Below are 1,060,789 nucleotides of genomic sequence, written 5' to 3'. Positions count from 1 at the left end.
GAGGACCTGAACGAAGTCTTCCCAGAAACCAAATTAGGTAAGAAGAAGTATCCCTATTGGCCTCACTACCCAATCAAAAATTTATAAACTTGAGATGGGGAGAAAGCTTTGGCCCTCATATTATAAATTCTGGACATTAAAAATAATTACATGGTAAAAAAAAAACAACCCAGTTATAAATGGAAGATTTAGACACTTAACCAAAAAGAGATATACAGATGGCAAATAAGCACACATGAGATGTTCAACATCATTAGTCATGAGGCACATGCAGATTATAATTACAAGGAGATGCTACTACATGACTATAGTTAAAAAGACAGTAATTTGCCAAGAATGTGGTACCGTGTGCTACAATGACATGAGGACCCTTATCAGCTCTCCAGAGAGGCCTACCAGGAGTGGAATTGAGGCCTCCTGCCAACAGGCAATATCAACTTGACAGTTGTGTGAGTGAGTCATTGTGGAAGTGGATTCTCCAGCCACAGTCAAGCCTTCATGTAACTGCAGCCCCTGCTGACATCTTGACTGCCACTTCATGAGACATACCAAGCCCTAACTACTCATCTAAACCACTCTCAAATTCCTCATCTGCAGAAAGTGATAATAAATGTTTATTGCTGTTTTAAGCCGCTATGTTTTATAGTAATTTGTCACAGAGCAGTAGAGAACTAATATACAACCACATGGGATTAAAGAAATAATATATACATTGGCTGGCACATAGCAAGCCCTTCATAAAAGTTGGCTATTATCGTTGTTGTGTAATGTATACAATGTATACATTTTTTTTCCCACTAGCAATCGCAAATTTCTTGCAAAGGAGGACTTTGTTTATTCCTTTTTTTTTCTTTCTGCACTCTCTGCCTCTCCTCCCTCATCCGTCTTAGCCCCTCAGCACTCCCTCATCCTTCTTAGCGCCTCAGCACATACAGCAGAAGGCCAGTAAATGACGCAAAGGGAGGGAATGAAATCCAAAAGTGAAACAGTTTTACCTTTATCACTATAAGGATCATTTTCCACTACCTAAAATATTTGATTATCTTTTTTGGTGCAGTTAATGTAAATGCATGGGCTTTTATATGTTAATTTGTAATGAGTAAGCTGTAAAAGCAAGGAAGACTAAGGGGTGAAGAAGAAAAATTTGGTTAATTAAAAGGAGACAATGAATAAACAAGCATCAGATAAGGCAGAAAACCAGGAAAGAGAGTCAGCACTGTGCCTGTAATAAAAGAGTAAAACATGGAATTGGATTCAGAGCACACCCAGGAAAATCACACTAATACATCAGGGCTTCAAGGTTCATGGGTTGGAGACCCACATCTGTTGCCATCATTTGTTGTTTGTTGGTCATGGTGTTGTTTTTATTGTTGATGATGTTTGTTGCCTCCATAATTTGGCTAGTTACTTTGAGAATATATGCCATATTTATAACAGATTCAGTACCACAGATCATTAAAAATACACTATATCTACTTAGATAACCCAAGCCTCATTCCCTGCTGATAGCTTATCTTCTTTCTATGTCATGGACAATAGACCATTACATTCTTTGATAATATTCGAGAGAAGTTTTGCAACTCTAGCCATTTTACATAAGGAATTAAAGATATTTAAATCTACTCTTTATGGTAAAAAGTTCATACAATAATTGAGGACGCACATGACATGCATCTGAAATAAGGGTAGTATTGTTAGGAGAAAAGCAGGCTTCTTTATGAGATAACCTACGTCTGGTGCTCTAGTCTAGCAAAGCACAACTAGTCATGGTCATCTTGGTTTCTTGGTTATAAGTTAGGAGACTTTGCCAGCAATTTCTGTGATGGCTGGAAGGACAAAAAGGAAAAAGAGGTAATAATAATAATTATAATGACAGTAATAATGATCAAACTTTGTCAAAATCTAACTATATGGCTGATACAAAAGTAACAACTTTATTCTTTTTCTTTTTCTTTTTTTTTTTAAAGATTTATTTATCCATGATAGAGAGAGAGAGAGAGAGAGAGAGGCAGAGACACAGGCAGAGGGAGAAGCAGAGCCCAACGCAAGACTTGATCCGGGGTTCCCAGGATCAGGCCCCGGGCCAAAGGCAGGCGCCAAACCGCTGAGCCACCCAGGGATCCCCTTTATTCTCTTTCTGATGGAATCCTGAAACAATCCAATAAGGTACATATTATTACCACTTTACAGAGGAGGTAACTGAAGCTTAGATCAAGTCATGGAACTTCAGCTACCTTGTACCACCCTCCTCCTTCTCATTTTCTGACAGTTGTGACCAAGGTAAAGTCAAGATGAGTCAGAGATAAGGGTCTTGTTTCTAACTTTTTTTAAAAAATCATTTTAACTATATTTTGGTGGTTTATTACCTTGATCTAGAAAGGCAGCAGACGTGGATAAGTTTTCAGATCAGTGTTTGAAGCTTGATTTCATCACTTACTAATTATGTAGTCTTGAAGAAGTTACATTTAAGCTCATTTTCTTATCCATAAAATAAAAGTAATGATTTAAATTCCAAGGTTGTTGCCTTCAATCTTTCTTCACAGCCGAAGTGACCTTTTCAAAATGCAAAATTGACCGTGTTATCTTACTTCAACTTAAAATTCCACAATGGGATCCCATTCTTCTAAGATATAAGTTGATTCCCTTAATATGACTTCAGAGACTCTCATGATGTGGCCCCTACTTACTCCCAGGCTTATCTCAAAACTATGCTTCCCCTAGCCCTGAATCACTGGCGTGATCCTCTCATTACAGGACTTTTGCAATATGGTGTTCTTCTTGTCTAAAGGTTTTGCCTCCCTATGCCTTATACCACCCCCTTCTGACTTAGCTTAATTAACTATTCATATCTTTAAAATCTTACATCAAATGTGAGCTTTTAATAAACTCTTACAAAGTAGTGACACAGGCTTTTTCCATGAGGAAAAAGAGGGCCTGTCTCTTCCAAGAGTGCTTTCCAGAATAAATACCAAGATTGGGAAAGGGATGAGTTTTGCTAGCACCCTGTTGTGTGGTGTCCCTGGTTACAACTGCCAGGGTTAGGCCTTGCATTAAAGGGAGCCAGTGAAAGAACTGAAACTTACTGGATGAGTCATTGCCACCACACAAGGGGAGAGAGACATAGCGCTCAGGCCCAAGATCTATGAATGTCTCTTATTCAAATAAATGTTACCAAGTACTTACAGAGTTTGAAGTACAATGCTGTTTCAAAAATATAAAGGTGCGGGGGGGGGGGGGGGAAGGAAAATAAAAAGATGCTCCCTGCCCTGATGGGGTTTACCATCTACTGGTATAGACTGGTAATATGCAAAATTACAACTAAGCTGTACAAAGTACAGGACCTGAGGCATGTGATGGGGAACTGAACAGTCTGGGGCATCAGGGAAATAATGATCGAATTGGAATATGAAAACAATATAAGATTCTGATGAATAATTACCTACATAAAAAGTAAGGGGTGCCTGGGCAGCTCAGTCAGTTAAGCATCTAACTCCATCTGAACTCAGTCTTGATCTTGGGGTCATGAGTTTGGGCCCCAAGTTGGGCTCCTTGCTGGGTGTGGAGTCTACTTTTAAAAAAATAAAAATAAAAAAAGTAAAATTTGGGCAGCCCAGGTAGCTCAGAGGTTTAGCACCACCTTCAGCCCAGGAGATCCTAGAGACCCGGGATTGAGTCCCACATCAGGCTCCCTGCATGGAGCCTGCTTCTCCCTCTGCCTGTGTCTCTGCCTCTCTCTCTCTCTGTCTCTCATGAATAAATAAATAAGATCTTTAAAAAAAAAAAAAAGGTAAAATATAAATAAAAATAAAATTTTACTGGACTGTACCTCTTAATAGATGGATGGGGCTATTAGAACATTTTAGATTACGTCATGGATCATTAGATGACTGTTATCTTTTGGTAGAGTGAGATGGAGTCCATTGCCAATTCTTGTCCTATTTTTTGTTATTATAGGTAGGTAGCAAAAAACTTTTTACAGAAATAAGTGAATGCAAAACAAAATAAAAACAAATTAGTGGAGTTTTGCCAAATCTTTGTCACAATTTTTCCATCTCCTTAAGTTTTGGTAAAGGATTAGAAACCATCTAATTTGCAAAAGGATGTATTGCTCATTTGAGTAAACACTTTTTCAGTCTCTGGCAGTGACATCAAAGTTGAGTGACTATTAATTGTTCTTGTTTCTCTCTCACTTAAAGCCAAAACCCCATAAAATTGGTTGTGTTTCATAATTTTTCTTGTTGATTGTGAATAAAGAACTATTTTAATTATTTAGGTCACGTTAATGTGCCTTAAGGAGACATTACAGATGGGTAGAAATTGATGTAGTAAAAATATTACATACAAGTTTGTAATTTCAAGATTTAAACAGTAAGTTTAAAATTATATATTTGACAGAATTAAAAGAACATGTCACCATCTAAGAAGGAGATATTCTAATTAAAATAAATGGTTTCCTATAGTTCAGGGCATTATATCTTAAATTATTTTTAGGGTACATTTTGTCTTACGAGGTACATAAAGAGAAGCTTTTCAGGGTCAGTTTTAGGGGTGCCTGGGCAGCTCATTCAGTTAAGCATCTGATTCTTGATTTCAGCTTGGGTCATGATCTCAGGGTTATGATTTCAGGGTCGTGAAATCAAGCCCGTCATCTGCCTGAGATCCTCTGTCTCTCTCTCTCTCTCTGCTCCTCCCCCCACTTGTGCTATCTCTCTCTCCCTCAAATAAATAAAATCTTTTTTAAAAATGCAGTTTTATCTACTTTGTGGAAATAAACAGCAAAAAGAGGAGGAGGTATTATATGACTGATAGGTACAGAGCTTATAAGGTGGTGTAAAAATAATTGTTGGGGGCATTATTTCCAGAACTTACATGTTCCTGTCAAAATAATGATAGATAGAAATGTGTAAATGAGGAGGAAAATGAGTGGCAGGAAGGAGATTGGTGCTCAGATAAGAGTGAATATGGATTTACCAAATCAAACCATATTTTTTTCCTGTGTCTGTTTCAACTCAATTTGAGTATGAATTGAACCAAAACTTCCTACTAGACAAAAACCAGTGAAGCAAAGTAATTTTTCTGGATTTTTGCCTGTGAGCCAGAGATGAGATTATATTTGTTTCTTAGATCATAGTTAGTAATTTACCTTGTTTTGGCTTTTTGTCTTTCACAAACAAGATCCTTTAGGAGAAACTTAAAGAGACAAGAATGGTGTGATTGCAGTAACTACCCCCAAAAATAGATGTGCAAAGACTTAACAGTTTATTGCTAAACGGATTTTGAAACTGGAGTTCCAGAAGAAGATACTCTTCAACGTATCTCTATTAGACCCTCTAGTGTAAGAACAGCTTTATTGGTATGTAATTTATATACAATAAAATTCACCCTGAAATTCAATGGGTTTTAGTCTATTCACAGGGTTGTGCAACCATCACAGTATAAATTGAAAACATTTTCATCAACCAAAAAGAAATTTTGTATCCATTAACAATCACTTACCAGATCCTTCACTTTTGTCCAAGGTAGATTTTCTTCATGTTGATGTGAGGCAACCTAGGAATTGTGTAATGACTGGTGTAGAGCTGCTGTTTGGAGTTACAGAGGCACAAATATTTGAGAGGATAATAAGGTCCTAGTTTATTCAGCTAATCTGTGAGGAGCTAGCCAATCTTGCCTTTTTTTTTTAATTGAGGTGAAAGTCATGTAACATAAAATTAACCATCTTAAAGTGAACAATCCAGTGACATTTAGTGTATTCACAATGTTGTGCAACCAACCCCTTTCCCTTGTTCCAAACCATTTCATCCCCCCAAAAGGTGATATACCCTGTACCATTAAGCACCTTCTCCTATCTCATCACTGCCCCTCCTCCACTACCACTGGCCCTGCACCACCAATCTGTGTTCTGTCTCTGTAGAGCGACCTATTCTGGATATTTCATATAAGTGGCTTTTTTCACTTAACATATTTTTGAGGTTCATTCACATTATAGTATATATCACTACTTTAATCCTTTTTTTTAAAGATTTTTAAAATTTATTTATTCATAGAGACACACACACACACACACACACACAGAGAAAGAGAGAGAGAGAGAGAGAGAGAGGCAGAGACACAGGCAGAGGGAGAAGCGGGCTCCATGCAGGGAGCCCGACGTGAGACTCGATCCTGGGTCTCCAGGACCAGGCCCTGGGCCGAAGGCTGTGCTAAACTGCTGAGCCACCCGGGCTGCCCTACTTCAATCCTTTTTATAGCCGAATTATATTCATTTTGTGTATGTACACAATTTGTTCATCCATGCTTCTGTTGATGGACACCTAGAGTGTTTCCACCTTTTGCATTTGTGAAAAGTGCTGCTATAAACAAGCATATGCATGTACTTGTTGAAGTACTTCTTTTCAATATACCTAGGAGTGGAATTGTTGGGTCATATGGTAACTCTATGTCTAACTTTTTGAGGAACTGATAAACTATTTTCCACAGTGCCTGAAACATTTTACAGTTCCAGCAGCAATGTGTGAGGATTCCAATTTCTCCACATCTTTGTCAACACATATTTTCTGTGTTTTTGATTCTAGCCATCCCAGGGGGGTGGAAATGGTATAGATATAGCCAGTAATCTGTTGACAAAAGAAAATGAATGTTTTTAGTACAAGCCTGAATAAATATTTAAGAAAAAAACAAAGTGTGAATGTACTTTTGACATATTTCCTTTTACTTGAAGATTTGATGTTGATCTGTGAAAATTAAACAGTACTTTCCCTCCACTTCTACAGATTATGCAAAATATGAAATTGAGACCAAAATTGAGGCATGAGTAAATGAAGAGCATCAGTCTGCTTTCTTGTTTCTGACCAGGGAGGGAGCATTGCACTTTGAAGCACATTACTTCCCAGCATACATGTTTATAAATCTTGAATATCCTTGTCCTAAGATAAATAGATAGGACACAGACCTTGCCATGAATGTGTCAGCTGAATGCAATAAGGCACTACTATCTTTAACATTTAATTATGCTCTTTTTGTTTTATTCTAAAGGCACTCTCCCTCAGAAACAATGTATTCTTTGATAATAGAAGTTGGAATAGGTGATATGGTTAAATTAAAACCCATTACTCCACTGCACAATATATATGTACGCCAAATATCCCACAAGGACTGAAATACCCATTTCTAAAGTCATGTTTTGCCCTAATCGAAATACATGTAAGTCAGAGAGACATGAGCTTTACAGTTGTGCCTTGATGGAAGGGGGCCTTGCCAGCACCAGGACCGTTCTGCTACTTGGTGGTTTGTATGTGCCAGGGCAACAAGCTGTAACAAGGTTAAGAATAGGGGACACCTGGGTGGCTCAGCAGCTGAGCATCTGCTTTGGCTCCGGGTGTAATCCTGCAGTCCTAGGATTGAGTCCCACATTGGGCTCCTGCATAGAGGCTGCTTCTCCCTCTGCCTACGTCTCTGTGTCTCTCATGAATAAATAAATAAAATCTTAAAAGAAAAAAAAAAGATGGATACATGAGGTTACCCTTCTTTCCTCAGGTGGGAGGACAGAGAAACAGGAGGAAATAAAGGAGAGATGCCTCCATTACTTTCTCAGATGAATTTTAGCAAACATGCAGATGACAAGGAGTAACAAATTGATCCCCTTGGAACTGTTCCCACGCACCTGTTGGAACATCTTCCCATATATGTGCTCCAGTTTATTCTGCTCAAACACATGATGCCTTCTCATCCGTTCTGTCCTTACTGTCCTCACCCCATCTGACTTTCCACAGCTCTGAGTCTATTCTTCATAATTTAGGAACCCATTTCTTTTTAAGTGACTGTAAAGAAAGTCTTATTTTCACATGTGGCTGCTGGAATCAACCTCATTCTGTATAACACTCATTCCTCATATGGTCACATGGGATAGGGGTTTAGGGAAAGGCGGTAATGGTAATGTAAGCTGGAAGGAACAGTGGGACTTGTTTTGGACCTTCAAGAATGAGAATTTTGATAAGAACAAAGGGTGAAATGCATTCTAGGGTTCTAGGATGTTCTCACATCCTGAACATGATGCTGTAACAAAGATTCAGGCTAACAGCAACTACTTAAACAGGTTCTCTCATGTACAAAAACAGTAGTCCAAAGGTACTACTAAGAAACCTAACGCAGCAGGTTTCTTCTACCCTTTGTTCTGCTACCTCAGATATGGGCCTTGTCTCATGGCCAAAAATTACTGATGTCTTCTGGGTCTGTATTCTAAATGATAAGAAGGGAGAACATGGGAAAAAATACTCAGAGAACATAATCTTTCCTTTTATTTATTTTTATTAAAGATTTTATTTGAGAGAGAAGAGAGAGAGAATACAAGCTGGAAGGAGGGGCAGAGGGACAAGCAGACTCCTCACTCAGTGTGAAGCCTGACTGCGGGCTTGATCCCAGGACCCTGAGATCATGACCTGAGCTAAAGTCAGATGGTTAACCAACTGAGCCACCCAGGTGCCCCCATAATCTTTTCTTTTTAAAGACAGAATCCAGATGTTTCACACACCACTTACACTCACGTCCCATTAGCTACAACTTAGTCACATAGCTAATACTAGCTGTGGGGGGAGCTGGAGGAAATATGGACTTCAGCTGGGCTTTTAGTTCCAGGCTAAAACCCAGAGTTTCTATTACTAAAGAAAATGAGACTCAATAGTGAGACAATGAGTAGTCTCATAGGTAGAGGTAGAAAAGAAAAAGACAGATAGAATATGGAAAATGATTGTCCTAGGAATAGAATAAAATTCTGCAATGCCTGACTGAGGAGCTGCAGGTATGGGAGATACTGAGAGTTTATAAAGCATGTATCTCCGAGAAACTTGTTTCTTTGTTTGCTAATTTGTTTTTTAGGGAAGTTTAAGTGCAGGTGAGATTGTAGTGTAGCATAGATGTGTTGAGTGGTATATTATATAATCAGGGCGGGTTTATGTGAAGTGTTATGCTGAAGTGTGATCTAGGGCCTAACAGCATCAGCATCACCTGGGGATTTGTAAGAAATACAGAATCTCAGGCCCCACCACAGAATTATAATCTGCATTTTAAAAAATTCCTCAGGTGACTAATATCACATTTAAGTCTGAGCAGCACTAGGCGAGATTTTGCTATGGAATAATCCTAAACTCTGCTTTAAAAACAAAGATTAGGGATCCCTGGGTGGCGCAGCGGTTTGGCGCCTGCCTTTGGCCCAGGGCGCGATCCTGGAGACCCGGGATCGAGTCCCACATCGGGCTCCCGGTGCATGGAGCCTGCTTCTCCCTCTGCCTGTGTCTCTGCCTCTCTCTCTCTCTGTATGACTATCATAAATAAATAAATAAAATATTAAAAAAAAAAAAAAACAGATTATTTCTTACTCATGCTGAAAGTCCATCTGGGAAGAAGGAGGTGGCAAGAAGGCGACTTTGCTTCATTATTCTCACCAGGGCCCCAGGCTGATGGGGCCTTTTAAACATCACCAGTCACAGGGCAGGAAAAGTTAAGTGTGTGGCCCTCATGCTTCTCACACATTTCATCAGTCAAAGCAAGTCCATGGCCACGCCTACTTTTAAGGAGATGGGAAGAACAATCCTACCATGTACCTGGAAGGATGAGAATGAAAATACTGATAAAGCCAGAGGTGGTGAGGACATTCAAAGGTTATTACAATATAGATGTGAAGGAATCAGATATTGGGAATGTATATCAATAGGAAAGAAAAGGACAGCACAAACAAAAGAGACATTTCAGATTTCTGAAGGGTAGCTACAGAAGACTCCTAGGTTTAGAGTCTAATTGGGTAGAAAAGAAAAATTTTGGAGGAACTGGTTGGGGTGGGAAGTGGAAAGGCTAAGTTTGGAATGAACATGCCAAGTCAGAAATTAAAGTGGATGTTCACCCTCTATCTTTCCAATCTTGTCCTTTGTCACTTCCCCTTTCTCTCACCATGCTCCAGCCACACTGACTTTCTGTTCCTTCATTCACCAACCTTATTCTCACCTTAGGGTTGTTGTACCTACTGTATCTTCTGGAATGCATAAGTTCATTTAACTTTGAGTTAAAGGAGTTCTTTGAGTTCATCATAATCTCCTGCCTGTCACTTAATGTCATCTCAGAAAGGCTTTCCCTGGTCCAATAAATGTAGCCACCTAGTCACACTTTATCACACCTCCCTATTTTAGTTATCAGAATAGTACCTAGAGCTAATTGGTATTTTTGTCTATCCCCCTCCCCTCATTAAAAAGTAAGCTCTATGAGAACTCCACAGACTGTGTCCTGTGTCACCAGCCTCAAGTACAGTACAAGGCACAGAACTGGTACTCAATAAATATTTACTGAATGTTCACATGGAAAGTTCAGTTAAGTATGCAACTTGGTGCATACTTGGTCTTCCCAACACCAAGAAACCCAGTTAAGAAATGGGACGAAGACATGAATAGACACATTTCCAAAAAAGACATCCAAATGGTTAACAAAAGATGGTCAACGTCACTCATCATCAGGGAAATACAAATCAACACCATGATGAAATACCACCTTACACCTGCCAGGATGGCTAAAATTAACACAAGAAACAACAGGTGTTGGTGAGGATGCAGAGAAAGGGGAACCCTCTTGCACTCTTGGTGGGAATGCAAACTGGTGCAGCCACTCTGGAAAACACTATGTAAGTTCCTCAAAAAGTTAAAAATGGAACTACTAATTCAGCAATTGCACTACTAGGTATTTACCCAAAGGATAAAGAAACAGATTCTAAGGGACACATGCACCTTGATGTTTATAGCAGCATGATTAACAATAGCCAAACTATAAAGAGAGCTCAAATATTCATCAACTAATGAATGGTTAAAAAGGACATAGTTTGGGGCACCTGGGTGGCTCAGTGGTTGACATCTGCCTTTGGCCCAGGTTATGATCCTGGGGTCCTGGGATCGAGTCTCACATCAAGCTCCCTCTGCCTCTGTGTCTCTCTCATGAATAATTAAAATCTTAAAAAAAAAAAAAGACACTGTTTACATATACAATGGAATATTACTTGGTCATGAAAAAGAATGAAATCTTGCCATTTGCAATGACATAAGTGGAGCTAAAGTGTATTATGCTCAGTGAAATCAAGTCAGAGAAAGACAAATACCATATGATCTCACTCCTATGTGGAATTTAAGAAAATAGATGGACATATTGGAAGGGGAAAAAGAAAAATAGGAGAGGAAAGCAAGGCATAAGAGACCCAACAATAGAGAACAAACAGGATTGATGGAGGGAGGCGTGTGGGCTAGACAGGTGATAGGTATTTACAAGGACACTTGATGTGATAAGCACCATTGTAAGTGATGAATAACTGAATTCTACTCCAGAAACCAATATTGCACTGTACGTTTAAATTTAAGAAAACAAAAAGGTATTCGAGGAGGGAAATACAAGTCCAGTGGTGAAAACAGAGTTGGAATGGTAAGGTTCTTTAAGGTATTAAAGATGAACAAGAAGCATTAAACCTTTAGGAATGTTTTCCCTCAGCGGGTAGAGAAGGGCAGGAGACCGAGAAATCTAAAACGTAGAATACAGTGGTTCCTAGCGAGGAAAAAAAAAAAAAAATTCAGTGAGGGATGGGTCAGTGGGGGCAAGAAGAAATAAGAAAAAGACGATTGCATTCGGAAAGGTCATTTGTGACCACTGAATAAAGGGGTAAAAATGTAGGGGTTAAGGAGAAAAAGCTCATTACTGGAGTAGTTCGGCAGTAGAGGAAATGAGTGCCCTAGCAGGACCGAGTGGTTTTCTGTTGGGGAGACCTACTCAGGGATGCGAGCTACAGAAGAGGGAAGATGTAGGATTCTTAACCTGAAGAACGGACCCCTACATGCACGGGGAGTGGGAAGTGGACGGGAAAGGATTTGTAGTTTCGTTATTTCCCCAAAGGTTAATAAGTACTGGTGAGGAGGAAGCGAATAGGTGAGAAAATCAGTTAAAAACAAAAACCCTCGGAGGCCCAGAGAAAGGCTAAGGTTTCAAGAAGAAGAAGAAGAGGAAGAAAAGTAAAGCCTCTTCCGTATTTAGAGCAAGGAAAGCTCTGTAAATGGAACAGACGTACACTTGTAAACGAGATGGGCAAGTTCACAGCTGCATCATCATCTGGGCGAGCCCCGTGATCGGGGAGCGCTGGGAACCCCCGGGGAGGCTCGTGCCAGCGCTGCCGGGAAGGGAGGCGGAGGCAGGCGGACCGAGCCGGGCGCCCGCGTGCAGCTCCCCCGCCACGTGCCGGCGCGGGAGGCGGAGGCGGAGGCGGAGGCGGAGGCGGTGCTCGCGCCGGGCACCGCCGGCGTCGTGCCTTAACCGGCGAGTGCCCCTCTCAAACTCCGGCGAGCCGCCCGGGACGCGCCGCGGGCCTCTCGCAAGCGGCAGCCACCACGCGGCAGGGGTGACCGTCAGCGCGTCCGCAGGGGAAAGCCGGAGGGCCGAGCTTCTCCGCAGTCGCCACCCTCGCCGCGCTGCTGGGGCAGCTGCTTCCGGACCCGCCTCTCCGCCTGTCACCTCCGAATCCCGCCGCCCGGTTTCGACATCTCCGTCCGGCCTCCGGCTCTCGGCCTGGCGCGGGGCCGGCGCCAGCGGGCTTTCCTGGGCGACTTCGGGCGCGAGCCCGGGGCGGCGCGCGCGGGGCCCTCGGGAGGCGGCTCGCGCGCGGCCCGGGGGTAGGAGGGGACAGAACGCCGGATCCAGCCGCAGGCCACGGGCCTCCGCCCGCGTGTCGCAACAGCTTCCCGGACAGGCCCGCGGGCCGCGCCAGGGGATACCCGACCCAAGCGGGCTCCACCTCACGCCAGCCCGAGATCCCGCGGGAACAGAACTCGGGCCGGGGCCGGCGCCGGCGCTCGAACGCAGGTCCCAACGGCTGACTGCAGCGGTTTGACCTTGAGGGCCTGGCGCCGCCCCACCCCCTCCACGAGAGGAGCCGGCGTGCAGCACCCACAGGCTCCCCAGCAGCCAGTCTGGGCCCCAAATCCGGTCTCTCTCGCCCCTGGGCTCTCCGCTCTCTCCCCGTAGCCAATCGGATCCCGACGTGGTGAGGCCCAATGGTCGCGGTCAAAATATCAAGAGTGGTTGAGCCTATCAAAGTTCAGCCCTAAAGTTTCTCCCGCCCTCCAGAAAAGTCGGTGGGCGGGTCGTTCTTAGATGTTGGCCAATCAATGGCCAATAAACAAGAAGCTTCCAAGATCAAAGGGGAAGGGGTGGGACCTAAGCCGTAGCAACGCAGCAGGGCGGAGGAGTGACAGGCAACTTCTCCAATACCAAGGACCTATTTTTCCTTCGTAAGCAAGGGGGCGGGGCTAACTTGGCGGCTGCACCAATGGCTGGCTGAGGGGCGTGTCCGCGGGCCAAGCGGGAGCCGGAGGCCCCGGGCTCTCTGGGCCGCGCCTGAGGCGGACACCACGGGGCCGGGGGGCGGTGGCGGCAGCGGCAGCGGCGGCGAGGGTGGGCGCCGCAGCTGGCCCGGGTGGATGGAGTTGGAGGGGCGGGGTGCTGGCGGTGTGGCGGGGGGGCCGGCGGCTGGGCCGGGGCGGAGCCCCGGGGAGTCGGCGCTGCTGGACGGGTGGCTGCAGCGGGGCGTGGGCCGGGGGGCCGGCGGCGGGGAGGCCGGGGCCTGCAGGCCCCCAGTACGGCAGGATCCGGACTCCGGCCCGGACTACGAGGCGCTGCCGGCTGGAGCCACTGTCACCACGCACATGGTGGCGGGCGCCGTGGCAGGGATCCTGGAGCACTGCGTGATGTATCCCATCGACTGCGTCAAGGTGAGACCTGGACCGGCTCCGAATCCGACCTGGGGCTGACCCGACCCCTGGGTCCTGTCCGGAGCCAGGATCCCGGCCGGCAGCCGGAGCCGACATGGGTTTCTTCCTGGCTCCTGCCATCACCACACGAATCGACCGATACTTCATGCAAGCAAGGTCCCGGCTGGGAACTGAACCCAGCCAGGAACCAGGACCCATTTCTAACCGTCAGTGAGCTCTGAATCGGGACTGTGGAAAGAAAACCTGTCAGCCAAAGCCCTGGATCCTAGCTGGGACTAAACAGGAATAGGGTGGGATGGGATGGAACAGGTAAGTGCTACCAGTCTGATTAAGGTGAAGCCAACTGGAGTGAATCAGACCCTGCATAGGATCTTAACGGCTTGAGATGCTCTCTGGGCGAGTGCTTTTACCAGCTTCTTACTGTGTCTTCCCTTAAAAGTGATGGGGCAGGTACCGAAATCTGAAATCTCTCTCCTAACCTATGAGTGACTAGAAATCATTGTTCAGTCAGAATTCATAGTTCCAGGCTGGAAACAATTTGGGAAAGACCATGTTCAGGAAAAGGTTTCGGTTTCTCTGCAGCAAGCATGATACTCCACCTATTTCCTGAACATAAAAACTAAGCCGGGATTAGGATTTCGTAGGTGCAGGGAGCACACCAGCCCCCCAAACGAGAGACGGACCTGACAGTGTTATTTCTTTAGCCACCTAAAGTTGACAAAAAGAGGAAAGCTGCCTAGAAGGGAAGCATGATGATATTGAAGAGTAGATGTACGAGTGAAGAAAATGAAACAGGGTCAACATGAAGGTAGGATTCCTGTGAAAGTAAAAACTAATTGCAACCCCAACCAAGCAGACTGATTAGTGGGTAAAGAAGTCAGGTGCCTCTGAAGAAAGCTAGGTGAAGACGGAACGGATTGTTCTTTATAGTTCTCATTCTTGTGCTCTAGCAAAGGTTCCAACCCCTAAAAGCGAGGACTAGATTGAATGAAAAGTAAATTCAAGGGGACTGTTGAAATAAATGAATTGACAGAGACTGATGCTTCCTTTACATGTTAGGAGTAATAGTATCCTCACAGCTCCTTGACATGTGTTTTCTTCTCAAATTAGGAAAATGTTACAGGTTCAAAAGGAGAGAGTATTGAGTTGGGAAATACAACTCAATACTGCTTCTCCGTGGTTCTGGCACTCTCACACGTTTTCATTAGTGTGGAAAAGGAAACGAGGAAAGTGCTCATTAAGCTTTGTGAATGACATTGAGTTGATAGCTTTCTAGCACAGTGCAAAGCAACTCCTACCAACGGCCACACCTATTGAAACTGGTAAATGCACTTGGTTAAAATAGATGTTAGAATTTTACATACCCTTGTCAATTGAGAGAAATAGAAATAAACAGTAAAATCTACTGTGAGAGAAGTAAGGCAATGGTTAATGCTCTAGCAGTATTAAAATGTAAAGTGGATAAGTACAAATAAAAAAGAAAGATTCAGACATTTATGTAATAAAGTCTAGGTTGAATGACTGTGAGTTGTTAATGGTATATATCCAAAAATGAAAATGACCTAACTGCAAAGTAAACTAACTTCACGATACTTAGACTATGAGTAGAGAGCAGAGTCTCGGGTGCTATGTTTAAATGAAAACTAGATCAAGGAAAGCAATGAAAATTATTTAATGACTTGCAAAATACAATGTAATAATGTGACCAGCTTAGAGATATTACTTACTGTAACTTATCAACTTAAGTGTTGTCCTATTACCTTGGGAGGCAGTCTCTTTATTCCATCTTTTTTTTTTCCTTATTCCATATCTTTACATAATGTTATGCTGCTGCAAAATATTTTATAGATCTCTCTGTTAGAAATGGCTCTAGAATATTTTGGTGCATGTTCTTGTAGAGGGCAAATCTTTGCCCTGTGACAAAATAGTTTCTTTTCTTCTTTCTTTCTTTCTTTCTTTCTTTCTTTCTTTCTTTCTTTCTTTCTTTCTTTCTTTCTTTCTTTCTTTCTTTCTTTCTTTCTTTCTTTCTTTCTTTCTTTCTTTTTTGTAACAGACCATTCGGAATAAAAAAATGACAGATAAGGTAGAAGATCAAAATGGGTAATACTTATTGGAGTCCAAGAGAAGGTAGGACCAGAAAGCAGGGGGACTGACTTATTCTTGAGGCTGACAAACCCATTGAGGGAACACTTCTGAAAGAGGAGTTCCAGAAATATTTTGCATAATCACAGCATTGCTGGAATAAGTTACTTCTAGCCTGCCAAGGTAACTGTTTTCAAGAACAGTTCTTATTCATTTACATAAACTTTGAAATGTTTGTTTTAAAAAAATTAGTCATACAGCATTACAGTCATGGCTCAAAGCCCTATATTAAATAATTATTTGATCTGGAGGGAAAAAATGCTCAAGAGTCTTCAAAGATACAGAAGCTCATTTTAGAAGAATCATTTTCATTTGCCATTAATGCTAGGATTTAAGTGACTAGAGGGAACAACTAGGTGAGACCAGTAGGATTTAGTGTCAGTAGCTTGTTAGACATTGTTATGCAGACAGGAAAAGTAAAATTCAAATTTCATCCTTCTGTAAGGACTTCCCAGTTCACTTGTCCCAGGGCTTCCTAGTTCCTCTTTTACCATAAATGATGGTGGAGAAGAAGAGCAGCCCAACGGTCCCTAAGACTAGAGGCAGGTATCTGTGTTGGAGCCTCAACAGTAACCACGGTGTTTGCAAATGAAAGTTGACATTGCCTCTTGGCATGCAAGCCTGTGCACCCCAGCCACTTATCAGGGTCAAGTTGATTTAAAATATCCTTGGGAGGAACCTAGCATAATCTCTCTAGGCCATAGTTACTCAGCCAACTATTTACATGGTCATAATAGGGAGGTTTGGGAGCCCAAATATATTCCAGTTTTCCTTTTCTCATTCTCAGAGGCAAATACCAGACTTTATCTATGGGGGTAGGCTCGACAACCAAAGTAGTTAGAACTCTTCTCAAAATCATCTAAGTACCCACCTGTCACCAAGGTGCTACTTTTTGGCTCCATAATGGTGACATAAATAATCTACTTACATAATAAAGAGAGAAAGGGCAAAGGGAAATAAATCTTTTCCAAACTCCAGAGGTAAATGGTTATCTATACACATTCACCAATGAAAGGTTAGGAAATGGAAACATTGGCTTATTTTACTTTCTTGTATCTAATAATAATAATTATTATTCAATAAATGGTAATTGTTCTTACTGCCAAGCACTAACTGATGTGCCTTGACATATATTTATTCATTTAATCCTTGAGAAGCAATTTCATGAAGTATATACCATTTTCATTATTTTACAGATAAAGAAAAGGAAGCAAGTGGCACAGTCATTATTTGAACCCAGTCTGACTCTTAGCCTTCCATACAGCCTCCCAGAAATAGATTTCCAGAGCCAAGCAAAGCACAGCATTTTACGATAGTGCTCATTCCTAAACATGACCTTCAGATTAATAGCTGAACATAAAAATCATTATAGCCACAGAGAAACTATAAAGTAAAAACAAAAAATAAAAAATTAAACTTGATTTACTAGTGGCTAAGATCCAGTTAGTTGCCCATGCACATTTGTGAAATGATGTAAACAAGACACAATGCTGCCATGACCTATAAATTCTAAGATATAAACAAATATTTCCAAGACTCTTGTTTGAATACAATAAAAAGCCTTATATTTCTAGTGCTTCATAAATTACCAATGGCTTTTACATGCCCTCTTTGAATCCCTGCAACAGCCCCATGAGCCATTCTTAATCTCATGTTTTAGATGACAGCACTGAAATTCAGGTTAAGTGACATCCAAAACTACACATCTAGCAAAGCAGGGGCTCATACTCAGGCTTTCTGAGTCAAATATGGCTTGCCAGTTACAAAGCCACTTATCTCCCTATTAGTTCATTTGGCTTTTCTTCAAAGCCATATTCATTTTTATATTTGGCATAGCTTATGCCTGGGTCCTTTCCATAAGGGTAGAGGTAGAACTGTGAGTTAGATTTAGAGGTGTGTATAAAATGTTCAGAGTAACTTTCAGTCCAGGTTTCTCTTGGCAGTGAAAGGTTCCAGGTCTCTGAGGCCAGGCCTTTGAAGCCTGGTTGCCTAAATAATGCCACTGACTTCAGCAAAGCAATGCAACTTCTGAACATTCTCCTTATATGAGATTAGTTTCGAACAAACCTATGGAAACAAATCATTGTAAAGCTACCAGGCCCAGTTTATCTTTACCAGCAGCCATAGCCAGCAAAGACCTGTAGTGACTGAATAATGGATTCTATACTCCTGGGTGATATGAGAGATTCGTAAGCATATCCTTTATCAGAAATTTATGGGGTGTTTTTTTTTTTTTTTTGAGAAGTAGAACGAATGTGTCAAACTGTAATAAGTGATACAGTATTTCTGACTGAACTTATAGTAATTAAGCTTTTAAGCTTCCAGTTCTTTGTTGGTAATGAACAGGAGAAAATAACTTTAGAGGAATGTGTATGGCTTGCAGCTAACTAGGACCTGTTAATCTGGTTAGTTTTTTTCCTCCTGTGCTCTTGAGAAGAGGCAATAGTCTTAGATTCCAGATGGCCAAAAGGAAAGTTTAAGCTTTTAAATTCAAACTGAATCAGTAATTGGAATGAAGTAGGAATTTAAACTATACTTGGGCATTAGTTGCCCCTACCGACTAATAGCCTACTTTTTACTTTGTGAACTGGTGCAGACAGCTAAGATTCATTTGTTCTTTAATTCATTCAACAAACAAATCTTAAGTGCTTACTCTATTCCAGCCACTAGACATTGATTTTATATCGTTAGTTTCCATACTACTTTAATCTTAAAATGGATCAAACAGACAGGATTTTCGTTAGGAGACCCACCCGTCTTCTGAGGGTCCATGATTTGGGGAATGTTTCGAAAAGATTAATTTTCCAAATTTCAACCCAACTTTGTCCAGGAACATCATACAAAGTGTCCACCATGTATTCTGTACCAGTCATTGAATTCTCTGGAAATTCCAAGGTTTATGTTTCATGAAGACTAATATTAGTGATGCCAATTTGGGGGTTCATTCAGTTTATATTAGAAATCTGAAAATTCCTTCAGTCTAGGTTGCTTTCCATCCTTCATGGTTTCAAGGTAAATGCTCTTTCCCAGGAAATTAGAGCAGCATTGATTACAAATGCTATCTCTGCCAAGAGTTTAACCTACAGGCCCAGCTGCCAATGCCAAATAATCCGGGAAACTCAGATAATCATCAAGGATATAACAAAGGATGAGCTGTCATCTCATTAGTGTAGTGTGTGGTCAGGAAGCAGACCTAGGATCAATCTCCAGAAATAATGCATAAAGTATGTTGTAGACAGTAAATAGTTGACTGTAGAATCCATTTGCAAAGAACTCTTGGCCTGAGTTTATTACAGTACAAATGCAACTTCTGAAACACAGGCTTGATATTTGTTGCTGGGGCTATGAATCATTTCAGAGTTCAAGGATCCTTCCCAAGCAGTGATATTCTCAGAATATCCTATTCACAAGAACAGTGTTCCCCTGATAGATGACTAGCAAAAGAAAGGTCCAAGCTGTGGAAAGACTAGACACAGATTTGGAAGAAAGTAAAATTGGATACCAGGGAGCACTCCTGCACGTTGGCACGATTCCACATAGAAGTACCCACAGCCTTAGTGTTGAAGTTGGGAAGTTGAATGAGGAGTTGGCATTGCTGACGCTGCACTTCTTTCTGTAATTCCAGACCCGGATGCAAAGCCTACAGCCTGACCCAGCCGCCCGCTATCGAAATGTGTTGGAGGCACTCTGGAGGATTATACGAACGGAGGGCCTGTGGAGGCCTATGCGGGGGCTGAACGTCACAGCAACAGGCGCAGGGCCTGCCCATGCCCTCTATTTTGCCTGCTATGAAAAGTTAAAAAAGACATTGAGTGATGTAATCCATCCTGGGGGCAATAGCCATATTGCCAACGGTATTGAGCCTTCCTGTGCTGGTTCCCCCACTTTCTCAACTCTCTGGGCTTTGCTGCTGTCCATGCTTTCCAGTCTCAGCATGGTTTGGAGCTGAAGCTCTGGGCTGGGGTAGGCCAGATTATAGGGGAGGGACTTCCAAACCTGATGTTCTCAGACAACGGGCTACTTCAACCCACCCCTCTCTTTGGGGCACCTCAACAAAGTTACAGTATCTTTCCTTACCTACCAGCTCGACTCTTTTCATCTCCCTGCATCAACTACTAATGCCCTGGTAATGTGGAGACACACAAAACTACCCCCCCCCCCAGTTGTGTATTTCTTGATAGTTGGGTGGTGTCCTGTCCCTCAGGGCAGAATAAGAGGTGACCCAGCTGCCCAAGGAAGACATTAATGGAACCCCAGATCTTTGCCTCATTTTTCAGGATCCTAACTGACCAGAGGCAGTTTGTGTTGTTGAGGATATGACCAAGCCTCAATAAGTGAATTGCAGTGGGGGCCAAGGGACTTCCGTAGAGAAACCAGAGGGTTGCAGGTTATGTGGAAGTAAGGGAAGGGACAGCAGCCTGGTACTTGAGGATTGAAACCCAAATTGAGAGTGGAGAGGAATGGTGAGGGATATGGCCTTTCAGGACCTGAAGGAAAGGCCTAGATAGACAGATGTTAGAGTTTGGGGAAGGACTGTGCAGCATAGGTGCAGCAGGATGGAGGATGAGATGCTGTGATGCAAATCTGACTACATGCCCCTCATGTTCTCCCTCCACTGGAGGCAGCTGGTGCTGGCATCCCTTGGCCACAGTGGGTCTGCTTCCTGTCTAGGGTGTAAACTTCATTTATACTCAGAACTGTATAAAATCTGGCTGTATAAAACTTGGCTATTTCTGGCCTCCCTATTATACATAGAATGTAGACTGGTGATCTTACTAAGTTAGTGGGTACATATATCTTCATTTCTCAGAACGGGGTTATAGGAGCAGTAGGTTCCCATCTTTGGAACTGGCTCTTAGATTCCCTCTCCCTCCTGTGGCTTAGCCCTGCCCCGCTTCTCCCTGGGGCCTCAGTGAATGGCTTGACCTCTCCTGGCCTTACATGTGGCAGTTGTTTTCTCCTTTGCAGGTGCAGCCGGGTGTGTAGCAACATTACTGCATGATGCAGCCATGAATCCAGCAGAAGGTAATGATTCTGCAGCCTTCCCTTCTGTGGGCAGCTGCATCTGCATCTCTGGGCTTTTCCTTGATTTCTGGTTTGCTGAAGAAAGCCAGAGAGCACTAGGTTGGTTTTGGTGGGTACCGTGTCTTACCAGTAGAGTGCGCTCCCTCTATGTTGTCAGTACTGAGGAGGAGCCCCTTAGGAAGCAAATTCAGGGAGACTTAATATGTCTTTGGGGCTTCTCTGAAAAAAGATGTGGCTCTACCTCGCCTATTCCTGGGCCTTCTTGGAAGTCCTCTCTGTAGTAGATTTAATCTCATCTGAAAATTTAACAGATTATTTCACTTTTCTTCAAAGAAGTGAAGATGGATTTTAACATTTAAAAATCCTGCCTTTCTTGTTGGAATAAAGATGGTTGAAATAGGAATGAAAGGATAAATTGTAGAGCTCAGTTCCTGCATGGCTGCTTGGATCTTGGCTTTTCAGGTAGAAAATGAGGTACCCAAACAAATATGGAGGGAGAGCATGGTTGCCATGTTCTTCAAGTTGCAGTTCTTTACCTATCTAGGCAAGGCCATGATGTGGAAAGGGCCAGACCTAAGCTGAAGATCCAGGACTTGAATCACAGTATCTACTTGAGGAAGTAGATGTTTAGAAACTAAAGCCACAGTCTTCTTGGTTAAGAATTTTGTTTTCGTTGTGGTAGCTCTTCTCCTGTAGGAGGATTAAACATCTTCATGTTGTGAGCGTTTGGTGCTCTGTATACCCGAGGATTGAGATTATTAGGGCTCTCTGTTCATCATTATGTTCACTGCCCCTGAATCATTTCTTGTCTTGGGTTTTGTGAAAGGGTAAGATGATAATAAGAGGTAGGTACTTTTTTCAAGGAAACTCTCTGGAGTCTCTAAATCCTACATATATTCTGTGTGTTCATTGGTTGGTTTGTTTTTTTTAAAGCTTTTATTTGAGAGAAAGAGAGCAAGAGTGAGCAAAAGCAGGGGGAGGGGCAAAGGGAAAGGGAGAAGCGGACTCCCCACCAAGCAGGGAGGCCTATGTGGGGCTCTGATCCCAGGACCCTGAGATCATAACCTGAGCCCAAGGCAGACACCCAGCCAACTGAGCCACCCAGGCATCCCTCACTGGTTGGTTTTAAAGAAATCCTACTAGAAGTGAGTCTATTATTTTTTGGCCCCTTATCAACCTTCTATCCCCTCTCAAAAAAGGGAAATGTTAACGTATTAGACTCATATAGTTCACTTGTATTTTTTTTTTTTTCTCTCTCCATTCCAATGGCTGACTCGCTGACTTGGGACTCTGAATCTGGATAATCTTGCTCGCCGGTTGATTGCTGCCATCGTTTCTTTTCTTCTTGTTGATGGTACCACCAGTGGTCAAGCAGAGGATGCAGATGTACAACTCACCATATCACCGGGTGACAGACTGTGTACGGGCAGTGTGGCAAAATGAAGGGGCCGGCGCCTTTTATCGTAGTTACACCACGCAGCTAACCATGAATGTTCCCTTCCAAGCCATTCACTTCATGACCTATGAATTCCTGCAAGAGCACTTTAACCCCCAGAGACGGTACAACCCCAGCTCCCACGTTCTCTCTGGAGCCTGTGCAGGAGCTGTAGCTGCCGCTGCCACAACCCCACTGGACGTTTGCAAAACACTGCTCAACACCCAGGAATCCCTGGCTTTGAACTCAAACATCACAGGACATATCACAGGCATGGCTAGTGCCTTCAGGACGGTATATCAAGTAGGTGGGGTGACCGCCTACTTCCGAGGGGTACAGGCCAGAGTGATTTACCAGATCCCCTCCACGGCCATCGCATGGTCTGTGTATGAATTCTTCAAATACCTAATCACCAAACGACAAGAAGAGTGGAGAGCAGGCAAGTGAAGTGAAATAGCAGAGAATGCGGCCAGGGGCTCAACACTGCTGCGGCCTGCCTGCTCCAGCCACGTGCTCTGTCTCCTGGCATGCTCCAGCCTTGAGTGGAGTTGGAAGGAAGGTAGAGGGTTCTCCCCAGGCTGTTGGTGTCTTGGCTAACACCAGTTCCTGCCAACCTCTGTTGTCGCCATCTTTCCTTCAAGGCCCTAAGCAAGTGCAGCAAAGCACAGCACAGCACCTTTGATAACCTCTCCATCCTGGGCCTGATGACCTGCTCTAGACTGTTATAGAGGAATAAGCAGCTCATTCCTGTGGTTCCTAATAAAAAGCCTTTACATTAAATGGTTTCATTGGGTTTGTTTTGCCAAAGGGGAGATGGAATGCTGTCAACCATTCTTGACTTTAAGCTTAAATCGAGGGGCCCGAAGGGAAGGTTTATCAAGTGTGTCCATTGTTTGGGTTTTTGCTGATTTTCACAGTGACGTAAAACTTTGGAGCCCTATTCTCTTTATCTTAGTAATAGGCTCCAAGGAATCTCCCTGATGGCAGGAGCAATGACCTCTGACAGATCCTAGCTACGCAGGCACTCTTGATCCCCACTGTTGCCTTTTCCATGGGACCATGGAGTGGCACCGAAGAAGTAGATCTCTGCTCTCTCAGCTCTGCCTGCCAAAGGAAAACTTCCCACGTGGCACTTTGTTTCCTAATGTAGTTGCAGAACAAGAGTTATTCAGTGAAGCTGCAAGACCTAAAGGTTACGTGGTAAATAAAGATATCTTTCATTTGGCCATACGGCTTTTACAAAGTACTGTACCATACACAACTTCATTAGGTTCTCACAAAATCTGAAGTAGGCATCATCTCTGTTTTACAGGTAAAGAGAGCTCAGAGAGGGTGCCCCTTGCTTAAGTTCTCACAGCAAGTACAGAACTGAAACCCCCACCCAGATCTTTTGCTCCCAGAAGTGAATCTAATTGTGCCTTCCTGCAGATCAGAAATGAGCAGAGGGCACATACTCCAACCTGCCTCCTGAAGAAGTTCCCTCCTGACAATTACTTAGACTCTGTCGGGAGACTAGCAGGGATGGGGCTTTCACTATGCTTTGTGGGTTAGTCTGTTCCTTTGTTTAGATATCACCAGTTACTAACAAGTTCCTTAGTACACAGAGTAGAAATCTACCTCCAAGAACAACCATTATCATCCTTATTATGTCATCTGTCATTCATTCATTCACTCAGTAACTGCTGAGTGCCTCTGTGTCAGACACTGGTGTTGGGATTATGATGATAAACCATCCCAGTCCTCAAGGAGCTTATTGTCTGGAGAGGAAGGCCAGTGTAAACAGGCACCTACAAGATAAAATGACAAAAACATGCATAATTATACCCAGCCTGGCCTTGGGTGACTGGGGGTGGCTTCTGGAGGAAGTGACATCTGAAGTGACACCTGCAAGGCAAATTAGGTGAAGAGAGGAGGGGAAATGTTCTAGGCAAAGACCTAGAAGAGAGAGAGGTAAGAGAATAAGAAGTGTTCAGGGTTCGGTGTGCAAGGGACCTGGTAGGGCTCACAATCCGGGCAAGGCATACAGCAAAGCAGGGGCTGAGTCTTAAAAGCACTGCTAAGGAGTTTAGAGTTTATCCTGAAGGCAATACAGAGGCATTACAGGGTTTTAAGCAGAGGTGTGGTGTGATCAGATTTACAACTTAAACAGATCATTTAGGCTCTCTGAGAAAGGATTAAAGGAGCAAGACTGGACAGGCAGGCAGACCTGTTGAGAGGCTGTCCTGGTCATGCAGGCAAGGCTGCATGGTGGTCTGGACCAGGACTGTGGCAAGGGAGACAAAGTGCCAGACTGGCGCTGTTAGGGTTGTAGGAGCAATAGAAATCCGTTACAGAATACATCTGGTCCCTCTTCCACCTGACAGCCCTTCAAGTATCTGTGGAGAATCGGGTCTGAATACACTTGAAAAAAAACCGTCAAGGAAACAGCAGGGTCTCTTGTCCTAAGACTTATTTAAGTAAGCTATGCTGCCCCTCCGGTTTAGTGATGGAAAAGAGAGATGTTAATAGCTAAATGGTAGCCCCTGGAGTATGAATTGCCTAGGGAGTAGAAAGAGCATAATGAAATCATTGCAGAGGCCATTTCACAGGGTTTGCTGGTAAAAATGTAAGGGAGTCACTGCCTCCCAGCACAGACGAGGCGTGAGAACAAAGGGATGCCTCTCCAGACCTCCTCTCTGCAGTCTGCTGGACAAAGCCACTGTCTGGCATGGTATCCAGACCACAGTAGACACTGTGGCAATGGGCTATTTTTCAAGACTAGGATATGGGGTAACTTCTGAAAGAATGATAGTCACTAAAGATTCTCTCAGCTCTAACGTCGTTCGCAAACAATGAGAAAAGAATGCAAAAGTTACCTTCCAACCTCCAATTGTGCCCTAGCTGCTAGAGGACAGCTGATTTGAAATTCAGACAGGGCCTTAGGTTTCTGCAGGTCTCTTTGTCCAATCACTAGAGCAGATAGAGACAGAGTAGTGGGATAGGGTTGAACAATCTTGGTTCCTGAATACCTGGGCCGGGAACCAAGCTTCACTTCCATCCCCAGGAGAACTGTGGGCGTTTGGGAGCATTCCCAGGTCCAGGGCCTCTCTGGGAAGCCCTTGAGAGGGCTTGAGGATCCAGCCCTTGAGGAGGCACCATGAGGATCCAGGACCAAGCCACTACCAAGTGGTCAATTCCAGAATAGTGCTAAGCCTTGCAAGAAATCATGCCAAAGCATGTCTCCATGCCAAAGCAAGAAAAGTCACAGTTTAGCCAGAGAAAACTTTTCTTAATGGTAGAGACAAGACTAACATGAATAGAACAATCTTGTAATAACACTAAGAAAGAATACAGCCATGTAGTGAGTTGTACAGCACCGACAAGAAGATTTAGAGACAGGAAAGATAAGTGTAGGTCAGAGTTAATGGGAAAGAGGTTACTTTGTTTTTTTTTTTTTTTTTTTTTGAAAGAGGTTACTTTGATGAAGAGAGTTTTTAAAAATTTTTTGTAAAAGCCAATAAAAGTCAGAACATGCTGATTTTACAAAATTTATAAAAATAGATAAAAAGAGAATACCTCCAATCCCATTACCCAGAGAATATGACATTTTGATGTACACATCATCCAGTCATTTTTATTTATTTATTTTTAAGATTTTATTTATTTATTTGACAGAGAGGATAGCACAAGCAGGGGGAGTGGGAGGCAGAGGGAGAGGGAGAAGCAGGCTTCAGGGGGGTGGGGTGGTTCCATCCCAGGATCCCCGATCATGACCCGAGCGGAAGGCAGACACTTAACCAACTAAGTCAGCCAGGTGTCCCATCCAGGATTTTTCTATGCATTTTGTTAATATTCAAAATTCAGGTCAAACTGTAACCAGCTTCTTTCACATAATAGTATATGATGCCCATCTTTTGACATTATTAAGTCTTTACCACTTCAGGGTAAATAGCTACACAACATTCCATTAAGTGAATGTACAATAGCTCTTTCTGTCAGTCACTTGTTGCAGCCTTGTAATAATTTATTATTAAGAACATTGCTGTGGGTAGGTGGAATCTGAATGACAAAAAGGAGAGCAGGTTGGTGTGCAGAGAGGGCTCTGAGTGGGGCGTCAGCTTGGCGCCACCTCTCGGCAGACACTGAGGAAATCCTGGCTGGGGATCTGGGGTGGGAGGGGAGAAGGCAGGCCAGGGTAAGGGCTCTTGGAAGTCATCTTGCTCAGCATCTCTCCTGGAGCCTCACTTCACTCTGCAGCTTCCCTGAAAGGGGGTTCCCCACCCCCATTTCTGTGTCCAGGAGCTCCCGCTGCTCGAGGCCATCCATGACATGTTGCTAAGTTCACTGCTGTTAGAACGTTCATTCTTCACAGTCTCCTGCTTCCATTCTAGGATCATGTCCCTGCCCAGCTTCAGTTGCCAAATACCTGACCATGGCCAACAGGGATTTAAAGAATTTGCCTCCTGCCTATCTGTGTAACACAAGCGTACCACACAAACATGAGGAGTTCAAAACAAACATGCATTTTCTTGAGAATCTAAAGTATTCCTCCTATTGCCTCCCCTCATTGATTTAGGGGTAAACAATAGTCTGTCTAAACTATCAGAAACCTCACACAATTGATGTTCAGACTGGATGTGCAGTATTTTGTGACTTCCTGCCACCTGAGACTGGTAAGTGGAGAAGTCCTGTGGGTGCTGCACACAATATTCTATGCATCATCGGAGCTCTACACACACCACCTTTACCCCCCACCCCCACCCATGCAACCCACATTCACACACTAAAAACAAAGGAGAATACTATTTTCTGTTGAGGCACCTAGGTCACCCCATAGTTCCCACCTACAATCTCCTGCCTGCTGGAGCAGCACGGAATCAGACTACTTCTTTTCTCTCCCAATCCTTTAGAAATATGAAAAAAAGCTGTTGTGGCCCTCAGGTAGGGTCAGATTATGGAGAGCCAGCAAGCCAGACAGAGGTATTTAGACAGGACTTCAGCGGCTAAGGAGGAGCTCTTGTGGTTCTTAAGCAGGGAGGAGGTGACCGAAGTCATGTCTGAGGAAAACTCCACCAACAGCCCAGACACAGGACAACCTGGATGGGGAGCAAGCTAGAGAAAGGAACTCCAGCCCAGGGGCTGTCATCACCTAGGAAAGAGAAACCTGGGAAAGGCAGTTGCAAGAAGATGAAAGGGACTTGATGGCATCATGTGGGAATGTACCTGTAGGTTGTCTTGCACTCGTCTGGCTGTGTTTCGTCTCCCTAGACTGGGGGATCTGTAGAATCGTGCCTCTTTGGTACCATCCCCTGCACCGTGCTTGATAACCACCTGCTGACAGTAGAATGAGTATATCGTGGTGGTCAGACACTGAGGTTTGCCTGGGGAAATGGTGCTGAGGTTAGGAATGAGCCATTTCACTCCACAAACATGGACTGGACAGGTAGGGGCCCTGGGGTAGATGCTGGGCTTATGTGATGGTCATTTTTTGGTGACTATGTGGCAACGCTAGAGTCTTCAGTTTTTTGGTCAAGTACTAATCTCAACGTTGCTGTGATGGTATTTGTGGATATCATCAGTTTATTTTAAGTAAGGAAGATTATCCTAGATAATCTGGGTGGGCCTCATTCAATCAGTTGAAAGGTCTTAAGAGCAGAACTGAAGTTTGCCTGAAGAAGAAATTCCACCTGTGAGCTGCAGCTTCAGCTTGTGCCCAAGAGAATGTGTAAGTGTAGAAATACATATGTACACACGTATGTATATGTATATGTGTGTGTATATAACATTGGCACCAAATTATTATCTGATCCATAGTTTGTATGCAAATTTCACCAACTGGTCCAACACTGTCCTACTTCATAGCTATCCCTCCCCGTCCGATCCAGCGTCCAATCTAGATTCACACATTGCACTTACTACATATTCATATCTCTTTAAGTCTTCTTTAATATAGATCAGGTCCTCAGCTTTTTATTAATGTCATGAACTAGGTTTTTAAAAAATTTTGAAAAAAAAATAAATAAAAAATAATAATAATAAATAAATAAATAAAAAATAAAAAATTTTGATCGCAGGTTACTTATTCTATTGAATGGACTTCAATTTGGTTTGCATGATGGTTCCTCATAATTAGATTCAGTTTTGGCAGATGCGCCACAGAAATGATACTGAGTCCTTCTCAGGGCATCATATCAGGAGGCACATGAGGTCAGTTTATCTCTTTATTGGTATCATTAACTGACTCATTGTCTATGGTTGTGTTCACCAGGTTAGCCCATGATGGAATTACTAATTTTCCCTTTGTAGCTAATAAGTAATTTGTAGAGGGGTGTTTTCAGTTTATGTAAATATCCTGTTTTTCATCAAACTTCCAAGTTGTAGCATCTACTGATGATTCTTGTCTATGTCAATTATTACTAATGGTTGTACAACGATGATATTCTAACTTGATTATTCCTTCTACATTTATTTGTTGATATTCTCCTATGAGAGAATTCTCCCTTCTTATTTATTATTTATATTAGTACGAGTTCATAGATTCTTTTTTTAAAATTTTCCATTTTAATTCTAGTTTAGTTAACATACAATGTTATATTAGTTTCAGGTGTAAAACATAGTGATTCAATAATTCTATATACTACTCAGTGATCATTGCAATAAGTGTACTCTTAATCTTCTCCACCCACTTCACTCAGTGCCCCCATCTCCCCTCTGGTAGCCATCAGACTCTACTATAGTTGAGTATGTTTCTTGGTTTGTGTGTGTGTGTCTCTCTTTTCTTTTCCCTTGTTTTGTTTCTTAAATTCCACATATGAGTGCAATTATATGGTATTTGTCTTTCTCTGATTTATCTTGCTTAGCATTATACTCTTTAGCTTCACCTATGTTGTTGAAAATGGCAAAATTTCATTCTTTTTATGGCTAAATAATATTCCATGGTGTGTATGTGTGTGTATCACATCTTCTTTATCTTCATCTATTGATGGACACTTGGGCTACTTCCAAAACTTGGCTATTGTAAATAATGCTGCAGTAAACTTAGGGATGCACGTATCCCTTTGAATTACTCTTATTGTATTTTGGGGGGATAAATACCCAGTAGTGTGATTACTGAATCATAGGGCAGTTCTATTTTTAACTTTTTGAGGAAACTCCATAATGTTTTCTATAGTGGCTGCATCAGTTTGCATTCCCACAAACAGTGTACAAGTGTTCCTTTTTCTCCTCACCAACACTTGTTATTTCTTGTGTTGTTGATTCTAGCCATTCTGACAGCTGTGAGGTGGTAGCTCATTGTAGTTTTGATTTGCATTTCCCTGATGATGAGCGATGTTGAGCATCTTTTCATGTGTCTGTTGACCTGCATGTCTTCTTTGGAGAATGTCTGTGTGTTCTGCCCATTTTAAAATTGGATTATTTATTTTTTGGGTGTTGAGTTGTATATATTCTTTATATATTCTGGGTATTATGAGTTGATAGATTCTTATTTTATTCTATGAATGTTCTGTGGGAATGCTACTATTATTATTCAATGTTCAAATTGCCCCAGATTTGACCAGTGGGAACCTCTTCTGACTCCTTTGTCCTTTTGATATGTTGCCACTATCTTTTTAGCACCTTTTTGACTTCTGGAACAACATGATAGTTTAGGTTCATCTTGTTTTTCCTTTTCTGAGCCCTGGAACCAGCCATTTTTCCATGGAGTCCTGGTTTTTTAGTGGAGAAAGGTATTTAGAAACCAAGATCTAGATGCCAGGTGTGATCAGTGCTACTGGGTGTCCACTTCTATGTCTTTTTAGCAGACAGAACAAAGAAATATAAGTATAAATATCTATATCTATATAAATAACTTACTTCTATATCTGTACATACACACAACCATGAACTCACATAGATACCTCCCATTTTAATTCAATACTGTTTTTTTATAAAGTTTTGACAGTTTTTATTATTTTTATTTTTTTTTAAATTTTTATTTATGATAGGCACACAGTGAGAGAGAGAGAGAGGCAGAGACACAGGCAGAGGGAGAAGCAGGCTCCATGCACCGGGAGCCCGACGTGGGATTCGATCCCGGGTCTCCAGGATCGCGCCCTGGGCCAAAGGCAGGCGCTAAACCGCTGTGCCACCCAGGGATCCCAATACTGTAAATTTGATTTTAGTCTTCCTTCTCTTTATATTTGTAACTCTCTTCTCCAACAGCAAGAACTGGCTCCCATTATCTTCAGTATATTTATTCATTTGCTCAGTTCTACAGCACACACACACACACAAAAAAAACATTTTAAGATTGTTACCCATGTCACTATAGGAAAAACTCCTTCAATTAGAATTCAATATTCATTAGTTTTTGTTTGTTTGTTTACTCTCCCTTCCTTAAGGTAATGTTATTTATCTGAAATATAGTTAGGTTCATTCACCTATTTGTGTTCCATTTTTAGGTTGTTTTGAGGAGATTTTTTTCCTCTTCTCATCCTTGTTAATTTCTTTTTTAAACCCAGAAGTGTTCCTTATCCCAGGGCCTATAGGTTTATGGATGGGCTTCATGGAGTCCATAAACCCCCTGGGGCTTTATGCAAACTATTGGATATATGTGCACCTTTTCTGGGGAGAGAATCCATAGCTTTCAAAATATTCTCAAAGTGGTCCTTAACCCAAAAAGTTTAGGGGAACAGAGAGGAGAGCAGGAATCCAGGGTCCCTCTTTAGAAGCCTCTTACCAGTGCGGGAGGAAGTTCCACCAGCTTGTAAGACTCTACAGAGAAGAAAGTTTCCTACTTATCCTATATCTGTACCAAGTGTCAAGTGCACACACAAATGCCAAGTGAACAGAAATCAAAGAGGGGAAGAGAAACTTGAGAGCAAATCTGCACATGGAGCTTAGGACTGCTTTTTCCCAGGGAGGTATAGACCAAACCAGAGTATGGAGAGGTAGGTGCAGGAAAGGGGAACCCAGCCTGGGCATCTGTCTATAGATATACACAGAAAACCAAACTAGGAGAAAAATCTCAGTTTGCTGAAGAGACACTGACCGAGGCTCTAACAGACCCCTTGCATGGGTTTCTTTTGGTTTCAAGGTCCCTGCCAAATTAGAAAACGAAAGCAATTATGCTTGAGTAAGACAGCTGTGAGTCATGCAGGGTTTACCATTTGCAGGCACCAGCTTAAAGCTTTCCCTGGGTATGGTGGGAGGTAGGGACTCACCTTGACATCTGACATAAGATGCTTCATGGAAAGGTGGCACTGCTCCTCAAGGAACTTCTGCTGCTAAGGAGAGGCCTAAAATGTAGACAATGAGGTGAGAGTCTCACAGTTAAGGACAACCTCCTCAGATGTTGTCTCCATGCCCCATTAGGTGCCAGCCAGGAATTCAAAAGTAACCAAAGACCTAGTCTGTGCCACATGGCTCAAAGCATGCTAAAAAGTCATGGGTAGGCAAAAGCAAAATCATAGAACATAAACTGAGCTCATACAAGATGAGGGATCTGTGAGGTAGGTAAACTAGAGGAAGTCTCCTAAAGGAAGGAGCTGGTATGGCCTGTGAAAGGTTGAGCCTGAGAAAAGATGAGAGTAAAGACAAGACTACCCGGCAGTGACAGCTCAAGGGATAAGCAGAGGTATGGGGAAGAGACAGCTGATCCCTACAGCAGAGAAGGGGGTTTGCATCAAAGACCAACCCAGAGGGTGTTGAGGTCATATGCCCATAAAAGAAATTATTTGTCGGGACTTCTGGGTGCCTCAGCAGTTGAGTGTCTGCCTTTGGCTCAGGTCGTGATCCCTGGGTCCTGGGATCGAGTCCCACATCAGGCTCCTTGCGAGGAGTCTGCTTCTCCCTCTCCCTATGTCTCTGCCTTCTTTCTGTGACTCTTATGAATAAATAAATAAAATCTAAAAAAAAAAGACATTGTTCTTTAAGAGAAACAATGAGATTATTATGATGTTTGAGGAAGAGACTGTGTCGGCCTGAATTGAGGAGTTGCAAATGCAGGGAAGATGACGGGGGATTACTAAAATCACCTGGATGGGAAGTATTTCCCTGGGCTGAACAGGTGGCAGTATAACCACAGGTAATAAAAATGAAAATAAGAATTCACATTTTATATGGCTCTGTGGTCTAAGGTCACATTTGCATATGTAGAATTCTGATGAGCAACAAAGAGAATTATTTACAATGCTTTATTGTCTATTATGTGCTGGTCATTGAGTTAACTGCTTGGGTGAGCCTCACAACCACCCTGTGAGGAGAGCCATGTACTTTTCTTTTTTTTTAATATTTTATTTATTTATGAGAGAGAGAGAGAGAGAGAGAGAGAGAGAGAGAGAGGTAGAGACACAGGCAGAGGGAGAAGCAGGCTCCATGCAGGGATCCTGATGTGGGACTCGATCCTGGGGCTCCAGGATCACAACCTGGGCCAAAGGCAGGCGCTAAACCTCTGGGCCACCCAGGAATCCCCGCCATGTACGTTCATCACACGTTGTACATTTGCTCAAGTGTGACTCTCCTAGGAACCCTGTGTGTTAGGTGTGGCAGGAATTAGTACCTCATTTTACAGAAGAAAAAACAAATGCCAGAAAAGATTAAGGCACTCACTCACAGTCACACAGCCAAGAGCTGTCAGCCAGCAGTTTGGACTCTTATTTTGGGGATCCTTATACCTTACTTTCTCCCTAGTTTCATGTACATGGTGTTAACAGAGCCCTCCAGTGTAAAACATCACTTTGGCCTAGATCTGCGGCCCACTTCAACTACACACACCAAATTCCCGGCATTGATTCACCAGAGGTCAGTAATGCGGCTCATTCAAGGGTCACTCAGCTGAGTCTGGCCTGCCTGGACAAAGAACCCAAGGAATGGGGCAAGGGGAGGGCAAGGAGGGAGAGCAAGGGGATCAGCCCTCCAGGTCACCTCCCCACCTTTTAGAAGACATAAACACTCTCCAGTTCCCCCAGTCCTGACTCAGAGAAACGGGAGAAGACACATTCAATCTGCATTACATCAGGTTGCACAAGACAGAGTGAGGGTAAGTTCTCAAGGTCGCTATTATTTCCTCATGCCAGGGTTGGGTCTTAGGGAAGCAAACAAAATGCTGGCAGTTGCTTGTTAATTAGAGCAAGCAAGGAGGAAATCCCCAGGGAGATACTTTGCTAAGGTCTTGTTCTGCAGATGCTCCTGCCAGCCACTCAGAATCCACTCCCAGTCCCCACCTGCCTCCTGACATCAACCAATTGTAGCCATGCAAACACCCAATTCTTCCATTTGAGTGGTTCTTCCCTTTTCCCTTCAAATCCTCTTTTCCAGGACCATGAACTGCTTGTTTCAATTTTTCTAAGCCACATAATTACATGGGTAATTATGAACCAAAATGGTTCTTACTGGGCTCACCTTTGGAACATGTCAACTTAGGGTATGTTTTATATCTGGCCAAATTCTGAGATTTCTGCTTTATCTTCTGCCTGGTTCACCTCATTCTAAGACTGCTTTCCATAAATCACAGAGGTGACTACAACACGGCACCAAGGTGGGGTGGGTATTAGCCCCACCTATGGCTCCAGAAAGGGCAGAGAGGATACCCCATGTGCAGAAGCTGGAAGATAGCCAGTAGCAGGGGGGAAGCAAATGGCTGCTTTTTAGCTCCAGGCAAAGATCAGGCACTGTATCATTTCTTACCAAGTTAATGGCTTGACATGTTTTCCATCTGAGAACAAGATGGTAAAACAGGCCCTGGGGCCAGGAGTTAGATTGGAGGACTTAACTCCCTTGCCTGCCTTTTTTTTTTTTTTTTAAGATTTTATTTATTTATTCATAAGAGACACACAGAGAGAGAGGCAGAGACACAGGCAGAGAGAGAAGCAGGCTCCACGCAAGGAGCCGGACTCGGGACTCGATCAAGGGTCTCCGGAATCACACCCTGGGCCGAAGGCGGTGCTAAACCGCATGCGCCACTGGGGCTGCCCCCCTTGCCTGTCTTATAGGTGTTCCAAGACAATGGCAATGTCCCTCCTGGTGGCACTGCATATCCCCTGGCAATAGCAGCAGAGGAGTGTGAAATTCTTCATGCAGCATTTTCTTATGCTAAAGCTTTCATTCCACAAACTGTATTGAGCACTTACTATATGGCAGGCATCTGGAATGTGGGCATTGTCAATGAGCAATTTATAATTTTACAATTATTATGTACTAGGGCCTGTTCACAACACCCCTGTGAATTGGCTATAAACATGCCTCCACTGGGAAGCCTGGGTGGCTCAGCGGTTTGGCGCCTACCTTCGGCCCAGGGCCTGATCCTGGAGACCCAGAATCGAGTCCTACATCGGGCTCCCTGCATGGAGCCTGCTTTTCCCTCTGCCTGTGCCTCTGCCTCTCTTTCTCTCTCTCTCTCCCCCTGTGTGTGTGTCTCTCATGAATAAATAAATAAAATCTTAAAAAAAAAAAAAAAAAAAACCAAACATGCCTCCACTTCACAGATGACCAAAGCAAGGCTCAGAAAGGTAAGCAACATGCTTGAATTCACACAGTAAGTACATGACAGAACCAGGATTCCAACCCATGATTTCTAAGGCTATGTGACTCACCACCACCCCACAGGAACCCTGAGAAGTGAGAGGCACTCCTGTCCACAGAAGCCATGTCCCAGTGGGGAGACCAACATCTAAACAAATCATGAAATGTAAGATGCTCATGGTTCTAATAGAGGCACGAAGAAAGTATTTTCTTTTTCTGGGATGGCACTCACAAGTAGGACTCCGGGACCGGTGGAAATGTCAAATTTAATTGTTGTATTTCTGTGACTGCTTACTTCTTTGTTAGTTGTCAGAGAGCCAAGAGACCAGTGAGGAGTGGCCACTTTGGAGGGTCTTTCTGTTCCCATTTGATAGGCCAGGACTATCACATCCGTTGTCATGCTTAAATCCACTCTGCATCACGCTTTTCCAGATGCCACCCAACTCACTCTCTCACTTCTTCCTGGCCTCTGCTCTGGTCTCTCCCCTCCAGAGAGGTCTTCCTGGGGCATCTGGCTGGCTCAATCGGCAGAGTGTGTGACTCTTGATCTTGGGGTTGTGAGTTTGAGCCCCACACTGGGAGTAGGCATTACAAAAATTAAAAAAAAAACAAACAATAAAATAAAATAAAATAGCTTCCTTTACCCCTTTATGCCTTCCACTCAGCTTTATGTCTTTTATTGAACTCATCAGTCTGAAGTTTTATTATACACTTAACCTGCTTATTGTCTGCCTCCCCAAATGAAGCCGGGCCTATTTCTGTCTTGGTTACTGCTCTACCCACAGCACCTAAAACAGGATCTCAAAAACACAGTAGATAATAATTTGTTGAGCAAGTGAATCAATTTGAACCTTACAAGAATCCTTCGAGAAAAGCCTCATTAACATCCTGAACTTCATGACCATTTTGAAAACAAAGCAACAGGCGTATAAAAGTTATATGGCAAGTCGAGTGACACAGGACATGCCCGCTGGGCTGGCTATATGCCCAGGCCCCTCTTGTTCCCACACCAGCCTCTTGGTCCCACATCTCTCTCTTTTCCTCCCTTGACTCAATCCATTGTTCTGCAGTCCAGGGACTGCTAGCTCTTTGTTAAAAGGAAAGAAATCCAATACCACCGGAGAGTCATTTACAATCTCTGGGCAGGCAGAGTGGCATCCTCAGAGAACCACAGCACAGCCTCAGTGTCACCACCTCCCTTCTCTCTGCCACATAGCATCCGGGCGTGGTGGGCCATGCTCAGGTCACCCTCCAGACAGCGAGGTGGCTTAACCTCGCCGGTGTTGCAAGGGACACTTGCCTCTGTCCCTCCTGGCCTTCCTCCTGGAGCCCTGCAGCAGGGCACCCACACTTCTGTCTCAACAGGCTCCATGCTGACTGAAAGAATCCATCTCACCGGTGCATGGATGTCTGCCCTCCCCTGGGCAGCAGGCTGCTCCCAGCACCATGAAGGTGGAGACACTGGCAAAGACCCATTTTCTGGTTCCTTGTATTAGGCAGAGGCCACCGGAGGGTGGGTTTCACATCACTGTCCACCTCTTATAAGCTATATGGTGTGACATCAGGGAAGTTACTTCCTCTGAAAATGGGGATAATAAAATAATAGCTGCTCAGAGTATTTTCATGGAGTAAGAACAAAATCCATCAACAAATACATGAATGCATCTTGGAAACTCTCAAGTATCTATCAACACAGAGAGATATATTAAATGTATATTTTTTCTGTTAAAAATGACTCATTATAGGGGCACCTGGGTGGCTCAGTCAGTTAAGCATCTGCCTTTGGCTCAAGTCATCATCCCGGGGTCCTGGATCGAGTCATGTGTCAGGCTCCCTGCTCAGTAGGGAGCCTGCTTCCTCCTCTCCTGTTCCCCCTGCTTGTGCTTTCTCACTCTCTCTGTCAAATAAATAAGTTTTTAAAAATGACTCATTATAGAAAATATAACGAATATATAAAAAGCACAAGGAGGAAAATAAAAATCACCTATAATTCCACTACTCATAATCATTGTTATCATTTCATATATCCCTTTCCATCTCTTTTCTGAAGCCCATGTATGCAAATATATATTACATATGCTTGTGCCCACTCACAAGATTGGACTGCACAGGCTGCACCCCCAGGAATTTTCATCATTAATTTCATTAGAGCAGTAATCTCTGTCTACACTGGAACTTTATCAATATTCTGGCTAAGTAAGAAGTTTTAGAAATTTATTGCTAATAATTCCTCAGTCCTTTAGTTTAATAAATAAACAATTCTCTGCAACATGGTACATTGGGAAAACCATTCCTGATACCAGGAATTAGGAGATCTGAAATCTTCCTGAGTGTGCCAATAAAGAGCAGTAGATTCTCTAGCAAGAAGCCTCTGTATCTCAGTTTCCCTATCACTGAAACGAAAGTGAAAATCTATGCCCTGAAGTCAGATGAGATCATATAGGGGTAAATGCTCAAAGTAACCCTTACATGGGAGGTCCTATTTTTGTCCTACTCCATACACGTAAGTACAGCTGGAAGCCAGTACACTTGCACTAATCCAGATCCCATTTAACAAGTCCTGACAGGGATGCCTGGGTGGCTCAGTGGTTGAGTGCCTGCCTTCAGTCCAGGGCGTGATCCTGGACTCCCAGGATTGAGTCCCACATCGGGCTCCCTGCATGAAGCCTGCTTTTCTCTCTGCCTGTGTCTCTGCCTCTCTCTTCTCTCAGTGTCTCTCATGGATAAATAAAATCTTAAAAAAAAAAAAAAAAAAAGCCAGGGTTTAAAAAAAAGAAAACAAGTCCTGACAACCAAGGTAGCAAAGCCTAAGGTGAGAGAGTCTGCTAGTCTCTAAGATGCTAATGTACCATTTCCTTTGCCTCCAGCACTTACCAACAAGTCATTCCCAGCTAAACCAGAGCTAGAGCATGCCCCAAAGTGGTTGGCTATTACGCCAAAAGGTGAGGAATACTGTATACCTCCCAGTCCCTCCAGGAGTCAGAGCCACATCCTCTCTGAGACCACTGGGTCCTGTTTTCTCAAAGTGAACTTTTGGAACGGCTACCCTCCTAGGGCCCCGGGGCCAGAGTCAAAGTCTTTGGAGGAGGGGCTCGAGAATCTGCATTTGTAATAGTGGCCCCATCCCCATCCTGGCAAAGACTATGACAACTCCCCACCACCACCCCACCACCACCATGATTCAAATGCACTCATAAAGGTCTGAGAACTGACCTGTCAACATCTCAGTTGGGGAAGACCAAGGATCAAGGTTACAAAGCCATGAATGGCCAAGTCTGTGCCAAAGGGCCAGAACTCAAATTTCCTTCTCAATCTTTCTCTGCTTCTTTCTTTTTCTGTCTTCCCTCCCTCCTTGCCATCCTCCCTTCCTTATTCTCTCTTTTTATTTGAGAAAGTAAACTTTTCTCGTCACAGTTCAGCACTGGGGTTCCCATTCACAGGGCAATTCTGCTCCACATGGTTATAGAATTCAGACTCCTTGTTTGTATTTAAATAATGTTCTAGGTATTTTTCCTTTTAAAGTCATAATTCTTTTAAAAGTCAATAACAAGGAAAGATGGCCTGACACATAGCAACAAATAGCCATAATTTTTCATCTGCCAGTGGGAGCTAAGATAGGAAAAGAGTGAAAATGGTGGTGTGGAAATAAACAAAAAGTTTCATTCATTTGTTCATGCATACATGCATGCATTCATTTATTCACCAAACATCACTAAACACCTAGTTAGTACTTGGTACCAGGAATTCAACAACCTTCGTTCTAAGTCAGCTCACCACATCGTACTGCTGACTGGAAAATGAAACCAATGACTCAGTGAGCAAGCCCCAGGCCAAAGGGGTTAGGGGCAGCTGCGAAGGGAACAGAACAGGGTCCCAAGCCCAGCTCTGTTCTCTCATGTGACCATGGCTCTTGGCTTCCCTCTTTCTGGAGGGGCAGTGTCTATAGTGCAAGAGTCACAAACGGTGTTTTTATTCTCAGACTGGCCACATGCTTGGCTCAAGAACAGAATCCAGGGTGGGGAAGGAAGGGACTTCCTCTCTCCCACAGCATCAGTGCCTGGTATGCTGGGAACGCCGGGGAGTCAATAAGTGCCATCCCCGGACAGACCAGCAGGCTTGGCTGACCGCGCAGAGCCAATAACCATCATCTCCCTGGGTTTTAATAAGGTTTTGAATGGGTTCCCACACTTAAGTACTCCTTGAGAAACTTAGAAAAGATGCTTGAGTAAAAGTTTTATTAAGCAGGATGTTGAGGAGACTAGGGGTGCCGTTTAGCATGCCCCCAAAATCATTTTTGGCATTAACTTGCTCTGCCTTATGTGGTCTCCCAGTTTTCCTTGTCTTATTCCTCCTCTGTCTCTCTTCTAATCTCAAAGACCCTTTAAAATTGTACAGCATCTTGCACAAACCTGTGCAGCTCTGAGCAGGGCTGTAAAACTGGGACTCGCATAAAGCTGGGGTCAAGGGAGGTAGAGCAGAATGATCTCAGCAAACAAAGGTCACTTTATATTCCAGCATTAATGTTGAAAACATAAACCATTCTTAAATATGCGCTGGCTGAGTATAGGGAGAATAAAACTTCCTTTTGAAGATAAACTTTGTCTTGTAAAATCAGTTCATGATACACTGTTACAAAAGTATGGTCCAGTCAGAAAAGCCCTGTAACGGTAGATAAAGGAGCCAAAATTATCTGGTGGGATCACAGTGGGGAAAAGTCAAGGTAACAGCAGCCCAGAGGCATGGGGTGACTGAAGCTGAAGAAACTACTCAGAGCTCTGTCTCCTTCCTCAGATGGTGACCTCATAAGCTGACAGCTACCCACCTGCAAGATACAGAAAACAGAAGGGAGAACATAACAGCCTTCAATCTTCAAAGCCACCATTACTGTGGGTCTCTTAAATGCAAAGCTCTGTGCTAAGGAGATTTCTCTCTCTTTCTCTGTACTTTGTCTCCCTTGGTTTCCTCAACAATTATGCAAGGAAGGGATTACTCCCTACTTCACAAATGATGTAGCCATGGTCATCTAGCTAAGGTAGGATTCAAACTCAGACTCTCCCCCCTACACACACACACACACACACACACACACACACACTTGAAAGCCTATACCTTTTTTTAAAAACCACATTATAGAGGAGATGAATAGAAGTATCTATGCCTGTGATGACATGAGAATTTCTCAAGGCTTCCCCAGTTTTATCAATATATGTCGTTGAAAAATCATCTACTGAAAAAAAAAAAAGAAAAAGGAAGGAAGGAAGGAAGGAAGGAAGGAAGGAAGGAAGGAAGGAAGAAAGAAAGAAAGAAAGAAAGAAAGAAGAAAGAAAGAAAGAAGAAAGAAAGAAAGAAAGAAAGAAAGAAAGAAAGGAAAGAAAGAAAGAAAGAAAGAAAGAAAGAAAGAAAGAAAGAAGAAAGGAAGGAAGGAAGGAAGGAAGGAAGGAAGAAAGAAAGAAAGAAAGAAAGAAAGAAAGAAAGAAAGAAAGAAAGAAAAAGAAAGAAAGAAAGAAAAAGAAAAATTATCTACTGGGCAGCCCGGGTGGCTCAGGGGTTTAGCGCCACCTTCAGCCCAGGGTGTGATCCTGGGGACCCAGGATCGAGTCCTGAGTCAGGCTCCCTGCGTGGAGCCTGCTTCTCCCTTTGCCTGTGTCTCTGCCTCTCTCTCTCTCTCTCTCTCTCTCTCTCTCTCTGTGTGTGTGTGTATTCTCATGAATAAATAAACAAAATCTTTAAAAAAAACAAAAAATGAAAAATCATCTACTTTTTTTGAAAAATCATTAAAAAAAAAAACATACAAGTCATACATAATTTCTCATCAAGCCAAACAATTCAGAGCGGAATGAAAAGGACTTCTCCTTGACATTCCCTATCATTAAAAGTATAGATGTAACAAAAGCATATTGGTAAAAAACCATTTTTTTTTACGAGAGAAGAAACAAAATCTATAGTCCTCACACTTTAATGAAACAACCAAGAGTAATTCAGAATATTACTTTTCTACAATGGGGGAGGGTGTTGTATGATATACACTCAATGTATTTTGCATCCTACTTTCCTCCAGTTATGTCACAGGCATTCTCATGTCATCTGTCTGGTTTTCTTATTCCTCAGAGTTAATGGCTGAGTGACATGTAACTGAGAGCCACAGTTTGCTTAACCATCCTTCTGTGGCTGAGCATTTAGATTATTTCTAATTATTCGCTATTATCAAGCGTGTTGTGATTAAGATCTCCATGCATTTTTTTTTCTTTCTGTAGTTTGGATTATTTCCCCAGCATTCCCAGAAAGTAGAATTACTAGGTCAAAGGGTGTGAACATTCTTAAGGCTCTTGATCCATAGTGCCAAATTTTTTTCCAAAAGGATTGAACCAATTTTCACTATTTGGAAGCTTACTAGTTTCTCTGTGTCAGAAGTTCTGGGGAAAGACTTTGTTTAAGGCTTCTTATTCTGTTTAACTGAAATCACTACACTTTAATTTTGCTGTCTCATACGGCCTCTTTCAAAGTCTGTTGACAATGTTTGACCATCTGATTACTGGGTGGAAGATTTATACTGGTCTCCCTGTCTCCAGGCTCTTCCTGCTTTCAATCTGTTTTGCACACTTCAGCCAGATTCATTCTTTTGGAGGCATCACTTGCCTTGTGTTGCAGCCCCGTCTCAGTAACTTGCAGTGATTCTCTATTTCCTCTGGGATCAAGTCCAAACTCCTCTACTGCGCTGTGAAGACCCCCCATAATAGGGTCCCACCACCCAGCTCTTCCCAACTCAATCTCCTCTCCTACCACCCTCAGCAGAAATCTGCAGCCACTTCATATCTAGTTCCCTAATTATGCTCCATCTGCTTTTCCTTTTGCTTTTTTTTTTTTTTTTTTTCCCAACCTGGCATGCTTCCCCCTCCTTTCTATCTCACCCAAACGCTCCTCTGCTTTCAGGGTACTTGAGTCCCACCCAGTCAGTTGAGAATTCTTCAAGAAAAGCCATGGAAAGTGGGGAAAGACCTAGAATAGGGAATTTAGAAATTAGAAAATTCAGAATCAGGAAGCAGAGGAGGAAAAGTAGTAGGGATACCATGCATGCGCTCAGGGGCTAGGAGGATGCAGGGGTCCCCACATTAAAGGCATGATTAGATTGGCAACAGAGATCAGAACAAAGGCAAAATTCATTATGCTATGGGTGACATTTAGGCTGTTTCTAGTGGCCTAAAAAAGGAATCTGTGAGTGAGCAGGATTGTGGACTAGTACTAGTAAAATAATGATGACAATAATAATTATAGTATATTAGTTAGGATTAGTTTCACCCAGGGAAACTAAGACCTAAAAAAGTAATGGTTTAAATATGAGAAAAATTAATTTATGCTTTATGAAAAGAAATCCTCAGGAAGTCCAGAGCTGTAATGGCAGTTCCCTGCTCATCAAGGACCCACGCTCTTTAGCTCTCTGTAATGCCAGCTACCCTCAGAGTGTGGCCCTCCACCTCATGCTCCAAAATAGCAGTTGGGGCACAAGCTGTCATATCTAGAGTCCAGACCAGTAATAGGCAGAAGATGATGAAGAGTATCTCTTCTATTTAGGGAGACTTCCTGAGAATTTTCATACAATTCTTCTGCTCAGAACTCATTGGCCTAGTCACATGGCTGCACCTAGCTATAAAGAAGTCTATAGGCTCAGATGAAAATCAAGGTTATGTCACCAAAAGAAAGAAAATAGATTTGGGGGCACACAGGTAGCATTCTGTGCTACCATTTACTGAAGCACTGTGGTAATCAACTTATATCTATTCTCTATTTTTATTTTTATGCCAATTCCGTGAGCAAGTTCACGGTAGAAAGGAGAGTAAGACCTGGACTGTGTCTGAGTCCAGAACCTAGGTGGGCTCCTTTTTTTTTTTTTCTTTTTAGGTTTAATGGAGACTCCTTTTTTATGATATTAAAAAAATCACAAAATAATTGGTAAATATCTTTTTTTTTTTTTGGCTTGGCCAAACACACATGCGCACACACACACACACACACAGACCATTCACTTTTCAGAGACTGAGTCTTATAATCTCACCATACAGAACTCGCTGGAGCCCCAGCCTTTAGTATGTGCTTAGTTATAGTTTTGGGCATATTGCAGGTCTTATTTGTGAAGAATATATAAGACTTCCTCTATAGGTCGTAAAACACAAGCAGTTCTCAATAAATAATATTGATCTGGTATTCTAAAGGGATACAATAGCAATATATTTTTGAGAACATTCAAGGTAAAGAGTTTTCACAAATGAGAGGTTTACTAACAATTGTGAATGCAGATATAAGAGAAATTAAAAAAAAAGAAATAAAATTCTTTCTCCTTTAGTGTGTGTTGTTTTGAATTGCTACTCTAGTTTTCCTGTAGAACACATGAATGGAAAAATTGCCAATTGAGAAGCTGGGCAGGTTTGCTAATTTTGTGATTAATTGGTATCCAAGGTTCTAGGAAGCATGAACATCTTGGTGGAGTTAGGTGAGTATCGCGGCTGTGACTGGGAAGGCAGGGTGAAGGTGGGGCAGGATGGTCAGGGTGGAGGGCATATTTGATTACAAAAGGAAAGTAATTTGGAAAAAGGGTTTTAGACTGATAGGGATTGCAGACAGAGAAGTAAGATAGTCTAGGGCAGAGACTAGCTTAAAAATATATAGTGGGCATGGAAGTGGGGTGGGTGGGACAGCCAATTAGAGTTGAAGTATTTGCAGATGAGGTAGTTTCAGCTTTGTACCACTGGCTACCCTGAATTTCTCCCAAGGCCGAATTATATCCAACAAGCACAGCTAAAGAATGATCAGGCCCAGTAACTGCCAACATCTTGTCACTGTGCCCTGCCTTCTGTGGCTTTGTGTGCCTGCGTTGTCTGCGTGCTGCAGTAAAGGGGGTTTTGCATTCTGGAAGAATGACTAAGCCTGGGTGTTGCCGAGGAGGAGAGCCAGAGAAAATCAGAGGGAAAGGCTAAGTTCCTAGAATTTAAGCAGCCAGAGGTCAAGGACCAGGTCAGTTTTGTTCCATGCTATATCCCCATGCCAACTTCAGTGCCTGGTCCATGGTTCCCACTACCCTTACCCAGTGAGGTTTTGTTGAATGAATGAATGAATGAATGAATGATTGACTATGGTCCCAAGGTCACAAGCTAAGAAGGATCCATAAGCACCCTCCTGCTGGCCCTTTAAGATGAACAGTGGGAATGTCAGGAAACATCCTATGGGAAGCCTACTTTATCACTCAGGCACTGCCAGTCAAAGCCAGAGCCTGAATATAACAATGTGGGGGGTCTCTGGTTGTAGGGTCTGGGGCCTCAAAAGACAGAGACTGAGAAATCATTGAGATTGGATGAGGAAAGACTTTGTACTTTCTGTGTCTCTTTTTGCCCTCTTCCTACCATCTAGTGACCCCATATGAAGCCTCAGGCATCATCCTAAATATTGTACATGCATTATCTCATTTAATCTCCTGATATTGTAGGGAGGTTGACGTTTTCCAGGTGACAAAAACTGAAACTTGAAGAGGTTAAGTAACCTGTTTAAGGTATGAGAGCTCTTCCATTGGAAAGCAATAAGCCAACCCCACCATCCCTGACCACGAAGCCCTCATCTTAATCACTTCACTTCCTGCCTGTCTGCTCCACACTGTTCTTCATGTTCTTCTTGCTCACTTACTCAGTCTGGTTGTAAAACATATTTTGTCCATCTATCTAAAACACATTGTCAGATATTTTCAGTTATCAATAGGTATATTGCAAAAACAATGTGAGGAATTCCCATATATCTTCCATTCCTATGCCCCAGGTGTTGGCTTTTACTGCCTGGAGTAAATATTAATTACATTTTCTGACAACATTTTAATATTCCCTTGGACTCAAATGTTCATTCATTTTTATGAGGATTGCAGACACTGTCCAAGGACGATAAGAAACAATATGGCAGCTGGCTGGTGGACAGTAGGCTCCACTGACCATGTGTGAACCCTGAGTCCCTGGAACAGATGTGCCGACTCCCAGCATTCCCCAAAAGGATAAGAGGGTCATCCAGTGACTCGTCTAATGGGGAGGCTTCTGAGGAATGTCCCAGACGCCAGGCTTGAGAGATTCCTCAGCTACAAAAGATATCTAAACAAGGGAAACATTAGTGATGACAGCCCCACAGAATAATTCTGCCTCTTCCTCCCTTGCACTGTCAATCCAGGGTGGAAAGATTAATGAGAACCTACTACTCATGAGGACTCAAGTACCAGGGCAAATGAGAAGACTCAGTGATGCTGCCCTCTCTCAACAGACAAGCAAGATGGTTGATTAGAAAAGATAGGGGAGCCTTGGTAGGAATTTCCCTACTAGTAGTCAATCAGGGACCCTCAGTTGGGGAAAAACCTCACAATTATTTTGGAAACAAAATTAGAAGCTGGGAGGTGGAGGGAGGGAGGCAGGAGAAGATATAACAAGTTCTTGCATGAAAACAAGACAATCCAGCTCTGTTTCCTGCCTCATGCTGGTGGTCTTTGGAAGTTGGGGGAGGCAGCTCAGGGGGAAGGAGGATCTGTTAGGTGTGGCCAGAGAAGCCAGGGGGCCAACACTGCAGTTCCAAGGGCGGAACTGACTAGCAACACAGGTAGAGCCATGGTTCGGCCCCCAAGCCAATCTACAGACTTTAAAAAGAAGAGGGGATTTAGCTAATGCTTCTGGGACAATATTTGCATGCAGAGTACAGGGCCAGCTGTGGAGAGGGCGGAAGAGGTCCCACCCTCCCCCTCCCCCAGGATCATTCATTGTCCCTGTAAGTCTTCCTGATCCTTTTTTCTCACATGTTCTCTGAACCTTCCTCATGCCCAGTTAGGGATGTGGTGAGGATCTCAAATCAGACACATCTGGATTGAAGTCCCAGCTCTGCTACTAATCAGCTGAGTGGTTAGTGGCCACCCAACCTCTCCAAACCTCAATTCCTCAAGTGTAAACCTGATGTGACAGTTGAAGGGGATTATGCATGCAAAGTGCCAGCATGGCTCCCTGTGAGCCCTCTTCTTTCTGATTTCTCAAGCCACCTTTCCTTCACACCTGCCAGCCCTTGATCTTCAATAACACTGGTGGCCAGTGTGCTACTCTCATTGCTTTTCCAGGTTACAGTGGAAACAGACCAAGGAGCCTGAATCTGCATTTTACTCCAGGTCCTATCCCTTAACAGCTGGGTGATCCTGGACAAGTCACTTAACCTCTCTGAGCTCCAGCTTCCCCGCTTGCAAAATGGAAATTGTACCCACCTCAAACGAGACAAAGAAGTACTTTTTAAGTGTTAAAGCACTTTATGAGAGTCAGCTGCTGTTTTGTTGCCCTTCCCACATCCCCCCACACCAAACCCAACTTGGAGCATGGGACAGAGATTTTGGAAGCTCTGAGCTCAGGTCCCAGCCCTATCATACATTTGGGACCTTTCAGCAAATCATGATTCTCCCAGGGCCTCAGTTTCCTCATGCATAAACTAAAGTGTTTGAATGGAAGATCCTTTAGGGTCTCTTCTACAATGAGCTTCCACACATTTGTTGTTGAAGGGGCCAGGAGTTTATTTTCTGACAAGGATACAGTTGGGCTTTGAGGACATCATTGCTTCTGGGCCCAGGTCTGCTTGACTGAATTCTTCTATTCATATGGCTGGGATCAGGCACTTCTGGGTCATGTGTGGCCTGAGGGTGTCTCCAATACTCAGTTTAGGATAATTAGTCTTTTTGACCCTTAGCAGGGGAAATGTCTCCAGTTGGGGGGAAATGAAGTTGTCAAACATGGTCCTTAAGGAGACCGAGATTTATAGGGGATCACATACAAAAGCACAGGAATTAAACAAACAAACAGGGAAAGAGCACTTAAAAGCTCAGGCCAAACAATATATACTGCACGCTATGCTCAGGCAGGTCAACCAGTGGTCCGAGGTCTCTCCAAGCACCACCCAGGCGTAACAGCCTGGACAATTGTTCATCTTCCAAGAAGCCCTTCCCAGAAACCATAGGGTTGCAGGAAGGTAAAGCCAGTGATTTCATCAAGGGGAAGAAACAGCAGTTGTCAGTACAGTCCTTTGGTGACCATTTTGTTTTTAAAAACTTGCCTTTTTGTAGCCCAAGATTGGGGCCCTGCTATATCTCCCAGCCCTCCTCATGGCACCCTGCCCTCTGACTACCCTGATCACCTGCTCCTCCTTGTGGCCCTCCAACTCAGCTCCCTCCTTGGTCCTCTTTCAGGTAAGGTCTCCATAAAATACAGGATGTCCAGTTACATTTGAATTTCAGGTACACCACACATACTTTTTTTAGGATAAGTATGTCCATGCAGTATTCCAGATATACTAAAAATTATTCATGGTTTAGCAGAAGTTTAAGTGAACATTCTGTATTTTTATTTGCTAAATCTGGCAATGTACTTTCAAGGCATTTGTTGTTGCTTTTATCTCTGTCCAGAACACACCACCCCCCATCTTCCTCCTGCCAGCTCCTTGCTACTCAGGCTCTGCTCAACTGTCCCCTCCTTAGAGAGATACTCTCTGACCCTCCCTCCCAATTTAAAGTAGCAGCCCCACCCCCATAGTGCCTCTCTAGCAAATACTCCTTCCTGTATTACTTTTTTCACTCTCAACTGAGCTTGCCTATTGGTTTTCTTGCGCAATGATCGCTTCCTCCAGCTAGAATTGTAGACATTGCTATGTTTTTCCCTGATCGCTCTCTATCACCTGAACATACATGGCACATGCCAGGCATTTGATACACATTAGTTGAAAGAATGAATGAGTGGAATGTAAGCTTAAGAGCAGTGCTTTACAAACTTGAGGAAGACGCTAGAGATTTTGTTCAATTCTGTTAAAATCCAGATTCTGATTCAGTAGGTTGGGTGCTGGCCTGAGAGTACGCATTCCTAGGAAGCTCCCAGTGACTGATGCTGCTGACCTGTGGGTGATGCTTTAAGAGGCAATAGCCTTCTCGGTGATGATAGAAATATTCTATCTGTGCATCGTCCAATATGGTAAGCCAGTGGCCACATGTGACCACTAATTACCTGAAATGTGGCTAGCATAAGGAATTGAATTTAAAATTTTAATTCTACCTAATTTAAGTTTAAATAACCTACATGTGGCAAATGGCTACTATATGGGACAGCACAGCTCTAGGGAAGTGGTTCTCAATCTTGGCTGCCCATGAGAATCACCAGAATCACATTTCAAAATACAGATGCCCAGGACCCACTCCAGACCAGTTAAAGCAGAATCTCTGGATTTGGGTCTTACAGCATTGGTTTTTGTTGTTGTTGTTTTAAACCACCTCCCTTCCCTGCCACATTATTCCAGAGAACATCCAGAGTTGAGAACCTTCCTTAGAGTTCTCAGATCAGTCACTCTTTCCTTTGCTCATTTAATCCTTGCCACAGCCTAGATGGCAGATAAGACAAGTGTGACTAAATATCATCAATCCCGTTTTCCTGGGAGTAGCTGAGGTTCAGGAAGATGAAAGGATTTGACCAAGGCAATAGGTTGGTAACTGATGGAGTCAGGACCCATGAAGCCCTTGCTTTTCACTGTCACCCTTGCCTCAAATTCTCTGTGGAAAAGAGGCAAACATTTATCCATCAGTTACCTTTGTGAAAAGAGGCACACGTGTGTCCTTCAAATAGACAGTCAGGCCAGCCCATCCTTTCTCCATAGCTGCCAGTAACCTCCATCACCTTTGATGCCTCCTTTCCAGGGCCTTGTCGGGCCATCATTACTCAGGGAGGTAGGCTGATCAGAGTCCTCACCCTGTTTTCATCATTGATCAATGAAAGAATTGGTCTCTCTCTACCAGAGAGGAAGGAAATCTAACTCTGAATGAAAAAGGGCACCTCACCATGGAAATCCCCACTTGCAGGGTGGGACCTCAAGGAAAACAGACCTGCCCCTTCCTGCCACATGTGCCCATAGGTGCAGACTGAGTGGTTTCAGAGAAAGGAGTCAACAGTGACAACACAGATGACCCAGGAACATCTCTTGAAGAGTTTATAGACCTTGCCGGGGTATCTTTTGGCAAGGCTGGGATACCACTAGTGGGGGCTACCTGGGGAGGGTGCTTTAGAGGATCCATGGGAAAATTTTTAAATGTTTATTATATTATATATAATATTTATATATAAATAAATATTTATATATTTAATATATATTGAGAAAAATGTGGTTCATTAAATTATGATTTCCTAGATATCTCTGACATAGTTCCTAACAAAATTAATTTATTTAAGAGAAAAGGGAGCACATTTAAAGCAAAATGTTAAGGAAATAATAAGACAAGCAGGACTTGAATACACGGTCAATGCAGTGATGATGGCCTGAGTATACCCCAAGGATACAGGGGGAGTATGTAGACAGTATCTTTTACATGGAAGGTCAGAGGTGGAAGGGAAGGCTTTTATGAAACATTCTTATCAGTAGCATGCCTTTCAATAATAAAGAAATACTGTTGCTGACAAGAAATCCATTGTCTTGGAATAATGGCCAGGAATGAAAACACAGCCTCAAGCCCTCATGGGCCTGCAGTGAGGGCCAGCTGAGAGAAAGGACTAGCTGCTTCGGCAACCCCAACAAGCCTTCAGGAGACCACACTCAGTTCTGTTACAGACTTGCCATGCTCCTTCGAGCCCGGTGTCCAAGATCAGGTCCTAGTGCAGGCGAGAGAGCCTGGTCCCAGCTGTCCAGAGACAGAATCTCCTCAGTCTCACCAGCCCCTGCCTGGAGCTTGGGTCGATTAAGCTCACAGTGGTTACCACCTAACAAGGCACACCCGTATCTACAGGGCCAAACTCACGTACAATCAATTCACATCTTTATCAATGGGACCCAGTTCCCTGGGGTCTGGAGGATCTTGGACCCTGGGATGGGGAAAGGATGTGTGCTCAGTGTAATGAGCTGACAGGCCCCCTCTGACAATGAAAGGAGATTGGATCTGCTTTTTAGGAATTAGAGTTGCTATCTTTAAAATGTCCCACCATGGGGAGAAGTATGAATGGGTGGAGCACAGAGGATTTTTAGGGCAGTGAAAATAATCAGCATGATACTGTACTGGTGGATACAGGTCATTATACGTTTGTCCCTAGTGTAAACTATGGACCCTGGGTGAGTATGAAGTGTCCATATGTTTGCATCAATGGTAACCAGTGCTACTCTGGTAGGGGATGTTGATAAATGGGGGGGGGGGGGGGGGGCTCTGGATGTGTGAGGGCAGGGAGTATGTTGGAAATCTGCACTTTCTTCTTAATTTTGCTATGAACCTAAAACTGCTCTAAAAAAATAAAGTCTTAGGGGCACCTGGGCAGCTCAGTTGTTTAAGCATCCAACTCTTGGTTTCAGCTCAGATCATGATCTCGAAGTTGAGCCCCATGTTAGGCTCTGTGTTCAGTGTGGAGTCTGCTTCTGATTCTCTCTCTTTTTTCCCTTTCACTCACACTCTCTCTCTCTAATAAACAAAATCTTAAAAAAAAAAAAAAAAAGAAAAGAAAAGAAAAGAAAGAAAGAAAAAGATCTTAAAAAAAAAAGTCCCAAGAAAATTTGTGAACACCAAAATCCAATCAAAGTAACCTGGAGGCCAGGCTGGGGAGGGCAACTTCAGGAAGACCCAACTTGATTGTGGGTATAACTGATGCAGCTAAAAGTGTTTATATTTTCTGGGGTTTCTTTTGAGGCTATAAAGCTGAGGCCCAGGCCAAGGAGTCTCTGTGGGGGTGCCCAGCGGGCCCCTCCCAGACACTAGCCAGCTGACACAAGGAGCCATCACTATGGGCTGCCACAGGATATACCTGGGACACCCCGAAGCTGCTAATCCTAGCATCAACACTGTGCTTTTCCTTGAAGGATTTCCTTTCCTGTGAGAAAATTGGTATTGACTAATATTAACACATAATTGCAAATTGTTGACATCAATGCTTGTTGGGTGTGTGCCTTCCTAGGCATTTTCATATGTATGTCTAAAAAAAACACCCAAAATGGGATTCTGTTTTATGTACTATTTTTTCTTTCTCACTTACTATGTGATAGAAATCTTGCCATGTCAGAATAGGTAGCTCTATATTATTTTTTTAAATGCTACATAGAATGCAGCATACTTTTTAAAAGCTGGTTAAGGAAAATTGAACAATTCTCCTTTCTACTCACATACATTTTATAATTTTTCAACAATGAAGATATATTACTTCTGTAAAAAAAGAGATCACAGTCTTTTTTTTTTTAAGATTTTATTTATTCACTTGACACAGAGAGCGAGAGTACAAGCAGGGGGAGCAGCAGAGGGAGAGGGAGAAGCAGATGCTCCACCAAGCAGGGAGCCCAATGCGGGGCTCCATCCCAGGACCCCAGGATCATGACCTGAGCCAAGGGCAGACACCCAACCGACTGAGCCACTCAGGCGCCCAAGATCACACTCTTTTTTACAAATAGTACTGAAAAGACAAGTTAGCAATACTTTAAAAGTGAACAGAGCTAGTTTCATTTTTGTTATTTTCCAGCTCTTGTTCCCATACAAGACCTAGAACAAATATTTTTACCTAGTGACAGCCATGATGAAATACTCTTTTAGCACATTATCTGAAACATTCATACATGTTTCTACAGAGCTTCCTCAAAGGCTTGTATCGAGGAGTGTTGGGCATGGGGGTGGTGGATGGTATTGGGCTATTCCATAGGGCTGTGTCTAGAGCAGATCCCCAGGGACAAAGCCCTTAGAGTTTCATGAAATCTCAGGACCTTTTCTCACAGTTATATTTTCAAGTGTATAAAATAAGGTATATGGGATTACCAAAGAAATCAATTCCACTGAAATACAATTATCAAAACACAATAGCATGATTTGAAAACATCTGTGATTTCTACTGGTGACAAGTCTCAGTCAGCTTCATCAATGCAGCTGATACGCTGCATAATTCTATAATTGAAGGAAATGCTACCTTTCATTTTCTGTTAGAGAAATTATTTCCAAATCTCTTTCCCTTTTCATTTTTTTTCTATCCCTTCTCCCCAAACCACCAGCCTCTCTGGCTCCCATGACTATGCAATCATTTTGAATTCATTTGGAGCTTTATCCCATCTCTAGCCATCAGCTAAGCCCCAGCCACTTCCACTCCCTGGTCATCCTCTGCTCATATACAGAAAGAAGCTTGTCTTCCAATTCAGCACACCTCATATTTGTACTAGATTTAACATGCACATCCCTTCCTCTTCCTTCCTGACAGTTAGGAAGTCGTCTAACAAGTCTAGTCAGTTCTGAACGAAGGAAGCTGGATAATCCGCCTACTTATTGGAGGCTGCCTAATCCAAAGAGACGTTTTTCATCACTGAAGTTATTTTCCAGGACTCTGCAAATCCAGAGGATCAGTCTCCTTCCTTCACACAAGCATCGGCACTGGATTCATTTCTGAAATCACCGGCACCAAACAGGCTCTGGTTCTTGGCCCAGGTTACAGAAATGATCTGCAATTGTACCCTTTTCCTTCCACCAATAATTATAACATATTGCAATTGTGTATCACCTTATGTGGAGGTAATACAGAGTGCTATCATCCCAGAGGCAGAATGTGGACCTGGAATTCTGGATTTCAAACCCAATGTTCGTTCTATGATTCAGTTATTATTATTTCTGTTATAAAACAATAAACTTGGGGTGCCTCGGGTGGCTCAGTTGGTTAAGCATCTGACTCTTGATTTTGGCTCATGTCATAATCTCCGGGTTGTAGGATTGATTCCCTGCTCAGTGGGGAATCTGCTTGAGATTCTCCCCCTTTGCCCCCCCCCACTCATGCCCTCTCTTAAATAAATAAATCTTTAAAAAACCTAATAAACTTGTGTTCTCTTTAGCTAAACATAATTATGTCATGCTTTCCTTTAATATTATTTGAAAATTTAAAATACTTAAAATATTGTGGCTAAAACAAACTAAAACAATGGGAATTTTTAAAAAATAAATACTCTATTTTATTTTTTAAAATACCACTCTTGGGGACCTGGGTGGCTCAGTGGGTTAAGCGTCTGCCTTTGGCTCAGGTCATGATCCTAGAGTGCCAAGATTGAGCCCTGTATCAGGCTCCCTGCTCAGTGAGGAGTCCGCTTCTCCCTCTGCCCCTCACCCCACTTGTACTCTCTCTCTCTCTTGCTCACTCTTTCTCTGTCTCTCAAATAAATAAATAAAATCTTTAAGAAAATAAAAATAAAATACCACTCCTATTTCTACTCATTCATACTCTTATACTACTCGCTTTCATTGTCACACTCGTGCTGCTCCACGGAGATATGATTCCTCCCCTATCAGTGCTACATTAAATGGTCACATTTAGCCAGATAGAAAATTTTAATCAAATATTTCTCTAAGTTATTTTAAAAATTAAAAACATATTTAAATGCCAAAAAGTTTGGCTTCATTGGTTGTAAGCAACAGAAACCAACTTACAGAAAGAAAGAAAGAAAGAAAGAAAGAAAGAAAGAAAGAAAGAAAGAAAGAAAAGAAATTTTTAAGAAAAATATAGAGTAGCTCACAGAAGCCAAGAAAACTTGAAGATCCAGACTTTGGAATGGGCAGGAACCAGGATAGCTCCTGGGATTTAATCAGCAGGAATTAATGGGAAATCCCTTTAGGGCAGAGATCAGCAAACGTTTTCTGCAAAGGTCCAGATAGAGAATATTTTAGGCTTTATAGTACAGTCTCTATGATAACCACTCAATTTTGTCATGGTAGCATGAAATTCATAAACAACAAACAAACAAATGATTTTGTCTGTGTCCCAGTAAAAAAATTTTTTATGAATATTGCCAGAGGGCTGGATTTGGTCCATGGTCATAGTTTGCTACACCCCTGCTTTAGGGTATATTTTAGGTATGGATCTGCTCTATTTTCAGTCTTCACATCACTTACTCAATATTCAAATTCAAGAGAGAGAACATCTGGTTGGCAGAACTTGGGTCACTTGCTCATTCTTTGGCTAGAGGAGAGTGGAGTGCCTTCACTGGCCAGACTTTGTCCAATTGGAGGGGTGATTTCCCAAACCAAAATTAAGAACAGCTACCAAAAGAAGGGTGAATGCCTGCAGGTGAAGCTGAAACAATAGATGTCCGCTTTGTCATCTTGTTAGTTTCTACCACCTTACTCTCCAGAGTAAAGCATCAAAGGAACCCAGAATACAGTTCAATTGACACTGAATGAGTTTTGTGTGCCAGGATCCCATTTCTCCCAGTGTGATGCTTAGAACTGAAATATAAAAACTATCAACTGGGGGGGGGAGACTTGCCTGGCTCAGTTGGTACAGCATGTGATTCTTGGGGTTGTGAGCTCAAGCCCCAATGTTGGGTGTAGGACTTACTCAAACAACAACAACAACAACAACAACAACAACAACAACAAGACTGTCAACTGAATAATAAAGACTCCTCAAATTTAGTCCTTCATTTTATAAAGGAAGAAACCGTGGGCATGAGAGGACCTGGTTGTTCCCTGTATTGTGAGCACTAAGGAGGCAGTGAATGTCATGTGTCCTTGCTGTTAAAGTTAGTTCAAGAAAGGGACCAGATGAAAATTTCATTTTAAGTTTCTGACTTTCAGTCCAGGCCTCTCTCCATTGTATTGTTAAATTTAGTCTAATTAAGCCTGAGGGCTTGATATCTTCAATGCAAATAACCCTTTTTCCTCTTTCTTCCAACCAGCCAGTCACCTGGCATTTTTGTCCTAATGGATTCGGTAACTGTCTCACACACCTCCTCTGAGCAGGCACAGCTTTGGTGGTAGGATCTGATAAAAACATCTCATGCTCCCTCCCCAGTGATGTATATCTTACTAGTCAATTACAGAGCTCAAGTTAGAATGGTCACTGACTAAGGACAACAGCCCTCTTACATTCTAGCAAGTCATACCTGGGGAGCCTGTTCTGTTTCTTTATTTTAGAAGCAAAGTATTCCTAATCTTAAGTGTCCTGGAGTCATCCTACCTTTTGTTTCTGTCTAGTCTTATTTTGACCCCAACCCCCACTTCTCTCCCAACACCTTCCCCTTGTTGGCATTGGGAGGGGGGCTCTTTGATCTTGGCTCATGTGGAAACCAGAGGAAATCCTAGATTAGGCTCTGATGGACAAAGAATGTCTACAAGCCCCAGGGTGGGGGGAGGGAGCACTCAACTGGAATGAGAGAAGACCATGGATTTTATGTATATAAGAAAAAAATGCATTTTGTGATGCATCTATAAAAGCTGAGCTAATCAATGTAGGTATTGAGTGTGTGGTTTTGATGGAGGAAAAAAAAACACACACTGCACACAGTAATAAGGTTAAGAGTAACCAAACGTCCTAGTTTTCTCAGGACTGAAGGATCTTCCAAGACTTAGGACTTTCAGTGATAAAACTAGGGAAATCCCAGGCAAACAAGTATGAGTTGGTTACTCTATGGGTAAACAACAATAACAACAATTTACTATGCATAAGGCACTGGTCTAAGCACTTTACATTCGTTTACTTCTCAACCAACTCAATGAGACAGGTACTATATTTATTTCTGTTTTATAAATGAGGAAATCGAGGATCAGATAAGGCAAGTAACTCACCTAAGGTCACACAGCTAAGTGTGGAACTGAGATTGAAACCCAGGTCTATCTGACCCCCAATCCATGTTCTTAGCTACCATAATAATTTTTTTCCTTCAAATACTTACAAAAGTAAACATATATTAGCCTTTCAGGGATTATTATGTTGAATTAGGAGGCTCTGGACAAGCCACATCTCTTTATGACCACTCATCAAACTAGAAAAACATTTAGAAAAAAGATTTTAAGATTTTATTTATTTAGTAGAGAGAGAGAGAGAGAGAGAGCATGCAAGCGCATGCACGAGTTGGGGGGAGGGGCAAAGAGAGAGGGAGAAGCAGACTCCCCACTAAGCAGGGAGCCCAACATGAGGCTCAATCCCAGGACCTTGGGATCATGACCTGAGCCAAAGGCAGATGCTTAAAGAACTGAGCCACCCAGGCACCCCAGAGAAAAATTTTTTGACACATTATGCTTTAACAATTCTTTTGTTAATTATTTTTTTAAAAATTTATTTATTTTAAAATATATAAATATAATGAGACACACAGAGAGAGGCAGAGACATAGGCAGAGGGAGAAGCAGGCTCCCTGCAAGGAGCCTGAGGCGGGACTCAATCCCAGGACCCCCCCGGGATCACGCCATGAGACAAAGGCAGATGCTCAACCGCTGAGCCACCCAGGTGCCCCTGCTTTAACAATTCTTGTAAATGAAATAAAATGTTCAGAAATAGACACAAACACATATAGGAACTTACTATAAAGATAGAACTTCTAATCAGTGAGAGAAAAGGTGAATTATTCAATAACAATCCTGGGACCGTTAGGCAGCTATCTGGAAAACAAATAAAACTGGATCCCTATTTCACACTTTATACTAAACTAAATTTCAAATGGAGTAAAGGTTTATGTGAAGGAATGAAATCAAAGAAATACCTGTAGGATGTATGGGAATGGAGATCTTTCTGAGTGTGATAAAGAATTTAGAAACCATAAAAAAAAAAACAGACAAATTCAATTACATTTAAAAAATACTCTGCGTGGCAAAACAGAGTTCAAAAGTTAAAACCAACCAAGAGAAATATTTTCAATGCCTCACAAACCAAGAACAAATTTCCTCAACAGATAAAGTGTTTGTACAAATCATAAGAAAAAAATTAATGAAGATATATCAATAAAGATATAATGAAGACAGTCTACAGAACAGACTTCCAGATAGTCAGTGAAAGATACTCAGTTTCACTGATAATAAGAGAAAGAAAATCAAGGGTACAATGAAGACTGTGTGCCACCTATAGGACCAGCAAAGACCCCAAAATCTGATGAAAATCTGTATTGGTGAGAGTGTATCTTGGTACAATCTTTTTAGAGGGCAACTGGTAAGATCTATCACAATTAAAACAAACCATATCTTTGATTTGACAAGTCCACAGATTAACTCACACGTGTAAAAAGATGATCTGCAAAGGTTTTTGGTCATTGAAAGCAACTTATATATCCATCAAAGGGAACTAGTTAAATGATGTGTTGCATATACAGAGCAGAATATTGTGTGGCCATGGAAAAGAATTATGTATGATTAGGAATGATCTGCAAGATACACTGTTAAGAAAACAAAAACTGCAGAGCAATGTGTAAAGAATACTACTGTTTTATGTATATGTTTTGAATGAGGGCAGATAACATATTGTGTGTATATATATATATATATGTTTGTGAATGAATGGAGTCTCTGGAATGATATACAAGAAATGATTAAGAGAGATGTTCCTTCCCTAGAGACTTACTTTTACTTCTTAAATTTTAAAAAAGATTTTTATTTATTTATTTGAGAAAGACAGAGATAGAGCAGGAGTGGAGAGGAGGAGAGGAGCAGAGGGAGAGGGAAAGAGACAAGATGACCCCCTGCTGAGTGCAGAGCCTGAGGCAGAGTTCAATTCCAGGACCCCGAAATCATGACCTGAGCTGAAGCCAAATGCTTAACCAACAGAGTCACCCAGGGGTCCCGAGGCTTACTTTTATATCTCTTAAAATTTTTAACATTTTAATGTCTTATCTAATGTCTTTTAAATATAAGTAAGACCCAGGGCTGGCTTCATAGGGGTACAACCTGTGCACTTGCAAAGGGCCCTGCACTTGATTTAATGTTCTGATGCTCCCATCTTGAAATTAAAATTTGAATAATTTTTGAGTGAGGAGCTCTTCACTTTCATCTTAACTGTGCTGTGTAAATTATTTAGCCCATCCTGGAGAGACCTTTGGTTTACAAGTGCTACCTGAAGCAACTCAAAGACACTTTCATTTTTGTGCAGGCACTAATGCCCATCATTAAACAATAAATATCCAAATAAATCTTTGCAACTGCAGTGCAAACGACCAAAATCATCGGTATTTTCCTGATCACTAAGGAATACCCACTCTCAAATGATGAGGTTCACTCTGCTCCAATTGGAAACACATTTACAGCTCTACAAAGACTACCTAATATTTCAGCTTTTTGTGAAAGAAGGGTTTGCACAACAAAACTCTCATGTGGTTTCTGCCTGCCAAGCAGACTAACCAAAATTAAGATTCTGTTAAAACGTGTATGCATGAAATAATTTGCTTTTAAGAATTCTGGTATGAGGGCAGCCCCGGTGGCTCAGCGGTTTAGCGCCACCTTTGGTCCAGGGCGTGATCCTGGAGACCAGAGTCCCATGTCAGGCTTCCTGCATGGAGCCTGCTTCTCCCTCTGCCCGTGTCTCTGCCTCTCTCTCTCTCTCTCTCTCTCTCTCTCTGTATCTCATGAATAAATAAATAAAATCTTAAAAAAAAAAAAAGAATTCTGGTATAATAACCTCCAGAGGCAAACAAACACAACAGGACTAGCTCCTTACCTGGCCAGCCTTGCAGTGTTTGCCCATCTCATGTCTAAATAATCTCTTCAGTTTATGCCATTTCAGTGAAGGATGTTAGCCACAAGTGAACGAATTACAAATATATTTTATTGTAGGACTAGAATAAGTGTCAGAAGCCCTACAGCAAAATGAAACAAGAGCAACACTCTAAGGAAATGGAGGGGATACAATGTGGTTAGGACAACAGTGATGTGCATTCAGTTTCTCAGCTGGAAAGTAGGTAAAATATTACCTACTTCACCAAACCATGCCAAGGATTAAATGAGATAATGGATGTGAACGTGCTTTGCAAATTGCTAATTATAAGGTAACATCATCCATATTATTATGTGAGAATATTGAGTGGGTATTTGTGATTTTACTGCCTGTCCCGTTTTGAATGGGAAAGGGCAGCCACATTTCATACCCACTAAAAAGCCTCTTTTCCCCCTAAGTACAAGACTAATACAAGGCCTCACAGTGTAAAATAAATACAACAACCTAGAAGTAAATAGGATGACAAGTGAAAGTTCCCCTTTTTACCTTCTGCCACAAACCCTACTCCTCTGTTAGTATGAATTCTTCTAGGAGATTTTTTTTAATGCATCTGAATAATAAAAATAAACCCACTAGAATTCTATAAGATGTATCACAACCTTCTCTCCTACCTTACAGAATGTCACTGCTTCTCATGGGATAAGAGCCTCACCACTAAATTCTTTGTAGAAGCAGAGATGCCTCTAACTCCTAACCCTACGCATTAATTAAGCTCAGTAAGTTGTAACAGTTTCCTGGCCCTTGAGAATATTCACAGCCATATAAAAAGGAGACCCTGCCATTAAGTGTTAGAATCATTTTAAAAATCACTTTGCATTTATCAACTCTCCAAATTTTTACAAAGATCCTATTAGGTAGGATTATTAGTCCCATTTTAAGGATGACAAATCTGAAGCACAGAAATGTCCAGTGGTTTCTCACACACACCCAGTAAGTGGCAGTCTCTACTTTAAAGCTAATCCTAATGCAGGGATTTTGGGAAACATGAACGTAGCCACAGGCACTGAATGCCAATGTTTCTCTAAGGCTACCAGCATCAAAATCCCCAGCGACTTAAAAAAGACAGATTCCAAGATGCCTAAGTTGCTCCACTGGTTGAATGTCTGACTTTTGATCTCAGCGTCATGAGTTCATGTTCTGCATTGGGCTCCACACTGGGCATGGAGCCTACATTAAAAAAAAAGAAAAAGAAAAAGAAAAAGGCAGATTCCTGGGCTTCAATCCAGACCTATGGAATCAGTACTGTGAAACCCTACACTTTAATACTTTATTAAAGGGGATCCCTGGGTGGCTCAGCGGTTTAGCCTGCCTTTGGGACAGGGTGTGGTCCTGGAGTCCCGGGATCGAGTTCCGCGCAACGGGCTCCTGGCATGGAGCCTGCTTCTCCCTCTGCCTGTGTCTCTGCCTCACTCTCTCTCTGTCTCTCTCTCTGTCTCTCATGAATAAATTAAATTAAAAAAATACTTTATTAAAGACATTTTTTTCATTGTGCTAGCTGAAATATACATAACATAAAAACTTACCATTTTGACTGTTTCCAAGTGTATAGCATTGGAATGAAGTATGCTCACAATAATGTGAATTCACACTATTGTAAATGTACTTAATTATCAGTACCATTCATCTCTAGAACCTTTTCATCATCCCAAACTAAAACCTTGTACCCATTAAACAACTCCCATTGCCCCTCCCACAGTCCCTTATAACCACCATTCTACTTTCTGTTTCTATGAATTTACCTTTTCTACATATCTCTATGATTGGAATGATACAATATTTGTCCTTTTGTGACTGGTTTATTTCACTCAGCATAATATCTGCAAGGTTCATCAATGTTGTAGTATATGTCATAATTTCATTCTCTTTAAGGTAGAATAATACTCCTCTGTATGTATAGATCACATTCTGTTTATCCGTTCATCCATCAATAGACACTTGGGTTGCTTCCACCTTTTGGCTACTGTGAATAATGCTGCTGTGAACATGGATATATAAATATCTCTTCAAGATCCTGCTTTCACTTCTGTGGGGGTGTATACCCAGAAATGGACTTGCTGGATCAAATGATAATTCTATGTTTATTTTTTTAAAGGAACCATCATAACTGTTTTCTTCAGCAACTGAACCATTTTGCATCCCTACCAGCAATGTACAGCCGTTCTAATCTCTCTACATACCCTCCACCACTTGTTATTTTCCTGTTTTTTTTTTTTCATTTCAGCGTTATAATAGTCATCCTAAGAGGTGTGAAGTTGTGGAATCTGCACTTTAAACATGATCCTCCACATGATTCTCACTCAAACTAAAGTCTGAGAATTGCTAGTCTTTAGAAACTTAGCATCAGAAAGAGAAGGGGCAGTGAACTTTCTAAGTCTAAGAAGCAAAGCAGGGATTTGGCTACAAGTGATATCATCAATAGTAAATTGATTGGGAAAGCTTGACCATCTCCCAAGTGTAAAAAAAATTTTTAAAGGAATAGTCTTAAACTACCAGCTAAGGAATAAGTAGGTTGAAGAGAAACAGGGAGATAGTTTCTGACCTTCTACCCTGAACTGGGTCAAAGCAAAGAAGAAAAGTCCTTCAAACCAAAGAGTACTCCACAGCAGCCTTGAGTAGAACTTGGAAATAACATACAACATTTACCCACCCAGTCCACGAAGGGGAAAAAAGTTCCTTTCTGGCAATGTCTGGCTGGGTAAGTATAGTGAGGCCGTGCCACCACAGAGAGGGAAACTAATGTCATCCATGATAGGACAAGAGGCAAGGGAAGAGACTCATAAAAGGGTGGAACGGTGAGCCTGTGACCTTGGGTTTCCAAACTTCAACTCAAAGCTTCCTTAATTCTTAGGTGCATATATAATTTTTGGGTGGAAAAATGCACTGGTTAACAAGTAGGACCCAGGCTTTCAAGTGATGAAATTATGCCCCCTAGTGGTTGTTCTCTAGGACGTTCGCATCATTAAAGATTTGCACATGGAGGTTGCCCACAAGGAATGCAAGGCAGTGGAGATAAGAGTTTTAACTTAATTCATTATAGTTGGCTGGAATGGGGACAATTTTGAAAATATTCCCCTCAAGCCTACTTCAAGGTAATCTGGATCCTGGCAGTACCTTCTGTGATGGAGAGTGACATTAGTTACATTTCCAGTACTTCCATATCAGACTGGGCTCCTCTGCACTACAATGAAAGGCAGGTTTGTTATTGTTGTTATTATTATCCCTATTCTCAGGTAAAGGGTAAAAGAACAGATGCTTAGAGAGATTGCATGACGTTTCCAAGGCCACTTGGAATGGGGCTCCACTTTCAAGCCACAGCTCCTCTCAACATGTAAGCACATAAGAACATATGGAAAAAAAATAGTAAGATCATTAGAAGGAAATTCCATATCTCCTTACTTGAGTTCTCTACCATGGCAAGGGAGAAGCCGAGACATACAATTTTATGTACTTTTTGTACCAACAAAGAATAAAATTATAAAGAAAAAATAAGAGGAAATAAAAATTATTCATAATCCCACCACAGAGCTATTCACTATTTGCATTTTGGTGATTATTACCTAAGACTTCTTACCTGCATGTATATAGCAGTAAAGAAACAAGAGTCTTCTGTTGTTGTTGTTCACTGAGGCATTGTCTTCATATGTATGCATTATTTCCCTATAAAAGAATCCCAGGAGGGGTGCCTGGGTGATTCAATTGGTTAAGTGTTGGTCTTTAGCTCAGATCATGATCTCTGAGTCCTGGGATCAAGTCCTGCATTGAGCCCCACATTGAGCTCTGCACTGGGCTTCCTGCTCAGGAAGGAGTCTGCTTCTCTCTCTCTTTCCCTTTGTCTCTCCCTACTGCTCATTTTTCTCTCAAATCAATTAATAAAATCTTAAATAAAAAAAGAAAAGAAAAGGAATCCCAGGATTTTCTGTCCTGTGTGTTTTAGTGTTGCTTCCTCTTGGTCTATGATGCCAGCTGAGTCATTAGCACAATGAAACCAAACTGATGGGACAAGAGCAGATTGTTCTGTCATTTCTCTAGATCCCTGAATTGCATACAAATCTGGGGGCGATAACTCCACACTTGTTTAACCTGACTGCGGGTTCACAGCAATTGCCCTAGCTCTGTGATGATTAATGGTTTCACACTGACCATGCTTCAGCATCAGTTAGAAATGCCTTTGGGGATCCCTAGGTGGCGCAGCGGTTTGGCGCCTGCCTTTGGCCCAGGGCGCGATCCTGGAGATCCGGGATCGAATCTCACATCGGGTTCCCAGTGCATGAAGCCTGCTTCTCCCTCTGCCTGTGTCTCTGCCTCTCTCTCTCTCTCTCTGTGACTATCATAAATAAATAAAAATTAAAAAAAAAAAGAAAGAAATGCCTTTGGAGCACAGCCTAAATAAGAGCCTGCCGTTCGCCTCTCTTCTCAGCAGCATTGATGCCTTTGAGAGGACAGCGTTGGCCAGGATGTTCATGTGTGCCATTATGGTGGCATGGAAAGATGATGGAAAGAGCATGACAGTTTTGATAACCTACTTGTCCCCTTCCCATACCACAGCATTCTTTCTAAGTGCTGTTGCCTTAAGCTTTTTTTTAAGTAGGTTTATTCACAATGGTCAAACACTGGAAAGAAGCCAAATATCCAGATGTCCACCAAACAGTTGAATGAATAATTTGTATATATACATATATATATTACATAAGATAAAATTTAGTGTTTACTCTTTCAGCCACTTTGAGTGCACAATTCATTGGCATTAAGTACATTCACACTGTCATGCCACCATCACCCCCATTCATCTCTACATCTTTTTCATCATCCCAAACTGTAACTCTGTACCCATTAACCACTAATGTCTATTCTCTCTTCCCCCAGCCCTTGGTAACCATTATTCTATTTTCTTTCCCTATGAATATGACTTATTCTCGGTATCTCACACAAACAGTATTAGTCTTTCTTTGACCAACTGATTGCACTGACCATAATATCTTTAAGGGTCATCTATGTTGTAGCTTGTGTCAGTACTTCATTCCTTTTAGGGTGGAATTATATTCCATCATATGTACATACCATGTTTCGTGTATCCATTCACCCACTAATGGACAATTTGGGTTGTGCCTTTAACTTTTCAAGTTTCTTTTTCTTGCCACTAGTGTAATTACAAAGCCATTAAAACATCAAGGAGTGATCTGTGCCTCATTTGTAAGCCTGGCATGTGGTGGTGGAAAGCTGACAGTAAGTGAATGCTTTGAGAAAGTTACCCCAGGTTCTTGAATCTTTACTGAAGGCTGAAAGAATTCTATCTTAGAAAGTGCCTACTGGGCACCACTGGAAAAAGCATCAGAAGTAAACCGAAGAGTGTTTTGTCAATCTATTGCATGCATCAGTGCATGTTGCATGAAGTTCTGACCTTGAGACCTCAATGAAACATGCATGAGTTGAAAGAGTCCTGAGAAGGAGAGGGGGCAAGGGCGGCGGACCGCAGTTCTAGGAAGGTGCAAGTATTAGGCAGGAAGCATCAGGCTTGAGTATTAGGAGAAAGCCCTATGGAAAAGCTTTTCAAGTCAGCTAGAGTGATTTAGAACAAACACAAGTATACAATGGGTAATAAAAATGTAGTGGTAGTTACCTGAAAAGGCAGTTGGGGTTAAACTATAACCAGGTACTCGTTTGTATCTGCAGCATGAATAGATAAAGAAGTTTAAATGAGTCCAGGCCCATAATAAATCATCACCCCACCACGTATTCTTCATTGTAAAGAGTGCTTACCTCCTCATTATTTCATTTGATTTGGTCCTAGTAACAAGTAAGTGAGTCAGGCAGGGAGGGGATCACTCTCCTGACTGAGCAGAGCAGGAAACCAAGGCCCAGAGAGGTGACAGGATTTGTGGCATTATGGAAAGAACAGAGTTGGGCTCAGAGGTGAGAGTTGTCTGGGCTCTGCTACCTATAGCTTCTGTGGTGCTCTGGTACAGAGAATTAGGGAGCAGATCCCTAACCTTTAGTGTCTGATGCAGCACAGAATAATCTATCCTTCTACTGGGTGTTCCTAGAGGCCACCTCAGAGAAGCTCAATCGATGGCCTTCGGCCCAGCCTGGACTGCCACTTCTCTGTCTACAATACTTCCCCCGCAGCCTCAGCAGTAAAGGTTGGCCTATGGCTGTCATCTACACTACGGAACCAGCCCTCCTTTTCCTCCTCTATAAAAGTGCTGGGTTGGACTCTCAGGGTAACCTTTAAGGCTATAATTAATCTCCCCAAGTCTAATAATCCCTCTCAAAAACAACTTAACATTTTAAAATCAGGAGATACCCTATAGTCAATGTCCAAAAAAACTTCCCTGCCATACTTCCTCTACTCCAGCCCTCTGAACTATTATCAAATAAAAGATGGCATTTTGAATGAAGGAAACCATTGAGCCCCTCTAGACATGGCAGAGAGGAAAAAGAACTGCTGGTGGGCTTCTGGCTGGGTTTTCCAAATGACTGGATCCCACCACCCTGTCATTGGTGAGATAGCTTCCCGACTGCACACCTAAGTCCCAAGGCTAGGCTGAAACCGCAATGTGTGAAAAGGGCTTGACATGAAATGCCTCAGAACATATACTTAAAAAAAAAAAAAAAAAAAGAACATACACTTAAGAGCTGTGCAGCAGCAATCCTTAGGTACAGACACAGAGAACAAAAAACATGTCCACATAAAAGTCTGTTCCCACACATTCACCGCAATATTATTCATAACAGCTCCAAAGTGGAAACAACCCAAATCTCCACGAACTGATGAACAGATAAACAAAATGTGGTATATCCATGAGATGGAGTCTCATTCAACCATAAAAAGTAAGGAAATTCTGAGACCTACTACAGCACAAATGAGCCTTGAAAACAACACACGAAGTGAAGGAAGTCAGTCACAGAAGAGCACATGCTACAAGATTCCAGAACAGGAAGACCCACAGAGATAGAAAGTAGATTAGTGGTTACAGGGGTTGGGAGAAGGGAGAATGGGAGTCACTGCAAATGGGTATGAGGTCTCTTTTTTTGGGTGATTAAAAATTCTAGAATTAGGTAGCAGTGGTGATTGCATAACTCTGAGAGTATGCTAAGAATTACTGAATTTTACATTTTAAAATTGTGAATTTTATGGTATATTAATTGTATCTCAAGAGAACTTTTTAAAAAACAAAAGAGTTGTGTAAAGAACTTATAGGTTATAACTCAAAGGGGTACCTAGGTGGCTCAGTAGTTGAGCATCTGCCTTTGGCTCAGGTCATGAATCCAGGGCCCTGGGATCAAGTCTCATGTAGGGCTCCCCCGGGGAAGCCTGCTTCTCCCTCTGCCTGTGTCTCTGTCTCTTTCTGTGTGTGTCTCTCACGCATAGATGAATAAATAAATCTTTACAAAAATAACAGTAAAGTGGGGGAGGGCTTTGGCAGTTTCCCTCTTTGACTCTGGAAAGCTGATCAGGAAGCATTTCTTTGCCCAGAGGACAGAACAAATTCCTGTGAAGCCAGAGTCTCTCAGGTTCCAAAGCTGCCTGTGAGAGGACCTACAGAATCTAGAAAGATCCTACATTATATCCCAAGGCATCTGGCATCCCTAGGTCCTTCCTAAGAGAACACACTTAGTGACACATGAATCCATCCTAACATAGCTGAAGAGTTGTCATGTGACACAGGGATTGGGCTTAAGTGACTCCAGTGGACAGTCTGGACCAGTGGATGGAGCGACAAGAAGGCAGTCTGGTTGATAAGAAGAAAGACTCCCAAGGGACTGGAGCCATCTGAATATGGCATGAGTGGGCTGCATTCAAGCCAGGGCTGCAGAACCACCCCGGGGACCCTGTATATTTATGTAGTCCCCTAGCAGGGGACTGGATGTTCCACCTCTGACATCGAAAGTATCAATATGAAGGCTGAGGGAGGAAACTCAGAAAAAAGAAGCTGTGAAAAGAGAGAGTCAAGAGGGGGCTGTTGCCAGAATTTGTGACAGAGGCATCCCTGTGAGGCAGCTCCCTCTCAGTTGGAGGTGACTGTTTCCTAGCTGGTGGGCATTGAGATGAAGAAGGCATAGCTGTTAGCAGAGCCAGACTACAGACTACTGACCCTGTTTGAGGAGAAAAGTTGTTCAAAGTAAAACCCTCAAATACTATTGGAAAGTCTCATGTAGTTTACATGCTAGGTCTCTGGGTTCAGCCGGTCCTGGGCTCAAGTCCTGATCCATTATTCATCAGCTATGTGATCCTGGTCAATACATTAATTAATCTCTGTGGATTGGCTTTTACTATTTTTTTTTCTCTTTAAGGAATAATAATAGGACCTACATCATGGCTTTGTTCTGAGGTTTAAGTAAAATAAGGTAAATGAAATCCTAAGCCTTAATATTGTAAACTGACCTAAACATATTTAATTACGCACAACTTAATAGTTTGTTTTGGTAGATATTATGGGATACTGAGGGCTAGCTTCACCCTCAACAACTTCATGCAAGTTTCAGATCCAATTCCACCACATCTTGGACATTTATTAGACATACTTTTATCAGCAAGTAGACACAAAATCTGTCCTGAAAGCTAATCGCAGCTCTATCCTTTCAGGAGCTCTAACCAGACCTTGCATAATTTGTTCTAGGGAACTCCATGATCTAGAAGCAGAATTAAGTTAACCCTAAGGCTTCAGGCAAACCAAATTCTTTGACATCATAGTTGGACAGAGGACTATGTTAGAATGTAGCCTCAGGTGCCATCCAGAAAGGCAAAATGAACAGAACTAAAAAAAAAAAATTCCTTTTTCCTACCATGCAAGGGTGGAGAGCGACTGTAAACTATCTTAGTCAATGTGCAGATCTTCCATACCTGATTTTAATGATGAAAACTCATTTCTACCTGGGTTTATTAACAAGCCACATTTTTCTCCCAGTGAACACCCATCTAATATACTTATTGAGCTAATTACAATGCTCCAGTACTAATGGGAGAGATTATTGGCTGATGTCCTCACAGCAGCAGTGAGTATTTGATCAAAAACTAGCCACTTCCTCTTGTATAGTTTCCATTAAGACACTGACCTTCCCTAGAGTGCAGTTTAAATGAGCACATAAATACTAATCACATTGCAGACCATGGACATCTGAGAGCTGAGTGCATTTCTCCAGTGCCCTGGTATTTCTAAAATAGAGACTTGTTGGGACACCTGGGTGGCTCAGTGGTTGAGCATCTGCCTTTGGCCCAGGGTGTGATCCCGGAATCCCGGAATCGAGTCCCACAATGGGCTCCCTGCAGGAAGCCTGCTTTTCCCTCTGCCTGTGTCTCTGCCTCTCTCTGTGTCTCTCATGAGTAAATAAATAGAACCTTTAAAAAAAATAAAATAAATAAAATAGAGACTTGTTTTAGTAGGGGCTAACCCCCTAGGTTGCGGAATGCCTCTTGTAAGCCAGTCATTCCTTAAATCCTTTACTCATTTAGATCCTCACAACAATCCTTTAAGGTGTGATCCATGGCTCCCACTTCATCAAAGAGGAAACTGAACTTCAAAGTCAGGGAGCTATAGAATATTTGGCAGAAATAGAGCGAAGAAAAAAAGAAATAGGAATCTTGCTCCCTGTCAATATGGTCCTTATCTTAGATGAGGAGCAAGAAGGAAGATTAGGTAAGCCCACCAAGCCTGGCAGAGAGTCTTCCTTCCTTTAGTAAAAGGAACCACTCATCCTGTCACATAACCTAGCACATCCCCTTTACCTCCATTTGAGTGTTATTTCATACTTTCAATTGCCTGCAGAGAGATGCACTCTCTTCCCACTGCCTGGCTGAGGACCTCCAGGGTCTGTTCTTGCTGCCCTGTCCACACCCAGTCCCAGACCACCTCCATCTAGAATTACAGCGAGCCAAGGGCTAGGGTTACTGCACTTAGCACTGATAGGCCGCCTCATTCCAGCCTTTTAGGGCCAGGCAGCTAATCACTCATCACTTGCCAGTTGGCTGGTGTATTTTGGGCTTGCTTTGTTTCTACCAGGGCTGAAAACAAGCAAAGGGTGAGTGGCCATCAGGAATGGGACAGGCTGAGCAGGGCTGGAGGATATGAGTGACATGGGAATTTGGAGAACCAACATCCCCAGGGTGTTAGGACTTGTGGGCAGGTGTGAGTGTCTCCACAACTGACATTGTGCATGTGACAAAGGATCTGCGTACACCGTCCCCACCTGGGATTACTGAGAGCCTACTACATGCAAGGTATTTTTTTTTTCATGCAAAGCATTTTTCAATGGGAATGTCAACACAGTTCCTGTCTTTAAGGGGAGCCCTTTAGTAGAGAGGTAACTGTCCTTATTTACCCCTCAACACTCTCTATCAACCTGTTCTCTCTCTCCTCTTTCAGTTTTCATGAAAGACACTCCCATTCACCTTCTCTCCTAGCCCAAGAACCAGGGGTCTCCCCCATCCTTCACCTCTTCCATCCGATAAACTGTTACATTGAACAAAATGTGATCTCCTTTTCTGTCCCATTTCCATGATCCTAGTTCATTGCTTCTCACTTGGATTACTGCAGTAGTCTCCCCACTAGTTTCCCTGACTCCAGGATTGGTTCCATAACCCATCCTATCCCCACTGTGGCCAGAGCGATCTCTGTAATTTAGTGTATCTGACCATGTCGTTTCCCTGCTCGAAATCCTTTGGCAGCTTCCCATGCTGCAAAATAATGTCTAAGTTCCCATGCACTCTGTCACTCTTTCAGTCATTGATGGGCACTTTCTCTGTGGCACTGTGCTAGAGACAAGTATACAGGCATGAACAAAATAGAAAGGTCTTTGTCTTCAGGAAGCTTGCAAACTAGTGGAGGAGACAAGCAAAAGAAACATACAAAACCACAATATCACATCATATTGTTTTTTTTTTAATTTTTATTTATTTATGATAGTCACAGAGAGAGAGAGAGGCAGAGACATAGGCAGAGGGAGAAGCAGGCTCCATGCACCAAGAGCCCGACATGGGATTCGATCCCGGGTCTCCAGGATTGTGCTCCAGGCCAAAGGCAGGCGCTAAACCGCTGCGCCACCCAGGGTTCCCATCACATCATATTGTTGTAAAGAGCTGCTAAGTAAAGGAACTGAGGGCTAGAAGAGAGAACCACAGTGAGCACCTGCTTGAGACCAGGCATGTAGGGAAGGCATCTCTGCAAATTGAAGGCTAAGCAGAAGGCAGTCACATGAAAAGTGGGCAGAGTATAAAAGAGCGTACTATGTTTTAGAAATTGAAGGAACGTTGTGTGGCTGTGCAGTGATGAGCAAAGGGTAGAGGTGCAGAGAGTTTGGGGAGATCATAGGGGTCAGACCATGCCTTGTAGGCTATGGGGAAGAGTCTGTATTTCACTCTAAGTACACTGGGAAGCCACTGGAGGCTTTTAAGCAGTATGTAACTCTATCTGACTTACATTTTCAGAAGATCACTCTGGTAGCTGTGTGAAGAATGTGACTTCTGCACATGATTCTTCATGCAGAGGGACACAAGAATAGAAGTAGTATGTGCTGATCGGTGTGTCATCCTCCGTCCAAAATCATCTGTAGAATTGATAATCTCCAATACCGCAGATTGTGACTTTATTTGTTAATTAAGTTAAAGTGAGTTCATTAGGTTGGGCCCTAATCCACATCCACCATGACTGGTATCCTTATAAGAAGAGGAGATTAGGTCACAGACACACAGGCACAGGGGGAAGACCATGTGAAGACACAGGGAGAAAGGCCTCAGAAGAAACCACTACCGCCAATATCTTGATCATAGACTTCCAGCCTCCAGAATCATGAGAAGATACATTTGTTTTCTTTAAGCCACTGATCTGTGGTGATTTTTTAGTGCAGCTTGAGCAGATTACTATAGGCGTCTACTTAAGAGGCCGTTGAAGAAGCCAGGCTGGGAGAAAGAGGATGTTGGTGGTTCATTCTAGAGGAGAGGACAGGAGATGAAGCAAACTGTAAGGACTGCAGAGGGAGTGTAAAGTACAATCTCTAGAACTTGGTGCCGGCCTAGATATGGGGTGAGGGGGACGGAGGGACCAAGGATGATCAAACCAGGCTGACCTGAGCAGGGGACAGGTGGTGCCCTCGACTGAGAAGAGAAAGGACTAGGGGGATCCCTGGGTGGCGCAGCGGTTTGGCGCCTGCCTTTGGCCCAGGGCGTGATCCTGGAGACCCGAAATCGAATCCCACGTCGGGCTCCCGGTGCATGGAGCCTGCTTCTCCTTCTGCCTATGTCTCTGCCTCTCTCTCTCTCTCTGTGTGTGACTATCATAAATAAATAAAAATTAAAAAAAAAAGAGAAAGGACTAGGGAGAAATAGGGGTGAGAAGGAAGCAAGCCTCCTTGTCAGACCTCCATGGAGCATGCTCTCCATGTTCTCCATGACAATGAAGATAGCATTGGCTGCCCCACCCTCTAAAATAAGTTAAGTAATCCAATGTGGGGTTTTTAAAGAATGAATAGACTTTAGTTTTTAGGATCTTTTTAGATGTACAGAAAAACTGAACTGATAGTATACAGTATACCTGTCTCCACTGCAGTTTCCCTTACTATTCCAATGTAAGCTTTGAAGCCAAAGGAAATTGTTCCTAGAGTCAAAACAAAACCTATGCATAACTACCTATTTCTCCCACAACCCAGAGAGAGGGCTTCAATGTGGGAAAACTTTATAGTGACACAAGTGAGCATCACTTGTCTCCAGCAATCTTTTAACCCCATCTCCTACAAACTCCTCACTTTTCCTTTTACAGAAACACTTTTACTTCCTTTACACTGGCTAACTCCTATTCATGCCTCAAAACTTGGTTCATCTCCCAGAAGTCTGTCCTGATCCCTCCTCATTGGACCAACAGTATCCCATGCAACCCACAGGTTATCACTTCCCATCTCAGAGGAAGGGAAATATTCTTTACAAATGAACACCGCCCCCCACAGCAATATACCCAACTGAAGAGAAGGCACCTGGCTTATTGTATCTATTCCTTGTGGCCAGCACAGTGCTTGGCCATAGTAAATACTCCATACTTTTTTTTTTTTTTTTTTTTTACTGTACAGAAAGTGATTGGTGTCATTCAAAAAAGAAAGTGAACAAAGTGCTCTGGGAATTCAAGACTTAATAAACTCAAAGCCAGTCAGCAAGACTGCCTGCTAATTGCATGTCACAGCCTAGCAGGGAAGAGGAATCACATGGCTTATTGCAGAAGGTACTTAGAGGATAGAGGGCAGAGAGAAACAGGAGCTGCTGTCTAACATGTCAGCGAGGGAGGTGCTGGGTGTGTGCTGAGTGCTGAAAGGAAAACATATCATCTTCTGTGCCCATGGCCCATATCCCCGACCCCTCCATTAGAGTGAACTATTGCATGTGAATGTGAATTTGACATGTAATCTATAGACCTTGGGGTGGTATCTGATTTTGTCCACCTCGTAAATGAGTGTAGGTTAAATGATCTATCTTCTCCCTGGAGGTCATAATTCCATTTAAGTGGCAACTGGGTCTTATTAAGCTGTTAGAATTCTTATAGCTCCTACAGCATCTTCACATTACATACCCTGCATTATTACATTTGCTGTGTTCAACAAATAGGTTCTACTCAAGGTTTTGCCATGAACTAACTGTGTGACTTTGGAGAAATCATGTAACTTCTCTGGCCTCCATCTGGAGGTGGGGAGGGCTGACATGATCTATTTGCCTTCTGTAGAAAACTTGGGGTAGGGTGGGGAGCCTGGAAACAAAGCAAGGACGTGGAGTAGAGGATCCACCTTCAACATTCTGCAGTCCTAAACCTTCCCTGCGCTTGGGTCCTGAGGACTTCCCCTTGATACTGATCAGATGGACACCTCCTTGCTGGCTTCCCTTCTTCCCTCCCTCCTTATTATTGTAGAAATTGTGTGTGTCTGTGGCAGAGGGTTGAGGAGGGGAGCTTTTCTTTTTCAAAGATCACTGATGCACAGAAAAAGTACTACAGTTTACATACAAATAAGAAAGTAATTTCACATAGTTGATATTTTTATGAGAGAATTATGGCTGGTTCACAAGTTGTGTCATTTTTAAATACAAATAATTGGATATTTAAGGCTATGGAGTACTCTTTAATTCCATATTATGAGTCAGTAGATAAAAGGAGTCATGAGGGAAGAAAGGGGAAGAGAAAGGGAGAAAGGGAAGACTGAGCAACCCACAGGGGTTGACAGAGGAAGAGGCTGAAGGCAGAGAAGAAGGAGAGATGGGGTAAGGAGGGGAGAGGGGGGAGAGGAAGGCAGAAGGAGAAGGAGAATAAAATAGTCTAAAACTTTGTGATAGGGTCATCTTTCGCCACAGGGTTATTTGTCCTCGCTTGCCCTCAAGGATAAGTCTCTAACTCATCCCTGTCCACAACCCAGGTCTTCGTCTGTAGCTTCTAGTGACTTAAGGATTAAATCTACTGTGGGAACCTCAGTCAGTTAAGGAAATAACTCTTTAGGTTGTAGGGGTAGTGACAAGAGCAATATGTGTACCAGTGCTTGAAGATGTCAACAAACCCAGTCAGAGGGATGGCCTTACCCACTCTCTCCCCACTTTAGAGGCCACGCCACCTAGTCATTGCTGAATTTTTCCTGAAGCAGTTATTAGGTGTCCTATAAAGATAGTCATCACGTCCATTCAATGTCATGCTATTCAGGGACTAAAGGGATTTGGAGATGCCTGTGGCACCAAAGTTCCCACATTTGGTTGTGTGGGTTATTCACTGAACAAGGGTGTCCAGCCCATGAGACACCTGAGCCAGGCACCTGGCAAAGCCATGTCCACTTGGAGGAAGCAGTGGCTTTTTTTTTTTTTTTTAACTTGTATTTTCCTTTTAATTAAAAAATTATAAAATTCATGCTGATAGCTAAAAAATTCAAATGGTAGAAGAAGGTGTACATAGGAAAGCCCCTTCCTCAGTCCCACTCCCAGGAATCAATCTCTCTGGATATAAGCATAGTTTTCATTAAAAAAAAATCCACATTTCAAGCATGCCATAACACATGAGCACATTCAGACTCCTCATTTAGGATGAGAGAACTGATTTAACCAGTTGCCTATGGTGGAGTCACATGCTGCATCTTCAAAGGCTGGCCTATGGAATGGGAGTAGTGAGGGCGAGGAGACAGTTTCATGGACTCAGAATAAACTCTCATGATGAGAAGTTGTGGGCAGGGATGAGTTAGAGACTTACCCTTGTGGGCAAGTGAGACTTTTGGAAGCAGTATGGCTGGGCTGGCCTGCTGGCCTCAAAGACCCTGGAACCCCTCCCTGCCACAAGCACCAGGGCCTTTCGGCTGTGGCCCTGCAGCAACCAGCCAGTCATGCATGAAGGCAGGTGACAGCACAGCACTTCAAAGGATGCAAGGTTAGCTAACATGTAAATAAGGCAACTGTCATGTCACATTGAGGAAATAATTGAAGTAAACTCGGCAAACAGCAAAATGAAAAGAAAGAGTGTCAGAAAAAGCTCTTCAGTTCATCTGTATCAATCAAATGGTTCAAAACTGGTTCAAAATAAGCCACAAGATCATGGCAGGTTCTAGCTGGGTTGATGATGAATGTGATATTTACTGTTTAAGATTCGGCAGCTGGAAGATGAAAACTAGTCAGAACCTGGGTATGACTATTACTTTTCCTTCACATCTGCATCATGGTGTTTGGCTAAAGCCCTCATTTTCTGGGCACATTATTTTCCATATAACAGGAAAAACAGGGAACCTTTAGGGAAAGTAGGCTGAACAGCTAAAGAACCTTTTTCGAGACAGTTGTTTATATTTTGAGATAGCGTCAGGACTCGAAGAAGAATCTCCTTTGCCACGTGGTGGTCATAAAGGGAAAGGAATGAGGAATCCATTTGGGAACCAAGTAGTACTTTTGTCATGGCTGGATTTTCAGACAAATTTACAAGGAGTTTCAAAACTTGAACCATGGTACTTCCATCCCCTGTGAGTAACAGGTCTGTGATGTAATCAGTAAGCATGTGCTGGTGGTTGTTAGTCACGGTCATGTTTGTTAACAGTCTCAGCCCAGCCAGCTGCACTGCAGAGTCCAGGGGACCAAAGAGGACATCCTTACAGACTTGATTGATGTATACCTTTATCTTGACTTGATTTTCAAGATTCACACTCAGGTTATTCAATGCATTTTAAGCTTTCTCTTTAAGGCTGTGGTTGGGATTGTTGATTTTGCTTTCAATGATTGGAATACCACCCAATTCACGTATAATGACTTGGTTAGCTGAAAAGCCTGCATTGTTACCCAGAGTGACCAAAGCTCTTTAAATAATTACAGGATCATCAGTTGACTCAAGCAGGTAGAGGAGTTTCTGGAGCTGGTCAACATTTAGGACATCATCATATGAACCACTGGTTAAGTCTTCTACGGAGTGCGAGGGGCGCAGCCGAAGCCCGTGGGTGCCTCACCACCAGCCCCGCATCAGCTTGTAAATGCAGTAGCAGGCACTGGCCCAGAGGACCAGGCCCTCGGCCACCCAGCCCACGTCCCAGGCGCCACCCATGCTGCAGCTGGGGTCGGGGCGCAGGGCTGGGGCGCAGCGCTGGGCCTGGCACACGAGGCCCAAAGGCCCGGCCCGGGAGCAAGTGGATCCCACCACTACCCCAGCGCAGGCCCCGCAGTGGCTTTTTCTAATTGGCCCAAAAGCCCCAGTGGTCCTGTGTGACCCAGAATCCATCCAGGGCAAGTTTGTCATTTATCTGAAGAAATGCTGAGAGACTGTGAGTGGCTCTAGAGGCTGGATCTGCACACGGGTTCCAGGACTCCCAAGACGTCTGTAGGAGAAGAGGGTGGATCACCTCAAACCTCAACCCCATTTTACATTTGCTTCTCTGGTTTGACCCTCATTACATACCCCTGTGGGGTTGATAAGGCAGGTGTTCCCCATTGCCAGATGGGGCGCTGTTGCTCAGAAAGATTGGGACCTACTCAAGAGCACACAAGATAAGTACATTTGGGAAATATTTGGGAACTTAGCACACCAGGCATAGGGGTGTCAATGAACAAAGAACTGTGGACACTAAGAATAGACATCAATTATACAGACTCTGAGTCAGCTGCTGTTGCTGACTCTCTGAAGAGGAATTTGGGGCTCATGCCAAGTCCTTCTCAATCTAATTTTGGCCACTGTCAAACATGGGTGGGTCTTTCTTAAAGGACTAGTAGAAGTGGAGGACCCAGAGAATCCAGCTCCTTCCTTAGGCCAGGGAAGACTTATGCACCTCTGAAGTCTGACTCCAGAAGCCTTGGGTCGCTAGCCCACACCAGAGTGTGCTGAAAGAGGTCCTCAGAGTGCCTGAGAGGGTTGTGCATCTCCCTATGACCACTAGAGGGCACAGGCAGGGCACTGCTTCCTGGGGTCCAGAGACCATTGACACATCAGTGTTCATATCAATGACAGAGCCAGGGTATGGAAGCAGTTCTTAGATGAGAGGCCTTACCAAGGAAGCTATGGAGAAAGAAGTGGGTACCCAAGTGAAGCAGCCAACAGTTGGTCATTGTGTCTCAAAGAGTTTTCTGCAGAAGGCAAATAGATCAGTTCAATCCCCTGCTCTGATACTAGCTGAGTAACCTTAAGCAAGTTGTTTTTACATCACTGAACCTCACTCTACTCATCTGTAAAATGGATCTACCATGACTTGAAGTTGCAGAGGTCCTATGAGCCTTCTAGGCTGTCTAGTACACTGCCTGATATTTTACGCAGCTGGACCATGGTTTATTATTATAAAGATTGCACTATATATCTAGATTCATGGAAATTCTGAAAGGGTATATGAGCCCCAGAAGAGATTCTGAACTGTAACTTCCTGGTGGAGGTTGGGTTCCTCCCAAATAGCAACATGTTATTAAACTGTGTGTTCTCGCAACCTCGGAGGTACTTTTTGTTTACATTCCCAAGAGACACTGTTATACAGCATTAAACACAAATCGAGTGTGTGCAGAGTGCCGACCTGGGAGAAGGGATGTGGGAAAGGAAACTTGCCAGAGAGAAATAAGGGTTAGGGTTAGGTGTGGGGACTGAACATTGAAAAGAGGGAGTGAGGGAAATACAGTGGGGAAACACTGGCCACTAAGAAGAGGGGTGATCTGGGGACACTGTCAATCATCCTCTTCTCTGGGATCATTTTCTTATCCTTAAAATGGGTTGCTTGGGCTGACATCCTTCTAGCTCTGACATTCTCTCATGTCACATAGGAAATCAGGAAGAGTATCCCAAAGGAATTGGGAATATAGGACAACACCAGCATCTGCTCCAAGTCATATGTCCAGTTCATTGTTTTGTCAAATGTGTATCAAACATCCAGCATGTTCTGGGCATTGCATTAAGGCACTGAAAAAAAAGAACAGAACAGACAAGTGTTCCTCATCCTTGAACCCAATCATCTAGTGAACAATGTAAGTGCCTCTCCTTTCACACATCATGATGAGAGGGCATGGAGGAGTTGTTAAGGATTAAACAGGAGGAGGAAGAGACAATACTCTGAGTTTGACTTTTATTTATCAAATCCCTCAAGCTTCTGCTGACTATTTGCCGAACCTGTGTCCAATATCAAACAGGTAGCAAAATTTGCCAATGTCTATGACATTACTATTCTTTTTTTTTAAAAAAAGATTTTATCTATTTATTCACGAGAGACACACAGAGAGAGAGAGAGAGAGAGGCAGAGACACAGGCAGAGAGAGAAGCAGGCTCCATGCAGAGAGCCTGACATGGGACTTGATCCCGGGTCTCCAGGATCACACCCTGGGCTGAAGGCGGCACTAAACCACTGAGCCACCCGGGCTGCCCGACATTACTATTCTTAAGAATAATAAACTTATGTTACCCTTAATACTTTTCTGGGCATTTTCTCCTAATTGCATATATATTTATTTATTTCATTTATATTAATCTCTGTAGGCAATACCAAGAAAGCATAGAATATGATCCTTATCCTCAGGGAGCTACGGTATAATTGAGGATAGAGATAACGAGACAATAAATAAAACTACTTGGATCAAAAACTAAGTTTTGCAGTGGAGGCCATTTAGTCTTTGTCAAGAGACTGGGACGTGTGATCATTGTGAGCCATGGTCGATAGAAAAGCCTTCATAGTCAGGAGACTGTGAACTTGGAGTTGAGAGGGTGAGAGTTCAGAGGGTCCCTGATAATAAGCACAGCAGATAAACGAGTCAGGGTGAGGGACTGTAAGAAGACTGTGTAGATCACTTAAGAATAATGAGAAATTTGGTTTTAGGCATGGTAATGAGGGTTCACCAGTGGTCTCGAGAGTCCATTTGATGCTACACACAACGAGGAGCCATAGCACAGTTGAGAAAACATAGGTTACCTTTAAGAAGCATTTGAAGAAAAAGTATCTGGTGCTGGTGTTAGGATGAGTGTTATCAGCAATCTGCCCAAGCCAAGTTGACAAATTAGGAGGCCATTAGAGTATTTAGGCTGTAGAATCAGACTTGATTGAACTCTGGAGTGTGTCACTTAAGAACTGTGTCACTTGCAAGTCCTTGGGCAAGGTGTTTATATTCTCAACTTTTGATTTCTTGCCCATAACACAGAGATGACAGTGTTTACTTTTCAGGATGGTTCCTGTATTAAGTGGGTCAGGATATGCAGAGCCCAGTGCCTGAAATGTATTGGGTTCCCCCACTCCTTCTGCTCTAAGTGAAGAGAATTTCTCTTGGGAAGGGAAGAGAACAAGGAAAGATTCTTCTGCCATTGGCAGAAGTTGAGATGTGAGCAGTGTGGGGGGAGTGGTGATGAACTTGAGACGACAATGGTATAGGTACAAGTAGAATTATCCCCCAGGCATTTGAAAATAGAACATCAGAGGAAGACCAAGCTAAAGCTGTAGATTAAGGGCTCATTAGTATAAAAGTGATAGTTGACACTGTGTGAGTGGACAAGATTTAGGACAGCAAGAGTATAGAAGAGACCTGGAAGTTTCCACTAAGTGGGACTGGAGAGGGAAGAGGATTAATACAGAGTGTCAAAACCACAATAAGACTTTCCAGGAAAAAAAGTCACTATCGAAGAGAGGTAATAAAGCACAACCCTGAGAAGAAGGGGAAAAGTCATCTGATTTCGAAGAATGAGTCTCAGATAATTAAGGGGGAATGGCAGGACTTGAATGCCTAAAGAGCCTGGAAAAGGGAAGCAGGTATCAGGGGAAACAGTTGAATTAGCTGACCACAAGGTAACTTCCAACTAAGCATCAATACTTACTACTTGGGAGGCAAGTATCATGCAGGCTGAAGGAAAGGGAAGGGAAGTAGCTGGTGAAGACACATATTCAAAAATCTGACCTCAAATGGGGAAGAAAGCTATTTGAGGAAGGGCACTAGGGTTAAGAGAAGATAATATGGCAAGATTGTGACATGTTTCAGGGTGAAAAGAAGGCAGAGATTACTGACTGAATTGTAGGGTGAGTGGAACTTCAGAACTCAAAATGAGCAGCACTGTTTCTAGAAGTAGGGAAGAAAATATACCAAGAGTTTAAGGGGTAGTGTTACTTTAGAGAGAATGGAAGTCTCCCCTGAAGACTAAGGAATAAAAACTAAGTTAAGGAGAATGAGATCCATGAGGAAAGCCTCCCAGTGGGCCTCAGCCTTCTCTGAAGGGTACAAGAAGATGAAGACAGAAGTATTCAAAGGCTGAAGAGGAGAGGACTGCCTGTGAGGAATATACCAGATCATCCCAGGCACAGAAGAAATGCATGAGCTAGAGAACATCCGCTGAAAACTAGCCAGGAAGCAAAAAACAGTCAAAGAAACTGAGTCTATTTCACCCAGAGAAGCGTTGGAGTTAATGGCTGACTTCAAATATTTGAAGAACTGACATATAGAAGGAGTAGACATCTGTGGGAACAGGAGGAGGAGCTGAAAGGGGCGCCTGGTGGCTCAGTCTGTTAAGGGTCTGACTGGATACCAGTTCAACTCTTGATCTCAGGTTGTAAAAAAAAAAAAAAAAGAAAAAAAGGAGTTGATGGAAGTCACAGGAGGAGATTTCACTTGGATATAAGGCAGAGCTTTCTCACACTTAGGGAGTGGAGGGGTGAGTGGTTCTCCCATGGGTGGTGTCCAGGAGACGTGGGACAGTTACTTGCCCAGGATGCTGCACATAGGATTCAGCATCAGAAAATATTTAGACTCCAGCAATTTCTAAGACTCTTCCCACTAGCACAGCTGAAATCTATGCTGGATCTACAGGTATGTAACAAATTTAAAGAATTTTGTTATTGGCTGAAAGGGACCTTGAAGGTCATCTAATCTAATAACCCATTTGACTCTTGAACCCCCTCTCTAGGAGGCTCACCAAATGATCAGGGACTGTAAAACCCACCCAAGCTAAGCCTGAATCCACCAGTAGCCACTGGGGGGGGGGGGGGGGGACTGGGTTTCTACTTACTTCTCATCTGGATAGAGAACTTATCTGCGGTCCTCCCAGAGAACTTGAGATGTCAAGATGCTCCAGGTGAAACTTTCCCCATGAGCCCCCTTCTCAATAAATGAGGAAATATGTGCAAAATGTCGATGAATCTTAAATATGATTTTGAGTTGCTCTTTTTTATTACTTGAGAACCCAAGCTTACAAAGCAAATGCTGTGCTATTACTCATATTTCAAAAGGATCCTTCATACAAAATAATTCATATTGTGATACTTTTAGGCAACAAATTCTAAGGATGAACTTAAAATGTACTCAATCTTTCTCTCTTCCCTCAAGCAAAAGGCTCTTTGCACACAGCTTTTCAAGAACTTGTGTGTCACACAGAGTGAATTTCGCTGTTGTTACAACATAACAAACCATTCCTCTGCTTATCTAGCCACACACAAGTGGTTAATGATCAGTTTGATTCTGTCTAAGAGGAGTCTTCACAGAGGACATCTAATTTGATCCAGAATTTCAAGATCTGCTCCAGCCAGGGCTCTGTTTACCCAGGGAAGGGAGATTTTTTAAAGTCAGAACTGTTCTCAGGGCCACAGGTGTTAAGTCCTATAAGGGTTACTACTATTTACTAGCTGTGTGCCCAAGAAGAGAGTGGTTCAGTGTCTCAAAGCCTCAGTATCTGCATGTGTAAACAAGGAATACATAACTCACATGACTATTCTGAGGATTAGAAAGAATTTCTACAAAGTCTCACCCACCCACACCCACACACACATCCTGACACATAGTAAATTGTCCTCTGCTACTAGGGCTTACTTTGCTTCTCAGCAAACCAGAGAGGTAGCACACCCAGAGATTGTTATTGCCATTTTGTAGAAGGCAGAGCCAGGTTGCAAACTAAAACTGAGTCAGCACAAAATCTGGCTTCTCTCCCATGGCTATAGCCTGCCAGGCAATCTCATCATCTCCTCTAGTGGGACAGTCCAATATATAACATTAAAGGAAGAGGGGCACTGATTTTAAGAAGGCATAATGTAACAAGAGATATGAGAAACATATCACCTCCAAACATATGGCCCCTTCATAATGCCCTGTTAACCCAGGTCCAATTTCTAGGGGAGAAGGCCAATTGGGTGGAAGGCCTGACGCGGGGGTGGAGTGGTATAAAGGATAAAATTAAGACCCTATAACCCCCCAAGAACCCCTCCAACCATCGTCATCACTTTTACTATGGTTAAGTGACAATTTTCACAATTGTACTTAAAAGTGAACAGAAGCCTCTTTTTAAGAACACATTCAGTAGAATGGCTAAAATGTAAAAAATGAAATGAAAATATTAAGAGTTGAGAGCATGTGGTGTTACTGCTGGTGGGAGTGAAAATAGATGTGCCGACTTGAGACAATTGCTCAGTACAATCTGGAAGCTGGTGTTCATTCCCTCTAAGTGATTGCACTCCTAGGTGTATACTGAATGGAAACATTTACTACAGTCCTCAAAAGACATATTAGAACTGTGCTGCCCAGCACACGTGGCTCTTTATATGCAAATTAATTCCAATTTAGGAAAATTAAAAATCCAATTCCTCAGCCAACCACATTTCAAGTGCTCAAGAGCCAAATGTGACCAGTAGCTACCTCACTGGCCAGCACAGATTGAGACCATTTCCATCACTGCAGAAAGTTCTGCGGGATGCTGTTCGAGAATGTCTGTGGCAGCACTGTTCACAGCAGTCAAACACTAGAAACCCCCCAAACGCCCATCAGCAGCAGAACGATAAATTATATGTGGCAGATTCGTACCATGTAATACTCTAAAGTAATGAGAGTGAACTTCCTACACGTGCTCTCTGCAAGATCCATAAATCTCACAAACGAAAGACGCCAGGCACGTACGGGTACCTGCTACGGGATTCTGTGTATATAACGTTCCAAAGCAGGCAAAACTAATTTATGTGGCTCGAAGCCACGATTGTGGTTATCCTCGGCGGCAGGACGGTGACGACACGGGACCCTGTGGGGACTTGGGGGCGGCTGCTGGTAATGTTCTGTGTCTTCACCTGGGAGGGGGTTGGCCTCACAGCAGTGCGGGCCTTCCGAGGATTCAGACAGGGGTACCCCGACGTCTTTTCTGCATGCCTTTCACATTTCCACACATTCCCTAAACGCCCCGCCAGGAAACCTTGCTGCTCCTCATGCTCCCTACAGTCTAGGCTGAGAAAACGCGCGACCTTTCAGAAAAGCAACTGCGGCTCCGGGATCAGCGCCCCGGCCCGCAGAGGCGTCCCCGCCCCGCTCCCCCAGGCCCGCTGCGCCCGCCCCGCGCTCCGCGCCCGTCCTACCTGGGCGCCCAGGCTGCGTCGGCGGGGCGGCGGGCTCCGCAGGACCGGGGGCCGCGGCGGCGGGCGGCCAGGCTCTCCCGGGGCTCGCGGGTGCGCTCCCGCGCCGGGCCGGTCGGGAGGCCCGCGCTGCCCCCCGCGGCCCCGGACCCTCGCCCGCCGCGCCGCGCGCTCCCTCCGCCGGCCTCCCAGGGCTCCGGCCCCTGGTCCGGGAGGAGGCGCCCGGGCAGTCGGCTCCGGGCCCAGGAGCGCGAAGGCCGGAGGACGAGGCTGCGAGGGCGGCGCGGAGCCGACCGGCCCCGGCACGCGCCCTCCTCCCGGGGAGCGGCCCGCCCACCCGGCCCCACCCCGCGGGGGCGCGCGGCGTCCGGGGGCAGCGGGGCGTGGGGCCCCGGGGAGCCCCGGCGGGAGCCGCTGGCTTTCCCCTCCCGACCCTTCTCTTCCGCGCGGTGGCAAGCTCCGGGGGCCGCCGCTCCGCCCGCAACCTCCCTTCACCTTCCCCCTCGTTGAATTCCCCAGGCCCAGCCCAGGGCCCGGACTCCGCGAAGCTCTCCGAGCCCCGTCGGCCCCGCCGGCTCCGCCTGCCCGTGGGGACGCGCGCCCGCGGCGGTGGGGTGGCGGGTCCTCCGGTCCTCCTGCCGCGCTCCGCCTGCGGACCTGGGAGTGCCGCGAAGACCGGACGGTCCTGGGCTTCTCCGCAGACGCCGCAGCTGGCGCCGGCCTGGCCTACACCGGTGGTGCAATGCCGAGCGCATACCAGACACCGCGCTAAGCCGCTTTTACAAGGATCACCTCATTTAATTTTCAAAACCAAGGTGCTTGGTACATAAGAACTTACATATATAAACGCTCATTTAATTGCACACTTCTTATTTGTGCATTTTGCTTAGGTAAAAGAAAAAAAACCTATGAGAGAAGTGGTATACCCATTTTATAGAGGAGGAAACTGAGGTTCCAGGAGCTTCCAACTTAAAGTCTCTACCACTGGTTGTGGTGGTACTGAGATTAGAATGAAGGAAGCCTGAACGCCAGAACCTAGCCTCTTAACCCTCCTCAAGATTAGGCTCCTGCAGGAAAAAACTGCTGGCCTTAATCTATTCCACCTCTCTCACCAGTAGTGTCTACCCACTTCAATGAGCCCCGCATGGTACCAGTCACTGGGTAGGGAGGGATTATCATGCATTCAGAGAAGTAAGGAGAATTTGAGCTAAAGTGACTTCTGAAATCATAGGGTCTATCCTCTGCTTTAGAGCTCAGAAACCAGAACACACAAGAATGACTTACTTCACCTACTCAGAGTCTCATGGATCATTAGGAGGCATTTGACTCTTCCTCATGGCTTACAAAACTATTCAGTGAAGCAGCAGTTTGGGCCTGGGGGGGGGGGGGGGGTGTGTCTTTTCCCCTGCAGAGGGAGCTCAAAGAGAGGTAACTGTGCTGGTTAAGAGTTTTCACCCTTGATGGCCAGCAACTAGCAGTAAGGAAATCCTTTAGCCCTGAGATGGGAGCTATTTATACCCAGAGACTGCAGGCTCTGGGGAAGAGTAGTGAGCCAGGAGGGAGCTGGTTCAGTCTGGCTTTAAGTATCTCAAGACACGCAAACTGTGTGGAAGCCAATCCCTAGAACCAGCTCTGTTTCCTCTACCATGGTCACACGCCTGTTTGAAATAGAAGAGGATGCAGAGTGGAGGAAGATTAATGTGGGCTAGGAGGAAACCTGGCCAAGGAAGGTGGGGATCTGGTCTTGGGAGCATCAGGAGGCCATGGCCCACAGGACACAGACTAGGAGTTGCTTGCTTGGGAAAACCCCCAAGCAGAGCAAGGGTTTCTGGTCGCAGAGTCTTGGGTTCCTAGAGCACTGTGATGAAATCCAGCATTGGAAGTGAGCACTCCTGGAGTGCAGGGCAGCCTCCAGATCACCTACCATATCCCTCAGCTACAGAATGTGGGAAAGGTGGAAGTGAGTCCCGGTTCCAGGTCCTCAATTTATCATACATACACCTCAGCTCTTCACCCCCTCCCAGCCTGAGTCCTCACTCTCAGTCCCTATCTCTGTGTCCCTCCCATCCCCTAATCTTTGTGTCTTGGTATCAGGTCATTGCCAAATTCTCAACCTCCTTTCCTATGTTTTGAGCTGTAGGGTGAGGGGTAATAATCTCTTGCCAGAAGCTGTGTCCCCAGGCAACATCGCAGGGTACCAAAGACAGGACTTTTCTCTGTGATCTGCTTGGGTTGTACATCTTCTGCAGGCCATTTCAGACGCCTTGGCTCTACCCAGGTGGGCTAAGAGTCTAGTTTAGCATATCCCTTGAAGCCAGCACCCAATGTCACAGCTCATCACTGGGGCCACTGCATGTGCTGAGGAGGGCAGCACTTATGGACTCTGGCCCCATGATCTCCTACTTACTGTGCTAATTGCCCCCAGAGGAAAAAGATGTCAACCTGGTCCCCCATGACCTCACTAGGACCTCATGAGGAGGGAGAGAAACAAATAAATCTTTGCATGACACTATGTTGTGATATTGGAAAGTACCTAAGACTCTGGTGGCATATATGAGGGAGTGATTACCTCCACTTGGGTGGTTCAGGAAAGAAGCCTGGCTTTGAAGGGGGAGTAAGAGTTCACCAGAAAAATGGGGGTGGATGGGCATTCCATATCATGGGGAAGGCAAGTGAAGAGGCATGGGGTTGCAACAGCAAAGCCCTGTTTGGACTGGCTTCCCTTTTGTCATTCTGGTATCAACTTAAATGTAATCTCCTCAACGTGGCTTTCTCTGACTACCTACTCCAAAAGAACCCTCCATTCAGCATTTGGTTCTATTTCCTTTTTAGAATTTACCTATAGTTTTTACATTTTCTTGATTGTTGTCTAACTCCCTCCCCCCATGTACATTCCTTAAAACAAACTCCAGAAGCCTGTAGACAATTTTTTTTAAAAACCATTCCCAGCATCCAGAACAGTGCAAGTGAACATATATTAGCAGGTGCTCCGTAAAGGATGGATGGATGGATGGATGGATGGATGGATGGGATGAATGGTTCAATCAGTGGTTCAAGGCTGCAGGTGGTGAGAAACGTGTTAGGAAGCAAGCACTACCTCCCCAGCCCTTAGCCTAAGTAACTCTTGGGAATATAATAGCTTCAGAAGATGGCTCGCTGGGAAAGGGACTTGGGGCGTCAGGGCGGTGTTAGGGGTGGTAGGAGGAGTTGTTCCAGCTCCCGGGAGGCTCAGGAGAGGAAGGAACGGGCGGCAAGGAGCTGAGGGACCGTCAATCTGGTGCACTGTAACTCTTCGCTGGACTCTGGGTTTTTCTGCCTCGGAAGAGGCGAGGGGAGGCAGGGTCTTCGTCCCTAGGCGCCGCCTCTCCAGCCTCCCGCTAGGCCCTTTAGGACCCGTCCAAGGCTCATCCTGGGCGGTCAGCGGGTTTTGGAGGATTCCCTCGCCTGCCTCCCTCCTTTCCTCTCCTTTTTCCCTCCTCCTCCTCCTCCTCCTCCTCCTCCTCCTCCTCCTCCTCCTCCTCCTCCTCCTCCTCCTCCTCCTCCTCCTCCTCAGGGTCTCTGCAGATCCCAGCCCGGCGGCCCCGCAGCAGCCTAGCAGCCCCCGCCCCCTCCTGTAAGGGCGAAATTGCTAAACTTGTAGCAATAATGACCCTGCATTCAGGCCGCCGACTCCCGCTGAACGTCTCCGCGCCGCGGCTGGCCGGCCTAATCAGCGCGCCCCTCCCTGCTGCCCGCCCAGCCCCCGTCTCCCCTGGCCGCTCCCTCCCCCAGCGCACAAAAAGTGGGGAACAAAACCCCCGCGCATTTCTCCGTCCCTCTGTCGAGCAGACTGCTACACAAAGCCCCCGCTCTGAGAAGCAATGGGGAGCTCGGGGGGGACGTCAATCCCGACGCGCTGGGGTTTTTGTTCGCGCAGGGGACTTCGCCTTCCTACCACACCTTTTGTTCGGGACTCCAATAAAAAGCCATTCTTTCCGCACCTTCCCGGCCCGGAGCCGTCTTTCAGCGAGGCCCGGCCCCACAATGGCGCGGCGCTCTGAGGCCTCCCCATTCACCCGCCTTGGCACGCTCACAATCGGCCGTGTGGCAGCACAGGCCTCGCACAGGCATTCTCCGCAAGTGACAAGGAGCCGCATAAAGCCGCGGCCGCCGGGGGAGAAGGGAGGGCGGCCGAGGGGGAGAATTCGGCCGCGGCGGGGCGCAGCGCCCCTGGGCGCGCTGGAGAGGCCCCGGCGGCCGCCGCTCAAGGAGCCTCCTTCGCGCCGCCCGTGGCCGTGCCAGGGGGCGAGGTTTCCTTTTCCCGGGCGGCCTTCGAGGTGGGGCAGGGTCCAAGCCTTGGTCTAACGCAGGCACAAACACTCGCCCAGGCATCTGCGTAAAACCTGTGGGGATTACGAAGCCGGGGACCTCAAAAGGCCCACAGTCTCCGACCTGTTCTCCCACAAGAGTAAAGAGAAATTAATGAACAAAACCCAAGAGGACGCCAGACTTTGCAGCCCCGGGGCCAGCTCAGGAGAGGCCCGGCCTGCGAACAAGCAGGGAACACTGCTTTCCCTTTTATACACCTTTTCCTCCCCTACAGGCCCTGTTTAAAGGATCCTGCTCCATTTGGGGGTGCGGGGGGGCGAAACAAAGTCTGTAGCCAACGGTTGGGAAATATTGCACCTTGTTTATTGACTCCTGTAGTGTATGGCAGCGGGTGTGTACACGGCGTGTGGATACAGTTATAGATATATTATATGTGCTGAATACAGAATATGAAACAGAAAGGAAACCTGGTTAACACCTCCAGTGGGCCACCAGCTCCCAGATTCGTTCCGCTCCCCCCAGCCCCGTGTTTGGTCGCTGGGGTGTCCCCCCCCCCCCCCCCCCGCAGAGTTCTACTCCCTGACAATCCGGAGACCCAGGCCGAGGTATCTGCTGCGGAGGGCAGGCGGTAGGGAGAAAGGAAAACCGACTGTGGCGTGGCGCTCTGGGCCGCCAAAGGGGCAGAGGGGTCGGCAGGGCTTGGGGGTTTCTCCAGCCACGACACCCAGTTTTCTCTCCTTCATGCTTTTCTTTCTTTTTTCTTTTGTCCTTGGATCTTCTGTCGACATTTCGAGGAGGCCACGGGAAGGCCGAGGGGAAAGCTGGCCTTCTTGCTCTGGGAGAGCCAAGCGGCAGCCAGAGTCCCAGCCTCTCGCACTGTCTTCGGGGCCAGAGTACTCCCCGGCACTCGGCCCGAGTTTCTGCCTCAGAGGCAGTCCCCGCGACCGACCCCGGGCTACCTCCTCGCCCCTCAGCCCCCTCCCCCAGGCTCCGCGTGAGCTGCGCTCCGGGGCCCCCGGGGAGAGAGACCTGTGGTTTTTTTGTCTGTTTTTGTGTGTTTGTTTCTGCTTGTTTTTAACGAGAGGGCCTGGCCCTGGGACCCAGCCTTTCTCGCGCTTCAGTCCCGCGGTGCCAGGTTGCAGTGGGGCGCCCGCCGCGTGGGGATCCGCCGCGTCCCTACCAGGCCCGGATGCCCTGCAAGGTGCCCTGCGCGCACGCAGCCCCGGCCGCGGGACCCTGGTGCAACGGCTGTGCGCCGCCGCCGCCGCCGAAGCCGCCCAGGTTGCTCACGTTCACAAAGGGGCCGCCTCCGGCCGCGCTGCAGGCGGGCTGCATGGCCGCGGCCGCCGCAGAGGCCCCGCCGCCCCCGCCGCCGCCGCCGCCCGCCGGGTACGCACAGCCGTAGCTGCCGCTGTAGGCCGCGGCGGCGGCGGCGGCGGCAGCGGCGGCGGCGGCGGCGGCGGCCGAGTTCCCGTAGCCGTAGGCGGGGAAGCCGTTGTAGGAGTAGGCGCCCGCACCCACGCTGTAGGGCGCGCCGTAGGCTTGCGCGCCCGGCGTGACGCACGGCTTGCCGTCCCGCACCAGCACCGGCACCGCCACGCGGCGCGGCGGCGGCGGGGGCGCGTGTGCGCCCAGCTCCAGGGACTTGTCCTGCCGCTGCCTCTTGCACTTGTACCTGCGGTTCTGGAACCAGATCTTGACCTGCGTTGACGTGAGCTTCAGGCTGCTGGCGAGGTGCTCGCGCTCGGGCGCCGACAGGTACCGCTGCTGCTTGAATCTGCGTTCCAGCTCGAAGACTTGCGCTTGCGAGAAGAGGACCCGGGGCTTCCGGCGGCTCCGTGGCTTAGGCCTCTCACTCTCCTCCGCCGCCTTGCAGTCTCCGGCCGCCTCCAGGGGCTTCTTCAGCTGGCAGCTTTCTGCGGAAGAAGCACAACAGCGTCCCTTAGCAATTGCCGCCGAACCGCGGTTCCTACCCCCAGAGCACCGTGGCCCTTTTGGTGGCAGCGCGGAGCATGCGGTAGCGAATGCCTAGACTTTCTGGAAAGTTGGTGGGTCCTGGCGCCATGAGACCCTGCGACAGCCCGAGCACCCTCAGAACGCCCTTAGCGGGCAGAAGCACGGTCGGTGGGGAGGGGTAGTTAGTGCGGGTTTATTTAGAATGCGAACATCTGTGACAGATTTCTCTATAAACGTGCGGCTCAGCGTGCTAATGAGTTTTCAGGATGAAAGTTTGCAACTACATAATAACTAGAGTATTTGCAAACTCATTTGCCTACCACTCTGTTACGGATAGCTGAAGGTGTGAAGCGTATTGCTGTCTGGGGGCCGTGCGTAAGTTGCGTGGGAAAAAAAATCCTTCTGTTGGAGATGCTTGAGTGTAACCCACACACCACCACCCCCACCCCACCCCCGCATTGCCTAGGAACTTTTTTTTTCTTTTAAAAGACAACATGTCTCCAGCTAAATGTCTGCGTGACGATGTCTGTATTACCTTAAAGCGAAAAAGAAACTTGATTGACTGATTTAGACCGTTTCATGACGATTTTAGGCCCGGGGAAATGTCAGGAGTATAGGCCTTAGCTGCTGCCACATCAAACCTCCTCTTGGGAGAGAGATTCTTTGGCTCTTCTCTCAGAAACAAACACTTCCTTGGGGGCTTTATTCAGTTATCCGATTTCCCTACCCAATTCACCTCCCATCCGATGTGAGCCGCTGGGATCTAGGACTAGGTTCGTCGCGTTTTTCAATCGGCCTGCAGTCCCACAGCCTGGGACACAAAGCATAACATTATGAATTTTCAAAAAAAAAAAAAAAAAAAAAGAACAGCGCCTCAGGGGTGTTGATGCTTTGCAGGCCCGTAATGGACTGTGTTCCCAAGCACTCTCCGGCCATCCCCTCCCTCTGCCGGGTGCTGAGGGTGCCAGGACACTGAACTTGAAGCAGAGAAGTGTGGAAACCACCCAGCAGGTCTCTACCCAGCAGGTCTCTACCAATGCGCCCCGCCAACTCAACCTGCTTGGATCATCTTTTTGGAGAAGAGGGGACGGCTGTCCCAGCCTCAAAGGACCTCATCTCACGCTAGGGGGGAACAGGAAGAGATTTGAGCTCTTGTCTCTCTAGCTCTTGGGAAGAACAAAACTGCTGTGAGTTGTCAGGATCCAGCCCCTGAACCCGTGTTGCTTATCAGCGTCAGGGCAGCAATGACTACTTTCCCTTCTTCCCTTGGGGGCTTGCATTGACTCTCCCCTCCTGGGAGGAGTAGCTGTCCTCCTCCCTCCGCCCCGGCTCCCGGCTCCCAGCTCCCTCGCAGGCACCTGTGCTTTGCGGAGCTGTCATTGACCAGGGTGAGGCATGACCCCAGCCAAAGGTTAAAGGGGCGGGAAGCAGTGTTGGCCGGGGTTGTGGGCTGTTTGCGGGCGCTCCGCCATTGCTCCAGATGTGCGGGTGCGTTTTCTTTCCCCCTCTACTCACTTTGGCTCCGGTCCCTCACGACCTCGGGCTCCTCTTCATGTTCCTTAGGCCCGCTACACGAGTCTCGCAGGACCGTGTGGACATAGCTCTGGGGACAGAGCCCCGAACCCCCGTGGCCGTCGGCTGTGGCTAGTGAGTTCAAATAGGACAGTTTCTCTCCCTCTTCCTCCTCGTCCTCCTCTCCTCCGTCAGAAAATTGCGTCCCCTCGGCGGCGGCCAGCATGCACGGCGCCGAGTGGAAGTGGTGCTCCAAGTCCGCCTGTAAGTGCGCGCCGTGGAAGTGCTGCTGCTGCTGCTCCAGATTCAAAATGTCTTTGACTGAGAAAGGGGTGGAGGTGACCGGGCTTGGTAACATCATCAGGGCCACTTAATTGTCCAGTCCAAATACTCAATAAATCCCGGCGGGGGCGGGGAAGCAGCGCTGCGGCTCCAGCTCTCCTGGACTCTGCCGCTGCTGCCGAGTCGGGCTTTTGACAGACGCGGTCCGGCTCCAGTCTAAATCGCCTCCATTGGCCCGGACCTGGGGGTCTGGGTTTTGTTACAGCCACTGCAGGGACTGGGGCCGGGGCTGCGAAGCCTGTGTCCGGGGGTCGTGCGTCACGTCGGGGGCGGGGCTCTCGCCTCGGCCTCCCTCCCCATTGGTTCTGGCTCATGCGGACCACGCCCCCCCGCATCCGCGGAGTTGGGGTGCTGTGGCGCTACCAGAAATAAAGGACTAGTATAGAGTCGCGAAGTCCAAGTCGTTGTGGGTGAGGCCGCACTGCCCTGGGTGCCCGAACTACCGATTCCCGTCCCGCCTGGCCCTACCTTTCCGGCCAGGGCCAGTTCTGGGAGGCCTCTTGTCCGCGAGCCAGCTGCCAGGAGCGTGGTTTTTCCAGCTGCTGCAGGGCAAGAAAACTTCCTGGCCTGTAAATACCGGCCTCTGGATTCCCAAGAAGATGGAATGTTTTGTGTACCTATGGATGCGCAACGTGTCTGTTCCCGACTTGTTGACTTTGCTCAAGCTGTGCCTTCCACTTGGAACGTCTTTCCTGCCCTTGTCTCCATGAGTGGAGAGCTCTTCTCCAAGGCTCTGCTCAAATACTACCTCCTCCAAGGAAGCGCTCCCTGATTATCTAGCCGGAAGTCATCTCTCCTGCATCTAAACTTGCAGCGCTTGTTAGTAAAGGACATTCGTGTCACTCAGCACTTCCCACCTAGCACTAGATATTGCTGGCCTGGTCGCCTGGGGGTAAACTGTGAGCCCCCCCCCCGGGGGGGGGCAGGGTCCCGGTTGCATTTGTCCTTGTAGTTCTTGCAGCTGATGCACTAAGCAGGTAGGTGAGAGGCAGGAGGATAGAGTTGTTACTGAACTTGGTGACAGTTCTTGGTTTGAATCCTGACCTAGTCGGTGTGTGAGCATTTCTAAGCCTCAGTTTCTTTGTCTACAAAAAGAATACTTCCTCAGGGGTTATTGCCAGGGATAAATGACAACATATGCCAGGAGCTTAGTGCAGGGTCCCACACATCTTAAAATGCTCAGGACACCTCAACTACCATTATTCTGCACCAGAGATCAAGCAGCGCTTGTTGACTGCATTGATGATGGCGTGGCCCGAGCGCTGCACACATTGGGTGGCCTCGTAGGGTCTTGAGAGCAGTATCTGTCAGGAGGGAGGTGACCCAGCCAGAGAGGTCTTTTTCTCTGCATATTGAAACCGGGGGCTAGGTCTCTACCCTCGGAGGTGTCTTTCTAATTTCTCCAACCTATACGCCTTCTGGCGCCCTCGTGCGGCCCCGGGTGTTTTCTGGACGAATCTGAGGGGTTCCCTGAGGTCCTGGAAATTCCACGCTGGTGGGGATCACCTTCCGCACAATAGGCATTCGCCAGCCGCCACGCCTCACCCAGTAAGGAGCAGGGAGCAGCGGTGGCTACTGTGAGGCCCACAGAAAGACCCAGGCGCAGCACTGGCCCTGAAAAATACAGAGACCGGGTCCAGCCTAACCTGGGCGCCAAACATCCGCCCCTGGCCGCCCCAAGCAATTTTTGGCGGCCAAGATGGTGGAGCAGGGAGAGACCGGCCTCAGCTGGAAGGGGCGGGTGGGAGGTGCAGGGACTGTGGACGACGCCCCCGGGCGGGCGAGGCACACCGGGGATGGACTGTGGGGCAACGGCGGAGAGCAGCCCTTCGGCCCCGCGGCTTTAGGAGTTGTGGGTACCCAAAGCCAAGGAAAGAAGGGCGGGAGGGGAGAGAGGCGGGGCTGTGCAGGAGGGAGCGGAAATGGTGCGGGGAGTCAGCCCCTGAGGCCGCCCGGGGAGCTGGGATGCGGCGCGGGCCACGTGCACCCGGGAGTACTTAGGGTGGCGGCGACTGGCGGGTGGTGGGGGAGACCCTCTGTGGGCAGGGCCCTGCGCTGGTGCACCCATTCTTCAGCCGCAGGGGCGCCCGGTGCCTGTCTTCTCGGAATTGAGACTATTGACGTCCCAGGCGGGGCCGACGTCTCCCAAACCAGGCCAGGGGCTGCAGAGAGAAGAATGCGCCGGGTGTTGCTGCGGATCGCGACCCCTCGGGCGCAAAAGATCCAGAGAGAGGTGGGGGTGAGTGCGCGGCACTGTGGGGTGGGGGTCCTAGTGGATGTGCGTCGCGTTGGCAAGCGAGCCTAAAAGAAGGAAGCTGAGCTCCAGCCCCACTCCACCCCATCCCCCCTGAGCTAACCATCTCGGGCGAAAGTTTCTGGTTCCATTTTCCCCCACCTCTTTGGGTGGTGGTTTTTGTCTGTTGTTGTTTTGAGTGATTTTAAGAGGGGGGAAAAAAGGAAAAAGAAGCAAAAGCTACCAAATATCTTTCTTTCCCCAGTTTCCAACCCAAGTTTGCATTTCTCTTTGCTACATTCTCTTGCTTCTCCGCAGCACGTCGTTCTTAGGCCTTCCCTAAGTTGGTCTCTAAGGAAGCCCATCTTAGACCCGTGGCCAGGGGCCCTGGGAACATGCCCACACAGGCACCGCTGCTGCTGCCGGGAGCCCACCAGGTTGCCTCCTCACTGAGCACGAAGAAGGCTGTCTCCTCCTTACTCGCAGGTCTGCGCGGTCCGCTCTCCACCAAACCCACTGACACCACTATCCCGCCAGGTACCTTTGTACCAGGCCTCAGTGGATCTCTCCTGCAGCTTCTGACTGGGTTGCTCCTCGACAGGCCCCCCAGGGACATCGTTCAGGCCGGAGGGGCTGGAGGCGGTGAAGATCCAGAGCGTGGGCCCCACAGGGGCCCAGCTGCCCTGTACCCCCTTTCTCTTCTTATCCCTAACCCTGCGCAGGGCCGATCTAGCCGGCAGGAGACTTCTACCTAGAGCTGATCTTGGCCTCACGACGGGAGCTGGGGCTTAGGACGTCCCCCGCTGCCTTCTTCCTGGTGGTTCAGGCTCCCTTTGGTCAGTCTGGTTCCCCTGCAGCGGAGCTTCCTACCGAGGATCCCCACCAGGTCAATTCCATCTGGGCAGCCTGCCGTTCCCGCGCCGGCAGCCTGGACGGCGGGCCGCGGGCTTGTGTGCCGCCAGCTGCGCGCCGGTGTCGGGGGACAATGAATGCCCGGGCGGTAGTTACACTACAGCAGCCGGCCGGGGTCTCGGGAGGCACTTATCAGAATGCGGAATCTGGTTCCAACGCGTGTATCCAGTTACGATCGCGTTCTGGGGCATTTGCATTCTCTTGCCTGAAAAAAGGATCTTTGAAATCCTGGAGTTGTGCTCGACTAATAATAGGTTTTCGTTCCAGTCAGTTTACCTAATTACTGTCAGATAAAGTAAATATCGCTGCAACCAAGGAAGCGTTTGATGTTATTTTAATCGAGTGTATCTGCCTACATTTTTAGGCTTTTGTCACATTACACATTTATGCAAATCCCCCTTCTCCCATATATGATCAAAGATCATAGTAAAATGATGGCGGATTCTATGAGGGGGAAATGCTGTATAGATGCATAAGTGATATTTGTAAAATTATACCTTTTTTTGGAGAAAAGCCACGAGCTAACCATTACAATAAATATATTATCAAATAAAAATGTGATGATTCTTTGAAAACTATAAAGTGTTCCCATAAGTTACTATTCTTTATACAAAAGTTGCTTAATTAATATACATAGAAATACAGGCAGATACCAGTCATTTTAGTTATATGTCCCACTGCTTATGTTTTTACCTTCCAACTATTCAAATAACCATTTAATTTATGTAACCACAGTCACAAAGAAGTTGGAAATTATCATTGCTTCTAATCTAAATGTAGCACCACAGTCAGAGTAATTGTCTATTAAAGTATGAGAAATAATCCTGTGATGAACACAGCTAGGCAAAACTATAGAACATTACAGGTAATTTTTTTTTCACTGAATGTTTAATTTTTTACTGCTCTTCTAGAAATTTCATTTTCAATGACATCTTACAAAAAAAAAAGACATTTCTTCTTTGGCAGTAGCGTCAAATAAGTTCTTGTTATTTCATTGTTGTTGATAGTATGTGTTTTGGTTTAATTTTTAGTTGAAGGATATTGGAAAGCTCTCCGAATTTTTGAGCAATCTAGAGGCAATAGTATTTTGTGGAAGGGTAAAAACAATTTTTCTACTTTTAAAGAAATGTCAATTAGGTAGGTCAGTCCCAGAAGCATTAAAATCATCTAATTCCTTGAGAGGAAATTTTTTCCAAGCTTTGGTAATTTTGTAAGAGAGATTTTAAATTAGAGTTTTGAGCATTTTAGCTTTTTAAAAAATTATTTTGCATGTGTTTTTATAAACCCACCACTTCCCTTCCCTGGGAGAAAATCAGTCCAAGTTCAATAATGCAAATAGTTCTTTGTAAATTACAGGCTCTTTCTTACTGAGGAAGTGAGTTTCGATTTCTTAAGGAGAGGATCTTCTACATCTATGTTATGTGTATCTGCCCCACTCCAAAAAATTTTAAGATAATGTTAAATACAATGTAAAAGCATAGCTTTTGTCAATAAAACCAACTCTATTCTGCTGATAAAACACACAAGAAAGCCTAACTTTGTCAAATGAAAATTCAATATTTTAAAAAACAAGAATACCTACATACAGATATTTATTTGTGCTATTTGCGCATGCTATTTGGGAGTGCAACGAACAGTTTTAACTTGGGGATTAAATTGGAATTCTACATGCATTCCTTAACTTTTATTTATTTATTTTTTGAGTGAGTTTAACTTCCTGTAGCAAAGTTTCAATGTCTATAGACCTTTTAAAATATAATCTGACTTCAGAGGAGCGGCTGCAGTCTTTGGCAGATTAATTCTTTAAACCAGAGCGCCTGCTTGCTCTGTGAGGATCTCTGAGCAGTAAGGGTGGAAGGGTGGGGGAATGTAGTTATCACCTTCCAAGAAGCAGAGATTCTTGGTAACTCTTTCTAGCATGATCTTCCCAACCCTGTTAGCTCTCAACCACCAGCTTCTGGACCCTGGCTTCCTAGGACATAGAAATCTCTGCCCAAATCTCACGGTGGGGGGGGGGGGGTCACTAAGAGTGAATAACTTGAAATCGTTTGAGAACGAAAAAGACTTTCTCATTTGGGAAAAAATTTTTTTTGCCATCTTCTTGTCGCTTAAGAAAAGTCTTATCCCGCCCTCACCGCATCCAGCCCGGAGGTCCTGGTCTTTGGTCCGCACTGGGAAGAGCGATTCCCAAGATCTAGGGGTAACCTTTGCTCCGTCAGTGGGCGTCAGGGTCTGCTGGCCTAGTCCCCCCTTGCTCTTGGTTTCTTGAAGCCCTGGGCATACCCAACAATTCCCACTGCTCTGGCGACAGTTCCAGCTTGTCAGACTCTGCAGGATGTTTCGGGGGTGGGAGACGGGTGCTGGCCTTGCTCGGAACCGGCCAAGGACCCGACCTGGAAAGGACCAGGGCCCAGGGGCCCGCCGCGCTCCAGGGCGCACAGCCAGGGACGGAAGGCGCGACTTGCCGACTCGCCGGAGGAGCCGGGCCCGGGTCCACAACTCTGGGCCTCTGGGTTTCACAGCCTTGGCCCGTACAGACGCCGGCGTGTCAGGTCTGAGGTCAAGAGTTGAAGGCGGGGCATCTAGGCTGCGGGGGCTGTAAGTGTGCCAGGCCTCACTCCGCCATCCCAGCGTGGGCGCCGCATGGGGAGCCCGAGCACTTTGTCCACGCGGGTCCGGGCGGGAGGGAGTGTTGGGTCTCCCCTGCGCGGCGCGCTGCTCTCCAGATGCGGACCAGGAGCCTAGACCTTAGTGAGGAACCCCCCTGGGAGATGCTGGCTGGGCCTTGCCTTCATCCTCAGACGTGCCTGTAGGTTCCCCGCACTTCTGCCCCCGGGAGAGAAATACCTTCTTACCTCTGGCTGCTGTGGCACACCGGAGACCGGAGACCGAGACCCCACGAGCCTGGGAGCCTGGGAGCCCAGAACTTCCGCAGTCTGCACCTTACCTCTTGCAGCCAACCCCTTTCCCCTTTGGACTCCTTCCTCTGGCACTAGGCCCAACACTTCTCTACTCCTTCCCTTCCTCACCCCCCCTTTCTCACTCCCCCTTTCTCCCTCACCTCCTCCTCCTCCTGTCCCCAGCCCTCTTTCCCTCCTCTCCACTCCTCCTTGCCTTTTCCACTCTTATTTTTTCACTCTCTTCCTTTCCCCCATCTTATCTCATCACACCCCCACCACCCTGACCCCCTGGGAAGCTCTCCTGCATTTTTGTCCCTGGCCCCTGCAGGGGTTTCGTGTGTGCACCAGGTGGCTGCATAGGATTGGGTCAGACTAGTTGTGCATGGTCTCTCTCCTGAGCCCCAGACTTCCCTCCACCGCCGTTCTACTCCTGGCTCGCTCACTGGCACTCTACCTCAGGGGCTGCTCCTAAAGATGCCCAAGCACTTTTGGATTTGTGATAGGGACACTCCTCTGCACCCTGCTTCGGCCTGGAGGACCTCTCCCACCCTCCAGCCCCACAACCCTGAGCAACCTCAAATGAGGGCCCTGATGGGTCTGTGAGGCTCCAGGTGGCAGGCTTGGCCATCCTCCCTGTGGAAATCCCCGCTCCAGGCAGATCCTGCGGGGCCTCCGTTTCCTACTATTGTGGCAGTCTGGAGAGGATCACAGCCGAGCTGAAGGCAACAGTAAGGCCTGGGCCCCAGGCGTCCCTTGAGAGCACAGATCAGGGCTCCCAGATCAGGACCGGCCTCCTCCCTCACTACACAGGAGCATTATCCAACTGAACTGATCTTTCCTTCTGTTTCTTTCTTACCAGTCCTACATTAGATTAGGGGTCTTGAGATCATCTCAGCTGGGAAAGATTTCAGGGATTGCAATAAAATGCAGGGGCCAGCTCAATGTAGTTGAGCTCTGCCTTTGGCCTAGGTTGTGATCCTGGGGTCTTGGGATGGAGTCCTGCATCAGGCTCCCCAAGGGGAGCCTGCTTCTCCCCTCTGCCTACATCTCTGCCTCTCTTTCTGTCCCTCATGAATAAATAAATAAAATCTTTAAAAAATGCAGGGACCTAATCTAGGAGAGGAGAGTGGGGTCCTGTCTCCCACTAGCCAGCAGGGGCAGGGATTGAGCACTCTGTAGCTATTCTCAGCCCACCTATAATCTCTTAGCCTCTTCCTACTTACTGGGTATGGGGCCACTGAGGACATTGAGTCGTCAGCCTCTGAAGAGGAGACAGGGTTTATCTAGGGCCTTCTCCCCTGTAAGTCAGGCTCCCCAGTTGCATAGTGGCCACCCCTACCCTTTTCCATCCCATCTACAACCATGTTTCCGAGGTTGATGACAGTTGTACACTCTGATAAATATGAGTTTCCAACAGATGGACACAGACCTGACATATATTTCTATGGACTTCTTTTTCTCTTTGGATGAAAAAGGTGCTTTCCTGTGTGAACACATCAGTGCATGCACATGTGGATAGGCATGGGAAAGAAGGCTCTCGGGACTGTGTCCATAAATGTAGACTACATGTTAGGGCTTTTCTCTTTCAGACAGTGTGGTCAAAACGGAGGGGCTGGGCCAACACTCATTCTGAAATCTTCTCCCTTCTTTTTTTCCCACAATAATATGATTGCTGGTAGTGGCATGAGGTTTGGAGAGAAATGTTTATATGGTCCAAGAATAAAACTAGCTTCCATGACTATGAGATGCACTATTCCATACAGGCAATTTGTGGGATCATTACAATTACACTTGTACAAAGTGGTCCCATAGGGACCACTGCATTCAGAGAAGAGGGAATAGGTTTTATTACTAGAGTTGTAATGACTCTGGTGTTCTTGAAAGTAACAAAACCACACTGAAGTCATTCTGTAATTTAGACTTTTAAAAACTTTACATGCTCCTCCCCCATTAGTATAGGATGCATGCAAACCCTACAAGCATGCATGTGTAGACGTGGTACCTATGACACCTTCTTCTGCAAGGAGGTCCCACAGAGTGAAGGAGGCTGGGTTTGGGGTGGGCCATAGGGGGAGATGTGGCTTTCTCTAAAACATGATCACACCTTCGATGTCTGTCTTGGGCCAAAGCAGTGACCCTGGAGTCCATCAGAAGGGGTTTGGAGCCCCGTCCTATCACTTTTTTGTCTTGTAACCTTGAACCAGTCCCTCAACCTTGCTAAGCAGACATATTCTCACCTACAAAAGGAGATAATAATGGTTTGGACTTTATAGGCCTGCAGTAGGATTAAAGAAATGATGGAAAGAAAGCACTGATGGAGCTCTGAGCACAGAGAGACATGTAGTAAATGTGAATGGGGACACACTGGGTGGTTGTTAAGCTCAAGGAGGGAGGCTCTGAACCTCTCCTCCACTGAGCAGAGATCAGGAGCTGGATTCCTCGCTGCTCCTTTTTCTTACTTGGGGGTGGGGAACATTATTAAACTATCAATCAAATTGTGTGTGTGTGTGTGTATATATAGGTTTTTTTTTTTTTGTCCCCAAACAAGAAGAATCCGTTTTCTTAATCATTGGAGTTTTAGGATATACTCTTGGAACCAATAGCCTCCTCTTGGCCACCCCCCACCCACTCCCCACCCACTCCCCACCCTCTGGAGCTGCAGCAAACAAATCCTACACCCAGACTGAGCTTCCCGCTCCCACAAATGCATCATTTTTAGCAGCGGTAAACAAATCCCCAAAGACTCATGTCATTGTTATCATGTTTAGATAAAGATCTGGCCAATTGGTGTCCTCACTGGAATGTAAATAAATCAGCTGCTCTGGACCTACCCCAGCGGGGGGTGGGCATGCCTCTCCCACCCGGGCTCAACCCAGTACCCTGCGTTCTTCCTTCTCGCCTTTTCCCTTCTGGGATGGGAGAACATCTGGCCTTCAAAATCACTTGGTTTCTAATCTTTTCGCTCTGTCCCAGATCTGCTGTGTGACTTCAGGCAAGTCCTTTATCCTCTGTAATGATTACTACACCTCTCAGGATTGGGAGGGAGCAGCAGGAACTATAGAATAATACTGTTCTAACAGTAACAGCAATAATCCTCTCTTAAGCAATGGTCATACAGATAACGTCAGCTACCATTCAGGGCTTTCCTACAAGCACACAGTAAGGCTCAGTGATTAAGAGCCTCTCCACTCACCAACTCGCACATAAGCTGTCAGACTGTGGGCTAGCTGCCCTGGTGGGGCGGAGAGAGTCATGGGTATGACGATGGGAGATGGGTACCAGGCCTGTTGTAAACTCTTCTGAGTGTCCATCCTGGTTATTGTTTCTGCTTCTGGCAACGGGTCTTATCTACAGCCCTGTTAATGTAACTCTTACATACAGTAGGAAACTGAGGCTCTCGAGAGGTAAGGTCGCTAACTTGCCCAAGCTTAAGTTCCTTGCCTTTTGTGTGAGCTCTCTCTCTTTGCTCCTCTCCCTTCCCTGGGCAGCCCCAGCACTAACTACCAGACTGTGCACCAGGTAGAGACTGCTTGCCCGGGCACTGTTCTATCTGCTTTTGTGAATTCCTGCTAGGTACTGGACAGCCCACCCCACCACAAATCTTCCTATAAGGCCTAGGCAGTAGTCCACAGCCCCCAGGCCCTGGGACTGAATGGAAGCTCCCTTGAAGATAAGCTTGCCTTGGTGGTGGGCTGAGCTGCATGGAACCTCCTTTCCTCTTCCCCCTATCAGCACCCCCTCAGAGCTGCTTCCTTTCTCCCCATTTCTGTCTTATTTTTTGCTTTCTCTTCAAAAAGAAGAGGAGCTGCCAGCCCTCTGCTCTGCCTTCTGAGGCACCTGCCATGGAGGTTATATTAATCATGATAATAAACCTCCTGCTGATGAACAAAGTGTTTCACATTCGTGATCTCTTCCTTATTGTTACGAGATCCCTATGGGACAGATACTATTGCTTCTTCCCCTCATTTTAGAGCCAAATTGAGGTTCTAAAAAATGAAATGACTTGCCCAAGGTCACAGAGCAGGTAAGAGGTGGATGCAAGACTTACAGGCTTGTGGGCCAGATGTCATTACAAGATGTCAAGGCTTGGGTGGGCTGGAGAGAATGCCCTACTCCAGCCCAACTCCAGGAACCTTGACTTGACGGCAGCCTGGCCTGTAGCAGAACTTCTGCTTGAGCTGACTGGGTTGCCTGGAGGCCCCAGTCTGGGAGCAGCTTTTCGGGCTTGGCCCCCAGGCATCCTTGCTCTCAGAGCTCAGTATGCAGCTGCAACACCAACACCCAGAGCTCCACCACCAACCCTCTGGGAGCCCTTTGAGCCACCAACTCCCGAGCTCCCAGAACAGGCCACCGTGCTTTCCCAGGCGTCTCCCCTCCTTCTCTGTCCCGACATCTCAGGCCAGTCTACCCACGCCCTCCGCAGAAGTAGCAACTTCCCACTGGAAAATCACAGCAGGCGGGTGGCGCCAGGGACGCTGGAGCCAGTCACGTAGGAATCTGAGCAAGTGCTTGCCTTTGGGGTGTGCAAAGGGATGCTGCCTGGAGAAGAGCGGTGGGTTCGAATCCTGTCTCCAATCTCTGGGCGAAGTCCTTAATGCCAAGCCCGGCTTTCCCAACGTGTAGAACTGGGAATACTAGATGTACCTACCTCCTAGGTCGCTCCGAGGGTTAGAGGAGATGACCTCTGTGAAGCACTTAGTGCGGTGCCCGGCTCAGTAAATGCTCGTTTATTGTTATTGACCCGGGGCTAGTGGAGGCTGACTTTTCCCGTTCCTGGGTGTGGGTGTGAGCTCTGTGTCCCTGAGCACACCGAGGCCGCAGATGGGGCCGGGTCGCGCCCGGGGGCCGTGGCTGGACACTTAGGAGCGCGAATTTTTGGAGAAGCGCCCTGTGCTTTGGGCCGGGCGCAGGCCGCTGTGGGACCGAGCCCCAGCGCCACTGCGCTCCCCGCCTCGGGCTGTGCGTGGGCCCCGAGCCGCGTGCGTGTCGAGGCCTGTGCGTGTCAGGAGCCGGGTGGCCGGTGACGCGCCTGCGGGGACCTCACCTGCGCTGGATTTAGATTTCGGCGGGGACAAGGACCTCCGGTTTACCTGACAGATGCGCGGTATCCGCGCTGTGTACACAAAACCCGGGCGAGACGGAGTCCCGGGGGCTCGGCCGCCTGCTCATCGAACAATTTTGGCTATTAATGGTTATTTTATTTATATCGTTAGAATTGTCCCCCCCGGGTCTGTTTACACCAACGTCTGGCCGTCCTGGCCGCAGTGTTTGGACAGCGGATTACACTAATGGATGGCGAGCCGGGAGGGGGGCAGAAGGCGCGGCTGGAAGCCGGGCTCGGGCGCCCGCGGGGTGGGCCGGGGGAAGAGGGAGCAGGCCCCTCCGGGGCTCGGGGCTCGGGGCTCGGGGCTCGGCCTCTGACCCGAGGAGGGAAGGAAACGTGTCTGCTCGCGATAGGAAGCTTCGGCCTCCGGTGGGGTGGGGGCTGGAGGTGCCTGCTCCCGGGGTGTGTGGGAAGGAGGGGGAACCTCCCTCCAGGCTGATCCCAACCTCGAGGTCGTCCCGCTCGGGTGCGCACACGTCAACAAGTAAACAAGACCCGGAGCTACCGGGACGGCGGCCGCTTTGATTCCCGCCGTCGGTGGCGGCCAGCTTAGGGCTTTGGCCTCCAAATCCGGATTATGGCTGAGCCCCGGGCGCCCGGCGGCCGGCAGGGTTGAGCTGCTTTCAAAGGGGGCCGCCCAACGAGCGCGCGGCTCCCCCAACTGGGGAGGCCCCGCCGCCCGGGACCCCAGGTGCGCCCCCGCGGGCCCCGAGCGCGCCGCGGCCGAGCCAGGCCCGCGCACCCACCCCGCGCCGCCCGGAGGCCGCCTCCGACAGCCGCAAGGGGCCAGCTCGCTGGCGCCCGGGGCCAGGGAAGGTCTTGGGGATCCGTCAGCCCTTGGCTTGCAAAGACCTGGCTTCAGCCCCGAATTCCTGGCTTTAGAGCCAAACGTCTTTACTCCAGGAAGGGGGTTGATGCCTACAATTAGCTAACATTTAAGCTAGCATCTACTAGGCGCTGGACACCATGCTAAGCCTTCGTATCCTGCCCCACAATGCCAGGAACCACCATCCCGTTTTACAGAGGAGGAGACGCGAGCTTTAGGTAATTTGGGCCCGGCCTCACAGCCAGTGTGGGAGCTGGAACCCTACCATGCAGGACAGCTGCAGAACTAGTGGGATAGTTAACATTTTGGGGTTGGAGCACCTGTTTGGGACCCGATGTAAGCTACGGACCCTCTCCTCGAAAGAGTGAGTGCTCAAGGGCACAAACAAGTCCTCTGTCAACAACTCCGGGGGCTTCTCGGAACTCCCTAGGCTCACCCACGGACATTTAAGAACTTTGGCTGTAATTGCAGGTTATACAAATTGCACTTAATGTAATTTCTTAATTCTGAACATAGACTAGGAAGTTAGTAGTACTTTTTATGTCCGTTTTATAACTGAAGACTCCCGGAGTTCAGCGAAGTGAAGTCATTTGCTCAGGATCACACAGCTGGGAAATGTGGAGCTGACCTCTCAGGTCATTGGACCCTATAGAGTGTTGGGGTGCCCCACTCCTCCAGTCCTGAAGTTCTCCTTTTCCTTCCCTCTTGGCTCTCACGTTCTCTCGTCCGCAGGGAAGACGTGCGGCCAGCCCTTTGGAGGATCTGGCTTTTCTTGGGGGCCTCTGCAAGGCACTCTGCTGGCGGGGGCGCAGCGCCAGGACCCGGTTGCCCTGTGCTCTGTGGGCCGCGCTGCCAGGACGCGCGCTCCGGTAAACGGTTTATCTAAAGAGAACTTCTGTTTCTCGTTCGCTGTCGGGAGTTGCCCTGCAGCCAGCAATGAAAAATGCTCCTTTTCCCGAGACTCTGGCGCTGGTGATTTATGTGGGAACCGTCCTCACCCGCGAGGCCTGGGCTGCTCAGCCGGGTCCGGGGGGTGGAGGGTGAGAGCCCGCCTGGAAGAGAAGCCGGTGCCTCGCCCCTCGCCGCTCCCGCTGCACGGCGCCCCCCTTCACCTCTACCTCCAGGACATTTTACAGCCGCTCCCCCAGGGAGCTGAGCGCTTTATCGTAGTAAAGTAAACACCATTATCCCAGGTCCATTAACACGGAGATTTTGGCGTTGTAAATAGACTGCGAGAGGGAGAGGAGGAGCCCCAGCAAACTCCCTTGTAAAACGGTGACGGTTCTCCAAGATTTATGGCCACTGATTGGCCTCCCAACCTTCTAAGAAATCCCAGTCTTGACCAGAGCCAGAAGGTAGGGCATTCCCCCAACCTAGAAATCCCGCCCCGGTGTTAGGACTTCAAGGGTAGGGAGTCCCCAGGACGCGTCTAGTTCAGTCATTAATTTTCTTTAAGTTACAAACCGAGGAATGCTGATTCCTTTCGGGCTGTGGATGCACAGATAAACCCCGCCGGTCCCCAGGAGCTCTCAGAGACCTACCAATGTAGATGGTGCTGGGGGCCAGAATGCTTGTATTTCAGGCTCCTTTCTCATTTGTAAACTTAGCTGTGCTTTCAGCAGCTACTTAGGAGTTTATAAAGCACAGGAGAATTATAACTGGTGGGCGCTCCCCAAACACCCTGTGACCTAGGGCACTCATTTTGCCAGCTTGTATGGTCTTGTTTTTGCTTCTCTTTCCAAAAGGAAATACCCTCCTTATTTATTCTCAGGCCAGCCTATATATGAAATCAAGTCAGGATGATGATGCTGGTACACAGCACAGTAGACAGTCCCCGTTCTCTGCCTGAGTCTCTCTTTCTGATGAGTATCTAGTGACCTGATCTAGGAAGTTTCTGCTCATCTAGAGTGTGGTTTTCTTCCCTCAACTCAGTATTTATACTGACAAAACAGAGGATTTTGAGGTAGGATAGGTGGCTCAGATTGTTTGAGATAACAAAGGGATGAACAAATTCTCCAGGCCAAGGGAAGCTGCAGCAGAACCCAGACTCTACTAACCTTTGTCAAGGTCACTTTCAGGACATAGTCCATGCCAGGAAACAGCTCCTTCTTTAGCCCTGAAAATTCAGTATTTCCGGTGAGATCCTCCACCTGGCTAATGAGTCGGCTTTTGGGAAGCGACAATAGAGAAAAAGCAGGGAGCAGAAGGGTGACAAATTATTTTGGTCCTTTAGTGTAACTAGAGCTATCTAAAGCAGGGTCTTTTAGTAATTTTTTTTTTTCTGGACCAAGGACCCCATTGACAACTTTGACAAAAGTTGGTCTGGTGAAGAGGTCCTCCTCTCAGAATAATATTTTAAATGCTTAAAATAAAATATACACAATGATGTTAGAATATAGTTACCAAAATCTTTTTTAAGATTTGTTTATTTATTTATTTATTTATTTGAGAGAGAGAGAGAGAGAGAGAGAGAGAGAGAGAAAGCATGGGGGGAAGGCCAGAGGAAAGAGAGAATCTGAAGCAGACTCCATACTGAGCATGGATCCCATTGAGGGCTCCATCACACCATCCTGAGATCATGACCCCAGCCAAAACCAAGAGTTGGATGTTCAACAGACCACACCACCTAAGTGCTCCACTTATCAAAAAAATTTTTTTAAAGATTTTATTTATTTCAGAAAAAGAGAGAGCACAAGCAGGTGGGCAGAGACACAGAGAGAAGCAGACTCCCTCCTAAGCAGGGAGCCTGATGCAGGGCTCAATCCCAGGACCCTGAGATCATGACCTGAACTGAAGGCAGACACTTAACCACCTGAGCCACCCAGGCTCCCCTGTCAAAATATTTTTTAAATAGTGATATAGTAATATATGTGCTTCTTTATTATTTGATTAAATAACAGAAGCTAGTGGCAGGTCTAATAACACCCATAATTCAAAATAGTGATGAATATAAGTGGAATTCAAGGTATCTGAAGCAACAGTAATGTGATATGACAATATGAAGGACTTCTGTTGGTGACAAAGTCACAGGTTCTACTAATACTACTGAGTTTATTGCCTACATTCAAAAATAAAATGCTAAATTACAGTTGGAACTAATAAAAAATAAAGATGTACTTTTCCCCCTTCAGGTTCATGGATCCCCTGAATTCTCATGTCCCTTGGGAATCCATAAGCTGCCAGGTTAAGAACCACTAGTCTAAAGTTTAGACCACTTCATCTCAAGAAGTGGTCTTTGGGTCACCTGCAACAGAATCTTCTAGGGGTGCTAGAGAATTCTGGAGACCCTTCCGAGGTTTGGGTAAACCCAGAAAAGTGCATTTTAAACTTAATCATCACAGGGTTATTTTCTTGTGAAGTTTGAGAATTGCTGCACCAGGACTTCACTGATCAACATCAGCACTTTGGTTGGCTGCTTGGATAATGAAAGGAAGCAAGATCCATGGGAGAGCTGAGGATGGGGCGGCAAAGTGGAGATACTGGGCAGAAGGTCTACCATGGAGACTACTTTGAGGTGGCACACATGAACTTGGTGGCCCCAGCAAGCTGGCGGTAGGAGAACAACAGAGAAAGAAGCTGGAGGAGAACATTTTTGTGAAGGGTTCCAACGTGCTGGCAGAGGCTCTGGAAAAACTTTGGATATTAACAAGTCCCCATCTCCACCTTGATCCCATATTTTACACATCAGAATAGAAACTTGCCAAAAGCCACATTTCTAGTGGCTGAGGTAGGTCCATAGTCCACTATTCTGAAATGCCAAGTTTAGTCCTCACACTTGCTGGTGGTTAGTTCAGAGCATAACTCACGGTCAGAGGCAAGCCACAACCCCATGGCACTATATTATATAAACCTCTCCATCAGCTCTCTGCATTAGCTTTTTTTTTTTTTTTTTTTTTTTTTGCATTTAGTTCTCCTGGTTCTGAGCTCCTTTACAGAATCTTACTATGTTGGCATTTTTGGGGCTTTCATTCATTCACTTACTCAATGGATACTATGGACCAGGCCTGATCCTAGATACTATAAAAGATACACAAATGAGTAAAGAGATGATCACTACCCTTTATTCTTTTTAAGATTTTATTTATTTATTCATAAAACACACACACACACACACACACACACACACACACACACACACACATATAGAGGCAGAGACACAGGCAGAGGGAGAAGCAGGCTCCATGCAGGGAGCCCGAGTGAGACTCCATCCCGGGTCTCCAGGATCATGCCCTGGGCTGAAGGCAGCACTAAACCGCTGAGCCACCCGGGCTGCCCCGATCACTACCCTTTAAAGATTTTCACAGACACCTGCTCTAATCACCACCAATTTTAAATATCCCTGATAAGCATCAAATTTCTTTTGATCCAGGTCTGATCTGATGTTTGTGCAATCACCAGAGGCCAAAGAGGTTTTATTGGAAGGGAAGAAGAGCTTGCAGCATAATGATTAGTTGAGGACCTGTCTCTTCTATTGTAAAAGGTGACTAGTTAGACCATGAGATTTGATGAGCACCGTTATAATGTCATAGTGTTGAACAAAGTGGGGCTTGTTCCAAATGTAAGAAATGTGCAAGATATATCCACCATGACACTTCAAGATAGTTATGACATTGCTGGCTCCAGATCAAGCAAGTGATTATAATAGCGCAAGAGTAAACACAACTCTAAAGAGAAAACGAACCAATTTTCACCGGATGTGAGCTTCAACTTTAGCATTACCATTTGCCTCATTCTGTGTTTTCACACATGCCTTCATCAGAGTCTCACATCACACTCTCATAGACAGCAGTGGGTCTGTGTGCAGAATTTAGAGTTTAATAAAAACAGGGAAGAGTGGAAAGGGAACAGGATCTAGAGTCAGAAGATTTGGGTTCAGTTCTGTTTCGTCACTTAGGAACTTTCTGATTTGGGCAAATAAGTTGAGTTTGAGTTTTCTTTGGTAAAATGAGTGGAGTAATGCCTATTTCATTAACTTGTTGGAAGCAGTAAGGTAATGTATAATAACGGTGCTTTGTAAACTGTAAACCACTATGCAATGTGAATAGTTTATTACATGCTTTTGGAGCCAAAGGGACCTGTCTTCCAAGCCTGGCATATACCACTTACTTGTCATTTGTAGAAGTTCTTTAACTTTGCAGGCTCACTGTCCCCATCCATAAAATGAGACTAATAATATCTATTTCTCTTAATCATTGTCTAAGATTTAAGTGAGATCATTGTGTGTGGAAGAGTATCTATCAGGGGCACCTCACTGGCTCATGGTGGATCATGTGACTTTTGATCTTGGAGTTGTTGAGTCTGAGCCCCATGTTGGGTGTAGAGATTACTTAAAAGTTAAATATTTTTAAGAAGAGTGTCCAGGGCAGCCCGGGTGGCTCAGCGGTTTAGCTCTGCCTTTGGCCCAGGGCGTGATCCTGGAGACCCGAGATCGAGTCCCACGTCGGGCTCCCTGCATGGAGCCTGCTTCTCCCTCTGCCTGTGTCTCTGCCTCTCTCTCTCTCTCTCTGTCTCTCTCTCTGTCTCTCATGAATAAATAAATTAAAAAAATAAATTAGGGAATCAAGCAAGAAATGTTTATTGAGTTACTACTGTGTACCAAACACTGTTCTAGATGTTGGAGATTCTGCAATAGGTAAGACAGGGATTTCTGTCATCAGTCCCTTTGGCCAGTGCAGAGAGTAACACCTAGAGTTGCTGTTTCTTTACTGATTTTCTTTTTGAGATGAATGGACTTGAGAATCTGGAGGTTGAAGTGCAGGGAAGTTGTTGTATGGGCTCCCCGCAGGGAGCCTGCTTCTCCCTCTGTCTATGTCTTTGCCTCTCTCTGTGTGTCTCTCATGAATAAATAAATAAAATCTTAAAAAAAAAAGTTGTTGTAGTGACTGTCCCTGGGAAGGTGGTCTCTGAGGAATTCAAGGATATACAAAGGACCGGAGAATCAAGCATAGTCACACACACTAGTCAATAAGGACACAATTAATAGAGGGAGAAAGAGGAAGAAAGAGAGAGGGCAGGGGGAAAATAGAATGTTTTATACTGCTTCTGTAACAAATTACCACAAACAATAATTTAAAACAGCATAAAAGTATTATTTTACAGTTCTATGGATTAAAAATTTGACATGGGTCTCACTGGGCTAAAAGTAGTGTTAGGCTTCCTAGAGGCTCTAGGGGAGAATCTATTTCCTTGCCTTTTCCAGCTTCTAGAGGCCACCCTCATTTCTTGGCTAATAGCTCCCTTCCTCTATTTTCAAAGCCAGCAATGACAGGTTATGGCCTTGTCAGCTGCCACCTCACTGGTTCTCTCTCTGACCCTTCTTCCGAAGTCAGGTCTCACTCTGACCACACTTGGCAAGATTTCTCTTCTACTAAGGATTCATGTGATTAGGTTGAGTTCATCTGGATAATCCAGGATAAAGTCCCTGTATCAAGGTCTGTATCCTTAATCACAGGGCAAATTTGCCATGTAAGGTAATGCATTCACAAATTCCAGGGATTAGGGTGAGGGCATCTTTAGAGACCATTGCTCTGCCTGCAAGACAGACAGAGAGAGAGAGAGAGAGAGAGAGAACAGAGGGGAAAGGAGAGAAGAGTGGAGAGAGGAGAGAAAGAGGGGGACAAGAAATGTTTATCTAGTGTCTTTCCTGGAAAAATGAGACTTCCATTCCACTAGCTTAACAATTAAGAATACATCAAAAAGTCAAGAAATGGGGCAGCCCAGGTGGCTCAGCGGTTTAGCGCCGCCTTCAGCCCAGGGTGTGATCCTGAAGACCCAGAATCGAGTCCCGAGTCGGGCTTCCTGCATGGAGCCTGTTTCTCCCCTGCCTGTGTCTCTACCTCTCTCTCTCTCTGTGTCTCCATGAATAAATAAAATCTTTAAAAAAATAGTCAAGAAATAACGAGTGTTGGTGAGGATGTGGAGAAAAAGGAACCCTTGTGCACTGTTGGTGAGAATGTAAATTGGTACAGCCACTGTGGAAAATATTATGGAGGTTCCTCAAAAAATAAAAAATAGAGATATTATATGATCCAATAATTCCACTATTGAGTATGTACGCCAGGAAAACAAAACACTAATTCGAACAGATATGTACACCCCTATGTTTATTGCAGCATTATTTACAATAGCCAAGATATGGAAGCAACCCAACTGTCCATAAGTGGACAAATAAATTTAAAAAGATGTGGTGCACACACACACACACACACACACACTCTCATACACAGGAACATTGTGTAGTCATACAAAAGGATGAGATCCTGTTATTTGCAACAACACGGATGGACCTAGAGAGTATTATGTCAAGTGAAATAAGTCAGACCAAGAAAGAAATGCCACATGATTTCAATTATTTATGGAATATAAAAAACAAAACAAACAAATAAATACTGAGAACAAACGGGTGATTGCCAGAAGGGAAGAGAGGGGGGAATGAACAGAATGAGTGAGGAGGAGTGGGAGATACAAGTTTCCAGGTATGAAATGAATAAGTCATGGAAATAAAAGGCTTAGCAAAAGGTGTATGGCCAATGATACTGTAATAGTGTATGGTAACACTTGTCCTGAGCATAGCTTAACGCAGAGAGAAGATGAATCAGTATGTTGTACAATTAAAACTAATATAACATCGTGTGTCAATTCTACTAAAACAAAACACAATTTTTTAAAGAAATAAGAATGGAACTAAAGTTCAGCATTTTTTAAGGAAATCATATTTTACTTTTTGCTACACATTCAGCAGCTGTAGACATAACATGTCATACTGAAAGCACAAGCCATGTCTTCTGCTCTCTCTTCTCATTCAGGAGCATCGTGCTACATGTTGGCTAGCCTTCAGTGTGCAGAAAATCAACTCCTTGTTAACTATACTCTGTCTGTGTCATATTCCCAGGTTTCCATCTGGTGCAAGATGAGCCCCAGGCAAAGCTGCAGGAGAGCGGATGTTTGTCTTTGGTGCCACACTTGTCTTTACCCCTAAACAGGCTCCTCTGCTTAAAGGCACATACAGAACTGGGGTGCCTGGATGGCACAGGCGACTGAGTGTCTGACTCTTGGTTTCCACTCAGGTTATGATCTCAGGGTTGTGATCTCAAGATCTCCACGCTCAGTGGAATCTACTTGGGTTTCTCTCTACCTCTCCCTCTGCCTCCCCCCTGTTCTCTCTCTCATTCTCTCTAAGATAGATAGATAGATAAATAAATAAATCTTTAAAAAGCACACACACAACTGTCTGCGGATTCCCCCCTCCTCTTTTAAGGTATATATAGGGAAAAGGGCTGGAAAAGAGTACTCCAAAACAATAGTATTTGTAAGGTGGTAAAATTATGGATTTCCTTCTCATATCTCTTTTGAAAAAGCCATTATCTACCATTTTTTGGTGTCTTTTGATATAAATGTATATTCACAAGTGTCAGCTGTTGGATGGAGAACTCATTCTGCAATATGGAAGTGAGAGTTGTAGATCAGGATTTAGATATTATAATACTTTTATTTCTGAAGAGACAGTTTTGCCTAGAAGAAACGAGTATGGGATGCAGGTAGGTCTGCATTAGAGTCCTAATTCTTCCATGTAGAACCTAGTTGATCCTGCACAAGTGACTCTGTTTCTTCAGGTGTAAAATGAGGAAACTAAATAGCTTTTATCTCATGATGTTTCTGTGAAAATTAAATCACAAATGTATACAAACCATTTAGACTGCTGTCTGGCACATACTAGGCCTTCAATAAACATGAATTGTTATCTTTAGAGCTTGAAACATTCCTTAATCCAGCCCTCAAAGCAAATATCAAATCTAATATTAGAGACAGCAAGGGTGGTCATGTTCCCAATTTCTGAATGTGGCAATTATGGGTAAACAGAATGTGTTTCCATCTGAGAACCTTCAATTTGGGTGAAAGCCCATAAGTGACTTAATTATATAGACAAACACTATTGGTAATGCAGGATATTAAAGAATAAAAAAGTAGTCTTTCAAATTTATTCACTTGTTATTTATGGAGTACTCAGTATTTTCCAGGCCCTCTGGAGACAGGTCTCTGTCCCAAGAATTTATAGTGTATAAGGGGAGAAAAGAAATGAACACAAATGGCTATAAAAAGGGACAGAAGAGATAACAAGTAGCCTGGAAGGTTAAAGAAGGTGGTTTCCTCGGAGAGTGGTGAGGCTTCCTGGAGGCAGAGAGATTTGAGTGGGGAACTATAGAAGGATATGTTTTGATAAGGTGATTGGGTGGTGGGAAGACAGTCTGGATTATCCTGCGAGCATTTTCATGGTACAAGCTTTCAGGGAACAAGCTTCCACTAGCACAAAGATTCAGAGCATGTGATTCTCGAGAGCAATGGTTTCTGAAACAAAAAAGAGTTTCAATATACAATCGATTACAATGATCCCTAAAATGATAAATATGCAAAACATTTAAAAACATAAGATGCTTATGTTATACAGCCTCTCAGAAAAGGTATGTTTAAAAAATGTATGCACAATAGGAGCTCAATGAAATACACAGAAAAATGATGATAGGAAATACATATAAAGGTTAATATCATTTGTTGAATCTAGGTGTTGGGATTATGAATTTTCCCCCTTTTATACAGTTATTTGTGTGTGTGTGTGTGTGTGTGTGTACTAAGTACCTAGAAAGGACAGTGTAAAACACGTATGTTGTTTAATAACCACAATAATATAAACACTTATGAGCTTACCATCTTGTTACAAACAAACAAACAAACAATTATTGGTACTTAAAAATCTCCTATGTTCTCTTGCCCAATTGCTTGTCATCCTTTTCCTCTAGATAGTGTTAACTATTTCCTTAGGCTTTTTCAACCTATGTATGTATCCCTCAACATGATATTACTTAATCTGGAGAAAAAACTGAGTGTCAAACAAATTCAGCTGTGTGAGAAAAAGACACAGCTTTTTGTGTGTTGCCACTATTATAAAGCCTCCAAGAGGGAGGGTGAACAGTGTCTGGGTCATAATCCTATAGCTTTCTTAAGAGTTTACCTGAACCACCTGGGAGAACTCAATGGACAAAATCATCAACAAGTCCTGAAGTCCAAGGGCTCTGGAACCAGGGAATCTAAAGGCTGTGTATGGGATAGAGAGAGGATGTCCAGCAGATAAACATGCTCTATATGTTTTGCTTCTAAGCACCTACAGTCTCTCCCTAATGCTCTGGATTATAGAAAACTTCCACAGGGTGAAACGAATGTCTTCAGTTGGCCCCTATAACTAGCATGAAAGGGAGAAGTGGAATTTGATCCACATATGGCCAGTGCACAATCTGGACCATGCTTACCTGGGCACTCTGTTCTCAGATTAAAAAGGTGATATAATGGCAGAGAAAATCCTGGTAATGACAGTGCTAAGAATGCCTGGTCCTTGGATCTTTTTTTTTTTTTTAAAGATTTTATTTATTTATTCATGAGAGAGACAGAGAGACAGAGAGAGAGAGGCAGAGACATAGGCAGAGGAAGAAGCAGACTCCCTGCAGGGAGCCTAATGTGGGACTCTATCCCAGGACTTCAGGATCATGACCTGAGCCAAAAGCAGACACTCAACTACTGAGCCACCCTAGGTATCCCTGGTCCTTGGATCTTAATGCTCCAGCCTGAACTGGCTGTCTCCTTCAATGGGAGACACTTAGGAATCACTGTCATCACTGTCTTAGGAATCCTATTCACCACTCTCCTAGGTTGGTTTACTGGTTTCCTGTATCCCATGTTCTCTTCATGGTTTGTAGGAGTACTATAGTACTATTTCCAAGAGTTTTTTGAAAGAAGAAGGGTACAGGGAAGGAAGTTAACAAGTTCAGACCTTGAATATCTAAAAATGACTTTTACATTTATATTTGATTGATTGTTCATCTGAATCTAGAATTCTTCTTGGGAGATAAGGTATTTTTTTCTTCCAGAATTTGGAAAACAATCCTTCATTGTCTTCTAGCTTTCTTGTTAGTGTTGAGAAGTTCTATTCCTCCCTAATTACTTGGATTTTCTCTCTGGAACTTTGTAGAAACATTTCTGTTCACCCAATCTTATATAAAATTTCACAATAACCACAATAACGTGGCTAATGTGGGTCTATCTTCACCCATTGTGCTAAGCAGTTGGTAGATCCTTCGAGTATATCAATTCATGTCCTTTGGTTTTGGAAATTTTCTTGGATTGTTTTAGTGATTATTATCCTCTCCAGGGTTTCTTTGTTTTTGTTTTTGTTTTATTTTTTGCTTGTTTGTTTGTTTTTGCTATTTTTTATTATTTCTATATTGGATCTTTCAGACTGATCCTCTATTTAATTTTTCTTTTCATTTATCTTTTTAATCTCTGACTTTTTCTCAACTTTTTAAGAGATTTTCTTTATGGTATTCTCCAGCTTAATAGCTTGGCTTTTCAGAGTTTTTATGTTTTTTGAATTTTTATGTTTTTAATTCTCAAGAGCTCCTTTTAAGTTTGTCCTCTAAATATTCTTTGTTGAAACACACATTCGTTCATGTTTCGTGTTTGCAAATCTCTTCTCATTTCTCTGAAATTAATATTGATAATTTTGTTTTGTTGTGTTTTCTTCTGTCTGAATAACTGCTGTTTCTACAAAGTTACATATTTTATGCTTTGGGGTTTTTGTTTGGTTTGTTTATTTATTATTTATTTATTTATTTGTTTAGTCTTTGCATTATACAACAATGACTTTCCTCAGATGTCTGGTCATACTTGAGTGGTGATGATTAAGAATGGGCACCTAAAATGCTGATTGGAGCTTTTGAGAGCAGGAGTGTAATTTTGGACATTGAGCTTCATTGTATGGTGATTGGGGTGAGCTGTTTGTTGCAGAGCCCCCATATCAGGATCTTGAGGTAGTTCCTCTTGGTCTTGTCAAATTCTCACAGAGGAATTTTCCAGTCTCCTGCCTGATGCTTCCCATTCTGAGATTTTGAAGATTCTGTGGTATAAATTGAATTGATTCTCAGCTTCTCCCACTGCTAGCTTGGGATTCAGTTTTCTTGACTCTGTCATCTGTCCCAATGGGAGGTGAAATACTAAAAGACAAACAAACAAAGTAGTACTATAGTATGAGGTTAAATTCTGGATCCTCACATCCAATTTTTATTTCAGGAAGGGGTCAGATGTGTATAAGAAGATGCAAAAAAATCAAATAAAATTGTCTACATCTTAGATGTTCAGCTAACTCTTTAATCACCTAAGGGTAATGAAGGGAATCTTGGCTTCTCACAACAGCAGATTGTCAAAAATGGCAGTCACTTTGGAACTGATTCAAGCCTGACATGTGACAAGCCAGTCACCTATATTTGCTCCAGAAAGCATTCTCTAAGCTGTGTTTGCCTCACCTAATGAACAGCTAGCTAAGATCCTTGAGCATACATCTCCGGGGGGAAAAGAGGGTTCCCAGAAGTCTGGATCTTGAGGGATTCTGAGGTTATCAGTGCACCAAACAAACTGTATACAAGTTGCCTCATTAGGTTTTGCCCCTTGTGATAAAGTTCTGAACATTTGGGGAGGGCTTGGTCTTGGAGTTGCAGATGACAGCATGATTACAAGAAAAAATGATGGAGGAACACTTCACTTCCCATTGCCTCACAGGGGCTATTAAAAGCTAGAACCCCAATTTTCAAACCCATCATTAAAACCCAAGCTGTGGTTCAGTGAAACGCTGGGATACCTGCACCCCAATGTTTATAGCAGCAATGTCCACAATAGCCAAACTGTGGAAGGAGCCTCGGTGTCCATCGAAAGATGAATGGATAAAGAAGATGTGGTCTATGTATACAATGGAATATTACTCAGCCATTAGAAACGACAAATGCCCACCATTTGCTTCGACGTGGATGGAACTGGAGGGTATTGTGCTGAGTGAAATAAGTCAATCAGAGAAGGACAAACATTATATGGTCTCATTCATTTGGGAAATATAAAAAATAGTGAAAGGGAATAAAGGGGAAAGGAGAGAAAATGAGTGGAAAATATCAGTGAGGGAGACAGAACATGAGAGACTCCTAACTCTGGGAAATGAACAAGGGGTGGTGGAAAGGGAGGTGGGGGGGTTGGGGTGACTGGGTGAGGGGCACTGAAGGCGGCACTTGATGGGATGAGCACTGGGTGTTATGCTATATGTTGGCAAATTGAACTCCAATAAAAAAATTAAAAATAAATAAAAATAAGTTAAAAAAAAACAGAAAAAAAAAAAACCAAGCTGTGCTGTGTAAGTCAGAACAGAGTATTGTTATTCTAAGTAGCCTCAATTTGTAGAGTCATAGTAAAAAATAGGAATCGGAGGCTTTTAAAATTATCTTTGATGTCATTCTGGTTGTTCTTTCTTTTATAATTTCCCTCACCTGGTAATGTGCTGACTTGGTGCCACATCCTCTCTTTTTTTGTTTCATTGCATTTTGTGTTTAACTGTATTTACTAATTTAAGTGGGTATTAAATTCATGTTTTTCAAATTTCAAGATGACGGAGTCTCTCTCTTATTTATATGTATAAATTTATATACATATATACACACATATACAAAAAACACAGATACACACACATATATAAATAATTATGTGATGTTATACTATCTACCTACATGATTGAATTATAGGGCTTTGCTAAGGCAAAATGTAAACCCAAGTAAGCTCTTTGTCCAGCACCTTTGTCCTTCTAGGGACCCAACAAAACCATTCACACGAAGTTGATACAAACTTAAAAAAAAAAAACAAGTATTGTAGAGCATGTAAGTTTTTAATTTTTTTTTCGAGCTATTACAAAGCTGTATTCATCAAGGTAGTATGGTCTTAGCACAAAAACAGACACATAGATCAATGGAACAGAAAGAGAATCCAGAAATGGACCCACAACTAAATGGTCAATTAATCTCTGACAAAGCAAGAAAGAATATCCAGTAGAAAAAAAGACAGTCTCTTCAACAAATGATGTTGGGAAAACTGGACAGCAACGTGCAGAAGAATGAAACTGGACCAATTCTTTACACCATACACAAAATAAAATTCAAAATGGATGAAATGACCTAAATGTGAGACAGGAAACCATCAGAATCCTAGAGAAGAACACAGGCAGAAATCTTGTTGACCTTGGCTTTAGCAACTTCTTACTAGACATGTCATTGGAAGCAAGGGAAACAAAAGCAAAAATGAACTATTGGGACTCCATCAAGATAAAAAGCTCCTGTAGTGAAGCAAACAATCACCAAAATTAAAAGACAGCCTACAGAATGGGAGAAGATTCTTGCAAATGACATATCTGATGAAGGCTTAGTATCCAAAATCTATAAAGAACTTATCAAACTCAACACCCAAAAAACAAATAACCCAGTTAAGAAATGGGCAGAAAATATGAATAGACATTTTTCCAAAGAGGACATCCAGATGGCTAGCAGACTCATGAAAATATTCTCAGCACCACTCATCATCAGAGAAATAAAAATCAAAACCATGATGAGATTACCACCTCACACTTGTCGGAATGGCTAAAATTAACAACATAAGAAACAACAGGTGTTGGCAAGAATACAGAGAAAGGGGAACATTTTTACGCTGTTGGTGGGAATGCAAACTGGTGTAGCCACTCTGGAGAACAGTTTGGAGGTTCCTCAAAAAATTAAAAATAGAACTACCTGACAATCTAGCAATTGCACTACTAGGTATTTACCCAAAGGATACAAAAATACAGATTTGAAGGAGTACATGCACCCCAATGTTTATAGAAGCATTATCAACAATAGCCAAACTATGGAGAGAGCCCAAATGTCCTCAACTGATGAATGGATAAAGAAGACATGATATATTATTTGTATTACTCAGCCTTAAAAAAAAAACCCAAAATCTTGCCATTTGCAATAATGTGGATGGAGCTAGAGTATATTGTGCTAAGTGAAATAAGTCAGTCAGAGAAAGACAAATACCATACGATCTCACTCGTATATGGAATTTAAGAAAGAAAACAGATAGACATTTGAGAAGTGGGAAAAGAAAAAAAGGAGAGGGAAACAAGCCATTAGAGAGTCTTAATGATAGAGAACAAACTGAGGGTTGATGGTGGGAGGTGGGTGGGGGATGTGCTAGGTAGGTGATGGGTATTAAAGAGGGCACTTGATGTGATGAGTGCTGGGTGTTATATGTAAGTGAGAAATCACTGGATTCTACTCCAGAAACCAATTTGTACTGTATGTTAACTAAAATTTAAATTAGAAAATTTTTTCTTACAGCAACATTAGCTGTAAGGTAGCTAGGGAAGACATTAATATCTTCATTTCACAGACCAGAAAACCCAGGTTCCATGAAGTAAGAACTTGCTATAGGCTACACACTAATGAGCAGGAATTCTAACTAATCTTCTTACTTCAAAACCAAAAGACCTTCCTTCCAGGAGTTTTGTATCTAAAAAAGGACCACAGGAGGGAATGATGCTTTATGTACAGTGATAGGTTGGTAGTGTGGGATTCTAGGCTTTGGAAGAAGATATTTTGGAAAGAGCCCCCTTTCCAAAGACTATCTCTGCCTGCCTCCATCTGGAGTGGGAGGCAAATGCATGAGGGTCTTTCTTAGGGGAAGAAGCAGTTTGGGGAGATTTTGCAAACGGAGAACTAAATGAATTTGGAAATTTGCTGGATGCTGGGGAAGAAGAAGAGGAATCAGAGAAGATGGTAAGGCTTGAGCTTGGATGAAAGGAAGAACTTGTGCTTGGAGCTGGTTTTGGAGAAAGGATGACAGTACCCATTGACTCTGACACATTGCATTTGGAAAACATCTAGATAAAGGTGTTGAGCGATCGTTTGGAAATTCAGGGTTGCATCTCAGAAAAGGAAACTTTAAGCTGTAGAGTTAGGAGTCACTGAAGTAGAGGAAACAGCAGGTAGAGGCCTTGGCAGGAGATGGATGGAGACAATGGAGAGTGGAGTGGGTCAAGAATGAAGTCATATATAGTAAAGAGGAGAAGGAAGGAAAGAGAAAACCAAGAACGAATGAAGAAGACAGAGAAAAAGCATCCGAGAAGAGAATAGGAGGATGGTGTAATGTCATCAAAGTCTGATGAAGAGTCCCATTAAGGAAGGCAGGGCTTATCAACAGACGAAAGGTCACAAGACAGTCAAGGAGGATGAGAACTGAGAAAGAGCCATTGGATGTGTTGAGAGCTGAGAGTGTGTTATTGAATTGAGTAGTTTAGGAAAAGGAAACAGCAGTTTGAAGGGTTGTGAATGGGATGAAGTATGGATAAAATAAACATATATCGTTCTATCACCTTATGCTCCTTTGAGAGTGTAAGGGGTCACTGACTCCAAACAGGACAAAGTAACGGATCACTCCTTTCTGAATCCCTGCACCTCCAAGTCCTAGCTTCTGTTCTCCTGCAAGTACATATTATATTCAAATCTGCTGTTGTTCATTTAACCCACCTTCTTCCCAAACAAAAATACTGGCAAGAGGTTATAAAACGAGGCTCCCCTCCACCACCATGTGTCCTACCTACATAGCTAGTGTGCTTCAAAATATTCATATTGCCATAGTTCTGGTAATAATGAGAGAGAGAGAGTAGGGGAGATGAAAAGACAGGGAGAGGGGAGGGAGAGAGGATAAAGAAAAGAGATGAGAGAGGAGAGAGAATGTCTGTATGTTTATATTAGGTATAACATGCATACAGGAAAGGCACAAATCTGAAGTGGGCAGCTTAATGAATGTTTATGCGCTACGTGCCTGGGTAGCCACTGTCTGCATGCTAATACAGAACATTTTCAGAACTCTAGAAGTTGGCCTGGATGCCCTTGGCTGTGAATGAGGAGAACTGGTCCAATGCCAGAGGGGAAACCATGGTAAGGAGAAGTCCTGACTTCAATGTTTAACTGCCCTGAAAAGCAGAATAGCATAATGTCGGAAATGTGGACATTGTGCTACTACCTGGTTTGAATCTCAGCTCCATGACTTAGCTCTGTGAGCTTTGGCAACTTACTCAACATTTCTGAGCCCTAATTTTCTCATCTGTAAAATGAGACAATAATGGTACCTATTTGCCAGGTTGGTGGTGATAACTGAATGAGGTACTAAGTGTCTGGCACTTGGTAACCACTCAATAAATGTAAGCTCTTTTGAAGCCATTGGTGGGAATTCCAGGTGCACCGCCAGAGCCAATGGAGCAAATATTTGGGGGGGAGGGTGGTCATATTGACCCTTCAAATCCCCCACTTAGCCATTTCTACCTTGCTTACAAGCAGTAGTTCTTTTCCCTAGATCTCCCCAGCCTCTCCATAAAGTCTCTGTTCTAATTCTATCCCTGGGCACTGCACACTCAGCTGAGGGAGTAGAGATGCCAAGCCCAGCTCTGGTGGTGACTTTATCAAGAATTTTCCATCAGACCCGCTGGGTCATCGGAAAGGCTTGCTCCCTGTGTGCTGGCTAGTCAGCTTCCAGAGAATTCATCAGCAGGCTGGAACTGGGGTGTGTGTGACCCTCAGCTGCTCCCAGGGCTTTCCCCTTCCTTCTCCCCACCCTGGTTTCACCTCTGGAATTAGACCAGTTCTCCACAATCGCGGCCAGGGTGACAGCAAAGTGTGATGGATGAACAAGGAGCTGTGGAGTGGCAGGGTGCTTGGTCAGGAACCCAAGGCTGTGTTTATGAGAAGGAAGAGGCTGTTTCCTGGAGCAAGCATAATGCAGCTCTAAAAAAGGCAGGGGAAATACATCATGCGAGGGAGCGTAACCCTGGGAGGGCCGCTGGGAATGCGAGTACCAGAGAAGCCCTGGCAGGTCAAGGTGCCTCTGACAAGGCCTTTTTTATAGGCCATTTGCGTGAGGGGTTGCTGCTGTTCCCTACAGAGCTGACAGCTACTCAAGGTCTCAGTGGGGAGGTTGGAAGCTAATCTTAGCTGTCACTTTCCAGACCTTCTCCACTGGCCCTGCTGATACATTTAAAAAAGAAATAACAAACTCTATTGTTTTTTTTTAACTCCAAAAATGACAATTTTGACCGTTGGCTCTCACAGTGCTACAAATAGATTAGGAGTATCAGCTCCTTTCCTTCTTTCCAAACCCAGGGCAAAAGAAAGTTTGGCTGGGTACCCCTGATGGTCAAGAGTGGTATGAGAATGAGTTTTCTCCTAGGAGTGCTAATATCTCTGTTTATCTCTATGGATTCATATCCCTCTGATTTCCCTGAAGATCCTGCTAGGCTATAAAAGAGACTCAGGATAAAATAAGCACTCTGTATTAATTTCTGTAGCTATGGTAACAAACTACACATTTTGTGGCTTTAAATAACAGAAATTTAGTCTCTTACATTTCTGGAAACCAGAAGTCTGACCTGAGTTTTATGGGGCTAAGACCAAGATTCTGGTAGGACTGGTGCCTTCTGGAAGCTTCCATGGGGGTGGTAATCCAGGCCTCATCTCTTCCAGCTCTGGTGCTTGCAGGCAATCCTTGGCTTGCAGCCCCGTCCTTCATCCTCAGAGCCAGCAGTGTAACATCTCTCTCTGCATCTGCTTGCCTCTGCTTCTGTGGTCAAATATCCCTCTGCCTCCTTTCTTTTTTCCCTTCATTTTTTTTTTATTGTGGTAAGATATACATAATATAATTTGCCATCTTAACCATTTTAAGCCATACAGTTCAGTGGTATGAAATACATTTATAATGTTGTGCACCTATCACCACCATCCATCTCTGTATCTCTTTTCATTTCATAAAACTGAAACTCTATACTGATTAAACACTGACTCCTCATTCCCCACTTCTCCTAGCCCCTGGAAACCACCATTCTTTCTCTCTGTATGCATTTGACTACTTTAAGTATCTTATATAAGTGGAATCATACAGTATTTATCTTTCTATGCCTGGCTCATTTCACTTAGCATAATGTCCTCAAGGTTTATCCATGTTATACTGTGTGTCAAAACTTCCTTCCTTTTGGGGCACCTGGGTGGCTCAGTCAGTTAAGCATTCGCCTTCAGCTCAGGTCATGATCCCAGGGTCCTGGAATCGAGCCCCACATGGGGCTCCTTGCTCAGCGGAGAGTCTAATTCTCCCTCTGCCTCTGCGCCTCTCCCTGCTCATGTTCTCCTTCTCAAATAAATAAACAAAATCTTAAAAAAACATACCCAATATTTCCTTCCTTTTAAGGCTGAATGATATTCCATTGTATGTATAGACCACATTTTGTTTATCCATTCGTCTGTTGATGGACACTTGGGTAGCTTCCATGTTTTAGCTATTGTGAATAATCCTGCTATGAATATGGGTATACAGATATCTTTTTTGAGACTCTGCTTTCAATTCTTTTGAGTATATACCCAGAAGTGGAACTGCCAGATCATATGGTAATTCTATTTTTATTTGTTTAAGGAACAATCATGCTGTTTTCCGCAGTAGCTATACCATTTTACATTCTCACCAGAAGTGTACAAGAGATTCAATTTTTCCACATCCTTTACCAACAGTTGTTTCTTTCCATTGTTTCAATAGTAGTCATGCTAATGGGTGTGAGTGTGGTGGTATCTCACTGTAGGAGTTTTGGTTTGATTTCCCTAATGATGAATCTCATTGAGCAAGGTGCTTATGGGCCATTTAAGTATCTTCTTTGGAAAAATGTCTATTCGGGTCATTTCTTCATTTTTGAATTGGGTTCTTTTTTTTTTTAAAGATTTTATTTATTTATTCATAGAGACAGAGAGAGGCAGAGACACAGGCAGAGGGAGAAGCGGGCACCATACAGAGAGCCTGAGGTGGGACTCGATCCAGGGTCTCCAGGATCACGCCCTGGGCTGCAGACGGTGCTAAACCACTGCGCCACCAGGGCTACCCTTGAATTGGGTTCTTATAGGACACTTGTGATTACACTGAGGACCCACCTTGATAATCCAGAATAATCTCCACATTTCAAGATCCTGCAAAGTCTCTTTTGCCGTATAAGGTAACATTCACAGGTTTCAGAGATTAGGACCTGGATATTTTTGATGGCCATAATTCAGCCTATCACAACTTGTAATAGCCATAGGAATTTATTGAGCATTTACTGTATGCTAAGTACTCTGTTAGCTGTCTTAATGGAGGTACCCTTCTAATTCTTCAACTTTATAAAGTAGGCACTGCTCCCAGTTTGCAGATGATAATAGCTAAGGCTCATTGAATTCTTAGTATATGCCAAGCTTTCTTGGCTTTGGCTATACTAACTCTTTGAACTCTCACAGTAACATATGAAGTAGGTACTGCTATTATCTCCATCTTAGAGATGGGGAAACTGAGGGATAAATAGGTTAAGTAATTTGCCCAAGATCTTCTAGTAAGAAGCAAAACTGGAATGTGAACCTAAGTAAATAGATGCTAAACCTTCTGCCAATTCACTTTTGTTCTTTATACTTCCTAGCACAGTTTCTTTGACTATCACTGTCTTTATTCCATTGACAAGGTGAAAGTGGTACTGTGATCTGAGAGTCATTTTGGAAGTCAACTGGCCAAATATCAGGTTTTTTTCATTGCTTGAGTATATTCCCTTGCATTCAGTACTGCCCTTATACCCCCTTTGAAACTAAACATTCTTACAGGAGAAACATATTGAGTCATTAAAATCTTTGTGTGACTAGGTTTAATGGGTAGTTTTTATAGTAGAAAGAGAAGCATGAACTTAGAATGCAGAAGAGAAAGTTAGGATACCAGGGTTAAAAATCACGGAGTGGATGAAGGAGTGGGGAATAAAATAATCCAGTTTCTGCTCTCAGAGAAAGAGGTCCTGGTGAGGAGAGAAGGAGGGAGAGAGAGAGGCATGACACGTGAGAACTGGAGTGTTTTAAAGCCCACTTACAAGGCAACTAGGCTTTAAGTGTGGAGATGAGTAAACAGCCAGCACTGGAACAGGTGCTTTCCTGGGAAGCAAAGTGGAGAGAAGAGGTGTTCAAAGGAACTCAGTCGATCATATTGTTCAGCCTAATAAAGCCCCAACCCCAATCTATCACTACAACTTAGTGCTTCCAAAAAGTGTTCATTCCATTCCTACTATATACAGGGCTTTTCAAAGAGCTGCTATTGAGAGGCTCCTGCCATCATAAGTATAGTCATGAAGTGATACTTGGTTTGCAAACTGACAACCCAGAAGCCTAATTCTGGAAACAATATTTTTGACAGCAAAACATTTAAAAAGTGAATTAGAATTTTTTTAAGTTTGAGCATGACCCTGTCCAGGTCACCACACTTACTTCTTTCATTCTGTGTTGGCATAGTCATAGTCCCCACCCACTTCAGCCTGTATGAATCCAGCCTCTGAAGGCATTTGAGTTTGCAGCCTTTGGGATGAGGCCTTTTGCCATGTGACACAGGCTACCAAACTTTTAGAATGAAGGCTGTGAAGCCAAGGAAAACTATGCTTACAACCATCTTAACTCTGGAAAGTCTCACACTTGACCTTTCAGCCTCATTTGTCCACTAAGTGTACCCCATTAGAAGATCTGTATCTCATGAGTTTTACTACTACAAATTATAGGGTCAGATCTTTCCCCATTTTGTCCTCTACTTTTGGCTCTCCTGGGAGACTGGAGGCCACTTCTCCCTTTGAGTATGTGGGAAGTATTTGTCTCAATGGCTTTTGATGGGTGGGCAAGATTAATCTTTAGTCTACATGTACCTGAGTTTTGTGGCAAAGAGGTAGTTTGGGCCAAGACTGGGGTTCAATTGCTATTGGGGGCTGGCAGGAGTTAAGGTACCAACACTGTATCAGATGATTCTGTCCGAAGTGGTAGGATATCAGAGCTAGAAAAGACATTAGATTTTTCATTCATTCAATAAATATTTATCAAGTGCTAATATTTTGCTTGGTGCTGGGGTCACCACAATAAAAGACAAAGTCCCTGCCTTCACAAAACTTACATCTAATAATAGCTGTTCAGAAATCATGTCTATAGTCTGATGCCTTAATTATACAGATGAGGAAACCAGGATTAGAGTAGACACGTGAATTGCCTAAAGTTATGTTGCTCCCCTTTTTTTTTTTTTGTACGGATTTCATTACTTTTACTAAGCCATTTTATCTTTCTCGCACTCAGTGCAAAGAAATAGAACAATATAAAGAAAAATATGTCCTCATTATTATTTATAATATAAAGTGGCTGCTTCATTCTCTAGGTCTGGCACATTATATAAGAGGGAGGACTTCATGGTGTAAGTGGACCAAAGTGCCATTTTGATTCTGACTCACTGAATAGAAACCTCAAGCATATTTGGTGACTGGACTAAGTCCATGGGAGCTGTGATGTACCGAACCATTTCTCTGGTATTCTCAGATCTCACTAAATTAAGAAAAGACTCTATACAAGAAAAGATAACAATCAAACTGTCTATAAATTATACTTACTTAGAGCTCTATCTTAAGCAAAGGTGGGGAAAGGGGACCATTCTTGAGTACATGGATACAAGTATCGTTGTGGTCTAAATATTGCTGTATTGATATTGTGCTTGTTATAATGAAAATAAGTGTACATCAAAACCACTGCCAAATGAAGAAACGTCCACAACTCCCGGCTATGAAACTCACCACCAAAAGTAAATGATTGTATTGAACCACCTGGTGGGTGTTACATAACAGATGATATTTTTATTTATTTTTTTAAGGTTTTATTTATTCATGAGAGACAGAGAGAGAGAGAGAGAGAGGCAGAGATATAGGCAGAAGGAGAAGCGGGTTCCATGCAGGGAGCCTGATGTGGGACTTGATCCTAGGTCTCCAGGATCACGCCCTGGGCTGAAGGTGGCGCTAAACCACTGAGCCACCAGGGCTGCCCTACTTTGATTTTTTGAAAGCCCAAGTTTGCTTCCTTGGTCTGTTGCAAGGTCAAAAGTAGATAAGAAACCAAGTCTCAAAGCATGCTCGGGGGCATTATCATCAGCCACTCCAATAGCAGGCACTCCATCTCTATCTGACACAACGACAGATGGAGCCCTTCAACACTTGGTAATTTTTTATACAGGAATCACTTTAGGTCATTCACCATAATGAACTTTCTCCTGCAGGATAAATCTCCACTCTGGGCTTTCTGGGCTGCCATGTTCTCAGAGCTGTAAACTCAGGGATGGCTTCAAATTCAGTCTTCAGTTATGTGGCTTGTTAGTGACAAAATCAGGACTGAATATAAGGTTTGACACTGATTACCAGGTGTTTTCTACTTCACCTCCTTCCTCCTTCTACATCCTTCTAAATGGATTTCATCTGCCTTCATGTTCCAGAAAGCTGCATCTCAAACCATCCTTCTCCTGAAGTTGGTCTTATTGAGGTCCCCTGAGCTTATCAGTTGATTCTCCTATCTTAAAAGACCAGCAATTTGTCCCATATTTATAGAACAGCTTTTCCCTCCTTTATTGCCAGATTATGTTCCTTTTCCCTTTAGGTTACATTCAAAGACTTTACCATCTACAACAATCATTGTGTTTTTATGAGAACCAACAGAAAGGACCTGAGCTGCTGGGATCCATTCCCAATGAATTCATGGCATAATGGTATTAAAAACAAAACAAAATAAACAAATTTTAACTATCTCATGGAAAAATCAACTTCATTTTTTTGTTCTCCCCATGTTTGTAGAGAACAGAAATTGAATTCTATGTCTATCACAGTCTAATCCTCCTGTCCCCTGGGATATTTGACAGAATATTTCCCTGGGGTCTTGAATAAGTTTTTCAACCTGATGTGTCTCTGAATATGAATGTTTATGTGCTTATAACTGGTAGCTTTGTCTTTTATATCAACTTGGAATCCCCTCCAAACTCCTAGAAGTGAGAGGTTATGTTCATTTTTACAATAGTATGAGTATTTACAATGGTCTCTGTGTTGCTTGATAAATACCTGTGAACTATTTGTTTCCTTCCGTTTTTCTAACTTCAAGTTGTAACTGCAGTTTAATTTGATTTAAAAGGATTGTTAAACATGCTTCGTGCCCAAAGCTCCCCCGTGAAACCACAACAGGACTGGTAAAACCATCCCAGAGGGGTCTGTGTAATAATTAGTTCACTAAAGTTACTCAGTCTTCTCTAGCCTTACCTCAGCTGCCTCTGGGTGATGAACATACTCTTTGGGGGAGTGATACAAATAGGGCTTAATCCTAATACCTTATATTTGCTGGGCACTTGATGCATTTAATGGAACTTTCACATGTACTATCCTCCTAACCAGCCTGGGGGACAGACATCATGACATCATCCTCATTTTATTGCTCAGAGAGAACATGAGATTTGCCTAAGGTCATATGGTGAATGAACAAAGTTGGAACAAGGACCAATAGGTATGGACAATTAACAAGACAAAGACAGAAAAGAAAACCTGTAGAGTCATGATAAAAGCATTCATCAGATAAATGGATGAGGAAAGCAGCTACAATTTATTGAACACCTACTATGTGCCCGGCATTACAAGACATGTTTTATGTATATTACCACATCCAAGGTCATAGAAAATGTGGGGTCATAGATTGTGTGGGGGAATGAAGAGTATGTTTATTATCCCAGGATGAGTGATATGCTCAATGTACTCAAGTACTAAAGGAAATCCATTCACCATCCCTTTTTTATAAAAATATCCCAGAAGGTAGGGGCGACCCAGCCCCAGTCATTCCTCAGCCTCAGCCTCAGCCTCTACTTCCTTCTTAGCCTCCACCCCTTGTTTTTCTTCCTTTTCACTTCAACTTCATTTATTTTCAGTCACAAACTCATTTTCAGTCTTAACTTCATCATCTCCTCATGGTCAGGGAGAATCAGTCTCAATGAATAGAAGCTGATGAGAAGGAATTTCATGTTTCCTGAGTAGCCCCACCTAATCTCCAACTTGCCAGCACGATTTCTGACAAGCCACCTTTCTCACGCTAGTCTGTAGGTAACTGTTCTCAAATATTTCTATTGAGTAAGCTTGTGTATTGTTTTCTCCATTAATTTGTAAGCTCCCTCAGGATAGGAATTATGGCTACTCTTTGCTCTCTAGACTAAAAGGATAGCATAGTTATTTTTCCATTGTGGGAAGTTAATAAATATATGCTCCTGGTGATGATGTGATTGTACTTACATTGGGTACACGGAGTTTCTTCATGGATTGTTTTCATTTGCTTTTTGTATTGGACCCAAAAGTTCATCACTCTTTCTTATTTTCTTTATACGTTATCACTATTACCATTAGATTTTACTAAATGTCTTCATTTATTCATCCAACAAATACTTATTTGCTAGGTAACAGGAATAAAAAAAAAAGCAAGACAATCTCAGACTTCAAGTCCTGAGGCATCAACTAATAAACAATATGGCCAAATTTAGTTTTATAGTTGGCATCTCTGCATTTCTCCAGCATTCAACCAGGCTCCTCTAGCTATTTCCTTTCATGAGGAAAAAGCTTAGGTTAAAGCTTAGGATAAAAGGGGCCCCCCAAAAGTAGTAAATAGTAAGATGCCAAAGAAAAGTTAGGAACAATTGTACCAAATGAGAGAGAGAGATTTTTTTCATAATTAATTATCTTTAGTCTGTAAGGAGATTTATTTACTACCCTGAGATACCCCATCTACAAATAGTTGCAAGATGCCCATGGTCAGGGAATATGATAGACTGGAATTCTGGGATTCTAGCCAGATTGAATCTTGGTGAAGGACAGTGTAAGATCACGTGCTGATGTAATACTGGAGTAGGTCAGCATATGAGAGAAAAGAGAAGTACAGGTTTCCCTTTTCTAGAACTTTCTAATTAGGAAGATACATTGTTGTATCTTTTAGAAGATGTCCAACTTGATAAACATTATTCTGTTTCTGAGAGCATAAAAAATTTCCCTACATATAGCATCCACTAATGTAACTGTTTGGTTATATTATCATTGTCATACTTTTAACTATCCAACATAGTTCACTATGGTGGTTTTGCAGTATAGACCAGAGCAATAAATATTTCAGAATATTGGAATATTGGATATATTCTGGGGGATATGCAGGTAAGAAGTTGGTGAGAATCCTTCACCTTGTTTCTTTCCTCTCTCTTATCTCTTTGTTTTTCTAGATCCTTCATAATCAAAGGCTCCCTTATCTCCGTTAACTTATTTTCCATATGGTTCCTCAATCAAAACCCCTCTCACAGGTTAAGTCAAGTTTCCTTACTTTCATCCCTCCCCCACAGGATACAAATCCCTCCCTCAGTTCCCCTAGGGAGGAATGCCTTTTCTGCTTCCCAATCCTTTCCTTCCTCCAAGGTCCACTTTAGACCAATGTCCTCCATCAAAGTCCTCCCTGACAGCTCCTGCCCAGTTCCCTCTTCCTTCTCTGACCTCCTCATACACAATGGCAAGGGATAATAATAGCCCAGTGGTTGACAAAGTACTGTACTCACTTGTGATTTTCACAAGCCCCTGAGGTTGGTAAGGAGAATTCTCTTGACCCCTTAGAAGAATGAACGATCCCAAGACCATGTTGCAAGTGGCAAAACTGGGATGTCAGCTCAGGTTCTGGAAGTCCAAGTTTTTTTCCACGAAATCTTTTGTCTTTCTCTCACAGTGTTAAGCCTCAATGGTACCTATTCAGAGCTGAGAAAAATTAGGCACTCTATAACTATTTGTAGATTGTTCTATTGATCTTGTCAAATCTTCATCTTTCTTCCTATAGTCCACCTGCCCCTGACCCAAAGTGGCTGTTTCCATTTTTCATGAACCACGAGTCTACAAAGAACCAAAGGTGGAAGTTCTCTTCCCACACTTCATCTGTGATGGAAGCTATATCTGGGTAGTGGGGCTGGGGTCTCTTCCTCAGAGATGCCATTTGGGAGGGGCCTGGTGTCTCTGAAGAGCTACAGGTGGGGGGATATCTCTAAAGCATGGCAGAGTAAGGACATGATTTCACTTGTTTGTATGAGATTTTTTTTTTTGAACCTAAGAAAAGAGGTCTTTAAAAAATACTCGCAGAGAAAATCTCTCTCCTTTGGCTGAGTGACATTTCATGCCTGTTCATATCATTATGTCAGTCTTTGAAAAATGAAGAGCTAAAGCATTCTCTTTCCTCACTAGACAAAAGGAAGAGCTGGGTGTTACCCTGGTGGGAGAGCCAAATGTGTTGAGTGAGGCATTAGGATTGAGGCTGAGTCACTGGCATCAGGAGGGTGGGGGTGGTGGACAGAGCCTTCTCCTGAGCTTTTATTTTTTTATTTTATTTTTTTTTTTAAATTTTTATTTATTTATGATAGTCACAGAGAGAGAGAGAAAGAGGCAGAGACACAGGCAGAGAGAGAAGCAGACTCCTTGCACCGGGAGCCCGACGTGGGATTCGATCCCGGGTCTCCAGGATCGCGCCCTGGGCCAAAGGCAGGCGCCAAACCACTGCGCCACCCAGGGATCCCTCTCCTGAGCTTTTAAAGCCAGCAATTGTGCTTAGGGACATAGTTACACACACCAATTTGTTGCAGCCAGTGCTAGCATTGTCGGCATCTGGGACATGGCTCAGGAAAAACTTTCAGCTGTCTTTGATTCTTTCAAAATGGACTTTTTCCAAATCATGTGGGCTAGTGTTTTAGTTTTTAATAGCTTAAAAATAGCAATATAGGGGGTGCCTGGGTGGTGAAGTCACTTGAACATCTGACTCTTGGTTTTAGCTCAGGTAGTGATCGCAGGGTTGTGAGACTGAGCCCCGCTTTGGGCCCTGTGTTCAGCATGGAATCTGCTTGAGATGCTCTCTCCCTCTCTTTCTGTCCCTCCTACTCATGCTCTCTCTTTCTCAAACATAAACAAACAAACAAACAAATAAATAAATCTTAAAAAAATAGTACTACAGGACTCACAATTTGTTGCAAAATGGTACGAAGTATTCCTGTGTACCCTTCACCCAGCTTCTGCCAATGGTAATATCTTACTTAACCATAGTTTTTTTTTTTTTTTTTAAGATTTTATTTATTTATTCATGAGAGACCCAGAGAGCGAGAGAGGCAGAGACACAGGCAGAGAGAGGAACAGGCTCCATGCAGGGAGCCCGACGTGGGTCTCAATCCCGGGACTCTAGGACTACACCCTAGGCCGAAGGCAAGCGCTAAACCGCTGAGCCACCCAGGCATCCCAGCCATAGTTGTTTTTGATGTAGCATCTAAGAACAAATGATTTATTATTATTGATGAGCTCTGTTGGTGGTTTTCTTTTTTTTTTTTAAAGATTTATTTATTTATTCATTCAGAGAGAGCAAGAGAGAGGCAGAGACACAGGCAGAGGGAGAAGCAGGCTCCACGCAGGGAACCCGACGTGGGACTCGATCCCGGGTCTCCAGGATCACACCCCGGGCTGCAGGCGGTGCTAAACTGCTGCGCCACCGGGGCTGCCCTGTTGGTGGTTTTCATGTGGGGTTCTTTCAGTTGCTATCAGCTGGCAGCTGAGGCTAGAGCCATGTGAAAATTTCTTATGTGAAGCTGGTAAGGCATCTCTTTCTACACATGGCTACTCCAAGTGAGTGGGTAGTTCCAGCTTTTTAGCAATCTCAGGTAATCGGATTTTTATAGGGTATCTGGCTAGCTCCAGAACAACTATTCCAAGAGGTCTGGGTGGAAGTTGCAAGGCTTCTCAAGATGTGGTCTTGAAAGTCCCAGAACATCACTTCCCAGAATATCATTCTATTCGTCAAGCAAATCACTCAGGCCAGCCAGATTCAAGGAAAGAGGGATTAGATTCCACATTACATCAGAAATACCAAAATCAACAGCTATCTTTAGTCTTTAACTGCAGAGCAGTTGTGGTCCTCAAGTGGACAAGCATGCTAAGGAAGAACTTATTAGAAGTGTTATTTATGTCACTGGAAGGATAAATCCTTATGTCTGAGAGTATTCATCCTGTCATAGTATCTACAGCACCAGTAGGTAGTATATGCTCAACAAATGTTGTCTGATGAAGCAATCGAATCACCTTCTAAACCCATATATAGGAAGTAGAAAAAAATAGAGAAGTGGTGAATTTCTATGTGGACTTCTGGGTAAACCTTGGAATTGACCTTGTCCTGGTATAGCTTCCATTCTCCAAATAAACTGGAATCCATCAGACATTTTTTGCTATATTTGTGTCTGTTACAAAGTGATCTGCCTGGACTAGTTAAGGCACTTTGCTAGGTCTGTGTGCGATGACTTAGGCTTGGCTCCTGCTCTCAGGAATGTTGATAACAAATCCTCCCTACCTTTCTGTCGAGGGTCTTATTTTCCAGCCTAGGTGTTAAACACCACTGGAAAAATGGAAAGGCCCTGGTTGGCAACGGGAAATGTTTAGGGGGTAGAACTGCCACAATTGTTGTGATGGTTCGACAGGTTATAGTGGTTATTTCGTGAAGGAGTTAGCAGGTTGCATCTGGGTGGCAGCTCTTATGTGACCCTTCTGGTTCTCTCTTAGAGAATAAGAATGGGGATTGGCAAATTGGATCTTGACTTTTTCCCTAAAATATTTACCCTCTTCTATACCTGGATGTCAAATTATCTGGAGGACAACTCTTTGAGTATGCATAGTCTGGGTGGAAAGAAATCTTCACCAAGGGGTGGGGAACACTCAGCTAATGGTGGGGAAGTCCTTTAGGTAGGAGCACAATGGGCTTTAAACGGAAGCTGGTGAAGGAGGTGAGAGCTAAGAATGAACCCATGGGTTGCTTGAATTGAGGAAAAGGCGCAAACTGAGCAGCTCAACTGGTTTGTGTTTTGAACATGCTTCCTGTGATCATCTTCCTCAGATTAAAGATGATTATAGTTCCAGTGAAGGAAATTCAGTGAAAAGGAAATTAGTTGGGAACCTAAAATGGGTGTGTCTGACAACAGCAGAAGACGTGAATGAAAGAGCTCCACCTGGTGGTAGCAGAAAAGAAAAACGGTGGTGTATCTGGGCAGTGGTCTTGGGGTCTTGAAGAAGAGAGGAGGGTTCTTCTCCAGAGACTCTCTCATAAAGAGTGGCAGAATGGTGGAGCTTGGGGTTGATACAATGGGCTGGTAGAGAATTGTATATGTCTGATTGAATGACGAATTATTGTTATTAAGTTATTAAGTGCAAGGGGAAGGCTGCCCTCACGATGGGGGTGGAGGGAGAAGCCCTTAGACAAATGCCAAGGGTTGGACTATGAGAAGCCCCTCAGCGTGGTGTTGCCAGTTATCTGAGTGTTCCATGCTCTTTGAGATCTCCATACCTTTGCCCATGCTGCTCTTTCTGCCTGGAGTATCTCCCTTCTTCTTGGGCCTGCATTGATACGAGGTTTTAAGATTCAGTGGATGCTTCAAGCCCTTAGAAGGACCTCTTATGATCATTCATAATTTGGATTAAGGACCCCATTTCTGTGTCCTACATGATTTGGGGTTGCCATTGGACATGAGCACCATGAAATTGAGATTGTGTCTGTCTTACTTATTGTAACATTCCTGGTGCCTAAGATTTATAAACTCTCAATAAATATCTATTTACTTAATGAAATATCTCTGTTGTAGCAGTTATCATATGTATGGAAAATGTATGTAGGCTTGTCTGACTCTCTTGCCAGAATATGAGCTTTCTGAGGGCAGGGACCTGGCTTACTCATCTTTGTTTCCCAAGCTCATTAGCACAGAGTATGGGAAATAGATGATGGCTTATCAAAAAAAAATTGGAAGATGACTTATCAATATTTGTTGAATGAATATTAGAGGGGGAGGGGGCAATCTGAGAGTACACATGAGGCTAGCCTGTGATTCTAAGCTCTGGTGCACATAAGATCACCAGAACTTTAAAAATACTGATGCCTACACCCCACACCAGACTAATTAAAACAGCCTGTTGGAGTGGAGCCCAGGCATTGGTATCTTTTTTTGACAGATTTTATTTCTTTATTTGAGATTGAGATTGCACAAGGAGGGTGAGTGGCAAAGAAGGGGGAAAATAGGCTCCCCCTAGGAACAGGGAGCCCAAGGCGGGGCTCAAACCCAGGACCCTGGGATCATGACCTGCGCCAAAGACAGATGCTTAACCAACTGAGCTACCCAGGCACCCATGTATTTTTTTAAATCTCCATAGGTGAATTTAATGTTGGAAACTTCTGGGCTAGGCTCTAAAGGAGTGTAGGAATCTAGGGCAATCAAGAGACATTCCAGAACAGAGTCCCTTTCTGCTGGAGAGGGAAGGGCTTCAGTTTCCTTGCAAAACTGTGTAAGTACTAGAGCAGAAGATTCCATATTAATACTCAATGGATTTCCTTTGGGAGAAGAACCGAGGTATCCAAGTGTGCTCTGCTTTTAAGAAGTTAGGATGTTTCTAAGAATGATCACTATAATTCCCAGTACCAGCAGAATCAGTACCAACTGGAAGCTTATTAGAACTGAAGAATCTCAAGCCCCAACACTCCAGAACCTACCAAATGAGAATCTGGTAGTTCCCCAGGTGATTCATATATTCATTGAAGTTTGAAAAAACATTGTTCTGAAGTAGTTTTTCTCAACGTGGGTATACTAGCATTATCTGGGATGAGAGGTTGTGGTTCTCAAACTTTAGTTTGCATCAGAATTACCTGTCTGGTTTCTGATCACAGACTGTTGGGACAATTCACAGTCCAAAGGAAAACTGGTCAACCCATTAACCACCTCATTCAGTAGGTCTGGGGTGGAGTAGGAGAACTTGCATTTCTAACAAGTTCCCCACTGCTGCTGATGCTGCTGGTTCAGAGACCGTACTTTTTGGTAATTCACCAAATAAGATCATTATAACCATTAATGTAAAAATCTCTGCAGATGTATGTTTTCATTTCTTTTAGGTAAATACTTCGGAGTGGAATTGCTACATCATGTGAATTCTATGTGCCATTTTTAAGAAACTGCCAAACTGTTTTCTGTTGTGGTTGGGCCATTTCACATTCCCACCAACAGTGGATGAGAGTTCTAGTTCCTTCACATCTTCACCAACCCTTGGTATGGTCTATATTTTTAAAGATTATTTATTTATTTATTTATTTATTTATTCATAAGATACACACAGAGAGAGGCAGAGACAGAGGCAGAGGGAGAAGCAGACTCCCCATGGGGAGCCTGATGTAGGATTCGATCCCAGGACCCCAGGATCATGCCCTAAGCTGAAGGCAGATGCTCAACCACTGAGCCGCCCAGGCATCCAGGTCTGTACTTTTTAGCCATTCTAACAGGTACACAGTGCTATTTTGTGATTTTAATTTGTATTTCCTTAATAGACATGAAGTTTGGCATCTTTTCATGAGCTTATTTGCCATCCATATGAACTCTTTGGTGAAGTATTCAAATCTTTTGCCATTTTCTTATTGGGTGGCTTAATTGCTTATTAATGATACTTTTTCTTATTAAATTTGAGAGTTCTTTATTCTGGATATAAGTCCTTTATCACATATGTAATTAATAAATATTTCATTTCAATGATCCATAGTTTGCCTTTTCATTTTCTTAGCAGAGTTTTTCAAAGAGCAGTTTTAAATTCTGATGAAATCCTATCTATCTATCTATCTATCTATCTATCTATCTATCTATCTATTTAGAGGGAAGGGGGGAGAGAAGGAGGAAGAGGGAGAGAGAGAGACAATCTTAATCAGGCTCCACACCCAGCATGGGGCTTGATCTCTTGACCCTGATATCATGACCTGAGTCAAAATCAAGAGTCAGACTACTGACTGAGCCTCCCAGGTGACCTATTATCTCTCTCTCTATTATCTATAAAATATTTTTTTAATTTATTTGAGAGCGAGAGTGCAGGGATCCCTGGGTGGCGCAGCGGTTTAGCGCCTGCCTTTGGCCCAGGGCGCGATCCTGGAGACCTAGGATCGAATCCCACATCGGGCTCCCGATGCATGGAGCCTGCTTCTCCCTCTGCCTGTGTCTCTGCCTCTCTCTCTCTCTCTCTGTGACTATCATAAATAAATATATAAAAATTAAAAAAAAGAGAGTGCACAAGTGGGCAGAGGAGCAGAGTGGGAAGGAGAGGGACAGGTAAAGAACCTCAAGGAGACTCTGTGCTGAGTGTCTAGCTGACCCTGAGATTGCAACCTGAGCTGAAACCGAGAGTTGGACACTTAACCAACTGAGCCATCCAGGTGCCTCTATCAATTTATTTTATTTTATTTATTTTTTAAAGATTTCATTTATTTATTCATGAGATACACACACAGAGGCAGAGTCATAGGCAGAGGGAGAAGCAGACTCCTCACAGGGAGCCCAATGTGGGACTTGATCATGGACCTGGGATCACACCCTGAGCCAAAGGCAGGCGCTCAACTGCTGAGCCACCCGGGTGTCCCTCAATTTATTTTTTAATGGCATGTGCTTTTGGGGTTGTCTAAGAACTCTTCACCTAACCCAGGGTTACAAATACTTTCTCCTATGTTTTCTTCTATAAATGTTATGATTTTAGGTCTTGAGTTTAAATCTATAATTCATTTTTAAAAAGATTTTATTTATTTATTTGTGAGAGAAAGAACATGAGCAGGGTGAGGGGCAGAGGCAGCTCCTTGCTGAGCAGGGAGCCCTACAGGGTTCGATTCCAGCCTGACCAGAGATGAGCCAAAGGCAGATCCTTAACCAACTAAGCCACTCAGGTGCCCCTATAATTCATTTTTTTAATATATGGATATCTAATGTTTTCATGATCATATGTTGAAAAGACAATCTATTGAATTGCCTTCCACCTTTGTTGAAAATCAGTTATCTAAATGTGTGGTCTTTTCTGGACTCTATTCTGTTTCATTGATCTAATTGTTTTACTCTCATTGTCTAATTACTGTAGGTTTATATCAAATAATGTTAGTCCTCCTACTTTTGTTCTTTTTTAAGTTTTTTTGACAATGGTAGGTCCTTTGTATTGCCACATGACTTTTCTTAAAAAGATTTTATTTTTTTATTCATGAGAGACACAGAGAGAAAGGCAGAGAGACACAGGTAGAGGGAGAAGCAGGCTCCCCGTAGGGAGCCCGATGTGGGACTTGATCCCAGGACTCGGGATCATGCCCTGAGCTGAAGGCAGATGCTCAACTGTTGAGCCACCCAGGAGTCCCTGCCACATGAATTTTAGAAGCAACTTTTCAAATTCAGTTTTCATTTTCTTTCAGTTAAAAATATTTTCTAATATCCGTTTTGATTCCTCCTTTGATTCATGGGTTATTTAGAAGTTGTCATTTAATTTCCAAATACTTGGGGATTTTCCAGAGATCTTTTGGGTTTTATTTATATCATAATTCATGTGGTCAGAGAATATACTTTGTATAATTTGAGTTCTTTTAAATTTATTTAGACTGGTTTGTGGCTAAGTGTATGATTTATTTTGGTGAATGCTCTATTTACATATGACAAGAATGTGGATTCTGCTGCTGTTGGATGGAATGTTCTACAAATGTCAATTAGGTCAAGTTGATTGATAATGTTTAACTCTTCTCTATCCTGATCTTCTACTTTTGATAGAATTGATAAAATCAATTGTGAGAAAAGGGTACTTAAATATCAAACTGGAATTATGGATTTGTTCATTTCTTCCTACAGTTCTATCAGTTTTTGCTTCATATGTTTTGAAGCTCTGTTATTAGATATATTGATGTTTAAGATTATTATATTTTGATGATTTGATGCTTTTATCCCTGGTAATGTTCTTTACTCTGAAATCTATCCTATCTTAAATTAACATAATGACCCCAGGTTTCTTTTGCTAAGTGTAGTGTGCTGTAACTTTCCCTATCTTTTTATTTTTAACCTATTTGTGGTTTTAGATTTGAAGTGCACTTCTTTTTTTTTTTTGAAGTGCACTTCTTATAAAGCATCTAATTGAATCTTGCTTTTTAAAAATGTAATCCAATCCAATCAATACTCTTAATTGAGGTATTTAGACCCTGTACATTTTTTTAGACCATGTACATTTAATGTTATTATTTATGTGATTAGGTTTAAGTCTGCCATTTTTCTATGTGTTTTCTACTTATTCCAGCTATTCTTATACCCCTTTCTCTTTTTCCACCTTCTTTGGGATTAAGCAAATTTTTAAATGACTCCATTTTGCCTTTGTTCTCTCATTCCTTATAACTCTGTTTTATTTTAGCATTTGCTTTAGGGTTTATATTATACATCTCTACTATATCACAGTGTACCTTTAAATGATATTATACCACTTCCTGAATAGTATAAGATCCTTACAGGAGTATACTTTTATTTCTCACCACCTAACCTTTGTACTATTGTTGCCACACATTTTACTGTTATTTACTGTCATTATTTTTGTTTAGACATTCAATTAGCTTTCAAAAAACTTAAAAAATAGAGAATTCATGTATTTAACCACATAGTTACCATTTTCAGCTTTCTTTATTATATTGTTTAGATCTGTATTTCCATCTGTTCTCATTTTTCTTTTTTTTTCCTCACTTTTCCTCTGTCTGAAGGACTTTCTTTAATAATTCACTTGTATTGATCTACTGATGATGAATTCTTTCAGTCTTTATTTTGGAAGAATATTTTCAACAGATATAAAATTCTTGGTTGACAGTATTTTTTAATACTTTAATGATGTTGCCCCATTGTCCCCTTATTTACATTATTTCTAAAAAGAAATCTTCTGTCAACTTATCTTTGTTCCTCTGTACAGCAGTGTCTTTTTTTTCTTTCTCTAGCTTCTTTTAATATATTCTCTTCATCATTGCTTTTGAGCAATTTGTTTATTTTTTGCCTTGGTATAATTTTTCATGTGTCTTGTGCTAAGAGTTCACTGATCTTCTTCAATCTATGGGGTTTCCTAATGTTCAGAAAAATTTGTTGTCATTATTTACTAAACATATTTTCATTCCTCCTCTCCCTCCTTTCCTCAGATAATTCTGATGACATATATTTTAAACTGCTTGAAATTGTGCCAGAGGTCACTGATACTCCATTTTTTAAATTGCCATATTTTTTCTTTTAAAAAATTTTTTTAAATTTAAATTCAATTTAGGGAGTGTCTGGCTGGCTCAGTCAGTTGAACGTCTCCTTTGGCTTGGGCCATGATCCCAGGGTCCTGGTATTGAGGCCTGCATCAGGCTCCCTGTTCAGTGGAGAGCCTGCTTCTCCCTCTCCCTCTCTGCCTTTACAACCCCCATCATGCTCTCTCTCTCTCTCTCCCCTCTTCTGCTCTATCTCAAATAAATAAATACAATCTTTTAAAAAATTAGATTTAGTTAACATACAGTGTATTATTAGTTTCAGGTGTTATATGCAACTGATGAATTTAGTAATTTAGAATTACTAATTTCTAAATTAGTAATTTTAGTAATTAGTAAATCTTAGTGATTTAGTAAATTTTAGTAATTTAGAATTTAGAATTTAGTGATTCATCAGTTGCATGTAACACCCAGTGCTCATTACATCAAGTGCCCTCTTTAATGCCCATCACCCAATTACCCCATCTTTCTACCCACCATCCCTCCAGTTTGTTTCCTATAGTTAAGTCGTTTATAGTTTGTCTCCCTCTCTGTTTTTATCTATTTTTCCTTCCCTTCCCCTATGTTCATCTGTTTTGTTCCTTAAATTCCACATATGAATGAAATCATATAGTATTTGTCTTTCTCTGACTGAATTATTTCACTTAGCATAATACTCTTTAGTTCCATCCATGTCATTGCAAATGGCAAGATTTCATTATTTTTGATGAATAATCTATATCTATATCTATATGTATCACATCTTCTTTATTCATTCATCTGTCAATGACATCTGGGCTCTTTCCATATTTTGGCTCTTGTGGACATTGTTGCTATAAACATTGGGATGCATGTGCCCATTCAAATCATTATGTTTGTATCCTTTGGATAAATGCCTAGTAGTGCAATTGCTGGATGATAGGGTAGTTCTATTTTTAACTCTTTGAGGAATCTCTGTACTGTTTTCCATATTACCATATTTTCTTTCTTTTTTTATTTTGGATAGTTCTATTGCTCTATTTTTGTGGTCCCTAATCTTTACCCCATGTCTAACATTCCATTAATCTGATTGAATGTCTTTTTTCATCTCACACATTGCCATTTTCATGTCTAAAATGTGATTTAAATCTTTTTCTTTTCAAAATGTATGTTCCTCCTACAACTCAACAACAACAAAAAACAAACAACCCAATCAAAAAGTGGTCAAAAGACTTATAAACATTTCTCCAGAGATGATGATATACAAATAGCCAATAAGCATATGAAAATGCCCAACATCACTAATCATTGTGAGTTAAAACCACAATGAGACATCACCTCACATTCATTAGGTTAGTTATTATAAAAAAGCAACAACAGAAAATAGTTGTTGGTAAAGATCTGTTGAAATTGGAACCCTCATGCACTGTTGGTGGGGATGTAAAATGATGTAGCTGCTATGGAAAATAGTGAGGCAGTTCTTAAAAAAATTAAAAATAGAATTAGCATAGGATACAGCAATTGCATTTCTGGGTATATATTTAAAAGAATTGAAAGCAGGATCTCAAAGAGATATTTGCACACTCATGTTCATGGCAGCATTATTCATAATAGCCATGAGGGGGAAGAAACCCAAATGTCTATCTATGGATGAATGGATAAACAAAATGTAGTATATATGTAAGTGGAATATTATTCAACTTTAAAAAGGAAGGAAATTCTGACACATGCTACAACATGGATGAAACTTTTAGACATTATGCTCAGTAAAATAAATCACAAAAAGACAAATACTGTCTGATTCCACTTTTATGAGGTATCTTGAGTAGCCAGGTTTAAAAAAACATAAAGTAGAATGGTGGCTGCCAGGAACAGGAGGGAGGAAGAAATGGAGAATTGTTGTTTAATCAGCGTAGAATGTTAGTTTTGCAAGACAAAGGGGTTCTGGATATTGATTCTAAAACAATGTGAATGTGTTTAACACTACTGAACTGGATCCTTAGAAATCATTAACATGGTAAATTTTATGTTATGCATTTTTGCCACAATAAAAAAGTCCACAGCAAAACACAAAATAGATTATAGAGCAAAAAGATAATACACGAGGTCTACTAACATAATGTCAAAATATTTTTGGGAAAAGTAAAATATTGTTCATCCCTGTAGTCTATTTTGAAAACATGTTCTTTTTAAGCATATTAGAAATAAAACAAATGGTATTTGTTTCCTTAAAGAAATAGATCTTTCATGTCTTAATTTTTGAAATGTGTGTAACACAGCTCCAACTGTTTTAATGTCCTTCTCTGCTCAATCTAACATCTGTATCTGTCTTGTACCAGTTCCAATTGGCTGTCTCATCTCCTCACTGTGGATTGTACTTTCTTTTGCTCTTTTGCATGGCTAGGATTTTTTTTTTTTTTTTGGCTAGGAATTTTTTTATTGGGTTCTAGGCATTTGGATTTTATTTTGTTGGGAGCTGAATATTTCTGTATACCTATAAATATTCTGGAGCTTTGTTCTAGGATTTGGTTAAATCATCTGGAATAGTTTAATCCTTTGGGTATTGTTTTTAAGATTTGTTAGTCAGGACTGGAGTAGTGTTCAGGCTAGGACTAATTAGTCCTTACTACTGAGGCAATACCCTTCTGGATACTCTATGCCTCCCACCCTCAACTTTCCATCCCACCCCTCATGAATCTTGAGGTTTTCAAGTACAGTTGATGAGGAAAGACACAGTTCCCAGCCCTATGGGAGCACCAGTCAATTACCCCTAATCTTTTTGGATGGTTCTTCTCTGACCTCAAATAATTTCCTTCATGTATGTGCTGATTGGTCCTCAGCTGAATACCCAAGTGAGAACCCTCTGCAAACCTCCAGAACTTCCTCTCTCCGTGTCGTTCTCTCCTTTCTTATACTCTGTGCTAGCTGCCTTAGTCTCCTCAGGCTCTCAGCTTTGTATTCTCAAGTCACTGAGTTTGCCTGGCTCTGCCTGGGCTCTCCCTCTCTGCACCATGACCTGCAAACTCAAGGCAGTAAGCTGGGACAATTGTAGTGCTTACTTCATTTGTTTCACATCTGGCAGGGATCACTATCTTTTGCTTAATACCTGGTACCTTTCAAACTGTGTTTCAGATGTTTTGTCAACTTTTTGGGTTCAGATGGGAGAAACCAGTTCTGATTATCTTGGCCAGAATTTGAAGTCTGCATTTAAGTTTTTTTTTTTTTTTTAAGATTTTATTTATTTATTTATTTATTTATTTATTTATTTATTTATGAGAGACACAGAGAGAAGCAGAGGCATAGGCAGAGGGAGAAGCAGGCTTCCCACAGGGAGCCCAATGCGGGACTAGATCCCTGGACTGGGACCATGCCCTGAGCCAAAGGCAGACGTTCAATCGCTGAGCCACCCAGGCATCCTTGCATTTGAGTTTTAAAGCATGCTTCTCTCCTAAAATTTCTTTATATGTTTAAAAGAATTAAAAAGAATTGATTTATGTATTTCTCAACCAAAACTACAGTTTTCTTCACCTGAAAACTATTCCTGACCAAGTGAATTGCCCTTTACTTTTATTGCAACCCCACTGCTCACTCCAAGATGTTAGACTAGAGCAGCCTCTGAATATAAACCAAGCTGCATTAAATCACTGTGTGTGTACTTCACGATGACTGGCAAAACACAACTGTAGTTCTAGGTACAGCCACTTGAACTAGAGCAGCAGCATTAAATCTTTGCCTCACTCAAGTCTGGCCATTCTGTGGTTTGCTTTACAGCTGACACGTCAAAGACATTATGAAGAAGAAGATGAAACTTAAAGGTAAGATTTATAAACACACGCTCCCTGCTCTTAGATTAAGTGTCCCTAAAGACTTCAACCTAAAGTGGATCTCTGTAAGTCAGACTCCTGCACATGCACACGCTGATGTCTTCTATTTGGATACCAGTGGGAATTGCTAAGTAACTATGTAAATCTGACGATAGTGAAGCACAAGCACTTATTTGACAGTGTTGAATGGGGGGAGGTGCAAAATTTGGAGGAGCAAATGAAAACTGCCTGTAGACATAGAGGAATGACAAGGACATTTCAGGCATGTACTGAAGTATGAAAGTGTAAGTGCACTTACTTCTATAGAAGTAAGGCAGATACTCTGGGGCCTGGATTCAAGTCCTAGCTGAGACGATGATAGTTGCATAAACTTGGGAAAGTCACTATCCTTCCTGTCTTAACTCACGCAGTACTGCTTTGCAGGGTTGTTATAAGAATTAAAATTATCTGTGCAAAGGACTTAGAAGAGTGTCTGCACATAATGAGCTCAATATAACATTAGTTATTGATATCATTATTGTTATTATTATTGTTTTGAGAATTGCATATGCCAGAGCAGGAGGGATTGTGGACTACAGAGCATTAAGAGGGAAGGTCTCCTTGAGACAGTGGAAGATGAGCTGGGCTTTGAAGCAAAGAAAGAACTTAAAACAATGGAAAATGGGCAATGATTCTGGGTGTAGGAAAGAGAAGGTGCTGAAACCAAAGTCAAAAAAAAGTTCGCGATACGAGGAAATCAGGTTAGTGTGTACAGTGTTGCTGGCAGTAGAGAGTGGTAAGCCTGGAAGGGAGAAGATCACCAGGTTTGGCAACTGTTTAGATGTGGCAAATGAGGAGGAAGGGGTGTTGTGTTGAACCCAGATAGAAGCTGAACATCCCCGTGACCCAGTCTCAGAGCAACAATGAACTGAAGAAATTCTAGCAAACAGATCTATTTTAAAACTAATTAAGAGTTTTGCTTGCCTTTCTCCCAGAAAGTTAAGAGGCATACAATTCATAAGCTTTAGGAACAATTCTGAAGCATTGCTTTCTTCTTCTCAAAAATTCCTACATTTCATTAGCCCTGGAGCGTCTCATTCTCTCACCCCTCACCTTCCATTTCTCCTGACCTGAAACTCTCAGCAGAGTCAGCCCCAGAGCCCCTGTCCTTTGTTCTCCTTTCCTCCTGGCTTGTCTCTGTGTATCCACTCTCCCAATTTTGAATCATGAGGCCTATGGGCCATCCTGAGAAAGGCAGGACCCCCCTTCCAGGGCCAGCTTCGCAAAGCCATCAAAGAATACTCTGGCACTTCAGGCCACAGGGGCAGAGGAGAAGCCTTAGGGGGCTCTCTCATAGCCTTGTGAGCCCAGAGGGAAGGTAAACCTCTAGAAGAAAATTGAGGTGGGGGCCATCCTGTTTTCTGGTGCCGGAGGTGGAGAGGCCTGACTTTTCGCACAGCCCCCTCCTCAGAGCTTCCAGCAGCACCCTCAGTGCTGTTTATGAACTGGCGTCGACGTCTGGGGCTGTGGTGGTGAGCCTGCCAGAGCTGATGAGGACATAGCATTTGTGGGAATTCTGTGACTCCAGAAGGCAAAAGGTCAGTTTCTTTTCATTGACAGTGTTCTCGCTGCCCGAGGGTTTATCTCCGGGAATCTTGACTGGTTTCCAGGGTCAGGCTTCACCTCCATTGTTATCTGGAAACACAGGAACAGCGCTTTTGTCTGGCCAGACTGGGTTACACATTGGACCCCATTCCACACGGCTCTGTAACCATACCCTCCCCCCCATGAGTACAGTTCTATACTCTTCCAAAACAGCTGCAAGAGGATTTTTAAAAATACTCAAATGTGCTCGTGTTCCTCTCAGGCACATACATTTGTCCTCGGTTTATACTGCCCTCTGTATTTCCTTTTGTCTCTAGGCACCACAGAATTACCCACGAATGTGATCCAACATTGGAATCCAACTCTGGAGCTCAAGGACATGCCTGAAATCCCCTGCAAACACTTGTCTCTCACCCCTCCTCACACATAGAAAGGATGTACACATATGACCCCTGAACGCACACATGACTCCACCAGCCCACAGCCACACTAAAAGTGGGTTCGAGTTACATGGATACTTGCTTACACCTCAGCTTGCACACTCCCACGTGGAGGTCTGTGTACACAGGGCCCGTTCATAGATGCAAGAGTCAGCATCTATGCTCACAGCCACATCAAAAACACATCTGTGGGTTCCTAGAAACAAATGGCAAACAGAGAAGGAAAACAGGGCAACTAAGAGAATGGCCCTGCTCCTTCCTCTTCTGTCCTGAAGCAGAGCAACCAGGATCTTCTGGGCTAATGTGGTGTGCTGGGCTGCAGTGTAGACTCTTACAACAGGCCCTGATCTGACTCCAAGGCTAAAAGCAGCAATCTCCTTCCCAGCCATGTCTGCTGGGTGCCTCCAGCTGTCCCAGGCAATTCTCCCTAAATGCAAACTATTAGCATTTCCTGTTAAAACATTTCTAATAAATAAATGAATACATCATCTTCCCAACGCAAGGCAGGTCTGAAAGCTAGTAGGAGCTCCTCTGAGCTAAGGACGGACATGGACCACCCAGCACCAGCCCACTGGCTCAGGGCCAATGCTGCTTTTGTTTGAATTCCTGTATGAGTAACTGCTCTAGCTGACGCCAGCCAAACTCAGTGAAATATTATTTTTAATATTAAATAAATAGATGGTGGGATGTGTTGATCTTTTTTTTTTTTCCCAGTAAATTGCAGCATCACCACATAGAAGCCTGCTCTTGTATCCAGATCTCCTCAGATAGCAGAGGGAAGGTTGACATTGTCTTAGACCTTCCTTATGGAGCACTTTACCCCCAGGAGACAGAAAAGGCCCAGTTGGTGTTGACAGGACCCTATTTGGAGTCAGCTGGGATTTCAGATCGTAGCAAAGCGTGTATAGGATCACCAACTAGTTTCATTCATTTTTCTAACTTACTGTTTCCTTCTAATAAACAAAAAGCATATGCTTTTTTATGTAAAAATCAGAAAGCACAGATCAACAAGAAGCTGCTGAAATCCCACTATCCATTAAGAGATAATTACTGCTAAATTTTGGTGAATATTCTTTCCAGCTTTTACATATTTATATGTACATATCCCACTCATGAATGCTGATTTTACAAAAATGGGTTCACACTGCATATGTATGTGTGTATCTATATTTTTTATGTGGAATTAATTTGGGGCATCTATTTTATACTCCCCTACAACTCTACTTGTAAGGGATACATCATGCCCACCATTTGAATATGCCACAGTATGCTCAACCAGACTCCTGCTGTCAGATGTTAGGCTTACTTCCAAGTTTGTAAGATTACAAACAACACTCCAATAAACAAATCTGGTAGCTAAATCTTTGCTTACATCCTTAATTATTTTCTTAGGATAGAGTCCCTAAAGTAGCATTTTGAGACTTTGGCTACATATTATCAAATTGCCCTCTGAAATGATTATACCAGCTTACAGTGCCACCAGCAGGAAATCAAAACCTTATCTTGCTTGTTACTGCTGCCTATTATCCTTTAAAAACCATTTCTGACAATTGTTAGGCAAAAACCAAAAATGAATCAACCTCAACATTTAACATGAGAGGTGAGCTGTATGGAACTTCTTCACGTCTAGGTGGTGGGTGGTCGTGAGTGACAGCAACATTGGGCAGTGAGGGAGACAGACAGGAAAGGACACCCTGGTTGTGATGGCCTTAAGGGTCTGACGGGTGAGAGGACTCTTTGACGTCAGGCAAGGCTGGATGAGCTCAGTTCTCTGAAGCCTCAGGGTGAGTCAAGAAAAGAGGCTTGGGCAGCCGGGTGGCTCAGCAGTTTAGCACCTGCCTTCAGCCCAGGTGTGATCCTGGAGACCCGGGATTGGGTCCCATGTCGGGCTACCTGCGTGGAGCCTGCTTCTCCCTCTGCCTGTGTCTCTGCCTCTCTCTCTCTCTCTCTCTGTGTGTGTCTCTCATGAATAAATAAAATCTTAAAAAAAAAAAAGAAAGAAAAGAGGCTCAATACCATGGGAAGATTCCCAAATTGTATTCTCAGTGAAATTCATTTATTTGGAGGAAAAAGAGACCAGGATCAAGGAGGTTTGGGGAAGAGCGGTATGAACCTGGTTAGACCAGTTTCTTCACAGCAGGATTTCTCCTTCAAAATGCTACTGAGGGATGCTGAAGCTCCAAGGTATAGTGGTATGCAGTGGTTTCTGAGCTTACTTAAGCACAGATCCAGCCCCACTTCTCATCTTTCTTATTTTCCCCAGGATATCTCATGGATCTAGCTAGCCTTTGGTGGAAAACATTCTTTAGGAGCCACAGTCTGATGCCATAAGTGGAAAAGAGTTTTCACAGAAAGGGCAGAGAATGGGCGATAGGACAGTAAAGAAGGGATGGGGGAAGAGGAAAAGAAGAGGACAAGAGAGCAGGAGAATGGAAGGAAAATTAGAAAAAAGAGATAGAAGAGAAACACAAAGGGGAAAGGAAATGAGAACAATGCAAAGTGAGAAGGGAAAAATTTAAGAGAATGAGGAAAAGAGAGTGGAGCAGGGAAATACCAATAGAGAGACCCCTTATTACTGGAACCACCTTACTCCTGCTTTTAGGAGACACCCAGGAGCCTGTAATCTCCTCTATGCTCAAGTCCCGTAAAGGCCACCCCAGCCCCACTTGTGTCACTCTCTATGGCAGATTTTCTCTGACATTGTTACCTGTCTTGTAGGCCCTTGCTCAATGGTTAGTAGTTAAAATGTCAGAGTTCAGTAGCAAGGGAAACTCAGAATATAGAAATAAATGGTGGGCCCTAAGGAAACCTAGGAAAAATAAAACATAGAATAAGAAAATCCAAAAATACTTAATGACTACATCTTTTATTGATGTCATGTAGCTTCTTGTAGCACAATAGGACATGACCAAAACTAAACAAACATCCTCTACTCAGCCAGGAAGTCTAGTTGCCTAAAGAAATTGACAGCTTTTAAATGCCATCTGGGCCTTTCACCCAAGAGGGCCTGCTTTCAAGCAAACTGAAAGGACCAAAGTGGTAAAATAAATTCCTAAAAGCTTAAATGCAGTGCATGTACACAGTGTTGAACCCTTTAGAATTTCCCAACAAAAAGACATTTAATCATTTAATGAAAGCTATTTGCTATTAAAAAAAAAAACTCAAGTAACACCTACTAAGATAGAAGTAGGTATTTTGAAATAAACTCATGGAGTCATCTAAATCTGAAACCCCTAGAATTCTCAGCAATATGGGGTAGAATTTGAAGCAGTTACATTAAGATTGATGTCAGATTTCATTAGGACAGTGATTCCTAACCTCTTAATTACTAAGATTTTTTTTTTTTTTTTAAGCATTACTCCCTGCAATCACTCATCTTAGGCCTTTGCTGTCTTCATGTCCACAATTACTCATGGGTTCAATGCTGGACTGTCAGGTTGACCAATGATATTCCCAAAATTTCTGTGATTTTTATAAATTTAAGTCACAGTGACTAGTGTGATACACCTTGGGTCCATGAATTTGGGTACTATTCTATCTAAAAGAAAAGAAACTTGACATTTAGTTAAGCTAGTCAGCCCCCTCAGAGATGAGGAGTTAGCCCTCCATACTATTAAAAAATAAGACGTAAGTCATTTTTACTGATTTTATCAATGCCCCAGGGATCCAAGACCCCCAGGATGAAAACCCCCACATTTGAGATTTTTCTGGGAATCTTCCAACTTTTAATATTTGCTGTCTATTTAAGAATTGACTCATCTTAAACCTGTAAACCAAGGGTGGCCAGTGACAGCACATGTGCTGCTGTCCTCACTTTCTATACTTGTGGCAGGCATCCCTAATCAATCACTACAATGTTTCCCATTGAGTGATTTTTTTGTTTTTTACTTCTTAATACAGTTTTTTAAGCAACCAATGAATCAGAGCTGGTGTTGAAGGTAACAGACCCAATTCAAGGGGCTTAAACAATAAAATGTATTTGTTGGCCCAGATAACTGGAAGGAAATTAGGGTAAACCTCAGGATTAGGTGAGCCAGAGCCTGAGCCATGTCATCAAGGACTTTGATGTCCATAGTGTTGCCTTCATACTAAGACTCCTTATTCTCTCAATGTGGGATGTTTGAGATTTTGTGCTTCCAGGTTCACCTATGTGAGCATGTCTCATTAGCTGGAATTGTGGCATGGACCAATCACTGTGGCTAGTGTGAAGGACTTTACTGATTCACTTAAACCAAAATTCATTCCAAGAGCTAAGGTAGATTCAGCCCTTCCAAATTCCACAGCTGCTTCATAATCTGAGAAGGAAAGAAGAAAAGATGGGAGATGACTATGGGTGCCCACTATCATTTCCTCTTTAAAATTATCCACTTTAGGGAAGCCTGGGTGGTTTAGTGGTTGAGCATCTGCCTTCGGTTCAGGTCATGATCCCAGAATCCTGGGATCAAGTCCCGCATCAGGCTCCCCCCAGACTCCCCTGCTTCTCCCTCTGCTTATGTTTCTGCCTCTCTCTGTATATCTCTCATGAATAAATAAATAAAATCTTTTAAAATTCCCCACAACTATACACTTTAAACTGTTGGCTATGGCTGGTACATGGGAAGTTCTAAGTAAATATGATCTATTTAACTGACCATCTACCTGTTAATTACGAGCTAGAATGTACATGCTGGGAAGGGGTAATAATGAGACGGATCCTACAGGAAGCATAAAGGGAAATGTTATGAATATGAGGTCAACACCCCACTGGACTCTTTTGTTGTGGCAACACACAGGAATTCAAGAAAGGGACAGACGTCTCTGGTTCCCAGAACTGCATTTGGGGTTTCACTGGGTCCATACTTCATCTGCATCCACTCCTTCCTCCAGGTCTGGGAAGAGCCATCTTCATTTTTCTTCCATACTCAAATTGGCATTGTATCATGCCAGCCTGGTAGGATCTGAGTTTTTAGTTTATTTATATCACTTTACAAATGATTTTTAGAATATATATATATATATATATATAGTTTAAGAGTTGGGAGCCCATTATACTAAGTGAAATAAGCCAGTCACAAAAGTACACATACTGTATGATTCCACCTATGAGGTAGCTGGTATGGTCAAATTCACAGAGTTGGAGAATAGTGAGGTGGGTGCCAGTGGCTGGGGGAGGACAGAAGGGGAATTAGTGTTTAATGGAGACAGAGTTTTAGTTTGGCAAGATGAAGAGTTTGGGAGATGGGCAGTGGCAACGGTTACACGACAATGGGAAAGTACTTACCCACAATTGAACTGTATGCTTAAAAATGGTTAAGATGGAAAGTGTTATATGTATTTGACCACAGTTTAATAAAAAAAGAGTCACACATGGGCTTTCCTTTCTTTAACCTTATTTTCACCATCATTCTTTAAAAGCCTTTTCTATTTCCATTATCAACATCTTACTTGAATGGCCAGCAAGATGGTTTCCCACCTCAGGCATCTGGACTGTTCTTTTATGGTTAAATTTAGAATTTCTATTGAGGTACTCTAGATTTTTTTCTAGATTTACAATTTTTTTTTCCTAAAATGTGCCTTTCCATTTTTCTCCTCTCCAACAACAGAGTTCTTTTGCAACTTTTTTTGTAGCTGTTAATTTTTGCCTAACCACATTTTGCATAGGATTCAGCAAAAGCCAAATTCTACCACTTACTGGGGCTGTAGCCTGAATGTTGCATTTTTCCCTAGTCTCTCGCTCAAGGGTCACTTCCTTTGCTAGGCCCATTATGAACATAATTTCACAGGGTTGCCCAGCTCCCCTAAGAGGTGATACATCAACATCATTATACACAGGGGCACTCAGAGAGCTTAGGTGACTTAATCAAATCTTACAGGTGGTGTCTTTGGCTCCAAAGCTTTGGAATACCTTTCTTTTTTCTTTTTCTTTTTCTTTTCTTTCTTCTTCTTCTTCTTCTTCTTTTTTTTTTTTTTTAAGATTTTACTTATTTATTACGAGAAATACAGAGAGAGGAAGAGCCTGATGCAGGACTCAGTCCCAGGACCCCAGGATCAGGACTTGAGCCAAAGACAGATGCTCAACCACTGAGGTATCCAGGTGCCCCTGGAATGTCTTTTTTTTCTATACTATACTTCCTGCAACCTGTCTTTTCCTTCTACTCCAAGACATTAGATATCTCTATTTCTCACCCTTGGAATACTATCTTCTGTGGGGGATTGAAAAAGCCTGCTAGTGAGAGCTGGCAGTAGAATCCCCTGCAATAGGAGATGAGCCATCACAGCTTTCTGACTCATAGCCTTGGTCTCCCCTCTCTAGCTGTCCAGTTCCTGGCATCCCCTCTCACCCCAGTTCTCCAGCAGCCACCACCACACCTAACCCAAAAGATACTTCGATCCCCTCCTTGAGCCAGCCTGGGTAGACTCACAAATCCCCTTCTTCCTTGTTTTGAGCAGAAACAAGGAGAGCACATTTACTGTGAATGTAAGATGAAACCAAACCAAATTGCAAGCAGGAAAGACAAAAGCATCAGCATAGATGTATTGACAAAAGGGGGACCTTTCTCATAATGTAACGGAGTCCTTCCAGAGTGGCTGGGGGTGGATCTGACCATAGTTCCATTCCCCATCTGCACTCCCAGATCTCCTCAAGGGGAAGGAAGTCGAATTCCCACTCCTTCATCCCTCCTGGGCCAACGGTGGGTCTGGGGGCCAAACGGACCATTGCTACTACAGCCAGAACCTTCACATCTGTTTAACATTAAAGTGACATGATACCTGGAACCCACTGCCTTCTTCTAGGGGTGGTGGTGGTGGCAAAGGAAACCAACATATTGAGTGCTGGTGTGAGAGGAGCATGTAGTATGAGGGCATGCCCACAGACAGGGAGTTGTAAGGAAGAGTTAAGAGTGTGTTCAGATTCCCGTGGTGTCCACCACTAGTGGTGAGACCTCAGGTTGGGCAAATCATTCATGTCCCATTTTCCTCTCACATTGGGTTTTGGGGAAGATTGAAGAAGTAAATGCACACAGCCCTCAATCACATCCCCAAATGTTCACTATTACCAATGACCCTGTGCACCAGGTGTCAGGGCTCCAGCTATACTGATGAAGCAATTTAAAACACAGGTCTGCTGTGGTCAAGGTCCACATTCTTTCCATTTCCCTATTGCAGTGGCCCTCATATGAGTATCTGTCCTTGTACTGTCTTGTACCATTACCAAGCTGCACATTTGTGGAGGCCATAACAGCCCTAAGTAAACAACTGTTTGAATTGAATGCATGAATGCCCATGTTAGTGAAAGGAGAGGAAATGATCTGAATTTGAGAGACAGAAAAAGCATTTATACCAAAAGCTAATAGATTAATTCATTTAGACAGTCAGTTGGTTAATATTTACTGAGTATTTATAGGATGCCTGGCCCTATTCATATAGGTTGTACCATTTTGGATGCCCGGAGGAAGTGGGGAAGGCAGGGAGGGGGGAATAGGAGGAATGAGGAGGTTGATCTAAAAAAATAAAAGTCTGAATTATAATACTTAATATTACTTTATTGTTTTCAGACGAGTGTAATCCTCAAACTGGGCTAAAAAAGTATTGGTTGAGAAGTAAAAACTAATAGTGTGACTTATCATAACCATATTAATAGCTTTTATATGAAAACATTTCTGTCCTCTTCTATTCCCAAATCCTGGTTGCACGAATGCTTTGCAGATAATCTCTCAACTGGGGATTTCAAATTCGAAATTAGCATACAGCCCAGGAGAAGGTTTTTATTGGACTGTTGCTCTGGGCAGAAATGACTTGTAAAGAAGATATGCCTTGGACTGGGGGACAAGATTCTCTAGAGCAGGACTTCACGTCTTGAAGGAGCTTTACACCTCTTGATTCAGTCATTCATTTAATTTGTGAAAAGGACAAGCAACAAGTAGAAGCCGCAAAGGTCAGAGGCATGTACAGTGTTAAGGATAATATCACCACTACTGGGAAGGCTTGATGTAGTTAGGATTGTGAATGGATCGGTAGAGGGGGGGAAGAGAGAAGGGGAGCCTGGGCCAAGGATCCCTCAGTGTGGGCATCTGCAGGTTCAGACAAGTAAGAGAACAGACAGGTTAAAGCAGGTTGGATCACAGGTGACACAGTAAGAAAGGGCTCCCGGGAGTGGCTCTCAAGCATGAATCCTCGAAATGGGTGTTGAAATAGGCGTGAGATGAATCCGAGGACCTCACTCCTCTTGCAGTCAATCTTGAGTAACTAAATGGATTCTGGTTGGTGCAGAAAGGGGACTCTCCAAAACAGTCTAGTAAAGTGCCTCCAAGCATATTCGAATCCCAGTCTGTCACAGGTTGAATGATCTTGGCGAGTCATTTAATCTTTAGGTTTCCACTTCCTCATCCATAGAGTGGGGATAACAGCAGCACCTGCCTCACTGGGATGTTCTGAGGATTAAATACCGTGATGGCTGTCACATGCTCAGTCTTGTACCCAGCACCTTGGTGCTCAATACCAGGTGGTGATGATCACTATTGGGCTACCACTTCCAGTTTGTGAGCTCCTCAAAGGCAGGGTCTATGGTTTTACCTTAAAGTACTCCATTAAATTACTTAGTTCATCATTGTTATTGTTGTTAATAAAATAACAGCAGTTTGGAAACATGGCTTCTGCCTCTAGGGGTGACTAATACCTGATAACAAGCAACCTCTCTGGAATAAACTCAGGTTTTTCCACCAGAGAAAAAGAGCTGAGCAACAGCAATACAGCTAAGCTGTCATGTGAGTTGTCACTGCCCCCAGGCGTATCATCACTTTATTCCCTGAGCCCCAGATGCCAATAAAGAAGACAGCATTGATAGAAAGAAGAAAGAAATAGAAGAACAAAAATAGAGAATTTTGGAAGGCATTAAAGGTTCTCCAGATCAACCACCCTACAGTCAGCAAGGAGTGGTAACTGATGTCAAGAAGGGAACAGGAACCTGGGTGGCTCAGCAGTTGAGCATCTGCCTTTGGCTCAGGTCGTGATCCCAGGATCCCAGGATCGAGTCCCACATCAAGTTCCCTGTGAGGACTCTGCTCCTCCCTCTGCCCATGTCTCTACCTCTCTCTGTGTGTCTCTCATGAATGAATAAAGCTAAAAAAAAAAAAAAAAAAAGAAGGGAACAGGGAACAGGAGAGAGGTGAAATGAGGGAGGAAGAGAGCCCTCCAAAGAGAGGTGGAGTAAAGGCACTAAGGTGGTTCCACAGAAGCTTTGCCTCTTGGTACCATATCGACAATGGATTGATGTTGTGTTGGGTAGGCTGAGACCCCTGGGGAGTAGACAGGCCATCTCTTCTCCCAGTCGTAAGGTTTCTGGCTGAGAATCTCTTGCAAAGACAGTGGTCATCTCCTTTGGATATTCTCACCAGATAACCTAGGTTAAATTATAATAGACTTCTTTATTTCTTTTTACTCTAATCACTTTCTCCTGCTTGGATTTCTTAGTACTTGATGCATATTACCATCTTTCTTTGCAATCCTTTTCCTTTTGAAATGTCTCTCTCCATCTCTTTTATTTTGAGTACAAACTTAAAAAAAAAAAAGTCCCTTCACTTCCTTACTTTCTCCCCCTCTGCCTCTCCAACTCTCTATCTCCTGCCCTTTTGCCCTTCTGTTCTGGTTATTTATTTCCTTTTCTGTCTTACTAGCCATTCATCTTGCTCTAATGCCACATAGGAGTTTCCATTCATCTTCAGCCCAGGACAACTCCATCTCTTCATAGAGGGGAAGAGCTATGAAAAATCCAGAGCTCTGGGTTCTGGCCCTTCTCTTACTGTATGGCTCTGTTATTCCCTTAGTGCTTTCAGTTTTCAGTCTCAGCATTGACAAGAGAGAACACACTAGGATTTTGTTCAGTACTGTGTTCCACGAATCACATTTCAGCTAAGGGTTTAGAAGATGCAGCTTCACTGTTTAAGATGCAAGATGTGCCAGGCCAATGTTATACCACTGATATTATGCTCTTATGGGATGAAGTGTTGTGGTTGAAACTCAGCCTCAGCTACTTTATAGCCCACAGGCATTGGGACACTTTGTAATTCTTGGTCGACTTTACTTTGGAATTATGGGGACTTCTGCAGAAAGTTCTTCAAAGTCAATGTGGTCCACCCTGTTGCCTAATATCTGCATCCCTGAATCCATTGAAGGGGTCCCTCACTACTTTCCAAGATAGCCTGATTTCCTTTCATGGCCAAGTAAGAAAGCTGAATTTTCAAAGAAAACGTTCTCATGTTTGGTCGTGGTGGTGGTTTGCTTAGTAAACTATCCCTCCATGAGTGACAGTTATTCTTAATTTTCAGTAGCCACAGGTCATTCCCTTTCCATTGAGTTCTTTGCAAGAGAAAGGGCTTTCCAGTGTTATCAGAACACTGGATTATTTGTCTTTTTGAAATTTACCGATGTAGAGATAAAAATGTATTTGTAGTGGGTGGATTCACCCTCATTAGCCTCATCACTGGGCATAATAATAATAACAGCTAACACTTCTATAGACTTGCTACGTGCCAGGCATTATTCTAAGCATTTTGTATACATTAAATCAAGAAAATATGATTTCTCTAAATAACTTTTCCATTTGCTTTCCTAAAGGGGTCTAGAATATAATGCCACATCAACGAGAGAAGGAATCTACATGCCATCCTGTCTAAACCCCAACTTTGCAGATAAATACCAGAGAGGGTAGGTGCCTTGCCTTAGGTCACACAGCTACGAGTAGTAGACGGGGATCTCAAATGTCTTAATAACAGCGAGCTCACCATTCAGAGCCAGGATCAAGTAAGGTATTTTAGGAACCTGAGATGCTTTTGTTGAAAGACTCTGCCTCATTTTGCTCTCCATGTGGCTAGCACTCTGCCATAAGGTGCCAAAATCGCCTTTTTATTTTTCCTGCCTTCTTATCTTTTAAAATAAGCCTTTCTTTGAATTCCCTTCCAGCACTTGTATCATCTCATTTCCCAGTCTACTTAAAAACTTTTCTAATGTAGCCAAGTGAGTTTCTCCCCAAGTGAGAGTGAGATTTCTGGCTTGGGAACAAAACGGTCGTTTCAACCTCACTTCCATTGACTCTTACCAGAACAACTGACAAACAGAGTTCACTTGACCTGTTCAAGATCTGCTGGATCTTTTTCCTTTTGTGGCTTGTGCTGAAGGATACAAGAAGCAGTGGGAGAGTGGGTGTTAGGGAGAGGAGGCCTTTGGGTAGAAAAGGAAATGGATAGTATCTCAGCTTGCTGCATGTTGAACAGAACACCTCTCAGGCAGGAGAGAAGTAAGAGGATCCCTGGCTGTTTGCTTCCAGAGAAATCCATCTAGATTTTGCTTCTGGGATAGCTGAGGAGCACAATATGGAAACTCCTGCCCAGTTCTGGTTGTGAACATTTCTTCCCAAGAACCTCTGTCTATGTCCAATCCACATTTGGAACCAGGTCTGGCAGCATTCATTAAGAGGAAAGATCTTGTCCTCTCAGGATGTCAGCAGCTGCTTTTTTTTTTTTTTCCAGTGTGTTTGGTGCATCAGTGTGTGGGCTACATAGAATATTTTAAGATAATATTTGCCTTCAAATAATGACAGCATAGGCATGGGCAGATGACCCAAATTTAACTTATAACTCCTGCTAAGGCTATTCCCAAATTATTTCATTGTACAGAATTATTGTTCAGAATGTTTATTGGGTTTGAGCTTCTTTTGTTTTTAATATAGATATAGTTGTATTTGTTGGGAAAATATACTGAAGAGAGACTGGTTGATTTTTTGTTAGGTTTTGGGCAAAAGTGTGTTTTCCTTAATTACCTGAACTTTTCTCCACTTCCTAACTAGAAATATGGGGTTTGTATTGATATGTGGGTCACATATGCCTGGGGCTGAATCTTCATTGTACCACTTCCAATTGTGGAAGCTTGTGTATGTGATTTAACTCTCTAGGTTTCCACTTCCTTCCATGCAATAGCACTTCTCTCACAAGCCAATGTGAATTTCAAATAAGATATTTGAAAAGCACATGGAATAGTTTTCATAGTGCTGAGTATATAGACATCCAGGAAATGTTAGTTTCCTTCTATCTATCTATGTGTGTGTGTGTGTGTGTGTGTGTGTGTGTGTGCTTGGAGTGAAGAGGAGGAACTAACTTAATGAATATAAATTGGAGGGCCATTCTAGAAATAAATGATCTGTTAATAATCAAACTAACAAAAGAGTAAAACACAAAACAGAAAGGAACAGAGGTGAGAAATGGAAAAACATTTAGAAAAATGCCATCAGCAGGTATTGACTGAGCAGCTGCTATTTATATGTTCAGGTCCTCTACCAGGTGAGCAACATGTGGGGCTCAAGGATACTTATTGTCTTCAAAGAGCATACACTAGTTTGAGGAGACAAGATTTATTCATTTGTAAAATAGATAATGAAAATGCAAAAAAAAATAAAAAAAGAAAAAAAAAAGAAAATGCAAAGGAGTTGTTCTTCTTGGGAGTTGAGAGGAAAGAGGAATCTCTGTGTTTATGGTATCTTTGGAGGCCAGAGAGTTCAGTGGTGCTGAGGGTGGGAGATGAGGGCAGTTGAGAAAGCCTTGATATGAACAGCCATTTGAGTCTGATGACAAAGGCTTGGGAATGGCTTTACTAGGCGAGACTGTTGAGTTGTTGTTGCTGTTTTGTTTTGTTTTGTTTTTTTTAAATAGAAGTGATGAAAAATGATCTTGATATTCTTTGTAACAACAGAAAATCCTAAAACAAGCCTAAATGGGCCCGAGTAGTCTCTCTCCATTTACGCTAAAGGGGAGGGGGTGGGTGGACAAGCTGAAGCCATCCAATGCATACTCCTGGTTTCCTTATTCGGCCTCAGAGACACCCATATCCTTTTGTTGAGTTACTTATCCAGATCCTCCTTAAGCTCCCTTTCTTTCTTTTCCCAGCAGATCCCGGGAGAGATGCCCTTTCAACCCTGCATCTCTGCTAAATGCCTTTTGGATCCCAGCAGTGGAGCCCATTGGATGGTTGGACTATCTCAGAGACTTACTGAGGCCTATTAGGGTTGGCAAAAAGAATTCTAGCCAAATCTTCCAGGTTAGAAGAGAAATGACAGCTGCCCCCAATGGGATTCCCATGCTGGAGCACAGCAACCATCCTACAAAGGGTTAATACTCCCCCTCCCTCCCCTGCCCCCCAACTTGCTGCCAGAGATCAGCTAATCTGATAATTACAGCAACAAACACAGTTTAGACAAACAAGACCTGACCCTGAGGGTTTGGAATGAAAACATTTACTCTCTCCCTCCCCAGAGAGACGGTGCCTGGAGCATACACATAGAGACACTGGGAAAATACCCGTGTGCTGGAGCAGCAGGGTGAAAACATCTGTGTTCCTGAGCTGCTTGAGGAGATAGCGTTAATGGGAAGGGCGGGTAGGGTGGGGGAGTGGGCAATGGTGCGGTCGAAGGGTGTGCATGCCGGCAGCAGATGGAACATGTACCCATAACTGGAGATGTGAGCCAGGGGTAATTGATTTTACAGCAGAGGCGGAGTATGGGAGGGGTACATAAGAGACTCAGTGCTGCAGAATTCCAGGGAAAAACCTGACAGTGGCTAAGTGGGGAGAAACATCCTATAACACAAAGTGGGGCAGTCCTGAGAACTAGAGGGGAAAGGGATTCAAAGTAGCCCGTGATTCTAAGGGAAGTTGACATCAGCCCATCAGGGAGTGAGGGGCTCACCCTCTCACCCCCTCCCAGTTTGGCTTCCAAAGGGAACAACATGCCCCTTCCCCTTCCTGCCTGCCTCAAAACTCTCAAGCTACTTTTCCCCCTTTTACTTCTAAAATGCTTATTCTTAGAAAAAACCTTTATGGGATGTTTACACTGGAGAGTCTGACTTGGCTTGCTTTAATCTGGAGCTCCAGCAGTTACTCCTTTCCCAAATCCACCCTCACCCTCCACCCTTCTGTGCCATGTACCTTCAGTCCTTGGGCCACACATCATTTCTTTCTTATACTTGGCTGATGGCCTGTCAGCTGGTGAACAACAGTCCCTGCCCCTTAGAGCTCTTGAAATGATCTCTAGGCCTCCAGATCCTTGGGGGATTGCAGATCACATATATGGATTACATCCAGCTAAAAGGAATAACTGTGATTGATGATAGGCTCAAGGTTTAAAATGAATTCCATAAGGTGAAAGATAGCCTAAAATCAATAAGATAGGATATGTCAGGAATGTGAAGCACTGCATTTAGGTCCAATAATCAATTGTGCAAGTATGAGATGGAGAGACCTACAAAACAATAGCTTATGTAAAAAAGAACAATAAAAAAATATATTTTGGTCAGCAAGTGGTTCAATATGAGGTGATGAACCTATCTGCTTAAAAGGTGAATATAATCATTGTAGGTATTTTTTTCTTTTCTTTTTTAAATCATTGTAGGTATTAATAGAAGTATTGTAATCACATTAACATTTTACTGTATTCTTAACAAGGACTGAACAAATCTTTTTGTTTTTAAGTATAACTATTGGCTGATTAAGCACAGTGCAAATCAATCTTGGTTTGTTTGTGCTTTATTTATTTTTTTTAGAAGATTTTATTTATTTATTCATGAGAGACACAGAGAGAGAGAGAGTGAGAGAGAGGCAGAGACACAGGCAGAGGGAGAAGCAGGTTCCATGCAGGGAGCCCAACATGGGACTCAATCCCAGGTCTCCAGGATCACTCCCTGGGCTGAAGGTGGCGTTAACCGCTGGACCACCGGGGCTACCCTTTGTGCTGTAATTTGATTTCAGGTTCATGTCCCCTATAGCAATCTATACAGTCTTCGTTGGTGGTTGTCAATGGCTCCCATATCCTGTTCAGCTACCCTGTTCACTCGCCCCGTGGTTTGAATCTCACACAGACTCACTCAGTTGCCCCTCTGCTGGTCTGTTGGAGAGTCCCTCACTCCTCAAGGAGACACGTTTCTTTCCAAATAGGCCAGTCTTCTCAGAGTTCCTCACACACCCCATGGTCATTTTTGCTCATTCATTCATTTGTTCTTGTTATCTATCAGCCATCCATGATGTGCCAGGCACTGTTGCAGGAAGCGGGGACTCAATAGTGAATATCCTTGATCCTTGCAATCATCAAGCTAATGTTCTCATGTGGGTCAGCAAATCCTAAACAAAAGAGAAAAAGAGGTCAGATTAAACAAAAAGGATAAACCAAGGACTTGAAAAGCCTTCCACCTTCTGCCTAGACTTCTCTGAATGTCACCTCCTGCCTCCTAGCCCAAGAGAGCTCAAGCACTCTCCCCTTGAAGGCAGAGAACTCTTCCCTGAACTTCCGGTACCCAGAGGTACCCATAATTGACACTCAACTGCTCTCTAATTGTTTCCCCAGCTAATTTGGCCTCCCAACAGACTGTAGGAGACATGAGCTCTTTGAAGTTATCGGATATACTTCCACTTTAGATGTATTCAGTCTATCTCTGTCCAGGGTGCTCTTTGAAAGGAAATGAAAAACGCAGTTCAAACATACAGAGGTTTAAGTCGATTCCCAGATAACAAGAGAACTCCTTCTGGTGGTTACAAAATCCTCTAGAACAAGAATGTAAAGTTAGGACAATAGTTTGTTTATTTGCTGAGCCTACCTCCTCCAAAGAGTCCTCGGCCCTGTAAGGAGATCTTTAAAGCAACAAACAAACATAGCTTACATGGAGTTGTAGTCTGATTAGAGGGAGCAGCAGAGGAGAGCATCCAGCAAGCCCAGAAAGCGAGAAAACACAACGACAAACAATGCCAAACTCAGAAAGGTGTTCAGTCCAAAGTTGAGGCCGAACAATATTCTTCTGGGGCCCTCATGCTCTATAGAATAAAAGCAAGGCCCACAAACTGCCAAGAAACAATACAGATGGCCACTAATGGAGGATTGGTTAAAGAACTACTGGAACCTTCATGTGGTGGGTGGGTCTGCGGAGAGAGTCAAGTCTGTACAGCTACATACCTTGACATGAGGAGATGGCCACTACTACTTGTTTTAAGGAGCAGGTCTCAGAACAATGCAGATAATGTGATCCTTTTTGTATATTGATATGTGTGTAGAAGAATGCACATAGAGATATATAAAATAAATTAACAATGGTATTTCTGGGAATGTGGTTATAGGCAATGGGGTGAAAGAGACAGGCAGGCAGGAGAATTTAAGAATCTATTTTCTTTCTTTTTTTTTTTTTTAAAGATTTTATTTATTCATGAGAGAGAGAGAGAGAGAGAGGGAGAGAAGAGGCAGAGACACAGGCAGAGAGACAAGCAGGCTCCATGCAGGAAGCCTAACGCAGGACTTGATCCTGGGACTCTAGGATCACACCCTGAGCTGAGGGCAGGTGCCCAACCGCTGAACCACCCAGGCATCCCTAAGAATCTATTTTCACTTCATGGCTTCTGAAAGCAATGTCTGTTGTATATTCTGCACTTAATTATATGCATATTTTTAATATGAGCATTTATTGCTTTAATAAAGTAATAAACAGTTAATTAACAGCCAGAGTTTTCTTTAATCTGTCTTTTGGAGAAGACACACATGTGGTAGGGAAAGAGATTATTGGTAATGTTTGGTTTGTGCCTTGGAGAATTATGGATGCTTGAGTGGTTCCTGGATTTGTACAGGTGCCCTGGTGCCACGTGGGAGGGCCTCTGAGGAGAAATCCTAAGCATTTCCCCAGGGGCCATACATGGATACCCCCTAGGAAACACTCTAAGGTAGAAGAAAGCATATCCAAGCCAAAGATATGGTGGGGCACACAAGAGAATAGGAGGCAGCTAGAAGCCACTTCATGAATTTGCTTCCTTAATGCAATTCAAGGATCCAGTGAACCAATTTCTTGACAAGTTTTTTTGGGGGGAGGGGTTTGTATAAATAAGCTACTGGAAAAATATGTATAAATAAATCTTTTATATCAACCATAATTGTAGGTAGTAAGGAGAAACAATATTTAGGAGATGGAGAGGTCAAGAATGTGGCTTTAGAAAGATAGAGACATTTTTTTTAATTTTTTAAAAGATTTTTATTTATTTACTCATAGAGACAGAGAGAGAGAGAGGCAGAGACACAGGCAGAGGGAGATGCAGGCTCCATGCAGGGAGCCCGATGCGGGACTCGATCCAGGGTCTCCAGGATCACGTCCCTGACTGCAGGCGGTGCCAAACCACTGCCACCGGGGCTGCCCAGATAGAGACATTTTGAATTCTGAGTTTGCCACTTAACTAGCTTTGTGATTTTGGGTAAATTGAGTCACCTCTCATTGTTTTCCTCTTACATCTCCTAAGTCTCTTCTGGGGGCTCCGCCTCCCCTTTCCAGCCCTAGAATGTTGGTGGTCCAAAGGCCGCTGTCTTCTCCCTTCCTTGGGTGATATTATCTCCCTGTGAGATGCAAGTCAATGGATGAAGCCAAATCTTTCCCCTCAGCTACATGCTCTCACTGATACTTTTTCATGGATCCCCATTTCCCACATACTAACATCCTTTAACATGCTTTGTGTGTCACTACAAAATCTGGCTCTAGTTTCTCTCTCCAATCTCACTGTTCACACATTGCTCACATCCCTCCCTGCTCCAATTGTACCAAGCATTTTTACTTCCTTGACTCACTGAATTATGTGCTTTCTTAGCACTGGGCTTTTACAAATACTCTCCTCAGTCCTGATTCTCTCCTTCTCTTTTCTTGGCCAATTCATACTTATCCTTTAGATTTTCACTCACACCTCACTTTTTGTGAGAAACTTTGCTTACTCCTCCAGGTCTAGGCTGTGTGTCTTCTCACCCAATCCAGTGATTTCCTAGTACCCTGATGCTTACACTGCACTGAATAACTTGTTTACACATTTGGATTGTTCAACAGATCATGAGTACCACAAAAACAAGAGCCATATTTGCCTTATTTGTCACTGTCTACTTAGAACATAATCCCCGATAGTGGCACTTAATAGCCTTGTGATAGATATCTGTTGACTAAAGCACTATTATGATTAACATGAGCAAGCTGATAAAATGGTTAAGAATTGGCCTCTGGATTTAAATATAGCTCTACTGCTTCACAGCTGTGCCAGTAAATTACTTTGGTTGTGCCTCAGTTTCCTTATCTGTTACTCCATCTAAAATGCTTAGGTGAAATGATAGACTAAATGGAATAATCTTTTTCATTACAAAGCAAATGCTCAATAAATGTTCGTCATTTTAACATTTCAGTTTTTATTTACTCATTTAAGTAATCTCTACACCTAACATGGGGCTTGAACTAATGACCTTGAGATCAAGAGTTGCAGGTTCTTCTGACTGAGCCAGCTAGGCACCCTGTTATTTTAACATTTAAAAAAATGCTTAGAGCGGTACCTGGCACATAATAAGAACTTAATAAGTATTAGCATTATCACTATATTTTTGTAATGATAAAAATAATCTCTAATTAGTTGTGAAAATTTAGATTTTTAAGTATAGATTTTCTTAAAGCCACAACATGTTGGTACTTAGCAAGTCTGATAGTCTAGTAGCTATTTTCCTCTAGGAAAGTATTTGAACACTTGAGTGGAAAATTATTAGGGACATTAAGAGAGCAAGGAAGGAGAACCAATTGTGTTCAGTGTTAATAATGTTTTAGATTTCCGGGCACATGGGTGACTTAGTTGGTTAGGCAGCCAACTCTTGGGTTGGTTCAGGTCATGTTCTCAGGTTCCTGGGACCAAGCCCTGCATTGGGCTCTGCACTCAGCAGGGAGTCTGCTTTGGGATTCTCTCTTCCTCCACCCCAGATCCCCTTTCTCTCTCTAAAATGAATAAGTATGGGCAGCCCCGCCCAGGTGGCTCAGCGGTTTAGCGTCACCTTCGGCCCAGGGTGTGATCCTGGAGACCCAGGATTGAGTCTCACGTCAGGCTCCCTGCATGGAGCCGCTTCTCCCTCTGCCTGTGTCTCTGCCTTCTCTATGTGTGTTTCTCATGAATAAATAAAATCTTTTTTTTAATAAAATGAATAAATACATCTTGAAAAATGTTTTAAATTTCAATTTTTGTAGTATAGTGGTTATTTTATGATGCTTTTGTTCTAGATGATGGTTCTAGAAACTTTGATGTAAATCTGTATCAACTGGTAGCTTGTTAAACTACCAATCAACCAGCTGTATCCCAGGTGGTTGGGATGGGGTCTGGGTCCATAGACTTTAGCCAAGCTGCCCTGGTAATTCTGATGCATACTGAAGTTTAAGAGCCTGTGATCTAATAAAAATCAATTGGTTAAAATCAACCACTATGATCATGTGGCAGCAAGGGGCCCAACAAGTCTTTGTTGGGAGTTGCTTTCTACTGGGGGCTCTGAATGATGGGGCTCTGGGAGATGCTTCTCTGCTGGGAGTGGCCTCTGGGGACTATGGTTACCTGAAGGAAAATCCTAGAGACAGCTGACTCCACTTCCAAAGGAAACAGCTGCTGAGAAGCTGCTCCAGGCTTTTTGGCCAAGAGGGAGAGGAGCTCCCGCCAAGAGGTGTGCCAGAAGCACTATTAAGAGGTCTGGCTGGGGGGATCCCTGGATGGCTCCGGGGTTTGGTGCTTGCCGTGGGCCCAGGGTGTGGCCCTGGAGTCTCAGGATCGAATCCCACGTTGGGCTCCCTGCATGGAGCCTGCTTCTCCCTCTGCCTGTGTCTCTCTCTCTCTCTCTCTCTCTCTCTGTGTGTGTGTGTCTCATGAATAATAAAATAAAATAAAAAAAAAAGAGCTCTGGCTGGAGGTGGCTGGTGCAGGTAGTAGCAGGTAGCAACAGTACTTCTTCAAGGGAGGCTCCAGGATTACCTGCTTCCAGAATTACCTAGAGAGTTTGTAAAACGCAGATTCCTTAGACCTATTCCAGACCTTTTGTGTTAGGATCTGCATTTTAAATATACTTCACAGATTTTTCTGAAGCATGTTAGAGTCAGCCACTGACAGAAGGTTGGAGAGACTTTGAGATACCAGTGTGTTCACTCTCCGCCGTCTGGAGCAGAGCAGCATTTCATTTCATCATACATCCCTTCCTGGTAATTTGGCAAAGTTGGAGGCCCAGACATTCTGCTGGGAATTCCAGATGGACTTATTAGATTTCAGATGGTCACCAGCCATCAAAGACCAAGTGGAGGGTATAACCTGGAAAAGACTTTTGTAAATCAAAGCATAACTTCCTTGGAGTTATGACGTGTTACACACTTTTCTGAGGACTAGAGTGGACATTTGGTTTCCAGGAACTGTCTGGTCATAACGATTTTCTTTCGAGAGAAATCTCAGTTGTGGTGGGTGGGTCTTGTCCGGATCCCTCCTGTAAGTCCCCTACAAGGGCAGCAGGGCCGTCTTGGCACACCTGGCTCAGGTGAGGGAAATGTTTTGTAGGTGACATCTGCTCTCCTTATTTGTCCAACACAGACAGATGAGCAGGGACTTGGTTGCCACAGGGGATGTTACTGTCTTACTTTTCCCATCAAACTCTGTCAGGCTTTGTAACTTGAAGAAATTAAAGGGGGCTTGGGAGAGAGACAGTTTCTAACAAGCTGTCAGCAGGGCCCCACGATGGGCTGGAAGCCTTGTTCTTTGTCAGTCTGCTTCTTGGTTGACTTTATTCCAATGCTATTAGGGTAAAAATCCTTCAGTTTCTTTCAGAGAAAGAGAAGTGGCCTGGGGCTGAGAGAGACAGATTCGTAAGTAATTTCTCTCATTATACACTTCTAGTGCTTACTCACCATTTCAAAGAGAAAGAGCTATCACAGCTGACTTGGAGAATTTTTCCCCAGACAGGATGCACTCCCTTATCCTACAGCTTAATCAGCCTGCTTTCCCCAATTATCTAAAATGGAAGAGACCTGACCCTTAGCAAGGCTGAGCTGTAGGTGGCCTTCTGTCCTTAGTGATTTGTAGGGCTGGACAAGGGGGAATTTACAAAGTGCTAATATAGAGATCCTTCTAGAGGTAGGATCTGCTTGCATGGGTGAGTTATCCAAGGAACTAGAGCAGTTGTTAGAGTCAGTGCCAAGTATAACATTGGATGGGATGGTGTCTAGAGAAGTCAGAACACCATAATTCCAGTAATCCCAGAGTTGAGAAGTGACAGGTTGAATAACAAAAATGCTTGTTACCCCAGCGGTTTTTGTGTTGTGTAGGTATTATAGATTTATTTTGTTTTTGTCAGCCATATTTATTATAAAATTATGCATTCAAGATTACAATATTAAAATAATAATTAGCTTAAATAGTCTATTATCCAAGATTACAGATGGTATGACAGCTCCTGGAATGTATTTTGACTACTTACACAAGTAGTGCATGGATACATTCTTGTTGTAAAATATTTAGAAGTTTATACAGTGAAAAGTCCCTTACTCACCCATTCTTCTTTCCAGAGGTAACCACTGTCAACAGTTTGGTTACTATCCTTCAGTGATCTTTCTAAACATTTACATACCAGTGTATGTATATATGCACACTTGTCTTTTCAAATGAATGAGATCATTTGTCACATATTGTTAGGTAACTTTTAAAAATTTAATAATATATATCTTGGAGATATTCTCATGGCAGTAGATATGTCTTCCTCATTCACTTTAACATTAGCACAGATAGCATTATATGGACATGGCCTGCTTATGTGATCATTCACTAACTGGAGGACATTAACATTGTTTCCCATGTTTGCTTTTACACATAATGCTGCAAGGAGCTTCTGCACATACATCTTTGTACACATACTCTTGTAGAATGAATTCCTAGAAATAGAATTGCAGTTGCAATTTCTGTATTTGCTTATTACACCATAGGTCTAACTCTCCTCATTTCTTATTTATTTCCATCAATTATTTTTAACCCTAGCGGTACATTAGATTTACCTGGGGAATTTTTAAAAAGCGCATATGCCCAAGCTGTGCCACAGACCCACTGAATCAGAATAGTCTTTGGGAGTAGGGCTCAGGCTTTGGATTTTCAGAAAAAAAATCTGAAAATTCTCATGTGCAGCAAGGATTGAAACAATCATTGATCTATACATTAAACAAAATAAAACAGAACTCTAGGGTATTTTAAGATAGTACAACCAATTATTATAGGAACAGAGTCGGTCAAATGGTCAGGAGTAATCTTTGTTTCCTCTGAAAACAGGCTTAGTAAATCAAGTTGTTTAGGTGAAAATAAATGATGTTAAAAATTTTTAAATATTTTATTTATTTATTCATGAGAGACACAGAGGCAGAGACATAGGCAGAGGGAGAAGCAGGCTCCCTGTGAGGAGCCTGATGTGGGACTCATCCCATGATCCCAGGATCATGACCTGAGCCAAAGGCAGCTGGTAAACCGCTGAGCCACCCAAGTGCCCCAATAATGTTAAATCTGATGTTTAATAGTTACATAGCATTTTTGTTTCTTGAAAATACCTTTTGTTGTTGTTTTGAAATCACAGGGCATCTTTAATTCAAAGCTATGACCAAGGTGGGCTGGGCAGGAATGACCTTGTCCATTTTACATTCCTGGAAGCTGATAGAAGTAAAATGATGCTTCTCAATTTTAATGTGCTTAGAAAAAATCTAGGGACCTTCTTGATATGCAGATTCTGACTAAGTAGGCCTGGGATGGGGCCAGAGATTTTGCATTTCTAACAAGCACTTACATGACGTTGATGCCACTGGTCTGAGGACGACACTCTGATCAATAAACACCTAGGTAAAGGGTAATGAGCTAAATACAATCGAGAATCCAATCCAATAACAGACATAGGGTGTCATCAAAATGATGAACACTTGGGGCGCCTGGGTGGCTCAGTCAGTAAAGTGCCTTCAGCTCAGGTCATGATCTCAAGGTCCTGGGATAGAGCACTGGATGGGGCTCAATAGGTAGTCTGCTTCTCCCTCTCCCTCTCCTCCCAACTTGTACTCACTCTCTGTCTCTCAAATAAATAAATAAATAAATAAATAAATAAATAAATAAATAAAATAAATATCTAAAAGAAATGATAAATACTTGGTAAAACAAAGAAAAGGGTTAGGACGCTTGGGTGGCTCAGCGGTAGAGCATCTGCCTTCGGCTCAGGGCGTGATCCCCGTGTCCCCGGATGGAGTCCCACATTGGGTGTCCTGTGAGGACCCTGTTTCTCCCTCTGCCTATGTTTCTGCCTCTCTCTGTGTTTCTCATGAATGAATAAATAAAATCTTAAAAAAAAAAAGACAAAGAAAAGAATGAAAGGAGAAGGGAATACAGGGTGGAGAAGGATGGAAGGCAACAAAGCCTGTCTTCTACATCCGCTAAACCAGGATGCCCTCATCCTAGAACCCCATGCTCTAAACAGGGGCACATTCATGAGTCATTTAATAAAAACAGTTCAGTCTTTAAGTAAAAAAAAAAAGTGCATCTTACTAATGGAAATTAGATTTTTTAAAATGATGTTTTGGTATTTTTATCTTTTGGAACAAAAGAGAAGCAATAATAAAATAATAAAGGTATTATTATTTTTAAAATATTTTATTTATTCATGAGAGACACAGAGAGGGAGAGGCAGAGACACAGGCAGAGGGAAAAGCAGGCTCCCCGCAGGGAGCCCAAGGTGGGACTTGAACCCAGGACTCCAGGATCATTCCCTGAGCCTAAGGCAGATGCTCAACCACTGAGCCACCCAGAGGTCCCAATAAAAGTATTATTTTTAATGGGCTGTTTTCTCTTTAATATATTGGCTGCCAAAATGGATTCCAGAAATTGAAGATTAATATGTACAAGCTGTAAGATCTAAGAGGTGCGGCTCGGGCAGGAATTAGAAGAGGAATGCTATCCATGCTAGAGGGAACATTCTGAGAGAGAAAGAACTGGCTTCAGTTAGATTCTTTCCCCCTCTTATATATATTCAGGTGCCTTTTCCATGAAGGTATGTAGCACTAACCATGGCTACAATGTTCATAATTTCATTTATGCGGCATTTTTGTTATCTGTCTTTCCCATCAGATTAGAGTAGCCATGAGGATGAGGACTTTTTTTGTTCACCATGTTAGCCTTAATACCTAGTGCAGTGCCTGGTAGATAGTAAATGGTCAATAAATATTAATTGAATGAATTGAATAAATGAATTAATAAATCACAAAAAAGAAACAGTGGTATGATGGTATGAGATGAAATTAAATTAGGTTAAAACTAAAACAAAGGAACAAAAAGCCCTCAAAGCCTACAAAGCCTAGCTCCAGAAGAAGGATTCCAAATTGGAAAAATTGGAGATCTATTGAGTTAATTATGTGGACGATTAAAACTCACACCACCTGGGGCACCTGGGTGGCTCAGTTGGTTAAGTGTCTGACTCTTGGTTTCAGCTCAGGTCATGATCTCAGGGTTGTGAGATCAAGCCCCATGTCGGGGTCAGTGCTCAGCATGGAGTCTGCCTGAGGTTCTCACTCTCTAAAATAAATAAATAAAATCTTAAAAAGAAACCCAAACTTATACTACCTTACCCCTTCCAGCAATTTTAATCTTATTATGTAATTTTCTCTGTAAACTCTTATGCCTCTTCCATTTATATGAAAATTCTATGACATCAGAAAGCAAATATAGTGACTTCATCACAGGAACAAGGATAAACCATGGTCTTTTCAAACACAATTCATGAACTAGTAATACGTTGTAAATGTTATAAAAATATGCTCTACTTCAAAGGGAAGTTGTAGGATTAACTTTCAGGTATGGTTTAATATAAAATCCAAGCTCTCTAGATTATTTTTTTTAAAACAATCTTATTTATTTATTCATGAGAGACACACACAGAGAGAGGCAGAGACACAGGCAGAGGGAGAAGCAGGCTCCATGCAGGGAGCCCAATGCAGGACTCTATCCTGGACATGGGGATCACACCCTGAGCCAAGGGCAGATGCTCAACCACTGGGCCACCCAGGCATCCCTAAGCTTTCTAGATTCAAAGCACAATATAATTTCCAAAACCAGTAACGTCTCATTCATTCTCTCATTGGATAAATTTTTACCACATGACTGGCAATGTGGCGCAGTGGAGCAGGGATCCTGAAGAAAGACTGGCTATGTTCATGTCCCCACCATTGTCCAGCCATGCTCAGTTGCTTTCTGCTTCAATTGCCTCATCTGTTAAATGGGATAAGGTTAGCTACTTCAGCTTATCGTAATTTGAATGAGTTAGTGTTTATAAAGCACTTAGAACAGTATCTGGCATATAGTAAGCACTATAGACATGATTTTAAATAAACAAATTCCTATTATGTGCCAGGCAGGTATTAAGCACCAACAGGCCTCCAGGAGAGTGGTGAACTAATATCTACTAACCACTTGTTATGTATCAAACACTAATCTTTAGGTAGTTTTGCTTCAAGGCTCAGGACAACCCTGATAGAAGTATCATTCTCATTCATTCAGCCAATATTTATTGTCTACTAGATGTCAGAAACTGTTTTATTTAGGTCCTGGGGTACAAAATCTGGGATTTATATTTTAAAAAATCACTATTTTGTTAACAAGTGATTTTTAATAGCTCTCTCAATTTCCAGATTAATTCTAAACCATAGCATACAACTTTATTAAAGGTAGTTTCTCCTAACTTCTGAAGTTTTAGTGGCTATATCTGTAATGCTTTGGAGAACTATTTTTCTTCCTCTTCTACTTAATTATCATTGTTAGAAACTATCTTAATTTTGTATTCTTGTGATATCTCTTTCAAATGTGTTATTTTTCAATAAAACTTGATTTTTTTCATTATAAAATGACACATTTGTTGGAAAGTATGTCATTCTTTACTATTTTTTATATGAAAGCTATGCTGCAATGCACAGCCATATACTTCTGTCCCTACCGGTCTTGCCAAACTTGTATAAACTTCATTAGGATAGATTCCTAGAGGAGAAATTGCTTGGTAAAATGATATGTCCATTTTAATTTTGACGATAGTGCAAAAATGCACTCTAAAAAACATTTCCTCATTCAACACTCTCACCTAAAGTGCATGAAAGTGCCTTTACTTCTGCACTTTCAACACCATTTACCAATATTTTTAATTTTTATCAGTCTGATGGACAAAAATGGATGGATTGGTGTGGTTTCAATTTAATAATGATGATTTTGGCAATGTTTATTCACCATTTGTATTTATTCTTTCTCCATTGAATTTTTTATATCATTAATTCATTTTTTCTATCAATACAATGAAGCTCTGAGCTTCATTCACATATAACAGATGTGATATGCATTATAAGCATGCCCCAAATACTTTCCAAGTCATCATATTTCTGTTTATGCTGTCTATAACCATACAAAGTCAATTTTTTTCTTTATGGCTACTGAGATGGTGTCATGATTGGGATAGTCTCTTCTATCCCATTATTTTCCATATTTTGCTTGAAGTTTAAAATGTTTAAATCTTAAATCCACCTAGAGTTTGTTTTTGTTTTTACTTGGTATAAAAGAGAAAAGCAAATTTTTTTATCTTAAATGAATTTGACATGATAATTGACAGTCACTTTAGATGAAGCTCTATGCTTGAAAAGATGAAGTTTCTAAAACCATATATTGAGAGTTCAATACTATCATGCTGTCCTGAGAGAGTCCTAGAAGCACATCGATCTATTGGCTAAGCAGGATGTTTTTGAAGGACAGTTCCCCTCTATACTCTAGTCCTCCTCATACCAGCTAAATAAAAGTGCTACTGTGATACTATGAACAATTTAAAACAATACTTTATTTTCAGTAGTTAACAAAAGTCAGATACTCTGAAAATCAAATAATTGGCAAGTATTTTAATTTTAATGTAATAGTTTCCTTCATATAAATGTTTAATTATATGTCAGATATAAATGACTCGTGAACACATTTTATAGAGGCATTCCCTTTCTGGCATATGTTCCCAAGTTTATAGAAAATGACTAATCTGTGGGTTAGAGAGATGAGGGCAGAACCTCCATGAAGGCAAGAAGGATTTAAAAGAGTGGAAGTCTTTTGATAACCGTGTTCCACACATCCCTAGCCACAGAGGGACTGTCTTATATATTTTCCCAATTAGTAATGAAGCACTTTGGATACCACGGGATGTGGAAGATAGTTATTAAGAATAACTAAGTTGAAATAGAAATAACTAAGATGAAAAAGTTCAAGAGATCTGTGGCTCGACAGTGTGCATATCATTAACACTACTATGTATACATTTTAAAATGTTAAGATTTAACATAAATTTTATGTTATGTGGGTTTTTTTTTACCACGATTAAATAAAAAGAGTTAATTCTGCATTGTAGTTTTTGTTTTAATCAAGCAACACATATTGGAGTCCCTATTATGTATCAAATATATTCTCATAGAGATTACAAGGAAGTATAGCTGATGGTTTCAGTTCTCAAGGAACTAATGAGCCATTGAGTTAGAGGATAAAGCTAAGTAGCCATGAAAAGGAACCATCTCTGGTAATATAATGATACCATATGAGGAGAAAAGATAGTTATTTTTAGAGAATGCAGGAATCTCTTTGGGCCACAGTGATAGAAATATTTGTTAGCTACTTAAATGGCTTTCAATGCACTTTAATATATAGTTTCTAAATTGACCCTTTTACTAGATCTAGGAGGCATTATCTCTGTTTAACAGATGAGGAAACAGGCTCAGAGGTTGTAATTTTTCCAAGTTCACACAGAGAGCTGGGAACTAGACACTGTCTTCCAGCTCTTACTCCTGGTAGAATTTATTTAAATTGGCATTGAAGATTTGCTGCCAAAAAGGTTTTGAGGGTTAGAGCAGAACCCAATGTGCTAGGGATACGATGGTTATGTATTTGCTAAAATTAAAATTATTCTCTCCTGTCATCCTGCCAAGGAGCATTAAGTAGCTTTTAGCACAAAATAACATTATTTTTTTCTTGCTACTTACTGGATAGAGAAACTCAAATCATAGTACAATAAAATGAGGACTAGCATACAAGCCTTCAGTCTCACTGCTATACATACATAGTCCTTTAGCCAACGACAGTCTCATGAAATACTACTTACCATCATGTCTGACGTCATTCTTTAAGGTCATAATACAAGGGGTATAATTGAGATAGGTCTGATCTGATCTAGGTCTGACAGAGAGGAAAGCTAACACAGACAGCAGAATAAAGTCAGTGAATTAGGATTTAAAACTAGTTATCAGGGCTAAAACCATAGGAGTTACACACATTTTTAAAACCACATCCTGCTAGTTCAGTAGATTGACTTCTCCCCAGAAAGTGCAGAATTAGGTCTGTTCTTACAGTAACGCTATCTGATTGCCCAGGGTCAAGCTACTGTTTATCTTTGCTAGACAGAACCCATATCCTGAGCATATTCTGTGTTTTTCACCATTTACTTCAAGGCAATACAGGCTCTGACGTTCTTTCTACCTAATCACCTAAACAATAAGAAAAAGACTCTAAGTTTTTCCCCCCTAAAGCATTAGGTAAGAGTAAACACACAGACACTGTGGTCAAGAGTGTCTTTTATTTTCCTTCTTATGAGCGCTATTTTGTAAAAGAAGGGCAGTACTGCCCTCTACTGCTGGATGTTGAAATTTAGCAATACACTTCTATATCCTCACTAGCCCTGTGAAATAGATTAGGACAATGTATTGCATTGCTTCAGACTATCCCTGTAGGAGCTGTTTAAAAGAAATTTGCTCTTGGCAAACCCATTGAATTTGTTTCCTTCAGTATCTCCTCATCTATCTTCATCTTCCATCAAAGCATGGGGCGTTAGGACACGACCCCACAAGATAAGGATATCCCAGCTTGTGGGTGGTGGTGGAGAAAAGCTTAAGACCATGCTTGAGAAGTAAGAGGCTGTATTTGTGATGCGTTTGGGGAGAAACGGGGCAAGGAGAGCAACTTTTCTTATGACTTAAGGGCTGCAGCCTTCCCATTCTTCTGTTATTTGTAGTGTTTTCATTTGCTTTTCGCTAAAGCTATTCATTTCGTTTTTTTTGTTTTTGTTTTTTTTTTTGACAGGAGACAGCAGTGTCACCTTGAAATGTTGAGAGAAGAGTGGAATCACTCCCGTGTTTCTAAATAGTTTCTACTCTTCAGTAAGAGATAATATAGAAAGACAAGGAGTTATTATTAACATTTTTATATTTTAATTAAATATTTTTTTAAGATTTATTTATTTATTCATAGAGACAAAGAGAGAGGCAGAGTCACAAGCAGGCTCCATGCAGGGAGCCCGATGTGGGACTCCATCTCCAGGATCACGCCCTGGGCTGCAGGCGGCGCTAAACTGCTGCACCACCAGGGCTGCCCTTAATTAAATATTAAATATGTTGTCTTGTTACCTCTAAATTGCTTTGAGATTTTACACATCTCTACAAGGACTTTTCGGAGGACTCTAAACATTTAAGTACTTGTGTTCTCTGCTTTCTTTTCCATCTTTAAAAAATTTCAGAATAGGGACACCTGGTGGCTCCGTGGTTGAGCATCTGCCTTCAGCTCAGGTTGTGATCCCGGGGCCTGGGATCGAGTCCTGCATCAGGCTCCCCTCAAGGAGCCTGCTTCTTCCTCTGCCTATATCTCTGCTTCTCTGTGTGTCTCTCATGAATAAATATATAAAATCTTTAAAAAATTTCAGAGTACATGCCTGTAAGAGGGATGTACTCCTCCCTCCCTCGACTTGTTCCTAAGTTTAGACGTGCTAAACTTAGGGGTGTCAGAGGGCAGAGAGATTTCAAAGCTAACCTATTACCCTATAGCTACCCAGGGACCAAAGTGTAATCTTAATAATAATAATAATAATAATAATAATAATAACAACAACAACAAATAGCAATACTTTCTACAACTGTGTTAAAGGTGTGTGTGTGTGAACACTAAGCAAAAATCTTTTTGTCCAATTTACACTCAGCCATGTTAAGTAGCTTACTCCAAGTTTCAAGATTAGTAAGAGGCAAAACTAGAATTTTATTGTAGGTGCAAAGCCTATGTATTGTTTTATTAGGCAGCTCCTCATTCAATGAATAAATAAATCTAAAGGTCAGGTGCTAGCAAACAACATCTGTGATGATGATGATGAGGATGGTGACTGGGAACATATTGAATACTTACTAAGTGTCTTGTACAATTCAGTTTTACATTAAAGCATTTAATCCTGGGGCCACTAGGTGGCTCAGTAGGTTGAGTGTCCTACTCTTGATTTTGGCTCAGGTCGTGATCTCAGGGTTGTGAGATTGGGCTCTGCACTTGGGGAGGCTGCTTCTCTTCTCTCTCCCCACTCTCCTGCTCACATGCTCTGTCTCTCAAGTAAATAAATAAATATTAAAAAAATACATCATTTAAAAAAAAATACATCATTTAATCCTCACAGCAACTCCATAAAGTAAAACTATATTATCCTCACATTACAGATGAGGTAAAGAAATTGAGGCATACAGAGGAAACTAGTTCCAGGGGCCATGCTTTTAATCATAAGCTATATTGTTTCTGAAGTACAAAAACTATAAAGCACAACAATTTCTTTTTTAAGATTTTATTTATTTTTAATTATTATTTATTTTTTAATAATATGGGGCTTGAGATCAAGACCTTAAGCTCAAGACCTGAGCTGAGACCTAGAGTTAGATGCTTAACCTACTGAGCCACATAAGGTACCTCTTTAAAGATTTTATTTTTAAGTAATCTCTGCATCTAATGTGGGGCTTGAACTCAAAACCCCAAGATCAAGAGTCACATGCTCCACTAACTAAGCCAGCCAGGTGCACCAGTACAACAATTTCTTTTTTTTTTAACTTTTTTTTTTTTTTAAAGATTTTATTTATTTATTCATGAGAGACACACAGAGAGAGAGAGAGAGAGAGGCAGAGACACAGGCAGAGGGAGAAGCAGGCTCCATGCAGGGAGCCCGATGTGGGACTCGATCCTCGGTCTCCAGAATCACGCCCGGAGCTGAAGGTGGCATCAAACTATTGAGCCACTGGAACTGCCCAGTACAACAATTTCTAATGGTGCCCTGGAACTTAATTATGTTAATCAAGGAGATAAGACAATCAGTAGTTGTCATTCTATTGCTATCTCGGTTATAAGAAGGTCTCAGCAGCTTAAAAAAAAGTTCTGCTCATGTGGGTGCTTGGCTCCTGTCTGCTTCAGGCCTCATTGGACATACCCTTCTATGAATTAGTAAACAATAGACCCTCACTTGGTCCAATCCATGTGTGCAGGTGGAGAAAGGAAGGAAAGAAGGGACAGAAGAGAAGTAAAAGGAGATGATAGTTCCACTAAGGCATGCCCAGGAAACAAGCCAGTTAATTGGAAGAAAGAGGTTGATAAGCAATTATTTTCCTCAGCAAGAGTAAACTCAATACAGCAAGAGAACAGCACTGCCTTAGGGGCTCTATGCTTATGTTACTGCCCACTATTTAGCCACACAATGATTCTTGAACAGGTCTCCTCTTGCAGCTTTGGTTTTTAAAGAAATACTTGATTAGCACTCAAGTCAGCTTTTGAATAATATTATACCCTTAGTGACAACATACACCTAAATGTAACTCTTCTAAAGCACTTTGCACATGACTTTGTACTTGAGGGCAAAGTGTGAAAAACTCCTCCCTCCCTCGACTTGTTCCTAAGTTTAGACCTGCTAAACTTAGGGGTGTCAGAGGGCAAAATTGAGTACAATCAGCAGGTTTGGATTTGCTTAGAGGTCCCTGCAGTGTCTGTGGCTGACCTGGCCTGCCTCTTATGCTACGTGGCAGTGCCACTGAGCCCTGAAGGCTTCAGATTCCCAGCAGAGTATATTTTAGAGGCATTCATTCCAGATGAAGCTGTAGCTGTGTAGGTTCCCAGTTTCTCCCTCCCAATTCTTTTGAAGAAAAAAGGGAAAAGAAAAAAGCCAAAAGGGAGATGGCGAGGAAGATGCTATGACAGTCACAGCAAAGTCATGCAGCAAGGAGAATACTAGTCCTTCTTTTTTATGACTCTATTGCCCTCTCCCCGCACACTCACTTTACCTGGCTGCCTATTTGGGCAATGCTAGCCTCTAAAGAGTCTTTTGCTTGTTCTAACCATTCAACAGGGAGTCAGTGTTGCTCAATTCTAAGTCAAAGTGTTAAAATTAGCAATGGCCTGGGAAGCATTTTGTTTATTTCAAGACTGGCATTTTGTGTAGAGGAGTAGCCTACAGGTCTCAAGACAGAAGGAACAAGAACCAAATATTACCAAGGAAAAGGTCTGAGACTTGGATCTTATGTCATATGTAGTTAGTTCCCTTTTCCACTACACCCAGTTAACTGTTTGCCCTTTCTTTCTTCCTTCCTTCCTCCCTCCCTCCCTTCCTTCCTTCTTTTCTTTTTCTTTCTTTCTTTCTTTCTTTCTTTCTTTCTTTCTTTCTTTCTTTCTTTCTTTCTTTCTTTCTTTCTTTCTTTCTTTCTTTCTTTCTTTCTTTCTTTCTTTCTTTCTTTCTTTCTTTTCTTTCTTTCTTTCTTTCTTTCTTTCTTTCTTTCTTTCTTTCTTTCTTTCTTTCTTTCTCTTTTTAAGATTTTATTTATTTATTTATGAAAGACAGAGAGAGGCAGAGACATGGGTGAGGGAGAAGCAGGACTCTATCCAGGCCCCCGGGGATCGCAACCTGAGCTGAAGGCAGATGCTCAACCACTGAGCCACCCAGAAGTCCCTGTTTGCCCCTTTCTAAAATTTAGAATGGATATTGTGAAGTTATGAAGGAAAACTGCATATGTCACTTTCTTTGCCACTGTCAGCTTGACTTGGTTATGGAGCTGCTTTGATTGTCAATAAATATTTATTTGGACTTAACTAAGTTGATAAGGTTTAGGTAACCATGGGTTGTTTTTCCCCAAGGCAATGACGTAAGAAATGACCATGATATTGTTGGCCATTGCTGCGAAGATCATCCTTTTCAAACTCTGGAAAGGCTGGGCCGTAGAACAACCCTCTCAGCAGTTGCCCTTTGCCTCTGCTTTTGGAATCACGAAAAGTTCATTGTCATTTCACCTTCAGTGTTGAACTTGCAATCTTAGAGGAAAGCGTTGTTAATGAAACACTGTGGGCAATTAGCTTTAAAAGCAGAGACAAAACTTCTGGAAAAAAAAAAAGCATGCAATACAAAGATTGGCAGGTGTTGCACAAAGTTTCTTTGGCTCGTGTTCATTACTTTGAGTGGAAAATATGTTTTGAGATTTGTCATATTATCCAATGAACAGAGGCTGAGGTACTGTTTTCTCCTGAAACACCAAGAGAATGGATTGGTCCTTCCAGCATTTAATGAATACTTACCAAGTGCAAAAAACTGGGGGATACTTATGTAGGGTAAGGTATCTGGCCAAAAGAAGGTTACCATCTACAAGGGGTGTGCAGATGTGCAGTGACAACAACGGCTAACATTTAGGGACTGCTTACTATACGCGGCTCAACACTTTATATGTGTTAACTCCTATAATCCCCACAACAGCCCTAAGGAAACCCTATTATCTCCACTTTACCGAGCAGGAACAAAGAGGTTAAGTCACTTGCCTAAACCTGCCTAAGTCAGTAAATGACAGAGCCAGAATCTAAACCTAGGTGGTCTGGCTGCAGAGCTAGGTTCTTAATCAGGGCATTTTCTGAGATGCTAATATTGCCCACAAGGTACAGAAGCACAGGACGGATTTTGACCCACTCCGGCCAAAAGCGGGCATTTACTGTGCGTCTTGAAGGTCACCAGGTGGGCAGGAGGGCTGGGGAGGAGGCAGTCTGGGTACCAGCCAGCTGACGACCGCACGATCCGGTGGAGTGCCCACGAGGGAGGAAAGCTGGAGGGGGACGCGGGGCCCGGGTCCTGGAGGTCCTGGAGGTCATGGAGGTCCTGGAGGACGCGGCTGCTTCGCAAGGAAAGGGGAGCGGAAAATGTCACAGTCTAAGGGCGGCAGAAGGGAATTCCAGGCCACTCCCCCACTTTCAGCGGGATGCCCCCGCCTGGCAGGCAGACAGGGAGGCAGGCAGGGAGGCAGGCAGGGAGGGAGGCAGGCAGGCAGGGAGGCAGGCAGGGAGGCGGCAGGCGGCCCACCCACGCTGCCTCCCGCGGAACAGCCGGCCGGGCCGGTCCAGGTCTCCCGCCGGGCCCGGGCCGCGGCCCCGCAGCCGACCTTCAGGCCGAGGACGCCGGGGCTCTGGCCGCCAGCCCGGGGCAGGAGGGCGCCCCCGCTCGCCGGGCCGCGGAAGGTCGAGGGGGCCGCGCCGCTCGGCTCGGGCCTCGGCCATAGGAGGCCGCTCTGCCACTCAGCCCGGCCGGGGCCGCGTCTCGGCCGGCCGACCCCGCATTGGTTGCATCACACCGGCCTCCGATAAGATCCTCCGCTTGGATTGGCCAGCGGCAGCCCCGCCCCCGCCCCTCTGCGTCAGAAGCTCGCGATTGGTGGGCCGCGTTGCCAAGGCCCGGACGCAGCGAGGCCATTGGAGGCCGCGGGCCCGCCCCCCGGCGAGGTGAAGGTGAGAGTCTCCTCCAGCGCGGCGGCCGCGGGACCGAGCGGCTCCAGACGGCGAGGGGGCGGCCGCCCGAGCGCTCCGGCCATGGCGCCTCCGTCCGTGTTCGCCGAGGTGCCGCAGGCCCAGCCGGTGCTGGTCTTCAAGCTCACTGCCGACTTCCGGGAGGATCCGGACCCGCGCAAGGTCAACCTGGGAGTGGGAGGTAAAGATGCCGCGAGCTCCTGCTCCTGCAGCCGGGGGCGTGGGCGGACCCCACCCGGGCCGCGGGGCAGGGGTCGAGGCCGAGGCCCGGCTTGGCGCCGGCTGGAGAGGGGAGCCCCGGGGAGGAGGCGACATTCACGAGCCTTTTTTCTACTTGCCCATTTTACAGATGGGCACGTGGAGTCTCTGGATAAAAGGAGGCAAGGTGTGGAGTCCAGGGTCCACAGTACAGGGTTAACAGCCAGGACATAAACGCAGTTTTTCCAGTTCCCCTTTCCGTGTTCTTTATACTACACCCTTTCGCCTGTTAATAAATGGGGAGGCCAGAGGTCATAAGGAGAGGGGGGAAACCAGGAATGCTGGGAGGCTTGGTGTCCAGGTTGCTGGGGAGTGGGTGAAGGAGAACTCTAAGGTCAGGGAGCTCTGGTCTGGGTTAGTAAATATTTGATTGACTACCAGGTATCAATCAGTCCTTTACTAAGCCTTGTGGGGTAAAGACCGAGGCTTGTTTCGTCTCAAGGATTTTAAGATCAAAGTGTGATATAATAGAAATCTAAAATGCTCCTGAGACAGGTTAATACTGCCTGGGAGGATCTGGGAATCATATTCTGGCCCTCACAGCTGTGGCAGGAATGGGCAGAGAAGGTCGGTGGGAAAGAGTGGAGAGGAAGTAAAGTTCACTTTTCACACATTCTTGTCTTCAGTTCTTGCTTCTTGGACCTTGGACAGCTCAGAACATGGGCCTCAGTTTCCCCTTTTAGACTGGAGTGCCTCCACAAAGGTTCTTTTTTTTTTAATTTTTATTTATTTATGATAGTCACACACACACAGAGAGAGGCAGAGACATAGGCAGAGGGAGAAGCAGGCTCCATGCACCTGGAGCCCGACATGGGACTCGATCCCGGGTCTCCAGTATCGCACCCCGGGCCAAAGGCAGGCGCCAAACCGCTGCGCCACCCAGGGATCCCTCACAAAGGTTCTAACCTTTGGTGAATTTGTTATTTCTGTCACCGTCATGTGAACGTTTGAAGCCCCACAGACTGTCGACCACAAAGACTAGCCAGGTTGAAGAAAATGAGTACAATGATGGTCTGTGCTAAGGAACAGATTTAGAGTAAAAGGATTAGGAATTTTGGAAAGAGACAATCGAACTATTTTGTAGTAGAGGGTGGTGAGAAGGAGGTTCAGAATCAGGCATCTAACAGTGGCTGTACATAGGACCTGTTGAAAATAAGTCTTCAGGGGCGCCTGGGTGGCTCAATGGGTTGGTTGTCGTGTCTGCCTTCGGCTCAGGTCATAATTGCATGGCACTGGGACAGAGCGCCACGTCCACATCTGGCTCTGTGCTCAGTGGGGAGCCTGCTTCTCCCTCTCCCTCTGCTCACTCCCCACCCCATGCTCTCTTTTTCTCAAATAAATAAATAAAATCTTTAAAAAAAAAAAAAAAAAGAAACCTTCCCTAGGGAAGGAGTATGGGAGAGGGGTGAGAAAAAAAAAAAAAAGCCATTCAAAAAGTATGTTTTGGTGAAACTAGGTAATGGCTGGGTGGGCATCCATTATATTATTCTTGTGACTTTTGTATATATTTGAAATTTTCCATAATAAAGCATTTTTTAAAAAGTAAATACTACAAGTTTCACCCATGGAGAGTAAGTGATGTTTTTAACAGGCACATGAGTGGGAGAAGTATTGAAAGGTTGCCTTGAGTTGAATTGGAATTGGGCACCATTCAACCTCTTAATTTAAATCCAATTTAAATTTAAAATCCAATTTAAAACCTCCAAGTATTTATTTAGGGCCAGATATATATGTGTTGATGTTGACTTAACTACATCTTTTAAAAATGTTCAATTCTTTTCGGACTCAGTTACCATTAAGTTATCTTACAGGGTTTTTGTGAGAATCAAACACATTTAAAGTACCCAGAATAGTATCTGGCAAATAAGTAGGGGTTATGTAAGAGTTGTTTTGGCATTTCTGTTACTATTATTGTTGCTTTTGGCATTTCTTTGGGTAGGTTGCTTAGAAGATGTTGAGTAAAACTTTTCAGCCTAAGAGCTGCAGAATGAAATCATTTCTGACATTGGTTCAGAAATAAACTGTCCGTGCAGAGAAAATGTGCCCTGCCAGCCCAGGCCAGAAGTGTAGTTTGCAGTTCGGGTGATCACCTCACCTGAGACGGTACCTTTTCCCAGGAACCTGTTTCCCAGGAACCCAGGAACTTCTCTCCTTCTTATGAACAAATGATTTATGCATTTAATCTTATTTGATGGTTACAACAACTCTGGAGGGTTGTTTTCGACAGAAGGAAGGCTGAAGCCCAGATAGATGAAGCAGATTGTCCCAGATCACATGGCTATTGGTGATGGAACTGTCCTCTCCTCTATTTTGGGTCCTTCAGGTGGTCCAGAGGCTGCCAGTGCACCCTGGTGGGAAGGACCAGGAGATCTGGGTACAGGCCAGCCCTGCAGCCCAGCAGCCCAGCAGCCCAGCAGCATGACCTTGGGAGGGCTGTTTAACATCCTGGAACTCAGTCTGTTAAATGAGGAGCAGGGATGGGATGATGTCTCTCTAAAATTCTGCTCGGAGGTTCACTAGCACATTACATGTAGGATAATGTAATCAACATCGGTTGGCTGAGGATTAAATGAATAATTATGTGTGAAATGTGAGATATAAGTGAAAAGTGTGGTATGAATATTTTTCTTTTTGTGATCTCTTTTGTGGATGGCAGGTGCTCGGATAAGCGTCTGATTAGAGTAGAATAAGAGGTCTCCTTCCAGCTTCTGTATGGCGTAGCTCTAGTCGTACACATCCCCAAGTATATCCTTTGTGAAGGAAATGTAATTAATCATCGACTTTGAGGAAGATACTTTTTTTCTCCCCATGTTAAGATAAAGCCCGGTGGAGATTATCCAGCTCAAGTTCTAGTGATGTTGGACATGTTTAAAATAAGCTGCAACTATTTATAATTTCACTACCTCATTCCTTCTTGTTGATAGTTTCTCCCAAGATATTCTTGCTGTGACCATTTCCATAATTTCTTATAGTTAAGCAAAGCAGAGCATCACATTTAAGTATGACGTGCTCTGAGCTGACCATTTTAGTGCATCTCAGAGTTTGAGACAAGTTGCTTCAAGGGGGGGTGGGGGGAGACATGGGGCCAGCCTCAGTACAGCATGAAGCAAGACATTTCTTCGTAGACTCCAGTCTGTTCACATAAACTGAGCTTTCTTTTGTTCCAGATAAACTGCTCTTGTTTTAATATTTGTTGCGGTTTTAATGTGGATTTCTAGCATTTTCCCATAAAATAGTTGGATGTATGGGCTGTATCAGGTGTTGCTGAATACTCCCAGCCCCTCTTCCCAGGACTCTAGTTAGAAAAGGGTCTTAAGAGCATGCCTGGGGCAACCTGGGTGGCTCAGCGCTTTAGCACCGCCTTCAGCCCACAGCCTGATCCAGGAGACCCAGGATCAAGTGCCACGTCGGGCTCCCTGCATGGGGCTGCTTCTCCCTCTGCCTGTGTCTCTGCCTCACTCTCTCTCTGTGTCTCTCATGAATAAATAAATAAAATCTTAAAAAAAAAAAAAAAAAAGAGTCATGCCTGTGTGCAGGGGCTCTTGGCTGGCGTGGATGAGGGAAGTGATGTTCTTTATCCTTGCTGCCACTACCTTAATCAAGACTTCATTCCACCTCTGTTCCCCTTTCCAGTTTATGTTTCATCATGTCACTCAGATGATCCTGTTAAAACGTACAGCTGTCCACATCACCCTCTTGTTTAAATGCTTTCAGTGGTTTCCCCATTGAAACTACGTCCTTTAAAAAGGATATCCTCCAAGACTCTTTGAGTCACTCCTTACTATTCCTCCACAGATCCTATGTCTGAGCCATGAAAATGCAGATCCTCAAAAATTTCCTTTCTCCAAGCCTCTTGGGCCTTGCACAGGTGTTCCCTCAGTCTGGTGAAGGGAAGCAAAAGATACCACCCCAAAATATGCCCTAAGCTTGTTATTTTTAAGAAACTGCAAATACAGAGGCACCTGGATGGCTCAGTCAGTTGAGCATCTGCCTTCGGCTCAGGTCGTGGTCCTGGGATTGAGTCCCACAGAGGGGGGTCCCTGCTCAGTGGGGAGGCTGCTTCTCTCTCTCCTGCTCCCCCTGCTTGTGCTTGGCTTTCTCTGTCAGATAAAAAAAATAAAATCTTTAGGGATCCCTGGGTGGCACAGCGGTTTGGCGCCTGCCTTTGGCCCAGGGCGTGATCCTGGAGACCCGGGATCGAATCCCACATCGGGCTCCCAGTGCATGGAGCCTGCTTCTGCCTCTGCCTCTCTCTCTCTCTCTCTCTCTCTCTCTCTCTGTGTGTGTGACTATCATAAATAAATAAAAATTAAAAAAAATTATAAAAAAAATAAAATAAAATCTTTAAAAAAACCCAAACTTCAAATACAGTTGAAGCTCTGAAAACCAAGTTGAGGTTACTGTTTTGTAAGAAACATTTACATTTATAGGGGAAATACCCATTAGTAGGAGTGTCTCTCGCATATGACTCTTAAGTCTCTAGGAACTTATCAGTGGAGAGGCTGCGCTTAGGTCTGCAGAAGGTCACCTCTCAGAACTGACTCCCCACCCCCAACATCTTTTATCTTTAGCTGAAGGCCACAGTTAAGGTGATGGCTTTGGCCATTTTGGGGAGTTACTCAGTTTTTCTGGGTCTCTCCCATGTATGCAGGCAGTACAGGTTGTTAAATTTTTGTTTTTCTCCTTTTAACCTGTTCTGTCAATTTAATTATTAGACCGGCCAAACAACCTAGGAGAACTCCCTTCTATGCTGGAATGCCCTTTCCTTGACTACCTTTAAAACTCTTACTCATTGTTCATCCTTCATTCTCTGTAAAATCTTCCCTGACTCGTTACAAGAGAATTAAGGGCTCTATATTCTATGTTTCCTCCAGGGCAGACAGTATCTTATTTTATCTTACCCATTTCTGTGTAGCTACTTGTAGCCAGTGTCTGGTTCTTGGTTCAGTAAGTCCTTGTTAAATGAATGAGTGAATAAAAGCATGAATGAGAAACTCCTGAGTCTGACAAACGGAATAAAAATCCCCTGGCAGAGCAGGAATCATAGTTGTTACTGCTGTTTGACCTCATTGCTCTAATCACCCAAGAGCCATCTGCTGTTCTGCTTCATTAGGGCAGTTAAACCAGGCATCAGGAATAAATCTGGAACTGAACCTGGGAGAAACTGGATGGTGAAGGAGGGCGGGGAAGCATAAGTTGGCCAATTTCTCTTTTGTCACAGTATATACACAATGCCTCCTTGAGTCTAGTCATATTCCAGGGTTTTTTTAGAGTAGTACAGAACATACAGTATAGGTAAAGCACAGTGGTACTGTGGCTTTATCTTTCCTATTTTATTTATAATACATGGTTTACAAATGACATCATAGATATAATACATATGGCATGATTACGTAATATACATAACCTCCAAATACAGATGTAAAGCATAATAGAACTGGCTTTTCTATGAACACCGACATTGTACATCTAAATAGGATCTCTTTTGTGTGGTATAGTCAAAGATGTGTTTGCTCTTGCTGCAAGTACCATTTCTGAAAATCAAATTTATTTTCAAAGGACAAAGATTTAGCACCATTAAGGTTATTCAAAATAATGAGACATCATGTCTAAAAATAATTCCAAAAGAAGAATTCCAAGAATATTATGAACAATGGTAGCATTGTGATCATAGATTTCATTCAGAGATAACTCTTAAAAATGGTTATGTTGCTATCTCTTTAAAAAAAACCAGACCGGGGTCCCCTGGTGGCTCAGTTAATTAAACATCTACCTTTGGCTCAGGTCATAATCCAGGGGTCCTGGGGTCCTGGGATGGAGCCTCACATCGGGCTCCCTGCTCAGTGGTATGTCTGCCTCTCCCTGTCCCACTGCCCATCCTCCTGCTCGTGCACTTTCTCTCTTTTGCTAGCTCAAGTAAATAAGTAAAATCTTAAAAAACAAACAAAAACGGACCAAATCCCACCTGATAAAATAGGCTTTTGACTTGTTTGTAGGGAATCTGGTAGGCCAAGGTGTAGCATGTCAGTGTTGTAACAGGATTGTGAGTTATAGCCACCTACTCAGACTATGGTTGGTTAGTGGCTGTGTCAGTCTGGAGCTCTGTCCTCATTCTTATTACTAGTTTGATAATGCTTATCAGATTTGCAGATGACACATTCCTAGAGGGCAGAGTTAGTTGACAGAAGAAAGACCGCAAATCAAAATGATCTTATAAAATTTGATTGGTTGTATACTTTTGACTGTAATTTTACATCTAGAAACTTTTTTCTAAGGGAACACTCATGAATATGTGTAAAGGCATAAGAATATTTATCACAGTGTTTATATAATCAAATAATTGAAAGCAACACGAATAGTTAATAAGTTATGCCTGGAAAGGAATGTTGTCTAGTCACTAAAATTGTATTGTAAATGGATCATGAGCCTGAGTGGCTCAGTCAGTTAGCCTCCAACTCTTGATCTCAGCTCAGCACTTGATCTCAGCATCATGAGTTCAAATTCCGTGTTGGGCTCCACGCTGGGCATGGAGCCTACTTAAATAAACAAACAAGTATGTAAGTAAATAATAAAAATGCCCATTGCATTCATAATAAGAGAAATGTGAATTAAAACTACCCTGAGCACCATTTGCATCCTCATACTGACAAAAATTTACTCTGGATGAGGCTGTGGGAAGCAGACACTTGTACGTGGATGGTAGGAATGTTAACTGATAAAATCCCTATGGAGGCCAATTTGGATATATCTGTCAAAACTACAAATACACATACTTCTTAGCCAACTCTTCATTTTCAACCCTGCATCCTATGGATATAGTTACCTGTAAGATGACATGAATTAGGTTGTTCATTGAAGTATTTTTCTGTAATAGCTAAAGACTGGAAACAACTCAAATGTCCATTAACAAGGGACTGGCAAAACAATTACAATTTGTGGTACATTCATCAGTTATGCAGCTGTTTAAAAAAAAAAAAAAAGAATGAAAAAGGGCACCTGGGTGGCCCAGTTGGTTAAGCGTGCGACTCTTGATTTCAGCTTAGGTCATGATCTCAGGTTGAGGGCTCCCTGTTCAGCCTACCATCTGCTTGAGATTCTCTCTCCCTCTGTCTCTGCCTCTGCTCCTCCCCAACTTGTACTCACTCATGCACGCTCTCTCTCTCTCAAAATCTTAAAAAGAAAGAAAGTTACTCCATGCACAGATAAAAAAAAAAAAAAAAAGATCTTTTTTTTTTTTTTTTAAAGATCTTTAAATAGAAAAGCAAGGAACAAAACATTGTATAGTATGCTACATGTTACCTTTTATGTAAAAAAGAGGACATAGGGCCTATATTTGCTTGTGTATGCATACCGAAATTCTGGAAGGTTACAAAGAAAATAAGAACAGCTGTTATTTATTGGAGGGTGGGATTTGGAAAGAGGTAGTTGGAGGATTAGGATGGGGGGCGGACATGTGAATATATCACCTAGTAGAAGAATAATTAATGACAACGAAAAATGCTCATTTTAAAAAAAGATTTATTTATTTATTTATTCATGAGAGACAGACACAGAAAAAGGCAGAGACATAGGCAGAGGTAGAAGCAGGCTCCTCCTCGCAGGGAGCCCAATGTGGGACTCGATCCCTGATCCCGGAATCATGCACTGAGGTAAAGGCAGACGCTCAACCACTGAGCCACCCAGGTGTCCCAAATGCTCATATTTAAGAGGAAAAAAATGTTGAAAATTTTATATACAATATGATGCATATTTTATAGAAGAACATACTCATGTAAAATAAAGCTTAGAAGGTTGTACACCAAAATATTGATACTCTATCTCTGAGGCCTGGGATTATAATGTTTATAACATTATAATTTATTAAATAAATAATAGTAATAATTAAGTAATTTATTATTTGTTCATAATGTTTATGATTTGCTTTCTGGGCTTTTAAAATTTTTCTACAGTCAACATATATTGTTCAGTAAACAATTTCAATCATCCTAAAAAGTGTTTTTTTTTTTTTTTAGTCAAGGATTAATGTTTTTAAGTCAAGAATTATCAACAAGATAAAACCATCAGAATTACTCTTAAATTTTCAGTTTCAAAATCACTTGCAAAAGTGTGGGCCTGTTGGAGACCTAAACATTTCAGCAGAGTCAAATGACCCCTGTCAGGAATCTGCTCAAATGGTGCAAGCCACAGCAGCTGCCCTCTAAAGCTATAATCCTAAGATAATCATATAGTATTAGAGGGAGAAAATATCAGTGATAGGATAACTGGACTAAAAATACTTTAAGCATATAGGTGGCTTAGAAATTTGCTGTAGGCAAGACTAAATATTATGAAATGGATTACATTTAGATCAATAAAAGTGTGAAATATGAGGTAGGAGGAACAGTCAAGATGGTCAGCAGTGGTAGAGAGGATACACATCACAAAGATGTGTGCAGATATCGGATAGGTTGTTGGGTGATTGTGTAACCATTTGCTGGAACCTTCAGCCATGGAGCCTTTGCTCGCCATTTGTCCCATTCCTGTTCTTATAGGACAAGGGGAGGAGGTCATCCTCCTCTCCACATTTTATGTTTGAAGGTCCTTAGCACTGTGAAGTAGCCCCTAGCACTCTTCTGGAAATTCCTTGGGGAGATGCAGAAGGAGGAAAACGAGGGCCCATGGCAAAACAGACCTCAGTGTGCCCCTACTATCAACATAGCAACTGGAAGGGGTTTCTCAGTGTGCAGAGCACTTTGACGTGCACTCTTTTCACCAATCAGGCTCCATGATGTCCCAGTTTTACTTCAGTGTTCTGTCTTATAGAGGTCGCATACGTCAAAGCTCCAGTATCCATAAGGGTCGGAATGGCATCTGTCCTGCCTGCGCCACACTTAGCCCGGTGCCTGGTTCCGAAGCAGGCAGGCAGTCTTCGAAGGAGCTTTGCTTTCACTTCCCTTGCTCTTCTGTCTGATTGGAGGTGGAATGCGCCCCAGCCCCAGTGCCAACTCTTCCTCCAGTGAAGCCTGCCTCCTCCTCTTACATGACTCTTTGCTGTGTTCCAGCTTATCGCACAGACGATTGCCAGCCCTGGGTTTTGCCAGTTGTGAGGAAGGTGGAGCAGAAGATTGCCAATGACCATAGCCTAAACCACGAGTACCTGCCGATCCTTGGCCTAGCGGAGTTCCGGACCTGTGCTTCCCGCCTTGTTCTTGGGGATGACAGCCCAGCTCTCCAGGAGAAGCGGGTGAGTTTTGGGTAAGGATGCACAGTTGACCCTTGAACAATGTGGTGATTAGGGGTGTTGACCCCATGCTCAGCCGAAAATCCTTGTACCACTTTTGACTCCCGGAAAACTTAACTGCCGGTAATCTACTGGAAGCCTCATGGATAACATAAATAGTCAGTTAACACATACTTTGTATGTTGCATGTAGTCTATATTGTATTCCTACAATAAAGTAAGAGGAAAGAAAATGTTACTAAGAAAATCATAAGGAAGAGAAAATACATTTACAGTACTATACTGTATTAAAAAAAATTCAGGTATATGTGGACCTGTGCACTTCAAACCTGTGTCATTCAACGGTTGGCTGTATTTTCTTTTTTTTTTTTTTTAAACTATATAGAGTTTTTTTTTTTTTAATTTTTATTTATTTATGATAGTCACACAGAGAGAGAGAGAGAGAGAGGCAGAGACACAGGCAGAGGGAGAAGCAGGCTCCATGCACCGGGAGCCTGATGTGGGATTCGATCCCGGGTCTCCAGGATCGCGCCCTGGGCCAAAGGCAGGCGCCAAACCGCTGCGCCACCCAGGGATCCCTGGCTGTATTTTCTTTAGAAACTGCAAAGGTAAAAAAGGATTTAAATCTTAATTTGGTTTAAAGTATTAGGTGTTACGTCTGTTGAACTGTCCACGAATAGGGGTTTTAAGTAGTGTGATCTTAGTATCTGATAGTGTACATGATGTGGCCATACACCAAGCATGGCTTCTTTGATTGTTCTGTTTTATGCAATAGGTGATCAGGTTGTGGCTGCTGGGTCTGAAGTAGTCAGTGGAAATGCCAAGCCAAGGGAATTTTATGGAATGATCAAGAGATCAGGGTCTGGACCCAGATCTGCTCCTTCTTTGACCCGGGGCAAGTCATTTACCCTGACATCTCATCTACATGTTAGGAAAGGACCAGTTTGTGGTTCATGATCCCACAGGGAACAGTTGCATAGGGGAACATTTAAGGGGCCTCTGAAACTCCTGAAAAAAAAAAAAGTTTGGTTTTTCTTTTTTTTTTTTTAAAGAGAGAGTGTGTACATAAGCAGGGTAGAGAGGGGCAGAGGGAGAGAGAGAATCCCAGGCAAGCTTCATGCCCAGCACAGAGCCTGACCTGGGACTTAATCTCACAATCCTGTGATCATGACCTGAGCCAAAATCAAGAGTCGGATGCTTAACTGACTGAGCCACTTAGGCACCCCCATCCCTGAAATTTTATGCTGAATTCTGTGTGTATGTGTATTTCTGGGGAGAAAGTTTATAGCTTTTATTTTATTTTATTTTATTTATTTAATTTTATTTTAGGATTTTTAAGTAATCTCTACACTCATTGTGGGGCTGACACTCAGAACCCTGAGGTCAGGAATGGCATCCTCCCCTGACTGAGCCAGCCAGGTGCCCTGCTCTTACAGGATTTTCGGGAGTCTGTGGCCCCAAAAGCTCAGGAGCCACTAGTCTAGATGCTCTGCGAAGTCCTGCCAGTTCTAGCATTCTTTAATTCTCCTAGCCTTGATCTTAGTTCCTCCCATTTAAGTGCTTCCTGGTATATATTCTATGTAAACGAGAGACATGTGGAAGAACACATCTGGAAGCAGATACAGCGAGATGAAGGGCATATGTGGCAGGAATGGTTTTGTAGACCTTTTCAGTGTTGTAAGGATTCAGAGGACAGGGGTGGTGGTAGGGGTAGAATTGGGACATGAGTTGAACCTTGGGGAACGAGGCCAGGACTCTGTTCCCAATTCTGGCTATATATTAGTACCACCTGGGGGTTCTCTACACATACAGATGGGTGGACCCCAGTCTAGACCAGTTCAGTCAGAATCTTGGAGGTACCACCCTTACCTGCCCCTTCACTCCCAGTGCTCCCCTCTTCCCCTGTAGGTCCCTTCCCTGCGAGGGCATGATTTTAAAAACTCAGTTGCCTGAGTGGCTCAGTTGGTTAAGCACCTGCCTTCTGCTCAGGTCATGTTCTTGGGGCCGGGATCGAACCCTACATCATGGAGAGTCTGCTTCTCCTCCCTCTGCTCTCCCCATTGCTCATGCTCTCACTCTCTTTCTCTCTCGCATATTCTCTTGTCTCTCTCAAATAAATAAATAAAATCTTAAAAAAATAATAAAATAAAAGCTCCCCTGTTGACTCCAAAGTCCTGCCCGCATTGGGAACCACAAAGTACAGTGGAAGGAAAAAGGAGGGGCATTTGTTTGCAGTAGTGGGAATGCAGGGACAGGAGGCAGGTGGGTCTAGGTTGAAGAGACATCTACCTGACTGGAGCTGGGAGCATGTCCAGCCTGATTTTGGCACCCTGACTAGGGGAAACCACCTGACGGCTTGAGCAGGAGAGTTACCCAGTTCAAGTGTTTGAAGAAGATAAAGCTGGCTGCAGGAGCAGGATGGAGATGGGCTTATTAAGCTTTTGCAATAGTCCCATTAGGTGTTGTTCAATTGAAGCCAGCTGCCCTTGCTGCTCTTTTGGGCTTGTGCTGTAGTGCAAGCCTCATGCGTGGAAGGGACCGCATCTTGGAGCCATCTGGTTTATTCCCCACAGGCTGTTTCCCAGATGCCTCGATAAGCAGGCATTTGGCAGGGAGTGAAATGAGGGGCACATACGCACCATCTTTTATATCAGGAGGCAGGGAGGCTCTGGGTGAAGGTTCTGGAACTTGGGTCAGTGATTAGGCAAGTCATGAACCAGTTTTGCTGGCTGGCATCGGGACACTGAGGAAAGTCCCGATGAGTTTGAGCATGGAGGACTTTAGCAGCTAGGGTTATCTTGTGGGATGCCATGGATAGATTAGATGGAATTCTGTTGTTGAGAAAGAAAAACCATTTCTGTGTTGGGGACCTTCTTCCTCTGAAACTGTGCATTTCTTCTACACTTAACAACCGTCCTGGGCAGGTACTTGTCCCTTTTCCTGGTGCTCCCATTTTGATCATTTCATTCTGAAGGCTTGTGGGACCTGACCTTCCCTCCTAGCCTACTTTGTCCTCTGTTGTATTTTTGATCAGAGAACAGGTTTAGGTGGCAGTCTGTAAATATTTGAAGGCTTTTTTTTTTTTTTTTTCCAGGATGGCAGGGGATGGTTTAGAATGCTCTCTTGGCATCTGTATCTCCCTAGGTCCTGGCTGGTTCTGAGCTCAGAGTCTTTTCTTTTTCCCTGGATGTCCTCACCATCCCCAAGCTGCTGTCTTAGTTCAGTCCTCTTATTTGGATTCTTGTGATAACCTCCTGTCTCTAGTCTCCTCCCCATTCTATTAGGTTCTCACAGTGCAGGGGCACCTGGGTGCTCAGTCAGGTGTTTGCCTTTGGCTCAGGTCATGATCTCAAGGTCTTGGGATCGAGCCCCCCATTGAGCTCTCTGCTCAGGAAGGAATGGGGAATGGGCTTCTCCCTCTCCCTCTGCTCCTTCCTACTGTTTTTTGTTCTCTCCCTCCCTCCTTCTCTTGCTTTCAAGTAAAAAAAAAAAAAAAGAAAGAAAGAAAAGATTCTGCACAGTGCAGGTAGGATGATCTTCTGTAGCAAAAAAAAAAAAAAAAAAAGAAAAGAAAAATTTGCTGATAATCATGTCACCTGCTCCTGACCTCACACACAAACACACAGTAGCCCCTCCATAATCTACAGGACAGATCTAGACTTTGAACTGGACATGTGGTATATTTTGTAGCCAGCCTTCATCCTGTTCTAGTGACTCACAGCCCGCACTACCATTCCAGGAGCCTCTAAGTCCTGCAGGGCCTGACCAAGGGTCACTTCCATGATGAATCCTTAAGAGCCGAGTTTTCACAGGACTTAGTTCACAGTTTAGGAATAACCATACTACTGTGTTTACTATGTTGTATAATTTTGTAAGTCTGTGTCTCACACTTCCCTCGGGGCAGAGATTATGGCTTACTTATTTTTCTCGTACATAATTAGTACATACTAGGTCATAGCCTGGCATTTCAGAGATTCTCAGATGTTTGAATTCACTCATTCAGTCAACAGGCGAGTGCTTACCGCTAACAGCACTGTTTTGGAGAAGCTAGAGCACAGTGGTGACCAAAAGACCCAAAATCTGCCCTGGCTTACAGATTTGTGTGGAGAAGCCAACTGCAAATGTCATAGATAAGAATATGATAGAGTATGTTAAAAGAATATAAATGTTGTTAGAAGAGGTGCATTAAGGGTGCTGAGGGTGGGAGTTGGGGTAGATGTGGTTTTCACAAGAGTGGTCATGATAGAAATAGAAATGACATTTCAACCAAAACTTTTTTTAAAAAAAACATTTATTTATTTGATAGAGAGAGAGCAAGGGCAGAGGCAAAGGGAGAAGGGGGGAGAGAGTCTGAAGCAGACTCTGCGCTGAGTGTGGAGCCCAATGCGGGGCTTGATCTCATGACCCTGAGATCATGACCTAAGCCGAACCACGTCAGATGCTTAACCAAATGTGTCACCCAGGCGCCCCTCAGCCAAAACTTGAAGGAGATGAGGCATCAATGAATGAATGGACCAGAAAACAATTAGTAATCTTGTCTTCCCATAGATTTTTCTTCTCAAGATTTAACATTACCAGGTCCATCAACCATTTTGAGGAGCCCTGTTTTCTATACTTACCACTGCCGCTTACTGCTTTCTATTTTTAGACCTTAGGATCCAGACCATATGTCCAGGTTTCATCTCCTGCATTGTAATGCAGCTTTGGAAATTCCTGAGCTGCCGTTGGTAGGAGGGTCATGTGATGCCATCCCAGTTCCTCACTTTGACTCTTGCCTCTGAGAGGCTCAGGGCTTTTGCTGTGGCTCATCCTTTCAACACCATCATCTTCTTCATCTGGTTTGCCAGACACTGAACTGGTAGGGGTGCCCAGGTTTATGTGCCATGGCCTTGGCTATAAGCAGCTTCTGATCAGCTCTCCTGCTTCTTACCGTGAAGTCATCACATCGGTAAACTCTGATCTCAGACAAGTGTTCTTGAGTCCGGCAGGGATTTCTTCAGGCCATGTGGCTAAATTGAGAATATAGATTCCCAACTGGCATCATTCACTCCATATGTTACTGGATTTTTCTTGTCCTGGACACCCCCAGTTTAGCCACCCAGGGCCAGTTGCCTGGCTCCTTTTGAACTTTACACTTGTTTTCTTCATTCCAAATGCAGGGCTTCCTTGGGCTTTAGAGCGGTTTGCCAAAATTCAATTCACAGAATGACCAAATTGATACATTATTAATTCACCCCAAATTTCTCTCTTTTAATTGCTGATACATTTGTGTTTCGCTGAAGCCATCCAGTGTTCAATACATTTTTAGGTAATGATAATTTCTTGAGAATTCGATGTTAAGTGTCATATATCATATATATACATCATGAATGTTAAGGATCAGTTAATGTTACTGAAGTAGGTTTATTTCTTCTAAACATGTTTGCAATCCAATCTAGTCTACTGACCTTCTGACTCCTTTTAGTTAATGAATTTGTGTTTTAAAGTGGGAGAGAAATAAAAGATTATACCTGGGAATGTTTGCACTGATGTCTACATATACCTGTACATACCCAGGATAATTTAAAACCAGATTCAAGGAGAGTCTTGCTCATTTATAGAGAAGCATCAACATTCCAGACTTGCTTAGGTGTTTGAAATGTGAAATAATGGATAAATTGACGTTCAACTTCGCTGGTGACAAATCTATGAAAAATAAATGTGCATTTAACATCACCTTGGTAGTGATTTGTATGAGGAATCCAGATAGATGACATGTGAAGGCAAGACCTTGAAAGTAATGAGAGGGGCCTGGTGCTCAGTGGGGGTCACTGTGAAGGACAGAGATGGTCAGCCTACCATGCGCTGACCATTCTCAGCCAGTCCACTGTCCTAGCTCTCCTACAGTGCATGACTGTGCACAGCTCCTTCCCCTGAATGTCCACTTTGCTTCTGTTTCACATTTCAGACAGTATTCCTTTACAGATGCTCAGACCTCTGAATACAAACAGAACACTGGGGAGAAATAACAAGTGGTGACAATTGGTATCACTGCCTTGTTCCTGGCTTAAGGAAGATGTCAATGATTCACAGTTCATCATGAAGCTGATTTATTTGTCATGGCTGAATGAATTTTTCCTGTTATTTTCAAGAAGTATCCATTATCTCCTGTTGTACTGAGCATCAAAATCAGGAATGGCTCTGTTTTTAATCTGTTATGAAGACCATTTGGGTTTTCTCTACCTAGCAGCATGACATACTTTATTTTTTTAAGTTGGCTCCACGCATAGTATGGATCCCAGTGTAGGGCTTGAACTCATGACCCTGAGATCAAGGCCTGAGCGGAAATCTAGAGTCAGATGCTTAAATGACTGAGCCACCCAGGCGACCCAGCAGTACACACTTTATGATACATTTCTTTACAATCTTGAATTCGTGGGCTGTCACTTGAGCAATGGGGTGTGCTTTTTTTAGTGTGCTGTTGGATTCATGCTGTTCATAAATGTTTGTTTGGAAAGTATCAATATTCATGAATAAGCTCAGTCTCCCTTTTCTCCATTTTTTTCCTCTTTGTTATCTTTCAGCATCTGTGTTTTGTTAGTTTTAAAAAAAAAATTTAGAAGCTTTTCTTCTTTGTCTAGGAAAGGTTTTTTTTTTTTAACCTTTTTTATTGTGGACAAATTTCAAATATTTACAAAAATAGATAATGCAGTGTGATGAACAGATCCACGTGTCTATCACCTAGCTTCAACAATCACCCTCTGTCCTCATGCCAAAGGTGAATTATTTTACAGCAAATCCCAGACATCTAAATATATTTTAAAAATTATTTTAAAATTTTGCAAATAATGCATGAATACATTCTCCTTATTTAAAAAAAATAGCTTCTAGAGTAGGACCACTATTCCCCCATCCTAGGCCTCTCTTGGAGGTTGTCCCTGTTGTCAGATTGGTGTGCCCTTCCTTTTATAAAGAAAAGCCTATCTAAAGATAGACTTTCTCAGATGATCTTTTTCTTTCTTCCTCCTTTAGACGTTTTGAGCAGTGTTTGACATTTCTCTACAGAAAGGGTCATACCAAAGCCTACTAAGAATTACGAGAGAGGGCAGACTTGAAGGTGTGTAGGCAAAACAGCGTAACAGGGCAGGTAACTAGATCTCAAGCAAGAACGCCTCCTGGATTCATTTCCAGCTCTGCTGCCCACAGCTTTTCTGCCACTCGTAGCCTTTAACTTTTCTCAGACCACTTCTCTGAATTGATTTCCTTGAGTGTGAGTTGGGGATCTAGGACTTACTTTATAGAGTTGTGTAAGGATCAAATGTGTATGAAGATCTTTTGTAAATGGGAAGACCAAGACTCTGTCTTTGCCCACGTGAGGTCATTTTGAGATGCAAGGAAGTTACGGAAAGTAATCCTCACACGTCACCTTTGTTGGAACATATTTCTCCGGGTTAATAAGCCAGCTTTGTAGCGATGGGGTATGGCATTGCAGATTGAGGTCACTGGCAAGCTAGAGACATTATTTCATAGGCTTCTGCTGGGAGGAATTTTGATCTTGGGATGGGTGCTGAAGGGGTGAGTTTGCCTTCCAGGTGGGCACAGTCTAATGTGGCCCGGGTATGTCCTCAACCTGTGTTCAGTAGGGAAACTCCCCTCAAGAGTCAGACTCTCAGACTTCCCAGGTGGAAGACCTGGCCTTAGTGCTCAGAGGCTGGTTACTGAGCAAAGTGCTTCACTTCTTATAGGCTCAGTTTCCTCATTCATAAGCATGGACGAATAATAGTATCTCTGTCATGTGGTTGTGAGCTTTTGATAAGATAATACGTTTGAAGGGCATAGCACAGAGCAGGCACAGAGTAAGTGCTTGTTGTTACCATAGTTTTCCTAATAATCATCTGATTTCACCATTATCGACCAGTGACCCTGCTGCTGCTTCTCTTCCAGGTTGGAGGTGTGCAGTCTTTGGGGGGAACAGGTGCACTTCGAATCGGAGCCGAGTTCTTAGCACGATGGTACAATGGAACGAACAACAAGGACACGCCTGTCTATGTGTCCTCACCAACCTGGGGTGAGTCATTCAGCTGTGGCAAGAGAAGAAACAGAGGAGCTGCAGGAATTAACCTCACCACTGTCACTGCTTATGCAGAAAATGTAACTCAGCGCTGGATCAACTGATACTTGGGGATGGTTTGAGCAGTGGGTGATGGCAGTACATGAGTAACCCGATGCTCCAGTTCAGATTAGGAATACTTGTTTTTAAGACTCTTGGTGGACTTGGGTTTTAGTGTATGTTGAAACTTCCCCGAGGAGGCATAAAATGTAGATACAGAGAGCCTCACCGGGGTAGAATGTAAGTGTAGCGTGACTGACTGGTTGAACTTGTTCTTGGGCGTTGCAATCTTTCTTCTAAGTTTTCACCCCTTGCCTTGATGTTGCCCATTGAATGCTGAGCCTGTGAGGGCCCTGGAGGCTGATGTGTGTCCTTTCCAGTTATGCCTCTGTGTTTGTCAAAGCGTTTAACTTTTTACTCCTCTGCTTACAGAGAATCATAATGGTGTGTTTTCCGCCGCTGGGTTTAAAGACATCCGGTCCTATCACTATTGGGATGAAGCGAAAAGAGGACTTGATCTCCAGGGTTTCCTGAATGATCTGGAGGTGGGCGATTAGATAAAAAGTAAACAGAGCCCCATGATGTCAGGAGGAGTAGGGGCAGGTCTCTGGATCGTTGATCAGGGAGAGAGTCTGAAACATTCCTACTCAAACCAAAATAGTGGTTTCTGAGTTAGCATGTAAGGAAGAAACACACTCCCCCTTGCCCAGTGTGTCACTGACTCTGACCCCCCAATATTCCTGCACACGTTGGGGCTGACATCACTTCCTTCCCTTTAGAATGCCCCCGAGTTCTCCATCTTTGTCCTCCATGCTTGTGCACACAACCCAACTGGGACTGACCCAACTCCGGAGCAGTGGAAGCAGATCGCCTCTGTCATGAAGGTAACTGACTGCCCTTTCAGAATATCTCTTGAAACATTAGCATGTATTACTGTTTTGTGTATTCAAATGCAATACCTGTTTATGGAAGAGTTTGGAAAATGGAGAAAAGCCCAAAGAAGAAGATAAGTATGAGCCAAGAGCTACTGTTAATATTTTGGTAGATAGAGTACTGGGCCTTTCTTTTCTTTTGCTTGCTTGCTTGCTTGCTTGCTTGCTTTATTTATTTATTTATTTATTTATTTACTTACTTACTTACTTACTTACTTATTTGGAGTTACACATGTAAATATATTTCTTTCACAAAGATGGCATCATTTTATCTATACCGTTTTATACGATCCTTTGTCTTTCATTTGAACTTCTTTACACGCCATTTAAAGCTCCGTAGCACAGTTCTCATGCATGGCTATGTCACATTAGCTATTGATTAAATCAGTTGATGGACATTTAGACCTCAGGTTTCTTGTTCTAAACAAATAGGTATAAGACTCCTTTTTATTATTTCTTGGGGATAACTTTCTAGATTGGAATTTCTAGCTCACATTTTATATTCCTCATTAATGTGTTTGAAGAATACTCATTGAGAAACTGTTATGTGCCAGGCACTGGGTGGGGGGTGGGTACAAGAGTAAACACAGTAGAGATGGTCTCTGCCCTCGGAGAGCATATGACCTGTCTGGGGAGACAGCCAAGTACTGTGGCTGTGCTGATGGGGTTATGTGAAGGCACGTGCCCAGACTTTGGGGAGAGAGAGAGAGTGTGTGTGTGTGTGCACGCATGCGTGTGGGTGTGCACGCAAGCATGTTGGGAGGGCAGTGATGGCAGAAGAAGCCATGTTGAAACTTGAAGGATGAGGACAGGTGGGGGCTGGCAGGGAAGGAATGTTCCCTACAGAGGAAAGTGTGAGATCAAAGCCCAGGGCAGAAGTCATGGCCCATTTAAGGAATTGGAAGTAATTCTCGGTACAGACTAGAGTTCTAACGGGTTGTGAGTGACTTAGAGGTAAATGGGGGCCAGATCCTGTACTGAGGCATTGGACTTTATTTGGAGGCAGTGGGGGGAGCCACTGAAAGACTTTGATGTCATGCCATGTCATGATCACAGGTATGCTGTCTTCAGACTATATAAACAGGGAGTGGATCAAAGGGAGGCAAGATTAGACAGCCAAGAGAACAGTTGGGACTGTGACATAGCCATGCATGGGAACTGTTGCCACAATCCGAGTGGGAGCTGACGGGAATCTGAATGCAGTCTGTGGCAGGGGCAGACCTGAAAGGACTCTCAAGCTCCCAGGACATGGGGTGATAGGAACTAGGATGTGGTTGGATGTAGTTGGATGTGAGGGAGGAGCTGCCAGGGTAGGAGTAGAGGATGCACCCTGGCCTTTGGCTTGGACAGTCGGGGGCTCAGAAGTGGTGTCTTCTGGGAGGACGAGCCCAGTAGAAGGGGCAAGCTCCATTGTGGGAAGTTCTTTGAGTTGGTCAGAGGGGTGAGAATAGGGCCTTGGCAGTCTCCTTTGTCTCGAGTGCTCAGTAGATGAGGCCCAAGGCTGTTGGGAACCCTGGGTGGACCAAGCTGATCAAGCTTATCACGAATTCAGAGGAAAGAATACACCGACCTAGGATGCTACCTCCATGCCTCACAAATAAGTCTGGTTGGCAAAATGACATTGTGACACTCTAGGACAATAAACTTAAAAAAATAAAGTTTACTGAAATTATTAGATTTGTTGGTTGGCATTTAGTTGAACAGAAAAAAACAGATATAAAGCGGTGGTTGAATGCCAAAAGGGAGAGCTGGGAGAAATGGGTAGTTAGAAATCCTGTGCAGGCACCAGCTGGGGAAGGAAGGCTGGTGTCTGAGGTTGGTGTCAGAAGGATTTCCTGCCCTGACTCGCTTTCCTTCCTTGCAGCGTCGGTTTCTGTTCCCCTTCTTTGACTCAGCCTATCAGGGCTTTGCATCTGGAGACCTAGAGAAGGACGCCTGGGCTGTTCGCTATTTTGTGTCTGAAGGATTTGAGCTCTTCTGTGCTCAGTCCTTCTCCAAGAACTTTGGACTCTACAGTGAGTGCCTTCCCAGGTTCCAGCCCTGCCTCCCCCGCCCGCCCCGCGCCCCGTCAACACCCTGAGCGGACTCTCATCCCTTCCTTTAGATGAGCGTGTGGGCAATCTGACCGTGGTTGCCAAAGATGCCGATAGCATCCTGCGGGTCCTTTCCCAGATGGAGAAGATTGTTCGAATTACTTGGTCCAACCCCCCTGCTCAGGGAGCGCGGATTGTGGCCTCTACCCTCTCTAACCCTGAGCTCTTTAAGGAATGGTAAGGGGCTCAAAGCCTGATGGGTGAGGTGTGGGGATGTAGAACAGTAGTTGTCCTATTACATTTAACTGCCTGTTCCTTTCATTTTGGCAGAGGCAGGACAAAATGACTTTAAACTGTTTGAGTCTCAGGTACTTCTGTAAAATGAAGCCAGCACCTACTCACATGAGTGTAACACAACACATGTGAGTAACATAGCACTGGGCACAGAGGAGGAAGCGCTCAACGAACGGGCAGTTCTCCCCAACTCACCTACCACCTAGGCTTCCTCCCCCAAAAGTTGGGAAACAGGAAGGAATTCGTGATAGAATACAATATCCAAATGCAAGTCAGTGCGACAGTCTGGGGACTTCATTCTTATTCAATTTGCATATATTTTGCCCTATTTTAAAACAATAATTTTTATATAGTAGCTAAATCTACAGGCTACTTAATTAGGGCTGATAAAATACATGATCCTGTCTGGGTCAGTACCTAGGTGAATTATAGGTTAAAATCTGAGTGGTGTTACAGCCGGAAGACCCAAGACAAGTATTAAACTCCATCAGAAGCTCACTTACTTCCTTGGGCCTGGTAAGTGCCTCTCTGGTCTGCTCATCCACCCCATCCAGGCATCCACACATACCATAGCAGTGTGTGGTCTCGCTTTCAGCATGTAGATTAAATTCCATTTTTTAAACCTACATGCTTCTGTGAATCATCTATCTGCCCTAACTGGATTGACATTTATATTGCTGTCCACTTAGGACAGGTAACGTGAAGACAATGGCTGACCGGATTCTGACCATGAGATCTAAACTTAGGGAACGCTTAGAAGCCCTCAAGACTCCTGGAACCTGGAACCACATCACGGAGCAAATTGGAATGTTCAGCTTCACCGGGTTGAACCGTAAGTGTCTCCCAACCACCTTGAATGCTGTTGGATACAGTCCTTCTCTCTGTGTTCTTGGCTTCCTTTAGCTGTCACCTCTTTGGTCAGCCATAACTTTGGGCCAGAACAAGTTAGGTTTTCTTACTGAAAACCTACTGACCCATCACTAGGATATTTTCATTTTTATGGGTCAGGAAATAATAGGATTTATAGCTTGGAGCCTTGCTTTAGGCAAGGTCTCTCATCAATACTCAGGTACCTTTTGGGTTTTCCTTAATCCTAAGTATAATTATTATACCTGATTATTTAGGGACCTAATTTCTTAAGAGGTCTTTCCTAGTCTCCAAGCATTGCCCTCAAAAAAAGAGGTGATGAAATTATCTCTCCATTTCATAAATAGGAACTTAGGTTGATAGTTGGAATTGAGAGCCAATTCAAAGTCTAGTGGGCAGAGTGTGATCTTGGTCAGCCGTCAGTAGGGCGTATCAGTGACCCGTTGTCCTTCTGACGATTGAAGATTCATTTATTTGATAAGTAGTTCCCGAGTACCTACTGGCCAAACCACAGGTCACATGGTGCAGATGTGACCACTTGCCTGTGTGTGGAGCTTGTGTCTGAATGGCTCTGAGGACAGTTTTGTGCCTGACTTGGGTGAGTAAATGGAACACCAGAGGTGCTGGGAAGCATTGTAAACCAGGGTCATTAGGGCACCAGTGTGAAATGAACTCAGAAAAAAGCAGAAGGGAATATAAACAAGATAAGTGGTAGAGACTGTATATGGTAGACCCCTAGAAATACTTTGGGGTAAAATGAGGCTTCCCAAAAAGTGAAGGGATAGGATAGTTCAGTTGGCCATAGGTGTCCTCATGATTCTGAAATAGGGCATTAGTTCACTTAAGTAAAATCATACTTTGCAATTTTTAAAATATTAAGTGTAATAGAAATGATATTTAGTAGTAATATTCTGAAAGTTCACAAGATGAGGATTGTCATCCCACAAAATATCCATATTATCCCACTCTCCAGAGTAGGAAATTAGTTTTACTATGAATTAAAAAATGGTGAGAACACACCTGTGCTTATAACATGTAAGTTCTATTTTTAGCACCTGGCACTATTTACCCTTTTTAAAAACATTTGTTTTTTTTTTTTTTTGTTTTTCCCCTCCCAACATTTTATTAGGAAAAAATTTTAAAACAGAACAGGTGGAGGAATTGTACGGTGAGGCCCATATACTCACCACCCACCACCTTGGTTCTGCAGTGCTCCCTTTATGACATTTTATCCATCAGAACAGGGATTTGCAGCCTGTCGTCCATGTCATATTTTAGATCTGTGAAGCCCCTGAAATGATATTTGAAAAATTGTGTATGTGTATTGGCCTTTTCTAGGGAAAGAATCCATAGGTTTAGCTTCTCAGCTGTGATGCTCCCCTTACAAAATTAGTTAAGTTTCATTTTTATTAAAACAAAAAACAAGGTTGGGGTGCCTGGCTAGCTTAGTGGTGGAGCATGCAACTCTTGATCTCAAGGTTGTGAGTTTGAGCCCCACACTGGGTGTAGAGATTACTTAATAATAAAATCTTAAAAACAAACAAAAACAGGGTTTGGAGCCCTGGAACCGCAGCATCTGCCAGGGAGGCATAGGTTTTACAAACAGTGGTGTGCCTGTGGCTCTGATGGTGTCTCCTTGCAGGACTGTAATTCGTCTTCTTGCAGGACTGTAATTCACACAGTTCCAGCTGGTCAAGGTAACTTCCGAAGGTTCCTTTGTTTTGTTTGGAGGGATCCCTGGTAGCACTGAGTATGGGGTCCAGATTTTCCACTTGCATACATAGACTTGGGAGTTACATGCCTGCCTTAAAATCCCAGATCCACCACTGACTAGCTCTATGATGTTGGAAAGGTCTTTTAGCTTCCCTCTACACCCTCTGTGCAATGGGAAAGATAAGGTTATTATCAAGATAAACTGAGTTAATATAAAGTACTTAGAACACAGCCTGGCACACAGTGTTTGCTCCTCTAGTTATTATGATTTTATTACCTTCGGAGTTTGGGCTGCTGTAACAAGGTACCATGGGCGAGGTGACTTAAACAACAATCATTTCCTTCTCACGGTTCTGAAGACTGGGCAGTTTGAGATCAGGGTGCCAGCATGGTCACTTCTGGGGCAGGGGCTCTCTTGTAGCTTGCAGTTGGCTGCTTTCTTGCTGTGTCCTCAGATATTGGTTGTAAGGGAAAGAGAGAGAGGGACCACATGCACACACATACCAGCCCTCTAGTCACTTATAAGGGCACTCTTGCCAACACAGGGGCTCTACTTTCAGGGTGTCCTCCAGACGTCATCACCTGCCAGAGGCCCCAGTTCCTCCTACCATCGCATTAGAGGTTAGGGTTTCAACATAGGAATTTTGGAGGGACACAAACATTTAGTGACAATTCATGATAATTACCCATTCCTGCTAATCAAGGGTGCTAATTATTCAGGCAGAAATCAAATAAAATTTTCTCATGGCTTTGTAATACACCAAAGATCTCTAGAGATGGTGGCATGAGGGAAGTATAGGCAGTCCCTTCCTATTCATGCCAAGCCCAGCTGCATGTGTGTAAGTGAGGGACCTGAGAAGTGCTGGGTCACAGGGACCTTGGCAGTTTTTCAGCCTTTGGTTCAGGCACACAGCATTACTTCTAGCACGGGGCCTTCTACAATGAGCTGAGAAGAGGAAGCGTCAGTGGGAGTTTGCTGCTGTGTGCTCAGGGATAAGCAAATACAGGTTAAGGGGGCGAGATAAAGGAAGCACTTCAAACCAGTTTTTCATATCAGTAGAATGTTCGTAAGTTTGAGGGTTGTTTTAATAGGGTGTCCTGGTGAATGTAACATGCAAGCTTCAGTTGAGAGGTAGTCCCAATTCAAATTCCCATTAGGAGGAGTCATGTTAAACTTCCTGGGGATTAGAAAGTTAGCTAAGTGGTTTCCAGAATCATTTGAGCATGCTTCCCTATATTTTCTAATTGGACAAAATAGCTCCTTTTATTTTCTTCTGTGTTGGGGGAAAGAAGGAACATGGCAATTGTCATGGAATCTCTGAACCTCCATCGCTGAGGGGATTCCTGCTACTCTCATTATATCGCTTTTGGTTTTCAACAGCCAAGCAGGTTGAGTATCTGGTCAACGAAAAGCACATCTATCTGCTGCCAAGCGGTCGGATCAACATGTGTGGCTTGACCACTAAAAATCTAGAGTACGTGGCCACCTCCATCCATGAGGCTGTCACCAAGATCCAGTGAAGAAATAACCACCCGAACCAGCACCACCAAAGCGGCCCTCTGTCATGTGTGTTCCCTGCCTGCACAAGCCTCGCTGTGTGTATCACGGAAAGAGACTACGGAGGACTAGAACGCTGCTCTGGTGAGGTGGCCTCTGTTCAAGCTGGCCCCCTACAAGAAGAACATCCCTCGTAAAGAAACGGGGGCCTAGGATCAGAGCCCCTTAGGAGGCCAGAGCAAATTAAGGTTTTTATTTAAGAATAAAAAGGACTTTGATCATGACACCTAGATATCTCGCTCCCTCACTAGAAGCCGGAATGCTGCCTCTCTTGCTCATGTGCTTTTGTGTATTGCTTGACTCTGCACAAAATCTTGCCCCAAAGATCAAGTTGTCTGAAGAGCCAACTGTGATTGTGAGTGTTGGCTGTGTCATTAAAACTTGTCATCTCTACCCAGACTGTCTCCTGCTCTTTCTATGTGGTTGTGTCCCTAGCCCTATGCTTTAGTTCTCTAGGGCAACCAAGGTAAATAGATTTACATCTCTCTCTCTCTCTCTCTCTCTCTCTCTCTCTCTCTCTCTTACACACACACACACACACACACACACATAACTGAAACACAAGTTTAACACATTATTTACCCTTGCTGTGAGCAGTGTGTTCTGATATTTTCTATCCTTTTGTGTTCTGTTTCATTAAAGAAATGAAAGTTGATTGAGACCCATGGAATTGATTTTGAGATCCACTAATGGGTTGTAACCCATAGTTTAAAATGGATGCTCTAGGGCAGCCTGGGTGGCTCAGCGGTTTAGCGCCGCCTTCAGTCCAGGGCATGATCCTGGAGACCTGGGATCGAGTCCCGTGTCGGGCTCCCGGCATGGAGCCTGCTTCTCCCTCTGCCTGTGTCTCTGCCTCTCTCTCTGTTTCTCATGAGTAAATAAAATTTAAAAAAATAAAAAAATAAAATGTATGCTCTAGAGGGATTTGCTAGTTGCTAAAGAAAAAGCTGAACTGTCTTCTTGAAATATGCCTCCCTTCAGAGAACTCACTCACCCAACTCTGTTAGTTTTGTGGGCTTGTCCTTCAGTGGCCAGCTATCTTCTTCAGTATGTGAGAAATTGGACTTCATGGATTCATGGAAGGGTTGGCATCACTTGGAGTGATTCTAGAACATAGCCCCTCCCATTGCAGGCAGAGGACCTCCTGGTCTCTTGAAACAAGGAGAGCCACTTAAATACAGATCACCTTTTCCAGAGAGTCTGACTCTCCAAATGATAGTTTTGCAGTCTTTTTGAGTCTTACTTAAAACAAGAAGGCTACTACTTGGAGAGTTTTTAAATAATGAAAGATAACTCTTATTATAACAGGATCTGCTCCTTTCTGGGATGGCTTTGAGTGATTCTAAAATCCTGCAGTCCTGGGGGATGTTTGGGGTCTTATCAGCCCTACTTTGTCTCCCCCAGTACAATAGTATTTTGTACTGTCCTTGACTCCTGCTTTTCTTTCTTTTCTCTTTCTCTTTTCTTTCTTTCAAGATTTTATTTATTTATTCATGGTAGACACATAGAAAGAGGTGCAGAGACACAGGCAGAGGGAGGAGCAGGCTCTCTGTGGGGAGCTCAATACAGGACTCAGTTCCAGGACCCCAGGATCATGACCTGAGCCAAAGGAAGATGCTCAACCACTGAGCCATCCAGGCACCCCGACTCCAGCTTTTCAATGGGGTGGGGTGGGAAATGGATTCTTCCAGTACTTTGTGAAGCATTTCATTCCACTGGAGGAGCACCTTAATTATTATTCTTTTTTAAATATTTTTTTTACTTATTCATGAGAGAGAGAGAGAGAGAGAGAGGCAGGCTCCATGCAGGGAGCCTGACGTGGGACTCGATCCCGGGTCTCCAGGATCAGATCTTGGGCTAAAGGCGGTGCTCAACCGCTGAGCCACCTGGGCTGCCCCAGGTGCACCTTAATGTAAAGGTCTTAAAAGACCTTTACGTTATCCAGAATTTGATCTCCACCTGTCCTGCTCCCTGGTCTCCTCCTCCCGTCTTTGAAACAATGGGCATCAAATCCAGTGGCACTCAGGATTGACCTTTCAAATAGTTGGAAGTAGCAGTTTTCCTTATTTTTGCTTTTCCATGAAACTGCTACCCCCATTCTTTATTGTTTCTGCATAGACCGGTTTCCAGATGTCCTTAGGATCTGCATGGATCGCGGGTAGTCATTCAGAGAACACAGTGTATGATTGGATCTAGCAGGTGTCAACAACAGATTTGAAAAGATGACCTGACACTCATCTCATGACCTCCCGTCCTATTTTCCCTTTCATCAGTATTTGTTCTTCCTATTGAAAGATGCTGGCTATTAATGAAGACACAGAACCAGGGTCAGTGATCCTACCCGCAGTCACTCTAATGTCATCTTCTCTAAACACAGCTTTAAGCCAGGAATTCTCAATGGGGTGACAGTACCTCCCAGTGGGTGAAATAAGTCCAAGATGGTAAAATGATGTGTGGCCCTCCAAAGTGCACACCTACCCTATAAATTCTCAGTTCTCAGTATTTCATTTTTCTCATTAGGGAAAATTTAATTTTTCTCTTGCGGGAAGAAGACATGATTAAAAACCAAAAAAGGTTAAAAACAGATCTTTAAGCCAGAATGCCCCCACCAAAGTGCTAAAATAATTTTTTCGTGTTTAAAACAAACAAAAAAGCCCTGCGATGCCTGGGTGGCGCAGTGGTTGAACGTCTGCCTTTGGCTCAGGTTGTGATCCTGGGGCACTGGGTTTGAGTGTCACATCAGGCTCCCTGCAGGGAGCCTACTCCCTCTGCCTATGTCTCTGCCTCTCTCTCTCTCTCTCTCTCTCTCTCTCTCATGAGTAAATAAAATCTTAAAAAAAAAAAAAAGCCCCAATCACTGGGAATTGGGCCCTCCTCTCCTGACATAGGCTGGCGTTCCCCACACTGTTCTGGTTTCCCCCGTGTGAAGAAAGGGTTTTGTGTTAGGTTTGGTAAAAGCTGGGCTTAGGGAATCCCATAGATTTCTTGACTGTAGCTGGACTTCTTGGGGCCTCTCAGGCATGTGTGCACTATGTGAATTTCAGAGGTAGGACTGTTTTCTACACGTTTTGTCTCAGGAGCAGGGGTGCTGCCATCTGCCACTTCCTGGCTGTGACCTTGAGCAAGCCACTTAATGACGCAGAGCCTGTTTCATAAACTAAAACCTTCATAGGGTGGTTTGGGACAGAAATGAGCAAATGTATACTTAGTACAACACTTGGCACATAAAGCCTTCACCAAAACAGCTGTTCCTGTCATTTATAGTCATTGCTAGGAAGGGTAACAGACTCTCTGGAGGCTCCTGGGAAGAATCTTTAGTTGTCCGTAGGCCACTAATGGACCTTGATCTTGGTGCTGGTTTGAGACATTTATAGTAGGTGTCAAATCCCAACCTTCCTTCCACAAAGACGTCAAATGCCCAAACACACCTTACCTGTTTAGCTGTTGCCTCCCTCCGACACCGGTTGGCTTAAAATTCACCAATATGTCTGGCCCACTCCCCTATGACTTTTCCCAGCCTTTGGTTGGAAACCACCAGAGTTGTACCACTTTGGTTCCTCGCCAAAGGGTCTGCAGAAGTGAACCAGTGCATCCAGCACATCATCTCGGGGGCTGGTCTGGAGCTGTCCCCCCAGACTCTGAACTTGGAAGGTGCCCAGCCCAGTGCCTTGCCCGGGCCTTGCCCAGGGCTCAACGAATGCCAGAACTTCTCATCACCGACGGAGTACTTGTCCTCATTCACGTTCTGGCTTCTCATTTTGGTTTTAGTTTTCCTTGCTGGCATCCACTGCTGCAAAACCTTACCCATCTGGCGCCCAGAGGAGAACACTAGTGCTCCCCTGTAACCTGAACTGTGGACTCACATCTGGCCTCAAGAGCCTCGCCTCCTTAGGGGGGTGGGCCTCCGCTGAGACAATTCTGCATGTGCTCCTACTCAACCTGTGTCTCTAATGTGAAGCCACTTTAGAACTGAGCTATTCCAGGGGCAAGAAAAACATTCCAGGAAAAGCATTTTCATTTTATTTAAAAATTATTTACAATTTATTAATCCTTCATAAATGCTTTATTTCAAAATCTTTGTTTTTATTTTTATTTTTTAACCTGAAGAAAATCTTAAGAGAACAGAGCAGGGACTAGTGAGGAGAGTGGTGACAGGCTCCTTTGGGATTTGGCAAAGGGATGGATGTAATGCAATAGCAGTAGCCTGAGCCCCGTGGCCTGAGGGTAATGAAAGGAAGACTAGCCAGGCTGGCCCCCTTGGGCCAGTGGCCAGCTGGGCAAGAAGACTGATATGACAGTGCTTGCTCGAAACTCACTGTTGGCTGATTTTGGTCTCAGGTGCCCAGCACGGAGGGCTGACACTTTGCCTCTTCCTATTAGGCAGGATAGGTGTTGTGGGTGGGTGGCAGCTGTGGGGTCACCTAGGGGGTCATGCACCGCTGAGCCTCAGGCAGAGCCAGGCAAGGGGATAACTGATAATCATACACTGCTGGAAAGGGCATCTCCAGCTGGAAAGTCTTTCCTTCCACCTGCTGTGGCCCTCCAGTCTGCAACACCTGCTCTGGTTTGGTGGTGAAGAGAGGACAAAGTTACTGGGGGTATGGCAACAATACCCTAATCCTTGGGTGTGCCAAGGATTTCTGAAGACTTCCACTTCTTGGCGTGTGCCAACTTTCTCCATTTAATAAACATGAGAGAAGACGGCCTGTCTCTAAAAGTCTGTCTTGAATGGCCCCTTACTCACTTCACTCTGCATTGCAGAACCTTTGGGCTGACAGTTCCACTAGTTAAAATTTGTAGTTTTTAACCCTTTGTGGATCTGAGACCTTTGAGAATCTCATGAAAGCGTTAGCCCTCTGGACAACACTCATTAGAACACACACACTAAGTTCTGATGGTATTAGGGGTTTCACAGACCCTCTGAAGTCCAATAATGGACCTTCTGGGGTGACTGACCCCCAAATTAAGAACCCCTGAGTTAAAGGTTCCTTTGGGTAAGCATTTTCTTTTGAGATGCAAATAACCCAGAGGAATTATCAGTCTTCCCTTCTTCCCTTGTGATTACAGACTGAATGCGCGTGAGGGTGTGAGAGTAATGGTTTTGGGGGAAGGCGAGGTAAGCCTGGATAGTAAATCCCACGGAAAGGTTTGGGAGTGGTTTGGAGATTACTTTAAGTAGCAGAATGAGATCACTGGATCCCTGATAGAGGGAACTCAAGATATGGGAGATGGAAAGGGAGACAGGTGTCTTAAAGACAACCTTCACTTACTCCCACATTTACCCAAAGGTTGGTTGGCTGTATGGTTAGTGATCTCGATTTTATTCTCCAAGGAGGTATGTGGAGTCATTCTGCCATCTGGTGGTCATACTTTGAATTGCATCTGCTGTAACATCCAGGTGAAAAAACATCTAGTTAAATTCTTGGAATAAACTACACTTAGCTGACCTGCTGGGGGAAGAAGGAGTAAGGAATGGGGTGGAGTGGAGGAAAGGGATGAAAAAGAAAAGCAGCTCTTCAATGTTCCTGTGTAATGCACACTGAAGTCCCACGAAAGCTTGCATCCTTCTTGGCTGACCTGGGCACTCTTTGGTTTGTCATGGCTATACTTGCTTTAACAGCTTAGAATTTCTCTACCTAAGTTTTTGTTTGTTTGCTTTGATTTCAACTTAAAACTTGAAGTTCCATCTCTAGCTCCCAATTGGGTCTCTGCTCTCTGCTTCTCCTCTTCCAGAGCAGATATACTGATGGATCGAGAATTGCTGATCGGGAGCCAAAAAGATGTGTCCCTGGGAAAAAAACGGTGACTTGGAGGTTCCAACTTGTGGTCTTTCCATTCCAGCCGAGACACACTTCCCTGGCTGCTAGAACCCTTATCTAACAGGAAACCGGTCACCAACAGTTTTCTGTTCTGTAACATCACATGCCAACACAGCTGAGTCCCACTGCTTTCAAGTCCTGGAGGAATTCTCAGTGCATCTCCTGACCTAACCTTCATACCTGCTACTCCAGCTGCCTATGTGCTTGTCTGCCAGTAGCACCTTCTGAGCTAGGCTAAGCATGAAATATGGCATCAGGGGATCCCAAAGAACAAAAAGGGAGTCAGGGGTCCCAGAGTGGCATTGTCATCTTGGGGTCATTTCTTCTCCAGTCCTAGACTGTACTGTGGAAAAGACCATTCTAGCATGTTCCACTGGAAGCACCTCTATCCATGGTGGCCACAGCAGGGATCTGAGTCAAACTGGAGGCAAAAAGGGAAAATCTGCCAAACTGACAGCTAGGGGTGAAGAGGTGGTAAGGAAAGCAGAATGCTCTGTCACCTGTGGGAGGCCTCGGGAGACGCAGAAGATGGGAGGGTGGGTTCTCCCTCGAAGCTGAATCTCACATACCCAGCAAACACTGTCTGCCCTGTCATGTGATCAGAGGCATTAGATTGGAGTTCTCCTCAGAGGCTCTCTCTCCATCGGATGACCTCTTCCTTTTTCGACCACCTGGAAAACAATTTGTAAGGATCAATCTCTGGCCGGGAGGACATTCCTTGATCCATTCTCTCTTGGTGGCCCAACTTCTCTTCAAAATAGAAGCAGAAATGCAAACAAAGCCCCTGATAGTTTGGCAGGACTGCATCACATCCTGGCGCAGATATCAGCATATTTACATCTTGAAGGATTAGGACAACACCTTCTACCTGAGATGACATCTCTAAAAACCTAGACCAGTGTCAGTGGAATGGAGATTTCCCCAAATGATTGAGTAAAGCCCATGGAATACCTCAGGATCATGTCTGTCCATCCCCTGAAGGCCCTGGCCCACCTCACTGCCAGACACCTGAGAGAGGACTGATCTCACAGCCTCTGATGATCTGTGAGTCAGGGTTTCAGTGGGTGTAGCTGGGAGGCATGCTCACGGGTCTACACTCTTAGCTTGGAAACGACCTTCCTTCTGCATTAGGGCAGGTGGGGGTAATCACATAATTGTATTTAAGGATGGAAGGGCAATCTGTTCCCAGCTCTGCTGATTTTAGGAAGGAGTATTTTTTACCTTGTTCTTTTTGCTATCAACTTCCTTCCATGAACGGTATTACTTTCTTTTCTACTAGGCCTCCTGGACACAAATTCTTTTTTTTAAAGGACCAGACAGTAAATCTTATAGGTTTTGCAGGCCATCTGGTCCCTGTTGCAACTGCTCACTGCTGCCATTGTGGCTATGAATCACCATGGGTCTAGGATCCAGTAAGTCTTTCTTTATACAAACAGACAGAAGAGGGAGGTCAGGATTTGGCCATGGCCGTGGTTTGCAGACTCCTGTCCTAGACAACCACCAACTAAACGGGACACATCCCCCCATATCAAGGGCACAGTACTGGCCTGAGCCCTGTTATGGATTTTCACAGTTGTACCTCATTAGGGTCCCACAAGGAGTCAACGGTTCTCCTTCCAGGAGTAATATCCTAACATGCTTTTTCTAGGTGGTGGGAGGCTTTCATCTGGGTGAAGAGCTACTTACTTAAAGTTCTCAGCAGCTTCTTGCCCACAGTTTCCTCAAAGTCACTACTGCAGGGGCTGGTCTCTGTGTCGAGGTTGATATTACAACATTCGCTATCTGATGCTGAGAGAAAGGACAGAAGAAAGAACTCAAGAACTCTTCCCACCCTACAGACCTAGGGGTCTAGAAAGGGTGATTCTGACTGATATTCCTCAGTAGGTGAAAGTTCAAAGCCAGAGCCAAGTTATGGCCGCAGTGGCAGCCATAACAGGGATGGGTGCCTAGGGAACTGTGGGCTCTCATTAGTTGGCAAGGGGCATCTTAGTGTCACAAAAAGAACGAAGAGGTCAGGAGTGAGAATCCAACTATCCAAACATTACTTGGCAGGAGAGAGATGAAGAGGTCAAGATGTTCTCTGATCAGTATCTTTGCCAGACAAAAAGCACCTTTGAGGACACTGACATGGGGATGTCTCCTTCCAGTACTTGCTAGATCAATACTAGATCAGACAAGTCCCTTCTCTGGGCTTCAGAGTCCTCATGCAAGGTACCCTGTGTCACACAAGGAGGATGGACTAGATGAACTCCAAAGACTATCTTCACCATTCTTATTCCTTTGATACAATTTCTTGCTTCATGCTTTAGCTACCAAACTCAGTGTGTGAGGGAGAAAAAAAACACCAGTTCTAAATTCAGGTCCTGGAAAGCTGACTATGTATGCCTCAGATATTGAGTTAGCCACAAGTTCAAATGTTGTCTTACTGACCACAAAAATTGATGAGCACCTATTAGGTCATTGCTCTGGACTTGAGGGGTGTCAGACCATGGACTGGAGCAGGTCTAGGATGTCAGGTGGGGTAACTGCTGCCTTGTGGGGTGCATCGGCACTGCTGAAGGCTCGGAGAAGTATATCTTAGTGAGGAAAGTACAGGAGGATCTCAGGATTGGTGGGACACGGGGAGCTTAGAGCAACACCACTGCCAGGATAGAAGTGTTGAGAGTCTCAGAGGGAGGTGATACGACCTCAGGGCTCAGGACAAGTCTTACAGATCACCTCTAGCCCAAAAGAAGGGAAGAGCCCTGCCAGTAAGAATGATGGCTGACTTCAGTGTTCTATTCTGTAAGGTAGGTCTAATGACAACTACCTCATATTCACAGAGCTGTGATGTGCCCTCTATATGTGCTATCTCATTTATGCCCAAAGCTTCTTTATGACCTAGCCAACGGGATTTGCATCTCTTAACCTATTAAGGAAACAGAATCTTAGATGAATGTAACTTGCTAAAACTTGCATAGCTCCTAAGTGAAGGAGCCAGGATCCGAATTCAGGTGGAAACTGGCTCCTAACACCTCCTGACACATTGTCCTCCTGGGAGAGTGGATTGTCGGGCCTGATGAGGGGCTGGTGCTCAGTAAGTGTGAGGAAGTGGTAAATACTACAGGGAGGTTGGGGTCCCTCGTCCTGCTTTCCCTGGGCCATGCCAGTGCCTGATGGTGAGGACCCCGATTTCCCTCCCTGACCTGCTGTGGTGGGAACGGCTGCAGAAGACAGCGAGAGCTGCTGTGTGCTCTGCTCCTCGAGGTCCGTCATTTCCTCCTGGGTGAAGGCCATCTCCTCCATCCTCAGGTACACCACCTCGCTGGGGCTTCTCAGCCCATCTGAGCGGCTGCCTGGGGAGGACGGCAGGTGTGTGACTGATCTGCTCTGGAGAAAGCCTGAGACTCTGGCTGGCACAGGATGGCAGCTCTGGGCAGGGGTGAGGGAGGAAGGCGGGGCTGCCTTCACCTCGTGGCAGCCAGCCCACCCACCCAACTGACTTACACGGCAGGCTGTTCCTGTTGCCGAGGAGGGCGATGGCAGGGTCATCCTTGGGGGTCTGGGGTGTACCCCGGGTCGTGGGGGCTTTGGTGGAGTCTCCATCAGCGAAGGCCTCCATGTCGGGGGACTGGGGTGAGCTGTCCATGTGGCAGGCAGTGAGTGCATTCTGGTACTGCTGCCGTGTGATCTAGAAAGAAGAGGCAGAGGCAGGAGGAAGCTCAGGAGGGCTGAGCAGAGCTCTCTCTGGATGCGGTCAGCTTCTCTGAGCTCAGAAGCAGCTCTACTAGGGTGTGCTGGAACCCCCGACCTCTGTGGTCTAGGATCCATGAGCTGGGTGCTTTCCCAAGCTGTACCAGCCTAGCAGTTGAGGGACAACGAGTTCCCATTTTCATTTTTATTGGCTCTGGATTCCTCAGTGCACCTGGAGGAGCCAGACTTGAGAGAGAATGGAGGGTACCTTCAGTTAGCAGGGTAGCTGGCCACAGAGTTCTAAACGCATGCTACTATTGCCAAGGGCCCTCTTCCCAAGGGTGAGTTGATGGGGACTGTGGGGAGGGAAGTTCTGCTCCTGGTCCTTCTGTCAGGAAGCTGGAGGCTGAGGCCTGAGAACATTGCTGATTTGACTTGGCCCATGGCTGGATGTGGGCTCCTACTCCTATGTGGGAAAATTCTAGAGCAGAGGTCTACCCAGTCGTCTCCTCAGATCATGGGAGTCTTACTCATGATTTTCCTGATATCTCAAGCCTCACTCACAAGGAAAAATATCTGGAGAGTTAGGCTTAGCAGACCACAAGGGAGCTTCTAGAACTCCAGGTAGGAAAAGTAGGGATCAAGTATCTTTTCTGGAATATAGAAAGGTTTATCTGTCATCCCTGTTCTCTGTCTGCCTGATACCCCTGTTTTCAGTAAAAGTGGGCTGGTTTTTGCACTATCCAGTATAGAAACATGATACAATTAATCATTAAAAGGCATTGGGTGAAAAGTTACAATGGTACACAGTGCTACATCCTTCCCAAGGACCATGGCCTACACTGTTTTCCTTCCTTCTTTCTTGCATTTAGTTAGACAAATAGCAAAACTACAAACTGCTCATATTCCTTCTTTCTTTAGGGGAGGTATCACATGTGGGAACAGGAAGGCTGTGTGGCTGGAAAAGAGGGGATGGTTACGTGTTTCATGTTGGAACAGAGGTGGCTTGAAGCTGATTTGGTATCTGGCAAGGGCTCTTTTGACAGTGGGCCCTTGTCAACTGAGGATTCCTCAGCACCTGCTCTCCAGACCCTCCTTTCCTGGATGGCTGGGATGTGCCCCATGCTTGGCCTCCCTGGGAGCTGTCGATGATGGCTGAACCCAAGGCCTGGTGTCAAGCCTAGTCTGCTCAGTACTCACACTGGGTTAACTCACCATCACCTGTGGCTCATCCCACTCTGCATTCCTCACACACCAGTGTTCCTCCTTTCAGTATGGGCTGTTGCTCTGGACATTTTTTATTGAGTAGGTGAGTTAATTTTTCCTGCTTTATTATCCTCTGATGTTCTTCCTACATTTCCTAGACCGTATGGTCCTCCATTTACTCCAAAATGTTTTACAATTATTTAGTACTCACCCTGAATGTTAGGTCACAATCTTCACCAAAATACCTAACCTCAACAACCATTCAGGCAATGAATGTTTCCTCTTCATAAACAGAAATCTTCTATCTTCCCTCAAGATGGGAACTCATTATTTTGTTGGACATTATCAATCCTTTCTTCTCTGACAGACTTCGGGATATCTTGCATGAGGATCAAGCAAATTCTAAGCACAACTAATCTAATCACTAACACCTATTAAGAATGCATGTCATTTTGCAATCCTTATGGGACACATGCATGCAGAGATCCCAAGCTTCTTCTTGATAGTTTAAAACTGTGATTCTCAAACTCAACATCAGAATCACCTGGAGGGCTTGTTAAGACAAGATTGCTATGCCCCACTCTCAAGTTTCTAATTCATTAGATCTGAAGTGGGCCCTGGAAGTTTGCATTTCTAACAAGTTCCCAGGTGATGCTGATGCTGCTGGTTTGGAGACCACACTCTGAGAATCACTGACTTAAGACGTAGTTAAAAATCAAACACAGTTAGGGACACCTGGGTGCCTCAGTGGTTGAACATCTGCCTTGGGCTCAGGTCATGATCCCGGGGTCCTGGGATTGAGTCCTGCATCAGGCTCCCCGCAGGGAGCCTGCTTCTCCTTCTGCTTATGTCTGCCTCTCTCTCTTTTCTGTGTCTCTCATGAATAAATAAATAAAATCTTTAAAAAGAAAAATCAAACACAGTTTTCAGGTTTTTGTTTTTTTCCCCTTTTTTAAAGGATTCAAATGGATAAAGCAGCAAAGCATTAACTGGCATGGATACTTTTCAGGTCAAAATAATATGTTCTGTGCTTTATGGCGTGCAGCAATGGGGGTCTCCACTTAGCATCCGTCTAAAGTCTTCAATAGATTCAATGTTACTGCCGACCTTTGCAGCCCCTTTTTTGGGAAGTGAGAAGTCAGGTTCAGAAATTTCCCCAGGAGATCTCAACTCTAGAGCCTACCCTCAGTCTTAAGTCTTATCTTGAGTCAGTCACACAAAACATCAGGCATGTATTAGAGATCTCACAACCAGCCGTCTGTGATGCAGCCCAAGCTGATGGTTCAGGGACTTGAGTGCTTCAGAGAAAGTATCAAAGTGACATGCTAATTATTCATGCCTCCTGGGATGGTGCTTCTCAACCTTGGCAGCGCATTAGAATCACTTGGGAAGCTTTAAAATATCCTGAGACTCAGGCAACACCCTTAAGCAATTATATCCAAATCTCTGAAAGTGGGGCACAGACATCAGGATTATTTGAAGCTCCCTAGGTGATCCAGTGTACACCACGGGTGAGAGGCACAGCTCTGGATTCTTGGAAGTGCCCCCTGTAATCAATTAGTATTTTCACTCCCCCTTGATAATTGCCTTCACTGATGTTCAACTTTCATACTGGACCCCCAGCCTGGGGAGAGGGCTGAAATAAGAAACCTCCATATGAAGAACATAAACTCTGGCAAAACTACAGATGAAACCAATATTATTATTTCTTTCTGAATGCCTTCCATAGTCCCACAGAAATCTGTTTGATAAATCCGTCAAGAAATTACTGCCAGGAAAAAGCTCCTTTCTCTAGATAAATGATGTACTTCCTCACACCGGATGAGAATACAAATATCCCACTATATTTGCCCTCTTTGCTTTTATGTCCAGAAAGCTCACAGATAAATTTATTATTTACTTATGGTAACAAACTCATGCCTGTTAACTTTTTCACTGCATTTGTTTGCAATTTCTTTTTAGTTTCTTATTTAAAATATCATTGGGTTAATTTTGGGAGGGAAATCATATATATTACTGGAAGTGCTATAACTATCCTAAAGAGATAGGACTGATATTAGGATTTCAGATGTTGGTGGAAGCCCTAGTGCTAGTGTCATCTGTAAGAGCTTGCTTTTGCAGGTAGGGGTTAGGAAATGATGATGGAACCTTCCATCCATAGAGCGGATGATGGCTTACAGAGCACTGGGATATGTGCTATCTCCTTTGCTGTTCATAATGACTGTGTGGGGTACATATGAGAGCCCTTGCGATCCTCACCTTACAAATTAGAAAACAAGGCCCTGAAATGTTGAGGGATTGTCTAAATTTTGACAGTAAGCTTTCAGAATCTTAGCCAGTGCACTGTCTCCTAAGGTGTGCCCAGGAAAGTGCTATTCACTCTTTGGAGCCTGGAAGATGGAAGGGAAAGTGAGATGGTGGAACTCCGAGTTCCCAGAGGAGAAACTCCAGAGTCTAATAATGGTACCCCTGCAGCCTGGTTATTTTGGTTTAAAGGCCTTTATCTTGCTCTCCAGGGACAATTGATCTTAGCCTGGGCTCTGTACACTGTGAATGGATGTACCTGGTTGCACTGGGCTGTCTTTCACAATCCTTTAGGGGAGGTGCCCCAATAACTGCTTTGTATCTTGGGGTCTTGATGATTGAAAAAGAGCTGGCACATGGCCTGAACTAGTGTTACCATCAAACCCAATTATCTAACATACCCATAGTGTTCCAGAAGGCAAAGGTTTCTTTGGAGTCTTGCAGGTTCTCCTGGCTTAAAGGATGGAGAATTTTCCTAAATGATACTTGATAAGCTCAACAAAGCACTTGACATTACTCTTTTTGGGTTAACTACTTAGTTTAGATTTGGCTTGTAGATTAGTGTCACTTCTGCCACTTTCAAGCTGGGCAACCTTGGCCAAATCATTAACCTCTCTGAGATAATGAGAGAACATGAATTAACTTGTCATCCAACTGTTAGAAATTACTGTTTAAAACACATTCACACCCCATCTCTCACAAGTTAACTTTATAATGGGCATATACTTCAAAGAAAGGGGTCAGACCTACCATCTCATTATGTCTAAACTGTGGATGGCACATCATGAGGTGGGGCAGGAGAAGAGGTCCCTCTCCCCGGGAGTAAGAGTAGAGGTGCTGCCAAAGAACTAGATCTTAGGAAAGTAAATCCTTAACTAGAAAAATAAAGCAAAAGTAGGGGAAGGAAGGAGAATCCAAGTGGAGACAATGAGAAAAGGAAGCTGGAGAGAGGAGACATGGTGAGTGAGAGAAGACATGAGGGAGGGGGAAGGAAAGGGGTGTGTGCTGGTTTGTGAAATGGCTTCAGGGGTTCAGGGCTCTGATCACTGGTACATTAACTATGGTCCCCAAACCAGAAGCCTCTTGGGAGTGTTGCAAAGTGCTGTTATTTAGTTTATTTTTGGAAAGGTTCTGTCCAGGCGGCATGCACAGTGAACTGTGCCATTCTTTGTTCTTAAGAAAAAGTGATATCATTCTCCAGTAAGCTGGAATGAAGGATCCAGGAATTCCAAGACTCTTTAAGCATTGTTCTAGAGTAAGACAACGAGTGGGGAATAAAGTATTCTTTCTGATATTCCTTCCTTATGAGGTACTGAGTTCCCTATTATGGAGGTATTCATACAGACACTAGGCAACCGCTAGTCAATGGTGTTAGAGGGAAGATTCAGATGGCCACAGCCACGACCCAACAGAAGTGGGCAAAAGCATGGCTTTGTGTGTGGGGGTGGGGAGGGGTTACCCCATTCAGGGGTGAGGGCAGAGGTTGGGGAAGAACCTATACTGTCGGGTGGATGGTTGTGTAAAAGGAAAAGTACCATCCGCTGGTTGCTCTCTCTCTGTGTTTCACAGTCTTGCTTTCATAATGCTTCTTCTTTTTAAATTTAAAAAAGAAAAACAATCAACTACCGCTATGTCAATGTGTCACCTTCAAAGAAATTGTTGACAATGCACCACTCTAGAAAATGTGTTCAGGAAACAACCTCTCCCCAGCTGCATTTCTAGATTTACGTGTTACTTTTTTTCTCTTTCAGTTTTTTTTTAAAGTTTTTATTGTGATTCAAGCATTACTTTTTGTCAGTTTGCTCCCCCTGTTCAACGGTCCAAGATCTTCTTCCTATCTACCACAGTACTGTCCAATAGAAATATAATGAGTCCCACATGTAATTGAAAATTCTTTAGTAGTCACATTAAAAATAAGTAAAAACAAATAGGTGAAACTAATTTTAATAATATGTTTCATCTAACCCAACATATCCAAAAAAATTCACTTCAACATGGAATCAACATAAAATTATTAATGGGGAATTGTACATTCTTTTTTTTTTTATTAAGTCCTTGAAACCCAACATGTGTTTTTCATGTATAGCGCATCAATTTGGATCAGCCACAACTGGTGTGCTTGGGGGCCACTGGTGGCTACTGGTTACCATGTGGATGGCAAAGGTCTAGCAGACAAACCTGAAGCTCCCTGCCCAGTTTTGGTAATGTGGCCTTGCATGGCCAGTGGTACTCCTACTGCCTGCACAGAAGCACGGGGCCAGTTCAGCTTCTTCACTTCCACTTGAATGCACTGTGCCTACTTGCCTTCCACACGCCTGTTCATCGATGTCTCTCCTCCTAGTCTTTCCTAATTCTTAAAGGTCTCGCATATTCACCAGCAATATCATCCTTAAAGTAAGTGCCACACAGATTCATCATCAATTAGAGACTACCCTGCATAGGTCACTACAGCCTCACCTACATTTCTTCTCCCTAACTAGCTTTTACTCTCCTCATATGGCAGAAGTTATGTTTTACATTTCTTTAGAGTAGACCGTGGGGTCTAGAACCATTATTAATGCTTAATAAATGTTTACCGACTGCTTCACTGAGGGAATCAAACCACTGCTCCAAAGGCAACATGTTTTTATTCTCTCTTTATTACCATAGATACAACCATTTCTTAGCAATAGCTTGAGCTCAAGCTGTCTTACACGGTGAACAGTTAGGAACTCAAGCATCCTCTAAATTACGAAGAAAATGGAGATCTGTTTATCTTGAACCAGAAGTAAGTGTACTGTTCTGGACATTTTGCTTTAGTGGCCAACACGTCCAGCAGCTAGCCTTTGGCCAGTGTGCTGTCTCCTATCTTATGATGTTCTTCCCTCAAAGTACCACCCTGAAATTTAGGGCTTCTGCCACCAGATGGTGATGGGGCATCTTGGTCACGGTTACACAATCCAGACTCTAAGACATCTGCTGAATGGTCTGAGTTTAATAAAGACATTTACAAAATACATTCTTATAAAATTCATAAGGATGCTTTGATACCTTCACTCATAATTCACTATGATTAGTCACAGCTTTAATATCTCTCCCAGATAATCACTAGACACACCTTTCTATCTAATTTTGTAGCTTATCTTGGAGTCAGATTACTCCTGAACTTAATAAACACTGGAACTTCAGTCTGTTAGGCATAAAAAACCCTTGCAGGGATCCCTGGGTGGCGCAGTGGTTTAGCGCCTGCCTTTGGCCCAGGGCGCGATCCTGGAGACCCGGGATCGAATCCCACGTCGGGCTCCCGGTGCATGGAGCCTGCTTCTCCCTCTGCCTATGTCTCTGCCTCTCTCTATCTCTCTGTGTGTGACTATCATAAGAAAAAAAAAAAAAAAAAAAGAAATCTTAAAAAAAAAAAAAAAAAAAAAAACCCTTGCAAAAATCTTCCTGCAGCTGGTCACAGGGGCTTGGGCTGTGAGAACACCGCCCTTGCACAGTTTTCTCTTTAGCTCCTCAAAAGCTCTCCCTCTGTTAAAAAGGCAATGTGGGGTGGGTGGGCAGGTGGACCAGAGGAGTAAAAGGGCAGCCCAAACAATGGCCCTCACAAGTCTGTTACATCAGCAGAAAGGGATTTTTTTTTCCAGAAAGGGAATTTTAACTTTTATCTAAGGCATCATCTTAACGTATATTAAAAAACAAACGGAAGAGAACCAGCACCAAAATGAAACACATGCTTGCATTCAAGCAAGAGCGTGAACCCCTAAAGTTTCCTTCTACAGAACTGTTAGAATTGAAGTTTTTAAGAGACAGGGTCACAATTTGAAGGAGTTTCTGAATAATACTTTAATTGGTTTCTAGCCTCCCCTCGACTTCTAACATTTAGTCTTCTCAATGTCAAAATGTCAAGGTGGGTAAAAGGACCATGTTCTGTAATGCTCGGCTGCCTGGGTCACAGCAAGGTCCTCTGTCTTGACCAAAGGATGACCCCTGTGGCTGAGCTGACCCCGGGTTTGGGGTTCTTAACTCGCCTTCCATCTCACGTCGGGAAAGACACTTCCCTTTTACATTCCTCATTAGCTGTGAATGTCCCTTCATTAGGTTCTGGCATGGATGTCTAGGAGCTCATCTGTGAGTTTTAAGAAGATCCTTATAAACTTCATGCTAGGTGTTCCTCTTAACACATTCCTCTTTGAGGAGCTGCCCAGTTCATCCCCTGAAAGTGCTCTCTAATGTACGCATGCCTAAAGATGTTCCAGAAAACTCTGGGCTCACTGTGGTTGCTCATTAAATAGGATGCCACCCCAAAATCTCATTCACTTTCCTCCCCACCAACAAGCCAAATCCTCATTTTGATTTTCTAAATTTATTATATAAATAATGTTAGAGACTGAACGTTTGTGTCCTAAGATTCATATGCTGAAATCCTACTCCTCAATGTACTGATGTGTGGAGGTGGGGCCTTTGGAAGTAGTTGGGCTGTGAGGGTGGAGCCCTCATAGATGGAATTAGTGTCCTGATAAGAAGAGAGCTTGCTTCCCTGTCCGCCTCTTCCCACCACGTGAAGATACAAGAAGATGGTTATTTGCAAACTAGAACGAGGGCTCTCACTGGATCTGCTGGTTCCTGGGACTTAGACTTCCAGCCTCCAGAACTGTTGAGAAATAAGTGTTTGCTGCTTAAGTCGCCCCGACTGCTTAGTTCAGCAGCCTGAACTAAGACAAATAAGAAAATCTGAGAAAGAAACTTAACAAAAATGCCCAGTGCATGTACAGTGGAGTCCAAGTGGCTTCCGTCAGCCCGCATATGGCAGGCAACACTGCTGCTGACCCTCCACTGTCACTTCGCACCAGCCTTTGTCTTTGCACACCGTGTGCCAGCACTCAGGTCTGTGAACCACTAAGCTCTTTCTCACCTTTGTGCTCTCAAATGTTCTCTCCACCTCCCCTTTCAGGTCCCAGCAAAAATGTCCTTTTCTTAGCCTGCTCTGATAACCATTTCTAAAGCAAGCAGCCCCTTGCCAAGTCTGCCCAATCACTGTCTATCCCACCACCCTGTTTGTTTCCTTGGTAGCCTTTACCACTACCAGAAATTAAGTTCTTTACGATGTGGTTACTTGTGTATCCTCTCTGTCCCCCTCCTAGCATGGAAGCTCTAGAAAGACAGGAGCTTATGGTCTTGTTCATCAGAGTATCTTGTCAATGTCCAGGCAATGCCAAGCACAGTGTAGGCATTCAGTCAATATTTGTTGAACCCTGTGCTCATACTGTGACTTTCGAGTTCTTTTCCCATAATCACAAGACCAGTACTACAAACCCAATAATAGCTGTCAGAGTAGATCTTCTCTGATCCCATTTTTTCCTACCCCCACTTCTGAGGAAGGCCTGCAACAAGAGGGCTTCAGGGCTGGAAGCAGGGAGGGGAATCATGGGCTTCAGTTTTTCTTAGGCTCTACTTGATTGTCACATAGGATTTGTGAAGTGTTTCTAGTCATATATATACCCATGACTATTTGAGGGTTCATTCCCAAAGTCACTTCCCCCCGGGGCTCCTTCAACTCGGATTTCCTACAACTCTCCCTAGAGCACAGGGATTTGAGGGTTTGGGCTCTGGGGACAGAGAGACCCAACTCTGAAGCTTGGCTCTGCCACTCACCAGCCCTGTGACCTTAGATGTAAGCTCCAATGTCTCCATGTCTATAATGGGGATGGAAGTAGAACCTACCTCACTGGGTGGTGGTAGACTTAGTGGATCATTCAGGCAAAGGAGCTATAAAGCACATGCACAGAGTACCCCACAAACAGTTAGTACCCCACCTCACAGTCCAGGCTCAGCCCCTCCCTCTGGTAGCTTTCCATCTTTACAGTTTCAGCTCAGAGTGTTTGCAGAGTTCTGGAACACAGAAAGCCAGCCAGCACACACTGCTCTCCAATTATCAGAGCTTGTGTTCTGGACAGAAGGAGATGACCTCCTCCCACCTTTGTGATTAATATAGCTCTCATAATTCAGCCCACAACTGGGACAAGATTTATCAAGTGAATTCATTGGGTGGTTTGTTGGACTTGGATAAATGGGGGCTCACTCCTGATCTTTGGCCCAAGCATGTAACAGTTTGCAGAATGCTAGCAAACAAAACAAATAAAATAAAACCTATCAAAGCAAGAGAAAGGAGGCCATTCTAGAGGGTTTCTATGCAATCCCAATCCCAATTCCAATGAGGGATATGAAGAAACAGCTCCCCTCCTAACTACAAGGGAATGAGCATTGCTGCTTCTCTCTGCTGCATGTGCGAAGTGATGCTCCCCTGAGCTCCACACAGCCCAGGGACGGCTAAGGGTAGAACTGTTACATAAAGGGTTTTCAGTTAACATGCATGTCAAATTGCATTTTAGACTTGAAACAGTAAGGTGTAAAAATATACTATCATACTTAAAATCATAGCATGGTTTCTTCTATACACTTGGTTTATTAATCACCTGCAAATTAATCTTGAAAAGACAAGCAACTTGGTGCCAATGGCAGGGGATCCAAAGCAAACAGTTCTACTGGCAACTTGTCTCAGGCAAACTAATTCCCTATTGCTTTGTGCCTCAGTTTCCTCACACAAGAAACAGGGATCAGGAGATCCTAAAAGAATGACAAATAATGAGCAGGAATCAAGCTAACTGAAAATAGGGCCCTTCTAAAGCCAGGGAACAATGACCACGCAGCATTATCTGGGAGCACTGGGCATGGGGAGGCACACCCTGTCCTGCTTCCCCAGCTGGCTGGCCGGCGAGGGGATGGCCCTCCTGGGGGAGTTACCTTCACAAACTGCACATCACTGAGGATGTGCACCGAGTAGTCAGGAGTGTAGAGGTTGTTGCTGCTGCTGCACAGCTGGGTGTTGCTCCCCCCAAAGTCATTGCGCTCGCGGTTTGGAGACTCGGAGCGGTTCAGCCCGCTGCAGCGAGAAGGGGACCGGTTTACTGCAGATGGTGGGGGAGAGGCAAGGGAGAAAAGGCAAGGAAAGGTGGATAGGGAGAACAAAAAGGGGAATGGAAAGAGAGATGGGAGGGGAGAGAGAAAGGTGTCGTTTACTGAGGGCCTGCAGGACTTCTGGGCAGCAGTGGAACCGGGCCCTCACCCTTCCTGTCAGAAGGTGCCCAGCTGCCCAGCTGCTCAGCTGGGGACAGGAACTCAAGGCTCTGCTGTGCTCAGGCTCCTCCTGCTCCCCACAACCTCTCCCAGGGAGGAGCTGGGCAGAGGTGGTCCACAGCCTTTCTCACTTCTGGTCTTTGGGTCAAGTGCAGAAGATGAGGACCATGCTGTGAGTGCGGTTAGCTACTCCAGAGCATGAGATCCTCTACCAGGATATAAACTCCCTTCACAAGCCTTATTTTGGAAAGGTGAAGGCCTTAGGTCTGACAGCACATATATACCTTGCCATGGTGAGGCATTTTAGTGGGAGTAGCTCAGGTCTGCCCTAAGTTTGGCAGGACTCTGGATAGGCGGTAGCCCACAAACATATGGGTACCTATTTGGAATAACCCACATGCCTTCTGTCAAAGGCATCCTACATGTTCAAAGTCAGTGTTTTTTTTTTTTTGTTTGTTTGTTTTTGTTTTTTGTTTTGGTTTGGTTTGGTTTTCAAGAACCACTTCTAGGGAAAGTTCAATTAAGACCATGTCACTTGGTTTCAAAACAGATATGTGAACTACCTTCCTTGAATCAATACAACAGAGGTTCTTTTTTTTGTGTATATATATATATATATATATATATATATATATACACATATATATATTTTTTGTATATATATATACATATATATATATATATATTATTGGAGTTTGACCTGTCAACATATAGTATAACACCCAGTGCTCATCAAGTGTCCCCTTCAGTGCCTGTCACCCAGTCACCCCATCCCCCCGCCCACTTCCCCTTCCACTACCCCTTGTTCGTTTACAAGAAAGCTTTTTTTTTTTTTTTTGTATTTTTTTTTTTATTGGAGTTTGATTTGCAAGAAAGGCTCTTAAAGTGACTCTAACATCATCTCAAACACAGAATAAACCTGAGGGAGAGACCATCAAGCCCCTTTCACCCCTCGGCTTCCCAACTAATGTCACTCCGCATTTCTTCCCCAAAATGGGAAGGGGGTGTGCTGTCAGCCTCTCATAACACAGACTTAGTTCAGGGGCTTGAATACAGAGTCTGGTTCCTCAGAGATTCTGCTCCTTGTTCTTTAGAGGTAGAACCTCGGGAATTTAGTCTTGTCTCCTGAGATAATGGTGCCATCAATCAAGATAACTGATTAGCATGTATTTGGAGCAAATCCTGGAGGTTGATGGTCTGTTTAGCTGCAAGCTGTTATTGGAAACCAGGCAGTGGAAAGGGTAAAATAACAATAGGCTGAATCATTTTTCTCATTAGAACCATAACAATCGCTGCCTTGATAGGATTATAGAATTAAGGATTCTATTTCCAGTGTTCCCTTCTCAGTAAGTGCCCCCCGCATATGCTCCATTACTTAAGCCAGAAACCTGGCGGGCGCACCCCTGACTCCTGCCACTCCCCCAGCCCACACCAGGCCCTCTCACCTCCACTTCCCAACTAATAAGCCAGTCGTCTCTATCTCTGACCCCACTCAAGTCCCAATTACCTGGACCCCAGTCCTGTCTCCCCTCTGATAATCTTACGATCTGTTCTCACCTCAGCTGCCAGAATCACATTTTTAAAAGCACAAATCAGCTTCCTTTTATTTAGTCTGAATAAAATTGAAACTCCTTGTTTTTGTCCCTGAAACCCCCCCCATGACTTGACTCCTGCTTTCCTGTCTGGTCTCATCCTGGGGACTCTTTTCCCCTCTCTTTTTTGCTCTGCTGCCCTCAATCATGCAAGTGTTTCCCAACTAACTCAGAAATAGTATTTCTCTTGCCCACACTTATCCCCACCCCCACTGCTTGAGTCTCAGTCATTAGGTCTCAGCTGAAATCCACCTCCTCTGAAGACTATGGCTGTCCTAAGATTTCCCTGTGTTCTCCTATCACTGTCCCTTGTTCATTCCTTCCAAGTATTTTTCACAAGTTTTAATTCATTATGTGTTTGAACTTATGTCTATTCAACTCAATGCTAAATTACATGAGGGCGGAGGCCTTATCTTTCCTGGTCATTGTGGTACACCCAGTACCTAGCATTGTGCCTGGCCTAGAGTAGGTGCTCAGGAAAAATGTATAGAATGATTGGATCAACACCTAAGGGATTCTTAAAGAGTTTTAATTTAAAAATCTAAATTTTGTGGGGTGCCTGGGTTACTCAGTCAGTGAAGTATCTGCCTTAAGCTTGGGTCATGGTCTCAGGGTTCTGGAATCGGGCCCCACATCAGGCTCTCTGCTCAGTGGAAAGTCTGCTTTTCCCTCTCCCTCTGATACCCCCTTCCCCACCACTGCTCATGCTCTCTCATGCTCTCTCTCACTCTCAAGTAAATAAAATCTTAAAAAAAAAAAAAAGAATCTAAATTTTGTTTAAAAAAAAGATTTCAGAGCTCTCAAATCATCCTGGATAGGAAATCCTTTCCTTTGCAATTTAAAATCATTCTGGGGAAGTTGACTTCTCCAAGAAGCTAGGGACAGGTAAAAGGACACTTCAGAACTGCAGCTGGAGAGAGTCAGAGAGTGTGCAATGAGAATCAAGGGCACCAGGAGGCCTCAGGCTTTGGGCCAGTAACCAGCAGGACACCAGTGCTTTAATAAAAGCATGTGAAACGGGATCCTGGGGTCAGGTCTCCTCAGCCCTACTTATCCCCTGGGTGATGGAGGGCCAGAACCTCTTCCACAGTGACCAGGGGCCAAGGAGGACAGTGATGGCACCGTGGACAAGAGTGAAGCACCCAGGTAATTGTAAATGGCAGTAGTACTGGGTAGGAAAATAAACATTTCATTTCTGGTTCTGGTCCCTTAAAAATAAACTGATGAGTTCTGGTTTGGCTAAATCCTTTGTGGTCTTCTGCAGGTGGTGGCTGCTAAGTTAGTCAATAGTGCTTCCTTGGGGTAATTGCTGTGGAAAAGGAAGGCAGGTAGTCCTGCAGGAGGGTGACTTCTTTGTTGTGTGAGTGGAGTCTGGAAAATCAGATCCTAAACTGGTGTGTCTTAGCCTCTACTCAGTTTGGAACAAGAGGAGAGAGTGTGAGCAGGGCCTGAGAAATAACCATATCTCCTTGACAACCCTCCACTTTGCCTGGTGGGACACATGCTTCACACACCTGATATGTGCTGTTCCATATCATCACCCCTTATGTCACAATTCTAGGCACATTTCAGGAGAATGGCAGGGAAACAGGCCTATCTTACCCACTAGACCACTTCCATCCATAGAAGGCTCTGCCTGAATCACTTCCACACTCTGTTGAAAATGAGGCCACAAATGCACCCCTGTTCCTCCCAGAGCTCTCATCCTCAGTGGCACTCAGGACAAGCATGCCACTCTGCTGTCACTCACAGGGACCACATGTCAAATGCAAGCGACATCACTGTTGTGCTAGGAGGAGAAGCATGTTCTGTTTCGTTTTGTAAAGTAAGAACAATGCTATTGAAAATTCCAAAGGATTTCCAACACCAAAAGATACAACTGTCTTATAAAGGTCGGGCCTATAAAAGCAATTTTTAAAAGGAAAAAAACCCTCACTTCATGACAAAGAAATCCCAGCTCCTCTGAGTGTTGTGTAAGATCAATGTTTTCATGTCCCAGAGCCTGACATTCCTCAATAGGTAGGATGCTGATGACTTGGCATTTTGGTAATTGTGCACATACACTCAGAGGTTTCTGAGCAAGGGAAATGGAAATGCTTTTAATAAAAAAAAAAGAGAAGAAATCAGTAACAGACGAGTGTCCCAGCAGCATGGCAAACTAGTTCAAGTTGCATAATTCCCCTTGGCATTTCCTAAGAGCAGAGGCCCAGTCTGGGGAAGTAAAGTGAAGAGGAAAATCCTAAACTATAGTCAAAGAGGTCTAAGAGGGACAGATCAAACAGTGATCAAACTGACCACAGAATCCCTCAGCAGGAGGTAGGCCAAGCAGCCAACATATCCCTTGCCTACTCTTGCTTACATCACACCCTCAAGCTGGCTCTGGACGTTGGCTGGTGGGGAGCAGGGTTTTCTGCTCCAGACTCCCAAGCTCTGTGGAGAAGCATGATAGACTCCATTCCTGCAGCCTTTGCATGGTCATTCTGCAAGAGATATCTGTCCTACGGCAAGTTGGAGTTACTGAGATTGGGTGGAGAAGACCCTGGGGTAAAATTGGACATGGGATGGAGGAGGAGGTTGAAGAGGAATTTACACTGTAACTGGGGCTGAATGGAATATCCTCTGCCCTGATAGGTGGAGCCCCATGAACCTATACACAGCTCTGGGATACTTGCCTCACTCATGACACCTATATCTAGAGCAGAACCCATGATGTAGAAGAATGCCCCATTTCCCTTTTTAGTCTGGGGATTTGAAGGGAAAGAAGGGGTCAGTGGCTGTCTGTTTCTATCTTTTGGAGCATCAGTGAGAGACAAGAAGGAATAGCCCTTTTTGGTCTTGGTCCCTAAGCCATGGGCCATCTGTATTCTCCAGACTAGATGGGGAGCTTAACTGGATAGGCCTACAAGAGTACAGACTAGGATTATTAAAATTCATCATTCTGGGGTAATATTCAACATCAGACAACCAAATGCCAAAAGCTCTCTGTCAAAGCTACAATGTGAACTCTGCAAATCAGCCAAAGTGAGGAGCCCAGATGAACTCGCTCACATTACATGGAACTTTAATGGTTCCCAAATGTTTACGACACAAAAGCCAACCCAAAGGAACATTGCCACTTACCACATTTTACAAAGTAAAAGGATTATTTTTAGAGACTCCTTGTATATTTTGGGAGGAAACGGTCCCCATCGATCTCAAAGCACATTACAGATGTCAATTGAACACTGAAAAAGAATCACTGCTCCTGACCCGTCTCCTGCCTCTGTGCTTTTGTGGATTTGGAAAGATTATCATGGAGAACTCGGAAATCATCTCCACTGGGAAAAGAAAAAAGGAATGAATCTGGGGAGAGGGAATGATAACTGCAATAGAGCTGTGTAGTCTCAGTGGGTTGATCAGAAGTCTATTTTTTAAACCAAAGCACCTGCAAAGCTGGCTAATTACATCATTCTCTGCTCTGGAATCAATGCACAAAACCACTCGGCTCTCCTTATTTCAAACTAAAGCTTCATATAGAAGGAAACTGCCTATGGATAATGGTGGCAATATTTGGTGCAAGGACCGCTGGCCTCAATCCACTGTAAGCACCAGAATTCATTAGCAGGACAGCTTGCAAAATGCTAGTAAGTCACAGTCCTCTAGGGGGCACAAAAGGCCCATGTTCAGAGGGATAGCCAGGTCCAAGACAATAGAAGCAGGACCTGAGTCTTAGACCCAATACATCACCCAGTGCTCATCAAGACAAGTGTACTCCTTAATCCCCATCACCTATTTTACCAATCCCCCTCCCCTCCCCTCTGCTAACCATCAGTTTGAGTCTGTTTCTTGGTTTGTCTTTCCTTTCCTTTCGCTCATTTGTTTTGTTTCTAAAATGCCACATATCACTATACCTGAAACTAATATAACGCTGTATGTCAACTCTACTGGAATTTAAAACAACAAAAAAGAATTTTGCAGTAGATACGATATATACGTATCAATTTATCCCATACATACAAACTTACATGATGTTATATGTCAATTATGTCTCAATAAAGCTGGAAACCTTTTTTTTTTTTTTTTGGAGGATGGTTGACACACAGTGTTACACTGGTTTCAGGTGTACAGCTTAGTGATTTGACAAGTTTACACATTATGCTGTGTCCACCACAAGTATAGCTCCCATCTGTCCCATTACATCCCTATCACAGTATCACTGACTGTATTCCTTATGCTCTGCTTTGTATTCCTGTGACTTATTCATTTTAATTGGAAACTTTTTGTTAAAAATAAAAAAGAATTAAAAAAATTAAAAAAATAAATGTAACATTAAAAAGAGAGAGAATGAGATTAGGATTCCAATCCTCATCCTTCTACCTTCTCCCTGTGATACTAATGGATGGCTCGATGTTTTCGGAGCATGTTTCCTTTACCTATTGTTTTCAAATGATAATTCTTTGGAGGGTTGTGGGGATCAAATAAAATGACTGGGCTCTTTTTAAACTTAAAGGCTCTATTAATTTCCAGGATTTCTTTTTTCCTCTGTGTAAGGTGGGGGCAAGACATAATATATGCAAATAATTGTATTTGGATCATAAATTAAGTATGGGGCCAGACAAAAGGAGAGCAGATGAAAGAAGGTGGGAGGAAAGAGTCAAAGGAGAAGCAAGGCATTCACACCTTTTCTTTTTTCCTGCTGTGCTCCTCACTGCTCTACTCTGTAGAGGTAAACCAAGGGTCAGAAGAAGCTGGCCTTGCTCTCAGCTTTGTGGCTCACCTATTGGGTTGGACACCCACTCATGGAAAACAAGGGGAAGGTGCAAAGAGCTCTCAGGAGCAGCTGCCACCAACCAGGGTAGGATCAGAAGTGGCAGCACCTCCTGAGGGGGCGTGGAGTGCGTCACACAGCAGGAACAAGTCTCCTTCATCTTGGTCTCATAAGGGGTTACTATCAAGTTTTTCATGATAAATATCAATGAACTAAAATTAACCTTCCTTTAATTGGAAAGTTACAAAGAACTGGCTTGTCTGGTTAACTGAGGGTAATTTAAAAGGAAAATATACCCCTTCTTTGATCCTTTTGGTTGAACATCTTTTAAAAAATGTAAACCTTCTCTTTTGGCTGAAGCTTTATAGCATTCTCTTCATTTACCAAGACTCCCTGTGTGTGAAGGATCCTGAAGGTCCATGATGTGGTCATTTCTCATTTTGCCCACAGGCAGGAATAGACCAGTTAGCTGATAGAAGGCACCAGGTTGGCATCCCACATCGACCATGCTGGTCTGTAGACATCATGAAGGCGTGAGCTCTCACAAAGCGAGAAAAATGTTATTTCTTGGTAGAAAATCATCATTAAATAAGAGAAAACTTTGGTGAAATTTGAGAAGATGATTAACTTGTCTTTTACAGATAAACATGGGATCCAGATGGTTTTTGATGGGAAAAATGTGATTTGGGAGAAAGCAGGAGTCAATATAAATACTGCTCAAGTTGCAAATTTGGGGGTTTGAGGTCTCAGGACATAACCTTTATGAAAGTTGACGGTCTACTGTAGAGATAGCAAAACGTAACTCGATTCTTGATGGCTGAGGTTGTGGTGGGGCCTCAGAGTCCTACACTGGGACAAGGAGACAGATGTGGTGGGTGCAGGAAATTGGACTGTATTTTCACATTCTGACTTCAAGGCAATTTAACAAATAAATTCTTGGTTCGGTCATTACTTGTTTCATGAGCCTAAGAGAGCAACCTCTAGAGATGAAAACAAAACAAACACTTCATTGATTATTTAGATTTATTACATTGTCCTCCATCCTCGAGTTACCATGTAGTTCTATGAAGAGTTGCCTGACCCAGTTAAAAAGAAACCCAGCAACTTTTATTTAATTAACAACAGAGGTTAAACCTAATAGAACGCTGTCTTGAAATTTTTACACATCTTCTTTGAGTAAAGCCAGAGAGAATATGGTCCCCAGGGAGTAACATTATGAGGAAGATGAGGATGGGTTAGTGGTCAGCTAAAGGTAGAGGCCACATAGAATGAATGGTGGAGAGAAAATAGGCAGCAATAAAGAATAGTAGCCCATTGTTTCTATTTCTCTCCTGCTGCACTCCTCAGCCCTCCATTCTGCAGGGAGACAAATGATGAGGAAGAACCACACCATCCTTCACCCCATCATTTCTCCCTGTACATCCACAGAGACATCCCCAGGAGCTAAATTCCCAAGTGACACCATTGAACCAGCAATGCCTGGGCTGTTTGCGCAAATGAGTGTTTTCCATGTGGTGTGCTGTATACCTCCATCCTGGAGCACCTGCTGGAGGAGGCTAGTTCTTTCATAGGACAGTGATAGAAACCAAAGGCCTCTTGCAAACCCCGTTGGATCTACAGAGACCCGAGAGACACCCACGCATGTTTACCTGGGGAGCCTGCCAGGGAGTCCCCTCTGCTGAAGGCGAAGGTACGAGACACAGAGACGGGCACTAGAGAAGAGTCAAGGGCCAGGGATTTGTGAGTTGCAAAAGGTAAGATAAACATAAAAGGAGAAAGACAAAGAGCAAAGTGTGTGAGTCAGTCTGTTCTTGAATCTTCACAATGTTACATTTCTCCGCAAAAAGGGAATCTTGCCTCTGAAAACAGGGAAACTGCCTACCCTCTCACAGAATCGCTCTCCAGAAACAGGAACATAAAATAGTCTTTGCTCAAAGTCTTCTGAAAAGATGCACAGTAATCTTAGAGGGCATTAGACCTGCCGATGACAAGATCAGGCAGGCTCCCTGGGAGGTAGGGGGTCGCGGGGACGCGGCATTCTCTCTGAGCCAGCAAAGATGCTGGGAGTCCAGCAAGGCCTCCCCTCGCCACCCCGGGCCTCCCAACCTCCACACACATCTGACTGCCTGCGGGATGGCTGGAAGCAGAGTGCGTGCTCCTGCGGTGGCGGGGGGCGCCCTGAGGAAGCTGGACCCTGCTTCAGACTCCTCGGAGCTCCTCGTGGTCAGTGCTCCGGAGGAACAGTGCATTGCTAGATCAAAGGCTGTTTCTGTCTGGGAATCTGTCTTCCTCTCTCTCATCTAATTATCCTGGGAGCCCCTTCCTTGGGGACTAAATGAAGTCGGTCTGCAGGGGACAGCACACTGAAACTGGCAACTTCTGTAGTCTTAGCCGCTGCACCAGGTGATTTTACTGACATCACCCATACACTCAGGGGATTTGCAGAGCTTTGTTCCTACCTGATAATCATTTGGTCTGACACCAGATGTCAAAGAATATTGGAATGGACTCCTAATGTTGTGAGACATACCGGAATAAGAAACCCCAGTCTCAAGAAGCATCCTAGAGCTTCCTGGGCTGCAAATTAAATGTACACTCCAAACAGGTAGGAGATGGTCTCTCCCTGCCTGCCTAGCCCTGTGCGCATCTGTTTTTCCTACCCTGAGCTCAAGCCTGGTTCCTTCAGAGTTCCGGGCTCATCGTAATCTGCTTGGGTTCTCTGGCAACCAGATCCAAGAGAGAGAAGACTGATAACCTCAAATATGACTCTGAGGCTAGGCTGCAGGGCCAGTGTTCTGGCAAACCTGCCATCCCATTTATCTCCCTCAAAGGCTAATAAAGCTACAGGCTGGCTTCGAGGACAGTGGTAGTTTGCTAGATCAAGACTACAAAAATGTACTGCCTTAAGCTCTCCTTTGACTGCAGGCTGACTTTCTCAGCCAGTGAGTTATGCTGGGTGGCTGGACCCTGGGCTGAGGGCACACCTGGCACAAGTGCAGGGTGTGGCAGCCTTGGCAGATATCTCACACTGTCCTCCACTAAGTGGGGGGCGGGGAGCTTATACGGTACAATGGAAAATGTCTCCATACCTTACTACTGGCTAATTCGACTTCTTTCTCCTTATGAAGATTTATAGAGATGCTCAAAAGTGAGGGGGCAGGGAAGAGCTTAATGCTCCTTTTTAGTTAACCAGTTTTGAAGGAGAGATCAGTATTGCAAATTTACTCCTGTCTCACTGATAAGATTAAAGGAGAAATGGATAGAAAGAATGAGAGACAGGAAGGAAGCAAGGACAGAAACCAGGTAACGTGTTCCACAACTCTTAAAATAATTTTTTTTTAAAGAAAAAAGGTCATCCATATCAGGCGGGCTGGGGAACCTCACTTGGCTCCTTGTTCCCACATCTTTTGGGCTTCTGAAAGAGCCAGAACAGGGCCCCATGTCTAGGTAACATTTAGAATCCTAGGAATTACTTCACTTTGAGCAATCCCTAACGTGATGGATGGAAATCTCCTTTAGAGAACCAAGATTTCCCTGGTCCTGTAGCCCATCCCTCACCCATTCCACAGTTCTTGTTCTAAGATGGTGATGCTTTCTTCATCAACCTTGTTTGAGATTTGTTGGCTTATGTTAGTGTAATAATGTACCAGGGCTTTTCTTTTCCATTTCTTCAGCTCATGCTGGGCCACGCCTTGGGTGGGACAGGTACTTCAACTTCATTTCAGCCTTCTGCTGGGCTAGGATATGAATTACACTGCAAACTCTTCCAATATTTCCACAGAGATATTGCATTCCAGAACGTGATGGGTCTCAAATCTGTATTTGAGATTGTGTGAACCAGCCAGGACACTGGAATGCATCAGGGTAGTCATCAACTTGCTTGGTAATTTGGAGCAAGTCAATTCCTTAGTTTCTCTCTGTTAAAATGGTATCTACCTTTCATGTGCCAGGGATCATGATATCACAGCTTTGGGATCCTCTGATAAATCCCAATATAAAGCACTATGTAAAATCCTTTTTTATGATGAGAGAAAACACCCCATTTGGCATTAAAATAGCCACCATTGTAAACACTAACAGCTGAAAGCAATGCAAAATTCAGACTCATGAATCAAAAAGAAATCTAGAGAAATCATTCTTTCTGGATCACACTTATATTCCAATAAATGCCATGCCTTCTAAACACAAGTATAATAACTCCACACAGGAAACAGCGAGAAGGTAGAGCACAGAAGGGACAGAACAAACCAGCCATCAGCCCTGTGGCAGCCCTCACCATCAGCATGCACAGCCACCTGGCAGCCGCTCTCCACTAGCTAAGATGTGGTGACGAGGAAAGAGAAGCAGGTAAGCACTATATTGCATCAGCCTGGGACTTGTGTCCTAAGACCTTGCAGTCATTTCCTCCTGATACCTTAATGACATACCAGGGTTTTCAAGTAAAGGCCAGTGAGTGAATTATATCATAGCAGAGAAGGAACGGCTGAACCAGAGCACACCAATCACCTGCCTGCATTCCCCGGCAGGTGACAATTTTAAATGGTGCCCCTCCCCTCACAACTTCCCGCCCTGTCATTCATCACTTGCCCATGAGCAGAGAAGCAGGAGAAAACATTCCAAACACAGAAACTAAGCACCTGTGGTCTGTGGGTACCTGGCAGGAGGCAGTGTTCCAGGCAGAGCATTACAAAGAGGCTGCCAACATTTGTGTTAGCCCCAGCCCAGGCTCAAAGTGCTCGGTCCAGGTCCCCAGAGTGGGCTGAGGCAGGACCACGATGGGGGCAGATGAGGGAGGGGTTTGAGAGATACATACGAAAGACAGAGGATCCAGCCAGACTTCCAACCTTCCGCACATCGTTATCTAAGGAAAGAAGGATATGATGCGTTTCAGAGGCAGTTCAGAAAACACACCTTCTTAGGGGAATGCCCCACCTCCCGGACCAACCCTGCAAAAACCAGGCAATCAATGTAAGTGTAAAAAGCAAAATAAACTTGTCTTTTCATATGGAAAAGTACCACCACCCACTCCTGACACTTGATAATGTTATAGTCTACCATGTACTTCTGCAAACAAACTCTCTGTATATGAAATGACTCTTACACTCATTTTACAGAGGAGGAAACTAAAGTCTAGGAAGTTAAATGGCTTGTACAGAGTCCCTAAGAGGAGTCAGGACTTGAACCCATATATCCCATTGCTTCCCCAAAAAGCTCTGGCTTGGGAACTGGAGTACCTGAGCAAGCAGTGGTCATGATGGCTGGGACCCCATAGTAGGTGAAGGCTCCATTCTCGAAGCGAAGGCCTTCCTTCCCAACCTCCACTTCCACTTTACCCTGGAGAAAGAAGAAAGTGTACTAAGGGTGTGCATAAGTCCTTCCAGTTCTCCTATTGACTACAACCCTAAAGTCTTCCGTCTGGATAACAGGTGGGCTGATGTTCTTATCACAGGGAAATGTGAAGTCTGTCTAGATCCATTTCAAAAATAGCACCTCCAACTTCAGTAGCCCTTTGTAGTAAATTAATTGCTTAGTTCATCAAAGAGCATCCAGTCCTGACTAACCAATTTGCTTCGTGATGGCCCTTCCATAACGAATGTCCCAGCACCAGCTAGTGTCAGGCTCCCTGCATGGGACCTGCTTCTCCTGCCTGTGTCTCTGCTTCTCTGTGTGTGTGTGTCTCTCATGAATAAATAAATAAAATCTTAAAGAAAAAAAAAAAACCAGTGGGGCAGTGCACAAGGCCAGGGGCTAGCTAAACCCCTCTACTGGAGACGTACCCACTCTACTCCATCATCAACACTGCTGACTGGCCAGACTAACTGCCATCAAGATTCCACCACTCTTGGGACACTAGCCAGTCACAACAGATCCCTATGGTGAGTCATGGACAAATGCCCACCCCAACTGGCCTTGCCGCAAGGTAGCAGGCTGAGTCTTAGAACCCGGCACCAAGAAGGCACAGCCATTCCTCTCCAACCAGCCTGGATATGCCCTCATCTTGCCCTCAGAGGGTCCCTAACTTTCCCACTCACCTGCAGAAGCAGCACAAAGTAGTCCACAGGGCGGTTACGCTGGTAGAGGTAGTGTTCTGGGGCTTTCTTGTTCTTCTCATCAAACTTTAGTTCCTGGATCACATTCGGATGTTTCAGGAGCCGGAGCAGGATCTTCTCTGAGAGGTACAGAGATTTAAAGGGCTCCACTTCTAGGGGAGATAGGGAGGCAGGAAGAATCAGCAGCTGGAGGAGTCAGGATAGGCACGACCTGGCTATGTGTCTAGAGCCACCTCCATTCATGCTCCTGGGCACCAAGCTGGCAGGGCTCTTGTGATTCTCTTAGGGAGAGAGAGGGGGGTCTTATACCCAAGTGTGCATCTCAGTTTTTCCCCATGGCCTCTGGGGATGTATGTCCCTAAGCTGGCACACTGGAGAAAACAGATCACCGTTTTGGAAATGTCAGTTTTGCTATTCATTTTCTTCTTGATTTTATTTAAAGTTGTGCATAAACTTAAATAAAAAGGCAATTTTGCTAGTTGCAATAACATGGATGAACCTGAAGGACATTATGCTAAATGAAATAAGCCAGTCACACAAGGACAAATATGTCTGATGCCACTTTTTTTTAAAAAAGATTTTATTTATTTATTCATGAGAGACAGAGAGAGAGAGGCAGAGACACAGGCAGAGGAGAAGCAGGCTCCATGGAGGAAGCACTGATGTGGGACTTGATCTTGGGACTCCAGGATCATGCCCTGAACCAAAGGCAGAGGCTCAACCACTGAGCCATCCAGGCATCCCTCTGACACCATTTATATGATGAATCTAAAATAGTCAAATGTGGGACACCTGGGTGGCTCAGAGTTGGTGGGCATCCAACTCTTGATTTTGGCTCAGATGGTGAGATCAAGCTCACCTTTGGGCTCTGTGCTGGGCCTGGAGCCTACTTAAGATTTTCTGTCTCTCTCTCTCCCCCTGTCCCTCCCCTCCCCTTATGCATATGCATGCTCTCTCAAAATTTTTTTTTAAAAATGTAATAAAACAAAATAAAATAGTCAAACTCATAAAAGCAGAAAGTAGCTTGGTTGGCCAGGGTGAGTGGGAGGGGCGCATGGAAAGATACTGGTCAAAGGGTGCAAAGTTTCAGTTATGCAGGATGAATAAATCCTAGAGATCTTCTAGCTCAGTGCTTGTAATTAGGAATACTGTATTGTATACTTAAAATTTTGCTGAGAGAGATTTTATGTTAACATAGAAAAAATAATAATAAATAATAAATAAATAAGGTGGGAGGAAACTCTTGGAGGTGATGGATATGTTCATGACACAGACTGCGGTAGTAGTTTCACAGGTGTATACTTAGCTCCAAACTCCTCAAGTTGTATACATTAATAACGTACCGCTTTGTGTATGTCAATCTTACCTCAATAAAGAGGTTTAAGGAGAAAAAGAGTAATGGTAAAAAGAGCACAGATAAGTAAGCCATATGAATAACAAAAGCTTTAATACTATAATCAAATGAAATATGGAGAATTTAATCTGATTTGTTAGTATGACATGTATCTGTTGAATGAAAAGAAATTCCAAGTTAATACAGAGTTAATTACTTAAGGGATACGTTCTCAAAAATGTGAAGCCTTGCCGCATCACATTTTTATATTAACAGATATTATTTTATGTTATGTTATGAACAGATGCAGCTGTTTTGCTGTGACAGGCAGCCAGTAGTTAAAAGAAATCTGTAATTAGGACTAGAAAACATGTTGAAAACTACTTTCATGAAGCTCCAATTTAAAATTTTCTGTTTTCTAGCACCTGGAACAGTACTAGGACTCATAACACACCCAAGAAACCCATGTTGGATTAACTGATAATTGAACTTAGTCATGGGAGTGATTATTCTAAGTCAGCACCTTCATTAGGCCTGGATGAGAAGGATGGAAAGTTCAAAGACAAATACTATCTTCTTTATAAGAAGAAGTTTGTATTTGGAGCCTCATTTTTTTTTCTAAAGATTACAAGTTTCACAATCGACTTCTGTATTTTAAGAACTTGTAGGTCATAAGCCTATGTGGTCCTGGGAAGGTCCTGGGCCTTGGGCCTCGTCGCCCTCCTCAGCAAATCCTCAGGGGCACCTCAGCTCCAACAGGATGGAGCTCGGCCTCAGGCTCCTGCCAGGAAGCAAGGGGAGGAAGGGAAAAGAGCAGCAGTGGTTTCTTTAGCTCCCTTCTTGAGAAGAAGAGAGAAAAGCAGAGTTGAGGTGTACTTCCACCCTAGAAGATCAGGGCTGGGGCTGAAAATGATGATATGTGGCATCCTGCGGCCCAACCTACGGCACTCCCTCCCTTGGAACAGAGGTTCTGTGTCTGCTGTGCATAGGAATTAGGTTGTAAGGTGAGGTGCTATAGATGTAATTGGTGCACGGGTTTCACCTTCTAGATCCTAAGGAGGGGATGTGGGGGTGGGCGGTCATACCTGTGGCCATGAAGCGGTGTGTGGCCAGCAGGAGCTGCGGGGAGATCTTCACCCTCATCTCTGAGTCGGAGAGCTTAAACAGGGAGAAGTCGTGCCGCTTCCTCTCCCGGTGCGGGACCCTCTGCTTTTTCCGGTTGTCTGCTGTAGGGGCACAGGGGACAGATGGGGGCCATCTCAGAATCAGTTTTCCCACAGTCACATGGGACAGACGGATCCTTTGGGATCTCGTGAGTGTCTGCAATGTATCAACTATAGGTGACCTCACAGCTTCTCTTTCCCGGGGAGGAGAAGGGTGCTGATAAGGGACAGACAGCAGGACATGCCTCCAGGTCTCAGTATCACGTACACGGAGGTGGTGTGGACTGGAATAGGGGAAAGGCTGGTCTGGTGCCTCCAAGGCTGGGGTTCCAGTGCCGGCTCCCCTCCTTACCAGCTGTGCAAAGTCTCTAAGCCTCGGTGTGTCTGTTTTCATCTACACAGTGAGGTTCCTAAGCAGCGATAACGCTTCTCCTCATCCTGTGCAGTTAGTATGAAACTCAGGGCAGGTTTGGCAGAGCCCAGCAAGATTCTGCCTCTTTTCCTGTCCCCAGAGCTGGGCTCACCAGGTCTCTCTCTTCCTGCTGATTTAAACTCCGTGCTGAGCAGTACCTGGGGCATGTCACCGAAGGGATGTAGGTGGTCGTCTCCTCTTCCCACTCACAATTCTCCTGCTTCAACCCTAGCCTCTCCCCAGGTAGAGAACTGGGAAAAATCAAGGGAAGAAGAAAGGGGAAGGAATGGGAACAGCCCTACAACTTACAAAGTTGGGTTCTCAGGCAAAGCCTTAGAGGGACTTTAGATGGCCTGTGATACTGATGGGGAAAATCTGCTTTTTCCAATTAAATTTTTTTCTCTCTTCTTTTTTTAAGCTTATCTTCAAGAAATATTTTCTTAGGAATAGGGGGAATGTTTTCTTTGGTCACATATTTTTTTGCTTTCCCTTAGTTTTGAGTAAAATTTTGAAGTGTCTCGCCTATTTCACAGTGCTAAGGAGAGCAAGGAGAGCGATTTGGGTTTTCTCCAGACTTGGCCTGGAGACAGACAGGGCTGCAGGGAACTTGTAGCGCAAGCCGAGCAGATGCAGTGGACATTAAATGGAATGAAGCCCAGGGACGAGGAACCAGGGCCCTAGAATCTGGCTCCCCGGTATTCTCCTCCTTTTGGAGCTCACTTCAGCCCCATTTTCTAGAAGTTTGGATTTCCTTCTAGAAGACAGAAAGTGCCCTTCTACCGTGCTGTCCTGTGGGCCTATCTTGGACTCACGGCTGCTGCTTTAACTTTCCTTTTGCTCCGATAACAACAGTGGCAAGATGCAGACCTGGCTGTCCTGTGGGTCAGGGTCAAATGAGAAGAAACACAGTATTCCTGGTTCCGTGGCCTTCTCACAGCTCTTAAAGAATCCTTCCAGAAGCTTATTTATAAGGGCAGGAAAACCCTAACCTTCTCTAACTTTAGAAAGAGGATTGCTCAGCAAGAAAGCAGCAAATAGATGTATCAGATCAATTCTTCTACTCTCACTGGTGAGCAATCTTCTGCTTTAATAGGACATGTTTGCTTAAATATCTCTTCTCCCTCCTTCAACAGAATGCCACTTAACATTTCACCATTGGAGAATCATTCCTCATCTCCCTCTTCATTTCTATTATTTTAATAGTAAGTATTTGGAACATCAAGGTTGTTAAAACAAATGCTGGAGGAAGAGCATACTCATTTAGATTACCATCACTACTATCAGCCACTAACACTTTAGTGTGAATGCCTTCCCTAATAGATCTACTGAGATACTTGGGAATTCTAAATCTAGAGTGGTGGACAGAGGAGCACCTGGGTGGCTTAGTTGGTTAAGCGTCTGCCTTCAGCTCAGGTTGTGATCTCAGGGTCCTGGGACTGAGGCCCACATTAGGTTCCCTGCTCAGCAGGGAGTCTGCTTCTCACTCTCCCTCTGCCCCTTCCCACCACTCATGCTCTCTCTCTCTAATAAATAAATAAAATCTTAAAAAAAAAAAAAAGAGTGGTGAGTAGAGGTGAAGGGAGAAGGGAATGGGGGAGGTAGAGGTTAACCCCTATTTGAAGAAGTTGGGTCTGGCTAGGGTATCACAGCAAAATCACTCTGACACTGTGACACTCTTACTTGTGTTTTGTCTGGGCCTGACCCATCTTTTGGGTTTGGTCTCTAAGAATAAAGGGAAGGCAGTCTTTATGCACCACTCACTGCCTTACAGCATTAAAGCTCTTTCTACAGTGAGCTGGTTTCAGAATGGCTGCTCCTAGCAAACTAAGGACAGGATTCTGGATGGAATGAGTTATCTGAGGTAGGGAAAAGAGACTGCTGTCTCATGAAGTAAAATTCAGAGGAGGAAACACTTCCTGGCCTAGGGACTCCGGTAGATTTAGATAACACTCTCCTCCCACAGACAAAGCAAGCCTTTGTAATGTTTGCAAGCAGAGCTTTGATAAGGCTCAGTAACCAAAAGCCCTCACCCTCTGCTTGGAGTCCCTATTGTTCCCAAGGAGAGGGCTGTGGGTGGAGGGCAGAGGTGGAGAGGGAGAATGAGACACCAGGCTGCAGGGCTGAAAAGGCATGAGGGAGAAGAGCAGTGTGGAAGAAGGGCTATTTACGGTTTGGGCTTAGGTTGCATGTGGGCAATCTCCTGACAGTCTTGACTGTGCGCTGTTGCAGTTTTGTGGGCCAACTGTGAGTGCAACCCCAGGGAGTGCTAGATGGAGGAAGAGACAAAACCAAAACAACGCAGGGGAGGGACAAAAATGAGGGCAGAGAGGCCACCCGAGGCACACTTAGTTTCCGTTAGTTCCTCTTCCATCCAAACGCCAGGAGGTCTCCTTTTTAGTGTTGGCTTAGTTCCCGAAGGTTCCCTCCTGATAAACATTTAGCTAGCATTTTCTCAGTGACTCAGGGTGACTCAAGCCAGGGTATCCTACCGTGCCAGCACCTAACATTTGGGGGCTGACAGCAACGCATGGGCTTGTCCCAACACTCTGACACAGTATGTCAACCTAGGCCAGCTCTGAGAATCTCACAAGAAATGGGATGACCCTGGAAAAAAAGCCAAGGCCATGCACTTACTGTAGAGGTCAGTTTCATCCAGGATCTCCGACTTAATGATCTCCTCTATGATGTCCTCCAGTGTGACAATGCCCATCACCTCATAGAAGGGGTCCCCTTCACCCTCATTGTTCACCCGCTGGACAATGGCCAGGTGAGATTTTCCTAGAGAACAAATGAAGTCACAGTTAAGCATCTGGAACATTTTTAAAGAAATCTTTCCTTATGAGAAAATTATAAAAAGTTGTTCTGTGACCAATTGTGGACTGAACTCATCATAGGACCTCCTTAAAATATGAAGCTTGTGTACAAGCTCTTACAAATGCAAACATTATACTTTTTTGAAAAATATTTTATTTATTTATTTGACAGAGAATAGCATGAGTGGTGGAAAGAGGTGGGTGGGGGGAGAAGCAGACTTCCCACTGAGCAGGGAGCCTGATGCAGGGCTCCATCCCAGGACCCTGGGATCATGACCTGAGCCAAATGCAAATGCTTAATCAACTGAGCCACCCAGGCACCCCGAAACCTTTTACTTTTATATCTATCTCTTTTCTAAGAAAGTTACCTAGTATACACAAAGCCAGTTAACTTTTTTTTTTCTTTTAACTTTCACATATTAGCAAGTATATCTAAGCTGAAGGAGGATAAATAACCTAATTAAAAGAATGAGAATTTGGAATCAAAAGATTTAGGTTAGAAGTCTTTTTTCCTCCAAACTTCCCCCCATAACTACCCCAAATACTCTCTGTGCAACTGCCCCTGGGCACATCATTTAACTTCTACTGAGTCTCTATTTTCTCATTTAGAATTAGGAAATAATACCAGTATGGTGATTTTAAAATATGGCCTCTGGGGGCACCCAGGTGGTTCAGTGGGTTAAGCGTCTGCCTACAGCTCAGGTCATGATCCCAGGGTCCTGGGATCGAGCCCCATATCAGGCTCCCTATTCGGCTGTGAGCCTGCTTCTCCCTCTCCCTCTGCAGCTCCTCCTGCTTGTGCTCTGTGTGTGTGTGTGTGTGTGTCTCAAATAAATAAATAAAATATTTTAAAAATAAAATAAATAAATAAAAAATAAAACATGGACTCAAATTCTTTGATACACCTCTTATTGAAAGATGTGGTCTATATCTCTTTCTCTGGAATCTGGACAGGCCTGTGACTACTTTAAGCCACAGAGGACAGGAAAGTGGGATACTACAAGGATACTTCTGAGGCTAGGTCACAAAAGGCATGTGGCTTCTTCTGGAAAAATGCTCTAAGAAGTTTGATGCTACCATGGTGGAGAGGGCACATAGAAGTCTAAGTGCTCAGGTGACATATTCAGATGAGCCTTGCCTTCCAGCCATCCCACCACGGTGCCAGGCAGGTTAGTGGAGAAGCTGTGTTGGCTGTGGATCTGCAATTTTCATGATCCAGCCCCACTTGCTAGAGTCCTCACCAGCCAATCTGGTCTTCTCTAGCTGCAGGCATAGACACTGTGAAGCAGAGATAAGTAAGTCCTGTTGCACCTCATCCAAATTCCCGACTCATAGAATCTGAGCATCATAAAATGGTGGTGTTTTATGCTTCTAAGTTTTGGAGTGGTTTGTTAGCAGTAATGACAGCTAGGATATGGTCATTGGGGGCTCAGAGGACCTAGTGGGTGTGTAAGAGTGCTTTGTAAACTATAATGTGTCATAGGCAGGCAGTTAATTTTTATTGTCCAACAACTGAATGATAATAGTTAATGTATAGTGAACTCTCATCATATGTCAGGCACTATTTGGAGCACTTTTTATGTATTAACTCATGTAATCCTTCTAACAACTCCTGAGACAAGTACTAGTCTTATCCCCATTATAGATGAAAGGACTGAGGCACAGATGGGTTAAGTAACATGCCTAAGGTTACATAGCCTGGATGTGGGGCAGCTGGATTGCAAACTCAGGTAACTAGAGTCAGCCCTAAAGTAGAGACTGAGTCTTACCTAACAGTCCTACTATCCTGCTTTACCTTGATTTGTTTTTATCTGCTGATAAATACATTTTCTGGTCCTATTTCTAAAATGCAGATCCGGGTGGTTTTTTTTCCTTGGCAAAGAGACATTTAAGGAGAAAATCTAGGGTTGTGACTTAGATGTTATTCTTGCCCCCTCCCCCCCAATAAATTAATAAAAGGAAGGTCATACTTTATCAGTATTACCCTTTCTAAGCTTGGCCCTTGCTAAAAATATCAGATAAATGGAGTAGTCAGTTTTCTGGAGGCATAATTAACCATTAAAATTATACATGTGAACTTCTGTATTGGATACCTCAAATCACAAGATCACTACCTATTGGTAATTTTAATTGGAAAAATGGGATTTGTATCACTCAAGAATGGTCTCTGGGGGATCCCTGGGTGGCTCAGTGGTTTAGCACCTGCCTTGGGCCTGGGACGTGATCCTGGAGTCCTGGGATCAAGTCCCACGTCAGGCTCCCTGCATGGAGCCTGCTTCTCCCTCTGCCTGTGTCTCTGTGTCTCTGCCTCTCTCTCTCTCTCTCTCCCTCTCCCTGTGTGTGTCTCTAATGAATACATAAATAAAATCTTAAAAAAAAAAAAAGAATTGTCTTTGATTTCTTCTCCAACTCCAACCTGTCCTTCAACTAACCCCAAACTGGTCTGATCATCCCACTGCCTTGCTCAAAAACCTTATAAGACTCCCTAGTATGCACAGAATCAAATCCAGATTCGTTGGTTTGGTAGTATCAAGACAGCAAAATGCCCTGCTATATCCCCTACCATTCTATACTCCAGATGCGCCTTGTTACCTTCACTTCCTCAACTTGGTCCATATGTACTTTCTAAGTCTTCGTGCACACTGTCTCCTCCCACTCCATTTGCACTCTTCAAGTTCCAGCTTAGGCGCTAGTTCCTCAAGAAAGTCCTACCAGATCTGCTCCATTCTGAATCTGAACCAATCTCTCCTTGTTTGTGTTTTGAAATCCTTGACAACTCCACTAGAGCATCTGTCACAATTTCCTGCTTCTCGTAACTAGCAATGAGTGTGTCCTCTATTGGACCATGTTTCTTCCTCAGGCCATAAGCTCCTCCAGGATATAGACTAAGATAGGATACACTCCATATAACAGGAACCCAAATAAATGCCTGATGAACTGAACTAAATGGAATGAAAATCCATAGTTGACACAATAGATGATATTAAAACCAGACACCAAAACCTTTGTTTTTTAATAAAATATAATGTGTTTAAATTAAAATTTAAACTCTACATCAGTGGTTCTAAAATTATCCTTCTTTGAAACAACTGCTTAAATCAGATTATGTTAATTGTTAGAATGTGCTCAATTTAAAGGCCTTTTCCTCAACACATTGTTCTTAAACTTATGGCACCTGTTCTCACTTTCCTGCTAACATGTGCTAACAGATGACAAAACAAATGACTACTGTAACAGAAAACTTGGAAAAATGATTTCTTAAGATTATTTTCTATAATTGGATAATTTTTGTAATGTGGATCTCAGAATATATATAAAAGAGCCATTTTCTGCCACTAAGAGATTAGTTCATAAAATGGGATTAGTAAATTAACATTTTGGGACACCTGGGTGGCTCAGTGGTTGAGCGTCTGCCTTCGGCTCAGGCGTGATCCTGGGGTCCTGGGATCGAGTCCTGGATTGGGCTCCTTGTGGGGAGCCTGCTTCTTCCTCTGCCTATGTCTCTGCTTCTCATGAATAAATAAATAAAATCTTTTAAAATAATAAATTGATTAAGATTTTATGATGTTTCATGGAGTGCCATAACTTCCATGTGGAAATCAACCACTGGTATACACTTCATAAGGTCAATTTGAGGACATACTATGTGATCACCAGGGAATAGAGATTTTAAGTCCTAATTTTATAATATTCAAGACAATACACTTATGTAATCTATTAGAAATATTTTGTAATTCACAGTCAGCCTCTCTGATCACATCAAATGCCTATAGAAATCTACAGACAAATGAATGAAGTCATTTTCTTGGGTACAGACTGAAATGGGAATCAGAAATCACATAGCCCTGTTCACATAACCTTTGTTCAGAAATCAGCTGTGCTCATGACACACATACCTGAGGTCCATCTTCTCTCAAAAAAGGTTGCCCTTTAAGAGACCTATCTCCCTGTACCCCTCTGCTTCCTAGGCCTCAGAAGGGTTGGGGGTGGCTCCCAGTGAAGCCAACCTTGAGACATGGAAAATGTAGTCACTCCCTCCCACCACAGCACTTTGTACAAACCTCTCTTTGGCACTTATAACAACAATATAGCTATCATTATTATTGTTATTATTATTATAGCAGCTACCATTTGCTATAACCACTCCAGGAGCTAGGCATAATTTCACCATGCTGTTGTTCTAAGTGATTTCCCCTACTATGATGATATGTTTTCTGAGGGGCAACAGCTATGTTCCACTTAATCTCCATTTCCCCAGAATCTAAGAATAGCACCTGGCACAGAATAGCTCCATAACTAGTGGGTGACAAATGGATATCTGTATGCAAAAGAACGAAGCTGGATGCCTACCTAACACTGTACACAACAGTTAATTCAAAATGGATCAAATGCCTAAATGTAAGAGTGAAAACTATAAAACTCTTAGAAGAAAATACAGGAGTAAATCTTTGTGACCTTGGAGTAGAAAAAAATATTTTTAGATAAGACATCACAAAAACAAGCAACCAAGAAAAAATAGGTCAACTGGACTTGAGAATGCTTTTAGAATGTATTTAACGGACTACCAGCAAATCCTATATCTAATAGGGAGATTATACCCAGAATATATAAAGAAAATTTACAACTCATAAAAACATAACTCAGTTAAAAAGTGGGCAAAGGGGATGCCTGGGTGGCTCAGCAGTTGAGCATCTGCCTTTGGCTCAGGATGTGATCCTGGGTCTGGGGATAGAGTCCCACAACGGGCTCCCAGCAGGGAGCCTGTTTCTCCCTCTGCCTATGTCTCTGCCTCTCTCTCTGTGTCTCTCATGAATAAATAAATAAAATCTTAAAAAAAAAAGTTGGCAAAGGATGGAAAAAGACAGTTATCTGAGGAAGATAAACAACTAGCCAATAAGCACATGAAAAGTTGCTTAGCATCTTCATCATTAGAGAAAGGCAAATCAAAACCCTAATGAGATACCACATCACACCCACTAGAATGGCTCTAATAAAAATGACGTTGGTATGGATGTGGATAAATTGGAACCCTTAGACATTGTTGGTGGAATTGTAAAATGAGTCACCTGCTTCGGAAAAGTCTGGTGGTTTCTCAAATTATTAAACATAAATTATCTTATGATTCAGCAATTCCACTAAATCTATATATGTTTACCCAAGTATGGATATACACCCAAGCAAACTGAAAACACAGGTCCTCACAAAAATGTGTTCCCAAAAGTTCATATTATTCTTGATAGCTAAATAGTAAAAACAATCCAAATCTGCATCAACTGATGAAAGGATGAATAATATGTGGTATACCCAGACAATGGAATATTATCTGGCCATTAAAAGGGAATGGATTACTGGTACATGCTACAGCATGGACAAACTTTCAAAACATTATGCTGAATGAAAGAAGCTAGACCCAAGAGGCCACAACTTGTATGATTCCAAATCTATGAAATGTCCAGAATAGGCTAACCTATACAGAAAGAAAGTAGTTTAGCGATTGCCAGGAGCTAGGGGAAGAAAGGGATGGGGAAAAACTCTGGGGTTTCTTTTGGAGTGATGAAATGTTCTAGAATTAGGTAGTCATGGTTGCACAATTGATGGTCCACTGAATTGTATACCTTAAAAGGGTGAATTTTATCTCAATAAAGCTGTTACTAAAGCCAATTGGGAAAAAAAAAGAATCAGTATTTAAATGAACTGGAAGTCAGTGGGTGAGTAAAAATAGCAACTGTTTGACAAAAAGAGAATAGAATGAAATATAAGAGCAATGCTGGTTTGGACAGAGGTGGCAATGCTGGTAACATGCTAGTTTAGAGTACTTGTCTTTTTGTGCTCTAGGATGCGGCAGAGACAAAAGCGGACACAGGCAAGGCCATCAGGAGAACAGGAATGGAGGAGAGGGCACCATCTTATAAATTTCTGTGGCAATGGAGAAGGCAGGCAGGAATGAGAATTTGTCACAGCTGGGAGGAAAGAATGTAAGAACAAAATCTCATTAAGATATGAGGCAAAAGGTAATGTTTTACCTCAAAAACTAGTGAATGCTACTGCTTTATGAGGTATTATGTCCCTAGACCAAACCATTGCGGCACTGAACACCAAAGGATGGGAAATCTGTGAGCTGAGTTGAAAGATACAGACACAGTGGATTTTATGGCAATGCACTTTCTAAAAATCAAGGCTACATTTGTCTCTGTTGTAAGGAGTATATTTTATTCCAGTTTACTGGTATTCTACTTCTGAACTGGTAACTACAGACACTCTGGAATGTTCTACTCTGCCATGTTCCTAGTGTCCAGTTTCTGCAGAAGCTCCAGCTCTGTCCCGAGGGCATGGCTTGCCAACATGTCTTTCCTGGCTTCTAGCAGCTGGGAGCTCCTTAAGCCTGCTTAAGTTTGCTTCCCTCCAGCATGGGTTACTTTCTCTCAGCCTCTGATGTACAGTCTCTAGCTTCAATGTTGTCCACACCCAGATGAGACACAAAGTAGAGAATATATACCTATCGCCTGAGTCTTGCTTGGACCACAGTGTCAGGATGGATTTGGTTGGAACTCAATCCTCAATGGAGCATAAGGGGTCAGTCACACCTTTCTGAGACTAAGTCACAGCCCTCCATTAAACATGAGACCCTCCAAGCCCAATGCTTTGGAATGCATTTTACTGGTTCAATAGTTTCTAACACTGGCTGTGTGTTAGAATCATCTGAGAAGCTTTGATGGTCTAAAGATTGGATCCCACACCCAGAGATTCTGATTTCAACAGCTTGGGGTGAGGCCATGGCATCAATAGTTTAATATATTCCCCAGGTGATGCTAATTATCAGCCAAGGCTGAGAACTACTCTAGTTATTTATAGTCATGGTTCTCAAAGTGTGCTTCCTGGACCAGCAGCATCAGCATCACTAGGAATGTAGTTAGAAATGTAAATTCTCAGGACCCACCCCACACTTAGTAAATCAGAATATCAGGGGTTGTGCCCAGTGACCTGTGATTTTAATAAGTTCTACAACTAGTTCTGATGCAGTCTAAAGTTTGAGAAACTTTATGGGTAGGCTCTAGCACTCTGGTTATTTATCTGATGACTTACTAATAAGGAAGAAAAACAAGCACTGAGATTTCTAATAAAATTCTGGTCCCTTTGGTGCCCCTGGTTTAAGTTGCCAGATGCTAAGTACTTACTAAAAGAGAAGAACCTCCTGGAACAAAGGGTAGTTGTAGTAGCAAGCTGATGAGTGCTCTCATATGATATGGTTGGTTATGGCATTTGGTTCACACCGAGCATACAGTGAGCACTGACTATTTAATGCTGAGCTTCTTAGAGTGCCTGGGTGGCTCAGTCGGGTAAGGTCTGCCTTCAGCTCAGGTCATGATCCCAGGATCCTGGGATGGAGCCCTATGTCTGGATCCCTGCTCAGCAGGGTACCTGCTTCTCCCTCTGCCCCCTCCCCCATGCTCTCCCTCTCTCTCTCTCTCTCTCTCAAATAAATAAGTAAAATCTTGAAAAAAAATAAAAGAAAAGGGGTTTCTTATAGCTTTTGTACCAATCACCTCTGAGACAAGCTTGAGGTACTTGCACTATCAAATTCTTGGTGTGTCTCAGGTCAATAAAATTTCCCACTATTGAAAGTTAAACTAGTCATTTCTTTTGTCCCTCAAATCCAAAGGGTTGTCCTGGGCACTAGTTTCTAGAAGTAGCTTATCTCATTACCCCGGGCATTGACACACCCAAACTACACGTCAAATTTCTTAGAACGGCAACTAGGTTTTCAGGCGTTGCTTTTAAAGCAATGGTTCTCAACTGGGCTGATTTGATGCCCCCCACCCCCACCCCAAGGGGACATTTGGCAATGTCTGGAGACAAATTTGGGTTGTCACACTTGGGGCAGGGAATGCTACTGGAATGTAGTGAGTAGAGGCCAGTGATGCAGCGAAACATCCTCCAATGCCCAGGATAGCCCCATAACAAGGAATGTCAATAGTGCTGAGCTTGGAAACCTTACTTTAAAGAGACAGAATGTCAGTAAGCAGGCAACACCGTGACTATATTTCAGTGTTTGAAGAAGTAGAAATATTCTCCAAGGGTTTTTAATAAATGGAGCCTCTAATTGTTTAGGCACATCACAGAGAAGACCTCCTAAGGTCTCTGTTAGCATATGCCTTGAAAAAAATAGCAAATAATTGATTTGCTTTCTTTCTCTTTCAAAAATAGCTACAGCATTTTGCTAAGGTAACTGTTCCCAAGATAAAATTTAGAAGCTAAGGCAAAAGCATAATTGCTTAGAAATAGAGAACTAAAGAAAGCAGAAATCATTTTATGGCTTCTGCCTTACTTATGACCTTCACCTTGTAAAATACATTGATATTTGCTACCTTTTAATTCTCCCTGGTGTCCCTACCGCATCTTTTACTTATTGAGTGGACAGTATTGAGTGCCTCTTCTTCCTTACCTTGGTCTCAGTAACGCTCCCCCTTGGAGTGTGCACTGAACTCCAAGTGTGTTCCTGGGCACATCATCCGGGCACTTGTTCAAAACGCAGGTTCATAGGTGCCACCTCTGTGCCACATACAGAATCAAGATTTGGGTGGTGAGGTGCACCCCAGACAGCTGTTTCAATGGTATCCCAGGTGGTCCTCATGCACATTGAAGTCTGAGAAGCACTGCTTCTGACACCTGCTACTCAAAGTGTGGCCCTGGGACCAGAAGACTTGGCATTACTGGAAGGCTTGTGAGAGCCATGGCAGGTCAGCCCCATCCCCGCAGTCTGAGTCAGAATCTGCATGGCATCAGGATTTCCCAGTGGTACTTATGTACATTTGAGTATGTACATTTGAGTATGAGAAGAAATGGTCAAGACCCCGGTATTCTTCCCATGCTTATGACTGATATTTTTCTGTTTCCACTGTGGATTTCTTTATCCTCACCTAAAGATAAATACATGTCACAGGCTCTAGCTCAGTGAGTCTCAACCCTGGCTGCAAGTGGGAGTTACCCAGGGAGCTTTAAAACCTATGTGCCTCTCACAGAGGTTCCAGTCTAACTGGCCTGGGATGCTGTCCTGGCATTAGGATGTTTAAAACTTCTTCAAGTGACTCTACTGGGCAATTGAGTTAAGAGACTCTGCTCCAGTCCTTGATTCTCTGCCTCTCTCTTCTTGATTACAGATCCCAGAAGAGCCCATCACTTTAAATATCACCACTGTCTGTCTCCTGAGGACTAAATTTATATCTCAGCATCAGTGTCTACTTTGATCTTACATTCTGTTTTAAACATTTTGCCTGGGCTGTCTCCTTGTCTTGTCAAAATCACTTATCTCAATAGGAACTCATGATCTTTAAAGGGCCACTATCCTTGCTCTTCTTTCTGGTTCCTTCACTATATAGAACGTAGCACTATCAACCTTCTAGTTACCCAGGGTCATCACTCAGGAGTTATTTTTTACTTTCTCTTCCTTTGTTCCTATTAGGAAACAAAATCCCCGCATTCTTGCAATTTGCCTTTTCTTTTTTCATTTTATCAACAAGTGTTTATTAAATGCCTACTATGTACCAAGCACTAACCTAGGCACTAGAAATTGAGCAATAAACTCAATGGACAAAATCATTTCCCTTCTGTAGCTTACATTCTAATAACTAGGGGCGAGAGTTAATAAGCCAGATAAATATGTAAAAGCTACATCACAGCTCTAAGGGGAAAAGGAAAGTGGGGTAGAGCAATGAGGAAGTATGTGTGTGTATTACAATTTTAGGTAAGAGAGGGCAGGGATGAACTCCCCAAGAAAGTGGAATTTGAGTAAAGATCTGAAGGCAATGAGGTGGGGAACCCTGTGGATATCTCAGGGACACCCTGCAGTAGAACAAGAATCAAAAGGTCCTTAGTTGGAAGTATAGCTGATGTGCTTAGAATAGCAAGGCTGCTAGTGGAGTGGCTGCTGATTTGGGGTAAGGACTGTAGTAGGAGCCGAGGTCAGGGAAGTAAGAGATGGTAGGTGAGCCTGTGATAAAGCCTGGAAGGCCTTTTAAGGACTTGGCTCTTTGAGTAAGATAAAGCCATTGTACAGTTTCGTGTTTGTGTGTGTGTTTATTGTTTTACAAAAGAGTGATATGATCTGACTTATGTTTTAAAAGCCTCTTTCTAGTTGCTGTGTTAAGAATGGACACAAAGTGGGTAGAAGTAGAAGCAGAGAGATCTCATATGAAGCTCTGGCAATCATCCACGTGAGAGATGGGTGGTGGCTTGGCTGGGAGCTAGCAGCGGAGGTGGTGAGATGTAAGCAGATTCTCTAGATATGCTGAAAGCAGAGCATACATGAGGGATTGGGAGTGAGGCAAGAGCAAAAGAAGAGTTTGGATCTGACTAGCAATAACAATGGAACTACAATTTACAGAGTTTGGGAATATTGTGCGAGGAGTTGCTTTGGCACAGACAGCCTAAGCTCAGATTTGGACAGTTTAAGTTTGGGATGCCTTTCAGACCTCCAAGTGGAATGTCAAGTGGTAGCTGAGAAATATAAGTCTAGAGTTGATAATATCTTTGGGAGAATGAGTGAACGAATGAATGAATGAATGAATGAATGAAACAACCATGGGAGGGAGACTAGACAAAGAGATCCATTTCTGAGCCCTGGGGCGTTGCAACCCTTAGAGGTCATAGAAATGCAACATTTATGCAACAAATAAATACTGGAGCATCTGATATGGATAGGCCTTGCTCCAAATGCTGAGGATATATCAATAAAGATGATGTAGGAGGAACCAGTAGAAGAGCCCAAGAAAGAATGTCCAGAAAGGTAATGAGTCTCAGAGGTTTTCTCCATTCTAATTGCAAGTGCACATTCCTGAATTTCCATGTCCTCATCATATCCTAGACAACTGAATTAATATCCTAACCAATCCTCCTTCTGGTTTCTCCAGCTCCAATCAGTCTATCCACCAAACCAGACTGACTGCCCCAACAGCATTTATGAGCTTATTCCCCAGTTCAATAACATGTACCAGTTACCAAAAAGGATAATTTCTGAAGTCTTCTTGCTGCCATTAAAGGCCACTATGGGTTTTTTTTTTTTTTTTTTTGGGTATATATCTTGCCTTCTTTCCCACTACTCTATCAAAATGGACTGCATTTATTCCCCATTCCAACAATAACTGGTCCAAGGATATTCAGCTTATAAATAGTAGAGCCAATATTTGAACTTAGGGAACTGAATAGGACCCACCTAGCTGGCGTTTGTGGAAAGCTTCAAGAAAACTAAACGAGACTGGATAGTTGAACTTTAGGCCTCTCAGACTCAGAGTTTCTCTTAGAGGTAGCCCACAGGGCCAGTTTGTCTCTCTCTAGGTTCAGGCTAAACATAACCAGGATCCTCAGCTTAAAAATCACCATGATGACCCAGAGTGATCTGGCTAAGTTTTGACTGATGGTGACATATGCAGGCCATGAACCAACCCCAGACATGAGAAAAGACACTGAAAGGCAAATAGTCCTGGTCTAAGTTGTCTAGAGACCATACAGTTCTGGGCTAGCCCAGAGGCTATGGCCAAATGAGGCTGGTCCCAGGGAGGAGAGAGGTAGGGTTCCTAGGGGCTCTATTTAAATAAGCTAGACTCTAGAGGTGACCTTAAAACCTATCCTTTTGGAGGTTCTCATTGCAGGTAAAGACAGCCAACAGCTACTCCAACATTCTCCTCACTGTTTCTGAACTAAACCAAGTGGACTCCTGAGGGCACAGGTTCACATTCACTCCATTTTCCAGTTTTTGCCCTAGGGGTCATTGCTGTACCTATTGTTCAGAGAGTGTACACATTAACCCCTCATCTTCATCATATCTCTGCCAAATGGGGGTTGTTATTATTATTAATATATTATTAATATATGAATGGAGACTCAGAAATAGTGACTTGTCCAAAGTAAACAGCTCTCACTTCTATTCATTATGTCCAGTCACATTTACATGGGTTGGATCAGAGAAAGCACTTATTATACTAAATGACTAACTAGACACAATTCATGCAATTAGATCAGTGAGGTAGGAGGCAAATGATGCATTGTCTTAAATGTGTTATAGCACAGGTATTATCTTTAGCCTTTGCAGTAAACTTATAATAATATAGTATCATTATTCCCATTGTGGGAAGGAAGATAAGTCTCAGAGTGATAAAGTGTTCTGCCCTAGTACACAGCTATTAAACAAAGAAGCCAGGATCTGAGCCCAGTTGTCTAGGACGCTGTGTCTGTGTCTCCATGGCCTGAGGCAGCAAATCATAGATGTAGCTTCGGATTCTGCCTTAGTCACTAACATTGAGCACGACACTCCTGTCTCCAGATCACAGGTGCTTCATATGCAAAAAAGGGGAAAAAATGCTACTGACTTCATATGCATGGTGAGTGCAAAATGAGTTACTATTTGGGAATGATCTTTGCCAATGTAAAGATTAACTGTAAGGGATTATCATCTTTAATTTTATTATTTGTCTTTTCTGGGCCTCAGTTTCCTCCACTATAAAATTAAAGGATGGAACCAGGTGACCTCCAAGTTGCCTTTTCCAGCTCTAAAATTCTCTACTTTTTTTTTTAGAGAGGGGTGAAGACGGGGCGAGAAAGAATCTTCAGCAGGCTCCACACCCAGCACAGAGCTTGACATGGGGGCTCAATCTCACAACCCTGAGATCATGACCTGAGCTAAAATGAAGAGTCAGACACTTAACCTACTGAGCCACCCAGGCGTCCCTTAAATTCTCCACTTTTATAAGTCTAAATGGTCCTGGGCTACAAAAACAGTTTGGCTTTACAGGATGCTTCTTCTGAATGATATAGGATATACTAGAATTTTAACAGTGCCGACAGCTATAGCTTCTTGTATTTACAAAGGGTGACTCCTAATGTTTGTATCTTAATATTGAAGAATCCCATTGGAATAGATGAGAAAAAGATGTCTTGACACATGCTAGATTTCTAAAAAAAATCTATACAATCAAATCAAATTACTTTTTATCAAAATCAGGAAGAGAAACACAAAAATGTTACCCTACCTACCAGTCCTGTAGCAACCACCTTGATTTGGAAAAATGAAACAATCTCTTTCTCTAGTTTATTAAAGAAAGGCTATACTTTGTAGTGATTATCTTGCTCTACTTCATCCAAAATAGAATAATCAATACACTTCTCACAAAAAAAAATTTCTTGAGCCACTGAAAGGCAATTATAAAAAGCCAACTGTGTCACCCAGAACACCATGGTAACCAGCATCACCAGGGCATGAAAAAATAGTTGTTAGTCACTAGGATCTAAGCCGGTTGGCAGTTTGGCTTGCTAAGCAACACTGCAAAAATAGCAGAGTAACGACCCATTATCTGGAGATCTGACTTTGCACTGCTTTATCTGGTCCCAGAAGGAACTATCCCAGGTCCATTACACCAACCTCATGCCCTAGGCTCCTGGTCAAAGCCTAATTAATCATTTATTCAACAAATATTTATTGAAGCTTACTGTATACCAGGCACACAATTTCCAACACGTATATTTACTTGATTCTCAGTTAAATAGAGGCTCTGAAAGAGACACAGAAAGAGTGGTTTTGTGAAGAGCGAGGTGGAGGGAGGGGTTAGCTTGAGGCCAGCTCAGAGAACTAGCAGCTGATAGCCGGAGGGCAGAGAAAAATAAAGAAGTAGACAGCGAATGGCTTTATAACACAGCATAAAATAACTACATTCTCATGACCACCATCCTGCGTCATCAAGAAAAGATTAAGTTATATTTAGGATCCTTTCCTAAGGAAGGCAGGAATGGGCATGAAACATTTTAGAAATATCACCACCAAAGATGGTTAAAATATACAGTTTTGGCCTTTGGAGAGAACAGAAATTATGTTTAACAAATATCTCATTCTGCCTAGTTCCCGCTTTTGCTGGAAGAAAAGCAGCACTGAGATCACCGCCTTTCCAGCATTCAAATGTGGTGTCGGCTTCCTTTCTGCCTTTATTTTTCTAGTTCAACCTCCTGCCTCAGCTGGAATGCCCTTTCCCTTCATAACTGCTTATCAGAATCGCTCTTTTCTTACTTCCTCAGAGAAGTTTTCCCAGATCCTTCCAGGGGATTTCTCCCTCCTGCCTTCCCCACAGATGTCTGGATGCCCTTGCCTGTCGGCTAGGTCAGGCTGCTTGGTATCCTTTCCATCAGAGGCCTTCTTCCTTTCACACTCCTGGAGGGCAAGCTCTTCCCCATATTTATATCCACATCCATCTCCCGAGCCCTGGTAGTCAGGCCCACAGGGAATGTTCCTGAACTTGGCTGCCCAAACAATCACTAGGGGTAGAGGGAAGTTTGGCTGGCAGGGGTGGCACTTTCTCTAAAGGATGTTCAATGGCCCAGGAACCCACGTGGCCCCCACACTTGCCCCCTTTCCTCAAAGCCTTTGCACGTTTGTTCCCTTCACCTCAAAAGCTCTTCCTCTGGTAAACTCCTTCTTGCCACCCTCAGGATTCAGCTCAAATATCACTTAGGGAGGGGGAGGAGTCTATCCTTACCCACAAGACTGGCTCAGGACCCCTATCATAGGCTCTTATGGCTCCCTCCACCTTTTCTTCAAATCACTGTTACCACTTGTAATTATTTCTTGGTTAATGCATATATTCTTACTGTATGGCAAGTACCAGGAGGGCAGGAGGCCTGGCACAGAAGGAAGGAAGGGAGGAAGGGAGAGAAGAGAGAAGGAAGGAGAGAAGGAAAGAAAGATAGGGAAAAGGGAGGGAAGAAGAGAAGAAAGGAAGGAAGATAGGGAGAAAGAAAGAAAGAGAAGAGAGAAGAATGGAGAAGAATCCCAATTTGGAAAGGAAGACAGCAGAATATAAAGAGAATTGAAGAGTTGTGATGGAAGGTCCAGGGGCCCCCAGATTGGGCCTAGAGATAAACCAGTTTAAGAAAGTATTAGGAACATCCACAAACACCACTCCCCTGAGATACCCAAATGCTTTAAAAGGTCCAGAAACACAACCAAATGTATTTTGTATTTTGATTGTTAAAAAATGGAAATGGAATTGAGGTGAGCTTCTATAGTCTTCAAATAAGAGAGGACTCACCAAGGATGATAAAAGGAGAAAATGGAATTTAACTGCAGCCTGTGGGATTTAGATTAGATAAAAAGTCTGACATTGAAGGCTGTTTTTGTCTTGGAAAAGATAACTAAATCTAAAAATGAAAGTGTGAATTAGATTCTTTGTCAGGTTTTTCAGTGCCTCTTCCAGCTCAGATTCTATGGTAACCTTGTATTACTTTTGCTAGGCTGAGAAAAAAAATTATTTCAGAACAATATTACAACAATCATAATAAAAATTTCTAAGGAAAGAAATATAAATCGGTAATTTAAGGCCTTGTATATTTAATTAGTTCTACTTTTCAATTTTTGTTTTGCCTCCCTGTACATGATGGGCTATGCTTTGTTTATTGTTTGTTCTAATTATTGTTTAGAAGGTAAACATTCTAAATTCTACTGATTATTATTCAGCAATGTTTAACATGTTGAGCTTTTTTTTTTTTTTAAGATTTTATTTATTTATTCATGAGAGACACAGAAAGAGGCAGAGACACAGGCAGAGGGAAAAGCAGTCTCCCTACAGTGAGTCTGATGTGGGACTTGATCCCAGGACCCTGGGATCATGACCTGAGCCAAATGCAGACACTCAAACCACTGAGTCACCCACGCATCCCTAAACATATTACATCTAATTATGTCAGTGAAATAAAACTTTCAGTGAAAATAATTTTTTATTTTGTTTTATGAAAGACAAAAAAATGTAGCACTAATGTTTTGGCAGCTTTTTATAGAATTAAGCAATGGGATGATTATTCTCCCTGTTAAACTATCACACCAGAATTTGGAGTGATAAAGCAAAAACATTGACTTTTCAACCAGATTATTCCTCAGTGAAAATGTTACATTGTGTGTCTATGCCAGGAGCATTTACTGGCTAGTTGGAAGTCTTTTAAGCAACAGATCACATGCAGTAGAACCAAAGATTGAAGAGGATACCTTTCAGCTCCACAATGTCTGTCTCATTCACCATTGTATTCCCAGGGCCTAGTACAGTGCCTGGTCTAAAGCAGGAGTTCAATATTTACTGAATAAATGAATGAATGAATCAACCTATGAATGAGCAAACACTGAGTATGAAAATTGCAATAATTTTACAGCCATGCTAGCCTATAGACAGAATAACCCAACATTATGTGCCTTATGCTATCTTTTGTTTAGGAAGATGGTGTTACTAACTAGGCAGAGCTAAGTTGTTTAACTATTAAATACTAGAGCGATGGTACTCAGAGGCCATGTAGGTTCTGACTTCAGAACAAAGCTTTATTCTTTCTCCCTATTGGCATAGGGTTGGTTTTCTCCTAAAGACAATCTAATAAACAGAGTAAACTGCAGAAATTAATTTCAACAAATCTTTAGGGCTCCATTTTATAAATTAGTCTTTTCAAATTATAGGACTCACTCCCAAGGAGACTACAGTGAAAATAATATCATCATATTTAAAAAATCACTCTTGGGATTAGCATTGGATATTTTATTAGTGGAAGAAGGTAAGACCATGGATTTTTCTCTTTATTTTCCTTTCAGTAATTTGATTAAGGTTGTTACTATGGGTGCTATATTTTTAAAATGACAAAATATTAGAGGAGTTATTATCTCAGGATAGTGGGATGATTACCTTAGGAGATTTTCATGCTTTGTCTACTGTTCTATATTTTTCAGTTTTCTATATGAATATGGAGTATAGAAACTTACAAACTTCAGTAAAAATTAAATAAAAGACATAGAACCTAACCATAATCACTGTCTTCTCCATGCTCTCATTGCATTTTTATATTTATATTGTATCACTTTTATTTTAATGACTTATATGCAGGTCTGTCTTATCCATATGCTTATATGCTGAAATATGACTTGTGAATTGCAATGCTATTTATCTGAGGGGGAAAGGTGAGTTCAGCCTGCCTCCTACCTTTCAAAGGGGAACACTATTCTCCTATTAGGCTGTAGGCTCTTTTTTTTAAAATTAATTAATTTATTATTTATGATAGACACACACAGAGAGAGAGAGAGAGAGTCAGAGACACAGGAGGAGGGAGAAGCATGCATCCATGCAGGGAGCCCGATGCAGAACTCAATCCCGGGACTCCAGGATCACACCCTGGGCCGAAGGCCGGCACCAAACCGCTGAGCCACCCAGTGATCCTCCCAGGCTGTAGGCTCCTTGAGGGCAGGGATTGTATGTCATACATCCAACTCTTAGCACAGTGCTTTGAACATGACAAGGGATGGATAATTGTTATAATAAATAGATATACCTAAAAAAGTGGAGAAACCTTATATATGCAACACTTTTCTTCTAACACTTAAAATTTGCCTCTGTCCTGAATTGTCCAAAATGATTGGCTGGAGATCATTAATGATGCATTTCCTAGAGATCTGTGCAGATTGTGTCTGTTAAAGTTTAACTCCTTCAGTTATTCATTCAGTCATTCAGCAAACATTTACTGAAAACTTAGCATATGGCCTATCCATTGTTAAGACAGATAAGACAGTCTTTGCTAGTTATGTGGGTGAGCAGCACTAATAAGCAAAAACCAGTCGTACAACCTGTTAATTCAATGAGAGGTATGGGACAATTAAGTTGGCTCCCACTGGGGTTTACAGGAGAAGCTTCCCAGAAGAGGTGGCCTGGGTGCTAAGTATTAGAGGAAGAGGTGGAGTAGGGAATGCATATTAATCAGGCAATGATATTCCTGACAAAGAGTGCAGCATGAGGAAAGAGACAAAGCAAGAAAAAAAAAAGAGAGAGAGACAAAGCAAGAAAGAGTAAAGGGACAAAGGCAAGCAATAACATGGGTGGCCATGAAATTCAGCGTTGCTGGAGCACACAGCTGTGGTAGAGAGCAGTAAGGGATGAACCAGGAGGGGAGGGCAGGGAGCAGATCAGGAGAGTACAGCTTAGACTTTATCCTGCAGGCAGTGGGGAGTGCAGAAGGGTTTTAAGCAGGGGATGATGTCACCAGAGATTATTTTAGTGGCAATGGAGAGGGTGCATTTGAGAGAGACAAAAATCGGAAGAAGTGACATGACATTTCTTAGGAGGCCTTTGCACAAAAGAGTAATAGGTTTGTGTTTATATTTAAGAATCTTGGCTAACATTTATTTAGCATTTATAATGACAATTACTAAATAAGCAATAGAATACCATATTATCTTATTTCACACAACCCTCTGAGTAAATAAATACCATCACTACCCTCATTTTACAGCTCACAAAACAGACAGCTACATAACTGGGCAGTCTGGCACCAAAGCTTATGCTCTTAATCACTACCTCATTTGTTTAATTTTGGTCTCTTGCACTGGAATGAAAGCTTTATGTAGACAGGGACTACTGTATGTTCTCCATGCCTAAACAGCAGATATACAGGAATTATTTCTTGAATAAACTCAGTGAGTCAATTAAGTGAAAGAAATAGTGGACTATACTATATACAGATGCAAGAACTATTTTAGATGCAATTTTGGCAAATTTTTGGCAGACTTTGGTGATTGTTACAAACTGAATGTCCCTCTCCTGCCACCCAAATTCATATGTTGAAGCACTAACCCCTCTCCCCAGTGGGGCCTCTGAGGAAATCATTTAAGTTAAATAAGATCATAAGGGTGGGGCCCTAAACCAATAGGATTGGTACACCTTTATAAGAGGAAGAGAGACCAGAGCTCACGCTCTCTGTATACATGTACTGATGAAAGGCTGTGTGAAGACATAATGAGAAGCTAGCCATCTACGAGCCAGGAAGAAAGCTCTTGAACTTGGACTTCTGGCCTCCAGAACCATCAGAAAATAAATGCCTATTGTTTAAGCCACCCAGCCTATGGTATTTGGTTATGGCAGACTAAGACAGTGATAAGTAGGATGAGGGTGAGTGGTGAAGGGCAAGTTTCTAGCCTGGGAGACTGGAAGGACAAGGTTGCCACTGACCGGGGTAGAGAATCTGGGAAGAGGAAAGGTTTGTTATGGTCAATGGACCAACACTTGTTACCCAATACTTTGGGTTCACCTCACTCAAACATAAAAAAATATAGTAGAAATTAGCTACTTGAAGCCATTCATTCAATAAATGTTGATTCATCCCCTTGCTGTGGGGGCTGCTATGCTAGTCCTAAGAATACAAATAAATAAGATTCATTTTCTGCCCTTAAGGAATTCACAGCTCAATGGGGGAGAACTACTGTTTCTTTAGTAAAGCAAGCACTTAGCTGGAAAGACCTTTTTCCTCTTTCTCATTTCTAAAGACCTGCAGGTCATAAGAACGAAGTATAGAAGTAAAACTTCATACGGACAAGAACTTTGGAGTCATATGACCTGGATTTGAATCTGGGCCTTGGAATAATAGCTTAATGATGGTCCTAGGTAGGCCAAGTAACCTGGGTCTTAGGGTACTCACCTGTAGCTGCAGAGTCGTTTTATGGATCAGATAAGAGAAGATAGGTAGAAATGTTTTGTAAAATGCGACATACATGCTAGCAATCACTCAGCTAATTATCAAAACTCCATTTCTAACCTATGAAAACTAAAGGTAAATCAGCCACTGGCAGCAAGTCAGAGGTCAAAGGTGAACTTTGAACCCTGTGGGTGGCAGGAATTCTAGGATGGAGGATTATGTAAGACTGGCGTAGTGGGAAAAAGAGCAGGCTTAGAGGTCCTACAGACCTAGTTCAAATCACAATTCAGTTATCAATTGTGAAGAGCTGAGTAAGTCCTGTAATGGATCCTATAAAATGGGGTTGATAATGCCCACCCAGGAGGGTTGTGCTAAGTATGTAAAGGGCTTGGCAGGGTGCCCATCAGAACTGCCACTCAATTAATGGTGATTGTTGCTCCTATTTATCATTTTCCTCCCCTACCTCCAAAGGTGCTTGTTTAGTTAAGTTACTTGAGATGCAAAGAAGTGAGGGAAACAGAAGGGCTTTTATGATTTACTTTAAGAGTTATTTTTAAGGGTAAAGAAAACTAGTTCAATTCGGCTTTCCTTTCCTAACCTATAGTGCAAACACAATGTTTATAGAAAATGACCACTGTGTTATATGCCATGAAGCCAGAGAACACTCAATTGCCACTTATTCCTTGTATTTATTCTAAGTAAATCTACCAATCACTGTCAGTAAGGGTGCTCTGAAGGCAATGCTTCTCAGACATTAATGTACACATGAGTCACCTGGGGGCTTGTTAAAATGTAGATTTTCATTCAGTGGATTTAGAATGAAGTATGAAATTATGCATTTCTCACATGTTCCCAGGTGAGAAGGCCCTTGCTGCTGGTTTCTGGAGTACACTTTGAGGAAGGAGCAAGGCTCTGAAGGGACGTGGCAGGCTCTTCTTTGGCATGGTAATTCCCAGCTTCTCTTTAGCGATCTGCCTAATTACAGACTACTGATAGAACGCTGACAAGCCTTTTTCAAACCAGATTTAGAAATTCTGCAGCAGGACTCATTTCAGATCAGTATTTACTTTTTTTTGAGCAGCCTACTATATGAAAGGTACTGTGCAATGTGCTAGGAATACAAAGGTTAGTGAGACACAATTCCTGCTTCTAAAGACTGTCCTTAACATTATATGTTCTCATTCATTTGGGGAATATAAATAATAGTGAAAGGGAATATAAGGGAAGGGAGAAGAAATGGGTGGGAAATATCAGAAAGGGAGACAGAACGTAAAGACTGCTAACTCTGGGAAACGAACTAAGGGTGGTAGAAGGGGAGGAGGGCGGGGGGTGGGAGTGAATGGGTGACGGGCACTGGGGGTTATTCTGTATGTTAGTAAATTGAACACCAATAAAAAAAAATAAATAAAGACTGTCCTTATTCTGACACTATATATCTTTGTAGACTTAACTTTCTAGGGGCAGTGTTCTGTCTCGCCTATTACCTACTACATAGATGCTCAATAAATAGTGAATGAATGAATGAATGAATGAATGAACGAGTTTATAGGAGTTTCATGAAAAATGTCCTCCGATAGCATGTAACAACGACACTATCTCAACTGCACTCTGTCTTAACTATCATATTTAAGGGATAATTAAGTTAGAACCAAGCTGATAGGGAGGCTCCTAATCCAATCTGACTGGTGTGTCTTTATAAGAAGAAATGATTAGAACCACAGAGATTCCAGGAATGAGCTCACACGCACTGAAGACGGACCATGAAAGGACCTAGAGAGAAGGAAGCCATCTGCAAAAGCCAAAAAGAGTCCTTAAAAGAAACCAAACCTGCCAACACCTTGATTTTGGATTTCCTGATTCCAGAATTATGAGGAAATAAATTTCTGTTGTTTAAGCCACTCAGTGTATGGTATTTTGTTATGGCAGTCCTTGCAACTAATATACATAGATTTTCACAGTTTTTATGCCCAGTCCAAGACTCCTTTCTGTAGGAGTCTTACAAAATGTAAGAATAATGCTAAGAGTGGTTGGATGAAAGTAGGGGTAAGGTGGGAACAAGTCATGCAAGGATTTGGGGGAAGATAGATGGAAGAGGGTGAAACAGTAGTCCAGATTGGGCTAAAACAGCTGTAATATACACACATGTCCCTCCCCTTCTCATGATACCAACATAAAGTCTACAAGCTGGGACTGAAAGTAGGTTTTCAACTTTTTTTCTCCCTTTCCAAGCCACACTTTGATACCTAACACAATTTTATTTGTCTAGAAAAATTGTGGTAGGAGGAAGACCCAGATTTCTCTTTGTATGAAAGACTCAGAGTACCTGTGATGATCAAGTAGTAAGATTGAGTGTTTGATAAACAAAAAGATGTGTCAAGATATGCCAAATGAGATTCCTGCTAGCCACAGGGAAGCTACATTTGAAGCTTGATTCTAAAGTCAGGGGATTGAATTTTTTGTTTTGTTTTTAATAAACATGCTAACTCATACGTACAGATGAATGCTTCCTTCAAAATGGTCATTCTAGAAGGTTCTACTCTTATTCTAACCATTTCACTATTCTCAACTCATTCCTGGAATTGTTTTCGGGGTTGTGAGATAGTCCTCTGCACTCAATGGTGACTCTTGAAGGTAGATTTGATCTTCAGAAACCATCAAGTGTCCTTCAAGTAGGAGAACCAGCCAAACTGTGTAACTCCAAGAAGATCAACCCTAAGAATCCAGGCTAATTTTTCTTGAGTGAATTGTACTTAACTCCAAAAGGGAGTTTCTAAAGACAAACCCCAAAGAGTAGTAAACATGCAATAGACACGGCAGGGGTGGGGTGTAACTGCTCTGAAGGAAACCCCATTCATTTGTATATGCAGATTTTCTAGTGGTTCCCTTTACCAGAATATTTCCTCACATCCAGATATACTGTCCCTCATGGGAACCCAGGTCCCAGAAGTATAAGGACTTCACTGCCTTAGTCAACTTTTAATCCAACCTGGGTACTGATAAAGTTAAATAAGGAGAAAGAACTAGTAGACTGTTTGGGGCTTCTGTGATTCAAAGGACAGAAAGGGGACCCAGAGAGAAGTTCCTGAGACAACTTTCTGCTCCAAGTAAGAAAGACATTATCAGCAGCTGGAGCTGTCCAACAATGGAGTTAGTTTGCCTGGGAGACTGTGAGTTCCCAGCCCCGGGAAAAGTTTAAAAGGAAGACTCCTTGTTAGGGGACGCTATAGAGGATCCTCCTCTATTGGGTGGGGAACTGTCCAATGACCTCCAAGGACCTTGGTCCAACCTGCACAATAATACCTGGCAATTGTTAGATCCTGAAAAAGACTGAAAGGGAATGAATGAGGAATATGGCACATCTTGTGAGCCAAGGCAAAGGTTAGAGGTTGGGGCTTAGTCGGCTGCAAGGAAGGTAGTGAAATGAAAATAGCCACCAAGAGGTGGGGCCTTCCTTCAGTTTCTGCGATCACAGAGAGTTGCTTTGCACATCTGAAAGCTCTCATGTTTACGAAAGAATCATACTTTTGGAGTGGGAAGTAGCTGAGAGAGGAGACAGACCACTGCTCACCCTTCTTAAACTCCTCCAGCACCGTGTCCAGCCGGGTGTCATTGAAGACGCAGTGCAGGGGCCGGTTGTAGAAGCGAGTGACCGTGAGCAGCGGCGTGCAATCGTCGGGGTCCACGAAGGCCAAGTCCTTGACAAACAGAATGTCCACTATGTTGTGCCGCTGATCGCCCTCGTACACGGGGATGCGAGTGTAGCCGCTGCGCAGGATCTCGGAGACCGTGGCGAAGTCGAGCACCGCGTCCGAGCGCAGCATGAAGCAGTCCCCGAGGGGGGTCAGCACCTCTTCCACCACCTTGGTGCGCAGCTCCAAGGCGCCCTGGATGATGTTGAGCTCCTCCTTCACCAGGTCGCTGTAGGGGTCCGCGGCCCGTAGCGTCTCCAGCAGCTTCTCCCGCGTGTAGAAGGTGCTGATCTCCTGACGCAGAGCCCAGTCCAGCAGGCGGCCCAGCGGGTAGCACACGGGGAAGGCGGCCGCCATCAGGAGTCGGGTCAGGCACACGCTGTGCGAGGCGATGGCCAGCCCGTGCCGCGAACACACCGAGTAGGGGCAGATCTCGGCTCCCAGAAACACGGCGCCGGTGCACACGAGCGCCGGCAGCCACGGGAAGTGAACGCCTGCCTCGCTGTAGGCTTCTCCAGTGCCCCCGACGCCCGGCGGCAGCGAGGCGTACAGCCAGCCGGCCAGCGCCGCGTTGGCTCCGGCTTGGCCCAGCAGCAGGGTGCAGAGCAGATGGGTGCCCCTGCCGCGCACGGCCTGCACGCGGCGCGCCTGCTCCTGCTCGGCCGCCGAGCCGCTGTTCCGCAGCACGCGTAACTCCACCGGGTCCAGCGAGAGCAGGCTCAGGCGCAGGCCGCTGAACAGGGCGGACAGGGCGAGCAGCAGAAGCGCCCCGAGCGCCCGCAGCCACGCGGGGGGCAGCAGGTCCCCGCCAGGACCGTACAGCCGCGGGCGGACGCGCAGCAGGAAGCCGCCGGCGGCGCCGTGGTGGTGCCAGGCGCGCCCGTCCCAGGCGCACAGGGAGAAGAGCTTCCCGCCCCCGCCCGCGCCGCCCCTGTCGGCCTCGCCCTTGCGCAGCTCCCGCACCCGCACCTGGACCAAAGCCGAACCCGCCACGCCTCCGGGACGCAGGGGCCCCAGGACCTCCACGTCCGACGCCCAGTCGCTCTGCTCGCGGCAGCGCTGCGGCCCCGGGGGGCGCGTGGGGACAGCGCTGGGCGCCACGCCGCCACCTCCCGGGGGCTCCTCGATGAACACGAGCCGCGGAGCCCAGTCGCCGGTGGCGTTCTCTCCCGCGGGAAGGGTGGGCGCGGGCACCGGCGCCGCGGGCGCCGCGGGCCCGGGCTGGAAATAGACGCGCAGGAGGAAGCTGGTGCCTTCCGCCGCGCGCAGGGTGCCCCCTTCCAGGGACACGCGGCCTCCGGCGGTGTCCTCCGGCCGCAGGCCCAGCAGCCAGGCGGCGGCAGCCGGGGGCTGAGGGGACAGAGAGAAGAAGAGCAGGAGCACAGCGCCGTGGCTGCAGCAGTCCCGGAGCCTGACACCCACCGCGGTAGCCGCGGCCGCCATCCTGCACCCGGCGCGGCTGCACGTGATACTGCAGAGAACGGAGCGAGATCTGGAGGGAGGAGGAGCCGGAGCCGGGAACCCGGCCTCGGGCAGGTCACCACGTGTGCGCCCCCTGCGAGCGTGCGCTGGAGGCGATGGGGGTTCAGGCCGTGCCCCCGCGCAGAGTCTTCACAGGAGGCCGGAGGCGGCCGCGCATCCCTGCACCATGCAAAACGCCCTTACACACTTCAGGCTATCTGAGGCCTGGCGTTGGAGCTCTGGAGCTCGGCCTCCCGCTCCAGCAGTAGGGGGCCCCTCCGCGAACTCCTACCCGGCAGTAATTCCCTGTCCGCCCCACCGCTTCCCCATTGGCCAGGGATATTTCCCAGCGTTTTGCCTCTCCTCCTGCCTCTTGCCTTCCCCCTTCTGGTCAAAAGATAATCCAGAGACAAGTCTTGAGTCTGTAAAAACTTTGCATTTGGTGTCAACCTGGCTGACCTTTTATGGTTTAAAATTTTTGGAATTGCTTCAGTTCAATTCCTTGTTAGGATCCAAACGTCCATGAATAAGAAACTGTTGAAATAAATTGTGGCACTACTGTGCGATGGAATACTATGCAGCAGGGAAAAAGAAAGAATGACGTGGATCCATTTGTTTGTGATGTGGAAATATCTCCAAAGTAATGGTTGAAAAATAGGGAGTGGCACCTGGATGGTTGGTTGGTTAAGCCTGAGACTTGAGTTCCACTGAAGTCATGATCTCAGGGTCTAGAGATGGATTCCGTGCTTGAGAGTCTCTCCATCTCCATCAGTCCCCCAACTAGCACTTGCCTACCCCCTGTTTAAAATAAATAAATATTAAAAAAAGAAAAACAGTGATATGCAGAAAAATATGTGCAATATGCTAGGTCGTATTAAAAGTTAAATGTACAGGTGCATATATATATAAATATATCTATATATGTATATATAATATTACATATATTCCTTTTTTATGGTTGGGTAGTATTCTATTACTCAGATGTACCAAAGCTTGTTTACCTATTTACTAGTTAAAGAACACCTGAGAGGTGCCTGGGTGTCTCAGTGATTGAGTGTCTGCCTTTGATTAAGGGGATGATCCTGGGGTGAGGGGATCGAGTCCGCATCAGACTTCCCTCTGGGAGCCTGCTTTTCCCTCTGCCTCTCTCTCTGTCACTCATGAATAAATAAATAAATAAATGATTTTTTAAAGAAACCTTATATATAAGAAAAGAACATTTAAGTTATTTCCAGTTTTTGGCAATTATGAAGAAAGCAGCTATTAATGTTTGGGTGAAGGCTTTTTTTTGTATTAATTTAATGCTTTTTTATTTTTTTATTATTATTATTTTTTAATAATAAATTTATTTTTTATTGGTGTTCAATTTACCATGGGTGAAGGCTTTTGTGGGAACCTATGTTTTCATTTTTCTTGGGCAAATTACCATAGGTCTATATTTCTTTTTATTTTTATTTTATTTTATTTTTTATTTTTTTATATTCCTTTTTAAAATATAAAAGTAACAATAATTTGCTATACTACCTCTAGGTACTTTGGCTAATGTTAGAAATCATTGGTGTGTGTGAGATCTTATTTTCCATAGAATTTGTAAGACCCCAATGATATTGATTGAGAGAGCCTTGCAAAGGTTACAGCTCAGTACAAATGGTTCTAGTTAAAATTATCTTGTTTTCATTACAAAGTCTTATAATCCAGAGTGGAAGTAACCCCTTCCCAGTTTGGGACTGGACAGGCCTTAGTAGACCGCTGGTCACATTCCTACATAAGCTATCTTCCACAGGGAATGTGAAATAGGATGCAGGGATTGTGAAACAAATTTACCATTGCCTTAAAATGCGCAAAGCCTGTATTACAAGCTGCCTTTTGCCTGGACAGCTTGAGAGATAGAAGGAAGATGTAATCTCAAGAGGCAACATTGAAGCATGTATGGGAAGTATAGGGGAAAGAGAGCAAAGGGGTCAAGCATGTGATTGTTTCTCTTAAGTATTGACAAAAACTGCTCTCACTGTTTTCCTGACGCTTATATCTATCTCTCTCCTCTCCCAACCCAACTTCCTTAGCTCAGAGCTACATGCTATCCTAAGGGTTCTCTCACCTCTTCTAGGGCACAGGATTTTATTACCATTATAACTCTACTTAACAGCCGTATCAAACTTTAGTGTTACCAAGGAATGTTGTATTTATTATTTCACACACATACACATAGCCCTGTGTAGTAGATGTAATTCTACCCATTTTGCAGATCAGGTTCAATGACTGGGTAAAACTTCTTTGGACTCTAGAGTGATGCTTCCTCACCTTGCAGTGTTGACTAATATCAAAGTAAAACCCTTCAGAAATACTAGATCAGGAGTTTAAAAACCTCAATTTCTGATTAGAAAGTATTACATGCTCATTGAAAATAAAATTTTAAGGCATAAAAGCATTAATGAAAATAAACTATAACCCCACCATCCAAAGTTAAACTGTTAATATTTGGCACATTTCCTTTTTTACTTTCTATATACAGATAACTGAGAAATACACACACACACACACACATATGCCTTCATATATTTGTATATTTCATAATCGAATACATATTATACATACAATTCTCTCTGTCTCTTAATATAGTGAGAGCATTTTCCTGAATTAAAAACATTTTTTTGTAAACATACTTTTTAATGAATGGGACTATTACTATATCTATATCTATCTGTTATATTGGGAGAGAGAGAAAACTGTAAAAATGAAACTTTTTCCAGTCACGTCAGCTCTGTTATTCACAAGTGTTAGGCTTAGGAAAGTCAATCCACTTTTCTGGGCCCATTTCCTTATCTGTGAAATGAAAGACAGTTTCAAAATCCCTAACCTTTCATGAGTCAGTGAGTAAGGGCTAATGTACACTGGGTGAAGATAATCTAGAGAGAAAAACTTTTCCTTTACTGAACAGGAGGTTCTGGAAAAGTACTGGATTTCCAAAACTCTACTAGAACTGAAAGGATACTCAGGGACAGGTTTAGGCAGTGTGATTCTAGTAAGGTAGAGTTGCCAAAAATAGCTCCCTGGAATCTGAATGTTGATGAGATCATCATATCTCTTATAAAATAGGCACTTTGTAGTTTATAAGATGAGCAATTCCTCACTTCCCAGAGAGATGGTGGAAATTATACTTGCTTTTAATCTTAAGACTATGCCATTTCAGAATGTACATGTTAAAAATGCTTTTTATTTCATTACTTGTCATTCATTCAGTTAATTCTTGTCTGTGAACAAAGTGCTAGACTCTGTGTTAGAGCCTATGCATAAACAGATATCATGGTTGCTATCACAGAGCTTAGATTCTATTGAAGATGACAGACATGAACTAGACATTGCTTACCTCCCTAGTGAATTAATAACTTCTATGAAGATGATGGTCAAAGTGCCACACAAGTATATAATCTGGCAACCCATCTAGAGAGGAATATTTGGAAAGACTATCCCCCAAAACGTAATTAAATGAAAATGGAAGAATTTACATGTTAGGAAGAACATGAAAAGTCAACTTAAAACTATGATATATATATACTTGAAACTATGATAATGTATTAACAATATTCCTAATAGGAAATCAATTAACATTTACTGAGAGCATACTATGTACCAAGTACCTTCTCTGTTTTATTTTTATTTTATTTTTTAAAGATTCCATTTATTTATTTATGAGAGACACAGAGAGAGAGGCAGAGACACAGGCAGAGGGAGAAGCAGGCTCCATGCAGGGAGCCCAATGTAGGATTCAATCCCAGGTCCCCAGGATCACGCCCTGGGCTGAAGGTGGCGCTAAACCACTGAGCCACCGGGGCTGCCCACATTCTCTGTTTTAATCTTCACAATAGATAAAAAACTGAGGGTCGGTTTGGGTAATTCTGTAAAAGTTGTGTCATCAATGGTTAGTGGAGCCCAATTGGATACAGAGTCTGAGCCTAGAGTCTACAGTTTAAAAAGTTGGGAGAATAATAATCCCAAGTAACGTTTACATAAAGTTTATATATCAGGCATCAACTAACTCATTTAATTCCCATAAGAACCTTTGGAAGTAGATATTTTTATTATCATTTCCACTTTATATGACAAAGCTAAGCTATGGACAGATTAAGTACCTTGGTGGCCAAGATTGTACATACAATCAGTGGCATAAGCCCTGCATTATTTTACTCTACACACACTACACCTGTCACATTTTTGGTTACATTGTTTTATATAGTTACACTTACAATGTTCCTACAATTATAATATTCTGTTTCTTTTCATTCACTGTCATGGCATATTTCCCCTCAATAAAACTATTTATAAGCATGTTTTTCCTTTTTCCTTCCCTCTTCTCATCTTCTGGTGTTATGGTTGTTGTTGTTGTTGTTTATTTATTGGTTTTACCCAGCCCCAGAAGATTGAGTTAATCATCTTTCTCAGTTCATGGGCTTTGAAGAGGCCTCCTTTACCTCATCCTAATTCTCAATCCCATTCTCTCCCCTTTTAGGTAGCCACTCCAATATTTTGATGTGTCCTTAAATGCATATGTATTCTTGTACAATATAGAGATCGTACTGGTTTTTGTGTGTGTGTTTTATTGAGATATGATTAACATATCATAAAATTTGCCCTTTTAAACCAAACAATTTGGTGGCTTTTCATGTATTTAAAAAGTTCTACAGGGGATCCCTGGGTGGCGCATCGGTTTAGCGCCTGCCTTTGGCCCGGGGCGCGATCCTGGAGACCCGGGATCGAATCCCACGTTGGGCTCCCGGTGCATGGAGCCTGCTTCTCCCTCTGCCTATGTCTCTGCCTCTCTCTCTCTCTCTCTCTCTCTCTCTCTCTCTCTCTGTGTGACTATCATAAATAAATTTAAAAAATTTTTAAAAAGTTCTACAACCACCATCACTATCCAATTCCAAAATATTTTCATCTTCTCCAAGAGATCCCATACCCATCAGCAATCACCTCTTCCCTTGCCCCAGGCTCCAGCATCTGCTGATTTACATTTGTCTATGTATGTACTTTTCATTTTCATTAAGTGGGCTATAGAACCTGTTATGTTTCTTATATTGTCACTCAACACTGTTTGTAAAATAGGTCCATGTTGCTGAATGTGTGCCTGGTTTAATGTTCCTAAATGCTGAGTAGTCTTCAACAGTGGATAGCCACATTATTTTCATCTGTTCCCTTGGGGGTGGACACTTAGATGACAGTCAACTTTCCACACACAAAGCCACATTGAAATCCTTGACCATTCCCTACTGGACTTATGGGGGATTCATCTGGGATATAAGGACTGTGGGACTGTTGGGTCACAGTGTATATATACACTTAATTTCACTCAGTATAGCCAGCTTACCCTCCACCAATAGTCTGTAATTTCCTATTCTCCTACATCTTAGCTAAAATTAGTATTATTCACTCTCCAGATTTGATGAAGCTGATGAGTATGAAGTGCTATCTCATTTTTAAAATGTGAATGTCCTTGATTCCTAACAACTTTGAGCATCTCTTTATATATATTTGTTAGTCTTCAGTTGTGGAATTAGGTGGAATGGGGTTAAAGTTTTGGGTTGGCATTTAAAGTACACCTGCTCTTTTATGGGATATACTTTCAACAGTAGTTTATGTCTGAAAACACTAACCCAAGCTTTACATTGCTTGTAGCCCTGGACCCTACTAAGACAGAAGCACGAATTGGAGCATCCCAGTACAGTAGAGGTAAGGCAATCTGGACTTGTTTATGTCTATGATAAACAATTAATTGTGTGGACCGCATTTCTGAGATACAGGAATTTCTATAGCTAATAAGAAAACTTTTGCATAAGGTAGGGAGGTTTTAAAAATTTTTTTCTTTCAAAAAAGTTCAAAGTTTTTTGGGGAAACCATTAATCCCCAGCATCTGGGCAGTCAGAAATTCAACTTCTCTTAATCACCAGCTAGTCAGTTTATTTAACACCGAAATCAGGTAATCAAGTATGAGGTACCAGACTAAGTCACAAAGAGATGGAAGCAGATGTAACCTTTAGGCAAACAGAAGAAAAAATTGAAGATGTTTCTTTACTAAGAAGAAATGGGAAAAATGGAATGTTATTCAGGTGTGATCGGCTTGAGCACTACTTTTTTAGGATAATATGTTCTCAGATGGATAGGGGAAAAATAAATGGAATTAGTCTTTATTATAGCAAAACATTACTTTTTTTCTTTATAGAGCAATGTTTCTCTAATTTTATTATGTATTATAATCATAAAAATCACATGAGAAGTTTGTTTTTGTTTAAACAGGTTCCAGAAGAATACATAGAAACTGGTTACAGTGGTTGCCTCTGAAAAGAAACTGGTACAGACAGGGAAACAGACAGGAGAGAGACTTTTTTCCTTTGATCTTTTAAATTTTGTGCAATTAATATCCATTTTCTATTAAAAATAATTTACATTTAATTAAAAATGCACATTCTTATTTCCATTTTGATTCTGTGGGTCAAGAATCTGCATTTTAACAAACATCTCATGCGATTCCAATAGAGCTGATCCATTGGCTCACTTTTGGAGAAAGAGTTATACAAAGGAATGGTTCTTAGTTTTTTTTAGATTTATGCATGCTTGTGAATTTTTAATGAAAGCTATGGGCCTTTTTCCTAGAAAACTGCACATTTACTCAAGGACACAATAATGTGAATATATTGTGATTACAATTGTAGGGGGTTCATGGGAACCCCAGCAGCTGCATGGCCATGATCTTCATGTTAGGGACCCCAATATAGAGGTTTTGTTCTACATCATGGCAAAAAAAAAACTGTTTTAAAAAAGAGATGTTTAGAGACTTGAGAACACTGTTAAGTGTGTGTGCACGTATGTGTATGTCTGTGTGTACATATGTGAGACTGTGTGTGTGTATAAGAGCAGAAGTGATTCCTACTTTTGACAAACGGGTTCCTTCTCTGTTTCTAGAAGTAGCTCCTAACTAATAAAGGAACAGAAGATGGATCCCTCAACAATTCCCTTCCAGCTACATCCTGTCCACAAACATGTTAATGAAATTTGCAGATGACCCCAAAAGAGGATATGCTGCAAACACCAGGAAAGCCAAAGAAATTATGTAAATCATTAGCAATATGGCAAAGAGAATGACACTTAACTTGGAAAAATTTCAAGTAGAGGCATCTGGGGAGAAGTAATTGGAAAGAAAATTTTTCATGGGGAGGGCAACACCTGGAAAATAGTAATAACTATAATAGGCCCAAGGGTGATGCTAAATGGCAAATTAGATACATGTCTGTTGTATAATATTGTGAGAAAAATATGACACTGGCCTCTGGTTACAAAGCAGGGAGATAATGGTTCTTTCTGTTTGGCCCTAGTGAGATAGCACCTGGGATGCTGTTTTTGGTTTTGGACACTTCATTAGTGGAAAATTGTTGGTTAACATTTGGGAATTTGGAGGCAAGAAACAGAAACAATTAAAAGCATTTATTTGACACAACACAACCATTCAAAACCAACATCACAGAGGGAAAGAAGAATAATGAAACTCTATACTTAGATTGTGTTGCTGGGAAATCAAAGAAATCAAAGGTCTTTTCATTGTAATTTCAGCATGGACCCATTGTTAAAGCAGGGAGGGACTTTTCAGGTGAATTTTGATGATGTCTAAGTTCCTGGGCTATGCTAAAATTCTGTTAGCTGGGCATGTTGCTCTTGGACTATGCATTTCACAGAGCTCTAGAAAGGGTCCTCTTAAAACATAGATCTAATATGATTTCCCTGATTAAAGCCTTCCAGTGGATTCCCATGGCATTTAGAATAAACCTAACCTTGTAACAGGGCCCACATTGTTATGTTGAATCTGGCCTTTGCCTGGATCTTGACTTTTACCACTCTCCTCTGAGCTCACCAATCTTTAGCCATACTGGCCTCCTTGCTGTTTGTAGAGCTCTCCAAGATAGTAACAGGCTCATGGTCTTTGCATTTGCTGTTCATTCCTCCAGCTTCTTGCATTACTGATTCCTTCTCATATTTCCTCCTTTCATAAACACGTCATGTGAAGTCTCCATCCCTAGGTCTCCTGGGTGGCTCTGTCTGTTAAGTGTCTGCCTTCAGATCAGGTTATGATCCCAGAGTCCTGGAATCAAGCTCCAAATGGGGCTCCCTGCTCAGTGGGGAGTCTGTTTCTCTCTCTCTCTCTGTTCCCCCCTCCACTTGTTCTCTCTCTCTCTCTCTCTCTCTCTCTCATTCAAATAAATAAATAAAATCTTAAAAAAATAGTCTCCATCTCCACACCACCATCCGTTTAAAGCACTATCATAATCTGAAATAATTTATTTATTTATTATCTTTTCCTCCTGTTAGGACTACCTAGTAAATACTAAGAAGAGCAATTGCTGGGTCATATGGTTAGAGAATGGTTATCTTTGTAAGAATCACCAAAACTGTCTTCTGAAGTGGCTATACCACTTTGCATTCTCCCCCAGCAGTAGATGAGATTTCCTGTCGCTCCACATCCTCACCAGCATTTGCTGTTGTCAGTGTTCTGGATTTTTTTTTTTTTTCCATTTTGATAGGTAGGTGGTAGTGCTTCATTGTGGCTTTTTTTTTTTTTTAAGATTTTATTTATTCATTAGAGACACACACACACACACACACACACACACACAGAGATTGAGAGAGGCAGAGACATAGGCAGAGGGAGAAGCAGGCTCCATGCAGGGAGCCCTACGTGGGACTCGATCCTAGGTCTCCAGGATCAGGTCCTGGACTGAAGGCGGCGCTAAACCACTGAGCCTCCTGGGCTGCCCTCATTGTGGCTTTAATTTGCATTTCCCTGAACAGGCATGATGTGGAGCATCTTTTCATATACTTACTTGCCAATTGTATATTTTCTGTGGCGAGGGATCCATTTAAATCTTTGGCACATTTTAAAAATCTGGTTGTTTTCTTACTGTTAACATTTAAGAGTTCCTTGTATTTTTTCCAGCTTTATTGAGAATAATTGACATAAAACTGTATATATTTAAACTGCACAAGTGATGATTTGATATACATATACATTGTGAAATGATCATCAGGAACACGTTGATTGACATGTCTGTCATCTCACATAGTTAACTCTTTTATTTGTGTGTGTGATGAGAACACTGTGAATTTACCTTCAGCCAATTTCAAGTATACACTATTATATTATTAACTATAGTAACCATACTGTACATTAGATATTCAGAAATCGTTCATTTTATAATTGAGAGTTTGAGCTACATCTCCCCATTTCTTCTTTTCCCTAGCCCGTGGAAACCACAATCCTATTGTTTCTATGAGATTGACTTTAAAAAAAAAAATGTTCACATATAAGTGAGATCATACAGTATTTGTCTCTCTCTATATGGTTTATTTTACTTAGCATAATGTACTCCAGGTTCACCTACGCTGTTGCAAATGGAAGAATTTCCTTTTTTTTTTAAAGGTGTAATAATAAAGGTGGAAATCCAGTGTGTGTGTGTGTGTGTGTGTGTGTGTATTTATCACATTTTCTTTATCCATTCATCTGGATATTTAAGTTGTTTCTGTATTTTGGTTATTGTGAATAATGCTGCAATGAGCATGGGGTGCATATATATTTTCAAATTAATATTTTTGTTTTCTTCAGATAAATACCTGGAAGTAGGATTGCTGGATATGGTTGTTCTCTCTCTCTCTCTTTCTGAAAAACCTCCATACTGTTTTCCAGAATGACTATACTAATTTATATTTCCAATAACAGTGTGTAAAGGTTCCCCTTTCTCCACATCTTCTCCAAAACTTATCTCTTCTCTTTTTCTTCTGTTAAATTTTTATTTTTATTTTATTTTTATTTTTTTTCACTTCAATGATTTATTTATTTGTTTATTTATTTATTTTTTACATATTTTTTAATTGGAGTTCAATTTGCCAACATACAGCATAACACCCAGTGCTCATCCCATCAAGTGCCCCCCTCAGTGCCTGTCACCCAGTCACTCCCATCCCCCGCTCACCTCCCTTTCCACCACCCCTTGTTCGTTTCCCAGAGTTAGGAGTCTCTCATGGTCTGTCTCCCTTTCTGGTATTTCCCACTCATTTTTTCTCCTTTCCCCTTTATTCCCTTTCACTATTTTTTATATTCCCCAAATGAATGAGAACATATAATGTTTGTCCTTCTCCGATTGACTTATTTCACTCATCATAATACCTTCCAGTTCCATCCACGTCGAAGAAAATGGTATTTGTCGTTTCTACCATCTCTTTTCTTTTTGATAATTGTCATTCTAACAGATATTAGGTGATATCTCATGGTTTTGATTTTCATTTCCTTGATGATTAGTGATGTTGAACACCTTCTCATGTACCTATTGGCTATTTGTACATCTTCTTTGGAAAAATGTCCATTCAGGTTCTTTGCCCATTTTTGAGCTGGATTGTTTTTCTACTACTGAGTTGTATGAATTCCGTATATGTTTTGAATATTAACTTTTTTAATATTAACTTTTTATCAGATGTATAATTTATAAATATTTCCTCTCATGATGTAGGTGGCCTTTTCATTTTATTATTTTCTTTACAGTACAGAAACTTTCAGTTTGATGTAGTCTCACTTATTTATCTTAGCTTTTGTCGTCTATGCTTTTCGCATCATATCCAAAAAAATCATTGCCAATACAGTATCAAGAAGCTTTCCCCCTATGTTTTCTTCTAGAAAATTTATGGTTTTAGGTCTTTCTTAACTCTTTAATCCACTTTGAGCTTTTTTTTTTTTTTTTTTTTTTTTTGTAAGTGTTGCAAGATAGAGAGATCCAGGTTCATTCTTTTGCATGTGGATATCCAGTTTCCTTAGCACCATTTATTGAAGAGACTGTCCTCTCCCCATTGTGCATTATTAAAGAATAGTTGACAATATATGTGTAGATTTATTTCTGGGCTTTCCATTCTGTTCCATTTGTGTATAGGCCTATTTTTATGCCAATACTATACTGTTTTAGTCACTGTATTTTTGTAATATTCTTTGAAATCAGGGAGTATGATGCCTTCAGCTTTGTTTTCTTCAAGATAGTTCAGTTATTTGCGATCTCTTGTGGTTCCATATTAGTTTTCAGATTGTTTTTTCTATTTCTGTGAAAAATATCATTGAAATTATTTTTCAAGGTTTTTTTTTTCAATTTTATTAAGATATAATTGACAAGGATGCCTGGATGGCTCAGCAGTTGAACATCTGCCTTTGGCTCAGGATGTGATACTGGAGTCCCAGGATTGAGTCCTGCATTGGGCTCTGCATGGAACCTGCTTTTCCTTTCTCTTCCTATGTCTCTGCCTCTCTCTGTGTGTCTTTCATGAATAAATAAATAGAATCTTTTTTTAAAAAAAGATATAATTGAAATAAATCACTGTATAAGTCTAGAGTGTATAGTATAATGGTTTGACTTACATATATTGTGAGATTGTTACTGCAATAAGTTTAGTTAACATCCATTATCTCATATAGATTTATTAAAAAGAGAAATTAGAAAAAATAAAAAGGAAAAGAAAATATAATTCTTTTCTTTGTGATGAGCTCTCCTAGGATGTACTCTCAACAACTTTTATATATGTCATATAGCAGTGTTAACTACAATCATCATGCTGTACATTACATCCCTAGTACTTATCTTGTGACTGGAAATTTGTACTGTTTGACCACCTTTCTCCACTTCCTTCACCACTACCCCCTACTACCCCCTCCCCCTCCCCCTCCCCCCTCCCCCCTCCCCCTCTCCCCTCCCCCCTCCCCCCTCCTTTGTTTTTTTTTTCCCCCCCTCCTTTGTATAGCTACCCCTCCTCTCTTTTAGTTTCTGTTTGCATGGCATATATTTTTCTTTCTTTCTTTTTTTTTTTAAGATTTTATTTATTTATTCATGAGACACACACACACACACACACACACACACACACACAGATTGGCAGGGACACAGGCAGAGGGAGAAGCAGGCTCCATGCAGGGAGCCGGATGTGAGACTTGATCCCTGGTCCCCAAGATCACACCTCGGGCTGCAGGCGGCGCTAAACTGCTGCGCCACCGGGGCTGCCCTGGCATATATTTTTCTACTCCTTCACCTTCAGCCTATATTTGTCCTTAAAACTAAAGTGAGTCTTTTGTAGGCAGCATACAGTTAGGTCTGTTTGTTTCACCCATTCAGCCTCTTTCTATGTCATTTGATTGAAGAATTTAATCCCCTTACATTTAGAAAAATTATGGATAGATAAGAACTTATTATTGCCATTTTGTCAGTTTCCTGCTTGTTTTGTAATTTCTTTGTTCCCTTTTTCCTCCCTTACTGTCTTCCTTTGTGATTTTTTTTTTGTAGTAGTAGTAGTGTGCTTTGATTCTTTTCTCTTTATTTTTAGTGTAGCTACTATAGGTTTTGCTTTGTGCTTACTATGAGACTTTCATGATACATCTTATAATGGTCTATATTAAATGAATAACAATTTAAATTAAATTGCATAAAATAAGGGCTACATATTTACTTGCCCTCCCACACACATATTTTATATTATGAATGTTGCAGTACAACTTTTCCTATTGGACAGCCACTAAAAGAATATTTAGCTATAGGTATTGTTCTTTTTAACACTTTTGTGTTTTAGTCTTTACACTAGCGTACAAAGCAATTTCCACACCATCATTCCAGTATTAGAGTATTGTAAATGTGACTATATATTTACCTTTACCAGAAATTTTAAACTTTCATATGTTTTCTGATTATTAATTTGTAAATCTTTGTTTCAGTTTAAAGAGCTCCCTTTAGCAGTTCTTAAAAGGAAGGTCCAGTGGTGATGAATTCTTTCAGATTTTGTCTGGGAAGAGATCAATATTTCTAAAACAGAAATTGTTTACACCAATCCCCTGCCTCCAATGGTTCTCTATTGGTTTTCGGATAAAGTAAAAATCCTTTAACATTGCTTATCAAAGTCCTTCGTGGGCAGCCTTCTCTCTGCTTCATCATTCTGCTTCTCCATGGTGCTAAATGACAGAGCTGAAATTTGAACCCAGATAATTGATTTCCAAGTAATAATATTCTTAATTGCTTCCCTGCATTGTCCCAGCAGTGAGCCATAATGAATCTCTTTCATTGTCTCCCAGGAACTATGCTCTTATCTTTAGGTTTTGCTACATGCTCTTGCCTCTGCTTGGAACTTTCTCTGGTCATTGTTTAGGCTTGGAAAACTCCCTTATTTTATCTTTCAGATCTCAGCTTAGAAGTTTCGGTGTCTTACATACAGCTTTACATAATTCCCCAAGTCTGGGTCAGAAGATCTTGCCTTATATTCCTTTAAATTCCTTTTCTTCCCTTGACATATAACTTCTTCCTTATATTATAACGGCAAATTTATTTACTTCCTTGGCAGGAATTTAGATTCTGTGATTTCAAGAACTGTGATTTTCCTACGGATAATTACATCTCCAAGGCTTACTGCATAGTAGGCACTGGAAACATATTTGTTGTATAAACGAACAGAAGACAGACAATTCCTTAATAATGTATTCTCCTATTCTGGACATTGTTAGATACTTAATTCTGGGGGTTGGGAAGGTAATACTAGACTTATTTTCCTGTTTGGATCTCTTATGGGGGCGATTCAAAGCACAGCCTCGAAAGAACTGAAAGGCAGAGAGATGCTCAGGAGAAACAGAGACCAGGCCAGAGCTGCAGTGGGAGGAGGCAGGTATGCTTTACTCTTAGAGCTTTTGCCTCAGTGGCCCTTTCGCGGGCAGAACGGTATTTTGGCTCAGTGGAGCCACACCTCCCCTAGGGGGCGTCTGTGAGCCCAGGGCGGGGGGGGGGCTACCTCTCCAGCCAGGACCCGCCTCACAGCGGGCAATATCGCGATACTTCGTCCACTAAGAGGTTATCGCGATACCGCCTCCCCGGCCCCGAGTGGTCGCGTTTGACAGCTTCCCAGGGGTCGTCGAAAGTTCAGGAATTTTTTAGGTCTTCGAATGGGCACTGACCTTCCAACGCGTGTTCACCCTCTGGGCTTGTCTTTCCGTGGGGCCCTGAACACCGGACTGGCCTGGACAGAGCCCGTGGGAGAATGGGGGCCGCCTGGCTGGAGTTCCTGCGAGGAAAGATGCTCGCGAGGGCAAGAGCCCACCCGCGGCCCTCGGGAATCGTCGTGTGCCCGGGGGGGGGGGGGGGGCGGGGCGGGGCCGAGGCGGCACTTCGGCGGGAAAACCAGGATTGGCAAACGCGAGAAAGCTCTGCTTCCAGAAAAAGAGGGACCCGGGAGGGGATTATTTTTCGCGGCCAGCGATGGAGAAGAGCCCTCGGGTCCGTGGACAGAGGAGGCCGACGGACCTGACATCTGGCCGCCGCCTGAGGGCCCTGGGTCGAGATCCGAGGGCAGCAGGTGGCAGCCAGGAGACAGGTGAGCACCCCCCGCCTTTGAAGACTCCTAGAGGGACTAACGGAGGAGGGGGGTATCCCGAGGAGATATGGACTCCTGTTAATCGGTGGCTCTGGGACTGAGGAGGAGAGGGTGGATAGCACTCCGCTGACCAACCTAGTTACAAAGTGTGGATATAAAATCTCCTTAGAAATAACGATAGCACTGGAGTGAACATCCGAGTTTATTTGCTGAGCCCGAGTCTAGAGGTTTAGGTATGTGTATGTCTTGTATTTCCTCTCCTCATTGTTCCCTTCTTACTTCCATTAAGCCAGGGGTTCTTAACTCTAGGATTTTGGTGATTCATAAGCTAGGATGGAAGGAAAATCACTTATTTTGTTACACCTCTGAATCAAGTTTTGCATTTTCATCAGTTATGAAACTAAACCATGGAAATATTAGCAGTACCTGTGACAATGTCATCAGTAGAAATCATGCAGTAGGGGCGCCTGGGTGGCTCAGTGGTTGAGCATCTGCCTTAGGTTCAGGTTGTGATCCAGGGGCCGTGGGATTGAGTCCCACATCAGGCTCCCCGCAGGGAGCCTGCTTCTGTCTCTGCCTCTCTGTGTGTCTCTCATGAATAAATAAATAAAATCTTTACCAAAAAACAAAAACAAAAACAACCCCCCCCCCAAAAAAAAGAAAAAAGAAAGAAATGGTAACAGTACTTGTACATTTGACCATAGAAATCTCAGATGTTGACGTTCACATCGTGAGTGTTTAGAAATAGTCGTGCTCACTACTGTGAAATTTTGATTTGCCACTTGATCTTTTATTCAATGAATTAACATTGATACATTTGATGCTATGTCACTAATTTAAAAAAATTATAACTATAATTCAATATAATCGGTTTCTTTTGCAAATTTCTCATCCATTCCTAATCTTACTATGGTGCATAGAAGGAAAATTGGTGCCAATCTTAAGAAAGTGAATGGCCCAAATCATTGTACCACAAATATTTTTATAATTTAGGTGTTTACCAGTTTTTTTTTTATTGTTTACCAGTTTTTTTCTACAAAACTGAAGGAACACCTACTATAGTTCTTAATTGATAGATAATTAAAAGTAATATTTAATAAGAGATCACTGCGATTTGGTATATAACTCTAGAGGAGATCAAAGAGGTCATATTGCCATAAGAAAATGATTACTATTCCCGTTTACTTTTTTTTGTAAACAAACTTTCTCAGAGTTTATATTTAAACATAAATTTAAAAAAGGGAAGTGATTGATTTTATACATTGACTAATACTATTACTAAGTGCATAAATATAAAGTAAAAGCCACATTTCATCTCACTAAGATATATGATGCCAAAATTTTTCCTGTGTTTAATATCTATATAAATTATATTTATACTGTTTGGCTCAACTGGGTACTAATTGTCATGACAGTGTCATTCAAAAGAAATTTTTAAAAAAGATTTTAATTATTTATGAGAGAGAGAGAGAGACTGTGTGAGCAGGGGTGAGGAGCAGAGGGAGATGGAGAAGCAGGGAGCCCAATGTGGGACTTGATCCCAGGACCCCGGGATCATGACCTGAACTAAAAGCAGAAGCTTAACAGACTGAGGCACCCAGGTGCTCCTCCAAATACATTTTTTTTTAATACTTTGAGTCTTGGCTTCTGGCAAGATGCGGGAAGAGTAGAGGTCCTCAACTCAACTGGCCCCACAAACTTACCTAGATAACTTTCAAAAACATCCTGAACACCTGCAAATTCAACCTGAGATTTAAAGAGAGAACAGCTGGAATGCTACAGAGAGAAAAGTTTTTGCTTCTAACAAGATAGGAAGGCAAAAAAAAAAAAAAAAAAGTAAGTAAGTAAGTAGGGGAGGGGAACTGCACGTAGCCAGGCTAAAGCAGAGCTGCGAAAGCCTCTGGGGTACAAAAGCCCAGCCCTGAAGAAGTGTGAACTTTAAAAATCCACACCAGAGTTTTCTCTGACGAAAAGTGCTTAGCAGGGAAATTGGGCAGAATTGCAGGAGGGGCAGTGAAGCCTCAAGATTCCCAGAGTCACTAAAAGAGGAGGGGTGCCTGGGGGAAAGCTCATCATAAACCGAGGTCCAATATTGGTAAAGGGCTGGAGCGCTGCAGCCCTCCAGGGCATTTGGGAGAAGCCAATTGGTTAGGTGGGCTGGCTCCGGATGCAGGTGGCTGTACCCTGTTCCCTTTGGGAGAGGTGGTCCCCAGAAGCACAGGTCCAGCGGCACAGGGTCCCTGATCCCAGGGCGCCCAAGCAGACAAAGCCAGTGATCCTGTGTTCCCCCTGGGACAAGTGTAAGCGAGGAGGGCATAGGAAAGTAAGAACTCTCCTGCTACTGGGTGCCCTGCAAGCTGTGCAGATCAGTGTACCTGGGCCTGCCCCCAGGAGCATCTAGACCAGTGAGGACTGGGAGACTGTGGTTAGTTACTCACAGGGAGTTCACCTCCAGAGATGGAAATCTGGCTACTGCCATTGTTGTTTTTCCTCTTTTACCTTGTGCCTGGAAGAAGGAACAAAGTTCTCACAGGATAAACAGCTCACACAGAGCCCAGCACCTGGCAAGGGGTGGGGCATTTCTGCCCAGGCACAGACACCTGAGAATCAGCACAGCAGACCCTCCCTACCCCCCACAGAAGAACTGCTGGAAGTACAAGGGAAAAGCAAGTGATTGGCCAAGCAGTGCTGGAAAGCTCCAGGACTGAGGGAAAATAGTATATAGAACTAGAGGGTCCTTTTTTTTTTTTTTTCCCATTTCTATTCATTTTTATATCCGGCTAAAAATTTTCAATATTTTTTTCTCTTTTCCCACCTTAACTACAGTATTTTATCAGCTCTTCACTTTTAGTTTTTTTTCCTTTTTGACTTTCATATTTCTACAATTACATGTCTTAGATATATTTTTCACTTCTGGATTCCCTTCAACGTATTCAATTTAATTTTGGTAGATATACAGAATATGGGTTTTTGTTTTTTGTTTTTTTCTGCCTCATTTTGTTTTACAGTGGTGGAAGTTAGTACCTTCTAAAACATGACCAGTATTCACCCAGAACCAAGTGGAACACTGTGTTGGTTCATTCTGTAAGATTGTATTATCTCTTCCTTCCCATTCTGCCCTCCTCTTTTATCTTGTTTATGTTTTGGTGGTCAATGTTGGGGCTTTATATAAGCATTGCTGGTTTATATAAATTTGGGATTGAGCATCTTCTAACATACAGAACAAAATACACTCAGAACCAAAAGAATAACCCTCTAGGACCCCCTCAGGTAGATTACATTCTCTCTCTGCTATTGCTTCCTCACCATCCCCACCCTTTTTTTTCTCTTTTCCTCTTTTCTTTACTTTTTTCTTCTTCTTTGTTTTTGGCTTTTTATTTTTACTACTCTGTTTTAAAATTTGTTTTCACTTTAGTGGTCCTTTTGCTTTATTTTGTTCTGTTCTTCTTTATATTTTATTTTCTGGCCTCTGACCTCTTTAGAATCACCTAGGGTGTATTTTACTCAGGTCATGGTTGATATTTTTGACTCAGCCTACTCATACAGCCACTCTGCACTAGACAAAATGACTAGAAGGAAGAATTCACCACAAAAGAAAGAACCAGAAACAGTGCTCTCTGCCACAAAGTTATAGAATTTGGATTTGCAATATGATTTCAGAAATTCAATTCAGAAGCACAATTATAAAGCTACTGGTGGCTCTGGAAAAAAGCATAAAGGACTCAAGAGACTTTGTTACTGCAGAATTGAGATCTAATCAGGCCAAATTAATAATAGATTAAATGAGATGCAATCAAAATTGGATGTTCTAACTGCTAGGGTTAATGAGGTGGAAGAGAGAGTGAGTGACATAGAAGACAAGTTGATGGTAAGGAAGGAAGCTGAGGAAAAAAGAGAAAAACAAGAGACCATGATGAAAGGCTTAGGGAAATAAATGATAGCTTGAGAAGGAAGAATATACATCTAATTGTGATTCCAGAAGAGGCTGTGAGACAGAGATTGAGAGAAAGAGAGAGGACCACAAAGTGTATTTGAACAAATCATAGCTGAGAATTTTCCAAATCTGGGGAAGGAAACAGGCATTCAGATCCAAGAGATAGAAAGGACCCCCCCCAAAAAAATCAATAAAACCATCAACACCTTGACATTTAATAGTGAAACTTGCAAATTTCAAAGATAAAGATAAAATTCTTAAAGCACTGCAAGACAAGAGTTTCTTAACTTACATGGGGAGAAATATCAGATTAACAGCAGACTTCTCCACAGAGACCTGGCAGGCCAGAAAGGGCTACGTGATATATACAGGTTACTAAATGAGAAAAACATGCAGCCAAGAATACTTTATCCAGCAAGGCTGTCATTCAGAATAGGAGAGATAAAGAGCTTCCAGGATAGGCAGAAACTGAAAGAATATGTGACCACCAAACCAGCTCTGCAAGAAATATTAAGGGGAACCCTGTAAAAGAAAGAGGGAACCCAAAGAAATAATCCACAAAAACAGGAACTGAATAGGTAATATGATGACACTAATTCATATCTTTCAATAGGTACTATTCAATAGTTACTATGTGAATGGGCTAAATGATCCCATCAAAACACACAGGGTATCGGACTGGATAAAAAAGCAAGACCCATCTATATGCTGTCTATAAGAGACTCATTTTTTTTTAAAGAACTCATTTTAGACCTGAGGACACCTCCAGCCTGAAAGTGAAGGGGTGGAGAACCATTTATCATTCAAGTGGTCCTCAAAAGAAAGCTGGGGTAGCAATCCTCATATCAGATAAATTAGAGTTTATACCAAATACTGTAGTAAGAGATGAAGAGGGACACTATATCATAATTAAAGGGCCTATCCAACAAGAAGACCTAACAATCATGAATATTTATGCCCATAATGTGGGAGCTGCCAGGTATATCATTCAATTAATAACCAAAGTAAAGAGATACTTAGATACTAATACACTAATAGTAGGAGATTTCAACACAGCACTTTATGCAAATGACAGATATTCTAAGCATAGCAACACCAAAGAAACAAGGGCTTTAAATGATACACTGGACCAAATAGATTTGGTATATATACAGAACTTTCCATCCAAACACAACTGAATACACGTTCTTCTCAAGTGCACATGAAACTTTCTCCAGAATAGACCACATATTGGGTCACAAATCAGGTCTCAACTCTTACCAAAAGATTGGGATTGTCCCCTACATATTTTCAGACCACAATGCTTTGAAACTAGAACTCAATCACAAAAAGAAATTTGGAAAAAATTCAAACACATGGATGTTAAAGAGCATCCTACTAAAAGATGAATGGGTCAACCAGGAAATTAGATAAGAATTTAAAAGATTCATGGAAACTAAAGAAAATGAAGATACAACCGTTCAAAAATCTTTGGGATACAGCAAAAGCAGTCCTTTCTTAAAAAAAAAAAAATTATTGGAGTTCAATTTGCCAACATACAGCATAACACCCAGTGCTCATCCCACCAAGTGCCCCCCAGTGCCCATCCCCAGTCACCCCAACCCCCTGCCCACCTCCCCTTCCACTACCCCTTGTTCATTTCCCAGAGTTAGGTGTCTCTCATGTTTTGTCACTCTCACCGGTATTTTCACTCATTTTCTCTCCTTTCCCTTTATTCCCTTTCACTAATTTTCACATTCTCCAAATGAATGAGACCATAGAATGTTTGTCCTTTTCCAATTGACTTATTTCACTCAGCATAATACCTTCCAGGTCCCTCCATGTCGAAGCAAATGGTGGGTATTTGTCGTTTCTAATGGCTGAGTAATATTCTATTGTATACATATACCACATCTTCTTTATCCATTCATCTTTCGATGGACACTGAGGCTCCTTCCACAGTTTGGCTATTGTGGACATTGTTGCTATAAACATTGGGGTGCAGGTGTCCCGGCATTTCACTGCATCTGTATCTTTGGGGTAAATCCCCAGCAGTGCAATTGCTGGGTCGTAGGGCAGATCTATTTTTAACTCTTTGAGGAACCTCCACACAGTTTTCCAGAGTGGCTATACCAGTTCACATTCCCACCAACAGTGCAAGAGGGTTCGCCTTTCTCCACATCCTCTCCAACATTTGTTGTTTCCTGTCTTGTTAATTTCCCCCATTCTCACTGGTGTGAGGTGGTATCTCACTGTGGTTTTGGTTTGTATTTCCCTGATGGGCATGATGCGGAGCATTTTCTCATGTGCTTGTTGGCCATGTCTATGTCTTCCTCTGTGAAATTTCTGTTCATGTCTTTTGCCCATTTCATGATTGGATTGTTTGTTTCTTCAGCAAAAGCAGTCCTAAGAGGGAAATACATTGCAATACAAGCCTCTCTAAAAAAATTGGAAAAAAAATCAAATACACAAGCTAACCTCACACCTGAAGGAACTGGAGAAAGAACAGTAAATAAAACCTACACCAAGCAGAAGAAGAGAGATAATAAAGATTTGAGCAGAACTCAATGAAATAGAGACTAGAAGAACTGTAGAAAAGATCAACAAAACCAGGAGTTGGTTCTTTGAAAGAATGAATAAGATAGATAAACCATTAGCCAGCCTTATTAAAAAGAAAAAAACCTCAAATGGAGAGATCACAACCAACACTAAGGAAATACAAACGATTTTAAAAACATATTATGAGCAGCTATATGCCAACAAATTAGGCAATCTAGAAGAAATGGATGCATTTCTGAAAAATCACAAATTACCAAAACTGGAACAGGAAGAAACAGAAAACCTGAACAGGCCAATAACCAGTGAGGAAATTGAAGCAGTCATCAAAAACCTTCCAAGACACAAAAGTCCAGGGCCAGGTGGCTTCCCAGAATTCTATCAAATATTTAAAGAAGAAAAAATACCTATTCTACTAAAGCTGTTTTGAAGGATGAAAAGGGAAGGAATACTTCCAAACTTTATGAGGCCAGCATTACCTTGATTTCAAAGCCAAAGAGCCCACCAAAAAGGAGAATTATAGACCAATATCCCTGATGAACACAGATACAAAAATTCCCAACAAGATACTAGCCAATAGGATCCAACAATACATTAAGAAGATTATTCACCATGACCAAGTGGGATTTATCCCCAGGATGCAAGGGTGGTTTAACACTTGTAAAACAATCAACGTGATAGATCACATCAACAAGAGAAAAAACAAGAACCATATGAACCTTTCAATAGATGCATAGAAAGCATTTGGCAAAATGCAGCATCCATTCCTGTCTAAAGCTCTTCAGAGTTTAGGGATAGAGGGAACATTCCTCATTTCTTAAAAGCCATTTATGAAAAGTCCACAGCAAATATCATTCTCAATGGGGAAAAACTGAGAGCCTTTCCCCTAAGGCCAGGAACACAACAGGGATGTACAATCTCACAAGAAGAAATAAAAGGCGTTCAAATTGGCTAAGAAGTCAAACACTCCCTCTTCGCAGATGACATGATATTGTACATAGAAAACCCAAAAGACACCACCCCAAGATTGCTAGAACTCATACAGCAATTCAGCATTGTGGCAGGATACAAAATGCCCAAAAACTAGGGGCATTTCTATACACTAACAATGAGACTGAAGAAAGAGAAATTAAAGGATTCAGTCCCATTTACAATTGCACCCAAAAGCATAAGATACCTAGGAATAAACCTAACCAAAGAGGTAAAGGATCTACACCCCAAAACCAAAGAACACTTCTCAAAGAAATTGAGGAAGACACAAAGAGATGGAAAAATATTCCATGCTCATGGATTGGAAGAATAAATATTGTGAAAACGTCTATGCTACCCAAGGCAATGCAGTCCCTACCAAAATACCATGGACTTTCTTTACAGAGTTGGAACAAATAATCTTAAGATTTGTACAGCATCAGAAAGACCCTGAATAGCCAGAGGAATATTGAAAAAGAAACCAATGCCAAGGGTTATCACAATGCTGGATTTCAAGCTGTACTACAAAACTGTGATCATCAGGATAGTGTGGTACACAAAAACAGACACATAGATCAATGGAACAGAACAGAGAACCCAGAAATGGGCCTTCAACTCTATGGTCAAAGTAATATTCGACAAAGCAGGAAAGAATATCCACTGGAAAAAGGACAGTCTATTCAATAAATGGTTTGGGGAAATTGGACAGTCACGTGCAGAAGAAGGCAACTAGACCATTCTCTTACACCATACACTAAGATAAACTCAAAATGATTAAAACAGGGCAGCCCCAGTGGCTCAGCGGTTTGGCGCCGCCTTCAGCCTGGGGCGTGATCCTGGAGACCCGGGGTCGAGTCCCGCGTCAGGCTCCCTGCACGGAGCCTGCTTCTCCCTCTGCCTGTATCTCTGCCTCTCTCTCTCTATGACTCTCATTAATAAATGAATAAAATCTTTTTAAAAATTGTTAAAAAATGATTGAAACATCTAAATGTGAGACAAGAATCCATCAAAATCCTAGAAGAGAACACAGACAACAACTTTTTTTAACTTGCCCACTGTAATTTCTTGGAAGATACATCTTTGAAGGCAAAGGAAACAAAAGCAAAAATGAACTATTAGGACTTAATCAGGTTAAAAATCTTCTGCACAGCAAAAGAAACAGTCAACAAAACTAAAAGACAACCTACAGAATGTGAGAAGGTATCTGCAAATGACATAAAGGGCTAGTATCCAAGATCTATAAAGAACTTATTAAACTCAACACCCAAGAAGTGAAAAATACAATCATGAAATGGACAGAAGACATGAACAGAAATTTCACCAAAGAAGACCTACACATGGCCCACAAGCACATGGGAAAATGCTCCGCATCACTTGCCATCAGGGAAATACAAATCAAACCAAAATGAGATACCACCTCACACCAGTGAGAATAGTGAAAATTAACAAGACATGAAACAAATATTGGAGAGGCTGTGGAGAGGGAGCCCCCTTGCACTTTTGGTGGGAATGCAAACTGGTGCAGCCACTCTGGAAAACAGTGTGGAGGTTCCTCAAAAAGTTAAAAATAGAGCCTATGACCCAGCATTTGCACTACTGGGTATTTACCTCAAAGATACAGATGTAGTGAAATGCCGGGACACCTGCACCCCAATGTTTATAGCAGCAATGTCCACAATAGCCAAAATATGGAAGGAGCCTCGGTGTCCTTTGACAGATGAATGGATAAAGAAGATGTGGTCTAAATATACAGTGGAATATTACTCAGCCATCAGAAGAGATGAATACCCACCATTTGCTTCAACATGAATGGAACTGGAGGGTATTATGCTGAGTGAAGTAAGTCAATTGGAGAAGGACAATCATCATATGGTTTCACTCATACGGGCAATATAAGAAATAGTGAAAGGGATTATGAGGGAAAGGAGGGGAACTGAGTGAGAAAAATTAGGGAGACAAACGATGAGAGACTCCTAACTCTGGGAAGTGAACGAAGGGTTGCGGAAGGGGAAGTGGGGAGGGGGATGAGGTAGCTGGGTGATGGGCACTGAGGAGGGCACTTGATGGGATGGGCACTGGGTGTTATATGTTGGCAAATTGAACTTCAATAAAAACAAATACATAAAAGCACTTTGAGTCTTATGGTTGTGATAAGTGACACCTTGATTTTGGAGTTCTGACCTCCAGAACTGTGGGAGAATTAATTTCTGTTTAAACCATCAAGGCTATGGTAACATGTAACAGCAGCCACAGGAAGATACAGAGGGTTTATAATGTAATGAAAATATTCAGTTTTGGTAGATAATGCCATATAGTTTTCTAGAGTGATTGCACTGATTTACACTCCCAGTGGCAATGTATGAGAGTTCTGGTTGCTCTGCATCAAGGGCTGGGGGCCCGATATGAGTCAGTCTAAATATTTTAGTCTTTATAGGCCAAATGGACTTGTGGCAAGTACTCAGCTCTGTCATTGTAGCATGAAAGAACCCATAGATGATACATAAATGAATGAGCATGGCTGCTTTCAATAAAGCTTTATTTAGAAAAATAGGTGGTGGGTCCTGGTTTGCTGACCCTTCCTCTATATCCTTGTCAACACTTGGTATTTTCTGTTCTTTTCATTTTAGCCTTTCCAGTCAATGTGTACTAGTATTTCTTTATGGTTTTAAATCACATGTTCTTGGTGACTGATGAAGTCACCTTTTCAGGTGTTTATTTAGATGTACTCTTGTGAAATGCTTTTTTGCTCCTTTTTATTTATTTATTTAAAGATTTTGTTTGGGGATCCCTGGGTGGTGCAGTGGTTTAGCGCCTGCCTTTGGCCCAGGGTGCGATCCTGGAGACCTGGGATCGAATCCCACGTTGGGCTCCCGGTGAATGGAGCCTGCTTCTCTCTCTGCCTGTGTCTCTGCCTCTCTTTCTCTCTGTGTGACTATCATAAATAAAAATAAAAATAAAGAAAAAAACAAAATCTTTTTGTTTATTCATGAAAGACACACAGAAAGAGAGAGACAGATTCATAGGCAGAGGGAGAAGCAGACTCCCTACAGGGAGCCCGATGCAGGACTTGATCCCAGGACCCTGGAATCACAACCTGGGTCAAAGGCAGATGCTCAACCACTGAGCCACCCATGTGCCCCTGCTCATTTTTATTTTTATTTATTTTATTTTATTTTTTTCCTGCTCATTTTAAAAATAAGGTTGAGATATAACTATAAAACTCAGCGGTTTAGCACCTGCCTTTGGCCCAGGGCGCAATCCTGGAGCCCCAGGATCGAGTCCCACGTCAGGCTCCCTGCATGGAGCCTGCCTCTCCCTCTGCCTGTGTCTCTGCCTCTCTCTCTATGTCTATCATAAATAAATAAATAAAATCTTTAAAAAACTCATTCTTTTAAAGTAATAATTCATTGGTCATTAGTATATTCAGAGTTGTGTAACCATCATCACTACCTAATTTTAGAACAAGAAAAAAACCAACCTATACCCATTAACAATTACTCTCCATTCCTTCTCCTAGCTCCTGGCAACCACTAATCTATTTTTTGTCTCTATGGATTTCTGAACATTTCATACAAGTGGAATCATACAATATGTGATCTTTTGTGTCTGGCTTCTTTCACTTAGCATGATGTTTTCAAAGTTTATCCATGTTGTAACATATATTGTTACTTCATTCCTTTTTATGGCCAGATCACATTCCATTGTATTGGATACGACATATTTTGTTTACCCATTTGCCAGTGGATTGGGAGTTTGGATTGATTCCAATTTGGCTATTATGAATAATGATGCTATAAACATTCATGTACAAGTTTTTGTGTGGGTGTATGTTTTTTAAATTCTCTTGGGTATATACCTAGTGGTAGACTTGCTAGGTCACATGGTAACTTTATGTTTAACATTTTTGGGACTGCCAGACTGTTTCCAAAGCAGGTGAATAATTTTGCAATCCTACCAGGAACATCTAAGGGTTCCAATTTCTTCATATCCTCACTATTGTTTGTTATTGTCTGTCTTTTTTCATTATAGCCACTTCATGGGTGTGAATTGGTGTTTCATTGGGGTTTTGATTTATATTTCCTTAATGACTAATGATGTTGAGCATCTTTTCATGGTTTAATGACCAATTGTATGTATTCTTTGGAGAAATATATATTTCAGTTCTCTGGCCACTTTTTAATTGAGTTGTCCATTTTTAAATTTTGTCTGATTTCTTTATAGATTATGGATACAAGTCTCTTATGTTATATATGATTTACAATATTATCTCCCATTCTGTGGTTTATCTTTTTTACTTTCTTGATGGTGCCCTTGAAACACAAAGTATTGTATTTTGATGAAAACTGATTTATCTAATTTTTCTTTTGTCACTTGGGCTTTTAGTGTCATATCTAAGAAATCATTTCATAATTCAAATTACAATGATTTCCACTCATGTTTACTCCTGAGTTTTATAGTTTCAAAACTGCTCTTACATTTAGGCATTTGATCCTTTTTGAGATCATTTTTTGTGTATAGCATTAGGAAAGGGCTCAACTTCATTCTTTTGCATGTGGATATCCAGTTATACCAACATGTGTTGAAAAGACTTTCCTGCACTGAATGATCCTGGTAACACAATTGAAAATCAGTTGACTATATATAAGAGGTTTATTTTGAACTTTCAGTTTTGTCAGTTTTGTCTTGTTGGTCTGTATGTCTGCTTTATGCCAGTATTGATTACTGTAGCTTTGCTACAGTAATTTTGATGTCTGGAAGCATCATTCTTCCAACTTTGTTCTTTTTCTAGGTTGTTTTGGCCACTTCCGGTGGCCACCCTTGCTTATCAAGTACTGAAAAAAAAGATAGCTGGGATTTTGACATGGATTGTGTTGAATCTATAGATCAATTTTGGAGTATTACCAACCTAATAATAGGAAGTTTTTCACTCCATGAACATTGGAACAGGTGATGTTCTTCCATTTATTTAGGACTACTACAGTTTCCTTCAACAATGTCTTGTAGGTTTCAGTGTACAGGTTTTATACTTCTTTTGTTAAATTTATTACTAGGTATTTTATTCTTGTTAATGCTACTATAGATGGGTTTTTTTTCTTAATTACATTTTTAGGAGTTCATTGTAAAAGTGTATAGAAACACAATTTATTTTTGTATATAGGTCTTCTATCCTGCAACATTCTGAACTTGTTTATGAATTCTAATTGTTTTGTCATTGTGAATAGAGATCATTTTACTTCTTCCAATCTGGATGCTTTTAAATTCTTTTTCTTGCTTATATGCTCTGTTTAGGTTATAACCTTCAGGAAAATGTTGAATAGAAGGGATATGAGAAGATATTTTTGCCTTGTTTCTGATTTTAGGGAGAAAGCTTTTAGACTGTTATCATTAAATATTATGTTAGTGGTGGGTTTTATTGTAGATGACTTTTACCTACAGAAGGTAATCCCCTTCTATTCCTAGTTTGTTGAGTGCTTTTAGTATGAAAAGTTGTTAAAATTTGTCTCATGCTTTCTCTGTATTTACCGAGATGGTCATGTGCTTGTTGTCCTTTATTCTGTAAATGTGGTTTATTATACTGACTGATTTTCATATGTTGATAGTCTTTTTATATGTTGCTTTTTGTTCATTGTAAAATTGGGTTTTTGTTTTTTATTTGTAGGAGTTTGTTATATCTTCTCTTGGTGTCATTGCACTCTTAATGATGTCTATTCATGAGCAAAAGGTTTTACTCCTAATATAATCCAGTTTACCATTTTTTTCTTTTTCGTTAACATTTTTATGTCTTATTTAAGAAATCTTTGTTAGTCAGAGAAAGTCAGAGAAAGACCTCCAAGATTATGAAGATGTTTTCCTATATTCTTTTTCCTGTAAGATTTATTGTTTTACTTTTCACAATTAGGTCTGCAATCCATCTGGAATTGATTTTTAGGTGTTAGAGGTCAAGGTTACTTTTATTTTTATATGGATATCCAATTCACTTATCCTTACAGGACTGTCTTTTTTTTTTTCATGAATTAGGTGACCACATATGTTTGGGTGTGTTTCTGGGCTCTATATTTTGTTCTAATAGGGTTGAAAAGAAAAAAAAATAAACTCTTTATGTATGCTGCTCAGTTTTTGATTTCATGGCTACTCTTGAAATGGTTTAAACCATTTATTAAAATTTTAAAATTATTTTTGTTTTTATTGAGAGAGTGTGGATTTGCATGTACTAGGTGGGTGAGGGGCAGAGGGAGAGGGAGAAGGACAATCTTAAGCTCGAGGTGGGACTTGATCTCACCATCCTGAGATCATGACCTGAGCCAAAATTAAGAGTCAGATGCTTAAATGACTGAGCCACTCAGCTGGCCCAATTTATCATAATTTTTAAAGTTAAGGTGGAATTCACATAATATAAAATTAGCCATTTTAAAGTGAGCAGTCCATTGTGCATTTACAATGTGCAGTCACCACCCCATGTTTAGTTCCAAAGCATTTTTCATCATTCCCTGTACCTAGTAAGCAGATATTCTCTATATTCTTTTTCCTCCTGCTCTTGGACAACCACTACTATGTTTTCTGTCCTATGGATTTACTCTATGATTTCAGTCTGGATATTTTATATAAATTCAATTATAGACTGTGTTACTTTTTGTGCCTGGCTTGTTTCACTTAGCATAATGTTTTCTGCTTTTATCCACATTTAGCATGTATTGTTACATTGATTTTTGTTTATCCTTGCACCAATGTCTTAATTCTTAGGGTTTTATACTAAGCCTTGTTATCCCATAGTTCAGTCATTTTCTTTTCTTTTCAATATTGCCTTGGCTGTTTACTATGGAAAACAGTATGGAGGTTCCTCAAAAAGTTAAAAATATAATTATCCTACAACTGAGCAATTGCACTACTAGGTATCTATCCAAAGGATACAAACATAGTTATTTGGAGGGGGCACACGCACCCCAATATTTATAGCAGCAATGTCCACCTTAGTCAAATTATGGAAAGAGCCCAGATGTGCATTGACAGATGAATGGATAAAGAAATGGTATATGTACACAATGGAATATTACTGAGCCATCAAAAAGAATGAAGTCTTGCCATTTGCAATGTTGTAAATGGAAGGAGAAAATATTATGCTAAATGAAATAAGTTAGAGAAAGACACATATCATATGGTTTAACTCATATGTGGAATTTAAGAAATAAAACATGAACATAGGGTAAGGGAAGGAAAAATAAAATAAGATAAAAACAGAGAGGGAGGCAAACTATAAGAGACTCTTAACTATAAAGAGCAAACTGAGGGTTGCTGGAGGGGAGGTGGGTGGAGGAATGGGGTAACTGGGTGATGGGCATTAAGGAGGATGTTTCATGTAATGAGCACTGGATGTTGTATGCAACTGATGGATCACTAAATTCTACTCTTGTTAGTAATAATACACTATGTGTTATCTAAATTGAATTCAAATAAAATATTTTTTAAAAAGATTGCTTTGGCTGTTGTTGGTCCTTTGCATTTTCTTATACATTTTAGAATCAGTTTGTCTATTATATATTTAAAAAAAAACTGGCTAGGATTTAAATTGGGATTATGAGCCTTTCTAGGGAGAGCACGGCTAGGTTCCCAATAGGTCCAAAAATGACTTACAAGAACTAGAATAGGTGACTAGCTTTGGCTTTTATTGTGACTAGGGATTGGGCCACAGTGAGGATTTTTATATGCTGACCAGGGCTTGTGTATTTTAAATTTTCATCTGTACCAAAGGAAGGAGTTCATATACATTATTATCAGCTTTCTCAGATATGGGGAAGGCCAATATCTTTTAACTACTTGAAAGCCATCAGTAGTTAAACATCAAAAATGGGAGCCAGACTTTTTATTATAATTCAACTCTGATATTTGACCACTGAGATGTTCCATGTTTAATTTAATTTAATTTAATTTTAACTTGTTTAAGTCATGTGGCATTTTTTGAGGCCTGCAGCCTGCAGCTGGTAGAGAGTTACAGTTCAATTGAATATTGTGTTCAAGAGGCCAGTATTGTGTATTTTGATAATTGAAATGTGTGTCTGGGTCACTATAAATAATGTTAGGAACACCAAAGGCAATTAGTAGTATCTTAGTGAACTCTTATAGTGTGGCATTAGGATGTGAAGAGATATGAGTGATTTTTGGTACATATTTTGGGTATCAGTAAGGCATGAGATTCTGAGAGTTCTTTACCTCAAATGGGGCAACTTTGAAGAAGACATCGTTTTTACCATTTGCAATGTCCCAGGAGTCTGTAAAAATGGATAAAAGGGGCAAATTGTGACCAGGGCATTCAGCACTAAGACTACCTGAAGTTTGGCTGATTTTGCTGATCTTTGGGTCCTATCCTTTTTATTAGAGATGTGCCATTAAGGATGAAAAGCAGTAATTGTCTATTAAACTCCATCATGTATAATGGTGGTACTGCTATCTATAAAGTATATGAGCTCCCTTTGCTGCTCACTCAGTTGAGCCAAGGCGTTCCCAGGGTATCTAGGAGATAAATGACCTTCCCTGGTAAAGTGGTATTTGTCAAGGGACTGAGAACAGGAGAGACTACCCCTCAAGCAATTGGGGAATGCCAGAGGGCCTGAGGTTTGGTTCTAACTTGTAAGTACTGTTTCCATTTTAGTAAGGGGGCCTCAATGGCTGTGCTGAATTTGTGAGTGCTGCTTCCATGACCCAAGGCACAATGAGCAGCTGCGTATAGGGAGTAACTGGGTCAGAGTCTATGAGAGCCTCTGTTTACAGGAGAGCCCAGTAATGAGCTAATAACTGCCTCTTAAATGATAGCATGTAGTTTGGGGGTGAGGAGAGTATTTCTTGCATCGAAAACCCACAGACAATTTATGACCATCATGGGTGGTCCTGAGTTCTAGGATCCATGAGAGGAGGTTGTTAAAGACTTTTTGTGGTAGGCAGGATAGTGTCCTCAAAGATGTCCATGTCCTAATCTCTAGAATACATAGCAAAAGGGACTTTTGCAGATATAATTAAGATAACACCGATTGATATAGAGAGATTATTTTGGGTTATCTGGCAGTATCCAGTCTAATCACAGGAGTCCTTAAAAGTAGAAGACCTTTCCTGGCTATAATCAGAGGGGAGATTTAATTGTAGAAGAATGGTCAAAAAGGTGCAACATTGCTGGCTTTGAAGACAGAGAAAGGTTCCTGAGCTAAGGACTGTAGGTAGCCTCCAGAAGCTGTAAAAGACAAGTAGTGAATGCTTCCAGAGCTTCCAGAAAGGAATTAGCCATACCGGCAGCTTGATTTTAGCCTTGTAAGAACTGTATTGGGTTTCTGACTTACAGAATTATCAGGTAATAAATCTGTGTTATTTTAAGCCACCAAGTTTGTGGTAATTTGTTGCAGCAGCAGTAAAAACTAATACACCTCTACAGTGAACTAGGCTCTGTTGTGCTGGAATTTGGATAGATTCTAGAGCCTTTTGTTGTATGGAGCTGTAATCAAAGTGAGCCAATTTGTGATCATTAGCATAAGTGGGCTTAAGTAAAATTTGTTGGTGAGAAGTATGTTGCTTCTTGACACCCAAAGGCCTAAAAGATGTTGGACTTGTTTAATGTTGTAGATGCTGAGAGGATAGACAGCTATGGCAGTATCAGGAAGGGAAGCATACTCGTTTGTCCCTTTGTCTTCTATTTTATTTTTCAGAAGTCCTCTAGGAGTATCTTGTTATTTTATTTATTTATTTTAAATATTTTATTTATTTGAGAGAAAGAGAGCATAAGCAGGGGGAGCAGCAGAGGGAGAGGGAGAAGCAGACTCCCTGCTGAGCCGGGAGCCCCACACAGAGCTCTATCCCAGGACCCTGAGGTCATGACCTGAGCCAAAAGCAGATGTTGGTGGCCCATTTTTCAGGAGATTCTTAAATCTGTAATCATCATGATTAGGGGCCAATTCCATGGCAATGGAATTTGAGTTTAAGGATATTGGGTGTAGCTCAAGTATGAATTAATTCCTTGGCTGTGCCATGGATGTCCTATGAGTCTTCCATAAATCTGAGGATCAGGATCTTTTTTTTTTTTTTTTTTTTTGGAAACAGAGACCTACTAACACCAGAAGCAGAGGTGTTTAAAGTATAAGGTGCTAATGAGCCATATGCTCTTAGGAGAGTGGACCTTAGCATGCTACATGGTGATCACCTCTTCTCTGCACAAGTGATGATATTGGCTGTGTATCAGTTTTTTCTCTGAGTGTTCTATAACATAGTGACCAACATCTGTTTGAGATACACAACCATTGGTTAAAGGGTAAGAGTCATTTTCCTGAGTCTAGTGTTAATTATGGCTTATACTGGAATTCAGACACAGAGTTCAGTGTGAGACCCAATGATAGGTCCTGGTCAAGACACATGACCCAGGGGTACTTTAAGGAGGGACCGACTCCCATACTCCTTTCTCTAGATGTCAATTATTAAAACTCCCAACTTAGGTCAGTTAAAACTCTTAACAGAAGCTTAGTAGGTATCAGAAGATGTAGTACAAAACAGCACAGCAGAGCTCTAAGTGCAACTTCTCCAGCTTGAAGTGCATGCTCAATAGTGAGCCACTTAGCAAGCAAGCTAAAGCAAGAGAAGAGCCTCAACCCCGCCCCCCCCCCCCCCCCCCCCCCCGCCGTTAGTCATCTTAACATCTTGCTCACAGCACTAATTTTGTTATGATTTCCCTGCAGGGGGCAATATCAAACCTCTCCACTGGAAATTTCATTCAGATGTTGAGACTGATTTTATGTGCAAGAACCATGAGGACAGAAAAGGATGCATTGTTTACATAATGAGGCTTCCTAGGAGACAGCAGGGTAGGCAGGCTCTCAGGCAGGTCCAAGGTCTTAAGCTCCCAGGCCTGAGATAACAAGGAAGAGACACTGGCTTTAGCTTTTATTATGGAAAGAGGATAGAGATGAGGTGAGAGTAGTTACACATGGGCCAGGGCTAGTTTGGATTTCCTGCTAGTGCCAATGGAGGACTCTTACTTACTTGCCCATAAATGGGGCAAGAAGGTAAAAGGGAGGGGTAGAGCTTGAGAACTGCCCAAAACAGAGTTAAATGTTTTATTCCAGTGGATCTTTGGATCAGTTTTAGAAAACCCTCCATCATTATCTCTTCAGATATTGCTTCCTTTTCTCTCTCCTCTTCTTTTGGAACTCTGCATGTAAGTTAGATCTTTTGACTGTCCCCCACATGTCTCTGTGCTGTGTTTGTTCTTTTTCTCTTCACCTTCTCTCTCCTCTGCCACCCACCAGCAGACCGTATTTGTTTGTTTCTGCTCCAGTTTGGATATTTTCTATTGATTTCTCTTTGAGTACACTTCCTGTCTTCTGATATGGTAATTTATTTTTAGACACATGTATTGAATTCTTAATTTCATATATTTATTTTCAGTTTTAGAATGTCCATTTGACTATATATATTTTGTTGAAATTTTATATCTTTTCATTTCTTTTGTCCATATTTTACACTATTTTAAAAAACATATCAATTATTTGAAGTCCTTGTCTGCTGAATCCTATACCTGGACCCCCTAGGGTTTTTTGTTTTTTTTTAAAGATGTATTCATTTCTTTGAAAGAGAACAAGCGCAAATGAGGGGTAGGGCAGAGAGAGAGAGGGAGATAAGCAGACTCCCTGCTGAGCAGAGAGCCCAACTTGAGGCTCTATTCCAGGACAGTGAGATCATGACTTGAGGTAAAACCAAGAGTCTACTGCTTAACCAACTGAACCACCCAGGCACCTGTGGGTCTGTTTTTATGGGTTATCAGTCAAGTGGTTCTGTCTTCATATGCTTAGTAATTTTTGTTTAAATGTTGTATGCTTTATATTAAAAACATACACATACACATCATACACACACTCCAACAACTTTAGAGGTTTCAGAAGATAATATTATTCACCAGAGAAGTGAGATTCTTTTTTTTTTTAAAGATTTTATTTATTTATTCATGAGAGACACACAGAGGCAGACACATAGGCAGAGGGAGAAACAGGCTCCTTGTGGGGAGCCTGATGCAGGACTTGATCCCAGGACCCTGGGATCACGACCTGAGCCAAAGGCAGATAGATGCTCAACCGCTGAGCCACCCCCAGAGAGGTGAGATTCTAAGAAGATAGAATGGGGTCTTATCAACTTAATACGGTTACAAACTTAATTAAGTCAAGACTGTTTGCAGTTTTGGTCAGATCTAGTCTACCTTTGTTTTCTTTGTTCCTACCACACGGTCTTTCCTGGATTTTCATTGAGAGTATGGGTAATCTAAGAAGTTGCACTCTAAAAAAAAAAAAAAAAAAAAAAAAAGTTAAAAAAAAAAAAAACTTGCACTCTGCTTTTTGGAAGTTTGGCTGAATTCAGAATCAGCAAATACCTTGAGGAAGAAATGAACCTTGTGTTTGAGGTTTTTCAAATCTTCACTTTTATCACTTCAGCCCAAGTAGGTGTCAGTAATTTTGCTCATTTCTCTGTCCTATAGCAGTATTTCTGTACTTGGGTCAATCCCAGATCTCAGCCACTAGTCTGTGCCCAGAAATGGCAAATGCCCCCAAAACACCATGGACCTTTAGACCACTTCTGAATGGTTTTTTGCTTTCTGAAATTTTGATCATGATATTCTTTATTGCCTTCTCAGTTCTTTGATACCTTTAAATATGTGATTTTTGTAATTTATCCAAGTTTCAGTTGTTAAGTGTTAATTTTACCTGCTTCTGACTACTCCATCCTGCATGGAAACATAAATGTTCAAAAGTCCATATTTCTAAAAAGTCTTTTGGAGGGCTATGTGAGTAACCTTTGAAAGGCCTCTAAACCAGAAAGTGATTGAACAGGCAGTGTAATAAGTGTTATGACATGTTTAGGGGAGTAAGGGCTACCTAAGCCCTGGTTAAAGAAATTAGATTTGGGGAGTCAGAAGATACTTACTGGAAGAAGTATTGTCTAAGATGATAACCTAAAGGTTAAGTAGGAGTTAGGCACAGTTGAGTATAGATTTCTTTTGGTGGAATTTTTCTTGGAATCTCTTACCTTAGCTAGCAGATTTCATCTGGCCTATATCTCAGACTTACCCGATAATCATGAGCATTTGGAAACTGCATACCATGCTTTCTGGTGTGCTGCAGTTTGCATGTGCTCACATCACACTTCCTATCTGCTGTTCACAGGTGACCCACCTTTCCTAAAATCTTAATTGTCCCCCCATAAATTTAGGTGTTAGCTGCTTGGAAACAGAGCATTTTTAAAACAGATTTTATTTATTTATTCATGAAAGACACACTCAGAGAGAGATAGAGAGAGAGAGGCAGAGACACAGGTAGAGGGAGAAGCAGGCTCCATGCAGGATCACGCCCTGGGCTGAAGGCGGCGCTAAACCGCTGAAACCCCGATGGAAACAGAGCATTTTAAATTGGATCTGGATTCAGCTTTGGGTTTTAATTCCACTAGCCTAGGGTAGCATTATTTTAAAGGAACTTTACTTCCCAGTGGAGTAATGAAGTTTTGTGGGACATCAGAGCAAAGGTTTGTTAAGGTTCTTTACCTGACCTATGTTATATCAGAGAGGATGTTGAGAGAGTGAAAAGTGTTTTCACAGTCCTTGAAGTGATGAAGTAGAATGTGGTACTTGGGAAGGTTTGACTGTAAATTGGACTTTTCTGTATCTTCAGACACCTGTGTTTATCTTCCCATTCTTAAAAGTTAACTGAGATGGCCATAAGTAAAGCTGTGAGGTCATTAGGAACTTTGGTGCTACAAACCTCCCTTCCATACTCTTTTCTCTTTTCAGTTTTACTCTTTCACTTTGAAGATGAAAGAAAGGAACAACATCAATCTTTATCATCAGCCCGCCAACGCTTAGAAAGCATTTTCATGTATATTTTCTTACTTTATACTCATCTAGTGAGGTCAGCCTGGCATTTTACTGGTGCAAAACAGCTCAGAGAAAGTAAGGGACTGCTTTAGGGACAATGATGGGCTTTTCTTTATGTCCTTAGTGGACCCAAATGGTCTGCTGGAGTCCTGAATATATTAGACCCTAATGTGAAAGGGTTTACTCTCATTGTTTCTCTTATCCTGCCATTCTATGGCCCAGTGTTTTTAATACATCTCTCAGTACTTTAGACCATGGTGTGATCTGCTATTAGTTATTTATGAGTTAGGTCTGCTATCAGTCATTTATGAGTTTGAATAGGCTGGCTTAGCCAGAATTAGTAGGGTTCAGTTCCCAGAACCTACTTGTTGAGAAGACTTTCTATAGATTTAAACTGTCTTATATTTATTGGAGTTTCTACTGCAGTCATACACAATTTTAACAATGTGAATAAACTAGGAGTTAACTATCCATCTGCGTTCCTGTAGAAAATGTATTTGACTCTAAAACAAATGAATGCAGCTTACTTGTAAACTTTAAAGTGACCATATTTGAGGTTTTTTAGAATATGTATAAATATTTTCATCTTTTATCTAAGTCAGCCTGAATGCAGGGAATGCTAGGGGAGGTCTGGTCCTCTCAACACTATGTGGCTAGGGGTTAGGGTTGAGAAGAAAGAAGCAGGGGTGCTATTGTATACCCAAATACAGCCATGGGTTGGCTACTGTGTGGATCACTTTGTAGCATTTGTATGGTGGAGATTATCTGAATATGGGAGAGATAATCTGCTGGGCCTTGTGACCACTGGGCTAGAGAAGTAAAAACGGGCTCACATAGAGGGAGAGAAGAAAGGAGAGCCCAACTTACCTGGAGGGGAAGAAGGGTGTACGTTGGTCAGGGCTAAGTAATAATACCAAATTGATTTCCATTTTATTTTCACCTGATCAACTTATTTTATCTTCACAGTAATCATAGGACTTATTTATATTTCTATTCTACAGATGAGGCAAATCTGCCTTAAAGCATCTCAGGTCAATTGGATTTTTTAGCCTGTCTTTCAAATCCAAAGCTGTCATCTTTATTTGCTCTATTTTGCTGCTTTATTGGTGGTGTTATTTTTATAAATATGAATTTGAAAACAAAGTGTATCATTGTGTTCTGTTCCCTCAGAGAAGTATGGCTGTACTTTCCAGTTGTACCTTGTTTTAAGTAAAATATTATAAAGAATTTGGAAAATATAGAAAAGAAGGGAAAATAGTCTTTAATCCAGTCTTTTTTCCTTGCTTTAAAATTTTTTTCTTGCTTTTTTTTACAGAGTTGAAATAATAACTGTGTGTCTATGTATAATTGTATCTTGCTTTTTCATTTAACATTACCACATAAGCATTTTCGAAGTTTTAATAAGTCATTCATAAACCTAATTTTAATGCCTATTTGATAATCTACTGTGCGGATATACCATAATTCCTTTCTGCTCAGGGGCAGTATAGTGTAAGAGTTAAGAACACAGACTATGTTTTATTGAAGTATAGTTGACACACAATGTTACATTAGTTTCAGGTGTACAACATAGTGACTGGACAGCTGTATATTTTATACTATGCTTGCCACAAGTGTAGATACTATCTGTCACCATTCAGTGCTATTACAGTACCATTGACTATATTCCCCATACTATATCTTTTATCTCCATGACTATTTATTCCATAACTAGAAGTGTCTATCCCCCCACAGTCTTTCACTCAATTTTTCCATCCCCCTTCGCCCCTCCATTCTGGAAACCATCAGTTTGCTCTCTTTATTTATGGGCTTATTTCTGCCTTTTGTTAGTTTATTCATTTGTTTTGTTTTTTAGATTCCATGTATAAGTGAAATCATATGGTATTTGTCTTTCTCTGACTTATTTTACTTAGCATAATATCATCTGGGTTCATCCATGTTATTGCCAGTGGCCAGATCTCATTCTTTTTTATGGCTGAGTAATATTCCATTCTCTCTCTCTCTCTCTCTCTCTCTCTACACACACACACACACACACACACACACACACACACATATATATATATATACACATATATATGTACCTATACATATATATATGTTTTTATCCATTCATCTATTGATGGACACGGGTTGCTTCCACATCTTGACTATTGTAAATAATGTAGTAAATACAAAGGATGTATCTTTTTGAATTAATGTTTTCATTTTCTTTGGGTAAATAGCCAGTAATGGAATTACTGGGTCATATGGTGTTTCTGTCTTTACTTTTTTGAGGAACGACCATACTGTTTTCCACAATGGCAGCACCAATTTACATTCCCACTAACAGTACATGAAGGTTCCCTTTTTCCCCCTCCACATCTTCATCAATGCTTATTTCTTGTCTTTTTGATTCTAGCCATTCTAATAGGTATAAGGTGATATCTCATTGTGGTTTTGATTTACATTTTCCTGGTGATTAGTGATATTGAACATCTTTTCATGTGTCTGTTGGTCATCTTTATGTCCTCTTTAGAAAAGTATCTATTCAAGTGCTCTTCCCATTTAAAAATTGAGTTATTATTGTTATTGGTATGGAGTTATATAAGTTCTTTATATATTTTGGATATTAACCCCTTACTGAATATATCATTTGCAAATATCTTCTCTCATTCAGTAGGTTGCCTTTTCATTTTGTTGATGGTTTCCTGTGCAAAAGCTTTTTATTTTGATGTCCCAATAATTTAATTTTGTTTTTGTTTCCTTTACCTGAAGACATATATCTAAAAAAATGTTGTGAAGGCAGATGTCGAATAAATTATTACCTGTTTTCTTCTAGGATTTTTATGGTTTCAGGTCTCACGTTTAAGTCTTTCATTCATTTTGAGGTTATTTTTGTGTATGGCGTAAGAAAGTGGTCCAGTTTCGTTCTTTTGAATGTAGCTTCCCAGTTTTCCCAGCATCATTTATTGAAGAGACTGTCCTTTCCCCATTGTATATTTTTGCCTCTTTGTTATAGATTAATTGACCATATAATTGTGGGTTTATTTCTGGCTTCTCTATTCTGTTCAATTGATCTCTGTGTTTGTTTTTGTGCCAGTACTATAGTGTTTTGTCTACTACAGCTTTGTAGTGTGTCTTGAAATCTGGGATTGTGATACTTCCAGCTTTATTGTTCTTTCTCAAAATTGCTTGGGAGGTATTCATGGTCTTTGGTGGTTTCTTTTTTTTTTTTTTTTTAAGATTTTATTCATTTATTCATGAGGGAGACAGAGAGGGAGAGTGAGAGAGAGAGAGAAAAAAAGAAAGAGGCAGGGACACAGGCCGAGGGAGAAGCAGGCTCCATGCAAGGAGCCAAATGTGGGACTCAATCCCGGGACTCCAGGATCATGCCCTGCGCCGAAGGCAGGCGCCAAACTGCTGAGCCACCCAGGGATCGCCTCTTTGGTGGTTTCATACAAATTTTAGCACTATTTGTTCTAGTTCTGTGAAAAATGCTATTAGTATTTTGATAGGGATGGCACGGAATCCATAGATTATTTTGGGTAGTATGGACATCCTAATAATATTAATTCTTCCAATCCATGAACATGGAACAAACATCTTTTGACTTGTTTATATCTTTAGTTGTTTTTTTTTTTTGTTAGTGTTTTATAGTTTTCACCTTCTTGGTTAAGTTTATTACTCTTTTTTTTTTTTTTTTTTTTTTGAGGAGGTGCAATTGTAAATGGAGTATTGTTTTAATCCTGTTTTCACCACCATTTTGCTGTCCATATGACCTTGGGCAACTTAATTTAGTACATCACTTTCTCCATTTTTAAGTTAAGAATATAGTACCCACCTTTTGAGAGGATTAAATGAGTCAACATGAAAAACTGTTCAAATCCTGCCTAATACAGGGGCACCTGGGTGACTCAGTGGTTGAGTGTCTGCCTTTGGCTTAGGTCGTGATCTTAAAGCCCTGGGATCAAGTCCCACATCAGGTTCCCTGTGGGGAGCCTGCTTCTCCCTCTGCCTATATCTCTGCTTCTCTCTCTCTGTCTCCCATGAATAAAAAAATAAAATCTTTTAAAAAATTGCCTAATATAAAGTAAATGCTGTTAAATAAATACTGCTAATTGTCAACTGATAAATATTTAATTTATTTCATTTTTTTAATCTGATAAATAATACTATCTCTGTTCATATAGATTTTGTAGGACTTTGATTACTTGCTTAAAGTAGATTTCCAGGTGTAGAATTGCTGAGTCAAAATACATTTTTTGAAGCTCTTCAAACAGCTCACCAAATTGGTTTCTAAGTGTGTTGCTATGGGGAGTGATTAGAGTTTTATCCTGTGAATGTTCTAGGTAAGAATGTAATAAATGTATCACAGCCTTTTCTTAACATTATTTTAATTAGAAGATTTATCTTCAGTTAGAAATATACTCCAGGAATTGTCATATATGTAAATGAAAACTCATTCTCTTATAGATGGTCTTAGTAGAAAGCCATGTTTTCTGAGTATAGATACAGAACAGAAAGAGTTGGTGGATATATCAAATGCTTTATATCACTAGGCTGAGATTGCCTGGTAGATCTGTCTACACAGTGGAGGTTATCATGTCAATGGGAAAATAATGATAATACAATCAAATTGAGCACTTACTAGGTTCCAGCCCTAAAATAAGAAATTTACACCTGTTCTATCACTTAAGGCATACAACAGCATATGAGAAAATATTATTAGCACTGTTTGCACATGGAAAACTGAAGCTCTGAGATACTAAGCAACTTGCCCAAGGTCATCAGAATGGGGGATTCCATAGTCTTTACCACTTCCCCATTTTGATTATTGAAAGAGGTTAGTTAAGGTATATTCATATTGGGTATAATTTCAAAAAGATAATCCATTGATTGGATCGTACTGTTACATTGACCTCAGAGAAATATCCCTAGAAAGGGATATTCTTGCCCTAAGAAGGTTTGGTAAAAAGGAAAGGTAAAGGAGGAAACCTGGAACCACATTTGGAATTTAAAGTGTTAGTTAGCTTTGTCCATCAGTGGTTGACCTGGACAAGTATTTATCCAGTCTTATTGGCATGCATTTTGGATGATAGACTAGGAAAATCCTAAGGATAGCCAGGGTTTGGATTGAGTGAGAGAGTAAGACATTTTTACCTTTCTCTGCCCATGTTTTCCTCTCCTTTTAGTCTCCTGTAATTGGCTATAATCTGGGGCTGAAGTTTTAAAAAAAATTATAGTTGCTATATTATTGATTAAAATCTAATGTTCTCTTGATCAGTTTTTCTGTTAGTCTTCTAATACTATATACTGTTTTCAATTATTTAAAGATTGAAAAAACATTTTCCAGTGTCTGTATTTTATTTTAAAACTGGCAGCTGTAAGAAACAAAAGTTGTTTTTCACTTGAGCATGACCCTTAATTGACTCCTCCCTATCACCCTCCTGCCCCACCCCTGTTTTTATAGGAAGAATAAAATGTTCCTATCCCCTTCCCTAAACTTACTCTGGGACTGGGTACACAGTCTATTCAAAAAAAATTTTTAATGCATTTTAAGTCCTGGCTTAACCAAGTTTTCAAATTTTTATATGACAGAGTATTTTAAATTTTATTTCAATGTGCATTATTCATCTTTCAAGACACAGTTCAAGTCCCATTCCTTCAATAAAGCTTTGCCTGGCTGCTCTGCCTAGCCAATGTTCTCACTCCTAACTCAGCATTTGCTATATAATCATGCGCTTCTTTGTGAAATAGCTTACCTTTGCTTTTTTTCCCTATTTACTTCCTATAATAATGCTATTTTATATTTGTGTGCTCTTTAGATTTAATGGTGATTCTCAAATGGGTGTGTGTGTGTGGAGGGGTGGTAGTGAGGTGTGGAGACAGGTAGCTGCTTATCAGACTTTACAGATAAAGAGGGTCATATGTATCTTGGAAAAGCATGGAACTTCTGGTCACCTGCCCTGGCCAGCATAGTAAAGACTACTGAGTGAGCAGGGATAGAAAGGGAGAGGAGAATGGAGGAGTTCCTCCTTGTTGGAGTAAGGTGGGTGCAGACAGGATACAGATCAGAAACTTCAGAGGTGTGTGAAATATTAGGTTTATCAAAAGAAGTTTGAGAAGTATTGCTCTAGAACTGTACACTTCAATAGGATAGCTGTTTGCCACTTGTGGCTTTTGAGCACTTGAAATATGGCTTGATTGAATTGAGATGGACTGTTAAGTATGGAAGAAACATTTTGGACTTTCTATAAAAAGCTATGTCAAGTGTAAAATATCTCATTAATTTTATATTAATTACACGTCAAAGTGATAATATTTTAGATATATTGAGCTAAATAAAACATTATTAAAATTAGTTTTACCTGTTTCTTTTTACTTTTTTTTTGGTATGACTGCTGGAGAATTTTAAATTACATATGTGGTTCATATTTGTGGTCCTCATTATAGTTCTGTTGGGCAATACCACTCTAGGATGCAAATTATGAGTGCAGGGACTGCCTTTTCATCTCTGTAGTACCTAGCATCTAGCACTGCGCCAAGCACCTGGTAAGCACTCCCTGAATGCTTGTTTAATCATGTCTTCCAACTAGATTAAAACCTGACAACCCACCACTGCATTTTAATGTTTTGAGTACTTCTCCATAGACTTAGTAGAGTGTTACACACATAGTAGGGATTTGGAACATGTTTATTAGATGAATGAATAAAATAATGCTTTCTAATGGAAAGTAAACTTCCCAGATGTTTACTTCCTTTTTTATTAGCCAGTTCCCAGCTGATTTTCAAACATTTCCAGTGTTATATGTCTGGCTACTTGCCCCTTTACTTTTCTCTCCTTTCTCTTTTCCCCCCTCCCTGTCTGTCTAAATTCTTTTTCTTGGTATTTTTAAACCAACATGGTATGTGGCTATGACAGCCTTTTATTTATTCTTTCAAAGGCCATTTAGTTGGTCCCCTCTTGTTTCTAGTTTTTTGCTCATCCTTGCAAATTACAATTAAAGCTCACTAGAGGGGAATGGAGCTTGCCAAAGGCAAGAGAGGAAGATCTAGCTTTCCTCTCTCTCTGCCCAGACACCTGCAGAGGCCTTTCTCAGTGGGGCTCACTACAGTGCAATTTACTTGGCAGTTTGGAACCCTTTACAGGCCATTATCTTTTACAACTAAATAACTGAATGAGAGTGAGAACAAGAGAGAAAAAAGAGAGAATGTGAGCCAAATAAGAAAAAGTACACAAAGCCAAAGACAGTCTGAAGATCTGGGTGATGGTGCCATTCCTAGTCCTTATTAGGAGTATATTTGGGGGAAATCTCTTCTTGTAGTCTCAGATCTACATTAGCAAAAATCAAGGAGATAGGATGATTTCTAGGATCCTTTCTGGCACCAACACTCAGTGATTCTTTAACCATTAACAGGAGAGGGCAGAAATGAGAAACAAATGAAGATCAGACCATTGTGTATTCAGGATGGGAACTTGGTTGGTTGACTCACCCTTTGTGACCTTCTATGCTCTGTTATTCTACCATCAACATTCTAACATCAGCAACTCTCTTACCCTTTAATCTTACTTGTTATTCTTTCTTTTCCAGTATTCTTTCCGGAAACAGAATATCCATAAGAGGGGGATTCCTCAAAAAAAAAAAAAAAAGAGGGGGATTTCTCAAGAATTCACTTTAGCTCTAATTACTTTCGATTTTTCACCAGTTGCTTTTATCTTTTTTGTGTTAAAATACACATAACATAAAATTTACATCTTAACTATTTTTAAGTGTACAGTTCAGTGGTATTAAATACATTCACACTGTTGTGTAGCCATTACCACTATCGTTCTCCATAACTCTTTTCTTCTTGTAAATCTGAAACTGTACCTATTACATAATAACACCTCATTCTCTTCTCTTCCTGCACCTGGAAACCACTGTTATACTTTCTGTCTTGATGATTTTGACTACTCTAAGTAACTCATACAGTAATTTGTCCTTTGGTGACTTGCTTATTTCACTTAACATACTGTGCTAAATATTAATCCATTTGAAGGATATTGTAGAATTTCTTTTTTAAGGCTCAGTAATATTCCACATTTTGCTTATCCATTCATCTATCAATGAATAGTTGGATTGCTTGCATATTTTGGCTATTGTGAATGATGCCGTGATGAATATAGTTGTACAAATATCTCTTTGAGATCTGGCTTTCAATTATTTTGGGTATATACCCAGAAGTGGAATTGTTGGGTAATATGAGAATTCTATTTTTTAATTTTTTGATGAAACTCCATACTGTTTTTCATAGCCAAACCACTTAAAATTCCCCATCCCATTTAAAATTCCCACCAACAGTACACAAGGGTTCCAGTTTCTCTACAGCTTCACCAACACTTTTCTGTTTTTTGATATTAGCCATTCTAATGGGTATGAGGTGGTAACTATCCCATCATACTTTTGATTTGTATTTCCCTAATGATTAGTGATCCTGAGCATCTTTTCATGTGCTTATTGGCCATTTGTATATCTTCTTTGGAGAAGTGTCTGTTCAAGTATTTTGCCCATTGTTTTATTTTTGTTGTTGAGCTTTAGATGTTTTCTATATATTCTGGATATTAATCCCTTATCAGATACAGATGATCCCCAGTTATGATGGTTTAGACTTATGACTTTCAGACTTTATGATGGTGTGAAAATGATACATATTCAGAAAAAACATACTTCAAATTTAAAATTTTGATCTTTTCCCAGGCTAATGGTATGAGGTATGATACTCTCTCATGAAGCTGAGCATTGACAGTGAACTGGGCTGTCAGTCAGCCATGCAGTCATGAGGGTAAACACTTATAGCCATTCTGTACCCATATAACTATTCTGTTTTTCACCTTCAGTATAGAGTTCAACAAATTACATAAGATAGTCAACAATTAATTATAAAATAGACCTTGTGTTAGATGATTTTTCCCAACTGTAGGCAATGTAAGTGTTATGAGTATGTTTTAAGGAGGGATAGGCCAAGCTATGATGTGAGGCGGGTGAGGTGTATTAAATGCATTTTTGACTTAGGACATTTTAAATTTATGATGGGCTTATTGGGACATAACCCCATTGTAGGTTGAGGAAATCTGTATGTGATTTGCAAATATTTTCTCCCACTCTGTGCGTTGCCGTCTTACTCTGTGGATAGTGTCTCTTTTATTCTTTTTTTTTTTTAAAGTAGCATTTATTTATTTATTTTAATAATAATTTTATTTTTTATTGGTGTTCAATTTGCCAACATACAGAATAACACCCAGTGCCCATCCCGTCAAGTGCCCCCCTCAGTGCCTGTCACCCATTCACCCCCACCCCCCCATCCTCCTCCCCTTCCACCACCCCTAGTTTGTTTCCCAGAGTTAGGAGTCTTCATGTTCTGTCTCCCTTTCTGATATTTCCTACCCATTTCTTCTCCCTTCCCTTCTATACCCTTTCAGATATTTAAACGATAAATTTAAATTTATCGTTTAAATTTGATGTACAAATTTAAAAATTTTCATAAAGTCCAATTTGCCTGTTTTTCTTTGGTTGGCTATGCCTTTGGTATCATATACAAGAAATTACCACCAAACTTGGTGTTGGGAAGCTTTCATCCTATTTCTTCTTCTACGTTTTATTATTTTAGGTCTTTGATACATTTTGAGAGAATTTTTGTATATGGTATTAGGTAAGGGTCCAACTTCATTCTCTTGTTCAGTTTTCCCAGCACTATTCAATGAAAAGACTGTCCTTTCACTATTGAGCGGACTTGGCACCATTGTCAAAAATCATTTGACCATATATGTGAGGGTTTATTTCTGGGTTCTCTATTCTATCCTGTTGGTTTACATATCTGTTTATGCCAATACTATACTGTATGATTACTATAGTTTTATAGTTGGTTTTGAAATCAGGAAGTGTGAGTCCTCCAAGTTTGTTCTTTTTCAGTATTTTTTGGCTATTTGGAGTCCTTTGAGATTCCATAAAAATTTTATTTATTTATTTATTTATTTTCATAAAAATTTTAGAAAAAGATTATCTAGTTTTGCAAAAAAGTCATTGGTATTTTGAGAGGGATTGCATTGAATCTGTTGATCACTGTGGGTAATATTGACATTTTAACAAGATTAAGTATTCCAATTCATGAACATGGGATGTGTTTCTATTTATTTATGTCTTCTTCTATTTAATTTCTCTTAGCAATGTTTTGTAGTTTTCATTGTACAAATCTTTCATCTCCTTGGTTATGTTAATTCCTAAGTATTTTATTCTTTTTGATGCTATCATAAATGTAATTGCTTTTATAATTTCCTTTTCAGATTTTTCATCTCTTGTATATGGAGATGCAATTAATTTTTGTGTGTTGAATTTGTATCCTTCTAGTTTCCTGGGTCATATATTAATTCTAACAGTTTTTTTGTGGAGTCTTTAGGACTTTCTACATAGTACTGTATTGAAGAGAAGTTGTGAAGATGGGCTTCCTTAATCTGTTCCTGACCTTACAGGAGAAGCTTTCAGTCTTTCACCATTGAGTATTATGCTTGCTATGGGTTTTTCATATATGGCTTTTATTATGTGGAGATAGCTTCCTTCTGTCCTTGTTTTGCTGAAGGTTTTTTTTTTTTATCATGAAAAGGTATTGAATTTTGTCATATGCTTTTTTCTGCTTCAATTGGGATAATTTTGTGGGGGAACCCCTTCATTTCATTGATCACATTACATGCCAACATTTATTATTTCTTGTGTTTCTGATTCTAGCCATTCTGACAGGTGTGAGGTGATATATCATTGTAGGTCTGATTTGCTTTTTCCTGATGAGTTAAGTCATGTGTCTGTTGGCCATCTGCAGATCTTACTTGGAGGAATATCGTTCATGTCTTCTGCCCATTTTTTAATTGGATTATTTTTTTTTTTTGGTGTTGAGTTGTTTAAATTCTTCATATATTTTGGATATTAACCCTTTATCAGATATATCATTTGCAAATATCTTCTCCCATCCAGTACGTAGTCTTTAAGTTTTGTTGTTTCCTTTGCTATGTAGAAGCTTTTTATTTTGTTGCAGTCCCAATACTTTATTTTTGCTTTTGTTTTTCTTATCTCAAGAGACATATCTAGAAAAATATGCTGCAGCTGATTGATGTCAGAGAAAAACTGCCTGTTCTCTCTTCTAGGATTTTTTTTGATTTCACATCTCACATTAAGATCTCATTCAGGTCTCACTTTAATCCATTTTGAGTTTATTTTTGTGAATGGTATAGGAAAGTGGTCCAGTTTTATTCTTTTGCATGTAGCTGTTCAGTTTTCCCAGGATTGTTTGTTGAAGAGGCCTTTTCCCATTGCATATTCTTGGCTCCTTTGTTGAAGATTAATTGTCTGTTTAAGTGTGTTTTTTTCCTGGGCTCTCTATTCTTTTCTATTGATCTATGTGTCTATTTTTGTGCCAGCATTGTTTTTATTATTAGCTTTATAAAGTAAACATTTGTAGCTATAAATTTATCCCTTAGTACTGTCTTTGCTGTATTCCCTAAGTGTTTTCATTTTTTTTTAAAAGGATTTCATTCATCTATTCATGAGAGACAGAGAGAGAGAAAGGCAGAGACATAGGCAAAGGGAAAGACAGGTTCCATACAAGGAGCCCGATGTGGGACTTGATCCCCGGACTCCAGGATCACACCCTGAGCCAAAGGCAGACACTCAACTGCTGATACTCAGCTGGTGGCTACCCAGGCATCCCAGTGTTTTCATTTTCATTCATTTCTAAGTATTTTCTAATTTCTCTAGTGATTTCTTCTTTGTTCTATTGCTTATTTGTGTCTTAATTTTCAACATTTAGTGATTTTTCCAGTTTTCTTTATGTTAATGTTTTCTGATGTCATCTTTATGGTCAGAGAAGAAACTTTGTATGACATTTATATTTTTAAATCTACTGAAGCATAATTTATGGCCTGAGAGGCTATTTTAGAAAATGTTCCATGTGCACTTAGAAGAATGTATAGCTATTGTTGGGTGGAGTGTTTATATATGTTTGTTGTTGGCTTTGTACAATTTCAGTCCTCTATTTCTTTACTTCTGTCTGATTGTTCTATCCATTATTTGAAAGGGATATTAAAGTCTCCAACTATTACTATGGAACTGTTCATTTCTCCCTTAATTCTACAGTTTTTTTGCTTTGTATATTTTGATCATCTGTCATCAGGTGCATAAAAGTTTATTATTATATCTTCTTTATTGAACCTTTTATTAATATATAGTGTATTTCTTTGTCTTTTGTAACTTTATTTATTTATTTATTTTTAACTTTTTTATTTAAAATAAAATTTTATCTTATAGTAGTGGAGTTACTTCTGTTCTCTTTTGGTTACTATTTGCATGGAATATAGTTTTCCATCCTTTTATTCAACGTTTTGTGTCTTTGAGTCAAAAATGAGTTTGTAATAGATAGTATCTAAGTGGATCATGGTTTTTAATCCATTCTGCTGATCTCTGCTTTTAATGGAAAAGTTTTAATCCATTTATATTTGTTTATTTTATTTTTTTAAAGATTTTATTTATTTATTCATGAGAGACACACACAGAGAGAGGCAGAGACATAGGCGGAGGGAGAAGCAGGCTCCATGCAGGGAGCCCGACATGGGACCCGATCCTGGGACCCCAGGATCACACCCTGGGCTGCACCAAACCGCTGAGCCATCCAGGTGTCCCTCCATTTATACTTAAAGTAATTACTGATAAGGAGGGGCTACTTCTACCATTTAGCTGTTTGCTGTGTGTCATGTATGCTTTTCATTCCTTAGTTCCTTAGTTCTTCCAAAGGCCTCAAATTGTGGAGAAAGTGAAATCATGATTTTTTTTTGAAATCATAGTTTTAATATTTAAATGTACTTTTTGAATTCTACACATTATATAATTCAGTACCAAGATGAGAGAGCTAAGTTACCAAATATTCAGTAGTCTTCAGGGAAAGTATATCATTCTTGAAAAAGGTAAAGTTTTTTTAAGGGTTCATTTAAAAAAATAATTATAAAGTACTTAATATTTACAAAGTACAATGCTTGGTTCTGTAGAGAAATAAAGTAAAATAATAATAATGGCAGCTATCATTTGTTAAGCCATTTAAAATGTGAGTTTAATCCTTACAACAACCCTATGAAGTTAAGTAGTGTTATTCTTTTGTTTTCTTACTCCATCAACCAGTATTCTTGGCTCTGCTTTCAAAATATATCCCATTTCAGTTCACTTCTTGGCATTTTTACTGCTGCTACTTTAGTCCAGGCCCAGTAATTTATCATGTGTCCTTCTCATTTCTGTGCTTGCATTCTTGTCTCCCTGTAGTCCTCTCTCCACACAATGGCCATCTTGAACTTCTTAAAAGTGTATATAAGATTATGTCATTCTTCTGTTAAAAACTTTCAATGACTGTCTGGTACATGTAGAATAAAATCCAAATTTTTTACCATGATCTACAGGTTCTTACACAATCCCTTTGCTTATCAAGGGGTTAAAACGGACTTTGAAGAACTTCTGATTTAAAAAGCTGAGGAGACTTGTCCAGGGTCACACAACAGTTAATGGCAAAACTGGTTGAGAACCCAATTCTCCTGGACTTGTAGTCATAGGCTCTGTGGACAGTCCCACTCTATCTCTCTTTGATTTGCTAAAAGCAGTCTCTAAAGGATATGCTGCTGAGAGGGCCTCTGGGTCTCTTCTGACATCAATTTAAAAATATGTGCCAGTGAATTTTCATATATAGAGTATGGAATTTTTCAAGAAAGTCACGTCTGTTTTATTTACTCAGTGTAGTCCCTGACAGCAATATGCAAATATAGAATTTATTTAGTCTGCTTCTCCTGGTAATTTGCCAGTCTCCAAGGTGGAAGGAAGACATTTTATGTTTCCCAAAGGTTTTGTTTGTCATAGCTTGATTTCTCATAATGAAAAGAGTCCTGGATAGCCCCATGTGGAACAAAGCTGGAGGTTATTAAATGCTCCTGTCTTATGTACATTGGGTGTTCATATTTACTTATGAAGCCCCTCCATGCATTGAATTTAGAACTTGCCAAAATCTATCACTTGAAAATTGTTTTTTTTGGATGTTTTGATGAACTATAGTATTTGACAAAGGAAAGTAAGTCTTTTAGTTACAATGTAGGAAATTTAAACCTGGGTTTTATTTATAATTTAGGAATCTCTTTTAGCTAAGGTTACCATCCTCAAGGTAGAGTAAAAGCCATGATTTTTATTGAAAACTGTCATTCTTTCACCTCTGTTTTTCCAGTGCCAGCAAGTTCTTTATCAGAGTGGATGTTCTTGGTCTAAAAATCCAGCATCATCCTGACTTTCTGTATGTAATTTGCTTGTAGCATTTCTCTGAGATAGCTCATTTACATGCCATCACTTTCTGTGGTGTTGGTAAAGAACAATACAATCTTTTCATAAAAAAAGGCATTTCTTCCTTCTCCCTAATTAGTTCTGTCATCTACTAAAAAGAACAACAATTGCTAACTTTATTGTTCTGAAATGAGACTTCTTTCTGATGGTAAATGAAGATCCAGGGAATTTGTATGAGTTCAATGATTAGGAGAGAAATAATGTTTTTTTTTTTTACAAATATTTTGATAATGTAATCAGTTATATTTGGCATTATGAAGTCTAGAGTGGAAACAGGCATTTTTTAAAAAGGGGAAACATATGCCTACAACATAGTTTCCTTTAAACATTTTACTATTACTCTGTCTGTCCTCCATTGCAGAATACCCACTTGATACTTTGAGAAAAGGAATGATCTGAACCTTTCTTTTACTTAACACTACTGTGTAACAGCTCTCCTCTTTCTTATGAACAGAATCTCAGTTTTATTTTGAAACCGCAAAAGATAATTTCTCAGACTCCTTTTCAGCTAGGAGTGGCCATGAGATATAAGTGGAAATTGTTGGATGGGACTTCCAGGAATGACTCAGCTGGGCTCCTCTTCTCGTCTTCCTTGTTCCTGTCTAGAAATTAGGTTATCACATGAATTCTAGCAGTTGTTCTGTGAACATGAATGAACCTTGGAAATGGAAGCTACATGCCAATGCTAAGGATAGTGGAGTAGAAAAATGGGAGTCTCAGACCCTATGATAATATGGCGCCACCATAATAGCCCTGGACTGCCTACCTTCAGGCCTTATGTTAATGAGACAGGTGGAGAGAGAGAACCCATGTCTCAGAAGAACCTGAATTCAGGACCTATTTACAACAGACTTCAAGAACCATTCTACATTTATTATACTAGACCAGTATTGCTGGTCTGCCTGCCAAATTTTTAATAACTGAGTGACTAGGTTTTTAAGTTCCACATAATCCAGTGTCTTATTATTTAAAGTGTAGTGGGTAGACTAGCAGCATTAGCATTACCTGGTAGTTTGTAAGAACTGCAACATCTCAGTACTTCATAGACCTATTGAATCAGAATCTGTATTTTAACAAGATCCCCAGGTGATTTGTATGCCTATTAATGTTTGAAAAACACTGGTTACCTTATAATCAGTCACATGAGGTTCTTAACTGAAAATGAATTCTACAAAGTATACTTAAAGTATGCCTTGATTTATGCAGCAGATGTATTTATGGGAAATAGTAGGCCAATCAAAGTTTCATAAATTAAATTATATTAAATATACTGGAACAGAGGGGCAATTCATTTTTTAATTCTTTGTGGCTAACATCTACTATGTGCCCAGTCATTGTGTTGAGCATTTTTTTGCATTGTTTCTTAAAACAGTCCTATGAATATAGATGTAATCCTCTTTCACTTCCTCCTCCTAATCATCATTGCCATTTACAAGTGAGGAAACTAGAGATCAGAGTTTAAGTAACTAGCACTGTCTCAAACATCTAGTTTGTAGCAAAACTGGGATTTGAATTTAAATCTGTCAGATTCCAGAAACTTCATTCTTAAGCATTTAAAAGTAACTTCATGATGTAATCATTTGTAATCTCTTTTTAAATAAAATGCCTTCTAATATTTTTCCTTATAGACTTTGATATACTGAAGCAAGTTATGTAATAAATATAAGAATATGATAATGCTCAGCTATTTATTAAACAACAGTTGTTATTGGCATTTACAATGTTATTTCCGCCAGATTTTTTATTTGAATTTACACAAAGTAATAATGCTAATGTTAACAGAATAAAATCTGCATTTTGGAAGTTCCTTAATTACCTTTCTTTGACTTTGTAGTTTAAATTTTATTTCTTAAACTACTTTTTTTTCTGATTACACAAGTAATATTTGTTTGTTATAGAATGTTTTTCAAGTACAGAAAAGCATAAAGAATAATATACAAATCACTTATAAACCCAAAAGTAGCCATGTATACCTTTCAAATTTTTTTCCCCTAACATACATATTACTTTATACATATTCATCATCAAAGTATTATGAGTTTTACTGTCCCTAATTTATTAAGTTAAGAGTTTTATATATCAGTTTTTCATAAAGTGGGGTGCATATATATTAAGTTGTATTATGTGATAGACATATTGAAGTTTCCATCCTCTTAGGAATTTGAGAATTTATATTTTATTACATTGTGCATATGACATTTATACTATCAAGAGTCAGCTAATTGTTCCAAAAAGTACCAGGATGCACAGATGCTAAAAGTTTCATTATCAAATGCTTTCTTATATGGAGAGCGGCATGGTGGCTTTCAGAGGTGAAAGGGCTTGTAGAGATCTCACTTGATGAAGACCAAACCCCTTCCATTATCCTGTCTTTTCAAAGTTTTATCCAGTGAGACTGAGCTCATTATTTCACAGAGCATCTATTACATTTTCGTTGAACAGCTGTCCTTGGTAGATGTTTCTTAAACTGAACCAAAATTTTATTTTCTTTCGCTTTCTACCTGTTGGTTTTACCTCTGCTCTTCATAGCAAAACAGAACAAAGTACTTTGGCCTCTTTTTGATTTTTCTTAAAGGGAGGTACAAGTGTCCCAGGAGAATGAATGAGATGATCTACCTCTTTGACTTATATTTTGTGTATTTATTTATTTATTTATTTATTTATTTATTTATTTAGTGCATTTTTAATGTATATTATTTGGTAAATTGGCAAATATATACACATATAATTCATAAATTAATAATATAATTTGATTTGTTAAAATATGGTCAGAAAGTTTGGAGACTACTTTTCTGTCATTTCAGTATCTTTTCAGTATCTGAAGCCTCTCATAGCCCCTTTCCCAGCTAGGAAGTCTCTTGGGGCCTTTCTTTGACTAACCTTCATGTTAGTCAAAAAAGTAATATTTCTTCAAGATGTTGTGTATAGACTTCTACCACCTGATTTTTCTCCCCAGAAGCTTTCTAACTTATCCTTGTCCCTTCTGATATGGCCTACCTGGGAAGAACTTTTGTGAGGATAGACTCTAATATTAGATTGCACCATGAGTTATTTATCTTTTTATTGTTAGATAATTATTTATTTTTCTTCTTAGAAGTAGGGTTAGGGTTAGGGTTTAGGATTTATGGCCAGGATTAGGGTTAGAGCCAGGGTGACGATATGTGCCTGGTATCCAGCAGTTTAGAGAAATCTCCAGAGGGTTTGATTTAGGGTTAGGGCTAGGGTTAAGGTTAGTGGGTTAGGGTGTTAGTGGATTTATATTAATGAGAGAAAATGTTACCTGAATGACAGTTTATATATAGTGTTAGACATTGGGTTCTTCCTTTCTTATAATTTTGTGTGCTAATATTTGTACATGAATTCTTGAGTATCATTCTAATTATTTTCTTATGATGACTTCCTAATTGGAAATATTCTGTAAATAAATAACAGTATTTTTAAGGCATTTGATATATATTGCCAAATTGCTCCATAGAAAGATTATATCATTTTACTGTTCCACCAGAAATAGATGAAAGTATTCAAATATTATAGCTTTGGCAAAAATTAGTTACATTTCTGGGAATCAATATTTTATTTTACTCTGTTTAGTTAGATGGACAAAATGAAATTTTTTTATTTTAAATTTCTTTGAATTTTAGTGTTCTAATTGTTTTCTGTAATTATACTGAATGTTGTCTCTTCTGTACATTATTTGTTCTTAATGTTACACACTCACTATTTGTTAAATATCCTTTTCCATGATTAATTTGGGCCAACTGCAAATAAATGGAAAAATATTTATGAAGGCATCTCATAGAAGTAGATTTTGTCGCTGTAGGAATAAAGAAAACGAATCCTAATATTTGCAGGTTTGGATTGGTACACCACGATTTTAAAAGGCAGACCAGCAGATTATATGAAGAGAAATACAGAAAGATTTTATTGGTGTAAAGTCAGGATTTACTTTCTTCCAGAATCCTAGTAAAATTGTTTTTCTCTTAGTCACAATACATTCTTCTTATTTTTTTATTCAAGTTGCTTTCTAAGCCTGTGTGCATGCATGTGTGTGAGTATCCATGTATGTGTGTACTTTATAATGCCATAACATAGTAGAAATGGTTGTTTTATGCTATGTCTCTTCCCACTCTCTGGGGAATATCTTGGTTGAATTGGAGGATAAATTTATTCTCAGCAGCTTTCCAGTATGTTTGCTGTAAATATTTTTCATTTAATTAGATAAAAACCTACCAGATAACAGTCACTATCCATTTTTTCCTTTTTGTCTTATGCTTTCAGAATTGTCCTGATAACTTAAAGGTTATGACTTTAATATAGTACTATGACTTAATAATTCTATTCATACAACATAATCTTAAAATAATCAAAGCAAATGGTTGCAGTTGTCATTTTTTTGCTTTACTTTGGAGTTACAAATACTTCCTGTTATAATAGAATAATAGTTTTATATTACAGTATTCTTTCTAGTACCCAAGTCATTTGCTGGCATCTGATTTGTTGTACTAGGGTACTTCTGTTGAACTAAATGGTACCCTTGTGGCTTGAAAAGAGTGAAGTTGCCTCTTTGTGTACATGTCACTGTCACTGATTTAATAATCCCTGGAGAGAATAGGGCTCAATATCGTTTCCTGTCCGCTGTTACTAATAGCAGTTACACTACTTGCCAGTTATGGGTTTTTCAAGACTCTAAGCACAAATTAAAAAGAAAAAGATTTTTAAAAAGTACTCTAGAATACATAAAAGAGTATTATAGATATAATTTGAATGAGGCTATGAATGCTCAGGTGAGAGCACTGGAGAAGGGGATAATACATTCTTTGAAAATTATACACATTAAAGGGATTAATGTGTAGTGAAAAACCCTGGAATGGAAGCAAAATTCTTTTAAAAATTATTACTAGATAATCATGCTAAGCAAGTACCCAGCTATGACATTTTAACACTTTTCTGTGGGGTTTTATGTGCTAATGAAATAAAGACATGTAGTGATACATAGAATAGTTCTTGGGTTGTAAGACAAAGAGGCTTTGGTAGAGAAAATGTATCTAAAGCACAGTAGTGTCGGCTCAGTTTAGGTGTTAGTAAATGAAACTCATATGATTATTGTTATAAGTAGTAATATTGTTGTGTATATGTGATAAAATAGTTCAACCTTACTTTTATTCATTTTGTAACAGACATTTATTGGGTATTTACTGTAGACAAAGTACCATGTATGATAATAAGATGAATTAGATACCATTATTTTAGACATATAAACTATTATCAGGAAAGATTACAAGTAAAACCAAATTTTTAGTATCTCAGTTTTGCTGTTTATTTCATATGTATTTTCATGGTACCATGTACTTTTAATCATCATTAACATTACCAAGATGTCCATCACACACATACACATATACACTCTGCTATAATAATATCTTCCCTTCACTCCCAGTAGGAGGGTTCGTTCTCTTATAGTCCCATGTCCTAGATATTCTGGGTTAAGGAACCCAGTCTCGGCTTGATGGGGGAGAGGTCTTGTTGATGGGGAAAGGGCTGAAGAAGACCCAGGGAGGATGCTACAGCTGGAGAAAGGGATGATTCAAAGTGAATGGGCTTTACATATCCCCTGGGATGGACTCTTGGAGTTGGCATGGGGAATGAAGGTCAGGAGCAGGGTGTATTCAGTAAGATGGGTCAAGATTAAATAAAAGAGGAAGGAAGGGAGAGGGCTGTCTCTGGGATCCTTTCTGACCTAGAGCGCCAAAGCAGGTATTACTTTTGTCAGGTGACCATTATATGTTCCAGAAGAGTTCAGTTTATATCTTGGTCCTTGTGTACTTATTAGTAATAACTCCTTAGCTCTCAGAAGTGTCCCATGGGTAATAAATTATAGGTCATCTTGCCCTTAGGGTACTAGGGTGTAGGTGTCCAGAAAGTTCCCCTTGGCTCATGATATCTACATGACCACCTCTACAGAGAACAGGATACATTGAAGGGAAATGATAACAAAAAGAGTTCACTGCAAACAGTAAGATAAACTTTAAAAATTTCACCTCAGTTTGTCTTCATCTTGATGGGAAAAATTAGAAGTTGAATGCAAAATTACTGCAGTTCTCCAAGATCCATAATACTGGGTTTTAGAAGAACTAGATTCTAGATCTAACTCAGTTACAGACTTGCTGTATCACTTTTCTCCTTTGGCCCTGCAAGAGCCTAAGTTTCTATGTTTTTAAAAATTGAGGACTGTATTCAATGATTTCCAAAGTCCCTTACAGTTCTGATATTAAATGATTTTTTTAAAAATGAGAAGTGGATTAGAAATGATTAGAAACCCTTGCAGAATTTTGTTCTAATTTAAAAAGTTATATCCATGCAAGGGCTGTTGCTGAAGTATATTTCCCAGCTGAGAGTTATGTGGTTTGACTTTATATTACATAAAGGCTTGCTCCAGTTTGCTCTGTGGATATTGAGAAAAAATTATTTTTCAGACAGCTGTAGTACCATATCTGTTAGAGAATTTCATTACCTGCATTTAGCCTCCTGAGAAGTGATCTCAGACAGAATGAGCTCTGAAAACATGGAGCTGTCCCAGAGATGTTATCTCTTGCTAAAGCAGTTCTGATGCAGGAGCTGAAAGGTCCCTTTTTGTCTCACTGTCCATTGATTGAAGGATTACAGCTTAGGAGATCCAAGCTTAGTTCTTAGCTTCTGTTTTTGTCTCCTTGGACTTCTTGCCTCACACTGTTAACAGGCATTTAGCTATTTTTTATTTATACAAATGGTATCAGAGAAGTTGTGTATAAGATTCCAGATTGGTTAGTGATCTATTTGCCTTTATTTTCTAAATGGGCTTGCTTCAAATGGGATTTCAGAAGTCATGGCCCATGGCATCAGAGATCATGCACCTGTACATATTATCACTGGCCAGAGTGTCATGGCTTCCTTTTCGTCACCACTGCTAATGGCCACTCCGTGTCTCTGGAGCATTCATTTTTTTTTTTTCCACAGGGTCCATCAGTTAGTGGATGCTTTATTTATCTGTCAGTCCCCCTGTTCATCTATCCATCTGTCCATCCATCCATCCATCCATCCATCCATGCACCTGTCTGTCCATTTGCCCATTTTATATGTGCCCTGCTAAGGATCTATATCACATAACTCCAGGAGAGAAGATTTGTGTCCTTTGTTTCTCTTGTATTTGTCCCATGCTCATGGGGGGACTTTATGTCTTGGATCTGATTCTTCTAGATTTTAGTACCTAGATTTAGAGCCCTATTTTCTTAGGTTCTAGTTTCCTTGTCTATAATTTGTTAAATATTTATCTTTAACTTACTTGATAGTCATCACATTTGGTCCAAAGACAGAGGGAAAGGGAAAATTCTCAGGCCATATATATTTTTTTAACTTAAAAAACCCTTTTATTATGGAGACTTTCCAAAAGACTCCAAAAATAGAATTATGTAATTATCCTCATGTATCTGTCATCTAGATTCAATAATTACAACATTTCGAGAATGTTTTTGAGCTATCTTCCCTCTCTCCCTTTTTTTCATTGAGTATTTTAAAACTAATCCCAATGTGTAATTTCACTTATAAATACTTTAGGGTGCATCATTAACTCTGAGAACATTCTCCTTCTTTCTTTTTAAATATTACCATGACAGCCTCAGTTTTATTCCATCTTTGATGTTCTAGTTTTTGCTTAAAGGGAACTTTGATAATGGGAAGAGCATCAGGAAGGAATGAAGGGGAAGTCGGGATGTGACTATGGGGGTGTGGAAGCCTAGCAGTGAAAGTTAGAGTTGTTAAAGAGAATTTTAATTCCTCTTTTAAAACCAGATGATTCAAACCCCTGATATCATCTTATTGCAGTTATTATTTATCTCACTTGTAAGAAGATGCTTTTCTAGGGCTTCCCCACATAGGTTCAGAGCTTGAGGACATTTTCATAAATATTTCAATATATATCTCCAAAAGATAAAGGCATTTGCAAAAACATAACATGACCATATAATTATATCACTTATAGAACCATATCACATAAAGAAATTAAATCCTTAATACCATCATATAACCAAATTTTCAATTCTCATAAATACTGTGAAGTTTTTCATTTTATTTGAATCATGTTGTGATTGGTTGCTATGTTTTTTAAGTCTCTCTTAATTTAAAGTGCTCCTCCTACTCCTTGCAGTTTTTTAAAAAAAATTTTTATTGGAGTTCAATTTGCCAACATATAGCATAATACCCAGTGCTCATCCCCCCAAATGCCTCCCTCATTGCCCATCACCCAGTCACCCCAACCCCCTGCCCACTTCCCCTTCCACTACCCCTTGCTCATTTCCCAGAGTTAGGTGTCTCTCATGTTTTGTCACCCTCAATGATATTTTCACTCATTTTCTCTCCTTTCCCTTTATTCCCTTTCACTAATTTTTATATTCCCCAAATGAATGAGACCATATAATGTTTTTCCTTTTCTGATTGACTTATTTCACTCAGCATAATACCCTCCAGGTCCCTCCACATCGAAGCAAATAGTGGGTATTTGTCGTTTCTAATGGCTGAGTAATATTCCACTGTATACATATCCCACATCTTCTTTATCCATTCATCTTTCGATGGACACTGAGGCTCCTTCCACAGTTTGGCTATTGTGGACATTGCCCTTGCAGGTTTTTTATGGAAGAAAATGGATCATTTATCCTGTAGAGTTTTTCCGGGTTTGGATTTCCCTTCTTGCATTGCCTTGATGTTTAATGTATTCCTTTGCTCTTTGTATTTTCCTGTAAACTGATAGTTGGGTTTCTTTTTCTCCCCCCCCACCTCACCCGAAGACTTCATAGATAATGCTGTGTTCTTCCATCAGGAGGCACATCATATGTTATTTTCTCTCTTTTTGTAGTGTTCTTTTCCCAAAGATCTGTTATTTTTCATGGTAGAGAGACCTGTACATTAAGGGTGCTCATTGCTGGTGGGTTGATCATTGTTTCTAGGCCACTTCAGTGGGTGGAACTAGGAAATATGATTTTTGTAAGGATAAAATGCATTTTGAATTCTTAGTAATACTTCCAATTCAAATTCACTGCTATAGGATTTTAACTTCATCTTTTTTCATCTCATTTATGTGTTATTCTAATTCTCTTTCTATGCTGAAAATTCTGGGTCTCAAAAATGCTAGATGTGATAGTATAAAATTGAATATTACATTAGAGTGAAATTTGCTTTATATCACATTATACATATAACTATCTAAGAATAATAATGCCAATGCTACTACCAGCAGTTATGACTATTAAGGATGTATAAGTTACTGGGCTTTAAAGTCACTTGAAATAGTTCTTTTGTGTCTAATTATTCTCCCACGTGTGTACATTTAGGTTGATTTGTTTCTTTTTATTTTCTATTTTTAAAGGCTGCTTTAGAAATTTTTTCTTTTATAGTTAAGTAAAATATCTATATGGTTCCAGGTTAGATCAGTTAAATAAGCAAGTTGTAAAAGTTTAATATCTCTATTTATTTTAGCCCACTTGTACTTTTTGTCTTTCTATATGAATCAGTATTAAAACTAGCCAGATAACTTCTTCCCTTCCCCCTTCTTTCTCCCACAGCATCTGACTTGAAGTAATAACTTTAATTCTCAGTTAATCAGCAAGCTTATTCCACTTTTTTCATACTTTCCTATGTTTTGGATAGTTTTACTGGATCTGCATTGTTAGATTGTACAACCTTTGCCTGCTATATTCTCTCCCTTACAGCTATCATTTTGTCTTAGTTCTGTAAGTAAATATATTGTTAATATGGTTCCTTTGTAGATGTCTATCTAGTTGTTTGAATTGTCTGAAATTTATTCTTTAATAGATTTCTCTTGAAGTCCTCAGGAGAACAATATTCCTTGGGTTCTTATGTGTTCGTAACAGTCTTTTTGTGGCTTACTTGAAAGTTAGTTTGGCTTGATATGGAATCTTTGGCTACTATTTTCTGTCCTTGGAGATTTTTTAAAAGATTTATTTATTTATTTATTTGAGAAAAAGAGTACAGTGGGGAAGGAGAGAGAGAGGAAGAGAGAGTCTTAAGCAGACTCCAAGCTGAGCGCGGAGCCTGATTCAGGGCTCTATCTCACGACCCTGGGATCACAACCTGAGCTGAAACTGAGAGACAGATGCTTAACTCACTGCACCCTCCAGGAGCTCCAGTCCTTGAAGATCTTAGATATGCTGTTTTATTGTCTCCCAGCATAAAGAGTTGCTATCGAAAATCGATGATAAAATTGATTTCCTTTCCCTTATAAGTAACTTGGTCTTTTTGCTTATCACCAAAGGATATTATCTTTTTTTTTTAGCTTTATTGAGCCAAAATATTTTCTTTTCTTTTATCCAGTGTTTTACTAGAATTTGTCTAGGTATTGGTCATTCTGTGATGTATTGTGTCATTTCAAAATGTAGGCGTTTTTAAAGGAAAGTTTTATTGAATAATAGTTTTTCATATTTATTTTGTTCCATTGCTTTAGTTTTCTTTTTCAGGAACTCCTATTATATATTTGTTAGATCTTCCCCCCCCCATTTCTGTGTTTGTCATTTTCTCTGAAATTCTTTTTTAAAATTTTTATTAATTTTTTTTCTTCTTTTTATCTTATTGTTTAAATTTTTTTTTTACTTATATAGTTAACAGGCAGTGTTATATTAGTTTCAGGTATACAGTGTAATAATTTAGCAACTCTGTACATTTCTCAGTAATACTCAAGATAAGTGTGCTCTTAATCCCCTTTATCTGTTTCACCTATTCCTCAACCCACTCCCCTCTCTAAGTCATTATCTTTCATGTTTATTTACTCTTTAGTTCTCTTGATATTCATTTATAAAACAATATTTTTCTTTTATTTTTAATTCTTTCTTGAGATCTAGAATCTCACTTCATGGTTTTTCTAATTGTGATTTATGCTTATCTTTTGTATCTTTTACCATTTTCTTTTTTTAAAATTTGAAATCAGTTAACATATAGTGTGTTATTAGTTTCAGAAGTAGAGTTCAGTGATTCATCAGTTGCATATGACACCCAGTACTCATTCCATCAAGTTCCCTCCTTAATGCCCATCACCCAGTTACCCTATCATTCTATCCGCTCTCCTTCAGCAACCTTCAGTTTGTTTCCTATAGTTTACAGTCTCCTATGGTTTGTTTCCCTCTCTGATTTCATCTTATTTTATTTTTCCTTCCTTTCTCCTATGTTCATCTGTTTTGTTTCTTAAATTCCACATGTGAGTGAAATCCATATGGTATTTGTCTTTCTCTGACTTACTTTGCTTAGCATAATACCCTTTAGTTCCATCCACGTCATTGCAAGTGGTAAGATTTCATTTTTTTTGATGGCTGAGTAATATTCCATTGTGTATTTTTACCACATCTTCTTTATTCATTCATTTGTTGATGGGCATCTGGGCTCTTTCCTTATTTTGGCTATTGTGGACATTACTACATGTGCCCATTCAAATCACTATGGTTGTGTCCTTTGGATAAATACCAAGTAGTATAATTGCTGTGGGATAGTTCTATTTTTAACTTTTTGAGGAACCTCCATACTGTTTTCCAGAATTGCATTCCCACCAACAGTGTAAGAGGATTCTCCTTTCTCTGCATCCTTGCCAACATCTGTTAGTTCCTGAATTGTTCCTGAATTGTTAATTTAGCCATTCTGACTCGTGTGAGGTGGTATCTCATTGTGGTTTAGATTTATATTTTCCTGATGCTGAGTGATGTTGAACATTTTTTCATGTGTCTGTTGGCCATTTGTATGTCTTCTTTGGAGAAGTGCCTTTTCATGTCTTCTACCCATTTCTTGACTGGATTATTTGTTTTTTGGCTGTTGAGTTTGATAAGTTCTTTATAGATTTTGGATACTAGCCTTTTATCTGATAAGACATCTGATACGACATTATCTGATAAAACAAATGTCTTCTTCCATTCTGTAGGTTGTCTTTTAATTTTGTCAACTATATCCTTTGCTCTGCAAAACCTTTTTATCTTGATGAAGTCCAATAGTTCATTTTGTTTTCATTTCCCCTGCCTTTGAAGACTAGCAAGAAGTTACTGTGGCTGACGTTGAAGAGGTTGCTGTCTGTGCTCTCCTCTAGGATTTTGATGGATTCCTGTTTCACATTTGGGTCTTTCAACCAGATGGTACAGTTTCATTCTTATGCATGTGGCTGGCCAATTTTTCCCAACACCGTTTATTGAAGAGATTGTCTTTTTTCTACTGGGTATGCTTTCCTGCTTTGTTGAAGATTGGTTATATGATAGACTTGAGGGGTTTTCCATTCTGTTCCATTGACATGTGTGTTTGTTTTTGTGCTGGTACCATACTGTCTTGATGATTACAGCTTTGTAATACAGCCTGAAGTCTGGAAGTGTGATGCCAACAGCTTTTGTTTTCTTTTTTCAACATTCCTTTGGTTATTTAGGGTCTTTTCTGGTTCTATACGAATTTTAGGATTATTTGTTCCAGTTCTGTGAAAAATGTTGATGGTATTTTGATAGAGATTACATTGAATATGTAGATTGCTTTGGGTAGCACAGACATTTTAACAATATTTGTTCTTCCAATCCATGAGCATGGACTGTTTCTTCCATTTTTCATGTCTTTCTCACTTTCTTTCATAAGTTTTCTATAGTTTTTAAAGTACAGATCTTTTACCTCTTTGGTTAGGTTTACTCCTAGGTTTCTTATGGGTTTTGGTATAATTGTAAATGGGATTGATTCCTTGATTTCTCTTTCTTTTGCCTTGTTGGTGTATAAAAATGCAGCTGACTTCTGTGCATTGATTTTTATATCCTGCCACTTTGCTGAATTCCTGTAGGAGTTCTTGCAATTTTGGGGTGGAGTCTTGGGTTTTCAACATAGAGTATCATGTCATATATGAAAAGTAAAAGTTTGACTTCTTGTTTGCTGATTCAGATGCCTTTTATTTCTTTTTGTTGTCTGATTGCTGAGGCTAGGACTTCTAGTACTATGTTGAACAGCAGTGGTGAAAGTAAACATCCCTGTCATTCTTCTACCATTTTCTTAATTCTCTTTACTGTGTTTTGAAATAGTGATAGTTTTTATGGGTGTGTATTCTCTGGCATGATTTTATTATTTCTAAAGAGATTATTCAATCTCCGTTCTTTTTTCTTATAATGTTTTTGCATGAGGTTGATTGTGATTCTTTTTTGTTGCTCATTTTTAGGCAAAATTAGTTTTCCTGAACTTTTGGTAAGGAGACATGGATTAGGAGAGCTTTTCTAGTTTCACACCTTTAGGGTTCCCTTATGTGTGTGTGTGTTTAGCATTAAAAAGTATGGCCTATTGCTTTTTGAAATATCTTGGTTTCATTCCCCTTCATCTCATTTTAACTGAGTTTTCTGTTTCTTTACCTCAATAATCTATATACTATACCATGTGGATTCTTTTCCCAAATGTTTTGCCTTATTACAGGGGTTTTTTGTGGAAAGGAGTTTTGGCTGTTTGGTTTTGTGAGTTTACAGGGCCTAAAGTGCTTCAGGCCCGTCAGACTTTCCATGGATCCTTGAACCCACCCACAAGTTGGATTATACAAAATCTTCCTGGTTGTCTGCTACTGTTTTCAAATATGCCTGCTACTCTTTCCTGTAAATATGTGTGTGTGAGAGAGATGTATATAGACAGACAGAGAAAGAGAGAAAAATGAACATAAACCAGAAAGTGTACATATGAGGGGGGATTTCTAAGGCTTCAGGAGCTATATTTTCTATGCATTAGTCTCAAACCACCATATGCTCAGTAAAAGTACACCTAATCATGAGTATAGAATTAGTTTTTATGCATTAGTATATTTTGTATATCAAATTTAAAACCTATAGAGACAATCAAATGGTCAATATTGCTGAAAAAGAAAATAAAATTTGTTTTCTTCAGACTATATCATACAGAAGGGGATGCCATTTAGATTGAGAGGAGAAAGCTGATTAAAAAATTAAAAAGATAAGCTAGATTGATTAAAATGTTTATTGACTCTAAATATATGGGCCTACTTATATGTTACATATACTGGTTCAGAATATCTGAGTGATTAACAGTTTAGCTTCTGGAAGGACAGACCTAGATTTGATTCCCCAAGCTGCCTTACTAGTTATTTCTAGCAAGTTACTTAATCTCTCCAAGCTTCAGTTTTTTTCCTTCTTAAAATAAGGCTATGAGAACCTGTCTATTAGTTGTATTGTAAAGATTAAATGAGGTGATGCATTAAAATGCTTTGCATAGTTCCAAGTATTTAATAAGTGCTCAAGAAAGTTGCTTATTTAAGTATTATTCTTTGTCTACATGAGTGGGTAGATGGATTTCATACTTGAGATGATGAAGGGTTTGCAATGACATTGGATTTATTTTCAGATTGAGTCTCATCTGGTAGAAACAGTTTTTGCTTGTTTGCTTCCCTGCATGGTATTGTGTGCCTGTTCTTTTTCTTTAATAGTATGACTTTGTTTTGATTCCATCATACCTTGTACAGAGTGGATACTAAACAAATATTTCATAACTGTTTTGTCTTCACAGGATAGAATAACATATTACTTGTTTTTAGAGAATCTGGTTAAAAGCTCAGGTGGACCATGCCCAAGGTTTGTTTCATGAAGTTTATACCTTTATACTACCTGGACTTTCAGATTTCCCAGCAACTGGGGGTTGTTTCCCTAGCTCATGCTGGCTGCCAGGTTTGAGATTGCTGCTTCGTGTATCATTACTCTCACAAAGATGGATAGATAGATACATCTGTGGGCATTAATTTGCATGATTTTTGACTGATCTATTTCATATTTTACAATTGCTTCCTTACCATCAGTAACAGAAACCCTGCAGTTCCATATTCCTTGTAGTGTTTACCCAAGTCCATTTTTGTCTTATTTGGCTTTGGAACATCATTTTTGTTAATGTCATACTAACATTTTTCCTTCTTCCCTTCTTTCCATGGGCTGCATGTTAAGTGCTATATGTCATGCAAAAATTTGTTTTACTAAAATTTTAAAGAACTGAAGATGTTTCAGTATTTAATTGCTAAAACATAGATAAATTTAGCCAAGAGGAGCAAAACAGCTAGTTCTGGAGACCTCTTCTGAAATAATGGAGCTCAGGTCCTATTTGCTGTCCCCTGAAGTAATGCTTCTCAGACTTTAAATCAGAATTTTAATCATTTGGGGAACTTGTTAAAATGTAGATTCTAATTTGTTAGGTTGGGATGGAGTCTGAGATTGTGCATTTCTAACCACTCCCACATTATGCTGATGCTACTGGATCTGTGGACCACACTGTGAATAGCAAGACCTTAGAGCAGAAGTGTGATCTGACCGGATGTACAATGAAATATTAAAACACATTTTGCCTTCCATTTACATTTTTTAATGAAAATTAATTGTATGAAATTTCTTAGAGCTGGCAAATTATTTATATTAAATATAAGTATCCAGCATAAATGAGAGGAAGATCTAATGTCATTGAGGATGTGTTGTAAAGCATATTTAAATTTGTATTGGGGTTTAGTTTAGCCATTAAATATTTTTGTGACATTGCTAGGCATTCTAGTTTTACATGTACCCCCACAAATTATTACAATAACTCTGTCAATTAGATTACTATTATTATTCTTATTTTAGGTATAAATAAATTGAGATTCAAGGAAGTTGTTTAACTTTATAAAAAAAAACTTCCTTAAGGCTTCTTAATAAATAGGAAAACTGAGATGGACTTAGGTCTGACCTTGAAGCTCATTTGTTTGGCATTGTAGTAAGCTTCCTTCCTAAATTTGTTTTCCTGGCAAGTAAACTTATATAAATCTTTAAATATGTCTGCGGACTCCTCTAAAGGAGTTTATATGTATATCTAGGAAAATTTAGATAGTTTAGCTTTGTGAATATTTACTATAGTGTTCTGTGAAGCTTACAGTGGTGATGGGAGACATGTGCGTGTGCATGCATGCACACGTGTACATTTCCCTGAAATTAGATGTACTCATGTAAGGAGATACTTACCCATCTCTAAAACCAGTCTCCTGATCTCTAAGATTCCTTGAAGCCCAGATATCCTAGATACATGTGTTAAGTTTTGTTTTTCAAAAAGGATTATGAGATAGATGGGGAATTTAAAATATTTCTACCAGCAGATGGCACTCCAGCATTTCTACAACTGGCAACCCTTAGCTGTTACCAAAGCAGAAACACAGGAGAAAACCGGGAGACATGTTAAAAAGAAAAGGGAAAAAAAGCGCCCAACTCATTAGAGTATGATGTATTTGTCATCATTGTGATGGCAAATTACATATGTATCAAGTAACAGACTCCTGTATATGTACAAAGTAATGTTACAACATAATACTTTACAGTGCTTCCTGGCAGTTTTCACTAACTCTACTATAGCACTTACCAAATGGATTTTTGTTAACCTGTTCATTTTCCCAGGTAGACAATAAGGTTTCCAAGGGCAAAGATATTCTTTGGATCCCAAGGGTGGGGGGAAGACACACTATCTAGCCTGTAGTCAGCCTTCAATATTTCTCCCTTTTGTTCCCCAGAAAATTAAGTATTACCTTGAATACAGGAGAATGTTTAACATTGGTCCACGCAGTCTTTTAGTTTTTCCCTTTGCATGATTACCTTATGGGCATCAACTCTAATGTGTTTGATGGATGTCCTTTGATATTTTTTTATCCTTGTAAAATATATTGGTTCGTGTGTGTTTAATTTATACAATGTTTTTATGCTATAATATCCCGTGTTTTTTGTTCCTCACATTATCATTCCGTGTTCTTGTATTTACATTCAGTTCATTGCTTCTAACTGTTGCCCTCTTCATTTTACCTGTGCATTTCCCTTGTGATGGACATCTAGGTGCCTCTAATTCCTCTGTATTAAAATCAGTGCTTTACTGATCATCCTTCTTCAAGTCCTTTTGTGAGTCTTTTGTGAGTTACTTGGATAATTTATGTCCATACTGGGACTGTTGGATCTTAGGGAATACAAATATATAATTTCATTAAATATTGCCAGATAGTCCCTCAGAATGGCCCAACTCATTTACACTCCCATCAATGTGCAAGAAAGTGCATTCTCCCTGCAAAATCTCCCCATATCTACAACTGGTGTTATTCAATATTTACATTTTGCCAATCAGATAGTGTAAAGGGGAAACATTTCAATCAGTTGAAACTCTGTTAAAGCTAATAGGATATATGGTATTTATTTGCATAATTTTCCTCCTCTGAGGATGGTCTCTCACTATCTGAACTTTCATTGTCTAAACTTAGGAATAGAATAGATTCTGATAATTTTCTTGATATAGCTCTTAGTTTTTGGACTCTTGCTCCTCATTACCTGAAACCTAGAAATCAAAAAGATGGAAATAACATGGTATCCCTTGCCATCTAAATTTGCTTTCTGTAACTAGAAACCCAAATAGAGTTATATAGCAATGGATCTAGGATATGCTGAGGCCCTACTCCAAAATTAGTTCTCAGAATATCTGCAGCTGGGCTGAGGCATATATCTTTTTAAAGATTTTATTTATTAGAGAGAGAGTGTGCATGCACACGAGTGGGGAGAGGAGCAGAGACACAAGCTGACTCCTCACTGAGTGCAGAGCCTAACAGGGACTCCATCCCAGGACCCTGAGAGATCATGACCTGAGCTGAAATCAAGAGTAGGTCACTTAACCGACTGAGCCACCAAGGCACCTTGAGGCATAATTATTTTTAAAAAGCTCCCAGTTGATTTTAATGTGCAGCCAGGGCTGAGTATCAGTGACCCTCGATTCTCAAATTATTTTTATTTCTTCCTGAAAGGGAAAGACATTTGAAAATACTTAAACACAGTAGCATGCTGGCTAGGCTTCAGAAAATCAAAAGAGAAATGTAATGTTTAAGTGTCCAGTGGAAATGAAACATACTTTCTAAAAGTCACAGCATATCATTGTCTCTAGGTGACTAAAAGGACTAGAAGAATTGGAAAATATGGTGAGAGTTCAGGTTGGTAATGTTTAACATAATTGGTTTTGAACCAAGAAAGGACTTCGATATGCTTATGTGGCAACAAAACTATTTCAGAGAGTTAGGAATCTAGATGTTAATACCAGCAGAAGTAAAATATTCCATTGTATGCACAAGTAGTCTATCAGCTGATTTTGATTATGCGGAGTGGACTGAACCTGTGATAGGCTTTCTATTGTCAATATTTGTTTAACTCTCATTACTATGAACTAAACACATTAGGATATTTAAAAAGGTCCAAGTGTGCTGTTTGCCTAGGGAACAAAAGAAAATGCAATCATAGTTGGCACTCATTGCGGGTCAACAAATGCAACTATGTTCCCTGCAAAAGTTTTATTACAGGTTTCATATTTCAATGTAGATACTAAAATAGGAGATATACTGAGATAAATAGATAAGATTTACAAAGGGGTGCCTGGGTGGCTCAGTCAGTTGAGTGTTTGACTCTTGGTTTCGTCTTAGATCATGGTCTCAGGGTCATGGGATTGAGGCCTGCATTGGGCTCCATACACCACATGGGGTCTCCTTGTCCCTCTCCCTTTGCTCTTCCCCTGACTTGTGGTCTCCCTCCCCCATTCTCTCTCAAATAAAAAAAATAAGTAAAATCTTAAAAATAATTTATATATATTTCATCTTCTTAGAAATTATCTTTAGCATCAATTAAATACTTAGAATTATATGACTAGGAAGGCAGTATAATGGAAACTGCTGTATGTATAAATAACTTACAGTGAATGAACTTATAGAATATGTGAAAGGCAATCTGAATTTTTTAACTGGGACATTATATGTAAAAAGTTCTCAGGTATTTTTGGTAACAAAGATAGCAAGAGATTAGTCTGATTATCAGTCAGTAGAACTGGCTTTAGCCTTAGATTCCTTAAGAAACTGCATTTTGAACTTTATTTTTTTAGTGGTGGGGAGGGGCAGAGGGGGAGAGAGATATTGATAATCTTAAGCAAGATCCACACCCAGTATGGAGCCTGACAGTGGGCTTCATCTCACAACCCTGAGCCTAGACCTGAGGTGAAATCAAGAGTCAGACATTTAACCAACTGAGCCACCCAGGTGCTCCAGTATTTCGAACTTTTTGACTTTGTATTTCCTTACCAGAGTTATGAGGATAAAGCTTGTCCTATCTATGCTATAAGCATAAAACAGAATGTATACCTATAAGTTATTATTAGACTATTTCAAATTCTTAGGTTTCAGGTATATAAATTTCTTCCCACCTTATCTATGCAAATTATAATTGTTTCTACCATGAAACCCAACCAGTGAAAATGATAGTTGAATAATAGCTAAGTGCCAAGAACTAAAGACATTATCTCGTTGAGTTCTCACAGCACATGTGGAGTGAAGTATTCTTAAGCTTATTTTGTAGATGGGGAAATTGCAGCTCAGCAAGAATAAATGACTTGTTCAACAAAGGTCACATGAACAGATAGTAAATTCTGAACTGAGTTTAAACAGTTCAAATCTATTGAACTCTAAAGCCCATGCAATTTCCAGTAAAACATGATGCTTTTCAGGACTAATCTGAATGTACAAAAGGCAAAATGGGCTAGGATGGTAAAATGACTCTTAATGAATGTGACTAAGGACATAAATAAATGTAATCCATTTTTCTGTTACTTAGTTTCCTACCTATAGCAGTTTCTCAAATAACTCTCATCCTTACCCCAAACATGCTAAGGGATTTTGAACTGAACTCTAATTAGAGTCAACTGCATTTATTATGGTTATGATCTTCCCCACATAAGTTTACTGCTTGATGGAAACAATGGGAAAAAAAACCCATCCAGCTAGAGTTTTCTTATATAACGAGGTAGAACAATCATAATTATAAATTCCTTTCCTCTTCAACTTTCCATATGGAGAAACTGTTGCCATCCCTTGTTCCCCTAAGCATGACAGAAACACAGTCTTTGTTATTCCCCAGCACTGTCCTTTGCCCACTCTTTTGCCTTCTCCTGTCTTAGTGGAAAACAGAAGGAGCCATGTAAAACTTAATCAACTTTTTCTTCCTTTTTCAGATCCTAGGCACAGGCAGATGAGCCTGCATCTTTTAACTATGTAGTACATACTTGCTTATTACTGCATTTATTGACATTGTATTAGAATTGACCTTTTGTTTCAACTTTATAGTTTAAAGAACTTTATAAAGTTCTTTATATATAACTTAATTCTTGCCCCAGTCATCAGTTAAGGGGATGTATTTGTGGCAAGTGTAGAAGACAAGAAATAAGAGATAACAAGAAACCAGTGGCACAGTTGTATAATATTTTGGAATTCATAAAGCAGTTTATCCATAGATAATCTTATTTGCTTCTCATTCTAGGATATTATATTAGTTTTACAGAGTAGGCAGCTGAGACAACAGTTATAAAATTTACCCAAGATCACAAAGCTAGGATCTGGCAAAATCAGGACTTAAACTCAGGTCTTCCAACTCCTAGTCTAAGGTTTTTTCCACTGTACAATGACAAATTGTTAAGGGGTATGCAGTATTTTAGCCACTTACAGTAGAGTGTGTTGGTTAAGAACACTGACATAGGCTTTGGAGTCAGGTCCTAGGTTTCAATCCTTGCTGCCACTTATTAGCAGTATATAATGAGGAAGTTGCTTAACATTTCTGAGTCACTTTTCTCATATATAAGCTAGGTATATAACTGAATTTATACCTACCTCTCAGAGTTAATTAATAAGATAATATAGGTGTAATTCTGAGTATCATCATGGGACCACAAGGTCTCAATAAATAGTAGTCATTGTGGACAAGTACATATACAGTGATGAGACAGCAGGTTGGCTGCTATAGCTTCGTGCTTCCCAGTTCCAATTATTGTGGCAAGAATTTTTTCTTGCTATTTGACATCTTGGTATAAATCTTCCAGAAGGGGAAAACAAGTATAGAAATGACTGTAGCTCTGAATGTTTAATAGAAAGAGAGCGTGTAAAAAGCATGTATATCTTGCAGTAAGATGGCATAGTATCCTAGAGTGAGAAGCAAATAAGATACTGTATACTAAAAAGTAGAATTTGGCCATAAACACAGGATGTAGCATTAGCCCCAGTGATTAGCACTGGTACACATATTGGTCACTGGCATATCTCTATTGGTCTGAGATGAAATGATAAAAAATATTATAATGATTTTTCATGAAATTAAATTTATTTAAATACTTGGTTTTTATTTTTGACATACCATCTCAGCTTTTTTTTGTGCTATTTTTTTTCTTTTGGGAAATAATAGTGATAAATAGTTGATAGATGTTTTTTAAGGTCCTGGCTAGACAAAATAAGTTGACAAATATATGTCAGCTCTTCCCTATTAATGTTTATTTTGAAATCCCATAGTCATAGTCTAGAAAACCATTGAATGAGTTAATCTTCAAGATTTCTTACAGGTGTGAGAACCTAGACTCCTAGATATCAAAGGAATTTATCTATGAGGACCATTCGGTAACATCAGGAAGAGAATTTCTAAGGAGATGCAGCTAGTTCCCAGAAATTCACATTTTATACATAGGCCCCAGTTCTTATCTCTTAGGAAATTACAATTTAAGACAGACAGAGATACAGGTCATTGCTACTCAGCACATAGAAACCAGGATAGAAACTAATCTAATATACAGATTAATAATGAGCTACTTATAACATATAATTTAGGATTAGATAGGAAGTAAGACAAAAACCATGCTACAGGGAGAGGAGGCTATTTGGAAAGAATAGCCTTGTGAAGATCTTTATCCAAACTAGACCAAAGGAGCAAACAATCAGGTCATCTTGAAGTCAACCAGGGCTATCTGGAACTCCTTAAATGTTACTAAATGGCTTTCTTTGCCTCGGTGTCCTGAGGCTGTATGTGACTATAGAATTTCAATGGCTGGCCTAAAGAAGATGGTTTTCATCAGGAATTAAAAAAAACAAAACAAACACTGTTTTGTTGGTTTTGATTTTTGTACCACTATACAGGTTCTGAGGAGAATATTAAATACTGATTAAAGTAACTAGGATACCAAACAATTATAGAATAGTTGAGTAAGTAAGCAAAAATCATGGATAAAATTAAGAACTAGGCAGATTTTCATTATATCCAAGTTCATCCTTAGTCCCAAGAGTAGGTATTTTTGAAAGGTATATTAATTATAGACATCTATTTGGGTGAGTGACGTATTTCATTTATGTGGTTGTCCTCTGGTCCCAATTAATGTGGCTTCTAAAAGTACATTCAATTGTAAGCCAGTGGGTGTTTAGGCCTTTGGAAAACCTGACTCCTTGTTAAACATATATAATCGATTTTAATTCTGAATACAGCAAATGAACTAACTAATGGCTTCTGAATTCATAAGATAAGTACTTCCTGAAGGAGGTAACCAGGAAAATGCTAATAGCTGGGAAAACAAATTACTGAACAGAAACCTAAAAAACAGTTCACCATGACAAAAAAAAAATCTTATTTTTTTCCATATTTTTCTTGAAAGCACTATATGATTTTAGTGTGTTAAGCATGCTTTGATTTACCATTAATTTATTTCATAGACATTTATTGAGTGCCTGCTAAGTGCCTGGGTCTGGAGATACAAAGATAAATAAGAATCTTTGCTCACCAGGCTATTCCTGTTTAAGGAGGTGCTCAGTGCACATTTTAAAATTATAGTTAATTTCTATGGGAGCTTATACCATACCACACACCCACACACACATATTTTAAAGGACTTAGGCATGTCAGAAACTTTCAGGAACGGAAAGAAGCGGGCAGGCCTTAAGGGCTGAAGCCCACATCTAATACTTCAGCATATAACATTCTGGTTTTTAAAATCATCTTTAAATAATATGCCTTGGATTTTCTTTCTTCTTTGTCCTCATTTTATGCAGTCCTACTTCTAGAAGGTCTTAGTGGCACTTCTCAGTCTAACCTAACTTAACTTCCATATTACTTGCTTGCTTAGTTTGATAGAAGCTCCTCAGAGAACTTCAGTTGAAGGTCATGCATTCCAGCCCTTTTCAAATTCCTTCATCCTGTCTGGGGGTATAGAGGGGAGACAGGTTGCCATTTCAGTGTTTGTGGGCTCTGAGACTGCCATTGCATATCCACTTTTGGGGAAAACCTTTGCTCTGCATTTTGCATGTTTGATATCCGGAGGCCCTGGGATGTTCATGCATACCCACAATACATAAAGTAGTTATCTTCATCTGCCAAATAAAAGGCCCATTTTGTTCCAGAAAGAATCTCAATGTGGGTCCTCAACTTTGCTGAGTACAGCAAACTGGGCCCGACTTCTTTCCCTTGATTAAGTTTGGGATCCACGGCTCCGCTTGAGAGGTGGTGTGGGTGGGGCTTGGTGAGCCAGGGCGGGTGGTGTATCACGCGACTCCTGGCGGACACTGGCTGTGACTCCTGGCTGAGTTTGAAAACCCAACTGTGTTACTCTGTTCCTTTCTGGCACTATAAAGGCGCACTTCCCTCGCAAGAGGGATAACCCCAGGGTCGACCTCAAGGAGGGCCTGGAGGAGCAAGTCTGCTTGCACAGTGGAGTGGCCATGCCGCGGTTCAGATGGGCGCAGCGCCGCGCAGACTATCCAAGCACCGACCAGTTTGCTTTGACTTGTCCTGAGTCAGCATATATTGACATTTTTCCCGTGGTTGCAGGCAGAACAGAGCCACGTGCAACCAACCTGGGCTCTTTTGCCCCTACCAGTGTATAAGCCCTTTGACCGGGTCACTCTGTATTCCTTCTCGCTACCGTTTCCCCTACTGAGGTCAGAGGATGCTCTGTGTGGCTGCTCTACGCATAGCTGAGGTCCATACTTGTGTCCATGAAGTCTCCATCTGCACTCTTATGCTTTGGCAGGAATCACAGTCGCCGCTGAGGACCCCCTGCAACTTAACCACTCTTACTCCTGCTCCTTCAACTCCTAGGGAAGGGCCCAGAATGGAAGAAATGCCTGATGCTGTCAGGAGAAACCGGCGCACGGCGGGTGCGCACTCTACTCCGGCGCGCCCAGGGCTGGCGCTGGGGCTTTCGTGTCGGGATTGAAGCTAGAACGGCCCTCCCCAGAGCCTCGCTGGGAGGGAAGTAAAAACAAGACGTCCCGCCCCGTACCCAGAACGTTACAACCGTACAGTTTCGGTCCCTCTCTCTGCTTCCTGACCCTAGAGGGTTAAATCAGGAGGGTACAACGCCACCCCTTCCTCCTACTTCCCGCCTCTATCCTCCACCCCCCCCAACCCCCTTACCTTTAAAAAGTTAAAAAATGTCTGCAGTCGAAATCTCTTAAAGGGGCGGTGCTGGTGAACGAGTACTCTTGGCACGAGTCACTGAGAAGGCTGGCTAGGGGCGTGAGTTCGCTCCACCAGCACCAAAACACTGAAAAAAAAGAGAGAGAGAGAGAGAGAGAGAGAGAGAAAGAGAGAGAGGGGGGAAAAAAGGAAAGGAAAAAAAAAAGTGGGGGGAGGCAGACAGACACACACTTTAGATAAGGACAATTAGTCACCAGTGAGACCCTGTAGGAAGAGAGGTTTAAATCAGAGGGATTTAATGAGGGTGCTCTGTGCCTTCCCTGAAGCCATGCCCTCCAGCAACTCCCGCCCCCCTGCGTGCCTAGCCCCGGTGGCTCTCTTCTTGGCTCTGTTGTTCCATCTCTCCTTTTCCTCCCAAGTTGGAGACAGGAGACCCTTGCCTGTAGACAGAGCTCCAGGTTTGAAGGAAAAGACCCTGATTCTACTTGATGTGAGCACCAAGAACCCAGTCAGGACAGTCAATGAGAACTTCCTCTCTCTGCAGCTGGATCCGTCCATCATTCATGATGGCTGGCTCGATTTCTTAAGGTAAGGCAGGGGCTTCCATGGATCATTTTTTTTTTTTTTAAGTAACAACCCCCACCCCTTCCTATCCCCCATTCCAAAGGGGGAAGAAGAAGAAGAAAATCAAGCGGATCTCACAAAGAGAAGAAAAGAGGTTTTCCTCCTCCTGGAATATTTGCTGTGAGGCTTTAACTGGTGATTGAGAAAAGCAATGTTTTCTATTAAGATGCACATGTTTGCAATGCAGAAGGCATTTCAGAAACTTATCAGTTATGACTGAAAAAATGTTGTGCTTACATATATCCACAATTAGCCTCCCTGTCTCCTTCTGAAAAAGAAACAAGAGGTTCAGGGCAGTTACAAAAGCGAAGAAAAAGTCTCGAGCAACAAAGACCCGAGAGGAATGGGTGTGTATGCGTGTGTGTGTGCCTGTGTGTTATGAGTGTTTAAGCGGGCTCGCACGAAAGTGGAATTTTCCACGGAAAGATCGATTTGTCAGTTCTCTCCCACTCCAAGACAGAAAATGAATTTAAGCAGAGACTGAGCGGTTGGCAGGTTGGATCGGATTTTTGAAGTTTTCTTTTATATCCTCCGCTGTCCTTTCCAGACTGCAGGACTTTGTTAGACGTTTTTTATAGACCGAATGGCCCCCCAGTCCCTCCTCCTTAAATCTCCTGCGGTAACTGCATAGTTTAGTTTTTCTTTAAAGAAAAAAAATTCTCGCTCCAGTCATAGGGTATATAAGGAGAGCCGAAAGGGTACTAGAAATACTCCGGGGATTTTTCCGAGGTCTGAACCCGGCACCAGCGTATCACCAAACCGGGTGGTTTGTGATCGTGGACCACCCCCCACCCCCTTATTCAAGGGCTTGTAATCTAATTGGGCTCAACTCTCTTCCTGGGTTGTTGCTGGTTAGCAGTTAGGCAACTGCGATCCCTTTCCATCAGGGACAGAGTTGCAGTGTTAAAAAAAAATAAATAAATCGTCTGCAATGTCGAATTCAAGTGTTGAGTTATTAAAAATTCCCTCCAAATTGGATCCTCAGCTGTGGGCTCTCCCGAAGAGCCCCGAGCGCTCTCTCAGTCCCGCTTTTCTGCTCGGAGGCCGCGTCCGCCGCGCGTCTTTCGTGAGTATCTTTCACTCCCGGAGAAATCCGTTTTTGCTGCTGCCGTGCTCAGCGCCGCGGTCTGCCCGGGCCTCGGCCGGGTCACTGGACGCGGCAGGTAGCGGGAGGCGCCACGTGGAGCGCCCCTTCCACGTGGAGCGAGCATTGCGGGAGGACCGAGTGGCTGGTGGTGGTGGTGCTGCTGCTGCTACTGCCGCTGCTACTGCCGCTGCGGCCCTTTCAGTTCCTGGCGGTGCCTCCGCTGGGAAGGCGGGAAGAGCTGCGCGCGGCCCGGCTTCCTCCTCGGAAGTCCTGTCGTGGAGCAGAGCGCGTCTCTGGGCTTGTCGGTTGGTTGGGGGCGACGGGGGTTTTACGAAATACACGCCCCACTTGCCTAGCACTACTCCAGCTGCGCGGACTCCTACGGGCTTTTTTCCTTCCTTCTTTTTAAAACCATCTTGTTAAATGCATGCTGCAAAAAAAAAAAAAAAAAAAAAAAAAAAAAAAAAAAGGTTCTGGAAGGCAGCTTTTCGGGGAAGAAGCCGTGGCGGGGCGCATTTGCATTGGCTGTGCAGGCTTCCGGATGGACGGTTATTGGAAATGCCTTTTGTGCGGGGCCGCACTGGCGCGGAGGCTGCTCTGCCAGCCACGGCCCACGCGACGCCCGGACTGCACGCGTCCTGGGACGCAGTCCTGCAGCCCTCGGCTAAACGATGTTCGCGGCCACTGGGCTCCTCCGGGTGCTCACCGCTTTTGTCAGCGGCTCTCCGAAACTGCAGCCCCCGGCTTTTTTCTTTCATATCCACCTCCGATATGATCCCGTGTATTTTCTACATTTGGATTTGGATTTTCAGAACCTGAACCAGCAAAGCGTTAAAAATAACTGATAGATCCAGAATTTAACAGTTGCTCGCCTTAGTACTGAGAGTATTTGCACTGCTCCTTCTTTACCCCGCCCTGAAGTAGCTTTTGGCTTTTAAAACCATTTATTTATGGAAATCCTGAACCTAAATAAATGTAAATGCTTTTCTTCTGGTGCTCCTCGAATATCCTCCGACAAGCAGGTTCCATGTTTCGGCAAACTTCACTTTTTCCTCAGAGCTTGCTTCCAAAGGGCCCCACGTTAGGAATGAAAAAGATGGGAATTGAACTCGGAGAGTCGGAGAGGAGTATGTTACCTTTCCTGAAATCAAGGCTGAATTATTTAAGGGACCGAAGAGACCCTGCTTTTTACCGTGCAAGGCAGGGAGGGGGAGAGTTCCCAGAAAAGCAAGGATTTACCCCGGGAATCTCTTGTCCAGGGTTTGGGAGGTGGACGCGGTTGTTACAAGATACTGTTAAAGGAAAATCAACTTTAGCATTAAGGGAAAGCAACAACCACCGCCCCACAAACTAGACCTCGGGTACCTGGTCTGAGAGAGGAGGCAGGTTTCACCCTATCCACAGAGGCTGCGGTGCCCCTGCGGCGGCGGAGGCTGATCTCGGCTTTCAGCCTCCAGCTTTGGCAGAAGTCGGACCCGGCAGTCCAGTCCGCGCGCTGCGCGTCTCCGCCAGGAGCGCTTTCCGGGCGGCGGCAGATGCTGGGCAACTGCGCCTTAGCCGCGCATTCCTAGCAAAAGTGCCCCCCCCGCACTCCCCCCCCCCCCCCCCCGCCACGCGCGGTGTTCACAAACAGACTAACCGTTTGGAAAGAAGTACCTTTGGCGAGCGGCGTCCGGTTGTCTGCGGGAGGGGGCCGTGGCCGCCCGGGCGCAGGAGGCGTAGCCCGGGGAGCCGGGCGCACGCGGGATGCCGGGCCCGCGCGGGTGGCGGGTGGCGGGTGGCGGGTGGCGGGTGGGGGGGACGCCGCCTCCAGCCTCGGCCAGGTCGCTCGCGGAGAGTGGGAAGAGGGCCTTGGTCGGTGCCTCGCGCCCCCTCGCCGTCCCCCCGGATCCTTTCCTCTCTCTTTCTCTACCCTTGCAGCTCCAAGCGTCTGGTCACCCTGGCTCGGGGACTTTCGCCCGCCTTTCTGCGCTTCGGGGGCAAAAGGACCGACTTCCTGCAGTTCCAGAACCTGAGGAACCCGGCGAAAAGCCGTGGGGGCCCCGGTCCGGATTACTATCTCAAAAACTATGAGGATGGTGAGAAACTTGCTTCCAGTCTAGCGGGGTGGGGGAAGTTTGAGGACAGGAGCGAGCACTCGCTGTGTGTGTGCGGGGGGTTGGGGGGGGTAGCAGGCTAGGAGGAGAGTGTGGTGGAAGCTCCTCTGTTAAGCTGGTGGCTGCGGGCGAGGGGGTACCGGAGTGTGGGACGCCTGGCGTGGTTACGCAGAGGGGGTCCCCAGCTTGTCCCCGTCCCGGCTGCCGGCCTTTCGCTGCGCGCCTTTGCTCCGAGGCCGAGATCTGGCAGGCGGAACAGTTGCTGGCCAGTGCAGTGGGGAGAAGATGCAGTGGGTTTCTTGAGAAATGTCAGACAGGTTCATAGGCTACTCATGGGTCCGGGTCACGTTTCATTCTTAAAATTCTAGAAAAAAGTGCCTTTCTGTTTTTCTTATTTCTTGCTTTCCTGAGATGAGGGTATGGATGATACAGTCTCTTGTGAAATCCATTTAAAGTTTTCTGAATAATCCCTTTTAGATTGAACCTTTGTTGGCGAAGGTTTGAAAATCCTCACAGGAGGTTCTCCTTCAGGCTGCCTAATCTTAGAGTCCTCTCTTTTTTTTTTTTTTTTTTAATGGGGTTATAAATGCCAGCCTTTATTCTTGTCAGGTCAAATGAGTTAAGTGTTGGAAGGGGTTTGAAAACTCCTAATCATATGCTAGTGCGAGAGACCAATATTTTTAGTTTGAACAGTATCATTTTTACTAGGAAAAAAATGAAAATGATATTTAAAATTTTTGTTGAAGGGATGTAGTGTTAATATATATGAATCTTCTTTGTGGGTAGGGAGACATATTTCTTTTAGATAGTCCAGGTGGTAATTGGTGGGTCCTCAGCTACCAAGACTGTTTAGATTGTATAAAAGAGGCTTTGGTGTCCATTCTTGGAGGGTTATCTCTGCCCTGCTGTCCCTTTTCATAAGTGAGCCTCAGTTTAATTTTTAAAGGGCTCAAGGACAGGTTCTTAGAGCTCCATAGAGTTTATTACATCTTGTCTTGTAAATCAGCAAAATGAGGAAATGCTGATGTATATTCTGGAGTTTCACTGAATGGAGATTCTGGAGAGATAGTGGGATCTATTTCAAGGATGACTGGGAAAAAAAAATTTTTTTTTAAGTGCCAGAATGGAGAAAGAGAGCAAGGCTGAGGCTTCTTGAGTTTAAAGCGTGAATAAGACTTACTCTTATAACATTTGCCAAAGTGTATAGGAGTTTAAAGCTATGTCTTTTCAAAGGTAAATGTCATTGCCATAAAAATGTGGATTGCAATAGATTTTGCTGTCACTCAGCATAAAATGTTGAAAGGTAAAAGATAATCCTGAACAGCAGCTCTGATGGTAATTTGACCCAGGGCCTTATAGCTCCCAGGGTCACTGTCAGCTCTGTGATCAGACATGAGAAGGGAAGGGAGAATATTAATGGTTTTCCTGGTGAAACAGCTCTTCTTGGAATCCATGTGAACCACCAGTTCTTTGGCTTGTGAAAAAAACTTGTAAGAGCCCCCAAGAACCACTGGGGGGGAAAAAGGACCATAATAAATTACAGGAATTGGCCTTTTTCTTCCCCAACTTGTACCTAGGATTATATTACCAATTTATTGAGAACATGAGATCTGCTTAAAATGAAGCATACAATTTGTTTCCCTTTGTGAAAGGAGAAAGTGGGCATCATGGGGAGAAAGGAAATTGGCAGAAGGCTATGCCCTATAAAACTTCATAGAATTAAACAAAAAAAAAATCAGAAATGGAAAAGATCTAAGAGGTCATCTTCAATCCTCCCACCACTTCAGGGGCTAGTATAGGATCTTTCCATATGGAATCCTTTTCTTATTTTGTCCAACCTGGTATTAGATATCTCTAGGAATGTAGTTTTTACCACACTTGTGGGAGAGAGGTCTCTGTCCCATAGGTTTTTGCCAGTATATTTATCCTGAATTTTCTTTTTATAAATATTCTTCAAGTATTTACGGTTATTTCCTTTTTGCATTTTTAAAAACATCTATCTTCAAAATAATTCTGTCTTTGGTGTGTCAGCTTCAAAAAATAGTTTCCTCAAAGCTGTTGTTTTTTTTTTTTTTAAATCTAGACTACCTGGATTTAGTTCTTTTAAAACTTTCTTTAAAGTCTGTACTTCCAGACACTAATCTGTTTTATTACTCCTAGCTGAGCTCCTTTTGATTTATGTCTCCCTGGTAATAAGATGCTCTGAAATATATCAGTATTTGAGGCCTTGGTAGAATTAAAGAGTAGGAATGCCCTATTCTGCCCTTTGATCGTCACATATCCTTAAATCAACCCATATTGTCTTTGTTGTTGCATGTTGCACTATAGAATTTAAGGCAAAAATGTTTTTGGTATAGTCTTAGCAATTTTGCAAACATAATACTTTAGTTATCACTTTTCACCCAGTGACAATTATCATCATCATCATGAACATCTTAAACATAATTAGGTCTTCTTAGTAAATGGCCCCGTAATAGGCTCTTGGGCATAAGCCCCTTATTAAAAACAAGATGTATTGACTTAAATATAGTACAGAGTAATAACATACATTTTGGGAAATAAGATACACCTTTTGGCACATTATGAAGTTGAATGCTATAGTGAAGGGAATATGGAATTTGGACTTAGAAAGCCTGTGTTGCAGGCCTTGCTCTATCACTTATAATTGTGTGGCCCTGAACTTGCTTCTTTATAGCATATGGATGAAGATAATACTTATTGTGCATTGCTTCTGTGAGGCTTTTAAGAAGTAATGTGTGTAAAATATTTTGTCAGTTACAAAGCACTACGTAAAGGCTAAGGATCTTACTTTTATTAAGAGCAATTTCAGAAAATTTCTAAATTTAATATTTTAAAGTGCAATTAAGGAGTGAATAAGATTCAGTGAGACAAATTTATATAGAAGAAAAGAGAATTAGGGAATTGTCTGAGAGGATTAAGGGAATTGTCTTTAAGGAATGGAGATGGAGAGCATAGGGGGGCTTACTTTTTTTTTTGTGGTAATGAGAGAAGAGACCAAACTTTAGTTTTGTTACATGCTAACAGTGAAATGAACCAATAGTTCCAGTGTGGGTAAAAAATACACTTTTATGGTTAATTCATTCATATTGCCACTTTGATATAATTTGTTGTTTCCCCCCTGAATTAAGAGTGCAATTAACAAGACATGTGGCTTATATTTTCCAAATACTTTCTAAGCTTTAGTGCAATTGCATTTTCTCTACTTTCTAAAACCATTGTTTATGTATCACTTTGGGAGAGTCTTTGGTTACTCTTTTAATACAGTAATCTATTCTACTCTATGTTTAGGCACCTTGAATTTCATACAAACATGGTAACAGTGAAAGAAAAATAGGATTGTTCTTCATACCTTGGAATCTTACCATTTGCCTTACCTTTTGGATACTGCTTATTATGCGTGTCAAAAACAAGGTTGATATTTCTAAAATACTATATTCATTATATCACTCTTTTACCCAGAAATTTTGTTTATTTACGGATTGTGTACAGAAAATGTTCGAGCTCCTCAACTTGACATTCAAAGCCTTTCACATCTCAGTCTCGGCTTACGTTTTATATCCTGTGTTTTCATTTATTTTTTATTACAATCCTACTTGATTTTCACTCTCCCTAAAGCACCTTCATTATCTCATCCCCATACCTTTGTTCAGCCTCATATCTCTGCTCTGAATGCCTTCTCTTAGCTCTGTTCAAATCTCACCCACTACCCAATTCCTGAAGGCCCATTGTAAATGCCTATGCTCTTTATTTTTTCAGAGCCTTTCCTAAGCATATCATTGCATAGTGATCTCTTCTTTCTCTGGACTGTTGTAGCTTTTACTCTTTATGTTTTTTTTTTTTTTTTTTTTTCCGGCTCCATCTGCCTTATTTTGCTCTTTAACTTTTCACATGTGTATGAAAAGTTTTCCTTTCCATTAAATGTTTTACCTTTACAATTAGAAAGCAATTTTTTTGTGGGAAGGGACCATATCTAATTATTGTATATTCTGAAATATCTAGCATTATATAGAACTTCAGCAAGTATTTTTGAAATATATTGGGTTAAGAATACTGTTAAAGCCCTAGGAAAATGGAGGTGACTAATGAAGAATTGAGTGAATTCATACATGAAGATTCTATTCATTTTTCATCTTCAATGCATAGTCTTACAAGTCCATTCTTAATGCTTATTTTTTTAAAAAAGATTTTATTTATTTATTCATGAGAGTCGTAGAGAGACAGAGAGCGAGAGAGAGAGAGAGAAAGAGAGACAGAGACACAGGCAGAGGGAGAAGCAGGCTCCATGCAGAGAGCCTGACGTGGGACTCGATCCTGGTCTGCAGGATCACGCCCTGGGCTGAAGGCAGGTGCTAAACTGCTGGGCCACCGCTTAATGCTTATTTTAATGACAGTTTTCATTATTTTAACCATGTACTATTATGTAGTCTAAATCGTCTTGATTTCATGCTACATATTTAAATCAACTTTTTCCCCCTGATTTAAAGTCTTGCACTGGACTCAGACTAGTTTTATATTGTATCTGTTTCTTCTTTGTCTTTACTTTTGCTTTTCCTTGTTAGCCTTACTTAGTTTCTATGTCTGATTTTTGAATTCCTGGTTTAATAGCACTTTTTCACAAACTTCAGAAGTTTTTAAAAATCTTCCTTATCTTGAAGATTTTCCCTTCAGAGAGCTTCTCAAATTCTAAATGATGAATGTGAGTGCATTTTTAAAACTCTGAGGTACTCTACAACTGTTGTTCACTTTTCTCCAGGAAGTTTTCCCAGTTTTAGTAGAGGTGAGGTAGTTAATTTTTTTCTATTACCATGCCATCAATCAAGACATAAGACATAAGAACAGCACAATTGCCAAAAAACGTATTTGCCTTGAACTTACCTACCTTTTGCTATCTCATTTTATTTAAAATAAAGGTTTTATAAAGGTTTCTTGAACTTTGATTACATTTACAAGGATTTTATGGTTACCTACTCTGTTTAGTTTCACACTAGACAAAGAATGGCAAAATATCAAATAAATAAATGATAGTGTCCCAAATTACTGTTATAATACAACAGTAATAATTGCTGTAGGCAAGATCTACTAATCAGTGTTAAAATAAATAGATGAGGGATGCATTGGTGGCTCAGTCGGTTGGACATCCAACTCTTGGTTTCAGCTCAGGTTGAGATCTCTGGGTCCTGGGATGGAACCCCACATCAGGGTCTGTGTTTGCTGAGGAGTCTGCTTGAGGACTCTCTCTCTCTTGAGGATTCTCTCTCTCTCTCCCTCCCCTTGCTTGCCTTTTCTCTCTCTCTCAAATAAATAAATCTTAAAAAAATAAATAGATAAGACTTTAATGTACAACTGGGTATTTGCATAGCCTCAAATCATCTCTCCCAAATATTTATGAATTAATTGTTTTGGTGGTTTTAGTTTATGTCCATAAATTCTTTGATACTTTTCTCTTTAGGAGGTAGAACTTGACTTTTGTTCCTTTAAGTATAGGATGGATTTAATTATTTGTTTCTAAAGAAGAAAATTTGTAAAAGGAAAAATACTAGCTTTATAGTGGAGAAACAGACTGTTGTTTCAGCAAAGTGATCAAACATAACATAAGCAGATAAATCATGTGGATAATCATGTATTCCCTGATATGATATGATATGATATGATGAGAAGGTATATCACCTTTTTGATATTCTTTGCAAGAATCTCTAACTCTGTAATTATGAGAAAACACTAGCCATATGGAAAGACATTCTACAGAACAACTGACCTGTACCCTTCAGAAGACACTGTCCCTGCTGTCAGTAAACTAATAGCTTACTTAGTGAGATAACATTTATACTGATAAAATTTAAGAGTAATTCAGAGACAGTATAGAAAGAAGTGCTAAGTGAAACATAGTTTGCCAGGTATACTATGAAAAGTAAAGGTGATTATGGGTCAGACTTAGGCAAGAGTTAGGTTTGGCCTTGTGAAAGATATGTAGACTTTAGAGAGGTAGCAACAAGAAGAGAGGACATTTAACTCAAGGGAAAGAGTGTGAAGGCAAAGTCTAAACATGTGTTTGGATAGTAAGGAGACCATCTTGGTTGCAGAGAAGGCACATGTTAGGAATTGTCTTAGTTCATTTTGCTAGAGCTCTGTTTTTTTTTTTTTTTTTAGAAGCCTATTTGCACATTTTGTTGTTAATTCAGAAATGTGATAATTTAAAAAATAGAATAAGTAAAGTACATGTTAGAAATTATTATTTAGGGGATCCCTGGGTGGCGCAGCGGTTTGGCGCCTGCCTTTGGCCCAGGGCGCGATCCTGGAGACCCGGGATCGAATCCCACATCGGACTCCCGGTGCATGGAGCCTGCTTCTCCTTCTGCCTATGTCTCTGCCTCTCTCTCTCTCCGTGACTATCATAAATAAAAAAAAAATTAAAAAAATTATTATTTATTTAGAGAGAGGAAACACAAGCAGGGGGAGGGGCAAAGGGAGAGGAAAAGTGAATCACAAGCAGACTCCTCGTGCTCCATCTCATGACCTTGAGATTAGGATCTGAGCTGAAATCAAGAGTCAGACACTCCACAGTCTCTGCCACCATGCACCTCATTAGAAATGATTCTAAGAAAAGCTCTGAGTGCTCACATTGAGTCTAAATTGAGTTTAAGAAGTTCTAATATATTTTTGTTAGCTCTAGAATATGTAATTAAAGAAGAAAGTATGTGTTTGAGGGAAAAGGTTGGTTGAGTAAATCCAGATTACATTATGAAAATCTTGAATTTTAGGCATAGTAAAATGGTATTGTTCCTATAGGAAACTAGAGGCTATTGTAAATTTTCTTGTTCCATTGGAAAAGGGAAGGATATGTTTTCAACATGGGCAGTGACCTTTGCCTTCTCCCATTCTTTTTTTTTTTTTTTTACGATTTTATTTATTTATTCATGAGAGACAGAGAAAGAGAGAGAGGCAGAGATACAGGCAGAGGGAGAAGCAGGCTCCATGCAGAGAGCCCAATGCAGGACTCAGTCCTGGGACTCCAGGATCATGCCCTGGGCCAAAGGCAGGTGCTTAACCACGGAGCCACCCAGGCATCCCCCATTCTTCTTTTCAAAATTACTGCACATGTTCACATACTTTAGCTAAAGTACTTGGTGATGTTTGAGTTATGAAGCATGATTGAAAGACAGATAATTTAAAATTTAATAATTAATTTAGTTTTTACATCATCGGTATATAAAAGAAAGGAAAAGGTTTAAAGATTTTTTAAATTTATTAATGAGAGACAGAGAGAGAGAGAGAGAGAGCAAGAGCGTCAGAGAGATAAGCAGGCTCCATGCAGGGAGCCTGATGTGGGACTTGATCCCAGGTCTCCAGGATCAGGCCCTGGGCTGAAGGCGGTGGTAAACCGCTGAGCCACCCGGGCTGCCCAAAAGTTTTTAGAACTTACTTGATAAGTTTTATGATACCCTTCATATAGAATAAAAATAGGCTAATATTTTATAGTACTCATTTACTCATGAATTGACTCATTGAACAGATATCTAGTTCCTGTTTGACACTGAGGCAGAGAAGACGAATAAGGCTAAGATATTAATGTCAAATTTCATACTACTGACCTCTTGTCATGTTAGCAGCATCAGTCAAAAGCAGTTTCTGGAGATTTTTAGGCCGAAGAAGAACTTTCAACTTCATCATTTGGCATTTCATGATTTGTTTGCTAGCAACTTTAGAAGGATTTGATTTCATTTAATATTTTATTAAAGGGTGTCAGAAATCACTTGAAGTTTTATATATGTTTTATTCTGCCGTTTAGAAACAGAATGGATGCCTTTTCTGTAATGTTTAAAATTTGGTACCCAAGTCCTGATGTTAGTTGCAGCTTACTGTATCTTGTGAATTTGAATATGCTATCTCAAAGATACAGTCGTTCTGTCATTTAGTCATTCTGTAGAGTGCTGTAGAGTGCTGGAAGTGGTAGAGATCAGGAAACTCTGGGTCTATTATGGGTAGAGGGGGCTTAATTAATTTCAGTGAGTCAGAAGATCCAGTAAATAAACCTTAGATTCACAATCACATCTGTATAATCTATCACCTGGTCAATCCATAGATGTTGTGTATTCCTGTACAACATGATTATGCTGCTGTTGCCAATACCAAATATCATTACTTTTCTTGCCAAATGAGTTTAAATTCTCTCTCATTTTCTCCCAAGCCCTCCTGGTGGGATGAGTACCTCATAGAAGAAAAGAAATTTCTTTCATGATTCTCTGGGCCTGATCAGGCTGCCAATTACTTGGAGTCAGGAGCATCTTCTGAGAATCCTTCATCGAAATGGATTAGATGTTAAGGGTCTTAACTTTGGTGCTCCTTAATTCCTTAATCAAGTTTTTAGTTATCTTAGTCTGTGTGGCAGTGGATTAGGGACACTGAGAGAGTGTGTGTGTATGCGCATGCATGTGTGTTTGTGTAAGAGAGAATATATGAGCATGAATTTGGTGTGTTTTATTTCTTGCACTTGTCTGTGGATGGTGATATATTCAGAATAAATACATATTTCTGGATTATTGGGTAGTGCTGTATAAGGCATAGATACCTTGTTGAACTCTGATGTCCTTCGGTTTCATGATTTATTGAGTGATATTCAGTTCTGTCAGTTTTCTTCACTTTAGTATAGTGAAAAACAGTGTAATTTTGTTTAATTTAATCAAAATTTGATTATAAACTATGTGCCAAGCTTAGTGCTAGATGTTGGGGATGCCAAGAAGAATAAAGCATGAAGTGCAGTCTCAAGTGTTCTGGTCTTACACATTTGTAACATTTCATAGTAGTCTCCAATATTATCTTTCTATTTCAGTCAGATTAATCTTTGCTTAGTCTCTCCACTTTGCTTATATCATTCACCCTCCTTCTTAAATTCAAAATTTTATTTGTCCTTCAAAGTTATACCCGTCTCCTCTCCCACTAAACCTTCTGCTAAACCAGTCTGCATTCGTCCCTCCTCATTCTCTGAATTTTTGTGAGATTCTTCTCTGAATACTCCATCTAATTTAGTCCAAGTGCCCCAGAATTTGTTTGATTGACTTACGTGGACATCATTTTTGTCTTTAGGATTTTACAATTAAAACACACTAGCATTGACATCGATGAAAATCCATATAGAGATAACTATCAACACACTGCGTGGAACAGGTGCCTTAAGTCAAGCAAAATATTTATGTTATTTAGAAACTTTAATGCATGTGTTTTGCTTTTTGTATGGCAGAGAATAAAGAGTAAAAAATATAAGCTGCATAGAGAAAAGATGGTGTGCATATCTGTATCTATATGTTTGTATTGAGGATCTTTGTGTTGTTGGGGATTAAACCAGTACCTTATTTTCACTTGCTCTGGAAAGGCAAAAATGCCAAGAGGGTTGGAAGGTGAGATTGGAAATCTGGGAAAAGGTTAACTGCTCAGATATGGGGTATTATTTCTGAAATAAGAATGGCTGTTTTTCTGTAGCTTAATAATAGTAATAATATAATAATAATATTACTTAACATTATTGAGTGCTTATTATGTGCCAAGTACTATTTTAAACAATTTACATGCACTAGGACATTTAATTCTTTATCAACCCATGAGAAAAGTACTGTTCTCCTCACTTGACAAATGGGGAAACCAAAGCACAGAATGGTTAAGTAACTTGCTCAAGACCACGCAGCTAATAAATTGTAGAGCAGAGACTCAATGACGTCAGTTATTAAACCTGAAGACTTAAAAATCTTTTCAGACACATAAGACATGCAAAAAATAATAACAACAAGAACAAGTTAAGATATATTCAAATGTTATATCATGTAGAACAAGCTGTAAGGACTCTAGGAGTTGAGAGAAGGAGATTGAGAGTTGGAGTAGTCAGGACAGGTGCCTAGGAGGAGGGCTCTTGACCGAGTCTTAAGGGTATATAATAATAATGCTAATAATAGCTACTATTTGCTGACCTCTTACTATGCTTTACATGTTATCTCATTTAATTCTTAAATCAAGCTGATGAGAAACATTGTGTATGTGTATGAAGAACCTGAGACTCAGAAAAGACATGTGACTTGCTCAAGGTCATAAAGATGGGCAGTTGAAAGAATCAAGATTAGAACCCAGTCCTGTTCTCTCTTTACCATGCTTAGATAGGAGAGGGATCCTGTCTTTGATTCATTCATTATTTTATTTATTCATCTGTTCACCTATCTGGCTGGCCCTCAGAAGCCATATATTAAACATTGTAGAACATTAAAAATATGTGCGCTCCAGGCCTTCCCACAAGGATAATGAAAATCTTGTGAGTTAGGACACAAACTAGTTGTTAGGTAAAACCACAAAAGAATAATCACAGAAAGACACATGAAAAATGAAAGATGGTTGTCACATTTTTAAGATGTATTGAAGGAATAGAACAACTGATCTAATGGGGAGTAAAACTTACTAGTTTATCTGGGAAGGAGCTATATTCAGAAGTGGATACTTTTTTTTAAATAAATTAATTTTTTATTGGTGTTCAATTTGCCAACATACAGAATAACACCCAGTGCTCATCTCGTCAAGTGTCCCCCTCAGTGCCTGTCACCCATTCACCCCCACCCCCCGCCCTCCTCCCCTTCCACCACCCCTAGTTTGTTTCCCAGAGTTAGGAGTCTTTATGTTCTGTCTCCTTTTCTGATATTTCCCACACATTTCTTTTCCCTTCCCTTATATTCCCTTTCACTATTATTTATATTCCCCAAATGAATGAGAACATATAATGTTTGTCCTTCTCCGATTGACTAACTTCACTCAGCATAATACCCTCCAGTTCCATCCACGTTGAAGCAAATGGTGGGTATTTGTCGTTTCTAATGGCTGAGTAATATTCCATTGTATACATAAACCACATCTTTTTTATCCATTCATCTTTCGATGGACACCGAGGCTCCTTCCACAGTTTGGCTATTGTGGACATTGCTGCTAGAAACATCGGGGTGCAGGTGTCCCGGTGTTTCATTGCATCTGAATCTTTGGGGTAAATCCCCAACAGTGCAATTGCTGGGTCGTAGGGCAGGTCTATTTTTAACTCTTTGAGGAACCTCCACACAGTTTTCCAGTGTGGCTGCACCAGTTCACATTCCCACCAACAGTGTAAGAGGGTTCCCTTTTCTCCGCATCCTCTCCAACATTTGTGATTTCCTGCCTTGTTAATGTTCCCCATTCTCACTGGTGTGAGGTGGTATCTCATTGTGGTTTTGATGTGCATTTCCCTGATGGCAAATGATGCAGAGCATTTTCTCATGTACGTGTTGGCCATGTCTATGTCTTCGTCTGTGAGATTTCTGTTCATGTCTTTTGCCCATTTCATGATTGGATTGTTTGTTTCTTTGGTGTTGAGTTTAATAAGTTCTTTATAGATCTTGGAAACTAGCCCTTTATCTGATATGTCATTTGCAAATATCTTCTCCCATTCTGTAGGTTGTCTTTTAGTTTTGTTGACTGTATCCTTTGCTGTGCAAAAGCTTCTTATCTTGATGAAGTCCCAATAGTTCATTTTTGCTTTTATTTCTTTTGCCTTCGTGGATGTATCTTGCAAGAAGTTACTGTGGCCGAGTTCAAAAAGGGTGTTGCCTGTGTTCTCTAGGATTTTGATGGAATCTTGTCTCACATTTAGATCTTTCATCCATTTTGAGTTTATCTTTGTGTATGGTGAAAGAGAGTGGTCTAGTTTCATTCTTCTGCATGTGGATGTCCAATTTTCCCATTGAAGAGATTAATAGAAATGGATCAGCAATGTTATTGATATAAGGGAAATAGCAGGATAAAAACCAGAAAATTAAGTATATTTTAAAAAGTTGTTGGAAAGTTATAAACAAATTGTTGGGCAATTTTAGAATTACCTTATTTTTTAAAAAAGATTTTTTTAAATCCATTTGAGAGAGAACAAGTGGGGTGGTGGGCGGTGAGGCAAAGGGAGAAGGAGAAGTAGACTCCCTGCTGAGCAGGTTGCCCAATGGACAAGGGTATGAGGCTTGATCTAGGACCTGGAGATCATGACCTGAGCTGAAGGCAGAGCTTTAACAATCTGAGCCACCCTGGCACCCCAAGATTACCTTATTTTATATTTACAAATGGACCCATACTCTGCCTTCAGTTCTAAGCCCAGTGAAACCCTGTGAATGATAAAGAAAACTGATAGGGATGAGGTTTCAAGAAAACTCTTCCTTTCTAACCTCCCTCCCTGTCTTTCTCTTTGAATTGAGATTTTTAAATTCAAGTGGAGAACACTTTTATAGCCACTTAAAATGAAGAAACCAACAAACAAAGAGGTTTAAATATTCTGCACAAAGTCTCAGGGGTGATTTAAGTAACTCTGTTTTTAGGTGGCAGAGCTGTGATTGGAAGACATTCTCACTCTGAAGTTAGTCATTGTCACTGTCCCTCTTACAGCATAACAGCACCAGGTTCTTCATTCTTCTACCAAGACAGCTTCAAAGGTCTTTCCATTTCACTAGGGGTTTATATTAGCTTGAGTCTGATTTGGAAGTTTGAGAATAGGGCTACGTGAAAAGTATTATTTCTTTTGTGGCTGTTTCCATCTAGTTTTGTCATTTATTTCCTCCTTCTATCACCTCTCTCTGACACCTGAGTTCCATGTCTCTGTCCTTTCTATCCTGCTGCCTGATTAATCTTTCTGAAGCTCTACTGTCTGCCCAGCTAGAAACCTTCAGAGATCTCTTTTGTCTGCTTATTCAAGTTCTCACTCTCCTTCAGCTTTCCAAGGCCCTTGAGGGTTGGCTTGTACTCTCTCTGCCAGCATTTCTAGCCCTTTGATCCCCCACTCCATCATGTGTTGGCCCATTTTCTACCCATTTCTCAATTCTTTCTACCTTGCAAAACCCTGCTTACATTTGTCCTCCTTCTCTATGAATTCTTTACTATCTCAGCTCAAAGTGGTTTAATTAATGAATTTACTCATGAAACATTCATCAAGTCTGAATTTCTAAGGCATTTATTATCTAAAAATCACTTCTTTGCTATTTTCATATTGTGTTATCTTCTCATGTATCTTTTTGTGTATATTCATGTAGACTTGGTTCTACCCTTAGATTATAGGTCATTGTAAGAGTAGTGATTGTATCATTTCTGTAGTCTCTATAATATCTAGTAGAGTGCCTTTGGCATAGTAGCTCTTCATCACATACTTGTTGGCTAATAATTTGCCATTTATTTGGTAGCTTAATACACTAAAGGGAATAAGCTTTCTTTCATTCATCGTTTCTGCTTTTTTTTGAAAATAGGATATTTCTAGTGAATGCTTAACTTCTTAATTCATATTTTTACTTTTAAAGATTATGCTTTTATTTATTTTATTAATTACCAATATAATGCAGGCTCACTAGTATAAATTCAATAATACATATATCAAATCACCCCCAATCCCACTTTATAGATATAATCACTCTTAATAGTTTGGCATGTATCTCTTCAGACCTTTTTTTTTTTTAAGATTTTATTTATTTATTCATGAGAAACAGAGAGAGAGAGAGAGAGAGAGGGGCAGAGACATAGGCAGAGGGAGAAGCAGACTCCATGCAGGGAGCCCGACATGGGACTAGATCCCAGGTCTCCAGGATCATGCCCTGGGCTGAAGGTGGTGCTAAACTACTAGCCACTCAAGCTGCCCCAGACCTTTATCTATGTATACAGCTGTATATAAACTTTTAAATATATAATTGGGATCATATTGTACAACTTGCTTATCTAGATCATCTTTTAGTCAGTAATTATGGTCAGTTTTTTAGTGAGTAAATGATCCATACGTAGATGAGCTGAAATTTAACTATTCTCTTTAGTTCTTTCATTGGTACTTTTTTGCAAGAACTTCTGTTTGGTATTTGTCCATAATTTCAAACAAAGCAGTGCTGTAGTGTCATATTTCTTTCTCCATATTGGAACTTGATCTAAATTATTTATTTTCCACTAATGTCTTTTTAAATACCCTTATCCATTTTAATCCTTTTAGCTATAATACATTCTTTGAATAAATGTCAAGAAAACAGTCACAGCAAAACTAATTCTGTGAGTCAAAGTGTGGTTTCATTTAGTGAAATAAGTGCTTTGTGAGGTTTTGGATACAGATGGAAAGTGACACTCAAAATATTTTGAGCTTTTGTTCAAATATTATATCACTGTGTGATTTAAAAGAAATCCTAGCTGAGGATTTCTTGATTTTCTTTGAATGTCACTCATCTCATTAAAGTTGCTCTGTGAATTTGAATATTAGTTAGCCAAAGAAGTGAGATTTATGAAGACCTGGAATAATGTTTTGCTAGGAACAGGTAGCCATTTTTGAAGACCTCTCTAATCTCTTGTTTACAAGAGAAAAATCATTACATTTTACATCTGTAATTCTCTTTTTAAAGATTATTAAAACACCTCTGATCCTTAATAAGGACTGTGTATAATAGGTTTACTTAAAATTTTGTCATTTCCATTTTATAAATAAGAAAACAGACTCAGGGAAGTTGTTCAAAGTTACATAGCTTTTAAGTAGAAGAGCTGGAATTAGAATTCAGCACCTCTACCTTCAAGCCTGATACTCTTAAATAAGGTATCACAGCTAATGATAGTCCCTCACTGTACTATAGTGAGCCACATGGGCACTAGTATTCTTCCATGATTGGGTCACTCTGCAGCAAATTCTCTGGGAGGCTAGAATGGGTCTATGGCTTTTGTGAGAGAGTGTGTTTGCTTGAAGGTGTGCTGGGGTCCAGTTTAGTCCTGGGTTCTTGTGTCTTTTTGAACCGCTCTTCATTGACAACGCGGTGGACAGGCCATAGAATGCTATTCTTGGAGATACAGCACCTGAATCCTAGACTCCCTTTAGACCAGATCCAAACCCAGGGTAAGTTTGAAATAATCCAGAGAATGGGACCAGGGGACTTTGAGAGCACTCTGTGGGATGCCAATATCTCTGAGGAGACTTCCAGCAAAAAATTGAAAAGCCTTTTCAATGTAGACATTCATTAGCTATTACAGTATACTCAGTGAAAGGGTGGAGGAGTCTGTTTCATTTACCCTGAGGAGGCCCATAGTAAGTAGGCAGAGAAGTTAGAAATAAAACATGAGCTTTTTGGTGTTAATAGTTACCAAACCATGCACAATTAAAAAAAAATCTTTGTAATCACTTTTGAAATAAATCTATATGTATCTCTCAGTGCCTTAACAGGTATGCTGTTTTCGTCTGGGTGTTTATTTCTTTGCAATTGTTGAAAAGACAGATTTTGAATTATTTGCCTGGCCATTGTGAATCCCTTTGGAAGAGTAGACTCAGGTTAAATCCAGTGAGATGTAAGATTCAAAAGGAACTCCAGGCCAGGCTGAGCCAAGTTAAAATCCACAGGTGAAACTAAACACGTAACCTAAAACCATTACACAAGTAAATGCTATTGTTTCATAGACCATTTGTAGAAGCAAATGAATGGCACCCCAGTCCAAAGGTCAGGATTTTCAACAACTCACAACAGAAAACTTACACTTATTAAATGTCTTCACTAGGGGTTTTTGTGTTAGTAGATGACTGAGGTCTTTTGTTTCTTCTGTTTTCCTCATGGCAATAAAGTTGAAATTTAGCAAGCTTTCAAAATGAAATTTCTCGTAGAAGTTATAACCACAGGTTTTAAGCTTTCATCACCTAAATGTGGAACAGAATGATTGAAAACTTGGGGGGAGGGAGAAAGAGAGTTGAGGACACATGTGGTGTGTATCAGGAATCCGTGTAAATCAGGGAGGTGTGGTAGGGGGATTTCCTGTCTTACAGAACTGCTGAAACAGTGCTCCCCCACCCTCCCGCAATACATTCCAAGTGAGGGTGCTGGCCTTTTCCGACACCTTGCAGAGATGGCTTACCCCTTCCCTGACACACTATAGTTTCCTTGAAGCTTCATTCAATCAACAGTTTGCTGCTAGGAAACACTCATCCTGGGGATAATGCATTCTTTGATTGTGTCCTTTCTTTGGAGCTTCTTGAGTTTGGCAGGTACCTTCCCTGTAGGGTGGGGCCAGACATTGGAGCCTGTTCTTTTTTATTCTTTCTCTGGAACAATTCATTTTTCAAATTTCCAGGTATGATGATAATAACTACTGATTATTGAATACTTACACATTCTAGGTACTGGGCCAAAAGCTTTTCAAAGATGATCAGATTTTTTTCTCTCACACCCCTGAAGCAGATACTCTTAATTGTCCCATTTGAATGAAACCTAGAGATGTTAGTCAGTGGTTCTCAATTCTGGCTGCACAATAGAATTAACTAGAGGAGCTTTAAAAATATCAGGTCCTAGACTAATTAAATCAATCCCTGGGGAGAGGCTAAGGCATTGTGATTTTTAAGAATCTCTTCAGGTACTTCTAAAGTGCACAACATGGTAATAACCTCTGGGTGAAGTGATTTGCCTAAGGTACCCTTTCTGGTCTGTTGTGGAGTTCAAACCTAGGCAGTCTGACTCTAGAGCCCTGGCATAGCCAGCTCTACTGTAGTGATGCCTAAATTCTAACATGGAACGCAAGTCACCTGGGGATCTAGTTAAAAATGAGATTCTGCATTTCTAAAAGACTCCTAGGTCTTGCCCGTGCTGCTAGTTTGGGGACCATACTTAGAGTAGCAAGGCTTTTCTGCTAGTTATTAATATTAGTGCCTATGGTAGCCAGATGCAGAAAATGTTCACCGAAAGGCAGCAGCAGGATGAGGAGCTGGGAAGGCCTTCTCATCCATTTTACTTTAGTTATGATGGCAGAGATCATGGGCTGATTATATGAACTTTTCAGTGTTTTCCCAGGGCTAAATGACTTGTTTGAGAATATTTCCATGTTCTTGAGAGCCCTTGGAACTTCAGGTCTGTGACAAAACTAGTCGTTAAGGCATTTTCACATTTTAGGTAGGAATACTGGGTGTAATTGCTAAGTTGGTCAGCTTTCAAAACTCTTTTTGAAACAGGAGTTTAGATGATAATTTACAAGAAATCCTTGAATTTTCAGTTAAATGTTCATTCAGTAAAGATTTATTAAGTACCAAAAAAAAAAAAAAAGATTTATTAAGTACCTTCTATGTAGTAGTATTGCAATCTCTCAAAGAATACAAAAATGATTGGGATATATATAGTTTTTCCTCTGATAGAACTTAAGACTTAGTAGGAAAAAATAACATATACAATAGATAATGATAATATAAAGACGAATAGACAAATTACAGAGGAAGAAGCAGTAAAGTTTACCCGAAGTACCTGAGAACAACTTCATGGGTATCACCAGACAAATTTACTGTTGTTATTTCTGGTTGTTGTAAATGTTTATAAGAATTTAGGTTATTAGACCATGCTGAGATTTCTTAAGTTGTTTCTATATTACAGAATGGCTTTATAATTTTTAGATTAAGGGTCTAGGCAATTATCATCAATAGCATGCATAAAAAAATAGACAGTAAGTGTATTTTCCTCTGGAAACAGTATCAGTAACATTATCAACCTACACTACATTTATTGAGTTCTACCAAGGTACTATAGGCATTTCTCATTTAATCTTTTTCTTTTCTTTTCTTTTCTTTTATTTTCATTTAATCTTTTAAAAAAACACTTTCATTGAGATACGATTTGCATTCAGTATGATTCACATACCATTTATAGGATATACTTCAATGGCTTTTAGTATATTCACAGGGTTGTGCAATCATTACCACAATCAATTTTAGAGCATTTTAATCACTCTAATAGGAAACCTTGCACTGCTTAATTATCTCCCCCTGCCCCCCCCCCCCCCAATCGAGGCAACCACTAATATATCTTTATTATCTTTGTGTTTGCCTATTCTGGATATTTCATATGAACAGAATTATATAATATGTGGTTCTTTGGGACTGATTTATTTTTATTTATTAAAAATATTTATTTATTTTTTAAAGATCTTATTTATTTATTCATGAGAGACACACAGAGAGAGAGAGAGAGGCAGAAACAGGCAGAGGGAGAAGCAGGCTCCATGCAGAGAGCCCAATGCGGGACGATCCCGGGACTCGATTCCGGGACTCCAGGATCACGCCCTGGGTCCAAGGCAGGCGCCAAACCGCTGAGGTTTGGGGATCCCTTATTTATTTATTCATGGGAGACACACAGAGAGAAGCAGAGACAGAGAGGGAGAAGCGGGCTCCTCACAGGGAGCTTGATGCTGGACTTGATGTGGGACTCGATCCCCAGACCCGGGATCACACCCTGAGCAGAAGGCAGACGCTCAACTGCTGAGCCACCCAGGCGTCTCTGGGACTGATTTCTTTAGCTTAGCATAATGTTTCTTTTTTTTAAAAATAAATTTATTTTTTATTGGTGTTCAATTTACCAACATACAGAATAACACCCAGTGCTCATCCTGTCAAGTGCCCCCCCCCCCCAGTGCCCGTCACCCATTCACCCCCACCCCCCACCCTCCTCCCCTTCCACCACCCCTAAGTTCATTTCCCAGAGTTAGGAGTCTTTATGTTCTGTCTCCCTTTCTGATATTTGTGGGAAATAGCATAATGTTTCTAAGGCTTATCCTTATTGTAGCTATATTAGTACTTATAGCTTTGTATTGCTGAATAATACCCCACTGTATGGATATATCACATTTTGTTTATTCCTAAAAGAATATTTCTTTTAGTTCATGTGTAAAATGAAGCCTTTTTGATGTAATGCCAACTGTCTTTTTTTGCCTTTGGTATTTCTCACTTTCCCTTTGTTCTTATTGTCGATCTTACTGTTTTAGGCCTTTTACTAAAATGGTAACCTTTTAATTGGTGTCAGTGCCCTCATTTCTTTGAAAGAAAGAGAATAAACAGTTCTTGAACACCTGCCCTCTGCAAGATACTTTATATTACATCTCATTTATTCCTCAGAGATTTTCCAAATATCCTCATTTAAAGATGAGGAAAGTGAAGTTAATCTATGTTTTTTTTTTCAACCATACATGGCTATTCCCAATCCTTTTTAGAATCTTGTAATATCTAGTTCAATGATGCGTAGTGTATGGTCAAAAATGCTTACTTACTTGTATTGAATTCTTGTTTTAAACACACTCTTACAACATTTAAAAGCCAGAGAGGGACAAATGATCTTACAATAAAATAATGATGCCTAAGGACGACTCACTCCACACTTCATGGTAGTCTGGACCTCTCCCTTGTATCTCTGCCCTTGAATGTATGGTGGTGTTTTAAAAATCACTGTATTAGGGACCCCTGGGTGGCGCAGCGGTTTGGTGCCTGCCTTTGGCCCAGGGCGCGATCCTGGAGACCTGGGATCGAATCCTACGTCGGGCTCCTGGTGCATGGAGCCTGCTTCTCCCTCTGCCTATGTCTCTGCCTCTCTCTCTCTCTCTCTCTGTGACTATCATAAATAAAAAAAAAAATCACTGTATTATAGTGGGTCTGAATATAGTATGTGCTCAATAATATTTGTTGAAAGAATAATGAATAGGTTAGGTTACGGTGGTCTGGAATCCATTACAATGGAAAACAAGTCTTTAACTCCTGTAACTGGAATGTAGTTGTCTTTCTAGGAGTTGTTTCTGTATCTGCATTTGCAATCAGCATTAACCAAGGGAGCCCTCTAGTCTACAGAGAATGTTTAAGTTTAATATATTTAAATATTCACATGTAGAAAATAGAGGTCTTGAGGAGCTGCAGCTTGCATGTGAAGGAGTCTTACAACTTGAGAGTCTTGCTGTCTTAGAGCTAGTTTGTTTATTCAAAAGGAAAGAAGTATGGGGAAAAACTGAAAACAGACAAAAGCTAACTGGACAATTTTTAGTAATTGGATATGATGAGAGAGTAGAATTCCTAGATTCTGTCCCCAGCCTGGCAGCTGATTTCCTCCACTATTTCCATCCCCTGGCTTGCTCCCCCAGTGATCTCATTGCTGTACATGAGGGGCTGTGGTAAAGGCATGGAAATGAGTGTTGTAAAATCTTGATGATGTTGGTAGGCTGATGAGTTACCACCATGGAGACTAATGTCATGGTCATCTTCTGACAATTTTGATTTTTTGGAAGTCAAAGGATTCTGAAAATAACTGTGAGCATAATCTGAGAAGTAAAATTTGGGGGGAATGAAGAAATACAGAGTAGATTTTGTTTTATGCATATATTAATCTTTGATCCCTTTTCTACAGTTTTTAGTTATAGGAGTATTTAGAAATGAAGGGATGCTCTTTATCTTTTGTTTGTTTCAAAAACTACTGAATGTTTGGGAATTGATGAACTAAAGATAATAATCATGTGCCATTGGGGCAGTCCCATTTCCAATATACGAAGGCCATTTGGGAACCAGTTGTAAAAGGCTTTCTTTGAGAGGTGAAGTTGGATTGGAATTTAGGATCAAATTGTGGAGGGCAATCTGATAGTAAACTTGAGAGTTAAGTTAAGGGGTTTGGATTTTATCCTTTAGGAAATAGAGAATCAAGGAATGATTGTAACTAGGAAAATTAGGTGTGATATTTTAGGGAGATTTATCTCATGGTTCCTCACAGGACAGAATATAAACAGTTGTAGATTTCTAACTGCAGAGGGACCAATGAGAGGCTTAGTGAAGATCTCCAGGAGTGAGATGAAAACAGATTACATTAATGAAGCAGCAGTGGGAAAGAAAAAAAATAGGGAATCATTACAAAGAAAATTGACAGAACATGGTAATTGATTTGATATGGGTAGTATCCTTTGCAATTAATTTGTGTTCCAGTTCAAACATGAAAGGGAGAGGGGTGGGGGTTTCGTTTTTTTTTTTTTCTTTTTTTTGAGAGTAACTGGGATCAAAGAGTGCTATAAACTGAGGGATTAATAGCATTGGCAAGAGTCAAACTTAATTTTTAAAAATTTAGTGAGTGCAGAGCAGGTTTTTGGCTCTGTGAGTTCAACTGGAAATAATCCCCTTTTCCACTATTTATGTATGTATGTATATCTTCATTTATTCATTCATTCATTTAACCTGATTTCTCTCCCTAAAAGCAAATAAAGCCAAATTGGATGAGGTTAAAAAAATGGATGGGGATAGGGTTAAAAAAATGTTTTCCAAGTATTATTAGTATATGGGCAGAAAACACTTTTGTATTTCAGCCTTTCTCAGACATTTATAAAATATCTATGTGACAGATAGGTATGAATCTAGTTAACCTGTAGGGGATATTTTCTTTCCTGTAGCTAATCTGCACTGTTAAATCTACTCTGTTGTGCTACAGTTATATGTTCTTGCTTAATAGAGACTAGATGTGTGAGTGGATGTCCCAGTTCTCCTATTCCTTCTTCCACTACCTCTTCTCCTCCTCCCTCTCCTTCTTTTTCTATGCCTGTTTATTACTAATGACTTTTATAAAACATTTAATATGAGTCAGATATTTTATCCACATGATACCTACTATTTTACTTAATTTTCATAACCATTTTATGAGGTGTAAGAAACATTTTTATTATTGTACACATGAGGAAGCTCAGGCTTAGAAATGTTTAACTTGTTCAAGATTGTACAGCTAGTAAGTGACAGAACTAGGACAGGAATTCAGATCACTTTGATCCTAAAGCTCTGTTCTATCTAGTAAAATATTTCAAGGTACATCTCCAGCAGATATGTGGGGAGCATCAGTATTCCAACTAAAAATGACCAGTACAATATTTTTGAAACTCCTAAAGAAAAATGTGATTATATGGGTAGCCCCAGTGGAATAGCGGTTTAGTGCCGCCTTGGGCCCAGGGTGTGATTCTGGAGACCCGGGATAGAGTCCCACATCAGGCTTCCTGCATGGAGCCTGCTTCTCCCTCTGCCTGTGTCTCTGCCTCTCTCTCTCATGAATAAATAAATAAAATCTTAAAAAAAAGAAAAAAGAAAAATGTGATTATAGGGGCAAGGAATTATTTATAAAATGTTGGACACTAGTTTTCTAGGTTCCTATATTACTTTGCTACATACTGAACACATTTTAATAAGTCAGTGATTAATAGTAATGAGTCACTCTTTGCTCAGGTAGGATTTTTAAAAATTGTGGTAAAAAACACGTAACATAAAATTTACCATCTTAGAACTAATACATGAATTCAGTAAAGTTGCAGGATACAAAATCAACATACAAAAATCAGTTGCATTTCTATATACTAATAATGAACTATCCAAAAGGAAATCAAGAAAAATATCCCATTTACAAAGCATCAAAGAGAATAAAATACTTAGGAATAAAATTAACTAAAAAGATGAAAGACTGAAAAGTACAAAACATTGATGAAAGAAATTAAGACACAAATAAATGGGAAGACATCCTGTGTTCATGGATGGGAAAACTTAATTTTTTAAGTTTAAGTTTCAAACTTTAAGGTGCCCATACTACCCAAAGTGATCTAAAGATTGAATGTAATCCAATTAGAATGTAATCTCTATTAAATCCCAATGGTACTTTGACGTCTGTTTCTATAGTGAAATAGATAAAACAGTCCTAAAATTCATTTGGAACCACAAGAGATCCCAAATAGCCAAAATTATCTTGAGAAAGAAAAACAAAGCTGAAAGTATCACACCTCTTGACTTCAAAATATATGTAATATAAATGTAATAAAATATATTACATTTCTTTTTAAAAAATATTTTATTTATTCATGAGAGACACAGAGAGAGGCAGAGACATAGAGGGAGAAGTAGGCTCCCCACAGGGAGCCCAATGAGGAACTCAGGACTCAGATCATGCTCTGAGCTAAAGGCAGATGCTCAACCACTGAGCCACCCAGGCATCCCAATATATTACATTTCTTTTAGGTTGTCTAATTTGTTGGCATATAGATTTTCATTATATTTTCTTACATTTGTTTGTATTTCTGTGGTGTTGGTTGTTATTTTTCCCCTTTCATTTGTGATTTTATCTGAGCTGTTTCTTTTTTTTTTTTTTATGAATCAGCTAGAGCTTATCACTTTTGTTGATCTTTTCAAAGAATCAGCTTCTCATTTCATTGATTTGTTCTATTTTTTCTTTTTTAATTTCCATATCATTTACTTTTGCTCTAATTTTTATTATTTCCTTCTTTTTCCTGGTTTTGGGTTTTTTTTTTCTAACTCCTTTACGTGTAAGGTTAGGTTGTTTGAGATTTTTCTTGCTTCTTGAAGTAGTCCTGTGTTGCTATACAATTTCCTTTTAGAACTGTGTTTGCTGCATTCCAAAGTTTTGGTACTGTTGTGTTTTCGTTTTTGTTTGTTTCCATGTTCTTTTTGAGTTCTTTGACTTCTTGGTGGACCCACTCATTGTTTAGTAGCATGTTACTTACCTCCCTGTATTTGTGGTCTTTCCAGATTTTTTCTTGTGGTTGATTTCTAGTTTCATAGCATTGTGGTCAGAAATGGTACATGATATGACTTCAGAGGAGATAGGTGGGCAATAGGGGAAATAGGTGATGGGATTAAGGAGGGAACTTGTGATTGAGCACTGGATAATGTATGGAATTGTTCACTCACTATATTGCAAACCTGAAACTAATAAAACTAATAAAACACTGTATTTTAACTATACTGGAAATAAAATAAAACATATATCACAAAGCTACAGTTATTAGAGCAGTATGGTACTGACATAAAGACAGACACATAGAACAGTGGAACACATCAGGCTCCCCAGAGGGAGCCTGCTTCTCCCTCTGCCTATGTCTTGTGCCTCTCTCTCTGTATCTCTCATGAATAAATAAAATAAAAATCTTAAAAAAATTTTCTAGACCAGTGGAACAGAATAGAGACCCCAGAAATAAATCCAAGTGTATATAGTAAACTGATCTTCAGCAGGGATGCCAAGGATCCACAATGGGGAAAGGCCAATCTCTTCAACAAATGGTGTTGGGAAAACCAGATATCCACTGGATATCCATATGGGAAAGGGTAAAATTGGATCCTTATCTTACATCATGCACAAATCAACTCAAAATGGGTTAGAGACTTAAATATAAGACCTGAAACTATAAAACTCCTAGAAGAAAATATAGGGGGAATGCTTCATGACATTGGTCTTGACAATGATTTCTTGGATAGGACACCAAAAGAAAAAAAAAAGATGAGAGGGATTACATGAAACTACAAGTTTCTACATAGCAAAGGAAACAACAGAGTAAAGAGACATCTTATAGAATGGAAGGAAATATTTGTAAAGCATATATCTGATAAGGGTTTTTATCCAAAATGTATAAGGAACTACTTCAACTCAATAGCATAAACAAACAAAAAACCAAAACAAAATAACCTGATTAAAACTGAGCAGAGGACTTGAATAATTATTTTTCTACAAAAGACATTCAAGTGGTCAGAAGACAAACAGATGGCTAACTGGGTATATGAAAAGATTCTTGACATTACTAATAAAAAGTGAAATGCAAATCAAAACCACAATGAGATATCACCTCATACCTTTTAGAATGGCTTTTATCAAATAAACAAAATATAACAAGTGTTAGTATGTAAAAAATTGAAACCCTTGCATACAGTTGGTGAAAATGTAAAATGCTGTAGCTACTGTGGAAAACAATATAGAGATTCCTTAAAAAATAAAAAACAAATACCCTATGATCCAGCAGTACCACTTCTCGGTATTTTTTAAAAAGATTTATTTATTTATTCAGAGAGAGAGAGAGAGAGAGAGAGAGAGGCAGAGACACAGGCAGAGGGAGAAGCAGGCTCCATGCAGGAAACCTGACGTGGGACTCGATCCCAGGTCTCCAGGATCACACCCTGGGCTGCAGGCAGTGCTAAACCACTGGGCCACCAGAGCTGCCCCACTTCTCAGTATTTATAAAAAAAATTAAAGTCCCGTCTCAAAAGATATATGCATTCCTTTATTCATTGTAGCGTCATTCACAGTAGCCAAGATAAAAAAAGAAAAAAATCCTGCTATATGTGATAACATGTATGATCCTTGAGGACATTATGCTAAGTGAAATAAGCCAGTGATAGAATGACAAATACTATATGATTCCACTTATATGAGATATCTGAAATAGTCAAACACATAGAAGCAGAGTAGAATGGTGGTTGTCAGGGACTAAGGGGAAGGGGACTTAGTGAATTACTGTTCAGTGGGTATAAAGTTTGAGTTATGCAAGATGATTAAGTTCTAGATATCTGTTGTACAACATTGTGTAACATCTGCTGCAACAATACTGTATTATACGCTCAAAATTTTAAGAGGGTTGATCTCATGTTGTGTTCTTACCACAATAAAAAAAGATTTCTACCATAACAATAGTATAAAACCCTAAAGTTTATTATATGAATATAGTAGGGTTTTAAAGTGCTATCTGTGACTATTTTTGGCATCCTAAAATTGTAAACTCTGAAAATGGAATCCATGTCTTTTATTTCTTCCATACCTCATGCTTTTAAAATGGTGAAGAACCACACAATGTATAGCTAATACTTGATAAATGGATAGATTTACTAATTATGAGAAAAGTAAGGATTTCAAACTGATGGAAACTGATTTTTTAAATAAGATTATATATATTTTAAAAGATTTTATTTTATTTTAGAGAGAGTATGTGTATATGTGAGTGGGGAGAGGCAAAAGGGGAGGGAGAGGAAGAGGGAAAGAATCCCAAGCAGACTTTGTGCTGAGCCTGGAGTCCAGTGTGGGGCTTAATCTCATGATCCTGAGATCATGACCTGAACTGAAACCAAGAGTCAGGTACTTAACCAACTGAGGCACCCAGGCACCCCTATAAGATTATCTTTTTAAGTTTTATGTATTTAAGTAATCTCTACACCCAGTGTGGGGCTTGAACACAATCCCAAGATCAAGAGTCTCATGCTGTTTTGACTAAGCCATCCAGGTGCCCTGGAAACTGATTTTTAAAAACATTTGCTCTGTGCCAGACACTGTGCTAATGTTTATTATAGTTTGTTTTATTTAAATGTTTACAAAACCCTGAGAGAAAGTTACTACTCCCCTTTTAATGATGAGACATCTGAGATTCAAAAACAGTGAATTGTTTGAGATGGTATGGTTAGTAAGATTTGAAACCAGGGCTTTGTTACGGTTTTTGATTGTTTTTTCTTACTTCAGAAACCTATCTCTTTAGCTACTAAAAATTATTGTGACCTAGGGAAAATATTACTATGTTAACCACTTTTAAGTATATAGTTCAGTAGTGTTATGCCCAGGTAGTTTTGAGTTTATGAAAAGGATTCGTCCTCTCTATCTACTTCACCTTAGGCAGATTCACATTTTATATTAGTAATTCTATGTTATATTTATCTGGTATGTTATTGTTTACTAAGGAAATGACACATAGATGTCATTTAATTTTCAGATAGCTGTGTCGGGGGCACTCTTACTCTTTTTCAAAAAAGAAAAAATAGACTTAGAAATTAGTTGGGTCAGAGTTAGAACTTGAACTTGGTAGTTCGAACTCCATGTTTGGTACTCTTCCTGTTGTAACCTATTAAAGTTAGTAGGGCATTCTCCTGAGTGTTGGAGAAAAGGCAATTTGCTAGTGCTGGTGATTCAGAGATGAATAATATGCTTGCTTTTAAGGAGCTCTTCTGGTACAAAAGACAGATACGCATAAAATGCATATGAAATTGAATGTTAATGTTAACCTGGAGAGATGTACAAATTCCAGTGTTAGTAAGGAAACATGAAAAACACAGTCATCCTTAGCCAGAATATAAATGTTCATCTCTCCTTATATATCTGTGGGACAGTATATCTCTAACTGGAATCCAAAGACATTTGGAGGTTCATGTGTATTGTCAGTGTCTTCTCAGGTGTCCAGGAATTCTTTACTAGAATTTAAAAATGTTATATCTCATCTTAATAATAATTTTTTTTAAAATAATAATAATAATCTAATAGATATGTGGATCTGGCTACATTCTAATTCATCTGGATAAACACTTCTGCCATAAGATTTTGCTATCTATTTATTGGTCTTTAATATTGTGTTGGTGTCAAGACATACTACTTTGTCTCAGATTTATGGGGAAAGAACAGGGGTTAGCTTAATATATAAGTAACGTGAACAGCTCAAAATCATGGCAGAAAGGGCTCTAGGAACAAAAATTTTGAAATAGTTCCAATAGGGAAAAGTTGTGGGAGAATTGAATGATCCATAGGGCATATGCCAGATTCAAGATGATGATGATGATGATGATGATGGCAATGACAGAGATGATGATACTGATAATGGTAATAGTTAATATTTTGTTTTTTTAATAATAAATTTATTTTTTATTGGTGTTCAATTTGCCAACATAGAGAATAATTATTTTGGAGTGCTTATTATACACTAGGTACTGTGCATTTTACAGGCATTAGCTCATTAACTTATCGTAACTGTGAGCTAATAAGTTGCATTTTTATTTCTGTATTTTCTACATGAGGAAACTGAAGCATAACCTGTGCCATAAATCTTAGCTATAATCAGATCATGAATGTTGATTTGGTATTTCATAAAATGACACCATCCATCATGTTAAATTTAAATTTTAAGGATCTTTCTGGTTTGTTTCTGTTTAATTTATAAATTTGTTTTTGACAGTTGCTTAAGAACTATAGAGAAAGACTGATTTTTATGCCATTAAATATTTACATAACATGATGATGAAATAATTTCTTTTAATTTGGGGATGACCTTGAGAATTTTTTCTTCCCTACTTTGTCTTTAAAAGGAGAGCTATACATGAAAGATACTGCCAGGGAACATTATAGATATTCTGTTGCTTTCTGTCACAGCAGCATGTCATTCTCTGGGTGTAGAGATTGAAGTAGTGGACTCCCAACTTTTTGGCAGTGTAATTCCATTAGTAAAAGCTTTTGAGTAGTCCCACAAATTTTGTTTGTGAATGTATTTACTTATAAATTATATACTTATATTATTGCATTAATTATTAGTATTGATATTGCATATCCATAAAAATAGAAGTTATAAATTAAAATGATACATAGATGTTGCATTATTTTCTCCTCACATCTCTGGTGTAAACATAACCCATTTCAGAGATCACAGGTATAGAAGACAGTTACATTCAGAAGACTGGGGTCTATTCCTGGCTCTGTTGCCTTAACCAAGTAATCTGTTATTTCTGGATCTCTCTTCTTAAAAGCTGAGCTTTATGGGTTAGTTTTTTTCTGTAAATAAGTCATAATTTTATTCTTTCTTATAATACAGTTAGTTTACACCTGTCGGTAATAATTGGTGTACATGCTAATTGTGGAAGTCAGGACATTTGAAATAATTCTTGCCAACATTACCCATATTTTATTTGTGATGAGTTAGCTCCTTAAGTTTTTAGCAAAGGATGTCCCAGTGATCCTGAATGTCTATGAAATATGATTTGTCAAATATGTTTGTGAAACATTAGGTTAAAGCAAATTATTTTTTTAAGGAGTTTTTAATATACTAACATGCAGTGTGAATCTCCGGAAGAGGGATAAGATATATATTTCATGAGATCTGTGTTCCACAAAACATGCTTTGAGAAACTCTGGGTCTGAGTTGTGGGTTTTTTTTTGTTTTGTTTTGTTTTGTTTTGTTTTTTTGCTTTTTTGTTTTTGCATCAGTGTGATATAGCAGTGAGGGATGTTGGCTTTTTTTTTTAAGATTTTATTTATTCATGAGAGACATAGGGATTGTGTCTCTCATGAGAAAGAGAGAGAGAGGCAGAGACACAGGCAGAGGGAGAAGCAGGCTCCATGCAGGGAGCCCAATGTGGGACTTGATCCCGGGACTCCAAGGATCACACCGTGGGCTGAAGGCAGGTGCTAAACCACTGAGCCACCCAGGGATTGCCCCAGAACATTGGCTTTTGAGTCAGGCAGACCTATTTTGAACTCTAGCTGTATGATCTTGGACAAGTCATTTGGTCTTGCTAGGTCTTAGTTTTTAAATTTGTCACAGAAATAAAAATGGCTGACATTTATTGAGCACCTCATTTAATCTTCACAGAAATTCTGTGAAATAGATTCTCATTCTCTCTACAAATGTGGCAGCTTAAGGAATGAAGAAGTTACATAACTTCTCCAAGATTATTCAACTTATATGTGGTAAAGTAAAAAAATCTAACTCAGGTAGTTTGACTCTAGAACGTGTACTTTAATTATTATTCCATACTGCCACACTGGGTATTGTGCAATGAAGTGTGATACATATGTCATGACATGCTAGGTTAAATGACACAATATGTAAAGTATTAACACAATGCCCAAAGCTTAGTACTTAACAAATGATATTTATTCTCTTCATGTAGACGAGTCATTACATGATTGCTCTGTAAAGCTGATCTGTGGCAGGGAAAACTGTACCAAATGAAGTTAGAAAGACTACACAGAGAGGCAGGCAGTGTGGGGGGGGGGTGGCGGAGATTCATGTATGGTAACAGAAGCATCTGTCTAGACTATTACTCAGAAGATTGAAGAGACTCTACTTCCTAAGCTGGCCAGAATATCTCTTGGATTCCCTGTGACTTAGAGAACACTAACTCCCCATTAGGCAGGGTGGTTGATTAATTCAGAGGGAGGCAAGACACTCTAGGATATTTCAGGGATCTCCTATCTCAAAAAAGGACCCATATGAGTTGTGCTGTTCCCTTCTGAGCTACAGTCAGAGCTCATTCAGGAGATTATGTTCTACATAGGCAAGTATAAACAAACAGGCAAACAAAACAATAGAGAAAAACCGTGCTTGACATAGAATTGTACCATGTGGTCAAGTTCTTTCAGGACACGAATATTGGTATTTCCTAACTTAGAGTTAAGCTGCAGTCTTCATGGGGGTCTGATGTCATTTTGTGTATAGCCCCCACTATGCAATCATCAGACTTTGCAGCAGAGAACACTTTATTAAAATTTCTACACAATGACAAAATGACTTAGTGAATTCATGCTTTTTAATGAGGCCGTCTCCTCTCCTCCCAATCATGGGGTCCTTTTCTCCTCAATTGTCTACTCTGACGTGTAGAAAAGGAAAGAAAGGTAGGTATCTCTGCCTTTTGGGGAAATGTGAGATCTAACATTTAAACTTGCTCTTATATGTGTTTTGCTTTCTTGGCCTGCTTATATAAATATAAGAAGCCAGAAGCCAGTGAAAATAAAAATCATGAAGCTATCCATGAGGCATGGCAGAAGTAGCCTTGTTGAATGATAAACAAGCTCAGCTGCAGGAAGATCTCTGGTCTGATACTCATTACTGAAAACCTCCCATTGGATGGACAGTTTGTCCAGATGAGTTAATTAATTGTAAGAGCTCTCTGTCCTCTTAGAAATACACCATTCCAGATTGGCTGCAAACATGTTTACTTTGAACATTCATCAGTAATTCTGGGTCAGCCACCCCACAGCTTGGTTTGCTTTGGTGCCAGCTGCATGTGGCAGAAAAGCTAATTAAATGTCTCTTGTATTACAAGGGGGAAAAGTCATGTGGGAGAACAGGACTCTTGCAGAGAGAATGAAATGTTGAGTTTCCACTTCTCAGGACTGGGAAGCAGAGAGCACAGACTAGTCCATATGAGTCCTTAAGGAATTCAGAGGCCTTTCCCAAGGATAGCTTCTCATCTCTACAAATGAATTTTCCATTTTGATATTCTAGAAATACTTAAATTATTTTACTTGTCCAAAGGCTCTTTTTTTAAAAAAAATTCCAGATTTTATCCTGCCTTTCAAGTCCTATTTGTGTGCTACCTTCCTTCACTCCCAATCTCTCTCTTATTGCAGTGACTTTATTAAGCCTTTCCTTATATGAAGTTCTAAAGCATAAGGGAGGTACTAATCTCGCTCTTTTCCATTATATTGTACTGTTTGCTGGTATTTTAAGTGTACTATAGCTCTCTCTATTAAATTTAGGTAAGGAATTACCTTGTGAGTAGATAGAACAAATGATCTTTGTAAATGATTTTGTAAAAAAGTTTCCTCTTCTTCCACTTCTTTTCCATAGCCCCTCCCTTTTGATCTGCATTACTTAGGTAAAATTTGCCAGTTTTTAAGTGTATAATTTGATGATGAGTTTTGACAAATGTATTCATTTAACTATTTCCACAATGTCCTATACATTTCTATATGATGATATAGAGCATTTCTCAAGTTTCTTCTTGCTCCTTTATAGTCAGCCCCCTACTCCTCTAGGAACTGCTGATCTGCTTTTTGTCACTAGAATTTTGTACTTAGAATTTTATTTAAATGAAATCATGCAGGAACACCTTGGTTGCTCAATAGTTTGAGCATATGACTCTTGGTTTTGTCTTAGGTCATAATCTCAGGGTTGTGAGATTGAGCCCTGATTGGGCTTATGTGTTGTGTGTGGAGCCTGTTTAGGATTCTCTCTCTCTCTCTCTCTCTCTCCCTCTTCCCCCACTCCAGTTCCTTGTGTGCTCTGTCTCTCTCTAAATTTTTTTTTTAAATAAATAAATGAAACCATGCAATACATAGCTCTTAAATTGGGCTTCTTTCACTTAGTGTAACACTTTGGAGATTCGTTGGTGTTATTGCATGAATGGGTAGTTTTTGTTTCTTTGTATTGGTAGGTAGTTTCCATTGAACAAATGTACTATAATTTCCGTATCCATTTCCCACCTGACGGAAAATGGGTTCTTTTTAGTTTTTGGCTATTATGAATAAAACTGCTTTGAAAATTCCTGTTTTTGCATGGACGTATGTTTTTATTTCTTTGAGATAAATGCCTGGGAGTGGAATTGCTAGATTGCATGTAAGTGTGTGCTTAACCTCTTAAGAAATTGATAGTAATATTTATTGAGTGCTTACTACATGATGGGCAATGTGCTGGGCATTAAAGAAAGTTTTTAATTTTGATGAAGTCCAACTCATCACTTTAAAAAACATTTTGTGCTTTTGTGTTCTAGGGTTTTCAAAATATACTTTACATGATCAAAATCTCCTTAATAACCATCACTCATTAAGGAGGGCACTTGTGATGAGCACTGGGTATTATATGTAAGTGATGAATCTCTAAATTCTACTCCTGAAACTAATATTATAGTATATGTTAACCAATTGGAATTTGAAGAAAAACTTGAAACAAACAAAAAATAAATGATCAGAATATACTTTTAATTAATATTATACAGTTTCATGCATAGTGTAAGTACCATGCTTCTCCTTTTGATACCTCATGCCATTGATAAAATTTAAACATATGCTATGCACAAAGTTCATTATTCCTGTACTTGCTTGAATCATTCAGCTATCTTAGAGTAAATAAAGAAAAAGATTTTGTTTTTATCTTCATTTATTCCTTTTCTGACACTGTTCAGTTTTCTTTTTTAAGATTTTATTTATTTATTTATTAATGAGAGACACAGAGAGAGAGAGAGAGAGAGGCAGAGACACAGGCAGAGGAGAAGCAGGCTCCATGCAGGGAGCCCAACATGGGACTTGATCCCGGGTCTTCAGAATCAGGCCCTGGGCCGAAGGTAGCGTTAAACCGCTGAGCCTCCCGGGCCACCCTCACTGTGTTTTTACATGCAAGTTTCTGACCTCTAATCCTTATGCCTGAAAACAAGACTTTCTTTTTTAAAAAAAATATTTTACTTATTTATTCATGAGAGACACAGAAAGAGAGGCAGAAACATAGGCAGAGGGAGAAGCAGGCTCTCTGTAGGGAGCATGACATGAGACTTAATCCCAGGACCCAGGATCATGACCTGAGCCAAAGACAGACGCTCAACCACTAAGCCACCCAGTTGCCCCTGAAGACAAGACTTTCTTGAACATTTCTTAAGGAGAATGTATGCCAACAATGAAGTTGTTTGTCTGATAAAGTATTTCTCCTTTAGTTTTGGAGGATACTTTTACATAGTGCAGAATTCTGGGTTGACTTTTTTTTTTCCTTTGAACACTTTAAACATGTCACTGTTTTCTTCATGCTTTCTGATGAGAAGTTTGCTGTAGTTCTTATTCTTGTTCATTTACAGGCAGTGTATCTTTTTTTCTCTGATTGCTTTCAGGATTTTATCTTTGGTATTTAGCATTTGGACTTTGATATGCCTGGCTCTGTGTGTGTTTGTGTGTTTGTGTGTGTGTGTGTGTGTGTTCATGTGTGTTTGGTTGTTGTTGGTATTTATCTTATAATGTATCTGAGTTTATTGGCTCTGGCCATGTTTTGTTGTCTGTCACTAATTTTGGAAAATTCTTAGCCACTATTATTTTCACGCTGTTGTCCTTTTCTTCCCCTTCTAGGATTCCAGTTTTGCATATAATATATCATTTGATATTTCTCCTCTGCTCTTGGGCTCTCTGTTCTCTTTTTCTTTTTCTCTTTTTTTTTTGTTCTTTTTTTTCTCTTTTTCTAATCCTTTTTTACCTTTTTGCTTTTTCTTTAGATAATGTCTATTTGACCACTCCTATTGCTTACTTGTGTTGTCTCTGACAAAATGTTTGCTGTCATTATATATATGTGTGAGTGTGTGTGTGTGTATACACATACGTGTGTGTGTGTGTGTGTGTGTATAATGTCCTACCTACCAAAATGTCTTTTGCTCTGTGTACTATTAGGATTTTTGCAGGGTGCCTGGGTGGCTTAGTTGGTTAAGTGGCTGCCTTCAGCTTGGGTCATGATCTTGGGGTCCTGGGATTAAGCCCTGTGTCATGCTCTTTGCTCAGTGAGGAGTCTGCTTCTCACTTTCCCTCTATTCTCTCTGTCTCTCTCTCACTTTCTCTCTCAAAATAAAATAAAATCTTAAAAAAAGATTTTCTCTTCAATGTGGAGAGAGGGGAACCCTCTTACACTGTTGGTGGGCATGCAAACTGGTGCACCCACTCTGGAAAACAGTGTGGAGGTTTCTCAGTAAGTTAAAAATAGAACTTACCCCATGACCCAGCAGTTGCACTACTAGGTATCTATCCAAAGAATACAGAAATACTGATTCAAAGGGGCACATGCACCCCAGTGTTTATAGCAGCACTATCAACAATAGCCAAATAGTGGATAAAGTCCACATGTCCATCGATGGATGAATGTATAAAAAGGATGTGGTGTGTATATGGTATATATGAACATATGAACTCATATATATATGAATATTCCTTAGCCTTCAAAAAAGAATGAAATCTTGCCATTTGTAATAATGTGGGTGGAACTAGAGTATATTATGCTAAGTGAAATTAGTCAGTCAGAGAAGGACAAATACCATATGATTTCACTCATGTGGAATTTAAGAAACAAAACAGATGAACATAGGGAAAGGGAAGGAAAACTAAAATAAAATAAAAACAGAGAGGAAGGCAAACCCTGAGACTCTTAACATAGAGAACAAACTGAGGTTCCTAGAGGGGTGGTGGGTAGGAGATGGTTAAGTAGATTATAGGCATTAAGGAGGACACTTGTGATGAGCACTGGGTGTCATATGTAAGTGATAATTATCTAAATTCTACTCCTGAAACTAATACTACACTATATGTTAACTAATTTGACTTTAAATAAAATCTTGGATGAGAAAAAAGAAAGCAAATGTAAGCAAGGATGCAGGGCAACTGAAATGCTCATACACTGAATATGGGAAGGTAAATTAGAACAATAAATTACAAAAAAGTTTGGTGGTGTCTTACAAAATTGAATATATGCCTGTTATATGAACCAAATAATTCCAGTCCTAGGTATTTATCTAAGAGAAATAAAAATACATCTTTACAGAAAGTTTTGTCCAAGAATAGCTGTAGAAGCTTTGTTCAAAAATGGAAATAATTCAAATGCCCACCAGCAGGAGAATATATAAACAGATTGTGGTATATTCAGGACAAAAATTTAGGAAAGTAACTTGGCACGAGAGGGGAACAAGTAGGAAGGGGCCTGAGAAAAATGTTCTAAACTTGATAGGGGTGGGGATTACATGAGTGTCTGCCTTTGGGAAAATGAATTGAATGCTTAAGATAAGTACTGGAATGTAATATATACGGATGACTAAAGCTAATACCGCTGTATAATATATAGGAAAGTTGTTAAGAGAGTAGAGCCTAAGAGTTCTCATCATGAAGAAAATTTTTTCTTTTTCTTTTTAAAAATTTTTTATTGGAGTTCAATTTGCCAACATATAGCATAACACCCACTGCTCATCCTGCCAAGTGCCCCCCTCAGTGCTCATCACCCAGTCACCCCAACCCCCCACCCACCTCCCTTTCCACTACCCCTTGTTTGTTTCTCAGAGTTAGGCGTCTCTCATGTTTTGTCACCCTCACTGATATTTTTCACTCATTTTCTCTCCTTTCCCCTTTATTCCCTTTCACTAATTTTTATTTTTTTTTTAATTTTTAAAATTTTTTATTGGTGTTCAATTTGCCAACATATAGAATAACACCCAGTGCTCATCCCATCCAGTGCCCCCTTCAGTGCCCGTCACCCAGTCACCCCCACCCCCTGCCCACCTCCCTTTGTACCACCCCTTGTTCGTTTCCCAGAGTTAGGAGTCTCTCATGTTCTGTCTCCCTTTCTGATATTTCCCACTCATTTTTTCTCCTTTCCCCTTTATTCCTTTTCACTAATTTTTATATTCCCCAATGAATGAGACCATATAATGTTTGTCCTTCTCTGATTGACTTATTTCACTCAGCGTAATACCCTCCAGTTCCATCCACGTCGAAGCAAATGGGGGTTATTTGTTGTCTCTAATGGCTGAGTAATATTCCATTGTATACATATCCCACATCTTCTTAATCCATTCATCTTTTGATGGACACAGAGGCTCCTTCCACAGTTTGGCTATTGTGGACATTGCTGCTATAAACATTGGGGTGCATCTGTATCTTTGGCTCCTGTTTATGGGTCATATTTTCATGCTTCTTTGTTGGCCTAGGAATTTATAATTGGAAGTCAGACATTTTCAATTTTACATTTTTGGATGCTGGATATTCTGATATTCCTTTAAAAATTTTTTTTTTGTCTTTTTGCATGGTGAACTTAAGTTCTGTGGATCAGTTTGATATTTTTTTCAAGGCTTTCTTTCAAGCTCAAAAACAGTCTTAGTCTGGGGCTAATTTGGCTTCTCTATTGAGGCAGAACCTTTCTGAGGCAATACCTTTCTACATCCATATGCTTCTTACTTGATGCCTTGTGTGTTGTGAGGCTTTTTTAGTCTGGCTGGCCTAACCATGTGAAGTCCTCTGTGCACTGTGGTAATTGTTCCACTCACTGCTTCTTGGTGGTGGTTCTTCTCCTGGCATTGGTAGTTTTATCACATATGGTAGGTCATTACCCAACAGTGTCATGGCAACTCCACTGTAGGCCTCTGAGCACTTTATGTAGCTCTTTCCTTTCCTGTAATCTGTTCTGTAAATTCTAGTTGCCTTGGGGTCTCCAAACTCTGAACTGTGTCTCTTCAAATCAGCAAGACTGCTGAGTTCTATTTGGGTTAGATCTCCTTGTACTACAGCTTGAAAGCTCTCTCTAAGTAGTAAGATGGTATGGCATCCTAGGGTTAACTTTGTTTTTCCTTCCTCAGGGATCACTGTCTTATACTTTCTGTTTTCCTATGTCTGAAACCATTGTATTGTATATGTTGGTCTTTTAAGAAGTTATTTAAATAGGAGAGTTAACCCAGTTCCTTTTTTTCCATCATGACTGGGTGCTGAAATTTATGATATGATTTTAAGTTTCCCAGAATTCTGTCCCCAGATATTTTCCTTACTGCCTTTCAAGGTCCTTATAATTTTGCCATTAAGTAATCACTAATTTGGGTCTTTTGGTATTTGAATATCCTGTTAAGATGCAAAAGTGCCCCATAGGAAAGGGGCACTCACTGATACTCACTGGTACTTATGGGGCATCTGAAAGCATAGAAATGTTATAGAACTAGAACTCTGGGTATATGGATTTAGTCAGAGATCTACCACAGGCTACATATGAACCCCTAGCTAAGTTGTTTAACTTGTCTGGACCCTGTTTGTCATTTGTAAAATGTGAGGGAGATGGAATGAGTGAGTAGTTGGAATAGGTAATTAGTTGGCCTCTGGCTGAGAGCAAAAATAGGCCTATGCCTCACTCCTTAAGGAACTTACGTGTAGTTGGAGAAGCACAACTAAATTTTTAATATAATAGAATATTATCTATGATAAGTGCTATGAAAGTCCATATATATTAACCTAATTAATAGATTTATTAAAAAATAGATTTATTATTATGTATAATATTTTAAAATTATTAATATTTATATATTATTTTGGATAATAATATATTATCCTGAAAGAATAAGATAAGGCTTTGTGGCAGAGATGGAATTCAAGGTATTCTTTGAAGGATGTGTATTTTTGGATAAGCCAAAGGGTACAAAAGTTAGAGAAATAAGATGTTCACTTTTGTTAAAATTTTTTTGTTATCTGATGGAAGTTTATTCTTCTAAGATGGGATCAATCAATTTCAGGATATTATTTATGAAATGGAAGTAATTGTTGTTTTTCATATACCACTAGGAGAGATAACACTATTTTATTTTATTTTATTTTATTTTATTTTATTTTGTTAACAATATTTTAATAGTGATTATAACTTGTGGTTATTCTGAGATGGTTATAATTTGTTCATAGTTAGGAGTTTTACAGATACTTTCTAGTGTTTCTTAAACCACAGATCCAATTTGTTCTTTAAATAAAACTTACTGAATTTCCCCTTTATTATTCAGTCTCTTGACTTCTGTGTTCCCTACCTTGATTTATGGCATCCAGTGTCTACCTTGTCTCTTGAGGAAAACTTAGAACTATTTCTGATTCTTTTCTGAGCCTAGTCTCCCATACTTACATGGCTGTTAGGTGTAATTGTCCTTAACTCTGGAATTTTCTTTTCTTGCTACTGCTGTGCTGCCATCCTTTCCTATCCCTCTCCTGAACTGTTACGACAGATTAATAGGTCTCTCTGCTCCCCAGCTCTCTTAATATAAATCTCATACTGCTATAAGAGTTATTTTCTGAATAATCTTCAGTAGTCACTTTTCTGATTCAGACACTCTGGTGTCTCTTCAGAGCCTGGAACATAAAGCTCCAATCATAAAGGCACTCATAAATTTGCTCTCAGCCTCTTCTTTTTAACTTTCTTCCCACCCTACTGTACTCTAGTCTTATTATTCTAAGTATGATGTGTGGAAAATGGAATATTTCAGATAGGAAGCAAAATTAGCAAAAACATGAAAATATATAATGTACTTGGATTCACCCTCAGATAGACATACTTATCCTTTAATAAGGACTTGGCTAAGAAGTCAGCCTCCTTTAGTACAGACTCCTGACTTCATCCCCTTCTCTATTTATGCAGATTTTAAGTGCTTACTGCGCTGTTTCAGAGTTATTTCTGTTCTTACTTATTTGTATACTAGGTTGTGAGTTCCACAAGGGTCACTAACATTTATTCATCTTTGCATTTCTAGTGTCCAAGATAGTGTATTGAGCACATTGTGGGAGTTCATGAGTTTGTTTGATCAGCATACTAACACTCTCTCTCTTTTTTTTAATAATACATTTATTTTTTATTGGTGTTCAATTTACCAACATACAGAATAACACCCAGTGCTCATCCCGTCAAGTGCCCCCCTCAGTGCCCATCACCCATTCACCCCCTCCCCCCGCCCTCCTCCCCTTCCACCACCCCTAGTTCGTTTCCCAGAGTTAGGAGTCTTTATGTTCTATCTCCCTTTCTGATATTTCACACACATTTCTTCTCCCTTCCCTTATATTCCCTTTCACTATTATTTATATTCCCCAAATGAATGAGAACATATAATGTTTGTCCTTCTCCGATTGACTTACTTCACTCAGCATAATACCCTCCAGTTCCATCCAAGTTGAGGCAAATGGTGGGTATTTGTCATTTCTAATGGCTGAGTAATATTCCATTGTATACATAAACCACATCTTCTTTATCCATTCATCTTTCGATGGACACCGAGGCTCCTTCCACAGTTTGGCTATTGTGGACATTGCTGCTAGAAACATCGGGGTGCAGGTATCCCGGCATTTCATTGCATCTGAATCTTTGGGGTAAATCCCCAACAGTGCAATTGCTGGGTCGTAGGGCAGGTCTATTTTTAACTCTTTGAGGAACCTCCACAGTTTTCCAGAGTGGCTGCACCAGTTCACATTCCCACCAACAGTGTAAGACGGTTCCCTTTTCTCTGCATCCTGTCCAACATTTGTTGTTTCCTGCCTTGTTAATTTTCCCCATTCTCACTGGTGTGAGGTGGTATCTCATTGTGGTTTTGATTTGTATTTTCCTGATGGCAAGTGATGCAGAGCATTTTCTCATGTGCATGTTGGCCATGTCTATGTCTTCCTCTGTGAGATTTCTGTTCATGTCTTTTGCCCATTTCATGATTGGATTGTTTGTTTCTTTGGTGTTGAGTTTAATAAGTTCTTTATAGATCTTCGAAACTAGCCCTTTATCTGATACGTCATTTGCAAATATCTTCTCCCATTCTGTAGGTTGTCTTTTAGTTTTGTTGACTGTATCCTTTGCTGTGCAAAAGCTACTAACACTCTCTCTTGAAAGTCTGGTTCTTTCCAGAACTCTTACTTCTGTAGGTCCCCTGAGGCTACCGCTAGGAGGCTCCAAAGCCATCCACATGGAAATTTGCTTCCAAGTTAGGCAAGGAACTGATGATGCCTGACAATTCTCATCAAAAGCTCAGATGTCTAAATCTTTGTTGCAATTTCTTTAGAATTCTGTTTTGTTTTCTGGTTGTCTTTGACATTTATCAACTCTGTGTTATGTATTGCCCTTCAGAGAACTTACAATATACCTAAATGATGATAAGCCAAGGATATAAACATTCTAGGCAGATCCAGTCTACCCATATCATGGGAGGAAGTCAACTTTCCAAGAAGCTAAGTTAGTTTTTTAAGGCACAGAATGAAGGTAAGTGCTAGTGATCTCTAATCCAATGCCTAAATATTTCTTCTCTTGTTCATTAAAAAGCATGAATTAACTATAACTGTTGCCTCTTGTCCTTACCTGGTCATTTATTTAGCTTCAAAAGATTTGAATATATCGGATTCCAGCAGAAATTGCCATTTAGGATTGTTGCTTCTCAGTGACCAAATATGCCAGGTCTTTGGCTCTCATTGGCATTTGTGACTGCTGCTTTGGTAGAGTAAATTCTAAACCATTTTGTAGAAGGTTGTCTCTTTAGGGGCTTCTTGAGCTTCTAAGTGGTTTTTACTGTTTGGATGTGAGAAGGAAGAGAGTAGCCCATTGGTGCAGAGCTACATTGTTCTCTTCATGTACTTCGGTCTTCTCTTTGACATCTAAATTCTGTCTGTTCTTCATGCCTATAGCACATCTTCTATGAGAGTTTCACCAGAATGTAATATTATTTTATTTTATTTTATTTTATTTTATTTTATTTTATTTTATTTTATTTTATATTTTTTTAGTGCAGGCTAACTAAATGTTAGAGTTGGAAGAACTTCAGTTCATGTAGTCTGGTCTTCTATCCAATTCCACCAAGTGTGGGTAGAGATGGCAAGTATATACTGAGTAAACCAGCCAAAGTTTTGGTTTTGGCTAAGACCGGTTATGTAGTTGTCTGAGCCCATTCCTCTTCTAAGAACTGGTGGTGCTTTGCTTCAAGTTGTATGTATCACAGCTAATAGCTATTTATGATTACACAGTCCTTCCATGAGGCAATTTATTTAGTACTTTTGTGAAGAATCAATCAGGCCAGAAACTAATATAACACTATATGTTAATGAACCAGAATTAAATTAAAACTTAAAAAAAGGAATCAATCAGGCCAAATACAATATCTTTGTGGATGGAATCTCAGCAATTGCAGATGACAGAAAAGAAGTAGATGTGATACATTCTGACACTTTGTATACATTAGTATTAGATCCAGTTCTACAGGGACTCTCACTTGAAAATAGACTTCAGGTTGATTGGGTGTGAGACCTGGTGTACAGATGAAAAAGCAGGACTGTGGTCAATACTGTGAGGATGGCCTTAGAAATATATTCAGCAGATGAATGATTTATGCTGAGCTGTTCAAAAGTCTGCTTCTGAGTTCAGTGTACAACCCAGTTGTGTTGCGTGTTTTCATGAACATACTTGAGATGGAACAATGGTGTCTTCATCTGGGAATGATGTGAAACTAGAGAAATACTGCAGACCACAGAGGAGGGAGCTGGAGCAGAGATTTGAATATTCATGGACATCTGCCAAATATCCATATATATTTGCATACATTTGTAGAAATGGATAAAAATACTTACTGAGGCAGATTCTGCTGTGGAGTCATTTATTCTGCTGGGTGATACAGTGGGAGGAACAATGATAATCATAGGAGGCCTAGGTTCTAATCTTTGCTCTGTACAAAATGCTGTGCAGTCAAGATGCTAGCCAAATCATTTCATCCCTGATTCCAGTTCCCTTATCTGTGAAATTTGAAGATCTTTTACTCTGTACCATCTCTCTAGCACAGGAGTCAGCAAAGTACAGCTTGCAGGCCAAATCTTGCCACCACGTGTTTCTGGAATTTTTTGGAACGCAGTCTTGCCCCTTTATTTATGTATTGTCTATGGCTGCTTTTGCATAACAACAGCAAAGTTTAGTTGCAATAGGAGGCTGGATGGCCCACAAAACCTAGAATATTTACTGTTTGGCTTTTTATAGAAAATAATCTGGCAATCTCTGCTCTGGAAAACATTTGAAAAAATTAGAGGGTTTTAGTCATTGAGACTAGGGATGCTACTGGTATTTAGTTCGGTGGGGGAGCAAGAATGTCAAATGTACTTCAGGGCAGGACATAATGAAAAACTGTCTTAACCTGAAATTCCAATAGCTCCCTCCTAGAAATTCCTTCTCGATTTTTAATTCTAAGAAGAACCACGTTTGAAAGCTGTCTGTACTCTTTTAGGCCACTAAGGCATCAGTTTCCCAAATTAAATGGGTTAGGAATTTTTTTTTAACCATTCCCCATAACCTGAAAGGAGTATCCACTAAGAATCTGAATCCATTATTATGCTTATTGGTGAAATGTTAGAATCATTCCCCTTAAAATCAGGGTGAAGCCAACAATGCCCACAGGTCACCTTTGTACTGGAGGTTCTAGGTGGCAAAATAATGTCAAGAACTCTGAGAGTCTGTGTTTTTAGCCTACTTGCAAGGTAAGAAGGTAGACTGCCAGAGTTTCATGATGCTGGCAGAAGATATGAAACCTCCTGTGTCAAACACAAACGAGTTTGTTTTTTGCAGCAATAGCAGTGGACAGAATATCAGCAACTTTTTGCACTGTTTTCCTGAGTCTCAATTCCCAAAAAACAAGAAGAATGCTAGGTGATACTTGCACATGCAGTGGGTTGTATAACAAGAGGGGAACCCTGAGGTTAAGGAACCTGAATCTTTTATGATGAGAAGTTAAACAGACCTTCCCTTTCCTCTGGAAGGAGATACTATATTATATTAGACACTAAGCGTGCCTGCCCTTTGCTCTGGAAGGAGGGTACTACCTTTGTCTTCTAAGACTCTTTAGTATACAAACATCTTTGAAAAGATAATCTGGAACAAAGGTAGCCAGTATCTCTGATTGTAAGATAAGCATAAATCCAAGAAACCAGTGTTTTCCAATACATAAGAAAAGCAAATTAAAAAGTTTTGGAGGGATGCCTGGGTGGCTTATCGGTTGGGTGCCTGCTTTCGGCCCAGGGCATGATCTTGGAGTCTTGGGATCGAGTCCTGCATCGGGCTCCCTGCATGGGGCCTGCTTCTCTCTTTGCCTGTGTCTCTGCCTCTCTCTCTCTCTCTCTCTCTCTCTCTCTTTGTGTCTGTGTCTCTCATGAATAAATAAATAAAATCTTTAAAAAAAAAAGTTTTGGTAACTTTGTATGGTGACAGACAGTAACTACACTTACTGTGTTGATCATTTTGCAGTATACGCAAATGGTAATTGCTATGTTGTACACCTGAAACTAATATAATGTTGTATGTCAATTATACTTCAACAAAATAGTAAATAAATAAAATATGTAAGAATTAAGGAAGAAACAAATTTATTTTTACTAGCAGATATGATTGTTTATGTAGTGAATTCATGAACATTGAGTCACAGATGTTTACAAAATAGAGTGTTTGCCAAGATTGCTAGATTCAAGTTCTGTATAACAAAACAAGCTACATTTTTATAAACTGGGAACAAAAATTTAGAACATATTATAAAATTGATATCATTTATAAAATTAGCAAAACTATAGAACCTTTGAATAAATCTAAGAAACGTTGCACTACATTTTAATAGAGGACATTGTAAAACTTGAAAAACATAAAAGAAGACCTCATGGAGATGCATAATGTCATGGATAAGAAGACTAAATGTCTTGAAATTGTTTCCAAATTAATTTATAAGTTCAGTGCATTTCAAGTTTTTACAGGCTGTGTGTGTGTGTATCTAATTTACTTAACAGGTTGGTCATCCCCATAGATGCAGAGAAAGCATTTGAAAAAATTTAACATCTATTCATGATAAAAGCTCTTGAAGGAACTTCCCTAACCACATAAAAAGAATCTACAAAAATGCTATCGTAACATTATTTTAAATAATGAAAAACTGAATACTAGCTACAATTGAGAAGAAGGCAGGATTTTCATTTTCATCACTCTTATTCCACATCATTCTTGAAGTCTGAGCCAGTGTAAAAAGGGAAGAAAAAATAAATGAAAGGCATACAGATTAGAAAGGTCGGCATAAAACTGTATATATTTGCTGATAACATAATAATATACATTAGAAAATTCCAAAGACTAGGAAAGTTCTTAGTACTAATGATGAGTTTACCAAGGCTGCAGAATACTATGTTAATATACAAAATTAAATTGTATTTCTATATCTACACTTACAATGAACATTGGAATTGGAAATTTACACAAAGTAGCACCAACAGTATAAATTTATGATAGCACCAAAAATTATAAATATAACAAAATACATGCACAATATTTATGCTGAAAATTACAGAACAATGGTGAAAGAAGTCAAATAAATGGAGATAAATATATATATATATATAATATAAGTTTACAGATTAGAAAATTCAGGGTTGTTAAGACAGCAGTTTCCCTAATATGTGATGTATAGATTCAATTCAGTCAGAATCAGAATCAGGAAACTTTTCTATAGATATATTCGTCTATTAAAATATGTGAATATGTCTGTGTATACACAAGCACAAACACACACACAGGAACTAGAATAGGCAAAAAATTCTGAAAAAAGAGGAATAAAGTTGGAATACTCACATCACTTGATTTTAGTAATTACTGTAATGCTGTAGTAATAAAAAGCATATGGTATTGGTAAAGGAAAAACACATATCAGTGGAACAGAATAGGGAGCTTAGAAATACATGCACACAAATATCGTGAACTAAGTTTTGACAAAGGTGCAAGGGCAATTCAATGAAGAATGGAAGTCTTTTAAAAAAATGGTGCTGGAATGATTGGAAGATACTATGTGAAAAGTTGAACCTTGATACATACTTCACACTCTACAAAAATTAACTCAAAATTGATCATACATACCTAAACATGAAACTTGTAAAACTTCTAGAAGAAATGATAGGAGAAATCTGTATGACCTTATAATTGGCAAGAACTTTTTAGATGTAATATCAAAAATATGATCCATAAAAGAAAAAATTGATTATCTTATCAAAGTTGGTATCTTTTGCTTGGCAGGTGGAAGACCCTTTAAAGAGAATAAAAAAGTGAAGCCACAGACTGGGAGCAAAATTTTAAAATTGCAAATCTGTTAAAGTATTTGTGTTTAGGACTTACAAAAATTTTTTGAATTAAAAAAAAATTAGAAACTGAATTTAAAAATGAGTAAAAGATATGAATAGACACTTTACCAAAGAAGAAATTTGGATGGAAAATAAGTATATGAAAATATGTTCAGTATCATTGTCCTTGGGGAATGAAAATTAAAACCACAATGAGATGCCAATTCAAATCAATTAGATAACAGACAAAACTGAAGTGCTGTTGAGCATGTGGAACAGCTAGAACTCTCATTCATTGTTGGTGAGAATGCAGATTTGTACAACCACTCTGGCAAAGAGTTTGGCTATCTCTTATTAAGCCAAACACACTTATCATATGACCCTGCAGTCTTGCTCCTGGAAATTTACCCAAGTCAATTTTTTCTATGAAATTTATGTTCATAGAAAAACCTGAATGTGAATGTTTATAGGAGCCTTATTCATTGCCAAAAACTGGAAATGACCCAGATTTCCTTCAGTAGGTGAATGGGTAAACAAATGCTGGTGCATTCATCCAATAGAATAATATTCGGCAGTAAAAAGGAATAAACTATTGATGTACAGCAGGATGAATGAATCCTAAATGCATTTTGCTAAATGAATGAAGCCATATTCCAAAGTCTACATGTTGTATGATTCCATTGATATGACATTCTGAAAAAAGATGAAGTTATAGGGACAGAAACCCCAAACCAAAAAACAACAGATCATTGTTTGCCAGGGTGAGAATGGAATGAGAGATTGATAAGGAAGGGGTAACAAGAGGGGTTTTCTTAGGTGATCAAACTGTTTTGTATGCATATGTGTAGTGGATTCTTAATTCTGTGCAGTTGTCAAAACTCACAGAACCTGTCATACCATAGAGTGAATTCTATTGTCTTCAAATTAAAAAAAAAAAAATCAACCAGGATGTTAGGGAAACAATGATGGAATGTACATTTACAAATGAATATAACTGTATTACAAGGAATGAGAACCACATTGAAGGCTTAGAGAAGAAAAGAGATGACCTAGGTAGCTTTATTTTGACTGGGTTCTATAAGGCTAACGAAAAAAGAACTGAAAAACAAAAAACCACTGTGCTTGATAAATTTGTCATAGGGGTATGGATTAGCAATCCTGAAACTGCATGTTACTACTGTTGAACAAATAAGTAAATATATTATAGTATAAAACAAGCAGATTTCTCACTGTCAGAGAAAGAAATTACAAATAAGAAAATGGGAATGCTAGAATAAACCCTTTGGTGTTGGATTGGAATTGGAGACATTAATATGAACTATGTTTTTTTCCTTTTAATAGGTAGATTGATACAGTAAATATAGATTTATCTATATACATCAGTTAGTAGATACATATACATTTCCTAGGTCAATCTACTGAGAGGATCTAGAAGTAGTGCACCCCAGTAGCAATGAGTGCATGTTGTGCCCAGATCTTGGTTTTTAAATAGCATTCTCAAACAAAAGGAACCAGAGCTCCTTGGCAAAGTATATGATTCAAAGACTGGGGCAAGGAAAATACAAGATGTTCCTGGAACATTTGTGGTGTTAGAAAATAAGGAAGTTGTTAAGAAAAAATGATGTGGGTATGTCAAAAGGACACAAAAGCTAACCTGGAAAAGTTCCAAATAGCTAAAGCTGGAACAACTTGTGCAACAAAATAGATAAATATGATGACTTAAAGAATGAAATAAATACTTGTAAGTCCATACTAATATAAACAGCAATTGAATAAATAAGTGGAGAAGGGCCACTTAATTTCTTACAGAATTAATGAAAGTAGAAGGAATGGGGAAAATAGAATATTCCACCATTGGAATACTAGAGGAATAATTGCTGTAGGCAAGATCCTCTAATGAATACTAAAATTAGTGGGTAGACATTTACAGGAAAGCACGGTATTGTATAGACTCAAAGTTTCTCCTATAAAATATTTATTAATTACAAAGGCAAAATAGTAACTTAACAGTGAAGAAACCTGTCAGACCACCTTAACAAGATTATTGGGGTTAATATCATCATTAATAAGACCTAAGAATAACTCTCTGGTATCCTGGCCCCAAATCCATAATTTATTCCAGCTATGAAAAAACTTCAGCCAACTCAAACTGCAGGACACTTTATTTGAGCCTGATGACTACTCTTGACAAGTGACAAAGTCATGAAAGACAAGGAAAGACAGGAACTGTTACAGTTCAGAGGATATTAGGGAGACTTGACAACTAATAATGTAGTGTGGGATCTTGAATCAGGTTCTGGAATCCAAAAGGGTACTCATAAACTGGTGAAATATATAGTAAAGTCTGTAGTTTAGTTAATCATATTTGTAGCAGTGTTGCTTTCTTATTGTCCCATGGTTGTAAAAATGTAAACTAATATATTTTTTTATCTATGTAATAAAAGCATACATACATACATATATACAGTTTTGTAAGTGTATTATTTGGAGGATTTAGGTTGGTGGTTATCTTTGTAAAGGTGGAGAGAGGAAGGAGAATGTTATTGCTGACAGGTAAGCAGAGGGCTTCACATATTTCTGAACTATTTTCTTTAAACTGATCTGAAGCAAATATAAAAATGTCATGCAACCATGAGAAAATGCTCTGCATCACTTGCCATCAGGGAAATACAAATCAAAACCACAATGAGATACCACCTCACACCAGTGAGAATGGGGAACATTAACAAGGCAGGAAACCACAAATGTTGGAGAGGATGCGGAGAAAGGCGAACCCTCTTACACTGTTGGTGGGAATGTGAACTGGTGCAGCCACTCTGGAAAACTGTGTGGAGGTTCCTCAAAGAGTTAAAAATAGACCTGCCCTACGACCCAGCAATTGCACTGTTGGGGATTTACCCCAAAGATTCAGATGCAATGAAACACCGGGACACCTGCACCCCGATGTTTCTAGCAGCAATGTCCACAACAGCCAAACTGTGGAAGAAGCCTCGGTGTCCATCGAAAGATGAATGGATAAAGAAGATGTGGTTTATGTATACAATGGAATATTCCTCAGCCATTAGAAACGACAAATACCCACCATTTGTTTCAACGTGGATGGAACTGGAAGGTATTATGCTGAGTGAAGTAAGTCAATCGGAGAAGGACAAACATTATATGTTCTCATTCATTTGGGGAATATAAATAATAGTGAAAGGGAATATAAGGGAAGGGAGAAGAAATGTGTGTGAAATATCAGAAAGGGAGATAGAACATAAAGACTCCTAACTCTGGGAAATGAACTAGGGGTGGTGGAAGGGGAGGAGGGCGGGGGGAGGGGGTGAATGGGTGATGGGCACTGAGGGGGGCACTTGACGGGATGAGCACTGGGTGTTATTCTGTATGTTGGTAAATTGAACACCAATAAAAAATAAATTTATTATTTAAAAAATGTCATGTAAGGATAGAGCTGGGTGAGGATACATGGGTGTGGGTGGGTATTCTGTGTACATTTCTCTGTTCCAAACATTTTATATTTAAAGTAATAATGAAGGTTTTTTTTTTTTTTTTTTTTTTTTGAGGGGGGAGAGGGGCAGAGGCAGAGAGAGAATTCTACTCTGGGTGCAGAGCCTGACACAGGACTCCATCTCATGACCCTGAGATCCTAACCTGAGCTGAAATCAAGAGTTGGATGCTTAAAACTGAGTCACCCAGGTGCCCCAAGAAGGACTTTTTTTTTTCCTAAAAGCGATGTTAATGCCTTGGAGATCCATGAGACTGTATTTGTGGATTCCAGTGTACAGTTTTAGTTACCTGATATGAGGTGCATATTATTAATTGGAATTGAAAAGAAGGGGACAACTTCAAGAGACATTTTGAAACCAAAGTGGATTAATTTGGTGACTTGAGGAACAGGGAGAGAGAAAGAAGAATAAAAGATGAGGAGACCAGAGACTAGAAGGTTAGGAAAATATGTGGCTGACTAAATCAGGGAAATTAAAGAACATAGGCAATGAGTGCTTTGACTTGGGGTTATAGGCTCTCAGCACAGAGACTCTCCTAGTTTCTGTGAACCTCTTTGAAGGGTTTGAAGATTAATCAGTCTTTCTTTTCCTATTGCTGTTTTAGTGGCTGCATTGAAGCCAGGAAGGAAGGGAGTGGTTCTAGCTAAATCCTCCATCATTTGGGTGAGAATAGCCAAAGCATTCTGTCAAGCCTGTACCTTCTGGGTCTGGCAGTACAGTAGCAGCATACAAAATTATATCAAAGTTGTGTTGTCTAATCTCATAATCCTCAGAGAAAACTATATATGGACTTTAACAATGGCATTGCAGCACCAAGATCCTAAGATGGTTCTTGTTTTAATTTTTGAAAAACTCTTATATTGCTGGTCATTTTGATTACTTAAAAAAATTTCAAATGGTCATAAAATACACATAATGAAATTTACCATCTTAACCATTTTTAAGTGTATGATAAATGGTTTTAAGTACATTCACATTATTGTGCAACCATCACTATCATCCATCTTCAGAACTTTTTTCTTCTTGCAAAACTAAAACTTTGTACCCATTAAATAACAACTCCTTTCTCTCCACCTTCTAGCCCTTGGCAAGCAACATTTTACTTTCTGTGTCTATAAATTTGACCATCCTAGGTGCCTCAAACAAATGGAATTATTCAGTATTTCTCTTTTAAAGTTTTATCTGTGTATTACTGGCTTCTTTCACTTATCCTTAAGGTTCATTCATGTTGTAGCATGTGTCAGAATTTCCTTCCTTTTTTTTTTTTTTAAGATTTTGTTATTTATTCATGAGAGACACACAGAGAGTCAGAGACATAGGCAGAGGGGGAAGCAGTCTACCTGCAGGGAGCCTGATTCGGGGACTTGATCCTAGGACGGCGGGATCAGGACCTGAGCTGAAGGCAGATGCTCAACCACTAAGCCACCCAGGCCCCCCAGAATCTCCTTTCTTTTAAGGCTGAACAATATTTCCTTATATGTGTATACCACATTTCATCTATCTGTCAAAGGACTCTTGGGCTGCTTTTACTTTTTTGCTATTGTGAATAATGCTGCTACGAACATGGGTGTATTATTTTTGTTACTTTTTAACAGAATTTTAAAGCTATAATTTGCATATGAAAGTTCATCCATTATAAGTATATTGTTATTTCTGTGAAATATATAGAGTTGTGCAACCATCATCCTAATCCAGTATTAGAACACTTGCATGCCTGTTTGCAGTCAATTCTTCTCCCATACCAGCCTCTGGAAACCAGTGATAGCTTTCTATCAGATTGATTTGCCTTTTCTAGAAATTTTACTTAAGTAGATTCATACAATACATAGCCTTTTTGTGTCTGTTTTTTTTTTTTCACTTTATGTTGTTGAGGTTTTCCAGGTCTAGCATTTATCAGTAGTTTGTTTCTCCTTTATTGCTGAATAGTATTTGTATGTATCTTCCACTTTTTGTTTATCAGTTTACCAGTATATGGAATTCGGGTTGTTTCTAGTTCTTACTGTGCACAGTGCCGATGTATTTAACTACAAGTGTTTGTGTGAAGATACGCTTTTATTTGTTTTGGGTAGATTTCTAGGGGTGGATTTGTTGGGTCATACAGTAAGTTTATGTTTATCTTTTTAAGAAACTGCTGAAGTGTTTTACGAAGTGGCTGTATCATTTTACATTCCCACTAGCAGTGTGTGGGGGTTCTTGTTTCTTTACATACTTGTTAACACTTCATATTGTCAGTCTTTTAGATTATAGCCCTTCTGGGGTAGCGCCTCGTTGTGATTTTAGTTTGTGTTTCCTAATGACTAATGCATGATTTGAGCATATTTTCATGTGCTTATTAGCCAATTGTATATATTCTTTTGTGAAATATCTGTTTGGATATTTTGCCCATTTTTTAAATTGGGTTGTTAGTCTTTTTATTGAGTTGTAAACATTTCCTTTATATATTTATCATATATGTGATTTTTAAATATTTTCTTTCAGTCTGCCTCTTAGCTTTTTATTTTCTTAATGATTTTTTAAAAAGCAAAATCTTTTACTTTTGGTGAAGTTCAATTCATTATTTTTTCAATTCATTATTTTTTTCCACTGTGAATTGTACTGTTGATGTTATAACTAGGGAAATCTTTACCTAACCTAAGGAAACAAAGACATTTTCCTATATATTCTGGGAAATGTATGACTTCAGTTCTTCTCTTTAGGTCTGTGATCCATTTTGAGTTAATTTGTGTGTGTGTGTGTATTATGTAAGGTGCAAAGGTCTAAGTTCTTTTTAAATTCTATTTTGACCCACCATTTGCTTCGATGTGGATGGAACTGGAGACTATTATGCTGAGTGAAATAAGTCAATCAAAGAAGGACAAACATCATATGGTCTCATTCATTTGGGGAATATAAAAAATAGTGAAAGGGAATAGAGGGGAAGGGAGAGAAAATGAGTGGGAAATATCAGAGAGGGAGACAGAACATGAGAGACTCCTAACTCTGGGAAACGAACAAGGGGTGGTGGAAAGGGAGGTGGGCGGGGGGTGGGGGTGACTGGGTGACAGGCATTGAGGGGGGCACTTGATGGGATGAGACTGGGTGTTATTCTATATGTTGGCAAATTGAACTCCAATAAAAAAAATAAATTAAAAAAATAAATTCTATTTTGAAACAAATTTAGACTCCTAAAAACTTGCAAAAATAGTAAAGTAACTAAACTATAAACCTTCCTTGTATTTTATCAGTTTTTAAATGTATTTATTTCTTCTTATTGGTGTGTGTAATTTTTTAGAAGAATTTATTTATTTATTTGAGAGAGAGAGAGAACATGTGGGGGGACAGGGAGGGAGAAGCAGGCCCCACACTGAGCAGGGATTCCCAGGACCCTGGGATCATGACCTGAGCCAAAGGCATATGCTTAGCAGACTGAGCCATCCAGACGCCCCAGGGTATGTGTAATTCTGTGAAATTTTACACATATGTGAATTTGTGTAACCAATAGAACAGTCAGAATACAGAACTATTATACCACCCAAAATCAACAACCTCATACTACTTGTTTGTAATCTGTTACCTGTCTTTATGATTTTGTGATTTTGAAAATGTTGTATAAATGGAATCATACAGTATATAACCATTTGGGATTACCTTTCCTCCCCTATTTTTGGTAATTTGTGTTTCTTATTTTGCCATTTTCTTAAAAATTCTCAATTTTGTTGATCTTTTCAAAGGAACAGTATTTTGTTTCTTTGATTTTCTCTGTTCCTCTGTTTTTTAATTTCAGAATAGACATCAAGAGAAATGTCTGTTTTCTTCTTTCTACTTGCTTTGTGTTTAATTTTTTCTTATTTTTCTAGTTTCTAGGTGGAAACTTAGATTATTGATTTGAGGTCTTTCTTTTCTAATATATGTATGTAATGCTATAGTTTTCTAAGTACAATTTAGGCTCTGTTCCATAAATTTTGATATCACGTGTTCCCATTTTCATTTAGTTCAAAATATTTTCTAATTTCCCTTGTGATTTCTTTGACTTGCAGGTTATTTAGAAGTGCGTTGTATAGTTTCTTCATACTTGGGAATTTTCTAGAGGTCTTTCTGTTATGGATTCTTAGTTTAATTCCAGTGTTGTCAGAGAACAAGCTTTGTATGACTTCAATCCTTTTAAATTTCTGAGACTTATTTTATGGCCTAGCATAAGGTTATTCTGGTTATGTTTCATGTATGCTTAGAAAATATGTATATTCTGCTTTTATTTGGTATGTCCTATAAATGTCAGTTAAATATATTGACCTTTAAGTGATTTTCTACCTAGTTTCATCAAATACAGAGTAGGAGATTAAAATCTTGAACTATAATTGTTGAATTTCCCTTTCAATTTAGTCAGATTTTGTTTCATGTATTTTAGAACTCACTTGTTATGTGAATATACATTTATGGTTGTTGTATCTTCCTGATATATTGACCCTTTTATCACCATGATTTGTTCCTGTTTGTATCTAGTAATATTTACTATCTTAAAAACAATTTTGCCTTGCACAGCAAAGGAAATCATCAACAAAATGAAAAGACAACCTACTGAATGAAAGAAAATGTTTGCAAATGTATCTGATTGGGTTAATATCCAAAATACAGAAGGAACTCTTACAACTCAATAGTAAACAATCTGATTTAAAAGGGGCAGAATGTCTAGATATTTTTCCAAAGAAGACATCCAGATGACCAACAGGTACATGAAAAGATGTTCAGCATTACTAATCATCAGGGAAATGCAAACCAAAACCACAATGCAATATCTCATTCTCATGCCTGCTTGAATGGCTCTTATCAAAAAGATAAGAAATAACAAGTGTTGATGAAGATATGGAGAGAAAGGAACACTTATACACTGTTGGTGGGAATGTAAATTGGTGTAGCTACTACAGAAAGCAGTATAGAGGTTCCTCAAAATATTAAAAATAGAACTACATATGATCCAGAAATTCTACTTCTGGGTATTTATTTGAAGAAAATCAAAATCTTAAAAGAAAAAATATATGTAGCCCCATTTTCATGTAGCATTATTTAAAATAGCAAGATATGGAAACAACCTAAGTACCCATCAGTGGATGAATGGATAAAGAAATTGTGAGACACATTGACACACACACACACACACGCACACACACACACAATGGAATAAAAAAGAACAAAATTTTGCCATTTGTGATAACATGCATGTATCTTGAGTCCATCATGATAAATGAAGTATATCAGTCAGAGAAAGACAAATACCATACAATCTTATTTATATGTGGAATCTGAAACAAAACAGAACATGCAAATTCATAGAGAACAGATTGGTGGTTGCCAGAGTCAGGAGGTGAGGATGAGGTAAAATGGGTGAAGGGGATCAAAATTTATAAGCCTCCAATTATAAAATAAATAATTCATGGAGATGTAATGTATAGCATGTGACTATAGTTAATAATACTGTACTGCATATTTGGAAGTTGCTTAAGGAGTAAATCTTAAAAGTTAACTCATTACAAGAAAAAAATATTACCATGTATGGTAATGGATGTTAACTAGACTTATTGTGGTAATCATTTCACAACATATACAAATATTGAATCAGTATGTTGTATACCTGAAATTAATATAATGTTATATATCAATTATACTTCAAAAAAAGCAGATTACACAAAACTTAAGAAAAAAAGTTAAGTGGGCTGTTTTTCTTAACTCACTCTTTGGGAGTGTTGGCTAGAAGGACTTGCCTATTATGTTAAGTAGTGTGAAAGAAGGGGCAACTGACAGTCAAAATCAGCAATCTTGTGAATATTAGCCATAGATTCTTTGCCTAAAGGTAATGAGAGAGGAACCAAGTTTTCACTCTCTCAATACTGAATGGAGAGCAATTGTTGATAGAAAAAGGAAAATCTTTTTCTTCCCCTCTCCAGAAAAAAAAAAAAAACGTGATTAAATAACAACATAATGGGTACAACACCAAACCTGTATAGATATTTTGTTATGAATTTAATCACTTCAGCTCTCTTATGGTTATTGTTTGCATGATATATCTTTTTCCATTCTTTTATTTTCAACCTGTATTTGTCTTTAAATCTAAAATATGTCTCTTTAACAGCGTATATTTGGATCTTCTATAAATTCAATCTGACTGTATCTTTTGATTATTTAGTCCATTTACATTTAGTGCAATTATTGGTATAGTCGGCCATTTTGGTATTTTCTATATTTCTTATGTTTACTGCCTTTCTGTTAAACCAATTTTCTAGGTTTTCAAAAAGATTTTTTTAGAATACTTATTTAATTGCTTTGTTAGGTGTTACTCTGTATTATTTTCCATTATTTTCATAGTGGTTGCTCCAGGAATTACACTGTGTATCTTAGTTTTTACAGTCAAATTCAAGTTAATACTAACCTAATTTTGATAAGTTACAGCAACTTTGCATCAATATACATTATTTTTCTATTCCCTCTACAGTATCAATTTTTTATATATTACATCTATATATGTTATAACTACAAAATAAATGTCCTCTGTATATAATCTTATGCATTTTAAAGACATTGAAAGTATAAAAATTCTAATACATTTATCTACATATATGTATTTCTAATGTATTTTTTTTCTGTGTATTTATCTGATGCCATTTCCTTTCAGGCTGAAAGACGTCCTTTAATATTTCTTGTATTAGAAAATTCAGTGTTTTTTATATGGAAGTGTCTATTTTGCTTCCATTTTCTGAATGATAGTTTTGCTGGATATAGAATTCATGGGTTTAAGGATTTTTTCTTTCAGCACTTTAATATGTTGTACTGCTGCTTTCTGACTTCCATTGTTTCAGATTAGAAGTCAACCATTAATTATATTGCTGGTTTCCTTTTTTGAGATGATTTGTTTTCCTTTCTGCTTTTAAGATTTTCTTTTTATCTTGGGATTTCAAGACTTGTACTATGATGTTCTAGGTATACATTTCTTTGTAATTATTTTTTTGTTTGTTGCACTTCTTGGATCTGTGGTTTAATAATTTTCATCAAAGTTAGGAATTTTTTTTATTACTTTTTGAAATAATTTTATGTCTTCTCTCCTCTCATTTTATTCCATAGTACTCTGAGTATTTGTTCATTTTGCTTCAATCTTTTTCTCTCTGTTTTTCATGTTAGGTCATTTCAATTCATCTGTTCCCATACTGATTCTTTCTCTTGCCCTCTGAGATCTGCTGTTAAGCCCATCTACTGCATTTTTTATTTCAGTTATTTTACTTTTAAACTTTAGACTATCCTTTTATTCCTCTTTTTAAAATAAAAGTTTCTATTTGTTTCATTATTGTATTCATTGAGTCATTATTAGATTTTCCTTAGTTATTTAAACGTTTTTTAAAAAATTTTTTAAAATATATTTACAATTTATTCTTTGAAGTCTGTCTGCTGGGCCATGATAGAGTTAGCTCTAATTGAATGCTTTTTTTTTTTTTTTTTTTTTTTTTTTTAGTATAAGTCACACTTTCCTGTTTTTTTTTGCATCACTCATAATTTTTTGTTGGAAACTGGGCATTTTAGGTATATAAAAGCCAATCTGTAATTTAATTTTTTTCTCTTGATAGTTGTTGCTTTGCCTTTTTAAAAATAAATTATTCAGACTTAATCTTTTTAAGTGCTGCCACTGATATTTCTTCTGTTTTTAAATTATTATTATTATTATTGTTGTTGTTATTATTATTATTATTATTATTATTATTTTTTTTTTTTTTTTTTAGCTTGGCTTCCTAGGGTTCATCTTTCAGTCCTAATAGTTTAGTGATCACCCAAAGATTGTTCAGTAGCTGTGTTTCAAACACTTTGAATCCCCAATCCCTAAGGCTTTTACTTGCTGTTGATGGATTTCTGTGAGGATTGGTAGAAATGTTCAGTTTTATGGTAATTTTTAAGTCTGCCTTACCATTTACTTTCCTCCCAGCCTCTTGGCTCTCCGTTGAGTTTGTGTATGGTTTCCCAGTTAGCCAGTTCTGTGTGAAGAATCTTATGCTGAATATCCCCTGCATGTGCATATAGCCTCCCAGTCAGCCAGGGATGTGTGGAAAATTTATGTAGTTCATTTTTATGTTTTCCAAAGCTAGGATTTCCCTGTTAAAGCTTTTGACTGGTCTACTAATCTGCCACTTGCACCAACGGGAACTATAGCCTTAGGCTAATAGAACTGTGGGTTACTAAGTGATTAAAGAATGGAGAAAGATATATCACAGAAAGAAGCAAAAACGAAAATACAAGCATGATTATGCTCACACGTTCAGAAATCATGATTGGCAATAACTTGACGTTAGGGTACCACCTTTGGTGGAGAATGCTTTCTCCCTTGTTGCCTCCCTCAGGGTATATGTTGGATCTTTGGCATTCTTGAACTACATCAGAATAAAGACCATGGGGGAGAGATGAGAAGATGACATATGATAGCTTGTTACTTGGAACTACTTTAATCACATAGCAATTAGGAATATCAGCAAGAAGGAGAGAACTAGTAGGAGGAGGGTAGAAGTTTAGGGATCATTCACCCCATCAACTTTTCAGTTTGGTAAACCAGGAAAGAGCCAAGGCATAAGGATCTTAAGTTTTTAGTCTATGGTTCCATGATTATTTGATAAATTATTTGAAATTCATGCCTAAATCTCCTGGCTTTGAATCTTTATTTTTTTTCTATTATGTTTGACAAAAGTAAAAGTTTTTGTAGAGCCATAAAATTTTTGAGCTAAAAATGAGCTAAAGGTATAATAATATCCTCCAGTAACAACTTTATGATATTAATATAATTATTATCATCCACAAAAACAACCAGAACTTGTTGATATGTCCCTATCAAGGGTCCTGGAATTGAGCCTGGAGGTTGGCTCCCTGCTCAGCAGGGAGCCTGCTTGTCCCTCTCCCCACCACTCATGCTCTTTCTCACTATCTATTTCTCTCAAATAAGTAAATAAATAAAATCTTTTTTAAAATTCTCATTTTGAAAAATTAGGAGAGATTTAGTGATTTGTCTAAGAGCTCTCAGAAAGTGATAGAGATGGGATCTGAACTTGCATATATTTGAATTCTGCCTTTAATATCTGTCATATTGCCTCATATAATGTTGGTGAAAGTACCTTAACCCTTTACTTGGCAGGCTTTTAATGACTAAACTGAAATAATTTTATTGTGTCTGCATCACCTAGTCTTTGCTTAAATATCTCCAGTGATCAGGAACTCACTCCATCTTTAAGTAGTTCCTTATAGGACAGCTTTTACATTTCTTTCATGTAGAGCTAAGTAATATGTCTTTTGGCTACTCCTATAATGTTTGGCTTTCTGTATTTATGCAGAATAAGTCAGTTTTCTTTTCTGTATGAAGCAAGCCATCTTTAATGTTTTCTTTGCCAGGCTCAACACTTTGTTTCAGCTATTTTTAAAAAAATAAAATTATTTACCATCTTGACATTAGATGATTAATGTCCTGAGAAACTATTACAGGCGGAAAACATATAATACTACAAGTAGAGTATTATAATGGCAAAAATAGTAACAGCTACCCTTTGTAGAGTTCTTATTATGTGGTATCTTATTATGTGGTATAGTGCTAAATCTTTTATGACTCTTTACAGTAACAGGATGAAGAAATAGCCTTCAGATGCATTGTTGTCTGTCATTTCTGCAGCTTATAAGGGACCACCAAGCTAGAATTTGAACCAAGGTCTGCTTTAACTCCAACTCTTTACTGTGCTGCCTTTGGCTAGCATGGAATTCAGGGTGGCTATGTTACCTCCTGTATTCTGGATGTTCTGGTTATATTAATTTAGTCTAAGAATTTTGTTAATCTTTTTGGCAGAAGTACTATATTTGGCAGCATTTTACTGACTTACATAAAGCTTGGATTCAACTAAAACTTGTAAAACTTAAAAAGATCTTAAATATTTAAGCTTCTGTTTGGTCTGGCCTTACCCTCTTATGTAATTAATTTTCAATATAATTGCAGGACTTTGTGTTCATGTCTACATCTTGGGGATTTCAGCCTAAGTTTCTAGGTTGTCAAGGTAATTTTGAATTGTGAATCTGTCATCTATAATATTAACTCTCCCTCCAGATATATATGACCATGTACATCTTTAATAAGTACCTTTTTTGTGTGTTTATCTAGTTTTTGATACAATTTCAAACAGATTATGGTGAATAAAGAATTTGTACAGCATATCTATTTTTTTCCTCAAACATTATTGCAGTGTACATTTCTAAAGTCTCAGATAAATGTTTGGCCATGCCCATGGTTTTCTTTTCTTACTATTATTAAAATAATATGGTCACTTTATTTTAAGGTTCTAGTTGGAATGATATTGAAGCTATCAGTTATAATATTTGCTTTCTTTGCCTTCTGAGCAAGACATTTATTATATAGGAAATAGAGAGTTTGGTAGGTGTTCTACTTTTGTATTAGATTCCTGGTAGAGGTATCTGAATAATTTAAACTCCTTTTAACTCTATATATAATGTTTTGGTACAAGTTTGGTAATGTTTTCTGAGCAAGTATCATACATTTTTCTTTTCTGGATAGACCATCTATGGTTTTGCTGCTGTAGAGATTTTTCTCTTTAGTTCCTTACTTTTATTATTTACCATACTTTACTATTAAATTCATGAATTTCTATATAGGAGTAACTTTTGGAAAGATCACTGGACTTGACTTTGAAAATTTCTGGATTTAGGGACTGACCATGCACTGTGAACTTGGGGAAGTCACTTAAGTTTTGTGGACCTCAGTTTCCTCAAATATACAATAGGGATAGTAATATTATTCTTTATCACTTATGATTACAACAACAGGTCAGGATTTCAAAAATAAGAAATTGATATCTCACATAACAAGAAATCAAGAGGTGGGCAGTCTAGGTCAAGAATGGTAGCTATGGGAACTCCTTAAAAACATCAGCACCCTGATGTTATGCTGGAGCTCCAATGGGAGAAGGCAGCTCAGATGCATCTTGTTCTCCTAAAGAAGCAATTCTCAAATCTTAGTCTTTCCCGATCTTCCATTTCACCATCCTTAATGTGTAGTCCTTTGTCCTCTGGCTTCTTGACTCAAGACACAAAATGGCTACTTTAACTCTGGGCTTCATGTCTATGTTTTAGACATAAGGAACAGGAAAGACTAATATGCTAAAGAAAAAAGACCCTGGTTTTCTCTTAGTGAGGTTTTGTCACTAAGGTTAAGTCCTCCTAAGGATGTCTGCCTGTAGCTTTTTGAGCAGAACCATATTACATGGTCATCCCTTGCTTCAAGGAAAGCTGGGAAATTATTAATTTTTGTGTTTTAGTCTCTATAATATAGCAAAGAAAAGTAGAAGGGATTGTGTGTAGGGTTTGGGTCAGCTAGTCAACAAAATCTGCCACATTCATAGGATTATTAGAGGGATTTAGTGATACAATGTAATAAGTTTTCCTCTTGCTTTCTATTGATGGTCTTAAAAACTAGAATGTATCTTGAATTAATTTATTCTACTTTTGTATTCAAGCCTCAGAAAATCTATGAGAGTATTTACTTGAATGTTAAATGAGTTCACTTTATTGCCTACAGTCTAGAAATTGGCATAAATATGTTTAGGAATAAATACTGCATTATTTCCAACCAGCTCCCCTGTTTTCATCCAAGATTAAGTAAGGACCATTCCCACATCTGGCTAATTGTTGTGTCAAATGCACATCCTAACTCTCATTGCCATGGGTTAGTATTTATATCTGGACTTCTCTTTTAGGGCTATGTTGACGGGTTTAAAGATTTATTTGTCTAGAACGATGTCCATATTTCATGCCACATGCCCTATTTTCTCTTTGAGCATTGCTTAAAGAACCAAATATTTCCTGTTGGTACGGTTAACACAGGTATTACTTTTTCCCTTCCAAAGCCATTGGTATCAACAGTGGCAAAGCAGTTTGTTCTTTTTTCTTTTCTTTACTTCCTTTCTTTTCTTTTTCGTTTCTCTTCCTTTCCTTCTTTCCTTCTAGCATTTTCTCCTAAAATCCTTCAATTTGCTACATAAAACTCGAAAGTTTCTGCTGCTATCCAGATTGCTGCTGATAAACATTATTTGTTTCTATGATAATCAGCTGAATTATATTTTAATTTGTAAAAACAAATAACTTAAGGGCATCAAAGCTCTATGGTAATTGGGAAATGTTCTAGGTGAATTTTTTTTTAAATTTTTATTTATTTATGATAGTCACAGAGAGAGAGAGAGAGAGAGAGGCAGAGACATAGGCAGAGGGATAAGCAGGCTCCATGTACCGGGAGCCCGATGTGGGATTTGATCCCGGGTCTCCAGGATCGCGCCCTGGGCCAAAGGCAGGCGCTAAACCGCTGCACCACCTAGGGATCCCCTGTGCCACCCAGGGATCCCTAGGTGAATGTTTTTGAGGAAGACTATTTTCTGGACAATACTTCTGCTTTGAGTGAAAATCATATTGAAGTATAAAAAGCAGCCTGTCACTAATGGGAAAATAATTGGGAAAGAGACAGATCTGTAAAGGGACTCTAGCCCTACTTTTGCTTTCTTCACTGACCCACAAATACTTTTAGATTTAAGGAGTTACTAGTGAGTCAGAATGCAGCCAGAGGCACATGAAAGATAGCAGGAGAAATCCTGAGCAGCTGACCCATAGAATGGCAGCCCTAATTTGAGCTGAATGAACTGGCTGGGAGATAAATTTGAAAACAGGTCACATGTTCTCTGAATATACATGCAGGAGCTATCACCTGGTCCTACAGCAGGAGGTAGAGGAAATAATCATAGTCACTAGTATTCAGACAAGGTTGTATGACTTTTTTTCTACGGAGAATGGTAAAAGATGTTAAGAAAAAGCCCCAGGAAGTGCACAAGTCCTGGAAGTAGACTGAGAGGAGAATGGAGGAGTGAGAATCTTAAGCGAGGTCACAGTGAGGTAATAAAATGGAAATTGCCAAAGATTTTGGAAATAAGAGGAGCCTGGGTGGCTCATTTGGTTAAGTGTCTGCCTTCAGCTCAGGTCATAATCTCCAGGTCCTGGGATCAAGCCTCACGTCAGGCTCCCTGCTCAGTGGGGAGTCTGCTTCTCCCTCTGCTCTTCCCCTTGCTCATTCTCTCTCTTTCTCTCTCTCTCTTTTTCAAATAAAATCTTTTAAAAAAGTAAAAAAAATAAATAAAAGAATTTGGAAATGACCAGAGAAACTTGCAGGATGTATCATGAAGTTGGAGACACTTCAGGTTTATTACTTCTGGATCTCTTAATTCTGATGAAATCCTAGTAGGTTATAAATTCTGTCATTTTAGGTGAAACAAGATTTTGATGGGTATATGGTTTTCTGTTATATTGTTTTGTTTTGTTTTTGCTGCCTGCCTTTATTTCTCTTTGTAGACATTGTTCGAAGTGATGTTGCCCTGGATAAACAGAAAGGCTGCAAGATTGCTCAGCACCCTGATGTTATGCTGGAGCTCCAACGGGAGAAGGCAGCTCAGATGCATCTTGTTCTCCTAAAGGAGCAATTCTCTAATACTTACAGTAATCTCATATTAACAGGTAAGCCTGTTGGAGTCGTCTGAAATCTTAGAGCATTATAGATTGTTGGCCTCTATTAATTAATAACTTGATGCTTGGGAGACATTAAAATGGACTCTAGATGAGCCCACATCTGTCTGTCTCCACCCACCATATTCCTTTTTAAATTGTGATGACTTTTGCCTTCCTATAAAAAATATTTCTTGTAGTTTGCAGTATTTTGGCTTGAGGTTATAGGCAACTCAGCATGTGTGTTCTCAAAAGACAGAACCAATGAAAACCTAATGAAGCCTTATAAAAATATGACTTTTTAGATGTGTGCCAGTAGATTTGAAAGAATTACTAAATTTGGTGTCTAAGAAGCTGCTATTTTCCTCTTTCTGTGTATGCCCTTTCTATGAACCCAGTGAACATAAAGATGAAATGTAAAAGAGATAATGATCCACAGGCTGAGCTGAGAATGTTCTATTCCTGGTGGAGTCTGAAAATATCTGGAGAATTTGATTTCTTTTTAAGAGCAAAGAGGCTATGAGACAGCCATACTCCCTTACATCCTTGGTTCAAGGAGGAAAGTGAATTTGTATGAGAGCTCAAAGGAGAAACAACTTTTTGCAGGGCTGCCTGCAAACTTGGCTGGTAAAGAGCATGTGAGTTGCATGCTTTTGTCAAGCTTTAGAGAAGATTCTTAGAGCAGAGCTAATGTGAGAATCATTGAGGACTTGGGATAATTAAGAAGAGCAGTCTAAATTACATTCATTTTCTTGAGCAAGGCATACCTGCATTATATTGATCTAAATAAAGTTAAATAAATCAGTGTCTGTTTTTCCTTGTTTATGAACATTTAAAAATCAAAAAGATGGAATGTCTGATAGGCCATGAACATCTCACACTTATTTTTGTCAACCCCAAGTTAGGAAAATTTTAACTTTTTTTACAGGCTTCCTGGCATTTCACCAGGAATTGCTGAATGGCAACCAAATTGTTTTGCTCTTGAGAAAGCACAAGTCTTCTCTAACTTTTCATCTTGTACCTGGTGGAAAACCCAATTGAATGAGATGAAAGTCAGATTTAAATGTGGCTTTGGTGAACAGAGAAGCGAATTATGGATTTCATAAGTATAGGCCTTGTTTTTTGCTCTTTAATAGGTCATTAAGGAGGGAAAACTTAAAAGTGATTTACGGTCAATGCTTGGTTAGTGAAACTGTTTAAGTTTAGATGTTTGGGAAGAACATAGATTTTTATCCAGATTTCTTTATTCTGTCTCAGGTGTACATGTATTTAGTATTTCTAAATTTAGTTATTAGAAATGAAATATTTTTATTTCATCCTTATTTTAATTTTAGGTCCATATTAAAGGGGTCAAACCCCATGCTCTTTAATGTGGCATAGACAGGGCTTAAGGTAATTCTAACCCTAAACTGTGGATCCAGAGTGTGGCTTGAAGGCATATTATCTTTGAAAACACAAGTGTTCTATTGGGTTCAGTGGAATCTTTTCTAATTCTCAGTAACATAATCCCTTTGGATGTTTATTCGCAGTTCAAACTGTTGGAATCAACATTGTCAACTTTTACCCTGACAACTTGCTTACTTTCCACTAAACAAACTTACCCTAGAGAAGAGCCTCTTTCCTGCTCTCACTTCTCCCAAGCTGCTTCAAAGAGTCCTCAGGCCTTTTCCACATTTTTCACCCAAATGCGTGTACAGAGGTGGTACCTTGCCACAGACAGAGCACTTCGTGTGCACCAGTTTGTTTATATGAAAGTTCAGAAGGTTTTGGTCCAGGTGTTGGGAAGAGATGTACTCACTTCAATTTAGCACCGATGGTAAAGCTATTTTAATGTCCTTTAACTAAGTCTTTGATTTTACACAGTGTGGTTTCCTAATTGTTATGAAGTTTAATCCTTGATTTCTTGTATAAATTTTGAGAACATGGTCTCCAGACAGCTAAACATAATATTTAAACATAACTAAACTAACTTTTGTAAATATTTCCCTTTTCAGTGATGAATGTATATTGGTAAGGAGGGTGAGGTTGAAGGGGCAGAGACCTCTCAAATGAAGTGACTTTCTATACCAACATGTTCAGAACACCTACTCCAGGATTTCTGCTTGGTGATGTTCCACTTATTTTTTATAACTCTGGCATAATCTTTGAAATGTCTGCAATGAAAGTATTTATGTGGAACAGTATGAGGAAACTGGGCCTCCACAATCTCAGAAAGAGATAATTTTCTTTACACTTCTGCCCTCCCCTCAACCCTTCTCTTTAATTGTTTACAGAATTTCATGTATATGGTTAGCAGTGTATCATAATTGTTTCCTGGTCAGTTAGCGGTATATTTTTTATTTTAAAATTGGATTCCTAAGATGGTAGTATGGGAAAAAATTAATAAAGTCAGCAATGTAGGAAATTAATTAAGTGACTGAAATATCAGATAGCTAAAAGCCTTTTTAAAATGATGGGTGTTGTGCTTGCTTTGGTAGCACATATACTAAAATTGGTGGGTGTTGCCTCCACCTAACCAGCAAGCCCTCATTCTTAGTTATTCCATCCCTTAACTAACGTGACTGTCAGTGTTGAGGTGAGAGGTATGTCTTCACATTCTGCATTCCGGCTCATGATCTCTCTTAAACAAGCCACCCCTCAGATGCAGGCTTATGGTATTCTAGCTTTGAAGATCTTCTGACCATTCAATAAAAGGAAACAACTCTGCAGTCCTTAGTGACAGCCCAGTTACAGAAATTAATAATATTTCTTTTAATGTGTATATCTTATTGAAGTATTCCACCTTATAGTTTTGGAAAAGTAGATTGTATTTTTGCATGGTATTAAACATGTCTTAATATTTTCATGTGAATGATTTACATAGCAATGGAAATAATGTTAGCCTCATCTAATCTAGAGGGTTTTTGAAATAAACTCCAAGGCTTTCAGAATATGATGGGGTAATACCAGTAGAATATCAGTGATAGAACTATTTTAAATGGTGATGAGTAACATGATGCACTTTTCACACTGACTCACAACACATGGATGTATGCTTGTCCTGTAGCTTCCAGTTTGTCCTGGAGCTTTTAAGAAAGAACAGGGACGGTTCCTCCATTTCTTTGTGTTCTTATGATTCTTAATGTAATAATGTTCTGTATATTTGTTGGAAATATTCTGCTGTGTATATGATGAATGAATTCATTTGGGATAATTTTGACATCTAATTAATAACTTTCATAGGTTCAGATTCAGCTATTCATTTCTCCTCTCCTTTTGCCATCCCCGTACTTTTTTGAGATGTAAATAGAACTTTTGTGGTAGATACCTATAATCAAATGAAAAAGTCAGCCTTAAGGGGCAATGTATTTTCTAGGGTTCCATTTAGAACATAAGCTTCTGGAGGACAAGGAATATCATATTGTACAGCATTCTGCATAGTTATATAGAGCATAGTGAATGATCTTGAAATGAGGTCAAATTAAAATGTATTTGTGCTGTGAAGTCATTTCAACCCTCTATAACCAGGCAGCCTGAACTGAAGCCATAATAAATAGATGGCTTTACCTAAGATGCTTTCCAATGAGGACTATTGTTATGTTAATTGCTGCCACTTTTTGTTTTGTACCTCCTCTTTCAGTCTTAGATTCCGAAGTGAATTGGAGTCCCTATAGTCAGCTTTACTGTGTTACTGTGGCAAATGAATTGAGCAAAAGAAGCTCGCACTTCTGTGTTGTGGCCCATTCTTCTAAGTTTAGTTGAACCAAGAGCTCAAATCAGTGGAATGAGAACTTTCTTTCAGTTCCCATAAGTCATAATGCTCAGAGGACAATTTGCAGGTCTTTTAATGTTACATTCTGTGGTATTGAAGATAAGATACTTCATTTAACCATTTCCCTGTTAATGTACATTAATTTATATACATGTTGACGCATTTATTTCTGTAGAATAGATTTCTCAAAGAGGGATGTCTGGGTCAAAAAGTTTGTATTTTTAAATTTTACAAAATAAGTTTTTTTGTGGTATAATCTATAAGAAAACATCAATTTTGACAAATGTATACGTCATAGAGTCAAATAGCCACCACTACCATCAAGATACGGATTTCCCTCATCCTAGAAGTTTTCTCATCTCCCTTTGCAATCTCCTTTCCCTTCCTCCAGTCCTTAGCTGTATCTGAACTGATATTTGTTCCTAAAAGTCAAAGAAATGGAATAATAAAGTGGTTGTGTGTCTGATTTCTTTCACTAAGCATAATTTTTTTGAGATTCATTCACTTGCTGCATATTTCAGCATTTCATTCCTTTTACTTGCTGAGTGATATTTCATGTTGTGAATATGCTGCAATTTATTTATCCATTTCTCTGTTGATGAACATTTGGTTTGTTTCTAGTTTTTGGTGATTATGAATAAAGCCACTATAAACGTTTGCTCTCAGCTCTTTGTGTTGACATATTTTTTCTTTTCTCTTAGGTAGTATGGTACCTAGGAGTGGGAATGCTTGATTTCCTGGTGTCTGTTTGACTTAAAAAAAGCTGTCAGATTGTTTTCCAAAGTGGCTGAAACTATCTTATATCCTATCAGTATGTAAGAGTTCTAGGTCATCCACATTTTTGCCAACAATTAGTATTGTCTGACATTTAAATTTTAGCAACTCTAATAAATATATAGTATATCTCATGCTTTTAATTTGCAATTTACCTTATGACTAATGGTATTAGCAGCTCTTATGTGTTTATTTGCCATCTATATGTATTCTTTGGTAAAGAAGCTTTTGCCCATTTAAAAAAATAATGAGTTTTGTTTTCTTACTATTCAGGTTTGAGAGAGTTCTGTATATATTTTGTCTATAAGTCCTTTTTTCAGATATGTGATCTGCAAATATTTTTTTTCTGTGACTGTCTTTTTCCTTTTGACTTTTTTTTAATGTTTTTTTTTTTTTTTTTTTTTTTTGAGAGGAAGAAGGGCTGAGGGAGAGGGAGAAAGAGATTTTTTTTTTTTTTTTTTTTTTTTTTTTTTTTAAGGCATGGGAAAGGAGAAGCAGAGTGAAAGACAGAGAGAGAGAGAGGATCTTAAGCAGGCTCCACACCCAGTGCAGAACCCAGTGCCAGGCTTGATCTCGAAATCCTGAGATCGTGACCTGAGCCATAATCTAGAGTCTGCTGCTTAGCCAACTGAGCCATCCAGACGCCAGTGTCTTTTTATTTTCTTAACAGTTTCTTTTAGAGAGAAGGGTCTTAATTTTGATGAAGTCCAATTTATGAATTTTTTATGGTTTGCATTTAAAATTGTGATGCACATTGCCAGATAATTTTTAGAAAAGATTATAGCAATTCCTATTCTCACTAGCAGTGTATGAGAGCAATTATTTCCTGACATTCTCATTAGCACTGGATATCAGCATTTTTTTCAAGCTTACTCGGCCTAACAGGTGAGAACTATTATCTTATTGTTGCAATTTTCTGGTGATAGCCAGAGAGAGTATATTTTCACATATTGTTAATTTGCAGTTTGTTTTGTGAGTATTCTTTGTGAATTAGGAATGTTAATCCTTTGTCCTATGTATTGCAAATAATTTTCCTGGATATCATTCATTTTTTTACTGTTTTTAATTTAGAGCTTTAATATCTTACTAAAACTGTAATTTATGTTTATATTAGCTTGATGTAAGTATATCACATTATTTTCTTCCATGCTGTGAGTGCACTGTTTTTAAAATAAAACATTCTTTTGCTGCTAAATTGAAACATCATATATGGTTATATATTATATATTATACTCCCACATATATATATGTACATCTTTCTGAACTGTATTTTCTGTCATTTTTCTGTTTTTTATTTCTGTGCCAATACTATACTGTTTTGATATCTGGTAAGGTTTATTAACTACTCTCTCACTTTTTCCCACAAGGTTTTCATAGCTATTCTCATATAATCACTTTTTGAAATGAGTTTCTCATTTCTTCCAGTTCAAGAATACTCGTCACTAGATTCTGATTGGAATTGTATTCAATTTATATCCTGATTTGGAGGGAATTGATATTTTTCTTAAGAATATGCTACATCTCTTTATTTGTTCAATTGTTGTATGTCATTTGAAGATATTTCATAAATTTTTTCACGTGACTTTTTTAACTTCTTCTTTAATGTTTTATACCTTTGCTGATATGGAGAGTGAATTTCTTTCTTTTTATAACTTATTTCCAGTGTAAGAAAGAAGCTGTTGATGAAAGACAAGTATTTTCCTTTTAGTTTCTAAAAACCTCACAAACAATATTGAAAAATCGTGGTGATAGTTGCTTTTTACATTTCAATGAAATGACTCATTATTTCATGTGCATAAACATCTAGATATTTATCCATGACAACTAATAGTTTAAAAAATATGATTTTCAAAATGAGAATAACTTTATTATTTTTCTGATTATAGTGATAAAAATCTTTTTATTAATATCCTTTTGGACATTTCTCTATTCATATACACACATATATAAGTTATAAACATATAGGAAACACACATACTTTATACAAACCAAGTAACATGATACATGCCTGTTATTTTGTAATTTCTGTTAATATTTTGTGAACATCTTTCTATATCAGAGAATATGGGCTCATACTCTTTTTAATAGCTACATTAGAATTGTGTTTTATGGATATATTGTAATTATTTAACTGATCTTTAGACATCATGGTTATCTTTAATTTTTCATGATTTTAAACAGTGTTGTGATGAACATCATTACATTTGTATCTTTGTATACTTCCTAGAAGTATGAGTGCTATGTCAAAGGAATGAACATTTAAACTATTTTTAGTAAATGGACTTTAAAAAAAATAGTAAATAGACTTTTAGGAAGGTCATGCCAGTTTATACTTATACCAACAATATGTAAGAGAAAACTAATTTATTTTGCTTTTTGCTAATGCTGATTATTTTCCCTTTTTACATGTGTTAGTGTAATAGGTTATAATTAATACATTGTTTCTAATTATAGTTCATTTGATTACTAATGAGGTAATGATCTTTTTATGTTCTTTGTCATTATTTCTATGAATTGTCCATTTCTTTAGTCCACTTTTTTGGATTATTGGTCAATTTCTTATTGAATTATAAGAACCTTTTTATGTGTAAGTGATAGTAATCTTTTGTCATGTATATTGCAAAAAATGTTTTCTTGGACTTTTAGTAGTCTTTACTTATATTTTTTTCAATTTTAATTTTCTTTCTTGTGTTTTCTTTAAAAAATTTTTTTTATTGGAGTTCAGTTTGCCAACATAAAGCATGACACCCACTGCTCATCCTGCCATGCCCCCCTCAGTGCCCATGACCCAGTCACCCCAACCCCCTACCCATCTCCCTTTCCATTACCCCTTTTTTGTTTCCCAGAGTTAGGTGTCTCTCATGTTTTGTCACCCTCACTGATATTTCCCACTCATTTTCTCTCCTTTCCCCTTTATTCCCTTTCACTAATTTTTATATTCCCCAAGTGAATGAGACCATATAATGTTTGTCCTTTTCTGATTGACTTATTTCACTCCGCATAATACCCTCCAGTTCCATCCACATCGAAGCAAATGGTGGGTATTTGTCGTTTCTAATGACTGAGTAATATTCCATTGTATACATATACCACATCTTCTTAATCCATTCATCTTTCGATGGACTCTGAGGCTCCTTCCACAGTTTGGCTATTGTGGACATTGCTGCTATAAACATTGGGGTGCAGGTGTTCTGGTGTTTCACTGCATCTGTATCTTTGGGGTAAATCCCCAGTAGTGCAATTGTTCAAAGAGTTAAAAATAGAACTGCCCTACGACCCAGCAATTTTAGTAGTCTTTAAATTTTGTTTTTCTTTTCTGTATCTCTCTTCCTCTGTATTCTCCCCTGGCAGGCTAGCAGTTTGGCTGTCATTGCTATTGCTCTTGGTGTACCTAGCTCGGAACCAGGTTTTATAGTGGTGTGTGGTTCTGCTCTGTGGTGATATTTGGGGTCTTATTATATCCAGTCTCTGGGCCACGTGGCTTGGTGAATTCTAGGTATCTTGCAGCCCCTCTCACTTTTCCCTGCCTGCTTCCCATCGACTTTTGTCTCTGGGCAGCAAGTTAGCGGTGTTTATTTTTTATTTTTATTTTTTTAATTTTGTTTTTCCACTTAGTGAGTCTGGCTCTGGTCTTCCATCTCTCCCAGGGCACTTTTTATCTGCATTATCTCTTAACAGTCAAACTACTGTGACATCACTGTGACAGTGATAGGGTCGGCAGGTTTGGAGCAGAGACTACTTTAGATATGGCAGTCAGAGAAGGTCTCTCTTAGCTGAGACTTTCCAGCTGTGTAATCATTAGTATGTTTCAACCATCAATGTCCCTATCATTAATAGGTTGGTAGTAATATGTGCATTGCTTTTCTTTTTAGAGTTACTTTTGGGAATCATTGTCTCAGAGAGTGTTAAAACTAGAGAATTGGCGTTCTGATCTGTGTTTGAATAATAAGATAATGAATGTGAAAACACTTTATAAGTTAATCTGCTTCATGTCTTTATTAGTGAAGGAATCACAGTGGTCCCTTGGTGCAGAAATACACAAGTAGTTGGGCAGTTTTTTATTCTACCTAGTTGTGTTTGTTCAACATGTGAGTTTTGGAATCAGACAGTCTGACTCTAGAACAACCACACCAGCTTTCTTATCTTGGGAAAGTTTTTATCCTCTCTTTAGCTTTGAGTTCTTCAGGCATAAAATGGTGTTTGTATCTTACATATCTCAGAGAATTATTTGAGGATTAAATGAGACTGTGTGCATAATGCTTTAAGTACAGTACCTGGTATATAGTAAGTAATTATCCCATATTTGTTAGATTTATTCTTGTGATTAATTTTACTATTCTTTCTAATGCATATCTTACTCTTGGTAGCTCAATTTCTTTTTGGAACTGAAATTTGTCTATTTTTAGATATCAGTTAACATAATATGGGAAGATAAAACTAATGAGAAACTATTTTGAGCTCTGCTGTTAACTTGTGGTAACTTCATGATAAATGTCCCTACCACTCTGAACCTTGGATTTTTTCAGTTATGTAGGATGTGTGTAAGCATTAGTAAAATAAAGCACAAAGAGTCACTCAGTCTCCTAGATAAGAAAGGTCTGAAACATATGAGAAGTGTTGTTCATGATTTTTTGGTTAAGCATTTTGAGTTCCTTGAAGGCATGGCACACTAGATGAATATTACTTGGTATTAGACTTTTCCTGATTATCCTAAATGAAGCTCTGATGCTGAGCAGAACAGAAATTAGATGGTATTCTATATATTAGAATGAGTCTAATGCCATTATCAACGTAATGAAATGTCTACATAAAAGTCAGTGACCATATACAAGCGCACAGCCATGAGGTTAAATAAATGACTAGAAGTTTCCCTTTTCTCCAGCTGCTTTATGGTTTTAAGTATAAGGATACACTCAGTTGCTGAAAGATCCTCTTATAAACCATCACATGAGTGAAAAATAAGTTATTAACAAACTCAATTTCTTACGTTAAATATCTTCTATATTTAACAGACATAAATTACATTTCGGTAAATATGATCAGAAAATACAAAACATAAAAAAGAATATAATTATACAAACTGTACATTTTGTTGTATTGACAATTAGAATAATCACTAACGGATGTTTTTAAAAAGTGCTCGTGTTCTGCTTCTCTCAAAATTAGATTTGGGAGCATCAACTGATTTTCTCCCAAGGTGATGGAAGCTTTGTGTGAATCACAGAATGAACTTCCTTATTTCTAGGAGTATTTATGTTAGGAGACATGCAGAAATATGATTATTTCTTGTTTTTCAGCCATTGTCTGTAAAGGTGATGTAGGAAGGAGTCCTTTGAATTCATTTTAACTTTAGTTCTCCTGTTCTCTTACTATGAGAGAGTTTCTCCTATGTTCCTTCAGTAGGCTGATGGCATCACATCAAATATAATTGAATAAAAGTGATTTTTTTGCAGAGTGAATTAAATGCTGACTGTTCTATACAAGTCTACCAGTGGTATCTTTTAGAGAATTTAGGTCAGTGATCTACAAGGACCAGGCAGGTGTGTGGGAAGGTGTATAGACATTCCAGGAGATGTGCAGATAAAACCCCATCGAGTGGAGGAGTTTTGCTAATTATTAATTACTGTCAGACAGTTTTTAGTTTTATACATTTTTATTTATTCTGAGAATGGAGTGAGAATTTTCATAATTGGGAGGAATTGATAATGTATATTATCTGTTAGGTTATTTTCAGTATATTTCAACATACTGCAGTTCACATGTGCCCAGTTCAATAGATTTAAAGAGATTTTTTTAATAAAAGAAGTTGGATTAAATATGGTTCTAGTGATGCCAGCACAAAGGAACAAAAAGAAAATTGCAAAGCTGACAGTTCGTCTTTTTAAAAAAAGTTTTTATTTATATTCCACTTAGTTAACATACTATGTAATATTAGTTTCAGATGTACAATTTAGTGATTCAACAGTTACATACAATCTTTGTCAGCCACATGATTTGGTAAAAATAATCTGACAAGAAATCCAAAAAATTTCTGAATTATCAAGAATATTTGAAAATTGTAGGTAATCAAGTTTACATATTATTTTGAATAATATGTCTTATTGAAAGTTTAATAATACTCACATATTAATACTATTTTAAAAATAGGAGCAAAAAAGTTTTTGAACCATTATCAAAATAAAACAACTTTAAAATATTGCTTATTTAATTTTTAGCTGGTTAATTAAAAATTTCTATTTTGACCTATGTTTTATAATGTAACTATAACTACAGTAAGTGCATGTGTAATATATATATATTACATCTATGGAAATATATATTTTATATATATTAATACTTATATATGGATCATTTGTGATAAAAATGTTTTACTCATATGCAATCAAAAAATTTGGAGATCACCAACCTATGAAGTTCTTTATTTCTCAAAGCAGTGTAGGAGAGTAGATGTAAGCAGAAATTTGGGGGCTAAACAGACCCAGGTTTTGATCCTGTGCTGACCATGTACTAGTTGTATGGAGCCTGGACTAACTACTTAATCTCGTTCTCATTTGTGAAATAGGGAAAATAATATCTTACATGGTTTGTGGGTTTAGATTAGCTAATATGAAGTGCTTAATACAAAGCCATACACTCAATGAATGTTAGCTATGTTGTGTTATTATAATTATTATGTTGTTATTATTAATAAAGAGATTGTCCTTTAGGGAATCTTCCATAAATAGCACATGTCTTGGGTACTATCACAATACAAAGTGAAAAAGAGCTAAATAGATTTCAAAAGAAGCAAATCTTTAAGTTTCATGATTGTTGTCAGGACTTAAGTTTTTCATGCACCTGGAGTGTGTGTGTGTGTGTGTGTGTGTGTGTATGTGTGAGGGCTGAGGCTTTGGAGGAAATAGAGTGTTTATAGAGATTACAGGGGCATGGGAAAATGAACATGCTTGCCACACTTTTTCCCTAGAGCAGTTCTAGTCTCTGTTAGGCATCTGAACAGGAGAAATGCAACCATCCTACAATTTCTTTAGTTTTTGGCCTATTTCCTTTGAATGTAACGGCTTCAGCTGTTACAGGTTACTCGTTCCTTTCCTTGGTATGAAGAAAATTTACAGATCTGCAGATAAAACTTCACAGATAATCTGGGTGAGTGAAAGTATGGTGGGAGTAGGAAGTGATTAATTGTACTATGCAGCAGGGAAAAATAACATTTTGTGCACCTGGAATAGCCACTTGGTTCTCAGGTGATTCATGTTGTAAAATATATTATTGTTACAGTGATTGATTATATATCAGGGAGACAGTTTTAGAGTTGAGAGACCTGGATTTCAGCTTTGCCATTTGCTTCTATGTACCCTGGGGCAATCCTCAGCTTCCTCGTTTATAAATTTGGAATTATAGTATCTGCCTTTTGTGAATATTCGTACAACCCGTATCTGAGCACCTATCATGTGCTAGTACTGTGCTATCCACTGGGGATATGTAGGTAAGACTTGATTTGATCCCTGCTTTCCCTGAAAGTATAGTATGATAAGGAGACAAATGTGCAAACAATTGTAGCTCACTGTGATTAGGGCTATATTAGAAAATAGTCTGAGTTGGCCTACCGGAATCGAGGAGGTCTTCATGAAAGAAGTGGGGCTAACGATCTTTGAATTTTTACTCTTACATAAAAATTCTGGTTATCACTTGTTTCAGAAGTTAAGAACTGTTTGGCATATTAAAAGGGAAAAAAGCACAGGAACAATTTTCTTCAAATTTGTTGGCAGTCTCTGGTGCCTTCAAATAATAAAAATAGTTTACAGGGAAGGAAGTACTATACCTTTATTTTGTACACTAGAATTAGAGATATATGTATGTGCCTGCAGATGTGGTATGGAATTAGAATTGTTGAGCAACTTGGAGGATCTCAATCTTTCTTTTTCTGGTTCTTTTTCCTCATCTCTGTCTTTTGCTTGTGTGAGGATATACATCAGGGCCTCACCTTCTGTTGTCTTCCTCCACGTTTTAATCTACACTTGCAGCTTGAATTATCACATAAAGGCACATTCTGGCTTTGTGGGATCTGTAGTTTATAGAATTTTATTTGATTTCTTTAAGACAAAGGATACAAAATTATGAACTCAAAATTAATTACACACCAGTGTTTATATGGAAAGTCAGAAGAAGATCTAGAATAGCCAGCACAGTTCTGAGGAGAAACAAAGTCAGAGAACCCAGCTTTAAGACTTACTGTAAGGTGGCAGTAATCAAGATAATGTGATAATCAAGAAAATGTAGTATTGCCTCTGTAAGGTGGCAGTAATCAAGATAATGTGATAATCAAGATAATGTAGTATTCCATCACAAGATAAGTAGATCTTGTGATGGAATAGAGAGCTCAGGAGTAGACCCACACAAATACTTGATCTGGTCTTTGACAAGAGGAAAGGTAATTCAGTGAGAAAGGTTAGTCTTTTTAGCACATTCTACTGGAATAACTAGTCATCCATATTTAAAAAAAAAAAGAATCTAGAAACAGACCCTCCACCTTTCACAGAGATGAGAATGAATGATAAATCCAAGAGTAAAACATTAAACTGTAAAACTTCTAGAAGATAACATGGAAGAAATTCTCGATGACCTTGAGTTTGGTCAATAGCATGAGTTTTGAAGTAAAAAGTTGAAAAATTGCACTTCCTTAAAATTAAGAACTTGTACTCTTCAACAGTTGCTATAAGAGAATGATCAAGTGGGTCCAGAAACATTCCTAATTTATAATTTGGGATATTGTAAAATAATATTTTATGTTAAATTTGTCAAAAAATTACCTTCTTTCTCTCTACATACATTGTGATTTGTATTTCACAAGTAAATTTGTGATCCTTTACAAACTTGTCAGATATTGCTGTTTTATGAAAGGAAAAGTGATTAATATTGAAAAACTGAATGATGCTTTTATGAATCTTTTGGGTAATTTCAATAGAATGTTTGGGTTTCCTAATCCGTTAATAAAAGACAAATGGAATAAAAATATTGTTTTTCTGCTAACATCAAGATTTAAATAAAATGTTATTTTAATGCAGTAAAAACTTTTTTTTAAAGATTTTATTTATTTATTCATGAGACACACACACACACACACACACACACACACACACAGAGAGAGAAAGAGAGAGGCAGAGACACAGGCAGAGGGAGAAGCAGGCTCCATGCAGGGAGCCCAATGTGGGACTCAATCCCGGGTCTCCAGGATCAGGCCCTGGGCTGAAGGCAGCGCTAAACCGCTGAGCTACCCGGGCTGCCCAGTAAAAACTTTTTCAATGGCCAATTTCCATATTTCCTGAAAACATTTGCGAAAGTGCAACTCTGTACATCATCATATAGATGAGTCTTCTTGATAAATCTTACTCTTCCTTGTGCATTGAAGTCATACGTCATTTTAGAAGAGGAAAGGATGCTTATTATCTTGTGTTCCTAAGGCAAGAAGTTATACCTGTCATGGTATACTTGTCAAGTATAGTGAGCTTCTGCACACGCTTTGAGGAGCAGTTTCCACCTTTGTTCTGTGGCTGCTGCTCCTTTCTCTTTAGAGATAATTTTGAGCTGAAAAGCCAACCAGGAGCTGAAAACTAATCTCCTTTTCAAGTGAACCTACTCAAAAGAAGAGTGTATGCTAACTACAGGAAACTAATACTAAGGAGCATGTCTTTTTCTTCTAAAGTAGCTTCATGATAATATTTTCTTAGGAGAAGAAATCCCCAAATTAATATTCTTGTGTCTTTGAGTCAGATAATTCTATATTGGTGTTTTAGAGATATTTCCTCATGACACAAACTAACTAGCTAGTATATGAATTTTTAGGGAATAAATTGTCCTGTTTTCCTTAAAGATTATTTATGCTCCTGTATCCATCAGATCTCTTTCTCCCAGGTCTGTATTTCTTGATTCTCCATATGAGTAGATTCACAGAATCTAATTTTCATGGTACCGCACACAACCAGTCTCATATTCAACAGTGATGTTTAGTACTTTTATTTCTTTTTTTTTCAAGATTTAATTATTTATTTTTGAGAGTGAGAGAGAGCATGAGCAGGAGGGGCAGAGGGAGAGGGAGAGATAATCTTAAGCAGGCTCCAAGCTGAGTGTAGAATGTGATGTGGGGCCCAATCTCATGACCCTGAGATCGTAACTTGAGCCGAAACCAAGAGTCTGTGCCACTCAGGCACCTCTACTTTTATTTCTTCCAACTTAATTGTATCTGTATGCGTTCTTTTTCCTTTTTTTTTTTTTCTTTTTTTCTTACTCATGTGCTAGCAATATCTAATCCAGTGTATGGAGAATTTTTCTTCATGTCATTTTCAACCTCTGTTCGAGAGGCTAATGAAAGAGAAGAACAGGGCCCACATTTGTTGTGCAGCCAAAACACATTCTGGAGTGTTTGCGGGTCATTGAATGCTGCCACTTTGTTCCATTGTTTTACTTATAAGAAGAGCCAGTAAAGAACTAGCCCCATATGACACAAGAGCTTCCTGTTTAGCATTATCATTCCATCTTGGAGTCACCCCATTTTTGGCTGGGAAATAATCCATTCCACTCCATGCCAGTTGGGAATAACTTTTGTTTTCCTGGCTGAAATCATTTCGGCATTGAGTACTCTAGGCAAGAATTCCAAGAAACTCATAACCAGATAAAAAATTAACCAGATAAAAAAAATTTCCAAATTAAATATACATTTATAGCTGGGAGTGTTATTAGGAATCAAGTCCAAGCCTGCCACATTACAGGCAGATAAGCTGAGGCTACATATTCAAGGACACACAGTTGCCTAGATGAGACTAAAATGCCTAGGCTTTGGACTCTTGAGTTCATGGCTCCTACTAGTATCCTGTAAAATGCTGTCTCCTGGAAATGAAGTATCTTCTGTTCAGTTAAAAAAAATTATACAATTAAAATAATATGTATACTCCAAAAAGTTTACTGAGGCCCCATTCTGTTTAGTACAGAGGTAGGCACTAACAGTGTGGAGGTGAACACATCAGTGTTTTAGTCCCAGATAAGTCTGCTGCCTGTGGATGTGACTGACAGACAGATCTACAACAATACAAGGAGAGAATAAGTGCTCCACTCTCAGATGTGGGGACCTGGAGTAACTTCATCTGGGAAATAGGGAAGTATCTGAGTTTTGAAGGAAGAATATGAATTGGAAAATGAATGAGAAGATACAGTTTAATTTTATTGAAAATGTGATACATCATTTAACACTTTAAGAAGTAAAAGTGTCAATTACAGGAGTATCCAAATTAAGAAACCACTTCATGTTAGGATTAAGGCTGTAGGATAAATCCAAGAGGGATTTAAAAATTCTTTTTAGGTCTTTTAATTTTTGGTGGCTGAATGGTAGTTGCTAATATGGTCTCGCTTTAAGGTAATAATTAGATTTTAGGCATAGACAATGGAGAAAAACAATATTCCATTGCTATATGCTTATATCTTTAGTAGAATTATGATTGTTATCTATAAATTAGCCATGAAGTAATATATAGAGAGAAATTAGAAGAAACAGATTTTTATTTTTTTTTATTTATTTATTTTTTTTTTACTTTTCATCGAAACTTCTCTTTTTTTTTATTTTTTTTTTAATTTATTTTTTTATTGGTGTTCAATTTACTATCATACAGAATAACACCCAGTGCCCGTCACCCATTCACTCCCACCCCCCGCCCTCCTCCCCTTCTACCACCCCTAGTTCGTTTCCCAGAGTTAGCAGTCTTTACGTTCTGTCTCCCTTTCTGATATTTCCCACACATTTCTTCTCCCTTCCCTTATTTTCCCTTTCACTATTATTTATATTCCCCAAATGAATGAGAACATATAATGTTTGTCCTTCTCCGACTGACTTACTTCACTCAGCATAATACCCTCCAGTTCCATCCACGTTGAAGCAAATGGTGGGTAATTGTCATTTCTAATAGCTGAGTAATATTCCATTGTATACATAAACCACATCTTCTTTATCCATTCATCTTTCGTTGGACACCGAGGCTCCTTCCACAGTTTGGCTATCGTGGCCATTGCTGCTAGAAACATCGGGGTGCAGGTGTCCCGGCGTTTCATTGCATTTGTATCTTTGGGGTAAATCCCCAACAGTGCAATTGCTGGGTCGTAGGGCAGGTATATTTTTAACTGTTTGAGGAACCTCCACACAGTTTTCCAGAGTGGCTGCACCAGTTCACATTCCCACCAACAGTGTAAGAGGGTTCCCTTTTCTCCGCATCCTCTCCAACATTTGTTGTTTCCTGCCTTGTTAATTTTCCCCATTCTCACTGGTGTGAGGTGGTATCTCATTGTAGTTTTGATTTGTATTTCCCTGATGGCAAGTGATGCAGAGCATTTTCTCATATGCATGTTGGCCATGTCTATGTCTTCCTCTGTGAGATTTCTGTTCATGTCTTTTGCCCATTTCATGATTGGATTGTTTGTTTCTTTGGTGTTGAGAAGAAACAGATTTTTAAATAAGATAGGTATACTGTGTTACTAAAGTAACTGATTTTTTTTCTCTAAACGGTGTCTCCTCTTTCTCTTCCTTGTGGGTTGCAGCAGATTATTTTCAGTATGCCTTTTTAAAATTTGTGCTGATTAGTATGAAGTTATGAAATAACTCCTTAGCACTTTCCTGCTAACCTCTGAACACAATAAGCTTTTTAACAGACTCTCCGATCCTCTCAGCACAAGTCTGTTCTCCAACTGCCTAGTTTTGTATCTCTATTTCTTTGTTCTTAGTTGTTTCCTGTCTTGTAGTTCACAATGACAGTGTCTTCTTTTAACGGTTCAGTAGCTTTGAAGCATCTCTCAAAGAAGAAACACGCAATGTCATCTGCTTCGGTTATTTATAATTTCTTCATTTAGAGAGGAATGTTATTTTACAGGAGTTAGATAAAAATTGTTATGTCCTCTTTGAAAAAGCAAAACAGATTTAAGTACTAAGAAGGTTTCTTTACAATTAGTCCTATCTTGCTTTTTTGTGGAATATTAGTATTTGCAAAAGGCTAGTGGTATGCCTTCTTAGAAAGATGAATCCAGGAGATACTTAGTGTTCACTTTGTTCCCCTTCTTCATTCCAAGAAAACCTAGTATGTTCAGTGTGCAAGTCCCTGAGAGATACATGTTGAATGTTCATATACAGTTCCATGAAAATTCCAATGGGTATGTTCTTGGGATTTTGAGTAGTCTTTTATCAAACAACCATTTATTGACAAAAAATCAAATGTATACAAGGCACAATGCTAGAAGCCATGGAGAAAAAGAAGTTGAATATATGTTCTTGATTTCCAGGGTAACTAAAACAAAGTGTTAAATATTGATCTAAGAATAAATGCCAATCACTATAAAAATATTTAAAACTACTCATAATAACAAATGTGAAATTAAAAATATTAGTGTTGGTTGAGGTAGAGGAAGACATCATTCTTATAGGAAAGGAGTCTGTAGGGGCACCTGGGTGGCTTAGTGGTTGAGTGTGTACCTTTGGCTCAGGTCATGGTCCTGGGGTCCTGGGATCGAGTCCTGCATCAGGTTTCCCATAGAGAGCCTGTTTCTCCCTCTGCCTATGTCTCTGCTTCTCTCTGTCTCTCATGTATAGATAAATTAAAAAAAAATTTTTTTTTAAAGGAAAGGAGTCTATGGAGAGAACACTAACTCATTTTCCAAATTAGCTAAGAAGTGATTAAAGGCTAGAAAATCAATGAGAAAAATTTTTAAAAAATTACATTGTCAGAGTAGAAAGTGATTAATTTATAATGGTATAGTTAGCCTCTCAGAACTAATGGATCTGCTTAAGGGAAAGTTTGAATAGTCTATTTCAAAAGATGCCTAGACTATTATCAGATTAATGTCAGGGAAAAGAACATGAAACATGTTAAAAAAAATTAGCGAAGAGTAGTAATTTCTTAAATGTAGGAGTCAGAAAAGCCAGCAAGACTAGAAAGAAATTCTGACTTTATTAGCTGGACTTTGGAATCACTTCTTTAAGCCTCAGCTATAAAATGGGGGTAATAATAGTATCCATTTCATAGGATTGATGTGAGGATTAAGTAATATGTATGTTTAGAGTTTAGCACAGTGTCCAGTTTATTGTAAGTCCTCAAGTAAGTGGCAGCTATTGTAAGTATTATATAATTAAACCTTGGAAAAATAATAGGGATTTAAACATATTATTTTTTAATTTTTAAATTTACATCACTTTTCTCTTACATTAAAATAGAATTGTTCTTCTTAAAGCAGTTCATGAGAACTCTAGCACTTAAAAAAATGGTTGGTGAAATATTGATAAAATGTCATTAACTTGTGTGTATGTAACTTGCCCACAAACCATTAATATCTACATCAATAAAATGGTTATCATAACTGAAGCTGATTCTAAGATTTTTATTCTGGCAGAGATTTCAGAATAGATTTTCTAAATGTGATAAATGGAGTGGTTTGCTATTTTAAACTTTTTAAAAACTACACACATCAATATCAATATAAGAGATGTTTTGCATTCTTTAATGATTCAGGTAATAAAGAGGAATTAAAAATAAAAGGCATGTAAGAAGCATTTATATATATATATTTTGTTATGTTATATTATGTTAAGGTCATCATAATAAGAGAGATTAAGCCCTGTGAAAGAAAGGATAAAAAAAGCAATAGAATTGAAATCCAGCATATTTGCTAAGCATATAGGCTCTTTAAAAATATGAGGTGTGTATTTTTTTAAATTTAAATGTTGTTAGTTAACGTACAGTGCAATATTGGTTTCTTTAGTAGAATTCAGTGATTCATCACTTAACATTCAACACCCAGTGCCCATCACCAATGCCCTCTTTAATGCCCATCACCCATCTAGCCCATCCCCCACCCACTTCCCTCCATCAGCCCTGTTTGTTCTTTGTCGTTTACAGTCACTTATGGCTTGAGGTGTGTATTTTTCACTTACTTGTATCTTGCATCGGAATTTAATGATGAAGGGATAAGACTGGATCATATTTGAAAATGGAAAAGATGAAAAAGACAGGCTCCGTGGAAGGAATAGAGCCACCAACAGTTAAGTTACAGCCATAGAAGCTCCCGACTGCTACTTCAGTGTTTTGGCCGCTTTATGAGAAGACAGTGACTTTTCCTATCTGCCTTTTTTAAAGGCAGAAGACCTGGCGTTCATTTCTAGTTCCTTTACTTACTTGTGTTTTGATTTAAGACATGCCACTTAATTCTTGTGAGCCCATTTTCTTCTCTGTAAAATGGGGATAATGATTTCTAGCTAGCTAACCCATAGGATTGTTTTCAAGTTAAATAAAATAATGTACATAGAAGTACTTTGCAAATTATAAAACCCTATTTCATTATGAGGGAGTATTATAATAAAGGGATATCTCTACGTATTAGTTATGTTGTGTTTAAGGAAATATTTTATGGAGATTACTATTGCAAAGTACTGTAAAAAGAAATTTGAACCTTGTGGCAAAATAAAAATTTTTGAACTTGTAATTTTTGTAAATGGAGATAATTAGATTGTGAGAAGAGAAGGCTAGTTTACTATAGAACTAATTGGGATGGATCAGTTATTTTCCAGAATTTTTAGAGAAAACTAAAAACATATTAAAGACATGGAACTTCTAATATTATTGAAATAACCAAATGCCCCTTACAATGTAAAAGAGGCTATACTTGTTACCTCTATGGGGATTCAGAGGATGTAAATGTTCTTTAATCAAAAGGATGTTTTTTTCCCCTGTGGGGAAGAAAAACATTTATTCCAATTTTTACAGTTTAGGGAAACACAATTCCTGGAAGATATTTCAGTGTCCCACAGTATGGATTGTCCCAGGTACAAATGTTTCATCAGTCAATTCAGAGAGATAAACTAAGAAGTGTGTAAGACATAGACTATATAATGATGATTTAATAAAGTAGAAGAGTGCCACATATTAAGGACATTCTTAGTTTCAATTGGCAAAGTTATTTAACAGCCCCAGATCTCATTTTCTCATCTCTAAAATTGGCAACAAATTAAACTCCATAGAATTGTTGTGAGAACTAAATAAGTAAAGCACGGTTGAAAAGTACCTGACATGCATTAAGATTCAGTAAATTTTAGTTACAGAATTATTTTCATGGTTGATAAGATATACTAGAATGCTGGATAAAAGAACAAAATTTTAAATTATGTACTATTGTATGTTCAGTGGAATGTTATGGAGGTATTAAATTGTCTTTTTATGAAAAGGGAAAATATTAATGGCATGATATTGAGAGAAAAACCACCATATTGCAAAACCAACTGCTCAGTGATTTCAATTTTGTTTCAAAAAAGGATATATGTATACATATATATGTATATATATTTTTTATAATTTTATGAAGATCTGAAGAAGATATGTAAAAGATACTGTTTACATCAGAGTGGTATATTATAGATTTTAATCTTCTTCTTAATCTGGTTTTGTATGTGTATGGACTTTACTCATCTAGTAAAAATAATCTTCGGATTGCACCATTAAGGCAAAACCATACTATGCTGTATATGAAAAAAGTACTTTAAAATGTGATTCAGAAAGACTTAAGACAAAAGCATATGAAAAGTGTATTAGAATGTCCACACAAAAACTAGTATACAAATATTCATAGCAGCATTTGTCATAATAGCCTGAAAGTATAAAAACCCAAATACTCAAAAATGATGAGTGGATAAACAGATCCATGCTACAACATGGATCAATCTTGAAAACGTTATGCTAAGCTAGTCACAAATGCCACATTATTGTGTGATTCCATTTATATAATAAGTCCAGAATAGTCAAATCAGTGGAGACAGCAAGTAGATTGGTGGTCTTTTAGGGCTAGAGGCTTGGGAGGAAATGGGGAATGGCTGCTGATGAGTACAGAGTTTCTGTTTGAGGTGATGACAATGTTCTATTTTTTTATAATAAATTTATTTTTTATTGGTGTTCAATTTGCCAACATACAGAATAACACCCAGTGCTCATCCCGTCAAGTGCCCCCCTCAGTGTCCGTCACCCATTCACCCCCATCCCCCGCCTTCCACCCCTTCCACCACCCTTAGTTCGTTTCCCAGAGTTAGGAGTCTTTATGTTCTGTCTCCCTTTCTGATATTTCCCACAATGGAATGTGGTGATGATTGCACAGTTGTGTGAATATTCCAAAAACCATTGAATTGTACAGTTTAAATGGTTGAATTGTATGATATGTGAATTAAAACTGTTTAAAAGTATAGTAGGCAAATATCAAAAAGAGTAGGAGTCAAATAGAAATACCAGGAAAAGTGAATGGCTAAAAAGCATTAAGTAAGACAAAGCAGAATTTACCATGCTAATAAATACAAAGTGCAATAACAGCTGTAAATACCTACATGCCAAATAATCCTAAAAATTTTCCTAAAGCAGAAATTTAAGAGCTAAAATGACAGGAGATTTAAGAGAGAAAAGGAAAATAATTAGAAACACTGGTATTCACTACTTCACCTCTCAGTTCAATAGAAATCAAGTAGACACCAAAAATATGTGTAAATTCAGAAATGTATATGTATATAAATATGTATATATGCTTTTACTTTGAAGTAGGGAATATACCATCTTTTTGATTGTTCCATGGAACATTCTCTGAACCTGATTGTAAAAAGTTCGCAAAGAAAATCTTAATATAATCCCTGAAGAATTAGTATATAATGTAACAAAACTAGAAATTAATACAAAAAAACAATAGCAATGAAACCTGGAAATTGAAAAAAAAAAACCCACAAAATAAAAACTCAAAAATTGAAAATATCAGTGAGGATGACAGAACACGAGAGACTCCTAACTCTGGGAAATGAACAAGGGTGGTGGAAAAGGAGGTGGGTGGGGGGGGTTGGGGTGACTGGGTGACGGGCATTGAGGAGGGCACTTGATGGGATGAGCACTGGGTGATATATATATATATATATATATATATATATATATATATATACATATATATGTTGGCAAATTGAACTCAAAAAAAAAAGATAAAACCCTCATAAGTGTCAAATTCAAAAAAAAAAAAAAAAGAAAGAAAAGAAAATGCTCCTTCTCAGACTGCTGGAGAGTATCTGTGCTTCAGGGCAGGCTTCATGGATCTGGTTCATTTGGAGCTGTGCTCTCCTATTGGCTCCCTAGGGGACCTCTTGGGTTTAAATATCACAGAAACTGGGAAGGAAAGGAGAGGTGAGGGCATTTCTGTAGCTATCCTCGTGAATCTACATTCTGTTCACTTGTTTCCATTTTTGTGAGTGTTTCAAATACATATGACATGAAATATTCCATCCTAAAAAAAAAAAAACCTCAAAAAAATCTCTCTTAATTCCAGAGTCAAACAGAAAATTAAATAATCTTAAGTAAAATATTTCTAGAAAACAATGGTAATGAAAATACAAGATGTCAATCTATGGCATAAACTAAAGCAGTGCTCATAGAAAAATTTGGAGCCTTAAATAACTATCTCAGTCAAGAAAGAATGAAAATCAATCTACTAAACACTTAAATAATTCAAAAAAATGAAAAAATATATGCATTGATAATAGCATGCATTTACATAAATTCAAGAGGGAAACAAAAACAAAAGTGATGATCTAGGAATGGTTGCAGGCCGGAGAGTAGGATGGATAAAAGATTGAGAGGGAAACTTTATATGCCTACTTATGATTCATGTTTTGCTTCTTAAACTATGAGAATGTATAATTTATTCAGTTAAAAAAAATAAAGTTATTAGGTTTTTTCAGGAAAATATTATGCAGAAACTATAATAATTATGATAGATAGCTAGTTACATAGCTGAGAGAGGAATTTTTGGGAGGTTGAATGGGCTACACTTTTTAAGAAATGCCCATCTTGGAGAATGAAGTGAGCTTGCATGGCCAAATCTATATTATCTAATTTTTTTTTTAAAGATTTTATTTCTTTATTCATGAGAGACACAGGGAGAGAGAGAGGCTGAGACACAGGCAGAGAGAGAAGCAGGCTCCATGCTGGGAGCCCGACGTGGGACCCGAATTTGGGTCTGCAGGATCATGCCCTGGGCTGAAGGTGGCGCTAAACTGCTGAGCTACCTGAGCTGCCCTATATTATATAATTTAAATTTCTCTGAAGTCAACAAGTCTAATTGGAATTACAAAAGTACCGAATCTATTTTTTTAGTGCCTTCTATGTCCTAGGTGTGTTATTTCTAATTCTTACAACAACTTAGCAGAAACTGATGGTGATATCCTCAATTTACATCTTCAGAAACTATGCATAGGATAGCTAAAGGACCAGGTTGATTTTGAATGTTTGACTCTAAAAGTCAGTTGGACTCCTTACCTCACATTATGGTGTCTCTAAACCATCACTGATTATGCTTTAAGATATCCTGAAATTGTAGCATTTCAGAACTGTTGATGCTCAGGTTCCTGAGAATTTACTGAATTTTTCATTGAAAATATAAACTGACATTATTTCTGGGGTCCCACTGACCCAGGTGCTTTGGACTGAACACATTTGACCACAGCTTGCCATCTTTAGAATAATGGGTTAGCTGAATCATGACATTTATTGACATTTATTATATAGTAGGCATTATATACTTACTGGGTTTTCTAATTTTACCATATAGTAAATTCTGTGGGATATTATTAGGTGTTAATTGGAGAGAGGAAAGGTTACATGGTGAAGCTCATTTGGGACATATTGAGTAAAACCATTTTTTCACTGAAGGACTTATTAGAGCTTTTAATATGCTGATATATATATGAATTTTAATGAAGTGAATATAAAGTGTGGTTTTATTTGACCACTAACCCTTTCTCTCTCCTCTTCCCACTTTTTCTACATGTCTTGAGACTGAGATGATCTGAAGAACATACTTTCATAACACTGTCTGAAAGGGTTTGTTTGGAAACTTCAGGATTCTTAGCATTTGAGCTTATGCATGTAACAAAGATTAAAGCAACTTTTGAGTTAGGTTAAAGAACTTTTAAAAGGAAAGCCCAGAGAATTCAAAGCCTATAGTGAATTTTGTTTTAAGTTAATTAACAGAGTGACATGTCCTTTATTTAAAGAGAATATGGTAAAGAGACCAGAAAAAAAAAATGATACGGCACAACTGCAACATCAAGACATTTGGATTCGGGACATAATAATGACATTCATGCCCCCATAAAAGGGTAAATTAAAAGCAGCTGAGAAAGACGAATATGCTGGCTGAGCTATCAAGAAGCATCACAATAAGGAATGGAGCACAGAATACCAAAAAGAACATGTGTAGGAGACTTTGTGTCCTTCCTTTTTTTTTTTTTAATATCAGAGCAACTCTACTTTTTAAGGAACAGCAAATTAGGCCAGAATCACACGAGGCAGTGGCTGTGGCTTTAAAGAATGCATTTATAGATTGATTAAGCTGAGTATTCTAGAAATAATTGTGGACTGAGAATCTCTGGAGTCATTTGTTCAGTTTTTGTTCTGCAGGTGATTCTGGACAAGTAACAAGATTGTTTACCCTTATTTCACAACTGTTCAGGTGAAAGGAAGTAGTGAATGTGATTTTCTGTGCTACGTAGTAGGAGCTTATTAAAAAGTTTAGTTGTAGCTCTGTGTCTCTTGGAATATATAAAAGAAGGTTAAGATACTCTAGAACTTCTATTTCATTTTCTGATTTTATGGGATACTATTACACGATGCTGCCAAGAACTAATAATTTAAAAAGATATTTTTTATCACCGATAGCAATGTTGGTCTGTAAATAACATCTCTGAAGTCTTATTACCAGTACAAGGAGAAAATATATGTTTTTTGAATCTCTAGTTAAGGCAAAATCCATTTGTTTGAATTGAAAGATTATCTGTACTCAGTGAGACTGAGGGCTGCATTGGGTTTTGCAGAGTGAGGGACTAAAGGAATTGTTTTCAAATGTAAGTAAGCATAAGGCTCCCCTGAGGAACTTGTTAGAAAAATGCAGACTTATAGGCCACAGCCCCGGAGCTCTTAAGGGGAGGCAGGAAATTCCATTTTTACCAGTAAGCACCTCAGATGTTTTTGATGCAGATAGATCTTTGATCACATTTTGATAATATTGAGATACAACCTATATAAAACTATCATCATCATGATTAAATAAGGTACAATAATGTACAGGTGAAAGAATGATTTTTAGAAAATTTATTAATATTTTTACATCTTTGATCTCCACATTAAATTTTTTGAAATATTTTTTCTAATCCTAGTCATCTATTTATTGGTTTGTGTATTTCTCATTTAAACATGTATACTGAAATTTTATTTAGCATTTATAGATATTTAAATTCATGTGAGAGGAGAATATTCTGATAATGATATACTGTTTTGGGGAGGTCTTGTTGCAGTAGAGCTTCCCAAATGCTCCAAGTTATTCCTGAGTGAGTTCTCTCATTCATCCAGAACACACTTCCATTCAGTATATATCAGGCACTGCTTTAATTGCTACAGAAAATTACAATGGCCATTTTAGAAAGGAAGAGAAAAACTAACTAAATAAAACATATACTTTGTTAGATGGTGATAGGTGCTGTGGAGAAAAATAAAAGCAGAAATTATTTGCAAGTTGATTTTGATAACAAATGCCAAAATTCAAAGTTTGATAATCAGTTCTTGATGTAAACTTCTGGTTCTTAGATATCTGAGTTAATTCAAGGCCTATACAATCACACACACACACACACACACACACACACACCATTCCTTTGGGATAAAAGTTATGTCTTTCCTTAGTAAGCTCTTTGAAACAAATACGGTGTGTATATTTTCAGTTTTTAAATTATGCATTGCACCCATTCTACAAAATAACATGTTTGTTATCACTTAGAGTTTTACACAAATTGTAAAGAATTCAGAGCTTAATTCCAAGTTTCTAAATCTTACTGAACTTGATGGATGGGTTGGTAAAGGGGATCTAGATAACTACTGAATTTGCCATTTGGGAAGAGTTCAGATAATGGACTTCAGATATTGCCTGAAGCTAATGGAAAGCCATTGGATTATATTAATGAGAACATCATTCTTAGATTAGAAGTTTAAAAGGATCATTCTACCACCTGTGTGGAAAATGGATCGTGTTCAAGATAGGGGTACAGGAGACCAGAACAATGAGACTATTATAATTGGGGGAAAAAATGACAAGGCTAAAGATAGTGGAGTTGAAGAAGGGAGAAACTCATGAGTTATTAAGGAGATAGATTTGAAAGGTCTTGGTGTCTAACTGTATATGTGTGGTTTTGTGTGTCTGTGAGTGGACAAGGTGGGGTGGACATCAGACAAGGAAGAGTGACAAATACGGGATGAGCCTCAGGCTTCCAGGTGGTTCCAGATTGCCACTTTGCTCATTTGTCTTTATTTGTATGCAAGTTCATAAATGTCCTGAAATTATTAGGCTTATACTTTAATTCAGTGAAAAACAACAAATGAAAAATATCACAATTTAGTGGCTAAAGACAGCCAAATTGTTTTGTTTTTGTTTTTTTAGGTGATGTCTATTTTTATTTATTTTTTTGTATATTTTTTTATTGGAGTTCGATTTGCCAACACCCAGTACTCATCCCATCAAGTACCCCCTCAGTGCCCATCACCCAGTCACCCCATCCCCCTGCCCACCTCCCCTTCCACTACCCCTTGTTCATTTCTCAGAGTTAGGAGTCTCATGTTTTGTCACCCTCACTGATATTTCCCACTCATTTTATCTCCTTTCCCCTATGATCCCTTTCACTATTTTTCATTCCAATACTTTTAACAACTGTTTTAAAAATTGACATTAATTAGAATCTCAGTTTTATTTTCTCTTTAATTAGGAAATGGATCTGGAAATGAAAAACCTGGCTTTGGGCTGGTCGTCAGGGCAATAACAAACCACAGAACAAAGAGGACTTAAAATCTAGTTCTTTCCTTAGGTTAGAAGGCCACACAGGATCCAACCTGGCTGCGAAGTTCTTCATTTGTGCACAGCCTTCATGCATCACCTCTGGTATTATGTGCGCATTTAAGAGAAAGGAAGCCAAAGTCAAACCAATCTTCACGAAGAGAATTTCAGCAGTCACGTTAGGAGTATGGAGAGGACTATAGTCTGCCCTCAGATGCACACCCAGAATTTCCATTGACGTCAATACTTATTGCTCACACATATCCAAGGGCAGAATCTGGCCCTTAAAAATTAAATTAAATAATTCCCTGTGTGGGACGCCAGAAAGTATCACAGATCTGCTGAGAGGGACAAACTACTAACCATGAAAGGGAAGTTTTTCTTTGGTAATGTCAACACTGATGGATTAAGATGGCCCTGGGATGCAAAATAAGGGCCCTGCCCATTACCATTTAAGTTTACAAACATTTGGGCAGCCCGGGTGGCTCAGTGGTTTAGTGCTGCCTTCAGCCCAGGGCCTGACCCTGGAGACCCAGGATCGAGTCCCACGAGGGGGAGCCTGCTTCTCCCTCTGCCTGTGTCTCTGCCTCTCTCTGTGTCTCTTATGAATAAATAAATAAAATCTTAAAAAAAATAAGTTTACAAACATTTTTGATCTGCAAATGTGTTTTCAAGTGCACATGATTTTTCAAACATCAGGACATGGCTCTTATTTTCATCCTTTCCCTGTTATATGCTTTTAAATGTGATGAAAATAAAATTCTAAACCCTAACTTTCCAAAATCACTCTCATTCTATAATTTTAGACTTGGAATAATGCAGACAAAGCCAAATATTCTCCAAACTAGTCATCCATTCCATCCATAGGTAGATGTGTTTTTCTCAAGAAGGTGTCTAGAGTTTGAGAATTCCTGCGAGTCTTTTGGACTCAACAAATGGGAAAATGATTCTCTGCATGATCTTATTTAGAGGTTGGATGGAGTTGAACTCTTGTCAATCCTTGGAAGGAGAGAAATGGTTCTTTTTTTTGCATGGGAGTAAATAGAAAGGAGTCTTCATTTTGTGAATTTGCCACATTTGTTCTTTGAATGAAAGGTGAGATAGGATAATCTGTTTTCTATAAGAAATCCAATTCAAATATATACAGAGATCATCATTTAAACTCTTCAGATGAAAGTACTCTTGGGTATGTGGATTATTTAATGCTGATTAATAATACTTCCTTTGTTCTGAACCTGCAGTTCAATTAAAGAAATATTGGTTGTGTGGTTGTTTTTTTTTAAGATTTTACTTATTTACTTATTTATTCATAGAGATGCAGAGAGAGAGAGAGAGAGAGAGAGGCAGAGACACAGGCAGAGGGAGAAGCAGGCTCCAGGCAGAGAGCCTGACGTGGGACTCGATCCCAGGTCTCCAGGATCACACCCTGGGCTGCAGGTGGCACTAAACCGCTGCACCACCGGGGCTGCCCTTGTGTGGTTTCTTTAGGCTAGTCTTAGGGCTAGCACTCTGGGCTGAGATCTCAGTCCCAGCTATCCAGATACTTAGTATCTGTTGATAGGAACAGCCATACTACACTATGCACAGAAGACAGAGTGTGCAAGTTCTTGAAACAGACATAGGAACAAGATTCTTGGAGAAAGGGAACTGGGAGAGAAAAAATTCAAATTTACCTGCTGTTTTGGAAAGGCCTCAATTGCTCTGATTGTGATGTACTTTGTAAATGACCGGTTTTGTCTGGTGACAGAGGAGTGGATGGGAAAATGAAGACAGTATTTCAGATGGAGCAATAAACCTTTAAAAGGAATTAGATGAGTGCTTGATACAGATAGAGGAGCAATGAGATGTCTGACATGATTAGAACATAGAATGCCCTGAGTAGTAGTGGAGATAAAGAAGTTGGGACCAACCTTGGCCCTTGAATGCCAAACTGAGAAATTTGCATTTTGCTCTGAAAGCACTTCACATTTTATAGTGTTCTTGTTTAATATCAGTTCATATCAGGATAAAATTCCAGTCATTCTCTTCATAAAAATAGTTTCACAGATATTATCTCTAAGCCTTTTATACTCACATTGTTTTTATTTTTTTCACTTTCTTTCAGTGCTTTTAATAAATATCATTCTCTATCTTTCTCATCCAGGAAAGTTTTAATATTGAAAAAATGGATTCATGAACCAGTATGATGAATATCCTAGAAGGGATTCAAGGTGGAAAGGGGTAATGTGAAAATCTTTGTGTGAGAAAGAGACAGATGAGGAAAAAAACAGTTTTTAGCTCTTATCTTTTTATTGTAGTTTTCCGTTGCTTAGGGATGAGGCAGGTTGTGAAGCACAGGCATGAAGCTAGCCCTAGCCCAGTCAGCTGTTGTGCTGGGAAGTAATTTGGACCTCTGTGTTAGCCCTGTTAGCCCTAGCACATTGACTTGGACAAATGACTCCATATCCCTTGGCCTCATGTTCCTTCTTTTGAAAATAAGAGTTAATCTAAATAAACTCCAGGTTCCCTTCCTCTTTCATTTTTTTTAAAATCTTTTTTTAAAATTTTTATTTATTTATGATAGTCACACACACACAGAGAGAGAGAGAGAGAGAGAGAGAGAGAGAGGCAGAGACACAAGCAGAGAAAGAAGCAGGCTCCATGCACCGGGAGCCCGACGTGGGACTCGATCCCGGGTCTTCAGGATCGCGCCCCGGGCCAAGGCAGGCGCCAAACCGCTGCGTCACCCAGGGATCCCCCTCTTTCATTTTTTAAAAAAGATTTTATTTATTTACTCATGAGAGACACACACACACAGAGGCAGAGACACAGGTAGAGGGGAAGCAGGCTCCATGCAGGGTAATGTGGGATTCGATCCCGGGACTCCAGGATTACTCCCTGAGCCGAAGGCAGAGGCTTAGCTGCTGAGCCACCCAGGAGTCCCTCCCTTCCTCTTTCATAATTCATTATTGGGCAGTCATGACTGAACCTAGCAAGAGAATCCCCTCTTGGAATTTTCTTTGCTGCTGCTGGGCAGTGCTGAGCACACAAGCATCTACTCTGGATATATTCAGAGATTCTTGCATCTGGCTTGCTCTGCAGGCCAAATGAAGGGTAGTACAGGGGATGAGAATAAGAGCAGTTGGTGGTCAAGGTGTACTTTGAGCTGGTGGTGTGAAGGATATAGACCAGAAGAGGGAGAACTATAAAATAAACAAAGCTGATCTTTTTCACTACTGAGTTTGTTACTTTTTATGTACCCTCTGTGTGTTGGGCAGCATTGACTAAGGGGCCAGTTGGTTCATTGACTTCTTTTTGCAGGTTCTACTCTGTTAACTTCAGATATAATCACACTATTTTGCTGGCAACTGAAGGCATGCATTTATAAGAGGTGCTATCTTTGGTCACCAGGTTTTCCTATTTTTGTTTTTGTTTCTGCATTTTAGAATATTATCCCTGAGGGGATACAATTCTAATCATTGGCCTCCTTCAAATCAATTTCTAACCAGTGGAGCCACCCTGCCCAGCAAAATGGTTCCCAAGGGAGTTTAGTGTTGGTTTGTTTGCAGAAATATCTAACTTTAAAAATAATTCTCTGAGTATAAGGGGAAACACATGCCCTGAGAACATTTGGATCCCTCTGTGAGGACTTTTGACCTACCTGGGAGCTCATGTGCACTAAGTGGTTTCTTAGTGAAAGGGGCCAATATATATTTGCTAGAAAAAAGGCTATTTTACATCTTTATTTCCTCAAGCATTTTCTTTAGGGAGAAAAAGGCCTAAAATTGTCATTGCCCTTAGTTCTCTGGAATTGAAAATATGGACTTCAGTGCCCTTAAATGCACTGGTTACCAAGAAAAGCAAATGTTTCTCTGTGGCATTCAGTTGACATTCTGGGAACATGATTCTGCCTAGCATTTATTTCAGGATGGGGAGGAATGGAGTTTTATGATCTCCTCTGCAAAGGGCACAAGCCAAACAAATCTTGGGCTTTCTGACCTGGCTGTGAACAGCAGACTTTTTCCAATAGCTGTACCTTCTGTTTCAGATTGAAAATGGGGTAACTAGGCCTGAAATGACTCGGGAGAAAATCTTGAGCAGTTACTTAAAAAAAAAAAAGCTTTTTGCACATTCTCATAGTTTTGTAGGCCTTTAGTTCAGACTTGAAAAAGAACAATGCCTTCTAGCTCACCGATATTTTCAGTCTTTTGCAAAATTCTCAGGTCTTTGCCATTTGTTCTTTTTCCTTCAAGACATTTCTTTTCCATTATTGACACCAAAAGCATATTTGTTGGAGGGAAAAAGTCCCTCTAACGAACAAACACCTCTTTCCAAGAAAAAATAAATGACAAGATAGTTGAGAAGGGGTGGAGGAGTTTTCACTCCTCGATGGATTGTCCACAGGGCACCCAGGAATAGTGTTTTCTGGACTGAGAAAGAAAAGACCTTTACTGCTGGTTAGTGTTCTCTGTGACCTGGATCTATCTTTGCAGTCTTCTCCCTTTGTTTCTTTTACTGCGAAACTACGTTGTCCATCGTATGAGGCCTTTTTGTAAATTTCTGTTCTAGGTTTGTTGTGCCCAAGATTGCAAATCCGAGAAACCACCGAGGAGCCGACACCGATGCAAACACACGAGGGTTTATTTACAACCTCGAGTCTGGGTCCTCAAGCTTGGGTCCAGGGACTTGGACCCAGGCTCGAGGTTGTAAATAAACCCTCGTGTGTTTGCATCGGTGTTGGCTCCTCGGTGGTTTCTCGGATTTGCGATCTTGGGCACAACAGGTTTATTTAAAACCAAGACTTCTGATCCGTTCTTCTTGTCCCCTTTATCCTTCAAGCTTGGGCAGGCAATCTGGGGTATTAAGTCATAATAAAAATAAAGAGGTTAAAAACCCAAAAACCCACTGTAAATTGTGAAGTACTATTTGAATGTAAGATCTTTTGAGAAACAAAATGGAGGGTTAACATTTTTTTCTAGACTAAGATGTGATTTACTTTAGGTACTTGGAAATGCCCTATTTTTCGCAGTTGCTTCTGATTCAAAAATTTAGAATAGTGACCTTAAAGCTATCTACTTCACACTTCCCTTTGGACAGAAATCCACTTAAATAATCTTAGAAAGATGAATACTCTGAAAAGAGTATCAGTCTGTAGAGTTGAAGAATTCATATCTCTTTTGGCAGCTTTTGTCAGTGTTTCACATCCCTTGAGATGTGAATTCTAATTTTCAATATGAGAATCTCCTGCTATAATTGAGGCTGTTCCTTTTGTTCCATTACAATGGAAACGAAATAGCCATTCACCATTATTAATGTAATATTCCTTTAAATTATTGAAGGCTCAGTTTCTCTGGATGAAATGTGTTTGGTTTCTTTAGATTTTCTATATAGTTACTATTTCCGGAAGCTTTATTTTTCCAAGCATCTTTTTAATTTTCTAACTCTTGTTTTAGTTGTAGAACCCCAAAGTAGAGATTTTTTAATTGAAGGCATGTTCAGTGCTGGAAGATGAATCTGTTATTCTCTTCTTTTTATGTGTTTCTATAGATAGTACTCACATATTATTAGGATTTTTTTTCCTGCCAAATGACATAATGTAGTTTTTGACATTCAGATATTTTTGTATTTCGCTTGTACTTTGCTTAGGACCTAGGTAAATATGAACTTTGAGGTTCCTTTGAAATAGGGTAGAAGTAATGGCAGGTGTTTATGTTCCCTGTAAATTTATTTTTTCATTCCTTCAACAAATAATGTGTATCTAGTATGAGCCCAGTACTACAGATTTATTAATAAACAAAGATTATAAAATCTCTACCCTTCTGGAACCAACATTCAAGAATGTTGTCAAGAATTTCTTACCCCACCCATGCCTCCTCCAACTTTTTCAGTTTAAACGTATGTGGCTTGAGAATGTAGTTGAGACTGGTTATAAAAGGTGGGTGATAGCAACTTACTTGCTTAGGTGTAACACAGAATATAACATGGAGTAGAAATTCCATGGATTTCTCAGGAAGCAATATCAGCTGACTGTGCAATATTCAGGAGCTTAGCCAGAGTGTTCAGCCTTAGCCAAGACATTGAACAGGCTGTGTAGCAACTCTTTAGTTTGCAAAATGACAGGCCCTGTCATTGTCTCTAGCCATCTGAAAGACTGTGGAAGAAGGATTAACTATGGCTTGTAGGGGTCTAGGGTCTCATGAAATATGACTGGTATAATTTAAAAAGAGACATCTTTTAGTTCACTGTATGGAAGGGTTCTGCAATAAAGCTGTCCCAAAATGAATCAGTAGCTTTAAAAAAATTGTGTCATTATCATCACTACCATGATTTTTCATAGTAGAGTAGTACTCTAGTAGCTACTTATTGAATAATATGTCCAGATAGTATGTTCTAAGACCTTTAACAGCATTACTTTTTTTAATCTTCAAACTATCCTGTGAAGTCTCATTATTCCTATTTCACAGATAAAGCACTTGAGACTTAGAGACTTTGTGAGTTCTCCATTTTGGATCTAGGTTACATGACAGATGGTGTTGTAAAGGGATCAAAGCAGTACATGGGAGGAGGTGGCCCATTATTCATTTTTATATTGTGCAATGTGAGTTTTAAATGGAAATATAAGAGCATTTAACTTGGGGACGCCTGAGTGGCTCAGTGGTTGAGCATCTGCCTTTGGCTCAGGGCGTGGTCCTGGAGTCCCGGGATCGAGTCCTACATTGGGCTCCCCTCGAGGAGCCTGCTTCTCCCTCTGCCTATGTCTCTGCCTCTCTCTGTGTATATCTAATGAATAAATAAATAAAATCTTTTTTAAAAAAAGATTGTATATAGGAACTTGTATACAGAATCACAGAAATTACATGGTTTGTATTTTGTAGCTCACACATGCATATGCATTTTGATCTTACCATAACGGTGGAAATGCTGTGAAGTCCATCTCAACAGATTTTACTTCACTCTTTGATAATGCACACATTCTACCAACATTCTGTACTTTTGGCTAACTAATCAATAAGGAAGACTCAAAAGAACAAAGAACTATGGGTTGTTCTGTCTTTCCCTTAACTTTTCATGTCATCATTTACATTGTAAGTAGTTGGTTAGTATGGGGAAAGAACATGAATAAGAGAATACGATAGGCTTCCTGGTTGTTCTAGTTTATTAGGATACCACAGCCTTTCTCCTGCATTCAAAGCAAGTTCTAGTTTGAATGAAAAGTGTGGCTTCTCCAGGCTGTGAGTGCCTCTGCTTATTCAATTGTAGATGTAAACACACTTATCCTGGACCCAGTTTGAGTCTCCCTGAACTTACACATATTGTGGATCTGTCAGAATTCTGTGCTTCTAGAGCATCATGAAGGCTATATGTGTGAAAGTGGCGGCAGGATGGGGTGGGGTGGGGATATGCCTTTTGTACCTGTTGCCTCTACTTATGTGTGTATGCTGCATTGTCCCATGGACTTATACAATATAAGTTCAAAGATACAATCATTGAGAATTTAAGATGGTGACATTTAAACTAAGTACAGAGCTCTTATGAGCACAGGACTTTGAGTATAAGGTAAGTATGTTGTAGAGACTGTAGTGAGCATCACAAAAGCTATATCCTAATGGGACAGCAAGGAACCATGGCAGATATGCATATTATGTGTATCTCCTCTGCTCACACTCATGTTCCATTGGACTTCACTTATAAAATACAAGCTCAAAGATAAAATTATTAAGAATTTTAAGATGACAGCAACAGAGATTAGACCAAGGCTAATGCCTTTCTGAGTGTGGGACCCTGGGTGATAGTATAGGTTGCATGCCTGTGAAGCCAATCTTGGCTTCTTCACTCACATTTCTGATGTCTGGGATAGGAGGACTCAAAAGTTGAACTCAAGTAGGCCTATTGACTAGAGCACCTACATGTGGCCTCTTGATATGAATTGGGTTTCTGCCATTGTGGTATCAAGCTGTGGAGTCCTTACAGGGACCTTTCAGAGAACAAACATTCTAAAAGAACCAGGTAGAAACTGGCCTTTAAAGACCTAATCTTGGATATCGCATAATGTTACATCTGCCATACTGTATTTGTAGAAGCAGTCAGAAGAGTATTCTGACTTAAGGGGAGGGGGCATAGAGTCCACTTATTGATGGGAAGAGTGTCAAAGAATTTGAGACCATGTTTTAAAACTGCTTTATTTTATTTTTCATTTAAATTCAATTTAGTTAACATATAGTATATTATTAGTTTCAGTGATAGAACTGATTCATCAGTTGCATATAATACCTCGTACTCATTACATCAAGTGCCCTCCTTATTGCCCATCACCCAATTACCCCATCTCCTCACCCATCTCCCCTCCAGCAAAACAAACTGCTTTAGTGATAAAAGTGCTGAGGTGTTTTCATACTCTTTTTTCTCTCCTCTCCATTCTTATTTATTCCCATCTAGTACTTTCTCTCTCATCTCCCTTTCTCTTTTTCCTTTCCTCCTCCTCTTCCTTCTTTTTTTACTCTCATTGCACTACACTTTTTCTCATTGTTGAATAGGAGAAAAAATTTAGAGAATTGGAGAAATATGAAAGTAGGTGAGAAACGAAGAGCAAGGAAGAGAGAAAGTGGGATTAGCACATCTTTCTTTTTAGCTATGTGAATTTATGGCAATGTTTAAAAATTCCAGATACCTATATTATCTCCATTCACTCCATCTCAGCCCCATCTTCATTTCAAGAAAGGTCTGTGATTATACACATTCCCATTTCTTTATATTTATTTCTCATCTATTTGCTTTTGAAAGTGAGCACATCTACTAGCCCTGGTCTTATCTTCTCTGTGCTTCATTTCCTTATCAATTCTGCTACATTTCTTGACTCTTCTAGAATTCAAGCAACGGGGCTTCAAATATTCCATAATCAGCATTAAAATAAAAGAGATAAAAACTTACTCCAAATAAACTGAAGCAAGATGTGGCTGCAAGAGGAATTTTGGCCTATAAATGTGAAGAAAAAAATCTCATTGTATATTCGAAGAGAATGCATTTGGCAAGAGCATAGACTTCAGTGGAAACTGATAGAGCTGGTTTGTATAAAGCATCTTTAATCCATCTGCCACTTGAATGATGGTTTCTGACTCAGTCTCCTTATTTCAAAGGATACCAGTGGAGTATTGCCTTAAATCTCAAACATCACTCATAAAACAACACTTTGATTTACTAAGTGGAACTAAATCAGAAACACGTAGACTTGGCATCACTCAGATTTACAGAATGATTGAGCAGTGTCAAGATAATGCCAAGTAAAACAATGTGATGAGCTCTAAACATTATTTTCTCATATATCTCAGAGTACTTGGTTCCAGGCTCTTCATAGTCAATGTCAAAGATACCCTGACCCTGAAAGAATCTATGGCTTAACAAAGGCACTGTATCGTGGTATTTGTCCGCAAAGCCATTATTTCCCAAATGCCACAGACTTGATTTGTATTGTTTACTAAAAAGGTAAGAAGTGACAAAGGCATTTTATAAGTATTAATTTTTTTTTGCCAAGATAGTTTAAGCTAATGTATATTAAAGCAGTATCCTCCAAGGAACAGTAGGCTAATGACTTAAAACCCAAATGAAGTTATTTTACACTAAGAAATTATCTTTCTTTCCCTTTTTTTCTTTCCCTTTTTTAAAAAGATAATTACAATATCATGTCCAGACCATTTTGTATTCCACTTTTCCCATGGATTATAACAGTGTGAAGAACATGGGCTTTGGAGCCAGACAGATCTGGGTTTGAATCTAGATTCTATCATGTACAGTCTCTATGGGCTTGGTCAAGTTGTTTATCCACTTTGGTGTTCAGTTGAAATGAGAATGACAATTGACACTCAAATATAACTTGGGTTCCACATGACCAGTCTTTGCTTAGTATCTTATTCACAGAAACAGAATTTAGCAGAAAAATGTAACTAAACATAATTAAGATATATAGTCTTTAAAATATAGGAGAAATTTATAAAACAAAAATTTATTTCATTTAATTGACATACAATAAACTGCACATATTGAAGCATAAAATATAATCAATTTCAGCATTTATATACACCCATGAAATCATCATGATCAAAATAACGACATCTCTATACCACAAAAGTTTCCTCAAACTGCTTTATTCATACCTTTTTTTCTGCTCACTCTGGCTCCCCTATCCCTAGGCTACCACTGACCTGTTTTCTGTTATTCTGCATTAGATTGCACTTAATTTTTTTATATAAATGGAATCAGACAGTGTGTACTGTTTTTTGTTGACATCTTTCACTTAGCATAATTGTTTTGAGATTCATCCATGTTGTTGCACATATCAATAATTCATTCTTTTTTATTTCTGAATAATTGTATCAATATACCACAATTTGGCTATGCATTTACCTGCTGATGGATGTCTTTTGTTTTTTTTTCTTTCAGTTTTTAACTATCATCAATGTAACCACTATTTATATTCTTGTGCAAACCTTTGGATATATGCATTTCTTTGGCAAGTGAGTTTAACTTTTTAAGAAACTACCAAACCATTTTTTTTATAGTGGTTGTAACCACTTTACTTTCCACTAGTATTGTATGGAGGTTTTCACATCCTTGGTATGATCAGTCTTTGTAATTATAGCCATTCTAATTGAAAGGTAATGATATCGAGTGCCTGGGTGGCTCAGAGGTTGAGTGTGTGCCTTGGCTCAGGTCGTGATTTGAGTGTCTGTCTTTGGCTCAGGTCGTGATTCCAGGGCCTTGGGATCAAGTCCTGCATCAGGCTCTCCTCAGAGGGAGCCTGCTTCTCTTTTTGCCTATGTCTCTGTCTCTCTCATGAATAAATAAATAAAATCTTAAAAAAAAGAGAGACAATGGTATCTCTTGTGTGTGTGTGTGTGTATTTTTTTTATTGGAGTTCAATTTGCCAACATATAGCATAACACCCACTGCTCATCCCGTCAAGTGCCCCCCTCAACGCCCGTCACCAGTCACCCCAACCCCCCACCTACCTCCCTTTCCACCATCCCTTGTTCGTTTCCCAGAGTTAGGTGTCTCTCATGTTCTGTCACCCTCTCTAATATTTCCCACTCATTTTCTCTCCTTTCCCCTTTATTCCCTTTCACTGTTTTTTATATTCCCCAAATGAATGAGACCATATAATGTTTGTCCTCCAATTGACTTACTTCACTCAGCATAATACCCTCCAGTTCCCTTCACATTGAAGCAAATGGTGGGTATCTGTCGTTTCTAATGGCTGAGTAATATTCCATTGTATACATAGACCACATCTTCTTTATCCATTCATCTTTCGATGGACACTGAGGCTCCTTCCACAGTTTGGCTATTGTGGACATTGCTGCTATAAACATTGGATGAAATATCTAAATGTGAGATGAGAATCCATCAAAATCCTAGAGGACAACACAGGCAACACCTTTTTGAACTTGGTCACAGCAACTTCTTGCAAGATACATCTATGAAGGCAAGGGAAACAAAAGCAAAAATGAATTATTGGGACTTCATTAAGATAAAAAGCTTCTGCACAGCAAAAGAAACAGTCAACAAAACTAAAAGACAAACTACAGAATGGGAGAAGATATTTTCAAATGACATATCAGATAAAGGGCTAGTATCCATGACCTATAAAGAACTTATGAAACTCAACAGCAAAGAAACAAACAATCCAATCATGAAATGGGCAAAAGACATGAACAGAAGTTTCACAGAGGAAGACATAGACATGGCCAACAAGCACATGAGAAAATGCTCCTCATCACTGGCCATCAGGGAAATACAAATCAAAACCACAATGAGATACCGCCTCACACCAGTGAGAATGGTGAAAATTAACAAGGCAGGAAACAACAAATGTTGGAGAGGATGTGGAGAAAGGGAAACCCTCTTACACTGTTGGTGGGAATGTGAACTGGTGCAGCCACTCTGGAAAACTGTGTGGAGGTTCCTCAAAGAGTTAAAAATAGACCTGCCCTACAACCCAGCAATTACACTGGTGGGGATTTACTCCAAAGATACAGATGCAGTGAAATGGCAGGACACCTGCATCCCAATGTTTATAGCAGCAATGTCCACGGTAATGGTATCTAATTGTGGTTTTAATATCCATTTCCCTAATGAAAAATGATGTTAGCATTATGTCCTGTGAATATTTGCCTTCAGAATATAATCTTTAGATCAAAAATTTGGATCCAAATTTTCCAAAATTTGGTCATTAAAAAAATTGCATTGTTCATTTGTATTTGAGCTCTGAGAGTTCTTCATATATTCTAGATAAAAGTCCTTTATCAGATATGTGATTTACATATATTTTCTCCTGCTCTGGGGCTTGTCTTTTCATTCTCTGAACAGTGTTTTTCAAGGAGTAGAAATCCTAATTTTGATGAAATTCAACATCATTTTTCTTTTATGGGTCATACTTTTGGTGTTATTACATTATTAATGCACAGAAAAACTTAAAAAAATTAAATATCTTTTTTAATAAAGATTTTATTTATTTATTCATGAGAGACAAACAGAGAGAAGCAGAAACATAGGCAGAGGGAGAAGTAGGCTCCTTACGGGGAGCCTGATATGGGACTTCATCCCAGGACCCCAGAATCATGACATGAACTGAAGGCAGACACTCAACGAGTGAGCCACCCAGGTGTTCCTGGACATCGTTTTCTAAATTGCTCTGTACAACAGTCCTGAAAAACCTTGCTCTGTACTTTCCTTCAAATCTCAATACATAGACATGTAGACTCTTATTTCTTTACCTTTACCCTAGTTTTATTATGGACCAAATATCCCAATCTGATTTGTCCAAGTGAGCATAGTTTTCTTTTTTCAGTGTATCAAGTAAGATTCAATTATAGTAGTTGCAGTGTCTACATAACCCTCTTTAGAGAACAAAACATGGACAATGTAAACTTTAGATGAGATGATACATGATAGCACTGTGTACTAAGTAATGCTCTATATGGCTATCATATTAGTGCCATTTCATACTGATATAGCTTACCACTTTTCATTGTCACTCAGAACTGTGAAGTTGAATATTTGTACTATATAGATATAACTAGGGTATGCACATAATTAAGTATAGAAGAAGGAAGAAGAGAGGGAAAGAAAGTTTTTTTGTTTTGTTTTGTTTTTGTTTTTTTGCAACATACTCTTAAATATAAGGGTTTTTTTTTTTTTAAACTGGAAAATCATTGGGCACATGGGTGGCTCAGTGGTTGAGTATCTGCCTTTGACTCAGGTCACGATCCTGGGGTCCTGGGATCGAGTCCCACATCGGGCTCTTCACAGGGAGCCTCCTTCTCCCTCTGCCTATGACTCTGCTTCTCTCTATGTCTCTCATGAATAAATAAATAAAAACCAAAACCAACCAACCAACCAAACAAACAAAAAAAACCCCAAATCCCAAACCTGGAAAATCACTTGTTTTTCATAGATGTAATAACTTCAAATATGAGAGATCACCTAAATCAGTAAGGTTAAACCAGTAAGGTTTTCTAGAAACTATAAAGTGATTTAGAACTGAGAAGCCTAGCTCTCATGGCTTGATCCTAATATTGCCCTGCAAGCCAAAATATTTCAGTTATTAGCTTCTTTGGGCAGAAATGGTGTGTATGTGTAGTTCCTTTATAGCTTTTAAAGGTAGCTATTCTCAATTTCTTCATGAGATAGTTTTAAATTTTTAAAGGACTTTTGAGATCCAGGTTGGTTCTAGAGCTTTCTTAACATGTACTTGGATAATATTTCCAGCTTCCTAGTTGTTCCTTAAGAATCCATCTGGAACCCAAAGATACCAGCATTAACTGAGTTCTGTGATCCTGGGTTTTGTTCAGACCAGGTTTAGAAAGCACTCTCAGGGGAACATCGACCTTATATTATGAGTTGGGAAGTATTCCCTTCTCCATCTTCTGGAGGAGTCTATGAAGGATTGATACTATTTCTTCCTAGATGCTTTAAATGATTTTATCAGTAAAGCCATCTGGATCTGGTGTTTTCTTTGAATAAATATTTAAAATTTTTAATTTAGTGTCTTTACTCATTATAGATTTATCCAAATTTTCTATTTCTTCCTGAATCCATTTTGTTTATTTGCTTCTTTCTAGGAGTTTGTTCATTTCATCTAAGTTGTCTAATTTATTGACATAAAATTGTTCGTAACACTCCCTTAGAATCTTTTAATTTCTACAGATTTTGTGGTTATGTGTCCTTATACATTACTGATTTTGGTAATCTATCTTCTCATTTTTTTTCATAGTGGATCTTGCTAAAATTTGAATATTTTTTGTTTTTGTTTTTCCTTTTCTGAGAAGCATTTTTTGGTTTTATTTTTTACTTTTGCCTTTTTAACTTCTACTCAATTGATTTACAGTCTAATATTTATTATTTCCTTTCCTCTCTTTATTTACTGTGGGTTAAATTTACTCTTCATTTTCTACATCCTTAAGGTGGAAGCTTGGGTTATTGATTTGATATTTTTTTCTAGCAGAGGCATTTAAAGTTGTAAATTCCCCTCTAAATATTGCTTAGCTGAAAATGGATAAATTTATTGCTGGCTATTTTTTATTTCAGAAGTTTTTAATCTTGATTTGGCAGAGACTATACAGATATTTGTTCTGTTTGGACATTGGGGTTGAATATTTACTGCCCTGCCAAAGCTACAATCTTTAGGAGCATATACACTGTTGCTGGGAATTTTGTTTTGTCCCAAACATTTGTTCTTCAGAGAAAATCTTACAAAACCATTTCCCCAGCTGTCTGCCTGTATCTATTCACTTTATGTTCTGATTTGTGATTTTCTGTGACTTATTTTACTAGTTTGACTATTTTCCATGGCCACTTGAAGCTGAAGAGAGGTAAGGATGCCAGGGATATAGTGTTCCAAATGATGAAAGGAACTAGAAGTTAGAAAGTTTGAATTTTGTTCCCACTTCACTACTCTTCAGAGTCAGACATGTATTTTGGATGAATGAAGTGATATGATTTCAGAGGTGTCAGGAAGGCATTCTTCAGAAACCTTTGTCCAGTTGGTGCTCACTCACTCTTAAGTCTTTGGCTTAGATATTTCTTTTAGAATTCTCTGACCCTTTGCACTTGGTTAGACCTCCCGTCTTTAACATTGTGTCTTAACTCAATCATAACCAACCACAGTGTAGTATAACTACTTGTTTGTTTATCTATTCTCCATGTTTTCTGAGGATAGGGTCCCTCAATTTGGTTCGCATTGTACACAGTACCTGAAAATATTGGGTACTTATGTAAAAAACCAATTTCTGAAATTTAACAGTTATAGCTTTATTTCTTTGTATATTTTTTTACTGATAAATTTGCTTTTCAGATTCCTTTCTGAAAGCAGGATTTATTGGAAGGGTGCTTGGTATAACTTGGGAGGCAGTACTGAAGAAGAACTGAGTACAGAAGGGGGCAAGGGGTACATTAAGTCTCCATTTGCCTCTGAGCTTAGCATGGTTTATTGGAATTCTTGTTTTTTGATGAACTTGTCATATTTTTATGTTACCTTGCATGATGAAATGGAGAGCATATGTGTTTAATTTGCTTATATCTCACAAAATTAAGCTGGTGATCTTGTTGTAAGTGAGAGAAATATGTTCAGATTTAAAATGATTTAATAAACTGAGGAAAGGGGAAGATATAAAAAGAAGGAAATTTCAGTTTGATGTAATTACTTTAGAAGGCAACTAGGTCAGAGGTGGAGTAAAGGTTAGTCACATTTTAAATGTTACAAATTGCCTACCGAAAAGGTTTCTATTTCCTCCAACTGTATATATGAGTATCTTATTTCCCAAATCCTTGCCAGCATTCATATTATCAATCTCTTTAATTCTTGCCAAGCTGAAAGGTGGTACCTCCCTGTTTAGTTTGCAGTTTCCTGATCTCTGGTGTGGTTGAGCTTCTTGTATTTTTTCTGTGAATTGTCTCTGTATGCCTTGCCATCTTTTTCCTCGTGTCATTTGTAGAAGTTTTTGAATTATTAGGGATAGTGATATTTTAAATATTTGTTAGAAGTATTTTCTCTCAGTTTAAAATTTATCTTTTAACTTTGTTTATAGTGTGTCTTACCAAAAAATTCATTTGTGATATGTCAAATCTTTAAGATTTTCATATATATTCTCATACGATCTTTAAACCAAATCGATAAAGGTAAGAATTATTATTATCATTGTACAGATGAGCTAATTGAGATTCATAGAGTCTAAATTACTGGCCCAAGAAGGAAGGGATTCACATGGAAGCCTACATTGCTAGAAATAGCACACCAAAATAAGAGAAACTAGAATTGGCAAAGGAGCCACAGAACAAAGAATGTTTTTTTCCAAACTGACTGCTCCTTATGGCTCAGCCATTGGTCAGTAGTCTTCAAGGAGACTGTGCCTAAAGCAGCAGTTACAGTTTGCAATGGCCTCTAGGTGGTTCTTGTAATATGAGGTGTTTGTAACTCCTCTGGCTTAACTTTGACACCCATTTCCCTTCCCTGCCTTTTCTTGCCAACTTTGTTTTATGATTCTTGGCTTAGGTTTTGGTTATTAATTTTGCTTCCTTCATGACTTCTGGCTCTGACCATTGGCTATGCCTATGGACAGATTATTGGCTACAATCTCAGTGGATCCCCCAGTTCCAGATTTAGGATTTTGGCCCTGGTTGAAGGCCCTGGTGATGATATTGGGATCCTAGGCCTTTATATCTGTGGATAACAGAGAAATGGAGAGCTGACGAAAATGCAACAACAAAAAATACTTTATTTAGAAATGCCCTCCAAATGCTTAATGAGAAAATTCAGCTACTAGATACCAAATATCTTTGAGGAAGTAGGTTGGAAGAGTGGTACATTTCATTCTTCTTTCTGACTGGAAAGAACTAGTTATAGGTAGTTTAATTATGCACAAAAGATTTATGATAGGGATTTTGGTGGCAAATTGAAAGAGGTCTTGGAGAAGTTTCTGCCCGTTCTCCCCTCCCCATTATGATAAGCATATACAATCACTATTTCATACCCAACCATGGGAAAAAGCCAAATTTTTCTTTCATACTTCTCAGGAAATGGAAGTTTCTATAAGTTAAATCTTTTTATTGACAAATACTCCTTTTTTAAAAAAAACATTTTTATTTATTTATTTGAGAGGTGAGAGAGAGAGAGAAAGAAAGAGCACGAGCAGGGGGAGAGGCAGATAGAGGGGGAGAAACTGACTTCCCACTGAGCAGGGAGCCCGACACAAGACTGGATTCCAGGACCCCAGGACCTGGAGAGAATGACCTGAGCCAAAGGCAGATGCTTAACCAAGGGCCACCAAGGTGCCCCATACATGCTTTTATTTTAAAGCATTTCTATTTTTTAAGATATTGTTTACATATAATATCTCATTTTATTCTTAAAATGACCCAATTTATGTATGGGAAATGGGAGACACAAAGAATTTAAATAATTTGCCCATGCCCACACAGCTAGGAAGTGGTAGAGCAGGGTCATCCAGAATCTGTGCTCTTTATTGTTTGTCCTAACCACTATGCTGTGCTGCTCCTCATGGGCAGAAGTATGGGAGAGGGTGAATGTTTTCTTTAACAATAGCCAACACTTACTGTTTATTATATTCCAGGACATGTACTGCGTGCTTTATATGTAAAATGTCACTTAATCTTTACCATAGTCCTTTGTGGGAGGCACTATTATTATCTTTATTTTATAGATGTAAAACATGAATTTTAGAGGGATAGAGTAACTTGCTCAAGGCCACACAATTAGTAATGGCAATGCTATAATGGTTAAAAAGGAAAAAAAAAAAAACAAGCAACAATAAAACCCAGCTACATTTATTCTCCTAAGCATTGAACTTACAGACCTACAATTATAAGTTCAGATACTGAAAGTCAACTTTCAGAAATATGTGAGGAAGTAACAGGAATGGACACCTCACTTGAGGACTTGGTGTGGAGGCAGAGTGGTGCAATGGACAGCATACTAGGCCATACTGGACCACTGGAGATAGGGTACTATGATTAAAGCCTTTGACTGGCCACCAACTCATTATGTGATTTTGTATAGATAGTTCACCTCTTTGGGTTGAACACTTAACTATAAAATTAATGCATAGGATTAGATAATCCCAAAATAACCTTCTGATTCAAATGTTCATGGATTATTGCCACAGGTGGTTGATATAGAGATGTTAGACTGTCTTGGAGTTTGGTTTTCACTGGCTGTCTTGTCTGACATTATTTTGTCTTTTTTTTTTTTTTTTGGCCTAATTTTCCAATGAATTGACTCTTTTTGCCACTGGCAGGCAGCTTTCCTTCCTGCCCAGTTCCCTTCCATCATTGCCCCCCCTCCCATCATTGCCCCTTCCTCAACATCTGCATTTCTTTCCTGTTGTGCTCTGTGTAACTGTGTTCTGTAAATCACTCCCCAGTCTCCTCAGAACCTTCTCTGAGTTCCTGGATTATTTGTCATCTATACCTATCACCAGATGCTTAGAACCTTTTAGTTCTTTCTTGTTGCCCATGTTTGCATTTTCTTTTGTTTCCCACTTTCAGAAACGTCTTTATTGTTTGTTTTAGACTTCTCTGTGTGTATTTCAATATGGTTTGCATAGCCATTCATTTTATTTTATTATTATTTTTTTCATGATAAGTGTACTCCTTAATCCTCATCACCTACTTCACCTGTTACTCCTCCCACCCACCCACCTCGCATCTGATAACCATCAGTTTGTTCTCTATAGTTAAGAGTCTATTTCTTGGTTTGTCTCTCTCCCCACCCCCTTTGCTCTGTCGTTTTGTTTCTTAAATTACACATAGGAATGAAATTGTATGATATTTATCTTTGTCTGACTGATTATTTCACTTAGTATAATACTCTTTAGCTCTGTCCACATCATTGTAAATGGCAAAATTTCATTCTTTTTGATGGCTGAGTAATATCTCATTGTGTGTGTGTGTGTATAAACACATATATATGTGTATATAGGTACACACATATATATAATATATATATATAAAATCTATTTCTAAAAAAAAAATAAAATAAAATAAAATAAAATCTATTTCTACCTTATTGAAAAATCTCCATACTGTTTTCCACAGTGGCTGCACCAGTTTGCATTCCCCACATGTTTACATTTTCTCCAGAGTTTTAAACACTACTAGCTCAAACTTTTAAATTCACCATTGACTTTAAACCTGAAAAACATAACTCCAAATATATGCCACAAGGACATTCATCTATATCCATATTATCATTTTATTATATCTTTTGTGCTTTACTTCTTATATTTTACCATGTTTGTAATTGTCTTCTTTTTCTCTTGGATCCTTTTTATGCATAGGTTTTTTCAGCTTGGGGATAGGTTGGGGATTTACACTTTATTATTGCCTTTTGGGGCATTTTTCTAATTTTGTTTTTGTTAGGCAAAAGTATTTTGTCAATATATTTTTGAGTTGTAATTTTTCTCATACAATTTCTTTAAGCTTTCATTTTTAGAGTAACTGTGTGGGATTCCAAATTGCTGTACATTTTAATATATATTGAAATATGTGAAGTGTTTGTGGTTCAACATATACTCTTTGTGCCTCCCGATGTTCCCACAACTAGACTCTAAGTTTTTTGAGGCCAGTACCATATCTGTAGCACCAGCTCCTGGCTTATACTTTTGGCTAGGAATGATCCTTTTAGTGAAAAGTCTTCTGAAAAGTACTGTGCCCAAACTTACAAGTTATAAACTGCTCTTCTTGCTTATCTTTTCATATCCAGCTCTTTTTCCCCTTTCAAAGTGATATAGGAGTTTGTTCCCAGCAAATAGTCTGCCAACATAGGATGCTAATCTGTGTGAGTGACCATTTTAGTGCTTTCATTTAAAAAAAAAAGAGGAAAGAAAGAGAAAAGAAATGTACTGCTATCTATATTAATCTTTTTAAAAAATATTTTATTTATTTATTTGTGTGTGTGAGAGAGAGATCATAAGCAGGGGCGAGGGGAAGAGAGAGTGGGAGAAGCAGACTCCCTGCTGAACACGGAGCCCAAGCTCGATCCTAGGACCTTGAGATCATAACCTGAGCCAAAGGCAAATACTTAACCTACTGAGCCACTCAGGCACCCCTATATTAATCTTTACCATCACCAAAGTAAAGTACTAGTAGATACTTGAAAATGTTTATGATCATCAAGACACTACCCTATCTTGATTGCAAACAAGACTGAAGAAGATCCACAAAAAGAATAGGTAAAGTAGAAAAGTTTTGTTAAGTTTAAAAGTGGAGAAGGAATTCATTTTAGATACACATTTATTTACACATTTAGGCATCTGTGATCCTGAGAAGAAAAGTTTACCACAGTTCCTCATGATATGATAGAATGCTTCAATTTTGAACAACTCTACTCATGTAAGACTCTTGCTGAAGCCATTGTGTAGTTCTGGAATTGAACCTTGAGTAATGGTATTTATTGGCATTAAATAGGGATCAACAACCTGTAGTCCAAGGGCCAAGTCCAGCCTGCTGACTGTTTTTTTTTTTGTATGATTTGAGAGCAAAGAATGGTTTTTACATTTTTAAGAGGTTTTAAAAAGTCAGTAATATTATTTCATGACATGTTAGAAGTATTTGAAATCCAAATTTCATTATCCATAAATTGAACAAAGCCATGCTCATTCATTTACATACTGTCTATAGTTGTTTTTATGCTACAATGGTTGAGTTGAGTACTTGTGACATAACCTGCATGGTCCACAAGTCCTAAAATAGTTGCTAAGTTGCTATCTGGCCCTTTATAGAAAAGGTTTGATTTATACTTCTGGTATAAAACAAGATAGGAGACCAAAAAAAAAAAAATCAATTAAGGGCAGAAATGAGGATAGAAGATAGAGGCAGAATTGCTTTCCTGCTGCTTTTTATTCTTTCCCTTGCCCTCCTGTTCCCTAATAGGCTCTCTCTCTCCTTTTCTTGTATACTACTCCCCACTGCACCCCACCTCCTATTCACAAGCACATATATATTGTGAAAAAAGAAAACCAAAGGCTTTCATTTTTATGAGAGTTTGATTTGTGATTACTCTTAATTTTTAAAATTATATTTTCCCTTATTGTTTTCAATCTGAAGTTTGGACCATCTGGGAAAGAAAACTGGGGACCTCAGTATGTAGGCTCTCCATTTGGCAACAGCTAAAAGTAGTGCTAAGACCAGTCAAAAGGAGTGAGACTGAAAATGAAGCTTTGTTGGACTGTGTTGGGAAATTTGGACCAGATCCGACAGTTGGAGCACCATTTTTGACCATCATGCTAGGAATCATGTTTTGTTCCATTGTACAGAAAACCTTTGGGGTTAAACTCCTACCATTCAGGTTGTTTTGTGTGTGTGTGTGTGTGTGTGTGTGTGTGTGTGTTGGGGGGGAACAACAACACAAAACTAGGGGCTCAATTTGGAGGAGAAGCTGAAACTGATTCAAACAAGATTTTATTAACTAATTTAGGGAGCATTTGGAGCTGTTCTGAGCTGTACAATTACTTCTTTTCTCATCTCTACTGGCACTCTGAGAATCAGATCACCTGGGGAAAGCAGATTTAAAAAATTCCAGATGGTGTATGCGATACTCCAGCTGTGGAGAATCTCTCCCAGTCAGGCAATCTGCCTTTCTGCCGGAACCCTCTAAAACTGTGCTGCCCATTTGTCATGCTTCTCCAATTGCAGCCTTCTGGATAGCTTCTTTTTGCCTTGTCTGACTCTTCCTTTCCAGTTTTTATCATCCCCCTTCATGAGCTAATGTAGTAACATCTCTTCATTGGCTATAAATCCATAGAAGAACCCGATGTAAAATATGGTTTTGTGAAGGATAATTGGAAAACATCTGTTTTTTTACCCATAAGATTCAGTGTTCACTTGTCTCATATGACGACGTGACTGCTTGTGCATGTGTGAAAAAGAAAAGAAACAGGAAGAGGGGAGGGAAAGGCTAGCATGAGGGTGAGCAAGAAAGAATTCATGCATTTGCTTTTGTAGCCAGCTGGACAAAATAAGTTCATCTCCATGTCATCTTGATTAGAATCCTGGGTTAATGTTGGGAAAGGTCAGTCTCATTGACTTGAATGACCTTGATGAGGCTACCGAAGAAACAATTGCTTTTGGGTTGGTCCTGACTCTTGTTTTGATAAGTTTTGTCTGGAGTTATTCTTAGCTTATGGTGACAAGGCCTGAAAGCTTATGGACAACTTTTGGTCTTTAGAACATTCAGATGGGGTTTCCTTAGAAGTTCAACACTGTGGGGAGGTGAAGGGAAGAAGCAGATAACAGATGACACTTCATGATTGTTCTTCTATCTTTTCATAGTGGATATGCCTCACCTAATCTGTAGAATACTAAGTGGGCAAACTTTGGAATATTTAATTTTAGCTGTATTAGAATTGGATTCACATAAAGCATATGGGTCACTGAGTTTTATTTTACTTGATACTTGGGACATTTTGAAATCTGGATGGAAAATTATATAAATCAGCAGGAATTAAATTTTTTATATTGTCACTTGAACAATTGAGTAAAATTTATATATCATAAAATGCAAAGATCTGAAGTGTATAATTTGATTGCTTTTGATAAAAGTACGCACCTATGTAACTATCACCTTAAACAGGATTTAGAACATTTCTATCATCCATAAAGTCTGCTGTCCCTTTCTAGTCCATCCACATTTTACAAGGTAACTGCTATTCTGATTTCTGTCACCAGAAGTTCTTGAACTTCTTATATACTGTTTTATGTCTAGATTTTTAAGCTTAGCATAATGTTTTCAATAATCATCTGTTTTATTTTTTCTTAAGATTTAATTAATTAATTAATTAATTAATTTATAACACATGAGCAGGGAGAGGGGTAGAGGGAGAGAGAATTCCGAGCAGACTCCACGCTGAGTGCAGAACCCAACATGAGGCCCAATAGCATGACCCTGACATCACAACCTGAGCTGAAGGCTGACTTAGCTACCCAGGAACCCCCAAAATACTCACCTTTGTTGTGTGTATCAGTAGTTCATTTAGATTTTTTTTTTGACTCTTTCCCATCTTGCAAAATGGCAGATGAAAGAGCTGAGAATGCAGATGGTAAGGAGAAGAAACTTAAAGCCAAGAAAGCTGATGCTGGAGACCAGATTAAGAATGGTAATCTCGGGATCCCTGGGTGGCGCAGCGGTTTGGCGCCTGCCTTTGGCCCGGGGCGCGATCCTGGAGACCCGGGATCGAATCCCACGTCAGGCTCCCTGCATGGAGCCTGCTTCTCCCTCTACCTGTGTCTCTGCCTCTCTGTCTCTCTCTGTGTGACTATCATGAATAAATAAATAAAATCTTTAAAAAAAAAGAATGGTAATCTCAAGGCTGAAATACCAAAGAAGGGGAAGCCCCACTGAAGCCAAAACTCTGACCTAGTCAGAGGAATTGGCACACATTCCCAATCAGCTATGTATTCCAAAAAGGTAACGTACATGAGGAAGTATTCAGCAGCTAAATCCAGAGTTGAAAAGAGAAAGAAGAAGGTATATATTTATACCAAAACCAGTTGGTCGTGACAGGAATGGTGATATCGAATTGGTTAAACTTCACAAATTGCCTACATATTATCCTACTGAAGATGTGACTTGAAAGCTATTGAGCCACAGCAAAAACCTTTTAGTCAGCATGTGAAAAAACTACGAACTAGCATCTCTCCTGGTATCATTTTGATCATCCTCACTGGGCACCACAGAGGCAAGAGAGTAGTTTTCCTGAAGCAATTGAGCAGTGGCTTGCTACTTGTGATTGGATCTCTGGTCCTCAAATTCCTCTGCATAGAACACACCAGAAATTTGTTATTGCCAACTCCATAAAAATTGACATCAGTAGTGCAAAATCCCAAAACATCTCACTGATGCTTACTTCAAGAAGAAGAAGCTGAATAAACCCAGACACAGGAAGGTGAGGTTTTTGACACAGTGAAGGAGAAATAATAGAACAGTGCAAGGCTGATCAGAAAACTGTGGACTCACAAAATCTGCCATATCAAAGCTGTTTCTCAGCTTCAGAGCTATCTCTGCTTTGTGTTTTCTCTCATAAATGGACTTTATCCTCACAAATTGGTGTTATAAATCTCTTGCAAAGAACTTAATTAGACAACTGATCCATTTCGAAAAATAAATAATAAATAAATAAAAATTTAAAAAATCTGAATTGTTTTCCAATGTATGACGATCTATATTTATGCTTTCTCCTGTTAGTGAACTTCTAACTCTTATTCAGTTTTATAAACTCTGCTCTACAGAGCAGAAAGTTTTAATTATGGTAAGTCCAATTTATCAAAATTTTCTTTTATGTTTAATGTTCTTGGTGTTCTATCTAAGAAATCCTTGTCAACTGTCAAGCCCACAAAAATTTTCTTTCATCTTTTCTTGTAGATATTTTATAATTTTGCTTTTATACTGAAGTCTGTGATCCACTTCACATTAATTAATTGTGTTAGGGGGAGATTAATATTCATTTTTTTCCATATTTTTATCCATTTATCCTAGCAGCATTTGTTAAAAACACTGTCTTTTCCTCTTAATTAATACAGCTGAGGTTTGGGTTATTTGGCTGTAAATTTCTTTTTTTGTAATGTCCTTGTCAGATTTTAGTATCAGGATTAAGCTGGCTTATAAAATAAAGTGGAAACATTCTTTTCTCTTTCGTTTTCTGAAATTGTTAATGTAACATGATATTAAGTCTTCTTTAAAGGTTGATAGAACTTTCCAGGGAACTCAGATGAGCATGGAGTTTTATTCATGCAAAATTCTTATTATAGTTTCTTTGATACATATAGGGCTATACAGATTTTGTGTTTCTTCATAAAATTATGTCTTTTTAAAATAAGAATTGCCCATTTTATTCAAGTTGTTGAATTTATTGCCATGAAGTTGTTTGTAATATTACATTATTATCCTTTTAATGTCTGTGGGATCTGTAGTGATGCTTCTCTTTTATTCCTGATATTGTTAATTTGTGATTTTCGTGTTCTTTTCTTAATTATTATTGCTAGGTGTTTATTAATTTCATTAATCCTTTAAAAGAAAAAATGTTGGCTTTGTTAATTTTTTCTATTTGCTGATTTCTTTTTTTATTATTATCATTTTTATTTGCTGATTTCTAATCTGATCTTTATTATTCCTTTCTTATGACTTACTTTGGATTTAATTTGCTCTTCTTTCTCTGGCTTCTTTTCTTTTTAAAAGAGTTTTAAAATTTATTTGAGAGAGTGAGAGCATGCACAAGTGGGCAAAGGGCAGGGAGAGAAGGAGAAGGGCTCCCTTCTCATTGGGGCTCCATCCCAGGACCCTGGGATCATGACCTGAGCAGAAGGCAGTGGCTTAACCAACTGAGCCACCCAGATGCTCCCTTTCTCCAGATTCTTAACGTGGAAATTTAGATAATTGATACTAAATCTTGCTATTTTCTCTAATGTGTGAATTTAAAACTAAATTCCTCCTTTAAACATTATTTGGTTTGTGTTCCACAAATTTTGGTAAGTTATTATTTTTTAGTTTGAAGTATTTTCTAATTTCTCCTGTGATTTTTTTCCTTGACTATGAGCTATTTAGAAAAGATTTAGTTTCCAGATACAAGGAGATTTTCTAGCTATCTCATTATTTTTTATTTGTAATTTAATTTAGTTTTTGCATATTTGTGGAAAGTTCAAGATGTTTCTCAAACTCCTCTAGCTTGTCAGGACTTAACTTTCAAACTCCATTTCCCTTCTGGATCTTATTAAAACTTGGCTTCATACTTTATTAGGGTGAATCTAGAGTACGTCTTAAATGAAAGTTTCATTGTTATTCCTATAGTGTGGCCTTCTGCTGTCTCAACCAAATGCCAACAATGTTATTACAGTATTAACAGGATCTCTCCACTCTGAAGGGGCCAGGAACTGTGCTTTTTTTCCCTCCCTCATAGTAATTGTTCTCTAATATCTCTATTTCCCTCTCAACTCTATTTTAACTGCTATCTGGTAAACTCTCATGGTCTCATTCTGAGCCTCATCCTCATCCTCAGTTGGGATTTATACAGGCCTTCCCAATGGGGCCTTCTCTGCACAGCCACTTTTTCTCTGTTACCGTGCATCATAGATTACAGCTTCTTCAACCAACCCAAACTGATTTCTGCCTCTTCATACTAATTGGATCACCTAGAGCAGCTCAGGCTCTAGCTCTCTGCATTACAGTTGGAAAATTATATCTATTTAGAGAACTGGGTGATCATGGGCTCACTTCAAGAGCTTCCTTTCGCTCAAGAGTTACAGTCATATGCTGTCTGTTGTTCTCTGCCTGCAAAAGTTGCCTCAGTTTTTTTTTTTTCAGATTTATAGTTTATTTCAGGAGGGCTGATACAGTAACACTTATTTCAACATAGTTGGAAGTGGAATTCTAAGTCTATCATTTTGCTATTTGCTTTCTATTTGTCCTGCCTTTTTCCCTCTTCCTATTTTTTTCTTCTCTCCTGTCTTCTTTTAGGTTAATCACATTTTTATGTTTTGTTTTAATTATTTTAATGACCTTATAACTATAACTTTTGTATTATTTTTAATTAGTTGTACTAAAGATTGCAGTATTGATCTTTAACTTAAGTTCTACATAGAGTTAATGTAGTACTAATTTCAATAAAACTTGTATAACTAGTTTTAATAAAACTGTGATCCCACTTAGACCCCCCATCCTTTGCGATATTGTTTTATGTATTCTGTATCTATGTATATTTTAATCCCATCAATACAATATTATATTTTTATTAAATAATAAGTTGTTTTTTTATTGTGTAAAAAACATACAAAATTTACCATCTTAGTTATTTTTAAGTGTATACTTAAGTAGTGTTAAATATATACTGTCAGTTGTTTTTTCAAGAAATGAGTAGAACATGCAAAATATCCACATATTTACCATGCCCAGTCTCCCCCCCCCCCCCTTTTTTATGATAGTCACGCACAGAGAGAGAGAGAGGCAGAGACATAGGCAGAGGGAGAAGCAGGCTCCATGCACCGGGAGCCCGACGTGGGATTCGATCCCGGGCCTCCAGGATCCTGCCCTGGGCCAAAGGCAGGCGCTAAACTCTGCGCCACCCAGGGATCCCCCCAGCCCCCTTTTTTAAAGAGGGAAGGAGTTGGGGAGGGCAGAGGGAGAGAAAGAATCTTAAGTAGAGTCTATGCCTAATGTAGAACCTGATGTGGGGCTCCATCTTACAACCCTGAGATCATGACCTGAGTTGAAATCAAGAGTTGGATGCTTAATTGACTGAGCCACTCAGGTGTCCCTCGTGTCCCCTTTATTTCTCCTTGTATGTGTGAAGTTCCATCTCATGTAGTTTCTCTTCAGCTAAGGAACTTTTCAACTTTGTGAGTTTTGGGAGGATGGCTCCAGCCTTTTCTTAAGCCTATATATTGAAATTTTTATTTCAGATATTACAGTTTTCATTTCTAGAGTTTTCATTTGGTTCTTTTGCATAGTTTCTATTTTTCTGCTTAGATGTTCCATCTTCTTATCCATTATGATCATCTTTTCCTTTAGAAGTTGATTATATTTATAATAGCAGCTTTAAAGAACTCCTCTGGAAACAGTATGGAGTTTCCTCAAAAAATTAAAAATAGAATTACCATGTAATCCAGTAACTCTGCTACTGGTTATTTACCCAAAGAAGATAAAAACACTAACTTGAAAAGATATATGCACCTCTGTTTATTGCAGCATCATTTATAATAACCAAGATATGTAAGTTACCCAAGTGCCCCTGGATAGATGAATGGATAAAGAAGATGTGGTGTGTGTGTGTGTGTGTGTGTGTGTGTGTATCTTGTATGTATGTGTGTGTATCTATCTATCTATCTATCTATCTATCTATCATCTATCTATCATCTATCTAATCTTGCCATTTGCAACAACATGGATAGATCTAGAGGATATAATGCTAAGTGAAGTAAGTCAGAGAAAGACAAATACCATATGATTTCACTCATATGTGGAATTTAATAAAACCAAACATAGAAAAAGAGTGACAAAAAAAATGGATTCTTGGGGCACCTGGGTGGCTTAATCAGTTAAGCATCTGCTTTTGGCTCAGATCATGATCTCAAGGTCCTGGGACTGAGCCCTGCATTGGGCTCTCTGCTTAGCAAGAGGGAGTATGCTTCTCCCTTTCCTTCTCCCCCTCTCCTCCCACCCCCAGCTCATGCTTTCTCTCTCTCTCTCTCTCAATTAAATAAATAAAATCTTTTTAAAAAATGGACTCTTGGGATGCCGGGTGGCTCAGCAGTTGGGTGCCTGCCTTCGGCCCAGGTCATGATCCTGGGATCCGGGATGGAGTCCTGCATTGGGCTTCCTGCAAGGAATCTGCTTCTCCCTCTGCCTCTGCTTCTGCCTCTCTCTCTGTGTCTCTTATGAATAAATAAATGAATCTTTAAAAAAAATCGACTCTTAAATATAGAGAACAAATTGTTTGTTGCCAGAGAGGAGATGGGTGGGGGAATGGGTGAAATAGGTGCAGGGGATGGGATTAAGAATACATTTATCCTATGAGCACTGAGTAATGTACAGAATTGTTGAATAATTATATTGTACACCTGAAACTAATATAACATTGTATGTTAATTATACTGGAATTTAAAAATAAATAAAATTTAGAAAGTAGTTATCTGATAATTCCAACATCTGCATTATTTTGGAGTTTCTATTAACTGCTTTTTCTTTTAACTGTGGGTCACATTTTTCTATTTCCGTGTGTAGTAAGTTTTTAATTCTATCTGGACATTATGTTTGATACTGTAGAGAATCTGGACTTTATTCTCTTTCTCTGAAGAGTGCTTTTTTTTTTTTGTTAAATTCAAGTAGACAGTTCATTTATTGGTTGGTCATCTTAAACTAATATAGGTTTCATTTTACATTTTGATAGAGCAGATCTGTTTTAGTTTTTCTTTTAGTCTTAGGATGAGACATAGTCTTTACTCCTTGGCATTACTCCTCTCTGCAATTTTACTGGAGAGTCCAGATATTTATCAAGCCTCTTTAATTTGGCATAATTCAAACTCAAAGCACTCTTTCCCTGCATTGGGCAGCAGCAGAAATCTTTGCTCAGCCTTTTCAACTTTCCAGCTATTGCCTTCCAACAGTCTTTTTAGAGTGTCACAGTTCTGTGGTCAGTTTATACTTAGATTTTATACCTAGATTATAATTTTTGTATTCAAATTTATTCAGAGTTTTGGGAGCTCCCTCTTCAGTGTCTTTTCCTTTTTTGGATTTCCTATCTCAATTTCCAGACTCCTTGCCAGCTCTAACCTTGTGCTCTGAGAGTTTCTGCACCATTCTGTACAGACTAGGGAATGCCCTAAATAGATTATTGGGTAAATTATTGTATATGGCTCTTTCATTTTCTATGGACTGAATCAATGTTGCATGAAAAATAAGAATAATGTTTAAAAAAAAAACAGGGATCCTTCGGTGGCTCAGCGGTTTAGCGCCTGCCTTTGGCCCAGGGCACAATCCTGGAGTCCCAGGATCGAGTCCCGCGTCGGGCTCCTTGCATGGAGCCTGCTTCTCCCTCCTCCTGTGTCTCTGCCTCTCTCTCTCTCCATGTCTATCATAAATAAATAAATCTTTAAAAAAATAAAAAAATAAAAAATGTTTTTAAAAAAAGTTGTGACAATAGATGCTTTGTCATGTTGGAAAGCTTAGGTGGCTCTTCTGTGACTGGCCTGGGAAATGATTGGCAAGGATAGAATGACACACTGTATTTCACTAGTAGCCAAATTAGGACCTTTTACTACAGATCACCGAGCAACCTGTATCACTATGTTATTGTTGTTGTTGTTTTTAACAGGTTTCTCATGAAGAATATGTGCATTTATCCTTTCTGTTTGGTTGTAGTAAATGGGGAATGATAATTTTCTGATGAGCAGCCCAGATAAGTGTCTTTGTGAAACCTCATATACCTTGTGAAATAAAATTTATATGTCTTCTTTCTGATTTGTACTATTCATGGGAAAGGGTACTTCTGGTATGTTAAGCCATCATATTCTGTTTTCTTCTTTCTGATTATGGTATTCCTTTACTATCCCACTTCTCCTTTGGAGAACCCTAATGTCATTTATGTGGGGCATGCAATCTTTATAATTGTATTCTTTGCCTATCTTTCTGATCCACAACCCCATCTTTCTTACCTTAGGGGTAGAAATGTGGTGCCAAATTACCACAGTAATTAGTTCAAGTATAGGCCTGAATAAGACCAAATAAAATTTTCCTCAGGATATTTCTCTTCAGCTTAGACCCTGAGCTTCTAAGGCAAGAACCATGTTTTTGCTCAACATTGCACCCTCTGTACCAGGCACAGATCTGGAAAAATGTGAATGAATATTGAGCAGAATGAGTGGCCCTTGGCAGAATCACGCATTGATTGACTTTGGCTTTCCAAGATTGGATTCTTCTTTTTTAACCTAGTAGCATCTATCTATGAAATATGAGTCAGAAATTGGCAAAGCTATTCATGAAATGGACCTGACCAACATATTTTTGGGGCATGACTGAAAGAAAGAAAATCCCAAAGAAAGTATTTTTGAGACTAGACCATCATTTCCCCAGAGCAGTGTAATTTTGATTTTTGAAACAGGTACATGCACATTTCCTTCAAGTCCTTGTCCCACTCTACTCCCAGGACCTCAAAGGACTCAGGAAGTTCTTTCACAAGAAATAATCTATTTCAAGTATATCAGTTCTCTATATTGAGTTTTAGAGAAGTACCATTAGCATCATTGAAATAACATTTGTGAATTAGGAGACCTGGAAGGTGTCACAGACTGGTTAGAGGGAGAATGATTTAGGAAGTGGGAACAATGGTACCTGGGTAAGATGTGTTTGTTACTTTTACAACCATCTCCATTTTCCTTTTCTTTCTGCTATTTTCAGGTACTCAGTGATCTCAGAGTTACAGCTTTCTTGGTAGGGATTTTGGAGAAATATCATTACTATACTATAGGTTAGATAAGAATAGGCTTTTTTGAAAATCTGGAAATTTAATTACCTTACATATCATTGTTTCATTGTGGAATTATTATTAAATTCTAAACATTCAACCTATACATGGATATTTATAAAATGACTGCTTGTAAGTTGGAGTGGTTCATTGTCAATAAATTTAGTCTCAACAAATGGTTAAGTGCTTAAAGTAGCCACTGTGTTAGGGGCTTTAGGTGTGTTATTTGGCATAATCATAAAATCCTGTGTGCATGTGTCATCCTTATTTTATGGAAAGGGATTTAAACAACAATTAGAATTAAAAATAAACATTGTGACTTTTGACTTCTGGTCTGGCATATAAGGAGCTTGGACATCTCTACTCCATCATAACAAGAAATAAAAAGCTGAAGAAATGAAAAAACCAACTCTTCTTAGATTCATAAGAGAAATGAGGTTACAGGGCAAGCCCTTATGCTTTATTCCTTATGGATCATCTAATTTGGAATACACTCAAGTTTAACTCAAAGAAATATGAGGTCCAAAAAATGAGTAACAGTGTAAACGTTGCTTGGTCAGAAGACACCTAGAGCAAACCTTTTAACAAATGCCAGAACACTAAATAGCTTAATTAGCTTATTCACAATCAAAATTTCAATGATTCTAGAAAAATATAACTCAAAATCCATTAATGTTCTTGTCCCTGAGTAAGACTCAGAGCACTCTCTCTCTCTCTCTCTCTCTCAGAAATGGATTGCCAGCCTCCCAGTAGAATATAAAGCTCTCCTCACCTTCTGTTTTCCATCTTACTTTAAATCTTACTTCACAGATTTTGTTAAGGGTCAATTTGACCTCCATTTCTTAAATCAGATTTGATAGTGCTCTTTATGAGTCTTCAAAGCACAATTTGGAAGAAAGGGTACTAATTCAAGTTTGAAAAATGTACTCCATGAATGATCTCAGAAGTGTTTGGCAACAACTGCATTATTAGACAAAACTGAAATAATCATGAAGCTGAGAAAGAGCTTATTTTATATATGGTTGGGTAGAAAGCTAAATAATTCTACATATTCTAACATTGGTTGGTGTCCTGACCTTTGTAAACATTTGACCTGTAAAGACATTTGAGAAGCCTACGACTTACTCTGTCTCTCTTAAAAAAATGATAGATTTTATATTTGAATTTTTACAAATGGAGTCACAACTACCTGTATCTCCAAAGGAGCAGTTGTCTTACAAGGTACAGAACATGAGAAAATATATTCTAGAGAGCTCTGGAAACTTTTAAGGTCTTAAAATTTGTGGAGAAAATGAAATTTTATTTGTTTTTAAATGAAGAATCTACATTATGATAGTGGGCTACATCTGCTTGGAAGCAGCCCTTTCCAGTTTTCACTTAGCATGCTGCTGCACGTATTTGCTTAATTCCTCACAGAAATGTGTCATCAAATAAGAAATTATCAAATTACCATTTAAAAATAAATAAGCAGTTGGCATTTTTAGGAGAATCATTTCCATGAAATTCCAGATCTTATGAACTAATGCTAAGCATTTTCAAACCAGTTGTTTCAAGGATTTGAAGAAAATTGATTACTATTAAATCTTGGCCAGATGACCAGTGATAGATTAAATAGTTTCCAAATTTTTGTTTTGGATCATCAGAGATGAAGTAAAATGGAATATGTTTTGGGAAATGAGAAGTAGAGCTAGGGCAAGGAGTTCCCATCCCAAAAAGCTTGGTGTTTTGGAAGGCTCTCCTCAGAAATGGCAAGGAGAATATAGAATCCTACCAACAAGAATGTGGGGCACATAACCTACAAATGCCAATTGTAGGATTCTGCCTCATTCCTGACCATATTAATTCCCAAGTTATCTCTGATCAACTAGCCTTTTGGGAATGAGTGACAATATTTTTTTTTCACTTTTTTTTAAGTTTTATTTATGAGAGACACAGAGAGACAGAGGAGGCAGAGACATAGGCAGAGGGAGAAGCAGGCTCCTCACAGGGAGCCCAATGTGGGACTCAATCCCCGGACCCTGGGATCACGCCCTGACTTGAAGGCAAATGCTCAACCACTGAGCCACCCAGGCGTCCCTGAGTGACGATATTTAAGGGAAGAGCCAAATATTTCAGGAAGTAGAGTTCTCAGCCTCTGATGAAACTTTGATGAGCCTCTCATAGTCTGATGGGGACTGGCCTATGGATTCTTGGAATTATATGGAGATTGAGCTATGCCTTTTACATTCCAATGTATGGAATTAGAGCAGCATGTTGAATTAGAAGTTTTTACTAAGGGATCAATGTACAATAAGTGTTACATACTAAAGCAGAGTAACAGTCCAAAGTGTAGAAGGATATACCTGGAAACTGGCCACATCATCTTAAAGACTCCTCATCTATTAGGAGGATATTAAATTATGTATTGCTAGATAGTTGAGGATTTTAAAAAAGATTTTTATTTATTTGAGAGAGAAAGACAGCATGAGTGGGGTGAGGGCAGAGGGAGAGAGAATCTTGAGCAGACTCCCTGCTGAGCACAGAGCCCGACACAGGGCTCAGTCTCATGACCCATGAGATCATGACCTGAGCTGAAATCATGAGTTGGATGCTTAACTGACTGAGCCACTTAGGTACCTCTTGAGGAGGATTTTTAAAGGAAGCTTTATTTGGAGAAAATGGTATTCTGAATCTTTTCCTGCATACTTGTCTCCCAGGAGCAGGGTGAGAGTGCTTCCATCTTCACCTAAGGTTAAGAGAGAGGGCTACCTGAGGCACTTGATATGGATTTCCTATCAGTGGTATGGAAGAATGAAATGAACTCACTTCTTTCAAGGAAATCTAGAGGATGAAAGAGATGGCCACCTTCTTTCATGGTGGGACATGGAGAATTGCTGCTGTATTGGAATTGGCCTACACTTCTCAGAGTATTTGGAGGGAAAAATTCATGAATGTATCTAGTGGGTCAGATGTGGTTATACCTACAAGGGCCAGTATGGGAGATTTCTTAGATCCAGGACAATAGAAGTTCATAGACAGGCAAACAGGCCTCAGCAAGGTGGACCCTACTGTTTCCATGGAGCCCAAGGAAGAAATAAATGACTGCCAGAATAGAGTACAGTAATCCAAGTTGAGGGAAATAAATGTGACAGACTGCTAGCATTTGGGTGTGTGTGAGGTGCTTCAAAATACCTGTCATGGCACTCTCACCTTCAGAGAACATGATACCAAATTACAACAGTACCAATTAAATAAGAGTTTTATTGTTTTCCTTACCTTTCCTTACCCTTTTATGAAACTTTGAGCAGGAGATAGATATAATTTTGAATGAAATATAAAGGTTTGATAACCTGAGATTAGACATTTTGTGAACTTCGAGACTTATTGAGTCTTAAAGTTACTATAGAACATTTGCTACCTGAGAGAGAGAATTAAAAACCATGAAACTGCTCAAGTTTCTATCCAGGGCCATAGGAAATGCTTCCCCCACAAAGTATATTTTAAAGGGATAATGAAGACAAAAGTAACTCTACTATCTGATGATCTCCTACGAGTCTGCTTGTTCAGTGTGTTGGTTTTATAAATGTTTTTTCACAGTTTGCAGATTACGGCACAGGATCAATTTAGAAGAGAATAGCATGATGGTTAAGAACATGAGTCTAGAATCGGACTAGTTCCAAGTCTTGGCTTTTCCATTTTTTAGTTATGTTACTTTGGATAACTTATTTAAATTATTTAGGATCAGATCCAGATTCCTTATTTGTAAAATGAGGATAATAGTGATAACTACCACAAAAGATTGTTAAGATTAGATGAGATAACGCAAGTAGAATGCACAGCTGGGTGCCTAGCTCAGGTGTTAGCTATATAATGGGTTTAGACTTTGAAGAGTTTAAATGGTAGGAACTTCTACTAGATTTGTTTCCTGAGGCAAGGGAAACAAAAGCAAAAATAAACTGTTGTGACTTCATCAAAATAAAAAGCTTTGCACAGTAAAGAAACACATCAACAAAACTAAAAGGCAACCTACAGAATGGGAGAAGATATTTTCAAATGACACATTAATAAAACTCACCCAAAATCCAAACAATCCAATTAAAAAATAGGCAGAAGACATGAATAGACAGTTCCCCAGAGAAAAAATACAGATGGCTAACAGATACATGAAAAGATGCTCAACATCACTCATCATCAGGGAAATTCAAATCAAAACTACAGTGAGACATCACCTCACATCAGTCAGAATGGCTAAAACTAACAACACAGAAAATAGCAGGTGTTGGCAAGCACGTGGGGAAAGGAGAATGCTCTTACACTGTTGGTGGGAATGCAAACTGGTGCAGCTGCTCTGGAAAACAGTATGGAGGTTCCTCAATAAATTAAAAATAGAACTACCATAGCATCTAGAATCACACTACTAGGTATTTACCCAAAGAATCCAAAAATACTAACTCAAAGGGATACATGTAACCCAATGTTTATAGCAGCATTATAAACAATAGACAAACTATGGAAAGAGCCCAGATGTCCATCAGCTGATGAATGGCTAAAGAAAATGTCATACATACACACACACACACACACACACACACACACACAGGAATATTACTCAGCCATCAAAAAGAATGAAATCTTGCCATTTGCAATGATGGAACTAGGGACTATTATGCTAAGCAAAATAAGTCAGAGAAAGACAGATACCATTTAATTTCACTCATGTGGAATTTTTAAAAGATTTTGATTTATTTATTCATAGAGACACACACACAGAGAGAGAGGCAGAGACACAGGCAGAGAGAGAGAGGCAGGCTCCATGCAGAGAGCCTGACGTGGGACTCAATCCAGGGTCCCCAGGATCACACCCCGGGCTGCAGGCGGCGCTAAACCGCTGCGCCACCGGTGCTGCCGTCATATGTGGAATTTAAGAAACAAAACAGATGATCATAGGGAGAGAAAAAGAGAGGAAAACCAAGAAATAGTCTCTTAACTATAGAGAACAAACTGATGGTTATCAGAGGGGAGGTGGGGGGGATGGGTGAAATAGGTGATGGGGATTAAGGAGTGCACTTGTTTGATGAGTACTGGATGTTGTATGTAAGTGTTGAATCACTAAGTAGTACACCTGAAACTAATATACTATATGTTAACTAACTGGAATTTAAGTAAAACCTTGAAAAAGAAAGAAAAAAAGTAGAATAACAATTTTTTTTTTGCAGTAAGGGAATTTAGTCATATGGATTTTAAAGTAATAGCCAATTGTGAGCTATATTGGTTTTAATGTTTTTGTTGTTTAAAATACTGTCAAAATATTTTAAAATATAAATTATCAATAATTATTATTTGAGTTTATTAAAAAGTTTACTACTACAAACCATGCTAGAATAAAAATGCATGTATATGCTCATTTACTGAGAATAGATTTATTTCTGTAGTGTAGATTTCTCAAAGTGGGATGTCTAGGTCAAATTTCTATGTATTTTAAAATTTCATAAAGTCAAATTATTAAGATATAATTTATGTGCAGTAAAAATGATTTTAACAAATGACTATAGAATACAGTAATGAAGCCACCACAACCATCAAGATAGAGATTTCTATCATCCTGAAAAGTTTTCTTATGCATACTCTTTGCAGTCAATCTCCCTCAGTTTTTAGTTATCTCTCATCTGATATCTGTTCCTAAAGTTTTCCCTTTGCAAAATGTCCTACGAATGGAATTAGCTTCTTTCACTTAGCATAATACTTTTTGAGATTCATCCATCTTGTTGAATGTATTAGCATTTCATTCCTTTTTATTGCTGAGCAGTATTCTGTTACATGAATGTTCTACAATTTGTTTACCCATTCATCTGTTGATGCACATTTGGTTTGTTTCTAGTTTCTTGATGTCATGAGTAAAGTCACTAGAAATATTTGTTGTCAGATCTTTGTATGGACATTTCTGTTGTGTGAATACCTAGGAGGAGTAGAATTGCTTGAACATATAAGTGTATGTTTGACTTTTTAAGAAATTACCAAATTTTTCCAGAGTGACTACCATTTCACATTTTCCAAAGTGACTACCATTTCACATTTTCACTAGCAATGTATAAGAGTTCCAGTTTCTCCATATCATTGCCAACAGTATTGTCAGTCTCTAATTATTGACAATCTAATGGGTGTAAAGTGGGATCTCATTGTGGTAATTACATTTCCCTAATGACTAATGATGCTGCACATATTTTCATGTGCTTATTAGCCATTTGTATATGGTGAAATGTCTATGCAGATCCTCTACTTGTTCTTTTCATTGTGCTTTTATCTTATTATTGAGTTGTGAGAGTTATATATATATATATATATATATATATATATATATATATATATTCTGGATATAAGCCCTTTATCAGATAAGTGATTTTAAATTAAAAAAAATTTTTTTAACTTTTTAAAATTTAAGTTAAAAATTTTTTAAAGATATCTTTTAAAGAATGTAAGTTTTTTATTTGATGAAACTCTTTTAATCATTTTTTTCTTTTGTGCTGGTATATGGGCTTATCTTTATTTCATCCTTCACATTTATAATGTAGTTTTGCTGGATATGAAATCTTTGGTTGATAATTTTTCCCTCCAGCATTTTGAATATATCATTCTATGGCTTTGTGTCTTCCACTGTTTCTGATTAGAAGTCAGCTTTTAATGGTATTATTATTCTTCAGTAGGTGATGGATAGTTTTTCCCTTGATATTTTCAAAAATTTCTCTCTGCTTTTGTCTTCCAAAGTTGGATTATGATGTGTCTAAGTTGGGATTTCTTTGAGTTTATCATACCTAAGAGTTCTTGACCTTTTTAAAAAAATATTTATATAAATGTGTTTCATCATCCTGGGCTATTTTCAGCTCTTCTTCAAATACTCTTTCTGTCTTATATGTCTCTGAGGTTTTGCTCACTGTTTTTTCAGTTTTTCCCCTTCTCCTTCATATTGGGTCATTTCTAGTGGTCAGTCTTATAGTTCACTGATTCTTCTGCCATGTTCAATTTGCTGTTGATTCTACTTAATGAATTTTTCATTCTAGTTACACTTTTCAACTTTAATATTGCCATTTAGTTTTTAAAATTTTCTGTTTCTTTCTTGAGATTTCCTGTTTGTTGAGTCATTATCCTCATATTTCCCTTGAAATTTCTGAATAAACTTCTTAAAAGTTTTGAACATATTTTTAAAAAAAGATTTTATTTATTTATTCATGAGAAACACACACAGAGAGAGAGAGGCAGAGACACAGGCAGAGGGAGAAGCAGGCTCAATGTAGGGAGCCCAAGGTGGGATCTCCATCCCTAGTCTCCAGGATCAGGCCCTGGGCTGAAGGTGGCACTAAACCGCTAAGACACCCGGGCTGCCCTGAACATATTTTTAACAATTGCTTTGAGGTCTTTGACTACTAAGTCTAATGTCTATACTCACCCCGAGTTAGTTTCTTTTATCTCCTTTCTTTTCCCTGAGTGTTTCTTTGCATGCTTTATAATATATTGTTGTTGTTGAAATCTGGGTATTTTTTGGTTTGAAAATGAGATTTTTTTTTAACTGAAGTATAATTAACATACAGTGTTAAGTTAGTTTCAGGTATACAACATAGTGATTCAACAGTTCTATATATTACTCAGTGCTCATCCAGATAAGTATACTCTTAATCTCTTATTCATTTCACCTATATCATCACCATATCTCCTCTGGCAACCACCAATATGTTCTCTGGATTTAAGAGTCTTTTTGTTTGTTTGTTTTTCTCTTTTTCCCCCCTCTTCATTTATTTTTTTTCTTAAATACCACATGTAAGTGAAATCATATGGTATTTGTCTTTCTCTGACTAGTTTATTTCACATAGTATTATGCCCTCTAGGTCCATCCATGTTGTTGCAAATGCAAGATTTCATTCTTTTTTATGGCTGAGTAATATTCTATTGTGTATATTTATGTATACATTGTGTGTATATGTATATATACACACAAACAACATCTTTATCCATTTATCTAGTGGTGGGCACTTGTAAATAATGCTACAATAATAAACATAATGCTACATATGTATTTTTGAATTAGTATTTTTATTTTCTTGGGGTAAATACCCAGTAGTGGAATTACTGGACCATATGGTATTTCTATTTTTAATTTTCTGAGGAGCCTCCATACTGTTTTTAATAGTGGCTGCACCAATTTGTAATTCTACCAGCAGTGCATGAGAGTTTCTTTTTCCCCCACATCCTTGCCAACAGTTGTTGTAACTTGTGTTTTTGATTTTAGCCATTCTGGTAGGCATAAGATGATATCATGATTTTGATTTGCATTTCTCTGATGTTGAACATCTTTTCATATGTCAGTAGGTCATCTGTATGTTTTTTTGGAAACGTGTCTATTCAGGTCTTTTGCCCATTTTTAATTGGATTGTTTGTTTGTTTTTGAGTTGTATAAGTTCTTTATGCATTTTAGATATTAACCCCTTATTGGATACATCATTTGCAAATATTTTCTCCCATTTGGTAGGCTCTCCCATTTTGTTTTGTTGATGGCTTCCTTTTCTGTGCAAAGCTTTTTTATTGTGGTGTAGTTCAAATAATTTAATTTTGCTTTTATTTCACTTACCTAAGAAGACATGTCTAGAAAAATGTTGGGAAGGCCAATGTCAAAGAAATTGCTGCCTAGGAATTTTATGGTTTAAGATATTACATTTAGGTCTTTTTTTAATAAATTAATTTTTTATTGGTGTTCAATTTACCAGCATACAGAATAACACCCAGTGCTCATCCCGTCAAGTGTCCCCCTCAGTGCCCATCACCCATTCACCCCTACCCCCTGCCCTCCTCCCCTTCCACCACCCCTAGTTCGTTTCCCAGAGTTAGGAGTCTTTATGTTCTGTCTCCCTTTCTGATATTTCCCACACATTTCTTCTCCCTTCCCTTATATTCCCTTTCACTATTATTTATATTCCCCAAATGAATGAGAACATACACTGTTTGTCCTTCTCCGATTGACTTACTTCACTCAGCATACATTTAGGTATTTAATCCATTTGAGTTTGTTTTTGTGTAATGCATAAGGAGGTGGTTTTGTTTCATTCTTTGTATATAAGATGTCCAGTTTTCCCAACCATTTGTTGAAGAGACTGTTTTTTTTTCCATTGTATATTTTTGCCTTCTTTGTCACAGATCATATAAGTGTGCATTTATTTTTGGGATCTCTGTTCTGTTCATCTATGTATCTGTTTTTGTGCCAGTACCATACTGTTTTGATTACTATAAAAGCTGGGAATTTTAGATTATATATTGTAGCAACTCTGGACTGTATTTTTTTCCCATTAACAGTTTGTGTGTTTTACATTTTGATTTTTTTCATTGTTTGTTTTTAATAACTTGCTTGTACTTACCCAGAATATGGTCTTCTCTATGGTGTTCAGCTTCATTTTTTGTTCTTATTTTTATTTTTAAAATTTTAGTTTCCAAGGGATTGTCTTGTTCCTGTGTATGTGGTCACTAGTAGATTCAGAAGATACTGTGCCCAAGTTTCCGCAAGCCCCTAAAGTTTTCACCTTCTGTTGATGAATTTATATGTGAAGAGTATATTAAAAGTTCAAACAGTTCATAAGCATCCTTTAACTCTCTGCCTGGCTCTTCCTGGTATCCTCTGTATATGCCTTTGCCAGGGATATGTGATGGTTTATGTAGTTCTATGCTTTGTTCATTTCCAGGCTTGCTCTGTTCAGTTTCTGCATAGTCTTTTACTTTCACCTGCTGAAACTACTTTTTTTGGGGGAGAGTATTTTTTTTTTTTTTGGGGGGGGGAGAGTATTTGCTGACGTCTTTCCCAACTATTGCTGGAAGCCTTACTTGTCTTCATATTTTAAGATTCTTGATTGATATTACAAATCTCTTTCATTCTTCTGTCAGTCTGTAGGCATATATATATATCTGCAAGGTATTTCTGATGGTGGATAATTGAATGAATTATTGTTGTATGAGCCCATGAATATCTTTGTTTTATTTACATATAAATGATAACTTGGCTTACAAAAACTTGTGGTCATGGGACGCCTGGGTGGCTCAGTGGTTGAGCATCTGCCTTTGGCTCAGGGCGTGATCCTGGAGTCTTGGGATTGAGTCCCACATCGGGCTCCCTGCAAGGAACCTGCTTCTCCCTCTGCCTATGTCTCTGCCTTCTCTCTGTGTCTCTCATGAATAAATAAATAAAATCTTTAAAAAAAAGGTTGTGGTCACAATTATTTCCCCTTAATTAATTCTGTAATACATGGTTGTTTTGCAATTGATGTAGAAGAGAAATATGACTTCTGTTCCTTCACATATAACTTTTTTCTTGCTTGAATGATTTTTAAGGATTTGTCTTTGTTGTTTCAATTTAAAACTAGAATATATCTAGGTATAAGCATTTAAAAATTAATTTGGTCTAAAATTGAAATAAATTTAATAAAGAAGACATAAAATCTAAATTTGAAAACTGATAAAGTTTTACTGAAGTTTGTAAAACTTGATATGAATAAATAGAGAAGCATGCCACATTCCTGGAGAGAAGAAATAAATGTTACTTCTTACCAAATACTGTCATCTTTCATAGTATCAGGTGACACATAATCTGTTTGTCACACCATTAGTAATACAATTATAATCTGAATCCAAAAGGGTTTTGTGTGAATGGAATTTGATGAGTTGAGATTTTAAGGTTCATTTATAATAGTAAGTATGTGAAAATACCCAAGAAATTTTGGGAAATTAATATATTATACTGCTAAAATTTTAAAACATTGGGATGGGTGAAAGATCAATGGCATAGAAGAATGAGTCTAGAAAAAAGTAAGTATATATGGAAATTTAATATTTAAAAACAGTTGTGACATTTTAGATCAATGAAAAATAAATTAAAAAATTGTGCTGAATAGTTGAATATGCAGCTTTAAGAAAGTAAATTTAGATTTTTCTACTTTATACTACATACAAAAATTAATTCTAGATGGATTAAAAGTTTAAATATAACTCCTTTTCTAACTATAGAAATCTTAAGGAAATGTGGAAGAATATTTTTATAATTTAAATGGTATAAACACACTACTTAAAACTTAATAATAAAAGAAATGAGGGATCGCTGGGTGGTGCAGCGGTTTAGCGCCTGCCCTTTGGCCCAGGGCGCGATCCCGGAGACCCGAGATCGAATCCCACGTCAGGCTCCCGGTGCATGGAGCCTGCTTCTCCCTCTGCCTATGTCACTGCCTCTGTCTCTCTCTGTGTGTGACTATCATAAATAAATAAAAATTAAAAAAATAAAAGAAATGAGTGGCAGATTTTAGTACATCAGAATACTCTTCTGTTTTACAAAATACTATATAAAGTTAAAAGTTAACAACACACTGAAAAAATGGACATGAAATACAGAAGACAGAATGTTGGTGAAATGTGTGAAAGTGGACATTGCAGGTAGGAAAATGTTTGGTATAAAAATTAAGAGGCTCATTCCTAACATTCTTAAATCTGGAACATATCTTATGAAAATAATTCCATGAATATGTTAATATGTTTTCCTTATATCATAATTAAAGAAGCAAAATGCTAGAAGTAACTATACATATATTAATAAGGGAATGATCAAATAAATTTGGTATATCTGTTCAGTTGGAATACAGACAGCTATTAAACAGAATGTAGTAGCACTGTGTGAGCTGGTACAGAAATATGACTGTAATGTATTTTTAAGTGAAAACATAAATTTGAAGAACATCTGTATAGCATGATCCAATTTTTACAAAAAATATGCATGTGAAGGTATATGTGCACATATATGCCTGTATATAAACTATAATCTTCCTGCATAATTATACAAAAAACTGTGGAAAGATATATTTTACAGTTAACAGCAGTTAGATCTAGTACATGGATTTTAACAGATGGAGGTATACATTTATACTTAAAAATCATTTTTGAAGAATAATTAAGGATACATAAATATACTCAAGATATAATTAAAGCATAACAAGTATACCGCTGACTCTCATTATTTTAGTTTGGCTAAGTCAGAAATAAGACTGTTGGATCAAAGAGTCAACTTCTTCCTTTCCTTTTCTTCCTGCTACTCTTAGTATTAACTCTTCTTTTCTACTGTTTAATTCTAAGACTCCCAGAACTCATTTCCACTGAACTTGTTCTTTTTCTCTGTACTACTGTCCCTAGCTTGGACCTTCCATAACCCATTGCAATGTGATGATCTTGTTGAAGCTATGCTTGGAAAGACCAAACGCAGTATCACAGTGCAGAGTACCTACTGCTTCAGATGAGAAATATATATATTTGAGGTTCTTAATTGAGTAGATTTTGTATGTACTCTTTCTTGATTATTCCAATAGTACTATGAATGGGGAAAGGCAAGTATTTCCATTTTAACAGAGGCTTGACATGGTTGGTGTCTTATTCAAGACAAGCAAGAAAGGTAGTAAAACATAGATCTAGATATTTACTCTATTAGAACAAGAGCATAATCAAATTGAGGTGAAATAACTCCAAAGGGAGTAGTTAGAGCAGTGATGGGAATCAGAAGCCTATGGCTTTGAACATTTGATTTAGCCACTTTAGACATCTGCCTCACGCTATTTTAAGATTAGTCAGATTGGCAAACTCAACTGCCTTTAAGGATTAGACAGGAATTTGAATGAATGGAGCACAGAGTATAAGATTATAAAGGAGTGGAAACTAATGAACTAGATCTCATAATCTCACTCCAAAGACTTTGAAATTAAAAAAAAAATGATGCTGTTAACACCAATTAAAGCAAGTCTGTTGTTCATATCCAGTGCATGGGCTTCCAGTTTGTAACTTCTAGATTAGTTGATTTCTTTTCAAGTCTAACATCCTTTTATCCTTTTTGTAACATAGAAAAATAATTGAATGAATGAAGGTGGCAATTGGTAGAAGGTATTGAATTTATAATATGATTTTTTTAAAACTTTTATTGAGATCATTTTAGTGATTAATGGTATACAGATTGTTAAAAAAGATAGTATGGAGAGGTCCTGGATATCCTTCATCTAGTTTCCCACATTAGCTACCTAATTTGTATAACCACAGTACAACATCAAAATCAGGAAATCAACATTGGTGTGAAGTATGTATAAAGCTCAGTGTCATTTTATCACATTAGTAGATTTGTGTAACTCACCATAATCAAGTTACATAACTATTTATTTACCACAAAGATCTTCTTGTGTCAGCCCTTTATAGTCACACCCTCAACATGTATGTACCACAGTTTGGTTAATTATTTATCTCTTACAGCATATTTTGGTCATTTCCAGTTTGGAGCTATTTGTAACTAACATATGAACAATTGTGTGCAGATTTTTATGTGGATAGTTTTCATTCTGGGTTAAATGCTCACGAGCGTAATTGCTGTGTCGTATGGTGAGTGTATATTTAATTTTAAAAGAAACTGCCAAACAACTTTTCAGAGTGATGGTTCCATTTTACATTCTTACTTGTGATGTTTCTTTGCATTCTTGCCAGCATATAGGATTGTCACTATTTTCATTTTAGTTGTTCTAATATGTATGTAGTAATATCATCATGGTCCTAATTTCCATTTCCAATAGCAAGTGATGTTGGACATCTTTTCATGTGCTTATTTGCCATCCATATATCTTTTTGCCTTTTGTTCATTTTCAATTTGGATTGCTTGTTTATTTTACTGATGAATTCCCTTGGAATGTCACCTTATATGGCAAAGGGGAATTTAGGTTTTAGATGGAGTTAAGGTTGCTAGTCAGGTAATTAGTCTGAATTACCTGGGTGGACTCAATGTAATTACACGGATCCTTAAAAATGGAAGACCAAAGCAGAACAGTAAATTGTGGTATGAGAAGGACTCGACCTGTTTGCTTTAAAGGTGGAGGAAGGGAATCATGAGCCAAGGAATGTGAGTAGTCTCCAGAAACTGGAAAAGGCAAGGAAATTATTCTCTTCTAGAATCTTCAGAAAGAATTGCAGCCCTCCCAACACCTTTATTTTATTTTATTTTATTTTATTTTATTTTATTTTATTTTATTTTTTTATTTTATTTTTTAAAATATTTTATTTATTTATTCATGATATATGAATATATATATATATATATATAGAGAGAGAGAGACAGAGAGAGAGAGACAGAGAGAGAGAGACGGGGGCGGCGGAGAGAGAGGGAAAGACACAGGCAGAGGGAGAAGCAGGCTCCATGCAGGGACCCCAACACGGAACTGGATCCCAGGTCTCCAAGATCCCACCCTGGGCCGAAGGTGGCACTAAACCGCTGAGCCAGTGGGGCTGCCCTCAACACCTTAATTTTAGCTCAGTGAGACCCAGTGATACCCAATGATATGTAATATATATAAGTAATATATTTGTATTGTTTAAGCTACTTAATTTGTGGTGATTTGTTACAGTAGCACTAGAAAAATTAAATTACATAATATGATTATGCTACATCAAAAAGTGTTTATCCACTATAGGACTTCTAAAAACTTTTAAAAGGTAGAGGAATAAATAAATGTTAAAATAGATAAATATTAATTTGAAAGAGATGGGGGTGGGAGTGTGTATATCCTGAGGTACTTAAATCAAGTCCTTAGGGTTCCATGATATTTACCTTGAATATTATTTATTTTCTTATTCAAGTGTAGTTTACAAACAATATTATGTTAATTTCAAGTGTTCAACATAATGATTCAACATTTATATATATGAAATGATCATGATAAATCTAGCTACCACCTGTCATCACACAAAGTTGTTGCATATTATTAACTATATTCTAGGTGCTGCATATTGTGTCCCCATGTTTTATTTATTTTATAACTGGCAAATTTGTACCTTTTAATCCATTTCAACTAGAAGATTATTAATTATTAATTACTGAATAGTGGTGTATATTCCTGCTTTTGTAAACCCAGTTTCTTATGTGCCAATGTTTTTTTCTCTCTACTTCTTTTCTCAAGCAGTGGGTAAACAGAAGGGAGACCTCATGATCTCAAAAGAGAATAGGTTGAAGACATTTTCTAAATATTGCTCTATGTGCAAATATGTGTCTGTTGAATCTAGATACAACAGCTCTTTCTCACTTTCTTATGATGTGCTCCAAACATTCAGCAGTATCTATAAAAAACACCTTTAAAATGTCTTATTTATGAAGTGGCAAGTGGAGATTAAGATTATTGTGCTTATACTTGAGCCAGATATATGTGGTGTGATTGATGCAGACATTCAAACTAAGGCTAAAAGCCTAGGTTGATTCGTGCATATTCTGTGAATGTTGTGATTGCTCTCATACTTAATAAGGTAGTGGAAATCCCGGGAACAAAAATCACAGACTAATAGCTTGCCATATTTGAACTTCTGGCATTCTCCATAAGCCTAAAAAGTGCTCAGCCTATTCCCTTTTCATTGCTGATATGTCACATTTAACTTAGAGTTGGATCTATTAATTTAACTATAAACTGTTCATCCTTCTATTTGAGAACTTTCACAACCTTCCCTGTTTTGCATCTCCCAGGAGCACTCTATAAAAAAATCAAAGTATTATAAAAATTATTGTCTTCTGATTCCTACAACTAGTTGTATCTTTTCCTTTCTGTGCCTCACTCAGAATTCTCTCCTCTCCTTCCTCCATCCTAGCCTACAGAAGTTTTAGGCATTTTTAAAATCCCAGTTCAAATGTATCTCCTTCCATGAAGTCTCCTCTTATGTCTTGTGAATGTGAAGGAAGGAATTTGTCTGTTAGAGAGAGCTTAATTAACTTTGCTGTGTAGTATGGAAATTTGAGTATTTATAAACTCTTCAAGATAGGGACTTTCTGAATTATTTTTTCATTTCTTTAGGGCCTAGTGTAGAAATTTAGATTCTCAAGAGATACTGCATAAAGTTATATGAAATAACTGTTAGAGTAGAAAAACTAGGACAACTGACACGAGTCCACACACAGAGGAGATTCTTCACACTTTAAAACCAGCTTTTGGTGACATGGTATTAGTGTTCATATGTGTGCCTTTTATTTTGTATTAATATATTTATTCCTAACACATTGGTTTCAAGTATTTGATATGGAAATTTCAAAGAAGTAGACTACTTAAGAGTAAATAATATATTAGTCTCCATGGGAATGTGACTTTAGAACAAAAAGAGGGAAATTTTGACTATATATTTCTGAGCTCATCTCATAATTGAAGAACACCCAAGAAATTATTATTCTTTCTTAAACCTTGGGAGGCTAAGATGGGTAAAGAATGAAGATTCTTCCAGGGTGTCTTGTTCTATTACAGGCAAATTCCTTCTTGTTAAGCATTCTTATTTCTTCCTCAGCTGCTCACATTGAGCACAAACTAGCTTTCAAGGGAAACCAGATAGATCTTCTGCACATAACTCTGATTCCCTCATTTTCATTTATTCAAGAAGAGAGAATGAAAGGTCAGATTCAACTGTATTAATTAAGAAAATGCTTATTTAACATAGGTGTGTGTCTTTATAGACCTAGAAGGGTGTCTACCTCACAAATCAGTGACTAAACAAATTCCCTGCCCTCATAGAGCAATCATTGTAGTGGGGACATTTTCCAGGTCATTAATCCACATTTTCTCATTGAAAGCCCATGCTTTCTTATCTTCCTATTTTTCCAAATCTTTGCTGATCTCAGCTACCATAATGTACTTACCTCTACCTCCCTTTGTGACTTCATCTTATTTTTGCTCTTATATAGTACTTGGGAATACATGTTATCTGGATGCCAACACTCTAACTTTAATTCACTGTCATTCTTGATCTTCATCTACAAATCACTGTTCTTCATGGTCAGAGCCTAGGCTTGCTGTCAAAAGAGACTGGAAACCTCTGCTTCTGAGCAAGAAGGAGTAATGGGGACTAGATTTAACTTCCCACCTGAAACATCTCCAATACTGGGCAAAATAAAAGTTTTAAAAAGCATACCAGGCAACTCAGGACTGTGATCTCTGAGAAAGGGAAACAAATGAGATAAATTCTAGTTATGCCATTTTACTATTTGCAGAAAGTTTTTTTCAAACTTCAGAGGAAGCAGCAGGAAACCAAAGCTAAGTCCACTGGTTTTCCTGAGATGAGATTGAACTGGGAGTCCAGAAAGGCCAAGGTAGTTAGAGTTCACATCTTTGCACAGAGACAGCCTCAGAGATATTCAGAGTCACCAGTGAGTTTTCAGCTGACTACTGACCAGCATATGTATGAATTGAAACTGTCAAAGGCCAGAGAATGTCTACCCAAAAAGAAGCAGAAGGAGTAATCTATGGGGTTACTTATGTCTGGTAATAGTTGATATTCTCACCAGCCATAGAGAAAAACTTCATAAATAATGGGCATTGGATAAGTTACTCAGAGGGTATTATCTCATTGATGGGGTAAAATCAGTGTTAGGTCAAAGATTGCTCTGGTTCTGCTTAGCAAAATTGAAAAGCAGGCATCAAAAGAATCAAAATGGTTCCAAGAGGGAGGAACTCAGGGGAGTGACTGAATTATTTATAATTATTATATCAACTCTTGTCCCTAAGCTGGGCATGCATGAATCTGATCTTACACACAATATTAAAAACCTTGAGAACTGAATTAAGAGCTAGACCACTGATCCAGTATGATATTGGTCACTGTGGAACACAAATGAAGAATATATTGAAATTGCACCGTAAAGGCTTTGAGAATAGAATTCTCATTGAAATCCTAACCCAAGGGGGCAGCTGAGTAGCTCAGTCCTAAGGTGTCTATCTTTGGCATAGGTCCGGATACTGGTGTCCTGGGATTGAGCCCCAAATTGGACTCCCTGCTCTGCAGGGAGTCTGCTTCTCCTTCTCCCTCTGCCTACCATTCCCCCTGCTTGTGCTCTCACTCTCTCTCCATCAAATAAATAAATAAAATCTGTAAGAAAGGAAGAAAGAAAGAAAGAAAGAAAGAAAGAAAGAAAGAAAGAAAGAAAGAAAGAAAGAAAGAAAAGACCCAATGAGGACTGGTTTGAACTTGTGGCCTTGAACTCATTGGTTTGATTGTCTACTAAAACAAAAATACCAATGTTCTTCATGGGACTGAACAAGACCCAAAGTCTTATATCATACAATTCAAAATGCCCAGGATATATCAAAAATTACATGACATTCAAATAACCAGGAAAATTTCAACTTGCATTGGAAAAAATAATAGATGCAGATGACAAGATGACACGGACATTGAAATTACCTAACAAAGACTCTTAGGTAGTAGTATAATAATATTACAAGTAAAGTTGGACACACAACAATTGGAAACAAATGGAAATGTAGATTGTTACGGTAAAGAAATAGAAGCTACAAAGCAGAAGGAAATGGAAATTTTAGAACTGAAAATATAATCAATGAAATAAAAAATGCATTGCAGTGGCTTAATAGCAAGGAGAAGATGACAGATGAATGTGTCAGTGAATGATAGCTCAAGAAATGAAGATAGATCAAGAGAAACTAATCTGAACAAGAGAGACAAAAAATTGAAAAAATAAACAGATCCTCAGGGATCTGAGGATCAATACCAAAATGTCTAACATTTGTTTCTTATGAGTCTCAGAGGGAAAGGAAGAGAAGTGCAGTACAGAAAAATATCTAAAGAAATAATGTCTGAAATGTATCAATTTTTTTGAAAGACATAATCCTGCCAATTCAAGAAGCTTAGAGAATTCTAAATAGTATAAATTCAAGGAACCTGCACTGGACACATAATCTGCTGAAACCTAAAAGCAAAGAAAAAAATCTTCAAAACAGTCAGAGAAAAATGTATTTTTTATGGGAAGTCTACAATTTAAATAATTACAGGTTTCTTACAGAAACCATGGTGACCAGAAAGAAGTGGAACAGCATTTTTAAAAAAAGATTTTATTTTTAAGTAGTCTCTATAGTCAAAGTGGGGCTCAAACTCATGACCCTGAGATCAAGAGTCACATGGTCTTTCCACTGAGCCAGCCAGGCATTTTTAAAGTGCTAAAAGAAAAGAACTGCCGGGGATCCCTGGGTGGCGCAGCGGTTTAGCACCTGCCTTTGGCCCAGGGCGCGATCCTGGAGACCCCGGATCGAATCCCACGTCGGGCTCTCGGTGCATGGAGCCTGCTTCTCCCTCTGCTTCTCCCTCTGCTTCTCCCTCTGCCTGTGTCTCTGCCTCTCTCTCTCTCTCTCTCTCTCTCTCTGTGTGTGTGACTATCATAAATAAATAAAAATTAAAAAAAAAAAGAAAAAAAAAAAAAAAAAGAAAAGAACTGCCAACTACAAATTTTGTGTCAAGTGAGAATATCCTTCAGAACTAAGGTGAAATAAAGACTTTCTCAGACGAACTAAAATAATTTCTTCTAAAGGAATTTCTAAAATATTTTCTTCAGGCAAAAGGAAATTTGAAAGATCAGAAATGAAGGAAGAGCAATAGTAATGGTAAATTTTATATTATGTGTATTTTACCACAATAAAAAAGTAAAAGGGTAGAAGTAGTTATATTGTGAAAACACTAATAAAAAGAAAATTGGAGAAGTTACATTAGTATTACACAAAATAGACTTCAGAGAAAATTACTAAGGATAAAGAAAGATACTACATAATGATAAAATGAGCAATTTATCAAGAAATCATGATAATCCTAGATTTGTATACACCTAACAACAGAGCTTCAAAATACGTGGAACAAAAAGTCACTAGATAAATTATTTAGGTAAGTTACATTTAAAATTATTGTACTTATGTAAAATTATACAAAATATAGAATAATTTATAAGCAACAGAAATCAAAATACTGGTTGCCTGGGTAAAATAAGGTAGGATTACCAAGGGGCACAAGGAAACTTTCAAGAATGATGGATATGCTCATTATGTTGATTGTTGTGATAGTTTCCTATGTATATACATATTTTAAAATTTATCAAATTATGTACTTTAAATATATATTGTTTATTGTATATTCGGCTTTCATAAATCTGTATAAAAATTTAAAAGGAAAGACTGTAACAGATTTAATATTTCACATTCATCTTGGATTATAGACTCCAAATTTCTCCCTATTCCTACTCTTCTTCCCTACCAAATCTGCTGTTTACCTTTTTTGGATCTCTGGCCTCTTGGCGACTTCTTTGCTTCTGGATAACCCCTTTCTGGCCACACATGAAGGAAAGTCAAAGTATTGAGGCAAGTTCTCAAATGTCTGACTTTACCATTCCAGCTGGGAATTATAATCTAACCTAAAGGCGGAGAGTATGAAAAGGACAAATATTTTAAAAATTTGTTTAAGATCTTGAATCTTGAAATTACAAAGCTACCAGTAATTTATAAGCTTGGTCTACTGGAAGTTAAACCAACACTGCTGCCTCCCCACCTACAAACAAACATGAAAAGATGCTCAATATCATTAATCATTAGGAAATGCAAATAAAATCATGAAAGAAATGCTACTTTATACTCACTAGGATGGGCATAATAATACTGTTCAAAATGGAAAATAACAAGTTTTGGCAAAGATGTGGAGATACTGGAATCCTTATACAATGCTAGAAAATTGTATACTTATGGTCTGAATGTGATATCTTTGAGATGTGATTTGTGGTTGGTTTCGTTTGATGTCATATGTGTAAGTAAGTGTAAGTAAGTAAGTAAGTGCTGCCACTAGGACATTGTAAATTTGTGAGTAATGTAAAACAGAGAGTCCAGACAAGTGTTAGGACTCTAGAAGAATCCTAGGAAGGAAAAAGTCCTTAGAAGATTACACAATGGACCCTTGTACAACCTGGGTTTGAATTATGCGAGCCCACTTATATACATGGATTTTTCTGATAAATACAGTACAGTACTGTAAATGTATTTTCTCTTCCTTATGATTTTAATAGCATTTTCTTTTTTCTGGCTTACTTTAATGTACGACTATAGTATATAACAAATAAAATACAAAATATATGTTAATTGTTTATATTATTGGTAAGGCTTCTGGGTCAAGAGCAAGTGATTAATTAGTAGTTAAGTTTTGTGGGAACTTAACATATTTTTGACTGTGTAAGGCTAGAAGGATGGTAGGTGCTCTTAATCTCCCAGGTGGTTCACAGGTCAACTGTAATTAATTGGAAGAATGACTTGTATTATTAATAACTAACATTTGTATTAATGTTCTGAATTTTGAAAAAGATTTTATACCAAATGCAGTTTCATTGATTCTTTACTATCTCAGTGATATAAGTGGCATTATCTTTTTTTCATGAGGGAGAGGACTACTTACATTTCAGTGCACTTAATGCTAACCTTCTGAATCTTTTGCTTGGTTAGAGATCACATCAACAAGAGATGATCCCTTTCCAACTGTGTCTTCTCCATTCTTCCTTGAAAGATAAGGTTCCTTCTAAGTCTTGCTTCTGGGATTGCAAAGCAATTGGAAAGTGTTAGTTTGAAGACTACTACTATTTCAGGGAGAAAACAATGCTGAAGCAAATACCTTGGGGCTCAGGGAGTTGTCCTTTTAGGATAGCATGTGTAGAGGTAATAGTCCAATGTGTGTCCATTATGATGTGTACTATGTAAGGTATAGTGAGAAAAAGGCTGCTAGGAAATGTGAACTTGCAGATATGGATGATTTGTTAGTGATCTTCACTCTGTGTAAGCCTTGGATATGTTATTCTAAACTGATGTTTTCTCATCTATAAAATAGAGAAAATAGCGTCTTTCTCAAAAGATTCTCTTGAGGATAAAAAAATTTATGCATTATGAATCACTTAATATCAGACCTGATGTGGAGCAAACAATTGATGCATATTATCTATTAATATTAATAAATCATTATGATGAAGACAAAGATTACATACTCTAGTAGTAGCAAATCTGTTAGAGAACACTTGGAAGTGGGGGGAAGATAGTCACAGAGAACACTTTTAGGTAGACAGAAAAGACTTGGAGAGAGAAAAGACTTACACAGGAAAATTTCCATGAATGGATATTAAGACCACCAGTGTGCAGTCTTATCTGAACTAAAGGATAGGTTTTGGAAGAATAATAGAGGAAAGATCTCTACTTCTAAGTAATCATAAAAGCTCTGAAGTATTCTCTGGACTTAGGGTTGAGGGTGGAAGGAAAACAAGGTTGGTGTTAGGAAAGTAAGTGACAGCCTATAAGTCTTATCAGTGCACTCATCTTTATCAGGCTGCTTTAGATAGGGAGATTTTGTATTTGCAAATCTTTTATTCTAGAACACCAGACATTGTAATTAAATAGAATCAGAATTAATTAGTGTAAGAGATGCTTACACTAAAGCATCTCTTACACTAAAGCAATGTCTAATGTAACTTTGTTAAATTTGATTATGTTCACATAAGACAAAGTCCATATTCTTCAGGAGCTTACTCGAATGAGCAAATGTATATGCAATGCAGATGGCCAGTTTTGGGTAAGAGAGAGTAAAAAGGAATTGATAAGGAAAGAATACATTGTCCCAGAGTCATGGTCTAAAAAGGAAAAATACCAGAAATCATTCTTGAGTATTGTTGGTAATAGAAAGCTATTAGGATACAAATGTTAGGGGACCTTATTTTGTTTGCTTATTCACATGCTTTCTCTGCTGGAGATGGTTACACTTTGGGCACTGTATTGGTTTGCCATTGTTATGTAACAAATGACTCCAAAGTTCAGTGGCTTTAAACAGAGCATATTTATTATTATTATTTATAAGTCTGAGGGTTAGCTTCCTGGAGGTTAGCTGATCTAGACTGCAGTTGGCCTAGAACATCTCTGCTCTTTGGTATAGTGACCTAAGCTGAGCATGTTCTTAATGTGATGGTAAAATACAAGAGAGTAGGTGGAAACATGAAAGGCCTCTTAAAGCCTATGTCCAGAAACAGGTCACCGTCATTTCAGCCTCATTCAGTTGGCCACAGAAACTCACATGGCCAACCAAGCCTAGGGCCAAGAGGTACACTTGTCATGGTGGTGAAGGAGAGTGAGTGAAAATTTCTGACTACTTATCTAATCTATTAACCATAGGCTCTGAGAACACTGAAAAAGGTTTGTCAAGAAGCCAAAGAGCTTGGGGTCCATGACATTGATTTCCACCATGTGAATTGGAACTTTGAGCAGGCCTTTCTATTTACATAGCAAATTCAAATTCAAAGAAAACTTTCATATATATTATTTCAGAACTGTTTATTAATATAAGAAGAGATTATCATTCCTAAATTAAAGATCAGAGACATGATATGGCAATCCCAGGTTAACATTCTCTAGGAATGAATAAACAGGAATAGTTTCCATCTGATTTAATACAGAAGAAATTCTGAAACAATGTTAATACTCAGATGGCATTTTGGGCTCTCAAATCATCAAGTATTTCTTTGTCTTTAGATCAAGGACAAAGAGATTGGAAGAATGGCTTCTCTTTTTCTAAAGTCTGACTCTACACTAGGAAAGAAGCCATAGTTTTCTTTCTTTGACATCAGATGGATGGAAAACGGATTATTTTGGTTGCTTCTATAATTTTCTGTCATTCCAAAAGCCTAGAAGATTGGAATTGATTGCAACTTTGCCTTCAAACATAACTAGATTTGAAAACATTTGACAACTAGTATTTAGCAGTGGTTAGAAGATGCTTCAGTTGACATAGCTACTAGTTTCACTTATGAATTGGTTTGGGTATATGGCAGTTATTATTAGTTTTCCACCTAACAGCCATTCCTGCTCTTCTTCCTTTCTTAAAAGGCCTCACTTTTGCTCAGGGACAGGCAGCTATAAAGCCTCAGAGGAAGCTGATTCCTCCCAACTTTACTTGTAGGTGGATTTTAATTACTTTAAGTAAATCATGGGAATTCTCAACTCTTTATCAGTGATTGGCTTGAGAATGACCAATGAAGTAAAAACAGAAGTCTACTGGGGACACTCAGAAAGATTTCTTCACTTTTAAAAGAAGTGCGCTGAGAAAAATGGTTTTCTGCCTTTAGACACAACTGTGAAGAGGCGATGCTGGCAGCTAGTGCAGCCATTTTGCTACCTTTGAAGGGCAGACACAAGCACAAAAGCCAATACTCTCAGGTCAGCAGAGCAGAAATTGGAAAGGGTTTGCATTATTAAAGATATCACTGAGCCACTGAATTAATCAACCCTAAAACCACCTTATTTCAAGACTTCTTTACTTGTGTGAGATATTACATTTGTGTAGTGTTACACTACTTTTTTCCTTTTGTTTGCTGCTGAAAGTGCCCTAATTAATTGAAAGTAGGACCCTGTAGTGAGATGCCCTACATCTTGCCCTGCCTTGACCCTCAAGGAGGCTATAAATATGGTGATCAGGAGCATGGCTTTGAAGTGTGCCAGACCTATGTTTAAACGCTGGCTCTTGCCTTTTATTAGCTGAGTAACGTTGGATAAGTTATTTAACCTCTTTAAGCTTCCTTTTTTCCCTTCATCTATGAAATGGGAATAATATTATTAGCTATCTTTAGGGTTATAGTATTAAGTAAGGTAAATACATTCCTAGCATTAACACAGTATCTATCACAAAGTATGCACTAAATTCTTATTATTTATTTATTAATGTTAGAAAATCCACTGTCTACACCGTTTGTGCATTCAGCAAATGTTGATTAGACACATAGTTTGTAAATTGAGTGTTGGGGACAGCTTGCTTTTCTCTTGTGGAGACAGAAATCTAAGCTGTGAGAGGAGTTATATTTATGGGAGAAAGTTTTACAGTTTACAAGAAATTGTAAAGCTCTTAATGGAGGGATCAGATAGCTGAGAGTTCTTTATTCTGTGTCCTTTTTTCCTTCTCTAGGGGAGGAGGAGCTGGACTACCCAATCTGGCTGCCCTGACTTTTGAGATAATGCTTCAGAGGGCCCTGACTGCACTCTTCTAGCCAAGTAGCACACTTTCATGCCATAGTCGGTTATTCTTGTTTACCAAGTCATGACCATGCTGTGTTCCCTAGCCCTTTAAGCTGAACTGAGTCACCATTTTCAGCTAATATTTAAAGATTTTATTTATTTATTCATGAGAGACACACAGAGAGAGGCAGAGACACAGGTAGAGAGAGGAATAGGCTTCATGCAGGAAGCCCGGTATGGGACTCGATCCCGTGACTCTGGGATCATGCCTTGAGCAAAGGCAGACACTCAACCACTGAGCCATCCAGGTGCCCCATCAGCCAATATTTAAGATAGAAGTTGGTTGTTATTTTAGAAAATCAATTTAGAATGTCACCCTTCACCTACCTCTTTTTCTTTGGAGGGGCAGGTTATCCCTAAGATAAAGCCAAGGGGCCACTGCCATCTTCTACTTTTACTAGAGTATTCATGTGTTCTTTACAAAAGCTTAGGACACCTTCATGATGGAGATGTTCCTCAGCCATGCCCCCTAAAGCACAAACAATACACTTACCCTTCCTGCCCTTCCCTCCCAGTATGTCTCAGTAAAAAACCCAGAACATTCTGTAGTTGTGGTAAGAGGTAAAAAACTTGGAAAATCCTGCTCTAGAGCAGCTGCTGTGAGATTGCCTTGGAAATAGAATGTCAGATCATCATTCAATCATAAAGAAGCACCCTGAAATACATTAGGGTACAGAATGAAAGAGAACTGGACTGGGAACCAGAAACTGATATTTTATGAAAGACTCACTTCAGGACCTTAGGAAATCACTTTACCTTTCCATGTCTATTTATTCTTTCTCAGTCGATAACTATATATTGACTGGATAATAATTTATTTAATAATCATACATAATTTATGAATTATACATTTATTTGGACAATTGTTTAGCGTTTTACTATATAATTGCTTCCAAGAGATGACTATGTCTCGTTCTACTAGATATTGTAACATTAGCAAAATTCCTAAATTACAGCAAGTGCTCAAAAAATAATTGTGACTAAAGAAATGAATCTATAATATGAGTAGGCTATAAAAGAGGGTCCCTAAGGTCCCGTCCTGTCCTATAAATAAAGGGAAAATTCTATTTCCTCATGCTCTCTTTAGTGTAAAACTGAAGAGTGGTTTCATGAGGAATACAAATACCATTATATTTCAGTCCTTGAAGCATTAAGATACTGGAGGCCTAGGAAAGAACTTTTGAAGAAAATGTGGCTATTTTAACTTGAGATGAGTGGATTTGGCAAAACTTGAAAGTATGTGCATATATGCACTTAAAGACCAAAGTAGGTTAAAGATAAGATCATTGCTTTGGACTATTTGGTCTCAATCAGGAATAAGAGAAAGTCCAATTCTTCATGTGTTGAAATAAATTTGGGAGCTTCCATAAAAGTGATTTGGAAACTGAAGAATTCTGTAGGAGAAATTCACTCCTACCTATATGTGAGATGCCTCGGATGCAGGGACATCTTGAAGTAATATGCGACTCTTGATGACACCTCTTCAACACTTAGTAAATCTGACCTTTCCTTTCATCTGTCATTATGCTGAATCACATGGACCAGCAAGCAGCTAACACATTGCAACCAAACTTCACAATTGCCAGCTGGGAACATGTGCTCTCTCAATTGATTAGTGATATTACCAGTGTTTAAACCCATTTCCTGTCACCTTGGAGGATGGAGGTTACTTGACAGGAAGTCATTCTGCTGTCATCCAGCAGGGCTGCCAATGTAACTCTTTAAAGTTACCAGTGAGTTGAGGCAGCCAGCTTTACTCTGGTCTAAAGCTTTTGCACATGTTGAGTAATGCAAGCATTTAGCATGTCATGGAAGTACCTAGTTTTGATACTTATGGAATGTGCATTTCCTTGAGGTTTCTAAGTTCTCAAAGGTTTTGGCAAATGCTGACATGGAAACTGTTTTAGTTAAAAATGAGCTTATTTTGTGCTTAAAGGGTCATTTTGCATTAGCTGTGTCTTCAAGTTGATTTTGAAAAATCAGCTCTTTGGGAGTGGGCAAAAAAGAAGTCCCAAGAGGCAGCACATTTCCTCTAATAAATTCAAGCAACTTTTTCTTTGTATTGAAGATATTATTTGTCATACATTTTCCTTGTCATACTGAGCATTCCCAGACTATCGTTTAAAACAGATTGGTAATTTGGCCCTTAATTTTGGCACCTGTACATCTTTTAAAGCTCTGGTTTGTGTTTGGAGACTTAACTACTCTGTAAGTTAATACCCTTTTAGGGCCTAAACACCACCATTAACAGCAAATTGGCCTCTCAGGATGCTGGATAGAACCATTTTTTATATTTATTTGTTTAATCTTTATTAGCCAAAGGTTGTCCAACAGCTCCAAGGGAGTGAATTGCCCATGAGGCTTGGAGGCATGTTAAATTTTCCCCTATAACTTCAGGGTTAGGACCACTGTAAGTACTTTGGGCTGCTTGTGGTTGCAGCCTCCATTTCTAGGCAGCCTTGAAAACCCAGCCATGAACTCCTTTCATTCCCTGGCTTGTTTGGCCCCATAAGTCCTAAATCTTCATAGCTGGAGGAGACCACAGACATCATCTGATTAAAACCAATTATTTCACAGGTAGGGAAACTCAAGTCCAAAGGAGGGAAATGATTATGTAGGTGCCTATTCCACCTACTTTTTCTCAACACTAGTATTAACGCATCCTCTGCCAGGGAGGAAGACCCCTTAAAATTACAGAAGTTTCATTCCATGTAGTATCTGGGTATGTTTATTTTAGGACAGCACCTAAGCACAGTGCCTGGCATGAAGTTGGTACTTAAGAATGTGTATTGAAAGCATATTTTAAAATGGCTTTAACATAACATTCTATTGAATATTCTATTTTACATTAGGAGTCCAGATTTCCAACCCTAATAGGCTCATCCAAGCATGACTGATGATTATTGAATTGTCAGTATTATGAAATTGTGCAGCCAGCATTCAACCTCATGAATATTTTGTGTTTGTTTTGAAGTATTTGATTAATTTTTTGCTGATTCTTGGCTAGTAGGGGTTGGGATAATTAAAGAATCCTAGATTCTTAGAGTTGGATAGCTTCTTAGAGGTCATCTATGCCAATCTGCTATCTAAGACTTGTTTGCTTTTCCTTTTGTAATGAACTTGCAAAATTGTTAAACAGGTTTTGCTTAACCTACTTACAGGTTAGGGCAACTCCTCATACCATGAGGTGGTCCATTGTCTTTGAACAGACTTAGAAAGCTATGCCTTTTTAAGAAAAGTTCTTATCTTTAGCAATATCTTGCATCTCTTAAAATTTCTGTCCAATGGTGGTAGTTCTGATTTCTGGAATCAGAGGAGTTAAATCTGATTCCTTTTCTATATGATTTCAATTCATGAGTTGGCTTTTTCCCAAGTTTGGTGGGTATGTTGTTAACATTATTCCTGCTTCTAAGGGAAGATGAAGATTCCAAAACAGGCAGATTCCATAGTTATTTTTCTTCAAGAGTATGTTTTATTTATTTTTTATAATACTTGGTGCTTACAGATTTTCAAAGTAATAGTTAATAAACACATTTACTTTCCTTCCTAGTCTTTTGGTTTTCCAAAATGATGGTTTCTTTATGCTTTTGTTTGTTACCTTCAGTGTTGACAAGTATCATTTGATGTCCTTTTCAAGCTGAGTAAAGAATCTCATTCCCCCCAAAATCTCACTGAGTTTTGGATTATTTCTTAATGGGACAGTAGTAATTACCAGAGAGGATTTTAAAGGTCTGCCATTAATAATTGATCTTTGGTAATTTTTTTCTGTCCAAAATAAGTAAATAAAGAGACAATAATAGAGTGTATCACTCCACTGCTCAAAAAGTTTTAGTTGACCATGACTGTCCTTCACTTATGTCTAAATATTACAGTGCTATCCACAGGTGAGCAGCATCAATATTACCAAAAAGGTTGTTGGAAATGAATTCCTAGTCCCTACCCAGGTCTATATGATCAGAATCTCTGGTCCCAAAACTCTATTCTAATAACTCTTCAGGGGATTCCTATACACACTGATGTTTGAGATGCAGTGGTATAAACTTCTTATAGACCTACATTCAACATCTACTGAAATGTCCCAAACAACCTTTCTTCTTCTTTCCTTTTTATTACTCTTAAGCTTTGTCCAAATCAAATATGAGTTTTCCATCATGGAACCTTAACTTACTTTCTTACTAATTTTTGCTCACACCATGCACTTGACTATGAAATATCCTTACTGCCTTCTTTTTCTCCCTTAAGGCCCAGTTCAAGTGTGGCATTTTGTTACTTGTTTTGAACAATTTTATTTATTTATTCAGTAGAGAGAGAGTGTGTACATGTGTGGAGTGAGGGAGAGAGCAGAGGGGGAGGGAGAGGGACAAGCCAACTTTGCAGCACTGAGTGCAGAGCCCAGTGCAGGTCTCCACATCACCACCCTGAGATCACAACCAGAGCGGAAACCAAGAAGATGCCTAACTGACTGAGCCTCTCCGGTGCCCCCAAATGTGGCCATTTCTATGAAAACATCAGGAAGTCCCAAGTATAAGTGGCTTTTTCTATTTTTTTGAACTGTCCTAGCAATTTGCATCTCCCTGCACGTTGCATTCTTTTCTAAATTAGAGTTAATACTTATCATTTCTCCAGGATTCTATCCACCTCCCTATTCCGAAGGCAGATGCTTAACCCACTGAGCCATCCAGGGGCTCCACTAATTACTATCTTAAATGTCTTTATTTGCTAAAGCAAATGACTGTGAGATAATGAGCAACCCTGTTTTGGTGCCCTCAGTAATTTTTTTTTTTGAAATGTTACTGGTCCATGGAATCCATACATATGTGAATAACTGGCTTAGATGCTTGTGCTCTAGATCTCCTCCCAGGGTTAACATTCTATAGCCTATAAATTGTAGTTGGATCGGCTTGAAAACAAAAACCTGATGGAGAATGCAGGTGCTACAGAACTGAAGTTTGGAATTCTACAAGAGACTGACTGCTTTGTCCCTGTGGTCCACTGTATAGTGGTGGCAAGTGTGATGGCAAGGATATGTGGCTGCCAGTAACCGTACTCTGGGAGGAAGATGAAAGCTGGTCCTGGTGCTCAGAACTCTAAAGATCCTTTAGATTATCTCTAAAAGCATCTGCACTGGAAAACATCATTGGACCAAAATGGAGATTTTCACAATTCCCTCAGTCCTCAAAAAGTTTTTGGTTCACATGTGACAGAGCAATAGAACTTCCAGGTATAAGCTAAGGCAGTGGTGTCAGTAGCAATTCTTCTAAAATGATGCATGTTTTCAGATACAGGACCAAATTCTATTGCAGTAATAAAGGGACCATTTAAGAAAAGCTTATTAAACTGTCCTCAGGACTGCTTCATTCTCTTTTCATTCCAGTCCCCAAGCACCGAGTCTTGCTGCTTTAGTGTTCAAGCAGACTGACTCAAGAGGCTTTCTGTATCTAATTTTACAGTAGCATATCTCTCGATTATTAACACATTAAGGGCAATATACTTCTAGCGTAGCAATCTGATACTAATTGGCTTTGGGATATTTTATTTAAAAACATTTTCCAAATGGGGCTGTGAATTGTTAAGTTTCTTTATTCAGGACTAAAGAAAACATTAATTCTGCCAGCAAAGTTGGACCAAAAGTGGGTCTAACAGGGCAGAAACATTAGAGTCTTGGAGTTTACCTGTCAATCTTGTATTTTCATGTCCTTTGCCTAGAAACAAGGCTACAAGCTAATTGACTTCTGTTCCTTTCCTCTTGGCCTCTCATTTTTCTGAACATGGAGACTCAAATTAAAACAAAGATAAAATTCCAGGGGAAGCTGGCATTGATCAAGGTTTGGATTAAATTAAATTAAGTGCTTTTTATTGAACTCAGCAGTATTAGTTATTAAAACCAGAAGGCTTTACCCTGGCTAGTGTAAAAAAAGAAAACAATGACTCATACTGCGGCACAGATTTTATTGGGAAATTAAAGCACTCGTTTTCTCTTATTCCATTAAAACTTTTGCAGACAAACACATGTAAACAAGATCAGGAGATGGAAAGCAGTGAGGAGTCAGTCTTTCTGGGCCCTGGTGCTTCATGGACTCTAGCTTTAGTTGCGGGAATTAAGGAAAAAAATCTTATCGGGGAAGAAAACAGGAAGCATAGTAGGATTTTTTTCTTTGGAGGGCATAAGTCAGACGAGTTGCTGAAATGCTCCTTTGTTTCTGTAGTGACTTGGAGTTGTGTATGTAGGAAAAGGGGAGAGGGCAGCAGTATAGTGTAACATAAAGAGCCTTAGCCAGGTAATTAGGCCGTCAAATCTCAGCTTTAGTTCTGTCACATACAGGCTGGTCAGCCTTGGGTAAGCCACTTCACCTTTCTGATCCCGTTTTTTCATTTGTAAAATAAAGGGCCAGATTGGGTAGTATCTAAAGGCCCTATTGTCATTCTGTCATCTATTTCTGTGTTTTGTTTTGTGCCTCATATGAGAGAGCAATGTTCACTATGATCTATAGTGAATGCAGCAATTAACCCAGACTGGTCCAGGACAAATCTGGCCAGCCACCTGGTATTATTACTATTATTATTATTATTATTATTATTATTATTATTATTATTTTAAATTAACTAAAAAAATTATTCAGATTTCTTTAGTTTTTAAATAGGTTCTTTTTCTGTTCAAGATATCATCTGGGATGCCATATTACATTTAGTCGTCATGATTTTTTTAGGTTCATCTTGATTGTGACAGTTTCTCAGAGTTTCCTTTGTTTTTTATAACCTTGAGAGTTTTGAGGAGAGTGAGTCAGGTATTTTATAGAATGTCTTCCTATTGGGCATTGCCTGGTGGTTTTCTCATGATTAGGCTGGTGCTACAGGTTTTGGGAAGGAAAACCACAGAGATAAGGTGCCATTCTCATTGTATCATATCAACAATATGTATTATTAACATGACTAATCACTATTGATGTCAGCTTGATCACCTGGCTGAGGTAGTGTTTGTCAGATTTCTCCACCATAAAGTTACTCTTTTCTCCCCTTTCCATACTGTACTTTGTGGAAGAAAGTCCTTATGCATAGCCCATAGTTAAGGAGTTAGGGATTTATAAGAATGGAATATTCTTCTGCGTGCGAAATTTGCCTGTTCTCTTCAATTTATTTATTTACTCAATCATTTATTAATATCAGTATGGACTTATGAATGTTTATTTTATTTTTTGGTATAATCCAGTGTTATTTTATCTGCTTAGAGTTGTTGTTGCCAAGCAGTTCCTTTTGCTACCTGTGTTTTAGATAAAGTTTTATTGAGACATAGCCACATTCATTCTTTTACATGTTCCTTATGGCTACTTTTACACTACAAAGACCATATAGCCTGCAAAGCCTAAAATATTTACTGACTCTTTACAGAAAAGTATTTGCTGACTCTTGGTTTAGCCCATTCTGCATGTTTTTTAGTAATAAATTATAGCTGTAACTTTATGGAATGTAATTTCCAGGATTTTCAGATTTAACTTTATGTCATTTTCTTCATGATCTAGACCCTAGATCATAATCTAGAACATGATTTTGGTTCTGAAGAATAAATCACCAGTGGTACCATCAACAAGTCTTTGGTAAATACTCATAGGTTTGGGAGGTTATGTTTCCTTACCCAGGCACTTCAGAGTTGCAAAGTGTTCTTTAATTTTTTTTTTAATTTTTATTTATTTATGATAGTCACAGAGAGAGAAAGAGAGAGAGGCAGAGACACAGGCAGAGGGAGAAGCAGGCTCCATGCACCGGGAGCCCGATGTGGGATTCGATCCCGGGTCTCCAGGATCGCGCCCTGGGCCAAAGGCAGGCGCCAAACCGCTGCGCCACCCAGGGATCCCGCAAAGTGTTCTTTTCTGTTAGTAGTTTTTCATTGAGAGGGAAAAATGCAAAGATCCAATCTATCATGTCTTTATTCCTTTTACTAACTTGGACTAAAATAATTCATATAACCAAGATCTAAGTTGCTTAAATGGCTATGTATTGATAAATTCCTTCTTGATAGCACTCAGTCTTCCCCATGGAAGCATATAGGTGGAGAACTTGATGTGAAATGAAGAATGTTGACTAGAATTTTGGATAAGGCGATCAAGCTTATTTCATTGGTAAATTTACTCAAATTAGAACTAAAGGTTCCAGTAGTGAAATATGAGTGCATTAGCCCACTTCTCTTAAGTGTTCTCTAAGCCATATGCTCTGACCTATAGTGAGAGAAAATAAATCATCAGTCTCCATAGTGGTTTAATATGTCTAAACATCTGGATTTAAACATAAATCTTATTTCAATATGGTTTTCACAGTCCAACATCATCATCTCACCAAATTAGTAAAGTTGTCAATAGAGGGTGATTAGAGAAATGGGGTGATTTATTTCAAATAATAAGTGTATTAAAGTCCCAATGAAGCAACATTAGTGTTATAAATTCAAATTACAGTTCAACCTTGTAATAACACAGATAGGAGTAGAATGGATAAGGATAATACTCATATGCTTTCTCTGGTGTATCGAGACTGATATCCTACATAACACTATGCACAGAGGGGACGGGATTTGACCCATGGTATGGCCTGATTCAGATTATAGCATAGTGGTGCTTTAGCATAGAATTTTACTATAAAAATAAAAATTAAAATAATGGCCTGAGAAAGTTAAAGTTCTCTCCGGTACATTAAGCTTAGCACATAATATAAAGTACTATTTCTTTTTTCTTTCACTACCAATCTTTTCAAATGTTGTCTGTCCCACAGTCTCCACTTTCAACCCACACTCTCATTAATTCTCTGAAGTCTGCCCTTTTCTATGATTACTTGCCTGAACCAGAACTGTTGAAGATCATCATGACCTTCCAATTGCCAAATCCAATTATCTTTTCCCAGCCATAGTTTCCTTGATTTGCATGCAACATTTGATACTGTTTTGCACCTCTGATTGTGTGTGTGTAAGTCTAGCTCTTAGTCCTTAGCTTTGGTCACTATGGAATTTTCCTTAGTGATTTTGTTTCTTGCTTTGGCTCCACCTCTATGCAGATGATGGTCAAATCTGAATCTGAAGCCTGATCTCTCTCCTGGGTAGACATTTTCCTGTGGTGTATTGAAGTCTCAGATTCGGTGCATTTTAACCTGTCATTTTTCTTTCTTAAATTTGGTTCCTTTCTCTTAAATTTCTACTAATTTCTACTAGAAATAAGAAATTTCTTATTTTTACTTTATAATTTCTTTCTAATTTCTACTACTACTACTTATACTACCATTCTGAGAGTTGTCTGAGCCTTACCTTAGAGTGACATTTGATACACCTTTTCCCTTGTTTTCCATAGCAGTGAGTTAACAAGTTCTCATAACTTTCTCCTTGCATTGCTTTTTCCCTCCTGCTCTGTCTTTCTATAAATATTTACTGGGTATGGTCCACCATGTGTTAGGAGTTGTTTTCATATTTCTCTTCCTTTCCCTTCTATCTTGGGTTACCACTCTATATCTGCACTATTACAATGACTACCTCAGTTTGACTCCTCTGCTTTATTCTTTCTCCACCAATCTATCTATCTTACCCCATCCCAGATGACATTTCTTAAAAGTGACTTCCATAATGTCATTCAAAGAACTATAGTGGCTTCCCACTATAAAGAGAATAAGGTAAAACTCTTAAGATTTGTTGTATAATTTTTCCATGATTTGGTCCAGGCTTGTCTTGGGAGAGTCAGCCTCCTTCTTTTCTGTATAATCCTCTTTTTCAAAACAAGTGTCCTCTTACCCTAATAAACTCATCTTTTTGGGGGGATTTTTCATGGCAGTCAGAGTCTGCTTACCTAAAATGCCCTCCTCACTCCATTCCTCAGTGAAATCTGAACATCTTTCAAATCCCAGCTCACATTTCATTTCCAATGAGATTACATCAGTACAGAGTGATAGCATGAAAAGGCAGTAATATAGATAGAGAACCAAGGGATTTGAACATAGAGGATTTACCTCTCTACTAGTCACCATCTGGGTGACTTTGGACAAATCACTTTATTTGCCCAATCTTCCTTTCCTTATCTATAAAAGTTAGGGTATACTGTTACCTTTACTAGGATATTGAGAGGATTGAAGAAAGAAATATGCCGACTCTCCAGGCATAGTATCTGGCATCTAATCATTGCCCACAAATGTTTGTTGCATCTGAGTCTCCAAAGCCAAATTGCGATAGCATTGTTTGCACAGTCATTTTTCCTTCTGTGTATTTACTGCCCACTATAGTGAGTTATCTGAGTTATCTCTTTGAATTCTCTCTCTTCTCTCTCTTTCTCTTTTCTTCCCTTTCTCTCTTTTCCTCTCTTCCTCTCCCTCCCTCTCTCTCTCTCTCTCTCCATCTACCACCTAGTAGAGTACTTTGGGCATAACATGGGAACAGTGAATATTGATTTACATATTATTTCACCCAATAGATAGAGAATTTAACTGTAACCATCTCTCCCCTTTTCCTCCAAACTCGGGGATCCCCAAACACTACCCCCACCCCCTAACCCCCACATATACATACCCATAATACTGAGATCCAAAGAAATAATAGATAAATCTAATCCTAGCCTCAGAATTCTGTCTTTGACCTGTCTTTCCATTTGGGTAGAGTGGAAGGAGGAAAGAACTTGTCCTATGATAATGATGAATGAGTTTACAAGGTTGGAGTCTCTTTTGTATCCTCTGGTATCCAGGAGGTGTCACTACAGCCTTATATGCATCGTGAAAGGATCTAGAATGTACCTTTTGTATGAGTGGACCTCTTATTGTACGATGGAGCTCTGGGCACTGACTTATCTTCAACTGGCCTTTTGAATAGTAAGTGCATGATTTTCAAGGGGGAAGCATTGAAATTCAAGGCACAAATCCTTATGTAATCCTGAGAAGCGATGGGAAGTTGCTGGAAGGATGAGTGATTTGGTTCAGTTGTTGTGTATGGAAAAAATGATTTGAAGTCTAGTATCCAGAACAATTTGGAGTTAAATGAAGGAGGATGTGTTTCCAGGGAGCTGAGGCCAAGGTGTGTTGATTATTTACAGGTGTGTTCATACCCCTCTTACAACAAGATTTCATAGGCACAGTCCTTGCTGAAAGCACATGGAGAGATCTTCATCTCTTTTGCATCTAGAATTCTCCTCCAGGCTCAACAAAAACTGAGCTTTCCATCAGGTAGACCCTTGAAGGCTATCACAGGGAGAAGAAAAACACTCAAAAATTTCTCCTTTAATATGGCAAAACAGAAGTATTCGAAAAGTTCCTAAAAGGGGAGTCTTTGGATGACAGTGTGTTTGTCTGTACTCTCAAAACCCCCATCACAGCTTTCTCTGTTCTCTCTGCTTGTGATGGAATATATCGAACTAAATGTTGGCTTGACCTTATGACATCAGGATAGAAAGATTTTGTAAGATTTCTACACATATTGCTCGTGTGCAATATTGCACCTGGAAAGGAGACTGCAGGATGGGATGGTTTGGGCATGGATAGTGGGAATGTTTTTTCTGTTGTATTAGAAATAAGCCAGTGCTCCTGATGGAAGGAAAAGGTACTGGTGCCGTGGAACGTGCCGTTTGTGAGATGAGGCTCTGACCACTAATGACACTTGTGCTTTTCATTACGACAGAGGTGTTAACCACATCGTGCTGGCTGTGCTCCAGCCCAAGCCATTGCAGCCTTCTGCTTCTGCAGCCTTCCTCGTCTTCACCTCAGTTGGCTGTAGAATTCTTTGCTTCCTGTCCTAAACTTTTGTGAGGTGTCATGGCTGTTAAACAGCTGCCATGTTGCAGGCCAGATGTCGCTGCACTTTAGTGTGCATGAAATGTTCCTCCTATAAAATATTAGATAGTTTAAAAATCTGTTCTGAAGGTTTGTAAAACGCTTAGGATTCCTTCAGATAAGAGGACTATTTGTATATTCTTAAATTGTAGTGGAAAATGTGCCAAAGTATAAAATACAAAGGATAGAAGTACTGTAGTTTCCTAGTCTTCTGATTGTGAAGATAAGTTGCCAACTCTTCTGAGGAGGAACAAGTGAATATGGTCCAATAAGATTTTCAAAAACCTATAACAGGATTTCTAACCAAAGGCCTTTAAAATATAGTCGTCTCATTGATTTTGGAGTGGGAGGAGTCTGACTGAAGTGGGGACTTTATTTAAGAACAAGGAACAAAAAGAAGGAATCCTTATGTTGTTTTAAAAATTGTTTTATTGAGGTATAATTTACATAGAATGAAGTACAGATATCTTGCCTGTACAGTTTTACCAGTTTTCACAAATGCATGATAGCCCTATCCCTATCAGCACCCAGTATATTTTCATCACCCCAGAAAGCTTCCTTATGCATTTCCAGTCTGTGTTATCCTGCTCCACCCTCAAATAACCTCAGGCCTACCTGATTTCTATCACCACAGATTGAATTTGACTATTCTAGGGTTTCATACCAATAGAATTATGCAGAATGTACTTTTCTGTGTCTGGCTTCTTTCACTTCTCTCACTTTGTGAGATTTACCCATGTTATTTTTTAAATCAGTAATTTGCTCCTTTTTTGTTGCTGAGTACTATTCCATTATGTGAATATACCGCAGTTTATTTATTGATTATCCTGTTGATGGACATCTGGATTGTTTCCAGTCTTTGGCTATTATGAATAAAGTTAATATGAACATTCTTGTGCAAGGCTTTTTTTAGATATACATTTTTGTTTTTCTCATATAAATATTTAGGAGTGAGTTGTAGGGTAGGTATATTGCTGAGTTGTAGGGTAGATAGATGAATGTTTAATGTTTTAAAAACTGTTACATTGTTTTTCTTTTTTTAAAGATTTTATTTATTTATTAATGAGAAACACACACACACACACACACACACACACAGAGAGAGAGAGAGAGAGAGAGAGAGAGAGAGAGAGAGAGGCAGATACACAGGCAGAGGGAGATACTCCCTGCATGGAGCCTGATATGGGACTTGATCCTGGGTCTCCAGGATCAGGTCCTGGGCTGAAGGCAGCACTAAACCGCTGAGCCACCCAGGCTGCCCTACATTGTTTTTCAAAGTGATTCTATCACTTTATACTCCTACCAACAATATATAATGGGTTATTTTACGTCCTCTCCAACATTAATTCTTTTTCATTTTACCAATTCTAGTGGATATGGAGTGGTATTTCATTTTTTTCAACTTTTTTTTCAAATAATCTTAGATTTACCAAAGCTTTAAAATGTATGTAAGTAGGTTCTTAGTTTTTATTTGGATTTCCTTAGTTTTTCACTACTGTCTTTTTGCTCCAGGAGTCAATCTAGGATACAACATTGCATTAATCTTATGATGGTTTTAATATGTACTTTTTTGGTGACCAATGATGATAATTTTTTTCATTGGTAATCTGTAGGTTTTATTTTTGTAAAGTGGCTGTCAAAGTGTCTTGCTTGGTTTTTTTGAGGGGGGATTATTTGCCTTTTTATCACTGATTTTTAGGAACTCCTTATTTGCTCTAAATATGGGTCCACTGTTAGAGATATGTGTTGTGAATATATTTTTTTCAGTCTGTAGCTTGTCTGTTTTCTTTATCATGTTTGGATGAATAAAAGTGAATACCTCCTTAAAGGGAAGTGTAATATTAGAGTTTCTATGGATTAGAAAGAGGACCTAGATTTGATCATTTTAAAATTAATCTGTAAGGAAGAACATACAAAGACTTCTTCAAAGAGGCAGGTTGAACTAAGTTTTCCCGGCATTGAAATATACACCTGAAGGAATATCAGAAATGGGCCTAATAATAATAGCAGTAGTAATTGCTAATACTTGCTGGATACATACTATGTAGCAGATCTTTTATTACTTTATTACTTTTATTACTTTGTAGGCATTATTTTGTTATATTCTCACAACAATTTTATGAGGGTAGGATTATTAATCTCTACATTCAACAGCAAGGAACCCAGGGTTTAAAGAAGTTAAATAATTTGTTCAAATTACAACTAGAAAATGATGACTTCAGGGTTTTAATCCAAACAATCTGACTCTAGAGCCTGCAGGTTTAATTTCCGCAACATTTTGACAGAAAGAAAGAAAATCAGTTAACATCAGTGTCTGTGACTATAAACATGGAAATCAGGTACTATGGAATATTGTTGCCTGATGTCATTGCTATCGTAAAAGGTGCATATTGATAACTTTATGGAAAACACTATTTTATCCTTGGGTAAAACAGGTGCCCTTCTACCCAGAGCACCATGTGTTCAATGAACCATATTCAAAATCATGGAATCAGAAAGGTCAACTAAAATAATAGAGTGAGAGGAGGAGGTGGTGGTAATCAATATATTCAGGGACAAATATACAGGGTGTATCTTTGAAAAGTGAAGAAATCTTTCCCAGAATCCCCCCAGTAGAATTCCATTTTTACTTCAGTGGCTATTCCCAAACCAATCACTAGTGAAAAAAATTGGAATTACTATGATTAATTTAATCAAGAGCCACTTACCTAATATTGGGAAGAAATTGGTTTCCCTTAAAGCATAGCTACCTGTTACTGAACAAAACGGAAACCTTTTTATAAAGGAAGAACTGATATATGAAGCTGGGGGGAAACATAATGAAAATGTCAAAGTACCCAGAGTATGGACAAAAGGATCATGGTTCTTAGTCACTGGATCCCAGAACTGTAGCATTAGAGGACTATCATTAAAACTTCTTCCATCAGTGGAAGCATGAGTATAATAAAAAGAACTCTTTTATATAACTTATGGAACCTATTAACTGAAAAGGTAGTGAAGAGTAAAAATAGAAATATGTTCAGAAGAAAGGTTGAAAGCTTTAATGAATGGCAGTTTTATGAGTTATTTAGGGGAGCTAGCCTGTGACAGGGAAGGGACAAGGACAGTCCTAAGCTTTGAAGTTGATGTCCAAGAGAACAACTATATTCAATTTTAACAAATCTCACTGTAAAACTTTAGGACATTCTATATGTCTGAATGCCTTGTCTTTCCTAGAATACGACATTGCATTTTTATGTTATTGTATATGCAGCTTTCTCTGGCTCTCTTCATCCTTAAAGACTCAGCTCAAAAGGGATATCATTTGTGAAGCCTTACCCAACATTTCTAGGCAGTTAGTCTCTGCTCTATGTTCCATGTAATTTCTTCTATTTTTCTATTTTAGCACCAATTTCAGTATTTAGTGTTATAGCCTAAATTTTCACTGGTGAATAACTGAATGGCAAATCTTGAGTTCAGAGCAATCAAAGAGGGGACAAGAATGTACAATCCTCCTGTCTACCCAGAACTAGAAAAATGGATATTGGTTAACTATAGTGATTTCTACTACAACTATTATCCCTGTTTTGAACTAAAACTCAGAGAAGTTAAGTAATTTGTCAAAGGTCAAGCAGCTGTAAAGAAATATAGCCAGGATTTTAACCAGTATGATATGAAGACTCTTTGACTCCTGTATCACATTTTAATTTACTCCACACTTGGCTATCATTGAGAACACCTGTAAGGAAGAGGGATGTTACTCTCCTTTAGCATTTTGGCCCTCCTTTATAGGCATCATTCTATTCTTCCTTGTATGTCCTTTCTTGTATAATAAGTTTCTCAACTGCAGGGCTTTTCTTATTCGTTATTTCCTCCACAGATCTAACACACTGTTTTGCCATGTTAGGTGCGCATTAAAAATTGAATTAATTGAATTGTATCTTATTGTGCTTCAGTGATTCAACACAGAGCTGAGCTGTGGCTTGGAAATTAAACCCTCATTGCCTTAGCTTCTCCTTATATCTCCCCAGTAAATGATTGGCAGCAACATAATCTTATGCCTGTGTTCTGGGATGCATTAACATTTTCTATTTTAAAATGTCTTATTTAGGCCCTTCTAGAGAGTTATTACTAAAGAAGTTGTATTTTAAAAACAGAAATCAGTTACTATGAAAAAACAACTATTTAAATTATAGAATTGTTCTAAAGAAGATGGAAAGCAAAAGGGGAAAGGGGCTATTCTAGTTCTCTAAAACCAAGGGAATAATAAAATATTTTACATAGTAAAATATATTGTTGTCATTTTTCACATTTATTTTTAAAAAGTAACCTTGCTCACATATGAATTTATCTTTTATTTAGGTATAGGCTCTAAAATATTGTCTCTGTCTTTAAGGAAGTTAAAATCTGATTGAGGAGTTAAGATAAAGTTAAAAGAAGCAATTGATAAAAGATGTAATTGTTTTTTATTTACACATGAATGGAAAAGAGTCAGTGCTATATGTCTTTAGAGGAATAACTGTGGAACTTATGAAATGAAAGAGGTGACTGAAACTTAGAATGGTCAAGGGAGTTTTGGAGAGTGAAGATGTCTGGGTACAGCCTATTTCAGAACTGCTCCCAAGCAGTTTTATGTGGATAAAGAAAAACCTAACACCTTGCTAACTAGTCTTACCTTAATTTCATGACTTTCAATAAGCCTTGGTCATTTTCAGCAGTCTTATTGTTTTTCTTGTCTACTCACTCTCCTATTCTCCTCATTTTCTCATCTCTCCTCAAAACCTACAATACTCACCACCCCCTCAACCCCCAGCCCCTGCCCCCTGCCTATCCTTTACTTTCATTGGCATCCAGTCTCCATCCCAACTTGCACTGGTTGCCCCCTCTCTAACCTTTTTCCTACTCTCCCATTTGTTACCTTCACTGGCCTCTTTGCTCTTCCTTGAAAATATAGAGTATGCTCTGTGTAAAGACTTTTACATTAGCTATTTTTCTGCTTGGAAACCTCTTTTCTCAGATGACTACGGGCTTGTCTCTCACTTCCTTCCAGTCTGTTCAAATGTCAGAGAGACTTTTCCTGGCCATCTACATAGAAGAACAATCCCCACTCTGACCTCAACACTCTGTAGCTCCCTTCCTCTGCCTTGTGTCTCTCTACATTTTATATTTCTTTGTTTATCCCCATAAAGCCTGTCATTTTCCATTTGAATGCAAGGGACTGTGTTTTGCTCTGTGTTGTATTTTTAGAGCCTACATGTTGTAGACACTAAATTTTGAATGAGTGAATGAATGAATTAGACATTTGAAAAATGGACACACATTTGACAAATAAAGGCTAGGAAAGTAATTCCATGTCAGGGAAATGGTATGAGGAAAAAAGCAGAGATGGAAGTATGGATGATCAATAGAGGTTGAAGAGGTAGTTGTGGACCAGTATGACTGGGGCATTGGGTTTGAGCTGGGAAATGGTAGGACAAAATTTACAAAGTTATGTGGGGGTATATTGTTATGAGTTCTGAAGAACCAGCTAAGATGTTTTATTTGTATGTATAGATGATGTGAAATGATTGCAGTTTTTAGAGGATTAGAATATCTTTCCTGCCACCAAGACAGAATCCATTAGGTACATCTCATAGAAGCTAATGATCCCTCCAGTGTCCCTCTTGCAAGACTCCCAGAAGCTTGCTTTATTTTGGAATATAGATGAACAGATTTTAATTAAGTTTTGAGCTGAAAGACACATTTGACATGTGTCTAACTACTAGTTTAGTGCCTAAACTACTACCATGAAACACTTATAGTACTTTCATGGCAAGGACTATTGTTTAGCACATTATCTGGCATCTAGTAGGAGGCAGTAAATATTGGTTGTAGGAGTACTATTTGTTGAGTAGAAAGAAGTCTCAAAGAATTTGAGTGACTTACCTCAAGGTCACCCAACAGAGTGGTTCCCAATTCAAGTTTTTTGGCAACTGTTCTTCATGGTTTCTTTACAGCAAGTAATTCTACTGATTAGCCACATAATCCAAACTCTATACTTAGATTTTTTTCTCCTTAAATTGTCAACTATTAAAATATAACAGTATTTGTTGTATTAGAGGTAAATAACTAAGTGAAATATATTTTTGATTAAAATGGAATGAAATAGAACTGTAATTACAAGTTACCTATTCCTAATTGATTTTTTATTAGGATTATAATCTTATCTGGAATGCATAATGAACTGTTTTACTATGATTTTATCTTGGCTTTTGCTTGATTGGTTAGTTGCAACTCTGACTTTGGAAAGGCACATCTGTTTTTAGGAGTTTAGGAGCTTTCTCCTCCTAATTCTTGACTTTCTTTTATTCCTTCTTTTCAAGAACATTTATTTCCTTTACTTCTAGATATCAGGTGTTCAGTGACTTTACTTTTAGATATCAAGTGTTTAGCCTAAAAATTCCTTTACCCAGGAATTTATTTGTGTGCATGTGTGTGTATAAGTCCTGGGAATCTATTGAGTTCATTGAGAAAATTTTCTCCATAGGGAATCTTCCCAGGTCCCAGCTTTTTCATGTTTTTATTGTTGTTTTCTGATTAACTTAAAAATCTTGTAACTTGGCAACTTTAAATCCATCTCTCCTCATTGCCCCAGATTTATTTATTTCTTTCTTTCTTTCTTTCTTTCTTTCTTTCTTTCTTTTCTTTCTTTCTTTCTTTCTTTCTTTCTTCTTTCTTTCTTCCTTCCTTCCTTCCTTTCTTTCTTTCTTTCTTTCTTTCTTTCTTTCTTTCTTTCTTTCTTTCTTTCTTTCTTTCTTTCTTTTTCTTTTTTGCCCCAATTTCTTATGAGACATTTTTGTGTCATCAGTTCCATCAGTTGAAAGAGAGTTTTAGATGACACTATTCAGATCAATGGGGGATTTTCTTTCTTTCTTATTCTTCTTTTTAAAACATCAGATGACCTTTTATCTCTTCTATCTCTTATAACAGATGATCTTTTATCTCTGAATTTCTGATGGGGGCTTAACATTTTTCCTCTAAAAATATTTTGAAACATATTGATCAAGAGGAAACAAAACCTAATTTTTGAGGGGAAAAAAAAGGGTAGAAGAAAAAAAAAAGGACAGTTTAAATTTGGAAGCAGCGATTTAAGATTAGTACAGGGTTAATGAGGCCAGTAAAGAGGATATTGTTTAACCTAGGACTCAGGTATTGGTTAAAGAGATATTAGAGAAAATAAGAAAGACTATATGAATGTAGGAAAAGGATTGACTTTTTTTTAAAGAATGGTAAGGGAGAAATAATAATAGCTGTAGACATAAGGCATTCAGGAGGGCAAACTGGGTTTAGATATATTAGAAGAGAGGGGAGAAGGGCGTAGAAGTAGAAATAGTCATCAGGCGGGTGACTGTACTGGACAAGAAGTTAGAATAGGTGTCAGTATTGGAAATGGAGTTTTGAACTTTCAGTAGCCTAGAGTTCTTTTACCCAAAGACTGTTTGGATCTCCTTATGGAACCAGAGTGAGAGGGAAGAGGAGCACATTTCTTGAACTCATCAGTAAATTGAATACTAAGCTAACCTTTCATAAATGTTATTTCAAAGACTCTTGCACTGGGGGCATCTGGGTGGCTCAGCATTGACCATTTCCCTTTGGCTCAGATTAAGATCCCAGGGTCCAAGGATCGAGTCCCACATCAGGCTCCCCACAGGGAACCTGTTTCTCTCTTTACCTATGTCTCTCTTTGTGTCTCTCATGAATAAATAAATAAAATCTTAAAAAAAAAAAAAGACTCTTGCACTAACGCTGTAAGGGTATAAGCCTCATTTTTCAAATGAGGATATTAAAGGACTTGCTAACATGTGGTAAATAAAGCCAGAGTTAAACTCAGTATTTTGTTTTCCAAGTTTATGTTCTTCCCATTTATATCACACTGATTCAGACATCTAAGAGGAGGAAAACTGGAAAGAAACTTTGGGGATAGGCATTAACAACTACACAAGGAAAGTATTTGGGGGATGAGAGGGCAGAATGAGGGCATGAAAGAGATAAACTGTTGAAGAAAATCAGGAGTAGCTTAGGCAGTGTGAGAATCTGATTATTTGACTAGTAATATTTTATCTAAAATCAGGTTATATAAATGTGGATCTGATTCTACACGAGACATCTGGTACCTGGTATGCTTGACTGTCAGTATTTCACATACTCAATGCATTGGAACGTTGCTACCTAAAATAAACATACTGTCATCTTTGGCTAATGATTTCACAAGGCATAGCTACTGAAATTACCAGAATTGGGAAAGATTCGGAGTACTCTGTTGGTTAAGCATCTGCCTTCAGCTCAGGTCATGATCCCAGAGCCCCAAGATCGAGGCCCAGGTCTGGCTCCCTGCTTGGCAGGGAATCTGCTTCTTCCTCTGCCTCTCCTCCACTTATGCTCTCTCTCTTTCTCTCTCAAATAAATAAAATATTAAAAAAATAATTGGGAAAGGTTCTAGTTTAATATCCCACCATACTCCAAATTAGCAGTCAAATCATAGCACGGATTGAGTGATAGAGGGAAAACATTTTGATTTGTCAGCCAGAATATATAGTTACTTGACAAAAGTATTGTCTTCACTGTTTATTTATTTATTTATTTATTTATTTATTTATTATTAAAGATTTTATTTATTTATTCATGAGAGGCACAGAGAGAGAGAGACAGAGACACAGGCAGAGGGAGAAGCAGGCTCCATGCAGGGAGCCTGACGTGGGACTCCATCCCAGGTCTCCAGGATCACGCCCTGGGCTGAAGGCAACGCTAAACTGCTGAGCCACTGGGACTGCCCTTCACTGTTTATTTAATACTAAACATTGGGCTGTAGGTTCAGCCCTATGAATTCCAATATTCCATCAGTTTAACAACAGGAGTAAAAAAAATACTAAGAACAATAATTTATTGACATTACTGTTTGTGATATGCTAAATGCTTACTATTGATGATCTCATTTAATTCTTCAAGCAAACTGTGTGATACCATTCCCTCTTTTTAGAGATGAGGCTAAGAAATGTTGAATTTGGGATGCCTGGGTGGCTAAGGTTGAGTGTCTGCCTTGGCTCAGGGTGTGGTCCCAGAGTTCTGGGATTGAGGCCCCCGACATCGGGCTCACCTTGACAAGGAGGCTGCTTCTCCCTCTGCCTGTGTCTCTGCCTCTCTCTGTGTGTCTCTTATGAATAAATAAATCAAATATTTAAAAAATGTTGAATTGTCCATTGGCATATAGTTGGAAGGTAGTAGTTATTTGAGTAGAGATCTCTCTGACTGTACATGCCTTGCCGTTCAGTATGGTGGGTTGATTTCTTATGGAGAAGCAGCAAAGTGAAGACACTTGTAGTAATAATTACACAGTTACATAACACATTCCATTTTAACTAAGCCATGCAAAAATGGATATCGTGTCTCTTTCTTCAAGTTTAGAGTGACTTTTCTGCGGTCAGTCCAGTGGGGCTTTCCCTTTTTTCCTTTGCCTTGTAAATTCCTTCTGTAAACATTTCTCCTTTGTTGCCTAAATATTCTGTTAGAAAATAGAATGTTTGAAAGAGTCTATCAATTAAAAAAGATTTCTTTCCTATTTGTTGTTTCTTTAAAAATGAACTACTATAGTGGTTATATTCTACTAGCTGAAGAGGGTGTACCATCCTCCTGACCCTAGATAATGCACCTACAAATTTCTTTGAATTTCAGCCTCACAATGATGCTATCTTCTATGCTTTTCTTCTTCTTTTTTTTAATTTTTAAATTTTTTATTTATTTGTGATAGTCACAGAGAGAGAGAGAGAATGAGGCAGAGACACAGGCAGAGGGAGAAGCAGGCTCCATGCACCGGGAGCCTGACGTGGGATTTGATCCCGGGTCTCCAGGATCGCGCCCTGGGCCAAAGGCAGGCGCCAAACCGCTGCGCCACCCAGGGATCCCTCTTTTTTTTTAAATTGCTCATAATATCATGAATCTTTTCCATAGCTTTACCACACATTATGGGTGTTATTTTAGCTCTATTTGGAGTGATCCCCTTTTCCTGGAAGTACTCTGTTATTGATTCATTGTCATTGAACTCAAGGCCAACAGCACTAGAACTCATGCCTGAAGGAAGCTCATCTATTACATGCGTTTCCTCTGAAAGTCACATCACAGTGTTCCTGAACTTGGGAACACTAGAGAGCCCTTCAGCATTATACTTGGGGGCTATTTTAAATGGTAAAATCACCAACGAAATGCACCAAAATGTGAAAATGTAACATAAAATAGGCTAGGAAAAGCAGACTTGTTTTATGGTTTAAAAGCTGAAACAAGAAGACATTACCTTGTTTGGCTTCAGTTGGGAACTTGTGAATTGGATATCAATTTTTTGGCCATTTTATGCATATCTTGTGAATGATAAGGAGAGCAGCACCATTAGTATCAACATTTTTTAGCAAATGAACAAATTTGCAAATACAGAATCAGCAAAAATAAGGATTAGTTGTAATGGATTTATTAAAAAACACAGTTTTTTTATGCATTGTAATTTTCATAGGTTCCATGGATTTGACATGAGTATTTTGAGGGGGCCATTTTTTAGCCTACCACAGGTAGCAACCACTGTCATGTCCATTTCTTATGAGGGTATGAAGAGTTCCTTACTTCAGGTGTGAGGAATGATTATGTTGCCAACCATAGAGAGATGGCAATATGTACAAAACAGCTCAGCTATGCTTAAGGATTGTCTTTTTGAAATATATTAAGTTCTGAACATCTTTCTAGCCACACATGCTAAGCCGTTATTGAGAAATTTAATTTTCATTTAACCATCCCCCCCCCGCCCGCCCCATCAAGGAAGATAGTGGAATACAGGCTCTATATTTTAAGTTGCTTGGCTACAAATCCCTCACCCCACTCCCATTATTTCTAGTCATGTGGCCTTGGGTAAGTCTTATCTGTAAAATAGGAATTATTATAATACTTACCTCATTGGGTTATTGTAAATTAAATGAATTAATACATGTAAATCATTTAAAACAATGCCTAGTGAATAGTATTTAATTAGTTAATGTACATTAACTTTTATTAGCTATTGGTGTACTTACTGTTGTTGGGGATACAGGAGAAATATAAGACATGGTCCCTTTCCTTGAGGAAGTACAGAAATTTGCATTTAGTGAAAATCTAGAAAATACAGAACTAACATAGTTGAGTTCTGGTTCAGGGATGGGAGACCAAAATCAAGAAGTTTGTCTTGCTATGGTAAATCACATGTGAGATAAGAGAGCCTGAGCTGGAGCTATAGAACAGCGTAGTAGAAGGGTTGAGTAAGTGAAGAGTTTTAAAGATCAGTGGACCAAGACTTGGAAACTGTATTATACTGCATTATGGGGGAAAACCATTTTTTTTCTTATTTTCACTGTTTCTAAAACCAGCATTGGTTACCCTTTTTCCTCTAAGGTGAATTAATGGTAAGATTCCTTCCAGAGCTCGAGTGTTCTGAATCTGAACTCTTCTGAGTTTTGAAGAAATTCCAGAAGTCCAACAGTTTGTTCAGGTGAACCGAGTGCTAGAAGCCTAACCTAGTTCTAGCCTCTACATTGTCTGAATTATTCTCTGCTGCATGATCTATCCTATTCTCACTCGCTCTTGCTCTTACAGTTCTTGAAACACATGGGCTGGATGGCTCTATATAAGAGAAGACTTACTGAATAAATTACATATGCTTACATTACTTATTCTCCATCTAGTCCTTTCCTCTGAAAGAAATACAGACAAATAACCAGGAAGAAAGAAAAGCAAAAGTCTTGAGAAAAGAAGTGGCTGTCGTTTCTTTTCTTTGAACAGTTAGTGTGATCTCACAGTTGATTTTTAAATTATGCAGCTGAGTACGACTGATTCAGCCTAATATAACAACATTATAACTTCAGCAACTGTTGCAGTTTCTCTATCAAATCTAATAAAATTTCATGAAAAGCAGTCACTCAAACACAAGTCAAAAAGGAATCCACTTATGAAATAAAGTTGAAGATAAAATTAAAACCAAGTTAGAAGAACATTCTTACTTTATTTTCGTAATTCAGCATTGATGTATTGTTATTCATTCAAAGAAGATAAATCTAACATTTCATCTGCTCTGTTGAATACCACAATAACAGAACTAATAACATTAAGCTTTCCCACTATTAAAGGTTTGATGTTATCTTTCCTCAGCATCAGTTCCCTGCTTCCAAAATGGTGTATCTGTAGTCATCTGCAGTTAGTGGTGGTAGCTGGAGAGAGCAAAAGTTAATTAACAAGGTGGTAAGGTTTTTAGTTACTTTATAATGAACATGTTGGGCCTAAAGTTGAATTACCATGCCTAACACGTAACTCTGAATTTTCCATGATCTCTCTATGACCATCAGGTAATTGTTTTCTCTATCAAGTTGCTTCAATCATTTAAAATCCCACATTAAAGATACAGATTTTCCCTGCTGTCTGAAAGTTCCCTTTAAGCCACTTTTCTTTTTACAAAAGATCTACACTAATACCAGTTTTTGCAAACCTGAAGAAATCCAAAGAGGATATTCCCTTTTATAAAATGGTAATCACTTGTCATTTTGACTTACAAAAGTTTTCATGGAACACTGTACTTTCAGCTAGCAAGGGAAACCTGTATTTTATTTGGCATTATAAATTATTCTCTTTGCTCATTCAAGTTCCTCTGTATTTTGAACTTCTCTTTTGTCACTGTGTATGTGTGTGGTGGTGTTGGTAGTGGGTATATGGTGCATGGGGAATATAAGTAGGTTTTTTTGTTAAATGAATTATTCCATTTTTGTCCATTTTGCTCATCATATGCAATTTGCAAAATACAGACAAGTTAAAAATATTACCCAAAAATACTTTTAGAAAATTCCAATGACAAACATAAGCATATTAACCAAGTGAAAAAGATGCTATATTCTTGCTCTTATAAGCTGTTCACATTTAGTAAAGCAAATTTGGGATTTACTTTTTGTTATAAATCAGATGTGATCATCAAGACCATCTAGTTCAGAAGTACTATTTACATCATCTATGCTGTTTTAAATTTTGTGGGCCTGGATATTTTACTTTGGAGACAGCATCTTAATTATATGTGAGAAGTTACCACCAGAGAGAAGTGTTTGTAGGCAGGAAATTCTTTGAGCAGTCTTAGATAGAGATATGTTGGAGGAATATTCTGAAATTAGTGAATTGCCTTGGCACTTTTATATGGGTAGCAGCTTTTTCTGAAAGGTGTTTCTTTGTGGCAAAGTTGTGACTTGCAGTTAATCTAGACAGAAGCTTATTGCTTATTTTTTTTCCAGGTTATTTTGACATACTGGTAATCGTGTTTATGTAGAAAATGCAAACATTGTCATTTTTGTGTTACTACTTTGTTGAGGGTTTTCTTGGTAAGGGTTACTATGGCCTCTTATTGATGGAAGTTACAATTAGCCTTAAATTTATAGTTCATTACACTAATGAACTAGTTTATTACCATTCCCACTTGATTTACATTATAAAATTGTATAGTGGAAGCCACTGCAATCCTTATAAGAAAAAAACATTAACAGATTTTGGTTGCTTAGTAAAATCTAGAAAAATATACACACAATTCAATATGATCATGTTACTATTACATGACTCAGGAATCAATATATACAATTTATCATCTTAAGAAAGAAAGATCATCTCTAGGGGCACTTAGGTGGCTCAGTTGTTTAAGTGTCTTCCTTTGGCTCAGGTTATGCTCTCAGAGTGCTGGGAACAAGCCTATGTGGAGCTCCATGCTCTGTGGGGAGTCTGCCTCTCTCTCTCCCTCTGCCCCTTCCCCTGCTCATATTCTCTCTCTCTCTCTCTCTGTCATAAATAAATAAATAAATAAATAAATAAATAAATAAATAAATAACATCTTTAAAACATTTTTAAATATCATCTGTACCTAAAGTGCATTGTTGTCTAAACAAGAAACATATCCACATGGAGTTGTCCCCCAAAATACATATCTTATAAATACATTGAGAGATAACTACATCAAATGAGACTACATTTCTAGGAACTAAAATGCTTTCTGCTTTGTTGATTCCCTAATCATCAAAGTAGGACTTGATATAATAAAAATAGCACTAGGATGCTTGTCTTCCTTCTCTTGGCAATCTTACACTTTTGGGATGGGAGTTGATAGGGTGGTTTGAGCTAAGAGAGGAGAGGAAGACGGAAAGACAGTAGCAAAGTTGTTCTATTTATTGCATAAATGACGACACAATGCCAAATAAATAGCCTGGTGGAGCAGAGTAAAGATCTCAAAGAACAGTCCATGTATGTTTGTTATTTACATATGATTAGGTGGCACCACAAATCAGTGGACCTCTATGTGAAGGATAAGTCCATAAAGTTAATAGAAGAAAATAGAAGTGAATATATGTGTGATCCAAAGCCTCAATAAATGACTTCTTGATAAAATTTTAAGGCACAACTCATAAGGCAAACACTGATAAATTAAAATTAAGGATTTTTTTGTGCAATAAAGCATCTAGGGCCAAAGTTAAAGACATGACAGAAGAGGAGACCATATAGGCAATGTGTGTAACTAACAGGAGATTAGTATCTTGGGTATATATGAAACTCCTGGAATCAATGACAAAAGAAAAACAGGTAAAGGATAGGAATAGAAACTTTAGTTAGAAAATTTAGTTAGGAGAAAACCCTAAATGCTAGCAAGCATGTGCTCAAAATCATTAATAATTTTGAAGGCACACATTGTAAAAGCAATGGGATACTACCTGGAAAAATTTGAAAGTTTGATAAAGCCAAGTGTTTGCACACTTGAGGGATATGGAAACCCTTATGCACTGCTGGTGGGATTGTACACTAGTGTATCCATTCTGCAGGGCAAATAGAGTATCCTTACTTTCTGACTTTGAAATTCCACTCCTCTTTTTTTACTTCCATCGAAATTCTCATGTGGGCTTATAAAGGGACATGTACAGGGTTTTCATTGAGCTTTACTTGTGAGGGAGTTTGAACAATTTGGGTGTTTATTTATGGGGGAATGCATAGAGAAAATGTGGTGATTACACAAATATTATACAATAATTAAAAGCAACCAATTTGTTGTTATGGATCATATGGGTGGATCATAAAAGCATTGTGAAAGAAACAGACAGTAATATATAGTACAATACCAAATGCTCACAAAATAATGCACATTTATAAAAGCTCATGCAAAAGAAAATGTATTATGCACATTTAAGTGGTTGTCTGTCTTAAGGATGGGGGACTTGAATGTGGTATGGGTATAAAGAGAAATAAAATTAAATGCAATAAGAGTGAGGCTTTGCAAAGATTGATGATGGTGTGTCATGAACTGACCATAATTAATTCTACCCTCTGCACTTGAGATCACAAGCAAAAGAACACAAAACAAGGTTATAACAATAACAGAAATTAAATAACAGAAATTAAAAATAAAACTTATCTATAATTCCTCTACAAATTAATATTGTTTGAAAGAATGAATTTTAGGGCACCTGGGTGGCTCAGTGGTTGAGCTTCTGCCTTTGGTCATGATCCTGGGATGCTGGGATCAAATTCTGCATCAGGCTCCCCGCAAGGAGGCTGCTTCTCCCTCTACCTATGTCTCTGCCTCTCTTTGTGTCTCTCATGAATAAAGAATTAAATAAAATCTTTTAAAAAATGAATTTGTTGTTGCTAGTTTGTATAACTTGTGCCTGACATGTAGTGGTAAGTGCCAAGTTAATTATTATATTAATTAAATGAGTAAAATAAATGGAGGAAAGAATACAACTAATTATTTCTCAGTAACCCTGTGTTCTTTACAGTTGTTATCTCCAAGTTTTAAAATGCTCTGAATCAGGGAAATAAATAGAGCCTCCATTTTGGTGGCTCTGTCCATCATATCAAGACTTTTAATAAGAGACATCTATATGAATACAAATTTGATTACTTCCATGGTCAAATTCTTTATTGGCTCCACTTAAAGTTTTTTTTTGGGGGGTGGGGTGGGGGGAAAGCGACTTTTTAAAATGTAGCATGCACGCGACTTGGCTTATGACTACGTCTTTTGCTTCATCTTTTTCTTCAGGCACCCTGAGCTCCAAGTCATAAGGAACTTCTTTTATTTCACAAATGTGATATGTTGTTTGATCCCCCATTTGCCTCTACACATTCTGATTCTGGAATAATGCTCTTTCATTCAAGAAACTTACAAGATGGTTTCAGATACTTGAGACAATCAAAAGTCTGGTTTGGGCCAGTTATTTTTGTTAAGCACTGTCCTGGTTCAAGGGATACAAAGATAAGAGAAAAGGATACATCACTTAAATTAATGCGCTTTTTAGTCTCAACTCACTTGATTGAACAGGGTTGCCAAATCATTAATTTTCCACTAATTTAACTTTATCCTTGCCTTCATTGAGCTAGAGGAGTTTCTGTAATTATAAAATGTTGCAGTTGTAAGGGGTCTCTGAAGTTAGACCAGTGCAAATTCTTGGGTCACTGGTTAGGAACTGAAGGCAGTAGGAGGAAGTTAACGGCTTAATGCCACAACACATTCTGTATTTTTAATCAAGGATACTTTCTAGAAACCTCATCATGGTGCTTTTTAGTTAACCTCAAGTAAGGACCCAACAGGCACATTTTCCTAGAAAGATAAAAGCAGAAACATAAACAAGAGAAGGTTAAGGTACAGACTTGTCCATTTGCCCCCTTGAGGCTTGTGGCATTTTCCCTTTCCTGTAGAATAGGGGAAGTCTGGGCAAAAACAGTTGGCACTGGGCTTCAGATCAGTGTAACTGTTAACTATCTGAAGTAGGAATGAACAGTGGACATTTCCTTTCTAATGCTGAAGAGCAGATGGAAAAAGGAGAGGTTCATATGAAAAGCTTTGGTTTGCTTAGACTTGACTTATGTAAACTTGGCTTTAATACTTAGTTTTCCATCTGCCAAGATAAATTTTTCCTGGTGCATAAACATATATGTTATGCTCAGCCTTGAGTAGTTTGTTGTGTGAGGAGTGAGAAGCCCCGACAGGAGTCTCATTGGGAAGTCATATTACTGCTTCCCCCCTTTTTATTATAGATAGCTACTTAATTATCTAGTAATGTAAAGTGACTTTGATTTACAAAAACAAGTACTTTCATAAGAATCTCTACATCAGATGGTCCCTGGCTTAAGATGGTTTGACTTAGGATTTTTTTACTTTACCATATTGCAAGAGTGATATACATTCAATTGAAACTGTACTGTGAGTTTTAAATTTTGATGTCTTCCTGGCTAGTAATATGTGGTATGATATTCTCTCCTGATGTTGGGGAGCGGCAGCAATGAGCTGCAGCTCCTGGTCAGGCATGGAATCACCAAGTGGGATGGGGCAAGTAGGCGGTAAACAACCCATACACCTAACAACCATTCTATATCCATACAAACGTGCTGTTTTTCCCTTTAGTACCATATTCAATAAATTACATTCAATATTATAAAATAGCTTTCATGTTAGATGATTTTGCCCTATTGTAGGCTAGCGTAAGTGTTCTGAGCACATTTAAATTCAGCTAGGCTAAGCTAGGGTATTTGGCAGGTTAGGTGTATTAAATGAATTTTTGACTTTGGATATTTTCAACTTATGATGGGTTTATTAGGATGTAACCCCATTTTAAGTCAAGGAAGATCTGTAGTAACTTTATAGAAGTCAGAGAATATTAATGATAAAAAATCTGAACAATAGCTATGTGGATCCAGACAGTGATGATTACTCAAACGACAAACTAAGAATATGTTTAGGGTGCTAGCAAAAAATCGTCAACAAGAAAAATAATATCTTTTTTAGAAAGTCTTAAAAATGGCCACCATGGAGAAAATCAGAAATTTGTTGGGCTTCCTTACACTTTGTTTTTTCCTTTACAGGTTAATAATTGTTTTTATTTTGAATTACATGGTGAGAGATGTGCAGAACCAAGTTTTCAGTCCTATAAAGGTTTTAACCAGTCTCTGATCTAAAAAATTCATTATTTAAGCCAGAAGTAAATGAGTCATGTGTGCAATGGACATGTTTCTGGTATTTCCCAAGGCCTGAGCAGTTCAATCTTGAGTGGGTCAGACACTCCCTCTCTTCTTGCTTCTAGGCTCTGGTCAGTTTGGAAAGACACCTACCATAATTGGGTCATTTCTAAACTTTCCCAAGTTAAAATCTTACCAGGCATCTATCCATAACAAGTGTCAGTTTGGGGTCACTAGTGGTTATTCAACTGAATCATCATCCAAATATTTTACTTTATTTGCTTTACTAGTTCATTATTTAAATTATTTTTTTCCCCAAACTTAGCTTAGAGTCGTCTGAGGCTTGACCACATGTGAAGTTTGACATTTTAAAGGTCAGCTGGTTTGAGTTATTTGTATGTAAGTCAACAGATTTGTTTTTTCTTTTAAACAGGGAAATGTCTATTGTTTTTTCCACTTGAAGAACTAAATAAAACATACAAATATCTCATGAGCTTTCCTCAGACTTTCCCAGAAAGTGTCTGTATTTGTGCCCAGACGAAGCAGAGGGAAGTTTCAAATTCAGATGGTTTAGAGACAGTTCACATTGCAATAGCTCAAGGGTTAGATAAGGGAAAACCCGTGAAAGGCAGACTTCCACTGGCTTAAATGGAGAAAAGAAAATGTGACTTCTTTATATCTGTTATAGCACTCTACAGTATCATATGCTCCACTACATTTGAGACATGGCTGGAGTGAAACTAATATAGTAGGATGTGTTTAGCTGTTTCTGGAATATTCTATCACTTCTTAGTTAAAACCAGCTCCAGTATTCATATCATCTTTTGAGCTTAAGCTTTCATGAAACTGAAGGTAAAAGCTCAGAAGAAAACATTTTGGAGTCTACCACCTTCCTCTAACTGCTCTCTCCTCTAAAGCATCATCCATATGGCAGAGGATTCTTCTTAGAATGCAAATCAGATCATACACCCCCTTTCATAAAACCCTAACCGTTTTTCATAGCTTGAAGGATGCATGATCTTCATGATCTGAACTCCAGTCTAGAAGGAGGTTTACACAGTACTCCAATAGAAAGTTATTTCAATTTGTAAAATGTTTATGGATAACAAAACAGTGCCGAGATTAGATTTAATGACTGTTCATAAAATAGGCACTTTCATCTGAAAGTAAAATATACCAATGAGACCAATGGAGGTAGAGAGATGCAGTGGCTAAGTTGGTTGAACGTCCGACTCTTGATCTCACCTCTGGTCTTGATCTCAGGGTGATGATTCCAAGCCCCCCTCCACACAGGGCATGGAGCCTCCTTTAAAAAAAATGTGTCATTTGTGTATATGCAACATACCCTGCCTCCCTTCTCTTCTAAAGGTTAGTCCTTCATCATTAGCATGAAGATCAAAACATTGCTCTACTTTAAGTGATTAACATCAAACCTGTATCAGCAAGTTAAAAAAGGTATCAACTGAGTTGATGGGGGACGTGCTAAAAAGGGCCATTGGTTGGTAGAAAAGCTAAATCTAAAAAAGCATCACCATTTAACAGCCTCCTTTTTTTGTCACCTTGGCAGCTTTCATATTTCTACCTCCTAAGTCTTTTCGTTATGGTATTAACAACTATAATTTAATGTATTACAGGCACCTTTAAACATATGTGGCACTTTGGTAGAATATTCTCAGGGGAAGGAGCTACTTCCTCTTCTCTCTTACCGTATTTCAGTCTGGTTCCTTTCTGCTTCTCTACCTCATCTGTTTTGTTTTGTTTTTTAAGTTACTTTGATTTGCCAAGCTGTTTCTGGTCCCAAGACCTTCACACTAGCTGTTCTTTCCACCTGGAAGCTCTTCCTCCCTCTATTTGGCCAACGTTTAGTAACCCGTTAGAACTCAGTAATTCAGTGCTCATCAACAAGGACTTCCTATAAAGGGTTGAATGAGAGATACAAAGAGGAAAAGTGCAGAATGGTAGCCCTCAAGGAACGTGTAATACTGTAAAGGTGATATGTTCTGAATACATGAAAAATTCATGATATAGGACATGAGTTAAGAGAGTTGAGTGCTTAGAGGAGGCAATGACTGCTTTTAACTAAGGTTTTATTACAGGCTTTACAGAGTAGGGCAGGTTTTGAAGAGAACTTGAAGGTTGGTAATATTTGTGTAGGTGTAGAGGAGGGGCACAAGAAAGTGGAAGAATTTTCTCATTTGGGAGAAGTAAACATGAGAGCTGTATTGGAGTGGGGAGACTGATTGGGGAAGGGAAACCTTGAATTTTAGAGACAGAGAGACCTTATATTCAGATTCAACTGACTTCAACTTAATGCCTACCATGCATCAAGCATCTTAATTTTGCTTTTACTTAATTTATGTTTACTCCAACTACATGAAAACATTATTACTTATCTCTATATTATGGGTCAGGAAACAGATTCGTGGAGGTTAAGTTACTTGCCCAAGATCAGACAATTAACAAACAGCAGAAACTGGTATTTTAGCCTCTTATCTCCTTATTCAGAGTCCAGTATTCTTTCTACTTACTGCGCCATTTCTTATAGTCCTAAAATAAGAATCTTTCGTGGAGATAGATTGTAGAGGACCTGAATGTGAAATCTGAAGTTTGTTTTTTTAGCCAACAGTATCTATTAAAGATAGTTTGATAAAAGGAATTACATGATGAAAATAGTATTTTCAGATTATTCTGGTAGTCATGTACAGGATAGGTAAGAAGTGGGAGAATCTGTTGACAAACTAGGAAGAAAGATATTGAAGTAGTCAAAGCATGATATGGCCTTATCTGGAAATTGAAAACAATGGAAGCAAGTTATGGTATTAGGAAAAGGATCAAGGAGGAATCAACAGTACTTGGTAATGATTAAATATAATGGGCAGGAAAGGTAAGTGAAGAGTGATTTCAAGGTTTTGAGTCATCTAGGAGAATGGTTTACCTCTATTAAGAATGAAAAGGAAACCAGGAATTGACATTGATTTTGAGGAAAATGTAAAGAAACTGGGTTATTCATATGATGCTAGCAGGACATATAATTAGAAATATTTTGTAGGCATCTTAAGAATATGTGACTGGGAGGCACCTGGGTGGCTCAGTGGTTGAGCGTCTGTCTTTGGGTCAGGTCATGAACCCAGTGTCCTGGGATCAAATCCCACATCAGGCTCCCCACAGGGAGCCTGCTTCTCCCTCTGCTCATGTCTCTGCCTCTCTCTGTGTGTCTCTTGTGAATAAATAAATAAATTAAAAAAAAAAGAATATGTGACTGGAACTTGAGAGAGAAGTCAGGGCTTGAGAGGTTTAATTAATAGTTGACTAATAAATGGGGTAGCAAATGTCATGTATGCAGATGCAATCTCTAGGAGTAGAGGATTTTGACAGAGATGAGAGCAGAGGCTTGGAAACAGATCCATGGGGGATACTAACATCTAGAGGATAAGGAGGGGGACATGGTACCTGAAAGCTAGACAGCAGAGTGATTAGAGGGTGAGAGAACCAGACTAGAGGTGAAAGAAGGTGCTTTAAGAAATCAAGTGTAATTAGCAATGTGACAGTGTCAGATGCTTGATACTTGGAGTGAACATGGTTTTCACATTATTATTTAAACAATAATTGAGCTATTAGCTGAGAAAAGGCCCAAAAGGAAAATAATGCCAAAGAATACGAATCCAATTACAATTTCAATAAACTCATTTTTATATAATGTGTAACAGCTATTCCCCACCCCCCCAAGGAGCTTAAATCTCTACAGAAAACTTTAAATAGGAATTTATTATATTACACATTCATGGGAATGAAAATAGGAAATAACTGGAAAATAAAACACAAAATTGGGGCAGGGTAGGCAGTTGAGATAAGGGCAAAATAAAAATTCAGGAAGGTAATGGTGATAAGTCACTGGATGGACACTGGGGTCGGGAAAAACTATTGTTTTTTGTGGATTTATTGAGCTATGCAGGTATTCCTCATTTAGTAATAGACACACTCTTTTTAGGTTGTGTGAACATTCACCTGTCTTTCCCATTGAGTTACATTATAATGTGAAATATTTTATTTCCATCTGGCATTGAGCCTAGATAATGGGGCCTACTGTTCCTAATGAGTGTTCTTTACTAGGTCATTAACTTTATCTTGACCTTTGGTTCCTAGGCTATAAAGGCATTTCTGAAACCTTTTTCCAGCCTACACAGTCTATGGTTCTGTGACTAATCCTTAATTGGAAACTGCCATCGTTGCTGTTCTCCACCTAAATAAATATTTTAACATATCTTTTTTTTTTTTTTTAACTCCTTATGTTTCCTTTTAAGTCACAGAATGCCTCTACTGGGCAAAAGCTATCAGGGTCATTTATACTCATACTTCTGTATTTCTTGATGTTTCTACATTTCTAGTCATTCATGTGGGTGGTACCTAGAAACCAAGTACAAAACAAGGCAGCCCAAGAATGAATGTGAAGGTGATTAAGATGAAAGGCAGGGACACGATTTAATATACAAATGCATTATCAGTGCTCAAAACAAACCAGCAAAGAAAAGGGACTGGAAGAAAACACTCTATAATGTCTATAATGTTAATAGTAGTTACCTGCAGATGTGGAAATTGTGGTTTACTTTTATATATTTTTAAACCTCTTTGCCTATGCCTTTTAGATCATCTAAATTGTCTTAACCTAGCATATTTAACTTTTATAATCATCAAAAAATTATAAAGATGTCTTGTTAGGTTTTTATGCATATCCCAAAGGGCTTTAAAATGTTGGAAGTTTAGTAAGTCTGTCTTGTTGTTTATTGCCTGCTCTTTAATGAAAGTAATGAAAATTGTGTGCTATAGTGAAATCTTATGCTTTGTCAGTCCTGAGGATCCATAAAGTGACTACCAATATTCTACACCTGGGACTGAGATGATTAGGTTCCCAATTCAACAAACATTCACAGAGAATGTACTCTGTGTAACACAGAGGGGATCCATAAAAATGGGCAAAATTTCCAGGAGCTAACTCCATTTAGGAAAATGAGAAATATATATATAGCTAACTATAACTGAAAGAAGATGAATTCATGCTGTATCACAGGTACAAACAGAACTGTGGGACTACAGATGAGGGAGGAATTAGTTTTACCTTGGGGTGGTAGAGGGATACATTTTGAAACATCCTGTTTTCCATTCTATAGTAACTAGTATCTCCCAAATTTAATCATTTCAACCCACCTTCATAATTTCCCCCTTATCTACATTCCAGTTTTATAGCTGATTCACCTTTTTAACTTTAATAATTCAAATAAATGAATTAAGAAAGTAAACTTTATCTTACTATAAATGGAAAGCTAATTCCCTTGCCATAAAAAGACAGTAACTAAAAATAACGATGGTATAAACAAAATAGTGTTATTAAATTCTGTGTAGGTACTGTTGCCTATTCCTTGGCGCTGAGACTGAGTCCTTATAAAAAGAAAGCTTAGCAAGTGTTGGAGACATGCTAATGACATTATAATATGGCTCTGGGACTTGTTTCTTAATAAATCAGAAAATCAGAAAAAGAATTGAAACTGGAATGGCTTTCTCACCATGTGATTCAATGCTATATAATGACTTCTCTTACCACTTGTGGTACCAATGGTACCACTTTTTTTTTTAGAAATACTTAGGTAGATAAGCAGTCCAGACTTTGATATGATGGATATGATCTTAGTAGAAAAGAAGCAGATTTCATGGAAGAATTGGTGTCTGAGGCTTTTGGTTGGTAGAAATGAGGCAAGGACATTCCCATGGAAAAGTACACAGAAACATACTGGTTTCTATGGTGGTAGTGGAAAGAGAAGGAGGAAAACTGACTTCTATTTTACAGCCCTATTTTTCTGTCTCCAGAACTCATTTAGGATCTAGAAGTTAGGATGAGCTGAACAGCAGTTTTCCTGTGTTTCTAAGGACTTCTTAGTTGTTTCCATCTATGTGAAGGCCTCCACCCACAAGCCTCTGTGAGTCAGCTTTAGAGTATAAATGCCTCTGCAGATGTGAATAATGGGTGCTTTTTTTTGAATGCAGATGGCGTTTATATACTGAAAATGGACTTCCCTATAAGGTTTCCTTGAGTTTATCAGCTTCAGAAATAAAACCTTTCAAATATAGATCATTGAACACATTAGTATCATTTCACAAGACATCTTGGGCACCAACAGTGCTCTTTGATGCTTTGAAATCCAAGATAAATGCTGTCAGTCAAGACAGAAAGTGATAATTCTTTATGGTCTAGACCTTTGAAGAGATACGGGTGTTGGACTTGGCAGCACATCAGCAGCCACTGGGACTCCTTTTGCACTGGCTGTTTTTTTCAGAGATAATTTTGACAAAAGACTGGAGAGAATCCCTCTCAGTTCTCTGGGGAATGTGAAATTACTAGATTTATAAGATTTATCTTGTTTGCCTCAGCAGAGCACAACTTTAAGCTTGGTATGAATTGTAATTTGTTGCGGAATACAAAGCAATAATGAAAGGACTCCCTTAGGAAGTGTGAATTCACATCTCATGCTAATGTTCAGAAAGCATGATCAATATCCTAGTCATCCTCCTCCCAGAATAATAGTAATAAATATATTGGCTGTCATATTTTTAGTGCTTTTTCTGTTTGCTATATTCCAGACACTGTTTTTTACTTCACACACATTATCTTCAATCTTCACATCAACTCTGTAAAGTAGATATTTATCTCACTTTCCCATGGAGAAAGTGAGGTTCTTGGAGCTAGCCAAGGTCACAAGGCTAGAAGTGGTGGAAGCCAGTACCTCCTAACACTGCAAGTCTATGTCTTTACATATTGTTCCTAATTTTTTTAAAGATTTTATTTACTTATTCATGAGACACACAGAGAGAGAGAGGCAGAGACACAGGCAGAGGGAGAAGCAGGCTCCATGCAGGGAGCCTGACGTGGGACTCGATCCGGGGTCTCCAGGATCACGCCGGGGGCTGAAGGCGGCGCTTAACCGCTGAACCACCGAACCATCCAGGCTGCCCAATTTTGTTCCTAAATTTGACATGATACTCCAGGTGAGCTATGATTGGAATATAATCCAGTATAAATATTATAAACTTTTAATACTAATGCTTAATTTTACATTTTCCTCTCTCCTCTTTCCTAATTCCTGTGACATACGAGCATCACATAAGCATAAGAAGCTGTTAGAGCACAGGGTTTAGAGTTAGACAGATCTGGTTTGAATCCAGCCCCATCACTTATTAGTTCTCAGACTTGGCAAAATATTCAATCCCTCTGTACTCAGTTTCTTTAGCTATAAATAGGTATAATAACAGCACCTGTCTCTTGACATTATTATTTTAAGTAAGATAAGGTAATTTAAGCATTCAGCACATTGCTTAGAATGTAGTAAATGCTCAATAGAGAGCACAAATAATAATCATTGTAATTTTTTATTCATTTAATTGAAGTTAGATTTTTTCCTATTGCATCAGCTTCTCTTTTGTTCCATAGTTCTTTGTGTGACCTCATTTTCCTTGTATGTTTTTTTTAAGAACTATTATGTTTTGGCTAATCCTTGACTTTAACTTGTTTTCTACAATGCCCAGCTAGTTTCTACAAATGCATTAAAAATATATCACATACCAATTAATTAGCCTGGTTTAGTTTTTGTATATGTATATAAATGTATATAAGTATGTGTGTATGTATGAGTGTGTGAGTGAGTGACATTTATGGAGATAATTAAAGACTTTTAAGATACTAGCCTTATAGGGCATTATTTTATTAACAACCCTACTGATCTCCTCTTGGGAATCTAGATCCATCTTTAAACAGCTAAACTTTCTGGAAGATCTGTGACTCAGATTGTCAAAGCTTACAGAGAGCAAACGCTAGAAGATGAGACAGCCTCTCCAGCTGCTCCCTTTCTTCTCTCTGCAGATGTGGACACTTCCCACAAACCCCTATATGAAATGTAGGGGAAACAGAAGGGAAACTGTTGAGCTGTTTATTTTATTGCAAACAAAGGTTAAGAGAGTCTTTTCTGAATGTTTTTCTTGGATGCTGAGAAAGAAATCTTGTATTACTTGGCCAGTTGTTTATTTTGAGGGAATTTAAGATTTAACTACCTTGAATTGTATTTCTATTCAGGACATGCCTGCACAATCTGCTTAAAGCCAAAGCACTCCAATGTAACAATTGAGAAAAGCTGCTAAGGAAGTCAGGGGAAGGAGTGAGACACAAGAATCAGAAACCACTTTATTGATGGAGCATATAGAACAAGAAGACTGCTAAGTAGGCATGTAGTCACCACAAGGGAATTTAGATAAATGCGATGTTTGATGGTCTCCAACTAAGATGACCGTATGTATCCTTATCACGATGAGGACAGCCCTTTGAAGAGGACTGAAAATACTTCAATTTAAATTCATCATTGTGACGAGGCACTTGGGTGACTCAATGGTTGAGTGTCTGCCTTTGGCTCAGGTTGTGATCCCTGGGTCCTGGTATCAAGTCCCGTGTCAGACTCCCCACAGGGATCCTGCTTCTCCTTCTACCTATGTCTCTGTCTTTCTCTGTGTCTCTCGTGAATAAATACATAAAATAATTAAAAAAGTAAATTCATCACTGTGACCTATCATAAGGTCTAACACGCCAGTCCCCTGATTTCATGCTGTAGCACACTTTCCCTCATTTAATTTTTTCTAGCTTTCTTTTGATTCCAGAGTATGTAGAATTCATTCCCACTTTGGGGATTTTGCTTTTGTCCTTTTATCTGATTGAAATGTTCTACATCCACATCTTTTCATGGCTGTGTCCTTCTCGTCATTGAGGCTTCAGGCCATGTGTTAGCTCCTTAGCGAGAATGCTAAACAAGAATGCTATGTGCTTCCAGTATATTTTCTCTCTTTATCCCCTTATTAGGCTGATTGCCACACAGCCAAACGGCCATATTATGCAGCTTCTCTCTATAGTTGAATATTGTCCTAACTAGCCAATGAAATGTAAGACAAAGTGTAATGTCATGCCTTGAAAACAGTACCTAAAAGGAAAAAGATATGTCCTTCTTTCTCTCCCTTTTCATCCTGTTCTGTGGAATATCAGATGTGGTGACTGGGCTCTAGTAGCTATCTTGGATCATGGGGAGAAAAGGGCTTTTACTAGGGATGGGAGCAGAGATATGGAAAGACTGAGTTTCTGATGAATTTGTGAGTCTCTCAAGAATCCTAGGGTTGTCTATTTCTAGGCTTCTTTTAAATGAGATAAAAATAAATTTTATCTCATTTAAGCCACTGCTATTTTTTATTCCTTTGTATATTCATCCAAACCTATATCAAGCCAATTTAAATGTACCTCCCCTGCCTACACACACTGTGCTTATCATACCATTATTCTCTGGTTTGTCTTCTTCATTGAACTTTTAACAATTAGAATGTCTTTCTTTCTTTATTATTTGTTTCTTCCATTTAGAATGTAAGGTGGGAGCAGGACCTTATCTTCCTTATTCACTATGGTGTCCTCAGATCCAAAAGAGTATTTATTTAGTAGGTACTCAGTAAAAAATACTGGTATTGTTGAAATTCTTTTTTTTAAATTTTATTTATTTATTCATGAGAGACACAAAGAAAAAAGGCAGAGACATAGGCAGAAGGAGAGGCAAGCTCTCTCCAGGGATCCTGATGCAGGACTCAGTCCCAGGACCTCAGGATCACAACCTGAGCCAAAGGCAGATACTCAACCACTGAGCCACCCGGGTCCCCCGATATTGTTGAAATTCTGTAGGCTAAGATTCCTCCTACTCACATCAGTATTTTTCTCTATGATTCTGCTTTTATAGTTAAGCAATCTTCTTCTGATCATACTTTCTTTTTTTTTTTTTTGGATATGATAAAATATTTAAATAGGTCTTTCTAGCCTTAAAGTTTTATATATCATTGATCCTTTGCTCCATTGATATTTAATACTCAATTTAACCTTCATTTCTAATTTTGTTTTGAGGGGAACATCCATTATCATCTCCAAGTACTTAATCAAATTTGAGTTATTTTCAGTTTCACTACAATATAACCTAAAGTATACATACATTACAAAAGCATAAGGTAGAAAATGCTTGGATTTATGTAGTACTCACCTTATACTGTTGCCTCAAAGAGAACGAAAGGTTTTAATTTCATTTATTTCTTACTGATGTGCTAAATAGGACAAGGTTAGTGCTTTGTAGAGCTGTGCTCCCAGGATCCCAATGACTACATGTTGCTAATTGGTGTTCAGCTTGTCATCTCTTTGACTCCATGCAGAAAAACCCATGAGATTTCCCTAAGAGTGATTCAAAGGCAACCACAGTGATATGAGAAAATATTTGGATTACTTTGCAAGGAGTGGAAGGCCAAGGAACATTTATTAACTCTGAAATATTTCTAATGTTTTAAGGCAGGAAAATGAGGAACAATCCAGAATCAAATGCTATTAATGTCTATAGGGAATCTGTGAGAAGAGGTGATAAAATATACAACATTGTGCTCATAGACATGAGAATGAGACCTCTGGATCCCTAAGAGTCAGGGTGGATTGTGAGGGACAAGAGGTTTCAGGGTTTTGTTGGAGAGAAGATTGAAGAAGGATTATGAGAGTAGGAGGAAAAGTAAAGAGACTGCAAGAGGGTATTATGGCAAGTGCAGACTTGGAGCATACAGTTATCCTCAGAAGGACTTCTTTGACTCAGTGTCCTCAGCTTTCACACAGGGCTGGCACTTAGGGATGCTCAGCAAATGATAAATTGAGTAGAAATATAGCCTGTTACCTCTGTGTGGGCAACATCAATGCTATACCTTATTTCACATTTCAAAATTAAGGAAGCAGTCTCTTTCATTATGTTACTTCATAGAAATAAGTAGGCTTTCTACACCAAAGTTACCAAAGCCATAGAAATATATTTATAGTGAAATCAATCTGAAGATTTCCTTTCTCTTACAGAAAAATAAAAGCATAGGAAATTAAGAACCTTTGGAAATGTCAGAAAGTAATTTCAACCAATCGATGACTTTTAAAACTTGAAGCTCACTATGTTCTACCTAATACTGTTAGTGTTGTCATTTTTGAAGAAATTTGGTATCTTGCTATCATGAGCATTTATTTATTTATTTTTAAAAGACTTTATTTATTTATTTATTTATTTATTTATTTATTTATTTGAGAGTGAGACAGAGAGAGAGAACACAAGCCAGGGGAGCAGCAGAGGAAGTGGCAGAGGGAGACACAGACTTCCCACTGAGCAGGGAGACTGATGGAGGGCTCAATCCCAGGACCCCAAGATCATAAGCTCAGCTGAAGGCAGATGCTTAACTGACTAAACCACCCAGGCACCCTGCTATCATGAGTGTTCAATCAAGAAGAGTTTTAGTGATATATATGGTGCCTTTAGGGCTCCCAGTGAAGATTCTTAAGCCTACCCACTTTCCTGCACTTTCCTCCACAAAAACTTAGTGCTGTTTTCCTCCATCTTCATGAATCTTCTTAATAATACCGACTTCTATTTATAGAGTTCTAATTATAGATTATAGTCAGCATTTTGCTAATATTATATATTTAATCCTGGCAAAAGCCATATAAATAAGTATCATCCAGATAAGATCTTCTCTATCTCCCCCCAATTTCTCAAGCTTCAAAATAGTCTATCCTTTCCATTCTGTCAATGTGGAGTTACATTCTTTTGCTCATAAGCAAGTAGGCCCATAAGTCTTATCATAGACCTGGGTAGGTAATATAGAATATCACAGTGCACAGACCTGGGTTGGGGGAGGGGGTAGAAGGGACCAAGATTAGGCAGTGTGAGCACAGTTTGGTGCAATATGATGGCTGAGTTTGCCTAGGTCCCTGATGTGTTGGATAGAAACAGGGTGAGGTAAAATGGCATTAATAGGCCAAAGGGTGGCAGTCACAGTGACAGAGCTAGATTAAACATATCCATGCAGCCATAAGGGCCAAGTCAGCAAGGTTCTAGTCACATGGAAAGACAGCTACCCCAAGGCCCCTACACCAAGGATAGCATCAAATGAATTTGAATTCTGACTGGCATCTTCTAAATGAAGCCTTTTATTGAGTGTCTCAGAACTGCCAGCTCAATTCTGTTACATGCTATCAGCTCTTCTATGTAAGAAGCAACCCCCTGTCCACCAGGCATCTTTTGGCAAGTAGGCAACAGTACTTTTTTGGGGCATCTTTTTTCAACTATGTAGTAATTCCTTTGAGTTATTGGGAGCTGGGGCCAAAGTGGAGAGAAGAGAAAGTATGGGTTGGGTATTATAAGTCCATCTGCTTTCTCAGAACTTAACTGCTACTACTGCTTTGGACGGAATTATGTCTCCCCCAGATTTGTATGTGAAACTCTAACTCGCAGTATAATTGTATTTGGAGATAGGGCTTTTAGGAGGTAATTAAGGTTAAATGAGATAATAAGGATGGGGTCCTAATCCTACAGAATTTGTGACCTTATATGAAAATGAAGAGTCAAGAGGTCTCACTCTCCACACACCAGCACTGAGGAAAGGCCACAGGAGGATACAGCAAAAAGGAGGCTGTCTGCAAGCCAAAAAGAGAGCTCTTACCAGAACCTGACTATACTGGCATCCTGATCTTGGACTTCAGCCTCCAGCACTGTGAGAAAATAAATTTCTATTGTGTAAGGCACCCAGTCTATGGTATTTTGTTATAAGCAATCTGAGTTGATGAATACAACTACTTTATTATCAGAGCCTTTATCCTTAGGTGCAAGTCATTTTCTTTGGCCAGAGCAGCAGTTCTTTCAGTCCTAAAACAAACTGATCACAGTAATTCATAGTTGTGAATGACGAATAAATTTAACCTGAAGGAGGAAGGCTTTACCATTTAAAGTAAGGTTTATTACAGCCCATCTCTCTCTCTCTTTCCCTACTCGCCTACCCCCAGTCTTACCCCATTTTGCCAAACTACACACACACACACACACACACACACACACACACACACCTCCTTTTAAGCAAGGACTACTTCCTCAGTGGTCCTCTGCTTTCTTGATTACCCTTCCTTTCACCCATATGGTGGGTTGTGGGAATGGGAAAAAGAGGTGATCTCCTTGGAAAAATATTCCATGCACATGGATTGGCAGAATTAATATTGTGAAAATGTCAATGTTACCCAGGGCAATTTACACATTTAATGCAATCCCTATCAAAATACCATGGACTTTCTTCAGAGAGTTAGAACAAATTATTTTAAGATTTGTGTGGAATCGGAAAAGACCCCGAATAGCCAGGGGAATTTTAAAAAAGAAAACCATAGCTGAGGGCATCACGATGCCAGATTTCAGGTTGTACTACAAAGCTGTGGTCATCAAGACAGTGTGGTACTGGCACAAAAACAGACACATAGATCAATGGAACAGAATAGAGAATCCAGAAGTGGACCCTCAACTTTATGGTCAACTAATATTCGATAAAGGAGGAAAGACTATCCACTGGAAGAAAGACAGTCTCTTCAATAAATGGTGCTGGGAAAATTGGACATCCACATGCAGAAGAGTGAAAGTAGACCACTCTATTGCACCATACACAAAGATAAACTCAAAATGGATGAAAGATCTAAATGTGAGACAGGATTCCATCAAAATCCTAGAGGAGAACACAGGCAATACCCTTTTTGAACTCGGCCACAGTAACTTCTTGCAAGATACATCCACGAAGGCAAAAGAAACAAAAGCAAAAATGAACTATTGGGACTTCATCAAGATAAGAAGCTTTTGCACAGCAAAGGATACAGTCAACAAAACTCAAAGACAACCTACAGAATGGGAGAAGATATTTGCAAATGACCTATCAGATAAAGGGCTAGTTTCCAAGATCTATAAAGAACTTATTAAACTCAACACCAAAGAAACAAACAATCCAATCATGAAATGGGCAAAAGACATGAACAGAAATCTCACAGAGGAAGACATAGACATGGCCAATACGCACATGAGAAAATGCTCTGCATCACTTGCCATCAGGGAAATACAAATCAAAACCACAATGAGATACCACCTCACACCAGTGAGAATGGGGAAAATTAACAAGGCAGGAAACCACAAATGTTGGAGAGGATGCGGAGAAAGGGGAACCCTCTTACACTGTTGGTGGGAATGTGAACTGGTGCAGCCACTCTGGAAAACTGTGTGAAGGTTAAAAGAGTTAAAAATAGACCTGCCCTACGACCCAGCAATTGCACTATTGGGGATTTACCCCAAAGATACAGATGCAATGAAACACCGGGACACCTGCACCCCGATGTTTATAGCGGCAATGTCCACAATAGCCAAACTGTGGAAGGAGCCTCGGTGTCCATCGAAAGATAAATGGATAAAGAAGATGTGGTTTATGTATACAGTGGAATATTACTCAGCCATTAGAAATGACAAATACCCACCATTTGCTTCAACGTGGATGGAACTGGAGGGTATTATGCTGAGTGAAATAAGTCAATTGGAGAAGGACAAACATTATATGTTCTCATTCATTTGGGGAATATAAATAATAGTGAAAGAGAATAGAAGGGAAGGGAGAAGAAGTGGGTAGGAAATATCAGAAAGGGAGACAGAACATAAAGACTCCTAACTCTGGGAAGCAAACTGGGGGTAGTGGAAGGGGAGGAGGGCGGGGGTGGGGGTGAGTGGGTGGCGGACACTGAGGCTGGCACTTGACAGGATGAGCACTGGGTGTTGTTCTGTATGTTGGCAAATTGAACACCAATAAAAAATAAATTTATTATTAAAAAAAAGAGGTGATCTCCTAAGTACCTCATTTGTGAAAGGAAGCCCACCTCTGCCAGTAAATTGTTCTTTTTTGTCTGTGATATGTGAGAAACAAAATCTTATAAAATAGAATCCAGAGGAAGTCACTCATCACACCCCTCTATAAGAATAGCAATTCAGGTTAGCAGTCATTTAGTGTAGGACTAAGAATATTTAAGGCTTTGGAATCAGCTACCTGGGCATGAATCTTGGCTCCACAGATTATAGTTATATGAACTTGGGCAAGTCATTTTGCCTCTCCAAGCCTTCATTGTCTCATCTGTAGGATGGAGTTATGATAATGGCTATTTAAAGTGGTACGGAGATTCAGTTGGATAATCTATGTTAAACTTGTAGAAGAGAATCTGGTCAATAAATGTTAGCTTTACTATTTATTTACTAATCATCCCCTATATAGGACACTATACTTGGAAGTAGACAGAGAAATAATGCTCTGTTCTTGCCTTCAGGGAGCTTACAAGTATGAAAAACAGCATGCAGCATTCCTATGAAATGAACAGATCCTCATAGACACCAAGTCTTTTAAAATATCTTCAAAATTCCTATTGTCTGGTAAAGCTGCTGTCATGTTTTTCTGCACACTCTGTTTATTTGTCTTCTTAAGTCTTTTGAAGTCAGCTACACTAGGTTTTTTTTTTTTTTGCATCTTTCCTTTTAGCCCTGCGCATAATATGGCCAAATATTATACCTAATGTATTATTTTTTTGTCACTTCCCTGGTGCTTCTCCAAAGTAGACCCCTTTCTTGCATGCAAAGGAAGGAGACTTTCTTGGAAGAACATCTAGTCCAGAGGCTCCATGTATCACATATGCCGACTCTGTCATTTCTTTTCAAAGACAGTATATTTTTTTGGAAAACAAAAACCCAGCTCTGTAAGAATTATCAGAATATTTTAGTGGTACCGACTAGGATAAAAATACTTTGCTTCTTTGCTCTGTTAGAGCTGGTGCTGCAGTGTTTCTGTAGTCATACTGTTGTCAGGATAGAGTTGTTGCAGAAGTCAGTGCGTGTGTAAACTGTGATGCCAATAGTTAGAACAAATAAAGGGGAAAAAAGTCTTATCACTTCTTAATGGCTAAAAATTGCCATGGTACTTCGTGGTTTTAGCATATTATTAATTCATGATGTATCTTTTGAATTTATCTTCTTGGATGAGTTCTTTGAGATAGAAATGTTGATTTGTTTATTGAATGAGCCCATGTCAGTATTGCACTGAAGAACAACAAATGGTGCTGGTCATTCTACCATCATATGATATCATAATAAAACACCAGTTTGATTATAATGTTTCTCTGATCTGTGCTTTTAGAATGTAAATTTTAAGGAAGTTGGTATAACCATGGAGATGGTCAGAAATATTAGGAAATATTGATAACATGGAAGGAAAATTATAATTGATTTTGTGAAAAAGGACAGTTAACCTTTCATCTTTTCATTTACTTTAATCATTCAACAAATATTTACTGAGTATCTCCTACTATATTTCAGTGAACCTAAGACTATCTAAGATCCACCATCATTTGAGGTAGGAATAGAATGGCAGGCAGGTTCTGATACGGCTCACCACCTCCTAGTATTCATGCCCTTGGGTAATCATTGAGTGTGGGCAGGATCTAGTGACTTCTAAAGAATAGAAAATGGGAAAACATGGTAACCTTCATGGTTAGGTTACAAAAGACCATGACTTTAATCTTGCTAAGACTCTCTGTTTCTAGCACTCTCCTTTGCCTTCTTGTTTGCTTGTTCTGAAGCAAGCTGCCATGTTTGATATCCTCTATGGACAGGCCGATGTGAGCGACCTTGAGGCAGTGTGACCCAGTTAAACTTCTCCTGGATAAAGGAAGCACTAAAATTGAATCAGCTGTCATCAAAGTTTTGTTTCCTAACTTAATATAGAAATACTCATTTTTTTGTGTTTCAACTAGACATAAATTATGTTGCAATATAGACATATTTTTATATATTTAAATATATATTTTTATTAATATTTTTACTGGAATTTTTACAGCATTTTTTCCATTTGCTGTACTTCTGCCTGTGTTTCATATTTTCCCCTTTTTATGCCTTTTTTTCCATTTAGCTGCTTTTTTTTTCTTTCCTAGGGTACAACTTGTTTTTATAGAAAAGATTTGTATTTCAAGATGAAAGCTTACTGACTTGTAATCTTCCTTAATTTTTCTGAAACTTAAGTTTCCTATGTATAAATTGGGGATAATAAAATCTGCTATATTAGACATGACCTTTTTATTTCAACTGACAGAAACCCAACTCAAACTAACTTAGGCAACCGATAAAAGTAGAAATTCATCAATTTAGTTAACTTCAGAAAGGAGTGCAGTTGAGGCTTAGAGATTACTAACACCAGAGACTGCAATATCAAGAGAACTGTCCCTTTCCATCTATAAACTCTATTACTTTCTAGTCAGCTTCATTTTCTTAGACTGGCTGCTTTGACATGGTTTGAAACCTATTTACCACTAACTCCTATTTCTTACATCCCTGAGACACTTTTGCCACCAGAAAGGGACTATATTTCTTTCCCAAGCTCCAATTTAATAAATGCAAAAGAAAGACTGATTGTCCCATCTTGGATTACATTGGTTGTGGGAAAAGGCCTATATTTGGCAACCCTCAAGAAAATTACCTGGTTAGAATGTGTATGAGGAGTATTATTCTTGTTGTTTTTCCTTGAGTGTGAAGGGCATAGTCTCATCTGTATATTTGTAAAATAGAGACTGTGGTACCAACCAATTTGGAGGACTGGGAAAAATGAAATATTACAGTGTAAACTATAAATGCAAAATAAGAGATTATTATTATCTAATTGTCTCTCTTTTGATACTATTAAATTTTCTCCAAAAAAGGTCTGAGATTAAAAAAATCAATATAAGATTAAAGAGGAACTTTGAAGAGGGAAAATAATTACCCACAATTCTATTTACTTCACATTTTTTAAAAAAGATTTTACTTATTTATTCATGAGAGACACACAGAGAGAGAGAAAGAGGCAGAGACACAGGCAGAGGGAGAAGCAGGCTCCATGCAGGGAGCCCGATGTGGGACTTCATCCTGAGATTCCAGGATCATGCCCTGAGCCGAAGGCAGGTGCTAAACTGCTGAACCACCCAGGTGTCCCAACAAATTTTTACATATTCCCTTCCAGGCCTCTTCCACATCCCCCAAAACATCTAAAGAGTTATGACTGTATTTACCTATACTTTCTATCTTGCTTCTAATATTATGTAACAAATATTTTCCATCTTTCTAGGTAGCAATCAGAATAATAACATAATGGTTATATACTGTTCCATTATATTGATGTATATGATGTTTATGCTGTACTTCCTATTTATTGATTGGATTTCACAGTTTAATATAAATAATTTTTGGCTGTCATGGTTTTTACATGATAGTTTCTTAGTAGTGTGCTGGATTAAAGATCGGTTGTACTAACATAAAATTGTTCACAAATAGGCAATTGCAATACTGTTTGGTAAGTGTTCAATAAATACTTGTATGAATGAATGTGTTAAAGAATGAGTTTCATGGAAGAAAGTACACTTTAATATGGAAAGAGCATTTGGCTGAGGATATAAAGAGAGGGAAAGGTGTGCATTTGAAACTGTGAGAGATCTTGTTTTGCAATATAAGATGCCTTTGGTGTCAAGAACTTTAACTTTTTGATCTGCCCAACTCTATAACCTTGAATAAACCTTTTACTTTCTTGAGACTCAGTTTCTGGAGGATTCCTAAAGTTTTCCAATAAAAATTCTTTGATTGTCTGATGACTAACTGCGTACAGATTGTCTGACTGGAGAGAGGATATGGATAATACTTTCCTAATACAGATTACAATGCTGAAAAGAGCAAATTATAATAATTGTGAGAACTTAACTATCTTGATGGCTGCTGGAAACTAGTGTCTGCCAAAGGCAGTAAAGAACTTGTTTGATAGACAGTTTTAGATGGTAAAGAGGATAAAGAAAGAAAGAGGCTAAAGAAGAAGTGTAAAGAAAGAAAGCTGTAAGAGAATCTTTCCATGTCATCTACAAATGTGATAAGTAGGGAAAGCTATTAGAAGATCAAATGTGAGCAAAAGGTCATTTTTAAAGAGAAAAGTAGTGGATTCTGGAAACAATAGAGTGATTTATATGTTCCCATATCTGTGAAAACAATGTAGAGAATTATTAAGCTTGTGCTTTGTAAACATTTAGAAGAAAGAGTGATTAGTAAGAGCCACTAAGAAGAAACCCTGCCAAAATAAATTTACTTCCTTTTTGGGTGGGGTTGGTGCCTTCATGTATGGGAGAATTCCATACACAAAGAGTATATTGATTTCAGCAAATCAATTTACAAAGGCTCCCATGTCATACATCTTGTAGCTAAAATGATGAATTTGCACCTAAGTGAATTTGCAGTTGATTGAACAACGATTGTGGTGTGACAGCAAAACAATCTAAGCAATCTTAGGCTCCATTAATAGATGTGTAGTGTCCATAAAAAGGGAAATAATGGTCTCCCTGGTTATTAAAATTAATAGTGCACAGGAAGGTCCTTGGCTCTCCAAGTGCCCTTTCCTTTCCAAAGTCAGCACTGTGAAGACAGAAGAATAGATGTGTGAGCTTAAAAAGGTCAGGGATGAAGAAATTTGAAGCGAACTAGAGATTTCAGGGATGGATGAAGGAAAAAGGAAACTTTCCACTCAAGCCAAAAGGCAGGTATTGTGATAGGGTCAGACCAGGCAGAATGAGTGTATTATGGGTTTCCTGAGAAATAGTATTATGTCTCATTCAACTTTTTTTTTTTTTCATTCAACTTTTAAATCCATTCTTACCCTTAAAGCCTAGTGCATTATGCCTAGAACAGAGGAAATACCCAGTAAACAATTATTGAATAAGTGATAAATGCAAAAGCACGAATGGGTTGCCTTCCAAGTGGAGAAAGTGCCCTGTCAGTACTTCTGTCCCTCAGGACCACTGAAACAGAATAAATTGTACTTCACCCAGGGCAGTGCTACTGCCTCTAGCATTGTGCAAAGAAAATATTCCAGTGATAAAGTTTATAAACATCCTATCCAAATCTTTTTTTCATATACGGAAACTGAATCCCTAGAGAGATCAAGAGGCTTGTTTAGGATTCCATAGTTAATTAGGAGCACAATCAATTTAGGAAATACTGGTCTCTTGGCTCTTAGTCCAGCAAAGCTTTTTCTTTGCCCCCTGTCTAGTCTCCTGTTCTCTGCTTCAGCAACTTCATGGACAAGTCCCTTAATACATTTTCTACCTGAACACTTGCTCAATTAAAATTTGTTTAAAAGCTATTATAATGGAGGAATACATTTATGCAGTCCAAAAGTAAAATATAGAAAGATATTCCCCCCTCATCTTTTCCCCTTCATAGGTAACCATTTAAAAATGTTTCTTGTATATTAACTTAGAGCAAAGGTTAGAAAATCTTGTTATATAAAGGGTCACATAGTAAATATTTTAGGCTTTAGAGGTCATACTCTTAGTTGCAACTATTCAACTCTGTTGTAGCATGAAAGTGCTCATAGCCAATAGTAAACAAGAGAAGATGGCTTTGTAGCAATAAAACTTTCTGGACATTGAAATTTGAACTAAAAAGAATTGTGTCATGAAATATTATTCTTTTAATTTTTTTTCAGCCATTCATACTTGGCTTGTGGGTTGTATTAAAGTAGGCTGATTTTGCCCACTGGCAGTAGATTGACAACCTATTCTAGACTTTCTTTATGCAAATGCAAGCAAATATTATAGTCTTATTTTTTCTCATTAAGAACATTAAATAATCTGGGTCACTTCAGAGCAAGCCTCTTATCTGTAGTCAGTGAACTTTTGGTTATTGGAAATTCTGCTGGCAACTACTCTATATCTTCAGGAACCATTTAACGTCATACTTCTTCATGAAGTTAGGCTTTTCCTCCCTTTTTCCAGAATGAGGAAACTTTTAGTATCTGGGATAAATAGTGCCAAAGGAGATTTGGATATCATTTTGTCCACCTTCTTACTCATTTTTCCATTTTATAGACAAGGAATCTGGAAGTCTAGGGTTTTAAAATTTTTATTTTAGCAAGGAGAGAGCTAGTACTACAACTTTGGTCAAAGGAAAGCCTTCCTCTGCTATAGATTATAAACAGCAAGAAAATGGAAGATGATAGGATCTGCAGTGTCTGTTGTCATTGAAGCTTCCAATTTCTGTTTCTTGGTCTGGCATGATGACAGTGATGTATGTTTCTGGAATTTTGTGTCTGTTGTATTTGTTGACAAGGATACATTCAGTGTATGAAGCATATTAATAGTAGTGTATTAGGATGTTGATGGATGCTGGGGAGCATTAGGGGACAAGGAAGACTAAAAAGGGGGTGAATTTGTGGCAGAAATGTGGGATTTGGAAGCAGATGGATAAATTAAAGCTTGTTTGTCTGGTTGTGTTTTGGTTTGGTTTGGTTTGTGGGGTTTTGTTTTGTTTTTTTGCTTGTTTGTTTTTGTTTTTAGAGTTTGAGGGTAGGGTTTCACTGTCCTGGAAAGAATAAGGATGAGCAAGGGAGAAGTTGTATTATAACTTTAATTTAATGTGTACTAATAACTGCCTTTTTTTCTCCCTTTACCTTGTGGGTTTGGTGCAAAAAGCACATGTCAGATTTTTTTTTTTTAATTTTTATTTATTTATGATAGTCACAGAGAGAGAGAGAGGCAGAGACACAGGCAGAGGGAGAAGCAGGCTCCATGCACTGGGAGCCCGACGTGGGATTCGATCCCGGGTCTCCAGGATCGCGCCCTGGGCCAAAGGCAGGCGCCAAACCGCTGCGCCACCCAGGGATCCCACATGTCAGATTTAATGGTGCCTTAAAGGCATGTGAATGTTTTGTTGTTATGACCATTCTTGGCAGTGCTGATTAGGAGGGCAGGCATTACAATTAGAAGGTATTTAGGGAAATGGGTTGATGATAACTTAAACAGATCAAACTTTTCCCACTACCTAAAAAGCTAGTATGAAGCATGCCTCCTTTTTCTCATGCATCATGCAGTGTTTGCTGATCATGGGGCACACTAACTTAGAGTTTGTCTCCATGAAAAAAAAAAAAAAAAGAATTTGTCTCCATGAAGGAGTAATCTTAGCTGTATTATGCTATATTCTTCCTTTAGTTCAGCTGTATGTACTCTTATGTTTTACTACTCTCTGGTCATATTTTAATTTTGCTTTCTACCTTTAATTCTTTTTTTCTGCCTTTAATTCTTGTTAGACTTTTCTTCATTCCTCCTACTCACCTTCAAACTTCCTTCCACTGACAGAGAACTAATTTTAAAAATCAGAGTTCTTTTATTGTTTCTTTTCTGAGACCACTTATTTTATAGCTTCATAAATTCATTCAACAGGTTACTACTGTCAGGCAAAAAATGCTGATGTTTTGAGGCTTGCTTTCTAGCAGGGGAAGACAGACAATAAATCATAAACATTATCCCTGAATAAATATGGTATTTTAAAAGGTAATGTAGCCTAATTCCACTTTCAGGAAAATAGAGTAGATGTACTTTCCTTTATTCTTCTTGCTAAATACAATTAAAACCCTTCATATATCCATATACCCATTTATATATGTGTATATACCAGTAAAGGAACAACCTAGGAAGACATAAAACTTTTAGACAATAACTACTCTACTAAGCCAAACAGCACAAAAGAATTGTGTCCCTCCCTACTATGTTAATTAACCAAGGCTGAGTGGGAATTCTATACTTCTACTCTTGTGAAGCTCTATTGCTGTTCCTCTTGCCAAATTGATGTCAGGTAAGTTCAAATAGGGAACATGGACTTTCATTCCTAGTGACTGGTAATGATGTCACTTTTCCACTGTGATGTCACTGAAACTGGAGAGCTGGAACTCACACACACTCTCCCAGCAGTAAAAAGAGCTCCCTAGGTGTCAGTAGAGGCTAAGTGAGTAACCTGGACTTTTACTTCCACCTGCACCCTTACTTCTACCAGAATGATATCCAAAAAAGCCAGTTAAATAGAAGGTTCAAAGAAGACTCAGAGTCTCATAGCATAATATAAAAATGTCCATGTTTCATTTGAAAATTACTTGTCATAGCAAGAACCACATCTCAATTTGAATGAAAAAAGATAATAGGTGCTGTCATAGCCAATTTTTTATAAGGACACTAATACCATTCATGAGAGCTCTGCCTTCATAACATAATTACCTTCTAAAAACTGTAACTCCTAATATCAACACATTGGGGTTTAGAACTTAATTGTATGGATTTTGAGGGGACAGGAACATCCAGTCCATTGCAGATGCCAACACTGAGATAAAGAGGAAATTAGAATTATCTGACAAAGATTTTAAAGTAACTGTGAGAGAAATGCTTCAATGAGCAATTAGGAATGTAATTGAAAAAATGGAAAATAGAAAATCTCTGCAAAGAAATAGAAAGTATAAGAAGAATCAAATGGGAATTTTAGAACTGAAAAATATAATAACCAAAATGAAAGAGCTCATTGGATAGGGAAGAATGGAGAGGACAGAAGAAAGAATCAGTGAGCTGGAAAATAGAACAATAGAAAAATAATAAATCTGAGCAAAAGGAAAAAAAATAAACTTAAAAAAGAACAAAGCCCCAGAGACCTGTGGTATTGTAACAAATGAGCCAACAGTTCTGTTATTAGAGTTCTGGAAGGAAAGGAAAAGAGAGCTGATAAAGTACTCAAAGATGTAATGGCTGAAAACTTGGCACAAGATGTAAACCTACAAATTCAAGAGGCTAAGTGAACCCCGCATAGGATGATCGCAGAGAAATCCACACCAAGACACATCATAATTAAAACTTCTGAAAACTAAAAACAAATTTTGAAAGCAACCAGAGAAAAGAGACACCTTACCTATAGGCAAAAGCATTTCAAATGGAAGCAAATTTCTCATCAGAAAACATGGAGACCAGAAGAAAGTGGTACAATATTTTTCAAGTACTGAAAAAAAGAACTGTCAACCCAGAATCCTATATCCAGTGAAAATACACTTCAGGATTAAGGGAGAAAACAAGACATTCACAGATAAAGGAAAATAAAGAGAATTTGTCACCAGCAGACCTATCCTAAAAGAATGGCTAGAGAAAGCTTTCTAAATAGACAGGAAACAACAAAAGAAGAAACTTGGAACATTGGGAAATGAGAATACCATAAACAAAAATACATGTGAATACAATAGGCTTTTCTTCTCTTGAATTTCTAAATTATGTTTGACAGTTGAAACAAAATTTATAATACTGTCTAATGTGGTTCTAATGTAGGTAGATGAAATATTTTTAAAAATTATAAATGGGAGATGGTAAAGGGATGTAAAGAGAGGTAAGGTTTTTATTTTTCACTTGACTTGGTAAAATGATAATACTAGTACTTATGTATATGTAATGTAATACCTAGAGAAGCCACTGAAAGAGCTATACAGAGATACAGTCAAAAACACTAGAAGATAAAATGGAATTCTAAAAATATCTTTAACTCCCAAGAAGTAATAAGAAAATAGAGAAACAAAAACAGAACAAATGGAAAATAAAAAAAAATTGGAAGACTTAAGCCCTAACATAGCAATAAATATACTTATTAAAAGACAGAGATTGGGTAAGTAGATTCAAAATCACGATTTTTATTTACTATCCTCAGGAAACTCATTTCAAATGTTATGATATAAGCAGGTTGAGAGTAAAAGGGTGTGGAAAAGTATACTATGCAATCATTAATCAAAGAAAACCAGGAGTAGCTATAATATCAGATGTTAGGTGATAAATATGTTCATTAACTCAATGGAGGGATCCTTTCATAATATATACACATATCAAATCACTTTAAATACTTAAAATTTTGTTTGTCAATTTTACCTCAATAAATCTGAAAAATAGCAGATTAAACAGATTTCAAAGAAACAGAGAGGGATATTACATGGTAATTAAAGGGTCAGTATACCACGAAAACAACAATCCTCAGTGTGTATGGACCAGATAATATAGTTGCAAACATTGGAAGCAATAGAACTAAAAAGAGAACTAGATAAATCCACAGTTGGAGACTTCACCTTTCTGTTAACAATTGATACAGTGACTATACAGGAAATTAGCAGGATATAGAAGAACTCAAAAGTGCCATTGACAAGAAGATCTAATCAACATCAATAGAACATTCCACCCAACAACAGTAGAATACACAGTAGAATTCTTTTCAAGATCCCACAGAACATATGCCAAGATTGACCATATCCTGGTCCATAAAACGAACTTAACAAGTGTAAAAGAATTGAAACCTTACAGAGTGTATGTTATCCAACCACAAAAGAAACAAGATAGAAATCAGTGACTGAAGGATAGCAGGGAAATCTCTATACACTTGAAAACTAAATAATAAACCAAACACTAAACAATTCATGGGCCAAAGAGGAAGTCTCAGGACAAATTTTAAAAATACATTGAACCGAGAAAATGGAAATCAGAATACAACATATCAAAATGTGTGGGACCCAGTTAAAGTAGTACTGAGAGGAAAACCTATAGCAATAAATGCATACACTAGAAAAGAAGGAAAGTCTTCAATCAATAATCTAAGCTCCCATATTAAGAAGATAGAAGAAAAGCAAAAAAATAAACCAAAAGCAGGGAGAAGAAAGTAAATACTAAAGAGCAGATATCAGTGAAATCAGAAACGGAAAAACAATAGAAAAAAATCAATGAAAGAAAAAGCTGATTCTTTGAAAAGAGCAGTAAAATTGATAGGCTTGCAAAACAAAAAAAGAGAAACACAAATCACCAATATCGGGAATAAAATAGGCCATTACTAGAGCCTTGCAGACATCAAAAGTATGATAAGGGAATACTACAAACAACTCTATACACATTAATATGACAACTAAACAAAACGGACCATTTCCTCAAAAAGCACAAGATTCCATAACTTACTCAATATGAAATAGGTGATTTGAATAGCTGCGTACTAGGATAATTGAATTTGCAATTTAAAACCCCCAAGAAAGAATTTTCCAGGCTCAGATGGTTTCACTCTAGAATTCTATTGAATTAACAGCAATTCTTTGCAATTCCTTCAGAAAATAAAAGGGACCATTTCCCAATTTATTTTTTGAAGCTGGTATTGCCCTGATATAGAAACTAGAAAAACAGTACATATAAGAAAACTATAGAACAGCATTCCTTCCTAATGTGGATGAAAAATTCCTTAACAAAATGGCAAATTTACCAAATTCAGCAATATATAAGAAGAATTACACACCATGACCATGTGGGGTTTATTCTGGGATGTAAGGCTGTTTCAATATTCAAAGAGAAATCAATGTAAACCACCATATTAACAGACTAAAGAAATATGATATATGTCAACTGATGAAGAAAAAGGCTTTGACAAAACTCAACATCCATTCATGATAAAAGCCCAGACTAATAGGAATAGAGGGGAATTTCCTGAAACTGAGAAAGCATATGTACATAAAGCCTACGACTAACATTCTGCTTAATGGTGAAAAACTAAATGCTTCCCCCTAAAGACTGAAAAGAAGGCAAGGATGTCTACTCTCACCACTCTTATTGAAGATGATGCTGAAAGTTCTAGCCACTGCAATAAAGCAAGAGAAGGAAATAAAAGTTATACAGAACAGAAAGAAAGAACAAAATTGTCCCTGTTTAAATATGATATACTTGCCTATGTAGAAAATCTTAAGGAATTTACCAAAACTAAATACCTGTATTTCATGTCTCACACAATATTAACTCAGAAGGGATTATAGACTTAAAAATAAAGTAAAACTATGAACTTAAAAAAAATGGGAGAAAATCTTCAGGATACAGGCTAGGCCAAGCATTCTTATACTTGACACCAAAAGCATCATCCATAAAAAGAAAAAGTAATAAATTGGGGTTTGTAGAAATTAAAATTTTGCTCTGTGAAGGCTCTGTTAAGAAAATAAAAAGGAAAGCTATAGACTGAGGAAAATATTTGCAAATCACGTATCTGTCAAAGGACTAGTATCTAGAATATATAAAGACTTATCAAAACTCAACAGTAAAAAACCAGACAGTCCAGTTAGAAAACTAACAAAAGACAATAGATACTTCATTGAAGAAGGTATATAGATTGCAATCAAGCACATGAAAATCTGTTCAATACCATTAACTAGCAGGAAAATGCAAATTAAAACCATGAGATGTCATTACAGACCTATCAGATTGGCTAAAATTAAAAATAGTGACAGCACAGGTGGCAATGCTGGTGAGGATGCAAAGAAACATACCTTACTGATGAGTATACAAAATGGCACAGCCACTCTGGAAGACATTTTGGAAGTTTCTCAAAGAAAAAAAAAAAAAAAACCCTAAACATGCCACCACCACTCATTTGACCAGCAGTTGTACTACTGGACATTATCCCAGAATAATGAAAACATATTCACACAAAAACCTGTACATGATGGTTCAGAGTAGCTTATTTGTAATAGCCCAAAACTTGAAGCAACCTAAATGTCCTTCAGTGGGTTGAACAAACAGTGGTACATCCAAACCATAGAATACTACTCAGCAATGGAAATGAATGGACTATTAATATACACATACTGTATGAATATTCAGGGAATTATTCTGAATGAAAAAAGCTAATACTCAAAGGTTATATATTTTATTTGTGTAACCTTCTTGAAGTTACAAAATCATAGAAATGGAGAACAGATTAAGTGCTTGCCAGGGGTTGAGTTGAGAGTTGGGGGGTTGACAGAGAAGGGAAATGGGTGTGGCTATAAAAGGAGTAATAAAGGATCCTTGTGATGATGGAAATGGTCTGTATCTTGACTGTATCAATGGTAATATTCTAGTTGTGATAATATATTATAGGTTTGAAAGATGTTACTATTGGAGGAAACAGGGTACCTGGCATCTCTGTATTATTTATTACCACTGTGTGCGAATCAACAATTATCTCACTAAAAAGTTTAATGAAATTAATTAGTTAATTAATGCTATGGAAAAACAAAGAAGAACAGGGTACAGGAAAATGGAAAATCTAGATTTGCCTGGAAGGGGCATGATTTTAGAGTAGTCAGAGTATGCCTAATTGAGGCAGTGAAAGTGACATTTGAACAGGTTAGGGAGTTAACTACATGCCTATCTAGGAGAAAAACGATGCAGCTAGAAGGAGCAGCCACTGTAATCAGTAGCTTTATTGAAGGATTTATAATTAACTGCCTATAGGTTGTCTGCTTTTAGGATCTGAGACTCTTGAAGACTAAGCCTATGTCTTATTTGCATCTACGTATTTAGTACTTAGCTTGGCACATAAACATGGAGTAAATTCCTTACTTCTGTTCTTAAACACAACCTTATTTCTTATTATATAGATCAAACTTCCAGTTTTCTTCATAGAACTGTATTTATAATATAACAAATAGAATTACCCTTATAACTTTGTTGTGTGCAGGCCTATTTCATCACAGAAACAAATATTCTTGCACTCAATCATAGATATATGTACCTAAGAGCAAAGGGGGCAAACCACTTCTGTTCCCTTTATTTTTCCTTTCATTTCACATAATATGATTTTGAAAGGTTCTGAGAAGTATTTTATTTGTACTTTCTCCTTTCCTTCTTTTTTCTTGTCCTCTTTTCATAGTGTGTCAGTTCATGTTGCTGCCATGTTTGCACTCAATGACTGTAAGCATCTTCTTCCTTTGTTGCCATTTATCCTGTATTTCAGAGTGGAACACCTCTAAGGCAAAGGCAAACACACCTCTTTTACTTAGACTGATGGCGTTTTGTAACCTAACTTTAAAATGTTGGGCTCTGGGCAGCCCCAGTGGCGCAGCGGTTTAGCGCCGCCTGCAGCCCAGGGCGTGATCCTGGACACCCTGTATCGAGTCCCACATCAGGCTCTCTGCATGGAGCCTGCTTCTCCCTCTGCCTGTGTCTCTGCCTCTCTCTCTGTGTCTCTATGAATAAATAAATAAAATCTTTAAAATAAATAAAAAATAAAATGTTAGGCTCTGAGATACCCTACCCTTCACTAAGGAGTGAGGATGGGTTACAAAGTAGACAGAATACAGTATCGTGTCATTCTTGATAATCTTAATAGTTGAGTACTTTATATTAGCAGGTACTATGTACCAACTGCTGTGATAAGAGCATGAAATACCACTATTAATCCTCAAGTACTTCTACAAGGAATATACTATTATTATTCCTACATACACAGATGAGGAAATGGAGATCCAGAGAGACCATGTGGCTTGTTCAGAGTAATGGGGCCAGTAAATGGCAGAACTGGGACTTGAATCCTTGTCTGTATAATATAAAAATCTGGATAGGACATTATCTAGATTTATCAGTTTGGATTCCTACTTGAAACTACAGAACCCACTCTAACTAGTTTAAGCATAAAAAAGAATTTATTGAAGGATATTAGGTAGCAGTGCATGCCAGAGAGGTCCTAGATTTAGCTCTTTCTTTATAGCTGGTCACTTGCATCCAGCACACAAATCTTTCCCCACAAGTTGTCACCTACTAATTAATAGTTACCAACCCCTTAAAAGAGGAGCATGAGATGGGTGACAGAACATCATGGAAAATATTCCCTTAATATCGGTTCTCTTGCACAGATGGGAGGAGGTCTATGATTACACTAATTTCAGAAAATTTCCTCACAGGACACTGGCTCCAACTGTTGGGGAATGGACTTTGAAAAGTAAAGGTTTGTGCTGATAAGTGATGTCACAGTTGGGCGAAGGAGTATGTGCTAATGAACCATGCAAAGCCCCAGTCACTAAAATTGGGGTTTTACAGATGTGTTTTTATGGATCCTTATTTACCATGAATGTTTAGATGGTAATTGGAGCACAAATTGTCTGCTAAAATAGTTATTTCAGCTTTCCCTTGGCCATCGTAATCTTCTGGTAATCCCTCTTTTGGCCCTTTCCAGCTGTCTGCCCCCTATTCAGAAAGAGGCCAGCTTCCCCTTTGCTGCTGTGAGTGAAGACTGAGCCTTAATGTGTGGCCACTTACATAGCTTCTCAACTTTCTAGTTAAAAAAGAGGCCAGATCACTTTATATGGTCAATGACTTCTTCAATGTGGAGAACAACTCTGTCCATTCCCAGAGCAGATGTTCCAACTAACAACAATGACATAAATAATGGTAATTCCCAGATACTAAGTATTTGGTATGTGCCAGGAACTGTGCTAAATGCTCTATCTGCATTGGTTCATTTACTCCTTACAAGAAGGGCATAAGATATAGGTACTATTATTATAATCAGTTTACAAATGAAGGAACTGAGGATTAAAGAGGAAAAAAAAAAAACGTACTTAAGATCACCTAGTTTGAGCACCAGAGGAGCCAGGATTTAGACTCCAATGTGTAGTAGTACAAACCCTGTGTACTTAACTATCATGCCAGACTGCCTCCCTTGACTAGAATTCTTGTGTGTTGACTTTGAGGCAATGTCATCCAAATATTCTCCTGACAGCTGGATGTAGCTGCTTGCGGCAAGAAAGGCAAATTCTCCTGAGAAGTGGATGAACATTGTACTCCAGAGAAGACTCTTGTCTGCCTGAATTGCTTGTGCCCCTGGGGCTCAAAGAGGAGACTATGATTATTTAGGTTGAGAATTCACTTGGTTCAAAACAAAATTCTTATGGATAGAGTTTTCACTATTTTTAGTTCAATCCGGTTTTTATGGGAAGTTTAATCTAATTTAATTCAATTATATGAAATGTTAGTAAAAGATGTTCTGGAAGTTAGAATGGAACATATGACCCAAGGGAGGTGGGTATGTCATTAGGAATAAAATGTCTGACTATAAAGGTTGTTAAACACTGAGCCATTGTGTAATTTCTGGAAAATCCTGGGGACCAGCTAGCTACATTTCTCTCCCAGAGGTTGTTGAGGTGTGAGATTCTCTAAGAAGGGCTTCACATTTCCTTATAACTCTTATTCTTAATAACCTTACCTATAGTACTGTGTCAGTTCAGGCCCCTGAGAAGCAGACACCAAAAGGGGAATTAGGCATGTATGAATTTTATTTGGAGAAACCCCATGAAGAATAAAAAAGAAAGGAGCAGGAGTGGGCAAGATCCTTGAGATGGAGATGCAGGCCTGACACTTCTGAAGGTTGCAGGAGAGGAGAAGAAAATTGGGCAGGGAGAGCTTCAGACCACAATGCAGTTCTGAGAAAGTCTTGGCCAGGCTGATGGGGAGGCTTTAGGCAAAAATTCCCCTTTAGAGGGCAGCCCAGGTGGCTCAGTGGTTTAGTGCCGCCTTCAGCCCAGGGCATGATCCCGGGGCCCTGGGATTGAGTCTCACATCGGGCTCCCTGAATAGAGCCTGTTTCTTCCTCTGCCTGTGTCTCTGCCTCTCTCTCTGTGTCTGTCATGAATAAATGAAAATAAAAATCTTAAAAAAAATCCCCTTTAGAGAAATCCTGTTTTGGGGGAATGGCCCAACTCTGCTGCACCTTCTGTGCTCAGTCATTGCCTGGGAGCAGCACAGGAAGCAGAAGTTGGAGGTGGGGTGGGTAGCATGGCCTCAGAGCTAAAGCTGCCGCTGCCGTGGATCTAAAGGTACAGCCGCTGGAGGTTGTCAGATATCTGTGCTTTTAACAGTTCGTTCTCTTGAAGGGAGAGCTGAATGGGGTATCTCCGTGTCTGCCACAGTTACATATTGCCTTGCCAAACTGAAGTACTTGCCTAAAATTTACTGCTAGTGTCAAGCAAACTGAGAAGACTTTCTGTTTCAGTGGTATTTTCTCCTAAAAGTAACCCCTGGCATCAAAGTGCATTGTTTATAAAAATCTCTTTGTCCCCTCCTCCCTAGACACCATAGCCAGCTATCTGACCTTTTATTTTTAGTTTTTTCTGGAATCTCTTAAAGCTTTGCCATTTTTGATGTCTAATTTCTAAATGCTTTCAATGTCTATTCTGATGTGAATAGAAAGAACACTCCTGTATATATATTCTTCACTTTCATTTTCCATAAATATTATTTAAAATTATTACTAATTTTTCTCTTAAATATATTTAAATTTGTTCTTTTTCTCTATTCCCTATGTTTATAAATTCAGTTCCCTCATCCTCATTTCCTTGGATTATTTTATTTATTTATTTATTTTTTTTTTTTTATTTTTTTTTTAATTTATTTTTTTATTGGTGTTCAATTTACTAACATACAGAATAACACCCAGTGCCCGTCACCCATTCACTCCCACCCCCCACCCTCCTCCCCTTCTACCACCCCTAGTTCGTTTCCCAGAGTTAGCAGTCTTTATGTTCTGTCTCCCTTTCTGATATTTCCCACACATTTCTTCTCCCTTCCCTTATTTTCCCTTTCACTATTATTTATATTCCCCAAATGAATGAGAACATATAATGTTTGTCCTTCTCTGACTGACTTACTTCACTCAGCATAATACCCTCCAGTTCCATCCACGTTGAAGCAAATGGTGGGTATTTGTCATTTCTAATAGCTGAGTAATATTCCATTGTATACATAAACCACATCTTCTTTATCCATTCATCTTTCGTTGGACACCGAGGCTCCTTCCACAGTTTGGCTATCGTGGCCATTGCTGCTAGAAACATCGGGGTGCAGGTGTCCCGGCGTTTCACTGCATTTGTATCTTTGGGGTAAACCCCCAACAGTGCAATTGCTGGGTCGTAGGGCAGGTATATTTTTAACTGTTTGAGGAACCTCCACACAGTTTTCCAGAGTGGCTGCACCAGTTCACATTCCCACCAACAGTGTAAGAGACTTCTGAAAGAAATTGAGGAAGACACAAAGAGATGGAAAAATATTCCATGCTCATGGATTGGCAGAATTAATATTGTGAAAATGTCAATGTTACCCAGGGCAATATACACGTTTAATGCAATCCCTATCAAAATACCATGGACTTTCTTCAGAGAGTTAGAACAAATTATTTTAAGATTTGTGTGGAATCAGAAAAGACCCCGAATAGCCAGGGGAATTTTAAAAAAGAAAACCATATCTGGGGGCATCACAATGCCAGATTTCCTTGGATTATTTTAGTAGCTTTCCATCTGTTCTCTTTGCCTCTGTCTTGTAGCTGTTCAGGTCACCTTCTGTCTAGGTACAAAAACAAATATGACATTTTTAGAAACTTTTAATGGCTTACTAGCATTTAGAGGGGGAAAATAATCCAAGCTCCCTGGCATGGCAAGTGAGGCAGTTCATAACTTATCCTCTGCCCATCTTGCCAGCCCATTATCTCCTTCTGTTCTCCCCCATGTGCTTTCTATTCCAGTGCTATGGAACCAATTATAGTTCTGCACACTGCCTGCCTCCTTTGTCTAGACAGTACTCTTTTGTGTCCACTTGACACACTGCTACTAAAAATCTGATCAGGTATTGCACTCTCTTTGAAGTTTTTCCTGATTTCTGTTCAGAATTGATCACTTCATCTTTCATATTTCTATTGAGTTTCTTACCATTCTGTAATTGCAGGCTCCATGGATTGTGTTATAATTATTTTTACCTTTTCTTCAAGGGCCAGGTTGTATCTTATTTTTCTTTACATCCCCTGTACTTAGCACAGTGTTTGGCCTGTGAGAGATGCTCCATGAATGTTGGGGAACTGAACCAAAATTGAGGTACTTTCTTTGTATTGCCCACAATGTCTTGCACAGTCTCCTTGAACAAATATTTACGTAATGAGATGTAAATGAATACAATGAAAATGCATTTAGGGAACAGGAAATATCAATTTCAATATTCATTAACTGGACTTGATGTGTTTGCATCTTACCGGTTTCATTACTTGAGAGCAGTTGCCTCATATGCCTTACTGTGAGGTCAATACCATTCATACGTGTATCATGGATGTATACATAACTGTGATGATGCAATAAGCAAAAACTGAGGGCCTGAATTATCTGACAGGTATGGCCCTGGCATGATATCACTTTTATTTCCATATAATCTGTACCTGGACAGATATTGGGTTGTGTCTGCAGAAAAATGTCACTAGGGATGTGTCACTACTCTTCATTAAAATTCCCAGTGTGAGCTGTCAGAAGAAAGACTAACAAAAAAGGAAGTGAAATCTCCTTGCTAGATGCCTACCAGAGTCTCTCCTTTATGAGTATTGCTAGATAATTATGTTCTTTCCTTTCTTCCTTTCTTTATTCATTCATTCATGCATTCATTCATTCATTCATTCATTTTTCATCTTACAGTGGTAAGCAATTTATTCCAACAGTGGTTACCAATTTATTGGTAAACAACCCATGAGAAAAAAAACTAGTATATGCCAGTTACTGATGCTCATTCAGACACTAAAATAGGTGACTAATCCTCAAAACAGCTCTACGAGGTAGAAAATATTTTCATTTTAACAATGAAGACTTGCATGCTCAGAGAAGTTAAGTGGTAGAGGTAAGATCTGAACGCAGGAAATAGTGCTTTGCAACAGCCACATTCCAGGATTGATTTCAGACTCATCTGTTTCAATATCACTGCCACATACTCATTTAAAGATTGCTCATGTAATCTGTTGTGCTGTTTTTTCCACTCAATCCAGGAATATGATGATATCAACTTCCAAATTAGATGGTGATGCATAAAGTTCTGAATCATCATCATATTTATTGAACAGCTTATGTATATAGTTAGATCATTTGCAGTTTAGTCCTTATTTGGCTCACAAGAATTGTTTCTATTAAAAATTCTGGTGATTCTTTTTCAAATTTCTCTGGTTTTCAACCAGCTAATGGTGAATTGGTGGTGGGGAGGGTTTCTACTTTTAAACTGACAGTGATAAAATTGTCTTGGGTGGATCTGTATTTATGTAATACTTATAAATGGCTTCCTCCTTCCCTACTTTCCCCACCAAAAAAAGCAAGAATTGAAAAACCTGGCACAATCTGGAATAGTTGCCAGATCCTGATGTGAGGCTTTTATTTTGCTTTTAATAATGACAGACCACAATATAGCCCAAGGGGAGCTCCAATCAGCTCTATGGCAGGCTCATTTCCTCCCAGTAGGAGACATGGCGAGGAAGGTTTCTGAGGACAGATGCTCTAGAGCTCCTCCCAGGAGTGCTAATGTGGAAAGAGCTGACTAAGGAGAGGACCAGAGCTGAGCCTTGTGTAGAGGCACAGGCCAGGCCTATGTGTTAAGGCTAATCAGAATAGATGATCTGATTATCTCCCAGAATATAAACACCCCAAAACTTACTGGTCCTATTTATGTTGAAAGAAATCAAGAAACAAACTTCATTATGTTATTTGGAATAAATCTGTGCAAATGGTAAGCAGAACCAGAAACTGTTTGAAGTTTCATGACAAGCCAGGGGCATACATGAATATGATAACTTTTCCTTTTTTTAAAACATTTGATTTTATCAGCTTGTTTACCTATCTGTCACAATAGAGCATAAAACCAAGAAATGCTTGCATAGACTGATATCTGAGAAATATGTTCCTGGTAGCTGAGAAGTAACAAGAGAGTCATACATCAGTTTTCTGCTCTTTGTTAATTGCAGTAATAAACTAGTTCTTCAAAAATCACCTAACTGGTTGTCAAATAGAGTGTGACAGTGGGGAGATTTATAGCAAGGGGTAGGCATTGTCTGTGTAACAAATTGCTTTCTTGCACCAGTATTTCATGCCCTGTGCAGATAAATCAAAAGCAATTTGTCACATTTTTTAAAATTCCCTCCCATTAAGTTGTTAAACAAAGCAAGTAATTGTGGTACAGAGTTTTCTGTTCTTTAATCCTCAACCAAAGGACACCATGTCGGCCTCTGACAAACGTGGGTGGTTATCGCAGCCAGAGCAGAACTGGTTAAATCTTATTCTGCCTTCCAACAGGGAGCTAAAAGTAATTGCAAAATATTTCGTCCCCCTTGGCTCTGCGTGTAGATTTAAAATTAAATTGGTTCTGGTTAGCAAGCTAGAACAGGGCAACTAAATTGAATTTTCTGAGGAATGTTGTGAATCCTATGTGGAAAAAAAACCCCACACATACAAAGTTTGTATGTTTCCCGCCATCCTTTCTTTTGTGCTCTGCTCTCTCCTGTCCATTGTAATCTTTCCATACTCTCCTCCCCATTGGTAAGGCCAGCTTCAATCGTATCTCATTTGGGGTTTTAAATGCATTTGGACCCCGCATATTTATCTGAAAGTTGCAGTCACTACTTGTCATCCTTTCCAAACACTCTTCTCCCCAAGTGCAAATTGCTCCCTTTCTTTCTCTTCTCACACACTTCATGCAATGAGATTATTGTCAGCATTTTGTCGAGTTTGCACAAAGGAAAAACAAATACAGAAACACCAGAGACGGGCATGTGAAGTCTTAGCTTAGGCTGTTGATTATGTTTTCAAAGCACAATCACAGACTTTTGATTATACTAACTTCCAGAGTAGATGATGACATTCTAAAGAAGAATCTAGAATTATCTTAAAGCTCAGTTTCTCTCTCCATCTCATTTTTCTTTTTTATCTTAAAATTTATTTTCTTACTGTAAAACTAGTGCTTCCTTGTTGTAGAAAATATGGAAAATTCAGAAAAGTATATAGAAAATGGAAAAATTATGTCAAAGTTTATAAAGGTAAATAGAAATAGATGAAAAAATAATCTTGCCATTAAAGGCAAAAACAGTGAATAATTTAACATACTGTAGTGCCTATTTCTGTATTGTTGAGAGTTTACTGTATATACATTTTTGAATATTGCTTCAACCTTGGAAAATTTTGTTTTTTATTAAATTGATATTTGATGTAGGGGCCTAACCTTGGGGTGAAGTCTACCTTATACCTCCTTTCCAATGTTCAGCTAGCAAGATATCTAGAATGTGATAAAACTGGCCTCAGCTTGGCAGCAGATGGATGTCCATATATCTTTTAAGCACTTCTCCCTTCATTCTTAAGTGTAAAGGGCAGGTATCTTATTGCTGCCTCATTTCAGATTTCTTTGCTTCTATTATAGAGGGTACATTTTCTTTCGTAGAACCTGAGCAATTTTTCTTATTAAACATTATTCTGTAGTTAAGGAGATACTATGTCAGAAACACATCTGATGCAGCAGGTTACTAAATGGAGCTGCTCTGGATTCAAAGTATTTGCTATTTGGCCTTTAGGTACATATTAGAGCAATCTTGATTTTTATTTTATAGTTCCTTACAGAAAAATAAATGCCTCAACTGATACTAGTGTGTGTGAATTTGAGAAAATCATCGTGGTTTTTGTTTTGCTGCTTTTTTTTTTTTTAAGATTTTTTTATTTGAAAGAGAAAGAGAGTGTGTGTGCACAGTGGGAGAGGCAGGAGGAAAGAAGGAGGCTCCCTGCTGAATGCGGAGCCTGATCCAGGGCTCTGAGATCATGACCTGAACCAAAACCAAGAGTCACACACTTGACTGACTGAGCCACCCAGGCACTCCCTGTTATTGCCTCTTATATTTGTTGAAGAAATAACACTAGGTCTCACAATGCTTAAATCTTCCATGTTCAGCTACTAAAATTTCATTACCCTCACTGATCTTATGAGAAAGAGAAATAGATTATCTCTTTGGTTTATTCCCCTCAATTATTTGTGGGTTGGATGTTCTGCATGTCATTCAGTATGGTACTTACTTGCTTTTAGTAAAGAATTTAAGTTAAATTAAATCTAAGTATTTAAACTTCCCTTTCAAGAAATCTGTTAAAATTTTTTGATGATCCATCTCAGATGCCTCCTGGGGGAGCTTTAATAGTATTTTATTTGCTGTGATTCAGGTATTTCCAAGCCATGGTAAGCAGTCAGTGGGTCACATCCCTGGGCACTGTAAGTGTTGTTTGAGTTTCTCATTTGGGAAACTTTTAGACCAGTTTGTCTCAAATGGTGTCTTTAGGGTGATGTTTTCTAATATTTCAGAAGGAAACCAAAAGCCAGGCACATTTCAGTCTTTTCTGAGGCCAGTTCTTTTTCCAAGAATTGTTGGTTCCTGTTTCACCTCCACTATGCACAAACTGAAGATGCCAGAAGAGGTTAAAAACATTTATACACAGTTTACTTCATTGCATGAGGATAGATTACGTATGATTTTGTCCTGCAGTTCATTTCAACAGTTCTCCCATTAAAGCAGATAAATAGGGCAGCCTGGGTGGCTCAGTGGTTTAGCGCCACCTTCAGCCCAGGGCATGATCCTGGGGCCCTGGGATTGATTCCCACATCTGGCTCCCTGAATGGAGCCTGTTTCTCCCTCTGCCTGTGTCTCTGCCTGTCTCTGCCTGTCTCTCATGAATAAATAAATAAAATCTTAAAAAAATAAAGCATATAAATAATCTAAGATGGTGGTTGGCTTCCAATTTACACAATACTCCTGTTTCAGGGATAGTAACTTTGGTCATTTCAGTTTGGTTGTAGGACTTCTCAAGGTTTCACTATACAGAGATGGGGTTCTTTTAGCATTTTACAGCTGATAATTGTTGCTAATTAGATTAAAACTCTGCCTTGGAGATAAATCTCTTAATACAATTCTCTAATACATTTCTTTTGAATACCTGAAATCTTTGAATAGATAATCTTAACATTAGCCAATGAAGTAGAGGGCAATATGAGAAAGAAAAGATGACTAAACTCATACCAGTGGTGTTGCTAGAGGATTCTGTTGTACTAGACACGGTATCTAGCTGAGGCAGATGTTAGCAATTCAGTGGGTTGGTATTAGACATGTTTATTACAGAGAACAAAATAGTTGCTAAAAACAGGACTTTTCTCTCTCCTTGCATCTTCCTTACTCCATATCCACTTAGTGCTCTAATCCTGTTGGTGGTGATCTGTTTGCATATCCCCAGTATCTGCACTGCACTATCAATGTATTTGTCACTATCATTTATTACCTCATATGTAACCAGATACTACATTAGACACATGTTCATATTTAATTCTCACAATAACAATTCTGAAAAGGTAGGTATTATTATATGTATTTTACAGAAGAGGAAACAGAGGTTTGGAGAGATTATATAATTTCTCAAGGTTGAACAACTTGTACATGATAAAGCCAGATTTGAAGCCCATATTCATCTTGCTCCAAAACTGCTTCATCCATCTGCTTTCTCTATTTGCAACAGCCTCTTGATTTTCTTGCCTCCACCTCTATCTCGTTTCCAGCTCCCCCTAGTCCTTTTTTGCAGTACCTATACATTAGTGTTAAAGTATGGAAACACCAATGTGCCTCCAACTGCCTAAACAATGAAATCTAAGCCTCTTGGCTAAACTTCTCTGAACCTCTGACCCCTGGATCCCTGCTTCATCTCTATCCTTCCACTTACTCCCTGTCTGCCTACCTTCCAGTTCCTCATGCTTCAGCTGCTTATGATTCAAACTAGTTGGCATTATCTGAATGTTCCCTACTCTTTAACATCTCTGTGCTATTTTAGTTGCATACAATACACTCTGCCTGCCTCTTTCTTCTTAGTCTGTGAACTCCTATTCATCTTCCTAGCCCCGGCCCCGTGTTACTTCCTTTGTGAGTCCTCCAACTTTTCTTTTCTTTTTTCTTTTGTTTCGTTTTCTTTTCTTTTCTCTTTTTAAAGATTTTATTTATTTATTCATGAGAGAGAGAGAGAGAGGCAGGAGACACAGGCAGAGGGAGAAGCAGGCTCCATGCAGGGAGCCCGATGCAGGACTCGATCCCAGGACTCCAGGATCACGTCCTGGGCCGAAGGCAGGCGCTAAACCGCTGAGCCCCTCCCAGGGATCCCCACTCTCCCAACTTTTCTAGGCAGATTTTGTCGCTCTGACCTCTGTACTTCTATTATACATGCAGAGAGCCTTAGTTATTTATGTACCTGTTTCTCCCGCCCTGCCAAGTCTGTGAACTCATTAAGAGCAAAAGCCAAGTCTTATTCTTTGTACTGTCTCCTGTAGCTCCTAGCAAAGAGTCTGGCAATGGGCACTAATTAACATGCTATTCCTAGAAAACTAGGAACCATATCATGTCTTAGTAAAAAAGACACAATCCAAAGACTAAAGCAACATTTGTTAAAGCCCTCTTTCCCCTCCAAGCCACTTCTATTATCACTAGAATTTGGTTTTGTGGAAAGATCACTGGGTATGATCAGCTGATCTGGGTTCAAGGTCTCTGTTGTGGCACATACTGATTCTTAAATGTGGTGTGCTATGTATAAGCACTTTGCAAGCTCCCAAGCAGTACACTGACACTGAGTGATGAATTGCTCCTTTGGGCCTGTTCTTAGGCCTACATTGAACATTGTCCCTTCCTGCCTCTAAAGTCTTCTATCTCATGTAGGAAGACACTGATGCTGGATTTTTTAACAGTAGATATTTTGTTATTAAATATAGCATACAAACTCAAAAGTAGCTAAAACATGTATGTACAAGCTAACAAATAGTTATATATGAAACATCATATACCTAGCAGGAAACAGACCATTGCTGGCACTCCCTAAGGTCCCTTCCCATCCCATCTTCCATGTGTTATTTTGTTGATTTTTCACACTTTTAGCACTGGTCTCTTTATCCCTTTTAGTTGATTTTTTTTTTCTCATGACTAAGAATCCTCCTTGGATCTGATGCTGTACTAAAGCTGATGTACTTGGCAATGGAAAGCTTTGTCTAAAAAAGCAGCCCCATCTCATTGCCCAAGGTCCTGTTTGGTCACTGTGACTACTATTCCCCTCTTAGAACTGTCAGCTTCTTTCCTTGATCCCTGGGAAGGTAAGCAGATGGTCTCTAACTGCCCTTCCTTGTAGTCACATTGCATCAATATAGATGTTTGCTCATGTTATTAAAATTCTTCACCAAAATCATCTTAATGGTTGCCTAATATTCTGTCACATGGATATAATTTACTAAATGATTCCTTTATGAATGGCATAAATTTTATAAGTTTTTAAAAATTTTATAAACCTTTCAGTAAATAAACTTTTGTATATAAACTTTTATCTATGTTTCAGTTCATTGACTTAGGCTAAATTCCCCAAAATGGAATTACTGAGTTGAAAGACATGAATTTCAAAATACAACTTTTTTTTTCTGATTATAGAAGTGTTATATCTTCCTTACTGGTATTTTGGAAAATATAGGAAAAAAAATAAAGAATATTACAAAAATTAACTTGTATCAGTTACTAATGTAACAAATTAATTCTTAAATGTCAATTGTTTAACTCATTACTAGTTAATTTCTGTCTCAGAGAATAATGGACCAGGCCTCTCCTATACCTCTACTATATGACTCTCTTCAAAGCATTAGGGACTAAGGAAAGTTTTTTGTGGTTCCATCGTTTTGTGGCTTCCAAGTTACCTTGATGTCACAGCTGATTGACAGGATAGAAAGGAAAGTCTGTAAGGTCACATACAGATTTAGGGCTGGAATTGACATATATCCTTCACATTCAATTGCCTGAACTCAGTTAAATGGCTAAATGAGCCATATGACGACAAGGGAATAGGTGTTTAGGAAAAGAATATGTCTTTTTATGCCATGAGGGAAATGAAATGGCTTGGAGGACATATAGCTTAGAGGCTATAGGATTATAGCATATCATTCACAATCCTGTCTTCCAGGAGTAACCTGTAGTAGTGTGTGATATGGTATGGATATGTCCTCCCCCAAAGTCATATGTTGAAAATCTAATGTCCACTGTGGTAGAATTAGTCATTTCTTTGGGAAATGACTGGGTCATGAAGATTTTGCCTCATGAAGGGGATTATTGCTCTTTAAAAGAGACCACAGGGGAATCTCTTGCCCCTACCACCATGTGAGGATGCAAAAAGATTTTGGTATTCTGTGATATAGAAGAGGGCCTTCACAGAACTTGACCATGCTGCACCCTGATCTTGGAGTTCTAACTCCCAGAACTGTGAGAAGTAAATTGCTATTGTTTATAAGCCATCTAGTTTATGGTATTTTGTTATAGTAGTCTAAATGGACTAAGATAGTAGGCTTAGATATATTTTCTTTTAATATCTTTATATACATATGCTGAATATTATATAAATAGCAATTATTTTGCATATATATATCTTTTATCTGTTTCCTAACACCTTAGGAGCATTTTAATGTCATTAAATATTGTAGCTTTGAGTATTTTTAAAGCTCTTGATATATAATGATACACTGTTTTTTATAAAATGTGGCACCAGCATCAGTATGAGAGTGACTTGCTTGCATGGTTCTTTATTGATTCATATCTTGCTAATCTCTTTGGACCTTTGTGTTCTCATTTATCTACCTTATATGGTTGTTGTGAATGTTTAACAAATTAGTGCATGTGAATATCTTAAAAATAGTGCCTAGCACAGTGTAACTGCTCAGAAGATATTGTCTATTATTATTATTGTAAGAAGAGATTTGAATTCCCCAAGTCAACTATCAATCTTATGATTTAGCTTTGGTATCTTGGATACGTTTTTCTTTCCTTTGTGCTTGGTATTGAGTTTTCTAAGCACTTTTTAAAAAAAAATTTACTTGTTTGAGAGAGAGAGAGGGAGAGTGTACAAGTGGGGAGAGGAGCAGGGGGCAGGGAGAGAGAAAGAATCTCAAGCAGATACCCTGCTGAGTGTGGAACCTGATACCGGGCTCCATCTTACCACCCTGAGATCATGATCTGAGCTGAAACCAAGAGTCAACACTTAACCGACTTAGCCACCCAGGTGCCCCATGTTTTTTAAACACTTTTTAAGTAATTTTTTTTATTCACAAAATAAGGTGATCTCTGTCAAATAAGCTTAACTACAGTGGTGAGATTTTAAATAAACACTAAATTGTTGTTAGGGATACAGGAAAGGAAATTATTGTTTATTGAACATCTTCCATATATTGGACACTATTTTTACTTTCATACTGGATCTCATGTAATTCTCCCAGCAACCCTTTAAAGCAGATATTATTATCTAGATTGATTAGATAAGGAAAGTGATGTCCTCGTAATTAATTCAAGATTACAAATGCTAGTAAGTAGTAGGATCAGAATTTAAACCTAAGTCTGTCTCCTATCAAAGTCTCCCTACTATTCCATGGTGCCTTCTATTTATAATGTTATCCCTGTTGCACTTGTGGTATGTTAATGTGAAATAGTGTGCAGTTCTGAGGCCAAACAGTGTCAGAGCAATTACAGTGACTTTTGTTAAGCACCCAAAAAAGAAATCTGAAGCACATTTGAAAATCCTTTAAGTAAGGTTGAGAGTTTGCTTCTTGACTCTTCCATCATTTTTCTCTTTTACATTTTTCAATTAAGAATCAGAAAGAACTTTTCACTTTGGTTTACAAATATTCAAACAATGTACCAGCACTAAAAACAAGGGAGAACATTGTACCTTCTTATTTGGAGTATATTGGCTACATTGCCCTGATTCATGAGCTGTGAATTTGTATCAAATCACAAATCCAACTCCCCTTCAAAATTGCATATGTTCATTACTTACCTTGCTGGTCATTTAAAACTCAGTCTGGACTGATGGAGAAACTTGGGAAAGTTTGAAAACAATTTATCTTCTTTCCCACATTCATTCCCATCAGTTCTGCTCTCACTTTTACTCCTGCCACTCTGATTGAGATCTCTATAAGCTGAGGTGCCTGCAATGACAGCCTTCTAATAGGCCTCCTTGCTTCTGGTCTTTGTTCTTTCTATTTCATCTCCATCAGTTTGTGGACCAGATCTGGCCTCAGGCCTGTTTAATTGTCCTGAGAGCTAAGAATAGTTTTTACATTTTTAAAGGGTTGGGAAAAAGCAGAAGGAGGAGGAGTGAGGGGAGGAGGAAGAGAAGGAGAAGAAGAAAATGTGACAGCTTCTGATGGTCAAAAATATTTACTACTTGGCCTTTTATAGAAAAAAAGTTTGCTGACCCCCTTGATCTAGATTATCACTGGTGGATGAATCCAGGGAAAAACCCCTCACAGAGATAACAAGGTATATGACATAATGGAATGAATACTAGCTCTTGACTGTGGCATCTTTGGTTCTAATTCCAGACAAATCTTCCTCTATTTGTATCCCTACTTAGAAAGGGAAGTGAAGTGATGTGATCCTTAAATTCTTCTTGTCTTGACATTCTAACATTTGGTTTCTAAAAAACCATGTTTTAATTATATAAGTAATTCATGTACAAAGCACTATAGAATATATGTATATGTGTTTGTGTATCTTAAAAAATGTCTAGGTGAAACTTTCCAAGCCTTTTATACACACACAAATATACATACACATAAATATGTATCTATATAATTTTTTCCAACTCAACAATACACTGTGGATATTGTAACCTATCAGTGCATAAAATATTTCATTTAAAAAAATAGCAATGCAGCTATCTGTTAACCTCCTAGGTATGTGCCATGGCAAAGGGAAAATTTGCATTGGTGCCTTGAAATGAAAAACGTTGCAAAGCACTGATCTGGGCTATTCCCCAGCCTTCATAAAAAGATGGTGTTAAGTTATTCCATATGGATGAAAGTTACGCTTTCATTTTCAAAGACTTATCTTTCTCAAATGTGCCATGCTTATTTTTTATCTTGATCGTGTTATTCTGTCTTGCTTGAATGACCTGCCTGCTGCATTACCTCACATCTATCCTGGTTCTATCAGCCCTTCAATGTTCATCTTTATCTCAAGGTGCCTTTCTTTCTGGATCGTTCGCATGCCATTGCCTAAGCCTAAGTTACTCTGTTTTCAGAATTCCTACTCTCTTGATCATCTCTATTTTCCAGAAGTATAAGACTTGCTTTTTAATAGAACTGCATATAAGAACATTATTTCTATCCTCAATTTTTTCATCACTCACTCAGAGCAGCTCCTAGAAGTGAATATTCTTTAGTTTCTCAAAAGGTTGTAACATTCTGAAAATTTTTATTCTATTCAACGAAAAGTGTAGAATCCTAGATTTTATTGATGAGGGGCCTCAGACAATCATTTGTTTTTCTGAATGCCTTTTAGGCAAAAAAGGCATCATTATGTCTGTTTGACACAGATAGCCACAGAGGCACCAAAAGAGTCTATGATTTGTCAAAGTCTACATCAAATAGTCATTTTTCCCTCTGGATTAGTGAAAATTAAGCATCTCAGATTCTAACAGAGGACACAATGCATATATACACAAAGGGGCAGTTATTCAGAGCACAAATTTTAGAATCAGAAAGACCTGGGTTTGAGTCCTTACTTCATCCTTCTTAGCTGTGTAACTTTAGACAAGTTATTTTATTTTTTAAGCTTTATTTGTAAAATGGGTGTAATAATAGTAATTCCTCATAGCATTGTTGTGAGAATTAAATACTTAAATATGCTATATGATATACTTGCTGGAGCTCCTAACATAAACTCAAATTATTATAAATGCTATTAAATGAATAAATTACTTCTATTAGCAAGTTGTTCTAATATTCTAGCACTTTTAGTTATTGGCAAAATGTCTTTATGTTTAACCTGTATCCTTTATACTAAAATTTTACTGTCTATTCTTATACTATTGGTTTTCTCTCACTTGTCTCTAAAATAAATAATTCCATAGGTAGGCCACCAAAATGCCTTGGGTGATATTTGTTACCTTCTTACATACAGGCTGCTGGATAGGAGTCACTGCAGCCTGAACATTTAAATGTTTTCCAGGTTATTTAAATAAAATGTCTCCCTTTTCCTAAGTTTAGCTTTTTTTTTTTTTTCCTTCTAACCTATCAGTTGCTAGGCTCCAATCAGAAGTACTTGTGCTAACCATGATAGTATATTTCATGTTATGTATGGTCTCTGTTTTTCTCCTGTCTCTTACCATGTCCAGGTTAAGTGTAAACTGACAACAATGTATTAAATGTTGAAAAATTTTTTGAAAATATATCTTACATTTATAGTCGTTAAAATGGAAAAAAAAGGTACACAAGAGTTAGGACATTTGAAATGTTAAATATCAAATAATACTATAATATAATAACTCATATAATAGAGTATTATTTGAGATTATAATTTAAATCATTTGCCTAATATAGATAATCTGGGAAGCCAGCTTACTTTTACCATTGTAAAAATTTCTTTATTTTATATAGATTTATTAGTTAACTTGTTCTTTAGCTAAGGGAGGGATAGGAAACATGCAGAGAATCCACAATTTTTTTTTTTTACCAGAAGTCACCATTGTACAGATAAGCAAATATTAAATCAGCCAGAAAACACGTTGTTCTTATGTCTGTTGATGTAGCTGCTTGGTCTTCATTTGTGGGAGATTGAACTACAGTAGAACTTTGTATTTAAATTATCCTGAAAGGATATTATAAACTTCATTTTCACTTTTTAAAAGAAAATACATGTTGTTAATAATAACACAATCCAAGCTCATGACTCTCACTAAAATTCCTCTTTACTTCCATAGCCCTGCCTTCAACGGTGTGTTTTCTATCATACCTATGTTCTGTTCAAGCTTACTATCCAGTTAGCTTTTGTCTGTTCCAACCATGCTCTAACCCTTCTTCCATGTTATTCTCCATCTCCTCAGTCAGTCTTGAAATCATTATGTTTTAAGCTATTTCCTTTCTTCCAAAAACTATTAAAATTCCATCTGTTACTCTCAGTTATAGAGAAAATATTGTATTTATTATTTTTCCTCAAACCCTAAAGCACATTACTAACTTTATCCTTGCTAGTTTACAAAGAAAGTTAGATAAAACAACAATTATTTCTAAAATATTGACATGTCACAGTGTATTTAATTATCATGATAATCCCATGAGATGGGTGGTATTTTCTTCATTTTACAATTACAAAACTGGTAAACAGGGTAATTAAATGTCTTAAGATCACAAAGCTGTTAAGCCTCTTTCAATTTAACTGAAGGTTTCTGATTCTAAGATAATGGCAAAGTCTATTCTCCCTGAATACTTCTACATGCTTCAGTTGTGACACATGTTGATTTATATCTTAATTATGTGTTTATATATCTGTCTCCTTTACTAAACTATAGACTTTTTGAGGGCAGGCAACAGGTCTCTTTTGGCTTTTATTTTAGGTGCTTAACAAAATGTCTGACATAATAGAACTACTCTGTAATACAATCTACCAATTGAATGAATGAAATCAGAAAAGCCTCAACAGGAATATTGTGGTCCAAGAACAAAGGTGAAATAAAACCCCAAAAGAAAATCTGAGGAGTTTCCCAGAAACATATAAGAAAATTTTAAGTACCAGGATGCCTGGGTGGCTCAGTGGTTGAGCGTCTGCCTTCGGCTCAGGGCATGATCCTGAAATCCGGGATCGAGTGCTGCTTCGGGCCCCCTGCATGGACCCTGCTTCTCCCTCTGCCTGTGTCTCTGCCTCTCTCTTTCTGTGTTTCTCATGGATAAATAAATAAATCTTTTAAAAAAGAGAAAATTTAAAAAAATATATAAAAAGAGAAAATTTTAAGTACCTATAAAGCAAAAATTAAGACAGACAATGAAACCACTTCTTAATTATAGTGCTAAAGAGGCACAATGTAGAGAGAGACTAGATAAATTATTTGACTTAATTTTTGATTTTTAAATAGCTTTATGAGGAACAATTCTCAGACCATATAATTCACTCATATAAACTATACTATTCAATGGCTTCTGGTATATTTACAAAGGTGTGCATCTATCACCACAGTCAATTTTAGAACATTGTCACTGCTCCAAAAAGAAAACCTCCATTCAGTAGCCATCAGCCCCCAAATCCGCATCTCTTCCAGCCCTAGGGAGCCACGAACCTTTTTTCTGTCTCTACAGATTTACTTATTCTGGACATTTCATATAAATGGAATCATATAATATGTCATCTTTTGCAATTGTTTTTCTTACTTAGCGTAATGTATTCAAGTTTTATCCATATTGTATCATGTATCAAAACTTCATTCCTTATGATGGCTGAATAATATTCTGTCATATGGATTTAGCACATCTGTTTATCCATTCATTGGTTGATGAGCATTTAGGTTGTTTCCACATTTTACTATTATGAATAATGCTATTATGAACATTGTGTTCAAGTTTTTTAAGGCATATGTTTTTATTTCTCTTGGGTATATATCTAGGAGTAGAACTGTCAGACCATGTGGTTACTCTGTGTTTAAACATGAGGAACTACGAGACTGTGTTCCAAAGAGGCTTCACTGTTTTACAGTTCCACCAGCAGTGTGTGAGAGTTTCAGTTTCTTCATGTGCTTGCCAACACGCGTTATTATTATCTTTTATTAGCCTTGTTTTCTGTACAAGGGGCTAAGAAACTATGTGGAAAAGATTAGGAAAGAGAACCTTACCATGTGTGAGGGGTTTATAGGGTATAAACACGTAAGATGAATCAAGACTATAGAGTATTTTTCTCTGGTATTTAAATAATTATTTAACTGCTATTTATTTTCAATATTTTATTAGGAAAATTTCATACATAGAGCCAGCTTGACAGAATTTTACAGTGAACACACATATACTCACCGTGTATATTCTGTCATTAACATTTTTGTATATTTGCTTTATTATCTCTCTCTTTCTTTCCTCCTCTCCCTCCCTCTATTCATCTTTTATGGGTGCATTTTAACATAAGTTGTAGAAAACTGTATACCTCATCCCTAAATGTTTTAGCATTCATATCATTAATGAAAGTTTATTATTTGTGTAGAGGATTGTTTTCATTTCACACAGAATTTACATACAGTAAAATGCACAAATAGTAAGTATATATATTCACTGAGTTTTAACAAATGTATACACACGATCAACCCAGGTTACAGGTTTTAAGTTAGAAAGGACCTTTGGAAGTCATTAGACCATCCCCTTCCAGCTTACAGATAGGAAAACTGATGTCTAGAGAGGGGAAGTAAGTTGTTCAAAATCCAAGGAGGAATAGAACATCAACTTAGCATGCTTTGACTCACATTGTCATCCAGATCTTAGGTATTGAGGTTGCTATGATCCACAGAGAGCCCCTTAACATGACAGTAATCTTAGGCTGCAATGTCATGCTTGCTGTACAAAGGTTTAAATGAGGCAGGATTTTCCATGTGAAGTAATAAAGTTCTTTTTCAGAGCACTTCATGAAACAAAATAAATTAAGACACTGGAAAGTCTAGCCAAGATCACGAGTTAATTTCTCACTTCAATCAAATACACCTTTATTCATATACTTTCTGGTTTGTAAAATCCTATTCAAGTCTTGCTTCCACTAAAACTTATTTCAAATCCCTCTTTTCTAATCCTCTCACTCTATTGTTTGTCCCACATAATTAATAACTCTTCAGTCACCATATTGTGATTGTGGATTCAGATCCTGAGGCAACTTTAATGCTGAAAGAAATAATTGATAACTGCTTGAGTTGTGATTACATTAACATATTATAGCGTTTTCAGGCAACCTAGATGTGGAGGGCCCCTGAATTAAGGTCTTAGAGATTGAGGTACCTGGTGTTGATTAGCCTGGGTATGAAAGATAAGGAAAGCTGCTAACAAGTGAGGATATACCATACCAGCAGGTATTTTATGAGGTGCTCTCCATGCATGATCTTCTTAATCCTCATAATCCGCATTGTGCTATTAATATGAATATTTAACAGCTGAGGAAACTGAGGCCTAGAGAGGTTAAATAACTTGCTCAAGATCACTCGTAAATAATATATATGGTAAGATTTAAATTCTAGGCCTGTCGGATCTCAGAGCTCATGTTATAATTCTGCCATATTGTCTCCAAGATAGGTATTTTTGCATATTCAAGGGCTGTCATGAAAGATCATATTAAGGCTACTGCAGAGGGCAGAATTTGGACCACATATGGTCATTAGAGGGAAGTATATTTAGACTCAGCATGGGAAGTTTTTCTGACAAAGCTGTCTAGAAGTGGACAAAGCAGCCGAATGTAACTCTAAACTTCAGATATGAGAAATATTCGGGCAGAAGTAGGTGACTATTGTAGAAAAGGTATTTGCATACAGTGGACTTAAGCTTTGTTTGGAGATTTCTCCAATGCTGGAATCACTTAGTGGAAAATTTTTTTCCCACCAGATTAACTATATGGAGGTAAAATTAACATACAATGAAATGTTCTCATTGTAATTGTACATTTTTAACAAATTTATACAACCATGTAACAACCACCAAAATGAAAATATAAAACATTTCAATAAGCCTCCAAAGTGCCCCTGTGCTTCTCCCAGTTAATGCCTTCCATATCCCTATCTTCAAGCAAACAGTAATCTAGTTATTTCACCATAGAGTAGACTGGTCTTCTTTAGCATTTCGTATAAATAGAATCATACTGTGTAGGTAGCATAATGTTTCTTAGATTCATTCATGTTGTTGTATGTACCAGTAGTTCATTCCTTTTATTGACAAGTAGTTTTCTATTATATGAATATAGCACAATTTATTTATTCACTTGTTGATGGACATTAGGGTTGTTTCATTTTTGGCTATTATGAATAAAACTGCTATGGATGTTTATGTGTATATTTTTATATGGACTTTTTTATTATTTATTTTTTTATTTAGGCATAATTGACACATAACTTTTTTTGGACATATGTTTTTATTTCTCTTCAGTAAACACCTAGGAGTGGAATGCATGGGTTGTATGGTAAGCATAAAAAACTGCCAAACTGTCTTCACCCTTTTACATTCCCATAAGCAACGAATGAGAGTTCCAGTTGTTTTGCATCTTCACCAGCATTTAGTATTATACATTTTAAAATTTTACCATTTTGATTAATATTTAGTAGTATCTCATTTTATGTGTTTTTTTTATTTTTTTATTATTTATTTATGATAGTCACACACACACAGAGAGAGAGAGAGGCAGAGACATAGGCAGAGGGAGAAGCAGGCTCCATGTACCGGGAGCCCGACGTGGGATTTGATCCCGGGTCTCCAGGATTGCGCCCTGGGCCAAAGGCAGGCGCCAAACCGCTGTGCCATCCAAGGATCCCCTGAAAAATTTTCTTATGCCTTTTTGCAATTCTTCCTTCTTTCCCTTCTACCCTTTACTCTGTGCCCAGGTAAAGTTGATCTGCTTTTAATTACTATAGATTAGTTTGCATTTTCTAGAATTGCATATAAATGGAATATTATAGTTTGCACTTTTGTTTGGCATCTTTCTCTTAGCATATATTTTGATATGCATTCATATGGTAGTATACCTTTTTTTAAAAAAAAAAAAGATTTTTATTTATTTATTTATTCATGAGAGACACACAGAGAGAGGCAGAGGGAGAAGCAGGGTCCAGGGAGCCTAATGCGGGACTTGCTCCCCAGACCCCAGGATCATGCCCTGAGCCAAAGCAGATGCTCAACCACTGAGCCACCCCGGTGCCCCTGGTAGTATACCTTTTTACTGCTAGTGATATTCCATTGTATGGCTATACCACACCTTGTTTATCCCTTCATCTGTTGATGGACATTTGGATTGTTTTCCAGTTTTTTTACTATTATAAATAAAACTACTAGGAACATTTTTATATGTTTTTATTTGTTCATAGGCTTTTATTTCTTTTGAATAAATACCCAGAAGTGGAATGGCTGATTTACATGGCTAGTATATGCTTAAGTTTTTAAGAAATTGCTAACATGTTTTCTAAATGATTGTACTATTTTACATTCCCACTAGCTGTATATGAGAGTTTCCTATCCCTTTACATCTTCATCAAAACTTGGTATAAGCAGTCTTTCTTTTTAGCCATTCTAATGGTATGTAGTGGTACTTCATTATGGTTTTATTTTCCTAATGACTAATGAATGATGTTGAACATTTTTTCATGTGCTATTTTCCATCCATATATCTATCTCCTTTGGTGAAGTATTTATTCAAATGTTTTAAAGTGTGAAGTTTAAAGTTTGGTTGTTTGTTTTTCTATTACTGAATTTTGAGAATCTTTATGTATTCTAGATACAAGTCCTATATCAATTAAATGGTTTGCAAATATTTTTCTCCCTGTATGTCACTTGTAATTTTATTATCTTGATGGTGTTTTTCAATAAGCAAAAGTTTTAAATTTAGATAAAGTCTAATTTATCAATTTTTTAATAGACTGTGCTTTTGGTGTTCTCTGCCTATGTCTCTGTCTCTGTCTCTCTCTGTGTCTCTCATGAATAAATAAACTCTTAAAAAAAGTAAAATTGCCAAGTATTATTGACAGCTCCCACCTCCACCTACTTTCCCTTATTATTAGTGTGATCATGATCATCATCACCATTTATATGGATCATTCTAGCCTTCTGTCCTTGTTTATTCCTTGCATTTGTATCGTACATTTGTTACAATTAATGAATCAATACTGATAAATTAATTTTATATCAAGTCCATGCTTTATTCAAATTTCCTTAGTTTCTACCTAATGTCCTATTTTCTGTCCCAGAATCTTATCCAGAAAACTGTATGACATTTGGTTGTCATGTTTGCTTTGGCTCTTGGCTATAAGTTTCTCAGATTTACCTTGTTTTGATGACTTTAAGAATGGTCAGGTGTTTTGTAAAACGCTCCTCATTTGGATCTGTTTGATATTTTTCTCATGATTTGAGTAGGGTTGTGTTTTTGGCAGGAAGACCACAGAGATAAAGTGCCATTTTCATCACATAATGTCAAAGGTATATGTTATCAACATGACTTCTCACTTTTGTTGACTTTGATCACCTGGCTGAGGTAGTGTTTATCTGGTTTCTCCACTGTAGAGTTACTACATCTCACCGCCAGCTCCCTTCTTCCTATAGAAGGAAGTCATTATTCACAATCCACATTTAAGGAATAAGGAGTTATGCTCTACCTCCTAGAGGATGGAATATCTATATAAATTACTTGGAATTCTGAAAGAGAGATCTGTTTCTTTTTCCTGTTTATTTATTTAGTCAAATCATTTATTTACATCAGTGTAGAATGTTGGATATTTATTTTATACTTTGGGTTATAATCCAGTAGTACTCTATTTCATTGCTGAAACTTTTCAGCTTTGGCCAGTGGGAGCTCTTTCAGTTGGCTTTTGTATCCTTTGACATATCACTGTCAGTGTTTGTGCGTGTGTGTGTGTGTGTGTGTGTAGTACTTCCTTGCATTCTGGCACTATGATATCCCAGGCTCATCTTGTATATTTTCTGCTCTGGCCTAGAATCAGTCATTTCTCTAAGAAGCTGTCATTCCTTTTATTGGAGAATGGTATTAGAAACCAAGATCTGGGTGCCAGGTGCACTCATTGCTACTGGGATGTGTTGCTTCTAGGACTTCTCAACAATAGAATAAGGAAAAATATATGTGTGTTTTTATGCATATACACATATCTATAACTATGTTATATAAAACACCTTTATTTATATTAAGATGAACATAAATAATACTGATGTGTCCTACTCTAATCCATTACCATATGGGTTGTTCCAGCTTTCTCTCCTTGTTTATCTTTATCTGTAAACTTCCATTCTGACAGTGAGAAATCTGCCTCACACCATCCTCCATTCAGTTACTTACTGTTCAATTCTAGTATATATCTATAATAGTATCAGAATTGTTAGCCCATATCCCCATGGGAACAACTTTACCACCTATAGTAGAGTGTGTATGTATAGTTTCTTTTACCTTCAGTCTTACAGACTCTACTCATTTTTGAAGTTACATAAACTAGTACTTTTTCTCCTACTCCCTTCAGTGTGATTGTCTCAGACATTTGTAATACAGTTATAGTCTCACATTATGCATTCCATTCCTGGATCTTCTGACCTCCTAAATAATTTTCTAAGATTTGCATAAGATTTTCTAACATTTGTGCTAAGTTCAATGGGTTTTGTTAAATGAATAGACTTGCACCCACCATTAGAGTATCATTCAGAGTAGTTTTGCTACCTTAAAAAAATCACCTGTGTCGCACCTATTCAACCCTTCCTCCCTTTCCCTGAGCAATTAGCAACCACTGATCTTTTTACAATCTTGATAGTTTTGCCTTTTCCGGAATGTCATATATTTGGGATCATATGTACACAGCCTTTTCAGACTGACTACTTTCATTCAGCAATATGCATTTAAGATGCATCCATGTTTTTGTGGCTTGATAACTTATTTCTTTTTATCACTGAATGATATTCCACTGTATGAATATACCGAATTTGTTTATACATTCACTTCTTTTTTTTTTTTTATACATTCACTTCTTGAAGGATATCTTGGTTGCTTCCAGTTTTTGGCAATTAAGCCAATTAATTAATTAAGCTACTATAAACATTAATATTTTTTAGCCTGTTGACCTGGTGGATTACATTGATTTTCTTTTTTTTTTAAGTAATTTTTATTTTATTTTTCTAAAGATTTTATTTATTTATTCATAGAGACAGAAAGAGAGAGAGAGAGGCAGAGACACAGGCAGAGGGAGGAGCAGGCACCATACAAAGAGCCTGATGTGGGACTCCATCCCGGGTCTCCAGGATCACGCCCTGGGCTACAGGCGACCCTAAACCGCTGCGCCACCGGGGCTGCCCAGATTACGTTGATTTTCAAGTGTTGAACTAGCCCTATTTACTTGGGATAAATCTTACTTTTCATGGTGTACATTTCTTTTTATGCAATGTTGCATCCATTTGTTTATATGTTTTTGAGAAGTTTTGCATCTACATTTATGAGAGATATTGGTCTATAGTGTTTCTTTTTGGTAATAAATGTATCTGGTTTTGATATTAAAGTACTGTGGCCACACAGAATGAGGAAGTCTTTTCCACTGTTTTCAGGTAGAGATTGGAGAATTGGTATCATTTCTTTCTAGATGTTTGGTAAATTTAGCAGTGAAACCATGTGAGTCTGATGCTTTCTTTTTTTAAAAGGTCATTAATAATTCAGTTTCTTTAACATATATTGGCATTTTCATATTATCTCTTTCTTTGTGTGAATTTTGGCAGTTTGTGTCCTCCAAGTAATTGGTCTATTTCATTTATGTTATCAAATTTGTGAGCATAGATTTTTGCCTGGTATTATTATTCTATTAACTTTTCTATGTTCATTGGATTACTAGTGACTCCTCTTTTATTTTGCTATTTGTATTTTATATCTTGTCTTTTCTTCTTAGTTAACATGGCTAAAGCTTTGTTAATTTATTGGTCTTTTCAAAGAACTAGCTTTTAGTTTCATTATTTTTCCCTTTTGTTTTCCTAATTTTAATGTAATTGAGTTTTGCTCTGATTTTTATTAATTATTTTCTTATGCTTGCTTTAGGCTTAAAGTGTTCTTCCAATTTCTTTTTTTTAAGATTTTATTTATTTATTTGAGAAACAGCAACAGAGAGAGCATGAGAGGGGGGAGGGGCAGAGGGAGAGGAAGAAGCAGGCTCCCCTCTGTGCAGAGAGCCAAGGCAGGCTCAATCCCAGGGTTCTGGGATCATGACCTGAGCCAAAGGCAGGCTGATGTTTAACCAACCAAGCCATCCAGGTACCCTTCCTCTAATTTCTAAAGGTTGAAGCTTAGGTTATTGATTTTAGGCCTTTTTCTCTTTCCTTCCCTTTTTTTTTTTTTTTTTTTTAAGATTTTATCCATTTGAGAGAGAGAGAGAGAGAGAGAGGACGGGAGGGAGTCAGAGGGAAGAGCAGAGGAGAGGGACAAGCAGGCTCTCAACTTACCGACCCACCCAGATGCCCCTTTTTTCTTTTCTAATACATGCAATTTAATGCTATAAATTTCCATCCAAACAGTGCTTTTCTTCTATCATCATTTTTCCAGGTTTTAGACAACCAACCAAACTTATGATTAGAACTAGTCTCAGCTGCTGTCTATTTCACTGAATATAGAGTGTCTGATAAATTTACCTGTAGTTACAAATTAACTATTTCTAAAATAGCTAATTTCTTTCTCCCTGATCTAGCACCCTCAGAATATTTTCCCCTATATAATTCTTACAAATGTAAAATTAGGAGTTATTTTTGGTGTGCAAGCCTTCTTTTCCTGGATTTTATGTTGCAATTTACCACCTGGAAATATGCTGGGATCTGCCATGGGCGATGAGAGATATTTAGATGGAGCATGAGAAAAATTGTTACCCCTTGCAAGGGAACTATATATATATATATATAGATATATATAGATATATACCTTCGTACTAGTCTTTCCAAACATGGAGCTGAAGCTTCTATTAACAGTATAGGGAGAGTGGGGTTTAGGATAGCTGGTTGCTTAGAATTATCTGAATTTTCCTAAACTCTTTAAAAAAAGATTTTATTTATTTATCATGAGAGACATAGAAACATAGGCAGAGGGAGAAGCAGGTTCCCCACAGGGAGCCCAATGTGGGACTCAATCCCAGGACCCTGGAATCATGACCTAAGCCAAAGGCAGATGCTCAACTACTGAGCCACCCAGGTGCCTCTTCCTAAACTTTTAAAATCAATGTGTTAAAGTTTACACAGAGATCTGGTGAGGTAAGTTAATTAAAAAGCAATGGCCACTATAGCCAAACTGTGGAAGGAGCCTCGGTGTCCAACGAAAGATGAATGGATAAAGAAGATGTGGTTTATGTATACAATGGAATATTACTCAGCTATTAGAAATGACAAATACCCACCATTTGCTTCAACGTGGATGGAACTGGAGGGTATTATGCTGAGTGAAGTAAGTCAGTCGGAGAAGGACAAACATTATATGTTCTCATTCATTTGGGGAATATAAATAATAGTGAAAGGGAAAATAAGGGAAGGGAGAAGAAATGTGTGGGAAATATCAGAAAGGGAGACAGAACATAAAGACTGCTAACTCTGGGAAATGAACTAGGGGTGGTAGAAGGGGAGGAGGGCGGGGGGTGGGAGTGAATGGGTGACGGGCACTGGGTGTTATTCTGTATGTTAGTAAATTGAACACCAATAAAAAAAAAATAAATAAATAAAATAAAATAAAATATGCAAAAAAAAAAAAAAAAAAAAAGCACACAGATTAGATTCTGCATCCAATTTTCAACTATGTGAACTCTGTGGTTACCAGAGATTTTCTTACAGTGCGATCCTAGAAACTGGTTAACAAGTATCTCAGGAAATAAATTTAAAACATAGTGCCTGTTTTGATAAGCAGTATTTTTAAAATTATTGTTCAGTTCCCTTTATTTTCTTTTTCATCTTTATTGAAGTATAATTGACAAAATTATAATATTTTTAAAGTACGCATCATGGTGATTTGATGTAGATTGTGAAAGGATCTCCCCATTTAGTTAATTACCACCAAATTCATCACCTCACATATTTACCTAATTTTCTGTACCTTCTGTATGTTATTATAATTTCTTACTTTCCTCAGCTAGTAAAAATGTGTTTTTAATTTCTATATGTGTGGTGCTTTTCTAATTAATTTTTTATTCTTAATATCAGTGTTTTACTGTCAGAGTTTGCCTGTCTATGGATGGTAAACTCCTAATTCTTTTTTATCTTTAGATGTCTTTATTTCATCTTCGTTTTTGAAAACAAAAGGCTTTGTTTTATATATAATTCTGGGTTTATAGTTATTTGTGTTTCCATTACTTTGAGGTATTATTTCACTATCATTAGTTGTTGTTTTGAGAAGTCAGACATCAACCTAATTATCATTCCTATGTCTTTATTTTCTCGCCGGCTGCTTTTAAGATAATCTCTTTGTCTTTGATGTTTTGTAGTTTTACTATGATATATCTTAGTATAGATTTTTGTTTTGTCTTGTTTATATTATTTGGTACTGGTTCTATTCCTCAATCTGAAAATTCAAATTTTCATCAATTCTGAAAATTTTCCAACTTTTTATTTTTTTAAAGATTTCATTTATTTATTCATGAGAGACAGAAAGAGAGAGAGAGAGAGAAAAAGAGAGAGAGAGGCAGAGACACAGGAGAGGGAGAAGCCGGCTCCATGCAGGGAGCCCCATGCGGGACTCAATCCCTGGTCCCCAGATCACTCCCTGGACTGAAGGCGACGAAACTGCTGAGCCACTGGGGCTGCCCTTTTCTGCTGTGTCCATTATTTCCTATGGAATTGTTTTGTACTCATGTTAGCCTTCTCTACCCTTCTTTTTTATATTTTTTATACCTTTGACGTTCCATGCATATCTCTAGGTAATTTCTTTAGCTTTGTCTTTTATTTCATTATTTTTTTTACTTATTCTTTTGCCTTATTATTCTGTTAACTTTTTTATTAAGTTTTAATTGGTAACATTTTTAATTTCTAGAAGTTCTGCTTCATTCTTTTTCAAATTTGCCCTACTCTTTCAGTTTTAAAAATATCCTATATTATATCTTTAAAGATAGAAAACATAATTTTGTCATATTCTATACCTGATAATTTTAATGCCTGAATTTTTTTTTTAGTCTGATTCCAGTATCTGTTGTTCTTGCTTCTTTTTGCTCATGGTGACTTGTTTTCTATTGTTACATATTATGAGAGATTTTTTTAGTCCTGAATTGAAGACTTTTTTTTTCCTTCAATTCAGGAATGTGGTTTTACCAGGTACCTTTAGGCACCAACAATCCATGACCACTTTAAAATAAATTGTAAGACTGAGAGGTTTTATTCAGCCATGTCACTAAATGTGAATTTAGGTTACATATTTATGTGGAAGTTAATTTGTGGCATATGTTTTTAGAAAATATTTTTTCCTTCTATCTGTATTCTCTTGCCAAGATTTAGAAAAATAGTATTCTCTACTGTCATCTTTTATATTTTTTTTGTTTGATGTTTTAAATTTTTTTTCTAGTTTATCATTTTATTGTGGTAGAACCCTTGGAGATCTCCGGCTTTATGCAGGGATCTTCTATGACTCCCTGCATTGAGAAACTCTGGACTTTCTCTTTTGTCCTTTTACTCACCAGTATCATAAAACCACTACTCAAAGTCTCTAGGCATTGGTGGATGTTCCCAGGACTTTGGCTTCTGTGCTTGTTTTTCTCTCTGAATTCTCTAATTTCCCCCCTTTGATTTCTCTTGTTTTCTTACCAACTCAGTAAAGCATTTTTCATATATTTTTTTTTTAATTTTTTAAAATTTATTTATGATAGTCACACAGAGAGATGGAGAGGCAGAGACACAGGCAGGGGGAGAAGCAGGCTCCATGCACCGGGAGCCCGACGTGGGATTCGATCCCGGGTCTCCAGGATCACGCCCTGGGTCAAAGGCAGGCGCCAAACCACTGCGCCACCCAGGGATCCCCATATATTTTTTTATCTTTTATTCAGAACTTAATTTTTTGTGCAGGTCAAGTAATGCTCAGGATATCTAATTTGCTGTCTGACTAGAAATGGAGTTTAGGCATTTTCTTTTATTACTTGGTATCCTAGCTCATGACTTTCTTTTAATTTGACTCCATCAATGCAGATGTTTACATGGAATGCATACTCTTTCATCTTTAGGAGAAAGGGCTGTTTTTACTAGCTTTATGACTATGTACCAGTCACTTCTCTTTTAAACCTCATTCTAAAAATGATGGTGATAATGATATCTACTTTATAGTACTATTTGCAAGAGTTAAATGAGATAATGTACATAAAGCACTAAGACTACTGTATGGCATCTGGTAAGTACCCTTCCTCCTTGTTGCAGGAAAGAAGATGGCTCTACAAAGGTTTAACACCAAAAATAAAACAGAGCTAATGGCTTTTTCAACAATGTACTTCTCACTTCTGTCACAGAAGTTAGTCACAATTCTTGGCTACAGGGATAATTAAAATCATTCAGGGGAAACAAGAGACTTGTCATAAGGCAATTTATTTTAGTTGTCAGAGTTAACTGGTTGATGAATTAGTTTGTGGTTTTCGGAAGTTGGGACTGAAACTCAACTCAGCAGAAAAGACAGTGGCACAGTTGTAAATATCTTATTTCTTCCAAAAGAGACCTATAAAGGATAATAGGTTATTTTGCTCAAGAAAAATCTGATAGTTCATTAATTGGGAGCTCAGCAGAGAAAGGTTCATATTTGTTCATTTCTGGTTGATTTCCTATACCTATTTTCATGCTTTCCACATTATAAGCATTTAATAAATTTTTGCTGAATTATGAAGATGGACTTGTTGGTGGTGTCAGGGTAATATTAAAGAATTTTTACTCCAAGTTTATTCCAAAGCCCATTTAGAATCTTTGGGATTATCATGGGGCCTTGTTTCTTATAACTAGGTCAAAGGTTTTGACCTTTGACAGTTGAAGATTTGGATAATGCAACAGATATAGTGCACCTAATCCTGAGGCCCCTCTTATTTTCTGATAACATTTATTTTACTTAAGTTTTTCTTTTCCTTTCACTTAATTTTGACAAGAGTATTTTTCAAATTTTTGTTCACCTACCTCTTTTTATGTTCCCCATATCTAGTTTTGTGTTTGAAAGATTCATGACCACATGCTAAAAGTATAAATAATTCCTTTACACTCTTTTTTTAAGGTTATTTATTTATTTATTTGAGAGAGAGAGTGTGTGTGAGAGAGAAAGAAGAGAGAGAGAGAGAGAGAGAGCACGAGCAGGGGGAAGGGCAGAGGGAGAAGGAGAAGCAGAGTCCCTGCTGAGCTGGGAGCCCAACAAGGGGCTCATGGCTGGAGCTGAAGGTAGATGCTTAACCAACTGAGCCACCCAGGTGCCCCTCCTCCACACTCTTGATTTAAGAATATAACAACTGGGGGCAGTCCAGGTGGTTCAGCAGTTTAGCGCCACCTTCAGCCCAGGGTGCGATCCTGGAGTCCCGGGATCCAGTCCCAAATCGGGCTCCCCGGATGGAGCCTGCTTCTTCTGCCTCTCTCTCTCTGTCTCTCTCTCTCTCTCTGTCTCTCATGAATAAATAAACAAATAATATTTAAAAAAAAAAAAACAACTGTTAACTCTGTTAGTTACATTTCATAAATCAGTTAGAAATAAATGTTCCATACCTATGGGCTTTCAGCTGCATTGATTCTATATGATTTGAATTATTGATTTAGTTTACTATTTTTTCCATGCTTATGGGATCATTTTGGAATTTTGATGACCCACTATTCAAATGGTTTTTGTTGACTATTGCTGCTAATTTGAATATGGTTCTTTTTTGTTGTTGTTATTTACTGAGTTCAACTGATATTTGTAGTAAATAATTTGATGCAATTAACAGAAGAGTTTAAAATTTAATCCTGTCAGTAAAATAGCCATGTCAAAAGCATGTCCTCTGATTACCCTGTGCACATATCTTGGAGATGTGTAAGGTTCTAACTGTTAGGATGCCCTGGGCTTAGTGCTCCTTTTACCATCCCAATGAACCAGAAGTGTCATTTATTAATGTAATTCTTTATCTGGAAGGTTTTTCTTTTGTTTTGTTTTATGTGTTTGTTTTCATTTGCTGAATTAATTTTTGAAATGCATTTTATAACAATACCACACTAATATTGAACAAAATTTTTAATCAATAATAGCCAAACTATGGAAAGAATCCAAATGTCCAATGACTAATGAATGGATAAAGAAGATGTGGCATATATATACACAATGGAATATTAGCCATCAAAAAGAATGAAATCTTGCCATTTGCAACAACATGGATGGAGTTAGAGTTTATTATGCTAGGTGAAATAAGTTAGAAAAGGACAAACACCATATGATCTCACTCATATCTGGAATTTAAGAAATAAAACAGATGAATGTATGGGAAGGGAAAAAAAGAGAGAGAGGGAAGCAAACCATAAGAAACTCTTAACTATAGAGAACAAATGGAGGGTTGATGGAAGGAGGTGGGTGGGAAAATTGGCTAAATGGGTGATGGCTATTAAGGAGGACACTTGTTATGATGATCACTGGGTATTATATGTAAATGAGGAACCACTGAATTCCACTCCTGAAACCAATATTACACTATATGTTAACAAACTGAAATTTAAATCAAAATTAAAATAAAATAAAAATACATAGTTTATTTAAAGAAAATCTTTGCAATGAAACGCCGGGACACCTGCACCCCGATGTTTCTAGCAGCAATGTCCACAATAGCCAAACTGTGGAAGGAGCCTCGGTGTCCACGAAAGATGAATGGATAAAGAAGATGTGCTTTATGTATACAATGGAATATTACTCAGCCATTAGAAACGACAGATACCCACCATTTGCTTCAACATGGATGGAACTGGAGGGTATTATGTTGAGTGAAGTAAGTCAGTCGAGAAGGACAAACAGTGTATGTTCTCATTCATTTGGGGAATATAAATAATAGTGAAAGGGAATATAAGGGAAGGGAGAAGAAATGTGTGGGAAATATCAGAAAGGGAGACAGAACATAAAGACTCCTAACTCTGGGAAACGAACTAGGGGTGATGGAAGGGGAGGAGGGCGGGGGGTGGAGGTGAATGGGTGATGGGCACTGAGGGAGGGGCATTGACGGGATGAGCACTGGGTGTTATTCTGTATGTTGGCAAATTGAACACCAAAAAAAATAAATTTATTATTAAAAAAAATAAAGAAAACTTTTATACTCTCTAAAAGAAACTATAGACCATCATATTATTACCTAAAAAGTCCATTCTCAAATGCAATAGATTGGTAATTTTTACAAGGTTAATGTTATCATTTTTATACATGTTACAACTATGCTGACTCCAGTTTTAATGACATTGGATTTTGGTGAAAGAATAAGAAGATGAAGGCCCCTTAGGAGTATAATTCATGAGCATTTGAAAAACAGTAATAAGTTACATTATTTATCTTCTGAAAGTCAATAATCTAGTTTAAACTATCCTTACATATTTTTAAAGTTTTTAAAAAGAAAAATAAAATGATAACTCAGTTTACCCACATATATCCATTCATTTCACTTTTTTGTGTTCTTTTCTAGCTCCTATATACAAACTTAAATACTTGAAATCATAATATAAAGCCAATTTGAATCATGCTTAATATCATTCTACACATATTTTCTCATAATGTTATCTACTCTTTATAATAATAATTTCAACAGATTCTTAATTCTGTTTTTTTACTGCCTTTCAATATTTTTCCCACATTTCAATTGTTGAACATTCATATAGTTTTAAAAGATTTTATTTATTCATGAGAGACACGGGGGAGAGAGAGAGAGAGAGAGAGAGGCAGAGACATAGGGAGAAGCAGGTTCCATGCAGGGACCCTGACGTGGGACTCTATCCTGGGACTCCAGGATCATGCCCTGGGCCAAAGGCAGGCACTAAACTGCTGAGCCACCCAGGGATCCCTGAACATTCATATTTTTTGCAGTCTTTTTCCTACTATTTTCAATGATATCACAAATTATCTCATCAGATGCCTTGTTTCTTCTTTACAATTATTTCATAAGGATAAATCCCCGGGAATGAGTTTATTGGGTCAAAGCATAACAAAAAATAATAGCTTATATGTCTTTGGTATTTGCCATGTGCTGGGTTGTGAGTGGGGAAGGCCTTTAACCTGAATTTAATCTTCACAATAATTTCTTCGATAGCTACATTAGTATCTTTATCATAGACAAGATAACTGTGGTAGGGCAGCCCCGGTGGCGCAGCGGTTTAGCGCCGCCTGCGGCTTGGGGTGTGATCCTGGAGACCTGGAATCGAGTCCCACATCGGGCTTCCTGCATGGAGCCTGCTTCTTCCTCTGCCTGTGTCTCTGCCTCTCTCTCTCTCTGAATAAATAAATAAATAAATAAATAAATAAATAAATAAATAAAAAGATAACTGTGGTAAATAGCTTAACTAAATGGGCATTGAAATCTTGCCACACTGAAAACTAGAGACTGCAATTTGGAACCACTGTGTGAGTCTCACTTTCTGGACGTATTTTACCAGATTTCTTTTCTAAAGGGTTATATTAATTTCTAGTAATTCTCCACCCTGTCTTGTCCATTCTAGCTATTAATGAGAGTACAGAATCTTAGAAGGTTATGCATTCCCCTCTCCCCTTCCATTCAATTTTGTTAATTTAATAAAAGCAAAAATTACCCCATGGTTAGAGTAGAATTTTGGAGCTGGAAGGAACTCCTGAAATATCATCTTACTGATTAATAAATTGAAGTTTAGAGGAGTGAGGTAATTGTCCAAGACCAACCTGGTATCACTTGATTCCCTGGGCCAGTGCCTTTTGTAGTGTACTTTGCTGCCATCCAGCTGTTTGTGTCTTTCTTCTGTGTTTTCTTTCTTGTTCTTACTTGGTCCTTCCCCCTAGATACCAAATACAAATTTTGCAGAGCCAAAATAAAAGTTTAAAACTAAAATAAATCCAGTCTATAAGATTGAATCAACCTTATCTTGTTATTTTTTATTGAGGAAGGGGCAAGAGAAAATCTAAAATAAAAGTTCATGTTATTTTAGAAGGGAAAGTGATTGATCTGACACTGGTATCACTGGTGAGATTACTAATTCTGAGAATATGGCTCCAAATTACTAGCTTTTACATATCTTTTAAGCAATTCCAGATTGAAAGAAGTATCAAATTTAACTGGCTTCCCACAATTCCTTGTTTTTGTTGGATAAATGCCTTGTTCACAGTTAACAAGAGATTTACTAAGGCCTATGGACTATAGAGAAATATTTTTTATGTATATAAGTGAATTTTAAGTGTCTTAGTGTTTATGCCAGCCAGTTTGAGGAGGAAGAGAAAAGGAGACGGTAATTGAGCACTTTAATATGTACCAGATTTGTGTTGAACATACCTTTGCTTCCCCAAACCAAGGATATCATCACTCCCATTTTACAGATGAGAAAACTGAAGCTCAGAGAAGTTAGCTGACTTACTCAAGTTCACAACAGATAATTAAGAAGTGAGATAGTATCAATTTGATTCCACTATGGTTTGTTTCTCATTGAAGCTCATTGGTATTCTTCCTTAATTTCTCAGTACCAAAATTGGGATAGTCGGTTAAATGTATCATTTTTAATAAGTAGATAAAAAGTTTATCCTTTTCTGACTTTAGAAAAGGTGATTTCTGAATAATGACTCACTAGGAGTTATTCTGAGACAATTTCCTTAAGCATAAGGATGTAAGTGATCAGACTCCACCAACAGATTTCAATGGAAAATAAAAGTAGGGCTGCTTAGGTGGCTTAGTTGGTTAAGCATCTGCCTTCAGCTCAGGTCATGATCCCAAGGTCCTAGGATCAAGCCCCACATTGGGCTTCCTGCTCAGTGGGGAGTCTGTTTCTCCCTTTCCCTCTGCAGTGGGGAATCTGCTTCTCCCTCTCCCTCTCCCATCACCCCCCCCCCCCCCCCGCCTTGTAGTCTCTGGCTCTCTGTATCTCTTTGTCAAACAAATAAATAAAATCTTAAAAATAAAAGAGTAGGGATAACAGAGAGAAGACTGTATTTACTAAATTTACTTCAGGGCTGGTTACAATATTCTTCTGGGCTTTCTTTAAAACTTATCCTGGTGTGTGTGTGTGTATATGTGTGTGTGTGTGCACATGCACGTGTGTGTTTAAAGGCTTGTCTCTATTAATTTTTACATCTGGTCTTTTCATGTGTTCACATTTTCATTTCAAAATTGCTATAATTACATTTTCCTGTATCATGTTGCTTTCACCAAAGTTTACATTTCCTGTTTTCTAAAGGGTACATTTGCACCAAATTTGGCAAAGAATTCATCTCTCCTTTATGGAGCTTCCCTTACTGTCTTCTTGGTAGGTTCTCCTTTTTATGTCTTCAAGATTGCATCATTTCTGCTCCTTCTCCTTTTGTGCTTTTTCGGTTAGTTTTTGGTCTGCCAAATTGTTTTTCTTCAAAGCTCATTCTCATAAATATATCTTGGATTAATCCTATTTTACTTGTAAATTCCTGCCACACCTTGGATGCTTTCTTTTCTGACCCCTTGGCTTTCATAATGCCTCTTTGTCTGTTCTTCTTACATCTCATTTACTAGACTTGCTGATCCTGTGTTGTCCACATGGTTCAGATTTTTCAAACTAGAAACATCTGCATGGGGAGGAGATGCTAATAATAAATAATTAAACTTAGCACATTCCATGTCTTAGACCTCTTTACCAATGTTGTTTAGTTATTTCACACAACAACAGAGCTAGTAGGTAATATCAATTTTTTCCTCACTGAAGAAACAAAGGAGGCTAATGACTTGAAGAAATTGAGGTAAATTGAGTTTCAACCCTAGGATTTATGCAATAATTAGTTAATACTATGATTCCTAGTTTTGACCTGAAAAAATTAACTTACACTGTATGTTTATATTCTATTGGACATTAATCAGAGGTGATTATATAGATGTAGATTTTGTGATAAGGAAAACTCAATTGTTTGATATCTTAATCATTTCAAATTTGTGACTGTTTTGACTGTCAGCACTGAAGCATTTCTTTGTCATATCTGTATAAATTTACAGAGGAATCAAAACTATAAGTCTGTGCTTCGTTTTCTTCAGAAAGCAGAAAATTGAAAAAGATCTGACCATATTGTCTTTATATGGATATGACAAATTGCAAATGAGACCAATAATTTGGAAGCGTTTTTAGCAGTTATACTATTGTATCTTTCAAATTAATGATACAAAAAAATAAATAAAAATTAAAAAAAAATTAAAAAGCAAATTAATGATACATCCTATTACTCCCATGCTTAAAACAACAACAACTACAATAACATTTTTCTGGCTTGTTTCCCATTTCCTGCTGAATTAAGGAAGTACTCCAGGAACTATAACTGGCTGCCTCTGCCTTACATATTAAACTCTTTTTTTCTCCCTAATCTCCCTTTCTTATTCACTGAGAAGTTTACTCATCAAGCCATTCCAGATTCTAGCACTAAGCCTAGAACAGGTTAGCAACTCACTGTTCTTTACCCCTGTTGAGTAGATGAACCAAAGTATTCCTTCTGGTCTCCTTTGAATCTCCCTAATTCTGCAGGAGCTTCCCTACAGTGCTCTTTTCTTAGTATTAGTGCTCTTTTCTTATGCTTTGTATTAGAGTCATTAACATGCATCTCTTCTGTGCCCTAGTAGACCTTTAACTCCTTCTGACAAAAATTATGTGTTGCCATAGTGTTAAGGTATTATTCATAATAAATGTTCTGTAAATTTATGTGGGGTTTGGCATATGTGAAAATAATAAATATTTATTAAATATATTCTACTTGATTAGATTGGCATGACTTTTATTTAACCCAAGCAAATGTGGTTTTATCTTATGTGTTTTGTATGTATCTATGTATATGATTCATATATAGCCTTTATATAGAATAGATGAATATTTATAATATCTCTTCTCCAGTGTTATTTTTGAAAAACCATGTGGCAGGAGATTAATGAATGAGGAATACAAGAACTCATGGCAAAAATAGTCTTAGGAGGACTAAGAATTCTTTTATAAACATCTTTATAAAATTCTTTATTTAATATACCTTAATATTGATGCCTGCCTCACAGGAAACTTTTCAAATTTTTTTCATCCTAAAGTTTTAACGAGATTCTCATAAACTGGTTATGCTTCTTTTGCAAATAATATGGGTATGAAGGATGTTTATTTTTCTATAGGTAGTCTTTTATCTAAACTTTCAACACCTTTCAGATTGTATGTTCTGTCTCAGGTTTCACCATGATTCCAAAGGTTAAAATCATTTGGATGCTTTGAATGGAAACACAAAACAAAAATTAAAAAAAAAAAAAACTCTACAGATAGCCTTAATTTAATATACACTGCAGAAATGAGCAGACATTTTCCAATTCTCCTAGGCCTTAGCTCTGTCTATGCCAAAGTGTGTTTTTTCAGCCCTTGTTCTTATTTTTGTCTAACAAATTAAGCATTCAGTTCTAAACACTGAATTTACTTTCTATAGTTTCCCTTATGCACTTCAAGATAACATAGCAAACATTTCTACTCCCGCTCTGCAAACATTTTTACTTTTTTAAACTTTCCAACACCATCCTTTTTTCACCATCCTTTTTATCCATCGGAGTACCCCCAAATCAGCTATTCATCGTTTACTTTCTTTGAAGTTATGGTTATAGATTTTGGCACTTATTGGAAGCTCTTAATCACCTCCGCTAAATTTACATGCTCTAGAGCACCAGCAAATAATGTAGATTTTAATGAAGATTTCCTGAAGGAGCAGAGGAGACAATTTATATCACTTGTTCCACAGCCAATACATTCAGAATCCCTATTAGATATCATTTTTCTTTAAAATTTCTCCTTAGGCTTGCTACCATCAAAGATCTTCTTCTTTTATTTTTTCTCCATGTATACCTCAGCTTCCTTGGCTCCTTTCTTTGCCAGATTTCCCATATGAATTCTTAGTTCCTTATCACTTTATTATGCAATGTTTTGAGGTCAGTTCTATCTCTTATCTGCAAGTTTATATTTAAGTCCATCACAGGGCTCAAATAACCAAAAAACCCTTAATAGTAGGATCAGTGTTGCTTAGGAGGCACGATCTTCTTTTATTACTTGAGCAGTCTTACTCCAAACTCTAAACATATAAAGTATTTATTTAAATTATGTTCTGTGCTTCCCACCCCCCCAAAAGCTGTCTTACTAGATTAGAGAATGAACATCTATGTTGTTTATATGTCTATTTTGTTGTCACATCTGATTCTCTAGTAGGAGTGGCTTAAAATGAACATATTTTGGAATAAATGCATTGAAAAATGAAAGATACACAGAAATATTCTATACCAGAAGTTTGTCCAAAGGACTAGCTGTTGTGGAGGAATTACGGTTGGAAGTATTAAATAAGACAACATGTATTAAGTGCAGTGTCTGGTTATTCTTTTTTTTTTCTCTTAAAGATTTTATTTGTTTATTCGAGAGAGAGAGAGAGAGAGAAAGAGAGGCAGAGACACAGTCAGAGGGAGAAGCAGGCTCTATGCAGGGAGCCTGACGTGGGACTCGATCCCGGGACTCCAGGATCAGGCCCTGGGCGGAAGGCAGCGCTAAACCGCTGAGCCACCGGGCTGCCCGTGTCTGGTTATTCTTATTATTATTTCTTTTTTTTGTTCATTGTTTTATTGTAAATTTTGTTACATAACAAACTAAAATGATATGCAAGAATCTTTTAAAAACAAACATATTAGAACTCTAATGTCCAAATGAGCTTTAATCCCTTTAAGGCACCTATTAGAGGTCAGATACACACTGTAACAATGTTGTTATCAAGCTAAACATTTTTGTCCAGGGAAATTAGCTTTCAGGCAGTTATTTTAAGGTCTCATCAGAAGAAAATCAATTTGACTGTAATGTAATTAAGATTGGTTTTTCTATTCCAAATGTAATTAGGTAGGTTAGTCACAAACTTTCTATGCTAACTTGGCTCCAGATTGCTTTAGATTTATCACCAGTGAGTGTTTGTTTCCAATAATGTGCCACAGGCTCAGAAGACAGTGCCCAAGGAGGACCAATAGTGGCAAATTTGGGATAAATATGCCATTTCCTCAATACTTGTGTGATCTTGGGCAAATAATTTGCAGGGCCTGTTTCCTTCTTTAGAATATTGAGGGGGGTACTGTCCAACTCTATCATTCAGTTATCACAGTAGAAAATCAAAGCATATAAAAGCAACAACCTAAGGCAATCTGACATGGAGCTTAAAGACGGAGAAGAAAGAATAAATGCTTATCAGAAGTGTTTTTTTTTTTTTTAATGCTGTCATTTAAATTTTAACTCTCCAATTTGGAAAAAAATAGTTCTTGCAACTGACTTTTTATTAGAAAGAACATGTCTAAAGTGTAGAGCTAAGAAACGTATTGTATTATCTAGAAGGCTATCAGAAAGGAATGAGTTATCTGGTGATAAATAGGCTATTTGTGAATTTGAATGAAACTGAAGTAGAACCCAGGAATCCAAGTGTTATCTCTTTTTGTTGTATTGCCTTTCAGTGATCAGAATTCAAAGTTGGATGTATAATTTAATTGGCAACCAGAGCAGCTGAGATGCCCTCATTGTCAGAAGGATGTATGGCCCCAAAGATTAGGACCTGGCTTTCAGAATACCAGTTAAGCAGCAGCCAGGGCTAAAGCCACAGTGTTCCAGAGAAACCCTCTCAGAACAGCAAACCAGTGGAAAAAATACAGGCTTTAGAATCTGATATGATCTAAATATACATCCTGGCCCGGCTACTTACAGTTCGGTGACCTTAGGAATGTGACCTCACTTCTTTCAATCTCAGCTTCCATATTCGTATAATGGGAATAATTCTACCTACTTTGCAGTGTTGTTGTCATGAGAAAGTGTACACAAAACATAGATACTCAATTAATGGGATTTTGATTTATACCTGGTATATTCTTTGAGATTCATGGAAATATAATTCTAATCTGTATGCCCCCCCTAATGATCAAGGGCAGGTAAGACATAATCCTTTTGGCTACAGGAACTACACTGACAGGTTTTTACCCTCCCCAGAGGAGGCCTATACAGAACCAGATATTTTTTGTCCCTATTTTCACAAAAGTGTTGGTATTACTAGGTCTTGGTCTTAAAAAAAACAAAACAAAACAAAACAAAATGTATTTTTTTAGCTAAAATACTTTAGATCTTAGGCAGTTGGAATAATTTAATAGTATATAATGTTATTTATAATTTAATGACATTTAATAGCAAATGTTTTGAAGTTATGATAATACTGTTATAGAATTACATTCTTTAGTTTTTTCCATTTTAGCCATTTTATTATTTTCATTTTATTTTATTTTTTATTTTATTATTTTTTAAAGATTTTATTTACTTATTCATGAGAGACAGAGAGAGAGGCAGAGACACAGGCAGAGGGAGAAGTAGGCTCCATGCAGGGAGCCCAACATGGGACTCGATCCCGGGTCTCCAGGATCACGCCCTGGGCCAAAGGCAGCTCAAACCGCTGAGCCACCCTGGCTACCCTATTATTTTCTTTTTAAATTAAAGTGTAGTTGATATACAATATTATATTGGTTTCTGGTATGCAACATAGTGATTCAACAATTACACACATTACAAAATGCTTACCATATAAGTGTAATTATCATCTGTCACCATACCAACTTGTTATAATATTATTGACTATGTTCCTTATATTGTACTTTTCATCCCTGGGACTGACTTATTCTATAACAGGAAGTTTGTACCTCTTAATTCCCTTCACCTATCAACCCACCTTCCTCCCCTCTGGCATTACCACTTTATTTTCTGTATTTATGAGTTTCTGTTTTCTGTTTGTTTGTTCATTTGTTTTGTTTTTTAGATTCCCCATATAAGTGAAATCATATGGTATTTATCTTTCTCTGTTTGCCTTATTTTTCTTAGCATAATACGCTCTAGGTCCATCCATGTTGTTGCAAAAGGCAAAATTTCATTATTTTTTATGACTTAGTAATATTTTATTGTATATGTATGCCACATCCTTTTATCCATTTATATACTGATAGACACTTGGATTACTTCCATATCTTGGCTTTTATAATAATGTCTCAGTAAACATAAGGGCACATATATATTTTCAGGTTACTGTTTTCATTTTCTTGGATAAATACCCAGAAGTGGAATTACTAGATCATAAAGTATTTATAGTTTTAATTTTTTTCATTTTAATTATTAAAGAGGTGATTGATTTTTAGTTTCAATTTTTATTTAAATTCCAATGAGTTAACATACAGTGCAATATTAGTTTCAGGTATTGAATTTAGTAATTTATCATTTACATACAACACCTAGTGCTCATCACAACCAGTGCCCATCACTCACTTAACCCGTCTCTCCACCCACCTCCCCTCTGGTTACCAGGAGTTTGTGCTCTACAGGTAAGAGTCTATTTCTTAGTTTCCCTATTTCCCTTTTCCTTTGCTTGTTTGTTTTGTTTCTTAAGTTCTACATATGAGTGAAATCATATGGTATTTCTTTTCTCTGACTTATCTCACTTAACATTACACTCAAGCTCTACCCATGTCATTGCAAATGGCAAGATTTCATTCTTTTTTATAATATTCCATACTATGTATATATATCACATCTTCTTTATCCATTCATCAATCCATGGATATTTGGGCTGCTCCCATATTTTCACTATTATAAATAACACTATTGTAAATAATGTTTCTATAGAGGTGGTTGCCTTTTAATTGTTGATGGTTTCCTTTGCTGTGCAGAAACTTTTTATTTTGATGTAGTTCCAATAGTTTATTTCTGTTTTTGTCTTCCTTATCTTAGGGGACATATCTAGAAAAAAAGTTGCTAAGGCTGATGTCAGAGAAGTGACAGCCTGTTCTCTCTTCTAGGATTTTTATGGCTTCAGGTCTCACATTTAGGCCTTTAATTCATTTTGAATTTATTTTGTACGTGGTGTGGTGTAAGATAAGAGAGTGGTCCATTTTCTTTCTTTGGCATGTTGTGTTCAATTTTCCTAACACATTTGTTGAATAGACTGTCTTTTCCTGCTTTGGAAAGAATTGTACATTCTTTCCTGCTTTGTCAAAGATTAATTGACCATATAATTGTGGGTTCATTTCTGGGTTTTCTGTTCTGTTCCATTGATCTGTGTGTTTATTTATTTATTTATTTTTTTGGCCAGTACCATATTGTTTTGATTACTACAGCTTTGTAGTATAACTTGAAGTCTGGAATTTTGGTTCCTCCAGCTTTTCTTTTCTTTTTCAAGATTGCTCTGGCTATTCAGGGTCTTTTGTAATTCCATACAAATTTTAGGATTGTTTCTTCTAGTCCTGTGAAAAAGACTTATTGGTATTTTGATAAGGATTGCATTAAATGTGTAGATTGCTTTGAATACTATGACTTTTAACAATATTTGTTCTTCCAATCCATAAGCTTGGAATGTCTTTCCATTTCTTTGTTTCATCTTTACTTGCTTTCATCAGTTTTTTTATAGTTTTCAGAGTAAGGTCTTTCATCTCTTTGGTTATGTTGTATTCCTAGGTATCTTGTTGTTTTTGGTGCAGTTTGAATGGAGTTGACTCCTTAATTTCTCTTTCTGTTGCTTCATTATTGGTGTATGGAAATGTGACACATTTCTATAGGTTGATTTTGTATCCTGAGACTTTACTGAATTCATTTATCAGTTCTAGCAAGTTTTTTGGTGGGGTTCTTAGAGTTTTCTCTATACAGTATCATGTCATCTGCAAATAGTAAAAGTTTCACTTCTTCCTTACCAATTTGGATGCCTTTTATTTCCTTTTGTTCTCTGATTGCTGTGGCTAGAAATTCCAGTATTATGTTGGATAAAAGTGATGAGACTGGACATTGCTGTCTTGTTCCTGACCTTAGGGGAAAGGCTCTGTTTTTTCTTATTTACGATTATGTTAACTGTGAGTTTTAAATATATAGCCTTTATTGTATTAAGCTCTGTTCTGCCTAAACCTACTTTGTTGAAGGCTTTTTTTAAAAATCATGAATGATGTTGTTTTTTTGTCAAATGCTTTTTCTGCATCTATTGAAATGGTAATATGGTTCTTATCCTTTCTTTTATTGATGGGATATATCACATTGATGGATTTGTGAATATTGAACCACCCCTACATTCCAGGAGTAAATCCCACTTGATCATGGTGAATGATTTTTGTACTGTATTGTTGGATTTGATTTGCTAATATTTTGTTGAGGTTTTTGCATCTGTGTTCACCAGAGATATTGGCCTATAGTTTTCTTTTGCTGTAGTGTCTTTATCTGGTTTTGGTATCAGAGTAATTATGGCCTCATAGAATGAATTTGGAAGCTTTCCTTCCTCTTCTGTTTTTGTGAATAGTTTGAAAAGGATAAGTATTAACTCTTCTTTAAATTTTTGGTAGAATTTGCCTATGAAACCATGTGGTTCTGGACTTTTGATTTTTTGGGAGTTTTTTGGTTACTTATTCAATTTCCTTGCTGGTAATTGCTCTGTTGAAATTTTCTATTTCTTCCTGTTTCAGTTTTGGGAGGCTATATATTTCTAGGAATTTATCCATTTCTTCTAGGTAGTCCAATTTGTTGTCATGAGTTTTCATGATATTCTCTTACAATTGTTTGTATTTCTGTGTTGTTTGTTGTTGTTTCTCCTCTCTCATTTGTGATTCTATTTGCTTGGGTCCTTTCTCTATTTTTCTTGATAAGTCTAGTGAGAAGTGTATCAATTTTATTGATTTTTTTTTTTCAAGGAACCAGCCCCTACTTTCATTGATTTGTTTTATTGTTTTTTTCCTTCTATCTCATTTATTTCTACTTTAATTTTTATTATTTCCTTCCTTTGCTGGCTTTAGGCTTTGTTTGTTGTTCTTTTTCTAGTTCCTTTAGGTGTAAGGTTAGGTTGATTATTTGAGATTTTTCTTCCTTCTTGATTTAGGCCTGTATTGCTATAAACTTCTCTCTTACAACTGTTCTTGCTGCATCCTAAAGATTTTGGACTGTTGGGTTTACATTTTCATTTGTTTCCATGTACTCTTTAATTCTTCTTTTATTTTCTGGTTAACCCATTCATTGTGTAGTAGCATGCTATTTAACCTCCATGTATTTGTGTTTTTTCCAGGTTTTTTCTTCTAATTGACTTCTAGGATTGTGGTCAGAAAAGATGCATGTTATGACTTCAGTCTTCCTGAATTTGTTGAAGCTTCTTTTGTGGCCTAATATGTGATCTATTCTGGAGAATGTTCTGTGTATACTTGAGAAGAATGTGCATACTACTGTTTTAGGATGGAATGTTCTGAATGTATCTGTTAAACCCATCTGGTCCAAAGTGTCATTTAAAGCAACTGTTTCCTTGCTGATGGTCTATTTGTAAGATCTATCAACTGATATAACTGGGGTGTTAAAGTGCTCTACTATTATTGTATTACTATCAATTACTTGCTTTATGTTTGTTATTAACTGTTTTCTGTATGTAGGTGCTCCCATGTTGGATGTGTAAATATTTATAATCATTATATCTTGTTAGATTGTCCCCTTAATGATTATACAGTCTCCTTTTTTGTCTCTTGTTACAGTCTTTGTTTTATAGTCTAGTTTGTCCAATATAAGTACTGCTGGTCTGGCTTTCTTTTGACATCCCTTTGCATGATAAATGTTTCTTCATCTCCTTATTTGCAATCTGCAGGTGTCTTTAGCTTTAAATTATTTTTTTTGTAGTCAGCATATATTTGTCTTTTTTTAAAATTCATTTTAACACCCTATTTCTCTTGATTGGAGCATTTATTTTATTTAAATGCCAAGCAATTATTGGTAGATATGTATCCACCGGTATTTTATTACTTGTTTTGTGGTTGTTTCCGGACATTTTCTCAGATCCTTTGTTGTTTCTTTCATGATTTGCTGGTTTTCTTCCATGATGTATTTTGATTTCTTTCCCTTTATTCTTTACATGTTTATTAGTGGTTTTTTTATTTGTTGTTACCATTAGATTTATATAATACATATTCTGCATTAGCAATCTATATTAAGTGGATGGCCAATCAAATTTGAAACCATTCTTTTCTCCCCTCCTCCCCATGTTTTAAGTATATGTTATTATATTTTATATCCTTTTTGTGTGAATTCCTTGACTGTTATTTTACAGAAATATTCATTTTAACTGCTTTTGTGTTTGCTACCTTTTTATCTTTTGGTCTCTACGCTCAGAGAGCCCCCTTCAATATTTCTTGTAGGGTTGGTTTAATAGTCCTGAACTTCTTTAATTTTTATCTGGGAAAGTCTATCTCTCCTATTCTGAATGATAGTCTTGCTGGATAAAGCAGTCTTGGCTGCTTCCCTTTCAGCACTTTGAATATGCCATGCCACTCCTTTATGGTTTGCAAAGTTTCTGTTGAAAAATATCTTGGTAGCCTTATGGGTTTTCTTTTGTAAGTTACTGACTTCTTTTGTCTTACTGCTATTAGCATTTTTTCTTTATGACTATATTTTACAAATTTATTTACAATGTGTCTTGGTGTGGGCCTGCTTTTGTTTATTTTGATGGAAGTTCTCTATGCCTCCCTGATATGGATGTCTGTTTCTTACCCCAGATTACAGAAGTTTTCAGCTATTATTTCTTCAAATAAATTTTCTGCTTGATTTTCTCTCTCTTCTTCTTGGACTCCTATAACATGAATGTTATTATGCTTGATGAAGTCACTGAGTTCCCTAAGTCTACTCTCATTTTGCATAATTCTTCTTTCACTCTTTTGTTAAGCCTCATTACTTTCTAGTACTTTGTCTTCTAGGTCATTAATTCATTCCTCTGCTTCTTCCAGTCTGCTGTTGATTGCATCAAGTTTCTTTCTAATCTTGTTTATTGCATTCTTCACCTCTGCTTCTTTTTTAACTCTTCTCTCTGTAAGGGTCTCACTAATATCTTCCATGCTATTTTCAAGTCCAACGAGTTTCCTTGGACCAATAATTCTTATGATTATTGTTTTAAATTGTCCATCACACATATTACTTATATCTGTTTCACTTAGACCTCTGGTTGTGGTCTTACCTTCTTTCACTTAGAATAAATTCCTCTCTCTTCTCATTTTATCTAATTTTCTACTTCTCTGTGTTAGAAAAGCCAATTATATCTGCTGTTCCTGAAAGTAATGGCCTTAAGAAGAAGAGGTCATATAGTGCCCAGAGCCCTGCATTTCAAGGAGTGTCTATGGTGTGTGCAGTATGCATTCTGCTGGTGTGTTCTGGCCAATCTGTCCCTCAGGTCAGTCATCTGCAGAGGCTCTCCTTACTTGTTTTTGGCAGTTTTTGGTCCCTGGCCTGATTATAAGGGAGTTTTAACTAGGTAAACCCTGGTCTGCTTGTGTAATGAGACCGATTACTACCTCCACCAGAACTGAGGCCCTGCAAAACTCTGTGGTTGAAAGACATGGTATGAGCAGGGATTTGTGCTTATCTTCTGGGGCAGGAGTCTGCTGTGCTAGGACTGAAGTAGGCATGACTGAAAAAGGCTGTTCTACCAGAGTGCAGGAAATGGGGCTTATTGTAAGCAAGTTTGGTAGTCAGTGTTTGTGCTGTGCTGTTTTCTGCAGGTGGCTCTGTGTTTATGCTGAGGAGTATGGGAGGAAATGGTACCATCCAGCTCCTTTGTTCTTGGAGAGGCCTTTCCCTGAATGCCTTCAGGGGCATGCTCTGAGAAGAGCAAATAATCTCTCCACTGTGTGCTTTAGGGTCTCTTCAGATCATTTTTTCCTCACTGAATGCCCCACAGGCTGTTTTCCTGCCTTGTCTTCAAGAGCAGCATAGTGCCCGCCAGGCTCTCTCCCAGCCAAGCCTGCTGGCCTTTAAAACTCCAGGCTATGAGCTCTGCTGGTTGCAAGAACTCATGAAATTCAACCTGTCTCATTTTCCAAGCCAATTTCTATGGGTAAATGTTCTTTTTTTTTTTTTAAGATTTTATTTATTTATTTATTCATGAGAGACACAGAGAGAGAGGCAGAGACTTAGGCAGAGGACCCTGGGATCATGCCCTGAGCTGAAGGCAGATGCACACCCACTGAGCCACCCAGGTGTTCCTATGGGTAAATGTTGTTGTGTGTTCCCCTATGCTCATCTCTTTCACCTTTTTCCATGCCCATGACTCCCTCACCTCCTCAGTAGCCAGGATCTGATTCTTCCCCAACCACATTCTCTCCCTTCTCTGATGTGGCCTCTTCTCTCCCTTTAGTTGTGGAGTTTGTTCTGTCAGTCTTCAGGTTAATTTCTGGAGTATTTAGGATGATTTGATAGTTACCTAGTTGTATTTGTGAGATGAGGCAAGCCTAGAGTCACCCTACTCTGCTGCTATCTTCCTTTTTGCTGTTATTTCTTCAAATAAAACTTCTTCGCCATTTTCTCTCTCTTCTTGTGGGATCCCTATAATGTGAATGTTATTATGCTCGATTGAGTTGCTGAGTTCCCTAAGTTTATTCTCAGTTTGCGGATTTTTTTTTCTCTCTCACCTGCTCAGCTTTCCATTACTTTGTCCTCTATGTCACTGATTTGTTCTGCTTCCTCTAGTTTGCTGTTTATTCCAGCCAGTTTGGCTTTAATTTTGTTTTAATTTTGTTTACTGTGTTTTCCTCTCTGATTCTTTTTTTATTTCTGTTAAGTGTCTCACTGATGTCCTCATCTGTTCTCAAGTTCAATGAATACCTTTATGAATCATTACTTATATTGTATATCAGATATATTACTTATTTCCATCTTGCTTAGGTCTTTTGCTGTGATTTTGTCCTATTCTTTCATTTGTGATACCTTCCTCTGTCTCCTCCTTTTGTCTACTCTCTGTGTCTGTTCTCTGTGTTAGGGAAGTCAGCTATGTCTCCTGCCCTTGAAAGTAGTGACCTTATGAAGGGAAGTCCTGTAGTGCCCTGCAATGTAATATCCTCTGTTTACCAGAGACCGGTACTTCAGGCGGGTCTCCTATGTATTACATGCAGTCTGCTGTTGTGGCGAAGCCACTTTTGCCTTCAGTCTAGTCATCTGTTGCAGCTCTTTTGCCTGTTGTTGGCAGTGTTTGGTCCCTTTGTGTTTAGTGGACCATTCTGGAGCTGCCTTGGGCTTCAGTTGAGTCAGAGCAGTGTTGTCCACAAATCCAATGGTATCAAACTGCAGGGTACTTTCTGTGTTGTCCCCTGAGTAGTTTTTGTTGGTAGGCTGAGCCTGCAATCAGACCAGCTGTCTGCCCCCAATCCACTCCAGGGCTGCATTCTGACTGATATATGTGGTTATCTTTCCCTCTTCCCAGGACAGGACTCACTTTAGAGAGGTGCTGGTCCTTGTTGGGGCTGCTTACACACTGTCAGGCTTATGGCCCAGGTTTGAACGGGCTGTGGCCAAGAGAGTATTGGAGGGTCAGATCTGCAAGTTGCATGGGGTAAGTGAGGCAGTGGTGTTAGCAAGGTTTGTGTGCCTCAGGTCTCTATGGGAGGGGCCTTGCAGCACCAAGACAGAGGCAGGCCTTTCTGGAAGGAGCCAATCTACAGAAGCCAGTATGAGGGTAATAGCAGTGGGAGAAGATGAGGGGATGGGAAACAGTGTAAACAAGTTAGGTAGAGAATGTTGGCACTACACTGTTTACTGCAAGTGGCCCTGTGTTTATGCTGGGAGAGGGAGAGAGAAATGTGCCTACTGGCTCCTTTTTTCCTGAAGGAGTCTCCCAGTGACCTCTGTCCCTCTGGGATACACTCTGAGGTTAGTATATAACTCTCACTTACATATGCTCCAGGCATTTTTCAAATTACGTCTTTTATGTTGTATCTCCATGAGTTATTTATTTTGCTGTCTCTTTAAGGGTGAGGACTCCGTTTCCTCTCACCCTCCCATTTCTCCCAGGGTCAAGCCTGCAGAGTTTTAAAATTCTAGGCTTTCAGTCCCTGTTGGTTGTAAGAACTCACAAAATTTCACCCCTCCAGTTTTCAAAGCCAAATATTATGGATACTCTTCTTCCCCATGTGGGCTTCCCAGTGTGATAGTCTGTTTTTCTCCCTTCTTTCCACTTGTGGGTCCCTTCCTAACACAGATAGTCCATGTTCTGTTTAGGTCCTCACTGCATCTCTACCCTTTCTATATTTTTCTTATGGCCTCTTCTCTACATTTAGTTGTAGAGCTTGTTCTGCTAGTCTTTGTGTTGTTTTCTGGGGGTATTTAGGATGATTTGATAGTTATCTAGTTGTATCCATGGGACACAGTGAGCTTAGGGGTCCTCCTGCTCTGTCATTTTCCCAGCAATCACATACTTAGATTTTAATAGTATTGTTTTGTTTACTGTTTTTAAATGTGTTTATGGAGTAGTATATTATAATAGTTAGGCAGACAGGCTTTGTAGTTACTTAGCCTGGCCTAAAAATACTAGGTCTGCTACCTACTAGGTATGAGATCCTAGATATGCTACTAAACTTCTTTGTGTCTCTTTGCTCTCAAATGTGTATGGATCAAATGATGGTGCTTGCTTCATGGGGTTCATGTGAAGATCAAAAGAGTTAATATATGTAAAGCACTAAATACCATGCTCTATCAAATACTCAATAAATGTTAGCTATTATTTTTATTTTTGGCAAGGATAATAGTTTTCCATTATATTAGGAAATTAATTTTATGTTAAAATAAAAGTTGAAAAGTAAAAAAGTAATCAGTATAGAGAAAATATTAAGTAAATACTAATGTAATTCATTGAAGGCTATAGCTAAAATCATGATGGTAGATGCCTCAACTTTGGAAGGTAGTATGTTAGGGTATTAGTTATAAGTGAGTTAACCAGTTCTGGTAGAACCACCAAGAGGCAATGACTCCCAAATCATGTGTTCTGTGGAACTACTCCAATGTTTGTGACCATTGGACTTAACATATAGCCTGGCACTTAACAAGGACTCTATAAATATTTGTTGAGCAATGAATGATTAAGATAACTGGTACATAGATTATTAGAATTTCCTTGGTTAAAATGCAACTTTTCTATTTTATTTTTTAAGGGAAACATCGAACCTATTTTCAGCCACCTTGTAGCTCACCTCTAAGCAGACGGTAGATTTTTCTGGTTGTTTTTATAATAAAATGGCAACTTTGCCAGCTATACATTAATATTCAAAGCATATGGATTTTCTTGCAAGCAACAGCCAGAGAATATCTTTATTGCAGGCTTTCACAGGAGAACTTTGTCCTAAAATTGTTGCCATAATGTTAGCGGAAATCATTAAGATTTGAAGAAGATGGGCCAAAGAAAATGCTCTCTCTCTCTACCTTTCTATGAATTCCAAGTTCTATTTTCAGACTGGATAAAAACAACAGATGAATATTTATCTGAATCTCATTACTTATTATCCTGAATATATACTTTTATTGAAGTTTTGTTGTTGTTGCTATACTTCTGGAGTTAATTGGACATGGCTTTATTATAGGGAATACTATTGAATATTTTATAAAACCATTCCCCAAAACACCATTTCATTATAAAATATCTATTACATAATAAGAATATATAGTATAAATTGCCTTTAGAAGATGAATTAGCACCCTTCCTTTTATTATAAAATAAAATTTATTTGGAGACTCATTGTGTTTCCCTTTTACTTTTAAGTAATGGGAAGCTTGGGATTAAAATTAATATTCTTTTGCAGAAACATGGATTAGTCCAAATTTTTCTAAATTTTTTTTTATTTAAATTTATTTATTCATGATAGTCACACGGGGGGAGAGAGAGAGAGAGAGAGAGAGACAGAGACACAGGCAGAGGGAGAAGCAGGCTCCAAGCACCGGGAGCCCGATGTGGGATTCGATCCCGAGTCTCCAGGATCACGCCCTGGGCCAAAGGCAGGCGCCAAACCGCTGCGCCACCCAGGGATCCCGGATTAGTCCAAATTTTTAAGGAACTACATGCTTCCTATCACTATGAGTTTTATTTAAGAATTTTGTTTTAATAAAATATTTCATAAGTGTTTTATTATAAGCATACTATAATCCTATTTGGAAGTAGAAAGTACTAAGAGGCAGTTTAGGTAACAATAAAAAGTACACATGCTCAAATTGTCCGTTTAGATCCCTCCTCCATTGTGTTCCAGCTGTGTTATTTTGACAGTTCACTTAATCTTCCCGTGCCTCATTTTATCATCAGTTGAGTAGGAATAATAACAGACAACATCTCATAACTTTGCTGAGATGATTAAATCAATTAGTATAGTGCCAGGCAAATCATAACTGAAAACAAATGCTAGATGTTTTTCATAAGCAGGAACTGTGATAAATTAAATAAGTAGTAGTTAATCATTATGAAAAGTAAACTGATAAAGAATTGAAATAGTAAAAAATTAAATGTACAATTTTTTTCACTTCCAAAACCAGAGTACCAATTATTTATAGGATTGTGATTTGCCAAGGCAGATCTACAGTAAGTGAGGGTATTTGGGGGGTAATTTTCATTCAACTCTTAATTTATTCAATGTTCCACATGTTGTTCTGGGCCCTGGTGATTCAGAAATAGAATCCTAGCCCATTGGAAATTAACATCTAGGTTTAAGAAAGTATCAAAGGAAGAAGGCTAGTTTCAGGGGTGAAATAGAATCTAAACCACAGAGAATGATAATGTGTCGTAATTATAAAGGAAAGTATTTACATTCTAACCTTTAAAATTGACCTGGAACATCCACTTGTAGCCAAGGTGAAATAATCAGGACCAGAATTTTGCTCTTGACTTAAACAGGTAAAAATCTGGACAAAATATAGTTAAGTTTCAGATCTTAGATAACAGGCGGCACAAGACTGTAAACACTGAGGAAAAGGAAAGAAATGTCTCCAACTTACAGCCTGAAAGTAGTTTCTAGATCACAGCACATATATAGGATGCTACAGGAGTGTATAGTAAAGGAATTTATTGGGGGGGGAGGATAATAGAAGGTCTTCTTGAAGAAGTGATATTTATTCCAAGACCTAAAAGATTAATTTATTCATTCAACAAATATTTGCTAGACATCTATCACGTGCATGCATTTTTCTAGGTGTTAGGATGGCTAGCCAAAAACAAAACAGACAAGGTACATAGCTTGCTGTCATGGACTTTATTTCCTGGTGGATGAATAAGAAATAAGTAGGTCAGGGTTGTTAAGGGTGATAAAATGTTCCAGAATAAAGAAAGAGAAGGTTCAATGATCCAGAAGTGAGAGGAATCCTAGTATATCTAAGCAATTAAACGTTTAGTTTGATTATAATGGAATTAGAGGGAGTTGACGGGTGTCAAGCTAAAATGATGCTAGAGAATGATGCAGGGATCAGAGAATGCAGAGGATTGTGGGTCATGTTAAGAATGATGCTCTATCCTAACGACAGTGGGAAACCACTGATGTTTTTTAAGCAGAGATTGAATCAATTTTATATTATTAAAAGATCATTCTGCTCTAATTCAAGAATGAATTGGAATGAGCAAGCAGCAGGGAGATCAGTTAGAAGGCTAATGCTGATGCCTCAGTGAATGGTTATGGAGTCTGATTACAGTATGGCAGTGGGAAGCAAAGAAGTAGATGAGTGAGATAGATGTCTCGAGAGATGTCTGGAGAGAGAGTGAAGGATAATTTTCCTGTTTCTGTCTTCAGCAACTGGAAGAATGACTCAGTCCTTTACTGAAGAGACAATTCTGAAGAAGAAATATATTTGGAGGAGGTCAAGATAAGTTCAACTTTGGACATATTGCATTTAAGATGTTTATGGAATATCCACGTGGAGTTGTCAAAGTAGTGAATACACTGATCCAGAGCACAGGTCTAGCAAGATATGAGAGGCTCCCACGGGTAGATAGTAACATAGGTCATAGATGTTGGTAAAAGTAGCCCTTTCCCCCACAATGTGCCTGAGCATCTTCTGTTTGTTTTTGTTCTTGTCTACTTCTCTGTATGCTTGGTAGTTGTTTTAAGGTACTACACACACATCTGTTTTCTTAGTCTTTGATTTCCTCTAGAGTACTTTTACATCTTCCTAGCTTCTGGTATAAACTTTTATACATAATACACGTACCATGAACATTTTAATTAGAGAAATCAGGATGAATTATTCCTGTTCCAACCAGTGACTGGTTAGAACCCACTTTTCTAACAGGTATATCATTCCACATTTGAGGCAATAGATTTCTTAGGAATTACAGGAATTTTGAAGGACTTTTTCTTCTACCATGATGTGTATCCTGGCAAAATAAATATGCATTCCCTTATTGATTCAGGCAGCCAGGAATGAAGAGCTCTGGGAAATCCCTGAAGTAATAAGCTCTGCTGTGTAAAGACCCATGTGAATCATTTTCAGGCACAAGTTGATTGAGCTTGTCCCCAAGTTGGCAATGGCTTTATGGAGCAAACATCTGTGGCCTGGTGGACCTCAAGAAAATAGACTTAGAGCTGACAGTTTTTGAGTTAATAGTGTAGAACAATTGTAGCTCCGTGTGTGTGTGTATGTGTGTGTGTGTGTGTGTGTGTGTGTGTAAGATGCATTTCTGCAAAATTCTATTATTCTATTCCAACAGGGAACATGAGTTTTACATTATGGTTGTTTGCCTTTCTGTACATGATTTTCCCTTCAGTTTTTCTCTTGCTGAAGCTGCAGTGCTGGTCTACTCTGATGTTTCTTCAGTGCAGCTGGAGGCATGTCTTTTGGCAAGGTTCTGTGTTTATTATAATCTCTGTGATGTGCAAAAGTAAATTTCTTCTTTAACTTTCTCTTTAAATACTTAGAATTATGAATGTGGTTTTAATTAAGGATTTCAAATAGAAACATTTCCTTTTTCTTAGGACAGTTTTAAGTTAGAATATTTTAGAGGTTTGAGAAATACCAGATCCCCAATTCACAAAGTTCAGGAAAAAAAAAAACCCAATCATCAGTTGCTTTAAGCTGCTATGGTGTCGCTAAGGTTGTAGGGCATGAATTTGGGTCATAGTCACAATGAAGTAACTCTTTTTTGCCCCTATAAATGTCTACAACCTATTGGCAGATTTGGAAAATCTTCCCCTACATAATATGGTGAGTGTTTTTCCTTTATATAAAGTCAAGCCTGTTAGGCTTAGGTCTTACTCCAGGCCTGGCTTTTCAGATCAGACACTGACTTTTCTTCTTACAGGCTATGACCTTGACAAGCCAAATTAGCCTTTGTGAACCTCAGAAGCTTCATATGTATAACTTACATGTTCTGCTCTTACTAGGTACAAAATGAATATTCAAAATTAAATGACTCTATATGCTGTGCTCCCTTTTTTTTTTAATTTTTATTTATTTATGATAGTCACAGAGAGAGAGAGAGAGAGGCAGAGACACAGGCAGAGGGAGAAGCGGGCTCCATGCACCGGGAGCCCGATGTGGGATTTGATCCCGGGTCTCCAGGATCGCGCCCTGGGCCAAAGGCAGGCGCTAAGCCGCTGCGCCACCCAGGGATCCCTTCCTTTTGATCATTAAATCTATCTCTATCTATCTATCTATCTATCTATCTATCTATCTATCTATCTATCTATCTATCTATCTATCTATCTATCTATCATCTATCATCTATCTATCATCTATCTATATATCTATAAATGTGCTTGTAATTCTATGGAAATAAGTCTGTGGAGCTAATATAGGACTTGAGTAAAAACTGTTGCCTCTAGGGGTTGGCTAGAGGTAAGAGGAAGACTTATCTTTTCACTATATATCCTTTTGTACCTTTGAATTTTTTTCCATGTTCAAGTATCACTTTTTAAAAACAGCAAAGCAAAATAAGTATGAATACAAGCCCCTACTTTGTGAATTGTGAGAAGTATTTTCTGTTCTTAGAGTTTGCCTTTTCAGATATTCTTAAGATTGCCGTGCCAGTCCTAAGTGGTCAATCCTATTTACTGTCATTAGAAAGTATACCATGCCAGGAAAGGATTTGCACCCTACTGTTGTTACTACTTTCATTATTCCATAGTGTTTCTCCTTTATTCAAGGATAGCTCCTAGGACCCACTAGTTCCTGCCCAGAAATACAGCTTTGTTTGCTTCCAGATTTGGGCCTCCACCCTTCTCTCCTTGCAGTCTCATGGCCTCAGCACAGGCTGTGAGCAGCTGCTCAGGAAGAACACAGAAAGAATGATGAAGTCATAGAATTGCTAGTGTTTTCAGGAGGTCTATTCTTGCGGGAAGCTGTCAGCTCTGTTTTTATGGGTATGGATTCCACAGCTTCCCTGGGTAGATATGGTCCAGTTGAGTCCTTCTCTCTTATGTTGTCAGTGTAACATTTCTTTCAATGACTTCGATGAAGATAAAGTGTATATACGCCATGAAGGTGATAAAATCAGGATCCAAAAATATCAGAATACAGCAAGATAGTCTTAAATATAAGTATAGCCAAATTATTTATCACTTAATAGGAAGAGATGTTTGAGCATCAGTCTGTATGAAAGAGAAGCAGGATTTTAGGTGAAAGTGATGGGCTACCAAAAATGTTAATGCTTAGGCTGGCTTAAAATAAGAAAACTACCTAGAATGAGAACTATCATAATCTCTTCTATCAGATCAAATGCTTTCTACATCAGCACCTTATTTTTGAGGGATACAGTAACAAATTACATTTATAGCAGAGTAGCAAAAATGGAGAAGAACCTGAATCATTGTGATAATATTTAATTATAACTAGCATTTGTTTACCAGTTTCTATGTATCCAACATTCTGTTAAGAGCTTCTATTAGTTTTTGCTGCATAACTGTAGTAGATTAAATTGTTTCATAAATATTCATCCCTCTCTCAAATCCATTAGAAGAATAAATCTTCTTCCCCTCCTCTTGACTTTGGACTTGGGCACATGATTTTCTTTGACCAATGGTCAGCTAATTTATGTGACAGGTAAAAGCCCAGGTTTTTTGCATGTGTTTTCTTAGTTGGGTTTGCCCTGTTACATTCCTGCTTGTAACCATGAAATGAACATGCCTTGTGTAGGTGCTGGAGTAAGGAGGATAGGATTTATTTGGAGCAGATTCATATCCAATCTGCAGCTTTTGGAGCAACTCATAGCCAAGACCAGTATAGATCAGCTGAACTGCAACCTATAAAAAATAAGTTAGAAATAAATGCTTATTGCTATATGCTATTGAGTTTTTTTTTAATTTATTTTTTATTGGTGTTCAATTTACTAACATACAGAATAACACCCAGTGCCCGTCACCCATTCACTCCCACCCCCCGCCCTCCTCCCCTTCTACCACCCCTAGTTCATTTCCCAGAGTTAGCAGTCTTTACGTTCTGTCTCCCTTTCTGATATTCCCCACACATTTCTTCTCCCTTCCCTTATATTCCCTTTCACTATTATTTATATTCCCCAAATGAATGAGAACATATAATGTTTGTCCTTCTCCGACTGACTTACTTCACTCAGCATAATACCCTCCAGTTCCATCCACGTTGAAGCAAATGGTGGGTATTTGTCATTTCTAATAGCTGAGTAATATTCCATTGTATACATAAACCACATCTTCTTTATCCATTCATCTTTCGTTGGACACCGAGGCTCCTTCCACAGTTTGGCTATCGTGGCCATTGCTGCTAGAAACATCGGGGTGCAGGTGTCCCGGCGTTTCATTGCATTTGTATCTTTGGGGTAAATCCCCAACAGTGCAATTGCTGGGTCGTAGGGCAGGTATATTTTTAACTGTTTGAGGAACCTCCACACAGTTTTCCAGAGTGGCTGCACCAGTTCACATTCCCACCAACAGTGTAAGAGGGTTCCCTTTTCTCCGCATCCTCTCCAACATTTGTTGTTTCCTGCCTTGTTAATTTTCCCCATTCTCACTGGTGTGAGGTGGTATCTCATTGTAGTTTTGATTTGTATTTCCCTGATGGCAAGTGATGCAGAACATTTTCTCATATGCATGTTGGCCATGTCTATGTCTTCCTCTGTGAGATTTCTGTTCATGTCTTTTGCCCATTTCATGATTGGATTGTTTGTTTCTTTGGTGTTGAGTTTAATAAGTTCTTTATAGATCTTGGAAACTAGCCCTTTATCTGATATGTCATTTGCAAATATCTTCTCCCATTCTGTAGGTTGTCTTTGAGTTTTGTTGACTGTATCCTTTGCTGTGCAAAAGCTTCTTATCTTGATGAAGTCCCAATAGTTCATTTTTGCTTTTGTTTCTTTTGCCTTCGTGGATGTATCTTGCAAGAAGTTACTATGGCCGAGTTCAAAAAGGGTGTTGCCTGTGTTCTTCTCTAGGATTTTGATGGAATCTTGTCTCACATTTAGATCTTTCATCCATTTTGAGTTTATCTTTGTGTGTGGTGAAAGAGAGTGGTCTAGTTTCATTCTTCTGCATGTGGATGTCCAATTTTCCCAGCACCATTTATTGAAGAGCCTGTCTTTCTTCCAATGGATAGTCTTTCCTCCTTTATCGAATATTAGTTGCCCATAAAGTTCAGGGTCCACTTCTGGATTCTCTATTCTGTTCCACTGATCTATGTGTCTGTTTTTGTGCCAGTACCACACTGTCTTGATGACCACAGCTTTGTAGTACAACCTGAAATCTGGCATTGTGATGCCCCCAGATATGGTTTTCTTTTTTAAAATTCCCCTGGCTATTCGGGGTCTTTTCTGATTCCACACAAATCTTAAAATAATTTGTTCTAACTCTCTGAAGAAAGTCCATGGTATTTTGATAGTGATTGCATTAAACGTGTATATTGCCCTGGGTAACATTGACATTTTCACAATATTAATTCTGCCAATCCATGAGCATGGAATATTTTTCCATCTCTTTGTGTCTTCCTCAATTTCTTTCAGAAGTGTTCTATAGTTTTGAGGGTATAGATCCTTTACATCTTTGGTTAGGTTTATTCCTAGGTATCTTATGCTTTTGGGTGCAATTGTAAATGGGATTGACTCCTTAATTTCTCTTTCTTCAGTCTCATTGTTAGTGTATAGAAATGCCACTGACTTCTGGGCATTGATTTTGTATCCTGCCATGCTACCGAATTGCTGTATGAGTTCTAGCAATCTTGGGGTGGAGACTTTTGGGTTTTCTATGTAGAGTATCATGTCATCGGCGAAGAGGGAGAGTTTGACTTCTTCTTTGCCAATTTGAATGCCTTTAATGTCTTTTTGTTGTCTGATTGCTGAGGCTAGGACTTCCAGTACTATGCTATTGAGTTTTGATGTGGTTTGTTATACTGCATCATTGTGGAAATAGGTGATCAGTATTGTAACAGACAACCTCAAGATCTCAGTAGCTTACACCAAAAAGCTTTCTCCCCGTTCCTCAAGTGTCTGTGAATCAGTTGTGGTTCTGCCAGACTTGGCTGAGATAGGTGAGTCTTGGCTTCTGGCTGCAGATTGGGTTCAAGTACGCTATGTGTGTTTTCTTCTTTTCCTTAGACCAGTGATCTCCTGGGAGCATATTCTTCATATGGAAGATGATCACAGCACAAGAAAGCAAGCAAACTATGCAAGCATGTTTTAAGTTCTGATGATATATCACTTCTGCTAACATTACGTTAGCTAAAGCAAATCATTTAGCTAATAAACCCATTATCACTGGGACAGGGAAATATGCTCCACCACAGTGGTGGTCGCTCCATACATAGAAAAGAGCATGAATATATACTTCTAAGACAGGGAGAGAGGGTGTAAAATTTGGAAACAGTAATCATCCAATATACTCTAGTGCTTAACGCATAATTTATTTTAATCTTTATGACAATACTGTGGAATCAATACCATTCTTATTTATCTTTCATAGATGGGGAAGCTGATATACAAAGATAGCATTTAGTATCCAAATATCACACAGTCAGTAGGTTGTGGTTATGGGATTTGAACCTTCGGAGTGTGATACTGAAGAATGTGTTCTTTACCACTATGATTCACCTCCTCCCAAACATGTCATATAAGCAACATCTAAAAAATTAGAGCTGCTTTGCTTGGAGAGGAGAAGCCATGTGTTCACCATCTTCCTAACTCTGAAGGGTTATCATATGGAAAAGAGAGATAAGATACATTTTATGTGTTGTCAAAATGTAGTATCCTTGGTAGGGATAGTGGATAGAGAGATCAAAAGGTTATAAATTTTGGCACAATTAAGTCCTTTTTATCAGTCAAAAGTTCTCAAAGATGGAATGTATCCAAGTGAATATCGAGTAGGCATGGATGTTATACAGAAGATTTCAGTATCATATGGAGAATCAGGTTAGCTTGAGAGATGATTGAAACTTTAGGGATGCTTTCAGCCAAAAAATTTTATAATCCTATAACATGTAAATTGTTCTAAAAATAGATACTCATTCTCAGTTAAAAACTTAATAGTGATAATAAAGCAGAGATTTCTGATATTTAAAATGGCTAGACATTTTTTAGAGATAGCTAATGATTAAGAATTTAGTGTCATGTTCTGGGTCAGCTATGCCCCATTCTATAATATTCCAAATGTGGGCAACAGATAATTTAGACATGGGTTATTTATGACTATGAGGTGTAAAGATAGTTCATTAAACTCCAATTCATCACAGTCACTAATTTACCTCCTCCCACTCTGGAGCTCAGTTTCCTCCTATTTTATATAAAATAGGCGGTGTTAGGCTAGATACTCTCTAAAGACTTTCAACATGTCTCTGATAGTTTGTGATTCTATATATTAAGTATGAAGAACTCAGGGATTATTATTAGCTTATTTTATTTTTAATTTGTCTATTTAAAAAAAAGTAATTTGATGCATCCAAAATTTACAGTTGTTCTTTTTTTTAATAAAATAATTTTTTATTGGTGTTCAATTTACCAACATACAGAATAACACCCAGTGCTCATCCGTCAAGTGTCCCCCTCAGTGCCTGTCACCCACTCACCCCTTCCACCACCCCTAGTTCGTTTCGCAGAGTTGGGAGTCTTTATGTTCTGTCTCCCTTTCTGATATTTCCCACACATTTCTTCTCCCTTCCCTTATATTTCCTTTCACTATTATTTATATTCCCCAAATGAATGAGAACATACACTGTTTGTCCTTCTCCGATTGACTTACTTCACTCAGCATAATACCCTCCAGTTCCATCCACGTTGAAGCAAATGGTCACTGTTGTTCTTTTTAAAAAAGAATAACACTATTTATACCCAGGCAGCTAGAAGAATATCAAGTGTGCAAAATGAAGTGTGGTTGTCTGTCTTTCTAGGTGATACACAACAATCTATCTTTTCTCCCTTTATCCTCTTTTCTGCTCATTTCTCTTCATTGGATTTTGTGATACATTTTTTATTGATAATTAAAATTTAAAACTCATAATAAAGATAGCATTTAAAGTTTCCACCACCTAATTCAACTTTAAAAGAATATATTTTAACCCTAAAATATGCTAAGATGTGTCTGATAGCAGGTTACAAATTCTCATGGAATTCTTGTCTAGCAGAATGTTGTGTGATGTGGTGAACTATAGTTTGTTGACAAGGTTGCATGCTAATGTCCTCCTGGGTTGGTACCATAAGACCTTTCCACTATTGCAATCTCTTACATGTCCAGATAACAAAGACAGTCAGCTGGAAGTCAGAGGATGTCAAAGACAAAAAAAAAAAAAGCTTGGTGGCAACAGAGGCACCACTTTACACTTCATATGTTTCAAGAGAGAGGTCAAGGGACCAGCCAATGTAATGACATTTGAACCTTCAGTTTCTAACTGAATATGTTGGTTAAAGTAGGAATATTACTTTTGTTGGGTAGATGTGTCTTGCTATGGTAAGTGGCATGGTCTATCCCAAAAATGTTCTTGTTACAACAAATTATGAGAGGGATAGCTTCCTGAAGTCCTTATATATTTAAAATTATATAATTATTGATATAAGTCCCCCATAGAAATAAATGTGGAGCCTTGTAACCATTACAGAAAATTTTGGACTTTAATGATGCTTTTTGATATCCTAATCTTACCTCAACATATTAGAAGTAACCTAGGATAAACTGCACTTTCTTAAATTAGCAGCTTGACATACTGTGGTAGTCTCAAGCATTTTTCATGGCATTTTATCAGATCTAATTTTCTTGAGTATAGTGTTAAACACAAGTTCCAGTGTTGAGTAACTGACAGAATAGCATTATTGTAAATAAAAATTATCTTAAATTGCAGAGATGGCCACTGTGAAAATAACTACACAATAATTAACAAAACCTCTTACCCAAATTTAATGCACATGAGCAGTATAGTTCTTACCTTACTGGTATCAGTGACTGGTTTGTTTATCAGTTTAAATGATACCACTATGAGGTAAATTTTATAATTCACTTGACCTGTTACCTTTGAAATTTCTTGACTTTTTTCCTCCAAATTTTGCACATAAACTGAGGCTCTATTTCAAATTTTTTTCCTTTTTAAGTAGGCTCCATGCTGGGTATGGAGCCCAATGCAGGGCTTGAACTCGTGACCCTAAGATCAAGACCTGAACTGAGAATGAGTCAGATACTTAAGCAACTGAAACACCCCTCTATTTTTATATCAAACTTCCCCCCCAGATTTTAATAATTCAAAATGCAATGGCACTATACCTACATGCTGCTCATAAATCTGTCTTTCTAGTAGTCAGGCTGGAATTCTTTGCTGGACATTCTTTTTAAGAGGTAGCAAAGGACTTGAGGTTTCCCACCCCGTGTTTCACATGATGGGCTTTGGTCTCAGATAGAAGGTGAGCAATTTATACTTGCAGAGAGAATAGCATAGAAATTGTATTCTTATTACAAATGGAATTCAGTTGATCATCCAGCTCATGTACAGATGTACATACTAGTTCTTCTTGTTGAAATGGAATGGAATACTTATGAATACCATCTTTCAAATGAAGGTGTGAAGGCAGTGTTGTGGCATCTTTCACCTACTATAGAAAGCTAGAAGGAAGGTCACTCCTACTCTAACAACAACAACAAAACCCAGATAATATAAAAAGTCATAAATTTTATTTGAACCTATAGTGAGCTAAGGTTGTAAGGAAGCCATCTAGTTTGAAATCTGAGTAAAGGCAGGTGTCTCCAAGAGAGCACTGGGTTACATGTAACAAGGCATAGGAGGATGGGGTCATTGTTAAATGGATAAGATGAATTCAAGTGAAGTTTTTAACAAATTGTTAAGTACTGAATATGGGCTATCATGAAAGTGTGGACTATATGGGAACTTCAGACACAAGGAGAGTTCAGACCCACTTGCCAGCTCTTCTCCATAGGCCTCTACTGGGTTCTCACAAGAAAGACTGGGAGTGTAACAAAAAAGAGACTGCAGGAGGGGATTGGCTGCCACTGCAGGAAAGGTAAAAATTCCCACTTGGACCCTTTTTCCGTAAGTAACAGAAGCCATAAGTCCTGAGAGAAGGGCACCAACAGGCATAGGATAATTGTAGCTGGTAGATGAAAATAGGAAAAATATTTCCATTCCCAGGTGTAGAGAAAGAAACTATGTTAGGCCCAGACCAACTAGGGAAAGGGAGGATCACTGAGAACCCTGTCTCTAAGACCCAGGAACACAGGGCTTGCCTAAGAATGAAGACAACAGAGAATCCTACTCCCAGCCTCCTATCACCAGGGTTGCTGCACTGAGTAAATAGAAATAACAATCTAATGATGGGGTGGATTGGGGTGGAGTAAGGGAAAGTTTACTTCAGAGATTTAACAGAAACTCTCTCTAAGGTGTAAGAGCTCAAGGAAAGCTTAAAGCTATGGATGGAGCAAGAACATTAAGAAAAATTCTCCTGCAGATCAGTACCATCCTAAACACAAGGTAGAGCTGGAATCATTTGAAAGTCACCACCACAACAAAACCCTGATTGAGCTCAGTTCCTTATTAGATTGATTCACAGACCTCCACCCCATCCAATAACTTAGTAAAGAAAGGTATGCCCATTTCCAAGCATACATACTGTGTATTTTGTCTCCACAATTCTATACACATTGTTTGGAATTCAGTAAAGTATTATGAGACACACATACAAGGGCCAAATAACTCTCTGTCAAGAAACAGACCCAGATTCAGAGATTACCCAGATAGTTGAATCATGAGGCAGGGAATTTAAAGTAACTATAATTAGTATGTTTAAGTCTTGATTGGAAATTGTAGGCAGTTTATTAAGCATGTAGGGAATTTTAGCAGAGATAGAAACTAAAGAGTTAAATGGAAATATTAGAAATTTTAAAAAACCATGGTAACAGAGATGAAGAATGCCTTTAATGGATTCCTCACAAAGGAATAAAGGGATTAGTGAACCTGAAGATATATCATTAGCAATTACTCAAACTGAAACATAAAAGAAAAAATTAAATGGAAATAAAGCAGAGCAAAGGCACATGGATGGCTCAGCTGGTTAAATGTCTGACTCTTGATTTCACTCAGGTCATGATCTCAGGGTCATAGGATCAAGCCCCATGTTGGGCTCCACTCTGAGTGTGGAGCCTCCTTGGGATTCTCATTCTCTCTCCTTCTCTTCAAATGCCCCTCCTTCCCCATCATGCACACACACTTTTTAATAAATAAATAAAAAAATAAATAAATAAATAGCACAGCAGGAAGATGACAGCCTAGCAGAGTAGGAGGACACTAAGCTTACCTCATCCCAGCCACATCAATGTAAATAGCCCAGATAATGACCTGAGGGATGGCAGAAAAAGCTCTCTACAGCTAAATGTAGAGAAAAGACCACATCGAAGAAGGTAGAAAGGGTAGAGACAGGGTTGAGAGCTAAATGGACCTGTGGTACCTTTCATAAGAAGAAGACTGCTGTGGCCATGGAGAGAGGAGAGAAATAAATTTTTATACCAGGAAGCCCTCATGGGGTAAATTAATTCCCATAACATTTGGGTTCGAAAACCAGAGAGGCCCTTTCTCAAGTTCTTACAATCAGTGGGACTTAAAGCCTGGAACTTTAAAAACCAGCAGGATCATGGGAGAGCTGGGAGCCTGAGAGGAAACTGAATCCCCACCCTTAAACTGTTGCACAGCAAACAGTCCTATGGAGATACAGCATAGAAAGCAATTTGAAAAATGCTAGAAGTATACAGGAAGGGGATTTGTTTACTAATCTCAAAGCATGTGCTGGAGGGACAGGGATCATTGGGAAACTTCTCCAGGAAATGCTGGTGGTCACTATTTCCCTCTCCCACACCAAAGCCTAAACACACAGACACGTGAGGGAATCAGCCTTATGCCAACACTTGATACTGAACTTGCTAATAGCACACTTCACCAACATATTCTCCTATGGACAATTCCCCCATCCAGTCAGGCATCACCTCCAAGTCTCTTCCTGCAGCAGACCCATGAAAATCTTGCTAATACTACAACATATTTATGCAGATCCACCCCCTTCAAACAAGCAGCAATAAGTTCTCTCCCAAGACACTGCAAAATCTGCCCCTCTGTTCTCCTACAGTTCAGTGCTGCTGCATCTTTGGTAAACACCTCATCTGACATGACTTAAGCTCAAGAAAGCCCTAGAGTGACCCACTAACAAGAGAGGGACCAAATCCTGCCCACAAAAGGCAAAGAGTATTGCAGATGACTGAACTGAAGGCAAAAGTGGCTCAGCCATAACAGAGCACATGCAGCACACACAGAAGACTCCACTTGAAGCACCAGGTTCTAGGGGACACTGCACTGCAGGGCATTACATGACCTCTACTTAATAAGGCCAATACTTTCAAAAGCAGGAGATGTAGCTGACTTTCCTGACACATAGATAGAGATGCAGAGAGTTAGACAAAATAAGGAGACAGAGGAATATGTCCCAAATTAAAAAAAAAAAAAAGACAAAATCACAGTAAGAGACCTAAACGAAATGGGGATAATAATATGCTGGATACAGAATTTAAAGTAAATGTCGTAATGATACTCCCTGGACTTTTCTCAAGAGTGGGGGACCTCAGTGAGACCCTAAACAAAGAGATGGAAAACATAAAAAAGAACAAATCAGAGATGAAGAACTCAATAAAAAGTTTAAAAATACATTAGGTGGAATAAGTAGTAGACCAGAGGAAACAGAAAATGGATCAGGGACTTGGAGGACAAAGGAAATGGAGAGGTACAAGGAGGACAAGGTAAATAGGAGAGAGAAAAATAAAAAATGAAAATAGACTTAGGAAAAAAAATAGACTTAGGAAAGTGAGCAACACAATCAAGCGTAATAAGATTCACATTATAGGGATCCCAGAAGGAGGAGAGAGAAGGAAGCAGAAGATTCATTTGAATAAATAATAGCTGAAAACTTCCCAAATCTGGAGAAGGAAACATAAATCCAGGTCCAGGAGACATAGCCCCCAACAATGGCAACCCAAAGAGGTCCACACTAAGACACATGGTCATTAAAATGGCAAACAGTAGTGATAAAGAGAATTTTTAAAGCACCAAGAGAAAACAGTTACATACGAGGGAAACCCCATGAGGCTATCAGATGATTTTTCAGCAGAAACTTTCTAGACCAGAGGAGAATGGCATGCATGATACATTCAAAGTGCTGAAAGGAAGAACCTTCCACCAAGAATACTCTATCCAGCAATGCTATCATTCAGAACAGAAGGAAAAATGAAGTTTCCCAGACAAACAAAAATTTAAGGAATTCATGACCACTAAACCAGCCTTACAAAAAATGTTGAAGGGGAATCTGAGTGGAAAGAAAAGACTATAAGTAGGAGTAAGAAAAGTAGAAAACACAAAAGCAGTAAAAATAAGTATATCTATAAAAATCACCCAACTGACTCATAAAATAAAAGGATGTAAAGTATGACACCATATACCTAAACATGGGTGGAGAGGAGTAAAAAGTGGGTTCAAACTTAAACAACCATTAACTTAATATAGACTGCTATATGCATAATAGTTAATATACAAACCTAATGGTAATCACAAATCAAAGCTCAGTAATAGATATGCAAAAAAATAAAGAGAAAGGAATCCAAGTATATCACTAATGAAAGCCAACTTACCATGGGAGAAGAGAGCAAGGGAAGAATGGAACAGAGCAGGACTACAACAACCATAAAATAAGAAACAAAGTAGCAATAAATATATACCTATCAGTAATTACTTTGAATGTAAATGGACTAAATACTCCAATTAAAAGACATAGGATGATGGCAGGGATAAATAAATAAGACCCATCTGTGTGTTGCCTACAAGAGACTCACTTAAGACCCAAAGACACATGCAGATTAAAAGTGAGGGGATGTTGTATGGAAGTATTGAATCACTATATAGTACACCTGAAACTAATATTATACTATATGTTAACTAACTCGAATTTAAATAAAAACTAAACAAAGAAAAAAAAAAGAAAATAAAGGGATGGAGACACATTTATCATGCAAATAGAAGTGAAAGGCACATGGGTAGCAATACTTATATCAGACAAAACAGACTTTAAAACAATTGTCACAGTACACTATATAATCATTAAGGGAACAATCCAACAGGAAGATAAAAACAGTTGTAATTATTTATGCACCCAACATGGGAACACCCAATATATAAAACAGTTAATAACAAACACAAAGAAAGTAATCTACAATAATAGTAGAGTACTTTAACACCTCATTACATCAGTGGATAGATCATACAAACAAATTCAACAAGGAAACAGTAGCTTTGAATGATGTATGGCCCAGATGGACTTAACAAATATATTCAGAACATTACATCTAATGTTGTGCAGGATACACATTTTTCTCAGGGGCTTATGGAACATTCTCTAGAATAGGTCACATATTAGGCCACAAAACAAGCCAACAAATTTCAGAAGTGTTCTGTAGTTTTCAGGGTATAGATCCTTTACCTCTTTGGTTAGGTTTATTCCTAGGTATCTTATGCTTTTGGGTGCAATTGTAAATGGGATTGACTCCTTAATTTCTCTTTCTTCAGTTTCATAGCACCTGCTTTCTTTTTTTTTTTTTCCTGCTTTCTTTACTAGTTGGTTTTGCTTATTTGCTTTCTTATTTTTTTAATAATAAATTTATTTTTTATTGGTGTTCAATTTGCCAACATACAGAATAACACCCAGTGCTCATCCCGTCAAGTGCCCCCCTCAGTGCCCGCCACCCAGTCACCCCCAGCCCCCGCCCTCCTCCCCTTCCACCACCCCTAGTTCATTTCCCAGAGTTAAGAGTCTTCCATGTTCTGTCTCCCTTTCTGATATTTCCTACCCATTTCTTCTCCCTTCCCCTCTATTCCCTTTCACTATTATTTATATTCCCCAAATGAATGAGACCATATGTATGTCCTCCAGTTGACTTCACTCAGCATAATACCCTCCAGTTTCATCCACGTCGAAGCAAATGGTGGGTATTTGTCATTTCTAACGGCTGAGTAATATTCCATTGTATACACATTTGCTTTCTTAATCTTATTTCCTAGGCACACTGTATATTGGACAAGAAATAAGGTAATGTAGGTGTTATTAGATGTGAGTTCTTACATTCACAGAGTTTTTCACTTTGCAAAGCTTACTTCTCCTACATTGCTTCATTCAAGTTTCTCAGAACTCCTTTGAAATGAATATTACAGACGTTATTTTTCCCAGTAGGTAGATGAGAAAACACAAGTTCATCTGAGTATATTAGAATTCAGCTAGTTAGTAATAGACCTGTGCCTCAAATTCAGTTTTTCTACTTTCAAATCTAATGTTCTTTATTTTCCAGCTATATTCTATGAAAAGAAATGAGATTCCCTGATTTTTGTTTTACTATACAGTAATGTCCTGTTATTATGTGACCCACTTATAAGAATCTAATAGTGTCATTAGGTCTGACATTTTCTTGGCATCAAATCTCACATATATAAATTAAAAAACACCAGCAAAATTACATAAATCCTACATATCACTTAAGTCATAGTCTCCAAAACTGTGCATTGGGATAGTAGCCCTATGAAGTTCTCCACAGAAAGGGGTTCTTTGACCAACTAAACTTGAGACTGGCTGTAAATTATGTTCTTATTTCAGAAATTTTCAGTGCTTAGTCTCTGAGAAGCCCTGTAGCAAGAAATTAACATTTTCTTTGTTATGTTTCTTTCAACTCCTTTTGACTAACACAATACCTTTAACATTCTGCAAAACCAGTAACCTGAGGAATACATTTTGAGAACCAGTGAACCAAGGCAAAACATTCTGAGATACAAAGGAATGTATGTAATAACCATGTGGTCCTATATTCATTGATGTGGTACTTGGTTAATGGCCCTCAAAGATATCCACTTCCTATCCACTTCCTATCCACTTCCTCAAAGATATCCTGTCCTATCCAGAACCTGATTGTTAATTTATATGACAAAAGGGAGTTTGCAGATGTGACTAAAGTATCTTGAGATGGGCAGAGTAACCCAGATTATTCAGGTAGGTCCTAAATTGTAATCACAGGTGTCCTTAAAAAGAGAGAGGCAGAGGGAGATTTAACACAGAAGAGAAAATAGGGTATGTGACCATGGAAGCATGAGGTTGGACTGCAAGGAAGTGGTCATGAACCCAGGAGGGCAGGCAACCTCCAGAAGCTAGAATAGGCAAGGGAACAGATTTTCCTCAGAGCCTCCAGGAGGAGCCAATTCTGCAAGCATCTTGACTGTGGCCCAGTAAAACTGACCTCCAGAACTATAGAAGAATACATTTGTATTGTTTTAAGCCCCTAAATTTGTGATAATTTGTTTTAGCAAAATTAGGAAACTAATATGGATGACTTGGAAAAGCAGGATATTAGAGAGTTAGTACTAGTCTTAGCCTAGAGGAGGACAGGCAGGAAAATATTGACCAAGCTTTGGGTCCAGATGTAATGTTTTAAATTGGGTTCTGGATATACCTCACCCCAATTCCACTTTATATCACCCCTTTATAGATTCTCTCATAAAAATGCCTGCCTTTTAGACTAGTGATCTTTCCCCCACATTGGATGGTATATGGAAAGCATTTTGCACAATTATCAATATTAACATAAGCAAAATAAATAATTTTATAAGGATACTTATAGATTCATCTGAGACTTAGTCACCCTATTACAAGGAATCCTTAAATCCATATGGCCATTGAATATTGTCTATGTATTAAATAAAGAATGTTCTCATATAAATGTGAGAATTAAGTTTTGAATATATGCATTCCTATGAACACACTGAATTCTGAGAGGCTTTTTATTATTATACATTTTCTCAAAGAACAGAACTAAAGGCTACTTGGGTTTATATCTTAGCTTGGCCTCTTGCTAGTTGCTTGACTTTGGCCAAGTTCTTTAACTTTTCCACACTTGAGATAACTCATCAGTAAAATGAATAGATCAATATTACCTCATCGCCTTATTGACAGATTAAATGTGTGTGTGTGTATGTGTGTATACACTTGGTACAAAATATTGATCATGGAGCCTAGTTTATAGCTAGTCCTCAAACATGTCAGCTATTATTAATCACATAGTTAATTCTTTTTTTATTTTATTTATTTATTTATTTATTTATTTATTTATTTATTTATTTTAAATAAACACTGAGGTATAATTACTTCTTGGGTCTTCCTTTTTTTTTTTTTTAATTTATTTATGATAGTCACAGAGAGAGAGAGAGAGGCAGAGACACAGGCAGAGGGAGAAGCAGGCTCCATGCACCGGGAGCCTGACGTGGGACTCGATCCCGGGTCTCCAGGATCACGCCCCGGGCCAAAGGCAGGCGCCAAACCGCTGCACCACCCAGGGATCCCTAATTCTTTTTTTAAAAAAAGATTTTATTTATTTATTCATGAGAGACACAGAGAGAAGGAGAGGCAGAGACGCAGGCAGAGGGAGAAGCAGGCTCCATGCAGGGAGCCTGACGAGGGACTTGATCCGGGGGCTCCAGGATCAGGCCCTGAGCTGAAAGCCGTGCTAAACTGCTGAACCACCCAGGCTGCCCAATCACATAGTTAATTTTTAATAAACATCCACTGGTACCCATAGCTCTGTTGGTATTCAACTTATAGTACTGGTTTCCTATTATGAAAACTCTTAAAAACCATAGACCTTTGCAGTGACCCAGTGGCTGTTTACCAAGAATTGGTCTGCAGTATCACTTTAGCTGCTTAGAAAGAACAAATTTCTCTTCTATGTAATTATTTTTATAAAACTTTGACCTTTTGCTTTTTAACAAAATATTAATTACAGTGTGGCATAAATAACAAATATAATGAATAGTGTATTCCATATTTATTCCTCCTGTGCTTTTCAAATTAAAATTCCAGTTGGTTAAACTTTAGTATATAAAATTCAGTTTATAGATTCCAATTAAAACATGATGAAGTCTTCCAGATCCTTTACCCTTCATATATATATATATATATTTTTTTTTTTTAAATTCAATTTGCCTTTACCCTTCTGAAATATATCCTAGAAATGACTCCTTTTGGGGCCCCTTTTCTAGAAGAGAGGCCAGTTAAAAAAAATAAGAGTAAGCAAACAGAAACTTTCTTGTTAATGACAATGCATTAAGTAAAATTGAATTTTTTAGGAAAAAAAATCTCATTCTAAAGGATCAGTGGTCCTCAATATCAATAGATTTATAGAAAAAAATTTATTGGATGCCACACTTTTTGTCAGATTTAAGTCTATTTCCTACTTAAACATTACTAAACTGTTTTGTTTCTCACATTTCCTTTAACTGCTTTCATTAGAAAAACACATAGAAAACAAATGACTGCTACTTAACAAATGTCTATTAATGTTTTCAAACTAAGCAAGCCTTCCTAAGATAAATACTAAACTACATTACCACTCCTATTAGCAAATGGTTTATCCATTTCTTAAATTACTTATGTATTCTCCTTACCCAGATTCAGTTCTTATTCACATTTTTCTTTTAAAAACAGATTTACTGAGATATGATTGATATAAAATAAACAGTATATACCTAAAGTATTTGATTTGATGACTTTTGACATATATGTACTATATATTATATATACACACACCCAAAAAACTATCACCACAATCCAGATAGTGAACATATTTAGCACGCCCAAAATTTGTCTTATGTCCCTTCATATCCCATTTGTTTGAATGGGCCATTCATTTTCTACTGCTTGGCCATTGCATTTTTGTCAAAAATCAGTTTTTCATATATGTCTAGGTTTATTTCTTCACTCCATTCTGTTCCATTTATGTTTTGTCTTTATGCCAATGCCACTGTCCTGGTTACTGTCCTTATTACTGTAGCTTTAAAATAATCCTTGAAATCAAATGGTGTTAGCCCTCCAACTTTGTTCTTCTCTTTCAGAGATGTTTGGCTAATTTAGTTCCTTTGCATTTCCATATGAATTTTATTTTATTTTTTTTAAGATTATTTATTTATTTATTCGTAGAGATGCAGAGAGAGAGAGAGAGGCAGAGACACAGGCAGAGGGAGAAGCAGGCTCCATGCAGAGAGCCCGATGTGGGACTGGATCCAGGGTCTCCAGGATCATGCCCTGGGCTGCAGGCGGCGCTAAACCGCTGCGCCACCGGGGCTGCCCTCCATATGAATTTTAGAATCAGCTTATATCTTTCTGCAAAGAAAAGATTGTTAGGATTTTGGCTGGGATTCTGTTGAGCATATAAATTGATTTGTGGAATAGTCACAGCTTAACAATATTGAACATCCCGATTCAGTAACTATCTCTCTATTTATTAAGGTCTTCCTTAATTTCTCACAGCAATATATTATAGTTCCAGTGCACAGAATGTTTGTATATTTTTGTCAGAGTTATCCTGTTGTGGACTGAATTCATATGTTGAAGCCCTAACCCCAATGTGACTGTACATAGAGGGCATTTAAGGTAATAATTTAGGTTAAATTAGGTGGTAAAAATACAGCCCTAATCCACTGGGAAGAAATAACAGGAATGTGCACGTACAGAGGAAATGCTATGTGAGAACATAGTGAGAATGTGGCTGTCTGCAAGGCAGGAAAACAGGTATCACCAGAAACCGACTCTGCTGCTGCCTTTACCTTAGACTTCCAGCTTTCAGAACTATGAGAAAATAAATGTCTGTTGTTTAAGCCACCCAATCTGTGGCATTTTGTTATGGCAGCCTGAGCATACCAATACATATCCATAAATATTTCATATTTTTGGTAATATTTTAAATGTTACTTAAAAAATTTTAATTTTCAGTTGTTCATTGTCAGCATGTTTAGAAATAACATAGTTTTTAAATATTGATTATGTATCCCATAAATTTGCTAAAGTCACTTTTTCTAGCAGGGTTTTTTTTTTAATATCCTATTGAATTTTTTACACAGGTATATTATCTGTGAATAAAGACAGTTTTACTTATTCATTTCCAATCTAGATGCCTCTTATTTCTTTTTATTTGCTTAATCAACTGTTTAGAATCTCCAGTACTATGTTACATAGAAGTTATAAAAGCAGATATCCTAGTCTTGTTTCTGTTTATTTTTTTTAAAAGATTTTATTCATTCATGAGAGAGAGAGAGAGAGAGAGAGAGAGGAACACAGGCAGAGGGAGAAGCAGGCTCCATGCAAGGAGCCCGATGTGGGACTCGATCCCAGGACTCCAAGATCACACCCTGGGCCAAAGGCAGGTGCCAAACCACTGAGCCACCCAGGGATCCCCTCTTGTTTCGGTTTAAAAGAAAAATATTCATTCCTTCATCATAAGTATATTGCTAGCTAGGTTTCTTATTAATGCTCTTTATCAAGTTGAGAAAGTTTCTATTCCTAGTTTGTTGAGAGTTTTTAACTAGAGTAGATGTCAAATGCTTGTTCTGTGTCTATTGAGATAGTATCATTTTTCTTTTTTAGTTTGTTAATGCAGTAAATTTTATCAATTCATCTTCAAATGTAAAACTAGCTCAGCATTCCTGGGCTAAACTCTCCTGGTTCATGATGTATTATCCATTAATTCAAAATGATTTTGAATCAAATTTATTTTTTTTGTTTTTGTTTTTTGTTTGTTTTTGTTTTTCTTTTTTTTTTGAATCAAATTTAATTCAAAAACTAATTTGCTAAAAATATGTTTGGAATTTTTGAATCATGTTCATGAGAAATATCATAAAGTCTGTATTTTTCTTATATTGTCTTTGTTTTGATATCAGGATAATTCAGGCAGGCCTCACAGAAAGAGTTGGGAAGTACTCTCTCCTTTTCTATTTTCTTGGATAGTTTGTCACAATTTCTTCCTTAAATGTGGGTAGAATTTGCTAATGAAGCCATCTGGATCTGGAATTTTCTAGGTAGAAAGGGTTTATTTTAGCTACAATTTTAATTTCTTTAACAGATATAAAGCTATTTAGGTACTCTGAACGAGATGCCTTGATCTCTCCAGACTTTTCTCTTCATTTCCTCAAATTGAAAAGTCTATCAGGTTCCCTCTCACTTTTTCCTCTTTGTGCCCTTGTGTAGGATCTATTATTTGTAGAACTTGTAGTGACATTACCTATTTCTTAATACTAGCAATTAATGTCTTCTCTCTTTTCCTCTAATTTATCTGACTTGAGGTTTATCACTTTTATTGATATTCTTAAAATTAATTACTTCGATTTTTTTATTTTATTGACTCTACTTTGATCTTTATTATTATCTTCTAGTTATTTTTCTTTAATTTTCTCTGATTTCTCTTGTTTCTTAAGGTAGAAGATGAGATCTAATCTAGGCATTTAATGCTATACATTTTATCCTAAGCACTTCTTTAGTGTCGTTCCATAAGTTCTCATGTTCTGTTTTTATTTTCATTCAGTTGAAAATACTTTGTAATTTTTCTGTCTCTGCACACAGATGTTATTTATGTATGCATTTATTTTTAAAGATTCTATTCATTTATTCATGAGGGACAGAGAGAGAAAGAGAGAGAGGCAGAGACACAGGCAGAGGAAGAAGCAGGCTCCACGCAGGGAGCCAAATGTGGGACTTGACCCGGGGACTCCAGGATCACACCCTGGGCGGAAGGTAGGTGCCAAACCATTGAGCCACCCAGGGATCTCCCAGACTTCTTTTTTAAATATTTTATTTATTTATTCATGAGAGAGAGAGAGAGAGAGGCAGAGACACAGGCAGAGGGAGAAGGAGGCTCCATGCAGAGAGCCCAACGTGGGACTCTATCCCCGATCTCCAGGATCACACCCAGGGGTGATGGTGATGCTAAACCGCTGAGACATCCGGGCTCCCCAGACTTTATTTTTTAAAGCAATTTAAGGTTCATAGCAAAATTAAGTGGAAAATACAAAGTTCCCATATACTCCCAGCTCCCACACAGGCACAGCTTGCTTCACCATCAAAGTCCCATTTGTTATAATAGATCAATCAACATTGACACATCATTCTGAAACCAAACTCAGTAGTTTACATTAGAGTTCACTTTTGATGTTGTAGTTCTATGGGTTGTGGCAACTATATAGTAACATGGTCCGCTATTATAGTCTATAGAATAACGTGGTCTGCTATATGTCCTATAGAATTATTTCACTGCCCTAAAAATCTGCTGTGCTCCACCCATTCATCCTTCCCTGGTCTTTTTATTGTCTCCATATTTCTACCTTTTCCAGAATGTCAATATTTGGAATAATACAGTACATATACTCTTTTTGGTTGGCTTAGTAATATGTATATAAGGTTTGCCTATGCCTTAGTGGTTTCATAGCTCATTGCTTTTTAGCACTGAATAATATTCCATTGTCTAAATGTACCACAGTTTATATATTCACCTATTGAAAGATATCTTGATTGTATCCAAATTTGAGCAATTATGAAAAAAACTGATATAAGCATCCATGTGCAGGTTTTTGTGTGAAAGTAAGTTTTAAGTTCATTTGAGTAAATACCAAGGAGTGCAATTGCTGGATTGTATGTTATTAAAAATTTTAAATTTTGATTCCAAATGTTTATGATTTTTCTAAGGGTCTTTCTAGTATTTATTTATCTATTTATTTATTTATTTTTTATTTAAAATCAGTTAGCCAACATATACTACATTGTTAGTTTCAGGTACAGTGTTCAATAATTTATCAATTGTATATAACACCCAGTGCTCATCATATCACATGTTTTCCTTAATGCCCATCACCTAATTATCTATTGCAACCCCTCCAGCAACTCTCAGTTTGTTTCCCAGAGTTAAGAGTCTATTGTGGTTTGTCTCCCTCTCTGATTTCTTCCCATTGTTTGCCCTCCCTTCCCCTACGATCCCCTGCATGGTTTCTTATATTCCACATATGAGTGAAACCATATGATAATTGTCTTTCCCCAAACGACTTATTTCTTTTTTTTTAATTTAATTTAATTAATTTATTTTTTAAATTATTTTTTTATTGGAGTTCAATTTGCCAACATATAGCATATCACCCAGTGCTCATCCCATCAAGTCCCTCCCTCCCTGCCCATCACCCAGTCACCCTAACCCCCCACCCACCTTCTTTTCCATTACCCCTGTTCGTTTCCAAGAGTTAGTCTCTCATGTTCTATCACCCTCACTGATATTTTCCACTCATTTTCTCTCCTTTCCCCTTTAATCCCTTTCACTATTTCCCAAATGACTTATTTCACTCAACATAATAACCTCCAGTTCCATCCCCATCAATGTAAATAAGTATTCATCCTTTCTGATGGCCGAGTAATGTTACATTGTATATATATATATATATATATATATATATATATATATATATATACAGAGTTTCCATTATCACATCTTCTTTATACATCTTTATATATTCATCTGTCGATGGACATCTTGGCTTTTCCCAAGATTTGGCTATTATGGACATTGCGGCTATAAACATTGGGGTGCAGGTGCTGCTTTGGATCACTACATTTTTGGAGTAAATACCCAGTAGTGCAATTACTGGGTCATAGGGTAGCTCTATTTTCAACTTTTTGAGGAACCTCCATACTGTTTTCCAGAGTGTCTTCACCAGCTTGCATTCCCACCAACAGTGTAAGAGGGTTTCCCTTTCTCCACATCCTTGCCAACTTCTACCATTTCCTGACTTGTTAATTTTAGCCATTCGGACTGGTGTGAGGTGGTATCTCATTGTAGTTTTGATTTGTATTTCCCTGATGCCGACTAATTTGAACATTTTTTCATGTGCCTATTAGCCATCTGGATGTCTTCTTTGGAGAAATGTCTGTTCATGTCTTCTGCTCATTTCTTGACTGGATTATTTTGTTTTTGGGTGTTGAGTTTGATAAGTTCTTTATAGATCTTGGATACTAGCCAAGATATATCATTTGCAAATACCTTCTCCCATTCCTTAGGTTGCTTTTTAGTTTTGTTGACTGTTTCCTTTTCTGTGCAGAAGCTTTTAATCTTGATGAAACCCCAATAGTTCATTTTTGTTTTTGTTTCCCTTGCATTTGGAGATATGTCTAGCAAGAAGTTGCCACAGCCAAGGTGAAAGAGGTTGCTACCTGCGTTCTTCTCTAGGATTTTGATGGATTCCTGTCTCATATTTATTTAGGTCTTTGATCTATTTTGAGTTTAGCTTTGTGAATGGTGTAAGAAAGTGGTCCAGTTTCATTCTTTTACATGTGGCTGTCCAATTTTCCAGCACCATTTATTGAAGAGACTATCCTTTTTCCACTGGATATTCTCTCCTGCTTTGTCAAAGATTTGTAGACCATAGAGTTTCTGAGTTCTTTGTTTTGTTCCAATGATATATGTGTCTGTTTTTATACTGGTACCATACTGTCTTGATGATTACAGATTTGTACTATAGCTTGGAGTCTGGTATTGTGATATTACCAACTTTGGTTTTCTTTTTCAACATTCCCCTGGCTCTTCAGGGTCTTTTGTGGTTCCATACAAATCTTAGGATCATTTGCTCCAGCTCTGTGAAAAATGTCAATGGCATTTTGATAGGGATTGCATTGAATGTATAGATTACTCTGGGTAGCATAGGCATTTTAACAACCAAAGTTGTTAAACACTTTTTCATAAATTATTGAGAGAATAGTATTGAAATCTCTGACTAAAATTATGCATTTATACATTTCTTGTCATTCTGTCAGTTTTTACTTCATGCACCTTGAAGCTCTGTTATTAGATGCATAAATATTTAGGATAATTCCTTTTTCTTGACTTATTTACCTCCTTATCACTATAAAATAACTATCCCTGTTAATATTCTTTGCTCTGAAATCTTTGTGTTTGTAAATATAACCACTCTTTTTTGACTACTGTTAGCATGGTGAAATTTTGCCCATTCTCTTGCTTCTAGTATATTTGTTTCTTTATATTTAAAATGCAGTTCTGGTAGACAATATATGGTTTATCCTGCTTTTTTATCCACTCTGATAATCTTTGCTTTTTAATCAAGGTGTTTAGAGAGTTTATATTGATTATTGATATGTTTAGGTTTGAGTCTGCCATTTTATTTGTTTTCTATGTGTCCCGTCTTTGCTTTACCCTTTTTCACTACCTTTTGCATTAATTGATTTTTTATGATTCCATTTTGTTGTCCTTATTGGCTTATAAACTGTTATTCTGTTTTGTTATTTTTGTGATTGCTTTTAAGGTTTAAAGTATACATTTTAACTTCTCATAGAATACCTTCAAGTGACATCATACCATTTTATGTGTAGTATTAAGAAGCTTACAGTAGTATACACCCATTTGTCCTCTCTTAGCCTTTGTATCACTGTTGTCATGCATTTTACTTTTTTAATGCACTTTATTTAAAAAAAAAAGATTTATTTATTTATTTATTTATTTATTTATTTATTTATTTATTCATGAGAGACACAGAGAGAGAGAGGCAGAGACACAGGCAGAGGGAGAAGCAGGTTCCATACAGAGAGCCCGATGTGGGACTCGATCCCAGGACTCCAGAATCACCCCTAGGTCAAAGGCAGGCTCTAAACTGCTGAGCCACCCAGGCGTCCCTGCACTTTACTTTCACATATCATAAACCCCACAATACATTGCTATTATTTTTGTCTTAATAGCAAATTATTGTTTAAATATAGTTAAATCATTAAAAATATTACATATCTATTCCTATGTTCCTCATTTCTAGTACTCTTTATTCTTTTGTATAGATCCAAATTTCCATCTGCTATTATTTTCCTCTTTCTTAAGAACATTATTTAACATTTTGTGTATTTTAGGTCTGCTGATAATGAATTATTTGACCTTTTACATATCTGTCTTTATTTCACTATTTTTTGAAAGTTATTTTGGCCAGCTATAAAATTCTATATTGACAGGGTTGTTGGTTTTTGAAAATTATTTTTAAAATACTTTAAAGATGTTGTTCCCATCTTCTCACTTGCATTGCTTCCAATGAGAAATCTGAAGTCTTTGCTTCTCTGAATGGAACATGTATTTTTTCCTTCTGGCTGCTTTAAACATTTTCTCTTTAAAAATTTTTTTTAAGTTTTTATTTAAATTCCAGTTAATTGGGGCACCTGGTTGGCTCAGTTGGTAAAACATGTAACTCTTGATCTTCAGGTTGTGAACTCAGGCCCACGTTGGGTATAGAGATTACTTAAAAATAAAATGAATTCCAATTAGTTAACATATGGTATTATATTAGTTTCAGGTGTACAATATAGTGATTGAGTATTTCCATACATCACCTCGTACTCATCACAATTGCACTCCTTAATCTCCATCACCTACTTAACCCATTTCCAACCTACCTCCTCTCTGGTAACTATCAGTTTGTTTCCTATTGTTAAGAGTCTATTTCTTGGTTTGCGCCCCCCCCCCCCCCCCATCTTATTTTCTCTTTGCTTTTCTGCTTTGTTTCTTAAATTCCACATATGAGTGAAATCATGCTATTTGTGTTATCGTTACTTTTGAGCAATTTGATTATGATGTGCCTTCATTTAGTTTTCTTTGTTTCTTATGCTTAGGTTTCTGCAAGACTCTTGGATCTGTGATTCTGTAGTTTTCATCATTGGAAAGTTTTCATCCATAATTTCCCCAAATAATTTTATACCCTTCTCTATTACTTTTGAGATTTGAATTATATGTATATTAGGTTTCTTGGAATTGTCCTGCATCTCACTGAGTATCTTTTCATTTTTTTGGATCCTTCTTTTCTCTGTGTCTTACTTTGGGTCATTTTCAGTATTACCCCTTCAAATTCATTAATATTTTTTCCTGAGTTGTCTAATCAATTGTTAATCCCATCCAGTATACTTTTAATCTCACACATTGTAGGTTTTATCTCTAGAACTTGATTTGGTTCTGTTTTGTATCTTCCATATCCCTATTAACTTTCTAAAGTATAGAATACAATTACAGTAATTGTTTTAAGGTTCTTTTTTTATTCTTCCAATTCTAATATACCTGTCAGTTTTGGTTTGGTTTTGCTTAACTGATTATTTTTCTTGTATTGAGTTGTGTTTTCTTGCCTCTTTGCATACCAGATAATCTTTAACTGCATGCCAGAGACTGTGAATCTTATCTTGTCAGGATCTATATGCTTTTACATTCTTATATATTGTTTTGAGCTTTGTTTAGGGATAGAGTTAAATTACATGGAAACCGTTTGATGTGCTCATGGCTTGCTTTTATGATTTGGTAGGAGCAATGTTCAGTCTAGGGGTAATAATCTACATAATTGAGGCACTTCAGACTCATCTGTGTACTCTATTTAATGTGCTGTGAGTAATGAGTCTTTTCAGTCTGGCTGGTGGAAATTAGCACTATTCTCAGTCTTGGTGAGCATCAAGCACACTGTTCCCTGTAATTTTTTTTATGGTTCTTTCCATGGCCTCAGGTAGTTTCTTCATACAAATATGCTGAATACTTGAGGAAGACTCTTCAGATATCCAGGGCTAGGTCTCCCTGCATCTCTCTACCCTCTGGCACTCTGAACTAGGTCTCTCCAGATTCTCATCTTCATCTCTTCAAATCAAGGAGTCTTCCACTCTGTGTCATAGCATATAAACCCTCTTAAGGCAGAAAGATGAGAAATTATAGTGCCCACCTTATTTGTTTCTTATCTGTCAGAGTTCACTATCCTTTTTGTCTGATATCCAGTGTCTTAAAAGTCATTATTTCATGTATTGAGACTGGTTCTTATACTTCATGTTGGCTGGAAGGAGAAATCTTTCACATTTTCTTTTTTTTTTTTTTTTTCACATTTTCTTTAAACTACAGTTAGTGACTTACTAATTTGGAAATATCTTAGGAATCAGCCAGCACACCTTCTGTTTTTTAAATCTTTAGTTTTATTTTCTTTTTGTGGCCACCTGGATTAAATTGATTCTTCCAATTGAGAAGAGAAAGTTCTCGACTACGATTCACATCTTAATTCTTGTCCTAACTAGGGGTACAATTGTTGGGTGTCAGTTGAAATTACCTTTTATTAATCTTTTTAACATCAACATTTTATGCATCTGTTCTCCCATGACAATAGTCATAAATTGTTTTGGTAACAGTTTGTGAAGATAATAGTAGTAAAAAAATTAGTTTGACGTAATTAAATATGATTGCTGCCTACTAAAATTACCCAATGGTGGAACCTGCTCTCACATATACTCTCAGTTGTTGAAGAAAGAAATGATCTGAGAACCATAATTTTTTAAATTCCTTGGATTATTAGGAAATGAAAATTATAAAACATTTATAAGTATTGTTAAATAATATGCATTTGATCAGTAGTGTTCAAAATTACTCTAAAACCAAGCCAACATGTTGCGTGCACTGCGGCAACATGATCAGGGTCCTGAGGATAAGGGGATGAGAAAAATGAAAGAAAAGTAAAGAGATGGGGACAGGAAGGACACAGTGGATGATGTCCAAGCAGTGCCAGCTTTATTCAAGGTTTTACAATATTTTATAGCATGAGCAAAACAAAGCCAAGAAGGTGTTTATTTTTAGCAGGTTTGTGAAACCCTCCAAAGTTCCCTTTTCTCAGCATGCAAGACAGACTCACAGGTGCCAGAAGACCTTGGTAAATAGATAAGCTTGTTGCTCCAGATGTGCATACTTCAAAGGAACATTAGGTATGGTAAACAGACCAGCAAGGACAGCACAGACCCTTATTTTCATTTATGACCAGGTCAGAATAAGTTGTATCTATTGTGTTATGTGGGCGATCACATACATGCGAGCCCTGAGAACCATTGCTCAAGCCCTTTCTCAAGCGTCTACCAACTATTCACCCTTTAGGCTCCCGAGCCTTTTGAGTGAATGAGGGACTCAAGTCCGGGCCTGGTTTGGTTCAGTTACTCCAGCTAGTTCGTGGTCGCCCACACCAACATTTTCCAGGCTTAGTCAAATAATGAGTGTCAAAGGAAAAAAACCTGGCCATTTATACAGCAGCTTTTCCTGATGCAGAATGCATGGTTTTGACATTGTTATTCTTTAGGGGCAACTTGTATTAGTGGGTATCCTATTGGCTGGCCTGGGAAATGTACCATATATAGTGTTTTTACACAGTCCTCAAGTAGGTTTAGTGAATCTGACAAACTGGGTAAATTTATTTAGTCTCTTATAGGTTTACTGTCTTTATAAAAATGATAATAATAATAATATCCATCTTAGTGTAGGGATTAAATAAGATAATTCCTTAGTCCATGCATCCTCAATAGCCACAATATAGCCCCCAAGAAAAGTTAGTTTTTACCAGAATATGTGTAAAAAAACTTAGATATTACAATGGTTTGTGCTCCTCCAAAGGGCTACAGTGATAAAGCAGGTATAAAGTATATGTGTAGTATTAAAATTTCATGGAGGAGGGAGGGTGATTAAAAAAACCAAATGCCCTAAAGGGCTCCTGGGGGAGATAATAAGAAGAAAAAGTTGAGAATCACTACCTTAGTCTAATGTTTAACCATTATCATTAATTTGGCTTGGTTGATTGATTAGAACCCAGGGTGCATTTTCTGTGTGAGATTAGTCTTATAAATCAGTGGTTCCTAACATGTGGACCTCTGGTTTCTAGGAACCTCAGAATTAGAAGAGGTTTTTTAATCCATTTACATACTAATTATTACCTGTAGGCTAAATAAATTTTATGTTTTGCATAGTGCATATAATTTCTCAATTATGTATGTATTTATTAATTATATATATCAAATATATATTTATTATGGTGATAAGAACTGAAATTCATTTAAAAGTTTTAAGTTCATAACATCTTTTTTTCATTATGTATTTTCTCAACTTAATAGATTCTTAAAAATCCAACTACCATTTTTTTTAAAGATTTTATTTATTTATTCATGAGAGACACAGAGAGAGAGAGAGATAGAGAGAGGCAGAGACATAGGCAGAGGGAGAAGCAGACTCCTCACATGGAGTCTGATTCAGGACTTGATCCTGGACCCCAGGATCACACCCTGAGCCCAAGACAGACAATCAACCACTGAGCCACCCAGGCGTCCCCAACTACCTTTATTTGAGAGCTCAGATGTTCTTCTATTAGAAAAAACTCTTATAAGGTCAGTAAGCACATGAAGGAGAGTTAGGTTTTTTAGGCCTGCACTAAAGACCTATTTAACCCATAAGGTAGCTGAGCTGTCTTACCGATTGTTGGCTTGAATACCTCTGACACAGACCCCTTCTAAACTTGAAGCAGAAGGGTATTGAAGAAGAGGATGCTGGCTATAAGTTTCCTCTACTGGTTATCCTTTAGTGGCAGTGGGCAGGGTGAGTAAGAGGAGACAAGAAGCAGCAACTGTATATGTATATATATATATATATACATGGTAATTTACAGGACAAATCTTCCTAAGTTGGGAAATAAATTTAAAAATTATATACATACATATATACACACATACACATACATACATTCATATAAACACAAGCACATCTGTGTGTATATATATGTGTGTGTGTGTGTGTGTGTGTGTGTGTATTTAATCAGGTTTATTCCTGTTTCCTAGCCTATGGAATTACTGACAAGATCTCCCAGAAATAATGTCAGTGATTTGGGCATTGGAATTTCCTAGATCCTAACTGCCTTGTTATTTCCTCTCCCATAATTTTTTTCCCAAAGCTTAGGTCTCATTGCCTGTGACTTTTTGTGGGAACCAGTAGTCAACAAAGATTCTGTCTTTTCCTTCTCTTCAACTGCTGTCACATATTTCATTCCTTGGGGGAATCAAGGATTTTCCTTTCCACTTATATATTTTTAAAAGATTTTATTTATTTATTTGAGAGGAGAGAGAGAGAGCATGCACAAAGTGAGGGGGTAGGCAACAGGGGAGGGAGAAGCAGACTCCCCGCTGAGCAGGGAGCCCAATGTGGGGCTCAATCCTGGGACTCCAGGATCATGACCTGAGCCAAAGACAGGCATTTAACAGACTGAGCCACCCAGGTGCCCCTCCTTTCCACTTATAGCAACATTGTTTCCACCTCTTGTCCCAAGAATCCTAATGAGGCCTTCTTGATAGTTATCTCTTGCTTGCTCTACTCTTTTGGGACTTGGTGCACAATGCAGGTGTTTTGTTTAAAATTTTTCTCTAGGGATTCTGCTCTATTTTGTAAGCAATAATGTATCTTTCCACAATCATTCTCCCACAGGCATAGGCAAGAATAACTGTAGATTCTAAACTGACGATCTGATGATAGCATTAAGTAGCATTAAGTTGAATAATATGAAATTTGTCATCCACATATTAATAGGAGGTTAAACAACACCAAGAGATGGGACAAATATTATTAGCCCCATTGGACAGATCAGAGAAGTTAAATAACAAGTCATAGTTTTAGTAAGTGGAAGTAACAGGACTTCAAAGCAGACTTTCTGAATACCAAGTAGAGATTTTTTTTTTTTAAATTTCCAAGAATTGACATTTGGAATTATGAGACCTTTAGGTCTGACCAATTTGAAAATCATGAGTAAAGCCCCTTAAATTCCTACCTCTCTATTTTTTTCTCTCTGGAGGCCAGCTTGCTGCTGCTTCTCTTGGGCTTCCATGGTGTCAGCCCGATTTCCAGTACCCTTAGAGCTCTGGTTGCAGAGTGCTAAAGATGTCACTTGCTCCACCCTATGTTATAGCTATCTGAGCCTTGGATCCAGCCCAGCCAGTACCCCTGTTAAGGAGTCAAATGGAACACTTTCTTGATATGTCTGCTAACCAGTACTTAATTAGGAGTACATAATTAATTTTTTTTTTCAGTTTAAGCATGGGTTTCTACCTTGATATCATACTGGACAATTCATTATCCTTGTCCACACTAGAGAGCTTGTGTTTCAAAGGTTCACCCCTGTATATGATATTTAAATTATAGGACATCTTGTAGTCATAAGTAAAGTAGCCACATTGTTTACCAGTGGTGGCTCTAGCATCAACCTGCAATGTTGAAATATGGCCCTCTAAGTCCTCTTTCCAAAATCCCCCTCTTGATAGTGCCAGGATCATTATCTTTTGGTTGTCCAGTGATTCTCTGATATGATCACCCTCATAGGTTTGTCCTCTCCTCTTCCTCCAGATTTTTTCTTGGCCTTGTATCCATCAAAATTTATCTTCACATTATGTCAACAGGCAGATATTGAATGCTGATTGCTTCAAGGCCTATTTTGCTCTAGGTGTAATTGATGAGCTAGTAAGTAATACAGTACTAATATATGAAAATGCATGGATGAATTAGCATTTATTTCAGTATGGTCTCCCAAGCCAAATTGTACTCTGTGTCCTAGATGTTCTGTTGTGGTGTGCCAGAGGTCCTTTGGAAATGGAAGAATTCTAGATCTTTCTGTTTCTCACCTCTCCAACCCCCACTGCTTCAATCACAAGTTGCAGTTTTGTCTGTTTTATAATTGGGATCTCCATGAGGATTTAAATAAAATATTGAGTGAATAAAAAAGATTGAAGAAGGTCTTAACCCCAAAGAGATATGAATGCTGGGACTTCTGTTTTTCTGGCTAGATCTTATATGATGAAAAGAGCTTATTTAAGCTCCCTCACAGCATCCCCTCATGTTGTATTGGCCATATTTAAGGCTTGGTTGAGATGATTATGTGGGTCAGAGAATTTCTTGATTATCACTTTCCTAGAACAGCAAATGAAACCAAGCTTCCTACCTTTCATAATGAGAATATTTTAATATCTTTACCAGCTGATGAATTTTCTTCAGTAGAATATTTTGTTTAATATCAGAAGCTAGCTGCTCTACTTTAATCCATTCAACCAAAATGGATTTATAAAGTAACTATTGAGTATGATATAGTGAACTGTAGTTTTATGCCCTCAATGGGCCCAAAATTCACATTTTGTTTGTCTGTGCATGTGGGGGATGGGGAATGGGGTCGTATAAATTAGAATACAGAGTAAAGAATACTTTCATAGATGGGCAAAGGGCTGATAAAACAATTAATATAGTTATTTGAACTTCTGAGCATAGGGAATCTATGAGAAAGGTTTCATGAAGATGCTGGCATTTAAATTAAATCTTAAATATTGGAAGACTTTCAAAAGTTAAAAAGGGGATATAGCTTGTGGTTTGTGGATAATAGCACAATATTCAAGATTGTGCTAGATTGCCAGGGTTTATATCCTGACTCTAACACCTACCAAAATTATTAGTTGGAGCCAATATTTAACTTCTTGTGGTCTCAATTTCCCCACTTGTAAATGGGCATATTCATAGTAACTATTTCATTGAGTTACTGTGAAGTGTAAATAAAGAGTGCATGTGCAATACTTACCTTGAAAACGCTCAATTTTTAAGTCATAAATGTTAGCTGAATTTTTTTTAAGTTTTTTTGTTGGGGGGAGGATATTCCAAGTTGTCTGAACAGCATAAGCAAAGTTAGGAAACTATGACTGAAAAGTTTGCTCTGATATTCAATGCTTCCATAACTGGAATGCCACCAGGCAGGCATGGACTTGCGGAAGCTATTAACACCATAGCACAATCACATTTTAAATAATATCGCTTTTTGCCAGCCAACTTGGGAATGTAATATTCATTTATAATGAGGACCAGCAATTTTTTCTGTAAAGGGCCAAATGAAGTGTGAGTGTATTGTTTTAGGTTTGTGAGAGATAGAGTCTCTGTTGTAACTGCTGCTATAGATGAAAGCAGCCTTAGACAATACATAAACACATGGTTGTGGCTATATTCTAATAAAACTTTTATCCATGGGCACTTAAATTTGAGTTACATGTAATTGTTATGTGTCATGAAATATTAGTCATCTTTTGATTTTTTTTCAACCATTTAAGAGTGTGAAAGCCATTTTTAGCTTGTAGGCCATACATAACCAGGTTGTGGGCTGTATTTGGCTTGCAGGCCATAGTGCTGATTCCAGATTTGGAATGTTGTTTCCTGGTGAAATGAATTCTGTATTCTTCAACAATTAAGTTTGAAATGAACTTTTGTAGTACAACCTGTTGGTAAGGTAGGTGCTATGTAACTCCTATATTCTTTTGGCAGCCCCCTCTGCTGGTTGATTTTATTCACAAAGAACATAAACAAATTTCTTAGGAATGCCTTTTCCTTACAAATAACTTGTAATTCCAGCTCACATATATTAATAACATTGAGTTTGACATCCTTCCACACAATTCCAAAGAGGTTTTTCAACAACTTTCCACTCTGGTATGGACCACTGTTTCTTCTCTAAACTTACTTTTCCCTAATTCCTAATGATGAATAATGAAGATTGTGGCTTTAAGACCATAGAAGTCAACCTATCAAGTATAGAAATAAAATTCCTATGATAAAATTTGGTTTTCTATTATTTGACTGTAGAATATCCCAGATCTTTAAAGTTGCCAGGGAATCAAGACTTAATAATCATGCCTCAGGATTTTGTTGTTGTTGTCTTATAGGCATCTAATTGTTGGTACTTTATTCTAGATTAAGGTCAAGAGTGACAGAATCTACAATTTCTGGGTCAGTTCTTTTCTTGATATATGAAAAACCAAATTCAGTCTCCAGAGGTAGTGATGCTAATGATTCAAGACAGATTCATTCATGTAGGCATTCAACAACCTTTGTTGTACTGTTGGCCAAGCTACTTAAACTTTCTGAGCCTCAGCTTTACTGTAAATAGGAATAATGGCTATTTTGAACGATTATTAAGTATTGAACGAGATGATGTATGCTACCTGATAACTTGATATGTATGATTATTATTTGATAGTTATTATTTTTCTCTAAGACCCATGTTTTTCCTTTATAAAACTATCTAAAAAATTTAGTCTTTACATTTTTTCTCTCATAGTGTTTTGTGAAATGAAATTATATTTTCTCCTTGTTTCTTTGACATCTTAAAATCTAGAAAACTTTCTGTACTCTGCAAATGTAAGGTTTTCACTATGTGTTCCCTGTTTCTGATAATGCTTTAAAATGCTAAATAAAATTGTGTTGGATCAGATCTTGTGGTAACTTCATTATTAATACTTCTTCATTAGGATATAAAGAATGACATCATATACATAAGACATAGGGGGTAGTAAAAATTAGGGCTTTTAGAATGGGTTCAAAATTAAGCAACCATCAACTTAATATAGACTGCTATATGTATAGGATATTATACATAAACCTTCAGTAACCACAAATCAAAAGCCTGTAATAGATATGCAAAAAATAAAAAGAAAGGAATCCAGCATATCACTAAAGAAAGCCATCAAACCATAAGGAAATAGAGCAAGAGAAAAAAGGAACAGAGAACAACTACAAAAATAACCATAAAGAAGTGACAAAATGGCAATAAGTACATGTCTATCAATAAATATTTTGAAGGTAAATGAACTAAATACTCCAATCAAAAGACATAGGATGACTGAATGGATAAAAAAACAAGACCTATCTATATGTTGTATACAGGAAACTCATTTCTAGCCTAAGACACATGCAGATAGAAAATAGAGGTATGGAGAAACATTTATCATACTTGGAAGTAAAAAGAAAACTAGAAACTGGGGAAGCAATACTTAATCAGATAAAATAGACTTTAAAACAAAGACTATAACAATTGACACGGACACTACATAATGATAAAGAGAACAATCCGACAAGAAGACATAACAAGTGTAAATATTTATGCACTCAGCATGGGAACACCAAAATAAATAAAGCAAGTATTAACAGACATAAAGGAAAAAATTGATACTAGTACAATAATAGAAGAGGGCTTTAACACAACTTACATCAATAGATAGATGTTCCAGACAGGAAATCAACAAGGAAAGTGGCTTTGAATGACACATTGGACCAACTGGATCTAACAGGTATATTCAGAACCTTTTATCCTAAAACATCAGAATACACATTCTTTTCAAGGACATGTGAAATATTCCCCAGAATAGATCACATATTAGGCCACAAAACAAATCTTAACAAACTCAAACAGACTGCAATTATATCATGCATCTTTTCTGATCACGACAGTATGAAGCTAGAAGTCAATCACAAGAAAACAACTGGAAAGAACAGAAATACTTGGAGCTGAAAAAACATACTACCAAAAAATACATGGGTCCCAACCAAGAAATCAGAGGAATTAAAAAATGCTTGGAAACAAAAATGAAAACACAATGGTTCAAAATTTTTGGGATGCAGCAAAAGCTGTTTTAAGAGGGAAGATTATAACAATACAGGTTTACCTAAAGAAACAATAAAAATCTCAAATAAATAACATAACTTTACACCTAAAGCACCTAGAAAAAGAAGAACAAACAAAACCCAAAGCCAGTAGAAAGAAGGAAATTTAGAGCAGAAATAAATGAAATAGAGACTAAAAAACCCATAGTAGAGACCAATGAAATGAGAAACTGTCTTTTTTTAAAGATTTTATTTATTTATTCTTGAGACACACACACACACACACACACACACACACACACACACACACACACCTAGAGGCAGAGACACAAGCAGAAGGAGAAGCAGGCTCCCTGCAGGGAGCCCAATGTGGGACTCCGGTCTCCAGGATCCTCCTCAGGCTGAAGGCGGCGCTAAACTGCTGAGCCACCGGGGCGACCCAAGAAACTGTTTTTTTAAAAGATCAACAAAATTTAGTCAGATTTATAACAAAAGGACTCAAATTTTTAAAAATCAGAACTTAGGATAAATAACACCACAGAAATACAAAGATTTAAAGAGAATATTACAAAAATATTATACATCAACAAATTGGACACCCTAGAAGAAATGGATAAATTCTAGAAACATATAACCATCCAAAAGTGAATCAGGAAGAAATAAAAAATGTGAACAGACTGATTATGAGCAATGATATTGAATTAGTAATAAAAAACTCCCAGTAAGCAAAAGTCCAGGACCAAATAATTTCATAGGTGAAGTCTACCAAACATTTAAAGAAGAGTTAATAACTATTATTCTTAAACTATTTCAAAGAATAGAAGAAGAAGAAAAGATTCCATATTCATTATTGGAGGCCAGAAAAGATTCCATATTCATCATTGGAGGACAGCCATCAGATAAAGAAACTACAGCAAAAGAGTACTACAGACCAATATCTCTGATAAACATAGTTGCAAAAGTCCTCAACAAAATATTAATAAACCAAATCCAACATACATTTTAAAAAATGATTCACCACAATCAAGTGGATTTATTCCTGGGTTGTAGGGGTGGTTCGGTATTTGCAAATCAATCAATGTGATACATCACATCAATAAGAGGAGGAATAAAAACCATGCTATCATAATAATAGAGGCAGAAAGAACACTTGACAAAGGACAATATCTATTCATGATAAAAACTCTCAACAAAGTAGGTTTAGAGAGAACATACCTCAATATATTAAAGGCCATCTATAAAAAACCCACAGCTAAAATCATTACCAATGGAAAAAAAGCAAAAAAACAAAAAAAAACTTAAAGCCTTTCCTCTAAGATCGGGAACAAGACAAGGATGTCCACTCTCACTACTTTTTTTTTTAATAATAAATTTTTTATTGGTGTTCAATTTGCCAACATACAGAATAACACCCAGTGCTCATCTCATCAAGTGCCCCCCTCAGTTCCCGCCACCCAGTCACCCCCACCCCCCGGCCTCCTCCCCTTCCACCACCCCTAGTTCATTTCCCAGAGTTAGGAGTCTTTATGTTCTGTCTCCCTTTCTGATATTTCCCACACATTTCTTCTTCCTTCCCTTATATTCCCTTTCACTATTATTTATATTCCCCAAATGAATGACAACATATAATGTTTGTCCTTCTCCGATTGACTCATTTCACTCCGCATAATACCCTCCAGTTTCATCCACGTTGAAGCAAATGGTGGGTATTTGTCATTTCTAATGGCTGAGTGATATTCCATTGTATACGTAAACCACATCTTCCTTATCCATTCATCTTTCTAAAGATTTATTTATTCATTCAGAGAGAGCGAGAGAGAGGCAGAGACACTGGCAGAGGGAGAAGCAGGCTCCATGCAGGAAGCCCGATGTGGGACTCAATCCTGGGTCTCCAGGATCACATCCCGGGGCTGCAGGCGGCGCTAAACCGCTGCGCCACCAGGGCTGATCTCCATTCATCTTTCGATGGATACCGAGGCTCTCGCTACTTTTATCCAACATAGTGCTGGAAGTCCTAACCATAATAGTTAGACAAGGAAAAGGAACAAAGTCATCCAAATTGATAAAGAAGAAGTCAAACTTTCACTATTGGCAGATAACATGATGCTATGTAGAGAAAACCCTGAAGACTCCACCAAAAAACTCCTAGAATACTACTCCTGTATCAACAGGAGTTCAGTAAGGTCTTGGTACACAATTCATGTACAGAAATTCGTTGCATTTCTATACACTCCTCATGAAGTAGCAGCTAGAGAAATTAATTAAACAATCCCATTTACAATTGTACCAAAAAGACTAGAATAGCTGGAAATAAACTTAATTAAGTCGGCAAAAGACCTATGCTCTAAAAACTATAAAACACTGATGAAAGAAATTGAAGATGGCATAAATAAATGGATATTCCTTGCTCATGGATTGGAACAACAAATATTGTTAATTGGCCATACTACTCAAAGCAAACTATAAATTTAATGCAATCCCTATTAAAATACCAGCATCATTTTTCACAAAACTAGAACAAATAATTCTAAAATTTGTGTGGAAGTACAAATGACCCTGAATAGCTGAAGCAATCTAGAAAAAGCAAAACTGGAGATACCACAATCCCAGATTTCAAGATATAGTACAAAGCTGTAGTAATCAAAACTATGTGGTATGGCACAAAAATAGACACATAGATCAATGGAACAGAAGAGAGTCCAGAAATAAACCCATACTTTTAGAGCCAATTAATCCACAATAAAGGAGGCAAGAATATACAATGGGAAAAAGACAGTCTATTCAACAGATGGTGATGGGAAAACTGGATGGCTACATGCAAAAGAATGGAACTGAACCACATTCTTATACCATGCACGAAAATAAACTCAAAATGGATGAAAGACCTAAATGTGAGATCTGAAACCATAATATTCCTAGAAGAAAACATAGACAGTAACCTGACATCAGCTATAGAAACATTTTTCTAGATAATGTCTTCTGAGGCAAGAGAAGCAAATGCAAATGAAGCTGTTGTTGGGACTACACCAAAATAAAAAGCTTTTACACAGTGAAAAAAAACAATGAGCAAATAAAAAGACAAAAAGAATGGGAGAAGGTATATGCAAATAATGTATCCAATAAGGGGTTAATATCCAAAATACATAAAGCACTTCTATAACTCAACAGCAAAATATATGCAATAAAAAAGTGGGCGGATGAGATGAATAGAAATTTTTCCAAAGAAGGCATATCGATGGCCAACAGAAACATAAAAGATACTCAACATCATCAGGGAAATGCAAATCAAAACAACAATGAGATATCACATACCATCTGTCAGAATGGCTCTAATAAAAACACAAGAAATAACAAGTGTTGATGAAGATGTGGAGCTAAAGGAATACTTGTACACTAATGGTGGGAATGTAAATTGGTGCAATGACTGTAGAAAACAGTTTGGAAGTTCCTTAAAAAATTAAAAATAGAATTACCATATGACCCAGTAATTCTACTACTGGGTATTTACCCAAAGGAAACAAAAATACTAATTCAAAAAGATACACGCACCCCCATGTTTATTGCAGCATTATTTACAATAGCTAAGATATGGGAGCAACCCAAGTATCCATCAATAGGTAAACAAAGAATATGTGGTATATATATATATATATATATATATATATATATATATATATTATATGTAATGGAATATTATTCAACTATAAAAACAAAATCTGGCCATTTGCAACAATATGCATGGATCTAGAGAGTATAATGCTAAGTGAAACAAGTCAGAGAAAGACAAATACCATATGATTTCATTCATATGTGGAATTTAAGAAACAAAACACATAAAGAAAAAAAGACAAACAAAAAAACAGACCCTTAAATATAGAGAACAAACTGGTTGTTGCCAGAGGGGAGGTGGGTAAGGGAATGGGCGAAATAGATAAGGGAATTAAGAGTACAGTTATCTTGATAAGCAGAGTCATGTATAGAATTCTTGAATCATTATATTATACACCTGAAACTAATATAACACTATATGTTAATTATACTTGAATTTAAAAATACTTTTTAAATAAAATTTATATATATTTAACCCTCATATTTACTTCTGAGCATTAATATAATTCTGTCTAGTATAAGAACTACAGAATAATATACACAGATATACACACACACCCCTAAATCAAGTTCCAAAGACATGAAAAAATCTAGAGCAATCAACCTTAATGGAGTTCCTCATCTATTTCAACCATTCCCTTGTGGAATGATTTAAAAATTTATGGCATTCAGTGTTCTCAACCAATAAAGAGATACTTGTTGCTCCAAAAAGATAATATTGTTCCTATTGCAGCTAGCACTTGGAGGACTGAGTTGCCTTCACATGGTAGTGAGCTATTATATAGCTTATATAGACATATAAATGTCTTTTGTTTCTTCTGTTACATATTTTTCTGGCTACGAAGTGTAGATATTAAGTCCTCTCTATGCTACTAAGTTTCTCAAGGGGACTCTAAGTAAAAGAGGCAATCTTGGGATAAGTAAGAAGGGCTGGCCATCATAATTAGGAGGAGAGAAGGTCTAAGAGTAAGAGGATGAATTAGTTCTAAGTCCCAGAAAGGGAGCTGACTGCACATGTTTGGTCTGATATCTCCTGAGAAGTGATATCTCTGGGCAACTCTACTAATTATCACGTTTTGTGATCAAGACTTGAGGGGCATGGGCCTGGAGGTAAAGTCAAATGAGGAGAAGCTGAGTGTGAAGAAGTGATGGAGGGGAAGGAGACATTATCTGTATTATGGAAAAGCTAGGATACCCACTGGATCACTGAGTCTTGGCCAGACTGCTGCTGATCATAGGCTTCTTTGAGTATGGAGAGTTCTCTTTGGGAATAATACTAAAGTAGGGCCTATTACAATTACAATGTTTCTGATTCAGCTGGAGACAATTGATAGATACATGTGGGGTAAGTATGTGCCTGCTGGCTTAGCTGTGAAAAGCAAGAGGCAGGAGAGTTTTTCTGTGTTGTCATGGTTTAGCCTTATTCTTAGGCACTGTGTACCTGGGTCTTAGAAGTAGAGCTTTCGGGGGATCCCTGGGTGGCTCAGCAGTTTGGCACCTGCCTTTGGCCCAGGGCACGATCCTGGAGTCCCGGAATCGAGTCCCCGATCAGGCTCTCGGCATGGAGGCTGCTTCTCCCTCCTCCTCCTCCTCTCTCTCTCTCTCTGTCTATCATAAGTAAATCTTTAAAAAAAAAAAAAAAGTAGAGCTTTCTTGTAATTGATTCTGCCTCACTCTGGGTGATAGATAATCTTGAATGGTCTGGGTCAAGGACTTTTCCTGACCCACTCACAGTGGTAGTGGGCTTTTCCCTTTTCTGTCTCTCTCCCTCAATTGCAATGTGTTTTCAACTATGCCCTGATAATGATAGGGTGTGTTTTCAATTCCATAGCAGCTTAGAGCTTTTGTACCTTAGAAAAGACAGAAGAAAAGAACTAGAACATGGCTTTGTGTCTTTCCCTGAATGACTGTTATTCTCTCCTACCCTCACCCCATCCCTTCCAGGCTTGAAAAACCAAGGACTCTCTGGTCTCCTGCCCTGCCCTCCTCCCTGCCTTTCTGACCAATCATGAGATTCAGAGAGAAGAGGCTGCAAGTGGATGAAAAACTCCCTTTGTATCTAGACTCCCAGGGGTTCTATACTCTCATGCTAGTCCACATTCTGCCTTTTTCAATTTGTTGTACTTTCTAGTTGAGTTCTTACCAGCTTATATGATGTCTGGCATCTCCTACTCCCATGCTCTGCCCTAGGTAAACAAGTCCAGGCATCCCATCTCTGCTTGGAAGTGCATGTCTTTGCTTAGAATTGGGATTAGTTGCTTGCTCTGAGATTTCTGAACTGTTTCTGATGAGTTCAATAAATAATTTTGTAGATTACCTGGCTTTTTTAAAAAAAGATTTTATTTACTTATTCATGAGAGACACAAAGAGAGAGGTAGAGACATAGGCAGAGAGAGAAGCAGACTCCCTCCAGGGAGCCTGATGCGGGACTCGATTCCAGGACCCCAGAATCATAACCTGAGCCAAAGGCAGATGCTCAACCACTGAGCCACCCAGACGCCCCCTGGCTTTTTGTTGTCATAAGGATGGGAGTGAAGCTTTCTGTATTCTAAGAAGACTTCAAAAGTCCAGTAGGTTAACATCAGAACTTTTAAAGATGTTGAATAGATTAATTTCTTTTGTTAGTTTTATTGGCTATTATAAGTGAATATTATAGATAAGGAACTTGGTGATTTAGAATAATTTCCTATAAAACAAATATAAAAAGCTTGTTTGTCTTGCCTTTCACTAGTAGTGTCCATAGATTCTGGTTTTCATGTTTCTCAGTATATACTCCATACATGTTGTATGTCATTCTCTTTTCTCCCTGGTAAACTTTTAGTTCCTTGAGGGCAGCAGTTATATCCATTTTTCATTTTTGTGCTTTCGAACTTCCCCCATCATACTGCCTATGTGTAGCTGTAGCAGTAGGTTAATAAATGTTTGCTAAATTCCAATTAAAGGAATTTACCCTCAATTATAGATCACTAGACTACTGGATCTTTGGAGTCATTTCTTTCCCTGAATGGGAGGTAGAAATGTCATAAACTGGCCTTGATAAGCAAAGAAATGTTGACATTAATCCCTAATAATACATTTTAAAAACAAAGAACAAAAAACAGATTTCAATCTTCTCTGTGTAAGTAGTACATTTAGCAATTCATAATTGGATTTCTCCTAAGTGAACCTTGAGACAATTCTCTCTCTGCTTGATTACACAGTAAACCATTTCTCATAAAAGAATCATCAACTCATAAAATAGTCATTATGATATAAAGTGTGCATTAAATGTGCAATATAAGGAAAGCAGTCTAGAGGAAATTAAGAGAAAGAGCAGAGGACATTCAGGAAATCTTTACTTTTAAATTTTCATTCTTGCCTTTATGATCTTTAATTCTCAAGGTAAAGGAAAGGGGGAAACTTTTTCTTGTTATATTGCTTTTCTTAATATACTTTAAAAAATTACTAAGATACACAAATCATGCTTATTGTCTGGATTCTTCTGATTAGCCTACTTAGAGAAAAGAACAGAAGGAAAATAAAGAAAACAATTCCCTTCCACTTGTCTAGCACTTTACAGGTTATGAAACAATTGCACATATCTCATATGTGAGGTAGTTAGGACCTTTAGTCTCATTTTACAGATAAAGTAACTGAAGCTCAGAGCAGATATATCAGTGGCTCAAAGTCATGTGGTTAGTAAGAAGTAGAGTTGGACCATCTCTTCTGGCTTAGCATCATAAACTGCCTCTAACTGCTCTAGATTTTGTTTGGATTCTTTTTTTTTTTTTTAATTTTTATTTATGATAGTCACAGAGAGAGAGAGAGAGAGACACAGGCAGAGGGAGAAGCAGGCTCCATGCACCGGGAGCCTGACGTGGGATTCGATCCCGGGTCTCCAGGATCGCGCCCTGGGCCAAAGGCAGGCGCTAAACCACTGCGCCACCCAGGGATCCCTTTGGATTCTTTTATAAATATACATTCAAGTTCCAAATGTATGGGATAGTTTGTGCTAAGGAAGCTATTACTATGGGAAGGTGAGGTTCATGAGGGAGACAGCAATTTAACTATTTCTTGGCCATTTTACTCTAAACCATGCCATCTCCCTGTGCCAAAACATTTTTCCTAATGATACATGTGGAAAGGAGAGGATATGAAAAGAAAGAAGAGGTAATAAGGAGGTGAGACTCCCCTTCAAAAAAAAAAAAAAGAGAGAGAAAAAGATAAAGATAGGTAACCTCTATTTTCTTTATGTCTACTGTCAACACCAAAGGCATTATCATTGACTGAGAGAACACTGAGTTAGAACACAAATCTCAGGGAGTTTTGTTTGGTGAAGCACCTTGCTTCTCTGAAGAGGAATGGAACAACTTGCTTTGATGCCTTACTTGGCTTTATGACAAACATAAGAAGGAAAGCATCTCTCCTTTGTCTTTGTTTTATTTAGAAGTCCTCCAAAAATACTCAGAACTTTTAGGGGAAGTTTTTCTGCTTCTTCTCATTTAGCTATGAGAATAAAATTATTTAGTCTTTCATAAATTGCCTATTGCATAAGAATTTTCCAAAGAAGATTAATGACAAAAACATTTATGCAAATGTCTCTGTGACTCTCATTTGTAATTATTCAGATATGAGATATGTGGCTTTTGCCATTTGTATTTAATTTACATTTTAAACTTCTTTTTTTGATCTCAGCCAGACAACATAGAGCCCAGCAGAGGGCTTTGAAACTGTAAACAAGTAAATAAATGATCCAATGAATGTTATATACCTATAAAAAACTTCTCAGTTCTTGTTCAAGGAAGTCAGCAGCTCTCTAGTGGCAGGTGGGTAGAAAGTCTCATCTTACTCTTCTCAATTTCTTTGGTTTCTTCCTTTAATTTGTAGGTTACTAGTAAAGATGCAGGGTTATAATGTTTGTGAAGTCTGCATCTGGAGAGGGTTAGTTCTTTCAATGTAAATGAAATGGGGGCTACCATAGCTGGACACCAGTCTTGTTGACATAGAGGATTCATTATAAACCCTAAATTTTTAGACTTATTTTTTTTCCATTTCCTGGTTTACCTCCTAATTATAGCATCTATTTTTTATAGTTCTCTTAGAAGACAAGGCAAGAGGGAAGCCTTTACCAAACTAGCTTACCAAACTGACTTTGACTAGGTCATGTGGTTGTAGAGAAGAGGACTCCAGAAATAATTGTTCTGATCCCATATAGAAACTTTCTTGGAGATGGAAGTGACCACAATTAAAATAAAAGCTAGTTTAGTCTTTGTCTTAATGACCTCCCAAACTGGCTAAGGAGCCAACATTCTAGCTAGGCTTTAAAGGAGATGAATGTAGGATTAGAGAACTTTTTAAAGAAAGACCTTTCAAAATGTGAAGAAGAAATGTGAAACCCTTCAAAATGTGAAGACACATAGGAAAGAAGGTCTGAGTGGTGAAAAGCCAAGGAGAAACTACAGAGAAAGTGTTGTTTCATGTGAGAGATACTTGCTTTTTTTCAAAAAGGAGAAAAACAGAAGGATCTAGGAGGATGCTAAAAGAGAGGCATGAATCGGTTATGGGACATATTTTCTTGAGGAACACTTTTTCTGGCTTTGTGCCCACAAAAATACAAAAAACTTTCCACTTTGTAAAAATCTTTGCAGCAGGAGTTTAAGGACAGGTGGAGAGAGAGGGAGTGGGCATTGAGACATTCCAGAGAGAAACAGCAGCAACCACAGCATCACTAAAATTCAAGGCTTCCTCTGTTCAGCAAGGGTCCCTAAGTCTCAGGTAACTCTCTCTGCCTCTGTCATCAAGATCCTTTCAAACTTCACTTCCAAAGATTATATAAGGTCCAGATCATATGGATATCTCTCCTGAGGTACATTTTCCCTTCCAAATTTACCTCTACTCAAACATGTATGGTTGGCTGTTGAATTCATGTTATCATTATGTAAAACAATCTCAAAGTACAGACTATACTAGCTTCTGATACTTAGTTTTAGTCACATTGCCAACTCAGTTTGACATGGATTTACAACAAATACTAAATTTTAGAGTCATTTCTAGTCTAGCTTTCTGGTTCATCTGCTGAATTAGTATCTATTTCTTTCAGCGCTCTTGGAAGACAAGATGAGGGCAAAATATACCTGGTTTTATTGAGGAAATTTATTCAACTTTTCTGAGATTTCTTACCTATATAAAATGGCAATGATAATAGCCCAGGCTTATTGGGAGAATTAAAGTCATAATTCTAACTCATTTAGCATGATATCTACATCCCAGTAAGTATTAGAGTCTACCAATTTGTTTCAGATAATTACTTCTACAATTGCCAGAACTCTTTTTATTAATTCTTTCCTCATCACTTTTAAGCTGTATTTGTCACTTATATAAGGGCTCGGGGCAACTGTTGAACAAAGTTAAATAGATGTAGAATATGCAATCCACACCATCTGAGATGATTTGTGTAGTACATACAGGTCTTTTCTATCAGGAAACTTCTCTATCATCAGCTTGTATGAAACTAGACCTTCTCACAAAAGGGATGTCATTGGTATATTTGAATTCACTTCTTTATATATCGAAGAAAAATATTTTTGAATTCAATTTTCTTATTACTTTTTATTACTTATAATTCAACTAATAGTGAATTATTAAATCTTTATATTTATTAATATATTGAGAAAGAAGAATGAGTTGACCTACTTTTCTAGTTCTCATTTTTTCCCCCTTTAGAAGATCCTATGGTCATATCAAAGTCTTGACTTCAATTTCCAAAGTAAATCTGTTCCTTAACTTCCGGGTGATGAATCCAGTACTTTCCTACCTTGGAAGACTTTATTCATTCATTCATTCATTCATTCACTTATTATTTTTTAGAACTCATCATCCCAACTAGATTTCCTGAACCTGGAAATGTATTATCTTTTGGAAGCAGAAGAATGATTGCCAGATATTTCAAATCTTAGCTTACTCTTTTGCTTATTTTATTCTGATTCTGTGTAATAATGGTGCAAAATTTTTACTTTCTTAGTCTTTTGCAGGGTGCAGGGTGCTTTCACATATATCTAGTGTTATCCTTTACACACATGTGTTTATAGGTATGTATGAGTATGTGTGTGTATACACATATGTCAAAGTCTATGCATATTAATTATGTAGCCTGTATAGAACTTAATTATCTGGGAGGGAAAGAGGGTATATCCTTCACTTTCTTTTCAGTCATTCGTTCCTTTTCTACCTCTTCTTTATTGACCATATTCTATAATATAGAGAGTTGATATTGGACAATTCACTTGGACTTCGTTTTCTTCTTCTAACTGTAAAAGGGAGATAGTAATTCCTTGCCCTGTCTAAGAAAGTGCTTTTAAAGTGTTGTGAAGGATCCCTGGGTGGCGCAGCGGTTTGGCGCCTGCCTTTGGCCCAGGGCGCGATCCTGGAGATCCGGGATCGAATCCCACGTCAGTCTCCCAGTGCATGGAGCCTGCTTCTCCCTCTGCCTGTGTCTCTGCCTCTCTCTCACTGTGTGCCTATCATGAATAAATAAAAAATTAAAAAAAAAAGTGTTGTGAAATTATACTGTATTATTGTTCTTCTCCCCCACTGGACTGTGAGCCTTGGAATGGCAGAGAGTGAATCTGATTCACTTGTGTAAACCCAAGGTTCTTAGAACATAGAAGGCCCTCAATAATGTCTTGTAAGAGGAAGGTGAGAGCAAAGAGGGGAGGGAAAGGCAATGAATGGAAGGACAGAAGGGAACACAGAGTTAGGAGGAAGAGGAGAGGGTACAGAAAGAATCTTCAGTGCATCTGGTTACTTTCTCATCTTGGTAGAGGTTAGCAGGTAAGACTGTGTTGCAGCTAAAGGAATGTGTTGGAACAAAAGGAATGCCAATGGCCTGACTCCCCTGCCCTTGTCTCAGGACTTGGATACTCTCACCCATTTCCAAGGCCTGTGAAATGCAAGTTCTATTCCTTGTACCCACAAGACTAACTCTGACCCATCTGTGTTGGTACAGTGATAAAAATTGCCAGAATATAAGTGGTGAGTAAATAATCCGTTCTGTAGAGTAAGATATGGCTTTTATGAGTTTCACCTTTGATCTGATTCTCTTTTTCTTTAACCTTGCTGCTCTTTTTACCCTTTCCTAGTTTTTAATTCCTTTGCTTACCTCCTGCTCAGTCAGTTTTCATTTTTAGTTTCAAAACTTGGGTTAACTCTTTTACTGTGGACAAGTCTGCTTCATCTTAGTCTTAATCTTTTCAAGACTGTTTTTTCACCCTGATTATTTTATAAACAATATGCACAGAAAAGATCTAGCTAGTGCATAAAGGTTTGTTAATATTTTAAAAACTGCTGGTCCTGTTCTCCTACCTCGAGTGAACTATCACATATTTATAGAGAAATCAAGGCCAGTTCCTCATTCCTTCAAATTATACAGCAATCATACAGCCTGGATAACCTAACAAAATAACTAATTAAGGAAATTCTGTTAAGCTAACAAACCACATATTCTCATAATCATCTGGCAAAATGTGGTCACATAGACGTGACATAAACTGGTCTACAGGGTTGATCACATACCATACTTAGAGAGTAATACTTCATAGAGGAAGCATTACCTGGGCAGAGTTGGCACATACCTGATTTGTATGTCACTGCTACCACTTATCACCTGTTACAGCAGACATCAATAAATGATCACAATTCTTTTTCTAATTGAGGTCACACTTTGCCTAAGAATCTAAGAATGTATTCCCAGTGCAAGGAAATTGGCACATAAAGTGAAATCCAGTAATAGTACCTGGAGTAGCAGTTAAAACCACAGGCTTTAGTGTTTAGTCAAATTTGGGTTTAATTTCAGCTCAACTATTTATTAGCATGTAAACTTTCTTAGTCTTAATTCCCTTAGCTATAAAATAGGGATAACAATAAATACATCCTAGAGTTGTTGTATTATATGAGATAATATGAGGCACTCAGCAAGTGCCTGACATCTAACAAGTGTTCAATAAATGGTTGTTCTTATTGTGACTAGAAATAAAGGAGCTACCCAATGCATTTTGGGAGGCAGTATGACCCATGTCTGACTGAAAGGCAAGGGGATATAGATTCTACTCTTAATTCCACATCCACATCACTCTGGGAAATCTCTTAATAATCTGGAGTTTGTATTTCTTATCAAATGTTGTTATTGAATCTGAAGGTGGATGATAAATTAAAGAGGCGACTGTGCCAGATTGTTAAGAATATGTTTGGGCTAACTTCAGCCATCAGTATTCTTCCTCTGTATTTTATTACTTGCTTGAAATTTCTCTAGGTTGTTTTGCATCTCTAGATACAAATTCTCTGGCTTGCACATGACATTATGGAATTCATCTCTTGCACTAATCAGTGTGAACCCTGTCATTGAAAACAATGTGTCATTACAGCTGTTTGGCAGCTACCTTAGGGAACTAGGGAACCTCATTTTTAAAAAACATTTGTTTTTTAAAAATCTGTTTGTTGGGCACGTGGGTGGCTCAGTGGTTGAAAGTATGCCTTTGGCTCAGGTCACGATCCCAGGGTCCTGGGATTGAGTTCCACATCGGGCTCCCTGCAGGGACCCTGCTTCTCAGTCTGCTTATGCCTGTGCCTCTCTGTGTGTGTGTCTCTCATGAATAAATAAATAAAATCTTAAAAAGAAAATCTGTTTGTTGACTTGAGTTTCAGTAACTTTTGATTTTTTGGGTTTTACTGGAAGTTTTCTCCCTAATGATGAAGATGTTTGAATTGTAGATTGGTTATTCCAGATATGTCTCTAACAGATGCTACCCCATTCCTGGGTTTCCTAGACAACAAGGCAACACAATGTGTGCGAGAGATATATAGCAAGGGGAGTCTCCATGCTCAGCATATTCACATACAGCCTTGTGTTGGATTTTCAGGTTTCTTTTCATCTGAACTTCAAAGCTCAGGTCATGATAAAAAATATATATATATCAAGTGTAAGAAGTAGCATAACAAACTAAAAGATACAGTAGCCTTGGATCCTAGTCCAAGATCTGATACAAACTAGTTGTTTGACCTTTCTTGTTTAAATCACATAACCACCCTGGGCCCTAATACTTTTGTCTCCTAAATGAAAACATTGGTCCATAGTACTTATTCTTGGTGACTTAGGGGAGCCTCTAGGACACTTAAATGCTTTTTTTAAATAAATGTTTTTGTCATATGAGCAGTCTGAAAAGTTATATTCAATATTGTAATGTTATATTTGAAAAGCAAAAAACATATTCTCATAAATAAAACAACAGAAACTAAAACTCAAAAAGTTCTTCTTGTAGTAGGACATGTATGTAAAAAGGTTAAGAAACAGGGATGGCCTGAGTGGCTCAGCAGTTGAATGTCTGAACTTCAGCTCAAGGTGTGATCCCGGGTCCTGGGATCAAGTCCTGTAGCAGAGACCCCCGCAGGGAGCCTGCTTCTCCCTCTGCCTATGTCTCTGCCTCTCTCTGTGTCTCTCATGAATAAATAATTTTTTTAAAAAAAGACTAAGAAACAAAACTTTGCAGGTATTTCACACCTCTGCTACATGTATTTGCCATATAAGAGATGTAGAGGTCTATTAGAATTGGCATGTTCAAACGTGAATACAACACAATTTCTGGCCTGTAGTAGCTAGTAATTGCACAGTAATACCCTTGTACCTTTACTTTCCAGTCTCTGCTCCTTGAACTCTTAAATTTTTAAAAATTATTTCTTGTTAATTTTAAGCCATCATTTCTGGGTAATATAACAAGTGCTATATCAACTGCTTTATGTTTTCTGTTTCAAAAATCCAAAACATGAAATCTGAAAATAAAATAGCAGCCATGCTTTTTAAGCTCTAACTAACACTAAGGAATGTTCTACTTGAAAGAAGTGGAACTTTTAATTCAATATATTTTTTTAAAGATTTATTCATCCAGGGCAGCCCTGGTGGCGCAGCGGTTTAGCGCCGCCTGCAGCCCAGGGCGTGATACTGGAGATCCGGGATCGAGTCCCATGTCGGGCTCCCTGCATGGAGCCTGCTTCTCCCTCTACCTGTGTCTCTGCCCCTCTCTCTCTCTGCATCTCTATGAATGAATAAATAAATAATCTTAAAAAAAATTAAAGATTTATTCATCCATTTATTTTGAGATAGCAAAAGCACGAGAGGAAAGAGGGGCAAAGGGAGAGGAAGGAGAGAAGCAGACTTCCCACTGAGTCTGTAGCCTGGCACTGGGCTTGATCCCACAGCACAGAGGTCATGGCCTGACCCAAAATCAAGAATTGGAAGCCCAACCAAACACCAAGCCACCCAGGTACCCTTCAATATTTCTTAATATAACTATCAAAAGAGAACCTAAAATAATTCATATATGAACATGGTCAATAAAGTCATTAGGTTTAATTTTCTTCCTTGTCAAGAAATTATATGTTAGACCTAAACAGAACGTTTTGCTTATCAAAGTATTTTTCAGATAAATATATCTGTAGTGATCCCAGAAGCTAGGCAGGTAGCTATTACATAGCCACTAAAAACTTCAATTTTGATTCATTCTTTTTTTAAATTCTCAAAAGCCAGTATCAGCTTTTTACCCAGCTATTTTTCTTCTTAAGCTTTATATAGACAAAATAAACATTTTCTATCAGTAAGTTTATAATAATATATTTCTCTGCAGAATCAGCTATGACAAAAGCACATCTGATAGTGAATAATTTCTAGCCTAAAGAGAATCTGTAAAGTTATCTTGCTTGAAAGGAAACAGAAATCCCACACCACATGCCAGGCCCAAGGCCCCTTTTTCTGCATCTGTTAAGCGGGAAATACACAGAATGGAAAAGAATTCCTCTTAGTTGGGAAATACAACTACTGGTAATTACAAGCTCTGATTACTTTACTGAGCAGTCCCAAGACAATCAGTAGGAGCTTGTGCTCTAAAGACTCCAGCTGCCTTCAGCCTGCAAATGACCCAGTTCCCAACCGTATGTTAGTCCATGACACACCTGTGCATTGGTCCTGACCACTGGAGAGTAGACGGGAAGTCCCTCATTCAGCCTGCTCACAGCCACATCAGAGACACATACCAGGTGTGACTGGAATATAATGAGGCTACTCAGAAACAAAACAAGACAACTGGACCAAGACAGGATTTATGCATCCAAGTGAGAATTGTTCCTCAAAGTGGTCACTGTGGAAAACATAAAATGCTGCCATTGCTCATAACAATTTTAGAATGTCTCCTTGAGAGTGGCCTTTAGAGATTATGATCTTCTTGAGAAAATTTGTCCATTTCTTTATACTCACATGTTGGTCTTTTAACCCAAAACTTTGTGATTTGCTAAATAAATGTGGTGGTGCTCTGAGGAAAGAGGTTTACAGGAGATAGATAACATCAGAGATGCCATCATTGCCACCACTCACCTATTAGAAACAGTAAAAGGAGATGAGAAACTGACATTGAAAGTCATCTTAAGGATGTTCACCCAATCTCCAGCACTGCAGCATTGACTTGAGTGGGCTGAGAGGAGTAAAGTAATGAGCTCTCCTGCCTTGACCTCATGCTCTTAACTTAGTTTGACAGATTGCTTTCTATTTCCTTTTCTCCACATCTTCCTTAGCCCCATCTAGTTACAAGGCCGCTCCCTGGTTCCTAGCCATCCATTACCACCTCTCCCTCCTAGGTGCAACTTTAGGAATTAGCTCCATTTCATTTGTGTCACACTTGGCAATGTCTTCTGCCAAGAAGTTAGAATCTTAACGGCATTTAACATTTGCCTTACCTTGCATATAATAGAAATAAATTTTCTTAATTTGATATAATTTGCTGAAGGAGAAATGCCCAGGAAAGAAGTTGGAGTTTTCAATCACAAGTCTAGAATAAGAATCTTGAGGTTCTCAAGTAATGTCACTACTCTAAGTTTCAGATTTCTCACCTGTACCATGGGAATAGCAGTACCTACTTTTCAGGATTTGTGGTAAAGATTAAATATTAGAAATATATATGTAATGTAAATCTATCTAATGCCTAGTACATAGTATATATTTAATATGTGGTAACTATTGAAAGTAACTGCTGAGGTGGCTGCATGGCTTGGTTGGTTAAGCATTTGACTATGGATTTTGGCTCAGGTGATCATCTCAGGGTTGTGAGATAGAGCCCCATGTCCAGCTCTGTACTCAGTGTGAAGTTGGCTTGAGATTCTCTCTCCCTTCCTCTGCCCTTCCCTGATCACTCTCTCTCTCTCTTTTTCTCAAATAAATAAATAAAATCTAAAGAAAGAAAGAAAGAAAGAAAGAAAGAAAGAAAGAAAGAAAGAAAGAAAGAAAGAAAGAAAGAAAGAAAATGCTGAATTTCTCAGAGGCTAAGTGACCTTCCCAAGAAGGCCATGGCTAATTGATACCCTGGTACAAACTGAGTTCAAGTATGTTGAATCTGTGATTACTGGTATTCCATGGTGCTTTTTCATTCCATTAATATTCCTCTATCTTTGTCTCTAAAACTTTCTGTGTACAGGTCAAAACTTGATAAAGGTCTAAATTCTTCAATCTCCTGTCTATTTCTAAGGAAATTATTGTTGAATGTACCCTATCATTTAAATAATTATTATAACCACATAAGAAAATAAATAGCTTAATATCGTAAACTCAAACATAGCCTCAAACCCAAAACATAAACAGTTCTAAATGAAGATTCTTGCAATCTAGAGACTGACGACTCCATAACCCTCAGTTGTTTTTCATGGAGGCTTTAATTTTACAGATGCCTTCTGCGGAAGCTCATTCCCCCCCTTCCCCCCCCCCTTCTTTTGTACTATTGAAACCAGATAATATCAAAGTTGGAAGACATCTCATAAATCATATGGTCTGCTTCTGGTTTACAGATGAAGAACCTTAGGCCCAGAGAGGTAAAGTGACTTGTTTAAGGTCACATAACTTAGAAATAGAACTAGGTCAATTAATACCTTATTTAAATGAGCCTTACTATTGGTAATTCCTTACAAGCACCAAGGAATTTCTTTCTTCCAATGAAACTACCATCCTAGAAATGAAATAAAATTCATCTTTAGCCAGAATTAGAATTGAGGTAATAATATTTTCTAAAAATAGAGGAAATATATGTATCTAAAATTGAGTCAGATGACTCAGGATTTTATTTACTTTTCTGCAACAGGCAGTAAAGTCATCGTGTAGAGGCTTTAGAACCAAGGTATTTGAATACCCTTTCCCCACCATAGGGAAGGTGTAGTGCATAGATAGAGACGTTTAGAGAGAAAAGAAGTTGGTTATTTGTAGATTTCTTGTAGAATTCTAGTTTTTTTACAAGAGATGTTATGTTTCGTTTACAGAGTGGGGGCGGGAATAGCTGTTAGCAGGAAGTAGGTTAGGGATTTGAAGAACTTTACATTTTTTAGTAGTCATTACGTTATGGTTTAATTTAATTACTGAAATTTTATGTAGTTTAAAAACCTCTCCATATTCCAACATAAGTGCCCAAATCCTAAGCCAAATACATATAACTTTTGAATTAGTTATATCATTGTTTCACTTCAGTTCCATTATAACTAAGAATGTATTGTATTCTGTATCATATTGTTCTTTCTAGTATCAACCATTTCCTTTATATCTCAATATAAAGTTTTATATTAGAAAGGATATTAATTCTTAATGACTCCAACTTCATGTCATTGACGTATCTATAAAACAATGAAGTAAATAGTTTGGCACACTCAACCAGAACCAGCTCATCCAAGTGCATATTGTCCCGTATAAGAATAAACTTGTGGAGGTAGCAACCATAGCTATGGTCTCTGGAGTGTGCACTGGGTTGTAGCTCTTAGGTAAGCACATAAAAAGAGAGTATCTTCTGATGACCTACTCTGTCCTTTTTCACTGATGTTTCTATATACTAGTTCCCATTGCTTCAATGTATATGAATAAATATTTCTTGAGTGTCTATTATAAGCCAGGCAAGGAGATTCTGCAGTAAATAAGAAAGACTAACCCCTGCCAAAAATCATGAATTTTCATTCTACTGGGGAAGACAATGTACTTTTTTTCCATCTTTTTTTTTTTTTTATTTATGATAGTCACAGAGAGAGAGAGAGAGAGAGAGAGAGGCAGAGACACAGGCAGAGGGAGAAGCAGGCTCCATGCACCGGGAGCCCGATGTGGGATTCGATCCCGGGTCTCCAGGATCGCGCCCTGGGCCAAAGGCAGGCGCCAAACCGCTGCGCCACCCAGGGATCCCGTTTTTTTTTTTTTTTTTTTTTTTCCATCTCTTTAATAACTCTCAAGTTTGCCTATTACATGAGAATACTGAAAAAAGAGTCCTTATGAATAATATGCTCAGAAGGAGTAATTGTAGCCCATTTTTTACTCACACTCACAGATACAATTCAATTGTGAAATACAATGTGATTTCACAGATGCATTGTAGCTACACAGAAGTAAGAATGAATCTTAGCAATACTATTGAGTGAAAAAAGTAAGTTTCAGAAGATTACCTAAGCATGAGTATAAAAGTCATGATATCTTTTTTATGAAACCAAATATAACTAAAAATAAGAAATATACTTCTTACGAATATGTCTAATCAACCTATATTTTTTAGAAAGCTAAGGGAATCATTAACAAAATCATATCAAAAAACCTTAGAATAGCTACTATCAGAGAGGTGAAGGAAGACTAGAGAAGGAGCATACAGGCAAATGTATGTTATTACCAGTATTACATTTCTAGTGTTGGGTGTCCAGCTTGAAGTGTTAACTAGTTAACTAAACAATAATTAAAGTGTGTGATGAATTAATAATTATGATTAATCAAAAAATAATTATGATTAATCCAGTGCTGTGTACTGTAGGTTATAAAAATTTTTCCCCTGAACATGAAAGATCTTTAAGTAAACATGGCTGTCATGACTTCCTTTCATTTTCTTAGTTCTGGGCTAACCATGCTAATTTCTTTAACCATTCTCATGTATGGTCTCAGTAAACATTGAATTATCATCTTCCTCCAAACAATTTTTTCTTCAGCATTTCATGTTTTAGTCGATGACACCATCTTCCTCCAGGCCACTCAGGCTTGAAAATTTGGAGTCATCTGTGAAGGTTACTTTTTCTTTTTTCTTCTCCCAAATTTAGTCAGTTTTCAGGGCCTGTAGGGTCCCCCTCTTCTCTGTTCCCACTGTCATCACCCTAGCCCAACCCCTAATTATCTCTCTTCTACAAGATTGAAATAGCTCTCAACTTCTGTCCCTGCTTCTATCCTGTCTCCCCTCCCATCCATTTTCACTATGCTGTTGTATTTATTCTCCCTTCATACTTTCATATTTCATGGCATATCTCTACTCAGAGCTTTTTAACATCTCAGGATACAATCCAAGCTCAATACCTTGTCATCTAGACCTTCCATCTGCCCCTGCCTACTTTCAATCATATTTTCTTCCCTTCTCCTTTACCTTTTATATAATTCAGCCCAGCTGAACTATTAATTCACTTTTCCTTATAAATGACTCCCTACTCTATCCTGACAGGAGGTTTTCTTACTTAAAGGATTATTTGTTTACTGGAATGAAAAATCGACATGAAATAAGACAGCTTGACTTTAAGTTCAACAGCTATAGGATCTTGAAAAAAATCACTGAATTTTTCAAGCCCTGATGTCTTTATTTGCAAACAAACGAAATTGAACTGAAGACTGTCCTAAACACTAAATAAGAATGTATATCTAATGGAAAAAAGTCTCTTCAGCAAAGTGTAAGAAAAACTGGACAGTAAAATACAGAAGAATGAAACTGGCACTGTCCTACACCATACACAAAAATAAATTTAAAAAGGATGAAAGACCTAAATGTGAGACAAGAATCCATCAAAATCTTAAAGAAGAACACAGGCAGAAACCTCTTTGACCTCAGCTATACCAACTTCTTATTAGACATCACTAGAGGCAAGGGAAACAAAAGCAAAAATGAACTATTGGGGCTTCAAGATAAAAAGCTTCTGCACAGCGAAGGGAACAATCAACAAAACTAAAAGGCAGCCTATGGAATGGGAGAAGAAATTTATAACAACATATCTGATAAAGGGTTAGTATCCAAAATCTATAAAGAACTTACCAAACGCAACACCCAAAAAATAAATAATTTGGTTAAGAAATGAACATAAGACATGAATAGACATTTTTCCAAAGAAGACATCCAGATGGCTAATAGACACATGAAAAGATACTCGACATTACTCATCATCAGGGAAATACAAGTCAAAATCACAAGGATATACCACCTCACACCTGTCAGAATGATAAAATTAACAACACAAGAAACAACAGGTGTTGACAAGGATGCAGAGAAAGAAGAACCCTCTTGCACTCTTGGTGGGAATGCAAGCCACTCTGGAGAACAATTTGAAGGTTCCTAAAAGTTAAAAATAGAACTACCCTATGATCCAGCAATTGCACTATTAGGTATTTACCCAAAGGATACAAAAATACAGATTTGAAGGGGTACTTGCACCCTGATGTTTATAGAAGCATTATCAACAAATAACCAAACTATGGAGAGAGCCCAAATGTCCATTGACTGATGAATGGATAAAAAAGATGTGATGTGATATATATATATATATATATATATATATATATATATATATACATATATATGGCTCATATAATATATATAATGGGATATTATTCATCCATCAAAAAGAATGAAATCTTGCCATTTGCAATGATATGTGTGGAGAGAGCTAAAGTGTTTTCTAAGTGAAATAAGTCAGAGAAAGACAAATACCTATGATCTCACTCATATGTGAAATTGAAGAAAAAAACCAGATGATCATATGGGAAGAGGGAAAGAAAAAAAGAGAGAGGGAAATAAGCCATAAATGACTCTTAAGGTTAGAGAACAAACTGAGGGTTGATTGTGGAAGGTGGGTGGGGGATGGGCTAGATGGGTGATGGGTATTAAAGAGGGCATTTGTGATCAGCACTGAGTGTTGTATGTAAGTGATGAATCACTAAATTCTACTCCAGCAACCAATATTGCACTGTATATTAACTTTAAAAGTTGAATAAAAAGCATATCTTTAAATATATATATATATATATTTAAATGCTTTGTAAAATATATTTCAGGGCAATCGCTTATTTATGTGTATGTCCTAGCTCTCCTACTTAATTATAAGGATCTGTAGGATTAGGTACCAGATCACTTCATCTTTAAATCTGCCTTCTGGAACTTAGGATGCTGTCTTAAACATTGTATATATGTAACATATATTGTATAATTTTGTATATGTAAGTTCTATTATACTCAATGGATGAATGATGAATTTGAATTTGATTACAAAAGTATCATTTACCTTTTTTAATTTATTATTTTTATTTTTTTAAAAGATTTTATTTATTTATTCATGAGAGACAGAGACAGAGGCAGAGACACAGGAAGAGGGAGAAGCAGGCTCCACGCAGGGGGCCCGATATGGGACTTGATCCTGGGACTCCAGGATCACGCCCTGGGCCGAAGGCAGACATTCAACCACTGAGCCACCCAGGCATCCCAATTTATTATTTTTCTAATCTCAATTTTATCTTTCAATAACAGACTACTGGTGAGGTTTTAGGATTGGTTTGAATCTGATAAGAGTTTAAAGTTTCAAAACTGATATCAAATGCAGTAGCAGAGCTATGTGAGTTGAGTAACTAGACATCAATAACATGAGAAAATTACCTCTCTTATTTCTGCATTCAAAGTTTCAGTCTTAATGTTGCATGGCTCTGATTTTGGCCTTTAATTTATAAAGTTTCTGTATTTTAATTATGTCTAGATGAATGAAGTGAATGTTCTTTATATGGCTCATTACCTACATTAGTAAAGACATACTGTAGTAAAATATGAATCACATATTTTTCAAGGGCCTATTTCTAGAACTGATCTATCTATTGCAATTTTATATTAACTGTCTAGATGGTTTATGAATTTTAAATATAAAGTAGATCATAAATTTCTAAACTCCCCTAGCCAGGTGAAGACTATATATGGGATCCACAGATGTGCCCCTATGTGTGTTGTCAAGAGAGCTCTGCTCATTGGGGTTAGCCGAGGGCTTAGGAAGCCAGTAGGCTGTATAAAATAGGGGAATGGGCATCTTCCCATATTCTTTTATAATCATTTGAACACCTAGAACTGTGCTCAGTGCTGTGAAGAGTACAAAAATGAATCAGGCCTGAATACCTCTCTAAAGGAGAGGATAAAAATTTTAAAATATAATTATACCACAAGGTAGACAGAAACAATACAGTGCATTCAGCTCTTCTGTATCAGGCTGTATGTACATTACTGTTATATTTTAATGTAGTTACTCTTTACAATGAAAAGGTTAGATACACACTCTTGTCTCTACAGATTGGGAAACTGAGGCTCAAAGGAATAAAGTTATTTGTCTATGGTCATTGAACTAGTAAATTATAGAGCTGGAATTTAAATCCAGGTCTGACTTGAAAGTCAATTACAGCAGGATTTGAACCATAGGTGAGATGTACAAACTACTGTGGGAGACTAAAAAGAAAAAATACTTCCAACGTGCAGTTTCAGGGACAATTTCAACTATTTTTTAAGAGGAACTTGTCTGAAATATGCAATATATTTTCCTGATGGCTTTTAAAATATTATGAAATGGTTCAAACATACAGAATAATATAGAGAATAATACTGAGAATAATTAATATCCATGTGCCTACTACCCAGATTTGTCAAATATTAGTATTTTTTTCAAATTTGCTTTAGATATTTTTTAAACAAAACTTTACCTATACTGTAAGCTTTCTTTATACTCCTCCCAGATCTGATTTATTCTCTCTCATGAGGTAATTACTATCCTGATTTTTATATTTGTTCTGAATTTATTATTCCTATGCATAGAAAATAGGAAGTGGTAGTAGTGCCAAGAAAATAGTAGTATTGTCAAGTAGATAACACTGAATATGAATAGCAGCCTTAGGACCTCCCATCATTTTCTGGTACCTGTCCCATTCATTGAAATGAATAGACAGTTGTCATTTCTCTCTGTAGAGTGCAAATCCTGTTGAAGCTCCCAGCTTACTGCCTCTAAACCTCTCCAACACAAAAATTCTTGTCACCACTGAATGACAATAATGCTTACATTTCTTAATGTTTTGAGTCAACCTATGAGTATTAATAATAATGCTATCTTATACTGTGATATTTTGATGTATTTGGAAGACTAAAGTCCTTAGCTGTTCAATCAAATGCTGATATAGGTGCTGCTTTAAGGTACTTTATGGATGTGATTTAAGTTTGTGGTCAGTTGACTTTATTTAAGGGAAATAATCCTAGATAATCTGGGTGGGCTTGATACAATCAGTTGAAAGGTCTTAAAAAGCAAGTTTGGGACTTCTGAGGGAAGAAGTTCTGCCTATAGACAATACCTGATGGCCTGTCCTATGCATTTCAGACTTGCTGGCCAGACCACATAATTGAATAAAGCTTGTAATAAGCCTTTTTATCTTCTATTGGTTCTGTTTCTTCTGTTTGAACTCTGACTGATACATATACTATATTGAAAAAAATTCTGGTAGAGTGTCTGTTTTCTGCTTCTTTGTCCCTCCTTCCTTTCCTTCCTTCCTTCCTTCTTTCCCTCCCTCCATCACCCCCTCTCTTCCTCCTGTTCCTCTTTTTGTAAATATTAGGTATGTTTTTATTATTATCTATTATTCAAAAGTTATCATTTTAAGTTGTTTCTCTATCTCCTCCCTCATGTATTTTTATCTTCCAATATTTAACAGTGTATTGTACATAATACACAGTATACATTTGCTGAATTGGCAATCTGTAGTCATCCTTCTCCCTTTCTAATTTGTCAGTTCTAACACATTTTAAGCTTATAAATCAGACAAGCAAGTATTTAAGAGAAGTACATGAAGTAAGAATAGATAGGCTCTAATAAGTATTGGAGGAACAGAATAAATGGCATGGATTTTTATGCATCTGACTCAGGGATTTGTGACTTTTTATCAGAAACCACCTTAAAGTTTGTCAGATCATTATGGAACTGGTTTCCTGAGAATCTACTTTGTGCTAGTTTACTGCAAAGAGGCAGGTGGATTATGAGTGAATGAAGATAGCAAAGAATTCCAGGTTCTGTGCTAGAAATTTGCCTGGAATACTTGAAGGGTCTGAAGGAAGCAGGAGCTTGCTTTATAACTCAGCATTAAATTAAAATGATTTTACTGATTAAATACGTGAAACATTACTTAATTTTCAAAGGTGGTTTTAGATTCCAAAGAAAAGATGTTGAGAACCCATGATGAGAGTTACAAACATAAGAATTTGAGAGGCATATAGCTAGTATCCCACCTTCTTTTAAATTTGGCATTCAAGGGTGGTCTTTTTAAGTTGTAACACATCCATCAGTGTAACATAATGGGTAAGCAGACAGATTCTGCACTCATTCTTGTCATGGAAAGTGTTGAGTGGCACAGGAACTTGCCCTATTTTATTGATTCTAAGATGAATTCTTCAGGGCTTGATGAATTATTATAAGGTAGACACCTTTATAACAACTACCAAGGTCAAGAGGTAAAACCTTTTAGCCACCTTGAATCCTCAATGTACCCTACCCTAGTTGAGCCTCTCCTTCCCAAATAATTACTTTAGCAATCATTTCCTTTTATTTCTTTAAACTTTTATCTTTCAAGTCTATATCCCTAAACACTACAGTCTTGCCCATTAAAAAAATTCATGTTTTGAAGTCTCTTTTAATATGTTCTCCCTTTATCCTTTTCTGTTTCTTATACTTTGTCTGTGGAAGAATCCAGGGCATGTGACCTGTGGAGTTTCCCACAGTCTGAATTGTGTTGATTGCATACTTATGTTGCAGTTCAACATGTTTCTCTGTCCTCTGTTTTTTCCTGAAAATTGACAGCTGGATCCGAAGTCTTGATCAGACTCAGGTTCAATATCTTTGGCAAAACCAACAGTTCTCAAACATTTTAATTTCAGGATTCTTTTATTAAAAATTTTTGAAGACCTCTCCAAAAGCTTTTGTTTATGTGAGTCATATTTATCAATATTTTCCATATTCAAAATTAAAACTGAGAAATTTAAAATGTTTATGTAATAATTCATTTAAAAATAACAATAATAAACCCATTACAAGTTAACATAAATAAAATTTTTTACATTATAAATAACTGTATTTTACAGAATGAAAAAATGTCTGGTGAGAAGAATGACATTGTTTTACATTTTTTGCAAATCCCTTTAATGTCTGGCTTAATAGAAGACAGCTGGATTATCATATCTGCTTTTTTTGCAATCTGTTGCATTATGTTGTTTTATTTGAAGTGTATGAAGAAAACCTGGCCTCACACAGATATGTAGTTGGAAATGTAAGGACCTCACAAATCCCCTGAAAGGATTTCAGGGTTTTTAGGCTACACTTTGAGAACCTCTGAACAAGTCTATTGGTGGTTTTTAGTTTTTTTATTAAGAAGGGCGCGATGACTGGGTTGCCCTTCTTCTTTGTGGTAATAGCAGCTATTAATGCTCAGTGTCCAAATGAATTAAATAATTGGAAGTTGGAAAATGGTGATATTCTATCATTTGTTTTTAATTTATTGGCTGTAATGCTTTAATAAAAATTTGTTTCCCACATTTACCAGTACTCAGTGGTAAAGTTAATGTAGGAAAGGTGGGATAAATTATTCTTTTCCCTTATTTACCATTTATTCACGATAATTAATTGGTTCTCTATCATCCTTCAAAGATAATCAGTTGGCTTTTAAATATCACTATGGATTAGTGGACTTAAATATATTTTGTGAGTTCCAATCAATCACAATTTATATCCTTTTTGAAGCTTCTATTGCTCCCTCTTTAACTACTTAGAACCTCTTGAAATTGCCACCTGAGTCCTGATAGTGAAGAAGTTAAGTCCTGTCCTTTTTTCCACAATCAACATCTGTGAAATAAGGGGAGATGTCTTATAATTTGGCAACATTGTTTATTTGGCAACATTTTTTTTTCACTTAGTGATACTAAAATAATCAGTGAGATCTTAAATTTGCAGGAATACTTTCATACAATTAAAATTTATTTCTTGCTTAAAGACTGTAAAAGTATCCCTTAAAGAATGTAAAAGTACTACTTTTACTTTCATTTTTCATTGGCTAACTTTAATCATGTGATTGCAACTCAGTTGCGAGGGATGCTGGGAAGTGTAGTCTTAAGCAATGCCTCTGTAATATTCATTCGGTAACTTGCTTAGCATCTGTGTCTTCCTTTCCTTATCCATGAGGATAATAACAAGACCTACTTTATAGGATTATATTAAGCATTAAATAAGTTAGTACATATAAAATATTTCATACAGTACCTGATATATAATAAGTGTTCAATAAATGTTACCTATTAGTAATAATATTATTTCAATAGCAGTGTGTTAAAACAAACACCTAATATGTTCCAGAATTCTGAAGCATGGTTATTCCTTAAAAGGTATTCTTCAGAACATGCTCAGATTCAAGAAGCATAGAAGGTTTTGGCAGAGATATCCATGCTTTAAACCAGTTCCCTAATGAAGCCATCTTTTTAAAAATCACCTTGAATTGTCAGGTCAAAGAATAAAGATATCCAGGAAGAAATAGTTGGTAGTAATGGTTGATTTTTGCTTCTTCCCTAAGGGATCATTTCCATTTTTGTCTCTTGAAGAGCCTCATGGATTATTAAAGGTATTTGGAGAGCTGTCTGCTTCTTGACTATTTGAGTATGCTTTTAAAAGTTTCCAGAAACTGCTATTTGTTGATAAATCAGAATAATAAGAAAGAAGAGTATTAGTGAAACTGTAAAAGTAGGAACAAGATTTTATGCAGTGGTGCCAGCTGTCATCCCACATAGAAACACACATCATAGATTTCAGTGCTTTTCAGACGTCTGCTCTTGTAGCCATATAAAACAGTCGTTCTGTCAGCAAAAGTCCTGGCAAAAGAGTTCCATTATTTCAAGAATCACATTCCCAGGCCTGGTGCCTGTATCTACATAGTTATGGATGGAGAAGTCCCATAATATTCTTTTACAAAATTAGCCCATGACCTAGTACTTGTATACAGATTTTCTTACCCCATGGCTGGAATTCAAGCTTCTTGCTTCATTCGCTAAATGTATAGCCCAGGATCAATGTATCTGGGCACCCTCTCTATCTCATAATTTGAAAAGTGTAGCCACTGTCTAAATCTTTTCCCACATGGATCATGACCACAAGTTTTCCCCAATCATCTAGTGCAGATTCTTAGCTACCTCACCTAGACTTTAGAATCCTCCAAGCTGAACTCATTCCTCATGACAATTATCTAAACCCTTAACATTTTGAGATTGAACCCAGATCTTGCAGTTTATTTCAAGCTGTTTGTCAGCTTTCACTTGAACCTAGAAACCATTGTTGTCATTTGAACTCTTTACCATCTGACGATTGAAACCAGACCCCAAGCTGGTCTTCCAAGCATTTTAATGACAAGAGATTGAACCCAGACCTCATTCCTGACATCCAAAACTCTTACCATTTGAGGATTAAATTCATTCCCAAATATTGTCCAAGCTCCATGCCATTTGGGGACCAAAAGTTTAGGTCTTAGAACTTTTATCTAAGTACTTTACAGTTTCTGTATTTAACCCATGCTGCTCATATGTTATCAAAGCATTATATCAATTGGAGATTGACTGCAAACTACAAGGCGGACAGCCAAGCTCTTTAGCAGTTAGATATTGAACCCAGACCTCACTGAGCATTGTCTTCCAAGTTTTGTGCCAGCTGGATTTCCAGCCCAGTCTGTGGCTGTCTTCCAATCCCCTTATTGGTGGGGGAGAAACAGAGGTCCCAAAACCACTTTAGGCATTCTATCCCGAGGGATCAAACCTATCTCTGGTCATTATCCAACCTCTTTACCAGCTGTGGATTGGACTCAGCTGTTAAAAGCCAAGCGGAAAGATTGGTTGAAAGCCTATTTATCTTTTTCAGCTGCTAAAGATCTTGAATGATGATATTAGTAGCTCTGAGGAACAGTATTTCTCAAAATGTGGTTTCCCACCACCTGCATCAGAATCACCTGAGGCTGCTTATTAAAAAGGCAGATTTCTGGGCTATGTCCAAGTTCTTCTGGCTCAGAATTCTTAGGCCTGTGACCATGGAATCTGCATTTTTAGCAAGCACTCTAGTGATTTCCATGCACACTAAATTTGAGAACCAGTTCCCTTGAGCAAGGTCTCCCTTATCTGTTGATGAACAATCCCAGATCTCCCAGCTGCCATCCAGCTGCTCACCAGCTGGGTTTAAAATGCAGGTTCTTATTAATATATTCTATCAGTACACTACTTTATTAGCTTGGATATATAAGCCAATTTTTTCCTGTTACTCAGTTGTGCTAGTTTATAGGAGGGGACTCATTCCCCTAGTTCCCCTCCTTTAAAGGGAGGGGAGTAAGCTGAGTTGTGGTACAGCACAGCCAACTCTGCCACAGGGATTTTATTTCCCACTCAAAGAGGACCACCAATACAATACTTGCCTTAGGGAAAGCACACCAGCAGCCATGAATGCATGTTCCTTAGAATCATATCATCCTGCAAATACAGGCCAGTATGATTTCTGTGAGGGTAAAACTGGCCTTGTGCAGCTTCTCACCAGCAGACAAACTGGTCAAATTGGCATAGCAGGTGAGATCTTAAACCTCCTCCCCACCTAACTTCTTCCTGATTTCTTGCACTCCTCCACATATAAAGAATCAGAACAGTTAAAAATGTACTGTTTTATAAGGAAATGCAGAGGGGTGGAGAATGAAAAACAAACAATCTAGATGTTAACATCTGGAGCAGACCAAATTAAGACATAAGAGCTCATTACTGCCGCAATTACTTACTAAGTCTGGGAAACTTAAGCTTAAATCTGGATTGAAATTTTTGAAGCATGCCTTAATATAAAAATAACTTGGGAAAAATCTGCATGGACTATTGTGAATCAAATTGAATTTCATGTTCACTATTGAAAATGCATGGCTCTGCTTTCCCATTGATTCTGAGGGGAGAATCATGCTCTCTAGGGTTGAATATGTGTGTTTGCTTTTAACCAAGGGATATTAAGCTAAAGAATATTTTAAAACATCAAGTCTTTTCCCCACATATGATAGCTGTTTATTTTTTTAACTTCTTGGTTAAGTGAAGCAAAAATTCTCATTATGTTAGAAATTTTGTTTATAAGGCTTGCTTGTGTCCACATGAACATTTTTATTGTTAGATCAGCTTCAGGAAGTGTCAAGCATAATTCATGTAAATTCTTCTTACCAGGAATTGTAACCCCTGAGTCTCAGGATTCTGCCATTGAACCAACTATTTTCAGACTGAAGCCTTTTGTTTCTAAATCATAGATGTCTTTTGCCCCATTAAGTGGAGGAAGGCATGATACTGAATAAAAAGGAGAGAAGGATGGAGGGAATTCCTACCCTTAAGAAGTATATAGACTAAGGACACCTGGGGGGCTCAGTGGTTGAGCGTCTGTCTGCCTTTGGCTCAGCGCATGATCCTGGATTCCTGGGATTGAGTCCCACATAGGGCTCCTTACATGGAGCCTGCTTCTCTGCCCTCTACCTATGTCTCTGCCTCTCTTTCTGTATCTCTCATGAATAAATAAATAAATAAAATATATTTTTTTAATTTTTTATTTATTTTTATTTATGATAGTCACAGAGAGAGAGAGGGGCAGAGACACAGGCAGAGGGAGAAGCAGGCTCCATGCGCTGGGAACCCGTTGTGGGATTCGATCCCGGGTCTCCAGGATCGTGCCCTGGGCCAAAGGCAGGCGCCAAACCACTGTGCCACCCAGGGATCCCTAAATAAAATCTTTTAAAAGAAGAAGTATGCAGACTACTAAAGAGGATAGAGAAATAAGCAATTTCAATGCATACTGCTAAGAGCTACAGTAGAAATAAGGTCTTAAAAGAGTTTTAAGAATAAAAACAGCAACAACTAATGCTGCCCAAAGGGTTTTCTTAAAAACCAAGCCCACTCATGAAGTGGTTTTGATATCCAAGGCAATTTCCATCACTCAATTTAGTCTGCAGATGGCCTGAGTAGCTTAAGGGAATAAAATAATAAATATGAGAATCAGAATATAACTAATATGAGAATCAGAATATAACTAAATCTTTCTCCCAGCTTATAGAATAATAAAAGATTAGAAATGAGATGGACATCTGAAGTCATCTAAAGATTAGCTCCTTTATTTTAAAGATAAGGTAAATGAAGTTACATTTTGTTAACCTAGTTAGCTCTCTGATGATAAGGGATATTAGTTCACCCACAAAATCTACAAGTACTACATGAAGGAAAAATGAAGGAATATATTCTGTTATTATTAATAAAATTTTATTGCATAAAAACATACATGCAGAAAAGTGCATATGGCATTAGTGAAAAGTAAAATGCATTTTTACAGTGAGCACAACTGTGTAACAGTCATCCAGATTAGGAAGTAGATCATTACTATATATTTTTTTAAATGTTATGTATTTTTTATTTGACAGAGAGAGGGATGTGGGGGAGGGGCAGAAGGAGAGGGAGAGAGAGAATCTCAAGTAGACTCCACACTGAGCACAAAGCTTGACACGGGGCTCAGTTTTATGACTCTGAGGTCATGACCTGAGCAGAAATCAAGGGTTGGATATTCAAATAACTGAGCCACCCAGGTGCCCCAGATCATTACTAGTTTTGACAGGGTCTTGTCATGACCACTTTCTCTTACTAAACTTCATCTTCTTTTTGAAGATAACCAATTGTTCTTACTTCAAACTCTATAAATTAGTTCTGCCTTGTTTTGAACTTAATATATATGAAAAGAGATACATTTTTTTATGTTTGGCTTCTTTTACTCAGTATTTTTGTGAGATTCATGTTGCATATAGCTATAGTTTATTCATTATTGTTGCTGTATACTATTCTAATATTTGAATATATCAAACTTATTTACTATCTATTGTTGATGAACATTTGGGTTTTCTCAGTTTGAGGCTATTAATAATAGTACTTATATACAGTTTTAGATTTTGGTGAACATATATTCACATTTTTATTGGATACATGCCTAGGAGTGAAGCTGGTAGCAGCTTTATATGCTGTCCAACAGTTTCCCGAAGTGGTTATAAAATTACAAACCCATTAGCTATTCTAGTTTTTCCATGTTCTATCCAACATGGTATCAATAGTCTTTTTCATTTTAACCATTTTGGTGGGTACATAGTGTTATTTAATTGCATTTTCCTCATGACTAATGAAATTAAGCATCTTTTCAAATATTTATTAACCATTGGGTATCCTTTATGAAGTGCCTTTTGATGTCTACTTTTCTATTACCTACCTTTTTCTTATTGAATATGTGTGTGGTCTTTATATGTTCTGAATACAATCTTTCTGTTGATTATAGTATTACAAATATCTTTACCTACTCTGTGTTCTATTCACTGGCTTAGTGATGTATTTATGAAAAGAAGTTCTGGACAGTACTGTAGTTTAATTTATCAATATTTTTCCTTTTTGTTAGTGCTTTTATATTCAGGAAATTATTGCCTACCCCATGTAATGAATACATACTTCTGTATTGTTTTGTTTTACTGTTTTACCCTTTACATTTAGACCTATAATACCTATTAAATTACTCTGTATATGAGGTGGTAAGGTGGGGTAGGTTAATTTTTTCTGTTTGCATACCAAGCACCATTTTTTAAAAAAGATCATTCTTTCCCTGCTTGTCCACAGGGTAGCCTTTATCATAAAACAAGTATCTAGATAAATTTAGGTATGCTTCTGGACATCTGTTCTGCCCATGCTTATACCAATATCATATTATCTTAATTATTATAGATTTATCAATCTTGATTTCTATTAGAATAGATTCTCCAACTTTGTTCTTTTTTATGGTTGCCTTGACAATTCTTGACCTTCACATTACCATATGAATTTAGCATTAGCTAATCAACTTCTACAAAAAGCCTACTTATGATTTGATTGGGAAAGCATTCAATCCATAAATCAGTTGAAGAGAATTAAGCTTTCTAGCCAATGAACATGATATATCCATTCATTAATTTATCTTTTATTTTTAGCAGTATTTTATAGTTTTCTCTATAGATGTCTTGGACATCTTTAAATTTATTCAAAGCAATCTGGTTTCATATGTTTATGCTGTTGGAAATAGTCTCATGCTTTTCTAATTTTATTTTCTCATTATTTGTCGATAGAATGTAGAATGCAATTGATTTTTGTATGTTGACATATATCCAGTGACCCTGCTTAATATACTTATTCATTCTAAAATTTTATCTGCAGAATTTTTGAATTTTTATGTACACAATCATATCATTATGAATAATGAAAGTTTCATTACTTAAAGGCAGAAGTTTATTAATTATGTATTTAAAAAGTATTCAAAGAAAAAAGAAGAGGAGGGAAAATTTGAGGTGACTATCATCACCAAAGATGTTCAGAAGCATTGCTTCAATATCTGTGCTGTTGCATACAGTATTCACTAGCCACATGTGGCTATTGAGTGCTTGAAATGTGGCCAGTACCATATGTCAAAATGATATTTGGATATATTGGGCTAAAGAAAATGTATAATTAAAATTAATTTCATCTACTTTTTCTTTTTTACTTTTTTTTCTTAAAGATTTTATTTCTTTATCTGAGACAGAGAGAGAGTTCATGAACAAACAGGGTCAGGGGTGGAAGCAGGGGGAGAAGGAGAGGGAGAAACTCCATCCCAGGACCCTGAGATCATGACCTAAGCTGCAGGCAAATACTTAACTGACTGAGCCACCCAGGTGCCCCTCTTTTTTACTTTTTTTTTTTTTTTTTTTTTTATTCATTTATGATAGTCACAGAGAGAGAGCGAGAGAGAGAGGCAGAGAGAGAAGCAGGCTCCATGCACTGGGAGCCTGATGTGGGATTCGATCCCGGATCTCCAGGATCGCGCCCTGGGCCAAAGGCAGGCGCCAAACCGCTGCGCCACCCAGGGATCCCCTCTTTTTTACTTTTTTAATGGGCCTACCAAAGACTTAAAATCACATGTGTGGCTTGCATGACATTTGTTTTTCTGGACAGTGCTGCTTTAAAGGGCACAGGATACATTAGCATTTGTCAACTATGGTTCATGGAATACCTGCATCAGATTCACTTGGAGTGACTTGTTAAAATGGCAGATTCCTGGGGTGTCTGGGTGGCTCAGTCAGTTAAGCATAGATGCCTTTGGCTTAGGTCATGATCTCAGGGTCCTGGGATCAAGCCCTGAATCAGGATCCTTGCTCAGTGGGGCGTCTGCTTCTCCCTCTGCCACTACCCCCTTCTCCATCCACCCTTTCCCCTGTTTATGCTCTATGTCAAGCTAATAAATAAAATCATTTTAAAAATTAAAAAATAAAAATATAAAATGGCAGGTTTTATAGTCTTAGCACCAGAATTCCTGAGAGTCAACCTCAGAAATCTGTAATTTTTAAAGATTTTTTATTTTTTTTAAGTAATCTGTTCACCCAACATGGGACTTGAACTTACAACCCTGAGATCAAAGATCACATGGCTCTACTGAATGAGCCAGCCAGAAATCTGTATTTTTAACAGGTATTCACAGGTGATTCCTGTGCATAGTAAAGTTTGAGAATTCCTAGGGAAGTCTTTTATTCCTGTCTTTCCCATTTTCAAATCAATTGGAGTTAGGACACTTCAGGTCAATTTAAGATTCCTACAAAGACTCCTATTGATAACTCTTGGTACATTCATAATCCTCTCTGAACAATATTCCTTGTGAATTGAAGATGGAGCAAGAGTTACCCATTAGAAGATTAATTGTGATTGAAACCTATCTGGTAGTAATGTAGCATTTTCTTTGGCTAGTGCTGGATAGGTATATGAGAAAGAAACACACTAATCAAATGAAAGCTGTAGTGGCTTTACTAAAATGAGATATAGTAGAGTTCAGAATAAGGAATATTGCTATAGGTAAACAGGAACATTATATAATAATAAAAGGTTTGAGTCACCAAAAAGATATAACAATCCTAAATGTGTATGCAAACCAGATAATATGTGAATATTATATGTGAAAGCAAAGCCAGATAAAATTCAAAGGAGAAATAGACAAATTGACATTTCTACTTGTTAACTTCAACACTCCTTTCACAATAATGAACAGGATAAATATGCAGAAAATCATAAAGGTATGGAGGACCTGAAAACATTGTCACTCAGCTTTACTTGATTAACATTTATAGAACTTTCATTCCGATAAAATACACACTCTTTTCAAGTGCACAGAAATATTCACAAAGATAGACCATATTTTGGCCATAAATTCAGGCCGAAATTAATAAAATTAAAAGGGCTAAAATTAAACAAAGTATGTCCTCTAATTATAGAAATGGAATTAAACTAGAAACTAATAACATAAAGATATCTGGAAGATCCCTCAAATATTTTTAATTTCTTCAAATACTTGTATGTTAAACCACACATATCTAAATAACCTATGGGTCAAAGAAGAAGTCACAAAGCAAACTTAATATTTTAAATAGAATAAATATGATAATACACTATATTAATATTTGTGGCTGCAGCTACAGCAGTGCTTTGAGGGAAATTTCTGGCATTAAATGATCTAAGCTTCAACATTATGGGACTATAAAAAGAAGAGAATTTTAAAACCAAAGAAAGAAAAATGAAGGAAACAGTGAAGATAATATGAACAGATATAAGTGAAATTTCAAACCAAATAACAATAGACAAAATTAATGAAACAAACTAAGTGCTTTGAAATCAATAAAATTGACAGATTTATAGCCAGAATGATCAATAAAAAAAGAGATAAGACACAAATTATATGCCCCAAGTATCAAGAACTTAGATGAAATAGACCAAGTCTTTAAAAGACCTAAGCTACCAATATTCAGTCAATGAGAGATTACTTGAATAGTAATGTATTAAGCAGAGAAATTGAATTTCTAAAAGCCTTTCAATAAGGAAAACTCTGGGACCATATTACTTCTTTGGCAAATTTTGCCAAACATGTAAGGAAGAAATAATACCAATTATATACGAACTCTTTAATAAAACGAAACAGGAGAAAGTACTTCCCAATTCATTTTATGAAACTAGTATTATCCTGATACAAAAACCAGACAAAGCCATTACAAATAAACAACAGACCAATATACCTTGTAAACACAGAGTCAGAATCCTTTACAAAATATTAGCAGATTGAAGCTAACAATATGTAAAAAGAATCAAATAGTATTTATCTTGAAAATGCAAAACCAGTTCTACATTAAAAAATCAGTGTTCTACAGACTAAATAAGAAAGACCAAGGGAATATTAGAGGAATTTGGTGGAATAGGAGGACCCTGCACTCACATTGTCCCTTGCATACAACTAGTTAACAGCCACACGAGTGTGAATAACCCAGGAAGCCATCCAAAGACTGACACAACAAACTCCACAGCTTAATATAGACAAGAGGGCACATTAAAGGGGATAAGAAGGGCTGAGACTTGGTCAGGAGCTAAATGGACCTGTGGGAATGTCTGAGGGAGAGAGAATGCCATGGGCTTGGAGAGGGGAGAGAAACCAATTATCACACCAGGGAGCCCACATGGGGAAGACAAATCCCCATAATATTTGGCTTTGAAAAAAAGAGTGGACTCTTTTGTGAGTTCTTACAACCAACAGTACTTAAAGCCTGGAACTTTAGAAACCAGCAAGATAATGGGAGAGCTGAGAGGCTGAGAAGAAACTGAGTTCCTGCCCTTAAAGAGACAGTACAACAAATAGTCCTATGGATATACAGCATAGAAGCAACAATTTGAAAAATCCTGGGGGTATACAGGAGGGCGATGCGTTTACTAATCTCAAAGCATGTGCTGGAGGGACAGAGATCATTGGGAGACTTCTCTGGGAACAAAGGAACCGGTAGGCACCATTTCCCTCCCCCACACATAAACACACAGTTACCTGAGTGAATGAGTGCTATGCCAACACTTGACACCAAACTTGCTAATAGCACATATCACCCATGTATACTCCTACAGACACTCTCCCTCCAACCAGGCCATAACTCCAGATCCCTTCCCACAGCAGACCTGTACGCAAACCCTAATACCACAATATATTTCTGCAGATACACCCCCATCAACCCAGCAGCAGAAAATCCTATCCTGATGGCACTGCACTCCATGCTCTTCTGTAGCTCAGTGCTGCTGCATCTCTGGCCAACACCTAATCTGACTCAACTTAAACACACGACATCCCCAGACTCATTAACAATACAGGGACCAAACTCTGCCCACAGAGGCAAAGAGAGCCATTGCAGATGACTGAACTAAAGGCAAAAGTGGTTCAGCCATAACAGGGTACATGCAGCACACATAGGAGACAACACTGAAGCATCAGGTTCCAGTGAGGAGGGGACATTGCACTGTAGGGAAGTACTGGACCTTGTCTTCGTAAGGCCACTACTTTCAATAGCAAGAGATGTAGCTGACTTTCCTGACACATAGATAGAGATGCAGAGAGTTAGACAAAATGAGGAGACAGAGGAATATGTCCTCCCCAAAAGGCAAAATCACAGTAAGAGACATAAACAAAATGGAGGTAGTATACCTGATAGAAAACTTAATGTAAAGGTCTCAATGATACTCCCTGGACTTTTCTCAAGAGTGGAGGACCTCAGTGAGACCCTTAACAAAGAAATGGAAAACATAAAAAAGAATAAATCAGAGATGAAGAACTCAATAAAAAGATTAAAAATACATTAGGTGGAATAAGTAGTAGACCAGAGGACACAGAAAATGGATCAGGGACCTGGAGGACAAAGGAAATGGAAAGTAATCAAGGTAAACAGGAGAGAGAAAAATAAAAAATGAAAATAGACTTAGGAAAAAAAAATAGACTTAGGAAAGTGAGTAACACAATCAAGTGTAATAAGATTCACATTATAGGGATCCCAGAAGGAGGAGTGAGAAGGAAGCAGAAGATTCATTTGAATAAATAATAGCTGAAAACTTCCCAAATCTGGAGAAGGAAACATAAATCCAGTTCCGGGAGACATAGCCCCCAACAATGGCAACCCAAAGAGGTCCACACTAAGACACATGGTCATTAAAATGGCAAAAAGTAGTGATAAAGAGAATTTTTAAAGCACCAAGAGAAAACAGTTACATATGAGGGAAACCCCATGAGGCTATCAGATGATTTTTCAGCAGAAACTTTCTAGACCAGAGGAGAATGGCATGCATGATACATTCAAAGTGCTGAAAGGAAGAACCTTCCACCAAGAATACTCTATCCGGCAATGCTATCATTCAGAACAGAAGGAAAAATGAAAAGTTTCCCAGACAAACAAAAGCTTAAGGAATTCATGACCACTAAACCAGCCTTACAAAAAATGTTAAAGGGGAATCTGAGTGGAAAGAAAAGACGATAAGTAGAAGTAAGAAAAGTAGAAAACACAAAAGCAGTAAAAATAAGTATATCTATAAAAATCACCCAACTGACTCATAAAATAAAAGGATGTGAAGTATGACACCATATACCTAAACATGGGTGGAGAGGAGTAAAAAGTGGGTTCAAACGTAAGCAACCATCAACTTAATACAGACTGCTATATGCATAACATGTTATACACAAACTTAATGGTTACCATAATCAAAAATCAGTTATATACATGCAAAAAATAAACAGAAAGGAATCCCAGTATATCACCAAGGAAAGCCAATTTATCATGTGAGAAGAGAAAAAGGGAAGATAAAATAGAGCAGAATTACAAAAACAACCATAAAATATGTTAGAAAGTAGCAATATGTACATACCTATCAGTAATTACTTTTAATTACTTTGAATGTAAATAGACTAAATGCTCCTATTAAAAGACATAGAATGATGGAATGGATTCAAACAAACAAACAAAAAACAGACCCATCTATGTGCTGCTTACAAGAAACTCACTTGAAACCTAACAATACATGCAGATTGAAAGTGAGGGGATGGAGAAACATTTACCATACAAATGTTAGTGAAAGGAAAGCAATACTTATATCAGGCAAAACAGACTTCAAAACAATGACTGTAACAAGACCCAAAGAAGGACACTATATAATCATTAAGGGAACAATCTAATAAGAAGATATAATAGTAAATACTTAGGCACCCAACATAGGAACACCCAAATACCCAAATAGAACAGTTAATAACAAACATAAAGGAAGTAATTGCTAGTAATATAATAATAGTAGAACACTTTAACACCCCACTTACATCAGTGGTTAGATCATACAAACAGAAAATCAATAGGGAAACCAGCTTTGAATGACACATTGGATCAGATGGATTAAAAACAATCCATCCTAAATGGCAGTACATGAAGAACATTTTCCAGAATGGTTCACATATTAGGCCACAAAATAAGTCTTAACAGATTCAAAAAGATCAAAGTCTTACCGTGCATCTTTTCTGATCATAATTGTTTGAAACTATAAATTGATCACAAGAAAAAGTCACAAATATATAGAGGTTAAAAAACATGCTATCACACAATGAATGGTTAAAGGAAGAAACCAAAGAGGAAATAAAACAAAAATCATGGAGACAAATGCAAATGAAAACAGAACAATCCAAAATCTTTGAGATGCAGCAAAAGATGTTCTTAAGAGGGAAATTTATATCAATTCAGCCTAACTCAAGAAGCAAGAAAAATCTCAAATTGCCATTATACCTAATGGAGCTAGAAAAAGAAAAAAGAAACCCCAAAACCAGTAGAAGGAAGGAAATAATAAGGATCTGATTCTTGGGAAAGATCAACAAAATTGATAAACCTTTAGTTAGAGTCATTGTGAAAGAGGACTCATTTATAAATGAAATCAGAAATGAAAGAAGAGAAATAACAAGCAACAAGAGAGAAATACAAAGGATTATAAGAAAATTTTGTGAAAAATTATGTCACCCATTGGACAACATACAGGAAATGGATAAATTTCTAGGAATATTTCACCTCCCAAAACTTAATCATGAAGGAATAGAAATTTTGAACAGATTGATTACCAGCCATGAAATTGAATCTATAATTTAAAAAACTACCAATAAACAAAAGTTCAGGACCAGAGGGCTTCACAGGCAAACATTGCCAAAAATTTCAAGAAAATTTAGTACCTATTTTTCTCAAAGCTTTCTAAAAAATGGAAAAGGACAGCTTCCAAATGCATTCTATGAAGCCAGCATTACTCTGATACCAAAATCAGATAAAGACACTACAACAAAAAATACTACAGGACAATATTTCTTTTTTTTTTAATAAATTTATTTTTTATTGGTGTTCAATTTACCAACATACAGAATAACACCCAGTGCTCATCCCATCAAGTGCCCCCCTCAGTGCCCATCACCCATTCACCCCCACCCCCCGCCCTCCTCCCCTTCCACCACCCCTAGTTCGTTTCCCAGAGTTAGGAGTCTTCCATGTTCTGTCTCCCTTTCTGATATTTCCCACACATTTCTTCTCCCTTCCCTTATATTCCCTTTCACTATTATTTATATTCCCCAAATGCAGGACAATATTTCTGATGAACATAGATGCAAAAAATCCTCAAACAAAATATTAGCAAACCAAATACAATAATACATTAAAAAAACATTCACCATGATCAAGTGGGATTTATTCTTGGGATGTAAAAGTGGCTCAATATTCATAAATCAATCAATGTGGTATATCAGTCAATAAGAGAAAGGCTAAAAATCATATAATCATTTCAATAGATGCTGAAAAAGCATTTGACAAAGTACAACATCCATTCATGATAAAAATCCTCAACAGAGTAGATATAGAGAAGACACACCTCAAAATAATGAAGGCTGCATATTAAAAACCACAGCTAACATTGTACTCAATGGTGAAAACTGAGAGCTTTTCCCCTAACATCAGAACAAGAAAAGGATGTTCACTCTCATCACCTTTATTCAAATAGTGCTGGAAGTCCTAGCCATAGCAGTTACACACACAAAAAAGAAACAAAAGCATCCAAAAGAAAAAAAAGACACAAACTATAGAGAACAAACTATTGATTATGAAAGGGGAGATAAGGTGGATGGTTGGGTAAAACAGGTAAAGGGAATTAAGAGTACACTTATCAAGATGATCACTATGTAATGTATAGAATTTTTGAATCACTATATTTTAGTGTTGAAACCAATACAATACTGTTTGTTAACTATACTAGAATTAATATTTAAAAAAAAAATAAATACTATGTGATTATCTCAAAAGATACAGAAGAATCATTCAACATATTCAACATCATTAATGATGAAAACTTCCAGCAAACTAGGAATACAAGAGAATTTCCTCAATTTGATAAAGAACGTGTTCAAAAAACACTAATAATTCGTGGCGGAAGACTAAATGTTTTCCCCTTGCATACAAAACAAAGCTAGGATGTTCATTTTAAACACTTCTATTCGGCAGAGCAATAAGCAAGGAAAATAAATAAAGGCATACAGATTGATAAAGAATAAGTAAAATTGTCTGTATTCACAGAGAACATGATTGTATAGAAAATTCCAAAGAATCCATAAAAATACCACAGGAAGTGATAAGTGTGTCGTACAAGATTACAGAATACAGGTTAATTTTTAAAAACTGTATTTCTATATCCCAATAATGAACAATTGGCAATTGAAAATTTAAAAATAGTATTATTTACAGCAGCACCCCAAACTATGTAACAATTAGGTGTAACTCTAACATATGTGTAGGATTTTCATGCTGAAAACTACAAAACAGAGATAAAATAGATCAAAGAATCCTGAGTAAATTAAGATACTTGCTGTGTTCATGGTTTATAATACTCGTTGTTAAAATGTTAGTCTGCTCTCTAGAGTGATCTGTTGAGTGAATGCAATTATAGTCAAAATCCAGCAGGATTTTTGTGGAAATTAACAAGCTGATTCTAATATCTACTTGCCTATGAAGTTGTTCCGAGGATCAAATGAGACAACTACATTTAAAGAGTTTACTGAAAAACCTAGCATAGAGCAAGCAAAAATTATTAACCCTATAACACAATTTTCATTGTTCCTTTTGGCCAGTGGATATCTTTGAACTTAGACACTTCATGCCCTTCAATAAATACTAAGAATTGTATCCTCTTAGGCACTCATTCTCATTCATTTCTTCATTAATTCTACAAATATTTTTTGAGCTCCTACTCTGTACCTGGCATTGTGTTAAACTAGAGGGAAGATAAACAAACACTGTGACCTCTATCATCATAAAGTTTATATTCCAGTAGCAAAAATAGATACTAAACTGCTTTTTACACAACTCTGTAATTGCAATCATGAAAATGTTTTGAGAAATACTAACAAAGTAGCATTTGAAATGAGGTAGAGGATAAGATGAGGGTCTAGACAGAAGGAACTACCTATGGACAGGTTCTGAGGCTAGGAAAGAAGATTAGTGCAGCTGGGTATATAAAGAAGAGTTCAAGAGGCTATTGGAGAGGAAGGAAAGAGCTAGATTATGCAGTAGTCTTGATATTATCAAGAATAATGACAGTCCATTGAAGGGTTTGTATCAAGGATTTGGTAAAAAGAGGATTAATCCTAACCCATGCTTGTTCTCATGTATTGCAACTTTATTTTGAAGACTAATATGTGTAAGTCATTAGGCTGATTCAGAATTGCTGAGAATTCAGCATGAAGAAGCCAGACATAGGTTTATCGTGAAGCTAATGAAGCTTAGAGTTTGGGATGCATCACTTACAGAGACTCACAAGCGCTTGTGAGTGCTTGTAATGGGAAGGGAAAGCCAGGCTGCAATCAAGTTGTTTCCATGTGAGGTTATCTAGTGAATTATCTAAAGAAGCTTCAGAAGAGAGAGATCTTAATCTCTAAAGCTTCAATAATCTGTTGTGATTTCATTTCTCTTTTCATTTTAAATAGACATTTATACATAATTTTGTATTTATAATTTATATTTTTAAAGAAAGCTCCCAATGTTGTACTAGTTTCAGGTCCCACAAAACCTGGATCCACACCCCTGGTTGACTTCATCTTGCAGTTTTATGGGGGAGGCAGATTAGTAAACAGTTTTAATATAATATGGCAAGTGTTATGATATAGGAAGGCACAGGACCCACGTATAGGTGGGGAAGTAGAGAAAGGCAGAGAAGATAGTACCTGAAGTTTATAAGAATTAGTAGGTACAAAATCAGGGAGAGAAACAGATCCCTTGGCAAAAATAGGGAAGAGGTAGGAGTATTTTTGGTTCAAGCTGAAAGGTAGTAGCTACTGGTTGCCATGGAAACACAAATTTACTTCGATCAGGATTTTGAAGAAAATTATGAATTTGGACCCAACTAAGGGACAAAAAAAAATCTTTTATGGTTTTCCTCCATCTGTTCTGCCTATAACAAAAAAAGATCAAAGAATTAAGTAAAACCTTGCCAAGAAGTAACAGAAGGCAGTCCCAGATAAGGTTAGTAGGAAAAGCACTTAATTAAAGTCAATGCCTTGAGAGAGTAGGTCACATAAATGGATTTTACCTTTAGTATGTAGCATGCTTTGAAGTATAGTCATATACCTTTAGTATTTCTTAGTATTCAGTACTCCTAAGAATATGTCTCCAAGTCCCTGTGGCACTAAAGATTTTAGATATTAATATAATTATTATTTTCTATATTTTTATATTCCTAGATGCTGATAAAAATTCAAACCTTATTGCAATATATAGAGTAAGATATGATCATCCAATTCTATCCGAACCTAATTACCAGGGTTAGCTGTCAGTATGGTAGGTCTCTGTCCAGGCCTTTATCTGTGGATATGCAAATTTATATACCCATAAATGCACAGAGAGCTTTAAAAACCTCAAAATGGAGCCATATCATACTTATTGTTTATTAACTTGCTCTTTTTCACTTAGCACATATCATAGCTCTATTTCTGTGAGTACAGATTGATCAGTGTTGTTTCTATTGTTACATCATATTCACAACAGATATGTAACTTAATTTTTTTAATTTATGGAAAAAATTTTAAACATGCAAAAAAACCAGAGAGGATTATATAATGAACCCATCATTCAATTTTAGCAATTAACAATTTATGGCAATTTTGTTTTATCTATACGCTCACCCACTCTACTACCCATTTACATAGAGGCATTAAGATTATGTCTAAGATTTTACTAAACAAATGTGATCATTGTAGATATATTTATAAATGTATCTGTGCATGTATGTTATCAAAACTTTGAGCCCCAGAGCACCGGAGTGAGTATCAATTGGGGTATTCTCTGATAGAAGAGTCACTTAGGAAGGTAGATATCTGGATTATACTGGAATGCAAAAAGAAAAACTAAGCAGAAAACTACAATCTGGAAGTTAGCTGTTTTGTATAGCTGGGGGCTGGGAATGGAAACCAGTCATTAGAGATAAATGTTCTCAGTTAAGATAAGCTCTAGCTTTCATGTTAAGCTAGTAAACTGGAATTTAGAGTCACGTAGCTAGGACACTAATTGGAGATTATCAAGACTGGAACTTTATGGCACCTTTGAAGGGCTCTCTAAATGTAATAATGGGAATACAAGTTTTTATATAGAGATTGTAAAATTAGGGAAATGTGAGCTATATTTGAGAGGGCCCAGATTGCACTCAGACTTCCTTCGGTGTGATTTCTCTGAAGATTATCAGATGTTTGCATTATTCAGACCTAGTTATAAAATAACATGCTTTACCAATAAAGAAAACTTTGTTTTTCTCTGGCTCAGACAAAGGATTTGTGTCTTTTTAAGCTTAAAAAAAAGTGTTAGATGAAGGGCTGCCTGACTCTCACTTAATTTCTAGAAGAGTTTAGAGTTCTTGCCTCTTGGTTAAGCATTATATGCTAGAAATTATATTTGATTGACCATATGAGCTGTTGCATTAATTAGATTGTGTAATTGTAATGTCCCCAATTAGTGGAGTTGGGAAAAGTGTGGAGCAAATGAAAGAGATATTTTGAAGGAAGAATCACTCTTCTGTGGACTTGAATGTGGTATAGGGGTTAAGGGATTTAAAAAGTTAAGAATGAGGCTCTAGTTTTTGTTTTTTTTTTTTTTTGTTTTGTTTTGTTTTTGTTTTTGTTTTTTTTGAGGCTCTAGTTTTAGATAGAATGACCAAGAGGGTGATAGCTCCATAAATAGAAACAGAATTTCTGGAAGGGAGAAATATTTTGGGGTTATGATGGCGAGTTCATAAGATTCTTGAGGTCAGAGAACTGTTGACTAAAGATGTTAACTTGACAGCAGCTCATAGGTACATATAGACCAAAACCATATAAATGAATTATCTATTGGAGATAGTAAAGGAACTCAAGACAGAGGAATAGGTATTAAAATATTTCCCCACTTAGTATGCAGAAGGATAAAGTGAAGCTAAGAAGAATCTATGAGAGACCAGAGAGTGTAGTCAGGGTAATGACCCAGAAGGAGAGTCCGCGCTTTGCCATGTCCTCCATAGTAATTCATCCATTAAAGGGAAGTCAAAGGTGTTTTTGATTTGCCTGCCAATACACTAGAATAAAGGGCTGCAATAAATTGAGAAATTCCTCACTTAGTCTACTGGAGCTTGTTTTATTACTGTTACAATTAAATACTATCACTAAGCTATAAAGAACTTTGTTACTTTTCTACAAAGATCATTATCATATTAGAAACTTAATTAGGTTCATAGGTCCCACCTAGATAAGGTACAAAGGAATAATGAAAAAATGTCAAGAAAATACAAATAAAATTGAGAGTCATCACATCAGTGAAATGGAATCCATTGTGTTATCAGCACAGCTCCTTTGGGAACAGGATTACCATATGAATGGGTGGGTGAATGAACTAACAGTTACTTAGTGCCTATTATGTGATACTACAGTGCATTCTTTAAACTCTACAACAACTTTGAGATAGATGTTATGACGTTCATGGAAAAGGAACTGAAGATTAGAGCAAAAAAGTCATGTGAATTTGGATGAAAATTGAGGTGTTAGATATCTGATTTAAAAAGTGAGATTCTCATAATCATGGAGGGATAGGTGGGGAGTGGGTGGAGATTTAGCTGATATGAGAATGGCAGACACAACATGTGAATGTACTAAAAGCCACTGATCTGTACTAAATATATGTACTAAACACTGATCTAAATGTGGTTAACATGGTAATTTTATGTCATGTGTATTTTACTACAATAAAGAAGAATGGCAGAATTTTGAATATATTAAAGCTAGATTATAGGTACATGGGGATTCATTATATTCTATTTAATTTGTATACATTTGAAATTTTCCAAAATCAAAAGCTTTTCAAAAATTAAGATTCCTTAAAGATAAATTTGAATGTATGCAACTTCTTTTCTAAAGCATGAGAATTAGGGAAACAAACTACATGTCATACGATAGTCACATGACAGCCTAGTTATTTGAAAAATAACTGATATTGTATTAATAGTGATATTTGAATGTCTCCTTTGCCAGCATTTTGGGGTTCTAAGCCTGAACTGTTTGCCCTCTTGTAGTATCACTGTTGGGTAACTTTTGGCAAATCAATTAACTTTAATTACTTAATTTTTCTCATTTGAAAAGAGAGAGAACTGAACGAAATTACTGTCTTGGTTCTTCTTCATCTCTAAAATTCTACGGATTAGATATCATGTTAACTTTAGCACTAATAGAAGTATAGAAATAAAAAAAGAAGTAGCCGTCATTTTGCATGTGCGAGGTCATAGACAGAATTTGATTTCTAAATATGATATTTTAAGACAGACATTGATAAAGAAAACTAAAACCAGAGAACGACCATGCCCCATGCCTTTAAGGCCCTTAGGATCTAGTGGTCTAGTTAAATTCACATTATGGAACTTCTTGCTTAATCTATACCCACTCTCATTCTTTATATTTTCTATATAGGTTTTATATTTGCTGGTCTTTTTTTTCTCCATTATTCCTAGTGACAACATTTCAAACCGCACCTTTCTTATTTGTTTGCTTTTGGATAGTATTTATGGTAAACAAGATATACTATACTATACTATACTATACTATACTATACACTACAATCAAAGGGAAGCTATACTACAGTGGAGACCCTTGTGATTGCCACTGGGTGTGTACTCATTTCAGTTTCTTCAATGCTCAACTACTCCTTTTCACATTGCCTATGTAAAAGCAACTTACTTATTTATCTAAATATTCAGTTTATTTTATTTAAGCTGTATAGATTTATATTCAAAATCACAGTTATTCTTATTTGTTGAAAGTTTGCTAACATACCTTTGTCCTTATTGATAACTCACATTGTGTTTTCCATCTCATTCTTCTTTAATGTTTTAGAGATTCCTGAGGTTTTCTTCAAGCTCTGTATTCAGGATTTGAGCAAGTGAGGAAAGCTTTCTTGCATTTGCATTTAATTCAGAATTTGTCTACATTATACTTCTATATTTAGAATTGACATTATTTTTTTGCTACCATCTAAAGCATAAACATACATTGATCTCCCCCTAGCAAAACTGCATTTTTTTTCATCATATTCCTCTTGCATACTAGTAATGGAACAAACTGATTGATGTTGTGTGCTTCCTGGTATATTTAAATAAAAAGCATAAGCTTCATAACCTGAAAAACCTGAACCTAATTTCAAGGAAATATCAAACAAACCTAAATTTAAGGGCATATTGTGAAATAAATGGCTGGTACTTTTAAAAATATATTCGTGAAAGACAAGGAAAGAATAAGGAAAGTTCCAGGTTAGAGAAGACTAAAGGGGCATGAAAATTAAATGAAATGTGTGATCCTGGGTCAGATGAATAAAATTTCTAAAAAAAAAACACTTTTGGGACCAATAGTAAAATTTAAGTAAGGTAAATTAGATAATAATATTATATCAATGTTATTTTCTGATTTTGATAATTGGATATGTTAGTGAAATTTTCTTGATTTTGATAATTGTACTTTCACAGTTGTCCTTGACTTTAGGAAACACACACTAAAATATTTAGGACTTTAAAAAAAAAAAAAAACACTTCACAGTTTTTGAGATCTCCCATGTATAACTTTGACTTAACAGTACCAGTGTGCCTCTTGGATCTCTCAGAACTCATGTCCTACCTTTCATAGCATTCAACAACCTTAGCCCTATTTTGTTCCTCAAACATTTCAAGCTTATTCTGTCTCAGAACTTTTTTTTGTACTTGCCATTTTTTCTGCCTACAACATTCTCTTCCTAGATCTGTGTAAGGTTGGCCCTGGCTCAAATGTGATACTTCCTAACCCCACCTAAGGGCAGAGCTTCTGACTACTCAAACAAAAGTCATTCTCTACAGTTTCAATTACATTAACCTGATTTCTTGTCTTCATAAGACTTCCCACTACATGAATTTATGTTTATTTATTACCTGTCATCTCCCTCACTCCCACTCTTTGTTTCCTACCTATTTAGAATTTAGGGCCATGAAAGCAGGGACTTTGTCTTGACTGCTATAAACCCGTTGCCTAGAACAATACCTGATACATAGCAGGTGCTCGGTAATATTTGTCAAATGGATGAATATACTTATATGTAAAAAGACTAGAGATGAATAGCAGCAGAAAAAGAAATAGATTGCAGGGAGTGATGTTATGTGTAACTGCAAAATTTGTTCAACATCACTCGCCCAGTTGATTTTATACTAGAAAGTGTCCATTACTCCAAAAGAGTTAACACCTAAGGTGCTTTCTGCTATAGTGGTAGCAGTGATTGTTTGCTTTCTACCTATAGCAAAGGTGTGAAGAGCTAGGACATGATATGAGGATTAGGGAGAATAGTTTCCAATCTTAACTGGTATGACAGGGGAGAATATCTAAAATCCAAACTATCCTGGAGTGTTCGTGAAATAGTATATGTCCCTGAGAGAAGGCAAGACTCCAGGCTGGTGGAAATAAGGCATTCCCACATTCTAAGAACAATCCATTGGCCTGAGGGCTCATTCTGATGAAAAATTTCACATTCCAAATCACTTTTTTGTCTGTGAAGTGGGCATGTCATTATTGCTTTTCCACATTTTGAGATGTGCTGGAGAAGAGCTACGGCAGGCATTTGTTTAATAAAGGCACTAAGTAACAACATTCCTCATTTCATCTTCTTCCGACCTTTTCAAAGCCCTTCTTCAAAGCTATTCTCTTTGACGCTGTATTTACTCCATATTAAATGTCTCTCTGAGTAAATTCTTTGGGTAAGGGCCAGTCTTCATGGCGTTCTTGCTAATGCAAGACTGTGGAGCTATCTATACATGACAGGTCTCCTTTGTACAATTGGTTGGAGCAATAACCACCACTCTGACCCCTGGGTGGCAGGAACCATGTCCCATGTCCCATTTTTCATTTTTTTTTGGGGGGGGGAATTTGTAAGGACCTGGGCTTCATTAGACTCTTTTAAATACATAAAAATACCAACCACACTTTACAGACATGATGTTTTCAGACACTTGTAAGTTCAAAAATACCCTTTATTCTTTCCAACTCAGTATGAAGGCTGTTCTCCCATGGAGGCCTAGCCACAAAACAAGTTTGAAGTTTTCCTTTTTTTTTTGGCTTATATGGAGTTATTGGTGAATTAGCTATAGAAGCCCCTCTGCCCTTTTTTCTGTTTGGGGTGAAGGAGGAGGTAAATGGGAGAAACAAAGCCAAAATTGTCTTCATTTCACTCTACTTTATGTTTAAAGGGATCAAACAGATTTTTACATAAATATAGATATTGATAATGTTTTAACCTTGATGATAAACAAAGAGAAAAAGAAATCGCTAATGATTAGACTTATTGGCTGAAAAGAAAACTGTTTTGGATTGTGTGGTGGGACTGTATTTTAGTGGAAATCCCTATACACCCAAAACAACAAGCACAGGGATTTACCTCTTCAATGGTATGGTACATTAATTTATAAGTTCTTTTATGTTCAGCTCAGAGTTATACTTAGTTTTGTAGAAAGCAGAGATGATAATGAGCATATTTCTTCCCATACTTTTCTGGAGACAGATAAGTTTTAACTATTATAGATCTGAGATAACATAGAAACTAATCAAAACAGGGTAATTTCAAAGAACCATTCTCATTTTATGCATGCCAGAAAAAATAAAATTAGATATGTGGAAAACTTGAACTAGAAATCAAATGACAAAAGAATAATTCAGTAGAAGGGATATGGAATTAGGCATCAGAAAACTGGTCCATGGATCTGTTTCTATCTAGCGGTGCAAAGTGAGGCAAATCTTGTCATCTCTGTAGGCCTCTATTCAAATATTCACACTATGAGCAATATAATACGAGAAATAGGAAATTATTTTGAAAGAATAAGTGCTATAATATTGGGGGACTAATGGAGTAATTTAGTTAAGTCGAAGTATCTCTGCAGCACAGATGCATTTGTGGAGAGATATTGTGATGTGAGGTCAACTGCCATTGAACAGGTATCTTGGTAGAATATTTGAATCTTATGAATAAGGCAAACAAATCCATATTTGAGAAGTTCCTTAAAAAGTTGCCCTGGCTCCCCTCCAATCTTTCACAGCAGATGTGCTAAACACATAGTCTGTCTACTTTCAAAGCACACTGTGAGTCCTCAACACCAGACAATCCGATTTCCATCTTCAAAAGTATTATTTTTCTTGAAGCTCAATCATTATCTGTTGACCAAATCCAACAGCCTTCTGTTAAAGCTTTATACTGAGTATCTGCGATAGCATTACATTTGCTCTCTCCTCCAGGTCTTAATGCCTGCCCCTGCCCATCCCTGCCAATCAATTCTGATATTCTTTATGTCTTTATATTCTAAAGGGAAAACAATGACAAGCTGTGGGAAAATGATAGACCATGAAACACAAACTATATGTAAAGTTGTGAAACATAAGATATTCTCTTTGTTCTAGGACAATAAAAAATTTGCAGAATGTTTATTGATAGAAACTCTGAAAAAGTGGAACTATGAGTGCCATCTTGTGGCAAGGCATGCCCTGCCACATCTAATTTGATATACCTCATGGTCTGAGGTCCCCCCAACCCCAAATCTTTTAGCTGTGTTCTGCTTTTCAGTGTCATTTGACATTGGATTCCATTATTTTTTGAGACTTTATTATCCCTAGTTTCTAAATAACTGAAGTAATTCTCAGTCTTTATCTTCTTTTATCTACCTTCTCCACTTTTCAAGGTTCTCTATTCTATCATCATCTTATTATTTTAAAAAATCACCTCCTTCCTTAGATCTCATTACTATTACTTCATTTTGGTTCTTGGATCATTCTGTGACTTCCTCTTATCTCTTTATATCAATTCTACTTAACTTCTTTTCTGACAACTGTGGCTTTACTCTAAGATTCAATCCGTAGATGAGTTGCCAGATAAAATACAGGACACCCAGCTAAATTTGAATTTCATATAAACAGCGAATAATTTTTTAGTATAAGTATATCACAAATACTACATGGGACAGGTGTGTATTAATGAAATAACATTATTTGTGTTCATATTTATTAAATCTGGCAACCCTAACCATTAGCCTTTTCTTCTTTTTCATTTGTGGTAGATATGTAGATATATTGCTCAGGTTTTACTTCAGAGAAGTGCTTAGCACCTAGATTTGGAGAGTGAGGTCAGCTGTTGTCTCATTTAGGATTCTCCTCATTCAAGGTCAGTCCTTCTCAGGGCACACACATTAGTGACTGAATGAGTTGGGGGTATTAGGCCCAACCATTCTGGTCTGATGCAGGACAACACTGACAGGCAATATTTGCTTCAGAGCTCCCCATCAGGTTGGCTGAGGCATATTCAGCTTGCACTGCAGTTTAACTTTTTCTCTGTCCAATGCACTTACTTCCCTTTCTTTGAAAGGTATTGATCCTTAATAAACACTCAGACTTTGTCTCAGCTTTTGCTCTTGAAAAACCCAACCTGCAACACTCATCTCTGAGTAAACTCATTTCTATGACTTCAACTATGACCCCTCCAACTATGCTGATGTGTCCCAAGTATGTGTCTATGGATGGGTCTCTCATTCTTGAATTCACAGATATATCTTAGTACCTCTCTATTCAAAAGTCTCACTGTTTTTCAGACACAACTAAACTTATCTTTCTATTCATTCATCCAACAAATATCTCTTGAGTGCCTACCATGTTCCAAGCACTGTATCACTGGGCTTATAACTGTGAAGCAAACATACATAAACAGACCCAGCCCCCATGGAAGGCATTCTGGGAGAAATAATAAGTAAGATAAGTACATAAAATGCAGTATAAATTATAGAGTGATAAGTGCTAAAAGAGGAAAAAAGTAGGGATGGTAAGTGTATATGTGTGTGTTTGGGTTTTTGTGTGGAGAGAGGGTCAGAGGAAATTTTAGATAGGGTGACCAGGGAAGATATATATTCAAAATAAGCAATGCTCTACTACCCAGCAATTGCACTGCTGGAAATTTACCCCAAAGATACAATGCAATGAAACGCTGGGACACCTGCATCCCGATGTTTCTAGCAGCAATGTCCATAATAGCCAAACTGTGGAAGGAGCCTCGGTGTCCATCGAAAGGTGAATGGATAAAGAAGATGTGGGATATGTATACAATGGGATATTACTCAGCCATTAGAAACCACAGATACCCACCATTTGCTTCGATGTGAATGGAACTGGAGGGTATTATGCTGAGTGAAATAAGTCAATCAGAGAAGGACAACATTATATGGTCTCATTCATTGGGGAATATAAAAATTAGTGAAAGGGAATAAAGGGGAAAGGAGAAAAAATGAGTGGGAAATATCAGAGAGGGAGACAGAACATGAGAGACTCCTAACTCTGGGAAACAAACTAAGGGTGGTGGAAGGGGAGGTGGGCAGGGGGGTGGGGGTGACTGGGTGACGGGCACTGAGGGGGGCACTTGATGGAATGAGTGCTGGATGTTATGCTATATGTTGGCAAATTGAACTCCAATAAAATAAAATAAAATAAAATAAATTAAATTAATTAAATTAAAAAAATAGGCAATGCTGTGCTGTAGTAATAAATCTAAATACCAGTGGTTTTAGCCCAACAAAAGTTTACTTTTTGCTCAGGGGAAGTCTGATATAGGTGATTCATTACTCCATTCAGCAATTCAGGATTCCAGGCTTCCTCCATAATTTGATGCTACCACATTGCCATATAGTTTCTTTTTTTTTTTTTCAAGATTTTATTTATTTATTAACGAGAGAGAGAGAGGCATAAACATAGGCAGAGGGAGAAGCAGGCTCCCAGAGGGGAGCCCACTGCAGGACTTGACTCCAGGACTTCAGGATCATGCCCTGAGCCAAAGGCAGATGCTCAACTTCTGAGCCACCCAGGCATCCCTGCAATATAGTTTCTAAGGGTAGAGACAAATAGAGGTAGACCAGTAGCCAATAGGTATTTGACCTGTAAGTAACACATATCTCCTGCTCATGTTCTCATTTGCAAAACTAAGTCATGTCTTCCCACCCTTAACTACAATACAAGGGAAGCTAAGAAATACCTTCCTATCTGCCCAGAAAAAGGAAATAGTGTGGTTATCATGCCATTTTTTGTTTTCCCTTACAGAAGGCTTCACTGAAAAAGTAACATTTGAATAGACCTGAAAGATTTTTCCCAGAATTTTTTCTCTATTTTAAGATTTGTCAAATGTATTTTTAGATTTCACAAATCTCACAACTCCTTTTCTGTTGAAAACATGCATTTAACTTATGTTTTTCTTTCATCTTCTCTATCTAAACAATCAAAACCTAACTCTTGTCAATGTATTATAATAATCTCCTGTTTTCTATTTCTAACCCTAACCCTAACCCACTTTCCAGTCCTCAGTCCATCTTTCATGTCACAGCTAGGGTGAAAGTTCTAAAGCAAAAAATCCTGTTGATGTATGCTTTACTTAAAAAAATATTTTTTTTATTTATATAAGAAACCCAATTGTAACCATGTTTCTGTGATTTTCCCACCAATTACTGTTATTTACACAACTCAAAAGTTATAACAAGGAGCAAGACTGAAAAAAAGCATAAATATTTCAGTACAAATGAAATGTCTTCCTAATAAAAATTTAGCTATTTATTAATCATTTCCAGCAGTTATTGATAAACACAACTTTTTCTAAGAATTAGAGATTTTCGATGCTTTGTGCTTGACTATGGTTTCATTTCCCATATTAGCTCTTTGCACACTTTCTTCAGCTGTTAAATTATCTGCTTCTAATTTATTTTATTTATTTATTTATTTATTTATTTATTTATTTATTTATTCATTTATTTATTATTTTAAAAAGATTTTATTTATTTATTCATGACACACACACACACACACACACACACACACACACACACAGAGGCAGAGACACACGCAGAGGGAGAAGCAGGCTCCATGCAGGGAGCCTGACAAGGGACCGACCCCCGGGTCTCCAGGATCACGTCCTGGGCTGAAGGCGGCGCTAAACCGCTGAGCCACCCAGGCTGCCCTCTGCTAATTTATGAGAAAGAATTATCACCTGTTTTCTGAGTACTTTGTAAACAGTTCTCAGAACCTCTTTTCTAAATTGGCCTTCCTGCATATACTGTTTCTCCCTCTTTCCCTCCCCTCTCTTCCTTACTTTCGTTCTTATAAAGGAAACAATTTTAATTTTATGTAATTAAAAAAAATCTGCTCAGAGAGTTTCAGCTTAAAGTAAGGTAAAACATGTATTATGGGAGATCCTCCATGCTTGCAACCAACGTTTGGCTGTCTAGTAAGTCTCTCCCAAATCAAGCAACTCCCTACCCTTTGATGTCAGCTTCTTGATAAAAACTTTGTAAGTTAACTGCAATGGTTTGGACTTCAAAATTAATGTTTTTCTAGTATTATTACTAGAAGTAGTACTAGTAGGATTACTAACTGACTGAAGTCTTCCCCTCAATAAAATAATGGAACTGCATAAAACAGTACCATTCCCTAATTTGTGTTCCTACTTTCCATGTTCAGTGAGTTGAATAATATGGGAGCACTTCTTCCTTCAGCTTTATTACAAGTGATTCCACCTCTCTCAAATATCAATTTCAATGTGCGGAAGTAGCTCTGTCTTTTGGAAGAGAGAGAGAGGGAGAGATTGAATAATTTCAAGGTATTTCTGTGTCAGTGACTTCAGACACTGATCTTTCTCAGAGCTTTCAATAATTTATCTCTGCATCTATCGGATGACGGAAAATGAGACACTAAGAAATGAATTTTTCTCTTTCATGGGCTATATTCATATCAGTGCATTTACTCACTGCCCCCTGAATCCATTTTCTGCCCAGTAACCAAAATTGAGCTAAATCTCATCCTGCAGCTTAAAACTAATCTCTCACTTAACATCTGTTTCACCATATTATTTAGATTTTCATATGTAATTTGATATAAATCTCAAAGATGACATATTTTGGATTTCTGCTATATCATCAGTGACTATGATATAACAAGTGACTTACCATCATTAAACTTGACTGTGACTTGGAACTTTATCTTTTTTTGACTTTCACAATTTCTTTGAGATGATTTCCCTTAAGAGGAAAACCTCTTCTATACCAGAGTGTATTACACAAATTCTCTTGTGCTTTCTCTATGCCACTTCTTAGATTCATGGACAGTGAGGGCAAAGAGCAGATGGACATTGGATATAATCTGATCAACCACTGCCTTTTATAGATGAACTATGATAGGGACTTGCCATAGTAGTCATCCTGGAAGCAGAATCCTGACAACCCGACTTCCTATATGCATAGATTTGGTCTTGGGTGTTTTTGTATCTAATATGTTTATGTTAGGCATACCTGTGGCATTAAGGGCTACATCATATTTCTCTTGATTTAGACCACTCAGCAGGAAAGGCTGGTGAAATGAGAGGACCTATGCCTCAAAGAAATACAAGTAGTTAAGTAATACCCCCTGAAGGAGTAAAAAGTGGATATGACAAGGGAAGAGAAAAGATAGGGAGACAGGGATTCCCTCATAAGGCACCTTCAGGTTGTTATCCCAACTGCAACAAGAATTTTACTGGGGCTTGACATAGAGTTTAAAAAATTGTTTTATTTTGTTGTGAGGCTGAATAAAACTATGATATAGAGAATAAACAAAAAACGAATGATGTTATTAGAAGACAAAACTTCAACTATCTTGTTTGTAAAAGGTTTACATGTTTACCCTGCAAACTTCCTGTGTCATGTAATAATGCACTTTATTGGTCTGACAGCTATAAAAATTCTGAGACATAATTCAGTTAGATTTTCTCTTATTTATTTACCATTTTTCTGATTTCTAAAATGAAACTAAGTATCTCATTTAGTTGTTATGAGGATTCAATGAAAATTTGCTTGTAATTGTTTTCATATTCCTTTGTATGAAAGAAAATGGCAGGTAGGGCAGCCATGGTGGCTCAGCGGTTTGGCGCCACCTTCAGCCCAGGGCCTGATCCTGGAGACCTGGGATTGAGTCCCATGTTGGGCTCACTGCATGGAGCCTGCTCCTCCCTCTGCCTGTGTCTCTGCATTTCTCTCTCTCTCTCTCTCTCTCTCTCTCTCTTTCTGTGTGTGTGTCTCTCATGAATAAATAAATAAAATCTTTAAAAAAAATAAAGAAAGAAAATGGCAGGCTTAAATCAAATTTATCTGTTGAACTACCTAGTCACTTCCATTTATAGCTTTTAAGTCTTGCATTAACTTGTGATATGGTACTTATTTGGGAATTAAGCCTGCCAGAGGTGTTGGGGATGAAAGTACATGGCTTTGGTAGGTCAACCTTAATGACCTCCCTACCATTTTTTTAAATCTCTAAGAAATTCAAGTTGTTTTTGCAAGATGGAAGATGTCTACTGGAAGAACATTTAGCAATGGTGATTGGCTCCTCTCTTTCTCTTTTTTCCTACAACTTTTATTTTGAAAAATTTAAAACCATAGGGAAAATTGAAAGATTAGATCCATCAGTTGTTTACATTTTGCCACATTTGATTTCTTTCTATCACCTAGCCATCTACCTATGTAATTTTTTGCTGAATTGTTTGAGAGTAAATTGCAGACATCATGATATTTCATCTCTAAATACCTTAGCATGCATCTCCTAGGATTAAGAATTTTCTGGGACGCCTGGGTGGCTCAGCGGTTGGGTGCCTGCCTTTGGCTCAGGTCATGATCCCGGGATCCAGGATCGAGTCCTGCATCAGGCTCCCTGCAAGGAGCCTGCTTCTCCCTCTGCCTATGTCTCTGCTCCCTCAGTCTGTATCTCTATAAATAAATAAATAAATCTTTAAAAATAAAAAAAAGAACTTTCTCCTGTATAAACACAATACCATTCCAACACCTATGAAACTCAACATTTATTGATTCAATATTATATAATACATAGTTCATATCGTAGTTTTCCCTAATTATCCTAATAATGTCCACGGTAGCTATTCTCACTCCCTCCCCATCAATTTTGAATGCAAAGAAGAATCATGTTTATATTTAGTTTTCTTTAGTCTTTCTTTATCTAGAACAATCCCTTCAGTTATATTTTTGGGTTTTTTTTTGTGAAATTGGTATTTTTGAAAAGTCTAAACCAGTTGTCTTACAGAATGCACCTAAATCTGTATTTGTCTGATTGTTTCCTTATGGTTAGATTCTGTTTAAATATGTTTGGCAAGACTGCTACATAGATGATGTGTAGATCTCCTTTTTAGAAAGCTCTCTGTGTTATAGTATGGAGACAAGATTGAAGGGTGCTAAATGGGAAGGCTGTGTTCTCAGTTTTTTGGGTGAATGATATGGTGGCATGAATTAGGATAGAAGTGGTGGGGACTTTGGAAGGAAAAATCTAGGAAAGGTTTAGAAGATAGACTTGATGACCAGCTTTGGTTGGTCCCAAAGGGAAGAGGGAAGAACCTGGAATAAATTCCACAATTTCTGATAAATGATATATAATTTATCAATTCAGAGAATATAAAAAATATTTATTGGGGTGGAAAAATAAATGAGTTTATTTTTTCACAGGTGCCATTTGAAATGCCTGTGGATTATTCATAGAGATGATTGATAAGACCAGTATGGATGGAGTTCAGGAGAAAAACCTTGGACTAGAGATTTAAATTTGGGAATAAAATACTAACATGTATAGGTAGGTATAAAGCCATAGAGATGGATCAGATTGCCTAGAGAGAGTATTAAGTGAAGAGGGATGAGGTGATGAAGCATTCTTAGTTAAGATTTGACCAGAGCTCATAGTCCAGTGCTCTTTCCTTAGTTCTTGCTTAGTCTCTCCGTGCTTTAATTTCTGAGGTTGTTTCACTCATTTGATTGTTAGTCATCAACTAAACTCAGAGTTGTTGGGACTCATCACAGACTTCATTTACTCCAACTAGACTAGAGAATCACTGGCACTGACCCCACACTCATAGTGATCCATATTTCATCTAAGTACCCTTAAGTCAGTGTGGGCTTTATCCCAGAAAGGAGCCACATCCTATTTAAGATAGAACTACCAAACATTCCCCACTATTACTTAGTTCAATCTTCGAATGTGCAGAGGCACATTATGCAAATAAACCAAGCACAATAAAAATGATCATACATCAGCTGTGTATGTGCACATGTGTGTTTCTGCAATCTGGATTGCAATTCTGTGATGGAATGGTTCCAGACCTAGCAAAAGAAAAAAGAAAGGAAACCTGAAGAATGTTCTCTCAGCTCCATTTAATGCCTTGACTTTATCAAACTTGTGTGCTATGTTTCTGCCTGTAGCTCTCAGCATATGGAGAAAAGAGCCAGGAACCAATCATTCTTTCCCACTCCACCAAGAAATCTTTTATACTTCCTCCACAGGTAAGATTCTAGGTCACCAACAATACTAGGAAGTGTTTTATTGAGACTTGTGGCATTATATCATCAAAACCTTCTCATTCCCAGCACTCTTAGAATCATGTCTAATGAAGATCTACAAAGTGGAAATTCTTACTTAATGACCTCTAAAGAGGAGCCGAAGGAGATTGAGGTGATATAAAAGAAAAAGGGAAATCTGCTTGTGAGGGAAGGGAATGCTGAGCCTGGTTGGGAAGGCCGACTGTTCAGCTGCCAATACCTGTTACTTAAGAACTGACATTTTCCAGATCTCACTTCAGGGAAGGCAACATCTGATCTCACTTAAAACTGCAGCATCTGCCCTGCTGCTTTCCCCCTGACCAGGCCCACACCTCACCAGCCAGAGTAATGATGACTAAAAGAAAGAAGGATGCAATGAACTGGTGAGTGGAGGTTGGAATGAGTGGGAACCTCTTGAGAGTTTTGATCTGATTGTGCAGCTGACTTAGGAGGTTTCTCCCACACACTAACACACATTAATAATATAGTCAAGTGCCAAGAAGCAAGAGAGAGACCTGATGCCATCATTTAAGCATAATGCTGCATTTTGTTTGGGTGGTTGTTGGTGATGTTGGCTTAGTAACTGTGGCTCTCTAGCTTCTGCTTTCTTGCATCACATAGCATTGAGGAACAGATAGAAATATGTGGAGCAGATAGGAATTCTTCTCTTAAATATTACATTAGCCTCTCCAAGGAGAACTGTGAAAGTTGATCAGGGCACTAACATTTAATTATATTATTTCCTATTCTGGTTGTTAATATCTTCTCTATCTTCATTATTTTTGTGTGTACACAAATACATATAGTGATGGCAGAGGAGACATTAAGGACCAGAATAGGTACGTATATGGATGGCTGGGTGGATATACAAATGCAAAAAAAATTCATATATATATATGTACATATGTATATCATCAAAAGATGATTAAAATTTCCTGTTAGTTTTAATTTGAAAGATCTCCATTAAGGCTGAAATAAGACAGAAAGCTCAGAACAATAGCCAAGGCAGAAAGCTTTAAAAGCACATAAATATTTATTTAGCAATTTTTTTAAACAAAGGGATTATATTTATTGTTTTGTAATCTATTTTTCACTTAGTAATATTAATATTTTCCTATGTCAAAAATGTTTCTCTGTAGTGCATTTATTGAATCCATCCTATGGATTTATATTCCATTTCCCCTATTCTTAGAAATTTAGCAAGTCTTTTACTCTCTCTTTCCCTACCATTAAACAAAGCTGTGATGAACATTCTTTTTTTTTTTTTATTGTAATGAACATTCTTATGTACTTGGAATTCAGTTCTGTAAATTCCACAGAGAAAATATTTAGAAGTGGAGTTTTTTAGTCAAAGGGTATATGCATTTTTAAAGCTTTTGATACATATTGCCATATCTTTTTCCAGAGGAGGTGTTAAGTCTTATGAGGATTATTTGGTCTGAAATTTCCATAAACAAATTGGAATTTAGAGCAGGGGATTACAAATTACAAGGGAGGTTGTTACTGTATATCCTAAAAGTGTCAGGACCAGAGTAATTAGTATAATTGTCTGTGAATATTGTGCCAGAGTAAGTCTTTTCTACTCCTATGGACTGGTTCAGAGAAAGAGAGCTAATCTAAGAAGTGGGTCTCTTATTCCTTATTAATGGAGTTCTGGTGGATGCATCAGTAGTTCTGGTATCTAAATGAACCCACAGGTTCTGAGTTGCAGAATACTAAAAGCCTAGAGTCTCATTTTTTAAAAAATCCAAGAAAATATAAGGAAATAATATTATGCTAGAAAAATAGTTAAGCTGTAAAGGAATAGATTCTTGCTGTGTCTATTGATTTATTATAATACTTCTTACATGCAGAATAGCCTTGACTCTGGGTGAAGGTTCATATACCTTTGGCTAGGATCTCAGGAACAGGCCACCAAAAGTAAGCTTTTAAATAAGGAGCAGCAAAGTAGAAGCTAATGGCCTTTACAAGAAGAGGAAATAGATTTTCCTTAATCAGTCATAATTCTTTGCTTTTCTCATTAGCTTACTGAGGCCTAATGGAAGGACTGTCCTTGCAGTTTTCATTTTCCCTAGAAATCTCTGGTATCTAATAAATTTCTACTCAGTATTCCAACCTCCCAGCAGTAATTCTCATACTCAACACTTTTTGTTAATGATGTTTTTGCCTCTAGAATTTATACATGGAAGACTACCTTCTGTAGCCATGTCCAAGAAATGGAACCTTTTTCCTTATTTTCCATACTCGTTCTTGGAGTAAATCAAATCAATCAATCAGTAATAGGGGCCCTATTGACACTTTTAGTCTCCAGGTATCACTGTCCACTCAGCCCCTATACTAAATATTCCCCAAAATGTCTGAGTTCTTTCTTTTTTTCAGTGTAAATTATCTGACTAAATGGCTCTAGTACTTTTATGGGGGAAGGAGAATCATTATATGATGCTACAGTATTCCCCCTAAATATCTGGCCATGTCTTTAGTCAGTGGGTTCTGGACCAAAAAATTGACTCAGGATCAAGAACTAGTAAGAGATTAGGACCTTTTTATTAGGGCAAACATCCTCAACTTCCTGCCCATCCATTTCTGTGGTTGTAGATATTAAATAACACTCTTGTTGGCTGCCCATCTTTTTGCCTCTAGGGATGTCATGCTTTATTAACTACCTTCACAATTCCCTGCTGGTTTGGCCCTCTTGGCTGCCCCTCTCACCTTGCTGGCCATTATCATAATTGTAACCTTTTGGCTTCTTATAGTTAAATACCACCACTTGGGCTCTATTTCTTTGGCCCCCATCATCCTATCCTTATGGTTATTGACAAGCCCAAACCTGACCTGTGGCTAAGAGCCACCACTGAACCTTATTAGTGATGCTGTGCCCCTCTCACCAGCACATTTCTTATGATCTTTGTGGAATGGTGTCATTTGGCTTCTCCCATGGGGCCTACTCCTCTGGTGGGTCTTCTGGCCTTATTAGTATATCCATTCTACCATGTCCACTTCTCTCAGTCTCTTGTTCCTCTCTCTACCATCTGCCAGGGCAACTCAGGCATTTCTGCACTAAATATCATCTTAGCAGTGAGTTTGCCCCATCCCCTGGGATCCTTGTCAGCTGTTAAATCCCATGTCCTAAGAAAACATCCCCAAGTCAATGAATCCTTGATTATCCAATCTTGTCCTGGCCCTCTTGATTCAACATCTTCAGGAGTATATCCCTGGCTTCTGTTGATACATACTAGCTAATTCTCCCAGACAGTTGACTATATAGTCTCTTCCTTTCCTTAACTGGTAATGCTGGGCTTTAGTTCTAGTAATGAGCCTGGCAGCTAGAAGAGGAGATGGGGCAGCTTCTGAGGAGGAAAATTGCTGTCTTGCAGAGAGAGGCTTCTGCAGTGTCTTGCAACACAGGATGAGTGCAACCTCTTACTTGGGAAGAGTGGGCCACCTTGTAAGCTCTAGGGCATCTTCAGCTCCAACATCTGGGACATCAATCCAGATGTCCCTAACCCATACTTCAAGGTACTGGTTTTTTCCACACAGAGCCCTGATATTATGATAACAGACATGTCTTTATTAAGCATTCAAATGTCTCTGAAGCTGTGTAACTCTTAGATCTTCAGTTTTCTACTTAGCTGTCTGCTCTTCTACCACAGAATATAAGGGTGCCTCTATAAACAACCAGTGAAGTCCTCTGGCTCTCACACTTAGCCATTAGTTATTTGTTAATGGCTCTCAATTTCTCATTATTTTTCTTCAGAGCCTGAATGCAATATAGCAGTAATCTGCAACTCTGCTGTCCTTGTAGACATCTTCCCCTAACCCATTTCTTTTGCAGCTGAATCTCTATATACCTGACTCTTGTGTCATGTTACTACCAGAGAAATCTTTAGCACCCATGTTCCACACTCAAGATGGTATTTTTTTTCCCACAAGATGGTGAGTAAGCCAGTCCCAAATTCCTATCTTACTTAGACCATTCTCATTATTATTTGCAGTAGTTTATGTCAAGAAGCAGACACAAAGATAGGATTAGTCTATGCCAGAGATTAGGGGTAGGGGAACTGTCAAAGGGGAAGAAAGCCTTCAGACCAGTTGAACATCTGTGGAGAAAAAAAGGAAAAATAGAGTAGAAGGAATCAGACTACAGCACAGTTCCAGAAAAGGTTCTGTCAGGCTGATGGGAAGTCCTCAAGCCAAATTTGTAGAAGTCTTGCAACTTGCTGGAATGGGCATGCCTTAGTAACTTTGCCCACCATTTTTAGTCACTGACTGGCAAAAACAGCTCGAGGGAGATATAAGTTCATCATGAACACAGTTGTGGATGCAGATGGGCAGCAGCTAGAGCAGATCATCAGTTACACTCCCTGTAGCAGGATTTCTGAGTGGTATATTTCATGGCACACACATACACGCTCAGTCATTGCTTAAGATCAGCAAATCTTCATGTTCAGTACTAGTAGATGAAAGTGTGAGGGGCTGTATCAAAAGAAAGGGGACCTTGGCATCTCCAATTCAAATTTGAAATACACAAACACACACATACAGATAGTACACATAGGAGTCAGACTCTACCATGCTATTAGTATTACAATTTTTTATTTATAGTGGATTTGTACAAACTTTCTTGGGCCAGTCTAAAAAATGACCCCCATTTGTGGTTTTGTTTCTATGTGAAAATATGTGCCAAATTTCCCACAGCCAACTGCTAAATGAGTCTTTGGAACACAATAAACTATAAACGGAGAATATCCTGTAGAGAGGCCACTTGGGCTTCTTCTGGGCACTTGAGATAGAAACAACCAAGTGTGCACTGTCACTATTTTAGTGGCTTTGGCAAAGGGACTTGTCTGTCCATGCTGTTTCTGGACAAAGACTCTTCAAGCTTAGCAACAACATTCCATCTTCACATCCAAAAGAAAAATAATACAATCTAAAAGTGTGGCTTTTGTATGTGACCAACATGACTAGTGCATGTGTTTTTGCCTCATTATTCTATTCCATGTTGATAATCTGCTGGTTGTATCCAAGTCACTATATCACAGCCTATAAATTCCTTGAAAGCAAGGACCATGTCTCATCATTGATTACATTCAATACCCAAATGACTAAATCAGTGCCAACAAGTACTTGGTGACCTTTTTCCTTAACCCTCTCCCTCCTTCCCTGGACCAGCTCTTTATAGTTCCCCATTAGAATCATAGTCTTTGGAGAGATGCCCCATATCTTTGTATAATCATTTCTCTTCTCTGAATTATTTAGCATCCCCACCTCTCCCTCATGGGAGAGCTGGGTCTGCCCTAGAGCCAAAATGGTTTTAAGTCAAGTAAGAAGTGTACTTCTTACTGCCATATAGTAAGATTTATCACTGGCTTAATGGGACCTTTGCCAAAAAAACTGGCTAATGTGTCATCATGGCATCTTAAGAAATTTCTTCCTAAGAAAATATTTTTCATGACTAAAGAAGCCAATTTTCATAATGTCGCTAACCCACATATCACAACTGCTACCTCTATCCCACCAGACAACAAATCATAGTTAGAGGCTTCAAGACACATATACAGAAGTAAGATTTTTTTATTTATTTTTATTTATTTATTTATTTATTTATTTATTTTTTAGTAACTAACATGTTCTAGAAGAGTTTGGACTATGGATGTTAACTATGAGCCCTTGAGAATTCCTCCCAGCCTTTCAGTGATCTCCTACATTTCTTCAATTCAAATATGCTTTATACTATTCAAGAAAATTGATATCCATTTTCTTGCTTGACATTTAAAATAACCTTGCAAAACAGGTATTATTATTGACACCTGAAAAATAAGGAATCTGAAAAATAGATTGTCAAAATATACAAATAGAGTTACCATAGAGTTAAATGATATATCTAAGGAGTAAATTTGTGACCAGTGATTAGAACACAGAGACCAGGGTGGACTATAATCTTTAGGAAATGAAATACAACAATCAATCAATATGTACTTACTATACTCTGTGTGTTGGGCACTGCAGCTAGACTCAAGAACACAAAGACAAGTAAGATCGAGGCATCAAAATGTTTAGAATCTGTGAAGTGGTCCTCAAACTTTTCCAGTTTCATAAAAGACCATTTTCATTAAAGCAAATAAAAATCTTTTAATTGTAGTTGTTAATCAACAAGGTTACAAATCAAATACTGCAGAATTGGTTATGATGAAAATCAATAGTCTCCTTCTCCTTTCTGCCACTACCTATCTTAGCCCCTCTCCAAAAGTTACCTTTTTCATTAAAATAACCATATTAAAACTTTTTTATTTTTAGCATTTTAAAAAAGATTTTAGTTATTTATTCATGAGAGACACACACAGAAAGGCAGAGACATAGGCAGAGGAAGAAGCAGGCTCCCTGCAGGGATCCCGATGTGGGACTCAATCCCAAAACCCTGGGATCTTGACCTGAGCCAAAGGGAGACACTCAGCCACTAAGCCACCCAGGTGCCCATTTTTAGTAATTTTATTAGGAAAAAACAAACTAAATAAAAGGTGTATAGAGAATAATGAAATAAATACCATCTACTCACCAATAATTAACTTTATTAAGGCTAATAAGTCTTTACATATGGATATATTTACTTCAGATCTTTTTTTTTAAGACAACATCTCAGATATAGTTAAAACCACTTGAGTGTTCCTTTCCAACCCCACTGCCCTCCATCTCAACACATAGGTAACCACCAAGCAGTGAATTTTTTACTTACATTCGTCCTCACTTCTATTTTACTTATACTATATACATAATACACACAGATGTATATATACAATATGCTGTATATATACATACAATGTACTTCTATAATGAATATATGATATTATTTGTATATTTTGACAACATATATCATTCTGCAACTATTTTTATTCTGCTTAGTTTTTGAGATCTCTTCTAATACATATAGCTCTAGTTCATTATCTTTAAATTACTTCTCAGTTCTCATTGATGGACATTTAAGTTGTTTCTTATTATTACTGCAAACAACATAGCATTCAGTCTTTCACCAATAAGTATAACATTTGCAGAGGATTTTATTAAGCCACTCATGTTGAGGTAGGAATGACAAAAAGCTGTAGATACTTAGTGTATACAACTAGATGTATTTAGAGATTAGATACCCATGAAACCATCATCACTATCAATGTCATGATCTCATTTATTAATTATCTCAAAAAGTTTTCTCCACCCCCTTGTTTTCTTTTGGGGGTTGTTTATTTGTCTTTCAGTGGTAAGAGCACTTAACCTAAGATCCCCCCTCTTAGCAAAATTTTAAGGATACAGTGTTGATAATATGTGGCTCTATGTCATACAGTAGATCTCCAGAATTTATTTATTTTGCATAACTGAAACTTTGTACTCTTTGACCAACACTTCCCTACTTATCTCCCCTTAAAGCCTCTGGCAACATCATTACACCTCTCTGTTTCTGTTCAACTATTTTAGATTGCAAATGAAATAATGTAGTATTTGTCTTTCTGTTCCTGGTCTATTTCATTTAGCATAATGTCCTCCAGATTCATCTATTCTAGCAACCTAAATATCCATCAATGGTTAATGGGCTAAAGAAAATGTATATGGATCTACAGCTACCCAGGGAAGATGGCCACTCCAGTAGTTTCTGGGCTCTCCCAGCAGGTGTGTTTCCTTAGTGCATCTGTGGTCAGGGTGTTTGCCAAGCACATGAGACCACTTCTTCAGGTATATGGTATTGAAAGTTGCTATGCCACAGCTCTTTCTGCTGCATCTAAACAGAATAAACTGGAACAAGTAGAAAAGGAATTGCTGAGAGTAGCACAAATATTGAAGGAACCCAAAATGGCTGCTTCCATTATGAATCCCTGTGTAAGCAAACAGTGAAAGAGAAAAGACTAAATGACATGACAGCAAAATAGAGGTTCTCTCCCCTCATGTCCAGCCTGATCAGTTTTCTTGCTGAAAATTGTTGCTTGAACAATATCCCTGGAGTCATTTCTGCCTTTCAACCATGATGATCATGCACCATGGAGAAGTCCCTTGCACAGTTTCCACTGTATCATCTTTATTTTTTTTTTGAGATTTTATTTATTTATTCATGAGAGACACACAAAGGCAGAGACATAGGCAGAGGGAGAAGCAGGCTCCCTGCAGGAAGCCTGATACAGGACTTGATCCCAGGACCCCGGGATCATGACCTGAGCCGAAGGCAGACACTCAACCACTGAGCCACCCAGGTGCCCCCTCTATCTCCTTTAGATGAAGCCACTCTTTCTGAAATAAAAACAGTCCTGAAGAGCTGTCAAGCATAGTGGCAATGATTGTCCATATTGGAGAAAAATATACTGATATTATGAAAACCCAGATTCAGAAGCTGATCAGGGCTTTGTGGGAGATTTTCTGAAAGTGCTGATTTTCTGTCAGTGAAAATTCCTAAACTTGGAGCAATGATAAAATGCTTCCTGAACGATAAAAAAAGAAAATGTGTTGTATACATACAGTGGAATATTATTCAGCCTTACAATGGCAGAATTTTCTTCTTTTTAAAGGCTGAATAATATTCCATTATATTTATATACCACATATGCTTTGTCCATTTAGCTGTTGATGGATTTTTAGGTTTGTTTACAGATCTAGGCTATTATGCAAAATGCTGCAATAAAGGTGGGAGTACAAATATCTCTTTAAGACAAAGATTTCAATTCCTTTGGCTATATATTCAAAAGTGAGATTATTAAATCAAATGATAATTCTATTTTTAATTTTAAAGGAACCTCCATATTGTTTTCTGTCGTGGCTACACCAATTTACATTCCTACCAACAGTCACAAGTGTTCCCTTTTCTCCACATCCTCACCAACATTACTCCTTTGTTTTTTGAATAATAGTTATCCTAACAGGTGTGAGGTGATAGCTCATTGTGGTTTTGATTTGCATTTCCCTGATGACTAGTGATGTTGCACACCTTTTCATATACCGGTTGGCCATTTGTTTGTTTTCTTTGGAGAAATGTGTATTCAGGTCGTCCTTTGCCCATTTTTAAATTGACTTACTTGTGGGGTTTTTTTCCTATTGAGTTGTAAGACTGCCTTATATATTTTGGATATTAACTTCTTATAAGATATATGATCTGAAAATATTTTTTCCATTGCAGGTTGTCTTTTCATTTTGTTAATTGTTTCCTTTGCTATGTGGAACCTTTTTAGTTTGAGATAATCTCATTTGTCTAGTTTTGCTTTTGACATTTCCAGGAAATCATTGCCCAGTCCAATATCTAGAAACATTTTTCCTATGCTTTTTTCTAAGAGTTTTATGGTTTCAGGTTTGTCATTTAAATATTTAATTCATTTTATTTGAGTTTTGTATAAAGTGTGAGATAAAAGTCCAGTTTCATTCTTTTGTATATGGATATCCAATTTTCCCAACACAATTTATTGAATAGATGATCTTTTCCCCATTGTATATTCTTGGCACCTTTTTTTAAAAAAAAGATTTTATTTATTTAGAGAGAGAGCATAAGTGGACAGAGGGAGAGGTCTCTATCCCAGGACCCTAGATCATGACCTTAGCAGAAGGCAGACACAACTGACTGAGTCACCAGGCACCACTCTTGGCACCCTAGTTGAAGATCAGTTGACTGTATGTTTATGGCCCTGTTTCTGGGTTGTCTATTCTGTTCTACTGGTCTGTCTGCTTTTATACCAGTACATAGTGTTTTACTATAGCTTTGTAATGTGTTTTGAAATCAGAAAGTGTGATACTGGGATCCCTGGGTGGTGCAGCGGTTTAGCGCCTGCCCTTGGCCCAGGGCGCGATCCTGGAGACCCGGGATCGAATCCCACATCGGGCTCCCGGTGCATGGAGCCTGCTTCTCCCTCTGCCTGTGTCTCTGCCTCTCTCTCTCTCTCTCTCTTTCTCTCTCTCTGTGATTATCATAAAAAAAAATTTAAAAAAAGAAAGTGTGATACTTTTACCTTTATTCTTTCCCAAAACTGCTTTGACTATTTGAAGTCTTTTGTGCTTTCAAATGTACTTTAGGATTGTTTTTATATTTCTGTAAAAAAATTCCACTGGAATTTGGATAGAGATTGCATTGAATCTATAGATCATTTGGGGGAGTATGAACATTTTAACAATATTAATTCTTCTGGCCCAAGAACACAGAATGTCCTATTTATTTGTATCTTTTAACATTTATATCATCCTTGTTTTGCAGTTTTCAGTGCACAAGTCTTTTACCTGGTTAAATTTATTCCTAAGTATCTTATTGTTTTTGATGCTAATGTAAATGGAATTGTTTTCTTAATTTCTGTTTTGAGTAAGTTGTAAATGTACAGATATATAATTGAGTTTTGTGTGTTGATTTTGCATTCTGAGACTTTACTAAATTTTTTATTAGTTGTAACTTTTTGTGTGTGGAGAATTTAGGATTTCTACATTTAAGATCATGCCATCTGCAAACACAGACAATTTTACTTTCTAATTTAGATGCTTTTTTTCTTGCCTAATTACTCTGACTAGGAAAAAGCCTATAGTTAATATCATATTCCACAGTGAAAAGTTGAATAGTAAAAAGCTTCAGCCCCTTCCAAGAGTTGGAAATTTTTTGTAGATACCCTTTATCAAGTAAAGGAAGATTCTTCTCTTCATAGTTTTCTAAGAGTTTTTTATCATAAATGGAGGTTGAATTCATTAAAAGCTTTATCTGTATCTATTGAAATGAATGCAATTTTTCTTCTTTAGTTTGTTGATTTGGTGAATTACATTGATTGAATTTTGAATGTTGAATCAGGTTTCCATTACTGGGATAAACTTACTTGATCATGTTATTCTTTTATATATTTATATTTCGGGATTAAATTTGTTAATATTTTCTTGGGAAGTTTAAGGATATTTCTTAAGGGACATTAGCATGTTTTTTTTTTTAATTTCTTGTAATTGCTGTTTCATTTTGGCATCAGGGTAATGCTCGTCTACTAAAATGAGTTGAGAACTGTTCTCTTCTATTTTCCCGTAGATATAGTGTTGAGATGGTATTATTTTTTCCTTAGTGTTCATTGATACAGAATTGGCTTCACTGGTGAGAATTTTTTGGGCCTGTTTTATTTTTTGGAAAGTCTTGAACTATGAATTCAATTTCTTTAGATGTATGCCTATTCCTATAATCTACTTTATCTGATAGAATTTTGGTAATTTCTGTCTTTCAAAGCATAGTTCTACTTTATGTAAATTCTTAAATTTATGGACACAAAGTTGTTCATAATATTTTATTCTCCTTTTAATGTTTATATGGTTTATATTAACTCCTCTCTTTTAATATTGGTAATTTGTGTCTTTCCCCATAGTTTCTTGGTCTGTTTGTGAGTTTTGTCAATTTTATTGATTTTTTTCAAAGAACTAACTTTTGGTTTGATTTTATTCAATTTTACTCATTTTTATTCTTTTTTAAAAATAATCTGGGTCCTTTATTCTAGGTGTTTATTCTGAATCTTTTTAATTTTTATAAATTTATTTTTTATTGGTGTTCAATTTGCCAACATATAGAATAACACCCAGTGCTCATCCCATCAAGTGCCCCCCTCAGATGGAGCTGGAGGGTATTATGCTGAGTGAAATAAGTCAATCGGAGAAGGACAAACATTTTATGGTCTCATTCATTTGGGGAATATAAAAAATAGTGAAAGGGAATAAAGGGGAAAGGAGAAAAATGAGTGGGAAATATCAGAAAGGGAGACAGAACATGAGAGACTCCTAACTCTGGGAAACGAACTAGGGGTGGTGGAAGGGGAGGTGGGCGGGGGTTGGGGGTGACTGGGTGATGGGCACTGAGGGGGGCACTTGATAGGATGAGCACTGGGTATTATTCTATATGTTATTCTTTATTATCTTTCTCTTACTCTTAGCTTTGGGTTTCGATTTTCTTTTTGTAGCTTAGAATAATGATATAAAATCTTTCTTTTATGTGAAAGAATTAAAACTAACAATTTCTCTCTAAGCAGTATTTTGTTTGTGTCCCACAAATTTTGATATATTCTATTTTCATTTTTACTCTGCTCAATATATTTATTAATTTCTCCTTGACTTCTTGTTTTACCGAAAAATTATTTACTGTGAGGTATAATTTCCAAATATTTAGAGGCATTTTCCAGATATTTCTATAATTAATTTTCAGGTTTTATTCCCCCATATATTCATGCAATTCTGTGAGACTAGGGTCACCTGAGAGGCAAAGTGATGAGAGAGAAGAAGGTGAAAGACGTACCAAGGAATCCCTCATTATTTGGGCAGTGGGAGCCCATTTAAAAAAATCTTTGCCCAGAAATATGAATCTTTTCTCAGAGCTGTAGGTGCCTGTGTCATCAATGTTACAGCCATAAAATTCCCAACTGGCCAGATCTACTGGTAGGGATGAGAGAGAAAAGAGAAAGAAGGAAAAGGCTGAAAGAAGGTATTTCTCTACACACTAACATGCCGGAGCCTCTTTTCCTGGTTTCATGGCTAGCGGTAATATTTTGAATCTGAGAATTTTTGTTTTCAACACCCATAGCACAGTTCTGCCATTTGGGCCTTCCCTCAGCCAAAGGTAGTAGTTAAAGAAAGAAAATAAGATCGTGAAACTTGCCCTCATTACAGACCATTGCCCATATTTTGAGTTCAGTTTACAGTCTGCTTGCTAATGTTTACTTTTCAGAGTACTTAGGTGGTTGTCTTCTTCTGTCCAGAGATTTTAGTTATTATCAGTGTGAGTGATATGCTGTAATTGGCTTATTTCATCTTGGTTGACACCGATGGAGTCTTAGAAGTCCTGTTTTCATTTTTGGAGGATATTTTCCTTTGGGTAAATGATTCTATGCTGAAAGTTTGCACTCTGAGAAGTTTCATTTTCCATTAACTTGCAGTTTCTATTGAAAAGTGAGCTGTCAGTTTTATTGTTGATATGGTAAAACTAATATGCCTTCACTGTGATTGCTTTTAAGATATTCTCTTGGCTTTGAGTTTTCACAACGTGGCCATGATTTTTCTAGATTTCCTTTGTATTTTTCCTACTCAGAGTTTACTGAGCTTCTTAAATCTCTGAATTGATTTATTATTTATATTTTGGAAAATTATTGGCTATTATTTCTTCAAATATTATTTACCCCATTCTCTTTCTCCACTCATCTAGGACTCAATTACACATATGTTAGAACTTTCATTCATCATCCTACTCCAGAATTGGCAAATGTCAGCATAGAATAAAATGGGTAGCAATCATTAGCTAACATCAGGAGGGATCTCCTCCTATGAGGTGCTTTGCTTTTTACTCTTCAATATTAATTTTAAGATCACTTTGTCAAATTCCATGATAATCTCTGATGGAGCTTTTATTGGATTTACATTATACTCATGTGTTAATATAGGGAGAATTGGCATTTTAAGAAATATCAACACTTCTTATCCCCAAGTAAGGCATAATTTTCTATTACTCAAACCTTTTCATGACAATAAGGTTTTGTAATTTTCTCCATAAGGGTAATATACATTTTTCTTGGGCATGTGCCTTGTTATTTTACAGATCTCTCTATATATATTATAATATATCCATAATATGTTATCATGAATGGTATTTTTTTATGTTTTGTATTTTTCTAATTGGTTATTGCTGATGTGTAAGATTTTCCATCTCAATTTTAGTGACATAATGCTTTTTATATATATTATTATCATGTAAAAATACTTTAACACTATTCCTTTTTCTTTGCTAAAATTATTGTTATATGCCTTTTCTTCATTTTTTTCTTTCTCTTCCTTTTCTCTCATCAAACTTGCTAAAGATTTTACCTTTTTTTACTATTTTACTAGTTTTTCAAAGAATTACCTTATGGTATTGTGGGATTTTCTACTATTTTTTAATCTTCCAATATCTTCCAATATTTAATCTCTCTGTGATCAAATAATATGCTCATACATCCTTTTATTTAGTTAGTTATGCTATCAAAAGTATTCAAATATTGAAAAGCAATAAAGACGATCTACGGAATTATTGCATAAAATTCTTTTATTGCTGGGACAAGTTCTATACTAGATTGACATTTTCTACTTTGATATTCTAATGTCACAACTCCTGAGCCACTCAAAGAACTTCCCTATAATCAAGGTCAAACAATCTTTCTTTCCTTTGTACTCCTTTAACTCCTTTAAGATCATATCCATTTTAGATTATTTCATATTTGGACATAAGTTTCTTATTCAGCTTTTTTGTTCCCAGTTTTTAAATTGCCCCTTTTCCCTTACAAAATGTGTCTTTGTCACATCTACACATTTTTTCTATTCCTCTCATTCAATGTAAACTCATCCCCTTCTAAGTCTTCTGTGTAAGTCTCATTCTTGGGCTTTTCATTATTACACTCTGAATTTATCTACTGCCTCTGAATCTCATGCCTTCTTTTCTTGTTTGACTGAATTGCACCCTTAAGTAATTCCTCTAAGGAAGTGTGTGGAAGTTACATTTTCTGAGTCCTCGTGTGAGGAGTCCTTTTTAATATGAAGACATCTAATGAACTGTCCACATAAGACCAGTTACACTTTTGCTATTCACTGATTAAGAAAATCAATGAGAATGGGAAGTTTATGTGAATCCAGTAATGCCTTTTAAAATAATTTTAATGCAACCCCTATCAAAATACCATGGACTTTCTTCAGAGAGTTGGAACAAATTATTTTAAGATTTGTGTGGAATCAGAAAAGACCCCGAATAGCCAGGGGAATTTTAAAAAAGAAAACCATAGCTGGGGGCATCATAATGCCAGATTTCAGGTTGTACTACAAAGCTGTGGTCATCAAGACAGTGTGGTACTGGCACAAAAACAGACACATAGATCAATGGAACAGAATAGAGAACCCAGAAGTGGACCCTCAACTTTATGGTGAACTAATATTCGGCAAAGGAGGAAAGACTATCCACTGGAAAAAAGACAGTCAATTCAATAAATGGTGCTGGGAAAATTGGACATCCACATGCAGAAGAATGAAACTAGACCATTCTCTTGCACCATACACAAAGATAAACTCAAAACGGATGAAAGATCTAAATGTGAGACAAGATTCCATCAAAATCCTAGAGGAGAACACAGGCAACACCCTTTTTGAACTCGACCACAGTAACTTCTTGCAAGATACGTACACGAAGGCAAAAGAAACAAAAGCAAAAATGAACTATTGGGACTTCATCAAGATAAGAAGCTTTTGCACAGCAAAGGATACAGTCAACAAAACTAAAAGACAACCTACAGAATGGGAGAAGATTTTTGCAAATGACCTATCAGATAAAGGGCTAGTTTCCGAGATCTATAAAGAACTTATTAAACTCAACACCTAAGAAACAAACAATCCAATCATGAAATGGGCAAAAGACATGAACAGAAGTCTCACAGAGGAAGACATAGACATGGCCAACAAGCACATGAGAAAATGCTCCTCATCACTTGCCATCAGGGAAATACAAATCAAAACCACAATGAGATACCACCTCACACCAGTGAGAACGGGGAAAATTAACAAGGCAGGAAACCACAAATGTTGGAGAGGATGTGGAGAAAAGGGAACCCTCTTGCACTGTTGGTGGGAATGTGAACTGGTGCAGCCACTCTGGAAAGCTGTGTGGAGGTTCCTCAAAGAGTTAAAAATAGACCTGCCCTACGACCCAGCAATTGCACTGCTGGGGATTTACCCCAAAGATATAGATGCAATGAAACGCCGGGACACCTACACCCCGATGTTTATAGCAGCAATGCCCATAATAGCCAAACTGTGGAAGGAGCCTCGGTGTCCATTGAAAGGTGAATGGATAAAGAAGATGTGGGATATGTATACAATGGGATATTACTCAGCCATTATAAACGACAAATACCCACCATTTGCTTCGTCGTGGATGGAACTGGAGGGTATTATGCTGAGTGAAATAAGTCAATCGGAGGACAAACATTATATGGTCTCATTCTTTTGGGGAATATAAAATATAGTGAAAGGGAATAAAGGGGAAAGGAGAAAAAATGAGTGGGAAATATCAGAAAGGGAGACAGAACATGAAAGACTCCTAATTCTGGGAAACGAACTAAGGGTGGTGGAAGGGGAGGTGGGTGGGGGGTGGGGGTGACTGGATGGCGGGCACTGAGTTGGGCACTTGACGGGATGAGCACTGGGTGTTATTCTGTATGTTGACAAATTTAACACCAATAAAAAATAAATTTATTAAAAAATAAATAAAATAATTTTTATGTTAATCCTAGAAGTATCTATAGCTATTCAAGAAATATCATTACATAAGTGTTTGACATATGTTATTTATTCAGCCTAGAGGTAGAATAATGTCTGGAATTCTGCAGTAAGTTGTCCATATCCCTCAGGTTGGGAACCCAGTATAAGCTAAGAATGGTTTTTATATTTTTAAATAGCTATTTAGAAAAAAAGAAGAATATGTGACAGAGATGATATGTGGCCCACAAAACATAAAATATTTACTATGTGGTCTTCCACAGAAAAAGTGATGTGATTCTTTGCTAAACTTTCATAATATATAAGAATAATCTACATGTTCTTTGTTTCACTACAACAAAAATACTAGGTTGTATTGTTTGCTGTAGTGAGTGGGAAATCTTTTCATTTCAGAATTCATGTGAATCAGAATCATAGAATACTGGGCATTATATACAAAAGAACATAGTTTATTTAGAATATTTAAGCAATAGCACTGAAGACTTAATTATTTTTTTTCACAAAAGCAAACCCTTAAATTATATGATAAATATTATAGATTATTTTCATTTTTTATTCCTTTATTTTAATATAGAGAGATATAGAAAAGAAACTGAGAAAAGGACCATAATTTCTTGCCTATAATCCTTTTTTTGGTAGAAATTCAGACTTGTTCTGTCTCCCTTTCTGATATTTCCCACTCATTTTTTTTCCTCTGGGAAACGAACAAGGGGGGGTGGAAAGGGAGGTGGGCGGGGGGTGGGGGTGACGGTGACGGGCACTGAGGGGGACACGTGATGGGATGAGCACTGGGTGTCATGCTATATGTTGGCAAATTGAACTCCAATAAATAATAAATAATACATAAATAAATAAATAAGTAAATAAATAAATAAATAAATTCAGACTTGTAGAAACTGAAAAATAAAACTGTCATTTGCTTTTCTTACCTTCACTTCCTGTCCTCCCAAATTATGAGGGTTTTTTAATATTTTATTTATTTATTCATGAGAACAGAGAGAGAGAGAGAGAGAGGCAGAAACACAGGCAGAGGGAGATGCAGGCTTGATGGGATGCAGGCTCCCTCCCCATGCAGCCCAAAGTGGGACTGGATCCTGGGTCTCCAAGATCATGCCCTGGGCTGAAGGCGGCGCTAAACCACTGAGCCACCTGGGCTGCCCCAAATTATGAGTTTTAACAGTTTTATTTCCTTGCAAAAAAATGGTTGTTTAAATACCCATTTTGTATATACATATATGATTGTATATAGTTCTGTGTATATGTGTACATGAATATATCACTTAGAAGAGATCATATTATACCATTCTGGTCATTTCTTTTTTCTTTTTCATTTTTTAAAAATGGTAATAAATCTTGATTTTTTTCCATATAAATCTATACAGATCTCCTTTTGTTTTTTTTTTCATGTTTCATATTAAATTATTTTTAGTCTTATAAAAGCATTCATCAAATTTTGTGAAATCACAATTCATGTGTAGTTCATACAGATCTCCTACATTCTTTATCCAACTTCCCCTAATATTAACATTTGATATAACTAGTACAATTATAGAAATAAGGAAATTTAATATTGATATAATACTGTTAACTAACCTATAGGCCTTTTTCAGATTTGGCCAATTTTCCCACCATTGCCCTTTTTCTGTTCTAGAATTCTGTCTAGGACACTACATTGCATTTAGTTGTCATTTCTCTTTCAATCTGTGATCATTCTTTAGTCTTTTGTTTTCTTTCACTTTTGAAGAGTCCAGGCCATATATTTTGTAGAATGTCCCTTAAATTGATTTTGTCTGATGTTTCCTAATGATTGAACTCAGCTTTTACATTTTTTAAGATCTAACTACTGCTAAAGTGATGTTCTACCTGTGTCAGGGCTTCATATCAGGGTTCCTTTTGTCATTATATCTACTAAGGTTAATTTTTTTAAAGATTTAATTTATTTATTCCTGAGAGACACAGAGAGAAACCTAGACATAGACAGAGGGAGAAGCAGGCTCTTAAAAGGGAGCAAAATGTGGGACTCCATCCCTGGACCGGGATCACGCCCTGAGCCAAAGGCAGACATCAACCACTGAGCTACCCAGGCGTCCCTACTAAGGTTAATTTTGATCACAAGGTTAATTAAGATAGTGTCTGTCAGGTTACCCTGTATAGAGTTACTATTTCTATCTTTTTATCTTGAGGGAGATACTTTGAGACAATCCAAATCTTTTTTTTGTCATCGTACTCTAACATACTAATTTTAGCATCCATCAATGGTCCTTGACTGTAGCAATTACTATGAGGTTTTGCCTAATGGCGGTTTTCTATGTCCATTCTTTTACATTTATTAATTGGTATTCTGTGAAGAAGAGCTGTTCTTCCTCTCTCTTTTATTTGTTTAGTCATTATTTATACAAGATGACTCTGGGGTCTTTATTTTTATTCTGAGGGTTATAATCAAATGTCATCATTATTCATTTTGTTGTTCAAATTCTTTTAGCTTTAGCCATCAGGGAGCTTATTCAGGTTAGCTCCTATGTCCTTGTGACATGCCTTCACTTTTTTTTTTATCACTCTCTTAATTTCTGGTACCACAAAATATTCTAAACTTATATCTTGTCTTACTTAGCTCTGGCATCAACCATTTGTTTAAGGATCTCTGGTTCCTTTTATGAGAGACTGGTATTTAGAAACAAAGATCTGGGTCCTAAGAGTGCTCATTGATTCTGTAATGTCATTGCTTTCAGGTTTGCTCAGTGGAGAGGAAATTATAAACATAGATATAGATATAAATAGATCTAGATATCTCACCTGTATATACATTTCTATTTCTGTTTCTATCCATATGTACATATATTAAAAACCATAAATTATATTGATAGCACCAATTCCAATCTAACTCCACATGGTTTATTCATGCCTTCTTTTCCTTATATGGAATCTCTTTCTGTAACATAGATTCTTTATAATTTATTCAACAGTCCCCATTACGTAGGCATTTGGATTATTTTCAGCTACTGGCTATTAAAAAGAGAGGTGCAATGATAATCTTTGTATATCTTGGGGAAATTATGAAAGTATATGTATATATAGGAAAAATGTCTAGTGGTGGACTTGCTTGATCTAAGGGAATGAACACTTAAATTTTGTTAGGTATTTCCAACTATCTTCTAGAAATTTTATTTTCATATTCTAAAATCATTTACTTAAGGGCACATTTCTTAAAAACAATCCTAGCCTCTTTAATAATGTCAATGTCTCTTTTATACTTTCCCTGTCATGATTTATATGGACTTCTGATAGGATCCAGAAGACCCATTATACTCACTGGCATTTAGTTTTCCCTTTAAATGTAGTTAAATTGATTAATACAATAATTAGTCTCTGTCCTACAGTCTTGGAGAGTGTTGTAATTTTTATTCACAGACATTTCCCAAATCTCATTCTCCTTCAATAGCTTCAGTCAAATTATAGACTTTTAAGCTGATTTCTTTATAACCTTGTTAAGATTTCATTGCCCTGACAAAACTGGAGATATTTCTCTTCGTATTAAAATTAGCTCTTAGCTTAAAAGGATATCTTCACTCTTTGTGAAATGGCTGTGTTTTCCTCCCAGGCAATTTTCAAACTGTTCTCTCTTAATAGCTACAATTAAAATGCTCCCCTTTTTATTGGTTGTACTCACTAATTCAAATGGTTCCCCATTAACTGATGGTTTCTCTCTGAATTACAAGAGACAGAATTGGTAGAGTTCACCTCACTTTGCTTTCACTCTCACATTTCTTTCTGGCTTCTGTTAGAAATTTCTCTGTTCTTCCAGCCTCTAGTGGATAGTCTCCTATACCTCCCCGATATTATTCACTCCAAATTGAACACTTAAAGCAATGAGCATATTATGTGAGTGCATTTAAAAGCATGGAGTAATAGACGTAATCTAGAGTGAATTTCCTACAGTGAATAATGATTACTGAGATTGGGTGTTTATGGTACAGCCAGATTATAAGTGGCATTGAATGGGTCTAAATAACACCTGCATGAGTTAGATATTTATTAAGACTTATTGTGTATCAGACACTGAAAAGGATGCTAAAAAGGCAGTCATGGTACCTTCTTTTTGGTAAATGGTCCAGTATAACTTTAGAGGGTGGGGGCAAAGTTGAACAATAACGACATAGCTGGCTTTTGCTGTAATGGAAGCTACTAACTTTTCCTCTCTTTTCTTCTCCTAATCTTCCACACTTCCTTCTTCATTGCCGAGATTATCTGTCTGTTACTCAAGCCAAATACTTTGGAGTTTTCCTTGACCTCCTTTTTCTGCATACTCCACATCTAATCCTCCAGCAAATATTATCAACTCTACCTTTAAAATATCCCAGGAATTCAGCCATTTCAACCATTCTGCTGCTACCACTCTAGTCCAAGCCACTGTTATCCCTTGCCTGAATTATTACCATAAACTCCTAACTACTTTCTGTGCTTTCACTTTTTCCCTCTCCTCCCCCTCTAGTCTCTTTTTAGCTCAATAGCCAGACTGATACTTTTAAAATGTGAATTGGGTCATATTCAAAACCCTCCGGGGTTTTCCTGTCATTTGGGGTAAAAAGCAAAGTCCTTACAGTGGTCTTTAAGGCCCTACACAGTCTGGCCTTTCTACTGCTCTGACCTCATCTCCTGCTGCTTTCCCTTCCATTCGTTCTGGAGTAGCCACACTAGCTTCTTTGCTGTTCTTCACATTCATCAGTCTCATGCCTGTCTCTAGCCTTTGCCTTTAAGTCTACTTGATTTACTCTCTTACTTCTGTAGGGTCTTTGCTTAAATGTTACCTTATCAGTGAGGCTTTTTAAAAATAGCATACCTCTTCCATTGGTTCTACAATCCCCTACCCTGGTTTACCTCCACTACTGAACCCCAGGACAACCACTCTAAGTGTAAATTCCATGGGGCTAGGGCCTGTTTTCTGTTTGATTCATCACTATAATTTTCAAGTATATGATATTACCTGGCCTATAGTTGGTGCTCGGGCAATATTTATCAAATGAATGAATTCTATTAGCAATTTTAGCTACCAGTTCCTTAGATTAATAAAAGTCCTACTTTTTTTGTCTGTTGGTTTATTATTATTTGTCTACTTTGTTTTTATTTACTTTGTTTTAAAAGTGCCAAATCTTGAGGAAACTACGGAAAATAACCATCATTCATATATTAATGTGAATTCATTGATTTTATGTGTTTATAGTATAAGTTTAGATTAGCCTTATTGAAGAAATGGCTTTTTGACAAAACTAGGTGTTGGATCTTGATTTTTCTTAAACCTATCTTTGGTGCTTCTCTAGTAACTTTTTTGTTTATTTTCTTCCTGTTACTGCCACAGAACTTCAACAAATAAGTTGAATGTACCAGAGTCTATTCCTTGCTCTTTACCACTCATTCTTTAAGTCTATACCCTAATCTAAATTTAGTTTCTAACCTCACTGTTTGATTATTTGTAATAACATTTTTTTCTCAGTCCATTTGCTTCTCAATTTCTCACTAACATGTACTGTCATTGACTAGCACGTCCTTGAAACTATCTTCTTTAGGATTCCTTAAGATAACATTTTTGTGTTCTTCTTCTCTGCCCTTTTTCCTGATCTTCATACATAGATATTTCTTAAGGTTTCATCCTCAATCATTGTTTCCTTCAGAAGCCTCAAGAACTTTTGCAGCATCAACTACCAGTACTATATAGATGACTCCCAAGCCTATTCTCTTTTTCATCTCAAGCCCCAGATCCTCATCTTCATCTTCCAGTCAGATAAGTTTGCTTAGAATTCTGTTCATGTAAGATGCCAGGGAACTTGTCTAGGAGACATAGAAGCACTGGCACCCTCTGGTGGAGAGAGTAGAAAGTCATATTTAAGTATCTGCTTGCTTGGATGCAACCTGACAGCAGATATTCCAAGGAAGATTCATTCGTTGAGCATCTACTAAATGCTCTATATTCAAATATATGTAATATTCTAATAAACTATAGAGTACATATGTGAGCTAGCAATAATAATTATTAGACAGATCTTTCTTTGGGTCCTTCAATTTTTTAATAGATCACTTATATGCATCAAAAAAGATTTGGGTTTTAAGAATACTTCAGCATGATTTTAAGGCAGGAAATTATTCTCAGATAGATGTGATGAAGGATAGAATGAGGTAAATAATAATCATTAAGGAACTTAGCATGTTAACTGGAAAAACAAGCCATTCATTCTGGAAAAGTGCCTAAATCAAGAGGTAAATCCCAAGATAAGATAATCCCATAGATGTCACAGAGCACTCAGATGCTAACAAATGATATAAAACCTGTGTTTAGAGAAAGTTGTGATCACTGTAGAGAGATTAATATGCTCAGGAATGACTTCATAAAGAGGCAGGACTTAAATTTATCCTTAAGGAGGTATTTCTCAAACTTCTAGCACTCTAGTTCTCAATTTTTCCCATGTTAACAAACCATCTATATTTTTATTTCTCCATACTTTTTATATATTGACATATTTTGGGGGGTAAATCCCTTTGCCTTGTCTTAAATCATCAAAGCAATGAAATCATAGGTTTGATGTGCTTTTATGTTTGACATATATTTGTTTTTCTAATATACATGAAAACTACAGGAAATATTCATTATTATAAAGATAATTCTAGAAAAAGGTCACTTAAAGGAAATCAGTCTAACTAAAAAGTGTTAGTCATTCATATTCAATTTTGATGCAAAAGTTTAATTTATAAATGACACCTAAATTAAGAAAATAAGTGTAATAGATTATAAGTTGTTATTGCAACTATGAACAATTTCAATGAACAAAACATTATTTAATTGAACATTGAGTATTTTTCTGAGAAAATAATTTAACTTTTGTGGCAGGAGCATAAATATTTAAAGACTTCAAAATAGACCTCTCTTATCTTTTAATATTCAAATTATTTTTTCTTTTCTTCTTTTCTTTTTTTTTTAAAGATTTTATCTATTTATTCATAAAGAGCGGTGGAGACACAGGCAGAGGGAGAAGCAGGCTCCCCAAAGGAGACTGATGTGGGTCCAGTCCCAGGACTCTGGGATCATGACCTGAGCCAAAGGCAGATGCCTAATTACTGAGCTACCTAGGTGCCCCTCAAATTGTTTTTGGGCAACCTATTGTGTTATCTTGTGAGTTTTCTCTCATTCAGTTAATTGATTTAATTCTTCTAGATCTTTATTTATTAGTGGATTTGCATGTGGTTTGAGCAACTATCAGATATTGTTTTCATTGATTTCATGAAATCCTGCCTCTTTTGCTCAGACTTGCAACTTGGCTTTCCAATAGATTTGATTAGTGAGGATTTTGCCAAGTAGAAAGAATGCTTAAGTCAGTTCTCAATTCAACAGTGAATATTTTGGTGTTCAGATGACTTGATTTCCTATGCATTCTTTAACTCTAGGAGAACTTTCTCAAATTTTTTATACCAGAGGAACACTTAAAATAATTCTCAAGTTTCAGGGAACCTCTGGATAAAAATATCTAAATCTCATGGTATGTCAGTGAGATCATTTAATTATAGATATTATAATCCAATAATATTTGCCAATGTTCACTTAAATAAACAATTGTAGTTTCTTGAGAATCTGTGCAACCAACTTCTTAGCCTATTCTTTTGTAGGTTCCCTCTTCTCCACAAAGGATACCAACTCCAATGAAGGTTAGTGGTATAGATAGAAGATACTTTAGTTTTCCTTTTTAAAATTTCCTACTTGATTTCTTTATATCTTACCCAAGTAGGGGTAAAAGTCTTACTACAAATTTCTATCATACTATTGAGTATGCAGGGCTATTATGATATGTGATATAGGGTAGGTACAAGGATAGGTTTTTTTCTCCCTATTTAAAACTAAAAATGACTTTTTAGACAACCGTACTTAGAAAAAGAAAAAGAAAGTAGTTTACTTTCTTTCTTGAAATTAATCTTTCTTTCCTTTACATGAATTTGAAAACTTATAGGCAAATATAATATGTTTTTGTTAAATAACTGGTTTAAGCCAAAATGGGATGTAATTGTTCTAAAGGTAAACTTGTTAGACTTACTTAAAGCTTATGAATTTAATTAATGTTCTCAATATGAACATAAATGAACAATGTTGAATAGTAAAGTTAATAAAACTGCATGTCAAAGCAATATAAATAAAATTATAGCCTAAGACACAATTTTATATAAAACTTTGAAAGAAGGCATTTTTCTTAATGAGTGGCATGATCAGGCTTGAAAAAGATAATTGTAAAATTAATATATACATGTATTGGTTTCATGATCACTTTAATAGGCTTATGAATGAGTTTTAATTTTAATTAGTATTTTGGAGCTAAAAATAAATAAGTGTATTCCTTTTTGTTTATTTCTTTAATGTGAAACCTATGCCTTTTGTTGTTGCATAGTTACTAGACTGTGGGCTGAGCGTGAGATAAGTTCCTATGGATTTTATTTTCAACTGAAATTAGACAATTTCTGTTCTTTTCCTTCATGCTTCTTAAAAAAATATTTTCTCAAAAAAAAAAAAATATTTTCTCATATATATAAGAAGACAAAAATGGCAGCCTCCCTATACTCCACTTCAAAAACTGATAATGGACTCAACCAAATGATTGTGGTTCTGCTTTACAAGACTAAAAGAACAATTGCTAATGGGACATGTTGGTCACTCTGCATCATCTTTTGTAGAACCCCCTCGTGTTCTACAGAACTCCATTTGAGAAACCCTGCTCTACACACTTGGATAATGAATACTAGGCTGATGTGAACCTCTGTACATAATTATTAACCTAATTTTTTTTCAGTCTATTACTTAAGTCATATCATGCATATTTTGTAAAACACTGCCTAAAAGAACAAGATCTGGATATGTTTAAAAGAGGGAAAAGGGCATGTCAAATGAGAATAATTACTAATGGAGCAGGAGATTCTGCAATAAATAGAACTGGGTGACAACAACAAAGAACTCATAGATGACAATAGAAAGGCTTGAAGTTGGGGGGAAATTTGTTTGAATTGTAGAGTTCTTGAACTAAAGAAGAAAACAGTCTAAAAATCCACTAAATTTTGAGAAATGAATGAAACTGATGAAAGAAGTTAGAAAGAAGATGAGTCTGGACAGGCAAGCACAGATATTGTTGTGATAATACATGCAAGTAGAAATGAGAGCCAGAACCAGAATAGTGCCAATAGATATGAAGGAATGGGATGGGTATGAGACACATGATGAGTAGAATTGATGGTGTCAGGGATCAAAATGACAATAAATGTATTTACATTAATGGTGTTTCCATTCTCAGAAATACTAGAAATGTAGAATCAGGTGAATTTTTTTTTTGAAGTGCTGCTAGGGTGAGCTATTTTCCAATGCCTACCAGCCAATCATTTGTCTCGGCCTCGCCTCCCAACACTATTCTTATCATTTCATAAAGCAATACAGACCCAGCAGTGTCAGATCCTCAGACTTTTCAAGAGGAGCTAGAAACTAGCTACTTTGTGATACCTTCCCATTTTTAAATTAGCAATTACATTTTTTTGTTGTCGTTAACAAATAAAACATACTATGGACTAGACTTGGTTGCTAATTTGCAACCTGTGTCTAGAATTCTATGTGCTGCTGTCTAAAATCACTTCAAAATGCACACTGAACCAAGAGGTAATATAATCCTTTTGAAGCCTCTCTGCATAATTCCTAGCAGGAATTAATTAGCAGGAAGCTTGTAGAAAGGCTTTTTGTAGTGGCTAATACTTTCCTTTTGTTGAAATGTTGATTTTAAAGTTACAAGCCTCTTTCTGCTTCTTCCCAGCCAGGTCTCTAGACAAACTTTATAACTTTGCTGACTGTTCTGGACTCCACCTGATATTTGCTCTAAATGCACTGCGTCGGAATCCCAACAACTCCTGGAACAGTTCTAGTGCCCTGAGTCTGTTGAAGTACAGTGCCAGCAAAAAGTACAACATTTCTTGGGAACTGGGTAATGGTAAGTAAGGATGTTATTTCCTCTGAATTGACAATATTAAAAATAAATTGGCCTGGGATATAGCCTCAGTCAGACCATCTGTAGTGTACTGGCCCAGAAAACACTTGGGAAGTTTGGCCACTGAATTGACCTTCTAAATAAGAAAAGACCACATAGTGAAGTACAGTGGATTTAGTGAATCTACATCTGATTCTTGGAACTGTGGATATAATTTGCTGTGTTGTTTCACTTCATATTAAGGATGACATAAGAATCATTTAAAAGAATACTATTGGCCAAAGGATCTGAATAGATATTTCTCCAAAGAAAAATTCTAAGAGGCCAAAAAAAACACATAAAAAGATGCTCAACATCATTAGCCACCAGGGAAAAGCAAATCAAAACCACAATAAGATAGTACTTCACATCCACTAGGATACCCATAATAAAAAAAGGATAATCACAACTATTGGCAGAGATGTGGAGAAACTGGCACCCTCATACACTGCTGGTGGGAATGTAATATGGTGCAGCCACTTTGGAAGACAGTCTGTGAGTTCCTCAAAAAGTTAAGCATAGAGTTGCTATATGACCTAATAATTCCACTCCCAGGTATATATTTAAGAGAAATGAAATATATGTCCACAGAAAAACTTATATACAATATTCTCAGTAGCATTATCCATAATAGCCAAAAAGTGGAAACAACCCAAATGTCCATCAACTGATAAATGGATAGGGATGCCTGGGTGGCTGAGGGGTTGAGCATCTGCCTTCAGCTTGGGGAGTGGTCCTGGAGTCCTAGATCGAGTCCCACCTCAGGCTCCCCATGGGAGCTTGTTTCTCCCTCTGCCTATGTCTCTGCCTCTCCCTCTGTGTCTCTCATGAATAAGTAAATAAAATCTTTTTTTAAAAAACCTAATGAATGGATAAATAAAATGTGGTATAGTCACATGTTGGAATATTATTTGGCCATAAAAATGAAATGAAGCACTGACACACATACTACAACATGGATGAACCTTGAGAAGATTATGTTAAATGAAAAAACCCAGTCACCTATGTCCAAAATAGGTAAATCTCAAGAGACAGTAGATTAATGATGGCCTAGGGCTGGGAGTGGCAGAGATGAGAGGGAACTGCTAAAAGGCCTGAAATTTCTTTTGAGGGTGATAAAAATGTTCTAGAATTTGTTGTGCTGATGATTGCACAACTGTGTAAATATATTTAAAACCATTGGATTAGACATTAATTTGGTGTATTGTATAGATATGAACATCTGGATTATTTCTTTTTTGGGCTTTGATAAATAATGCTGCTATAAAGATTCACATATAAGTCTTTGTGTGGATATGTGTTTTTATTTCTCCTAGGAAGATACTTGGGAAGGGAGTAGATTTGCTAATTCATATAGTAAGTTTATGTTTATTTTTTGACAACTGCAAAACTATTTTCCTAAGTAGCTGTACCATTTTACATTTTCACTAGCAATGTATAGGGGTTCTAGTTTTTCTACATCTTTGGAAACACTTGTTAATGGCTGTCTGATTATAACCATTCTAGTGAGTTTGAAGGAATATCTTAATATGGCTTTAATTAGTACTTCCATAATGACAAATTATGTCGAGGGTCTTTTCATGTGCTTATCAGCCATTCTTACATCTTATTTGGTTAAATGTCTAGTCAAATCTTCTGCCCTTTTAATTGAATTACTTTATTATCAAGTTGTAAACGTTTTTTTTTTTTATTTTTTTTAAAACGTTTTAAATATACTCTGGATATCAGTTCTTTTTCAAATATATGATTTGCATATATTTTCCCCAGTCTATAACTTTTCTTTGTACTTTCTTTATGGCATTTTTTGAAGTCCAGAAGCTTTGAAAATTGATAAAGTTCAATTTATCAGCTTTTCAGTTTATGGATCATACTTTTTGGTATCATTTCTTTGCCTAACCGCAAACTATGCAATTTTTTTTAATATTTTCTATATTTTTCTAAAAGTTTTATAGTTTTTGCTCTTACATTTGGGTATAAGATCCATTACAAGTTAATTTTTGTGTATGTTATGAAGCTAGAGTCTAAATTCATCTTTTTGCATATGGATATCAAGTTTTTGCAGCCCTACTTAAAAGATTATCCTTTCCTATTAGATCCTCTTAACACTTTTGTAAAAAAAAAAAATGATAATGGATTTATTTCTGGACTCCTAATTCTGTTCCACTGATCAGTATATCTGTCCTTGTACTAGGATTCCATTGTCTTGATTACAATAGCTTTGTGATAAGTTTTGAATTTGGGAAGTATGAATCCTTCAACTTTTTTCTTTTTTAAAATTGTGTTTGTTATCAGAGGTGTTTGCATTCCCACACAAATTTAAAGGTCACTTTTTAAATTTCCTCAACAAAACCTGATGGAATTTTAATAGAGATAGCATTAAATCTATATATCATTTTGGGGAGAATTGCCAGCTTAACAATATTGAGTCTTCTTGTCTGCAAACATACAATATCTCCCCATTTATTCAATTTTTAATTTCAGCAATGTTTTGTAGTTTAGTGTACAAATTTTGCACTTATTTTGTCAAATTGAATCTTGAGTATTTTTTTTCTTTTTCATGCAACTGTGAATGGAATTATTTTCTTAATTTTATTTACGACTTGTACATTGCTGGTATTTAGAAATATGAATGATTTTATATATTGATCTTTTATCCTCCAACCTTGCTGAACATTTTTAGATCTTGTGTTTTCCTCCTGCACATGTATGTGAGTTGTTTAGGATTTTCTATATACAGGATATGTTGTTTGAGAATAAAGAGAGTTTAATTGCTTTCTATCCAATTTGGATGCTTTTTATTTCTTTCCTTGCCTGACTACACTGGCTAGAACCTCTAATACAAGTGCTGAAGATAAGTGGCGAGAGTACACATTCCTGCACTGTCTTAGGAGGAAAACATTAAATACTTCACCATTAAGTATGATGTTTTACCATTAAGCATTCAGTATTTCATCATCAAATATGTAGGTTTTTCTAAGATACTATTTATCAAATTGAGGAATTTCCCTTCTATTCATAGTTGTTGAGAATATTTATCAGGAGTGAATGTTGGATTTTGTCAAATGCCTCTTTTTGCACTTATTGAGATGATAATGTGTTTTTGGTCATCATTTAATATGATATTTTACATTAGTTAGGTTTTTGATATTAAATCAGTCTTGCACTTATATCCCACTTAGCTGCTGTAATGTAATGCTTCTGAAACATTGCTGGATTCAGTTTGTAACTATTTTGTTGGGGATTTTTAAATCTATATTTATGAGGAATATTCATCTGTAATTTTCTTTTCTAGTGATATCTTTGTCTGACCTTGGGATCAGGGGAATATTACCCTCATAAAATGAGTTGAGAAGTGTTTCCTCTTCCTCCATTTTCCGGAAGAGTTTATGAAGGATTGGTATTATTTCTTCCTCACATATTTGGTAGAATTCACCAGTTAATCCATCTAGATCTGTGCTTTCTTTGTGGAAATATTTTTAATGACCAATTCAATGTCTTTTGTTGTTATGGGCCAATGCAAATTTTCTATTTCTTTTTTAGTTGGTTTTAGTCATTTATATTTTTCTTGAAAATCTTTCATTTTATCTAAATTGTCTAAATTAATGGCATAAAGTTGTTCATAGTCCCTTATCCTCTTAGTTACTGTGAGGTCTTAGTTACTTCCTCTTACTTACTTCCATGTCTTAGTGGTGTTCCTTCTTTCATTTCTAATTTTGGTAATCTGTGACTTTTCTCTCTTGTTTTTTGGTCAGTCTAGCTAATGGTATGTCAGGGTTTTGTTTTTGTTTTTGTTTTTTAGATTTTATTTATTTATTTGAGAGAATTGTGGGCACGCACTTGTGAAACAGAGAACAGAAAAGAGAGAGAGAGAGAGAATGAGAGAGAATGAGTGAGGGAGAGAGAGGGAGAAGCAGATTCCAGGCTAAGCAGGAAGCCTTACTTGGGCCTGTATCCAGGACCCTGGGATTGTGACCTGAGCTGAAAGCAGATGGTAACTGACTGAGCCACCCAGGGGCCCCCTGGTATGTCAGTTTTGTTGATCTTTTCAAAGAACCAACTTTTGCTTTTAAGATTTTCTCTATTTTTTTTTATGTCATTGATTTCCACTCAAATTTTTATTATTTCATTCCTTCTTGCTTTGGGTTTTCTCTTCTTTATCTGCTTTCTTAAGATAGAAACTTAGATAATTAATTTGAAATCTTTCTTTCCTAATATAGGAGTCTTTTTTCCTCCTAAACAACAAAAATATATTTTCTCATTGTCTGGAAGCCTAGGATCTTAAAGCCTAGGATCTAGGAATTAACAGATCTGGTTTTCTTCTGAGGCTTCTCTTCTTGGTTTGCAGATGGCCAACTTCTCACTATTTTCTCACATGACCTTCTCTCTGCACATCCCTAGTGTCTCTACATTTTTTTAAACACATTTTTGGAGAGAGTTTTAGGTTTATAGCAAAATTGAAAGAAAGTATATATTTCTCATATATTTCCTTGTTTTCCCTAGAGTGTCAAATGGTTGGAATTATACAGTATGTAGCCTTTCACATTGGCTTCTTTCACTTAATGTTATGCACTTAAAGTTCTTCCATGTCTTTTCATGGCTTGTTACCTCATTTTTTTTTAGTGCTGAATAATATTCCATCGTGTAGATGTACCAGAGTTCAAAAATCCATTCACCCACAGAAGGACATCTTCATTCTTTCAAGTCACAACAATCATTAATATAGCTGCTATAAATTCACGTGTAAACAAAAGTGAAGACATAAAATTTCAACTCCTTTGAGTAAATAAGAGGGAGCATGATTGCTGCATTATATAGTAAGGATATGTTTTATTTTATAAGAAACCACCAAACTCTTCCAAAGTGACCATATAATTTTTCATTCCTGTTGCTCTACATTCTACTTAGTTTTTGGTGCTGTCAGTGATAACAAATTTTGGCTGTTCTAATAGGCATGTAGTGGTATTTAGTTGTTTTAATTTACATTTCCCTGATGATGTATGTGGAACATCTTTTCTAAATTTTTTCATCTTTTCATATTTTTATTTGTTACCTGTATATCTCCTTTGGTGAGGTGTCTTTTGAAGTCTTTGTCCCATTTTTAAATCAGGTTGTTTCTTTATTACTAAATTTTAAGATTTCTTTGTATACTTTTTTCTTTGTATATTTTGGATAACAGTCCTTTATCAGATGGGTCTTTTACAAGTATTTTCTCCCAGTTTGTGGCTTGTCTTCTCATTCTTATACTATTGTCTTTTGCAGAGCAAATGTTTCTAATTTTAATGAAGTCCAGCTCATCAATTATGGCTTTCACGGATTGTGCCTTTGGTGTCATCCCATATGCTTTTGTATATTATATTTTCATTTTCATTTCATTAAAAATATTTTCTAATTCCCCTTGTAATTTCTTTTATGGCTCATGGATTACTTGTTTAACTTCCAAATATTTATAGATTTCTCAAATTTCTTTCTATGGTTGAATTCTAGTTTAAATCTGTTGTGATCAGGGCACATACAGTCATTATATGATTTAATCCTCTTAAATAGATGAGACTTGTTTTATGACTTATCATATGGTCTATCCTGAAGGATGTTCTATATGCACGAAAAAAATAATGGGTAATCTACTGTTGTTGAATGGAGAGCTCCATAGATATCAATCAGGTCAAGTTGGCTGATAGTGTTATTCATGTTTTTTATGTCAATGCTAATTTTCTGTCTAGTTGTTCTATTTATTATTGAGATTTTGGTATTGAAGTCTCCTATTATTGTTGGATTTTCTATTTTTCTCTTCAGTTTTGTTTCATGTATTTTGCTGTTCTACTGTTGTTTATATATGTTTAAAATTGTTATATCTTCCCAACAAATTGACCCTTTTATCATTATAAAGTGCCCCACATTAACTCTGGTAACATTGTTGTCTTAAGTCTATTTTGTCTGATATTAGTGTAGTCATTCCAGGTCTCTTATGGTTACTCTTTGCATGGTATATCTTTCTTCATCCTTTCACTTTCAACCTATTTGTGTCTTTTACTTTGAAGTATGTCTCTTTAGTTGGATCTTAGTTTTTTATTCAACCTGACAATTCCTCCTTTTAATTGGAATGTTCAATCCATTTACATTTAATGTGATTGTTGATATGGTTGAATTGACATCTGCCATCTTGCTGTTTTCCATTTATTTCATTTTTTTTGTTCCTCTGTTTCTCCTGTACTACCTTTTTATGCAGAAGAGGTAATATCTAAGATATTACTTTAATTTCTTTGTTTTTATTTTGTTTTACTTATTTTCATAGTAGTTTCTTATTGCAATACATCTGAACTCGTTACAATCTATTTTAGAGTAATACTAACTTAATTCCAGTTAGCTATAGAAACTTTGCTCTAGTAGAACTCCATTTCCCCCTGCTTTGTGCCATTATTATTCCAAATATTACATTTTCATATCTCATAAGCCCAACAACACAGGCTGACAATTTTTGTTTTATGTAAGTTAGTTAAGCTAGTTAAGAAAAGAGTAATGGATATTTTCAACTGTCTTTTATATTTACCTATGTAATTGCCATTACCGGTGTTCTCTATTTTTTTTGTGTGGTTTTGAGTCACCATCTGGTGTCATTTCCTTTCAACCTAAAAGACTTCCTTTCTCATTTCTTATAAGGTAGATTTTCTCACAACAAATCCTTTCCTTTGTTTTTCTGGTTAAGGTCTAAATTTTGCTTTCAGTTTTGAAGGATAGTTTGCTACATATAGAATTCATGGCTAACATTTTTTTCATTCAGCATTTTGAATATGTCAGGCTACAGTCTTCTGGCCTCCATTATTTCTGGTAAAAATTCAGCTGATAATTTCCTTGTGTTCCTCTGTATGTGAAAAGTCATTTCAGTTCCAAGATTTCCATTTGATCATTTTTATAATTTCTATCTCTTCATTTATATTTGATTGGCCAAAACAGTCATACTTTCCTTTAATTTTTTATTGTTCCTGGTAGTTCTTTGAACATATTTATAGTAGTAGTTTTGAATTCCTTGCACATGAAGTCTAACATTTGGGTCCCTTAGGAAGCAGTTTCTATTGACTGCTTTTTTGTTGTTGTTTATAGGTCACACTATCCTATTTCTTTGCATGCTGTGATTTTTGTTGTTGTTGAAAACTATACATTTTAAATACTATGTTGGAACAACTCAGGATTCTGAATCCTCTATCCTAGAGGTTGTTTTTGTTGTTTCTTTTTTCTTTGTTTAGTGACTTACATGGAATAATTCTGTAGAGTCTATTTCCCTTGAATTGTGTAGCTGCTGATATAGCTTATGTTTTTCTATTTTTTAATAATTTCTTAAGGCCAACTTCCTAGAGGTTGTCCCTGAGTCAGCATAGCTTAATGGTAAGACAATGATTCATTAGAGGTTGTGCTTACCTTGCACCAGTAAGGCTTCCATCCTTTGCCAGTGGATCTGTGTGTAAGTTGGAGGACACATTCCAAATTTAAACAGTTTATAATTCTCACTGGCTTTTCCTTTCTGGCATGCCTTCTCATGTCTCCTTTATAAATGTGCTAGGTTTCACATTTATCTGTGAGTACATGGATTCTTAGTGCCCTCTCCAGTCTCTCTTGAGTATGCACAGCCTTCTAGACTATCAGGGGTATGTGTGAGCTTATCAAGGCCCACTGTGTCTTATTCCCCCAAATCTCCCTGATAAATTCCTTGCAAGTCTGCTGGTCAATTTCTTGACCCTACCAGTATCAAAACCTCAAGGTAGCCGCAGTACTGGCCTTACCTGGGGGCATTTGCTTAATTCCAAATCAAGTTAACTTTCTCCAGCAGTGTATTTGCTGGTTTTTAGGACTTTCCTTCCCCTTTAAGAACTACTAAGTTAATGGAAACTAAAGGAGGATGTGGTGTTCTAAATTTTTTCACCCAGCTACTTTGTTATTAAACATTAAGATTTTTCTTTAGCTACAATGGCTATCTTTATAAAGCCTTCCTTTCTTATTATTTGTATCAGTTTCCTAATTAGCCTGTTCATAACAAATTACCACAAACTCTGTGGTGTAAAACAACAAATGTATTCTCTCAGGGTTCAGGGAACCAGAAATCGAAAGTCAGCATTGACAATGTTGATTCCTTCTGGGGGCTCTGAGGGAGAATCTATTCCATGCCTGTTTCTCAGCTTTCTGTAGCTGCCAGCAATCCTTGACATACATAGCAGCATACCTCCAATCTTTGCCTCTGTTGACACATGGCCCTCTTCTCAGTGTATCTGTGTACCTGAATCTCCCTCTCCGTTTGTTCTTTTATAAAGATGCCAGTCACTGGATTTAGGGCACACCCTAATCCCATATGGCCTCATCTTAATTACATCTTCAAAGACCCTATTTCCAAATAAAGTCACATTCTGAACTTACAGGTAGACATGAACTTTGGGGGACACTATTCAACCCAGTAGACCATTCATTATAAAGTATCACCCAAAATCAGCATGGCCTCTCTGTTGTGGATTAGCTGAATTTATGTGAAGATTAGTTTGAAAATAGTAGAATGGTAAAATGGCACTTGACTTTTTGTTATGATGTTCCTCAAGCTCTAAACTAGCTTACACTCTCTTTTTGGTTATTTTATTCACATTGTTGAGGAAAAAAGGCAGAGAGATCTGTGGACAGGAAAGGGTTGGCAGAGCCTTACCCTTCTCAACTCTGACTTGCATGTCTGCTTTTAATCTAGAGCCAAATAACTATCGAACCATGCATGGCCGGGCAGTAAATGGCAGCCAGTTGGGAAAGGATTACATCCAGCTGAAGAGCCTGTTGCAACCCATCCGGATTTACTCCAGAGCCAGCTTGTATGGCCCTAATATTGGGCGGCCCAGGAAAAACGTCATCGCCCTCTTAGATGGGTAGGTCATATTTTTTAGCAGTTCTTATAACACTATTCATTAATGTAGTGAATTAATGTATTTGTATTTTTGCTGGTTATTTCTGGTCTTAGGAAAGATGGAAAGACTTTTTCCATAGTGACTTCTCCAACTCTAAATCAGTGATTCTCCATCAAACAGCAGAAGAGCTTTGCATCTCTCCAGGCCTTCCATAGTCAGCAGAAGGTGGTGGGATTGGGGATGGATATTACAATCTCCTGGGCAGGTTGGAAGAGATAACATTGTTTTAAAATCACATTTAATATTGCAGCATTTCATATCATTTTATATTTTTAAACAGCCAAAATATTTTTAGTGTATTCTTGTGACCACTTATAGAAAATAATGCTTGACAATCCAGTATAGCTGGATTAAAAAGTGGAGAAACACCGCTGCTACTTGTAGATTAAAGCATTGCTTAACTGACAGATTCATTAACCAGTATTCTAGAGAATTGCTACCATGTGATTAACTTGACTGAATCTAATAATCATTAAGCATTGGTTGTGGATGAGGCACTATGTTAATGCTCCCTGCCCGGTCATGTTGGTGGGGCAGGCACAGATTGAATCCATGCAGCTTAGATTCAGTTATATAGGGTCAGAGGGAATGTCTGAGGGAATGGTATGAGAAAGGCTGAAGCTATGTGTTGAGTCCAAGACCCAAAATGGAGATATGATTAGAGCAGGAAGGGTGAGAACTATAAAGTTGGGAGAGTCAGGAGTTCCCCTAGAGCTCAGAGTATGCACCAAGACACACCTATTATGGTGAGATCCTGTCATACTCTGGAATAGGTATGCTTATTCCTGAAAATTGAAAGGTGAGTAAGATATTTTCCAGTGAAGTGCACATTCCAAACGAGGTTAGATAAATGTTATATAAGTACAAACAGAGATTATCTGAGGAAAGAAACCTTTGGCCAACCTCCAAGATGACCCTTGTAGCTTGATGTCTCTTATAATTCCCTCCTTCCTTTTGTGATGGCTTAGTTTTGATCTAAGGTAATGAACATAGCAGACATCACTGAAGGTTTGGGAAGGCACAGGGACTTACACTGTAATAGCATTAACAACCTGAAATTTAAGTTTAGGCATTTTCTTTTTTTACAAAGAATCTCTAAGCCCTTAGTTCAGTTCCTATTCTTTCCCTACCCTTTTCTTTTTTCCTCCTCTCTCTCAGGAGCAGCTTCCCCATTTTTTTACACAGCAATTTCATGACCTTGGCCCCTACCCACAAATATAGTTCTTGGTTTCTTTTTTCATACTTTCACTGAACTTTAAAATTACTATGTGTGTATGATGGAGATGAAGAGGTTGCTTTCATTTTATGTGTTACAATTCAGGGATAAGAACCACAGATTTAGGACTTTATTCATAGTTCATAATACATAATAAAGTAAGGCCAGTAAATATCATTTTAATCCATGTAGCTATTCTTTTGGATTGTCCTTTTTCTTTAATGATTTGATCAGTGTATTTTCATGGAACTGACAATGTCCTCTCAGTAACATGACCTTACAAGGTCAATCATTCATTCATCCTGCAAATATTTCTTGAGTAACTGCTATGTCCTGGTATTACATTAGGCACTAGGAATGTAATAATAAACAAAACAGATACTTTCTCTGCCCTCATATAAGATACAATATGGCAGGGGAGACATAGAAATTAATTAAATGATCATAAAACTAAGACAATACCAAGGAAAGGTACATGGTGTTATGAATGACTGTAAAGGATGGGATTTGATTGAGTTAGGAGGTCATGGAATATGGATGGCCCACTTCCCCATACATCCAAAAACTAATAGGACTCAAGAGACTAGAGAAAATCACGTAGGGAAAGGAAAGGTACTGATAAGCACTTTAAAAATGTTTATATGCCAAGAAAAAAATGGAGATTTATCTTTCTCAATGTGTATGTACTAAATATACAGTGAATTATAACTTGAAACACGTAAATATTCCCAGCAACTCAACCAACAATAACAAAAATGTCAGCACTCTAAACTACCAGCTCTGTAGTCTTTTCTAGTACTCCTGGTTATACAGATATAATTTCACATAGTTATGATCATCCTATATGCATCATTTTGAGTACTGATTTTTTACTCATTGCTTTATATTGCTGTTTTCTTATTTCTACATAGTTCTCATATTTTTCATTCTTAATAGCAATAAAATATCCCATTGCATTAATGTACCAAAGTCTGCTTAAACATTCCCTCACTGTTGGGCATTTGGGCTGTTTCCAGTTTTTGTCTGTAATATATAGCATAGCTATAAACATCTTTATACAAATAGGTTTTTTATTTCTTTTGAATTATATCCTTGGGCTATATTCCAAAAAGTTGTGTTTCTGGGTCAAAGTACATGATAATTTTTATGGCTTTTATATTTGTTGCCAAATTTCTTTTCAGAACGACTTCACCAGGTTGTAGGGCAGCAATGTATTAGTATATCTTTCCCCCCCCAAGACCCCACAGCAGTGATTATAGTCATTTTTATTAATTTACTCTATTTTAATTAATGCAAGCCTGTGCCTCATGGCTGTTTAAATTCGAATTCTGTTAACTATGAAAGGAACTGAACATTTTCCAAAACCTTATGTTACCTCCTTTCCCCCATCCCAGGTTTGGTTAATGACACTATAACCATATGGCCTGAGGTGCAGACCAGGAAGGCCATTTTACATTCATTCCTTTCCTTTGTCCACAGAGTCCATTAGATAGTTATTAAATTCTGTTTTTTTCTGACTTCTTAGTAACTCATATTCTATCTTCTTTTCATTTTTATTTTAAACCTTATCCTTCTTCCTCCTTAGTGGTTTCTCTATATCTCATCTCAGATTCTATATATATCCATAGATTTTCCAAGTAGATTTTTAAAAAATAAAACATGTGGTCAAATCACTCCTGCTTGAAATCCAACACTTTCACCCTGGCCTGTAGGGTCCAGTGCCTGCCTCACTTTGCAGCTAGTAATCAGCTATGCCTCTGTGTACAACCTGCCCTTATCTAAATCAATGTATATGTATGTTTTGGAAGATGCTATACACTTTTTACTTTTGCCCCTTTTTAGTTTGTGTCATTTTCTTTGGAATACCACCCTCTCCTCTCATTTTTACTCTTTCTAACAGGTCTTTTCTGACACGCTCAGGCAGGATTTTTCACTTCCTCAGGACCTAGTCTATCTTTTCTACATCTAGCCTCAGAACCTATGAATACAGTAGATAGCTGGTGAATGACTACTGTCTTATTCAACAGATGACTCTAAATTAATCTGATCTGAAAACACTATGTACAAATGTGATTGTGAAGCACTGTAAATCATTGTATAGTGATTTAAATAAATTATGGTGATTTATATAAATCATAATCATTAGCTTTAGTTTTAGAGAACCAGTTTTAAATTTTTTTACTTAGGTAGTTTCAGGACTAAACAAAATTATCTTCCTAGTTAGGATATAACTCCACTAGGACAGAAATAGAACCTTCACATTTGTTTCTTTAGAGCTAGCATAGGGAGGTATTTAATAAAATACTCGTTTTATTATTTTCATTTCCTCACTTGTGAACTGGCCATTTTTAGTCAGTGATTTTTTTAAATTTTATTTATTTATTTATTTATTTATTTATTTATTTATTTATTTATCTAAAAGGGTAAGAATTGTTCTTTAGGGTTATATCAATTTCCTGCTTTTCTTTTGTAAACCTGTATGCACCATCTATATAATGACAATTTTTTCTTAATCTGTTGCTTTTCTTATTACTTTGAAACGTTTTTATTGTTTCAGAAGTTCATTTTTATTGTAATTGTTGTTATCTGCTTTTTTATTGATAGTCTTTTCTTCCCTTACACATTTAGGATAAAGTTACTATTTTATTTCCATCCAGGCTTCCTAATGTTTTAATTTTCAGTGTTAGGCTCTCTTAACTTATTTGGAGTTTGTTGCTGTATCTGCTATCGAGTAAGAATCTAATCTATTTTTGCTGATGTGCAGTGTCAAGAAAAGCATGTATTCACTGAAAGCGTGTTTGTTGGGGCTTTTTTTTTTTTTTTGAGATCTTTACCTCATAGTGAGATGACTACTAAATTTCCTCTCAATAAATATTTATTGAACACTACTTTGTATTTGAGTAGAGAGAACAAAGTTCTAGGTAGAGGTTCTAGGCCATGTTTGTCAATGTCCTAATCAGAAGTAAAGGTAAGGCATTTGAGGAATAGAAAGATGGGCAGAGTATAGCGAGCAAAAGGAGAGTGGTAGAAGGTAAGAACACACAGATTAGTCAGGACAGGATCATAACTGGACTATGCATACCATGGTAAAGAAATTGTGTACTTTATTCCATGAACAATGGAAAACCATTAGAGTTTTTGTAAGGGTAGTGATATTCACTAGAGTCTATTCTATTCTTTATGCCAAATAGAGGCACAAAAGTAAGGGATCAAAAGAAGTCAGAAAGAATACCACTTTATTACAAGATGGTAGATTGAGTTAAGGTAATGGCAGAAGAGATAGAGATAAATTAGAATAGATATGATTTATTGATAGATATCTTGGCAAAGTGGGGGTGAGAGAACTAACGAAGGATGACTTCCTCCTTTTGGACAGTTAACAGCTCTCTTTCAAGGGTCATCACATGCAAAATGCGAGCTTTTCCAAACGAAGTTACACCAAGACAAACATACATTCATATTCAGGGAATACTAACCCTAGAGCAACAAAAGAAGGCTTTAAAAAATATTGAGTGAGCTTCAAGTTCAGAATAGTGATCTGAGCACAAGCTCCATTTCCTCCTGGAACCACTATCCCAACTCCTATTAAAAATTGATTTAAAAAATCCATAATAACACACAAAAGAGGGATTATAAGCAGATGAGAGATTTTTGACAGATTTCTATAAGACAGTAAACAGATGGAAGCCTGCTGACAGATTAAGCAGAGTGAGGAAGTGGCAACCCAGAGAACATAGGCTCTGAGAAAAGATAGCCAGTCCACCTAACAGATAGCCTCAGAGTCAGGAGGGGTTAGGATAAGAAAGGGGTACCAAGCCAAGGGGTTTACATAAAAGTTTGTCTGCCATGGAACTACACTTATAGCTCAGGTCCTCTCTCCATCATTTTAAGTTCTCTACACTGCCCAGATAGAGCAAAGACAGCTCAGTGTATTACCTCTGAGTAAATCCCAAACCAAGGTTTTTAGGAGCCTTCACTAAAGAAATTGAAGGAATTGTTTAGGGATGAGCTAGTATTGCTAAAATGGAGTTGTTCCTGCATAGTAAAACACTGAGATAAAGCACTGTCATATACTCTAGCCCAGAGGCTGTCTATGCCCTCCGTAGTACTTTACTCCTTCTCTAAAGTGAGGTGTATTGGTGAACAAGCTCTGCCGACAAAATAGAGATTCCAGTGAAAGGAAAGCCATATCTAAAAAGCCTAAATATTCAACAGCTAATAAAAATCTGTACCTGCTACCTAGAAGAAGAATCTACTTAGTCCCCAGTTTTTAAAGATGAATAAATAGCCAAAGATCAAAAGACACAAGAAGGAAATCAGTAGCATGAAGGAGAAAACCCAATATAAATAAATTTATTTTTTTTATAAATAAATTTAAAAAGTGACCTAGGAAGAATTATAATTTAAGAGTAGAATTTAAAAAATAAAAATATGTAATTAGTATCCTTATAAAGATATAGGAAGATACTGTACTTGCAGAATATAAACACATTTCTATGGAAAAAAAGGTACAAACAGATATTTTTTTAAACTAAGCTTATAATTGCTGAAATTAAGTCCAGGAAAGGTTAGACAGTAATTTCTTAGGTACAACACTAAAAACATAAGTGATAAAAGAAAACACTGATTAATTCGACCTTATCAAAATTAAGAAGTTGTATGTGTCAAATGACACTATCAAGAATGTGATGACACAGAACGGGAGAAAATATTTGCAAGTCATGTAACTGATAAGTGACTTGTATCCAAGATGTATATAAAGAACTCTTACAAATTAACAATAAAGAGACACATAGCCTATTTTATAAATTAGCCAGAGGAACTTAAATAGACATTTCTCCAGCGAAGATATGCAAATGACCAGTAAGCACAAGAATGGATGCTTAGTATCATTAATTAGGGAAATGCAAATCAAAATCACAATGAGATACTACTTCATACCCACTGGGATGGTCAAAATAAAAATGACAGAAATAAATATTGGAGAAAAGAAAAAGAATACACATTGGAGAAGATGTGGAAAAATTGGAACCTTCATACACTGTTGGTGGGAATGTAATATGGTACAACTGCTTCCGAAAACAATCTGGCAATTACTCAAAAGGTAAACAGAGTTACCATTATGACTCAGCAATTCCATTCCTAGGCATATACCCCAGAAATTAAAATGTATGTCCATAAAAACATGTGTACAAATATTCACAGTGGCATTATTCTTAATAGCCATAAAGTAGAAACAACCCAAATATCCATAACTGATAAATAAAAAGTGGTATATCCATACATTGTGATATTATTTGACGATAAAAAGAAATGAGATGCCTATACAGGTTACAACATGGATGAACCTTGAAAACATTATGCTGAGAGAAGCCAATTACAAAAGGCTCCACATTGTATCATTTCCTTTATATGAAATGAACAGAATACGTAATCTATAGAAACAAAAAGTAGAGTAGTGGTTGGTTAGGGCTGGTGGAGATTGTGGGGAAATGGAGAGTGACTGCTCATAGGCACAGGGTTTCTTTTTGAAATTAAATATTCTAGAATTAGATTGTATTGGTGCTTGCCCACTTCTGTAAATAACTATTGAGTTGTACACTTAAAGTGTACATTTAAATAAATTTATATTGAATCATATCTCCAAAAAGTTCTTTAAAGAAAGACTCCAATAAAATAATTGAAAGAGAAAATCTCCCATATACAGAACTTTAGATGCAGATAGAAAATTTGAGATAAAATAGAGGATCATTTCAGGATACACAACAGCTGTTAGAAGATCCAGATCTAGGGGATCCCTGGGTGGCTCAGCGGTTTGGCACCTGCTTTTGGCCCAGGACTTGATCTTGGAGTCCCGGGGATCAAGTCCTGCATCAGGCTCCCTGCGTGGAGCCTGCTTCTCCCTCTGCCTGTGTCTCTGCCTCTCCCTCTCTCTGTGTCTCTCATGCATAAATAAATAAAATCTTTTAAAAATATATATAGAAGATCCAGATCTAGAAACAAGGAAGAAAATTATGGTTACAGAAAAGAAGGAAAACCTTATCAACTTTTACAATGTAAAAAGTAAAGAGACAAGTGACAGAAAATAGATGGTAGAAATGGAGAAAAGAAATAAGCTGTATAAGGGCTGATAGCCTCGTGTGTGTGTGTGTTGAGTCAGAAAATATTGTCTAAACTATTGAAATAATCGATAGGAAGGGGAGAAATGGAGTCTCAGTAAACCAAGAACAATGAGTTAACTCTTGGTTAGAAAGACTTATGGTAGCATTTCCTTAAATGTGGTCTGGAGAATATCATTTTTGCAGGAATATTAACATTATGTTGGGGGAGGGGGATTAAAACATTCCATGGTCCAGTAATTTGGAGAAATACTGGGATACACAAATGTTCTGAGACACTTCCTGGCACCTTTAATATAACAATTTACATTCTGAATCTCCAAGAAGGGGATTTAGCAGAATTTAAGTTTATTTGACCAGAATCTTACTTTCAGAGACCATCTTGAAAGACTAGTGTTCTACAAATATGTCTGGACAATTTGAAATGTGAACCCTGCTTTGGGGGAGGGGTGGCAGTGAAGCAGATAATAACAAAATAATTACCACTTGGAGAATTCAGAATCTAGACCACGTTAATAGTCTTATCAGTGCACTTGCTTCTATTTTTCCCCCCTTTGATCTATTTACCAATCAGTTGTCAGAAAATTTTCTGCAAACATAATTCACATGACATGTCTCTTGCTAAAGACTCTTAATTACTTTTCATTGCTCTTAGAATAAAATTCAATCTCCTTACCACATCTACAAGGCTCTACCATGAATAATCTGACTGCTGCCTAGCTCTTCATTCTTATATTCTTCAGCTTTTCCCTTTTTTTTCATTTCACATACACCTCAATGGGTTGGTATGTGCTAAGCTTCTCTTTACTTGGGGGCCTTCACATATGTTCTTCCTTCTAGAATATTCTCTCTGCTTGCCACATAGGTAGTTTTTCCTCATCTATCAGAAACCTTCCTTGAGTAACTGAGCTAAATAATTCTCTATCAACACACTCTGTTGGTTCTCTTTGTGGCATTCATCACAGTTTAAAACTACATATTTATTGTATGTTTATTTGTTGGTTAAAGATTACAAACTCCATGAGGGTGGGAGGTTTATCTGTTGTATTTACCAACATGTATGCAGTGCTGGCAAAAGGCCTAATGCATAGCAGGTGCTCAAATGTGTTGAATGAGTGAAAAATGAAAGTTATCCTAACATTCTACAGAGCTGTTAGTAGAATATTCCAACCTGAACTTATGTTGGAACAGAAAGCTAGACAGGGCCTTTAGCTCCCATGGCAGCCCAAAGAGCTGTGTAAAACATTCTATTTGGGACAACGAAGGTAAAAGCAGAAGGGAATTAGGCAGAAAATAATGGCCTCCACCATCTCAGCAGACCACATGATGTATGTTACATGTTCAGTGGTCTGCAAACCAGAAACAGAAAATTTTTTCTTTTTATATCCAGAATTTCTCTTTAGTTGTGTCTAATTCTCCTACTAAGCCTAATGCTGATTTATAGACTCTACTTGTACTTGAAGCATAGATAGTAATGAAGGCTATATGGGTGGATAAGGATGGAAACTTTTCTATGTTCCTATTACTGGGCTCCCATTATGACTTTTATGGGCTGTATGTATTTTTTACTTTATGGGTTCCTTCCTCCATAAAGACATTATAACAACAACCTGTTTTCAACTGTAGTGAGTAGGATTGGGGAAAAAATAGTAGGATAGTGAAGAGCATGCACTTTGCAACTAGTTAAGACCCAGGTTAGTGACTCACTTGGTCATCTTAAGAAGTTATTTAATGTCTGTAAAACCTCAGGCTTTTTATCTGTAAAATGGGACTAATTACCTGTTTCTTAGACTTACTGTAGAATTAAATGAAATAATGAATTTAAAGTGCTCAGCACAGTTCCTGGCACAGTTGACACCTAAAGGAATATCAGCCACAATTGTTAAGAAGAATAACTATATTTCAAAGATGAAAAGGCAAGTTTTCTCCTTTTTTTTGCACATAACTTTATGCAGCTTTCCAAGTAGTTTAGAGGATCCAGTGGATATAGAAACTAGAAAGATTAACTATAACATGGATATAAGGATGATCACAACTCTACCTCCTGTGTAGAAACCACCACATTCTCATTTGGAGTAGGAAGATGCACAGCTGGGGACAATTTGTTGTGCAGAGTAATTATTACAATGTTATTCCTAGTAATTGTTCTGTTTTATTTCAACTGTGAAAGAGTTATATAACTTGACCAAACTACAGGAGGAGAGAACAATTTATTCCTCTTAATTCATAAGAAGAGAGTTACCATCTCTGCATCTAGAGAAGCAAGGCCCCCAGCAGCTGTTCAGTGCTCATTAACAAGGAAGCATTGGCTACTGCAAGGGTCTGCTCCCTAGCTAAGCATTGTGATAGTGACTACTACTTCTAAACTTGCTTTATTTTCTTTTATTTTTTTTCTGGAAAGGACTTCTTTCCTGATTAGAGGAACAACCTAATTCTTCCCCAAACCTAAGGTCATCAATTATTGTCATTATAATGAAATGGTTTTCTCTTCCTTCAATATCAGAGAAGTCAGATGGGGGTTAGAAAGAACATTGGAAAAGGAAGCTGGAGTCCCGGGACATAGACTTAGATTTGACACAGATGGTCTTAGGAAATATTCTTCCTCACTTTCTTTTTTTTCATTTATTTTCTCATTTTTTTCTTCTACTATCACTTAGAATCCTACCCTCTCTTCCAAGAATGGCCTACCCGAATAGGCACTGCTAAGATATGGCCTACTTGAACAGGCATTGCTAAGATCAGAATCTGTCAAAGGTGTGACCCATGGTCCTCCTGCATCAGAAGCGCCTGGAGAGTTCTTAAAAATGCAGCATGATTCTTAGGCTCCAGCCCAGACCTACCAAACCAGAATGTGGGGGATGGATATTGGATTTTGAACAGCAACTCTGAGGCATTCTTTGCACACCAAAGCATGAGAACCACTGCCCTGTAATATAAGCAGAGTTGATTTTATTATATTTGTTTTACAGATCAAGGAATGGAGGTGCACAGATGTTAAATTTTTATCAAACTCATATTTATTGAGTGCCAACAGTATGCCAGACAGTCCCCTTGTTCCCTCATGTGTGTTATTTTGTTAATCTTCACAAGGCCTTTGAGAAATAGGTGCTGTTCCCTCCATTTGAAATGGTTTAGAGAGATTAAACAATGTAGCCAAGGGCACATGACTAATAAGCTGTGGAACCAAGTCTTAAATCAAGTATCTTTCTGACTCCTGGGCTTATGGTCTTACTACTATTTTCTTGAATCTTCATTTTTTTTTTAACAAAGTCACATGGTCTAGCATACCAGGAAAAATATAATCCTTTTCTACTTTAGTTCCACAATGTTCACTCTCCTAAATTCAGCTTAATACGAAGGCTTGAGCTTTTGGAAAGTTTAGCTTTACATGTGAAATTTGTCATGACATCTTGATGCATTTTTTTTCTCCTTTCCATCAGGCTCCACAGCCAGGGCAAATCATATCAGATCAGTTATAGCCTTCTTTGTTTGAATCCAAATCTTTATGACTTCCTTAGCAGCATTTTAGACTGTCAAGACATGTCTATAATAATATTCCCCTAACAAGTGCCTTCCAGCTCTAGCTGTAGACTTCCAGGTCTGTTTCAACATCTTATCTCATCATTCCCCACCCCTTTGCCATTTGCCTTCAATTTAATCAAGCAAACTTATTTTGTCCTTTATGTATTATTACCTCATATCTGCCTCCATTTTGTTCCAAACATGGTCCTATAGGCTCCCTCCTTTTAACTCCCCACTAGCAGCAAATAGCCTCCATTGCAGGTAATAGTGCCTGGTACCCTGTCTTTAGAAGGATTCACAGTTCAATTATGAGATTAATGAGACAATATTGAGATCTATTACCAATATCTACTATGGGCTCAGAAAAAGGAGACTGCACTACACACATCACAAATTTGCTATCTCTGCATGGCTAAAACAAGGGCTTTAGACTCAAAATGAATCTCAGCTCTGCAATTTATTACCTGGGTGATCTTGAACACAGTTTCTTCATCTATAAAATAAAACCTTACAGGGTTGTACATTATGTAAATCACTTACCAAATGCCTGTCAATCTGTAAATGGTAGCTAACTTATTTTTTCCTTTCTTCACTCAAGATTTCCCTTAAATTAAACCTCATGGACGTAACTTTTATTGGCAAGAAAGATTGGTTGAAGAGTCTCATCCATTTCAAGTTCCAGTACATTAAAATCTCTATCAGTCTGTCAAATTGAGGGAATAGTAAGCTAGAAGGGAAACCCAAACAGAGAGCTGCACTAGCTTTTAAAGTTGATGAACAGCCATGCTGTTTATCAGCTAACTGCCAATGTAATATTAAATATAAATAGGAGTGGGGAGAAAAAAGGAAGGGAGGGAGCGAGAGGGCGAGGAAAGGAGAGAGGAAAGAGAAAGAAAGAGAAAGAGATATATCAATATATCATTTGTTCTATGCAACATCTAATATATAGAGTTCAATATATAACTAGCCATGGAAACATAAGTGGCTTTGGACCACATGGAAGATGCCTGGTTTGCTGTAACTTAAGATGAGTAATTTCCTCGAGGGTTTTTCCTAGGCTTTGTGTAGAATGGCTGTCACATCTTATCCATGCTAGTTACACAACCAAAGTTCCCTTTGTGGAGAAGGGAAAAAAAAAAAAAAAGATCAGACTACCTCTCTCTTATTTAAGTTTATACTCATTTAAACATCCAGTTGCCTGTGAAGGATTTATCCTCCTTCCTGGGAGCAAAATTCAGAATCCAGTTTTCAGCGTTGCATTATGTGGTCCAGAAGTAGAAATCAAACCCCAAAGACCATGAATAAAGATGTGCCTTATTATATGAGAGAGCTGTGATATGCCCTGGGAGAGAAGGCTCAACAATATTTCAGATACGTCATATATGCAGGTGGATAACAAAGGAAAGAAATTCTCCCAGATTTGGGATCTCTTGGGGGAGGAAAAGGAACTCTCACAGTGAAAGGGGATATTTTGTTCTTTTCCTTAGCAGCAGATTGGCTCCAATGGGAAAGATCCCCCAATACTGAAAGGTCTGCCTGGCACTGGCCAATTTCTTTTGATACAATCCCTGCCCTTTTCTGTCTTATCCTTCTTTGCATGACTGGATGTCAGCATGAGGGCATACATCTTCTGTTCTCTGGGATAATACTCTAGGATTTCTGTCTTCATAATTCAGGTATGGAGACATCCCACCTTAGAAAACCAGGATCTTGCCCTTTTGTTATTCACATCCTGGGTCATCTTTTACTTGTGCGTTCATAGACCTAAATCTAGGGATTAGAATGGAAGTGGATGGCTGAAAATCCTTGGATAATACCAGATACTAAATGGAATTTCACTTTCCCAGTGGTATTTCACTCTTGACAGCACTAGTCTGTGTGCATGTTATTCCACCTCTAATATTACTGTTGTGGAGCATTCTGCAGCTGTGTTGAAGTTATTCATTTATGTGGTTTGGGCCAGTTTCTGAGAAACAGGGAGAGCTAGAGAGCAGAAGAATCCATCAGTGTTAGATTTGAACAAAGAAAATTATGATCTTTATGGACTTGCTGTCTTCCAGAGTGCCAATATAGATATAAAAATAAAGGATAGAAATGGTAAAGATACAGGGTAGTTATAGAGAGCCCTAATTTTCAGGAAAGGAGCATGGAAGTGGGGAGAATTCCCCAAACTCATTGACTATAATAATGTCTATCCTTGGAGTTTTGTCTCATCAGTTTCCTTTATGCATTATTTCTGTAGGGTTTTTTTTCTTTTTCTAGTTTTAAAAAATATATATCAAAAATTTCTTAGAACAGAATATTTCTCTCATTTGAGATGGGTTTTTTACACTTCTCAAAAAACAAGAGTATGTTTGGTCATCTTGGTAGTATTTGGAAATGCATATTTTGTTTGACATTATTTATATATTAGATTTTTTCCTCCTCAGAATAAGTGTAGAAATGCTTCCATATGTTTGAAGTTGGTTTCATCATTTTGCTAAGAAGAAAAAAGGAAGAATGTAGTTTATAGCAATTTTCATGTGAATACATATTTAATAATGGTGTTTCCTCAAAGTTAGCTAAAACAGCTTTTCTACTGCTTCAATATGGTACTAAAGTTAAGAAGATAATAATATTTGTTCCAAATTTTCAATTGTAACTGAGATATTCTTTAAATACGATGAAACTAAATTATATTACTATTTTGATTTCTTATACAAAATACAATCTTAGGTGAGGATATGACTTTAATTTTTTCCCCAAATAGCCACAAATCACATAGCATCTTTAAAGAAATGATTCATTTTTTCATATATGAAATTCTTCTCCATATAATAAATTCTTACATATAACTTTTTAAAAAATCTTCTTTGTTACATAGATACCCTTACTAATTCCTAATCTTTTTGCCAGTTCCTAAGATCTCCTTTCTAATTCCTAGAAATGTTTTAATAATTGTGGGTTTATGGTATATTTTAATATATGGTAGTTCTAAATAAATGTCCCTTCATTTTCCAATTTTAAAGAATATTTTTGCCTTCTAGATGAATATTAGAATGATTTTGTAAAGTTTCAAAAATATCTGCTGGGATTTTTTAAATTAGAATTTCATTAAACCCATAAATTAGTTTAGGAAGAATAACTGAATTTCCTATGCAGGATCATGGTAGGTCTTTTCTTTTATTCAGTTTTAAAATATTTCTTTGTAAACTATAATATCCTATATAAGAATCTAGTATATTTTGGGCAGCCCAGGTGGCTCAGTGGTTTAGCTCCGCCTTTAGTCCAGGGTGTGATCCTGGGGACCCGGGGTCGAGTCCCACGTCAGGCTCCCTGCATGGAGCCTGCTTCTCCCTCTGCCTGTGTCTCTGCCTCTCTCTCTCTCCCTCTGTGTCTCTCATTAATCAATAAATAAAATCTTAAAAAAAAGAATCTAGTATGTTTTATATTTGCTTATAGATTTTATAAGTTTTCTTTGGGGATGTGGGGTAGGATGTGAGGGGAGAAAATATTAGCCTTACTTTAAATGTTCCTAATTTTAGTTTTCCTATTCTTTTTATAATGCTACTTTAATAATGGAAAATTACTTAAGAACTTAATTATCAACCTATAGCAGAACAGACTATCTAATGCATACAAGGATCTCCAGATTATAGTACGATGAAGAACCAGTTTTCAACTTTTAAGACACCAAATTAGAAATGTTCTTAATTGCCTATCCAGAGCCTTTTAGCCAAGCAGGGCATTAGTGATTTTTTTCCTCCTTATTTTTTGTGAATGCATAGCTGTTATCATCAATGACTATTTAACTTAAAGTTCTTTGAGGCATATTCAAGAGGATTGGAATACATTCACCAATATCAGCATCAAAAGTCTGTTCCAGGGTTGCCCATCTTGGGCAATGGCATTACTACAGTTAAAAGTTTGGGGTCCTCTCTTTTGCCCCTTGCCCAACTCAGATTCACTCACCAAATCCCCGTGAGTGCTCTACCAGTGCTACTAAATGGGTCTTTTTTCATTCTCATATTTCCAAGCCTCTCATCAATTTTACAGTCATCTCCTGCCAGTTTGTCCACACCAGTACCATTCACCTTTACCACAGTTAGAGTGATCTTCCTGACACTCAGATCTGATCCCCCTTCATTTGTTTACACATGGGATAAATCCAACAAATATACATGAAAAGAGCCAGCTGTATTTTTCAATATTACGTTGGGTGCTAGACTTGTACCTAGTTGTTAAGGGGTAAAGGCCAGACTTAGCATCACAGCCTAGCAGCTAGTGACCTGATGTCTCCTGACATCCATTCAAGATAAACTCCTGAGAACACACTCACCTTGACTCTACCTTGCATTGCCTGCTCTTCATGGAAAAATCCTATCCTTCTTTCACTGCTAGATTCAGTGTCATGTGTGACGTGAAGCTTTTCTCAATGCTTTTCTCTCTTCTAACACTACAGAGGGTAGAGCTAACTGCTCCCTTGACTGCTGCCCCACAGCAGTTGGTTTGTACCAGTAGTACAGCACATAGAAACTCTGATAGCTGATTGTCCCCAGATCTGTCTTCTTGGCTTTATGGTGGTTGTCTTATAGCAGAGGCCCTGATTTATTGTTTTGCTTGGTCATGCCCTGCTTCCCCAGGAGTGCTACTAGGAGGGGTGGCATGACTCCATAAAAATGGGCTGTTCGGGATGTCTGGAGCCACTTCTTCTCTAGCCATTAGGAAGGTTAATAATCTGTATAATGGAATCAACAATATCCACCTTACCAAACAAACCAGTTTTGAGAATTATAAGAAATAACATTGTAAATGGCTATAAATGGTACTAAGTAAGTCCTCAATATGTGTTATATTCCCTCCAATCTCCATTTACATTTTAGCCTTGCCCATCAAACCTTGATCACCCCTATGTTCCATTTCCCATATTCTTGTTCCTGGACTCCTGAATGGTATAGGAGAAAAAGAGGCAAGACATAGACAAGAGCCAAGCTGTCTCCTCCTGCTATGTCCTTCTCCTGTCTTCCACATTTCTTCTTCCTCTTCCTTGTCCTCCTCCCCTTCTCTTCGTCCTCTCCCATTGTCTTTCCCCTACCCCACCCCCATTTCCCTCCTCTCCTTCTTGTTCATCTTCTTTTATAAACTTCACTGATGCTAAGCAGCAATCCTGGCATCCTCTCTCTTACTTCCAATCTTGCAAAAATTAAGTATTCTTCCACATCATGGCAAAGCAGATCCTCTGTTTGGGCAGCACATGGCAACCCCTTTGCCATGTGTCTGCCTGCAAGATTATTCTAGGATAGGGTGTGTTAAGACCTAATTGACAAAATAATATCTCCCTTCCTAATGGAAGAGTTCTTTGGTTATGAAGTACTGATGGAAGATTGTTTCTGTCTGAAGAAAAGTTCCCGTTCATGGTCTCAAGGTTGAAAGGAATGTCTTAAATAACTGAGATATTCCTTTTGATTTCCTGTTTCTGGGTGTTAACTCTCAAATACTAGTCATGATAGCCCTGGCCTCAGAACATGTGGATAGGGAGAAAGGAGGCAAGTAAGTGGTTGAATTATTCAAAGACTTGCAATTTATGATCTCTTGCAGCATATATGGGGCCTTGGATGCTTCCTCCCAGCTCTTTGGTTCTTGTAGAACCTCTAGGAGTACAGGAAGCTGGGGAATTAGTAACAAGGCTTTGCTGTGTGCTTTGAAAGGAAACAGGTCTGGTTTCTCTTTTGAGCTGAGCAAATGTCAGACAACACTCGGTTCTCTACTTAACTGCTTCAGAAATAGATTTCTCTATGCTATATGTAAGTAATGAATTTTAAATTCTTCTTCTGAAACAAATATCATACTATATTTTAACTAACTAGAATTTAAATAAAAACTTGAAACATTAAAAAAAAAAGATTTCTCTGTGTGGTACTCAGGTTTCTACATTCAGGTATGGCAGCCCATCACTGGGGCACATTTGAAAGTGCTTTATACCTATATAATGAAATTGGGTTTTCTCATGCTCTCTTCAGAAAGAGAGGCCTGAGGTTATTCAAAGGAATCTATTGAGTTGCCATCCTTGGGAAATGTTATAGTTTGTTTCCTAGCAGATTTCAGGGTCCTTAGAGGATAGAAAATGAGAGAAAAAGTTTTATGCATGGGGAAAGTGATGTGGGAACCTTCAGGCATGGGCTTGGGAAGACAGACATAGATAACATGCTGTATTGGGGTCTTGATTTCCAGATGGTAAGGTTGTGTGAAGAGCTGAAAGTATCCTTACCTTCACATTCTGTATAGTTTACCTTCCAGTAGCTCTGGATAGGCCATAAATATGGCTATGGAATCTTAGCCCAAGGATTGGCCTAATCTATGCCTCAGCTTATTTTTCTTGTTTTTTCTGTTCTATACAGATTCATGAAGGTAGCAGGAAGCACAGTGGACGCAGTTACCTGGCAACAGTAGGTATTCACCATTTTTGCTTTTATTATAGCTACTGTGAAATGAAAGAGAATTGTTCCAAACTTTATAGCTGACATCTAAGAGAAAAAGCTAAAACTAACTCCAAAGCTATTCTTGTGATGCATAATAACTCATATAATTTTGTTTTGTTGTTTAAAAAACAAAACAGAAAACAATGAAAACTCAGCTATTATGTATACTTTTAAATTATTCTGTCATCAGTGAACAGGTAATGGGAATCTGAGCATTCCACAACTTACTCATAAGCTTTTCCTTGGGAATAAATTTCTCTATGAGAGGAAATAGTTTTAATTACTCAATATATCATGTGAAAATAACAGCACTTCATTATAGTAATGGGAGTGGTCTTAATTAGTGCCAAGATTATAACTAATATGAAGCAACTTAAAAAAATGGAATATGAAGAGAATGAAGCATCCTCAAGGAAGATAAACCCCGGTGTTCTTGGAAGAAGCTTATAGTGGCAAAGACCTGTTACCCTGAGAGTAGCTTAATTTGTAAAGGTAATGATCTGATACATAAATACATTTTCTTAAAGTTTCCTTATGGTATTGGTGCTGGAATGTCAGCATCTCACAATGTCTTACCAATTTTATACTGAAATCTTGCCCTTCCTTTTTGTAAGAAATCTATCCCATAGAATCTTCCAAGTCATCTTTCATCTAATGTGGTCCACACAGCTCAGTCATGTGCTCTTATTATGGGCCCCCATAGTTATCAACTATGACCACCTCTCTAAACTACTCTAACCCTGTCTGCCTATCTCACTTACTTCTCTTCTCTAGCCTCCATTTTAAGTGGGTCATAGTATCTCTTGGGATTCATGACAGTTGTGAAAGAAGCAAGAGCAGTAGATGAAACCTGTATTAACTATCCCAAAAGGATTTTTAATTCTTGGCAATTAAAAACTTCAATCATAATGGAAAATATTTTATTATGCATTTATACTTAGTTTCTCTAACCATCAAGTTACAATGTTTCCAGAAATTCTTATCCTCCTTCAGTTTGTTTTGTGAGTCATGGATGGAGTAAGTCTAGGGATCTTATCATTCCCATGCTTACAACCCCTTGGTGCCTTCCTTTTGCTCTTAGACAAAAGACCAAACTTTCTACTCTGGCCTATAAGGAAGGTACTTTGTGTTTGGCCTCTGCTACTTTATGATCACTTCTAGTGCCACCCTGACCTTACTCATTGTGTCCCACACTAGTGGTCTTTCACTTTTCAGAAAGTTCACATGCATGTCTGCCTCATGATCTCATTTTTTGTGTGGCTAATTCCTTCTCTCTAAAGATTCAATTTACATGTTATCTCCTTTGAGAGGCCTTCCCTAATGATCCTACCTAAAACACCCTCCCTTTAATTCTTTCTTAGCTCTGTTCTTTCCATGGTACTTCACATAGCTTAAAATTACTTTACATAAATTATAATGTTTTTTCTCCTAACTTGTCTTTGTAATTTGTGTTTTTCTATTCCACCACAATAGCACTTAGTTCAACAAGTGTTTATTTAGGCAATTGTTTACCGAGGCTTTACTATGGGGGAAAATAACAATGATGATAATAACGTGGCAAGAACTGTTCCAAACCTTCTATGCGTTACCATATCTGATTCTTACAACAACCAAAATGAGTTTAAGACTAATTTCATCTCTTGCATAGCTTAAAGGAAGTTGTAGAGAATCCAAACGTTACACAGAAAGTGGTAGATTTTGGACTTAAAGTTGAGCCTATCACAGATATGTATCACACTCCAAAGGCTATTCTCTTGTTACTACTTTGATAATAAGACACTGATTTTTTGCTGAAAATATTACATTCTACTAGAGCAAATCACATCCTCTTCAGTGTCTTTCATCAAAGGCTGTCTGGATAATGTAACATAAAGGCTGAAGCTTGAAGAATATAAAGTGTTTGTAAGGAGAAATAAAGAAATCAGTGTATGAAAATTATTGGGTAAGAATGTAAGGCTTGCTCAGTTATAATGACTGACAGGGAGGGATCAGAAAAAGGTTTTCTTCCATATTCAAACACTCTCCAAAGCACAAACAGAATAAAGTGAGCCCAGTCTTTTTTTATAATGGAGAAATTCAATTTTTATAAATACATTTTTTATTAGCTATTTTTAAAACATTGGCCACTTCTCAAGATAAATGTCATGTGTTTGCAAATGCTCTAAAAATACCCCCCAAATCAGGCAAAGAGTTGTGTTTCTTTTGGCTCCAGGATCAGCACTCATTTGGGGACAAACAGTAGCACCTGGAATCTACCATTTATTCCTTCCAGCTACATTTTTCAATCAAGACTTGGAATAGTCATGGAACAATTCCAGGAAATCCTGGCCAGGAGGATTCAGTGAATATTAAAGCCAAATACCATGTTTCTCTAACCCTGAGAAATGCTGAGGTGAATTTCTTAATAATGTAAAGAAATCAAGAGTCACAGTCATAGTCAGAAAAAAAGAACACAGAATTTGTCAGTATATATCTATATATATAGGTAGCCAAAAGAATCAATTCAGTGCTGGAATATTGAACTTGGAGCTTGAACAACAAGAACTCTGAGTCTGAAGTAATATATAGTTAGACTATTTTGATTTGAAAGTTCATACTCTTCTATTTTAAGGACCAAGATACATGACTTAATGATTGCTCCTGCCCAATACATGCAGAAAACCCAGCAAGAGTTAGTGAGATGAGGTCCCAATTATAAAAGTAAGTAGTGCAGTAGTTTGTATCAGTTATCAATGATAAATCTGGATGAAAAAATATTACACACACACACACACACACACACACACGAGAATGACCAAAAGGCAGCAAAAGCTAGAGAAAGTTATTCAATCCTTGAAAGAAGTGAATGATGCTAGTGAGATCTGTGGTTACTTAAGAATCTATCCAGTATGATATGGCTAGAACTCAAACAAAATACATGGCTGTATATTAGTTTGAGGTCTCAGGATTCAGAAGGTAGAACTCTCAGAAAGAAGGAACTATGGGCAAAACACCAAATATGCAAATAAACTTCCTTCAATTTCTTGCCTGATCCCTGCAATGTGTATATTCAAGGGAGACCCCAAGGAGTCTTGTAGAAAATAACAGCTGGAAATCTGAAAAAGTTGAACAGCAATTTCAGCTGCTGTCTGTCACATGAGGGACAGAGATTGGAAAGTGGATTTCACAAATTTAGAGGGACTTCATAAACACCTTGTGCTTTCCATTGAAAACTGAGAGTTATGCCACAGGAATAAAGTCTTGTCCTGGGACTAAGGATTTGCCCTAAATCTAATGTACAACCGAAACAGATTCACCATAACAAAGTATAAACTGAAGCTCCACAAGAACGAGATGATCAGTCATTCATCCAACTTCCTGCTATATCCAAAACCTACATTCTTTTGTTTCTATCAAATATCATCCATTTACTTTGCGGTTTACAATTACAAATTATTAGATATGTAGAGAAACAGGAAAGTGTGACCATGGACAAAAGAATGAGCGATAAATAGAAGCCCTGAAATGACCTAGGTAATATCATTAGCTGACAAGAATTTTAAACAAGCTATTGCAAATATAATCAAATAATTAGGGGAAAATGTTTGTATTGAGTGGATACATAGGGAAAGATCAGCAGGGAAATGAAAACAATGTATATGTATATAAAAGAACTGAATGAAATTTTTAAAGAAAAAAGAAACAAACAAAAAACACACTGGGTGCACTTAACAAGAAATTGGAAACTACAGAAAAAAAAGGTTAGTGAACTTGCATATAGATCATTAGAAATGATACAATTAAAGAACAGAGCAAAAATATTGGGAAGAAAATGTTCAAAGCTTCAGCAACCTTGACAATATCAAGATGTCTAATATGTGTGTAATTAGAGACCAGAAGGCAAGAAAGAGATAATAAAGCAGAAAAATTTTTTGAAGAAAGCAAGAGCTCCTCTCAAATTTGGTGAACCACATTAACTTATAGAACCAAGAACCTAAGAAAATACTAAGAAGGATAGGGGCTCCTGGGTGGCACAATTAAGTGTCTGACTCTCGGTTTCAGTTCAGGTCATGATCTCAGGGTCCTGAGCTTGAGCCCAGGGTTCTGAGATTGAGCCCTCATGCTCAGCACAGAATCTGCTTGAGATTTTCTCTCTCTCCCTCTGGCCCTCCTGCTCATGCGTGCTTCTCTTTCTCTCTAAAAATCAATCAATCTGAGAAAAAGAAAGAAAGAATATAGAAAGAAAGAAAGAAAAAGAAAGAAAACCCTAAGAAGAATAAATACAAGAATAAATACCTTGGCATGGCATAGTCAAACTGCTGAGAACAAAGGGTAAGGAAAAAATCTTCAAAATATTCAGATAAAATCATCCTTTATATACAGACAACAAAGACACAAATTATGGCTAATTTGACATCAGAATCAATGGAGAATAGAAGACAATGGCACAACATCTTTAAAGTGCTAAAGGAAAAAAAAAAAAGTCAAGCCCGGATTCTATATCTAGCAAAAATATTCTTTAAGAATGAAAGTGAAATAAAGATGTTTTTGATAAATGAAAGCCAATAGACTTGTGCTATAAGAAATTCTAAAACAAGTTCTTCATATAGAAAAATAGTAGTAACATCTGAAGGGAAACTTAGATTTCAAAAAATAATGAAACACATTAGAAATGGTAAATTTGTAGATAAACATAAAAGACTATTCTTCCTCTTTACTTCCTAAAAAACCAACTGTCTAATGCAAAAACACAACATTGTATCATGGGGTTTATAACATAGGTAGATGTAAAACCATATGGGAATCATACCACAAAGGAGAAGGAAAGGAGGAGGACCAATAGAATTACACTGTTGTGAGGTTCTTTTACATGAAGTAATACAGTATTCATTCCAAGAAGACTGCAATAAAAGTAAAGGTTCAAATTTTATTCCTAAAATTATGGTTTCACTTGGAACTAAGGTTGCTGATCTAAAGTAAAGTAAATCCAAGTTGTCCTGAATTATCCAGATGAATCCAATGTAATCGTAACACAGAAGAGGGAGGAAGATTTAACTACAGAAGAGAAGGTTATGGTAATGTGACATGAGAAGGACTTGACCCATCATTGCTGGATTTGAAAATGGAAGAACGGGTCCATGAAACAAGGAATGTGGGTAGCCTTTAGAAGCTGGAAAAGCCAAGGAAATGATGGATTCTTCCCTAGCACTCCTGAAATGAATACAGCCCTCCCAATACTTGATTTTAACCCAGTGAGATCTATGATAATGTCTAAACTACAGAACTTAAGTTTGGTTTGTTTTAAGCCACTATTTGTTAATTTGTTTAGAGCAACAGTAGAAAACTAATGCAGTACCTAAAAACAGAGATCCAAATACACAAAAGAAAAACTAACAGAACCACATGGGTAAAAAATAGACAAATCCATTGTCATAGATGGATATTTAAAAACACCTCTTTCAATAATTAATAGGAAAATTAGATTAAAGGAAGGGTATATGGAGGCACCTGGGTGGCTCAGTCAGCTAAGCATCTGCCTTTGGCTCAGGTCATGGTCCCAGGGTCCTGGGATTGAGCCCTGCATCAGGCTTCCTGCTCAGCAAGGAAGTCTGCCTCTCCCTCTCCATCTGCCTCTCTCCCTGCTCATGGTCTCTCTTGCTCACTGTCTAAAAAAGTAAATAAATAAAAATTTAAAAATAAAGGAAGTATATAGAAGATTTGGGTAATACTATGAATCAGTTTGACCTAATGGACATTTGTAGACTACAACTAAACACACATTCCTTTCAAATTCACATGGAACATTCACCAAGATAACCATGTGATCAGCTGTAAAACAATTTGCAATAAATTTGAAAGCATTGAAATCACACAAAATGTTTTTTGATGACAAAGAAATTAAGTTAGATATTAGTAACAAAAATATCTATCAAACACATAAGTATATGGACATTAAATTATACATTTTAAAATAACCTATGGATCAAATAAAATATCCTGAAAGAAAGTAAAAATTATTTTGAAATATATATGAAGATATTTTATCAGGATTTCTGGGATTCAGCAAGAACAGAACTTAGAGGGAAATTTACATCTAGTATGTGTAATTAGAAAAGGAGAAACACTTACATAAACAGACAAATAGGAGAGAAAATTTACAAAGCCAAAAGTGTTTCTTTGAGTAGATCAGCAAACTTGAAAACTAGAGAGAGAGAGAGAGAGAGAGAGAGAGAGAGAGAGAGAGGAAATAAATTATCAGTATCAGGAAAGAAAAGGATTCTTACTGTAGATCCCACAGACATTAAAAGTATAATAAGGGTGGGGAGCAGGGCAAGATGGCGGAAGAGTAGGGTCCTCAACTCACCTGTCCCCACCAACTTACCCAGATAACTTTCAAATCATCCTGAACACCTAGGAATTCGACCTGGGATTTAAAGAGAGAACAGCTGGAATGCTACAGAAGAAAGGTTTTCGCAAGGTAGGAGGCAGAAAAAAATAAAATAAGAAAGAACCAAGTAGGGGGAGGGGCCCCACGAGGAGCTGGGCTAACGGGGCGAGAGCCTCCGGGACAGGAAAGCCCAGCCCTGGAGAAGCGGTAACTTTATTTTTTAAAATATATATTTATTTATTATTTATGATAGACATAGAGAGAGAGAGAGGCAGAGACACAGGAGGAGGGAAAAGCAGGCTCCATGCCAGGAGCCTGACGCAGGACTCAATCCGGGGACTCCAGGATCGCACCCTGGGCCAAAGGCAGGCGCTAAACCACTGACCCACCCAGGGATCCCCGAAGCGGGAACTTTAAAACTCCGCACCGGATTCTTCCCAGACAGAAAAGTGCTCAGCAGGGAAACCCGACAGAACAGCAGGAGGGGCAGTGGGGCCTTCGGGGTCCCGGGGTCACTAACAGGAGGGGCGCCTGGGGAGAGCGCCCCACACACCCGGGCCCATCTTGGTAAAGGGCTGGAGCACCCGGCGGGGCCTCGGGGAGAAGCCGGGGGGCAGGCGGGGGCTCCCGGGAAGGGGGCTGTGTCCTGCTGCCTTCGGGAGCCGCAGCCCGGGAGCGCGATTCCAGCAGCACAGGCCCGGGAACCCGGGGCTCGGGGGACACTGCCCAGGACCCTGCACTCCCCCGGGACAAGACGGAGGTGGGGAGGGCCCAGGACAGCGAGGACGCTCTTGCCCCGGGCGCCCCCCGAGCTGCGCAGGCCCCTGCAGACTGGGAGCTGCGGGAGTTACTGCGGGAGCTGACTCCAGGGCTGGAGGGCTGGCCGCCGCCAGTGGTGGTGTTCCTCCTTGTTGCACCTTGTGCCTGGGAGAGGCGGGGCTGCCAGGGAACAGAGGCCTCCCGGCGTCAACAGCTCCCACAGAGCCTGGCACCCGGCGGGGGGGTGGGGCAGCTCCCCCAGGTGCACACACCTGAGAATCAGCACAGCGGGGCCCCTCCCCTAGAAGAGCAGCTGCAAGGACAGAGGAAGAGCAAGTTGTTGACCAAGCAGCACTGGAAAGCTCCAGGGAAGTCAAGGGATTTACGGTACATAGAACTAGAGGGTACCCTTCCTTTGCTCCCCTCCTTTTCCAGTACAACTAGTTTTTTTAGGAGTCTAAAATTTTCCAATATTTTTTCTCTTTTCCCACCTTAACTACAATATTTTACCACCTCTTCATTTTTAAGTTTCTTCCTTTTTGACTTTCATATTTCTACAATTACATGTCTTAGATATATTTTCCACTTCCAGATTCCCTTCAATATACTCAATTCAATTTTGGGAGATATACAAGATATGTTTTTTTGTTTTGTTTTGTGCTTTTTGTTTTCTCTGCCTCATTTTGTTCTACAATGGCAAAAGTTAATACCTTCTAAAACATGACCAGCATGCACCCAGAACCAAGTGGTATACCATGCTGGTTCATTCTGTGAGATTATATTCTCTCTTCAATCCCATTCTGCCCCCCTCTTTTATCTCATTTATGTTTTGGTGGTCAATGTTGGGGCTTTCTCTCTCTCTCTCTTTTTAAAAGATTTTATTTATTTATTTATTCATTCATTCATTCATTCATTCATTCATTCATTTATGAGAGACACAGAGAGAGGGAGAGGCAGAGACACAGGCAGAGGGAGAAGCAGGCTCCATGCAGAGAGCCCGACGTGGGACTTGATCTTAGGTCTCCAGGATCACACCTTGGGCTGAAGGCAGCGCTAAACTGCTGAGCCACCCAGACATCCCTATGTTGAGGCTTTTTGCTGGTTGTGTTGCTGGTTTATATAAATTTGGGACTGAGCATCTTCTAACATACAGAACTTAATACACTCAGAACCAAGAGGATCACCCTCTAGGACCCCTCAGGTAGACTACATTCTCCCTCCACTACAACTTCTTCACCACCACCATCTCTCAGATCCCCCCTTTTTTTCTTTCTTCTCTCTTTTTTTCTTTTTTTATCTTTATTTTTGCTTTTCTCTCTTCTTTTTTCTTTTTTTTTCCTTCTTTGGGATTCTTGGCTTTTTAAAAATGTCTTAGGGGATCCCTGGTTTGGCACCTGCCTTTGGCCCAGGGTGCGATCCTGGAGACCTGGGATCAAATCCCACGTCGGGCTCCTGGTGCATGGAGCCTGCTTCTCCCTCTTCCTGTGTCTCTGCCTCTCTCTCTCTCTCTCTCTCTCTCTCTGTGTGTGACTATCATAAATAAATAAATATTAAAAAAAGTCTTAATTTTTTTTTATTGTAACCATTTAAAAAGGTATGATTCAGTAGCATTAAGTACATTTACAGTGGTGTGCAGTGGTCACATATAATTCCAGACATCAAATTGAAACCCCACACTCATTAAGCAGTTCATTTTCCCTTTCTCCCCACCCTCGCAACCATCACTCTGAATTAATTCTGTCTCTGTAAATTTGTTTATTCTTATCCACCTTGCCAAAAGGTGGAAGTAACTCAAATGTCCATCAATGGATGAATACATAAATGATATGTGATGTATCCATACAATAGGATAGTATTCATAAAAAGAATGAAGCTCTGTATTTGCTACAGGATGGATGGACTTTGAAAGCATTACTCTCAAGTGAAAACAGCCAGACACAAAAGAGCACACAGTGTATGGTGCCACAGGATTTTTAAAAACTCCAGATGACCATGATGTGGAGCAAAGCTTGGAAACACTGCCTTATTGAGTTTCAATCAATCCAGGTGTAGGTTGATATGGTTCATAATCACAGTGGACAATGACATCCCAGACCCGAAATGAACTTATTTCACAGGCAGATGTGGATGAGGTGCTCAGTCCCCATGTTGCTCAGTCTTTTGGACTGCTTTGCAGAAAAGTGAGGTGAGATACTTCACTGAACGTGCACATACTTCTTGGAGATCATTTTCCTGTAAGTTCACAGGGAAGTGGCAACATTCTACCTCTATACTACAGCCGGAGAATGGCCATGTATCCAAAGACTAAAGACTGTTCACCCTTGGGCACATGTATCAATCCATCTTTGTAGCAATAGAGCCCTTTCCTTATTTGGGGTCTTTATTGTTTTTTTTTTCCCCTTGTGTCTTTTATTTTTATTTTAAATTTTATTTATTTTTTAAAAATTTTAAATTTTATTTATTTATTTATTTATTTATTTATTTATTTATTTAGAGTATGGGGAGAGGAGGGGGGCAGAGCAAGAGGGAGAGAGCATCTCAAGCAGACTCCCTACTGAGCACAGAGACCTTCTGGGAGCTCAATCTCAAGACCCCAAGATCATTACCTGAGCCAAAACCAAGAGTTGGATGCTTAGCTATTGGAGCCATTGTTTTTTTTTTTTTTTAATTGGAGTTCAATTTGCCAATATATAGCATATCACCTTTTACTTTTTACTACTTTGTTTTAAAATTTGTTTTTCACTTTAGTGGTCCTTTTGTTTTATTTTGGTCTGATCTTTGTTTCCGTTTTCTGGTCTCTGACCTCATCAGAATCATCTAGGGTGAAATTACTTAGGTCGTGGTTGATACTCTTGACTCAACCCACTCATATGGCTACTCTGCACTGAGCAAAATGACTGGAAGGAAGAATTCACTACAAAAGAAAGAATCAGAAACAGTACTCTCTTCCACAGAGTTACAGAATATGGATTACAATTCGATGTCAGAAAGCCAATTCAGAAGCACAATTATAAAGCTACTGGTGGCTCTGGAAAAAAGCATAAAAGATTCAAGAAACTTCATGACTGCAGAATTTAGATCTAATCAGGCCAAAATTAAAAGTCAATTAAATGAGATGCAATCCAAACTGGAGATCCTGATGATGAGGGTTAATAAGGTGGAAGAAAGAGTGAGCAACATAGAAGACAAGTTGATGTCAAGGAAGGAAGCTGAGGAAAAAAGAGAAAAACAATTAAAAGACCATGAGGAAATGTTAAGGGAAATAAATGATAGCCTCAGAAGGAAGAATCTACATGTAATTGAGGTTCCAGAAAACACCAAAAGGGACAGAGGACCAGAAAGCATATTTGAACAAATCATAGCTGAGAACCTCCCTAATTTGGGGAGGGAAACAGGCATTCAGATCCAGGAGATAGAGAGGTCCCCCCCCCCAAAATCAATAAAAAATGTTCAACACCTCGACATTTAATAGTGAAACTTGCAAATTCCACAGATAAAGAGAAAAATCCTTAAAGCAGCAAGAGACAAGAGATCCCTAACTTATATGGGGAGAAATATTAGATTAACAGCAGACCTCTCCACAGAGACCTGGCAGGCCAGAAATGGCTGGCAGTATATATTCAGTATACTAAATGAGAAGAACATGTAGCCAAGAATACTATATCCAGCAAGGCTCTCATTCAGAATGGAAGCAGAGATAAAGAGCTTCCAAGATAGGCAGAAACTGAAAGAATATGTGACCACCAAACCAGCTCTGCCAGAAATATTAAGGGGGACTGTGTAAAAGAAACAGAAAGCACAAAGAAATAATCCACAAAAACAGGGACTGAATAGATATTACAATGACACCAAATTCATATCTTCCAATAGTTACTCTGAATGTGAATGGGCTAAATGATCCCATCAAAAGATGCAGGGTCTCAGACTGGTTAAAAAAGCAAGACCCACCTATTTGCTGTCTACAAGAGACTCATTTTAGACCTAAGGACAATTCCAGCCTGAAAATGAAAGGTTGGAGAACAATTTACCATTCAAATGGTCCTCAAAAGAAAGCTGGGGTAGCAGTCCTCATATCAGATAAATTAAAGTTTATCCCAAAGACTGTAGTAAGAGATGAAGAGGGACACTATATCATACTTAAAGGATCTATCCAACAAGAGGACCTAACAATCATGAATATTTATGCCCCTAATGTGGGAGTTGCCAAGTATATCAATCAATTTATAACCAAAGTAAAGACATACTTAGATAATAATACACTAATAGTAGAAGACTTCAACATGGCACTTTATGCAAATGACAGATATTCTAAGCACAACATCACCAAAGAAACAAGGGCTTTAAATTATACACTGGACCAGATGGATTTCACAGATATATACAGAACTTTCCATCCAAACGCAACTGAATACACATTCGTCTCAAGCGCACGTGGAACTTTCTCCAGAATAGACCACATATTGGGTCACAAATCAGGTCTCAACTGATACCAAAAGATTGGAATTGTCCCCTGCATATTTTCAGACCACAATGCTTCACAAAAAGAAAGTTGCAAGAAACTGAAACCCATGGAGATTAAAGAGCATCCTACTAAAAGATGAATGGGTCAACCAGTAAATTAGAGAAGAATTAAAAAGATTCATGGAAACTAATAAAAATGAAGATACAACTGTTGAAAATCTTTGGGATACAGCAAAAGCAGTACTGAGAGGGAAATACATCACAATACAAGCCTCCCTCAAATAATTGGGAAAAACTCAAATACTTAAGCTAACCTCACACCTAAAGGAACTGGAGAAAGAACAGCAAATAAAACCTCACCAAACAGAAGAAGAGAGATAAAGATTCAAGCAGAACTCAGTGAAATAGAGACTAGTAGAACTGTAGAACAGGTCAACAAAACCAGGAGTTGATTCTTTGAAAGAATGAATTAGATAAACCATTAGCCAGCCTTATTAAAAAGAAAAAAACTCAAATTGTAAAATCATGAATGAAAGAGGAGAGATCACAACCAATACCAAAGAAATACAAATGATTTTAAAAACGTATTATGAGCAGCTATACACCAATAAATTAGGCAAATTAGAAGAAATGGATGCATTTCTGGAAAACCACAAATTACCAAAACTGGAAAAGGAAGAAATAGAAAACCTGAACAGGCCAATAACCAGAGAAGAAATTGAAGCAGTCATCAAAAACCTCCCAAGACACAAAAGTCCAGGGCCAGATGGCTTCTCAGGGGAATTCTACCAAACGTTTAAAGAAGAAATAATACCTATTCTACTAAAGTTGTTCCGAAGGATAGAAAGAGATGGAGTACTTCCAAACTCATTTTATGAGGCCAGCATCACTTTAATTCCAAAACCAGACAAAGACCCCACCAAAAAGGAGAATTATAGACCAATATTCCTGATGAACACAGATGCAAAAATTCTCAATGAGATACTAGCCAATAGGATCCAACAGTACATTAAGAAGATTATTCACCATGACCAAGTGGGATTTATCCCCAGGATGCAAGGCTGGTTCAATACTCGTTAAAAAAAAAATCAACGTGGGCAGCCCACGTGGCTCAGCGGTTTAGCCCCGCCTTTGGCCCAGGATCTGATCCTGGAGACCCAGGATAGAGTCCCATGTTGGTCTCCCTGAATGGAGCCTGCTTCTCCCTCTGCCTGTGTCTCTGCCTCTCTCTCTCTCTCTCTTTCTCCCTCTCTCTCCTCTGTCTCTCATGAATAAATAAAACCTTCTTTAAAAATCAACGTGATAGATCACATCAACAAGAGAAAAAACAAGAACCATATGATCCTCTCAATAGATGCAGAGAAAGCATTTGACAAAATACAGCATCTATTCCTGATCAAACCCTTCAGAGTGTAGGGATAGAGGGAACATTCCTCAGCATCTTAAAAGCCATCTACAAAAAGCCCACAGCAAATATCATTCTCAATGGGGAAACACTGGGAGCCTTTCCCCTAAGATCAGGAACAAGACAGGGAAGTCCACTCTCACCACTGCTATTCAACATAGTACTAGAAGTCCTAGCCTCAGCAATCTGGCAACAAGAAGAAATAGAAGGCATTCAAATTGGCAAAGAAGAAGACAAACTCTCCCTCTTCACAGATGACATGATATTGTACATAGAAAACCCAAAAGACTCCACCCCAAGATTGCCAGAACTCATACAGCAATTTGGCAGTGTGGCAGGATACAAAATCAATGCCCAGAAATCAGTGGCGTTTCTAGACACTAACAATGAGACTGAAGAAAGAGAAATTAAGTAGTCAATCCCATTTACAACTGCATACAAAAGCACAAGATACCTAGGAATAAACCTAACCAAAGAAATAAAGGATATATACCCGAAAAAACTATAGAACACTTCTGAAAGAAATTGAGGAAGATACAAAGAGATGGAAAAATATTCCATGCTCATGGATTGGAAGAATATATACGGTGAAAATGTCAATGCTACCCAGGGCAATTTACACGTTCAATGCAATTCCTATCAAAATATCATGGACTTTCTCCAGAGAGTTGGAACAAATCATCTTAAGATTTGTGTGGAATCAGAAAAGACCCTGAATAGCCAGGGGAATATTGAAAAGGAAAACCAGAGCAGGGGCCATCACAATGCCGGATATCAAGTTGTACTACAAAGCTATGATCATCAAGACAGTGTGGTACTGGCACAAAAACAGACAAAGATCAATGGAACAGAATAGAGAACCCAGAAATGGGCCCTCAACTCTATGGTCAACTAATATTCAACAAAGAAGGAAAGACTCTCCACTGGAAAAAGGACAGTCTCTTCAATAAATGGTGCTGGGAAAATTGGACAGCCACATGCTGAAGAATGAAACTAGACCACTCTCTTACACCATACACAAAGATAAACTCAAAATGGATGAAAGATCTAAATGTGAGACAAGATTCCATCAAAACCCTAGAGGACAACACAGGCGACACCCTTTTTGAACTTAGTCACGGCAACTTCTTGCAAGATGTATCTATGAAGGCAAGGGAAACAAAAGCAAAAATTAACTATTGGGACTTAATAAAGATAAAAAGCTTCTGCACAGCAAAAAATACAGTCAACAAAACTAAAAGACAACCTACAGAATGAGAGAAGATATTTACAAATGACGTATCAGATAAAGGGCTAGTATCCAAGATCTATAAAGAACTTATGAAACTCAACAGCAAAGAAACAAACAATCCAGTCATGAAATGAGCAAAAGACATGACCAGAAATTTCACCAAAGAAGACCTACACATGGCCAACAAGCACATGAGAAAATGCTCTGCATCACTTGCCACTTGTATTTCAGGGAAATACACCTCAAAACCACGAGATACCACCTCACACCAATGAGAATGGGGAAAATTAACAAAACAGGAAACAACAAATGTTGGAGAGGATGTGGAGAAAAGGGAACCCTCTTGCACTGTTGGTGGGAATGTGAACTGGTGCAGCCACTCTGGAAAGCTGTGTGGAGGTTCCTCAAAGAGTTGAAAACAGATCTGCCCTACGACCCAGTAATTGCACTGCTGGAGGGTTTACCCCAAAGATACAGATGCAGTGAAACTCCGGGATACCTGCAGCCCAAGGTTTATAGCAGTAGTGTCTACAATAGCCAAACTGTGGAAGGAGCCTTGGTGTCCACTGAAAGATAAATGGATAAAGAAGATGTGGTCTATATATATGCGATGGAATATTACTCAGCATTTAGAAATGACAAATACCCACCATTTGCTTCGACATGGATGGAACTGGAGGGTATTATGCTGAGTGAAGTAAGTCAATCGGAGAAGGACAATCATTGTATGGTTTCACTCATATGGGGAATATACAAAATAGTGAAAGGGATCATAGGGGAAAGGAGAGAAAATGAGTGGGAAAAATCAGAGAGGGTGACAAAACATGAGAGAATTCTAACTCTGGGAAATGAACAAGGGGCAGTGGAAGGGGAGGTGGGCGGGGGGAATGGGGTGACAAGGTGATGGGCACTGAGTGGGAAACTTGACAGGATGAGCACTAGGTGTTATACTATATGTTGGCAAATCGAACTTCAATAAAATTATACGCAAAAAAGAAATATAAGGGAATATTATGAATAACTGTATGCCAATTAATTTGACAATTGAAATGGACATGTTTCTTGAAAAATATAATTTACCAAAATTGACACAGATTAAAAATTCTTAATATCCCTATATATAATGGTTCATTTTGGAGAATCTGGCAATTTCTTATATAACTAAATGTATACCTATCCTATGACAAAGCAATTCCATTGCTAGGTGTATACCCAAAAGAATTGAAGACAAATGCCACGCAAAAACTTTTCTGAGAATGCTCATAGCAGGCAAGGACTAGAAGCAGTGCAGGTGTCCATTGACAGGAGAATACATGAAGCAAACTATTGTATATTCATACAAAGGAATGCTACTCAGCAAGATAAAAGAACAAACTTATGATACACTCCACAACATGGATATTGTCTTAGAATCATTATGCTAAGTGGAAAAAGGCTTATGTAAAAAATTGCACGTATTGCAATTATATGAAGTTTTAAAAGTTATAACATTGCCTTTGCAGTTGTAGAGGGCAGGAATATGGATTGAGAGGGGAAGGCACATGAAAGAACTTCTGGGGTTATTGTAATATTCTACATCTTGATAGGGGTTTGGGGTTACAAAGGAGTATGCATTTGTTAAAATTCATCAAATGATACACTTAAGATTTGTGCATATTATTATACATGTAAAATTTACTTAAGAAAAATAAGTAAACAGATGAAGAAAAACCATAAATGTTGAGATGTTGAACTCTAGCTAGCAATATTCCTAATAAAGTGTTTAGGATGGAGTGTAAAGTCTGCAACTTACTTTGAAAGTCTTCAAAATATAAAATGGATCAATGGGTGGATACAGTGATAGATTTGTAAGTGTGAGATAGAGCGAGTATATTAAACTGTTAATTGCAGAACCTAGGTAGTAGCTTTACTGTTCTCATTACGTAGTTTTTTCTACTTGTTTCTGTTTAAACTTTTTTATAGCAACATATTTGAAAAAACCCTAAATTGTTACACCTAAATAATGTTATCTATTATATAATATAATTTATTGCTATGAAAATATTCATGAAAAGTATAATAAATGAGGGAAATGCTTTTGTGAATAAAGTAAAATATAAAAAATATATAAATTGTACTTCAATAATATAAAAAATGCACATAAGAGGCACTAATAGGTCAAAAGTGTTAATATTTAGATATAGGGAATAATGGAACTCTTTCATTCTCATTTTTACTAAGTAAAATTTTTGCCTTTTCTGTAATAAGCATGTATTGTATTTTTGTTTATAATATAAACCATCAGTACCCAGCTCTACCCTTCTCACCCCCTTATCCACCTCTCCAGAACCAATCATCACGATTTGAGACACTTCTTCTGTTTCCATATTTCTAAACAAATTTGATGCTGCCATTTCTTTATATTTTCCACAATTCAAATGTTATCTATTAATTTCCTACTATGGAAAAAGAGAATTTAGCTCTTATACCTCTCTAACTCTTCACATACTAAAACAAATTTACCTTTCCCCATCCCCCAATATTTTAGATCTAAGCATTTGTTAGATCAAAATTCAGTATTCACATTTTTATTACTGTGTAAATATGACTCAGAGAGAGAATGTGTTGTGTTAAATTTTCTTTCTCTCTCTCACAACTTGTTTTCCCTGAGTTAAATACTATCTCTTTTTCATTTGCCTATATTGTTTCTATTAATCTAATAATAATTAGATTATTATTCATCCCTAAACTCTGTATCAGAGAGGTAAATCTCCCCTCTCTCTGCAAACACCCCAGGTAGTCATTAGTTTCATCTTGTCCTTGTCCTGCTCTCCTGAAGCCATCCCTTCTCTGGTCCCATCTGGACTGGTTGATCTCCGTGCTTCCTGCACAGCTGTTGTCCTGGGATCTTCCTTCACCATCATCTTAAGGATTCTTTTGACTCTCTTATTTTTTGGATCCATGCCTTTTTTTTTGAGGTTTACTCCCTCATTTTGGTGGAACATTCTTTTTCTAGGAACTTCCTGAGAAAAGATTAATGAGAGGTAAACATGTTGAGACCTTGTATTAGAGTTTGATTTATATTTTGGATGCATACAGATTTTGCTCAGATTTTGATGCTTTGGTTCCATTTTATTCTAGCTTTCCTGTAACTATTGAGCAGTCCAATGCCTTTTTAATCTCCAGTCGTTTTATTTTCCCTGTTTTTTCTCTCTTGGTACATTTAAGATCTTTCCTTTGTCCCCAAGGATCCTTTATGTGACTCTCTATTCTGGTCACTAGGTATACAATAGATTCTCTCAATCTGAAATTCATACCCTTCGGTTTGGGAAATTTTCTTGGATTTTTTTTCCTTGATATTTTCCTTCTATTTATTTATTTATTTATTTATTTATTTATTTATTTTTTGTGCTTTCTCTTTCTGGAACTTCTGCTAGTTAGATATAAGGATTCTTCAAATAGTACTCTAATTGTTATATATTTTCTCTCCCTTACTTTTTCTTCTGTTTCTGATAAATCTCAAGGATTTAAGATTTTCTCTGAGGATATCAACTTTAGTTGTTTGTTTCTTTTGTTCCTTTTCCTCTTTTTTCTTGTCTCCTTCTCTTTCTTCTTCCCTCCTTTCCTTCTTTCCTTTCTTCCTTGCTCCAATAATCTTTTTATATTTTTTGCATTAAATTTTTTTGCTCTTTGATCTTCCCCACTTCTGCCATCTTAAAAAATTTTGGTTTCTGTCTTTCACATTAAAAATTTTCCTCAAATGTCAGATGATCCTTAGAATTCTACTCCTATTAAGAGATGCATGAAAAGCTGATCAGATGTTTTTTGTTTGTGGATATTTCTTTTTAACTAATGGGGGTCTCTGTTGAGTGATCTGCCTGGGTTATTGCATTAGGGGACTCCTCGCTGTCCATATCTGTTGGTCTTTTCTCTTATGTAATTTAGTTTTCCCTTGAGAAGATTTCTCTCTTCTCTCATCTTAGATGTATAAATCAGCAGGTATTCTCACATTTAAGGAAAGGGACTAGATATTTTATTTTTTACTATGTAGCCTTTCACTTAATCCTCTTGTTTGCAATGTGGTTGGCCCCACCTCAACTGTGCTTAGTGACATTGACTTTAGCTCAACTTTGAGTGTTCCACTTTATCGGAAATGGGGTAGTTTCTTAAATGTGTAAGGCAGTGATCATTCTAACTTTCCGTTTCAGGACTCTTTCATCTTGAAAAATATTGAGTGCCCCAGTAATTTTTTTTAATTTTTAAAAATTTATTTATGATAGTCACAGAGAGAGAGAGAGAGAGAGAGAGAGAGGCAGAGACATAGGCAGAGGGAGAAGCAGGCTCCATGCACTGGGAGCGCGACGTGGGATTCGATCCCGGGTCTCCAGGATCGCGCCCTGGGCCAAAGGCAGGCGCTAAACCACTGCGCCACCCAGGGATCCCTGCCCCAGTAATTTTTATGCAGATCATATTTATAAGTATTATAATTAAAACATAATTTTTAAAACATACTTATTTTAAAATAGTAAAAAATGTAAACCTGTTACATTTTACCATAAATGTGTATTTTATAAAAATAACTATATTTTCTCAAAAACAAATTAATGAGAAGAGTGGCATTATTTTATATTCATGCATATCTCTTTAATACTTAGCTTAATTGAAGATAGGACTCATATCTTCATACATGTTCTATGGCAGTATGTTGTTTTGGTTTGAGAATTTGAAGAAAACTTTCAGTCCAAGAGATATGTATCTAGAAAAGGTAGCAGTATTTAAATAGCCTTTTTCAGATTATCATGGCTATTTTTTTCAGATATTATACCAAGTTCAATAAGTGATAGGTTTCTAAAGGTTAGTTGAAGTGTGAAATACAAGCCGTATCAGTGACGTGGCTTCATATGCTCTGATGCATAAAAATCTATTGCTCTTATGTTTTGAATATATCTTTTACCCATGCATGATTGTGTATCATACATCAGTCATTTGGAAAATACTGTTTTATTGAGTTATGAGTTATACAGATCTCATGTGAATGTTAACACTTTTTATGAAACATCAAAAAAAGCACATTTATTAATATCACCACTGACCTAATCAGAAAAATCTTTTGGGAAGCTGACAAGTTAATAGTAATTATGAGCTTTCTAAAATTCTAAAATTCCAATGTTCACCTAACAGTTCAAAATGTATAATCAGCAACAAGTTCTGATTGTTTTCCTTGAAGTGAAAGGCTTACTTTGTTCATTTTTGAAAAAAAAAAAAAGGTCTTCCCAATAACCAACACTGAATAACTATAATTTGTCCATCATTTTAAGTAAAAATATTGTTCTATGAAAAAAAATGACCAATTCAGTTTGCAGCTCATACATGTGCTTGTCTTTGGGATAGACAACATATTTTACTGTGGAGATGAAGTCTTTTATGTATATTTCTCATTTAGTCATAGAATATTTTTAAAAATGTGTACTCAGGGGTTGAATTTAATAAAATTAATAATTTTACTATTTTATCAAGGAAATTTTTTAGTGAAACTGGCATTTTTGTTTTATTGCAAGTATGTGACAGTAATCACCAACATTTTGATGCTCCTGACTTGATTTGTGTGAACTTGCCAGTAGTTTTAGCACTGGCAAGTTTAGTTGTACCATCAGTCCAAATGTCCCTATAGTTTTTCCAATACAAATGAGATAACACTTTATCTCATCTATTTGTATTTAGTGCTAATACAACCAGTATATTTTAGTGTCATTCACATAAAAGAAGATCTTACCAATGATTAGTTGGTGTTGACATTAGATGGATACAAGAAAAAAAGCTTCATCTGTAGACCTATCCATATTAATATTAATTTTGTCTTCATGTTTGCAGCTAAATCTTTAACAAGTTGCTGTATTGTTGAGAAGTGGCACTGAGGTGATTTCTTTTATCAACTTACTGACTTTTCATTTGGCAGGCATTTAGTAATATCGATTGTACAGGTTCTATCAGTCCCTCAGCTATTTTGTGTACCTTTCTAGCCAGTGAAATATGATAACCTGCTCTTTAAGATGCTTTCCAAATTTAAAATTTAGAAAAGTCTTCAAAATAATTTTAAGATATTATTGCAAAACAAGACAACAAAGTGTTTTTATTTCCATATTGGCAAAAGTAAGATATCAGAATTTCTAAATAACTTACTGAATGATTATGGTGTTACACAGGTTATAGCAGGTATGATGGTATAGATTGTAAAACACAGTAGAAGTATTGAGAACAAACTGAGTTAACTTTTGAAAACATACATACTTATACCCCAAAACTATACTTTAGAAAAGTCTAGAAAACAAGAAAATAAGAGTTCTATGTTTCATTAATTGTCAGAGAAGTGACATTGTCATGTCATATGGACCGTGGAAAACTCCCCTATATACTTGTGAGATAATGAGAGTGAAAATGGCAAGTAATTGTTTTAGTGTAATTATGAAAACAGTTTTGATTCCATGGACCCCTGAAAGGGTCTTGGGGCTCCCTAGGAGTCCCTGGACCACATTTCCAATAACCACTGTTATAGCAAAGGGTAGGGATCTGAGGATCTAGTTATTTCTCAGTTGTCCTGTTTCAGTGCATCCTCCTATTCTCAATGGCACCTGCTGCTTCCAGCTTCTGAGACTGATGTGGAATCCAGTGTCCTCTGGTCAGCTAAAATACCACTCTTCCTTCAATTTGCTTATAATATCTTTGTGATGTTTTCCTGTCCTATTCTCTGGTACCATGTAGGTGAACACCTCTTCTCCTTTTTTTTTTTTTTTTTTGGTCCCATTTCTGTTGTTTTAGGAGACAGCTTAGTAAATACCTGTTTTTAAACCTCCATATTTAACCCAAAATTCTGCTGTCTGCTTTTTTGTTTCTCTCACATTTTTTTAAGGGAAGCTTTATTAGCAGTCATGAAGAGTGTGCTGAACCACAAAGGAAAAAAATTACTAAATAATGTCACATACCATTGTTCACACTGTGTCGAGGTTCTTTATGTATTTTACCTTGTTTCATTCTCACAATTATCTTGGGAAAAAAGATAATATTCTCACTTTACAAGTAAGTAATCTCTCAGATTATCTTAATAAGATAAAATTTGAAAATTAATTTCTAAAAAGATATGAAATCCTTTTTTAATATTTGTCGAGTTAGGCAAGCCCCAGTGTTCTCGATGTCTGAACCCTGCCAGAGACCAACAGGATAAAATTCTATGGCTGTGTTGCCCAATCATCAGTACTTTTAAGAAGTTCATTAGTTGATTCTGACATTTAGTGAGAATTGAGAACTACTACCCTGGAGCTTTCTGATTGAGCATCAGTAGGCCCTGAGCACTTAAACTGCAGTGAGTACACTCTGTTTATAGTTTCTAGATCAGCAGCAGTAGCAATACTCGAGAACTTGTTAGACATGCAGATTCCCAAGCCCCATCCCAGATCCACAGAACCAGGACCAAGCAATCTGTGCCTTGACACACCCTCCAGGCAATGCTGGTCACACTCTAGAGCTGGAGATCGCTGCCATAGAAGATGACTGCCTGGATCTGATTTCTGAGGATACATTTATCACTTGAGGTTTTGGCATAAAGCTTTCTCCAGTAGCTTCTTTTCTAATATGTGGATAGGAGAAAAGGTGTAAGAAAAATCGTCCTGGGAATTGGCCTTCAGAAAATTCCTGCCCCTGTAGTTAGAATCAGAACTTCAAGTCATCTAATTTTCAGTAAGTTTTTCTTGTATACAGAAGTCAGCACTTTGGTACTAACTAAGACCTCTTTGGTCTTAGTCTACACTTATATACATCGCTCCTCTCTTCTGCTGTTGCAGAAAAACAAATGTGATGTGTCTCCTACAGTTGTAGGCTTAAAGAGATCAATTTTAATAGATCAATTCTATAATTTAGATTTTCAACTACATGTAAAAGCATAAAAATGAACATTTTAAAAAGGAAGTCATTGCAAGCACAACTATGGATTTTCCTACAACATATGTGTGAGAATAGCAGCTATTGGAAGTTCACAGGCATTTCCAGGAGTAATGGGACATTAGAATGACTTGTTAAGCAATGATTCTGCTTAAAGGGAAAAGCTGAGGAAATTAATCAAATTAATACCCAATTTTAGAGAAAACAGTGCTGTTGAAATGTGGACCTTATTTAGAAAAAAAAATAGAAGCAAGATTTAACAATGTAAGTGAATTATAAGAGTGTAAAAACTTGTTTAAGAGACTATTTTGGAAGCCAAGAACCTATGGAGCTGTGCATTTTGGTTTGTTAGAAAGAACAAGGGCTTTGAAGTCAAACAGGCCTGGACAGAATCCCTCTGACCCTTACTAGACTGGTGGCCTTGAGGAAGAAGTAAATCCTGCAGAAGGATCCTTTAGTTTTCCCATCTATTAAGTACAGTTAAAGCCCATTGCACAGGACTATCTAGAAGGCTAAGTAGGGTGAGACATGAAAAGCTCTTTGCACAGCACACACAATATGTTAAGCCCTCACAAAATGTGAGTTCCCTTGTTCTTTTCCCTTCTGTCTTTCTGTGATCCCCCCCCCATCTCTCTGTGTTTATGAAAGTGTGTCACTATTTATACAGATGCTTAGCACATATTCTGTTACTGAACATTTTTATAGCATTCTGCCGATGCTTCAAGATTTTTGCTTATGGTCTTTTCAGCCAAAAGAGGAAATTGGGCGGTACTGGGGGGTAACCCTGTTGTGTTTTATTGATTAATCCATTCAAAAGATATTTATTAAACACCTGCTAGGTTTAGGCACTGTGCTAAATGTCATGAATAAACTAGGGAGAAAAAAAGACAAGATCCTTCCCTCTGGGAGCTTAATAGGGTTCTAGTTAACAAGGAAGTTGTCCTTCTAGTGATCACTTTTGGAAACCATGCTTATTCTCCTTCCAGAAGAGGAGGTAGAAAGGGAGAGGTGCTCCTGGTGGAGGAAGTAAGGATGACAATAGATCCTTGTGGGAAGGATCCTGTGAAGAAGATCCTTGTGGGCTCCAGAGATAGTTGTGCTAAACAAATATCTGCTGCAGAGGACTTAAAAAGGAAAAGATAAGGAGGGAAGGGAGCCATAAATGACATAGGGAGCTGGGCTACAAAAAAAAAAAATTAGAGAAAAAAGAAGAGAGAGAAAGAGAACTTTCTAGAAGTGAATTAAAGAATTCTTTGTGTTTAAAAACACTGTATACACACACCTGTGTGTGTTTATGTGTGTGTGTTTATTTAATTTTTTAAATATTTTATTTATTTATTCATGAGAGACAGAGAGAGAGAGAGGCAGAGACACAGGCAGAGGGAGAAGCAGGCTAATCACAGGGAACCCGATTTGGGACATGATCCTCGGACTAAGGATCACACACTGAGCCAAAGGCAGAAGCTCAACCACTGAGCCACCCAGGCATCCCTATTTATTTAATTTTAATTGATCATTTTCTGGGGTTAAGCTTTGTGCTTTATAGAAGTAACCCAGAGCATGAATTTTGTTGTCTAGTAGACTGAATTCATATCCTTAGCACCTACTGTCTGTGTGAACTTAGGCAAGTTGGTGAGTACTTCACTGAGCCTCAATGCCTTCTTTTATAAATTAGGCATAATACCTATGACCCATGTAGTAGGCTCCCTATCATCAGCTGAAAGGGTGCTTGTAGCTTTTCTCTCAGTCTAATTCTGGAAGGCTGTGTAGTCTCCGTTCATGGCTGCTTTTACCCCAGTCACTCCCAGGGAAGCTGTCCCAAGTGGCTTACTGTTGCTTTGCACTATTCCTTTCTCATCAGAGTATACACATATACACAAAACCCCAAAGAAGACTTGATCTGGCATTATCTCCAGGTTCCCACGATATCTCCTTTGCCTAAGGAGGAAGAGTTTGAGAAACACTGGTCCAGAGCCTTGGGTATAGCTAATAACATCTGCCATTCATTAAAGCTGCCCCAGCACATTTTATGCATTACATCAAGGGCATCTGCTAAATGTATGGGTATTAAATGGGCTGCTTTTAGAGACTTACTAGGCTTGAAATTCCAAGATCATCCCTTCTATCTTTGTGCCAGGTCCTAACCGTCCTTTTCTCAATCACCCTAGATCCTACCCTAGGGAAGTGCTCGTTGGTAACTTCATGGGAAATGGAAGGATGTGAATGCCAGCTTATTAGACTTAGAAATTCCTGACCCTTACTGTCTTTACTCCTCTGTTAAACAAGTTTTAGACTAGCCTGGAGTCAGATTCTCTGGTTTTAAATTTGGGCTCTAACACTTATTTCTCATGTGACTGTACTGAGTCTTAAATAGGTTTAAAGGAATAAAAGAAGTGCTGGAGGGAGGAGGGCAGACCACAGTATTAAATAGGGTGATCTTTGAAAAGGGCATTAGAGCAAAGATGTGAAAGAAGTGAGGGAGTCAGCTAAGCAGATATCCTGAGGAAGTGTGTTCCAGGTAGAGGGAACAGCTAGACCAATGTCTCCAAGATGGGAGTGGGTCTGAGGTTTCATATAATTCCCCACCAATATATATTGCTATGAGGAAAATGTGATACTGCATGTAAAGCATTTAGCATAATACTTACAATCATGAATGTTTAGTGAGTTTTTGATCATGGCTATTACTTATTATTTTTATAGAAGTCACATTTCTAAATGTACAGTACATTATAGAATCTTTCAAAAATGTTTCATCCACATAGCACATGAGTAATATGGTGCCTTTTTGAAATTGCTATTTCCCTCCATCCATATTCTTGACTTTTATATATATATACTTTGAGATGAGAAAATATATACATTGTCTCTGAAGAAGTTCCTTTCTTGGCAAGAGGCATGAAAGAGCTTTAAAGTGTGTTATATTAAACATGTTTTGAAGCTAAATGGGTCATTCCCACGACTTCCAGTGTCTCCTCATTCACTCAGTGTCTAATGTCAAAAAGACTACTATGACCCAAAGTGCAGCCACCTTCTGGGGGGGACTTTCCAGGATTCCCAGCCTGCCCAACCATTTTTGCTTTCTATGTGTCTTTTCAATTTAGAAGAAAAGAATGAAAGATTTTGTGTTATTAGAATTCTGTTTTGCCTGTCTCAAACTGGAAATCCTCAGAGAAACTGAAGCTCTGGATACATGGTGTTTTATATGATATATTGTGTGGGGGTGAGGATGATGAAAATGAAAGGGAAGAGCACTAACTGAAAGCCTTCCATCTGCCAAATATTGTTTTAGCTGCTTTATATAAAATTCAATCCCTGAAAGACCTGACTACCTTGCTACTCAAGGTGTGGTCCAGATCAGCAGCGTTAGCATCTTCTGGGAATTATTAGACATACAGACTCTTGGGCCTCAACACAGGCCAGTTACTGAATAGGAATCTGCATCCTAATAAAGACCCAGGTATTTCATATGCACATTAAAGTCTGGAAAGTATTACCCTGACAAGACAGAGTAGGTAATTTGTCTAAGTACACACAGCTAATGCTAATAAGTGATGATCCAGGATCTGTTTAGTGAGTTTTTGATCACAGAAGGTCTGTTCACAGAAAAAAGTTCTTACTGACTAGTTCCCTCACTAGTTCTTTTAATAGGTGTATTTCTTAATCTATTTTATAGAGAAAAATATAAGTCAGCTTCCCCTTGAATGTACTTTGAAAGCATTTGCCCAGACAGGATGAGAGTAAACACCTGATTCAAAGAAGTGGGCCTAGAAGATGAGAATGGAGTTTGTGTGTGGCTGTGGATGGATGAGTCACATGGTCCCTTGTTCTTCTGAGGTAACTGGCCTTTCTATTGAATTAGGGAACCCAAGTGTAATTGTTGGCAGGATTCACCCCAAATCCTACACTGATGAACAGAAGAATGGGGAAAGGCAGACCATGGCCTGAGGAGATGAACAATCTGGCGTACAAGTCAGAGAATGTCTTTTTTTATGAGCAAGGAGGTATTTTTATGGTTTGCCTGAGTGAATAGTCTCTGATGTTGGGAAAACAGACTGGGAACAGCTGGACCACACTTTGGATCAGTTGCCACAACAACTTGATACATTTGTCTCTGGTGTCATTTGATCCCTTTGAGAGCTGTATTACCTCAGTGTGGATGTTTGACTTTCAGGCTTACTTTGTGCAGTAAGCATGTCTGTTTGATTGTATTCCTCAGATTACATGGAGTGTTGATTATATTCCTTTGGGAGTTTGGATTCTAGAATTACAGAACATGGTAACCTCACAGGTGACTGGATCCCAGAATCTTATAGAACCATCATTATATTTACCATCATCAGATCTCTGATTTCCAGGGGGCAAACTCTACCTGAACAGCACCTGGGAAAATCATGGAGATATATTCTATGTCATCCCTAATTTTCAATTTCTGGTAATATATTTTACGTTCTCATCTCAGATGATCTTTGTGAGCAACACTCTTAAAACAATGTCAGTACAAAAGTTATTGTTATTATCATTATTTAGTATTTACCTTTTTCTTGGAAAAATTAAACAAGGGATACTCGTCATTTTAAGGTTTGCAAAGTAGAATTGAATGCACTTACGTGATTCCAAGAGCAGCTTAAACCTTTTCTCTTAAGAGGTTTAGAAATTACTGGTCTCTTGATGACACACTGAGAGTGAGCCCAGCTACTGTCACACTGGAAAAGGCTGTGTTCTGCATGAATCATTTACCCTGACAGACATTTGTTCTCCCTAAGAAAAGCGGCTGCTTTCTCCTCTCTTTGATAAGAAATAGTCAGGCACATCTATCTCAGTTCCCAATTACTAGCAACTGAAACTGGAGGTCCTGATAAGCTTGTATTACCACAATTGTGTCCACCATCTTCACCATCACCACCACCTCTGAAAGCCACAGTTAGGCTCTTTACTAAAAACAAAATCTCCTCAGAGAATTCAAGAAAGCAAAGAACATCAACAAAGAAATTTATGTCCTTAGAAGCTATGGAGGATGGTTTTGAGCGTGTGCAGGATGTAATTTCATTATTGTCTAGAGTTACATGACTGTTTCTGGGATCAGGGAGTTTCTTAAACAGAGTCTATTGTTAGATGGCAGCATAACTGTGGTTTTCTGCTGGTATTTTGGTGCGGAGGTGGAGGGCTGTTTCCTGTCATTTTCCTTTTCCCCCCCCACCTCTATTCCCACTTTGTTTCATATAAATAAAAGGAAACAAAGAGTAGTAAAAGCACCACCACCAACAAACGCTTCTGTAAAAGTTCCAAACTTGGCCAAAGAAGTCAAGGAATTCACATTTTCCATAATTCTTAAAATTTCATTTACATTGTAAATAGTATACTTGTTTCAATGCTTGTTCAACTTTTACATAAGATGCTTTAATGTGAATCACATGAAAAATGTGGCCAAACATTATGAGCACTTTAACATTTGCATTTCCTGTTCTGTGTAGGTAATTTTGTAAACTTGGGGTTAGCCTAACAGGGTAAGAGGGGAATGAAGAGGAAGTTGGCCAGCCAGGCTTGGAAAATGCCCTTCTGGATATCTGGTATGCCCTGAATGAAGAGATGGTAATTTCCCGGGGGGCGGGGGGGGCATTTTTATTTCATGAAGAGCTGAACTTTGCCATAAGGGGAGCATAAAGCCTCTACTCCAGACAGGGCAAAATCAGTAGGATCACCAGCAGCGGCAACCTTTCTTTACGTAAGAAAACTAACCTAGAGACTGGGCAGTTGATGGACTGGTGGAACTTGAAATCCCAGGAAGGACCTCCAGATCTTAAGAGATTTCCTAGATCCTTATCCACTTAATCACAGGCACCAAATCTCTAGTACTATTTTTTGGGGTTTAAGATTCCTTTTAAAGTAATCAATCCTTTACAATTCGATGAAAACTATTGATTTTCTTTGAAAAATGTATGTGTATATGCAGAAACACACACAAAGTTTTACATAAGATTTCAAGGTTTTTTATAGATCCCTTGAAACCCATTCATGGGCCTCATAGGGAATCCAAAGACCCTATGTTAAGAACTAGGTTTGGGCATTAGTTCCTCCACACTACTGACTCTGCTGTTCCCAAGTCCTCAATTAAAATGCTTCTGAAGGGATCTCTGGGTGGCGCAGCGGTTTGGTGCCTGCCTTTGGCCCAGGGCGCGATCCCGGAGACCCGGGATCGAATCCCACATCGGGCTCCCAGTACATGGAGCCTGCTTCTCCCTCTGCCTGTGTCTCTGCCTCTCGCTCTCTCTCTCTGTGACTATCATAAATAAATAATAAATAAAATAAAATAAAATAAAATAAAATAAAATAAAATAAAATAAAATGCTTCTGAAGTAGAACATGTAAAGGCCCAATAATCATAATGTAAATTAACTTACTCTTTTTTTTGGGGGGGGGGGGGGGCATTTTTCAGGTGTTAGTTTATTTATTTTTCTTTTTTTTTTATTGGAGTTCAATTTGCCAACATATAGCATAACACCCAGTGCTCATCCCATCAAGTGCCTCCCTCAGTGCCTGTCACCCAGTCTTCAAAAACCTCCCATGACACAAAAGTCCAGGGCCAGATGGCTTCCCAGGGGAATTCTATCAAACGTTTAAAGAAGAAACCATACCTATTCTACTAAAGCTGTTCGGAAAGATAGAAAGAGATGGAATACTTCCAAACTCATTCTATGAGGCCAGTATCACCTTAATTCCAAAACCAGACAAAGACCCCACCAAAAAGGAGAATTATAGACCAATATCCCTGATGAATAGATGCAAAAATTCTCAACAAGATACTAGCCAATAGGATCCAACAGTACATTAAGAAGATTATTCACCATAACCAAGTGGGATTTATCCCTGGAATGCAAGGCTGGTTCAACACTCATAAAGCAATCAGTATGATTGATCATATCAGCAAGAGAAAAAAAACAAGAACCATATGATCCTCTCAATAGATGCAGAGAAAGCATTTGACAAAATACAGCATCCATTCCTGATCAAAACTCTTCAGAGTGTAGGGATAGAGGGAACATTCCTCGACATCTTAAAAGCCATCTATGAAAAGCCCACAGCAAATATCATTCTCAATGGGGAAGCACTGGGAGCCTTTCCCCTAAGATCAGGAACAAGACAGGGATGTCCACTCTCACCACTGCTATTCAACATAGTACTAGAAGTCCTAGCCTCAGCAATCAGGCAACAAAAAGAAATAAAAGGCATTCAAATTGGCAAAGAAGAAGTCAAACTCTCCCTCTTCAGAGATGACATGATAGAAAACTCAAAAGACTCCACCCCAAGTTTGCTAGAACTCATACAGCAATTTGGCAGTGTGGCAAGATACAAAATCAACGCCCAGAAGTCAGTGGCATTTCTATAAATTAACTTATTCTTGTGTAACAAGACAGAAAGGGGGTGTGGGTACCAGAAAAGAGCAGTCTTTCTTAGTCACCCCTCCATCATTTCACATAATGTTTTGTATGTGATTAGTGATCATTAAATCACTATAGAGAGAAATGGAGATGATACACAAAAAAGACGCACATCACTGCCTGATGACATTTTATTTTATCTGATTTTATTTTTCCTGCACTGATATTTGCCAGGGTCTGGGTGTGAGAGAAAAAAAGGCAGTGAAATGTTTGTAGAAGATCATGATCCATACAGTTTTATGAATTTCTCCCTCATAGATTCAAGGGATATTTCTGGCCAGCACATTCTTCTTCTAACACTTCTGGGAACATCTGTAAAGACAAAGCATTTTTACTACAATCATACTAAGAATTTTAATTGACAGAAAATAATGCACAACCCATTTATCAGACATGTAGTGGACAGATTGTGAAAAGCTGCTGATTAATGTGGCACAGCCTCATTTTGCAGAGTCTATTCAATTAATAATTGGTTTCTGCTCAGTTGCTTCTATGTTCAACTTCAGCTTTCCAAGAGCTGCACTGTAAGTGAGTTAGCAGATAGAGAGGAAAAAGCTTTTGACTCTAGCCCAGCCTTATCACTTCCTCTCCTCTCCCATCAGTTCTGTCTCTACATCCATTTAGTCAGATTCTAACTACTTACTGCCTCCAGGAACCATCAAGTCACAGGGTAGCTGTTGTTTGCTTCCTTATGCTCTCTGCCCAGCACACACACATTATTGAAGCTACAATTCCATTGTCTCCAGGAGGAAGGGAATTAATACATTTTTTGGTAATTGTTATTTTACTTCACTTCTGTACTTCTCAACTTCTTTGGGGATTCTTAGAGCTTCTCAACTCACGGAGTCTTCCCAATGGCCTACCCACTTTTATTACATTGCTGAATCACTGTCTTTTAAATTTATGTATTCTTTTGTACTATGGAAGAAATAGCATCCTACTTGAAATCCAAAGATCTGAGGTTTCTATGATCAGCTATTCACAAGTTGTAGAGCCTTAGGCAAATATATTTAATTTTCTTGAGGCTTCATTTCTTCATCTATAAAATGAGGGTAACATTGTCTACCTCGTAGAATAATTGTCAGAGAAAAGAGAGTAACATGTTAAAGTATTATGTGGAGCCATATGAAATTTCAAGGTTCACTGTTCTTGACCCACAAGAAAGACAATTTTAGGTGCAGTTCAACCTAATACCAAACACATTGTAAATTAAAGACATTTGATAAATGTTGAATGTGAATCTGTCTCAACTAGGGGGAAAGTGGCACAATGATAACACAGGGCTGTTTTTCAGAGACCTTCCCTGATCACACCATAAAACACATGCTTTATTCCTGAAGCACACCCCTAACAAAGTACTATGGGGAGACAGTTCAGATCTGTTCTATATCACAACTCACCCCTGAGGATAAAATACAAAATTTCAAGGCCACAGTGTTAGGTACCAAGATGGTTTTCAGACTCTGGAAAAGAATAACCTTAAATATAATACTTAAAATTTTTTCAACAATCTGGCCAAAAATTGTTATGTAATTAATATAAATTATGTTATAGCATCTGTATTAAGAGTATTGTTTCTGGAACTATGTTTTTGGTCAAAACAGTATTATTCTATTTTGTAGATGATGAAAAAGAGGTTGTAAAACGTTAAATCATTTAATCAATTTATCTTTACTATAATCAACTTATTTATATTATTATTATATATAATTATCTTTTTATCTCTGTTATCTTTATTATAATTATAATTTCTCTTTATATCTTTATTATAATACATCTCTATTATTTACTATAATTTGTATTTATTATTAGTTATAATAATTAATTCATATATTTAGTTAATAGCAGAGCCTTTATGAAAACCTAGATTTCTAAAATTTCATGTCATCCTGCATTTCTTTACTCAGTTGGACACATACTTATTGAGTCCCTGCTAGTTGACAGCTCTGTGCCCTTTCTGTTTAGTCCAATGGTACAGTTTCCTGGTTTATACTGTGAATCCTGCTTTCCATCTGCACCTGGGTTTACCCTGGACTGGTCTGTCTCTCTGAAGTTGTTTTTAACCTGTGAAATTAAGTGCTTAAACAGAGGACTCCATTTTGGTTCTAGATACAATTCTGAGTAGAAACAAGGCAGTCATTGTCAAATGTCATTATAATAATGATGCAGCCTTTTCATATTCCCCCCAAAGGGCTGAAATAAGCATCTGTAGGTGGATTGGAAACAAGATTGGCCCACTGTCTAGTCAATTTTGTCGTGACACAAAGAGGCACTTAATAATCAGGTATTACATTTACACTGGATCAAAGTAAATAAAGGAGATGAAGCAGAAGAAGAGAAAGGAACAGAAGAACAAGAACAGGAAAAATATAGGAAAATGGAAACCATAGGGAAATAACAATGTCCAAATGTGCTTGTTGTCTGTATCATTTGTCTCTAAAAGATTTAAACTCTTGAAACTACGATGTATTTTCTAAAAGGACTTTTCTTTTTGTTGGCATTCACGAGGAGGACAGTGAAAGGGAGATGAAAAGTGGGAATGCTAAAAATAAATTTACCCCTTAAAATGTGACCAGTTTTCTTTCCCAAGGCTAAGCCTGCTTTTAGATGTTGGATTTGGGGAGAAATGGCAACTCCCTCACATTAGCTAGAAATACACCCACTTCGGGTGGTCCAGAATGAAAGTTTTACATGCCCTAGAATAGTTTTTTAAAAATTCAATCAGTGGCTTTCTGTCTCCAAGTGGTAACTTAATTAACTAACATGAAAAATCAAGGAGTCAGGAAATGATTACATTTCATGCAGGTCTCAAAAGCGGTTAGTTCCAACTCTTCTAATGTCAGTTGGCCATCAACCAGCATCTCTCCAAAGCCAGCTGGCACTGTGACTGGTGCCTGTATGCCATGTATCTCAAGACCCTAGAAACTTCATAGTCGATTGATACATTTCTTGAATACTCATTGCCAAGGACCCCATGGTTGTGCTTTTAGAGCCTTAGGTGTAAACTTTACCACCTGAATGCCAGCATGGTTTATTCCTTGCAGAGCTGGCTTCATGGCTTTGTGACTTATGCGTCACACAGGGCTCTGTGCTCAGAGGGCCTTGCGTTTGGTTTAATCCTCTGTATCACTGATGAAATACTTAATGATTTTTAAACAAAGTGCATTTTCATTTTGCACTAGACTCCACAAATCATGTAGACAGTTCTAATTCCTTATAACACTTTTAGCCCCCTTTCATTGGCTCTGTTTTAAAATTTTCATTAAAATGCTTGACTTTGTTGGAAAGATCATCAAATATCTATACAACTTGGTGCAGGAAGGGGCAGGAAGGAATAAGAAGTAAAAAGCATAATTCAGTCTGAGCCTGTTCAGCTTCAAAAATTTCAAATGCTAAAATTCTCTTTTCTGATTATTACTTCAGGTTTAGTCAGAAAACTTTTCCTAAGTTTTGTTTTGTTTTGGAGAGAGAGACAGAGAGAGAGAGAGAGAAAGAGAGAAAGAGAGAGAAGGCATCTGTGGATGAGAGCAGAGGGAGAGAATCTTAAGCAGGCTGTATGCCCAGCTGGCACCCAGCATGGAGTTCGATGTCACAACCCTGAGATCATGACCTGAGCAGAAATTAAGAGTCAGATGCCTAACTGACTGAGACACCCAGGTGCCCCCTAAGTTGTTTTAACTTACAGAATCAGCCTTTTGCCTTCTTCCTGGTGGAATTAATAGCTATATTGTCACATACTTTATTATGTGCCTTGTACTTCATGTTTATCTCATTTAATCCTCATAACCACATGGAAGGTTAGTACTGTTATCCGCTTTTTACTAATGAGGAAGGCAAGGCTCAGGACTTAAAATTAGATCTAATTGTTTGTTTGTTTGCATCCCCAGCACCCCCTGTTACTTGAACATCCTTTTTTATGTAAGACCAATATTTAGTTCCATTTGAGTCCTCGCTGAATGTCTCTCAACCCTGACCTCTTTCACTTTCTTGGTCTTGTCTCCTACCTTCTTTTATTCTTGTTAATTTTCATTCCTCAGTTCTTACTCCTTCTAGACCTGGACCATCCTTTCTCACTTGTTCTCTAGTCTTTATTGAAAATTCTGTTTTATTGTAAAGAATTCCTCTGAATCCTTAATTTTTTCACAAATAATCCCTCTGCCTTCTTGCCTTTTGCAATGTTATGACTTTGATATCATCCCATAAAGAATTATGTAAACCAGTTAATACTGCAAGAAAGGAATAACTATTTTGTGTACATCACAGAGAACAGTATTCTCCAAAGTGAGTCAGTTACAGCAGTTTTGGTATCAGAATCATTGCATATTGATTGATCGCTCAACCAACAAAGCAGATTAGGTCATGTAGATTTAATGGCTTTTCTGCATTAAATTTATAAATATTAAAAAAAATTATAAATATTTATTGAGTACCCCTGCATACGAATATTTTTGAAGAAAATGTAGTTGTTATTAGCATTCAATTATTTAAATTATATTCAACAAAGTTCCTGTTGATTACAATTAAGAACATTGTATACCTGGCCTATTAAGGTTAATCTAGACTGTCAATAATCTACTAACTAGGTGGTCTCTCTACCTCTTTTCTATCTCACTTCCCAGACTTCTCATCTCCGTTACCAGCTATTTTTCTAAAACACAGTCCGATCATGTTGTTCTTCTGTTTAAAAACAGTGATTCACTCAGCAGCTATTTATTGAACCCCTACTATGGGCCAGACATGTGACAGACACTAGGAATACAATGGAGAGCAAGATAGGTAGAAGGCCTTGCTGTTATGGTGATTACATTCTAAAGATAACCTCCCAGATTCTCCTTGGTAATGTGAACACTTTAGAAACATGCAGAATTTATCATAATTTGGATGCCACTTACCTCTCCAGATTTACTCTTCTCCATTTTGCTACCTTTCTCATCCTGGGCATGCCATGCTCCAGTTGGGGCAATGGTTCTTTTTCCACAGAATGCACTTTCATGTAGTGCTATTTCTTCTCCCTGGGATGCCTTTCTTTCCCTTCTCTTACAAAATTTCACCTCTCCTTTAAAGTTGAGTTCCCAGGGCACCTGGGTGGCCAGTAGGTTAAGCATCTGTGTTCGGCTCAGATCATTGATCCCAGGGTCCTGGGATGGAGCCCTGCATGGGGAAAGGGGGGCCGTGGTTCCTGCTCATTGGGGAGTCTGCTCCTCCCTCTCCCTCTGCCGTTGACTCCCCCCTGCTTATACTCTTTCTCTCTCTCTCATAAGTAAATAAAATCTTAAAAACTAATAAAATAGAGTTCCCATGTCAAACTTTCAACTTCTTTACTAAGCCTTTCTTAACTAATCCACCTACCTCAACATAGTAACTATTGATTTGGAACTTCCTTCCTGGTTCCCTTCCCTTCCTTGCTCTTTGAAACTGGAGCTTGTTTTTAAGCACTAACTTTAAAGATTCACAGGAAAATAAAAGAAGTAGTGGAAAGCACTATATTTATTATCTGAGGATTGTTTATTCTCAATCAGTTGATAAACACTGGATGATACGTAAGGGTATTAGACAAGGTTCCAGCTTCCAAGAAATATACAATGTAGTAGAGAAGATACAATTCTTTACATGATATTATAGTGAGCAATACAAAAAAGTAAATAATAGAGTGCTAATTTTGAGGCACAGACTAAACTAAATGTATAGATTTTACAACTGAAGTTACTTCATGAGACCCTTTGACTTCGTCTGCTAACTCCAAGCAAGAAATTAATGACCCCTTCATAAGTGGGGTAGGCAAGACCCAAAGGGAATTATGTGGGCTGTTCAAAGTCACAGAACCAAATAGTAACAAGAGAGACCAGAAGCCTGGATTTTTCCCTCCTTGTACGGAACACTTTGTCCTACACTACCATCACCAAATCTTCTTAGTTGTCCATTCAAAATATATCTAGATTCCAAACACTTCTATTTCCACTACTACCATCAAATTTCAAAAGAATTTTTATTATTTCTCCAGACTATAGCAAGATCTCCTTGTTCTAGCTATGGCCTATTTTCAATAAGCAGCTAGAGGGATCCTATCATTTCTTTGTACAAAATCTTTCAGTCTCTTCATCTGACTTAGACTTAGAACTCAAACCCTTAAGTTGGCCTATAAGGCCAAAGTTAACCAGCTCCTTGAATTCATCTCCTTCTACTAGCATCCTACCTTCTGCCTGGCCCTACTCCCATTTGCTTACTGTTCATTGAACATGAACATCATGCTCTCATCTTTGGTAGTTGCATTGCTTTTCCCTTTGCCGAAAATGCTCTTCCTTCAGAAATTTGCATGGCTCTCATTTCTTTCAGGGCTCTGCTTCAATGTCACCTAAGTAAAGTGACCTTCCTGGCACTTTTTGTAAGAGAGTAATTTCCCCTCAGCCCAATACTCCTTGTAACCTCTTTATTCTGCTTTAATTTTTTTCTTCTAACATTTATTCCCAATATGGCACATTTATTATTTTTATTTTTTATCTGCCCCTTCTACAATGTAAGTTCCATGAGAGCAAAGGCATTATTCACCTGACTCACTGCTGTTTCCCCAGCACCTAAAATGGTCCCTGGTAAATGAATGATGCTCAATAATAAGTTAAATGAGAGAACTAAAAGATTATTGGTGAAGACTAGTAGCCTGGTCAAGCTGGTTTCCATTATGCCCAGAACATGACTTGTGTTTTCTTGAGTCTTCAAATGTTTAACTTTCAGAACTTTGCCATTGAGTTTGCTCATCCTTTGTGGCCTATATTAATTCTGACTTTCTTTATAATGACCTCTTTCTATCTCTAATCCTGTAGTTAACATGGAGTAATTTATTTCATAATTCATCATATCTTATTCTTAGTCTCTTCAATTTTTTCTTTAGAGTTCTTTGAATCTTTTAAAATTTATTTTACAAGTTTGTATTATCTTCCTAGACAGATTACTGTTTAAAGCAAGTAAACAATTATTGAGCTATACTGCTCAAGCATGTGATAAATGCTGAACATACAAAACCTTGAGACTGATTCCATAGCTGTAAAATAAGAGGAAACTGGACTAGATTCCCTTTTCTCAAAGTGTATTCTAAGAAACATTAATTCTATAGCATGTTAACAGTTGGTCCCTGAATCAATCAGCATCCTTCAGAGAAACAGGACCAATAAGATATGTGTATATTCAGAAAGATATTGATTATAAGGAATTGCTTCATGTCATTTTGGAGACTGTCACATTTATAGTGTGGTACAGTAGGTTCAAGACCCAGGAGAGCTGATGATGCAGATGAAGTCCAAAGGCATCCACTGGACTGCCTCTTGTTTTCTCTTACTTGGGAAAGCCAGTCTTTTTTTTTTTTTTTTTTTTTTTTTTAAGGTCTTCAACTGATTGGATAAGGCCCACCCACATTATGGAAGATAATCTGCTAACTCAAAATTCACCGATTTAAATGTTAGTCTCATCCAAAAATACTCAAGTTAATACATAAAATTAACCATCAGTTTCTGGAAAGACTACCCCATTATTAAATAAATTTATGAAACCCTGGATTAATTAATTTGTGTTCAATGTGGTCTTCTCAGAATCTAGTTTGTATTATCAGTTTCCAGGGTATGTACCCTTTGGGACTAGTGTTTCATGGACATGCTTTGGGAAAGTGCTAGACCAAATGGTCATTAAGATTCTTTCCATTTTTAAAAGGTCAGAATACTAATTGATTTTTCAAGGCCATCATGGCTGCATAGTATTAGAGCTTAGATAAAAACTCAGTTCTCATAGACCTAGACATCCATTACACAAGGCTATTCATTGCAGCTTTGTCATAACAAAATATTTGAAGCAACTTGATGGTATTTTAAGAAGGAATCAGTTAAATGAAAATCATGGTATATCCATGGTATAATACTATATAGCTTAAAAAAGAAAGAGGAAGTTCTTTGTACTATAATATGATACAGTTCCCAAAATGTATTATTTAGGTGAGAAAAAGAAAGTCAACAACAATCTACAATACTACTTTATGTATAAAAATGTATGTGGAGAGGGGAGGTAAATATATGCTTTGTTTAACATTATTGATAACATTTTTTTGCCTCCTGCAGAGGGAATAAGGTCACTAGGATATAGAGGTAGGAGGGAGACTTTTCATTATATACCCTTTGTTCCTTTGGATTTCTGAACCCCATGAATCTAGTGCCTACTTAAAAACAAAAATTGAATAAATAAAAAGTAATTTCAGGTGATTATAACAAAGCATGGATGTGGAAACCAACTGGACTATATGTTTTCTTACTGGACCAGAATCCCTTGAGACGTCATTAGTTGAAGTTTTATCATGCTACCTCTGGTGACTCTCCTTATGCATCCTTTGAAAAATATAATTATGTCCTCCTCCCTCATTCATCCACCTTTCCCCTTTCACACAGGCTTATGATTTCCAGGGGAGCACCAATGCTGGTTATTCTGCATGTCTCAGGCCTGATACAACCTGGGAGGAAGGCTGTATCAGGGCAAGGAGAACCCAATGGCTAGCAACCAGAATTCAAAGTGGGCATCCCAAGGTGATCCTTGGTCTCTAGTGCCAATTTAGTGTACTCTTTCTTTGCGTTCAGCTTTCTTCTCTGGAAAGTTGGGACAATAGGGCCTGACTTAATCATATAAGGAAAGTTTTGAGGCTCAAATTAGATTATAGATGAAAATGTACTTGGCAAACACAATGGGTCCCATATATATGGAAGAGAGAGATTTTTTGTGGAGAGTAAACTGCTCCAGGTACATCTACTAACATGACAATAAAGCAGCATTGTTCCAGGTGGCTGCACCACCATCCCTCATAAAGGAAGCAGGAAGTGGCTATGTATTTTTCAAGGTCTGGAACTTGAGAGTATAAGGGATATTTGGAGAAGCTGAAGCAAGTCCAGAGACACAGCCAATGCCAGGAATTACCTCCTCTGTTCAAATGAGCTCACTTGCCACCCCATTGCCAAAGTCTTTCCTCTGGCCAAGAGAGGTTATGGTGTGACAAGGGTGTCTTTTTAATAGGGGTGAAATAATTTTAGAAGTAGAGCACAGAATTATTTTCAGAGGGATTGGAAAGAGGCCCAGTAATGACTTCTATGACCTTGGACCAATAATTTACCCTCTCTAGGTCTCAGTTTCCAAGTCTGTAAATGAGAAGATCCTTAGGACCATGTAGCCTTTCCCAATTCTAAAGTGAGAAAATTACCCAACACAACTGGAAAAAGGAAAACAGAAACCCTAGGTATTTGTGCAATTCTGCACTCAGACTGTCATCAAATTTAGAAAATAAATTTGCAGTAAGAAGATTGTGCTGAGAACCTCTGCAGGATCAGCTCTCTCTTGTTCGTGAACACATGACCATTCTTTTCTCATGTGTACTTCAACTTGATCTGCCTCACCAGCAGTACTTCCTCTCTTCAATGAGACAAAAAAAAAAAAAAAAGTAACCAGCCTAGTGGCCAAGAATGAAATTAGTAGCAGGCAGAACAGCTTAAGTTTAATGATGCTGCAATCAAATTTTTCTTTAAGATTTTATTTATTTATTCATGAGAGACACAGGCAGAGGGAGAAGCAGGCTCCATGCAGGGAACCTGACATGGGACTTGATCCCAGGTCTCCAGTATCACACCCTGGGCTGAAGGCAGCACTCAACCATTGAGCCACACCGACTGCCTTACAATTGAACTCTAATTGAACTCATGACTTTCCTGTTCTTAGCCCCTAATGCCCTGCAAGCACTCAGTGAAGTTGGCTACACCTAGCTCCCAGGGAGGAAGATGTTGACACTGGGCATCTATTGTCAGTCTTCCTTTCCACCTTTAGAAAAGAACCCATTTCCCTGCAAAATTTCTATTTCACTTTGGCCTAGGTTTTGTTTGCTTATTTTCTTTATCTTTAAAATTTTTGTGAAGAAATTTGTTTAGAGGATACTCTTTACTGATTCTTTTTCTGAGGTGAGAGGGTGGTTGGTTACATTTAATTAACTATCCATAGGGTCTTCCTCCTGTCTTGTTTTGTAAGTGATCAGAAATGGCAGAAGAAATAATTATATGAAAACAGTGTATCCACACTTATAATATTAGTATGTTTTGAAGTTTTATTTATGATATTTTTATATAAGACAAAACATCACAGACATGAAGTTGAAGTCTACCTGTTATACTAATTAGTCTCATTAATTCCAAGAGAACAACTTACTTAACTTTATATCGCATGCTGCCGGTTTATATTTATATTTTTACTAAAACCAGGAGAATCTATAAACTATCTGTTGTATTATTTTGTATGCACTAAATGTTCACATAAATTACATAGTTGAAAATTATATAAAATTACATAAATATAAGAGTACCCGGGTGGTGCATTTAGTTAAGCATCTGACTCTTGATTTTGGCTCAGGTTGTGATCTCAGGGTCATGAGATCCAGCCCCATGTTGGGCTCTGCACTCAGCGAGGAGTCTGCTTAAGACTCTCTCTTCCAAAAAAAAAAAAAAGGCTCTCTCTTCCTGGGCAGCCCTGGTGGCTTAGCATTTTAGCGCTGCCTTTAGCCCAGGGCGTAATCCTGGAAACCCAGGATCGAGTCCCATGTCGGGCTCCCTGCATGGAGCGTGCTTCTCCCTCTGCCTGTGTCTCTGCCTCTCTCTCTCTTTCTCTCTCTGTCTCTCATGAATAAATAAAATCTTTAAAAGAAAAAGACTCTGTCTTCCTCCCCATACCCTGCCCCCCTGCAATCTCTCTCTCTCAAATAAAGTATTTTTTTAATTACATAAATATAAAGTGCAAAGACTGCTTATTCTGCAAATTGCTTTCTTTGCTCAACATGTTAAGATCTATGTATACTGTTACATATAAATTTATTTTATTTATTTTATCTGCTGCATAGTATATGAAAAACATTTCCTATTATAAGATAATAATTGTTTTTTTTCTTAGATATTTTAAGCTTTTTAATACTTAGGTCTAATTCTGTCTCAAATATATTTTTATTTATGAATATGAATTAGAAATCTGATTTCATAAATTTCTTCATATAGTTCCTGTACATTTAGATAGATTTATTCCTAAGGATCTTACAGTTTTGCTACTATTGTGAATGTCGTTTTTAATATATTTTCTAATTAGTTATGTTTAGTATTTCAGAACACAGTAGATTTCTTATGTTCATCTTTTAAGTAGCTACCATGATAAATTTTCCCACTAGGTGCCCAAATTTTCCTATGATTACTTTTTGATTTTCTGTTGCAAATAACGATATATTTATGTTTTTCTTTCCAATAGTTATGTGCCTCCCTTTTTAATTTTGATTTTTTGAACTGGTTAGGACATTCTGTATTGAAGATAAATGGTCAGGGTGATAGAGGACATCCTTGTCTGTTCTTGACTTGAATGAGAATGACTTACTTTTCACCATAAAGTATGTTTTCTCTGGATATTAGTAGTTGGCCTTTATCAGGTTAAAGAGATCTTATCTTCCTAGTTCATTAAAGAGTGGTTTTATTTTAATTTTTTAGGTAATGAAAGTGTCATATTTTATCCAACTTATTTTTTTCTGTATCTATCAAGATGATCCTGTGGGTTTTATCCTTTAATATGTTAAGATAGTATATGATATGGACAGTTTTTGATATTTAACTATTCTTCTATTTATGGGATAAATCCTATTTAGACTGGAGTATTTTTTACTATGTTGCTGTATTCTGTTTGCTAATATTTTATTTTAAAATTTTTGTTTCTGTATTCATAACTAGATTCTACAATTTTGTTTTCTTGTACTATTTTTTACTGCCTTTAGAATCAGAGTTCTACTATTATAAAATGGTTTGAGTAGTTTTCCTTCTTTGTCTATTCTTTGTAGCAATGTATTTAATATAGGGATTATTTGTTCCCTCAGTATTTTGTTAACTTGTTTGTTGAGAGGTTCTAATCTGGCCATGTTGGTGTAGTTTGTAATGGACCAACCCTCCTACCGAAAACAACTCTAAAAGGTTTAAGCACTGAAGTATAACCAATAGCAGGAGACTTAAGTGGCTAGCATCCTTAAAAGAAAGGAAATTCATGAAGTAAACCCCATATCACCATCATCAGATTTTTTTCCCTAAGGATGTTTTCCAGATTACACCCTAGGAAAATAGAATTTAAGCAGAAATGTTATTCTTATTGGGCTGAGGGTTCAGAATCAGAATTTGGGGACATCAGAGTGGCTATATATTAAAGGGCAAAATTCCAGAGAAAAGCAAAACACAGAGAAGGAACCCAATAATAAGAATATAAATTCCCATAAGTCATGGCCACCTCTTCAGCTACACGTAAAAATAAGACCCGCCTAGAAACCAAGTAAAAACCAACAGCTGATTTAGAAAAAAAAAAAAAAAAAAAAAAAACAACAGCTGAGAGGATAAAGTGCTGCATAAAGATTTCAACAACCACAAGGTGATAAAAAGACAGATTGGAGCACAAATCTTCCCAATGTGTAGGGGCTTTAAAAAAGCCTCCTGATTTTTAGTTGTGACTCTACAAGGCTTATGCCCTAGGAGTAATGATTATGGCTTAGAAGTAAAGACAGTATCGTAGGAGTAAGGGCAAATGTGAAAGACCAAACCTACTAAAGCCTTAAATAGAATCAAGGTAATCTTCTGGTATTCTATATTCTTTCCAGAAGAAAACATAACTGTCTTTGAAGAATGGAAAATTATCTATACCCTTTAAAATTTTTCATTCACAACCTCCAAGATCCACTTGAAAATAATGAAGCATGCTAAAAAAAATAGAACTAAATGGCATGTGCACACTCAGATGAGCCTGGCACTGAAGTTATCAGACAAGGAACTTTAAATAACTCTGATCAGTATGTTCAGGAAAATGTAAATAAAAGATAAAAAGGAGAAAATTTTAACAGAGAATTGAAATCCATTTTACAGAAGTGCCTAGCTGGCTCAGTTTGGTTAAGTGTTGATTTTGGCTCAGGTCACGATCTCAGGGTCATGAGGTTAAGCTCCACACTGGGTGTGGAGCCTGCTTAAGATTCTCTCTCTGCCTCTCCTCCTCCCACCCCTCTCTTAAAAAAAGAAAGAAGAAAAAAGAAATCCTTTTTCACAAAAATCAAATGGACAGTCTAGAAGTGCAAAAATATCTGAAACTAAGAACGCTTTGGATATGTTTAACAGCAGATAAGTTATAGCAAAACAAAAGAAAACAAAAAACAGAATTAATTGTCACCAGGTTAATAGGAAATATCCAAAATGAAACATGGGGAATTTTTAAAAATGGTGAAAAATGAATATAAGGAACCTGTGGGATACAGTCAACTTTTATTATACCTAGAATTGGAGTATCAGAAAAAGAGGAGGGAATGTATCAGAGACAATTTTTGAAGACAATGACCAAGGAAATTCCACAAATTCAAGAAGCTCACATCCTCAAAAAGTTAAACATAAAATTACTATATGACTCAGCAGTTACACTCCTAATTATATACTTCAACAAACTGAAAACAGATATTATCCAAATTGTATTTATATAATTTTTTAAAATTTTGTTTAAATTCAACTAATTAACATATAATGCATTATTAGTTTCAGAGGTAAAAGTCAGTGATTCATCATTTTTATAAAACACCCAATGCTCATTACATCACCTGTCCTCCTTTATGTCCATCACTCACTCTATCTCCCCATCCCCCTCTCCTCCAGCAACCCTCAGTTTGTTTCCTATGATTAAGTTTCTTATGGTTTGTCTCCCTGATTTCATCTTGTTTTATTTTTTCCTATCTTCCATCTATAATCCTCTACTTTGTTTCCTAAATTCCACGTATGAGTAAGATCATATGATAATTGTCTTTCTCTGATTGACTTATTTTACTTAGCCTAATACCCCCTAGTTCCATCCACATCATTGCAAATGGCAAGATTTCAATTTTTTTGATAGCTGAGTAGTATTCCATTGTGTGTGTGTGTGTGTGTGTGTGTGTGTGTATCTTCTTTATCCATTTATCTGTCAATGGACATCTGGGCTTTTTCCATAGTTTGGCTATTGTGAACATTGCTGCTAGAAACATTGGGGTACAGGTGCCCCTTCGGATCACTACATTTGTATCTTTGGGGTAAATTGCTGGGTTGTGGGGTAGCTCTATTTTCAGCTTTTTGAGGAGCCTCCTACTGTTTTCCAGAGTGGCTACACCAGCTTGTATTCCTACCAACAGTGTAGGAGAGATCCCCTTTCTCTGCATCTTCATGAACATCTGTCCTTTCCTGACTTGTTAATTTTAGCCATTCTGACTGGTGTGAGGTGGTCTCATTGTGGTTTGGATTTGTATTTCCCTGATGCTGAGTGATGTTGAGCATTTTTTCATGTGTCTGTTGGCCATTTGTATGTCCTCTTTGGAGAAATGTCTGTTCATGTCTGCCCTTTTCTTGACTGGATTATTTATTCTCTGAGTGTTGAGTTTGATAAGTTCTTTATAGATTTTGGATACTAGCCTTTTATCTGATGGACATTTGCAAATATGTTCTCCCACTCTGTTGGCTGTCTTTTGGTTTTATTGCCTGTTTCCTTTGCTATGCAAAAGCTTTTTATCTTGATAAGAAGATAGTCCTAATAGTTCATTTTTGCCTTTGTTTCCCTTTCCTTTGGAAACGTGTCTAGCAAAAAGTTGCTGCAGCCAAGGTCACAGAAGTTGTTCCCTGTGTTCTTCTCTAGGATTTTGGTGGATTTCTGTCTCACATTTAGGTCTTTCATCTATTGTAGTCTATTGTTGTGTATGGTGTAAGGAAATGGTCCAGTTTCATTCTTCTGCATGTGACTGTCCAATTTTCCTAACACCATTTGTTGAAGAGATTGTCTTTTTCCCATTAGATATTCTTTCCTGCTTTGTCAAAGGTTAGTGGACCATAGAGTTGAGGGTTCATTTCTGGGTTCTCTATTCTGTTTCATTAGTCTATGTGTCTGTTCTTGTGCCAGTACCATACTGTCCTGATTATTACAGCTTTGTAATAGAGCTCAAAGTCTGAAATTGTGAAAAAGTTGATGGTATTTTGATAGGAATTGCATTGAATGTATAGATTGCTACAGGTAGCATAGACATTTTAACAATATTTGTTCTTCTAATCCATGAGCATGGAACATTTTCCCCTTTCATTGTGTCTTCCTCAATTTCTTCCATGAGTGTTCAATAGTTTTCTGAGTACAGATCTTTTAACTCTTTGGTTATGTTTATTCCTAGGTATCTTATGGTTTATGGTACAATCATAAATGGGATCGACTCTTTAATTTCTCTTTCTTCTAATTGTTAGTATATAGAAATGCAACTGATTTCTGCTGAAATTCAACTCTGCTGAATTCCTGTATGAGTTCTAGCAATTTGGGGGTAAAGTTTTTCTGGTTTTCCACATACAGTATTTTGTCATCTATGAAGAGTGAGAGTTTGACTTCCTCTTTGCTGATTTGGATGCCTCTGATTTCTTTTTGTTGTCTGATTGCTGAAGCTGGAACTTTTATTTCTTTTAAGATTTTATTTATTTATTTATGAGAGACACAGAGAGACAGAGACATAGGCCGAGGGAGGAGCAGGCTCCCTATGGAGAGCCCCATGCGGGACTCAATCCCAGGACTCAATCACATTCACCCGAAGGCAGATGCTCAACCACAGCCACCCAAGCATCCCAAGGAGTTTTAGTACTATGTTGAACAGCAGTGGTGAAAGTGGATATCCCTGCTATGTTCTTAACCTTAGGGGAAAAAAACTGAGAGGTTTTTTTTCTCCATTGAGAAGGATATTCACTGTGAGCTTTTCGTAGATAGCTTTTATGATATTGAGATATGTTCCCTCTATCATTACACTGTGAAGATGTAAAGAGGTATTCTTAAAAACAAATACTTGTATGAAAGTGTTCAGGGATCCCTGGGTGGCGCAGCGGTTTAGCGCCTGCCTTTGGCCCAGGGCGCGATCCTGGAGACCCGGGATCGAATCCCACATCAGGCTCCCAGTGCATGGAGCCTGCTTCTCCCTCTCCCTGTGTCTCTGCCTCTCTCTCTCTCTCTGTGTGTGACTATCATAAATAAAAAAATAAAAAAAAAGAAAGTGTTCAGAGCAACACTATTGACAATAGCCATAAGATGGAAGCAGCCCAAATGTGTATGAATGGATGAATTATGTAAATAAAATGTGATATATCTGTATGATAGAATAAGTACTGATACATGACACAACATGGATAAACTTTGAAAACATTATGCTAAGTAAAAGAAGCCAGTCACAATGGACCATATATTATATGGTTCCATTTATATGGAATGCCAGAATAGGTAAATCCTAGGGACAGAAAGATTAGTGGGTTTTGGGAGAGAGGGAAATGGGGAATAACTATTGAATGCATATGAGGTTTCTTTCTGGGGTGAAAATGTTCTGGAACTAGATAGCGATGATGGTTGCACAACATTGTGAATGTACTAAATGCCACTGAATTGTAAACTTTAAAATGACTGATTTTATGTTATGCAGTTTTGCCTCAGTTGAAAAACATTTAGAGAAGAAGCTCATTAAATTACAATAAGGACTCATTCATACAAAGAAAATCATGCCTCAATAAATAACAGTCATACTGGTAGAAAACAAAGTTGAAAAAAATGTCATTTCATTATCTTCTAATTTCCATAGTTTGCATTGATAAGTCAAATGTAAGTAATATGGTCACTCTTTTGAAGTTATAGTCTTTTTTTTTGTTTATTTGGCTGCTTTTAATATTTTTACTTGATCCATATTCCACACCATGAAGAAAAATGTTCATTCAAGAGAGATCATAGGCCTAAATGTATAAGGTAAAATAATAAAGCTTCAGAAGAAAAATAGCATACATTCATGATTTGAAATAGGCAAAGATGTTGTAAATAGGGCATAAAAATCATTAACCCTGAAAAAAGATTGATTAATTGGACTTCATGTCAATCAACAATGTTCACTAAATCAAAAAGAAAGAGGAAGAGAGATTCCATACAAGAGTAGAAAGGCAAGTCACAAACTGAGAGAAGATATTGGCTATATATACACACACATATATACAATGTATATATATAGTATATATATAGCCAATATCTATCTATCTATCTAATCTATCATTACATATATATGTATATATGTAATATATAATACATATATATATACATACATAATTTAATACCTATATATATTATGGTAAAAGAGAGTGGTCTAGTTTCATTCTTCTGCATGTGGATGTCCAATTTTCCCAGCACCATTTATTGAAGAGACTGTCTTTCTTCCAGTGGATAGTCTTTCCTCCTTTATCAAATATTAGTTGACCATAAAGTTCAGGGTCCACTTCTGGGTTCTCTATTCTGTTCCATTGATCTATGTGTCTGTTTTTGTGCCAGTACCACACTGTCTTGACGACCACAGCTTTGTAGTACAACCTGAAATCTGGCATTGTGATGCCCCCAGATATGGTTTTCTTTTTTTAAATTCCCCCTGGCTATTCGGGGTCTTTTCTGATTCCACACAAATCTTAAAATAATTTGTTCTAACTCTCTGAAGAAAGTCCATGGTATTTTGATAGAGATTGCATTAAGTGTGTAAATTGCCCTGGGTAACACTGACATTTTTACAATATTAATTCTGCCAATCCATGAGCATGGAATATTTTTCCATCTCTTTGTGTCTTCCTCAATTTCTTTCAGAAGTGTTCTATAGTTTTTAGGGTATAGATCCTTTACTTCTTTGGTTAGGTTTATTCCTAGGTATCTTATGCTTTTGGGTGCTTCCTCAATTTCTTTCAGAAGTGTTCTATAGTTTTTACAATATTAATTCTGCCAATCCATGAGCATGGAATATTTTTCCATCTCTTTGTGTCTTCCTCAATTTCTTTCAGAAGTGTTCTATAGTTTTTAGGGTATAGATCCTTTACTTCTTTGGTTAGGTTTATTCCTAGGTATCTTATGCTTTTGTGTCTTCCTCAATTTCTTTCAGAAGTGTTCTATAGTTTTTAGGGTATAGATCCTTTACTTCTTTGGTTAGGTTTATTCCTAGGTATCTTATGCTTTTGGGTGCAATTGTAAATGGGATTGACTCCTTATATATATATCTATTTCTTCAGTCTCATTGTTAGTGTATAGAAATGCCACTGACTTCTGGGCATTGATTTTGTATCCTGCCACGCTACCAAATTGCTGTATGAGTTCTAGCAATCTTGGGGTGGAGGCTTTTGGGTTTTCTATGTAGAGTATCATGTCATCGGCGAAGAGGGAGAGTTTGACTTCTTCTTTGCCAATTTGAATGCCTTTAATGTCTTTTTGTTGTCTGATTGCTGAGGCTGGGACTTCCAGTACTATGTTGAATAGCAGTGGTGAGAGTGGACATCCCTGTCTTGTTCCTGATCTTAAGGGAAAGGCTCCCAGTGCTTCCCCATTGAGAATGATATTTACTGTGGGTTTTTCGTAGATGGCTTTTAAGGATATATATATATATATATATAACAAAAAGGTTTGCATGCAGAATATATAAAATATTCCTGCTAGTCAGTAAGATAAAAGAGGGAATTTGATCTTTAAAAAAGGCAAAAGACATGAACAAGTGCTTCACAAAGTTTCCTATTTTAGGTATGGAGCAGCCCTCTGAGATTTCTGGTACAAAATGTAGCCCCCAGTTCCCACCCTTCAGGTCAATCCCTGATCCAGGTTCTTTTGATTCAATTAAATTACCATTATGATTTTGAATCCTTATTTATTGCTACTATTCGGGGATTTCCCTTTATTTCAAGTTTGGCTAATATTCTTTGTTTTATTTGTGCAGTATTTTTACATGTTTAAGATTGGAGCAGGGATTCCTAGCATCCACTTAGTCATGGGCATTTACTTAGAAGTCCAAGTGACATTTTTATGAAGTCAGTTTTGATTATAGTGAGTGATATTGTCCTGACTTGTTTCTGGATTCAAGACTTTATATTAATATAAAGTATAGTGGACACAGTAGATTAGAAGAGTTCACAGAGAAGAAAGCTGTTTAGAGTAGGCAGAGTAAAAGAGAAATCTGGAGCTTTATACAGCTTTAGGAAACCAATGTTGGAAGACCAGATGTATTTTTAGCACTTTATTTTCTGCTTGACCTTACTTTGAGCACTTGCTGTTTGTCACTAGGGACCAGGTCGATTTTTGTTTGTTTCATTTATTTTTTTAAAATTAATTTATTTATTTTGGGGGAGGGAGACAGCAAGAACATGTGAGTGGGTGAAGAGGCAGAGAAGAGGGAGAGAGAATTCTCAAGCAGATTCCCCGCTGAGCACAGAGTCCCATGGGGGGACTCCACCTCAGGACCCCAAGATCATGAAATGAACCAAAATCAAGAATCAGATGCTTAACTGAGAACCAAGGCATCCCTATTTGTTTTACATAAACAAAGTATCTAATAATTTATAGTGATCCAATGATTTGTAAAGTTTATAAAATCATATTACCTGGGATGATGATTAAATTACATATACAAAAGCTTTACCCAGGGCCACAGAATCTATATTTAACATACTTTCTATAATGGTGATTTATATACTTAAGTGTGAAAATCATTACAGATAAGTATCAGAGATATGTATGCTAGCCCTACCAATAGTGATTATAAATCAACTGTGGGAAATCTGGCAGATATGCTTAGTCCATGGGGATAACTGGTAGTTTTCTAGTGTCAGAGAATTTTAATTGTTTAGAGGGGCAAGGACTAGCAACCTATTGCCTGCAGGCCAAATCCATCCCATCATGGATTATTGTATGGCCAGCAAGCCTTACAAAATTCTATTTGCATTTATAAATGGTTGAAAAAATATCAAAACAAGAATAATATTTTGTGATATGTGGACATTTTATGAAATCCAAATTTTAGTGTCCACAAGTTCTATTGGAACATAGTTATACTTATCAATTCATGAATTGTCTGTAGTTGCTTTTGCATTACAAAAGTAGAGCTCAGAAGTTGCAACAAGACCATATTGCCTCCAAAACCCAAATAACTAATTACCTGTCTCTTTACAGAAAAAAATTTGCAGGTTCCTTGGCAAGACTATATGCCTTCACATACTTTGCAGGACTGTCAATCTCCCCATAATCCTAAATCTGCCTCCACTTCTCTACCAACCTCCAACCCTCTAACACCACCCACACCCCCTACCCTGACATATACATTCCACACACTGAATGAGTGTCCTGACTGACTGAATGTCCTATAGTGAAGCTCTGGACTGCCTTCTTTATTATGAAAGAAGATAGCAAAACTGCCCTGTTCACATTCAGAAAGATCCTTTAAATTTACCTGTGAAGTATTCTGTGATCTTTGGGGAAAAAAATATCTGGAAATATCTTATTATATTGATTCAATCTTTGCCAACTCTTGGGGCCACTTCTGACATCCAGGTCTAGCCCCAGAAAAACACAAAAATGTCTAAAAATTCTTAGAAAGGGAAATCCATTTACAACAAATTAAAGGTTAATGGATTCATAATTCAACCTCAAACTATATTATATCAAATAAAACAGTTGACCTGACAAAGAGTCTTTAAACTTGATAAGAGAATAAGACTTCCTGAAGCTTTACCAAATATTTGATAAAATATGGATTTTGTATAAAAGAAAGAAAGCATGAAATAGGACAAAGGCTTTTTGTTTTGCTTTGCTTTGTGTAAATAGAGGGCTAAATATTTAGTTTGTGAATTACTGAGTGGCTTTTATTTAGTCACAGCTTCTTTCAACACTACTTCTGGTCGCTTTTCTGTCCAAAAGTGAAATGATAAAAAATAAATAAATGAGGAAATAATAATAGAGAGAAAATAGAGTGAGAAGGGTAATAAATCAGTGGGAAAGATTAGCACTCTAAAATGTATATCAGCTGGTTTTATTCTCCTATTAGTGATGGACTACAGATTTGATTTTATGTTTCCAAGTAGATAGCCAAAGCAAAGTAGAAAACAAAATCTAGTGGCTACAAGTCAAAAACTAAACTAATTTTTCATGAGAAACATCATTTTCCTATTACTAAGCTTTGAGATAAATTTTGGAAGGTCCTCATAATAAGTCTACCATGTGAAGACATGGATGCTGTTTTATACATACATACAGTATAGACACTTTTGCGTATCCTATTCTTTCAAAGTCATGGATGCAAAACCCACATTAAGGAAAAGCATAGTATAGGGACTGAGGCAGTGCAAAACAACAATAATTTCTCAACCTCAGACATAAACAAGGGTGTGGAAAATCAAATTCAAATAGAAAACTCACATGAGACCTTTGGCCACGTCATTTTGTTTTGGTTTACTCATATACTGGTTATATCCCTGTGTACATCTGTTGAACAACTTCATAAGCAAATGCAATTTCATTAATATTAATGGAAATAGTAGTCTCATATGTGTTATGAGAGGGAACACCAGTGTTATTCCACTCTTTGCCAAAGAGAAGACCTTGATCCTTGAATCTGGAAAGGGCCTTAGAAATCATTTTGGTAAAAAATGGCAAATATGTAGCATATGTGGCTTTATTCCTTACTGTCATTACCACAACAAACATTACTAATTGAATACAATACACTGATTGACAATACAAAGTAGAGAGAAGGCTATTTCTCAACACCATCCTTCATGCTAATACTGCTGAAAGATCAGCATTGGCCTATAAAATAAGAATGTGTTTAGTGGACTTCTGATTTTAGCCCCAGCATGTAAAGAGCTTGAAAGTTTTTACTTTCATCCATTCAGCAAGGAAAAGCTGAGCAATTTGAAAGTGAATGACTTTCTTGGGCCCATCAGAGAATTAAGATTGTAAGACAAACCATACCACCCTGAAATCTGGAAAACCAGGTGAATCCAGGGAGTCACCAAAATTTACTTAGCTGGAACAGAATATACTAAAGCCATAAACCTGTAGGAACACTTTGGTGATAATTTCAATGAATTGCTAGAGAATTAGTATGGACTAGCTGAGAGTGAAGGCTGCAGTCTCAGCCCCCCCCCCACCATCCCCACCCCCCCCATACACACACATACTTTTGTGGAATCCAAAATTTATAGTAGTTCTGGTAGAGAAAGGGAAAAAGTAATCATTGTCAAATATCACCAGAGCATTCTCTGTGTAACAAAAGCCAAATCTCCAAGGGGAAAGACATAACCAGAGCCTTCTCCCATCTGGGGAAGGGATTCCTTTCATTCTAACCTCCTTTAGACTTTCTGTCTCACCTGAAGGTGAAAAAGCTATACCACTGGGAAAAAATCATGAGGTTTATAGTCCAGAGATATGGATCCACTAAAATATTGAGATTTACTCATAAAGTTAGGGAATACTTCCTTTCCTCTGTATCCAGCTGCCTCACCAATAGGGTTCCAGTATGATAACAGTGAATTATAGTTGAAAGAGCTGCAAGACACAAACTCTCTCTAAGGAAGGGTAATTAGGGAAGACTGAAGTCAAGAGAGGATGCATAAACAAGGACATTAGAGGAATTTGAAGCCTCTGGCACCACAGCTATAGCATACATGAAACATAGTCCAACTTCTAACACAAATCCTCACACTAAGGTTCTGTTTATCTCAGTTCCTATTACCCATTTCAGCATGGTGACTTTTAACAAAAAACTACAAAGTATACCAAAGTACACGAAAAAAAAACATAATCTGAGCAAACAAAGCAAGCATCAGAATTAGACTCAGATATGAGTTGGAGTATTATACAGGAATTTTAAAATAAATATGAATAACATATTAAGGGCTTTAATGGAAAAAAGTATACAACATGAAAAATAGATGGGTAATGTAAGCAGAAAGATGTAAACTCTACAAAAGAATCAAAAGGAAATACTGGAAATCAAAAACTCTGTAAGAGAAATGAATGCCTTTGATATGCTCATCAGTAGACTGAACATGTCTGAAGAATCAGTGGGTATAAAGATAGGTCAACAGAAATTTCCCTAACTAAAAGAAGAACGGAAGAAAAACCAAAAAAGAACAGAATATCTAAGAACTGTGCGACAATTTCAAAGGTTATAATATGCACATACTTGTGATACCAAAAGAAGAAGAAAGATATAACAGAATAGTAGAATAATGAAATAATAATGGCTTGAGATCATTCAAATATTGAAATAATAATTCAAATATTGAAGTAATAATGGCAATAACTTGCCAAAATTAATGACAGACACAAAATCACAGATCCAAGAACCTTAGAGAATATCAAATATGATAAATACCAAGAAAGCTACACCTAGGAATATCATTCAAACTGCAGGAAGCCAAAGAAAAAGAGAAAACCTTGAAAGAAGCCAGGAGAAACCCACACTTTACCTATGGAGGACAAGGATATGAAGTACAGTGATATGAAGCAATATGAACAAAGACATGAAGTCTCAGTTGGAAACCATGCAAGCATGAAAGAATTGAGTGAAATAATTAAAGTTGAAAGAAAAAAACCCTCAGCAACATGGAGTTCTATATCCAGCAAAATTATCCTTGAAATGCAAAGAGGAGGGACACCTGGGTGGCTCAGCAGTTGAGCATCTGCCTTTGGCTCAGGGCATGATCCCAGAGTCCTAGGATCAAGTCCCTCCTCAGGCTTCCTGCATGGAGTCTGCTTCTCCCTCCACCTGTCTCTGCCTCTCTCTCTTTCTCTGTCTGTCATGAATAAATATATAAAATCTTTTAAAAAAATAAATGTGAAGGGGAAATAAAGGCTTTCTCAGACAAACAAAAACAAAGGAAATTCATCACCAGCAGATTTGCCCTACAAGAAGGATTGAAAGTAGTATTTTAGGGAGAATAAACATAACATAGGTCAGGAATTCAAATCTGCATAAAAGAAAGTGTCAAGGAAGGAATAAATTAAGATAAATAAAATATTTTATTTTTCTTTATTTTTGATTGATCTAAAAGATATTTGTTTAAAGTAATAATAGCAACAATGTATTAGGTAATTATAGCATGTGGATAAATGAAATGAATGACAGCAGTATCATATGAAAGAGGAAAGAAAAATTGAGGATAATGTTATAAGGTACTTACACTACATGTAAAGTGACATATTTTTATTTGAAGGTACATCTAGATTAGTTTAAAATATATGTTGAAAACTCTAGAGCAACTAATTAAAAATTTTTAAAAATAAGTTCATTGTATCCTAGGAGAGGAGATAAAATGCAGTGATATATATTATTAAATTAAAACCAGGGATCCCTGGGTGGCGCAGCGGTTTGGCGCCTGCCTTTGGCCCAGGGCGCGATCCTGGAGATCCGGGATCAAATCCCACGTCAGGCTCCCGGTGCATGGAGCCTGCTTCTCCCTCTGCCTGTGTCTCTGCCTCTCTCTCTCTCACTGTGTGCCTATCATGAATAAATAAATAAAAATTTAAAAAAAATAAAAAATAAAAAATAAATAAATAAATTAAAACCAGAAAAAGAAGGAACCAAAAAAAAAAAAAAACAAAAAAACAAAAATCAAAGAACAAGCTCAAGGAATTAGAAAATACTTACATAGTAAATATTAATCCAGATTAGAGCAATGATCACTTTAAGTGTGAAATAAAAGACAACAATTAAAAGATAGATGTCTGGAAGGGTGTTTGTGGCGTTAGTTGTTGAGTGGTGAGGCTTGGTGGGCTGTGCAGAGGTAAAGTAAAACACAGAGGCCAGGAGGGTGATTTGAGTTTTGGGAATACTAAAACATCCCTGAAAGGGAAATGCCCTCTTTCCCCCTATCTTCCTGTTCTTCTCTTCTTTATATATTTCCTTCTACTCTAATTGCCCAAAGCATGTAACCAGAATATATTAAATGACATTTTACCATTCTGTTCTTAATTTAGAAGTCAAACTATCATTGTTTCTCTCAAGGAAAAAAGTAACAGAATGTATTTGCTTCTTATTTCTGTCTTGATTAACTTTTGATTGATTAACTCTTTAAAAAAGAAAAAACTCTTTTAAAGGGGACTGTCCTAAAGGAGAAAAAATGAGTGGGAAATATCAGAAAGGGAGACAGAACATAAAAGACTCCTAACTCTGGGAAACGAACTAGGGGTGGTGGAAGGGGAGGTGGGCGGGGGGTAGGGGTGACTGGGCGACGGGCACTGAGGTGGGCACGACGGGATGAGCACTGGGTGTTGTTCTATATGTTGGCATATTGAACACCAATAAAAAATAAATTTATAAAAAAAAGGGGGACTGTTCTACCTAAAAATCTTTGTAGTCAGCTTGCTTTTTCTTCCTATTCAAACAAAAGCTTTAATCACAGAGAAGACAATATGGGCTGATCCCTAGCCCCTTTTTTTGGTTTAATAACCAAAGTGACTTTGTAGCAGATTTGAGAGAAAAAGGACAGTTAGGGATAGTACCCAAATTTTCTGAAACTTTTTAAAAGGAAGGGCAGTAAGCAATCCTTTATTTGTAGAAAGGTATATGACATTTTACCTTGAAATTATGACATTAAAACTCCTATTTGATAAATAAATCTAATCAAATCATCCATCAGTTACAAATCATATGATTATGTATTCTGAGTAGTAGCCCAAGGATTTGAATTTTATTTCATGGTAATGATGTGATTTATAATATTTACTCAGCTAGAAAACAAATATATGTTGTGATTAAACATTGATACGGATCTGACTTCAAACTGGCCTGTGCCATTTACTAGCAAGGTATTCGACTTTTCGGAGACTCAGTTTATCCATATGTAAACATGAATACTGATAGATTCTACCTAGAATCTAGAACATAGCTAGTATATAGTATAAGTTCCATAAGTGTTTATTGAACGAATAATCTCATAATATTGTGTGAGTTATTATAAATGTGTGTGATGCAGGACACATACTCAGCATAATTGTTAGTTTTATACTGTCATCAGCATCCTTATCATTAATTTCCCTATTTGATTGGGGAGCATTCAGCTAAAATGAAAGAGGATGTTTTATTGTTTCTAGGAGAGTAATGTCTAAGTATTCCTCCTAAACAATCAGAACTAACTATCTTCTGGTTATAACCTTTAATGTAGTTAGAGATCCTTGAAATTGAAAATTTGATATAAAGCTGTCTCATTTATTATAAAAAACTCATATCAGCCAATTATATGTACCCAACTTGTCTTTCATATATAGAGGCAGCAGAATGAAGTTTTCAAGCATACAGAAACTTAGGGAAAATTTAGTTATGCACAAGATTTTGTTGAAAAATCTGCTTGAAGGTGAAGCAGGCAAACAAAAATGGAATCATCATGGAGAAATAGTGGTAAATGGGATTGGTTGTAAATATATAAAATAAGTTTAATTATTTTTATATTTAAGGATTAAGATTAAAAATTAAAATTAAAATTTCTGGGATAAGAGTTAAAAATAAATATGGAAATTTTAGTTCCCAAAAGATGGAGTATATATATTTTTGCCTGTTCCTCTATTTAGGTAGAACTAAAAGCTCTAGCTATTATTTATAAAACAAGTATGAAAAATATCTGAAAGGTGAAGAGAAGAAGGTAGACTGAGAATCAAGGAACAACACAGTGGTAAACATCATTGTTTGTATGTGTGTGTTTTCTGCATAGATCCCAGACTTGGTTCTAGAGAATCTGGGAACCCAGATACAAACAAAAAATGCTCTAACAAAGGCCAGCCCTCCCTATCCTAAAGGCCAGGAATGGAACAGCCTAGCAAAAAAGAAAAATCTTAGACAATAATCACTGTATTCTAGTCAAACACCACAGAAAAACTGGTACAATCCCCACTCCAAAACCTGCCAGTGAAGGCCAAACAGGGAGCGGAGACTTTTACCCTGACCAGACTATGATAAAGCAAATCAATGCCCCCACTGGGGTGCCATCAATGAAGGCCTAATGAGGAGTCCTGAGACTTTCACTTATGCTAGTTTATAATGAAGACCCTCTCTACCATCCCCACTCAGGGGAAACAAAATGGGGATCCTGGATTCCTACCTCCCGTTGTCAGGAATGACACATACCTTCTCTCTGGGATGCTGTCAGAAGATACCTACTGGAAAGCCAAAACTTTCACCACCACCTAGCAGTAGTGATACTATTCTCCCATTTATGTCAGTGGAAGCCATGTGAGGAGCAGTAATGAGGCACTCCTACCCCTTGTATGGTAGTATATCAGTGGATACCTAATGGGGAGTTGGAACTCTTGTACCCAATTACCAGTAATGAATTCCCCTATTCCCTGAGTGTCAATGGAGGTCAAGTGGGGAACCTGGACTTCTCCCCCGCATATGTGGCAGTAATGAGGCAGTGTTCCTCTTACCCTTCCAGAGTGGTTTCTAAGGAAGCCAATCAAACAGAAGACTTAATTAAGATCCAAAGTCTTATAACACAATACCCCAAATGTCTAGATATCATGTAAAAAATCACTTGTCTACCAAACACCAGAAAAATGTCAACTTCAATGAAAAAAGATAAGCAATAGATGCCAGCATTGAGACAACAGAGATGTTCAGATTATATGAGGATTTTAAATCAGCCATCAAAAAAATATTTCAATGAGCAATTTCAAAAACTCTTGAAACAAATGAAGAAATAAACTCCACAAAGAAGTAGGAAGTCCTAAGAATGAAATAAAAGATATGAAGACTAGCCAAGTGGAAATGAAAATATGAAAAATGAAATAAAAGCTCAGTGGATGTGTTTAACAGAAAGAGGGAGGGATATTTTTAAAAATCAGTGAACTTGAAGATAGAATAATAGAAATTACCCAATCTGAACAATACAGAGAACATAGACTGGAAAAAATAAAATGAAATAATGAACAGAGTCTTAGGGATCTGCAGGATCAAAACAAAAGACCTAACACTTATGTAAAGAATTGTCTACCCAGCATTCTATATCCAGAAGAAAGGTCCTTCAGGAATAAGAGGGAAATCAAGACATTTTTAGATGAAGAAAAAATAAACTTTCTTGACAGAAGACCTACCTAAAAGAATGGCTAAAGTAAGTTTTCTAAAAAGAAAAGAACTAATAAAATATGGAAACGTGGAACATCAAGTAGGAAGAAAGAAAAACAGAAAGGTAAAATATGAATACATGAAATAGACTTTACTTCTCCTCTTGAGTTTCCTAAGTTATGTTTGATGGTTGAAGCAAAAGTTGTAACACTGGCTGCTGTGGTTGTCAATGTTATAGAGACAGAGTAATATCCTTCTCTTTTTAAATTTTTCATAAAACATTTTAAGGGAATAGAATCCGATATTCATAATTACTTATTTTACTTTAACTTCTTTCTCTTCTAATACATTCATATACCATTAAATTTTGCCTATTTTGTTAACAAAACAGAATATATAACATGATAACATTGCTCTAAAATAGTTGATATCAGTATTTTTATTATACTTATATACACACATACATATGTACATATATACAGACCTGTCTGCAATGATTTTCTCTGAATGTTGATTGATTAAAATGGCATATTGAGATTTGGTATGATTATTAAACTTCTTTGTGCTTTTTATTATCATGTTTAAGTTTTAAAATGAGTATGCATTTTATTACAGAATTATTATTATGTTTAAGAATTATGAATCAAAATAATACAGCAATTGAAAATAAACTATTTAAAGGAAAATTACAATTTTATTTTTAAATATTACTGACACTCAAATTGCACAATAATGCAAATACTAAAATTTAAAATATCCTACCAGAAATGCTTTCCTTGGGGCCTCAATTCACATTCTATGCACACAAAAACTGATTTTATGTTAACCACAGTCTTGAAATCTAATAGATTTCTCTCTCCCTCTCAACCTCTTTGTCCCTCTTAACACATATACACACATGCATGTGTGTACAAAGACATATATTCATGGTAAATAGTCTCTTTAAAGGCTTTATATGGCAAGAGCCTTTCCAGCCTTTCTTTTTAAATAAAGAAGTGGCATCTGTCATGAAAAGAATTATATTGATACAAGATTTTTATATAGGTATAGTCTACACAGTGAATATACTTCAAGGAAGTATAGCTCTCTGATACTGAATTTGCTGAGAATAAAAGTTAGGTACAGGAATTAAGATATATAAGATGATGGCAGATGTAGCAGAAGCAGCTTGGTGTGTGTGTCTGCATTTATGAACACTGGGTGTCTGGAAATAAGCAACCTCATGCAAAGTAGAGTTGAACCTCTGGTTTGCCTGTGTATGTGATGTATGTAAGTGAGGACGTGTGATTTCATTCACAGTAAGTGAGGACATGTGATTTCATTCACAGTAAGAATGCTTAAATAATCTAACTCAAACTAGCTGTCCCTCAAAATGAAAACTCAGATTTTCCCCAGAAACCTAAGGGAAAATGCTGAATATTGAGTTAAAAGGCTGCCACTTACTGATTTATGACAATTGACTCCCCTTCCAAAGAGCTAGATTCCCTGTTTCCTTGGTTATAAATAATTGCCCTGATCACTATTTTCATCCTGGGCTCAATTTGCCTAGATACAGAAAAATATGAATGATCTCTTTCCCTCATCTACTGTACTCACATGGCATTAGAATTCAGCCCCTTGTTGACAGTCATCCAGTCAATTCAAACTAAAATTAACTAGAGTTCTCCAGGTTATTCTTTTTGTTTTCATACCAGGGACCATTTACTTCATTTACTTTCAAGGTACACCTCTTTATTATGAACAGCTCTTCAAGATTTACTGGTGTAATGGAGTTTTGTTGTAACAAATACCTCTGCACTAATAAATATAACTCTAATTGCTTTAATAAACAAAACCCCAAATCTCAATTGTCTTAAACAATAGAAGTTTGTTTCTCACTAATGTCATGTCCAATGCTGATATACCTGATAGATGGCCTTATATGTGATCATTTCAGAACCCAGGCTTTTACCATCTTGTGACTTCTCCTTGGAGACTTTCCATTCATTTGGCAATGGGGAAAGAGACTATGTGAAAGATATGGCTTCATAATTTCTGCCCCAAAGTGATACACATCTCCATCAACTTGAGCCCTGAAGTGATGTATTACATCTGCTCACATTGCTTTGGCCCGATTAGTCTTTTAGGCCCCTCTCCTGTGACAATGGCACAGTAATAAGAGGTTTTGTCTAGGTAGCTGCTTCTTGACAAATAGCTCCCACTATATAGCTTGTGCTATAGAAGGAGAGCACAAAATTTTGGTGGTCAGTAAACTATCTCCACCATACCCAGGGGCGCAAGCCCAGGTGAATGTAAGGCTCAACTCATGTCCCCCCCTCCCCCCATTCTCTCAAAGATCACAGCCTGAATTGGTTGCTGTCTAACTACCTCAAACAGTTGTTTTATATATTTTGTCTTGGATTTTGAGTTGTCTATGACAAAAGGGTAATCCTTATACCAGCTATTCCATGGTGGCAGGAAGTAGAATTTGGTTTTAACCCAGCATTTCTTAAACCTATTTGACCATGGAGCCACTTTTCTTCGTATAACAGTTACTAAATGACTTTGAAAAACATTTTTGCAGAGTAAAGCTATACGACCTCCATTTCTTTACTTATAGCCCCAGGTTTTTGCTTTTGTTATTGTTTTGGTTTTGTTGCAATGTTTTGTTTTCTAGAAAAATTTGAGTTTATCTCAGTATTGTTTACCTGGTCAGGATGGCTGAAGGAAGCAAGACTAAAGATGGCTGGAAAACAATTGTACTGGATTACAGGGCAGATGAAGTAAACACAGTATTCTATAGCTCCAACACTGGCAGACCAGAGAGGGAAGAGTATTTGGTAATTATCACTTAGTACATAGAAGATCTTTTGGGATGCCTGGATGGCTCAGTGGTTGGGTGCCTGCCCTTGGCTCAGGGCATGATCCTGGGATCCGGGATCCAGTCCCTCCCGCGTCAGGCTCCCTGTGAGGAACCTGCTTCTCCCTCTGCCTGTGTCTTTGCCCCTCTCTCTCAGTCTGTGTCTCTCATGAATAAATAAATCTTAAAAAAAAAAAAAAAAAAAGATCTCTGGCTTTCTAGTTACTCTCTTTCTGTGAGCCACAGTTTGTAACCTGTAAAACAGGGAGTATTCTTGAGGATTAAATGAGACACCATATGTAAAATATCTAGCAAATAAGGAACTTAATACATATAAGGCTCCTTCTTCCTCTTTCTTTTTTTTTCCTTTAAAGATTTTATTTATTTATTCATGAGAGACACAGAGAGAGAGACAGAGACATAGGCAGAGGGAAAAGCAGGCTTGCTGTGGGGAGCCTGATGTGGGACTCCACCCAGGACCCCAGGATCACAACCTGAACCAAAGGCAGATGCTCACCCACTGAGCCACCCAGGTGCCCCCTCTTTCTTCTTTCTATGTTCTAGTTAGTAATATACTAACTTAATTATAGTTAAATTGGTTGTACAATTCTGCTACAATGACAATTATGTGAAAAGAGACCAGGGAAAAGATGAGATAACTGTATAGACAGCTCCCAATATACAAACATTGAGTTAAAAAGCACTGCACATTGAAGGTTAGGTTCTGATAACTTAGACCCTGCCATTCTTACTCTCAATGCCCCACAGTTAATTGGCCATGAAGCTAATGACTGAAGCTTTGAGCCCCTCACGTGTCTTGGCTCCTAGGAGTGCTGGGAGATGGTGAGAGTTGTGGGATGTTCTAGGTGGAAAGGGGTAGGGCAGGTTGCTATCAGGAAGCATTACTATGTAAACATTTCTGGCAAATTGCTGAAAGAGCTCTCAGGAAAAAAAAAGGGTTTGATTCTCAAAGTTTCTGGGTGTTTGTTTCAATTTCTTTTATCACTCTAAATGAGTATTTGCTTTTGTACCTAATTCTCTACTTTTGATTTCTTTTTCTTGAAGATGGTCCCACAAATTGTTTGAGAACTCAAACACATGGATCTGCTCCTGCCCACACTTTTGGTTCCATCACCTGCTACTATTCCAAAAAGTCCCAGAGGTGCTCTCCTCAGAGCCCACTCTGAAGGATGGAGCTGCAGATGGCTTTCCTACACCTCTCCTCTACCTGGCTTTCCTTAGAGCTCACCTCAACACTGCTAAGGTCAAGGCCCAGCTGTTTGAGCCTCTGCCAAAACATATCTCCGCATATCCTGGGTTTATGAGGGAGAATGACCTGGGCTCAAGGCTTAGGACCCAAAGTGTGCGAGGAATTAGGAGAGAGAAAAGGTCACATAAATGGGTCCCTTAGGACAGCAGTTGCACCTCAGGGCCCGTCTTTTGGCTTATTGTGGGTTAGCTTATTCAGGCACACATGCTTTTATTAAATATATTTTTTGAGTATTCATTATGTGTCTGTGGGATTGCCTGCAACCTTCACCTTTACTTGTACCATTTTTCAATGATAACGTTTTCCCAGAGTACAAAACTTTATAATTCCTGAAGACTTTAGTCAGCTGGGTGACTCCTGTATGGATTTATAGGAACTTGTTTAAGAAAGCTAAAGCACATCTATATTCTGTAGAATCTTTATTTAATTGGTAACAGTGTTCATTTCATCCAAGCTTTACCTGCCCAACATTGTCCAGAACAGGAGATAAGAAGATTGACCCATTACAAAGAAGATCAAGAATAAGGTAGCCTCAGAAAGAAAACCTAAAGGCAAGTGTGAAGTACAATGTGCTCAGCAGGAGCCCAGTGTGAGAGCCTTTGGAGGAGGGGCAAATACAAGGTATAAAGCTTTAGAGAGACTCAAGTTGGCCTCTCCAGAGTTTGGCTTCAAGGTGTCAGAATAGGTTTTATAGGTCAACAGAGTTGTTCTAATGATTATCCAAGTTTCTCCCCCTTCAGCTGGGAAGGCCCCAGTTTTATGGAATTACCTGCCCAGTCAGCAGGCTGGGTGTTAGAATTCTGAGCAGACTGCCCCTCCTCCCTGAAAGCAGCAGGCAGCAAAATAGGTCCGGAAATTCCTGTGCATTGGGAAGCCAGCACTAATGCAATTACCTGAAATAAAAGAAGGGGTCAGATAATAAGGGGCAAAGGTTTTTCCTTTTAACGTAGAGCCAGGTAAACAAAACCAGCTGTCCCTGGAGCCAACAAATTTTCCTCATTAAATGTTTTAAGAAGCTAATGGGCATAAGTAGCTACTTGTAGTACAATCCTGAAGACTGAATCTAGGGGCCTGGAGAAGGCAGAGTAGGAGGATCAGGGTTAAAACCTGGCGGACAGAGATTGAAAGGAGATGAGACCTGCCTCTGGCAGATGATCCTAAATGGACAAAATAGAATTAAAATAAGAGTAAGATGTTTTGACCTGGAGTCTTTAATGTCTCTTGTCAATATCCTTGTGGGATGGGCTTGAGAGTTAGCTGGTACAGTTTTAAGCTTAAAATAGGATCTCAAATGAGTTTTTTTAAAATAACCAATTATGGGAAATTTTATGTGCATTTACTATGAAAAATCTCTGAGAGGATATACAGCAAAATGTTAACAGTAGGTTTCTCTGAGTGTTGAGCTTATTGGTAATTTTTCATTTTCATATTTAGATTTTGCTTATGTACATTTTCTAATTTGTCTATAATGAACATTTATTTCTTTTATAATAAATAAATAATGGGCAAAATTTTAAATAAGATGAAAAGTCTTAAACCAGAAATAAACATTAAGGAGGGCAAGAAAGTTTGTGAAGGAATTGGTAAGAGGTTTTAGTAACTTTGTATAGTCTGCTATGTTTGCCACCTCCCCAGATGTGTGCTTGATATGACCTGCCAATCTAGAGGCCAGCAGAGGAAGGAATAATGGTTGTTGGTAGTAAGCCAAACAGGCTATTTGTCCACACACAAAGGTTTTGACCTCATTGCATTTGTAATAGTTCCCAGAAATGTTATTTCTACACAGCCTCTCTTGGCTTCAGCTGTACGTTAAACAACACAGCCACTTGTGGTTTGATCCTAAGAGATGCTGAAAATTCAAGAGAACTTGGAGGAGGATTATGATTTATATAAAAGTGTCAGTCTTAGTGTTTGGAGAACCAACTATTCTGCCAAGGTTTATGTGAAATATGCCGAAGCACCATGAATTGATGGATTTGCCTTCTCTCTCTTCTTACTTTTTTTCTTTCTCAATCCTTACTTTCTTTTCTCATTTATTTGGTCTTCTGACACTTTTGTAGCCATTACTAAATTAACTAACTCTTTGGAAAGATTGCTTAATGTCTGAAAATCATCTTTATCCTCCCAATGAGAAAGACGAAAGAGCGTTGCCCCCAGGTCACTGGACAGTTAACTGGAATATAGTACTGTTTCCTTTTACCCAACCTTGGTTAGAAATCACCATCTTTATCATTTTTAATGATACATTCAATGATATATTCTTTCCAAATGGTTATGGTAGACCATTCCACTTCCGTGTCCAAATCTGTACAATATAGCTGGCCACAGGCACTCACTACCAGTGGAATTTTTCAAATAACTACTGATTATCAACACTGAATGTTTTTCTTCAATGTGTCACATTTATGAAGGGTAAATGTAGCAAGCTAATTATCCAAGGGTACCAAAGAAAAAGGCTTAGGTATTATCAGACTTACATATGGTTAAATTGGCCCCTCTCTTAAAAGTGACACTAAATTCTGAGGTGCCAAAGTTCATATTTCCGTAGTACAATATATAGGTGGATTTAAGATTGCAGATTAATGTTGCTGAAACGTCTCAGTATGATATGGGGATTCCTTTGACATCCAAATGTGAATTTGACTCAGATTGAGGTTATTAAAATGAGTGAGGAAAGAAAGGATTCTTAGCTGGGTCATATGTAGAGGTAATGCCCATGGCCATATTTGGCAAGCATTTTAGAAGGTTTCTGACATCTCTGTTAAGTTCTCCTATCTTCTTGGAGAAGTCATCTATAGCTGTAGATTCATCTATTACTTATAAGCTGATAACCCAGCTATTTTCCTATCTCAACTTTTATCTGTACTTCCTTCTCATTTCTCCAACTATCTGTTATATATTTCCTCCTTGATGTTCTTTGTGTCCTTGATATCTCAAATAGAATTGTTCATCTCCTTTGACAAATTAAAGCCTAGTCTAACTAACCCACATGCTCATCCACTGAGCCACCCAAGTGCCCCCCTCTTTCTACATCTTCTGGGCATCAGTATTTTCCAAGATATTCTCTCTCACAAGCTCTTGGTCATCACAGATTCCCTTCCTCTTTCTCTTACAGACTATAGAAGCCTTATTTTATTAGTTCTTCCTTCACAGGCTCTCACTTTTACTTCATGACCCTGATCCCTTCCTGCATGCACTATTGAGATAAGATAACCTTGTCACACTGGTTTCCTGCCCAGAGTTCTCCTCTGCTCCATTCTAATTCATAATCCACAGAAATAGCCTGAGACCAACTGAGAATGATTGAATACAGCTTGTTAGGTAAAAAGTGGGGCCAAAAATAGGCTCTAAAAAGCTTAAGCCAAAGTTTTTATTGGAATTCCTCTCCCATATGTCACATGAAAGAGGAATTGGATGATTTCTTGGTCCAAGAAAACAACCATTGAGTGGACAGTAAGAGGGAGCAAATTTTAGACTCATTAGAAGAGCTTTCCATGGATTCAAGCTGTAGTACAGTGGAACAGTACAAGTAGTATATGAGAATGGGTTCTTTGTCCTAGATAATCACTTCTCAGTCATGTTGTAACAAGCTTACATGCTTTAGACTACGTTGCCCTTCAGCTGTTTTCAAATTCCAAATTTTTGCAACAGAAACACAGCTCTTTCCATCTGTCCATCTGCCTCCCACCTACTGGGAATCCAGAGTCTATTCTTGCTGTCCCATACTTCCCTCATTCCAAATCTTACAGTGAATGAATGAACATGCTCTCCTTCAGGATGTTCCCCTGCTGACATCATCCCATGGCTTTTTCAGTCTAGGTTGTTGCTACTTTGGGCCCTTTATATAACCTGAAGGGTAAATTTGCTTATTGGATATCTTTTATGTGCCCAGATCTATCTCCAGCATTTTTCCTAATTTGACTAATACAGTGTACCCTGAATACTGTGGGTTTGAGGTTCTTTTTTAATCAACTTCAAAGCTGGGGAAACCTAATATCTTATAAGTGGTAGGTGACAAAGCTGAAACTGAACCAGGGTTTTCTAACTCCAAGTTCTGAGTTCTGGAGAAAAGAGACAAAAGGAAGGAATGGAGGAATAAAAGGCCCCTCAACTAAGGAGAGTGCAGGATAGGAAGGATGTTCACAAGGAACCCTACATATTGAAAAAGTACATCTGGCATTTTTATCTCAGTAAGTATTAAAGTATACATGTTGCCAGCAAAACTTATAAATTCTGATGTTTAAAGTAGCTATTGGGAGCTAACAAAGAGAAAAGTGGTAACTATAATATATTTGATTAAAACATAAAAGAACACTAATTATAGTGCATTTTTATTATGTGCCTAGTAATCATGTAATATAGTAACAAGTATTTATATCCTTCAGTGTGTATTAGGTTAGCATTGCATGAATTATTAATTTTATCATTATTATGTTTTGGTATACCTAGCTTCTATATAGCAAGCTATCTAATCACATTTTTTAAAAAATCAGAAATGCTAATAGTGAAGTACTAATAGGATGAGTTTGGAGTGGTAAGTAAAAGGCACAGACATGCCCAGCACCGTGTGTTGCCATAATAAATGTTTATTTGATCTGAGTCTAGCATCTGTACCAGGAATGAAATGAAAAGTCATGTCATTATTTTGTTTTATTCCCTAATATAAGTAACCACCAAAACTTTCAAAATCACATACCCTTTGATATAGTAATTCCACTTTTAGGATTCTAGACTCACACATAATTTAATCAACCATCCCCTATTGTCTATGATTCCATATTTGTGAACTGAAAATGAAATTAGAAGAGAACTAAGAGTTGTTGAATGCCCAACACTTTAGATTTACTTGCTTAATCATCAGTTAATCCTGGGAAGTAGATGTTACCTCTTTTAAGAATAAGAAAACTGTGGTTCCTGGGTGGTTCAGTTAGTTGAGCTTCCAACTCTTGATTTCAGCCCCAAGCCATAGTCTCAGAGTTGTGAGATCAAGCCCTGCATCACACTCCACACTTAGTGCAGAGTCTGCTGGAGATTCTGTCTCTCCCTCTCCCTTTGCTCCTTCCCCCGCCCATTTCTTTGTCTCTGCTTTCTCTCTCTTTCTCAAATAAATAAATGAATCTTTAAAAAAAGAATAAGATAAGAACTCCTGGGTAGTTCAGTCGATAAAGTGGCTGACTTGATTTCAGCTCAGGTCATGGTCTCAGGGTTGTGAGATCAAGTCCAATGTCAGGCTCCTCACTCAGTGTGAAGTCTGCTTGGGATTCTTACCCTTTCCCTCTCCCTCTAATGCTCTCTCTCTCTCTCTCTTAAATAAATAAGTAAATAAAATCTTTAAAAAAAATTTTTAGCCATTATACTACACATATTGGTATGGGGATTTGACATTAAAAGAATTTTCACATAGTTCTTTTTTAAAGTTTTTTTTTAATTTTTACTTATTTATGATAGTCACAGAGAGAGAGAGAGAGAGGCAGAGACACAGGCAGAGGGAGAAGCAGGCTCCATGCACCGGGAGCCCGACGTGGGATTCGATCCCGGGTCTCCAGGATCACGCCCTGGGCCAAAGGCAGGCGCTAAACCGCTGCGCCACCCAGGAATCCCCATAGTTCTTTTTTAAAAAAGATTTTATTTATTTATTCATGAGAGACACACAGAGAGAGAGAGAGAGTCAGAGACATAGGCAGAGGGAGAAGAAGGCTCCATGCAGGAAGCCTGAGCCCAATGTGGGACTTGATCCCAGAATTCCTGGATCATGCCCTGAGCCGAAGGCAGATGCTCAACCACTGAGCCACCCAGGCGTCCCCACATAGTTCTATAATATGTACTGATAGGTTGGTGTCTTATTAAAAATGAAATAGTCTATCATTAGCCATCAGCTGAGGAGACTTGAGTGGGTTGGTAAAGGCACCCGGGAGTCATAGGCATTTATTTTAATTCAACTGATTTAATCAGAAAGTTTGTAAAGATGGGGGAGGATTTGAGATGATAAAGGTCACCTAAACCTGGAAAGAGTCTCCGCTTAGTCTTAGAGTAAGGATTCACAAAGCTGGATGGGCCTGTTTTGGTCAAATGTTCACAACATTGTATCAGCACAACTTGATGTTACACTTAAGCAACCTAACAAAACCCACACCACCACAGCCAGTAAATGCTGAACTTGTTATTATTTTTAGGAGAGAGCTCCTAGACTTAATCTAATTTTTTGTTTGTTCATTTATTCATCCATTCATTTATTCTGGAGGTGGTAGGAGAAGATTGACTGTAAGGTGAACTGGAGATGAAACCTTTGAGACCTACTCACTACACTAACTCAGATTTTTGTGGTTATGATTTGCTTTCTCATTGAAAGGTGTGGAAACCTATAAAAATACTTGAATATTCTTTCTAAATCTCTCAAATACCTTCATTACTTTAAGGTTGGGGTAGGGGTGGTATGGGACGGGTGTTAAATAACTCTTCCTAAGGGAAAAAAAGTAAGCTTTTCCCCATTACTTACTTTGTATTACAGATTCCTGTCAGCTCCTATAGAGCAAGCAATGCAGTTTCATGTGACAATGGTTGAAAAAAAATCACAATATAGGCCATAAATGGAGGTAGAAATGAAGAAGATACAAAAGCATATTACTTGTTTGAAAAGCACCCAGGATCAAAACTTCTTAAGATGTAAAAGCCCAGGTGAACTCTGAGCTGTTTCTTCAGGCAACAGAGACCTCTGGCTAGCAAAGTATATTGGTAGTCTCCTCAAGATTTTACCTGATTCTTATTTTATTTTTATTCCAGTTGCTACATTGATGGCCGAGTGGTCAAGGTGATGGACTTCCTGAAAACTCGCCTGTTAGACACACTCTCTGACCAGATTAGGAAAATTCAGAAAGTGAGTAAAAGTCCCCTGGGATGAAGGAATGAGTTTGGGGATAAGGCAAGGAAAAGGTCTCTGGTCCCAGCTGGATGTCAGCCCTTTGGGAACCAGGGTAGAAAAAGAGTATAGTCCAAAGCTCCCTTTCACAGCTGATGGTTGTTTTTTATTGTTTTTCAAATTGAGAACCGTTTGAATGGGCTATTTCCGGGTTTAAAAGCTTCTATATTTTAATAACAACTATTTTGTGCTAGTTTGCTTCTAAATTGTGAGTTTCATAAGAGAAGGGTAGGTTTACTTTGTTTTCTTTTTGCAAGGGTTTATTTGGAGCTAGTTTAAGGAAAGAATGATTATATTTATTCAGTGAAATTCTGGTCTGGGGCATCAGCCATGTTTAAACTATTCTAAAAAGTGTTAAATAGCTACACCATATTTATACTATTCCTAGGTGTCTTAGAATCTGTCAACTAACATCTTACTTTTGTAGAAATGTGGGAGAAACTATATTATATTAAGCAGTTGCATGTAGGTCCCATTAGCAAAACACCTTTGGTCAACAATTCTCAAACTTGAGTGCAATCAAAATCATCAGATGTCGCTCATAAAGTTTGCAAAATCACTCCTGATGTTCTGATTTAGTATGTCTAGAGCGGATCCCAGACAGCTCTATTTTTAGAAATCATGTGTCAAGTGATTCTACTGAATGCAAATCACATTTTGAAATAAAATGGATTAGTTAATTTTGAATTGTGATGATCTTATGTCTGTAATTTCCACCTGCCTCTACAAAATGATATCCCATCTTTTGTTGCTTAGTCAGGACAGTTTTCTAGGAAAGGGGGACATTTTGAACACTCACCTATGTCTTGAGCAATTTAAACAAGTCTTTGCAGAAAAATTGCAAAGGGTAGATCCCCATTAATATGGAATTAATGAATAAATGAATGGACAAGTGAATAAATGGATCATGTATAAAATGTGCTGTGAAAGAAAATCATATTTGGAGTAATCATAAAAAAGCACTCTTGATTGGTAAAGCGGTACCTTTTTGTATTCAAACCAATGTCCTGCTCAGATTACAAAAGCTTTTTGAGTCCCCATGTTCTCAAAGAGTATTAGCAGCTGGGAAGCCTTAGGACTTCTGGACTCCTGCATCCCAGTTTGATCCCTCTGGGGATCAGGTGCATTGGTCAGCATCCTTATCTGTCACTGCCTCCTACCAGGCAAAGTCTGGGAGAACTAAATAATTTGAAATATCTCTGCCAGTCTCTGTTTGACATTCATTTAGTTTTTAATATTAATTATTTCATATATACTGAGAACTTAGCAAGTACCAGGCAAAGTGCCAGGTGCTGGGGATACAAAACAGAATAAGGCATGGTCTCTGCCCTCAAGGAACTCACAGTTTTAAAGTTTAACAGTTGATTTAAGCAGGCTGAAAAACATCACTTACGGTAGTTGAATATCAACCTATTGAACAATGTAAAGCACTTTATGCTAATCTGATATTTAGGTATCATTTTTTAGAAGGAGGGAGGAAATTTCTTTCATTCATCATTCATTTGTTTTTCCAACCAACAGATATTTACTGAGTATATACTAGGTTCCAGGCACTATGCTAAATGCTTGTATTACAACAGTGTAGAAGATAGACAAGTCCCTGTATTTTTGACTTTTCTGATTTCAAATTGAATGACCTGATCAAGGGCTGCCATTGGAAATAAAATAATTTAGTGGTATCATGGCACTGAGAGTAAAAGTTCTAGCTGTGCTCATTACTTATTTAAGTAAAACATATAATTTTAGGTCAGAACTAGACAAAGGCATTGGGAGTCATGTTCTTCCCTTTCTCCACACTACCCACCTCCCTCCACCACTGAATACTTCTTAACCACCACAGAATATTCAAAGACTGAAATAAGTGGCTAAGCTCATCTTCTAATTTGTCCAGGCAGAGCCAAAGAACCTTAAAGAAAATGGCTCAAACCCCATGCACAACTGAGGTTCAGATTCAGACCTTTTAACATGCCTACTGGACTTGGAATGGAGGGCCAAGTGCAATTGCAGGGAGGAATAGTGAGTCTTTTTTTTTTTAAGATTGTATTTATTTATTCATGAAAGACACACAGAGAGAGGCAGAGACATAGGCAGAGGGAGAAGCAGGCTCCCTGCCTGGAGCCTGATGTGGGACTCAGTCCCTGAATCCCAGGATCACACCTTTAGCCAAAGGCTCAACTGCTGAGCCACCCAGGCATCCTAGGAACAGTGACTCTTTAAGAGAAATGACCTTTATGAAGAAGTACCTGGCAGGGGACAGTTAGAATTAGCAGTAGGATCTGATCTTACCTTTGGGTGTTGCAGATAGAACATGCCAGAGGTCTCCTCAGGCCTAGGTTTCTGTTCTGGTTATGACTTCCTATACAACAAATTACCCCAAAACTTAGTGACATTAAACAACTATTTACCACGCCCTTGGATTGTATGTGTCAGGAATCCCCACTGGGAGCTATGGGGATGGCTCATCTTTGCTCCATGATGTCTGAAGCTTCAGTTGGAAGACTTAAAGGCTGGGATGACTCAAAGGCTGGTGACTGGAATCACAAGACTTGTTCATTCACAGGTCTGGCAGCTGATGTCAGCTGTCAGCTTGCACCGTTATTGGGCTGATAACTGGAATACCAACACATGAACTTTCTACGTAGCCTGGGTTTCCTTCCAAGGTTCAAAAGTCAGATGCCCAAGGACAAGAGTCAGGTGGAAGCTGTACCACCTTTTCTAACCTACCCTCAAAAGTCCAGGGACACCTGGGTGGCTCAATGGTTGAGCATCTGTTTTTGGCTCAGGTTGTGATACTGGGGTCCTGAGATCGAGTCCCACATCAAGCTCCCCTCAGTGAGTCTGCTTCTTCCTCTGCCTATGTCTCTGCCTCTCTCTGTGTGTCTCTCATGAATAAATAAATAAAAACCTTAAAAAAAAAGTCAGAGGGCTTCACTTCACCCGCAGTCTAGTCCTTGAGATAGTCATCAAGACCAATGGAGAGTCAAGGAGAGAAGAAATAAACTCCTTTTGATTAGCAAGACTCTGGAAGAGCATTTAGGACCAGAATGATTTTTACAGTCATCTTTGAAAATACTGTCTGCCACAGTTTCATCCTCCCTATATCATTTAGTAGCCCTTCCATCATTTTCCTGTCTAGTTTTCTTTTTTCAACTCTTCTTTACAAAGCTCTTGCCAGATATTGCCTTAAATGGGTATCTGCTGGAGTTGTTGCTGGATTATAGATTCCCTGGGATTTGATTTATGGGTAGGCTTTCCATTGGCTGCACAGCCTGGACACCCAGTTGCTAAGGCCTCCAGGATGAGAATCTCTCTTACCACAGCCAGGATGTGCTAGGCACCAGTCTGCTCTGGGGAGATGGGGACTGGGAAACGAGAGAAAGTTCACCATGTTTTGCCAGTTAAAAAATTACTTTGACTATTTCTGAGGTCCTCTGTGGGTGAGAGGATGGTCCGGGGAATTAGAGTCCAAGGTATATACTGGGATAGACTGGCCAAACTTCTTTTCTACAAGCTTCCAAACCAGTTTAGAGATGGACCAAATAAGATTTTAAAATGTATATATCTAGAAACCTCATCCAAAAGCTAAAAGTAGAATCTTTGTTTCTACTCTATTTTGAAAATCTCACAGAAATTATGATGATCCCCCTTAGACCTACAGTGATAGAAAAAGTACAGATTTCCTACCAAAATCAATTCATGAAGGAGTGGTTAGATAAATCAGTGTTAAGACTGTTTTTGATTAAGAGATAGAATACAGGATTTGAAGTCTGATGGCTTGGGTTGGAGCTCAGGCTTAGCTGTGTAACCTTCGGTTATTCACTTAACCTCTCTAACTTTGTTTCTTTATCTGTAAAATGAGGGAGCTAAGAATACGATCATCTTTCTCTTTTACAGAGATTAGAAAAGTCACATGAGCCCCTGTCTTGTTAATTGCTATTGAATGCTAGTACTTATTGCTATTATTATTGTTTTTTCAATTATTATAGTTTATTTCTTTTCTTTTTATTTTTATTCCAGTATAAATATGGAACACTTTACAAATTTGCATGTCATCCTTTTGCCGGAGCCATGCTTCTTTGTTTCATTCCAATTTTAGTGTATGTGCTGCTGAAGCAAGCACTGTTATAGTTATTTTTAATAATAATTTATATGACTGGAAAAGCTTCCTGCTACCTTTATCCTCAACTTGTTCTTTGCTTTTTTCCTCTTTCCTCTTTCTTTGAACCCTGGGGAATATGGTAGGTGATATTTTTGGCATCTGAAAGGCAGTGACTCAATTGCTAAAAACAGCTGCGATTTTCGAATTTGGACTGCCACGTAAAGAAGAATTCTGAGATTTCTGAGCAGTGGGCAAATTCTGGTTATATGAAAATCTACATTATGTGTTTGAAAGCCAGAAAGAGACAATGTTTAAACAAGCCACCCCTTTGGATGATCTACACATTCTCTCCCTTCCGTTAGAATAAGGATAATCATCTGTACTTTGGGAGATGAGTCAGGGGAAAGAGTTGAAAGTCTAACAATGTAAGCAAGAGTCAGATGGGAAAGTGAGAGATGTTTAGGATGCAGTGCAGATGGTATAGTGTGGATACCTGGGATGACTCCAAAACAATGACATAAGAACCAAGAGGAACCCCTTTGGCTTAAGTCACTTGGACTCTATGATTTGTGTCTTCATCTCCTAGAGGAATCAGAGGAGGAAATAACACTTTTTGATATTATTTTCAGCTATTCAATAAGCATAGGAAGGAGTTGGTGAAATCCTAGTCATAAGGAAAGTAGTTCCAAAAGTACTATCCATACGATTGCATTTTGAATACTAAATAAACTGAACAATTGGCTTCCCCAATATTTGAAAAATTTCTTCCTTCTCTCTTCCTTTCTTTCCTTCACTTATCAACTGTTTATAACATTCTTAGTATTTTCCAGACCCCTGAGGATAAAATGGTGAGCAAGACTTGCATGATGGTGGTCCTCATAGATCTTGTGGTCTAGTGGAAAAACAGTTAATGAAGCAAGCCATGAAAAGTGTGATGACTTTTATAATAGGGATGTATAGGGAGATCTATGAAGGCTCACATCCACTCCATGTGAGCCCATGATGGAAATATCTACCTTCATGTATAAAAGAAGGGAAAGCAGGGAGATCCTTCCAGAGGAAGTGACATTTAGGTCAATACCTAAAGGACAGACACCTTCTAATTTATTCAGTTTCGAGGATGAGAACAGAGGACTAGCAGTGTTAAATATATATGGTGGAGAGAATGGTTTATATGATTCATATTAGGACCATGATTGTTCTTTTGTTAATATCATCATTGCTTACGATTTTTTAAAAAATATTTTATTACTTTGAGAGAGAGAAAGCACAAGCAAGAGAAATCACAGGCAAGGAGGGGGCAGAAGGAGAAGCAGACTGCCCCAGGCTCGATCCCAGGACCCTGAGACCATGACTGAGCCAAAGGCAGATGCTTAACTTACTGAGCCACCCAGGCACCCCTATTGCTTACGATTGATTACAATATTTAATAAAGATGAACTCTTTTGAGGCTTCTTTTTCCAGTATATGTTAGTTACAGGATCAAGGAAGTAGGTAAGGCAGAAGAATTTTTAATCCTTTTGAAGTAATTAATAGGTCAAAAAAGACCTATTTGGTCTCAACCAACCTTCTGGTTTGAGCCTCTTAGGACATTAAAGGGGAAGGGGATAAAAAATAGCAGCTATTCTTGAGGATCATAGAATAGCTAGCAGCCCAACTAAGGAAAAATGGGGACAATGATAACGTTAATCTTCTCTGAATGAAGAAAACTGGAAAATGAGAATGACATTACTAGGGTAAGAACAGTAGCATCACCACAAAAATCAGTGTTTGGCTCTTCTATTCATTGAGCAATGTTAAAGGCTCGTTTCTGTGTGCCAGTACCTATTTACCATAATGCCTATCATTTGGCAGGGTCTTAATAAATGTTAGTGGGAGGAGAACAGACAGGAAAGGGAAGGTAAATGAGCAAAGCAAAATAGTGGAAGTGTAAGAGAAGTAGTGTCTTTGTCTCATTCACATTTGGATCTGCTATCTCAGCTGTTCGCATGCAGAAGAACCTAATCTGCTGCTAACTGTGTAGCATAGTGCTGAATAGTTGGAAATTGATTTAGGCAGCCATAAATGGGCTGTGCCTACATGTAGGCAGAGTAGGAGAGTGTCTTCTGGGTATGTGTTTAGGGGCGAATGAAGAAGAGTTTCTTTGTGGTTCAAAATAATATTTCAGTCTGTTTGCTAATGCCAGATATTTCATTTGAAAAAAATAACCTCTCATTCTATATTAGGAGGAGGATGCAAAATATAAAAAAAACTCAGAAGAGTTAAATCACACTGGTTCAAAGTCACACTAAGGTGTTAATATCAAACAGAAATCCTTTCCCAAGAGCAGCTTTTGATGGAGAGGAGGAGAAACAGGGGACAAGGATGTACTCAGAAGAGGCAGAGTACCAAACACAAACAGTGCCACAGGAACACCTGGGATGACATCTCTGAGTATTCTAAGTTTTATGGAGATAGAAGCTCTTACAATGGAGACCTCTTTAATAAAAACAAAATGAATTTGCGCGTTTTAGAAACTTATCTGACCACATGAACACAATACGAGGGCCCTTCCCAGGACACCAGCAAAGGCTTGTGAGAGTGGGAAGCTGAAAGTTTGAGCTTCATGAGCTTCCCAGTAAATTAGCTTCTGTGACACCACTTGGCTGTGTATCTGCAAATGGGACAGTATGACCCAAGGGATCTTCAGCTCTTTTCTTTCATATAGAAGACACTAATAATAAATAGGCGAATCTAGCTAGAAAGGTACATTTACCACAAAAGAGTTTCAAAGTTTTAGTTGTTGGGATCTTAGGAACAGTATCTCCTTGATTGTTAAACACAAATAATTTTTAAATGTACCATAAATTTAACAGCAGCTTAGTGGGGGAGATAGGAGATAGGGTAAAGGGCTGACAAGTTTCTTTTGATATGGACCATGAAAAACATTCTGATACCTTGAAAAAAAAAATTCTGATTTCAAAACGATTAAAATGTGGAAAATGCATCATTAACTTACAGAAATATAGTAACCATATTATCTTTTAGGTTACAAATGCCATTTATTGAGTGCATCAGATTTTGCCAACCCATTGAAGAAACCAGTTATTTGCTCAAGGCCACCAGTAGGTAAAATCAGAATTCCAGGCCAGACCCACTGAACTCCAGAGCCCACACTCTCACCCCATACACTCTTCTGCATCTGCCATACTTATTAGCCATTTGTTTTATAGCCCATATAATATCTATATTCCTAATCACTGAGAATCAGGAAGACTTTTAAAGAATACTGAATGTCCATGGTGAAAGAACATCAATTTGACCCCATGATCAGATCATCTGGGGTGGGTGTCCTAGATGAATTAAATGAAAGCCGTATACCCCAATGTTGGGTAATGTCTAATATTAGCACAGTATTAGACACTGGAAGAGGACAGGGCTTTTCAGGGAGTGATTTGCATCCATTCACTGGGCTACATTCTTATATCTCATGTGCACAGGCTTTTGGTCAATGCACAGTGAAGTCTAGTTATGTGCAAGACAATGACAATATGAGGATATGTGCTGCCTATGGATACTTAGAGAAATGGCCCTGGGAATAAATTGTGGTTTGGGGCAAAAGCTCCTTCAGGAGGAAGAGGCAACTTGGGTGACCTTCCAATTTTCCACATGGAAGTGGGAGGATTATAGGGTTTGTCCTGAGTGAGAGGAAATTATTTCTGAGGCTGATAAAGCCTATAACTTGTCAGTGGGGAGACTGTCCAGTTAAGCCTGGGGATTGGTTCTTCATGGAAAAGAACTGGGAAGGAAGAGTCATTCTTTTGCGTCCAGTCTCTCCCTCTACTAGCACTTATCCTTGAACATAGCCTTTGCTTTGGGATTCTGTAAAATCCACTTCATCTTCTTGCATATGCTAACACTTTCCTTGCCTCCCCTATGACTATATCTTTTTAGTGTATGCTCTTATTTTAATTTTATGTTTGTTGCAATTACATACAGCTGCTTTTCTGTGGTTGGAGATAACAAGAATAGAATGCAATTTTAAATCCTAAAAATGTCACAGAAACAGAAACCACAAATTAAAAATTGATCTGATACCAAAAGAAAATGGGTAAATATGGCATTCCGGAATAGGGAGATGATAAAAAGAAATTATACGGAAAAAAAAACTAATGAAACTGACAGGAAGTACATCAGACAGAAGAAATAAATCAGGAAGAATGTGATGAGATATTAGAATGGCTGAGCTCAGAATAGCCCAATTTGTCTACCCTGAGAAGGACATACTAAATACGGAGGCAGGTTAGTCACCCAGAAGCTTCTAGGTCTCTTCAAATGAGAAAATTTGATTAGAAAGTAGATTGAACCCTGAACTGGAATTGTAACAATTTGCTATTTGCTCTTATGGTTTTGAGGTTATTAGTTATCTTTACTGAAACTTGGCCTTTTCATCAGTAAAATATCATCCCCCTCATTTATTAACAAATAAGTTATTTCATTATTGTATTATTTGACAAGTATTTAATAAGCAAAGTAACTGTCAAATGACATGTCAGATTCTTAGATATTTCTACAAGGCAGGTAAAAAGAGAAAAAAAAATGTGGCCTTCTCAAGCTATTTATAGTATAGCATGGAAGACAGATAGATAGGCAAGCAGAAAATTACAATTTAGTTTAATAAGGTCAAGGTCAGAGATAAGTTTGAAGAACTTTGGAACCCAGAGGAGAAATGAATTAATTTTCTAAAGATTTGAGGAAAGTTTCACAGAGGAGGTAACATTTTAAATAAGCCAGAAAAAAAAAAAATCAGACAATGTGGATGAGGCGTGGGTAGGAGAGGAGGCAATCAGTTAAAACCTAAAGGAAGGTCTATAGTTGGAAAATAGTAAGTCCACTCTGTGTGGTGAACCATAGGTCTTGTGGGGAGGGAGGAAGAAGAGGCCGCTCAGGGGTCCTTGTGAAAGATCTAAGATGCCAAGTTAAATGAAGGCAGCTGGCATGTATGCTGAGGGCTGGTGGTTCTCATCGTCATTCCACCACATCTAACATACTCCCATGAACAAATCAGTAAAACAGACTAGGGATTGTGTGTATTTACTGGCTCCTTAGCCTTTTTTCCCAATTAGGGAAACATTTCATAATTTTGGTGAATTAAAAGAATGTTATTGTAACATCTTAGGATCCATTTTTTTTCTTTTTTAAGTAAATCATTCCTTAGATCACTGCTTTCAATATGATCATAGCACATATCCCAGTTAACAGCACAGACCTCTGTGAGCACGTGATTGAGTGCTTCTGCCATTAATGGGGAGCCAGTGAAGGTTCTGAAGCTGAGGAGGGACCTGGCAAGTTAACAAATGGCAGCGTGAAGGATGAACTTGTGGACGAAGAGATTAGAGGTGGGAGACCAAGGGAGGAATGATAAGATCCAGGACTCAGTGAGGTAGGAGGTGGCAAAATGGAATAACCCCTTCCTCTTCCAATATGGTAGGTAGGCTAGAGTCAAAAATACATAAGAAGGATGGACAGAAACACAGAACATTACTGAACTCTGACCTGGACCTCTAGTAAATACAATAAGAAACAAAGAGGCAGGGGCACCCTGGAGAAGAGCCCTGTGCATAGGCGAGGTTTAAGAAGCTTCCTGAAGCTATTTGCCTTTCTCTAACTGGTGATCAGGGGACCAGTTCTGGTTACTCAGAAAGCTACTGCTCTTCCCGAAGTCATGAGGAAGGTTGATTTCCAAGTAGATGAGATGCTGGAATTAATGGACTCCAGGTTCTTTTGGAAGTTGGGCCTCCTGCCAGGGCTGATTAGCCCAGCTGGCCTGTCCACTATTCCTGTTTTATTGCTTCCTTTCTCATTAAGGAAGGTGTTGGGTTTGGATAACCATAAACAACATGTCTACTGCTACAGAGCTACCATCTCTTGCACAGCCAGTGGCTAAAACCAGGCTCTCAGGAGTTTTCGAAAGACTTAGGTCACAGTTTTGGAGAAACAGGAAAAGGAAGCCCAGATTTGAAAATGTGCCACATAAATGGTTATTTTCTTTTTTGTTTTCTTTCTCTATGCGAAAAAAATTTCACAGTGGCAAGGAAAATAAAACTTTAAAAAATAAAGTAAAATCAGAGCTGTTTTTCCTCATTCTCTCTTCTGTCTCACCCCTGCTCTCTCAAGTCTCACCCCTGCTCTCTCAACACAGCCACATGGAACAATCCTGATGTCCTCAACCCCTCAACCCCCGAGATGGGAGGAAAGGGAGTTGGAGGCTACCTTTTACATCAGCCTGCCCCCAGCAGGGCCAAGTAGTTGAGCAGCCACTGGCCAGTTGTTGAGCTGTTCTGTGGGTTCCTCACTACTTCCCTTGTCCACCTGAGCCCAAGGGCTGAAATCTTGTGGGACAACAGAACCCTTGAAAGGGAGCCAGTCACCTAGCCCTTCTATATCCTCACCCTAGTAATCTCAGTGCTTAGATTTCTTCCCTCTCCCCAGGCAACATGTTCTTTAAAAGGACCTTCACTGGCACATCATTTCTCACCAGGAACTGTACCCTTGTTCTTTCCAGTCCAGCAATTTTCTCTCTTCCAGCACAGGGAGAATCATATTTACTCAGAAAACCACAGTGTTGAACTATAGCCCTCAGTTTCTTAGAGTTTCACTTTCTAAGGGAATTTTGCAGCTGGTTCCATCTGCTTTTCCTGATTTTTTTTCTCTCCTCTTCTGCCCATGCTGATTTCTTCCCCAGTCCCAACCAGTCCCAGCCTCAGGACATCCCCAACATGTCACCATGATGGTCTTTTCTGCTCATGGTAGACACACAACTCATCAAACCTCTCACCATGTCCCAAACAGCAAATGCTCAGAAACTCCTTGTTGATTTGTACCAACTACTGCCAGAGCCTTTAGTATTAATACTTTCTAGGAAACTCTCCCTTGCAGAACATCTCATAAAGCTGGTTTTGGTTGTACATAAAAGTCCTATCTCACCATATTTTTTGTTCACCTGGCTTGTCTAGAAAAGGACGGGAATTATTCCTGTGCTGAGGATTGATAAATGAGCTACTCTAAATGCTAATTATGTTAATGTGAATTATCCATGTGTGTTTTAAATTTTAAGCAGACCTTTTCCTGCTAGTTAATATACATCTGGGCTATTATCTACCTCCACAAACATGTCCGAAAGAAAAGCAACTAACTCTAATGTTAGATTGATCCAAATCCAACTCAATGTGCTTTAGACAAGTAGCATGGTCTAGGTTAACATTTGGCTGATTTTAGGAACTTACCAATAAGCCAGATACCTTTCCCAGGGCTTTACAAATATTTGATCATTTAAATATAAAATGTTCTGAGGTGGATATTATTACTATTCTGATTTTACAACAGAGGAAAGTAAAGCACAGAGAGGTCACACAATGAGTAAACAATAGAATCAGGATTCAAACACAGGCAATCTGTGTGCAAAGCCCATTCCCCTAACCACTACTTCACGCTACCTCACCAATAATAGCATGTTGTAAATCATGTATTGCAAATCCCCCTGTGAGACAGAAGAGAATTCAGATGAACTTCTATTTATATGGTGTCTATGTCCCTGCAAAGTCTTATGCATACAGTAGTCTATGAATCAACCATTTTCTGGAGTCAAGTCCTCATTTAAAAGAGCTAGACTTTCAACTCCTTTTGGAATATAACCATCTTATACAAATTGATGCCACCTTCTGATGAAATACTTATGACAAATGTCCTCACAGGATAGGTGGTAGGAACATGATTGTCTCCTTATCTTCAATATCAGAACTTTATAATAAGCTCAATACATCATAAAATCCTCTGGTCTCCAAATCTCATTAGATGGTGACTTGCCTTTACCACTTCTGGGATTGTTGGATTCTGTATATAAATTACCTGGTAAGCAAGGCATAATTCCCTTTCCTTCTCTGAAATTTCCATCTTTCAAAAGTCAAGAGAGAGGAGACCCCAGGCCTCATATCCTGAGCTTTAGCAAATTGACATGTATTGGTCTTACCTAGATCTTTAGTGCCATTGTAAGTTTTCATGGCATGCTTTTATTTTTCCTGATCTACAAAGTTGTTTTTGTATTCAAGGTACTGCTTCCAGTTCTTAGCCCAGTTCAGTTGCCCTGTCTTAGGTCATATAACTTCTTTAAAGAGTGGCAGTTTCCTGTGAGCTTGTACATGGTCAGGTTTGGAATCATATTGACTTCTTTGTGCAACTAGAGCACCACAGCCCCCAATTAAACACTCACTCTGTGCTGGGCACTCTGCTAGGAAGTACATACAAATGATACAAATGATATAGGATCCCTGCCTTCACAGAGAGGGACTTTTAGTAAATACAATAATAAATAAGAGCTAATAGTTCAGAGTTTCTGAGAGTAGTCCATAGATTCCTGGACTCCTTTGTTGGGTCATAAATGATAGTTCAGAATCCTACCACCAAACTATAACTATGAATTATCAGTCTATTTAGCATTAGTTCATTTGAATTCATGCATCACCTTAGGTGGACCCACATAAATGTTCATCTGCTATGTCTATGCCACTTTCTGTAGCTCTCAGGATCTTCCTGTGATTGGCCTAATTTATCATTTGACTAGTAGTCAGAATCCTTGACTCAACTTTGCCAAGTATTATTCCAGCTAATGGATGAGGAAATTGAAGCTCACAGTGATCACAGAAATAACAGAACTTCAACATGTCTGTCACTTCAGTTTTATTTTTTATGTATATATGATCTCATAATATGAAATATTGTCATAAATCACTTCATATTACTTTCTTGTATAAATACCTCCAATAGCTTTCCATCACTCTCAGCATAAGAAATATCCATCCTTTCTTCTCTGACCTTTTTTTTTCCTATTTTGTTTTATTTTATTTTCATAATGATAAGTGTGCTCTTTAATCCCATCCTCTATTTCCCGTATGCCTCCACCCATCTCCCCTCTGGTAACCATCAGTTTTTTTCTCTATAGTCAAGAGTCTGTTTCCTGGCTTGCCTCTCTCTTTCTTTCTCTTTTTCCTTTGCTCGTTTGTTTTGTTTCTTAAATGCCACATATTCCACATTCCCTTACTATACTCCAGATGGTCTTCTCTTGGTTCTACAAACCTGTCTGTATATCTTGTCCTTTTTCTGTGCTCCCTCTTCACTCAAGTCTAGGCTCAGATACCACCTTTCAGAGGGGTGACCTGAGCATAGCTAAAGTATCTACCCCCACCCCTCCTGCCAAGTCACTTTCTATCAGATTATTCTGTTTCATTTTCTTCCTAGCTCTTATTATTTCTAAATTTCTTTTCTTTGTTCACTTTTTATTGTTAATATTTTTCCCCTTAACTAAAATATAAGCCAAAGAGACCAGAGCCGTGTTCTGTTTAACTCGATGCTGTATTTCTACCCCTAGAATCCATTTAGCATATAGCAGGTATGCAAGTATTGGTTGAGTGAATGAATAAATGCATTTGATAATACCTTAATGTTTTGTGATGGAAACCCTAAGCCCCTTGCTAGACTCATTTTTAGATATTCTCCTTAGGTAATTTCATCTACTCCAATGGCTTTTTCTATCCCTCTCACTATTTACCTCTAGCTTGATTCTTTTTTCTATCTCTCATATTTGTTGTTTATGTAATTTTAACTTTCATAATCAGAGATACTCTTGACTGTTGAGAAATAGGAGCCAAGGAGGTTGGTATTAATATCACAAAATGCTAATACATTTTAACACTTTATATTTTAGAAGGAGCTTAGTTTTCATCTATTTTCAATTCATGGCTTTGCATGTAGATGAAGAAAGTTCAAGATAATAACAAGCCCAACATGTCACAGCCAGTGTGTGCCAGAATCCAGAACTTCCAGGGTACTGTTTCCACTGTAGTTATCTGCCTATTAGATGCTACCGCTCCTTTTGCTAGTGACACCACATACATGCACACATAGAGTTTTATTTTTGGAGATAAAATTCACATACCCTGAAATTGTGCATACCCTTTAAAAGTGTGGAATCCTATAGTTTTTAAGGTATTTACAGAATTGTGAAACTATCTATTTAATTTTAGAACATGTTGATCACCCTTAAGAGAAACCTCATATCTGTTTGCAGTCATTCTCCCCTCCCCCAGCTCCCCTACATTCCCCCTCCCCTTCTCCAGGTCTTGGAAACCACTAATCTACTTTCTGTCTCTGCAGACTTGCCTGCTCTGGACATTTCACGTAACAGAATCATACAACATGTGGCCTTTTGTGTCTGGCTTCTTTCACTTAGCTTAATGACTTCAAGGTTCATCATGCTGTAATTTTACCTTTTTGTTTTGCTTAAGCCCTTTTCTCTAACTGCCTTATTTTAATATCTGTCTTTGAGCAAAAATTAAACTCTGAATATCCTGGAAGCCAAAGGCAAAAAAGAAAAACAGAAATATGTTACTCTACTCCAGTTAACCATAAAGGAAGCCCACAGTTTATCACGAGCACAGAGTTTTTGTAGCACTACATTTTGAAGGGAGCCATCAGTGCAGTCCAGTTTCCCATACAGCTCTGTCTTTTGATCATTTAAGGTGTTTTTCTCATTTTCTTAGTCATCCTATCCTTCCAAAGGGAAGTGGGCACCATAAACCGTATGGAGAAGGGAGAGAGAACTACCTTGTGGTGTCCTCAGTGGCTCTTCATTTTCTGAGTACAAAGGGGGCATTCTTATTTAATTTTTAATAACATTGTAATTTGACCTCCACTTTTAATTCTCAGGATCTTTCTTCCATTCTTGATCACAATCCTTTCTTCCAACTCAAATTTGTGAAATATTTTTACAACTTACTTCTGAAAGAGTCAAGCACTTTGCCAACCCTGATTCTAAAACAGGTCTCAAATAATACAAATACTCTCGTAGATGGGGGAAGAGTACAAGCAGTTATACTTAGGGAAGGATGAAAAGAGGAATATGATTGTTTGCTGATGCCTGCCTCTGGATTTGGTAAATGGCAAGTTCTAGCATTTATGCTACATCTCACATTATTTTTTTCTTTTTGGGGATCTGAGATGCAGAGAATTAAATTAAAATCATGCTTCTCAAAGACAGCAAACTATCATCAGTTCATGCAGAGCCTTGCTTTTGTTTTAATTTTCACCTTGATCTCTAATCTCTGCTGACATCTACCTCTCTTTTATACATGCCTCTTTCTGCGTTTGATACATGTCCTTAAGAGACATGTGTCTTTATAAACTAGTTAGTGTTATTAGATGTGAGTGAGTAATTACACAAATAATATTGTGACATAAATCTCATTCTGTTGCTATTTTTTTAACTCCCCACTAAATCTTTAAAGCTAATTCATGTTGCTGGATTTACATTGACTCTCTTGCTCTAACTGCTGCATGTTTTATGGTATGTATCCAACACTTTTTACTTTTCCATTCCTTTAGCAACAGAAACCTGTCTCAAACAAGAACATAGTGAACATCCTCATACTTGACTCCTTAGAGGCCATAGGATTCAGATACACTATTGTCTTTATACAGCTCCTCTTGTGCATGACTGGCATACTCTCAGCCCTACCTCCTGTACTGACTATTGCTGCAGGGCCCAGAGGTGGGCAGGTGCACAGGCTGTCACCAGCTTGGTGCCCATGGGATGCGGTACAACCTCACTTCTTATTTCTTGCTCTGGGACTTCACCAAGGCAGAAATACAGAACTTGGGGAACCTGCTCAACACTCATGCCTACACAATTAAGTGGGGCAATGGGGAGGGGCAGGGGTTCAGCCCCAAGACCATTCTTGACCTTTTGAAGGGTAGGAGCCAAAGGATAAATATGCTTCTTCTTGAATTCCCTTGGGAGAAGTTATGAGACGTAGTTCATAAGACTCTTACCAAATTTCCTGTGAGGTTGGGTACAAGTTTCCAATAGTGGTTGCCAACTTGAAAACACATCCTGGTACTGGTTTTCCCTTTTCCCTGATTTAGACCTTTAGTTCCTCATTCCAGCTCCCTGTTATTACTTCCCAAATGAACTACCTGTAGATAAGCCTTTGTCTCAGGCTCTGCTTCCAGGGGCTATCCAGAGTACAACATTATCCCTAAGTATTGACACACTGCTGTCTAGGAGATCTGGGCCCTAGTCTGGATAGTTTGCCCATCTCCAACTTGAAGACCAGAGACTGGGCCATTTCAAAACTAACAAGAAGCTTTGCCTCTGCTTGGAAAGCTCCTGAGGTAGGATCTTTCACCTGTGGATCGGTGATTTTTTTTTAGTACTTACTGCAGTTATTTTTAAAATGTGGTTGTAATATACATACATGCCCTGGTGATTATACTATATTTCTCCCAAATATTGACCTCTGCCTTCATGATTTATGACTTCTGATGCATGGGCAGTAGACTCATCCTAGGATGTGCCATAACAGAGTATTAAGAAAATTTCCTTCTCGATACTTGTTAATATGGAAACATCATATGATTTATACTTTCCAATGAAGGGTATTGCAGTCAGCTTAGGTCCTAGAAAATGCACTTGTTCTCATTGTCATATTTTCACTTGGGTTTACTTAGGGAAAAAGGGTCATTTTTTTAATTGATATACATCAATGTTAATGCCTGTATGCGTGTGTGTGTGTGCGCATGTGCGCGCACACTCATATGCACACATGCCAGCTCACTGTGTGGGGTGAATCATCATGAAGAAACACAGACTGTGACTACCCACCTGGGAGCAGGGTATCAGCAGAACTCCCTCAAGAAATATGTCTTCCTTCTCTTAAGGAACAACTTTTAACAATTTCTTATCCCCTTCTGCTTTTGTTGTGTGAACAGGTGGTTAATACATACACCCCAGGAAAGAAGATTTGGCTTGAAGGTGTGGTGACCACCTCAGCTGGAGGCACAAACAATCTATCAGATTCCTATGCTGCAGGATTCTTGTGAGTAACATGTGCAGTTTCACTCCCAGGGACTTTGTAGAAAGAAGGATAGTGAAGTGGTACTGCTCATTATTCTGCCTCCTGGAGGGGGAGGTTCATTTCCCATTAAAAGTTCCTTATCTGTTCCTTTGTGAATGGCTGTAACCCATTCAACCAACAGTGATGAGTGACTTCTCTAGACACTAAGATGACACAACAGACATCAGAGCAAAGATAGTAGTAATAAGAGTAGTAGTAGTGACCATGACAGTCATAAGACTTTTATTTAATATCTATAGTTCATAGTGCAGACAACATATAATTTCTCATCCAGTTTTCACCATAGTTCTAGGAGATAGGTAAGAGTAAGATTGGAGGAACAGAGACAGGAGATAAGAAAAGGTGTAGGAGATTACTGCCATAATAATAACAATTTTAACTGTATGTGCCACATGCTTCTGAAGTACTCTCTCTATATCTAATAATTCAACAACCAGTGATACGGATACTATTATTTTACAACCACCCAATGAGATGGGTATGAGAGCTTGGACTCAAGCCCAGGCAGTCTGCTTCATGGTCTAGCCTCTTTATCACTACCTTAGACCATCTTTCTTTCTGCTTCACACGGTCTGTTCAAGAAAAGAAGTGATAGACAGGCAAAGAGATCAGGAATTTCTCTGACTGGGAGAATCAGGAAGGGCTTCATGGAGGAAGTAGCATTTGAGGGGAACATAGAAAAATTAATTTCTATAGGTAGAAAATGGTGGTGATGGTGGAGGAAAGCATGAGAGGCAGAAGGAACATTATGGGCAGAAGCACAGGGAGGGGAAATGAGTCATGTGATAAAAGCCTCAAGAGCTGCAGGGATGTAGTGAGGGCTGCAATGAGGTGGGGGGCAGGGTGCTTCTCCACCAGTCATGAGGCCTTGTTCTAGACTCAGTGGCAAGCCACTGAAGACTTTGGTGGAAGAGAGAAACACCATCTGACTTGTGTTTACACGTTGGCTTTGGGAATAGTATGCACAAGAATGTGGAGAGGCAGGAGATAGGACAGTGGATTTGAAGGCTTCTGCAGTTATCTGGACAATGACTTATACCAGAAGCATAAAGGACTCCACTTGGCCAGCCAGCATTATGTGGCAGGGACAAACCTCTCAGGACCATAGACTAACCAAGTGACCTGGTCCTGTGCCACTCTGGTCCTGTGGCCCTGACTTTTGCTTAGGGAAGTTCCTCCTAAGAACTGAGCTCTGCCCTCAGCTTTGTGTTTCCTTACTAACAGCTGTTTGTAATTATACACATGAAGTTTCCTTCCATTAAGGCAGCTTCTTGAATACATTTGTAGAGGACAAATCAGGGCAGTCAAGCAGATTGTTTCTGCAGATGGAATCCTGGAACATGCAGATGAAGATAATGAGTCAAAAGAATATCTGATGATACGTTGGGTCTTCCATGCGTGTTCTCAGCACCTAGCCTTGAGTGAAACAGAGCAGTTGTTCCATGAGCATGGTTCAAGTGGGTGAAATGGGATGAATCAGCATTTGATACAGTGGTTCTGAGAGTCTTCTTTCAAAAATACAGTCCTCACCAGGTTTCACTGTGAGCTGTGGAGCAAGGGCGAAAAGCTAGTGGCAGAGGCCTCTCAGAACCAGCAGAGAATAATTAAAAAAAAAAAAAAAAAAAAGAACCAGCAGAGGAATGGCTGTTGCTCAGCTGTCAGAGACAGACTCTGCTGCTGAGACAATGAGCAGCACCATTGTTCTGAGTGTTTTCATGAGCATTCCTCCCTTCAGAGAATGATGTGAACTGAGAAACACTACAGCCCTTCATAGAGGGAGCTGGAAAGAAACCTGCCTTTTCACGAGCACTAGACAAATATCCATGGATCAGTGACTCTGTAAACCTAGATTAACCTAGCTGTTCAGGGTTGGGTTGTAGACTAGGTATCTCATGTGTGGTGGATGGACACAGATCAGATGAGAACTAGCTCACTGGGCTCCTGGTCTTCTCTCTTACCTCTTTATCACCCATTTGCTCTCCCCTCTGCTGGCAGCACCCAGCAAAGTGTCCTTTGAGTCTAGTTCTCCAGGGAGCATAAATTGCTTTCTAGGGGGACAAATAAAGCACTCTAAGAAGCTCCAGAAGACTAGTACAACTGCTTGGAAAGAAAGCGTCTTCAGGCTTTTTTTCAATACATGGTATAATGATGAGCCTACTAGGACACTTGCACATTCATGCAAGAATCAGAATTTTCTGATTCCAGGCAGGGCTTTGAGACTCTCTGATGCACTACAGATATACCCTTGGCATACTGCTGTGTCTCCAGTATCAGTAGTGTCTGCCACCCAGCCAATAGTCAACATATTTTTGTGGAATGGAAACTACTGGCTGCAGTAGCATCCTTGGTGGGATGTATCAGTTGTCTTGCGACTTTTCACTGCTTATGCATGAGAGGGAGACTTGAAACATCATTTATTTCCCCCTCTCAGAGAGCTTATTATTTACAAGAGGAAGAGGAAGACAACTTCCTCTAACTGTTCTACTCTGAAAAGCATGAGGAAGCAGGGATTCTGGTCATAGTCATTTTGAATGCTCTAGACCCCAGATGTGCATGTAGGATGTGGGTTTAGAAAGGAGGGTACATATTTTTCCCTCTCACATTAGAGTTCCTTCAAAAACTCCCTATAGTAGCAGGAAAAACCCCTCCAGATTTACGAGTTAACATATTATTTGTTGAGTATATATTCTTTTTGGATCACTGTTATAAGGTCTACAGAGATCATAAGTAGGAATTTGATACCATTCCTATAAATGAGTACAGGTATTTATGTACACAGTGCTTTACAAATGACTCACATGTCATTTGTATATCTATCCTCAATACTGAGAAGCATTTTTATATCTCCTCAATACTGAGAACAAGGCCTGGCATTTGCAGCTGATTAATTAGTGTTGTTGAATGAGTGATGACTGAATGGCAAATGGGATATTTTAAATACCAAAATACAGTCCTGTATGGATATTCAGCTGCTGCTGCTGGATATGATTACGTATTTACTCATCATTTTGTTTCTTCATTCAGCAAGTGTAGGTATAGAAGGGTGAATAAGACATACTTGTTTTTATAGATAAATACTTGCTAGATATAGATCCTAGTTTTTAAAAGATTTTATTTATTTATTCATGAGAGACACACAGAGGCAGAGACATAGGCAGAAGGAGAAGCAGCTCCCTGTGGGGAGCCTGATGTAGGACTTGATCTCAGGACTCCAGGATTCTGTGCCAAAGGCAGATGCTAAACCACTGAGGCACCCAGGCACCCCATATAGACCCTATTGAATTAGTGCTACATTGGTGGAGAGACCATTGATTTAGTGCATCAACTCAGAATTCATGTTATGGTTCTACCCCAGGATATTTGTACTGTGTCTCCGTGGTTAAAGGAAAAACTAAATCAGCTATCCTGATTTCATGGGGTTGGTAAATTAATAAAAATAATAAAGGCAAGTAGCTTAGCCATGTGGTATTCCAAAAGTAATTTTAGTTCCTAGGTTGCAATGTTGCAGTCTGAACAACAACAACAAAAGTTCTGTTACATAATTGTCAGATTTTCTTTTTTATTTAAAACTTTTGTTTTTACATTTTGCTTTGTTTTGTTTCTATAATCTAATTGTCAGTAAATATTTTTTAGTTTTAATATAATTGTTGATGTGAAAAAGATTGTTAATAATATTCATTTATAATATAGAAATTAGCAATGCTCTTTATTCCAGTAAAGAGAAAGTTTAATTCTACAAATCACTGGTTTGGAGTTCCATATGGTTTCAAATTCGGAAAATCATGGCTATGCATAATTTGTTCTTAGGATGCTGAATAGTGATTCTCAAAGTTCCTTGAATCTAATTTTATCTAGATCAATCTAACATAGAGTCTGAAGCACCTACAGTGTGCTGGGAACTGATATAGATGTTTGGGTACAAAACTAAAACATTGTGTGTGTTCTCAGTGAGCTCCTAACCAACTGGGGACAGCAGAGAAGTAAGGAAGTAATTATCGTGGGCTGGCAGAGGGTGTAAATGAGTTCTGTGAAGGTACAGAGGAGGAAAGTACTACTGTTGGCTGGGCTAGCAGGATTTAGAAGATGACACTTGACTTGAAGATGAATAGATGGCAAGAAATTTGCCAGATGAGGTGGGTTAGAGGAAGGGGAAGGGAATTCTAAGCAGAAGTTAAAAAACGTATGAATACTTAGGTGAATATGCAAAAGCATGGTGAGTTTGAGTAGCCTCGAGTAGTTATATGTGGCTTAGAGCTAGGAAGTGGGAGTTTAGGGTGAGAGAAGGGAAAAGAAGTACAGATGAGGACTCACATGTACACTCAGGAAAGATTGTGAATGCCTTATCTTTTATACTATTTAAGACTGAAGCTCTCAGTCACATTTATTATATATTATGTATTATTACAATTAGAAATTTCCCAAAGTTACAGAAGTAGGAATACAAAGAGAAAATTAAATGAATGGGTGAATGAGTGAATAAATTGAATGCATAAATAATAAAGGCAGAGCTAGCAGTGGGTGTTGGAAGAACCAAGAAGGAAGTACTTTGGAAGGATTGCACACCCTGGAAAGTGGGTATTTGGCATAGTGGAGTATGTGATAATGTATGAGCAATGCAGGTCCTCCATTATGATGTGTAGCATAGTTGAAGTTCTGCATTGTTAATTACAGTGCCAAGGAAATTATTATTGCATTGACTGCTGACAGTGGTATATGAGGGATGTAAATGGCTGGACCTTTCTTGCATAGGTCATAGGAATATGTGAGTTAGAGTCACATGAAAGGTACATATACATTGACAGGGTGCAAGCAGGGAAGTTTGAATGATGGAGAGTGTAGTGTGTATTCTCCTGTGATTGTGTGTCCTATAGCCGGGGGGCAAGGGAGATGATAATTGGGCTTATAAGCGGCTAGGATATTCATTTTATTTGTTAGTATTACAGGGGTAGGATAATTCATTTGCAACAAAATATTTTACATTTTATTTCCCGGGACCTCTGTTTCTTTTCCTATAAAATGAAGAGGTTGGACTTGATAATCCCTAAAATGTCTTCCAACTGTGTACTCAATGCTTAAAATAATCTTCTCCTTTAAAGTACTATGTAAATTTCATGGTGGGGGTTGGTGTACGTGTGTGTGTGTGTGTGTGTGTGTGTTAGCCAATCGCTATAGAGCTTGTTATATTGCCATTTTTAAGATGTATTGATAAGGCATTTTTTTCCTGCTTTTTTTTAGATGGTTGAACACTTTAGGAATGCTCGCTAACCAGGGCATTGATGTTGTGATACGACATTCATTTTTTGACCATGGATACAATCACCTTGTGGACCAGAATTTCAACCCATTACCTGTAAGTGTATGATAAAGATTCCCAACTCCTCTTCTATGTCATTCAGTTATTTTGACCACATCTTGTCCATACTGGGAGAATTCCCCCTCCCCCCGTAATGAGGTAATTTCATAAATTGGACAGAAGCATTCATGTCTTTGTTCTCTTGACCCATTTTACAGACTTTGGCTTCACTACACACACACACACACACACACACACATATCTATATATACACACATCTATACATATGCATACGTATGCATGCATCTGCATTTATACAGTTAATATATTTATATACATTTATATATTTATTTACTACAAATTATTTTAACAAACCTTGTGCAGTTGAGATTCCACATCTATTTGTGGCCTTTTTGAACTCTGCTTGAGAGTGAATTTTTCCAGATTGTTTTTAATGCTAATAGGACACATTAGTTAACGTCAGATGCAACATGTTGAAAGCAGATGGGAGCGTGTTGGCCAAGATCAGATATAGTAGGAACCCATCTCTTAGGGAGTAGCTGAAGTACACTTGCAGTTAGGTGTTGATTCCTATATGACAATGAGGGGATTCACCCTCATATAGTTGGTGAACTTCTCTAGGAGAGAGAAGGGAAAGGAAAGCTAAAGAAGATTGGCAAGAGCAGAGATCTTGATTTGTCAGGGGACTGTATTGACCAATCACAGAAATCCCACTTAGTCCAGAGAAGCTGCACTCATCAGAAATACTACATGGGTCATCCTTTTCATAGACATCATGGTCATGGAGAAAGGTCAGGCTCCTCTCATTAGCTCAGAGACTGTCAGAGCTGGGATTCTCCTTTGAGGAGATGAAGTTGCACCTCCTATAACAGAAGAAGATATAGAACCAGCTCTAGAACCCTTCCCTCTGTCCTAGTCCAGTACTATTCCTACAAAATTACACCTGCTCTTGGGTCCACAGTAAGCAAACTCAACTGGAATCAGTGAGTGTTCCTGCCATTTGCTTCCCTCTGCCTGTTCCTGCCCTGCATTCCCCTTATTTTCACCCTTACCCTGAGCCAGGAGGCTTCTAAGCCCAGAACAGAGAACAGCTTGGCACCCAATGGTACCATTTCCATGTTTTGAAAGAACCCCTGTAGGTTAGAGGACTAAGTAGTTATTGTATCACTGATTGTACATGACTCCAATTAAGTCACAAATACTAGAACTGACTGGAACAGTTGTTTCTATTCACAGGGCCAGGCTACCTTTCTCAAAGTCTGGTAGTGGGGAGGAGAGTGACTAATGTATACTGGAGAGGGAACTTTCAAGTTGGAACCAAATGGTTTTTTGTTTGTTTGTCTGAGCTCATAAACCTGTAGAAATAAAACAAAATAATAATTAGAAAAGTTTCTATGAAGTGTCAGCATTAAACAAACACAATGTCACACAAAAATAAATTCTTACTGACCATCAGGCACTGGAGAGGAGACCAGTAATAAATAAATGAATAAACAAATAGTAGAGTACTATAACAAGGAATCAGTGTGGGCTTCTTTGGAGGGAGTGTATAGGAAAGCTTCTCTGAGAAGGTGACTTTTAAGCCAAGAGCCCAATGACGAGAAGGAGCCAGCCATGCAGACTTTGCAGAGGAACTTTCAAGCAGAGGAAGGGGCTAGCACAAAGGCGCCAAAGTAGGAATGGGCTTGGCATGTTTGAGGAAACACAAGGACACCAGAGTGTTGGGGGCCTGGCAGAGAAGGGGAGACTGGTTGGACATGAGGCTGCCAAGGGGTCAGATCCCATAGGGCTTTGAAAGCTAACAGGAGTTTGACTTTATTATACATAGTATGAAAAGCCAGCAGAAGGTTTTAGGCAGGAGAATAATACGATCTAGCTTATATTTTTAAAAGATTCACCCTGGTATAACTAATGCATCAACTGTTACTTATTATTTTAAAATGTGGGTAATACTTAATAATTCACAGATCACTTTCATATATGGTACCTCACTAATGCTATATCCACTCTGACCTTCCTTTTCTCTGTCCTTCCTTCTCACCTCACTCAAATCTCATTTACTCCTCTTGATCATGTACTACATGTTGGTCACCATTCCTGGCAGTGGGCCTCTTTGATGAACCAGAAAGACAAGGTCCCTGAACTCTTGGAGCTTATAAGTTAATAAAGCATAGTGATAAATAGAACATAAATAAACATATAAACAAGATAATTGCACTTTGTCATAACTGCTCTGAAGAGAGTCTGGTGAGAGATGTAGGACTATTTATACTTACCTTGCTGAAGAACAAGGGTTCTGTGAAGATATTAAGTCCAAGGTCCCACAAATACTGGGACAAAGTTTTACAGTTCTAAATCTGATTTTCTTTTCTCTTTCTGTGGTACTCTTTGGTGTCTGTCCCATGGTCTGAAGCCAAAATTTGTGTCATTTGGGTCTGGACATGGAAATGGGCATTTTATGGAACTGGAGAAAAGAAAACTCTAGGCTAGAAAAAGATATTCTTCGGGTGACTAGATAGGCTGAATTTCCAGAGGTGGACAAACCTGGGTTTCATATCAACTCTGTGTGCCTTTGCTGGCCACATATAGGTTAAAAATGCACGTGTTCATGGCTTTGTTCTCCTCAAATGAGAGTGGCACAAGAGTCCTCGGTTGATAGGTGGTGCTGCAGAGCTCCCACAAGACCATGGGAAGCTAAAACACCTCCCACTGATTCAGTACAAAGGCTCAAATGAGCTGGGCAGCTGTATTTCTGGAAACAACAAACTCTAATAATAAGGAAACTGAATGTAAAAACACTTAAGGTGGCAGCCTTTCTTTTTATTTTCTTTGCGCTAATAAATTCTGCACCTTATAAGTAAGGAACTCGACAGACTGAAAGTGTGTGTCTTAAACCTCCCTTGGAAAGAATTTACTAGGCTAGACCAGGGCATCAGTCAGGAAGACCTTGCCAGCAGGCCCTTGGAATGGGCAGTGGAGGCAAATCTGGGAGTTGTACTGGGTGCCACTTTAGAGGGTCGTACAGTCAATAACCAGACATTGCCGATGAAAACTTGTGGACTTTACATTGTGATTAAACCTTCAAGAGAGTTTGTTAAGAGCTTTGGGGATTGGTGAGGTGTGTTTTGTCTCCCAGAAAAATCAGTAATTTCTATTTCAGTTTCTTCCAACTCAGCTCAGTGTATTTAAGGAAAGGATCTTATTAGCAAACATGGTTTTGTTTTTGTTTTTGTTACTGCTCTTAGATAAACTTAGAAAAAGTGAGGATCTTGGCCTAATGGCTCCTCACTCCATATCCCATATGACCCCTCCACCTGCCGAGTTGACTTTGATCCCAACTTGTGGGATTCTAGCAGCTTTGGCAAAGTCATTCCAATAGCAGTCTAGGTAAGAGAGAAGAGGAGAGTGGCCCTTTAAAAAAGAAAACTTGTCTTCAGAAAAGATAATTTCCAACTACATCTCATGTTCTTTATGGTTGTTCTTCTAGAAAAATGCCAACACTCCTACTGTTGGAGATTTTCCCTCCTGGGAAGAGGAGAACATTTAGTTCAGCAGTGCTTCATCATCAACTCCCACCCCTTTCCCCTGACCCTCCTGCCATTGGGAAAGAGGGAACGTGTGAGTCTCCACAGCCAGTCAGCCAGTCAGGGACTCCCTTGGGAATAAGTGATGTTTGTGCAGAAGAGATCTGCACATTTGGTGGACATAGTCCAGACCCCACCAGCCGTGGGCATTTCTCCTAAGAGAGGGTTTTGGAATTTAGCTTGCTGCTTTTTTTAAGAGCCTGATTTACAGAGCTTTCAGGGAAAGGAATGGTGAATTACTAGTCAACATCTTTTTAACTCCCACGCCAGCCAAGCAAATATAATTCAATTCAAAAAACATTGACACTTCAAATGTGTCTGCCTCTGTGCTAGGTATTCTGGGGACACACAGATAAATAAGATATGGTTCCCTCATCTGCAGAGCTAACAGTCTGGCATGTGTTTGTGTTTGGTGGATTACAGTTTAGTCCTCTATTTAGAATAAAGCAGAAATCTAGTTCACACTGGACTGCATTTTCTATAGTGGGTGTAGTGGTGGCGATATTTATATTTGCTGTCACCTTTTATGCTGTCACTGCTGAATAATAATATACATTCAGTTCAGCCTGATGCACATTTATTGAGCACTTACTGTGTACATGGTTCTAGAATTTAGTCAGTGGACTGGAGTGCTACCCACTAGTTTATGGTAGGATTGAACCTATGGCTGTGGTTCCCACAGCAACATGCTCTCAGCCAAGCCCTCACTGTTCAGATGCCATTTGCCTACTGGAAGAAAACTCTGAACCTTAATGGTGCCTGCCTAACTCTGCTGGTCACAGGGATGAGATCCTAAATGCTCCATCCTTGTTTCCCTTAGAAATGTTAGACAGTGCCCCTATGCACTGCACAGGTATGATGCAGATATAGGATCAGCTTAAATCTGTCCCTTTCCTGAGAAAGAGCATCTAGTTACAAATCCATGTGCCATTGATTGTAGGTTAATGCACAATTTCTTCTTGTGAGAATAACGCCACTTAAGTAGGAGACCTACGAGGAGTAGAGGAGCCTGGGACTATGATGAGATTCAGGGCTACTATTCCTGACTCTGCCATTAATTAGATGTGTATCTTGCATACCAGTTTTCCCATCACTTAAATTGCAATCAAAATGCCTTCTCTATCTGCTTCCAAAAAATCTTGTTGTAATCCTTGAGAAAATTAGGTAGGGCAATAGGATTCCAATTTCATATATATTCATACACACAAATTACTGGAATCTCTTCATACATCTAAATGTTAAAAGTGGTTTTCTTTGGGTAGTGGGATTACAGACAGTTGTAATTTTCTTCATTGTGGATTTTTTTTTTTGGTATGTAAAATTGCTGTAGTCAGTATTATTGCTTTTTTAATCTGAAAAAAAGGCTATTTTTAAAAGAAAAAATAAAGTATTTTGAAAGACTCAAGTGCTTTAAATAGTTAAGCAAATATTTTCCCACACTATTTCATTTATCATTCATGATTCATTCATTCAGAAATACTTATTACATTTACGCTGTATGCTAGATACTGTGCTGGGCCCCAGGGAGACCGTCCCTGCCCTGAAGGAGCTTATAGGGTGGAAGGGAGACAGGGACTGTGGCAGAAGTGCTTTAGCAGGAAAGAAGAGGAACAGAAATCAGCCAGGTGGAGCGAAGGTGTAAGACATCAAGGAGGGCTTTCTGGAGGAGACAATGCCTGAACTGGATCTTAAGGGAGAAGGACAAGTTAGTCATAGGAAGAGGAGTTTGGTGTCTAGGGAGGATCTTTCAAACAGAGGCAGTAGCAGATGCAAAGGGACAGGGGCAGTAATTTTCTAGAGTCATGTGGATGGATTATGAAAACTTTCTTAGGAAAGCTTTTCCCATTGCTGTCCAGGGGCCACACAGGGTGTGTGAAAATTCAAGAATTTCAAAGATACCCATCTGGAGGTAGTGGGGCGGGGGAGGTACAAAACCCCGCCAAACCAGCCTGTGACCTGTTTCTTGGTGTAGCTTCCTTTCTTTTTCTTTTCATTCCCGTGGGAGCCATCCAGAAGATGAAAGAAGCAGAGTGTACCTGTTTAGGGGTAGCTGTGATGTGAAACCCAATCCTCTCATTAGAGGCCCTGACAAAGCCTTCTCCATGAGCAGCCTTTCTTTGTGGGGCCCTGTGGCTGCTGAGGGAAGAACATCCCCTGCTGCACGATCAATCACTGGGACCCAGGCCGGTTCATGTCAGTGGCCGCTGCTCCTGGGCTGCGTGCCCAGTGGGCATGACTTGCCTCATTCCTCCTCTCTGCCTCTAAACCCTGGTCTCCCAGCTCGGAGCTCATGCCTCACCATCAGACCAGGCAGGCAGCTCTTTTACCTCTAATGCTTTGAATGGAAGCTCCTCTGATTTTTAACTACCAGCCTTCATCCTTTGCTTATTTATCAACCTGAGTGGTGCACATGGGGCATCAGCACTTATGATAGCTCACCCTGACGGAGGCCATCTAGAGGAGAAGGAGCTCTGTGTCTGAGGTCTGAAGATGCAGCATTCCAGTGTTGCTATTGCTGGACTCTTCATTTCCTGGTTTGGAAAAGGGGCCTGACTATGCCGGGGTTGGGGTGGGGAATATTTGAGGGACCACTTAAAACTATTGGCTTTGGAGTCAGACCAACCTGTGTTTCAAATCCAGCTCTACCGCTTACCGGCTTACTAAGCCTCCATAAACATCAATTTCCCTCATAAAATGGAGGCAACAATAATGTCTAGCTCACAATGTTGTTGGAAAGAATTGAATAAGCCAATACCTATGTACCTTTTACGACATAGTAAATATTCAATAAATAGTAGCTGCTGTTATTATTTATAATGTCACTTTGTAAGTATAAAATTCTCTAAGTCTCAGAAATAATTATCATTAATAATGTGAACTATGGTGAGAAAATAAACATTTGAACACCTGTACAGATAATCTAGAAATCAATTCCAGTAATAATAACTAAAATATGAAGAGTAGATATTTTTTGCAAAAATTAAATTACTAGAAAACTAGAAAAAAAAAAAAAAAGCTGTGAATCGTGCCCTTGAAAGAAATTGACTGCAAATGGTTAAAGACAAACTAAAAATTACAATTTATTTTCTTCCCTAGAAGATGTTGCCAACTTTTCCCAGTGAAGGCAATTAAGGCAGTAACCACACTGCAATACCAGCTCTAACACCTTCATTTGGTATTTATAAATGGCCCAATAAGCCCTGGAAACCATGATATGTCACATCGAAGTGCTAATGACAGTACATTATGTGAATCACTGAGAAGCAACAATTGAAAATTTCTCTCTGCCATCAACCATTTATATTGTTCCCAGATTGCAGTACTGAGGGATTACAGCTATGGCGAGGCGTGCTGGCAGCAACCTAAATAAATTAAGGAGAAGAAAAAGTTAAAGCCCCACAGAATTTGAGCTCAGGAGCAGGGTGCCATTCTCGAAGCAACCTTCACATGATGGAAGAGCAAAGCAAGCTCTGGAAATGAGAAAAGTTGCACCTCACCTAACCTCATCAGTTCACCTAAAACACTAGAAAGAACATATCTAAAAATAATCTGACAAGGAAGAGAGGAAGGGAGGAGGGAGGAAGAGGAAAGAGAAGAGAGATAAGATGGAATGCTCTTTGGTGGGTTGGAAAGATCTTTTGCAAGTGCCACAATATGACAAACTTAAAGTTATTTCGTTTGCATTTTATTGCAAACTCTATGGCACAATGTGGTCTGCTTATGACGTTTAGGAAGCAACAAGTAGAACTCTGGTAGAAGTGACCTGAGAGCCAAAGATAATCTATTCTTTCAAACTCAATTGTGTTTGTGTTGTTTGTGTAAATAAAAGCAGAAGTCTTTTAAAATAGAAATAGAACACATACACATAAATTTTGTTTTTAATTCTTAAATACACTACACTATTTATAAATTTTAAAAATCTATCCATCATTAGGTACTTCAATTTCAACTAATGTCAAACTGTTTATTTCATCTCTGATTTGTTTTTTTTAAGATTATTTATTTATTTGAGAAAGCATACACGCCAAACAAGTAGGGGGAGGGGCAGAGGGAGAGGATCTGAGGCAGACTCAGAGGTGAGTGCAGAGCCCAATGCAGGGCTCTATCCCACGACCCACGATCACGACCTGAGCCAAAACCAAGAGTTGGATGCTCAACCGACTGAGACACCCAGGTGCCCCCCGATTTGGTTTTAGGCATTGAAAGGATTGAATAAAATACATCATTTTGACTCACTCTAAACTTGAGCAGACTGTCTTCTACTCACTGCTCTCATCTTGATGTTAAAATCCTTATAGCCTTTTTTCATTCGAACAGTGATTCTCGGGGAACCCAGATGGCTCAACTGGTTAAAAGCCTTCAGCTCATGATCCAGAGTCCCAAGTGGAGCCCTGAGTCAGGCTCCCTGCTCAGCAGGGAGTCTGCTTCTCCTTCTGCCCCTCCCCCGGCTTGTGCTATCTCCTACTCTCTCTCTCTCACTCTCAAATAAACAAATAAAGCCTTTAAAAAATAATAAAAAGGGGGATCCCTGGGTGGCTCAGCGGTTTAGCACCTGCCTTCGGCCCAGAGCATGATCCTGGGGTCCCGGGATGGAGTGCCGCATCAGGCTCCCTACATGGAGCCTGCTTATGTCTCTGCCTCTTTCTCTGTCTCTCATAAATAAATAAAATCTTTAAAAAAATAATAATAAGAAGAAGAAGAAGAAGTGATTCTCAAGCTTATGCACATTACAATCACCTAGGGGGCTTTTAAAAAATACTTCTGTGTTCGTACCACCTCTGAGGATTCTGATTCAGCTGGTCTGTAGAGGATACCAGGTGTTGGTATTTTTTAAAGCTCCCCAGGTAATTCTAATGTGCAGCCAGATTTGAGCACCACTGGGTTAGAGGTTTCCATTTACCCTGATTAAATCAGAAATTACCTTTCCCCTTTTCTCTATTCGTTTGTACTCAACCTTTGTTCACCTTCCAAATATTAACAAAATTTTAATAGTCTATCATTAATTCATTGGGCAAATATTTATTGACTATTGTTTTCCAGACATTTGTTCTAGTTTGTTGAGGAAATAGAGGTGAAGGAAAAAGACAAACCCCTCTCCCACTGGAGGTTACAGTCTAGTAGTGGAGACTAAAAATAAGTAAACTAACAAATAATTAATTACAAAATTCAGAATGGTGTGTAGGAAGCAAGAAGCCTACTAAATTGAAGAATAATGAATAGAAGATAGTGCTTTAGAAAGTTTGGTCAGGTCAGTCATCAAGGAAGAGGCAGCAGCCGTTGGAAGAGCTGGTAGAAGAATGCATCATTCTCTAGGAGGAAGTAGCATCTGCAAAGCTGCTGGGGGGAGAGGCTCAACTGCACATCAGAGGTCATGCAGTTCCTCTAAGACCACCCTGAGGCCTGGCCCACCCACAGCCTGACACAGCCAGCCAGTGAACTGCCTGGTTCAGTTTATCTCAGGCTCTCCCTTGTATCTGCCTGATTCCTACTCCACACCAAGCAAACTGATTTTCTCCCTGTCTCCTGCTGAGAATGATTGTGCTATATCCCATTGCCTGCCCCTATGTCTGGAATCCTCAACTGAGCCTAATGCCCATTGTGTCCCCCTGCCACTGGCCTGGCCATCTCCACGTACACATTCAGTCACCTCTCTAGGCTTTGAAACAAGAATGGCAGCGTAATGACACTTGTGGAAGCTGGCAGTGAACATTTGGGAATTTGTCATACTATTCTATTTTTGTGTATGTTTAAAAATTTTAGTGACAATTTTTTAATGTCCTCATGCTAGGATGTTGTGACATACACTAAAACAAAGCACCATTTTAGTTATTCTGGGACATAAAGAATAAAGTTGGGTTCTTTCTCTCCACGTTTACAATCTGTTTGGAGTGAGAAAACCTAGAGCTTTGGAGAGAAAGCTAATAGATGATGTATGTGAAAGTCTGTCTTGTTCACTCAGTATCTCCAGAGCCAGACCTCTGAGTAGGAGACATTACTACTGGCTGGAGGGAAGTGGCTAGAAGGGAGAATTGGGGAAGGCCTGTGCAACATGTCCTGAGTGGACATTTGTGATATTAATTACCCAAAGAATACATGCTCCTAAGAAAGCTCCTTGCCCTGTGGTACTGAGACCATAGGAAGGAAGGAGTGCCTTAGGAGTTCTAGATCCGATATCAGGCTCTGCCACCAACTCATTCACCCCGGGGCACTGAGTACTCTGGTTCCCATGTGGATGTTGAAAGAGACCGTCTGAGGCCCCCTTCAGCTCTGACGATTTCTGCTTCATCTTTAAGACTTCCATACCAGTATCTTCAGACAGACTTCCCAGCTGAATTTATATTAATAAAACCTTTAAAGTAAAATTGAAAGGGCACCTTGTGGCTCAGTTAAGTGCTTGACTCTTGGTTTCAGCTCAGGTCACAATCTTGGGGTCCTTGGATTGAGCCCAGCATCAGGCTCTGCACTCAGCATAGAGTCTGCTTAAGACTCTTTCCTTCTGCCCCTCCCTCCCTTTGTCTCTCTCTCTTTTTCTCTTTTTCTGTCTCAAATAAATAAATAAATCCTTTAAAAATTAAATTAAATATCACTATTTCACTTTTTTTAAAGATTTATTTATTTATTTATTTTATTTATTTATGATAGAGAGAGAGAGAGAGAGAGAGAGGCAGAGATACAGGAGGAAGGAGAAGCAGGCTCCATGCCAGGAGCCTGACGTGGGACCGGATCCCGGGACTCCAGGATCGCACCCTGGGCCAAAGGCAGGCGCCAAACCGCTGAGCCACCCAGGGATCGCCACTATTTCACTTTTAAATCATTCAAGGAGGAATCCCTATTTTCTTAAGGCTCTTGTAGCCCTGTTACAGAAGCTAACACTTTCTTTTGTTATTAGAGTTGTTTGGGTACATCTAACTTCCTCTCTTTGACTGTAAGTGCCTTGAAAACAGAAGCCACCTCTCCTATCTTTATGTCCCCCCTAATGACCGCTCACAGGCAATCCGTACTGAGCTCTAAAGATGCTCAGTGACTGGGGTTCTAGGGGTTTACAGTGCACTGCTTGGTAATGGAAATATGGAAGGCAAGCTTTTTACTGCCAGGTGTTGTGTACATGCTGGGAAGTAGTAGAACATGGTGCTTAAGAGACTGGGCTCTGGAGTCAGATAGATCTGGATGTGAATTTCAACTCTAGTGTCTACCATGATGCATCATGTTTGGCAGATTCCTCATCTTCCATCATCTTTATGATGGGGATGCTAATAATCTGTGCCTCATGGGCTTACAATAGTTTCTGACACTTAGTAAGTACATAATAATGTGACCATTATTATTTGTTCTAAATACATGAAAATTATTCCTTGGAATTGGATGAAATTCTAATATCTTGGGAAAGATAAGAACATGTGGGAAACAGCCATCCCACAAAGTAGGTGCTACTTACAAATTGTAAGTAACAGGAAATATTTTAATTATAATAATGTTAGTTGGCACATATAGATTGTTTTAGAATCTTCAAAATCCTTTAAATATCATTTCATACTCCATAAACCTATCTAATAATAGTTTTCTTCTTTGGCTTCTTTGACTTTGTTCTTTATGTCCTGCTTTAAGTTTCCATAGCTTATTTCCATCCATTAAATCATCTGGCCTTTCCAACTTCCTGATAAGGCAGGTAGGATAGATATGCCCAACCAGTTTGGCAGAGAAAAAACTGAGGCCACGAGACGCCCAGCAACTTATTCAAGGGAACACAGCAAGGTAGAGCAATGGTTATGAGTTCTGTGATTCTTCATTGCTACTTAGTTTTCTCTCCTGTCATTCTCCCACAGCTTTGTCAAGTCAAGAATTCAGGTTAGCTGTCTCTGCTAGCAGCCAAAGCAGATAGGAATGGCCATGAGGAATCAGAAAAGGTGGTTTCAAGGTAAAATAAAATGATCCAGGAGATAAAACCTGGGATTTAACAGTGGCTGATTCTTATAGATTTACATTTTTACTGAATAATGAATATAAAAAAGAAAGGAACAAATTTTCAATTTCATGCAGCAGTAAGTTAGTTTCACTGCCTCTATTGAATGGATTAAAAAAGCAGTATAGAAGGTCTACCTCTCTTAAGGTAGTTATCATTCTGCCCCATTATATATATATATATATATATATATACACACACACACACACACACACACACACACACACATATACATCTACCTCCATTTTAAAACCTTTCAAACCTTAGGACCATGAACAGTGCAGGAGCTGGACCATCCTCTAATGTTCAGCCATCCGATACAGATAGCAGATGCAGATCCAGAAGTCAAGCACATTGTTGAGAGAGCCATACCAGGGCATTTGCGTTCTTGAAGAAAGTTCCAGGATGATTCTAAAGGACAAAAGATCAGTAATATTCCTTCATTAATCTTACCTCCTGGGAAGTACTGCAAACATGTATTAGAAGCTTTGCCATGAATAAAGACTGATCTGGACCCTTGCCCTTGAGGCCAAAATAGAATAGGAAAGAAGCTGTTGGCAGCGTCCAACACAGCATACCAAGTGCCATCCGTCTGTGCAGCAGATTCAGTTATGGTTACGGTGTCTGCAATAGCTGGGGCTGTAGAAATAACAACTGAATTCAGTTGGTAATAATCTACCATAAGTCTCTAGTTCCCATTCCTCTGGACATACAGGGCTGTAGTATTGAGATATTACATCTCTTACTAACCACGCTGCCTTTTAGACCTTAATCAAGGTTGTGATTTCCCTATCTCCTCATGAGACCACTCAAGATAGAATTGGGAGATTGGTTGGGGAGTGATTTACATGGTCTATTACATGTGAATATTCCCACTACATGTCCCACTACTTCTCTACATGTGACTCTCCTCAATCAGGACAATCCCCTCTGGACATTATGAGCATTCACAGCACAAGCATGTAAAACATCAATGCCAATATACATTCAGTAGGGAATGTATGTTGGAAGTCACAACAACAGGACATTGAATTGGTCCCACAGGCCTCACCCACAAGGTCACTTTAGATTTATTTTCCCTACTGGGAACCTTGCCCAAACCTTATTAGTTGAATTCAAGAGCCCTCCTCCCCAGCTAAATTGATAGGATAGTGACTTGGGAACTTGTATCTAACAGAGCCATGAGAGTTTGAGTTCCTTCCTCCCCAGTGTTTCTCACATACTTGAATGTATGCATATGGGTTTTGGTCCCCATGGAGATCGGGAGGCCTCAGTTCCACCTCTAGGCATTTTTCTTCTTAAAACAGCTAAAGCTAGGATGGGAGGAAGTGCAGGATTGGGGCATTAAGGAAGAGAGCAGCTCCCCACAGTAAGAAAGCTTTGTACTTACAATAATTTAAGGTTTTTAAAAATAACAGCTTTATTGAGATAAATCACCTACCGTAAAATACTCTTTAAAAGTGTACAGTTTGGGACACCTGGGTGGTGCAGTGGTTTAGTGCCTGCCTTTGGCCCAGGGCATGATCCTGGAATCCCAGGGATCAAGTCCCACATTGCCTGCATGGAGCCCGCTTCTCCCTCTGCCTGTGTCTCTGCATCTCTCTCTCTCTCTCTCTCTCTCTCTCTGTCTCTCATGAATAAATAAAATCTTTTTAAAAAATTAAAATAAAAAACAAAACTGTACAGTTCAACTGTTTTCAGTATATTCATGGAGCTGTGCAACCATCACCACAATCTGTTTTTAAATGCCACCAGAAAAGGAAACCCATACCTATTAGTAGCTATTCCCCATTCTCCTCCCCTCTGCCACCAGCCCCTGGCAACCACTAACCCATGTTTTATTTTGTTATATTTGCCTGTTCTAGATATTTCGTGTAAATGGAATCACCCAATATATGGCCTTTTGTGACTGACTTCTTTCACTTAGCCAGTTGTCATGTTGTCACGGGCCATCCTTGATTGTAGTGTGTGTTACTACTTCATTCCCTTCCATTACTGAATAGTATTGCACTGTGTGAATGCACCACATTGTATTTCTCTATCAGTTGATAGACCAATGATGTTTAGCATCTTTTCATGTGCCTATTGCCATTTATGAATCTTCTTAAAGAAATGTCTATTCAAATTCCTTGCCATTTTTAAGGGAGGGTGCTGTTTGTCTGTTGCCACTTTGACCCACTTAGTCACCTATGTGAGTAGCTATAAATTATTCTTTATCAGAAGTTAGATAAGCCTTGTTGTATAGCATACTCATCAAGAACATGTAGCAGTTGATTATCAAGGCTGGTGGCCAACTGCCTCTCCCTGTAATCTACTCCTTGGCTTTACATGTTCTTGGCTGAACTCAACTTTATACTTGAGTGTGCCACTCTGTCAGCCACTCTGATTAATCTGACTGACAGAGGCTGGAGTGAAATTTGTTCCATTTGTCTCACACAGTATGATGACTAATATTATATATCAGGCTGGCTAGGCCATGGTATCTAAATATTTAGTCAAACTTTATTCTAGATATTTCAATAAAAGTACTTTTTAGGTACGATAACATTTATATCAATAGACTTTGAATGAAACAGATTATCTTCCATAATGTGGGTGGGCCTTGTGCAATCAGTTGAAGGCTTTGATAGAAACAAAACTGACCTTTTCTGAACAAGAAATAATTCTGCCAGCAGACTGCCTTCAAACTCTAATGGCAGCATAACTCTTCCCTGTGTCTTCAGCCTGCTGGCCTACCCTACAGATTTTGGACTTACAAGATTCCACAGTCATGTGAGCCAATTACTTAAAATCAAGCTCTTAGATAGATAGATAAACACACATGCATATTCTATTGGTTATTGGTTCTTTTTTCTCTAGAAAACCCTAATATATATAGCCTTTAATTAAAATTACCATCAGCAGGACCTTTATAAAATAATGATCATATTGTATTGTAACTTACCTGTTCACCTTTCTTTCTTCTCTCCTATAAAGGAGAGAAACATTTGACTTGAAAGAGACTGTGAAATGTTGGGTGCACAAACTTTATTTTAGTCATTCCCATTTTCCTCAAATGTAGTAGACACTCAATAAAGGTTTGTTGGATGAAAGAGGGACTGCATGTGTTTGAGTGCATGATTAGAGTTCTATCAACCATAGTTGCCTTCCCCAACATATTAATCTAGCAAAAAAGCGCAGCCATCTTTCAAGGTCCATCTCCAAGATCAACTCTCTTTTTTTTTTTTTTTTTTTTTTGATCAACTCTTTTCCAAGATTTTCTTTGATTCTTCTAAGTGAGTGTTCTCTCTTCTTCTCTTAAACCTCATTAACATTTTATCTATATCCATTTATGCATTTATTAGGCATGCTATTAACTACAAATGCTTAGTCTTTTGCAAACTTGTCATATTTTCATTCCTAAAATATAAGTTCCTTAAGAGTAGGAACTTGGTACACTGATCCTTCTGCCTCTTCTAGCAACCAATACACCATCAGTACTTAATAGACACTCAAAAATTTCTGCTGAATTGGATTGTCTCAAATCAGGGTAGGGAATCACTGGTGCCAACGTGCTAATTACCCACAGCTGGTCTTAAAGGTGTTTCTGATTATTACTTAGCAGTTCAGCTCCGCTTTAGGAAACATGGCCTTTTTGCTAATGATCACTTTAACTACCACACATCTCAGTAATGGCTGGTTGCCTTTAAAATGAGCCAATAACTAGAAGTTTATAGAGAGCATATATGTGAAAGACCTGTGAATACAATCCACAAAAGGTTCAGAGTCCCAGTAGCATGGGTGTTGAATTGTTCTAGAAATCTTGGTTCATTTTCCTCATTATCATTTTCATATTTGAGCTACCATGAAGTGGGAGCCTTCTCTATGCCCAAAAATAGATCATTTCATACCTTGTTTTTTAATCCTTAAAACAAATGGAGACACTATCTTTCGTCTATTCTTCAAGAAAGAGGGTGCAGAGAGTTTTGGTAATTTATTGAGAGATCACTCACAGCCCATCTAATTTTGATATTTTGCTCATCTCTAAGCCATTTGGAATCTCTCTCAGCAATGTGTTTCAAAGTCAAGCTATTCACTGTTGTTAGTCTCTGTCATCATTTGGCACCTCTTTAGCTCTTATCTGGATCATCACAGTGGCCTCGTCATGTTTCTCCTGCCTGTAGTTTCTCCCACTTCCAATATGTCTTCCACAGTGTCAGTCAAAGTCAATGTCATCCCCTTCTTCAAAATCCATGTTGAATCCTTATTGCCTACATACTGCCCTAAATTACTAAGCATGGCATTCAAGGTTTCCCATAATTTGGACTTTCCCTACTTTTCTCATCCTGTTTCTAACCAGTTACTCCCAGATGGCATGTCTTTTACTGGAATCGCTTGCCCATTTTCATCAACACCTTCTCTAATGTCCCCAGTAGGAGTCTCTTACTCTTATTCTCTCGCAGCGTTTTGATTGTGTGTTACACTTGACCCTCACTATACAATGCCATCCATCATAATCATAAATATACAAGTCAGTCTCTTCTTTTAGACAATAAACAAACTGAAGGCAGGGAATATTATGACTTATTGTGCCTAGCATATAATAGGAAAGATTATTAAATTGGCCAAATTACATTGAAATGGGCTTGAATTTGGGGTGAATAAGCAATTAGAAGCTATGCCCAATTACAGCTGAGGCACAATTACAGCTGCTGCCTAAAAAGATACTGATTATAAATTCTTTAATCATTCTCTGTAGTGTAAGACATCAACCATTCAGGCAACTGTGTATCAACTACAGTATGAACAGAATGGAATCTCAGGTATATTCAGGGCTTTTCCAGTGCTGAGAAGCACCTGGTTGTGGTGGTTCCATACCAACTTGAATAAGACCTGAGAGGGGATTTGAAAGGTGAAAGAGAGGTAGCTTGCCAAATGAAATGTCTTAGAAACACCAATTTAATGACTTACATATAAATTAATCATAAACATGTGGATTAAATTTCCCCAGAAAAGGCATGTTTTGGCTCTCTGTGGACCACAAATGATTGAAAAATGATTGGAGATATTTCCTGAGCCCAAAGACGAAGAAGGAACAGGTCTATACTTCTTTAAATGCAAATATTAGTGCAATAGATAAATTGCCAAGGGGGTCTGGGGAAGTTAGAAATATGGACAGGAAATAAGAAAATGAGATTCAGCTTGAAAGTATGCTTCCAGGTACACCTGGGGCAAAATAATCAGAAACAGAGAGATTTTGTTTGAGTGAGAACCCAATAAAGTTATGAAGACTATATAAGACATTCAGAGTGATTTCTAGTTGGCATGGCTCATGTGATATAAAGCAGGTCATTCTTATTCCTGAGGATGCAATAGTCCTGGACTATGGGATATGAGATGGTATTCATTACCCATAGAGTGTAAACAAAGCCTTTGCTTTGGGTTATATCAAGATTTACTGGTATAAAAAAAGATTTGGCTAAAATTAAGCTGACTTTTGCAGACAGCTCAAGGAAATAAGTGACCAAAGTTAAGACTGTGGTCTTTGAGCAGAGTCCAGAGGCAAAGTGGAGTCTAGATCTGAAGCAAAAGAAATTGAAGCTCAAGTTCCTTCCCTAGGAAGAGGCACAGTCTTTGTTTGAAGGCATAAATGCATTATAGGCCTTCCACAGAGGCCTTCCTAGAAGTGTTTTATTCTCCCTTGCCATTTGAAAACACCTCTTAAAGAGATTAGACATTTGAATAGACCAAACTAAAGTAGTCATTATAGGCAAGTTCTGACCTTGGCCATTGGGCCACGTGGTGTTTTACAAGTACATTGAAGTAAATACCAAATGCTCTTTTGCCAAGGAAATGCAAAGAAGTTAATCCTTGAGTCTAGAAAAAGAGTTGAAGAAAGTAATCTATTGTTTTCTAGGAGGCAGAATATTTTACAGAAGTCTCACATTTCACTAGGAAATGTGAGAAAAATAATAACAATGATGATAGCGGCATTTTGCATTTGTACAATGCTTTGCTATTTACGTGGTGCTCCTTATAAATTGTCCTATAATCTTCTCAGTAACTGCCAGGTAATATTATTGTCTCATGTTTACAGATGAAGAAACAGAAGCACAGAAATGGCAAATAATTTACTAGCCAGTGGCAGTGTCAGGGACTGAAGTCTGGTTCTCCTGACCCCTAATTCAGTATTCTTCTTGTATCTAAATAATTTAGTAGCTTATTAGTGTGATTTTATAGGGAAGAAGATTACTATAGCTTATTGAGAGTCTGTCTACATATTTCAAATTCTTTGTTGATGATTAGATGATCTAAGCACTTTATTAACTCATTTAATGCTCACAACAATACTATAAAGTAACTTTATTATTATTCTTATTTTGAAGATAGAAACAGTTACAGAGGGATTAAGTGACTTGCCCACTGGTTATTAAGTGGAGGAGCTGGAATTCAAATCCAGGCATTCTGACTCCAGGACTCATTCTCTAACCTACTGCACTGAACTGATTTTAGAAATGTTTTTATCATAAACGCCATATTCCATGGTTAGGAAAAAGCTATATCAGGATGAAGCTGGTATCTAATTCTGGAAGTATCTACTCCTGGCATACAGATTTCAATGAATTGCAAAGAGAATTCCAAAAGTGAAAAAAATGGAGAGTGTTATTTAAGTAGTGTAGTATTTAAATGATATGACCCCTGGAAGTATAACCAGAGTCCTAATGCAGCATGGTTGCTTCTTTCTTCTAAATGGGAAATAAAGAGAATAGAAAGTCATTTGATATTGGAACTTTATCTCCTATTTTTTTTCCTCTTGCTTTATAGAAAAGTAGTGACCAGGGGACTTGGACTTGTCTTCCTAATTCAGCTCATTTCTTTGTTTAAAATCTACCAGCCTAATGGAGACAAGGCAGGGAAAATGGTGAGCATCCGGATAGTTGAGTTGTAGTTGCCAGAGGCCTTTTCCTGACCATCCCAGCTAAATTCTGCAGTCATTCCATAGGGGTTTGAGTCAAAGATGAGGATTCAAGGGGCATGAAAAGAACCATCCCAATCAAAACTGAGAGTAAGAGAGAAGTCATGTGACGTAGTGATGTGCACCAGGGTGGAATAAGTGTTGTGTGAAGGGACCATAGACAACTTGTGAATGCTTCTACAGAGAGCAGTCTGGGACAATGGAGGGACTGTGAATCTAATGATATGAGCAGGGGGGAATGTTCTGGGAAAAGTAGAAGGAAGAGCGGACTTGCAGGTGATGTGAGGTTGTCTTCTGACATCTGAAAGGCTGTCATGTTCAAGAGAGTTTAGATTATTCTATAAAGCACAGATTTCTTTCTTTTTTTTTTTTTAAGATTTTATTTACTTGTTCATGAGAGACACAGAGGGAGAAGCGGGCTCCCTGTAGGGAGCCTGATGTGGGACTCCATCCCGGAACTCTAGGATCATGACCTGAGCTTTGCAAAGGCAGACGCTCAACTATTGAGCCACTCAGGTGCCCCTAAAGCATAGATTTCTTGTAAGACACAGAGCTGCACCCCTGGCTGGAAACCAAAAGGAAAGGGATTTTAATTCCTGCTAAAAGTGAGCTAGGATTTGAAGCCCAAACCTGACCCCAGATCACTTTGTCCTAACCCCTATGCTATTTTAATAGGAGGGCTTTAATGTGTATTCTACAACTCAGATGGTTTAAAAAAAATGAAACTTTATTTCACTAACTAATCACTCCTGACCCCTAACAGTGCTTGGGAGTAACAGAACAAAAAAAGAAATCAACTTGCCAGTTGAAGCCAGTTAAAGGCTTCTCTTCCTGGTAATTTCAGACTTGTCAGAGTTTTGATGTTTTTCTCCTTCTTTCCTTTCTCCTAGTTGCCATCTGGGTACAAAGGAGTGCTGACATTATATGCTGATAATGAGGGGGGGCTGCATGGGTCCTGTGCTGTCATTGGATTACTTGGTGACTTTCACTCAATCATCCCCCCATAATTACTTGACACACTACCTACTATTTACTGAGGCATGGTGGCTGCTGCCAGGTCTTCTTGGCTTCATGTTGGCAGCGGCTGTTGAGCATTGGCATTACCATTGCACTATGCTTAGCTTCCCATATTCTGGGACATACTATCACCAAGATTATTCCAGAACACCAGTCCCCTCAGCAGTTCTCTGTGGCCTCACAGAGTCCATGATAACTCATAGATCTCCTATAGCCAGGTGGAGGCCATGGCAGGTAGAAAGCACTGACTCAGGCCCTTCCTTTGCAGAATCACACCAGGCCACGATTTCCATGCCACTCTTGCTGCTGTAGGTATTGATATGTGAGGCTTCCCCCAACCCTGGAGTTCCATGTGGAAATGGAACACATGTATGCTCTTCTTTCAGTCTCCCCTTCTTCCTGGCATGAGAACTGGAGGGATGAACTGGGTCTCTTTTCTGTGATCCTGGCAAATTCCTAACCCTGGTCTTATTCCCTCAGAACCTCCTCTGTCATGTCCTCAATCTTCTCTATAGTAAGGCCTCCAGTAAAAACTTATGTTCACATTTCTGCACATTGCTAGTTAAGAAAAGCTTTAAAGGTCACCTGGGTGGCTCAGTTGGTTAAGCATCTGCCTTCAGCTCAGGCCATGATCCCAGGGTCCTAGGATCAATCTCCACATAGAGCTCCTTGCTCAGTGGGGATCTGCTTCTCCCTGTCCCCTTTCTCTCTCTCTCTCTCTCTCTCTCTCTCATGCATGCGCTTGCTCAAATAAATAAATAAGATTTAAAAAAAAAATCAAAACTAGGTTCTTCTGCTTCCAGGAAGATGGTATAGAAATGCTTTTTTAAAAAAATAAATAAATAAAAGCTTTAAGAATTTGGAGGAGGGGAGTGGGCTACTTAACAAAATTTGTTTTCCAAGACTTTGCCTCACTAAAGATTTTTAGGCTAATTTGAAACTCAAAACTGAACACTGACCCTTCTGGTCTAGGTGGCTTCTAACTTTCTAAAGAAGCTTGAATGTCCTGGATTCAATACAAAAGGAGCTGAAGGGCAACAGGATTTACAGAGAATGAAAGCTAAAATTGGTTACAGAGAATAAAAACTAAATTGATTATTTCGCGTATTCTGTTTCAGTGAAATATTTCATAATAAAAAATTTTAAATACATTGGTTAAAAAAAATAAAAAATAAATACACTGGTTTAAGATTTTAAAATATCATTTTCATTATACTTTACTGCCTTCTGTAGTAAAGAAAACCAACCAGGGCATGTTAGCATTAGCCTGTATTCAAAAATGCCAGGCAAGAAAAGGTTCTGAAGAAGTGTTCTAACTTGGGGAAGCAGGGCAGAAGTTTTTAATAGGGCTTTTAGCAGAAGGGGTTAGCTGAAGTTCAGCTGGTTTCGGGAATAGTTGGATCAAGACAGTTCTCAGAAGAGGGAGGAATTGTACATGTGAGTTAGCAGCCGTTGTTTGGGCAATTTGATTTTATTAAGAGTAGAGAAGAACAGCTGTGGAAGACAAGGACATGCTAGGGCCATAGTGGAAAATTCTCTGGCTTTGAATGTCTCTTAATTTACAAAGTGGAAAAATAAACCAGTTGCTCTGTTCAGTATGTGAAAGGCTGTTTTCTGAGCAACTGTTCTAATGATGTGGCCATAACCCACCTTGAGTATTCTGTGTCTTGATAACTGAATTTGCAAATATTTTCTGAAATAATGAGATGGTTCAAAAGGCTTTGAACATAGCGGGATTTTAATCAATATCTGCTTGGCTGGCTTGAGAAGAGGCTCTGTCTTAGAACTCACCAAACAACAAGTGAGACAGATTTGAAACAAATTAAATTATCCTATCAAAATGATAGCATGTTCAGAGTGTTCTGAAATTTCAGGGAAGAAAGTGGCATTTCTACAAGATGGAATGACATTTGATTTATACTTTGAAGGATGATAATGATGATAAAAATAATAATATTAATATAAGCTATGGTTCACTTAGCCCTATCATGTGCTCTCTATAGACAGTATTTCAATTTTTCAAAATCTCCCACCCTTCATCCCTCAGGCTACTAAAACAAAAATACCATAGACTGACTAGACTTTAAACAACATACATTAATTTCTGAAACTTCTAGAGGCTAAAAAGCCCACTTTAAGGTATCAGCTTTGGTGAGGCCTGCTTGCTGGTTCATAGATGGCTGCCTTTTCTCTGTGTCCTCTAGAGGAAGGGGTGAGGAGTCTCTTGAGATTTCTTTCATAAGGGCACTGATCCCATTCATAAGGGCTCCACCCTCATGACCAAATCACCTCCCAGAGGCCCACATCCAAATACTATCACCTTTGGGGATTAGGATTCAACACATGAATTTTGAGGATGGACAGAAACATTCAGTCTATAGCACCCACTGAGATAGATCTTATTTACCTAAGGAGTAGAAAGTGAAGTTTACAGAGATTAAGTGACTTGTCCAAAGCCAAATTTGCAAATAGCAGAGCTCCGATTTGAGCCAAGCTTAATCCGGCTCCAAAGCCTACTACTGTTCTCCTGTACCAGTGTATCCCAAAGTATGGGGCAGGCACCAGTGATGAGAAGGGAGAGGAATCTGGATGCCTTGTGAAAAAGATTAGGAAAATCATGACATAACATTACATAACACTGAATCCCACAGTGGGGAATTATTCTCATGTCATTGTTCTGTTAACATCTAAGAGAAAGTTTCAGTTTGATGGAATATGTCCACACCCCTCCTTAATCTTTCCGATCTCCCATTTTACAAAGAGCCTTGGGATCATTGCATTTGGCAGCTTTCTAGCTAGAATTTAATAAACTTTTCATAGTACTTATTTTTATGGTTATTTTCCAACTAGAAAATGATGCTTTTTAAAAATTTACATAATTTGAGATGAAGTTTCCAATTTATAGTTATTTAAGTTAAAACGTATGTAGTATTTTTTAAATATTGGAAACATATTGGTGGAGACAGATGATGAATATGTGACGGTGGCCTGCATGAGTGGTGTTGGGACTCAGACACCATACCTTACTGACCATGTTTTCACTAGATAAATGTGACCATGAGAAATAGCTGCTGGTGGTGAAGGGAAGAGAGCACTCCAAAGAGAGGAAAAGACTCCTAAAATGAGGAGCATATAAAAATATGATGCATTTGGGGGTGCCTGGGTGGCTCAGTTGGTTAAGTGTCTGCCTTCGGCTCAGGTCATGTTTCCAGGGTCCTAGATTGAGTTCCATGTGGGGCTCCCTGCTGAGTTTCTGCCTCTGCCCTTCCTCCTAATTCTCTCTCTTTCTCTCTCTCTCTCTCTTTCTCTCTCTCTCAAATAAATAAGATAAAATTTAAAAATATATATGATGCATTTGGAAACAGTGACCAGTTAGGGAGCTAAAGTGTGCATGATGGATGGAGCTGGCAATGTTGTTATTATATACAAATCCTTTACCTCACTATTCCATAATGGAGATGTGACTGATAGTAAATAGCATTCATGTCTTTTTTGTTATCTATTGTGAGCTCCCTCTTTTTTTTTTTTTTTACAAGAAGCTGCCATAACCTTGATTAAAAATTAGAAAAGCTTTATTCTTTGTAAGTAGGTAAGAAATGAGGATGAAGGGAATCAGAATATACCACCCCAAAATATGCCACTTTTGCAGGGCTGTAAGAAGTCTGCCTCCCCATTGACCTAAAAGCAGAACATAAATTTCCCTTTGTGAAGGTTTTGCTCCCTCCCCTCTTCTATACCAGGGGGAAGAAAAACTATGATTATCACCGGAGACAGAAAGTCAGCAACCAAGATGGGTTGGCACAAACAAACTTTACTAAAATAACCCTTATCTTCTGTTAGGTATACTAGTTTCCCCTATGTATTTAGTTCCCCACAGTTTACCACTCCTAGAAGCCCAGTATCCTTTTCCTTAGTATTGCCACTTCTCCACAAATCTATCACTCTTTGTTAAAATGGTAAATAACCTCTGAATCACCCTGCTTCTTTGGGTCTTTTCTTCTTTTCTATGAATACCTCTATGTGTGTGAAAATTAAAATATCAACATCAAATAAAATTTGTATGCCTTTTGGGATCCCTGGGTAGTGCAGTGGTTTAGCGCCTGCCTTTGGCCCAGGGAGCGATCCTGGAGACCCAGGATCGAATCCCACGTCAGGCTCCCAGTGCATGGAGCCTGCTTCTCCCTCTGCCTGTATCTCTGCCTCTCTTTCTCTCTGTGTGACTATCATAAAAAAAAAAAAAAAAAAAAAAATTTGTATGCCTTTTCAACTGGCAATCTGTCTCTTGTCAGTCTAATTCAGAGGCTGCAGATACAGAACCTAAGAGGGTAGAGGAAAAGTTTTTTTCTTCCCCTACAAAGGTCTTTTAAACAAATGAGCCTCATCACAAGTTTCTCAGAAGGCAAGTTGGAGAAGAATGTTGTTTTGAGTTTGAAAAATATGCCCCCATATTGAGATGTGCCTGTCTCATTTGAGAAATGTATTTTAAGGAGTACCTGGGTGGCTCAGTTGGTTAAACATCTGCCTTTAACTCAGGTCATGAACCCGGGATCCTGGAATCCAATCCCTGGTCAGGCTTCCTGCTCAGTCGGAAGTCTGCTTCTCCTTCTCCTTCTGCCCACCACCACCCCCACCCCCAACCCTGCTCATGCTCTCTCTCAAATAAATAAAATCTTAAAAATATATATATATATATTTTTGGGAAAATTTCTGCTTTTTCCAGTCCTTTATCTCTGGTTATTTCAAGTCAAATAATAGTAAGAAAAATAGGTGAGAACTTATATATGAAGTAAGTTATACTCATTACCAACTACATAAGTTAAATGATTTCAGTGAGGGACAAAAAAAAAAGTGTGGTGACAGTTAAACCTTCTTTTTTTTTTTTTTTTAATTTTTATTTATTTATGATAGTCACAGAGAGAGAGAGAGAAAGAGAGGCAGAGACATAGGCAGAGGGAGAAGCAAGCTCCAAGCACCGGGAGCCCGATGTGGGATTTGATCCCGGGTCTCCAGGATGGCGCCCTGGGCCAAAGGCAGGCGCTAAACCGCTGCACCACCCAGGGATCCCCAGTTAAACCTTCTTATGAAGAAAGCAAAGCCTAAGAGACTGTTCTGCTCCCTGGAGCACACCACCCTCTTTTGCTTTGTTTCCTCCTCTCATCTATGATTTGTACAGAAAAGAAGGAGGATCTTTGAAACAGGGGAGGCAGGAAAGAGAATTGAGGCCCTCTTATGATCTAAGACAAACACCGTGAGTAAGGTAAATAGTGGAATCTAACAAAACCATAAATAACAATGCTACTTCATGCTATGTCACTGAGCTGGCCTTCCAGGGTAAGGGGGGGGGGGAGGGGGAGGGAAGGAGAAGTAAAGCTGAAGGCAGATATATGTCCTTTGCCCAGGGTGAGGGCAGCTTCTGCCCTCCTCATTTAATTATTAACAAATTGTCACTTACCAAAAATATACCTATAATATAAAACATTCTACATCAAATAAACATCAGGCAAATCATTCTCAAAGAAACTACTTTAGAACAACTTTTAAAACAAAGAAGCGCTTGCGGTATAATTTGGCACCTTTCTTGCTGATGATAACTTTCCATGAAGCAACCCAAGATTCAGGGCAAACCATGTGACTTAAGGCATTCTAGTCATGGCTTTGTCACACTACCATCATCTGGTAGCAATAGAACAAACTGCAGGAGTTTTCTTAAGTGACTAAATCATTAGAAACTTCTAAAAGAATTTGTATTCTTATAGAATATTTAAATTTTATTTTCTGTCTTTGCCTTTCTCATTTTGCAATCACAGTACTGTGTGACTTTTTTCCTTCACTCTCCTTTGTAACACAGGAACCTTTTACTACTCATCCCTATGCAGCTTTGGCCTTTTAGACAGGAAGGCAAGACACCTGTCTATATAAGTACTTAGGGCTGCTAGCTTCCTTTCACAAATATCCACTGTTGGATGCTAACTTTCCAGAATATCACCAAAGCAACCTGTTGGTTGATAAGACAAAAATGTTTGGTTTTGCTGGTTAAAAAACAAAACAAAACAAAAACAAAACAAACAAAAACCACTGCTACATATAGTGTGTGAGCTTGGTTAGAATTGGGTAGGAATCATGATAAAATAGGTTAGTATTGCTGAACAGCCAGGTGAGGATTTTAAGGTGAGGAGTTCAAAGGACTCTTGGGGTATAAAGTGTTCTTTGCTGTGAAGGATTGATGGGTCTTTCAGGAAGTCCCTGGAATGCACAATTAAATTATTTCCATATCTATCACTCCTGGGCAAGAATTTCCTGAAGTAGTAAACTTATATTGATGAAGACAGTTAAGACAGGAAAGTCAAGTTACTGTGGACAGTGAACTGTGTAGGTACAGATAGTTTGGGTTCTTACTACCCAACCACCAAACTCCTTATGTCTGCCCTCACATGGCTGAAGAATCATTCCCATAAAGGCTTTCTGGTCCTTCAGGGTAGCACAATGAAAATTGCCCAGGTTTTGAAGTTATTAGATTTTGCATAGCCTGGTACTCAGTAAGTGCTCATTCTCTCCAATTCCTTTTCCTCTCTCTGCTTTCTAAGCCTTCTGTTAAAATGTGGAGAAATTGGAACCCTCATACATTGCTGGTGGGAATGTAATATGGTGCAGCCACTTTAGAAAGCAGTTTTGGAAAATGTTAAACATAGAGTTACCATATGCCCCAGCATTTCCACTCCTAGATATACACCCAAGAGAATTGAAAACATATGTCCACACAAAAGCTTGTGTACATAGACGTTCATAGCAGTATTACTCACAATAGCTAAAAAGGGGAAACAACTCAAATGTCTATCAACTGATGAATGAATAAATAAAGTGTGATATGTCCATGTGATGGAATATTGTTTGGCCACAAAAGGAACAAAGTATTGTACATGCTACAACATAGATAACACTTGAAAACATGAAGCTAAGTGAAAGGAGCCAGTCACAAAAGACCACATATCATATGATTGTACTTATATGAAACGTCCAGAATAAATAAATATACAGAGACAGAAAGATAAGTGAATGCCTGGAGCTGACTGGTGGGAGGGAGGGGATAAGTGAGGGGAATGAGGAGTAACTACTAATTGGGGTTCCTTTTTGGGGTTTTGAAAATGTTCTAAAATTGTGGTGATGGTAGCACAGCTGTGTGAACATACTAAAAACCACTGGAAGGTACACTTTAAAAGGGTGAGTTGTGTGCTATGTAAACTAGATCTCAATGAAACTGTTTTTTTTTAAAGGTTCCCATAAAATTTAAATACTCCCTTTGCTAAGAGTCATACTATAAAAGAATATAGTGCTGATAAAAGAACTAATGGCTGAGAGCAAAATTGTAGAAAAGGCATTTTGGGTTGGTGAAGAACGAGATGGGGAGCAGGAAGGAACTTGGCTGGAAAGAGGAAGCGCCCGTGGAGCTGATGAACTGGCAGCTCTGACCTTGCCTGGTTCAGACCCCGCCTGGGCTTGCCCTCACAGAGGCCAAGTCACGCAGGCGCATGCTCAGTGCATTTGGCACCCAGAAGATCATTTTTTAACATTCCCATTCCTCAACGTGACAGTGTTTTGCAGTGATAATCAGTAATAGCATTATTTTCTTGACTTCTTTTTTTAGTATTAAAGCAGTTGACAATTTAAGAGTGCATACATTTCTATTTTAAAGATGTTTCTATTTAAAGAGAGTGTTCAAATTCAGTAACAGATTTTAGTATGAGCTAAACTTTGCATTTGTCAAACAAGAATAATATACCTCATAACTGGCATTCTGTGTTCACATTTAACTTAAACACAAAATCTCTAAGTGGTCACATAAAGTGACAGAATTGAAATAACTCTAGTTCTGTTTTATCATCTTAGGGTCACAGAGCAATCTCTGTTTACTTAGAGCCTGTGGTTTAAATGTAGGTATATTCACTAACCCTGGGGTGGAAGATGTGAAGGGAACTCACACAGTTCAGAACAGCTTGAATCATTACAAAATTATTCTGGAAAGGAACATGTGTAATCAACACTGTAGAGGACCCACTGAATAACTGGGAGTTCTCAGAATTAACTTCTATGTAGAATATAGTTTTTACTAACGGATGCATTGTGAAAATGTGCTAATTTAAAGCTTACATATATATTATTAAAACTTACCAGTAACCACTGTCGTTGTTTGGAGTTTAGATCAACAAAAGACTTTTTCAGGGAGGAGTATTTTATCACTGCAATGTTTAGAATTGTTGGCACATGGTGATAATAAAAAGCAGACTGACTTTTAGTCGGTTTTATTATTGTTTTTAAAAACTCTACACATAACGCAACCTCTTGATGCCTGTGTCCAAGAAGGCCCCCACCACCCTACACGTGGAACACTGCTGAGGTTAAGTCACAAATTCTGTGTAGATTTAACTGCATCCATGGTAAATGATTATACCATTTATTATTATCTAACAACTATAGTTACTGTGAATAAAATAGGTTAATTTAAGAGTAAAAAAAAACTATCATTTAGATCTAAATTTGCTGTAAGCCTGTTATATAATCCTAGCACTAGGATTAAAAGGTTAATTTTTATTATACCTCTGAGCTCATGAAAGCTCTAAAGCCCACACTAATTTATAATAAGTTAAAACGGATTTCTCAAGGTAAAAATTGGTTTTGTTTGTTGCAAGAGAAAGACTAACTTTTACAAACTACTTACAGCCAGATGGTGAGTTCCTGGGGCATCCAACACACATATTGTTTTTAAATGTTGAAAATCTTTTAAAATAAAAAATAGGGCACGACAGATGAATAGTAATAACAAGCAAATAATTATAACAGTACTCTATGAAAGCATTTGAAACCACAACTCATAATGGTGTATTGTCTGAGTTCACCTCTGTTTTAACAGAAAGGTGGCATGAAATATAAGAAATATATACAAGGAAAATAAGACCAATTGACACTATAATCTGAATCATTAGGAATTCTAGAGACTTCTTATATAATTTCCTCATATGTTAGAGATCTAACATTTATTTGAAAAACTGAAATACCCCATCAAACTATCCACTCATTCTCTTTCCTTCCTGCCTGCCTGCTTTTCTGACCTCTTTACCCCCTTTATTCTCATTCTTCATTAATTTTCTCTTATATTCCAGGCACTATGCTAAGTAGTGGGTTACAAACATGGATAAATTACCATTTTTGCCTTCAAAGATCTCTTAGTCTGGTGGCAAAGACAGACACATAAGCAGCTTAGTATAACTCATGTGGCTAGTGCCGTACTATAAGAATGCGCAGATAGATGTATGAACACCAGGGAGCAGGCAACTAGCTCTGTATGGGCAGGGAGAAACTCTACAGAGGTGACATCAAACTGAGTTTGAAGAGCTTCAGGATTTCTCCAGGCAGTGATTCACATAGGCAATGTGGGAAGCAGGGTGGAGCAGAGGGAAGACATTCTACAGTGAGAGCCCAAGACTTGATTTACTTTTTTCTCCTTATGTTCCTCAGTTTTATATTGAGGTAAATTAAAACTCATTCATTCTCAATATTTTATTGAGCATTTCATATGTACTACATGCAACTAATGAGAAATTCCAGAATCACTGATTGCTTACAAATCATGAATTGCTTTTCAGAACTGGTTGTCAAGTTCACTTAAGTAGAATCTGCGCATATTTAAATTCTAACCCTAAAATCTTTTCTTTCTGCTTAGCTCTACTCAATAGTTAAGTTTTGGACAATCAGTGCTTTATAACTTTTCCTCACCTCCATCTTTCAAGTTTGAGAGGTCCTGTTAATTCTAATAGTCCATAACGTGGTTTACAAAACCTGCTTACCCTGGTTGATTCCCTTGAGGGGCAAAGTCAGGGAAGCCAATAGCCCACTGGGGCATGGCTTCTCCTCAGAAAGCTGTCTCGGTGAGGGGCATGCTCAGTCTCATTGGAAGAAGCACCATCCAAGGGCTACCTTCCCCAGGCCCTGAAATTCCCAACCATAAACAAAATTAGTTGAGAAAAGAAGAGCTGCTCTCAAAAACAGAGCTGCTCCTACATGGTCTTAGAGCAATAAAAATTCACTCAACCTAATACCTGGAAGTATTCTTGCACCTTGTTTTCCAGACTACCAGAGAAATGTCTCCCATCCCACATGTTCTTATGTTGTGACCTTGACATTCCCACTTTAGAGAGAGGGCTCTATGTTCCTTCTCTTTTAATTTGGGCGTGCCATTGTGACAGCCTCTGCAAATAGAATTCGGGAGGAGATGCTATGTGATTTCTAAGACTAGTTATTAAAATAGAGGCACTCTGGATGCTTACTCTTACATCCTAGCCTCCATGCTCTGAGGAAACCCAAACTAGTCTACACAGAGAGGCCACATAAAAGTGTTCTAATCAATAGCCCATCTGAGGTCCCAACCAGGAGCCAATATCAGCCACCAAATATGTGAGTAAAAATGCCTCGAGATGATTCTAGTCCCCAGCCTTTGAGTCCCTGTAATTATTTTATTAACATTTTATTTTTCTAGATTGATCTGATACTTTTAACCTATAAATCCCTATGACCTACTATGCTACAATAGCCTAGCATATGGATCTACCATGACAAATGTTTTACTTCTAGGCTTGTATTGAGTTAATTTAAGTAGGATACACTATAATAGAAAATGTCACCTAAACTCTTTTCTTCATGGCTTCCTATTCATATCTAATGAAAAAAATAAGTTGGTCAAGCTCTTCCGCCTCCCCGCTGAGACTATAACACTTTCACCATGGCTGGGAGTCTGAGAGCTGTAAATGGAATCCAATGTGAATGATTTAAGGTAACCCTGCCTGTCAGACCATCAGACAGGATTTGACTTGGACATTCTTCTCTTCCTCTCGCTTCCCAATTCTACTCAGCAGGACATCACCTCATTGTCCACCTGGCTTCAACATAACCACACAGTATTCCTATCTTTCTGTTTATCCTGTTAGTCAGCCTAGAAGAATGGACCCAATACATAGAAGTTTCAGGAGCTTTGGAAAGAAAGAATTGGCATTTCTGTAGTTCTGGCAATAATAACAACCTACCTCAGATTTGTCTACCTTTTACAGTTTCAAGTGCTTTATACTGCTGATGACAATGCAGAGAAACTTAATCTGTCACACTTTGCTGTGAAATAGTATAGCTACTCTGGAAAAACATTTCTTAAAAACTAAATTCACACTTATCATATAACTCAGCAATTGTATCCCTAGGCATTTATTCCAGAGAAATGAAAACTTGTGTTCACATAAAAACATATACACTATTGTTCATAGCATCTTTATTAATAATAGTTTACAGTCTGTTAATAACCAAAATATCTCTTAATAGGTGAATGGTTAAACTGTGGTATATCTGTACCATGGAATACTACTTAGGAATAAAAAGTCAACTGTGGACACGTAAGAACTTGATTGGATTTCAAAGGCAGTATGCTAGGTGAAAAAAGCCGATATCAAAAATAAATTAAATAATGTATTATTCATTGGTATAGCATTCTTGAAATGACAAAAACATAGAGGTGGAGAACAAATTTCTTGCCAGGGATTAGAGAATGGGGGAGAGGAGAGAGGGGTGAGAATGATATAAATGGGAAACATAATGGAGACCTCTGTGGTGGAACAGCTTTATGTTTTGACTGTTCTGGTGGCACACAGATGTACACATGGGATAAAATGGCATATAGCTACACACATACTATACCTATGTCGGATTCCTTATTTTGATATTGTACTGTAATTACCTTAAGATGTAATCATTAGGCGAAACTGGGGAAGGGTACAAGAGACCTCTATACTATCTTGGAAACTTCCTAAGAATCTCTAATAATTTCAGAATTAAAATTTTTTAAATACATTTTTTCCTCACTCTCAAAAATCCTTTCAGACATGTAAACATTTGATATTTGTCCCCACTTTTTAAAACTAAGTTTCAAAAGGGTTTTGACTAGCCTAATGCCACACAGCTAAAATGATTTTGAAACTGGTTCTTCTAACTTCAAGTCCAGTTCTCTTTCATTCAGTGATAGCAGAACCACCTCAAGTCTGGGGGTCAGAAACTTAATACGTCTGTTTTAGTTTCACTAACATTTCATTGGGTTAGTTTCACATGGTTTATTCAATTGATTTTTTTAACCACTTGGACTTAATAGTGTATCATTTCATGGCATAATATTTGTAGCTCTATAAAATTAATTCTTTATTTATATGAGTGGAAATGTTATAGGACCAAAATAGCATAAAGTATGTATTTGAGTACTAAGGTTGAACTCAAGTTCTTTTAAAAAATCTGTATAGTAAATATATTTGGGACTTTAGGGATTTAAAAATTTCAAGCCTCAAAATATTTTGGGGTTTTCTTCTGAAAAATGGCAGGTCAAAATAGTCTTATTTTGTAGTCTCAGGATTTGTAAAACTGAAAAAAGAATACAAAAATTTTTAATCCAAAATGTATTTAGCTCCTTTTGCCTTTTTCCAATTTCTTTTTTTTTTTTTTAAAGATTTTATTTATTTATTCATGAGAGACACACAGAGAGAGGCAGAGACACAGGCAGGGGGAGAAGCAGCCTCCTCACAGGGAGCCCAATGTAGGACCCAATCCTGGACCCCAGGATCATGTCCTGAGCCAAAGGCAGATGCTCAACTGCTGAGCCACCCAGGTGTGCCCAATTTCTTTTTTTTTTTAAAGCAGAGCCAGATATTAAAGATACTTGAGAAAAATCTGTGACTAGAATCTTTATACAGTTTTATGATATTTTCCTCTGTTTTTGTCCACACCTAATTGGCAGCAGTTTTCTTTTTGGTAGGTCTCTCATGTACCAAGTCTTTCCAAAATATTCAACTTAGTTTTCATGAAAGTAACAAGTCTCTTCATATTTTATTGGTTTACATCATAAATTATATATATGAAAAACAATCATCATTGGCATTACAAAATTTGAGGGAAAAAAACACAACTCTTCTTGATAGGTATTCATCTCAGCTGATGGAAGTAGGAATGTGGGCAAACCTGTGAGTGGCCTATTAGTCATGAGCATGCTGTGAGTTATTATGCTTCTCAGAGGGACAGGAAAGTATGCATTAATCCAAAAAGCTAACTAATGGAAGTCAACTAAGAGGGCCTCTAGTGTATTACATTCGAAAATTAGAACAGCAGGCTATCTTGTATACTAAAAAGGGGAATAATTAAAAAATAAAGACCTCTTAGAAATTAAAAATATGGTTTTCAAAATAATAATAATAACAATAATAATAGAAAATGAAGTAGAGAAGAGTCCCCATGTATGGAGCAAAGAGAAAATCAAAGAGACAGAAAAAAATGAGATAAGATTTATGAAGTGGAGAGGACTAGAAGGCCTCAATTTCACTAGTAGGTTTCTAATAAGAGAGAACAAAGCAAATGGAAGAGAGGAAGTGGTCAAGGAAATAACATAAGAAAATATCCTAGAAGTGAATATGTCCCAGAACAGAAGGGAAGTAAAAGTCTTGACATTTTAAAGGCCTAGAAAATTCTGAGCAGAATGAAAGAAAAATGATCTACATATATACACATCACTTAAAATGTTCATAAAACCAAGAATAAGGAGAAAATACTAAAAGCTTCCAGAGGGAAAAGGGAATAAAGCATAGACGGCATTACATTTCTCATCAACAACATGGGAGGCCAAAATTCAATAGAACAGTTCTTTTAAAGTTCTAAGAAAAGATAGTTTTTAACTCAGAAATCTGTACCTCATCTAACTTTGAATCAAATGTGAGGTCAAAATAGAGAAATTTTCAGACATGAAAGTCCACAAAGCACCAGCTGGGTAACAAATCTACAGAGCTGAAGATCAAGATTGAGGCAGGAAGATGGAGGACTCCCAGAGGAGGGTTTCTGGGGAGAAAATGGCAATTTGATGAAGCAGGCAGTATGTTGGAGATTTTAGGAAAAAACTGAAACATGATAAAGCAATAGAGTTCAAGAATAACAGAAAGGCTTTTCAGGCATTCTGAGATGGAAGGAGAGGAGAGAATTAAACCAGAAAGTAGCAATTCAAATATAAGCAAACTAAAAGCTGATATGACGTTCAGTTTTTAATATTTAGAATACACCATTAGACAAATAATGAGAAATAACCGTGGTTATAGAATAGTTCATAAATATTATCAAAGCCTTGGAAAATTATACAAGTAAAGATAGCGCTGATAGAAGTTGGATGGTGGAAGGTGAGAGGAGAGATGGAGGGAAAAACAGGAAAATTAATGACCTTATTTTACAAAATGGAACAATAATCTGTTATTATGGTAGAAAAACAGAAAAATAACCTATTGATATGGAAAAGCTGAGTATATTGCCTACCACAGTAATGGAGACCACTACTGTAGCAAATGTTATTCTATTTTTTTTGTTCTAAGAATCTTTGAAAATATACAGTGAAGGATTAATGGTCTGGCAATAGGATTCATTCCCATTTCAGATTTCACTTGCATATTAAATCTGCTATTTCTGGTTAAAAGCCATTCACAAAAGGTGAGAGGAGCCAAGAGTCACCTCTGCTTCAGGATCTGCCCTGAATGCTGCTGTCTCTAAGTGTTAAAGAGCTTATCCTTGAAGTCTCAGATGCACTTACCCTTTCTTTTCTTACAAGACCAAACTGGAGCTTCCGGTGTAATTCTAGGTCTTTTAAGACAGCCTCAGGGTCTTCCCATTCCGCTTTCTCCATCCGAGTTTCTGCATCGAAGATTCCCATTAACATATGAACAAATGGGTATAGACTACTCTGGGAGCCCTGAATCATACACAACTAAAACTATTCTAAATTTCTCTGCAAATTTCAATCTATCTTTTGGAAAGTCTTTTTTTCCATGACTTCTCTCAGCTCAGATCAAGACCAGGAATCAGCACAGGGTATTATACTATATGTTGGCAAATTGAATTTAAATAAAATATATTTTTTAAAAAAGGAAAGAAAACAAAAACTATAATTCAAAAAGAAAAAGAAAGACCAGGAATCAAAAGCCAGAGGATTTCCCTGTTCTGAAAGGGGTTTAACTTTAAGGGGTAATTGAGCTTTAGAGTGTCTGCCCATCCAGGAGAGAAGGCAAGAGGGTGAAGGAGAGAAGCAGAGGGACATGAAAGAGCATGGGATGAAGAAAGAGGAAGAGTAAGATGAGGGCCATTTGTTTCAAGTTGTGAGTTGTGGGGGTATCTAAAAAAAAAGTTTTAAATGTTTCACATGTTTCCTTTTCCTTGGCCAAAGAATCTCTTAAGGAAATGATTTTGGAATTTAAATTTCTTTTGTATGATTCTTCGTGCCAGTCAAAAACTGGAGACCATTTGATATTTACAAGCTTTTCATTCTAAGGTATTTCTCAATTGAGCATTTTTATTCTATGTGAAAAACTCCATAATTCTAAATTATCCCTTGTGAAATTATGTTACTTAGAAAGTAAGTTCATGAATTTGGACTTTGCATGAGTACTTAATAAGAAGGAGTATGGCCTGGAAATTTGAATCAGATTTAGATTTAGACTGGGTCACACCCACAAGAGGCTGTGGAACTGGTTAAAAGTGTCACTATGCACCTCTTGACTTGGGTCCCATCCTAATGGCTAGCCATCTCTGTTAGAAAATTTGATGGATTTCCAGCTCCCATAGGACAGAAGGTTTGGAGAGAAGATCTCTCCCAGAATCACAGTCTCACATACAAAACAGCAAGAGTAATCAAAGTCCTCAGAAGGGCAAAGACAAAGTTGGGGTATTAATGAGGCTTTTTTTTTTTTTTTTTTTGAGATGTAGTTTAGAGTAAGTCTTACAGTGTGTGGGCTTGATTAGGATTAGTTAAGTATCATGACAATATAGTTTAGGATTGGTAGACACAGCAAAGGAAGTGTTTTGAGGTGAGGGTTTCTCTTTTTTATCTTTAAAGATTTTATTTATTAATCTGAGAGACACAGAGAGAGAGGCAAAGACAAAGGCAGAGGGAGAAGCAGGCTCCGTGCAGGGAGCCCCATATGCAGAAGGTGGACAGTAGAGAAAGCAAGAATATAATTTAGTTCTGTTGGGAGAAGAAAAGAAGGAAAAAGTGGGGGCTAAGTCCCCATCTTTCATCTCAGAAAATCAGGGATTTTTCTAAAACTAATAATTAAGAAATAGTATATTTGTTGGGTGAGGTGACACTCTTCATTATAAGCCTTTATTGTTCTTTTTTTTAACCATGTGAATATATATTTCTTTGGTAATTTTTTAAAAAGAAGAAGGAAAGGCTGATTAGCAACTGAAAGTTCCAGAGGAAGGCCAGAGAGAACAAGGGCTGTGTGAGAGAAGGGGTCATTGATAATCTTCTCCAAGTTTCCTCAGAGCAGGGTGGGGAGGAAGGGGAGGGGGGAGCTGGGGAGTAAAGGGAATGCCTGGGAAGTTTAGGCAGCAAAGAAACAAAGAAATAGGATAGTCCTGAGGCAGGCACTCCAGGAGAGGGAGCAGCCTGACAGAGACTGATGCAGAGGTGTCTGGGACCCTGCTGAGAGCCCTCTTTTCTCTCCCCTGCACTCCCTCTTTCTCTGCTTCTCCTTTTCCTCTTTCACTGGCTGTAACATGGGTCTGGAGTAGTTTTTATTACAATTTTTGGTGTATTTATTGACTATAGTTTTATGTTTCCTGTTCATAATTGAAAAAGCAGATGAGTTAAACATTTCATGTTCCTCACAAAATAAAAAATATTAAACCAAATTGAGTTGCTTTTTATATCTCAATTGTCTTCAGTTGACTTGTTCTGTGGGTGAGTGGTCTTCAAAGACTCGTGCCTTCCCCCTCACCCCAGCCTACACTATTCCCTTTGGTAAATGTAATCCACCTTCTCAAATGCCAGAATTTTTATTGTTTCCCTGGTGATTTGTGCTCTTCTACAACACCTTTGATTATTTTAACCTACTCTTATCTCTGATCAAAAGTTCATCACTTTGTAGCTTAATATATATAATATCCAAATTATTTCTGAACTCATTTTTGACCTTTACATATATTTCTTCCAATAAAAAGTAAAGCAGAGCTTTCACTCCACTTGGAAACTCAGGAGTCAATTTCGATTTTAAACAGTGACAATAAACTCCTGAGGTTATAAGTGTCATCGTGTCAACTAGAGGTTCACACAGGATGAACAAAATTCTAGCAGAAAATTATTTACTAAAATAACCTCTTGTCTTTATCAGATGAATTTACTTCAAATATACAATTAAAAAATGACAAGAAAGGATTAAGAAGCCTGTCTTCAATTTGGAAGCTATGAGGAATTAAAGATTTCAGTTGTAGGAAGCCTGAGACAAGAAAGTCAAGAATTGGCATCTTGAAAATTATATCAGACTAAAATCCATAAACATGAGGTATCATTCTAGTCTCTTACTAGCTGTTAGACTTTAAGCAAATTAGTTAATCTCTCTGAGTTATTTCTTTATCTGTAAAATGGGGATAATGGTAACATCTGCATCATAATGCTGTTGTGAGGATTAATAGAAATAATGAATATGAAATGCTTAGCACAGTGCTTGACACATAATGAGCACTTAATAAAATATTAACTATTTTATCATCTATGTTTCTATGATGCTTGCCACTACAAATTCACCACTGGACTTCAGGCAAGTGACGTTACATATTTGGGCATCTGTTAGAATAGATGAGTTCCATCTTAACTGTTTTTGTGACCTTCCAGCTCTGCTCTCTTCTACCTGAGATCTACCATGGAGCTCCACAGCTATGTGGAGACCTGGCTTCTATCCCTACATAGGTAGATGGCACACATCCCTTCTAAGGTGATTATTATACGTGCAAATTCAGTCATGCTTAGGTCTTAAGCAACAACACAGTCTGTTGAAAACAAACCTAAGTTCTTCTCATAATCCTTAATTAGCTGCTTAAAAACTTAAGACCCTATCTGATGCCTTTTCCTTTTCAAGGATCCTCAAGGGATTGTCCCCTATAATGACTGGCTGCAGATTTAGTTTGCCCAGCTTCTCTTCCCTATTATCTCAGAAAATAGTAAAAAGGAAAAAAAAAAAAAAAAGGGAAAGAAAGAAATAAAGAAAAAGACAAGAAAGTTCCCTTTTCTCTTGTTTTAAGAGCTACACCACTATTCTCTGTGTGGACACTAATCTCTGTGGAGGCTCCTGTAGTTAGGGTAGTTCCCAAGTTTCTAGAAATTGAATCTTGCTCTTTGTGTAGCCATCCTGGATAATGCAGTTCCTGGTTCCCTTCTCTATCCTGGATCCTGGCAGTCTTCTTACTCAGTTCCAGTCCCCCACTTCCCTTGAAATCAGTAGTAAACAGCACAATTTGGGGTGATCCTGTGGTTGAAGTAGACCTTGTTTGTGACTCCAGGACACAGACGGCCTCATTCCTTCCTGGGCTTTGCTCTGCACCTAAATTTTATCCAAGGAGTTGTCTGCACACTGGGTCAGTTGGAGAGGTCTGTGATATCTGAATGGTCCCAAGTTCTTTGGGAGCTCTCAGGGCACTGGGACTCCCTGTCCACTTTCCCTCTGGGGACTTTTCAAGGAAGCCTACTTCTCTCTCTCTCTCTCTCTCTCTCTCTCTCATTTCTGATGTTCTCTTTTTCTGTCTTCGTTCTCTTCCATTTCCGGTTTCCGAGGATTCTGTGGAATGACCCAATTGAGTGAAGGCCAGCAGTGCCAGTGGTGAAAGAATTCATCTGAGGCAGAACAAAGGAGATAGAAGTTAACTGAATATGACACAAGGGAGCAGCAGGCAGGACAGTGAAGGAGAGACTGCTTGCCAGGAGGCAGTGATGAGGGGCTGTAGCTAAGGGGGAGAGAGGAGGTATGAGAATGTATGCAATTTTCCTTTTTGGTACCTGTGTCTGATTGTAAGTAGCCCACTGGTCAGCTAGGGCTTATGGATTTTCTGAGGTGGGTCACCTAATGGGCCTTTGTTCAGCCCAGTGGTGACTGTGACCCTTTTATCTCACTTGGGTTGCCAGTGCTCAAGCCTGTGGCCTAAAAGCAGGCCTCTACAGATTCTACTGATATATCCTCTAGCTCAGAGATTTTTCTTTTTCTCCTCAGCTGTGTCCAGTCTACTCATAAGGCCATCAGAGGTGTTCTATTTTTCTGCTACAGTTTTTATCTCCAGCATTTGTTTCTTTCTTAGGATTTCCATTGCTCTGCTGTCTGTCTGTTCTTGCACACTGACTATTTTATCCATTATAGCTCTTTGTATATTAATACTAGTTGTTTTAAATTTCCAGCCTGATAATTCCAATATCCCTGCCATGTATGGTTCTGATGCTTGCTCTGTCTCTTCAAATTGTGCTTATTTTACTTTAGATATGTCTTATAATTTTTTCTTGCTAGCTGGACATGATATGCTGGGTAAAAAAGAACTGCTATAAATAGGATTTTAGTAAGGTGGTGCTGAGGTGTGGGGGAGGGGAAACATTCTGTAGTCCTATGATTAGGTCTCCCTGAACCTGTGTCGCTGAACTAGGAATCTCACAAATATTTCTCTCCCTTTTTTTTTTAAACCCCCTTAAGTGAGACAGGATAGCTAGAGTGGGCTGGAGTTGGGTAATTTCCTTCCCCACATCACTTAGATTCTGAGAAAACCCCAGCAGGTTAGGCTCTGGTTAACTAGTTGTGAAGAACAGTGTTCTGTTGGATTTTAAAGTAGTTCCTTCTCTGTGTCCTCTGCCAATGGCCCAAGGAAATTTTTCTCTGATATTTACTGTGGGAACCTGATCAAGCTCCAGGAGGCAACTCTCACAGAATTGTGGGGCCCCTCTATGACTGGGTCCCCCTAGAGTTTTTAAATCTTAGGGTCAAATACAGTTCAGTTCTCCCTGTGGGGCACTTGTTCCCACAACGTTTTCTGCTCCCAAGTCTTTGTTCCCCTTAGCAATGGTGACCCATACTCACCTGTCTTCTGTCTTGAGGGCAGTGGTGTTCACTGCACCCTCCCCTCTCTTACAGATCCAAGAAGAGTTGTTGATTTTTTAATCTGTTTAGCTTTTTACTTATTATTAGGATGGAGTGTCTACTTCCAAGCTCCTTACATGTGAAACCAGAAATCTGAAATCTAATGTTCCCTTTTTTAATCAATTTTTAATTTTAAAGTAATACATGAATAAACTGTCCTTGAAAAAAATTAATATATTGCAAATAAGGAGAATTTTCTTTGTATTCCATCCTCAGTCTTATTCTTCTTCCCCCTCCCTCAGTTCTGTACTTTTATCATTTTATTGTGCATTTTTTAATATTTTGTATTTGTATGCATAGATTGGAGACCTTATCAACATATGTAGACTTAGCTCATTATTTTTAAAGTGCTACAGTGATCCACAGTATGGCTATACCCTGCTATTTTTAGCAACTTCCCCTTTGACAAACATTTAGGATACCTCTGTCTTCAGGAAATATAATAGTGCTAAGTGAAAGAAGCCAGTCACAGAGGACCACATATTGTATGATTCCATTTATATGAAATGTCTCTACTAAGCAATTCTGTAGAGACAGAAAGTAAATTAGCGCTCTCCTGGGCTGGGGACAGGGGTGGGGGGAGAGCAGTGTTGAGGAGTGATGGCTGAGGGGCACAAGGTTTCTTTTTTAAAAATATTCTAAAATTGTGGTGATGGGTGCAGTGCACAACACTGTGAATATACTAAAAGCCATTGAATTTTATACATGAATCAATGAATTATATGGTACATGAACTATATCTCAAGCTGTATAAAAGAGAAAGAAATATAGTAGTCATCCCATTAGGTATGCTTCATCAGGACTAATTAAATTAGATGCAGTCTCCAGGGACTGCCTAATTGTGCTGGTGATTTTTAACCTCAGCCCCTCATCTACACAGGTGGCATACTCTGTGACAAGCTTATTCTCTTCAGCAATTAAAGTTTTTTTAGGTTTGATACATGACATTAAACTTAAGTAAATGGTCCAAGGTCATGCAGATCTGCTGCCCCAAAGTCAGTGTCCTTCCTACTATATCACACTATCTCCTATGTATTTTAGCCTTGGGGACTCTCAAGGACTCAAGGGCTCTTTGAGGTCAGAGGCCTTACTCACTTAATCTCTGTCTTTTTTTTTTTTCAATTTTTTTTTTTTTTAATCTCTGTCTTATATGCCACCCCACTCAGGGTGCTTAGCAAAAGTTGGTTCCTAGTGCATGTTGGTAGAAATTCTTAGGACGCATTCTTAGGACACTCTACTCTATTTGTGCAGATCTTGCCTGAGTGTGGCCATGTACCACCTAAGGCACCTGAGTTCCTGCAGGGAGTTCACACAGGAGACCATGTGGAGCCTCTGACTAACTCCCAAGAAGGGGATTTTCTTTTTAAAGAGGATGTTAGGAAGAGTCTACAGGGAAATGTTAGGAAATTAAAATCTGTGGAATCAGCATGAAGGCTGCTTACAGATTACATTAGTCATGGAAGGTGAATTCATTCTCAAGAAAACAGAAAAGGGGAGAAATGGAGAGCATGCAGTTGGCAGGATACAAATGACAGGTACAAAGTACCTTCAGAAGGAGGAAGCCCAACCTAAGTCATTCCTAAGGCATATAAACATGTGCAGATCAGATGAAGAAGAAGAGAAAATTAGCGTCATGGCCAAAGCAGAAAGAGACACATTGAGATGTGGTTATATGCTTATAGAAACAAATAAAACTGACCTCTGGAACACATAGATGCTACCTCTGGACAACAAATAAGTCAACTATAGCATCTTGCCTCAATAGAAGAGAGATTCTATATTTGGAAATCAATTTGTTTTGGAATTAGAAGTAAAGCCAGATAAGAACAGAAAAGGAATAAAGAAATTCTCTTCTACTTGGAGTCCAGAGTAGACAGACCAAAATCCTAGTGACATGGACAGTTATGAAAAAAAGCCTGGCCTAACTGCCAATCCCTGAAATGAATCAGGTGGACCTAAAGATCTTCCATTGCTCAGCAATTATTTTATGGGAGATTTTATGAAGTCATCTTTGAATGTCCTCAATTCTTTTTTTTTTTAAGGTTTTATTTATTTATTTGAGAGAGAGACAGAGAGAGAAAGAGGGAGAGAGTGCTGAGTGGGGAGTGGCAGAGGGAGAAGGAATCTTAAGCAAACTCAACCCTGAGCATGGAGCATGGAGCTGGACTCAGGGTTCAATGGGGGGATAGAGCAGGGCTGGATCTCAGGATCCTGAGATTACGACTTGAGCTGAAACCAAGAGTCGGAGGGTTAACCAACTGTACCACTCAGGCACCCCTGAATGTCCACGATTCTGCCCACAGTTTCTTCATCTCATGAAATAAGTCAGCAGCCCATGAATATTGTCACTTCAAAATTGGAGTCCAGTCTCTGGAGTAAATCTTGAATTCAGTCCTAGGTCCACTGTGGACATGTTAGGGGACACTAGGGGACACTAGTCAGTTACTACATTTTTCTCTTCCTACATTTCTCTCTTTGTAACAGAGATAATGTAGTTTTCTTAGTTACCTCAGGATAAATGCTTTTAAAAATGTGAAATTATTTTACTCCTTTGAAATCTATTCAACAATCATTCATTAAATATTGGTCTCCTTTGTGCAAGGTACAGGGCTTGAGTCTATGCAACATGATCCCCATGCTTACTTAATCCAGAGGATTATTGTACCAGGCAGCAAATGAACCAAGTACTGACATGCATTAGGTCTTTTCTACTTTCTTTTCTAGAAATATCTCTCCTGGAATCTGACTCTGGAATTTCCTGACTTTTCCAAGTTTAGATAATAAATCTTCCATTGCACTAGTATAACTTAATGCCTTTATTTGCCTGAATTATATTTTAAAAAGAAATTTATACAGTCTCACTGCCCTCAGCAAGCCACAACATATTCAAGCATATTTCATTAGATTTATACTCTTGAGATTTTACACTGTACAGTACTAAGAACTTTAAACATACAATAATTAATACTATACAGTTGAAAACAGAACCTGGGAAGGAATATTTTTTAAATTGGACAGGATTTATTTCAAGCCTCATACTTAGAGTCAGAAGATGTAAGGTGCCATTTGAAAGAAGGGGCTCCAGTTGACCTATCCTAGTTAGTGGCCCATCCTGGATCCCCAGCCCCATCTGTGGCCATAAGGTCACGTTGTACAAAGGGCTGCTTCTGTGGTAACCATCTGATGGCTCTGCATTACATGAAAAGTTAAGGGAATCGGTAGATGAGGGCTGAGCAGACAAAACAATCCAACCACCCAGGTCACCACTGACTGCTGGTTTTCCCATTCTAACGGCCAAGTTCAGAAAAAAGAAAAGAAAAGAAAAGAAAAGAAAGCTCCCAAAGTGCCTAACACAAAGACAATTGAGAGTTAATTACTTAATTAACAGTAATTAATTAACTGTGTATTATTAAAAACAAAACAGTGGTGCCTGGGTGGCTCAGTTGGTTAAGCATCTGACTCTTGATTTTAGCTCAGGCCATGATCTTAGAGTCATGAGATCAAGCCCCATGTAGGGGTCTGCACATAGTGCAGTATCTGCTTGTCCCTCTCCCTCTGCTGCTCCCTTTCTCCTCCTACCCCACTGCTCTCACTCCCAAATAAATTAAATAAAATAAATAAATAAATAAATAAATAAATAAATAAATAAATAAATAAATAAATAAAATCTTTCTTAAAAAAAGAAGAAAATTCACTTTAGCAGATATTCACCTGAGTACCTGCTGGGTACAGTGTATCAAACTATGTGGTGAGGCCATAAAAGCAACAGAAGCCATGCCATGTAGATATTACCAGTAAGGACAAAATCCTGGACATAAACTGAACAAGGAAAGATCAGGTATGTGTGGCAAGGCTACTTAGAAAAAGAATTCCTTCCAGGATAAGGAATGTTCAGATCTGGCTCTGGGATGTGGTGAGGGACAAGGAAAAAGCAGATTCAAGAGAGAATTCCATCTGCCAGGAAGAACCCTTGCAAAGACAGCAAGTGGGCATGTTGAGAAGAGTCAGGAGATGCCAGTGAGATTCAAAAGAGCTAGTCCAGAGAAGGCCTCTCAGCACTTAGGTGGACTCAATAAGCAACTTGGATCATGTTGGGTCCTTAATTAGGAAGGGAAAGTAAACAGAAATGTATCAGGAAGTTTCTTTTGTAGCAGCTCTTTGGGAGTCAGTGGAGTAGGAGGATCCAGGAGGCAGAAGACCAGATCCAACCCTAGTCTGAGTCAGAGACTGGGAAGCTATCCTGGAAGACATGAATGAGAAAGACTCCTAGGTAGATGAGTACCCCTGGGTGTTCCTGTTATTATCCTCCTTTACCCCTTCATTTCTCCACTTGAAGCCTTCCCATGCAGAACAGATAGGTGTAAAAAAGCACAGGTTTGATAAGTGATTAGATAGAGGACTCTTGCTGGTGGAGACCCAGAAAGCGTTAATGGGATAAATCTGGAAAGATTAATTGGATTTTGATGGGCACAATGGTACTTGAGGAGGGAGAGAAAGACGGAATGAGAAGGAATGTAGATCTGCAGGAGTAGAGGTAGTGTTTCATCTTGGTTCACAATACTATGTGATATGTTATGGCTCATTATAGTTTAATTAAATTTATACTTTGTAATTTAAATGTGTAATTTAAAATTATAATTAAATTATAATTTATATTTCAATTAAAACTACGGAAAGACAGAAGAATGGAAAACTAGATAGTCTCACTTATTTTATTTGTAACAACTTTATTGAGATATAACTCACCATAAAATTCACCCTCTCTTAAAAAAATATTTTATTTATTTATTCATGAGAGACCCAAACACAGAGGCAGAGACACAGGCAGAGGGAGAAGCAGGCTCCATGCAGGAAGCCTGATGCAGGACTCAATTCTGGGACTCAAGGATCACACCCTGAGCCAAAGGCAGACGCTCAACCGCTGAGGCACCCAGGTGTCCCTTCACCCTTTTAAAGTATACAATTCAGTGGTTTCTAATGTATTCAGAGTTGTGCAAACATCATCACTGTCTAATTTTAGAACATTTTCATCACCCCAGAAAGAAACTGCATCCATACCCATTGGCAATAGTCTAACCTATTTTTAATCTAAAACTCACAAACGCAATGAGAGTAGAGACTGGCTGTCAGGAACTCTCTTGTCTTTCCTAGCTGGGGAGGAGCTTTCAATAATTCTCATTAATCTTCAAGTCCCGTGTCCCTGCTGCTCTACAGAAAAACTTCCTGATGTGGCTAGGTTGTAAGGATGAGAGGAAAGGATCTGGAGACCAGAATGGAAGGATGTGTATGAGAACCTCAAGGGATGGAAAGGGAGCAGTTGGGCCTCAGGGAAGGAGAAGCCAACCAGAGTGAGTAGAGCAGATAAGGCAGCACTTCTCCCAGCAGCCCCAGGAACGTGAAAACCTCACAGGACAATCACGTAACAGCTCTATCCCCATTCACCTCTGGGGCTTCACTGAGCAGGAAATAATTTCCCTTTTTCCACCCATCCTCCCTGGAGCAGTGGAGCCTTCTCATCTCCCCCTTTCTGCCATGTGGCTAGGAACTTTCTCTGTGTTGACTCACAGAGATAATTTAATCCCCACACCAGTCCTAATGAGGTAGATATGGTTATCCCTGTTCATTTGGAGATCAACAAGTGTAGCTCATAGAGTTAAAGTACCTTGCTCAGGATCATTTGCCTGGTAACTGGTAGAATCAATTTCAAACCCAGGACTCCAACCAGGATTCATTTAGCTTCTAGATCTTTACTGTCACTGCCTCAAAGGGTTCCACATCGTTCTGAATCCCTCCTGACTCCCCAGGACAAAGAACCAAGGTATAAGAAGTCTGCTCTTCAAGTCTGATAAAAGCACTGTGGTGACTAAGGTTATAAAAATTTTTGAAGCCTTCACTAATGTTTTTGAAAGTGATGTGGTCTTCCCAGCAGTGTCTTTTCTGTGTTAGCCCTTTGCACATCTGGCATGCTAGATCCCAGATGTGTGATTTTCATCCCATGCGGTGGGGGCCACAGTACTGGGGATCCTGCCGGTTCAGCTGTTCTCAAGAAGGCCTGTTTCTTTGACAGGGCCTGCAGGAGGTGGCTAGTGGTGGTTTTGTAGCCCCTGATTTATTACTGTCTCCAGCCAGAGACAAGTGCTATGCAATCGGTACACACACAAAGACACGCGCGCACACACACACACACACATGCACACACATGGACACACCCCATCCATTTGGAGAGGAACACGAAGAAGGAAACATTCACAAGGCATCACCACTGATTTCTCTTTTCTCCCAGATCAACTGGTCTGACTTCTCCCTGTTGCCTCCTTTGCCTGTGGTCTGTCAGCTGGAGGTGATGACAAGGAATATTTCAGACTCTTTCCCCATCTGCTCCAAACACCAGGAAGCTGCAGGCCTGCTTCCCTCCAGGCCAGCTTAGAAATCCTGGTGTCAGGATAGAACAGCCTTCCAAAAGCCAACCACAGAACATTTAATACCTGTGCAAACCCCACGTAGAATTCATATGCCATAGGGTCATGGCTTTATGAGTGTTTCCATGACATGGTATTATTACACCCCAGATCTCTCACCTCATATGTCACTCAAGCATTCTCTGTCAGGAAACCAAGGATAAACATCCAAAAAGAAGATTAATATTAGACTAAAAGAGTAAAGTTCACCTAAACCATATGGTTCAGCTCAGAAGGGATGTGTGTCAGCCCTTTTCTCTATCCCTTCACCCCTGCCTTCCACCTCATCTTGCCTCACACTCCAAACAGGAATCCCTTTACAGCAAGTCTGCGTGGGCTACCTATGTCAGAGTCAGGAAAGTTTTTTAAAAGGCAGATTCCTGGGAATCATCATTTTTGGGACATGACCTGAGAATCTACATTTCACAAGCTCCCCAAGAGATGTTTGTAAATGGCAGGTCCCCAGGGAACCTCCCCAAGAAGCAAACCACCTACCCCTGTTTGAGTACATTTTGTCATGCAGAACTCACTACTTCCTTGGGCAGCTGAGTCTAGTGTAAGATGATTGTAATGAGAGGAAAGATCTCTTTTCTTGTGCTGAATTTGACCTTCTAGAATTCTCATCCACTTTTCTTTCCATTTTTCCTCTTCCCCTTGGAGCCACAGGGACTGCAACCACCCTTCCACAGAAGAGCCTCTAGCTCAGACCTCCCTTTGTTCCATCTCAAAAAGCAGAAAACTGAGTCCACCCACTGGCCTGGCACAGCCAGTCGGAGCAGGGCATTGAATAACAGAGTTTTCACCTGCCATGGTCTTGCAGAAGGCCTGGAGCTGAGTTAAAGGTTAAAGGCCCAGCCCCTGGATTCCTATCAGGGGTGGATCCTGACTATATACCCATGGGCAAGATGCTCCTTCTCTCTGTGACCCAGTTCCTCATTTGCAAAACAATGATAGCAATGCAAGTTTTTGTAAAGATTAAATAAAATAATACACCTAAAGCACTCATGAGAGTGCTCGTTACGTATTAAGTGCTCTGTAAGTATCATCATCATCTCTGAGTGGGAAAAAGGCAAGGAAACAAATTCTTCAAGTTTTGCCTGCTTTGACTTCTGCTTCTTTTTTTCTGGTCCACACATTGACAAAAAAGTAAAAGTTTAAGGATATAAGGTTGTTACACAGACCATGAGAGCCAGTTGTTCTTCTCTGTTGACTACTAAGTAAAATAATGTGGGCGGCACTCAAAACAGCACTCCCAACTAATTGCCATTCATGGGGTGACTATACATCCCAGCACTTTGCCCAGCATTGCCTCACTTTGTTTCTGTGGCCATTATTCATACTCTTAAAGATATCTGTTTAGATGACAAACTGTTAAGTTGCTCCAGACATTAGATATTCGGAAGACTTTCAATATGGGTTGGAAGCATTAAGACAGGTTACTAAAAGAGTTTGTGAAATCTCTTCCTCAGAAATATTTAAAACATGCCCATCTGGCTGGGATGATTTAGAACAACTGCAAATAAGTACGCATTTATAAACCCCTAAAATGCTTTGTTTGGTTTGGTTTAACTAAACTGCCTTTCCCTGCCTCCAGGAGGCACGTAGGTAGTAAAATTAATGGAAACAACATTCTTAACTATTCAGTTCGCCCAACAAAAATTGACTTGTGCTGTGGGCTCGTGGATGTGGGTGAGCAACCATTATGAGCTTAGAGTCAGTAACATCCTGCCTCAGATTATAGGAAAGAGATACCACAGGCTAGCAAGCTAACAAATGCTTGGATAGCTTAGAGTTTGAAAGCAGAATGTAGTCTTTTACTTGAGTAAGAATATTGTAAGAATGGTTAACAATGTGCTGGGTATTGTATAGATATTAACGCATTTTATCCTCAAAAACCCCTATGAACTTACTGCTGTTATTATACATAATTACAGATAAGAAAACTGAGTCACAGAGAGTTAAGGAACTTGCTCAAGTGTGTGGCAGTTTGTCCCTGGTGGTTTGCATCCAGAGCGCATGCTCTCCACCACCCTGCCGCATGCTCTCTAGAAGAGAGAATACTTTAGTAAATGAGGTGGGGACAGGAGCTCCAGCTAGTCTGATCTGAGCTGGCTACTGCTGAGAGCAGACTGCTGAAGGAAAAAACTGGTCCTCACTGAGGGATGAATGAAGAAAAATAGTATTTCTAGGACTTTACATGTAATCCTCACAACATCCATGGAAGATGGGTATCACTGTTTTCATTTCACAGTTCAGGAAAGTGAGGGCCTAGAGAGGTGGAGGAGAGTCCCCAGGACCCATTGTAAGTCAGGAGCAGAAGCAGGATTCTGACTCAGGAATCCTACCTGACTGGGAACCCCTGCTATTCGTATCTCTGGGAAATGCCTGCCATCACCACTAAGCCAAATACATGGGCTACAAACTTGGATAGAGAAAACGACCCCGGGTGTGTGTATGTGTGTGTGTGTGTGTGTGTGTGTACACAGAAAAAGGAGAAAAAGAATGTATAGCAGAAATGTCAACAGTGGGTAGCTCTGGATAGTGGAATAATAGGTAATATGTTTCTTCTGTATGTATTGATTTTCTAAGTTTTGCTTAATGAACATGTATCTTTTTTAACAGTTTTATTGAGATATAATTTAGATTCCAAATACTTTGCCCAGTTAAAGCGTTCAATCCAATGGCTTTTAGTACCTTCACAAAATTGTGCAACCATCACTTCAGTCACATTTAGAACATTTTCATCACCCAAAAACGATACCCACAATCAGTAGCATCACTCCCTGTTTGCCACCAGCCCCTCCAGCCCTAAGGAACCACTCATCTACTTCCTGTCACAATAGAATTACTTATTCTGGACATTTCATATAAATCAAATCATGTAACATATGGACTTCTGTTAATTGCTTCTTTCATTTAGCATGTTTTCAAGGCTCATCCAGGTTGTCACATGTATTAGTACTTTATTTCTTTTTATTGCCAAATAATATTCTATTACATGAATATACCACATTGTATTTATCCACTCATCAGTTGATGAGCATTTGAGTTGTATCCATTTTTTAGCTATTATGAATAATCATGCACCAGTTTTTGTGCGCATATGTTTTCGTTTCTCTTAGGTACTTAACATTAGAATTGCTGAGTCATGTAGTAACTCTATGTAACCTTTTGAGGAACACATGTATCTTTTTAAAAGTAATTTGTTTTAAAGCCTGGACCCCAGGAACCACTTATATGATAGTTGGAGCAGAAAAAAACTATCTTAAAATTAGATGTTCCATGTCAAGCCTCTTATAAAATCAAATCATACAAACAACAAAAAGAAAAATAGAATAAAAAATGAGAAACATAATCCTCAACAGATATTAATATGTATATTGAGTCATTTGTCTATTCATACTACAAATATTTTTTAAGTATCTATTATATATAAGAAAGGACCAGTGGATTTGAAGTCAAAAGACCTAAACACTGCCTTTTCAGGCACTCTCTCTCTCTCAAAGGGTAAATGTGAGGTTCCAATAGGATCAAGTGTTTTACACTGTAAATGTCTGTTCACTGTGAAGGAGTTGCAGTAAAAGGGATCTCAGAGAGACAAAGTCCTCCTGAGGTATACTGAGAAAATGTGCTCAGTGGAGAAGAAAAGGCCTGAGAGGCAGAGAGGGAAGTGGTGCCTGTATGGGTACAGGACCAGGCTTTGGTCTCAGGCTGCTCAGGGTTTATCAGGAGACCCCAAAGGGAGGACAGGGCCCAGGACCATCTGTGGGGTGCATCTCAGGGCAAAGACAAGTCCTGTGTGGCTTTGCTCCTTTGTCTAGCTACTCTTTATCCTGATCAGATTTGGTTGGTTGGGAGAAGAAGGCAGCACATGCAATCACACTTGAAGGAGACTTCAGGCTCACCAGCAAAGGAACAGGGAGAAAGAAGTAGGTTGTGATGTCACTCCCAGTACCTAGACTGCTGTGGTAGTTGGGCAAGGAGATTTTCAAAAAGATTTGGGAATATGATTGACAGTAATGGTAAGTAGAGTGTAAGGGGGCGAGGAAGGCCGAGGGATTTAGAATTGGTGAGGTGAACGTGAATAAAATGGGATTGTTTCCAGCTCTGTACTCCATTTTTCAAAACCTTTCAATAGTCTGTACTACCTATAAAGTGAGGCCTTTAGTGAGGCATCCAAGACCCTCCATGGTCTGACCCCAGCTTAATTCTCCATCCTTACTTCCCACTGCTTCCCTTCAGTATATTCAGCCACACTGAAGTATTTACTTTTTTCACAAATGAAACCAGAATCCAGCCTTTGTCTGGAATTACCTCCTCTACTCTCTGAGTATCCAAAGTACTGCTCATTCTTCAAAGCCCAGCTTCCAAACTATGTCTTCCACAAGGATTACCCAGAACCCCCACACCCTCCTTCCCAGACAGAATTAGTCCCAGGGGTGCCTAGGTGGCTCAGTTGGTTAAACATCCAACTCTTGAACTCAGTTCAGGTGTTGATCTCAGGGTTGTGAGTTCAAGGCCCACATTGGGCTCCATATTGGGTGTGGAGCCTACTTAACAAAAAATTAGTCTCAAACTTCACAGGATACATATAATGTTTTATCCATATAATGACTCTCACAGGTTGTCTTTACTTCTCATTAGAGAGTAGGTCTCTCAAATTCACCTGCCCCTGATATAAAGTCTGACATATAATAGATATTCAATAAATATTTGTTAAATCAGTGAGTGTAGGAATTAATGGAATAAAGGTATAGATAAGGGAAGAGAAAGGGAGATTTGGGGGATGTGAAGATAGATATATTCAGGTAAGTTCCAGGGCAGCCAGGAGAGAAGTCTTCATGGAGAGATGACTGGAGGTGTGCTGAGTAAGGTACAATCAGATATGAGTGGAGATTGATGGTGGGGTGCTAGAGCAGACAGAGAGGAAGGGAATATACAGGGAAAAGAGTAAATTCTACCCTAGGGACTCAGACTTGAGCTAGAACCAATAGACAGAATGGGTTTTATTCCTGGGAATGAACTCAGAGGCCTATGAAGGCTAGACATAGGGCACCAATGTGTCTTGTATGACAGTATAGCTGTGGCTCAACTCCAGTGAGCCTCTTGGAGGGAAGGCACCATGGACAGGTCTTGAAATGTTTTTAGGAGAAGCCAGATGTGTTTTTTGATGAGATTTCCCCTTTGTGAAATATTACAAACTAATTTGGGCTTTAAAAACTTTATTGAATATGTAGAAATGAACTCATGTCCTAAGTGAATTTTCAATGAATTTTCACAAACTGAGCATGGTCATGTAACCAGTACTGATCAACTATCAGAATATCACCAGCAATTCAGAAGCACACCTCCCGCACCCATATGCTCCCTTCCAGTCCTTACTGTCTCAGTAGTAATCACTCTTGGCTGCTTAGATCATAGAATAATTTTGCCACTTTTATATTCTATATAAATGCAATCATGTAGTACTTAGTTTTTGGATGTCTGGGTTTTTTCACTCAACATGTTTGTGAGAAGCATCCATACTGCTGGATATAGTCATGGGATTGTGCATTTCATTGCTGTATAGTATCCCACTGTGTGAATATACACAACTTATATGTTCATTCTACTGCTAGAGGACATTTTAACTATAACACATAGTGCTGCTAGGGACATCTAGTAGGTGTCTTGGTGAATATATGAATATATGTGCCCATTTTTACTGAGGATACCTAGGAATAAAGTAGCAGAATCCTAAAATATGTATATGTTCAGGTTTGGTAGATGCTGCCAAAATGTTTGTACAGATTTGCATTCCTATTAGCGATATATGAAAGTTCTGGTTTCTCTACAACATTGTCTACACTGATTTTTTTTTTCATTTCAGCCATTCTTGCGCATGTGTACTTCTACTGCATTGTTGTTTTGATTCATATTGCTCTGATGAATAATGAAACTGAGCACCTATCCCTTTGTTCATTGGCCATTTGGGTAGCTTCTTTTATGAGGTGACTGACTATTCAAGTTATTTGCTAATTTCTCCATTGAGTTGTCCATCCTTTCCTTTATATATTCTGGATATGATGCTTTTGACAGATGCATGTACTATGAATACCTTCTGCTACTCAGTCACCTGCCTTTTCACTCTGTTGGTGGCACCTTTTGATAAACACAAGGTCTTAACTTAATTGTTCAATTTAATCATCATTCTTTGTGTTTTAAAAAATATTTGCATACTCCACTGTCATAAAGGTGTACTCTTATGTTTTCTCTAGAAGCTTTATTGTTTTATCTTTCATATTTAGCTCTGCAATCCATCTGGAATTGCTTTATTATATGGTATAAGGTATGGTCAATAAACATCTTTCCATGTGGATATCCAATTGTCTCAACACCATTTATTGAAAAAGATCATCCTTTTCCCAATGCTCTGCAATGTTGCCTTTGTCATAAAACAGATTATCATAGATGTGAGGGTATGTATCTGGATTATGTATTACATTTTATTTGTTAGTTTGTCTATTTTTGCACCAAAACCTCAATGTCTTAATTATTCTAGCTTTATAATAAATCACCAGATCTGGTGGTATTAGTCTCTTCCAGCTTTGTTTTCTTCTTCAAAATTATATTAGATATTTTTGGCCTTTAGCATTTCCACATAAATTTTAGAACCAGCTTGTTAATTTCTGCAAAAGAACCCCCCTGAAATTTTGATAGAGATTGCATTAAATCTACACTTTAATTTAGAGAAAATTAACATCTTTATAACAGTGAGTATTCTATTCCATGAATATGCTAAATCTCTTCATCTATTTAGATTTCTCATTTCCTCTCAATAATGTTGTGGTTTTCAGGGTAGAGGTTAGGTCTTACCCACTTTTTATTAGATAAATTTGATATTTGTTGAAGTTATATCTTTTTTAAAATTTTATTTTCTATATAGTTGTTGTTAATACATAGCAATGAAATCAATTTTGTGTGTTGACCTTATTATAACCAGTGATCTTGCTAAATTCACTTATTTCTAATAGTTTGTAGATGCATGTGGATTTTCTACATACACAATAATATTGTCAGCAAATAATTACAATTTTATTTCTCCTATTCTGATTATTACTCATCTTTGATTAGGGCCATCTATTTGCTGAGGAAATATGTTTATAGAGGTGACCTACTATTTCTATTGGGATTTATTGTTCATACCTCCTTCTACCATGATTTTATTTCTTTTGCTCTGGAACTATATATACTCCTTCTTCTGTTCTCTGAATTCCAAGGGTCAGTGTAGCTCACAGTAAATTTCTTTAGACTGTTACTACTGATGAGCTCACCTTTCCTTTTATCACCACTGCACTGTTTTTGCTAGAAGTGTATGTGATAAACAATAAAAGTGAGTAGTCAACATGGTTTCTTGTTCAATTTGGTCTTTTCTGTGGTATGGAGCTAAGTCTCTGCTAGGAACACTCTCCATTTCTCTGGTGGCCCACCTATGCCTAGATTTCTTAGTGCCAACAAGAGTATGCTTTTAAGACTGTCTTAAACAAACAGGCCTAGCATTTGGTAAGGATGCTAATTATGGTATACTGTGGTGGTTTCCGTGATAATGGTCCTTCTTCTTACTGCTATTTCATTACTTTTGTTTTTGTCAGTGGGTTTTGAAGGAGATAAAGTTAAAATGCCTTTATTCCATCGTCTGCAGCCAGATGTTCCCTTTCACATTCCCCTCCCCTTCACATTTTAAAAAACTAAAATGTATAGTTCTTTATTATAAACATTATACATGGTCATTGTGGAAAGTATAGAAAATAAATGGAAATACACAGAAGAATCATTAAGAATAGAATAGTATGGACTTATTTGCTTGAGGCAAGAGCAGCAGAGACTTTGGTGTAACTGCAAGACAAGAGGTGTTAATGGACAAAAGAATCCCTTAGAGAGCCAGACTGTGCCAAAATATACAGCCCTCAAAGGGGAATTTAGTTAGACAAATCCACAGGACAAGCCGAGTGTGCAAACACAAACAGCCCTCAGAGGGGAGATCTGGTCAGGCAAACCCAGACAAGGCCCTGCAGGAAAGCAGAGGCTACAGAAAAAGCAGAATGTGCAAACAGCACCTCTCAGAGGGGAGGCATAAAGAGGGTGGAATCCCAGGCATTAGAGGTGCTGGTAGGCTTATTAAGTTACATTTCATTCCCTAGGGCCAATGCTGAATCATTTCCAGCTAAAGATTAATTGAATGCATTTTCCTAAATGACTCAGAGGGGGCATGGCATCCCCAGAGAAGAGAGAGCTATTATTGTTGGAAAGGATCTCAGGTACAGTCTAGGCCAATACCTCCCAAAGCATGGTCCATGGGCCACAACTGGCATAAGAAGTTATTTAAATGGTACAGAGACTTTCTTTTTACTTGAATAGTCATATTTATTTTAATTTGTGTTTGAAAAAAATTATAAACAACAAAATGAAACCACAGTTTCATAGATATCCTTATTTAGGATGAGGCTATTAAATTTGATGGTAATGTTAGACCTGGGCTAATTTAAAGAAAACTATTAAGCAAATATAGTACAGGATTAGGCAAGTATCGCAAAATCAAGGTTTGGGAATTCTGTTCTAGGGCAGTCCTCTGACCTTAACTATGGATAATGGTGAAGTCTCATCTGGCTGGAGGCCTAGATAGAGGAAGCAGCGTGTAGGATGTTCTGAGAGGTATGACTTTAAGGACAGATGAGTCTGAATCTTGGCAAGCATTGGAAGCACTGCCAAGAAATTTTAATTTTAATCTCTAGATGATGACAAAAGGTAAATGGGTCTGAGGAGTCCCATATTTCCATAGTAACCATGACATGCCTATATTTAAAACTAAGAGTACTAAATTTCCTGAATCCTTAGTGAGTTCTGAGAAGGAAAGAGCACTAATGAACCACATCATGATGCCAGATTGTACTATAAAAAGAAACAGGGACTAGAGGACCAGCAAGACAGAGACACAGTTGGCTGTCCACTTGCAATGAAGGAATCTCAAAGAGGATGAAAAGCAACTTCTCAACCAGCATAGGAAGACCCATAGAGAGAAAAGAATGACAATCAAGTTCCTCTTTCCTATTGTGACATTGGAGAGGCTTCAGCAACCCACAGTCTTGGAAAAGAATGAAGGCTGATGACTTCATGTGATCTGAGGATCCAGAGATGAGAGGCGAAAACAGAGCTTCAGCAATGGGATGCCAAGGCTAGAAATGGTGGAGAGAAGGGTGGTAGAAAGATAATCCAGGGCAGACCAGAAAATTTACCTGGCCATTGCCAGGTGTGAAGTATGCTGCGGGCATAGTGTATGCTTGGGTAGGAGGTGAGCCCTTTACTTCAATAAAGATGCATGTCTAAGCATGTAGTTGGTCCCTGAAGATCCTGGGAAACTGAAAACACAGAGAAGGGCCACCCAAAGCCTCACATGTCATCAGGGAAATGAATAAAGCTTCATTAACATTAACATTAATATGTGTGAACATTGTTCTCTCTTCTCACAGAGAACTTTGTTGTAAGATTTCTGGTACTGTCTTTTCAATATTCTCTCTCAGAATGCCTAGAGTATGTTTTCTTGAAATAGTTCGTATAATCAACTGTTTTGAATCAGATGTGATGATAACAATCTGAAAACAAGTATGCGTTTAAGCATGTCAAATTAACTGTGGATTAGGAACAATGATGAGGCTAGTTGCAAAATATCAGAAATTCTAAAAATAATTGATATCTTCCTTTGGAATCCAGTTTAATTCAAGCAATTTTTATTGATGTCCTTCTGCAGGCAGAACCATTTACTATATCCTTAGAGAAACAAAAGGGAGAATCAGGGCCTTTCTTGACCCCTGGGTCAAGAAAGTCTAGTAGTTGATAGTCTAGTAGTTGCAGTCTAGTAGTTGATAGACATCTCTTTATAGGCAGACTGAAATCCATGTTATAAGGAAAGCTCATCTGAGGTGTCTCGGTGGTTCAAAGAAGTGGTTCACACTTGTCATGTCTCGTTAAATCTAAGATACTGTCAGTTGAATGACACACTATTATATTATGCATCACTAAGGAAAAAAGAACTCAGAGTAAACTATGATATGTCATTGATTATAAGAGGCATCCTTTTCCCAGAGATGTTAAAAAAAGTGAAAAAAGCCATCTTAAAATTAATGAAATATGGTAACTGAAGAATTTTGACAGGTGGAAATAAGAGGAAAAGCCCACCACACAGGGGTCCTCCTGCTTTTTATATACTACATACTTCCTTTAATCATTCACATGACTTCAATCACTGCCTCTACGGTAACTCATAAATCTTCAGCTCCTGCCAGAATCTCTCCCCTTAAATGCAGACCTTTATGTCTAACTTTATTTCACTCATTTATTTTACACTTATGTAGTACCCATCATGTGCCAGCCAGTATTCTGTTTTGTATTAAGTGTCATAAAAACTCTATGAATAAGTATTATTATTATTCCCATTGTACATAGAGATTAAGTGACTTGCCCAAATCACAGAGCTCATAAGTGACAGAACTAGAAAAGATGGGCATAAGAGAAATTGCAAATCACAGGACTTGAATCTATAGTACTTGTCAACTGAGTGGGGATAGAGGCTAAGAGAGAAGGTTTTAAAAGGAAATGACAGGAAGAATCACTGTCTTAACTCAGGCTGCTATAACAAAATATCACAGACTAAATACCACTGGCTTAAACAACAGATTTATTTCTCACAGTTCTGGAGGCTGAGAAGTCCAAGTGCCAGTAGCTTCAGTTCTTGGTTGAGAGCCCTCTTCCCGGCTTGTAGATGGCCACCTTCTCACTGTGTTTTCACATGGTGGAGATAGAATGAGCTCTGATATCTCTTCTTCTACTTATAAGGACACTTATCCCATCATGGGGCCCCACCCTCATGACCCCATCTAAACCCAACAGCCTCCCAAGAGTCCCACCTCTAGATACTATCACACTAGGGTTTAGGGCTCAACATATGAATTTGAGGGAGACACAAACATTCAGTCCATACAAATCAGCAATAGGGGTAAGGGAATCAAATAAGAAAATTTCCTTTGGAAGGAAAATATTTAACGTTGGGCAAGTTGTGTTTTTAAGTGCTGCAAGAAATGTAGGCATAAATATCCTCTACTCAGTTGGAAACACTAGTGTGCAAATTTGGGCCGATATCAGGATAGGGATATTGATTAGGTAGTGAGGTGCAGAGCTCAACTGTGGGAGTGGATGATATTCTGAGGAAGAGATCTGGTACAAACAAGCTAAGGACAACTGGAGAAAAATCCATGTCTAAGAGAGATAGAAGAAAAGGCTCAGTATGACATAGGAAGAGTCCAAACTATGGAGGGTCACAGAAGGCGAAGAAGAGAGTTTCAAAAAGGAAAAAGTTGTTGGTCAATGTTAAACTACTACAGTTAAATGCAGATGTGAAGAATGACTTATGTAAGGTAAGGAGAAGCTCACTGGAGATGGGAAAAAGCACTAGCATCTGATTGATCGGATAGAAACTAGTGGGTAGGTGACTTTAAAAGAAGGCAGGAGTTGCAAATATTGTTTTCAAGAAGTTTATCTATGCTGTGAGGAGAGCTATAGTCCTGTAGCAGGAATGAGGAAATAGGTTTTTAAAATGGAATTTTGAAGTAGTGAGGGAGTGGATTCAATGCAAAGTCAAGATGTAAGAGGCAGGTAATTAGAGAATCAACTTTTGAAGGAGGCCAAAGAAAGGGGGGTCTTAACAAGTAGGGCACTTCATTCTCTGCATTGATGGGATAATAATAATAATAATAATAATAACAACAATAACAATATCATTATTTTGGACTTTTGCAAGGTATCAGGAACTATTCTAAGTAGTTTATAAGTAATTTATCTTATCAAAAATTCTGTAAGATAAAGCTCTTGTTCTTCTCATTTTATAAGATTTTTAAAAAGTGAGGCTCAGAGCTTTAAACAACTCATTTGAGGTCTCAATGCCAGTAAGTGGTATAAGCAAGATTTAATCCCAAGAATTAAATTATTGATTCCAGAATCCCCACTCTAAACCAGTATACTGTAAAATAATAAAGATATTGAGAGTGCTAAAATGGAACTTTAGAATTAGATGGCTTAAAACTTTGTAGTAAAATAGAACTTGAGGTTTTCTGCTGTAAGTGGGCAAAAAAAGGGAAGGTTGGGGGTCTCTATGGGAACAGGGATGATTTGAGAATCTACTGTAAGAAATTCAATGGATTTGAATTAATAAGAATGAATTAATGAGAATTAATAAGGATGAATCAAAGATCCATATCCTTCTTACCTGCCACAGTGAGAGAAATATGAATATTATGGTAAGATTACTGTGCTTTTTTTTCTTGACCTTTCCAAGGTGTATCCAGATGCTGAAGTACTTGATTGTAGAATTAAAGGTGTAGGGATGGACCTAATGTTTCAGCTTCTCAGTGTGCTGAATGGGATTCCTACAGTGGTATGCATATGGCACCATTCGAAGGAGCTCTTATTAAAAATTATAAGCATACATCTGTGAATCTCTGAAATTATATAGGAAGATATTGGGTAAGGGAATTTGTCCACCCATTGTCAACATTATGATTTTTTGTTGACATTCATTCACTAAGTCAGAGAATCATGATTACAATCTAAGTTTTATAAGAGCTATTAGATCTGAATAATATATACTTTTTCTCTGTGACTTTAATGCTTGTCTTCTTATGAAATCTATAACTTTCATTATATTATAGTTATTTGTGGGCATTTTTTTGTCCCCCTGTAAGACCATCAGCTTTGGAAGGCAAGGACTTTGTACTGTCCATATCTATTTTTCCAGTGCCTGAATTCTCCTCAATGCATAATATGTCTTTACATTGAATTATTGTAGGGGAGAAAGACCTCTTGCCTAACTTTTTGGGAATTGTGTCTAGTTCAGTAATCCTGAATTAATTTTTTTTTGTAATTCTGAATTTAAATTAATCCCTGGACATGGACAAGTCATTTTCAATATCCTTACTTTAGTTTTTATTTAAGTGATTTGCAGAGACAATGGCAGTGTCTCAATAAATATAATGCTTCTGTGTGGTTTGAAATTTGACATATGCAGCACATTTAAGGGTAGTAGAGTTCAACTCTGAAAAATTAAATTTTAATAATTAAACCCTGATGTAGCACTATAAAGTTACCCTAATGTTCAAGCCCTTTTAATTATAATTGAAAAGTAAAAAACTAATTTTTCCAACTACAATGACTCTAAAAAACATTTATTCCATACCAAATCATTACATGAAAACCCTTTTTAAAAAATTATATGACTGTGATTAGTGAAAACTGTTCTATTGAGTCATCCAAATCCTAAATAAGAATTATTTCTAAGAGAATAGCTATTCTTCTCCTTCACATTGTTCTTGCTTCTCCTTTATAATTTGATACAGTTTATTTTATTTTATTTTATTTTTTAAAGATTTTATTTATTTATGCATGATAGTCACAGAGAGAGAGAGAGAGAGAGAGGCAGAGACACAGGCAGAGGGAGAAGCAGGCTCCATGCACCGGGAGCCTGACGTGGGATTCGATCCCGGGTCTCCAGGATCGCGCCCTGGGCCAAAGGCAGGCGCCAAACCGCTGCGCCACCCAGGGATCCCCCTTGATACAGTTTATATCACAGTCTTCAAGTCTATACAACCTTAAATTTAATTATCCTGATATTTCCTTTTTACATCTAAAATCCAATTATATCATAGTGTATGCATTTGAAATGGCTGTGCATTTCAAACTTGCTGTTTCCTAACTGGATTATAAGTCTTAATGTGCTATGGTTTAGTTGCTTTTGTTTACTTAATTTTCTTGCTGTTTAACTTACCCTCTATCTTGCAAACTGTATTTTCAGAGAGAAAACATTATCTATTTAAGTTATTTATGTGCTTTTGAAGGAGTTTATGTTTTATATCTTTGGTTTATTGCTCTAAGACCCCTTGGACTCTTTTTTATTCATATAGTCTATTTTTTAAATGCTTCTTTTGCTATCTTCATATGCTCTTGATTTCCTCAAAAATGTGTTTAAAACACACTTGTAAGTGATTTTAGAGAATGGTCAAGCCAACCATAATTGCATTTGGCCCACTACACCTTCATGATCCAGTAATGGTCAAGGTCGCAAGTCCTTTACCATATGGGCCCGTTTATGTCACACCACTTTACATATCACAGACCTTGCTCATGACCTTATTCAAAATTCACACAAATGTATATTTTTAGGCACAAGAGAAACTAGGAAAAAAACATGTATGCATAAATCCACATCCAACCCCACTACTAAAAAAATGGTTTAATTTATGTGCCCTACCATTGATGGCTTCTTCAATGAACACGTGTTTTCATTACTCAACAAAAAATTGACTTCTTCCTATGTTCCATGTACTCTTTTAGTTACTGGAGGCAGCAAACAAAAGAGACTATTCTAGCCCTCATGAAATTTTCATTATTATAGACTCCCACCTTAAGCATAGATAATAAACATAATAACTAAGATACATAATACATTGCATAGAGATAATGCCAAAGATTTTCTGAAAAGCAAATAAAATAGGAAATATCAGAGAGAAAGGTAAAAATTTTAAATAGAGTGGCATCTCTGCAAAAATCTGTTGGGCACCTGCTATGTTCCACGTATATGGTAAAAAGGCAGACACCGTTCTTGCCTTCAGGGAGCTCACACTCCTATAGGTAAGACAGATATTGAACAAGCAAATACCAGGCTGATGAGTGATCCATAAAAGGGAAAGTAGAGTACAACCAGGTATTATAAGGAGTGCCAATCTGAGGGCAAGGGAGAACCTCCTTGAAGAAGTGGCATTTAAATGAGACCTATCGGATGAAGAGTTAGCCAGGTGACAATGAGGAAACCCAAAGTTACAGATTTGGGGAGGGGCCCTTAGACATCACTCTTCCCAAATTTATCATTTCGTATTTAGGAAAACTAAGCCCCCAAAAGATAAAATTACTTACCCAAATTACACAATGAGTTAGGGATAGAGTTAGGACCATAATCCAGAACCACCGGAATGAAAGCTTCACAAGAAAGGGGTATTCATCTGTTTTCTTAGTGCCTAGAGCAGTAAACATTTGTTGAATCAAAGAATAAATAAGTTGCCTGATTGGCTTGTCAGTGGTTTTTTCCCCCACTCCATAATAAAGCTCATACATAATACTGTATGAGGCCAAAAGGGCTGTGTGTGATATGAAGTAAAAGAGACACATTCCCTGTCCTCCAATAGCTTGTCATATTAGACCAGCAGGTCTCAAACTTTGTGGTCTCAGGTTCTCTTTACACTCTTAGAAAAAAAATTTTTTGAAGATTTTGTTTCCTTATTCATGAGAGACACAGAGAGAGAGAGAGAGAGAGAGAGGCAAGGACATAGGCAGAGGGAGAAGCAGGCTCCATGCAGGGAGCCCGACGTGGGACTCGATCCTGGACCCAGGATCACACCCTGAGCCAAAGGCAGATGCTCAACCACTGAGCCACCCAGGCATCCCTATACTCTTAGAAATTATTGAAGAACACAAGTATGTGTGAGATATCTATATCAATATTTACCTTAAAGAAATTAAAGCTAGTTTCACTCTTCTGCATGTGGATGTCCAATTTTCCCAGCACCATTTATTGAAGAGACTGTCTTTCTTCCAATGGATAGTCTTTCCTCCTTTATCGAATATTAGTTGACCATAAAGTTCAGGGTCCACTTCTGGGTTCTCTATTCTGTTCCACTGATCTATATGTCTGTTTTTGTGCCAGTACCACACTGTCTTGATGACCACAGCTTTGTAGTACAACCTGAAATCTGGCATTGTGATGCCCCAGATATGGTTTTCTTTTTTAAAATTCCCCGGCTATTTGGGGTCTTTTCTGATTCCACACAAATCTTAAAATAATTTGTTCTAACTCTCTGAAGAAAGTCCATGGTGTTTTGATAGGGATTGCATTAAACGTGTATATTGCCCTGGGTAACATTGACATTTTCACAATATTAATTCTGCCAATCCATGAGCATGGAATATTTTTTCATCTCTTTGTGTCTTCCTCAATTTCTTTCAGAAGTGTTCTATAGTTTTTTGGGTATAGATCCTTTACCTCTTTGGTTAGGTTTATTCCTAGGTATCTTATGCTTTTGGGTGCAATTGTAAATGGGATTGACTCCTTAATTTCTCTTTCTTCAGTCTCATTGTTAGTGTATAGAAATGCCACTGATTTCTGGGCATTGATTTTGTATCCTGCCACGCTACCAAATTGCTGTATGAGTTCTAGCAATCTTGGGGTGGAGGCTTTTGGGTTTTCTATGTAGAGTATCATGTCATTGGCGAAGAGGGAGAGTTTGACTTCTTCTTTGCCAATTTGAATGCCTTTAATGTCTTTTTGTTGTCTGATTGCTGAGGCTAGGACTTCCAGTACTATGTTGAATAGCAGTGGTGAGAGTGGACATCCCTGTCTTGTTCCTGATCTTAGGGGAAAGGCTCCCAGTGCTTCCCCATTGAGAATGATATTTGCTGTGGGCTTTTCGTAGATGTTGAGGAATTTTCCTTCTATCCCTACACTCTGAGGAGTTTTGATCAGAAATGGATGCTGCATTTTTGTCAAATGCTTTCTCTGCATCTAATGAGAGGATCATATGGTTCTTGGTTTTTCTCTTGCTGATATGATGAATCACATTGATTGTTTTACGGGTGTTGAACCAGCCTTGTGTCCCAGGGATAAATCCTACTTGGTCATGGCGAATGATTTTCTTAATGTACTGTTGGATCCTATTGGCCAGTACCACTCTCTTTCACCATACACAAAGATAAACTCAAAATGGATGAAAGATCTAAATGTGAGACAAGATTCCATCAAAAACCTAGAGAAGAACACAGGCAACACTCTTCTTTTTTAACTCGGCCACAGTAACTTCTTGCAAGATACATCCACGAAGGCAAAAGAAACAAAAGCAAAAATGAACTATTGGGACTTCATCAAGATAAGAAGCTTTTGCATAGCAAAGGATACAGTCAACAAAGCTAAAAGACAACCTACAGAATGGGAGAAGATATTTGCAAATGACCTATCAGATAAAGGGCTAGTTTCCAAGATCTATAAAGAACTTATTAAACTCAACACCAAAGAAACAAACAATCCAATCATGAAATGGGCAAAAGACATGAAGAGAAATCTCACAGACGAAGACAGACATGGCCAACACGCACATGAGAAAATGCTCTGCATCACTTGCCATCAGGAAAATACAAATCAAAACCACAATGAGATACCACCTCACACCAGTGAGAATGGGGAAAATTAACAAGGCAGGAAACAACAAATGTTGGAGAGGATGCAGAGAAAAGGGAATCCTCTTACACTGTTGGTGGGAATGTGAACTGGTGCAGCCACTCTGGAAAACTGTGTGGAGGTTCCTCAAAGAGTTAAAAATAGACCTGCCCTACGACCCAGCAATTGCACTGTTGGGGATTTACCCCAAAGATTCAGATGCAATGAAACCCCGGGACACCTGCACCCCGATGTTTCTAGCAGCAATGTCCACAATAGCCAAACTGTGGAAGGAGCCTCGGTGTCCATCGAAAGATGAATGGATAAAGAAGATGTGGTTTATGTATACAATGGGATATTACTCAGCCATTAGAAACGACAAATACCCACCATTTGCTTCAACGTGGATGGAACTGGAGGGTATTATGCTGAGTGAAGTAAGTCAATCGGAGGACAAACATTATATGTTCTCATTCATTTGGGGAATATAAATAATAGTGAAAGGGAATATAAGGGAAGGGTGAAGAAATGTGTGGGAAATATCAGAAAGGGAGACAGAACGTAAAGACTGCTAACTCTGGGAAACGAACTAGGGGTGGTGGATGGGGAGGAGAGTGGGGGGTGGGAGTGAATGGATGACGGGCACTGGGGGTTATTCTGTATGTTGGTAAATTGAACACCAATAAAAAATAAATTAAAAAAAGAAATTAAAGCTAAACAAATTAAATATTTATGTATTCATTCAAAAATAACAACAAATCTCATTAAATGTTAACACAAATAAGTTTCATACGTCTTAGGAAAATAGTTATATTATCCAAAACAAAAAAGTAGTTAGTGAGAAGAATAGCATTGATTTTTATATTTTTGCAAATTTCTTTGTCTGGTTTCACAGAAGACAGCAAAATTTTCATCTACTTCTTGCATTCGATTGTTGCAATATGTTGTTTTGATTAAACTATATGAAAAAAAATCTATACATATACAGACATGCAGTTGGGGAAAAGAGAAGGGTATTTAATAGCCTTTTCAGATTATTCAGATATTGCTTTTGATACTACACCAAAACTCAGTAGTAGTGATTTTTCAAAGGTTAATTGCAATGTGGAATCCAAAACTCTACCAGTGAACTTTTCATATTGTGTTGCATGAAAATCTAGGATCTGCATTATAATCTTTTACTCATCATGATTTTGTAACATCATTCACTGGTCATCTGGAAAATACTGTTTCACTGAGCTATGTGAATCTCCCAAAGTTATAGAATTTCATTATACAATGTTTAAAAATAACCTTACTGATATCATTAGCAATCTCATGAGAAAAGTCATTTATTATTGGGAAGCTGTCAGGCTCACAGGGGTATATCCAAGTTTTCCAAAATTCTAATTTTTCACTTGAAAGTTTAAATTTTTATTATTGCCAACAAATACTGTCAGTTTCCTTGAAGTGGCAGACTCACTTCGTTTTGGAGAAAATGTCTGTGGCAGTATCCAGGTCCAAATAATCATGGTTTGTTACTCGCTCAAGCAACAGTTATGTTCTAAGGAAAAAAGCAGTTAGTTTAGCTCATAACTCAAACACATAAGTGCTTCTCTTGAGATAATCATTGTACTTCAGTATGCACAAGAAGTGTGCTTTATGCATGCTTCTCATTTTGTCACATGGAATATTAAAAAGATATGTATTCAAGGGTCAAGAGTTAATAAATACTTTCTCTTTTACTCCTTCATCAAGAATATCTTAAAGGGAACTTAGTTGTGGCTGTTGTTTACTCCAAGTTTGTGGTAGTGCCAGGAAACTGAAGGAGACAGATGAGTGGGAGACTGAAGAGGAAAGAGAAGGATGTGGAGACAAAGAGTGAAGATGGAAGGTGTGGGGGCAGAGAACAAAGAAAAGAGATACAGATGTGACAAGAAAGAGGTGGCTGGAAAAGTTGCTGAAGTGGAATGGCACCTACACTCTTCTAATAATATGAGTAAAATATTTTTGGAAGAAAGAAAGAAAAAAAAGAAAGAGGAGTGAAAAAAAAAGGATCATACAAACAGCTTTCTTAACATGCCTTTTAAGGAAGGGTAGGCATCATGCCTTCACTTACCAGACTGTTAAGTATTATGGAGTTGATTTGTTGGTGAAATGGTTTGACAAGAGAGGACCAGAAATAGATTTCAACCTCTCTACCACTTTCTTGAACCTAATATTAAGCTATCACCTATTTTTTTTTCTCCATGTAATGAGTCAGTAATGCTGCAGAATGGTATCCTGGCTCTCTACTTGGTACTGCTACCACAGACTCAGTCTATGTCACTGGCCAACTGTGGACAATTTAGACAAGATATTCCAAAGTACAGTATTTGGCAATACATAAGAAATCATCTGCTATGACCCCACCAGTGTCTTCACTATCCCCATAAATAGGCATGCTCACTCCATTCACTTACATTCCTCAAGAGCCTGCTCGAGTTTTTCACTTCTTCCATTAAGCTAAACCAACCAGTTCTCTAGAGATAAATATATGCTGTTTATTAGGAAACACTAATGCAAGATCAGAAGCCATCTTAATTAAGGTCAATTGTTCTCAATCTTGGCTACATATTTAAGATCACCTGGGGAGCTTTTAAAAATTCCAATTCCCAGACAACATTCTAGACCAATTAAATCAGAGTTTTGGAGGGTAGGACCCATTTATCAGTATATTTTAAAGCTCCCCAGATGATTCCAGTGTTCAGCCAAAGTTCAGAACCATTGACCTGAGCCTTCTTAATGAGATATACTGGGGGACATTACAGAGGCCCAGAGAATTAATAATCTGCCTGTTTGCTCTCAGCTGCCCCAAGAAATTAATGTAAAACAGTAATAAATACATTTCAAAACCTACTGGTAATATTAGGTAAACCAGGTTTCAGAAAAGTTCACAACTGTCAGGACCCATAGAAAGATGAAGAAAGCCCAGTGGAGGAGAAAGTTGATAAATGCTTGAGTTTGAAACAGTATTCTTCCTGGCTTCCCACCTACCCTTCCTGCTAGACTTCATTTCTCTTTGCAAGCTTTTCTTCCTCTACCCATCCCCTAAATATCAATATTCTCTAGGGTTCTTTCATAGTCTTACTTCTTTTCTTATTCTAAATATATTCTAAATATGTAAGCTCATCCACTTGCACAGCTCCAATTACCTTCTATTCATCAGTCATTCAAAAAATGCACATGTGTAGCCAATTCCTCCATCCTGACTTTGAACTTGCTACTAGATATATCTCATTGGATGCTTCACAGGCATGTCTAAATGTAAACTGGACACCTCCCTTCCCCTACCCTCTTACTCCTGTGCCATAAATGTGGAAGTCCTTTTATGCCATATTTAAATGAATGGCACTACCATCCACCCAAGCTAGAAACCTTAACTTATCCCTTCACCTCATTCCCTAAATCTCCTTAGCCTGTCTTGGCTCTTCTGTGCTTCTCTTCAGTGTATTTTCTATATTGCAGCCAAAGTGATTTTCTAAAACACAATGCCTACTAATACCTGCTATAAAACAAACAAAAAACACCTCTAACCCATTGCCTCTGGAATAAATTCAAATGTATTAAAATGATGCACAGAGTCCCACATGATTTGGTCTCTATACCCACATCTCCAACCCTGTCTCCCGCCAAATTGAATTTCTTTTAGTTCCTTAAATGTGGTTTGTTTCTTTTTTCATCTCTGAGTAAACTCTATTGTGTTCTTTGCTGCAATCCCAGTGCCTGCCACAGTACCTAGCACAGAGTAAGCACCCAAGGAGCAGTTGGAGTGTGTGTGTGTGTGTGCGCGCGCGTGCACACACACATCCACATGAGAGACCAAATATGTTTTCAGGCACTTAAAGCCTTAGATGTTCTCCTTTCCTATAATGAGCTAATTCACCAGCACTAATCTATTGATTCAGAATAATTCTTATCTTGCGTTACCTGACTCTCTTTTTCTTGACCCTGGCTTAGCAAACCTGACTCTGGCCTCTTATGCCATTGACCTTACTTCTTAATGCTTTTCCACTAACCCTGACTTGCTCCTTTCTTCCTCCTCTCTGATAACCAATTCTGTCTCCACGTAATTCTGAATAGTTTAGTAGGAAGGACAGCAATATTTGCTGTTCACATCAGAAACACTGTCTTTCCAGCATTACCTCAATGGCCTCTACAAGACCTTCTTCAGCAGTTTTCTTTGGGTTCTCTACTCACCCAAAATATAGCTAAAGAAATAGTCATGTCTGAAATGGTTTTTTCTTTTTTTAACATTTTATTTATTTATTTGACAGAGAAAGAGAGAAAGTGAGCAAGAGAGAACACAAGCAGAGGAGGGGCAGAGGGAAAGAGAGAGAAGCAGACTCCCACTACGCAGGGAGCCTGACATGGGGCTCAATCCCAGGACCCTATGATCATGATCTCAGCCGAAGGCAGATGCTTAATTGACTGCACCACCCACGCGCCCCTGAAATGACTTTTCTAATAATAAACTGAGACTATCCATTCAGCTTTTCTGTGGCTTTGATTCTCATTGAGCCTTTGGTTTTGTAACAAATGGAACTTTTCTGTTGCCCATTTTAACTCAGGAGTCAAAGCTAAGGTCAATGGGTGTAAAGTGCCCTACATCACAAAGAGAGGCTAGAGTTAGACCATTCATGCAGGATCTCCTACAGGGTGGTCCCAGACCAGATGGTATCTATTGCCCATTTCCTGTCTACATGTAAGAGAGGCTAGAAGGCTAATGAGAGAGAAGATTATGTCTGTATCTGAAGAGAGATTTATCAGCCTAGAAATAGGGGAACAGGAAAGGTTCTCTCTACCCCAAGCCTCAGCATTAGAAGTGTTCTAGAAGAGTATAAGGAGAGTTCTTAGGAGGACTTGATGTGTGTTCCCTGTAGTTTGGCAGACACAGAGTCCAGAGCCTGGTCCTCACCTGGAAAGGTCTAATGAAAAGGCTGGCTGGAGCTGTCCTTAACAATTCAATGAAGTGAGAGAGCTGGCCTAGAGTAGATACCACAGAAAATAACCAAGCTTCAGTTGTCTTAAAAGAATCTCATCCAAGAAGAAAGAAGCTGTGAGAGATATATCATCAGGGTAGAAGCTCAGAGGAGTTCTAAGTAGTCAACTATAAAGCCTGTTGTCTGCATAAGGTAATAGTATTCATGGAGGGTCCTAGCAGGAAAGTATTAGAAGAAGCCACAAAAATGTCCCACAAGAGAAGGGTCCATGATTTGGGCATCTCCCTTAGAGGGTACACCAAAGCCACATTGCAGTACCATCAGTCAATAAGGCATTTTTGCCCCTGTCTTACCTTTTTTCTTCCCATCTAGTCCTTTAGGAATTGGTAAAGAATAGGATTAAATTAAAAAAAAAAAAACAGCAAACAAACAAAAGTATGTATCCCCTCCATCCCCTGCAGTTTTCTGATTTATTCCAAGCTGAAACTGGTCAAGAAATGAATCAAACTGGATTTAAAAAAACTAAAGTTTTTGATACAAGATTGGGCTGGACTTTTTAATACCCAAAAATGAAATTATTGATTAATATTCAAAATCTAAGAAATAAGCTTTGAGATGACATTCAGAAATAGAAAATTGAGTTTGAATGGCATAATTTTAAAAAGTAGCATGAAGTTGTTTTCTGTGGGTACCCCCACCAAATTGAGCCCTTTCAATAAACCACTACACTTGTACTCCTAACATCTAATGAGGTGGTAGAGAGCAGGGAAAATGAAGTGCCCTACATATGAAGTAAGCTTAGGGGGTAACACGCTAACTTTTTCTCAAGCACACCAGAACTAATTTATCCAAATGAAAGGACTTCTCTTCAAAAAGAGTCACTTCAGAAAGCTCTACAGTTCTTTTTACTGATATTGCCTTTGCTGAAGATATCTGTGAAACATCTCTTTAGGAATTGCATCCTGCATTTATGGCACATTCTTTAGTGTCTTATCTATGGTTAATCTTTATCCTGTAGTGGTGGGTTGCATTTTTTGAAGTAGCTAAATGTTATTTGGAGTCAGGAAGACTGAACAGAGTGGATAATTTAACTGAGAAATTTCACTTGGGGTGAAAAATATCCCAGATTGTGACTATGGAGTGGATTTCTTCCATGACTTTTACTGGCTTAAAAGGCAATTCCAATTTAAATATCCAAATGGTTATGAGTCATGGCAGTGTTATTTGAAGCACCAAGTGACTGAGTTGGTGTCCAGCTTTAAGAATCAAATTGTCCTCAATTTCTCAGTAGGACAAAACAGGTGGTACTTGTCAGGTCTTCAGAGCAGATGCCACTCATGCCCCTCAGTATCATGGTTTTGGCCAGTTCTTCCAATTGTGATGTCCTGGCATTTAAAGGCTCATATCTAACTCGTATTTCTGTTATTTTTTTAAACTATGAATTTCTTCTTGTCCTGAAAAGCTAAGTCATCGCCCAGCCTCCTTTTCTTCAGACAAAACAACAACCACAGTTGTTGGACACCAACAGAGTCTAGTTAATTGCTCTCTGAGGACCAAGTGAAACTGTTTCACATCATTAGAAAAAAATGAAAATGGTCATTTTGAAATTCAGGATGACTATTAATGACCAACAAAATCAGTATGTTCTCCATCTGCATTTAAAGTCCCCACAAAAGAGTTCTATTGGCTTTCATTGTTCTGTCCAATTTTGAAATTTCCAGAGCCTACCAAAGTCTGCCGGACAGCTTCCTAACTCCCTCCATTCCTTGGAGTGAGCAGTATTCACTGAGCTATCCCAGGCCTTCATACTTTGCTTCAGGAAAGTGCCTTTCCAATTCCTCTGCTGACCCCATTGCTAGAATGTCTAAGGATTTCTCCCCATCTTGAATACCAGTCAGAACCATCTCTGAAAAAAATCAGACCCTAATTTCATCAAAGAGTTAACTGGTGTTTGGAACCATACAGGTCTCTTCACTATAAAAAACATATGTTTAAAATTGACATTTGGACCAATTTTTGCATCCATTAGATCCCAGATTTAGAAGAATTGCATGTGATTAACATTACGAAACATAAACACTGTTCCAGTGACTCGAAAGAAAGCCAGGAAATTTTGTATTAAGGCATTATTATATCTTTAGAATGCCCAATTGTGAATCCTCTAAATACCTCCCCAAACCTACCTTCTTTTATAAAATTCTGCTTTAGTTTGTTTAAGCCTCTAATTACTGTGATACTAAGAAGTACTAGACATCACAGCTGCTTCATTTGTAGTCTAGCCCATTGGTTGCAATCTTTATTGCCCACACTGCCCTTGAATACATCCAGCTTTGTTACAGTCTCAGCCAAACACCCACAGGAAAAGGGTACCGGTTGAGATCTACAGACTCACAGAATATTGAAATTAGAAGGGACTTAAGAGATCCTCCTAATTCCTAAAACAGAATCTTGAGGTCCCAAAGAAGGGGCATACGTGGTCCCAGGTCCTCAGAGAGAATGATGGTACCAAGGGAGTATCTGCAGAGATGGAAATGAATGCAGACCCCTGGAAGAGAAAGAGCTAGATCAGCACACATCCCTGAGAATCAATAATGCCAGCAACAATAATGGTCAAAAGAGACAAAGAGAAGCTTTTTCAGGGTCTGTAGTTTGTTCTCTAAATCCTAAAGAGTGAGAAGGTTATTGTTCCACACTCTGAAAGGTAAGATGAGGCTAGAATCAGCTGACTAGACTTGAGAAGAATCTTTTCAGATCATTTTCTCCTGATCCTTTATTCTATAAAGAAGAAATCTATTACTAGAAAGCTATTACTTCAACTTCCAATCTGATTTTCTTTCCATTATGCTACAAGACCTAATATTACTGAGTGCTTGTTAAGTGCCAGGCACTGTACTAACAATGCTTTACCAAATTCTATTACTTGATTGTCTCAACAGCCTCTTGAGGTACATACTTTTATCGCTTCCATTTTTTCATGTAAGTAAGGAGAAGCAAAGAGTGGTTAAGGTACATGCTTAGGATCACAAAGCAGAGGCAGCATCCAGACTCATGTGACCTAAGAGTCCATGAATGTAACCATTACTCATGCTTTAGAAGAAGTGGTTCAAGATTTCCATGTTGGTCATTTGCATTATTAACTGTCCCCTAGGATCTGATGTGCCTTCTCTATTCTTTATGACTTTGTACCTCATAAACAATTTCAAGGAGTATAGAAGATGTACTAGAGACTCCCAACATACAGGAAAGAAGAGAATTTTCTTCCAGCAAGCTCTCAAATATCTGAAGAACTGCTCAGCCATAGGATTTAATTAGGGGTCTTCCATGTTGATGGAGCAAATACTGCACATGGCCCTTATGAAACCCAGACAGAGTTCTGAATTAAAGCTATGAAAAAAGTGGAAATATGTGGAAATTTTGGGCCTATTCACCTAAAAATACATTTGCTTAGCTTAAATGTCAATAGAAAAAAAAAACAGCTAGTAGTTATTGGGAGCTTACAGGTATTATTTCATTTCATTCCCACAACAACCCTATGAGTGTAGATATTATGATTCCCATTTATGGATGAGGAAAACTGAGGCACAGAGAGATAAAGTAACTTGCTAAGGGTTACATAATTAGGAGTTAGATGTGGAATAGAAGTTCAAAGTCAGTAGAAGGCTTCCTATGTTGCATTTTCAAGTAGGTATCTGGGAAAATCACTGCTCCGTTCCCTATGTCACAGGCTATCGATAAAGAAAGGCCAACTTTCTGAAATGTTGGTACATACTTGAAAATGAGATGTAGAAAACTGAGTTTATTGTCTTACATTTGAAAAACTGGACATCTTTCCCTCAAAGGACCCTCTTTGAAGTTTTAAACTACGAATATTAGTTAGTAATCGGTAATCAAATCAGTAATTTTGCCTGCATCTGCACGAAGTTTGTTAGGCCCAGAGTAAAACAGATCATGGCAACAGCTGGAAATTCAGGAAGCTGACAAATATCCCTGGTGGGCAGAGCTGCAATTAGAAACACCCAATGTTCTTGATGGCACTAAGTAAAAGCTTAGAAATACACTGCTTCCGCATCTCCTCCTCCCCTACTCCAATAGCACAGAAGGGCACTCTATTGTGGAGAGATTCTAGTACTCATTCTGTTCCCCAAAGCATAGACTCCCTGCTCTTCTCTTTCTCCTCCTACGGCCAGCTGGAATGACACCCCCTCTTCAGAGTCTAATTTCTTCAGTCAAAAGTGATTATCCTTTTTTTCCGGGCTCTCTGTACTTCCAGAATTTGCATTTTAGCACTAAATGCTTTTTATTTTTTAATTTTTATTTATTTATGATAGTCACACAGAGAGAGAGAGAGAGAGAGAGGCAGAGACATAGGAAGAGGAGAAGCAGGCTCCATGCAGGGAGCCCGACGTGGGATTCGATCCCGGGTCTCCAGGATCGTGCCCTGGGCCAAAGGCAGGATCCAAACCACTGCACCACCCAGGGATCCCAGCACTAAATGCTTTTGATCTCCTGTGGTAACCACTAAGGTGTCTGTCTCCTCCAGTGGGGTCTAAACTGTTCGAGGGTGGGGACCAAGTTTTCTACATTTGTTGCCTCTGAAGTCCACAGTACTGTGCCTGGCACAGAGCATACATTCTCTGTGTTGGAGCAGAGTTAACATTGGGGCAGAAAGGAAAGAAGAAAATATGTTTTGGGTAGAGGGAGAATGACATGATAGAGAGAAGGAATGAGTGGCTAATATATCAGGTCCTTCTCCCCAGGATCCAGAGCCCTTCCTGTGACAATGGACTCCCTGAACAGTCTGTTGGCTCGCTCCCCACTTGACTGCAGAAGGCCCCTTCCCCGGGAGGATGGGAGGCAACACAACGCTGGTGGGGAGGGGGGGTGAGAACACAGGATGCATCGTCTCCCATACCCAACACTCCAGAGTCCTGCTAATGGTTATGTATGGAATGCCATGTACACACTGCAGGGTGAGAGGCTGCAACCCTAAAGCCAGACAGAATAGAGACATTCCAAAGGGCTGTGTGCTGCCTGTCCAGAGCAGAAATTACCGGAAGTTGTTCAAACAGCAAAGTCAAGGCTCTGGACTGTGACCAATAAAAGGGATGGCTGCTCTCCCGAATGACCACATGGCACTTGCCTAAGGATCCGCACGCATGAGAAAAGGAGAGTAGGCTTACTCCATTAAAGTGGTGATTCTCAAAGTCCAGTCCCCAGACGATGTGCATCATCTGGGAATTTGTTAGAAATGCAAATAAATGCTCAGGCCCACCCTGGTCTTACTGAATCAGAATCTCTGGGGATGGGGCACAGGAATCGAAGTTTTAACAAGCCCTTGAGGTGATTCTTTTTGCACTCTAAGATTTGAGAACTACCAAAATATTTAAAAGGCCTCCAAGTGAGGGATGGAACCCTCTTTTCCCTCACTTGAGGGAACTGAAGTAAGTCTAGCTGGGTTTAGTATCTTTGAGTAGGAGAGACCATCTACCCCACCCTATCCCACCTGCACATATACACCCCCTCCATTATGTCTGTCCATAAATATAAATGAGGCAACCAGAAGGAAACCAAAAGAAGCCAGCGGGCACCAATGTGGTCTGCAGGTTCTTTACATCAGACAAAGCCCTGGCAATTGGTGAGTCAAGGAGGTCTGTGCCAGTAGCACCAGAGATGATTCTAATCTGAGTACTTCCTAACTAAAGGAAACTCTGTCTTATTACTGTTAGCAGAGGAGTAATGAGAGTGTTACCTGTTTCATGGTTTTTAAATTATAAGATGTTATAAAGAGGTAAAATTTACTCTGGAAGATTAATCTTCCTAGCTGGCCAGACTGAACTTTTTAAAGCACAAAGTCTTTTAAGACCCTCCAGTTCCCATCCAGTAAATGCAGACTACTCACTCTCCATACAAGATCCTTCCTGGTCTGGTTACAAATCTACTTTTTTAATTGTCACATTCAACACAGTTTTTCGTAGCCACCTCAAGTTAATCTTTTGGGAAAAGGCACAGCAGGTCTCCATTAATTAATGAAAATGGTTACTTACATATGTGTCCTTTACCCCCTAGCTTCTAATAAACAGGGCCTAGTATCTCTTGGAACAGAAATGCAATATATGGCTACGTTTTTGTTAATTAATATATGTTTGTATTTTAATTTTAAGAAGATTTTAAATTTTAAAAGTAATCCATAATTATGTTAAGAAATTCAAGCTGTACATGGGGACAGAAAGGATTCCCTCTAAATAGAAGTACCAGCTATCACAGTTTCTTGTAGGTTCAGGAACTTTCCATGCATATGCTATAATATATTTGGGTGTGGCATAAGACTTTTTAAATACTATGCTCTACAGTTTTGCTTTTTTTTTTTTTTTTTTTTACCTAATATATCTTGGACAGTTTTTTATCCCTGTGAAAATAGTTCTACCTTTTAGTATTCTAAGGATTGCCATCATTTATATAACCCTTCACTTATTAGTAAACATTAAAGTTGTTTTTTATTGTTTGGTATTATAACAATGCTATACCTAACATTCTTGTATTCATTTGTTCATTTACTCAAATATTCATCAGTATTTATCGATCTCTTTCTATGTATGACATATTGTGTGAAGGGTTAGGTATACATATCTGAATAATATTCCCTGCCTTGCAGAGTTTACAATCTAGTACCCAAAATATATAGAATAAATGAGGAAGTAAATAGGCAATCACAAATTGTGATAAATGCTATGAGGGAAATGAAGTGTGCTAATGTAAAGTTAACTGGGAACACTTACCTGGAGAACTTTTTGAGAAGTTGGTATTTAAAATGGAACCCAAAGGTGATAAAGCATTCCAGGCATATGGAATAGCATTTGGAAAGCCCTAGACAGAAATGAACTTAGTGCTTTTAAGGAATTGAAAAGAGGCTGTGGCTAAAAGGTGATAGATAAGAGAAAGCAGCATGAAATAACATTGCAGAGGTAGAGAGAGACCAGTTATAAAATACCTTGTAAGCTGTGGTAAGAAGTTTGGGTCTGAAATGTTACAAGAAGCCACTGGAGAATTTTATTCATTTAATGTGATTAGATACAGATATGGATATAAAGATAGATAGATGATAGATAGATAGATAGATAGATAGATAGATAGATAGATAGATAGATGATAGATAGATACCAATACAGATATAGAGATACATATATAGAAAACCACTCACATACTCTAGAGAACAGATTGTAATAGTTAGGTTTAGGCCAGGAAGGAAGCTTTTTCATTAGTACAGGCAAGATGATGATGGCTAGTTTGGGCCAGGCTAGTGGCTATCAAGATAGACAGATTCAACATATCTTTAAACAGTAGAATTGACATGCATAACAGGGATGGATGTGGGAATCAAAGAATAGAGGCTTGGACAACTACTGAGTGGTGCAACCATTCACTGTGTGAGGAAGACTAGGGGAATAATAAATTTGTGGGGAAGGATGGGTCCTTTGAACATGTTAATTTTGAGACGCTTGGGAGACATCCAAGTAGAGTATCAAGTATGCAGATTAATCATATGTGGTCTATGTATACAATGGAATATTACTCAGCCATTAGAAACGACAAATACCACCATTTGCTTCGACATGGATGGAACTGGAGGGTATTATGCTGAGTGAAATAAGTCAATCAGAAAAGGACAAACATTATATGGTCTCATTAATTTGGGGAATATAAAAATTAGTGAAAGGGAATAAAGGGGAAAGGAGAGAAAATGAGTGAAAATATCAGTGAGGGTGACAAAACATGAGAGACACCTAACTCTGGGAAACGAACAAGGGGTAGTGCAAAGGGAGGTGGGCAGGGGGTTGGGGTGACTGGGTGATGGGCACTGAGGGGGGCACTTGGTGGGATGAGCACTGGGTGTTATGCTATATGTTGGCAAATTGAACTCCAATAAAAAATATTAAAAAAATAATAATAAGTCTGGAGTTCAATGATATTTGTACTGAAGATACAAATTTGCCAGCATATTTTAAGCCAGGCAAAAGTATGAGGATTGACAGTGCAAAAAAAGAAGGTGGATTTGAGGTGGTAGACAAAGCCTAGCCTTCTTTGGGAGAGACAGCACTTCCGACTTGTATAGGAAGAGAGTAGGATATAGCAGCAACTGTGCATGGACTAGGTGACAGAAGAAAAGGAGCTCCCAGATCACAGTTCCTTGTATTGTTTGAGACATAGGGCAAGATGATTGAGTGGAAGGCATATGAGCAAAGAAAAGGATTTAAGCAGAAAAGAAATGTACGAAATAGTCACTTCAGAGAGTAGAAAGGCCAGTTTGATGAAGAAACTTAAAAATTGTCATAAGATTACCAGTAGCACTGAAAGCGCATGTGAGATGTGGGATCATATTCAAAATGAAACCTGTCTGCCTGAGTGTGTGGTTTTCTACAGCTACATTCAGCTTCTTGGTTACAAAAACGGAGAAGATGGGTGCTTAAGGATGTCTTTGTGTAGTGTAGTAAGTCTGCATAAAGATACCTAGAAATAAAATTACTAAAGTAAAAAGGTATGTGCTTTTAAATGTTGATAGTTATCACTACCAATCTATATATTTGCAGATTTACCTGGAAAAAATTTAAGAACCACTCTTCATCCTTGTTAGTCTATTTCGATACAACAACAAAAAAGCACTAAATGGATAATAGTACTGTTGTGACTAATAATTTAGATATTTCAAAACAGGAAAGTATAGTGCAATTTAAGGAGAAAAATTTAAAAATTACTTGAATAATTCATCTTATATGTATAAGGCTATTACTACATGTGTGTTGGTTAAGTGTGTGTGTGTGTGTGTGCGCGCGCGCGTGTGTTTGAAAATGGAAGGTGACCCACCTTATCCTGAATGGACCCAGAGACATTACACTTGAGCACAAAGGGTACCAAAGCAGTTGTTACCACTGATTTTTCGTGTCTTCCCACTGTGCAAGTCTCTGTCAGGAAAACAAAGTGGTTTGGCTGGATATAGTTGGGATTTGCTATGACGGGGGTAAAACTGTCAGATTTATATGGCTTTTTCTTCTAAAAATATATGGCCTTCCTCTTTCATTCACAATAACTGTGAAGCTCATTTAGAGCTGTTGTATCCCCATCACTTGGCTCCCGAATCCTAAAGAGTGCATAGCACATGGCTCAGAGGGACTGCACTTCCAGTGGACACATCAGATAGGAAATTCCCAGTGATTTGGTCCCAAAATGCCTTTCTGGGTGTCCACATTTACATAGTTCTCTCCTTTCACCCGCCAGTCAAAGGTTATTATAACTAATTGGGTATCTGTCCTGCACTGGCCTTCATGGGTCGATCAGCACACACTTAGTTCCACTGATGGAATCACCATGTGATCTGAGGAATGAGTGTTGATCAGTGTACTGGCCATCCTCTTGCTTTCTTGACTTTTTTTAAAAATTCCAGCAGCTCTGCCTTAGGAAATGTCCTCTAAACCTCGCATCATATGCTTTTTTGGGTAAAATGACATGACTCAGAGAATGCGTCTAGAATTATATCTCCTAAAGCTCAGCTTTCAAAACTTAAGTATGTTGAATGAAAGCCAGTCAAATAAACTAAAAGCTGGCCGGGGGAAGACAAACACAGGAGAGTGATGAGTGACTCTGGGCTGCACAGAGGGATGCCTGCTGGGAGTCTGTCGAGAGGAGGAGTCGCTTCTTTGTCCTTGTCTCTCACCATTATTCCTCATCTAGGAAGGCAGATGTTAAGGCTACCTTAATGAAAATGCAGGTGATGCTAAATTTAGAGGCATTCTCCAAGGCATAGAAATGTAGGTGAAAAGTCCACAAAAGAAAAAGTGTTCTTGCCGAAGCTGCCACTGCTGTGATTGAGGGTTCAAAGATCACCTGACCATGTGCTATAACACCTGCCCCATCCCTGAAGGGCCTCTGCTAAGCACCTTGGGAGCTTGAAGATACGTTTTATTTTATTGTCCAGGTACATTCATCAGCTCTGGAGCCGCAGATTACTTCCCCAGAAATGACTACAGGATTAAGAGGTCCAGTTTTAAAATATGCTGATCACTACAGTGGCCTTGTGACAGGAGATGGGTTTAGTTATTCACACATTCTTACAGAGTGCCAGCTCTGTACTAACACTGTGCTAGGTTCTGGCAATATAGCTATGATGGAAATAGACATGGCTTCTTGTTCTCAAGAAGCTCAGAGTCTATCTTGGGCAGAGAAAAATAAGAAATAAGTAACCAGAAAATAAGATAATTACTACAGATTGTGACAATAACAATAAAGGTTTGGAGAAATCTGGTGAAGGTTTGGTGAAGAGGCTACTTTATTATTTTTAAGATTTTTAAATTTATTTTAAGAGAGTGAGACAGAGAGAGAGCAGGAGTAGAGTGGGGGAAGCAGAGGGAGACAGACAAACAAATTCTGTACTGAGGACAGAGACCGATGAGGGGCTTAATCCCACGACCCTGAGATCATGACCTGAGCTGAAATCAAGAGTCAGATGCTTAACCAACTGAGCAACCCAGATGCCTGAAGAGGCTTTTTTTAAAAGGATTTTTTATTTATTCATCTGATTCAGAGAAAGAGAGAGAATGAGCATGAGGGAGGGATGGGAGGGGGGAAGCAGACTCCCTGCTGAGCCCGGACCCCAATGTGGGGCTCAATCCTATGACCCCAAGATCATGACCTGAGCCGAAGGCAGATGCATGGAAGTGGCTATTTGAGATGAAGTGACACAGATAGGTCCCTGAGCAGGAAGTTGAGCAGGGAGCTGAACGATGAGAATGAGGTGGCCTCAAGAAGAGCCGGGGGAGCACTCTTGTGCTGGGGCTTTCAGAAGGGAGCAGGTCCAGAGGATTCATAGGGTGGAGAAGAAAGCTGAGTGAAGTAGGGAGGTAGAAGAGGTATATAAAGAAGCTAGAGAGCTAGGCTGGAGCCAGATCATGCAGAGCATAAGGACCACCATGAGGAGCTCAGGTTCTAGTCCAAGAGCAATGAGCAGCCACTGAAGGGAACTGCTCTGATCTGACATAAGTCTTGGGAAAATGACTTGAACTGCTCTGTGGAGAACAGATAGCAGAGAGTCCAGAGTTGGGGCAGAGAGCCTAGGGAGACACTGTCATGGACCCAGTGAGAAACTATGAAGGCTCGCACAAGGGCACTGGCAGTGGCAATGAAGAGGGCAGAAGGGGACTGATGAGAGAATATAGTAAGAGGTAGAAATGATAGGCCATGTGGATGGATTGGATGGGAAGGAGTAAAGATAAGAGAGGAACATTTTTTTTTTTTTTGCCTTCCACTCCTTTTATGCAAACCCCAGGATAGCATTATCCTAAATCATCACATTAACACTGTACAAACCACAGAATGGGTTGGAGCTCTCCTGAAAACATGTTTCCACCCCTCCCCCAGCAAGAGTGGACTGGCTGAACATCTTTGCAAGGTACTTGAGTTAATATTAGCACGGTTGGACACTGGGCCCTCTTCCTGAGTGCTAGGCCCCAGAAATTTTTTTTTATTTTTGTATTTTTTATTATTATTTTTATTTATTTATTTATGTATTTATGTATTTATTTATTTATTTATTTATTTATTTATTTATTTATTTATTCATGAGAGACACAGAGGGAGAGAAAGAGAGGCAGAGACACAGGCAGAGGGGAAAGCAGGCTCCATGCAGGGAGCCCAATGTGGGACCCGATCCCGGGACTCCAGGATCATGCCCTGAGCCAAAGGCAGGCACTAAACCACTGAGCCACCCAGGGATCCCCGGCCTCAGAAATTTATACCACTTTCATTTCCCCCAACCCCAATGAGCCCCCATCCTAATCTAGACATGACCACACAAAGATAGTCCTTCGCCATCATTCACTTTTATGGTTAAGACTCTCTCTAGGCCTCTACCCTGCATTTGTTCCTGTTTAGAATTCCCAGCCTGCCCTTCTTCTCATTAGTGTCATCTATAAACTTAATGATGACCATGTTCTGTATTTTAGCCCCCAGGTCCTTTAGAAACTATGTTCTCTGTATTTATTTTTGAAGTCATAAGCAGATGGCCATGCTGTATGAACACAGGCATTGTAATCTGAATCAAGGAAATATGATTTTGGAATGAGACTGGCCCCATGACTAGTGCTAGACTTTATACTATAGAGTTTAATTTAATATTGTAGTTAGTGTTGTAATCAAAATAAAATTTACAGCAGAGCTGATCTGGTATATCTAATAATGTGATTGTTATTATGCTGAGAGAAATGACATTTGTATAAATGACTTAATACACATTACTATTTCACAGCCCCACCAAAGCTGTAGTTTTCGTGTAAGAATTTTCAATAATTTTCCTTGTCACCCATGTGAATACAAACTCACAGAGAAAGACAAATATTCTATCTAGACCTTACTTCTAATCATTGTACTCACAGGGCTAAGATTTCCGTTCCTACACTCAGTCCTCTCCCATAGCTTGCCCTATACCCAGGTCCTGAAGCAGCACACATTCTTGTTTCCACATCTAACCATACTAGAAGGCTAGATAGCAGAAACTCTAGCTGCTGAGGCTATGGATCGAGGTTATGATGGCAATCATCATATCCCTGTTCTGTGAGGTGATTAAGGGCTGTGTGATGTTGGAAATTACATTGTAGGCAGTGCATTCTTAGACAACTCTGCATGTGATTTTGCCTCACACTCATGGAAGCATCCAACCCACAGAAGAGTTAGATCAAAAATTTTAAGTTGAAACATTATTCATGATCGGTATTGAAAGATGCCAAACACCACTTCCCTTGTGCTGCCAAATTCAGAAATCCTTTTATGGAGGTAAAATATTGAAGAACCTTTCTACCAGTCTCGTCCTTCCATGTTTACATGCTCCTCACCCCAACCCACCTGCATGTGTCACTTCCTGCCCTCTGTGGTCCAGAGGCCACAGTGGGAGATGCAGGGCACTACAGCAGCTCACAGGCCCACTTTACTTTCTCTGAATCATGTGGGTCTCACCCATCAAACTCAGTTTTCACCAAGGCAAGATCCTTATAGCCCCATCTCCTCTTTTTCTATGGCTATTCCTTTTATAGCCAGCAATCAGTTTGAATCTCCCCTTAGACCTGTCTTCCCAGCAGTATCTCTCCAGTTTTTGGACTCCCACCCTGTTTTGGTAGATGCTGGTGAAATATACAGGAAGGGGATATTACAGTGCTGCAGAGTTGTTGGGAAAAGTGAGGATGGATCCTGCCACCTTACATAATCTGCGGGACCCCATGCAAAAAGAAAATGTGGAACCTCAGTTTTCGAAAAGGGCCATTAAACATATACCAAACTGCAAAGCTTTTTTCCTTTCTGCCAGTCTCTCTTCTGACTTACAGTATTTTTTAATTTGGTATTAAAGTTTTTCTAAATAAAGAACAATTAAAAATTTAAATAATTAACATGACTTTTGCCATTCATCTTTCTATTGTGAATGCGAGACATAGTGCTAATAGAAAAGCCTTTAAATTCCATGCAAATTACCAAAATTATACAATTTGTATTTCATAGCTTGTACATGTATATGTATTTTGTTCTTTTAGAACAATGAAAACATTGCATAAAACACACACTCACCTTGCACTCACTTTGTCTCGTTGAACTCTCATGCATCATGAATCCACTGGAATTCTGTGCTCATTGGTCATTATCAACGTTATGTGTCACTTGGGTAGCAAAGAACTACAGACACACATATTGTGCATATCTCCTCTGCTCATGCTCATGTGCATGTGGGTTGGATGCTTCCATGAGTCTGCAAAATCACATGCAGAGTTGTCTAAGAATGCACTGCCTACAATGTAATTTCCAACATCACACAGCCCTAATCACCCCACAGAATAGGTATATGCCAAAGGAAATCCCTTATTATGTTAAGAAAGGCCCCGAACCTATTGGGTTCTGGGCTCAGTTTCTGTCAGTAACACCTGAAATTTGTATTTATATCTTTGACTATGAGGGTAGAGAGGATAGGAGGGAGTTCTGCCAATTTTTTCATTTATAGTTGACACGGAAACTTCATTGAGGTAGAAGAGAGAGACCAGAGAGTGAAACTCTATGACACAGTCTTTATTTCCTAATTGTAAGGGAAACTTTTAAATGCATTTTCACTGTCCCACTTACATTTTTAAAACAACTGCGGTCATTTAAAACTAAGGAATGGTAATCAGAGCAAAATAGAATAAAATTTTCCATCAAGCTTAATTTGTGTGGAGAATTTGTGCAATTCAAGACTTAAGTCAGCAGGCTTTTGCAAATGTCAGAATTATCAAATTATGTAATGAGATTTATAATAATGTCTTCATTCAGGGTTCAAGAAGCTGTTTTCCAGCTGGCAATTTTCTGGCGTTGGACTTCCCTTTGAACTGTGAAAATCTTGCACATTTCAGAGAGTCCATATTCTATTTTCTTAGTGGGTTTCTGTGCCAGGGTTGCTATTCTTTCCAGCTTCTCCATCAACTAATATTTCTTTATGCAAAGTCTGTAAAACTCCATAAATGAAGCTTTTTGGGTTTATAATGATTGATTTCCAATATGTAGGAGTTATGTATGAAAACATCAAAGGTAGTTACTGAGTTGGTAGTGTGGCTTCTCGTTTGTACTTATTAAAATAGTAATATATAACTGGCAAAGTACCTGCTCCAAAGTGTTCCTGTCACTAACCCACAATTGTTCCCTGAACAGTAAGGATGTAATGGCTAAAGATAGAAACCTCTGGTGGTTCTGTGCTATGCCCAGCCAAGAGAACTGCTTCTTGCCCCTGGTCATAGGGGAGCATCCATATAGGAAACATTGAGCCAGAATGCTGTATGGGTGACCACTTTGGTCAATTCTGTTTCTAGTGTATTTTCTGTTGAGAATGATATAGTTTGGCAACATGGGTTTGCCAGTTAATTATCAGTCCTCACTTTTAACTTGATATCAGCAAAATGGTCACCGAAATGAGAAGTATACTCAAAGCACAGAATAGAGACAGACCTCCTACCTTTTCTCTCTAATGCTTCTGTCTCCCCTTCTCTAGATTCCTGATGGAGATGGGCTTTATTCCACAAGACCTATTTTCTCACATCCTGGAATTGCCCCACACACTTCATACACTGCCTTTCATAAATAGCAAAGTACCTACTAGCTTCCATTATAGGATATGGAATACAACAAAGATTCTCTGTCCCTCCCCAGCTTGACTCTTTATCTTATTTCATATTTCTACACATATGCCCTGGCTTTAGGGTATAGTAAATGCACTTTGGTGATTACAAGGTTAACTATTCTTTTAAAATCATATAAACCCTGATATGAATGGAGATATCTTAAAAGCCAACAAATATATAGTTTCTTCTTAAAGGATAGATCTTATCCTGATCCGTGAAGCTCACTTCTTTGGCTCCACTCAAATTATGGGCCTTTTAGAGCAGGGTCTGGAGTCTAGACAACCTTAGTGGACCCTATAAAAGCACAGATAGCATATTCTACACTTAAAAAAGTCAAGCGTGAGGTCATTTGGGACTATTTCCTGAAAATCAGTTCTTAAATTTCCTTGTAGATGGCCTGAGGGTCTAAAACCTGTGGCTAGCCTAGCAATTTAACTTTGCCCAGGAACAAGGGGAGAGATGAAGAGACTAACCTAGTTATCTGAGGCAGTGTTTCTTTTCTCAGGAAAGATCCTGAATTTAGAAGTGCCTCAGGCATAGAAAACCCTTCTCCAGTGTTCAGAAAAACTGAAGGGGGGAGCTAGCCCCCTTCTTATGCCAGTTGAGTTCTGGGTGTATTTGTCCTGCAGACCGTGGATTGATAGAACCACTTTGGTCATGCTTTCCCACCAGTTACACATTGTAGCCATTTCAGGTTCAGCCATGCATGCCAGATTGAATTAAATGCTTTTTAAAAAGTCTCCAAAGCAGGAAAACATCTTTCTCTGATTGTTTGGTTTTTATTTTTTTTTTTTTACATATTTGTTAATGAGTGTCTGCACAATAAAGATGTGGTCTGTAGCTTGTTTTCCAAGGAGAAATCCAATTTGGCTCTCATTGGATGTTGCTGCTACTCAGATATAGTTTAATTCTGTAATTGAAGCAGCTGTGGAATAGCTTGTGGACAATGCAGTGTTCCTCCACAGGCTTTCCTGGAGCTGTCTGGTTGGAGACCACCTTTACTTTTGTGTTCCAAATCCCCTGAGCTTGTCAGAGTGGCTGTCAAAAGAATGTCTCCCCTGGGGCTGGTTGACCCTGCCATTGGCCTGTGAAAGCTGTGGTCAGATCTGTGGCTGACTTCACAGACTTGATTCTTCTCCTTGTAGTCAGAAAGGTGCTAGAGCATGCCACCCAGCACAAAGGAGCAAACCAACTTTTCTCCAAATGCTCTCTCAGAAATCTCTCCACTGGCTCAGCATCTGTAGCCTGCCTAAAAGCCTGCCTATTCTTCTGAAGTCTTTTCAATAAGCACCTCAATGCACTTAACTTTCCTGACTTGTACAAAATATTGGGCACAGAAAAACATTGGTGGTAAAAGAGCACAAGTTGGGGAGAGAGAATCTGTTCAAGGTTTGACTCCTTCTGCCTACCAACATCCACAGACAAGGCCATTTAGAGAGAGTAGGACCTCTGAGTTAGATGAAAAAGTTTACTTAGGGACCCGGTAAACCATGAGCTCTTCAAGGTGTGACATTGCCTTATTATTTGTTTGTCCAATGCATCACAGGAACTCAGTGAATATTGCCCGATGATAATGATAGCAAAACAAAAGCCTCTTCTACTACCTGTCCATTCATTTTTAATGAAGGTAGGACCTTGTCTCTGGCCTGACTCTCTAAGCCTCTAGTGCACACAGCTACCTGACCCCCAGCTTTTACATAAGAGTACCACTATGCACTTTTAACCTTTGTCTTTTTTTCCCACTTTTTCTATCTTATTCCTGCATTTTCTCCCATATATAGCTTATCCTCTACTTCTTCTCTTGTGATTGGTTAGTTATTTGACTTCTGTCTTATCTACCTTGGGCCTTGTTATCCCCATCATTCATCCTTTCTAGAGTACATTCAATACAATAAATATAAGCACAGGTATCCACAGAAGACAATTATTCATAGTACAATCAGCTAATACTGTTCAGTATCTACCACTCACCAGGCACTGGGCTGATCCCTTTACATACATTAGCCTTATTAATCCTCACAACATCCTTATGAAGTGTGTACTTGCCCAAGATTGTGGTCTTACCTAGAAAGTAGTGAAGTTGAACTAGAACCCAAGTCTGACTTCAGTTGCTGCCATGCACATTATGGCTTACAAAATGACATTGAAGAGGCCTCCTGAGTGAAACACAACTTCTGTAGCAGCAGCCTTCTTACCCTGTGAGGACAGCTTTCCTGATAAAGCCCTACTCACTTAAGCCCCGTCTTCACTTACTGTCTCCCGAGCTGTTTCCAAGCAGTCCAGGTCAAAGCTCTCAATCACATTCAAGAACCTTCCCTGATTATCCCAGCATGACTTTGCCACCTGCCTGTACTATGCTTTGAGAAAAGCTGAAGAAATATTCGGGGGCACTAAACTCTGTGATGGAATCTTTCTCTTATTCCTATTTCCTGGGTAGTAATCCAAGACCAAGGGAAGAAAACATTTATGAGCAGAAACTGGTTCAGCCTGCTGAGACTGGGCCAGGCACTGTCCAAGGCCTCATCTCATCCTGAATTTTCACCATGATCAAGCAAGGAAGGTTCTCATGGTTGAGGAAATTACAGCTCAGAACAGTTGAGTGAGTTAACAGTGAACACAGATAAATGAGTTTTAACTGGAATTCCAGTCCAGGGTACCTGACTCCAAAACCCAGGCTTTTCTACCCCTGCTAGGAACAAACACAAGTGCCCAGAAATCCAGAGTAGTCTAGGAATTCAGCTCTGTTGTCCATGCAAAGATTGGAGCACAAGCTTTCCATGCTTGGAAACATCATTTGACTGGGGTGAATGGAAAGAATGTTCTTAAATGATCACTAACAAGCTATTAGACATTCTTACATACCACCATCATATATAAAACATAAGGTTAATGGGATGCTACATACTTCCACACCACATACATAAACAAGAAACATGAGTGTGTCCACAATACATTTATGAGATAGCCTGTGAAATGTAGGGATGCACCAATGTTTTCCACTTGCCACAGTCTAGGTCAGTGGTTTGTCAAACGAGGGAAGGTGACTTGAATGCTGAGGGGAGACTCAGCAGTGTCTGGAGGCATTTTTGTTTGTCACAACTGGAGGAAGGGAATGCTACTGGCATCTAGTAGTTGCAGGCTTGAGATGCTGCTAAATAACCTACACAACGCAGGGCAGTCTGTCCCAGTAGAATTATCAGGCCCAAGCTACCACTAGTGCTAAGGCTGGAAGACTCTACTCTCAAGTTTATGGTCTGAGTTTCTCTCAGGTCCTTAGGATCCTACAGAAGGGATTATTCCTAGTATATTCCACTGCGCCTGCCTTTGGCCCAGGGCGCGATCCTGGAGACCCGGGATCAAATCCCACGTCAGGCTCCCAGCATGGAGCCTGCTTCTCCCTCTGCCTGTGTCTCTGCCTCTCTCTCTCTCTGTGAGACTATCATAAATAAATAAAAATTAAAAAAAAAAAAAAAAAAAAAGTAACTGCCTGGAACCAAGAATCTGTCTGAGAAGACTCACTGGTTTGTTTGTTTTTTTTCCACATTCTGCCACACTCACACTTCTAACCCCAGATGTGGAGGTTTTTTTCCCAAAACAATCAATTATCCGATCCAGCTGAGTGTCCTGTGATTCAGTTTAGTTCTGAAACTATCTACCTGGAGTAGCATCAGGTCCCACCAGAGCTGTCTCACAGTACTGCCCCCACTTCAGACACCAATCACAAATCCCTGGCTGTCCCTTGTACTTCTGACCAACAAAGCCAGGGTTCCCATGACTCCCTCCTCAGGTCTGATAATTTACTAGAATGGCTCACAGAATTCAGGGAAACACTTAATTAGTCTTACTGGTTATTATGTAATAAAGAATATGATAAAAGAGAATAAAGAATATGATAAAGGATACTGATGAACAGCCAGATGAAGTGAGAAATAGAGCACGGTTCAGAAGAGTCCTGAACACAGGAACTGTGTCCCTGTGGAGCTGGAGTATACCACCCTCCTGGCACATGGATGTGTTTACCAACCCAGAAGCTCTCCGAACCCTGTGTTTTGGGGATCTTTATGGAGGCTACATCACATAGGTACGATCAATTATTAATTCAATTTGTAGCCCCTCGCCCCTCTCTAGAGAATAGGGGAGGGGATACTGAGAGTTTTAAGCTTCTAATCATGCTTTGTCTTTCTAATGATCAGCCCCAACCCAGGACCCCAACAAAAGCAACCTCATTAGAACAAAAGATGCTCCTATCATCTAGGAAATTACAAGGGATTTAGGAGCTCCGTGTCAGGAAATGGAGTCAAAAACCAAATATTAGCAGGAACTGAGGGTAGAGACAAATATATGTGTGTGTATTTTTTTTTCATAGAATGTCTGAAAGAACCCAGTGAATTTAGGAGATTAAACAATCCTACTGAAAATCAGGAGAGTTATTATCACTTACTTTTCTGTTTGCTGGATCCCAACTTAAAATTCAGATTTTGGCAGTCTGCTCATTTCTGCTTCAGTGCAGCACTCAATTGATTATCACATTTGTCCCAGGTTAGTTCTTCGTATTCCTGGAATATTGCTCAGTGTGATGGTCTGGAAAATGACATTCACATCTGGGCTCAAGCTTTGTTCAGGTCTTCTAGTGCAGCAGGAGCAGTACAGGGCATTTTGGTGGCCAGTTTAGGTGAGAAGCGTGCTTTCTTCTTGCCTTGTCCTGTACCTAGTTTAGACAGTGAAGTATGGCTGCTATTTAACTAATTCTCACAGAAGCATTCATAGGAGGAGAAAAGATGGGACAGATTTTTATCTCTATGCAGAAGTGGCTCTGAATTTTTTAGGGATCTTCACAGTGAATTCACTAATCAGTGAAGATAAGATGTTGTTTCCCCCTTTAGCTGTATACTGACATCTTACTCATTTGATCAGGCTGGCACTTTATTTTTTTTCAAGATTTTATATGTTTATTTGTGAAAAAAAGAGAGAATGAGCAGAGGGAAAGGCAGAGGAAGAGGGAGAAGTAGGCTCCCCACTGATCAGGGAGCTTGACATGGGGCTCCATCCCAGGGTCCCAGGATCATGACTTGAGCCAAAGGCAGATGCTTAAATGATGGAGCCACCCAGGTGCTCCCAAGCTGGCATTTTAAATTCTAGTAACACTCTTTAATTATAGATTCAGAGAACTGCAATAATTAGATTTATTGACATAATTTTAGTATATTCATTCATTAATTCAACAAATATTTATTAAGCACTTACTATATACCTAAAACATGGTGCTAAATGCTGGAGGTACAACTCCAGCACTTAGGTACATTGCTTTATATCTCTAAGCTCCAGATCCTTACCTATAAAAAGGAAAAATAATAGTGTTATTTTGATAAATTCAGTGAGATAATACATATGAAACACTTATAGCACCCAAGGGATGTTCATTGACTTTATTATGAAAAACATGGACCCTGATCTCCCTGAAAGGTCTAGTAGACAAACACATACAAGTCAGTAGGCAATTACCACACATTGTGAAAACTGCTATAAAAGGAAACTACAGGATTTGCCAGATCACATACAAGAGAAAACCTAACCTGGACTCAGGGTTTCAGAGGGTATTCCAAGAGGAAATTTCATTTAGATGGAAATCCAAAAAATATGAAACAGTTAGCCAGACAGGACAGTGAACAGTGTTTCTAAAGGCCCAGAGATGAGAGAGAATGGGCCTTTTGAGGACCTGGATGAAGAAAGATAGTACTACTCAGAGATAGATACTGTTTCCATTTTGGTGTATATCCTTAAAGTTTAACTCCAGAGAAATGTTTAATTCTCCTCAAAAATAGGATGACCCTACTTTAGAGCCTGTTCTTTTTTTTTCAAGTTTATACTTAAATTTCAGCTAGTGAACATACAGTGTAATATTAGTTTCAGGTGTAGAATTTAGTGATTCAATACTTACATACATTCAGACAGCCAAAAGACATGTGGAAAGATGCTCAACATCACTCATCATTAGGGAAATGCAAATCAAAACTACAATGAGATATCCCCTCATACCAGTCAAAATAGCTAAAATCAACAACACAGGAAGCAATGGGTGTTGATGAGGATATGGAGAAAGGAGAACCTTCTTATACTGTTGGTGGGAATGCAAACTGATGCAGCCACTCTGGAAAATAGTATGGAGGTTCCTCAGAAAGTTAAAAATAGAACTACGTGGGCAGCCCGGGTGGCTCAAAGGTTTAGCACGGACTTCAGCTCAGGGCCTGATCCTGGAGACCCCAGATCGAGTCCCACATCAGGCTCCCTGCATGGAGCCTGCTTCTCCCTCTACCTGTGTCTCTGCCTCTCTCTCTCTCTCTCTCTCTGTCTGTCATGAATAAATAAATAAAATATTAAAAAAAGAAGCACTTGCACCCCAATGTTTATAGCAGCAATGTCCACCATAGCCAAACTGTGGAAAGAGCCCATATGTCCATCAACAGATGAATGGATAAAGAAGATGTGATACACACACACACACACACACACACACACACACAGGAATATTACTCAGCCATCAAAAAGAATGAAATCTTGCCATTTGCAATGACGTGGATGGAACTAGGGAGTATTTTAAGTGTAAGAAGTCAGTCAGCAAAAGACAAATACCATGTGATTTCACTCATATGTGGAATTTAAGAAACAAATGAACATGGGTGGGGGGAGAAGAAAACCAAGAAACAGACTCTTTACTGTAGAGAACAAACTGATGGTTACCAAAGGGAAGGTGTTTGGGAGGATGGATAAAATAGGTGAAAGGGATTAAGGAGTACACTTGTCATGATGAGCACAGCACTAGGTGTTGTATGAAGTGTTGAGCCTGATTTTTTTATCTACACCATAATGAACATGTTTTGACATCATTAATTATTATTCTAAAATATAATTTTTAGGGACTGTAAAATATCCATAGTTTGATCTACTACAATTTGTTTATCCAGTAATTTATTTATTGAACTTGTAATTGTTTTCAGATTTTTTTCCCCATTAAAAATAATGCTGTGATGACCACTGAACCAATTAAGATTCTTTGGCCATAGCCAAAGAGGGAAGGAAGAAATCTAGGGATCTTAAGCGGAGAAGAAATGGGGTAGTTGAAAAGCTGAAGCACACAGCCTAAAAAGGATAGAATCCAGGGAAACATGGGACCCAGGTGGCAGCACCAGTGACAGTCTGCTCAAAGTGCCACTCCATAGAATAAATCTATTCCAGCCACTCTTAATGTGCTTGGCTATACCATTCGGTTTCCAGATTTCTTTGGAGAGAAAGTCCAGCTGGGCTAATAAGATCGCTTAGTCTCCTCAGTGGAGATCAGGGAACCTTGATAAACAGTATACAATCATGGCTGAATCGCTTCCTAGTAGATCCACATGCTGTTATCAGGAGAAGGAATTTAGGGCACAAAACCAACTATACCTACTGCAGCCATCTTGCAGACAAATCTTTGCACATATTATGATTATTTCTTTGAGATAAATTATGAGAGGTGGAATTGTTGGGTCAAAGGGTATGCAGCAATTTGAGGCTGAGATGCATATTTCCAAGTCATTCTCAAGAAAGATTATTTCTGACAATTCCTTTTTTCATTCTGATAAAGTATATAGAACATAAAATTTGCTAATTTAACCATTTTTAAGTGTACAATTCAGTGGCATTAAGTATATTCTCAATATTGTGCAACCATCTCTGCTATTTCCAAAATTTTTCATAACTCTGAATAGAAAGCTATACCCATTAAGCAATAACTATAACGTCCTATTCTCACCTACCCCCCATATGCCCTCTAGTAACCTCTATTCTACTTTCTGTGTCTCTGAATTTACTTACTCTAGATGTTAATATAAGTGGAATCATACAATATTTGTCCTTTGTGTCTGGCTTGTTTCACTTAGCATGTTTTCAAAGTTCAGCCATGTTGTAGCATGTGTCAGAACTTCATTCCTTTTGATGACTGAATAAGATACCACTGTGTGGATAGACCACATTAAATTCATCTAGTGATGGACACTTGGGTTCTTTTCACCTTTTGTATGTTGTGAACAATGCTATAATGAACATTCATGTACAAGAGTCTGTTTGCCTCCCTGATTTCAGTTCTTTGGGGTATATTCCTAGAAGTGAAATTGCTGTGTTGGGGGTAATTCTATGTTTAATTTTTTGAGGAACTGCCAAACTGTTTTCCACAGTGGCTGTGCCATTTGGCAATTTATTCTTGATATTAAACACTAAGAAGTGTTTCAATGACATGCTAGACTTTCATGATCTGACTATCAAAGTTGTTGAAATAAGGATAGAATAATGCATATTTGCCAAAAATAACTCTCACTGAAAGCGTATAATTTGGCTTCATTTTAAAGCAAACTTCTCAGTTCTGCCCCTGGCATTTTGAAGCCAGACAACATCACTTGCCTTGTCTCAGATCAGATTCAAGATGGGCCCTTATAACCCTTTGTGCAAGCTTGTGATTGCTTCCACGTATTCCTGGAATCTTGATTTTATACCCCAGTACTTCTGGTGCCCCTTGAGTGATGACTCTCTGGGATGCCTTTATAGGCTGAAAGCTTCCTAGGTCTTGAGTCTGCTCAATTCTCTGGTTTGGGCATCATCCCCATTGTACTGAGCTAGATGTTCCTCACTGCTGCCCCACAGAGCATCACATCACAGACTGCATCACAGAGCCCCACTGCATCACAGAGCCCCACTGAGCCAGTGCTTCCTCCCACCCTTACTTAAGTCTGGGATTGATGAAGCTGAGTACAGAAAAACTCTGTAATTTGTTTCAAAGTAGATTACCCAAAGTCCAGCTGTAGATAAGACTGAGGAAGAGGAGCAAGGGGCAGGAGGCCAGAACAAGGGGTAAATGGGTATCTCTAGGCCCCTTTAGTATCCCCTCTTTAACAAGCACCTTTATGTTCCAGGTACTGTGTTAGGCTCAGGCACACAGCTGTGAGAAAACACAGCACCACCATCATGGAAGTCATAGTGTAGAAGAGAAGAGATATATGAACCATAAAATCCTACCCATAAATGTGTAAATACAAACTGAATCAGGTATCCTAAGAGAAACCATTTCTATAGTTCTATGAGAACATATAACACAGAAATGTGACTTAGCCCAGGTAGGGAATGCGGGTGGTCCAGGAAGACTTTCCTAGGAAAGTGACCCTAAAGCTAATATCTGAATTAAGAGTTAACAAAGCATATATGTATGCACTAGTAATCGTGCATACTGGGGAGGGATGTGTGGGATGAGATGGGGAGGTAATTAGAGAAACTGGAAGGCCTTGTCCAAGGTGGGAGGAAGAAAAAAATCAATGTCCTCGAGCATAAAAGGCCCGGTAGAGAAAGACAGGATGGTAAGAGGCCAATTCATGTTTGAAAACCACCAGTTTAGCCACTGGTCTCTAGACTGTAAACATCAGGAAGCCATTTGATAGTTGTGAGTAAGGTGGTAAAAAAAAAAAAAAAAAAAATTGATTGGAGGGATTTCATCCCCTCCAGGGAGGGTAGCAGGGAAAACTGTAGCTTTTAGTATTTCCAAAGATGCCTTAGTCACATGGAAACTTTCTGGATCTGAATCTTCCCTGCAGCTCCCTCTCTGTGGAGGAAGTTGGAGCAGCAGGGTTCTTTCCCTTACACGTGAGCTCTGGCACACTGCCATGTCTAGCGCCAAAATCCACAGTGATGTTCCACTTCATTTCTTCTTGGCTCTCTAAGGTCAGATACTAGATGAAGGTGGCTATTGGTGTAGTATTTATGCCCACTAAAACGTAACTAGGTTTTTTGTGACTTTGCAAGTCAGACAAGAAACTCCGTGAAGGAAAAATATTTGTCATTTTGCTGTCTACTTCAGTGCATCTATATTATTCACAAGAAGAAAATATTGAGATTAAACAAGTTTAGGAAGCTGCAGCAAGGCCACCAGTGCTCAGAAAAACCATAACCTTTGAATCTTGCAAAGTTGTCATTTCACTCCCATTCATCCCTGGAAGCTACCCCTCCATCAGCTTCAGGAAGAGAATCTTCATTTGATCATTTATTCAATCAAACATTTGTTGAGTGCCAATATCTATGTTCACAGACATTGGGGATGCAAAGGTAAGCTCTGACCTCAAGGAGGCCTCTTCCAACAATCCCTAATCTTCCAAAACATGCACACATGTATACACACACACCCAAGCACACACACATACCCCAACCCCCTCCACACACATACCAGTTATGTTTATGTTTTCAGGGAAAATTGTGATTTTCCTGTGATACAACTATGTACATACTGGAATATAACTATTTTCATGAGGCTAAAGAAATCTTTCAAGGAATAAAGAGAAGAATAAGCAGCATGTATTAAATATTTTATTTACCAGGCACAATGACAAATGTTTCCAGATATATCATCTCATTAAACCCCTATAAGGAGACTGGGGTTTAGAGATAATAAATCACTGTCCAGGATTTAAATGTGTATCTTTCAACTCTAAGCACATTATTTCTCCACTTTTGTTTCTCTGTGAAGCTTTCCCTGAATCTCCTGGTCATAAGTAATTGCTTCCTCTCTAAATTCCCAAAGTACTACAAGTGGTTTCTGCTCATGTGGAGTTTACTTTGGTCAGCCTCGTTTTACAGAGAATTATTTACATGTATCTTGACCACTAAGTTCCTAGAGGACAGGAAGATGTCTTGTTCATCTTTGTGTCACCCAGACTCAACGGAAAAGTTTGTGTGCCACTAATATATGTTCAGAAAATGTTTGTAGAAGTCAAGAATGTATTCACAGCTCTCACTTAGTTGGTAAGCACATAGGGCCGTAGCTCAGCACCCCTACCTACACCCTAGTGTATCATCAAGGGCGTCATGGTCATGTATTGTAGCTAACCCAGTCTAAAGCCCAAGCCCTGATCACATCTCCATAACCAGCTGACCTTTTCCACCTTTTCAGCCTAGTAGTGCATACCTCTAAACTATTGTCTACTCTTAGGAAGCCAGATTCCAGGTTGAGATCTATGATACGAAGTCCTGGCTATAAAATAGGGAATTCTGGGGCTCAGAACATGGTCTAGAAAGAGGCATAGGCCCTTGGCTCTGTGGACTTCTTACCCCATGGAGAAGGGTGCTGCCAAAGGAAGACCAGAGCTTGGCTCTCTAAAGCAAGGGTCCCCTTGCCCAGCTAGATCTATATCAATGGATATAGTAAATGTGAGAAGTAGTGGATGAAGTAAGTAAATAAAGACAAAACATTTCAAAAATATGCATTGGATTTAGTATGCACTAAAAATAAAAAGAAACTTCAGAACTAAATTTCAGGGACACATTAGGAAATATTCATCCATTGCAATTTGTTGGATATCATTATCACTCTGATTTCTCTTAGGTATGTTCTGTGCTTGTCTCTGTCAAAACCTGATCACACTAAGCTTTTGTGGGCTAGGATTGTGTTAGGAGGAGGTGCGTTGAGGATTGAAGGGATATACTGTACTTGTCTTGCTGTAGTCATCCCATCCTCTAGAATTAAGGATTGGAGCACTTAAAAAGCTCCAAATCCAGGTTTCATGCTCATTCTCTGTATCTAATCAATCACCATGTCCAATCAATTTTATCTCCTAAGTATTTCTCAAAATCCCCTTCTAATTTAACTTCCTCACCTTAATCAAATGATCATTTTTCTTCTAAACTAATCTCCTAAAGGGTTTTCTCCAGTCTGTTTTCTTCCCAGCTGTGAAAGTCAACTTGCTAAATGTAATTTGAATAGTATCTGTTTTTCTGTTAAAATTTTACAGTGGCTTCCCATTTATTTTAAGACAAATTCTAGAATCCTAAGGTCTACAAGAACTGGCCCTGCCATCCTCATTTTGTATTTACTGCTGAGTTCCAAGCTCAGTTGGTCTGCTTTCAGATTCTCAAACATTCCAAACAAACTCTTCCCCTTCTCAGAGACTTTTCCTAAGCTCTTTCTCTTGACTAAAACACTTTCTATCCTCTCCCCTTTTTTCTTCAAATCTTAAATGAAGTCTTTTACTCCATGAGAGATTTCTTTCCTCACCACAAGGAAGTGACCCTAGATTGGGTCACAAGTTCTATTATATTGCAGACTCACAGAGTCCTCCATTACCATTATACAATTAAAATTAATTATTTACTTAACGCTTTCTTCTTGCTAAATATAAGCTTCATGATAGCAAGAACTGCATGTGTCTTATCACCACTATATACTTAATACCTAGCATGGAACCATAAACATAAGATTCCATAATTCCACATTCCATAATTTAGTTCTAGCACCTCCTGCAAGGCAGGTGCTCTACTAGGCGTGAGCTATAGCAATGGGTAACTAGTCTTAGACCTCAAGGAACACACAGTTCAGTGATTAATCCAGTAAATTCTGCAAAATTCTGTCAGTTTCTTTCTCTTTTCCCATTTATTTTGGTTCAACTTACTCCATACACTGCATTGTCTAGCTTTCAGACAGCAATTGACTTTTTGATAAATAGTAAAGGAAAAGAAAAGATTTAAAACTTCTGTCTTTTTAGTGTCATCTGTTATTAGTTTTCCCTCTCCAGCTAATAAATGAACACTATTTTTCTTCCACCTTTCCTTTGTCTGATACACTTAAAGAATGTCTGTTTGTTTCTCCCTCTGTCCCTTGAAAATTGCAGTGCATTCTTTGCTTTAGATTTTTTTATTGACAAAAAAGCCATTATATTAGCCCTCCTTCTTGATGACTCTTACTGTCTGAAAACTTCTATTTATACTCCATCTTTCTTTCATATAATGTATTGTTGTTGTTGTTTTCTTTTTAAAGATTTTAGTTATTTATTTATTCACGAGACACAGAGAGAGAGGCAGAGACATAAGCAGAGGGAGAAGCAGGCTCCACTTGGAAAGCCTGATGTAGGACTCGATCTCAGGATCCCAGGATCATGACCTGGGCCAAAGGCAGAAGCTCAACCACAGAGCCACCCAGGTGCCCCTTGTTGTTGTTATAAGATATGCATGAGCATTCTTCATTTTTCCTATCTACTCTATACATAGAGGTCATTTCTTCTACTTTTTCATGTCATTTCCTTAACAGATATTCAGGAATCATTTCATTTGCTTAGTTTTACTTGTGATTATATAAATGGCACGTATCTATAGTCAAATAAAAGAAAGAAAGAGGAGAAACGGAGGGACTATCAAAATGAGGCCCATAGAAAATATAATTTGATTCTGTTGGGAGCTGGTGTACATGAGGGAGAGATAAGGACAGAAAAACAGGGATGGTAGAATTTTTAAAAAGAGGTAGGATAAATAGGGAACTGAGAAGAGCAAAGGTAAGAGAGGAGTCTGAAAATTGTACATGGAACTAAGTAAAGGTGAAATTTTCACATTCAACTTGACTTTTAACCTACCATCAACTCCCACCAACCCAAATCCTCTATTCCCCTGAAGGAAGAGATGATGAACTAGCAGCATATTACCATAAACTCATCTCTCTTTGGGCAAAACAATTAAGGGATACCAGCTTATGGGTGGATTGACAATGTCATCTTCAAAAGGGAAGCTCTGATAAACAAATGCATACACAATTTTCTTTTATTATCTTTTTAATATTTTATTTGACATGTTCAAAAGATTATCTATGCCTACATGTTACTTTTAAAGCAGAACAAAACAGCACCATGACTCCACCACCCAACCCCAAAACGAAGCTACTACCATCAACCTCTACGTTCTCCCATTATGCAATTCCTGATTCCTCCCACCCCACCCCATTATCCTAAGTTTCATGTTTATCAACCTATTGCTTATATACCTATATACACAATGTTATCACAAATATATGTTCACTTAAACAATATATGTATGAGCCAAATGTAAGTATTTTTTAAAAAAGCAAATATTTGCCTACCGCATCTGAGAAACACACAGATATTGCCTAGATCACATACTTTACCTGAGCACACTATCCTTGAATTCCAGGAGGTTGGGTGGGGTGGGGTGGGAGGTGGGGAAATAAAGGCTTTTGTCCATCCATGTGTGCTTTTAGAAATGAAAGTGTAAGTAAAGAGATCGTTGCAAATAGATTGCATAGAATACCAAAAGGATAAGCAGAGAATAAAGGGGAAAAGGAATACAGAAACACTTTGAAAGTGCTTTCTCTAGAAATGGAAAATCAGTGAATCTGCCAATAGAGGAAATTTGAGGCTTAACACCAGATTCTCCTTATTGCCATGCTTACTACTAAATGGTTAACAGAAAACTCCTAAAAATAAAATGTTTCCTGATTTCAGTCTCTGAACAGAAAATATTTCCATGTTTTCTTCTCCTTTCAAGATTAGTTTTCATTGTGAAACATCTAGGATACTTTCTGAATAGAAAAAAAATTAGATGATTGTGAACTTTGAAAGAAAGAAAAGAAACAAACAGACAAAAAGAAACAAAGAAAGAGAAAAGATTCCTTGACTGGAAGGAATTTACTTTTCACTGCCTTTTGTATTTATGGATGAGAAGACTCAATAATATAAGAATGTAAACTCTTCTCATTTGAGCTGTAAATTCACTGAAATTCCAAAGTCCCAGAAGATTTTGTTTAGATACTTAATAATCTAATTCTGAAATGTCTGTAGCTGAGCAAAGGTCCAAGATTAGCAAAATCATTCCTGAAGAATAAGATAGGAGGGTTTGCTCTACCAGATTTCAAGACTTATGTAAAACAATGGTAATTAAAACAGTGTGGCAGTGATGCAGGACAACACAATGGGACAGAATAGAGAACCCTGAAACAAACCTATGAATATATGAAAGTTTGATATATAACACAGAGGACATTACAGATCACTAAAGAAAAAGAGACTATTTAATAAACAATGCTGGTATAACTCACTATCCACATAGAAAATATGAAGTTAGGCACCTACCTCACACACCATACTAGCAGATCAATTCTAGATTGATTAAAGATGTAATGATTAGAGGGGAAAAAACCTTCAAAAGTTATAAAAGAAAATATAAAATATCTATGAACTGGACACGAGGAAGGACTTCTTAACACACAAAAAGAACTAGACATTTTGTGCCCACTAGATTGGCAAAAATTCAGTCAGAAAAGAACAGATGTTGGCAAAGATGTGGATCAAAGGGAACTTATACAGACAATGCTGGAGGAAGTACAAGTTGGAATAACTGAAATCACTTTGGAAAACAGTTTGGCATTATCCTGTAAAGTTGAATATTTGTATATTTTTGTATGACATAGCAATTCCACCCTTAGATAGGTGCTCTTGAGCAGTGCTTCTCTAACTTTAATGAGCATCAGAATCACCTAGAAAGCCACACAATTTTGGGGCCCCACCCCTGGAGATTCTAATTCCTAGGTCTGTGAGTGTGTGCTTTCTGAGAAGCACGCAAGTGTTGAGGCTGCTGCTGCTGCTGCTGGCTTCCCATCACAGTGGAGCAGTGCTTCTCCAGATTTCCTCACTTGTGTCTTGAGAAACAGGAATAAGAATATTCAGAGCCACATCATTCAGTAACAGCAAAAACCTGGGCACAACCCCAATATCCATCAGCAGAAGAATGGAGAAACGAACTGTAGTATGTTCACACAATAATGTATCATATAACATTGCGAATGAATGAACAAAAGTACAGGCAGTAACCTGGATGAATCTTAGAAGCATAATGTTAAGTGAAAAAAAATGAGTCGCGGAAAATTACATTCAGCATGAGACCACCTTTATAAAACTAAAAAATTAAATAATATATTGCTTAGGAGCAAATGTATGGATAAAACAAAATATGAAGCAAGTGAATGAAAAACACAAAAATGGGAAAGGGAAGAGTCACATATGGGATGCCTGAGTGGCTCAGCAGTTGAGCGTCTGCCTTTGGCTCAGGGCATGATCCTGGATTCCAGGGATTGAGTCCTGCATCAGGTTCCTTGCATGGAGACTGCTTCTCTCTCTGCCTGTGTCTCTGCCTCTCTTTCTGTGTCTCTCATGAATAAATAAATAAAAATCTTAAAAAAAAAAAAAGAGTCACATAACTAGATGCCACCACAGAGCTGTTAAAGTAGCTTTTCAGGTGGGTGGCAGGTTCTTATATGCTTCAGAACTCTCATATAAATTATAGGTACACAAAAATTTGTTATAAATATTTGTCATATATATACATATATATATATGGAAAACATATACATGGTACACATAAATGGAAAACAATTTTTAAATGAGTGCCAGACAATCAGGTAAGCTAAATGAGACAAGGTTATAGGGAAAGTAAAATTGTAATAACAATTAAAATACTCAAGTGACAGAAATGATCCTGAAGGAAATGTAAAGGACAAATTTGAGCTATCCTCTTGCAGAGGGAAAACAAAAAGATTGAAAAGTGATGAGAAAGGAGATGATAGATGTGCAGGATTGAGGATGGAGGGTTCACAATCAGACTCCTGAAACAAAGAGTGAAGCAAAGAGAAAGAAAAAGAAGTCAAAGCTATATTTAAGGAAAATTTTCATTGGTAAAAAAAAAAGACCTTAGTCTTTCTGATCAAAAGTATTCCTCAAATATCAGCAAATTGATGCAGAAACCCACATTGACATGTTTCCAATAAAAAATTCAAATACCAAGGATAAAGCATGCCTTCATAAGCATTCTGGCAGAACACAAAAGATAGAAAATAAACAGGCTAACCAAACAGACTAAAATTCAGACTGGCCTCAAGTTTCTCTGAACAACAAATGCTACAAAAAATTATTTCAAAGTTGGTTTGTAAAAATAAATTGATATGACTAATTAAAGAAAGTTTGATTAAAGAAAAATCAAAAATGAACTTGAATCTCTAGATATTAAAATGTAAACTACAATAATGAAGTGATATAAAACTGTATAATACAATGTGTTATATTACATATTACACTGTTATATATTTATATATTTTTACATGTATATATAAAACTTGGTGATTAAGATGGATTTAAAAATACATTATCAACTGTATGATGCTACAACTAATTCCTGTAGAATAATTTAGAAAATAATAGTACCATATCACAAAATAATTTTCAGTGAATTAAGAGGTTATACTTTTAACTGATGAACAAGAAGAAATATCTTTGAAGATTTATCTGATCCTTGTGTGAGGAAGGACTTCCTAAGAATAAAAGAGGTGAAAGAAATCAAAAGGAAAAAATAGATTTTCTCTATAATTTTTTTTAATTCTCCATGTCAAAAAATCATAAACAGTGATAACAAGTGAACTACACACTTGGATGGAATATTTGTTCAATATACATTCCAAAGATTCTTAACAATAATATGAAAAGATGTATTACAAATCAATAAGAAAAGGATAGTGTCCCATTGGAAACAGGTGTGACTGTGATAATCATTTAATAAAGTTTACTTCAGATCAAAAATACAGAAATTGTAGTCAAATAAGAGCAAATGAAACAATGAGATTTTTTTCATTTATATGATTGATGATGATATTTAGCATTTTAAGTATTAGGAGACCAAATTTAATGGCCATTTTGAAGATACTTAAGGTTAATTAAGGTAGACAGTTGGGCAAGTCTTAGAGCTCACTATTCAGGGCAGATTTAGAGCTGTTCTGGTGGCAAAGGGGCTTGGAGACTTTGTTCTGATTTATGCAATTCAACAGATACTTTTAAGCAGCTGATGTTATAGATAAACACACAAGGAGAAAAAAAATCATTAAAAGATTTCTGCCTAGAAAGATGAAGGCTGAGAAGACGTGCATGATGTCTTTTAGACTTTGAGAAGCATGCCCACATTGAGTAGCATGATTATGGAATTCCAGAACTGGGGGGAGGGAAAAAGCCCCCAAACAAATTAGGAAGCCCTTTATTACATGGAGAGTTATAACCACTAAAGTCATTACCCCATGATTGGATATAACAGCAAATACAAAATAAATACAAAATACAAAATATGTCTTGTATCAAGTATAAAAAACAAAATATGGTAATAGCAAATACTATAGAAATTAAGGTGCCAGTGAATAGACTTTTGTAAGGTCAGATACACGTATGGGTCACAAATTGAATATTTATTCATCAGTTACAAATGGATGCCAGAATGGTTGAAAGTATCATATTCCTTTAGTTTAGAATTATTCATTTTATTTTAGAATTATTGAGGATGACCAAGAATTAGCACCAGGGTTTGCAAACATTCTTCTGTTTGTGTTTCTGACTCTGGAATTCAGAAGTCTGATCTCTTGCCTAGAGTACCTTCCTCTCCCTCCCACCACACAATTAGTCTTTAATGATAATATTTGAAGGATGACGTGTGGATTCTTATATTGATGGCAATCCTAAAGATTGGAAATCTTCTATCCTACAGTTAAACACAAGTGATAAACCAGTATGAAAGTAAAGTTAAAGAAAGTAAAAAATTTAAGGCCCTGACAGGTTATTATTTCATATGTGAAAAACTTTGATTCATTTGTTTTGTATGCTGGTCTGACTCCACCCCACTTAAATTTCCCCATTTGGTCAGTTGAAAAGGTCACTTTAGATAGTGCCCATTTCATTATCAACCCAAGGTGAGCACTTCATCGTGTTGACATGCTTAACTGAATTAGGGTCTCTAGTCACGATTCACTGTACCCCTAGTAAGAAGTAGTTTCTGGCCTGTGTGTTGGCATATTTATCTTTGACACTCAATGTGCATCTTTCTCTGACTCTCCACCTCTCTATTCTCCTCAGGACTACTGGCTCTCTCTCCTTTACAAGCGCCTGATTGGCCCCAAAGTCTTGGCTGTGCATGTGGCCGGGCTCCAACGGAAGCCACGGCCAGGCCGAGTGATCCGGGACAAACTAAGGATTTATGCTCACTGCACAAACCACCACAAGTAAGTCTTCAGAGAGATGTTACAGAAGGCTACTCCCAAAGGGCTTCAGGCTTCAAATCCCTTCTTAGAATTCCATACCATTTGGGACCCCTGTAAGACTTACTGTAAACTGCTTCTGGAATTATTTTACTTGCTCTTTACAGGTTTTAAAGGATCTCTGATAAATAGCTTTTTCTCCAAGTAAAACCATTTTCTCACTCTCAGAAGATTGATGCACAAAAAGTTCAGAAAAACACATGCCATTTTTTCATTTACTTCATCCAACAAATTTTTATTGAGCCTTTTCTCTGTGCCAGGTGATGTAATGTGCATGAGGCTTTTGTATGTACCTACACCTGAAACAAATCTAGAGATATAAAATTTGTTCTTATGATCCACCAGCAGAGCTTGAGGAAATAAGTCTACATTTCTAAGGTGTATGCTGAAGAGCTCTACCACTAGAAACCTAGCCCTAGATCTGTTGTGTCCCAAGCTGGAAAGCCCAAAGGCAGTCACGCCAGCTTTAGAATCATTTTCAGAATTTCAGAAATCTTTCCAGCTATTTTAAATGTTAAGAGGTTAAATAAAATCTGGGCTTCCTTTTTTACAGGGCTGGACTTAGAACAATCAGTGTGGTAATGTGTGGCTATCCTTCTCTTTTTGATCTGAAGCACTGGTTGTCATTGAAGTCTGTAAACAAACAGGGAAAGTAATTATCATTAAACTGATAAAGTTTAGCAGATGCCATTTTAAAACATGAGAATCATAAGGTAAAAACTGTAAACAGCCTAAAGCGAATCCCATCTGACCAAATATGGCTTTCTTACATCACTTCCTGTTTAAGGAGCAGCGTAGGCAGCTCTGGAAAAGAACTCTTTCTCTTAATGCAGGTGGGGGAGGGGGAGGAGGAAGCTAATGCCTCCAGCCAGACCTTCATTCCCGTGGGCCTATCAGGGGCAGATCGTGGTCAGTGGATAGCACAAAGAGCTCCAGTGGTCAGGTTACAACAGAGGCTCTTTCCCCTTCCTTGATGAGAGAGGAGCCAAGTCAATTAATTTATCATGATAAGATTTTTCAAAGAATCACTCTGAACATAGTGGGGCCAGGGGCCAGTTGTCTTGTCTGTAGATACAAGTGCCTATTGTGGATGAGAGGAGGCTGGTTTGGGCAGAGGCCAGAGGTTTTCAACGTCCCTTTTGCTCAACAGGAAGCTCAATCCAATACCTGACAGAGAGTGACTGCTTTATGGCTTTGGCTGGAGTTATCTGATCCCCACACAAGGATACATTGTACTCCTTGTCTCCACCCTAGCCCTGAGGTAACCACTCAAAAGGAGGACCCCCAGCTTCAAGAGAGAAATATTACCCTTAGCACCTTTTGTCTCTGTTGGGAAGCACTTCAGTTGTGCCCTTTAATACTATCAGTCTGAGGAACCAGGGGGAAAATGTCAGTAGCCATGGGCTTTGCTGACCTTTGGTGTCCTCACAGAGGGCTCCTCACATAGTCTCATCTCAGTGCTCATCCTGACATTCTTTGACATTCTTGTCACTAATAGTCTGAATATACCATGAACTCAGGGCCAGTGTCTCATTCATTTTTGTATTCTTGGTGTCTAATATAGTGACTGGCATGAAGAAGATCTCAGCAAATGTTTAATGAAGGAAGGAATGAGTGAATGAATGCAGAAATAGGACATCAAGACATCATGGAGGATTTATAGTTCTGGCTCTCTTCCCCTTTGATGTCAGCACATCATCCAGAAAGAGGTGGTGTGGTAGAGTGGCTACAAATTCTACCATTCACTAACATCATCTGGATCTAATATTCTCTCTACATCACCAGCACCCCTCTACTTTCCATGGGAATACACTTCAGAACCTCTCTGGGGAAATGGTGCCACTGTGCTTCTGTCAGTACCATCCCTCTTCCCCATTACAAAAGAGAGACAAGACTAGACTGATGCACATATGACCTTCATGATAATAATAGGGATGAAGGTCTTGTTGTTCCTATTTGAAAAGTAGACCCACAATGAATGCATGGAACTGGCTGGGGTTGCAGATCTCCTACATGTCTATTGGTGTCAAGTGCCCCAGATTGGTAGGCACAAAGATAGGACAAGTGTCTCTGCTCCTTCTCCCTGGAAAGCCATGTGTCTTGTCTGTGTCTGCTCATCCCTCACAACAGTCATGAGGAAGCACTACTGATTCACTTAGTTGATTTATGGTCAACAAGCTCAAGGTCACAGAAATGTCCCAGAGTGGACATCTTGGCTTCACACTATTCACTCTTGACCAATACTCTGAAAATATATATCCTGGATCAAAACAGGGATTGGGTGAGAAAGTATAAACTTACCAGTAGAACAACCCAAAGAGAATATCTATTGAAACAACTCCTGAACTTCAGTGTATATTGAGCACTTGCTGTATGCCAAGCATCTTGCCAGATATCTACACTTATATTATCATATTGAATTCCAAAAGTTTTATGGTATCACTCCTGTATTCAAATAATAACAACATTAATAATGCAAAGAATTTTACACTTGGGAAGAAACCTTAGAGATCTTTGGCCCAATATCCTATACAACAGAAATTCCTTTTACAGCCTCCTTGACAGTTATGCAACCTCTATTTGAATATCTTACTGAAAAAAAAAATGAATATCTTACTGCCTTTCATGGCAGCCTCTTACATTATGGTTTGTTTCTGACCTAGGAGAGTGTTGTGTTTTACAATCGATTTAGGATAAAAAGTGTGATATGTATACCAACACCAGCAGGTGTTCCACTGCCTTCTGTTCTAGAGTCAACAAATTACGAGCCTGGTGGCATGGCAGTTCTCACCTTAGATCTTCTTGTTCAGAGAACAAATAAGTTTTGACTGGGAAACCTTGTTTTATAAATCATTCTGCTGAAACAATGTATGTTTCTGGGGAGGAGCTGAGGTCTTAAGCCAAGTTCAGAACCAATTGGAACCTGGTGGATACTGAAGCAAAATTGAGCCGAGCCTTTTGGGGTTCAAGTTTGTTTATTATTGGCAAAACATGACTTCCTGTTTTTTAGAAGAAATTTTTTTAAAGGCTCATAAAAAAGGTTCCTGAGGCTTCTTGGACATCAAATGGCTCTTACAAAACAATATTTTGATGAGTTAAGTGTAAATGAATCAGAAACATGTGGATTAAATTTCCCTTAAAATACACAGGGGCTTTGAAATTAGGGGAAAAAATGTTTGGCAAAACATGGCCTGACTTTTACCGAACCCAAAAACTTTGAGTTAGATTTGGAGACAATGGACCAACCCAGTTCTCAAACACACGGACTTTCACTGGAAATGACCATGGATTCCAAAGCACCGTCTTGTCTTCCCTTTTCTCATCTCCCAGCTTCACTGGAGACATTCCTAGAACAGTGACTATTTTTTATCTGGAAGTCAAGATGCAGCTCTCCATATGATGTCCCCCACCTCTTAAATCCAGGATACTCCACTTTGAGCCTCCCTTCCCTGACTCACTTCCTCCTACCCCCATGGCATCACAGAGATGTCAGGCAGCAAAAGAACAGCCAGAAAGATGAACTCCAGATGCATGGATTCTCTGCTGGGGAAAAAGTCTGACTGTGAGTGAGACATGGAGTAAGATAGATGTTCTACCAGACAGAAAGAGACATTCGCTAAGAGAACCAAAAGCCACCTGGACTTGACCTCAGAAGACGATCGATTGCCTGTGAGCCATTCTTTCAGTCAGATCCCTAACTTCTTAGGGAACAACATTCTTCCAAGATTATTTTTCTGTGGGCAGAGAATATATATTCTTCAGGAATCTGGATTCTCGACACAGTACTTTCAGGTTGGTGCTGCACTCCCTCGCCAAGAATGTGTCTTCGCAGCCACAGGACCTCTGCTTAATATCCTTGCCCATCAGCCAAGCAGAAAAAGGGATGGGTGAGGCAGGCTTCAATGCCAGTTCCTACCTGAAGAGGCTCCATGAATTCTGAGAGCCTCTGCACAAGGGTCTCTGAGCTGGCTTGCTGTATGGTTTGTCTCCCCCAGGGGAACTATGTAAATAAAAATCAGACCATTGCCAAGCAGCTTGAAAAGACAGCTTTCCCTGTAGCAATGCTGTGCTGTCAGATCTCCCTCCCACCTACCACTTCCCTACATCCCACCCTTCTCCTCTACAGTCTCCCAGGGCTCATTCTGCCCCAGCTTTGCAGAGGAGAAACTCATAAATGCAAGTGTGCAGCTCTCCCTCCTCCACTGCTGGACTTGAGAAGGTTGTCTGGTGGTAGTTAGCACAAGAGTTTACCACAGTCTGGCAAAATTGGTACCCACGTACCATGCGGGTACCATGCTCATACTGAAGCCCAGAGTACCTGTAGTTAATGTTTCCCTCAATTTCCTCAGCTAAACTAAGCTTAAAGCCCATTAATAGAATATAGTTAATGTTCTTTTAATGATGGTAAGTGATTACACAGTCTAGCATCCTTCTTCTGAGCTCTGGTGATATAAGTCTGTTAGGAAATGGGCATTCTCTTCTGACCTAACTCAGTTGGCTCCAAAAACGACTTCACATGCTTTAGAAGACTAAGAAGGACCAGAGGAGGAAGAACCAGAGAGAAAAGTCATTTAATAATTTATCAGAATATCAATGCAGGCATTCAGAAAGCCTTGAATACAATGAAGTACCCTCCTACAGATGCAAGAAAAATCTTCTGACACAGTCAGTGGAATGAATACACATTAAGAATTCTAATCTTAATGGATTGCTCTAGGCAAGTGGTTCCCAAACCCACCTCATCTGCCAAATACCCTAGAAAGATTTAGACACACACACATACCTACACATACACACACAACAGCTCCCTAGTTCCCATCACAAATGGATGGAATCAAAATCTCCAGGATGAGCCCTGGTAACTGTTTTATTAAAAAACAAAAACAACCCAAGTTATCAAGTTGACCTGCCCTCAGTCACTCAACTCTTAATTAGCACCTTTAGAAGCAGAGGTGAGTGACCCAGAGGCTAAGGGATGCTGTTTCTGCAAGGAATGATATTTTCCTCTGGGCAAAGTTGACTTAGAGTTTCTCTGAACTCCTTTGAAGGCAGGACTGGGTCATTTCTTCTGTTTCCTCTCATTAACCCATCCAGATGGGGCCCTAGGGGACCCCTTAGAAACAAAGTCTTTTTTCCTACAAGAAAGAAGGAAATCATTATAGTTTTGTTGATACATGCTGAAAGGCTCTTGCATGTAGGCATATAGTTCTCCCAGGCTTCTGAACATCCTGTGCTGGTTTAAAAGGATTCCAAAATGTGAATAGGCTTATAATCTTGGTGTAGATAAAACAGCAAAAGCAGAAATGAAAAAGATCAATAAATTTGACTACCTAAAAGTTTTTAACTTTTATACATCAGAATACAATATAAACAAACTGAATTCATCAAAGAAACCCCAGGGGAAATTTTGCAACATGCATGCAAAGAATAACTATTTTTAATAAATTGTTTGTTTGTTTGTTTAAGATTTTATTTATTTATTCACAAGAGATGCAGAGAGAGAGAGAGGCAGAGACACAGGCAGAGGGAGAAGCAGGCTCCATGCAGGGTGAAGTGGGACTCGATCCCGAGACCCCAGGATCATGCCCTGGGCGGAAGGCAGCGTTAAACCGCTGAGCCACCCGGACTGCCCAAATAGTTTTTTTAAATCAATAGAAAAATGGACAAAGGACATGAATAGTCAGTTTATAAAAGAAGAGATGAAATGGCAAACAGGCCAATGAAAACAATGCTGTACCTCAACATAAATTTTTTTAAAATACGTATTAGTACAACATCAAAATCCCACTATCACCTCTTAGGTTAAGAAAGATATTTTAAAAGGTTAATATCCATTGATATTAAGGGTATGAGGAAATGAGTGCTCTTATAGATAGCTGAACAGAGCAAATTGGTACAAGCTTTCTAGAGAGTTGACATCAGTGTTAGCAATATGTGTGTTATCAGTCAGGATAGGTGAGGTTATGCTATGATAATAAAAGACCAACAAATCTCCATGGCTTTCAATAAGAAAGTGTATTTCTCATTCATACTACTTGTCTGTCATGGCTCAGCTGTAGCTCTGCTCCACATCATCTTTGTTCCAGGACGCAAGTCAATAAAATAGCCTCTGTCAAGAACATTGTTGGTCTTCTGGCACAGGGAAAAGAGACATGGCAAAACATAGGCAGCCTCTTAAATCCATGCAAAGATTTTAACATGTCCATCCATGTTTCATTGGCCAAAGGCAATCATATGATCCTTAGGGTTCCACATCAGGGCAGAAAATCTTCCCACAGGGAGGAGCATCACTGGGAATGAACCAGAAGATTTGGTTAGGAATCATGCGATGTGCATTCCCCTTGACCTAATGTGTCCAACTTCCAGGACTTTATTAGAAATGATGATATGCAAAAAGTTTATATAATGGCATATGTAATTTGTGATGGCAAAAATTTGAAAAGATGTAAGTCCCCAAAGGTAGAGGATTAACTAAATAAATTATATTACATTTCTATAATGAGGAATTTAGCATTCTTCTGTAAGTAGAAGAAAATACAATAACTTAATAACATAGAAATATGTCTGAGATGGTCACGAACTGAAAAAACAATGTGGTCCCAATTAGATGAAAACTGAGAAATATATATGTATGTGTCAAACTACTCAGTAAATATTTGAATTAATATTGAATTAATAAACAAAAAATACTGGAAGGATATTTACCAAAATTGTATCATATCGCAAGATACTTGGACTATGGGAGAATTTTCTTTTCCTTTTTTGTATTTCTCTGTATTTTTCCTTTTTATTCTCTGCAGTCTGCATGTTTTTTTCACACTCAGAAAAAGATATTTTGTTTTCTAAAATCATTGTAATACATTTAAACAAAAACAAAAAGAGTGTGGTGGGAAGTTGGTATCTTCTTTGCAAGAAACCACAGTAACAAGGCCTTCCTGTCTTTGAAGGTCAAGAGTGACCAAGAACCATAAAATCAGTGCCCTTTCCTGGGGCAGTCCTGTTTGGTGCAGTCTATAAATTATTTAGCAGCATCTAACTGACCACTTTATTTCCATTTTCCCCTTCTCTCTCTCCATCTCAGCCACAACTATGTTCGAGGGTCCATTACGCTTTTTATCATCAACTTGCACCGATCAAGAAAGAAAATCAAACTGGCTGGAACTCTCAGGGATAAGCTTGTGCACCAGTATCTGCTGCAGCCCTATGGACAGGAGGGCCTGAAGTCCAAGTAAGTGCAGACCTAGAAATGGCTTAAGAGCAAGTGCAGCAGGAGCTGGATGGGGGAGTTGGGGCGGGGGGAGGGGGGTAGGGAGCTAGAGCTGCCTCTTTCCTGCTGCTAATTCACTTGGGGGCTCAGTGGGATGGAGTCCATGGACTGCTGACTCCCTTTGGGACTCTGGTCAAGCCCTTCCTGGTCTTTAGGCTCAACTGTAAAGTCAAGTGGTAGATAAGGTATTTCTCAACAAGGGCATTTTTGGTATCTGGACAAGACAATTCATTATGAAGGATGATCTCATTTCAAGCTACTTATTTGCACCCTGGGTCCCTGCCCACTAAATGCCAATAGCACCCCCTAGTCATGTGACAAACAAAAACCCTGGTAGTTGAGAACCATGCCCCTTTCAGCTGTAATATTCTGTGATGCTGTATCTCCCTGTTTGTCAGCATCTATAAACCTCACGGGACTAAAAGGGAGGAGCACTGAGCAAAGGGTCAAAAGTTCAGAGGTCAAGCATCTGTTCTGCCCCAAAATTTTATAACTTTGGACACATCATCTCTTGGATTTCAGTTTCCTTATCTGAACATTTATTAAAAGAGACATTATATTCTGGGGGCTCTGCAATTCCCTCAAACTCTATGAATATATGCTTCTGTAATGCTCCATATTTCCCTCAGTCTCTCCCAGAGACTATTGACAACACTGACATCTATCAAGAGAAAGCAGTTCTAGGCCACAGTGAGAAGAGCTTGGTCAAAGGCAAGGTCACCTCAGCTCCCCGAGTAAGGCCTCCCAGGAAGGGTATGGGATGCTGTACAAACTGGGAGCATTCCTAGTCCATTTTTAATGTTTACCAAGTTTAACAAAGCTGTAAACTTGGAGCAGGTGGCTTGCACTCCCACAGCTGCCCACAACTATTTGTGCTATAATTGTTCACTGTTTCACTGCAACCTTGGTGGCTTGCATTTGGCTTCCAACTGTATGTGCAATGGGAACAAAACACAATCTGGGAAGTCACTTACTGAGTTGCTTTAGCCCACCCGAGATCTGTGTTTTCAGTCTTGGTTCACATACTGGCTCTTTTCTCTGGCTATGTGTACATTGCATCTACTTGTCTTTCCTCTCAATCCTATCTGTATTGGGAGACTTTCTTGAGTATTTCATCCCCTCTCTTTCTTTTCCCCAGTATTCACAACTAGTGTGCTGAATTTTCAGCCTTCATTCTAGGAAAGAGAACCAGTTCTGGTCCCAGATTCACTAAATAATCACTTGACCTGGGCAGATCCTTGAATCCTGATCCTTTGGCTTCAGTGTTCTCATCTGCAAAATTCAAGAGTTGCTGTATATTTGGTAAGGTCCCTCTGGCTCTAAAATCCTCATCCTGGGTCTGATTTTCTGAGGATCATGGGTATGTTCCAGTTTCCCACTGCCATTCATTAATGACCTGAAAAGGCATTTCTGGCACAATCTGGTGTCAGCAGTGATTGTGATAGTTCAAGATCCTCTGGAGCCAAAGAGATTAGGAACTGAGCCTGCCCAACATTGGGAAGACCACATGTACCATGTGGAAGGAATGAGCCGAATACCTTAATTCCAACAAGCCACTTGCTGGCTCTGTGTCCTTGAGCAAGTTCTATAATCTCTACATCTCATAGGGAGAGGAGTAAAGAAGGTAATCTATGTAAAGTTCCTGACATATAGTCAGTGTGCAGTACATGTCCATTGCCTTCCTTTTCCGCAGCTCATGACTCCAGCTGGCTGGGGAAGAAGAGGGAAACAATTGCTCTCTTTCTAACACCTCTTAGATGTTCTTCCAAAGCAGAATCTTCTCCAACTTTTTAAGATAATGTGTTGCTAAGACATTTGTTAAGATTATAATAAGAGGGCAGCCCAGGTGGCTTGGCAGTTTAGCGCCACCTTTAGCCAGGGCCTGATCCTGGAGACCCGGGATCGAGTCCCACATCAGGCTCCCTGCATGGAGCCTCCTTTTACCTCTGCCTCTCTCTCTCTCTCTCATAAATAAATAAAATATTTTTTAAAAATATTATAATAAGAATGGGATAAATGCAAAACCAAAAACAAGAGGAGATGTAGTCAGAGGGTGACATCATTTTATGAGCTTTTCCCCCCACAACCAAGGCGTACAGGCCTCCAGGCCTGTTTACTCCACTCTATGTCCTGCCTCCAGGATTATTCCCCTAATATTTGAACCTGGCCACATCTCAGTCCCTCTTGCCTGTACCTGTCCTTTAGAGTGACTAAAGCAACTCCCACTGGCTACTGATATGCTCTATGTCCCAATTATGCTGTCTTGCACTTCACCTTGTCCCCATCTCAGTGAGAAGCTGTGTTACGGCTTTGTTGAAAATGTGGGAGACAGACAGGGAAAATGAGAATTTCATTCCAGAGGGGTCCTGAAGAGGGATTTGGTAATGGCCACCGAGATCAAATAACAATGTCATGCAATTAAAAGAAGGGGGAGCTGGAATCACAAGCCCTGTGAATCCAGTTGCTGCCATTTACTCCTGTGGGCAAACCTCAGCTCCCTTACCTGTCAGATGGGGTTATCGTGAGAATCAAACTAGAGCATGTGGGTGAAATACAGCTTTTTACAAATGAAAATTTCATACACCCAAGTATATGCCTATGTATATAAGTAGAAATATAGACAGGCACATATGAGTTTACATATATCATATTAAAGAGAATTTTGGATTGGAAGTCAAGAGAACTGGATTCCAGCCCTAATCCTACCATTACTTCACTGCGGAGCTTCGGGCTCTTCATTTAATTCTCTAAGCCTGTTTCTGTCCTGTAAACTACTGCTAATTTGACACCTCTCCTACTAGACCTCAGTGGTCTGTGCCACCTTGGACTGTTAGCTGCTGGCAGGGGCTGTCACGTATATGTTCAGTGCCCCCCAGTGCTGTGCTCAGTAACTATTAATGAGTGCAAGAGCCCTCAGTGGTTCTGAGATGGGGGTCTCACAGGAAGGGTGTGGTTTTGGTGAAGCAGACTCTGCAGGAAAGGATGAAAGGAAATGCAAGGAAGTGATTTCAGCCTTTAGTGTCTCCTTCTCTGTTTTATAAGCCTCTGGGGCTAGATTCTGTGTTCTGTGTCTGCTAATTCCTTGCTGCAGCCTGGAGCCATATTAGCTCAGAAGAGGATGGAAAGCATTGGGAGCAGAGGAACCTGTAATTGCTCTTGTCTGGAGGAACCAGAAAGAGGATATAGAGCAAGTCAGTGTGCCATTCAAGCCACCAGTTAGACCAATTTGGCCTGGCGGTTCAGGAGTAAAGAGATGCCAGTAAACCTTTATGACTAGTTGAGAACATGGAGTAACTGATTCTCTCGGAGCTGCCAGCAGGACTGGGGATATTTGAAATCTTTGCAAAGGTATCTCCACGAGATCTCAGGGCTCAAGAATGTCAGGTATTGCACATGAAGCACCCTTAGGGCCACTAATCAGGCACAGTCTAGGGATCCAAGTCCACAGGTGAAGGTTCCTGTTTCTCATTTCAGTGAGTGAACCAATCTTAAGACCTACCACTCAAGTCTCAACTCTTTATGCAAGAAATAGTTCTCATTCTTGCAATCAGACCAAAGGTGGGTGACCAATACCCTATAGGATAGGAGAAGGGAAGCTCAGAAAACTGCAGTATGTACACAAAAGGAGGGGGTTCTGTGTCTGGAATACATATTATGTAAGGCTGTCTGAAGGAAATAGGGAGATTTCATTCAGACAAGAAAAATAAGTCATGAGGACTTTCTTCAGATACTTCAGGAACTGAGAAGTGAAAGAAAACAGATTTAGCCTAGAATCCTCCAAAGTGACAGCAAACCAGGGAGCATAATCTAAAAGAGAAAGAATTCACCACAAAAAAAAGAGCTAATTTTCCTTCAAAGGCTTGCCTGGTCTGACTGAGGACAGGGTTTGTTGGGAGGTAGCCTGTTGCACAGAGTGAGCAGCCATGGCCAGCCCAGAGGGGCTCCAAGATTCCAACTCAGTGGGAGGGTGAGCTCAAAAGAGTTCTGCCTCCCATTGAATTCTAAAATGTGATTCTTCTTTTCCATTCTCATTCTCCCACTCCCACTTCACTTTTGGAGCCTGTTGTCTCCACGGTCACCAGCCAAGTAGCTTCTTCAGGCCACTAAAAGGCCACACAGAGAGGCTGTGCTGTAAGAGGAAGTGACCGTAACATTAGGCTAGTTTTTCTCCAGAAAATCTCCAGCTGCAAGTCCATCCTCTGTCCTGTTTCCTACATTCTCATCTTTCTGGGAGGAAGACTGATCATTTACACCCAAGACAATAATAGTTCCCATTCTGGATAAGTCAAAAAGAACCTTTGGAACATCTCTGTCATCCATGAAGAAAGGAATCTGCCCAATGCCTGATGTGATCACAAATCAGTGAACATTGTCCTCTAGGGAATCAGTTCTCCCCAAGACATAAATATCTCCAGTGTCTTTTGACAAACAGGGAAAGCAGCATGAAGTGAGGCCAAAGAAGTCAACTTACATCAAAATACAGGACTCAGATTTTTAGGGAAAAGTCAAACCAAGAGCAAGGGTTTGGTCACATCTCAGTGTCCTGCCCTATGTGTCTCATTCAATTCCATTTGAAAGGAAAACTATCCAAAAAAAGAAAAGAAGGAAAGAATTTTCACCACATTGACTGTTCTATTCTGACACCAGAACCTGAGGGAATCAGATGCTAAGAATCCTGGGGCAGAATGACATTTTGAAGTGATCTGCTCTATTCTCCCTACCCTTACTCATTTGCAGCAAAGCCATCTGGACTAGAAGATGCTCAAGGTTTAAGGCCTCTGGGGAAGGAGTGCCCACAACTTCAATCCTGTCCGAACACTTAATTTTATAAGAACACTGTGGCCCAATGTGGTTAGGACTTTATAGATAATAAAGAGCTTTAATAGCCATTATCTCATTTGACCCTCTAAATAGCACCATGAAGAAAGTAGAACAATCCCTGCCTCCCTCACACTTTAGAGTTGGGGAAACTGAATCTCAGAGAAGTAAATGACTTATTCAAGTCACCCAACTATTAAGTGATAGAAAGTATCTAGCACCCAATTTTCCTGGCCCCAAATCCAATGCACTTTCCTCAACACCGTGCTACCCCAACTGGCATTCATACAGTATAGATCACTGTACCCTATCACCATAGTGTCTGCTTTCATTTCATCATAGGCTTTTCACAGAATGAATGTGAAGAGCATCAGATTAGTCAGCAATGTTCTCTCCTCTAGGCTAACTCACTCTTGTTTCATTAACTTTTCTTCACAAGTCCTAATTTCAGATCCTTCTTAAAAGTTATTCTCTGAGCTTCTTCAAAGCTTCTTTTTCCCAGTCATATAGAATTTTAATAAAAGCTTTTGTTTTCTCAGCAAAAGTGGGGACTTCCTGTTTCCTCTATGCTTTTCTCAAACAAAAGGATTATTACTTTCCAGCAGTGACTATAAGCTGGTTTAATTTGAAGCCTCTAAAAATCAATTTTGACATAGTATATTCTAACCCCATACATATAGGCACTGCCAGCTAGTTCCCCTTCCCCTACTGGAGCACAAGCCCAGAGGCACATCTCTGAGGGAAAGATGCTGGCACATGAGCCTTCTCATGTCTTCATCCATCCATCACCTTTTATTGAGATCCTACTTTGTGCCAGACATGACTTGTTTCCCTTCAGCACTCTAATGTGCAGTGGCAACTAATGTAGCCAAAGTTTTAAATGAATTGTAGTCCCATAATTATAAAGAGCTCAGGAATCCCAAATACACAAGTTAGGGGAAAACATCTGAACCTGAAGTTCATTGTGAATACTTCATCTCAGAATGTCTCCTGATCCTTCAAATGCCAGCCCCACATCATCAATGGCCTTCAAAAGCTATCCAATGTGGGATATTAGGGGGGAGGGGGGAGGGAATTCTAAAGTCCTTATCCTCAAGTTGTTCATCTCTGTTATTAGAAACAAACAACTAACAGGAAGCAGCTTGTGGGTGGTGCATGAGAGAGGTGTGGAATATTTCTGCTTCAGGGCTAATCAGTTCCATACTAAATATTTGCATTTCATATCTGTATTAAGCCTCTCCTTCAGCTGCCATGATTAGCTGAACTTGAGGCTTCTATTAACCCAGAATCTTATTGACTATTCTGTGAAGAAATGAACATATTTTTTTTCTTTTCTGCATACTGCTTATTTTTTTCATCTCTCCGGGATATGGCTTTTGCTTTGATTTCACCCTCATTAAATCCTATATCAAAGAAAAACACTGGCATCTAACTGCATGCCTTTAGAAGGGTGTCATTTGATGTTAGCCAAACAGAATAGTTCTGAAAATACTCAAGTTAACTCCCAGGTGCTAAGACTTGAAAACTATCTTCGTGTCCCTGTTGGAACAGACCACATTATGATACTTCATCTCCAGATTCAGAGCTTGGTGAGTGTGAGGCTGAACTGGCCACCACCTGACCTACCACAGTCTCTCTCTAAAGATGACTAGAAGCACCACGTTTATTTTTGAACATGGACAAATCTGGGAAAAGAAGCTTGGGGTAAAGTCTTAACCCTAAGAATTCTATACCAAGACTTCTCACTTACACACTTACAAACAAAAACTGAAAACCTGCTTTCTAGAACCAAAGGGCCATTATTCCACTTACCTCAGCAGACTCAAGACAAGTAAGTGTGTAAGTTCTCCCCTGCTGATATTAGTTGGTACCTGGAGTTTTTTAACTCTGTTTGACCAGACATACTCCCTGCAGGTTTCCATTTTCTCTACTTGTCTGGGATCATTTAAATTAGTTTCTTCTTAAAATAAACCACTTTATGAAAGTTCTGAAGTTATTAAAAGGTGACTTTATAGAGGAAAAATTGGGGAGTACTCTTAGGGATCAAGAAGTTTCCTCTGTAACATCCCCGACAGAAAGCCGGCAGCTTCTGTTTGCTGAGACTACTCATGTCATGAGTCAGCCCACTCTGGGACTCAACAGCTCTGATTGTAGGAAAGATCCTCCTTGTATGTGGCCAAAGTGTGTTTTCTTCCATCTATCCCCTTGCTTTAGAAAAATTAAGCAGAGTAAATCTATGCCTTCTTCATAATAATTTTTCAGTGTCTCCCCGTAGAGTTGTAGTCTCCAAACTAAACAGTCAGGTCCTTCAACCATTCCTCAAATGGTCTGGTTTCCAGATTTCTCACTATTCCATTCATGTTGGACTCCATTGAACTATATAGAACCTTATCGCCTATGATTAACTGTTCAATTTTCTTACCTCAGACAGGCTTCGTTGTGGCGGCCTGAGGAGTAGGAAGTGTGAACATTTTGTTATTCCAACTACCTCACCAGCACAGAACAGGAATATTTTTAAATCTTTGCCAACTTCATAATGAAAAATAATACTTTCATCTTAATTTGTATTTTTTGAGTATTAGGGAGGTTGAAAATTTTTCATGCCTATTAGTATTGCTTTTAGGCATTTTCTATCTCTTCTGCTTATTTTTCAGTTGAGTTGTTATATTTTATTAATGATTTCTAAGTTTTTCTAACATGAGGCAATTTCAAAAAAAAAAAAAAAAGAGGCAATTTCCCCTTTGCTACCTATCAGATGTGTTAAAATATTTTCCCCAGTATTTTTTTTTTGCTGTTGTTACAACATTTCATTTTTAATGTATTATCTTGACATACAGAAGTATTTCCTTTTTATATAGTTAGATCTATATATCTTTTGCTTTGTGGTTCCTTCCATTCCACTTATATGTCTATGTATTTATATTCCTGATATCAGATAAATATGTATCTTTGTTTTATTCTAGTTTTTTTGTTTCATTTTTTATATTTATTTCTTTAATGCCTCTGGAATTTATTTTGATATTCTGTAGGAGGTAAGGACCATCAGTAGTGCTATTGGAGCTGAAGTGTGTGCAGAAGCTGTTCACCCACACAGGGCATCTGGTGCTGGTTTTTAAAAGTCAGAAAAAAAAGGGGCGCCTGGGTGGCTCAGTTGGTTAAGCATTTGCCTTCAGCTCAGATCATGATCTCGGGGTCCTGGGATGGATCCCTGCGTTGAGCTCCCTGCTCAGCCAGGAGTCTGCTTCTCCCTCTCTCTCTGCAGCTCCCCCTGCTCATGCTCGCTCTCGCTCTCTCTGTCAAATAAATAAAATCTTTTTTAAAAAAGTAAAAAAAAAAAAAAAAAGGATCCTTTTCTTAAAAGTAGGCATTAGAATAGAGACCTCTTTTACCTGGAGGAAGAAGCCCTGCTGGGCAGATGCAACCACATTATCTGCAGCCCCTTTAAAAGGGCACTGAGCACCCCTCAGGAGGAAAGATAAGCCACTGATGCTGAAGCGCTGAGTGGGCAAGAAAGGTTCATGGGACAGGGGAGATTTGCAAGCTGGCCTCAAGGGAACAGGAAGGTAGTACTTAATCTAACCAGCAACATTGAAGCTAGTGTTCCAGTTCAGAAAGTCTGAAGTGGACACTGTGAAAGTAGAAATGTAAATATATATGAGTATGTATATTTGTAAAAATACTTACACACAAAGCTTTGAGTTGTCTGTAGAAAAACTAAAGAGAAGTAAGGACATAGAGAAATGAGCCTTACAAATCTTCAGTTAATGTAAGCCTACTACTACTCATTGAAACCTAGAGGATTTGGATTCTTTTAACCCTTGTGCTCATTTCAGGGTATTCTGTGGTTCAAAAAGACATAGTAGCCATAACCAACATATACTGTGCGTTATCGGAGTAATTACATACATATCTGGAAACCACAGTGAAAATACTGGATGATATATTTAATCCCCTTCGGTTCCTCTTGCCTGGAAAGAGCTTGACCCACCTTCTGTCTGTAGGGAACTCTCTGTGCCACAGCTCAGAACCTCAGAGAAACCTAAATGCCTTTGAGAACTTGCCCTTCAAAAAGAAGCAGAAGTTTTCTCCTGAATGTTAAAGAAATGCAGTTTGTTATCTGTGCAAATGCTTCATCTGATTAGGTTCTTAATTCATCTTGGGAAGTGCTACACACTCACCTCCCTGGTAGTAAGGAGCATGTTCATCTCACTAGTGGACACACTGGAGGGAGAAATGAAATGAAGCAGTTCTCTTGAAAAAGCAAAAATGCTTGCTTCAGACAATTCAAAAAAACTTGCCTTTGAGAAGCTCACATCTGGGGTGCCTGGGTGGATCAGTCATTTAAGCATCTGCCTTCAACTGAGGTCATGATCCTAGATCAAGCCCTGTGTTGGACTCCTCGCTGAGCGGGGAGCCTGCTTCTCCCTCTCCTCCCTGCCTGTGCTCTCTCGCGCGATCTCTATCACTGTCTCTCTCTCAAATAAATAAAATCTTAAAAAAAAAAAAAAAGAAAAGTTCACATCTTACTATTAGGTTAAAAATAATGTGGCCTCTTGACATGGTACTCCAAAACAGTAAGAAAAGCTCTTTTTATTGGAAATAATTGAAGAATGTTATGGTTAGAAAGCTGTTTGAGTCCCTTCCACCCCCAGCTGCAAACATATTCCCACTCTCTCTTCTACCTCTGGTGCTCAACTGTGGCTGTGCTCTGAATCACCTGGGAGCTTTAAAAAAAAAAAAAACAAAACAAAAAACAAAAAAAACATGCCCAAGCCACACCCCAGACCAATTAAACCAAAATCTCTGGGCTGGGACCCAGGCAACAGTATTTTTAAAGGTCCCCAGGTGATTCAAATATGTGGTCAAGGTTGCGAACCATTGTCGCTCCAGAAAACGCTGGAGCAACATCCCGGCTGATTTCCATCTTTGATTTCACCCAGATTCTAGTCTTCATTTAGGCACGAAGCCATTTTGCCAAAGGTGTGAACATGCCATGAGCCCCTGGGAGTTCTCTATGACTAAGTGGAAGGATGTGTACGGCTCCCCATAGGTTTTATTGTTTGTTTTGTTTGAACTCCCATATTAGTAATGTACAGATCGCTGTGCAGATTAGAGGATTATAAAATGCTTTTATATTTTACAGTAACTTGACATCTTAAACCAAGATGTTTAGGAATTCAGGGTTTTCACTTTGCACTTGGGGTTGTTTTCTGAGAGTTTTTCATTTGTTCTCGGCTCCAGAATACATTTTCTTGCAGCTCACTCCCAGCAGCTGGAATCTCTCTGCACAGCTGTCCATCAAGGCTAGGGCCTCCCCTCCCCACCTTCACTCACCTGGGGACTCTCACTGCAGGCAGAGACTTCTATTCTGTTCCAGATAACCCAGATGAAACACTGGTGAATGAGCACTTTAGGCTAACACTCACATGTTTCTAAGCAGTTGACTCCAAAATGAGGGGCAAGGAAGCAGACTATGTAGGCAGTTCTGCTAGACTGAGAAGAAATGGCCCTTGTCTTCTCCTTTCTCCACATCCTCCAGAGGCTGTGGTTTGGGTGACAGACAAATGTAAGCCACAGGGAACTGAAAAATCTTAATCCAACTCATCCCTACGGCAGGGCCTGGGCCCTGAATCAGTAGATCTTTGACTGCCAAGCACCGGGAAGCCAGAGATGACATGTGGCTTATTCCAGATGAGGGGCCTAGAGCACCAAACTGGGGGACCAGCTGCCCAACACCAATAATCACTTGGCAGACTACTTCTTCTCTGCTCACCTTTGCAGGAATGATTCTGAATCACCGCACACTATGCATTTTGACATCTGTGGGCTCTGGAACAGAGCCTGTGCCACCTGGGATGTCTTACTTTTTGCTTTTGAGGGTGCACCTGATACTATAGGGAGCATTTTATCAAAATCCCATAAAACCGAGATATTTATCCCTTTAACATATTTGAATAGGTATTCATGACTTTAGAATGATGGAACTAATTTTGGGTGTGGCTTATAGACTTTATCTCATACTTTTACATATGGAAAACCCATCTGTGCACATGTGCACACACATACACCTGCCCTCTTGCCTGACTCTCTTCATCTCACCTGTAGACTGCCCATAAAGGAGACACTTCTCATCCCCACACTTGCCTCTTCCAGCTCCACACAATTAGAGCTGGGGGAACCTGGTGATATTTTAAGACAAGAAGACAAGACAGACCACAAGAGGGTAAATATAGGAAAGGGGAGTATAAGGAAGGAAGAGATGAATTCTAACTTGGCAACCTAGGAAGTCCTCAGGGCTGAGGGCCACTGAGCAGGAGCTGGAAGGATGAGTGATATACCTAGGAAATGCTGGACAGAAGGAGATTCCGGGCAGTGGGATGAGCTTACTAATGTTCAGAAGTACAAAAGTTCAAGGCTCATTTTGTTTGAAGGGAGTGGGTGATGGCAAATCATTTTACATGATTGGAATATAAGATGCTTTGTATGGGTGAGAGGAAAGGCCACAGAAATATACCAGAGCCAGAACACAGAAGACCTCAAAATCCAGGCTGAGAAAGTGTGATTTTCCTTGTCTCTCTCCTTGTGTAATGTGTTAATTATAGTGTATCTGACCACACATTTGCATGTTTCTGAGTTTCTGTCTTCACGGGTAAGGGCTCCATCTGCTACAATTGAATTTGTACAACACAGAGAACAGTAGGGAGATGAGTAATGCCCCTTGTATACTCATGAATGCCGGAGATCATGGCACCGATTCTTTATAATGGGAAGGGAACAGAGTTAACCACATGTTAAAGCCTCTCCATGGTTTTTATAGCTGGTTCTTATTGTGTCCTGTGGTTTGAGTGTGATAGGCCTATGACATGGAGCTTTGAGATGGTCGCAGAATCAAATTTTCTTTCCAAACTGCCCCCAGATGATTTCCCCATCTGTTGGGAATTAACAATATCAGTATAAACCCAGGTTCCTTAGCTGGGCTCTCATCTTGTCTGCCAAATGTGCTAAGTTACTCTAAGCCATTAGAAGCACATGGTAAAATCCCAGTATGGCGTAGACATTATTACACAGCCTGGGATAGAACACAGATCAAGTCATGACCCCCAAACAGGAAAAGCCTAGATCTCTGACAACTTGTCTATAAAATCCCCCAGCTCTGTCTGCATAAAGGAGTCCTAGTGTTGGTTCAGTGATACAGAAGTTAGACCAAAACTCCTCATTGTTTCTTTTTTTTTTTTATTTTTAAAATTTATTTATGATAGAGAGAGAGAGAGAGAGAGGGGCAGAGACACAAGCAGGCTCCATGCAGGGAGCCCGACGTCGGATTCGATCCCGGGTCTCCAGATCGCGCCCTGGGCCAGAGGCAGGCGCTAAACCGCTGCGCCACCCAGGGATCCCCTCCTCATTGTTTCAACACACCCCTCAAAGAATAGGATGAAGGGCAAATGATCCTCTCAGCCTCAAAGGGTCTGAGTGGCCAGGAGCCTCACACACAATGTGGGGCTACTTGAGGGGTGAGGGGAACAGGAGATCCATTTGATCTCTCTGGTACAGTCTCCTCTCCTTAACAATAGGGGAAGGGGTTAGTGTCCAATCAGGAGAACTCCTAGAGAGGCTGACTTAGTGGAAGGCAACAAACATTAAGTAGGATTACTCTCCTAAGCAAGAAGGCACTGAACCACATGCTACTGAAAACGAGGAAATGAAAACAGTCGGGTGTAGCCGGCGAAATGACCCCAGCACACAGGTAAAGTAAAGCCGGCAGGACGGGTGCTAGAGGGAGCTGCAGATACCGGCCTCTCCTCCGCTGCCCCATGAGGCCTTGAAGGCCGCGGCCAGTGGGGCCTGGAGGGAGAGGGGACTTTCTGACAGTCTCTACCAGGTTCCAGGCGAGGCAAAGAGAGGGGGAAAGCTTCAGGGCGCACTGGGACGCCATCCTCCCCATGGCCCCTGAGGCAGGAGCACCCCCGGGAGGGGAGTGAGCATCCTGCAGCCCCTGCTCCAGCGGGGCTAGTGAGGCCGGCGACACTAGCTGCGGCGCCTCCGCGGCCCTCCGCGGCCCTCCGCGGCCCAGTGGCATCACTCGCGGCCCTTTCAAAGGAACTTCCCCTCTACGCCACCCAGATGCACGGCCTCCCCGGGAGCACGGGGACAGCAAGGCCCCTCTGTCCTCGAGCCCCCAGGCCCCAACCTGGCGCTGGCCCTGGCCCTGGCCCTGGCCCTGGCCCTGGCCCGGAGAAGGGCAGCCGCAGCCGCACAGCCCAGCGTCCTGACTCGGCCGCGAGGGGCCGCGAGGGGCCGCCGGCCCCGGGGAGCCTGTAAAGCGCACACAGGTGCGCGGCCGGCGCGGAGGCCCGGGGCTCCGGGGCGCACCTGCGCCCCCTCCCTGCACGCCGGCCGAACCGCTTCCTGAGTCTCGGCAACCTTCAGGCGGGCCCCCCGCCAAGGGGACCGCGACGCGCTCTCGGCTGGGATCCGAGCGACCCTGCGCTGCGCTCCTCGGGGAGGCCGCGCGCGGGCGGGGGCGGCGCTCCGGAGGCCTTGTGTGGAGCAAGAGCGCCCTCTAGTGGCGCAGGGGGCGCCTCCTGGCCCGAGAGGCCGCCTGGGAGCACAGGGAGCCGAGGCCGCGCCCCAGCACACGCGCCAGATTCCTATGCATTATCCTCCCTCTCCTCTGCCTCCCTTCTTCTTTCCCCTCCAACGGTTTAACGATCCAGGAACAAGGACCAGACAGACTGGTGACAGGGCCAGGCCGACATAGTTCATGCTGGAAGTCTACACTAAAACTCGGGTCTCTGGCCTTCCAGTCCAGGGTCTTTTCCTTCTAGGTTCATCTCCCTGCATACATCTATATCTATACATATACATATAATCAGTCCTTCTTTTCTTGATCACCTGCTATGTGAATTGGTATAGGGAGACTGCAGGAATGGACAAGACACACACATGGTCTTCCCGCCTGGGGGAGAGACTGACAAGCTGTCAGCAATGCCAGTGCCCTGCGAAGATGCCTCTAAAGGGCTGGAGACGTAGGTAAAAGGCTCTGGACAGTGTTCTAAGATCAGCAGGGCGCTACTGAACATTAGGTGGGCGAATATCGTGATCAGATTTCTAACTGTGCAGGATCACTCTGAGTTTGAGCAATGCCTCAAGCTAGTTGTTAGGCTTTGGACAACCCACCTAAAAAATGTTCAAGACAGAAGGAATCTTAGGTTTCAACTAGTCTATCTTATACATAGAGAGACCCAAGCTCTCAGAGAAGGCAAATCACTTCCTTGAAATAGCTGAGTCCCTTCACCTAAGTCCCTTCACCTCCCACTCAAGGTCCCAAATATGCCAGCCTGAAGCAGACACAGCTCCCACGAATGCTCCCTATAATACAAAGACTTCCCTAGCCTCTGCCCCCACAAAAGTTCACCCGGGGCCAGACCAGAGTCAAGCAAATTATCTTCAAGACTGACAAAAAAGCATGCTCACTAGACCTGCTACCCTGAGACCTCAGGGTAGTTGAGAGCTTGCTTCAGTATCCATGGCTAGCAACAACCAGGGTAAGACATGAAACCCAGAGACTGTAGACAGGTGTTGGGGGAAGGAGGGTGACCTTGGCAAGGGGCTCCCACAGAGACCTGGGGAGCAGGAGGCTTGACTCACACTGACACATTGAATTCCATTCCAAATAGCATGCAAAATAAAGAAAACAAGTTTAGGAATTGAAAAGTAACTCAGACTTTGTAAAAACAGATGGTGATAAAATGCAGTTGTCCTAATATTTGGATAATTTAAATGCCCTCAGCAGCTAGGGAATTAAGAGAAATAGTTCAACATAGGCTGGATCATTTAGCATTTGGTTTGAAAAGTCATGGGCAGTAAAGAGGTCCCAAAATATGATGGAAACATGATAAGGAATGGTTTTGAAATAAAGAAACATGATCGGGGTGAGTGCCATCTGGAATTGGAGAACACCATGAAATAGTAGAAAGAGAGGTCGGAAAGATTGAATTCGAGACCTAGCTTAGCACCTATTAGCTATGTGACCTTGCCCAGACCACTTAACCTCTCTGACTTCATCTCAATAGTAAAGTTACAATAATAATAATAATAATAATTGCCCCATGTACCTCATAGGGCTCTTTAGCAATCACAAGGGAGGCCAGATAGGACCATGATAAAGGACAGCATTGCAGATCTCACCCCTACCACTTATTGGCTTTGTGACTTAGGTGAGGCCCCTCTAAACTCTGAGGGGTCTCACCATAATATAGGGATGTTAACCCCTGTTTCAGCTGGTTGTTGGAAGAACTAAATGCAATAGTCAAATTAAATCATAGCTAAATGACTTTGTCTACAAAATAGTGTGTACCACTCGATTTTTATCATCAGTGTGACTGTTTTCAAACCTACAAATTATTTATAAAAATGAAATATTATTGTAATATTTAGCATGCTATGACTTCACTGGGTAACAGGATAAATATTTAAAGAAAAATATACACAGAAAAAATTGGATGGAGGTGGTAAAGCATGTGGTCCGTCTTTATAAGGGAGGGAGTTCATAGATAAGGATGTATGGGGACTCAGGGTCTCACCAAATTAACTCATTTTAACTTAGTTAAGAGATGGTCATATGGATCTTTTTTAAGGATGAAAAATACTGTCCATGATCAATGGCCTTGTGTCAGGTTGGGATAAGGTATTTGGTGAGTGACTGAGAATCAGTGATAATTCAGGTCTTATCTAACATCTCCAGAGCCACTGAGAGCAAGAGTAATTGGTAGGTTAATGAAATCTGTAAAGACAGCGAACCTCCAGGGAGCCAATCTCAAGCTGGAGAAACTCCCCCCTCCTCCCCACAGAAGATAAAAAGTAATGCAGAAGAGCACCAAAGTTCATTCACTCCAAAAATACTTCTTCCCTACTCTATACTGGGCACCTTGTTAGGCACCGAGGATTTAGGTTTGAAAGACATGATCCCCTTCCTCACCAAGCTCACAGCCCAGTGAGGGGGAGTGTAAGTCACTACAATTCAGTAGGTAGTTATAGAGAAGTTTAGGGTACAGGAGTGTCCAGAGTTGGGGCTTCTAGCCCAGCCCAGAGATTAGAAAAGGTTTCCCAGAGGGACAACACCTGAGCAGGTTCTGCAAGGACCCAATGTAGCTAGTCTGACAGGGGGTCTGACAGGGGAGGAGGGTGGTTGTATTCTAGGAGGAAGGAGCACCACAGAAGTGGAACCACAGGTTGTTCAATTTGGTCCTTCAGGGTAAGGGAGTCAGCCCTGCAAAAGAACTAGGGTTCTTTTTATTATTATTATTATTATTTTATTTTATGATAGTCACAGAGAGAGAGAGAGAGGCAGAGACATAGGCAGAGGGAGAAGCAGGCTCCATGCACCGGGAGCCCGACGTGGGATTCGATCCCGGGTCTCCAGGATCGCGCCCTGGGCCAAAGGCAGGCGCCAAACCGCTGCACCACCCAGGGATCCCACTAGGGTTCCTTTTTAACGTCGGCTAATGTCATGGCCTTGCCACATTATAGTGATTGTCCTTTTAAAATCTCTTGCTTGAGGGGCACCACAGGGGCTTAGTCAGTTAAGCGTCTGACTCTTGGTTTAAGCTCAGGTCATGGTCTCGGGGTCCTGAGATCCAGAGCCCTGCCCTGCATCAGGCTCCATGCTCAGCAGGGAGTCTGCTTGTCCCTCCACTCCTCTTTCTCTACCACCCTCCCTCTGTCTCTAAATAAATAAGTAAAACCTTAAACCTCTTGCTTGAGAAAAGCGCATGATGCCCCCCGCCAAAAAAATTCCATTAGGAATCTTTTAACAGTTTTCTATGAACTTGTGTCTTACTAATCCCAACAGTGTCTGCTGGTACTTACACTTGAAAAATATTTATTATACTTTTGAAGGAACTTGTGTACTTTATTCCCAACAGTATCTACTGACATTGTCATTTGAAAAATATTTATGTGCAAGACTTAGCTAGCTTTTCATTGTGAAACACTCTTTGTTCATGCATAATTGTTCATGTTCATGACCTTACAAGGACTGCCAACTCAGCTCATGCCCCACTCCCCACCCCCAGAAGTTGGTGAGCCAGTTAGCATTGGAGTAAAGGGTACTGGCAGGATCTGAGACTGGAGAGCTAGCCAGAGCTAGGCTTCATTGTCCCTGTGAAAGTAGAAGGCATGGGGAGATGCTGAAGGGTTTAAAGGAGTGACAGCAATTGATGCTCTGCTGGCAATGTGGCAAGCAGCAGGAGAAAGGCAAGGCAGGGGACAAAAAGATGGGTTACATGGCAAGCTCTGAACTAAAGAATGGAAAGAAAGGAGCAGATATGAAAAATATTAAAAGGTAGAATTGATTGGACTCAGTGACCCTGATGTAAGAATTGGGGGCAAAGTCCCAGATGACCAGCTTGCTGGCTTAGGTAATTGGGTAGATGGTGGTACCAACACAAAAAAGGCAGAGAAAAGGACAGGGTTTGAGAAGAAAATTTTGACTTTGGACATAGCGACTTTGTAGTTCCTATGGGACAGCCAAGTGGAGATATATTAGAAGAAGGACCTAGGCTAGGTTTGGGAAGTATTGACATGGATAATAAAGTCCTGGGTGTGGGTAATAGCACTCAGCCATGGTATAGAGTGTGGGAGAAGAGGTCCAAGGACAAAACACCAAGAACCTCACCATCTAAGAGGCAGGTAGAAGTGAATAATTCCCCTCAGGAGGCAACCACATGCAGAAATGAAGGAGAAGGAGAGTAGCGGCAAGAGAGACAGAAAGAGACAGAGGTACCATGGAGCCAAGGGAAGAGAGGATTTTAAGAAGAAGCCATGAAATTTGTCAGTCCCAAGAGCAGTCAAGTACAAGGACCAGGGATCCCTGGGTGGCGCAGCGGTTTGGCGCCTGCCTTTGGCCCAGGGCGCGATCCTGGAGACCCGGGATCGAATCCCACGTCGGGCTCCCAGTGCATGGAGCCTGCTTCTCCCTCTGCCTGTGTCTCTGCCTCTCTCTCTGTGACTATCATAAATAAATAAAAATTTAAAAAAAAATTTATAAAAAAAAAAAAAAGTACAAGGACCAATAACTTTACTAGTAGCTATGGTGAAAAGAATTAATAACAAAATACCATCTCCTACTTATGGGGCTCATTATGCTGTCAGAGCACCGCATACTTTGTATTTCATGTGTCTGGCCCTACAGCCTATAGCAACTGTCCAGAGGAAAAAGCCCCTAGAATGGAGGTGACTGTCTAGCAAGTTAGTGACTGGGCTCCTGGAACTGGAGATCAGTCCAGAATCTCAACCATGCTCCCTGGTTCCACCCACACTTGGGTTAGTGTCTTACATAACCAACAAGGAAATCAGAATGGGCCCTGTTCCAGAATAATGATATAGACTTTCAAAGGCTTGCTTATCACACTTTCTTTTGCACTTCCCAGAATCCAGAGGTATCAATGCTGTGGGATCATGTGACTCCTAAAAGGCATTACCTAATTCCTTACAGGAAGGGCTTGCACCCAGTTCCATATGTAAGAGGGATCATTGAAGGTCTTCAAGTAGAGCAGTGATATCAACTGAGGAGTCATTGGAAAGATTTATTAATTTTATTGAACTTGTATTTGACGGTACGTATTGTCTGGTTGTTGGATATTCACACCACCTGAAACAAAATAATGACAGTACACTGTGAAGACCTGTTCTGGATTTTTTTTTGCAACTGGACCCCTTCTCCTCACCATACCTCCTACTCCAATGAGTAGTCTATCTTCACCAGAGAGAATCACTCAAATTTGGAGCAAAAGCTCCTTGCAGATTTGATGAGGTCAATACTTCATCAGATCTCAGTTCTCCTCCTTCTGTGCTTTTCCAGGGGCAGGTCTGGCTCTCCCTACAGGAGTCCTCTGCTCACTCTTTCATCCCTGAATCACACCAATAAGAAGAGGGCAGCTGCCCTTCTGGTCTGTCAGATCTGGACCAGGCCCAGACTTTTCCATGCGGGACCAGGCTTGGACCTGCCTCCCTGCCTTGCTTTCTGTTGGGAGCAATTCACAACATACTTATCTCTGGGAATTCACTGCTCTGCTGGGCATAGGTCTGAGTATCTCTCTCTAAACCTATCATTCATAGCACAGAAGTAATATGAAAAAAAGACCTCTGGGGGATCCCTGGGTGGCTCAGCGGTTTGGTGCCTGCCTTTGGCCCAGGGCGCGATCCTGGAGTCTGGGGATCGAGTCCCGTGTCGGTCTCCTGGCATGGAGCCTGCTTCTCCTTCCTCCTGTGTCTCTGCCTCTCTCTCTCTCTCTCTCTCATAAGTAAATAAATAAATATTTTTAAAAAGACCTCTGTATCAGTGTCTAACATTGCATTCTCTACATCTCTCTATGGCCCAGATAGTATCACTGCACTGTTATCACATTGGAGGTTGGGCAAGGCCCCAAAACAGTCACCACTATGCAATGTTGATTTTCTGAGGGTGACTCATAGCCTTAGTTCCAGCTGGTGGCCTGGCTCTGGCCTTTTCTTCTGACCCAGAAAACTGAGCTTCAATCTGGGTACATGACTGCACAAGTCATTCCGGGTCAGGAACAGCTGAGAAGTTCTCTGGACTCTGTACCACTGGCCAAGGATGAGTGATGAGCTACTTCCTTTCCTCCTAAGTGTACTCTGTATGTGGCCCTCTTCTCATGATTGAAGATGGCTGGTACACAGGAAGAATAAAAGCAAGCAGGATGGGTGAATTGGAATTTTAAAATGCCTGCTTTGTCACCTACTCCATTGTGTTGCTAAAACAGAAACATCCATTAAATATTAGATATGAGGGGCACCTGGGTGGCTTAGTCAGTTGAGTGTCCAACCTTTGATCGTGATCTCAAGGTCATGAGATCGAGCCCCACTTAAGATTCTATCTCTCCCTCTCCCTCTGCCCTCTGTCCCTGCTCACATTCTCTCTCTCTAAAATAAATAGTTATGAAAACTCATTCTCAGAAAAAGGAGAGTCATTAAATGTCTGTCTCCTCCTTCAGAACAAGCCTAGACAAGTAACATGATGTTAATTCTCTCATCTCTCAACTAAATTAAAGAGATCAGTTAACTAGGAGACTTCTGAAATCATCTTAAGCCTATGCAACATTCCACCGGAAAAAAATTCTCTCTGTGTAAAGTCAAATTGAACTGCTATTATGATTTTAAAAAAATAGGTGTGATACACTTTTTAGCTTCTGCATCACAGACTTTTTGCTTGTCTAAATGACATGTCTCTGCAACTAGACAACCTGTGTTCAAATCCTGGCTCCCAGACCAACAAGCTGGATGACCTTGGACAAGCCACTTAGCCACCCTGGGTAAAATGGGATAATGGCATTTCTTTCTTGGAGCATTGCTGGAGTATTTTTAATACATTTTAAAAAGTAAAACACCGAGGTGAGAGCCTGGGCATACCAAGTGTCAGTACAGGATAGCCCGGGGAAGTTTCAGACTGACTGATACTGGGTGGCAGGCAATCAGGGGCTGCCCAGGCTCTGCTGTGATGGTGCAATAACAAGCTCCCTGCTGTTTTTCTTCACTGTAGGTCAGTGCAGCTGAACGGCCAGCCCCTAGTGATGGTGGATGATGGGACCCTCCCAGAACTGAAGCCCCGCCCCCTGCGGCCTGGCCGGACTTTGGTCATCCCTCCAGTCACCATGGGCTTTTATGTGGTCAAGAACGTCAACGCTTTGGCCTGCCGCTACCGATAAGCCACCCTCATACCCACAAGTTACCAGCTGGTCTGCTGGACCGCTTTCCACTCTCCCACCCTGATAGTATCCTGATTTTTCAGACATCTTCTTAGCAACAAATCAATCTCTGCTGCCCCATCCTGCTGGAATCAGCAGACTTGCTCTCCAAAGAGACTAATGCCATAGCATGAGCTTAGCCTAGGTAGGCCACATCCACCCCAAAGGAACATGTAGACATCACCCATCACTGTACCTATGTAAGGATGAAGGTACATGTATAGAGCTGTATGTATCCATGTATACACCATGTAAATGAGCTGATGGCACATGCCAAGGACAGATGAAACAGCTCTCCATGATCCGGGTCACACAGCTATACGACTGTGGACCATAGTGTGTGACTGCTGCCCTCAGCACAAAATGGGGAAGGAAACCACCAGGTGGGCCCTCAGGAGCCCAATCCTCCTCTGATTCCTCTCCTTGTCTGTTCCCTGCTGTTGCCCTGGGTTTCCCGTCACCTCTCTTCCTACAGGGGAGCAGGCAGGTGGGTCAGCGCCGGCCTGCTGGGTGAGCTGTTTCTGTCATTTCCTGGTTGATGCATGATTGTGTGCATCTGGGCTTCTGACAGTGGCATCCATCACTGACTATTCCTCTGGGAAGCGGGTGCTTCAAAAGTAAAATTGCAATCATGCTCCAGATTTTGTAAGAGGGTTCTATTCCTCTGTGCATCCAGATTCCCCTGGGGTTGGAATGGGAGTCAGGTAACAATATTCATGGAGTGGAGAACAATGTATTAGGCACCACAGAAAGCAATCATCATCCGTCATGTGGCTGAGAGGAAGGGAGCTTCAGCACAAAGAGAAAGCACACTGAACCAGCAAATGCACATGCACACGTGCACACACGCACGTGCACACACCCCCCAACTGAACAAGCAAATAATTAGACCTGTATCAAATCTGAAGGAATTTTAAGGGCATGTAGATCAAGCTCTTAATAGTTTGTCTGACCAAAACCATAAAAAAAAAAAGGTGTAAATCGAAAGTCATCACTGTAAGATACAAGGGAATCTAACCTTTCTGCCTCTTCCCAAGGAGTGGTGAGCCTGCCAGTGGCATTTCCTAGGCAGAAAGCTAATCCAGTCCTGAAAGATGACCAGGTCCCTGCTCCCCCAGACCAGCCCCCAGGCAACAGAACAAAGCTTTCAGTTCACCACCTGGGGAAGAGGGTATCTGGAAACTGAGGTCTGCTGGGGAACTGTGGAGTGGTGAGTGGGATCCCCCCCACCCCCGAACTGGGCAGGGGACATGGACTGATTTAAAGTTTATGATAAACCTTCCATATGATTTAAGAGGTAAGATGCAAATAAGCTGCCACTGAAACTACTCTTTCCTATGGGTTTGATTTTCTTTCTCAGGGTAAATGGCATGAATGACAGGGGCTAAGGACAGGGCCAGGTCTGAGGTGACACAAGGGAGGAAGTCCAGGAGACTCAGCATGGAGAACAGAGATGGGGGGTGATTGGGGGGAGGGAAGCAACAGGCCACTCTTTGCGTGAGGAAGAGTGGACTTGGGTTTTGTCAAGTGTGTCAGCAGGTCCAGGAGGATGAGCACACCGGAGGTGGGGGAACAAATACTGGGCTGGACCTGGTCAGTGGGCATGCTCAGCCCAGAAGAGGATGGAGAGAGGGGAGCAGACCCTGGCACTGTCAGGTGCAAGGTTATCCTAGGGGGCCTCCTCCTCAGGAAGCAGGCAGCTCCTGCTGAAGCCTCAGCTCTGGTGGGGAGCAAGGGAAGAGAAGCGCCAAGGCTGGGATAGAACAGCCCAAATGAGGACAGTCCAAGTAAGGAAGACAGAGGAAAGGAGAGACCAAGTAGTTGTCTCCCCAAAGTTTAAAAAATTTGTGCAGATAACAAAATCTCCTCTATATATGGGCACAGCTATAGGCCTCCAATGATAACATAAGAGCAGCGGTCCCAGTGGGTCTGGGCCTGGCCAGTTTGCTTTACATATATAGTAGCCCCATGAAGGAGTCCCTGGTTTTACCCCCACCTTCCGATGAGGTGTGGAGAGAGGTCGTAGCTGGCCCAGGGCCACCCAGGGCAGTGGGTTGCTGAGTGGAGAATAATCCAGTGCCTGTCCATTTAACCACCAAGCCCAGTGGTTGCCCACCTCACAGCCTCACTCCCTCACCTCGAATTCAATGCAGTCAAACCTCCAGAACTCCGTGCAAAGCACACTTTGTGTAAATAAGTGTTGATTCTTCACTAAGCTTCTAAGCCTGCAGAAGATAGGCAGTTTCTGCTTCTTTTTTCTTTCTCTGTGTATTAAATGCTCCCAAGAGGTTTAAATTTTGCTTTTTGGGTTTTTTTTTTTTTTTTTTTTTTTTTAGTTAATAAAAAGGGAAGAGGGAATCATTGAAATTTATCTTTGGGGTCCTGAAATTCTAATTTTGTGACTGTCTCGTGGAAGTATTTGCGTTATTCAAAGGATACTGATAACATCATATTCTTTAGGGATTTCCCTATAGAGCACCTGTCCTGGCTTTTGCATTTGGGATGGGGGATAATTACTAAATCAGTAGGGCTCACTTCCTATAAGGGATTCCCCTATAATACTCCCCCAAAAGACAGCCTGTGGCAAAACTCAGCATCACAATGCATACCAGGGGAGCAGTTTGCAAGGCTGGGCCCTGGGACAAAAGAGTTCATCCACTAGCTTCCCAGATCAGATTTTTTCCTCCTAAAATAAGACACGACTGAGATCATCCAAGACTTTAGAGCCACTTTACTTGAAACTGAAGAATGGGCTTGCAGAGATGCTTATTTGAAAGCATAATAAGGTATAATGAGAAGTCTTTGCCTTTTGTTGAGATGATTGTCTGTTCTCCCTGCCTCTAGGAATGATTTTCTTTCTCTTTTCTTATCACAAAGGTTCAGAACAAATTCTCATTGTTGTCTGAAGAAAAAGTCTCAATTCTTCTAGTTCCCTGAAAAAGCTGCAACTGTGGGATATTAGCTTATCTCTGGATGGAGAAAAGCTTGAAAATTCCAGAACAGGTTTACAATGAGGCTAAGGCCTGGGACCCCCCAGAACAATTCCCAATGGCCCAGTGGCCCTCATAGCCCCAGCCCCTCCCCAGCAGTTGGGCCCAAGCCCTGCATCCTCCAAATGGTAGAAGCTTTTGGTGGATTTCACCTGAAAGTCCTCCTGCTGGCCTGGAGCATCAGAAGCTGCTGAGGCTTTGGGAGTGGAGGGGGGTCAGGGGGGATGGAGGGGTTGGAGGGGGGTCGGGGGGGGGGGGGTGTGCAGGGAAGGGATCCAGCCTGACTGTGAACCTGGCTGTGAACTGCTGAGCTGCTGGAGGGGTTCTGGCCATGCCCCACATCTGCAGGTGTGGTCCACAAGTACATTCCAGGCCCATGTTTGGGAAGGATGCAGCTGCTGGATTCACCTTGGAAATCCACTGAGAGAGGCTTTATTTCCGAAAACAAAAGGGCAGTATTTAAACTCTGCAGAAGCAAAGATGAAGCAGGTAGATATCACTGGCAATAAAAAACACTAGGACAGAAAAAGACTTTAAAAATTTGAAGCATCAGGGGATCCCTGGTGACTCAGCGGTTTAGCGCCTGCCTTTGGCCCAGGATGTGGTCCTGGAGTCCCGGGATCGAATCCCACATCAGGCTTCCTGCATGGAGCCTGCTTCTCCCTCTGCCTGTGTCTCTGCCTCTTTCTGTGTGTCTTTCATGAATAAATGAATAAAATCTTTAAAAAAAATTTTTTTGAAGCATTAATAGAATATCTAAAAATAATAGAGATGTGTCTTGGAGAAGGCAAGGGAAGAAGGGGCATAAAACATTTATGCACAAGGGTTCCTCCACTACCCTTCTCTCTCTAACCTCAGTACTCCTGCCCCAGCCTGGACACTGCCCACTGCTTTCCCACTAACTCCTCTCCAGTTTCATTGCCTTCCCTCTGCCTCGGGCTCCCAACCTGGAGGCCAGGGAAATCTGTACTGACCAGGAATTAAGTCTTATTGTAGAATTGTTTGCAATCTTTTCTTAGGATATACCAGAATTGCAAATAAGGTAGTAAGGGGCACTCAAAGATAAACAGTTTTTATAAGACTCAAACAACTAGAGCTTTAGAATCATTGCTTTAGAATCACATGGACACAAAAACTTCTATAACTGCCTTCTTATGCCCAGTCCTGGGTGGTGACTGTTTGGGGAAGACCAGAGAAGTGATTTGTCCAAGACAATCCAGATAAGCAGAGCGGCAGAACCAGGAGTCAAACCCAGATCTGTTGGATTCCAAAGCCTGCTCTCATTGAACCATGCTCTCTCTCATTGGACTGGTGGTGGCCAACTTTTTCTCACCTCCAAAGAAGCTCCACAGCTAGCTTTCTTAACAGCCTATGAGTGTCTACAGAAACCCCTACTAGTGCTTTCACCCAGGACAGCTGTCAAGTGGGGGGAAGCCTGTGAGCAGGCCTAATGAGTAGTGAGTAGGGCTGTAACCTACCAACCTTGGCTGTAACATTTGGAATCCACCCTCCCCTCAGGCCCACCAGTGGTCCTCCTGGTCACTCCTCCCCTGTGTTTTTCTGTAGAATAATTTAAAGGACAACTCCTACCATCACCACCCACCACAGGTGATGATTCCTGATATTTCTAAGTCCTGGAGAGCCAGGCAGCACCCACACATGCATTGTCCCTGAAAGCACTGCTCCTCCTGTCCCCATCACTAAGAGGTTTGGAAGTTTCTCTTTGTCTTCCAGACTAAATAATAAATCCATTAACTACTGCCAGAGGGGTTGTATTTGTATAGACCACTCTAAAATAAGAAAGCTAAAACACAAGAAACCAACTGCTTTGGCACCCACTTCCTACTAAACAGCAGAGCAGCTCCCCCAGGAGCCCTGGAGCATTTGGAAGGAGATGACCAAATTCCAAATGACTGGCTCATGAGTAAACCCCCCTGTCCTATGCACCCAGCTGAGAAAAGGGGTCCTTCCTTACAGCCCACAGCATGAACTTTACTCTTCTAATTATTATTCATGAAAATATTCTAGGATTCTTTTTCAAGTTCTAAATGTTATATAATAAATTATATTTTTGGAAGAAGCAAAAAAGAAACCTAAGTTTTATTCATCTGGAAGTTGGCAAAATGAGTAAAGGAACACCTCCCAGGGAAAGTTTCTTCTCTGCAGGGGATTTTACCAGGTGTTAATATTTGCTTCCAAAAACAGATTATATTAAGGTTTATACGAGCTTGGTGATTGCAGAGAGTCTGGGTCCATGAGGTAGTTTATATTTTGAAATGACATTCTGTAAGTAATAAAATGTGAATGCTCTAACTTTCTGTTCTCAGGGTGTTCTGTGGGGAGAAGGGGGAGGCGGGGCACAGTTGTCCACACTACATTTCCACCCAACAAACTAACACACAGGTGGGATCATTGGTTTCGTGATGTGCTGCCGTCTCCCTATTTCCTCTTCTCCACAGGCTTTGCTTCCAGTATTAGGGCTCTAAGTGCAAATGAAATGTTGCTGTTCAAGTTAGGTGACATGCACTATGTCAAAGTAACTGTTAACTGCAATAACAGATAAACCCCAGAATCTCAATGACCTAACATAATCGACATTTCTTGCTAATAGATCATGTAAAGTTCAACTGGTGGCAGTGGGGTAAGTAGTGGTTCCATTCCCCACAGCCCTTCAGGGACCCAGATGGAAGGCAGTCTGCCATCTCAGCACTTGGCCTCCAAGGTTGCTATGGGCATCCACCTGTAGTTGGCAGACGAGAAGAGAGAGTGTGCAGAACCACCTATGCTAGCTTAGGGGCCTAACCCGGAATTCACATAAATTCCTTCCACTCAATTCCATTGACCATCAGTCACATAGTCCCATCTAGATGTGAAGGTTTCAGAAATGATGTCCCTGGCTGGACAGTCACTTCTCAACAGTTGTATTTCATTGCTATAAATGGAATGTCTTTGATCCCCACCACCACCACCAAACTCATATTGAAACCTTATCCTATGTGATGGTCTCCCAATGAGATAGTATTTGGAGGTGGGGCCTTTGGGAGTGATTAGATCATGAGGTGGAGTTTTCATGAATGGGATTATAAAAGAGACTGCAGAGGGCTCCTTTGCTCCTTCAACCATGTGAGAATACATCCAAAAGGTTCTTATGAACCAAAAAGGGCCTCTCATCAGATACTGAAGCTGCTGGAACCTTGATCTTGGACCTCTCTGCCTCCAGAACTGTGAGGAATAAACCTCTGTTGTTTATAAGCCATCCTGTCTATGGTATTTTTATTATAGAAGCCTGAACAGACTAGGACATTCATGAAAAAGGAGCACAAAACTTTGATGGACAGCTAGGAGATGATAAAATGTATCAATGATATTGGGTCGCTCTGGTTAATTTGCCATCAAGTGAGTGTTACAAGTGAGTGGTGATATCTAAATTCAGAGGATTCTTTTACATATTTCAGATTGACCTAGAGGAGCTTTCTTCTCCCTCTTTCCCTTCCCTTAAGTCATGCCACTCCAAGTACTTGGCCTAATTTTAACAGAAAACAATCTTTGTGTTGTCTCACTGCTATCCAGTTAGGATGCATCTGGTATGGATGCTGTGCCCTCTACCAGACATAGCAGAAATATAACTTAAAACCTCCAAATAAAATAATAAAAAGTAAAACCTCAAATAGCAAAGCGGAATCAAAGAGGCCATAGCTACAGACCAAATGGGAACCCACCCCTGGAGATGACACAGTTTTCACTGGTTGAATCCACCTGAGGAGAGTGGGAATCTATATCTTCAGGCCAGTTAAGGAGGCTATTCTGGTCTCCGGTCCTGACTTCCCGTCTACTGTGTGATGTTAAACAAGTCACTGGCCTCTCTGGAGCTTAGAGCCCTCATCTGTAAAATGAGGACCTCAGATTAAGTGAACTCTAGGGTCACCCAAAACTCCCTACTGCCCGAGTTCATAAATATATGCATACACACACACACACACATATACACACATATATTGTGTATATATATATACATATATATGTATAAATATATACATATATATTTAGATATACCTTTCTGAGAGGTCTCAAAGTTAGCCTTACATTTTTTGTCGCTGCTTCTATATAAATACAATGTGCCTTCAGGATCCATGCACGTGAAATTTAACAGACCACACCATTTGATGATTTTTGTTTCTAGAGGTAAGGTCATGATTTTTCTTTGAGTTAATTACTGGACTCCTCCCATCCAAATTTCTTCCAAGCAGCGACTTAGTACAAATTTAATGTAAATGAAGCACGCCCCAAGGTATACTCGCCTTGTTATTAGGTATTTAAAAGAAAAAAACAGGGATCCCTGGGTGGCGCAGCGGTTTGGCGCCTGCCTTTGGCCCAGGGCGCGATCCTGGAGACCCGGGATCGAATCCCACATCGGGCTCCTGGTGCATGGAGCCTGCTTCTCTCTCTGCCTCATTCTCTCTCTCTCTCTGTGACTATCACAAATAAATAAAAATTAAAAAATAAAATAAAAGAAAAGAAAAGAAAAGAAAAAAACAGTTGGCCTCACTTTTGAGAAATTAAATTGCACTATAAGACATGAACAAGGGATGCCACAGCAACATTTGAAATGTAACACAGTAGATTTTTTTCATGTGTACACCTAATGTCCTGGAATTCAACTATTTGGGGGGGGGGGGGTGAGCAGTGGAGGAGTGAGGAAGTGGGAGGGGCAATGAAAGATGCAGGGTGGACAGCAAAAAGAATGAATAATTAAAATAATGCTAAGGGAGATGCAGGGAAGAACAAAGAGCAACATAAATGGTAAATATATGGGAAAATCTAAATAAATATAAGACAATAATAATGGTATTTCTTTTTTTAATGGTATTTCATAGAATTGAAAATGCGTTACAATAGCATACATTTTAAAAGCAGACAGGCAAGTATTCTAACATCCTTTCATTTTCAAGGAAGAGGTAAAAGTACCAATTTATATTAAACTTTGATAAGTCAAGGATGCATGTTTTACTCCCTAGGGTAACCACTAAAAGAATATTAAAAGAAGGCATTATTTCTAAGTGAATAGAGGCAGGGAGAAGAGTGGAATCAAAATAAGAAATAATTGATCTAAAAGAAAGCAAGAAAAGAAATAACAAAGAACAGGTGGGACAAATAGAAAGTGAATAGTAAGATGATAGATTTGAACACAAATTTGTAATGTTATTAAATGTAAGTAGAATGCTCCAATTAAAAGACAAAGATTGTCGGAGAAGATAAAAAGAAACAAAGCCCAACTAAATGCCATTTAAAAAGAAACATCTAAAATATAAGAAGGTAAAAGGATTAAAAAAGATATGCCATGCAACAAGAGGTTACGTTGATATAAGACAATAAATACTTTTGTAAAACAAAAAGCACTGTTAATAATGGAGAGGGACATTTCATAAAGAATTTTTAACCATAAAAATTCTAAATTTGCATGCACTTAAATAACAAACCTTATCTGTAAGAAAAGCCTCACAGAAATATAAGGGGAAAAGACAAAATCACATGTATAATAGGAAATTTTTTTTTTTTTTTTTTTTTTTTTTTTTATGATAGAGAGAGAGAGAGAGAGAGAGGCAGAGACACAGGCAGAGGGAGAAGCAGGCTCCATGCAGGGAGCCCAACATGGGACTTGATCCCAGGTCTCCAGGATCACACCCCAGGCTGATGGTGGCGCTAAACCACTAAGCCACCGGGTCTGCCCTGTAATAGGAAATTCTAAACACATTTCTCTGAAAAAATGAGAGAAAAGGCAGACAAACTCAGAAAGGATAGAAAATTCAGACAATTAACAAATTTCATCTAAATGAAATTTGATGCATAAATTTTAAAATGAAATTAAATCATATATACAGGGATACCTGGGTGGCTCTGGGGTTGAGCCTTTGGTTCAGGGTGTGATTCTAGAGTCCCAGGATCGAGTCCCGCGTCGGGCTCCTTGCATGGAGCCTGCTTCTCCCTCTGCCTATGTTTCTGCCTCTCTCTGTGTCTCTCATGAATAAATGAATAAATATTTTTTAAAAATTAAAAAAAAATCATATATATATACACGTATCTATGTGTGTGCACATATATGAAGCAAAAACTGACCCAGTCAGTAAAAATGTTTTTGTTTTTGTTTGTTTTAGTAAAAATGTTAATGCCAAGCTTACTAAAGCCTGAGGCAAATAGGTAAATCAGAAATACTGATCATATTTATATTCAAAATTTTGATATTTTGTTCATCATGGATTTTTTGCATTAGTTTTGACTTTTGGAAACATTAATTAGAATAGTATTATATTGATTACCAAATTTTTTGACATCCCTTTAAAATCTTCAGAGTATCTCATTCTCCCCACCCCCATCCTGGTCCTGAAGCTAATATAGGAGGTAAAATGGAATCCTAGAAGGACTCATAAATGTTTTTAAAGGCATAAAAAGAGGAAAAAAGAAACAAAAGGTGGGACAAATGCAAAACAAATAGCAAGATAATGACTGATAGGCTTTAAACCACAGTACTAATCCCATTAGTGTGAGTTGTTCTTTACACACTATCTGACAAATCTGTCTGGCAGAGATGGTCAGTCTGGAAAAAAAATCAGACCCAAGTATAACGTGCCTACAAAACAAAAAACTGTGTTTTACATATGAAGACACAAGTAGGCTAAGAGTAAAGGATGGAAGATTACATATGCAGGGGAGGTAAAATGTCTCCTCTACCCTCTCAGGGTTTCTGGCTGAGGCTGACACAAAACAGAGTCCCAGGAGAGAAGCACAGAGATTTTATTTAGTAATTTTTAACACCTATGTGGGAGCCCCCACAAGAACGAAGATCCGAAGAACCAGCAAGGCCTAAGTAGATACTAGACTGAAGAAAGTGGCAATTGTGGAAAAGTAACTAGAGTATATGAAGAGACTACAGAAAGATAAGAGTTATTTTAACCTAGTCTATTTGTACAGATTTCTCTCTGCCTAGATTGCCCTTCTCTGGTGCAAAGAAATTTCCTTTGGAGGAGGGCATCTTTCCCATAGAAGTTTCATCTCCTGCTTACTGAAAGAAAAGGGAAGGTCACTGTGCCCTTCTTGCACCTGCTATGTTTCAAGTGCCTTTAGCTCACAATAATCAACACACCAAAGTAGCATATTTTGGGGTTACATGTCTTGAACGCTTCCATATGCCATATTAACTAATCAAAATAAAGCTGTCGTGGTGACACTATTCTCAAAGTAGATTTAGTGCAATGAATAGTGTTAAGGATGAAAAGGTAATTTTATAATGGTATGGGGGCTCATTCATTAAGAGAACATAATAATCATACTGTTAATGTATCAAATAACAGAGCTTCAAAATATATGAAGCAAAACCTGACAGAATCATGAGGAGGAATAGACAAATCCACAATTGTAGTTAGAGAATTCAATATCACTATCTCAATATTTGATAGAAAAGGTACACAGAAAATCATTAAGGAGATAGAAGACTTAAGTGTCAGTATCAACCAGCTTGGCCTAATTGACATTTGTAGATCACTCAACCCAACAAAAGAATGATATATATTATTCTCAAGTACACCTGAAACATTTACCAAGATTTACCATATCCTAAGCCATCAATACATTTAAGAGGACTCAAGTCTCACAAAGCATATTCTCTGGCCAAATGGAATTGGAATAGAAAACAATTAAAGAAAGATACCTGGAAAATAGTTGGAAATAACTATTCAAATAGTTGGAAATTAATACCACACTTCTAAATAATCTACGAGCCAAAAATAATCAAAGGAAAAATTAGAAAGCATTTTGAACTCATTGAAAATGAAAATATGACATACCAAAAGCTGTGGGTGCTGATAAAACAGTACCTCGGGGAAAATTTATAGGAGCAAACTCCCTTGTTGGAAAAAAAAGACGAAAGGTCTCAAATAAAATGGGTCAGTTTCTACCCTAAGAAACTAAAAAATAATAAAAAAAAGAACAAATTAAATCCAAAGTAAACAGAGGAAAGGAAATAGTAAATAGTGCAAAAATTGATGAAACAAACAGAAAAACCAATGAAAATTGTTGAAACCAAAAGCTGTTTGAAAAAAAACAATAAAATCCTTAGTGTGATCTGAATCCTTCTAAATTTATTGAACAGAATAGAGAATCCAGAAATAGAGCCACATATTTATATTCAACTTGAGACAAATGTGTCAATGTAATTCAATGAAGAAAGGATATTTTTTTCAACAAATGGTGTTAGAAAAATTGGGTATCTATATGCAGAAAAATGAACCTGAATATTTCTCTCATGCTTTCTACAAAAAATCAACTTGAAATGGATCATAGACTTAAGTGCAAAACAAACTATGAAACTTCTGGAAGAAAACAGGAGGAAATCTTTGTGACCCTGGTTTAGGCAAAGATGTTTTAGGCAGTGGTTCAAAAAGCACAAAAATTTCTGTTCCTCAAAAGTCACTGTAAAAGAAAATGAAAAGACAAAGCCACAGGCAGGCAAAAGAAGAAAGGAAAGGAAAGGAAAGGAAAGGAAAGGAAAGGAAAGGAAAGGAAAGGAAAGGAAAGGAAAGGAAAGGAAAGGAAAGGGAGAAAAGAAAGAAAGAAAGAAAGAAAGAAAGAAAGAAAGAAAGAAAGAAAGAAAGAGAAAGAAAGAAAACATCTGGTAAAAAATTCATTCTAAATATATAAAGGAATCATATAAGTAATAAGAAAAAAATTCTAATTTTAAAATGGGCAAATGATTTGAACTTTTAACACATGGCATATAAACACATGAAAAGAAGTTCAACGTCATTAGTCATTAGGAAAATGGGAATTCAGACCCCAGTGGGATACTACAACATACCTATTAGAATGGCTAAAATTACAGAAGGACGATGTCAAATGCTAAGGAGGTGACAGAACAGCAAACTCTTTCAGAGCTGCCAGGGTGGGTGTAAAATGGTGCATTCACTTTACTGTACAGCCTATACCATACAGTTACTTATTATACAGCCCCACCATCCTACTCCTAAGTATTTACCCAAGTAAAATAGAAACTTATGTTGACACAAAAGCTTGGATATAATTACAAATGGGTATAGTGGATTAAATCAAAATTGAAAACGTTTGTGCCACAAATGATACCATTTAGAAAGCAAAAAACCAAACCACATAAAGGGGGGAAAATTGTAAATCATAGATCTACTAGGGGACTTGTATCCAGGATATATAAAGAACTCCTACAATTTGATAATAAAAAGACAAGTAATTTTTAAATGGGCAAAGGAACTGAACGTACATTTCTTGAAAGAAGATTCACAAATGGCCAAAAAGCACACGAAAGATGCTGAACACCGTTAGTCATTAGGAAAATGCAAATCAAAATCAGGAGATACCGCTTTCCACCCACCAGGATGGCTAAATAAAAAGAGACAATAACAAGCGTTGACACAGATGTGGAGAATTGGGAGCCTCCCACACTGCTGGTGAGAAATGGAAACTTCTAGCAGTGGCAGGGAAGAATGGCAGCATATCCACTTGATGGAACTAATTCAAGCCCTGAAATCCGCGCTTATGAAGAGTCTTAGAGAGGAGAGAAACAAGGGGAGCGAAAACGGGGTGAAGAGCGCAGCGCCACCGGATCTCAAGACACTCGCCTGCAGCACGTGCGAGCCGGGATGGGCCGCTGCGAGGTGCTGCGAGGTGCGGCGCTGAGGCGAGCGGGGAGGCGGGAGCAGCGGCGGGGCGCGGTGGAGCCCGCTCGGGGGCCCGCAGTGCAGGCTGCAGCTCCCGGCCGGTTCTCCCGACTGCTGGGCCTGGCCGCGACCCCCCCACCCCCCCCACCGGGCTGCGCCCAGCGCCCCCAGGGAGCCCCGAGGCACGGGGCGGGGGGGGGGGGTCGGGAGGGGATTTACTCCCTTCCAGGATCTTCATCAGCAACCCTCACTTCAGCCGCTCGGGGTACACCATTTATATGGAAAACACGGGTTCGGGATCCCTGGGTGGCGCAGCGGTTTGGCGCCTGCCTTTGGCCCAGGGCGCGATCCTGGAGACCCGGGATCGAATCCCACGTCGGGCTCCCGGTGCATGGAGCCTGCTTCTCCCTCTGCCTGTGTCTCTGCCCCCCCCCCCTTTCTCTCTCTCTGTGACTATCAAAAATAAATAAAAAATTTTTAAAAAAAGAAAGAAAACACGGGTTCTAGGCCGAGCCCCTAAGATGCCCTGGCCGCCCAAAGGGATTGGGAGCTTTCATCAGGAAGTTCCAGCGTCGCGCTGCGGGGGCAACCGGGCCCTCGCGCGGGCGGTCTCCTCCCGGGGCGCGGGAACCCTCGCTCGGAAAGCCGGAGGGTGCGAAGGGGCGGGCGGGAGCCCGGCGGCCTGGGCTCCGATCCCAACTCGGGCCCTCTGCGAATGATTTCTTCTTTCTGGGCCGCCGGGGTTCAAGGCAGTGGGGCGCGGGCCGGGCTCGAACCCGCGGAACCGGCCTCCGCTCCCAGCCCCTCCCCCGGCGGGGCGGGGACGCGGGCGCTCACGTGACCACACCCGGAAGCGCGCCGCGGGCCCGCACGGCCGGGCGCGAGCAGGTACGGTCCCCGCCGTCCGTCCGCGCCGCCCCCCGCGGCCCCTCCGTGGGCGGCCGAGCTCCCCCGGCGCCCCCGCGAGCCCCGCGGCCTCCCGGAGGCGGGCGCCGGCCCCGCCCGGCTGCACGTCGGCTGCACGTCGCCCGCCCGGCCGGGGGCCCGCCGCTGCTCTGGACCCTGAGCCTCCTCGGCCGCGGGGTTGGCGGGCGCCCCCCGCCGGGCCCTCCGCCTGGTCGCCGTGAGCTTCGTGGGGTGCGGGGCGGAGCGGCCTGACCCGGCGGCTGCGGGCGGGCGGGCGGGGGGCGCTGACGCGGGGCTGGGCCTTCCCAGCGGGCCCGGCGCCGCCTGCTTGGAGCGGGACGGAGGGGAGAGCGGGGAAGCGCCAAGGGACGCGGGCGAGGTGCGCTTGGCAGCGGCCTTTGGGAATCCAACAGTGGAGCCTGGCGTCCGCGGAAAAGCATCTCCCCTTTCCTGGGAACGGGCCACCAGGGCTGGTCCCGCGGGCGATGCCAGGTCTCATGCTGCAAAAGATGCAGAGCCCCGAACTACCCTTTCTTGCCTCTTACTTGCGTACTACGTTTGGTTTCCTAATTGGGTTACAGCTTCCTGTGGTTCCTGCCTTTGATCCTCAAAATGTAAATGATTCTGGAGCCGGCGTGGTTCGCCCTGTTATTTGACAAAGGGCAGCTGGGAAGTAAGAACGGAAAATAAGCCCACTTCTACGTAAGAAAGCAGAGTTTGCTTCCCGCCTGGCTATTCTTCCACCGCAGCCCTAGGAGGTAGGGCAGGGGTTGGAGACTCAGAGGTCCAAGTGCCTCGGCCAAGCCGAAACTAGATCCGGGTGGGTCTCCCGCGCCTTTTGTTTGGGGTATTTCATGGTCCCAGGATTTCACCTCCTCCTCCCAGGAGGGCTTCCCTATGGGGCTGGGATGTGCTGCACCGTTTCCAGTCTCTCCTAGCAAGATCCTTAGGGCTGCTTAGGGCAAGGTCGCTGACCACACCATGGTTCTGAGTGACCCACGGTAAAATGAGTGCCCGGAAGGAAACAGGAGGTGGAAATTAATGCTTGTGGGCCCCTGCTGTGTCCAAAGGACTGTGCTGGCCTGGTGTGTGTTGCGGGTTGCGGGTTGTGGGAAGGCAGGGTGGGTGGGATACAGGGCACCAGGCAGGCGCCTCCTGGCTGTGGGGTGTGTGTTCTAGAGAGACGTTTGACCACCGAGTCCTTCGCCAGCTTGTCCTCCCAGAGATGATCAGCAGTGAGATGAGAGGCTCAGCTTGCCCTCATGACCTCTCTGTTTTAGGCATTTGCAGGACCCTGGCTGCTGTGCCGCTCTCCATGAGCTGGTCATCGAATCTGTCTACTGCAGCCCTTTCTGAAACTGGCTGTCTGGAGGCTCTGCTGTTCATCTCAAGGTAGATGATCCTGCCTGGCCTGGGGGCAGAACCCAGGCATGCGCCACCCACTCCGGGGCTGTTCTGGGGGAATGAGTGGTACACGGGCAGGGCAAGAGGCAGGCAGTGGACTGAGCCTTCCCTGGCTCTGCAGAGCCCTGTCCTCCCCAACCCCTGCCGCAGCTCTGCCTCCTGATGTCACCTTGCCTATTTTCTCCTTCCCTGCATCCAGGCCCTCACCAAGACCTAGGACTCTAAGCTACATCTCTTAAATCGGCCCCTTCCTCTCCTGGCCTCCGCCAAGAAGTGGGCCCTAATTACCTCCCACCAGGATCCTTAACCTCACCCACCTGTGCCCAGCATGTCACTCCTCACACCCTTCCCAGCCTCCAGGGGGTGCTGCTGCTGACCACAGCCTCCATTCTGTAGCCCACCATTGCCCAGCACACACACTCCTTCCCCATCAGGCTGGCCCCTGTAGCCCCCCTCTCTTCCTCCCCGGCTTTGTCACACTCACCTGGGTGTCCCAGAGCCACCTCTTCCTGGTCCACCTGCCCTCAGCCAGCAACCTTGACTTCACACTCCGTTGTTCTCCCAGTCTCTGCCTTCTGTTTAGCAATTCCATGGGAATAGGCTGCATTCTTTTCCACTGTGAAGGAACCACCCTGAGGCTAGGTGCTATGAACTAATTAGAGTTGATAAACCAACTGGAGATTTGGGAGGAATTCACTAAGTGCCACTAAGTTGGCTGGACCTATCAGGTATCCTGAAGAGGATAACTGAAACTGAGACCTCAAGATACAATGATCCTATTGAAACTGGACATCCACTCAGGGGGGCAGAGCAGAGTTTTCTGGTCATCGTCACGTCTCAGCACACGTACAACGTGATCTCATCTGTGTGGCACACTGAGGGGCAGAAGATGTGAAGCCCCTGCCTGGGGTTTTCTCAGCTGCAAGTAGCTGGCCTGAGAACCCTGGCCTCCCCTGGCTTGGGCGGGCTGCCCCAGGAGTTGAGAGGATCAATGTTTTGCTGCACACCAGGAGTGAAAGGCACGGTGTGGGAAGCTCTGGATTAAGAGTCTCCCCATTGATGAATAATGAAACACATTTTGTATAATCAGGCATTAAAACATGTAGCACAGAAGGTGTGGGTGGTGGGGAAAGTGATTTGGGAGGGCCACGGTCCTGGTGGATGCAGCGGAGGAAGCCGCAGCTAAACAGATGTGAGTGAACTGTGGACAAGGTTAGGCAGCCTCTGTTTCCACCTAGAGCAGAAGGAGCTTGGGAGCAGAAGGAGCTCCGTCACAGTGAACCCACCACTGGGGGGGTGGGTTGGAACTTGTCTCCTGGAGCTGTCTTTTCCTCAAGGAGGAACACATTTCTGAAGTGCCCAGTGGGAGGTGCCTTGGCCTCCCTCCATTCTAGACCAGGTGCTGACCACCCTGAGCCACGCACGATACTCGCTGCCTCTCCTGTGCAGTTGATTCCATGTCCAGATCAGGAGCGGGGTCCTTCTGTCTATTTGGTGCAGGTAGGCCCATGAAGAGCCTGACACTCTGGTGAGAAGTACTGGAAGACGTGGAAGCAAGAGCCCCAGCCTTAGGCCCGGATTTAGATCCCAGTGGCTCTGCTACTCCAAGCTGTAATAAGTCTTGCACCAGGAAGTGGGAGTAACTCAAGATTCCTGCCTCCTCAGGGGCCTGGGAGGGTATGACAGAATAACAGCAGGAAGGCCCCTGTCGTGGTGCCTGGTGCCCAGTGAGGGCTCAGTAGGTGATTGCAGGGGCAGGCTGAGCTTATGGGTGAAGGGGCTGGTAGGTGACCTTGGCCTTGCTTCTTCTTGCCAGATGAAGTGCGTCTTGGTGGCCACAGAAGGTGCAGAGGTCCTCTTCTATTGGACAGATGAGGAGTTTGAGGCAAGTCTGCGGCTGAAGTTTGGGCAGTCGGAGAATGAGGACGAAGAGGTGAGTGCAGGGTAGGGAGGGAAGAGCACAGAACTAGCAGGAAGTGGGAGAATCTGCCCGCCCACCCCGAGGAACTGAGACGGTGGTGCCTGTGGCCCAGAGTCCTGCACACCCAGCTGCTCGTCCTCTGAGGTTGGCCCCTTGATGCTCTCAACTTAGTGACCTCACCCCTACTCCACCAGGGCTCATCAGGCTAAATGAGAGCAGGAGAAGGAGGTATAATTTTAATCACACAACAGGGACGTTTGGTGTTCCTAATTTCTTTACCTGAGAAGTTTAGCATAAGCTTAACACATCAATTTTTTAAACGGCTATGTACTGACATACTGTACACTGAACATTCTCAAAGGGTACAATTTGACACACACACCTGTGATTCTGTCACAGTCAATAAAATAAACATATTTTTGTCCCAAAACCTGTGACCCCTCCCTCACCTCCCCCAATCTGAGCAGCTACCAATCTGCTTTCTATCATAACAGAGGAGTTTGTATTTCTTAGGCTTTTATGTAAACGAAATCACACATTATATACACAAGGTTTGGGTTTGGTTTTGGTCTGGCTTCTTTCTCGCAGCATAATTTTGAGATTTATCCATGTTATAGCACGTATCAGTAGTTATTCCTTCTCGTTGCTGAGGGGAGGCAGTCTGTTGTGTAGGCACACCACTGTGTATCCGTGTACCTGTTGGTGGTAACTGTGTTCAGCGTTTGACTCTTCCGAATAAAGCAAGTGTGAACATTCACTCTCAGGTCTTTATGTGGACATCGCCTTTCACTTTTCTTGAATAAGTACCTGGGGTAGAATGGCTGGATCGTGTAGGTATATGTTAAACTTTGTGAGAAACGGCCAGATTTTGCCAGAAGGGTTGTATCATATGATAGCCCGCTACTCGTGTATGAGAATTCCACTTCTTCCGTTCCCTCCCTAACACTTGGGCTGTGGTCTTTTTAATTTTAGCCGTTCTAACAGGTGTCTCTCGGAATCTCGTTGCCTTAATTTTCATGTCCTATTGGCTGATGATTTTGACATCATTTCACGAGCTTATTTGCCCTCTATCTTTTTTAATTGCAGTCAGTTCAAATTTCACCCATCTTTTTATTGGGTAGGTTATTTCTTATTGTTCTTCCTGAGTTTTGAGAGTGTTACATATGTAGTTTGGAGCAAGTCCTTTATTAGGTAAGTGTTTTGCGAATATTTTCTTCCAGTCTGTGTTTTATCTTCACATCCATTAACCTGTATTTTGTGAAAAGCGGAAGTTTTTCATTTTGATAACTCCTGTGAATCCATGTTTTGCTTTTAGGGAATCACACTTTTGGTGTCATATCTGAGAAATCTTTGCCCAACACAAGATCACAGAGTTTTCCCTGTATTGTCTTCTGGAAGTTTTATCTTTGTAGCTTTTATATTAGATCTAATGATCCATTTTGAATTTTTATTTATGATGTAAACTATGGATTAAAATTTATGTTTTGTATGTAGATGTCCAGGGTAGCTTTGAAATATTTCAGCTCAGAGATAGTTGTAATTTTCACTTGTAATTTCTATTCTACATTTTAAAGGAGTATTGTATTTTGGACATTTTTTCCAGATGAATTTTGGATTAAAAATTTTTGCAGGGAAAGCAGCAGAGAGAGTTCTCACATTTCTGCAGCAGCACAGACTGGTGGCCTGCCAGTCCCCTTCTCGCTCTGCTGGGCTTAATCACCAGCTGAGCCAGTTCCGCTTCAGCAGGTTAATCCACCTCAACATCACCAATATTCTTGTCACAGACTTTAGGAATAAAGATATCAGAGATCATGACATTTTAGTGGTTTTATTTAAGCTAAAAAACAAGTCTGTCTCTTAGGCTCTTTTATTTTTAGCAGTCAATACATACATTTTTAAAACATTATTTATTATAGAGAGAGAAAGTATGAGTGGGTAGAGGGAGACAGAAAGAATCTCAGACTCCCCAACTGAGTGTTGAGCTAGATGCGGGGCTTGATCCCAGGACCCTGAGATCACAACCTGAGCCAAAATCAAGAGTCTGATGCTTAACCAACTGAGCCACCCAGGCGCCCTGATACTTACAGTTTTTTAAAGAATTTTTACATATTTTCATTCTTAAACTATTTTAATTAGGTCAATTGAAGAAGCAAACTATCAGCAGACCTCTGTATCTCCAGAACCTGCCATAATATTGGCATAAAGTCACTTAATATATAGGTGAATGAATGAATAAAACAAAAGAAGCAAGTTATGTGATAGTGTTTATCTTCCACATTATTAAAAATCTTGTAAAGAAAAAAATTCCTGATTTTTCAGTTCCTAAATGACTAATGTAAAGAAAAAGAAAAAAATGCCTTCAAAATTTTATTTTTTATGTACCTAACTTTTCTTTTTTTTCTGAGTCTATAAATAACATGAATTAATTGTAGGAAATTTGGAAATACAGAGAAATCGTTTTTAAATGACCCATAATTCTAGTACCAGAGCCATTAGCTCTTCTACATATTTCCTTTGGGTCTTTATCTTTTATGCATAGTTGGGATCATACCACATTTACAGTTTTATTTCCTGTTTTTCCCACTTGCCATTATATCAAAACAGTATTCCTTTTTGTTAAATATTCTCAAAAGCATAAATCTTAATGGAAGCATTATATTCCAGTGTACAAATAAATGTATCATTTATCTGACCGTGTTTCCCATACTAGACGTGTATATTGCTTCTAGTTTGCTAAAACTATTGCTGTAGGGAACATTTATGCTTGAATTTGATCCCACATCCCATTATTTCCTTAGGATAATTTCCTATAAATAGAAACATTGATTCAAAAGCCATTCAGAGATAATGTACCACTTTATAATTCCAAGTAATAGTTATTCCTTTACACTCCATCTACGCCAAATATTTTCATCTTCCCTAGCCTTTTAAAAAAAATTCTTGCTACCTGCAGAAAAAGCAACTACTTTAAAAATGGAGCTGCTGTACACAATCTAGATTTTTTTAAGTGACTTTCTGTTAACCTAATTCATTCATGACAGCTCAAGAAAATTGTGGTGCATGAATAATTCAACAAATGTTTGCCTATGTGGAGGGATATTCATTCAACGCATGTTAATTGAGAACATACTGTGTACCAGCCTTCCGGGGGTGAATCAGTGAAATAGCAACAGGAGCCTGCTCTCGCAGAACTTAGGGCTGGGAAGGGATGATACACGGTGACCCAGGTGCCCATAAACACAGGAGAGAGGCCAGCAGAGCTGAGACCCAGGTGGGGCACAGGAACCACTGCTAAAGCTTGCCAAGCAGACCCCGGAGCAGCAGGACCCAGCTCGGTTGCCAGTCAGTTGCTGAGCACCGAGAAGGTTGGAAGGAAATTCGCACTACTGTGCTGCTGATGGAGTTCCTGTGGTAAATGCTGCCATTGCTCCAGCAGGCTGCCTGTTTTTCTTTTCAAGGCAGGGTCTTCCTCCTCTCCTTCCAGATTTCACAAGCTCAGGATTTGGCTTTCTCTGTATTTCAGTCAAGACTCCCAAGGTGACATGGGGAACGTCAGCTATCCCCTGTCTTCCCCTTGCAGTGAGGCATGTTTGAGTGGCGACCATTCTGCTGGCTTTATGCCAGTTGTATTCCCAGATTTTTCAATAGATTTGTCCAGTTTCTCTTGGTTTTATTTGTTGTGTTCCTTATTTTGGGGGGCAGAGAGAACAGTTGGAAGAAGAGCTTGTACAAGGGAAGGTTGGCTTGTTAGGGAGATCAGGACAGTCCAGAAGCATAACAAGGAGGGATGGTCCCTCATACTCTCTCTGCCAGAAGGAATAACTAACAGTGTAGCATTGACTTTCTTAATGTTTTTTTTTTCAATACTTTGTTTTTTTATGCATTTTTTTAAAATTTTTATTTATTTTATGATAGTCATAGGGGGGGGGGGGGCAGAGACACAGGCAGAGGGAGAAGCAGGCTCCATGCACCGGGAGCCCGATGTGGGATTCGATCCCGGGTCTCCAGGATCGTGCCCTGGGCCTAAGGCAGGCGCCAAACCGCTGCGCCACCCAGGGATCCCTTTTATGCATTTTTAAATACAGACCATTCACAACTTTTTTTTTAACATAGTATCAGAGGAATTTCCCATGTCATCAAAACACTCCAATATTTTAGATGGCTATATATCCTTCCATCATTTAGGTGAGCACTGGGTGCTGGGCATTTCTGTTTTTTACAGTTGCTTGCTGCTGTAAATTATACTGTAGTGAACATCATTGTGTGTGGGTCTTTGCCCTATCCCTGCTCATTTTTTTTAGGACATGTTCCCCCAAAGTAGACTTAACTCCAACAAAAAGCATGGACTTTGGGACACATAGAGAACTTCCTTAGAGTTCGTCTATTCTCCATTAAATGCCCCCCAGACATTCCAGTGTGGAGAGGTGACCTCAGTCCTTACTGTTTCTTTCTAGATTCAGAGATGGAAGGGCACAGAAATCTGGCTGAGCCTTCCCAGCCTTTTCTAACTGCCACCCATGGTGTAGGGGGCAGTGTCCTCTTGCCCTCTTCTCTGTCAGGACCGTGGTACCTTCCAGGCAGGTCTAAAACTGTGAAGACCCTTGCTGGGGAGGCCTGGGTCCTGTCCATTCCTCTGTCGCTGGGGTCTGGCAGTCTGAGCAGCATTCTTTCCTTCCCATCCTGCAGCTTCCTGCCCTGGAGGACCAGCTCAGCACCCTCCTGGCTCCAGTCATCATCTCCTCCATGACTATGCTGGAGAAGCTCTCAGATACGTACACCTGCTTCTCCACAGAAAACGGCAGCTCTCTGTATGTTCTTCACCTGGTGAGTGTGTAGCCCAAGCCCATGTCCCTCTTCCCTATGCTCCATGGGCTGTCCACACACCTCTCCCTTACCTCAAATTTTAGACTCCTTTAGAAGGCAAAAGCCACGCCTTCCCTGAACCCCTGGGGCTCTAAGCCTCCCCTCGCCATCCCCGAGGATCAGGACCGGTGCAGGGTCCCTGGGGCTAGCTGACACCCACCCCCTCTGCTTACAGTTTGGAGAATGCCTGTTCATTGCCATTAATGGAGACCGCAGTGAGGGTGAGGGGGACCTGCGGCAGAAGCTGTGCGTGCTCAAGTACCTGTTTGAGGTCCACTTTGGGCTGGTCACCGTGGATGGCCAGCTCATCCGGAAGGAGTAAGTCCTCCTGTGGTCCCCTCTGAGTCCTATGCTAAGCACCTTCTTGAGGCCATGCTATGTGTGCCTGGCCTCTCTGAAGCTGTTCACCTACTCCCTGTCCCTGGCTCCTTCCTGGGTCTTTCTACCTGGCTTCATATTGTAGGTCTTGGGGGGCAGGGGCAGCCGGAGAAGTGAAATGGTCTGTTCAAGCATCCCGCTCCACGTCCATTGTACAGCCTGGCCCTTCCGTGCTTGGCGGCCTCTGCCGCTCCTTTGCCCACGTCACAGGAGCTCGCCCAGCCCCAAAGAGAGCTATGCTCCTGTGGTTGAAGGTGGGGACAAGCAGCTTTCTCAGGGTCTTCTTTACTCTGTCCCCAGGCTGCGTCCCCCAGACCTGGAGCAGCGTGTCCAAGTGTGGGAGCATTTCCAGAGCCTGCTGTGGACCTATGGCCGCCTGCGGGAGCAGGAGCAGTGCTTCGCTGTGGAGGTGACTGCAGGGTGTGGGAGTGCTCAGGCCCCAGGAGAGTCAGGTCGGAGGGCTCGGGAACTTTTGGGCCATGTTTTGACTCGCACATCCCTATTTGTGAGTGCCTTGTCATAGGCAGACCACCAAACTGTTGCATTTCAAAGGTTGCCCTTTGTGGCCACCCGGTGGGTTAGATGCTCTGCTGTGTTCCCTATGATAAAACAGTGAGATCCTAGGTAAAATAGGCTTTTTAGTGCAATTTTGGGCTCACAGTAAATTATAGAAATTCTGAAGATAACCCTCAATTCTGACCTCCCCGCCCCAAAATTATATTGAGCTGAAACTAGTGTGGAAAAGTAGTGAAAACTAAGCAACACTGAAGGCAAGATTGCCTGAGTGCAGATGGTGATAACACACCATTACAACATCTGGTTGTAACCAGAACACTAACTTTGGTCCTCAGCTGTGAGGGGAGCTGAGCCTGAGACTCCCTGCATCAAGCCCAGACCTACCGCTCCCTGGCTCCCTGTGTAGACAAACACAGATTTTCTCCAGAGTGGTGGTTCTCACCCTTACTGTACATCCGAATCATCTAGTCTTGTTAGGTAAAGGTTGCCAGGCCTCACTTTTCTCATAGTAGGGTGGTATGAGGATCTTTTTTAAAAGATTTTATTTAAGAGAGAGCACAAGCCAGGGGAAGAGGGAGAAGCAGCCTCCCCACTGAAGAGGGAACCTGATGCGCGGCTCAAATCCCAGGACCCTGGGATCATGACCTGAGCCGAAGGCAGCAGCCCAACTGACTGAGCCACCCAGACACCCTAAAATTTGCATTTCTGACAACTTTGCTGGTGAAGCTGGTATGCTGGTCCAGGAACTGCACTTTGAAAGCTACTGCTTTAGAGGACAGGTCCAGAGCAAATAAATATGAGCTCACAATTAACAGATGCACAAGGACATGAGCCACCACAAGTGAGAGGAAAATCAGTCAGCAATAGATTTAGATCCCAGGGAGCTTGATATACTGGAATTATTAGGTACAGAATATAAAATAACTTTGAAATATTTAAACATGTAAAAACTAGAGGAGAACTCATGTAGATATTTTAGAAATAAAAACATAATTGTTAAAAACCTCAAGGGATGGGTTAAATAGTAGATGAGACATAACTAGAAAGAGAATAAGTGAACTGGAAAATAGATCTGAAGGATTCATTTTCACGCCCCACTCACTCCTCTGATAAATGTATAGTACCTACTGTATGCTAAGAGGTGTGCCAGGCCCTGGGAACAGAGATGAGTAAAGACACAATCCATGCCCTTGAGAGGAAATCAGCCATACAAATACACCTGAAAATACAATAAAGCATCCTGGGCGCTGCCACATTGGGTTTCCCATCCACATCTACAATGGCACAAAGGATGGCATGGTCAGCTCTTTCTGAGACATCTGGAAAAGCTTCTTGTAAGAGATGGCCTAATGCAGTTAGAATAAAATCCAGAACCTACCAGGCCCTGTATAATAAGCTGCTGCTGCAGGACTCACCCCACCCTCATCTCATGTCCCTCAGCCCTTGCTCATTGTGTACTGGCCACCCAGGACTTCTTTGCATTTCAGGAGTACTTGACATTAATTCTGTCCAGTTCGGATATTTAGCTACATTTGGCTATTGAACATTTGAAATATAGTTTGTCCAAATTGAGTTACATCGTCCATGTAGAATATATACTGGATTTTGATGACTTAGTACAGAAAAGGAGTGTCAAACATTCCATTGATAATGCTTTTATAATATATGTTAAGGTGATAAGATTTTAGATATATTGAGTAAATAAATTATTAAAATTAACTTCACCTATTTCTTTTTACTTTTTAAATGTAGTTATTAGCAAATTTTAAGTTATGCATAGGGCTTGCCTTATATATCAGTTGGAAAGCACTGCTCCAAACTCTCTTCCCATCTCAGGGCCTTTGCATATGCTCTTTTCTCGGCCTGCAGCATTCTCCCCCTCCACTCTCTCTGACAGGATTTCCTGTTCTTTAGATATCAGTTTAGAGGTCACTTCCTCAAGGACATTTTCCTTGGACACCCTACCCAAGCAGGCGCTGTTCCGTACCAGGTGTTTCCTACACAGCACTTATTAGAGTTGGCAGCTTTTTGCATATTGTCTGTCTCACCCAGTAAAGTCTAGTGACCAGATCATAAGCCCCAGGAAGGCTGCCCCAAGTCACCCTGTTCCCAAGTGACTGGCAAATAGCATCCATTCAGCATGAACCAAGCGAATATACCCAGCACCCACCCAGGACCTGGCACAGGGGAGGGTGGCAGGTGACCTGGCTTCCTTTCCCTGCCCGCCAGGCTGTGGAGCGGCTGATTCACCCACAGCTCTGTGAGCTGTGCATAGAAGCCCTGGAGCGGCACGTCATCCAGGCAGTCAACTCCAGCCCCGAGAGGGCCGGCGAGGAGGCCCTGCACGCCTTCCTGCTCGTGCACTCCAAGCTGCTGGCCTTCTACTCCAGGTGAGCTCTGGTCCTGGCAGGCGGGGTGGCCCAGACTCCTACCCCTTATTCCCTCTGCCTGGAAAGCACCACCTCCCCAGCCAAGAAGACCTTCGGGACCCATCTCTTCCCTATGATGCTCTGCTGTGTTCCCTATGATAAAGAGTTAAGCAACTTACTTAACTCTTCAGTTCTTGACACTCTCTGCTCATTCTCTTCTCTGAATTAGGTCTTCCTGGAACACTGCCTCCAAATCTGAATCTTAGAACTTCCCCACTGGTCCCCAGTGCTTTCACATTGGTCCAGATTTTTTTTTTCTTTCACACGCCAAGTTTTATTTTAAAAATTAATGAACTAGTTAATTTTATTTGTACCTTGCCTTTCTCCAAGAAGGATGAAGCTAGCCGACACGTTCATAAATTCCGAGAGCAGGGGCGATGCTCCAGATTCCCTCAGCCTGCCTACCCTGGGTGCTGACAGCTGTACATTCTCTCTGCAGCCACAATGCCAGCCCCCTGCGCCCAGCCGACCTCCTCGCCCTCATTCTCCTGGTCCAGGATCTCTACCCCAGTGAGAGCACAGTGGACGATGATGACCCTCAGGTCTGGGGCCGGCTCCATGGGCAGCTCTGAAACCCAGTCTGGCAGGTTGCTGGGGAGGCTGTATTTCTGCATCACAGTTCTGGGCATGTGGTTGGCCTAGACTTCCCGTTGTTTTCAGGTGTAACAGATTCTAGAATGCATGAGATTTAATCAGTGAAAAGTACAGATTTTCAGAGTACTTACCTCTCTAAGCCTTGATTCCCTTATCTGTGCAATGGGATAAAGGTTGTTTGGAGGAGTAAAGGGCACAGTTTAACTAGGGCACAACCAATGCCTGGGGTGCTTGTAGGTGCTAGCCACTACCATCGCCAACATTGGCCCCATTATTGGTGGTGGTTTGGTTGCCAGTGTGTTGGAATTTGGGGAATTTTGGTGGTTCTTGAGAAAGACTAGGCCACCTGGAATGGAAACATCTGTGGAAAGTGAGGATGCCCACCCAGGGCTGCATGGTGGCAGTGGGAGGCACAGGGGTTATAGGGCTCCTCCGTGGGGAGAAGGGATGGAATGGAGGAGCCATTCAGAGGAGCTCTAACTGGGTCTCCCTTGCCCATGGCAGCCTTCTCCACGGAAGCCCCGGTCCAGCCAGAGCATCCCTGTGCAGCAGACCTGGAGCCCTGGTTCCACAGCCCAGCCCAGGAGGAGTTCCGGAACAACTGTGTGTGCTCTGTGCCCACCATGTGGAGGGGAGAGGAGCCCAAGGTTGAGCCCATTAGGAGAGGCTCTCCCGGCCCTCAGCTCAAGGTGCCCTCTTCTCCCTCCCAGGAGACTGACAGCTTCTCCCTCCCTGAGGAGTACTTCACACCAGCTCCTTCTCCTGGGGAGCAGAGTTCAGGTGAGGCCTGGGCAGGAACAGGAGGAGGCCCAGGCACAGACACCCAGATTCCTAGAGCACAGGATGCCGCCTGCAGGTCCCCTTCTGCCCACCCTGCCAGCTCCAGTGTGAATGAAAGTGCAGCCACTCAAATGAGACCTAAAGCTGTGTGACAAGCTGATTTCATTTAAAAATTCATCTCCCCTAGGTGTATTCTCTGTTTTTTGGGGGGTAATCAATAAGAAACTAAAATTAAGTAATAATAGTTTGTTTTCAAGTATATAATGACTTTCAAGTATAATTGAATACAAATATTCAATTTATATACCTGTTTTTCCAGATTATGTGGATGAGTGAACAATAAAAAGAGATACAAAATATTCAAAATGTTGCTAACAAAACAATAGATAAGATTGCCGAGAAAAAAGCCAAAATCTGTCCTGTTGTAGCCTCTTTGAAGTTCTTGGGAAGAAGGAATGATTGTATCGTTTGTGTGACCTAATAGAAGAAGGCCAGGGTTTCGGAAGACATTTCTCAGGGACTGAGTTTTGTTTTTAGTTTAGGTTTTTTTTTTTAAGATTTTTAAAATTTGTTCATTCATGAGAGACAGAAAGAGGGGAAGAGACACAGGCAGATAGAGAAGCAGGTTCCCTGCGGGGAGCCCGATGCAGGACTCAATCCCAGGACCCCAGGACCACAACCTGAGCCAAAAGCAAATGCTCAACCACTAAGCCACCCAGGCACCCTCTGGGGACTAAGTTTTGAAATGAATTTGCTCTGTGGTGTCCTTAAACCACTGGTTCTCAACCCTGGCTGCACATTAGAATCACCCAGGCCACTTCAGCCAAACCGGTTAAGCTGTAGCCCGAGGGCTGGGACCCAGATGTGAATACTTCTAGAAACTTGCCCCGTGTGGCTTGTGAGCCTCAGAGTAGGAACCAGCACTGCACAGATGTAGGTTAGATAGTGGTTCTCAGCCTTGCCAGCCCTCCCCCATGTTCTCACCTAGGGATCTTTAAAAACCACTGAAGCTGGGCTTGCCTGTGCCAGAGATTCAAACTTAATTGGTCTGGGACGTGGCCTAGCTTCCAGATTTTTAAAAGCTCTCATGTGCAGCCACAGTTGAAAACCAGCAGGTTAGATGTTCTTAACTTTAAGTCTTTGGATGGGCTACCAGGAACCTGGAACCAGGGACCTCTGAGATTGTGCACCAACTCCTGTGGGCTTGGCACATCTCTCCAGGGCTGGGTTCTGTAGCTACCCTCGAGTCTGTAAGCTCTCCAGGAGCCCAGAACACATCAAAAAACACCACTCTGGGGTGATCACCAAGGCTCCTTTTTCTTCTTACTACTCCCTTCCCTCATTCATCACAGTCCTCCTCCTGGCCTCTTTCTCCATGGTTAGTTTTTATGCCTCCGAGCTGTAAATAATGCCATTTCAGTGCCTGGAACTCACCGCTTACAAAAGGCTTGAAGTTGTACTCATTCATTTGTAAATCAGGTGTTCAAAACGTAGAAACAGGCTTCCCAAGAGAAATATGATTATAAATGGTAGTTATTTGCAATGAAATATAAGGGAGAAGAGTATTATTACAAACATGTAATATTTCAAATACGTAGTGGGTTCAGTAAGCTTTTGTGAGCTCTGCTGGGAAAAGAGATGTGCTCAATTCTGGGCATAGTAGGTGCTCAGTAAAAGTTTGCTGATTGAATAAGTGTGCTGCCTCTTGGGGAAGAGGCCCTGTGGTAGACAGGGAGAAACCTGATGGAGTGAGAGGGTGGAATCAAGGAGGGGGCTCAGGGGGCTGAGGAGAACATGCCTCACCTCCCCCCTGCCATCCTCAGGAGCCTGCACCCAACAGCGGGCCCTGGGGGGAGCAACTCTTCCCCAGGCCGCTTTAGCTATGAGACTGTACAGTGCACCCTGCACTGCTGGCCTGGGGTCAGATGAGATGAGCAGGGCAGTACTGCTCCAGCCCCCACTTGGTGCCCTTGTACCTGCCAGGTCCTCTGCCCCTCCCCCCCCCCCCATTCTGACATGCCACTGGGCTGTTACTCACGTTTTCATTATCTATGTTACCTTATTTTTTGTGTCCTGTAGGTAGCACCGTCTGGCTGGATGAAGGCACCCCCCCAACTGATGCTCCTCAGGTCCAGGTGAGTTTCTCCCAGGAAAGGGAGGGCCCCCTGAGCACAGGGGGCTCTGAGGTGTCTCCTCCCCAGGACTCTGCACGAGGCTGGCCCTCCTCCTGTCACCTCAGGGCTGGTCAGCATGAGGACAGAGCTCATGCCAGGGGCCAGGGCCAGGCAGGTGGTGGACGAAGGGTGGCCTCATCTCCTGAGAGATCTCACCCTCCTCACTATTGTTGGGACTAAACATCCACTTTGATTTTTAATGATTTTTTCAAATGAGGAAATAAACATATTTGCTGTAGAAAAACTGGGAAGTATAAAAGTATGGAAAAGGAATAAAAATAATGCTCAGTCCTTCTCTCAGATGTACTATTAAGATCTTTGGGTGTTTCCTTCTGGTCTTCCCTCTGATTTTATATACATATAGGTACATATACGTGTGTGTGTGTGTGTGTGTGTGTGTACTGACACATATGGTGTATATATTTTTCCTTTTACCAAATTTGAATCCTAATGTACTTCATTACATTTCCTTAAGCATTTTTCCATTTATTCCGCACTGACTTTAAGAGTCCATCACATGCCTCTAATACTGATTTAGCAAATCTGCATAGCAACTAGTACATTGTTGCCAGCTTTTGGCTGTTACAACTAAGACTGTGATACCTCCCGGATGGACAAGGTCTTGGGGCATCTCTGGTGATTGAATTCTCTACTTTTTCCCACTAAAGCCTTTCTTATTTAGTAAGGCTGGAGTCTTGCTCATTTAGTCCTTCTACACCTCAGTTTTCCCCATGGGACCTGCTGTCCGGATGCTGTGAGGTTGTGTAGAATGACCCTGTTATTGGAATGCTTTGGTCTCAGTGAAGGCCTGGGAGGGAGCTTCCCCCAGCCCTGACCTTTCCTGCCCCTTTATCCTCTTTTCTACCACCTTCCCCAGTTCTGTTCTCCGTGGGCCCTGCTTGCCATCCAGTCCTGACTCCAGGTGGAAGGGCTCAAGAGATGAGACGAACAGCAGGGCCATCACAACAGCGCAGGGATTTAAGAACTGGATTTTCTTGGAGCTAAAGTGTCTACCCCCTTGGTTCACAGGGAGACCATGAATGGGCAACCGTGGGTGGGCACATGAGGCAGAGGCCCAGCAGCTCCCCCACCCCAGCCCTCCCAGCGGCAGCTCTTCTCCACAGATCACTGAAGACAGCCTCCAGACACTGGTCCCTCACTCCCCAGTCGCTTCCCGCCCCAGAAGGATTTTCCTGGATGCCAACGTGAAAGAGAACCACTGCCCCATGGTGCCCCACACTGTGTACTGCCTGCCCCTGTGGCCAGGCATCAACATGGTGCTCCTGACCAAGGTGGGAGCAACCCCCATCAACCTCAGCCATGCCCCAGCCCTGACACCTTCCCACAAGGTACCCCTGTTCTTCCTGCCCTGTACTTCTTCCCCTAGGGCCCCAGCACCCCCCTGGCCCTTGTTCTATACCAGCTGCTGGAGGGGTTTTCTCTCCTGGAGAAGAAGCTGAAGGAGGGGCAGGAGGCCGGGAACACCCTGCGCTCCCACCCCCTCATGGGGGACCTGCGTCAGAGGATGGACAAGTTTGTCAAGAATCGTGGGGGGCAAGAGATTCAGGTAAGATCTGATTTCCGAATATGCCAGCCTCCAGGAGAGGAGGCAGGGCCGGGTGGAGGGGGGGTCTGTTCTGTCCATGCTAGGTGAGGGGCCGAAGCTCTGGTTCCTGCTGCTGCCCCACCGTAGGCCTGTGACCCTCATCATGAAATGATAACAGAAACTCAGTATTTTCAGAGCATTTTGGTGGGAGTTTGGCAGGATATGAATTCTAATTCCTGTATTTTATGTGAGGAAACCAGGGCTCAGATTACTCAGTGAGGGCCAGCGGCCGGGGCCCGGCACCCCTCACAGTCTGGCAGCTCACACACAAGTGCAGGACACAGCCAACACCCCACCTCAGGGGCCCAGAGTCCAGGTCAGAGATGAAGCCTGGTGAGGCATAAACAGTAGAAACACATAGTCTCTGGGGAGCCTGGAAGGAGTTTGGGAGGGGTAGATCACCCAGGGGAAGCAGCTGGTCGTGTTTGGGTCTGTCTGAGGACCCAGGATTCACTGTGGCTGCCATACATGTGCATCTGAAAATGAGGAGAAGGATTGGAGGAGACTGAGCAAGTGAGTGAAGCTCAGACTCAGACCTAGATGCTGCTCTGAGGAGTGCTCCCAGCATCTCATGGTGCACCAGGCCACCACAGTGAACACTGGGGGTAGAATGCAAGGTCCCCCTTTAAGGAGCTTGCCAGGGCCCCACCTTAGCACCCCAGTGCCTACCCCATGGCCGCACCTCTTTGGGATGTCCCTCTGACAGCATTAGTCCAGCAAGGCAGTGAGCCCAGTGCTTGCTGCATGGAAACTGCTCTTGAAAGGGATGCCTGCTGAGTGAAGAGAATGGTGGGTATGGTGAGATGCAGGGAACTGGGGGGGGTACCCCAGAAAGCTGCCAGAAAGCCAGCTTTCGACTGTGTGTTGAGCCTAAATATTGAAGCAGTCGGAGGGTGTGGGTCCCCTCTTAGAGCCCAACGTCACAAGGGGCTCCCCTGGACGTCACCGTGGGGCCATCAGGAAGGAAGCCACCCTGTCCCTCATCCTACAGAGCACCTGGCTGGAGTTCAAGAGCAAGGCTTTCTCCAGAAGCGAACCTGGATCGTCCTGGGAGTGAGTGGTCAGCTCTGAGGATGGGGAGAGTCATCTGGACAGAGGGGCAGTTTCCTCCAGGCCAAGAGGGAGAGGAGGATGCTCAGGAAGGAGGGGCTTCCCAGAGAGAGGAGTCCATCCGGGCCGCAGATGCTGGAGGGAGACTGGGAGGTAGAAGGGCTGCAGGTGGAGCAGAGGCCAAGTTCCCACCCAGCTTCAGCCCTGAAGGGTACACCTCCCCTCATTTCTGCATAAACCATGGGATGGGGTGAGATTCCAGGAGCTTCGACCACATTGGGGGAAACCAGTGGGGGGACGGGCTCCTTCCTGTCCCTCTGAGGACAAGGGTGTGCTTCAGCAGCTGCGTCTGTCACTGGTCTGGAACAGGGGCGCCCATGGGATGAGTGCGGCCCTGAGTGTGTGTCCTCCGCTCGCATGCGGATGGCCCACCCTCCGGGCCCTTCCTGCGGTCATGCTCCCCTCTCTGGGCACCAGGCTGCTCCAGGCGTGTGCGAAGGTGAAGCGGCAGCTTTGTGCCATCTACCGGCTCAGCTTCCTGACCACGGCTCCCGGCCGGGGGGGCCCGCACCTGCCCCAGCAGCTGCAGCACCAGGTCCAGGCCACCATGCAGTAAGTGCGGGTGGGGCCCTGGGGAGCCAGAGTGGCGGGGGGGGGGGGGGGGGGGGCACCGCGGGGGTGGGCACCGCACCACAGCCCGCCTCCCCGCTTCCTCGGCAGAGAAAAGCTGATGGACTGGAGGGAATTCTTGTTGGTGAAGAGTAGGAGGAACGTCACCATGGTGTCATATCCTCACGCCGAGCCCCTCACACCCCCTCACCTGCCTGCTCGGTAGGACTTCTGGGAAAGGGCGGGTGTACTCCACTGCCTCAGCTCCTTTACTCCAAAGGAGAATAGGAAATATCGTCATGGGTGGCTTGTCTGTAGGAAGGCTCCAAGACGGAAATTTCACAAATCCCTGCTGTCTCATGGTTACATCATAAAAGCTTTGGCAATTGTTGATGTTGACGTCCAGCCAGCAAAGTGGTAGCAGGTGTTCCAGGACGGACAGGGGTCCTGGGGTCAGGTAGGTAGGCAGGCCATGCCCTCCTTAGAAGTTACAGTACGCAGTGGAACACGAAGGCTCTGAGAAGGCCTGCACCAAATATGCTTATCCCTGTTTAAAAAACCTTGTCCAAGACCTATTTGGCCCTTTTATTATGGAATACTAGGTTTATCAAATACTGATTTCTCCTAGAACTTCACATAAAGCAGCTTTTCCTATAGTAAGACCTCAGAATGCATGTGAAAGGGATGACAGAGGCCCTCTTCAGCCACCAGCCACCACCCTGCCATGTTTGTTGGCTCTTCCCTGTCTAGTAGGAACCATCCAGCTTCACAAGGTGAAGTGTGGAGACATGAATAAAACCACGCCGAGGGGTGTGGGTTAGGCAGTCAGCCAGGCTCATGCATTAGCTAGGTAGCTCTGCTCTACGCCAGCCTCACCATGTATGTGATTTCAACTCCTCCCTCATGAAAATGATAAAGTATGAGCATACACTATTCCTGTTGGGTCGAGAATCCCCGGGTTAGATGGGCTAGTGTTAAGGGATCCGCTGTATGTGCATCGTAGCATTTCACAGGGTTGGAGGGTTCAGAGGTGAAATGCTCCCGGAAGACAGGGATCCTTGGTGGGGGCTGACATGGCAGCTGTGGGGAGAAGGGGGTATATGGCAGGCCTGGCCTCTGGACTCTGCTGCTGAGCCATGCCGGAAGCCTAGGTGGAGGCTGGAGTAGCACCCTCCCTGGTCCCTGGCTTTTTGAGCACCTTAACTCAATCTTCACCTACCTAGAAGACTTCCCAGGCTTGGTGCATTTTATCTACGTGGACCGTACGACTGGCCAGATGGTGGCCCCTTCCCTCAGCAGCAGTAAGAGGATTTCATCAGAGTTGGGCAGGGGCCCTCTGGCCGCCTTCGTCAGAACCAAGGTAACCATCACCTGGCCCGGGTACCCTTTACCCCCTCTCCCCTGTCAGATGAGGCCTGCCAGCCTGACCCCTGTCCAGGAGGCTGATGCCTCCCAGCCTTGGGACCTCTGTGAAGCCTGGAGCACACCTGCCTTAACCCTTACTGTACTCTTCTGTCAGCGTCTGCACCCAGCTGGCCCACAGGCTCCTAAGGATAGCAGCTGGTCCTCTCTCTCTAGGGTCCTGGCACCCAGGGCCACACGGGGCCTTCCTCGGTATATTCTAATGTACCTGAATGAGCTCGTCTGGGCGGTAAGGTCAGAGGGAGAACTAGCCAGGACCTAACGTTGTGCCTGACATAAATAAGTCCCAGGAAGTATTTGTTGAATTAACTCAAATGGAAAGAAGAGACCCCAGGTCAATCAGTTTGAATATAGGATTTAACACCACGTGGTTTGTACTAAAGAATCATTGTCTGAGGGTTCTTGTATTCTCTTTAATGGACTCATGGCAAACTAGTATGTGCATGTTTATATATTAGTATGTGTCGTAGGTGGTATAGCATAGACTTAGATTTGTCTCGATAAAGTATACACTAATGGTTAAAATCAAGAGAGTGACAGAAGGCAGTCCAGCCCTGTCTTTTCCTGGCCATGTGGCCTGGGGCTGTACTTAGTCTGAGTGGCCATGTGCTTATCTGTAAAGGAGGCTAGTGATACCATTGACGTTCTCGAGTGGCAATGATTACAGACACCTCAGATGCCATTTGTTAAATACTTAGCATGATATGTGGCACAAAGATAGACGGAATTCATGGAGCATTCCCTGGTATCAGCCTCTCCAGCCATCTTTCTGGAGGTTGTTGGGGTTCTCTGACTGCATTTCCTTGCATTTTTCTGTGTAGTTTGTTGCCGTTGGTCATTATCACAGATCATTCCGTAGATGCAGTTGTGTTTACCCACTTTTTCACTCTCTATCTGATGCATTTCCTCATGTCATTAATTCTTTATAAACAGGATTCTTAACAAGTCCACAATAGTCCATCATGTGGATGTAACATAATTTCCTTAGCCATTTCCCCAATGTTGAACAGTTAGATTGTTTCCAGGCTCTCGGGGTCATAAATAATTCTGCAGGACACACCTTTGTGCATCCATCTTTGTCCTCGTCTCTGATTATTTTCTCAATATGGATTCCCAGAAATGGAATTACTAAGTCAAATGGGAGGAATGTTTTTAAGGTTATTGATACATGTTGTCAAATTGCTTTCTTGAAAATACAGCAAATCCATGTATTTGTTTGCAGATGTAATTAGACATTATGCTGTAGTCAGGCTTGCCGTGAATCATGCATGCCTTCCCCTGAGCTTTTCCAGCCCCAGGAAATGGAGGAGTCAGGCTGTCTCTGCCTGTCCTCCCTCGGGCAGGTCACAGGCAGCATCAGAAAGTCCTTGGATTAGGCCAGAGACTATCACCCAGGGGATATAAGACACATTGTCCCTTGGTTACTGTGTTTGTGTTGGACCTCTTGGTGAGCCCTAGTTGGGACTTTACCCCTGGAGCAGAGGACAGGCCTGGCTCAGGGTACTCTGTGTGTCCAAACACTTGACAGCACCTCCCTGGCATAGAACCTATGGCAGAGACACCTGGCCCTGGAGGGGACTGGGTGAGTGGGTGGCCCTGGACAGCAGGAGGGGTTTCCAGGTGACCACACACTTACCTCCCTTTGTGTTAACTAATGGTGTCCTTGGCTATTTTCTGGGCTGAATGATAAGTTTACTAATTTATGGCTTCTGTGCATAGTAAAAGTCACTTGAGGTGTTTCTACGTATATTTTATTGTCATGGTAATGGTGGAGGGTAGTCCGCCCACCCATCCAATAATGATTTCTTTTTGAGCTCCCACTCTGATCCAGGCCATGCCCCGGCACTAAGAAAACGGGTGAGCAGAAGCAGCCCCTGGCTTTCCAGGAGCTCCTCCTCTGGGCGCTGTTCTTCCAGAGGCGAGAGCCTGAGCCCGGGGCCTGCTGTGGGGAGAGGGCCGACCCCGCAGGCCCTGGTGAGGCCCAGGAAGGCCACGAGCACTCTCTCTCCCCGCCCCCAGGTCTGGTCTCTGATCCGGCTGGCACGCAGATACCTGCAGAAGGGCTACACCACGCTGCTGTTCCGGGAGGGGGACTTCTGCTTCTCCTACTTCCTGTGGTTCGAGAACGAGATGGTGGGTATGGCCAGGTCCTGGAGCAGGACAGTCCCGAAGTGCTTTCCTGTCTGCTCGCTCCGAGGTCCCTCCCTTCTGCGCTGTGTTCAGTCTTCTGTCTCTTCACCTCTTCTCGTCCCTGGCGGAGCTGACAGGGAAGCATGGCCATTGGGCCCCAGACATCAGAGGTCCCACTGTCGTGTCTGCTTTGTGACTCTTCCAGCAGCTCTCTGAAAACTCGTGCTGTCATCCAAGGCAGCGCCCAGGTCACCCACGAGCAGATGGACACAGGCCCCATGAGAAAGGCCGCTCGTGTGTGCTTCCATGTCATCATCCGCACTTAGGGAGCATGGCACGCTGTCGTTCCCATTGTAGAGGCAGATAAACTGATGTTCAAAGCAGTTAGGCAGCCTTCCAAGGTGAAGATGACAGTATGGCCTCCTGGCCCGGTTCTTGTCTCTAGACCTCATACTACAGTGTAAGCATAGGTCGTGGGAGCTCACTGGCTGTTTCTCTCTCTCCCTCTCTTCCTTTTCCTGTTTCTCTGTTTTCTCCTCACTTGTCACTAAGTCAGTGTTCCGGCTCTCTGCGTTGCTTCTGCCCCTCAAGTTCCTGCCGGCGCCCACCAGGCCCTGCCCTCTCCTGCTCCTGGCAGCAACCCGCCTTCACTCTGCCCTGAGGGCGATAGCCAGCATCTTCCAGAGTGCAGGTGCTTACGGGCTCTCTCCCAGCCTCCCAGCCTGTGCCGTGGTTAGGGCAGGTATCACTGGCCCCATTGTATAGATAGAAACACTGATGCCTTGACATCAGATGCCTTGGCCATGGCCACTGGGGTCATAAATGATGAGGCCAGACCCCAGGCTCAGGTCTCCTGGCCTGCAGGCTCCCGTCTGCACTCCATGCCCAGGATGTGTGTACAGCCTTTACCTGAGCTTCTGGGTGGTGACAGGGCCTTGTGTGCGTGACTGGCCCTGATGGAGTGATAGACCAATGGAGGGCTGTGGGGGCAGAGCCAGCTGTGAAGGCTGGCACCTGTGCTGTCTTGGGCAGCCACTCAGCACACTGAGTGCACCTCCTTGTCTGCAGGACGGGCCCCAGAGTGCCCATGAGAGTGTGGAGAGGAACCCACATGACTGAGCCCGAAACAGGGGACTGCCCTGCAAATCTTAATTCCATTCTCCTCCTTTTTGTACCCTGGGTATTTCAATGGCTTTCAAAGCAAAGACTTGGGCCTTTTGACAATGCCTAGCCCTTGGAGACCCTGCATGAAACCTCCCAGAGTCACCCTCCCGGCAGCCCTCCCGAGCTTGTACTTGTCACTGGTCTAGGTCCGTGCACTGATAGATGTGAGCTACCACATGTGTACCAGGCAGGACACGCAGAACTTTATATGCATCACCTCCAGTGTTCACTGGGAGCTTACTGTTATTCCCACTTCAGAGATGAGAGAACGAAGTAAAAAGAGGTTCAAGCAGCGAGCATTCACCAGGCGGGGCTGAGCCAGGCTTGAACTTGGTGTCTGACTCCTGCTCGTATTCTTTCCACCATACCATCACCTCCCCATTTAAGACCGTCTTCCTCTTCCTCAGGGGTACAAACTCCAGATAATAGAGGTGCCTGTCCTCTCAGATGACTCGGCCTCCATCGGCGTGCTGGGAGGAGACTACTACAGGTGACCCTGATGCACAAGGCTGCTGGGAACAGTGGGTGCCCAGCTAAGTGCCTGTCCCCCATAGGGGAGCAGCTCCTCCTTTGGGAATGCCTCCCAAGAAGCCCTCAGTGGAAGCTCCTTCCTGCCCAGCCCCGTGTTCAGTGAGAGAGGGGTGCGTGGGGAACACACCTGGGTTTCTGCCCATCTCTGGTTGCCTCACTCTTGGCAGCATCTGTCAGTATGTGTGGTGGGGCCCTCAGGCTTCCCTGCTGGCTCTGTGGCATCCCTCAGCCTGGACACTGCCAGACTCCATGTGGAGTGGGAGCCCAGAGGGGTGGACCATTCAGCCCAGGGCTGAGCCTCGTGCAGTTAGGTCCACAAGGGGTGGGAGGGCTTTGCTGGCCAGGTGCTGGGCTGCTCTGACTGCGTTCCTGAATCCTGGCCCCCCCCCTCTTTTTCCAGGAAGCTCCTTCGCTACTATAGCAAGGGCCACCCCGCTGAGGCTGTCAAGTGCCACGAGCTGCTGGCCCTCCACCTGTCTGTCATCCCCACGGATGTGCTAGTGCAGCAGGCCAGCGAGCTGGCCCGGCGCCTGTGGGAGACCTCCCGTATCCCCTTGCTCTAGGCCAGGGCGCACTGCCCTGGTGCAGTCTGTGCCCAGCCCTGGTACCCATGCATAGCCCCCACCTAGGAATAGGACAACCCTCCTCCCAGGTCTCTTAAAGAAATCACCTAGATTGGTCTCCCTTTCAGGTACCAAACCCCCAAATCCTTCTCTTTGGGGAAGGAGGGAGGCCAAGGTGGAGTTCCCTGGGTCTCCACAAAACAATGGTGGCTGTGAGGTTAGAACGGATTCAGCTGCTTTCAGAGCTGCCTCTCCATTTATCACCGGGAGACAGGAAGTCCCCAGTGCCTGCAGGTGCCTGAAGATACCTCCTTTATGCTTCTCCTAGAGTGGAGAAAGAGCGCCCTCAGGAACACATTCCTCTCCCCAAATGAAAGGTGCTGCCTTGGCTGGGTGGGAATTCCATCTGTGCCACTTTCTCTCTGCAGTCTGGGCAGGTTTCCTACACTCCAAACCTGTTTGCCCACGTTTAGAGGGATGGCACCCACCTCTTAGGGTGGTTGTGAGGACTGCCCGACACACAGCAAGTGCTAAATAAAGGCTGGTTGTGGTTATTGTTGTTCAAGCCAAACGTGCCTGGGCTCTAGGGCCCTTTGTGGTGCCTGGAAGTCCTGGCCCCTTCAGACCCTGCTCTGTCTTGACTCCTGCCCCAGCTCCACCTCAGAGATTCCTGTCACTTAGTCGTAGGGATCCAAGGCATGGGTTTGTTTGTTTGTTTTGTTTTTAATTTTATTTTTTTAATTTTTTATATGTATATTTTTATTGGATTTCGATTTGCCAACATATAATATAAAACCCAGTGCTCATCCCGTCAAGTGCCCACCTCAGTGCCTGTCACCCAGTCACCCCATCTTCCCTGCCCTCCTCCCCTTCCACTACCCCTTGTTTCCCAGAGTTAGGAGTCTCTCATGTTTTGTCACCCTCTCTAATTTTTCCCACTCATTTTCTCTCCTTTCCGCTTACAATCCCTTTCTTAAACTCCCTGTATAAGTGAACCCATGAGTTTTTAAAAACTTCTCAGCTGGTTCCCATGTGCCCTGGGTTGAAAACCACTGCCCAAGGGGTACAGCCCCTCTCTTGTAACCTAGAAACTCCCACCCCAGGACAAGAGAGCATCAAGCCTACCCGAGAGAAGTGCCGTGGCAGAAGGAGGCACCCAAGCAGTGTTTCTGACTTGCTGAGAGCGGCCAGGCCTTTGTGTCTTCAGCCTTGAGCCAAAATTCACTCAAAGACTCTTCTGTTAAGGAAACAGCTGGTGGGGGCAAAGAAGAGGCAAAGGTACTGAAAGAGCTAGAACACACCCCACGCTAACATCCTCAGGTGGCAGTGAGGAGCAGTGTCCCCTGGGGTGACTGGGACTGCATTCCTCCTCGATATCTTGACTTCACAAATGGAAATTTAAAACATCAATTGTGAAAAACACAGAAGAGCAGAAAGGGGGAAAAGTAAGGTCTAGAAGCCCTCTGCTGCTTAGGGTACCCACTCCTGTCACCTAATATTTTCCCTTAATTTGTAGCAGCAGCATGATGTGACAGGTCTAGTTGAGCCAATCCCCTGAATTTTTCAATATTGTGGCACGGGTGAACATCCTGCATCATATTCCAGCATAGATTCACACAGCGTGAACCTGGCGTGGGGAGGGGTGTCTCAGTCGTGAGTAGAAAGCTCTTCAGAAGGCCCTCCTGCTCAGATGCGCCTTCTCTGCATACTCTCCCTATGTTAAGATGCATTTCTAACAGCAGGTTTCTAGAACATGGACAGATGTCACAGCAGTACAGAAACTCAACTCGTGGGTGCTTTTTTCCCTACAACAGAAGGAATGGCCTGCAAGCTAATGGGCAGAGAACAAAGGAGCTCCTAATTCATCATAGGCCAAAGAATAGCAAGAATGTGTGAGCCCAAGATATTCGCAGATGTGATCTTTACTCCTCGAGGATTCTGGGGAAGTGGGAAAGGTGCCAAGAGACAGATGAGGGATGTCCAAGCCTTCAAAAGAAAAAGGCAAACCCCAAGCCCTTGCAGGCTCCCTGCAGTGGCCTGCTGAGTGCAAGGTGCTTCGGTGTCTGAGAGAGCACTCGCTCCCCAGGGGCCGCGGCGACACGTGTGGCCATCCCCGTAGTTTCGCTGAGGCCCTGGTCAGTCACGGCGACCCTAGGGGTGTGGGTCGAGCCGCTCACTGTCCTGCAGGCAGAGGGATGGGGAGCTAGAGCAGCTTCTGGAGGTGTCGCTTCGGGAATCACCCCCAGCACAGCTTGGACACTAAGCTCCTTAGGACAGTGCCTGGGAGGGAACCCCACCGACACACCCCTGGCTGCGTGACCCCCCCAACCCTCCTCCCAGCCTCAGTGCCCCTCTTCCGTGAAATGAAATGCGAGTTCTGGGGCCTCCAGGAGAGGTGGGGACTGTGGACAGCCCCGCACCCGGCACGTGGGAGCCCTGGAGTTGCCAGCACAGTGGCTGCTCTGGCCTGGAGGTGACAGCACCTCTGGTGAGCAGGCGACTCCCGAGACTGCCCTAGGCGGACTCTGGGAGCTGCACGTCCTCGGCTTAGGGCCCAAAGCCAAGTTCGGGGCTGGACTGCAGCTCCTCCTCTCTTCCGGTTTGCTCCCTGCCCCTCCCCCTGCCCTGGCAGCACAAAAAGCCGATTGTAAGCAAATTCCTGGCCTAGGACTGGGCAGAAATGGCTGCGAATGGCCTGGGTCTCGGCAGGGCCTCGGCTGCCTCTCCCTGCCCCCCTTGGAGACGAGCTCACTGGGAAGCCAGGGGACGCCTAAAGCCTCAGTACGACGCCGTGGTGATAGGAGCAGGTAAAGGAGCTGCGCCAGGGTGACGGGGAGGGCAGCCCTGCTCAGAGCCTGGCGGGCTGGGGAGGTATTTGTGGGGCTGGCTCTGCCATCACCTTGCTGTGTGGTCTGGGCAGATTCTTGCCTGCCCTAGGCTTGGGTCTTCCGTTCTAGAATGACCAGGGAGGAATAGGTGAGCTCAGGAGTTTCCGCGTATCCCCTGCAGAATTAGCGAGTTGCCACCACATTCTTGGAAAGCATACGGTAGGGTCGGAAAGACCCATGAGATCCAGCCACCCCAAGTGCTCTGAGTTCTGGTCACCACCACCTCACCACTGAGACACCCCCCCCCCCACACACAAAGGAAACTGGAAGGTTCCTTAAAGGGGAGTTAGGAAAAAATAGAACCAAGTCGCAGAGATCCTACTGCATTCCTGCGGAGGGTGACAGCCCCCGTTGTCCCGCATATCTGGGGCACGCAGGGACCTGCTGCACTTTGCTGACCCTCAGGCGGCGCAGTGTCAGATTCCACCACGTGATTGTGGGAGGCCGCAGGCCCTGGACGGGGTTTTCTGCCTAGAGCCTTCCATTCACACTTCCAAAGGGGCCCGAATTTCAACTTCTGGCATTCTCTCTCACTGGGCTCAGACAGACAACGGCAGGATTGAAAGAAGATGCTCATCACGGTTTTAAAGCTGCGTTCTTTTCTGCTACCTTTTCATTCTTGTGTGCTCTAAGCAGTTGTGGCCAGTAGATGTTCCACAGTCACCCCTCCAGGGAAAAAGGTGTGCAAACATATATACATAGGCTTATGATAAATACTGAAACAAAGGAAGTGTAGCACACGATTTTACAAATAAGACACATAATCTTATTTGGCTAAATTCCGGGTAGCCAGTTGGCTCTCCCCAGAGTTCTGTGATTTTTTGCTAAACTTGGCAGCAAACCTGTGGTTACCGTTGACCAATAAGGCTAGCTCTGACGGGAACATTATTTGCTGTTTGCACGGATTTTAAAGCGTAGAACTGAGGTGAGGTGACAGAGTCATGTCTGAACTTCGCTCCTTCAGTGATGGGAGAAACTGCTCAGATTATGTTTCTCCCATCCTAGGAGAATCTTCTCTCCAGGTTTTGTGCAGTTTGCCACAAAACAGCTGCAGACAGCGTACTGTCAGGTTCCATCTGCACCGTTAGCATTTTATCCATCGCTTTCTTATATCGAACCGTCAACAAAGTAATCCCATCAAGCCCTGAGGTGTACTATTCGCTGCCTTCCGTGGTGCCTTTCGTGCGAGCTGTGGCCTTTATCAAGTTGCCAGCGTGGGGTGGCTGCACGTGCACTAGGGAGAGAGGCACAGGCCCTGACGGGTGCTCGGAGGTAAAGAACCGCAAGAGCATAGGTCATTGCAAATTGTGGAAAAACGATGAGGAAGTGACAAGTTTTGAATATTTATTACCTTTGTTTTTAATGCAATTTATTTATTTCACTGTAAGTTTATAGACTCTAAATTTATTAATGGCTGCGGTAGATGACCGTCACTAACCTCCTGGCCGGGGTGGAGGATGCCATCTCCACACCTCGCTGATTGGGCTCAGTAAATGGAAGCTCCCCACCACCGCCCCTGCTTTTCTCCCCTTGGTGACAGCGCATCCCTGCTGTCTCCTGGAAGGGAGGGTTGACTCCAGGTCACCAGGGGCCTGGGTGACTTGCTCACACGTGTCTGAGTCTCAGGTGTTTTTCCTTGATGTAGTTTAATTGCTAAGCATAAAGGGAAGCCCATTAAGGGCATTTGGGGACCAAGTAAGGAACAGTGGCATTTTCTGAGAGCCACCTTGAAGATGACCCTGATTAGTCACTTGACCATGCCTAAGAATGACCCAAGAAGCTTGTTAAAATGAAGTTCCTGGGCCCTAGCCCAGGAATTAGGATTCAGGGAAAGTCAGCACATCCAACCAGAATTTGGAGTGGGTCTGATGCAGGTGGCTGCAGGCCCCACTTGAGAACCCAGGTTCAGAGCAGCTTCTCTTGGGATCCCCACATGCCTGCCTGGCTGTAAGGATCTCTGGAGTGAGGCTGGAGATGATCAGAGCCTGCAGCTTAAGACCCCCACAGGGGAAAAGGAGAGATCTCCAGAAGCCCCAAGAGGGCTCCGGCAGGAGTGGGGATGGAGTGGTGGAGGGATGAGGGGCGTGGGTTGTTGGAATATCGACCTTTGTCATTTGAGATCTATGTGTGCATCTGTGGGCTCAGGTGTGATGCTTGAACTGGACCCAGTTGCCAGGAAGCCTTTATTAGTTTTTCAAGATTTATGATCAGCACTATTTAAGAAACAAATAGTTACCATTTATCGTGGGTCTGCTGTGAGTCAGGTGCTTTACATATATTATTGGTTATTCTTGCTCCAACACTGCAAGAAGCATGAAGTACAAGGCTGGCCAGAATGACTCTCTGAGGGCCACATCCTGTAAATAGCAGGAGCCAGGTTGAGCCTGGGACAGTTGGCCTTTAATTTAATGTATATATTTGAGACCAGGCCTTTCCGAACTGCGGGCTACAACCCACTCATGAATCCCATCCAGCAAAGCTTTTAAACCTTAACTAAGAAACTTTTCAAAAGTATACAAAAATAGTAGATCAACCAGTCTTTTTAAATGAAATATAATCAAATAGATCATCATATGCTTATCGCATGGTGAGTTAATATGAGTTCATGAAACTTTCATTTCTGTGAAATACATTTATATGTGGGATGTGTGCCAGGTCATAGTGTAAAACACGCTTCTTCCTGTGGCTCATGGTCAAAGAGGGTTGAAGAACTCTATTTCAGAGATTCTTTTAATGGAAGAGATGTTGGCTCAGTGACCTCTAAAATTCTGGGTGTCTCTATGTGGAAAATATAAAACAAAGTCAGCTCAGCCATGAAGAAATCCGTCATGTGGGTCATTGCTGCCTCCTATTTATGGATGTTTGTCAAATTAATGGCTGAACATTTTATTTGAGTGAACACTGGGTTCAGGTTGGTGCTCAGAGAACATAGTCTTCTGCTGACATCTTTGAAGACTCAGAAAGACCTTCTGTCACCAAGGAGAAACACGTGCCAAGTGTTCCAGACAAGACCTGTCCCCACTACCTGAAAACAACCAGGGCCTGTCCTCTTCCCAACAAGGGATTCTCCACAAGCAGCTGCATTGTATCCTGAGAGTGAGGCCAGAGGAGACACTCCCAGCCCACTGGCCATGCTTGACCACCTGCATCCGAATCACCTGGGGGCTTGGGAGAAATCCATCCCAGGTCCCTGCCTGCCCGCTGCTGAGCAGACTCCAGGGAGGGGTTATGAATCATTGTTCATACGAGTTCTCAGGTGATCCTGAAGCTTCTCAAAGCAGGAGAGGCACTTAGTAGCAGTAGACCTGGTATGGAACAGGGAATCCCAAGCTGAATTTAGGGCACCTAACCCAGGGGCAAAAATCCTGAGATTTTTGACAAGAAACTTAATATAGAAGATAGATAAATTCACCCAATCAGCTGGCACTCCGTTAGCACACGTTGAAGCTGTATGTGTTTAATTACTTCATTTTGAATTGTTCCTATTTTATTTGGAGAACATTGGTGATTGACAAAGACAAAACCATGTGACTAAAGCCTTCTGGGTGCTAACGTGCACCACATTTGGGGAGAACAAGCCGTGTTTGTCAGCAGCTGTCCACATGCCCAGCATGCACCTGGATGGTGATTTCATGCCAGACGAGGTCCAGCACCAGCCTTCCAGCCATGCTTCCCTTCTGTTCCCACCAAGTAAACTGTGATACTCCCTCCACCAGCCACTTGCTCGTCCCCAAGCTATGGAAGCCCAGCAATGCTTCATGGGATGGATAGCTTTGTCTGATGATTGTGGATTTCTCCTCACCCCTCACTCCAGATGGAGCCACAGGCCAGGGCAGGGTGACAGGACTTTTTTCAAGCTGGAGCATAGCATTGCATACGCAAGAACAGGGTTTTCTGAATCCCTAGAGACCAGGTGTTTTATGGCATCAAGCTAGATGCTGTTGCAACATCCAGGTACAGGTGGGGAGTCCCATGCCCAACTTTCTGATACCTCCCCAGGATCTTCAGGGGCATGGGGACAGGGATGGGTGACATATTCCCCAAGGAGCGTGTCTGTTCATTGACCACTGGTGCTTTCCTCCTCTGCCTTGTCTCATTGCAGGACACAACGGGCTGGTGGCTGTGAGTACCTTCCCCTCTGTCCTGCTTCACTGGCCCCTGGACATGCGGTGTTAGCCAGAATGGGAGGAAGTGGGCAGGGTGCAGTCCCAAGATAGACGGGGAGGCGGCTCGTCTCCTCTCCCTGGCGCTGACCAGTGGCTATCAAATGGGGTCAGCAGTAGTCAAGGAGGAGAGCAGGAGCTCCCTTTCCTCTCCTTTTCTTACTGTATGTGCATTTCCCTTGACTTTGGGAGAGTCAGGGGGCTTTCAGAAGCAAGATGATCAAGAGGTGGGAAAGTATGTAACTGGCATAGCGAGGGACATGTGTTAGAGCCTGGGAATCTGGGGCTGGTTGGGGCCCCCATGCCCCCAGCTAGGTCCAGACCATGTGCCAACCTGAAGCACCCAAGCAGCTACACAGCCCCAGGTGTACCCCAGAGACGACCACGAAGCCAGTCTAACAGAGGAGGGAGGGCCCTGCCTCCAACACCCGGGCTCCTACGTCCAAAGCTGAGCCAGGCAGGGTTACCCTAAGGCTGTGCTTCTCAAACTCTGGTCCCAGTACCCCTACGAGGCCATAGTATGTGCTAGACAGTGTTCACAAAACAAACATGGAACATTTCCCTGAGGCAGTGGCGGCTCTGGAATATCAATAACAGGAGGAGTCGGCAAGGTCGGGGAAGGCAGGCTCTGAGACGTGTGTTAAATCTTGCTTCTCTCCCTGACATGATAGTTTTACTTGAACATTTTATGGGGAGCATCATGTAACTCAACTGATCAGTAATTTAAAACATTGATTTTATGTTAATATAAACATGGGTTCATCCCCCAGCTCTGCCACTTTCTATGTGTGAGTCACTTTAGGCTCCTGAGCCAGGGTGAGATGAGAACAAAACACCCCCTCACAGAGCTGCTGTGAGGCGAACAGACGATGTGCTCCAAGGACCTGCCACCCAAAGCCTCACAGATGGGGACTCTTACTACTGGAGGTCCCCATCCCAAAGGAGGCTGGTGTCAGTGCCCTTCAGCCACAGACCTGGGCCCCTCAGGGGAACAGCCTGAAGTTCAGGAGGCAGGAGGCAGACAATGACTGGCAGTGGGCTGGGCGGGGGTTGGGGGGGCAGGGAGGGTGAACAGTGCACACCTTGGGGGACCTCGAGGATGCTCAGGAAGCGAGGTTAGGAAACCTGCTCTAGGATGTGAGCTCTGGTTGGATGATTTGGGGGACAGTCTAGGGAAGCAGAGGTTTCCTCTAGGTTGGATACCATCAGAAAGCAGGAAACACCCCTGTAACTGGGCATCTCGATAAATCTTATTTGGGAGGGGTCCCAGTAGGAGGAGGGTTAACTGGTGAGGAAGTAGCAGCCACTTAACTCTAGCTGAGCCAGGAGGCAGGGAGTATTTTGTGGGTGACTCAGAGCCCTTGTTTTTGTTTGTACTCAGACAAAATTATGAAGTGGCCTTGCTCTGTCCTGTTTTACCATGGTCTCAGACTATCCTCGTCTGAGGCAGTCATTCCGTGAGGCCGTTTGCGTTGATGGGAGAACAACACGGTGTTCCTCAGAGGGCCAGGCCACTTCCCAGTGCCAGGGCTGCTGTTTTTTCCCTCTCTCTGGGTTGGGTCAGGAGCATCGATCATCAGGCCCAGACCACCTGGGTTCCATTCCCAACACCTGTACTCATGAGCTCGCTGAGCCTGAGGCAAGCTGTTAACCCTCCTGGGCCTCTGTTTCCTCATCTGTGAGACAGGGAGAACCACAGCACCCACCTCGAGGGTTGTGAGATGCATTAACGGGGTGATTCACTCACAGTGTCTGCCAAGTGAGCTTGTAAAAGGAGCATGGCTTCTGAGCAACGCCATCTCTGTTGTTACCCTGGTGGGGGTGGTAGTGGGGGGGCCAGCATGGCAGGTCTGTAGACCCAGGGCCAGTTCGATTCAACACATATTTCTTGAACTCCCATGAAGTGCTAGGGGAAAATTAAAAAAAAAACCCTGCAGTATCTTTCACCCCCCAAAGGAAGCTGTCATCATAGCTTCATCTATGAAGCACGTCCTGTGTTCTGGGGACAGCAAGTCCCATTCAGGGGGCAGCTGAGTGAATCCTCCCAGCAGCCCCGAGAAGCAGGCCTAACCGGTGTTGCCATCATCAGCCCGGTGTTGGTACACAAGGGGATGGAGGCCAGACGGTTCAGGTACTGAGGCTGCCTGCCAGAAGGAGGAAGAGCAGCAGAACCTGGGCCAGCTGGCTCAGCGCTCACAGGCCAAGCTCACGTGCTGCTCCCTGGTGCTTGAGGAGGCATGAAGCTCACCCCCACCTGGAAGAGATGGGCACCCCAGGCAGGGCTGGGCAGGGTGCAGTAGGACTTCACACAGCCACCCAGGCTGCACAGGAGGGAAGGTCAGCTTCTGCTGGGTCGTGGAGGGGCAGGAGCAGTCTAGGAAAGTGGGAATTTACAGAGGAGGCAAGGGGAATGGCCTTCCCAGAGGCAGGAACAGCGTGAGCCAAGGGGCAGCATGCTAACCCCGTAGCAAGGACCCTGAGCTGGCAGATCGGTCCCAGGGATGAAAGGAGGGCCCCGTGTGCCCAACCCCCAGGCCGCGTACCTGCAGAGATTGGGGGTGAACACAGCAGTCTTCGAGAGACGTCCTGTGACAGGGGGTGCAGCTGTCACAGAGGAGATCATCCCAGGTGAGCCCTGACAGGTGGTGTGAGGGTGGCAGAGGGCGACTGCTGGTGACCGCTGGTGACTGTCTTCATCGGATTCTGTTTCAGGGTTTAAGTTCTCCCGAGCATCCTACCTCCTCAGCCTGCTGAGGCCACAGATTTACACCGACCTGGAACTGAAGGTAGAGCGCCCGTGGTCCAGGGGGGGCGGCGGGGCAGTCCCAGCTTCCTGACCTGGGGTGAAGACTCCCTATTTTGCACCCACGTGGTTCCTGCACCTGGAGACTCTCTTCCATCCAAGGGTTTGTTTATCCCACATCCTCTCCTCGGTGCATTCCCACAGATGGGTTTTATGTATTCTACCCAGGGTCTTTAAAATGGGAAATTGGACATCTTTTGAAGAACAATCCTTGTCAACGCGAGGCTCACATTCCCGCATGCAACACCAGCTGGTGCCTTGCCCGGGACTGGGGTTCCAGTTCTGCCCGGCCCCATCACTTTCTGGCGTCTTGTCTGGCCCTCGCTGGGCACCTGCCTAACCCTTGGGCCTCTGACAAAAGCCTGATTTCTGCCTTCATCAAACCTGAGGTCCTAATACCTTAGGTGGCAGCCTGAGCAGAAAGTTGGACCCCAGGGACTTTCACCTCCTCTGACCCCTGGGCTGCTTTGCGGGGGTCCCGTGGTCCAACTCTGCCCATCGTTTCAGATTCCTGTCACCCCCACTGCCTCTTCTATAAGCTTGGTGACCACATTCCCAGAGCCCACCTAGCTTCTCCCTGCTTGGTGCCCTGCCACCTCCACTCAGAAAAAAGGGTCCTATGTGTCATCTGTATAAGAAGCTGTGAGCACTTTTTTTGCATTTTATTTTTTTATTTTTAATTTCATTTTATTTATATTCAATTAATTAACATATAGAGTGTTATTAGTTTCAGAGGCAGAGGTCAGTGATTCCTCAGTCTTCTGTAACGCCCAGTGCTCATTACATCACCTGCCCTCCTTAATGCCCATCACCCAGTTACTCCCTCCCTTCCTCCCCTCCAGTGACCCTCAGTTTGTTTCCTATGATTAAGTCTCTTATGGTTTGTCTCTCTGATTTCATCTTGTTTTATTTTTCCCTCCCTTCCTCTATGATCCTCTGTTTTGTTTCTTAAATTCCACATATGAGTGAGATCATAGAATTGTCTTTCTCTGATTAATTTATTTTGCTTGAAGCCATGAGCATTTTAGCATTAACTTTGCTCTAAATTGAAAGTTTAAAATTAATAAGACGTTCAACCACTGTTGCCTACTGAGAGAGAGAGAGAGAGACAGAGAGAGAGAGTGAACGAGCCACCAGCCCAGCGGGGACTGATAAAGTCTAGCCAAAGTCTGGGAAAGCATCTCTGGCCTTCAGTCCATACCAAACTATCGCTGAAGGCAACTTGCAGATGTGCCAGTGACACATAGTGGCAGACGTGGCTGGGCATGAGGGCTGTGAAAAATCTGACGAAAACTCAGGATCACAGAATAGAAATTTTCATGTAAATATTATCTTTATTTTTTTAAAAAAAGTTTTCTTATTTGAAAATGGTTTGTTGGGGATCCCTGGTGGCTCAGCGGTTTGGCGCCTGCCTTCGGCCCAGGGTGAAATCCTAGAGACCCAGGATCAAATCCCACGTCGGGCTCCCTGCATGGGGCCTGCTTCTCCTTCTGCCTGTGTCTCTGCCTCTCTCTCTGTTTCTCATGAATAAGTAAATAAAATCTTTAAAAAAAAAAAAAAAAGGAAAGAAAATGGTTTGTTTTTGGATTCCTTTAACTAGAACCTCCCCCCTGCCCCCACTGAATTGAGTATATGACTTGGCCTTTGACCCTGGGCTGCATTAATAGGAGCATGGTGCTCAGATGGAGGGAGGAAACAGTCCTGCTTCATGCTACACAGAACTAACCATCCCACATGGCATATGGAGCGCCTTATTTAACAAGACACTGATGAGCCGGTTGGCATCTATAGGAGGGCAGCTGAACTCTTTCTGGGAAGGGTCTATTTCCAAACAACAGTAAAGAACAGTTCTTTTACCAGTGTCACCACTTGGACTACAAGCTCTAAAGCTCTATCCATTGGTCTTCACCTGTGAGACTGGTTAATGTTCCCGTTTTGTGACGACAGAACCACGGTTCTGGGAGGTTACGTTCACACACTATGAAATGACAGCTTGAACCAGGTCCACTGCCTTCTGCTCCTTGTCCTGGAGTTACCGTGTGCTGCCACGGGCATTGTGACCACGGTCCTGCTCAGCTTTACACATTCTGGCACATTGTAGTTTGCCCTGGATGAGGTCACACACAGAAGCCGTCCACGCAGCCCACCTGGGCAGAGGACAGGGCTGAGCTGACAGGCTCTGGGACCCAACGGGCTCATCTTGAATCCCTGCTTGATGGTCTTATCAGCTGCCTCGCGGTGCCTCATCTGCAAGATGGGGAGGGGAGTAGTACCCACCTCATAAGGCTGTTGTTGTGATTAATATGTTTGCTAACCATCAGTGCAGCGTCTGGGCATGGTCAGTCCCCTGTAGCTGTCAGCTAGCATTATTACTTCCATGTGGCAGTTGAGAAACTGAGGCTCCAGAGAGACAGAGCAGCTCCCTAGGCACCCGGGGCTGGCTGTTGCCCCTCAGACCTAGCCACTACGGGCCTGTCCCCAGTTAGCTGGGGGATGGTACCCCTACCCACATGGGGCCTCCATAGTCTGTCTTCTGGGCCTCCGTTTCCAGCTGCCAACAAAAGCATCAGATGGGATCACCCCCTGGTTCTGTCTGCTAGATAACAGGTTTGCTTAGCAGTGGCCCCAGCACACTAAGTGCTGGAATCCAGGCTGGGCTGGCAGAGTTCCGCGCTGGTGGGATCTCTCCTCCTCCATCAGTCAGCAGCCACCTTGTCCAGCTCTCCCTGGGCCAGCCTTGACCTCACACAGGTGGCAACCCTTTGTCCTCCCTCCCCACTCTCACTAATAATCTTCTGGGTCCCAACCAGATCATTATGCTCCTGCTTTGCTTCCAGAAACCTAAGGCAAGGCTCTCAAACTCTCAGGTCTATCAGAACAGCCTGGGAAATGAATGGGACCCTAAGGGACCTTGAACCAAAGGCTGATTCTACAGGACTGCAGTGGGGCCTGGGCACCACACCTTTCACATCTCCCTTACCCCTGGTCCCTCATATGCACCTTGTCCCCTCCTAGCAGTTTCCACCCAGAGTGGCTGTGCATGCTGAGAACTCTCATGTGGGAATCAGAGGAAGAGTTTTATTTTTATAAGAGGAGAACTGCATGATCTTAACAAATCTAATGGTGATTTAACATCCCTCTTCTTATTCTGACGCCACATGATTAAAACCATCAAGAATGACAAAGGTTCCATTTATAAGAAAGTCCTGGAATCATACAAAAAATTATTCATATTCAATTAGTTATACTTGAACAACTCATGGGTCCCTTATTCGGGTGGAGTATTGATTCATTCATTCAGTAATTGCTTCTGAGTCCCTGCCCTGTGTCCCACACTGGGAGAAGCCTGTGGGGATACCATGGTGAGGGAGGGAGGCCAGGCTTCTGCTTTTAGTAAGAGGACTTCGGATAGAGGAATGTGTTACCTGAAGAAAGAAAGACAAGGCAATATGATAGGGACCAGAGATCTAGCCTAGACTGACCAACGACGACAACTTTCCTGAGGAGGTGACATTTGAGCTGACATGCAAGTGCTAAGAAGTTACCAGCCTTGTGGTCACCTTAGCAGAGTGTTTCCATCAGAGGGAAGTAGAGATGGACGGGTCCAAGGTGGAAGAAAGTAGGTAAGGGATGGGCAGAGGGACAGTAGAGGTGTGGGAGAGGGACTAGGGCCAGCCAAGACAGGACCTTGTAGGCTGCAAAGGAAAGACTTCATTTTATCCTGAGTGCCAGGGGCAGAGGAAGTAGAGGGATGGAGTTTGTGACTTCACAAAAGGTCAGTCACCTTGGGTGTTGGGTGGTGTGGAATGTGGTAGAAGCAGCTGTGGTCTCAAGGAGACCAGTGAGGCAGCAGCTGCAGCGGTTCACAAGATGGCGACTTGGGCTGAGGGGCAGTGGTGATAGAGGGGAGCGCACACAACTTCTGGAGACTGGACTGGTCAGTGAGACTGGTGACGGATGGGATGAGAGGAAAGAAAAGGAGGAACCAAGGATACTTCTTGGGTGAGTAAGAGTTTACTAACCTGAGAGAAACCAACACTTGGATCAAAGACATTTCCACATCTTAGTGTAAGAAAGGATCCTGGAGGTCTCCCAGCCCAAACCCCTACCAATGTTTGGATTCACCTCCACAGCAGGCTCCACCCATAGTGATGCCGCCATCTGGAATATCTCTGACTTGGGGAAATTTCGGTTGTAATTGTTGGAGAGGGCTTTTTTTGTTTCCTTGTGTTTTCTAGGACTTCTACTCACCGATCTTGTTTGTCTCTGGACATGTACCTGGTTGGCAACATGGCATTCATTTATTCAATCAACAGAATGCATATTAACTGCAGTATATCTAGGTGCTGGAGATATAGCACTGAGCAAAGGGACTGTGCCCCTGCGCTCACAGAACGGACATTCTACCTGAGAGAGACAGGAAGACTAAGCATGCAATTAACCAGGTGGCAGTGAGTGCTTCAGAGACAAAGAAAGCAGGCCGAGGGGGCAGGAAGTGCTGGGTGGCAAGGGGGGCCTTGCTGCTCAGGTGATATGTGAGCAGAGCAGTCACAGAGGGCAGGGAGCTGGCCATGTGTCTGGGAAAGAAGTCTCTAGATGCCAGATTCATCAGGTTAAACACATTAAATCTACCCAGCTTTTGGTATGTCGATCATACCTCAATAGAGAGGTTTCAGAAAAAAAGATGTCTCTAGTGGGAACAGTAAGTCTTATTTGTGAGGATAACCCAGGCCCCTTTTTGTTTTATCTGTACTTCTGTTGAAGAAGTAGATGTACTCTTGGAAAGTTCTGTTTGCCAGTCAAATATTTGTAAATCGAATCATATTTTAAATACATCGAGGGAACTTCCATTTAAAGTGACCCTGGAGTAAATGAGTCTGCAAAGTAAATAAAATTTTTTGATGTGAATAATTTATCTACCTTATAAGTATGGATTTTCACATAACCATTACTTTATTGTGTCTTTCTACATTTTAATTATTTATTTCTGAAGTGGGAGCAGTTATAGACTAGTGCTGAGAGCCAGAGCTTTGGAGTCACAGGGATGTGGTTTCGAAACCTAGATCCACCTCCCAAGGTGACCTTGGACAAATTATTTCTCTGCTCTGAGACTCTGTTGTTGTATTTGTACAATGAGGATAGTATACTTACAGTTGCTGTAAGGTGATCATTATAAATCCCAATACAGTCCTTGGCACAGGGTAGCATGGTATGGTATGGTGTAATGTGATGTAGTGTAGTGTGGCGTGGCATGGTGTAATGTGGCATAGTGTGGTGTGGTATGGCATGGCATAGCATGGTGTGGTGTGGTGTGGTATGATATAGCCTGCCAAAGGATGCCTAGGCAAGAATGCTTTTTATACACTTACATTAAAAAATAAGAAGCAGCACCACTGCCTTGGGGAACTGTATGCAGGTACCTAAATGGCTACAAACACAATCAGAGAAGGGTCAAGGGCAGAGGACACAGACCCCTTAAAATGCTATGCTATGTGTGTTCTGTAGAAACACGGGCTGAGGCTTCATCTTCGGAACCCCTACTCCTTCACCCCAATGCTGGAAGAGAGCATGGGGAGCAAGGTGCCCAGGTCCCTTCTTCTGGGCACAGACATGGCGGAAAACCAGAAGCAGATTGCCCAGTTTTCACGGAAGGATGCCCAGGTAGGAAAAGGAACTGGCAACGGATCTCTTCCTCCCTCATCAGCCTGTAGGTGGCTCTTGAAAGGAATTGGGCCTGGTTGGAGTTATCCCAGAACATGTTGTCCAAAGACCATGAGAGCTTGGACAGGCTGTCCCACCTGCCCTAGGAGAGCTCCAGTCTGTGCTAGCCATGATCTTAGGTACTTTGAAGAGAAGGGGATGGAGAACAGTGATTAAAACTGGTGGCGGACACTGGGGGCATCTGGGTGGCCCAGTGTGTTAAGTGGCTGCATTCAATTCAAGTCATGATCTCAGGGTCCTGGGACTGAGCCCCCAATCAGGCTCCCTGCTCAGCAGGGAGTCTGCTTCTCCCTCTGCCTCTCCCCCTCCACTCATGCTCTCTCTCTCTCTCTCTCTCAAATAAATAAAATCTTTTTAAAAAGATGGGTAGACAATGGAGCCCCTCAAGCCTGTGTGTTCAGTATGAGGTCACTGTTCAGGCAGTCTCCACCAGCTGTATTTCAAAAGGGAATCCACTGGTGCATACTTATACTGTATGTGTTTTCCATCTCTCCTGCTTTTGGAAAGAATTCCAGGTGGTTATCAATATTAAAGCCCATGAAAGCCATAAAGAAGGATGAAGGGAGGATCAGAGACAATTAAGGATAGAATGAACTGGATCAGTTATTTAGGACAGGAGAGTTGTAATAAATATTCATTTGATTTGGCATCAATCCCCTGGCAGCTCAAGGCAAGAAATTGTCCATGATGGCATGCAGGTCTGATAGAAGGAAGTACATATGTCTGATGGAGAAGGCACATTTTTTCCTCAGGATTGAAGTATAAGGAATTTGTTGGGTGACCTTGTGTACATGGACCATTGAAGAGTGTTACGGGCCTGGTGTGACCGATTTTGCAAATACAGATTCTTTGCATGGACATACTTTTGTACCAGGCCTAGGTACAAGCTGAAGGCACAGAATGAACCCATATATCAGTGAGAACATTTTCTTAAGAAGACCTAGGTTAATACAATCAATGTGTGTTGCTTTTTGTAACCTAGTGTTGGGTAAAGCCAAGAGAACCTCGGACACACAGTATGTCTCTTCAACCAGTGGCTTCTAAACCTGGCTGCTGACCAGAACCACCTTGGGAGCTTGCTTTTTTAAAGTGCTTCTTTTCTGTGCAGCTGGTGGGGGACTAGAGCCTCTACCCTCCCCTCCAAACCCTGACCATCTCAGATGCACCAGAGAGGATTCAGGACCAGGCCACATCCCCGGGCCTAGAGGAGAGTAGTTGTGACCTTGCATGCTAGTGACCACAGGAGGAGAAGGCAGGGGCCACATCCTGTTGTGGAAAATAAGGAAACCCATTTCTGGCTTTGTCTTCTCACATTGTCACACTGAAGGCCTACTGTATGTAGAGAAGGCTGCTTGAGGTCGTTTTTATCAAGACTTCTCAAACATACTTCAATGCAGAACTTTTCTTTATGTAATCTTATTAAAATTCCACAGATATATTCATGAGTATAAATGAACCAAAAATTGAAAGCTGGGGGCTGAGGATTGAGGTAGGGCCCCCGGTGGCACAGGCATCCATCCCTGCTCCTGTCACCCACCCAGTGAAGAAAAGGTGGGTGTCCTAACCACGCTGTTGAAATGGATTCTGGGGGGAAAACAAAGGAGAGAGAGAGAGAAAAGAAATGGATTCTGTTACTTGCACTTGTGGGGCAAAGGGATGTGGGCTTCTGTTTCTGCTTATGTCAAGAGGACAGAGGAGATTTGCAGACCAGGAAAGAACAGTCATCATGCTGGAATACAGGGGAAGAGATGTTACTTTTACCAATAATATATGGAAAGACGACACAGAGAGAAGAAACTTGAAAGTGGTTTTGTGGTTTATCACAGAGACCACACCCTAGGATACTTGGCAGTTTTCTGTGGCTGACAACTGGTCTTGGCCAGCATAAGCCCGTGTCCCTGCCACCATCCTGGTGGCTCATAACCACCCCTAGTGCTGACAACAGCTCACAGACCTGGATCTGGGAGTAATTTACCACAGCCAAGCTGGGCCCAGGCTGGGTGTGAGGCCTGAGAAGCCACAAAGGCTCCAGTAGGAGCAGCAGGCCACGTGAGGGCAGCCTGGAGGACAGAGCGTGGGGGTGATATGCTTGTGGGATTCTAAGCAACAGGGCCTTGACTCAGAGCTCTCTGTTCCAGGCCTTTCCCAAATATGAGGCATTCATGAATCGGTTGGCTTTAGCCATAGACCCTCTGCTGGATGCAGCTCCCGTGGACATGGAGGCCTTCCAGAGGGGTTCCCTGTGGCAAAGGCTCCGGTCGCTCTCCACACTCAAACCCCTGCTGCAGGCAGGTGAGTCCCAAGTGCAGGCATCGGGGCATGATGAGTGACCTTCAAGGAGCTAAGCCCATTTTCTGGATGATAGAACATGAGCTTGAACCTTCATAAGCCTGCCAGCTGCCGTCCACAAATAGGGATTGCCCGGAGCACTCTAGTGAGTGGGTATTAGCCTGGCTACCCTAAAAGTAGAACCTGAGATGAAGGCTTGTGTGCAGGAGTTCATCTTGAAGGGTGGCCCCAAGGAAAGGAGTAGTGAAACTGGAAAGAGAGAGAATCAGTCCCAGGGTGTGCTACTGTGCTGGCCACCACTGCAGGTGACAGGTGCTGGTCCTGGGAGGCCACCTGAGTAGTGCTATGAAGTGCACGTGAGGATGACTCCCAAGAGAAAAAGAGGAAATGTTTATACATCAGGTTCTGTCCCCTGATGGTCAGAAATTGCCCCATGGGGCTTAACTCCCACCTGGGGCTTAACTTCTGGGCTGTGCACCCATGGGTGTCAAGTGGGTTCCCATGGTGTCCTGTCATGGTGCCAGGCATGCCTCAGAGAAGAAATGAAGAGGTTCATCTCACAGATCTGAGGTGAGATGCTGTCGGGTTTTATCATGCAAAGCTGATTGAAGCCTGCTTGGATCTTGTCACCATAGTCATGGCTAGAACAAGAAAGACTGGCCGGGAGAGTGAAGCATCCTTCCAGGAAGGATGCTAGATTTGGGCTCAGCAAGGACAAACTCTATGATGAATTAGTGACATTTGCCACAGGTATGGGAAAGGACATTTCACCAAGCATGCTACTTTTTTCTACCATTCCTCCAGGTTATGAAAACCAGGTTAGCTTCTGTATTCTGGAAAAGTGCTGATGAGTTGGTACTCATTCAAAACTGCTGCATAACAGACAACTACAAAACCCAAGTAGCGTGTAAAAATAAACATCTATTTCTCACGTGTCTGCACAGTTCAGTCTGGTCTGGCTTCACACGTGTGTTTACGGCTGGGGCACATCAGTCAGACTAGCTTTGTTCCAGGTGCTTCCCATCCTCCTCCTGGAAGCAGCAGGCTGGTCTAGGCATGGCCGCCTTCTGTCAATGGCAGAAGCATAGAGGGCAAGCACCGATGTGCAGGCCGGCTTCAAGCGACTATTTGCATCCCATCTGTAAAGATTCCATTGGCCAAAGCAAATCATGTGGGCGAGCCCTGAATCAAGGAACAGGGCAGGTCAACCCAGCTACAGTGGGAGGCACTGCAGAGTTGCATGGAAAAAGTGTGTGGATATGGGGAGGGGTGAAGGATCAGAGCCAGCAGAATCTACCACAAATGCCAAAAGTAGACATTGCCTCTGAGATGACCAGTCCAAGAAGCTTATGCAAAAAATTTATTAAGCAAGTGCTATATGCTAGACACTAAGCCAGGCACTGGGACTCCAATAGCTAGAGATCACTATCCATGCCCTCAGGGATGTCCTTACTGTCCAGTTATTTTCTGAGATAGTGTGAATCAGCATCAGGGCAGTGGACTGGCCAACCAGGCCACCTCCTGGGGGATGGGCCTTCCAGAGTTCAGAGTAAGGGAATAAGGTACAAGTTAACATTTTTCCAAAAATTATTCCAACAACCAAAATGTATTCAGTGCCTATGAGCTTGCAAATGCTATGATATGCCATTTAATCCTTACAGGAGCTCTTGGGGATACGAAATATCACTCCCATTTTACAGATAAAGAAATAGAAACAGTTATCGAAGATTGGAATGACTCCGTCTTGCCTGACTCATTTTGTTTTATGGGTCTTCTCTTTTAGGTCGCATACTGGGAGCCCAGCTGCCCCAGTATTACCAGGTCCTCACAGCTCCAATTATAAAGGTGAGGGGCTCCCCAGCCTCAGTCTGGACCCCACAAGTGAGGGGGCCTCTCCCCTCCAAAGCGTCTATGCCTTGCTCACTGCTGTTTCGCTGTCCCAGGTGCTGGATCAGTGGTTTGAGTCTGAGCCTCTAAAAGCCACTCTGGCCACGGATGCTGTGATTGGAGCCATGACAAGTCCCCACACTCCGGGGAGTGGGTGAGTGCAGGGGTGGGGTGCATTGGGAGTGGAGTGAATCCCCCAATGAGAGTGCTGACGGATGTTGCCCACCAAGCTCTCCCAGTGAGCCAGGCACGAAGCCAAGCACCCATCGGACCCTCAAAGCAACATCTGAGAGCCACGGTTCAGAGAAGGGGCAGGTCTTGCCCAAAGTCACACAGCTAGTGGTGGCAGAGCTGATTTCCAGCTGACCCTCCAAGATCTTCCTTCTCAGTCACTACTCCCTACTGCTTCAGGGAGAAAAGCCTCTCTCCCACTGTGATATCTCAACATGAACAACTTTCTGCTCTCTTTTTCCTACTACTCTTCCTCCTTTTTCTCTTTCTCTCCCTCTTATCTTTCTCTCCTCTTTCTATATCTTCTCCTCCCACAAAATTCCATTGCCCCCTCCATCTGCCACAGATCCTTTCTCTGGGCTCTAGGACATGCACGCACAGACACCTTCATAAGGGACACCGCCTTTCCCCTTGTGAGGGGGTGTGTTGACAGCCCAATCCAAGAAGGGGCAGCCAGACACAGTGAAGTCTGTTCCTGTGGTACGACTACCAAACCCCTTGTAGGAGCAGGAATGGAAGAGGTGCGTGTGTGTATGTGGGTGTGGGGATAGAGGATGATGCCAAGTGTTGGTCCATTTCCAGTGCATCAGAAGATGCAGTTAGAAGCTGTTGACATGGCTTTTCTCTCAAAGGATGAGAACCACCCTTGGAAGTGGTTTTTCAGCACACATTAAGCCAGTTCCAAATTCCCAAGGGCCATGGAAAAGGGGCGAGGGAAGCGTTGTCAGTGGTTGCCATATCTTGGCCAACTCTGTAATCCACCAGCCAATCTGGATCTTCCACTGGGGCCTCCTGTCCTTTTTTCTGTGGCTCTCCGAGAGGCATAGCTACTGCCCAGTTTGTGAAGTGGGCCTTTAAGTAATTTGTTTCAGCATTAATTCCTCCAGTGAATATTGATGGAACCCTTACCTGTGCCAGGTCCAGGGCTAGATTGTGAGAATGGCGCTGAGATCCTCATAGGAGAGGTAGACACAGAGCAAGTGACAATAGTGGAGTTCTGTGAGGGTTAGGAAGGGAGTAGAACAGGAAAGTGATGCTGTCCAGGATCAGAGGAGACCTCCATGAGGAAGAGATGTTTAATCTGAGATTCTCAGGACAAGAAGAATTAGCTAAATAGACACAAGGGAGGAAGGGGCTTCCAGGCTGCCGGAACAGCATGTGCAAACGCTGGGGGCTAAACATGGATCATGTGGAGGTTTACTTTGGCAGGAATGTGGGCTGTGAGGGGGAGCATGGTGAAGGATGAGGCTAGAGCCCTGGGGCCATTTCCAAAGACTAGCTATGGCCCTGAGAGCAATGCTGAGCTGGCAAAGGCATCAAAGAAGAGAATTGACAGGACTTGGCTGGGTTTTGCAATCGGGCTCCAGGTCTTCAGGAAAGAAAGAGTGGGAGGAGGTGGTCCAACTAGGAGGACGCCACTGCAGAAGTTTAAGGAAGGGAGGAGAGTCCTGGACCAGGGAAGAGGCCCCAGGGAGCCAGAATTGAAAAGTTCTTTGGGAGGCAGGGTTGATGCATGGAGGAGGCACTGCTGCGAGTTGAGACTGGGCCTCAGCTTTCTATGGGAAACAGAAGCTGCCATCAGTAGGATGGGGAGAACAAAGGGAAAACAAATTGGGGAATGGGGAAAGAAATGGGTTTAAGCCGCCTGCCAAAAACACACTCAAATGGGGGATATCTGGGGTAGCTGGTACTCAGGAGAGAGTTAGAACTGCGGGTTTGGGCCTCGCCACCTCAGTTGGTGTTTAAGCTCTGCCTGCAGACACGTTTGCATGGGGAGAGAATGTAGGGCATGGGGCAAAAAGCCCTCACAGGGGCCTAGAGCCCATTTAAAGGCTGACGGGAAAGGCAGTATGGGGGCAGGAGAGGCTAAAGGCACCAGAAAGAAAGGACTGTTTGTGCTTAGAACTCTAGGGACGTTAAATCCCACCTCCAACCAGTGATCCCAGTGATCTGTCCTCAGGTATGTGCTGCTACATCACGTGATGGGGGGTCTGGAGGGGATGCAGGGGGCCTGGGGCTATGTCCAGGGTGGCATGGGTGCTCTCTCTGATGCCATCACAAGCTCAGCCACCGCACATGGAGCAAGCATCTTCACTGAAAAGGTGAGTGACCTCCCCCCCCACACCCCTTACCCTGACTATTTGCAAGCATCCCAGTGTAGAACAAAATGTCAAATTTGAAAGCTTCCTCATTTTACTGATGCACAAAATGGGGCTTTGGAATCAAGGGGCTAAGTTTATGGAGCCTGTTAATGGCTGAGCATCTGTCAACCAGGTCCCAGTTCTTCTGACCACCCCCCTTTGAGCACTCTGGCCCCTAGCCCCCATTAGAGCTAGCCTCTGCATGGGAGCAGGTGGGCTGAGGCTTTGCCACATTGTCACAGAGCCCAGCAGGTGGATTCAGGCTGGGGAAGCTGTGAGCCCCAGGAGCAGCCCAGACAGTAGAAATCCCCCAAGATCCAACCTGTATTTTCCATCGTGGGTGGGTGAGTGGAGGGGAGTTCCCAGGGCCTCACTCCAGTGAGCTCTAGGCAGTGGCTAAAGTGCTGGTGAGCAGTGAAGGACGCGTCCAAGGAGTTGTGCTGCAAGATGGCTCGGAGGTGAGGAGCAAAGTGGTGCTGTCCAACGCATCCCCACAGGTCACCTTCCTGAAGCTGACACCACAGGTAAGGCCTGGGGGCTGGAGGCAAGATGTCTGCCAAGACGGCAGGGGGCAGTGGGGAGGAGTGTTGGTCAGGGGCCCCAGGACTACATGGGGATGGAGGTGCAAGTGCCAGGTCTCTGCACTGGGGGAGGCCAGTCCTCTCCCTTTTCTAACAGGCAGGTAGCAGACAGGGAAGAAGCCTCACTGGTGGGGAGAAAGGTCCAAGGGAATGAGGTGACCTAGGCCATGCAGCTGGCAATTAGCAGAGCCAGAGCTAGAACCCAGGTCTGACTTTTAATCCAGAGTTATCCTACTACCCTGATCTCCTGCTCTAACCAACTCTAATTCCACCATCTGTGTCAATTATCTATGGCCATATCGATGCCGTATGAAACAACCACACAGCATCTGGGCATTTAATAAGAAATACTGACTTAGCACACAGAACTGGAGAATTCAGTGGAACTTGGCTGAGTTCAGCTGACCTGGGCTTGCTCGTGCACCTTCCGTCAGCTGTGGGTCAACTAGTGGGCCCTGCTCTTTGTGGCTGGCCTCGCTCACGTGCCCAGGTTGGCTGCCGTGGCTAGACCAAGACAGCTTCTGCTGGAATGAACAGGCTGACTAGCTCTGCTCTGTGTGTCTTTCATCCTGAGGTATGATAAGTCCAGGCATGTTTTCAGGGTCTGGCAAGGGCAAAAGTGAGCAAACTCACTTAGGCAGGTGGTTTTCGGGATTCTTTTTGTATCCTACTTGCTAACGTTCCCCTGTCCCAAGCCCAGAGCCACTGTGAGAGGATGTTACGAAGGTGTGTGCATACAGGGAGGGATGAGGATTAGGGGCAGTTTTTACAACCATTCATACCTTCCGTGTCACCAAAAGATACGATATGAGTATGGAGCTCCCAAACATTCTTCGAACTGTTCTGGGGGACAAGGCACCATTTTTTCTTAGTGATTCCACTAAGAAAATTCAACAAACATCAGTTCAAAAGCATCTTGTCAAGACAATTCTGAGATAATCAAGATCTCCAAGAGTTTACAGACCAGAGGAGAAAAGGAGCCTTCAGCCCACTGGCCATAGCCAAAGTAAGAGTTGGTCTGGGCCATTTACATTTGCTCTGGCAGAGTTCAAAGGAAAAAAATGGTTAGTGATGAACTGGAGGGGATCCAGGAGGGCTTCACAGAGGGGGTGCTTTGGCTGAGCTCTGAAGAGTGGAAAGGATTCTGGCAGTAGGGATTGAAGGACCATCCTGAACAAAAGAAGAAGGCAGGCCCCTTCAGGCCTCCGCCATTCCCAGGCCTTTTCATGGAAACTTCTTCCAGGAATGGCTTCCTAAGGAGTTCGTGGAGAGAATCTCCCGGCTAGACACCAAGTCACCTGTTACCAAGATCAATGGTAAGAGGCACACACATTGCAGAGCTATCTCTTTTGACATTATCTGAGTGAGAAATCTCCCAATTTGGGAAAAACTCCCTTACGTCATCATCTCTCTCTATTCCCGCATCTCCACCCTGGCGCCCACCCACCCCCACCATACTTTTTCTTTCTAATCCACCACTTGAGTGAGCAGGGTGATAGGTAGAGAAGGAGGATCCTGGAGGCTGAGGGCCTTTGGGCCCTCACCCTCCTCTTTGCTCCCTCAGTGGCTGTCGACAGGCTGCCTGACTTCCTGGCGGCTCCCAATGCTCCAGGGGGCCAGCCACTGCCCCATCACCAGTGCTCCATCCACCTGAACTGTGAAGACACACTCCTCCTCCACCAGGCTTTTGAAGATGCCATGGATGGCCTGCCTTCCCACAGGTGGGTGGGACCTAGGGTTTGCACCCCCCCCCCGCCCCCGAGACACTCTTACATACTTGGGCTTGAGGGGAAGGGGTAACTGTCTAGACACAGGAAAGATGGCCTCTTCCTCCTGGTGTTAAGCCTTCAGTGTCTTAGATTTGCCTAAATCCACACTTAAGTTCTGAGGATAGGAAGTACATCCCAGATGATAAATCTGTGCGTCAGGGCAGGTAAGGAGTAAAGAATAGGGCACAGTGCAGCCAAGTGTCACAGATTAGCAGAGGGGTCAAAGTATTACAGAGAGAACATCCCTGGCATTTGGGAGGAATTGAAGGAAATGCTTTCTGGAAGAAAAAGCATTTCTCTGACTCAGCAGCCCATCAGAGGGCACACACTCCTCCGATGCCCCTGCTCTATATTCTGTCTCTGATAAGCCGCCTTTGTGCAAAGCTTCTAAAAACATCTTCTACCTCCCATCCCAGCTGTATCTCCTTCTGGGAACAGGCAGGGGTGTTTCAGGAGCAAGTATCTCTCCATGCTGTCAATTGTCCACCAAAGCTTGTTGAAAATCTGTTCTGTGTGGGCCTCTTTATTGAGTATGGGTTAGGGGATTTGGGGGTCGGGCAGGGGCATGAAACAGACACAAAGCTTACCACAGGGCAGGCACACAGACATTATAGCACGAGGTGAAGAGGATGTGTGCCTGGGAGACGGGTAGAAGGCAATGTCCATTCTTTATTCATAAATATTTTGGAGCCCCTCAGGCTTAGTCCAGGGACCTGGGCACAGAGCAGCAAGCAAAGTCACATGTCCTGCCCTCCTTCATGGTAGACCTTCTATGGTAGAAGGCAAGACAATGAACAAACATGCACTGATAGTATGGAGAAAGATAGATCAGAGGTGATGGTTCACTAGTCTTTATGAGAAGGTCAGGAAAGAAAGGCATCTCTGACAGCAAGGTGTTTGAGCTGAGACCCAAGGGAAGTGAGAATAGAGGCCTTATAAATTTCTGAGGAAGAACATCCAGGCAGAAGAGAAGTCAGGTACAAAGGCCCTAGGGTAGGAGTGAGCTGCTGTGTTGCAGGCACAGGGATATAGCCAGAGAGGCTGGAGAAAGAACCTGGGAGGGGGGAGTTGTGGCGGGGGTTCCCCAGAGCTGCAGCTGGGCCCTGTCAACCACTCCTGGCTTTTACTCCTAGAAAGTTTGTGCTAAGCCTAACTTAGATTTTGGAAAGACCACTCTGGCCACTGTTTGGGGAAAAAAAAAAAAAAAAAGGCACTTGTTGCAATTGGTTACTATTGTAGAATCCAAGGATCAGAAGATGGTGGCCTGGACCAGGGTGGGGATGGTGGAAGTGACGAGAAGTGGCCAGATACCGGGTATTTTAAGATGAAGCTGGCAGTATTTGCTATTGGACAGGAAGTGGGGTGTGAGCAAAAGAGATGCCACCGGAAGATGGTGTCTGTCTTTATAAAAAAGGGGAACCTGGTGTGTGGGGAGGTGGAGGAGCAGGCTTTAGGCATTCGGGTTTGGACAAGTTGCTTTAGAGATGCCTACAGGACATCCAAGTTCAGAGGGCACATTGCAAGTGAGGGATGCAGGGAGAAAGGGCATTTCATGTGGCCTTGAAGGTGCTCATATTTAGAGATTAGAGGGAAAATGTGCTCCAAGTGGACAGAGCATTGTAAGCAGGGGAAGGGTGGGAAACAGATTGGGGTTCTGTAGGTAGCTCAGCAGCTCTGTGTTGCCCAGGCTGCTCCGGGAAAGGTAGGCAGATAGGGGCAGCCTGGGTTGACATTTGGCCACCTGAGCTCCTGCTGCCCTGGGCCTGGCCCCTTCCCTCATGTGTGCTGTCTGCTGGGCTCTGAGACCTGTCAGAGTACAGGCTGTGGTGGGGTTTATGGGGACAGGCATGCATTTAGAGGGAGGCTAAGTGGGACCTGAGACCCTGAGGCAATGGCAACAAAGGGTGTGTCGAGGGGCTGGGAGCTCCTTTAGGGTAGTACCGTCCACCAGGCGAGCAACTGCCACGCCCCCCAGACACCCCATCATTTCACCTTAGGCCTTCCTGCATTTTGCCCCTGTCACTTCCGAGAGGCTCCCATCCCCTTGACACCCAACCCTCTCTCCTCCCCCGTGCAGGCCTATGATTGAGCTCTGCATCCCTTCCTCGCTGGACCCCACCCTGGCTCCCCCCGGCTGCCATGTGGTCTCCCTCTTCACTCAGTACACTCCCTACTCGCTGGCCAGAGGCAAGGTGTGGGATGAGCAGGAGAGAAACGCTTATGCAGACAAAGGTAAAGAGCGCAGACTGTCCTGTCTCCACAGTGACAGCTGGCCACGCTCCCCCCAGTGGGCCTCTCCCTCCTGAGTGCCCTATTCAGGATTAAGGCTAGTTAAGTCCTGTGCCAGAGGGAGAGAAATACCCCCATGGAACCTAGGTCAGCACAGCGAATGCCTGCTGGGGCCAGGCACTGGGCTAAGAAAGCCTAAAAGGCACAGTTCCTGTCCTTAAGCTGCTCACAGTCCAGTCGGGATTTGGGGGATGTTACGATACAGCATACTACGTGAACCAAAGGAGGAAGCCATTTGCCTTTCCAAAGGAAGGGACATTTGAGCTGGGTAAGAGGAGTTGACCAGGCAGCAGTGGGCATTCCAAGCAAATAAACAACTTGAGCAAAACAACGAGGTGCAGAAAGCTCTGCATATTCATGGAAGACAAGTAACTCTGTATTTAGGGTTGGGGTGAGCAGGTGGGAAAGTGGGGTGGACCCATAGGCCTTTGTAATGGATTATTTACTTGCCCATAGACTGTTTTTATGTATTGCTTATTGAGATATGATTTACATTTACATTTACATTACTTAAAATAAATAGATTTTAAGTGTGTAGTTTAATGAATTTTTGTCAGTTTGCCAAGTTGTACAATCAGAGCACCTCCTCATCTTCCTCACGGCATCTTGTTTCTCCACTGTCTGGTGCACAGTGTTCGACTGCATCGAGGCCTACGCCCCTGGCTTCAAGGGCTCTGTGGTGGGCAGGGACATCCTCACACCACCTGATTTAGAGAGAATCTTTGGGCTTCCCGGAGGCGTGAGTATAAGACCAGGGGTCCCTCATCACATCCTTCTCCCTGTGACCCCAACCCCTTGGAATGCCCCCCTGGCATTCTCTTGCCCCTCCACACTCAGCCTGTACCAGGAAGGGAGCATGGTGCAGAGACAACGGTAGAGAGGGGACGGAAAAGTGGTCTGACCTAGGGAGTGCGGAGGAATGAGATCAGATAGGAGAGCTGGTGCCTGCTGAGCGGGTCACCAGGGCTGTGGCACCCCTGTCTGGACATGCATTGCCACCTCTCCCAGCTGGCTTTCTTCAGAGGGAGCTCCCCTCTTAAGGCAGCATGTCCTTGGACTTGCCTCTCTGATTTATCAAAACCTCACTGAGACTGGAGGCAGAGGGACCAGTTAGGAGGCCAGGCTCATACACCTGGCATCAGCTTCATGTGGCTCTTGGTGGCTTCAGTGAGATGAGGCCAAACTGCATGTACAAAATGCCCCCCAGCCGGCAGAGGCTTAGGATGAAAAAAAACAATGTAACCACATCTCATTAATAATTTCTATATTGATTGCATGTTAAAATGATAGTATTTCAGATCTATTAGGTTAAATAAAATATTATTTTATACATTATTGACATTCATTTCACCAGTTTCTTTTTAAATTTTAATGTAGCTCCTAGAAAATAAAAATTGCATATGTGGCTCATGTGATGTTTTTATTGGATAGCGCTAGCCTCGAAATAGAGGGCAAGAGACCCGGCAGTGGGGAGGGAACGGAGTGGGGGATATGGGAAGGTGGGGCAGCAAAACTGAGAGGTCTTGGTACAAGGTGCAAGCAGAGGTCAGGGCAGAGGTGAAGGGAAGAGTCCCTCCAGCCCAGGTGGGAAGCTGCACACTGAGGTGGGGAAGGCGGGAGACAGCAGACTTGGCAGGGAAGGGCGAGCTCAGCTTGGGACACCCTGAGAGGGTTAGCTGGAAGGATGTCCCTGTGGTGACGTCCAGGAGGTGTTGGTATCCTTGTCCAGACCTACATCATAAGTCTGACCTTCCCCCTGGCCCTTGTCCCCCTCTTTCTGGCTGCTCAGACCCAGGCCAGGGGAGCAGAACCCACCTCGAGTCCCTTGCACCTTGCCTCCTGCCATCTCCTGTGACTCTGCTAGGGCATGGACCCTCCCCCCCAATCCCCACCTCGGGCCCCAGGCTCCAGTGGGTGTCTTGGCCAAGGAAATGTGAGCTGGCTGCCAAGATAAGTCAAATCTTCCATTTTTCAACCACAGTGAAGAGGATTTATAGTCCTCAGCAAAATCCTCAAAATCCCCCTTTTCCTCACACTCTAAAGGTTTTCCTCACCTTTCCTTTTTCCTGAAAACTGCCTCTGGAAAATTCTCTTCCCCACCCGAGGACATGTACCTGTTCTCTCTCTTCCCCTCCCTTTTCTGCTTCCTAAGAGTCCAAGAAAACATGCTGGAAGAAGAACCTTCCTGGGAGACGGGGAGGGGAAGGAATGCACAGAGGCGGTAAGACCCTGGCACTCCTATGTTAACCACTGCGGCCCTGCCTCCTGCAGAACATCTTCCACTGTGCCATGACCCTGGACCAGCTCTACTTCGCCCGCCCCACGCCCCTGCACTCCGGCTACCGCTGTCCTCTCCGGGGCTTGTACCTCTGCGGAAGCGGCACCCACCCAGGTGAGTGCCCAGGGCCCCTTCCCAGGTGCAGCTGTGGGGAGGGCTGGGCCCAGCAGTGAGGGAGGTGGGGGGAGAGGGAGGGGAGCAGGGAACTCCCAGGAGAACGGGCCATCCCCCACATTCTGGCTTCTGAGCATGCGGGAAAGGAGCAGAGCAGCGGGGTCCTCTGCCAGTTGGCCGCCCCCTCCACCCTGGGGGAGCTCACACCTCCCCCTCGCCAGGTCTGAGAATAGGTCCCAGAGGCGGCTCTCCAAATGCCGACTCTGGGCTCAGAGGGACCCACGTCCCTGAATCCCCGCTCCAGATTTTAGACCAGTAAGAGTTGGTAATGTTACATTTCTCAATTTAAAAATTCTTCCTGGCATCTATTCCAAGCCTAACTGACCTCGCCAAGGCTGCCGATCCCTGTGGACACGTCCCAGAGAGGTCTGTACTTCCACAGCTTCTCCCTCAAACCCTGAGTCTGGTGCTTTAGTTTCACAGTTGAGTTTCGCCATCTAGCACCTTGACTTCCAGACTGAGGGGAGCACTTGCTTGGACTGTGCCCCGGGCCCCCTGCCCAGAGCTCTGAGGGAAGAAGCCTGGGGGCGAGCTCGGAAACTGTCTCAATGGTCATCCCAGGGGCTTCTGATGCCCATGGTCCAAGCACCACCCTGCAGGCACCCATGCTCTGCTTTGTTGCTGGCTTCTCCATCAGCCCTGGCCCTGTCTGCTCCCTGGGGAGGGTTGTGAGCACAGCTTAGATTCATGGGCAGTTCCCTTCCAGGAGGAGGTGTCATGGGAGCCCCTGGACGCAATGCAGCTCATGTTGTCTTCAGAGACCTCAAGAGCATGTGACCCTGAGCCAACTCTGACCCAGGAATAAGAATCCATCCTGGAGATTTTAAGTCCCCTTTGGGTCAGCTTCCCAGGATATGGCTGGAGGCAGACAAGCCCTCGTGCTCAAGCCACTGTTTTAGAAGAACCATACAGGTTACATTTGATACTTGTTAACCTTGCACCCATGACTTGGATGAATTGGTTTTGTTTTATTAAAAACAGTGTTTTGTATAGATAGTCTGTGTTTTTTTCTATATATTTTCTATGCATTAATAGATTTTGCTTTTTTTTCTATATGGTAGCTTTTTCTATGTATTAGTGCATATGACTATGTAATTAATAATAGGTGAGATAAGCTTGTCTAGGATACTCAGCCTTCTCACCTTGGCTCCAAACAGTCCATTGACCAGAGCAGTCTTTAATGCGAGCACCCCTACTCACTGCTGGGCCCCACTACCAACTAGACTGGGGACTGTTCTGGGGAGGCCTAATCTACTGTGGTCACATTCCTGGCAAATTGTAAGAAAAGACCCAATTCCCCAGTGAGCCAAAAGCCATCCATTAGGGCCAGGGGTCTGAATGAAGTTTGGCATCTCAAGCCATCAAAACCACCAGTCAGGCAATAATAGTCAAGGGTAAGGGCAAAGGGATGCAGCTGGAGGGCCACCTGGGAGCTCACATTCCTGATTCGAGAGCATTCAACCTCCTACCTTCCACAAGCTACACCTGCCACATCACTGAAACCTTTAGGTGTAAACCTGTGTTATTTTAAAGTGAGCTGGGCCATCACTCTTGATCAGAAAGATTCATATAGATACCCCATGTGTAATGCAGCTCTCCTAGCCTGCTTCCCCAAATCCAGCAGCCAAGGCTGTGGTCCAGAGGGCCTCATCAGCAGGGAGGCAAAGGGTTCTGTGGCATCTCTTCTCTCCCCTACCTTGGAAAATTTATACAGATTAAGATAGAGCCATCTCATTACTCAATCTTGCTTAACTCCAGTGTTTCATTTGTAAAGGAGTTGTTTAAAGATCAAATAAAACAATAGGTCATGCTTTGGTCCAGCATCTGGCACACCATGAACTTTCAGTACATGGTGGTGGTCTGGCTGCTAATACCATTTTTGTGCTCTGCAGAAGGCAACCTCTCCAATATTCTTTTTTTAACTTGGCACCCAGAACTGACACCAGCCTGCTAGAAGAAGCATGACTAGGACAGAACAGAGTGATCTTTGAGTCTGCTAAGCTTTTTCCATTAGAATGGCTGCCAGGCTAAGGTTCCTGGTCAGCGCTGGTACAAGTGACCTTCTGAGCTTGTTGCAAATTTGGTTCTGGTCTGGATTCTGAGATTTACTGCTTCTTTCCAGGGCCCAAAGAGGGAAAACATTTGGAAGACAGGGAAAAAGGAAGGGAGGGAGGAAGAGGAGTGTGGAGTTGATGGCAAGTGCTGGTTGAAATCTCTAGTGAGACACAGTCTTCATTCTCTGCAAAGTCAGATGCCTTGTTTACATCTCCCCCGGTCTCAGCACCCCCCATTCCCAACACTGGCGTAACAAGAGCAGAACCGAATCACAAATAGGAACCCACCAGATCCCTGGAGCCCTGGGGCACATCACATCTGATGTGGTGTTTCAAAATGTCAATGACTGGTGGTGGTGGTGGGTGGGGATTGGTGAATAAATGTCACAAAAGCTTGTAGGAATGTAGGGAGAAATTTAAATATAATAAGACAGAACATAAAATACAAACATAATCTTGCCTGCAGAGAAAATCACCATTACCATTTACACAATTTCCAAATAGTCTTTTAGATGATTTGGATCATATTCTATATTCTGTCTGTGGGTTTTACATCTCTATTTCAATTCATGTCATGAGCATCTTATCTTGCTGTCATTGAAATTCATTGAAAACATTATTTTAAATAGCTGCCTAATATTCTCTTGTAAGGATATACCATAATTTATTATGGAACATTGAGTTCAGCTTTGACCTTGATTGCTAATTAGCACCAGCCAAAGGCCAGGAAGCTACCCATTTACTGCGTCTACTTCCACGTGAATGACTCGCCATGATGCCTGCCAGGGTGCAGCTGCCGTCCAGGCAAACATTCCCTCGCGGAGGGACTCAGAGGACAAGTGGAAGGAGTGAAAGAGCACTCTTAGCACAGAGAGGAAAAGTTTCCCACTGTTTGGTGACTTCCTGTCTCTGCCTCATGGCTGTGGATGATAACACTTGGCCCAGGCCAAGATACGCGATCGATGGATCAGGCTGGGCACTACAGGGTGCCCAGGCCCTCGGGCTGAGTAAGGGGGACTGAGCTTCCCTAAGTGCTGACTGCACATTGGCCGTGGATCAGGCAATGGCTCCCTTGTTGCCTTCAGAATGTAAAACTCTTACAAGGATAAATAAGTCAGTGCCATATTGTTACCTGATTTACAGTTGCCCATTTCCCCAGAACAGCAGGGAGCACTTCCTCTGAGGCACAATTGTGTAAAAACCCAAAGTGCACGTGAACCTCACCTGGTTAAGTCATTAGGAAACGTGGCCGGCCCCTCCTGCTCTGATGGCCCCTGGGTGGTGTCCAGAGTCCGGGTGACAAGTGAGGTTTATAGCCCTGAGAGGAATTGGGGCGTCCTCATCGGAGGAAATGACAGATGTGGCTGGCCGAACCACCTGCGGGCCTTGGGAAGGTGCATTTTTCTGACACATGTTCTGTTTGCAAAGTATTTGACAATGCTGAGTTTTCTGCGAGACACTGCTATCACCTCCATAACAAAAGCAGAGATGAGACTTGCCCAAGTACAGGGCAGCATTCTGTAGGGGAATGAGAAAACGTGAAATAAAAACGAATACGAAATGGAAGTGTGGAGAAACTCAGCAAATCTGAACAAATATTTTACCTCACCAGGAATCAATGAAATGCAGTTGAAACTAAATTATCACATTTCACCTATAAAACTGAGAAAAAATTATTGTAATAGAAAATTGTCAAAGTGGGCAGAGAAGATGTTCTCGTATGTTGTTGGCAGTGGCATAAATTTGTATTTGGTGAGACACAAAAACTAACCTCCAAAAGTCAACCCATTTGGTGGGCTGCTCAACATCTTGTCACTTAGCCTAAGGAAAATATCAGGGATGTCTGCAAGAATTTAGGTAGAAGTGTATACATGCTGTGTGACTTGCAATGGCAAAATGTTGAAAACAGCTTAAATGTCCCCAAATAGAGAATGAGTTAAAAGAATCATAATAATCGCATGTGAAAAAAAATAATAATAATTGCATGTGATGGGTATACCTAATATGTATGTATATGTATTAGAGCTATCTGTATGATGTAATGACATGTATGTCACACACAGAGACACAGAGAGAGGTGAAGAAGAACAGAACCAGAGAGACAAGTGAGAAAGAACCAAATACACCCAAATGTCAGCAATAGCCTGAAGTCTATCTCCCCACTCGGTGGCAGTTTGGAAAATGTTCCTTACTACCTTTATACAGTCTATCTTAGCTTAAGAACAAGCCCAAAGTAAATGGATGGGGCTTTGAAACTTTGTTTAAAATGTTGATCCAGGCCTGGTCTAAATGGTGTGAATTACTTGTGCATTGATGCATGTTTATTGATCATAAACCTAAGGATTTCAGACATGGTCTGGGTCTTAGTTTCTCTTGGTGGGAGGGTGAGGATTTTCCTCACTTAAAGTTCCCTTAACATCATCAAGGGGAAAGGGCAGCATATTGTAAATGTTTCAACAGTCTAATAGAAACCCTGTGTTCTTGTAAGAAGACTAAGAGGTGAACCCAAACCTGGACTTTCTTTGGTTTTATCTGAAATTACATCAGTTCTGCTAGGCAGGATGTCAGATCAGCAGCTATGCCGCTGGTTAGATATGTTCCTGACTAATAAGAGAAATGGAAGATGAAATAAATGATACTGAGCCAACATTTGCTTAGTAGCTTGGTATGCAGAAATCTTCCAAAACAATGGGTCTCTTAAGAAAAAGTAATAAAGCGTTGTCAATAGTGAAAAAGCACTGGAGCCAGACCTACACATTCTCCACTGTGCCGGTTGGCCTTTCCTCGTGTTTGATCTTCCAGGACCTCTGCAGGAAGTGTAGGTCTGGCTCAAACACTGCCATGCATAAGGGGCTGAAGATGCCTTCCTCACACAGGGGATGTGAGAATTCTATATATAAACATAGCTCACCAAAATAGGTATGCCCTACAACCCACCAATCCAGTCCTAGGCATATATCCAGCAGAAGTGCTTATGTGTGTTCACTAAAGACACATACTAAACCACTCATAGCAGCACTACTTGTAACACCTCCAAACTAGAAACTAGCCACATGCCCATCAACAGTAGAATGGATAAGTAAATTGTAGTATATCCACACAATGGAATCCTATTCAGCGATGAGAACTGAACAACCTAGAACTACGTATGCCACAATACCATGTTAAGAAAACCAGACACAAAATAATACAGCTGTTGGAGTCTACTTATAAAATTTTCAAAAACAAGTAAAAAGTAACCTTTGCTGTTAGAGATCCACCTTCAAGGGTGTTAGGGACTGGAAGCAAGACTGAGGGGGTCTCTGGGATGCTGGTAATATTCTGCTGTTTGATTTATGTAATGGTTACATGCCTGGTTACATGCCTGTGTTCACTCTCCAAAAAATTCATGGAGCTCTGCATTTAGGATGTTGCAGTGTTCTGTATGTATGTTATACTTGAAGAGAAAGTTAAAAAGAAAACTAGCTTGGTGCCTGGCACAAAATGGTATTACTTATTAGCATCATTACCATAAAGCTCTTACTTAATGGCAAAGACCTAACTCTGAGTCTATACTAGGATGGGAAATGAAGAGGAGGGTAAAAAGGAAAAAAAAAAAAAAAAAAGAGGGGAAAGGACAGGAAGGATGTGCTGGACAGACCCTCAAGGTGCCCCCACCCATGATCCCTGCTTCCTGCTGTTCGTGGACTGGTGTGATCCCTCCTTTTGAGTGTGGGTAGAACCTGTGACTTGTTTCTAACCAATAGAATATGACAAAGGTGATGAGATGTATGTGACTGTGTCACAAAAGGTAATAGTGCCATCCGGCAGGAAGCTATCTCTCCCTGGCAGGCTGTGAGGAAGAAGGGGCCACATTGGGAATCCCCACATGGCAAGTCCCTGAGGTGGTCTCTAGGTGCTAAGAGCAACCTCCAGCCAACAGCCAGCAAAAAAGCCTGAAGTCCTCAGTCCTACAGTCTGAAGCAACTGAATGCTGCCAACAGCCATGTGAGCAGGGAAATAGGTCCTTCCCCAGTTGAGTCTCCAGATGACAGTGCAGCCCTGGCCAACACCTGGATTGCAGCCCCATGAGACCATAAGCAGAGGATCTAGCTAAACCTGCCTGGAGTCCTGACCTATAAAAACTGTGAGTTAATACATGAGGGTTGTTTTAAGTTTTCAGTAATTTGTTACACAGCAACAGATAATTCAAGAGAGGCCAAACAGCCAGATCTGGGTACAAAATGTCTCTGATGAAATAAATTTAATTTGTGGCCCTAGATTTCAAAATTTTTCCATTTAAAATGACCCTGTGATATGGAAGTCTCTCAGTGGGGCAAAGCTGGTGTTGGCCATCACTGAAGTCAACAATCAGACACATGGGTTTGGATTCTGACTCTACTGACATTTGACCTTGGGTATACATTTCTTTACTCTTCTGAGTCTCAGTTTCTTCTGACTAATGGGGAGCATGATATTTTGCATGGCAAGGGGCACACAACAAAGACTGGTTTTCTTTCTTCCTTATAAAATGACATGTTGCCATACTCAAAAGCAAAGTGTTTAGACAGAATGAGAGATACTCTGGAACATTCTGTGCCCAGCTGAAGCAAAGGAATAAAATTAAAGCTACTGTATGAAGAACTGGAGCAAGATTTCCTTTGGTTTCTGGTTTAGAGCTCCCTCAGAAAGAAGGCCCCCAAGTTAAGAGCTTCCATTTTGAGATAGCAGCACACACACACACACACACACAAACATACTAAACTACACCAACTCACACACACAGATCAATATGTCAGGGCAAGAGAGAAAGAAGCAGGCAGGGCAGTTTGCCAAAGACAGAATCGTTGTATGGGCTGTTGAGCTGTATTTCTGGTCCAATAAATCAATCTGCCTTGAAAGAGTTCCTCCGACTCCATGACTGTAATTGGAGCTCCCTTCCTCAGGGGCTGTTTGTTACGTTCAAGGTCAGGTGACAAGTACAGGTTTTCAGAATCAGGCACAGTCAATCTTCACCTGCCTCTGGGAAGAGCTCTACAATATCTGGAGTATTAGCTAAAAGCTAGTCCATCCGTAAGCTGTTGAAAACTTGGTAGGAATAGAATTGAGTTAACCTCTGATTTCTTTCCTTGTTAGATTTCTAAACTCACTTCAACATTCACTCTAGGATGCCTCCCCTAACCAGTGTCTCCATTAATTTGGAATTTGTTGTGTCTTATTGTAACAGAAGTATCTGGACACCAGCCCCCCAAAAAGCCAGAAAATATTAACCACTGCTGTTTATTGGGTCCCAATTCTATGTCAGGTACTAGACCAACCATGTATTTCACCTGCATTACTTCACTTAAAGCCACAACACTAGCTGTGTGTGTTCATAATTGAGGAAAATGAGCCAATGACGTTAAATAGCTTACCTAAGGTCACAAAGCTGGGAGTTAATACAGTCAAAATTTGAACTGAGGTCTTTCTCACATCAAAGGCCATGCACTAAGCAAGAACAAGTAGACAAGTGGATCCAACAAGTAGACAACTGGTTATATCATAATCAAGGCATCGCTTCTCGGCCTTTTGGCTAAGATCAAGTGTAGTATCATAATCAAGGCGCACTAATCGTTTATTGATTTATGTGTAGGGCTGTACACGAACGTGAAGCCATGATCCCTAGTCTCAAAGCATCTAAACTCTAGCGGGGGGAGACAAAAAACATGCATATAAAGGGTCACTAACATCTTAGGGCCATGTGACCGCACAGAGCACACCAGTGACATGTGACGGGGAGAGAGCTGCCAGTGAATAGGTAGGGTCAGAGAGTATTTCCTCCAGCAGACAGACTTGAGCCAGAGTAATTTTGCCCTAGACTTCATTGAGAAGAAAAGACTCTTTGAGTAAAAAGGATGAAGACGGCATCCTGCTTCCTCCAGGCATAGGGGTGTGGCAAAGGCATAGGGGTGAGAATGGGAAGATAGAGAGGGCTGGATTTCCACTGGAGAGACCATATAAACAAACTCAGGAACACACGGTTGGCTGGGAAGAGGATTTGTGAAAAACAGTGATGGGAAATACGTGAGACAAAAGGCTCAAGGGGAACATCATGTCCGGCTGAAGGTGGGCTTTGTTCTACAAGCAACATGGAGTCTGTCTGAGAAGATACTACACCAGAAGATTTCACACAAGTTAAGGATGGCCAGTCCCTTAACTTGTCTAAGTGGCCACATTCACGGTGTTGGCAGAGACCATCCGAGGCAAGCTTTTGGGCTGCCCTCATCCCCTCTCTTGGCTCTCTCCCAAAGCACTCAAATGAGCTTTTCAGAGGTAAAGTGAGCTAGGAATAGGATGTTGTCTCCAGGAACCAGTTTTTCAGACCATCACACCCAGCTGTGTGCCCTGGCCAGGAGCTGAGTGTGGGGATGTCAGTAGGAAGCCTATGGGGCTTCTTCTGGTCTCCATAGAAAACCCTGTCACCAGCAGCCTCAATGCCAAAGGCTCCTTGGTCACCCCTGCTACAAGACAGACTCTGGCTGTGGGGCCTGAATTTGGGGAGATCCAGTTGGCAGCCTCCACTTTTTCATTAGAGATGTTTGTAAAACCTTGTAAATGTAACAACCTCCAGAGCCTTTCATTCCAAGAGTAGTCTGGACAACTGTGCCGTGAGCACCTGCTCTAGGACTGTGTAGCTGACCTATATTTCATCAAGGATCAGGACAGGATCCAGGGGCTGGGTTTCCCCCTGGAGAAGGTGGAAATCTGCTCACTGTATAAACTGGAGCCCATATTTGGAATTGGGAAGAAGGTTAATAATAGTAAACAAACTTCCTTGAAGGGATGGCCTAAAGGGAAACTGGTTATTAAGAGGGAAAAAAAACCAACACCACTGCTTTTACAGTAACTCTCCTCAGTCTATAATGAGAAAACCTCTCTTCTGTATAAACGACCTCCTAATGTGAGTCACCCCAAGACCCAGCTCCCAACCCTTAGTCCAGGAGGCAGGGGCATAATGGAGCAGTCAGGTGTAAATTATAGGAGCCCGCCAGGACAGGAAGCAGGGTGAGTTATAATAGTAGAGTAAATTAATTTCACATAAGTGGGATTAGCAGTTAAATAAATAGCAGCCCCACCACTAACCCCGTCTGGAATGCTGAGTGTCTGTCCCCTGCCAGGGGACAGAAAAACCTTATGGCTGAGCAGGAATTCGGTCACAACACGGTCACCTACCCGCTTTTAAGGACAACTCCTCTAGAAAAGTAAGGCAGAAAAATGTTTGTGTTAGAAAAGACATTCCAAGTTAAAAAAAAAAAAAAAAAAGATGAGATGTGAACTGCCTTCTGTTGATGGTTCGGCTACAGTTCATGGTGGCTGCGATGCCCCATGAGTCAACAGAGCCCCAGATGCAAGCTGAGCAGTGGGGGAGGGGTCATCCAGGATTGGGGGCAATGAGTTCTACAGATGGACCCCTCAAGAGTTTCCATTCCAGGCTGAGAACGTGTTGGTTTTCTTTTTAAATTGTCAACCTCTTGATTCCTTGTTTGGTCTTTTTAAGGCTTCTGTCTTTTCACAATTTGACAGAGACCTCTGTTCAGGTGAGTGGAGTACTTGGGTTTGGGGGACCTCAGAGGCTATGGGATGTGGTGGGGAGACCAGGGTTTGAGCTAAGCCAGGAAAGGGCAGGCTGGACTGGAATTTCAGCGTTGGCTCCAAAGTAGGGTCAGTCATACTTCATGCAGTTGTTGTGAGGGTCTTAATTATACTAAGTCAAAAGCAAAAAGCCTCTAATCCTAGTTGTGACATGCTGAAGATGAACGTGTAAGTAAATGGCAGCTCTCTTTCCCCCTCTTTGACCTTCCCATGAAACAGTGGAGCCAAATAAGAGGATCCGTACTAGACACCAAAGAAGATTATATCAATGCCAGAATCTTAAGGTGGGGAGAATTAACTACCTTTTAGGTAATTCTCAGTAAGGATCTCCAGAGATGCTTCCCGAAGCTGTGATTCTTTCTCTCCATTTGTTTAGACATTAAGCCAAGTCAAATGGACTTGTAGACTTGGCTACAGCAGGGAGGGCATTACCATCAGCCCTTTACAGAACCATTTGTATGGGGCCAAAGACCACCAACACCCTACCTATTCTATATCTCCTCTGAGTTTGGTAAATTAAGGGGCTGAGGTGTAGGGGAAGAAGATGAGAATGCAGAGGAACCAGATGAATTTGTGGTACTGAACCTGTTGAATATTCAATATTTGTGACTCACTTCCTGTGTATCTTAAAAGAGAAGAACCTGACATTATCCACTTGATTATAAATGAATGCCCTCTGGTCTCAGAAATAACCCTACTAATTTTATTCTGCTAACCTTGAGTGTAAGATGAAAGTTATTAGAATAGCACAAATCCAGAAAAACAGGGAAGCAAGCCACCAATTAAGGTTCCATAAATAATAGGGTGACCAATCAGGCCAGCTTGCCCAGATTTTCTTGGTTTTAGCATTGAAAGTTCTGCATGCCAGCTAAACTCTCTGTCCTGGGCAAACTGGCATGACTGGTCACTCTACCATACAAGTAAACTGTACGGGATTAAGTCCATCTCTCCCTTAGCAATAGGGATCTATGAGCCATTGCTTACTGAGCTGCAATTCATTTCTATATAATGTCTAGATAGTGGACAATTACATAGGCCAAAAATACCCACTCAGGACAAACAAAAACCTGTCATGGCCTAAAATGGATAATGAGGGCACAACCCAATAGTAATTTATAAATAAAGAGTCCGAATAACAACAACTGAAAACCACAACATAACAACTGCTAAAACACCAAGTAAAAAGAATCCTTCCAAAAATCGGAGAAATTCTGCGCATGTAAAGTAGAGGAGGAAAAACAAATTGAGTCCTCAGTAAACTGTGTGAACACTAATTTTAGTTTATGAATACCAAATTTTTGTGGGTTACTGGCAAATAGCCTTTAATTGCATGTGAGGAGGAAAGGCCATGAAACGTGTCCGCGAGTCATCTGGAGAAACCACAGAAGAGACTTGCATTTTGGGGTCAGTTCATCGTCATCACAATGACATTTAATTCCTACCAGGATAGCACAGGCAACACCATGAAAGTTGCTGCTTTAGCTCACTTCATAAATGAGAAAAATAAGGCCCAGACGAGTTAAATGACTTTTTCAAAGCTCTAACGGTCAGAGAGATACCACAAAGATCTTCGTGCTATAGAGCTGTGTCAGGAAGGCAGATTTTTAGATACTGAATCTGTCCTGTTTGGTTGTCCCTCTAGATGTATCTGAAATAGTGAAAGGATGAATTCAGTTGGCTTCCACGAAGATAAGCTTGAAGTTCTAACCCCACTATCAGCGACTGCGACCTCACTGGGATAGAGGGTCTTTGCAGACACATCAAGCTAAGAGGAGGTCATTAGGGTGGGCCCTAATCCAATACGACAGCCCTCCTTCCTTTCCTAGAAGAGGAAAATTCACACACATGCATGTACACACATAAGCACACAGGCACACAAACGTGCAAGCACACATGCATGCACCTAAGTGGGCACACGCACGCACACACACACACACACACACACACAAACACACACACACATGTGACTGTGCTCTAAGAAGATACAGATGCAAGAGGGAGGTGGAGCTCTGAGTCCAACAGCCACAAGCCAAGAAATGCCTGGGGCTACTAGAGTCAGGAAAAAATCCTGGAAGGATCCTCCCCTAGAGGCTTCTGAGTGCACCTGGCCCTACTGACACTTTGATTTCAGACTTCGAGCCTCTAGGCCACAAGAGAATAAATTTCTGTTGTTTTCAGCCACCTAGTTTGTGGTACTTTGTGACAGCCGCCTGGGAAACTAACACAGGACCCCAAAGTAGCTCCCAGCCTCCAGGGCCTGGGTATCTTCCCTCTGACACCTCTCCTAGCAGCTGGTTGGGATCAAAAGATGAGGCAGTTCTTCATCAGCCTCTTTTTTGTGAATTTCCTATCTGCTCTAGCAGCATTATGAGCTTTGGGGCCTTCTCCCGCTGGGTGGGCACACATCTCAATCAGAGAGAGTGGCATGATGTCAGGGCCTGTATCTGTGTACCAGGAGGGTGTGGGAACCCTGGTGGGCACCCCTCCCCTTCTCCGTGAGGGTGCTGTTCTTTCCCACATGCTTCCAGCATGACCACTTGACATTTTCCTGTCCACACACCATTTGGCAAGGGCAAGAGATTCGATGAGCCGTCCTGCCCTTCGCTGTTTGTTCTAGGACAAAAGCAAAGAGCTCATCAGATTACCGAGGGACAGCTGCCACTTCAGAAACTGAGAAGTTTGCACACTATCTTGCTTTTATGTCTAAAGTCTTCTTCTCAATGCAACATATAGAGTCGGTTGGGTTACAAACTACTCTGCCTGTAAAATTCCACCCAGAGTTAACCCATAAACTTCCCCAGGGATAGGAAGGCACCATCCCATGGAAAGTTGATAGCTAGAAATATTCACCAGATGCAGAGTTTGATCCTAATTTTATAAAATAAAGGCACTTACATGTCTATTTGTATATCAAAATATCTGAGAAGAAAGCACCAAAATGTTATTTATCCAAGGTAGAATTATGAATGTTTTTATTTTATTTAACTTTTATTTCTAATAACTTTTTTAAAGATTGTCTTTATTTACTCATGACAGAGAGAGAGAGAGAGAGAGGCAGAGACACAGGCAGAGGGAGAAGCAGGCTCCATGTAGGGAGCCCGACGCGGGACCCGATCCTGGGTCCCCAGGATCAGGCCCTGGGCTGAAGGCGACGCTATACCGCTGGGCCACCCTTAACTTTTATTTCTCTTCTAATATTGCTACATTAAGCAAGCAGGAATGATGTAATAAAGCTAACCAAATAAAAATTCTCCCCTGATTACAGCTCTTGACCACAAATACCGTTACAATTCTGATGCTTGATAGCTGAAAACACCAAGAGCTGTAATAACATAAAAATACGTAATACAGAACATTAACCCTTTCTTACTCTAGCAAGGAATAAAGAGAGCTTTTTCCAGTGAAGCACTTTTTTTTCCTAGTTGGGATCGTTCTGTGTTTATAAAACTGTGGTTTCACTTAAAGTCATAACAAGCACTTTCCCGTGCTGTTCTAAATCCTCCCATTCATAATAGCCATAATATCCAATAGGTGCAGAACAGTCACATCGAGTATATAAACTTTCATTTACCTGCATTTTTAATGAACCGCCATCCAGTTTGATTTGCCCTCATGGAATGGCAACTTTCCCTTCTGCTAAAGTTGTGAGAGAATTTGCAAAAATCAGTTTAGAGCCAAGATGCTTTTAAGTGTTGTCTGGCCTATAACGTTGGCTGCACCTGGTCCAAGGGAAGAGAAGGCTGGTGGACTCCCGCCCCCCTGCTCCTGCCAATGCTCACAAGATGATCAGCTGAGTTGCACCTCTTTGGCCGACATTTGAATTTAGGCTTCTTTTTGCCCCATGCCAGCCAGCTTGTAACCAAGCGCTCATGCTACTGTTTTTCACTTTGCTACTGGCCTTGTGGGACTGAAAGTGATTTTGAATATCAACTGAAATTGAGTAAATGAACACAATTTTTGCTCCCAGGTCTCCATTTTCCTAACATACCACTGATATTTTCAGCTTGAATCCTGCCCTCCCTTCACTCATGTGACATCCCTGTCTTTCTGCAAGGAGGCAAATATGCGGCATATGTCACATCATTCCTCATTCCTTTCCTGTGGCCAAATCACCAAATGGTCACTACATTCTTTCGGCAGTGCCTGGCCACAGCACTGATTGGCGTGGTGCTGGAGACCGAAAACTATGTCATGCCAGGACCTGATCATGTTTAGTGCCTCTTCTAGCACTGGTATTCTGTGAACCCTACCCATATCTCTCCGCTTTTACCCTTTTAATTTAAAATCTGAACTGTGTAATATCATAAACAGAACATAAAGTCTGCAATCACACAGATCTTGACCTGAGGAATCATGGTAGAAGGAAGAGAGTCTCCCAGGACCCACCAGTGCGGGGCAGGAACAGCCTAGAAGCTTGAATAAGAGGATCAGAGGCACAGAGATGATAAATCCAAACCAGGTGAAAAATGGAAACACTTCCTTAACCACCCTGGGCTGAGGATTTTCACCAATCCTTGGTGAGGAGTGATCGGAAATTAGTAGCAGAAGCCCGCTGTGTATCTGTAATTCACAGCATATAATTAATTATACTTAAGTTTACTTTACAGTAAACTGTCTATAATTCTCATTCCATAGTGTAGGTTCAGACAGCCTCAAACAATTCTTTTGTTGTCTTTAGAAATTCTACACTAAAAATCTTACTGGATACCTTTATAATTATAAATCTGTACTGGAGGGTCCCCACTGAGTGACTGGCAAACAAGTTTGCAGTTACCAAAGAAAGGAGACCAGGCTAACAGAATCTTTTCCAGAATGTTGCTTTAATAAAGCTGAGTTTGGGGGTGGGGTGGGGGGGGTACTACACGGGCCAGCAGCCCTGGGGGCCCTGTGCTCGTGGGCCATCATTCACCCTCCAGCATGTGCTGAGCACTTGGGGCCGAGCACACACTGTGCTGGGTGCTGGCAGCGCAGAGCAAAATCAGTCTGTGACCTCAGAATGCCTCCAGGAAATAAATAAGCAATACACAGATGAGTGGGAATAGCGTTTTAAGAAGAGAAGGTCCGGAATAACCACTAAGGGACAAGGATGAGGAAGACAGTGAGAAATTAGCAAAGGGCTACCGTAAGGCTAGGCCCATACTGGGCAAGCCCATGCTCCCTGGCATCTGTAGGTAACACTTAGAATAAAGAGAAGAGAGGGATTTCTGTTTCAAGCTCCGGGGGTGTAAACAGCGTAAACAGTGAGGTTCCGGAGGATTTGGATGGTTGTGAACATCAAGATGTCAGGTGGCGCACGCCCTGGAGTGCACGCAGATGGCTTCAAGAGGGCATGTGAGCGAGGAGAGGAATTCGTGTCCTCCGGGGGCAGGGGAGGTGGGGCTATTAGCAGCGGCAGCGGCGACTGAAATGCCCATCTTGGAGCGCAGCTGCAGGAAGGACAGCCAACAAGACACAGGCAGGCGACAGAAGAGGGAGCGTTTCATCCGGTGCCATCCTTGTGCGATGCCAACCCGAGAAGGCAAAGACGGGAAGTTTGGAGGGACCCCACCTTTGTTGATGCTCAGCCTCAGGAGCCTGATTACCAGGAAGAGGTTAGCATTTGGGTTCTCAGGAAAGGAGACGGAGCTTAAACCAGAGCTGTAAAAATGCTGGTGGAAGTTACCACCCCACCTGGAGGCCATTTGGCCTTGGGGTGTGTGTCAGAATGTAGCGGGGAGCCTCAGCTCTTGGCAATGCTTGAAGCTGGGAGCAACTTGAAAGGCCACATGACTGCATCCTCCAGACTCTCATCTGCCTCCTCAAGCCTCCACTCCCGTACTGTGGTTTGTAGCTGCTGTTCTGGGCATCAGCCACTTACCCCAAGCAGCCTGGCCTCACTTGATAATAATGAAAATTATAACAATGCCTCCTCATAGCTGTATATAGCTCACAGTTTACAAACTTCTGACAATTTTTGGTTCATTTGATGGAACAACAGTGGAGACAGAGTACACTTTATTTTACCCCCATTTTAAAGCAGAACAAACTGAGGCACAGAGAATAGGTGGATCTTTTCTCAGCACCTCATAACTGGTGAATGGCACTAAGACTCCCAGCTCAAGTTGCTTGACTGTAAAGACCACTCTAATATGTGGTCTACACAGCCAGTTATAAGTTATTGATTGGTCTTCAACCTTACAATTGAATCTTGTAAGTTTTTTTGCAGAGAAGGAGATATGCTCCTTCCCAGTAGCCAGATTTGGAGGATGTGAGAGCCCAGCCCATCTCTGCTAGAGAGCAGGAGATTGTGGCCATCCCAATAGCATGAGTAAGACTCAAACTGCAGGGCCCTGACCCAGCCCTAACTCGGTTTGGGGTGGCCAGAATCTTAGTTCCCAATACCTAGAATGTTCTAGTACAGTAGTCATCTGCTGTTTGGGCACTCTGCATCCATTTCTTCTTCATTTGCTAATAGCATCTTGAGTTAGATGTCTCTTCCCCAAGTGTGCCATCTCTGGGCTTGTCTCCCTGGCTTACAGGTACACACGAGGTCCCAGGGCAACCAATCAGGCTCTTTCCTGGAACTTTGACAATTGCAGAGTGAAAGAGAAGCAAGGAAAGCAAATCTATTCTAGGGGCAGGGCCCCAAGGAGGCTCAGACACTAGATCACTCTGGTTCTTGTCCTTTCGGAACCGTGGCTCTCCTACATCCCACTGGATTCTGAGCCATCTGTTGGCCCTCCAATAAAAACCTTTCCCACCAAAAGTAGCTAGAACCAGTCTCTGTGGCTTGCACCCAGAGAAGGGTTGATAATCGCCATCTCCCTTCCCCTCCCCATGCCCCCATTCTCTCCTATCTCCTTTGTGGGAGAAACAGAATTGTATAAAGGAAAGAGCCCTAGAATCAAAGTCATGAATTGAGTTTGAATCTAGTCTCTGCCAAGACTTTGACCTACCAGCCAGTTAACAGTGAGTTACAGGCGCACAGGACAGTTTCAGTGGTGCTTTTGTCAATAGATCATGAGACATCAGGTCCATTAAAAATAGCTTCTAAGATAAGTAAGAATAAGGAAGGAATTCATAAAAGCTGAGGGTAAAGCTGTTTATCCTGGGGGAAGAAGATCCGTCTTCCTCCCTAGAGCAGGACCCACAATCCTGCCTTGATCTCTAAGGGGAGCTTTGTCCCAGATACTTTGTAAGAAAAAGAGGGCAGGCCCAGAAATATTCTCTATGGAGAAGAGTAAACATGCTGGCACCCTGGACACCAAGTAAGACAACCGCCCTTTTTCACGCAGGGACAAAGAGGACACTGAGTGTGAGAACACGGTGAGGGTGGGTGTAGGGAACGTCGGGCTGGCTCTGAGTCAGGTGCTGTGTTTGGGGCCGGACATCCTTTTCCTGTTGTGCATTTGTCTCCCACCTCACGCCGTGTGTGGAAAGAGGGGTCGCCAGGGCTGTGTGTGGGCCTCTGTGCGTGACCCAGGGGGACCTATTGGTCCCTGGGCAGTAATTAGCCTTCAGAAAGGCAGCAGGCAGCTGAAAGGTCAGGGCCCGACTCAGGTGGAGACAGAGCCCCAGGCTGCATTGGACTTGGCTCTGCCAGCACCATCGTGCTCTATGCTCTTCACTGCCTTCTTCCATCTGAGCTCCTTTCCATTGAACTTGTAAGAGGTATTTTAAAAATATTTTCTTTTTTTGGTCTTAGATGATAATGAACTATTGACTCAGCCCCATGCAGCTTCCAACAGCCTTCAGAGCCAGAGCCTCTCAGGCCGGAAGGGCAGAAGTTCCAGTGACATGGCCCCACCAACTTGTCTTTTGTCCCCTGATCTGTTACTGGTCAGATGCACGTGCCCAAGTGAGCGCTACAGCCTGGGCCACATCACTAGGCTTTCTGAGATGCTCTAGCAGGTGAGAACTATCTGAATGTGGCCACATGCGTGGGCCATCTCAAATCATGTCTTACCCCCCCAGCACTTTCAAAATTATTAAAACTCTGTGTGTGAAAATGTGGCATTCTGGGTGAACAGTGAACCCTCAGAAGGCAAAGCCTGACATTGAACAGGGCAAGCAAGAAGAGCTATTCTTCAGATGCCCCCATTGCTGAGGCCCTCAGCCCCACGACGCTGGTCCCAAAGAACACATTGCTTCCCTTCTCCCTCCTTTGTCTCCTCATCTCCAGTCATGAGGGAAGGAGGACCATGGGCACTGGTGGATGTCATTGCTAAGTGACTAGTGTCTGCCCAGAGACAGATGCTAGTCACTGAGGTAAGGAGCTAGTCCTCTTAGGTAAGGAGCAGGATTTACCTGGCTGCTCCACTGAGGTGTTTGATTCAGGTAGACTTGTGTTGTGTCCTGCGTGTTCTCACTGTAAGTGTATGTTTCTCTCAGAGGGGCAGCTTCCAGCCAGCTGCCCGCCTCCCCAAGTTTGGTTCGGTGCTCCATCATTTGCTAACTATGTGGGCAAGTGACTTAGAGTTTCTGAGTGATACTTCCTTGTCCCTAAATCAGGCTGCTAGGGCTTCAGAGAGCTATGATGGTTAAATAAAATAAGAGAAAAGCATCTGACACAATCTGTGGCATCCAGGAGATGCCTAATAAATGTTAGTTCCCTTCCTGTGTTTGGTGGATGGTAGTAACAACTGTAGTTTGCTCCCTGACTCCACTCCCTCTCACTCTCATTCTGGATGTGGCCATGCAACTCTCCTTGGCCAATAAGATGTTAGTAAATGTGACATAGAGATTTGAAAAGTGCCTGCATAGTGGGCCTTGCCCCCTTGTTGCTCCCGGAACCCTGCCACTCTGTGACCAAGCCTGTGCTAGCCCCATGGAGGAGGAGAGACCACCGGGTGGGGACAGAGGTGGCCCAATCACCAGCTGCCAGCTTCAGCTGGCACAAACGAAAGTCTTTAGAGCATTTACTTCAAATTACCATTGATCCCTCAAATGCACAGTGTTTTAGGGCCAGTCTCTTATTGGTCCCACAGCTTTACCTCATGTTAGAATTTATTGAAACAACAAGATGATTGACTTCATATTTGAATTTTTATCCAGCTGTCTTGCATCAGATTTGCTTCTCAGATGCCTAAAAATCATGGCAAAAATTAAAGTTTTGAGAAAAAGCTTCCTGGAAATTAAGCTAAATTCACTTTCTAAACAACTAAATGGACCACGGAGAAAAGTGCCCCGATGTCCAGTTTGCCAGGCAAACTCAGAAGGGGCCCAACCCCAAAAAGTCAGGCTGGGCCAAGAGAGGCAGCTGCCCAGGGCAGACAGGACAGCCCTAGCCAGAGGCAGGTTCAGGGCATGCATCCCAGTCACAGTGGCCATGCCAGTGCTGATGGGGCAAGGCAGGCCAAGAGCAGGCAAGTGGGCCATAAAGTCAGTCTGAGAAAATTGGGAATATTTGGGAAATAAAGGGCCAAGTAGATCATAGTAAATGGCTTTTAGGATAAAACTATGGATACTGTGAATGAATTAGAGTCTCTTCCAATTGCATGGGCCTGGAGCGGTTGACCTTTGGCTTTCAAATTAACCTCAAGGCTTGGCTGAATATAATCTCAGCAGATTAGTCAATGAGTGGGTACTAATGAAGCACCAACTATATACCCATGGTTAGGCTAGGCTCTCAAAGGAATATAAGAGCAGGCTAAGGCCCCTGCTTCATGCCAACCGGATCCAGGAAAGTATGTTCAGAGCAATAAGTGCAGAAATGAGTGGGAGTTGAATTGTTTTGTACAGATCTTTGGAAGAGAAGGCTTGAGTTAGACTATGAGGAATGGCTATAATTTAACAACAAACAAACTTTTTGGCTTTGGATCCAGACAGAACAGTGTGAAAGAATGCCATGATTGATTAGTGATGTCTGCATGAGCATATGTCTATTTACCACCTCTGGCCTAGATGATATTTAAAATCCCTTTGATTATCTTTGATAGCCATGACTGATGGACTAAACCAATTTGTTTTAAGATATAGCCATGGCACCCAGGATCCCTGTTAGTTAGGGTAGTCATGGGAGGACAAAGACAGATATTATATTTTCCTTGTCTGGATTTCTCACCCAGAAACCTGAGAAGTTGGTTAGTCTGGTCTAGAATCATCCCTGCTGCAAACATGCTGGTCATTAAAACAAACAAACAAACAGGTAGAAACCTCAGAAAACAATGGATGGAAAGAAAAGTAAGGGAATGATTAACATAAAATTCAGAATTACTATTGAGAGGAGAGAGGGGGGCTACACTGGGCAAGCAAGAGTAATATTCTTGGTAATATTTTATTTTTAAAGCTGGCTGGTAAGTACTCGGGTGAATGGTAAGTGAATATTTGTTATATATTCACAGAATTGTGCAACCATCACCACAAACAATTTTAAGACATTTCATCACCTCATAACCCCATAACCATGAGCAGTCCCTCCCCTTTTCTCCCGGAACCCCTCAGCTTTAGATAACCAGTTATCTACTTTCTGCCATGTGCGTTTGCCTGTTCTGGACGTTTCATATAAATGCTATCATGCAATATGTGTTCTTTTGTGATTGGCTTCTTTCACTTGGTGTAACATTTTCAAAGATCATCCTGTGGTAGCATAACAGGACTTGGTTCCTTTTGATTGCTGAATAACATTCCATTGTATAGATATACCACATCTTATTTATCTATTTATCAATTGATAGACATTTGGGTTGTTTCCACTTTGGGGCTGTAATGAAAAACGCTGGGTATTAGAAAAAGGAGATTTTTATACCTATTTATTGATTAAAAAAAAAACCTAAGGAGAGGTTAAGTGCCATGTCGAAGGTCACCTAGCCAGGAAGGGGTAGTCAAGTTCTAAAACCTTGGTTCATCAGACTTTAGAGTCTTTCCTTTCCCCTCCCCAACCACTGTCCAAAAAACACCTGGGTGGGCACATCAGGACTGGGCCCCTCCTACTTCTCTGCTCTCTCCATGCACAACATGGTCATTCTTTTTTTTTTTTTAAGATTTTATTTATTTATTTGACAGAAAGAGAGAGAGAGAGGGAGAGCACACGTAGGCAGAGCAGCAGGCAGAGCGAGAGGGAGAAGCAGGTTCCCCACTGAGCAGGGAGCCTGATGAGCGGCTTGATCCCAGAACCCCAGGATTATGACCTGAGCCAGAGGCAGATGCTTAAACAACCAAGCCACCCAGGTGTCCCCAACCTGGTTATCCTTAAAATCACCCTCCTTAAAACACTCAGAAATGGACACTGAGGAGCCATAAGCATCAGTTTGCAGTAGCTTGAGCTGCAGGATTTGGGGAATGGGTGCCAGGGTGGGTGCCAGGCCATGTGGGGTCTGCTCTGTTAAGCTGCCATTCTTGTTGCAAAAGCAGAACTCTAAGGTGTGGTGCCAAAATTCAAAATATTATCGAAGTACATTTTTATTTGCATTTTAAAATTTATTCTGAATAGCTGAACTCCTTAATAGTTATCCAAAGTGTGTTCCCCTTTAAAAGCACACTTTAAAATGTTTCACAGCATCCAATATGATTTTATTACATCTTGGAATCAAAATGTTTTCTAAAATTAATGTCTAGTTTTATGACTCAAGACTATCAGAAAATAAGCCTAGTTACATTCAAAAATTACATTACTGGAATCTGTTATGTGTTTCCATTCCAAAAGGAGGTGTGACATGCTTCTCTCCCTCCTCCCTCCCTCCCTTCTCTCTCCCTCCTTCCCTCCCTTCCCCTCTCCTCCTTCTCCCTTGCTCTCCTGCATTTCAAAGAGAGTCAGAGACTAACTGGTGGGCCTCCAGACAACAGAATATTTTTGGCCCCCATAGAAATTTAAAACCACTTTCAAACATTAAGTTCCTTGTACCTTTTTGGAAAGATGAGATATTGCAATCTGGGGCTTTTTCACTGTTTAAGCATTTGCCATTAAAAACCAGCTGCTGTTTTTCTCCTTTAAAGCACACACACCAAACCACACAGGCAGGGGGTTCCCCTTTTGCTCCAGTCACTTCCATCCCACCTCCTAAACCCTGGGGATTTTATGTTTCTGGGGAGGGGCAACACACTGGAAATCTAATTCACCTCACAAACTTCAGGCAGACACAGAGAAAGCAAACATAGCCATAAAAGTGGCTCATTTATTTTGCTGTATTTAGTTGCTTCGTGGCCTTCAAGTGGCTCTCAAGTTCCTCCAGGTCACAAAAACAAGCCAGCAGCTCCAGCAGGCTGCCTAAATGCAAACACAAAGGCCCGCTTGTTTGTAGGAGATGATCTGCGAGGCTGGAATGGCATCGGCTGGTTTAGGAGGCTCCTAACTGGCCTCCCTGCCTCCAGTCCCCCTATCTCTGCCCAGGCTGCACTCCACAGGAGACCTCTCTGAAATGCCTAGCACTTCTCTTCCCAGCTTAAAATCTCACAGATGGCAGGAAAGGAGACAAACAGGCATCCCGAACCTCCTGAAGTAGTTTTGGAAAAGAAAAAAAAACAAAAACAAAAAACCACGGAAAGAATCGAACCTACATCTGCTACCATCTCTAGCTCTAATTCCCAATTTACAGGAAGCACACAGATAGAGGTACATGTTTATGTTTCATGACACCGTAGGCTCGCAACCCACAAAATCCAGATTATGGTAGACTCTACAGGACACATGACCAGGTTTCTTCCACAAAAGTTTGCAAGGGGGGGAAAAAAGAGAGATGAAAGGGGAGCCTATGAATTCAAGGACTTTAACAAGCAATCTACAAATTTTATATTAATTAAGTAAACTGGTAAATAAAAGGAAGGGGGTGGGGAGAAATGTGAACACCTGACTGGATACTTGATGATATGAAGGAAATATTGTTAGACATTTTCGATGACTTAAGGGTATTGTGGTTATGGCTTATTTTCTTTAAGAGTCTCTACCGTTTAGAGACACATACTAAATGTTTACAATCGAAACCATGTGATGTCTGAGATTCATGTCGAATTAATTCAGGAAGGTGGGCAGAGGTGGAGGTACAGCCACCACCTGGGCATTGTTGAAGGTGGGACAGAGTCTCTTACATTGTTCCCTCTACTATGGGAATGTTTGGAAAACTTCTATAATTAATAATATTTTCAAAAGGAAGCAATGTTCTGATGGGTCCCCAGGGTCTGTATCAGCAGTGATGGATCTCAATGAGACTCAAGATGAAATATCTAGTCTCCACTGGAAAAATGCATGCACACTCAGATACTTCCATACAATTTGGGAGATCACAGACCCCTGTGATGCCCCTTTCACTTCTGGCCCTCGGGTTCAAGTATATTTGCCAATGCCCTTTGTGATCTGGCCTCAGCCACCTCTCCAGCCTCTCTCTACCACCTGCCACAGGCTTTGCCCATACTCGCTCCTCTTGACCTCTACTCCTGAGGTCCCCTCTGTCTGAAGACCCTTTCCTAAGAAGGTCCCTATCAAATCTCCTCTCCTCTGGAGCTGTCCCTGATTAGCAGCTCACTCCCTGCCCTGGCCCCTGCCCCCTCCAGCAGGCTGCTTGCTCACCAGTCAAGTGTCCCGCCCTGTACTGGAAGCCTGGGCTTACAGGTTCGTTCCTGTCATGCCAGGAGCTTCCCCAGGGCCATTTCACCATTTTCTTTTCTACGCTGAGCCCAGAGCTTTGCAAAGCCAATAAACGTTGGTTAAAATGAATTCAGTGGAAAATTTAAAGCCCCAGGGTCAGGGGAGAACTAATGGGATCTCACAGCTCCAATACTATATGTCAGAGCAGAGGAAATAAAATGCTGAGCTCATTGCTAGCAGGTCTTGGTCACATTTGTTAGGTGAGGAGTCTTGCCCCAAGGTGGTCGGGGCGGAACGGGGACTTGGCCCAGTCTGGTGGCCGGCACCGCCTCAGCCCACAGGGACTCTGCCCTTGATCTCAGCTAAAAGGTGAAGCTGCCAAGAGAGCTCACGTGAGTCCCACATCTAGCGCTTCATTCTTTCCCCGAACAGCCTGGGGAGAATGTGTCTGCAGGGGGAGGAGGGAGTCCTCTTGGACAAGGGTTCATTCACCCTGCTGCTACTGAACCTGTGTGCCGGCCTGCCAGCCTGCTGCCTGCACACCCACCACCGCATGCCACCTGCCACCCTCCATCTCTCACACCTTCTCTGCTCCTGGCCTGCAGGTATATTGCAGAGTGAGGCTTCATTCACCCCTCCATGTACATTAGTGCAATCTCTCAGCTGAGGGAGGTCGGGGACTTTGCGCGTTGGACACATAGCTGAGACTCAAGGCTTCTGGAACTGCGAAAGTGGGATACTACAGAGGAACGAGTTCAGAAGGGGGCAGGCAACCAGAAGACGTGGGCAAATACTGAGTCTAGGGCAGACAGAGTGGCCAAAGCCAGGAAAGCCAGTGGACCTTGTAGGAAAGAATGTGGGGCTCAGTCAGGAGCAGACAGGGCCAACGACAAAGTCAGAAGGCCAACCCCAGGGGCTAAGCCCCCACTGGCCCTCCACGGCATCAGCCTGGCGCTTGAGATTTCTTTTAAGAGGTTTTGCCTTTCCCTTTTTCTAAAAGAAACCCCTGGGC

The 1,060,789-nt window shown here is 39.7% G+C and overlaps 7 protein-coding genes, 6 long non-coding RNA genes, 1 other non-coding gene and 3 pseudogenes across 41 annotated transcripts; 8 read left to right on the top strand and 9 right to left on the bottom strand.

The window, feature by feature from the left end:
- Positions 1-12,915: 12,915 nt before the first annotated feature.
- SLC25A28 (solute carrier family 25 member 28) lies at positions 12,916-23,163 on the top strand. 4 transcript variants are annotated; one of them, XM_049103513.1, is made up of 5 exons: positions 12,916-13,054; positions 14,486-14,589; positions 19,549-19,777; positions 20,892-20,948; positions 22,313-23,163. In XM_049103513.1, the coding sequence occupies exons 2-5, from the start codon at positions 14,584-14,586 to the stop codon at positions 22,828-22,830; spliced, it is 810 nt and encodes a 269-aa protein (XP_048959470.1). In that variant the 5' UTR covers positions 12,916-13,054; positions 14,486-14,583; the 3' UTR covers positions 22,831-23,163. The 4 variants fall into 4 exon arrangements, with proteins under 4 accessions (XP_048959470.1, XP_025322649.1, XP_025322646.1 ...); XM_025466864.3 differs by lacking the exon at positions 14,486-14,589 and having other exon boundaries at positions 12,920-13,054; XM_025466861.3 differs by lacking the exons at positions 12,916-13,054; positions 14,486-14,589 and adding an exon at positions 13,476-13,781.
- A 50,815-nt stretch (positions 23,164-73,978) lies between these two features.
- Positions 73,979-74,869, bottom strand: LOC112672586 (armadillo repeat-containing protein 10-like; annotated as a pseudogene).
- An 11,868-nt stretch (positions 74,870-86,737) lies between these two features.
- On the bottom strand, positions 86,738-90,657 carry NKX2-3 (NK2 homeobox 3). Its single transcript, XM_025466859.3, has 2 exons — positions 89,868-90,657; positions 86,738-88,312 (listed from the first exon to the last, which is right to left on the bottom strand). The coding sequence occupies exons 1-2, from the start codon at positions 90,223-90,225 to the stop codon at positions 87,573-87,575; spliced, it is 1,098 nt and encodes a 365-aa protein (XP_025322644.1). The 5' UTR covers positions 90,226-90,657; the 3' UTR covers positions 86,738-87,572.
- An 87,593-nt stretch (positions 90,658-178,250) lies between these two features.
- GOT1 (glutamic-oxaloacetic transaminase 1) lies at positions 178,251-203,656 on the top strand. Of its 3 annotated transcripts, none has more exons than XM_025466858.3 (9): positions 178,251-178,481; positions 187,600-187,781; positions 195,701-195,824; positions 196,299-196,411; positions 196,646-196,750; positions 198,663-198,813; positions 198,903-199,068; positions 199,815-199,957; positions 203,087-203,656. In XM_025466858.3, exons 1-9 carry the CDS (start codon positions 178,364-178,366, stop codon positions 203,224-203,226), a joined length of 1,242 nt encoding a protein of 413 aa, XP_025322643.1. In that variant the 5' UTR covers positions 178,251-178,363; the 3' UTR covers positions 203,227-203,656. The 3 variants fall into 3 exon arrangements, with proteins under 3 accessions (XP_025322643.1, XP_048959445.1, XP_048959446.1); XM_049103488.1 differs by having other exon boundaries at positions 178,258-178,481; positions 199,872-199,957; XM_049103489.1 differs by having other exon boundaries at positions 178,263-178,481; positions 199,815-199,961; positions 203,095-203,656.
- A 3,604-nt stretch (positions 203,657-207,260) lies between these two features.
- CNNM1 (cyclin and CBS domain divalent metal cation transport mediator 1) lies at positions 207,261-266,407 on the bottom strand. Of its 7 annotated transcripts, XM_025466852.3 has the most exons (12): positions 264,526-266,404; positions 241,309-241,452; positions 238,185-238,325; positions 235,749-235,918; positions 234,951-235,050; positions 234,530-234,577; positions 231,366-231,428; positions 223,045-223,208; positions 212,569-212,752; positions 212,268-212,417; positions 210,769-210,870; positions 207,261-209,753 (listed from the first exon to the last, which is right to left on the bottom strand). In XM_025466852.3, exons 1-12 carry the CDS (start codon positions 266,087-266,089, stop codon positions 209,674-209,676), a joined length of 2,910 nt encoding a protein of 969 aa, XP_025322637.1. In that variant the 5' UTR covers positions 266,090-266,404; the 3' UTR covers positions 207,261-209,673. The 7 variants fall into 7 exon arrangements, 6 of the variants coding, with proteins under 6 accessions (XP_025322637.1, XP_035563854.1, XP_025322639.1 ...); XM_035707961.2 differs by lacking the exon at positions 210,769-210,870 and having other exon boundaries at positions 264,526-266,406; XM_025466854.3 differs by lacking the exon at positions 212,268-212,417 and having other exon boundaries at positions 264,526-266,406.
- Positions 247,082-274,660, top strand: LOC112672173 (uncharacterized). Of its 3 annotated transcripts, none has more exons than XR_003144088.3 (6): positions 247,082-247,195; positions 247,323-247,498; positions 257,962-258,056; positions 261,814-261,902; positions 271,778-271,831; positions 273,062-274,660. It is a non-coding gene; the product is annotated as an uncharacterized LOC112672173 (long non-coding RNA). The 3 variants fall into 3 exon arrangements; XR_007406860.1 differs by lacking the exon at positions 273,062-274,660 and adding an exon at positions 272,396-272,519; XR_007406859.1 differs by lacking the exon at positions 247,323-247,498.
- Positions 274,661-280,731: 6,071 nt separating this feature from the next.
- On the bottom strand, positions 280,732-283,030 carry LOC118352650 (uncharacterized). The gene is made up of 3 exons (XR_004810111.1): positions 282,961-283,030; positions 282,226-282,268; positions 280,732-280,850 (listed from the first exon to the last, which is right to left on the bottom strand). It is a non-coding gene; the product is annotated as an uncharacterized LOC118352650 (long non-coding RNA).
- Positions 283,031-337,415: 54,385 nt separating this feature from the next.
- On the bottom strand, positions 337,416-343,764 carry LOC112672169 (uncharacterized). The gene is made up of 3 exons (XR_003144084.3): positions 343,566-343,764; positions 340,487-340,616; positions 337,416-339,271 (listed from the first exon to the last, which is right to left on the bottom strand). It is a non-coding gene; the product is annotated as an uncharacterized LOC112672169 (long non-coding RNA).
- Positions 340,587-971,985, top strand: HPSE2 (heparanase 2 (inactive)). 3 transcript variants are annotated; one of them, XR_004810045.2, is made up of 13 exons: positions 340,594-341,077; positions 344,121-344,278; positions 405,912-406,073; positions 722,202-722,375; positions 731,131-731,302; positions 748,576-748,623; positions 817,050-817,143; positions 834,086-834,192; positions 839,467-839,581; positions 941,660-941,805; positions 948,923-949,069; positions 967,422-967,542; positions 969,486-969,624. XR_004810045.2 is itself a non-coding variant. In XM_025466850.3 (12 exons), exons 1-12 carry the CDS (start codon positions 340,788-340,790, stop codon positions 969,649-969,651), a joined length of 1,779 nt encoding a protein of 592 aa, XP_025322635.1. In that variant the 5' UTR covers positions 340,600-340,787; the 3' UTR covers positions 969,652-971,985. The 3 variants fall into 3 exon arrangements, 2 of the variants coding, with proteins under 2 accessions (XP_048958955.1, XP_025322635.1); XM_025466850.3 differs by lacking the exon at positions 967,422-967,542 and having other exon boundaries at positions 340,600-341,077; positions 969,486-971,985; XM_049102998.1 differs by lacking the exons at positions 941,660-941,805; positions 948,923-949,069; positions 967,422-967,542; positions 969,486-969,624 and adding an exon at positions 907,093-907,290 and having other exon boundaries at positions 340,587-341,077.
- On the top strand, positions 703,753-704,530 carry LOC112672618 (ATP synthase subunit O, mitochondrial-like; annotated as a pseudogene).
- On the bottom strand, positions 778,377-829,606 carry LOC112672171 (uncharacterized). The gene is made up of 3 exons (XR_003144086.3): positions 829,293-829,606; positions 811,039-811,162; positions 778,377-778,541 (listed from the first exon to the last, which is right to left on the bottom strand). It is a non-coding gene; the product is annotated as an uncharacterized LOC112672171 (long non-coding RNA).
- LOC112672670 (U6 spliceosomal RNA) lies at positions 821,204-821,305 on the bottom strand. Its single transcript, XR_003144408.1, has one exon. It is a non-coding gene; the product is annotated as a U6 spliceosomal RNA (small nuclear RNA).
- On the bottom strand, positions 899,153-928,266 carry LOC112672168 (uncharacterized). Of its 2 annotated transcripts, XR_003144082.3 has the most exons (5): positions 928,183-928,266; positions 927,373-927,639; positions 921,358-921,535; positions 904,260-904,340; positions 899,153-900,608 (listed from the first exon to the last, which is right to left on the bottom strand). It is a non-coding gene; the product is annotated as an uncharacterized LOC112672168 (long non-coding RNA). The 2 variants fall into 2 exon arrangements; XR_003144081.2 differs by lacking the exon at positions 899,153-900,608 and having other exon boundaries at positions 904,113-904,340.
- On the bottom strand, positions 947,838-950,626 carry LOC112672170 (uncharacterized). The gene is made up of 2 exons (XR_003144085.2): positions 948,547-950,626; positions 947,838-948,131 (listed from the first exon to the last, which is right to left on the bottom strand). It is a non-coding gene; the product is annotated as an uncharacterized LOC112672170 (long non-coding RNA).
- Positions 971,986-983,181: 11,196 nt separating the features above from the next.
- HPS1 (HPS1 biogenesis of lysosomal organelles complex 3 subunit 1) lies at positions 983,182-1,007,954 on the top strand. Of its 8 annotated transcripts, none has more exons than XR_007406650.1 (22): positions 983,474-983,497; positions 983,848-984,024; positions 984,547-984,658; positions 986,487-986,603; positions 991,278-991,415; positions 991,630-991,772; positions 992,133-992,241; positions 994,578-994,738; positions 995,217-995,319; positions 995,876-995,974; positions 996,082-996,151; positions 998,231-998,286; positions 999,450-999,617; positions 999,713-999,892; positions 1,000,923-1,000,984; positions 1,001,459-1,001,593; positions 1,001,702-1,001,767; positions 1,002,806-1,002,950; positions 1,005,032-1,005,145; positions 1,005,699-1,005,833; positions 1,006,714-1,006,796; positions 1,007,238-1,007,283. XR_007406650.1 is itself a non-coding variant. In XM_049102992.1 (22 exons), exons 4-21 carry the CDS (start codon positions 986,487-986,489, stop codon positions 1,006,755-1,006,757), a joined length of 2,049 nt encoding a protein of 682 aa, XP_048958949.1. In that variant the 5' UTR covers positions 983,474-983,497; positions 983,848-984,024; positions 984,547-984,658; the 3' UTR covers positions 1,006,758-1,006,796; positions 1,007,238-1,007,375. The 8 variants fall into 8 exon arrangements, 6 of the variants coding, with proteins under 6 accessions (XP_025322629.1, XP_025322631.1, XP_048958949.1 ...); XM_049102992.1 differs by having other exon boundaries at positions 1,005,695-1,005,833; positions 1,007,238-1,007,375; XM_025466844.3 differs by lacking the exons at positions 983,474-983,497; positions 1,005,699-1,005,833 and adding an exon at positions 983,182-983,248 and having other exon boundaries at positions 1,007,238-1,007,954.
- A 1,959-nt stretch (positions 1,007,955-1,009,913) lies between these two features.
- PYROXD2 (pyridine nucleotide-disulphide oxidoreductase domain 2) lies at positions 1,009,914-1,037,606 on the top strand. Of its 5 annotated transcripts, none has more exons than XM_025466837.3 (16): positions 1,009,914-1,010,207; positions 1,014,391-1,014,410; positions 1,016,986-1,017,079; positions 1,017,164-1,017,237; positions 1,022,760-1,022,915; positions 1,025,114-1,025,267; positions 1,027,048-1,027,109; positions 1,027,208-1,027,305; positions 1,029,343-1,029,484; positions 1,029,913-1,030,047; positions 1,031,348-1,031,420; positions 1,031,669-1,031,825; positions 1,033,951-1,034,105; positions 1,034,795-1,034,901; positions 1,036,434-1,036,554; positions 1,037,310-1,037,606. In XM_025466837.3, the coding sequence occupies exons 1-16, from the start codon at positions 1,010,081-1,010,083 to the stop codon at positions 1,037,417-1,037,419; spliced, it is 1,785 nt and encodes a 594-aa protein (XP_025322622.1). In that variant the 5' UTR covers positions 1,009,914-1,010,080; the 3' UTR covers positions 1,037,420-1,037,606. The 5 variants fall into 5 exon arrangements, with proteins under 5 accessions (XP_025322622.1, XP_025322624.1, XP_025322623.1 ...); XM_025466839.3 differs by lacking the exon at positions 1,037,310-1,037,606 and adding an exon at positions 1,036,930-1,037,291 and having other exon boundaries at positions 1,009,920-1,010,207; XM_025466838.3 differs by having other exon boundaries at positions 1,009,931-1,010,207; positions 1,037,321-1,037,606.
- A 6,593-nt stretch (positions 1,037,607-1,044,199) lies between these two features.
- Positions 1,044,200-1,044,311, top strand: LOC112672651 (U2 spliceosomal RNA; annotated as a pseudogene).
- The last annotated feature ends 16,478 nt before the right edge of the window (positions 1,044,312-1,060,789 follow it).

This window comes from Canis lupus, chromosome 28, assembly GCF_003254725.2.
Source record: "Canis lupus dingo isolate Sandy chromosome 28, ASM325472v2, whole genome shotgun sequence".
Classification (NCBI taxonomy): Eukaryota; Metazoa; Chordata; class Mammalia; order Carnivora; family Canidae; genus Canis; species Canis lupus.
This window is presented reverse-complemented; position numbering and strand designations above follow the sequence as displayed.

Excerpts from the sequence above, each read along its gene's own strand:
- SLC25A28 (XM_025466861.3), top strand. The coding sequence starts at position 13,491 with ATGGAGTTGGAGGGGCGGGGTGCTGGCGGTGTGGCGGGGGGGCCGGCG. Across the intron at positions 19,778-20,891 it reads CAATAGCCATATTGCCAACG|GTGCAGCCGGGTGTGTAGCA; the intron begins GTATTGAGCCTT and ends TCTCCTTTGCAG. Across the intron at positions 20,949-22,312 it reads AGCCATGAATCCAGCAGAAG|TGGTCAAGCAGAGGATGCAG; the intron begins GTAATGATTCTG and ends TGGTACCACCAG.
- NKX2-3 (XM_025466859.3), bottom strand. The coding sequence starts at position 90,225 with ATGATGTTACCAAGCCCGGTCACCTCCACCCCTTTCTCAGTCAAAGAC. Across the intron at positions 88,313-89,867 it reads CGTGAGGGACCGGAGCCAAA|AAAGCTGCCAGCTGAAGAAG; the intron begins GTGAGTAGAGGG and ends CTTCTTCCGCAG.
- GOT1 (XM_025466858.3), top strand. The coding sequence starts at position 178,364 with ATGGCGCCTCCGTCCGTGTTCGCCGAGGTGCCGCAGGCCCAGCCGGTG. Across the intron at positions 187,782-195,700 it reads CAGCTCTCCAGGAGAAGCGG|GTTGGAGGTGTGCAGTCTTT; the intron begins GTGAGTTTTGGG and ends CTTCTCTTCCAG. Across the intron at positions 196,412-196,645 it reads GTTTCCTGAATGATCTGGAG|AATGCCCCCGAGTTCTCCAT; the intron begins GTGGGCGATTAG and ends CCTTCCCTTTAG.
- CNNM1 (XM_025466852.3), bottom strand. The coding sequence starts at position 266,089 with ATGGCGGCCGCGGCTACCGCGGTGGGTGTCAGGCTCCGGGACTGCTGC. Across the intron at positions 223,209-231,365 it reads CTCCCTGGCAGGCTCCCCAG|TAAACCGGTCCCCTTCTCGC; the intron begins GTAAACATGCGT and ends CACCATCTGCAG. Across the intron at positions 212,753-223,044 it reads GTGATGTGCAGTTTGTGAAG|ATCACACGGCAGCAGTACCA; the intron begins GTAACTCCCCCA and ends TCTTCTTTCTAG.
- HPSE2 (XM_025466850.3), top strand. The coding sequence starts at position 340,788 with ATGAGGGTGCTCTGTGCCTTCCCTGAAGCCATGCCCTCCAGCAACTCC. Across the intron at positions 722,376-731,130 it reads TTCTTGGGAACTGGGTAATG|AGCCAAATAACTATCGAACC; the intron begins GTAAGTAAGGAT and ends CTTTTAATCTAG. Across the intron at positions 949,070-969,485 it reads CAGGAGGGCCTGAAGTCCAA|GTCAGTGCAGCTGAACGGCC; the intron begins GTAAGTGCAGAC and ends TCTTCACTGTAG.
- HPS1 (XM_025466844.3), top strand. The coding sequence starts at position 986,487 with ATGAAGTGCGTCTTGGTGGCCACAGAAGGTGCAGAGGTCCTCTTCTAT. Across the intron at positions 991,416-991,629 it reads CTCTGTATGTTCTTCACCTG|TTTGGAGAATGCCTGTTCAT; the intron begins GTGAGTGTGTAG and ends CTCTGCTTACAG. Across the intron at positions 995,975-996,081 it reads GGAGGAGTTCCGGAACAACT|GAGACTGACAGCTTCTCCCT; the intron begins GTGTGTGCTCTG and ends TCTCCCTCCCAG.
- PYROXD2 (XM_025466837.3), top strand. The coding sequence starts at position 1,010,081 with ATGGCTGCGAATGGCCTGGGTCTCGGCAGGGCCTCGGCTGCCTCTCCC. Across the intron at positions 1,017,080-1,017,163 it reads CACAGAGGAGATCATCCCAG|GGTTTAAGTTCTCCCGAGCA; the intron begins GTGAGCCCTGAC and ends ATTCTGTTTCAG. Across the intron at positions 1,034,106-1,034,794 it reads AAACGCTTATGCAGACAAAG|TGTTCGACTGCATCGAGGCC; the intron begins GTAAAGAGCGCA and ends TCTGGTGCACAG.